The following is a 1,114,112-nucleotide window of genomic DNA, read 5'->3' as shown; positions in this document are numbered from 1 at the left end:
CCACCCCCGCGGGACTCCTCAGGGAGAAGGTTTAGCTGTGTATCGTGACAATACTAAGTGCATTTAGCACTCAATTCAAGCTGAGCACTACCATTAGGACTTCACTTGTATTGGTCTTTGAAACTTCACAAACACCCTAGGAGGTGGACAATATATTTCCCCACTCGAAAAAACTGAGGAATGGAAATGCTGAACAACGTGATCAAGTCTGCAACAGTCACTGTTGGTTTCAGGTAAAGACAACAGGATGCACGGAGGCCAGAGAGGAGAGGGCCCTGGAGAAGAGCTGTTGCGTGTGAGGCTGGTGACTCCAGAGAGGTTGAGGAGAGAAGACTGAAGGAGTCAAGCCACAGAATTCAATGTCAGGCTGAGGAACTGGGACTCTGCTGGACAGCTAGGGAGCAGCTGAGGAAAGCTGCCAAGCAAATGCATGACAGGTCAGTTCTAACGACGATAACAAGACTGAGCACTAACCTCATGCCACGTCCCAATCAAGCACTGGGCCTGGACTGCTCCACTGAATCCTCAAAACTCCTAAGATGCTAAGTACAACTCTCATCCCCATTTGCTGATAAAGACTTGAGGATTAAGGGGGTTAAAATGTCAAGTTTCCTAGCTGGTAAGAGTTAAAGGGTCAGGCTCTGGGCTCACACTTGAAAGCACTGGAAATGTGCTAGAAGAGCCTTCAGACCACAGTGTGCAGTGAATGGGAGGGGAAAACCTGACTTGAAGAGATTAAGGGCCAAGAAAAGACATGACCTGACCAGGGGCATCCAGTACGAGCATGGCCTGGCCGGTGCACATGGAAGCCACTCAAGGTTCTGGCTTCATAAGGGGGCTGAGCGTGGGAAGGTGAGGCAAGTGTGGTGCTGGCACCTGTGTGTCCAGGAAGACAATCCGTTCTTGGGTGATGAAGAAGTCTATGCCACTGGTCTGGTTGCCCCCTCGTTCCTTCATTTCAGCGCTTTGGGCCCGGAAAACATATGCCCTGTGATGAGGAGAACGCAGTGGTGAGTTGCTGGTTCTGGGCCTTGACGATTCTGAGTAGAACCCCATAAGCAGGGAGATGCAGTTTCCTGCTGCCCACTAAGCCTTCTATCTGGGGTTTGTATCTAAAGGGGGTCATGTTTTGTAACCCGTGTCTTTACTTCTGCCCATAGATTAGTAGACTGAGATATTTAAGAGCAGAGACTCTTCCAGACTGCCAGGATTAAAATCTCAGCTCTCTCTCTTCCTGGCTCTGTGGCTTGATCCCTTTCTCCTCAGTTTGCCCATCTATAAACTGGGGATAACAACAGTACCCAAACTTTTAGGATTACTGTGAAGTTAATATATGCAAAGCCCTTAGAATAGTGCCTAGTATACAGCAATTACATAGTCTTTTGCTCCTAGTTACCGAGTGTTTCTGCTATATGCCAGGCACGAGGACAGCACTTTTCACCAGCCCCATGGTGAAAGACAGTTTGGAGTCTTGGTTCTCAATTCCTCCCCTAGGCAAGTCTCATTTCTACCTGTGCTGGGTGCTGGGAACATGAGGGTAAAGGAGGCAGAGCTGGGTCTTGCCCTCCACTACTAAAGTCAACTCTGTGACCGAATGATTTTCTCTTTCAACCTGAAAAACCAGAATAATAGTCTCTGCCTCCTGAAGGGTAATTTCTATCTCCTGAAGATGCTCCATTGTCTTGTCACAGAGCTAGCATCCGCCCACTTCACAAACACTGCACGAAAACCTCCTATCTGCCAGGTACCAGGACTGAGCAGAGAACAAGAAAGACACAGTCTCTGCTTCTGTGGAGCTTAGAAATCAAAGGAAATTGGTAACTGTGGGCAGTAGAAAGAAGAGGTGTGTAGCACTGAGGGGGGACAATGCAGTTGGTGGAACCGGGAAGAGCTGCCATGAAGAGGGAAATGACACTGTGGGGGAGACAAAGAGGGAGTTAATTAGGTGGGTGTGCAGGAGAGAGAGAGAGAGGAGTTGGATGTAGAGGGCTATTTCAGGAAAAGAAAGGTGGCTTGTAGAAAGTACTGGTAAGAGCAGAAAGAATGGAACAGTGGGACACAGGAAGAGGTAGCAGCAGAAAGAGGCCACAAAGGACCTTGTAGGACATGGTCAGGAGCTGGGGCTATTGTCTTTGAGCCTAGAGAAGCCCCTGATAAGTAGAGGTATAATGGGAACAAATTTTGATTTGAAAAAAATCCCCCTCACTGCTCTGAGGTAAGGACTGTGGGTGGAAAGAACAGAGAATGACTCCTGGGCCCAGGACTGAAGCCTCCATTTGGCTCATGTCCTATGACTCCTGTTCTTTTTTCTTTTTTTTAAATAACTTTATTGTATTTATTTATTTTTACGTGGTGCAGAGGATCGAACCCAGTGCCTCACGCATGCGAGGCAAGCCTCTACCACTGAGCCACATCCCCAGCCCCGACTCCTGTTCTTTATTTGTGGTGCTAGGCATCAAACCCAGGGCCCTGCTCATACTGAGCAAGTGCTTACAGCTACTGACTGCCCTTCTTGCTTCCTCTGCTCCAGCTCCTTAGCCTCCACACTATTTTGCACATACTTTGGGAAGTTCCCACCTCAAAGACTTGCATTTGCCATTGCCTCTCACTGGAACACGCCACCCCAAGTCTGAGTTTTCTCCAATGTTCTCTTTACAAAGGCCTTCCTGATCACCCTGTTCAAAACAAACCTAGGCCCAACCATTTCCCCCATACCTCTTCTTTTATTATCATCATCTAACATGGCAAGTGATAGATCTGTTTCGTTTTCAATCTCCCCTGTTAAATATAAATGCCATGAAAGCAGATTTTTGTCAGTTTTACATTCTGTTGTCCCACAGGACCTGGTACAATACCTGGCACATACTAAGCATTTGATATACACTTGCTGGGGTTGTGGCTCCTTGGTGGTAGTGCACTGGCCTGGCATGTGTGAGGCACTGGCTTCGATTATCAGCACCACATATAAATAAATAAAATAAAGGTCTATTGGGCTGGGGTTGTGGCTCAGTGGTAGAGCGCTCACCTGGCACATGTGAGGCCCTGGTTTGATCCTCAGCACACATAAAAATAAATAAAATAAAGATATTATGTCCAGCTACAACTAAAAAATAAATATTTTAAAAATAAATAAATAAAGGTCTATCAACATCTTAAAAAACAAACAACAAAAAACAACTTGCTGAATTGAACCAAGGCAGAGATCAGATAGGAGGTTCTTGGTATCTTTCAAGGGAGATATTAAAGACTTAGACCAGAGAGGTGGGAATGAAGGAAAGAAAAAGCAGATGAATTATAAAGACATTCAGGAGGTACAACCTATGAGACCTGATGGTATCAAAGTTGAAGTCAGAGTTGGTACCAAAGTCTACCACTACATAGGCTGAGATGGCTCAAAAAGATAAGCTGGGCCAATGCGATTTTCTCTAGCTCAGGAATTTGGATAAAGGACCACAGGAAATTTTTGCTACCTGGGGGTAAAAGTTGAAATCGAAATAAAGCTTTTCAAGAAATCTGAGCTGTTCCCAAGTGCAGCCAAGCTGGGTTGCATGAGTGAGCAGAGAACAGAGAAAAGTGGCAGAGGAACCTCGCAGCTACAGTTCCAGAGGATGCATAGTCTCACGACAGTGATTCCTAACTTTTCCTAGATCTCCATTAGCCCCCTCTGAGACCTGATGAAAAGTATGGACTCTCTCCCTAAAATACCCTGAGTGAAGATGGGTATAAAATTCTGCATATACTGTTAGGAGGTTCACGGACTCCCTAATTCCTACCTGTGGCATCCTGTGGGTAACATCACCTGGTTTATAAAATAAACACCTATTTTTTTAAGATAATTTGAATGAATCTGTCCCTTACTTCCTGAATCAGCTGTTATCCCTTCTCAGTCTCTATACTGAGTCTTCCTTAATTAGATATCTCCCCTCCCTAATTTCTGCCTTTCTTCCTTTTTCCTTTTCTGCCCCATTTTAAGCCTTTTTTCCCAAGGTCCCCCCCTCTCCAAAATCTGCTTCTCAAACGTTATCCTTTATCTTCATAATCACGCTTCAACCTTACTTAAGAATATTGTTCAAGCCAGGGGACTCTCAGTTCTGGTCCTCCTCAATATAGAGAAGTTGGGAGATCCAGTAGGACCAAGGCTGGTATAGAACCCACTCCCTGTGTCCAGATTTCTTTCCCCCACTCTATTTCTCAGATCACATCAGCCACCATCCTGTGAGCACTTGGGCACTGTGCCAAGTTCTTGTTAACTTTTGCCTTCTTGCTGAGTGCCAGTGACTCAAGGGACTTAGGCAGGACAATCACAGCTCAAGGCCAGCCTCAGCGACTTAGTAAGGCCCTCAGAGTCTGAATTAGACCCTATCTCAAAATAAAAATTAAAGGGCTGGGAATGTAGCTCAGTGATAAAACGTCCCTGGGTCCCGTTCCCAGTACACAAAAACAATAACAACAACAAACCACCATTACCAACACAATAATGAGAAATCTATGCCTTCTTGAGTGTGATCTGACAGGTTTGGGGTTCCTCTTCCCCAAATCCACTTGAATGTGGGATTTGGGAGGTAAAGAGACCTGCCCAAGGTCTGGGGATGTGGCTCAAGCGGTAGCGCGCTCGCCTGGCATGCGTGCGGCCCGGGTTCGATCCTCAGCACCACATACAAACAAAGATGTTGTGCCCGCCGATAACTAAAATAAATAAATAAATATTAAAAAAAAAAGAGACCTGCCCAAGGTCAATTGGCTGATAAGCAATCAGGGCTGAGCCTGAACCTATCCCAAATCCAACTTAACATCCAACTTCCTGCCTGGGCTCTATCAAAAGCAGGAAAAGAGGGAAGAAGGAACAAAACTGGCTGTGCAGACTTTGTCCAGCCCATAATTATCCTCTTCTAATGAAGAACTGAGACCTAGAGAAGAGAAGCAACTGCTTTGGTAACATCACTTATAATACTCAGACCCACTCTGTCCCTGCCCCAAGTGAATGCCCACCTCCCTCCTGGCCTTCTGCATCCCTAACTGATCCCCTCACCTCTGGTCTTCCTCTGGAGTGTTGGCTGACAACAATGACATGACCATGGACTTGCCTGTCCCCTGGAGGCCCAGGACACCAACCACCAACACGTCGGTTTGATCCAATAGGTACTGTGGGAAAATATAGGAATATGACTTTCACAAATATGTTAGATGTTGGTGCTGAAGCAAGATTGGAGACCCCAGAAACCTTTGGGGCTTGCCCACCTGCTTTATCAGATAGGAAGAAAAACGTCTATGGTCCCAATCTCCTCATTTGGGCAAAAGGCCTCTGTTCTGTGTCATGGTGGGGTTATGTGGAATGTTGTGGATACAAAGAACAATATCTGTAAGAGTTCTGTGGAAAAGAGCCTGGCATGGTCAAGAAACTAAAAGGAAGTCAAAGTGGCTGAAACACAGTGGGAGAAAAAAGGGATGTTTGATCTTGAGGAAGAGAAGGTTAGAGGCAGAGAAACTAAAGAGCAGGTTTGGAAAGACAGGAATGGGTAACTGAGGGCTCTTGAAACAGACTTCTGAGAGGCTTCCTGCTTCAGGCAGGTGTAGAAAACATAAGGAAGCATGACAAAGGCAGTGGCATGCAGAAGCAGAGATCAGAACATTCAGGCTCTCTAAAGAGACCTTTGCCTCTGTCCACCAGTTTTGCTGCCTTTTACCACAAGGGGGCAGAAGAGATACTCAAGGAAAATCTTGCTTCCCTGAAGTTTGGTTCCTTAGAATCATGGGAAGAGCTATGAAAAAAAAAGGGGGGGTGGGGAGCTGGGTGCAGTGAAACAGGCTTATAATCCCAGCAATTTGGGAAGATTAAGCAGGAGGATCACAAGTTCAAGGCCAACCCAGGCAACTGAGTGAATCCCTTTCTCAATGGGGGTAGGGGTAGGGGGTGTTTGGCTCCGTGGTAGCATGCCCCTGGGTTAATCCTCAGTACCAAAAAACAAACAAATGAACTGGGCTTAATCAGTAGTTAATGAGCTTTAATACCTTAAAGCATAATATCTGTTCAATGGTGGGCACTGATCACATGTGGATACTTAATTAAAGGAAATTAAAAATTCTGTTCCTAGCCAGGCATGGTAGCTCATGCCTATAATCCCAGTGACTAGGGAGGCTGAAGCAGGAGGATCACAAGTTGGAAGCCAGTCTCACAACTTAGTGAGAATCTGTTTCAAAATGAAAAAAGGGCTGGTGATGTGGCTCACTGATATCTCCGGGTTCAATTCCTAGTATGAAAAAAAAAATCTGATTCTTAGTTGTACTAGCCACCTTTCAAGTGTTCCAACAGCCCAATACAGAGGTAGTGGCTACATTACATACATCATTTCCATCACTGCAGAAATTTCTACTTGATGGTGCTGAAGGATAGGGCCTGGACACTTTTTTTGAGGGTTGGGGGGGTACCAAGAATTAAACTCAGGGACACTCACCTACTGAGCCACATCCCCAGCCCTATTTTATATTTTATTTAGAGACGGGGTCTCACTGAGTTGCTTAGCGCCTTGCTTTTGCTGAGGCTGCCTTTGAACTCACAATGTTCCTGCCTCAGCCTCCAGAGCTGCTGGGATTACAGGTGTGTGCCACTGTGCCAGGCTTTTTTTTTTTTTTTTTTTTTTACATCTCCAGTTGATGTCAATGTGAGAGTGGACATAAAGGCAGCAGGAGCTGGTATTATAGGTACTACATGAGCCAGGCATATTTTCCTAATAAGTCCAGGTTGCTATTAGTTGGGGGACACCATAGGGATAATCTGAGCAGGAGTGTGATGTGACAGGTTTGGGGGAGAAAAACCAACAGAGAAGAGGAGGTAGGTATTTTTGTCGAGGAATGTGAGGTGTACCAGAACAGGGGTAGCTGGAATGGGAGATCTCTAAGGGATGAGGCTGAGAACTACACTGAGACAGTGAAGAGTTTCAACCAATTAGGAGTGCTGCAGCATGATCCAGGAGACACCTCTGCTGTGAGGTGGCACAAGAGATCCCAGGGTATCTGGGAGTACCTCTTTACCAAGTAGTGCCAAAGTATTTCAGTAGTTTAACAACTAGCACAGCTGAGCTGGTAGACACCCAGGGCTGGTTAGGCAAGAACTTTCTGATTCTGACCCTATTCACTGCTGTAGCTGCCCGAAAGTTGTCTAGTCTGGTGTTGCCTACTAAGAGCCAGAGGTAGGGATGAAGGGACAGAAGGTGTGGGATCCAGAGAAGCTCAGGTAGGCAGGGATCCCAGTACCTCAATGGCACTGTCACACCAATTCATCTGGTCATCCACCAACTTGATGCTGTGTTTCATACGCTCCGGGGGCAGTAGTTTGGCCTGGCCCACAACAGCTGGAGAGAGGAAAAGCAGAAATCAGAGGATGCGGTGAAGGTCTACGTATGATGGGGGCCAGCTCCCAACCTGCCTGCCTGGCCCCAACTCACGGTCCATGGCTGTTGGTGCGGCAGTGCCCATGCCCCGGTTCTGGATCTGATACACAGGCTGCGTAGGTCTCTGACCCTCCTTCTCTCCCTTGGGTGGTGCAGGGGCTGCAGGAGGTGGTGGGGCAGTGCCATCAGGGGTAGAGGCACCTGTCACAGCCACAGGCCCCTTCCCCTCCTCCCGTGGCTTCATGAGGACAATGGGCTTCTCCAGAGGGGCTGGAGCAGGTGGCGCAGCAGGGGCAGTTGGAGGTGGTGGCTGCTTTGACTGTGGGAGTAAGAAGGTTTCAGCCAACGGAGGGGATCTCTTCCCTAATGGCTCCCCTTCTCCCCCCTTCCAAAGGTGCTTCCCAGCTCACCCGCTCTGCTGGAGGTTTCGAGAGGATGATGGGGGTTTTTTGCATGACGGAAGTGCTCGTTTCTTCACTGCCATCCTGTGGTCAAGGAAAGGCAATTACTCAGGAATGGCTCCCCTGGGTCTCCTAGACACTCCAGATGGCCTTTAGGGGCCAGGTATCACTTAAAAAACCTCCGCATATTACCTTCTTCAATCCTACCAACACATCTGGGGGACAGATACTGTTACTCCCACTTAACAGAGGCACAGAGAGCTTAATTGGCTTGCTCAAAGTCACATAGTCAATAGGCACTGGAGCAGGATTTGAACGAGGCAGCCCGGCTCCAGAATCATGTCCTCATCCATTCTTGCCGCCCCCAACCTGTGCAGGCAGCTGAACTTAAGGTCGCTCAGTGAATTTGCAGGGACCCTAATAAAACACAGACACAAATTACCTTTACACAAGCTTCAGGACACTTCTCTGCTCTCGGCCTCAGGCTCCCCAAAAGGGAGAACAAGAGAAAGTCACGAGAGGCTGGCCAGAGAGTGAGAGCATGTTTGGAAGTGAGCTTTTATTGGGGGACCCTTGTTCTTTAGAAAGTTCTATCCAAAAAAGGCCAGGGTATCTGGGAGTACCTCAACCCCAGGAGTGACACCTACATCTGAAGACCTTCAACTCTATCCGAACGGGGTAATGCCCAAGTCACCATGAAATGTAATGACTGGTCAGAGCCTCCTGCTTCAGGACTGGAAGGCGTGGGTCATTCAGATGGCTCCCCACACTTTCTGATCAGCTGTCTCTATTAAACAAGTCCAGGGGAAAGAAGCCACGGCTCTGAGGCCAGACAGATCGGCTCAAACCTGGTCTAACCTATTTTTGGCTATGAACTTGAATAAGAAACTACCCCTCACACGTGCCTCAGTTTCCCCCTCCAGTGGGTGGGTTTAGATGTTTCTTCCTCACAAGACTATTACGAAGACAAAAATGAAAGAACTTGCAAACTGCCAGCATGGCCCCTGACACAGGCAAGTGCTTCCAATGCGAGAGCCCTGGCAGTACTTGCTGTCTGGATCACTTCTTCCTCAGACCTGCACCAGAGGGCTCTGGACTGATTGCCACATGTTGCCCTCTTCCTGACTCCCCTGACTCCTCCTCCACTCTTACAAGAGGGGAAAGTCCTATTCCTTCTTTGGTTAATTGAGTAACTCGGGAAAATCTTGACCACTCACTGATCTGCTTCTTCACCCAGTCACTGAAGATACCTAAACCCTGCTCACTTCCTTGGCTCAAAGAAGAACAAACAAAAGGGTGACATGAAAGTGTGTTGGAAAGAAGAAACATTTCAAGGGAAGACCTGAAGGGCAGCAGGTTTCCAGGAGGGGAAGGAAAAGTGGATGACACCTGGGATGGAGAGACATGGATAGATATGTATGGAAGGCAGGATGTACAGCACTGGAACCTGACTAGCAGAGGAAGCAGGAGGGAGGGAGCATCCTAGGATGAGGCCCAATGGACCGTCATTGACATAGGGAGGAGAAATTCAAGGAGAGATGGCAGGAAGATGCTGAGGTCAGTAGGGGATGTGTAAGATGTGAGGAACCCATGGTGAGTCAGGAAGCTGTCAGGACTTGGGAGCGAAGTCAGAGACAATGATAAGACCGGGGAGCTGCTTGTTTAGGGACGAAAGCTGATGATGTAGGAAGACAGTGACATTCTCCAAAAGGATTTGTGTAGAATAGTCTATGCTGTGACCCAAGAATAGGAAAAAAAAAAGCCCAGCTCATCTTGAAAAAAATTATTCTTAATAATACTTTTAGTTTTATGGCTCAGAAACTGGTCCCAAATTTTTCTTTCTTCCACCAAGTATCTCAAACGTAGGCAGGGCCTTAGAGAATGCACCCAGAGCTGGGCTTGGTGGCACACAACTGTAATCCCAGTGGCTGGGGAGGCTGTAGCAGGAGAGCCAGCTCAGCAACTTAGCAAGGCCCTAAGCAATTTAACAAGACCCTGTGGCTCAGTGGTTAAGTGCCCCTGGGTTCAATCTCTGATGCCAAAAAAAAAAAAAAAAAAGACGGAGGAAGAAAGCACCAGAGGACCAGTTCTAGGTTCCACAGCAGAGCAAAAGCAAGGCTGAGGCACAACTGAGGCCTCCTGATTCCCAGTCAGAATGATGTTATGCTTGAGATTAATCTGGACCTGCATCTGAGGCCTGACCCCAAAGCTTATTGACTGTGATTTTGGGCAAGTCCCTTTGCCTTTTAAGTTCATTTTCCTCATAGAGAAAATGAGAACTATCAAAGGTTCTAATTCATGGGGTAGGTAGGTGTAAGGGTTTAGGAAGACCCACAGGATAAAGCACTTAGCACAGTACCAGCACACTGTAAGCTGCTCGATAAATAGACACAGTCGCTATTGTTATTGTTACCAACTCTTTATAAAATATGAGATTTTGGCAGCTCAAACCCTCCAATGACAATTTTACTCAGAGTGAAATCCGTAATTCTTTTCAAGGCTTACCACCTCTCTGTCCTCATCTATCAATCTCCCTCCTTCCTCATCTACAGTAGCCATATTGGCCTCCTGATTAATCCTTGAACATACTAGATCAGGCCACCTCAGGGCTTTTGTACTTGCTGTTCTGTCTACTCAGATTTGGGTATGGTTTGTTCCCTCATTTCCTTTAGGTCTCTGCTTCAGAAGTCAACTCTTCAGAGGGGCTATCATCTAAAACATCCCCCTTTTTTATTCTCCACCTTCTTACTCCATGAGAAGTCAGCTCAGATACATCCTCAGCACCTAGATTGAAGCCTGACACATGGCAGATGCTCAATGAACATTTGTGGAACAAATAGATCATGAATGCTGCTCTTGGGTCAAGACACTCACCCGTCTCTCTCTCTCCCAGGGTGCAATGTAGTCCCTCTCCCGACCACCAGGCCCAGAGAGATTCTGGGGACCACCAGAGCCAGGCTCCTTCCACCTTCGGCGCCGCTCTATCCCATAGAGTCCAGGCTGACTGTGGCCAGACTCAGACATGCTCACCTACAGAGGGAATGAGGGGGTTTCAGGACAAAGAGAGTTTCTTCCCACTCCACTTGGCTTCCCCAGGAATTTCTTTCAAAAGAGAGCTCTATAACTGTGGCACAACTGCCAGCTGGCTCCCAATACCCATTCTTTACTTCTTCCAAATTCTCAGTTCTGAGCTAGGTAGATGGCTTATTGAGACTCATTTCTCAGCTTTTGTTTGTAGCTGGGTGTGGCCACATGACTAAAGTACGTTCTGGCCAATGGTATGATACCAAAGTATGGTTTGGCAATGTTAGGAAACTTTCCTTTATAGAAGCTGGCATTTGCCTTTTGCTTCTTTATCCTCCTGGCTGAAAGGAATGTGGGTGTAAAGTCTGGAGCTCAGACAGCCATCTTGGGCTGGGAAGCAAGTTAATAGAAGGCATGGTAAAACATGACCAAGGTTTGGCAATCCCATATTAATCTTAAATGCCTCTGCAGGCAGTGAGAAACATTTTTTCACTTCTAAGTCAAAACCATTTTCAACTACTGAAATGCTCTAACACAAATACAATTTATAGGGACAGATTCACATAAAAATTATTCTCCATCTCAAAATGCAGCAAGTCATTTTCTTACAAATGAGTTAACATGACCCTCATTTGACAGCTCCTCTTTTGATTACCTGTTACTAGTATATGAGTGGCTGGGGTTCTAGCATCATGGGCCTATGTTTACCTGATAACCCACTGCATTTCAGTGTCAGTTCACCTTTCATTCCTGATGGTCTGCCATCCCTCACACTCTGAATTTCACTTAATGGTCCCATCAGTGTTTAATTAGTTATATATCGCTATGTTCTTGACCCAGTCTCCACCATTCAATTATCTGTTCATAGGTCCTTAGGAACAGTTCCCCCAGGTGTTTGTACATCATTCCAGTGAGGTATTTTGAGTAGTAAACTATTTACATGATCATATAGGGATCTAACTCAGAAGTCAGCTTAGCAAACTGATCTGTGGGTCAAATCTGATCTGTCTCGTTTTTGCAAACACAATATTTTATTAGAACATAGCCACATCTATCAATTTACAAACTATCTATGGCTGCCTTCTTGATACAATGGCAGAGTTGAGTAGATGACACTGGTTTATAGAGCTTAAAATAACTGCTCTTTGGTTCTTTATAGAAAGTTTGCTGACCCTGCTAAGTGCCTGTTAAATCACTCTATGAATCCTCCCTACCCCCTTATTTCAGTACTTAATGACACAAACAGGCCCTAAGAGAGACTTTCCAGACTGAAGTATCTATTTACAGGACACAGGAGCAATTTTGCTAGCCAGACTGCAACTCGTCTAGCCCCTCTCACTGCTTGCTATGTGACCTCTCCTTCAGCCACAAATTGGATTGAAGGCTGTCTTCCTAGACAGGAGGACAAGGGCCTGTTTACGGATGCTTATGGAAAATGATTCACTCAGCACTGAAATGACTGTTTACAGTCTCTGATGGAGCTCTCCCCTGAACTTGGTCACTCTTTTGTCCCCTGCAATTAAGTGTCTGTTTACATATTATTCTGAAAACCTCAGTGCCTAAGTGTCTGTTTTTCATGCCTCAATGGTACTAAAGGATCTGTTTATGTACCTATGAGGGTCCCCTTCCCAGGCAAATAAGTGTCCTTTTGCACACTACTTTAGGACCATGTACAGTATTTGAGTTTATCTAACTGCCATTGTGGGGAGCACAAGGCTCCTGTTATAGCTAAGTATTGGGAATTAAAAACATGTGTTGGGTTTATATCAATAGCTGCAGACCTTGGCAAGATCCTTGACATGCTCTGCTTCTTTTTCCCCTAAGTTCCCTGAACTTATCCCACCTAGATGCAATCTGAGGATACCAATGTTGTGTCCAAGCTGCTTTGGGGACTACCCCCACCACTTAAGTGCCTATTTACAGGGCTCCTATAGTGACCTCCCAGAAATTTTTAAGAGTCTAATTTTACACATTCTTGGGGGTGGGGTGGGGTTCAGCATTTCCTCACAGGCTCCCTTTGGGGGAATCCTGGAGAATTGTACACTTGCAAGTTATTCGGGGAGATTCCCAGTTCCTAACTTGTGAACTTCGGCCCATCCAGCGCGCCAGAATTTAATAGCCTATTCACACATTTTTTTGTAAACAACTCCCTACAGGGTCCTACGTGGGGACAGTCCTCCCGTAATTAGGCATCGGTTTAAAAGGCCTCCCCTGGGAAACCCCACCACTCCAGTCCCCATTTGCACGGCGCTTGCAAGGTCACCCTAGGATTCAGGAATCGGTCTGGGCCTTCCAAGAGGGTAGTTCGGAAATTCAGTTTCTCTTTACATGTTATCGGAGGGACCTGCTCAGTCCTTTTGGGGTAGGTTACAGTAGGGTCTCCCAGAATCTAAATTTCTATTTACACATTATTCGTGTCTCCCGCCCTGACTCTCGCCAATCCGGCCTTTGGCCGCCGCTCTCCACTCGCTACTCAGTTTCGCACACCCGCCGACGTCCCAACGACCCGTTAACGGTCGAGGGAGGGGAGGGGCGGGGCTTGCGGCGCGTCCCCGCTCCCCGCCGGTGCGCGCGCCTCGCGCAGGCTCGCAGGCTCCTTACCTAGGGCGGCTGCTGATTGGCTCCTGGGGCGCGGCGCGCGCTCTCCCGTGACGGGAATCGGGTGGGGGCGGGGAGGTTCCAAAACAAGCCACCCGCCCGTAAAAGGTGCCTGGGGGTCGGGAGTGTGACAGACACCGGTCCCTCCGGTACCGGCCTCGGCGTCCCGAAGGGGCACCTAAGGAAGGCCGTCCCGAAGCAGGAAGAAGGAATATCGTGCGGCCAAGCTGAAATCGGCTCGCTGCGCATGCGCTGCAAGCTGAGCATGCGTTGATGAGAAGGTTGGCTTCAGGACGCATGCGGATGACAGAGGAGGCGGGAGCGCGCCATGCGCGTGCGCGTCATTTCGGCGCACGGTTTCCAGTGGGTTAAACAGAAAGGAGGGAGGGGCGCGCGGCTCCGGAGATTTGGGGTTCGAGGCCCGCCTCTTACGTTTTGTTAACGTTGTGGAGTGAAGCGGCAGGGAGAAATTTTAATGTCCTCTGCATGAATCACAGCTGGCGGGGGCCCTGGAAGAAGTTCCAGTTTGAGGGAGGAAGCGTCTAGGGGATCAAATCACTTCAGAAAGAGCGCAAGTGCGTTTGGACCCTTAAGGGAAGGCAGGGAGGAAACCCCTGGAGAAAGGTGCAGCCTTGGATCGAGGGTCTCCCCGGACCCCCGGATACCAGATGGGCCAGCAGAGGTGGGCGGGTCGAATCCTGACGTCAGTGGGAGAAGCGGCCTGGTCCAGGCAGAACTACGTCATAAATTCCTCGGCAGCGGCGGAGGAGGACGCACTGGATCAAAGGCCAAAAACTCAAAAGTCCCCGGGCAGAACCTAGAGCGCGCCAAAGGCTGAGGGCGCTGGCGGGGTGCGGGGGAGCGCATGCGCAAAGGGTGTGGCGCGGCCCTAGCAAGACAGGTGTGTGGCGCGGGAGTGTGGGGGGATGGGGGTGGTGAATGTGGTTTTTCTTTTTCTTTTTTTTTTTGAATGGCATTGAGTACTGAAGCCAGGGCCCCCTACCACTGAGCTACATCACCAGCCCTTTTTATTTTTTATTTTTTTTTATTTTGAGTCAGGATCTTACTAAATTGCCCAGGCTGCCCTCAAACTCGCAATCCTCCTGCCTCAGCCTCTCAACGCTGGAATTATGGAGGGCGCCCGACTTCTACTTTTCATTTGAAATCTGATTTAGTTTCCTTTTTAAGTTTGTTTTTTATTATATTCGAGGGACTGGGTGGGGGGTGTAGCTCAGTGGTAGAGTAGTCACCTATGATGCATTAGACTGACTTTAATTCCCAGGACCAAAAAAAAAAATTGTAAAAATGCTAGTTTTCCCGGGCGTGGTGGCACACGCCTGTAATCCCAACAACTCAGAGGCTGAGGCAGTAGTATCACAAGTTCCAGGCCAGCCTCAGCAATTTAGGGACACCTTGTCTCAAAATAAAAACTAAAAACAGATGGGGATGTAGCTCAGTGGTAAAGTGATTCTGCCGTTCAATCCCCAGTAACCCAAAGAATCAAGTGACTGAGGGGGCTGAAGCAGGAGGATCACAAGGTTAAAGACAGCCTTGATAACTTAATGAGACCTTCCCTCTAACTAAAAAATATAAAAATGGGGTTGGGGATGTAGCCCCGTGGTAGAGAGCTACTGGATTCAATCCCTAGTACCACACAAAGTTAAGCTGGGCACAGGGATGCAGGCCTTTAATCCCAGCAACTCATGAGACTGAGGCAGGAAGATTGCAAGTTCAAGGCCAGCCTTAGCAACCTAGTGAGGTAGGTGCTAAGCAACTTAACGAGACCCTGCCTCAAAATTAAAAAATAAGAAGGGCTCGGGATATGACTCAGTGGTTCAGTTCCCCTGAATTCAATCCCTAGTACCAAAAAACAAAAGCAAGAAGAAGCTACATTTGAACAAATAATACATGTACATACAGGGTAAATAATAGAAGTGAGTCTTCACTTCTGGTCCCCATTTTCCATTCCTAAAGCACTGGTTCTCAGTTTCCCTCTGGAGTTCCTGTTATAGCAAAGCATTGGAGTTAATAGCCTGTGTTGGTTCATATAAATAGCTGCAGACCTTGGCCAAGATCCTTGACACTCATTTTCCCACGTGCAGTGCAGGTGACCATCCCTTACAATGTTGCCGTCAGGGTTAAGTGGGTGAAAGTGCCTAGAACAGTGCCAGGTACATAGCCACACTACGTGTTGTCATCATTTTGTGACCTGGAATGATGGTGATGATTGATTCTGAGCTGCTCCCTCCCAGGCCTTGTCTCTGCTGAACCTACCAAATCCCTCAGTGTCAAATAGACCTGTGTCTCCATGCTTTTCCATGCTGCTAGGTGAACACGAGTCACACAGACTGACTGGAGTTCTGTTATGTGTGGATTCATCTGAGAGATTGTCGTTAACCAGTTGAGAAAGAAGTATTCAGGAATAAAAGCTTTACTGAGCTGATGCTAGCCAGGAAAAAAAAAGGCCAGGTCTGGGGACAAGTTTCCAAAATTCCAGCAGCAAATCTAGATAGGAATTGGGGAAATGCTGGACTAGAGAATATTTTTATAATGAAAATTTGGAGAAGGAAAACAAATTGTTTACATTTAATATATATTGGCTATAGAGAAGAGGTGGGATAACATGAAGAGGGGTAAATTTGGGGGGGGGGGAAGTCCATAAGAAGTACACGTTGCTTCTGGATTGGCTGGAGTTATAAGCAGGATGCAGTGGCACCTTGGGCTCAGGAAAGGGTTTGAGCTAAGGTTTTAACATACATTCGAGAATGTGAAATGGCCTTTTGTGGCTTTTGGACCTTAACTCTCTTTTTTTTAAAAAAAAAATATTTTTTAGTTGCCAATGGATTTTTTTACTTTGTTTGTTTATTTATAAGTGGTGCTGAGGATTGGACCCATGGCCTCACACATGCGGGGCAAACACTCTACCACTGAGCCACAACCCCAGTCCCTGGTACTTAACTCTTAACTCATTAACCTCCTTCATCTCTCCTCCATTCTCTGATAATTAAATTTAGAACATTTCAGAATTTTTCTCTGTCAGTGTACATTTAATTCAACGAAGATACACGGACCTTAACTCTTAAGACTATCAGTGTTCCTTTCTACATCTTTGTCCCAGGCCATTATCTGTTTTTTTTTAATCTGAATTCATCAACCCCAGATTACCTCTTATTGCTAATTTCACATCTGGGGAACTCTCAGAGGTGGGAAGGACATAGAAAAGGAATAGAAGAGCCGGGCATGGTGCTATACACCTGTAATCCCAGCGGGTTGGGAGGCTGAGGCAGGAGAATTGCAAGTTCAAAGCCAGGCTCAGCAATAGCAAGGCGCTAGGCAATTCAGTGAGACCCTGTCTCTAAATAAAATACAAAATAGGGCTGGGGATGTGGCTCAGTAGTTAAGTACCCCGATTTCAATCCCCAGTACCAAATAAAAAGGGAACAGAAGAAGCCCCACATTGACCCCAGGCCCACTGTGTCCACTATGTCAGCTTCTGTTTTTCCTGCTTTACACATATCACTGCGACCTTCCCTGCTTCCTCCTTTAACAGACACAGAAAGATTAGTCTGAAAGAGAGAAGGGCCTTTTTGAAGTCCTAGCTAGGAAGCAGCAGAGCCTGGATTCAAACCCAAGCCTGTGTCACTCTGGGGCGAGCCCACATTTTCCCCTGGTGCAGGCAGCCTGCCTGCTGGTGAGTCAGCAGAGTACTCCACCGCCCGGAGAGCTGCTTATGTTAGCAGTGTGGTATGCTGTGGTGTGGCTGTGCCATCCTTTATTAACGATTTCCCCATCGATGTACATTTACACTGTTTCTGAGATTTTGCTTTTACAAACACTTGTTGCCATTAATATCCTTGTAAACCTGATTACACATATATGGCAGTATTATCAATAGAATGTCTTGTTTGAAGTAGAATGACTGAGTCAAAGGGTATGTGCATTGGGAATTTTGTGAGTCACCGCCAAATGGTCCATTCATCTCTATTAATTTCTCTGTTCATTTCATTCATTCAGAAATTGAATGAATTATGGAATTCTGGTCGTCTGCCAGGCACAGCTGTAGACTGGAGTCTTACAGTGAATAGGACAGAGCACCTGCAGGAGCACCTATTCTAGTGGGGCAGATGACATGTGGGCAGGGGGGAGATGCCTAGAAGCAAAGAACTGTTGGGGGAGGGTTGAGGAAATGTTGGTCAAAGGATACAAGATTTCTTGGGGCTGGGGCTGGGGCTCAGTGGTAGCGCACTTGTCTGGCATGTGTGAGGCACTGGGTTCCATTCTCAGCACCACGTAAAATAAATAAAGGACTACCAACAATTTTTAAAAAATCAAAAAATTTTAAAAAATAAAAGGGATACAAGATTTCAGTCCAACATTGTGGCTCAGTGGTAGGGTGTTTGCCTAGCATGTGTGAGGCATAGAGTTCGATTCTCAGTACCACATATAAATAAATGAATAAAATAAAGGTCCATCAACAACTAAAAAAAAAAAAAAAGGGGGAATGAGTTCACTTAGTACGGCAGGGTGACTGCAATTAATAACAACATGTTATTTATTTGAAAATTGGTAAGTGAATAGATTTAAAGTGTCCTCACCAAAAAGAAATATGTGGGGTAAAGCTTGAGGTAGCCATTCTGCAAGGTATACCTTTGTCAAGACACATTGTACACTATAGATATAAAGGTTTTATTTGCCAAGTGGAAAAGAAAAGATAACGGAATTGAAAGTGACAGAAGTCACAGGCGTAACAGGTGGTTTACTTTGCAGGGGTGACACTGGAGCAGAGACCTGAAATAAGCCCTTCAGGAAGATGCTGAAGAACTGAACCTAAAGGCCCTGAGGTGGGGTGGGCCCAAGAGAGGAAAAAACCAACTCTGTTTCAGTTTCTCCCACTGTCCTCTGCAGCAGCTTCTGATACCAGATGTGTGCAGCGGTTTTGCTGAGCAGCCGTCAGACCTGCAGCAGACAGCAGGTGTCCCCTAGTGCAATTCAGTTCTGACAGTTTATCCAGAGAGCATCAGATCCCACAGGTTGTGGGTTCAGTCCCCAAGACTGCCTCCTGCTTCAAATGACAGCCACAAACCCTGGCTTGTTTGACCTGTGCTGAGCAACAGTCTGGAAATCCAGATCCCCACAACCTCTTCCTCGGATTCATTTGATGTGCTAGAGCAGCTCAAAGAACTCAGGGAAACACACCAGTTATTATAAAGGGTGCAGATGAAGACAGGTCGAGGGTGAGGAACAGGAGAAGGGTCTCAGAGTTTCCTGCCCTCTGGACACACCACCCTAGGATCCAGAAGCTCTCTGAACCCTGCAGGCTCTTTTGGATTTTTATGGAGACTTGATTGCATACACATCATTGATTACACCACTGATTACATCATTGATTACACCATTCCTGATCAATGCAACCTTCAGCCCTTTCCCCTCCCCAGAGGTTAGGGGGTGGGGCTAAAAAATTCCAGCCCTCTAATCCTCCCTTGGTCTTTTGGTAACCAGCCCCCAACCTGTAGCTACTTAGGGGCTGCCGACCAGCAGTCAGCTCATCAGCATGGAAAAATATAGTTTGGAGATTTCCAAGGATTTTAGGAGTTCTATGGCAGGAAACAAGGTGGTGTGGAGGTGTGTGTGTGTGTGTTTTGTTTTAAAGACAAGGTCCCACTCTGTTGTCCAGCTGGCCTCAAACTCCTGGGTCCAAGTGATCCTCTGGCCTCAAACCCTGGAGTAGCAGGGACTACAGGTACATACCACTGGGCCCAAGGACCAAATACATATTTCACAAGGTCATAGTCTGGCTCTTCATGGATTGTCCCGGTGGTCAGACTAGCAGGAGCAGAACAGCAGGAAGGGAAGAGGGACAAGATTATTTAGGGACAGGATGTAGACAGAGACAGATCACTTAGGCCCTTACAGATTGTGATAAGAATTTGGAACTTCCAAGTGCAACAGGAAGCCATCAGAGGGCTATGTCCAAGGACTGGCATGTTCCAATGTGTGTGTTAAAGATTCCCCAGTGGTTGCCTATAGGCAGAGGTGGGTCTGGGCTGAGGGGAAGACTTTAGGAATGTAGTAAGTTTTTTGGGCCATGTGACTAGTTTCTGGGCACCCAAAAAGAGTGAAATGGAAACAGCGCCTGCAGCACCGCAAGAGTGGGACATCACAGGAGATGAGGAAGCCACATTCTTGCCTGGGCCAGAGGGCTCAGGAGGATGGTGATACTGATCAGGTGAGAAGGGTCAGGAGCTGGAGTTTGTTTTGAAGGAAGAATCAAGAGACTAAATGAGTATAGAGGAAGCATGACTCAGGGTGCTTGAAAGTTATCCTCCAGAGCCATTATACATAATGACTGTAGTTAATGACAACGTAGTGTATATTTGAAGATTGCTAAAAGAGTAGGTCTCAAACGCTCTCACCACAAAAAAATAAGCACATGAGGTAATGCACGTGTGATTTAGCTGTGCCACATGAATACAGGTATCCAAACATCACGATGGACACCATAAAAAGAAGTGCTCCAGGTTTTGCGCCTCACCGACTAGAAAAAGAGTGACATTCTTTATCAGCAGAGAGATGGACTTGCTGTGAACTTAACTTTGGGATGCACATTGGACATCTAGTCAGCAGTTGGAGTTTTAGGGGAAGCTGGAATTTGAACATTACATTTTTTCTGTCTTTTCATTACAGAATTCTAGAAATCCACATAAGCGTATTACATGTAAGGAACTCCTGGTACCCAGGGCCAGGACTGTCATCTCCTCTTTGTTGGTGTCTTCTATTTGCCTCTCTCACATATAAACACACTGCTGTTTTCCTGCAGTTTTGTTTGTTTTAAGCAAGTCACAGATGTCCTGTCCTTTTATCGATGATTATCCAGGTATGCTAAATTTGGAGGTTGATCATGTTTAGATGATATTTAAAACCCTTGGATTTGCTGAGATCATCCAGGCTGAGGAGTTGGAGAAAATGAGAGATGAAGCTGGGTCTCCTGTGCGCAGGGGTCAGGGGAAGGGCAGCACCCTGGAGAGAGGCTGAGGAGCACCCATAGGGGAGGCCAGGAGCCAGAGCCAAGGGAACAAAGGGCTCCCAGAGAGGGGGATTGACTCGAGGTCACCTAAGAAAGACAATGCTTTTTTAAAAGTATTCTTTAGTTGCCAATGGACCTTTATTTTATTTATTGATATGTGGTGCTGAGAATTGACCCAGTGCCTCCCACATGTCAGGCAAGCTCTCTACCACGGAGCCACCACCCCAGCCCCAAGATAATGCTTTTTAATCCCCAGGCTTAACTATATTATGGACACTTCTGAATATTATAGTATAGATTCTATAAGGAAAAGTTTATAAGTACTTATTTGTCTATCTTTTGGGGGGTTGAGGTGTAACTTAGATTGTAAAGTGTGTAAAGGACACAAATGTGATGTGTAAGGACAGAGAATTTTTGCAAATATATATACACATGTAACCACTGATAGCCAGATAGCATTCGTAGGACCTCCGGGATTTCCCTGTGCCCTTTCCCTCCAGTTCCCTCACTCTAGAAGCAACCACCGGCCTGTCACTCTGAATTAGTCGCACCATTTGGAACTTCATACAAATGAAAGCTGACAGCTTGCTTTGAGTGTCAGAGAGCTACTTCAGCGCTCTCTGCTTGGGAAAGTCTTCCGTGGCATTGCAAGTAGAGGAGGTTGTTCTCTGAGACTAGCCCTGAAAGGATACCCACATACAGATAATTTTATAGTATTTAAAACAAAAAGACTCTGCATTTCACTTCCAGATGTCTTGCACTCTAGTGAATAAATAATGAGCCTTAAGGAGAAAGGATCAAATTCTTTTTAAAGTTCCAGTGGAACTGTGCACGCCTTTGATCCCAGCTATTCGGGAGGCTGAGGCAGGATCACAAACTCCAGGCAGCCTGGGCAACTTAGTGAGACCCTGTCTCAAGATTTAAAAAGCCCGGCTCGGTAGTGCGTGCCTGTGATCCTAGCCACTCTCCCTCAGGAGGCTGAGGCAGGAGGATCAAGAGTTCAACCCAGTCTCAGAAATTTAGTGAGGCCCTAAGCAACTCAGCGAGACCCTGTCTCTAATAAAATATTAAAAAGGATTGGGGACGTGGCTCAGAAGTTAAACGTCCCTGTGTTCAATCCCTGGTACCAAAAAAAAAAAAAAAAAAAAGGTGGAGGTGGGGGTTAGGGATGTACCTCAGAGGTAGAGAGCTCCTGCCTTTCCCTAGGACTACAAAACCAAACCAAAAGTTCCAGCAAGAAGCACTCTCCTGGGGCTGGGGATGTGGCTCAAGCGGTAGCGTGCCCGTCTGGCATGCGTGCGGCCCGGGTTCGATCCTCAGCACCACATACAAACAATGATGTTGTGTCTGCCGATAACTAAAAAATAAATATTAAAAAATTCTCTCTCTCTCCCTCTATCACTCTCTCTTTAAAAAAAAAAAAGAAGCACTCTCCTGGGTTTTGTATGTTGGTAAGTATTTCATGCAGCATAAAAACTCCAAATAAGTCTTTGAACAGCTGTTCAGTAAAGACCTGGATGAATCTTGGAGATGTTTGTTTTAAGTGGATGTGGTGGGGAGGGCAGAGCTGTGGGCAGTCAGACAGAGACTGGAAAAGAAGAGGAGCCCAGGGTCTGAGGCAGCCAGGATGGGAAGGTGGGAAGGTGGGGAGGTCGGATGAGGAGGATGGGGTCAAACCCTGAAGAGTCTCCAGGTGAGGCTCAGGTTTTGCTGACACAATGGAACTCTGCTCTGCTATGGAAAGATGAGCAGGGTCTTCCAGCCATTGAGCAGGTACACAGCAGGGCAGGCCTCCGGGTTCCTTCCAAGGCTCAAAATCTGGCAAAAGGAATCACCATAGAGGTCACAATGGTGGTCACTGGGAATGGAGGAGGATATTGACTAGGAGGAACACAGAGGGTTTTTTTTTTTTTTTTTTGTATTGGGGATTGAACTCAGGGCACTCAACCACTGAGCCACATCCCCAGCCCTATTTTGTATTTTATTTAGAGACAGGGTCTACTGAGTTGCTTAGGGCCCAGTTAAGTTGCTAAGGCTGGCTTTGAACTCATGATCCTCCTGTCTCAGCCTCCGGAGCCACTGGGATTATAGGCGTGTGCCACCATGCCCAGCAACAGAAGAGTTTTAAGTGGTTGGAAACTTCTAGCCTGAGCTGAGTGGTGCTGGCTCAGGTGAATGTATTTGTAAAAATTAACTGAAACTACACTTAAAATGTGTATACTTTATGTACATTGTATCTCAATAAAAGAAAAAAAAACAGCTTGCTTGGCCTTGGAGCTAGACTTTGACAGGAGGGTAGTGGGAGCCATGGAAGATGTTGAAAATGGCAAAGCCCTGGTCAGTTCTGGGTGTTATAAAGGTCTTCAGGGCCACTATGGGAGATGCCTGAAGGAGTGAGGCCAGGGAGCTGGTCTCTCTATAATCTTGGACAAGCTCTCACCTATCTCTGGGCCTTCTCTTCTCCACCCAGTCCTCATGGGAGTAGAAGCAGAACAGAAATAAGAGAGGGAAGTCACCAAAATTGCCAGATTGAGCCCCTAGAAGGAGGAACAGCCCTCTGATTTGTGTCTGCACCCCAACTCCTGGCACAGTAAGAAGCATGGATTTGCTGACAGGGGGTGGAAAGACTGCTAAAAGGGGGTCATGAAGATCTGAGCACTGCTGGGGTGGGGGAGGGTAGGTAGGCCAGGCAGACCCAAGGAAATCTAGAGCATGGTGTCTCTTCGGTACCCTCTTAGTTTCTTATTCAAAAAGCCCCTTTTAGCCAGGAACCATGGTGCACACCTGTAATCCTGGTGATGGGAGGCTGAGACAGGAGGACTGTAAATTTGAGACCAGTCTCAGTAACTTAGCAAGACCCTGTCTCAAAATTTTAAAAGAATTAATCAATAAAAAGGGCTGGGGATGTGACTCAGTGGTAAGGGTTCAACCTTCATAATTGGGTGGTTGGCTGAAGGCCCCTTCTAATTGGTTTTGACCCAGTTTCAGCTAAAACAACACAGAAGGGTGATTACTGTGAAGGTGAGGGACTTTGAGGCCCCAGGTAGTCAGAAGGTTCATTCTGTGACATTTATGCCAGGCCCTTGGCCTTGACAACATGGTAGTTGACAAAAATGAAAATATAGCTGTTGTCCCCGAGCCTGCCTGGGCTAGCTGGCTAAGTGGCGGGGCTCCGGAGCGAGGCTGCCTGAGTCTCATCCTACCCTCCCTCCACCTCTCTACTATGACTTAGGGCAGGTTTCTTAATCTCTCTGTAGCTCAGTTTTCTCATCCATAAAATGGGACCAAAGTGCCCACCTTGCCTCCTTTTGTAAGATCATTAAGGGTTTAGCATGATGGTGGCCCAATAGTTATTAGTGGGCCAGGGCCAGGTTCATTGAGGGGCTTCATGGAGGAGGGGACATCTAAGCTGACCCTGAAAGAGGCCTAGGAAGGAGTCCAGCTAAAAGGAAGTGGAGCACAGGTGCTCATGGAGGAACAAGTTTGGCCCGGGACTTGGCTACTCGGCTAGCCGGCCTCTTGATGGGGCGGGTATCTGGTTTCTTCCTGGAGCCCCCCTTTACTCCCCAGCCAGGCTGGGATCCAGAGGAAGACAGCATGTGGTAGAGGCCTCAATTTAGCTCTCAGGGCCAAGGGGCGAGGCTGTCCGGGAACTTTTAGGGAAATCCAAAGATAGCTCAGCAGAGGAGGGTGACTTGCAAGCTCAGCAGAGGAGGATGACTTGCAGCCGAGTTTCCCCTCGAATGGGGGAAGCAGGGGTGAATCAGTGTCTCCAGCAGGAGTGGAGCTGCTGTAGGAAGTCAGACCTGGGTTCGAGAAGGCTACTTGGCCTCTGACTCACCCCGGGCAGGGCCGGGCAGGGAGGGCAGGCACAGCAGGGACAGGCTGGGTGTGAATCTGGCCTCTGCCACCAGGATGCCTGGCTTCCTGGCTGGGGACCTGGGACCAGGCCTGGCCACTCCTGAAACTCAGTTTCTATATCTGTCCGATGGGGTAGGGTGGGGCGGGGAGTGGTTAACGGTGATTGTGCAGGGAACACAAAACTGGGCACCTGACAGGGCTCTGTGGCAGCCCCCTTCCTTTTCCTGTCTGAGCCCCGACAGACGCCTCCTGACCAGAAGTGAAACCAGTATGAGGGTGGCTTGGGCTCCTACTAAGTGAATGAGTCATCCTCTTGGTTCTAGTGAGACCCGGATAGAAGGGGGCTCGGCAGAAAAGCAAGAGCAGCCACACATTGGGTGTGAAAATCAGTCACAGTAATAACAACGATTCTCTCTCATGTATTTGGTTCTTACTAAATGCCAACCGTCTGTGCCACTTCCTGTTTTAATCTTCACAGCAGCTACGTGGGGAGGTAGTGCTATTTTATGGGCAAAGTAAATGTTCAGAGAGGTAAAGCCACTTTCCCTAGGTCACACTGCAAGTGTATGGCAGAACCAGGATGTGGAAACCCCCCCCCCCGCCCCATCTGTCTGAATTCAAGTCAAGGCTCTCTCCTAGCCTCAGATCTGGATGGGGTTGCTGAGGAGCACCCAACTTATAGAGCTGATAGGGCACTCAGGAGGCCTTTCTTATGTGGGGAAACTGAGGTTCAGACAGGGCAAGAGCCTTCCACAGGAGGATCTGCCAGTTTGGAGCATTTATAAAGAAACAGCAACTTCTGACTTTGTTTAACATTTATTACAAAGTATAAGAGCAGAGATCGGTGAGCTGTGTGCCCCTGGCCATTCCTCCCCACCAGGTATTCTCTGCAGTTCTGGAAAAAATAGTGTCCTCTTTGCTGTCCGCCAGGGGGCGCCGCCCCCTGCCTCCCAGACCCGGTTCCTTCAGCTCTTCCGGCCAGCGGTAACTGAAGCCTCCTAGCATCCTGGACTCTGGGCCCTTCCTGCCCTTCGCCCTGGGGAGCTGGAGTGGGTGGGGAGGCGCAGGTACCTCCACTTCTAACCGAAAGCCAGAGGTCCTCTATAGCAGCACAGTGAGAGTGGTCCTGATGGGGGCGTGGGGGGCAGCGGTGGCCATGTTCCCATCTGGGGTCTCTGGAGGTCCAAGGCTTCCCCTTCAGCCACATCCCCTGATGGCTCCTGCCATCGGAAAGTCAACCCACCCAAGGCGGCCCCCGTGGGTCCTCACACCTTGAGGTATTTTCTTCACAGGGCTAGGTCAGGAGTGGCAGGGGGGATGCCCTTGACCTCCATCTGGGGAAAGGAGCTTGATTGTCCTCCATGGATCCTGAGGGGAGAGAGAGAGAGAGAGAGAGAGAGAGATGGGTGGACTGGCAGTCGGACAGGAGAAGGACAGTGAGAGGGGCACTTACCAAGACGGAAGCCGACAGAAGCAGTGGGCGAGGCGGGAGGCAGAGGGTGGGCGGGCTGGCACCAGGAGACCAGGTGCAGGGGGCATTTGGACAGAAGCGCAGGCTGCACAGAGCTGGAGTGACCAGGGACAGGCAGAGAGAGAGAGACCAAGCAAAGAAGGAGGGGGTCACTGAGGGGCAGGAAGGAGACCAGGGGAGAAGGAGGGGCGCCCCCCTTTGCTCCCAGTCCAGCCCTGAACTCAAGAGTCCTTTCCTCCTGGCAGAGCCCAAGAGAAAGTGTGGCCACATGACACCGGCCACAGGTCCCCTTCCTCCGACCTTTCTTCCTGTCCAAGTCCCAGCCCCCTCACCAGCTACGTGGCCTCCTGACTGGCTTCTGGGAGCTGCTGTGGCCCCAGGGCAGTGCCCAGCAGCTCGGTCAGGACGTCCAGTTTCCCTGCCAAGGCATCGATCCGCTTCTCCAGGGCCCGGTGTGAGCTGCTCAGGCCCAGCTGCAGGTCACACAGGATCATGTGCATCTGGATGAGACGAGAGGGTCAGGTGTCAGGGGCTGTCAGGGGCTGGGGTGGACTCCTCCCCACTCCAGCACTGATGAGTCCTTACTGACCCTTGAAGATTATCCTCAGTTATAATTGTTGCCCTTTCTTAATCACCCAAAGCCCAGAACCTCTTAAAAGCCACAGGGAGCAGGAATCCTGTTCCCACCTTATAGCTGAGGAGACTGAGGCACAGAGCACCTAGAATAGGACCTGACACATAATAAATGCTCATTAAATACCTGTGCAATTGACAGGTGTGGCTTCGAAATCCTGACAGCCCATTTACTGCACTCCCAAACTGGGGATTCACAGTCTGATTCCCGAGGCTTTGTGAGCTTTCTTTTTCTTTTTTAGGTGCTGGGAAGTAAACCCAGGGCCTTATGCATACAAGGCAAGCACTCTACCAACTGAGCCATATCCCCAGCCCCTGTGTGAACTTCCTATGGGAATTACTGAATGTTGTGTTTTAAATTCAATAATCTTCAGAAATGACAACCGGCCCGTTCTGGCAGATCCGGGCCATCACCTCCTCACTGACACCTGCCATGCTGTTTTTTTAAAAATATTTTTAATTGTAGATGGGCACAATACCTTTATTTTATTTATTTAGTTTTTTTTTTTTTCTTTTAATGTGGTGCTACGGATCAAACCCAGTGCCCCACTCGTGCCAAGCAAGCGCTCTACCACTGAGCCACAACCCCAGCCTGGCCATGCCGTTTTGGGGCCTGAATCTGTGACTGTGTTTACCATGGCATTGGTGCCAAGAGCCACTGTTTGAACTGTCGTGGCCTAATGAGAAAAAGCAAAGGCCACCACATTAAGAAAAGGTGCCACGAACCAGACCAAGGGCGAATGACGTCACTGTCCCTCAGCACTGGTGGAATCAAATGGTTTCTGCAGAAGGGAGCGAGCCAGGTGAGACACACCTAGGCTGGCAGTCAGCCTGGCCCAGCACGGGGCCCCTTCAACAGTGAGCATCCCCTTCACAATGGATTGAGTTTTACTGAAACAATGTCACCTGTATTCTTGTCAGTGATCCTAAGTTGAATTTTGCCATCTATGTTTGTTCTTGATTTGTAAATTTGCTTTGGTTTTATTGTGTAAGAGTCATTGTTGGAAAGAATTTTATATCCGTCCACATGTAAGTAACTTGATAATAAAGATAATTTGAAATCAAACACTGGGGTGGTTGTTTTTTTTCCCCCGGTACTTGGGATGGAACCCAGTGCCTCACACATGCTAGGCAAACACTGTACCACTGAGCTACACCCCCAGTCCTTTTTAAAAATTTTGTTTTGAAATGGTCTCACTAAGTTGCTGGAGCTGGCCTCAAATTTGACATCCTTCTGTCTCAGCCTCCCAGGTCACTGGGATTACAGGCGTATGCCACTGTGCCTGGCACAATTTTATTTTTTTTAAGTTCAGAAGAGGATCTGAATTTTACATAAATATAAGTAGCTTTGTTCTGCTTTATTCCTTTCTTCATTCCTTCAACCATAAGCCTTTACTGATCACCTGCGTGTGCCAGGCTCCTGCCAAGGGCCCCTCACCTTCCTTTTTTTTCCTTTGGTACTGGGGATTGAACCCAGGGGCACTTTACCACTGAGCTACATCTCCAGGCCTTTTTATTTTTTATTTTGAGACAGTCTTACTAAGTTGCTTAGGTCCTCATTCATTTGATCCTCCTGCCTCAGCCTCCCAAGTTGCTGGGCTTATAGGCGTGTGCCACTGCACCTGGCAATACTATATTATTATTATTATTTTGGTACCAGGGATTGAACCCAGGGGCATTTAACCACTGAGCCACATCCCAGCCCTTTTTGTATTTTATTTGGAGACAGGGGCTCACTGAGTTGGTGAGGCTGGCTTTGAACTTGTAACCCACCTGCCTCAGCCTCCCAAGCCACTAGGATGTGTGTGGACTACCGTGCCCAGCAAAGATCCCCTATTTTAGAGCCAGATGTCCCTGCCAGAGGCCCAGCCTCCCCTTCTTCCAGACCTGGTACCTTGGAGATGTCCACCATGGAGTTCACTTGCTCTCGGAGCTTTCGGTGTTTCAGCCGCACCTGTCGGAACCTGGGGGGGGGGAAGCTGGGAGTCGGTTTTCCTACAACCTGGTCCCCAGCTGGCCTTAGCTGAGGGGTGCGACGAGGGGAGCAGAAGAGCCTGAAGGTGCAGAGGAGCCCCCACTCTGCAGCGGCCCAAGACTCCGGGCCCGCAGACGCATCCAGCCACATCCAGACCGAGATCCCCAACATTTGCTGAGCGAGACCACACGTGGGTGTCCTGACCTGGACACGCATGGGCATGCACACACACAGCCACGCAGACAGGGGACAGGACACACAGCTGTCCTCACGTGTGGATGGCGGCCAGCAGCTTGCGCTGATGCCTGCGGGCAGCCCTGGAGTCCTTCCTGCGCGTGTGTTTGTAGTACATCCAGGCCTCCTGCAGCAGGCGGGCAGCCGACTCCTTCATCTGGCAGCAGGGGGCACAGAGTCAGTGGACACAGACCCGAGGGCTCTGCGAAGGGGGCACTCCCGGGGGCTGGCACGGGGAGGGAAGGGCCATGCTCTGGGTGGCCCGCGCCCAGCCTACCTCTTTGGCATAATGGATGTCCATCATGAAGTTGTGCACGTGCTTCTCCGCCTTGTTGAACTCTAGCTTCCGGGCCACCACGGCCACCAGCAGGGCTGTGCAGCACACCCCCTGTGGGCACAGCAGGCACTGTGGCGAGGCTGTGGGGCTCTGGGAGCCAGCCCTGTGCCACCAACCCTCTCTAAAAACCTCCCAGCAGTCACAGGGGACAGGGACAACCATCCCCAGGTGACAACCGGAAAAGAGGCTCTGAGAGGAGAGCCAGGGACCCACAGCCCAGAGCGCCCACAACAGGGTCAGGAAGTGCACGTGTCCGAGTCCAGAGGCTCTGCACAGCGGTCACACCCCACCAGCATGGCCTCTTTCATATCGGAAGAAGAGCTGGCCCGAAGGGGCAGACTGCGGGCTCCCTAGGGGCCCAGTCTCACGACTCATTCTTAGTCGGCCATCAGGCCCCTGGGAGTGTCCCTCACACTCCTGAGGTCTCTTCTCAACTCATTTCCCTCCAGGACAATCTTCAGCCCAGCCCCCCACTCCCCCTGCTTGACCCGCGGGAGTCCTGACACCCTATTATGACCTTGTGCCCCTCACTCTGAACCCCACCTGGGCTCCCACTTCCCTAACTTCTCAGCCTGGCTCTGGAGGCCTTCTTCGGCCCAGGCCTCAGCCCAGGCTGTGCTCTCCCTCACCTGCCTGAGTGCTCTCCGCTGAACCCTTTCCTGGGCCTTCAGGGGCAGGTCAAATCCTTGCTGCTCCGGGGCCTCTGCCCTCTCTCCCTGGACTTGGAATGAACCCTCCTTGGAAGCTCCCGGTCCCGGATCTCAAGTCTCAATCACTCAGAGCGGTTCACTGGTCACCAACACGGGCTCCCAGCACTGCCTAGTCCAAGCCCAGTTCTGAGCAAGTCATTTATCTCTCAGTATTTCCATTTCTTATCTGAAAGTGGGCACGCCCTCTGTGGAGTGTCACTGTGAACTCCATGAGTTGACACCTGGCAAATGTTTGGGGCAGAGACTGGCACAGGTATGTCCCCAGTAAAAGTAAGCCATCATCCACCGCACAGTGGAACCCTGGGCCAGGAGGGGGCTGTGAGCCTCACGTGCCTGGTCTCTCTGGGTCTCAGTTTCTCCTTCTGTCAGGTGAAGGAGGAGGGCCCATTCAGCCCCAAGGGGCCTGGCCCTTTGGGAGCATTTTCCTGGCTAAGTCTCTGCCCCTCTTTCCTTGTCCTGAAGACTCACCACTGGGGTGGGGGTGGGGGCTCACATTTCCCTGCCCCCCATCCCTTATCCCAATGGACCCAGGGCTTAGGCATTCAACATGTCCTCCCTAGGACACCAGAACTGGAGGCTCAGATGTGGGAGGGCAGAGGGAGCCAGATCTTGTGGGGAGATGAAAACCAAGGCATTGGGGGCCGGGCCCTGGAGTGAGAGGGGCTGTGGTGCGAAGGAGCTGGATGTCTGGGTTCAGCAGGAAGCTTGAGCCTGGGGCTGAGGCAGCTGTGTGTCTGGGACCAGTTATGGTAATGGTGCTCTCCCAAAGTCCCATTTACTGAGCTCTTCCTGTGTGCTAGGCACTGTTTGAAGCCCTTTACATGGTTTAACTCATGTAATTGTCTCAGCACCTGATGAGGAGTACACCAGCATCGGCATCCCCATTTTACAAATGAGGAAATTGAGGCCTGGAGATTTTGCAGCTTGCCTAAGATCCCCAGCTGAGAAGCAGAAGTGGAGATTTGAACCCTTGAAGCCCGGTCCCAAAGGCATGATCCTGGTGATGACCCTAAGCCCTTGATAAAGATTAAGAGACCAGATTCCCAGGTTCTAGAAGCAAATGGGCTGGGAAATCAGGGGTCGGGGGTCCCTGGGGCGGGAACAGGTCCTAGGATCATGGTCTATGGTCCTAGGTTCTGGAGAGAGCAAGAACTTAGTGGCTGGATTCCTTGGTCTCAAAGAAAATGGTTTTGTGTCTGGGTCCCTGAGAGGGGATAAGGTTGGGTGGGGAACAAAATTTTCATGGGGTGTCCCTGAGAACCTGTGCTGGCTCCATGGTTTCCTGGGGCTCTGAGGATAAGCAGTTTGGAGGGGGCAGGGTGTCTAGGGACTTGGACTCACCATAACTCCAGTGCAGAGACAGACAATCTTGCCCCACATGGTACCTGGCACCACATCCCCATAGCCAATGGTCAAGAACGTGATGGGGATCAGCCACAACGTGTCTGAGAGGTGCCCAGTGGCATTAACAGCCTGCCTATGGGAAAGGATAGGTTAGTTCTGAAATCCCACCCTAGAGATGTCCAAGATGTTTGCTCCCCTCCACCCGCCATGTGCTCTCCCTCCCCATCCACACCTAGTCCCAGGATGAACCTGGGCAGTAAGTTCTAGGCTTTGGAGAGCCTCCTTTCTGCTATGCTTAGCCACTCTGGGATGTGGGATTTGAACCTGAGTCTGGCCAGTTCCAAAGCCTGCATCGAGGCGGTCAAGGGGTTGGCACAGAGTGTGTGGCTAAGGACTGAGAGGGGACTGAAACCCTGCCTGAAGTCAGATCTGACAGGGTTGCACTCACCAGGAGAAAGGAGTACCTTTTTCTAACTTCCACAAAGGTGCTGCATGGCCTACAAGTGGTCCTATAAAACCCCAAAAGGTGGAATTCTAAAAAATCTGTCCCTTGTTGAAGATCACCAGGTGTGGTGGCACTTGCCTGTAATCTAAGTGACTTGGGAGGCTGAGGTAGGAGGATTGCAAGTTCAAGGCCAGCCTGGGCAACTTAGCCAGACCCTCTCTCAAAAATAAAAATAATAATAATAAAGGGCTGGGGATGTTGCTCAGTGGTAGAGCACCCCAGGTTCAATCCCCAGTGTGACAGAACAAAATAAAAACCCTGAGTTTTATACAGTTTCCAGGTGGCAGCCAGGACCCAATACCCTGCAGGGACTTTCCAGAATAGCTGCAAACACCTCCTTTCCAGGCTCACAGCAAATTCCTACAGGACCTCTGTGCTAATTTGGTACAGCTGTCCCCTTCCTCCAAGGCAGATACAACTGGTAGCCTGGGTTTGGAGGCTGAGCAGGTGCCCGGAAGTCGGAGATGGGAGAAGGGGAGCCAGAAGGGTGGGCTGCCTGGGGTCTGGGGGGGGGCAGGCACTGAAGGTCATCTGTGGAGCACTGGCTTGTACTGCTGTGTGGATGGGGACGTGAGCAAGGATGGAAACTGACCTGTCCCCACCGTTGGCATCCACCTGCACCACTCCGAGCCACCCGCCTCCCTCCCTATGCCGCAGGACCCTCACCTCTCCGCCACCGACAGCACCCAGGCTGTGGTGAGCCAGAGGCCAAGCGTGAGGCCGAGCAGCAGTCGGCCCGGGTGCGTGTTCATGTACAGCTTGGCCACGAACCAGTGGCGGAAGCGGACCTGGTTGAGAGCACCGATGCTGCGGTAGGACGCGTTGAGCAGGACGCCGCTGCGCAGGAGGACCGCGCGGGGCACCAGGTAGAGGCGCAGCAGCATGGCTAGTGACAGCAGCGCCTCCCCCTCGTCCAGGAAGCCCGGCCAGGGCTGCGTCCCCTTCTCGCCCGACCCCGTCGCGCACGGCGGGCCCCGCACGGGTGCAGGGTGCAGCCCGCACACCGCTAGCTCCAGCACGATCTGCGCCGCCTGCCGCGGAGTTAGCGCCACGCGCCAGTCCCGGAGCCCGTTGTCAGTCATGAACAACTGCCGGGAAGAGCGACAGGGAGGGGTCAGGTGCAGGCCAGGCGGCCCGCCCGCTCTGCACCCCGAGATAAGGTGGGGCGTCTGCTGGGCCCTGGAGAGAGAGATAGCAGCAGGGCGCCGAGCTGGACAGGGCTGGGGAGGGAGCTGGGCAGGATCCGAAGACTTCTCTCCACTTTCTCCACCAACCCTTAGTTTCTGCCCGCTTCCAGAACTTTCATGAACATTCAATGAACGCAGGCTGTGTGCCCGGCCATGCCCTATATGCTGAGGATTCGAATCGAACAAAACAGAAACCTCTTCCTCTCTGGAGTTTATAGGCACATTCCTGAGGCGGCTTTTAATCCTGTTCTGGGAACACATGTAGTAATTGTTCTAGCAATAACATCAGGGGAAACAAGAGTCAAGATTTATGGGGCACTTCTCCCCTTTATGTGTTGTGCCTCAGTAATGCTATGACACAGTGAAAGGGATAGTACCTCCATTTTATAGATGCAGCAACCGAGGCCCAGATGCTTCAGGTGGGCGGTGGCACACTTAACTATTGCTGAGTGCTGATGCTGTGGCAGCCAAAGCCAGTTAACTATGGCTGTTATTTTTATTCATTTTTTGCAATGCCTGAGATGGAACCAGGGCCTTTGGTATGCTATGCAAGCACTCTATCACTCAGCTACGCTCCCAGCTCCTCTAACACCTGCAATTAATGAGAATGATAATCTGTACCCTTTTACTAAGTACCTCTCATGTGCCAGGCACTGCACAGGGGCATTGCCATGCATGACCAATAATTCTAATTTTAAGGCCATGGTATAAGGAGAGAGGAAATGGGGCAATAGGACCTGGGAAGATGGGTCTGGGGAGACAGGAAGTGGGGGCATGAGGGTGCAAAGAGTTCCTCCATCTGGGGGAATATTGAGACAGAGATGGGGAAATCAGGGGCAGGTACTAGCTAGGACCTTAGGTGACTTGCAGCTGGAATTAGTGGGAACAAAGATGGAAGACAGATCTGGGAGGCTAGGCCTGGAGTAAGGTGGCCTGGGGCAGAGTTCAGCTGGCAGGCAGCAGGGCTGGAAGGGTAGGACTCTCTGCATCAGGAGTGTGTAAGGGGGAGACCAGGGGCTGCTGGTGGGGGAAGGGCCAGGGCTGCCCTGGGAGGTTCTGTCCTACTGTCCTTCTTAGTGGGCAAGGGTGTGAATACATCAGAGGGTGGAGGAGCTTCAGATCAGGAGGAGAAGGTAAAACATGTGGGCTGAAAGGGCACATGGGGTTTAGGGTTGCAAAGCTCAGGGGTAGCAATGACCCTACCTGGATCTCTTTGGCATGGAAGGCCACGATCAGGCAGAGGAGCAAGATGGTGGAAATGCTGATCATGCACTTGACCAGGAATAGGTAGAGGGCCCACTGTGGGAAGGATAGAAAACAGGTGAGGTCCAGGTCTCCACCAGTCCCTTGTACCTTCCTTGGAAACCACCATCCCTTCCATTCCCCATTTCCTAGCCCCTAGACCAGTCACTCCTGGTGGTTTCAGTTCCAGAGACGTCTCAGAACCATTATGTGGCCCCCAGGGAGATGCTGTCTTCCTTCCCAACTGGACAGCCCTGTTCATCCTCCTTTGTTCTTTTCCCTGGATTCAGACCCCTGAAGGGAGACCTTGAAGCTCACATGCTTTGTTATTCTCCTGTCCCTTTCCAGTAAAAAGTACTGCCTGGGTTATATGTGTGGAGCGTCTAGAAAAAGACCTCTGGCCTCCCCTTCACTCCTACCCACCTGATCCTGCCCTAGAATCAATGTCAATGCCCACCCAATTCCAGAAGAGATTAGAAACCACCATTCAACCCCCCAAACATGACACTCTTCCCTGCTATCTTCCATGAGACTGGATCCTTGAGACCCCAGCCCCAGATCTTAGAATGCCCCCCAGTTCTGCCCCCTGCACCTCCTCCTCCCCTCTCTCCTGGCTCCAAGCCCAGGGCAGATCTGGCTGGAAGCACAGGGCCTCCAGAAACCACGAGAACTCTTTTTTCCTCTCTTTGTGTGACAATACCTTGGAGGAATCTAGAATTCTAGAGGGAGGGATTTAGAGGGGACTGCTGAATTCCCTAAGAAGGGTTGGTTCGGGGTATACTGTCAGGAGAAGGGGCCACCTGGGCTCCCCCCCTGAGCCCTGCACCTGTTTCTCCTAAGGCTGCCAGCTCCCCTGGTTGGACCTAGGCCAGGGCTCCGCCTCTGAGCAGGGGAAGAGGGCCAGTTTCCTGCCCCGGGGGGCCTCCCCCCATCCCCTCCCTGAACAATGGTGCTGTTGTCCCTAGCCCTCCCCCACCCCTTCACCCTTCCAGGGCTCCCTGGTTCCCTGTCTGTCTTCAGTGTGTCTCAACCTCATCTCATTCAACAGCACCCCCCTCCCCACACTGCAGTGCACCTCTCTGGTGGCCCTCTCTACTCTCCCATTGAAACTGTCTCTACTTGGACCCTTACCCCTCTGAATTCCCCTTTCTCTGGGGATGGTTGTTTTGAGATCTGTCTTTCTGGTGGACTTTCTGCCTCTCCATATGGATTTCTCAGTGATTCCCAAGCTCTATTTATATTGGTGGCTGTCCCTCTCTGTCCCTTACTGCCTCTTTGTCTCTGTCTCTGTCTCTCTCTCCATTCCTCCCCTCCCAAGCCAAGACACCTATCATTTTTAAAAAAATATTTTGTTGTAGCTGGACACAATACCTTTATTTTATTTATTTGTTTTTATGTGGTGCTGAGGATCGAACCCAGTGCCCCACACATGTGAGGCAAGCGCTCCACTACTGAGCCACAACCCCAGCCCCAAAGACACCTATCTTGTTCCCCTGTCCTTCCCAGGCTTTGGCGCCTCTTCCTGCAGCCCCTCTCCCAGGACGGCAGGTGTCTGGGACCTTGCAAAATGAGCTCATTAGCTGCGATGGAGGTGCAGAGGGGACAAGGAAGTATCAAGGGAGTCACTGAAAGGAAGCGGAGGAGGGCCCGCTGCTTGTGTGAGAACTGCGGATCAGGGATGCAGCAGTTTTCCCAAGGTCCCACCCATGGACTGGACGCAGTGGCAGGTGGTGGAGGGAAGGAAGAAATGTGAGGTGAGGGCAGGGAGGAAGAGAGTGGGGTAGGAAGGACCCCCTTGCCCCTTCCCATCTGCCAGGCTCCCCTGCCCCACCTCCCCTGCTGGGCGCGGTGCTGAAGTGTGGGAGCGCCGCGTAGGCCCCGGCCATGCTTCCTGTTGGCATGGGCTTCGGCTGCCCCACCTCCTCACTGCCGCTGCCCTCTCCCTGGCCGCCTGGCCAGAGGAAGCTGGCCTGCCTTGACCTCCGTGTGGCTGCGGGTTCCTCCAGAGCTGCCCACTCCCCCATCCCCAAATCTATCGCTGAGCTTACGCATCCCTGTCTTAGCAGCCCTGGCAACAACCCTTCGCCCAGACAGGGCTTCAACCTCTCCTTTCCTGTGGGCAACGCCGTTCCCCCTTAAGCCACTGATTCAGACCCTTGTCCTCCATCTGTCCCTATCACTGCCCGGACCAGGGCTGGAATGTGCCCGTAGCCTGCTGAGACCTGTTCTGGCCCCACCTACCCCCCTCAGAGTCAGCCCTTTCCCCCAAAGAAGTGTGGGCGCGCCTAAGCTCCTTCTCCCTCAGACTCCTCTCCCGGGGACCAAGGAGTTCAGGCTACACCAACCTGCCTCTCACTGCCTCCCAGGTGAGGAGTACGCGGATCTGGGGGAAGCTGGGCTTCTAAGTGACGGTGATGGGGACAGGAGGTGCTTTCCACTTCCCACCCCCACCCCGGTCACTGTTCTGGGCTCTGCCCCTGGCAGTCCGGGCACTGGGCGAACGTTAGCGGTTAGATAAGGAGCCGCGCCTACTGGAAGCCTTTCTCTCCACCCTCCCTTCACCGAGGCTGGGGCCATGGGGTCAGCCTTCCTCTGACCTCCACGGGGCCTGCACCTCCAGGGGTCTGGTTACAACCTTTTCAAGGACTGAAACGCTGTGACCCCTGTTCCCTCCCCAGCTCTTGCAGGGAGAGACCCCCACATGGAACTCCCCAAGGTCTCAGGAGCCAAGGCCCCAAGTCTCCTCCTCCCTAAGACCCAGAGATCCAGAAACTCACCCCTCCTCCCTCCCACCCAGGGTCCAGCTCCAGCCCCTTCCCTCAACCCAGGGGTCCGACCCCAGCCCTCTCCTCTCAGAGCCGGGGTCCAGGCCCAGCCTCCCATGCCCCGGCGCGAAGGCTGCACTCACCGGGCACCCCCCAAACCACAGCATCTCCGCGTGCAGCACCATGAGTCCGATGCCAATTCCCGCCAGCGCCAGCGCCCAGCCGGCCAGCCACTTCTCCTGCTCCAGCAGGCGCTTTCGCCGCCGCAGGGCCCCCAGGCCAGACACCAGCTCCCCGCCCATGGCCCCTGAGGTCTTGGGGCTCAGCCAGCTTCCTGCCCAGGGTCCCCCACCTCGTAATACGCAAATGGCAGCCACTTTGGCTTCCAGGCGGGCGGCCGGCTCTGCTCGCACTGGGGCTTTGGCTCCGAGGCACCGCGGAGCCCTGTGCCCTCTGGGGAGTGGTAACGTTGGCGGCTGGGCAGGGCGGGGAGGGGCAGGGGAGGTCCCTGGGTAGGGGGAGGCTCCCCAACCCCCCTTTCCAGACTAAGGAGGGGCTGGGGTGTGTCTTGGGGCAGAGCTAGAAAGAGGCATCCATCCACGTGGGAGAGACACACACTGCCACACAGGGGCTGTGACCCAAACGGTCTGCACCTTGTGATACCACCTACACCCACCACACCCAGACACCACAGGACACCCCCCCCCTCCCCGGCCAGAGAGGGAGCCTAACACACTGGGGCCCGCAACACAACCTTCAGAGTGACTCACAACTCCCCACAAACTGAAATCTGCAACCACACCCAGACACCACACACATGGTGTGACACACGCCGGCACTTAGCAAGGCAGGCAGTGTCCCCGGCCCACACGGCCACCCAAATATTGTCCCCACACAAGCACAAGCATTACATTCAAAACTGCCACAATATTCTCTGACACAGTCACACCCAGACATCGCACCTAGGGCATTGCCTATCTGTAGCCACACAAACAGAACAAGCACTACACAAACACACAATACGTATTGACACAGTGATACCCAAACGCCACTACACCCAACACATACAAGGCACTCGTGGTGTTCCGCACTCCACACACCCATGTAGCAACACCCAGTACACACAAACACACAACACCTAGGCACACGGCCATGGCACCCCCCAGCCACCCAGCTCTAGAGAAACACACACTGACACACATCGCAGTGCGTGGCCACGCCAACGCACATGCTCATGAGGATGATTCACAACACACACTGATTCACCCGGACACACAATATGCCCCAGTGTACAACGTGGTTCAAATGCAGGGTCAGAGACCCAGATCAATGGATGCCTGCTGAGACAGACACAGGACGATACCCTCAGGGGACCCAAGCAGCACAATGTATCCTTTCCTTTTTTGGTACCAGAGATTGAATTTGGGGATACTTAACCACTGAGCCCCATCCTTGGCCCTTGCTATTTTTTATTTTAAGACAGGGTCTCATTAAGTTGCTTGGGGCCTCACTAGTTGCTTGAGGCTGGCCCCAAACTTGCAATCCTCCTGCCTCAGTCCCCCATACTGCTGGGATTACAGGCGTGTGCCACCACACCTGGCCAGACTGGTACATCTTGACCACACCAAACACAAGCGGGGATGATGCCCCTGAGGTGGAGGGATTATGCCCCAAATGTAACACACGCCATCCCCTCTGACCCACAAGCCACAACTGAGCGTCACATATGACACCCACACATGCTGTATTCCAAGATGTGTGGCTGCACAACCACAAAGCATATACAGTCATATGTAAACATATGGCGACACAACACACTGACCCATTTCCCAAGAAAAACAACCTTTCACAAACAACCACCCGTCACATAAAACACCAGATGTGACCCCACTGATTGCAGTCCACACCAGGGCGACAACAAGACCACCCAGGACCCCAGACAAGCTCATCCACAACCACACAAACACAGCACACCTTGAGTGTTCCTTGGCAGGGAAGGGAGAGGCCCCCAACAGGGCATACACCCGGATGTAAGATGCAGGGTCGCAACGCTGAGTGATACACAGTGTTACACACACCAGTTCCACAAAGAGACACAACACACAATGACACACAGCAGCAAATGCGGTGCAGTGTGACCCATAGTGACTCCCAGATCCATGTGCAGCAGGGAACACATATGTCCACACACTGTGTCTGCACACAAATCAGAACCCACCCACGGTGACACAGGGACACACTGATGTGGTCACTCAAAACACACAGCAGCGCACACCAACCTCACCATGCACGGGACTCCTGCTCTCCGAAGAGTGTGTAGAAATAAGTGGTAGCGCGCTTGCCTGGCATGCGTGCGGCCCGGGTTCGATCCTCAGCACCACATACCAACAAAGATGTTGTGTCCGCCGAGAACTAAAAAATAAATATTAAAAAAAAAATTCTCTCTCTCTCTCTCTCTCTCTCTCTCTCTCTCTCTCTCTCTCTCTCCCCTCTCTCACTCTCTCTTAAAAAAAAAAAAAAAAGAAATAACCCTTCTCCCTCCCGTGTCCTGTGCCACTCAGGACCCAGGACCTGCCAGCCACAGGGAAATCAAACACTCGCGGACAGACGTCTGGCACCACACCAAGGCAACCCACAAGGACACACCCAGAGACACCAAACCACACACACAGACACGCCCGGTGACAAAAACACAACCCCTGGGGGTGCCTTGCCATAGGGCCGGGCACACTGTTCCTGATTACCACTCGGTGACATACACGCGGCCAGCGGCGGGAGAAAGATGGAGACACACCCAGGCGCACCCAGACACCGCACTCTCCTTGGAGAAAGTGCAGCCACCCGGCGGGCAGGCGCTCCTGCTCCTGGAGAAAGTCTGTGGCCGCCAGGCCTGTCCCAGCCTGGCTGCCCGCACCCTCCCTCGGCACCTCTCCTACCTCTTCCTGTCCCTGGCTCTCACCTCTGACTCCTTCCTCAACTTCTCCTGCTCTGGGCGCCTCTGGATTCGTCTTTCTCTCTCCTGGGTCTGTCTCTGTTAAGGCTCCCTCTCTAACCATGTCCCTGTCCATCGGTCTGTTTCCATTGCCTCTCCATCTCCCTGTCTCACTGTGTCTCAGCCTCTTTGTGTCTCTGGGTCTCCCTTGTATCTCTGTCTGGGTCTCCTTCTTTGGTCCCTGGTTTTCTATTTCATTCTCTCTCTCTCTCTCTCTCTCTCTCTCTCTCTCTCTCTGCACCTCTGCATTCACCATTGTCTGTGTTTCTCTCTCTCTCTCTCTCTCTCTCTCTCTCTCTCTCTCAGGATTGAACCCAGGGGCACTTGCCCACTGAGCCTCATCCCCAGCCCTGTTTTGTATTTTATTAGAGACAGGGTCTCACTGAGTTGCTTAGCGTCTCACCATCGCTGAGGCTGACTTTGAACTCATGATCCTCCTGCCTCAGCCTTGGGAGCTGTAATTTTTTTGTTTTGAGACAAGGTCTTGCTAAGTTGCTTACAGCCTCATTAAATTGCTGAGGGAGGCTGGCCTTGAACTTGCTATCCTCCTGCCTCAGCCTGCCAAGCCACTGGAATGACAGGCACGTGTTGTCTGTTTTTCTACCTGTCTCTGCTCGACATTCTGTCCCTAGGATTATTTTCCTGTCTCTGTTTCTTGCTGAATTGAGGTCTCAGTCACTTTTTTTCTGTCTCTGTCTCACTCCCTACCTCCAGGTCTCCCTTTGCCCCACCCCCCAGCTTGTCTTTGGGTTTCCCTCTGCTCTTCATTGGCTCCCCTGTGGACAGCCCCGTTCCTTCCAACTCTATCCGGGTCCCATTGAGGAGCTGAGGCCCAGAGATACATTATGACCCATCTAAGAGTCAAAAGCCACAAAACAGCTCCAGCTTCTCCACAGCTTCTGTCCCCACCTTCAGGTACTTTTGAGAAACTGACAGAGACTGACCCAGAGGGTGGGAGAGGACAATCAGAGAGACTGAGTGGGACAGCCAAGAGGGATGTAGGAATCAAAGCGGGGGGAGGTCAGCTCAATGGTAGAGTGTGCTTGGCATGCACAAGGTCCTGGGGTCCATTCCTGGCACCACAGACACACAAGACAGGAACAAGGAAAATCAAAGAGATGGAGGGAGAAGGGACTCAGAAGTGAAGAGAAAGAAAAAACTAGAACTTTTGTCTCCAAAGAGACCACAACTAAAAAAGAAAAACAGGGAAGACTGGACAAGGGAGAGGCCTGAGCGGGCAGCCCTGAGGGTCATGGTGGGAAGGGGACCTGCCTTCAGCTGCTGAAGTTCTGGGCAGCAGGGTTCCGTGGGTAGGAAACAGCACTACCAGCCAGGCTCTCCAGCCCAGGGAGGGGCGGTGGGGGCCGTGACTCAGGGCCCCAAAGCTTCCTGTGACTCAGCCTCATCCCAACCCTGAAGGGGGGAGTGGAGGGAGACGGGGTCTCTGTAAAGAAAGGGAGAATGAACACCAGAGGATCTCAGTAAGAGAAGGGACCAAGGAGGGCCTGGGGCCTGGACGCCTGAGTCCCAGGAAGGGGGGCTGGGGGCCTGGACCCCTGGGTCTGAGGGAGGAGGGCCTGGGGCCTGGACCCCTGAGTCCAAGGGAGGAGGGGCTGGGGCCTGCACTTCTGTGTCAGAGGGAAGAGGGAACTGGATCCCTACTCCTGGTCCAGGAAGACTAGAAGAACTGATTTAGAAGTTCCCAGGGCTTCTCCCTGGCCTGGTCCCAGCTGCCCCACCTTCAACCTAGCCCCATCTCCGGGCCTGGAAGGAACCCAGGTGCCTTAGGGCCCAGCCGGAAGGGGCCAAGGACAAAGAGTTGTTTAACTGGGAAGGGTGGTGGAGGGGACTGAAGAAGAGGGTGTCTCAGTGGAAAGGTCAGTTGTCGCCCAGGGCTGGTGCAGGGGAAGGCGGCAGGGCTGAGCCTGGGGGGAAGACATCCTGAAAGTCAGAGGCCTGTGGGGGCCAATCCTCCAACCACTGTCTTTGGGACCTTGGCATTGGCGGGCTCAGGGGAATAAGGAGACTCCCACCTTGTGGTGGTTTTGGGAACTGCAGACCCTCTGTTTACCCAGTTCTTGTAATGGAGCCTTCCTGAGTGCCAGGCACTCTCTGTTCTAAGAACTGGGGAATATCATGATTAACAAAGTAGGCAACAGACCTGCCCTCGTGATGCTTCCAGGTTCCGGAAGCCAGACCTCGTGGTTAGTTGACCTCAGTCTCTCATTTTCACTCAGTCTGTCACTGGACTGACTTCTCTGTTTCTCTCTTGGTCTGAATCTCCAAGAGCATGCCTTCCTCCTTTTTCTTTCTTTCTGTGTTTATTGATTTCCCCCCTTTTTTTTGTCTGTGTTTCCCACCAAATAAGAATCGTGTAAGTTATTATACTAAATGCATACATATGCACATGTACACACACACACACACACACACACACACACACACACACACAAAGTCCTAGAGACTTTAGTTTGTCTGGATGTGAATCTTAGGGAGGAGGGCTGGAGCATGCCTCCTGGGTCTGAGGGAGGAGGGGCTGGGGGCTCCTCCTCCCCAGACTTTACCCTGCATGGGATCTAACATACATACAGCCTGCTTTAGAGAGAGACCTGAGTTCAGTCCAGCTGCTGTCCCTAGCTGGGTGTCCTGAGCCTTGTGAAATGGGGATGATAATTATGCTACCTCTGTCACAGGGCTCCTTGAGGATAAGGTGAGGTACACTGTCAGGAGCCTGCAACACAGGACCTGGGATGTATTTAGCACCTGTGGTACATTGGGTCCCAGGCTGGCTGCTAATGGTTCCTTCCCTGGCTGTCCTGGCATGTGTCTTCTCCCACCAAGAAGTATAGTCCCCTCTCCTTCTGTCTGTCTTTGATGAATAGAATGTGGCATAAATGATGCCAGCTAGTTCCAGGTCCAATTGTCAAGAGCACAAGAAACTTCTGTTTTTGTGCTCTTCAAACTTTAAAGCCACCATGCTGTAAGGAAGCCCAAGCTAATCCCTTGGAGAGGGACTATCAGAGGAGAATCAAGGCATCCTGAGCAAAACCTCCAATCTAGCCCTCGCAGAAAATAGCCACATGAGTAACCTCATGAGACAGACCAGAAGAAGGGCCCAGCTAACCCTCAGAGTCATGAGAAATGATACTTTTTTGTTGTTGATTTTAAATACTAAGTTTTAGAGTGGCTTGTTATACAATAGTAGCAAATAGTATATTCTTCTGTTCACTTCTGTATGTTTGAAGTTTTCCACAACAAAAGGGTACATATATGAACATGTGTGTACATATGTGTGTATACATAATACATATATATACATATGAATCAATAATGGAAATTGCACTCCATGAATTGTAGCCAGTACAGTTTTGCTTCTGTTTGCTGCAGAGTCTTTCCAGTAAATCTCTGCTTGTCTTTTACATTTCTTGTCTCTCTCCATCTCTTTCTGGGTGTTGACGACTACCTTGCCCAACCTCTCTTCCCTGCCTTCCACTTGGGTCCTCCCATTGGCTTTTTGGCTGATCCTCCAACAGGCCACGCTATTTCTACCTCAGGGCCTTGGCGTTTTCTGTTCCCTGAACCTCTTCATGTGTCATTCCCTTTCTTTAGTTCTCTGCTCAAATATACTCTCTTTCTTGATAATCCCTTCCAGAATGGTCTCTTTCATCCCCTTATACATCCTCTGTCCCATTTCATTGTCTTATCTTCATTATAGAAATTATAACCATGTAAAGTGACTCTATTCTTTCCTTCCTTCCTTCCTTCCTTCCTTCCTTCCTTCCTTCCTTCCTTCCTTCCTTCCTTCCAATTGAAGCCAGGGGTGCTTTACTACTGAGTCACATCCCCAGCCTTTTAAAACAATTTTCATTTTCTTCAGGGTCTCACTAAATTGCTTAGGGCCTCGCTAAGTTGTCGAGGCTGGCTTTGAACTCACAATCCTCCTGCCTTAGCCTCTGGAGTTGCTGGGATTATAGGCATGCACCACCATGCCTGACAACCTTATTTTCTTAATTGTCTAGTTGTTTAGGGACAGAGATTGCTATTCCAGCGTATAGAACAGTGCGTGGCATGTAGGGATGCTCAAGGAATATTTGTTGAAGTAATACTCTCTTTTGATGATACCGAATGACTCTTCTTTGACTCCAGGTGGGAAGGATGCGTCTCTCCATTTTCCACCTCTTGTGCCCCATTAGTCAAGTTGCTGTCTGTGGTTCTGAGACCCAACACCATGGATCTGTCCTTGGTGCTGACCCAGGCTTCCAGTTTCCTTAAACTAGGGAGGGTGGGGGGATCTTGGGAAGGGGCAGTGTCACCTGTAAGACCCAGGCACTGAATCCTTTGCATAACTGAGGAAGGGCAGACATCCTGAGTGCCCAAGGGAGGGAGCAAACGGGTCACTGAGAGTTGCGTGGGGATTTGAACTCTCTTTCATCTATTCACATATATGTATGCACTTACACGGTGGTTCCTTAGTATCTGCAGAGGATTGATTCCAGATCCCACCCCGCCTCCTGCCCAGGATACCCAAATCAGGGATGCTCAAGTTCCTTATATAAATGATGCAGTATTTGCATATAACCTATGCATATTCTCTTGTACACTTCAAATCATCTCTAGGTTATTTATGATGCCTAATCCAGTGCAAATGATTTATATACGATCTGCAGTTGATCGAATCCACAGATGAAGAATCTGTGGATACACAGGGTTCACTATATATGAGAGCTTCAACCACAGAGAAATAAAGAGTACAATAAACTTCCAGGAATACATTTTAAAATACCTTCTATGCTTCCAGCCGCTTCCTCACTTTCTATGTTATTTAAATGCAAATCTCAGAAATTATATCATTTAATTATATGTTGTATTTTAAATTATTTGCTTTCTGTTGAGATATGACATACCTAGTAAAATCCACAAGTCTGAAGTGTATAAACTGGTGCAGTTCTACTTACATGGAGATTCGTGTGGCCCCTTCTCTAGGTGACTCCATCTTCTCAAAAGGTCCTTTTACACCCTCTTCCAGAGATAGCAAGCATTTTGAACTTCTGTCACCAGAGTTTTAAAAGTCACAATATGGAAATCCAGAGAACTGGGTTCTAGCCTTGGCTTTGCTATTGACACTATTATTTTTAATGAATATGTCATATGTGCAGAAAGTACATAAAATAAGATGGGCATGGTGGCACACACCTGTAATCCCAGCTGCTCAGAAGGTTGAGGTAGAAGGATTGCAACTTAGCATGTTCAAAATGCAAAATAAAAAGGGCTGGGGCTGTAGCTCAGTGGTAGAGCACTCCTGGGTTCAGTCCCCTGTACCCCCCCCACCCCCAAATAGAAACAAGTTTCTAAAGGCCTCAGACATGGGTGAGGTCAGGAGGATCTGAAATGACAGGATCTGTCAAATGTTCCAAGAAAATGGCATCAGCACCTGCTTGGCTTCTGGTGGGGGCCAGAGGCTGCTCCAATTCATGGCAGAAAACAGAAAGGCAAGCCAGTTCATGCCAAGAACACAAGGCACACAGGATGGCCTTGTCCTGTGATAACCCACTCTCACCAGAAGGCCTCAGGTTCTCCTTAGGACCTAATCGCCTCTCAGAGGCCCCAAACACTGCACTGGGAATTAGCATTCAGCATGAGATTTGGAGAGGACAGACCTTCTAGGAATGAACTCTTGGGTCATTTTACTAAGTAAAGACCACCAGCCAGCTGAGGGCAAAGAAAACATGGGATGAATAATAGAAGAAGGAAATTAAACACATCAATGTTGACCTTGTGACCAGTTATGGGAATGCAAGCTGTAGCAGCTACATTTCTTTTCCTTGGCTTCCCCCTTCCTTCCTTTTTAAAAAATATTTTCATGTATATGTTCATCTATTAATTTATTTTAGTATTGTTTCTTCTTTCCTTTTATTGTTTTATATAAGGATTGTAGTAGGTCGTGGCCCTTGTGGTGGTGTTTGTTTATTTTTATTTTTTACTACTGAGCTACCTCCCAGTCTTGTTTTATTACTATGTTTTTTAAAAAATATTTTCAGTTGTAGGGGCTGGAGTTGTAGCTCAGCGGTACAGTGCTTGCCTGGCATGTGTGAGGCACAGGATTCGATTCTCAGCACTACATATAAATAAATAAAGGTCTATCAACAACTAAAAAGAATTTAAAAAATATTTTCAGTTGTAGATGGACACAATACTTAAATTAATTAACTAACTTATTGATTAATGTGGTGCCAAGGATCAAACCTAGCGCTTCACACATGCTACAACCCCAGCCCATATTATTATGTTTTTAAATTTTGAGACAGGGTGTCGATAAATTACTGAGGATGACCTTGAACTTGTGATCCTCCTGCCTCAGCCTCCTGAGTGGCTAGAAGTATAGGCAGGCACCACTATACCTAGTTGGTCCTTGTGTCCAGACATCAAAATTTTGTCAATAGAATCCATGCTTTTTCTCTGCTGTCTCCTTTGCTCCATCAAAACCAAATATTTCCTGCACATTATGAGACAACAGTAATTATTTGTTGAAAGAGTAGTACAAAAAATGGCTATAGATGACCACAGATTAAGATGACAAGACATGTATGTGAATGGGGTAGACAAAAATAAATGGTATGCAAGTTTAACTTCAATCAGAATATAGATAATAAAATATTACACATTCCCTGCTAATTCAAAACCAATCAACAAATACAGACCATGTCTTCTGGATCTTTTAGTCAATCCCTTTCTTTCTTTTCTTTTTTGGTATTGGGGATTGGACCTGGGGTGCTTTACCATGGCATTACATCCCAGCTGTTTTTAATTTTTATTTTGAGAAAGGATCTCAACGAAGTTTCCCAGGCTGACCTTAAACCTGCAATCCTCAAACCAGGCACGGTAGGGTACGCCTGTAATCCCAGTGGCTCAGGAAGCCAAGGCAGGAAGATCATGAGTTCAAACCCAGCCTCAGCACTTTAACAAGGACCTACTCAGTGAGACCCTGTCTCAAAATAAAACATGAAAAGAGGCTGGGGATGTGGCTCAGTGGTTAAGCACCCCTGAGTTCCATCCCTGATACAAACAAACAAACAACAAAATTGCAGTCTTCCTGCCTCAGACTCCTGGGTACCACTCCATTTGTTAGTCAATTTTTTTTTTTTTTTTTTTTTTTAGTACTGGGGATTGAACCCAGAGTTGCTTCACCACTGAGCCACACCCCCAGCCTCCTTTTATATTTTATTTTGAGGCAGGGTCTTGTTGAGTTACTTAGGGCCTTGTTAAATTGCTGAGGCTGGCATTAAACTTGCCATCCTATATCAGTCTCCCGAGTAGCTGGGATTACAAACCTGCAGCACCATGACCTGCCAATTCTTTTCTTTAATATGTTTCCTAAAATTTAAGAGTTCATGTGAGAAGATGACTGACTATTGGAAGTCTTTACCCATTTGCTCCTTTAGTTGTAATTAAATACATAATTTTTAAGAAAGGTTTTTTGTTTTTCTCTTTGCCTCTTTCTTCATTTGCCTTTTCTGCACCAAAAAAGCTTTCTTTCTATCTATCTATCTATCTATCTATCTATCTATCTATCTATCTTTCTATCTATCTATCTATCTTTTTGGTGATGCTGGGGATTGAATCCAGGGCCACACACATATTAGGCAAGCACTCTACCACTGAGCCATGTCCCCAGTCCCCCAAGAAAACTTTTTAAATCTCTTAAACCTTTTATGGAAAATAATGTACATATAGAAAGAGCTCAAATCATAAGCAAACAGCTCAATAAATTCTCAGATCAAGTAATACAATGCCTGAGTCCCCAGGAACCTCTGTATTCCCTCTTCTAGTCACTAATCCCCATGGATAATCACTATTCAGATTTCTAATTTCATATGTTAGTTTGCAAACTCTGACAAAAAAGTTTTTTAAAAATTAATTAATTAATTAATTTTATTATTATTTTTTGGTACCAGGGATTGAACCCAGGGCTGCTTAACTACTGAGCCACATCCCCAGCCCTTTTTGTTTTATTTATTTATTTTTAAAATTTTAAGTCAGGGTCTCACTAAGTTGCTTAGGGCCTTGCTAAGTTGCTGAGGCTGGCTTTGAACTTGCAATCCTCCTGCCTCATCTTCCTGATCTGCTGGGATTACAGGCTTGCACCACCATGCCCAGCCATTTAATTTAATTTTTCAATACTGGGGATTGAACCCAGGGGCACTTTAGCTCTGAGCTACATCCCTGACCCTTTTAAATTTTTATTTGAGACAAGATTTTGCTAAATTGATGAGGCTGATCAAGAACTTGTGATCTTCCTGCCTCAGCCTCCTGAGTAGCTGGGATTTCAGATACTCCCATGAGCCACTGTGTGGAGCTGCTGATGATATTAACAGAGACAGCATCATGGATCCTTCCTAGCACTGTGACTGGGTTCTAGAGGAAGAGCCTGGGAAACTGTCACAGGTTCCTGTAGTAATGGCTATTGTCAGAATTGCTCCTCGGTGGGGCAGAGTGTGACTGTTTCTTGGGGTGCTGGTGACTGGGTCCAGTTTCTTCCAGGCTGGCTAACCAGCCCTGGGCAGGGTGGTGGTAGGCAAGCAGGAGGGAGAGGGAGGTGGATGGTCATGGCCAGAGGGACAGGGGGTGCTGCTCTTGTTTTGACATCATTTTCCAGCCGGGGCTGAAGCAGTGAGGAGAAGGAGGTGTGTGTACCCTAGCCAACATGGGGGGGGGGGGGCGGAGGAACTATATGGAGAGCCAGAGGGGTCCTCCCAGAGAACTGACCAGAAGAGGGGCTAGGAGGGCCAGGGTCATGATGTGGGGCACCCGGGGAGGAGCAGCAGCTGTAGGGGTGTTGAAGGTCTGGGTCACGGAGTCCCTGTTGCAGAGATGTCCTTCACAGCAGGCGCCTTGGAGGTCAATGGCTGTCCAGGGGCTGGTGGTGCCCATGGTGGTGCAGGAGGGCCGGTGGCAGGTTCTGATGTACACAGGGACTGAGAAATTGCCTGGGGTGGGCAGTCAGAGGGATCAGAACCAGAGAGGCAGGTGCACCTGAGCCTCCACCCTAGAGGCCATGGCCAGTGCCACGACTTCAGTGCTTTCTCCATCGGCCCTCATCTCAGACTGGGGCTGTCTCCCTGTCAGGCCTGTCTGGTGCCTCTGCCCTGAGACCCGCCTGGCCTCCACATCCCTGGCCCAGGTCCATGCCCCCTTCCAGCCCCTCACCGGTGGTCATTCGGCCATTGCCCTGGAAACAGACGCTCTGGTCCTGGTGACACTGGACCCGTCGGGACTTGTCAGGAGAGCAATCCTCGGGGTGGATGCCCACGCAGGCGTAGCACTCGGTGCCGCTGAGCCTCGGTGGGTCGGGTGCTAACAAGAGAAAGTAGAAGCGCATCCAGGCAGTCGTTCCCAGGTACGGTACCGCGGCTGCGCACTGCACGGGGTGCCCGCCGAGCCCACAGGGCAGGCTGGCGAAGGGGCGCGACCGCCGCGGGTGCTCAGCGGAGGCCACGCCCCACCCGGCCTCCGACCGCCCAGCCCGGCTTTCCACCTTGACTCAGGTTGGGGATGACGTCATGGGTCACGAGGTGGTTGTTGCAAAAGTCTCCCACGCAGCCTCGCACCACCGAGAAGTCCGGCGGCAGCGCGTCTTGGTTGGACTGCATGGAGCCGGCCGTGGGTCCCGTCCAGCAGCCCTTCTTTACCAGGGTGACCGGTGCACGATACCCTGGATACGCGAGGAGGAGGGGCCTGGAGTTCAACTCTCCTCCTTCTCCCTCTCCCCCACCTCCGCCAGGCTCTTCTCCCCTGCTCCTCCCTCCCTCCTTCCCCTCTTCCCCACCTAATCGTTCCCTCTCCTCTCCCTCCTTTCCCACCTCCTTTTCCTACCTTCTCCGTTGTCTTCTCCCTCCCCATCTCTCTCTTGTGCCCCACTCTTTTCTCTCTCCCCTCATCTCTCCATCTGTCCCTATCCTTGGCTGCCTCGCTAGCAATTTCCCCTCCTTTCCTCTTTCCTCACTCCTTCCCTCCCCTCTCTCTCTCTAATTTCTCATTCCCGTTCCTCTCCCCTCTTCCTTTCTTCTTCTGCACGCCCTTCTCCTTTTCTAGCCTCTATGAGGCCCTCACCAGTGTCCAGGGACAGGACAACCTCAGAGCATCCGTGGGGACAGGAGATACTGGGGAACTTCATGTCACTGAGGTCAAAGGGCCCCGTGTAGGTGTGCTCAAAGCTGTAGCACTGCAGGGCTCTGGAACCTAGGAGGGGCGGAGGGGCGGGATCAGCAGGGCCAGGGCAGGAGCCTTTCCTAGGGACTCAGGGACCACACAGGGCCAGGCCCCTCCGCCCAGAAGGAAGCTGGGCCTTGATGCCCTGAGAGAACAGGGTCTGTTATTGCAGCCCGTCATGGTTGGGTCTGTGTTACCGCAGAGCAATGGCCTCTTTGCAGATTTTCCTCCAGTTTTTCCCTCCAAGTTGTTCCAGGTCTCCACCCTCATCCAGGAAGCCCTCTAAGACTTAGATAAGGGAGGAGGAAGTGATTCATTGCCTCTGTCCATCCCTCCCCAAGTAAGCACATTAGATACAGTAGCACTAAAAGACTTCCGAGGGGAAACAGGTGCCCCAGTTGAAGTCCAGTGAGGTGCAGTTTGGTGTGATAATCTCACACACAGCCAGCCCAGTAACACACACACAGAACACTAAACACTGAGGTAAGGCAAACTGAACTTGACACAGGTCCATGCACATCTCATAAACACAGATGGAATAGCCTGAACGAACCCATGCAGGGTTCTACAGTCTCACACAAAACCAGTGTTCATCTGGACGCCCATTACAAACACTCCAGCCCAAGGCACAGAACCTCAGGCTTGGGAGTATGATTTTGTATACATTGTTTTGAGGGTTTCAGAAGTGCAGGAAATCATACCAAGAGAAAGAGAACTACAGACCCAAGAATCACATATATGCAAATAAAACAAGAGACCACAATTAGGCAAAGTTAGAGATTATTGAAAATGATACCATAAATATATACAGTTTAAAATCATTTAGGGATCCAAGATATATAGACATGCAACAGATGCACACAGAGAAAAATACACACACACGTGTGTGTGTATATATGGAGAAAGACAGACCCACAAATCAGAGATGAACAGAGACACAGTTATACCTAATTATACACATCTCTCTTATACAAAGAAAATGAAATTCAGAGATAAACAGAGCCTCAAAAGCATTTTTTAAAATACGCAGACATCAAAATCTGGCACAGAGAAACACACACAAGCACAGAGACCCCAAGGACACACTGACAACACACAGAGCCCACACTCTCTCCAGGGATGCACAGATACATGTGTGAAAGGAATAGCCTCCTCCTGCCTCTCTTTCTCTTTGTAGCCATTGCCATTCTGAAATGACATGTCCCCGTCCTAGACCAGTTAGGGGAAGAGGAAACCTGAAGATGAGGCCAAGGTCCCTGAGAGTTTGGAAAAGGGCACTGGTGACTCCCCAGAAATACCCTTGAATGTGGGGCTGGGCAGGGAGAGGGAAGGCTGGAGTAATGGAGAAGATAGTTACTGGAGAAAATGACTGAGAAGGGGAAGAAGAGAGAGGAAGAGAAAGAAATGAAGTGAACATAGCCTCCAGCCTCTTCCCTGCCTTAGACCCAGGAGTCCAGCCCCAGCCCTCCTCCCTCAGACCTAAGAGTCCAGTCCCAGCCCTCCTCCCTCAGACCCAGGGGTCCAGGCCCAGCCTCCTCCCTCAGACCTAAGAGTCCAGGCCCAACCTCCTCCCTCAGACCCAAGGTCCAGGCCCTAATCCCCCTTCCTCAGACCCAAGGGTCTGTGCTGCAGCCCTCCTCCCTCTGAAGCAGCAGTACAGGCCCCCAAACCCTTCTTATATCCGGCTCCAAGGTTGAAGTACCTGTCTGACAGAGCACAGTCCCAAAGAGGCAGAGCAGAAAGGCCCTGGGGACCCCCATTGCCAGAGTGTGGATCTGCGCTGAGACACCCAGGACAACTCCTGCTGCTTGGTTTGCTGTCTGGCTGGTTCTTCTTAATGAGCCCAGGCATCCTGGCTGCCCAGCCTGGCCAGGATTCCTCCACCCCACCCTCCCTTATGTGGGCTGATCTCCTAGGTAATCATGACCTGGCCAGGATGAGTCCTGGGTACTAAAGGAAGAAGGGATTCCTGGATTCCTGTCCCAAGGAAGGAGCTAGGGGCCTGCAAAACTTAATTTGTGGGGCACAGTGGTGGGGTTTGTGGTCTCTTCCTCCCCTCCTCCCCATACTCTATCCCAGTCTGAGAATAGCCTCTTGCTTTTTCTTCTCTTCCCCTACCCCAGCACACGCTTCCTGCACACTCAGACACACATAGCTCTCAATACTGGGGCAACGTCTCCAGATTTAGAGATACACACACATCATCCCCTCCCTGGGGCCATCTCTGACCCTCACCTCCCAGCTCAACCGTCTCTCGGCCTCCAACACCTCCCTCCCTCCCAGCCCCGATCAAACTAGGCTGGGCTGGTGTCTGTCTCCTCCACCAGGCTATGACCTCCTCAGGGGCCTCCAGGGATGGCTGTGATATTGCAGAATAAATGAATGGATGAATCAATCAATTAACCAATCAATCCACAAAGAGGCACAAGAGAGAAAGAAGACAGATAAGAGTCAGGTGCAGTGGCACATGCCTGTAATCCCAGTGACTCAGGAGGCTGAAGCAGGAGGATCGCGAGTTCAATTACCTTCTTTTTTGGGTGGGGAGTACCAGGGATTGAACTTGGGGGCACTCAACCACTGAGCCACATCTCCAGCCCTATTTTGTATTTTATTTAGAGACAGGGGTCTCACTGAGTTGCTTAGTGCCTCACCGTTGCACACACACACACAACCAGATGTGGACAGATGTAAATGTAGACACAGAGACAAACTCAGAGGGAAAGAGGGGTACCTGATGGGCTGTACATGACCACAGAGGGTGTTTAATGAGAGTTTATTAAATGCATGAAACAGGGCTTGCTTTGCTAGCACAAATCCTAGCGTGGGTGAAGATCTGAGAAAGCAGACGGCGCTGTCCAGGGAGGTCTGTGGATAAGGAGCTGAGGGGTGGGCTGACAAACTAAGTGAGCTTTCTGCCGGCTCTGATGCTGTCTTTTCTCCCAGGGACGATGCAGACAGCGCTAAGAGCAGTGGGTGGTTTGTGTCACTGTTCCTTCTGGTTCTGTCCCAATAATCCCCACTTGTACGAATCTGTGGCTCCTCCGTCACTGATTTTATCATGTTATTTTAGAGTTTGCTTCTGTGTGGGTGGACAACCGTGTGAAGTTACTATTAATATTGTATTTTGTGGCGGTAGGGATGGAGCCTGGGGCCTCCTGCACTCCATCCCTGAGCTCCACCCCCAGATCATGGGTGTAATTTTGCAGAAACGACAAGTGAAGTAGCCAGGTGCGGCGGTGCGCGCCTGGAATCCCAGAAACTCAGGAGGCCGAGGCAGGAGGATCACACACTCAATATTAGTCTGGGCAATTAGACACTATCTCAAAATAAAAAAATTAAAAGGGCTGAGGATGTTGCTTAGTGGTGAAGTCCCCTTGGATTCAGTTCTTAATACCAAAAAGCAAAAAATGAAATTAAAAAAAATAAAAACACCAGGGAGAGGAATATGCTGGCACTGGAGGACACACACACAGAGAATCATGTGGACACTCTGACATTAAACAGGTGAGGGTGTCTACATGGATGCCCCAGTAGGCTGCTGGAGTCGGGGACAGAGACCTTGAGCTAGGTCTTCTGACCTGTCTCACTTCCTGCTGCCTGGAGATGCTGCTGCCTGGGTCAGACACATCCACATGTGCCAGGTGGGTCAGGTGGGCACTGGGCATGTGCAGAGTCCACGGATCATGGACCCACAGATGGATGGGATATCAAGTCAACCTGATGGCAGCAACCAAGACGGTCTGAGTCCTCTTGGTTTGACTAAATTTTAGACAGGTCTTCCTGACTCGGGGCCTCCAGTTGCGTAGAGCACTGCTGTGTCTGAATGTGTCCCCGAGAAGTTCATGTGCTGGATGGAAACCTAATCCACAGAGTCATGTGTGAATGGAATTTGAAGGTGGGGTCTATCAGAGGTAATTGGGATAATATGAGGTCTTCAGGGTAGGGAACCCGTGATGGCATTAGTGACTTCATAATAAGAGACCTGAGCTAGTGCACCTGCTCTGTTTCACCATGTGATGCCCTTGGACCTTTATTTTATTCATTTATTTGTATGTGGTGCTGAGGATCGAACCCAGTGCCTCACACATGCTAGGCAAGTGCTCTACCACTGAGCCACAAACCCAGCCCCCACCTCGGCCTCTTACGATGCAGCAAGAAGGCCCTCACCAGATGCCGGTGCCTGTTCTTGGGACCTCCCAACCTCCAGAACCATGAGCTAAATAAAACTCTATTATGTATAAATTAGCTAGTATGTGGTGTTCAGTGATAGCAACAGAAAATGAATTAAGACAAACACTTGCTTAAGAAAACTTGTCATTTCAATTTCTTTCTCTGCCCCCTTTGAAATGGAGGTGAATCTTTTCTGCCCCTGGCTGACTTTTCAACCTAGAATTGTCTTCCTTAAGGACCTGGGAGCCAGGACTGTGAAATGTAATCATCAGAGAAGACGGGGCCCCTATCTCCCAGTCTTGTGTGAAGTTAGGAGCCTAATTCTGATAAGGGACAATGAGCAAGCACAGTTGGCTCAATCAGGGAGATAAACTTTTGCAACCTCAGGAATAACTCTAAGTCCTGGACACATCCGTTGACCAGCTTTCTTCGGTCTCTCTCCGGTACTTTTCCACTAGCTCTTCCAACATTCAAAAGCCCTCCCACTTTTGTTTCCGTGGACTTGAGTTTATCTTCCCTCCTCTGTGGCAATCTTGAATAACATCTCCCTTGCCTGTTGAACTTCATCTGGTGCAATTTTTCTTTGACGGGAGACACCCAGCCACCGTGGACACTCACAAACATAGTTCCCCTGCCCTCATCTTGCCAAATCTCTGTCCCTCCCATCAGGCCTCACTTCCCAGAACCTGTTCAGCACCTAAATTACTCTTCCTGCTTCTCTGGTTCCTGCCCCAGGCTGTCTGTGTGTGTGGGGGGGGAGTGTCCAGATGGGGGCAGGGTGGACCTTAGGGCCTCTGGAAAGTGGAGTCTTGCCTCGAAGGAATCTGGGTTCTCCGAAGCCCCTGTGGAAGGTGGAGGAGTTGGAGGTGGTCACAGGAGTTCACAGTTTTAGAGATGGAGGTTTATGGAGAAGGCAGACCAATGGTTGGGGTGGATTTTGACTCTGATAACCTTTAGGAACTTTTAGAGTCTTTCAGGTTATCAGATAGGAAGTTCCCCAATACAGGAAGTAGTGATCACAGGAAATAGTGATTATAAAAACATAATCTCTGGGTTCACAGGGAGCTCAGTGTTCACTGAATAGCCCTCTGCAGACGCAAGATTCCCACCAAAAGCCCTGGCATTAAATGAAATGTATAGGGGGCCATTGGTTTGAACAGAAATCCTGCACTAAGCCCAAAAGACTCAAACCAAAATGGACCTAGTGACCATTACTAGTGTCAAAAGACAAAAATTACAATAAATGTAGCTTAAAGATCTTAATGGACTTTATTTGTGGTTCTCAAATCCGGCAAGACTTCATTCCTTAAAATAAAATGAGTGTTCTAATGAGCTGAGCAAAGGAGGTTGACTTTGTACACAGAAACATTAACAGCAGATAAAAAGCAGATCAGTCATTTCAAAACAATTGTTCTTTTCTACAGGTTAAAGGAGCCTTGTTGGACTGGCTAAAATGGCTTGTTTGGTGAGTTGACTATTATCTTTGTTTCTCCCGATTTCTTGGACGGTGAGCTAATTTAATTTCACTTGGTAGCATGGGACTTTGGCATGATGACTCATTTTGGTTTGGTCTTCTGGGCTTAGTGCAGGACCTCAATCCAAACTGATGGTCTCCTACATGTTTTATTTAATGCTAGACATTTTGGTTGGGACTTTTGGGTTTGCACACAGCTATACAATGAACCCTGGGCTCCCTATGAACCTAGAGATTCTTTATTATTTCATAATCGCTTTTTAATAATTAAACTTTAGTAATGAAGTCATTAATTACTTAAGAGCTTGGGGAAAACTGAGGCCATTTTGGGGTAGCCATTAAGGTACTATTTTAAACATTTTTATTTTAGGAATTTTTAAACACAAGCCAATGCACAGAGAATGAAGTACACATCATGCAGGCTCCACAATTGTTGAAATGTCACCGATCTTGTTCTCCTTTCCCTGTTGGTGCTTGTCAGAGCATTAGGTGTATTAAAGTGGGGTCCTGTGTTATTTTGCTCAAAATATTAATTTTGCTTAAAACACCATTTAAATGTAGAATTTTCAGGGGCTGGGGCTGGGGCTCAGTGGCAGAGCACTTGCCTAGCATGTGTGAGGCACTGGGTTCGATCCTCGGCAGCACCACATTAAAAAAAAAGTATTCTATATACTACAATAAAAAATATTTAAAAAGTAGTATTTTCTTTTTCAGTACAGGGGATTGACCCCAGAGGCTACTGAGTTACAACTCCAGCCCTTTTTATTTATTAATTTTGAGACAGGGTTTCGCTAGGTTGCCCAGCCTCGTCTTGAACATGTGGTCCTCCTGCCTCAGCTGCATGAGTAGCTGGGATTACAGGTGTGTGCCACTGCCCCAGGCTCTCGAAATAATTTTTAACTGATTGTAAACAGTCTTTGTGTCCCTAATAGTTGAGAAATATTCAGTATTTCTTGCCTTATTTGAAACTACTCCATTAATCAAGCATGTCATAATCACAATGATCGTTAAAATATTAAGCCCTAGTAATGTATAATCAGTTGCTTTCAGTCGTTATGTTCTACATTAACTGTTCTCCGTATATTATCAGAATTGTGGAATTTCCTTCTGGAACTTTAGTCATTACCTTGCCAAAATCTGAATCATGTATATTGTATGCCAATTTTTTCTTTTGTTTTCACAGATTGTACTGGCAGCATCAATATTTCTTTCTCAAAGCATATCTTAATTTTAAAAATATTTCAGTAGTGTTAAATAAATTCAAATTATTGTGCAACCAACATCTAGAACTTTCCATCTTGCAAAACTGAAACTCTACACTCATTAAACAACAACTCCCCTTTCTCTCATCCACCCTTGCTTAAGTCCTTGATGTCTTAGTCTGTTTTCTGTTGCTATAACTTAATACCATAGACTAGGTGATTTATAAAGAAGAGGGGTTTATTTAGTTCATGGTTCTGGAGGCTGAGAAGTGCCAAAGACCATGGCACTGATATCTGGGGAGGGCCTTTTTGCTGCATCTTAAGGGGCAGAGGGATCACAGTGTGAGACAGAGTGGGTGTGCTAGTCACCACCGTCTTTCTTCCTCTTATAGAACCACTAATGCCATCAGGGGGCTCCACCCTGATGACTTCATCTCACCCTAATTACCTTTTAAAGGCCTCACTTCCAAATTTCATTCATATACAAGTTTGGGGATTATATTTCCAACACATGAACTACTTCCACCAACTATAATTTTCTACTTTGTTTCTGTGAATTTGACTACTCTACACACCTCACATTAGTGGAATCTTATAGTATTTGTCCTTTTGTAATTGGTTCATTTCATTTAGCATATTGTTCTCAAAGTTTATCCAGGTTGTAGCATATGTCAAAATTTCCTTCCTTTTAAAGACTGAGTAATATTCCATTGAATGGATATACCATATTTTGTTTATCTATGCATCCATCAATGGACATTTGGGTGTTTTTACATTTTGGCTATTTTAAGTAATGATACTATTAACATGGTACACAAATATCTGTTTGGGATTCTGCCTTTGAAATGTTTTGGATATATACTATATTGGATCTTTATTTTTTAAATAAGTGAATTTATTTATGGTGCCAGGAATTGAATGCAGGGGTACGCCGCCACTGAGCCACATCCCCAGCCTTATTTTGTATTTTATTTAGAGACAGGGTCTCGCTGATTTGCTTAGTGCCTCATTTTTGCTGAGGCTGACTTTGAACTCCCAATCCTCCTGTCTCAGGCTCCTGAGATGCTAGGATTGCAGGTGTATGCCACTGAGCCTGGCTTTTTTTTTTTGTTTGTTTGTTTGTTTTTTACTAGAGCATCACCACTATGCATAATAGTGAGATGCATTATGCCAGATTCATACATGCACAAAATTTGATCAATCTCATCCCCAGGATCTTCCCTTCACTGTCTCCCTCCCCCCTCTTATCTACTCTACCCATCTCCTTCTTCTATTATTATTATTATTCATGATCTTTATTCTGGACGTGTCACACTATTCTAGTTGCAACCTTCACCTTCTCATTTTCAAATACTATGCTGCTCATCCTCTATAGTTTGAATGCCGTTCGTCCCCCAAGGTTCCTGGTCTGGAAGCCTGGTTCCTATTGTAGCAGTGTTGAGGCAGTCCGGCCTCCTGAGGCAGGTCCGGCCTCCTGGAGGTTAACTAGGTCACGGGGGCTCCACCCTCTTGGACTGATTAATGCTGGAGGGGGTTCGACCTTATCTGACTGGATTAGTTCTCATCGGCGTGGGTTGTTACATAGAAAGTCTACTCTGTCTGCTTGACCCTCGTGGGCGAAGCTGGTTCCCTTTCTGCTTCCCCAACGTTGACAAAAAACAGGGCCCTTGCCAGAACACTGGTGCCATACTGTTTAAACCTTCCACTCACTAGAATGTGGGTCTTAAAAAAACTTCTTCTTTTCTTCTTCTTCCCCTTCCTTCATTTTCCCTCCCAGTACTGGGGATTGAACCCAGGGGCTTGCACATGCTAGGGAAGCTACATCCCTATCCCTTAAAAAATATTTTTTTTGTATTTTTTTGAGACAGGGTCTCAGTAAGTTGTCCAGGCTGGCCTCAAACTTGTGATCCTCCTACCTTAGCCTTCTGAGTAGTTGGGATTACAGGTGTTCACCACTGGGTCTGGCTAAATCTCTTTATATTTCTTTTTTCTTTCGTGTTTTGAACCCAGGGTCTTGTGCATGTGAGGCAAGTACTCTACCAACTAAGCTATAGCCCCAGCCCTTTATATTTCTTTATAAAGTACCCAGCCTCAGGTATTTTGTCATAGCAACATTAATTTCCTGAGACATCTCTATTGTTGCTGTAGACTCTATTGGGACGTAGACTCTGAGGCCAAGATTAGCATACAGGACTTCAAGACCAGTGGCTGCAGAAGGGATTTAAAGAAGCTAGGTTAAATCGAGTGTGAAGTTGGGCTGTAAATCTGTCCCAACAAAGGGCCCAGTGTGCCCCAAGGAGGGTGCTGGCACTGGGCATGTGGACTCTCACCTACTACAGCAGGCCGACAGTGGCAGCAGCTGAGAGTATCCATGGTCCTGAAAACGTCTCGGAGTGAAATCATAGCACCCACCATCCTCCCACCACCCACCACCCACCTTAGCTTTTGTGTATTTTTTCCACTTCCAGAGCTCAAAATAAGGATGAATTACAGGATATTTTGAGATGAAATAAAATGCTTATTATTCTTACCATTTCTTGGAGGTTAAACATTCTTTTTTAAGTGAAACTTCTTTTTAAAAAATATTTTTAGTTGTCAATGGACCTTTATTTTTTAATTTTTAATTTTTTCAGGTTTAATATTAAAAATTTAAGAGTTTAATATTTGAATTAGATGGCTGGGTATCTGGATTGGCTGGGGTTGTGGCTCAGTGGTGGAGCACTTGCCTAGCAGGGGTGAGGACTGGGTTCGATTCTCAGCACCACAGATAAATAAATAAAATAATTAAATAAAGGTCCATCAACAACTAAAAATAAATAAATAAATAAATTCTTCATCACCCCCACTCCCTTGTCCAGTCACTTCTTGAAAATGTTCCTTCCTGGTTTACATGAGGTGGAAGGTAGAGTTCTGTCATTAATGTTCTGTCATTAATGAATCTGTACTATGTTTGGCCAGAATAGCAAATGTGGGGGGAAAATTTCCTCTGTCATCTTATTTTCTCAAAAAATTTTCAATGATCCAATTGATTTTATAATTGCTTTCCATTTTCTGATCCTAATTAGTTTTCCTTCTTGATAGATATCAATAGGATTACTACTTTATCTTAGAATTTCAACATCTTAAAATGATATGTAAGTAACAAGTCATTAGGTTTTAGTAATAGCTTATTTTTATACTGATGAAATTTCTAAAATGATAATAGACAATTGCTATAATAATATAACAAACTAATTATTGCAGAATCCTGATTTCTGCCCACTCACATTCTTTATGGATGATTAATGGTAATTGGATATTAGTTAACATATAGTGATTCATGCCAAGGGAAAGATTTGTAAATTTAAATTTGGAATTTAACAATTCCAGTCTGGCAGAGAAAACAAGTAGCTGGAAATATGAACTGCAACATGAAATATCAAATACAACTGATATGCAGACCCTGGAAGGGGATTGTTTTCCTTAAAAGATGTTTTTTAGGGGCTGGGGTTGTGGCTCAGTGGTAGAGCCCTTGCCTAGCATGTGTGAGGCACTGGGTTCGAGCCTCAGCACCACATAAATGTAAAATAAGGATACTATGTCCACCTAAAACTTAAGAATAAATAGTTTTTAATTATTTTTTTTGAGAGAGAGAATTTTAATATTCATTTTTTTAGTTTTCCGCGGACACAACATTTTTGTTTGTATGTGGTGCTGGGGATCGAACCCCGGCCGCATGCATGCCAGGCGAGCGCGCCACCGCTTGAGCCACATCCCCAGCCCGAAGAAATATTTTTTTAAAAATAAAATAAAGGTATTGTGTTCACCTACAACTAAAAAATAAATGTTTAAAATGTTAGAAAAAGATGGTCTTTATCAGGTGCAATAGCAGCTCCTTGTTTAGAAGCACCAGCTATTTTAGATAATACAAGCAAGGTCTTTCCATTTCCAAACTGATGCAATGGTAGCCATCAACCCTGTTGGAACAAAACACTCTACTGCCACCTGCTGGAGACAGTTGCAACATACTACAAATCATATGGGCTTTGCAAATAGTAAAGAGAGAACAAAAGACACAAACATTTCCAAATATTTGTTTTCAAGATAATAAAGATGCCTGCACTGATAATGGTACCTCTTTAGGTCTAGGGTTCTTGTGCAGTGCCCTACATAAACAACGGTATATGGTGATAGTGGAAAGCTACACACAGGTGGGGCAGATGAGAGGGTTGGGTTGGCTCATGACAAAGCAGAAGACAGAAGGCTTTTAGGGAAAGACTCACAGTCAACAGTAGCAGGACTTGGGAATTAAGTAGGAGTGGGTTTTAGGACCATGTGAAGGGATGGTTGGGGTCATAAGGAGGCAAATCAAGTTAGTAGGTGTTGACGGACGATCACCAGTTGTGGGCCATCACCAGTTGTGGGCCTAGAGACCCAGGCTCTACCCTGCATTTGCTGTGTCCTTGGGAGAGTCCGACTCCCTGAGCTTCTTTTGAGCACTCTTTCTGGAAGTGTTGCCTTCTGCCCTCTCAGGTCTTAGAATAATGGGTCCTGGACACAAGGGATCCTAGGAATGGTGTGTTCTCACTGCAGTTTTGGTTGCAGCAGCTAGTGTCGCTGAACCTCAGGGGGAACTTGGCCACATTCTGGTCACCCTGGTGTCTGCACACACCCACGGGTGGGTGAGGGACTAGGGGCCTTAGATAAAGGCTGGGAAGAATATGCAGAGGGTCTCTCTTGACCCTGGATTCCTCCATTTCTATCCACAGCCTCCTGAAAGCTCCCAGCTGCCTTTAAATCCCACACCTCTTTGCCTTTTCCAAGGATTTACATTGCCCACCCCTTTCCTACCCTTCTCTCACGTGTATCCTCCGTTTCCCTCACTGCCCTTCACCCCCTCCTGGCACATCCTTCTACCCCCACTTCTCCTCCACTTCTCTACCACCATCCCTGCCTCCCTCACACTCCAACCCCACCCTCTCCCACCACTTCTTTCCTTCCTCCAGCTCCCAGCCCCTTCTACTACCCCTTGTAACTCCCCGCCTTTCCTCAGCCTCTCTTCCCCTCACTTCCCATCCCTTCTTTCCCAAGTTCATTGACTGTAGAGTGTTGAAGCTAGATTAGTGTGATTCCCAAGGAGGTCAGATAAAATATGGGATGTTAATTTACATTTGAATTTCTGGCAAACAATAGATAATTTTCAGTAAACTATGTACCAAGTGTTTCATGGTGCCTCCTTATACTAAAAGGCTAACTGTTGGGGCTGAGTGTGAGCTCAATGGTGGAGCACATACTTAGCATTCATGAGTACCAGAAAAAAAATCCAGAAGTTCTTTGTTGTATATCCAAATTCCAATTTTGTTAGGTGTTCCTGTGTTTTCATTTGCTACATATTGGTAATTCTGTTCCTGTCTCTCCCAGACTGGTGTCCCTAGAGACACTACAGCTCTCAGACAGGCAGTCCAGGTTCCCCACTCTGCCCAACTTAGTTCTTCAACAGTCACCCTGGGTTCCCCTGTTCCCCACAATCCAGCAACTAAACGGTTCTCACCAGGCAGTGCACTGGAGCTACAGGACATTACTCCAGCTCCATAAGCACTACTGGCTCTGTTTGGTTGGGGCCTGACTTAACTCCATTTTTATTGCTATAACAAAATACCCAAGGCTGGGAAATTTATAAAGAAAATAGGTTTACTTAACTCACAATTTGGGGTAATTTTTAAATTTACCACATCCACTTGCTTTAGACATGTAAGTTTTTATAGAGACAAAGAGAAATCAATGGGGACTTGATGGGGGAAAATGATCATGTACCCTCTTAAGTTTTTGGCATAGGTACAGTTCTCTACAGGGCTTTCCATGATACAGTGGTAAGTTTCAAGTGTTTCTACTTGGCCATTTATATCATAATCAACCTTAAATCACAGGTTCAGAAGCCACCGAGGTGAATTCTACCAAATGATAAAGTGCATCTATCCAAAATATATATTAAAAGGTGGAGGAAAATAATCACAGGGTGGATTCATGCACTCATGGACCTCATTGTGAGATGGACTTGGGCCAAACTTGGGTAAATAATCAAACTCGAAGTCCTAGTACAAGGGTCTGCTTCCGAGAACCTCCCCTGGAAACAAGCCTCTTGGCTTATGTTCCCCACAAGGAGAACACTGAGAAGTTTCTGCACTGTTTTATCAGGCAGTACCATTCCAGGGAAGCTGTCACAAGGGAGAGCAGGGGAGGGCGTTGGAGGTTGTCTGCCTGAGCTGGCCACTGCTAGCTGTCAAGTGCGATTCAAGAAGGGAGATGAATTTAGCCACTGGCTCCTGTCACTCATGAAAGGTTCCAGACAGCATGAACTTGCTGTGCTTCCAGGTTGTTTGTCCGGGAGTTGAACGGGTTCTCTGAAGTGTCAAGTGCTGGCATCAACAGGGAAGCCCCAGGGCTTAAGGAAGAAGTGCCCAGTGCAGCCTGAGGTCAGGGGCTGCTGCTGCTGGGCCCATGTGGGCTGGCGTGAGTTCACATAGTGTTGGTTGCTGCTGCAGAGAAACAAGAGAAACGAGTTTCAGACTGGGTGTGGTGGGGCACCCCTGTAATCCCAGAGACTTGGGACATGAAGCAGGAAGATCACAAGATCAAGGCTAGTCTGGAAACTTGGTGAGACCTTGTTTCAAAATAAAAACTAAAATAGGCTGGGGAATGTACCTCAGTAGTAAAGTGCCCCCTGGGTTCAATCTCCCCCCAACCTCTAATAGAAACAAGTTTCCAAAGACCTCAGGCCCAGGTGAGGTCAAGAGGATCTGAAATGACAAGTAAATGACACATGACATGAACCCTAATTAAGCTCTTTCACAAAGTTGCCTAAACCTGGTGATAAGGATTTAAATTCTAAACTACTGATACTGTGTCACTGAAAGCTGGGTGTCTACGAAAAGTTTCTTTCTGTCAATGTAGTTATAGCTTGCCAGGAAAATGTTTCGTAAGTTTTCAAGTTTATTCTAATTTAAAAAATTATTTCTGTGCTCTTTTCCCTCCCTCCCTCCCTCCCTCCCTCCCTTCCTTCCTTCTTTGCGGAATTGAGGATGGAACCCAGGATGCCAATGCTTTACCACTGAGCTACATCCCCAGCCCTTATTTTTATTTTATTTTATTTTATTTTTTTGAGACAGGATCTCACTAAATTGCTTAGGGCCTCACTAAATTACTGAAGCTGGTCTTGAACTTATGATCCTCCTGCCTCAGTCTCCCGAGTTGCTGGGATTATGGCATGCACCATTGCACTCAGCTGCTTCTTTGGTTTTCAAGCAATCGACTTCCTGTATTAACTTCTGAGTGAAAAAATTGAAATTATTTCTCATTCCTTCTTGGACCTTGAGTAATAAAGAGGTACATAAAACAATATCTTCTACAATCAGTGGCACCTTAGATTTGTTGAAGTATTGTAAATACATTGATTGCTAAAATACACTTTCTGACTTGTTCATTTATTTTAATATGGATGATGGTTTTAAAAATTATATTATTTAAACCTAAAAGAATGATGTTGGAGTCTTATTTTGGGGGAGGTGGATACCAGGGATTGAACTGAGGGGCACTTGGCCACTGAGCCACATCCCTACTAGCCCTATTTTGTATTTTATTTAGAGACAGGGTCTTGCTGAGTTGCATAGTGCCTCGCTAAGTTGCTGAGGCTGGCTTTGAACTCACAATCCTCCTGCCTCAGCCTCCTGAACTGCTGGGATTACAGGTGTGTGCCACTGTACCCAGCAGGAGTCTTATTTAAAAGGTGTAAATATTCAAAATATTAGACTTTTGTAGTTATCTAGTCACATTATTTAAAATTTATATGCCATCTTAAATATATAACAAGGCCTTTTGGTGGGGAAGTGAATGCAAGCTTACAAAGACCCCTGATAGAAGAAACCCAAACAATCGCCCATGGGATAAAGTTTCAACTTTAAACATCTGTTAGGACTGTGGGGTGTTGAAGCTAGATTAGTGTGATTCAGAGGACTAACTAGCAATTCTCCTGCCTTTGCCTCCTGAGTGCTGGGTCTATTAGCAAGTGCCACCACCCTGCTACAAATCTGTTATAACAGAACTTTCAGGTGATTCTGGTGCATGCTTAAGTGTGAGAACCACTGAACTGAAGTTTCTTGGCATTGCCAGATTCTTCTATTTCACCTCATCCTGATGCAACAATCCTGATTGGGAGGAAGAGTCGAAGAATTTGTTATCCTCCTGCTTCAGTTTCTTGGATAGCTGGGATTACAGGTATGTGCCATTGAGCCAGATAATTATATAGCAGCATGCTAATTATCTCCTTCAAGTGCAGTTGGGATTAATAATTAAGATGCACAGCCATTACTTCCTTGAATTTTTCTGGGTAACAATTGAGACAAATAAAGGTTTGATGTCCTCACAGTAAAATTCCAAGTTTTACTTTAGTATTTGGCCTCGGTATGAATTTTCACTATAAAACTCAGTAACTCAAGCCTCACTAGATCATATGGGCAGTGCTTTGTGCCATATGATTTGACTTCATCTGTAACTAACAACCCTTGCTTTGTTCCCCCTTGATGTCAATGAAATAACACAATTCTGTTTCCTTCTTCTTAGTCTCTGTGGCTAGTTCCCACTTCTTCATTTCCTACTTTGCTAAAAGTTTTGTGACAGGAATAATTGTTGAATGTTGTCAAATCCTAATTTTATTTATGGAATAATCATGATAATTTCCTTTAATCTATTTTGGTGAGTGACATATCTAGATTTCCTGATGTTAAACCAACCTTGCATTCCTAGAAAAACTTCAATTTGAATTTAGTTTTCAGTTTTTCTTTTTCTTTTCTTTTTTTTAAAGATTGCTTTTTAGAGCAGTTTTGGGTCCACAACCTAACTGAGCAGAAGGTACTGGGAGGATGCCCATAAACACCCTTGCCTCTGCACACACACAGCCACCCCAGTATCAACATCCTTCATCGGAGTGATAAATTTGTTACAATCAATGAATCAGCACAGACATTATTATTACCTAAACCACAGTTTACAGAATGTACATTCTATGGGTTTGGATAAGTGCATAATGCCATGTATCCACCATTATGACATCATATAGAGTAGTGGCACTGCCCAAGCAATCTTGTATGTTCTGCCTATTCATACCTCCCTCTCCCTCTAATCTTTGGCCACTGTGGATATTTTTATTTCCACAGTTTTTCCTTTTCCAGAATGTCAAATGGTTGGTATCATATAGTATGTAGCCTTTTCAGATAGGTTTCTTTCTAGTAATACACATTGGAGGTTCCTCAGTGTCTTTTTATGCTGTGATATCAGCTCACTTATTTTTAGTGCTGAATACTGTTCCACTGCATGGATTTACCACAGTTTATTTTTTCCATTCCTCTACTTAAGGACATCTTGGTTACTTTCAAGTTTTGGCAATTCTGTGGTGGTGGACACCTGAAATCCCAGCAAATTGAGAGACTGAGGCAGGAAGATTACAAGTTCAGAGCCAATCTGGGGAACTTAGAAAGATTGTCTCAAAAAAATAAATAAATAAAAAATAAGGCTTTGGGATGTGACTCGGTGGTGGAGCACCCCAGAGTTCTACACCCAGCACACACACACACACATCAACCCCCCCCCAAAAAAAAAAACCAAAAAAACAACTCAAGTTTTGGCAACTATGAATAAAAAATGCTATGAACATGCACATGTAGATTTGTGTGAACGTTTTCAACTAATTGGGTAAATGTCAGAGAGTGCAACTCCTGGATTGTATGGAAGAGAATGCCTGGTTTGCAAGAAACTGCCAAACTGTTTTCCAAAATGGCTGTACCCATTTTGCAATGCTAGCAGCAATGAGACTTCCTGTTGCTCCACATCCTTACCAGCATTTGGTGTTGTTAGTTTTTTGGGTTTTATCTATTCTGATAGATGTGATAATCTCATTTTACCTTTAAAACTCTCTAATGACTCATGCATGATATTGAGCATCTTTTCAAGTGCTTATTTGCTAAATTTGTATCTTTTGTGAGGTGTCTCTTTAGATCTTTTGTCTATTTTTAAGTCAGGTTTTAATCTCTTATTGTTGAGTTCTTGGTAGATTTTGAATAATGGAACTTTGTTTGATATGTCATTTTTCCCAGCATGTGGCAAATCTTCTCATTCTCTTGACAGTGTCTTTAACCCAGAAACCTAATTTTAATGAACTCCAGATTTTTAATGTTTTCTTTTACAGATCTTGCTTTTGGTGTTGTATCTAAAAAACAATTGCCAGATCCAAGATCTTGCACTCAGATAGATTTTCTTTTCTGCAATATTCTAGTAGTTTTTATATTTTTGAATTTACATTTAGGTTTTGATCAATTTTGAGTCAATTTTTGTAAAGGTCTATATCTGGGTTCTTTTCTTTCTTGCATGTGGTTACCCAATTGTACCAGCATCATTTGTTGAAAGGACTACCTCTTCTTTTTTGTACTGCCTTTGCCCCTTTGTCAAAGATCAGTTGACTACTATATGAGTCAATTTCTGAGGTCTCTCTTCCATGGATCTATTTGCCTGTTCCTTTTTTATCTTTTGGCAGTGTTGGGGACTGAACCCAGAGCATCATGCATGCTAAGCAAATGCTCTACTACTGAGTATACCCCCATTTCCTTTTGCCTATTCTCTTGCCAATACAACAACTCGACCTTGATTACTATAGTTTTACAGTGAATGTTAAATAACTTAGTGTTGGTCCTATGATTTTTTTTCCTTCTTCTATATTGTGCTGACTATTCTGGGCCTTATGCTTCTCCATATAAATTTTAGAATCAGTTTGCCAGTATCCACAAAATTGCTGGAATTTTGACTGAGATTTCATTGAATCTAGAATCAAGTTGGAAGAACCGGCATTCTGACTATATTGAGTTTTTCTATCTGTGAACATGGAATTTCTCTCCACTTATTTGTTCTTTTTTGGTTCATTTTATAGGTCTTTTAGTTTCCCTCATAGATCTTGTACATATTTTATCAGATTTATAACTAAGTATTTCATTTTGGAGAGACAATAATATTAAGATAGTATGTACTTAATTTCAAATTCCATGTTAACCTTATATGATAAAACTCAGTTATAATCTTTTATTAGTTTTAGGAGCTTCGTATGTTTTCCTTTTTTTTGTGTGTGTGTGGGCATAATAGGGATTGAACTCAGAGGCACTCAGCTACTGAGCCACACACCAGCCCTATTTTGTATTTTATTTAGAGACAGGGTCTCATTGAGTTGCTTATCACCTCGCTGTTCCTGAAGCTGGCTTTGAACTCTTGATCCTACTACGTGTGTCACCACACCCAGCCTCATCTGGTTTTATCTCCATTCTAGATAGAAAAAAGGAGACCATCAGACACATCAGAAGAAACTCAAATTTTTAGGGTCAAAATTGACAGCTGCAACAGAGAAATCAGGCCCTGCTTAGAAAATGGAAGTGACATTTTTGTATATTTAGAATGTAACAAAATGTGTTAATTATTACTTTATAAAAATAAGGCAAGTAGTTATCTGGTGAATTAATTATGTAGTCTCAGAAAGGTTCTTTGCCTTACCTGACCTATAATCTAGTACATCTGACTTCCTAATTCTGGCTGTGTTTCAATCCACATGTCTTTACAAGTGGAAAGCTATTTCCTTAACCCAGGGCCCTCCAAACTTATCTGCTCAAATCCCTTCAATATTATAGAAGAATGGGAGCCTACCTCAGCTACTCCATGACTTCATGTTACTTTGATTTCTTCTTTCTTTTAAAAAGTTATACTGATTTGCACTCTTTTCGGAAAACATCTTTGATTCATAATAAAATATCTAAATAATATCATATAAACTGCAAATCTTTTTCTGCATCTTAAACTTGATGCTACAGTAAGATGTAGCCGGGTGCAGTGGCCCAAGCCTGTAATCCCAGTGGCTCCAGAAGCCGAAACAGGAGGATCTCAAGTTCAAAGTCAGTTTCATTAATGGCGAGGCACTATGCAACTCAGTGAGACCCTGTCTCTAAGTAAAATACAAATTAGGGCTGGGGATGTGGCTCAGTGGTCGAGTGAACTCTTATTTCCTATGTGTGAGCATCCTTCTTTACTCTTTGTCCACTTTTGCACACTTCAGAGGGACTAGTTACATTGGATCTTTTAAAAGGGCTAGGGTATAGTTCAGTTGGTAGAGTGCTTGCCTTACATCTGCAAGGTCCTGGGTTCAATCCCCAATGCCACAAACAAAACAAAACAAAACAAAACAAAACAAAAACTAGGCTAGGGTCATAGCTCAGTGGTAGAGCACTTGCCTAGCATGTGTGAAGGACTAGGTTTGATTCTTGACACCACATCTAAATAAAGGTCCATTAAAAACTGAAAAAAATTTTTTAAATCGTAAAAACCAAACTATATTTTATAGATAATGTAACTGCAGTTTATTACTGCTCACAATCATAACACACAACCACAATTTTCCACATAGTGGCCAATAGTCAGGTAATCAAATTCATACCAAATTAGATAATATTGAACAGTTTTGTTTTTTTTTAAATCACAGCTGGACCGTGGTCCATTTTTATAGTCACCATGGTATGCAGACCAAGAAATGTCTACTTAAAAAAAACATCTCACAGGGGCTGGTGTAGTGGCTCAGTGGTAGAGCGCTCGCCTAGCATGCATGAGGCACTGGGTTCCATCCTCAGCACCACATTAAAAAAAAAAAAAGATATTGTGTCCACCTAAAACTAAATTTAAAAAAAATCTCTCAAATACTGAAGTCATCTCTGTAACATTAACAGAAAGAATCTTACAGATCTCTTCAAGTCATCCATTCACGACCCCGGTGTGACCTTCCACCAGCGGGATGTGATCTCTAACGCCGAAGGAAGCCGACTCACAAGGGCGGGAGCTCAGACACTAACCCAGGAACGTAGTTCCACACAGTGTCCCGACAGCGAATTCACCAGCTCAGGCCATGACACAGCCATCTGTTCAACCGCCAGGCACCGCGGCAGGTAATTTAAGGCACCCAGGTAATCTCGAGGTCTCCTCCAGGCCATTCCCTTGGCCTTCACTGCCCCCATTCCCATCTCTACCCGCTCTGGACTCCAGAATGCCTTCCTCAGCCTTTGCTGGGAACATCTGGCTTCTCTCAACCACATCAAAGACCACGGAGCCCTTGAGGTTCAGACGAACCCGGAACAATTCACCGGCACGGACTCCGGGCAAGCGCTCTCACAAGCCAGCCGAATTGCATGCCGGGAGCATTCCTGCCGCCCGCGCCCCAACTTCCGGGGGCACTCAGGCTGCGGACTACATTGCCCAGAAGTCTCCGGGGCATAGAGCTTTTGGGGGCGGGGTGAGTCTCCTTGCCGAGAACAAGTTTATGATCCAATTCCCAGCCTCCGAGGGTTTCCCGGTTCTAATTTCCCATAAGCCTCCGTGTCCACACTAACCTCGGTCTCAGGGTCCCTTTCCAGTGTCCACAAGGTTCTCGGACTCTGCGTGCTGAGTCGGTCGCGTCCGAGGAAGTAAATCAGCGCCGGGTGACTGGGAGGGCTCAGCGAGCTGTGGCGGAGTCGGATCAGAACTGGCAGCGAGGATGCGGGTGACACCCGGGAGTTGCTGGAAGTAAAAAGGCCGGGACAGCTTGTCGTGTCCAGAGCCTCAAGCCTGCGTGCACGCGAGCAGCTGAGCTGGATGGTGTGTGACATACGGCGTGACAGGGCTGAGAGGTGACTCCGTGACGGTGAGTGCGACGGGGTGTGATCTTATTCGAAGGTCTGGTTTACTTTGGCCACGTGGTCTAGGTTATCATTAGGCTGTCTTTGAGCCTTTTACAGATAAATGACCACAAGAAAGTCTGAGTCCTTGAAAAGATTTCAGAAAAGAAGAATGAGACTTAGTTCTGCAGGTGACCACATGACAGGTTCCTGGAAAGATAGGATAGGGAAGTCCTGGAGGTAGGATCCTAAAAGAGGTGCCTCCAGGAGCTCTTTAGGTGCCAGCTACATGTATCAGAGCTGCTTGCAAGCAGACTTCTATCCTGAGAATTGCTGTCAACTCAGAGATAAGACTCCAGTCTCCCTTTTAATTGTGTGGACGAAGGCAGATGTGGCTCTAGAAGTTGTTTTGCTTTTATTTTTTCTTTTTCAGTTTGTGCTTGGAGAAATGCTAGCGTCTTATTATGATTCCTGATTTGTGACCAGTGTTGCCAGGTTCCTAAAAAGTACTGGAGGAGGAAGAAAGAATTTTTTGCATATTTAGAAATCAAGATTCAGGTGGATTTGCATTTTCTTTTCTTTTTCATATTATTACTTTTGCTTGATTAAAAGAACATTTACTGGGCTGGGGATGTGGCTCAAGCGGTAGCGCGCGGCCAGGGTTCGATCCTCAGCACCACATACAAACAAAGATGTTGTGTCTGCCGAAAACTAAAAAATAAATATTAAAAAAAATTCTCTGTCTCTCTCTCACTCTTAAAAAAAAAAAAAAAAAAGAACATTTACTTTACTTAGCTGGAAATATCTTGACTAGTATTGTTAGTCTGTGTCTCCCTTCTGGTCAGTTACCCATCATGTGCATACACACAGTCCCCTGATCTTTAGCCATCTGTTCAACTCTTTTAGTGAATTTTAACATTATAGAAATATACCTCCTGGAGATTCATGTTAGAGCTTCATTTTAGAATATGATTAGTTGATGAGATTAGTATTTGAATGGTACTGTGTACAAACTTAAAAAAAATCTTTTCCACAGTTATGATTTAAGGTAAGGCAAAGTAGGAGGGTTTTAAAGGAAGACAAGATTTCAGCCAATAAGTGACAATATTATCTGTTTTTAGGAGTACAAACATGAAATTGAGCTTTGAGTATAGGGATTTATGGTTTGCACCAACAAGGGTAGGGACTTTCAAATAATCTGTAAGTAAAACTCTGTAATGTTGTCAAACATGAGTTGTTTCAGGTTCAGCTTTTGTGATTTGTGAGAGACATACTGTGTTTGGGTAAGAGTAAGGATATGGATCCAGACTATCTGCAGTCAAATCCTGGCTTTGCCTGTTGTTAGCTGCATGGACTTCTGGACAATTGAGTCAGCTCTTATCTATTCACCTGTTTGGAGCATTTCTTGGAGCCCAGTTGACTGTGACTGACACATCTACAAAATTCAGACAAAATAATATCTACTATATGAGTTTACTGAATATTGAAAGTTATGATTCTAGATCATTCTCCATCAACTTGTTATAGATCAGGAACAACAGAAATATGAAGTTGATCATGATGAGTGCTTGCAAGTTAAAAAAGTTACCAGACGCTCAAATGCTCTGAGACAGGAAATCTTACACTGAGGGTTTCTTATTCCATTGATAAGGTTCCTGGTGACCATAAACCTTTCAAAATTAAGACCAATTTTTTCTAAATATTTGTAAATGTATTTTTTTAAGTGGTAAAACATGTCTATAATTTCACGAGACTGTCAAATGTGCAAAAATATCTGCATTGGTCTGGAACAAAGACTCTGAGAGCTAAGAAGGACCATTCATAAAATTTGTGTCCTTTGATATGGAAATAGTTAAGTAAATTGCAGTATATCTGGTGATAAAATATTATGTACCTAGCAAAAATTATGTTTATAAATAATCAGTAAGAAGGAAAAATATAAATGATATAATATTAAGTAATCATTATAATCATGAATAAAAGTACTCAAGAATATAAGTTATATTTGAACTTATATGAATGATTTCACTAAATCAGGGTTTTAAAAGACTATCTTTAATCTACTATATCCAAAAGTTATTTTAATTGGTAATCCAGTGAAAGTCAGAGGTATAGTCATATTTATTGAGCATCTATTGTGTACCAAATACTGCTTTGTTTATGTGCATATATTTTTTACACAGACTTTGAAGGTGGCTTACCTACTTCATGTTGATTGAAGAATTTTGACAGTGAACATATCATTGTATTGATGAGGGACAGCTACAGGACGCTCAAGAGCTGGTAGGTATAATTTGTTTCATTGATTTTCAGTGTTAGTGATGTTTTAGTTCCTTTAATGACTGAGTATACTTATTCTGTCATTCAGTTTATTACATTTGGAAATGTCTTTATGTTTCTCGTTATGGATTAATGAAAAAAATCAATAATCAAGGAGATAGAGTGAGAAAGAAGTTAAAATTATGTCTCTGGAGTTAATCATTCTTAATATTTTATTGTATTTTTATTCAAATCTTTTTTTCCTATGAGCTTATGTCTGGTTTTGTTTAAGCAGAATAAAATCACAGTAATTGGTGAATAAATGAGTTGAAGGCTCTTTATATATTAGTTTAAAAAAGAAATCTAGCCCAGATGTGGGTTTTATCTTAACTATATAATAAAGAGAAAGAGAGGGACGGGGGAGGAGGCATCAGTGATTTCTTTCTTATTTGAAAACCTTCAGGTACTTACAACACTTAGGATTATAGAAATACCATTTAAAAATTACCAGGCTCCTGAGTGTCTCCATGTGGTTTGGTATTTATGTTTGGTCATTTCAGTGTAGCCTTATATTATGGAGTCAGCTTCCTTCAGAACAGGCATTCCATTGAGAGCCCCTTAATGGGAATACTAGATAGAAGACGTGATTATCTTTAATCTACTGCATTGTTTATTAAAAAGTAATAATACACCAGGCAGAGTGGTGCATACCTGTAATCCCAGCAGCTCGGGAGGCTGAGACATGAGGATCATGAGTTCAAAGCCAGCCTCAGCAAAAAGCGAGGCACAAAGCAACTCAGTGAATCCCTGTCTCTAAATAAAATACAAAACAGGGATGGGGTTGTGGCTCAGTGGTCAAGTGTCCCTGAGTTCAATCCCTGGTACCTCCCACCCTTCAAAAAACTAATAATTTGGGCTGAGGTTGTGGCTCAGTGGTAGAGTGCTTGCTTAGCATGTGCAGGATGCTGGGTTCGATCCTCGCACCACATTAAAATAAAATAAAAAAGTATTGTGTCCAACTACAACTAAAACAATATATATATATTTTTAAAAAGTAATAATTATGTGAAGAAGAAAAAATTAGTTACCAAGGCAACACAGATGTTTGGGAATTATTTTAAGTGTTACTTCCACATAAAATAGCAATAATCTCCAATATTAAGTTATTTTACAAAATATGTTTTACTAAAAAATTTTCAAGGATAGATAGTAATAACAGAAGGTAAGGTAAGAAGGACACAGTTGTAAATATTCAAGTAAACCCAAATGTGCATGGTAGAACAAGATTGAACCTTTGGTTAAGTTTTTACTTGACAACTAATCAGGTCATATTTTATTTTATTTTATTGTGATGCTGGGAATTGAACCTAGGAGTAGGAGCACATGCTAGGCAAGTGCTCTATCACTGAGCCACATTCCCAGCCCCCAGGTTGTATTTCATGAGCCAGCTTTTTGATCTTCTGGGAGGAAGGTATATTTCCTGAGAACTTGTTTTGCTCCTATTATTATTGAGGAAGAATAGTGGGCTCAAGGCTGACCTTTAAAATTTTTTTTTTAATATATATTTATTTATTTATTTATTTTAGTTTTCGGCGGACACAACATCTTTGTTTTTTTGTATGTGGTGCTGAGGATCGAACCCGGGCCACACGCATGCCAGGCAAGCGCGCTACCACTTGAGCCACATCCCCAGCCCTAAAATTTTAATAAGCATTACAAAAAAAGCAGACCTGAGAAGCACACATTTTTACCGTGAGGAAAATGGAAATAGTGGTCTAAGTTTCTTTTTTATTATAATGGGATAAGGGCTAGTAATATCTCTCATCTTTAATAATAATGGCTAAAGCTTATATTTAAGCAATTATTGTATGCAATTCAGAATTTTGTATGGATTTTATGACTTAATCTTCAATGCGGCTATCTGTGGTAGACACCGTTCTCATCCCTCATTTATTGATGAGGAAACAGAGGTACATTGATAATTGGAAATTGGTAACCATCAAGCTCAGATTCATATTCTGAGAGTCTGACACCAGAGCCTTTATCTTCTTTTCAACATATATATGTGACCAACATTATGCTACAAAGTGGTCTACCTCAATAAGGAATTGGTCATGCATGTCTTTCTTCATCAATTAATATTAGCCAGTATTATAATAACTAATGAGAGTATAAGGGGTCATAGTTATTAAACCTTCAGCCTACTATTAAGATAGCTTCTAATTCTTGGGTTTCTGAAACTATTTTTGGTTGAATGACTTTGTATATATATATATCTTGAGTACTTCACTGGCTATTTCTTACAGTTACATTTGTAGAAGTGGAATTGTGGGTAAAAATTTGTCCCAATACAAGACCCTGTGATAGTAATACTTGGGAGCATAACATGCTTAGAATAAGTGTAAGACAGCTACCAACAAAGGCCAATAGCCGTACAGGTGATCTGCCTTAGGAACTCACCAGAAGGTAACTGTAGGTAACACTGTTAGATCATAACCAACTTTATGGAGGCAAACAGAATTTTTCTGTAAGTCTTATACTTTTTTAATTTTTAGTCTACTGATGGTAGTTGCAAATTGAATCTACTAGGATCAACTAATTTAGCATTTACTAGAGACTGTCATGTCTAAGATAGGTTCAGATGTATAAACTGGTCTGTCAAGAAGACACAAAAGGAAACGGGATCAAGATCTTATCATTTGGGCTGGGGATGTGGCTCAAGCGGTAGCGTGCTGGCCTGGCATGTGTGCGGCCCGGGTTCGATCCTCAGCACCACATACAAACAAAGATGTTGTGTCTGCCGAAAACTACAAAATAAATATTAAAAAATTCTCTCTCTCATCTCATCTCTCTCTCTCTTTAAAAAATAAGATCTTATCATTACATCTGTAACATTGCTTGGGGATCAGAAAATCAAAGATTGAATGATTTATCTCATATGTGGAAGCTAGAGAATGGGGTGGGGAGTGGGAATAAAAAAGGGGCTCTCATGCAAAGAGAAGGGTGACCAATAGAGTAGAGGAAGGGGATAGAGAGGGAGGGAGGAGGAGAGGGTGTGGGGATGCACTGGGGAACTAAATCTATCAAATTATGCTATGTCCATGTACAAATATATTACAATGAATCCAGTTTATATATATAGTGATAATGTACTAATGAAAATAATAACAATAATCATAGAAGGAGATCAGTGGAGTAGAACAAGTGGGTCAGGGAGAGGCAGGAGAGGAGGGGAAGGGAAGGTACTAGGGAGGGAGATTGAGCAAATTATGTCATGTGCCTGTATCATGAATACTGTGGCATCATGAATCCCACTATTACGTGTAACTATAATGCATCAGTAAAATATAATAATTGTACATATTTTAAAAATATATATATATATTTATTTTTTAGTTGTAGGTAAACATAATGTGTTTATTTTACTTTATGTGGTGCTGAGGATTGAACCCAGGGCCTTGCACATGCTAAACAAGTGCTCTACTGCAGAGCCACAGACCCTAATAATTGTACATATTAACCATGTGATGTTTCAATACATGTACACATTGTGCAATGTTTAAAGCCAGATTAAACATACCTATTTTTGCGAAAAAGTGCAAATCTTTTCATGTTAGTGCCCTAGTTAAAAACAGCAACAACAAACCTTATTTGACCTCCCATTGTCTCTAGGGCAAACCTTTTTTTTTTTCTTTAATCGAAGGACATAGTTTATTAGATGAAAAAGATTGCTTGGAGAATTCAGCCACTTTTCTAGGCAGAACATGGGTATATGTGTAAATCACGGAGTTAATACAGTACATGACCAGGGTTACAACAATTAAGCATAAGATCTAAACAAAAAGAATCTCATGATGACTATGAAAACATTATTAATATATAGATGTGTAACTTTCCAAATTGTTTTCATTTATTGACAATTTATTGTCTTTCTCTATTGGTATATGTTTGTATTGTATAAATGTAATCATACTGTATATCCTATAACCTGTTTTTTCTATTGACAGTCTATCTTGATTAGATAATTTATCAGTTTCATATCATGAATGTTCTGGTATGCATCAAAAAGTCAACTTTTTGGCTCCTGAACAATTCCTTGTCCTCGCTGTCTAGCTCCTGAGTCTTGACTAACTTTTTTTAGTCCTGAGCCCGTGAAGAAGGTTCTAGTTTGTATCACGAGGCCCCTTCTCAGCCTGGAGGGGTGGGAATGGTGGAAGGAAGATCTGCTCTGGGCAGGACTGAGTAGTCTAATCACAGGTCCAGATTAGCGTCCCTAGAACCAGGTGCTGCCGGAAACCTTCCTGCTGAGGAGCCTTGGGGGCTCTTTGGGACCAGAGTTTAGGTTCCATAAATAGCATGTGGCGTGTGGAGTAGAAGTAGTCATGAAGGAGATTAAAGCTTATGGCAGCTTACGTCAGGATGGGCTCAACTTAGGGACAGCTGGTCTAACTCTTCCTTTTACTTCCCCAGTTGTGGCTTTTCTGGATCCTGGGCTTCACCAATAGAGGAATCAATGGATCATTAATTAGCTCTCACAATTCTAAAACCATGACTGATGTAAGTTGGTATTTTTCTCTTCTTGAAATATTCTGATTTTTTTTTGTCACATGAATTTTTTTCCCTTGGTTACCCTAAAGCTTTCTACCTAACAGAACTCCAACCCTGAACCCACTTCTCAACCAGTCAAGATGGTGCTAAATAGCCCAGTGTCCGCCCTGAGTGCCTCTCCCTTTTCCAATTAGTGTCTTATTCTTTGAATCTAATATTCAACATTTCCTGTGTGCTCAGTCATACATCTTAGATGTAATCTAACAGGATGATTTACTTGAGACTTGACAATAATTCTTAACTTAGTGGAAATCACTTTTCTAATACAGAGATTTAGAATACATTTGTGAGTATGCTTGAAAATTTTTGTGAATTTTTTTTCATATTCCTTAAAAGGAAAAGATGGCTAGCACTTCACATTTATAAGGAATTTATAGGTTGTATGTACATGTGTACACACACACTTTTTATTTAATAGAGGAGAAACTGTGATTATTTATATATTTCCAGATAGATCTAGATAGCTGAGTTATTTTACTACATCCAGGAAGTTTTTTTCTTCCTGCTATAAGAGGATCATTCTAGAATATTGACGTTCTGCTTTGGTTGCCCTGGTTTTCTTATTTTTCCCTAGCTCTATCAAAGGCTTCCAGACTTACTTGATTGATATATTTTCCCTTTCTTCACAGTTTATTCTTTATACCCTCATTTTCTAAGTAATACGTGGGTTTTGGTTTTAGGAATTGGTGACGTTCAGGGATGTGGCCATCGACTTCTCTCAGGAGGAGTGGGAGTACCTGGACCCGGCTCAGAGGGACTTGTACATGGATGTGATGTTGGAGAACTATAGGAACTGGGTGTCGCTGGGTAAGGTCAACTGCCTGAAATAATTTAGAATCTCTTCTCTGCAACATCACCTTTCTCCACAGGACATTATAGAGCTATCTTCAAAGAACACAGATGAATTCCAAGAATGTTTCAATACTTTGTTGGGTTAGAGATAGGTTCATTAAGCACCTTGATTTTTCCCATCCCGCAGTGAGCTTCACAACTTCCTTTGGCCTTCCCTGCAGTTGCCTCTCTTCTTCAATGACCAAGGGGCTTAGTTTGCATTGGAGGACATTCATTCCATACACCATGGTCAGAGAAACCAGGTCACATGCTGTATTTACTTCCAGACTCTCTGTAGATGTGGTCCTCGCTCCTCAAAGTGTGGTTCTTTTGTTTGAGGAACCATAAGAAAGCCAGAACAAAGTGAGTGAAGGAGAGAGGACCAAGAAATTCGTAAGGGAGATCAGTAGGATAGGGAGATGTGTTGGATTTTTGTGAGAATTATAGATGGTTTTCTGAGTGCTTCGATGTCATGGTTTGGTTGATGGGCATTAAGTTTTATCTTTTTGTTGTGAACTCCTACGCAAATAGCATCAGCTTCTGGTGCTGGTCAGAATGTAGCATGTCAGGTCCTAACCCTGACCTGCCAACAGAATCTGCCTTTACATGAGATCTGCCCAGTTATCCTCACACATTCAGGTGTGAAGTGCTGCTCTTGGTTATTTTCTGACCCACATGCAAGGAAAACAGCTAGAAAGAGAGACCTGATATACTCTGACTTTTGAGAGCCTCTGCACATTATTTAGGGGCAGATTCAATGAATAGAATTCATTTAATAGTAAACACATTACTTACAAAAGATTTGAAGTTCAAAGTTCAAACCTATGAACTTTGCGTTGAACATTTTGTTAAATCCTAAAAATGTCTCATGAGATGTGTTGGTTTTCCTCTTAGCAAAATAACAATAATCATGTGCTAATATTAATAGCACTATGCTTTACTATATACCAGGCTCTGTTCTAAGCAGTATAAATACATTATTTAACCCTTATAACAGCTTCAGGTACCATCTGTCCCCATTTTTGGTTGAGAATACAGAGGCACATACATTTGAAATGACTTGCCAAGGGCACAGAGGTGGTAGAAGTCAGTGGCAGGAATCGAACCTAGGAAGTCTGGTTCTAAGGTATATGTTCTCAACCACTGTCTATTTTCTCTAGAGGCAGAGCCTTGAATGAGTCTAAAACATGGTCATTTTCTCTTCTCTGAAGGACTTACCGGTATTGTGTTTTACCAATATTGTAAACTTCACTAAATTTTTTGAGCTAAGAAAATATCTACACCATTAGGCATTTATTTTCTTGCAAGCAGACACTCCGTTCCTAAGGCAAATATGACTACATTTATTAGAGAAAGGGAAGAGCCCTGGATGGTGTGAGAGGGAGGAAAAGCAGGTGGAACCAGGAGAGGCAAGGCAGGGCAGAGGCAGGGAACATCCTCTCAGGTCACAGAGAAGAAGGAGCACCTGGGATGGGGCTTGGGAAGTTCCCTGTGAAGGACCAAGACCCATGGAGTGAAGACCTGAGACTTGGGATGAAACAGAAATCTCAGTTTGAGCTACCAAAGGAATGTCACTTCTTTTTTCTCTTTCCACTGTAGAACCCAGGGCCTTGCACATGCTGGGTTAGAGATGGGCTTTAAAATTATTTAATTAAAGTAAATATGTAGATTCGCTGGGCAAGTGTTATTCCACTTAGCTGCACCCCCAGCCTAGAATATCATCTTCATCCCATTTACCTGTTTTTTTGTTTTTTTTCATATTTCCTGCCTATTTCGATGAGGAAAGTATTCTATTTATACTGGTGCAACCATTTTACCTGTATGTTGAATTTAGTTGTGCATCTAAGTGAGAAATGAAGATATGTATTCATTTATAAATTCTGCAAATATCGTATTGAGTACCCACTCTTAGCCAGGCATTGCATGGGACGCTATCAATACAGTTATGAACAGGATTGAGAACTTGCCCACTTTCATGCCATTTACCTTATAGTGAGTGGGGCAGGAACACAAATAAGTAAGCAACTAAATAAATACTATTCTGTAATTAGTCATGTTATTGAGGAAAGGTAAACAGTATAAAGGAATAGAAAGCAATGGGGATAATTTTGATAAGATGTTCAGGGAAAGCTTTTTTGAACAGAGACACAGTCTGGACTAGTAAAATATTCTGTCCTATCCTGTTCAAAAATAGCTTAGATGTGTGGTAGAAGGTAGCCAAAAACATGAAAATCAGTGTCTTGAAATCTAAAGTATACACAGAGGTGTGGCAAAGTTAAGTTTTTATTTTCTACATATACTGAAGAAAAGAACAGGAATTTCTTCTTACAGAGAGGGACAGTTTATCCCAAGGTCGTTTTCATTTTGCTCTTAGTTCTTTTGTGTCATTTCATGCTTTTGTTACTCTTTTCGTACATGATGACATGGCATTTCTGATGCATTTAACCACACTAATATTGTCATAACATGCTGAATGACAATACTTACTTTTCCATCTTAAAATACAGTTGGCAGGGGCTGGGGTTGTGGCTCAGTGGTGGAGCGCTTGCCTCGAACATGTGAGGCACTGGGTTTGATCCTCAGCACCACGTAAAAATAAAAACAAATAAAATGAAAGTATTGTGTTCATCTACAACTAAAACTATTTTTAAAAATACAGTTAGCATATTAGTGTTTTGTAAGATGATGTGTGGCATCATTGATCTTCACCATTGATGTTGATGTTTGAGTTTAGTTGAGTGAAAATGTGTTTTAAAATAGTCAAGAAATAAGTAAACTTAACTGAACTATAACTTAAAAGTATTTGCTCTGTTTTATGAATAGCTTCTTAGGAAATAATTATGTCCAAAAATTATTTACTGTCAAGATCATTGTCACTGAGTGTGTTAGAGAACTTATAATTTATTTATTTATTTAGTTAGTTAGTTAGTTAGTTAGTTTGTTTTTGGTGCCAGGGAGTGAACCCAGGGGTGCTTAACCACTGAACCACATCCCAGCCCTTTTTGTTGTTTGAGACAGGGTCTCACTAAGTTACCCAGGGCCTTGCTAAGTTAATGAGGTCGGTTTTGAACTTGTCATATTTAGGCTTCAGCCTCCTGAGCTGCTGGAATAAAAAGCATGTACCACCAGGCTTGGCTTTAAAATTATTTAATTAAAGTAAATATGTAGATTTGCATAATTTGCAGCATTATCTGACATTATCAGAATCAATCCTTTCATGCAAATCTGGCTTAATTTAAATAAATATAAATTTAATTGAGCATGCATTTTTGTCATTGTAAATATTTATGAAAACAACATTAGCTTCATCTCAGAGTTTGGCAAAGAATGGTTCTGGAAGCCCAAACCACCTGTTTTTGTAATTCAAGGGGAATTGGGATATGCCATGCCTATTTATGTTTATATAACATCTGTGGCTGCTTTCTTGGTAAGAGGGTAGAGTTGAGTAGTTGGGACTGTATGGTCTTTTATAGAAAAAGTCTGCCAAACTCTACTTATCTAATGAGTACAACATATATAGAAAAATCTACATAGCACATAAACTTTTGAAGTTGTTTTACAAACTTTGTAAACCTAATAGCAGTGCTTTTCGTTTTATCTTATAAACAGAACTATTACTTTAACTGGGAATCAAACTCTTTTTCCTTAGATATAGCTCTAGCAAGCACCAAAGATTTTCTTGAAGATCTATAACACTTTAAACACTGGGAGTCGATTTTTTCTGTCTTAAAAAATTGTTTCAAGTTGGGCCATGGCTCCAGCACCTGGTCCAAAAAGAGGGCCTAGGACACATCTCTGTCCCTTCTACTACCCTGTGCTCCCTGCCATTCCTCTGTTATCTGCACAGCTGCAGGCACCACTGGGGACTACATAGGTAAAGTCTCGGCATGTAAAGGCACAGATGTGGACACCTCCCACCAGACTGACTAGGAAGAGGCCAACAGCACCTGTTATATCTGGCTTTTCCCCAAGGCCATTATATCGACAGTAGGGGACTGGGAAGGGCAGACGTGAACCCTGGGAACACTCTAGTGCACTGGGGAGAAAGAAGGGCTCAAGCTTGAGGCCCAAATCTTTTGTGTCCCTTTGTCTTTCTCAGTCTCCGTTGTGTCTAGGAGATGGTGAACTGGTTGGGTTCCAGTGGATCCCAGCCAGATTACCTGAGGATTGTCTTCCCACCCACCTTCCATCATGACTGGGTTCTGATGATTGCCCTACCTGAGGGTTCACAATCCCAGTTTTGCAGAATGAAAATCAATAATATTGATGCAATGGCAATAAATAAATTTTTTAAATTAAAAATAAATAAAATAAAATAATTGTTGAATTATATTTTTTCAAAGTTTATTTAAGCACTTGTTGGTCTCTATAAATGTAGCTCCTTAGATTTTAAAAATTTTCTCCTTTGTATTCTAGAGGCTATATGGAATTGAAGAAGCATGTTAAAATTTAAAATCTGCTAAAAATGGCTACTGTAGTTCTAAATTATCCTGAATGAAAGGCTGCCACTTTGTTGGATATGCCTGGGAATTAAGAAAAATAGTGCATGTACATATAAAATGCTGAATGCCCTAAAGTTGTCGTTTTGTGCTTGCAGATATTTCATTTAAATCAGAGCATATACAAACGCATTATTTCTATGCTTTGAGGAGATACCAGTGATGTAAAGACTGATGAAGAGGCCTGGGGTTGTGGCTCAGTGGTAGAGCACTTGCCTAGCATGTGCGAGGCCCTGGGTTCGATCCTCAGCATCACATAAAAATAAATAAATAAAATAAACAAACAAATAAATAAATGGTATTGTGTCCATCTACCAAAAAAAGAAAAAAAAAAAGACCAATGAAGAACATTTTGCCAACTATATGGTCAGGGCAGTCTAGCAGTGTGGTAAATCACTAGATTGTGATCTTGCCATGGAATAGGGTGGGGCTCAAATTTTGATTACCTGTGGGATTCATTACAAAATTACAGACACCAAAATCCACAGTCAATGACTCAAGCCAAGTATAAGGTATAGAAAGTGACAATGATTTCCTGTGAATCAGCTACACTGGGCTCTATGACCCAGTATGCATATAAGCCAATTAGAAAATAGAGATCATTCCTTATCTCCTAATACATTCCACACAAATAATCAAACAGTATATCAGGTTTGGAAATTCAGACAACAAACTCTGGAGTGAATAAAGTCTTTCAGGACATTTTGGCAAGAGGAAAACAAAACAATCTAGATGTTACAGAAAACTTTGACCAGGTTATACAAACATAATCAGCTGAAGTTCCTAATAGTAAGAATTTGATAACCATTAAGATTCGTGCCTAGCAAGGGATATTGGATAACCACACCCAGGAACATAAGGGCTTGACTGATGGAAGCTCACATTTTGGTTTAAGAGACTATCTGCATGGCTTCTCAATGTGATCTCTGAATTCTCCCCAAAACTATCAGATCATTAAGATCATAAGAGCTGAAAAATAAAAGTAATTTGTTTAAAAGGGGATAACTTTGATGCTCAGGAGTAAGTTCATTAAGTCTCCTAATCCAGTTTACTTACGGTAAGTATTATCTTAAATCCCTCCCAAACCCCCTTCTGCACTATAGAAGTTTTTGTTTTTCTGGTAAAGGAAATAAGGAAATGTGTTTTTTTTTTCCTTTCAGATTTGGACTCAATATATGAGACCAAAAGTATATTTTCAAAAAAGGACATTTTTGAAATAAAATTTTCCCGCTGGGATACAAAGGAAGAAAGTAAAACCCTGGGCCTTGAGGCATCCATTTTCAGAAATAATTGGAAGTGCAAAAACAAATTTGAAGGACTACAGAAACATCAAGAGGGATACTTAGGTCAAATGATTATCAGCTATGAAAAAATACCCACATACAGAAAAAATAAATCTCTTATTCAACAGGAAAGAATTCATGATAGAGAGAAACCATGTGTTTGTAAGGAATGTGGAAAGACTTGTAGTTATGGCTCAAAACTTGTTCAACATGAGAGAACTCATATAACTGAAAAACGCTTTGAATGTAAAAAATGCGGGAAAAACTTTTTTAGTGCCTATCAACTGAGTGTGCATCAGAGATTTCATACTGGTGAGAAACCCTATGAATGTAAAGAATGTGGCAAGACCTTCAGTTGGGGATCCAGCCTTGTTAAACATGAGAGAATCCATACTGGGGAGAAGCCCTATGAATGTAAAGAGTGTGGGAAAGCCTTCAGTCGTGGTTATCACCTTACTCAACATCAGAAAATTCATATTGGTGTGAAGTCTTATGAATGTAAGGAGTGTGGGAAGGCGTTTTTTTGGGGTTCAAGCCTTGCTAAACATGAGATAATTCATACAGGTGAGAAACCTTATAAATGTAAAGAATGTGGGAAGGCCTTCAGCCGTGGCTATCAACTAACTCAGCATCAGAAAATCCATACTGGTAAGAAACCTTATGAATGCAAGGTTTGTGGAAAGGCTTTTTGTTGGGGTTATCAGCTCACTCGACATCAAATATTTCACACTGGTAAGAAACCCTACCAATGTAATGAATGTGGCAAGACCTTTAATTGTGGATCAAGTCTTGTTCAACATGAGAGAATCCATACAGGTGAGAAGCCTTATGAATGCAAAGAATGTGGGAAAGCCTTCAGTCGTGGTTATCGTCTTACTCAACATCAGAAGATCCATACTGGTGAGAAACCTTTCAAATGTAAGGAATGTGGAAAGGCCTTTAGTTGGGGTTCAAGTCTTGTTAAACATGAGAGAGTCCATACTGGTGAGAAATCCTATGTATGTAGAGAATGTGGGAAAGCCTTTGGTAGCAGGTATCAGCTTACTCAACATCAGATATTTCATACTGGCAAGAATCCCTACCACTGTAAGGAATGTGGGAAGACCTTTAACTGTGGATCAAGTCTTGTTCAACATGAGAGAATTCATACTGGTGAGAAGCCTTATCAGTGCAAAGAATGTGGGAAAGCCTTCAGTCGTGGCTATCATCTTACTCAACATCAGAGGATCCATACTGGTGAGAAACCTTTTGAATGTAAGGAATGTGGAAAGGCCTTTAGCTGGGGTTCAAGTCTTGTTAAACATGAGAGAGTCCATACTGGTGAGAAATCCTATGAATGTAAAAAATGTGGGAAAGCCTTTGGTAGTGGCTATCAACTTCATGTTCATGAACAATTTCATTCCAGTGAGAAACTTTATCAACATGAGGAATTTGGGGAGACCTTTACTCATAGCGCAAACTTGGATCAACTTGAGAGAACTCATGGTAACAACAAACCCTGTAGATATAAAGATGTGGAGAGGCCTTTATATGGACAACTCACTCAGACAAGAAAATTGATACTGGAGAAACCTTGTAATTGAAAAGATATGAGAGAACTTGTTAAACATGTTCAAGTCTTGTTAAACATGAGAGAGTCCATACTGGTGAGAAATCCTATGTATGTAGAGAATGTGGGAAAGCCTTTGGTAGCGGATATCGGCTTACTCAACATCAGATATTTCATACTGGACAGCTTAACATGAGCAGAAAGCTTATTCTAAAGAAACCATATGAATGTATGCCAGGCAATGGTGGCACATGCCTGTAATCCCAACTACTCAGGAGGCTGAGGCAGGAGGAACTCAAATTGAAGGCCAGCCTGGGTACTTTGGTAAGACCCTACCTCAAACTAAAAAATAAAAAGGACTGGGGTTGTAGCTCAATGGTAGAGCACCCCTGGGTTCATTCAATTTTTTGAATGATATAGCAGGAAAAAAGAAAAAGAAGCTCTGTGAATGTAAGGAATATGCAAAAGCTTTTCCTTATGTGTATAGACATTTTACTTGTCATCAGCAGATACATACTAGTGAGAAATATTTTGAATATAAAGAATATGAGAAGACATTTAGATTTTTGTGTGATCTTAATGAACATCAATTTATACTGATGTGAAACCATTTCCATGTATGATGTGAAGATCTTTATTCATGGCACAAAGTCTAGTCAACATCAGAGTTAAACAAGTTAGAAGCCGGATGAGGTGGTGCATGCCTGTAATCCTAGTGGCCTGGGAGGCTGAGGCAGAAGGATCACAAGTTCAAAGCCAGCCTCAGCAAAAGCAAGCCACTCAAGTGAGACCCTGTCTCTAAATACAAAATATGGGGATGTGGCTCAGTGGTCAAGTGCCCCTGAGTTCAATTCCAGGTACAAAAAAAAAAAAAAAAAAAAGTTAGAAATACTTTAAAATGGTAAGGAATCTGGGAAGGATCTGAATTTAATTCAGTTCTTGCTTTCAGAGAATTCATACTGCTATGAAATATACTGTATGACTGTAAGGAATGTGGGAAGGCATACAGACATGGTTAATATTATAGAATACATCAGAAACTTCATCCAAATGAGAAACTCTTTGAATTAAAACTGTAGGAAGGGTATCACTTGTTCATTCACCACCTGGTATTCTACACATCTGCAATTTCAATCATTACATTTGACACAAAGTAAAAACTTGAGTGTTATAATAGGATCCATCCTTCCCGATCAGTTAGTCTACCCCCACCCACGCCATCCCCAAGGTACATATTTGTGTTAACCAGAAGATGTGGAGATGGTGTCTTATTATAGCACTGAAAGGATGTCTCAAGAATGCTAATACTTGACAAAGAAGGGATTCGTTCACTAAAGAGGCTTATGAAGTAGCATCTACAAAAACTCTTCAGGAAAAATTTAAAAAGAACTGGTGAGTATTCTGGTGAAGAAAATTGTTCAAGGTTTTTTTTTTTTTTTTAGTTTTTAGGTGGACATAATATCTTTGTTTTATTTTTATGTGGTGCTGAGAATCGAACCCAGTGCCTCACGCATGCCAGGCGAGCACGCTACCACTTGAGCTACATCCGCAGCCCCTCAAGTTTGTTTAAACTGGTGTATACCAAACTTGACCATGGAAATACTGATTCTTATTAACTACATCAGGAAATGCTATCAGAACCAAAATAGGCTCTTAAAGTTAGAAATTTCAGCCACCAAGTCTAGATGTTAGCTTTGATGGACTGGCATCCTCATGCTTTCAAAATGGCTGCCTTCTGCTAATGTTTTCTCTTATTTGTGAATAAAAATGTTTCTTACAGGGGCTGGGGTTGTGGCTCAGCGGTAGAGTGTGCTTGCCTAGCACGTGTGAGGCCCTGGGTTCGATCCTCAGCACCACATAAAAATAAATAAAACAAAGGTATTGTGTCCAATTACAACTAAAAAATAGTTAAAAAGAAATGTTTCTTACATCTAGGTAGGATTGGCTCCTGAGTTTTATCAAAAGCCATTTCATCTCTTCCTACACTTGTGTAATATTTGTTAATCTGATAAGTTATAATGACGTTATTTAACTCTTTCCTCATTCCTGCATATACCCAGATTAGTCATTGTATATTATTCTGATGCATTACTTGATTTCATTTGCTTCTATTATTTAGGATTTTGTATCTCACAAGTGAGGTTGCATTAATGGTTTTCATTTTTGTTGCCTTTTTTTTGTTTAGTTTGGAATTGCAGTTACCTGTTCTTTAAATTATATGATCATTGGGTTGTTTTCCTTTGAAAAAGAGAGTCTTAATCTCTTGTCTAGTTTCATTTGTTGCCTTTTTTTTTGTCCTTTTGTTTTTGAGTATCCAACACAATTCCTTGTTGGAGGCTTCCTAGAGATGTAGTACCAGCTAAGACCCACACAAAAGAAGCATCCTGATATGGCCTCTCATGGAAAAATCCTTCATTATATGATCTTGAGAATACTAGATTGGGAATTCAGAGCTCCTTATGGATCTGTTATGATCACCCTTGCATGTGTTCTTTGGAGCACATAAAGAAACATTTATATATATATATATATATATATATATATATATATATATACATATATGTATATATATATATATATATTAGATGTTGAGAGACCTTTATTTTGTTCATTTATTTATATGTGGTGTTGAGAATTGAGCCCAGTGCCTCATGCATCCTAGGCAAGTGATCTACCACTGAGCCACAACTCCAGCCCAAGGAAACATTTCTTGCTATGAAGATTGGGAGTGGAATTTCTGGGATTGGGTTGTGAATATCCCTGTGTTGAACTTTAATAGCTGAATCCTACTAAAGTTTAAATCCTTCTAAACAGATTTCCAAACAAATGTGCTGACTGACACACTGTGACCAGCACTGTGTGAATATTCTTCTTTTGTCACATCTGGTGAGTACTTGACATCATCAATTTAAAGAAAATATTTTTTTTTGCTATATATTCTGGTTGGAATATATAGTGGAATCTCATAGTGAAAACTGGTTTAAATTTGTATTTTTCTGATTTTTCATTGGATATTCTACTATTCTTGCAATCTTTCTCCATTCTTTGCTCTAGCATTATCTAGTATCATGCAACATCTGTAAAATCTGTAGAACTACACTTAACATTTAGGTCTTGTGTGTGTGTGTGTGTGTGTGTGTGTGTGTGTGTGTGTGTGTGTTTTTTCATCTCCTATTAGTGAATTGGTTTTGATTGCTGTGGTAGAATCAGCCTTATATTTCCATCTCTATCTCCCAGTATGAACTACGACCCTATTTGTTTGAGTTAGTTAGGATACACTCAGTAGAAATTAAAATATCAGTGATAGAGCAATGAGAAAGTACCTTAAATCATATAACAAGTTTTTAGAAGGTCATTGAGCTCCAGAGATTTTTTTGGTTTGTAGCAAGTTTAAAGTCAGCCTTAGCAACTTAGTGAGGACCTAAGCAACTTAGTCAGACCTTGTCTCAAAAAAAAAAAAAAAGAAAGAAAGAAAGAAAGAAAGAAAGAAATTAAAAATCTGCTCACCTCCACCCTTCAGTCTGGACTCACTGTCTGACCAGCTGAGGCAAACCTGACCTTCACCAACCAGGGCTGTCTTTTGCTCTTAGCTTAATGGGACCTCTGCTTTCCCATTTGCTAGGAGAAAGTGATTAATTTAAGAAAAAGCCCAGCTCTTGTAGTAAACACCTGATGTCTAAGTGATACAACATGGACCAATAGATTCTATCATCTGCCAGGAATTGTTTTGAGAACTGAGTATACAGTAGGAGTATATTTTAATTTGGGGCCATAATGTCTCTGTTGTGACTATACAACTCTGTGGTTACAGCATGAAAGAAGCCATAGATAATATATAAATGAGAGAGAATGGCTGTGTTTCAGTGAGACTTTATGGGTAAAGATATTTGAATCTCGTAATTTCCAACTGTCACAATATGTCATTTGTCTTTTGATTTTTTTCAACCATTTAGGAGGCGAAACTATTTTTAATAACTTATTGTCCGAAGCATTCAAAAACAGGAAGTGGGCTGAGTTTGGTACCATGGGTCTTACTTTTCTAACTCCTGGTATGGAAGATAACCAGAGTCAAAAATTCTTGCTGTAGGGCTGGGGATGTGGCTCAAGCGGTAGCGCGCTCGCCTGGCATGCGTGCGGCCCGGGTTCGATCCTCAGCACCACATACCAACAAAGATGTTGTGTCCGCCGAGAACTAAAAAATAAATATTAAAAATAAAAAAAAATTTCTCTCTCTCTCTCTCTCTCTCTCTCTCTCTCTAAAAAAAAAAAAAAAAAAAAAAAATTCTTGCTGTAATGGATATTTTATTTGACAGATACGGAATAGAATAATCCAAGTATAAATAAAACTAAAAATCAAACATTGTGGAAAATGATCACATGAAAAAGGAAAGCCTGTTTTGAGATGGGTAATCATGGTTTAAATAAGCAAGGGAAATGAAAAATTAAGCTGAAATTTGCAGAATGAGAATTAACATGTAAGGCAAGGAGCAGAAAAGAATTCCTGAGAAAAGGCTTAGACTGAGAGGAACTGAGAGCTCAGAGGTACTGGAGTATTTTTTCTGGGTAGGTACCTCATGTCTCTGTGGAGAAAGTTAGTTCTGATCATTTTGAATGAAACCTCTCTCCAAGTCCACTCAGGCAGTTCCTGTGGGCCACTTAGAGCAGACAGCATATACACTGTGGCATGTGGAGGCCTGTATGACCATTTCCTTCTTTTCCTCTTATATCAGTCTGGGTTCTCCCAATAAACAGAAAGTAATGTGATATAATTGGCTCACATGATTGTGAAGACTGAGACTTGTCTGAGATCCTCCTGCCTCAGCCTCCTTCATCTCTGGGATTAGAGGCATGCACCACCACATCCATCTTTTTATAACATTCCCATTTATTAGTCATAAGCTCAGGTATGTTTTCATGTTCACCTTCATAATTTTTTCTTAAATTTCCACCTACATCCTTTGCTCATTAGTTTCACAGTTGTGTATCCATCTACATATATTCTCAGATAAATTTGTCAGTTATTTATGATTTCTATTTGGATGTCAGGTACTCACTTTAAAGATTAAAATCATTTTTCATTTGTTTTTATCCTTTGGCACTGCATAATTCCTTCGTTATTTTTGTTGAGATAGAACATGTAACATAATATTTACCATTCCAACCATTTTAAGTGTATAATTGACACTAAATATTCACATTGTTGTGCAGCCACCAATACTGTCCATGCCAGAACTTTCTTATCATCCCAAATTGAAACTATTAATAATCCCCTCTCACCCTCTCCTCCACCTCAATCTCCTGTTATTCTTTCTGAGTAAAAATTTGATTTTTCTAGGTAGCTCATATTAGTGGAGTCATACAGTATTTATCAATTTGTGTCTGGGTTACTTCACTGAGCATAGTGTTTTCATGGTTTATCTATGTTATACCATATATCAAATTTTGTTCATTTTTAAAAGGCCAAATAACATTCTGTTGTATGTACATACCATATTTTGTTTATCCACTCACTTATAGGTACTTGGGTTATTTAATGCTGCTATAAACATTGTGTACAATTATCTGATTCCAATTCTTTTAAAAAATTGTTTTATTTATTTTATATAGGGGATTGAATGCAGGAGCGTTCATAACCAAAATAAGGCTTTAAAGTTAGAAATTTCAGCCACCAAGTCTAGATGTTAGCTTTGATAGAATGGCATCCTCATGCTTTCAAAATGGTTGTCTTCTGCTAATGTTTTGTTTTTTTTTTTTAATTTGTGAATAAAAATGTTTCTTACAGGGGCTGGGGTTGTGGCTCAGCGGTAGAGTGTGCTTGCCTAGCACGTGTGAGGCCCTGGGTTTGATCCTCAGCACCACATAAAAATAAATAAGTAAAACAAAGACACAACATCTTTGTTTTATTTATTTATTTTTAATATTTACTTTTTAGTTGTAGTTGGACACAATACCTTTATACTTATTTATTTATATGTGGTGCTGAGGATCAAACCCAGGGCCTCCCACGTGCAAGGCAATGCTCTACCTCTGAGCCACAACCCCAGCCCCTCCAACCCTTTTTATTTATTTAGAGACAGGGTCTCACTAATTTGCTTAGGATCTCACTAGATTACTGAGGCTGGCTCTGAACTTTCGATCCTTCTACCTCAGTTTTCCAAGTTGCTGGGATTACAGGCGTGAACCACTGCACACAGCCCAATTCCAATACTTTTTGGTATGTATGTAAAAGCAGAATTGATGGATCATAAGGTAATTCTATGTTTACATTTCTGAGGAACCAATTATTATTTTCTACAGGAACTGCATCTTTTTAGTTATGCACCAGCAATATGTAACGGTTGCAATTTTTCCATATCACCTCCAATATTTGTTGTATTCCTTTTGTATTTTTAAGAAATAACCATCCTACTCTATATTATTTTTCCCCCCAGTACTGGGGATTGAATCCAGGGACACTCTACCACTAAGTGACATCCCCACTCTTTTAAAAAATTTTTTTTGAGATAGGATTTCACTAAGTTGCTAAGGTTGGCCTCAAGCCTTCTGGGATTACAGGTGTGTGCCAGCACAGAGCCAGCTCACTATTTTTCATTTGTATTTCCTTAATGATTGATTTTGAGCACTTTTTCAGTGTGCTCACTGGTCACCTGTATAACTTCTTTGGAGAAATCCAATGCTGGATTTTTTAAAAAAATATTTATTTTTTAGTTGTGGCTGGATACGGTGCCTTTATTTTACTTATTTGTATGTGGTGCTGAGGATCGAACTCAGGGCCTCGCACATGCTAGGCGAGTGCTCTACTGCTGAGCCCCAGCCCCAGCCCCTATTTGCTGGATTTTTTTGAGGTATTTTTGTTATTGTTGTTGAGCTGTAAGAGTTCTTTACATATTTTGGATATTAACTCCTTGTCAGATATAAAAATTTCAAATATTGCTTCTATCATTTAGTTTGCCTTTTCACAATGTTTATCATATTTTTTTGTTATACAGGTTTTAAATTTCGATGAAATATATTTTTTCTTTTGTTGATTCATTTTGTGACATGCCAAGAAATCAATGTCAAATCCAATGTAATGAAGCTTTCCATGTTTCCTTCTAAGAGTTTTGTAATTTTAGTTCTTACATTTAGCTCTTTGATCCATTTGAAATTAAATTTTACACATTGTGTTTGGTAGGTAATCCAGTTTCCTCCTTTCTGCCAGGTTTGCAAAAAAAAAAACAAAACTTGTGAAACCTGTGCCTGGTCTAGGGGATGGAACAGAGAGCACTTGTCATGTTAATCTCCAAGCCCCCCTGCCCCTCCCCCAGTATAAAGTTCAAAGAATTTCCAAAATTCTTGCTCAGAAGAATTCTTGGGCGTGAGCCACCTGTGAACCCTGCAGTCAATAAACCTGCTTCTTGAAAGTACCTCTGGTACCCAGCCTCTTCTGTCCTACTTCATTACAGGACATTATGGAGTTACTGTTAATTGTTTTAGGTGTCAATAGTTTAGTGGTCAGACAGCAAATTATCTAGAATCCTAGGACTTGTATGTTGGTTTTTTGCTTTATTGTGCAGTGCTGGGCCTCATATCCTGGGTCTCACACATACTAGGCAAGCTCTACCACTGATTACACTCCCAACTCCATATGTCATCTTTTTAGAGGTGAAGTGATACCCAAAACATTCACTTAAAAAATAGCAAAACAATATGTGTAATATACAGAATAGGATATGTATGTTGTTATTGTTTACATAGGGGGTGACCCCCTCCCCAAAGCTCCTGTGTTAATGTAGAACAATCAGAGATAATTATGAGAGCTATAACCTAACCAGTCCATCCTAGTTTGAATGGACTAAATGGGTGGTAACTGTAGGCAGGAGGGATACAGTTAGAAGAAGTGGGTCAGTGGGGGTGTGCCCAGGAAGGGCTGCCTTCCCTGTGGCCTGCTCTCCTCTCTGCTTCCCGGTCATGATGAATGAGCAGGACTCCTCCACCATGCCTTCTGCCATGTTTTTGCTTTACCTTGGGCTTACAGCAATGGCGTTAGCCCACTGCAGACCAAACCTCTGAACCTTGAATCAGAATAAACTTTTCTTCTTTAAGTTTTCCTTGTCAGGTATTTTGGTCACAGTGACAAAAACCTGATTACACATATGCCTATGAATACAAACAAGAGACATGCACATCCATATGAAAGACATATTAGGTATACTGCCACTAGGTGGAGAGGAAACAACCTTCATCACCCACTGAAAAGCTACCTCTTCTATAAATATTTAAGTCTAAAACTTGCATAAAATTGGAAAAAACTTTTCCAACTCAATATGTGTTTTTTGGTCACCCAACTGTTCATTTTTTATTTCTTCATATTGTAGCAATATGACTTGCATTTTATCTGCTACAGAATTTATTACAAAAAAATTTCTTCAAATCACCCTCTGATTTTTCACCAGTTATACTCTCAAGATTTAATAAAGACAGGATATTCCTTTGGGCATTCTTTAAGTGGATAAATTCAAAATAAGATTTCTTATATAACACATTCTCAAGGACTTTTTCCAGAATGAATGAGGTGAAATGATAGAAAGTTTTTTAAAATATCATACTCTGGTATCTTTCTTACTCATGAATTTATTTTTAATAATATTAATCATGGACATAAAATAATATATTTAGTAAGTAAATACTAAGGTGCCAGAAATCCTACCAAGGATTTTTATTTCATAACTAGTGTTATCTTCACCATGATGATATCATCGGGAGGTGGAACAGTGATAATAATAAAGGTTGTGCTATGGCTCAAGGCTTTCCTCTTTTCTCACTTCTGTGAAAACTCTGATGTTGAGTAAGTAGATTGCGACGACCAAAGGTCTTCCCACACTCTTTACAATCATAAAGGTTCTCACCACTATGAATTCTTTTATGGTTATGAAGGCTTGAGCCCCTGCTAAAGGTCTTCCCACACTCCTTACAATCATAGAAGTTCTTACCACTATGGATTCTTTTGTGGTTATGAAGGCTTGATACCCTCTTAAAGGCCTTCCCACACTCTGTACAATCATAGAGGTTCTTTCCACTGTGAATTCTTTTATGGTTTCGTAGGCTAGAGCCCCTGCTAAAGGCCTTTCCACATTCCATACATTCATGAGGCTTCTCACCAGTGTGGCTTCTTTGATGTTCAATCAGTAAATAGTTGCGAATAAAGGCCTTTCCACATTGTTTACATTTATATGGTTTCTCACCAGAATGAATTTTCCTATGTTGGATAAGACCCGAACAACGACCAAAGGCCTTCCCACATTCTGTGCAAGTATAGGACTTCACACCATGATGACTTTTCTGATGCAGACACATATGTTGGTACAACCTAAAGCTCTCTCCACAATCCTTACATTCATAGGGTTTCAAACCAATATGAATTCTCTGATGTTCAACAAGGTGAGACTGACGTTTAAAAGCCTTTCCACACCGCACACATTCATAGGGCTTCACACTAGTATGAATCATCTGATGTCGGATCAGCTCTGAAGAAAACCTAAATGCCTTCTCACATCTATTACATTCATAGGGTTTAGGATTAGTGTGAAATTTTTGATGTTTAATAAAATTCCGGAGAATTACAAAGGCCTTTCCACATTCCTTACACACATAGGCACTCGCCCCAGTATGTTTTCTCAGATGTTCAGTAAGTTGTGAAGATTTTCTAAAGCATTTCCTGCATTTCTGACATTTGTATGATTTGTTTACAGCGTGAGTTCTCTGGTGGAAAGGAAGGGATACAAGTTTTCTGATTATCATTTGACATTCCACTTTAGTTCCCTGCTGTCTCCCAAATTCAGTTCTCCATGGTGGCTCATTACTGAAAATAAACCCCATCAGGTTGAAGGTTTTATTTCTTTTCAATGTCTTCTTATGGTGTGAATTTATTTCACAAATGTTTTTTTCTGAAGACAGCTTGTTGGTCTCAGTTGAGAAATCAAAGTCTGAAAGAAAATGAGAAAAAGAAATGCCATTTTTCCTATGGGGAAGGACAGGGAGGGGCTTTTTATATTAACAACAAAAACCGAAAAGTTGCCGGTGTGCAGTGGTTTGGGAGGCTGAGGCGGGAGGATTATGAGTTCAAAGCCAGCCTCGGCAAAAGTGAGGCTCTAAGCAACTCAGTGAGACCCTGTCTCTAAATAAAACACAAAATAGGGCTGGGGATGAGGCTCAGTAGTTGAGTGCCCATGAGTTCAATCCCCAGTACCAAAACAAAACAAACCTGAAAAGATTATCCTTTAGAAACAAAGGATGGGGCTGGGGTTGTGGCTCAGTGGTAGAGTGCTCGCCTGGTACGTGCAAGGCCCTGGGTTTGATTCTCAGCACCACATAAAAATAAATAAATAAAAAAAAAAAGGCATTGTGTACAACTAAAATAAAGAAATATTTAAAGCAACAACAACAAAAGGATAAGGAAATTCTAAAATACAGCCATGACATTTTTAAAAGGCAAGAAGGGCTTGGAAGCTGGGTGTAATGGCACATGCCTCTAATTCCAGCTGCTTGGGAGGCTGAGCAGGAGGATCATGAGTTCAAAGCCAGCTTCAGCAACTTAGCGACACCCTGTCTCTAAATAAAATACAAAAAAGGGCTGGGGTTGTGGTTCAGTGGTTAAGCACCACTGCGTTCAATCCCTGGTACCAAAAAAAAAAAGGGGGGGGGCTTGGAAAGTTATAAAAGTTCACATTAGGATGTAAGGAATGAGAAGGCAAACAGAAAAAGTCAGTAGTTCTCATATTTAGTTATGAACTAGAATTACTAAGGCATACACTACCTTTTAGGTATCTACTAGACAAGTCAATCAGAATGTATAGAAGTAGAGCTGTTCATCTGCATTTCTAACACCATTTACCAGATATTTCTCTATATCACTTTTCCACATGATTTATCTTGATTTTAGAATGAAACCAAAATATATAATGATAATAAAAGGCTCTGCCTTATCTCCATTACCTGGGAGTGTCCCATCACCCACAGGGGCTCTACATTTCAGGACTTTTATGACACTCCAGCCTAAATTTTCTGATTTGTGAGAATATATAGATGATTGATTCAGATTCTTTAGAACTGTGATACTTTTGAGGTTTTCTTTTTATTTTTTCCTTGAGTGATTCTTATAGATTAAAATCTACTAATAATGATTTCATTGATTTGTCAAAATTTTTGTTTTTCAAAATATCATATTTTTGCCTGGCATGGTGGTACATGCCCCAAATCACAGCAACTCAGGAGGCTAAGGAAGGAGGATCATAAGTTCAAGGCCTGCCTCAGCAATTTAGCGAGGCCCTAAGCAACTCAGACCCTGTCTCAAAATAAAAATTAAATCAAATTAAAAAGGGCTGGGGATCTGGCTCAGTGCTTAGCTCCCTGGGTTCAATCCCTGGAACCAAAAAAAAAAAAAAGCCCTCAATAAAACAAGGAAGGAATTCAACAGATAAATGGAAAATATAAAAATCAAACTGAATTTCTAAACTGAAAAAGACAGTATCTGATACAAAAAAATATATATACTCTTTTAAGAGCAGACTCATCTCAATAGAAGACAAAATAAGGAAGCTGGAATACAAGTCAACAGAAAATACTCAAACTCCAGCACAGAGAAAAATGGAAGAGCAAAAGAAGGCAGTGATAGAATTGCAAGATCTGTTCTAAAGGTCTAGCATGGGTATAGTAACATTTCTAGAGGAGAGGAGAGGATGGCCAAGTATTTTCCAAAATCAGGACAAAGACTTCTACCTCTGGGTAGAATCTATCAGATTGCTGCAAGTCAATATTCCCACTGCTCTAACAACAAAAAATAACAGAAAGAAAATGATCTTGAGTCATTCTTCTACAATGAAAATCAGAGGCTCTTTTGTAGTAAAGAAGAAAACCAAGATCCTATAATATCTGTTCTCTGTGTTGAAGGATCAGCAATTACAACAGAATATTTACAAACATTCAGAGCACACACATAATATGAAATTCATTTAGAAAAAATTCAATTACAGGACAGGGCAGAGGAAGGCAGGAAGGCATGTGAATAGGGAAGATTCAGGCACAAAATGGAGGTTCCTGTTTCTAAATAACAAATTTCAAATCAATATTTTGAGAACATGGAGCAGAAATTTAGCTGGTTTCCTGGCATATAATATATACAATAATCAATATATAGTAGAGAAAGCTGATACTCCAGAGAGCAAATTCTTACCCAAAGAGACCAAGTTGATATAATTCTCTACCATCACATCTCTGTATAAATCCCTCTGATCTGAGTTTAGACATTCCCACTCCTCCTGAGAGAAGTCTATGGCAACATCACTGAAAGTCAGTGGTACCTGAAATGATAAACCCATATATTAGTTTTAAAAGAAAACTTTTCCCAGATGAAATACATAAAGAGGCAATATATAAAAAAGAAGAGTTTGAAGTTAGGAGATCATTACATGGTTAAATGAGAGTAAATAACTTATCTTATGTGGAATCCTACATAATCTTAATCCTCTTGAACCACAAAAAATTACTTCGACAACATGGAAAAGTATTTAAATATATGAAAATGAATAAAGTAATCAGACTTTCCAAATTAAATTAAATGGTATATATTAGGACATTGCACAAGCCACCAACTACTAGTCTGTACAAGTTCTTTTTTCTTCATGGACTATGTAAAAAGAAGATACAATTCACCCCCTCAAAACATTATGAAATCTCTCCTACTCTGATGGAATAACAGAGATTCAATTTGCCCTTCTACATGAAATAAATGAAAAACTGGATAAAATATGTGAAACATGGTTTCAACACAGAAAAAACTGGATAATAGCAAACTATGATCTCTGAAATAACAAATGAGGTGTGACCTACAACTGATATAGCTCACTGTAAAAAGACAGTTCCTAGACTGTGGCACAGGAAGGGGGAACTGAAGTGAAACCCAGTGGACTTCCTGAGTATTATCCTCATAGCCAAACCAGATAAAAATACTACAAGAAAATTACAAGCTTCATATCCCTCATGAACATAGATGCAAAGATTCTAAACAATTTTTAGCACTCTGAATCCAACAACATAGAAAAGCAATAAAGTTTATTGCATGAATTCAAGGTAGGTCTAACATTTGAAAACCAGTTGATATAATTCACCATATTGACCTCTTTGAAAACCTCTAGTTCTTGCTGATGGGCAGAATCACAGCCTGTAGTACAAGAGTCCCCTGTGTTTCTCCTTTGGTAGCAAAGCAATAAGCTGTCTTTGACCTTAAAAAAAAAAAAAAAAAACACCATATTAAGAAAGACCATATAATAATATCAATAAATGCAGAAAAAGCATTTGATAAAAATCCAACATCTAATCTTGATAAAAATTCTCAGCAAAACAAGAAACCTCAACCTAATGAATGACATCTACAAACAAACAAACAAAAACCCATAGCAAGTATCACATTTATTAGTTAAAAGCTAAATGCTTTCCTTCAGGAATAAGGCAAGGATATCTACTCTCACCACTTCTTTTCAGTTTTGTGTAGAGGTTCTAGTCAATGCAACAGGCAAGAAATAAAAAGAATCCAGATTGTAAAATAAGTAAAATTCTCTTCATTCACAGATGATATGACTAATGATATAGAAAATCCAGCAGAATTTTATGGAAAGTCACTGAAACTATTAAATGAGATCAGCAAGAAGACCAAGTTCAATATATTCAAATATCAATAACATCTTTAATGGGACGTTGTAGTTAGCCATAGAGCTCTTGTCTAGCATGTAGGAGGCCCTGGGTTCAATCCCCAACACCATAAAACAACAACAAAAACCGTACTTATATCTCAATATTAGCAAAAGCTGGTGGAAATTTAAATAAGAAATACTGAATACTGAGTGGAAAAATATCAAATACAAATTTTATAAATCAAATAAAAGATGTGCGATACTCATACTTTAAAACCCAGAAGTAATTGCTGAGAAAAAAAATTTAAAAGACATAAATAAATGAAGAGATAACATGTTCATGGATCAGGTGATGATTATCTTTGCAAATACACAGATTCAACACATTCCCAATCAAAACCCCAGCAGGATTTTTTTTTTGGGGGGGGTTTGTTTTAGAAATTGATAAGCTGATTCTAAAATTCATTTAAAAAATATAAGGGACCTAGAATAGTGTAGACATCTTTGAAAAAGGACAAAGTTGGAGTACTATCCCTCTGACTGGAAAACTTATTATGTTAAAATAGGGAAAAAAACATGTGTTGGGCTGGGGTTGTAGCTCAGTGGCAGAGTGCTTGCCTCGCACATGGTACTGGGTTCAATCCTCAACTTAAAAGTAAACAAATAAAATAAAGACATGTTGTCCATCCACAACTACAAAAACAAAAACAAAAAACAATGTGGTGCTGGTATCAGAACACACAAACCAACCAAAGTAACAGAACAAAGAATGGAGAAACAGACCTACAAATATACAGACAAGTGACCTTTATTCCTTTTTTGGAGACAGGGGTCTCACTATATTGTTGTTATGGTATGGATGCAGAATGTCCTCCAAAAGCTCATGTGTTGAAGGCTTGGTCCCCCAGCTACATTCAGGGACAGGGCTTTTGGCAAGTGATTGGATCATGAGGAAGATAAACCTCATCAGTCGAGTTCATAACTGAATGGACTATTGGGAGGTGGTGGAAACTTTAGAAGGAGGGGCCTAACTGAAGGGAGTGGGTCCTTGCAGGTATGCCTTTGGGGACTACATCTTGACTACAGCCTCTGCTGGCTACTATGAGGTGCAGCTCTTCTCTACCACACACTTCCCACCATCATGTTCTGCCTTACCACAAGTCCACAGTGATGGGATCAAGTGACTATGTACTTAAACCTCTGAAACCATGAGTGAAAATAAACCTCTCCTCCCTTAAGCTGATTTTCTCAGGTATTCTGTCACAGCAATGAAAAGCTGGATAACACTGTGGCCCAGTCTGCTCTTCCATTCTTGGACAAGTGATCCTCTCACCTCAGCCTCTTGGATGCTGGCACTACACATATACGACTGCACTTGGCTCTGACTTCTAACAAAGGTGCTAAGACAGTTGAGTAGAGAAACACTAATGTTTTCACAAAACAGGGCTGGAACAATTGGACGTCCATATGCAAAAATATGATCTATACCTTGTACCATATGCCAAAATTAACACCAACTATAGGTCCAAATGTAAAACCTAAAACTATATATCTTCTAGGAGACAATGGAGTGTAAAAAACCTAGTAATCTTCAGTTAGACAGAGATTCCTCAGACACAATAGGAACAGTACAATTCATAAAAAAAATACACTGGTAAATTGGATTTTATAAACATAACTCCTGGACTTCAAAAGTCGCTGTTAAATGAGTAAAGAGATAAGCTACCCTACAGAGAAATTAACTTCCACACAAAATTTGGTTCAGATGTTGAGACTGATGATCCTACCACTTAAGGAGGTATAAAAAGATTTATATATAGTGCTTTCTGGGGAGAGTCAGATGATTAAGTAGGTAGAAAAAAGGCTTTTGAGAACAGAGAAAGGAAAATACCTTAGAGTTTTTATTGTGTTTAAGGAATGGGGTTGGGCGAAGGTTCTTGCGTGTGAGGAGATGTGTGTAGTTTGAACCAACCTTCCACTAGCACCAAAGGAAAGAGCCCCTGAATTTTCTTATCATCTTGCTCAGCTAGGATATGGAAGGGAAAGAGGATGGGGTGAGGCTTAGAAATGATGAGCAGTGAAACAGCACGAATGAAGTCTAATTACCCTATAGACTATGAGAAAATATTTGCAAACCATATGTAAGATAAAAGTCTTATATCAAGACTAGATGGGCTGAGGCTTGGATTGTGGCTCAGTGGTAGAGCACTTGCTTAGTATGCGTGAGGCACTAGGTTTGATCCTTAGCACCACATAAAAATAAATAATAAAATAAAGGCATTGTGATCATCTAAAACTAAAAAATATTAAAAAGTATACATATATGGGCTGAGTTTGTAGCTCAGGGGTGAAGTGCTTGCCTAGCAAGTGTGAGGTACTGGGTTCGATCCTTAGCATCACATAAAAACAAAACAAAACAAAAAAATAAAATAAAGGTATTTTTAAAAAAGACTATATGAACAACTCTCAAAATTCAATGCTAGAATAATAACTTAATTTTTTAAAAGGCAAGAGGTTTGAACAGACACTTCATAAATGAAGGTATATATACATCTAAGTAACAAATGAAAAGATATTTATTTGGGGCTGGGGCTGTGGTTCAGAGGAAAAGCATTCACCTAGTATGTGTGAGGAACTGGGTTTGAATCCTTAGCACCACATAAAAAATAAAATAAAGGTATTGTGTTTACCTAAACTAAAAAATAAATGTTTTTTTTTTAAAAAAAGATATTTATTAAGCATTATTATTTATTAGGGAAATGCAAAATAAATGTTGATACAAATTAAAACCACAATATACAATTATTAGAATGACTGCCAATAAAGACACTGACCATCTGAAGTGTCCCATGGATGTGGGAACAAAACAGAACTCCTGTACCCCACAGGTGGAAATGTAAAATAGTTTAATCACTTTGAAAAATCATTTGTTAGCTTCTTAAAAAGCTAAGCATCCATATGACCAACCATTCTAATCCCAGTATTTATCAAAGATAAATAAAGAAAAGAATATATGCCTATAAAGATTTGTGCATGAATGATTACAGCAGATTTGTAATAGCAAAAAAATGGGAAAAATTCAAATACTCATCAAGAAATAAATGGATAAACTGTGGTATTACCTTAGAAGAGAACACTAGTGAGCAATAAAATGGACTGCATTACAAATATACAGTACAACCTGAATGAATCTCAAAATGTGCTGAATGAAATAAGACAGATCGTCCAAAAAAGAACATTATATATGATTCCAGTTATATAAAATTCTAGAAAATGCAAACTATCCCATATAAAGAGAAAGTAGAACGATTGTTGGGAAATAAAGGTAGGATGGGTGGGCAGGAAGGAGGCAATCATAAAGGGATATAAGAAAATGTTTAAAAGCTGGGTATGGTGGTGCACACCTGTAATCCTAGCAACTTGGGTGGCTGAGGCAGGAGGATCAGAAGTTTGAGGCTAGCCTCTCAGCAAGTTGGTGAGGCCCTAAGCAACTCAGTAAGACCCTGTCCCAACATAAAAAATAAAAAGGGATAGGGATGTGGCTCAGTGGGTAAGCAGCCCTGGATTCAATCCCTAGTTCCAAAAAAATGTCTGGACTGATAGATTTGTTCATTATGTTGACTGGTGATAGTTTCTCAGGTGTATTAATGTACATATCCAAATTTACCAGATGCCTTAAATATGAACAGTTTATTATCTGTCACTTATAATTAAATAAAGTTTCTATAAAAAGGCAAAAATTAAAACACTCATTTATGACATTTATATCTCAAAAAAGCTGATAGCCTCTATCTTAGAAAACAATTTAAGGCCATGCATGAGGGTGCATGCCTGTATTCCCAGTAGTTTAGGAGGCTGAGACAGGTGGATGGCGAATTCAAAGCCAATCTCAGCAAAGCAACTCAGTGAGCCCCAGTCTCTAAATAAAATACAAAATAGGGCTGGGGATGTGGCTCAGTGGTTGAGTGCCCTTGAATTTAATCCCAAGTACTAAAGGAAAAGAAAAGAAAACAACTTAAGTAAAATTAAGTCAAAACACAAGTTTCTTATATGTCAGATTATGTCATAAGCATTTCCCTTATTTTGACAAATTAATGATTTCATTTAGTCCCTCTTGTCAGGTTAATCTTTCTTAAAGTACTAGGTTTTATTATTAATAATAATATTAATATACATAATATTATATTATTTATATTGGACACAAATCCCAACCTCTTCCTTGCAGAAAAGCATCACCTCCTCTATCAAGTTCTAGATGGCCTTCCTTTCTATAATCCCTTACTGAACTACTGTTACTGAGTTAGAATACACTAATGCAGAATGATCCAGAACAACACTGATTCACTAAAGATAAGCAACTTCCCTTCCACTACAAAATAGACCTTGCTACCTTATTCATCTCTCTAGCTAGGCTTCTGATCTCTCTCTAGGTAAGACCCAATCCTCCCTCTACCCAAACCTAAGAGCTTATCAAAGCTGAGACCTCATCTTGCACTAAGACTTAGACCATTCACAACAAAATTTTCCTTTATCTATTCAAAAAACTATGGAGAAAGTTTTCCTTCTTGTGGTCCAACAAGACCATCACTTCTATATCATGAAACTGAGAATCTGACAAGGACAGCTTAAATATTTCCTTCAAGGAACTTCTTCTTTTTTTTTTCTTTTTAAGGAACTTAATTAATTTTTTCACTACTCAAAATCTGCTTTTTTCTTGGTACCTAGGGTTGAATCCAACAGCACTTAACTACTGAGCCACATCCCCAGCAGCCCCCTCCACCCCTTTTCTTTTACCTTTATTTTGTTTATTTAGTTTTTTTTATGTGGTGCTGGGAACGAACTCAGTGCCTCAAGCATGCTAGGCAAGTGCTCTACCACTGAGCCACAACCCAACCCCAGCCCATGTTTTTTCTTTTTTTCTTTTCTTTTTTTTTTTTTTTTGGATACTGGGGATTGAACTAAGGGGCACTCAACCACTGAGCCACATCGCCAGCCCTATTTCGAATTTTATTTAGAGACAGGGTCTCACTGAGTTGCTTAGCACCTTGCCTCGCCACTGCTAAGGTGGCTTTGAACTTTCAATCCTCCTGTCTCAGCCTCCCGAGCTGTTGGGATTACAGGCGAGCACCACTGCACCTGGTTCCTTTTTATTTTTTTATTTGAAGACAGGGTCTCACTAGGTTGCTTACAGTTTTGATAAATTGCTGAGGCTGGCTTCAAACCTGAAATCCTCCTGCCTCAACCTGCAGAGCTGCTGAGATTATAGGCATGCACTACTACACTTGGCTTAAAACCTGCTCTTGAGAGAAGATTGAACATACTGCAGAATTATTTGATGAATAAGTAAAAGTAAGTTAACACATGGGAACTATGAAGTGCGTCCAACAGCTGTCTTATAAAGGCTGTTTAGGGATAAAACCAGAAAATATTACATGAGTTAAAATCATAACTTTTCAAGAAGTAGAAAGAGACATCAACTTACCTGGGCCATGATTTAACCATGCCGGCCTTCCTTGGTATTCCTCTACTAGAGAAGAAAAGTTCAAAGATCCAGAGCTAGGGGAGGAAAAAGAGACTTTGAGACCTGGTGGACTTCAGAACTCTGAAGCTTTTTTTTCTTTATTCTTTCTTCTTCCTCTTCCTGCCATACTCTAAATATTAACACATGTCAAGGGATGTGAGACGTCCAGACAAATCCAAACCCGCTCCATTCAGACCACACAAGTGGGGACACAGAGCAAAGGTACCACTGCACCAAAGTAGAGCCATCTGATCTATGGCCTCTCTCATTCTGAAGATGCAAACTCCAAGGCTGGGGATATAGCTCAGTTGGTAGAGTGCTTGCCTCACATGCACAAGGCCCTGGGTTCAATCCCCAGCACCACAAGGAAAAAAAAAAAGCCAGGATTAATTAGGCTGCTTATAAGAATTGTACCTTAAATGTAAAGACACAGATATGTTAAAGAATGGAAAAATATATTGTATCTAAATCAGAAGAAAGCTGGTATAAGTGTACTTGTAACAGAAAAAATAGACTTTGATGCAAGAAATATTATAAAAGGGGACATACACTACCTTTCACCAAGAACAGAATAGTAGTCCTAATATTTGTAGGTACTTAATGAGAGAGCTTCAAACTATATAAAACAAAATTCAACAGAAGTAAAGGCTAGACATATTTAAAATTAGAGATTTTAACACTGTTAACAGAAAAGACAACACACAAAGCAAAAATCAACAAGTCCATAGAAGTTTGAACACAATCAAATTGAGTTATCAACTGCAGTTTATATATTCTTTTCAAACATTGACATCATAATTACCAGGATAATATTCTGGGTCATAAAACAAGTATCTAAATTTCAAAGGGTTAATACAAAACAATGGATATTTTCTTAAGTCTTTAGAATTAAAAAATAGGCATTCCTCAAATGTTTTCAGATATAAGGAGTATAATTCTAAATAACTATAGTTCAAAGAATAAATCAAAGTAGAAGGCACAAAATATTTTTAATTGAATGATAATGAAAATACAACTTATCAAAGCTTGTGTGGTGCAGTTAAACCAATGTTAACAAAGTCATGTTTGGATTTAAATGTATGTTTCAAGAAAACAGAAAGGTTTAAAATTAATTCTCTACCTCAAGAAACAGAGAAAGATGGGCTGGGGATATAGTTTAATCTTAGAATGCCTATTTACCATGTAGAAGGTGCTGGGTTCTATCTCCACATTGGAAAAAAAGAAGAAGAAGGAGGAGGAGGAGGAGGAGGAGGAGGAGGAGGAAGAGGAGGAGGAGGAGGAGGAAAGAAAAGCAAATTAAACGTACAGAAAGTAGAACATACCAAAAGAAACCAATAACATTAAAAAAAAAAAGAACTGGATATATAAAAAAGCAAAATGAGTACAGTCAGAAGCTACTTCATTGGAGAAATGAATAAACAAGTAAAAAAAAACCCTGTCAATTATCAGGAATATAAAAGGAGGTATCACTATATACACTGCAGAAATGAAAATGATAACAGAACTTTATAAACAATTTTATGATGATAAACTTGAAAACCTGGAGGAAATTTTAAAAATTACCAGAAAAGGCAGTTTAAAATGATATAAGAAATGGCAAATCAGGATATTGCTATATGTATTAAAGAAATTAAATCCATATTAACTATCTTTCTACCACAATAATGTTAGGCCCAAAGGCTTCAGTGGCAAATTCTTTCATTTACAGAATTAAAAATACCAACCAAACTTGGCCTTCTCAAGTAAACAGAAATATATGGACCATGTCATGAAGTGAGCTGTCTTAGTACATTTCATTTGTGAGAGCAGATCTCTCATGACCCCAGGTGCCCCTCAATTCCCTGTCACTCTCAAAGCCTCAACATGAATTTTGGCTTGGAACAAACCACATCCAAATCACACCACCTGTGTAATTGTGGTATAGAAACCTATCAAGGGCATTTCAAGAAAGGAAAAAAATATAGTATATCTTTCCCATGGGCACAGATACAAGCATATTAAAAAATATTGCAAAGAAAAACCAGTAATATAAATGACTGAGATTTATTTTAGAAATGTAAATGTCATTTAATTAAAAAAAATCAATTCAAGAAAAAATTTTCTGTAAATTTGGAGCAATAGGGAACTTCTTTCATGTGATAAAGAAAATATATGGAATAAAAACTATAACTACCAGGCTGGGGATATAGGTCAGTTGGTACAGTGTTTGCCTCACATGCACAAGACCCTGGGTTCAATCCCTAGCACCACAAAACAAAACAAAAAACTATAACTACCATTAAACATAAAAGGAAATATGAACCACTATCTTTCTGAGTTGAAGTAATGTTGTCTGCTTTTATTATATCTATGATTTGACTGAAATTTCAAATCTAGAAGTTTATCCTCAGGGAATAACTATAAAAAGACATAGAGGTCTATGTGTAATGATATTCATTATGAGCTTAATTTTTAGTAAAAACTTTGAAGCATAATAGCTAACAGTAGACAAGAGGTTACATACATAATATAGAGAAGGCCCTGAAAGTGGGATCTTGTATTTACAGATCAGTCACTATGAGGCAGAACATTTCAAGAGAAGGGAAAGAGTCTTAAGTATTTGAAATTAAAGTGCATGTTATGAAGAATGAAGAATCATAAACTCACCTGAACTTTTAACTTTCAGATGTGCAACAAAAATTCTTTCCTCTTCCAGGATTTTTGTTTGTTTGTCTGTTTGTTTTTTAGAGAGGTGTGGCACTGGGAAAAGAGAAAGCAATCATGAAAAATCAGGATTTTCACCCATAGCACAGTAACTGAGAAAACACCCTTCAAGATCACACCTGTGATACCACTGGTTATCAGTTCTGCTTCCCAGATGTGAAGATTAAACACTGGAGAAGCGCCAAGGCAAGCAGGGAAAGTGAGTTTTATTTAAATAATAGTAACAGATGTCTCCTGAAAGAGAAAAGAGGGCTATAGCTGATGTCCTCATATCCCAAGAAGTGAGAGTGTCCTGTCCCCGTTGCAGAAAGCTCAGTCCTTGTCCCCAATGCCAATTAATGCCAATTTAATAATGAGGACATGGTTTTGAGAAAAAGCAAAAGGCTGTTTCATTGTTTCGCTATCAAAGGAGAAAAACAGGGGACTCCTGTCCCAAAGGCTATGAATGTCAATCAGGAGTGATAGGGGTTTTTTAAAGGAACCCTAGAAGGGTTACATTCCAGGGGGTCCCAGGGTGCCCTTATGGTATACTAGGATTCACATGTTAATTTGGGAGATATTCACTTCCCAGATCCTTAGACTAGTGGGTGTGTTCAAGAGCAATTAACTAGAGGAAGAAAAAGATAACACTCCATTCCCTTTGAATCAGCTGTCATGTTCCCCACCAATCAAGATCACCTATCTACACTGCCTGTCTTTAATTTTTGCTTCACCTGCTCACCTAGTCCACACATTACCAGACCTGGGTAGGAAGGAGACTGGAATTGATTTTCCCAACACAAGAGAGGCCAGGTTCATGTCTGGAGCCTTTGGCCAGAGTTTTGGGAAATACTGTTGTTATGAAAACATGTCGTTAACTCCTTGGAACTTCCAGAGAGGAACCTCCCAAAGGTAATCCTACTCTTGGGATAGCCTCATCAGGTCTACCCAGACTCCAGCCTTAAATATGAGGCCAAGTTAAAAAAAAAAAAAAAAAAAAAAAGTCTTTTCTCAAGATCAAGTCTGTCTTCTGGCTCAAAATCTGGTTTCCCTTTTACTTGCTGCCGACCCCATGCGACTGAAAGGAGAGAAGGCTGAGAAATCAGAACCTAGAGACATTAAGTAACATATCAACACACAGCCACAAAACTCTCGCCTACCCATAAGCCACGCATCCAATCAACCAGTTAGTGATGCGCCAACACAAACATCGTCAGAGACACAACGCAGTTCCCCCTCTGCTGCTCTAAGACTTCGCACAGGACAAGACCTGCCAGCTCTCTGGGTGTGAGGGGACCTTTAATTAAAGGAGTTTATTGGAGGAAGGAAGATACTGTGCTGTGCCCAAGAGGGACAGAAAACAAAGACATAGGGCTGCCAGCTCAAAAAGGTCAGGGATTAAAGGCGCTTCTGAGTTCTTTGTTCACCTTTGCCGGGCTTTTCGCTAGGAGTGATTTATGCTAAACAAGGAATGATTGACAGATTCCTGTCCCCACAATGTTTATAGCGCATGCGCCAAAGCTCCCATTCCAGAGTTTTACCCTAGAAGTGTGATATGCGAGTCCTACAAATGGGATCTTCAGCGGGGGCGGGGAAGGGGGGGTTCCCTTATTAGTTGACTCTAGGTAAAACGTGGGTCTCTGCGCATGCTCCTTCGGAAGGTCGGACAATCTTTTTGAAAAACAACCTTGTGGCGCGTAGCGCCGCAAGCCTGTAATCCCACCGGCTCTCGAGACTAAAGCAGGACCTTGATTTCAAAGCCTGCCTTAGCAATTTGGGGAAGCCCTGTCTCTAAAATACACAAAAAAGGGCTGGGGATGTGGCTCAGTGGTGAAGGGCCCCGGGGTTCAATCCCTGGTACAGAAGAAAGAAAAACAGAATCTTGCTGTTCACTCTTTGGGGAAAACAGCTCCTCCAATAACAGAGGGCAGGAGGCTAAATCCTTAGCCTCACCAGTTCGGCTGACTGAGGTGGGGTGGGGCTTGGGACCAGGGTCCCTACCTCACTGGGCTTCCTCGCCTTCGGAGCCTCTCACCCCCACCGCCAGGTCCATTCCGGATGTGAAAGCCTCCGCGGAATTTATTTTTGGGAAGGGGGTTTTGGGAGGGGGACACGATTTTCTCACCACGCTGGGACTGTGGCCACTGGCACACAGGAAGAGGACTAAAGGGTGAAAGGTGAGTCAACCTCCAAGGCTCCTGGGAAATGTAGTGCAGCTGGAAGAATCCTGACGTGGGTGCCTCCCGCTCTGTAGCCCGTGCTCGAAGTGGGCATGCGCGGCACGGCCAGGTACTGGAGCGGTGGGGAGGACGACGCTTTCAAGACGTTAGGAGAGGAAGGCGGAATCTGAGTCCCGCCAGGATCGCAGAGCCAAGGGCAAGCTGACAGGAAATCTGGAGTTCAAGAGGAGGTTGTGGGTTCCAAAGTGCAGTCTGCAGCATGTATCCAGGGTGAGAGCTCTATAGGGACAGGGACTGAAAAGACCCCCAGACCCTCAAATCCCCCGTCCAAAAGAACTAGCGTCACACTGGCTGCAAAAGCAAGAGGCAAGTTTATTAATACACAGGCGCCTGCCAGTGCACAGCAAAACCTCAGCCGAAGCTTTGGTGAACTGGCACACCGGGCTTTGGGGTACAGATCTTTTATAGGGAAAAAGGAGTTGTTTCCCGCCTAGCACAGTAACAGGTGTCTCATTGGTCCCTTTGAATCCAACGTACAGGTCACTTAAAGGGTAAACTTGTTTTTCACTATGACAAACTTGTTTTTCACTATAGGTTCCCGAAAAACTCATCAATCTCACAGGTTTACATTGTGTTTCCTCCCTGTTCCCGCTTATGATCCCAGTTTGCTCAAGCATGTCCTGTGATGTGGGCAGGGTGCCCTTTCTAACAGGTCATGTGGTGAGCTCACCTGTTTACTGCATACTTTCTACTTTTTATAATCGGGCCTTAGGTTATGGGGCTGGGGTCTTTCAGGACTTTTTTTTTTTTTTTTTTGATCCTCCAAGTTGGTATTGTTACGAGGAGCCGCTCCAGAAAGCACTCTGTGCCCGAATTTCAAGTTAAAAGAGAGTTTTATTTACCTGGCCAGGGACTGTCACCCACCTAGAGACTCAAGTTCTGTGGCTGGACAGCAACTTCCTAGTCCATCCAAGGAGAATATAAGCACAAAAACCACAACTTAGTGACTTGCTTGTCGTCATGTAAGCTACCAATCACAGAAATTAAAACATTCATAAGTGGGACCTGTGGGCTCTAGGCAGGGCTGGAATTTTCCAGTCAGCAAGCAAGTAATAAATAGAAGCTAAAAAAAGCATTAGCTTTGGAGTTCAGTTGACCACAGTCGCGGTTCAAGCAGGTACTAGACAGTCATTTCCTAAATTTGGGTGGGGGTCTGCAGGGCAAGAATCTACTTCAAAGTCATGTAGACCCTCAAGGCCTTTCAAACCCAGGATGTAGCTCACCACCATCACCGCCGCTGCATCCTGAGTAGGGTACAATTTATGGGGTACAAAGTACAGAAAGACAATTTTTTAAAATAAGAAAACAGCTTTAGTTTTTATTTCCTAGAAATGGGTCATGCAGTTCTCCCTGCACAGGGACAGTAAAAAAGAAATTAAGATGAAGTTTCTCTAGTCACATCTTTTTACTCAAATGACCCTATTCCCATAATCCCAGCAAGGGGCGAATTGTTGAGAGTAACTAATGAGTCTCTACGAGAGCAAATGCTTTACACACTCAGGACTAGTAACTTGTTTGATGCCTACTTAAAACTACAGTTATCTTATGGCCTATATGCACATTTTCATCTGTCATTTTACTAATATCCATAAACCCTATGTCCTTTATCCTATGCAAGGCTACAAGAGCAGGTTGTTATGTTAATCTAACCTTATCTATATTAATCTACTTGCTTATTTATCTATAACTACTGACACATTGACTTATCCTATGGCTTAAATCCTATGTTTTACAGTTACATGATTTTTCTACTATTACTTAGGCGTATTCCTGGTTTCTTTTAAAGGGTTGTGGTCAGACCTGCTTGCATCGGTTTGATTTTTTCTTGTTAGTCTTGAACAACGTTGTAGTTGGGTAGGCCTTTTTATCATTCTTCTTAAGCATAAAGCATGTAGTGCTTTTCTTTTAACCTTCTCCAATTTAAATTTGAACTCTTTACTCCTGTCCCTGACACTCAAGCCTGGAAAATGTGCCTTTCAGTTAATTATCACCAACTTTGAACCCTATACTTCTGTCTCACAGTGAGAAAACAACAAAACAACAATCACCACCAACCCAGACTGATTTGGAAAACAAACATTGATTTAGACTCCACCTGCTCATCCAAAGGAAAATTGCAGGCTCCACCTAACAAGAGGAAGCTCAGCCTTACCCAAGATTCTGGGACGTGTAGTCCAGACCTTTCCTCTGGCTGGAGCACTTCCGCCCCGGGAAGGCGTGGCCACGGTAGTTGCTCCACTGAGAGACATAAAGAACTACAGGGATACTACAATGCCCAGAATGTTTGGTGGCACTTCGGCTGCCCGAGAAGGAGAATATAAAGCCCGCCGTTCTCGGAACATTTCAGGTGATGCAAGTCTGCGCCAGCACTTCCACGGGGCGGGGCGGGGGGCTACGGCCCAGTGTCCCGCGGGATCTTGGGAAGTGTAGTTCCGGAGCTCGGAGCCACCCGCGCACTTCCGTCGCGGGGGTAGCGATCGCGGCCTGTGTAGTACCTCTCAGGGCAGTGAGTGGATTTGGGGACCCCGAGGTCTCCTGTAATCTTTGTGATCTGATGGTAGGGTCAGCGAGATCTGCACCTGGGTCACCGAGAAGAGAAGCCGCGACTAGCGGCGGAGGGCGGGGTGGAGGGTCAGGGGCGGCGCCGCCTTCGGTTCTCTGGGACCTTTGCTGTTGGTGGGTTCGCGAGTCCCCGGGTTGGAGGCGGACCTGGAGTGCAGCCTTTGAGCTCTGGGCTCTGCTGCCCGACCCGCCTTCCCTCTCCTTCCCCACTCTCTGTGGCTTTCAGCAGCATAAGGTTCGGTAGGAATCTTTCAGAGCATTGGTTTCCTCACGTGTAAAAGGGAATATCCCAAGTACCTGTCTTAAACATCTGTTTTCAGTCTGAGAGTACAAGTTAAATTTGCAGGACAGTGTAGGCGTGTGGCCGGTTGTTGGCGTTTCTGGTAGGACCACTATAGTAACCAAAACACTGTTCGTTTCCTTGCAAGGTCTTTGCAGTACCACTCGCTCTTCTTAGCGTAAAGAAGGCAGCCCCTGGACTACTTCTAACCTGTTTTTTTGAAGAAAGCGTGCATCGCTCACAGATGGAGTTTGGTGAGATCCTGTGTGGATTTTCCAGTACCACAAATAAGATCATGGTACCCCCCAGCCTTCTTCCCTTCCCCTGCCCTGTCTTCTGAAAGGCTGCGGAGAGGAGGAGTGAATCCCAGGCTCCCGGCAGCAGAGCCTCACTGGGCAGGACTTAGGATTCATCTTCCTGTTCTGTTCAGAGTGGAAGAAGGTATTTCGTTTATTAACAAATGTTTCTGCTACAAAAGTTAAATTATTGTTGAATAATTGGAAAAATGTGCCATGAATAATAGCCATAATAGGAAATATTGAGTGCCAAGTAGTGTTCTAAGGGCTTGCTGATGAAAATTAACTCATTTACAAAGGCCCTATGATGTAGGTATTTTTATGTGAAGAACAGGGACAAGAGATTATATTCATTTGCTAGGGCTCTAATGAGAGAGTGCCACAGATTAAGTAGCTTAAATAACTGAGATTGATTTTTTTCACAGTTCTGGAGGCAAGAAGTTTAAGGTCAAGATGTCAGGAGTTTTGGCTTTTTCTGAGACTTTCCTCCTCCATGTGCCAGACTCCTCTACTACCCCTCTGTGTGTTAATGTAATTACTTCTGTAAAGGCAGTATCTCCAAATAGTTACATTCTGAGGTGCTGAGAGTTAGGACTTCCATATGAGTTTAGAAGGAACACAAATGAGCCTATAACAGATGTTAACAGCGACTCTTAAGTTCTTGCTCTTGGCAACTTGGAGAATATTATTAATGTGAGAAAGAGTTGTAGTTAGGAAAGGGAAGTTGGTGAATTTCTTTGCTGCATTGAGGCGTATAACCCTTAGTTTCTTTTCTCTGTCCTGTTAGACTATAGGGACCTCTGATTCATGGACCTCATCATATTCTCAGAGTGTTCAGCAAAAGGTTGGCAGAGAGGAGTTATCAGTGAGTAAGTGTGATTCATGTAGGTAGCTGTCCCATCAGGCAACTGGAAATAGGGTGCTCCAGTGTGGATCATGACACAAAAGGAATCTTCCTGCTCTCCTTTGCAACTCAAAAGAGATCTAGACCAACTAGTCTAGTCTTGCCATGTGCCTGTGCCTGTCTGGTGGTGGGTTAATTCATTCTTTCAGTCAGTTTTACTGAACAGTTACTTTCTTAGAGATGTTTTAGGTACTTGGAATATAAAACAATAACTGTTAATCACAAGAGAGATGGTTGATTTACTAATTATTTCTTTTCCCCCAGAAGGATTAGGAGAGGGCAAAACATTCTTACCAAGCAGAAATTGCTGGACAGATATGGAATTAGAATAAAGCAAATCACAAATTTTGAATGGGGATTTTCTCCATGGTTGGAAAGAAATTCATAATAGGTTCTTCTACCTAACTAATAATTAACTTAGAAGCAATATATTAATAATTAACTAATACTGATCTCTTAAGCTGGATATTTTCCTCTCTATTTCTACCTTCTTCAGAATCAGAACCATATCCTGAGATCTGTAAGGAGAATTTGTATTAGGGCCACTGTGTGTAGTTGATGCCTTGTTCACTATGCAGGGGCCTCGGCCGAAAGTTTGAGTAAAATCTGGAATCCAGCCTATATTTTACTTACCAAGCTGTGTGCAGCTGTAGTCACCTGAGTGTCTTTGTCAGTTTTGACTCCTATAATACACCACATACCAGGTGGCTTAACAACATACATTTATTTCTCATAGTTCTGGAGGCTGGAAAGTTCAGGATCAAGGTGTTGGCAAACCTGATGTCTGGTGAGGCCATGTTCTTTGGTTTGCAGGTGCCATCTTCTAGTAGCTTCATATTGTTCATACTGGGGGTTGAGGGACTAGCTCACTTTTTCTTCTCCTTTAAAAAAAAAATTTAGTTGTCAGTGGGCCTTTATTTTATTTATTGTATGCGGTGCTGAGAATTGAACCCAGTGCCTCACACATGCTAGGCCAGTGCTCTACCACTGAGCCACAACCCCAGCCCTCACTTTTTCTTCTTGTAAGGACACTAATCTCATTGGGGAGTTTCCACCCTCATGATTTAATTTTCTCCCAGAGGCCCAGTACATCACATTAGGGTTTTAACATATGAATTTTCAGGGGCCACATTCATTCAATCCATAGCACCAAAGAAGGAATATTTTGACTCTTTCACATAAAACAGCCATGTTGGTCCCTGGGGAATATATATTGAAGGTTTAAGCTGCCAGACACTTCCAAAAGCTTTATGTATACTTAGTCACTTTGACTGACTTTCCTATGAGTTTGGTATTATTATTATTACCAATTTTTAGATTAGATGCAAAGGCACAAAGTACTGGCAAGTGGAGAGGTCAGTATTCAAATACTGACAGGCTGGTTAGAGCCTGTCCCTTTCATAGCTTAGTTCTCATCTCCCTCAAGCAGATCCTTTGACTTCGCAGTCCTCTCCATTTTTAGAGCCTGTCCCTTTCATAGCTTAGTTCTCATTTCCCTCAAGCAGATCCTTTGACTTCGCAGTCCTCTCCATTTCCGTGTCTGTCTTTTATCCATAGTTCTCAAGCTGTCATTTCTCTCTCTGTCAGACTTAGACTTCCATCTGCTTATTTTTGTCTTTAGAAGCAAAAGAGAAACAAGATTTACAACACTGGCTGTGGTGTGAGAGCTGGATTCAAGGACCACTCCTGCCTCTTGACCTCACCTGTCAATGGGTATAAAAATTGTCATGATTTCTTGAAAACTTGCTGAAATGCCAGGTACTTTGCCAAGGGTACTGCATGAATTTATTCATTTATTCCCCATAATAATCCTATGACTAATAATCTGTTTTTCTTCTTTTTATAGCTGAGGATGGGCACCAATGTGTAGGTGGTTGGACAAAGGTCACCTAACTATCGTAACAGTAGCTTCTTCACAGGTATGTGTGAGGGACCTAAATGAGACATGAGCCAAGTGCTTCACAAGGCCTCTAATATATACTTAGTGTTTATTTAATGTTAACCATTATTGTTTTTATGATTATGATGATAATTAGCTTGTTAATTTCATTGACATTGATTATCAAATTTGGGGTTAAATAAAACTTAGAGAGACACAGGTTTTTGTTAAAGTTCCTTATCTCCATGATAAAGTCTTTTTAAGACCCTACCTTGTTAACATGGTAGATTTTGCAACCCAGTCATAGACACAGAGGAGGTAGTCACCAGTGGCTTGGGAGTGGGAGTTATTGCTCAGTGGGTTCAGAATTTCAGTTTGGGGTGGTACAGAAGTTCTGGAGATGAACAGTGTGGGTGGTTGCACAACATTGTCAATGCACTTACTAAATTGTACACTTAGAAGTGGTTAAAGTGGTAAATTTTACATTTTATATTTTACATCCCCCAAACCCCAGTCATTTAGGAAATCTTAAATATTATTTAAGAGGCATCAAGTTAAGCATGACAGACTAAGAGAATAACAGATACTCCAGAAGTTCGAGGTGGTTTTCATTTGAAAGCAACAACCTTTTGGCTTTTTTTTTCCTCATTCTCATGTTATGCCTTCCTAAGACTCAGTGTTCCCCAGAAGGAGGAGGACACAATGACCAAATTCAAGGTGAGTTGGGCTTACTTTTTCACATTTTAAATTGTCGTTTTCATTTCTGAGAGATTACATACATCTAGCTTCTTTTTCTGAGGAAGAATTAAGGATAATAGTAGGCATTTGAGAAGCTCTTGGGTGCCAGATGCTTGCTACTTTTTAGTATAGTTTAATTTTCATTGCTTTATCATTTTATAATTTGATCAAAAAGCATAGAAAAGTCAATAGTGGATAAAAATCTCCCAATTTTCTACTATTTTTTTAAAATAAAATGACAGTTATTTTCCCATGCTGTTTTCTTCATATGCATTCAAATATAGGATACAAAAAATTTTATATTTATTTACAGGTAAATATAATGGTATATTTGTAATCATTATATAGATAAAATTCTGTTATACCTTTTATAAGAACTATTATATGCCCAGCATTTTTTATGATTACATCATTGTGATAGCTGTGACCAAAATACCTGACATGCTGGGCATGATGGCGTGTGCCTGTAATCACAGCAGCTCTGGAGGCTGAGACAGGAGGACCTCAGCTTCAAAGCCAGCCTCAGCAAAAGCAAGGTGCTAAGCAACTCAGCAAGACCCTTTCTTTGAATTGAAATACAAAATAGGGCTGGTTGAGTGCCCCTGAGTTTAATCCCTAGCAGCCCCCCAAAACAAACGAACAAAACATCTGACAGTAACAATTTAGTGGAAGAAAGTCTACCACGTGGCCTGCGCAGTGGTTTCATTAATGAGGTTCTAGGCATAAAGTTAGTTAGAAGAGATCGAAATAAAACACACAGACAGTTACCTTATTTATATTGCTAGGTCCGAGACGGCTCACCTCTCTGGTTCCCACCTCTGGCCGCCCAGCAGGGCAGCGAGGATTACTCAGGGCTAGCAGGAGAGAGAGAGCGAACACGCCTGGGAGTAGCCCTTTATTGGGGAACAAGAGATTCAGGGGAGAATTCCATCCAATGAAGGTTGAGGGGGGGGCTGCACTCCAAGGTCAGGGTCAGTGATTGGGTCCCCGGGGTCAGTGGTCAGGCACACCCCTACACGGATGGGCTCTCTCATCAGGAAAGGGTCGGGAAAGCTTCGACAGAGCCAAAGCGCCTCAGGCCCTTAACGGGAGTCACCCAATCACGTGTTAGAATGGCTTCCCACAAGAAAGATTTATTTTGGTTCATGGTTTTAGAAGTTCAGTCCATGGTCTGCTGGCTCCAAGGCAGAAATATGGTGGAAGAAATCTGCTCAACTCGGGACAACGTGGAAGGAGACAGGAAGAGACCAGGGACAAATATAGTTCCAAGACCATGCTCTAGTGACCTGCTTCCTCCAGCCAGGTCTAACCTGCTTATCATTTTCACCCCTCCTGGTGAAGTCCATTCAAATTATCATTATTATTATTTATATATATATATATATATATATATATATATATATATATATATATATATATATATATATGGCTGGGGATGTGGCTCAAGCGGTAGCGCACTCGCCTGGCATGCTTGCGGCCCGGATTCGATCCTCAGCACCACATACAAACAAAGATGTTGTGTCCGCCGAAAACTAAAAAATAAATATTAAAAAATTCTCTCTCTCTCTCTCTTTAAGATATATATATTATATATTATATATAATATATATATTAGTGCTGATGGATATTTATTTATTTATTCATTTATTTATATACAGAGCTGAGAATCAAACCCAGTGCCTCACACATGCTAGGCAAGTGCTGTACCACTGAGCCACAACCCCAGTCCCCATTCAAATTATTAATTCATTAAATGGATTAATCTATTGATGAGGTCTGATTCTTCATAATCCAATCTTTTCACCTCTGAACATTGCTGCATTGACTAATATATGAGCTTTTCAGTGGACATTCCAGATCCAAACCACAGCAATTAATATTCCATTAAGTTGGCATATTCTGTTGCGGGGAGAGTTGAGAGATAATTTTTCCCTGTTCATGGACATTTAAGTAGTTTAGAATTTTTACAGTTATGTTAAGGAACAGTGTAGTACAGTTTTCCTAGATCATAAGCCTTTCCCCAAAAAGGAATTTGAAGGAGTTATTATTTTTTTTCTAATATTTGAGGAACACTAAATTGAAAAAGCACTTTTGATATGTGGTACTTTGCATATAGACTATAAAAATACAGCATGATGTAACATGATCTAACCAATCAAAGATCCACACAATAAAGCTAGATATCTTTTACCCATGCTGGAGTTACACTGCAGATGTGTTTACTTCCTGATCTACATTTTTAAAATCCATTACATTAATTTATTTTATTGAAGTAATAATGTATTTAATTTTTAAAGCTATAATACAAGAAGACTTGCTAGGTACTTTTATTGCATTTAGATCTCAAACCAACCTTAAAAAGTAGTGCTTGGTTTCACGTGCATTGCTAAGAATCAGGATTATAGAATTTCAGAAAACTGCTAAAATTCACACTGGAGACTGAAGATTCAACTGATTCAGAAAGTCTCCTAAAGTTTTTACTTGGATAAGAGAGCGGGGAAGGGAAAAGAATTCTCTGTGTAAAGGATTTAGGTGCTGGGACACAGAACTAAACCAGTCAGGGTCATTCCTGGTGAACTGGGCTGGCATGAAATAATCACACAGAGACAGAGAAATACCTTTTTCTTTGAGTTCTGTGATGGCTCCTCTGACCCAGGTCCTGCAAAGGAGGCAAGGCAGGCAAGAAAGAGAAAGACCATGCCTTGAACCTGGTTTTATTGGGGAGAAGCCATTCAAATGAGGCAAGGGGTAGGATTACAAGGGAACAGATGAGTGTAACTCAACCCCACTGGGTGATGCCTACTCCTGGAGCCATGCCTCATTATCTGATCGGAGGTAAATGTTAATGTGGGGCACAATAATTGTTCAGTATCTCTTGTTCAGGGCTTAAGGGCGTGTATTTCCAGAGCAGCTCCCAACACTTAGGCCTTTCTTTGTGGGTGCCAAAGTTGTCCTGGTGGGTTGAAGATACTACAGATCATACTGCCCTTCTCAGTTCACGCTTCAGTGACCCATTGTCTATGTTATTGACATAATTCATAGTTCTGCACATTCAGGCAGAACTCTGGGGATGAACAGTGTTCAGATGAAAAGTTAAAACAGTGTTTAATTCTTATCAAAAAAATTCTTAATCATGAGTAATTCTATTTCCTAGGCAACATCTTGAAACAGTTTTGTCACAGTTGAGGGTGCTAGTGGATAAAATCTAGGGATGCTGCTAAACATCTTATAGTACACCAGACAGCCCCCCATAGCCAAGAAGTGTCTGGCCCAAAATACCAGTTGTGCTAAAGTTGCAAAATACTGCCGTTACACAAAGCTATATAAGAATAATAGCAAAATATGGGTGGAAATGTCTAATATGTACACATACATACATATACCCCAAAACAAAAGTTTAAAATATTTAATAGAAATTTAACAGAGACATAAGGTAAAAAAAAAAGTGGGATATAAGAAAAAGGATAATAATAATAAAAAAGGCCAGTAAATATATGAAAATAGGATCTCATTAATTATCAAATAAGTGCAAGTAACCAAAACATGTTTTTATTTTATTTTATTTTTTTTTACTAACTAGATTACCTAGAATTAAAAAAAATTTAATTTAGATAAATATGTATATTCTTTGGGGGAAGGATAAAATCGGGGAAAATTTGAAACCTGTCACTGTACATCAAATTTTGAAGTTGCATATTCACTGATATTGTAATTTTCACTTCTAATAATTAGATGGACTAATATTTACAAAAAAGTTGTTCTTTTCAGCATTTATTATGACAAGAAAGAAATCTTTAACATATATTATGGTAAAGTTGACTCTGGTCTCTTAGAATCTAGAACTGCAACACATCTTTTCTACTTTTCTCAGTGTTACCCTTCTTCCAGTGGATTTTTGCCACAACATTTAGGTGGAGTCTGTTTTTTGTTTTTTTTTTTTTTTGAGAGAGAGTGAGAGTGAGAGGGGGACAGAGAGAGAATTTTAATATTTATTTATTTTTTCTTAGTTCTCGGCGGACACAACGTCTTTGTATGTGGTGCTGAGGATCGAACCCGGGCCGCACGCACGCTAGGCGCTAGGCGAGCGGGCTACCGCTTGAGTCACATCCCCAGCCCTTAGGTGGAGTCTGTTTGATGTTTTAGGAGGTGGTGACATTCAAGGACGTGGCTGTGGTCTTCACTGAGGAGGAACTGAGGCTGCTGGACTCTTCCCAGAGGAAGCTGTACCAAGATGTGATGCTGGAGAACTTCAGGAATGTGGTCTCAGTGGGTGAGGACAGATGCTCTGGCGGAACATTAGCTCCCTGTGGCACGTCTGTGTCCCTAGATGTGCAGGGCTTTGGAGTTTTCTTTGGAGTTTTCATCATGAGACAGAGTTGAAATCTTTTTGATTTTTCTCCCCTGAGTAATGTGTTTTTTTGTAAATGAATAAGTTGACAATATGATTGCTGTAATTTTTGTCTTTTCTCAAATTGCAGTCATCTGGGCTGGGGATATAGCTCATTTGTTAGAATGCTTGCCGCACATGCACAAGGCCCTGTGTTCAATCCCCAGCACTACACACACACACACACACAAATTGCAGTCATCTCCAATTAGTGGGTCATGGTATTTAGTGAATTGTATGAATTTTTTTTTTTTTTTAGTTGTTGATGGACCTTTATTTTGTTTATTTACATGCGGTGCTCAAACCCCGTGCCTCATACATGCTAGGCAAGAGCTCTACCACTGAGTCACAAACTCAGCCTTGTATGAATGTTTCTTAATGAAATACAGTACAGTAGAAAATACTATACGTGACCATAACTGCAAAACTGCATCGAATTGCCAAGAGCAGTGTGAGAGACAGTGGGGAGGGTACAGTGAAAACAGACATTTTCATTTAAAAAAAATATTTATTTATTTATTTACTTATTTATTTTTAGCAGTATGGTGAGGAAAGCAGGTCATGACACGGCCTCCAAGAAGAAGAGAGAGGAGAGAGAAAGAGGAGAGAGAGGACTTTTTTTTTTCCAGTAATGTATACTAATGTCTTCATATTTGGGGTCTTCGCATAGAATATATTTCCTCTGTTGAGTCATGATTGAAAGTTTGGAAAACACTAGCTTTTTTTTTAGTTGTAGATGGACACAATACCTTTATTTCATTTATTTATTTATTTATTTATTTAATGTGGTGCTGAGGATTGAACCCTGGGTCTTGCACATGCTAAGTGAGCACTCTACTGCTGAGCCACAACCCCAGCCCATAAACACTAGTTTTGATGTCCTGAAGATGATGCAGGGAGAATGACAAGTTTTAGCAATTTTGGCCTCTAATGTATTTTGTTTTTGTCTTTTTGTAGGACATCAGTCCATCACACCAGAGAGAGAGAGAGAAGAGCTTTGGATGAAGAAGGTGTCAACTCAGAGTGGTAACTCCCCAGGTGAGAACCATGCAGTTCTGTGTCTGTCCTTGTCATCTCCACAGCTTTGCTCTGAGTTAAGCTAGTGCCTGGGTCTCTAATCACTGAAGTGGTCTTTATTCTGCCCTCACCCTTCAGTTGTGCTCTCTTATAGTCCACTCTCCACTTTGATTTTGCTCCTTTTTTAAAAAATTCTTTTTAAGTCGTTGATGGATTTTTATTTATTTTTATGTGGTGCTGAGAATTGAACCCAGTGCCTTACACATGCTAGGCAAGTGCTCTACCACTGAGCCACAATCCCAGCCTCTTTGACTCTTTTTTTTTTTTTTTTTAAATATATTTATTTTTTAGTTCTCGGCGGACACAACATCTTTGTTTTTTGTATGTGGTGCTGAGGATCGAACCCCGGCCGCACGCATGCCAGGCGAGTGCGCTACCGCTTGAGCCACATCCCCAGCCCCTCTTTGACTCTTGAATGTTAGTCAGATCATGTCTCGTTTCTTATTCTAAACCTCTAATGACTTCTTAACTTCGTTTAGAGTAAAATCCAGGTACCTAAAGTGGTTTATCATGTCTCATGTGTCTGTCTGCTCCTTGTTCCCCCATTGTTCTGTAAACACACCTGTGACTTTCCTCCTTGTCAATCAGTTCATCCGTACTGGCCTCTCTGCTAGGCTGAGTGTGCTTGTGCCTCATCACCTGCTGCTTGGACTGCTTTTTGTAAGGAGTGGTGTTTCCTTCTGTCATCCTCTTGGCCCCTCCCTTACTTCATCAGGTCTCTTCTCAGATGTCCTATCTGAAGAAAAGCCTTCCATAACCACTCTGTTAATGTTGCCTTCTTCCTTTGCTTCCCTTTTCCTGTTTATTTTACAACTAAGCGTTGATCACCACTTATTATATTAACATATTTTTGTTTACATGATTATCTCACTTTATTCCCACTGGAATGTGACCTCAGAAGAAAGGAAAATTTTTGTCTATTTTGTTGGTCTTCCTCAGTGTATAAAATTGACCCGGCAGAGGGCAGGTTTCCTATAAATACTTGTGGAATGAATTAATGTGTTAATAATGGTTACATGGATTTTTTTCTATTAGTTATGGAGACACTTAAAGGCTGGTAAGTACAAATGTACAAATGTGTGATGAAACACAATCTAGAACAGCTTTATTCGGTTAGGTGTCTAACCTATTTCTAGTTTACGAGGTTCTTCTGGATATAGGTAAACATATGCTAAAATCCATTAATTCACTGTGTTAGTCTGTCGAAACTGCTATAACAATTACCCTAGACTGAATGGCTGAGCCAGTTGTACATGCAGTAAGCAGAAAAATTATGTAGAAGATTTTACCAGACACCTGCTGCAGCAAAAGAAGGCAAGCCTTTTGGTAAGGTTCAGCTTCTTGGTATAGGTTTCCTAGGAAGTATTATTCTTGCTCTTTGACTATCAAATTTCTAACTTATAGCTTACTTATAAAACTTATGAAAACTCTAAACGGGTGTCATTATTGTGCAGTGAATGGGAGCATAGTAGACTGTCTCTTGGTTTTTGGGCTCTTATAAGACAGATAACCTAATGCATGATGATAAAGAAAAATAGAACCTTCTTAATAAAACCTTAGGCTATTGGCCTAATCACGTAACTGAACAGAGCATTCACATGCCTCATCTCTGAATTCTCTTTGTCCTTTTAGGAAATAAGAATCTAAGTGAGATAGAGACTCTCCAAGAAGTAAAGTTACAGTATCTGCCCCATGATGAGCTTTTCTACTCACAAGTCTGGCAACAGGTTACAGGGGACTTAACTCAAGGAACTGGCTCTTGGTTAAAAAAACAAGATGTTGCACTCTCTGAAGATGTGTTCAAGAAATGTTTTAACAAGGATTCACGTCTTCAAGTTTACCACAGAATCCATGTTGATAAAAAACATTACAAAAGGGAGACCTGTAAGAAAGGTTCAATTTGGGATTCTCATCTTGAAGTTAACCAGAGACCCCATGCAGGAGACAAGCCCTACAAATGTGAAAAATGTGATAGTACCTTCCGTCGATTTTCCAGTCTGCAAGCCCATCAGAGAGTGCACAGTAGAGAGAGTTCAAACAAATCTGATGAATTGTGTAAGGGTTTCAGTCAAAAGTTGCAATCTCCCCATCATCGGAGAGTCCGTACTGGAGAGAATCCATACAAGCATGAGGAGCATGGGAGGAGTGTCCGAAAAAGCTCATATTGCCAAGGTCCTCTGCTAGTCCACCCAGGAGAGAAACCCTATAAATGTGAGGAGTGTGGAGTGAGCTTCAGCCAGAGCTCTTATCTTCAAGTCCATCAGAGAGTCCACACTGGAAAGAAACCTTATAAATGTGAAGAGTGTGGGAAGGGCTTCAGTTGGCGTTCACGACTACAGGCCCATCAGCGAATCCACACTGGAGAGAAACCATACAAATGCAATGCATGTGGCAAGGGCTTTAGTTATAGCTCACACCTTAACATTCACTGTAGAATCCACACAGGGGAGAAACCCTACAAATGTGAGGAGTGTGGGAAAGGCTTCAGTGTAGGTTCACACCTTCAAGCCCATCAGATAAGCCACACTGGAGAGAAACCATACAAATGTGAGGAGTGTGGGAAGGGTTTCTGTCGGGCCTCAAATCTTCTGGACCATCAGAGAGGCCATACTGGAGAGAAACCGTATCAGTGTGATGCTTGTGGTAAGGGCTTCAGTCGTAGCTCAGATTTTAACATTCATTTTAGAGTCCATACAGGAGAAAAACCCTATAAATGTGAGGAGTGTGGTAAGGGCTTCAGTCAGGCCTCAAATCTTCTGGCCCATCAGAGAGGCCACACTGGAGAAAAGCCATACAAATGTGGTACTTGTGGGAAGGGCTTCAGTCGGAGTTCAGATCTTAACGTTCACTGTAGAATCCATACAGGAGAGAAACCCTATAAATGTGAAAAGTGTGGCAAGGCTTTCAGTCAGTTCTCAAGTCTTCAAGTGCATCAAAGAGTCCACACTGGGGAGAAACCATATCAGTGTGCTGAGTGTGGGAAGGGCTTCAGTGTAGGTTCTCAGCTTCAAGCCCATCAGAGGTGCCACACTGGAGAGAAACCATATCAATGTGCAGAGTGTGGGAAGGGCTTCTGTCGGGCCTCAAACTTTCTGGCTCATCGTGGTGTCCACACAGGAGAAAAACCATACCGATGTGATGTGTGTGGAAAGCGTTTTCGACAGAGATCCTACCTTCAAGCCCACCAGAGGGTCCACACTGGAGAGAAGCCATACAAATGTGAGGAATGTGGGAAGGTCTTCAGTTGGAGCTCATACCTTCAAGCCCATCAGAGAGTTCACACTGGAGAAAAACCATACACATGTGAGGAGTGTGGGAAGGGCTTCAGTTGGAGCTCAAGTCTTATAATTCATCAGAGAATCCATGCTGATGATGAGGGTGATAAGGACTTCCCTTCATCATAAACTGTAAAATTTTATGTTTTAGTATCTCAAATGGGTGCTGAAATAGTCCAATTATCAGAGCTGTCATAGAAGATAAAAGATTTGCTTAATAAAAGGGCTGGTTTTTGCTAGAGATTGATAGTGGTTGAGAGACCAAACACAGAGAAGCCTCATAAGAATGGAACCACAGGACTTTATTCAGAACCTTCACCTCTAACAGATATATACAGACAAGAGGCTCAAGAAGGATGAATCTGATCTGGAATAAACTAAAAAGTACCAAGATGGAAGTTCCAAAATCCATTCAATTAGAATGTAATCTCCAAGAGAGTAGAGACCTTATTGACTGCCAAATCTCTGCATTTTCAGTGCCTAGTATATTGTATGTTCACAGTAATTGCTAAATAGTAGAAAGGTTTTTATATATTTAAAGGTTTTTATCCAGTTCATCTCTAAATTAGTTTCTGTAAAATCATCCTCAGATGAATTGTTCTACAAGGCTTAGAGGACATTTAAATTAGATATATGCACACATTTTTTCCAATCCTGTGCAACCTATAAATGAAGATTTATCAAATTGGGGAGTGGTATAGCTCATTAGTAGGTTCATAAATCAGTTCAATGGATTGTGGCCAGAATTATTGTACCTTATTGGGGTATAGTTTGAATTCAGTAACATGTATAAATCTCAAATCTGTGGCTTCCTAAATTGTTTTTTGGTGCTGGGGATGGAACCCAGGGCCTCACCCAAGTCCTCTATCACTGATCTACACCTCACTTCACTTCCTGAGTTTTGACATATGTGTACAATATTTTTGTTAAGCAGAAAGTTTCTCTATGCCCATTCCCAGTCAATCCCACCTTCAATGCCAATATATATTATGATTTTTACTCTATAGATTAGTTAGCTCTGTTGAATATCATATTGGTTCAATACTTTTCTGTTTGTGGATCCTTAGGATTAGTGTTTCAGATTCAGAGAAAACACTTAACAAAATTCAGTATCTATTCATGATAAAAATTTCTTAGATAAAAGAAATATGAAATATAACATTAAAAAATTTTAAATAAGGAATAATTTATATACACTAAAGCTGAGCTTTGGTAAATGTTTACCATCAGGTAACCACCACCACAGTAAAAAACTTAAAAGTTCTAGTATCCCCTGCCTCAAAGTTCCCTTGTTCAGTATAGTCAGCCCTTCTTCCGACTGCCAGTCCTTGGCAACCACTGACACGTTTTCTATTACTTTTACTTTTCCCAATGGAATCTAATAGAATGTAGATTGTTGAATCTGGCTTTTTGCACTTTGCATAATGCTTGGGAGATTTGCCCATCTTCTTACATGTGTCTGTCATTCCCTTTTTTTGTGGGTCCGGACAGTGCTTGGGATCAAACTTAGGGCCACATGAATGCCAGGCCAATGCTCTACCACTGGGCTCCTTCCCCAGGCCTCAAGTCATTCCTTTTATTGCTGAGTAGTACTCTGTTGTGTGGATGTAGCACATTTGCTTATCCATTTGTTACTTGAAGAATATTTGGGTTTTCAGATTCAGCAGCTATGAAGAAAGCAGCTATAAACATTTACATACAGTTTTGTGTATCAACGTGATTCCTTTTGTCTTCATAAATATCTAGGATTATTGCTGGGTTGTATGGTAAAAATATTTTTAACTTTCCAAAACATGGACAAACTTCTAAAATGGCTTTCCATTTTGTATTCCCATCATCAATGTATGAGAGTTCCAGTTCTTTCTCACCAAGATGTTTTAGGGTTTTCTTTTGTTTTTGTTTAATCTGTTGTGTTTCACAAGGCTTTAGTGGTATCTCGTTTTGGTTGTAATTTGTGTTTCCCTAGGACTACGTTCAGTGTCTTTACATGTGCTTGTTTGGTGTTCTTATTTACTTTGGTGAACTGTTGAAATTGTGGCCCTTTAAAAAAAAAAAACAGAAAAAACAACTGTGTGCGTTAAGGAAAAAAAAAACTGTGTGTGTGTGTGTGTGTGTGTATAAAACTGATCCAAATACATATCTGTTGTTAGCCATGTGCTTTGCAAATATTTTATCGCAGTATGTGGCATTTCTTTTAATTTGATTAACAGTATTTTTCAGAGTGGAAATTTAAAAGTTTTTGATAAGGTTCAATTTTGGACTTTAATGGATTATTATTTTTCTGTTCCCAGATATAAGTACTCTACCTAATCCAAGGTAACAAAAATTTTACGTCTTCAGGACTGTGAAGATATCTAGGACTGTGAGCCATTTGAGTTAATCGGTTAAGGTGTGAGGCCAAGGTCCCTTTTTATGTGTGGACACTCAATTATCTACCTTTTCAGCACTGAATTGCTCTCTCACCTTTGTCAAAAATCTGTGTGTAGGTCTTTTTCTGGCCTTTAGTTTCATTGATCTTTGGATCTATCATTTTGCCAAATGTTGTACAACCATAGCTCTTGTTTATATATCTTGAAATAGGATAATGTAAGTCTTCCAATTCCATTGTTTTTCAGCACTAATTTGACTTTTGTTTGTCCTCCCATAATCTGTAGACTCTAGCTTTGTGATTTTTAAAAGTATATTTTTCTGATTTTTCTTAGGATTTCATTGAATGTGTAAAATGAATTTAGGGACAATTGGAATCTTAGCAATATTGAATGTTCCACATCATAGACATGGTATAATTTTGTTTGGAACTTCTTTGGTTACTTTCATGAGAAGTTTGTAGTTTTTAGCACATAGATCCTGTACATATTTTATTAGATTTATACATAAGTATCCCATGCTTTTTGGTGCTAAATTAAATGGTACTATTTATCAAACATTAATTTTCAGTTGTTCATTGCTAAAATGTAGAAGTACAATTGTTTATGTACTACAATAGAAGTACAATCGTTTATATCCTACCCTCTTGCCAAACTTAATAGTTTAAATTGTTAAATAGCTGAAGGAAATCCTTGGGATTTCCTTCCTTCCTTTCTCTCTCCCATGTATTGTGCCCAGGGGTCCTTAACCACAGGACTACCTCCCAGACTTTTTTTTTTTTTTCCCCATTTTGAGACAGGGTCTCACTAAATTGCTTAGAGCCTTATTAAGTTGCTGAGGCTGGTCTCAACTTGTGATTCTCCTGCCTTAGTCTCTTGAGTCACTGGGATTACAGGCATGCACCACCATGCCCAACCCTTGGGACTTTGTGGGTGGATAATCATGTTATCTGTAAAAACTTTTTTTTTCTCTTTTTCCCTGCCAATCTGTATAACTGTTACAGCAACTGCATTGTGACATGGAGCAGCTCCCTCCAAAGTTAGGTTTGTTTTTCATGAATTATGACAGTAGCCCCTTTGATTCCAAAAGGTGAGGAATGGGTTTGTTGTGAAATCTAGTACAGAAAGAGTAGTCAGTAGAAGGTCTAGAACAGAAAGAGCAGTCAGTGTTCACATGGGGAAGTTCTGCCAGCAGGAAGTTTAAAAGAGATGGTGGGAGGGCACATGCACTTGGGATCCACGGGGGAACCTTATCAGGATTGTGAAGGAGGCAGTAGACATGGGAAAGTGATGAGGCTTATGGATTGCTTACACCAAGTCAAAGTGTAAGTTTCCTAGAATTGTCACGGTTCACCCCCAATATTTGGGTCAGTACTACAATCTCTGGTTTCCTGTGAACAAATATGTATTGGAGAAAGGTGAAGTTTGCAAATTGACCCAAATTAATTAGTGAGTCAGGTTTTAAAAAACTAAAGAGGGCATGAATTGTTACCATCCAAAACCAAATGGGACAAGTAAGATCAGAACAAAGAGAGCCAATACTTATTGCTTGACTGCATACAGCTGCTTTTCATGGACCAAATTTTGCTTCCAAATTTGATAGAGGTAGGGCTCTGAACCTTCTTGTATGTCATGGTAGTTTAGCCAAGATCAAAGTCTAATCAACATTTCTAATGTCTTATATGATGGCTTCATAAGTTTCTCTCTTTAGTACAGAATCATCACTAATTCCATAGCTGAGTGTGTGGGGATAGACAGGCCCTTGATTGTCCTTTCTCCATACATTTTGAACAGTGGAGGGCTACAGAAATAGCCTATAGGTTAAAAAAAAAAAAGTATGTGTAAAATGGGATCCCTCAGATAAATGTAAATTGTAGTTGTGATGGATAAATTGGGACAGTATAAAATATTAAGCTCAATCAGTAGCTTTGAAGCAATCAGTAATATTTGGTTAGGGGCCTTAACTGGAGATATTATAGGGATTATGAATGTTATGAGGTATTCATTTTTACTCATGTTAAGGGTGGGCCAAATAGGGCAACTGGAAGGAGAAAAGAAGACAAGGATTCTTTTTGCAATGAAAATATTTAAAACAACACTTAAGTCTTCAACCTTCTTTGTTCTGACAACATGAGGTGTTCATAAATTTAGTATGTCATTGTTTAATAGCACTAGCATAACCGTTTGTAAAAGGGATTGGCATTGGATTTCTGCAGTCTTTCTTACTCCCAACACTTTTGACAAAATATGTAGGGGCTTTATATACCACTTCTCCAACTCTGACACCAAGTGGGTATGTAATGAAATGATTCATTTCATTTCTGATAGTAAGTACCTGGTTAGCACCAGATCCCAAAGATTAAGGGCTCATTCCCATAAGACTCCCCCAACTGAGAATCCAGGCTTTAAGTCCCAGGCTTCTTAGTTCTGACTAACTAGCTCCCTCCTAGGATGCAAGAATTTCCTAGAATGATTTGCAGAACTCAGGAAGAGTTTAATTTGTCTTGCCAATCTATTACAACAGATAAAACAGCCACATGGAAGAGGTACATAGGGTGAGATACCTGGGAGTGTGGGAGGCAATGCAGCGTTTCCATGCCCCCTCCAAGAGCATCCCTCTCCCAGCACCTATCAAGGTGTATTGTTGTAGTCACCAACTTGGAAGCTCTTTGAACTCTCAAAGAGGTTTTTATGGAAATTTCACTATGTGTGCATGGCTGAGGAAATTTACCCTTAGCTCCATCTGTGGTCCCTCTTCCCCTTCTGAGACATCAGTAGTGAGTGGGGCTCAGGGTTCCAACTCTAAAAATGTTGTAGAATAAGAAGTGTTGGGGCTGGGGATATGGCTCAAGTGGTGGCGCGCTCGCCTGGCATGCGTGCGGCCCGGGTTCGAGCCTCAGCACCACATACAAAGATGTTGTGTCCACCAAAAAAAAAAAAAATAAAATAAAAAATAAATATTAAAAATTCTCTCTCTCTCTTTAAAAAAAAAAAAAAGAAGTGTTGCTTTCACAATGTTGTGAATGTGCTGATATCACTTTTTTTTTTTTTTTTTTTTTTTTTGTGGTGCTGGAGATTGAAACCAGGGCCTTGTGCATACGAGGCAAGCACTCTACCAACTAAGCAATATCCCCATCCCTGTATGGATATCATTTCTATTATATACTTAAAAAGGCTGCTTTTGTGAATTACATATAAAAATACATTTTTTTCTTGTTTTGTAGTGGAGAGTGAACCCAGGGCCTGGCATGGGCTAGGCAATCATGCTACCCCTGAGCATGTTTTCTAAACATTATGTTAAAAATACTTTTCATGGGCTGGGATTGTGGTTTTGTAAGCCCTTCTCTAGAACGTGTAAGGCACCAGCACTATATATATATATATATATATATATATATATATATATATATGTTCATGACCTTAAAAATTTTTTTTTTTCGTGGCCAAAAAAGGATCAACCAGAAAGTCAAAAAGAAAAAATAAACTTTTTCTGGAGAAAATATTAACAACAAAAATGACACACGAATACACAAACAATATTTAAATGATGAGGTTAAAACAAAAGGTTTGGAAAATTTACCAAAAATTAATAATGACCCTTGAAAACACAAAGGTGTTCTATTTTATTTACAATACAGAAAATATGTTTAAACTACATTTAGCTACCGGTCTACTTCGCCTATTCTGCAAATCAGGCTTTAGCTTCATAACGTCAGATTAAATACCTTTTCAGTCGCTTACTGAGTCCTGGTTAATTCCTTGAAGAGCCTATCTCATTCGTTCCAACAACCCTGCCAGGCTGGAGGGTATTTACACTGTCTTTGAAATGAGGACAGCCCTCAGTTCACATCACCACACAGGAGCCGAGGAACGGACACACAACCAAGTTCCGTGGAGAGGCAACGCTCCCTGAAGCGTTCTGGGAAACGTCCATTGGTTACTTGAAGTCTGGCGTAGTTCCTCTGGGACGGGGGCGGGGAGGGGGAGGAAAGTCCCAGGAATTCTGGGAAGTGTAGTCCAGGCGATCCGTAGCGTCGCGGGCATCTTTCCTTAGGAGGGCGGATGCCTGGAATTCTGGGAAGTTTATTCCGGAAGACTGAGTCAGACACTTCCGCTCCCTGAGCCGGAAGTTGCTGCAGTTGTTTGTTTCTCATGGTGATTGAAATCAGTTTCTTGGGTCTTGAGCGCTCTTCCGAATTTCCTGGACCCCACCCCACCGGCACCCTCAATGACCTGCCTTCAGTTTAGGGGAAAGGAAGCCTCCGCGGAGAGCAGGGGTTTGGAGCGGTGACGAACGAAGTTTCCGTTTTCCCCGCGGAGCCTCCTCGCGTTGGAGACTCTGTGGTGGAGTCCCCGGGTTCGTGACCTGGTCAGGGCGTGTGTCACCTGGTTTGAGGGTTTCCGGGGCTCTCGGCTCGCCTAATCCGCCCCTCTCCACCCCTTCCGCGTGGCCACTTCCTCGGGTGGCCCACGTTGGGGACTTACTCGATTGAGGGGGGTGGGGGGTCATTGTCGTTATTTTAAATGTACCATCCTCATCGCAGGGTTTGGAATTGCAAGAGGGCCTTCAAAGCAAAGACTTAAAACAGTTACGAGCATCTAGTGAATCGTGGCTTTTCTTGTTACCATTTATTTCCCGCTGAATGGCGGGAGGCCCTGGGTTGAGGCTAGAGAGTTCCAGCTGCCGGTGTTCTGGCTCTTGTTTGGGGTCCTTACAGACCCGTTCATTCTGGTGCCTATTTGAGCAGAGGGAGGCCATGATTGAACTTCATTCCCATCAGAGGGTGCACAGTGGAGAAAAGCCATACGGATTGAGGAGTGTGGGAAGAGTTTTACTCAGAATTCACAACTTTTTTCCCATAGGAGGGTCCACACGGGAGAAAGACCCTATACTTGTAAAGAATGTGGGAAGAGCTTTGGCTGGGCCTCCGATCTTTTGAAACATCAGAGACTCCACAGCGGAGAAAAACCATTCAAGTGTGAAAAGTGTGGGAAGAGCTTTACTCAGAATTCACAACTTCATACCCATGGGAGAGTCCACACTGGGGGAAAGCCATGAAAGTGTGAGGAGTGGGGATAGCTTCGGCTGGGCATCAAGTCACTTGAGCCATCAGAGACACCACGGTGGAGTAGAACCCTTCATTTGCTTTGGACACAGTTCATATGTGATAATGCACAATGGAGAAATGACTTACAAATCAAGGACTTTGGGTAGGATTACATTGGAGCTCAAATCTTGACCTGTGTTTGAAGGTCCACACAGGAGATAACCCATGCAGATGTGGAGAATGCTGTAATTCTTTCAGTCAGTCTCACAGTCTCAGTTTTCAACTGCATCAGAGCACCCCCTCCCCGTCAAATTACCTTGGACATGTGATGCATGTCTTTAGTTGGTCTTCACAACTAGTCCTATTAGAAACCGTAGAGATGGGGGATGTCTGGGCTGGATTTGTAGTTCAGTGAGTTCAGTGATCCCCTAGTATTTGTGAGGCACCAAGTTCTATCCTCATCACCACATAAAAATAAATAAAAGTATTATGTTCATCTACAACTAAAAAGAAAACTTCCAAAAAAAGGTGGGGGTATGTGTGATAAGCACTCAGTTATGTGTACCTTAAAATTCATCACAGAATCCATACTGGTTAAGAATTTCATCCGAGGAAATTTACGAGGGGAAACATTTATTAAGGAAAGTTTGACCGTAGCTCAGCGTGTCCCAGTGGTCTGAGGACCACATAATGAGCCTTCTTGTAACTGGTGAAGTAAGGGTCTTATTCAGAAGTGTCAAGAAAATGAAACCTGCAAAAAATAACTTGGGGAACAAACTTGAATTAAAATGCAGAATGCACACAGTACTGCAATCCAGAGCACTAATTTGAATATTATCTTACTACACTTGTCTCCTAGCCTCTCCCCATTCTGAATCTTTTGAATTTTTCTCATACTAAGACTGAAAGATTTTAAACAAAAGCAAAAACAAATGACTAAATGGTTTTGTTAACTGCAATAATATACTACAGCATATTTCATAATTAAAATTTTCAGTCGTGTTAATACAAGATTTACAGTAACAGTCTGAAAGATTGTGATGTAGTTACTTAGTCCTGAGTTGATCATGACTTATAATTAATTTTTTGTACTTCCAGGCAGTGACTGTATTCTGATGAGATTGTCTTCTGTTTGCTGTAGTATTTATTTTAATCAAACTTGTCAGGTCATAACTATGCAAAAATGGGAAGGACACTTGTCAAACTCTTTTGCTCTTTCCCTATGAATAAGTACTATGAAAACTGGAGTTTGGTAATTTCATCAAATATATTCATTATTGGGGCAGGATTAAAATTTATGTGGTCTTTGCTGGTGGCAGTAAAAGTATGTCTTTTGGAAAGCAATATGTGTCAGAAGTATAATCAGAAATCAAAGAATGGGAAGTTATAATTTTATGAGGTTAAAGTACCAAAAGGTAGAATACCATATTGATGATGTTTTTCCCCCCAAATACTAGGGATTGAACGCAGTCCCAGTGGAACTCTACCACTGAGCTATATCCCCTTCCCACTTTTTAAAATATTTATGTTTTTAGTTATAGTTGGACACAGTATCTTTATTTTTATGTGGTGCTGAGGATCGAACCCAGGGCCTCACATGTGCTAGGTGGGTGTTCTACCGCTGAACCACAATCCCAGCCCCTAACCCCATCCCTTTTAAGAGCTAAGACAGAGGTTGTCCTCCAACTTGTGATCCTCTGCCAGATCCTTTTGAGTAGCTAGTATTACAGGTGTGTGCCACTGAGCCTGACTAGTAACTACATTTTTATTTTTCACTTTTTGGTAATGGGGATTGAACCCAGTGTGCTTAACCACTAAGCCACATCCCAACCCTTTTTATTTTTTGAGACAAGAGTTTTCATAGCCTAGATGAAATAGGCAAATTCCTAGGAGCAAAATCTGGCAACATCAAATTTTGAAGAAAGGATATCTAAGTCAACCTGTAACTAATAAAACATTGCATCTGTAATTAAAAACTCTTCATAGGCTGCAGTTGTAGTTCAGTGGTAGGGCAATTGCCAGGCAAGTGTGAGGCACTGGGTTTGATACTCAACACCACATAAAAATAAATAAAATAAAGACTGTGTCCATGTACAATTTAAAAAGTTAAAAAACAAACGGGTTGGGGATGTGGCTCAAGTGGTAGCACGCTCACCTGGCATGTGCGCAGGGCTCTGGGTTGGATCCTCAGCACCACATAAAAATAAAGATGTTGTGTCCACTGAAAACTAAAAAATAAATATTAAAAAATTCTTTCTCTCTCTTAAAAAAAACCCAGCTCTTCACAATCCAAAGAAAATCCATCCATGACCAGATGTCCTCTGGTGAATTCTACCAACATTTAAGGAATATTTAATGCCATAACTATCAAAACTCCTCCCCAAATCACATGGGTAGGCTCTTCTTTGTTCATTCTATGAGACCAGCGTTACTTTGATACTAAAGCTGTAGACATTAAAAGAAAATTATAGAGCCATATCTTTTGTGAATACTGATGCAAAAATCCACAACAAAATACTAGAAAAATCTGGGTTGAGGTTGTGACTCAGTGGCTTGCCTGGCACATGTGAGGCACTAGGTTTGATCCTAAGCACCACATAAAAATGAGCAAAAATAATGATATGATGTCCATATATTAAAAATACTAGAAACCCAAATTCAGGTGCATATTGAAAGGAATATACTCAATGACCATGTGGATTTATATCTGGTAAGTGGTACTTATATGCCACATAAACAGAATGAAAAATAAAAATTTCATGATCTCAGTGCAGAAGATTCACTTGACAGAATTCAACAGTATTTCATGAGTAAAACAAGCCTCAACAACAAAAAAGGAATAGAAGGAACTATCACAAATAAATAAAAGCCAGATATTGAAAAACTTGACAGTTATCATCAGACTAAATGGTGGGAGACTGAAAGTTTTTCCTCTAACAGAACACAGTAGGGTTGCACTGCTTTCTCCAAATCCATTCAGCATAGCATTGGAAGTTTTTTTTTTTTTTTGAGAGAGAAAGAGAATTTTTTAATATTTATTTTTTAGTTTTTGGCGGACACAACATCTTTGTTTGTATGTGGTGCTGAGGGTCAAACCCGGGCTGCACGCATGCCAAGCGAGTGTGCTACCGCTTGAGCCACATCCCCAGCCCGCATTGGAAGTTCTAAAAGCAACAGGTAGAATAACGAAGTATTCAAACTGGAAATAAAGATGTGAAACCATCTCCACTTCCAGATGATATGCTGTAAATATATAAATGTTCTATTGCTGGGGGCTGTGGTGGCACATGCCTATAATCCCTGCAACTCAGGAGCTGAGGCAGGAGGATTGCAAGTTCAAGACCAGCCTTAGCAATTTAGGAAGGCCCTAGGCTACTTAGTGAGACCCTGTCTCAAAAAACAAACCAACAAAAAGGCTGGGATGTTGCTCAGTGGTTAGGTACCCCTGGGGTTCAATCCTCAGGACCAGAAAACAAGCCACCCCTCCAAAAAAAAATCTGTAGAAAACATAAAACCAATTATGAAATCAGGGAAATTAGAGTATTGTGATTTCAAAGCCAGCCTCAGTAACTTAGTGAAACCCTAACCTACTCAGTGAGACCCTGCCTCTAGATATTTTAATAAGGACTGGAGGTGGGGTGCTGGGGTTGTGGCTCAGTGGTAGAGTGCTTGCCTGGCATGTGTAAGGTTCAATTCTCAGCACCACATATAAATAAGTAAATAAAATGAAAGTCCATCAGCAACTGAAAAATCTTTTAAAATAATAAAAATAAAAAGGGCTGGAGAGGTGGTTAAGTGCTCTTGTGTTCAATTCTAAAAATAAAAGAAGAAAATCCAAATGATATACATATAACTTGTGATAATTGAATTTGCTAAGTTTAGTGGTATAAGATCCAGTATAATTTCATTAGAAGTTGTAGAGAATCAAATGTAACTGCGTTACTATTACTGTTCTTGATGGAGTCTGCCTACAAATGGGATATTCTGTCAAGGTATAGATAGTAACAGCAGACATGCTTGAAAACGAGGTGTCTGCTGTCCTTGGGAGGGCCTACTTGCAAACGAGAGGCTCCTTCAAGGTTTAGATAAGGTAACAGCGGACATGCTTGAAAACGAGGTGTCTGCTGTCCTTGGGAGGACTTGCCTGCAAACGGGATGTTCTGCCAAGTGGGCTAGGAGGGCGCTGAGAAAAATTTTATTATCTGTTCTTAACAAAGAGCAGAGCTCAACATACTCCGAGCGGAGAATAGATTAGCCATGAGAAGCGGGTCACTTCTGATTAGAAAGTAAAACTTCTGTATGCTATGTTTAATTAGCTGAAAGGCCTGATTTATTGATGTTGGAAGGCTGCCTTCTTTGTTCACAATACTATAAAAAGATTGCTTGTACACAATAAAGGACTTTTTTTTCTGCTGCTGCTTTGCTTGCTCTGCTTCTTCTTCTTCTTTCTTTTCCCATGCTGACCAGCAAGTCAATTACTGCAACAAGAAGTGGTTATAATAATATTATCTTCTAATCCCCATCTCAAAGGTGAAGTTTTCATCATTGCCTCATTATTAAATTTTATGCAATGCATTTTAGTTTTGTTCATTTTTTCTAGAAATATATTTCCTAAATGTACAAATAACTGTTACAATGTTGTTCACAATATCCTACAATTTTCATTGATGTTCTCTTTTATATTTCTGGCCTTGGTAATTTTTTATGTCTTTTTTGCATGGTCATTCTCACCACTATTGTCAATTTAATGGTTTTCTCAATAGGGGTGTGTGTGTGTGTGTGTGTGTGTGTGTGTGTGTGTGTAAACTTCATTTCATTTGTTTGGCAATTTATCAATCTGCTCTTAAGTATTCTGCCATTTTCTTTTTTGGTTTTGTTATTTCTTTATGAACGTCCTGAGATGGATATTTTTCCCTAATTGATTGTTAGTTTCCCTTCTATTTTAATATACCCATTTAAAGCTCAACATTTCCCTCTGTATATCTAATTTTTGTGTTTCTTTTGGTGGTTCTGTCCACTTTTGCTTTATAAAATATTAGCTTATACTTCATGGTAACTTGAGCCTTTTAATCGTTATAAAGGGTCCCTGTATGTTAACTATTTATTTATTTATGGTGTTGGGGATTGAACCCAGAGCCTTGTGCGTGGGAGGGAAGTACTCTACCAATTGAGCTATTTCCCCAGCCCCACCAACTATTTTTTTCCTTTTAGTTCATTTGCTAAAGCATTAGTATAAGAAAAATTTAAATTATAGAAATAATTTGAAACCTGGGATGATAGTATTTTTATTGAGAGAAGATTTTTATTTACTTTTGTGAGGGCCAGAAAATGCTAACAAAATACATCCACCATCATGCAGTTTCAGGGATTTGGTACTTTGGTATCAGTTCCTTCTAGAGAAGTCCTAATTCCCTTTTCCCAATACTCCTGTGGAGAAGGTCTTTGATGGTTACCAAAGGAAATGAACTCCTATTCCTTGAAAATGACCCCTTCAATAAGTCTGCTTTAGTTCATTCCAGATCTTATACAACACCATAACTGGCAAGGTTATAAAGAACCGATCTTTATTCCTCGCGGTTCTGGAGGCTAGGAAGTCCAAGTTCAGGGTGCCAGCGGATTCTGGGTTTCTGAGGGCTCACTTCCGGTTCATAGGTACTTCCTTCTAGTGATTTCTTCACGTAACTGAAAGAGCAAATGAGCTCCCTCGGGACACTTTATTGACAGTACTAATCCAATTCACGAGGAAAAGCTCTCATGATGCAATCACTCCCAAAGGTCCAGCTTCCTAATACCATTATCTGGTGGGTTTGATCTCAACACATGAATTTGGGGGTGGGGACGGTGACACAAGCACTGATATCACAGCCAATATCTAAAGCCTAGTCTGCTTCTCAGTCTTCTAAGAATCTACAGTCTTCTAAGACTGACACACAACAATGAACAGACATTTGCCCAAAACCTCAGGGATTTCTGGGAAGTGAAAACTAGGAGGGCAGAGTATTTGGATACTTCGGCTCCAGAGAACTGGACTTTGTCTCTCGGGAAATGTAGTCCAGGACGAAGTACTGTGGCTGGTTTCCCGCCTAGAATCCTGGGACCTGTAGTCTAAGCTCCGAGCATCTCGCATACTTCCGTTTCTAAGCCCTTCCCGTCAACGGTCCCTCTCCCCCGCGGAATCCTGGGAAGCGTAGTCCCGGAACTCCTGTACTCGCAGGCTCTTCCAGTGGGGGAAGGCAGTTCTGGGGAGTTCTGGATGAAGCAGTGTAGCCCAGGAGCTTTTGGTAGTCGCTGGTACTTCCGCTCCAGGAGGATGGCGTAGCAGCCATCTTTTCTCGGGCTTTAGTGGTTTTGATCTTCTCCCCTGAAACCTTTCGAATGTCTCCTGAATGTACTTGGGAACAACACTTAGCAGTCTTTCGTTTGGGGAGGACCGGCTGACAGCGGACGTTTACGAATGGCGTTTTGCGTTCTCTAGGGCGGAGCTTCCTTGAATTGGGGGCATACCTGGGTCGTGCTTCACGGAGTTTGAGGGTCTCCCGGGGGCTCGCGCCTCCTCCCCGACTCGCCCACCTGCGAGCCTGACCTGCAGCTTCAGACGGTCTCACCTCGGACCGCCTAGTTAACCCCTTTGTGCTTTTGATTGTTGTTCTGTAAAAGGAAAATACAAGTTACACCTTCAAATGATGGAATATTTTGAGAAAAACGTGGTATACTACAAAATATTTAAAACTGCCTGGTACATGGGTTTTTCTTGATACTACTAAAAGTTTTCCGAGAAGCGCATGTTTCTGGACTTCGTCTGTCGGGAAGTGTAGTCCAGGACTGAAGTACTGAGCGTCCGTGAGGTCAGGAAGCAACTGCAGTATCCCTAAACTATTGACCTTTCAAAGAAGGGGAGTGTTGCTTCTAGCTGGTCTGGAAGATGTGACTGTGACTGATTGGAGGTGGAGACACAACCCTGGCTTTTCACAGCCTCCTTTTCTTCACTATTCCTGACTTGTCCAAAAGCACTGCAGAAAAGAAGAGGCCGCAGAGCCCCACGTGAGTAAGACTTGTCATTCCTCAAATATCACATAAATCTGAGAATGTCTTACAGTTAAAGCCTAAGTTGCTAAGTTCCATTCTAAGGGCTTTATACAGATGAAGCCCTTCAGAGTGCTTTGTGAAGTGGTACCGCTATTTTTCCTACTGTGAAGATGAGGAGACTGAGAAACAGGGAACGTAACCTGTTTGCCCATGGTCCATTGCTAGTAGGTGGCAGGAATTGCATTGGATCCTAAAGCAACGTGAATCCAGATCTGAGCTCATCCTGACTTTGGTATGGTCTCTCTGGGTCATAGGACTCTGGTCACCATTGTGTGGAAATAGGCCGAGACTTGAGGGGATCTTGAGAGCAAGATGTGGGTTTCATTTTATTTCAAATAATGTTTATGTTATAGAAATAATCTTTAATCATGGAAAACACAAATATATAAAAACTTTAATTACCACAACTATAGCATGTAAAAATAACAAATATTAATAGTTTAGTGCCTTTTTTGTCATCATTGTTTATGTTTTTGTTTAGCAGAGGTCTTTTGGGGAGACACTAATAGTCACTGCAGTGCTTTTGAGACTGGGATCTCCTAGGCATGATTGCACTCCTTTATTATCCCAGCTGCTCTGGAGGCTGAGGCAGAAAGATCACAAGCTCAAGACCAGCCTCTGAAACTTAGACCTTGTCTCAAAATAAATTTTAAAAAGACTGGTGATGTAGCTCAGTGGTAGGAAGCATGTTTTATCCCTCCTATGGCAAAAAAAAAAAAAAAAAAAAAAAGGAAGAAGAAAAAGAAATGAGTCTACAAATCAACAGCATTAGGATCACATAGTGAGAAATACCCAACCTTAAGTCTCATCTAAGACCTTCCACTTTAGAATTTCTGTAGATGGAACCCAGAAATTGGGATTTCAACAAAATCCCAAGGTGATTCCTACATAGGCTCAGGAAAGGGACCTACTTGGAAACTCAGGCCTAAGGCAATTGATCTTGCCAAATGTCACAGTTAAAACTGAGCTGGCCACACAAGCATCCTACTTAGTCCAATGATTTTGTTCAGTAAATTTTGCCAGTTATCAAGTCTTCTAAAAATCCTGACATGAGCAGAAGGCAGCTAGCAAGTCTCGAGTTAACATGGAGAGAATTAGAAATGTGAAGATAAATTTTTCCTGGGATTTGGGGAATAGGTTCATTGCTCTTTTGTACCAGAGGATTTTTGTCTAAAGTGGCAAGATTGGCCACTAGTAATTGTCAATTAATGCTAGATACTTTTTTTTCTATAGTCATCGTTACTATTATTACTACTGTTATTGTTACTATAACAATTTCCTGATTTCATTAGTTTTTTATTTATTTACTTATTTTGGTGTTGGGGATTGAACTCAGGGGCACTTGACTACTGAGTCACATCCCCAGCCCTGTTTCATATTTTATTTAGAAACAGGGGCTCACTGAATTGCTTTATGCCTTGCCTTGCTGGCTTGAATTCACAATCCTCCTGTCTCAGCCTCCCAAGCCATTGGTATTACAGGTGTGTGCCACCACACCTGGCTAGTTTTTATTTTCATATAAATTTTAAACTTTCAGAAAACTTGCAAAACACTAAGAGGAAATCTCATACTCAACTGAGATTCACTAGTTGTTTGCATCTTGCCTATTTTCTCTGTTGGTAACCATGAGCCAAATAACACCAGGAACATATCTGTAACCAAAGGCATTTAATTTTATTTTAGCTTGCTGCTAAAGGGAACCCACATACTGTTGGGAATCAGGCCTGGGGTCTCTTGGTAAGAGGCAGTTAGGAGGAGCTGGTTGTAGCATTTTGACTTATATAAGCTGAGATGGGGAGAAGTGTAGGCAGTGAGTTTGTTCTGGATTTGATGATGTCAATAATCAGAAGTAATTTGATGACCAAGTATTCTAATAATTTTTCCCTAGGAGGTGGGAGAAACCAAACAGATTAGAGTTTTCACTAGTAATGAAGTGGTCACTCATGTTAGTCAGGAGAAACAGTTATTTGGTTATTTTTTGTAACTGTAGAATGTGCCTCTGTGTTAGAATGTCTTCTTTTCTTTCTTGTCCATCACTATCACTGAATGGCCTTGCCTCATTTTTGTTGATCAGCTGGAAACATCAAGTATTGGCCCTTGCCACTACTAGCTATTAGAGCTTTTTTTTCTTTTCTACAGCTTTATGTATATGTACGTATACATATGTGTTTGTATACTTATATGTACACATTTTTTCCCCAACTACTAAAACAAGCTGGAGACAATGATTAAAATGAAATTAATTACATTGATAGCATAGTGTTATCTAACTCACAATTCATATTTAAATTCATTCAACTTTCTCAATAAAGTTGTTGTTCTCAGAGTCTTTGAGAACACTTCACCCCCAGGTCAGAGATTAGCCCAGTTTTATTGCACATTGCACATAAGTTTTTTATTGCATTGCATATAAGTTTTTGTTTCATTAGTCACTTTAATCTAGAATGATTCCTCAAACTTTCTTTTTTTGCTTTGGATGTTTTTGTAAAGTTGGCAAATTATTTTGTGGAATGTCCCCTCTCTTTTTAGTTTATTTGGTATTTGTTCATGATGATCAGGCTGTGTATTATCAGCAGAAGTGCCACAGAAGTGATCAGGCTTCCTTCTCTGTGCATGATGTAAGTCAGATGTCACTCAGTGGTGGTCTCAGCTTTGTTCTTTTGGCTAAGGGCCAATACTTGATGTTTCCATCTAAACAACAGGTTATCTTTTTCCTCAATACTTTGAGATTATGTAGCTATCTTTTTCCTCACAAACTTCCACCAACTTTTAGCACTCATTAGTGATTTTCTAGTTATTTTTTATTCTAAATGTATTAGTGTATGTGTTTTATAGAAAGGACTTTTTCTCTTCTCATTTATTTGTTACACATTATTTATAACAATATGAACTCAGATTTCTGTCTTTCTCACTTAAACAGAGTGTAGATTGTCACACTTTTTTATTGCAATATCTTATCAGTTTCTTTACCTCTATGCATATGTGCTAAAAGGGTACTTCCCACTTAAAAAGGAATAGCAAAGGCTGGGGGTGTGGTTCAGGAGTAGAGCATGTACAGTGTCCTGGGATAAACCCCTGGAACCACAAAACCAAAAGGAAACATCACAGATTTCTATACTTTTTAAAGTTTTCCTAATCAATTTAAATCCTGTTGTTGGTCTTGGAGTATACTTTAGTGGTAAAGTATTTGCTTAACATTCATGAAGCTTTAGGTACAATCCCCTGCACAGAATAATAATATTAATAGTAATAATAATAATAATAAAGTATTGTTGTTGGGGTAGCAAATTATTAAAGACAACCAAATATTTTTTAGAAGTTTTAAGAGATTTTCACATCGAAGAGGGCAATAACATGTGAGCTCCGAGTACCTTAAAATATTTGGAGCAAGTACCTTTGCTAATTTGCAAGGAGCAACCACATGGGTTAGTTATATACTTTCTCAGTTTCTGATGATTTCTCTCTTTTCCTAGTTCTTCTTCTTAGGACTCTGCACTCCCTGGAAAGATAAAGATGAACACATTCAAGGTGAGTAGAACTTACCTTTCTCACTACTAAAAGTGCCTCTTTAAAAAGTGCTCAGAGATTGGAAGTGTTTCAGAGCAAGTCAAGTCATGAGGACCTGCAGAATGTACCAGGTGCTTGTTTTGTCCCTTTTAAGTTTAGCTGGTTGGTATTAGTTCTTGTTTTATTTCATTTTTTACTTTACAAATAAAACTCTATAGACTAATGGACAGGTATGCTCATAGTTATATGTTTCTGTTCATAACAGATACAATTTTACTTAATCTCATGTATTCTTTAGATTCTATGCTGGGAGTCAAATCCAGGGCATTGTGCATGATAGGGACGCTCTCTGCCACTGAGTTATATCCCCAAGCCCCTAAATGCTTCATGTTTTCTCTTTTTGTTGTTGTTTAATATTATACAAATTTATTTTTAATTGCTTTACTAAATTTCCACCAAATTTATATACCCAGTTCTTAAACTATTCTCTATGTAAACATTTATTTTAGTCAGGACTTTCACTGTTTCAAGAACACTACAGTGAACAGTGTTCCTACATTTAGCTTTTTCTGAAAAGTCAATTTTGAAAAATACTGCATTTTTAAAGGGATTCTTAATATACTAGGTGTTCAGAATTGAAAGGATATGTCCTACATGTGGTACCTTAGATATTTTGGGTAGATTTAAATACAGCCCAATGCATCAGATTTGACTACTGCTTCACATAGAAAAACATTGCTCAACATTTTCTTACCACAAGATTTAGATTCTGTTTTTCCCATGCCTGAGTCATATTCTGTGTATATTTCATTTACTGATCTATTTTTTTTTTCCTCTGTGGGTTTGGTACTAGCAATTGAATCCAGGGGCGCTTGACCACAGAGCCACATCCCTATCTCTTTTTAATTTTTTTTAGATTTTGAGACAGGGGCTGACTAAGTTGCTGAAGCTAGCTTTGAATTTGGAATCCTCCTGCCTCAGTGTCTTGAGTTACTGGGACGTGTGCCTGGCTTTTTAATTTTTCTTTTTTTTTGCCCAAGTAATATATGACATTAATGTAAAAAGTCTAATGTAAAAAGTGGTACTAGAGAACTTGCCAGGCACTTATGCTCTATCACTGCATTTATGCCTTAGCTGTATGAGGAGGTACTGTGTTTCCTCTTCATTTTCAACATAAATAAAAGTGGCTGTGAAAAGTATTCACATGGAATACTAAAGATCTAAGGTGAAGGTGTCAGGTTCTAGTAAAAGATGGAGAGATTTGACATTCCCTTTGGTTTATTTCAACCTATACACTATTTAAAGTCATCTGGCTCTGACCTCAGTGGGAAGGCAGCTGCTATTGGGCACTGTTGGACTTTAATTGATAAAAAATTCTGAGGAAATTGGAAATCTTAATTAAAATGTTTACCTTTACATCCACTAGATTTCTAGGGAGCTTATTTATTATAGTATAAGCACCAGGTCTCTTTTTCATAGTAGCATTTTTGGTAAGGCTGAGGAAAATCAGTGTATGGCATCAATGAGATAGAAGGAAAAGGGCTGGGGAACCTACACATGGCTCAGAGTCCAGTGAAACCTCCCACCCATTATTTCTCTCTTCTCAGTGCTATCCCTCTTCCAATGGACACTGTAAGATTGAAGTCATATGTGTGTGTTGTAGGAAGCTGTGACTTTCAAGGATGTTGCTGTGGCCTTTACTGAGGAGGAGCTGGGACTGCTGGATCCTGCCCAGAGGAAGCTGTACCGAGATGTGATGGTGGAAAACTTCAGGAACCTGGTCTCAGTGGGTGAGGCCTCCCTCTCAGATAACTCTGTGACCTTGGCGTTTTAATGCTTTGAGGCTCTTGAAATAGTTCCTAGACTTTCCTAATTCCTGTGGGCTACAGAAGCAGGATGTTTCTGATCTTTAAAGAATGATACATGGACAGTATATTACTATTCCTTGCCTATTCTTTTTCAAATTTTGCTTCTGTCCCATTATTGAATTTTAAAACCAATTTATTGAATCCTATCAGCAATTTTTAATTAAATAAAAGAGGGTAGGAAATATTGGTGCTCCTTAGGAAGAATGGTACACATTCTAGCAAAAACTGGCCAACTGCATGAATAGTGTAAGGGTCAGTAGAAAGAAATTTAACAAAAACAGACATTAGATAAGTCATTCAGCTGGACATGGTGGTGTGTGCCTGTAATCCCAGCTACTTAGGAGCTGAGGGAGGAGGATCATGAGTTGGAGGCCAGCATCGGCAACTTAGCAAGACCCTGTCTCAAAGTTTAAAAAAGGGCTGGGAATGTAGCTCAGTGGTAAGAATGCTTGCCTACCATGAATGAGGCCCTGGTTTAATCACTAGTATCTTCAAAAAAGGGATTGAACTCAGGGCCTTGTGCATGGAAGGCAAGCACTCTTCCAACTGAGCTATGTCCCAGCCCACATGGGTGATGATTTTTTTTTAAAAAAGTGTGATAAACACTATTTTCAGTGTCTTGAATATACATTTGTAACTGTTTCCAGTACATTTTAGCTCTACCATGTCTTTTAAACTTATGACTTTGCCTGTTCATAGAGCATCAGTTCTTCAAACGAGATATATCATATGCAGAAAGAAAAGAAAAGCTTTGGATGATGAAGACAGCAACCCAAAGAGAGACAAGTTTAGGTAAGGACCAAGCAGTTTTGAATCTTTATAGTTAACTGTCCATCTCTTTTGTTCTCATCACCCCTGTTACTGTCACCTGGCACAACTTGCAAATTCTTTCCTGGATTATTGCAGCAACCTTGGTACTGATTGCCCTCTCCCTTTCTTCCCCTTCTACAGTCTATTCTCTGACATGACACTCAGAGTAATCCTTTGTAGCCTTAAGTTAGAGTGTGAGATATTCCTCTGCTCAGAATTCTCTTGTGGCTTATTTTACTTAGAGTAAATCCACATTTTATGGGTGTTCAGATTTATACACCTTTAGAAGACATTTCACATAGTGACACCATTATTGCTTGTGATGATTCTCTGATCATTTCTAGTCTGTTATAAACATTTATCACTAGCTATTAAATTTATTGCACATTTCATTAATGGTCTGAATTTATCAGTTTGGAAAACATTCTTGTCAAAGGCAAATGTCTCTGCATCTAAAATTTTCTGTACTTTGCTTTTAAAGAGTCAGAATTCTTCTTGCCTCTGAATTTTGACTCTTGCTTGAGAAAGTAGAAACATGTTAGAAAGATTGTATAAAGGCCTTAGAAAAAGTCTGGGCATGTGGCTTAGTGGTAGAGTTCTTGCCTGGCATGTCTAAGACTCTGAGTTCAATTCCCAGCACTGCAAAAAAAGAGGAAGGGAAAAAGGAAGAAAGGAAGTAAGGAAATCTTTAGAATGATCTAGTACACAAATCTTCATGCTTTTCTTTCACCCCAAGTGATTCTTACCATCTTTTATTTTTGTCCTCAGCATTAACACACTTGGTATACCCCTGCTTCAAGTACAGCTTTGTGCCTTCTCAGCAAAACTGCACTTTCTATTCTTTTTGGATTTCATATACTTTACTTTTAAAAACAAAAACAAAACAAAACAAAAACCCCTTGCATCTGATCTAGCTCAAACTTGAATTTGGAATTATGAGAATCCCAGAAGTCAAATTGTGATTTATCTGTGCATCCATTGCTTGAACACCTACTAAATGCCAGTACTATTTTGGGCAGTAGTTATAAAACTCTGAGCTCCATTTTGTCCTTATTGATACTGTGTTGTAATAGGAATGACTTGTAATTTTAATGAAAAGATTTAGGTATGACAGTAATTGTGTTCTTAAATGAGTTTCAGTAATGCTTAGTAGTTGGGAGCTTAATGGACCATCTCTTGGTTTCTGCCAGTAAACCAAAAGCCTTCATATATGGTGAAAAACTGGACTGGGGATGTGATTCAGTGGTTAAGTGCCCCTGGGTTCAATTCCCAGTACCAAAAAAAAAAAAAAAAATGTCCTATATGGTGAAAACTGTGCTAAACCATCCTGAGTTTTGTTAATGTCTCTTACTGTTCCTAAGTGAATCTTCAAGTAAAGCATTTACTTGTTTGTGTCTCTGAATTCTGTTTTTATAGGAGAGAACAATCAAAGTGAGTTAAGGACTGTTCAAGACAGAGAATCCCATGAAAAACTTTCCTGCTGGCAAATCTGGCAACAAATTGCAAATAACTTAACCAGGTGTCATGGTACCATAATAAATAATACTCAGGTCCACAAGCAGTGTTATTCCCCCTGCCAGGTTGGGACAGGACTATCTGTTCAAATTTCTGAAGATGAGAATTTTAAACAGAATCATAAAGCTGATGGTCCTAGCCATACTGAAGACTCAGAGTTTCCAACTTTAAGAATCCAGGATTCTTGGAGGAAAACTTCCATGATTGAATCACAGAATTATCAGAGTAGATATCAACAGATTTCCATGAAAAATAAACTCTGTCAGTACAAACAGAGTATTGACCCCATCAGTTGGATTTCACATCACCATGATGATCTTAAAGTAGACAAGAGTGAAAAATCTTATGGCCTCAATGAATATGGAAAAGAGAGCCTAAAGATTTCAACACTTTGTAAGCACAGAATGACTCCCCCAGAACAGAAGCCTTACAAGTGTAATGAGTATAAAAAAGCCTTCAGTGATTTCTCCAGCTTTGATCCTCAGCAACAACACTCAGGAGAGGAGTCTCGGACATGTACTGAATGTGGAAAAGGTTTCCATGACAGCTCAGTTCTTTGTGTTCATCTGAGAGTTTGCATGGAAGGAAAACATAAGTGTAATGAGTGTGGTAAGGAATTCAGCCAGAGCTCACATCTGCAAACCCATCAAAAAGTTCACACAAGAGTAAAACCATACAAATGTGAGCATTGTGGGAAAGCTTTTAGTCGTAGATCAGCACTTAACGTTCATTGTAAAGTCCACACTGGAGAAAAACCTTATAATTGTGAGGAGTGTGGGAGGGCCTTCAGTCAGGCCTCTCATCTTCAAGATCATCAAAGACTCCACACTGGGGAAAAACCATTCAAATGTGATGCTTGTGGTAAGAGTTTCAGTCGGAATTCACATCTTCAGTCCCATCAAAGAGTACATACAGGAGAGAAACCATACAAATGTGAGGAATGTGGGAAGGGCTTTATTTGTAGCTCAAATCTTTATATTCATCAGAGGGTCCACACAGGAGAAAAACCCTATAAGTGTGAGGTATGTGATAAAGGTTTTAGTCGGCCTTCAAGTCTTCAGGCCCATCAGGGAGTCCACACCGGAGAAAAATCATACATATGTACTGTGTGTGGTAAAGGCTTTACTCTAAGTTCAAACCTTCAAGCTCATCTGAGAGTCCACACTGGAGAGAAACCATACAAATGTGAGGAGTGTGGGAAGAGCTTCAGGAGGAACTCCCACTATCAAGTTCATCTAGTGGTCCACACAGGGGAGAAGCCCTATAAATGTGAGGTGTGTGGGAAGGGCTTCAGTCAGAGTTCCTATCTTCAAATCCATCAGAAGGCCCACAGCATAGAGAAACCTTATAAGTGTGAAGAGTGTGGGCAGGGGTTCAATCAGAGTTCACGACTTCAGATTCACCAATTGGTTCACACTGGTGAGAAACCATACAAATGTGAGGAGTGTGGAAAGGGATTCAGTCGAAGAGCAGATCTTAAAATTCATTGTAGAATCCACACAGGGGAAAAACCATATAATTGTGAGGAATGTGGGAAGGTCTTTAGGCAGGCCTCAAATCTTTTGGCCCATCAGAGAGTCCATAGTGGAGAAAAACCATTTAAATGTGAAGAGTGTGGGAAGAGCTTTGGTCGGAGTTCACACCTTCAAGCCCATCAGAAGGTCCATACTGGAGACAAGCCATACAAATGTAAGGAGTGTGGGAAGGGCTTCAAGTGGAGCTTGAATCTGGACATGCATCAGAGGGTCCACACAGGAGAAAAACCATATAAGTGTGGGGAGTGTGGGAAGCACTTCAGTCAGGCCTCAAGTCTTCAGCTCCACCAGAGTGTCCACACTGGAGAGAAACCATACAAATGTGATGTGTGTGGTAAAGTCTTCAGTCGGGCTTCACAGCTCCAGTCTCATCAGAGAGTTCACACGGGGGAGAAACCTTACAAGTGTGAGATATGTGGTAAGAGCTTCAGCTGGAGATCAAATCTTACAATTCATCACAGAATTCATGTCAGTGATAAGTCCTATAAAAGAGATGGTAAGAATAAAGAATCCACACAGGAAGAAAGTTCTATAAAATGATTTTTTTTTTTTGGAAGACTCAAGTGTTATGTGAATCCTTCAGTTCCCCAAAGAAAGAAATTTGTTTCATTGAATTCAGTATTTCAGCCTTAGCTCTTCACGTCCCAGTGGTTTAGAGCACATGAAGGAACTCTCATCATTGGTATACTAAAGGTTTCAGTCAGAACCTTGAACTTTCCCAAGTGCTACTCAGAAGAGAGACCTTAGGATGAGTTTTATCAGGGATTTTGCAAATAGTATTATCATTGATATGCCAAAGTTAGTGTCTGCTGGAACGATAATTTATTTCATAAATGGAGAGACTGCTGAATCTGCATAATCTTAGCATTGCTGAGTACTTCATTGGTACTATATTTAATAAATGGGGAAAATGTGTAACTGAAAATTGCACTGGAATTACATACAGAATATTGCAAATTTGTAATCAGAAGAGATGTGAAAGTACCATAATAAAATTAAGGGAGAGAGTTGAAATGTAGAAAAACACTCAGTACTTCAAACTACAATGTTTATTTGGTATTAGCCCCATTATGATTATCACCTGTCCTTTGCCAGATTTTCTTAAGAAGCTGTGTCCTATCCTATTGGACTTTGCCTAGTGTTCTTTTGTTTTATACAGTATATTCAGTTATTTTTGTGACAATATAGAATGAAAATGAATCTTGTTCATCTTGGAATGGTAGGACTCTATCCTACTATTGATATTTTTTTAAAATATGTTTTTGGTCGTAGAGGGACACACAATAATTATTTATTTTATTATTAATTTATTTTTATGTGGTGCTGAGGATCAAACCAGTGCCTCACACATGCCTGGCAAGTGCTCTGCCACTGAGCTACAGCCCTAACCCCAACTATTGGTTTTTTTCAACACCATTAAGGCAGAGGTTTGTCAGAAGTTACTCCTGACAGATGTTTTTCATAGTAATTGTTGGAATTGATCATTTTCTTATTCTCTACATTTTCATCTGTGTTCTAATGGCTTTTATAAGTTTAATCAAACATGTTGCTTCTTGGGGCATTAATGACTTAATTTTTCCTAGCAGTGGAAATGAAGGAGGAGCAACTTGGAAAAAGAATTGGTCAGGATGCAGAATGTGCATCCTTTGGTAGAACAGGAACTTACTACTACGAGATTCAAATGAGTAGGAAGCACATCATTGAGGTTGCTGAGTTCTCTAAACATGGAAGTAAGCATTCACCAATATGAATTAATTTTTAAATTTAAAATTATATACATAAATTGTACATATTGGTGGTATGCTGTATGATGCTTCAATTAGTAATTTAAATAATTGTTTAAACTTATCTGCAATGATATCATTTAAAATGATGGCCAAGACTTATGACAGTACAAGAATAAATCTAATGTAGTGTAGGGAGAGCACCTTAAACTGGTGTGTGTCCATGTGCACATCCAGTCATGTGTGACAAGTTATTTACCTTACATAATAAACAGCAAGGAGAATCTTGAGGGATTTTTCCACATTTAGCTTTTGCATTTTAAAAATTTCAGTGAGAATTTTTGTAGTGAAATACTCTTAAGTTCACAGTAACACTGGTAGTAAAACTATATCAAATAAAATTTGAAATATTACTAAGAATATGTTAATGCCTTAGGGTTAATGAAACATAGCATATAAGATCAAAATTAAGAAACTCTGGAAATCAATTATTTTTTAAAAATGGTTTACTTGTTCAATCATACATTAGTGAGTGTGAATATCTATTTTCAGTTAATACACTTGAATCTCCTTGGGCATAAATCCATGCAGCCTAGAGGTGTATTTCCAGTAGTAGAAATTCATGCATCCTTGTTCTTGTGAGACTTGCTGTATAAATACAGAGTCCAGGGCACTACTTTGTCCTTTTTAGTGCTTGATCTGATTGGGGAAGTAGCTGAATTTTTCCAGACAGTGTGTGCCAAAGAGAATCTTGAGCTGTGGGGAAAAGGAATAGTGTACAGGCTGATTACAAAGTAACAGGGTGAGGCAGATCCTGAAGATGGAGAGTGGAGAATTTAAGTTCTAGAGGTGTATGTAGAGAGGACAGCCTGACTCGGTGGAGCCTAGTGATGGGAACAAGCAGCTATGCAGGGTTGAAGACCAGTTTTTAGGCAATTCAGTTATCTTGGCTTTGGGGTTCTCTTCAGCAAAGGGTACATGTCATGAGAAAAGCTAAGTATGGAAAGACTATGCTACCTCAAATTATGCCAGATATCACAAATCCTGGGTCTTTGATGTTTTGTAAGTTCTTAGTAGATATATCAGGATAGCTTACCAACTCTCAAGGTGATTTGTAGTTTAGTGGGTTCAGCTAGAGGTTGGCACATTACCTCCTTTTGTCTAGATCCAGTCCAGAGCATTTAAAGCTATATTGGAATATGGCAGTGCCTAATTTATATGTTCTCTATGCTGCTTTCTTGCTATGGAGATAGTTTAGTTGTTGTGGCACACTATAGCCCACAAAACCTAAAGTATTTACATTCTGACCTTTTACAGAAGAACTTTGTTGACCACTGTGTTAAAATGATTGGTCTTTCATAACTGAAAAGATCACATGTAGTTCAGGGCTTAGACCTGGTTCAGTCAGGATTCCCAAATGATTTCCTTTTGGTTCTTATATCTGCCTTTATGATTGACTTTATTTCTTAGGTTGGTGCAAAGATGGCGGTGGCAGCTGGGGACTACCTGCTTCTTCACAGCTGATGGGAGACAGCTGCATTTTTCATTTGTAGTGTTTGGTAGTTCACTCTTTATTCCCAATGTACATAGTATTCTGACCTTGACTCCCATCTATGGTCAGGATTAAACTTCTAGCTGTGTGTCTAGCTCCCTTGGCCTTTGTGGGCTATTGAGTTTCAACTCCCAGTTGGCCTTCATGGCCTGGAGTTTTGGACCTCTGGAAGGTTTTTCTATTTTTGAGTTTGACTACATAGAAATATTTTAGGGAACTTTGTATAGTATCAGCATATCTTTGTTGTTGAGAATAGAGGTACCAGTAAGAAATTCAGTCAGTGGTTGAATGGCAACACATTGAATTCACAAACAGGCCTTAGGTCACAAGACATCATTTTAAGTAGAGAATCCTGAAAAACTGGAATGGCAACATACAGCAATAGGGCTGAGGGCTTTTACTTCCACACTTATCTAAGCCCCTCCTTTGCCATTAGTAGGAGCTCCATCCTCCCCACTCAATGGACTGAAGAACCTATAACAACCTTTCCCGAGATAATTGGTCTTGCAAGGAGCTATAGATCTTTAAGACTTGCCTCCATTACCTCTAGTATTTTTAGACTCAAGTTCTCACAGGCAATGAGGAAAGGAGTCTTCAGGCAAAAAGTATGACTATGGGGGCTGGGGTTATGGCTCAGTCTTAGAGTATTTGCCTAGGATGAGTGAGGCCCTGGGTTCAATCCTCAGCACCACAAACAAATAAATAAGATAAAAATGAAATTCTTTTTTAAAAAAAGTATAACTGTGACATTATATTAGGCCAGTTTCAAAATAATGATTTTTAGATTTTGTATCAATAGAAATCTTAGAAAAATATATGGTTGCAGGGCATGGTGGCACATGCCTGTAATCCCAGCTACTTAGGAGGCTGAAGCAGGAGGATCCCAAGTTTGAGACCAGTGTCAGAAATTAGCAAGACCCTGTCTCAAAAATTAAAAAGGTCTGGGGATATAGTTGAATAGTAGAGTGCCCCTAGGTTCGGTCCCCCATACTGCAAACCTGTGTGTGTGTGTGTGTGCGCGTGTGTAAAGAGAGAGGGAGGGAGGGAGGGAGAGTGTGTGTGTTTTGTGCTTTAAGACATAGAATTCAGTGGAAAGAATACAGTGATAGATTTGTTGGTGTGGATACACTGAACAGTGATTGCAGACCCACTATGTTAACTTGAGCACCTGGGGATGTCTTCAACAGTTTGTTGAAAAGATAAGTTGGCTAACCCTTAAGTTAAAACACTAGAACTTTGTAAGTATGTCATAGAACAGTTTCTCGACCTTGGCACAATCAACATTTTAGACTGGATAGCTCTGTTTTGGGGGGATTTTCTGTGCATCATAGGATGTTTGCCAGCATCATTGACCACTAACCACTAAATGCCCATGCATGCATGTCAGTTGTAATAGACAAAAATGTCTAGACACCTACTCAGGTGTCCCCAGAGGGCAAAAATCACTCCCAACTGAGAACACTGTTGTAGATGGTATACAAAGACATAGGAATGCTGACAAGCTGGAAGAGATTTGACATAGAAAACCTGCTCACCCAACCCTGTATGGGTCTGGGAGTGTAGTGTCCAAAGGAAACTCTTTACAAAAGGTATGAGAAATTCCCTGGGGAGGGGATCATTAACATCTCAGAGAGCTCTGTAGCGACTCTTCTTATGGACCAGGAATAAAAGTGGGAAATTTTGACATACAAATGGAAACTTGATGATGGAATCATCAGTGAGGATGATGGGATCCTGGAATGTTCATTGGCAGAGACAAAGTAATTGTGTTTATCATAATGATCAGAAAAGCAAAGGATCATCAGAATGGGTTAATAGGAAGAGATTTCTGCATTCACTCATTGTGGCATTCCTCTGGCTAAAGTAGATTAGAAATCTTGATTTGGTTAATTGGAAAAGCTCTAGATCTGGTAAATCAACTTAAGAGAGAATTGTGTCCCTTCATCTGAATTCTGTAATATGAGTTCCCACTTCCAGAGTACCTTAAATGAAGGGCAGTTCAGGTCCTCTTGAGGAAGTACCCTTGATATGCTACCCAAACTGAACTGATTTATACTACTATAAATCATTCTAGCTTTCCCCAAAAGTGACTTGCAGCCATAGTTGGTGTGTATATATATTAGGTACATGGGAACAAATCAGAATTCAGAGTTACTACTGGAAACTACCGCTAAATTGACATTAACTTTTAGAACCCCAAAATGTCATTGTGGTTTTTCAGTTAGTAGAGAGATTAGAGACAACAAAAAAGTTAATGGATGTTTTTGCTCAGGTCCGAATGAATCCCTGAACCAATCCTATGATTATTTCCCAAACTCCAGAATGCAGAGTTGGAATAGAAATACTCAACAACTTGCAGAATCCTTGTATTGATTCCCTAACACATGGATGAGGGAAAGAAAGGGTAGCAAAATGCCTTGTATGTACCAAAATAGTAAACGAAAATGAAAATGACGTTCAGAGGGATCAGTGCCATCAGCAGTATCTTGAAAGTTTCAGGGTTCATGATTTTTGTCACACCCTCATTTATTCACTCTGACTTATGCAGAGGATAAGTGAGTCTCAGTGAATGACAGGAAATTATTTTATTTGTTTTTATTTTATTTATGTATTGCACTTAGTTGTACATGACCGCAGAATGCATTTCAACTCATCAAACGCAAATGTAGTACAACATTTCAATTCTCTGGTTGTACACAAGGCAATTATTTTAAATTTAACCTAGAGTTGATACCAGTTGCAACTCCAGGATGTGGTGGTATTGCTGGAGCAAATCAACATGTGTGCTGGCACTGACATAGCTTTAAACTGATATGTGCTTTCTTCATTACACCTAATAGTAAATATTCAAAGTCTAGTTTTATCTGATAAGGACATCAATGCACTCTTATAGTCCCAGCTTAAGGTATCATCAGCTTTCTAATATTTTCACATTTATCCAAGGTTTGGTAAACTGTGGTCCACAGACCTAATTTGGCTGCCAGTTGTTTTTGTAACTAAAATTTCATTAAAACATAGCCATGACCACTTTTTACATGGATGTTTTTGTACAAAAATGGCAAAGTTGTGAATCTAAAAAGCCTAAAACCTTTACTATCTGGTTCTTTCTATAATTTCTGATTCTACTCTAGTCTGTAGAAATATTAGTTGTCTCTCCATTTCCCAGGACATCATACCGACCCAATATGATGAAAAAATTATGTTACACACACACACACACACACACAGACACTGCAGATTGTACTTTGTAGGCAGGAAGAAGTAATCACAAAAGACATCTTGGTTAGACATATGCATAACTGTATACTAGAAATAACAAAATATTTCTTATTTAAATGGAATAAATTGGGCTGGGGATGTGGCTCAAGTGGTAGCGCGCTCGCCTGGCATGCGTGTGGCCCGGGTTCGATCCTCAGCACCACATACCAACAAAGATGTTGTGTCCGCCGAGAACTAAAAAATAAATATTAAAAATTCTCTCTCTCTCTCTCTCTCTCTCTCTCTCTCTCTCTCTCTCTCTCTCTCTCCCCTCTCTCACTCTCTCTTTAAAAAAAATAAAATAAATGGAATAAATTGCTTATATTCAGAAATTTACAAGGATTGTTTCAAAAATGTGAATATAGAAGGAATTAATAGATGGGAAAGAGAAATCAGAAGATTATAGGCATGGAAACTATATTTAATAAAAGGAAAAAAAGTGTTTTTGGATAAGAGAGTCTATGTGATTAATAAGAGGGTTTAAGTAAGTGATAAAGAAGGCCTGTATATTCCCTGACACATGGAATGAGGGCTATTCTGGTAAGAAAGGGTAACAAAATGCCTTGTAAGGTCTGGCTATATATGTTTTTTGAGCAAGTAATTTTGAAGGAATTAAGGATTATACAATGGTGGTTAAACAACAACTGTTAGTTTGCAATATTGTAATGTGTTATTTCCTAAAGAGCTAAATTTGATTAATATAAAAACATCAATGTAATTGTGGTGCTATTACTCTTCTTTGTATATTAAGTATGTTCATATTTTCCAGGTATATGTCTTTAAGATTGAAGCTTTAAAAGAGAATTATATCAAGTTAGTGTTCTCCAAATAGTTGCATGGTAATTTTAGGCTTATAAGAATAAGATAGTGGAGATTTATTTATATCATTTAATGTTCTATAACTGGACCTATTATCAATAAGATTAATATAAAGTTCTATACACTGGGGTATAATTTAAATGTAATATCATATTTTGTTAGCCAATATTCATGTGACCTCAAGGAACAATATATGTAAATTTTCAAAATGATATTTAAGAAGCAAAGATCAGCTTCAATATTAAAACACTTTACCTAAGATTTATAATGAGCCCTGCCTTACCTGAGATAAGGCTCTGCCTCCCATCTTATTACATGTCAGAATGACTACACAGTAGGCCAGACTTCAGTTGAAGTGCAGTACTCTTAATTTAAGACTGGTGAGACTGACTTGCTGGATGTTTAAGATGAAGACCTAAATTAAAAGGTCTAAATTAATCAATATTTGGCTCTTACCCTCTGAGTCAGTCTGAATACAGGGAACAGGGAGCTTCTCTAAAGAGCTTTTCAACTCTGGGCCACATAACCTCCAGATCAGGGAGATCAATGAGACCACTGGAGAATGAAAAGTCAATCAGTGCACTTGCTGTGAATAGGAAGGTCATTGGAGAAAGGAGACATTCCTGATGCTTCCAAGGGAAGCCACATGGTCAAGCAAGACCTGGATCCATCCTAGTGCAAATGGCACTAGCAGAACTAAGAAGCTGCTCTCAAGTTCTCCCATGAGTAACCCCTATGGAAACTTGGCTGACTCTTAACAATAGATAGAAACAAAGTCAATTTTGACCAGTTTGATCTTAAACACCTAACAAAAACAGTTAAACCCAAACATAGTCATTCCTGGGAGTAATGAAGGACAAGAACAGCTAGAAAAGAGGAGACAGTAACTAGGCCAACAGTCTCCATGGGGAATGTTCAGTCAAGTATGGCCTTGGCTCCTCCCCATCATAGGACTCCTATTAGTCCTCTTTATGTTTCTCCTAATAGGACCATGTCTATTAAATTGCCTACAGAAGTTCCTACAAGATCAGATGTGGGGAGCCACTCTGAATGATTCGCATCTTCTGTCTTAGAGTGGAAGGCTTTGACCATCACTACATTTTGTAGTGATTTGAACATTGCTCCCATCTTGGAAGTTTAAGGATGCGTCTTCAGACATAGGCTCTGCCCTATAGCCCTTGGGTTCAATTACATTCACATGTCCCTTGTAACTCCACTCCTTCTTACCTTTTTTGGGTGGAACATTCTAAGAATGAGGGTCCTCCTAATAAAAGCCCACTTCTGAATGTACTTGCGCTCTCTTTCTCACCAGTCTCTCATGACTATCCCTGCTCTCCCATTTGGGGACCTTGAGGCTGAGAGCGGAGGAGCCATCCTGAAGCTTGTTTAAAGGTAAAGTGTGTGTCTATTTTATCTGGTGTCCCTAGAAATTCACATGAGCAACCTTAAGTTCAGCTGCCCCCATGGCCTGGGGGGGTGGCAGGTGGCGCCCGAACAGGGACTGCTTGGGGGTGAATTTCCAGGTTGACTGAGAGAGCGCGCTATAAAAATTTAGTGAACTGTGATTCTTTAGGGGATCACAGAGGAAGCAGACAGTTTCAGAGCCAGAGTTGTTAAAGAATTATCACGGGCAGTTCCATGTTTTCAGATAAAGAAATGTATTTAATAATTCTGGAGACAATAACCAACAAGAGAGGTAAACAAGTCAGAAGGACCCAGCTAGCTCAGTTCCTGAAAACGGTTAGTGAAGTGTGCCCGTGGTTTTGTCAGCAAGACTCACCGGATTTACATACTTGGGAGAGGCTAGGTAGAAGATTATATAAAGGCTGCCTCTCTGCCAAGCTGTCTAAAAGTACAATAGAGAGGGCTGGGGATGTGGCTCAAGTGGTAGCACGCTCACCTGGCATGCATGGGGTGCTGGGTTCGATCCTCAGCACCACATTAAAATAAAATAAAGATCTTGTGTCTACCGAAAACTAAAAAATAAATATTAATAAAATTCTCTCTCTCTCTCTCTCTCTCTCTCTCTCTCTCTCTTCCTCCCTCACTCTCTCACTCTCTCTTTAAAAAAAAAAAAAGTACAATAGAGAGTGTTCAGAAGGTCTGGACCATTTTAGAAACTTAAAATCAAAAGTTTCGTCTCCTCTGAGCTGGTCAGACCCAGCAATTTAGAGGAGCACCAAGGGGCATGTTCCAGAGAGGAAACTAGCTCCAATCAGATTTTGGTGAGGCATATACAAAATGCAAAGGAACAAGATGGACAGGAAGATACAGATGAAAAAGAGTCACATTCTGAGGGGACTGAATCAGAAGGTGAGGACGACCTGGAGGAGGGTTTTACTAAATTACATCTAGCTGCCACCCAAATTACACCTGCCACCCAAATTTGGCCACTCTTCTGCGGGAGAACAGGGTTCAATAATTACTCTGAACTGGAAATCGCCATACTTACACCCCTACAACGTGGCCTTAGAAAAGCACAGGAAGCAGGGGAATATATTACAAGTTTTCAGCTTTTTCCAGTCTTTGATCAGATTAACAAAAGCATCATGTCTGTGTGCACGCTGCAGTTCCCTTTAAGACTCTAAGGGAGCTCAAAAGCGCTTGCGGTACCTATAGTCCAAACTCACCCTTTGTGCAAAGCCTGCTTGATTTATTATGCCATGAGTCTCTAACCCCCAAAGACTGGATTTCAATGACAAAGGCTTGCCTTTCTGGGGGTGATTATCTCCTTTGACAATCTCACTAGACTGATTATTGTACTGAACAGGCTGAGAGGAATAGGAGGCAAGGCTTTGATCCCCCTTTGGAGATGTTGGGGAAGTTGCGGATGTTGCAGTAATTCACTTGCAGGTCAGCATGGGAAAAGAAAGAAGAAGAATAAGCAGAGCAAGCAAAGCAGCAGCAGGGAAAAAAAGTCCTTTATTGTGTACAAGCAATCTTTTTATAGTATTGTGAACAAAGAAGGCAGCCTTCCAACATCAATAAATCAGGTCTTTCAGCTAATTAAACATAGCATACAGAAGTTTTACTTTCTAATCAGAAGTGACCCGCTTCTCATGGCTAATCTATTCTCCGCTCGGAGTATGTTGAGCTCTGCTCTTTGTTAAGAACAGATAATAAAATTTTTCTCAGCGCCCTCCTAGCCCACTTGGCAGAACATCCCGTTTGCAGGCAAGTCCTCCCAAGGACAGCAGACACCTCGTTTTCAAGCATGTCCGCTGTTACCTTATCTAAACCTTGAAGGAGCCTCTCGTTTGTAAGTAGGCCCTCCCAAGGACACCTTGTTTTCAAGCATGTCCGCTGTTACTTATCTATACCTTGACAGAATATCCCATTTGTAGGCAGACTCCATCAAGAACAGTAATAGTAACACAGTTACATTTGATTCTCTACAGCAGACCTAGAGAGACAATTGAATTATAATCTAGCCATTTATGATCAGATCACTGCATGTGCATAAAGAGCATGGCTCCAGATATCTTCCTGGGATGAAGCAAAATTAGATTTTAGCCAGATAAAGCATGGATCAGAAGAACGATTCTCTGATTTCATAGCGTGCCAGTACCAGGCAGCTAACAGGTCAATCAGAGATTCAAATACCTCAGAATTCATAGTTAAACAGCTAGCATTTGAAAATGCCAATAAGGTTTGTCAGTACATCCTCCGACCCAGTTGGAAGAAAGGAACAATTTCTGAATTTATTCACCTCTGTGTGGATGTTGGTCTTATGCAGTTATAAGGTTTTATGCTCACCACAGCTTTAAAACAGGTACTCAGCCCAATCCCAGAGATGCCATTATCGTGGGCGTTGTTTTAATCATAGCAGGACTGGGCATTTGGTGCGGGACTGGGCAATTGGTGCAGGACTGGAAATCTCTGTGTAATAGGGCAAAAACTTCATTGGCAGCATTACCAGACAGAAAGACGTGTGACCAGGGGGGATGAGAACAGATATGATGGTGGCCCGCCTGCATTTCTAACTTCACTTCTGCCTCCTTTGGGGCCAAAAAATGGAGGGCGGGGTCTACCCCAGGCCTAACAAATAATGGGGGCTCTGCAGTATGTGTGGGAGGAGGAGTCAGAGTGGCAGGCCTTGATGTCATCACAGCCAGCCATGGCGGAGCATCACTATTACCAGCCACCTCCACCCAGATGGTACTTTTATGACCAGCTGTGGTAATAAACTTAACCCCTGCTGAAATGGAACCATAGTGAGTTCCCATTGGAATCCATGGACCATTACCCCCAGATAAAATAGGCCTAAATGTGGGATGAAATAATTTTAAAGAAGGAATTCAAGTAATGCCAGGAGGAGTTATCGATTTGGATTTTAGAGATGAGCTAACAGTCACTGTGAAATCAGAACATGCCATTTGGCTCTCTACAAAAGCTGTACTGGCACAATTAGTACTTTTATCTTTCTTTTCCGTGGACAGCCTTCTTAAGACCTCAACTTCTGGGTCCGTGGACAGAGTGTACTGGGCTTGGTTAATCTGGTAGGCATGCCCCCTACTGGAACTTAAAATCAATCATAAAAAATTTTGAGGTATTGTAGATACTGGGGCGGATAAATCTTTTTATCTTGCAGTTTTTGGCCCCAAAGCTAGTCTTTACATATTGCACCTGCAATTTAGAAAACATAGGAAGATTTCTCAACCTGCCCAGAGTGCCCAGTATCTTTGCTGGGAAGACCGAGATGGTAATACTGGAATTTTCAAGCCTTATGTTTAGGTATATGGGAGAAACATGGATGAATCTTTAAATATATTTCTGAGTAAAGAAAGTAAAAGACAATTAGCTTTATGACAATATATACCTATGTAAATTAAAAATATGTGCACAAAACACATTTTTTAAAAATCATTTTTTAGTTGTTGATAGACCTTTATTTTATTTATTTACACATAGTGCTGAGAATCAAACCCAGTGCCTCCCACATGCCAGGCAAGTATGCTACTACTGAGCCACAGCCACAGCCCCATACAAAACACATTTTGCACCAGGACACATACAAAGAGAAATACATCAAACAAAATAATATCCTGGGATAGGGGAGGGAATAAGAATAGGAAACAGGAATAAATATAAAATAAAACTATTATATTTTTACACAATTTCTCCAGAATTTCAGCTTACTTATGCTGAAAAGAAGCTCTCCAATTTGCTTTAAAATATTCCAGCCAAGCAGGGTCAGTGGCACACACCTGTAATCTCAGCTACTCAGTAAGATGAGTTGAAGGACAGCCTAGGCAATATAGGAGATCCTGGTCTTAAAAAATATTTCAGTCAAACAATTTTTTAAGTGATAATGGGCTACAAGAAAATATTGTCAGTGCACATAGAAAAAATAGAAGAAGGTATAAGTATTAGAAAAAAAGAAATAAAAATTGTCATCATTTACACATGATAAATTACAATTTAGAAAATACAAAATGATTTATACATAAATTATCAGGGTTGACAAATAAGTTTATACACATGGTTAGATAGAAATTTCAGTACAATTTTTTAAATATAACTTTTATTTATTTATTTATGTGGTGCTGAGGATCACACCCAGGGCCTCATACATGCCAGGCAAGTGCTCTACCACTGAGCTACAACCCCAGCCTGATACAGTACAATTGATTAGAAGTGATGTTATTCAGCATTGTCTTCTCATTCTGAGATAAAATTTTAACCTGTTATCACCAAGTATTATGTGCAATTGTGTATGTTTTAGTTTTAGGTGACATTTTTCTAGGAATTTATATACATTCAGAAATATTTTCAAATGTACCATTATAATGTTTCTCATAATGTTTTCTTAATTTCTTTAATGGTGTTTCCTTTTTACTTCTGATATATATATATATATATATATATACATATATGTATATATATATATATGAATATGACATATATATGAATATGACATTTCTTACTGCATATAACAGGTAATGAGCACATTAAGGAAACATATTCATTATTATGTTCCTTTTTTCTTTCTGTTTTGCTCTACTAGTAGGGATAGAAACTGGGGTGGGGCTGGCAGGTGAGCTCTACCACTGAGGTACAGCTCTTCAATTTTTTTTGTAATTTTGCAGTTTGATCTCAAATTTGTTATCCTCCTGCCTCACCCTCCCAAGTAGCTGGCATTGCAGGCATTTTTTTTTAAATGCACTCTAGTTTGTTTTCTCTTTTATGAATCTTCTCTTCATAATTTTCTTCCTTATATTTACTGTGTATGTATTTTAGAATTTGTTTAGAAATTCCTTAGATAGGGTTCACTGGGGATATGCTTTCACTTACTTTTTAGTCTATTATTATTTTTTGTTTAATTTTTGTACCAGGGATTGAACCCAGGGTCACTTAACCACTGAACCACATCCCCATCCTCTTTTTATATTTTATTAGCGACAGGGTCTCACTGAAGTTGTTTAGGGCCTCACTAAATGGCCGAAGCTGGCTTTGAACTTTCAAGCCTCCTGCTTCAGCCTCCTGAGTTGCTGAGATTACAGGCTTGTGCCATGGTGCCCTACTAGCTTATGTTTTTGCATTTTCTTTTAAGGTTCTATGTTTCCTTCTAAATACACACTGAAAACCAGTCTGATTATGAGTTTGTGATTTTCTTTGTGGTCTGACAATTTCATGCTATTCCTGACAATTTGAAATTCATTATTATGAAGTTCTATGTATGTCTTCTAATCTTCTAGGCTAAATCTGTGCAATACTACTAAATTTTAAAATTAATTTCAGGTCTAGGAAAGATGGTCTCTTTTCTCTAGATAGGATTTCATTTGTTTCTGCTAAGTACACGAGAATGCTTACAAAACAAAACACAACACCATCCCTCTTTATGTATTGAAATTTGAAGTTCGCTCCAATTCCTCCCAAAGACTTTCAAGACTCCCTTTCTCTTTTTTTTTAAGAGAGAGAGAGAGAGAATTTTTAATATTTATTTTTTAGTTCTCGGGGGACACAACATCTTTGTTGGTATGTGGTGCTGAGGATCGAACCCAGGCCGTACGCATACCAGGCGAGTGCGCTACCGCTTGAGCCACATCCCCAGCCCAAGACTCCCTTTCTCTTTAATCCCTACAAATATTGTGCAGTTCTTTGAGGTCTTCACAGGCACACCTTTGCTTCCCAATGAACTTCCTCTCTGAGCCCACTGAAAGTAGCTAAACTTTCAATAACAACATCAGTATGTGCTACCAACTTAAAACGGGAAAACTTTATTGAGCTTCGCCTTGGTTTCCCAGGAATGCCCCCAAATTCAGGGCACTTCCGCCCCCCAGGGGGTTTCAACTGCGTTTTTCCGCTGAGGCATTCTGGGAAGTGTAGTCCAGGCGAGACATAGCCCGGAGACACTTCCATTTCTGGCCGCTGGGACTGGGGAATTCTGGGAATTGGTCCAGAGGGTTCCTATTAGTAGGAAGAAGACTCTTTCGCTGTGGGAAGTGTCTAGGGGGCTACTCTGATTGGGGGGGACCCTTCAAGCTTTCTCGTTCTGGTTGGGAAGCTGCCGTGCCACTGAGGGTTCGAGAATGGATCTGGGAGCGGTTCGCCTTCCCCTGGGCAGAGCCTCCTTTTGGAGCCCACCCTTCATTCTGGGGTGGAGGACTGCCTGGGTCGCGTGTCAACAACCGTGTTGGTTTCAGTGTTCTCATTGTTCCCAATGGCTTCCCTCACCTTTGTGTCTGCTCTGCCATTCTTAGCATTACATCGGTTTGCTTTTATGCCCTATTCTTATGTTTGAGGTGGTGTAGCAGCCCCATATCAATTTAGAGGAATTAATTCACTAAATGATCGTAACAGCTTTATGAGGTAGGCACCACCATTTTTCCTCTAAGGATAAGGAAATGGAAGTAGTACTCTTCCTACACAGTGCAGACAAGAAAGAAAGCTATCTTATTACTGAATGAGGATATGCAGAGCTGTAAGGGTCCGGCGGAAAGTCAGAGGAAGAGACCACCAAGAGACTGACTCATGCAATTGCAGAAGGGGATTTATTGAGGATCCAATTCAGTGTGCTGAGGCTCCAGGCTCACTCAAGAAGGGAGAGCAGCCCAGAGCCCTGGGGAGGGGTCGAGCAGTGCTTAAGTACACTTTTTGGGGAGCGGGGGCTTTGCATACATCAGAACAAATCAGCATGAGGCACGGGAAAATTGAACAGCAACTCTCATACATGATTAGCACATTCATTGGCGGGAACAGGTCGGGTGGGGTGATTGGTCACTCCTAAGCGGGGTACACATTCAAACTGATTGGTTCGGGCCCTGTATGCCTATGTTCCAAACTGCACAGGGCCCTAGGCTAAATGGCCAGTAGGGCGTTGTCTTAACTGCCTCAGGAATTTCAGGTTCTGGGTGTAGCAGAGGAACTTAACAATACCTGGTCCTTTACTTTTTAACACAGGCCTTGCAGCTTAGAAACTTTACCCTTTCAGAGCATCTTATGCTAGGCAATCTGAAAAAGGGATTATATTCCAAGGGGACAAATTCCAGACCTTTGAAAAACACTTCTGGGCTGTAAACTTCGGCATTTTTTTTAAGCCTCTAAGAAGGTTTACATGTGTATTAAATGTTATGGGAAGAATTCAGAAGCACTAGATTACTTGTGACACTGCTCCAAGAAAAAGGAAACGAAAATGGACCCTTTGGGCAAGGAAAAATTTTTTTTTCATTTACTTTTTTTTTGGTATTTGGAATTGAATCCAGAAGGGCTTTACCATTGAGCTACATCCCCGGCCCATTTTATTTTTTGAGTCAGGGTTTCACTAAGTTGCGTGGGATCTTGATGGTTTTCTGAGGCTGGCCTTGAACTTGCAGATCCTCCTGTCTCAGCCTCCCCAGTCGCTAGAATTACAGGCATGCACTACCATACCCAACCCCCACTTACTCTCTCTCTCTTTTTAAAAAATGTTATTTATCTGTCAATAGACCTTTATTTTATTAATTTATATGCAGTCCTGAGAATTGAATGCAGTGCCTCCTATGTGCTAGGCAAGCGCTCTAACACTTAGCCACAACCCCAGCCCCTCATTTACTCTTATAGAGTTTGTGTTGTTTGCTAGAGACTTATAGTTAATAAGAAGAGAATTTCCATTTGAATCAAGAGTTGGAGCTTCAAATCTGTGTTCATAATCTATGTTCTACTTTTTTTATTCATAGAAAATAGTCATGTATATGGTTTGAGGAACACTTTCAAGAATGATGACCATGGCCAGTGTCTCAATAAGGAGTCCTCCTTTTTGTCTAAGAATCCAAGCTACCCTAATACTTGCAATCTCAGATAATAACTAAGCATAGATCTTCAGAAATATATTTACAGGAAACAAAGCCCCTGATAGATCTAGTCCATGGGTTCTGAAACTAGACAAGCTGAAAATGGCTTTAAATAGTTTGAATTCATCCCATTTATCGATTTATGATTTTACTTCTTGTGCCTTAGGAGTCTTGTTAAGGAAGTCCGAGTTAAGCCAACATGGGGCAAAAGGTACTCTCATACCTTGCTAGTGGGAATGAAAATTTAGTGCAACCATTGTGGAAAGTGGTATGGATATTCCTCAGAAAACTGGGAATGAAACCACCATTTGATCCAGCTATTCCACTTCTCAGTTTATACCCAAAGGACTTACAATTAGCATATTATAGTGATGCAGCCACATCAATGTTTTTAGCAGCTCAGTTCAGAACAGATAAACTATGGAACCAATCTAGGTGCACTTCAACAGATGAATGGATAAAAAAGTGATAAGTTTTATACACACACACACACACACACACACACACGATGGACTATCACTTAGCCTTAAAGAAGAATGAATTTATGGCATTTGCCAGTAAATGGATGAAGATGGAGAATATCATCCATCCAAAAAAACAAATCCCCCAAAAAACAAAAGCCAAATGTTTTCTCTAATATTCGGATGCTAATTCACAAGGGGGGTGGGGTGGGAAGAATAGAGTTACTTTAGTGTAGTAGAGGGGAGTGAAGGGAGGGAAGTGAAGGAAAGGATAGTAGAATGAGTCAGACATTATTATCTTATGTACATATATATTTATAGGACTGGTGTGATTCTACATCACATAACTCAGAAGAATGAGAAATTATACATTATATATAATGTACTAAGTGCGCTCTACTGCCATGTATAACTATTTAAAACAATATGTTAAAAAGATGAAGTTAATGAATTTGTTCATTTTTCAAGTGAGAAATTCCCTGAGAAATTATTCCAGTGGCCTCAATTACTTTGAAGAGTGCATATAGAAGTCTATGCTGAAGCTTGTGCGTGTGTGTTGTGTGTGTGTGTGTGTGTGTTTTACTCTATGTGTAGTTGTGCTCAACATGTCAGTTCAGAATTATTTATGCTACTAACAAAAGTGGAATTCTACAAAATATTCTGCATCCATTGCATATTTTTGGTCTTTGATTCTCTGTGTCTAAAAAATATCTTTCCTACTGGTTAATCCTGTTAAATGTAAACATTGAAAATTAAAAAGGTATTGCTTTTTTTTTTCTTGGTAGTGCTGGGTGTAATTCTATTAGGAAAAGATTACATGATATGTTTCTTACAATCTCCAACTTTCATATTTGCTGTTACTTTTTATTTATTCGCTAGTGAGAAAAACCTAAACTCTGTCAACAGGAACTGCTTCAGGTTGGCAAGAGGACTGGAAGTCGTGAAGAGGATTCTGGAAGTCGTAGTCCCGAACCTCCGAGAGTTTGGAGACTTTTTTTTTCTCTGAGAGAGGGAATTCCATTTTCCCCCCCTCCGGGCCTTCTGGGAAAGGTATTTCAGAACTCCGACCGGAAGTCATCAAGCAGAGGACGCGCAGCGTTCCTTCCCCTAGGGGCTTCTGGGAAGTGTAGTTTAGGCGTTTTGGGTAGTCTGAGCCGCTTCCGCCGGGGAAAGCGAGGCAGTCACCATATTTTGGTCCGGGAGGTGAGTCCGCCCGGCCTGCAGCCACAGCAACCCGCGGAACCTTTTCAGCCTGAGCGCGAGTCTCCGGCCACCAGTCCGGCGGTTGAACATGGATAAGTCGCGGCCGCCGGGGGAGGCCGACAGGCGGAGGGCAGAAGCGTGGATCCCCTCGGCCCTCCCCGCGTACGGAGCCGCGCTCCTGCGGTCCGTGTGAGACTGCTCGCTGTTGCCATCTCTGCGCTGTTTCCTCCTCTGGGAGAGCGGCAAAGCCGGCAGGTCCTGCAGAGGAGCCTAGTTAGATGAGGCTCCGGTCAACGCTCAGGTCGGCGGCGGCTCCTGGGAGAAGCCGCGACCCGCCGCCGCATCCTCTGGGAAGCCGAGGGCGTAGTTTCACCGCAGCCTTTTCTTCACCCCTGAATCGGAGCTGGAGGGAGGGACTGTGCTGCCACTGAACCGAAGGCACGTCCCTGCTCCGTCGTCTCTTGCCATCAGCCGGGTTTCCTTCTCTCTCTGTAAATTATCAGGAGGAAAATGACCAGATTTTTGTCAAATACCTGAGTTATGCGTAGGGCTCAGAAGTGAGTTTATTAATAACATCTCACCCTGACGTCCACACATTCTTCTGAGGACTATGTAGATTGGTGTAAGTACTGAATTTGATTTCACATCAAATAAGTCGTGTTCCAATTTACTGAATCCTTAAGTAACCAGCAGTTTCAACATTTGCTGCAAACTGCCTCCCCTTTTATTTTAACTATAGTCTTTTAAAGCATATCACAGACATTAGGCCACTTTCTTAAATTCTACCATGAGCTCTGCCGAAGCTTGCGTTTGACATTTGCTCAGTATCTCCTTCCATTCCTTTTCTTTCAAACTTTTTTTTGTCATTAAACGTTTCTTAGAAAGCGGTTGGATTTTTAAAGAGCAGTCAGGGATATTGAATCTGTTTCTTAAAGTGTATTTCTTTTCTACTATAGTTGTATATATTTTTAAATTTACCACACTTCACGTTTATTCTTTTTTGTTCTACGTTTTTGACAGTTTTGTGGGTTTTTTTTTTTTGTGGTTCATTTTTTTCCCCCTTCTTGTTATCCTCAACTGGCTTAGAATTTGCAATCTTATGCGATTCTTTTAACTTTTAAAAATAATTAAAGGGGTCCTTTTCTGATATCATGAAGTACCATGAAACGGTACTTTTTAGAAAACTGATACCAGTATCTGTAAAATATTATCAGTGGACAACAAATTATTAACTAAGAAGGTATTTTAAATCAGAAATTAAAGGTGATTTTATAGACTAACAGTGTTTGCAAGTATAGTTTAGGATGCAAAATATCTTTTTGTTTTGTTTTGTAGCTACAAGAGAAAGGGACTCCTGGTTCTTAGAACTTTCCATCTGTTCATTTAATACTTGGAGCTGCTTTATGAGGTAGGTACCATGTTTGATTGTTGTCCTCATTGACACATGACAAAAGTAGGGCACAGAGAGAGTTCTTAACGTGCTCTGGGCTATTCAGAATTGTCATTTCTAGAAACTAAACCTGGCATTTGGCTCCAGAACACAACATCTTTTTAGCCCACATGTTAGCCTTTCATCTCCTACCATTCCCAGAAATTCCTACAGTAGGTGGCATTTGGTGTGTTCGTTGGTCATACTGCCAATTGGCATTGAGCTGACAGGCCTCCGAGTAGGCGAAATCTACTTGTGCTCTGATTATGGAACTATGTGGTGGCATCTATCTGGAAGTGGGGGCACTCATACTCTTCTATAATTTCCACAAAAATCCACATGAGGTAGTGGGAGCTCTAACTTGTATCTCATATCTCATAGCTTCTTCATCCTTCCTCAGACATGCCTGTTCAGGAATCTGACCTTCCCCAGAAGGAACAGGAACAAATGACCAAGTTTCAGGTAAGGGATTCTGTGTCTCAACAATTAGGTATATATTTTTCTCTTCTTTGGGAAGGCTGATGGAAAATAACAGATTTTTTTTTTTTTGACCTGGGGTTGAACCCAGGGGTACTTAACCACTGAACTACATCTCCAGCCCTTTTTATGTTTTATTTTTGAGACAGAATCTTGCTGAATTGCTTAGGGCCTCACTAAGTTGCTGAGTCTGGCTTCAAACTTGTAATCCTCCTGCTTTAGCTTCCCAAGATGCTGGGATTATAGGCATACACCACTGTGTCCTGCAAAATAACAGGTCTTTGAGTGCACAGTGTATGCTAGATGTGTGTGTATGTTTGTGTTTTGTTTCATTTATTATCTTCACTATTTTACAAAAAATATTTGAAAAGATATTAGAAACTTTAAGAACAAAATAATCTATATTGCTCTCTTGCTTGTAAACTAGTTCTTTTTATTTTCCCATATTCCTTTTTCAAGTTCATGTCACTATATATTTGCAGTAATGGAATAGGTGAAAATTTGACTATTTTTTTCATTTAGTTATATCAAATGTATTTCAGTGGCTATATTATATTCTGTTGTATTGGAATGCCCTTTAAAAAATAAATTATTCCTATTCAAACTTTTAAGAGATTTAAGAATTTCACCATTTTAAGGAACACTATAGGAACATTTTCTCTATGTATAGTTTTTCTTTGTGTGTGTGTGTGTGTATGTTTTAGTCACTCATCTATTTTTTTCTTATGTTTATTTTATCAAAGCAATTGTATATAGGTAGATCTAATAGTATTTAAATACCTCACCAGTTCTTTCTGTCGTTGCTTTATTCTTTAGAGCACTGTGTGAATATGTAGGTGATTTATCTGCATTTTAAACATGAAGATAAGGGTGTGGGAATATCATATAACTGCCCACCTTTTTTCCCAAGTCACCAGTACATTTGACTCTGAAGCTTCTGACTGTTAGGTAGGAATATCTTGTCATTCCGTTTTCATGAAGAGGTAGACAAGGCAAAAGTATTTTTCAGAACCTGGAGTGCATATCATAGAAGCACCTGGCATGACCCTTTGAAACATAAACTTTAATGGTGCCCTTCATTTGGGTCTCGCCAAAGGGCTTGTCTCCTCTCTGCTAGGTGTGTGTCTTAGTCATTCTGAAAACCTAAGATGCCTAAGCTCAGTTTAATATAAGTATTTTAAATTTTTCTTCAGCACAAGATATCAGGCACAATATTACAAGACAATAACCAACTGGTGGGATATACTTAAACAAAATAAAGGTCCACAGTTCAATTTCCTGCTAAGATTAGTAGGATAGCCTGGTGTGGTGGTGCACACCTGTACCTTTAGCAACTTGGGAGGCTGAGTCAGGAGGATCACAGCCTCAGTAAGTTAGTGGAACTGTCTCAAAATAAAAAAGTAAAAAGGGATGGGGGTGTAGCTTAGTGCTAGAGCATCCCTTAGTTCAATCCTGTACCTTCTAAGCTAAAAAGAGTAAGATGAAACCCAATTGGATTATGAGGGGAAAAAAATAGGGGTTTCTTGAAAAAGGAAAATGAATTTATGAAAAAAATAGTATCAATAATGTATATGAATATTAAGAAAGAGATTTATTTATGTTGTGAAATGTTTTTTTTTTTAAAAAGAATTAAGGTATATTTGGCTGAGTTTAAAGATGCAAGAACACTTGTATTCATGAGAAAAGTGGATTGAGAAAACTTTTCTGGGGGACATTCTGCTATTCTGCTTTTAAAGTTTTAAAAGTGACTATTCTATGACTTTGCAATTGCTTCTTCTTGGCCAAGATATCTCTTTTTCTCTCTTTCTTTCTCTCTTCTTTTTGCTAAGATCTCCATAAAGGAATCTTTGAAGTGTTGATTATAGGTAAAAACATATGACTAATTGTATATTATTTGGATTGGTTAAATATACATCGTTCCAAGGAATACTGTTCCGTGCACTCACAATGGCATGAAAGAGTTTATAGCAGGGATGTGAATTGTTCGGTTTCCAAGCCCCTGTGGTGCAGTCTTTTCCAGCACCTTGTGATTTAGACAGCATTGAGAGTCCAGAGCTGATCCCTGAACCAACTGTGAGTCGGCAGTTGGAAGCATCCAGGAAGAGCTATATACTGTCCTAGAGGGTTGCTGAAGGCCTATGAACTTTGCAAACATTTAAAACAGATAAAGAGTTTAAAATTTGGGGGAGGGGGTGGGGGACCTTAAAGGAGGGACAGTAATTAAACAAACTGACTGGGATCCCTTCAAATCTGTATGTACTTATTATTTTAATATCCTTTTTATCCTTTTCATGCTATACTTATTTTTGGTTTGTTTTTGGTGGTACTGGGGATTGAACCCAGGTATGCTTTACCACTAAGCTATATCCCTAGACTTTTTCTTTTCTTTTTTTTTGAAACATGGTCTTGCTAAATTGCTGAGGGTGACCTTGAATTTGTTATCCTCCTATCTCAGCCTCCTGAGTTGCTGGGATTACAGGTGTGCACCACTGTGCCACACTTGTACTGCACTCTTTCTGGGGGAACTGCAAAATTGAGGCTATGTGTGTTTGATGTTGTAGGAGGCAGTGACATTCAAAGATGTGGCTGTGGTCTTCACCACAGAGGAGCTGGGGCTGCTGGACCTTACTCAGAGGAAGCTGTACCAAGATGTAATGGTGGAGAATTTCAAGAACCTGGTTGCAGTGGGTGAGGACAGGCACCTCTGACACTGAACTTCAACTCTCTCGAGTATCTCTGTGTCCTCAGATATTCAAGGCTTTGTCCCATTTGAAATGGTTCCCTGCTCTTGATGGCAAAGTGATTTCTAATGTCTGGGATGATAGGGATAGGTTTTAGTGGTGGTTTTGCTCACATGAAATTCTTTTCTTTTGAATCACTGGTTCTCAGCTGCGGTGATTTTTCTGTCAGAGGACATTTGGCAATGTCTGGACACAGTTGTCACATCTAACGGGTGGTGACCAGGGATGTGGGCCTGCGATGCATAGAACAACGCTCCACAACCCAGAATTCATCAGTGCAAAGGATAAGTCTTGCCATAGTTGAGAGATGTTCTAGGTGAACTGTAGAAGGGCAACTGTGCTTCTCTATTTTATCTTTCAAATTATGGTGGTAAATCACTCCTGGGTCATGAAGTAAACTTAGGGCTTTGTACTGGCAATTTCAATGAAATATATGATGGTAGATTATATCAGAGTTCCTTATCAAAACCACTCACAATTCATCCATAGCATTTTTTAAAATTTATTTTTTAGTTATAGGTAGACACAATGTCTTTATTTTACTTTATGTGGTGCTGAGGATCGAACCCAGTGCCTCACACATGCTAGGCAAGCTCTCTACCACAGCCCATGCTGTGACCGCTTTGAATAAGTGATGGGAAAGACAGTGTTGGCCAAGTGTAATTTAATACATATATATGTCAAATATATCATCTGAGAACTAGGCATGATCTAAGTTTCTTCTTATAGTTCCTGATTTTAAAAAAAAAAGTTCTTAAAATACCACTGAGGATTATATGACTTAGGCAAAAATGTATTTTAGTTGTGTGTTCACCTTAAATATATGTATCTCTACCTTTTCATAGGGTACCTTCCCTTCAAAGTGGATATGGTGTCCCAGTTGGAAGCAGAAGAAAAGCTTTGGATGTTGGAGACAGAAACCCAGAGAAGTAGCTATTTTGGTGAGAACTGTGTAGCTGTTCTTTCAGACACGAGCTAGTGAGCTTCTCACCACATATATCATTGCCACCGTAATCTAAGTGTCATCACCTCTCACCTGGAAAATGACAAGCACCACCATGCTGGTCTCCATGCTTCCTCCCTTACATTCGTATAATCTGTGGCTACACACTAGCCAGGTGATTCTTTAAAAAATAATAAAAAGGTTAGAGCATGCCACTCCTCTACTCAACCCCTTTCAAAGCCTTCTCTTGTCTTGACTGGGCTGTAAGACCGTGTCTGATCTCGTATCCTCCCCAAGTTTCTATTTCATTTTCTATCCTTTCTCTCCTGCTTAGATCATTCTGGCCTTTTGGGTCCCCTTGGCGTGGACTTTCTGAGTTCTTCTGTTTCATGGCTTTGGCTAGTTCTGTTCCCTACCTCAGCAGAGCCCTCCAGCCCAGCCCAGCCCCTTCCTTACTCCTTTCAGGTCATTCCTCAACTTTCATCCTTTAGAGAAGCCTTCTGTGCCTGTCCTGTTTAAAGTAACTTCTTCCTTCCACTCTCCATCCCCTTACCTTATCTCTTTTGTGTCTAAACACTGATTACCTAATGACATATTTTTTATTTTCTTGTTTATTATCTGTCTCATCCCACAAGAGTAGGGATTTTGGCAGTTCCATTTTTTGCTGTCCACAAAAACCTCTGTTGGGCCTTCTGTGCTTGGTAAATACTTGCTGAGAGAATGAATTATTAGGGTTGTGGTGGTGGCTCATTGGTAAAGCACTAGCCTAGCATGTGTGAGGCACTGGGTTTGAGTCTCAGCACCACAAGTAAATAAATAAATAAAGGTCTATGGACAGCTAAAAAAGAAAAGAAAAAAAATATCTATATATTAGTTGTAAATGGGCACAACACCTTTATTTTATTTATTTATCTTTTGTGGTGCTGAAGATCGAACCCAGTGCCTCACACATGCTGGGCAAGTGCTCCACCACTGAGCCATGACCCCAGCCCAAGAATGAACTATTAACATAATTCCTATTCACTTGCACAGGAATGAGAGAGCTCTCCTTGCAGCTCCCCCAGCCTGTGACCCCAGCCTTTCTCTGCTTGAAGGCTGCCTTGCCCACGTGCTGCCAGCCACCGTGCTCTTCCACTAGCTCATCCTTGCCCTCCTCATCCCTCTTCTCACTCCTTCATTTCTCACTGCATTCTTCACTTCGTTTCTCTTTTTTCCTCTTTAGTTTGTGTATTTCTCAGTTCTACTATTTAAAAATTAAAAGTAAAAATTAGTTCATCCTAGAGGCTGTAAATTTACATGCTCTTCCAACCCCCAAAACAAAATAGAGGCTTGTCTGCAAGCACACCAGATGAGGCCCTGAATTCTGTGAGTGGTTAATGAATATAACCACTCTTCTTTTGTCTGTCTCCCTTTTAGTCTACATGCTGCATCATGATTAATGTGTTCAGGATTATTAGATACTTGCTTCACTTGACTGGGTCTCATTTTCATATGCAAACAACCTCAAGGGTTATAGTCCTAAGTATTGTCATTTTTCATTTTTACCTAACAGATTAAGGTCCTTTAACAAATCAGGCGGCATTTTCTGTCCCCCTTTCAAAGATTTCCTTTTTTTCTTCAATATCAGTATATTTAAGGACTTTGTAATCATGCTCCATGTGCCAATAATATCCAGGAATTATATAATCTATATATTCCCTGTAGGTCACAGGAGCACAAATTACAGTGCTTATTTTTATAGTGATTCTTAAAAACTTACAGAGAAGAATGGAAGCAAATGGACCTTACATCCCTATTCCTCCAAAGATAGCTCATTGATTTAGAACACACTAGAGTGATTAATGGGTAATTTTGGAACATTGTTTTACAGTGAATCTATAAATATAATTATATGTTTAGGTAATTATAACATAATTACTATACAATTATAATTTTGTAGACATTTTTAGGTATGTAGAGATTCAGACTTTCTAAATTTAGACGGTAAAACTTATTCACAATTATCAGGCTGTAATTGAACTCTTGGTAATTTTTATCAGTACTAGTGTACTAGGCATTATGATTCATCAGTTTCCACATAGTAACTTCAAGTTGCTACATTTTAGAGAAGACCACCCTGTGTACAGCCAGCTTCCTGCTTTGCCCCTCCCTTTATTGTAATATGTAAATAGTCATATCCTATATGCAGTTTTAGTGGTACTCTTATTGCTTGTAATACACTTTAAGTTTAGCAGTGTTGGATTGGACATTTTCAGCATCCACGTGCACTATCATACCTGTGGAGATGAGGAGAGTGCTGACTATACAAGGAAAAATTATGGAATTTCTACCTAAGATTTCCAGCATGATTTAAACCTTGTTGGTGTTAATCTTGGTTGATGGTAGACAGTGTGAGAAGCTCTTCACATGTTGCAATGACTTTTGATGTCAAACACTCCAAGGCCAGGCTTTACAGGGTAAGGGCACAGTCCTACACAAGACACCCTTCAGCACCAGCTGTAAGTTTAGGGGTTCTCTGACTCACTTCTGACCAACTGGATACAAATTTGGGGCTTCCCTTGGTAATTTGTTAGAATGATTTGCAGAACTCAGGAAGGTGCTTTATTTAGCAGTTTTATTACAGCCAAAAGAACACAGATCAAAAATATCTAAAGGGAGAGGTGCAGAGGGTGAAATGGGAGAGGTTTCCCTCCTGCCTCCATCTTATGATTACTTTGAGCTCATTTTGCTAACTAGGATAATCTCCCCATCTTGAAATCCTTGATTTAATCATATTTGTGAAGTCCCTTTGGCCATTAACAGGTTCAGGACTTGAACATCTCTGGTTTGCGGAGGTGGATTATTCAGGTCACCATGTCCAGAGTTGCATATGTGCCTGTTGATAGTTTTTCAGAGTTTAAATTATTAGGATATAATTCCATTTAAGCAAATTAATTATATAATTAAGGTCCCTCCTCCCCTTTGAAATAGTTTAAGCCAGGGTTTTATTGTTTGTTTGTTTCTTTGCTGGAAATCAAACCCAGTGCCTCACATGCCAGGCAAGCCTCTACCACTGAGCCACCACCCCAGCCTCTGTATAGTGGTACTCTTTTGATATGGAGGTCTCAGTGTGTTGCCCATGCTGGTCTCAAAATCCTGAGCTCAGGCAATCCTGCCTCAGCTTCCTGAATAGCTGGGATTAGAAGTGTAGAGGTGCTTACCACCTCACCTTGTGTGTACTGGTATTTTTTTTTTTTTCCATTTGGATACTGGGGATTGAACTCAGGGTACTTGACCACTAGCCACATCCCCAGCCCTGCTTTCTATTTTTTATTTAGAGATGTGGTCTCACTGAGTTGCTTAGCACCTCTGTTTTTACTAAGACTAGCTTTGAACTTGGGATCCTTGCGCCTCAGTTTCCCAAACTGCTGGGATTACAGATGCTCACCACTGCGCCCAGCTTTAGTGGTACTCTTATTGCTTGTAATACACTTAAGTTTTTGTTCTGCTTTTTCAAAAAATTGTTTGTCACAAATTACAGAATTGATTTCATAGTATACTAACATATCTCAACAATTTGATAAAAGTCAAATTACAGTGGGGAACAGAGTTTATGCTCTTCTGGTGCTAGAGGGTGGAGCCCTGTGGTAGAGCACTTGTCTAACATGCATAAGACCCTGGGTTGCATCCCCAGCACTGCGAGAGGGAGAGAGATAAAGCATTATAAGGAAAATGGGAAGCATCGAAGGTATAGGAGTTAATGTGGAATTATTTTTACATTGAATGTTAGGAAGGTATTTGAACATAGACCTAAAGGGAGTGAGAGAATCAACAAATCTGAGTTTTCCAAGTGAAATATAATTCCTTTCTTCAGGGTTGATTTTTGAGAGCCTGTACTATGCCCTGTTTTATTTCTTCTCCCAACTTCTTTCTCCGTTGTACAAGATTAGCTTTCTCTTTTCTTTTACTTTTACAGACTTGAATTATTACCAGGTTTCAGAACAATGCATGTTAGTATTCCAACCACTTTCCTAAATTATTCTTCTTTCTTTTAAAAATTTTTTAATTGTAGTTAGACGCAATATGTTTATTTTATTTATATGTGGTGCTGAGGATTGAACCCAGGGCCTCACATGTGCTAGGTGAGCGCTCTACCGCTGAGCCACAACCCAGCCCCATTTCCTAAATTATTCTTGAAATATAATTTCTACCAAAACCTAAAGTGCTATTTTATGCCCAAAGAAAAGGTAAATAAGCTTTTAATTTATGTTATTGTGGTTGAAATGTGGATTGTTTTTTTGTTGTCTTGAAACCATCTGATTTCAAGCTTGTGGCTCTCATACATAGTAAACATCATATTTACACTTCTAGAAATGAGCCACATTTTACACGTTGGAGTTAGAAGATTCTTGATCCACTCTTTACTTCCATCTGGATGAAAAACATGAGAAAAGGATAAATGTTGTTATAAGGACAAGATGACTCTTCCCCTGCTTATTAAGGCCTTACCCTTTGTCCTTACTGTGATTTTTTTTTTTTTTTTTGGTTCCAGGGATCAAACCCAGAGGCACTTAACCACTGAGCCACATCCCCAGCCCTTTTTATTTTTTATTTTGAGAAAGTATTTCACTAAGTTGCTGAGCCTGGCTCTCAACTTGTGATCCTCCTGCCTCAGCCTCCTGAGACTCTAGGTTTATAGGCATGTGCTACTTAATCTGGCCCCTACTCTGAAATTCTGACATTTCTAAAGAAAGTATTAACCTGTCCTTATTTCTGAATGTTGCTTTCTCTTATAGGCAATACAAGAAAAAATGAGATGGAAACTCTTCAAAAATTTGCATTAAAATACATTTCACATGCAGAGCTATCCTGCTGGCAAATCTGGAAACAGGTTGCAAGTGAATTAACCAGATGTCTTCAGAGGAAGAATTTCCAGTTATCACAAGGTAATTCCATTCAGGTTTTTGAAAGAGAGAGCATTATAAAGAACCATAAAGGAAATGGTTCCAGGTATGTTGAAAATGAAGAGTTTTCAACTTTAAGAACCCAGGATTCTTGCCAGAATGCATATCTGAGCAAGTCACAGAATCTCAGTAGAGATAAGCAAATTGATGTGAAAAGCAGTCTGCATTTGTGTGAAGACTTGATGAGGAAATCACCAATCAGTGAACACGTTAAAAATGAGACAGAGCAAAAGCCCTGCAAATGCGACAAATGTGGCAGGAGCGATATCTGTGGCTCCAATCTGCAGTTACCCTTTCAAGAGAAACCACATCCATGTAGTGAGTGTGGAATGAGCGTCCATTATAGTCCAGTGCTTCACCTTCATCAGAAGGTTCACACAGGAGAGAAGTGCTTCAGTCAGAACACATACCTGCAAACTCATCAGAGAGTTCACCCAGGAGAGAAACTGGGTAAGTGTCAGGAATCTGGTGATTGCTTCAATAAGAACCCTTTTTATTCTCACCAGTCTAACCCAGGAGAAAAGTCCTATAGATGTGACAATTGTGGCAAGAGATTCAGTAGCAGCACAGGTCTCATCATTCATTATAGGACTCACACTGGAGAGAAACCTTACAAATGTGAGGAGTGTGGTAAAAGCTTTAGTCAAAGTTCCAATTTTCAGTGCCATCAGAGAGTTCACACTGAAGAAAAACCATACAAATGTGAAGAGTGTGGCAAGGGCTTTGGCTGGAGTGTTAATCTCCGTGTCCATCAGAGGGTCCACAGGGGTGAAAAGCCTTATAAATGTGAGGAGTGTGGGAAGGGATTCACTCAGGCTGCACATTTCCACATCCATCAGCGAGTCCACACTGGGGAGAAACCCTACAAATGTGATGTGTGTGGTAAGGGCTTCAGCCACAATTCACCACTGATATGCCATCGCAGAGTCCACACTGGGGAGAAGCCATATAAATGTGAGGTGTGTGGGAAAGGCTTTACCCGAAATACAGATCTTCATATCCATTTCAGAGTTCACACAGGAGAGAAACCTTATAAATGTAAGGAGTGTGGTAAGGGCTTCAGTCAGGCCTCAAATCTTCAAGTCCATCAGAATGTCCACACTGGAGAGAAACGGTTCAAGTGTGAAATATGTGGGAAGGGCTTCAGTCAGTCCTCAAAGCTTCAAACCCATCAGAGAGTCCACACGGGAGAGAAACCATACAAATGTGAAGTGTGTGGCAAGGACTTCAGTTACAGTTCAAATCTGAAACTTCACCAAGTAATTCACACTGGAGAAAAACCATATAAATGTGAGGAGTGTGGGAAGGGCTTCAGCTGGAGGTCAAATCTTCATGCTCATCAGAGAGTCCACTCGGGAGAGAAACCCTACAAATGTGAAGAGTGTGATAAGAGCTTCAGTCAGGCCATCGATTTTCGGGTCCATCAGAGAGTCCATACTGGAGAGAAACCATACAAATGTGGTATATGTGGTAAGGGCTTTAGTCAGTCCTCAGGCCTCCAGTCCCATCAGAGAGTCCATACTGGGGAGAAGCCATATAAATGTGATGTGTGTGGAAAGGGCTTTAGATACAGTTCACAGTTTATATACCATCAGAGAGGACACACTGGAGAAAAACCTTACAGGTGTGAGGAGTGTGGGAAGGGCTTCGGTAGGAGCTTGAATCTTCGCCATCACCAGAGAGTCCACACAGGAGAAAAACCTCATAAGTGTGAGGAGTGTGGTAAAGCCTTTAGTCTTCCCTCGAATCTTCGAGTCCATCTGAGTGTTCACACACGGGAGAAACTCTTTAAATGTGAGGAATGCGGGAAGGGCTTCAGTCAGAGTGCACGCCTTCAAGCCCACCAAAGAGTCCACACTGGAGAAAAACCTTACAAATGCGATGTATGTGGCAAGGACTTCAGTCACCGGTCTCGTCTTACATACCACCAGAAAGTCCACATTGGCAAAAAACTCAAGAAATGAAAGTTTTTTTGTGGACTTCTGCCAGAATGTACAACTTCAAGTTTTTTGAGTCTGTGCTGGTGATGAAACCCTATTAAAATATCGAGAGTGGAAGGGGTTTTCTTCAGACTCAGAATCTAACACATACTTTAAAATGATGACGTAGAACCAGAGTAACAGGACTAGAATTCAAATTTCGGGAAGAAATTGATATTGCATCCTGTTGGCAAGATCCAGTTAATATAAATGACCATCTTTCAGTGTGACTCTATGCTCAAAGGTATTGTATAAAAGGATATTTGCCATATGTTAACTAGTTATTATTTTTGATCAGGAAGGGTTTTGAACTATTTTTCCTTTAACTTTCCTTTTATACTTACAGTGGTCATTATTTTTACTAAAAAGCTGTAAAGCTATGGAAAAATAAAATTGCTGACTAAAAATTTCCTGTTACTAAGGATGTACAACATGATTATTTTATGTAGTATAAAGGGCTGTAATTAAGTAGTAGATTCTCAGAGATGATTTTTTTTTTTAAAGAGAGAGAGACAATTATTTTAATATTTATTTTTTAGTTCTTGGTGGACACAACATCTTTGTTGGTATGTGGTGCTGAGGATCGAACCTGGGCTGCACGCATGCCAGGCGAGCGCACTACCGCTTGAGCCACATCCCCAGCCCCTCAGAGATGAATTTTTGATCTTCAAATGTAAATTTATGTCTGCCATGATATATAAGAAAAGATATTCATTGAATCATTGTTTTAGTAGCAAACAAATAACCAGTTGGATTGCCAAGGTATTTTATGCATTATCATTGCATGGAATACTATACAAACACTAAATGAGAGAAAGTAAATTTATATTTACAGAGGTTGGAAGATTTTCAGAATTTATTAATCTGGGAAAACATAAAACATGAGTCTTTGTGAAATCCTATTTTTTTAAGAAAAAGTATAGATGTATAGATATTTCTAATTATCTCTAAATGATGAGATTTTGATTCATGTTTATATTTTTTTATTTTGAAATCATATGAAACTTAGAAAAACTGTAAAATTTATATAAATTCTCTCATATACCCTTTACCCAGATTCATCTTAACACAATTGAGTCAGTCTTCACTTATCTGGATGTGCATATGTATACTTACTGATGCCTATGTATACACACTTTTTTCTTAACCACACAAGAATATATTGCAGTCATCTTGCCCTTACACTCAATACAAAATATATTTTCCTAAGAATAAGAATATTTACTTAAAACAGCTACGCTATAATGTTCAGGAAAATTTAATATTGATATTTAAGGTCTTAATTCTTTTACCAATGCCACTTATTACTATAGCTTAATTGTAAGTCTCTAAATCAGGTAGCATGAGTTCTCTAACTTTGCTTTTTCGAAATTGCTTTAGCTATTCTAGTTCTTTGTTTTTCCATGTAATTTGGAGAATCATTTTGTTGATTGGAAAAAAAAAAAACCTGCATGGCTTTTAATGGGAAGTGTGTTGGAAGACTTGGCATGTTTGGGTCTTCCCATTCATCTATCTCCTTCCTGTTGACTTAGGTGTTTTATTTCATTAGTGATTTTTATTTTTCAGTGCACAGATATTGCTTGTGTTTTGTTAGATTTGTAGTGAAAAGTTTTCTGAAATCTTAATATTACAGGTTTCTACTTGTTTATTTCTAGTATATAGAAATCCATTTTATTTATATTAATATTGTACTCCTAGAACTCTAGACCTATCTAAACTCACTAGTCTGGTACCTTTTAAATAGATTCTATATAATCAGGTCGTCTGAAAATGGAGATACTTATTTCTTCTTTTCCAGTTTGTTTTTTGCATGTTTGCTTATTTCTTTATTACACTTTTTTTTATTATTAGTTGTTCAAAACATTACAAAGCTCTTAACATATCATATTTCATACATTTGATTCAAGCAGATTATGAACTCCCATTTTTACCCCGTATATATATTGCAGATTCACATCTTTATTACACTTTTTAAGCCTTCCAAAAAGCTGTTGCATGGAAGAGCTGAGAGGTAATGTCCTTTTTCTTGATCTTAGAAATTGGTCTTTTTTTTTTTTTTTTTTTTTTTTTGTGGTACTGGAGATTAAACACAGAGCTTGGTGCATGCTAGACATGTGCTCTGCCACTGAGCTATGTCCCCAGCCCAGTCTTTTAGGTGTTATATTAGCTGGAGGTTTTTGTCACAGCCTTTATATGAAGTTAAGGGAAATCCCTCTGTTCTTAGTTTGCTGCAAAATTTTCACAATAAATGGATGTTGCATTTTCTTAAATGCTTTTTTTCTGCATGTTATTAAAATAGTCATGTAGTTTTTCTACTTATTACTCATTCATTTTCAAATGTTGGAGTAACATTGCATTCTTGAGATAAATCCATTTGATCATGATACATTCTCATATATAGTATTCTATTTGTTAATATTGAGTTTGCATAAGGATTATTGGTCTGTTGTCTTCATGTCATATATTTTTTTCTTATTTTGGTAACAAAATAATGATGGCCTCATAAAATGAGTTGGAAAGTGTTCTATCCTCTTTATTTTCCTAAAGTATTTGTGCAGAATTGGTGGTGGAGAAGGGTGTCCTTAGTGTTTGATAGATGTAAGAGTTGAGGCCTGTTGTTATTTTGGGAGGTTTTTTTTTTTCTTTTTAAGCTGGAATTCAATGTTGTTAGATACAGGAATAATCAGATTGCTTTGTTTCTTTTTGGATTTGTGTCTTTTAAGGAATTTGTCCATTTCACCCAAATTGTCACATGACATAAAGTTGTTCATAATTTTCTTTATTGTTTTACTATCATTAGGATCTGTCATTATGTCTTTAAGTCCTGCAGTTAGTAATTTCTACTTTTTCTTTTCATAGTTTATTGATTTTTTGACTATTATTCCTCTTTAATTTCTGTTTTTATCTTTATTATTTTCTACCTTCTTTTTGGTTTGTGTTTAATTTTCTCCTTTTTAGTTTCTTAAGGTACAAACTTAGGTAACCAATTTAAGGCTTTTCTTCTTTTCCAATATAAGAATTTAATGCTCTAAATTTTCCTCTAAATGCTGCCCCAGCTTCACATTTTATTTTTTACTTTAATGATTTTTTCCATTTTTCCCTTGTGACTTCCTTTTTTGATCCAAGGGTTGATTTCCAGCTATTTGGGGACTTGCCTGAGATTATTTTGTAATTGGTTCTCATTTCACTTTGTTGTACTCTGAGAACATACTAGTGTTGTTTCAGTTCTTTTAAATTGATTGCAGTTAGTTATTGTGGCCCAGAATATGATCTATCTTAATGTATATTCCATTTGCCATTGGAGAAAAAAGCATATTCTGCTGTTGTTGGCTAGAACATTTTATAAATGTTAGGTAAGGTTTATTAATAGTTATTGAGACTTTTGTATCCTTGCTGATTTTCTTTCCTCTTATTGCATTAACCAGTGAGCACAAAGTCTCTGATTGTAATTGTGGATCTGATTAGTCTTTCAGTCTACCAGTTTTGGCTTCATGTATTTTGAAGTTCTGTTGTTTTGTGTAAACACATTTAATTTTATACCTTTTTAGTGAAATTACTCCTTTTATTATTATTCAGGGGTCCTCTTTTCCCAGGTTAATTTTCTTATTTTCGTGTCTACTTTGTTTACTTCTATTTTTTTATTTAAAAATTTTTTTTTGTAGTTGTAGATGGACAGAATGCCTTTATTTTATTTATTTTTATGTGGTGCTGAGGATCGAACCCAGTGCCTCATGCATGCTAGGCAATCTACCCCTGAGCTACAGCCCCAGGCCCTGTTTACTTTTAATATCACCATTCCTTTCTGTTTGTTTCTGTTTTATTATTGTTTTTGAGACAGGGCCTTACAGTGTTGCTTAGACTGGATTCAAACTTGCAGTCCTCCTGCCTCAGTTAGCTGGGATTATAGATGTGCACTAATGGGCCCAGTTTCTAGCTTTCTTTTTATTTGTGTTGGCCTAATATTAATATAGCCATTTTAGCTTAGATCATTGTTGTTTTATTCTCTAGTGTGACCATTTCTGCCTTGTTATTGGTGTGTATATGTCATGTTTCATGTAATTATTGACATGATCAGACATTAACCCATACTTTCAGTTGCCTTCTGCTTTTTCTCCCTTCCCTTTCCTCCTTATATCTTCTTCACCAATTAATTTGAAATTTCTAATGATTTCATATTATGTCCATACTTGACCTATTATGCTTATTTTATTGTTGTTTTAGTGATTATCATAGAAATTACAATACACATTGTTGTCATGGGCATATGGAATATTTTTTAGGATAGATCACTAGACCATAACACAGGTCCAAATAAAAATAAATCTCAGGTCTCAATAGAATGATAAACGTATACAATATATTCTCTGACCACAATTAACTGAAGTGAATCAGTAATGGGAGGAAAACTGGAAAATTCACACACTCTTAAAAATCACAGGGGCAAGACTGTGTCACAGGAAACTTAGAAAATGCTTTGGGATGAAAACAATTCTTCTGAGTTGAAGACATTTATGGTAGAAAATACCAAAAATAGTTCCCTATCCACATTAGAGGTAAAATATCACAATACTGTGTCTCTCCCAACTTAAAACAGCTTTCTCCTTCTGAAACAAAACCAAGTTGAAGAAATATCCTGCAAGAAGTCCTTGTGTGTGTGCTTTTACAGGGCTGCTAAAGGTTACTCTGTTTTGGATTCCACCTAACTTTTTTTGTTCCCCAAAAAACTATTGTTCAAAAGTCCTAAACCCTCATTCCTGCAAATGTGATCATATTTGGAAATAGGATCTTTAATCCAGTAAGATGAAGCTGTACTGAATGGGATGATGGTACTGGTTCAATGTCTGGCGTCCTTATAAGAGGAGCTGGGTGTGTGCACAGGGGAAGGCTGTGTGAAGACGGAGGCCAAGATGACACCATGGCAAGCCAAGGAGTTCCAAAGCTTTCAGAGACTGCCAGAGGCTAGGAAGAGGCAAGGAAAAGCACACCCCTAGAGTCCTCAGTGAATGTGGCTCTGTCCACACCTCGATTCCTGACTTGTCAGCTCCAGAATTGTGAGAAACATAGGTGCTGTGAGCCACGTATGTTAGAGATAATTTGTTACTGGATTCAGTCTGAGGAAACTAGTGCAGAATATAATGCCTCAAAGTATAATTCATTTTCTTTAGGCAAAGGGCACTTTATAGAGTCAAAATAATAGAAAAACATATTGCATGTGGTGGATTTCAGTAGTTTTACATTGTTTCTGTAGTTCTGCAAGTCTTTAGTACAGGTGAGTGCTCATTTCTTTCACCTGATCTTTACAGTAGAGTTCTAGTTTTACATCGTCCTATTCTGCCAAAGGCTCCCACTTCCATTTTGGGATCAGTTCGTGATGTCTCCAATGCCTGAATGGCATCGCTTACCATGGAAAATGCACATAGTAAAAAACTCTAAATCTCAGAATCCCTGCCATTGCCTGGAAACTGATGCAGCAATTTGGCAATGATTTTTGCTTATCAGAGGCACAGTGCTGCAGAAGGGGATTCGTAACAGTCTCACTTCTTAAGCATTCAGGAATGAATTTATCAGTGTCTTCCTTGGAGCACTGACTTACAGTGATTAATGGATGTAGATTAGAAAATGACACTGCCTCCAAGTCATCAGGCTCCTGAGAAACATTGACAAGTGTATCCAGTGGAAGAAATGAGACTCCCAACTTTTTCATTGTCTGGTCTTGAAGGTTGTGGCTGTATTGATGTGCTAACTTAAGAGAACACAGCAAATAAAAGAACAAGATGCTGCCTCAGTGTGCTGAGGCATGAGAAGAGCTCCTGAGAATCCATTAATTTGTGGAGCATATGTGGCCTCCTGCCCAAGAAGCTTTGCTGTTGTCAAAGTCAAGATCTCAAACCCCAGAGAAAGACCTGGCATATGGTTTTTCTAAAACTGAGAAACTCAGGGTTGGAACTCAGAAACTCCAAGTGGGGAATACTGAACAGCATCTCACTGTCTTTATGCCAGCCTTACAAGTTTGTGGTTAGAAAGATCTAGTTCTGACACAAGCACAGAAGTCTTTAGTTTCTCTCATCTCCTGCAATGGTCACTTCACAGTCGATCAATGCTAGTAAACATGGGAGGTTAAGAGAGTGTTTAAAAGGGGTACCCTGATGTGTGATTAGGACACAAACCCCTGTCCTTGGTCCACCGTGGTTAAGGACAGTTCTTAGGGATGTGTTTTTTAATATATTTTTTAGTTGTAGTTGGACACAATACCTTTATTTATTTTTTATGTGGTGCTCAAGATCAAACGCAGGGCCTCGCACATGCTAGGTGAGTGTTCTACCACTGAGCCACAACCCCAGGCCTCGGGGATATATTTTAAAATAAAAGTTGGTTGATCCATTTTTTCCTAAAAGTCACTCTAGCTGGGAAGTGGGGCAGCTGGCTGCTCCTGTGGCTCCTCTAGCATTGCTGCTTCAATTGAACCCACCTCGAGCCCATTGCCCTGATAAAATTGTAATGTGATTGTAATCGTGTGAATGGAATTCCAGAGTAGCCAAATCCATTATCACTGCACCACTTTTCCTTGAAACTCAGAATTTACCTTAAATTTTAACTGGCTGCTTTCACTCTCCCTCTTTCTTTCCCTCTGTCTTATAGGTGCTAATTAAAAATCAACTCATGGAATCATTAAAGGAAAGTATTATTACCTCACATAATTGTTATCTCCATATGCCTACCATTCCTATATCAGTTATTGAGAAGTTCCTTCCCCACTGATTGCATTGTTACTTTAAAAAATCATAAATGCAGCTGGGCATGGTGGCTCACACCTGTAATCCCAGTGGCTCTTGAGGCTGAGACAGGAGGATTGCAAGGTCAAGGCCAGCTTCAGCAACTTAAAGCAACTTAGTGAGACATTGTCTCAAAAAATAAAAGGACTAAGCCTGTGGCTCAGTGGTTAAGCACACCTGGGTTCAATCCCTGGTATGAAAAAAAAATCAAATGCATAGATGTGTCTTGGCTCCCAATTTCCATTGATTAGTCATTTTCCAGTGTTTTTTTTTAATCAATATATTGCTTTTGTTATTATACTTTGGATGTGTATTCCATTGGTATACAGAAAGTATGGAAATAGAACAAGTTCAGCAATACAAGAAGGAATGATCCATAAGATGGCATATGTCACAGCACAAATGATCTGATTTCCCCAACAAATAACTGACAAAAGAGAGGACCATTGTGATTTAAACAGATTTAGGAGTCATAACAAATTCAGTGAGTAGAACTTGTTTGGATTTTAATTCAACCAAAACAACCATTACAGGATCTTTGGAACAACAGGATAAATGGTATTCTGGACTGAGCATTACTTGATATTAAAGAAATACTGCTAACTTTTAAAAGTATGATATAGGTATATGTGAAGAAAGAACTTAATGAAGGAAATAAAGAGGAGAAGCGCCTTAACAGTAACAGGCTTATTTGGGATAAACCGGGGGAAAGGTGTCCCAGCCGAGATTGGAGCCTGTCTTCTGCTACAGCCTAGGGGAGTGAGAGGGTGGGGAAAATTTTTGCAGTTTAGCTGTTGCTAGGGGGTTGTCAGAGAAGGATTCTTGGGGTCATCATGCCATTCTTCATGGTCACTGCTGTTCCATGTAGAACAAAATGTTTCTCAAGATTTCAGTTCAAGATAACAGGGTACAGGGTATTATCTGGGATTAGGTCATGTTGACCATTGTTCTGCATCAGAGTGATCTAGGTGACAGTTCTAAAATGGAGGCTATGTTTCCAAATGGCATTGCCTAAGTTGAGTTGTCCCTTACAGTATAGTGATTCTTGTATTAAAAAAAGTTATGAAGGCTGGGGTTGTGGCTCAGTGGTAGAGCACTCGCCTAGCATGTATGGAAGCACTGGGTTCGATCGATCCTCAGGACCACATAAAAACAAAGTCTATCAAATTTTTTAAAAAAATTTAAAAAGTTATGAATGCATAGATGTGATGCCTGGAATATTCCTTAAAATTTACAAGTAAGAACTGTTAATTAATGGATTCACTGATAAATGAGAGATACTAGCTAGTGCAGTAAAGGAACATTAAAAAGTATATGGCACAACCATTTTTTTTTTTTTTTGAGAGAGAGAGAGAGAGAGAAATTTTTAATATTTATTTTTTAGTTTTCGGTGGAGAGAGAGAGAGAGAATTTTTAATATTTATTTTTTAGTTTTCGGTGGACACAACATCTGTTTGTATGTGGTGCTGAGGATCGAACCCGGGCTGCACGCATGCCAGGCGATCGCGCTACCGCTTGAGCCACATCCCCAGACCCATGGCAGAACCATTTAAAATGAATGTGTATGAAGATTACTTGTTAACGCAGAAAACACTAAATCAACAGATAAGTTATGGGTCTTTTTTCAGATATTTCTAGCCCATCCTAAGAAATATTGCCACAGAGAATGGACCCAAATCTAATGAAGACTTTAAACTTTAAATTGAAGATTCCAGGATTTTGCATAACTTTCAAACTAACAAATTACCCTGACACTTTTTTGTGGATGCTGGCAAACAAGACAAAAAAAAAAAAAAAAAAAAAAAAACAAGATTTCTGGGGGTTTTGGTTGGTTTTTTGTTTGTTTTTTTGAGACAAAAGTCTGTACCCCTTGGTGTAGTTCATGTTAGGACGTTTGTCTAGCATGGGCCAACCCTTGGGTTGAATCTCCAAAACCCCAGCAAATAAAAACCCACCAGTCCTACTTTCTGAAAAGTAATTGCTCATTGAGTTCAACTAACTTATAGAAAAATAAAATATTCTCCTGTATTTATGATTTCCAGAGCGGCTGGTTGTAGATGAAAACAGTTTTGAGCTGGGAAAGGGAGGTATGTAAAAGTAAAAGGACTAAAAGTTTAAACGCTGAGGACGCTGTGAACCAAACGCACTTACATATTTTTAGAAATAAAAGTGACAACCTGGCACAAGAGCTACTTTGCTGGCTACTCTGGGAAGTGTAGTCCAGAAGCTCCAGGCGGTCAGCCACTTCCGCGTGGCGGAATTCTGGGAAGTGTAGTCCGGGAGCCGAGTCCAGGCCTGAGCACTTCCGCCGCAGGAAGGCAAGGCCGTCCTCATCAATGCCCACTGGGAGGTGAATGAGCGCCGATCCTTAGGTCTGCTCGGGTCTTTCCTGGGCCCTAACTCTTGGGGGAAAATAAGCCTTGGCGGCAGAGGCGACGGTCTGCGTCCCCCTCGCTTGTAGGGCTTTCGCAGGTCCCCTACTCGGGGGCGGGCCGCGGTCGCGCATCGCTGCTTTGAGGTCTCCCCGCCTCTCGGGTCTCCTGTTTCCCCCACTTTCCACACGCTCTGCAGCTCTCTGGCCGTGTAATCTTAGTAGTTACCCAACGGCGCCGTTTCCCCTCTGCACAGGGGTTTACTTGGAGCCGACCTAGTAGGGGCTGTGAGGTTTATCAGAACCATCCTGCGCGGCTGCTGCCGGCGGCCACTTCTTCCCGAGAAGCCCTCGGCCCCTGAAGACCGCAGAGCCTGCGGTGGCGCTGAGCTCCCTCCGCAGCGCCTTTGGCCCGGCTTTGAGCCTAATGACCCGTGGCCTGTGTCTCCCTTCTGTCGCGTGCCTGGGGTCGCTCACTGGGAGTTATCCTGGACCAGGGACACAGTCATCTTCCATCCTCCTTTCCTTCCTCCGCCCCCACTTCTCAAAAAGGACTTCGGACAGTTGAAGAGCGTGACCCCTTGGTGACACCATCTAATGTAAGAGGATGCATGTCATTTCAACTCCGTTATTATTCCTGATTCACAGAGGAGGCCCAAGGGGATAATTCATCTACAGAGTGTCACTCAGCCATCACTAGAAGTAAAGCCATCTGAAATGGCATATCCCCATCGCTTTCTCCCTGACACCCTTCATCCCGATCTGTTGGTTGTTATTATTACTTGTCTCCCCACTGTAGTATCCGTTTCATGGGCACAGGGACTTTCTTCACTGCTGTCTTTAATACACAGAATTGAAGATTTATTGAATGAAGAAACGAATAAACCTGATCAGCAGTAATGAGGTGCTCAGTTAATATAAAATGTATCTTGATCATCTTTTCATCCAATCATTCATTTTTTTCAGCATCTCATATATTGCCTGCCTGCTGCATTAACGAATGCTCTACACTGGATAAAAAGCAGTGAACAAAACAAGGAGGCTTCCATTCCCAAAGGGGGGGTAGAAGGCAAATAAATAAAATGTGCATTGTTATGTTATAGAGTGAGAGTGCTAAATATATAAAGTGAATGGGAGAAGAAGGGAAATGGCGTGTGGGGGGTGGGTGTTAAAATTATATAAATCATGTCCAGAGAAGAACACTTTGAGAAGATTATGTAACTACCTGATGGTGTTGTTAAAACTGATAGGGTTTACATCATCCATAGCCCATGATTGACCCTTTTATGAACCACTTCATTTTTAAGGATGATCTTGATGTTGCTCAGGCAAAACAAATAAAATTTTAAAAGCCAAAGGAAGAAATGAGATGATACAGTCCATCCTCCCCTCCTCCCAGTTAGGGACAACCTCAGAGTTTTACAGCTTCAAGAAACCTCACAGGTGAGTTTATACCGTCCTTGTCTGAGCATGTGTCTTCAGTCATTCTTGGATTCCCTGTGTTTTTGAGAACTTGCTACATTTTAGTTGCTGGGGACAAAAAGATACCTAGGTGTTCCATGTTTCACAGGCAAAAACAGATGCTTAATCTCATCATTTCCCCAACTCCTCTGAAGACTTCTCGGCAGGGATTACAGGAGAAGAAAAGGAAGTGGTTCTCTGGGGAAGAAGAGTGGTGGGAACAGGGACAGGAGAGAACCTGGCAACCCAGGAATGAGCAAGGGCTGGGAACCTGGGCCTGGGAAAGTGACCCTGCAGCTTGCCATGAGCAGGATGGAGCCAGGCCCTCTTGCTTTTCTCTCATAACTGCTGTGTAATGTCAGGTCTCCTTCAAAACCTTGCTGCCAAGCAAAGCAGGAAGGTGCAGATGAATGAGGGCCAGGACAAAGGGGACTGGATGTTTTGAGAAATAGCCACATTGCTTTTGTGCCTACTAGTGGGCTCCTGCTTGAGCAGAAAGACCCAGGAACAACATCCATTCTCCTGTATTGAGTGATCTTAACAACTTTTTGAAGTTGACTTTGTTGCCATGCCCATTTTGAAGATGTGGTGATGGAAAGAGGCACAAAGAGCTAATGAGTCAGGGGTCAGTGTTAGGATTCTGATGATCTGGCTTCAGCATCTCAGCAGAGTCCATGTCCTCCAGCTCCCCTTTTTCTGATCTGAAAGACACCCCAGTCATCTCTTCAGACTTAAAGATTAGAGAGGAAGATGAAGTCAGCTGGATTCAGATGCAGTCTCTCCTCACCAGCTCTGTCACCCTGGGTGAGGTAATCGCACCACTCCTCAGTTTCCTCATCCATTAAATGGGAACATCCTTCTTGAGAGTTTGTATACTATGGCTGGCACTGAGACAAGATTTTTTTCTCCTATTTTAAAAATCAAGTTGTAATTCACACACATATAATCCACTTCTTTAAAGTGTGAAATCTACCACGCGGCCTGCGCAGTGGTTTCATTAATGAGGTTCTAGGCATAAAGTTAGTTAGAAGAGATCGAAATAAAACACACAGACAGTACCTTATTTATATTGCTAGGTCCGAGACGGCTCACCTCCCTGGTTGCCGCCTCTAGCTGCCCAGCAGGGCAGCGAGGATTACTCTGGGCTAGCAGGAGAGAGAGTGAACACGCCTGGGAGTAGCCTTTTATTTGGGGAACAAGAGATTCAGGGGAGAATTCCATCCAATGAAGGTTGAGGGGGGGCTGCACTCCAAGGTCAGGGTCAGTGATTGGGTCTCTGGGTTCAGTGGTCACGCACACCCCCACACGGATGGGCTCTCTCATCAGGAAAGGGTCGGGAAAGCTTCGACAGAGCCAAAGCGCCTCAGGCCCTTAACGGGAGTCACCCAATCACGCGTCAGAATGGCCCCCGACATATCCCCCCTTTCTTTTCTTAACAATGAGGCGGCGGTTCACTCTCTGGAGTTCCTGGATTCTTGATTGGAAGAATCGCCATCCTATAGTTACAATACAAAAGAGAATTAACAGCAATGAGAATAATCCAATAATGTACCAAGCGGAGTGTTTAAGAATATTTCCAGGGTTGAATCCATTTAACTCCTTCAATATTTGGTTAGCCAAAGAAGAAGGATCTGAAAAATCAGCTCTATTATTTTGAATGTCTTGGATATGGTGATGAAGTTCCAGAATATCCAAGCTATTATTACTATTTTGCCAAATACCTAATAAATGGTTTTTAACCTTCTCCCAATCCCAGAGAGAAGCATTGTACTTGGCAGCTGTAACACATACATACTTATAATTAGCATGGCATTTAAGCCTTTCCTTAAATTTTAAGGCTGAAAGTTCATTACCTATGTTTATAACAGTCGCCTCTAAGGCGTTTAATTTAGTCTCAATCCTTTCATCAATATTTACTTGATTACGTAGAGCCTTGGAAGTATTTTGAGCTAAATTATTAAGAAATTTTGCATGCTGAATATTCTGAGACAATGTCAGAGATGCAGAGACAGTTGAGGCAATAAAAGAGACCAGTGCTAAAACACCAACAATTACAACTCCAATAGCACATTTAGGTCTTGTTAGCTGGGCATGAATTTGCTGCAAGACTTGTAAACCAGCATCAGCATACCATGGCTCTGAAATATTAGCAGGTAATAAAACAAAAGAGGGCTGATGAAGTATCAGCACTCCTTTTCCTCCATTATACCTCGAAATACAATTAGTTAGGTTGCACTTATTACAAGTAACAATATATCTGTCATCTATCCATTTAACTTTTACATTTCCAATAATTAAAACATAAGGAGATTGGATATAGGCTCTTAAGCCATAGCAAGATCCCTCTTTACAGTTCTTGCTGACAAATTTTGGTAAAGGTTTGTCTGTAAAATGTAAATACTCTGAGGCAGCAATTAAACGCCAAATATCTCTTTGAACACCTCCTTCACTATAAGTCAAAATATTACTAACAAATCCTACAGGTGTCATAGCAGAATTTCTTCGTAATTGTCTCTTATCAATTTTTGGAGACCAGTCTAAAATATACCCACTAGCTTTAGACACCTTATGTTGTACAGGAAAGGTATTTACACAATCTATCCATTTAGGAAAGGTGCCAATTTCAATTGTAGAACTATTTAGGGAAGGTGCCAATTTCAATTGTAGAACTATTTGGACAGTGGGGTACCGGTGGAGGTTTTGCAGAAATGACTGGCTTGTTATGGGAAAGTCCCATCTTAATTACTGATCTAATATTAGGTTTTAAGTCCCCGTAAATAGAATTATTTGTCAGTCTAGGTTTACCAATCGCTGTCTTTTCTTCAAATGATACTTTCAGACAGCCAGCATGTTTATCATGTGACCAACACAAAGGTAATTGGGCACTGTAGCCAGAATAATTAAATCTAGTCACATGATTGGGAGTAATATGAGTATCTGTAAATCCTCCCATCATGAATGAGTCATTAGTAAATACTGGAATAGATTCTCCAGTCCACACAGCTGGGTGTACCAGGGGTGGATCTGGGAAATATGTCCAATAAGTGTCTACTTGATTCCCTTTTACCTGACAGCCCAGTAGGGCAATTACTGTTGTTACCATCAAGACTGGGGTCCTGTTCTTTCCTAGGCGTCGAAGTATTTGGGAAGCCTGGGTTGTTAGTTTCTTCACATCTTTCCATGAAATCAGCTTTTTGGCTGGTTCAATCTGGTTTTTCTTCATCTTTTTCCGATATCTCCTCCTTCTGGGTTGTGGCTCCTCCGGGTCGATCCGCAGTCTCTTGAATCTGGGTTCTATCTCCTCCATGTCTGATAGCACGTTCAGGCACCCAAATAGGACGGAAAGCACCTTCTGGAAAGATACAAGCATGGCCTTGGCCCCATGTTATTACCGGGTCCGGACCCTTCCACTGACCAGTCTGTAAATCTTTCCACACAACTCTGCCTATGGGGCCTGTTACTGAGGGAGACATTTGCCTCTCAGCAGCAGTGTGACCTTCTGCATCACAGTTTAAAAAATTTAAAACAAATAAGGCATGATTAAGGCTATTTTGGGGAGTCACAATCTTATTCCCCCTTTTTAATTTTTGTAATTGAAGTTTAATAGATAAATGAGCTCGTTCCACAATGGCTTGACCTTGGGGGTTATAAGGAATTCCTGTTTTATGATTAATTTTAAACTCTTGGCAAAATTGTTGAAAAGAAGAGCTTACATAAGCTGGAGCATTATCTGTTTTAATCTGCATAGGGCACCCTAAAACGGAAAAAGCTGCTAAGCAATGAGAAATTACATGTTGAGTATTTTCCTTACGTGCTGTAGCAAAAATAAATCTAGAATAAGTGTCTACTATGACATGCACATAACATTGTTTACCAAATTGAGGAATATGAGTTACATCCATTTGCCATATTTGATTTGGTTTTAATCCACGGGGATTTACTCCTGATGGCAGAGATGGAGTGTGAATAACACACTTAGGGCATTGGCTTACAATCTGACGGGCTTGTTCTCTGGTAATACTAAATTTTTTACGTAAGCTAGAAGCATTTTGATGATGCAAGGAATGGGAAGTTAGTGCACAGTCATACGAAGACATATGTTGACAAAAAGCTACTAACTTATCAATTTTGTCATTACCTGCAACTAGAGGTCCAGGAAGGTTAGTATGGGCACGGATGTGTCCTATGAAACATGGGTACTTTCGCATTAGCACTCTTTTGTAGATTATGAAATAATTCAAGTAACTCCTGTGATGAAGTAAACCCAATAACTGAGGTTTCAATATTTTTGGTAACTCCGACTGCATATAAGCTGTCAGAATAGATATTAATAGGCTCATTTGAAAAATAATCTAAGGCACAAATCAGAGCTTGAAGCTCTGCCCTTTGGGCAGAAGTATAAGAAGTTTGTATTACCTCTGTGTGAACACGGCTGAAGAAACCTGCCTTACCAGAGTTGGAACCATCTGTGAACACCGATAAAGCTTCCTCTATTGGATGAGAACGTACAATCTTTGGAAAAATAAGTGACGTTAATGATGCAAATTGTACAATCTTATCACGAGGATAATGGCTATCTATCTGGCCAGGGAAATCTGCAAAAGCTATCTGCCAGGAGCTAGAAGTTTGAAAAAGCCAATTAGTTTGTTGAACAGAAAATGGAATAATTATGATATCAGGTTCAGATCCAATTAATTGTAAAATCCTAGTTCTACCTTTAATTACTAATTGAGCTATAGAATCATGAAAAGGAATTAATGTTTTTTGAGGAGAGTGGGATAAATAAATCCATTCAATAACTCCTAATCTTTGCCATATGGCTCCTGTTGGGGTATGTTTAGTTGGAAATATTAATAAATACATTATTTCTTTAGGATCTATTCTAGTAAGCTGTTCATTTTTAATTGCAATTTCAACTTTCCTTAAGGCTGCCTTGGCCTCTAAAGTTAGTTGACGTGGAGAGGTTGGAGAAGGATTTCCTTGTAATATCTGAAATAAAGGACTTAACTCAGAAGTAGTTAGTTTTAAAGATGGTCTTAGCCAGTTAATATCTCCTAATAGTTTTTGAAAATCATTAAGGGTACGTAACTCTTTAACTCTTATCTGAAGATTTTGAGGACGGATTGTACGTCCTTGAATTATCTGACCTAGATATTGAAAAGGAGATACCTTTTGAATTTTTTGAGGAGCTATACATAAACCCATTGCTGTAAGTGAAGTCTCTAACTGAGTAAAAATTTCTGAAAGTACTTCTGGATTAGTATGAGCCAATAATATATCATCCATAAAATGAATAATGTATGCATCAGGAAAGCTATTTCTAATGGGATCTATTGCCTGGTCAACATATTTTTGGCACAGTGTAGAACTATTATGCATTCCCTGGGGAAGTACCTTCCAGCAATATCTTTTAACAGGTTCCTTAAAATTAATTGCTGGGACAGTGAAAGCAAATCTTTCACAATCTTCAGGATGTAACCTTATAGAGAAAAAACAGTCTTTTAAATCTATTACCATCAAGCTATAATCTAAAGGAATGGCTGTGGGGGAGGGAAGTCCTGGCTGTAATGATCCCATAGGCTGAATTGCCTGATTTATTGCCCTTAAATCCTGTAGTAATCTCCAATTTCCTGACTTTTTCTTAATAACAAAAATAGGTGTGTTCCAAGGACTAAGTGTTGGTTAAATATGACCAGCCTGAAGTTGTTCCTCAACTAATCTATGAATTATTTTAAGCTTTTCCCCTTAGATGGGCCACTGAGAAATCCATATAGGCTACTCTGTGAGCCATGTGATTTTTTCAGCTGTCTTAGGGATCAGGGAAGTACTCAGGGCCCCTAGTAAAAATTTTGGTCTGGAGTATTTACTAATCTTTGTCGTGGAGACTGGCTTGTAAACAGATACTCTTTCTGAAGGGTCTCCTTATCATCTCCAGGAAAATACCTCTGATTAACTTCCTCAACTGACCTTATAGAATTTGGAGTAACTAATAACAATCCCATTCTGGCTAAAATATCTCTTCCCCATAGGTTAGCTGGTAAAGACTCTAACACATAAGGCTTAAATATTCCACTGTTCCCATCAGAATCTTCCCAACGGAGATAGTTGGCACTTTGAGCAGGCTGTGAAACCTGTCCTATTCCCTCTAGGTTAGCTGGTGCTACATGCAAAGGCCAGTTCCTCGGCCAAAACCGACTGGACAATACCGAGCTATCAGCTTTTGTGTCAATTATCCCTAGGAAATTTTTATTATTAATTCTAAGTTTTAATAAAGGGCGTTCTTGTCGTACTAACTGGGACCAATATACTCTGTCCGGCGGTTTAGAAACTGAATCTACCGGCAGGTGCCTTTCTGAGACACAAGGCAATAATATTAATTGAGCAAAAATATCCTTTGGGGTAAGCCTTAGGGCATAATTGGATTTTACAGTAATATATAACTGCCCTTTAAATTCTGAATATATCACACCAGGTATTACCTCAATGGCTCCCTTTAAACTATCACGCCCCAAAATTAAACCTACAGTATTCTCAGGAAGCGGCCCGAAAATCCCAGTAGGGATTTGTTCTGGCCCCGTTTCAGGATTTAATTCAACTGTCTTTGAAGGTCCTAAGAAAACTGTCTGTGATCTCTGTCCCTGTCCCGGTAAAAATCGCGGACTGTCCTGGTCGGCGCCGCTAGTGACGTCACACTGTGCGACTGTTCCTGGAATTCCCGGGCTCCCGCTAGGAGGGAACGATGGCGGCGAGAATGCGGGCTGATCCGCGCCATCTGAATCCTCTGCATGGGGCTGCTTGGCCCCTGGTTTTGTTTTTAAATGGCTCAAGGGAAAGGGAATTAACTTAGCCTCAGGCTGATTTTCCATTTGAATAGACCTAACAGCTCTTTGAATGCCTTTTAAAAGGTTTTCAGGGGGCCCTGAACTGTGGCCCATATATTTAAAAAGACAAACTTCTAGGGCCGTCCAAGTTTTCTGAATATTTTCTATGCTTCCAGGTATTTCATTAGAAAGACAGACTCTCTGTAACTTTCTTCCTAATTTCTCCCAAGTAAGTAAATTTGGAGACTCTTGGTCACAAAACCAAGGACAATATTCACCTACAATCTTTAAGAATTGTAATAACTGGGCTGGGGATGTGGCTCAAGCGGTAGCGCGCTCGCCTGGCATGCGTGCGGCCCGGGTTCGATCCTCAGCACCACATACCAACAAAGATGTTGTGTCCACCGAGAACTAAAAAATAAATATTAAAAATTCTCTCTCTCTCTCTCTCTCTCTCTCTCTCTCTCTCTCTCTCTCCTCTCTCACTCTCTCTTTAAAAAAAAAAAAGAATTGTAATAACTGAGTTTTCTTTATCTGTTTTCCTTTCTGATTAATTATACTGTCTAAAATAGTCAGATACATTTCCTTATCCGTAGAAGTAGAATTTCCCATTTTAAGTAATTTAACGTCTCTTTCCTTCAATATCTCCAGGTACTTTTGTGACCCAATTGTCACCTCTTCCTTTATCTTTATTTTTATTCCTTATCTTCCTTTATCTTTATTTTTTTCCTTATCTTTTTAGCGCGCACTCCCACTCAATCTAACTAATCTAGAATGCCCCCCTCTTGGGCGCCAATTCTACCATGCGGCCTGCGCAGTGGTTTCATTAATGAGGTTCTAGGCATAAAGTTAGTTAGAAGAGATCGAAATAAAACACACAGACAGTACCTTATTTATATTGCTAGGTCCGAGACGGCTCACCTCCCTGGTTGCCGCCTCTAGCTGCCCAGCAGGGCAGCGAGGATTACTCTGGGCTAGCAAGAGACAGAGAGAGCAAACACGCCTGGGAGTAGCCTTTTATTTGGGGAACAAGAGATTCAGGGGAGAATTCCATCCAATGAAGGTTGAGGGGGGGCTGCACTCCAAGGTCAGGGTCAGTGATTGGGTCTCCGGGTTCAGTGGTCACGCACACCCCCACACGGATGGGCTCTCTCATCAGGAAAGGGTCGGGAAAGCTCCGACAGAGCCAAAGCGCCTCAGGCCCTTAACGGGAATCACCCAATCACGCGTCAGAATGGCCCCCGACAGTGAAATTTAGTGATCTTCGGGATGTTCACTAGGTTGTTCAACCATCACCACTACCCATTTCCAGAATAGTTTCATCACACCAAAAAACAACAAAAACAAAACAAAACAAAAAAAAACCTTACAGGTCTTTTGCTTTACTACCTGCCCCCAGCCTCTGGCAGCAACTCAGACCCTGTGTCTATGGATTTGCATGGCCAAGGCTGCTGATCAGCTCACTGAACACCCAACACCCAAAGCACCTCTGTCACTTAGGATCTGTCATGACTCCTACAGTACTGTTCATTTAAATGAGACTGCTGGAGCTGGTGTGGTGGCTCAGTGGTAGAGCACTTCCTAGCATGTGTGAGGAACTGGGTTTGATCCTCAGCACCACATAAAAATAAATAAATAAATAACACTGAAAGAGAATGCTTTTTTAAAAAAGTAGCTGTTGTACACTTTTAAAAAGTGACTGCTGAACATTTGTTTAAAATGAAAAAAAATCAACAGTCCTAGTTGTAGTTTTTCTTCATCACAGAGAGTGTAGGAGGAAGAGGCTGTACCACTGAGACCCTCCTAACTACACAAAGAAAATTGAGAAGTGTTTGTACCTTTTATAAAACCACAGACTGATGTCAATTAAATATTACTATACAACAACACAGTACTAAGTAACATAGCCAATGGGACTCACAGACTGAAGGCAAAGACTAAGAAAATCAGGTGTAAACTTTTCCATCTACTCATACTCAAATCCCATGAGGGAAGTATTATTTTTCTCAGTTTTACAGGTTACAAGTTTGGGGGAAAGGGAGGTAATTAGCTTGACCAAATCAGCAGCGCCAAGATTTTACTACAGATCTTTGGTTCCAGAGTTTGGTACATTCCACTATCTTTTGTTTCCAACAACACCCAGGAAGAGAATGGCAAAAACCTTGAGAGCCACAAGGACTGTCCAGGGAGGCTTGCTGCTGAGAGTAGAGTAGATTGTTTATCGTACAAGGGCCCCAGCATGCGGGGCCAGTGGTATGTGCTACTCTCTATTTAGAAATTCCCACAGAGCAGCAAATGGGTTGGGGCCTGTCTCATGGCTTCTTTCCTCTTTCCCAGTTCTGACTTCCCAGGACTCTGTCCTTCCCCAGAAGGAGCAGGAGAAGATGACCAAGTTTCAGGTGAGTGGAGTTGGGATTTTCATCTCTTAAAATGACATCTCTCAAAGATGAAACATCTTTTTTTTTCTGCCTTGGGAAGGACAAAGGAGGAAGATATATTTGTGACCTTCCAGTTACTTGGGTTTTTCTGGGGGGTCAATTTTTTAAAATTTTGTGTTTAGCTTTTGTTTACTTTTTAGTTTTAATTGTTTTATCATCATCTTTATTCTGCAAATAATAGTGCAGAAACTCATAGATCAAAAATAGGGGGAAATATACATTACTATATTAGTTACAAATCATCTCTATTCTCCATACTATTTGCATACCTTTATAGATCTTGTATGTTTTATATATGTATGCTTTTAAAAATATATTTTATGTAATTAAGTTACAGTGTATATAGTTTTCAATTTTTTAAAAATAGCATCACTTGAGTTTGTTATGATCCAGCATTTTTTTATGTACCTGTCTCCAAAATTTTCCATTTTTAATGTAATCTTTCAGAGACTACCAACAAACATATACACTGCACGCATCTAAATAAATTTGTTTTTGATTAGTAAGAATTTCACATGGGACTCTTTGAAATGAAATATAATTTAATTACAAAAGTCACACAGATCATAAGAAAGTGACAATCATACACCCGTTTGACAGCTGTGTTATTGCATTAGACCATCACCCAAACAAGATACAGTCATCTGTGTTTCCCCCAAAACTTCCTTCGAGGGCCGGAGTTGTAGCTCAGTGGTAGAGCACTTACCTAGCATGTGTGAGGCACTGGGTTTGATTCTCAGTGCCACATATAAATAAATAACAATAAAGACCCATAGACAAATAAAAATTTTTTTTTTAAATAAAAACTTCATTTGAGTTTCATTACAGGCACTTCCTTACTCCCCAGAGGCTATCCCTGCTCTGATACATCATCATGTATATTTCCTTGTTATCAAACTTGACATACTTAGTGGAATTGTGTAATACAGTCATGTTTTTGTCTGATGTTCTTTACTTAGTACAGTGTCATTGCATGTATCAATTGTTCTCATTCCTGAATTGTATTATATATTATAAGTATGTAGCAGTTTATCCTTTTGAAGAATAAACATGATTCTTTTGAGGAATAAACATGATTCTTTTTGCAACTTAAATTGTTCCATGTAAAAGTGTCAATGTGCAGATGGTTATATTTTCATGTCACGTGTATCACCCACATCCCACTTGGGTGATGGAATCGGGATCCCTCTGCATGGTGTGGGCTGGTGGTAAAAAGACCACACGGACACAAAAGTAATTTTTTCAAAAAGCGGGGGTAAGATGTCTGCAACCTTAAGAGTCCTGCTGTCACACTGGAAGGCAAGAGAGCAAGAGAGAGTATGCACCCAGAATCCCTTTATTTATAGGGAAATTAACAAAGAATTTTTGATAAATGTTTTTCAAATAAGGCAGGGATGGGCTGACCTAGCCCCAGTGGGTAATGCCCAGGTCCAGAGTTATGAGAAAACAGACTTATTTCTTCACTGAGTGAAGGTGGAGGCCACCTGTATCATGCAGCCCACAGCATGCAATGGCAGACCAACACCCCCTTGGCTCAAGGCTGAGAGAGAATTCTTAACAGCTCATTGGCAGCTACCCACATATTCCCCCTTTTTACTTTGGAAGAGTAAATGATAAGCCATTATCTCAAGTTCCTGGATTCTTGTTCTGAGGGCACAAAATCCTATCATCACAATACAAAAGAGAACTAATAGCATAGATAACATTGCAATAATATACCATGGAGAATGTTTAAGCATGTTTCCAGGATTAAAGCCATTTAATTCTTGAAGTATATGGTCAGCTAGAGAGGTAGGATCCAAAAGATCAGTTTTACTTTTTTGAATATCCTGGATATGGTGATGTAACTCCAAAAGATCCAGGCTAGCTATTATTATTGCTCTGCCAAATACTCATTAGATGATTTTTAACCTTTTCCCAACCCCATTGGGAAGTATTGTACTTGGCTGCAGTAACACAGATACATTTATAATCAGCATGGCACTTAAGCCTTTCCTAAACTTGAGAACAGAAAGCTCATTACCAATATTTATGACAGTGACTTCTAGAGCATTCAATTTAGTTTCAATCTTTTCATCAATATTATCTGATTATGGAGGGCTTTGGAAGTATTTTGAGCCAAATTGTTAAGAACATTTGCATGTTGAATGTTTTGAGATATAGCCACAGAGGCTGTAACCGTAGAAGCAATGAATGAAATTAAAACAGCCACTCCAAGGATTATGAGACCAAGAGCTCAATTAGGTCTGGTTAACTGAGCATATATCTGTTGTAAAACCTGGACACCAGCATCAGCATACCATGGTTCTAAAATGTTGGTTGGTAATAAGACAAAGGAGGGCTGGTGAAGGATCAATGTTCCTTTCCCTCTGTTATAGCTAGTAATTCAATTAGTTAAATTGCATTTTTTTACAAGCTTCAAGATATTCATCATCCTTTCTCTAAATTGTCACATTGCCAATAATTAGAGCATAAGGAGATTGAGCACAGGCCTGTAGGCCATAGCAGGAACCCTATATGAAATCGGGCATAGGGCTGTCAGTATAGTGCAGGAAATCTGAGGCTATAATTAAGCACCAAACATCCTTCTAGAAGCAGCCTTCACTGAAGGTTAAGATATTACCAACAAAGCCTTCAGGGTCATGGCATTCTTACATAATTGTCTTTGTCAATTCTAAGAGACCAGTCTAAAATGTATCCACTATTTCTAGACACTTTATGTTGTACTCCAAGGCATTTGCACAATCCATCCATTTAGGAAAAGTGCCAAATTCCATTGCACAAAGGTTAGGACAGTGAGGTATTGGCGGATGTTCTGTGGAAATGACTGGCTTGTTATGAGACAGTCCCATTTTAATAACTGTTCTATCATATGGCTTTGAGTCCTAGGGGCCAGTGTGATTGGGTTCTGACCCAACTGTCTGCACAACTCATGTTCTTCCTTTAATAACTAACTGAGCAATAAAGTCATGGAATAGAGTCAACGACATTTGAGGGGAATGATCTAGGTGGAGCCATTCAATAATTCCCAATGATTGCCATATCCCTCCTGTAGGAGTATGAACAGTGGGAAATGCTAGCCAGTATATAGGCTCCTGTGGATTAATTCTGGTAAGATGTGCAGTCTTAATAGCAGATTCAATCTTTTAAAAGGCAATCCTTGCTTTTGTTGTAAGTTGATGAGGAGAAGTTGGAGAAGGAGCCCATTGAAGATCTGAAACAGAGGACTCAAATCTGCAGTGGTTAGTTTTAAACTTGGTCTCAGGCAGTTGATATCACCTAGTCTCACCAGTGTCCCATGCTGACAAGATGGGCTGGGTTTAAAGAGCTGGTGGCAACATTAAACTAAGAAAATGGCAAACAAAGCACAGGACACAGAAGTAATTTTCATATTGAGGGTGGGACTGCTTTGTGATCTTAAGGGTCCTCTTCCATGCTGGAAGGCAAGATAGCAAGTGCACCTGAATTGCTTTATTTATAGAGAAAAGACAATAAAGGATTTCAATAGAATATTCTACACCAAATAAGGCAGGGAATAAGGTTTCAAAGGTGGAGTGCCGCAGTCTGGCTGGGCACAATTCAGGAGCCACTTGTCAAGCAGAAACGAACTTTATTTTTAGAACACACACTGCACCACAGGAGCTCTTCAGGAATTCCCTCAGAGCCCAACTGCCACAAGCCTCTCAACCCTCCACTCCTCCTGCTCTTGAGGCCGATTGGCTGGGTTGCGTGGGCAGAGCCAAAAGAGTCCCCCAATGAGCAGCTCTGTGATCTGAAAGGGCGGGGAAATGAGTATCACCGCAGAGGAGCCAATCAGCTGGCAGCTAGAAGTTTGCTAGGGCCATGGTGAGCCAATCAGCTAGAAGTTTGCTGGGGCCCCTTCAGCTGTGGCTCTCAACAGTGGAGTCTTGCTTTGTGATGTCTTGTGGTCAGCAAATTGACATTTTGGCAAGTCACACCCATTTCAGGTGCTGTGTGGGACCACAGGCAGAGTGAGAGGAGAGGCACACTTGCATCACACAGCCCAATCAGTGAGCACCACCAGACCTGTGCCCTCATATATCTACAATGCACATAGCTCACACACACCACCCATGGATGGCTCAAGACATCCTAGTAACTTTTGAAAGTCATTAAGAGTATGTAAACCATTAACTCTTATTTGTAGATTTTGTGGACAAATTATGTGTCCTTCAATTACATTACCTAAATATTAAGAAGGAGAGGTCTTTGTACCTTTTCAGGTGCTATGCATAAACCAATTGCAGTAAGTGAATTTTCTAATGGAGCAAAAATTTTCAAAATTACATCTGGACTAGCATGATCCAAAAGAATATCATCCATATAATGGATAATATATGCATCAGGGAATTCTTTTCTTCCAGGAGCACTAGCCTGAGCTACAAAGTTCTGACAAAGCATTGGGCTGTTACACATACTTTGAGGCAAAACTATCCAGCAATATCTTTTTTAAAAAAATTTTTATTAGTTGTTCATGGACATTCAATTTGTTTACCTATTTATACACGATGCTGAGAATTAAACCCAGTGCATTGTACATGCTAGACAAGCATTCTACCACTGAGCCACAACCCCAGCCCTCCAGCAATATCTTTTAACTGGTTCTTTGAAACTTATAGCCGGAATGGAAAAAAACAAACAAACAAACAAAACACCTCTGACAATCATCTGGATGCAGTGGTGTAGTGAAAAAACAATCTTTTAAACCTATTACCATTGAAAGATAATCAAAGGGGATGGCTGTAGGAGAAGGAAGCCCAGGCTGTAAAGCTCCCATGGGTTCTATAATGTGATTAATTGCTCTAAGATTTTGTAATAATCTCCATTTGCCAGATTTTTTTTCTTAACTACAAAAACTGGTGTGTATTCCAGCAACTAAAAGTAGGCTCTAAGGCCAGCTTGAAGTTGTTCTTGGACTAAAATATTGGCTATTCAAAGTTTCTCCCCTGTTAAGGGCCAGTGACTAACCCAGATGGGCTTTTCTGTTAGCGAGATAATTTTTTTCTGCTGTTTTCTGGGCTGGGGAGGAAGTCAGCTCCCTCGTTAAGAACTTTGATTGGGTGAATTAAATTGAATCATAGGTAAATACCCTCTTGTTGATTCCCTTTTAATCCTTTAGGAGAAATAGATCCTTGATTATACATCTCAAGTGACACCATAGAATTAGGAGTTATTAATAACACACCTAAGTTACATAGAATAGCTCATCACCATAAACTTACTGGCAAAGTATTGAAGACATAAGTTTTAAAAAGTCCTGCATGGCCATCCATATCTTCCCATCGGAGGTACTGGGCTCTGAGAAGGCTAAGAGATTTGACCAATCCTTTCTGAGCAGGCAGAGGCAGTATGCAAAGGCAGTTTTGGGGCCAATTTCTGCTGGAAATAACTAATTTATCTGCTCCTATATCTCGTATGCCGCTAAAATTATTTGGTTGATTTTACGATCTGATAGATGGTTCTCTTGCTTGATCAATTGAGCCAAATAGGCCCTGCCCAGGGACCTGGAAGCCAGGATTCCACCAAGACTATCCACTGTGGGGAGCCATTCTCACACGTGACTGGGCAACTCCCGGATTGGGTGTGAGGCGCTCTGGCTAAACTGTGTGGGACCTTTCCCCACCCTCTCCTGGTGCGAGAGCCTGTCCATGTGGGGGTGTGACTGACCACTGACCCTGGGGCCAATCACTGACCCTGACCTTGGAGTGCTGCCCCTCTCAACCTTCATTGGATGGAATTTTCCCCTGAATTTCTTGTTCCCCAATAAAAGGCCACTTCCTGGCGTGCTCTCTCTCTCTCTGTCCTGCTAGCCCTGAGTAATCCTTGCTGCCCTACAGAGTGGTTCGAGGTGATAGTCAGAGGGAGAGCCATCTTGGACCTGGTCATAGAAAAAGATAACTGAGTCTGTGTGTTTATTTCAATCTCACTAGATAACTTTTATGCCAAGAACCTCTTTAATGAAACCAGTGCGCTGGTCGCATGGTGGAAATCCACTAAGCCTTTCCCTGCAGATCAGCAGCAGAAAAATTATCTGTGCAATGATATCCTTGGAGAAAACTGAATAATGCAATTTGCTTGAACCATAATCTTTATTTCCCCATTAAAATTTGTATCAATAACACCTGGTAACACTTGAATTCCTTTTTGAGTTAGGCTGCTTCTTCCCAATATTAAACCTATCAATTTATGGCAATGACCCATAAATCCCTGAAGGGATTTATTTTGAATTCCAGGGCTGGTCCTAGCTCCAAACTCAGACTTTTGAATTTAAACTGTCTCTGATGAATTGTAAGGTTGGGCCTGCGCATAAGGAAGCTGGGCTAGCGTTGATGAGCATGACCTGGAGCCTCCAGCTCTGCCCTCTACTGATTGGTGGGGCCGGGGTGGCCCCACCTCCAGTTTCCCTACAGCAGAATCAGAGGCTGGCCATTTATGGGCGTGGCCTCCCCATGCCTTGTAGTTGCCCCTTCAATAGTGCAGCCAAAAACCCGGTGAATTTCCTTGCCTTTGTGGCAATCTGCAATCCCTCGCCACGTGCCTGACTTTACAGCAATTAAAACAGCGCCTTTGGTAATTACTTTTCTTTGACGGAGGTTGCAGAGCCTGCTTTAATGTGGTAGCACTAGTTAGACCTTGAAAGGAAAGTGACCACAACACTCGGAGCAACCAAAAGATCTTTATTGCAGCAGTGCAACAAAGAGAAAAGAAGGAAGGAAAGAGAGAGAGAGAGAGAGAGAGAGAGAAGAGAAGAGATGAACAGGGAGAGAGCAAGAGCAAGAGAGAGAGAGCGCGTGCAAGAAAGAGAGCAAGAGAGAGAGAGCAAGAGAGAGAGAGCAAGAGAGAGAACAAGAGAGAGGGGGGCCTGGCAGGACGGAGTTTTTATAGCCCAAATCTAATGGGGCCTCTGGGTCTGCAAGCTCCCTTGTTGGCCCAAGGGGGGTTGAGTGCTCAGCCTTGAGCAGCACTTGACACAAACAGGTGATAAAGGACCAGTTAGAGGGGGGTTTGAGTGCGTGGGCTATCTTGCAGCCAACATCTGTTCAGCCTGCCCTGCAGACAACACAGTTCAGCCTGCTCTGCACCCAACATACCTTGCAAATGCTTTGGACCTACATTGGAACAAAGGCGGATAAACTTGGACACAATTCCTTTCTTAAGATGTGGCTGAATTATTTCTTGACAGACTTTATTAACATTTTCATAAGCTAGATTTTTAATCAACTCCTTGGAGGCATTTGTATCCCCTACCATGCAGCTTGTAGCCTGGCACAAATGCCCCACAAAATCCAAAAACTCTCCTGTGGTCCCCGTTGGATTTGACTGAAATCTACTTTTTTTTCCTCCTTCATTAGGCAATTCCCTCCCATTGGAGGTACTGGAACATGCCCTAATCTGATTATAAACTTGCAAATCATACTTTAACTGCTGTTCCAAATCAGTAAATTGTTCTGACCCAGTCAACATCTCTACCATAATGTCAATCCCACGTCTTTTGTTAGTTTCTGACTGCTTAGAGCAAAGATCTATCCAATTAGATCTCCAAAGTAAATAATCACCTCCAGAAAGACACACTTTAGCTAGTATGACCCAGGTATGTGGTGGCCGAGCCTCACTACAGATGGATTCCATGAGGCTTTGAACAAAAGTTGAGTTTGCTCCATATGTGGAGGAAGCAAATTTTAACTCTTAACATTTTAAAAAGGAACAGCAACATGAGGTCACACATGTTTGTTTTGCTCATTTATCTGTTAAAAAATTGGAACAAATTTAATTCTGAAATATCTTCTCCCTCTTGTATTGCAGTTCTGAGACCAAGTTGGAGGGGAGAAAGATTTGTAAGGGCCATGTTGGAGAGATTAAGCCTCAACCTTCCTGAAGGGAGAGGAGAGATCCGGATTGATGGAGCAGGACCACTTAAATGTAAATTCTGGAGGCCTACTTCCAACCCAGATTCCTCCTAACTGTGAATCCTTCTTCAAATCCCCCAGCATGGTTCCTCCCCCATCATCTTGCATCTCCCTTCCTAATGAAATTTGATCTGGGGCATTTCCCTGCCTAGCACTGGTCTGGAGCAAAGACTCAAGCCCCAGCCGCTGGATTTCTTGATTTTAACCTGCTAAGAATGGAACAGGCTTAGATTCTGCCCTGAGGCTTTCTCTCTGAGTTTCAGGAGTTACAAATCCAGCCTGGTTTTGTTCTGCCCTTAATCTTTCTTCCTGCCTTTGATGTGTCAGGTTACCTGCAGACAGAGAAATCCTCAGAGCTGAGAAAGGCTGCCTACCAGGTTTGAGGCTTTGACTGCATCTCTAAGACCCGCAAGTAAGTCTTTTGAAGACCGCTAACCAAAATCTTGGTCTGAATATAAACACATCTCTATTGCAGTCCAAATTTTTAATTTTTTCTTAGTTGTTGATCTTTATTTTTATTTATTTATACATGGTGCTGAGAATTGAACTCAGTGCCTCACACATGCCAGACAAGTGTGCTACCGCTAAGCCACAGTCCCAGCCCTGCAGTCCAATTTTTTTGTACATTTTTGATCATACTTTTAGGCAGGTCAGCTGAACTGCAAGCTTCAAATAATTTTCTACCAATCCTTTCCCAAGTATACAAATCAAGCAATTCCTCCTCACAAAACCATGGACAAATGTCCCTAATCATTTCTAAAAACTGAGCGAGCTGGGCTCTTTTTATATCTTTTACTTTTTGTTTAATTATCATCATCAGAATTGCAAAATAGATCTCCCTTTCTGAAAACACAGAATTCTCCATGCTTAACAACTAACTAGCTTTTCTCTCTACTTTCAAAAACCAATCCACAATACTCTGAAAAATTAAGTGCAATTTTCCTGTGAGATAAAACCAGACCCACTATGTACCTTGAATACACATGATGAGTAGTCCCTGTCCAGGAGCCAACTACCACCCACATCCCACAATGGATGTTGGAATTGGGATCCCTCTGCGTGGTGTGGCTGGCAGTGAAAAGACCTCACGGACCTGCAAGTAATTTTTTCACAAAGTAACGTCATAAGTTCCACATAATTATTAAAGCTAATCTTGCTTCATCAAGTTATTGAAGATGTCCATATAACTGTTTCTTTATACATAAAAATTATTTTGACGTAAATCCTTTAAGATGTCATTGATAACTCTATGTTATATAAAATTCTAAATGAGACCACTGTCCTAAACAATACTGTTGACTTATTTTTACCCATCCACTGTTGAAGGTACTGATTCCCCATACTTAAATCAACATTAGGTTTACTAATGATACAACAGTTTTTCATAGATTGGTAAATATAGGGCTATTCATTTTTCTATTTTATTTTTAGTTAGTGGTGAAAAACAAAATATCTTTCCTATGCTTATTAAACATGTACTTCCTATTCTAGAGAGATGTCTATATATCTCTCTCATGCCCCTAGTAAAGGCTACCTCTCTTAAGTTAACTCTGTCTCTCAACTCACTTCAAATTAAGATAATTATTTAAGTTAATCTAGAGCTAACTTCAAAATACAAATTGTTATATACAACTTATTATATACTTCATTTTGTAATTCTGTTAAAGTCAAAATCAAATCATACATTTAGTGAAAATTGTTTCTATTTACCATAGTCCCTTTCCAACTCAATAATTTTGACCTTAACATAGCTAATAAGTAACTTTTGTCAAGTTTCATGACCAATTAAATATAATAAATCTTTTCTTATTATTAAATACTTGTACTATACTAAACTTTGTCTATGACTTAAAACCAATGATACTATGACTTATGCCAAACTTTTATTAAATTTTAACAAATAATAAAAGGGGGGGAACAGTACCCTACATGCATATACTATATCTTAGAAAATATTTCAAAAATTTTTTCTTAATTTGTAATAAATTTCTGCTGAACATGGCTCAGTAAGTTAAATCAGATTTCAAAGGATAGAATCTAAACCTGTCATCTTGGAAATGGCTGAAAAACCTGACACAGGAGGGTAAACCTCCACCCATAGATTTCACAGCCATGTAAGATTCACAAGCTGCCAGGTAAGAAAAATCTATGAAGAGACTTCTGTGGATCCATTCCCCAATCCATTCTCATTCCACCCTTAATGTACTTTACAATGTGGATTGGAAAATCCATCTATATTTAATGATATTGACTATAATGGTCAGCTACCTATATGTTGATCCCATGGTAAGAATGCTGGCTGCCTAAGGGTATCTTTTGAGGAAAAGACGGAACATGGGGAACCTAAACCAGCCAATCATGCTGGTACTTAGAATTTAAGACTATACTGATATATCTGGACAGTTTTCAAAATAGAAAGAGTATTGAGATGAAATTTTCCCATACAGGTCAGTTATTTACATAGAATATCCACCAATATATTATTGCCCTAATCATTCTACAATAGAATTTGGCACATTTCCTAAATGGATGAATTGTGCAAATGCTTTGCCAATACAACAAAATGTCTAGAAATAGTGGATATATTTTAGACTGGTCTCCTAGAATTGACAAAGACAATTATGCAAGGATGCCATGACACCTGGAGGTTTTATTGGTAATATTCTAACCTTCAGCAAGGTGGCATCTAGAAGGATGTTTGTTGCCTAATTGCTGCCCCAGAATCTTTGCACAACTGACAGTCCTATGCCTGATTTTGTAGGCAGGTGTTATAAGGAAGTTCCTGTATGATCTGCAGGCATATGTTTAATCTCTTTATGCTTTGTTTATTGGAAATGTGAGTATTAATAGAAAGGATGATAAATATCTTGTAGCCTGTAAATAATGCAACTTAACCAATTGTATCACTAGTCATAATAGAGGAAAAGGACATTCATCATTCACCAACCCTCCTTTGTCCTGTTGCCAGCTAAGATTTCAGAAATGTGATAGGCTGAAGTAGGTTTTCATGCTTTACAACAGGTGCATGCCAGTTAAACAGACCAAGTAAGCTCTTGGTCTCATGATCCTTGGAGTGGCTACTTTTCTTTTATTCATTGTTACTATGATTACAGCCTCTGCAGCTATGTCTTAAATATTACAACATATGAATTTTCTTAATAATTTGGCTTTAAATAGTTCACCAAGTACCAGGAAGGGCATAGAAGGCCTATGTGCTTGTTAGACTGTGACAGAACAGGAGTGCACAGGTTCAGTTGATGTGTGAGAACGGAGGGGAAAGTGGTCAGACCCCTGGGACCAAACTTACCTGACACTTCTAAGATCGTTTGTCAGCACAGGTGTGTCCCTTATCCAAAATGCTTGGTACCAGGAGTGTTTTTGATTTTAGATTTTGGGGGATTTTGTAATATTCACATAATGAAATACCTTGGGGATGGGACCCAAGTTTAATCACAAAATTGTCAGAGCCATCTGTGGACTATGTGTAGACTAAACTGGCATGGTACCCCTAGTGTCTGGAAACTTCCAGCAGCAATTCCGCTGGTTAAGACTGCCCAGATACATGTGAATTTCTATTTAGCTCTGCCAGGTTCCACACAGTACCAGAGGTGTGGTGATCTGCTGTAGCCACCCAGCCTGGGTGTGGCCTGTGAAGATGCCAATCAACCTGTTGACTGCAAGACATCACGAAGCAAGACTCCTCCCCTGAAACCTTATCCCTGCCTTTGATGTTCTCCCTTAAATAAAGAATAAATAAAGAATCAGAGCAGTGTTTTTTTTTTTTAAGTGAGAGAGAGAGACAGAGAGAGAATTTTTTTTAATATTTATTTTTTAGTTCTCGGCGGACACAACATCTTTGTTGGTATGTGGTGCTGAGGATGGAACCCGGGCAGCACGCATGCCAGGCGAACGCGCCACCGCTTGAGCCACATCCCCAGCCCGAGTGTTTTTTTTTTTTTTAAGTCTTCTGTTTCAGCCCCTACCAGGACTGGAAGAACCTATCAGACACTCTCTTAAAACAATAATTCTGACTGTCCTTTATTTCTTCATTAATTACTTCAGACTTTATTTTCTCAGGCAGCTTATCCTCTCCTTCACAGGAAAAATTATCCTGGCAAGGTGCTCGTACAGAATTCATTTGTTTCTTATACACTTATACACATAGCCTGAAGGTAACCATATTTTTAAATAATTTTATGCACGAAAAGAATTTCATGGTGCAGAATTTTTCACTTGTGGCATCATGTCAGTGCTAAAAATGTTTTAGGTTTTGCAGCTTTTCAGATTTTATATTTTTAGGTGTTCAAATTGTATCAGTCAAATTAAAAAATATGTATATCCCATGATTCACCAGTTACAGTTTTAGGGCACTTACTGTTGGAATACTCCCAAATGGCACCACATTAAATATAAAGGGGTTATTTTTTAGTTTGCAAGTACTTCCCATAAACTCCCATGCTGGGATTGAACCCAGGGGTGAGCCACATCCCAGCCCTTTTACTTTTTTGAGACAAGGTCTTGCTAAGTTGCTGAGGCTGGCCTCCAACTTGCCATCTTCCTGCCTCAGATTTCAAGGGATAGCTTTCTGAGTAGCTGGAATTATGGGTGTGTGCAACACACCTGACTTTAGTTGTATGCTTTTGCTGTGTTTGTAGAAAACCAGTGTATGGAATCAGCATTCAGGATAGAGAAGGAGAAGAAGCAACTTAAAGTTGTCAGAGTCATCAAAATTGAGAACATCTTTAGGCTGGGGATATAGCTCAGTTGGTAGAGTGCTTGCCTCACATGCACAAGGCTCTGGGTTTTATTCTCAGCATCACAAAAAAAAAAAATTGAGAACATCTTTCTACTTGTCCTCCCACCTGCTCAGTGTGCGTCTCTCCCAGTGGATGTGGGTTTTGTGTGTTCTCTGTTGCAGGAGGCTGTGAACTTCAAGGACGTGGCTGTGGTCTTCAATGAGGAGGAGCTGGGGTTACTGGACTCTGCCCAAAGGAAGCTGTACCAAGAAGTGATGCTGGAGAACTTCAGGAACCTGCTCTCAGTGGGTGAGGACAGGTGTCCTGAGTACTGAAAAGTCAACCTTCTGGAGTACATTGTTTGCAAATATTTAAGACTTTGGGATTTTAAACAATTTTTTTTGGTTGTAAATGGACACAATAACTTTATATTGTTTGTTTATTTATTTGTATGTGGTACTGAGGATTGAACCCAGTGCCCCACATGCATGAGGCAAGTGCTCTACTGCTGAGTCAAAACCCCAGTCCCAAGACTTTAGGATTCTTGAAATGCTTCTCTGAACTTGGGAGTATGGATTCCCTAATTCTTGAGGGACACTTTGTACTTTACTCTTCTCAGATTTCAATTGCAGCATCTTGTTGGGTTTTAAAAGTAATTGGTGAGTTACAGCATTTTTTAATGCAGTGGAGTAGAAATACAACTTGTTAGGAATCACATACAGTATCCAAGAATAGTGAATGAAATAGGAAAGGAGAGGTAATAACAGTGGGTGTTGGTTAGCATCAGATCCACTGGTCATTTGATTTAGTGATTTACACATGTCTATACTGGATTATAAAATTTTTTTAGTAATAGGGCACAATAGAATTTTGAAAAATAATTGCTACTTAAAGTGCATGAGGATTGTAATCTTGGAATTAATTTTTTTTGCATTTAATACATTCACTTCTATGTATGGTATTTCTCATTTTAGTTTTTGCAGTGCTGGGGATGGAACCCAGGGCCTCATACTTGCTAGACAACCACTGAGCCCATCCCAGCCCTGCCCTATCTTTTCCACAGGCTATAAACCCTTCAAACTGGGTATGATGTTGCCATTGGGAAGAGAGGAGAAGCTTTGGATGATGGAGGCAGAAACCAAAGAAGATGAGAGTTTAGGTGAGAGCCACACAGCTCTGAGGCTTTCAGGGGGCAGCCCAGGTCTTCCCTTCTCACCCATCCATGGAGACTACCCCAGCCCACCCCTTGGCATCATCTCCATCTCTGCAGCAGCCGTCACACAGCCAGATCTGTCAGGCAGTTAGGTCACTCCTGTGCTCCGGGCCCTCCCATGACTTAAGTCTCACTCAATTAAATCCAAAATCCGTCAAGGGCCTTCTGTGTCCTGCATGACCTGGCCACCCACTCACTTACTCCATTAATCTGTTCTTTTCTCAGTCCCTTCCAGCGGCATGAAGGTGCTGTTTCTTAGATCTGCCGAGTGTCTATCCTGTGGTATACGTAGACACATACCTGTGAAACCCAGAAGATAATGTTGGATATTCAGATTTACTACGAAAGTTAGCCAAATTAAGTGGCAATACTTTATTGCCATAGTTGTATCAGCCATAGGAATCAGTTTTCTACTGGCTTTGCTCATGTAATGTTCACCAGTTAAGTTCACATAGCAGGAAATCATCAAAATGAAGGGGAATTCTCTCAAATCATGCTTGTTTAAGATGTAGGTTTAATAGCTAAGTAAAGGAAATAAATGTACTATCTCATGGAGGAGATATTTCCCTTTGCAGATAAATTCTTTTCACTTCTATGGAGGACACCCTCTCTTTCTCTCCTTGGGATCTTTTGGCATCAGGAGGTAATCTGCCTGTGAACATGAAAAGATTCAGGTCCTCTTGTCACCTTGGGCCCACTTGCCACATGTGATGTGTAGGTTGTCAGTGTAACCATGATGCTGCTGATCCTACACACCTGCTGCAGAAAAGAGAACAGGGTTTTTGTTTCTGTTTGCATTGGGGGGAAGTTTGTATTTATTGTTGTTTGGTGCTGAGGACCAAACCCAGGGCTTCAGGCTTGCTAGACAAACAGTCTGCTACCAAATTGCATCCCCAGCCAAGGACAGGATTTTTAAGTAATTATTCTTATGGTGAAGGAGGTAATAGGATTACCTTGGTGTTTCCATAGTCATGAAAAGAGCAAGGATAAAGTCACATTCACCTGTCCAGTGGGGGAATAGCTCTCCCAGTGTGGTCGGCTTGTGAAATGTTTTTTTCTAAATCTCTGAACAAACTCTTATTCATCCTCATTTTCATCTCCAAATCTCTTTATCCTTCCAGGATGCAGGGGTCAAAATGAGACAGAGACTCCCCAAGAAGTAGGGTTAAGATACCTTTTACATGAAGACCTTATGTGCTGGCAAATATGGAAACAATTGACAAGTAAATTAACCAGAAGTCAGGACTTCATCCTAAGTCTTCAAGGCAAGAAGTCTGAGTTGCCAAAAAAAAAAGGTGATGCCCAGGTGTGGACAGAAGCCTCTGTTCCAGTTCCTGGAGATGAGATCTGTGTAGTGAAGCTTCACAGGGAGAGTTCCAATAGTGTCAAAAAGCAAGAGTTTCCAATTAGGACCACTTGGGATTTCTGAAGAAAAATGAATGTGGAAGAATCCCAGAATTACCAGAGAAGATGCCATCAAACTGACATAAAAATAAACTGTGTAAATGTAACTGTGATGACCAGGAATCACACAAAAGAGGAAGCTTATAGCCCCAACAGTGGCAGAAAAGAATTCATCAAGAAATCACCCCAGCGTAGGGTAAGACCCTCACAAGAGCAAACCTCCCATGAGGATGGAAAAGGCTTCAGTGTTGGCTCTGACCTTGACCTTCCCCAGCAGTTGCCCTTGGGAGAGGAGCCCCTTGTGTGTTCTGAGTGTGGGAGGACCATGCATCATAGCTGGTTGCTGACCTTGCATCCGAGCACTCACCTGGGTGGAAGACACTGCAGGAATAAAAATGGTGAGGGCTTTGGTCTGAGCTCCTGCTTACAGACTCATCAGAGTGTCCACCCAGGAGAGGAGCCCTCCAGGTGTCAGGTGTGTGCTCAGAGCCTCAGTGAGAACTCCTCTCTTCCAAGTCATGAGCTTACTCGGCCAGGAGAGAAGCTGGACACCTGTGAGAGAGTCCTCCCCAGAGACAAAACATGCAGTTGGGAGGCATGTGAGAGGGGACATAACCAGGATCCTGGTCTCCATCCGAGAGTCCACACTGGAGGGAAGCCATATACGTGTGAGGTATGCCATAAGGGCTTCAGTAAGGCCTCAAACCTTCAAGCTCATCAGAGAATCCACACTGGAGAGAAACCCTACAGATGTGATGTGTGTGACAAGAGCTTCAGCCGTAATTCTCACCTTCAGGCCTATCAGAGAGTCCACACGGGAGAGAGGCCTTACAAATGTGACACCTGTGGTAAGGACTTCAGCCGTAATTCTCACCTTCAGTCCCGTCAGAGTCCACACAGGAGAGAAGCCCTACACGTGTGAGGTGTGTGGGAAGGGCTTCATTTGGAGCTCGCATCTTCAAGCCCATCAGAGAGTGCACACAGGGGAGAAGCCCTACAGATGTGAGGAGTGTGGGAAGGGCTTCATCTGGAACTCATATCTCCATGTTCACCAGAGGATCCACACAGGGGAGAAGCCCTATAAATGCACCCTGTGTGGGAAGAGCTTCAGCCAGACCTCACATCTGCAGGCCCATAGGAGAATCCATACTGGTGAGAAACCACACAGATGCTTTGTGTGTGGGAAGGGCTTTAGTAAGAGTTCATGTCTTCAGGTTCATCAGAAAGTCCACACTGGCAATAAACCCAACCCACATGATCAGTTCAGGAAAGGTGTTCTTCAGGACTTAGACCTCTCATTTTCCTCAGAAAATCCTTGTGGCAAAAGTATTTTTAAATGTGTTTTAAGAATTCATGAGTGGGCTGGGGATGTGGCTCAAGTGGTAGCGCGCTCGCCTGGCATGCGTGCGGCCCGGGTTCGATCCTCAGCACCACATACCAACAAAGATGTTGTGTCCGCCGAGAACTGAAAAATAAATATTACAAATTCTCTCTCTCTCTCTCTCTCTACTCTCTTTAAAAAAAAAAAGAATTCATGAGTAAATTAGTTTTTACAGTCTTACAAATTCATTGGAGAAAATCTATTTTTTTGCATGAATACCATGTCTGAGGCAGAGACTAAAATGTCAGTTTTCAAGGGAACCCACAGCAGAGAAACCTTGGAAGGATGCAACCAGAGAGGTTCCACCCAGAGCCTTCAAAGGCAATAGAGACCTTAAAAATTAAAAGTCAGCCCAGGGCTTTCACAGGAGTAAAATGACGAAACTAACAAATCCACATGCACTAGAAGGTGAGCTCCAAGTGCACTACACCGTGACCATGACCTTGAACCATTGCCCAACGAATAGCCGGTGTCCTAGAGTTGTTTACCTTGAGAGGTGTGTTAGTAAGCTTTTTAGTGCTGTGACCACAATGCCCCACCAGGACAAATTAGAGGAGAAAAGTTTATTTTAACTCACTGTTAGAGATTCAGTCTTCGGCTGGCCAGTTCCATTGCTCTGGGGCTATGCATCATGGCCAAAGGGTGTGGCAGAGAAGTGCTGCTTCACTCACGAGGGTCAAGAAGCAGAGAGAGAGAGAGCGCGCACGGGGAAGGGGTGGCAGAGAAGATACACCTTTCAGGGCTGGCCCCCAGTGACACACCTCCTCCAGCCACACCCCACCTGCCTGCAGTCACCACCCAGTCAGCCCTTCAAGCTAGGATAATCTGATGAGGCCACAGTTCTCATAATCCAATGGTTCTCCTCTGAATACTCCTGCATTAACACAGGACACCTCATATCCAAACCATGACAAGAGGAAAAACCTATCATAAGAACACTTGCAAAACTGTGAACCCAACCCCAGTTAGTTGTAGTAAATTGTGCTAAGAGTTCTTATAAAAAGCCTTAAAGATAAACTCAAGATAAATGATAATTTAATAAAAAATACCTAAAAGCCCAAGTCTGCTCTTTGTATAAGATTTTAACAATTGGCTCCTGCTCTCTGCTCAGCTTCAAGAGTAATGGACTAGTTTTTGATCTTAACATTTAAGACATTCTCTGTAGAGAGTACCATACATTCTGGATAGTATAAATTTCACTGTCCTCTTTAGGTCTTATGTGACAGAAACAAACTGAAACAAAAAGGCCTTTGATTCCATAAGCTTCATGAGGAAAGGGTATGCAGAAAGGGGAAATCATGGAACATTCAGTTTGGACATTGGACTAAGCTCATCAGCCCACGGAGCATTCTAGACACCACTCCATACTTCTCAGACCTTTAGTAGTTTTCAGGTTTGTCAGTTGAAGGGTTTACAGCCAGGTGTGTGTCCAGTGCAGGTGGGACAGTCTCCCACCATCTTTTCCCTGGACCTTACCTTCTAGGACAATGGGTGTTGAAGCTCCATGGCACCTCAAATGTCACGTTACCATCCAAAATCCAGGGCCAGCTGTACTCTGCTTTGTCACCACCAGATGCTACTCTGGGCCACCAGGGCTCAAGGTTGTTGATATTAGTTAGGGTGTTTTCAATTTTGAGAGATTTTAAAAATCCAGCTTAATCAGCTGAAACCGAAAGGAAGATCTGCTGGTATGCATAATTTAAAAGAATACAGATATGGGAGGGCACAGGCCTGGCTGAAACAGCTCAGGTTTGACTATTTGTGATTCCCTCATCTCCACCCTTCTGGTGGGTTCCCACATGTGTTCATACCAACTCATGATTCAGTAGATGCCCTGTAAACTTCTAATGCAGCTGATTTTCTGAACCTTTTGTCCCTCTTAGTTATTTAGAGTCTTGACTTTTTTCTAAGTATACCATGTCTAAACATAAGTATATATAATTACGATTTGCCATTTTAGCCACACATAAGAGAGTAAACCTTAAGCTATCTGTATTTTTTTCCAGAATAAAATTATATTTTTAATTCCTAAAATTAAAAAATAATGCTTGAAGTTTGTAAACAAGCAAAATAATACAAAAAAACATTACTACAATATGAGCGGAAACTCCACTGATTAACATAAACTGAATATTTAATTGAATATTTTTGGGAGTATCAATCTAGGTATATGGACACATTCCATTTTATGAAGCAAATTTACAATAATATGCATACAATTCTGTAACATTTTTCTTCATGCAATGTTAGAAACATTTTCTATCAATACTGATCTATTTTTAAATTGCACAGCATTTCAGTATATGGATATATTACGTGTTAACCAGTTTATCCTGATGAATGCTCAGATTGTGTCTTCTGAACAGCAGTTCAATGAAAAAGTTAGGATGGTGACATTCATCACCGTATTATTATTTCCTTGGGAGAAATAACTAGAATTAGTGCTGTGTCCAAGGATAATCAGTTTTAGACTTAGTGATATGCAGCTGTCTTCCAAACATATGCTTGAGGTTGCATATGTCTCTGACCCTCATGGGTAATGGGGTAAATCCTAAACTGGATATAAAGGATCTGCTGGAACTCTCTTCACTCACCAGAAGAAAAACTCCCCTATAGATAAAGCTGCCATACAGAGCCTTTACAAATTTTTATAAGCAATGTCTGATACTAAAAACAACATTAACAGATCTTCCAGGAATGGGGAGGAAACCCAGATTAACTGAAAAGCAAAAAAAAAAAAAAAAAAAAAAAGATCAACAGGCTCCAGGTGATGTGGAGTTACTAGACATGAATTTAAAATAGGTGCTATTAATATATTCACTGAAAATATGGGGAATTTCACCAAAAATTTGAAATCTAAAAAGACCCAAATAGTCCTTGATTTGACAAATACAGTAACTAGTATTTAAAAGCAAATTAACAGTGGATAAGCTGTTATTTTCTGAAACCTGCAGCACTCAGGTTGACTGTGGGCTTCTTCAGGCAGACAACCAGCCTTATTGTGTAAGTCTGTGAATATTCACCGAAACCAGGCTCTAGGAAGGATCCTTTCTGGAGAGAGTGAATTTGGGGACCTCTTCAGGACATAGCCCCAAAAGAGTCTTGATTTTGAAAGTGAAAGAAGTACCCCTGTTAGTAAGAATCTTTCCTGAGATTTCTTTCCAAGTCTGAATCTGAAATCTTCTTTCTTTGATAATTAGTGCCTAGGTAGCCTTACTGTACTTGTGGGAAATTAGAAAAGAAAAGGAACATGGAGTTTTGACTCAAAAGCATCACGAGACCAATGGGAGTAACCCCCAGGCCTGGGGGCTCTGGGATGGCCCTCTGTTCCTAGGAGAAGAGAGGTCAAGTTGTTTTGTTTTGTTTTGTTCCCAAGGAAAAGAATCTGTGAGTAACTGGTTGATAGAAGGAGGAACGGATAGCCACAGCTGGTTAAATGTTACACTTCCTATAAAGTGATGTCCAGACCAACTAGTCCAGGAGGATTGTGGTTTGGCAGGCCTGATATCATGGTTTCCTTCTTTTTCAGCCTGTTCCAGAACAACTGGACCTCAGAGTAGGAGGACCAGTTCTAAGGTGCTTGAGACCCAAGAAAGACACATGCAGATCCAGAATTTCACAGGGCATGATTTATTGGGGGACTTACTGATGGAAGATTTGTCCTGGGTGACCGTAAAACCAATTGAATTCCAATAATTTGGGTCAGAAGGAGGAGCAGGTAGCTGGGTTAGGAAAAAAGTGACTTCATCCTGGCTGGAAGGTACCTGGTTTATCTCTAACTAATATCTAAGGGGAACATGCATAAAGCCAGATTATGGTTATAAAGCTCCACATGCCACTCGAATGATTTTGTCCAGTTTGCTGGGAAACCCTGCAGGAAAAACAGACTAGGATAACTCTGGGGCAATCATGGTGGTTACAAATCAAGATGGCTGCCATCACATCAAGCTGAATCCATACACTGTCATATCTGCCCTCTCAGTGTTAGGTCGGTTTGAGGAGGCTAAGGGAACAAAGCACCAGGCAACTCACACATGACAGAAGCACCAATCAGGTGCTGAGAGAACCACCTGTCAATCAGTGGGGTCTCCTGACCAATCCTGGATCTCAGCAAGCTGCCCCCGACCAACCCCAGTAGGACAAGAGACTCTAAAAACCTCCCTTTTCTGTCCCAAGCTCTCCTCTCCTGCCCTAAGCCCAATAAAAATTCAAATCTGGATGAGCCTGCACCCGACTCCCCGGGACCCGCACTGTTGGGCTGGGGGGTCTCACCTCACCCGAAACCAAATCTCAATAAAGCCTTGTTCAGCAGCCTTTTAATCTGCCTCCTTTTGGTCACTGGGACCTGACCTTACATCTGGTGCCGAAACCCAGGAGGGCTTTTCGGGCCTTCCCCATACCTTACATCTGGGGTAGAGTCCACCCTCTCCTTCAAATGAAACAGGAAATTCCAAAGCTGCTCTTTCTTTCCCTCTCCCTTCATCCAGTTTGACAGAAGTGGTGTTAAGTTCCCTTGTTTCCCTGACCTTCCAGCCCCTCTCTGTCCTGGGGGTCTATCCACGCAGGTGCCATAGACACCCACCCATTCTGTTCAAGGCCCCAGGAACAGTGGAGAGGCCCCAGTCCTCTTGTGAGCCATTTGGATCCATTTAGGCCCCCCCATGGATTGAAGGGATGTCTCAACCCCCGCCCGGCCCTTATCCATTCCTTGGGTGATCAAAATTTGGGACACCTTTTTCTGCTCCCACCCACCCCCAAGAGTGCCAGAAGGTCATGGGAAACACGGAGTCCTCCTTAGACCCCAAACACCTTTGGGTTGTTTATATTCCAATTTTGCCAAATTAGAACTCACTCAAGACCTACACCATAAGTGGCTGGGCTTTTACTCCACTGTGGCCTGGCTCCAGTAGGACTTAGACAATGGATCAAAATGACCCCCAGAAGGAACTTTTGATTTTTCAAATCCTCACTGATTTGGACAATTTCTGTCACTGGACAGAGAAGTGGGAAGAAGCCCCTTGCATCGAGACTTTTTGAGATTCACTCCCGTCCTACCCTCTGCTCTACCTGTCCTCTGCTCAAGTTTTTCTTGCTAAGGAAAATCCCAAACCCCTTTCCCATTGTTCTTCTACATCTTCTTCCTCATTCCCAGATCCCCCGAGCTGCTCTCATCCCCACCTTCCTGTCTTCCCCCTCCCTACCCAGGCCAATCCTCTCCCTCCTCTCCTCCCCCTCCTCCTGCAACCACAGCTCCTCCTCTCCTGCTCCCCCATAGCTCCTCCTCTGTTGCTCCAGGACCCTCCTCCTCCCTCCTTCTCCCCTCCTCTCCCTCCTCCTCTCCTGCAGTCACAATTCCTCTGCCCCCTCCTCTACTGATACCACTCTTCCCCTTCCCCCTCAATGGATCCCTCCACCCACTCACTCCTCTCTTCTCCTGTCAGTGCCCACACCTGGTCCCACCAGGCCCTCTTATCAGCTAACCCAAAGCTTTTTTGTCCTCTCAGGGAAGTGGCTGGTGCCGAAGTGATTGTCCGAGTACCCGTCCCCTTCTCACTTCAAGATCTTTTCCAGATTGAAAAGTGCCTTGGGTCCTTCCCTTCTGACTCTTCTACTTATATTAAGGAATTCCAATACCTCTCTCAGACTTACCATCTTACCTGGCATGATGTTTATATCGTTCTCTCCTCCACTCTTACCCTGGATGAGTGAATCTGCATCCAGCAGGCCACATGAGATCATGCTGATCAAATTTGTCTAGCAGATATAACTCTCTCCACAGGTGAAATAGCTGTTCCCCTAACCGAACCAAACTGGGGCTACCAGGATGGCCAAGGAGGTCGCCATCAGTGCGCTCACATGGTCCAAAATCTTATAGTGGGCATGCAGGTGGTTTCCAACAAGGTGGTTAACTTTGATAAGCTGAGAGAAATCACTCAGGGTCCAGTTGAGAATCCAGCCTTATTTCTCAACCACCTTACAGAGGCCCTCACCAAATATACTAAGCTGGATCTTGAGTCTCCCTCCAGGGCTACAGTGTTATCAACACATTTCATTCCTCAATTGGCCCATGATATTAGAAAAAAGCCCAAATGGGCTGAAGAGTGCCCTTAGACCCCTATCTGAGATCTGAAGAAAATGGCCTTTAAAGTCTATAATGCCCAGAAGGAATTGGCTGAGCTAGGCAGGCAGGCTCCATTGCAGAAAAAGGTAACACTCCAAACCCAGGCCTATGACTCCAGCAAGAGCTCCACAGGGGACCCAGCATTCCTCTCCACCAGGGGCTTCAAATGTGGATGCAAAGGTCACTGGGCTCACCAATGCCAAAGCCATGGTCCCCCCTCCAGGCTGTGCCCCACCTGTAAGCAGACAGGACATTGGAAAAATGACTGCTCCATGGCTGGCCCTTCCTCAGCACCTCCACATGGGGGTATGACCATCCAAGTTGTCCCTTCTCTTGAACTATTGGGGTTCACAGAAGCTTGAAGAAGCCCAGACTCAAGGACTCCCATCACCCTCGCTGAGCCCAGGCTAAGTTTCAGGTAGTGGGTAAGTCCATAACCTTCCTTGTGGACACCAGGGCTACTGATCCTGCCTCGCCTGACCACTCTGGGCCTCTGAATGTGGATTCTTGACAACACAAGGATCACTGGTAGTAAATGCCTCTCTGATTACCAGACTCTTAGAGACACTACAACTGCATCATGAGTGGCCATCATACACTGCAGAGGACATCAAAATTCCTCTGGCCCTATAGCTATAGGCAACATCAAAGCAGACTCCATAGCATGAGAACTAATGGCCAAATCCTCAGCAGCCCCTATCCTATTTCTAGCCACCACAATTAAACCTATCTATTCTCCACAGGAACGACAGGACCTAATAACATGAGGAGGCCATTTCCAGGAGGCTGGCTGGATCTTCCTGGGGGATCAAATTGCCCTCCCTAAACAGCAAGCTTATAGCTTACTGATGGACATTCATAACTCTCTTCATATTAGCCCCAAGCCCCTTTTCCAGTTTTTACAATCCCTCTTTTATTTCCCAGTAATGAGAACTACTCTCCAGCAGGTCCACTCGGCTTGTTCTATCCGCTCTACAGTATCCCCACAAGGGAGCCTCAAACCTAAACTCCTCATGCATCAGATGAGGGGCCACCAGCCAGGTGAAGACTAGTAGATCGACTTCACTCACATGCCTAGGCACAAAAATCTTTGCTACCTACTTACTTTGGTTGATACTTCTTCAGGTTGGATAGAAGCCTTCCCTACTTCCAGGGAAACTGCTGACACTGTCACCTCCATCCTCATCGAGCAGATCATTCCCAGGTTTGGACTTCCTGCTTCCATCCAGTCAGACCACAGTCCGGCCTTCACCTCTCAGGTTGTTCAACTAGTCTCCAAAGGCCTCAACATCACCTGGAGGCTCCGCATCACCTACCAACCCCAATCCTTGGGTCAGGTTGAGAGAGCTAACAGCATTCTCAAGGATCATCTCACTAAACTTGCTATTGAACTCAGGTTCTCCTGGCCCAATTTCCTGCCATTGGCCCTCACCCGAATTCAGGCAGCCTCTAAGCCCCCTCAGGCCTTAGCCCCTTTGGGCTACTCCATGGGTGCCCTTCCTCAATCAACCAAAGCTTTCCAGTCACTCCTCTTCCCCTGTGTCCTACCTGCCCCATCTCACAGTTCTATACAAACTCCTAAGGGAACACGCAGACCAGTGTCTTCCTGTGCCATCCGTTACCTCTGTCCCAGCACCACACCAGGATCTGAATCGGACCCTCTTCAACCCAGTGACACAGTCTTACTTCAACAGCTGCATCCTCAATCATTGGAACCTCGAGGGATGGGACCCCATACAGTCATACTTACTACTTCAATGGAAGCCAAGATTTGGGGCCACTCCTCCTGGTACCATGTCTCCTGCCTTAAAAAGGCACTTGTTCCAAATGTCCAGCTTTGGACTTCCACCACGCTGGGACCCACCAAACTCAAAATTTCTCACCAACCCTCTTCTTCTTTTACTAATCATTAATCTCTCTCAAGCTTCTATCCCAACCCATAGATGGCGCTTCTACATCCAAGTGACATGGCATCAGGATGACATCACACACTCTGTTTATGGGTCAAGGCAATTGCCCTTCCACTGGCTACAATCAGGTGGTCACCCTTAACAGTACTGAATTCAACGGAGCCACCTGGTCCCAGCTATGTGCAGCAATGCTCTGCTTCATATCAGACCAAACTGAGGAATCTTGTAAGTGCTGGCCCGACACCTATGGTGGGTGCCCTTATAATTCATGCAAGAAATGCTTCCTAGATAAGCCTTGCTATGAGAAAAGAGCATACACCAAATTAACATTTGGGACCCATGGGACTCTAAATGGGCTTCTGGTGTTTATGGTAAATTTATTCTTGGGCTTTTGCCAAGTTCCCCTTGGCCTCTATCAGAATCTGGAGAACTCAAATTCCCATAACCATCCAGGAGCAAGAGAGGGAACTCCAACCCCAGCTGGATGCAGATGCCCACCCTAAAGCTGACCCTTTCTCTGGATGGCCCTAATACATCAGGGCCTTCAGCTTCTCAATTTACCCAAAGTTAATAACATTTCCGACTGTTTCCTCTGTGCAGGTTTGGATCATACTGTGATTCCCATTGATCTTCCTCTCCACACTTCAGCTAGACCCCAAGGACCCCCCTCTCCAGCCTTTGAGGAAATTCTCATCAGAGAATTTCTCCTGCTGCTACACTGCCTCTTGTTCAGCAGCCTGTGACCCAATCATTTAGATTTCTTCCCCAACCTTTGCTCTGCCAGGGTTCTTTTCCTGGTGCAATGGTACCTTAACAAAAATCTAAGCCTCAGCATGCCCTTCACTTTTTGTGTTCCTTCCACCTTGGTCCCCCAATTAACTCTGTACAGTGAGGCTGAATTAACATGGCTTGTCACCACCTCCCTTTCCAGGGAAAGATGAGCCGTCTTTCTACCAGTAGTAGTTGGATTCTCCCTGCCCTCCTCACTCACTGCCTCCAGACTGGGGGCAGGAGGACTTGGTTCTGCAGTAACCGCTCCTCAGAAGCTTGAACAACAACTTGAGGAAGGGACAGAATCATTGACCACCTCTCTCACTTCTCTACAAAAGCAAATAACATCTATTGCCCAAGTTTCATCATAGCACTGTCAAGCCCTTGATCTCCTGACAGCAGACAAAGGAGGAACCTGTCTATTCCTGAAAGAAGAATGCTGCTACTATATCATCAAAACTGAATTGGTTGAAAAGAATGTCGACACCCTCCATCCTTTCAACTGGGTGAAAGTCTTAAACAGCAACAATCAAATGACCCCTGGCCAGGCTGGCTAAACTCAATCCTCATTACATGGCTGACTCCCATTCTCACTCCTATATTAGTCATAGGTTTTCTATTAATGATTGCTCCCTCTCACTTCAGGTTCACCTGAAAGCACATTGGTGAAATTGCCAGAATGACCTACAACCAGATGCTCCTACACCCCTATAGTCGCCTCTCCATCCAACTGACATCCGAGCCACCCACTTTCCCCCAGCGCCCCTAGCCAGCAGGAAGTAGCCAGATGTAACTCTGCAGCCTATATCATGAAAAAGACTGGTATGTTAGGTCTGTTTGAGGTGGCTAACAGAACAAAACACCAGGCAACCTGTGTGCATGAAAGAACCACTAATCAGGTGCTGACAGAACCACCTGTTAATCAGTGGGGCCTCCTGACCAATCCTGGATCTCAGCAAGCTGCCCCAACCAACCCCAGTAGGACAAAGGACTCTTAAAAGCCTCCCTTTCCTGTCCCAATTCCTCCTATCCTGCCATAACCCCCATAAAATTCCAATACAGCTGAGCCTGCACAAAACTCCCCCAGACCTGCTCTGTTGGACTGGAGGGTCTCACCTGGGAGTGAATCTCAATAAAGCCTTGTTCGGCAGCCTTTTAATCTGCCTCCTTTTGGTCACTGGGGCCTGACCTTACACTCAGTATCCTGCCCTGAGACATTGAATGAAATCCAGGTAAACAGAGTTTTCATTCTTAAATACCTTTCTATTGTGAGATAATGGATATGTGTCTTATGAAGGGATTTTAACATTCTGTGAGGAACACCAAGGGATTCCTGTGACAACCAAAGGATTCCATGTCAGTGGGTAAGTAGTATTCTGCACTGGTGTTGAGGGCCCACTTCAGGAACCATGAACAGGGGGCCAGTTACCAGGTGTGCAGATGGGTTGGGGCTTCCTCCAGGGCCCTGGAAGGACTTCTGCTGGGTCAGTGGATAAGTCCCTGGCAGTCAGCACTGGCTCTGGACTATGGCCAAGAGGGGTGGAATTGAGTTACAGGGATGGTCCAGGTTCCCCAGTCAAGATGGAGCTCTGTGGGCTGCCTCTGGTGGCCAGATGAGCATGATGACCCCAAGTTCCTGGGTGGTCAGGACTGGCTCTCAGACCACAGCTGAGCATGTTGTAGGGACTGGAGCTGCACCTAAGGGCCACTTCAAGATCCACAGTGTGACTGCGACTGGCTGGCCTGTCAGGAAGGGTGCAGAAGGGTGCCAGGAGTGTGGGTCAGCAGCCTGTCTGATACAGAGGATGCAGTCCTCACTTGTGAGCCTGGACTGTGAAATAACAAGTCCAGATTTAGAATCAGGAGAGACTTTGTTCAAAAAGAGTATTAAAGAGAAAGCTCTGATCTCAAATACACAAGTGTCTCAAACAGAAAAGGGCTTTTCTTTTATAGAGCATGGGGGAAGCCACCCAGGAGATACATGATTGGGAACTATCCCGGCTTTTCTGTGGTATCAGACCACCCAAGGTATGAGATCTTTGCTCTACTAGTGAGACAGCTCTTGTAGCTCTGCAGTTGGGCGTAACCCATTGGGAACTGGACAGCCCATCCCCTACCTTATTTGGCAAAGAACATTCCATGGAAAACCTTTGATGTATCTATTGCATATAAATAAAGCAAGCACAGGCTCCATCTCTTTCCAGTGAGAAAGCTTAATCCCTAAGATTGAAGATCCGTCCGCCCCTGCTCTTTAAAATTCCTGTGTACTGTGGTTTGTTGTTGTTTTTTTTTTTTTTTTGCCATTTCCTTCTTTTAGCTTTTATTCTGCAGCCAGCCTACTCCATGAAGAGGGACCCCAATTCTGCTACCCACGCAGGATGTGGGCGAGAGAGCAGGCAGGTACTTTGTGAGGGAGGCACTGGGATGAGCAGGGGCTGAAGTTTGAGATTTCACAGGAAAAATTCAGCATCTTCAAAGATGCCCCACAGATGTCCTTGAAGATGCTTGAGGAACTCAGAGGAACAACCCAGAAAATGAGCACTTCTGCCCCCAAATCCTCTGCTCTAGGAATATCAGGCCTTGTTAAACTTGGACTGGAACCTGCCCTGGGCCCAGCAGGCCAAACCAATGGAGTTTAATCCTAGTAACTGAGTTTTGGCTGGTCACAGAACATCCTGCAGCCAGATAACTGAGTAGGCTGTAAACAACTAGCTAGTTAAGCTATACCCCTGTGTCTGGTGGATTGACTAGGCTGTAGCTAATCACATGGTTTTTGAAGACTAACTTCTGCTTTCCTATAAATGCTGTCTGATGAGTGGTGGAAGCTCTCAGAATCTGCTGCAGTCAGGAAGCTGCCTGATTCATGAATTGGTTTTGATTTGCTGCAATAAACTTGACTGAGCAATTTTTTGGGGGGAGCATTGGGGATTGAACCCAGGGGTGCTTTACCACTGAGCCACATCCCCAGACCTTTCATTTTTTCCTTTTGTGATAGAGTCTTAATAAGTTGCTTAGGGCCTTGCTATGTTGCTGAGGCTGGCTTTGAACTTACAAACATCCCGCCTCAGCTTTCAAGCTGCTGGGATTGCAGGCATGCAACAACAGCACTGACTGAATTTTCTAATAGCAATCAACAGCTAGTGCAAACTTGGTGTGGGCAATCAGGTTTCTTCATTCCTCTGGCCTTGTGAAGCTAAACCAGGCTCATCACTGGGAGCAGCAAAGCAGGCTGCTTAGAAAATATCCTGAGACATCTGGAGGCTTCATGAGGCAACACCTGAGAGGGGCTTTGAAGAGCAAGTTGGTTGCAGGTAAAGGAGAGCCAGTCTGTGACTATTTAAATACAATAAATAAAATCTTTACTTAGAGAGCTTTCACTCACTCTTCATTTGCTTTAAGAGTGAAAAGAGCCTGAGACTTTCCCAGGTAGCCTCCTGCTGAGGCTGGGAGGACTGGAGCTCAGCAAGGCCCAACCTGGAAAGTCAGACCCAGGAAGAAGCCCTGTCTAGTGTCACTGAGCTGCCACCCCATAGTCCCTTTGATATCTGCAACTCCCCATGCCAGAGCAGGAGATGACCCTCCTGGAGACAAAAGAGGGGCCAAGCAGCACTGAGGAATGCACACACACATCTCCCAGGGGACCAGCACCCCTACAGTCAGTGCCATGGTGCTGTGCAGAGGAGGCCACTACTTGCCTGGTGCCCCTGAGGCCCCCCATGTACTTGATATGCTCAGCCTCATGTTCCTCATATAGATGAGGGTGGAGGCACCAAAAGGTCACAAGTTGGGGGTGTGGGCAGAAGAACATCAAAGATGTGGCTCCAGGAACCCCATCAGCCTCATCTACATTTCGTTCTCTCAAGCAGGCCACCTGGAAGCAGAGTCCTCTGGGTTCTCTGAGTCCTTCACGACTCTCAGCAGTGGTTGAGCAACAGCTCCCCAAGATGCCCATGTCCTAAAAATGCCCTTAAAAACACCTGGGGAAGGGCTGGGGATGTGGCTCAAGCGGTGGCGCGTTCGCCTGGCATGCGTGCGGCCCGGGTTCGATCCTCAGCACCACATACCAACAAAGATGTTGTGTCCACCGAGAACTAAAAAATAATAAATATTAAAAAAATTCTCTCTCTCTCTCTCTTCTCTTTCACTCTCTCTTAAACAAACAAAAAAAAAAACAACACCTGGGGAAAAGGAATTTGCAGGGGTGACATCAGTTCAGGATCTTGAGGGAACAGGGTCCTGGACTACCCACGTGGGCCTTGTGGACTGTCAGGGGCCTCGAAGAGGAAGGCAGCTGGTGTGTGGAGGGAGAGTCTTCAGCAGCCCCCAGGATCTTCAAGAGCATGGATGGGACCCTCCCCTGGAGCCTCTAGGGGAACCAGTCCTGCCCTGTCCTTGATTTTAGTTGCCTAGGATTCATTTTGGACTTCTGACCTCCCAAACAGTAGAGAACAGGATCAGGCTTTTTTTTTTTTTTTTTTTTTTTTTAGCTCTAAGCTTATGCTATTTTTTTTCCTGGTAGCCACAGGAACCAATCCACTTCTCAATTGTCTTAAAATTGACTCCAGGAGAATACCCTCCCCTCTTCTGTGTGTGTCACAAGCTGTCCATGGGCTGTGTGGATTGTTGCTCATAGTAGCCTCCTGAGGGGATCGGTCTGGCATTGTGAACGCCTTGTAGCACCCCCTTGTGGGAGGCCACCATGTCATGTGACCAGCATTTTCCTTTCCTGATTGGTGAGGCTCTGTTGGTCAATTCCCATGATCTGGCCACATCAAAGTGGCCATAGACGGCGGCCCCAATCTTGAGAGTCATAAAAATGTCACCAAATGTGTCTTTATGCATGGGTGTGCCTTCCTACATCCCCAGGGATCGAGTTACCTTACCTGTCCTTGTAACCCTGCCCCTCTTGACCTTTTTTGGATGGAAATTTCTAAGAATCAGAGTCCCCCCAATAAAAGACCACTCCGGAACGTGCTCACTCTCTCTCGCCAGGCTCTCCTGACATTCCTCGCTCTGCCATTTGGGGAGCTTGAGGCCGAGGGCAGAGGAGTCATCCCGGGGCTTGAATTAAAGGTAAATTGTGTGTCTGTGTTTCATTTGATACCTTAGGAAATTCACTCGAGTGACCTCTAGTTTGGCTGCCCGTGCTGGTAGGGGGCAGTACCCCCTCAGGGATTGATTGCCTGATGCAGGTGAACCTCCCCCTCAAGCTCTGCCTAAGATCCCCCACAGCACCTGAGATGGGTGTGACATGCCAAGATGTCAATCAATCTGCTGACCACAAGACATCAGGAAGCAAGACTCCGCCCTTGAGGCCTCATCCCTGCCTTTGATGTCCCTGTTATAAATAAACCCAAATGGGCTCACTTGTCCTCTCCTTCTAGTGTGGAAGCAGGACCCTTAAGGTTGCAGAGCCATCCCACCCTCAATTCCAGAATTATTTCTGTGTCTTGTGATTTTTTTCCTTGTACTTCACAGCCAGCTCGCTACTCGTGGGGGAACACAGCTGATCTTGGCTGGGCATGTCACGGGCAAGATGTGTGGGTCATGGCAGCAGCCTAGTGACAAAGATTGGGAGCCAGACTCCACAGTGAGTTCCAGATTTAGGTCCAGTCTAATGATTCATTTCATTTCTGATGCTAAGCACCAGATACCACAGATTAAGGGCTCATTTTCATATGATTGCTCCTAATCAAGTCCAAACTTGAGGTCCCAGGCCTCTTTTAGTTCTGACTAGCTTGCTCCTTGGATGCAATCATTTCCTAGAATGATTTGCAGAACTCAGGAAAAGACTACATTTTCTCTTGCCAATCTATAACTACAGATAAAACTCTTTTGAGTCACAAGAAAGAGGTGCATAGGGCGAGGCACCTGGGGGTGGGGGAGGCAGTGCAGTTTCTCTGCCCTTGCATGGCCCTCCCAGCACCTATCAAGGTGTAGTGTTGTGTTCACCAACTTTGAACGCTCAAAGGGATTTTATGGAAATTTCACTATGTATGTGTGGCTAATGACATTTACCCTTTGACTGAGCTCCATTTGTGGCCTCTCTGCCACTTCCTAGATGTCAGAGGAGAGTGGGTCTACCACGCGGCCTGCGCAGTGGTTTCATTAATGAGGTTCTAGGCATAAAGTTAGTTAGAAGAGATCGAAATAAAACACACAGACAGTTACCTTATTTATATTGCTAGGTCCGAGACGGCTCACCTCTCTGGTTCCCACCTCTGGCCGCCCAGCAGGGCAGCGAGGATTACTCAGGGCTAGCAGGAGAGAGAGAGAGAGCGAACACGCCTGGGAGTAGCCCTTTATTGGGGAACAAGAGATTCAGGGGAGAATTCCATCCAATGAAGGTTGAGGGGGGGCTGCACTCCAAGGTCAGGGTCAGTGATTGGTTCCCCGGGGTCAGTGGTCAGGCACACCCCCACACGGATGGGCTCTCTCATCAGGAAAGGGTCAGGAAAGCTTCGACAGAGCCAAAGCGCCTCAGGCCCTTAACGGGAGTCACCCAATCATGTGTTAGAATGGCTTCCCACAAGTGGGGCTGATGGTCCCAACTCCTCTAGAAATGTTGTAGAAGAAGGTTATTTTCACAACGCTGTGAATGTAGCAATGTCACTTCTGTTGTACACATTAAAAAAAGCTAATTTTGTGAGTTACATATCAAAAATATTATTTTTATTTTTTTCTTTTGTAATGGGGAATGAACCCAGAGCCTGATGTATGCTAGGAAAGAATGCTACCCCTGAGCTACATCCCCAGCCTCTCAACATATTTTCTAAACATTATGTTAAAAATATTGTTCATGGGCTGGGATTGTGGCTCAGTGAGTGCTTCTCTAGCATGTGTAAGGCACTGAGTTAGATCCTCAGCACCACATAAAAATAATATATAAAATACAGCTAAAAAAAGTCATAGCCTTAAAAATTTTCTTTTCATGGCAAAAAAGAGAAACAATCAGAAAAAAAAACTGGCAGAAAATATTAGCAAGAAAAAAGAATCATGAGTATATGAATAATACTTAAATGATGAGGGAAAAATGATGGGAAAATCCAATAAAATTGGGCAAAATATTTGGATAATTTATCAAAAATGTAATTGCTGCCCCTGTCCATCACGGGCAACTGAACGAAAGTCATTCATGTAAATTTGGGGTGACACAAAATATCACGCAGACATGGAATACATTTTTATAAACTTCAGGATGGCTTCCCAGGCTCCCATGGGGGTGGGGCAAGAGGAGAGGCTGATGAGAGACAGCAGAGAGAGAGTGTGCCCCATGTATGTTCTGGAGATGTCTTTCATTGGGGGATGCTACTGCTTAGAATATTCTATGCAAAAAAAAGGGGGGGGGCAAAGGTAGGATTACAAATGAACAGGTGAGTATACTCAGCTCCACCGGGTAAGGCTTACTCCTGGAGCCACGCCTCATTATCCGAGCAGAGGTAAAGCCCAAGTTATTGCAAATTATTGTTCAGTATCTCTTGCTCAGGACTTAAGGGCGTGTATTTCCAACATGTAATAATGACCTTTGAAAACCAAAAGGTTTCCTATTTCATTTACAATACAGAAAATGTATGTTAAAAACTACTTTTAGATGCCAGGCTACCTCGCTCATTCTGGAAATTATGGTAAACACCTTTTCAGTCCTTTACTGAGTCCCCATAGTCATTCCCTGTCAATTCCTTGAAGATCATATCAAATTTGTTTTAATAACCCTGCAAGGCTTGACGGTATTTACTCCGTCCACGGAATAAATTTTTTTGAGGAAGAGGGAAAACATGAGCACTGAGCTCAGTTCGCATAAATTCCCATGAGCTCAGAACAGTATAGCAGCCAAGTTAGCAGAAGAGGAAACTGCTTCTTTAAGTATTCTGGGAAATGTAGTTCAGACGCTCCTGGACACGCATGTACTTCCGCTCCGACAGGCGGGTCCTGGGAATTCTGGGAAATGTAGTCCACACGACCTGTGGCCTGCGGGTGTCTCTGCCTACAAGGGCAAATGCCGTGAATTCCGGGAAGTGTTTTCGGGAAGGTGGGCTGAGTTATAGAAGCTTCTGCTCCTTGAGTGGGAAGTTGCTGTCTTTTTTCCGTGGTAGTTTGGATTAGTTTCTTGGGTCTTGAGCGCTCTTCCGAATTTCCTGGCCCCCACCCCCGGCACCCTCCATGACCTGCCTTCGGTTTAGGGGAAAGGAAGCCTCCGCGGAGAGCAGGGCTTTGGGGCGGTGACGCTCTCTGTGGTGGAGTCCCCGGGTTCGTGGCCTGGTCAGGGTGTGTGTCGCCTGGTTTGAGGGTTTCCGGGGCTCTCGGCTAGCCTAATCCGCCCCCCTCCACCGCTCGCGCGGCCACTTCCTCGGGTGGCCCACGTTGGGGACTTACCCGATCTCGGGGGGGCCTCATTGTCGTTCTTTAGAATTAACCATCCTAATAGCATGGTTTGGAATTGCAAGAGGGCTTCAAAGCAAAGACTTAAAACAGTTACGAGCTCCTAGTGAATGGTGGCTTTTCTTGTCCCTGAATGGGCGGGAGGCCCCGGGCTGGGGTCAGAGAGCGCCTGCTGCGGGGGTTCTGGCTCCTGTCTGGCTCTGCAGGACCCGTTCATTCTGGTGCCTACTTTCTTCTCTTTTAGGAAGGGTGGGGTTGTCTCCAACTTGAGCAGAGGGAGGCCGTGATTGAACTTTTTTGTCCAAGCCTGTAACACGATCACGGTATTTAACAGCACGCTTTTTCTCCCCAGCCTGAGTGGAGGCAGAGGTAGTCGACTTCTTGACAACTGGCAGCAAAGCTCCTGGTGAGTGCGACCTGACTTTTTTCTCTTACAGGGATTTGCAAGTCTATTATAGGACATGTGCTCTGGCCTGAATTTTGACCTTAATTGCTAACTTTATTTTAAGGACTCTAGACAAATAAATACATGTAGGGCCACCCTATGGCTCTGTGGAGAGGTACATTTTTTTTTCTTATTTAAATATGAGGAGATTAAAGTGCAGGGAGTATTTATTACTTGATCATACGCAACCAGGAAGAGTGGAAGTTAGGGTTGGAACTTAGGCAGGCCTGGTTTACAGCCTGAGTTCATAACCTCTGTGATGCATTCTCATCGAGCCATAGAACTTTTGGAATTAATTAGAGAGAATAAGTTGGGACTTGATAGTAGAGACTGTGAGAGCAAGGCTCATGGATTTTTCTTGAATTTTTAATAACACCCTCTTTTCCCTTAGTTTATCTCTAATGTTTCACACACTTATGGAATCATATCATTGTGGAGCATTCAGAAACATTAGGAGGAAAAAGTTTTGTTTTTTTGTTTCTGGTTCCAGGGATTGAACCCAGGGGTGCTTAACCACTGAGCCACATCCTTAGTCCATTTTATTTTTTATTTTGATACAGAGTCTGGCCTACTTGCTTAATGCCTGGCTGAATTGCAGGGACTGGCTTTGAACTTGTGATCTTCCTATGTGTTCGCCACCATGCCTGTTTGAGGAAAAACCTTTTGACTGCCTGTGAATCCAGCATAGGATAGTAACTGTTAAACTTTGAAAGCATTTTCTTTAGTGGTTCCTTGTGTGCATTAGTAGTTATTTATGAAAAATGTTATCATATTTTTTGTTTTCCTTTTTATCTGTTTTACCTGGAAATTTCCAAACAACTCCAAGAGAGTAAACTAGCAAATTGCTACATTATCATGCTCATTTTTACTCTTTTTAGTCTTTTTCTTACTACTCTTTTGACTTTACTAAAATATAAGAAATTTTATATCATTTTAAATATATAGAAATTTGTGAAAAACCATAAGAGCACCTCTCATCTGTTGGGAAAATTTACCACGTTTTTGTCTGTTTGGTTTGTTTATCCTCCTCAGCCAAATAAAGTCACTATGAATTCTAGAGATAGTGCTTTATTTTTTTAGCCTTCTCCAGCAAGGAAGCCCACAGTCTAGGATTCATCAATGCTTGATAAGAGGCATTTGGGAAGATCAAGTTACAGGGTTTCACATAACATGCTAGATAATTTTAAATACTTGATAATGTTATCTATGGAATATTAATATCAATTAAAAGACTACTAATAATTACTTCTGTTATCTATTAGATTGTGCTATATAACTGCATGTTGTCTAATTGGCAGTCTCATATTTAAATCTGTTCTGTTTTTCATATAAAGTCCTTAGAACTGTTTTCCCTCAGGTCAAAGTTTACTGTATTGACTTTAGTTGCCATGTTTTTATGCTCTTGAAACTGGAAAGATTGGATAGGTTTTGTCTTTTTTTCTTCTTCACATAACTGAAAAATATAGGCAGATTATTTTGGACAAAGGTATTCATTGTAGTGTCTAACATGTTTTCTCTTTAGGTTCAGATTATGCATTTTTTGGCAGGGATGCTACAGAAGTGGTGAAGGGTCCTTTTTATTGTGGCATGCCAGGAACTGAGTGATATTCGTTTTTTTCCCATATTGGTAATCTAAATTTGGTTTACTTGGCCAAATAATATCTATCAGATTTTTTCACAATAAAGTTCCCTTTACAAAAACAATCTTAAGAGCTGGGTGTGCTGACAAACATCTGTCTTCCCAATGACTTGGGAGGCTGAGACAGGAGTGTCATAAGGTGGGGGCCAGCCTCAGCACTTAGTGAAGCCCTAAACAACTTAGTGAGACACTCTCAAAAAGAACGGGATGTATCTCAGTGGTTTAACACCCAGGATTCAATCCCAAGTACCAAAACAGGGGAAAAAATAGTCATAAAGTTACTTTTGGGGAGATATTTTATTAGTGGATATTCTGTTGTAAAGAAAACTTCTCCTCTCCCCGTTTTTAATTCATTCATTCAAGTATATTCAATCAATGTGGACTCTGAATTCAGCTAATTTAAATAACATGTAGATTAATAATTATTTTCCAACTTTTTGAATTGTATTTTACATATCACCATTTCAAGTGTACAATTCAGTGATCCTAAGGTACTTAGGTTAGTAGAACCTGAAGTTAGTAGAATAACCATCATCTAACTTAGTTGAGATTGTTTTCTTTTCTCAGTTATATGCTATGTGCCACTTATAGTTAAACTTTATTCTCACCCCAAATCTGTAGCAACCTCTAATCTACCTTTTCTATAATTCATTTGCCCATTCTAGATATTTCATAGAATCATACTATATGTGCTCCTTCATGACTGGCTTCTTTCACTTAGTTTAATGTCCTCAAATTCATCTGTATTATATACGTCAGTACCTGGTCTTTTTCAGTTTCAGAGTAACATGCCCTTGTATGTGTATGCCCTAATTTGTTTATCCATTTATCCACAGGAGGGCATTTTGGTTGATTTTGGTTTTGCTTTATGAATAATGCTGCTGAGAGCATTCACGCGCTACTCCACTGAACTGGAATGTGTTGGTGAGCAGCACCCTGGCACCCTTTCATGTCTTGTTTTCTGCCTTCTGTGGCACTTTCTAGGCACAGTTCTGCTCTCCTGATATCGACGTGCCTTAGGACTCTGCCTATTCCATGAGGAGGAGGGAAAATGACCACATTCAATGTGAGTAAGGCTTGTTTTTCTCACTGTAAAACTTCCATCCTGCAACTCATATTGTCAGGTTTTCTTTTTTGAAGACATTTGTTGGCCATAGGCTTCCTTTGTTCACTCTGAGTTGACCTTGTTTTTAATTCTTGTTTTATTTTATATTATTTACTTTATAGAGTAGAAGAACTTGTTTGAGTAGATAATTATTGCACTTGGTACTTCCTTGCTCACATATTTACCATTTTTGTCTTTGTGTATTCTTCTTCATATGTATATACAATTGTATTCCTACTGATGATACACCTTGAATTGTAAATCACAGTATTTTTTCCTGTTTCTGGGGATTGAATGCAAGGACACTCTTCCTCCGAGCTACAGTCCCTACCCTTTTTACTTTTTATTTTGAGAGAAGATATCAGTAAATTGCTAAGAGAGGCCTGAACTTGCTCTCTTCCTGTCTCAGTCTCCCAGGTTGCTAGGATTACAGGCAGTTTTAATTGTGTAATTTAGGATTACTGTAAGTTTAATTGTGCTATTTTTATACACTGTAATGTTCATAATATTACATGATGTTCATCTTTTATGGTGTATCGTGCTTATACATATTTAATTGATTTAGGCATTTGACTTTTTTAAGCAACAGTGTAGTGACAACTTTCCTACATATAGACTGTTCCCCCAAAATCAATATTGAAAACAGTGTATCAGGTGGGTTTTTTTTTTGTTTGTTTGTTTCAGCAGCATAATTTAAGCTCAGTTTTGAAAAGGCATTTGGACATGTACCTTGTTAGCTGTTTTATGGATAAAGCATCCAAAAACTGCACCATAGGCTGTTTCTGCTGCTCCACACAAATATTCTTGAAGGTTTTTACCCAGGAAGTGCTGTACTCTATGGTCCCCATGGCTGTGTCATTCTGTGTTTAAGTGTTGCTTAAACAGCAAAACTGGGCACAGTTGCACACTAGATGGTTACTCCTCAATAGTACTCTTGAGTGTTTGAAGTAAAGGTGTGGGACTTTTTCATCACTGCGCTTCTGGTGAATCCCAGGAAAATCTATGTGTGTCATTGTGGGGGTAACAGATGGCATGAGAGGGAAATTTGAGATGACCAAGTTTCAAAATCCAGAACAGTTTCCCACCCATCCTCCCAGTAAACATTGATAAGATTGAGGTCAAGTGTGTTTGATGTTATAGGAGATGGTGACGTTTAAGGACGTGGCTGTGGTCTTCAGTGGGGAGGAGCTGGAGCTGCTAGACTCTGCCCAGTGGAAGCTCTACCAAGATGTGATGCTGGAAAACTTCAGGAACCTGCTCTCAGTGGGTGAGTTTAGTTCCCCTCTCTGATGGCGTTTCAGCTCCCAGGAGTGGTTTTGAATCCTTGGGTGTTCAAGTTTGAGGATGCAACGAGAACCTCAATTCCTAGTAAATTTTATCTAGATGTTACCTAGCATGTGCTTTAATCCTGAGTGTCTCTGCATGTTCCTGACCATTCAAACAAGATGCATTCCATTTGATAAGGAAAGAGAAGTTTTGGATGATAAAGACAGCTACCCAAAGAGAAGGGAATTCAGGTATGAAGCAAGCAAATGTGTGCTTGTACTTGACTCTTCCATCTGTTTTACTGTCTTAAGATGCTGGGCAGCAGCAATCAGGTCCCGGTCATCCATCCCACCATGAGAGTAAACATCTGATACTGTACAGTACTATATTGGGTAAAGGATGTGAGATAGTATTTGATGAACTAAGTTTTGTGTTAGATGATTTTTCCCAGATATAGATTAATGTAGGTTGTTGTGAGGATGTTTAAGGTCGGTTAGGCTAAGCTCTGGTGTTGAGTTAGGTAAGTATATTAAATGCATTTTTTAACTTAATCATGGGCTTATCAAGGTATAATATCATTTTAAGTTGTGGAGCATCTGAATTTTTGTTTTCCCATCTCTCCCTTTTGCTATATAATCTCAAGAAAGGGGAAGTTTGTCTCTTATGTTTATACCTGTATCCTCACTTTGTAGAATAGTTCTGGTGTATTGCAGGTATTGGCAAACACTTAACCCAATGAATGAATTAAGGGATGGGGGGACTTCACTGTCTCCAGGAGTCATCGAAATAGCTAATGAGTGATACACAAACCAAATGAATCAGAACTGTTGGGGGAGGTTTTTCTTTCTTTTCTTTTTTAATCTTTTCAATCTTTGAATGGCTGCTAATTCAATTTCAGCCTCCTTGGTTTTCCTCGACATGATTGTGTTGTACTATGTGTATTTGACCTACTTCCCAGGAAAACTTCTCAGCATTCTTTTAGTGATGATTACCTCACTGAGTAATGTGCCTTTACTCTGACTTTTCCTGAGCCTTCCATAGCTCATTTATAGGAAGAAATCCTTCCTGATATCCACCTCTGAGGCAGCTCCCCAATCAAGGGAAAAGAAGTCTTCATTTCCTGAGGTCTCAGACAACAACCAGCTTTCAGGCTACCTTTCTCCTTCGAATGATTTTCTCTCTGCAGCCCTTTGTCTTCTCCAAACTCAAAGGCCCATCGCTGCACCCAGATTTTGCCTTCCTTGTGCATGAAAGGGAGCTGATGGACATGGCTGAATGCTGCCTATATTTATTAAATACACAATATATATATATATTTTTTTCATCAATATTTTAAACAAATGTAGTTGTTAATATGTTAAAGAACATAGATTTCACACAATTTTTCCTTTATTATATAAGGGATATAATTTTGTATTTTGAACTGGTGAACTTTATACCCTGAAAGGAATTGGTAAACTGCTCTCTCAAAACATAAACTTCCTGAAAGAGATGCTTCCTTCTACTCATAAAACTTCTATTTCTAAGTGACAATGTATTAAATATATCTGCATTCCCATGTGTATCAGTAGTTACCTATTTACCTGTTAATGTTTTCCAAGATTTGTCATTGGAAGTTAACATTCAATTTGAAACACTTAATTCAGGACTTGGTACTATCCTGACCAAAGTTTTTAGTGTTTTATGAGCATGAGAAATACATCTTTCACCATATCCAGGATGGATGTTTTCTCTTTGTGTAGCTGTACCTGGGAGACTTCAGAAGGCATTTCATGTAATAACACATTTCTTGCTTATCACGAAGCTCTGATAGTTTCTATTCTAGTCCTTTTTTCTAAATCCTTACTATAAGGTTTTAAATTTATTTCATAGCTTCCTAAAGGTTTGTAGTCTTCGGTTTGAAAATGGTTATAAAGGCATAATTCCATCCTAAATTTTTGACACTATGTTTTCGAAGAGTGCAGTAGTTGCTGGTAGAACCAACCAGGGCATAGCCCCTCACATTTTTGTTTCACACCTGGTAATTCTTGCCACCTTTGATTTTTTTCATTTGGAGTATCACCTTTTTATAGATGTCTGGTGTGGGCTTTCAGATTCCTGTCTACACCACACCACTCTGCCTTGTGTGTGTATGTGTGTACTACTAGGCATTGAACCTGGGGGTACTCTACTACTGAGCTACTTTCCCAGCACTTTTCATTTTTTATTTTGAGACAGGATCTCCTAAGTTGCTGAGGCTGTCTGGAACTGGAGATTCTCCTGTCTCAGCTTCCCGTGTTGCTGGGATTGTGGGTGTGCACCAGCATGCATGGCTTGTCTGTCCTTTTCTTATTTCACAAAACCAAGTTATCGTCCATGTTAATTTGGTATAAGATTAGGTATGCATGTTATAAAATTCTTGTGCAGAAATACTTTGAAGATTTTAACACTCCCATGTATTTGATATTTATGAATGTCATGAATTTAACCAACTACAAAGTTCAGAGAGACAGTTTATACAAGACTGCACTCACTTTATACCAACTAAAATTTGTAGTTTCCCAGCACTACCTTCACATTGACTGATTCACACAACTTTGCTTTATTTTTATAGAGGGACTAGTGCTATATTTGAAGTAGAAAGAATCAAAACTCACTGAATGGTTTTACTTTCATGGTTACAGGGAAAAGATGTGTATTACAATTTTCCTATAAGGAAATCCTATAGCACAGAGTCCAGAGAAGAACTGTGTATGAGTGAAGTTTTCATCATACTCTTCCCATAGACTCCAGACATGTTATTTCCCCAGGATTAAAGTATGACATTGTACAGAGACCTGGTATTCAGAGTAGTTTTTGTGGCTCCATTCCATAGGCATCATTATATAAGTCTGACTCTTTGATAACTTCCCATGTGATTAATTTCAATCTCCTGGTCAGCTGATTCCACATGACCTAAAGCCCCACCTTAAATCACATTGTTAGCCTTTTTGACATGGGAACATCCCCACCCAAATGTGTGTATGTCATAATAGTAAATCATATTGTTAGACTCTCCAGAGTGACCCATGACTCCCCAGGCCAAAAAAAAAAAAAAAAAAGATTCTTCCCAAACTAGGTATTACAAGGGCCTGGTGATTACCTCTCTGAACAAATCTAGACTCCTTTTGGTAAGGTTTCTTTCTTTCCTTCATGAAAATATACTAGAATTCCAACATAAATCCAAAGACACAAAGTATTAACTATGCCATTTTTTATTAATGTTCTGTTGACCAATATTTCATTATATGCATGATATTATTATGATAATTTATAATTTAAGATCCTAGTCTGCCTAGGAAATTCAGTAGAAAATATTAATAGGTTAATTCTTTTTATCATATCACCATTTTTAAAAATCTTTTTATTTTTTCTCGTAAGTCACATTTGAGATTTGATGTGTTTTAAATAGTCTCATACAACCAGATACCATGGTGTACAATGAAAACAACATTTTCCTGTACAAAACCTGTATTCATTAAAGCCTCGTGTCCTTTTTCATGCTGAAAACTCTAAACAGAGCCTTACATTGTCCACATTTCTGAATTCTGTGCCCTGATAGGAGGCAGGATCCAAACTGAACTAGAGACTTTTCCAGAAGCAGGACTACATGAAGAGTTATCTTGGCAGCAAATCTGGGAACAAATTGCAAGTGACTCAACCTTCAGTCAAGACTCAAGTATTCATAGCTCTCAGTTCCCCAGCCAAGGTGACTCACTGTGCCAGGACGGGCCAGGATTATCTCTAATTGACACAAGAAAGGAAGTTTACCTGGATGATGAATGTAAGCAGTCCCTCAGTGATGTCTCCAACTTTGACCTTCAATGGTTATACTCAGGAGGCAAGTCTCATAGAGGTCTTGAGTGTGGAAAAAACTTCAGTTGTAGCTCAGGCCTTCGTATTCACCAGAGAATTCACATGGGACTGAATTGCTATAAGTATGATGAGTGTGGAAAGGAATTGAGTCAGAGATCCTCCTTGCTGCAAACTTATCAGAATGTGCACACTGTAGAGAAACCATTCAAATGTGAGCAGTGTGGGAAAGGCTTCAGTCGTAAATCTGTACTTAATGTTCACTACAAATTACACACAAGAGAGAAACCTTACAAATGTGAGGAATGTGGGCAGGCCTTCATTCATGATTCACAGCTGCAGGAACATCAGAGAATCCACTCTGGGGAAAAACCATTCAAGTGTGACGTATGTGGTAAGAACTTCTGTGTTAAATCAACACTTCACAGGCATTTCTTGGTGCATACAGGAGAGAAACCATTCAGATGTGACACATGTGGTAAGAGGTTTCGTCGGAAATCAGCCCTTAATAGACACTACATGGTCCATACAAGAGAGAAGCAATACAAATGTAAGGAGTGTGGGAATAATTTCATTGATAGGCGAGAGCTTTATAAGCATCAGATGGTTCACACAGGAGAGAAACCCTATAATTGTGAAGAATGTGGGAAGAGGTTTAGATGGTCCTCCTACCTTTTGAACCATCAGCGAGTCCACAGAGGAGAAAAACCATTCAAGTGTGAAAAGTGTGGGAAGAGCTTTACTCAGAATTCATATCTCCATTGCCATCTGAGGGTGCACTCCAGAGAAAAGCCCTACCGATGTTAGGAATGCGGTAAGTGCTGCAACTAGAAGTGTAGTCTAGACATGCATAGGAGATTCCACACAGGAGAAAGGCCCTATGCTAATAAGGAATGTGGGAAGAGGTATTTCTGGGACTCCAGTCTGTTGACACATCAGAGTTTCTACAGTAGAGACAAAAAATTCAAATATGAGCTTTGTGGGAAGAGATTTACTCAGAATTCACAACTTCCTTTCCATCAGAGAGTCCATAATGGGGAAAAGTTATGAAAGTGTGAGGAGTGTGGGAAGAGCTTCAGCTAGGCCTCAACTCATTTGACCCATTAGAGACTCCACAATAGAGCAGAACCATGCAATTGTGAAGACTGTGGGAAGAGCTTTGGACACACATCATACATTAAAGACCAAGAGAAAGTCCACAGTAGAGAAATGCCTTAGAAATCAAGGACTGTGGGAAGGACTGCAAGTGGAGCTTGAATCTTGATTTGTGTTATAAGGTCCACACAGGAGAGAAGCCAAGCAGGTATGGAGAGTGAGGTAATTGCTTTGGTCATCCCTAAGATTTCAACTGCATTAGAGCACCCCTCAACCCCTGATAATTACCTTGGAAATGAGATGCATGTGGTGATGTTTTGTTTGTTTGTTGTTTTTTTAATATATATACTTTTAGTTGTCAGTGGGCCTTTATTATATTTATTTATGCAGTGCTGAGAGTTGAACCCAGTGCCTCACACATGCTAGGCAAGTGCTCTACCACTGAGCTACAACCCCAACCTGCGGTGAAGTCTTTAGTCAGTCTTTATAACTAGTCTCATTAGAAACCTCATAAATGGGGGTGAAGGTGATAACACTCAGTTTAAATTCATACCTATACTTCATCAAAGAATCCATGCTGGTGAAAAATGTTATCCGAGGAAGTTTACAAGGGAAAACATTCATTAAGAAATGTTTCACCCCAGCTCAGCATGTCCCAGTGGTCTCAGGACCACATAGTGGAGCACCCTTATAAGTGGTGAAGTAAGGGTTTCATTCAGAAGTTTGACAATTATAGTCATCATTCAAAGATAGCCCTTAGGAAAAATAAGTTGGTTAGGCATTTACAAAGGTATAATGATTCCCATATGTCTACTAGACATGTCCCTGAGGGCAGGGACTTTGCTACTGAATCTCCACAACTTTAACATTGATTAGCACTTGGTAGGTGTGTTCAGCACCTGTTTGTTAATGGATCAAAAGTAGAAAACATACAATATTTGAAAATTGTATCAAGAAGAGGAAACCTGCAGAAAATAACTTGAAGAACAAACATGAATTAAAAGGCAGAATGCAACTAGAGCTGCAATTGAGAGCACTATTTTGGATATTATTACACTTGCCTCCTGGCTTCTCCCCAGTCTCTGAATCTTTTGAATTTTTTTCATACTACAGCCTGAAAGGTTTTGTTAACTGCAATAACATACCACTGATTATTCACAATTAAATTTTCAGCACTGTTAGTTCAAGATTTACAGTAACACTTTGAAAGGCTCTAATGTAGTTCGTTAATCCTGAATTGATCATGACTTGTGGTTCTCTGCACTTCTAGGCAGGGTTTGACATGATTGTCTCTGGTGCTGTAGCTTTTTTTTTTTAATCCATCTTTTTAGGTCAGAACTATGCAAAATTAGAATGATATTTGTCAAACTCCCTACCCCATATCTTTCTCTATCCCTGTGAAATACATGCTGAATAAAATGGAGTTTGGCAATTTCATCGAATGTATTTCTTATTGGGGCAGGATTAAAATCATGTGCTCTTTGTTTGTGGCAGTAATACTATGTCTTTTGGAACGCAGCATGTTCAGAATGTATAATCAGAAATCAAAGAATGAGAAGTTATGGTAATGATGCTGCAATACCAACAAGTAGGCTTTTCCTAAATGAGAACCATTTATTTAGAGAAGAGCATTTAGTGGAAACATGGACCATGCCTGGGATTTAGGGTTTAGCTGCAGGGATCACAGAAAGTATTATATTTATTTATTTATTTTTTGATACTGAGAATTTAACCCAGGGGTGCTTAACCACTAAGCCCTATTGAGCCCTATCTTCCACCCCTTTTTCATATTTTATATAGTGAAAGAGTCTCACTGAGTTGCTTAGGGCCTTGCTGAGTTATCGAGGCTGGCTTTGAACCTATGATCCTCCTGCCTCAGCCTCCTGAGCCACTAGTTTCTATTTCTTCAGTAATATTTTCTTCATTATAATAATCTTTTCCCTTACATTGAAAGCACAGTTATGGCAGCTTTGCAAAAATCTTTGCTAAAGCATCAGTGGACAACTGCCTTTTTGAGGGTAGTCTGAGATTGCAGGTCTTTTAAACAAAAGTTTTAAAAAACCCAGTTCTTTTAAACAAAAATTAAAGAAAAATCTTTGCCTCTTAATTCCATCTGGATTCTGAAGGTTGATATTCATTGATTTGTTTCCCCTGATAATGGTCGTGTTTTTCTGTTTTTCCCTGGGTCAGTAATTTTGGATCATAGCCTGGAAATTGTGATTAATATACTGAGGATATCTGAGTTCTATAATATTCCTCCAAAGAGTACTGATTTTCATTCTTATATTTGACACTTAAATCAGCTGGCCTCAGACTGAAACTGCTTCCCATGTGTGGCAGTTCAAATCTCAATTAGGTTCTTCACATTGTTTTGATTAAAGTCTGTTCTGTTTTCTAGCCAAGGTATGTGCTAGCTAGATATGTGGTGGCATTTATACCCACATTTTGGGAATTCCTCCCTTTGGTTCTCTTCTTCCCAGGGTCTTCTCACTACCAAACTTTCCATCATATTTGCTTGAACTCTTCTGAGTCTTTTTCAGTTGGAAAAATGCAGATTTCCCCTCAGAGTTTTAGTTGCCTTCAGTTTTGCCAATTGGGACTTGCTCCCAGTACATAAAAAGCAGAAAACTCTGTCATTCACTCCCGTCAGTGCTGAAACCACCCATGGGATCTGCCTGCACTTGCTCATTCTCCAGGGCCATTGGATACACACCAACACACATATTTTAAAATATAGAAAATAGGTAAGCTTATCAAGTATTCTAGTATTTGGTCTAGAGTTTACATAAAGTTGGTATCTGCTGAAATTTCAGTGTAACAAGAACTACTTATTATATCAGGAATGGAACCCCATATAAAAGCATTGAAAATGCTTCTACCACACTCCTCTTTTGCTCTTTACAGAGGCTTCCCAACCATCTCATGCCGATTCAAGAACTGTCTCACAGATGACCAATTTCAGATTTGATCAATTGTTACAAAATTTTAAAAACCCAGGAGGGTTGCCGTTACACTGTAGCCTCCTTCTCATCACTCCTGTAGCATTCTGACAGACCGACCTGGTATTGGCATTAGCGTGCACAAAATGTGTGCAGGCCACAACTGATCTGAACCACACAGCATACCTCGCATCATCCAGCAAACACTCTGGCCCAACTGTCTCTTCTCTGCCTTTTCTATAATCACTGGAAAAATATATGACCAACTTTCCTTCTTGCTAGCGTTTCACATAAGATGCAGTTCTGGGTAACCGGGACCTTGCTGGCCTTTCCAGGCTTACGGGGGGAGATTGGTCAAGAGGACATACAGTGGTAGAGTGAAGAGGTGGCAGATGATGGATGCCATATGCTTCTGAGTTCAAAGGGACTTTTTTAAAAAAAAAAGAACGAAAGAGGTGAGCTCCAAGAGGGAAGTGGCAATTGCAGAATTTGATTTGTTTGAAAGCGAGATGACAGTGTATGGTGGCCAGGTTTTAGATGTTGTACCCTGCAAGTCCTGTGATAAGAGTAGTGGCAGGGGGGAGAGACTGAGTGTGGAGAGGAAATCTGTCAGGGAGGAGAAGGGAGAGTCAGATTGTTGATGACTGGATGGAGAAGAGCAGTGGGCAGTGGGCAGTTTGACATGAATATCCATGCCAGGGAAGCAGACTTCGAGAAAACAAAGACATCCCATTTCCAGGCCTCGTGCTAAAGGTGTGAGAGAGAAGATGGATATCAGTATTTCTTCTAATTAAATTATTTAACAAAAATCTGTCTAAATATAAGGATATAAAAATGAATATTGCTGCCCCCAACCAACATGGGCAGCTGAACTAAGGGTCGCTGGTGTGAATTTCCTGGGACACCAAATAAAAAACAGACACACACTTTACCTTTAAATCAAGCTTCAGGAGGGCTCCTCCACTCTCGGCCTCAAGCTCCTCAAATGGGAGAGTGAGGAAAGTCAGGAGAGGCTGGCAAGAGAGAGCGAGCAGTTTTGGAAGTGAGCTTTTATTCGGGGGACCCTCATTCTTAGAAAGTTCCATCCAAAAAAGGTCAGGAGGGGCAGGGTTACAAGGACAGGTGAGTGTAATTTGACCAAGGGGATGCAGGACAGCACGCCTATGCCTGAAGACACATCCTCTACCTCGAGGATCGGGGCAATGTCCAGATCACTACAAAAGTGACCGACAGAGCCTCTCTGATCATGGGAAGGAGAATGCGAATCATTCAGCAAGACAGCTTCCCACAGAATATGAGCACAAAAATAATTAGATTAAATAACTACAACAAGGTCCTTTGTCCATACATAGCTGGTCTAATGATTTTAAAAATTTCTGCAAACAATACTTGAATACTACCAAAATTTGTCTTTTGCAATAATATTTAGTAATTCTAAACCTATCTGCTGTACACTGGACGCCTAAACAAATGAGTAACATATTGATGACACTGGGGACCTGTTTCTGCCTCTTGGAAAATAGAAGTCAGTATGGAGGTGGAGAAGACAAGAAGAACTGTGCAATAGTTACTTGATATTGGAGGTATCAGTAGTTTACACATAACCCTGAAATCTCAATGATGAGTACACAGGAGACCAAGAGCTTGGTCATACCAGTCCTCACTGAAAGAAATTGAGCTCTCTAGATAATCTCTCCAGAATCTGGGGCAGGGAATATCCAAGATTTTTTTTTTTTATTGTGCCATAAAACAAGGGCTCATACTGACAATAGGAAGCCATTGCTAAATACAGAAAAAGTGATGGAATACAAAAGTCACTACTCGTAGTCTTCACAGTAATAATTGATTCAGGCAAGAATCAGCAAACACTAAGACAAAAACTAATGGGGTAGTTACAAAATACAGAGATCTCCCCATAAAATACTACTTTCTTTTTTTTAATATTTATTTATTTTTTAGTTTTTGGCGGACACAACATCTTTCTTTGTATATGGTGCTGAGGATCGAACCCAGGCCGCACACATGCCAGGCGAGCACGCTACTGCTTGAGCCACATCCCCAGCCCCATAAAATACTACTTTCAAAGACAAAACAGGAACGGAGAAACCTGGCAGTCACCAGTTTATTCAAGTCATCAAAACTAGGATCACCGATGAAGCCAACACATTTCCTGTTGTGACACATCATTCATGGGTTACTTGGGCCACACACGCTTACCTTGTATCTAATCATGAAGACTCAAACCCAAATTTAGGGATGTTCTTCAGAATAACTAGCCTGTACTCTTCAGCAATGTCCACTTCATGAAAGACCAAAAAGCTATGGTACTGATCCAGATTAAAGACAAACATGAAAACTAAATTGCAGGGTGTGGACAATCTAGATCAGATCCTAAAACAGTGCTGTGCACGTATGGGGCACTTGTCTAATTTGAATAAACTTAGAATAGGAAACATTATCATCAACACATAGTGGTCCTATCATGTGTTTAGAATTTCTCCTCCTTGTGACCCCATAGTGCACTGGCTGAGGCAGAAGGGGTATCTTCCAAGGACAAATAGAAAAGGCCACAGTATTTGTGTGAGCTTTCTTCAGGAAAGCTTTGTGGCTTTGGGTCCCAGTGTGATGTCCAGTTACTGTGAAGTCAACGCTGCAGATGCCACATGATAGACTTTCTGAAAAATACCAAAATGTCTGAAGCTGCCATGTGGGTATTGAGTGCACCGTAGCTTTGAGCAATGAGAATGTGGGGCTGTGGCAAGCCAGCCATGGGCCGTGTGTGTGTGTGTGTTTGTGTGTGTGTGTGTGTGAACTATGGGCACTGAGCACACAAAGTGGACTGAACCAAAGTTGCCCCTCTGTTTTGGGGGCCTTGCTCTGGTCTTTTTACTTGCTCTGCCATGACCCCCACATAGCTCATGAGATGGTTGTGGCCTTCCTAGATGTCAGTCAACCTGCTGACAGCAAGACCTCATGAAGCTAGACTCAACCCTGAAACCTGACCCCTTGCCTCATTTGAATAGCTTCTCCCCAATAGAAGGGTTTAGCATGTGCTGGTGCTCCTTGGTCTTTCTCGCCTGCCTTTCCCCACCTTGTAGGAGCTGCAACTGAGGAGCGGTCACTGAACCCAAAGAAAAGGTACTTTCTGTCTTTATTATTCCCCAAATTCACTTTAGTTGTGTGATGCAACACCAAAATGTGGGGAGCCGCTCTGGACAGGAACTTTGTACACACCTTTAAGTCCAGCGTAAAGAGCTACTGAACTGGTATTGCACCCACTGCTCTGCCATTGGGCCTTACCTCCGCTCGGATAAGAGAGGAGCAACTCCAGGAGTGGGCGTCCCCTGATGGGGCTGGATTACACCCACTGTTTGTTGTAACCCTACCCCTTGCCTCATTTGAATGGCTTCTCTCCAATAAAACTCGGGTTTGAGGCGTGCTCCCTCTCTTTCTTGCCTGCCTTGCCCCCCTTGTGGGAGCTGTGGCTGAGGAGCGGTCACTGAACCCAAAGAAAAAGGTACTTTCTGTGTGTGTGTGTGTCTTTATTTAGTCAGCCCAAATACACTTGGAGTGACTCTGATTGATTTAGTCTTGTGTCCCCTGCATCAAAAAGAGTCCTTTGAGCTCAGACACTCAACATGTGAATCAACAGGTCTGACTGCAGTTATGCTAGACTCCAAAAATATATGGAATTCTTTGTATAATTCTTGAATCTTCTATGTTCATAAAAGTTTTTAAAGCATATTTAGAAATTACAAGTAAAAGAAAATACTATTACCTTTAAAAGTATCAAGATCATAGTGTGTATGTATATAGATGTGCACTCACATATGCACATGATCATACAAAATCCTGTCTCTGACTATTTTTCTAACCATATTCTGGGTATCTACCAATGTCAGTAATCATAAATTTTACCCTCTGTGACTTCCTTCTGCACAGTATCCTGCTGCAGGAGAGCTGGCAATCCAGTCGATGGATGGAAAGTTTGCTGTTACCTACAATGAACATTCTCTTATGGACCCCTGTAGCACAGGTTTACATGCCATGAGGTGAAGTAACAAAACAGATTTTGCTGAAAGAGATTGTCCTTTTTGCATTATTTGGTTTCACAGCTTTGATAAAACTGCTAATAGTTTACTGTAAACAAGTTTTTGAAGTTAGACAAAAATCATCCCACTGCCCCCTGCCAGAGTAAGCCACTGTTAGCAAGTTGATGCATGTTCTTCTGCACATTCTCCTCATGCCCTCAATCACCTTCAGTGACACACATTTCCACTGACTGGATCACACCAGGGAGGCTGTAACCTTTCTCTTTAATAACCTGTGTTCTTTTCATGTCATTGTCTTCACCGGCTGCAATTAACACACAAGATTTATCCAAACCATTTACTACTGCCCTACTTTAAAAAACTCAGGATATCTTTGTGAACAATCTCTTAAGCAAAAAGGGCTTTCTGGTACATACTGGCCACCCAGTCTTTCAAAACTTACGTTGTTCACTCATAGTGACAAGTGCACACAGAATGCTGTGAAAATGTGGAAATGGAAATCCACCGAACTCATTACATTTAATAAAAATTTGCCGGCTATGGTTTCAACATGTCCCCTAGAGTCTGTCTTGAAATCCTAATCCCTAATACAAGTGGTGAGAGGAGCCTTTAGGAGGTGATCGAGTCACAAACAGATCCAAGCTGTTATGTCCTGGGAGTGGCCCACATCCTCTCTCCTACCCTCCCTACTGCTGAGAGGGTGCACTCAGAAGCCCTCGCCACATGCTGGTCCCTGGATCTTGGATTTCCTAGACTCCAGAACTCTAAGGAATCTGCTCCTTATCGATTACCCAGTCTCAGGAATCCTATAGAGCAGAAAGAAGAGACTAAACTACTGCCAAAGCCTCAGGGCCCCGATCAAGAACTACACAGAAACAGGAGCTGACCTAAGCCTGGACGGAAATAATGAGAAGAAGCCAATTAAAAATTCAAGTTTACTTAGAAACTTTTTGTCATCAGTAACTACTATTCAAGGAGTTAAGAGTCAAGCTCTACCTTGATAAATTAGTGCCCCACACTTCCAATCATGTAAATTGTCATGTCTTGTTAGATTAAATTAAAAGCATTTTTTAAGTCTATAAAATACAAATGTCACTAAAATTTATACTGTACAAAACTGACACACTGAACAAAGAACTGAGGCTGGGTGTCGGAGGGGGGCAGTCTCGAGGCTTGTCTACATTTGTCCTGTGGATGGTGATATTAAATAACGCTCTGTACTTCAACAATTCTGGAAACTATTATTAAGGCTACTTATAGGAGTCCTTATGCATATAAATTAGTATGAATTTAGGACAGGGACCCACTTTTCAAATAAATTTTTCTCCTATTGGAGCCAACCACAGCTCTGCATGGCAGAGATCTGGGGAGAAGGTCTTCCCATGTGGAAGTTACACTTTAGTTGACATCAAATTTTGTCAATCATCATTCTTTTATCAAAGTCCTACCATAATCCTCATTCATGAATCTCTTTCCTAGAAGACTATCAAACATCAAGATTCTTTGTCACAAATGGTGACACTTTGGAACGCTGGTTTAAACACTGATCTTATCTATAGAAGTGTTTCTTCATCTGCAAACTCTGACATTTGTAAAGAATTTATTGCCTGACTCCTTAAAATGGCATTTTAGAGAGCTGCTTTCCTGTGAAGATTCTTCGAAGCTTCTGTTCTGAAGGAGCCACCTGAGGGTTACACCACCTTGTCTCCTCTACAGACTCCCTCCAGCGTGGACCCTCTGGTGGTAGACAAGGTGCGACCTCTGGCTGAAGCCCTTGCAGCAGACGTGGCAGATGTATGGCCTCTCGCCCGTGTGGACCCTCTGGTGCGTGTGGAAGTGGGAGGCCTGACTGAAGCCCTTCCCGCATTGCTGGCAGGTGTAGGGCTTCTCTCCCGTGTGCACCCTCTGGTGGGCGCTGAGCCCCGCGCTCCAGCTGAACTCCTTCCCGCACTCCTCGCACTTAAAGGGCTTCTCCCCGGTGTGGATTATCTGGTGGACTTGGAGGTTTGACCTCTGGCTGAAGGCCTTGCCGCAGGTGTCACATTTGTAGGGCTTCTCTCCGGTGTGGACTCTCTGGTGGGCCTGCAGGTGCGAGGCCTGGCTGAACCGCTTCTGACAGGCCACACACTTGAAGGGCTTTTCCCCAGTGTGCACGCTCTGGTGGGCCTGAAGGTTGGAGGCCTGGCTGAAGCCCTTGCCACACTCCTCACACTTATAGGGCTTCTCCCCGGTGTGGACGCGCTGATGATTGTGCAGGTTCAGGCTCCAGTTGAAGCGCTTCCCACACACCTCGCACTTGTACGGCTTCTCTCCAGTGTGCACCCGCTGGTGGGCCTGGAAATACGAGCTCTGGCTGAAGCCCTTCCCACACACGTTGCAGCGGAATGGCTTCTCCCCTGTGTGGACCCTCTGGTGGCTCTGGAAACTTGAGGCTGAGCTGAAGCCCTTGCCGCACTCGTCGCATCTGTACGGCTTCTCCCCGGTGTGGACGCGCTGATGGCTGTGGAGATTGAAGCTCAGGCTGAAGCACTTGCCGCACTGCTCGCACCTGTACGGCTTTTCTTCCGTGTGCACCCGCTGGTGGGTGTGAAGGTTGGAGCTACAGCTGAAGCGCTTCCCGCAGTCCCCGCATTTATATGGCTTCTCCCCTGTGTGGATCCTCTCGTGGGCCTGCAGGTGGGACCTCTGGGTGAAGCCCTTCCCGCACACCTCACACTTGTACGGCTTCTCCCCGGTGTGGACCCGGCAGTGGATGTTGAGGTCCGTGCTGCGGCTGAAGCCCTTCCCGCAGCTCTCACACCGGTAGGGCTTCTCTCCCGTGTGGACAGGCAAGTGGGCGTACAGGTGTGAGCTCTGGTTAAAGCTCTTGCCACACTCGGGGCAAGTGTAGGGCTTCTCCCCAGTGTGGACCCGCTGATGGGTCTGCAGGTTGGAGCTCTGGCTGAAACCCTTGCCACACTCATGACACCAGTAGCGCTTCTTTCCCGTATGAACGGTCTGCAGTGCAGGAACACCTGAGGGGTCGGCCCCATGAACGCTCTGTGCCAGAGGCTTCTTTCCAAAGAGAACCTGCTGACGCCCAGAACTGGGTCTGTCCCTGGAGGCTTCCTCATGTCCAGCAGTCTGCTGAGTTTTCCGCCCTGGGTGAACGCTCTGCTCGGTCAGAGGGGAAGCCTTCGCCCTGTCCTGCCCCGCATCACTGTGGTGGTGTGAACTGCAACTGAAAACGTCAACATGGGGGGCAAATAGACACAGTTTGTTTTTCATCTGTTTACAACTTTTCTGATGGTTCTGTGTCTCACTGCAACATAGTTTACTCCAAGAACTCTGAGCTCTTCCAGTTGGAAACCCCTGGTTTTCAATAATGGGATGATCCCCAAGGAGATTCACAAGAGAGCCATCCTCCCGAGCTTCCTGGCCGGGCTCTCCCACTCCCACGTGGCAGGAGACCCCGCACTGCTTGGGGAACTGAGAGCACCTCCCTTGACTGTCTATCCCGCAGTCTTGACTTTCAGTCAGTCCGTTCACAACATGTCTCTTGATTTGCCAGCATGAAAGCTCTCCCAAGGAAAGGCACTTCAGTCCTGCTTCATGACGACTCTCCACCCTGCTTTGATTCCTGCCTCCTGAAAGGGCAAAGAGGAGTTAAAGACAGAAAGTGCCAGCAGCAATGATGGGGACTGGGGAGCTCCGAGCCCTCTTTCCCCTCTGTGAACATTAAAACACTGAAGACTTGCTGCAGTCACGTATAGGCGCTCTGGAAAACAAAGGCCTACAGAGATGAGGAGAATGCTGAATCAAGAAGGAACCACACTTAAAATGGCATGAGATCCATGGTCAGCCAGGGGCCAGACCTGAGTTTTCCTCTCCTCTGAGCATGTGCTTCTCTGCACCTGTGTGTGCCTTTCCCATTTTCCAGTTTACACAGCTACTTCTCAATGCATTTTTATTTATTGTGTGTCATGGTGAAGGAAGCAGGGATTCAGTACCTACCCCCAAACTGGAGGGAGCAGAGAAGTTCCTCTAACATCCATGTGAGCTACATGAAGGCTGGTCTGTTGGGGTCCAATGCAGATTAAGGATGAGAAAACGCATGAGAAAGCACAGTGAGCACTGGCCAGGATAGCTGCAGGGGGACCAAGAAGCCCAGCGAGGGAACAGAGGCGATGTGTTGACAGAACCCTTCAGGCCCTGACATGGGATCTGACTCTGGTTCTAAAGATCTAATTTCCCAGTGTGTGGAGAAGTTGGAAGAATGAACACACACACACATACATACACACACACACACACACACACACACACACACTCAGTCTCTACACATGCCCAGAAACAACAATGGGATTTACTCATGGAATGTAATGATGGTTTAACATGAAAATCAACATAATATACAAAATGAACAGAACAAAGGGGGAAAACTATATGATCCTTTAAATTGATGTGGGAAAAAATACATAACAAAATTAAAAATCCTTTCATGATAAAAACATTTAACAAATCAGGAACAGAACCACCTCAACATAATAAAAGTTATAAATGAAAAACCCACAGCAAACATATTTAATGTTGAAAGAATAAAAGCTTTTCCTCTAGGATCAGTACAAGGCAAGGATGCATGCTTTCTACATTGAATGACCAGAGTAGTTAGGCAAGAAAACAAAAAAGGCATCTAAATTAGAAAGGAAGAAGTAAATTTTTTACTGTTTATAGATGACATATGTAGAAAATCATAAAAATTACACACATGCACAAGCTGATAGAATAAATCAATTTAACAAAGTAGCAGGACACAAAACACCCTAAAACAGCTGTTTCTACATTATAACAACAAACTATACAAAAAAAATCTCATTTACAATGGCATCAAAAAGAATAAAATTCACAAGAATTAACTAAAGAGGTAAGAGACTTGTACACCAGAAACTACTTGATGAAAGAGATTAAGAAAGACATCAACAAATGGAAAGACCTCTCATTTTCATAGATTAGATTTAATATTATCACTTCTACTCAAAGTAATCTGTACATTGCATGAGATCCCTATAAAAATCCTCACTAAAATCACATTTTTTCCCTGCAGAAATAGATAAACTCACCCTTAATTTTTTATGGACTCTCAAGGAACCTAAATAGCAAAACAATTTTAAAAAGAAGAAAAAATGCATACTTCCTGGTTTCAAAGCTATCATAATCAAAATGTAGTACTAGCATAAAGACATAAATACATAAAGACAAGGTACGGTGGCGCACACCTGTAATCCCAGCAGCTTGGGACACTGAGGCAGGAGAATCACAAGTTCAAAGCCAGCCTCCGCAACTTTGCAAGACCCTGTCTCAAAATAAAAAGAGCTGGGGATGTGGTTCAGTGGTTAAGCACCCCTGGGTTTCACCCCTGGTATACCTTCCCACACACACATACAAAAACACCTACTAACTAATGAGATAAGAGCCTAGAAACAGGCCTCACACTTTCCGTCAAATGGTGTTTGATAAAGCTGGTAGGACAAATAAATGGCAAAAGGACAATTTTTTCTTTCAACAAATTCAGTAAATGGTTGTGCAGTAACTGGAAATTCACATGCAAAAAAATGAAGATAAGCCTAGGGGTAAAGTGCTTTTGCAAAACAATACAAATCAAAAAACCTATCTTATACCATGTACAAAAGTCAACTCAAAATGCAAAGACCTAAATGTAGATTTAAAACTGTACCACTCTTAGAAGAAAACATGGAAATAGCCTCACAACCTTGGATTTACAAACAATTTTTTGGATATGAAAACAAACACAAGGTCAACAAAAGAAAAAAACTGGAGTCCACAAAAATTAAAACTTTTGTTCAAAAACCACTACCAAAATAGTTAAAAAGGCAACAAACACAACAAGAGAAAATATCTGCAAATCATGTATATGATAAGGGATTAAAATCCAGTCTAAAACAGAACTCAATTTAAAAAAAAAAAAAAACCAGAGAGAGAACTCCTAAAACTTAACACCAATAAAAAAAGAAAGATTTAAAAATAAATAGGCAAAGGACTAGAATAGACATTTCTCCAAAGAAGAAACACAAAAGTCCAATAAGCATGAGATGCTCAATATCAGTAATCATTAGGGAAATGCAACTCAAAACCCCAATGAGATACCACTTGACCCCATTGGGATGATTATTTAAAAATAAAACAAGTATTGGCAAGGATGTGGAGAAATCAGAATCCCTGTGCACTGGTGTAGCAATGTAAAAAGAGGCAGCTGTTGGGGAAAACTGTAACTATTTCTCACAATTAAACACAGACTTATCATAAGACCCAGCAATTCTGCTTCTTGGTTATTAACGTACAAGAAAGGAAGTCAGGAATGTAAACAGACATGTATACCAACGTTCATAGCAGCATTATTCAACAAGAGATCAAAGGTGAAAACAACCCAAATGTCCATCAGGTGGATGGGAAAAGAAAATGCGGTACAGACCACAGTTGAACGTTACTTTGCCTTAAGAAGGAAATTCCAACGCATGCTACAACATAGATGAACCCTGGGGATAACATACTGAAAAAAGACACAGAAGGACAAATACATGATTCCACTTACATGAAGTACTTGGAGTAGCCAAATTAATAGAGGTAGAAGGCAGAATAGGGGCTGGAGGGATAGGAAGAACAGGGAGTCATTGCTTAATGGGTACAGAATTTCTGGAACAGTGGAAAGTTCTGGAGATGGATGTTATCATGGCTGCACAATAATGTGAATGTACTTAGTGCAACAGTATGCCGAAAAATGGTTAAAATGCTCAAGCTTATGTGATATATTTTACGACTAAAAACAAATATGTTAGCTAGTTTGGTGGCACAGTGCTTAGACACAAACTGAGGCAAGCTGCCATGGAGAGGGAGGGGAAGATAGCACTTTTAGCAGGCTGATCAGAGCAGGCCTCTCATGAAGACTTCTGAGCAGATACCAATGAAATAAGAAAGGGGCTGAAGCAGGGGATCACAAGTTCAAGGCCAGCCTGGTCAATATAGGGAGACGCTGTCTCAAAATACAAATAGGGCTGGGGGTGTAGCTCAATGGTGGAGCACCCCTGGGTTCAATCCTCAGTAGAGGAAAGAAGGAGGGAGGGAGGGAAGGAAGGAAGGAAGGAGGGAGGGAGGGACAGAAAGAGGGGTTGGAGGTTTATTGGATAAACACATTCTAGCCAGAGAAAAAGGAAAGGCTCTGATGCAGAACCATAATGATCATATCTGAACCAACAAGGGCAGCAGAGATAAATAAGGAGGGAGATCACAGGAGGAAAATGGAGAATGGTAAAGTAATGGGAATGAGCAAACCTTCCATGGCCGTACAAGCCCCGTACAAAGGCTGGATCTTACTGGTGGAATGAAAGCCTTTGGGGGTCTGAAGAGGAGAGTGGTGTGGTGTGACAGGTTTAAGGTCTCTCTGGTGGAGGGTGGAGAAGACATCATACCAAATGGAGGCAGAACATGGGCCCACCATGACTCCAGCTGCAGCTCGCATCTGAGAGCCTACCTGGGTGAGTGTGGATCTCCTTCATCCAGAGCTTTTCCTCTCGCTCCAACTGGGATATCACATCTGGTTTGAAGGACTGATGTCCTGTGAAAAGATGATTTAAGTGAAAATATTTAAGGCAAAAGTTCTGAAAAATTCTGTTTCTGATCCCATACTGTAGGCTCTGCCTGCCCACCTCTCAGCAGCATCTATCAAACATTTCTATCACGACAAAGGGTAAGAAATATTTACCATCATTAGAAATACTTTATACACACTGTTGAGATAAAAGAATTAATGCTCAGTTTCTAACCAGTGCCTGTCTCTTTTTCTGTCTCTCTTTTTTCAATATTTACTTTGGGGGTTGTACGCAATACCTTTATTTTATTATTTATTTTTATGTGGTGCTGAGGATCGAACCCAGGGCCTCACATGTGCTAGTCGAGCGCTCTACCACTGAGCCATAACCCCAGCCCTGGGCCTCTTTCCATCACTTCCCTGCCAGCCCTGTGTCCCCTACTGCTGGCATCTACAGTTATTGCTACAACATGCTGCATTCTCGCCAAGGAGCTCCGACACTGTTACCCTCTCATTACACAAATGTGACACAACTCACTAAATTTCATGATCCATCGATAAGAAATAAAGACCCAGAAGCAGCCTAAGCTCAACTGCTCATTTCTAATTCATTTATAAAAGATAAGTTTGCCTTAGAACAAACATCAGCAATACCTTATCTCTACTTTCCAAAAGAACTGGAAAACTGATTTCTGAGGAGTTCTACTCTTTAAACTATCATGGGCAGAGGTCAGAGATGCTACTAAATAGTCTAAAGTGCACAGGCTCACCCCCACAACAAAGAATTATCCAGCCCCAAATATCAACAGTGCCAAGATCGAGAACCCTGCTCAAAGGGTTGATGCCAATTACACAGGCACCTGTCCTCACCCACTGAGAGCAGGTTCCTGAAGTTCTCCAGCATCACATCTCGGTACAGCTTCCTCTGGGCAGAGTCCAGCAGCCTCAGCTCCTCCTCGCTGAAGACCACAGCCACGTCCTTGAATGTTACTGCCTCCTATAACATCAAGCACGTGTACCCTCAATCTTAAACCCACTGGCCACTGGGACCTGAGAAACACTTTAAGTGAGTTCCTGTTATTTTCCTTCCACAATCATACCCAAAAGGCTGGGGGTTGTCAGGTAAAAAAGAAAACTCCTGGTACATGTAACTTGTTGCCCTTCACATAGTTAAGTCCCTACAATAACTGCCTTTGTTAAATCATGATGTTCCTACATGTTACGATCTGAGAGTACCAAATCTTGTCAAAAAGTTTGTGTATATTTTGTACCAATAGCATCTGATAGGAACTATTTCCTTCTCTCTCTGGGCAGTACAGGTTGAACACACTACATCCCACAATCCCAAATGCTCTGAAATCTGACATTTTCCAAGCAACAATATTACTTAAAAAGTTTTAGATTTTGGAGTACTCTGGGTTTTTTATTAGATGCTCAACCAGAGAAATCTATGCAGATATTCCAAAAATCTTTGAAATCTGGTCCCAAGTATTTTGGATAAAGGACAGTCAACCTTATCACTCTTTTGTTGCCAATCTAACAGGCACTCTGTAACCCTCTGGGGCAGGTGTCTTCCCAGGAACAGGCTATATCTGTATATCTGCAGCTGCATTCAGGACCAAGGTTAAGAGCACAGGCTCTGGAAACCAACTGCCTCAGCTCACATTCAAAGGCTCTGTCCTCTATTTGCTTTGTGACTTGGACAAGTCATCTAACTTTGAGAAGTTTTTAAAGTATTGAGATACTTCAGTTTGCTCATCTGTAGAACAGAGTACCTACCTCATTAGGCCCCTGAAGGGATGAGTGAAACCATGTGAAGGACTTAGGGGAATTCCTCATGTACAAATGTCAATCATCAGTATTATCATTTTCATCCATTTCATCATATTCATTGTTGCACATAAAACTGATGACTTTGTGTGTACTTGGTCATTCCAGATAATGTACAATTTGAAAACTTAAAATTTAAAAACTATAAATGATTCTACAAAATCAGATTTTTACATAGGTCTCAGACAAACTTGTCTGGTTATTTCTTTAGAATAAGTTCCAAAGAGTGGTAACTGCACTGTCAAAAAAAATTGCACTTTTATTTTGCTAATATAACAGCAATTTTCCCAAATGACTTGTCCTGTAAGAGATCATAAATCCTGCAGTTTCTCGATTCTGGCCCAAACTGAACATTACCTCATTTTTTAAATGTTGGGTAATTTGGTAAGTGATAAAACAATTAAAAACTTCCATTTATTTAATTAAAAAAAGACTTGTTCACATATTGTCTATTCATCTACTTTGCTCAGTCATTCTGGAGTATATTGTGCATCAGGAAGATTCCTACCAAGAATATTAAACCTCTTTCAGGCATGTACAATTTCACATTTCCATCCCTATTTATTACTTGTCCCATAACTTTGTATATAGTGGTTTTCTTCATGGAAATTTCTAAAGATTTTGCTTATTTCTGCATTTGTTTTGGGATTCTCAGCACCTACGTAAAAATGACCAGTGTGACACCTGAGCAAGGCAGTAAGAAAGGGGACCAGGTGAAGGGCAATGCTACATTTGGAGCCCTTCATCCATGTGGATGTGCCAGGCACACATGCAGTATGGCCTTAGGTTCCTGAATGGAGAACTCCCATTTCTTCTGGTTCTTCATTCACTAGAAAGGAATATCTGAAACACCTGGCTTAGGCCATGAACATGTCGGCTGGGCCCAGAGTGGACTTCAGTAGGAATTGCTTTTCATTTGGAAAAAAACCTGTTAGTTTTTACACTAATATTTGGAAATAAAAGGCAGGATCCTGGCATATAACAATCCCTCAAGTGTGCCTGGTGCTCTCTGACCCTTCCCAAACAAGATAAAAGTATGTCTGATCTTTGTGAAAGGAGATGTCATTTTAACAAACAGAAAGGCCAACCCCACTGACCTGGATCTTGGTCATTGTTCTCCTCTTCCTTCTGGGAAAAGGCAGAGTTCTGCAAAAAGAAAGACATCATGAGAGAGTGCTAGGGGTGCAGTTAGTTCACAAGCACTTCATGTGAGAAAGAAGTGCCCCTTTCTGCAGGGGACACAGTTGCACATAGGTTAGTGAAGAGAACAGGAGCCAGGAGCCAGCTACGGGACAGTTGCCTTTGCTCATTAACCATCCATATTACAGTCCTAACCCAGATGCGGTTCCTAGCACGCTGAGCACCTCTGAATCTGGGTATCAAAAAATGGGAAGCAGACACACAGGGTAACATAATGGGTTCAAATTCTGACATTTGTACTTATCTTCTACAGACAGCAGTGTAAAGCTTAAGCAAGTTATGAATGTCTCCGTGCCTCACCTCGGTCACCTGTACACCTGTAAATAGGGATAATAATACTCAGATGCTATTTCCTATAGCTTCAGACAAGCAAGCACTAGTATGCTTCATAAAACTGCCCATGGCAATGTGCTTTTCAAAAAGTGAATCTTTAAGGAAACTCAGAATTGAGTGATCACTGTCATGTGAGTAATCACTACCCTCAGAAAAGACTGTAATTGTGGCCAGTTGTCTCACAATTTGTTCCATCAATAATAGTAACTAAATTGTCAACATTTTTTTTTTTTTTACCTCTAATAGGTAAAACTCCTTGCAAGTTATTAAGCTGGAAGAACCTCACCAAAGTCTCTTTTCATCTGCATGAAGGTAATGATCAATGAAACCTTAAAACTCTCTAAGAAATGGTGTTTTGTAACACGTATTAAAGGAGTCACCTCGCAAAGCGGAGATCAGAGCATGACAGTTTCTCTGTCTCGTTAAACACAGAGGGCATTCTCCATGCTCCTACTGGAAGCAATCCACTACTCCTTCTTAAAATGAGATCGGGAAACCCAGAACCCCATATCTGGCAAGGATCTGAAAGGGAACAGTGGCTCTGCACCTGGAGCTCCCACTCCATCCTGGACTCAGAGGAATTTCCAAACTGGAACCACTCTGTATTACAACAGAGGGAGAGCATGCAACATGAAAATGTTTTTAAGCATTTTATATACGTAAAAAAAAAAAAAAAATTCACTGAACTCTTGCAAAACACCACTGGGCAGGCTTTTAACCTTTAAAGCCATAAGGAAACTGAGACAAGACGAGATTAACTTGCCCAGCACTTTACTGCAAGGAACAAGCACGTCCGGCGGTGTGGGTAAGGCGTTTTGTGGCAGCAGAGGGCACAGAAGACCCTCAAACTGATGCACGCACAAGCCCACCCCCAACACGGGAAGCTCTGCCCCCGAGGACGCAAAACGCCGCCGCTTCCCAACCCCGCCCTCCCTGCTGGCTTCTTTTATCCAGGCCGCGGACCCCGCTGGCCTCAAGCCCAGACTGAGAGGGCTCGGAGAGGTCGCAGGGACCCGCGGCTGGCTCACCTCCCCCAGAGCAATCGCGGAACCGACCTCGCCTTCTGGGAGCGGAAGTGCCTCCTCCCGCCCACAGTCCCTGGACTCCATTTCCCAGAAGCAGAAGCAACCAGCATCACACACCTCCAGAACTACACTTCCCAGAATCCCTAAGCGGAAGTGCTTGGAAAACGTATTTCCGGGACTACACTTCCCAGAATCCCTAAGCGGAATGCCTGGCATCACGCTCCTCCAGAACTATACTTCACAGAACATTGGCAGGACAGCGCTGCGCCTTACGGGTATCTGTTTGACTCAAGCGAGTTGGGTTTGGGGTTATTCACGTCTCTGGCTGATTCCTTTTTGTTGTCCGTTTCTTAAAGCTCATGCGAAAACAGTTGTGTGTGTGGAGGTAATAATCCCAGCTACTCCAAAGCTGAGGCAGGACTGCAAGTTCAAGGCCAGCCTGGATGGCATGGCAAGACTGTGAAATTAAAACTAGAAAGGGCTGGTAGAGTGCTCCTGTTCCACCCCTAATACTGAGGAGGAAGGAAGAGAGCGGGAGGGAGAAGAGCAAAGCTGACATGATGAAAGTCAGTTTCAAATCCACGGTTTTTAGGGGAAGCAAACGGGAATGAGAAACTTGAATGGCAGGCTGAGCTGCGCTGGACTCCGAACACTCGTGCTGAATACCGGCTCCCCAAAGACCAACATTACAACCCATTGATAAGATCATTAAGAGAGCACCACCTCCCCAGCATTGGCATCGTGACAGGGCTAAGTGTCGGGGCTGCCAATGTAAGGTTGGAAATTATTGAAAATTTTTTGAGTTAAGGTGGGTCTTTTGAGTGGGGGATTTGATTAGGATTGCATGAGGAACTGGAGGATACAGTCCAGGATTGATGGAAATAGGGAAGATTTTTTTGAGCAAGAAATCTTAAGGCCCAGTCTGTTAATATTTTGGCGCTCTCCTGAGCCCAGATATCATTTGTCAGGTCCAATGGAAGGTATTTGAGGATGAGCTTGGCCCACATAATTCGTAGTAGGAAAATATTAAAAAATAATGTAAGCAAATAAAAAAGTGAACCAGAATGTATATTTTAAGATAAAGGAATATTCGTGAGTTGGGAACACGGGTCCTATCCCTTACCCTAGAAGGAGGGCAGCTCCACAGAAAGCCAAGAAGAATATGAATATACAGGTCTGTTGGGTTTCCCCACAAAGTCTATTAGCAGTCGTGCCTTTGTAATGAAATCTCCATAAACTCCAAAAGGAGAGCATTTGAGAAGCTTACAGATATCTGAACCTGTGGATATTCCTGGAGGGTGGTGCCCCAGAGAGGGCTCTGTGTCCTTCCCTGATACCTCATCACATGCATCTCTTTTATTATTTATAATTTCCTCTTCAATAACCCAGTAAATGTGTTTCCAAGTTTTGTAAGTCATTCAAGAAAATTAATTGAACCCAAGGAGGGTTGTAGGAACCCCAGTTCGCAGCTGTTCATTCAGAAGCACAGGTAAAACCATCTGGAGCTTGTGGCTGGCATCTGAAGTAAGGGAGGAAGTTTGAGATACTCACTAGTCATAAAAAAGAACCAAACTTTGAAAAATGAGATGTTTGCCTGTGGAGAAGATAACAAAGGATTGATTTAAAAAAAAAAAAAAACTCCTGGAACTAATAGGTTTCCAGGAAAAGAGAGTATGAACTGAGTTAGATTAGAGGCCATGCTGGCGACCACTGCAGAATTTATTGCTTACTTGCTGGTGGGGAGGAAATCCCCACACACCTGGCATCACAAGTCTGTGTTTAGTGTGGTATAAGACCAGAGGTAAAAAAAAATGCTTTTCTGACAGTTATCCAAAAGAAACCCACTTTTTAATTTTAATTTAATTTTGAGACAGAGTCTCACTATGTCAGCCAGGCTGGGCTCAAACACACAATCCTCAAGTGTCCGCCTCCTGAGTATCTGGGATCATATGCATGCACATCAATGCCCAGCTTTTAGAAACCACTTTAACTATAAAGACATATATAGATTAAAAGTAAATGGATGAGAGGCTGTGGCTCAGTGGTAGAGTGCTTGCCTAGAAAATGTAAGACACTGGATTCGATCCTCAGCACCACATAAAAAATAAATGAATAAAATATAAAGTAAATGGGTGAAGCTGGGCACAAGACTGTAATCCCAGCAACTCAGGTGGCTGAGGCAGGATGATTGCAAGTTCAAAGCTAGCCTCAGCTAAAGTGCTGTGCTAAGCAACTCAGTGAGACCCTGTCCCTAAATAAAATACAAAATAGGGCTGAGGCTATGGCTCAGTGACCCAGTGCCCCTGAGTTCAATCCCCAGCACACACACACACACAAAAAGTAAATGGATAAAAAGAAATGCTAACACTAATCAGAAGAAAGCTGGGGGCTGGGGATGTGTCTCAAGCGGTAGTGTGCTTGCCTGGCATGCATATGGCCCGGGTTTGATCCTCAGCACCACATACAAACAAAGATGTTGTGTCCGCCAAAAAAACCTAAAAAATAAATATTAAAAAATTCTCTCTCTCTCTCTCAAAAAAAAAAAAAAAAGGAAAGAAAGCTGGGGTAGCCAAATTTAACATCAGAATTCAAAACAAAAATAGACAAAAACTGATAGAACTGCAAGGAGAAATAGATGAATATGCTATCATATTTGGAAACTTCAACATGTTCAGATTCAGCTGGGCATGGTGATGCATCCCTGTAATCCTAGTAGCTGCAGAGGCTGAGGTAGGAAGATCACAAGTTTGAAGCCAGCCTTAGCAACTTAGTGAGACAATGTGTCAAAATGAAAAGAGCTGGGGATGTGGCTCAGTGGTTAAACACTCCTGGGTTCAATCCCTAATACAAAAAAAAAAAAAGGTAAGATTCATTGGGCATAAAATGAGGACAGGTGAACTCAACAGCATCCTTAATCATATACTACATAAACTACTTCATCCACCAAAGAATACACATTCTACTCAAGTTCACATTCACCAAAACAGAATAAATTCTGGGCTGTAAAATATATCTTAATAAATTTCAAAGAAATCATATAAGAACTTCTTTCAAAATACAATGGAATTAACTAGAATCAATAGCGGGGTGGGGGGAGATAGTTCCAAAGTATGTGGACATGGAATTGCACACCTCTAAATAATATATGGGCCAAAAAAGAAATCACAAAACTTAAAAAAATATTTTTAAATAAATAAAAACACAACCTAGAAAAAGTTGTAGAATGCTTAAGAAAGCAGTGTTTATGAGCTATTTATAGCCCAAATGCACGTTAGAAAAGAAAAAAGATCTAAAATCAAGCATCTAAGCTTCTGTGTTAGAAAACTAGAAAAAGAAGAACAAATTAAATCTTCTGCTTGAAGGAAAAAAAGAGCAAAAAAAAGGGGGGGGGGAGCAAAAACTCTTACGAGTTCTTGAAAACAGGAAATCAATAGAGAAAGTCAACAAGACCAAAAGATGAAAAGATCAATAAAACCAATAAGCTTTTTTCCAATACCAATTGTCCAATTCAATAAAACCAATAACACCACTACAGTCATGAGCACCTACAGCCCAAACCTTGGAGGCAACTAGACAGTGATAATGAGTTGTGCAATTGAAGACACAGAGACCACACTACTGAGCCCACCCAAAATCAGGGGTAACCCCAGCACACCCAACCAATATTCTAGCACCTTACACAGGAAAAATAATTTCTCCCTACAGTGGGGAAAAACACTACCATAACATTGGAAAGGCATCCCTTGCATTAGTTGCACAGATATCAATGTAGGAACACAGGCAACACAAAAAAGCAAGGAAAATGACACCTCCAGGGAAACATCATAATTTTTCAGTAACAAACCCCAAAGAAAAGAAAATTTGTGCAATGCATTACAAGGAATTAAAAATAATGACATTAAGAAAACTCAGCATGATACATGAGAACATGGCCAAAAAATTCAATGAAAGAAGGAAAACAATTTATCATCTGAAGGGAATATTCAAGACATACAAAAAAAGAATGAAGCAGAAATCTTGCCATTAAAGAATTTTAAAGAATTCAAGGAATGAAATAAAAAGTAAAACTGAGAGCCACCACAATGTACTAATGAAGTAAAAGAATTTCCAATCTTGAATTAGCCCATTCAGGAAATAAGTTTATGCCATATTATAAAAACAGGAAGACTGGCTGTGGGAGGCAGTCTCCCTGAAAGACTGGCATTCTCCTTCCTGTGATGGAAAGAGGCTCTTTTGGTCACTTTCATCACTTTCATAGTGACCTCGATATTGCCCCGTTCCCCTAAGTAGCAGGATGTGTCTTCAGGCATAGGTGTGCCTTCCTGCAGCCCCAGGGATCGAATTACTCTCACCTGTTCCTTTGTAGATATTACCCCTTTGCCCTGTTTGGCATAGAATGTTCCATGGAAACACCTTTGTGTGTCCCGTTCTCTTGCTCTGCCTTTGGGTGTGGCCTTCCTAGATGTTAGTCAACCTGCCGACAGCAGACATCACGAAGCTAGACTCAACCCCCTGACACCTGACCCCTTGCCTTATTTGAATGGCCTCTCCTCAATAAAAGGGTTCAGCATGCACTTCCTTGCTGTCTTTCTGTGGACCCTTAAGGTCAGAGGAGCCGTCAGAGGACCCCCAAAGAATAAGGTATCTCTGTCTTTTGTGTGGTTATTTTGCGCATCCCAGTTCCTCTGTAGTGACCCTGAATGTTTTTGTCGTGAGTAACGAGACAACTGGCAGAAATACCAAGAATAAATCAATTACCACTTAAACCATAAGTTGGGCATAATTAAAACTAATTTTCAAACTCTTAGATATAATGTGATTCAGAATAAGCTTCAAACACAATGTAATAAAATACAACAGCTACTAGATGGTGCATGGCAGGATATCAGAAACAGCAGACAAACTGGATTGTTTTACACTGAAAGTTTCTATCAACAAACAATAGCATAAACTAACCATCTAGGCCTACTGGGTATTCAGTATCAGCAGATTGCTCACTACATATAATTAAACTTTAAGATGGAACATCACTGATAGTCTGTCCCACCACAGCAACACCCCAAAATGCAATGATCATAAATATCAAATTTCAGCTAAAGGAGACCCATTATACAAATGAGGATTCTGTATGAACAAAGAAATTATGCATAAATGGTCATCATCAGTGTATTATACATTCAAGGAGATTACCCCAACCATATATTATTACCCCATAAATATAGCAACTCTATACATTAGGAACATTGGAAATTTTATTTAGAGGTTATAAATCAAGCAAGCACTGAGGTGCAATAGTATACTCATACCTCAGGATCAAATGCTCAGGTTATTATAAACTCAGAATGTGTAAAGTTGACAAATGTAATCAAGATTAATATGAATGGAAAGTGTTACCTATCCTCCTATTTCCCCCCAAATCTCATACAGACATTTGCTTGAAACATACTATGGTAGAATCCAAGAAATACCACGGGTGCATGTGACACACATGGACAATGTTATTGAAACAGCATTGGAGGAACTGAAACAATAGCTGGTGTCTTACATTAATAATTGGAAAATGTAAAGAATTCATTTCAGCTTACCAAACATGCAGTTGCAGTACTAAATACAAATTCAATTGCACTTGCAAGATATTGAAGGCAATATTGAATATTGAATGCAAAATGCTGGTTCTTCCTACTAATTCATAAATCCTTCAAAGCACACACCATGCACAGATTCGTGGTCCAGCTGGAACACCCTGACCTTAATCAAGATGGGCTGGTATAATTTGACCAGCACAATTTGGTCATGTCTAAAAGAAACGCTGCTCTTGTTATTAGCAGCGATATTTGGATTCTGCTACTTAAAACTTATGCCTCCAGCACTCTCTTGGGTCAGAATACCTGGGCTCATACATTGAGGAATCAAGGGGTAGAGTGTGAAGGGCAGGCTGTGTCCTGCTTTGAGTTACTCTATGATGAATAGAACAGTAGTTTTCAGACCGTATTTAACCCTGAGTTACTTCATTTTATAAATAAATAGTTTACCATGAGTTACTCCATTTGGAGTATATAAGGGATGAGATAGAATGACTATACCTTGTCTGTACAAGTGAAGAGTCACCATCTGTCTAACACAATCATAGGCACAAACTAATAATTGTTCTAATAAAAATGACCTGTGAACCTAAGGAGTTAAATCAGAAACACATAAATGGCGTGGGTATACCAAAACCATTTAAGAAAAACCAGCCCATGAGCTCATCAAGCCCACTAGACCACCAAAGTAACTCCCTCCCCTAAGACCTAACCCTTTCTTAGTCTTTCTGTACCTTATATATATTTATCCTAAAGTGTTATATGTTACTTGAGTGTTGTAGATATTAATGATTAAGGATGAAATAAAGGAACCTGTAATTGCTGCCTTATGACTATCAGGTGAAACATATTCCATGAACTGCAATCACTGAATGAGGTATAGCTTGGGAATTTGTTATGCAATACATTCTGTCATTGTGGAAAGATGCAAATGTATTTGATCAGTTAATAGCTCTGTCACTGTGACACTTCCCACAAAACACTGGCTGTCAGGATCCATGTAATCCCTCCCTCCAACCATGTGGGATCTTTTAGCTGGATGTGAACCATAAATGGTGTTTAGCTCTTTGGGGTTGAGATATATCCCAGACTGTGAGATTAATAGTCATCAAAGAACACCCAGGAGGCCAGGGGGTGCAGGGAATGTTAGCCTGTTAACATAACTATGGGTTAACTAAGAAAGTTAAGTCAAGCTAACCCCATTCTGCCCAGACACCTCACCCTGCTCCCTCTCCCCTTCCCCCTTCCTGTAAGAGCTTGCTCACCCTGAGGCCGACATCTCCACCCACCTGCACTCTGACCACAGTGCTCACAGACTTTCTGAATATGTAGAGGGGCCTGCCAATTCCAGGAGCTGCTGGCAGTGTGTCTGCTCCTCCTGGCCCCTCCCCTCTGTGGTTCTTGAGGTTTTGAAGCTTTTTCTCCACCTTCAATAGCATGAGCTAAGCCCACCCCCAATGCACCCCACAACCCAGGCTCTGACTTAGAAAAGTTTACTTCAGAGGCAATTTGCTGTGTTCTCTCTGTGCAGATGCAGCCTTGTCAGATTTCCTGACAATAAACTTGCTTCTGCTTAGCATCAGTGTGTTCAAGTGATTTTGTCCTGAGGCATTTTCCTAACAGGGACCAGGTCCAGACTAGAATGAAGTAAAAACATGATAATGGACTTTAAAGGGGGAATGAAAATGGAAGCTTTTAATTTGTGAAGGAGATCTCGACCCAAGAGGCAACTTGGCACAATTATAAACTGTCATGACATGTGACTGAATCAGACAGGCTCACTCCAGGTGAATTGGGCTGGCACAACAAGTCACACAGACCCAGAAAGTACCTTTTTCTTGGGGTTCAGTGACTGCTCCTCTGCCCCAGCCCCCACAATGGAGGCAAGAGAGGCAGGCAAAAGAGAGAGAGCATGCCTGAAACCATCCTATTTATTGGGTGGAAAGACATTCAAGAATGTTCAACCCAAATAAGACAAGGGATTGGATCTCAGGGGGTTTCTTGGTGATGTCTTGTGGTCAGCAGATTTGACCGACATCTTGGAAAGCACACCCATCTCAGGTGCTATGTGGGATCAAAGGCAGAACGAACAAAAAGGACATATATGTCACAGCCCAATCAGAGCAGCGACATCAGTCCAGTCCCCTCATATGCCCATGGCTGGCTCATGACAATAAACAAATGAGATAATGAAAGAATCCAATTGTACCAAAAAGGAGAAGTGTCTGCAGCAGATATGTACGGATTCCTAAGACTCCAATAATTGGGGTATTTGATTTGAAGGTGGGCCCATGCCCTTGAGTCAGAAGTGAAAGACTTACTCCAGGGTCAATCACCAATGATATTGCATGGCCATTCACCATCCCTGTAGCCCTGGGATCCTGAGGTGACTGGGGCAGTGGAGTCTGGGGCCCCCTCATTCCAGTAACTCAGTAAATGAAACTTCCCCAGGCATCTGTGCTGGGGGAAAAGGTGTCCTCTCCCAGGGACAGTCTGTCTTCCAGTGTCCCCATTGCCTGCAGTTGGGACATGGCTTGTGGGGGGAGCTCAGATTAGGGCAGATCCTTGCCCAGTGTCCAGTTTGCCCACATTGGAAGCAGGGCCTGGGAGGTGCACAAGAGGGTCTGGGGCCATGAGCTGCAGGGACTATTTTAGGGCCTGGATGGTAGAAGAAGAAGCTAATGTTTAGTTTTAAGCTGTTTCTTTTTCTCCTTTTTGCCTCATCTTCCCTGTTGTTATACATTGAATGTCACGTCTAAAAACAACTTCTGGGGAGACCCAGGACCCTTCTCTGAGTTTCTTGTGAATGTCAGGTGCAGACCTGCTGCCAAAGTTAAAATGAAGAAATAGACTGCCACCAAGACACTGACATACAAGTTTGTATATTTGGTAACAGCCTCAGTAAGTTGGGCCAAAAATAGGGTGGGATTTTCATCAGGTCTCTGGGTAGTTTCCTTTATGTTTTCCCAATTTACCTGGGTGTGAGAATTTTTTGTCATGCCTTCAAGGAAGCAAGTAACCATGTGTCGGAGTCCAATGACCCTGGGGTCTTGAGTCTGATGTGTCCAATCAGGGTTAGCTGCAGGGATTGTAGCATCTGTTGCTGGGTGGATATTTGGGTTTGGGGCATGTAGGAGGTTCACATGATCTCTAGTGGCCTTCCAAATGTGGGCACTTTCATCATTGGTCAGGGTGGAAGTTAATATATACTATACATCTGCCCAAGTGAGGTGATAGGGCTGAGTGAGACAGATAAACTCCTTGCTATATGACAGGATTTTCAGAAAATGAGCCTAATCTGTCTTCTATTTGAGACATGTCTCTCATGAAGAAGGGGTACGGACTTGGACACTCCCTTCAGTCCCTGCCACCTCCCAGAGAGGAAACAGATGTTTCTGGGGAGGGTTTTTGACCTTGTATGGGGAGTGGGAATGGCAAAGGGAAGTGAGAATGTGGGGTTTTGAGGAGGAGGGTCTAATAGGGAAGCAGTGGGACTTTGAGGATGGGAACCTGAAGGGGAAGGGGAGGCTGGAAAGGAGGCCGTGGGACCCCAGGAATCTCTAATGGGGGGGTTCACTGACTATCTCTGGGACTATGAATAAAGAAGAAAGTTGTGAGTCCATACTTAGTAACTGCACAGCAGAATAAGGTTGGCACAGGAAGCAGTTTGAGCAAAGGAAAAAGAAGGCTTGGAGGTAGGGAACCTCAGACAACTTGCCATTCTATATTCAATATTTTTCCAAAGCCTGGAGAATTTCTTTATCAAGTGTTTCATACTTGGGCCATTTATACTGTTTGAGTGCTGAGTCTAATGAGGCATTACTTTTGAGGTCAGTTTGGGAGCAGAGGGTCTTAAAATTGGTAAAGAAACAGCCCAAGGGGCAGCTGAACTTAAGGTCGCTTGTGTGAATTTCCAGGGACACCAAATAAAACACAGACACACACTTTACCTTTAAACAAGATTCAGTACAGCTCCTCTGCTCTTGCTCAAGCTCCCTGCTAGGAGCCACAAACAAAATATAAATGGCACCTTTGGTTGTAAAGTGACGCCAACTAGCCACTGAGGTATTATTATGCTAAGATTTACATTCATATGCAAATTGGGCTCCTGCTGTTCACCTTGGCTTGCTACAGGACTCAAGTTACCGGACTGCTGGAGAGTTCCCATTGGTTGGGGAAAGATAATAGGAGGAAATTCCGGGGAAGGTCCGGGACCCTGGCTCCGGGAGGCGCGCGGTTCCGGCAGACGCCCGCGTGGGAGGACCGGGTTTGGCTTGCCTGCGGCGGCTTTTTCAAAATAAAGTTTTGTTCCTGCTTGACTGGCTCGTGATTCTGTGCCCAGCCAAGACTGCGGCATTTGGCGGCCCGCACGGGGAACGCCTGAAACTTAGAGGTGAGTAAAACTGCTCGCCCCTGAGGGAAGGCGACAGAATGGGTGAACATTTAGAAAAACAATGTGTTCTTGTTTTGATTTATTTTGTTTTTATTTCAAGCTCCCTAGCCTTAGAATTTTCTCAGGCGAACTGGGAAAAATGGTTGGCTCAAGGTTTGAAGTTATTCGGCCCTGAGAAAGAGAAAATTGATACAACCATTGTCTGTTCCGTTTTTGTTTCATTCTGTTTTGGCTTTGTTTTATCCTATCTTATTGGGTTACGTTACCTTTATAGTAGATTAGAATCCAGTAAAAAACAAACCGAAAAACTGCTAAGTAAATTGTTAGAGGTCCAGACTATGGTAGAAAAAACGCTAGGTCAAGCAAAAGAGAAGGTCTCTCAAGCTAGTCAGACAGAGGAAAATTTAAAAAAACCAAGCTTAAAGGAAAAACAGCCATCAGGTGGAGAATTACAACAGGAGGTTGCTACTAACTCCGTTCTATCACCAGAGGGCGTAACTCAACCAACAGCTCCATCTACCGCTGAGCGGCCCTCAACTCCCGTAGTTGATGGACGGAATTCTGAGGCAGGACCCCAAAGATTAGCATGCCCTGTACTTGAGCAGGCAGGAGGGCAACGAATTCACCGTGCTTTAGATTTCAAAACAATAAAGCAATTAAAGGAGGCTGTAACGACCTATGGGCCGCAAGCTCCCTTCACAATAAGCATGGTCGAATCTGTTACCAACTTGGACATGACACCAGCAGATTGGGCTAACATGTGTCGATCTGTGCTAAACGGAGGACAATATTTATTATGGAAAGTTGCCAATGAGGAATTTTGCATGGAGACAGCTAGGCGAAATGCAGAAGCTGGTTATCCTCAAAGAAATATAGAAATGCTTTTGGGGAAGGGACCTTATGAGGGTCAAAGACAGCAAATTGAATATGACCCTGGCGTATACGCACAAATTGCTGTAGATGCAGTTAGGGCATGGAAAACTTTACAGGGGCATGGAGACTTACAAGGTCAATTATCTAAGGTAATACAAGGAACTAATGAACCTTACGCTGAATTTGTAGATAGACTTATTCAGTCAGCCTCTAGGATATTTGGTAATACAGAACAGGTAATGCCATTTATAAAACAACTGGCTTATGACCAAGCAAATCGTTGCTGCAGAGAGGTCATTAGACCATGGAGACATGAAGATTTAAACACATATATTAAATTATGTAGAGACATTAATGAACAAGGGCAAGTCTTAGCAGCAGTACAACAGGCTTTAGATGCCAGGCCAAAAACATGCTATAATTGTAATCAAACAGGACATTTTAAAAGGAGTTGCCCCATAAGAGGAGGGTTTAACAAAGCGGGGTATCAAAGGAATAGAATACCGGGTATTTGCCCACGATGCCATAGAGGGAAACATTGGGCTAATGAATGCCGTTCTCAAACCACCATAGAGGGTATTCCGTTATCAAAAAACGGACAAAGACCAAGTGTTTACCCACGATATCATGGAGAAAGGTATCAGGCTCCGTTGCCAAAAAACGGACTAGAGGGCCCAATGCCCCGGGGCCCAAAACCACAAATATATGGGGCAATGGAGGAACCCAACAGCACCATCAAGGTAGTGCCCAGGACGCATTATCCATTAAATCCCTCATCAGACAAACTAGAGGGAGCGCAGGGCTGGACATCTGCTCCTCTGCCAGAGCAGTACTAACTCCAGAGATGGGAGTTCAAATCATTCCCACAGGAGTAAAAGGACCTCTTCCCCAGGGAACAGTAGGCTTATTATTGGGACGCAGTTCTTCTACACTAAAAGGACTTACGATAAGTCCTGGGGTAATTGATCCCGATTATGAGGGTGAAATAAAAATTATAGCTAGTTCTCCAAGAGGTATATCAGTAATTTCACCAGGAGATAGAATAGCACAGTTATTAATAATACCCAGCCTGCATGATAAATTTTCCAGTCGTAATGTAGAAAGAGGTTCCAAGGGATTAGGCTCCACAGGTGTAGATTGGGCTATGCTGTCTTTGAATTTAGATTCTCGCCCAATGCTAAAATTAAATATACAAGGACATAACTTTAATGGGCTGCTGGACACAGGAGCTGACCTTAGTGTCATCTCTCGTCAAGAATGGCCAAAACATTGGCCATTACAACAAGCCACTCAAACGCTTCGAGGCCTAGGAGTGGCGACTAATCCCCATAGAAGTGCTATGGTATTAGATTGGAGGGATCCTGAAGGATGTGAAGGAACTATACAGCCCTATGTATTGGATCATCTTCCCGTAAATTTATGGGGACGAGATGTCCTAGATCAATTAGGATTGACATTAACAAATAACATCAATCCTAATGCGCCCACTACTAGGGCTAAACAAGGCTTTAGGAAAGAAAAAAGATTAAGAGAACAAGAACAAGGTATAACAGCACCTATTCAAATAGATCAAGAAATAAATAGACACGAATTGGGTTTTCAGAAAGGGCCACTGAGACAATCAAAATTACTTGGAAATCAGAAAGACCAGTGTGGGTTCCTCAGTGGCCCCTGACTAAAGAAAAGATACAAGTAGCCCATGACTTGGTCAGACAACAATTAGCGGAAGGACATATACAACCTTCCGTATCTCCCCGTACGGGCCACCAAATGCCGCAGTCTTGGCTGGGCACAGAATCACGAGCCAGTCAAGCAGGAACAAAACTTTATTTTGAAAAAGCCGCCGCAGGCAAGCCAAACCCGGTCCTCCCACGCGGGCGTCTGCCGGAACCGCGCGCCTCCCGGAGCCAGGGTCCTGGACCTTCCCCGGAATTTCCTCCTATTATCTTTCCCCAACCAATGGGAACTCTCCAGCAGTCCGGTAACTTGAGTACTGTAGCAAGCCAAGGTGAACAGCAGGAGCCCAATTTGCATATGAATGTAAATCTTAGCATAATAATACCTCAGTGGCTAGTTGGCGTCACTTTACAACCAAAGGTGCCATTTATATTTTGTTTGTGGCTCCTAGCAGCTCCCCAAATGGGAGAGTGAGAGATAGTCCCAAGAGGCTGGTGAGAGAGAGTGAGCGAGCACGTTTGGAAGTGGGCTTTTATTGGGAGGACCCTCATTTGTCGCGTCTACCCGCCAGCAGGAATGACGACAACAACAGGATTCTTCTTTAACACGCTTTATTGGGAGCATCCACTAGGTATTGTTGAGAGAAAGGACCCCCAGCCTGAAAAAACCACCCCTTATATACTTCAACTGCAGCCCTGCTTGTACACCACTGGACAAAGAGCGCATAGCAACACAGCAGCAGCCAATAGAATGATAGACCCGGCACTTGTACACAAGGCAAGACACACCCAGTTCCAGCTTGTGCTCAAAACAACAAGCACTTCTTGAAAACAGTTTGTTCCAGGAGCTGGACAACTGATACATTCCATTCTAGGGAGTGGCTGAAAACAAAGAACTGGGTCTCCGCCCAAGAATTAGGCTCACGCCCACACAAGGCTGCACAGCAAAATAGCTCACCACACTCATTCTTAGAAAGTTCCATCCAAAAAAGGTAAGAAGAGGTGGAGTTACAAGGGACATGTGAGTGTAATTTGACCCAAGGGCTATAGGGTGATGCCTACATCTGAAGCTGCATCTTCAAACTTCTGAACTTCTGGGACGGGGGCAATGTCCAAGTCACTACGAGATGTAGTGACGGTCAAAGCCTCTCTGCTCTGAAATGGAAGACACGAATCAATCAGAGCGGCTCCCCACAGTGTCTCTGGGAACTGACTGGGTAACTTCCATGTTTGGAGAGACTTGACAGAAGCGATGCTTTAAGAGCAGAGTGTCCCCTGAACTCTTATGTCACAAGGGTGCCAGTCATTGGACTGGAATTTTCCCACTGGGGCCTGGGGACATGTCTTTACCCCAAGCTTAATGGTGAGGGATCTCCCAGGGTCCTGGATGGCCAAAGGATGGGTATCTCTCTGTGGAGACTGGATGAATGGGGTTTTACCTCTCCAGATAGATGTGGAGGCCAGTGGTGGATGCAGAAACAAAATGGTAAGGAAGTCGTTGATCCATGAAGTTTTGCTGGGTGTGTAAGGGAAGGGAAGGTTGGTGAGGGGAGGAAATATAAATAGGATAATTTCAATGACCATAAAGGACTTGATACAAATCTTTGCACCATCCAAATGGCATCAAGCCACAATTATCTAGCAGAAGGTCTATTTTTGGTACCCTTGAGGGCTGTCAGGGTCAGATTTAAGACATAAGGCCTTCCTGCAACACCAGGGATGGCCCTGGCTAGCTGCCTTCAATGGCCTTAAGTCTTCCTCTGTCGTATGCACCAAATTTCTCCCACACAAAAGTTGGCAGTTGCTCAGCTAAAATGGACTGCAGAGGCTGTGAAGGGCTGTGTTCTACAGGGTGGGCAGGGGACACAGTCAGTTTGGGGATTCAGCCTTAGCCTTTATAAGTGGTGGCTGGGGGACCCCCAACTTTCAGAAAGCCATGGAAGTTCCAGACATTTGATGGTAACTTTCAAGGCCCCATCAGTTGTTTAACCTGTGGGGAGAGGGAATGGGTTTTTTGGGTACAGGGACAGACAAAATATTACCTTTCACCTGCTTCCCAGTTAGGGAACCAAAATGTTAGCACAAAATGACTGAGTCAAGTACGAATGTCACTGATCATCATAGCCTTTACTCAGCAGTGGAGTCATGCATCTGGTGGACCCACCTTCCTGATGGAAAATGAGCCACTGGCCAAGGAGGAATCTGTGCTTGTAAATGCTCCACTGAGAGGTGACTTAATTATTGACAGAGTGCCTCAGTTTGGGCACTCAGGAAACAGGTTTGTGAGAATTTGAAATTTGCTTTTACTGGGCAATGTTATTACTTGGGTAAGAATGGGATGGCTGGGTCAGTATTCCCTTCCCGATCCTGAAACGTTAATAAAATAGGTACTTGTCACTCCGTTTTTCTATATGCTTAACAAAACACTGTTTGCTAATCTTGTTCCCAGGATGTGCTGTCCCCAACTGTGAACTGTTTGCTAATCTTGTTCCCAGAATGAGCTGTCCCCAACTGCCAAACTACAAAATGTAACTTCTCTCCCTGCCCTCTCCAAGGAAAGTATATAAGCTCTGCTTAAGCTGTTCTCAGTGCTCTATCTCTCTTTGCTAAAGTGAGCTCTGAGCCCCAGCATGCTGGTCCCCAAATAAAACCCTCCTGCTGTTGCATGAGGCAGTCTCTTGTGGTCTCTTCCTATCCCATCGTACTGTCACTGGGAAAGGATTTATTTGGGAAGATCAATGCTTTGGCTTCCTCCCAAAGGCTTCCATTTTAGGCTTGACAGATATCTCCTTCCCAGGGACTGTCTTGTCACTGGGTGATGTTTGCTTCCTTCCCAGGGGTTTTCCTGTCACTGGGAATGGATGTCCTGGGAAAGGATCGACGTTATCAACCTTTGGCCATCTTCCTCACTCCCTTCTCCCAGACCACACTATTTGGGGTTTGCCATTTTCCATACCTTACAAGTGCTATTATGAGCAATCAGAGGCAGAGAGGTTAGGTAAGTCGCTCCCCCGTACAGGTGTGGAAGGTGAACTGCGGAAAACCAGCCCCAGTGAGTCTGAGAGGGGCCGCACCCAACCTGGGAAGCGAGACTCTTCCCAAGTGCGAGGCCGTTCTGCCCAAGCAACCGCCATCGTCATCTCATCCCGTTCCTCAACATCTGCTCTTTTCTTCCCACACCGACAACTTTGTTGTTGTTTCCTCAGAAACAGATCAGGAAAGTTCATAGGAATTGCGGGATTCAGAAGCGATAAAAACCCCAATGGAACTATGGGTCAAAAGCTCGCCCCTCTGCGGGGAAACACTGTCTTCTGCCATCTTTTCCCAGAATCCCCACGCAGCCTCCTGGAGCAGAAGTGTCTGTGACTACAATGGACTTCCGGACTCCACTGCCCAGAAGGACCCAGGACAACGCCCTGCCTTACCCCCCGCCCCCCCCCCCGTGAGGTGCCTGAGACCATGGGGGCGCTCGCCCAGAGCTTCCCAGAATGCCAATGGGGGCGCGTCCGCAGTCCCGCCTCCCCCAAGAGCCAGCGCTGCTTGGTTCCTGCCCTGCGCTGTCGAGGGCTCGGAAGGCCTCAACCCTGTCGTAATCTGAGAAATCGTGGGTTACATGAGTGACAGGATTCAACTTCTTTAAATCCTGGAGAGGAAAATATTCTATAGCCGTGGAGTTCTGGAGCTAAAATGCCCACAAAACAAAAACCAGTGTTGCTGGCAAACGAGCACCGCCGACGCACCACCTGGAGCGGAAGTTTCTTCAACCACGTGGTGTCTCTGGCGGCAGAGTCCGCCAGACTGCAGTGCGCCACTCGGCGACGCTCCTCGCTTTTCAGGACGGTCCTTGGGTTTTGTGTTGGGAGTGGGGGTGCTGCGATGAGCTCGTGGCCTCATGCCTGCGGGACAAGCAGCCTACCACTGAGCGACATCCCAGACCCCAGTGTCTGAATCATGGAGTTTGCTTTGAATGAATTTTTGTTCTCTTAGTTGAGCCCAGTCCTCCTTTTTCTTTTTCCACACTTTTTTCTTTCACATCTGACTAATAGGTATGGTTATCAAGAAAATATTAAGTATAGAAGAGAAAAGCTTGAAATACAGAAGGAAGACTAAGAACCAGTATAGAGTGGAAACGACGTGCGGGTTAAAATGGAGATGTGGAAAGGGAGTCAACCTCAACTGCACCAGACAACACATTTCACGCCGGTCTCAATTTAGTGTTGACTGGATTCCCTTGTTTGATAGGAACTTGGGAATCAAGGCAAGTGTTGAATTGTTCATTTATTTATTTTTTTTAAAGAGAGAGAAAATTTTTTGATATTTATTTTTTAGTTCTCGGCAGACACAACATCGTTGTTTGTATGTGGTGCTGAGGATCCAACCCGGGCCGCTCGCATGCTACGCGGGTGCGCTACCGCTTGAGCCACATCCCCAGCCCTGAATTGTTCATTTTAAAGATATGTGTCAAGTGGGTGAAAGCTACCCTACCAGGAAATTGGAGAAATCGTTGGAATATCAAAAAGGGGTAAATCCTACTTACAATCTTTAAAATGTCTCTTCTTCCAACCATTGTGAGATATCACATCACCTACTTCTAACCTGCTCCATCATAAATCAAATAAGTCAATCATGTGCCTTACTCCTCCATAAACAGTTGAATACAGGGAGGCCTGGTTTATTATGTGAGATAGAGGCTCAAGTCCAGAAGCTGAAGAACAACATAACCCAGAAAGCTTGTTCTGCTCAGGTTTCCTTTGGACAAGAATGAAATATTTTTCTAGCATGATTTACACGTGCCCACACATACACACAGAAGAAACAGGAAAATGTCCATAAACTCATCTTCCAGGTTCAACAATTATCAGCATGTTGTCCCTGTTGCTTTACCATTTTTTCTGTCATTCAAAAAGGCTCAATCTGTGATGTCAAAAAAAAAGTACACTTATTTGGGGTCTTAAATTTGCATTTCATGAAGTAAAGATTCCAAGAAAAACAAGAATGAGTTCCCTTTGGGAGGGGCTTAGAGGGTACTTTTACAGGTTTAGAAAAAGGAGGAACTGAGTTACATAGGTTGTCAAATATTATTATTGAAGGATAAATTTACTTCTGTAGCTATTGGTGTAACACAGATCCATTAGTTTTATAAAATCCTCAGGAGGTTTCCTCTCAGGAAGTAACTGGGCATGTAAGAAAGTGGTCACCACAGCTTACGATAAATTCTGGGTCATACAGTGGAGTCACTGCTGTCAACATTACACTTGCTTTTTATTACTAAAGTAGATAAAATGCAAATCCTTGATATCTTGTTATTTCCCAAAAAATAAATTTCATAATATTCCTCAAAAGATAAGAAAACTTACATTTATAACAAATCCATTATCACATTGAACAAAATTAACAAAACAGTAAGTTCTTAAATAATCTATCCTTATTTGAAATTCCAAACTCTCAAAAGACTTTACACCCTGTTTTAATAATAGAATACATCCCATTCATTGTATATGATTATTATATAATTTCTGAGAGTCTCCTGTAATCTACAATTGACCTCTTTTTACAATTGACCCATGGCCTGCTAAAGAAGCTCTATTTACTATCATTCAGGACTCCCATATATTGGCTTTGTCTGCCATTCCTGGATCTGTCATTTATTTTCCTCACTCACCTATTTTCCCCATAGACTGGAAATTAGATTTAAAGATTACATTAGATTCAGGTTCTTCATTTTTTTAGGAAAAAAATGGCTTAAAGGTGATTCTGAAAATAGTTGAACAAACATCCATACCATGACCAACTAAAAGTATCTATCTCAAATGCTGGATAAAATCTCTTTATAATTATAAAAAGTGAGAGACTTAAGAGAAGGGAACCATTCAAAGGAATCAGACCTCACAATATATGAATATTACCTCTCAAAATTTTTAATAATACTTATTTTCCAGGTTTATATGCAGGCATGTATTAAACATCATCACATTGACAAAAGAAAAACTTTTTTCAGATAAAAATGGCAAAAACATTTTAAATGTAATGGATGCATTAAAAAATACTGTTCCTTCATTCCAAGTAATAATGAAAAAATAATTACAAATAATCCTCCTACTTAGAACAACTAGGGAAAAATATCTCTCCAAATTCAATTTTAAAAATATCTTTCAGACAGCATCAGAAAGTCAACAAGGGGACTGAGGTTGTGGCTCAGTGGTAGAGCACTTGTCTAGCATGTGTGAGGCACTGGGTTCAGTAGTCAACACCACATAAAAATAAATAAAGCAAAAAATTTAAAAAAATGTTAACAAGGAATTGGAGAAATAATGAGTCAAAATGGAACTGAGGAGCCAAGCATTTGGAGTGACTTTTCCCCTAGGATGATTGCCTAGTCTGTTTAAAGGTCTAGATGCTCTGCAGCACTTTCACTTCTTAAGTAGCTGGGGAGACAAATGTTGGGGTTGAGTGCTTATCAAATGGGAAGATACTCCAATAAAGTCATACTGTTTTATGTAGAGAATTCCAGCACACTGCACACAGAAAGTAAGGTTACACATTGATCCTTGTAAACAAAAATCTGGACATTATAGAAGTCTACAACCCATAACAACACTAGACACAGAGCGGGGGAAGGCCTTAAGAAAGCCTGCTTCTTCTAGCAAAAGGCCTGGAAAAATGGTAGCTTTGTGGACACCTTTTAGCTAAATCCATCCTCCTTTAGGTAATATCAAAAGCAACATTCCTCCATTTAGCCTGTTGTCTTGGTAATACAGAAGGTAGACCACCCATAGACGGAAAGTGGTTTCAGAGAAGAAAAGGAGGGAGAAAGGATTTGGAAATCAACCTTCTGACCCCAGTTAGTCTGGCCACAGGCAGTTACTTAACAGCCCCTAGACATGACTAACCACAAACAGTGCTTCCTCTTGTACCAACAGACCCTCATTGTCACCGCTGTGTAATTCTTAGAAATCACTTTTCTCCATTTTTGCTGAAAAAGACAGAATAGAGTTGATCTGTCTCTTTCTGAATCCTATATCCCACCAATTACCTATAGGGATAGATCAAACCCATAAAACCCCTAGACAACAGACACCCATTGGCAACCCTCTCTTGGGACCCTCCTCCCCCTACAGTAGCTCTGCTTGCTTTCTTTATATTACTCTAATAAATCCTGTTGCTTTGCTCTCACCCTTGTGTCTATAGATTTCATTCTTCAAACCATAAGACAGAACCCACCCACCCACATCTGTGCTACCTTAGTAAAGACTTGTACATCTTTCCCTGCACTAATCAGGTGCCCCCTCTGCCTCCCTGCCTGAAGCTGCAGAGACTGTGGAGTCCTGTTGACCATTTCTATTTTCACTACATGAATGCCAGTCAAGAGGAAGAACCCCACCTCATCCCAGCTAGAGATTGGGAGGAGAAATTCAGAGAGGAAGGGATCTGGAAAAAAAAAGGTATTTCATCAAAAAGGGAAAAAGTGACAAATGTGAAAAGATGTTTATTATTGAAGAATCTTATGGGACTGGGTGAGTCCAACTTTTTTAATATTTGAAAATTTTATAGCAAAACTCATAAAGTATCACCCAAACAGTTCAAATTCTATTTTTGTGAATTAAAGCAACCATAGTAACTTCTCTAAGCCTGGTTTTTCATTTCTGCAATTGAGATGTGTCCACTTCTTGAGAATAGAAACATCATTTCTAGAAGAAATGGAGGAAATTCCCACTGGTAAGTTGCTAACATGATTCTATTCTTGAAGAATAGCAGCATAATGACAAAGGATAATTAAGAAACAGGAAAACCCCATGAAATTGCCATTTCTTCCCAGTCCAGTTTAGTTAGGTGCAGCCTACACAATAGGAAGGAAACATTCAGAAGCAGTAACTATTTAGTCTCCCTCGACTGTATGATCTCCTCTTTTCTCCCAAACACTTCAAGTCCCACACAGCTACCCTAGACTCTTATTAAACAACTCACTTGCTGCACAGGCCTATGGCTCAGGTTCTTTTCCTTATCTCAATTTCCTTAATGCAATCATGTCACCTAGGTCCTAAATATCTTAAACAGGAGTTAAAGAATTGCTTCTTTGGCAAGAGTCAATGTAAATTCCTATTGATGAGGCTTGAAGTCTTCCTGTTTTCATTTTCTAAAACTTTACTTGTCCAGTCATCCCATAGCCAGAGAAGATTCTTTAAGTTCATTGAAATCTAAATATTGGTTTTCAAAAATCTCTCTCCACAGAAAATCCTATACTCTGGTTACCACATGCTCCAAAGACACTGCCTATATGTGCACAGCACATTGCTGTGGAGGCACATTGTCTAGTTTTGAGGATGAAGCTCAAGTTATTCAGATATTAACTCTCAAACAATGAGTCAGAGGGAAAAAGTAGTATTTAATCTACTATCAAATGCACCCACTTAATTATTTAGTTCTTGCTTTTTTTTTACTGTAGGATGTCTGAGCCCAAGCTCTCATAAAACTTTCCAACTTTTATCTGCTTTCTTGAAAGTTTTAATCAATACAATTTCACAATCTTTCACATAACTTCAGTATCTAGATCACCCATGTTCTGGTTTTGTTTGTTTGGTCCTGATCCCTAGAAAAACATGGCCATCTTTCAAACATCAGATGTAAGGAATAGAATATTATGAAAGTTATTTTATCATCTTCCATAAAGGATTTAATTTTCTGAGGCGCAGGCAGGTAGAGGAGGGCAGATCACCTTCACTGAATGGAAGATTAATACCAATCTTGAAATGGGAGAACGTGGATGCTCTCATGTACTTTTGGAAGAAAGGTGTTCAGTAAACATTAAAACACCTATCTTTGAATCCAGAGATCCTACTTCTAAAAATTTCTTCTACAGATATAGAAAGAAAATATCAGGTCTGTAACTCATTCATTTACTGGAGATATCTAAGAAATCATATTAAATCAAAATCACACCATCCTATAAACATGTAATTGGTATTTACTTATCTGAAGATAATGAAGAAATTCTAAATTAAAAATAAGCTTTTAGGGGCTGAGGTTGTGGCTCAGTGGTAGAGCGCTCACCTAACATGCATGAAGCACTGGGTTCGACCCTCAGCACCACATAAAAATAAAATAAAGATATTGTGTCCACCTAAAACTAAAAAATAGATATTTAAAAAAAAGCTTTTAGCTGAATGTACCTGATCTTTCCAAGTTGCTTATTCAAATAAATTTGGAATTTTTAAATGCAAATCTAGAATGTTGTTTGCTGGAGGAATAAAGTCAGTTATGCAATCTCTTTATCCAAACATGAATGAGTAATCAAATGCCGCAGTCTGGCTGGGCACAATTCAGGAGCCACTTGTCAAAAGAAACTAACTTTATTTTTAGAACTACAAATGCCAAACAAAACAGCTCCTCAGGAAAAAACCCTAAGAGCCCAACTGCCACCACCGGCTTCCCACAAGCCTCTCACCCCCACACAACCCTCACCACCTCCCACAATCCTCCTGTTCTTGAGGCTGATTGGCTGGGTCGCGTGGGCGGAGCCAAAGAAGTCCCCCAATGAGCAGCTCCGTGGAGGAGCCAATCAGCTAGATGTTGCTGGGGCGCTGTGAGCCAATCATCAGCTGGCAGTCTGAAGGGCAGGGAAACAGCCCAATGAACATCACTACAGAGGAGCCAATCAGCTAGATGTTGCTGGGGCCGCTGTGAGCCAATCATCAGCTGGCAGTCTGAAGGGCAGGGAAACAGCCCAATGAACATCACCGCAGAGGAGCCAATCAGCTAGATGTTGCTGGGGCTGCTGTGAGCCAATCATCAGCCGGCAGCTGGAAGTTTGCTGGCAGCTGGAAGTTTGCTGGGGCCCCTTTGGCTGTGGCTCTCAACATATCCCCCTCTCTGTTTAAACAACAAGCATGTGGCTTGGGGACCGTGCCTGCCTTAGGTTGTCCAATAGCCAAAGGGGCTTAGATTCTCGCCCCATGCTAAAACTAAATATTCAAGGACATGAATTTAATGGGCTACTGGATACAGGTGCAGACCTTAGCATCATCTCTCGTCAAGAATGGCCAAAACATTGGCCATTACAACAAGCCACTCAAACGCTTCAAGGCCTAGGAGTGGCGACTAATCCCGATAGAAGCGCAATGGTATTAGATTGGAAGGATCCTGAAGGATGTGAAGGAACTATACAACCATATGTATTGGATCATCTTCCCATAAATTTATGGGGACGAGATGTCTTAGATCAATTAGGTTTGACATTAACAAATAACATCAATCAAAATGCACCCACTATTATGGCTAGACAAGGTTTTAGGAAAGGAAAAAGATTAGAAAAACAAGAACAAGGTATAGCAGCACCAATACAAATAGATCAAGGAACAGACAGACATGGGTTGGATTTTCACAAAGGGCCACTGAGACAATAAAAATTACATGGAAATCAGAAAGACCAGTATGGGTTCCTCAGTGGCCCTTGACTAAAGAAAAGATACAAGTAGCCCATGATCTGGTCAAACAACAATTAGTGGAAGGACATATACAACCTTCTGTATCTCCCCATAATACTCCCATTTTTGTCATCAAAAAGAAATCTGGTAAATGGAGATTATTGCAAGACTTAAGAGCCATTAATAATGAAATGGTCATTATGGGACCTGCTCAATCGGGGATTCCTCAATTGTCTGCTTTGCCAAAAACTTGGTATGTTTTAGTTATAGATATTAAAGATTGTTTTTTTCAATTCCAATTCATCCTGAGGATAGTCCACGTTTTGCATTTACTATCCCTGCACTAAATCATGAAGGTCCTGATCAGAGATATGAATGGAAAGTACTCCCTCAACTATGTGTCAAATTTATGTTAACAAAGTAATCCAGCCACTTAGAAATCAAAATCCTGAACTACAAATATTTCACTATATGGATGATGTATTATTAGCACACAAAGCTAAAAACACATTGCTAGAATGTTATGCCACACTTACAAATTTATTAAAAAATTATAATCTAGAGATAGCAATAGATAAAGTACAATTAAATTTTCCAATTAATTATTTAGGAGTTCTATTATCCTCAACCATGGTCCGTCCACCAAAAATTCAAATACGAGTAGATCAACTCAAATCACTTAATGACTTTCAAAAGTTATTAGGAGACATAAACTGGATAAGGCCTTATCTAGGTATTCCAACAGGAGAATTAGGACCTTTATTTGATATCTTAAAAGGTCCATCAGATCCAAATTCACCCCGAATGTTAACGCCTGAAGCAAGAAAGGCATTAAAAATCATTGAAACATATATGGAAAATATGCATTTGGATAGAATTGATATAAGTTTGCCTTTATTATTTATTGTACTACCAACAAAAAATATTCCTACAGGAGTATTTTGGCAAGAAGGTCCATTATTATGGATACATTTATCTTATTCTCCTAACACTATTCTTACTAGGTATCCTGAGGCTGTAGGACAATTAATACTCAAAGGAATAAAAACAGCAAAGGGAGTATTTGGAATTTCTCCCAATAAAATTATTACTCCATATACTATGAATCAAATTGATGAATTAGCTAATGAGTTAAATACTTGGGCAATAATCATGTGCAAATCTAATGTTTCATTTGATAACCACTTACCATCTAATCCTTTATTGTCTTTTTGGTCATTGCATCCTGTAATTTTTCCAAAAATGACAAGAAAAACACCTATCATGAATGCTCCAAATATATTCACTGATGGGTCAAATAATGGTACAGCAGCAATAGTTACACCTGATCAAACTTTTACATTTTTAGTACCCAAACAATCAGCTCAAAAGGTAGAGCTTAATGCAGTATTACAAGCTTTTGTGATGTTTAAAGATTCTGTATTTAATTTATTTTCTGATAGTCAGTATATAGTTAATGCTATAGTATCCCTTGAAGATGCTGGTAGGATTTCCCCTTCTTCTACTGTTTTCTCTTTGTTTTCCACTATACAAAGTTTAATCTGGGACAGAAAAGATCCATTCCTTATAGGACATATCAGGGCACATACAGGATTGCCTGGAGCCCTTAGTTTGGGCAATGATTTAGCAGATAAAACTACACATGACATACATATTTTCTCTACACTAGAAGAAGCTATAAATTTTCATAAAAGGTTCCATGTCAATGCTAATACTTTACAAAAACGTTTTAAAATAACTAAGGAAGAAGCTAGACAAATAATAAAACAATGTCAAAATTGTGTGACCTTTTAACCACAAGTTAATCTTGGAGTCAATCCTAGAGGATTGATACCTAACCATATTTGGCAGATGGATGTCACACACTTGCCAGAATTTGGAAAATTAAAATATTTGCATGTTACAGTTGATACTTCTTCTGGATTTTTGATGGGCTCCCTTCATGCCGGAGAAAAAACTAAAGATGTTATAGCTCATTGCTTACAAAATTTTGCCACTGTGGGCATTCCAAAACAGTTAAAAACAGATAATGCCCCTGGTTATACTTCTACCTCTTTTAAACAATTTTGCTCATCATTTGGCATTACTCATATAACAGGAATCCCATACAATCCACAGGGACAAGGCATAGTTGAAAGAGCTCATCAAACTATTAAAATGTACTTATTAAAGCAAAAAGACGGAATTGGGAAGGGGTATATATTCCCCAAAGATAAACTTAAAATAACCCTTTTTACTCTAAACTTTTTAAATTTGGATTCATCAGGACTTAGTGCTGCAGAAAGGCATATGTGTCCAAAAAATGTACATAAGCCCAAGGTACTTTGGAAAGATATTCTAACAGGACAATGGAAAGGTCCTGACCCAGTAATTGTCTGGAGTCGGGGGTCTGTTTGTGTGTTTCCACAGGAAGAACAGCAGCCGATTTGGATTCCGGAAAGATTAACTAAAATCCTGACCCAGTGATTGTCTGGAGTCGGGGGCCTGTTTGTGTATTTCCACAGGGAGAACAGCAGCCGATTTGGATTCCAGAGAGATTAACTAAAGTGATTTCTACAGACCAAAAAGAAGATGATTTGGCTCAAATCCATAACAGCTGATATCCAAAACTCCAATTTGGCTATCCTTACATCTGCGACAGAACCAGGATGCTTTTTTCAATATCTATTTTATTATTGCTCTTTCCCATATCATGAAGTTCTATTTTGTTTTTTGAGCTCATACAGACCTAGGTTAATGTTTTGCTGATCAGTTCTATTTTTTTTTTTTTTGACTATAGAGTTTTAAACATTGCAATGGAGATTTCACCTGTAAAAAGTTATAAGGCCTTTACTATTATGTTATGTGTTGTATGTATTATATTATGTGTGCACACTTGTGTTTTGTGTTATATGTTTGAATGTACGTATGTCCATATATCATATATGATGAGCGCTCATGAAAAAATGGATCCAAATATTTTTTTTATTCACGTGATTTAAATGGTTTAATTTAAATTGGGTAAATAACTATTAAGGATTGTTTTAATATGTAAACAAAAAAGAAGGTTAACAGATCTGTTTGTTTACTTTCATCTTTCCTTTTCATTATATTTAATAATTCTCTTCAAGATAATGTAAATTGTTAAGAAAATTGTTTTCTTTTAGTGTCTTCTGGAATGTTACACAATTTTTTCTTTAGCCATTATTGCCAGAATTCCTATCTTCATCCCAGTGCCGGTGAAGACAAAGATAAAACTAATCTACAGCTTCTGCAATAGCCATCACTGAACTGCTTGCAGAACTTGCCTAGACTATGTGCAGAACTTGCAGAACTTGCCTAGACTTTGCATTGTGAACTATCTGTTGGTGCAGCGACTTGTGGTAGTGTTGGGGTATTTTTGCTGATGATGTCATTGGTGGTACAATTTTTCCAACAAGAGCCATCAGTTGGCTTGGTGTATCTTCCTCCCTTCTGCTTGTCATGACAAAGACCTCTCCACAGGTGTGGCTGTATACTGGACCGGTAGTCAATGACGGGTAAGATCCAATTACAATGGTACCAACCTAAGACAGGAGGCTGACGCCCTGAGGTCAGCTCATCCGAAGACGGGTAAGGACCATATGTAGTATTGGACAACCTAAGGCAGGCACGGTCCCCAAGCCACATGCTTGTTGTTTAAACAGAGAGGGGGGGATGTTGAGAGCCACAGCCAAAGGGGCCCCAGCAAACTTCCAGCTGCCAGCAAACTTCCAGCTGCCGGCTGATGATTGGCTCACAGCAGCCCCAGCAACATCTAGCTGATTGGCTCCTCTGCGGTGATGTTCATTGGGCTGTTTCCCTGCCCTTCAGACTGCCAGCTGATGATTGGCTCACAGCGGCCCCAGCAACATCTAGCTGATTGGCTCCTCTGTAGTGATGTTCATTGGGCTGTTTCCCTGCCCTTCAGACTGCCAGCTGATGATTGGCTCACAGCGGACCCAGCAACATCTAGCTGATTGGCTCCTCCACGGAGCTGCTCATTGGGGGACTTCTTTGGCTCCGCCCACGCGACCCAGCCAATCAGCCTCAAGAACAGGAGGATTGTGGGAGGTGGTGAGGGTTGTGTGGGGGTGAGAGGCTTGTGGGAAGCCGGTGGTGGCAGTTGGGCTCTGAGGGTTTTTTCCTGAGGAGCTGTTTTGTTTGGCATTTGTAGTTCTAAAAATAAAGTTAGTTTCTTTTGACAAGTGGCTCCTGAATTGTGCCCAGCCAGACTGCGGCAATCAAATACAAAATCTCACAGTTCCCAAGCTTTCTTCTTCTTAGCTGGCATGCATTACATACATTGTTGGAGTCCACCTGTTAATCTGAAGTCAAAATGCTTCCTCAGGCCTAATTATAAAGTTGAATTTCATGATTTTGGGTCTCTTAAGGAGTGCTATATCTGGGCCAGAGTTGGGTAAATTATTGAAACACATTTTTAGTATGCATCTGTTAGTATCAAAAAATGTATTTCAGTGCAGGAAAAAGGTCAATGAGATGGCTCTGTTTTTATGACTCCCCTTAAAGCTAAAATTGTAGTTTTGCTTAAAATCTCTGAATCATAAATAACATTGCATAAGAACTATAATTTGTGAGTCTGCTATGAAAATAGGTTGCTTCATGTTACTTATTACAGAAGTGAATAGGAAAATTGAAAAATATTAAATCTGAGGTTTTCAATTTTTCATTACATCGCTTTTTAAGAGTACAAAAAATTTATCAGCAGGATAGATTAAGTAAAAAACAATAAACACCAAATACTGTGCAGCTATTACAAGGATGTAGTAGATAAACTTGGTGACAGTAAATATTTTCAATACATCAATGAGTAAAAACATTGTTAGAAAATAGTACATATGGCATAATCCTACCTAGTTTTGGAAAATATTTGCCCACATAACCTTGTACAGTTGGCCGAAGTATTCGTAGTATGAATCTGTGTGATGAGTTTAAATTTTCAAAGATTTTCCTCTTATATGTTGCATTTTTCTATACAATTCTATTTGCAACATTCAGGCATTCATTTCACAAGTCAGTTTTACTGAGGTATAATACACATTAATATTTTCTTCTTTTTAGTGTACAGTCCTGTGAGTTTTGACTTATATGAAAGTCAATAGATTGAATATTTCTGTCACTCAAAAGTGTTCTCTCATGTCCCTTTGTGATCACCTCTTCCTCTGTCCCCAGGCAAACACCAATCTGTTGCCTGTTCCTGTAATTTTGTCTTCTCCAAAGACTTCTTTCACTTAAAATAATGTATTTGAGATTCATCCATGTTGTTCTACCAGTAGTTTCTTTTATTGTAGAGTAGTATTCCCTAATATGGGTACGGGAGTTTGTTTTTTGATCTCCAGTTAAGGGATATTTGACTTTTTTTTTTTTTTTTTTTGTACCAGGGATTGAACTCAGGGGCACTTGACCTCTGAGCCACATCCTCAGCCCTTTTATGTATTTAATTTAGAGACAGGGTTTCACTGAGTTGCTTAACACCTCACTTTTGCTGAGGGTGACTTTTAACTCACAACACTCCTGTCTCATCCTCCTGAGCCACCTGGATTACAGGCGTGCACCACCACGCCTGGCAATATTTGGGCTTTTTGACTTTGCAAAATTAATAGTTTTAGTATTACACGTCTTTTTCCCATCCTGTTTCCAGAGTTCTGTGAGGTATGCTTTATGTATCTTATTTTTTAAAAAACTGCCATATCATGTTTCAAAGCAGCGGCCGTATTTTGCATTCCTACATTGTCTGAGGACACTAATTGCTCTGCACTCTTTTCCACACTTGATGTTAACCCTTTTTCATTTAAGCCATTCTAATAGATATGTAGTTCAATCTTACTGTGGTTTTAACTTGCATTTCCTTAGTTACTAGTAATAGAGCATAATACCACATAATTTTTTTAAAAGAGAGAGAATAGAGAGAATTTTTTAATATTTATTTTTCAGTTTTTGGTGGACACAACATCTTTATTTTTATGTGATGCTGAGGATCGAACCCAGTGCCCCGCTCATGCCAGGCGAGCGCATTACTGCTTGAGCCACATCCCCAGCCCCACATGATTTTAGACATATGTTTTGGTTAAGTTCCAATTTAAAATTTTGCCTATTTTATAAAATATTTTATTATTTTTAAGCATTGTTTTTTAAAAAAATAAATGGGTTGGTTTCTTGAAACAGAGAGTTCTTCATATATTCTGATTACAAGTCCTTTTATTGCAAGTATTTTCTCCCTGTCTATAGCTTCTCTACTTTCACAATAGTGTCTTTTGAAGAGGTTTTAATTTCAATGAAGTCAAATTTATCAAGTGTCATTATATGGATCATTCTAGGAATTCTTTGCCTAACTCAGGGTCACAAAGAAAACACTATCTTCTTAATGTTCTCATAATTGTATTCCTAAAAATTCTGGGTATCAAATCGATGGTGGGCTGGGGTTGTGGCTCAGCAGTACAGCACTCGCCTAGCATGTGTGAGGCCCTGGATTCAATCCTCAACACCATATAAAAATGAATAAAATAAATGTATTGTGTCCAACTACAACTAAAAAATAATTTTTTTTAAAAAAAAGGACCTATGGTGACTTTTTTTTCCAGCACTGGGGCTTGAAGCCAGGGACAGTTTACTACTGAGCTACACCTTCAGTCTTTTTGAGACAGTGTCTCCTAAGTTGCAAGGCTGGCCTCAAACTTGCAATTCTCCTGCCTTAGTCTCCTGAGTAGCTGAGATTATATGCATGTACCACTGCACTCTGCCATTTATTTATTCTTGACATTGATAATTTGTAACTGCTGTTTTCTTCTTTATCAATATGCTCAGAAGTGTTTCCATTTTATCAAAAATTTCCAAGAATCAGTATTTGGCTTCATTGATTTTTCTCTATTAACTTTTTTTGTTTTTTGTTTGCTTTTTGGATTTCTGCTCTTTGTTATTTCTTCTGCTCATTTTAGGCTTTATTTGCTCTTCTTCTAGATCTTAGTGGTGGAATCATAGATGATTGATTTCAGAACTTTCATGTTTTCTAGTGTACTTATCCAATGTTATCGATATGACTCTAAGAACTTCTCTAGCTCCATCCCATATATTTTGATATGCTGTGTTTTCATTTTACCTCAAACTATATTTGCATTCTTTTAATTTTCTCTTTGACTTGGGAGTTATTTAGAAGTAGGCTGTTGAATTTTCAAATATGGGTGAGGGAGGTTTCCAGTATCTCCTTTTATTCCATTTTCATAAGAGAACATGCTTTGCATTGTTGTATTTTTTTAAACTTGATATGTTTTATGCCCCAGATATATAATTTATTTTGGTGAATGTTCCAAATTATGTTCCAATATTATTCAACCATAACAAAGTGTTCTCCAGGTATCAAATGAGTTAAGTTAGGTGACATTGTTCAAGACTTAAACATCCTTACTGGTCTTCCACCATTTTGACTTATCAATTACTAAGAGTACTGAGTTCTCCACTGCAATTGTGGTTTCCTATTAGCTTTTGCCTCATGAATCTTGAAGCTCCATTGCTAGGTACATACACATTTAGGATTGTATTTCTGGTATATACCAGGAGATATTCCTTATTATGAAGTCTTTATTGTTATTAATATAGCCAAGCTTTCTTTAGTTTTAGTATTACATGTCTTTTTCACATCCTTAGACTTTAAACTTCTCTTTATACTTAAAAATGATTTATTGTAGATGGCATGTAGCATATAGTTGGATTTTGTTTTTTAAATCCAATCTGACAATCTCCATGTTTTAATTGGTATGTTAAGAAAATTTATATTTGATATAATTTTTTAGACCATGGATTTACACTTACCATCATGCTAAATGCCAATTGTTTGCTGCTTTTTTTTTTTTTAGTACTGGGGATTGAAGCCAGTACTGGGTACTGGGCCACTGAGATACATTCCCCAGCCCTTTTTATTTTTTAAGACAGGGTCTCACTAAGTTCACAAGACTGGCCCCAAATTTGCAATTCTCCTGCCTCAGCCTCCAGAGTTGCAGAGATCACAGGTGTGCACCATAATGTCCAGCATGCCAATTATTTTTTATCTGTACCATGTGTTATTTGTTCAATTCTGTCTGCATTTGTTTTATGTGATTTTTATGTTTCCATTTTTGTCTCCACTATTGACTTGTAAGTTGTGCCACTTAAAATTTCTAAATGGTTGGTCTATGGCTTCAAACATGCATTTATAATTTTACAGTCTACTTTCAAGGGACAAAAATTCATGACAGAGTATGACAATATGCTTCCAATTTCTATCTGTCCTGTTTTGTGATATTGCTAAATCTTACTTTTATACATTATAAACTCATAATACCTTGTTCCTATTTTCACTTGTTAACTATCAAGTGTTAAAATAAATTTTTTTAAAAAAATATTTACTTTCATTTTAACCATTTTCAAAAGTCTCTTGGTAGATTCATGTCTATTTCTGATAGGATATTCTTCCTGTTTGTAAAAGTCCTTAAAACTTCTTGTAGTGCAGGTATGCCAATAGTGAATCTTATCAGCTTCTGTTCATCTGGAAATGTTTTAATAGCATACTTTTGGAAAGATTTTTTTTTAAATATATTTTTTTTTGTAGATTTCATTTATTTATTTATTTTTATGTGGTGCTAAGGATTGAACCCAGGGCCTCGCACATGCAAGGCGAGTGCTCTACCGCTAAGCCACAACCCCAGGCCCTGATTTTTTTCTACTGGACTTACAATTTTTGATTGACAGAATTTTTCCAAATGTTGAAGATGACACTCCACTGTCTTCTGCTTGCTTGGTTTCAGATGAGGATTCTGCTGCCTTTCTCATATTTGCTTTTCTGTTTGCTCTTGGCCAATGTTTTTGTCCATTTTTAGTTGTGTGGCAATAAAGTACCTGTGATTTCCAGTTTTGTTTTAAATCCCACTTTGATATTCTGAGTTTCTTGGATCTAGGTGAGGTCTTTATTTTTATAAAATTCTCAGCCATTATCTCTTCAAATATCTATTTTCCCTCCACCCTGGGTTTAGAATCATAAAAACATTAGATATTACAATATTTTCAATTATTGGATGTTCTTGTTTTCTTCACACTTTTTTCTATTGTGTTTTAGATTGGGTATTTTCTATTGACCCACATTCAAGTTTTCTGACACTTTTCTCAGCTCTTTTAAGCCTACTCATAAGTCCTTCAGAAGCATTCATTATAAATTTTCTTTTCTAGCATTTCCCACTTGATTCTTTATTAACTTCCACTGAAATCCTCATCTTCTCATGCATACTGTCTGCTTATTTCACATATCAATCAGTTATGTAAAATTCCTTGATAGCTCCAAAATATGGTCAACTCTGTGATGTTGACTGGTCTGCTCTTAGTGGAGGGTTTTTTCTCATTTTTTATTCAAATGCCAGATAACATATACAGAATAGTAGAGACTGAAGAAAAGAATATTTTTGCCTGGAATTTGGGTTGTTTTGCTAGGATTTGTTAGAATGTTCAATTGCTCTGGATAGTAATAAAGCTGGAATTGAATTTTTTCTTTCTTTCTTTTTCTCAGTAGTTATCTTCAGTGTACCACTGGCTTCAAACTTCTCTGGTATTATTCTCTGGTGTGTTTAGGATGGGGGTTGGAGTGCTGGAAGACTTTCCCCAATATTTATGCTGTACTTCAGCTTTTGGCCATCCTGTACACTTGTGCCAGAGAATTCTTCTTTGTCCACATTCTTCCCTTTTCCCAGCGTAGCCCGCTGTTACTTGTCACAAGGAGCAGAACAGTCCAGGGTGTCCTAAAAACTGAGACTAAATAAAAACAACAGGAATCCTATGCACTTTGAGGAGCAAAACTACATACCACTAAAATAAGACTGAAGCTTTTTCCTTGGTTGTGAACAAAGAAAGCAGGAATGCTGTCATGTGAGCAATCACAAGACCCAGGTTTAATCTATCTGTATCTTTTGATTTATATAAACAAAAATACTTTTGTTTTGAGTAACCCCGAATTTTCTGTTACTAAGATTTTAAAGCCTTCTTATTAATAACACCACCATGAGTTCTCATGATTTTTCCTTAGAAGTGATGATAAGAAAGAAATGCATTAGAAGCCCTGGATTTCTGATGATACTGTAATTCTTGAGCCAGCATCTCAGAGATCAGTTCAAACTAGTGCCTTTGTCACCCTTTTCATCCAGCAGAGGGAAATATGACCCCCCAAAATGTGATGCATCAGCTTACTCTACTGTCATGTGGACATCCTAGGCAACACTGAGACCTAAGAAATCTCACAGAAATATAAAATTGTTGCATCTAAGCATCTAATTAATCTGTATCCTCAAAAACCCCCAAAATTTGAAAATTAAACTCAGGGGTTTTATTCTTACATTTAGGCCATATTGTCAAAGAATAAAATAGAGCAATCATATCACAAGTTCTTAAATAGAGGATTAATATCTCAGTAGTTGATTATTAATTTAATAAAACTGGTAAATGTCCATTGTACTTTTTAAAAATGAACTGCAAAAAAAAAAAAGAGAGAGAGAACTAAGATTTTTCTTGCTAAGGAAACTGCTATATACATAATGATGAATAATCTTTCAAATATTATCTATAAGCATGTATTTGAACACACATTATATATATATATAATTAAATTTTAAATTAACTAGATATTATGAAGGCACAACACACATTTTCACTAAACAATATTCATGATAGTGTGCTGTTGTTTTCAATGCATCTAATACTTTTTGTAGCTCCATAGTAAAGGAATATAAAGAAAGTTTTCCAAACTCCTATTGATGAATAATTATTGCATTTTTATATTACCATCAATGTAAATCCTCCATCACTGTTAAAATTGATCATAAATTATTATCCTATTATTTACAGATGAGTATGCACATTTTGCATTTTGATATAGTTATGTAACAACATTTCAATCAACAATGGAATGCACATATGAAGAGCGTCCTATAAGATTATATTGCTGGGCGATGTTGTAGACATCTTGGTTTGTGTTAAGTACATGCTATGATGTTCACCCAATGAAATTGCCCTACATTTCTCAGAATGTGTCTCTGTTCTTAGGTGATACATGACTATATACACAAGAGTTTGATATGTATTGGATGAGAAACTTGTATTTTTCACTCCCAACAACAAAATGCATTATTCTGGAAAACTGAGATCAGCAAGTAAATGGCAATACTGTCCTAATAGTCAACTGGTTAAATGCTTTCAAAAATTCAAGATTTTCCCCTTTGTGCAAGTCGGGAAAGTGTGAGTACAGAGAACTTAAAAGTTCTTCAAGCTTGCCACACACCCTGCCTACAAAGGTCTGGATTAGAGACAACACCAACACTTAAAAATCAGTCTGATCAAATGGACTTTAATGGAAATATGGAGAGTTTTTAAAAAAGCCATTATAACTCTGACATTTATTTAAATGTATTAGTCATCAGTAATCACTACTGACACTTTCCAAATGTTACAGTAAAATTCTGCCTTAACATAGGGCAGAAGTAAAAATTCAATTATTTAAAATGCAGCATTCTGTTTTTGCAAAGTTAACGAGAAACAGTTTATCAGTTTGTATTGTCATTTAAAGTGCACACTTGTGTACACACACACACACACACACACACAGGAAAAGGGGGCAGAAGGAGTAGGAGGAGAGGAGACAGGGAGAGGGTGCTAAACAGAAATTGAGTATGCTGTATAGAAAGAGAACAACTATTAAGAAATTCTGCATACTCCCATTTAAGAGGATAAAATATGGAAACCAGTCCTAAAAGGGTTACAACCAAATTCAAATTAAATTGCAATACTGTCTGATATTCTATATTTCAAATATTTACTTGAAGTGATACTAAGATTAGTTGTAGAATTCTTCTTCCAATTCCATTTTTAAACGAAAGTTTTTGAAATGAGCTTCATAAAATTTTCAAATATTATGTATATATTTATATACTTTTACTCACTTAGCATAAAATCCTGAGCACCTACTCCAAGTTGTGAAATGTCATGATTTTGTAGACTCAGCAATGAGCAAATTCCCTTCTTTCATGGGATTTACATCTTACTGGGCATGGAATCAAGCATGATGACCATTATACTTCTGTTAAATTCCTGACCACACTCTCATATTTTGTAAGCCCTCGCTTCTGGTACAATGATTTTTAAAATTTTTGACAAAATCTGTTAGTAGCCCCTCTCATCGGAGGTCTTTGCTGTGTGGTCTCCTAACCATCATAAATGTTGATATTGGGGGGGGGTGGAATTACATTTTCACTATAAAAAGCTTTTCTGCCCACTAAAAGAACTCTAATGACTAGGAAATTTCATCTCCCCTTTGAGGACTTCAATACAAACCAGAAACTTTACAAACCTTCATTTCTGTGTACATTTTCTGCAGCAGGATAATCCTTACCAAATTCTTCACTTCTATAGAATTTGTCACCACTATGGACTCTCTGATGAATTAAAAGACCTGAGCTCCAACGAAAACCCTTACCACATGCATCACATTTGTACGGCTTTTCTCCTGTGTGCACTCTCTGATGAGCCTGGAGGTTTGATCTCTGGCTGAAGCCCTTTCCACACACCTCACATTTGTATGGCTTCTCCCCAGTGTGGACTCTGTGATGGGCTTGAAGACTTGAAAACCCACTGAAACCTTTACCACACTGTTCACATTTGTAGGGTCTCCCTTCTGTATGGATCCTCTGATGTGCTTGAAGGCGTGAGCTCTCACTAAAGCCCTTCGTGCACATCTCACATTTGTATGGTTTCCCTCCTGTATGGACCCTCCGATGTGCTTCAAGGCGTGAACTCTGACTAAAGCCCTTTCCACACATCTCACATTTATATGGTTTCACTCTTGTGTGGACTCTCTGATGACCTTGTAGATATGCTCTCTGACTGAAGCCCTTCCCACATAACTCACAAATATATGGTCTCTCTCCAGAGTGGACACTCTGATGACTTTGAAGGTATGATCTCTGACTGAAGCTCTTCCCACACTCATCACACTGGTATGGTTTCTCTCCTGTGTGGACTCTCTGGTGGGCCAGAAGAGTTGAGGCCTTACTGAAGCCTTTACCACATTCTCCACACTTGTAGGGTTTTTCTCCTGTGTGAACCCGCTGATGAATTTGAAGATTAAAACTCCAACTGAACCCCTTCCCACACTCCTCACATTTGAATGGTTTTTCTCCAGTGTGAACTCTCTGGTGGCCTTGAAGGTGTGAACTCCGACTGAAGCCCTTCCCACACTCCTCACACTTATATGGCTTCTCTCCAGTGTGAACTTTCTGATGGCCTTGAAGGTAGGAGTTCCGACTGAAGCCCTTCCCACACTCCTCACATTTGTATGGTTTTTCTCCAGAGTGGACTCTCTGATGGGCTTGAAGGTATGAGCTCCGACTAAAGCCCTTATCACACTCCCCACATTTATAAGGTTTTTCTCCTGTGTGGACTCTCTGATGAACATTGAGAACGGATCTATGACTGAAGGCTTTGCCACACACATTGCATTTGTACGGCTTTTGTCCAGTGTGGACTCTCTGATGATCTTTGAGTTTTGAACTCCAGTTGAAGCCATTTCCACACTCCTTATAAGGTTTTTCTCCAATGTGAATTTTCTGATGGCCTTGAACATGTGAGTTGTGACTGAAGTTGCTACTGCATACATAGTGTTTATACGGCTGTTGCCTAGGGTAGACCACCTGAAAGTCCTGATGATGTGAAGCCAGACTGAAGTCATTACTGCATTCCTTAGAATTATAGGGATGCTCTTCCATGTGAACTCTATGTTCAACGCTAAGCTCTGAACTACAAATGGAATCTTTCCCATATTTCACACCTGTGTATAGTTTCTCTGCAGGTTGCATTTTCTGATGAGCTTGAAGACATGAACTCTGGTTTAAAATATTCCCATTCTCCTCATAATCATGGGGTTCCTCCCTAGTATGGACCCTAAAAATGCTTTCAAGATCTAAGCTATAACTGAAGGATTTCTTATAAAGGTTGCACCTCTCGGATGTTTCTCCTGTGTGGTTAAGTTCAAAAGTGTTTATAGAAGAGAAATTATTAAAATTCTTTCTATATCCAGCACATTTGCATAGTTTCTCTGTACACTCTCTCTGATGAGATTGCAGATGTGAACTCTCACCAACATCTTCATCTCCCCTCTGAACACTTGGATGTAGATGAAGAATTGACCTATAGCTACAGCCTTTTCCACATGGACTATATGTGCAGGGCTTCCCTTCTAAGTGGAACTGCTGATTAACTTGAGAATTGCAGTCACTGCTGAAGGCTTTTCTATACTCAGAACATGGGCAGAGCTTCTGCCCTGTTTGAACTGAGTCCTGATGAACTAATGATGCCATCATGGTATCTTCTCCACAGTCATGACAACTGCCACCTTTTCCACTTCTGTGTACTTTCAGATTATCATTGTGATGTGAGATCGACCTGACACTGTCACACCTACAGGAATTATTTCTTGTGGAAATTTGTTGACATTTACATTGATAATTATGTGACTCTGTCAGATACATTTTCCTCCAATACTGCTGGTCTCTCCAAGATGGAAATTCTTGATTTTTTACATAATTTGAATCATCCCCTACATGACAAGTCAATATGTAGTTCCCATCTTCAGAAATCTGAATTGGCATTTCTGTCCAAATCTGACAGAGAAGATCACCTTGTTTTTGCAACTGGAAATTCTTGTCCTGAAAGTTTTTCATAGAATCCTGATCCCTGGTTAACCTGCCTGCACCTTGTTGCCAAGTCTGACAGGAAGAAAGCTCTTTGGGGGAAAAGTAGCTTAATCCCACTTCTTGAACATTCTCTGTCTTGGGTTGACTGATGCTTCCTATAAGGATAAAGAGAATTCAGGCAGGTGTACAAGTGAATTATTTATTCAGAAATTTCAATACTCTATTCTTAGGTCATAACATACCTTGAATGAATCAGGAAAAAAATTCATGTCACTACTTCTAAGAATACTTAGAAAATGTCTCCTTTTAGGTTACATTAGATATGTAAATAGAATCCACAATATTCAGACTATTTATACACCTGAAAATCAGGGCTTTAACACAACCTGGTCAGCAAATGGTGGCCCTGTTTAAAAAGCCTAGTAACCATAAGCATGCTATCATGGGTTTACCATGGGTTTCCTGGACGCCAAAGGATGAAAGAGAAGGGGATATTCTCAAATTGGAAAGAATATGGCTGCAAATGGACAAGTGCTTTTTGTTCTGATAATAACTTTCTTTCTTTCTCAGGCATATCATCATTGGAATGTTTCTGTTTGTTTATAAGGAGATTGGATGTTAAATACTATGCCCAAGGTGGTCGACAGATCTTTAATCTATGCTTGAGATATCATATGGCCCATCTCTAAGTCCACTGTAAGTCATTATCAGCTTTGAATTCTTTCAAAAGATATTTCACAATTACTAAGGGCCATGGTGCAGATCAGAATATGAAAAACTCTTAGAGGATTCAACTCAAGACATCAGGAAAAAAAGAGGTGCAGGAGGCAAGCACAGCCAAGTCTCAGGGCACTTGAAAGGTGTTTTCCTAGGCATCTCATCAGCCAGGAATAAAACCTAACAAACATCAACTTTGGTTTGCATCAATTTACTGGAATAAGATCCTAATGTTTAGGGAGTTTTGAGGCACCAGGAAGAGTTTGAAGACAGGCACATTTGGGTAAAAATGACCCATTATCTAGTTATTAAATACTGGATTATAAGCAAACAGCAGATCTTCATGTTCCAGGGAGAAGTATCCTAACCACAACTGGTTAAACAGGGTTGAATTAATACTATGTACTTGGCAGCACACTAACTCTCCAAGTTATTCAGAAAGAAGGTATAAATATGAATATTGCCTGCATCCACAGTAATTCTTCCTTATTTATTTGTTTGTCTTTCCATGCTGGAATATATTATCCACAAGGACAAATACTTAGTAGTCTGCCTCAAATTATCTTCACTGCCTACAATATGGCCTAGTGAATAGTGGTTCTCAATAAATACTGCCTTGTGTTATTCTCACTCATCTAACAAAAAAGGGCATGTACATATAAGTTATTTTAATGGGAAAGGACCCAGTGATGGCAATTTTTCAGGCAGTTCAAAGTTTATAGGAGAGATAGGGCTACACTCAGGGTGATGCTTCTGGAGAGAAAAGCAAAGGTCACAAGAATCTCTTGTGGATGAAATGAAAGCAAATGACCCATAAAAGATCCAAAGGTAGGAACTATGAATTGCGTCTTTAATTTTTAGAGTTACTTTTAAAAGAGCATATTTTTTCTTGAGCAAAATTTCACCTGTAAGACCTACCCTATCCCCAACATTAAAAAAAAAAAAAACAGGAATAAAGAAAGGGCCCCGTGATGGCCCTATGCCATAGGCTCTGGGGGATACACCGACTGTGGGAAAACACTTCAAGGCATCTGCTAACTACTCATCTGGGTACTTTTAAAAGTTGGTTATTGATGCCTCTGCCTTCTCAAATGCAAAGCTTTCAGTTGTTACATTAAGATTTTAGCTCCTGGGATTGTGGCTCAGTGGTAGAGCACTCGCCTTCCATGGGCGGGACCCAGGTTCAGTCCTCAGCACCACATAAAAATAAAGGCATTGTGTTGAGTCCATCTACACCTAAAAAATAAATATTTTTAAAAAAAAGATTTTAGCTCCTAACAATAAAATTCTGTAATATAGAGAAGTTTGGGTTTCTAGATAAAGTTAATCATAATGCTTACAGCTTAGTTTCAATGTCATCAAAAATACCCACTATATACCTATAAAGGTATAGTTTAATATGTCGTCTTTTGGGAATGACATGTCTTAGAACATAAAAAGCAGCTCAAAAGTCTAATGTCTTACAAAGCATCTATTTCAATACAAATTAGTACATAGTTTATGACAATAATCTCTCAGAAAATATAAGAGATTAAAGTTTCTTTTTGATCAGTGGTTTTTACAATGTTAAAAAGAGGAAGGGGCTGGGCACGATGGTGCATGCCTGTAATACCAGTGGCTCGGGAGGCTGAGGCAGGAGGATGGTGAGTTCAAAGCCAGTTTCAGCAAAAGAGCAAGGTCCTAAGAAACTCGATGAGACCCTGTCTCTAAATAAAATACAAAATAGGGCTGGGGATGTGGCTCAGTGGTCAAGAGCCCCTGAATTCAATAACTGGTATTCCCTCCACCCTCAAAAAAAGAGAAAAAGGAAAAAAGGTGCTTTCATTCACTGCTCATGGAAAACACCACACCTTCAACAAAACTAACTTGAATTTCCTCTGACCAGCAGTGCAGACCAAAGCACTTTGTCACTTTCTTTCCATGTTTCAACATTTTAAGTTCTATTTTATCAATAGTAGGGTGCTGATGAGAAACTACGCTAACTTTATAAATGAATTTTATGTGATGGAGAAAATAAGTTCAAGAGAGCACTGAAAGACCTCATCTAAGGTAAAATGGTTGAGAATTTATTTCATTGTAATTCTGCTTTTGCACTTAAGTTTGAAAAAGCCAATCATTCCAGCATCTTAAGTCAATCAATTCAATAACAAAGCAATTCTATCATAAATAAATACAAACAATTCCTTTAAATATGATAGCCATAATGAACTGAAACAAACAAATTTTGGTTATGTTTTCTTTTTCACTTCTATTAGAAGCTACTCAAAAATATCAGCATGGACAACCAGCCTGATATCACCCGACATTCTGATGAAACCTTCAGACAGCAAGAGGAACTAAGGCATTCTGTGGGCAGTACAAGACACTGCAATGATGTGTGACCACAGAGCAGCCCTGAAGCTGCTGTGCTGGCTATGCTCAACCACACCAGGCTCACCTCTACCTCTCTACCTGAGTGTATTTAACGGCAAGACTGGGCTCCCTCCACTTCTTGCCCTCCATGCAGACAGAAATGAACAAGTTCTATCTTCCCAATCATCGACATTAACAATGGTTCCAACATGTAACTTTCCACAGTTTTAACAGTCTACAGAGAGAAATATATAATATTTAAAACAAGAACAGGCTTGTGTGGGGAGAGGCAGAGAGAGTGAAGTGCAGAAAACAGACTCCCTTGATATTATAACATAAATTTGGCCTGCCTACCACAGCCAGGGATTAGATGTCAGAACCACTGTCAATGCAGATGATCGAAAAAGGCACAACAAATTATAAGAAAAACTGTTCAAACATGTAATTTAACAGATTTATCATATTTCATTAGCAACATGCCATTTTATCCATAACTTCTTTCTATTTGAATTTAGTTAATGCAAATGTAGAGCATTTTTTATTAAAAAGGGAAATTATGTCAAAGAATTATTAATGCTAGGTCAACACCTGAGTGACATATCTAAGACATCACAAAATATTTATGAAAGGTTGAGTTAAAGTTAAAGTGAAGGGCTGGGGATGTAGTTCAGTGGTACAGTATTTGCCTTAAAAGTGCAAGGCCCTGGGTTCCATTCCTAGTACCACAAAATAAAAAATAAAATAACTCATTTTTTCAAAAGTTAAAGTTTAGTTAATGTTAACATATAAAATTAAAAATTGCAGCAACTATTAACATGGTGGTATTTTATATTTGAATTAAGTAATAAAGGAATTAAAATTAATGAAGACAACAATTGATGACAATTATCTGATAGAAATGGAAAGGTCCTTTGTTCCATACCAGATAAAAGATGCTAACAGATGCAGAATCAAAGATGAGGAATTCTTAGAGGTTATATTTTCTACTTCCCTGTTCCTCTTTTTGCTTGGAAAGATAAGGAGAACAGACTAGAAGAAAGAATCTGTGAGACAGGAGAAATCTGTCTCATGGCGTCTATGAAAAATGGATTAGTGTTATCCAAGCTAAAAAAGCTTCAATGCTGGGGCTGGGACTATAGCTCAGTGGCAGAGCACTTGCGTAGCATGTGTCAGGCACTGGATTTGATCCTTAGCACCACATAAAAATAAACAAATAAAGGCATTCTGTCCATCCACAATTTAAAAAGCTTTGATGCTGAAAGACCTTCATACATGTCGCTGAAAATGCTTTGGTCCTAACTGAATAGGAAGTTCCTCTGCTGGGTTCCTAAAAGGTGCCCAAATGGTAGCAGCCTCAGGCTCCCTCAGGTTACCAGAAGGGCTATCAGAATATGTGTGTACAGAGGCCGTGCACATCCAAGTTGATCCTGGTAATGAGCATGTAGAAGTTTCTGTCCGTAGTTGAGCAGAAAAATCTCCCAACATGCCTCCTGATGGAGTAATGATACTTCATACTGTATCATTTTTTTCTGAGCTCATTACTCTGTCTCACTTCTTACTTCCTGTTATGGTTTAGATAAGAGGTGTCCCCAAAAACTCACGTGTGAAACAACACTAGAAGGCTCAGAGGTGAAGTGAGAGGGTTATGAGAGTCATAACCTAATCAGTGCATTAATCCACTTACAGGGGTTAACTGAGTGGTAACCCTGGCCAGGCACGGTGTGGCTGTAGGAGGTGGGTCATTGGGAGCATGCCTTTGGGCACTCCTGGTGAGTAGAGTCTCTCTGCTTCCTGATTGTCATGTCCTGAGTTGTCTTCCTCCTCCACACCTTCTGCCATGGTGTTCGGCCTTACCTTGAGCCCAAAGCAATGGAAATGACCATCTATGGACTGAGAGCTCTGAAACCATGAGTCCCAAATAAACTGTTCACAGTGACAAAAACACTGACTAAAACACCTCCCTTCTTTCCTTTCTTCATTCCTTCTTTTTGAGACTGTTTCACTGTGCTGCCCAGGCTACTCTTGAATTCCTGGATTCAAGTGATCCTCCTGCCTCAGCCTCCTAAGTGCGAAGACTCAGACAATGCCACTGCACCTGGTTAGTTCTTGTTTTTTAAATAATGTAAAAAAGCAAATAATATGCCACACAGATTATATATGACCAGCAAAGCCTAATATTTACTATCTGGACCTCTGGAGAAAATATTTGTCAAACCCTGCTCTCAAGAAGGCACTACACCATGTGTAACCCTGAACCTTAACTGACATGGAAACAAAAATTATAGAAATGAATAAATTCATTTTTAAATTTTCTTTTTTTTTCTACCCAGGAGAATCCATTACTACACAGTTGTGACAGTGGCTTTTGATGTTAGTCTCGAGGATTCAAGAAACATTAAATGGGGGCTGGGGATGTGGCTCAAGCGGTAGCACGCTCGTCTGGCATGCGTGCGGCCTGGGTTCGATCCTCAGCACCACATACAAACAACGATGTTGTGTCCGCCGATAACTAAAAAATAAATATTAAAAATTCTCTCTCTCTCTCCCCCTCTATCACTCTCTCTTTTTTTTTAAAAAAAAAAAAGAAACATTAAATGTTTGAACTCATGTAAATGTCCAACTTAAAATTCTACCTCAAGACTGATGTTATGTGGAAGAGACTGTTTAGGCGAGAGAAGAGAACAGAATGGGCATATGAACTCAAGATTGTCTCACTTGAAATTGCTGCATGAGAAAGGTCAAGTACAATGTTGGCACTGATCATTTGGGTACTTACTTTAGCTGATTGGCTATTCTTGTCTTCTAGGAATAATGGTTACCTATTTATGAATACCCAAAGACAGCTAAACAGGACATGCAGTGTCAGGAGCCGTCCATGGGTTGCATGTGGGTCACCACACATGGAAGTTTCATGGATAGAGACATCTGGTGTCTGGGAATGACCAATGGTCATTTCCTCTGGTCAACTGCCCAGGGACAATGTGAATCTCTTTCCTGCTCTGCTGTAACCCACACAGCACCTGAGATGGGTGTGACCTGCCAAGATGTCAACCTGCTGACTGCAAGACATCACAAAGCAAGACTCCACCCATAAAACCTTATCCCTGTCTTTGATATACCCTCTTAAATGAGCCATTTTGTCTTTCGTCTAGTTCCAGAACCCATATGGACTAGACCTATCAGAGGCTTCACTTTCTGTAAATATTTCTGAGTATTTATGCTTTGTTATTTACCAATTATTTCAGATTGTAAGTCTTAGGGTGACTTGGATTATCCTGGGCAGGAAGAAGGACACCTTAATGAGACGCTGGCCATCTTCCCCCCAATAATGTAGTTATCAGATACAATCAACATTCTAGAGTATTCTTCAATTACCCTGATTTAGTCTATATCTATTTGCTGTCCCAGGGTAGACTGAAGACAGCAAGGACCATGCATCTGTTAATCAATTTATAAATTAAGACAGCAAGAAAAGTAAGTCACAGAACCTGATGGAGAAACAGATTATAGGTCTGGTGGGAAGCAATAGGGTGATGTAGCTAAAACTGACAAGAATGGTCAAAACCAAGGAGGTAAAAGGCAGATACTATAGGTCCTAGTGGGCCACTGTAAGTGCTTTAAATTTACTATCTCTGAAATGGGAACCACTGCAGAGTTTAAGCACAGAACTGACATTTCCTGCCTTGTGTTCCAGAGGGGCTCACTGGCTACTAGTCCCTGTTGATCAAGTCTCACCTGAATATCCATCTCTTTGGATTTTTGCCTCCACTATTAAAAGCTTTTCTTCTCTCTCCAACTGGGCTATCAGGTCTGGTTTGAAGGGCTGATGTGCTATAAGAAATACAAGGAAGGCAAAATATTTAAGTTTGATGACGTCTATTTTGTTAAAACTAGATTGAAAGGTATACTCAAGTATGGCTCTCTCTTTTTCACTAATCCTTCCCTCCTGTGTTTCTTCTTATAAAGATAAGCAGATACACATAACCTTTACCTGGGTTCCTCTTTCTTACACAAATTGCAATGTACTGTTAATGCTCTTTTGCACTTGGTTATATTTATGGAAAAAATATAGATGGAAATAAACTGCTGGGAAAGGTAAGTACAGAGTTTTGTTAGATGTTGTCTGGGGTTGCTCTCATTAGGGATAACATGATTTTGCATTCTTATTTTCAATGAATAAGAGTGCTTTATTTCCCATAGCTATACAAGAAAAAAAAGTATAGCTTTAAAATTTTCACCAATCTCATGGGTGAGAAATTATATGTAGTATAACTTTAACTAACATTTATTTTATTTTGAATGAAACTGAACATCTATTCACCTGTATACACACTTACATGTATGTTTGTGTATATGTAAGTATATGTCTATGTGTATATGTACATACATGTGTGTGCACACACTTCCTAGCTCTGTCCTGAGACCAAGAAACAAAGATACCACAGTGGTGGATGACCGTATGCAACATCCAGACCTTGGAGTTAAATATGATTTCCCCAAAAGGGTATGGATGCCTCCATATCTGGGGCAAAGCAAAAGATGATCACAGGACATCAGGCTGTGCCATAAAAGAAGTGCTAAAAATAGTATTATGGCATGTTACAGAGGTACAGGAGTCAGTCTAAAGGAGCCAAATTTGGAACAATGACAACAAAGTAATTTTAACAATAAATTATAAATTATTTAAAAATTCAAAAACCCCTACAAATAACAAATAAATTAAAGCTGGGAGGAGGCTCTTACTGCAGAATACCAAATCTGTTAAATGTAAAGGAAATACTAAAGTCAGAGAAATCATCATTGTGTAACCACCATGGTAAAGATAAGGCAAGACTCATCACTGGATGATAAATCCATAGGGAATTACTTGTGCTGACCAACAGAATCAAAATGAGCTTCATTTGTGAGAGAATATTATGTGCCTCCAGATACAACACCTTCAAAAGAACACACTCCATCTATATACAGTGTTCCCAACTGAATGGAACATGTAAATCTAATTATGAGGAAAATTTAGGAATGGTCTGTTTTCAAAAGGGGAGGGGTAAATGTATTTTTCAAAAATGTCACTGCCATAAAAGAGAAATGCTGTGAAAATGTTCCAAATTAAACAAGGCTAAAGAGACATGATGACTAGGTAAGACTCAGACTAGACCCTGGTCTGGAGGGAGAAAAATACATTTGCAGATCACAATCAGCTTTATGGATAAAATTAGAGCATACATAATAGATTAGATCAAAGTTGTATACCTGTACCAGGGATATGTGAGAGAATATTCCTATTTCTAAAAGTAGAATTCTACAGACAGAATCCAGTAAAGGATTCATCTTCTCCAAAGAGAGGTCTGACCTTTGCACTTGGCTCCTGGGAGGATCTAAATACTTGGAATTTCCAACCTGAGAAAAGTCTCTTGTTCAGCCAGATGCCCTGGGCCATGCCAGACATTAAACAATGTAATTTATGGTTTGGGCTTTGAGCCTCGTGTTATCAGCTTAGCCTCTGGAAGGGTTGGAATCTGATGGTCAGCCATATGTAACATGACTGAACCCCAATAAAACTTCTTGATGCCAAGGTTCCAACAAGCCTCCTTGCTTGCGACAACCCATGCACCCTGATACTCAGCACTTCTGGGAAGAGTCAACACTGTGCACAGCTCCACAGGGAGACAACCAGAAGCTTCAAGCTTGAAACACTCCTGGACAGTGCCCTGTAAGCATCTTTCTTTGGTTGATTTCAATCGGTTTCCTTTCTGTATAATAAATCAAAAACTGTGATGATAACAGCGTTCAGTGAGTTCTGAGAGTCCTTCAGTGAATTATGGGGTCTGGAGGTGATCTGTCTCAAGGACCTCCAAATTAGCAGCTAGTATCAGAAGTGAAGGTGATCTTAGGAATTCTCAAACTCTGCATATACACTGAAATATTTAGAGAAAAAGGGCCATGGTATATGTAAATTATCTTCAGGTGGTTCAGAAAAGATATTATAAACATTCATATATTTTCATATATATGTTTATATAATGGAAAAAGAAAGAACATGAGCACAAATTTTGAAGCTAATGAGGTAAAATGTCAATCTAGATAAAAGTTATATGAGTGTTCTTATTCTTTGACTTGTGCAAATTTCCCACAAACCTGAAGTTATTTACAAATACACTGTTAAATTTAAAAAAAATACTTCCCACAAACCAAGTTAATAAATAATTACTGGTGTCCTAAAAAACAACAAAAGTAAAAACTGAAATGACTTACTAAATTGATTGGGGTCCTAGTGAAGCAGGACCCAAATTTGCTTGTGTACAGATCAAAAGACAGACTTTTGCTTGGAGGGAACCATGGGAAACACTGTGTCTGTTCTACAGAGATTGCTAGCTGTTATGGTTTGGGTATGAGGTATCTCCCAAAAGCTCCTGTGTGAATGCAGGAGTAGTCAGAGTACAAGAGCTATAGCTTCATCAGTGAGATAACCAGGGATGGATTAATAATTTAAAGGGACTAACTGGGTGGGAACTGTGGCCAGGTGGGGGGGTGGCTAGAGAAAGAGGTCCCTGGGGACATGCTTAAGGAGTTCAGATTTTGTCCCTGGAACCTTGCAAAGACTTTCTCTGCTTTCTGCCTTCCTTGAGGTGAGCAGCTTTCCTCTGCTACAACTCTTACAGTGAAGTTCTGCTTTACCCAGAGCAATGGCACTGGCCAACCTTGGACCTGTGAAACTCTAAACCAAAATAAGCTTTTCCTTCTCTTGAGTAGTTCTTGTCAGGTATTTTGGTCACAGTGATGAAAAGTTAATAAACACACTTTGACTCTCAAGCACCCAAGCACAGAGAATGATTCCAGGAGTCCCAAAGCTTCCAATTGCTGAGCCCACAAAGACACCCAGGAGGCTGCCAATACACAGGTGCCTGTCCTCACCCACTGAGAGCAGGTTCCTGAAGTTCTCCAGCATCACATCTCGGTACAGCTTCCTCTGAGCAGAGTCCAGCAGCCCCAGCTCCTCCTCACTGAAGACCACAGCCACGTCCTTGAACGTCACCATTTCCTAGAATACCAAACACACCAAGACTATGTTTATGGGAGAGGGGCAGCACTGATAAAGTATAAATGGTGGGGAGCTGTTCTGGATTCTGAAGGATTCAAGTCAAATTTTTTTTCACGTTTTTTGGTTGGTGCCTTATAGTTGTACTCAAGTCCAATTTCAGTAGCTGTCTCTGTCTGCCTTCTATAATGTTGGTTCCATCAACCAAAGGGGCTGGAGGGGGAAAAAAATCCTTATACTTTATATTACTTCCTTTTCTTGGCACTCCTACAGGTACCCAGAACTCTGTTGCATCTGGGCTATTAATGTTTTAAATTTTATTAATAAAGCCATTTGTACCAGAAAAGCTTTAGTTCCAACAGTGTAGGGTGGTGTCTATATCTCTACTTCCGTGTGCATGCTACACTAATTTACCAAATTTACAGGATATCATTGCTCTTATTGCTCAAGTATGTTCCCATCCTCTGTGCCACATCTTGAACTGTAGCTTTTATAGCTGCTGAGGTTATGGGCACAGCTCTGGAGACTGAGTGCATGTGTTCACATCTGGATGCTTGACCCTATGCTAGCTGTATGGTCTTCCACAAGTTTCTTCTCTCATTTTTATGCTGATAATTATACCATAGGGTCCCAATAATAAAATGAGTGGCTATGTAAAACATTTAGAAGCAGTGCCTGGTACACAGGAAGTGCCCAGTAAATGCTGCTATTGTTACCAATGTTGTCATCACATCTTTCAAAAAATTTAAGGGCTGCATAGTAATTCAAGGAACTGATGATTTAAAATATAGTGACCTGATTCAATTTATACACACTTTGTTTTAGATTACCTATTATAAATAGTGTTGCTATATATATATATTAGTTCCTGGAATTTTGTTGATTGTCTCTTCAAAAGAAACATCAAAAAAGTAGAAATTGCTGTGTTGTAGAATAACAATATTAAAGTTTTGGAATCACAATATATTAGTACATGATAATGAAGCACAGAAAGCTTCAAGTACTGGTGTGAAATAACTTAGTTTTTCTTATGTGAAAACATCTAATTTTTTTTTCAAGGTTAGCTTCAATATGATCCTGTTAGGGAAAAAAAAGTGTATTTTAAGTATTCTTTTTAAAAGTCCCTGAGGTACTGCTTAGGTGTTTTTTTTTTTTTTTTTTTTTTTAGTTTTGAGTCCCTAGAATATTAAAGACAAACAATAGTAAAATACTCTCAGAATTGCTTTTGGAGTAAAGATTATATCCAGGAAAACTGATATTACAATGTAAAACTGCAAGAATCCTCAGGAACTTAAAAGCTTGTAGTGAGAAATAATTTAAAGAAAAAGGTAGTGAGTGGGATAAAAAGAGTTCACTGATATTATTAGGTATTTTATTTATTAATACTTTTTAGTTGTACACGGACACAATACCTTTATTTATTTATTTATTTTTATGTGGTGCCGAGGACTGAACCCTGTGCCTCACATGCTAGGCAAATGCTCTACCACTGAGCCACAACCCCAGCCCCTACTATTAAGTTGAATTTTTTTCCACTATTAAGAAGAAAAAACTATTTAAACTTCTGTTATTGCAAATGTAATTAGGAAAGCATATTCTTAAATGACCAATAGAAAAACCAGGTGATTTTCAAGTATGGTAATACAATGTGTGATTTTTAATTTCTATTCTCTTTTACACTATTATTTGTGAAATAGAAATGATAATAAATCAAATTAAAAACTAAGAAATTCTTCAAAAAGACAAAAATGTACACAAGAGCCTGACACACAAATGGTATTAAATTCCTGTTGTTTTTCTTTAATTTTGGTTAAGAAGGGAAAAAAGTGTGTCTTCTCTCTGAGAAATGAGGGCAACATGTCCAATGACAGAAATGAAAACCAACTCACCTGGAATTTGGTCATTTTCTCCTCCTTTTTTTAGGGAAAGGCAGAGACCTGAGAAGGCATAAGAGGATAATATGAAAGCAGCTCTGAGAGAAAGGGAAATGTTTCCTTGTGCAAAGTAGAGAAAGGTCTCCTTCCCCAGCAGGTGCAGCCACACACATCTGGTAAGTGGTGGGCAGTGTGGGCTGGATTCCAGCCCCATCCCACCCTGGCACAGGCTGCGCAGCTGGACCCAGCAGCCCTCACACCTTGCATCTCGCAGGGTGTTCATTCTGATCTTGGGAAATGGAGAAAAGAAGAGGCAGTGAATGTACTGGTTCAAAGTGGGCTCTGGGGACAAAATACCTGGGTTCAAAACCAGGTGCTGAATAATCACAGTTGTTTATTGACCTTCCACATGATTTGATTCTGTCATCTGCAAAACTGCAATGGTTACAGGGCCAACATTATAGGATAGTCAGGATTACATGAGGGGGTAGCGGAAAGTTATTCTAACTATTCCAAGATTCTTTATTTCCTCGCAGCTAAAGAAGTAGACACCATTTTGCATCATAAAACTGTCTTTGTAAATATATTTGGGAAGATATTTGGATGCAGAGATTATTGTTCTGTCCAGGGAAAGTCACCCTTCAGTCCTGGAATGTCCAACTCTGGCTTCTTATTTTATTTGTTTCCCCGGTAATATCACTGGTTAGAAACTGAGACTGCCCTTAGAAAAAAATGTATAGTGGCTGATAAATATTCTTCCTAAATTCAGAAGAGGTTCAATGTACATTCCTTTCTCTCATGGAAACAAAAAAAAAAGTTAATGAAAACTGTGTGCTATGATTCTTCTGATGTTAAACAACAACCAAAAAACGTGACTCTGCCTGTTTTGACTGTTGATCAGAACCCCTAACTAGTTAGCAGGGCCGTTTGTGGGGTAAGGTGTGCTCATCTGTGCAAAGCAGCTCACAGCTTGTGAATTTAGACACCATAAGTTTAATTTCCTGGGTCCTTCCCCAAGATCTGTTATTTTTTTACTGTTCTCAGGCAACTGCAAGGCCATCTGTAGAAGAGAGGGGAAAAAAAAAAGCAAGGACTGTGTAAGGCAGAGCCTGTTAGTACCACCTGGAGGGAGGCTACTTCAGTAGGGTCCTACCTGTCAGGAGCTGCCACATAGGAGCTGAGCACCCACTAGCTTTGAGCAATGGAAATGTGGAGACTGGCTTCCCTGACCAGGAAGAAGGTGGATCCCCATCTCCACTTGGCAAAGGAGCAAAGCTTTGGGACTGGGTGTTACCCAAAGGAGTGGGCTGCCTTCTTGTTCCTTTGTAATACTACCCCTGACCTGTTATGGATAGAATGTTCCATGGAACCTCCCCTAGTGTGTCCCCTATATAAGAATAAAGAATTCCAATGACTCTCTCTCTCTTTCCAATGGAAAGAACCATCCTGGGATTTTGAAAAGGTACTTCTGTGTGTTGCATAGTTATTGAAGTAGTCAGAGTTTGTGAACCCAGCACAGGTCACCAGCTCAGTTAGATGGTGATACCTACCTCCTTGGGAGTCCCTGCCTACAAGGCCATTGCTGTAGAGTCCACAGAACGCACACACAACTACCTAGGACGAGTATTAATCTGGCTGTGCAACCAGCAATGAAAGAATTGACTTTGTTTTTTTTACATGTCCAGTATTCACCTTTGAAAAGTGATACAGTTCCTAGATAAACGACAGGCTGTGTGGTGTCCTTTTAGAACATGGAAGGGGCCCAAAACCTAGACTTTGGGAGGGAAAGGGAGGGATGGGCTCAGTAGAGAAAAGGAGGCCTGATCTCAGCCCTGGAGGATGACTGAGTTGTATCTGCCCTCAAAGACAGGCGCTTGCCAAAGACCTGTAACAAGGAGTTAGAGGGCACCAGGGCAAAAAAGGAATCAGAAAAAGTGGTGGAAAGAACCAAGCCATGTGCTTTAGAGAAACTACCTCATGAATCCTCATGCCACCCAAGATGCAGGGATGCTCGTGACTTAGTTGCTTTCTCCATTTGGCCAACAGAGTAGCCAGGATTACGAGCTCAGAGTCTGTGTTATCAATTCCTATGATGCTGACACGCAAGCTGCCAGGTCACTGGAATCAGTGGTGAGTCCAAGAAAATAATGCCAATGCCCAAGTCCTAGTCCTGGTTTTAAAAATCAGGGTCTGTCGAAGAAGAGCTTTAATGAAATTCCCACAGGTGACCACAGTTCACAGAAAGTTGCAAACCACAGACTGCAAGATGAATGGTGGCAGCTGGCAAGCAATTAACCACTGGGCCTGTAGCCTCTGGAGGGAGCTGCCAGAGGACACAAGCCAGGAGCAGAGCAGGGTCTGGGACCCAGGACTCCTGATTCCCAGCTATCTGTCTACTTTAAGAAGCTCTTGGAACTGTCACTAAGAAAACAGCAGTTTACCTGTGCTGCAGATGCCTTTGCAAGCACTTGATCAGCATGAAGAAGGCTTCCAGACTCAACCAACCTCATTAACTCAAGCAAGGACTCACCAACTACCCAGGAGATTCTTAGAATTAAACATAAAAGGCAGGACAGGAGCATGGTTCAGTGGTAGTGTGTGTGCCAGGTATGAGAGGGCCCAGGTTCTATTCCCAACACCACCAAAATCATAAATAAAAGGCAATTCTTTTTAAATAAGTATTTAAATAGTGGTAGCTCTACAAAATGTTCTCATTTGTTCATCTATTAAATACAGTTAAAGTCTGGGTATGTTCCTTCTTGGTTAAAACTCGTGCCTGTATGCTAACTGCCTTGAGGATAAAGTCTAGATTTTCAGCAGGCCACACAGAGGAACCTCCCATGGCCTTCTGCTTGTTCTCTCCAAACCGTCTCCCCTATAACCTCTTGCACTTTCTAGGTATCAGGGTCTAAGATCATCAGTGTGTGTGTGTGTGTGTGTGTGTGTGTGTGTGTACGCGCGCGCGTGCAAAGGGTGAGTGAAAATTTTTTGGTTCACATGTTGTCTTCTTGTGAATACTGCTTATTCTTTTTAAAACCCTTTAAATGTAAAACCATTCTTAGCTGGGAAGGGACATAAAGAAAGAAATCATGGGTAATAACATGCCTACCCTAGTCTGAGCCTTCAGGGCCTCAAACACTCAGTTCCCATGTCCCCTGCTCCAGGACATTTTGCAACAGGTTTGGCTGTGGCCTGCTTACTGTGCCAGCCCACCTTGCCAGCCTATGAAGGCACAGTGCTTGGCCAACAGCCCAAGCTATAGAACCAAGCTGCTTAGCTCAGTCCTGACTCAGCCACTAACAGGCAGAGTCAATTTCTGCAAATTAATTAACCTCTCAGTGCCTCTATTTCTTTATCTGGAAAATGTAGATAAAGGCAGAGTTGTTAAAAGGACTAAATGAGTTGAATGCATCAAAGCATTAGAAAGTTGGTATGGTTTATAACAAACACCCAGTAAAAGTTAGCTATTGTTGGTACCATCCTCATTTATTGTCACTGTGGAAGAAACAGAGCCCACACGTTGGCTTCATTTGTTTCTTAGGCTATTTATCTTAGGTCAGTAATTTCCAACAAGTAGACATCACCCTTTGAACAGTGTAAAAAAAAATGGTGGCTTCCACTCCCAACAAAACCAATTAGAGATAAAGGGCAGAATTTAAGTTGTCTATTCTTATCACACTCCTTTTCAGAAAATCTGAACATGACCTAAGTTGAAGGTCTGTTTCCTACTACTTGTTGAAAAGCTGCACCAGCCAAAATATGTACTCAATAATTCCTCTCTACCAATCCCGGTGCTTGGCATGAAGCACTCAGAGAACTTGGCACAGTCCCTGATACCTACAAATCTGCAGCTGGGAGATGGATCAGAGAAAAGCAGCAGGAACATCAGTCAGCTCAGGTCAACAGAAATGATCAACACTGAGGCCCAGGAAAGTAATGGGTGTCCTGTTGTTTTTGATGAAATGTCAATGAGGTGAGCTGGCGTCAGTCCAGGTTCTGCATGCTTACTGCTTTTCAGTCTCCTTGTTCAACTCATCACTAGAAAAGAGCGTTGAGATCATCCCATATGACTGCAGATTGCTCTGTTTCTTCTTTCAGTTCTATTTGGTTTTCTTCATATAACTGTGGCTTAGTGATTACACACGAAGGACGGTCACATCTACTCGGTTGACTGCCCCTGGTGTCGTGTTGCTTGCCATCCCTGGTAACAGTCTTGGTCTGAAGTCTCTGTGTCTGATGTGAACATGGCCTCTATGGCACACCCTTTAAAAATGTTTTTAAATTGTTAGCCTATCTCTGTCCTAAGAGCTAAAATAGGGTTCTGTTAGACAGCATACATTCCCATTCGATTCTTGCTTTTTACCTAAACTATAATCTCTTTTAACTGATGTATATTCAGTGTTATTAGCATTTCATGTAATTATTGGCATGACTGGATTTCCATTTACCATTTTATTATTTTTTTTCCCATTTGTCCTCCCTGATTTTGTTCCCCTATTACTCCATTATTCCTTTTCTGTCTTCTTTTGGGTTAATTTTTTTAACTATTTAACTCTTTTTCATTTAGCTCTTAGCTTGAGGCTGGACCTCCTGTTTTTGTTTCTCATTCTCTAGTGACTGCTCTGGGGTAACGATGCCCATGTCCACTCTTCACAGGGCACTGCGTGTTACTGTTTTACTGCTACTGTAAATGCAGAAGTCTTGCCACCAGGCAGTTCCCTACACCCTCCCCTTTATGTTTCGGCTGTGTGTAATCTTCTATGGGCAATAAAAACTCTAGCCAAGAAAGTTATAATTTTCTACCTTAAACAGTTATGTATATTTTTAAGACACAAAGATGCATTAAACAGCATTTCATATTTACAAAACAAAACAAAATACCTTACTATTTCTGGTGCTCCTTCTTCATTTCTGAAGTTCTCAGCTTCCATGTGGTATCATTTCTGTTCAGCCTAAAGAACTTCCTTTAGCACTTCTTTCACACAGGTGTGACATTTTTTCCCCTTCATCCCTGAAAGAAATTTTCTTTGCTTATAAAAACAACTCCTTTCATAAAGCCTAGATCGACAACTCCTTCTTTAAAGCATCTTCACGATGTTGTTCCAACATCTCTGGCCTCCGTACTTCCCCAAGAGAACTCTGCAGACATCTAAGTCGTTGTTCTACCAGACACAACATGTCACTTTCACTAACTCTACTCAAGAATCCTTGCTTATCTTTGTCAGGAGTTTGATTCTGACGCATCCAGAAGTGATTTACAATGAGTTTTTTTTATATATATATATATTGGTATTCACTGAGCTTCTTGAATCTGTACCTTTATATCACTCACCAGATCTTGGCAGTTTGGGGCCAGTATTTCCACACAAATATTTCTTTCTACCTCCTCTGAGACTCCAATGACATGAATATTAGACTTTTGATACATTCCATAAATTCCTAAGGCTCTGTTTTTGGGGGGTTTTTTTGGTATTTTCCCTCTGCTGCTCAGATTACCGTATTTATCTATATTCAAGATCACTGATTCCTTCCTCTGTAATCTCCAGTCTGCTACTGAACCCCTCAAATAAATCTGGCTCTTCAGATATTGCATTTTTCATAAATCTAAATCACTCAAAGTATTTTCTCTAAATGTAATAAAATTAAACTAGAAATCAACAACAAAAAGATATCTGGACGATATCCAAGCATTTGGAAATGAACAGCATATTTTTAAGCAACCAATGAAATTAGTCACAAAAGAAATTAGAGCATTATTTAGAATGGAATCAAAACCAAGATGCGACATATCAAAATGCATGAGATGCAGCTAAAACATGTTATAAAGCACTGTACACCAATGATGCATAAATTAGAAGAGAGATCTTAAATCAAAGGGTAATTAATCCAAAAGCAAAAGCAGAAAAGGAAATGATAACCATAAAACAGAAATCAATGTAATTGAAAACACAAAGACACTAGACAAAATCAGACACTAGACAAAAGTAGGACCCATGGGCCCAGTCCAGCCCCCTGCTTGTTTTTGCACAAGCTGTGAGTTAAGAATTGTGCTTACATTTTTAAATGTCTGAAGAAAAATCAAAAGAATATTATTTCATGATGGGGTCACTATATAATATTCAAATTTCAGTGCTTCTGAACTGCCTCAGGCTGCTCCTGCATCACAGAAGCAGAGCCATGTGGCTGCAGCAGAGGCCACATGTGCCACCTGCACTTCTTTGTATTGTTGTTAAGCACAATGCAAACTATAGGACCCAGCACTGGGCTGATTCAATTGGGTTAAATGTTGCTAACTAAACAACATTTTGAGTTACATCTATTTCTGTAGCATAATATTTTAATTCTAAAATTACCAGTTCTTTTCTTTTCTTTTTTTAAATTAATTTATTTATTTATTCTAATTTGTTATATATATGACAACAGAATACATTTCAATTCAGAGTACACAAACAGAGCATAATTTTTCATGTTTCTGGTTGTACACAATGTACCAGTGTATTTTCATCACATCAAAGAAGAAAAGAGCAGGCACAGTGGCACATACCTGTAATCCCAGCGGTTCACGAGGCAGGAGGATCGAGAGTTCAAAGCCAACCTCAGCAACCATAAGGCACTAAGCAACTCAGTGAGACCCTGTCTCTAAATAAAATACAAAATAGGGCTGGGCATATGGCTCAGTGGTTGAGTGCCCCTGAGTTCAATCTCCAGTAGCCCCCCGCCCCAAAAAATAAGAACACAAAAACAGACTTCGTTAAGGGACAATAGAGGTGAAATATTGTTATTGAATTAGATGGCAAAGCCTTTTGCTTATCATGCACTGAGAATATAGCTATGTTAAGAGAACACAACATATGTCAACACTGTCAGAATAAGCACCCATCACAAATATTCTCAATTCACACTAAAGCAATGGTCAGAAAAATTAGAAAATTCAAGTTGAAATATCTCATCAGAGCAGACTTTCTTCACAAAACAAGTAATGTAAATAAAGCTGCAATCAAAGTAAGATTTGGCTATTCATATACACAGCTTATATTTTTAACCCAAGCAAGAAAAGTAACTTACCACTGATGAGCTCATCAAATCACGTCTGACTATAGCAGGAAAGCAATTGAGTCTAGATAAATAAATTTGCTTAAAGTTATTAGACTTGAGGCAAGAACAACACTCTGAATTAAGAAAAAATAAGAACAACATTATAGTCCCTTAAAATACAAGGAAAATAATTTCAATAAATTACATTTGGCTCCTGATGATTCCAGTCATTACTGATACCACTTAGTTGTTGTTTATTTGTTATCAATGCCAACTTTGAAGTGACTCAATAATTAGCCTCTAGGAACAGTCTTCATAGAAGAATTACAGGTGAAATATTTTCAAAGTTGAAAAAAGTACCAATCCAGTATAACCCAAAGCAGTATAATATGCTAAAATGTGTTAAAATTGATTGTGGTCAAAATATGATGTTGAAGCAGAAAAAGGCTGAGATGCACAGACTTCTAGAACCTGATGGTTTTAAACAATACACTTTATTCTTGTTTAGTTACGGAGGTCAGAAATCCAAAATCAGTTACTGGGCTAGTCGAGGTGTCGGCAGGCCTATTCCTTCTGAGAATCCATTCCTGTGTTGTTTCCATCTTCTAGAGGCAGCTGGGATGCCTTGGCTTATGGCCACATCACTCCGGTCTCTGCTTCCATTACCACATCACCTTCTCCTAACTTTTCTGCTTTTCTCTTATAAGGACCCACATAGTTACACTGAGTCCAATCAGATAATCTAGGATAATCTACCCACCTCAAGGGCCTTAGCTTAATCACATCTGCAAATCTCTAAACAATGTAAAGTAACATTCATAGGCTCTGGGAATTAGGATGTGGACCTTTTAGGCAGCAATAATTCTCAGTACCACATATAAATAAATGAATAAAATAAAGATCTATCAACAACTAAACAATTCTTTTTTTAAAAAGTCATTTTCAAAAAAATACATAAAATCTCATTCAGCATTAACAGATGAAATTTTGCAGTTAATTTTAATAATATTAATGAACTTAAATTAGGTGAAATGTTATCTTTCCAAAAAGAATTCCACTGTTCCAGTTAGTGTGTCTATATTAGAAACAAACTGTACTTCATCATTTTATTTTAAATTTTGGCAATAAAAGATTTCTCTTTTATTTATTTATTTTTTTGTACCAGAGATTGAATGCATGGGGACTCGACCACTGAGTCACAACCTCAGCCCTATTTTATATTTTATTTTAGAGACAAGGGTCTCAATGAGTTCCTTAGCACTTCACCTTTTTTGTTGAAACTGGCTTTGAACTTGCAATCCTCCTGCCTCAGCCTCCCAAGCCACTGAGATTACAGGCATGTGCCACCACACTAGCTTAAGATTTATCTCTAAATAAAGCATTGATTTTGCCAATTGACTGGAAAAGCTAAAACATTTATAATCTCATACTTTGAAGAAAAATTCTGTTGAACCCCAGATAAAATCAATTAAACCCACAGGGAGTTCTTTGGGAGAAAAAAAACAATAAAAATTAAAAATCTAGCCATACTGACAAAGAATAAAAAAGAAAAGACACCAATTACCAAAATCAAGAATAAAAGAACAGGTTTGGGGGTTTAGCTCAGTAGTAGAAAGTGTGCTTATCATTCATCAACCTAATCAAACATTCTAAGGAAGAAGAAAAATGTTATCAGATGCAGAAAAGGCACTTGAGAAAATACAACATTTATTTGTAACAAAGCTTTCACAAAACTAAAAACATAAAGGAATTTCTAAAAATGCCTTTCTTATGACCAAGACAGTGGTGTCCATTCAAACCACTCCTACTCATCAACAGGGCACTAAAAACCAGCCAGCACATATGGATTAGTAGCCTGAATCTGGACTTCCTTGAACTGTCCTGTTTGGGATTTGCTCAACTTCTTAAAAGAAATGTATAAGGTTAATCTTAAGATACCACAGGGGGAAAAAAAAACAGTGAAATAAACCCAAATAAATGAAAAAATATCAAAGGGATGAGTATAAATAGGTGAAATTGAAAACAGATGTAAAGAAAGCAAAAATTATCTGTTGTTTTACAATCAATAACACTGATACACTTATCACAATACTGGCAGAAAACAAGAGATAACAAAATTACCAATATCAGGAATGAAAAAGTGGATAGCAATTACTGGCCAGTGGACATTAAAGTAATATAATGGGAACACCATGAACAATTCTATGGGTACAAATTCTAGAATTTAGATGAAATGGGAACATTTCTTGAAAATTACAAACTATCAAAACATATGTTAAGGTGAAATAACATAAAGTTATAAAACTGAATTCACTGTTAAAAAATCTTTCAAACATACAATATCTAAGCCAAATAGTTTCACTGCTAAATTCTACCAAACATTTTTAAAAGAAATATCACTTATTGTACATAATCTCTTCCTGAAAATAGAAGGAGGAAAAACTTCCAAACTCATTTTATAACTCCAGAATTATACAGTATAAAAAGGAACATAATTGCAAAAATCCTCAACAAAATATTAAGAAATAAAATTAATATAAAAAGAATTTTAAAAAAACACTTACAGGTGGGATTTATCCCAGAAATGAAAAACTCCTTCAATGTTTGGAAATTCATCAACCTAATCAAACAGTCTAAGGAAGAAGAACAATGTTATCAGTTGATGCAGAAAAGGCACGAGAAAATACAACATTTATTTGTGACAAAACTTTCACAAAACTAAAACCATAAGGGAATTTCTAAAAATGTCTTTACTATGACCAAGACAGTGGTGTCCATTCAAACCACTCCTACTCATCAACATGGTTCTAAAAACCAGCCAACGCATATAGATTACAAAGCATGAAAGAAAACTAATCCTATTCATATACAACATGATTATCTAAGTGGAAGATCCCCATTTACCAATAATAATAATAATAATAATAATAAGAAGAAGAAGAAGAAGAAGAAGAAGAAAACCTTCTGGTGTGTTTAGCAAAGTCTAAGAATACAAGGTAGATGCAAAAATCACAATTCTTACACTAACAATGTGCCACTGAAAACCAAAATTTAATAACAATACAACTTATAGTAACTCCAAAAGAATTCATAATATACTTAGGAATAAGTCTAAACAAAACATGCTTAGGCTCCTTATGCAGAAAAACATGAAATGCTGATATGAAAAATTTGTATTTTAATTCAGCACCAATCAAATACCAGATGAATTTTTTTGTAGATATAGGCAAGCTATTCTAAAGCATACACAGGAAGGCAAAGAAACCAGAATAGATAAAATGATTTTCACTGGAAAAACTGAGGAATTAAACTATCCATTTTTGAGACCTACTATCTAGCTATAATAATTAAGATAGCTTGGAAATACTGAAGGGACATACAGACCAATCTAATAAAAGGAAGTACAAAAACAAACCAAACAAATGGTATTGGATAGTTAGTTATTCATGTATAAAGAAAACACAACTCAATTTAAAATGGACACAATATATGGATAAACACTTTAGCAAAGAAGATATAAAAATGGCAAATAAGCAAAGGAAAAGATAGATCTGCTGATCATTAATCATCAGAGAAAGTCACAATGTAATTAAAATCACAATGCAATAACGATACACAACTATTAGAATGGCTAAGATTTAAAGACAATAAGTGTTGGTGAATATGTGGAATAACTAGAACTCCCATATCTTACTAATGGGAAGGCAAAATAGTACAGATATTCTGAAGTGAGGTAGCTTCTTATAAAGTTAAATATACACTTTCCATATGACCCAGTAACTCCACTCCTAAATATATATACCTCAGAGAAATAAGCACAGAAACCTGTACATGAATGTTTACAGCATATCTATTCATAAGTGCTTAAAACTGAATAAAAAATACCAATGAAAAGGTAAAAGAATAAACTGTGGTATATCCACAAAATACAGCAATGAATAAAAATGAAGTATTCATACACAGAATAACTTGGATACATGTCAAAGGTGATTTGCTAAAAGAATCCAGATTCAAGTATACATTCTCAAAAAGACAAACTACAGTGCTTCTATAATCAGAATGTGAACTATAAAGATTTCATATAAAATATAATTAAATTGCAGATAACTAAAATAATCACATCAAAAAGACATAGCTTGAGCTGGAGTTGTGGCTCAGAGGTAGAGAGCTCACCTAGCATGCGTGAGGCACTGGATTCGATAGTTAGCACCACATAAAAATAAATAAAGGTATTGCATCCATCTACAGCTAAAAAATAAATATTTTTAAAAAGTCATAGCTCATTGACATAGCTTTTGTGACCCTCTACAAAAATCCAAATGCACCTTCTCAGTCTGATAGGAAAATACAATCAAGAACTAAGGAAAATAATTGAAACTATCTAAATTCAAATCCCAGCTCAGTCTCTTGCTAGCTAGGAACCAGAATTAACAACTTAAGCTGTGTCTCACTGATAATGACAGCCCTCCTCCCCCACATAGGGCTGTGAGGATTAAATGTGTTGATTCATATAAAACTCTTAGAATGATATTTAGCACTACATGTTTATGCTGTCTTTATAACTGAAACCCACCACCCCTTTCTGCATGTATTCAACAAATATTAGAGCTGTTCTGTAGATTTGCCAAAGGAAATCCCTTCTCCCATGAGAAGAGCGAACTCGAGAGAAGGAAGGATACTAAATTCTACTCAGGTGAGACTCTGCCAGGCCAAAGGATCATTCCCGACTTTTCCCCTCACCTTTTGTTAAGTCTAGGTTGAGGAAGGAAAGGAGGCTGGGAGAAATCAGAACTCCCCCATAACTTCCAGTGGACATCCCAGACAACAGCCAGGGGTGGGGGGCCGGGTGGGGGGAGATTCCTAGGCATTCGGGTAGAGCCCGGGTTCCTTCTGGGATCCGAGAGGGGCCAGGGACACTACAACTGGAGCTCTGACCCCTTCCTAGGTTCCCTGGAGCTTTCAGCGAACTGTGTTTCTGGAAAAGTTAAAAAGAAGTCCAACAACAAATGTTATCAATGATGCACGTCTCCTGCCCCGTGCCAGGTCTGTTGTCAGTCTTTATTCAACTCTTAAAACCACTCATTTTAAAGAAGAGGAAACGGAGGCAGAGATTAGATACTCGCCAAATACACCTCTGGCAGGTGGCACAGCTGGCTGTGGCCAGGAAAGGGTGGGGGGTGGTGGTGCAAAACCGAGGAGACCCGCGACCCCCAAGGACGCACGACCCCGGTGCGGGCCCAGCGCGCGGGATATGCCAACCGCCGACCACTCGAGAAGGCTCTTTGGAGGGAACACAAACCCCGCCCTTCGCCGTAGGCGGACTCTTCCCGCAGGTCGACCGCCAGGTCGCTACTGGCCCGGAGCGAAATGTAGAGCGCTGTACGCGGGCGCCGGGAGGGGACGCGCCGAGGGGAGGGCTCACCTTTCTGAGAGCAGCGAAGGCCGCGGCCGCGCATACCTGGGCCGGAAGCGCCTCTGCCTGCAGAGCCCTCTGGACTACGCTTCCCAGAATTCCCCACGGGAGCAGGACGCGGCCGCAGCCGGCTGCAGCGGAAGTTATCCCACCGCCCAGGGTCCCCGAACTGCACTTCCCAGAATCCCCAGGCCGCCCCTCGTCTTCCCACGCCGGAAGTGCCGGCCGCGCCGGAGGCCGTGTGTTGGGTTTCGCGCCCGGCTTGTGCGGTCGAATTCCGGGGCTCCGCTTTCTGGGAGCCAGACTCTCCCAAACGCGGAGAAGGCTGATGGGCTGGTGCTGCTGGTTCCTCCGGCAGGCGGTGAAGTAGAGACGCCTTTCCCACAGCGGTCGTTTACCACCGTGTGGACCTTCGGGACGAGGACTCCCGGCGTCTCCGGCATGGCAACCTCCCGCGCGGCGGGCTGCCTTCGGGTGGTGGGTCTGACTCAAGGCTGGAGCTCCGGTCCGGCTCGGTTGTCCCCACCCCACTCCGCCCTTTTTTTTTTTTTCCTTGAACTATTTTCCTTTCAAACGCGATACCCAAAATCAACCAAAGCAAACTCTGCCTACCTCTACGTACGTGTTCCAAGAAAATAATGAGCAAACTTGAAATGCATCCGAGAAAGAAAGAAAAAGGTATAAAAAGGAAGTGTGTGTGAGCTAAAAATGGAGATAATGAAAGAAAATTGGGCTGACCTGCTCTGGGAGCTGACTTGAAGGAAAACAGGATGTCAACCTTACTTTGACTGGATTGCCTTTTTTAATTCTGGAGCTTTGATGATCTACAAAACTGACCGTTCTGCTACTACCTGCGGACAAGGTGTTCCTTCCAAGAGCCTCCATGATGGATGTAGATCCCAAGAAACAAAAGAAACAGTACCCCGAGGCAACTGTTGATGAGGCCGCAAAGTGTAGTCAAATGTTTCCCATGGTTTCTTGAAAAGGTTTTAACTGGTGATTAGGAAATGCGGGTCAAAAGGCCAATGGAATTGATAAAAAGTGGTAAATCCCTTACTAAAGTGATTTAAAAGACAAATCCTTTATTAAATCTTGAGATTTTTGAGTTTCTATTATCACCCTGCTCTTGCTATCTGTCATAAATACTGTAAGTTGTGGAGAACACGGTGATTCAGAAAAGGAGAGTGAATGAGGAAATGACTCATCCAGAAAAGTAAAACGGAAAGGCTTAAGTGCTCACTTTCTTCTGGGCAAAAAAATAATAATAATATATTATATATATATATATATATATATATATATATATATATATATGTGTGTGTGTATATATATATATACATATATATATATACACACACATATATATATATATATATCTCCATCCTTTATGCTAATACAGCAATTGTATTTGATGGTGTGTCTTGAATTTCTTGTAATGAAAAACAGCTCCCCTTCCACTTTTGCATGCCCTTGACCTGCTGAAGTAATTTGTCAAGTAAGATTCCTTATGCTATGGATTTATCTGATGGATTCCTTGATCTGGCACTTAGCCTCTTGAAACTTGAGTTTATTTATTTTTTAACTAGAAAATCTCAAATGTTGGGCAGATACTCTCACATTAGACTGAAAGTAAAAAACACAACAGCCATTATGTGAAACTGCTCAATGGTTTAAAAGAAGGTAACTGTTCTCAGAAATTGGATCATATGATTCTTCATTTGACAACCCCTGCAAAAGGAAATGTCTTAAAATTTAATTATGATTTATATATTAATGAGGATAAGTCTCCTAATAACTTATTTTTTGGAAAAAATGGCAGAAAATCTTTTACAGTGGACAAAAATAAAAGTTTTGTAATCTTCCAGTAATAATTTGTAACAAAAATCTGGCAGGTGAAATATGGACAAATTTTTAAAAAATATCATCAAAAGACAAAAAGATAATACAATATTAGCTGGCCGACATTCAGAAAATGTTGGGGGAGTCATGCATTTGGGGCCACTTCTTTTTGTTTTCCCTATTACACATCCATCTTCCTTCACAATTGCCTGCCCTCTATACTTCAAGCTCCTCTGTGTCATATGATGACAACAAACAGCTTTATAGACATGCTTTATCAGCTCCCAAGAAAGTAAAATGTCTATCCACAGTAAGAAAAAAATGTGTGAGAACAGTAGCACAACAGATAAGAGAAATTGGAAGTATAATGTTAAAAAATATACTTATAGGAAACTGATCAGTTAAAAGAGGATATTGCAAAGCTTGAGGAAACCACCAAAAGTTTAAAATAAGTATAAGTAATGAACCAATATTAAAGTGGAACGATAAAATAATCAACCTAAAAGAAATCTGAAATACAGAAAAAAGAAAATGCACATGGGCCAAGTGGGAAATAATAGCTACGTGGCAGACTGTATTCCATTAATATTAATAATTACATTAAGTATAAATGGCCTAGGCATGCCAATTTATATTTTTTTAAAAAGTGCAGCATCCTTATCCTCAAGAGATTGTCAGATTTCATATATGTTTTCTATATGAAATTCACTTTAAAACAGTAAAGGTAAGAAAGTGGAAAAGGACATATTACACAAGAAGTAGGATTAATTAAGAGTGGCTATTTTAGTATTACACAGTAGACTTCTGAACAAGGAATATTACAGAGTATCAGTGGCTGGGGTTGTGGCTCAGTGGTAGAGCGCTTGCCTGGCAAATGTAAAAAAAAAAAAAAAATCCCTTCGGTAGAGAAGAACACAGCTTGAAAAGTGAAAAGAAAATGAACAGGTTAAAAAGGGGAAGATATGTGTGGGTTAGAAATGGAGAACTTGAAAACTCAATCCAACTTTGACTGTATTTTCCACTTAATTCAATAGGTATTGGATGCATCTAGAACTCTTGTTTTTGGTAGTGGGGATAAAACCCAGGGGTGCTTAACCACTGAGCTACCTCCTCAGCCTTTTAATATTAGAGACAGGGCCTTGCTAAGTTGCTGAGGCTGGCTTTGAACTCTTGATCCTCCCCGCTCAGCCTCCCGAGCCACTGGGATTACAGGCGTGCACCACTGCTCCGATACATCTAGAACTCTTGACAGTATTACCTGGCATCCATTCCAAATGCATGAATCCACAAAAAAGCAACTCAAGCTTTAAGGGTTTCTTCCATACGTTTATTTTGCTTATTTATTTATATGTAGTGCTGAGGATCAAACATGGTAGACAAGGGCTCTACCACTGAGCCACAACCCTGGGCACGCCCATCCCGAACTTTAAGTTATAGAGCAGAATCATCAAAAGCTTTCAGCTGTTCCTTGACTTGAATTTCTTCTTATGAACTATAGGTCACCAGGCCTGTGAAAGGAACTGTGTTAAGGTCAAGGAATTATTATATGTAAAAGAGAGAAATGTATAAAACTCTGAAATCATTTTGTTCAAGTATTCCATCACCTATTACCCTCTTCTTGATATCAGAAAAACAACTGTTTTAGGAATATGGAAAGCAGTGAGACCAGGATTTTTATCAGGTGATTTGGTGAAGGTTGGAATCAACCAGCAAATAAAAACATGTTCTGCTTTTGATTTTTCTTCTGGACAATAAAATTTTTCATACCTTTCACTATGAAACATTTTAAACATACACAGAAGAGTGAAATAGTCCGTAGCTCTAAATATTCACTGTACCTCTAAAATAGTGTTTCCAAGCCAAAATCATGAACCATGATGGAGCATCTCACAAATTATTTTGTAACAACTGTTCAATACCAAATCTGGTGGTTATTTAAAAACAGTAAATTCGGGCTGAGGCTGGGGTTGGGGCTCAGGCTCAGAGGCAGAGCACTTGCCTAGCATGTGTGATACACTGGGTTCCATTCTCAGCACCACATAAAAATAAACAAAGGCATTCTGTCCATCTACAATTACAAGAAAAGTAAATTCAATATTTTTCACATAATGGGAACATTCTTCCCTTTTCTGCATTTTGATTTCAAGAACAGGAGAAGGATTTAGAGCTCCTGGGCCAGAAAACACATGTAAGCAGATGCTACTGGCCGGCTCATGGAGCAGTCAGTCACAACCCCTTTGCCCTGAGTGGCTCTTCTCTAATCCTGGCGGTGGATGGGGGGAATACATTCTTAGTATTCTGCAAATCCACAGGTTGTCATGGAACACAATTCTGAGCAATGAGACATAAACATAAGGCTTCTTCTATGAAAGACGGGGAAACACTGGCATAGGATATGAGGAGACTAAGGGAGGCAATCAGATCAATGAATTGTAGAAACTGATAAAAAGGGTAAAACACAGAAAGATCTAGAAAGAGGGTATGACTTAACATTTTGCCACTCTGGGCTCCTCTATCACTTTTTGTTCAACTATTTAAGATCAAGTCTCTGGCACTGTTATTTCCTTTCAAATACTATATGTATCACATAAAAATAACTTTTTTTGCAGGGTACAGTGGTGCATGCCTATAATCTCAGCTATTTGGGAAGCTGAAGCAGAAGGATCATGAGTTCAAGGCCAGTCTCCACAACTTAGCAGTCCTGAGGCTTATGAACATGTCTGTGAGGCTGTGGATATCAGTGGCCGTCCTGGAGTGAGAGCTAAGGCAACTACAGAGGCTCCTGTCACTGCCTGTGCGGTCAGTGAAGGATATTCTCATCCTAGAGTTGTTGAGCTACACAAAACAGAAGAGGGCCTTGGGTTCAATATTATGAGAGACAAGGAACAAAACAGTCCAATCTATGTACCTCGAAAAATTCCAGGTGGGAGAGCGGATAGGCATGGGGGCCACAAACGAGGAGATCAGCTCCTTTCTGTTCATGGAGTGAGCGTGGAAGGAGAATGTCATGAAAAAGCTGAAGAATTGCTGAAAGCAGCCCAAGGAAAGGTTAAGGGAGTAGTGCAGTGAACACCCATGGTCTTAGGAGAAATGGAGTCACGCTTTGAAAAAAAGAGACCTGAAAATGCAGGCAACGGACCCAATGCATTTAAAACTTTATTTTCCATTTTGCTTTTTAACTAAAGAAGTTTTACTTGTGAACTACTGATGGCCACAATGCTGATGATTGTAAAATAATAATAATAAAAACATACAAACTTCTGGTGAAATCCTCCTTGACATTGTATAAATGCCTGTTTTAACATCCTTTATGGTTCTAGAGATGCATATGCTTTTTTCTGACAAGAAAAAAAGTGCTGCGGGCAATTCTGTCTTCCTTTTTTAAATGCAATTTTTGTCATAGATTGTTACAGATTTTTAAAAATACTTTTCTAATATTCAAATTTTACATTCTTAATCCTTTTTTAAGAAGAATGTTTTCTTCATTTGGCCACTTATTTAAAATTAATAGTTCTCCAATCCTTTCTGCTTACTATTTTTTTAACCTCTGAAATTCCTTTACAGATCAATAATTATGCCAAATTTCCAAGAAATTAAACATGGCCATCTCACCTATAGCAATTTATCACACTGCACTCTGTACTTTGAACATACACATAATATATGTAATCAATGGTAAGTAATAACACAACTATTGGAAATTTTTTTACTTTTATTTGAGCATATATAATGCATATTCATTTATACTGATTTATAAAAATGAGTTTTTAAACACTGAAACAATCATTGCTAAAATATGTACTTCATAATATTTGAGCAGTGACGCAAAAGGATGTGATTTGATTATTAGCATTAATGATTATATTCCCTTCTATTTGTATTCAACAATATATCAAAAAGTATAAATGCAAAACAGGTTCAGATTTCATCTTGCAAATTTTTTAAAGGCTATCTATTCGTTTTTATTTAAATACATTTCTCATGGTTTGGTCTTTCCATGCCTAGAGATGAGCCAGTTAATTTATGGTGGAAAGTAGCAGAAACAAAGAAGAAAAAGTAATACCTTTAAACTCAAGAGTCTCAAGTTATACATCTTACTAGGTCAGTTTAAAGAATCAGTGTTAAATAGGAAAAAGAGGATGTTTAAGATCTGTAAAAACTATGAAGTGACTTGTTACGAATGTGTAGATTGTCAAAATGAGTAGGAATTCATTCATATTAAAATGGTTGGATTAATGGAAATTTTTATAGTTACTTGTAGCCCCATCCAGCATGGGCTACTGAAGTGGGGTCACTTGGGTGAATGTGGGGTGACACAAAATGACCATGCAAACCCAGAAAATGCCTTTTTCTGGGCATCAGGATGGCTTCCCACCTCCAGCCACAAGCTCCCCAAGGAAGAGCGAGAGAAAGGGGAGGGGATGAGAGAAAACTGGAGGCTGGTGAGAGAGAGGAGCTATTCCATGGAATATTCTAGCCAAACAACAAACAGGGGGGTGTAATTCAGCTCCATTGGGTGATGCCCAGTCCCAAAGTTGCACCCTTGTATCCCAGCAAAGGCAAGTCCACATGCATTGCAATGGGTGCAGTGCCAGTCCAGTACCTCCTTGCTCAGGACTTAAAGATGTGTGCGTAACTCCTGTTCAGGGCGCCCCAATAGTTACTTTATGTCATTTGTCCCCTGGATGTTACTATTTTACTAAATGGCAGCTATTAGTATATGCCTGTGACTGAGGTCTTCATAAAAGCTGAAATTAAATAGTTCATTTGCAGTCACAACTCATACGAACATTTGTACTTTTCAAAAAATTGTGAATGACATGCTATAAAGAAGATAATGGATTGGAAAAAATAAAAATTTGGCATAATTATTGATCTGATATTTAAAAAGGGGCGTTGTAATTCTTTCCTTTAGGAAGAGTAGAAATTTATATACATTTTTTTGCATGTTTGTGAGCAATGTGAGTCTTAAAAGATTATGCAAGTTTTCAGTGATTTTTTTCAGAATATAAGTCAATCAGCATTATTATTTATCAAAATTAATTATTTTCAAAATTAACTGATGTGTTTTTAAAGTTTGGGACCAAAGTAGGATAGAAGAATTATGGACTTAATTTAATTGTAAAATTATTAGAGGTATTTGTTTATAAAGCTTTATATATTAAAGAGAAGTATTGGTGCATATAAAAACAGTAAAATTATTGCTAAGCTTGTATTCTTGCATTACAGGGTAAATAAACCCAGAAGAAATCTTATTTTAATACAGCTACAGCTACAATAGCTTTTAGGATACATCAACATTTCCTTATAAATTTTAGCTTCCTGGTTCAATGTCTCAGCTCTTTCAGAACTTTCAGCCAAGCTAAATCTTTTTAAGTGTTGAAACTCGGTAAATTAAGTAAGCTGTTTTTTTTTTTTTTCTTTTGCAGTAATCCACAATCTGTTCTTTGTGTGGGCTGGCACCTATTTGTAATTTTTACAATAAAGACTGCTTAAGGAGCCAAATACAGTGGTTTTGCTTGGTACTACTGAGCATGAGTACAATAGTTTGTTTTCATTAATGTAGTTTTCATAGTATGTTTCAGAATTTTAAATCTTGACCAAAGAATAGTTCATTCAGTAGCAAAGATGTACAAAGATGGTCTAGTATGATGAGGAAATGAAGGGAATTTTCATCTTACAAACGGATGGTATGTGAATGAAGCTAGGCAGATAGTAAGTATATAATTAGTGCTTGATTTATAAATTGCAAATGTTAACCATCCCCCCTCCATTTTTTCCTTTAATTTTCTTATTACTTCAAAATGAGTTGACTCTGATTCTCAACCTTAGTTGCATATTAAAATACCCTGCAAAGCTCAAAAAATATTGATGCCTGGGTCCCCTCCCATAACAATTAAATCAGGATCACTCATTTTTAAACACATTCCAGAGGGCTCTACTGGACATCCAGGGTTGAGAACCAATAGTTTTGTTTGCAAGTATCAGAATAGAATACTTCAATTTGTAGCTACTTGATGATTGATTACATTTCTTTTTTTTTTATTGGTTGTTCACAACATTACAAAGCTCTTGACATATCATATTTCATACATTAGATTGAAGTGGGTTATGAACCCCCAATTTTACCCCAAATGCAGATTGCAGAATTACGTCGGTTACACATCCACAATTTTACATAATGCCCTATTAGTAATTGTTGTATTCTGCTACCTTTCCTATCCCCTACTATCCCCCCTCCCTCCCCTCCCATCTTCTCTCTCTACCCCATCTACTGTAATTCATTTCTCTCCTTGTTTATTTTCCCATTCCCCTCACAACCTCTTATATGTAATTTTGTATAGCAATGGTCTCCCTTCATTTCCATGCAATTTCCCTTTTCTCTCCCTTTCCCTCCCATCTCATGTCTCTGTTTAATGTTAATCTTTTCTTCCTGCTCTTCCTCCCTGCTCTGTTCATAGTTGCTCTCATTATATCAAAGAAGACATTTGGTATTTGTTTTTTAGGGATTGGCTAGCTTCACTAAGCATAATCTGCTCTAGTGCCATCCATTTCCCTGCAAATTCTATGATTTTGTCATTTTTTATTGCTGCATAGTACTCCATTGTGTATAGATGCCACATTTTTTTTATCCATTCATCTATTGAAGGGCATCTGGGTTGGTTCCACAGTCTAGCTATTGTGAATTGTGCTGCTATGAACATCGATGTGGCAGTATCACTGTAGCATGCTCTTTTAAGGTCTTCAGGGAATAGTCCGAGAAGGGCAATAGCAGGGTCAAATGGTGGCTCCATTCCCAGCTTTCCCAGGAATCTCCATACTGCTTTCCAAATTGGCCGCACCAATTTGCAGTCCCACCAGCAATGTACAAGTGTACCCTTTTCTCCATATCCTCGCCAGCACTTGTTGTTGTTTGACTTCATAGTGGCTGCCAATCTTACTGGAGTGAGATGGTATCTTAGGGTGGTTTTGATTTGCATTTCTCTGACTGCTAGAGATGGTGAGCATTTTTTCATGTACTTGTTGATTGATTGTATATCCTCCTCTGAGAAGTGTCTGTTCAGGTCCTTGGCCCATTTGTTGATTGGGTTATTTGTTATCTTATTGTCTAATTTTTTGAGTTCTTTGTATACTCTGGATATTAGGGCTCTATCTGAAGTGTGAGGAGTAAAAATTTGTTCCCAGGATGTAGGCTCCCTATTTACCTCTCTTATTGTTTCTCTTGCTGAGAAAAAACTTTTTAGTTTAAGTAAGTCCCATTTGTTGATTCTTGTTATTAACTCTTGTGCTATGGGTGTCCTATTAAGGAATTTGGAGCCCGACCCCACAATATGTAGATCGGAGCCAACTTTTTCTTCTATCAGACGCAGAGTCTCTGATTTGATATCAAGCTCCTTGATCCATTTTGAGTTAACTTTTGTGCATGGCGAGAGAAAGGGATTCAGTTTCATTTTGTTGCATATGGATTTCCAGTTTTCCCAACACCATTTGTTGAAGATGCTATCCTTCCTCCATTGCATGCTTTTAGCCCCTTTATCAAATATAAGATAGTTGTAACTTTGTGGATTAGTCTCTGTGTCCTCTATTCTATACCATTGGTCCACCCGCGTGTTTTGGTACCAGTACCATGCTGTTTTTGTCACTATTGCTCTGTAATGTAGTTTGAAATCTGGTATCGCTATACCGCCTGATTCACACTTCCTGCTTAGAATTGCTTTTGCTATTCTGGGTCTTTTATTTTTCCATATGAATTTCATGATTGCTTTATCTATTTCTACAAGAAATGCCGTTGGGATTTTGATTGGCATTGCATTAAACCTATAGAGAACTTTTGGTAATATCGCCATTTTGATAATGTTAGTTCTGCCTATCCATGAACAGGGTATATTTTTCCATCTTCTAAGATCTTCTTCTACTTATCTCTTTAGGGTTCTGTAATTTTCATTGTATAAATCTTTCACCTCTTTTGTTAGGTTGATTCCCAAGTATTTTTTTTTTTTGAGGATATTGTGAATGGAGTGTTTTTCCTCATTTCCGTTTCAGAAGTTTTGTCACTGATATACAGAAATGCCTTTGATTTATGCATGTTGATTTTATATCCTGCCACTTTGCTGAATTCATTTATTAGGTCTAGTAGTTTCTTTGTAGACCCTTTTGGGTCTTCTAGGTATAGAATCATGTCATCTGCAAATAGTGATAATTTAAGTTCTTCTTTTCCTATTTTTATGCCTTTAATTTCTTTCGTCTGTCTAATTGCTCTGGCCAGTGTTTCGAGAACTATATTGAATAGAAGTGGTGATAGAGGGTATCCCTGTCTTGTTCCAGATTTTAGAGGGAATGCCTTTAACTTTTGTCCATTCAGAATGATGCTAGCCTGAGGCTTAGCATAGATAGCTTTTACAATGTCAAGGTAAGTTCCTGTTATCCCTAGTTTTTCTAATGTTTTGAACATAAAGGGATGCTGTACTTTGTCGAATGCTTTCTCTGCGTCTATCGAGATGATCATATGGTTCTTATCTTTAAGTCTGTTGATGTGGTGAATAACATTTATTGATTTCCGTATATTGAACCATCCTTGCATCCCAGGGATGAATCCTACTCGATCATGGTGCACAATTTTTTTGATGTGTTTTTGTATTCGATTTGCCAGAATTTTATTGAGGATTTTTGCATCTAGGTTCATTAGAGATATTGGTCTGTAGTTTTCTTTCTTTGAGGTGTCTTTGTCTGGTTTCGGAATCAGGGTGATGTTGGCCTCATAGAATGAATTTGGAAGAGCTCCCTCTTTTTCTATTTCCTGAAATAACTTGAAAAGTATTGGTATTAATTCTTCTTTAAAGGTTTTGTAAAACTCCGCTGTATACCCATCCGGTCCTGGGCTTTTCTTGGTTAGTTGATTACATTTCTTAGTAATTTCGTTAGGAATAAAAAGTACTTGGCATTTCTTAATTGGAAAGTAATTTTTTCTTTTTTAAAAAGTCTAGTAGTGGGGCTGGGGATGTGGCTCAAGCGGTAGCGCGCTGGCATGCGTGCGGCCTGGGTTCGATCCTCAGCACCACATACAAACAAAGATGTTGTGTCCGCCGAAAACTAAAAAAATATTAAAATTCTCTCTCTCTCTAAAAAAAAAGTCTAGTAGTTTAACTTTTAATATTTTATCTTTCTTCCCCATTTGCCTTTTTTTTAAATTGATTATTTAAAGCATTACATAGCTTATGATATATCATCTTTCATACATTTGACTCAAATTGTGTTTTGAACCCCCATTTTCACCCCAAATACAGATTGCAGAATCACATCTGTTACATATTCACATTTTTACATAATGCCATATTAATGACTGTTGTATTCTGCTACCTTTCCTATCCCCCCCATTTGCCTTTAAAACTTACAAAAATAGTGTTTATTATTTGAAAACACATACTTAAAAATTACAGATGAGAAGTAATGTCATTGATAATTACATGCTGTTTTAATATGGTCACTTTATCCTTTACTGTAATACTAGATTACAGTGGGCTCATTAAAAGTTTGCTGTTTCAGATACGTGGAGTGGGGTTTGTTTGTTTGTTTTATCATTTTCCTCCTCTTCTAAATTTTTAGGTTTTTTATTTTTAATTTTTTCTTATTCAAGTACTTAAGTAGTTTGACTCAAGTACTTTGTTTACAACTAAAATGGATATTATAGCATTTAGTAGAAGAAACAGTTACGGTTTATCTCAAAAGAATGTCAGCATGACTTGGTGTAGACTTAAAAGAACATGTGTTGTGAATATTTTATAATGTGGAATGATCATTGAAATATCAAGGACTCTAGTAATTGTATTTCCTGAATAAATGCTTGTTTATGAATCTTTTAACCTACAGTTTGTTGTTTCCTCTGCCAGCAGTCTGGCTTTGTAGATTTTATTGTCCAAAATTCACTAATATTGTGTCTTTAAAGGTTGTTGTAGTAATAGTACAAAATGGAGAAAAATGAATTATTTGCTTTCTCCTTACTTTTCAAGAACTTTTAAAACTAATTTGTATATTAACATGTTTTTTAAAATACTGGCAAATGATATGCTTCTACTTTTTTAGTTTGAAATAATATTTCTCCAAGATGGATGTAAAAATAACACTTTTACAACAAATGACTTCATTTATCAATTTAATTCTGATTCTAAAGTTTATTTAAAATAAAATTTGTATGTGTTAAAAAAAAAAGAAGGGCCAGAGATATGTCTTTAGGTTCAGTCCCCAGTACTTCAAAAACAAACAAACAAAAATTCCCAATTATTTTCCTACCTAAACATAAAACCCTCATTACCTTGAAACCAAATTAAAACCTTGGTTTTATCTAATCTGTATCCAACTTAAATTCCCATTTATTGAAAAATACATAGTTTATTCCAATCCATATTCAAATAACCCTGAAGTAAAGCACAATTTTGAAAGGACGCTAACATAAAAGAGTGTCCTCTAAAAACCCATTATCATTCAGTACTGAGAAGCCTGGATCAATTTGCTTTTGACAATCAACACTGTTGGTCTCCTATAAGTTGTTGCTTGCTTCAGTGTTAGTTTTATTCGATAAATTTTATTGACTGGGGCTGGGGTTATGGCTCAGTGGTAGAGCGCTTGCCTATGTGTGAGGCACTGGGTTCGATTCTCAGCACCACATATAAATAAATAAATAAAATAAAGGTCCATTAACAACTAAAAACACCTTTAAAAAATGTATTGCCTAATTGCAGGACACCTAGTTAAATTTCTATTGCATTTAAGGTGTTAGCTGAAAAACTTCCTCATCATTATGCATTGACTTACTGAATCCTCCCAAGAACACAAACTAGGAACCCATATGATCTTGCTTTTACAGATGAGGAAGCCAACACCCAGCAAAGAAAGGGTTCATAGCCTAGCACATGACTCCACCATAGTTTGGGGAAGTGAGGGAGATGGCACTGGAAGTATGGCTTCAGAGCCTCACTAGGGGTTCTCCCTACACTGCCTCCTGGGGGTAACTCTAAATTTGGTCATGTGAGTGAAACTGGGGAGGGAACAAAGCACTAAATCTTGCAAAGTGCACCAGCCACACACCCTCTGAGTAGGCTAATAAGGACTCCACACAGTACCATCAGGGCACAAAGACACAAAATACTCAACATGTGCCTGTTATTGCATGTGAGCTATCTGACTGTCATATTTACCAAACAGTCCCAGGTGATTTTAAAAATTTGCCCATGTTTTCTGACATTATTTTTTAAAAATCTTTTAGGGTTCAGGTAACAAGAATTTTATAACCAGGGACTTGTAGAGTACTAGAATCAAATGAGAAATACATCAGAGAACTCTCAATATTTTATAATGGTCTTTCTGCCTCTGACTTGCCTTATAATGACTGGCTGTTTCTATCAGAGTCAAGAAAGTCCAGAGATTGTTGATCCACTCTGAGCTGCCATTCCCTGAGGAGAGGAAGTGAGTAGGATAAGTGAAGCCATAGGGCCATCACCTGCTTGCCCACCCACAGCCTAGCCAGCATGCTATCTCCAAGAGCTCTAGGCTTCTTGTTCTCACCTAAATATGCATCTCTTGGAGTCTCTCTATCCATTGCCCAGGTCTCCCTGTCTTGTTCACACGTGATAATTTCTCAGATTTAAAAGGTTGTTGCACTGAAAAGATGTAAGGCTTAGGTACATTTTGGCGAAGCAAACAATAATCTGAAAATGCAATCCTAATCCCATGACCTTCAGGCCTCTGAAGGGTAAACAAGGGAGATATTCAGGACTGGACTGGCCAAATAAAACTGTTTTATGGGGCTGGGGCTGTAGCTCAGTGGCAGACTGCTTGCCTTGCATTTGTGAGGAACTAGGTTCAGTCCTCAGCACCACATAAAAAATAAATAAAATAAAGGCATGCTGTCCATCTATAACTACAAAAAAAAATTTTTTTAAACTGCTTTGTAACAGTGCAGTGGACTAAATGTCTTTGTCTTTCTAAAGCTCACACTGAAATCCTAAACCCCAGTGGGATGGTATTAGGAGGTGAGCTTGGGGGAGGTAACTGGGTCATAAGGGTGTAAAGGTGGAACCTTCATAAATAGAACTAAGTGCCCTCAGAAAGATCCAGAAAACTCCCTTACCCCTTTTTGTCATGTGAAAATACTATGAGGACTTGGCACTTTGCAACATGGAAGAGGACCCTCACCCAAAGCCGAACCAGGCATCCTGATCCCAGACTCCAGACTCTGGAACTGTGAGCAGTAAGTGTCTATTGTTTATAAGTCACCCAGTCTTACAGCAGTTTGTTACAGGCCCAAACTAAGTTTTATTTTAAAAAGGATTTAAAGACCATAAATATCTTCCTTCCGGGGAATAAGAACACAGCAATAAACTCAGTGTCAATTACCCACAGAAGTTCCCCTCACCCACAGACACCAGGTTCCTGAAGTTCTCCAGCATCACATCTTGGTACAGCTTCCTCTGGGCAGAGTCCAACAGCCCCAGCTCCTCCTCGGTGAAGACCACAGCCACATCCTTGAGGGTCAAGGGCTCCTAAAATGTGAAGAAGCATCATGAACACAAACATTCACTATACAGAGATAAATTTGGGATCACCAGGGAGACAAGAAAACAGAAACTTGTTCAATTTGGCAAGTCAAATCAAGTTTATTAATGTTTGGTGCCAATAATTTCAATTACAACCTAATAAACAACTTTTCACTTTTGATACGTTTGTTATCAACCCTGCTATTGAAAGAGCCACTGAAACTGTGATAATGAATAAGTAAAAAATGAGCAAAAGCATTTCAATAGATATCAGAGAAGAGAAAATACAGATACAGACCTGCCAATAAACATGACAAGGTGCTTATCACACTTACTATCCAGGGAACTGTAAAATACAATAGATCTCAGCCATACACCCTCTTCAATCATATCGGCCAAAGTGTTTAGTACTGAGACATCCTTGGAATTGAAAATAGGAAGAACATGAATTGTGTTGTGATTTGGATATGAGTTGCCCCCCAAAAAAACTCCTGTGCTAATATTCAGAGGTAAAATGATCAGATTATGAGATGTAATCTAATCAGTCTGTCCTAATTTGAATGGACTTCTGGGTGGTAACTGTGGGCAGGTGGAGAGTAAATCATGGGGGCCTGTCCTTGGGGATTATATCTTATTCTCCTGGCTCCCCCCTCACTTTCTCTGCTTCTTGGTCACCATCTCCAGAGCTGCCTTCCTCGCCATGCTCTTCTGCCATGAATAAAACTGAATAAATAAATAAAGATATTGTGTTCGTGTATAATAAAATATTTTTTAAAGATTCTGCTATGAATGGGGTAAAAAACTCAAGAGATGAACTAAACAGCAGAATGAATGAACACCAAGCCAATGAAATGGAAAGCACGGCCCTGTGTGGTGCTCCACACCTGTAATCCCAGTGGCTCAGGAGTTTGAAGCAGGAGGATCACAAGTTCAAAGCCAGCCTCAGCAACAGTGAGTCGCTAAGCAACTCAGTGAGACCCTGTCTCTAAATAAAATAAAAAGTAGGTCTGGGATATGGCTCAGTGGTCAAATGCCCCTGAGTTCAATCACTGGGACAAAAAAAAAAAAAAAAAAAAAAAAAGCAGGGGGGCGGGGAAAGCAGGGTAGGCTCCTGGGCTCCTAGAACACAATGGAAAATTGCAAAAAAGTGTTAAAGAACAGGTAAGATAGATCCAGAAGTTATGTTATCTATTTAACGGGAGTTTAAAGAGAAGTGAATAAGTAAAATAGTAATAATAGACATCTAAGCAGAAAAAGAACTTATTAACAGAAGAAAACAGAGCAAATGAAATAGAGTGTGATCCATGAAAATGACACACAGCCAAGCATAAACACAAAAGAACTTTCTGGAAAAACTGACCAGAATAAAGCATATTTCCACCTCCTAATATTTTTATCTACTTTACCTCCCTTGACAGCAGCTTAGGATCTAGGTGACAGATGAATAAAACCATAATGCACCACCAACACAATGCATGAACACAGAGTCCCTCCTACCAAGTTTTTTAAAAATCTGTTATAAAGAATGCTTCAGCAATCACTCTGTAAAATAAATTCTTAGAATGGGAAATCTGGACTAGAGAAAGGCTGAAATGACCCAGCTATTGTGCAGATGCACCTGTTTCTCCACACTCCACACGGTGAAGACTCGTCTTTCAAATCTTAGGCCACCTGCTAGGAAAAGAATCACACCTCGCTTCAATCTGGCATCACTCTTAATTAATGAGAGCTAATCATATCTTCATGATTATTGATCATTTGTTTTTCTCTTTTTCTTCATTCCTAAACAAAAATGCTTAGGTGTTTATTTTTACCCATCTTTTTAAAATGAGAATATTAAAACCTTGTTGTAGATTAAATATTTTTTGCCCCAATATGTTGTCTTTTAACTGTTCATGGGGTATTTTTTGGTAGCGGATATTACATGGTGCTATGGTTTAGATATGAGGTGTCCCCCTCAAGGGGACACCTAAATTATTCCTGTTAATGCAGATATAATTTAGAGGTAAGATGATCACATTATCAGAACTGTAGCCTAATCATCCATCCTACTTTGAATGGACTGACTGTTGGCAACTGCAGACAGGTAGGGAATGGCTGGAGGAAGGTTGCTCTTCCTGCCACCCAATCCCTGTAACCTCCTTTCTGCTTCCTGAACCTGCCATGATCTGAGCAGCTTTCCTCTGCTGGCCCCTTCCCCCATGATGTGCTGGCTCACCTTGGGCCCAGAGCAATGGAGTCATCCATCTATGGATTAAGACCTCTGAAACTGTGAAGCCTAAATAAACTTTCCCTCCTCTAAGTTGTTCTTGTCAGGTATTCTGATCACAGCAAAGCAAAAGCTGACTAAATCCCATGGAGATTATTATATCTATAAATGAATAAGAGAAACATCCCAGAGAGAAGAACCCAGGCAGAGAAGGAGGACCTGTTATTTGGAGAGTTGCCTCTCAGGCCCCACATGAAACTATTATTGTAGTTCAGAGGCAGATGCTGGAGTCATTCTAACCTGGGTTCAATTATTCCAAGATTCACCACTCATTTCTTCATCTCTAAAACAGGAGCATACCGTCTCACATAGTTGCTTGTGGACAAATGCAATGAGAAATGAGGTGTACTCACCCAATAATTTTTTTCTTTTTCCTTTAACCAAGGGAGGGAGATAGGTTTACTTTCTGATGCCTGAGGGGGTATTCCTGAAAGAAGAGAAAACTCAACCCACCTGGAACTTGCTCTGGTCCTTGCTGTCTTGGGAAAGGGCTGGGGCTTGAGAAGGAAGAGCTGCAGGAAGAGAGGGAAGCCACGAGCAGGCTGGTGTCTGCCTCAACCTCTCAGACTCCACAGGCACCTGGGGAGGTGCCACTTCACAGGCTGGTTTCTTCCCAACCCAGGCGACTCCCCATTCACCCAATTTTCCCTCCACACCCAGCTGGAATTCTCCCTTCCCCACCCCTTAATTTTTTCTCACCCTTTTCCTCATGGCAGGAGGTCAAAATCTCCATGGTCTCTTTTCCTAGGTTTTCTCGGAGCAGCAATAATTTTATTTATTCTCTCATCTTCCTAAACTGGGGAAACAGAAGACCCAGGCCTTCTTCATTCCTGGGTTTCTCCAAACTCTGACCAAGCTGGTCCAGCAGACATTTGAAGGCAGAGTACCTGACTGGTCCCCAGGCTCTGGGGACCTGTGGGCTCAAGAGGGAATTTTATACCTTGTCTGAGTCCTTTCCTCTGGGCCCCAAAGCTTAGGCTCCCCAGTAGGGCACCTCAGTAGGCTCCAGGACATCTGCTGGGGCGGGGAGTAGTGGCTCATAGTCCAAGGGGCCCAGAATGCTGCAGATGGCTGAGGATAGTTCCAAATATGTCACTGGGAAGGTCTAGCAACTGTGAGGCCTAGGGCCCCATCATAAGGCTGGGAGATCCTGCGAACATATGGAACCTATGTCCTTTGAAGAAAAACTGGGAATGTAAAAGCTTTATTAATGCAATATTGTGGGGCTTATAAAACATAAAATACACCCTGATCCTCAAAAGGATCCTAAAATTCAGGATATAGATTAGTCACTGCCTTCTAAATTAGAGTTTTAAACCTTTTTGGTACCATGATCCCTTTGGCAGTCTGGTGATACTCATGTACTTCTCAGAAAAAAAAATGTTTTAAATGCATAAAATGAAATACATAGAATTCTTTAAAAAACTAATTTTGAAATACAACCTTCAAAAGTATTAAAGCACCAAGTATGTGCTTCATCAGCACATTAAATATGAAGAACAAATTAATTTCAAAAGTAATGAGTCTGAACAATAGTTTAAAATATTTGAAACTAGAGAATGATATGAATATTATCTTTATGATTTAGATGGTTAACAAAATCACAGGTATTGCTAATACTATGTAGTTTATTGCCTGCAATCATAATTAAAGAAAAATAATCTTCAGTTAGACCATGTACCTTCTTTTCCTGCTCAATTTCATGAACACATTGAGTTATATACCCATGGACTTCAGTTCAACAACTCCTTTTCCAAGTGAAATATCTCCTGACACCACCAGAATCAACTGTCACTCTGTGATCTAGTAACACCTTGTTTAAATTGATGGTTATCACCTTCCACGTAGCCACTCCTTTTAAGTATTTCATTATCCAGGGGATTGGATTGTCTTGCTTTATTTGCCTTCTCTCCCTTGCATGGGTCTGTCATGTTGAATTCACTTAAGCAATTCCATCCACAGGATATGACATGGAGGTCAACAGAACTTTTAGAACCAGCTTGGGGCTGGCCAGTTTGCAATGCAGACACTGAGCATGAGGGCCCTCCCTTACCTCTTTGCCTGACCTGTTTTCTCTCAAAATTCAAACCTCAAGGACAAGTTCAGATGAACAGATCCACATATTTGGGCTGTCCACTCTAAGAGACTCCCTGAATTTGACCACTTCAGGAGCTCAAACCTCACCTTTACTCTAACCATCTGTATCAGGCCTTCGCTCAGCCTACTTTAAGGAGCACCTTTCTGATTGATCATGCTCTGACATATTTCCAGGAATTGTTCAGAAGCAAGTATGGAATACTGAGCAACGGCTACCTTCCTTCCTCCACAGAGGACAAAGGGAAGAGCATAGTCCAGATCTACAACAGGACCTCCATGCCAATGTCACTGAAACTCACATACTCAGGAACCTGTAGGACTGCGCTTTATAAACTTTACATGCTTAAAAATCACCATGATTACAAATAACAGATTGCAGGAATTCAACTGCAAAGATTCTGATTTAGTGGCCCTGCACAGAGCCCCAAAATCTGAATTTCTAACAAGTTTCCAGGGTGATGTTGACACAGTTGGCCCAGAGACCATATTTTCAAGTAGCACTTGCTAAGTTGACCCAGCTTCCTATGACTGATTAATTTTCATGGTTCCCTGAAGCTCCCAAAAATCTCCTTGTGATTTTTCTTCATATCTGTGATCTCTACTAGTCAGGACTGCCTCAAGATTGAGTTGAAATTTTCTCCATCTGTGTGCATTCACTCTCGAGGTAATCACATCTCACCTCACGGCTTCAAATATCATCTACAGGTTGGTGTCTCAATGCCCACCTGTGTATCTAAAAGGCACCTCAAACTTAACATGTCTAAAACCAATCTCCAGAGTTGCTTCTAGAGGTACTTCTCCCTTTCAAATGAGCAGGCCAATAATCTGGAGTGATCCTTGATGTCTGTCTCACACTTCACATTCAATTAATCACCAAATATCTTCAAATCAGAACCAGAATCTGACATTCTTTTATGACCATCTACAAAATCACCACCCTCCCTTGCCTGAATGACCCCGCTGGCCTGCTACTTGGTCTATCTGCTTCTGCTGCCGGCCCCTCACAGTCCACTGCCTACACAGTAGTCAGTCATTTTTGAAGTCATGTTACTTCTCCAGCCAAAGCCTTTACTTCTCTCAAAAATCTTTCACCAAAGACCTTACAATGGCCAAAAATCCCTACACTGTCTGGCCTCCCAAAAATCGAGTTCCTGTTTATTCTTCTTCTTTCTCACTCCACTAAGGCCCCATGGCCTCCTGACTGTTCTTTTATATATATATATATAACTTTTCTTTAGTTGGGTTGAACACAATATCTTTATTTTATTTATTTAATATTATGTGGTGTTGAGGATCAAACCCAGTGCCTCACACATACTAGATGAGTGCTCTACTGCTGAGTAACAATTACAGCCCTTGACTGTTCTTTTTTTGGGGGGTAGGAGGGTGCCAGGGATTGAACTCAGGGGCACTCAGTCACTGAGCCACATTCCCAGCCCTATTTTGTATTTTATTTAGAGACAAGGTCTCACTGAACTGCTAAGCACCTCGCCACTGTTGAAGCTGGCTTTGAACTTGCAATCCTCCTGTCTCAGCCTCCTAAGCTGCTGGAATTACAGGCATGTGCCACCATGCCCAGTCTGACTGTTCTTTTAATAGACTAGTTGTGCACCCACTTCTGTGCATTCACTACTGTTCCCTCACCTACAACTCTTTTCCCAGGTGTCCATAGGCCTTCACCTCTTGTGGATCCCTGTCCAAGGACCACATGCTTAAGTGAAATTCATTCCTGATTTTCTCACTTAACATTGCAGGTCCCTCTGCCAGCACTCCCAAAACCCAGTCTCTGTTTCCTTTTTCTCCACGAAACTCATCTAATGTGCCAACTATTTTTTGGCTCACTATCTTTCTGTACTCACTAGAATGTGAGTTCTATGAAAGCTGAGATTTAGTCTGCTCCTGGAAAATATCAGGTACTCAATATATCTAAATGGGAGAATGGAAATAACCTGAACTCAGTCTGCTGATACCTGGATCCTTTTGATAGCACTTTTAGAATAAAATAGATTTTATTCCCCAGTTTGTTTATTTGGTAAAGCACATGCTAAGTACTATGCTGAATGTGTTTGCAATACAATGGGGAATAGGAAAAGGACTCTGTGCTTATGTAGCAAACATTCTAGTTGGGAAGACACACATGTGTGCTGAAACTCAATGTATCAGATGCTTTGGATATCAAGAAAGATATAGTCCTTGATCATGTGAAACTCAAAACATGGCCAAAAAGAGGAAATAAACTGGGGTGAGCTGGGTGCACACCTGTAATCTCAGCAACTCAGGAGGCTGAGGCAGAAGGATCCCAAGTTCGAGGCAAGCCTCAGCAAATTAGCAAGACCCTAAAAAAACTCAGCATTTAGTGAAAACTTGTCTTAAAAAATATATATAAAAACAAAAAGGCCTGGGGATGTGGCTCAGTTGTTAAGTGTCCCTGGGTTCAATACCTGGTACCAAAGAAAAGAAAAAGAAATAACTGGGAACAGAGGCAGTGGGGTAGAGAGGTAATTGGAGCAAGAGTCATTGCAAAGGTAGAAATAACAAGACTAGATGAATAACTACATGAGATGAATAGGAGAAATCAAATATGAGTCTGGAGTTGAAGTTTGAAAGAAACAGGTAAATTATGAAGTTGCTAATCAATATAGTGAAAGAAATAGGATTTTGAAAGCTAAAGTTCTTGTCTCTCAATACTGGAGCTGTTAAAAGCCTGGATTCAAATTCTGGCTCAGACACTTTATAGTTAGTTTATTTCAACACTGGAAGAGTGACATAAACCTCTAATAGTTTGTTCTTCTGTTAAATGAAGTAATGATTCTTGTTGCAGAGTTGAAAGAATTCTCTCTCATACACATGGAAACACACACACACACACACACACAAATGTGAACAGGGCACACAGTCTAGTACTTGGCACATAGAAAAATCCTCAATAAATGATTATCCTGTTATTCATCCAACCCAGCACTAACCTAAGAATATAAGCATTCACTAATTTAACAAACATACATTCAGTGCTTTGCTAAATCTTGGACACCACAGGAAACACTGGGGATACTGCAGTAAATAAGATGAACAGGGTAATTAAATAAGATGTATAGGGTAATAGCACTCATGGTGCTTGTATTCTGTTAATGAGAGTCGCGAGCCATCCATGGACTGTGTGTGTGAGCTATGTGCATTAGAGCTATATGAGGGGACAGGTCTGGCATTGCATGCTGATGGAGCTGTGCAATACAATTGCGCCTTTCCTCTCCCTCTGCCTGTGATCCCACACAGCACCTGAGATGGGTGTGACTTGCCAAGATGTCAATCAATCTGCTGACCACAAGACATCACAAAGCAAGACTCCACCTCTGAAACATTATCCTCTGCCTTATTGGGTGAAGAACACTCCATCTAAGCTCCTTTGTGTGTGTCCCTCCTATAAAAATAAAGATTCCAGGTGCACGCTCTCTTTCTAGCGCTGTCCAGCATGAAAGCTGACGCCTTAAGGTTGCAGAGCCATCCTGCCCTTAATCTGAGAAACTCATGTCCATGTGTTGCGTGGTTTCTTGATGTTTTCTTAGCTTAATGTTGCAACCAACTCTTCTGAATCCAGCTCATCTCATCAGTGCAGGCAGCTGGTGAGAAAGGAGTCTGCAGGTAAGGACACCTTTGATCAAAAAAGGAGTAATAAAGAAAATAAAACGAACATGATTGACTCCTGTTTACTGATCAGAATGTATATTCTGTCAGATGAAACACAGGTGGCAGGATGAGAAAGGGAACATTAAATCAGGTGTCAAAGGTGGACTCTAAGACTGCATGAAAATAAATCAGCTGTGCAAAGATATGAGATGAGATGCATACAGAAGGAAGTGCAAATGCAAACCCCCTGATTTCTGTTCGGGTCATACTAAGTTTCTTATCATTTTGTAAGCCTCAGCACTCTCATCTGTCGCATGAGCCTAAGGATACTTAACTTACAAAGCTGCTCAGCAAATTAGATATGTATGTATTCATTCAAATATTTACTAATGGTCTACTATATGCCATAGGCTGTTCTAGAAACAAGGGGTACAGCAGTGACAGCCTTAGCATAATACCTGGCACATAATAAGCCCTCAGCTAATGCATACCACTGCGGTCACTGTCATCACTTCTTCCCTAACACAACCCTGAAAGTAACCATGAGTGACTTACTGATCAAATGAAGCACCAGAAGGAGCCATGGAGAGAATACACTAAATACAGATGCTAGAAATTTCTCCACCCCTAGAAGAAACCCACTACTGGGGGGAAAGCAGCCAAAGGGCTTAGAAGGGCTTTTGCAAAAACCATGGGATGAAGAATGAGGTCAGGAAAGCTGGTTACCATTTGGCAAGAGCTGGCATTGCCACAAAACAACAAGAAACTACAGTTCTACTCACTTGGAGCTCTAATATCAAGAGTCCAATGGTTATTTCTTCCTCCTCAATGCAGTTCTCTGGGAACAGTCCCAAGAAGACAAGCTGTGGAACAAAAAATGAACCATAAGATGATTTAATCACAATTCCCAGCACAGGGGGAAACCTCAGGTGCTAGATGGATGTAACCTACCCCTTCCTATAATCTGCCCCTACTACTTCTTTCAAGGGCCCTACAAGACCCAAAGAGAAAGGTCCATGACACTGCACTGCCTACAGGACTGCACTCACTGTGACTTTCGGGAGAGAATGAGAATCAAGTCTCAAGATCTGAATTCTGAGCTGGGCTCTCCTGTGCTGTGTGACGATTGATAGCGGAATCCAACCTGAGCGCTGCACTTAACTACAAACACCAGAGCCAGCAACCAGACGCGCCAAGCATCACCTACAACATGCACAAGGCATAATAACTTTGAAAATAGGAGAAATCAACTTGTGCCCCACTGAAAGAACGGAAGGCAGCATCAACACCCCACTGTTGTGCTCAGAGTCTGCTAATTGAGAGACGACGGTCTCAAAGCGGAGGTGCAGGGCGATCTCAAAGTGCCCTTTCAAAGTGTGGGGTCCGAGTGCCGCCTCCTCCAACGCTTGTTCCTCAGCCCTCGCTCTTTGAAACCGCCTGGCTCCGACCTTCCCGCATAGGCCGCCTCTTCCCCCAACTGCTAGAGACCAGACCGTCCCTGAGAGACAAAGACCACCGCCACCCCGCCATAACACAGGGAGACAGACGCACGTCTCCACCTAGACTCGCCAGAACTTAAGAAACCGCCCTGCGGTGCTGGCCGGAAACGGAAGTGCGCGCCTCTGAAGGGCCCGGACTACATTTCCCACAACCCTCTGCGGTGCGCGGCTCCTCAGGGTCCAACAGAAAAATGCTGTAAAGAGGGTGGAGTGACAAATTACAGGCTGGAAGAATAAATTTACAAACCACACATCCCACCATGAACACCACAGGGGCACATTCTTTATGAATTCACAACCTAAATAAATTGGTTTCCAAGCAATTAATGTTTCCAAAAAATCATATGTTAAATAAAGGGCTAGTGTCTGGAATATACAAATAACTCAATGGTACAAAACTAAACAATCCAATCAGAAATTAGAAAATGGGCAAAGACACATGAGCAGGCATTTCTCCAAAGAGTACCCGGAGATGACTAATAACCACATTCAACTTCGTTAACATTAAGAAAAAGCAAGTTAATGTAAATGAATTCCACTCTCAAACACTCAAAACCAACTGCTGCTATGGTTCTCATGCTGTAGTTCTAGGATCAGGAGAGTCATTGTGAATTTCCTTGAGCCCCAGGGATGCAAAAAAATCTCTGTAAAAGGAGGTTCCCTTCCTCTATTTGGATGCATGGCAAGGTTTAAGAACCCTCCATGAAAATGAAAAGGTTTGTTGGGAGAAGGGGATCTCAACTTAGCCCTGGCAGGGATTGGGGGTGGGGGGCAGGGGTTGAACCCAGAAGCACTTAACCACTGAGTCACATCCCCAGCCCATTTTGTTTTAAGACAGGATCTTGCCGAGTTGCTTGGGGCCTCACTAAGTTGCTGAGGCTGACTTTGAACTTGAGATCCTCTGCCTCAGCCTCTCCAGCTACTGGGATTATAAACATGTACCAAATTCAGTGGCCCTGGCAGGTTCTTGACTTATGCCACAGAAAGGCATTTCAGAGTGTGTCAAAAGAGGCATGAACGAAGATTCACTTAGGAAAGCAAGATTTGTTCCAGAAAGCAAGAAATAGAGCAGGATACACACCCAAAGTGAGAAGGATTGAGGGCACTCCACACTTTGGTGATCGTGGGTTCTTCTTTTTAAAGGGAATTTTGTAAATAGTGAGCCTTAGAAGTATGTGGGGGCGAGTGATGTCAGCTGGGGAGCTCAATTCTCATGGTGTACAGGGCTGGTCACAATGGTCTGATTCTTTCAGGATCAAGAGCTGATGTCATTCAGTTGATAATGTTTTATATATACCCATATCTTATGGCTCTGCATAAGTCTCACAATAATTTCCCTCTGCTCTATTTAATCTAAAGAAAGCTGGCAATGTATGTAGGTATCAACTACCTAGACTCACAATACTCTAAGATTCAGGGTTTTTTAAGAATTTTGATCTGGAGGAAACCGGCTTGGGGAATAAAAGTGGGAGTGCTCATGGAGCTTCTAGGATTTAAGATTACTTTCTTTTATCTTGCCTGTTAGTCTCCTTTCTATCCATCCTCATACCCTCTATCCTACCTCACACTGAACTAAATTATGTTATTTTAATGCCGACTCCTTGTTATTCCCCAGAGTCATGTGATGCTTAAAAATCAGTGTATGTCCTGAGAAATGCATTGTTAGGTGATTCTGCCCTTTTGCCAACATCAGAGTGTAGTTACACGATGTCACTAGGAGGTATCTCAAGGGACCACCATTGTATATGTGGCCTGTCATTGACTGAAGTGTCATTACATGGCATATGACTCTTTGTGTTCTAAATATTCGAGAACCTCATGAGCAAGGATTTGGACCAGGGGTGAAGAGGAGCAGGAAGCAGGAATCATTATATTTGACATTTTAAAAACATTGAGTCCCTAATCTTCCCTTGGCCATCTACTACTTTACATCTGTTATCTATATTTCTTCCCCTTAAGGTTTGTCTCCTGAATGATGAATTTGTTTGTCTTCCCCCTACCTACCCCCCTGTGCTGGGATGAGCTATATTCATTAAAAAATTTTTTTCAGGGCTGGGGATGTGGCTCAAGCGGTAGTGCACTCGCCTGGCATGCGTGCGGCCCGGGTTTGATCCTCAGCACCACATACAAATAAAGATGTTGTGTCCACCGAAAACTAAAAAAATAAATATTTAAAAAATTCTTTAAAAAAAATTTTTTTCATCCTTGTTTTCTTCCTACTTTTTAACAAAGAGCAAAGGATGGCCCTGTTAACATTTTACCCATCTCTTCAATGATAACCATGACCAAATATTCCAAGGGGGTTGAGTCCGTTTATTAATCACATCTATATCCTCATGCAGCCCACACACCTACCCACTAAAGACAAGTAATGAAGAGGTCAACTTGAGTACCAGATGATAAGGGGCAATAATCTATACCTTTAGGTGCTCCTTTCAATGTGTGAAAACACCCACAGTTTGCAATCAGTCTGGAGAAGGTTCCATTTCCTACAGAGACTATATAACAATAACTGCTAACAACTTTCATGCAGAATACTTTGGGTTGATCAATATTAAATGTCTTTTGTGAGAACTATCAGAATCCCAGTTTGCACTTTAGCACTCTTGATCCTGCAGACCTAGCCTGACCCATGTGTCCATAACTAAGGCTTTCTCAACGATCAGCGTTCCTGCCTGGGTGGCTCTGCTTGGGTCAGGGGCCCCTGTGGCCTATAAAACATGACACAGATATCTCTGAGAGTGTTACTTATTGGCCATAAATGTTAAGTCCGTTTTAATTTTTCGGCCTTAAGGTAAGCTGTTCACCAAAGAGCCCTGGCTCCAGATCACCTGCTGCACAATAGATAGGTCCACAGGTTAAGATGTGACCCGAGAGGCTGCTCAGCCTGTAAGGGTTGCTGTTTACAGTTTAACTTGAGCTGTAACCTAGTCACCATATTTTACTTTAAAAAGTTTTTAAATTCAATGTTTTCTAAACAATTTGAGTGGCTCATACATAATCACAAAAATCCACAATTTAGTTTCATTTAAAGTCAAAAACATTAGTCTTTCTTTTAAATAAAAAACAAAATGTACAACTGGATTTTATCCAGTGCAGAGAACAAAACCCCAGTGTCATGCTGTCTTCCCATCCCGTCATCCTATCTTCCTTAGTGGGACACAGGTTGAGGCTGCACCACATGGGGGAAGCTGTGGTGACTTGAGTGCTCTACTTCTTGGGAACACATCTTGGAACTGATGTGTTACATACAAATCTAGATGATCAATACGATCAGCAAACTGAACTTGCATCTAATTAAAGCATGAGATTATTTTAAAAGATTGCAACTCCCTCTACCCTTGAGCAACATAATAATAATACATATACCGAGTATCAATAATGGAATGTTCATACAACTATTAGAGAATGATAACACCAGATGAATGAATTTGAAATTTCATCAGGAAAAAACTTCTGGCCTTTTTGTAGACATTATTCTATTTAACCTTTTCCTCAACTATTAAAATTTCAACAGATCCACTTATGATCACCTGTACATATTATTGTCACTTTTAAATAAACTAGTAATTCAGGTTAATGGCATATCCTTGACATTTTTCAACAATGCAGAAAGTTCAGAAATTAACATCCTTAGGGTTTCACACTGCCATAAAGTGTGTTGCAGGAGTCAATATGTTCTTTGTCCTCTCAAAGGGCAAGTTGTGGTGAAGAAAAATGTGAACTAACCAAATACAGAACCAAAGGAAAAGCTTCTGGTCGGAGGAGTCACCTTCCTGCTTCCTGGGCAGTTTTTTCTTTACACATGTTTTATTAGTGCAGTATGGCTGTAGATAATTCCTAGGCAGTTTTAAATTCAGTTTTGAATTACTCTTTGAAAAATTAGTTCTAGAAGAGGATTTCTTAACATCCAGATATTAAAAACACTTCCATCACTTTTATTTCCAATTATACTAAGTAAAATGAAAGAAATGAAATCTAGCCTGTAAAACATGTACAGAGTTCCAATATTTTTTATCCAAATTACTTGGGACCAGAAGTACTTTGAATTGCAGATTTTAGAATATTCACATAGGCATACTGAGGTATTTGGGGATGGGACCCAAGTCTAGACATGAAATTCATTTGTTTCACAGACACTTGACAATTTTACAATTTACATTATAACTTAGGTAATTTAAGTATGCCTGCACTTTTACTGTAACTTGTCACACAAATCCCACAAGTGGGATTTTCCACTTGTGGCATCATTTTGGCACTCAAAGTGTTTTGGACTTGGGAGCATTTAAGATTTCAGATTTTCAGATTAGAGATGCTCAGTCTGTGTGTGAATGTATACACAGTCATATGTGTGTAATTAAAATCAAGTTATTGAATACCCTTTCTTAGCCCTAAACTTTAGGCTAAGAAATTTAACTCATATTTCTGGTATGTTGATACTTCTCTTTATTTTTGATTGATCATTTTGGAATTATCACACCTTTCTTGCAAAGGAAAATTATTGAATAAATGACAGAAAATTATTCCAATTTTTTTAATTATTAAAATCTATTTTGCTTCAAACACTTGGCAACCATAAATCACCACCTAAGAACTGATACATTTATGACACAAACATGACACACATATCCAACCTTGCCAGGTAGCCAGAAAACACACACACACACACACACACACACAAAACCACTCACACAAATACTCATTTCAAATGTTTTTACAGTTTTACAAATTTCACATTGTTGATGAAATATTTCATTTACTGAAGAAATTTCTTTGGAATAAATCACTTCCAAAACTTGAAATCTTCAGAGCCCTAATTCTTAACCCATCTGTGTTTATATTAATTTATACAATCAGAGATCTTTGCCTTTATCATTGGGGGAAGAGACTATTTAGGTTTCGTTGTTAAACTAAGATTTTCCACAATTCCATGTCCTTTCCAAAAGTCAATGAATAGAACTAAGAGTTGATTCTCCTGGAATAAAAGCAAGGTTTCCCGCCATCAACAACTGTCCCCTGAGACTTTCTGTCATTGTCAGGTTTGGCACATGCTCTGGCTTATTCCTCAAAGAGATGGTTCCCAAGGGTCATTTCATGGGGACAGAATGTTACTAATTACCCCTACCAGATATCACTTTAGGTTTTCTTCCTTTTCTCCAAAGAATTTACCTCTATTTTCTGCTCTCAGTTCATCTCTCCATTTATTTTGTTATTACTTAAGAACAGAGGCTTTAGGCACACGATTACCTACAGGATCAGAATTCATGATTCAGGGACAAGGGTCATGAAGGTATATGAAACAAATCTTAAAAACTGAAGAGTACCTATAAAATTTGCTTGACTAGAAAGCATTCTTGCAGGCTTAATTTAAATGAAGAGCACTCAGCCAGAGTAGCACCACACACACACGCACACACACACTCAGGGGACCCTCACATTAGGAACACATTCCAGAGAAAAAATAATAATACCAAACATGGGGAGGAAAAAACCCACTTAGAAACAGTGCTCCTTTATACTTCTCTGAATATATGAAAATAAGCTCATTCACTCCCTGTACTGCCCACATGTTCTCAACTGCTCATACAGACCCTTTCTGGTCTAAATTCCAATTATGCATTACTCCCAAGGAATTATTTTCAACAAAGAACATTCCTGGGAATCCAAGACCTAAGGAGCAGCCTACTCATGGTAAATGAAATGGGAATTTCAGAACCCTGAGGGATCTTTGCTATCTGGCTGTTTAGTCTTTCCTAAATGGTCAAACAAGATGGTAATTTTTGTGCCTTTTGTTGTTTTTAACTACTCGTTATATCATTTCTTGTTGCAAAACAGCATAAATTCCAGAAAACAAAGAAAACCTGACATTAACCAAAATATCAATTAGATGCACCCATAATCCCTTTCAATTATAATCTATACATAAACATCATAATGGTTCTAGAAAAGAAAATTTCTGTATTCTGGTCCTGTTTTTCATTTCATATCATGGCCAATTTCCTAATGTTTATAAAATCTTCACTTGTAACAAAGCACCATACAAAACAGATCCCAAACTATCTAATGGAGAACTTAAGTAGTAGAATGACACTCTGAAAAACTGTTTTCCAGCCTAAGTTTTACGAACTACAACACTTTTTAAATCTTCTCTACAACAAGCATTTCATTTACTCTATGAGGGGAGAAAGGTCTACCTAACTGGTTTTCTCTCTCAGATTCAGATCTGAGTGCTATCTGCAAGGAAAAGGGTCAGTATTTACTACACCTGTAGGATGTACATAAGGGCCAAGTCTGACACTGCTCATGGAATTGCTAAGTTAAAATATGTAGTTCACAGCTTTCTCCCTTTCTTGAAAATGGATTTCCAGATATACAATAAAAGAAGGTTAACTAAAAGGTTTTCCCACATGCATCATTTTATACTAGTCCTTCCCACCAAATGCACTTTCTTAAAATAAATTTTAAAAAACAAATGGAATAAATTTCCAAACTAGTTATATTCATAGGATTTCTCTTCATTATGAGTTGCCTGATGCCTAATAAGTTTAGAGCTATTAATGAAAGCTTTCCCACACTGATTACATGTAAATGGTTTCTCTCCAGTGTGAGTTCTTTGATGTACAATAAGTCGAGCACTCAAACTGAATGTTTTCCCACACTGATTACATTCATAGGGTTTCTCTCCAGTATGAGTTCTCTGGTGTTGAGTAAGACATGAACTCTGCCTGAAGGATTTCCCACACTGACTGCATTCATAGGGCTTTTCTCCAGTATGAGTTCTCTGGTGCACAACAAGAACATAACTCTGGCTGAAAGATTTCCCACACTGATTACATTCATAGGGTTTTTCCCCGGTATGAGTTCTCTGATGCATAATAAGGTGAGAACTGCGGTTAAAAGATTTTCCACATTCATTACATTCATAGGGTTTCTCTCCAGTGTGAGTTCTTTGATGTGCCACTAGCTGAGAGCTCCAGCTGAAAGATTTTCCACACTGATTACACTCAAAAGGTTTTTCCCCTGTGTGAGTTCTCTGATGTGCAACAAGTTTATAACTTTGACTAAAGGATTTTCCACACTGATTGCATTCATAGGGTTTTTCTCCAGTGTGAATTCTTTGATGTGCAATAAGCTTATAACTCTGGATAAATGATTTCCCACACTGACTGCATTCATAGGGCTTCTCTCCAGTATGTGTTCTTTGATGTGCAATTAGTTTGTAGCTCTGCCTGAATGACTTTCCACATTGGTTGCACTCATAAGGCTTCTCTCCAGTATGAGTTCTCTGGTGTACCACAAGCACGTAGCTCTGGCTAAAGGATTTCCCACACTGATTACATCTATAAGGTTTCTCTCCTGTATGGGTTCTTTGATGGGAAACGAGGTGGGAGCTCCGGCTGAAGGATTTTCCACATTCATTACATTCATAAGGTTTCTCCCCTGTGTGAGTTCTTTGATGTGCAACAAGATGTGAGCTCCAGCTAAAGGCTTTCCCACATTGATTACATTCAAAAGGTTTTTCTTCAGAATTATTTCTCATATTTTGAGCACGGGATGAATTCTGAGAAGTTTTACTACATTTATACTGACTCTCTTCAACAGGAATTTTCTGCTGTTCATTAAAGGATATGTCATGGTTCAAAACTTGCCCACATTCCTTAAAATCAAAGGTCTTACCTTCTTCATAAATTTTTTCATGTATATTTAGGGATGCTCTGTGGCTAAAAGGTTGAATAGTGTCACTAAATTCATAGGACTTATCTCTTTTTTGAGTTCTTGTAAACTGAATAAGGTGGATGCTCTGAGGGAGTTTTCCACATTCATTACTTTCACATAATTTCTCACTGTCATTAATCTTCTGATCACTGTTTACAACAGAATTATACTGAGATTTTTTAACATGTGACAAATGTTTATGAAAATGGTTTCTTATGGGTATCACTGGGAGTGAAAGAAGGCTGGGATTTAGATCAGTCTTCTTAAGTTCATCACTTTTGCAAACCTTCTCATGAATAATAGCTTTCTTTTGAGTGACTGCCATTTCCTGAAAAAGTCTCTCTTGCTTTTCCTGTTGCTTCTTCAACTGATCCTTATGATCATGAACTTCTTCACATGAAGATAGCCAAGGATCATCTCTTGTCAACCTTTCTATCTTTACTCCAGGTGATGATTCCACATCAAAAATGCTCTGTTTAGAAGTTGATTCTCTCCTTCCAAGTGCAGTTGCCAAGTCTGAAAGAAAGCAAAATAAGACATCCTAGACAAAAAAATGTTAGAGCTCAAATAGAGAAATAAAGCTGATAAGAAAAATATGAAAAAACTGGATTTGTTATCAGCTATGGACCTAAAACCTGGGTTGAAAAAGCAAAAGGATGGAAATAAGCAGTTAAGTACCAAATTCCCACAGTCCAATAGTAAAACAGGGCATTCAAATGAAACTATTTTTAATCTTAGTTTTGTCTAGGTGAGCAAGACTTTGAATACCAAGTATCTGCCAATTCCAAAATAAGATCACCTATGCAGAACATACAGAATTCTCGCCCATGTCCCACGAGGGCAATGGAATTTGGGTCTTCTCTGTGTGAGGCGGGCTGGCTATAAAATTGAACTAAGAAAAAGAAGCATTGAACAAACCACACTACACAGAAAGTAATTTTGGAAAGCAGTGGGGAGGGGGTCTCTACAACGTTAGAGGTCCAGTTTCCACACTGGGAAGAGAGAGAGAGAGAGCAGGAGCCTGTGTTTGCTTTATTATACCTGAGGAAACTTCAAAGGTTATCCATTGAATGTTCTTCACCAAATAAGGCAGGAGGTAGGCTGTCCAGGCTCAATGGGTCACACCAAATTCCGAAGTACGAGAGCAGCCTTCCTAGCCCAGCAAAGACTGAAGTCATATGCATTGCACAATCCAATAAGTGAGAGGGGCCACAAAGTAGCATGCAATGCCAGACCAAAATCTCCTTGGCTCAAGGCCAAGTGAAGACGCTAAATAACTTAGGAGTGGCTTTCTACACAGAATCTCAGCCTCATCTTGCAATCCTTAGCAAAGAAACAGAAGGTCGTTCCCACACTCATTCGTTCCAGTCATATATTCACCAGAACAGGTTAGAAGCTACATTACTAGGAATTACTGGAGGCGTGAAACCTGCTACCATAGTCTATATGTAAACTACATTTATGAACCCAGAAAAAGGAATGAGGCACTATTATCCCAGTTCCCTAAATATCTTATAATATGGCCCATGGATTCCTGTGATTCCAACCAAGAAAGGATGCTCAAAAACAGAGGCCTTGGTGGTTATTAGGTAATGCAATGAAAAGTACACCTAGAAAGAATGATCATATGCACAGTCCACTAGGAGAGTGGGAAAATGTGGCATCTCCTACAGGGATTTTTCAAACAAACCTTCTACACCTACAATGACCTCTACGTGTTTGGATCTCAAATGGACATGTGTATTAGAAAGTTCTTTTTATACTCTTTTCCTCACTCAAACTAGGACATTGTGTCTGGTTTGAAAAGCTGTTGAGGAAAGATATATGGGACTTTGGGTCTCCAGGCTTGGGACAAAACAGAATCACTGAAGAATTTGGTCCCAGGCTTTGGACTTTAGGAATCACTAAGACTGAACAAGCTCAAGCCCAAGAAACTGTACCTTTTCTACCCTACAAATCAAATTTCATCTTCTTTAGAAATTAAGAGCACAAACACAACGTATGTGTGGACAAAAATCATTCTGGCTGCTGAACCCACAGCTCTTAACAGGGATGTGAAAACATTTAAAGAGACACAGCTTCATTAAGGAAGATGATACACTTACCCCAAGAGACCAGGTTCCTGTGGTTCTCCAGGATCACACTTCTGTCTGGGATCCTATAAGCAGGGTTCAAAGTACCCTGTTCCTCATGAGTAAAGTCCACAGTTACAATATTGAAGTTCACTTCTTCCTAAAACAGGACACACATTCCTGCTCAGCTGGGCATCATTTCCTTTCAATGTTCATGGAGAAGGAAATGTTTGACAGATGTTAGTAGGAAAATCTGATGACCTGGCAGTTGTCCTAAGATTGTCAGTGTCAAAGGATTATAGTCAAGGTGTATGAATGCCTTTGGGTTTTGGATGCTGGATCTGTTTTTACAACCCCGAAAAGGAATTCCAGGTAAGAACCAACAAAAATTATTTTCTCTTTCCACCTTATAAAACAACATTAATTCTGAATTTTGTATGGTGAATTCCCACTTATGAATTCCTTCCAAATCCTCAAAAAATGTTTTTTCTGTCAAAGGCCAGATAGTAAACATTTTAGGCTATGGAAGTTACACAGTTTCTATCACAACTATTCAACCGAAAGCAATTACAAAAAATACACAAGTGAGTGTTAACTATCACAATAAAACTTTATTTACAAAATCAGGCAGTGGGCCAGAATTGCCCATAAGCTGGACTTTGCTAATGCCTGAGACACAGAGAATGAAATATAAATCTTAACGAAAAGCAGTATGTTCAGGTTTAATAGCACTGAATTCAGAAGAAAAGAGACTTAGGTTTTCTCATCTATAGAGTATAAATCTGAACTAGAATTCTGAATTCTGATAAGTTTTACTAGGTGTGTGTGTGTGTGTGTGTGTGTGTGTGTGTGTGTGTATATATATATATAGTTTTTGGTCATTTTGTAATCTTTTTTATTTTTTTTGAGGTGGGGGTTTACCAGGGATTGAACGCAGGGGTACTTAACCACTGGACCACATCCACAGCTCTTTTAATGTTTTATTTAGAGACAGGGTCTCCCTAAGTTGCTTAGGGCCCCACTAAGTTGATGAGGCTGGCTCTGAACTCGAAATCCTCCTGCCTCAGCCTCCCAACACACTAGGATTACAGGCCTGCATCACTACACCCAGCCCTTCACAATCTCTTTTAATGGTGAATTTATTCCGTCTCTATTAAGCATAATTATACCCAAACCATTGGTTTGCTGAAAGAATTAATTGTGCTGCTATATGAAAAATCATAAGCAAAATTTACTAAACAAACAGCAAAGGCTTGCAGTTACTATTATGATTCTTCAGTCTGAGAACTCTGAAAGATTAAAAGACAGCCAATGTGACTTTTTATCATGAGCCCTTAGTCTTCAGGTAACACTTCTATTTCTATGGGCAAGATTTTCAGTTAGGAGATGTCACTGTATTGCTGTCATATAAATGGAGTCTCTTGGGCTGCCTCTTCTAAGCAAGAAAGAGCCTGTTTCCAAGACTACTGGGCAGAAATTTTGATCCAAAAAAAAGTGCTGAGGGTGACCTGTCCTTACCCAAGGACATTTGACTAACCACTGTGTTCTTAAGCTGTGGTTCATGAATAAGATACATGGTCCTGAATCCCATGAAACTATATGCAAAATGCTGCTGTATAAGCATTTTTCTAAGTCAGGGCCCACTATAGGTATTCTGACCATGGAATGTACAGGGAAGGTTCCTCTGGTGAGCAACTCTGGAGTGGGGGGGAGAACTGGCACTCTGTTTCCCATGCATGGAATGCCCCACAATTTCTCCTTGAAGCTAGTAAGATAACTATACAGGTGCAATTTCTAATTTCTAAGGTAATATCCTTGGAGAAAAGGGCTCTGTGTTTTAATTAGCCTGGACTTTGACCTCAGGTATCCAGCACCTGGGATTAAAGGAATACTAAATAATAATGTAGTCATGGCACTAACAAGCTCGGTTACTTTTGATACAAATAAACCCAGCTGCTTAGAGGGGAGCCACTCTTTCTTTCCCTTTCCTGCTTCTGTGTCTTGTCTCTGTGTCTCCTTTGATTTTCCTTACAGGACACAAATGTCAACAAAATTGATCTTTTAAGTTCCTGTTTCACAATCAATATCAATCCATGCTTCCTTTTAATTAACATTCCCCTTTGCAGTTTAGCATATGTACCATTTGTATTAAGATTTTTCAAGTATTAAATAAATAAAAGTAGACTGAATTAGTACCCCTCTCTCTACATACTAGCTATCCATTCTCAAAGGTCTATGGACTTCCATCTTTAAGACCCACCACAATTTCTCATCATTTGCAAAACAGACTTTTGTGTCACTAGGCCATGATCCATGAAGACAAGAAGAAGGTACTTACAGTTTGCAAATGTGATTCCAGTGATTAACAATAGTGTTAATGTACAGTAGATATTAAATATACTAAATCTAATGTACTAAGTTATTGCAATAAATGAATCAATGGTATAAAATGTTTTCTAATATCTCTGAATAACTCTCACCCAAATTCTGATTTAAGTCCTCGTTTCTCACCTGAATCACACAAGATGTATCACATACCCATCTGAACAAGTCCATCAATATCGAATATGGCTTTTCTATACTTCCACTCCACTTAATTCTTTTTGTGTGTGTGTGTGTATGTGCGGGGTGACTAAGGTTTGAATTCAGAGGCACTCAACCACTGAGCCACATCCCTGGCCTATTTTTTGTATTTATTTAGAGATAAGGTCTCACTGAGTTGCTTAGCTGAGGCTTTTGCTCCTGCCTTGGCCTCCTAAGCTGCTGGGATTACAGGTGCACACCACCACACCTGGCTTCCACTTAATTGTTTCACCTACCCAAACTTCCTGCTCCTCAAAACTTCTCCAACTCTTCAACTGTGCCCTCAGAATTCTGTAACAATGAACTCCTGTAGCTGCAATCTCTTTACCAATAATTCCCCATCCATCCCCTCCTCCAGAGGCCTCAAAAACTAAGGATGGTTGTGGGAAGCTGTTCTCACATGTGATTGGGTACCTCCCTGACTGGGTGTGAGGCGCTCAGGCCAACTGTGTCAGAGCTTATCCCCACCCTTTTTAGGTTCGAAAGCCTGTCCATGTGGGGGTGTCACTGACCATTGACCCTAAAACCAATCACTGACCCTGACCTTGGAATGCTGTCCCCCTTGACCTTCATTGGATGGAATTTTCCCCTGAATTTTTTGTTTCCCAATAAAAGCCCACTCTTTGGCGTGCTCCTTCCTCTCTCCTGCTGGTCTCTTGTGTAAACCTTGCTATCGCCAGGTGGCTCGAGGCAGGAGCTGGGAAGGGCCGTCTCTTAGCTGGGCAAGAAAAAGGTAAATTGAGTTTATGTGTCTTTATTTTGATCTCACTAGTTAACTTCTATATTTAGAACCTCTAGTATGAAGCTAGCGTGCTGGTCGAGCAGCAGAGATGGTCCTGCTCCCAGGAATGTAGGCACAAAGAGGAGGATGTGTCTTCCTGGTTACAGGGGAAATCATGCCATTTACCTCACTCCCTGGAGCTTTGTCCTAGCAACCTTGTGAACCCCCCCAGATGTGGTGTCAGGTGGTGTCTTAACAGGTCACATTTAATTCTCACTAGGCTCCTGTGAGAAAATACCATTAGCAGCACCATTTTTCATATGAAGATCAAGAAAGTTAAGAGACATACATATTTGTGCCTAAGGTTGGTAACTGGGATGCAACCTCAAGCTGGTATGACACAGGGACTGTCACATCAGTCATCAGTTCCTATGGTTAGCCCAGCTCTCTGATCCTGGAACTGCTTTTCAGTAGCTCACTCCTAAGCTGATACACCAGATCTGAGGGTTTTCCAACAACACCTACTGCAGCCATGCAATACAGCAGACTGCTCCTCTCTACTGGCTCCATTTCCCCCTTTAATCTTGTTATTTGATGATGTGAGACCAATTCCTCTACTGAAATGTCTGCTATGGCACCTGCCAGTCCTTATTCTGTTCCTCTCTAACCAGGGCCCTCTTTATCTTTTCCATCTTAATTATTCCCTTTAGAGTCATTTTAATCTTTCTCTTTGATATATTTTTTTTAATTCTCTTTCAAATGTTCCCTTGACCTGTGGAGTTTTCACTAAATGATCCATTAAATTAAGTTACAAACTAAATGAATCTGAATGTCAATCTCTGATCTAGAGAAAGGAGGTTTAAAATACCAGAGGAAAAAGCCACCAAAGCAGCTGGCTAGAGTATCACAATAGTCACTGCCTCTGTGCAATCCTTTCCCATTGAGCAGAAATTCTATTAGACCTACTAGGGCCCCCTTTTCTGTCATAATCCAAAATTACTATTTTAAGACTTTGCCATGCTTGTCAGACATCTCTCCACTCCAATTCCCGTCCCCATGCTCATCTGATCTCTCAGAGAAAAATATGAGCCTTAGAGAATCCCCCAACCCCATTCCTCCTGTGTAAATCCTTCTCCCTATATGGGGCCAATTTACTCAGATTTACCAAATTCATTCCTCTAGCACTGACCAAAGACTCTGCATCTCCTGTCTCCTGATTGTTACATTTCTTTTTCTCCACTGTAACCATTTAGGTAGAGCCAAATCATTTCAATCCTTCAAAAATAAACAAAATCTTTCAATCTCAAGTATTTGTGCAGCTTTTACTTTCAGAAAACAACCAAATTTCTTGGAAAGGATGCCCATTCTTGTCTCCACTTCGTTCCACTCACTTCCCAGCCTGCTTCAGTTTGGTCTTGACCACCCACCAGTTACCTTTCTCAGTGTAAAGAAAGGCCTTTGTTACCTCACCTGGGATGGGATGGCCAGTGACCCAGTATCTTCTCCCTCAACCTTGATGATAATCTCTTGAGGAAGGAGAGAGTCCTGAGAAGTCAAAACAAATAAGAAAAAGGAAAACAGAGAACTGAGTCACAGTTTAGAGCTCCCACTCTGAGTCACTAGGACTTGACATACCATGTGTCTCAACATGTCCCACCTACCAATGTCTGCTCCCTCCCACAGGTACTCTCAAGCTAACCCTGTGGAGAGAAGGGATACCTGGAGGAACACTGAGACCCCAGTGAGCATGAGATCTCTGTGCATCTTCCAGGCTAGCCCTGCTGGCGGTTAAATGCAGAAGTGACCCCAGGTACTACTCAGAACAGCTGAGCCCTGCCTGAATTCCTGCATCATGAAATTATAAAGAAATAAAATGGACTACAGCATATATGTGTGTATATTTGTATGTGTATGTATGTATGTGTATATTTCTTCAAAATATTAAGAAAATGGTAAGAAAATGGTAGCCTCATCAGGAAAATGGACAAAGGAAAACATGCCTGCAATTCAACCAAGAAGAAATAAAATTATCTGGTGAAAAAATTACACACAAACACACACACACGTATATTGCTTACATACGCTTATACATTTTGTTTTATATATATATGTATACACGTATATATTATACATATGCTTAAATATATCAATATCTTTAAATCTACTTGTAAGTATCCTTGGGAAATAACAGAAAACATATTCAGATGCAGTATGAGAGTGCTCACTAAAGGGTATACATTATCATAGCAAAAATGGGAGAGGATTAAATATCCATTAGTATATAGCTAGTAAATAAATTATGCTCATCCAGATAACCAAATGCTATTTAGCATCCAACATGTTTACATGTAATAAATGATAGAAAGATGTCTACAGGACTGGGGATGTGGCTCAAGCGGTAGCGCGCTCGCCTGGCATGTGCGGGGCACTGGGTTCGATCCTCAGCACCACATAAAAAAATAAAATAAAGATGTTGTGTCCACCGAAAAACTGAAAAATAAATATTAAAAAATTCTCTCTCTTTAAAAAAAAGAAAGATGTCTATAATATAGCACTGAGTGAAAAGTTAACAATATATATAAGATAAATAGAATTTTATAAAATATAAATATGCTGCTCTTTGAATATTCATTGTTAACTTCAGTAAGTGCAGTAGATATTCAGAGGTGTGTTTAGATGTGGAGAATCCTTTCCCGCCTTTATGTACATTATGCTAGCTACTTTCACTTCCTTCCCACTGCAATAGTGAAATTATTTCTGGGTAAATAATTTCATTATTGCAGTGAGGAAACTTTTTGAGCAATTATCAAAAAGAACATTTTTCAAAGCATTAAAATCAGCTATTTGGGCTAGAGTTGCAGCTCAGTAGTAGAACACTTGCCTAGCATGTGTGAGGCACTGGGTTTGAACCTCAACACCACATAAAAATAAATAACTAAATAAGTATTGTGTCCATCTACAACTAAATTTTTTTTAAAGTAGCTATTATTTGAAGGAGTCATACAGAGGAGAGGGCCACTGTGCATTTCAAACTGTATCAATGTTTTTCAAAAGCATTTATTCTTTCATTAAATACCCAGAAAACAGCAAAAGTGTTTCTCTCTTGAAAAATCACCTTGAAACAAGACCATTCCTTTGTAGCTTCCTCAAGTTTCTCTCTATAGGGTGCAATAACTGGACCTGTCAAGTGGCAGTCCATTCATGTATATTTTCTCCTTCTCAAATCTTCTGATACTGGAAGCAAGTGCTATTGATTCCTGAATCAGAAACTGAAAGGAAACAAACTGTTGTATTTTCCCAGAGGTGTGCCTGTTATTTCCCCTTGTGTTAGTCAGCTTTTCAGTACCTGGTGACCAAAGTATCTGAGGAAAAAAACTTAAAGGAGGAAGCGTTTGTGGGCCCATGGTTCAGAGGTTCAGTCAATGGTCAGCTGGTTCCATTGCTCTGGGCCTGAGGTGCAGCATCATGGTGGAAGCAGGGGATGGAGGAGCACTGCTCAACTCATGACAGCCAGGAAGCAGAGGGCAAGCAGCCACAGAAAAGATGCATCTCTCAGGGCAAACCACCCCAGTTACCCACCTCCTCCAACCATGCCCCACCTGCCCAGTTACCACCCAGTCAGCCCATTCAAACTAGGATGGACTGATTAGGTTACAGCTCCCATAATCTAATCATTTCACTGTTGAATATTCCTGTATTTGCACAGGAGTTTGGGGGGATAACACCTTATACCCAAACCATAACACCCTAACCATCTAGAAATAGTTTCACTAATACAGTGGGGAGGATTACATAAAATGGCTAGTATTAGTGCGTAGAGGCAGGAAAGGATTTCTCCAAATCTAAACACGCCCCTGTCTATTTCCTGGGCAGGTCCTGAGGTTAACTATGAGTATTCAAAGAGCAGGAGCTGCTGCAATAGGAAGAAGGCCCAGTGCCAAGAGCGCTGAGCCAGCCACTTACACCACCACAGCACAAGCCGACAGAGAGGCTGAACTGCTTCAAGTTGTTACACGGCCATTACAAAATGGCTTAAAACACCAAAGAGCAAAACTGAACACAATTCACAATGCCAAAACCACAACAAAGCCACAGATAATCTAAGAGAGCCACAGGCTTTGACCCCAAACTGCTATTGGATCTGCCCTATCCATCATGGAAATGGCCTCCATGAAAATCAACATTTCTAAAGTGCGACGACAACAAACATGTCTTTTCTTGCTACCGAAGTGGCTGAAGTTGAATTCTAACAATTTTGTGGCCACATGATAATTAACTCTACCTGGGAAATGAGAAAAGTTACTCAAAAAAGAAAAATTATAAACACTAGCTTGTATTTTAAATCATTACACACTCTTTCAGTTAATTGTGTGTGTGTGTGTGTGTGTGTGTGTGTTTAGGAACAGCTAAAATCAGTTCAGAAACATAACTGAGAAACAATGTTTCCTGCTCAGCAGGTACTTGGCAGGAACAAAGACCCTTTGCATCACACATATTCTTCCAGTTATTTTTACCCAACTCTTCCTCTAGTTCCTGAGAGCTGAGACCTTCTCTGTCCTGTTTATCCTGATTTCATGTGTTTTAATTAATAGTAGATGCAAAGGAGCTGGGTGTAAATGTGTTGGCTATAGAATGAGTACAAAGAAAGGACATGAAATGCTACCTGAGCCTTCACATTTGTCTCCATGGTCCCTGAAGGTACCAGCTTACTGCTAAGCTCGAGTCCCTCCTCTGAGTAGAGGAAACTTCTGTTGGTGCCTTTCTCCCCAGAAAATTCAATATATCAGCTTCCAGAACCTCCTCACAACCAACTCAATGCTCAAAGCCAGCTTGTCACATAAGTGTGCACGCACGCACACACACACACACACACACACACACACACTCATCACAAACCTTTCCCTTAGGTTCTGTCCACTTTGAATTTTAGGAATGCCTCCTGCATTTACATCCCAGTTTCCACAAAATCATACAAACTTTTCTGAAGGAGTGATGTGTCTATTTTTCCAGTGCAAAAATTAATGGTAAAAGAGTTTAGCAAACTCATTTAGGTCCGCTGATGGCGTGATACAACCCCTCCCCTTTCCACTGCCCCACTTCAAAGTCTAACTTCACTAAAAACCCAGATCAAACGCCACCTCCTCCATGAAGTGTTCCCAGATAGCACAGAGCTCAGCTCTTCTTCCCTTCATGTTTTCCTGTTTTGATTGGACGCTTTCTGAACCAGTAAAGTTGTCCCCTGGTATTACTTCCATATCTCTATGGATTGTGAATTTTATACTAAGAACTGTATATTTTTGAAGAGCACAAAAAAAGTCCTCTGAATTCTTGATAGGATTAGAGACTAATCAGAATGAGAAGCCTTTAGCTCACTTTCTGTGTCTCTAGAGTATTTAAAAATGATCCTCTCTGTTCAACAATCACCTCTTTCTGTCATAAAAGGGCACTTTTTCTTTGCATACTTTACAGAATGGGAAAAGAAATGAGACTGATGACTGCAGCCCTGGCCAGCCCAGGCTACTGAACCGAGGTCACTCAGGTAAATTTGGAGTGACACAAAATAACCACGCAGATACGGAATACCTTTTTATGGACATCGGGGGTCGCTTCCCCAGCTCCCGGCCTCAAGTTCCCAAAAAGGGGGGCAAGAGAAAAATGAGAAAACCAGCAAAAGGAGGATCTACACTAAAGAGACATTCTAAGCAAATGAGAAACCAAGACAAATCAAAAACCAGAAATAAATCAAAATGACAGGGAATTGGGACAACTGGTCGACCTCGTTCTTTGTGGGCGTACTGGTCGACCTCCGATGTGTGTGTGTGTGTGTGTGTGTGTGTGTGTGTGTATGTCTCGTGCAAATCATATCTCAATAATAACCTTGTTAACAGTCTAAACTCATCAATCAAAAGATACAGACTGGCAGACTGAATTAAAAAACAAGACCCAATAATATGCTTGTATTCAAGAGACTCACCTCATGGCAGAGACATCCACAGGCTGAAGGTGAAAGGATGGGAAAAAATTTATCATGCGTATGGATTACATAAACAAGCAGGGGTTTCCATTCTCATCTCAGATAAAGTAGACATCAAACCAAAGTTAATTAGAAGAGACAAAGAAGGACATTTCATACTTCTAAGGGAAGTATATATAAGCAATGTATATATATGTGTGTGTGTGTGTGTGTGTATGTGTGTGTGTGTGTGTGTGTGTGTATATATATATATAATTGTTATGTAACAATTATAAATATTTATGCCCCAAACAATGGAGCATCTATGTACATCAAACAAACCCTTCTCAATGTCAAGAGTCAAACAGACCACAGTACAATAATACTGGGTGACTTTAACACACCTCTCACACTACTGGACAGATCTTCCAAACAAAAACTAAATAAGGAAACTACAGAACTAAATAATACAATCAATGATTTATACTGAACAGACATATATAGGATACTTCATCCATCAACGAGCAAATATACTTTCTTCTCAGCAGCACATGGCTCCTTTTCTAAAATAGACCATATCTTATGCCACAAAGCAAATTAGTAAATACAAAAAAAACAGAGATAATACCCTGCATTCTATCAAACTACAATGAAATGAAATAATTAGAAATCAATGATAAAATAAAAAACAGGAGCTACTGTATCAAACGGAGACTAAATAATACACAACTGAATGATGACTGGATAGTAGAAGAAATCAAGGATGAAGAAAAAAATTCTTAGAGGTAAATGAGAACACTGATACAACATATCAAAATCTCTGGGACACTATGAAGGCAGTACTAAGAGGAAAGATTATTACTTTGAGTGCATTCATTAAAGGAATAAAAAGTCAACAAATAAATCACCTAACACTACATCTCAAAGCCCTAGAAAAGAAGAACAAATCAACACCAAAAGCAGTAGAAGATAGGAAATAATTAAAATCAGGGCTGAAATTAATGAATCAAAACAAAAGAAACAACTGAAAAAATTGACAAAACAAAAAGTTGGTTCTTTGAAAAAATAAATTAAATAGATTAACCCCTGGCCATGCTAGTGAAGAGAAAAAGAGAAAAAACTCAAATTACTAAAATATAAGATGAAGAAGGAAATATCACAACAAACATGTCTGAAATACAGAAGATAATTAGAAACTATTTTGAAAATTTATAGTCTAATAAAACAAAAAATACCAAAGACATCGACAAATTTCTAGATACATATCACCTACCCAAACTGAATGAGGAGGTCATACATGATTCAAACAAATCAATTTCAAGTAATGAAACAGAAAACACCATCTAAAGCCTACCAACCAAGAAAAGCCCAGGACCAGATGGATTATCAGCCAAGTTTACAAGACTTTCAAAGAAGAATTAAAACTAATACTCCTCAAAGTATTCCATGAAATAGAAAAGGAAAGAACCTTTCTAAATTCATTCTATGAGGCTAGTATCACCCTGATGCCAAAGCCAGACAAAGACACACAAAGGAAAGAAAACTTCAGACCAATATCCCTGATGAACATAGATGCAAAAATTCTCAATAAAATTCTGGCAAATTGTATACAAAAACATACTAAAAAGAAAGTGCACCACAATCAAGTGGGATTCATCCCAGGGATGCAGGGTTGGTTCAACGTACAGAAATCAATAAATGTAATTCATCATATTAATAGACTGATCAACAAATATATGATCATCTCAATAGATGGAGAAAAAGCATTTGACAAAATACAGCACACCTTCATGTTCAAAACACTAGAAAAACTAGGGATAGTAGGAATATACCTCAACATTGAAAAAGCTATCTATGCTAAACCCAAGGCCAGAATCATTCTAAATGAGAAAAATTGAAAGTATTCCCGTGAAAAACTGGAACAAAACAAGGATGTCCCTCTTTCACCACTTCTATTTAACATCATCCTTGAAACTTTAGCCAGAGCATTAGACAACAGAAAGAAATTAAAGGGATACAAATAGGTAAAGAAGAACTCAAACTATCACTATTTGCTGATGACATGTTTCTGTATCTAGAAGATCCAAAAAATTCCACCAGAAAACTTCTAGAACTAATAAACGAATTCAGCAAAGTATCAGGATATAAAATCAACACCAATAAATCAAATGCATTCCTATACATCAGCGATAAATCCACTGAAAGAGAAATTAGGAAAACTACTCCATTCACAATAGCCTCAAAAAAAAAATAAAATACCTGGGAATCAATCTAACAAAAGAAGTGAAAGACCTCTACAATGAAAACTACAGAACACTAAAGAAAGAAATTGAAGAAAACCTCAGAAAATGGAAAGATTTCCCATGCTCCTGGATAGGCAGAATTAATACTGTCAAAATAGCCATGCTACCAAAAGTGTTATACAGATTTAAGGCAATTCCTATTAAAATCTCAATGACATTCTCCATAGAAATAGAAAAAGCAATCATGAAATTTATTTGGAAAAATAAAAGAACCAGATTAGCTAAAGCAATTCTTAGCAAGAAAAGTGAAGCAGGAGGCATCACAATACTAGACCTTAAACTATACTACAGAGCTACATAGTAACAAAAGTGGCATGGTATTGGCACCAAAATAGACTTGTAGACCAATGGTACAGAATAGAGGACACAGAGATAAACCCACATAAATATGGTTCTTTCATACTAGACAAGGATGCTAAAAAACATTCACTGGAGAAAAGATAATCTATTCAACAAATGGTGCCAGTAAAACTGGAAATCAATATGTAGCAAAATGAAATTAAACCTCTATCTCTCTGCACAAAAATCAACTCAAAGTGGATCAAAGACTCAGGCACTAGAACAGAGACCTTGTGCCTAAAAGAAGGAAAAATAGGCCCAAATATTCACCATGTCGGCCTAGAATCTGACTTCCTAAACAAGACTCCTAAAGCGCAAGAAATAAAATCAAGAATCAATAAATGGAAAGGATTCAAATCAAAAAGCTTCTTCTCAGCAAAAGAAACAATTATTAACATGAGGAGAAAGCCTACAGATTGGGAAAAAATCTTTACCACATGTACCTCCGAGAAAGCATTAATCTCTAGGATATATAAAGAACTCAAAAAACTTAACACCAAAAAAACAAATAACCCAATCAATAAATGGGCTAAGGAACTGAACAGACACTTCACAGAAGAAGAAATAAAACTGATCAACAAATATATGAAAAAGTGTTCAACATCTCTAGCAATTAGAGAAATGCAAATCAAAACTACTCTACACCTCACTCCTGTCAGAATGGCAATCATCAAGAATACAGGCAACAATAAATGTTGGGAAGGATGTGGTGAAAAAAGGTACACTCATACACTACTGGTGGGACTGCATAGTGGTGCAACCACTATGGAAAACAGTATGGAGATTCCTCAGAAAACTGGGAATGGGACCACCATTTAATCCAGCTATCCCACTCCTTGGCTTATACCCAAAGGACTTAAAATCAGCATTCTATAGTGACACAGACACATCAATGTTTATAGCAGCTCGATTCACAATAGCTAGACTATGGAATCTACCTAGGTGTCCCTCAAGAGATGAATGGATAAAGAAAATGTGGTATATATGCTCAATGGAATATTACTCAGCTTTAAAGCAGAGTGAAATTATGGCATTTGCCAGTAAATTGTTGGAGTTGGAGAATATCGTGCTAAGCGAAATAAGCCAATCCCACAAAACCAAAGGCCGAATGTTTTCTTTAATATGTGGATGCTAATTCACAATAAGGCAGGGGGCACTAGGTAGAGGGAAGTGATAGGAGGGGAAGGGAGGGGATGTGGGGATAGGAAAAATAGTAGAATGAAACAGACATTACTACTGCATGTATATATGTGACTACATGACCAGTGATTCTGCAACATGTACACTCAGAAAAATGAGAAATTATATCCCATCTATGTATATCAAAGTGCATAAATAAACGCATCCTACTGTCATGTAACTAATTAAAACAAATTTAATTTTTTTTTTTAAAAAAAAGCTTCCTGGCCACCAAAGCCCCTAAAATGCTACAAAGAGTACCCAGAGGGTGAGCCTGTGGGGCCCGAGGAGGAGCAAGCTCTGGAGCTCTTGGGGGAACAGTGGCTCCACTCACCTGTGTGCAGGCCTTAAGGGGTCCTGGGGGCTTCTCATCCTGCCCTTCCATACTGTCTTCCAGGCACAGCCGGGTACTGAACTGCATTGAGAGGACAAGGCCTGAGTACAGCATCATACAGCGTGCCCATGCACATCTGCTGGCATTGCTGTCCCCAACACCAACCTGGCTCCTGGATTAGCCACCAATCCCTGGATGCATTCCCCGTGTCAAATGTGCTCCTAGAGGTTTCCTCCCAAGAGTCCCTCAGTCCTCCTGCAGGCCAAGCCTCTGCAGCTCCAACCAAGCTCCTCCACTACCACCTACCTGTAAGCCCACCTCATGCCCAAACAGGTTTCCTGTCTACCACCAAAATCTGCATCATAGATCAGTTCCTCCCCTGTTCCACTGGGTTCTGGCAACACCTACCACTTGGAGAACCCCCAAGTACATACCCTTCTGCCCTCCGGACCTGAATCTGCAATCTCAAACCAGGTCCTCTGTCTTGGACCAGCAGCAGGGCTCTGGCTCTCCTGTCTCAGAATCACACCCACTGACTACATGCATGAAGTTCATGACACAGCGCCACCACTCCCAGGAATTGATTCAGTAACAAACACCCAGCCTACCCTTCCAGCAGCCGGGCCTGGCCTTCCAGCAACTCTTTGAAGATGGCCTCCCTTTTCTGCTCAAATGTCAAAGCATATGTTCAGAGTCCAAACTGCAGCCAGGTCAGGACCCCACCATTGTCTACCAAAGCATCCATTACACAGATACTCACCCAACACCCTGTTGGGCTCTGAATTTATAGTTCTGATCTGGTTCCTCTGCCAACTTGGGTGTTCTTGGGCCTGAAACTGCAACTGAGTCTGCTTAGGACTGGGAACCTCTGGCAGATGCCAGCACATGCCAGTCAAGGGCAGCACTTCCCAGGCCCAGAAAGTGCACCTCAGTAACTCAGTTGTCTTTGTATCAATCAGATGTCTTTGCATCTGAGACTAGAGAGCCCCTGGCAAATCCCACATAATGTACCCCATCCCCCCGTGCTCCATCTCTCCTTACACACCACTTCACCTCTCCAGATTCTCGCTCAAGGCCTCCACCCCAGCAGCCACTGCACAGAGGCCACCCCCTAGGCTCCTTGCTTCCATGGCACACCCACACGTATACGGAGCAGGTTCTCACCCAGACCCAGGCCCTTTGCCAGTGTGGGGTCTTGTGGAGTCCATGCTCCTGAGCTGAGAACGTGCATCCTTCACTCTATATCTCAAAGTACCTGGGATACCTCAGACACTCACCAGCCTCCCCACAGGTTCTGGGGTCACCTGCTCCACTGCCTGTCTGCAGTCAAAACACTAGAACATCTAAGCAGTAGCTTGAGCACTGCTCCCCAGAATCAGTCCCAGGACTTGGGCATTTGCCACCTAGGGATTCTCAAGCCCAATTAGAGATGTTCTTATGGAAACCGGATCCTTTCATCTCCTCCTGCCCAAACATGACAGCCTGACTGTCATGCAGTCAGTCCCTTCCAGACCCATGTCTGCAGACTAGACTCTGTCCCTCTACCAACCTAGGCATTCTTCATGCCTGAAAGCAGAGTGGCCCAAGCAAAGCCAACAACGGCTTCATACTGATGCTAGTAGCATCCTGCTTCCTCCCCACACAGCTGTCCATCTGATGGCAGCTGCTGCAGCTCAGTCCTTCCTGGACTGATTTTGTACGGACAACCAAGCATCTCCAAGAACTTGAATGTCCTAGAATTCTGCTCTATCCTATACGGGTCCAGGATCATCAGTCCAATTCCTGCTTCCCATTAGACAACCCCAGTGTGTGCAGGAACATTCTGTCCAAAGCCTGCCCCTGGTATCCTCAACCTGGAACTCTGCTGCCTATTAGAGCTCCTTGAACAACGTTGCTTCTCCTGGGGAAGAACCCGCAACTCCAACAAGGTCTCTCCACCAAGCACGGGTGTCCCCAAGCCTGCGAGAACAGTGTCTGCCCAGGGTCCCAGAGCTACCTGCCCAGAATCCCCTGCTCAGGGGTGTAAGGACAGTGGCACAGCCCCTCCCTCCAGGAACCAGAATCTGCGATTCAGTACTTCAACAACCTGGGCACCGGGAAGCCAGCCACTAAACAGGCATAGCAATGGATGGCTGGATTTCTCAAGATCTCCCCAGTATCCCTGCCCGGTCCTCACCCACCTGGGAATCCACCTACCCAAATAAAAACCCCGTCTGATTAATCCGCGCATGCGCGCTGACTCCAGTCGCATCAGCCTCAAAGTCTCTACCAACCTCTGCGACCGAGCCTAAACCACCACCCACTAGGAGACCGGAACGCCCACCCAGACTCATCACTTCTTCCAGTTTCCCGCCGAAGCCCTGCGCATGCGCGTATCAGACAAGCACTGCCCCGCTCCCGCCCCACCGACCTGGGGTCCGGGCCCGCTGCTCGGGTCCGGCCAGTCTCCGCCTCAGTGCCCCGCACGGCTCTGTGACTGGACGCTCTCGGGTTAAGCAGCCCCCTGCCTCGGTTCTTTGTCACGTCTGAGACGGGTTGAACTAATCTGGTCCCTCCCCTAGTCAGCATCCACAAGGCCGCTCCGAGTTAGCTCCTAAGGGTTGTAGTGCGGGGCCTTAAACAGGCGTCCGCGCGCCGGACAATGGCTGCGCTCTGGCCGAACCCGGAAGTGCACCGCTGCGGAGAGCGGGAACTACAAGTCCCAGAAGCCTCAGCGGCAGGCGGGCGGGCGGGGCTCCCGCTCCTCTGAACGCGGGCGGGGCCTGGCGGAACCGGAGCGCGGCGCAGGGGTTCTGGGTTTGCACCAACCGCAACGTTTGCGGGGCTCGGAGAGGACCCGACCCGGAGGCCAAGCCAGGGCAGTGGCGTGCGGTTAGTGGCTGACGGGCGGGGCTTAAACGCTCGGCGGAGTCGCCCATCCGATGGCATCAGCGGGGACCCTCCTGGGCCCCTGCCGGGAGACTTGACGGCCCGCGTTACTGTCGAGGACCCTTCAAGAACGTGATGTTTTTGTACTTCGTAAAATAAAAATCCTTTTATTGTATTTTAAATTGAGGTCTTTCTCTAGCTGTAGACCCTAAGGATTTGTTTCCCCTTTCCTTCCCCCCCCCCACCCCTACTTTCCTCTATTCCTCGGCTCCCGTCTGTTTTCCAAGCCGCTTTCTTCTCCAATTAGCTTAGGAAGACTCTCACCACAGGGCCCTGGCACAGATTGCTGCTGCCCGACAGGCAGTTTCTCTCGGAGATCACGTGGTTCTGACCCTGGTGTTCAGGTGCTAGTCTTTCTCTTAGGAGGCATTGCCTGACCCCCGTTATAAATTTTCAATCAAATCTTTCAGGTCCCTCACGCTCCTGCTTTCTCCCTCATCTTTATTATTATTACTCTTTTTTCTCTAGAGAACTTTTCACTATCCAACACTACATTTCAGGAATTTATTTGGTCTTTTGTTTATCTGTCTGGAATGTCAATTTTATAAAGAAAAAGATTCGGATCTGGGCTGGAGTCAGTGGTAGAGTGTTTGCAAAGTAAATAAATAAAATAAAATTCTGGGAAAAAAATATTTGGGTCTATGTCATTGCTCTATTCCCAAAAAAACAAAAACAACAACAAAAGGTACCTGGCATGTAACAGATGATCATTAAACATTTGTTAAGTGAATGAGGGTCCCTGGCTCTGTGTTGCACACTGTAACATCTCACCAACCTCCTTACCCTATGAGGTCACTGTGGTGCTCATTTCCAGCCCACCGGGGAGAAAGGTGAAAACTGGACCTCTCCTGTATAAAGATATGCTATTTTGTTTTGTTTTTAAAATGCTTTTCAAAGCATTCCTGCATTTTACTTCACCTAAATTCTGACATTTAACAACAAAAAATTATGGCTATTTTAAATGTATTCTCTTATACGCAGAGCTTCCTATTGGTCATTGTGATTGATTATTTAAAAATACATGTGTACATATATACATATATATTTGTTTTGTGTCTGGTTAACCTGTTAGGATTTTTATTTTTATTTTTTTACTTTTTAGTTGTAGACGGGCATAATACCTTTATTTTATTTTATTTTATTTTTATGTGGTGCTGAGGATCAAACCAGTGCCTCACATGTTCTAGGCACGTGCTCTGCTACTAAGTCACAACCCCGGGCTCCTGGAATGTTTTAATTCTTATGGAATTCCAGTTGATTCTCTTGGCTTTTCAAGTGAAACAAGCAACTGCAGGCAATGAGTCTATCTTTTCCTGAGCAGTATTTTTACCTGGATATTCTCTTTCTTGTTGGATGGCGTTGGCTACTATTTTCAGATGTGTTCTTCTTTTAACATGCGTGTTGCTAATGTTGGCCGCTAAATGTGATGTTGGTTCTTGCCTTGAAGTAAGTCACTTACCGTGTTAGCGTCCCATCACTTGAACAAACACCTGAGATTTATAAAGAGAAGAGGGTTGTTTGGGGATTGCAGCTTTGGAGGGTTCATCCATATCAATTGGCTTCTTTGCTTGGGGGCCGGTGGCAAAGCTCCACAACCTGGCAGGAGCACGTAAGAGTAAAACTGCTCACCTCATGGCCCAGGTGCAAAAGAGAAAAGGAGGAAAGGGCTAGATCCCATGATCCCCCTTGGGCACACTCCCACGACATACTGAAGACCTCCAGTAGGGCCAGGCACCATGGCCCACGCCTGTGATCCCAGCTGCTCTGGAGGCTGAGGCAGAAGGATCGCATGTTTAAAACAGCCTCGGCCACTTAGCATGACCCTGTCTCAAAATAAAAAATAAAAAGGGCTGGGGATGTGGCTTGGTGGCAGAGCGCCCCTGGATTGCACTGTCAGTATCAAAAAAACCACCACCTCCCACGGGACACCCCTGAAACGCTGCACCCCTCCACTGCCACTCCGGGGACTGAGCCTTTAACCTTCCAGGGATACTTAAGACCCAAACAACAGCGCTTGTTTTTTAACTTTTTTATCTTGCAGATTTCAAGACAAAACTATAGAGATGAGTCTAACAAACCCCACAGCCTGTCATCCAACTTAAATAATTTGCCACTCAATCTCGCTTCCTCTGGGCCCCGCCTGGACTGTGGTCTCCATGTTATGAGGCGACCACTCCCAAAACACACTAAGCCCGAATTTGGAACAAATCAAAGAATTTTATTTTACCTATATTTTCCTGGCCAGGGACGCTTCTGCCATCCCAAAAGGCCTCTGATAGAAGTGCACCAGGCTGTCTGTGGTTCCAATCTTTAGGGAAGAAGACCACATCCTGAGGAACCTGTGAATTGCAAGCAACAGGGTCCAGGGGCCGAGAAAAGCAGTGAGCAGAGCAGACAGCTGTGTCCTGGGTTTGAGCGCAGCTGTGGGGCCACATCCTGGGTTCAAGTCCATTACAGATGCATGAAGCACAGAAAAACAAATTTTAAATACTTTTTTAAAAAAACAGCTTATATAAGAGTTTCACATGGGAACCTTGAAGATGGAGTAGTAGCCATGGTGATGGCTATACTCACTATTTATCCATATTTTTAATCTATATCCTATAATTTATTACTTGTATTGATTAATTCAGACCATAACATCCACTCTCCTCATCCCACAGTGATTTTGAAGCAAACCCTAGATCATCATTTCATTTTGGCCCTCAATATTCAGTATCTGTCTAAAGAGAGTTGTTGTTGTTTTTAACAAAACTTCAATACAAAATAGATATATGTTATAACCATTGGGTACAGAGGATATGAAATTACTATTGCTAGCAAATGCCTGTACCCAAAGACCCAAGAGAATTAACTAAAAGAAACATCAAGAAAAGTTTAGATGTTGGCAAGGATGTGGGGGAAAAGGTATACCCATACATTGCTGCAAATTGGTGCAACCATTATGGAAAGCAGTATGGAGATTCCTCAGAAAACTTGGAATAGAACCACCATTTGACCCAGCTAGCCCACTCCTTGGTTTATACCCAAGAACTTAACATCAGCACACTACAGTGATGCAGCCACATCAATGTTTATAGCAGCTCAATTCACAATACCTAAGTTATGGAACCAACATAGGTGCCCTTCAACTGATGAATGGATAAAGAAAATGTGGTATATATACACAATGGAATATTACTCAGCCATAAAGAAGAATAAAATAATGGCATTTGCTGGTAAATGGATGGAACTGGACAATATCATGCTAAGTGAAATAAGCCAATCTCAAAAGACCAAGTCCAAATGTTCTTTCTGATATGTGGATACTAACACACAATAAGTGTCAAGGTGAGAATAAAAGGCCATTGGATTAGACAAAGGGGAATGAAGAGAAGAGGGGGGGATGGGAAAGGGAAGACAGTGGAATGCATCAGACATCATTTCCCTGTGTTCATACACAACCAGTGTGACTCCACATCATGTCCAACCACAAGAATGGGAAGTTGTACTCCATGTATGTCTAGTGTGTAAAAATATACTCTACTGCCATGTATATCTAAACATATTAAAGAACAAATAAAAATAAGTAAAAGAAAAGATGAAAAAAAGAGTTTAGAAAACCATTGAATATGAAACAAACAGTTATGTGCCAGGCACTGTTTCAAGCAAGGTGTGTACATATCTATGTGTCTAGATACACATTAGTCTTACAAGATGGAACCATTATTTATATTTTACAGAAGATGAAACAAGCCCAGGGACATTAAGCAACTCACCCTCAATTGTCTTGTTGGGGTAGAGCTCAAATCAGGAAATCTGATTCTAGAGTCCAAACTCAACTTTTACAATATATCACCCATTGTCTACCCATCGGTATTTTTCTTCTATTTAAGCAACACCCAGTTCACAAACGAGATACAAAAAGGTTTGTGTTTATTCATCATAGAAAAAAAAACGCCTGCAAATAAATTCAGGAAGATAAATACAAGACATAAGAAGAAACTCTCCAAGTCTAGCGGAGAGAGTTAAGACACAGACAGACATGCTGTGTCGCTGGCTGTGGGAAAGGAAGCTGATCTCCCAGACAGAGCCACCAGTCCAAAGAGGACAGAATCGTAACAGGATGTTTTGTTAGCTCATCTTCCTTTTCTTCTTTTCAGTTATTTTTCTTGCTAATGTTTCCACTTAAGATAATAAAGCATTGGTAATGTTTAATTTAAAACCGACTTTGTCTTTTGTTTGGTCTCTTTATTTTTCTCCCTTTCACAAAGTGATAATGTTTACTTCCAGGAATCCCCCAAATCCTGGCTTTACCTGAATGTTACAGAAGGATCATGAACCCATTCTAAACAAATGCCCGTCTACCCCAAAGATTTCTCTATTGGCTCTTTGGATATTGGCTGAGACCCAAATTTCATACTGAGGTAGTTGGGGCCAGGATTTGGGTGAGTTCAATATTCACTGAAGAGCAAGAAGGGCCCATGTGCTAGAAACACTAGGAGACAAAGTGAAGAGTTGTGAGAGGATACAGGAAAATGTGAATACTGGGGGAGGAACTCCCAGGGTTTCAGCATTTCAGATTGTAACACTGGCCGGGAGCGGTGGTGCACACCTATAATCCCAGCTACTGGGGAGGCTGAGGCAGGAGCATCACAAGTTCAAGGCCAGCCTCCACATTTTTTTTCAGGGGAGGGAGGTTACTGGGGATTGACCTCAGGGGCATTTAACCACTGAGCCACATCCTCAGCCCAATTTTGTATTTTATTTAGACACAGGGTTTCACTGAGTTGCTCAGCACCTTGCTTTTGCTGAGGCTGGCTTTGAACTCTCGATCCTCCTGCCTCCACCTCCCGAGTCACTGGGATTACAGGCATGTGCCACTGTGCCCAGCCCAGCCTACACAATTTAGCAAGACTCTGTCTCAAAAATTTAAAAAGGGTCAGGGGATGGGCTGGGATTGTGGCTCAGTGGCACAGCGCTCATCTAGCATGTGTGAGGCCCTGGGTTCGATCCTCAGCACCACATAAAATACATAAATAAAATAAAGGTATTGTGTCCAACTACTTCTAAAAAATAAATGTCTTTTTTTACAAAAAAGGTCAGGATGTAGTCCAATGGTAGAGCATCCATAGGTCAATTCCTAGTACCTAAATAAAAAATTAAGATCTTGACACTGATGTTCCGAATCACATCTAATAATGAGGTTTTTAATCTGAATTAATAATATTATTATAGTCTTACAGCTCCAAAGATTAACAACCCACTCAGGGAACGCCTTCTTAATTTCCAAGACTTCACATTCTTGGTTTTCTTCCTCCCCAGTCCATTAGCTGATCTCTCCTACAGCCTTGAATGGACCTCGACTCAGCCGCCAGCCGATCCGCTTGTCTTCCTCCCCTCTCTCTGGTGGAGAGTACCAGGCCTACAAACCCTGCGCATTCCCAAGGAAGACCCGTGTTCACCATCAGCCTGTGGCCGGCTCCTGAGCACTGGCCCTGCCGGGTTCTACCTGGTCAGGGTGTCTTGCATGCTGAGCCCTGGAGCTCCGCCTTGCAGGTCTGTCAAGGGACTGCATGCGAAGGCTGTGACTGGCCAGTCACCCAGGCACAGGTGCTGATGGGACTTGGCCCAGGTTTGGGTGAGCCTCCCCGGTGGCCAATGCTTACCACATGTCGTCACACATCCTGGCTGGGGATTCCCACGTGACTCCAGTGACCACAAACACTCGGAAATCTGTGTGCGGGCTCCTCTGTGTCTTTCCCCTTTGCTGATTTCTCTCTCTATCCTTTTTTCTGTAAAAGCTGCAACCAGGGGCATAAGAACTGGGTCCTTTGAATCCTTTTAGGTGGTTTTAGGGACCCCATAAGTTTAAATCTTACTAACAACTCTCGATGTGTGTCTCCAGCCCTGATCGTCCCAGACTTTCAGGAACCATTGCCTATTTGATCCCCTGATTCTCAATTTAGCTGATCCAAGCTTTCACTTCCCTCGCTGTCCCACATGGACCCTCCCCAGTGACCTGCCAGTCACGCAGTTGCTCTGGGAATAACGTTCAGAATTCTCCTCCACTCCTCAATCGTCTCCTCCTCACCCTCTCCATCCCTGCTGCACCCCTAAGAAATCTCAGAATCTCCTGCCTCCCCTCCCCCTCCCCCAGGAGCCTCAATCCCTGGTTTCATTCCACGTTTTCTTCCCGTCATTTCCTAAGAGCTCCTTGTCCTGATCCTCTATAATGATTCGAAAGGCCACCGCCTGTCCAGCCCTTGCAGATGTCCCCTCACATCCCTGGCTGCCGTGGGCTCATGCAGCTCCCCGGCTGCTGGGTTCACCAACAGCGTTGGCTCAGCCTCAAGAGGTAACCGTGGTGCCCGCAGCTGCTGAGCCTCGAGCCCGGCCCTCCACTTCCAGTTCCAGGGCTGTCACCTTCCCCTGTCCCTGAGGCTTTTAGGAAAACATGAGTCCAAAGCCTGAGGTTTGGTGAGGGCCAGGTTCCGAGGCCCGACCCACACACTGGAGTAGAACATTGCAAGGTCTGCAGAGGCGACGGGGATGGCTGGGCTCCATGTCGGAACAAGGTGTCCCTGAGGTCCCTGACGGCATGAGTGAGGGTGGTTTCTCCAGGACTTCTGAAGAAAAGAGGTCTGCTTCCGTTAGACCGACGGGTTGATTCGGCAGTAAATGTCGGGCTCCGGATTCACGAGCGTCTGTTAAACAGAGAGAACAGTGAGGTCCCCTTGCCTGCTGGAGATTTCTGTCCTACTTGGCTGTGGTCTGGGGCCCAAGCAGCCTGGACGCTCCTCTCCCATCCTTGGAAACTCCAAAGGTCTCTTCTCACTACAGTCACCCTGTTACCTCTGTGTTTCTGGAACGGCCCACACACTTCCCCACTGTGGCAGACACATTCTAAGTGGACCCCATAATGCCGACCTCTTGACATCTGTGCCTCTGTGAATTCCTCCCCTCCAGGGCAGCACCTGTGACTCGCTACTAAGCAATACAGTATGGCAAAGGTGACAGGATGTGATGATTTTGCCATGTGATTCCATATATATATACATAATGTGGTGCTGAGGATCAAACCTAGGGCCTCGCTCTTGCTAGGCCAGTGCTCTACCATTGAGCCACAGCCCCAGCCCAGCCCATGTGATCCTTGACATAAGATCATATCTTCCATCTTGGCTTTGAAGAAGCCAGATGCAAAGTCGTGAGCTCCCTATGGAAAGTGACATGTGGCAAAAGATTGAGGGTGGCCTCTAGCCAACAGTCAGTAAGAAACTGCGGCCCTTGTTCGGACCACCTGCAAGGAACTGAGGCTACCAGTAGCCACGTGAGCTGGGACGCAGACCGTCCCCCAGTCGAGCCTCAGATGAGACCTGAGCCTTGGCCAGCACCTTCAGCGTCACAGAAAGGAGTGGACTGAACGGAAAGGAATGACATAGGAAAGAGGTGGAGGGGACGCAGGGGGGTGGGACGGAATCCAAGACGTGGAGAAGGACAGGAGAGAAGGAGCAGGGGTCCAGTGGACTGGAGTAACACTAAGTGGAATGAGGGTAAGGGAGGGGGGTAACGTGCTACGGAGGGACACGGGGGAAAGTTAAATGGATAGAAAGGAAATGGACGAGTGAAAAGGAGTTCTGTGGAAGCCCCGATGGAGTACACGGGCCACGCTGGAAAGGGATGGATGGGATCAACCAGAGACCGACAATGGGAACCGGTGGACGGGAGTGAAAGGTTTTTCAGAGGGGAATCTGTTCACCCCATCAGACCCTTCAGTAGGGGAAGGACGCAGAGGGTGACCACTCTCCACATGTCTGAAGAGGGGCACCAGATACCTCATAGCTGTCGTCTGTGTCTTCTGTTGACAGGGGAGGGACCAATGCGTGCATCGGAAGTTTGGGGGGTGGCTTCCTGGGGCTGGGAAAGTGGTCCCTGGGGGCTGCTGAAGGTGGCTCCTTCTGCAAGTGAGCAGAGAAATCTATCAGCAGACGTCGTTTTCCTGGAAGATACCAACTACGCTCCTCAGAGACCCAGAGAGAGGACGGGGTCCACCCAGCTTCTCGCAGAGAGTCAGAGGAGGAGGAAGAAGGGTTAGGACCAGGCCTCTGCTGGCCCGGACTCTGTCCTTTCTCCCACAGGCTCTGGACCCCCCACTCCCAGTCCCAGCATGTGGAATCCAGCACCCCCCCCCCCACGGCAATCCACCCCAAGCCCTGGAGGTAGAAGGAACCAAGGAGGGACCAGTCTGACCCAGCTCCCTGTGAGACCATGGCCTCTTTCTCCCCATCCATGACCCTGCAATGGACCACGGATGGTTTAGAGAAGATGGCTTCTCAGGCCTGAAACCACAGAAAATTCTCAGCTGTCTTTCCTGGGCCCACATACCTCATAGAACTGCTCTGGGAGACCTGATGGCACCGTCTAGGGAAAAATAAAGTAGTGAGGAGAGATCACAGGGCTTGGGATGGGGCCCACTCCCGGAAATTCTCAGAAACAGATTTGGCCTCAAAGGTAGTTAATTTCCTTTGAGGTGGCACAGGCCTGTGATCCCAGCCTCTTGGGAGGCTGAGGCAGGAGGATCTCAAGTTCAAGGGCAGCCTCAGCAAGAGGCCAGCCTTAGCAAGACCTTGATTCAAAATAAAATATAAAAAGGGCTGGGGAGGTGGCTCAGTGGCAGACACCCCTGAGTTCAATCCCTAGGATAGGAAAGGCGGGGGGGAGGTAGTTATGTCCCTTCTGATTCCCAGAGGGACCAAGTCTGGGCATTGTCATATTAAAGAGCAAGAAGATAAGGAGAAGAGATGAACAGGCAGAGAAGGTCTTGAGGGCCTCAGAGAAGGCAGAGGAGGAGATGCAGAGACCCAAGCTGGCCCTGGGGGTCCGCCAGAGATCACACCAGCCCCCCACCCTCAGAGGCAGAATTGCAACCGCCCTGCTGGTCTGGGAAGGAACGGAAAGTCAGAGGGTCATGGAGATCCCTTTGGAGCACACCCACCTTTTTGGCTCCCATCTGTCCCTGGGGCTCGGGTATATTGTCATACACAGGCCTTGGTCTGTCTAGAGGAAGTAAAATCCCAGCCCAGACCTGGAGTTAGAAGAGCTGGACAGGAAGGGGCTGTCTGTCCGGACCCACCTCCTGGTCCCAGTTCTCCCCCTTACATCTCTGGGGAGCTTGACCAGGGAACCTCCTGGAAACCAAGTTCTGGGTCACACAAGGCTGCTCCAAAACACCGTGGGACAGAAATCTTAAGTCCCCACCCTGGTCCCTGCTTGTCCCAGGTGTCCTCTCTGTGTAGTGGAGCTGGACCCGACAATCTCTAGGGGGCCTGGCACATGGGGCTCATCTTTTCAGAAACCCAGATCCACAGAGGGCAAAGGTGTCGCCCGCAGAGGGCACTCGAGGCTCGGGGTCCAGGCGGAGCGTGAGCCTGGATTGGGATCAGCCAGGAGCCCTGAGCTCCTCTGGCTGCGGCTTTGACAGCAATGAACCAGATTCCCTGAGACCCAGGAAGGAGAAAGGGCTGGGTGTCGCCCTGCGAGTGCTGGGGACACTGAGGCTCGGGCAGGTCAGGACTTGCCTGTGACCAGTCCCTCGGTGGCAGAGCGGGGACGAGAGACCTGAGCTCGTGGCCCCTGCTCTTCCCAGCTCCCACGCATGGGACACGATGTCACTTACCGAAACTGGGCCGTGTCGCCTGCTCCCGCACGGAGGTGGGCGGTGTGGCCTCGGGGCTGGGGCCATCCGCGGATCCCTTTGAGGGCCTGAAACGCCAGATCCTTGTTATCCCGCACCGCTGGCTCTTGCTCCTCCCCATAAGCTCCATCCATGTCCCTCGTCCATTCTCAGATGACCACCCAAGCTCTAAAGTCCCCAGTGGCCGCCCACAGAGGCTCAGCACCGAGGTCCGCAAACCTCCCACCAGGTGACCCTGCGGGCCACGCCCCGTCCCCTTCCCAGTCTTACCATCTGGCTTTTCTGGTGTAGAAGAAATAGCCCAGGCCTATGACCAGAGCAATGGCAACCAGGGTCCCAATAACAATGCCAGCTATGGCCCCTGCCGTCAGGGAGGACTCCGGGTCTAGGGAGAGAAAACCAAAACCCAGGCTTGACACACCCTGGCCCCATCCCCAGCCCCTGCCCTAAACTTGCAGCTTCATCTTCACCGACATTTGACAAATACTTGCTTTTCAGTCACAAGGGGGCAGCAGTTCATAGCACTGTTTCTGGAGTCCAGTGACCTGAGTCCAGATCTCAGCTCTGCCCAAACCTAACACCGAGGGTAAAATGCAGCCACCGGGATTGGGAGGGCGGAGGGTGAGGGGCATGAGGAAGGGGCTCTGCTCGGAAGGAGTCTTCCTGAGATGCCTTTGGGGTTATGTGAAACAAGGATGTCAATTGCTGACCCTACACATTTTTGCACATATTTTTTGAGGGGATGAAATGGATCGTGCACAGAAGCACCATCCACTGCCTGACACATCAGAGGTGCCTGATGAAAAAATGATGACAATAATGACCAGTGACAATGAAAGACGTTGCTACCTAGTGAGCGCAAGCAACATGGCCTTTGTGTGAGCTCTCTCTCTCTCTCAAAATCTGGAACTTTCCCATGAGTGTCAATCAAACCTGCTACTCCCTGCTCCTCTTCTGAGCCTGTTGTCCATTCACAGGACCAAAGGGTGGCACTGGAGATTAAAGGAGGTCATTTGAGAGCTGCATGGGGTCCTCAGCTTAGTGGGCAACCCAAGAACATCGCTGTGAGGCGGCAGTCTGGTTTCAAATCCCAGCCACAAGCTGTAGTGGCTCACGCCTGTCATTCCAACGGCTTGGGAGGCTGAGGCAGGAAGATTGAGAATTCAAAGCCAGCCTCAGCGACTTAGCAAGACCCTGAGCAACTCAGCCAGCCCCGTCTCGAAATAAAATACAAAAAGTGTGGGGGCTGGGGGCTGGGGATGTGGCTCAGTGGTTAAGGGCCTTGAGTTCAATCTCTGATACAAAAAGTAAAAATCAAACACCAGCAACAGGGTTGAGTCTCTAAGTCTCAGTGTGTCCCTTTGAACAATGGAGGTGCTAACAGGCTGGCCTCATACTGGCTGGCAGAGAGCACCTAACAAGTATTTTTTGATACTGTATATGGATGGTTCAGGATGTAGCACAGGCTCAACAGAGAATAATTTTATTTTGTTTTAAAAAAACAACATACCAAGTACAAACTTAAGGACTTTATAAATATTAATTAATCTTCAACAACCCTAAGAAATAGGTCCAATTATTGTTTGTTTTACCGATAATAAATCAGAGGCCCAGAGATGTTAAGTAAGTTGCCCAAGATCACACAGCTAGTAAATACTGGAGCCAGGATGTGAATCCCGGTAGCTAGCAACACTATGCTGCCTTCTCAAGACAGTTCTTGACAAGTCCAGTTGTTATTAACGTGATTCCTGATCCTCTCCACCGTCCCTCTACCTCTCCCACGGGCTATCTCATGTTGCGTTGTCTTTCTAAATACCTCTGATAGGTGGGTGTCAAAAACCCACTTGCAGGTAAGAAAACTGAGGCTCAGAGCAGGCTGCAGAGTTGACCAGGGCACACAGCAAGAAACAGAGGGTTTGGAATTCAAAGCTCCCGGCCGGCTGGGAACTTACACATGCAGTGCATTCGCTGTCCCAGGGTAGGTGGCTGGAGCAAGCAAGGCAGAGGCCACCCGGATCCCAAGGGAAGACGCACCGGAGAGACTCACCTACTTGGATCAGCACAGAGGCAGAGCGGGCCAGGCCAGTCAGAGAGTTCGAGGCTGTGCAGCTGCAGATGCCCTGGTGCTCCTGGGTCAGAGCCCTGATGACCAGCTGCTCCCCAGTGTACACCCCCGAGTGGTGTTCCAGGACCCAGCGGTATTCTGCCTCTGGCTGGGACTCGGCCTGGCACTGCAGGGTCAGGCTGGAGTTGAGCTTCCCCTGGACAGTGTCCACCACAGCAGGCGGAGACCCGCTGGTGATTTCCACTCGGTCAGGGCCATCTGCAGGCAAAGCCACGCGTCTGCCAAATGACCCCATTCTCCCCTTCCCTCTTCCACATTGTAAATGGTGCTTCCCACGCCCCCAGCCCCTGCTCAGCTGGAACTGAGGGAATTCCAGTCTGCAGCCCGGAGGAGACAGCGGCTGTCTAAGTTGAAAAGAATCAACTGCAGGGAGGAGGCACATGGAGATAGGGGTTCATCTGTAATCCCAGCAGCTAGGGAGGCTGGGGCTGGAGGATCATGAGTTTGAGGCCAGCCTCAACAACTTAGCAAGACCCTGTCTCAAAATAAAAATAAAATAAAGAGCCAAGGTGTAGTTCAGTGGTAGAGCGTCCCTGTGTGCAATCCCTAGTACCACCAAAAAAAAAAAAAAAGTGGGTGGAAGAAAGGAATCTTAGTGGAAGAGGAGGGAAATGTTCCCCCTTTGTCCTGAGCTGTGTAACAAGCAGATGTTGGTCCCCACCATGGGATGGAAATTGCCTTCACACAGGAGAATTCTCTCCAAGGAACCTCACAAGGCGCCAGGCTTCAGAGAGTCTCTGCGCTCTGGGCACGCAGCCCCCAAGCACTAATACTGTGGATTCCCAATGACATAAACACGTGGCAAATTTTCTTCACCACTCCAGGGGGGAACCGCTGGCTTTGCGCTCTCCTCCTACGCACATGAAGAAAACAAACAGAAGTTGCAGTTGGATTTCCATGCCAACTAAAGGAGTCTGGAAGCCAAGCCTTGCTCAAATTCATGAAAGAATGCATTTCCCTTCTTCTGGAAAGACGTATGCATGGTCTTGTTGGGATATTCTAGGAGAAGAAAGCCCTGCCCATGCCCCTCCCCAGCATCCTTTAAAGCTGTTCTTTCCTCCCCATCGGAACCCCAGGACCCGACCTGCTTCCCTCGCCCGTGTCCAGCCCCTCCTGGACTCTGCATCCCAGGCTCCACCTCCACCCAGCCTCCAGAGGGGTCTTCCTGGGCACCAACTTGATGCCATGGCTTCTCGGCTCAGAACCTTCCATGACCCGCCCCCCACAGTGTCCTTGGGACAAAGCCCAGGGCTGATGAGGTCATTCATCATGTGAATGACCCTCCTAGACTTCTCCAAACCCGTCACCCACCTTTCCACATTTCCTGCTGTCATCCGGGAGCAAGATCCTACCGGAGAGCCACCAGGCCCGTCTGACCCCTGCTCATCCTCCAGTTGCACGGGGGATCTCAGCTCTCACAATGGCCTTCCCACATCCCTCATCTGGGGCTTCCTTTGGGCTCCCAAACCCCCGCTTCTTCCCCCACATAGCAGCATTGATCGTTGGGTATTTCATTTGCCTGCTTTACCCACCTCCCATCCCCAGGAGGCCATGACCCTGGGAATCGTGATGACCGACTGCCCGCCCTGTTGCCTGGCCCAGAGGACACAAAATAAGTATTTTTGCTTCACAATTAAAGTAGGGACGAACGGAGAAGGAGCAACAGAGAAGCCTGTTCTTAACCCCTGCTGCTCAACAGGTGGAAAAGTGAACCCCGAAGCCAGGCACACAGTGGCCCACGCCTATGATCCCAGTGGCTCGGGAGACGGAGGTGAGTTCAAAGTCAACTTATCAAGGCACTAAACGAGACCCTGTCTCTAAATAAAATATAAAAGGGGGCTGGGGATGTGGCTCAGGGGTTGAGCGCCTCTGGGTTCAATTCTCGTACCAAAAAAATAGAAAAAGTGGACCCCAACTTTGTCTCCCTGCCGAAACCTCTTCTCCCCAATCTTTCCATACCAGTTCTTGGCTCCTCCATCCTTAGGTGGCTCAAGCAAACAGGCCTGGAGACGGCCCCGCCCTCCCTTGCGAGTGCTTTGGCTGAAGCACCCCTTTCCGTGGGTTTTGTTTTCTCCTCCTTTCACCCCTCGCCAAGGGCTCCTGGGGGACTTGGGTCTGACCCTCAACTTTCCTCTTCGAAGCACAAGAGCCAAGCTCTGGAGGGTCAGCGCCCTGCTCGCCTCCTGGTTCTCGCCCGGTCACTGCGCCACCGAGCACGGTCCCCCATCACGGACCGTCTCTGCCCCTGAGGTTCTTGTCCCTCAGCCACTGCCTGAGACATAAAGTCCCCCAGGACAGGCAGGCGGTCTTGTCCCCGCCCAGGCTCACGGCTGGCATGGAGCACGTGATGAGTGAGTGGAAGGAAGAACCTGGAGGGAGGAGGACGCGCTCACCGCCCCGGGCCACTCACAGTTGATGGTCAGCGTGAGGGGGTCACTGCGAGCCCGGCTGCCCCAGTGCCAGATCTCACACGCGTAGGGCCCCGTGTCGTCCCGCCGGGGGCTGTGGATGACCAGGGTCATGTTGTCGTCTGACAGGGCCAGGTGCTCGCTGGGCAGGAGGGGCTGATCATTCACGAACCACTGGACCGCCACCCTCTGATGGGCGGTCTGGCAGGTCAGGTTCACGGGGCCGACGGTCTCCACCAGGTCCAGGCTCGAGGCCTGCACCTGAGGCTTGGTCAGGTTTTCTGGAAACACGCGGAGGCACGGGTCAGATTCAAGGAAGCTTCCCCGCCCCCTGCCCACGGGGGCCCACGGGGGCTCCCCGGGGTGTGTGCATGTGTGTGTGCATGTGCGTGTTGTGGGTAGTGTGCGTGTGCTTATGTGTGCATGTGTGTGTGTGTGCGTGTTGTGGGTAGCGTGTGTGTGCGTGTGTTCTGGATCGGACTATGTGGCACATGTGGCATGTGAATCTCTCTTGTGGTCAAGTGTGTCATATAAATATTGTGTGTGGTGCATGTTTTTGTGTCTGTGAATGTGTGTTTTGTGCCTGCCGTGTGTGTTGTGTGTGTTGTGAGGTGTGTGGGTGGTATACACAGACACCTCATGTGTGAGCCTGTGTTACATATGTTCTGCGTGCAACCGTGGGTGCTGTGTCTGCGGTATCATCTGTGTTATGGGTGTGTGTTGTACATTGTGTGTTTATGCTTTGTGTATGGCTGTGCTGGGTGTGAATGGCCTGTGTGTATATTTGGTGCAGTACGCAGTACGTTTTCTGCATTGTGTGTCTTAAGTGTCTGCAACGTTGCGTGGATCCTGAGTGTGTTGTGTGTTGTTATGTGTGTTCACGTTTCAAGGGAGAGTGTGTTGTGTGTCCGTGGTATTGCTCATTGTGTACACGTACATGAAATCTGTCTGTATGTCTTGTGTGTTGTTCAAGTATTGTGAATATGTGTGAGTGTATGGAGGGTTGTGAGTCTGTGCACAGTGTGTGGGTGTTGTGTGTCTTGGTTGTGTAATGCAGAGTATTGAGTGTGTTGCACACACATATCTTGTGCATGCTCTACATGTGCGTGTTGTGTGTGTGCTGTGTGCCTGCAGTATTGTTTCACGTGTTGTAGATGAGTTGCGTGTCTGTGGTGTGTGTTGTATGGTAAGTGTGTGTGGTTATTGGGGGGCTGTGTGTGTAAGGAATGTTGTGTTAGTGTTACACATTGACAATCAACCCCTCTTCCACAGAATCCAGCCGTGGACAGCCATGGAGAGCCAGCAGGGTCTCCTGGGGGATGTGCCCAGCCAGGGTCCGGGTCCTTCCCTGAGGTGGGAGTGCGACTCAGCCACCAGACGAGGGGGACGTGCCGCTCTCGGGTCCCCCTCCGACTCTGGGGTATTGGTGGGGCTCGGTGTTAACTGTTTTCTCAGTCGCCCTGAGGACCTCACTGCGGTCACTGACTCTCCCTCTAGGACACGGCACGTTTTCTGGACCACCTGAGACCCAGCCAAGCATCTCTCTCACACAGAATGGCCAAGGGCCCCAGATGAGACCTCCCGGTGGCCTCTGATTCTGAGAAGAACAAAGAGGGGGACCAGGGAAGGGGACTCACCGAGGACGTGGACTCGAAGAGCACCCAGGCGGGTCAGGAGGGTGGCGCTGTTGTGCACCAAGCACCTGAACATGCCCTCGTCCTCCCTGGACACGGCGTCGATGGTCAGTGTCCCCGTGGTGGAAGGCAGGATGGAATTGTTGGGGAAAATCCAGGAATAGGTAGGGTCTGGGTGGGACTGCGCTTGCGCCTGGAAGTTCACGGTGGAGCCTTCTAGAACCTCGACCGCCTCCCCGCTGGGAACACCTGAATCCAACTTGATTTCGATAAGGTCGGGACCATCTGGGAGGACAGGAACAATGACAGCCGTTACAACGGCGTCGGCCACAGCTCTCTTGCAGGGGGACTCGGGATCCATATAGACCACGTTCCCTCCTCCCGCTCATGGGCAAAAGAGGTGTGGGCTCCGGGTTAATGTCAGCTCTGTCCCTGGGTGAAGCAGGACTGGAAGGCCCAGCTTGGGCCAGCTGAGGCTCCCTGCCACGCCCGACCCAGGCAAGACGGTGCAGCCAATATCTGAGGTTTGGGAGCTCAAGTTTAGGTCCATTTCGATGGAGTTTCCAGTAGCCTCTGAGCAGAGATGTCAAACCGTTCTAAGTTCAAGTTCAAAGACAGACAGTTCTGCATTGGGTTGGGATTCAGGGTTGTGAGATTGGATGAGGCACCCAGGAAGTGAGTGTCTACAAGGGACTGGGGACAGGGGACAGAAGAAGACTCACAGTTGACCTCCAGGAAGATGGCATCGCTGCTCTGGAACCCAAGGGCATCCCAGGCTTCACACTGGTAAGTCCCAGAGTCTTCCCGCTGGACCGTGAGGATGTTGAACGTCTTGCCATCCGCGGACAGCTGCATGCGCTCGTTCAACACCAGGGACTGATTCTGGAAGATCCAGCGGATGGTGACGTGGAGTTCCGTGGTGTCACAGTAGAAAGTCACCCTGTCCTTGTACTCTGTGACTGTGCTCTGAGTGACTGAGATGGTGGGCTTGTCCAGGGATTCTGCAGAGGAAGAAAGCAAGAGGCGGAGGTGGAGGCGGAGACACAGACAGGGGAGAACGAGGTATAGCCAGAGAGGGATCCAGGGATGGATCAGGACGGCCAGGAGACACACGGAGCTAGGCTCTCCAGGCTCCGTGCTGGAGTGACTGCCTGTTCTAGGTACGGGATCTATATCCCCTCTTGGACATTGTGCAAATAAAGCAGAGCATCTAGGACGTGAGAGGGGATCCGTCAATATCAGCTGCAAAGAGAAACAAGCTCATCCCAACACCATTGAGGGCCCCCTAGCCCCTCTCAGCCAACACTCCTCTCCTGCGGCCGTGATGGCCACAGTCCACCACTTTGCTCCTGTCCCCAACACAGCTACCTGGGCCCCTCCACTCATCCGATTGGGACTTTGGGCGTGGAACCCAGACGGTTGATCTCTGATCAGGAGGACAGCCTTGTTCTCTGCCCACACCTCTGAATCTGCCATGAGCCTGGGGTGGCCGGGGGGGGGGGGGGGGTCCCAAACACAGAACAACCCCCTGCTCACTTGAGGCGGTTTCAAGCAGGATGGCACTGGGGGTGAGCTGGGCTGCCACGGGAGGACTCCATGCTGTCAGAAGTGAGGCTGGAGGGGAAGAGGAGGCATTGAGGGAGGCCGAGGTCACAGATTCAGCGTTCCATCCCAAGAGGCTTGTCCTGCCCACTGCTTCCTGGGGCTGTAACCAAGGACACGCTTTTCTCTTCTCAGAATCTCCATTTCCTCCACCGTAAAATGGGTAAAATATCATCTGCCTCCCGGGGTGGGGGGTGGGGGGATAATAAATCTTGGCAAGCCATCGCGGGGCTCCCCCATGGTTCCCTTTGACTGCCCTTACTCTCCTGGAGGTGCACGGGGGTCCTCCCCATTCCACAGAGAGGAAAGCAGGTGCTCAGAGAAGGGATGTCACTGGCTAAGACCGTAAGAGTCAGTGGCAGAAGCTGACCTTGAGCCTGGCCTGCCACGCCCTGAAGACACCCTAGTCCCGCCTGTGAACCCAGGATGGGGACAGAGGGCAGCCCCTGAGCGAGAATTTCCACTCTCACCTCCAGTGGGAGGGGTTCACCTTCGCCACCTCCCCGGACTTGCCCTCAGGACACTCCCCATCTTCTAGGGGATGGGGAGGGACAAGGTCGCAGCTGTTCCCAGTTCTGCATGTGGCCCATCTGCACAGAGTCATGGAGGCTGGCCCGGGCTGGGGCGTGGCAGGCTGCGCTCGTGGGACACCCCGTCCCTCTCCACAACCCAGTGAACAGGGGCTGCCCCCAAGCCCCTCGCCACCCTCAAAAGACCCCAGTTTGGCTTGAGCACTGCCCCTTTTCCCAGCATCTGGTGATGTAGGGCGTGGGCTCCCAGGACGGCTGGCATCAAATATGGCCTCTGGTGCTTACCGGCTCAACGGATGTGGGCAAGGGCTTGCTCTCTGTGAGCCTCAGTTTATTTCTGTCTTTCTTTCTTAGTTTCTTTATTTAGGTACCAGAGATTGAATCTGGGGTGCTCAAATCCCGAGCCACATCCCCAGCCCTTTTTATTTTTTATTTAGAGACAGGGCCTCCCTAAGTTGCAGAGGCTGGCTTTGAACTCGAGATCCTCCTGCCTCAGCCTCCCAATCTGCTGGGATTACAGGGTGCGCCACTGCGCCCCGGCCTCGGTTTCTTTGGATGGTAGTAGTGATGGAGCTCGACTTTCTCTGCCTCTGATGCCATTGGAGGTTAAGGTCCCTGGCTCAGAGCAACTGTCTGGGTTTCAATCACAGCTTTGTTTGTCATCTTTCTGGGCAAGTGATGTTCTCCGTCTGAGTCTCGGTTTCTCCTTTTGTAAAATGAGGGTACCGATCGTTCCCACCTCACGTGACAGTCACAAGGACAAACGAAAAGACGTGAGAACATCTACGGTGGTCCTTGTCCTCAGACCTGCCTGAGATGGGAGCCTCCCTCTGTGGAAGGCCCTCACCTGGCCTCCCCTCCTGTTTCTGTCTCCAACAGTCCTGACTTCTGCCCCATCAGGAGGAGGCGAACCTTGCAGAGAAACTCACAGGCCCTGCTGCTCACTCTCAGCTTCCCCAGGACCCCAAGTCCCCGCGGGCTTCCAGTCTGCCAGCAAGCCTCCAGCCCAGAGAGGGAGGAGCTGGCCTCAGAGTCACACAGCAAGGTAGGCAACGTCCCGGCTCTTCCCATGACCCACTGCAAAATCAGTTCTTCACCTCCAGAATGCTTTTCCTGTCCAGAGAGTCTCGTTTCTTCCTCATCTCAGATGTTCTTTCGGCATGAATTTCACACCTGGGCCGTGTCCTGAAGCCTGGGATGGGCCCCTCACTCTGTCCGCCTGTCTGTGCTCCAGGGCTTTCTCTGGGTCTCTCTGTCTGTCTCCCTCCTCCCTCTGCACCACCCCCCTGTCTTCCTGCTGTCTCTGCTCTGGCTGCCCCTCTCTGCCCAGCTGTCCCTGGCCCCACCTCGGGTTCACTTTCTACTTGATTTTCCCTTTTTCTCTGTCCCTCTCTGGTTCTGTGGCTCTCCCTGTTGTCAGTCTCTCCCGCTCCCACTATATCCCCGGGTCTCTTTCTCTGCCTCTCTCTCTCTGCACACGTGTGTGTGCGCACACACACACACACACACACACACACACACACACCTGGCAGACAGATGCGCAGAGCCCCTCACCCACCCACCCCACCTGGGGAAGCAGGGCCCACCTGAGAGTAGGATTCCCGTCCACGGGTGGCTCTGGGAGTCAGCAGGCCCCATGGGTCCCCGGCCCTGGCTCCAGGGTGCCAGGCCCTCTGTCTCCTTGGCTCCTTCCAAAGACAGCTCGTCACTCCAGCCACAGCCCACCAGCTGCCCTCTGTCCCTCCCGCTCTGTGGCAAACTCCCCAGAACTGCGCTGACAGTGGCTCCCAGGCAGGTGGGTGGGGGCGGGGAGGGAACTTTGGCCTCACCTCTGCCCTCCCACACCCCAGGGCTCACTTTCCTCCTCTCCCCAGCACGCAAGCAGGAGTTCCAGGATCCCCAGGACCAGGAACAACAATAAAAACAATCATGGCCAGTCACTCAGGGCTCAGCTGGGCTGGATGCCAGGCTCACAGTGAGCAGCCTGTAAATATCAGATGAGCTGAGGCTGTGCGTGTGATATAGGTCCTGCTCATACACGCGGCTCTCAACTCAGGCAGGAAGCAACTGGCCAGGGCTGGGAAAGCCCCGGGGAGGGCTTCCAAGAAGACCTGGAGAACATCTGAAGGTTTGATATAGGAGAGTCACTTTTTTCTTTCTTTTTCCTGTTTGTTTATTTATTTATTTTGCTGTACAGGGTATTAAACCTGGGAATGCTCTGCAACTGAGCTACACTCCCAGTCCTTTTTATTTTGCAACAGGGTCTCACTAAGTCATGGAGGCTGGCCTCACACTTGCCATCCTCCTGCCTCAGCCTCCTGAGTCGCTAGGATTACAGACACGCACCACCAGGCCAGCTCTTTTTCCAATTCTGTATGAGCAAGACAAGTTCTTGGCCTTTGAAAGTCTATAGATCAAGATTTGTCATTCTACTGTAAAATACATAAATAACTTTTAAAAAAAAAGTTTTAAAAAAAGATTTATCGTTAGACAGGGGAAGTCAGCAGGCCCCATGGGTCCCCGCCCCTGGCTCCAGGGTGCCAGGCCCTCTGTCTCCTTGGCTCTTTCCACAGACAGCTCATCACTCCAGCCAAAGCCCACCAGCTGCCCTCCTGTCCCTCAGGGGAAATATCATTAATCCAATTATAAATTCATTCATTCATCTAGCAAATACCCCCTGAATTCTCCCCTGTGCTGATCTGTGTCCCTGGTGGTCTTGGGGATATAACGCTGACCACGACACCTCCAGCCCTGTCCCCAATAGGGGACACAGACCTGACCCCAGATAGCAAGAAGCCGAAGCAGGCAGGATTGGCCTGGGGCGGGGGTCAGAGGGGTGCCTGGTTCAGGGAGGACCAAGGACCAGGGCTGAGCCTGGAGGACAGAGGGGCGAGCCACGGCAGCAGCCTGTGAGGCCCAGAGGGAAGTTCCCGCGACTTAGGTACAGAGGACAGGAGGGGCTGGGGGCCCGGTGGGGCTCTGAAATCTCTAAGCTACTCCTCGGGGCACCAGGAGCCCCGGGCGTCGAGGGAAGGAGGCCTCGTCCTATGGCCCCTACTTGGGCCTCGCTCCTGCTACAGGTGGCCACCAGGTATCTGTCCCCAAGAGCGTGAGCCTGCAGGTGGCTCTGGAGCCAGATGGCCGGGTCTGCATCCTGATTCCCCGTTTCCTAACTGGGCGGCCCTGGCCCGTGGGTCCCTCTCTAGCGGGGAGTCGGCTCTGAGATGGACAGAACGACGGCCTGGCCTCTGAGGAGGCTTGTGGTCAGGAGCGGGAGGCTGCCCGACGCCCGGGCTGGCATCCCATCCTCCACGTCCAGCTGCAGTCCCTCCAGAGTCACATCAGGTCTGGCCTCACGGGATGGTGGCAGGGACTCTGTGGCTGAAAGCTAGGAAAGCGCCCAGGACGGTGCCCGCCCAGAGGAGGTGCTGCAGGACCATGATGCCCCCCAGAGGCGGTGACTCCCTGCAGCCCAGTTGACCCCGTGAGGACGGGGCCGTGGACTCACAGCTGAGACCCAGTGTCTGTGTGTCCGCCAGGTTCAGATGTTGGAATCCCAGCCTTCGGGGCCGAGGCAGGAGGAGCGGGCCCTTGGGAGGCAGTTGAGTCCCTCCCACTGAGAGGAGTGACCTTGCCAACAGACTCTCCTTCTCTGATGGGGGTATAATGGAAGAGGGGGGTCCGCAACCCCGAAGAGGGCTGTCGCCAGTATCTTGGGCCAGCCCTGCTCCCGGGCCCCCAGCCCCCAGGCCAAGAGTAGTGTCTGCAGCGCTGTCCCCCAGGCTGCCCGGGCAGCAGCGCCTGGTGAGCCTGTCCCAGAACAGCCAGGCAGGACCAGCCCTGCAGGGACAGAGTCAGCCGGCAACCAACCTGAGCCAGGGGGACCAGGAGGACATGGTATGGGATGTGGAGAAGATGCTGAGGCCAGCCCTCGTCCCCAGCACTGCAGCAGTGGCTCTGACGGGCTGGACCACAGAAAGAGAGCACCCTATGGGCACCCCCATGGGCACCCCATGTGGAGCCCCTCTGGCCCCGTGGGAGTTCTGGTGGGCAGGCCCGAGGGCCAGGCCTGCCATCAAGAGCTGCACCCGCCACTCGGCTGTGGAGAAGTACCAGGCTCCAAGCCACGGCCCTCAGCTGTTGCCAGCAGGCACCCCTGCCTTGATTAGCCCCTCTCGGGACATCGGGCTTCCCCGCTGTAGGGTCCCGGGGCTCTGCAGACCCCACCCCCAGTCAATGCGGAGAAGCTCTGGTTTCCACACTCGAGGTGGAAAACTGAGAAGCGGGACAGGGTGAGCGATGTCACCATCCATCTCGGGGTTTAAGTTGAGTAATGAGGCTCACGGAGGTGAGATGACCTGGAGAAGTCACCAAGTCTCTAGGACAAAGGGTTCTGGCCCCCCGGCTCTCGGCCCATGTGGCACTGTTGAAGGCCCAATCACGGTGGTACCGAATTTCCCAGGTGCCCCGGGCTCCCTCCAGCCCCACCTTCTCTGCACACCCGGGTCAGTGAATCCTGGGGCCACGTCACCCGACATGCCCCCAGCTCGGCGCCCCCGGTGCTGAGAACACCTCTAAAATTGCTCTGGCCTCACCCCTTGCCCAGCATCCAAGGGTCCCCACCCCGTGTACCTCCTGGCTGCCGCCTTCCCCTCCGCACCGTCCACCGGTGCTGACCTCACCTCCTCCGACCCTCCTCCCCACCCAGAGGACAGAGCGGCCACTGGAGTGGACCTCCCAAAGTGACCCTTTCATGCAGGACCAGGGTTTTTTCCTCCCTACATGCCCACCCACCCAACCCCCAGGGCAGAGTCCATCTTTTCCTGTCCCAAAGAAGTATAGAGGAGGGACTTTGGGGACCTCCCTGCAGGACAGCTCCTGCTTTATTTTCAACAGGTAAAAATGAATAACCTCAGTCCTTCCCACCTCCCCTGTCACCTGCCAAGTCCCAGCCACACGGCCTGGCCCCAAATCATGTCTTCCCTCGAGGGACCCAAGTGGCCTCCCAACACCCCTTTCCCGCCTGGGGCTGCCTTCCCAACCCACTCAGCTCAGCAGAGATGTGTGTGGCCCTGCTGTGTGCCTGAGACACACCAGCACACTTGCCACAGGTAAGGACAGGGACAGTTTCGTGTAGGAAGTGAGAGGCCCCCAGGAATCAGGACGTGAGAGAGAAAAATCAGTTACATGAGGACGACACCTGATGCAGCCGGGACCGTGCAGGGACTCTGGCAGGTCCTCCGAGAAACGCGAGTGAGGGTCAGAATTCCTATTTGAATGGTGGATTTCTGAATGTCACTTCAACCTGGGGTCACGTGGGCCACAGCTTCAGGTGGGTCCCACATGGAGGGTGACGGAATGTGAGACGTGGGCCAGGCCCAGGGTGCACAGCTGTCATCCCAGCAACTCAGGTGGCTGAGGCGGGAGGAGGGCAAGGTTGAGGCCAGCCTCCGTGACTGGGCAAGACAATTGGAAGGACTGGAGCGTAGCTCAGTGGTAGAGCCCTCATGGGTTCCATCCCCAGGAGGAAGGACGGAAGGAGGAGGAAAGGAAGAGAAAGAAAAGGGAAGGAAGGGACAGGCGTGGAGAGGTGAGCCCGCATCCTAACGTGCTGGGCCGGCTGGCGGGTGGCGGGTGGCGGGTGGCGGATGCTGGTGGCAGGTGGCATGGCGTGGAAGGGGTCTGCCAAGCTGAAAGGGTCAACAATTAATTTTTTTTCCTTTTAAGGAAAGAGACTGGGAGTGACTCCAATCCTTACTCCACAGTAACCTCAAGTTGGTCAACACAGGCAGCCTGGCCAAGACCGCTCCTCTTTTTGGTTGGGAAAGGAGAGGGCACCTCTGGACAGGTGTCTGTCCACGGCTGCTCCTAAGGCAGCTGACTGCCCCAGCTGAAGGACAGGAGTCCCCAGCCAGCCCTATCCAAGAAGGGGACTTTCTGTTCTGGCCGTGACGGCCCAGGAAGGCCACAGGCGCCACCAGCTGTGGCGGGGGGCGGACAGCTGGCTCTCAGTCCCGACTCAGCTGCCCTCACCCGCTAACCTAGAAGCAGCCCAGCATCGCACTCCATGCCCCTCCCCAACTCACCCCCAACCTCCTGTCAGCCACCAAGTCCTGGGGTCCCACCCATTAACTGACTCTCATCTCCTCCTTCTCCCCCACCCCCATCTCACCCCTGCCCCGGCCTCTTCCCCCGCCCCAGTCCCTGGACTCACCCTCTCCGATCTGCCCGCCATGCTGCTGACCACCTTCCCAAATCCCAGCTCTGAACTGGAGTCCGGGAGGTTGCAAGAGCCCTACTGACCACAAGAAGCATGGGCTGCCTCTGTTCTTTCCGGGTGCATCCCGGGCCACAATCTCCCGGGCCACAATCCCCCGGTCTCCACGTGGTGAACACAGAACTCCTAGCTCCGGCCTCTGGAGCTACCCCCTCAAGACTTTGTCCTCAGTAACTCTGAGTTGGCCCAGAGATGCCAGGTCCTAGTGCTGTAGCCATTTTTCATACACACACACACACACACACACACACACACACAGACTCAGAATAATTTCCCTAGGTGCATTCAGGAAACTTATTTTCCTCTAAAGATTGCTTCATCCTTCCCTGGCTGAGCTTAACTCCATAGGATTTCTGAGTCAGAAAGGAGAGAAGAGTCGAATCCCAGGAGGAGGGTGGGAAATGGACTTTCCTCTGCAGCTAAGCAAAAACCAGACTGTCTCCCATGCCACCTTCAAAAGGCAGAAAAAGAGACAAACAGATAAGATCTCTGCTCCGAGGATGAGCCTGGGGTCCCAGAGAACCACAAAGCTTCTGTTGCAATGGTGACTGGCACTGGGATCCACCCCAGCATGTCAGCTTATCTGATCTCTGCCCAGATGTGTGCAGGGATGAGGCAGCCGTGTGGCACCTTGGTTCCAGTCCCCATTGCTCTGTGCCAGCCTCTGTGTGTTACCCCAGATGTGGGGTAGATAGGAATGGGTTCAAAGCTGAGATCCCAGGCTTGCTAGCTGTGTGACCCTGAGCAAGACACTGAGCTTTTTCAAGCCTCAGTTTCTTCTTCTGGGTAATGGGTATGGCCATAGCCCTTCCCCGCTGCATGACCTGAGATGATGAGCTTTTGAATGTGATGTCTCTGCAGAGAGGGAAACGGGGCAGGTGCCTGGGAAAGGAGGCTGTAGCCATTTTTCATGCTCCCATGAAATAGTGGCAAAGCTACCGGGTCCTAAGGCCTGGAACCTGTAAGTGTCATCATATAAGGAAGAAAAGGGTGTTTGCAGGTGGATTAAGTTAGGAATCTTGAGGGAAGGAGATAATCCTGGATTATGCAGGTGGCTCCTAAATATAGTCACAAGGGTCCTCCAAAAGAGCAGAGGGAGATTGCACACGTGGAGAGGGGACAGCAATGTGGAGAGGGCAGAAAGAGATGGGGCCACAAGACACGCAACGCAGCCACCTCCAGAGCCTGGAAGAGACGAGAGCAAATTCTCCCTAGAAGCTTCTGGAGGAGGCACCACCGGCAGACACCTTGATTTCAGCCCAGCGGAGCTTCTGACCTCCAGAACTGTGAGGGAATAAAGGTTGCTTAAAGCCACCAAACACGTGGAAATGTGTTACAGTGGCCACAGGAAACACAATCCCCATGGTCCTTTTTTTTGGGGGGGTGGTACCGGGGATTGAACTCAGGGGCACTCAACCACCGAGCCCCATCCCCAGCCCTATTTTGTATTTTCTTTAGAGACAGGGTCTCACTGAGCTGCTTAGGGCCTCGTTAAGTGGCTGAGGCTGGCTTTCAACTCACGATCCTCCTGCCTCAGCCTCCTGAGCCACTGGGACTCATGGTCCTTTAATGCTGCAGAGCTCTTTCCCCCTCTAGGAAGCAGCTGTGTTCAGCTTCGGAATCACCTGGAACTGGTTTAAAATCAGGCTCCTCGGGAACCTCAATTGACTGGGTGTAGGTTGTCAGGAGCTGCCCTGGATGCAGATGCCTTCACATCCTGATGCCCCGCGGCTCTGACCATGATAGGGCCAGGTCGGGACCACAAGGCGTGGCTCCAGGTGTAGGCGTCCCCCATGGGGTTGAGCTCCACTCACCTGTCCCTTTGGAATCCTACCCCTTTGCCCTTTGGGGAATAGAATGTTCCATGGAACCTCCCCTTGTGTGTCCCCTATATAAGAACAAAGAATCCCAGTGGCTCTCTCTCTCTTTCCAAGGACCCTTAAGGTCACAGAGCCATCTCTGGATTATTAAAAGGGTAATTCTGTGTGGTCGCGTGCTTTCTTTCTCATTTTCTTGAGTTACTGAAATAGTCAGATTTGTGAACCCAGCATTAGGTCACCAGCAAGGATAGATGGTGACAGTCGGTGACCCAGGAACCTTCATTTTAATGGGAAGAAAGTCCCGGGCACAGAGGCGCAAGCCTGTAATCCCAGCAACCCAGGAGGCTGAGGCAGGAGGATCTCAAGTTCAAGGCCAGCCTCAGCAACTTAGGGAAGCCCCTAAACAACTTAGTGAGAGTCTGTCTCAAAATACAAAATAAAAAGGGCTGGGGATGCAGCTCAGTGGTAGAGCAACCTTGGTTCGATTCCCAGAACCAAAACAAAACAACAACAAACAAACAAACCAAGTCCTGTCAGGGAGCAAGGACCTTGGACAGTGCCTCCCAAACAGGACCTTCACCATCCCCCAGGAATAGAAGGGCAGAGGGCCGTGGTCCTGGCCAGCGTCCCTCCCTCTGTCCCTCTTACTCAGGTAGGCTCTGCTGATATCCTTGTTACTCAGAGTGGAAAACTCTGAGGCTCAGAGAGTTTTGACCACCCACCCCGATCCCATGATAGAGCTAGACATTTTTTTAAAGAATTTCTTTTTTAGTTGTAGATAGACACAATACCTTTATTTTGTTTGATTAATTTTTTATGCGATGCTGGGATCGAACCCAGTGCCTCACACAGGCTGGGCAGGCGCTCTACCTCAGCCCCAGCCCAGCCCCTAGAGCTAGAATCTTTAACATGTGAAGGTCAGAGCCCCACCACCAACCTCCCCCCCACCCCCCGAGCTAGCCAGGCTATGGGGAACCATGCTTACCTGTTCTTCATTCAACAGACATTTATGTAGCACCTCCTGTGTGCCGAGGACTTCTTTAGATGCTGGAGAGTTCAGAGCAGGAAACAGAACAACAGAAATCTCTGCTGTCCTAGAGCTTCCCCGTCAGGAGGGACATAAACACACCATGGAGCAAATACGTCATAGCAGACGTGACGAGTCTCGCAAAGGAGCAGAGCAGGGTGCTCGAGACAGTCCCATAAGGGGACCTGACCTGGTCGAGGTAATCAGGGAAGGTGGCCCAGCACTTGGGCTGGATCCACAGGAGGAGCTGGGGATTGGCTGGAGGAGGGGTGAGTGTCCTGGGCAGAGTGACCTGCCTTCACTCACCCACCCACTCACCCACTCATTCATCAGCAAACGGGAGGAGGCAGGCGTGATACAGCCCACAGGGAGACAGACAAGGTCTCCGCCCTGGTGGATCTGGCCATTCACGGGGACCCTGACAGTAAACAATCAGCGCCATGATCAGGTAGGTCACCCCTCGTGTTAGGAGATAAGAACAGCAAGGGCAACAGGAACCGCAGACCACAAGAGAGATCAGGAGAAGCGGGGCGCGTGACAGTTCAGGATCTAAATAGAGGGGCACTGAAGGCTGAAGACCTGGGTCCCACCAGAATTCACAGTGCTGGGGCCTAACCTTCAGCTTGTGAAAGTGAATGAGAAGACAGCCATTGGGAACCAGGAACGGGCCCTCAGCAGACACCAATCTGTTCGTGCCTCAGCCTTGAACTTTCTGGGCTCCAGAAACACAGTTCCACACGGAAAGTTAATTTCTATCACTTCCTAGCCTCCTGGTCCATGAGAGCTCTGCAGGCCTTCTTTTATTTAGTTAGTTATCAGCACTGGGGATTGACCCAGGGTGCTTAGGCCCTGAACCACATCCCCAGCCCTTTCTTATTTTTATTTTTATTTTGATACAGGGTCTTGCTAAGCTGCTGAGGCTGGCCTTGAACTTGTGATCCTCCTGCCTCAGCCTCACAAACCACTGGGATTACAGGTGTGCACCACCTCGCCCAGCTCCTAGGCCTTCTTTTATAAGCACATTCATTTCATTCAAATGGACTCTGCTCCCTGACCTTGTCACCTCAAAGGACCCCACCTTCTAATGCCACCACAATGGAGGCTAGGATTTCAACAGATGATCTGGGTGTGGGGATAGGCACAAACATCTAGTCCATAGTAACACTTTATTTAAGATTTTGAACACACCTGACATGACCTTGCCTCAGGATTGCTGTTCTCTAGATGATGTTCTCTAACCTCCTTCTCTCATTCAAGTCTTTGCTCAGATGTTTCTGTCTTTTAGTTGACCACCTTAGTCCATTTTGGCTGCATTAACAGAATACCATCCATTGGGTTGTACACCCCTGAGATCCTTGTGACTTTTGTTATGCAGCAATACCTAACTGATACATGTCCTCTGCTGACTATGTAATCAGACCTGCACATCCTTCTAGGCCCCTCTTTCTCAAGCACCACTATCCTCAGGACTTTAGTTTTTTATCCTCCCTTTTGGAAAATTTTAGTCACTGATATAAAACCATAACATCTTAAAATAGTACTACATCCTGTGTGCAGGAATATTCAGAAATGGGGTCTCATCAACATTTCGTGACAGGCTACATTGACACAGTTATTTTGGAGGGCAATTTTATGCCATGTATCTAAAATTAGAATATGAGCTATTTCACTGTATGGAATGCAGCCTAAAAAATAATCTGAAATATGCAAAATAGATTTATGTGCATGACCCTTCATGATCTATCCCCTGTTCCTTCCTCAAGGCTTATCTTTGGCTGAAAACTCTCTGAACTGCACACACAAGCAGATTAAACCATGGTGATGTGGGTGGTTTTGTTATAGTTAAAGCTTTGTCCCTGGGTTTCATAAACTGACTTTCAGACCACTCACAGATAATCCAATCAAGCCTTTATTGAAGCACACCGGTGGCGGCTGACCAGAACATAAAGCTGTCCCCCTGATCAGCCCCGAACAATTGTAAGGGCGCTCCTTATAAGCCTGAAAACCGCAAAAGGAGTGTTTGGGGGTCCAGCCAAGGCAAGCCAGCCAGGTGACAGAAGCAGGACAGTGCAGTCAAGCGGAGGGAAGCCTAACCAGTCACAGTGAGCCCTGTCACCCCAGTTACAGAAACAGAGCCCCGTTACCCTAGTTACAGAAACAGTACTCCATTAGGAAGTTCCGTGTTCTTAAAGGTTTCTATGGCAAAAGGAAGAGACCATCTTGCCCCAGTCATGACCCTTCTCCTTGGCACGGTTGTTTTACAGGGTGGAGTCACAAAACAAAATGGAGTCCCATTTGCTCCTCCTGTCACAGTTTTCCAAAAACACCTGTTCTCCCTCACGTGACGGACTCCTGCTCGTCATTCAGGAACAAACGTCCATCTTCTGCAGGAAGCTTCTCGACCTCCTGGGAGCAGGTTAGGTGCTTCTTCTGGGTCCCCAAACGCTCACAAAGCAAGACCATGTGCTGATTAGCCAGCAAGATCCCAGGGCCACAGTGATCTCTGATTCTTGATTCTAACACAGCTGTGTGACTCTGCGCAATTGGCCACATCTCTGATTTTTTATTTTTTAAATTTTTTTTAGATTATTGACAGCATCTGCCACAGGGAACTTATTGGCATCCCAATGGGAAGTTTAAAAATAAATTTCAGGAAATATTGACTACTGTTGATCTCTTGGCCAGGGCGTCCAGGGGAGAAGCCATAAGGCACCTACAATTCCTACAAACACACAAGCCTGAACTCAGGACTCCCATTTGGAGATGTCTGAGCACTCTTTCTCCTGCTGGACCATTTCCTTGGAGGGAAGGTAATTTTGTCCTTCCTGGTCAGTTTTCTTCGGCTTTGACTTATCAAGGTTCTCCACTTTTAGCAAGTCTGGCCTATGACTCATCTTGACATAAAGAAAGACAAAGGGCTTGAAGTCCAGCACAGCCCGCCCTGGGCTGACCACAGGGTCTCGCCAAGTTACCTAGGGCCTCCCTGAGCTGCTGAGGCTGGCCTTGAGCTCGCAATCCTCCTGCTTCAGCCTCCAGAGCTACTGGGATTACAGGTGTGCACCACCATGCCCGGCTCTGTCTACCACGCGGCCTGCGCAGTGGTTTCATTAATGAGGTTCTGGCATTAAGTTAGTTAGAAGAGATCAAAATAAAACACACAGACAGTACCTTATTTTACATTGCTAGGTCCGAGACGGCTGGCCTCCCTGTTTCCCTGCCTCCAGCCGCCCAGCAGGGCAGCGAGGATTACTCTGGGCTAGCAGGAGAGAGAGAGAGCGAACACGCCGGGGAGTAGCCTTTTATTTGGGGGGACAAGAGATTCAGGGGAGAATTCCATCCAATGAAGGTTGAGGGGGGGCTGCACTCCAAGGTCAGGGTCAGTGATTGGGTCTCCAGGGTCAGTGGTTACGCACACCCCCACACGGATGGGCTCTCTCATCAGGAAAGGGTCGGGATAACTCCGACACAGCCAGAGTGCCTCAGGCCCTTAACGGGAGTCACCCAATCACGTGTCAGAATGGCTCCCCACAGCTCTGAGTCTTCTCTTTTGAGCATTGATTAAGCACTTACTGTGTACCAGGGGTTGCTCTGTGTGCTTTACAAACAGCAACTCAAGTCCTGGAGTCTCCAGCCATCCCACGTGGCAGAGGGGTGTCCTCGCACTTCCCAGACGAGGACATCAGACCCTGAGCGCCTTGGCCACTTGGAGAGCCCTTGGTGTGAACTGCAGAGCTGGATCAGATGCCAAAGCTCCAGCCACCAGGCTGCGCCTCTGCACCTCAGGCCTCACTGGGCAACACGGCTGAGTGACAAGGCCCCTGGTGGAGGGCTGTGGGACCCGACGGGCTGGTTATGTGGCGTCCCTGGACCCTCCTCGGTGCTCAGTGTCATCCCCCTCTGGCCCAAGCCAGTGGCTCCCCTTCTTTATCTTCTCAGCATTTCCTGTCGCCGCAGCCTCGCGCCCCTGGCCTGCTCTCCAGGGCGTCCCATGGTGCCCTTCCAGCTCCACCGCGGTCCCGAGGGGCACCAACATCACCCACCACACACATGAGGAACCTGTTCGGGTCACAGTGGTCACGTGACTAGGCTCTGGTCACAGAGCTAACAGGGGTGAAACAAGAAACTCACTTGGCTGGTCCCACTCAAAGCCACCCTGACCCGCAGCCTCCCCTTCGATGTGACCTCTTAGTGGACGTCCGTGTGTCCGTTGGCTCAGGGGAGGCAGAAGTGGGACCAGCCAGGCCTTGAGGGCTGCTCAGATCCCTGAGATGCCCTCCCTGCATCGTGGGCCCTCAGTGACCCTCACCTATGAGGAGGGTCCCCAAACCTGGGCTGCTGAGGAGCATCCAAGGGCTGAGCCATGGGTCCCCATCGTCCCCCGAAATGCTCCCCCTTCTAGTCTGCAGAAAACGGCTTGTAAGACGAAAGGATAGAGAAAATCTGATGTATGTACACGGCGGGGTTTTATTCAGCCCTAAAGAAAAAATGAAATTATGTCATTTGCAGGAAAATGAGTGGAACCAGGGAACCATTATTATGTCAAGCAAAATCAGCCAAACTCAGAAGCTCAAAGGTCATATGTTTTCTCTGATGCGTGGAAGATAGAGAGGAAAAAAGAAAGGAAAGGTGTTGGGGAGGCTCATGAAAATCCAGGGGAGACTGGGAGAGGAAGGGCCAGTGGGAGGGAGGCAGGGAGGGAGGGGGAAGTGCCGGGGAGGGACACTGGGCACACTGTGTTGTCACCTGTGTGCAGGGACAAACACGGAACAGCAGAGCCCCGTCATCAGGTACGACTATAAAATACACCAATAAAAAATGTAGGAAAAAAAAAAGAGCTCACAAGAACCCTGGGGCCACCCAGAGGCCTCATTTGGTGTGTCCTGTGGATAGCCTCAGCCCTGAGGGTGACAGCCTGGCCTCTGTCAGGGGCCACCATGTCCTAGTGGCCTTGGCAGCCGGCCTGGGGAGAGGCTGGCACAGTCCTCTCAGGTTACAACTGTTCAGTGTCTCTCTGCGCCTTTGACCAGGGCTCCAGCCCAGGCTGGGTTTCCTCTGCCCCTCCTGGGTCATCCGGTGGAAGGCAGATGTGGGGACACGGGAAGGTCCTGCGGGAGGCTCCCATCCTGAGCCCCTGCATGGAGAAGGGGAACCAGGCCTGAGAGAGCAAGCCCTGACCCAGGACCGCCCAAAGGCCTGGCTGGATCCGGGTCTCTGGCTGGGGCCTCAGTTATGTGGTCCAGCCAGAAACAGAAAGTGAATTTTTTTTTTTTTTTTTTGAGGCAGGCTCTTCCTTGGTTGCTACTGTTGTGGGGACAGACGAGGCAGGGCACCGGAGACAGCAGGACACCGTTTTATTTGGCTGCAGCCAGGCTCAGAGGGCACAGCTTTTGCTGTCATCAACTGATCCCCTGAACCCCGAGTTCAGGGAGTTTCAGGGTTTTATACCCAGCGTGTAAGGGGAGGGGCTCAGAAGTTCCCAGTCTGCAGAAGTTCACATAAAGCAGCTTTTTCTCTCACTGTTCTGGGCAAGTTAACCCTTCAAGGACAGCACCTGAGAAGCGGGGGGACTTTTCCTCCCCTTCCTCCCCTGCCAGGGGTTACCATGGAGCCCAGGTGGTAACTTCTCTCCTCTTCGGAATGTAGACATCTCTGTGAAGCCCAGCCCAAGGCCAGAGGCCTTGTCTGCACATTTCTTCAAAGTACTCTACTGGATACGTTTGTGAAAACTAGTGAGGGGGTGTCCAGCACCTGGAGGGCTGGTATCTTCCCTGCCAGTGGCCAAGTAAACAGTTTATCTACATTGGACTCTTTTGCAGAGACTCTTTTGCTGACAGTTAAAAGCAGCCGTGGTGGGGATTTCTGGAGCAGCCCAGTTAGGATTTTTCTGTGGAGAAAGAGGGTGCCACTTCAATTCCCCCCTCTAATGATGCTCCTTATAATTTAATCCTTTAAATTTAAGAGCATCACTACCATTATCTTGGCTTCAAGCCTTATACAATGTCAAAAACTTAGTTGTTGTCATCCTTTCAACAGCAGCTTCTACAGTGGACCCGATAGTTTTATGCACAGTGGAGCCAAACATGGGAGCAATGAACAGGTTAACAGCAGAATTCCCACTACACCAGTTAAGCTTTTAAATCTACAAGAGTTGAAAACCATCTCCCAAAAGCATGGTTGGGACTCAAACTTTAATGCCCTTCTAGGTCTGAACTAACATGTGCTAGTTCTCTTGAGTTGTTGGCTGTATTGTTAACTGCTTGTCTATTGTGATCCATTTGGATGCCAGGATCTGAGCTGTTGAACTCTCCACATATTTCTATTTCCTCAACCAGTAAGTAATCTAATGCCAAGCGGTTCTGATAGTTAGCCACTCGCATCTGGTCTGTTGTGTGGCTAGGAGGTCAAAGGCTGTGGCAGTCTGATTAATAATAATTTCTAGAACAGCTTGTAAGTGAATAATTCCGTTTAACATGTAAATAGTAGTTCTATTGTGATAGTAAAAGCAAATGGGACTCCATTTTGTTTTGTGACTCCACCCTGTAAAACAACCGTGCCAAGGAGAAGGGTCATGACCGGGGCAAGATGTTCTCTTCCTTTTGCCATAGAAACCTTTAAGAACACGGAACTTCCTAATGGAGTACTGTTTCTGTAACTAGGGTAACCGGGCTGTTTCTGTAACTGGGGTGACTGGGCTCACTGTGACTGGTTAGGCTTCCATCCTCCTGACTACACTGTCCCGCTTCTGTCACCTGGCTGGCTTGCATTGGCTGGACCCCCCCAAACACTCCTTTTGCGGTTTTCAGGCTTATAAGGAGTGCCCTTACAATTGTTCGGGGCTGATCAGGGGGACAGCTTTATGTTCTGGTCAGCCGCCACCGGTGTGCTTCAATAAAGGCTTGATTCCATTATCTGTGAGTGGTCTGGAAGTCAGTTTATGAAACCCTGGGACAAAGCTTTAACTATAACACTTTAGCCCCAACTGCCATTTTGTGCCCAGGTAGCGGGAGCATAAGTGGCAATAATCCTCTGGGGTGGCCAATTACCTTCACCCCAAGATTGGTGACCTCCTAAATCAAGTTCTTTCCCAATGGACCTCTTTTTCCTTTCCAAACAGTCATCCATCTATAGCATTCCTCTGGTGGGACAGGTCCTAAATGTATGTTTTACCACCTCTTAGTTACAGTGGATTGTCCTGACACATGGTTCACATGATCTCCATGGTTGGAATAAGAGTAGGGCAGAATCCCTTAAGGTTATCAAAGGAAACCAAACTAAATAATAGACTAACGTTTTGGTTAGCATAGGTTAAACAGCATGAATTAACAGAGCCAAACTAATAACACCAAACAAATCCTAGAAAACTTATATAAGCAAGAAAAAAAAAAGCATAAGTGAAATTTTGTTACCCAGAATCCAGTCAGTAGGAGTTACTGTTATCAAACCAGCAGCTAAAACCAAACAGAGAACTGTGTATATATCTAGAAGCAAGCGGTGGCAATGCATTACAGTATAAGAACCATCTCAGAGGTTGAAAGAGTCCATTAGTCCTGGTGGGAAGTTTGTCTGTCATGGGGCATTGATCAGCCAGTCCCTCCTGTGTGGCTGAAACAGAGTCGTAGCCTCCTCAAGCTTCGGCCGTGCGTAGACCAGTCAGCTTCCGGAGTGACTGGAGCAGGGCTGTTGTCCTTCTGATCCTCAAGCTTCTCCTGTGCTCCTTTTTCTTGGGGATGGTCAGCTTCGAGGGCGTAGCAGCATCTGGAGAGCACTCCCAGTCTGCAGCTGCAGGCGTGAGTCTGGTGTAGTGAATCCAGGGACCTGTCTCTGCAAACTTGACTGCAGCTGGGGTGGATAAAACAACAGGGAAAGGGCCCTTCCAAACAAGTTCAGGGGGTGAATATTCCATTCTTTGACCCAGACTCAACCTCCAGGCTTGAAGGAGTGTGCACTGGGTCAAACTTACTGGCAATCTTTCTCTGACCCATTGGTCGAGAACCTGTAAAGTTTTCCCTAAGGCCTGAAGCTGTGGCCTCAGTATTAATTCTCCTGTTTCTCTTAAGTCTCCCTGTAGTCCCCTGATAAGTGGGGGGCTTCCCGTGTATTATCTCATAAGGAGAGAATCCAGTCCTCCTAGTGGGAGTGGATCTAGTCCTCCGCAGTGTCATAGGGAGCAGTTCATCCTAATGTAGGTGAGTCTCCTGACGCAGTTTACTCACTTGGGCCTTAAAGTCCTGTTCATCCTTTTAACTCTACCAGAACTCTGCAGCCTATAGGCAGTAGGTCACTTCCATGAGATGTTTACATTCTTGGTCAGTCTTCACATCACCTGTGCCCAAAAGCTGGCCCATTGTCTGAGCCAATAATTATTGGGACACCAAATCTGGGAATAATTTCCCAGAGAAGCATCCTAGCATCTCCCTGGCCTTTTCAGCGCGGCTGGGAAAGGCTTCCACTCATCAGAGTGGGAGCACACAAAAACCAAAAGTTACTTATAGCCCCATGAGTGTGGCAGTTCATCGAAGTTCACTTCCAAGTCTTCAAAAGGTGCTCCTCCTATCCTCTGGATTCCTGGTGGGAGTTTTGGCCCCTGACAAGGATTGTTGTGAGCACAAACCTCACATTGTTTGCAGATCATCCAGGTGTTGCTTGTGAGCCAGGGGACATAGAAATGTCAGCTCAGAACTGTCTCAAGTGCTGTATGTCCAGCGTGTTCTCCTGCAGGACTGTCTGATGAAGGCTGGGGCTGCAATCTCCCAGATGCCTATGCGGCCATCAGAAATCTCCACCATCCACCTGGGAGAAAATTTTCTTTTTCAGTCTTAAATCACTTACTTTCATGTTGGGAGTATGTTGGCTCCCCTTCTGTTAGCTAGTCGGCCAGGCAGAAGGGCAGCATTTAAACCTGGGACTGGATTTTCTTCCCCCTTTTTTTTTTTTTTTAAGAGAGAGTGAGGGGGGGGAGAGAGAGAGAGAGAGAAAGAGAGAGAGAGAGAGAGAATTTTTAATATTTATTTTTCGGTTCTCTGCAAACACAACATCTTTGTTGGTATGTGGTGCTGAGGATCGAACCCGGGCCGCACGCATGCCAGGTGAGTGCGCTACCGCCTGAGCCACATTCCCAGCCCCTTCTTCCCGTTTCTTGCAGACAGCTAACCTGGACTCTCTGTCAGCCCTCTGGTTGCCCTGAGAAACCACAGTGTTTCCCTTTTGATGACCTCGGCAATATATAATCACAACCTTCCTGGGAGCCCACACTGCGTCCAAAAGTTTAAGAATTTCTCAATTCTTACCATACATTATGTTTTATTCAATTAGCCCTTTTTTCTTACACAAGTCCTCATGAGCATGAAGGGTAGCGAATATATACTGTGAACGTCTGTGAATATCCACCCAGACTCCTGCTGCCAACTGAGGTGCTTGAGTCAAAGCAATAAGTTTTACTTTTGTGCTGAAGTTCCCTGAGGCAGAGGTTCTGCCTCCACAGTGGAGTCCAGGGTGACCACTGCACATCCAGCAAAACATACCCCATCTTTTATGAAACTGCTTCCATGTGTGAAGTACTCTGCATCAGAGTCCCCGAGGGCTGGTCTGCCAGGTCTGGTCTGCTGGAGAGCACTTCACCCATGACCTCAACACATTAGTGATCAGGTTGTCCAGGTCCAATGGGCAGCAAAGTTGCTGGGTTTAGAGTTCTGACGACCTCAACCCAGATACATGGGTTTTCACATAATGTGCCCTGGTATTGACCATTCTCTCATTAGTCAACCAATAGTGTCCTTTGTACTCTAACAATGTCAAGATTGAATAAGGAACTCTGACAACAAACTTTTTTGTCCCATGGCCAGTTTATCAGCTTCCAACACCAGAAGAGCTGTGGCTGCAAGGGCCCATAAACAAGGTGGCCAGCCCTGGGCTACAGAGTCCAGCTGTTTAGTTAGACAAGTAGGCCACTGCAGTGCCATGTCCCCAGTATCTGAGTCAAAACTCCCACAGCCACTCCAGACAGATCATGGACATACAGAAAGAAAGGCTTTGTGAGGTCAGGGAGCCCTAGTCCAGATGCACTGGTGAGTGCTTGTTTAATGTCCTCAAAGGCCTTTTGCTATGCTGGCTCCCACATCAGAGGATCTTGTTCTCCCCCCTTTGTGGCTTCATAGAGGGGTTTTCCATAACTGAAAGTTTGGGATCTGTTAATGGCTGAACCTAGTATCCCCCAGGAATTCTCTGGTCTAATGGCAGGTTGGAGGGACTGGAATTGAGCAGATCTCCTGTTTCTGTTGAGGCCCAGTGGTTGTTCTGTTCTGTTGCTGGGTCAGATGGTAACCAAGGTATTTGGCTTTTTTTTGATAGATGTGGACTTTTAAGTCAGAGTCCAGTGCTGTCCCAAGGATGGTGTACTCCAGCCCCTGGGAGGAACTATCATTCAGGGAAGGAAGACGCACACAGAGCCTCTGGTGCTTTAAGATGCAGGAATTTTTTGTTATCTCCCAGTGCAGGATCTTGGCTGCTGGGATTCTCCAACTCTTAAATCTGATGTAAATCTTAGCAGAGGCTGATGACCTGGGACATCACTTGAGTAAAAGGCACTGATGTCAATCTTGTCGTGGGCCATTTGCCAAGGTTGGAGGGCAGCAGTGCCGTCCTGTGCAGGTCCCAGTGTGGCAGCCACATGTGCCCACCTAGGTGTTGCTCTTTGTGTGGCTTTTCTCCTCTTGTCAGGTGGGAGCTGCTCTAACTGTATATAGGAGCTACCCGCTTGTGTTTTGTTCAGTGTGCCTGGGTGCATAGGGCTCTGTGTTCCTTCCTGCTGGTGGCTCACAGCGTGTGGCTTGGAGCCAGGTGACAAGTCCTTTTGGAGTGAGCGCCCTATGGCCCACTCCTGGCTGTTAACATGAACATATTCCGGGTTCATTTGGGGCTTGCAGCAGCTGGGCCCTCCTGAGGCGCTGGCTCCCGTGCATCTGATGCAGTTCTGTGTCCCTGGGACCCTGCCATATTCGTCAGTCATCCACTTCTGAGCAAGTGGGAAGAGTCTGAAAGGAGGGGCTGGGGCCACAACATTCGCTCCTTCTCTGTTCAAGGCTCAGCTTTTGAGCGTGGCAGTGGGTGCTTGTCCGCCGGGGCCATTGGAGGCTTCCCCTTTAGTCTGGCCACACTTTTTTTTTTTTCCTTATAAACATTTGGACCATTGGCTTTGTTCTAGTGAGACCCCCTTTGAGTGACCTCTGGGTTTGTGGTGAGGGCTGCTGTAAGAAGATCCATCCTCCACCTCATCTTTCTTGTCTGCCTGTCTTTGAGCCTCTGGATCTTGGCTGATGAAAACTGTGGTGGCCACCTTAATCAGCTCACTGTCAGACTTTTCAGAAAAGTCCTCTAGGATTGTAATTTTTGGCAAATGGCTCTCTGAGCCTGTCCCACAAAGGCTGCATTGGTCACCTGTTGCTTGAGCCTCGGCATCTCTTCGCTGACAAACTTGCACTGCGGCTGCGACACTTGTATGGTGCCCCTCTCCCCCGGGGCACCTCTGGGCGGTGGCCTGGACACTTAGCTCTGAGTCAGTTGGGCACATCTCTGTTGATCATTGCTGCCAGTTTCGTAGGGCAGAGGGGCCTTAGGCAGATGTGGGGCCCAGTTCAGGGCTATCGAGGGTGTGAGAGGGAGATGCTGGAGCTGCAGGAGGCTTATCTGGGCTCTGTTTGTCTGCAGTTGCCTTTGGCTTAGGACAGGGCTCAGGGCTGGCTCCAATCCCTTCTAACTCTTGGGCACAGACAGTGTGTTTTATTATTTTTTCCCCTTTTCTTTTAGCCTTCCTATGAGGGCTTCTTGACATCTCTTTATCTTTAGCCCTTCTTCTTGGTTGGGCCCCATCCCTGGTCCGGATAATGGGCTGCCCCAGATCAGTCCTGGCCCAGGGTTCCTCCGTGTAGGAGGGAGCATGATTTCTCCAGCTTATGAGCTAAATGGTGGAGAAAGGCTGGCACACGAAACGGCCTCGTCTCCCTCAGGCGTTTCCCTCTGGTCAGCATGGGCAGGTCTTTAGTCCCTTGCAGGGGCATTCGGAGAGTCATCTGGGCTGTGGCTCTGGTCTCGGGACAAATGTCCCACCTTATTCTTGGGAGGTGAAGAGTCTTTGGTCCTAGGAAGCCTCTGGCTCTGAGGACATCACAGAGGACGGAATGGCCAGTACTGGGGCCATCATTTGTTGCCTCTGAGGACGAGGGGGCTGGGGGTCAGTCTCCTGTCCCAGTGGTCTTGGCAAAGTTGGTCCTGGGTCCTCTTCTGGCTCACTGGGAAAACTGTTCCCTTTCCTGTCTTTCCTAGTCAGGTTTTCTGTTTAGCTGCTTTCTGCTGGGTCTTAGAGACCACTATGCTCTAACATCAGCTTGGACTGTCCATCTAGACAGGCTCTCAACCAAGGGGACTGTTTCTGTACTATCTCTTGACAGCAATCAATGTAAGAGAAAGGGTTCAGGGGTTTCAACAACAATCAAAGGACCTCAGCAATGACTCTCTCATCTAAAGATCCTTCTGGTGGCCAGCCCACGTCTTGGGTGAGCCACTCTAATTCACAGAGTATGCCACCTTTGTGGAGTGAGTCTCACCCACAGTTACCAGGAAAACCTTCCTAAAGGTCTCTAACACACATTTCAGAAGGCTCAGTTTCCTTAGTGTGCCTCCCATGGTCCACTCTGCATCGGTGTCGCACACTGAGAACAAAACACACTTAGGACAAGACTCGCTTCGTCCATCTCCAGCCGCTCCCCTCGCAGGGACTTAGGGCCCTCTTAGCCTTGAGGGTGGGTATCAACCCCGACCTGGAGCTTTCACCTGGACGTTGGTTGGTGAAATCCCGCCATAGACTGTATGAGGGGCCAGGAACCGCGGAGCAGGACTCTGCACTCGCTTCGGCCCTCGGGTTGGGTCGGAGCCCTTCCCTTTGTCCGTCTCATTCCCACACTTTCCCACAGACATGGCCAGGACAGAATTTCTATACCGCCCAGATTCCAACAATTCCAAACCAAACAGAAAAGGGAGTCACAGTGGGTGTCCCCTCTGCTCACTGACCCCGAACAGAGGCCACTCGGGTGACTCCTCAGGTCTGTTTCAGCTCCAACCACTTTGGAGGGTACTCGGGACCCAACAGAGGGTGATCAGGCCTCTCTTCCACCCACTTAGGCCTGAAGGGGAAGTCAGGTGGGCTGCAAACCAAATGGACCCAGGTCCTACCTGTTCAGCTGGACGGTGCTCAAAACCCTAATTCTGGTTCCTATTGCCTGTGGGTCCCGTTGTGCTCCAGGGTGGCAGCCCCAGGGCGCTGGGTGAGTGGCCTCTCCTTCAGGCCAAGATCTTCCTGTGAGTGCTCAGGGGAGACACTGTCCCTCACCACCCTGGGGAAGCCGGTCCCCAGAGACAAGAGAGGCAGAACAGCCATCCCTACCCACTCCGTCCCACCTGGGTCGCCAAAAATGTTGTAGGGACACATGAGGCAGGGCACCGGAGACTGCAGGACATGATTTTATTTGGCTGCAGCCAGGTTCAGAGGGTATAGCCTTTGCTGTCATCAATCAATCCCCTGAACCCCGAGTTCAGGGAGTTTCAGGGTTTTATACCAGCGTGTAGGGGGAGGGGCTCAGAAGTTCCCAGTCTGCAGAAGTTCACATAAAGCAGCTTTTTCTCTCACTGTTCTGGGCAAGTTAACCCTTCAAGGACAGCACCTGAGAAGGGGGGAGTTTCTTCTCCCCTCTCCTTCCTCCTCTGCCAGGGGTTACCATGGGCCCATTTGTAACTTATCTTAGGAATGTAGACATCTCTGTGAAGCCCAGCTCAAGGCCAGAGGCCTTGTTTGCACATTTCTACAAAGTACTATAGTGGATACGTTTGTGAAAACTAGTGAGGGGGTGTCCAGCACCTGGAGTGCTGATTTTTTCCCGGCCAGTAGCCAAGTAAAACAGGGCGACAGGAAAATAGGAAGTTTATCTACACTGAACTCTCTTATAGAGACTGTTTTGCTTACAGTCCTAAAATCAGCCGTGGTGGAGGTTTCTGGAGCAGCCCAGGTAGGACTTTTTGTGGAGGAGGGGGCGCCACTACACTACAGCTGGCCTCGAACTCTTGACCCCCTGCCTCCCTCTGCTGATTAGCTGGGGTGACAGGTATGCCACACAATACTTGGCTCAGGAAGAGAAAATCTATTTTAAGAGCCGCAGGGAGAACTGGTCAGAAAGAAAAGGAAGCATCTTTGCTGAGAAACCAGCTCTGCCCGTACACCTGCAAATCCTGGACCTGACCTTCAAGCCTCGCCAGAATCTGACCACCTCTCAACAGCTCGGCCTGCACCAGCTCCATCTCCCGCCTAATCCATCCACTCCCTGCTTCACTCTCTGCTCCTGGCTCCGGTTAACACCTTCGTCAACTTTCAATTTATGTCATTCCTCTGCTCAGAAGCTTCCCATGGTTCCTGTGTCACTCAAGAGAAAAGCCAAAGTTCCTACAGGGGCCCCCAAGGCCTCCCATGATCCATCCTCAATGCTCTCTGACCTCCCCTCCCCTTCCCCTACTCCCTCCACTCCAGCTGGGGCCTCTCCTCTGGTTTGTAAACCCACCGCCCTGCCTCAGGACATTTGCACTTGCTTTTCTTTCTGCCCCAAACACTTTCCTCAGGTTAACCACATCTTCCTCCCTCCGCTCACTCAGGTTCTTGTTCAGGGGACACCCCTTCAGAGAACCCACCCTGAGCAGGGCATTCACTCTCTGTGCACTCAGGTGTTGCCAGCCCACATCTCTGGTGTGTTTATCTCCAAGCCTCGTCATACTCTGCTGCTTCCGGTTGACTGTATGCCCTCCCTAAATACTAGCTTCACAGAGACAGGCCTTTCCATCCTGTTTCTGTTGGCGCTGAATGCCCAGTGCCTAGGGCGGTGAACATTCTGTGGTTGATTGTGTGACATCCTGCCCTGAGCAGTTAACTGAATCTAGGTTCGTGAGGGTTTTCATTTCACGGCACGTAAGCAGTAAAAGGCTCAAGGAGGCAAGGTCACTTCCCACAGCCCCTAAGGGAAGGAGGAGGGATTCAGACCCACGGCCCATGCCAAAACCCATGTTCTTAAAACTCTATGCTGTGCTGCCCCTAGACTTGGGGGGTTTACATATGAGGCTCAGAGAACGTAATATTGGACCTATTAATGTCCCCTTAACCAACCAAGCAGTTTCCCAAAGATAAGAGGCCAAGTGTACAGGAGCCAGAGCAAGCCCTGGGACAAGGGGACCCTGCAGCATCCCTCCAATCTTGGCTAAGGACAGCTCCGCCCCCTGGTGGCCACTTGTGGAAGTGGTCCCATTGGTGTCCCAGGAGAATGGCCCTGACCTCAGGCAAGTGCTTAAAATCTTTAAGGGACAGAGAACTCCTGAAAAACAAAACGGAAAAGAAAGACAAGAGGAGAGTGGTGGGCCAACAACATGAATAAGCCATTCACAAAGAACCTCCTCCTCAGTCAGCCAGAAGACAGGAAAAGATGCGCAGTACCTGGGGATGGGAATGTAGCTGAGAGAGCTGAGCGGCTGGGGCAGCTCAGGGCAGCAGCGCACTCCAGGGCCCTGGGCTCCCGCCCCAGCACCAAAAAAAAAAAAAAAAAAAAAAAAAAAAAAAACACCAAAGAGCAGAGGTGGGTAGTGAAATGTGATTTATATGGAGCTTTGGGACATAGGACTCTTCCAAATACCTGGCACTGGGATTGTGACAGGCTCCCTGAGTGTTTCCAATATGTCTGGGAACAAGAATTTTCCAGGTGACCACACACATCAGGATCATGGGGGAGTTCATTAATAAAGATTCCTAGGTCCCACTCTGAATTCTGACCTCAGACCCACATTTTAACAAACTCCCTGGGTGATTCTTACATGCTCTAGAATTTGAGAACCTTTGGCACAGAACAGGCTGTGGATTGGGGAAACCAGGTACCAAAAAAAGGCAAGCAGAGCTGGACCCAGCTGTGTGCCCTTGAGCCAGTCCCCAAACCTCTCTGATCCTGCTTCACGATGTACACTTCAAAAACCCAGAGTTGACCTCTACAGTGACCACCGGCCACATGTGACCACTGAGCATCTTAAATGTGGGTGGTCTGCTTGAAAATGTGCTGAGTCAAATGCACAGCGGATTTGGAAAATTTGGCATGAAGAAAAAATTGTAAATATCTTGTTAATAGTTTTTAACACTGACCACATGTTTGAATGATGTTTCATATGTATCATTTAAATAAATTATGTTATTAAAAGTAATCTCACCTGTTCCGTTTTGCTTTTCAATGTAACTACTAGACAATTTTTAAATGCTTCTGTGGCTTGAGTTTTACTGTCACCGGACACCTATGCTTCAGACTAATGGGCCTGCTTCCCACTGTCTGGTGCGTGACTCAGCTCAGCCTACGTCTACTTATCAGACTGATTTTAAACCATTAGAAACTGATTTTTGAACAATTTTAAACGATTACTATTTAAACAATAGTGATAGGGAATATTTGTTGAGTGTGGCCATCTGTCACCAGGCCCACATATTTATTACGTACTACAGGTTAAGCATCCCTAATCCAAAATGCTTCAGAGCCCCAATTTTGGGGATGTGAATATGGCACCACAGGGGAAAATTCCACACCTGATCCCTCCTAACGGGAAGAGACAAAGGAGGAAATGAAATCCACCAAATTATGTGTTCATACTGTGAATGTCTGATATGTGTGACAATGAATTCTACTGTTATGTATAATGTACCAGTAAAAAGGGAAAAAGTAAATTTACAAAAAAAAAAAAAAAAGAGGGAAATGGTTCTTTTGTGATGCAAATGAAGTCTCTCAGGCAACAGCTACCTGTGGGCACCTCTGTCTGGGCCAAGAGTCAGATTCTTCATTTCTTTTTCCTGTGGAAAGGTGTATCCTAGGCAGGTGGGGGGTGGAGATTAGAGAGCCACTCTGCCTGCCTCCCCTCTTAACTTGACTAACTTAGAAAGATGCCAATTTCTTTTCACAAAAGGACAACTTATCGGTTATATCAGAGCCATTCTGAGTTCTGCAGAGGTCTAGAGTTTCTCTGAATAACCATTTCAAACTCTGCCAAGGAAATACATATGGGGGGCCGGCATGGCGCATGCCTGTAATCCCAGAGCTCAGGAGGCTGAGACAGGAGGATCGAGAGTTCAAAGTCAGCCTCAGCAACTTAACCCGGCCCTAAGCAACTCAGTGAGACCCTGTCTCTAAATAAAATACAAAAAAAAAAAAAAAAAAAAAAGAGCTGGGGGTGTGGCTCAGTGGTCAGCCAGGCCTGGACTGTGTGGTGAGCTATGCACATCTGAGTACGCGAGGAGCCTGGACGACACTGCTGCTTTGACCAGGCTGTGTGATGTTTGTGTCCTTCCCTCTCACTCTGCCTATGATCCCCACAAGATGTCAATCTGCTGACCACAAGACATCACCAAACAACCCCCTGAAACCCAATCCCTTGCCTTATCTGGGTTGAACTTTCTTGAATGGCTTCCCCTCAATCAACAGGAGGGTTACAGGCGTGGTCTCTCTTTTTTTGCCTGCTTCTCTTGCCCCCTTTGTGGAAGCTGAGGTTGAGAAGCCATCACTGAACCCCCCCAAAAATGTAGTTACTAAATAACTCTGTGCAGTTATTTAGTAGCCAGCTCAATTCATCTGGAGTGACCCTGACTGCTTCAGTCCTGTGCTGCGGCCAGTACCCCTGAGTTCAATCCCTGGTACTAAAAAAAAAGAAAAGAAAAGAAAGAAATCTATCTGGAGTAGGATGTTTTACTCTCCTCCACTGTTGCACTGTGTTTTCTCACTGTTGCAAGGAGGGGTCAGATGCCGTGACGTTCTTGGGCATCGAATTTGATTTAGGATTGGATTCATTCACTTTCTCAGAAGCTGACAGGAGGGCTGGGGATGTGGCTCAAGCGGTAGCGCGCTCGCCTGGCATGCGTGCGGCCCGGGTTCGATCCTCAGCACCACATACCAACAAAGATGTTGTGTCCGCCGAGAACTAAAAAATAAATATTAAAAAAAAAAAAAAGAAGAAGAAGCTGACAGGACAGACCCACCCAGGGGAAGACAACAGGACATTCTGTGATAGCAGCTGACTCAGGTCCCTGAAGCTGCCGCACAGCTGCAGACCTGACAGGGAGCTGCCGTGTCTAACGTCACAGAGGGGTGGGCAGGGTAAAAGCTGCTGCAGCTACAGGAATGGCTGGTTCCAGACACATGTCCAGCTTGCTGGGCTCCCACAGATAAGAGCCTCTCAAGTGCAGGGAGCTGGTCCCTGGGAAACACCCAGCCTCCTCCTGATGATGTTTGCCAGAATAAGTGGTAGAAACTTCCAGACCACAGCCTGGATCCCACTTCTGCATAACAAACCTCACGCTGGTTTGTGGAAGTGGCAGAATCCTTGCTTCAAGGGAGGCAGGGAGGATCTTTCTTATCTTGGAAAGCTCAGCAGACATCAGCAGGCTCGAGGATGAGCCAGCCCCCCTCAGCGGGAAAACCCCTGCACCTTCTGACATTCCTGGGAACCCCAAAGCCGTCTCCGCCCTGTAGAGGTGGGGCTGCTCTTCAGAGGGACTGGGTGACCTCCAGTTCATCCGCACCTTCCTTCCTCCTGGGGGGAGACTTAGGACCCCAGTGAATGAAGAATGGCATGTTTCTCTCTGGCCTGAGGCAGAGCCAATCGACAGAAAGAGAGAGAGAGAGAGAGAGAGAGAGAGAGAGAGAGAGAGGAGGGCTGGGCTGGGCTGGTGGTGCACACCTGTAATCCCAGTGGCTCAGGAGGCTGAGGCAGGAGGCAGGAGAGTTCAAAGCCAGCCTCAGCAACTCAGCAAGGTCCTAAGCAACTCAGCGAGACCCTGTCTCTAATAAAATATATAAAAGGGCTGGGGATGTGGCTCAGTGGTTAATCGCCCCTGGGTTCAAAACCAACAATCAGGCCAGGATCTGTGACCCAGAGGCTTGTCACCGCCTCCCCTGTCTCCCATCTCCTCTGAATGGAACAACTGAGCAGGGTACAAATTTGACTGCCTGTCATGGATTCAAAACAACAATGGCCTTGATTACCCAGAAACGTGGATTTCTCTGGGCCACAGGCCGTGCTGGTAGGAATCAGGGCTCCGGCACCTCGTTCTCTGCCCTTCCTATGGGATTGCGATTGTCCTCAGGACCTGAGACTCCTCTCTACCATGTCCCTAATCCAGGCTGAAAGAGGGAAAAACAAGAAAAGGAGATTGTCCTTGAAGGGCGTGACCAGAAATGGCACAATTCCTTTCCACCATTGACGAGAGCCTGGTCACATGACCACGTTGGTTGCAAGGGACGCTGGGAAATGTAGTCTTTCTCTGGGGCAACCACATGCCCCACATAATCGTCCTCAGCTATGAAAGAGGGGCTCAATGGACTGAGGAGACCCTACTAGCTTCCCTGTCAAGTCAGTTGCCCCCAGTAGTTTCTCCCAGTGCAAGGGCAGGTCCCTGTCACGTGGTAGGAGGGAGCTGACCCAACTGCCTTCTTTCTGGAGCGCACAAATCTGAATGCAGGGGAAGGGCGGGGTCTGAGTGAAGCAAGTTCCTTTTCTACAAGCCGCCTCTGATCTCACTAGAGGGAGGGGAGGACAAAGATCAGATCAGTCCCTGGTGTGGGGGACAGCCCGCCTATTCCTGCAGGATGTTTGCCCAGGAAGTGTCGGAGTTAGGGGACAGGCAGAGAGGACGTGGGAACTCAGAGTTAGGAGAATGCTTCTCTCAAATGGGCCCCCCGTTGCTGGCCCTCACGCTCTCTTTTCCAAGAAGCAATCCCCTGCAGCCCGGCCTGGCCTCCGTGGACCGGCCATGTCACATTCCTCAGCAAACTGCCAGAGAAACACAGGCCCAAATAGTGCTAAGAGGAACCAGGTTGCTCTGAAGGAGACTTTTGTGACCAGATCCTGAAACCCTGGGAGATGGGGACAGTCCTCCTAACCTACAGTCTGTAGGAATGCATGGCTAAGAAGCCAATTAGATGGCTGGGGTTTAGCCCAGTGGCAGAGTGTCACCAGCCGTCCAGGGCTGTGTGAGGACTGTTGAGCCCAGTAGCCACATGAGGGGAGGGCCCGGCACTGCGCTCCCTGGAGCACCCCCTCAGGGACTGACCCCTCCTCCAGCTCTGCCTAGGACCCCTCACAGCACCTGGGATGTTGTGACCTGCCAAGATGTCAACCAGCCTGCTGGCCAGGACATCAGGAAGCAAGACTCCGCTCTTGAAGCCTTACCCCTGCCTTTGATGTCCCCGCAATAAAATACACCAAGGGCGGGGTGGGGGGGGGTCTCACGCCCTCTTTCTAGCACGCTCTCTTTTCCATCTGGAACTTGACCCTCAAGGTCAAACAGCCGGCTGCCCCGTTATCTGGACACAACTTTCTGTGTGATTTTTCAAAGCCTCCTTTTTAGCTTAATGTGGCAGCCAGCCCGTTTCGACCCCGTTTGTCACATCTGCGCGGGTCTCGGGTGAGAGGGGAGCATTTGCCTGACACGGGTGACGCTCTGGGTTCAATCCCCAGAACTGCAAAAAAAAAGAATCCAATCAGGACTTGTCGACATGGGCAAAGGTGACAGAGCTGCCCGGCAGCGGGGACTTGAAAGTCTGACGTCATCCTGATGTCAGTCAAAAGTCAAGCGCTGGACCTGGGTGGGACTTTCTGGAAACTTCTCTGGGATCCCCAGTAAAACTGGAGGGCAGGAGAGGAACATTGTCCCTGTCCTCTCTGAGAGGACCCACTCCGTCCCTTGACAGTGTCCCCTTTCCCTTTTCCTATCTCTTCCTGTCACTCCGAGCGACATGTCCGAGATCTTTCCGACTTGATCACAAGAATTGGGGTTTGAAGGGGGGTCCGCGCTGCCTGGTTTCCCGCAGGCCCCAGCTCCGTCACATCACCACCGTCTTATCCTCAGTCATCGGAGGACCAGATTGAAGGCAGATGTTTCCAAAACCCCTGGAGGGGGCAGGGTGGGGCTTTGGCTGGGAACAGGGGCATTTTGGCCATGGAAAGTGACCCGGGGGATAGCACTTCCCACAGTCCAGTCCCTGGCAGGACAAGAGGGAGGGTGTGGCCATCAGCCCAGTGGACCTGCAAGCTGCTTTGTGACAACTTGGCTTTGTTGACAGACCCCATGCGCTGCTAGGGTGCCCTGACCCACCACAGAGCCAGTCCATGGGCTGCACGCGGGTCACCTGCATGGGAGCCTCCCAGGTAAGACAGCTGGTGTCTGGGAAGGGCCACTTGTCATTTCCTCTAGTCAATTGCCAGGGACAGTGTGGGTTTCCATCCTGCTCTGCCAATCAGCCTGCTGACTGCAAGACATCAGGAAGGGAGACTTTGCCCCTGCAACCTTACCCCTGCCTTTGATGTACCCTTAAATAAACAAGGGGAGCCATCTTGACTCTGGTTCCAGCTCCCATGTGGGCGAGATCTACCAGGGGCTTCTGAGTATTTGTGTTTTGTTATTCACTAATTATTTGAGATTTTAAGTTTTCGGATGGCTTACATCCTCCTGGGTGGGAAGAAGAACCCCCCAATGAGATGCTGGCTGTCAACCCCCCCGACACCCTGATACTGCCACTTAAGAGCTTGGGCAATTTATTGAAGCTTCATGTATCTCTATTTTCTTGTGTGAAAAATGGAAACAATCTTTTCTACCACTTAGAGATGTTGGAAGGTTTTTAAAACCTGGGCCTTTACGCTGAGACCCCAGGCTCCAATCCCAACAGCTGGGTCTGCCCAGCCGTTCAGAGGCTGTGTGGCCTGGATCAGTCACTCAACCTCTCTGGGCCTCCTTTTCCTCTGCTGCAGTAGGAGGGAGAGGGCCGCACCTACCTGCCTCACAGGGCTGCTGGTGAGAGTGAGATAAGAGCTATGAAGTCTGAAGTCACAGGAGCCGGTCCCAAAGCTCATCTGTGTCAAGAACAGCGGCCAGCACCAGGCAGGGTGGCGCACGCTGGGGCCGAGGCAGGAGGATCCCAAGTTCAAAGCCAGCCTCAGCAATTTAGCGAGGCCCTAAGCCACTCAGGGAGATCCTGTCTCTAAATACAATACAATAAAGGGCAGGGGATGGGGCTCAGGGGTTAAGCGCCCCTGGGTTCAATCCCTAGCACACACACACAAAAAAAACCAGCGGCCAGCTCACGGTCAAGATCTCTGTCCATCTGTCCATGCGGACAGTTGTCATGACTGCTCCTGGATGGGAGGAGGGGGGCGGAGAGGTTCTGGCGGCGTGCCAGACAGAAAACTTTTCTCAGAACGGACAGACTTACCGTCCTCTGGTGGAAGCGTAGGTTGGTACACAGCTTCACAGAGGTTCGAACCTGGGTAAGCTTCTCTGTGAGTCATTAAAGGAAAACACGTGCAAAGAGCAGACAGCAGGTGCGTGCAGTCACCAGGAAGGGTCAGGAGAGCCCGGCTCTGGAGAGGGCTCGAGGCCACCCATCGAGGTGGCCCAGCGGGACAGTGCACCGAGCAGGCACCAGGCCCTGGGTGCCAGCACCCAGAGAGAGGGTGGCATTCCAGAGTTGCTGGAGACACTGACATGGCTCAGGGAAGGGAGTTTGGAGGGACGTGGATTCTCCCAGCAGCCTGAAACTCGCAGAGGCAGGGAGCTGTCCCCGGACCCTGAGTAGCTTCAGTCAGGGAGAGCTGGTCTCTTACTGCAGGGGCCGGCTGGAGCTCTGCAGTGGTGGGAAATGCCAACCTGCTCAGTTCTCCTCCTTCCTCTGGGGTCAGTTTGACTGTTTTGTCCCTTATCCAACCTCCGTCTCCCCTCGATCCATTGGGAGTCTCATCCTCTTGAATCACTATTCATCTTTGCTTTCAATCAGCTGAACCTTTTGGATGTGAGTAGCTGAATCCCAAATGGAACTGGTTCAGGAAAAACAGTGGGAACATTAGATGAGAATCACACAAGGATTTGAGTGGACTTCAGGCACGGGTGAATCTAGGCGTCTGAATGATGTCATCAGAAGTCTCTCTACTGACACTGACTATGGCTTTCCTATCTGTTGGCCTCATTGTTAGGCCGTCTCTCTACTCGTAGGAGAAAGATGGAGCCAGCAGCTGCACCCTCATCCCTCCAGTAGCAAATCCAAAAAAAAAACTAAATGCCTTGTTCCCCAGAGTTCCAATAAAAGCCCCAGGATTGCTCCCTCCTGGCTGCCCCACTCTCAAGCCATCACTGAGACACGAGATGCTCTGGTTGCCCAGAGTCACACCGTCATTCACTGTGAGGTGAAAGTGGCCTGCATGTTCCCTCCCCCCTCCCACGCCCTCAGGGCCTCAGAGGACAGCTCTGATGGGAGCAAGGACACAGAGAGAGAGAGGCCCACGGAGTCTTGTCCTCACTGTAGGGTAACACAGGTTGCGCACCAAGCAAAGCTTGGAATTGGGTGGCTTGGGGTCTAAAAATGACACAGAACTGGACTTTTTAAGGCCTGGAAGAGAGGGCAATTCATTTATTATCTAGACGCCCGAGTGTGGTCTGTGAAAAACGTGGCCTCAGTTGCCAAAGGATCCAGCCTCAAATTGCTCACTTTTCTGCCACTTGTAAACTGTGTGAGCTGGGGAGGGTACTAAACCTCCCTGAGCCTGGGTCTCTTCTTCTGTGAAATGGGGATCATTGGCCCCTGCCACTGTGGTGGTGGTGGTAGGGGGTGTGAAGCGTTCTGATTGGTCAGTCCTGAGCCCCTCCCCTCCCTGAAGTCCTGAGCCCTGTGGATTTTTCAAAGGGAAGTCCAAGTGTGGCTACCTGGGTGGTGGTACCCTGACTCCAGAAGTTGAGGCAGGAGGATTACAAGTTCGAGGCCAGCCCCAGCAACTCAGCGAGGCCCTAAGCAACTTAACAAGACCCTGTCTCTAAGTAAAAAATAGGAGGACTGGGGATGGGGCTCAATGGTAGAGTGCTCAGGATTGAGTCCCCAGTTCCAAAAATAAAATAAAACAGGGTGAAGGAGCAGACACCAGAGTCCTGCGCACACTGCAGCTACCGCTCAGACTCTCGTGGTCTCCTGGCCGGCCCAGCACCCAGCAGCGGCCAGACAGGCCATAAAGGGGTGGCTTATTGGCAAATGCTAATAAATAACTAAGTCTCCGAGTAATGACTATTATCAGAGTCTCGGGGGTGAATCTTTGCCCCTGGGTGGAGCCTGGACCTCTCTAGGAAGGAAAAACAGGCCTGTGAGTCAGACAGACCCGAGTTCAAATCCCAACACTCTCATCTCACTCACTCACTTGTTCATTTATTCATTAAAAAAAAAAAAAAACATATGATGAGGCTCTATGATGTGCACAGCTAAGAGTCAGACAAAAACCCCTGTCTCCTGGATCTGACATTCTGGGGGAGGCAGGGAGGGAAGAAGGAGACAGATGATAAACAAGTGAACAAAGCAATAAACGAGGTCATGTCCGGAAACACTGGGAAGAGAGGGGAGGGAAGCGTGACTCAGTAGCAAGGAGCTGGGTAGCTGAGTTGCAGCGGTTCTGTTAGGAAAGCCTTTTTGAGGAGATGACATCTGATTTGAGACCAGAATCACAAGACACAGCCAGCCATGAGATGATTTGTATAAGGTTCTTTGGAGCAGAGATGTCAAGTGCAAAGGCCCTGAGGTGGCTCCCTCCAAGAACTGACAGGAAGTCACTGTGAATAGCTGTGCAAAGTCAGGCGAGATACTTAGCCTGTATGAGCCACTGGAAAGTGAAAATGACCATAGCCACCCCTGGGAGGTTTCAGTGAGGATTTGATCAGGCAACAGTTGTAAGAAGGCTGCCGATGTGTGTGGCAGACAGTAAGTGTTCAATAAACACCAGCTATTCATTTGAACAGTAGAAAAATTTTTTGTTGTTTTGCTTTGTTTTTTCATTTCTGGAAATCAAACCCAGGACCTTGTGCATGTTATACAACTGAGCTGTGACATAATTATTAATTTGAGGAGGAAGCAATAAGCCTGGAGAGTCAGTAGGATCAGGAAAAGGAGATTTTCTGGTTAATCCTTCCAGTATCTAACTTCAGGATATAGTATGAGCAGAGTCCTAGGAAAGTAATTCTGAACATGTCTCTGGGGCACCCTGGATACCAATAATAGTAATTAGCATTATTTTAATAGCTGCCGGTTTTCCTTGAGCACCTACATGCACCCTGGCCCTAACACTGAAGTCCCTCTGCCTCTGGGACAGGCTCTATTATTAACACCCTCATTTTTAGATTTTATTTTTTATTTTTATTTTTAATTTTTTAATTTTTATTTACTTATTTATTTGGTACTGGGGATTGAACCCAGGGGTGTTTTACCAAGGAGCAACACCCCCAGTCCTTTTAATCTTTTATTTTAGGACAGGGTCTTGCTAAATTGCTAGGCTGGACTTGAATTTGCCATCCTCCTGCCTCAGCCTCCTGAGTCTCTGGGATTGCAGGCTTTTGACGAGGCACCTGGCTGCATCCTCATTTTACAGGGGATAAAAGCTGAAGCTCAGAGCCGATGGTCACAGAGCCTGGGCGGGAAGCCAGGAGGCCAGCCCTGGGCCGGCTGCCACCTACCTGGGACCTTTGCCCATGGCTCCACTTTGCGGGCAGAAGGCTCTTTGGCCTCACCTCGCACCGTCACGGTTCCCCCAGGGAGGGGTGCGGGGTGGGGAAGGAGGAGGAAATCCCTGGGTCCCTGCGCCCTTCTACCACCACCGACCAGGGACTGGGGAAACCGGGCTGGGGCGGCTTCCCAGAGGCAGTGGGGGGCGGGGCCGGGGCGGGGCGGTGGGCGGGGCCGGGCCTCGGCGGTGGGCGGGCCGGGGCGGGGCCGGGACTGTGGGCGGGGCCGGGACTGTGGGAGGGGCCCGGCGGCTTAACTGCGGGGCGACCCATCACCTTGAGCGCAGGGCCCAGCAAGACGCTCCCAGCTCGGTCCCAGGCACAACGCAGCGTCATGAAGTGTCCTCCGGACACCCGCTCCGGTCACAGCCCTGCCTGGAAGAAGCTGCTTCTCATAGGTGAGTGAGAGAAATCGATTCCCCATGGGTTGGGGACAAGGAGGGGACATCCCCAGAAAGAGTCTCCGTGCAAGTCAACTGCTCTGGTCACCCTGCTCTGGTCAATTTAAAGACCAGGCAGCCAGTTCACAGCGCTCTTGAACCACACCCCTCCACCCCAACCGGCGACACTACGGACCCCTTTACCAAGGAGGACAGTGAGGCACTGAGTGGGGACAGGGCACCTACTCCAGACCACAGGGGCTGGCCGATGGCACCACCGGAACCCAGAATCCCAGCCCAGGCCCTTTCCACCAAAGCACCCTGTCTCACCGCTGCTGTCCACGAGCCAATAAAACAATAAAAATAATGAACTATAGCAGTAACGGTGATAAGCGGTCACTGTACCCGAGTACGTCTATGGCCAGCCCCTTCTAGGGCTTTCCAGGCAGGAACATAACCCCTTCGGGCAGGGGCCTATGATCCCCATTTCACAGAAGAAGAGACCGAAGCTCAGGGAGGTTTAGTGAGTGCCCTCCCCAGCTCACAGAGCTTGGAAGTGGCAGAAAAGTGAGTAATTTGAGGCTGGATCCTTTGGCGACTGAGACCACACGTTTCAGAGACCACACACGCGGGCCTCTAGATGATAAATGAGTTGCCCTCTCTTCCAGGCCTTAAAAAGTCCAGTTCTGTGTCACTTTTAAACCCCAAATCACCCAATTTCAAGATTTGCTGGGTCCCCAATTCAGCCTGCGAGGACAAGACTCTGTGGGACTCTTCTCTGTGTCCTTCCCCCGAGACAGAGCTGTCCTCTGGGACCCTGAGGCTGTGGGCAGGGAGGAAGGGACTCGCAGGCCAAGTGCATCCCGCCTGTCCCCGTGAGCTTCACCCACCCTGTCCTTCATCTGGGGACGTACAGGTTGAGTCCCCTTCTCCCACACTCCAAGGCCTCCAAGAAGTTCCCCTCAAGCCACCTCCCTGGGGCATGCACCGGGTCTCCTCAAAGAAGCCTCACTGGGTGCCCTGCCACCCCTCTCCTTCCCAGGAGTCCCATCCCCTCCCCAAGGCCTTGGGAGCTGGCAGGGCCATGCGGGAGCCCCCGGGGCTAGACCTCAGCTGGGAACAGAGGTTCTTGGTTTGTTTTGTCCTCAGACTTTTTATTTTTAACTATTCTTAACTTTTAAGAAGACAAAGGATGAGATTTCAGAGCTGGAACCGCATAGATGATTCCAGAGCTCTTACTTTAGAGAAACGCGGTTATTTAAATAGCACTAAAAAGAAGGAGATTAAGAAAGAGAGCCAGATGCTCATAGACATGGTCAAGCCGGGAGACAACTCGCATTCAGTATAATGAGTAGGTGCTGTGCCACGGGGCAAAACAGGGGCCAGCCAACCCCACCCCTCGATACGGATGGAACCCAGGGCCTCACACAGCTTACAAGTAAGGCTCAACCACTGACCCCCATCCCCAGCCCTTTTTAGTTTTTGAGACAGGATCTCACTGAGTTGCCCAGGCTGGCCTCTAATTTGCCATCCTCCTGCCTCATCCTCCTGAGCAGCTGGGATTATAGGGGTGCCCCATGGTGCCCAGCCCAGGATTTCTTTGGGGGGTAATGAAAATGTTCTAAAGTTGATTGTGATGATGTTTGTACAATCCTCAAAGGAAATGTGCCTCCCCAAATGGTCACCTTTGAGCACTAGAATGCAGGTGGTGGGGATATGCAAAGCCCCTCAGTTGCACACTTCAGTTGTTGATGCAAAGAGTGGATTCTAAGTGTTCTGGTCACAGGCTGTGAAGTCATGCATGTGGGAATTGGCTCAGTTGAGTCATTCCACAATGGAGTTTTAAAACACCAAGTGGTACACCATAAATATATAAATTTGTACTCGCCAATTAAAATAATTAATTAACCTTTAGAAAGAAAAGACGATGTTATCGCTTATCAGAGTACCTAGGCCAAATATCCCATCTGCTTCTAAACATCATACCGAACACTGGCGTATAACCCGTTATGATTTCAAAATGATGAAACATGTGGGGCTGAGTAAATGATATGTCCTATGGATTCTGCGTCAACAAACTATAGATTATATGCAATTATATATAGCTACATATATGTGCCAATGTATTTTTGGAAAGTCTCAAAGCAAGGTACAGAAGAGAGGAGGCACAGGTGATGGATGGGTCAGGTCCTGGTGATTTGCAGCTGAGAGGAGAGGGTGGTAGGTTGCCCCAGGCCTCCTCACTGGGCATGGGTGGTGGACCCTTTAAGAGCTGGAGCCTAGTGGGGAATGATTAGATCATGGGAGCATCATCCTTCGGTGTGATGCCCATGTCTGAGGAGCAGGGAGTAGTGGGTGAGGTCTCCTATGACTGGATTCGTTCTGTCAAGAGCAGGTTGTGAGCTGGGTGTGGTAACTCTTGCCTGTCATTCCAGCAACTCAGGAGGCTGAGACAGGAAGATCACAAGTTTGAGGCCAGCCTCAACAAGACCTTAGCAAGACCCTGTCTCAAAACAGAAAATAAAAAGGGCTGAGGAGATGGCTCAGACATACAGCACTCCAAGTTCAATCTCCAGTACCAATTAAAAAAAAAAAAAGAAAGAAAGAAAGAAAGAAAGTAAGAAAAGAAAAGTGGGTTGTCATAAAACAAATCCACCCTGAGTGCTTGGCCCCTTCTGCATATGGAGGTTCCCTTGGTTTCTCCACCACATTGCAACACAGCCAAGGGGCCCCCTCACCAGTGTGGAACCTTGTTGTTTGGACTTTCCAGCCACCAGAACCAACACAAGACAGACTAAGACCCCAAGTCTGAGACTCAAGCCTGCTGTGCCTTGGCTTCCCTGCCTATAAAACAGACTGTCACCCCTATGACATCAGACACAGCTGTCTTAAATTCCCCGACTCTGGTTTCTTATCTGTCGTGGGTATAATAGTCGTATCAATCAGGGCTGAGGCAAGAAACAGACCGTCTAATGCGAGGGAGAGAGGAGTCACCCACCGGCAGAAGCCAGCCAGCAGCCACAGGCCAGGGGACCCCAGGCCATCGCCCAGGGAAGTCAGCCTTTTGGGAAACAGAGCAGACAAAGGTGCTGGCCCTGTGGCCGTGGCACGGTGGTGCTGGGTGCTTTGCGGGGTGGCTGCAAGGTACGGCTGGATTGTGACTCGTGTGGCACCGGGGACCTCGTCTAGCTGGGATTGTTGTGCAGCGCCATCGCCAGCCCGTGTGGGCAGCATCTCACTGTCGTGTCCCGTCCCTCCTCCCCGCCCCAAGGCACCCTGCTCGCCTGCAGTACCTGTTCTGCGTCCCTGGAGCTGCCCCTGGCAGAGGGAGGCGGTGGCCGTCCACCTGTCCCGGGGAGCCCCGATGGCCTCCGCACCGTGAAGCAGCTCCCAGGGCGCGAGGCCCAGCCACCAGCCGTGGCCTCTCCTGAGGGCCTCCGAGGACCAGCTCACATGGGCAGGGAGTGTCTGGGCGCCCGGGGCCCCCTGCTCATCACCAATGTGACAGCCCAAGATGCAGACAGCGATGATGCCACGGTGCTGGGAAGCAGCAGGGGACAGGGACGCGCCAACAGTGAGTGCAGCCCCAGGGCGGGGGCGGGTTGCGAGATGACGGCTGGCCGCGCCTGATGCCCTATTTCTGTTCATGTCTAAATGCTGATCACACCTTCTAGATGGCTCCACCTCGCACGGGTCTCACGGGCAGCCGACAAGCCATGAGTGGCACTTGGCCCACGGAGGACCCCAGGGCCGGCAGCTGTCTCGGCGGAGGTCATGCCTGCCGTTGCTGGGCGCCCTCTCCTGCTCTGAGCCCAGCCGGGCACCGCCTCCTCCGGGAAGCCCTCCCGGAGCCCCTGGCTGTGTCCAGGTCCTTTTCACTTCTTTTTTTTTTTTTTTTTTTTTAAGCTGAATTACATGTTCTTTTTTTTTTTTTTAAGAGTGAGGAAAGGGGGAGAAAGAGAGAGAGAGAATTTATTTATTTTAGTTTTCATCACACACAACATCTTTGTTGGTATGTGGTGCTGAGGATCGAACCCGGGCCGCACGCACGCCAGGCGAGCGCGCTACCGCTTGAGCCACATCCCCAGCCCTCCTTTTCACTTCTCACACTGCGATCAAGGTGGGCTCTGGGTGTGCCACAGTGTCAGGCGGCCCAAGTTCAAATCCCAGATGTATCCCTCTCCGTCCCTGAGGCCTGGCCCCAGGATCCCCAGATCTCAAAGCCCTTTCCCTGAGAAATCGTGGAAAGGGAACGCCGGACCCTTGGGTCACCCCCTTGCTTGCTCCCCGCTTCCCACTCCTGCAACCTTAAAGTCGGTTTCCCCCGAGGCAGCCAAAGCAATGCCCTTCACACCTAAGCCAGCCCTCTTCCCTCCTCTTCAGAGACTCCCACCTCCTTCAGAGTCAAGGTCCTTCCCCCTGCGGACACCTGTAATCTCAGCAGCTCGGGAGGCTACGGCAGGAGGACCTCGAATTTGAGGCCAGCCTCAGCAACTTAGAGAGGCCCTAAGCAACTTAGTGAGACCCTGTCTCAAAAACACATAAAAAGGGCTGGGGATGTGGCTCATCTTTTTCTTCACAGTTCTTACCTCACCCCAGCTATGTATGCACCCACCAGTCCACTGATTATCCCCCCACTCCCTCTCCCACTCCGTGAGGCGGCTGTCTATCCTCTTGCTGCTGAGCCCAGGATCCTCGATTTGCTTCACCCCAAATTAGATGCCCATGGGGAGCTGGGAAGGGCTGGGGGTGCACAGGAAGAGAAGGCAGGGGCTGGTTATCACCATGGCAACGGAGCGCAACCCCACTGAGCAGCTCAGGGCCTGGTGTGGGACGATGCTCCCACCCGAGCCCCTGGGGGCTCCAGACGCTGGCAGTCGTGGTGAGGGCGAGGGCAAGGGGCACCAAAAGTTCTGTCCACTGTGGTCTCAGCGGGCGCCACCCCAGGCCAGCGGCCCGGGGCTCCTTCGCGGGTGGATGGATGAGTGCTGCCTCCGCGGAGGGCAGAAGCGCAGCCTCCCTGAGCGGCCTCCACCCGGTGGCCTTGCTCCCTGTTCCCACAGACAAACCCAGGCAAGTGCAGCTGTGGACATCCCCCAGCGCCGTCCGGGACGTCATCTACAGCGACCTCAACTTCTCGGTGATCATGGAGTGGACGGTCACAATGGACCCCGAGCCCGAGCTGAGCTGGACCCTCAACGGGAGGCTCTGTGGCACCGGAGAGAAGCTGTTCATCCGGCGACTGTCCCGGGAGCTGCTGGGCACCTACGTGTGCACGGGCAGGAACAGCCAGCAGCTGCTGTCCTCCTACCCTGTGACCGTCTCGCTGCCACCTGAGCCACGTGAGTCCCCCCCACCCAGGACCCCTGCTGCACTCTGGCTAGTTGCAACGGACTTCAGGGCTTTCCTGAGCACCTTCCAGAAGCCTGGGAGGCCCTTTTTTTTTTTGATCAGGGATTGAATCCTTGAATCCAGGGGCGCTTAATCTCGGAGCCCCCTCTCCAGCCCTTTTTACTTTTTATTTTGAGACAGATTCTTGCTAAGTTGCTGAGGCTAGCCTCAAATTTGAGATACTCCAGCCTCAGCCTCCCAAGCCGCTGAGGTTACAAGTGTGCACCTCCGCGCCCGGGTCTGTGAGACCCCTTCTAGCCAAAGTGTCATCTGTCCTTCCCTCCAGCAGGCCAGCTGTGGCTGAGGCTGAAAGAGGCTGACACTAATGAAAGCCCAGGACAGGATCTGCACCGGGTCCCAGCTCCAACCCTCTCTCCCCTCTGCGCCCCAGCACGCGCCTGCCAAGCGGATGGATAGATAGATAGACAGACAGACAGAAAGATACATAGAAAGAATAGATAAATAAGTAAAAAAAAAATAAGTTTGAAAACAGAAAAGAAAGACCCTGCGGCTTCCAGCTGGTGGGGAGGTGGGGGCCAGGCTGCGGCGACCCCTCGGGGAGGAGCTTGGCAGAGGCCCGGATGGGTGGAGGCCGGGTCCGGGGTGACCCAGAGGTGGAAGATGGGAGTGGGGATGTGCGGGAGGGCGGGCAGCTCTGCACCCTCGCTCCTCCCTGGTCCCCAGAAGTCGACGTGGAGCCCACACCTGCGTGGCCCGTTCAGCACGACCCCGGCCTGACCCTGACAGGGGGATCTGCCATCGGACTCGTCGTGGCGGCCAGCGTGGGCGGTGCGACGCTGCTCGGCATCGCGGTCTTCATCTGCATGAAGAACCTATGGTACTGCTGTCCCTTCCCTGTCCACTGGGTACGTCCACTTGGCCCCCACCACATACAGAGCTGGCTCTGTATCAAGACAGACCTAAACAGCCGGGTGTGGCAGTGCCCACCTTTGATCCCAGTGACTAGGGAGGGAGGCTGAGGCAGGAGGATCACAGGTTGGACACCAGCCTCAGCAACTTAGGGAGGCCCTAAGCAAGTTAATGAGACCCTGTCTCAAAAATTTTTTAAAAATAATAAAATAAAAAGGGCTGGGGTTGTGGCTCAGTGGTAAGAGCGCAGCTTGGTGAAATCCCTGGCACTAAAAAAAGAAAGAAAAAAGAAGGAGCCAAGGACTCCATCAGAGAGGGTCACCGTGACCTTCCATGTGCCCGGCTGATTCATCAGTTCAGGAAGCAACATCAGGCAACAGAGAGGCGCTGGAGCTGGGTGCCTGGGCTCCACCACGTGGGCACTTACCCTGAGCCTCAGTTGGCCAGTCTGCAAAGTGGGACCAGAATAAAAGCACCCACCACCCAGGGTTGATGTGAAGAGGGCTGGATCTCACAGCACCTGAAGCAGTGCCAGGGACCTGGAGGGGCTGCCCGGTCCCCTCGTCACACCTACCTCAGCCCACCCTGTGCCGGGGGCTGCCGTCCCAGGGGATTGAGCATGAAGAGTCCCTTGGGGACCCCGTGTCCCGCTCGAGGATGCCCGTGATACCCACGTTGAGCAAGGAAGACCTGGAGAGTGGGTCAGATGAGGTTGAGTGGCACGGAGGGAAGGCCTGGAGGGGGACAGGGAGTGTGGGGGCCGGTGCCACTCATCCAGCAGGGAAGGAGCCACGTGGGGACCTTCCGCGGAGGTCACTGAACACTGCTGAAGACGCGGGCCTCAAGTCGGGTGGCACCAGGGCTAGGGCTTCAGGTCTGACGGTGACAGTGACTCTCCCTCTGTCCCCCTGTCTTCATCCCAACACTGACTGACAGAGGTGACAAGCGTGCAGCTGGCCCGTGACCTCGGGAGGTGAAAGGAAATCCTGGCTCGGGGAACAGGACAAGCTCCTGAGCAGGGGGTCCTCGGGGACCTCCTCCCTCCTGGTTCCCTGATGATTTGCCGAGAGCCCAGGACTGCTCCTCTCTGTCCTGCCAACTGCCCGGGCCCGACTGTCCAGCTCACCGGGCCCTTGAAAGCTACCTAAGCAGGCCGTCTGTGTTTCTTCCACATTTGGAGCTGCAAGTAAAAGAAACTCACTAACATAACCCCCCAAAATAGGGGGGACGCCAGATACTGTGGCCTGTCATCCCAGCGACTCAGAAGGCTGAGGCAGGAGGATCACAAGTTCAAAGCCAGCCTCAGCAACTTAGCAAGGCCCTAAACAACTCAGCAAGACACTGTCTCTAAATAAAGTATTTTGAAAGGGCTGGGGTGTGGCTCAGTGGCTAAGAGTTCCTGGTTTTAATCCCTGGTACCAAAAAAAGGGATGGGGTTAAAATTTGGGGTGAACTCAGGGACAGAGTGCTTGGCTAGCATGCATGAGGCCCTGAGTTCCAGTGTCAGCACTGCAAAATAAACAAACAAACAAACAAATAAATAAAAATAAATGTAAAAGAAGACTTTAATATTAGGATCCAGGAGGATTTCCAAGAATCCTAGGCGTATCCGTCAGCATCTGCTAGGTAACAAATGACCCCCAAAATAAAGCAACTTGAAAACAACCGTTTATTTAATCACAATGCTGTGGGCGGTCCGTCAGTTTGGGCTGAGCTCTGCTGGGCAGTTCTTCTGGATGCTGCCGGCTTGTTCCTGCGTCTACAGTCAGGTGATGGGTCGCCTAGAGCTATCGGGACTAGGACAGCCTCCACTGAGGCACTGACCTCAGGCCTCTCCCATGTGGACTTGCCCTCCATCAGGTGTCCCAAGCTCATTCCCATGACAGAGTCAGGGCTCAAAGGTGGGGGAGCAGGTGCTGCAGGGACACTGGAGGTCCAAGCTCAGAGCTGGCACACGATCATTCCCGCCACATTCTACTGGTCAAAGCAAGTCACTGGCCGGTCATTGCAGGGGTGAGGAGACCAACTCCACCTGTTGCTGAGCAGGGTCGCATGCGTGGCCATTTTGGCAATCTGCCACCACCAAAGGCAGAAGTGCATGGCTGCTGCTCTCAGCCTGTCACTGCTGCACCTCCGTCCCCTTCTCCAGGCCATGGGCTCCGCACAAGGGTGTTGCACTGTCTTCATCCACGTGGAGAGACGGTCTGTGCTAACACCTGTGTTCAAGGGAGCAGCCCAGCTCAGCTGGCTGTGGGGCCGCGCACGGCGCCAGTTGATGTCCAGGTCAGCCCTTCTGTGCGGCTCATAGAGCTGGGGGACTTGGCTCATCAGCTGGGCAGACCCCAAAATATGTCCTATGTACATGGAGGTCATTTTTTGCTCAAAAAAAAAAAAAGAAACTTTCCCAATGCAGAGAAGATGGGGAGGTGGCCACAGCCCCCAGAAATCCATGGCACAGATGGAAATCAGATGGAAATTAGACAGGGAGGGGACTGGTCTCACCAGCGAAGCCTCACAGATGGCAGGCATCGGGGACATCATCGCCGATGGCCCTTGTGTGCCAAGGTCCAGCCCCGGCTGGGGGGAGTGAGGGTCCAGGACCTTTATTTTTATACCTTTTTTACAGGCGTTTTTTCAGGTGTTAATGGAGAGCTTCACAGCCCAAAACTTTTTGATTGATGTAATTTTCAAGAGTTACAATCTCTCCTGACATACATTGATTACCTAGATATTGAGTACATTGTTCAAAATATTTTTCTGTAACCTTAGACAATCACGATTCAGCTTTTACGTTTTCACCTCAATCACTAGGTGCTAGGTGACGCAGCTAGACTACACGACTCCTGACCTATTCTGCACTTCTAACTTTAAAGCATACCAATGATTATTTCATTAACCTTTAACTTTAAAGCGTACTTATGATGATAGGTGAGCTTTCTTACTTCTAAACTAAAATCCCAGTAAAACACACTTAAAGTAGTGAAAGTCTATATTTAAAAGCCTACTACCCTGAAGTGCCTCTAAAGTAGATCTACGGTAACTTTACATTACTCTATTTTTAATTTCCAAGGTAATCTCCTGTCTCCGTGTGACCTAATCAACTGCTTTCTTAAAGAACTTCCTTGAGGGGCTGGGGATGTGGCTCAAGCGGTAGCGCGCTCGCCTGGCATGCGTGCGGCCTGGGTTCGATCCTCAGCACCACATACCAACAAAGATGTTGTGTCCGCCAATAACTAAAAAATAAGTATTAAAAATTCTCCCTCTCTCACTCTCTCTTTAAAAAAAAAAAAAAAAAAAAAAAAAAAAAAAGAACTTCCTTGATCTTTGGTCCACGCACACCGATTCCTGTGTCTTTGTAATCTTTAACTAAAGGGCAGGCTTGGCACCTCGACCCACTTGTCATTAATATTAACTGTGTGTTTTCCAGTTTCATCATAAGTTTCTGCGTAAGGCAAAGGAGGGTCTCTTGGTTGGGGAATGTATATTTATTAGCCTCTTGTCCTTGGGGGGATCCCATAAGCTACACAGGGTGGTCCTTGTACTGTGGACACAGCGACTGTTTCTCTGTAGCTAGGAGTTGTACAGGTTGTGGCTTTAGGATGGGGTTGGGGGGGGCTAGTGTAAATTGTTGACCGTGGGATAAACATTTCTCGTTGTTCAGGTTCGGGAATACACCATGGTTTGTATCCTGGGAGACACTGAAACGCACTTCAGGGCCTGTCTCCACTGCATCCTTAGTCTCATTCTGGAATTTTCCTGCAATCTCACGCAACACAGACTCTTATTATAGACTGATGCTCACCCCGTTGTCCAGATCATGAGGATCACAAACAGAGCACTTGACATTCCCAATGGCTCCGGTTTCCAGGGGGTGGGCCCTGCCCAGCACCCCCCACCTGTGACCCCGTCAGACAGCGGGGGCAGGACCCTTCACCACTTGTGCGGATCTATCATCCGAGAGCATTCTGTGCTTCCCCGACCAATGCGAAGCCCCCTGACACAGGAAAACGATTAGCAATCGCTGTCCCCACCTGAGCTCAAATCCTGTCCCTGAGGATGCTCCAGGGGAAGGCCACCACCTGGGCACCTGAAGTGACCCATGCAGTGTGCTTCCTTCCTGTGCCCACTGAGGACAGGAAGACGAAGCTCCATTTTTCAGACAAAGCCGGGGAGGCTCAGAGAGAGGTGGAGTGACTTGCCCAGGGTCACACAGGTGGAATGTGAGGCCTGGTCTCTGACCCGGGCCACCTGGCTCTGAAATCCCTGTGTCCGATACTGCATTGTCCTGTGGCCCCCTCCCTGGAGCCAGGGCCCCCTTCCCCTTCTCTGTCAGATAAATGGCATTGTGCTCAGGTATAGAGGACGAAAGTGAGGCTCAGAGAGGGAAGGCAACCTGACCAGTATCACATAGCCTCGCATGATGCCAGGTCAAGTCTGCCCAATTCCAGAGCCCAGGCTAGTCAGCACCTCCCAGTAGAACTTTGCACTGGTGGAAATGGTCTGGGTCCGTAGTCATAGGTCACCTTCCAGACTAGTGCCCCTCGGTATGTGAATAGTGCAACTGAGGAACTGGGTTTTTAAGCTTCTTTACCTCTAATTCATTTTAATTTTAATGCATAGAGGCACCTGTGGCTAGTGGCTATTGTATTAGACAAAGCAGATCAAAATCCTGATATTATTTTTTGACACTGGGGATTGAACTCAGGGGCACCCAACCACTGAGCCCCATCCCCAGCCCTATTTTGTATTTTATTTAGAGACAGGGCCTCACTGAGTTGCTTAGGACCTCACTTTTGCTGAGGCTGGCTTTGAACTCGAGATCCTCCTGCCTCAGCCTCCCCAGCCACTGGGATTACAGGTGTGCACCACCGAACCCAGCTTCTAAATGCTAATTTTCACAAACAATAGTAGTAATAATCCCCAGCAGCCACACGTGTCCGTTGCAGACTCCGTGGCCACCCTGGGAGGCCTTCCCTGGTCTGTCCGAGGGTCGGGACTTGCTGGAGAGCCCCTGGCATCCTTCCCACCCGAGTGTCCTGCTGAACCTCTTCCCTTCTTGCCCTTCCCTCTGTGGCCAAAGGAGAAGTCAGTTACTTCCTTCTGGGTGACAGTGGGGAGGGGACTGCCCCACAGCTCCAGAGCCTGGCTGCGTCCCAGAGGCGACATTGCAGACGCTGCCTCGTCCAGTCGTCCACTGACCAACGCTCCGGCAATTCCCACTGCCCTTTAGAACAGCAGGCAAGGGGGCACTGTGACAGTCCCTCCATTGTCCCCTGGGAAAAGCTTCAAATTTCCCCAGAGAGAACTTCCTGGCTACCCCATTGGTAAATGTCACCCCTTGGTTACAGTCTCACCAGATTGTATCATTAAGTCTTTGTGTGGACATTTGTTTCTCTTGTCCATTAGACGGCCAGCCCCGTGACTTCCGTCACACAAGAGGGGCTCAATGACGGTTGTTGAATGAATAAGTGAATGAGAGATGAGACCACGGCACCAGGGAACTGGGAGAGGTCATCTGAGGACCCTTCCTGCTCCTGAGGCTCCACCTTCCTTAGGATGCTACGCGGCCCAGATGCAGGAGGGGGACAGCCTGAAGAAAGGCTCCCTGCCTTCCCTTGGGGACACAGGCTGAAGGTCATTCCTGTCACTTCCACTCACCTCCCATCACAGAACGTGGTCCTGTGGCCCCACAAGGTCCAACATGGCCTGTCCCTAACCTGCTGATGCCCCTCACCTCATTCACACCACGCTCCACCTCCCAGCCACGCTGTCCTGACTCAGCCCAGGCTGACAGGTGCTGGTGGCTTCGCTCCGTGAGAAGGGACACCACATCCATCCTGGTCCGGTGCAGGTAGCTGAGGGAGATTCTGCTCCCTGTGGCCATTCAGAGACCAGGCTTCTCCCAGCCTGGTTTCTGCTCTCCCCTGGGCCACCTGAGACTGTGAGAACTCACCAGAGGCTCTGAGAGGGGTCGTTGAAGCGAATGCTAGGAACAGCCTGCCAGTCTCCCTCGCTTCGGTAATTCGGGTTCTCTCCGACCACCGGGCATTTGCACCTGCTGTTCCTTCTGCTTGGAATGCTGTCCTCTCCTCTCTTCACCCCATGCATCCCTACTTATTTAAAAATCCCATCTCGCTCTTGTCTGAGTTGCGTCCATCCAGCAAACTTCTCAAAACTGATCCAAAGTGATCCCGGCAGCTCGGAGGCTGAGGCAGGAGGATCTCAAGTTCAAAGCCAGCCTCAGCAACTTAGCGAAGCCCTCAGCACCTCAGGGAGACCCTGCCTCTAATGAGACATTAAAAAAAAAAAAGGCTGGGGACGTGGCTCAGTGCTTAAGTGCCCCTGGGTTCAGCCCCCGGTACCAAAAGAATAATGCTAATAATAATAATAATAATAACAAAACCGAGGGACACACTGTGCATGCTGAGGAGGGGGAAGGACTGAGGGACACACAATATCAGAGACCAGGTCATGGCCAAAGCTGTTCATTCATTCAGGGACACACTTCCTGCAGTGGCTGATCTGGGGATGACAGGTGGCCAGCCCTCCTGGCCCGCAGTTCTGCTGTGGGGGCTGGAGACCCAGCAGGTCAGGGTCGGGGCTGGAGCAGAGCAGCAGGTCCGGCCCGGGAGGGGGCTGGGGCGGGCAGGGGGCGGGCGGCTGGACTACCTGACGCGGAACCTGGGAAAGCCGCTGTTCCCGAGGGCGGTGCTCCGGCAGCAAGCGTCACTGCCCCAGCGCCACCAAGCTGGCAGCCCAGTGGGACTCAGCCCTGTCCCCACGGTGGGCAGGCTGGGGCCGGCCAGAGAGGGCGCTGATCAGCCCTGGGGTCCCATCGGGCTTCCTGGAGGGCGGGGGGGCTTGGCCCAGGAGCTGAAGGGTGAGCAGCCACCAACGGGTTGCAGAGGGGGGAGAAGGGTCCAGGACACGAGGACATGAGGACAGGATTCATCCAGAGGAAATTCCTCCGAGTTTCCAGGGCTGCGGGGGGGGGGGGGGGGGGCTGGGGAGAGTGGACGGCTGGATCCCTTGGGATGTCCGCCAGGTTCCAAGAATACGGACTCTGTTCTGGTAGAAACCCCACAGTCCACCCCAGGGTGTGGCCAATTAGTCATCAGACAGAGGAGGATTCTGTGTGTCACTTCCTCCCCCCACCCCCTACCCCCGCCCTTGAGAAGACCTGGAATTTGGAGAACAGCCCTGTGAGGCTGCACCCCACTGCACCCCAAAGGGACCGGGAATGTGTGGGGGCTGGGGGACATGGGGCTGGGGGTAGCCGCCTGGGAGCCAGCCATCATGGAGGACCAGAAAGGGTGTCCTCACAGCCTCCTTCCCAGCTCTTTGTGCTTAGCCTCAGAGAAGAGAGAATCCTTTATTCTCTGCACTCCCGGGTCCCTTTGCGGTGCAGTGTGGTGCCTCACAGGGTTGTTCTCCAAATTCTGTGCCTTCACCAGCACTGCCATCCACTGTCTGTCCCCTCCACAGCACCACCCAGGAACGGACAGGGATCATCACCACACTCTCCATCTGAGGAATGTGAGATTAAGCAACGGTGAGATCCCTCCCCTGCCTGAAACTCTCTATAGCTCCCTGCTACCCACAGAAATCGATTAATTAGGAGTAATGCAGGGGGTCTCCCAAGCCCCCAGACACCAATACCTCTTGTTGCCATTTGCTAAGCAGCTCCATAAGTTTATTTTTTATTATTATTATTATTATCATTATTATTATACTGGGAATTGAACCCAGGGGCACTCAACAGGTTTCTAAATAATTTATTTAACCATCACTGTGAATTTTTACTTCATGGATAAGAAAGAAAGAGGCAGGAAAAATGATACAGGTTGCTTAGGATTCCAGCTGTTATTTAGTGAAAGCAGAATTTGAACCAAGGGAATCCCGGAGCCCCAATGTCACCTCTGGTCTGTGTCCTTCCCCCCTGCAGTCTTTCCTCCTTTCTCTCCCCACCCCCACTAAGCCCTCCCACGTAGACCCTTTTGGAAAAAATCTCCACATCTGAAATGTAAAGGAAAACGAACTCAGTGACGATCATGAGCGTCCCTCGGCAGGAACCACTGCCTCCCTCAGCTTGAGCTCTGCACAGCGATTTAGCAGTATCTCCTAAGACCACAGAGACGCCCTCCCTTTGATCCAGTGTCTAGGAACGCCTGTGAGAGGTACCATGGCACATCCAGGAAATGGAAGGGACATGGTTTTCCCGGATGGAACAGTTTGATAAAGATTGGAAACAGGGGCTGGGGATGTGGCTCAAGCGGTGGCGCGCTCGCCTGGCATGCGTGCGGCCGGGTTCGATCCTCAGCACCACATACAAACAAAGATGTTGTGTCCGCCGAGAACTAAAAAATAAATATTAAAAATTCTCTCTCTCTCTCTCTCTCTCTCTCTCTCTCTCTGTCTCTCTCTCTCTTTAAAAAAAAAAAAAGTATTCTCTTAAAAAAAAAAAAAAAGATTGGAAATACCTGAATGTCCCTTCCAATGAGGACAGGTTCAGAAATTACGGTGCTGTCTTAGAATACCTAAGAACAGGAGGTTTATAAAGTTTATTTAGCTCACAGTTCTGGAGGCAAGGACGTTCAAGAACAGCAGTCACATCTGCTTTGCTTCTGGCACATCACAACCTAGGTGTCACACCACATGCTAAAGAGCTCTGGCTTCTATGGCCATCGATCTATTTACTCGACCTATTTACCATTAATTTGTAAATGGATTAACTCATTCACGTGGCAAAGCTCACAGGATCCAATCACCTCTCAAAGGTCCCACCTCTACACACCATGAAACTTGATCACGGAGGATCGAGTTTCCCACACGGGAAATTTGGAGAACACATTTCAACCACAGCAGGGCCTTCGTGTTCTGGCGACTGCAAGGCTGTGACCGCAGGAGCAGAGCGAGGGCCGGGGAGCCTCGGTGCCAAGGTAGCGAGGTAGGCTGCTGGGTGGAACCCAGAGGAGGGTGTCCCGCTGCTGCTCCTTTCTGGGAATGACAGTGTCCCCACAGGAATGAGCTCTGGCAAAGGATCTCCCTCAGCCCTCTCCAGAAAAGGAGGAGACCCGAGAACAGCCCCCAGTGCAGAGCCCGACTCCTTCTCTGAGGATGTGCGGCCCGGATGCTGGGATCACCTGGTCGTCGGCCACACACGGTGGTGGTTTAGGGTGGTGGCTGCTCCCTGTCTTCTGCCAGGATACGGGAGTAAAGCAAGGCTTCCAGAAGGAGCTTCCTCTAGGACAAGGCAGCACCAAGGGCCTGTGAATCAAGTAGTGGGAAGCCATCCCAAAGCACACACTGTAGATGGGGGGGTGTGCAGCCAGGCACCCGAGATCAGGACCACGGAACAAGAATGGGGCACCCAAAGAAGGTTTATTGGGGTGCGCTCTCGGGCAAGAGTCACCTGTCCCCAAAAGGTGAGGGCCAGGGACGTCGGCCGGGAAAGGCAGGAACCATGCTCATAAGGGAAGCTGGAGGTGGGGGGGGCCTCGGCCATCTAAACTGCAGCTGCCCACCGCAGGCTGGCCAGCCGGGTCTAGGGGCACCGTGTCTGTCGAGGGTTGTCAGGGCTGATGTGGGGTGACAGGGCGACTGCTTCAGTCAATGGGAACCCTGGTGGCTGGGGTCCGTTGCCATGTCAGCTTCTGACTGGCCATTGGTCCCCGCCCACAGCTGCCATGAGAGGCGGGGAGGGAAGGCTGCCCACCCGACATCCCGACCTCTGATGTCCTAGGGCGCCGTGTCATCTGGCTGCTTCCTCAGGGGCCTGGTCTAGGGGAGGCCAGGGGTTGGGGGCCTGTGGGAGGCGGCTGGAGGAGCAGCTGATTCACCGCCACCTGGGAGACTTCGCTGATGTGGTTTCCGATAAATCTGAGGGGACAAGGAGCAGAAATTAGCAAGACACAGATCAGGGGGACGGCCCACAGTGGGACCCAACCAAGCAGCCGGGGCGGAGCTTCACCAGCCCCGGAGGAGCGAGGTGGACCCTGCGATTTGGTTCTTCACTCAGCCGATGTAGCGCGTCCATGTTTCCCTCTACTTTAGGCTGCTCCGTCGAGCAATGGCAACCTTCGTCCCGGAGAACAGACAGGTTCCTCCTCTGTCAGCGCTGAGTAGGTCTAGGGCCCGCCTGTTTTGGAAAGTGACCAGCACAAGCCACGTTCTTTGTCTTTGGAGAGATGCCAGGGAGCGGGCAGAGGCTTCCATGCCAGCTATGATGTTTCCAGCTCTTTAGTTGTGGTTAAGCTATGGCCCAACGCCCGGCCCCGATGCCCCAGGCCACAAGGGATGAGGCGAAGGAAATGACTGAAGAAAGGTCCAGATCTGGTGGATGGAGGCTCAAGGAGAGAAACTCCGCCTGCCCAGAGTGTCAGCCGAGGATCCAGGGTGACAGGGTGCAGGAAGGAGCAGCAGTGGAGGAGTGGATGGCCTTCTCAGCACCCCGTCCCACCAAAGGAAGAGTCCTGGGGTGCACGGACTGGGGAGGATACCGCCGTCGTCACGTTGCACCTGGGGGCGGCTTGGGAGGCTCAGCAGGTGGAAAGATTTTGCTGCTGCTGCCGGGGATTGTCAGAGAGGGGGATCCCCGTCAGAGGCAGAGAGGCGACACCCCCGTGGGAATTGTTCAGGGGAAAGGTCAGAGGGACTGCCATTAAGGGGGACGATCCAGAGCAGCACACAGAAAGCCATCAGAAATACCACTGACCCTAGGAGTTGTAGCCCCTGCGGGACGAGGGCCAGCCATGAAAACGGGTCCCCTTCTCTGCCTCGGGGGCCCCTAGTCGGTGAGTGAGGGCAGTTTCTTTCTGAGGATTTCTTTCAGGTTGGCCATGGCTGGTCCTGATGTCCGGGTCTCACCATCTAGGTCCCCTGTACCTGGAAACGCCAGGAAGGGATGAGGCAGCACCGTTCAGGTCGGGGCGCCGGTGGGAACAGATCCAGAGGAGGAGTGGGAGGCCACAGGTGATCTGGAGCTCAGTGGGTCCCACCAATGGGATGAGCAGGACTTAGGGCTGGGCCAAGCCTGAGGCGAGAAACATGGTACCCAGGGGAGAGGCCTAGTATCTGGCTGATGTGGGGTGGTGAGACTCACCGTATGGGGTCCCGTCCAGCACGGTTGGAGTGACCGAGGATGGGGTTCCTTTAAGAGGACAGAGTCTCCTGGTTGGAGTGGACCCTCAGAAGGTGCTAGTTCTTCAGGGGCAGGAAGGTGGTGGTCCATAAGTTCCCGGAAGAGGAGGCTGCAGAGCAAGGTGAGGTCAGGTAGGTGTGAGGCCAGGGGCGGGGGCTGGACGGGAAGGTTGTGGTCATCAGGGAGGGGCAGCCATAGAGCAGTTCGAAGGGCTGAGCCCTGTGGGGGCTCCAGGGCAGCTCGGATTAGGGTAAGAGCACAGGGAAGCAGATGGGGCCAGGAGATTGGAAGCTCGACGGAGAGTTTGTCAAGTGGTCCTTGAGGGCCCCGGGGGCCACTCAGCCTTACCCGGGGACTGTGGCCTGTAAGGAACGTGGAGTCCCAGGAGCTGTTAGGCTGTCTGAGGCCTGCTGGACTGTCTGAGGAGTGAAGGCAGGGCCATCGTGTGACTGGATGGACGTCGGAAGGCCGGGCCTAGGGTGATCTGCTCAATGAGGACTGAGGCCACAGTGTCCGGGTCCCTCGGGAGGTCGGGAAGGCCCAGTCCATCCTGAGAAGGTGTCAACCAGGGCAGTAGGTGTCGGAACTTTCCGTGTCTGGGCGTGTGAGTAAGATCTACCTGGTTGGTGTCCTCGCACCTGATGGGGGGGGACCTTGGGTCGCAGGCCCCCTTGAGGTGTAGAGAGGACCATGTCGAGCCTGTGGAGTGGCCCTGTTGAGTGAAGTCAGCCTGCCGGGGAGGTAAGAGGGAGAGGGGGTGTAAGGGCTGGGACCCTGGAGGAAGGGAGGAACCACTTCGTGGACTAAACGGAGATCCTGCACTACGCGGTGAGCTCCTGATGGTGTGCGGACAGGTAGGACCAGAGTGTCGCAGGGAGAGTCTGTGGAATAAGAAGGCCTCGATCCAGGAGCCGTTCGATGACGGGCTCGTGTCCCCTGTGGTGAGGGAGAGAAAGGGGACATGGAGGTCTGGAGGGGAACTTAGAGGCGGGCTTCAGCTGAATCTGCACCGGTTGGTGGTTGTTGCTCTTCCAGTTTGGAGGTGCCCCAGACTTGTGGGGCTGCGAGGCCTGGTGGGAGGGGGTGAGTGGTGGTGGGGGAGGGGGTGTCCATAGCGGACTGAATCAAGGGGAGGAGGAGTTGGGAGTAGGGTCATGGGGTGAGAGCTGGAGGGGAGCCCCCAGAGCTGAGAACACCTCGTCCTAGGAGGAGAAGTGGACAGGAAGGGAACTAAGAAGCACTGGGTAAGGGGGGTCCCTCTAGGGAGTGTGTCAGAGTGGCCGTTTTCTTTGGGAAGCAGGATGTTCCGTCTGTCCCCATGGCCGAGATCTGGGAGGGATAGACAGGCCCGGAGTGGACAGGCAAGACGGAATAGGTAGCCCATGTCCACAGGAAGGTGATGGCTTTACCCGCTACCTGGAGCGGTACCCTGGGCTCGGGAGGGTCATCAGCCAGTCCAAGAAGCCAAAGAGAAGGGACTGCCTGTCCGGCCATACCCCGATGTTGAGGCTCTGGAGTGGGACCAACCAGGGGACAGTTACTCTTCCAATGTTGTCCCAGCTGCTTGGCACTGGGGCACGGCTGAGAAGGGGACCACGAGTTAGGGCACTGGAGGGGGGGCCCAGTGGCCTTCTTGTCTGCATTTGAAGCAGGCCCTGGGTGGGGCAGATTTCTGCAAACCCCTGGGAGCCCCCGCTGGGGGCCAGAGCTGGCCACAGAGCTGCCCCAGGGCTTGTGTCTGGAGGCCACCCTTTTCTGTGAGTGGCCTGCCGGCTGAGTTCGGCTGATTCCTCACGGGCACCGTAAACTTTAAAGGCCATTTTCACCAGATCTCAGGTGGGGATTGGGGACCATCCTCAGCCCACGTTAGCTTTTTTCTAATATCGGGAGCTGACTGGGTGATAAATGAGTGGCCAGAACGGTCACCCCAGAGGGAGAATCAGGGTCTAACCTAGTCCAGAGAGCAAGGGCCTCCGTTAGGCAGTTAAGGGACATTGCAGGGCTCTCACAGGCCCCGAGGGACTTCGGTTAGTTTATTAAAATCAACAACCTTTTAGAAACTGCCTGCCTGCCTGCCTGCCAGCAGACGCGGCATCATCTGGGCACAGCCGCGTCGGCCCTCTTCTCCATTTTGATAGCCCCAACCAGGATAGGTGTCGGGGACCACGGCCACGCCTGTAGGCACGGTGTCATCGGTCAAATGAACCTGGTTGGCATGGTCCCGTGCAGCTACCTGGGTGAGGTGGAGGCGAGGGTGACATGGACTTATGCCACGTAAGGCCACAGGCTTGGGAAAGGCACTTAAATTCTTTGATGTAGGCAGTGGGTCAGCAGAAAGGGCGCCTAGGTGTCTCTCGACTTGGGAGAGGTGTTCTGGGGAAAAGGGACATGAACCCGGACGATGCCCTCAGATCCTGCCACCTGGCAGAGAGGACAGAGGAGTTCAGCAACAAATGATGGCCCCCAGTACTGGCCATTCCGTCCTCTGTGATGTCCTCAGAGCCAGAGGCTTCCTAGGACCAAAGACTCTTCACCTCCCAAGAATAAGGTGGGACATTTGTCCCAAGACCAGAGCCACAGCCCAGATGACTCTCCGAATGCCCCTGCAAGGGACTAAAGACCTGCCCATGTTGACCAGAGGGAAACGCCTGAGGGAGACGAGGCCGTTTCGTGTGCCAGCCTTTCTCCACCATTTAGCTCATAAGCTGGAGAAATCATGCTCCCTCCTACACGGAGGAACCCTGGGCCAGGACTGATCTGGGGCAGCCCATTATCCAGACCAGGGATGGGGCCCAACCAAGAAGAAGGGCTAAAGATAAAGAGATGTCAAGAGGCCCCAGAGACCTGGGATGGGCACTGACTGGGGAGGAGCCGGGAAGGAGGGTGGACTCACTGGCGGGGGGCGGTTCCGGAGGAGGAGGAGGGTGGGGCAGGAGGGTCTGCGGGTGGTGAGGAGAGTGTCTGGGGAGGTTCAGGGAGTGGAGAGGGTCAGGGTCAGGAGTGAAGTGGCACCCCCTTTCTCCACAGAAAAGCCTGCTTCACCACGGCTGATTTCAGGACTGTCAGCAAGAGAGTTCAGTGTAGATAAACTTCCCATTTTCCTGTCGCCCTGTTTACTTGGCCACTGGCAGGGAAGATACCAGCCCTCCAAGTGCTGGACACCCCCTCACTAGTTTTCACAAACGTATCCAGTATAGAACTTTGTAGAAATGTGCAAACAAGGCCTCTGGCCTTGAGCTGGGCTTCACAGAGATGCCTACATGTTTAAGATAAGTTACAAATGGGCCCATGGTAACCGCTGGCAGGGGGAGGAAGGAGAGGGGAGGAGAAGCCCCCCCCCCCCTTCTCAGGTGCTGTCCTTGAAGAGTTAACTTGCCCAGAACAGTGAGAGAAAAAGCTGCTTTTATGTGAACTTCTGCAGACTGGGAACTTCTGAGCCCCTCCCCCTACATGCTGGGTATAAAACTCTGAAACTCCCTGAACTCGGGGTTCAGGGGATTGATCGATGACAGCAAAGGCTGTGCCCCCTGAACCTGGCTGCAGCCAAATAAAACTGTGTCCTGCTGTCTTCAGTGCCCTGCCTCGTGTGTCCCTACAACAGGAGCAGAGGGGACTTAGGAGGACGAGTTTCTTTAGCAAGGAGGACTTGGAAAGTGGAGCAGAGGAGCAGAAAGGGGGAGTGCGAGTCCCAAGAGGCCTGAACATAAGGAACCTCCACCCACTTTTCCGTCCGTCGGAAGAAATGGCACAAATCAATGAGGACTTTAAAATCAAAAGTCCCCTCAGGAGGCCACTTAGAGCCATTATCTAAAGTGTATTGTGGGATAGAAGAGCAGCCATTTACTGCATAAGTCCCCAGCGAGTCCCAGCTTGGGAAAAAACTCCCCAACGGAGTTTCGGGGTCCAGAGAGGACTCTGTGTTTCCCATGACGATCCGACCCCAGGCAAGCAGGGAGGGAAAAGGCAATTACCTGCTCTGCTCCCGGAGAGCCAGGGACTGAGAGGCTCCGCAGTCCACTGGGGGCCCGGTGGGGAGGGGAGTCTCTGCCATCGCAATCAGGAGGGAGTCAAAGATCAAAGAGAAAGGACTCACCCCACGTCCGTCGGATGAGGGCAGGTGGGCTCCAGATCCCTGTGGAGAGGAGCAACCTCCACCCCAAGGGGAAGGCTTCAGCTCCTCCCGGGTCTCAGCACCAAATGCAAAGCAGAAAGGGCGCGAGATCAGGACCACGGAACAAGAAGGAGTTCCCAAAAGAAGGTTTATTGGGGGCGCTCCCAGGCAACGGTCCCCAAAAGGGTGAGGGCCGGGGACGTCGCGGGGCATCAAGTCTCTCCCGGGTTGTCAGGGCTGATGTGGGATGGAGGGGCGATTGCTTCAGCCAATGGGAACCATGGTGGTTGGGGTCCGTTGCCGTGTCAGCTTCTGATTGGCCATTTCCCGTCTCCTGGGTCAGGTGGAAAGTCCCCCCCACCCACAGCCGCCATGGAAGGGGAGGGGAAGGGAAGCCTGCCCACCCCACAGAGGCCAGCCTCAGGAACTTAGCAAGACCCTGTCTCAAGAAGAAATATTAAAAAAGGCTGTGGGCGTGGCTCGGTGATGATTTTTTCTATGTCAGCTTCTGCTAGATCTTGCTGCAGTAACAAACAAGCCCAGCATCTCGGGGGCTCACATGATCAGTTCCTCTCTCACGTTTCATGTGCACTGCAGGTCGGCTGGGGGTCTTTTCCATGTGACATCATCTGGGATCATGGCCCAAGGAGCAACACCCTCTGGGTCAGGCAGTTATTGTGACTGATTGAAGAAGAACCATGGATGAAGCAAGAACTTTTCAGGCTCAGAACTTCTGCTGGGAATCTGCTGACCTCACTTTAGCTCACATTCTGTTGCCTAAGCAAGTCACATGACGGTGCTTGCTGTCCGTAGGGGGTGGAGCAGTGACCTCCTCCTGCAGGGAGAGCAGCAGATCACTGGGAACCATAAGACTATCCACAAACCTTCCCTGACCCCACCGTGGTATGACCTTCCGGAATCTTCCACCACCCACTCTTGGCTATATGCAATAGAGAGCACTGAAGGATTGAGGCAGGAGAGCTAACAGGTCACCTGCAGAATCCCCGGGACAACCAGAGAGCAGGACGGTGCTCCGCAGGGGGCACTGCCAGCTCCCCGAGGCTGTCCTGGACTGGATTGTCCCCAACCCCACCCTAGTGGACCAGACACAGGGCCACCATGTTGCACATGCAGGGTTCCCCATGGACAAGGTGTGACTGGACTCCCTCTGGAGCCAGGTGATGAGGTGCCCTTCACCACTTACTCCCTCCACCAGGCCTGCCTAAGGGGTCATTCCCTTGCCAGGCTGCCAGTTGGCACTGTCACCTCCAGAGGCAAGCTGATTGGTGAGACCTAGTCCACAGCCAGGCAGCTTGCTACAGGAAACACTAGAGCTGTGAGTTTGGGGACTTCCGCCTTGAAGGGAGGACATGAAGAGGAGAGTTTAAAATGTTGGGTAACCTCAGAGGAAGTGTCCCGGAGCTGGGGTGGTAGTGAACTCCTGTAATCCCAGCTGCTCCAGAGGCTGAGGCAGGAGGACGGCAAGTTCGAGGTCAGTCTCTGCAACTTAGCGAGGCCCTAAGCAATTTAGCCAGACCCTGTCTCAAAATAAAAAATAAAAAGGGCTGGGGATGTGGCTCAGTGGTAAAGCACTTCCTGGGTTCAGTCCCCAGTACTGGGGGGGGAACTCTGCGGGTCTTTATGTTCTCAGAAGATCCAGACAGAGGCACCATGGCACAGGAACAAGACTCTAATGTTCAGGCACAAAGGAGGCAGTGGTTGGGGGACAGCAATCCCAGGCTGATTCAAACAAGGGACAAAAGTGTGCAGCTTCCACAGCATCTACAGGTAGGAGAGACGGGGTCTGTAGACAGGAGAGACGGGGTCTGTTGACGCCATCACAGGTAGGAGTGGGGTTTGGGCTGCACCTGAGCTCTTCAGGCCTGGTGGAGGGAGGCAGGCTCATTATTCTGTGACTCAAGGTGCAATTTTTATTAAGCTAAAAAAGTCCATGAATCTCTAGGCTGCTTTGGTGAATGAAGCCTTACTCATGGTGCTTGCTACTGACTACCAGGAAATTGCCCCTTATCATCTGGGAAAGGTCATAAAATAATTTCAGAACAGGGCAGACCATTGTCCTGCCTCATGGGTTTCATTTTAATGGCCCTGCATTTCTGGGCTCTGGCTTCCTGCCGTCTCTGCTGGTCACACAGCCTTTGAAGGCTGAGCTGAATCTTCAACTTTCTGTTGTCTTAATTCCATAACCTTGAAAACTGGTTCTAATTCCTCTGGAGCCAGGTGATGAGGTGCCCTTCACCACTCACCTCCTCCACCAGACCTGCCTAAGGGGTCATTCCCCAGGCTGGGCTGCCAGTGTTGTTGAGCTGATGACCAGACGGAATCCTGGTTATCAGAGGCATTCAACTGATGGAATCCTCCCTTGTCTGCTCGCCCTGTCTTATTTTTCTCGGTGGCCTTTACCAGGTTCCAGCAAAGCACCTGTCCACCTTATCTTTCTCTCTCTCTGTACCTCCCACCCCAGCATGGGACCTCCAGCAGGGCAGGGACATACTCCTGTGGTGTCTTCAGCACCTGGGATAGATCCCAATACCTAGTAGGTGTTCAATAAATCTGTGTTGACTGGATGAAGGCAAGCAACAAAAGACCCAAGCTGAAGGGGTCCACAGAGCTGTGGGAGTCAAAGGAGGGTCATTTCAATGATTCCCTGATCACCCCTCGGGCTCAGAGGTGGGGAGAGGTTGCCAGGGGGAGCCACTCAGCTTCCTCCTTTCAAAATGCCCCTCCCACCAGGCACTGATTCCCTCCCACGCTCAACCAGACCCAAAATAAGACATTTAATATAGCCATTCTGACAACATGGGCCTTTGACCTTCTCAGCTATTTGCTGACCCAATTTGTTTGTTCATTTTACTCAGGAACATCGGCTACCCAAATCCTAGCCCCCTCCCTGAGACCCTCCCATTTCTTGACCTCCGCTCTGACTCCTTCTCAACCTCCACCCCATTCCTGACCCTTAAACCTGACATGCACCCATTTCTGAGCTTCTGGGACTAAGAGACCAAAGCTTCAGTGGTCTGTTTTAGGGCCAAGACCCCATTCCTGTCACCAAGAAACAGATCCACAAAGGGAAGCGACAGAGCCTGAGGTGAGGGGGCCTCAACCGTGGAGCCCAAACACCAACAGGCAAGGGACAGCCTCTGACCGTCCAGAGCTCCGGGAGAGGCAGAGCCACCGTAGCAGGGAGCCTGGGAGCTGGGGTAACCCCAGACAGTGACAGCACACTCCAGAAGAGGAACACAGCGGCTACACTTTCCCGATTTGGCAATATCTCAGCAGAACAAGGACGTTAGAAAATTCAGAGATTTCCAAGACCCGCCCCTGTGATTCCATCCAGAAATTCACCCGGGTGTGTCAGGCTGAGAGCTGCCCCGCCAGGTCCCTGGACCCGGGCCACCCGTGGGCATCAAAACCAAGGCAGAGGGTGTCCAGGGACCAAATCCCCCAAAGTAAACAAAACTCAAAAGAGGAATCTTCAAGAATGGCATAGGGATGTTGCAAAAGAGGACCAGACCTGCTTGGGACTTGTGGGGACTCTGGCCAAGACAGACACCCCTGGGGACCAGGAAACCTCCCGGGCTCTCTGGGTCTGTCTCTCTCTGCCAGGTGTTGCTCTCCTCGCCTCTCTCTTGGTCTCTCTGTCCTTTCTCTGGTCTTCATCCTCTGTATCATCTCTCTCCCTCTCTCTCCCTCTCTCCCTCCCCCATCTCCTGGTCCCTGCCTCTGATTCCCCCCCTCCCTGCCTGCCCAACCCCCTACCTGGCTCTGTGGCTCCATAATCTTTATGGCCTCGGACCTGAGGGCTTCCGCTGAACTGTTACCCTTCTGATCCATTTCTGTCCACTAGGCTGGGGCTTTAGGAAGGCAGAACTTCTTCTCTGTATTATTTTCTGCTGTGTCCCCCCAGTGCCGGGGATAATGGCTGGCTCAATGACTTAAGGCTGGATAAAAAACAAACAGAGACACCTCTCTGGTGAGCATGGTCTGTATTTTATTTGGTGCTGTGTTGAACACAGGGCTTCACTTGTGCTAAATAGGAGCTTCCTGCAGATGGCTGTAAAGCAACAATGTTAACCATTGTCTCCACTACTGCTGCTGCTGCTGGAGTCGACTCCAGGCCAGGAATCCGGCCAGGCAGCTTCCTGCCCAAGCCTTACAAGTGGTTGTGAAGCACCATCACCATGCTCCATTTCAAAATGAGAAAACTGAGGCCCAAGAGAACCGATTTGTGCCTTTGTGCCCAGATCTGCCTAATTAATTCCCCAGCCCGTGGGTCCCCGATGAGTGGAAGATCAGGGGCGATTTAGAGCTCGGATCTGTCCCAGTTACGGGTTCCAATTTCAGCTCTGCCACTGAGCAGCCGAGACCTTTTAGAAAACTGCTGAATCTGCCAGGTGCAGTGGCGCTTGCCTGTGATCCCGGCGCTTCGGGAGGCTGAGGCAGGAGGATCACAAGTTCAAAGGCAGCCTCAGCAACTTAGCGAGGCCCTAAGCAGTGAGATCTTGTCTCCAAATAAAATATAGAAAAGGGCTGAGGGTGGGGCTCCGTCTTTTTTTTTTTTTTTTTTGCTTTCTTTTTTTTATTGGTTGTTCAAAACATTACAAAGCTCTTGACATATCATATTTCATACATTTGATTCAAGTGGGTTATGAACTCCCATTTTTACCCCGTATACAGATTGCAGAATCACATCGGTTACACATCCACTGTTTTTACATACTAGTGTCTGTTGTATTCTGCTGCCTTTCCTTTCCTCTACTATCCCCCCTCCCTCCCCTCCCATCTTCTCTCTCTACCCCATCTGCTGTAATTCAATTCTCTCCCTTGTTTTTCTTAAGCGCCCCTGGGTTCAATCCGCGGTACCAAAAAAGGGAAAAAAGGAAATCGCCAAATCTCTCTACGTGCCCCGATTTCCTCCCCAGTAAGATGGACGTCCTCGCAACGAAAGCGTCGTGGGACCAGCGCCCACCTCCAGGGCTGTCACGAGTTCCAGGTGGCTCACGCCTGCGCAGAGGACGCGCCTTCCCGCGGCGGCGCCGGGCACCGGAGAAGTGGGACGTCCCTTCCGCAGCTGGCGCCTCGGGTGGGGCGGTGCCTAGGGCATTCCGACGCAGGACTTGTCTCAGTCGCTACCTCCGACGTCCGCGGAGGAGCAGCCAGAGTCCAACCCGCAGATCGCAGCGGCGCTCTGGGCCTACGACACCGAGGAACCAACATGGTCTCACCCCGGGCTCTGCTGGCGCTGCTGGCGCTGTCCTGGGCGACCCGGGGAGCCGGTGAGTGACCTCTGCGCCGCTCGCGGTCCCGGCCCAGCCCCCGCCCCGCTCCCGGCAGCTCTCTGCCTCTTGGGCCTCCGAAGGCTGCAGGCACCGACCCTCTACCACGCAACCCCCTCCTCCCCGGGGCTGGAAGGAATAGGGACCCCCGCAGGACCCCCCTCTGAGCCGCCCTGACAGGGGCCCGGTGGAGTTCGGAGATTCCCGAAACCGGAGTCCGACTCCGGGAAAGGAGGATGACTCACGGCGGTGACCTCCGGCTCGCGATCGCCACGCCCGGGCCAGCCAGCGGCCAGGACCACCGAGAGGGCTGACCTGGGAGACGGCGGCACCGGCGCTGGCCCCGGGACCCTGGCCAGGCAGGGATTCATTCATTCATAGGATCGGGGCATTCTCTCCGCACTTGATTATTGAGCACCTGCTGTGTGTCGGGGAGGGTACCTGGTGCTGGCGCCGCAGCTCTCAGTCAGTCCGCTCGGGTTCAGACCTCAGCTGCTGGGATTTAATACCTGTGTGACCGTGAGAAAGTGAACTTGCTGAGTGGTGGCCGCGGGGGCGGGGAGGACCTTCCCTTGCAAGGCGAGTTTTGCGAGGATCTCGCCGCCCGCCCCAGCGCCAGGATGGTCTGGGTGCAGAGTGGAGCCCACCCACCCGCTCCCAGCCTAGGCTCTGCCGGTGTCTAACCCCAGGAAGTGACTTCACCCTCCCAGCCCGGCTTTCCCCCCTCTTAAAGGGACGAAAATTCTAGTGTGTATCACAGGGCTCTGGAGAGGGTTGGAGGAAACTTCAGCAGAGGCCACCTCGCCCAATTTCATCCCCCACAATAGTCCTGCCAGGGAGAAGAGTCACTGACCCAGAGCTGCACAGCAGCAAGTCAAGGGCAGAGTCGGCATCTGACCCAGACCCCTTCAGTCACTGGGGAAAAAATGCCTGAGATAATCATTTTTTTTTTTTTTGAGACAGTCTGGCCTTCATTGACATGATCTTGCTTCATTTCATTGATATGTTTCTTCTATGCCCCGTCCGGGTCGTTGAGAGGTGTCAATCTGACATTATCTTGCCTCAAATTGCTGTGAGGTTCCAGAAGCTTCTAGGGTGCAGGTTGCTGTGGGGGAAGATGCCACTGTGCTATTGAAATCTATCTCTTTTTTTGGGGGGTGGGGGGTGGGGGGAAGGTTGTTACCAGGGATTGAACCCAGGGGCATTTAACTACTGAACCACGTCCCCAGCCCTTTTTTTGTACTTGATTTAGAGTCAGTCTCACTGAGTTGCTTAGGGCTTTTCCCTAAGTTGTTGAGGCTGACTTTGAACTTGTGATCCTCCTGCCTCAGCCTTCTGAGCCACCGGTGTGTGCCACCTGCCTGGAGAGATTATCACCTTCTAAAGAGCAAAGGTTTATTTTGGCTCACAGTTCTGGAAGTTTCGATCTCTGATTAGTTGGTTTTGGGCTGGTGACAAAGGCAGCATATAATAGCAGGAGCACGTAGTGGAGCTAAACTCAGAGTCAGGAAGGAAAAGAGGAAAAAAGAGACCAAAGTCCCACCATGGCCTTCAAGGGCACACCCCCAATGACCTAAAGCCCTCCCACTAAGCCTCACCTCTTAAGGGGTCCCAGCCTTTACCACGTGGACCTTTGAGGGAGCCTTGAGACCCAAAGGATAGCACCCATTTTACAGATGAGGAACCTGAGCCTCAGAGGCCTGAAACCAACCACCTGCACAAGGGCCCCACAGCTTGTGCATGTCGGGGCTAATGAGCTCCTGCAGGCCCCTCTGTTCCCTTGCCTCCTGTCCCCTCCTGCTCCCTCAGCACTCTGAGCCAGGCACCGACCTTATTATTACTAAGAAGAATCTGTAGCGTTATGTTTACTAATGTCGGCAAGAGCCAGCGCACGCTGAGGACCTACTGTGTGCTGGGCTGGCACAGAGAAGATTTTCCTATAGGATCTGGCGCCTTACTATAGACAGCACAGGTTCCAGTTCCCGCTGGCCCCGGGGGTGACAGGGAGCAGACCTCTGGGCCAGTGTCCCCATTTATAAACGGTTCTCTTGGTTTCCCTGCAGGAACTGGGACTGTCGTGGTCCAGGCACCTGCTCAGGTGAGCGGCCTCCTGAACGGCTCTCTGTTACTGCCCTGCCACCTGCAGCCTCTGGAGCCCAATGCGCAGGTGACCCAGGTGACGTGGATGCGGCAAGACTCTGAAGGAGGCCTCCACAAAGTGGCGGTCCGCCACCCGACGCGGGGCCCCAGCCTGGCGGAGCCGGAGCGGATCAGGTTCGCGAGCGCGGATCTGCTGGACGCCTCGCTCAGGGTGTCCGAGCTGCGCACCGAGGACCAGGCTAACTACTCCTGCCAGTTCGCCACCTTCCCCATGGGCAGCGGGATCGCGTGGACCTGGCTCCGAGTGCTCGGTGAGCGGAGGGGACGGGGACCCGAGGCGGGCGGCGGCGAGGTGGCGGGACACTCCTGGGGACGGAGTGGGCGGGGCCCTGGCGGGGGCGGGGCGGGGCGAGGACGGGGCGGGGTGGAGCGGGGACCCTGAAGGGACAGATCTTGGGGACTGGGAGGAAAATGCAAAACTCCTGTAAACAGCGCCACACTCAGAAAGGTGTCCTGGGGTCGCCTGAGTTTAGCCAGGTGAAGCTTTGAAAGGGGACGCTTGGGGACTTGTCCCCGCTCCTGGGAGCTCCTCACTAGTTGTCAGCCGTTGCTCCCGTGTTTAGAGAAGAAGGAAAAGTTGAAACTGAGACGGAAGGAAAAGTTGAAACTGAGTTGGGAGGCAGCGACCGCCAGTCCCGCAGGGGACCTCTGGTTGCCCACCCACCCCCCGGACTGCAGGTGGGGCCCTGGTGACGGTTTCCTGAGCGGGGGTGGGAGGGTGGGGGTGGATGACTAGTTTTCCTCTTGGAACTTGAACAGAAGTCCCCACGCCCCAGTTTTTCCCAGCCCTTCCAATGAGTCACGAACTTTTCATCCACCTGCTTGGAACGTGCCCTGCAGACAATAGCAATACTGATGACTCCTCTTGGGGTCCCCCAGGCTGGGATTCCTGGGATTCCGAGTGTTAGATTTAGGTAGGGGTAAAACTGAATCCATGAGTCACCCGAGGAAAAAGTCTTCAGTGAGTAATGACCCAGGTAGTGACAGGAAGCGACCCAGGGAAGCCCCAGGCTAGGGAATCACCACAATAGCCGTTCAGATCTGGCCAACAGGGTTCTGGAATCAGGCGGACCTTGCCAGGAAGCCCAGCTCCGTGACCCTGGGTGGGTCACTTCCCCTCTGGACTTTCAGGGCTCAGGCTTCCTCTCCTCTGCAACATCTTCCTCAGATGTCCCCTCTGGGTCCCCATCCCACTGCGGATCATCACTGTCTGGGGAACATCTGTTTGTACCCCGGGGGGGGGGGGGGGGCAGGGCAGGGCAGGGTGGCCTTGGTCATTACCACCCACCATTGAGCATTTATGTGCCAAGAGCTTTGCCTGCCCGCCTTCTCATTCCCTGTGACCCTTAGTTATCCCCAGTTGACAAGTAAAGGCCACTGAGCTGCTCAGGGGCAGAGCTGGGATCTGACCTGACCATCCTGGATCCTTAAATAGACACCAGCTTGCTGAGGTGTTTGGGAATGACCTTAGGCAGGAGGTGACCCACCCTGTTGCTTCTCCCCCCAGCCAAGCCCCGGAACACAGCAGAGGCCCAGGAGGTCCCGCTGAGGCCATCCACCGGGGAGCCTGTGCCCGTGGCCCGCTGCAGCTCCAAAGGGGGGCGTCCACCCGCCAAAGTCACCTGGTCCCCATTCCTGAATGGCTCAGCCAACAGCACCGTGGAGCCAGGACCCCTCCCGGGCACGTACACCGTCCTCAGCGTCTTCACACTGGTGCCCTCCGGCCAGGCAGATGGCAGGAACATCACCTGCAGGGTGGAGCACGAGAGCCAGGAGGAGCCTGCCCTGCTGCCGGTGACCCTCGCTGTGCCCTGTGAGTGTGCCCACGTGTGATCAAGGGCAAAGTCTCCATCGTCACATGGGCCCCACTGAGTGACGATATCACCACCGGAGAACTGCAGCCCCACAGGACAGCCACTGCCCACACTGACGCCCCACCCAGTCTACACGACTCCCTTCAGCACGGTCTACACTGCCCCACACCTTGCCTGCAAACTGCTTCCCTGGGCAGCTGTCTACACTGGCCTTCCCCACATGTCCACACGGCTGTCCCCCTTGTCTATACTGGTGCCTGTCCATTTTCTTTCTTTCTTTTTTTGGTACCAGCGATGCTCTACCATTGAGCTACACCCCCTGCCCTTTGTATTTTTTTATTTTGAGACAGGGTCTCTCTCAATTGCTTAGGGCCTCACCAAGTTGCTGAGGCTGGCCTCAAACTTGCAATCCTCCTGCCCCAGCCTCCCAAGCTGCTGGGATTACAGGCGTGCACCACCATGCCCGGCCCTCCTTATCCATTTTCTACCCAGCTTCCCGTTGTCTACACTGACCTCTGACATGGTCTATACCAATGCTGCTGAGCCACCGGCTCCCCTGGGTTAGATCAGTTTGCCCCGAGTTTTTCACACAAGCTCCCTGAGCAGCATTGAGATGATTCTTTCAGTGTAGCCTACGCTGCCCTCTGCCCAGTGCTGTCTACACTGCCTGCTCCCTGGGCTGCCCAAACCCCTGCATTGCCACACAGCTTCCTTGTGTTCTGAGCTCACAGCCCCACAGCCTGGGTCTCCTACCCAGTGTCACTTCCTCTACCCCCCCCCAGTGTCGACGTCATTGACACCCCAAAAATATGTCCACACGGGCAGCCCCATCCGATGGCAGGAGGGCACAAGCTACTATATGACTTTAAAGTTTGGAGTAGCCACCTCCTAAAAGAAAAAAAAAATGGTCCTGGGGACTGAACAGGGCTCCCCACCACTGAGCCACGCCCCAGCCCTGTTTATTTTTTATTTGGAGACGGCGTCTCACTAAATTGCCCAGGATGGCCTTGAACTTGCATCCTTTCTGCCTTAGCCTTAGCCTCCCAAAGTAGCTGGACAATGGGGGGCTCAGCCAGGACTCTATCTGCAGGACTTGTCAGAACCTTGAACGTGCTCCTGTGGGCTACAGGTGACGGGAGGCTTCTGCTCCCAGGACACCCAGGGCAGGCGGGGACATGTCCCGGGAATGTTGGCAGGGAGCTGGGCCCCGAAGCCCCCTCCACACCCCCCCTGACAGGGCCACCCACGCGCTGCCCTCGGAAGGAGTCCCCCGCCCTGGAGTCCCCCCCACAGGCCTCTCCACCTTGGGCAGCTCTGCACCCCACGGAGGCCTTCTCCTGCCGGGAGGGGACACAGTGCTCCTTCACACCCCAGGAAAGCGCCCGACTCAGCCTGTGTCCATCTCCCCCAGACCCCCCTGAGGTCACCATCTCTGGCTATGACGACAACTGGTACGTGGGCCAAGATAAGGTCACCCTGAGCTGTGAGGCACGCAGCAACCCAGAGCCCACAGACTACGCCTGGAACACGTGAGTCAAGTGGACGGAGACCTGGGTCTGGGGGAGGGGGCTGGGCCTGGACCCTGGGTCTGAGGGAGGGGGCTGGGCCTGGACCCCTGGGTCTGAGGGAGGAGGACTGGGCCTGGACCCCTGGGTCTGGGGGAGGGGGCTGGGCCTGGACCCCTGGCTCTGGGGGAGGGGGCTGGGCCTGGATCCTGGGTCTAGGGGAGGGGGCTGGGCCTGGACCCTGGCACCCCAAACCAAAGCTAAGCCAAAGAAAAATCAACCACAGTCCAGAGTCTGTGTCTGGCTCCCCACTCAGTCCCACCAACCCCTGGGCAATGCCACTTCCCTATCACCCTGTGAAGCCACTTAGTCACCTCCACAGGCTGCGTGAGAAAGTTGAGGCTCCCAACCATAAGATTCCCCAAAGTCACACCAAGGTTGAGATTGGGGGGAAAAAAAAGGCAGAGGGGCTCATTCCTGTCATCCCAGTGACTCAGGAGGCTGAGGCAGGAGGATTGCAATTGTGAGGTCAGCCTCGGCAACTTAGCAAGACTCTGTCTCAAAATAAAATAAAGGGAAGAAAGAAACAAAAAGAAAAGAAAAAGGTATAATTGATTTCTTTATTCATTTTGGCGCTGGGGGTGAATCAGGGCCTCAAAGATGCTAAGCAAATCATCTTCCACTGAGCTACACCCCCAGCCCCATAAATTGCTTTACATTGTTGTTATTGAGCCTTTTTCTTCAGACAATATTTAGGAGTGAAAAGAAGAAAATAGTGCCTATAGTCATGTGAAGCCAGTCACCTCCAGAAGTATCTGCTATTACCTTTTGTTATTTATCCTTCCTCTCTTTTTCTCTGTTTCTAAACAAAAACTGGCTTTCCGTTGCTTGCGTGATTTTGAAACTTCCTGTTCTCTGAACACCTTTCCGTGCGAAAGCACGTAGTTCCACAACCCCATTTTCCCTAACATCTTTATTAGGGGATTTTTCAAACATACAGTCATAAAAATTTCCCAGTCAACACTCCAAAGTCCACCCAGTGGATTCTCTCGCTGACACCGTACTGCAGGTCTTATCACAGGTCTGCCCGCCAGCCCACCCCCAGCTACCCGCCAGCCCTTCCTGTCCTTGTATTTTAAAGCACCTCAGTCCCTTTTGGAATCTTGCTGGGATTCCATCCCAGGGCCTGCCATTATGATCAACTAGCCCCTAAGGTGGGACACAGGGATCATTCTCCATGGTCTGCTGTGCAGATGTCACAGTGGTGCCTGTACCAAGCCACCCACTTTCACAGAAAGTCATAGACGTTTACCAATTATCAGTGGGAAAACTGTCATCAGGATTTTCTTTCTTTCTTTCCGTCTTTTGTTCCGGGGATTGAACTCAGGGGCATTTAACCACTGAGCCACCTCCCCAGCCTTGTTTGGTTTTTGGTTTGTTATTGTTTTTAATTTTAGAGACAGAGTTTCACTGAATAGCTGAGTTGCTTTAGGGCCTCACTAAGTAGCTGAGGCTGGCTTTGAACTTGGGATCCTCCTGCCTCAGCCTCCCAAGCCACTGGGATTATAGGCATGTGCCACCAGGATTTTCAGTTGGCGGTGACAGATGCCACCTTTGGCATCCTGGCTCCAGGCACCACAATTTGGGGTCTCAAATCTGATGGCTGGATTTACATCCAGCTCTGCAGAGCCCCAAACGTCACCTCCTCCACCTCTGTCCATTAAACTAAGGTGCTCCGCTATTTCCTGTGCTCCAGGGCCATGGGCCAACCTACTGCAGTAAATAAGACGGAGCAGATTCCATCCGTCCCCTTGTGGGGCACCGAGGGAGGGGAAATAGGCAGGATGGAGTCGTAAAGCACATAGCGCGTCCGATATTGATAAATGTTGTGACAAAGATAAAACAGAGGAGGGGGATGGAAAAGAGGAGGGTCGTTGCAGTTGAAATAGGGTGGCCGAGGACGTTGTTGTGGAGGTGACATTTGGGCAGAGGCCTGAAGGAGGTGAGGGTGAGGTACCTGGAAGAGCATTCCAGGCAGAGGAACAGTGTATTCAAACACGTTTCTGCCCCTGGGCCTGCATCTGCAAAGGACAACCAGGAGGCCACCGTGGATAGATGTGGATAGACGCAGGAGCAATGGGAAGACTCATAGATAGTGTGGGCAGAAGGCTGGGGTAGGAGGGCGCAGGTCATGAGGGTGGCAGGGACCAGCCAGGGCAGGGTTCTGAATCCAGGAGGGGAAGGAGCTGAGGTCGGCTCGCTGACGCCCTCTGGTGGTCAGTTGGGGAACAGACAGGCGAAAGCAGAAACTGGAGGGCCAAAGACTGGACCAGGGTGGTGGCTATGGGGGCCCCAGGAGCGCGTGGATGATGGACAGGTTTTGAAGGTGGGGCAACAGGATTTTTCCAGTGTTGGATGTGGGTGTGAAGGAGGAGAAGAGCCCCGGGACTCCAGAGTTGCTCTCCACCCGTGTCATAGATGGCGTGATGGTGTCCGTGTCCCTGGCGCACACTGCGTGCTGGGTGGCAGTATCCCTAGGACTCCAGCAGAGCCACGTCCTTACCCATCTGTCTCCCCCAGGACCACAGGTCCCCTGCCATCCTTTGCTGTGGCCCAGGGCACCCAGCTCCTGATCTCCACCAACCAAGCAATCAACATGACCTTCGTCTGCCGCGTCACCAACGCCCTAGGGACAAGTCAGAAGGAACAGACCATCCTAGTCAAAGGTGAGGCGCTCCTTGGGGACCTTCAGCTCCAGGATGCTCTGACACCAGGCTTCCTCTGAGCCCTCTCCTGAGAGGACCAGCAGGGTCAGCTTTACTTTTTCTTTTTCTTTTTTGGGCACCAGGGATTGAATCCAGGGGCACTTAACCCCAGAGCCCCATCCCAAGCCCTTTTGATTTTTTATTTTGAGACCGGGTCTCACTAAGTTACTTAGGGCCTTGCTAAGTTGGGGAGGCTGGCCTCAAACTAGTGATCCTCCTGCCTCAACCTCCCAGGCCGTTGGGATTACCAGGGTGCACCCCCACACCTAGCTAGTGGACCTGCTATGTGCCACCAGACCATAGTGCAGCCACCTGGACGCGCTCCCTCCACCCACCCAGGCTGGGCCAGTTGTGCGATGCCTCTTCCCCCAGGGACTCCGAAAAGCCTTTCTAAGTAGGTGGGGAAGAACTGCATCCATCGCAATTGACAGAAAAGCATGACTCAAAAGAATCCGAGCAAAAAGAAGAAGTAGAAGAAGACTTTATTGAGAATTTGCTTTCAAGTGCAGTTGGATCTGGGCGCCCCAGTTATGGCGCCCAGGAAGTTTCCTTTCCTCTCGCACCTCCGTTTCTTTCTGCTCTTCGGTTCTGTTCCAGGGAATCCAGCTGGTGCTCAGCAACTAGAAGAGCTCGCCCCCACCTGTATACCCTGGGGAAGACCGCCCTGAGAGCTCTAAACCAAAACCCCAGGGCTGGCTCTCATTGGCCCAGCCCAGGTCCCAGCCCGCCTACATGAGCCAATCACAGCAGCCAGGGAGCTTGAGACGTTCCCATTGGTCAGGGCTGAGTCCAAGTCCGCCTGAGCCACACCCACTGGGCGGGGCAGAGTGGCCCGGGGGCTGCGCGCTGGGCGGGGGATCGCCCCAGAAGCTCCCTCACCTAAGGCCTGTTTCCTTCCTGCCAGACCCAGAGGGGTCTCACCGGAGCCCCGGCGCCATCATCGGCATCGTTGTTGCCACCGTCTCCGTCTTCATCCTCGTCGCAGGGATCCTTTTTTTCAAGCTGCACAGGGGCCGTGGTGAGTCCCCTCCTCTTCGGCACACCCCCACCTGCCTGCCGTGAACCAGCACCCCCAGTCACCATAGTTGAACACCTACTGTGTGCTGGGCGTGGTGCTCACCGCGTGCACCTCTCCCTGCATCACCATGGAGTGTCCCCCATTTTAGAGACAAGGACCCAAGACCAGGGAGTCTCCGTCCTTAGTTCATCGAGTCATTTTACAAATATTTAGGGAGGGGGACAGTCATGTAAGGCCTCGAAGGCCACCGCAAGGACTTTGGCTTTTAGTCCGGGTGACACGGGAGCCCCTGCCAGAGTGATGGAGGATGGGGTGACACGCTCCCACCAGCTTTTCTCTGCCTGCCTTGCCCAGGAGTGACCCCAGGGGGAGGTGGCAGGAACTGGCCCCCTTGATGCTCGGCTCTCAGCTCTCAAAGGCCAGGGCCTCTGCACCGCAGGGACTTTGTCCAGGCTGTCCCCTGCCTGGAACCCTCTCCCCTCTCCTCCAGTGAAGCGCTTCTGCGGATTCTATTGTCACAAGGCTGCGTTCGCTGAGCACTTTCTAGGGACCAAGGGTTCTGACACAGGAGCTCAGTGAATACGCACAACCACCCAGCAAAGAGGGTGCCACCCTGAGCCCCGTGTGACAGAGGAGGGAGTGTTTGCTGTGACAGGAGAAGTCTCCGGTCAGCAGTCACACAGCGAGGCAGGACTCCTGGGAGGAAGCTTTTCCCTGGGGGGAGGGGGGAATCTCGGGGTCCCCCTGGCCACACCTCCAGGAAGCCCTCTACCACCCCCGGCAGAGTGCACCAAGCTCGGCTCCCATTGGGAGCAGGAGCCATTGGGGTCACCACCCGGTGGGTATGTGTCTGTAACCCGGTGATCTATGAGCCCAGGAGGGCACAGTGGGAGTGTCAGGGCCACAGCTGTGTCCCCAGCACCACCCGGCACTTAGGGAAGGGTTTCCTGAGTGGAGGGGCCAGTATCTGTGTGGGGGCCTCATGCCACACCATGTCGCCCAGCTCGCCCCCTCCGTGACCCAGGCCTGACAGACACAGGGAGGGACAGTTATTTGGGCTTGTGGCTTCAGACTGTGGTTGCTCAGCCTTGTGGCTTTGGGCTGGTGGCAGCTCAACACGTCCTGGTGGGAGCCTAGGACAAAGGAGGCCCAGCCAGCTCATGGTGGCCAGGAAACAGAGAGCCAGGAAAGAGCCAGGGCCCAGCATCCCCTCAGAGGGCATGCCCCCCAGTGACCTAAGGTCCTCCCATCGGCCCACCATCCAGTCTCCCAGCACCTCCCATAGCTCCAGGGCTATGGTTACGCCTGCAACACATTGTCCTTGAAGGTCATTCAAGGTCATAACCATGGCAACTGCCTCAATCTCACCATGAGCAAATGGTGTGACTCAGTTTCCTAAACTGTAAAGTGGGAGTAGCCATCAGCATTTTAGCACAACATCCACACACTGTAAGCTATGCCCCGCGCTCTTTGCTATTACGATCATCGTCATCATCATCATCATCATCGTTATTAAAATTCTACTAGAGCGGGAATTTTTGTGTCTTATGCACAGTTGAATTCCTAGCACCTTGAATGCCCCTGGCACAAGATAGTTACTGTTTGTTGAATAATAATACAATCTTCTGAATAAACCCCTGTTGGATAATGGAGGAACTGAGGCACAGAAAGGTTGAGTCATTTGTCTAAAGTCACACAGCTCCTAAAGGACAGAGATGGGATTTGAGCCCATGCACAGTAAATTTTTATTTATTTTTTATAATCAAATGAATATCTGGACGACTAACTCCTTAAAGAGCACTTAACCATCCATGTTTGATAAATGTGAACCCCACTAAGGGAAACAACACCCTGATCACTAGCAAAGGCAGGACTTTGAATTCCAGGGCCCAGACACCTGCACAGATCCCCTTCCCAGCCCTGCCCCCCAGCAGAGTCCTTTCTTACTGAAATTTTCCTCTTTCTCCAGATCGCAACCTCGACCCACCCAGACCTTCGGAGAACGGGGTAAGTGTGGAGGTGCAGCTGAGGAGGGTTTGGGGGTCTGTTGCACAAGTCAATTGCTAGGACTTTCTCCAGGAGGGGACACACAGAATGGCACTGGGGGCCTAGATCTTTCCTCCCATTGCCTCAAGCTGCAGGAGTCTCGGGAGAGTTTGAAGCCCCCTGCGACTCAGGTGGGGGCTGGGGATCGTCCCTGCAGCACTGCGCCCCCCAGTGACTGTTCTGGGGAGCACTGGCCTGGCTTCCAGGGGGAGGGGCGTGGGCGACGCACTGCCCTTCTGCTCAAAGATCCGCCTGTTGTCTGAAAGTGTCCGAGGCTAACGCTGAGCACCCCCTTCCAGGTTGTCACCTACTCCCAGGTTCAGAGGGAGGACCCCCTGGATGGACCAGCCGAAAGCACAAGGTGACAGTGTCAGCACTGAACAGAGGGACAGAACTGCTTAGGCCGGAGCCTCGCTGGCAGGACTCCACCCGATGGTGAAAGACCCCTGCAGCCGGCCAGGCCGCCCCGCGCACACCTGCAGCCTGTCCCCTCACAGTGCAGTGGGCGGCTGCGAGGTGGGAGCCCCCAGGGCCTCTTTCTGGGCTCCGTCACTTGCAAGAAGAATCCACAGGCCTCCAAGAAACCGCTCACCTCACTCAGGAGAGCCGCCAGCTCACGACGACAGGTCACCATCAGCCAAGAGGACAGCACCCAGCAGGTCTGGGGGAGCCAGCAGAGGCTCCTCCTCCTGCCTCTCCCGGGACTCCCGGGGTCAGCACTGAATGCCCCCAGCACTGATGTGACCTGTAGCCAGGGAAGCTCACCAGCGACCGGAGGGTCCCGACTTTTGTTTGTTTTTATTGTTGTTATTGTTGTTTTTGAACTGGGATTGAACCCAGGGACACTTAAGCACTGAGCCACATCCTTTTTTTATATTTTATTGAGAGACAGGGCCTCGCTGAGCTGCTGAAGGCTAAGTTGCTGAGGCTGGCTTTGAACTCGGGATCCTCCTGCCTCAGCCTCCTGAGCCATTGGGTTTACAGGAGTGCGCCACCACGTGTCCTGGCTTTTTATTGGGGTCAGCGCATGGACGCTGCTGGCCTTCTGTGCGGCTGACCCTGCTCTAGCATCTCGGTAGGTCAAACCAGTACCGTGTGGCCCAAGGGCCCCGCTGTAGCTCACGCCATTACTGGAACCCCCCTCCCGGAGTGGCCCAGGCCCTTAGGCAAACTGACAGGCAGGATGTTCCAGGGGTTCAGAGGTGACCTTGCAGGGGCCAGGGACAAAGGCCAGCTCTCTCCTTGGGCAGGGTTAATCTTTTTCTGCACAGAGGACACGGAATGTACCTGCTGCCAGAGATTGCAGGCCTCTGGCACTGAACTTCCAAACGTCTGTGTCAGCTGGATCTCCGTGGTGACAAGTAGCAGCCCTGAGTCTCGTCACCAAAGAGAACCAGACTGCCCAGGGTTGTACGAGGACCTGGAGTGGCAAGTGACAAGTGCAAGCCTGTGGGGGGCTGTCAGCCACCACCCAGGTCCCAGGACAGCATCTGCAGCTGTGCCAGGATTCCCGGGAGGTGACCTTTAGCAAGGTCAGACCCTGTGCCCAGCAGCTATGCCACCCTGGGACGCAGAGCCGCTCAGCAGGCCGCACTGACACTGCTGAACTTATTATTATTTTTGACTTCTGTAGATGGACACCTGCCTCCATCTTACTAGCTCCTTATCATTTTTACATGGTGCTGAGTATGGAACCCGGTGCTCACACGTCAAGAGACTTGGGACTTTTAAAGTTGACTGTGAAAGGCCTTCGGAGGCGGGGGGGTTGCTCAGGGCTAGGGGACAGTCCCAGCACCACAAAAAAAGACCCCTAGGATCCGAGTCTGTGGGAGGAAATGCAGCAGGGTTTGGAGTCCCTCCAGAGACCCCCAGAGAGGGCCGAGCAGAAGAGGGTCGGGGAGAAGGGACAGGAGTGAGGGACCAGACCAAGGTCCACACTGCCAGAGAGTCGAGGGAAGGATTTATTTCCATATATTTATTTATTTAAGTAAAATTTATTTAATAAATAAATAAAATTTATTTAAATAAACCCTTAGTTTATTTAACTGTGTGCCCATGATTTTTTTAAATCGTTTTTTAGTTGTGACTGGACACAATACCTTTATTTCATATTCATCTTGACATGGTGCTGGGCATCGACCCCAGTGCCTCGCACGTGCTAGGCAAGCGCTCTACCGCTGAGCCACAGCCCCAGCCCCAGCCCAGGGGGCTTTCCTTTAACTTGTTTTTTATATTTGTTCTTTTTAGTTAGACCTGAGTGTACTTTGAATATTGTACACACAGGGAGCATAGCTACCCCTTCTCATGGTTATACATGAGGTGGAGTTTCACTAGTCGTGTTCACATATGAACTTGGGAAAGTGATGTCCGGTTCATTGTACTGGCTTTTCCATTCTCCCATCCCCCCTCCCCTTCATTCCCCTTTGTCTAATCCAGTGAACTTCTGTTCTTCCCCAATGCATCTATTGTGAATTAGCATCTGCATATTGGAGAGAATATTCAGCCTTTGGTTTCTGGGGACTGGCTTATTTCACTTAGCACAATAGTCTCCAGTTCCATGCATTTACCAGCAAATGCCATGATTTCATTAATCTTCATGGCCCAGTAATATTCCATTATATATATTCCGCATTTTCTGTACCCATTATCTGTTGAAGGGCACCGAGGCTGGTTCCATAGCTTAGCTATTGTGAATTGAGCTGCTAAGAACATTGATGTGAATATGTCACTGTGATATGCTGATTTTAAGTCCTTTGGGTATATGCCCAGGAGTGGGATATAGCTGGGTCAAATGGTGATCGAACTTCTTTTAAAAGAAGTTTGTATGTGTGTGTTTTAGCACAAACGTATGTGTTTTAGCACAAATGTATGTGTTTTAGCACAATTTTGGTAAAAATAATAAAAATTTGTTACAGAAAAAAAATTTTTTTACGGGCTGGGGATGTGGCTCAAGTGGTAGCGCGCTCGCCTGGCATGCGTGCGGCCCGGGTTCGAACCTCAGCACCACATACCAACAAAGATGTTGTGTCCGCCGAGAACTAAAAAAATAAATAAATATTAAAAATTCTCTCTCTCCTCTCTCACTCTCTCTTTAAAAAAAAAAAATTTACAAAAGGACAAAGTGACCTGGGAATTCCACTCCCAGGAATGTAACCCCCAAAGAATTGAAAACAGGCACTTGAACACATATCTGTATGCGGAGGTTCACACCAGCACTACCACAATAGGAAACGTGGTGTGCCCAGACAAGGGATGTTCTTCAACCGTAAAAACAGAACCGAGCCCCAAGGCATTACGCTAAGTGCAAGAAGCTGGCCCCCTGTTGCATAATTCCATTTATATGACATTTGCAGAAAGGGTGGCGTCCACAAGGACAGCCAGAGTGTTGTGGAGGCTGGGAAGGAGGAAACTGGGAGCAAACTGGGTTCAGGCTTCCTTCGGAGGTGATGAACATGTCCTGGGTGCAGATGGTGGTGATAGGTGTGCAGCATCGTGAATGTACTAACACCATAAGTTTTCAATGATCAGAATGGGAAAATGTGTGGGTTTTAGCACAATTTTGGTAAAAATAATAAAAGTTTGTTACAGAAAAAATCTTTTTTCCTAGTTCTTTACTTACTGGCAGAATTTTCAGGAATACATCAAAGCTTTGAAGTGAAGGATGAACGTATATGCGAGGGTTAGCCAGCACAGTGGGGCACACCTGTAATCCCAACGACTCAGGAGGCTGAGGCAGAAGGCTCACAGGTTGGAGGCCAGCCTCAGCCACTTAGCCAGGCCCTAAGCAACTTAGGGAGACCCTGTCTAAAATTTTGAAAATGTAAATAAAAATTAAATGGGCTGAAGATGTAGCTTAGTGGTAAAGCGCCCTGATTCAATCCCCAGTATCAATAGCAACTTCCCCCGGCCCCACCCCACCCCACCCCACCCCTCCTCTGCAGGCTGATATTTAAAACAAGGAGCTGGATTTTCCTGCTCTACTCCAGGAACCCCGGTTTCTCAGCCCTGCTTCTCTGGGGTTCATTCTGTTTTCCTCCAAGTGTTGCCATCAGCCTCAGGTTGATGCCAACACGCTGGGCCACTCAGCCATCACCTCCACCCAGTCTCAGACCCAGAGGAGCAGCCCATCCGCTCGGGCTGAATCTCTAGGCCTGAGGAGCCCTTCCCTGCAGCATCCCTCCCATCTCATTGGCCAGCTCCCACACCGCCCAACCAATCCCAAGCCAGAAGAATGGGCCACCCGGAGGCTGGGACCAATGGGGTCCGCCCTCTGAAGCTGGGAGGAGCCCGGAGGAAGGAAGGCTGTTGGTCTCCACTGCCTCTTAGAAGCTGCTTGGAAGACGTTTGAATTTTATTTTCTTCTTTTTGAGTTAATGACTAATAAGTGTTTTATAATAAACCTAAACTGTGTTTTAATAGTTGAAAATGAATCAGGAGAGGGAGGAAGGGGGAGAGGGAGGGGGAGAGGGAGAGGGAGGAGGGGATAGAGAGGGGAGGGAAGAAAGAGAAGGAGAGGGAGGGGAGGGGGACAGAAGGGAGAGGGGAGGGGGAGAGGGAGGGGGAGAGGGAGGAGGAGGAGGGGATAGAGAGGGGAGGGAAGAAAGAAGGAGAGGGAGGGGAGGGGGACAGGAGGGAGAGGGGAGGGGGAGAGGGAGGGGGAGAGGGAGAGGGAGGAGGGGATAGAGAGGGGAGGGAAGAAGGAGAAGGAAAGGGAGGGGAGGGGGACAGGAGGAGAGGGGAGGGGGAGAGGGAGGGGGAGGAGGGGATAGAGAGGGGAGAGAAGAAAGACGAGAGGAGGGGGAGAGGGGGGAGGGGAGAGGAGAGGAGGGGAGGGGAGGGGAGGGGGAGGGGAGGGGAGAGAAAAAAGAGGAGGAGGGGAGAGGGGAGGGGAGGGGAGGGGGAGGGGAGGGGAGAGAAAAAAGAGAAGGAGGGGGAGGGGAGAGGAGGGGAGGGGAGAGGAGGGGAGGGGAGGGGAGAGGAGGGAAGGGGGGAGGGGAGGGGAGGGGGAGGGGAGGGGAGAGAAAAAAGAGAAGGAGGGGGGAGGGGAGAGGAGGGGAGAGGAGGGGAGGGGAGGGGAGGGGGAGGGGGGGGAGGGGGAGGGGAGGGGGAGGGGAGGGGGAGGGGAGGGGGAGGGGGAGGGGGAGGGGGAGGGGGAGGGGAGGGGAGGGGAGGGTGAGAGGAGGGGGGGGAAGATAAGAGAGAGAGAGAGAGAGGAGGGAGAGAAGAAGGGGAGAGAACTCCACTTCATCAACTGGAATATCCGGAGCAGCTGGCTGTGCTTTAGGCCTGCCAAGAAGTAATTGCTGATTGGCAACAGTCTGACAGGAGATCCCAAAACTATAGCAAGAAGGTGGGTCACCACCGGGAACCCTCCCAGGCAGCCGGGAAGTGGGGATTGGAAACCCCTGCAGGGAAGCAGCACCTGGCTGGAGGGTGGGGCGTGGGGACAAGGTCAACAGTAAGTGAGAGCCACCGGCTTCTCGGTCCTTGCTCCCGGACCTCCTGCGCACAGCCCCGGTTCCTCCTCTGAGCCCTCTGTGAAGTGACCCTGCAGATTCCCATCCTCCAGAGGAGGAAATGGGGTTCAGGAGCGCAGCCAGGGTCTTGTTAGGCCACTCAGCGAGAGACCAAGCGCCCGAGGTTGGAGGGCAGGTGGACTTGCTGCTGACCCAGCGGCGCTGGTGCTCTGGAGCTGTGGCCCGAACTGAGGCTTCCTGGGGTTCCACAGGAAGCTGGGCATCCCGTCTTGACCGCCAAGACATGGGTGGCTGGAGTTCTTGACCTTTGTGACCAAGGACATGTGCAGAAATGTCACCACAGGTAGTGTAAGGGTCTGGCGAAGCGCGGAGGAAGAGACCACAAGAGACCGGCTTCATGCAATAAGCAGGAGGGAGTTTATTGAGGATCCAATTCAGCGCCCTGAGGCTCCAGGCAGGCTCGCTCAAGAAGCGAGAGCAGCCCGGAGCCCCGAGCAGAGGTCAAGCAGAGCTTAAGTACACTTTTTGGGGAGGGCGGGGGCTTTGCATACATCAGAACAAATCATCATGAGGTGCGGGAAAATTGAACAACAACTCTGAGACATGATTAGTACATTCATTGGTGGGAACAGATTGGACGGGGGTGATTGGTCACTCCTAAGCGGGGTACACATTCAAACTGATTGGTTTTAGGGCCTAAATGCCTACGTGACATACTACACAGAGTCCCAGGTTATTAGACAACCAGGGAGTCAGTGGGAATATTTACTGGGCAGTTCCAGTATTGTCCTAACAGCTACAGGGATCACAGGTTTTGGGGGTAGCAAAGGAATTTAACAATACTTGGTCTTTTATTTTTTAACCCAGGCCTTGCAGTTTAGAATCAGCTTAGAAATTTTACCCTTACAGTAGCTCACAGGCGTGGAACTAGCTTGAGGCGGTTATCTTTGTGTGTAAATTTGTTTTTTTCCTTCAGGTGGGCACAATGCTCTATTCATTTCATCTTTATTTGGTGCTGAGGTTGGACCCCAGTGCCTCCTGTGTGTAGGCGAGCGCTCTACCACCAAGCCCCAGCCCCAGCACCTGTGGACGTCACCACAGGCAGCAGGAGATCTACATGACAGGGGTCCCCTCCCTGAGCGCTGTAGTTCTAAGAACCTACAAGGTGACAGTTTAATGACAGCAATTAAGTGACACAGCTGCACCCCTACAGAGTCCAGAAAGTTCCAAGTAGAAGAAATGACTCTTCACAGACACCCGTGGCATCTCTGACCTCAAAGCCTCCAATAGGGGCGTTACATTTGAAGAGGGAGTCCTCGGACTCCTAGAGACTCCTAGAGACCGGACCCTGGGGAGTTGGGTTCCCTGGAGAAAGGCCACAGGAGGGGAGGGGAGCCAGCCCCTTCCCCAGGCCTTGGCTCTTCATTGTGATGTTGTCGTGATTTCATTTTGTAACCAGGTCTGGCCTCCAACTTGGGATCCTCCTGCCTCAGCCTCCCCAGTTGCTGGGATCACAGGTGTGCGCCACCCCACCCAGCACTGGTTTTTTAATACATTTTAAAATGGACATTGAAATACATTAAGTATGTTAAGCTACATAGACATTTTAAGTGGCTATTTAATTTTTTTGATATTTTAAGTGGCTATTTAAACTGACATTGAACTAGCCCATGTGGCTAATAGCTACAATCTCAGCACAACCCGGGACCTTCCAGCGCCCAGGTTGTGTCCCAAAACCAGATGCGATTGATCCCTCAGGCTCCCTGGCCTGGCAAGCTCCTCCCTCACCCGGGACTCTGCAGCCCCCACAGGGCACCTCCGAGGCTGGCCCAGCCCTGTCCACACCTCAGCCCTCCCCACCCATTTCTATTCCTATTCCAGGTCTCCTCCGGAAGCTCCTGCCCCTCAGGCTAAGTGGGGTGTCCTCTGGGGCTCTCTGGAGTCTGGTCTGCTGCAGCTGAGGATGGATACAGGACCGTCCCAATCACTGTGTCACAAGCACCACCCAGCACAGGACTGGGCACGGGGCCTGTGTGCCTGAATGAAACAGCCGAGCACTTCAGAGTGAGCAGGCGCGGGTGGAATCCCACCTGGCCTCAGAGTGGATGGAGTCTCGGTTTCCTCATCTGTGAAGCGAGGGGGTTTCTGGATGGGGCAGTGCATCAGGTCTTCTGCAGGGGGATGGCTGCCCTGGAGGCTGCGGGGACCGTCCCATCACTGCTGACAGAGAAGAGGCTGGAGGGCGGGGGAGGAGTCCAGGAGGCCCCGGGAAGCTCCTGTCACCCTGGGAAACTGGTCCGACCAGTGCCTGGCTCCCATCTCCGGCACGAGCTCGGGAGGCTGTGGAAGGGGTGCTGGGGCTGGGCTTCTCGGGCACCCGGGAGTCCCACAGAGCCCCTTCAGACAGCGGGCCCAGCCCTCTGGCCTCCTGGGGTCCCACCTGTGGCCTTTGGCATCTCCACAGGACACCGGGGGACTGTTCTCATGGGGACTCCGAGCTGCTTCCCAAAGGGCCTGCTGCTCTCAGGTGAGGAGGGAGCCGGCTGGGGAAGGTGGCCCTCGGCCCAGGGCTGGGTGTCTTCTAGGAAGGAAGGGACGATTATTGGGGAAGATGAAATCATTAGAGTAACGTCCATTCCCATGGGGGCAGGAAGGGGTTGGTGTTTGATTCCCTGCTGTACCCCTTGTGACCAGGGGAAAATGTCGGGGATGGTAACACGTCACCTGGGGTGGGCACCATGGCCAGATCCTGAGTGTGTCACACTTGGAAGGAGTGGTGCCATAAATGAACCCAGGGATCCAGGTGACACCGTACCCCAGGGCAGGAAGTCCTCCTGGGCCCACGGGGGACACCACTCATCGATGCCAGCCCTGTTCCCAGTGCTCCGCGCTCAGGCTCTGCCCCCAGATGAAGATCTGGGGGGAGGGGAATGACGGGGTCCCTCCCCGCGCCCCAACCTCGGGCCTCCCCTCCTTCCCACAGCCTGCATCCTGGCCCTCTGGCCACCCCACGGCTCCCGGGCAGCCCTCCGTATCCAGAAGATTCCAGAACAACCTCAAAAGAACCAGGACCTTCTGCTGTCCCTCCAGGGTGTCCCCGACAGCTTCCAGGACTTCACCTGGTACCGGGGGTCGGAGGCCCACGGGGGGACGATGCTCTTCACCTACATCCCTGGGCTGCAGCGGCCCCAGCGGCACGGCAGCGCCCTGGGACAGCGCGACGTCGTGGGCTTCCCCAACGGCTCCATGCTGCTGCATCACGCCCAGCCGTCGGACAGCGGCACCTACCAGGTGGCCATGGCCATCAACCCCTCCTGGACCATGAGGGCCAAGACCGAGGTCCGGGTGGCGGTGAGTGCGGGAAGCTGAGTGCCGCCATTCCCAGGCCCCACACAGACCCGCTCCCTGGGTTCTCTCGTTCATCCACACACACTGATTGAGCACCTACTGTATGCCAGGCCTTGCAGATGTCATTAAGCCTTCAAGCGCTTTAACTAAAGCGCCCCCAGAGTGTCTGCCTGTGACAGACCCCACAGGAAACTGAGGTTCAGAGAAGCCCTCAGCTTACTAGAGGCAGTGTCTTCCAGACGTCCTCACTTATAGGCTTCATGTCCTAATTAATTAAATGACTTAGTCATTGTTGGAGAAAATCAAGGCAAAGGAAATAACAATGACAATTCAGGTTGGGTGTCCCTTATCTGACCAGAAGTGTTTGGACTTGGGATATGTTTGGATTTTGGAATTCTGACATAAACACAATTAGGTGTCTTGGGGGTGGGACTCAGGAAACTCTTTTATGTTTCACGGGCACCTGATGTACACAGCCTGGGAGGGGTTTTCTGCAAATTTTTTTTTTTTTTTTGGTACCAGGGATTGATCTCAGGGACACTTGGCCACAGAGCCACATCCCCGTCCCTATTTTGTGTTTTATTTAGAGACAGGTCTCACTGAACTGCTTAGGGCCTCGGCTTTTGCTGAGGCTGGCTTTGAACTCCTGATCCTCCTGCCTCGGCCTCCCAAGCTGCTGGGATTGCAGGTGTGCGTCCCACACCCCCGCCAGCGCCCGGCTTTATGCAGTTTTTCTGGGTGGAATTTTCCACTCGAGTTCTGTCGACTCCAGGAGCTCCCAGTTTTGGAGCACTGGGGTGTAGATTTTCAGATTAGGGACATTCAGCCTGTAACAGTGACGTCAGAGTGGCCGGTGCACTTGCTGTGGCAGGCCCTTGGCAGGTCGTGGTTGACAAGGGCCAGAGCCAGCCGAACCCGGAGGCTGGCGGGAGGGAGAGCCCTGGTGCTGCGGGAAGCCTGGGCCGTGGGGTGCAGGGACCTTGATGCTGAGATGGGCGGCTGCTGGAGACTTCCTGCCTGGCCCCACCTGCCTGAGTCACCCGCAGAAGCCACTTCATCTGATCTTGCCACCTGCAGGATTCACCAGAGTAGAAAGCTCTCGGCCCGGGCCAAAGGCAGCCTCTGGGCCTGCAGAATGGGCTTAACTGAGCCGCCTTGCTGGGGACAATGGCCAGATAGGCCTGGACACAGCCCAAACCTGGGCGTGGGTGGCCCCCTGTCCCCTGTTACATTTTCAAATAGGTTTCAGACACTTTCAGTAGAAGAGGTTGAGAGAAATGAATGAAATACACAAAAACTACGTATTAATTTGATCACACAAATACACACAAAGGACACAGTCTACACAGTGACCCCTCCCACTGAGCCTGAGGTCACTCACACCCACTTCAGGGCTCCCAGGGCCCCTCTCTTGGAGCTGCAGAGGGATCGTCAAGTGTCCAGGGGGCCTGGGTAGGCCCCGAGCACCACGGACCCTCAGGCGAGTTGTTCCACCTCTGTGCCTCAGTTTCCTCGTCTGCGGAACGACACAGAACCACCTGGTTGGACAGTGGAGGTCACAGTCTGACTCCTGCTCCCCAGAAGAAGAAACCGAGGCACAGAAAGGTTGAGTAATTTGCCCTAGGTCACACAGCCAGCAGGGATTGAACCCCTGCGTTCTGACCTCAGAGTCTACCTGCTTAGCCGCCGGAGGGCTGGGGACAACAGGCATCCAGCTTGAGAATAAAGCCTAGGAGGTCCCCAGGCTGGGGGTCAGGTGAGTGGGAGCTGGTAGACTCGGGGTCCAAGCCGGGAGGGCAGGTTCGAGAATCCTGCGAGTCCCCACATCTCCCGCAGAGCGCAGCCAGCACCTCGGGCCTCTGAAGCCAGGGAGTGAGGGACACAGAGCGGGCAGCAGGGTGGGGACACCTCGGGAGGTCCATCTGGAGGACAGCAGGTCCCGGGAAGCGGAGACCTCGAGGGGCGAGAGCGGGGACTCTGTGCCCTCAGGGCTGGCAGAGCCCCTGGGACATCACTGTCCTCTCTCCTGCCCCAGAGAAGCCTCAGAAGCTGCCGGCCACGTCCCCGCCCTTGGACGCCGGGCTCCTGGCTGCCACCATCATCGGCTGTCTCTCCACCGGGCTCCTGCTGGCCGGCAGCCTGGCCTTCCTCCTGGTGACCCGAGGCTGCAGGGGCCCCGGGTGCGTCCCTGCTCCCCCGAGGGCAGGAGGGAGGGAGGACCGGGCGGCCCCCTGGCTTCTCTCCACCCACCACCCGAACGGGGCTCCCTCCTCGCACCCCAGGGCCACCACCTCAGGGAAGCCGGAGCTGGGCCCCCGCGGCGACGGTAAGCTGCCACCTCCCTCTGCCGTCCTCCCCCAACAGGGGCCTCCCTGGGGGCCTGGACTCAGCCCTGAGAATCCCAGGCCCCCCCCCCAAGCTGCTTCTCCTCCTTCTCGGTGGCTGTCCCTCCTGCCATCATGCCGGGGATCCTCATGGGGAACCCAGGGTCCCTCCAGGGATTCCTGGATCCAGTTCCTCTGCTCTGAAGCCCTCCATGGCTCCCCAGTGCCCTTGGGGTGCACCAATGTTGGGGAATGAATGAGTCAATGGAGGGACGGGCTGGGCTGCTGGGGCGCCATCACCAGCTGGTCCCCCCCTCCATCCTCTGCTTCAGGTGACAACAATGTGTACGAAGTGATGCCCTCTCCAGTCCTCCTGACGACCCCACTCAGTAACACGGGGCCCACGAGCGCAGCCTTGGTGAGTCCCATCCCCACAGCCCCCTAAAGCCCGTGCCCGGTTTTTTGTTAGTTTGGGGGGACAGAACCCAGAGGCACTTTACCAGTGAGCCACACCCCCAGTCCTCTTTATTTTTTATTTACTTTTTAAATTTTGAGGACAGGGTCTAAGTGACTTAGGGCCTCACTTAGTTGCTGAGGCTGGCCTCCAACTTGCCATCCTCCTGCCTCAGCCTCCCAAGCTGCTGGGATGACAGGCGTGCACCACAGTGCCTGGGCCCTAAAACCGGCTTCTAACAGGGCGCCTCTCCTCTGAGTTGGCCAAGGTGCCTGGGGCGCCTTGACACCCAGTTTAGCCTCCCACCACCTAACGGGGCTCCCTCCCCGCACCCCAGGGCGACCACCTCAGGGAAGCCGGAGTTTTATTTTAAAAATCATAAAGAAAAGACCCTGAGAGGAAGTAGCTCTTGCCCCTGGCACGTATGAGAAACCCGCTCACCTGGCCAGGCGCAAAGAATGCACCAAGGGACACAGGTCTGGCAAAGATCCAGGCTTTACTTTAAGGATGGTCTGGCAAGACCGGGTAGCTGGTGGTCAGGGACGCACCGCTGGGCACGGCCAGTGTTTTATCCCCTGGAGGGCAGGATCCCTCCAGTTCCTCGTGGGCTGAGTGCTCTGGCTGAGTGCTCCAGGCTCAGTGCTCTGGACTGAGTGCTTCGGGCTGAGTGCTGTGGGCTCAGTGCTCTGGACTAAGTGCTCTGGGCTGAGTGCTGCGGGCTGAGTGCCCTGGGCGCACAGTCATCCCCAACATTGCCTTGGTCTCCGTTTCCTGTTGGGTTGTTTAAAGAAGTGTCCCTTTAGTTGTCCCCACCTCCCTTTGTCTCTTGTCGCAGGAAAGTCCCTTGGATCCAGCGTCCTTTGGCACACACATAGTTCAGCTCTGCCAGTCGGGTGGGGGCTTCTTTTTCCTCCTCCTCCCTCCGAGGGGCTGTGAGCTGGCCCACGGGGCGTCACCTGCCACCAACTCTCCCCCTCTGGCCTTCCTTACACCCAGGTCACGTGACATTCAAAGGTGGCCGCGTTTTATTCTGGAAACGGCCCAATGGGCCCTCCTAGTCCCCGCCCGGGCGGGTGGCCTGGCTTCTTGTACCCTCCTGGACTTCCCAGGCAGGGACAGTCTCCCCTTCCACTGGGACCACAAATTACTTAAATTTAATGAAAAGAGAAACTTTAAGAAAGGAGGCCAAGGCTCAAGGGCAGGTGTCGGGGACAGAAGCCGCGTGGCTGACCCACCGAACACAGCCCCCAGGGGCTTCCCAGCCAGAGGGGCGGCGGGGACCCCAGAGGTCCAAGGTCCCGGGCACCGAGGGGACCCAGCTCACCTGTGCCCTTTCCTCGCAGCCCCCGACCCTGCCTCTACCCTTGAGGCCCGAGCTGGAGGCCCACCAGTACCAGGTGTGTGGGGACCCAGACAACTAGGTCCGGGACGGTCCTCCCTCTGCCCACCCCCCAGCTCCCCGGGATGCCCTGGGCGAGCCCCCTCTCCTCCTGGGCCTGGAGTCCCCTCCTCTGTAGAACGGGGCCATGTCCTGGGACTTTCATGGGCAGAACAAGGCCCAGAGAGGGATAAGGGATTGCCCGGAGTCACACAGCGGGTCAGGACACCAGTTGAGACCATTCCTGGGCCTGAGTCTCAGTCCCTCTTGTCCCCTCCCGTGTGTCCCAGTCTCCCTCTGAGTGACAGTCTGCATACCACTGTGTATGTCTGCCTCTGTCCTGGGCTCCCTCCCTCCCTCCGTCTCTCCTCTCTGTCTCTCTCTCCATGCACCTCGGTTCCTCCCACCTCTGTCCCTCCCTCCCTTGTCTCTGTCCCTCCCACCTCCTTTCCCAGCTCCCTCACCCTCGTCCTCCCTGTCCCCCCAGGACCTGCTGCACCCCGACTCCTCCCCTTACTGCCAGCTCGTGCCCAAGTCCTGAGCGAGGGGAGGGGACAAAGACTGGGCCGCCCTCTGGGGTCCTTGCACAGATGACGAGGCCTGGCAGGATGGGCCCCCAGAACTGGACAGGAGGAGTCGGCCCCAGACCCAGCACCCACCCCAGGCCCCTGGGAGGACCAGGCAGGTCCCCACCTGCCATCAACCTGCTCCTCCAAGCCACCGGCCTGGCCGCCTGCCTGGGCGCCAGGCCCTCGCAGGGTGGGTGGTCAGGTGGCCTCATGGGCACCACCAGAGGGCCCCCAACTGACCGTGGCCTCCAGCGACCCCTGGAGCCCCTCCCCCGCACGAGGCAGCTCCCACCCACAGGTCCCCCCAGGGGGACACCTGGCCCAGGTGACAGTCCCGGCAGGTTACCTCCATGCTGGAGCCCCACCCTGCTCAGGCAGCTGGAGCCCCCTCAAAATTCCGCCTCCCCAAGCCTGCAGCCAGCTCCTGGCATCGCGGCACAGTCTCAGCCAGTCCCTCACCCAGTCTCACCCAGTCCCTTACCCAGTCTCACCCAGGCCCTCGGGCAGCAGCTTCCCGCTCTGCCCCACCCACCGCAGGTGCAGAGTGGCCTCAGCCTGTGGCCCCTTGACTTACTCAGCAGGAATGAGCCCTGGCTCAATGGGCAGCCTAGGCCTCAGCCCCACAGGAAACTGAACAGACAGAAACTCCTGCTGCTGGAGGCCACAGGGCAGGGGAGAGAGAAACACAATAAATAACTAAATGCCATGTGTCTCATGGTGACGAGTGACAGGGAAGCAGAGAGGGGAGGGGGTCAGGAGTATTGGGGGGCTGAGATTGTTGAGTAGGGAAGGCCCCACTGAGAAGGCAACAAGCAAAAATATGAAGGAGGGAAGGGAGGGAGCCACGTCGGGTTCTAGAGGGACAGCATTCCAGGCACCCACGCAGGCTCAACAGCAGCAGGGAGGCCAGGCCGGTGTGGTAGAGGCAGAGAGGGAGACGGGAAGGGGGGAAGTGAAGACGGGAGGCAGGCAGATCACCCAGGGCCGTGTGAGATGGCTGCAGCTGGCTTTTGCCCTGGGGATGACCGGGGAGACTATATAAGCTAAATAATGGTCCCCAAAGCCCCCTACATCCTCATCTCCGTGAAAGTTTCCTCGTATGGCAAAGACTCGCAGTGAAATTCCAGACGCAGAGCTGGGGTAAGGTCCTGAGTAGCCCAGGCAATGTGGGACCACAGAAGCAAAGATTGGGGGAGAGTGGCCGCAGGCACTTAGACACTGTGGGAGGGCCACTACCCAGGCAGGGTCTGGGGTCACAGTGACTGATGAGAGAGACCCCGCAGCCCATTGAGAGCTCTCAAGATGAAGGGTCTGTGAGTCGGAGAGTGGCAGAAGCTTCCAGAAACTGAAAAAGGCAAGAGGGCGGATTCTCTCCCGGAGCCTCGGGAAAGGACGCCGACAGCTGAGCGGTACCCAGCGAGACCCATTTTGGGGTCCGTTCTCCAGAACTATAAGATAAAAAATTGGGGGTGACTTTAAGCCACCAAGTGTGTGGCCTTGAGACACAGCAGCGGGGGTGGGGGGGAGTGCTCTAGAGAACCAGGAAGAATTCCCAGTGGGAATATGGACACCAGGCCTGGGCTCTGACCTCTTCCCATGGGCCAGGCTGAGGGCTGGGGCGTGGCCGCAGCTCTCTTGGACCTGGACGGGGCCCGCGGCCTCCCCCTGGGCAGCAGCTGCTCGCCAAGCTCCCCACCCACCCCTCCCTTCCTCCAGGTCCTCCCCAGGTACATGGTACTGGCCAGAAAAAACACATTTCCCAGGTGCCCTTGCAGCTAGGCTTGGTCATGTGACCAACTTCAGGCCAATGGGGTGTGAGCAGAAGCCACACCAGCCATTCAGGGCTCCTGCCCTAGAGAGTCCCCCTTCACCTGTGCCTCTGGCTCCAGAAGATGTGGGGGAGGGAGCCCTGGTGGGTCAGTGGCTGAGACAAAGCCCCAGGGGAAGGCAGGGCCGAGTTAGAGCTGAGACCCGTGGACAGAGCCGGGGGCAAGGTCAGAGGGTTCAGCTGCCCTGATGCCCAGCTCCTTCTGAAGCCTGATCCAGGAGCCCACTCCAAGACGCAGCATCTTCTAGGGTAGATTCTCTGATCCAGGCAGCGTATCTGTCAGCCCACCTGATAGGGCTCTGTGTGGACTGAATTGTGACCCCCAGATCCCTAAGCTGAAGGCCCACGTATTTGGAGAGTCTCTTCAGAGGTCGTGAAGTTACAGGACCTAGTGTGGGTCCTGGCTCCGTAGCTTTAGGGTCCTTATAGGACAAGGGAGAATGTCCAGGCATGGGTGCCCACGGGGCCTGGGCCAGCTGAGGACACCAGGAGGGAGTGGCCCTATGCGAGCAGGGAGAGGGGCCTGGGGGAGCCACACCTGCTGAGCCTCGACCTTGGACTTCCAGCTGCAACCTGCAAAGAAAGTTTAAGCCACCAGGTCTCCAGTTCCTTGTTAGAACCACCCCAGCAGGTAAAACAGGCCCCTTCCACCGCTGTGCAGGCAGGTGGGATCCCTTCCCTCATCACAACAAAAGCAGATTTAAATGTAATAGCCAGGGACAGTGGCCCATGCCTGTAATCCCAGCGACTCAGGAGGCTGGGCCAGGAGGATCACAAATTTGAGGCCAGCCTTGGCAACTCAAAGAGACCCTGTCTCAAAATAAAATTAAAGGGGCTGGGGATTATAGCTCAATAGTAGAGCACCCCTGGGTTCAATCCCCAATTCCACAAGAAAAAAAAAAAATCGTACACACGCACACTAAAGCTTTTTTAAAAAGGAGAGGTGGAGGGACAGACAGAGGAGATGGAACTTGGGAGGCCAGTCTCGAGCCCATTTCCGCCTGCTGGAAGGCGGGAGCAGCTGGGGACCCAGGTTGGGTGTGGGAGTGGAGACCAGGAGCCTTGCAGCCTGGCACGATGTCACTCAAAAAGTATCACCTTTGTCCCTGGTCGGGGTTTGCGCTCACTGAGCGGGTCGTCATTGCCACACAGAGGTGTGACAGGAGTCCAGGCTGCACCAGCAGGGGGAAGCAGAGGACCGCCCAGACCTACAGGCCACAAGGTGCCTGGCCCCACCCAGGTCCGAGGCCCAAAGCAAGGGCGCCTCACTCACTCACTTGGGCTGTGGCAGGCACGCCCACGGCTCCTGAACTTGGCCTTCCCTGTTCCTACAGCCCAGCCCTAAGCCAGGCAGCTTCTCTCCCCTGTCTGCCCAGCCTCCTCCTGGTCTCTTCCCACCACAAGGCATCCCAAGGGTCTTTTTAAAACCCAGCTGGACCCTGCCCATCCCTGCGTAGAACTATCCACAGCTCCCTATCCCCCCACGGTCCAGGGTCACAGCCTGCAGTGCCCTCCAGGTCTGCGTTCTAGGGGCCTCTCCACCTCTTGGTCAGCCCTCCTTGCCCCTCGCCCCCACTCTGTGGTCATGGGCTGGAGGAACGGACCTTTTCTGGACTCAGAACTCTCTGCTCCATCTCAGCACAGACCCTCGCTCGCTCTTCCCGCTGCCGGGAGCTTGCTCCCAGGTCACAGCTTCCCTCCCTCTGCCCCTCGCAGTTCAGGTCTCAGTCCACGCCTCCTCCTCCACCAGGCAGCCCTGACTTCCGGGCTGGGTGGGTCCCCTGCGTCCATCCACCCAGCCCTGTCTCTTCTGCTCATCCCCGGGGGCGGTCAGCCTGAGCACCCGACCTGAGCCCTGGGAGGCAGCTCTCCACCGCGGAGGCCCCGGCACCAGGGCTCAGAACCCACGGGGTGCCGGGTGCCCACTCTACACAACCTGCCCCCGACCTGGTGGCCTCCATTCCTTCCCTGAGAGAGGTGCATGGAGCAGTTACTGTGCCCTAAAGTCTGTAGCATGAACTTGACTGGGCACGGGGACACGAGCAAGCAGCTCCGCCTCTCAGGGAGCTCAGTCCTGTGGAAGAGGTGGCCTGGAGCTCAGTGTAATAAGACTAAGTAGGATGATCGCGTATTGAGCACTTATTATACGCCCTGCCTGTGCCAAATGCTTTCCACTTGGTGCCTTGTATCTTCGCAACGGTCTTGTGAGTGAAATACCCGATTATCCCCATTTTACAGATGAGGAAACCAGGGTGCAGAACAGCGAGGTCTCAAAGGACGAGCTGGGAACAGAATCCAAACCTCCAGCAGGAGGTGACAGCCTGGTCAGAGCCCGGTCCCCTGAGCGCCAGCTCTGTCCACCCGCGATCGCCCGCCAGGGGTCGCTGTGGCCCCACCGCCGCTCCTTCGCGGCTGCCGCCCGGTTCTCAGGGCTCCCCGGGTTCTCAGCGCGCGCGGCTCCGCGTGTGCAAATGAGGAAGTGGCCGTGGGGAAGGAAACGGGCTGGGCTGTGACCCAGGGCCATTATGATTCATGGGGAAAACCCTTCTCTTCCGAATTCAACGCCTTTGTGTGCAAAAGGGCTTGTGCAACCCGCGGGGAGCAGAGTCAGCGGTGTAGACTGGCGAGCAGAAGTGTGGACGCCCCCTCATCGGCCCACCCCAACTGACCCGCGGCCCAGGGTCGTCTGCAGCGGATGCGGGGGATGGAGGTGGGGGCAGGGGACGCGCCGCTTTGGGGCCAGGGATGTCGCCCAGTGGGCGCTGCCCCCCAGCACAGGGAGGGCCCTGGGTGCCATCCCTGGGCCCGGGAGACAGACGTGCAGAGAGGCCGGGCGCGTCCCGTTGGCCGCACACATCGTCCTGCTTAAGAGGCTCAGGAGGCTGAGGCAGGAGGATCGCTCAGCCTCAGCAAAAGCGAGGCCCTAAGCAACTCAGCGAGACCCCGTCTCTAAATAAAATATTAAAAAGGGCTAGGGGTGGGGCTCAGGGGTTAAGCGCCCTGGGTTCCATCCCACCCCCACCCAAATCGTGGCCTCTCTAATATCCCATAACTGTAGATACCACTGAAATGCCGACGCCGGGCATCGACGAGGTTAGGAAGCCTTCATTGTATTTTCACATTTTAGGTGAAATGATGGCCCCGTGTGTCCGGGTTTTTATTTGCTCTCCAGACGACCCAGGCCTGGTGCGTGCGTGTTGGGGGCTTTCTCTGCCACCTGAGCTGAGCTGCACCCCCAGCCCTGGGAGGCTTTTTTTCCAAGGAGTCCAAATCTTTAAAGAAACCGGCTGAAGGGGCCATGAATAAAATGATACGATGCTTTCAAATGCAGCCCCCCCTCTCCCTCCCCACAGGTCCCCGGTCTGTGGAGTCACCCAACCAGGAATCAAAAATATTCAGGGGAGGAAAACAAAAAGTTGTGTCTGTAGTAAATAAGCCCAGACACTTCTTCTTGTCATTATTCCCTAAACAAGGCAGTGTGACTATTGACGTGCACCCACAGCTCAGTCTATGTTGTTAAATACCTAGAGAGGCCCTAAAACACTCAGGGCAGAGGGTTCCCGCAAACTCGGTGCCGTCTTATACAAGGTAAGGGACCAGCTGCCAGGGGTTTTGGTGCCCTTAGGGCCCCAGAGCCAATCCCCTGGGGACACCCAGGGACAACTGGACTTACTACCACAGAGGGCCCCTGGGCGGGGGCAGACAGAGAGTATGGGGGGGGTCCTCCCTTTGTATTTGATGAGTGTGTGAAATTTCTCATAATAAAAGTTTTTTAAATTGATTTTAACCCCAACTTGAAATCCAAGTTCAACTGCTTTTCCATCTTCCTGGTGGGATACATGAAGCCCCAAGGAGGAAAACACCTAGCCCTTGGGGTCCCCAGAGAACCCTGGTGTGCCTCTCCCCCTCCCCCTCTCCCCTCCCCCTCCCTCTCCAGCCTCCACCTCCCTGACTCCACCCTTCACTTCCTGCCCCCCACCTTCCAGCCCCTCCCACCTATCCACCTGGCCCCCCATGGAACGTCTCATCTCAGACCCAGACCCTTCCCTCTGGGCCTCAGGGACTCAGCCCAGCTGGATCTTCTCATCCCCAGACTCCAAACAATGTCAAGCACCTATCAGGGGCCATCTTGCATTCAAGGTCCTCCTCTTCGGATCAGCTGGTGCCTGGGCGACCACCTCCTCTCATTGGCCCTCCCCCTGACTCAGCTCCAGCCACATCAGGTTCCTTGCTATCCCCACATTCTTCAGTGAATTTCCTGCCTCAGGGCCTTGGCACCTGCTCTACCATCTGCCATCACTCCTCCCCAGAGCCTGGTGAACCTGTGGTGGTGCTCACCGTAATCCCAGCCACTTGGGAAGCTGAGTCAGGAGGGTCTCCAGTTTGAGACCACCCCAGACAACTCAGTGAGACCCCCATCTCAAACAAAATAAGAGTAAAAACAAAATGCTGTCTAGGCTCAGTTTTTAAAAGAGGGGGGAAAAAGATTTTTCTCCTATCTACAGGTTCCCTGTCACCTCACACCTCAGACCAGAAAGCCCCCCCAACTCCCCGTCCCTCCCTGTCCTCCTGCTAAACTTTCTGTTCTGTTCCTGTGGCACTAATCTCCACCTGTGTGCATGCTGTATCAGCTCGTTCCTGCCCATCTCCTGCCAATAGGGTCTGGCCCCACCAGGGCAGAGATATGTCTGTGTCCACAGCTTGGCACGGGACAGCACTCAATAAATATTTGTTCAGTGATTGAATGACTTGGAAATTCCCCGGCGGCCCAGGGTGGGCAGAGGTCCGAGGCTGGCTCCTCCCACCCACCTGCCCTCCCGCGCCCCGCCCGCAGCCCCGTGCTCCCTCCAGGGTGAGGAACTGGGGGACATGAGGTTCCTTCTCTCCTCCAACAGCTTCGGGGGCCCCAGCCCCGACCAACCCCAGGACCTGGCCAGCAGGCACAGGAAGCCGCACCCTGGGGACAGATCCATGGGCAAACACCAGGGCACCTGCCCATGTGATAAGCCGGGGACAGCGGGTTCACACGGAGCAATTAGCCCAGCTGCCCAGGGAAGAGGGGACAAGGGTCCTGCCACCCAGGCCCACGTCCAGGTTTCTAACAAATACAACGTAGGCGGTGGGCGGGGCTTGATGAGGCTCCACCTCCCCCGCAACTCAGGACCCCGCTGAAACAAGAGGGCTGGGGACCCCGAGCTTACAAAACAAGGCACACAACTGTCCCCAGGCAGCTGGACGGAGAGGCAGGAGGCGATGGCCAGAGTCTCAGGTCCCTTGTCTGCAAGATGAGTTTTCTGTTAGGGGCAGGATGAGCTAACAGGAAAGCCAACAAGGTCCCAAAGTCACTGCCCCCTAAGGTGGCACGGGCCTGTGGTCCTTGCACTAGGGAGGCTGAGGCAGGAGGATCACTGGAGCCAGACGCTGAGAACCAGTCTGGGCACCAGAAGTGGAGCCTGCCCGGTCTTTAAATAAGAGAGATAGAGAGAGATGGAGAGAGAGATGGTCTCAACAAAAAAAAAATCCACAGTCCCACCGCCGTCGGCTACCTGATCCAGCAAACAAAAGAAACGTGTCAGCCACGGATGAAATTTGAATGTTCTAGCCAGACCCAAGCCAGCAGCTGGAAAGGCTGAGGCAGGAGGACCGCAAGTTGGAGGCCAGCCTCAGCAGCTTAGCAAGGCCCGAAGGAACTTAGACCCTGTCTCAAAAAAAAAAAAAAAAAAAAAGAAAAGAAAAACAGGTCTGGGGATGTGGCTCTGTGATGAAGTGCCCCTGGGCTCAATCCCTGGTTCCAAAAAAAGAAAGAAAAAAAGAAAGAGAAATGTGTCCTCAAAAAGAAGGACAGTGAGGGGTCATCACGGTCTGGACCCCAGGAAGTCAAGGCCACAACCTCCCACCCACCTCACAGAGAGGCAAAAACCCCTATTCACAACCTTCTGCTCTACCTCCTGCTCAGCCCCGGGCCAGGCGCATAGTAGGTGCGCAAGAAACTGCAGCTCTGGATTGAACCGAGACCCAGGCTCACGTGGGGAGCACGGGGTGCACCGTGAAGGTGAGCAGCAGAAGGGAAGGGCCTGGGGTGCGTCAGGTGCTGGGGGCCACGGCTGGGTCTGGACAGAAGCCAGTCCTGCCCGCAGCTCCCTGGCCCAGCCTCGCCGCGCGACCCAGTCAGATGGCAGAGCCCTGGAAACCTGGGCCTCCCTGGAGACTCGTCTCCCTCTCGCTGACATTCACACCTGGTGTCCGGTTCCACAAACAGTCTCTGAGTCCCTGCTCTGTACTGGGCGACGTGCCGGGCAGTGATGGGGACACTGTGGGGACAGCCCAGGCCCGTCTTCTTGAGGTTCACATAGACCATCCCCAGACAGTGAACATCAGGTGATAAGGGCTGGGGTGGGGGGCCCCACAGGGCAGTCTGGGAGGGCTTCCTGGAGGAGGAGACAGTGAAACAGAGCAGAAGGCAGCAGGAACGTGCTGGGTGGAGTGGCACTGAGACAGAACAATGGCGTCACAGGGTCCCAGCAGGCAGAAGAGGGGGTCCCTGAGGCTGTCGGGTGGGTATGCAGAGCCTCACAGGTCACTTTCCACTGAGGGCACTGGGGAGCCATAGCAGGTTCTGAGCAGGGGAGGGACGGGGCAGGTTTCTGTTTTAGGATGTGCCTTCGTCTGCCAGATGGAGGGGACATGGGAGGAGGCGAGGCCAGGGCCAGGGACTGAGGAAGAGTGGAGGGGAGAAGAAGCCGGGCATCGCAGGGGGCCACAGGGGGGGAGGGAGGAGGCTTCAGAGGCAGTCGGCGGGGTGGGCACATCAGGGAGGAGGACCGGGCCCCTCCGTCCCTGCAGTGGGGACAGGGGACATCAGCCACCTCCCATGAGGACTAGGGAGAAGAGCGCATCTGGGAGGATTCCCAGATCAGTTAGAGACGGGGTCACTCTGAGGTGAGCGAGAGGCATCGGGGACACGGGGGGGGGGGGGCATCCTGAAGGACACTGGGCCGTGGTCCCAGGACTGGGGTGAAGGCAGGGCCGTCGCGAGCAGGTGAGGTGAGGCCACAGGTGGAGTGGGGACAGGAGGCGCCAGGACTCCCCCTCGCCGCCTCCCCGTGGCCTCCCTCGGTCCCCTCCCCTCCACCGCACCCAGCCCTGCGAGGGCAGCTGAGGACAGCACCCGGGGACAGGTGAGCCGCAGGTATGGCCCCTGCCAGAAGCAGGCCCAGAGCCGCTGAGACACGGTGATAACAACCGTGCGGCCCTGGGGTCGCCTGCCAGCTGCCCCCTCCAAACCAGTGTGAGAGGGCAGACCCCCGGCCTCCCTTTCCCTGGGATGTGGGGCAGACTCTACTCTTCCCTTGATGGTCCCTCCCCGGGCCCAGGGCAGGGATCTGTTTCAGCCGTGGTCTTCACCGGGGTCTCCCAGGAGCCTAGGGCAGTGGCAGTGGGTAGTAGGTGCTCATTAAATAGCTGGGAAGTCGGTGGGTCAGTGATTTACGGGGCACTTACTCTGTGGCAGGCACCGCTGTGAGCACGTCACACTGTCACACCTTGAGCCAACCGCCTAGGAGGTCTGGGTCTCTGCGCCCTTCAGTCACCAGAATCCACAATGCTCAAATCCCTCACATCAAACGACACAGGTGGGTTGTGGTGGCACATACCTGTAGTCCCAAGCACTTCAGAGGCTGAGGTGGGAGGATTGCTTGAGCTCAGGAGATGGAGGCCAGACTAGGCAACATAAAGAGATCCTGTCTCAAAAGAAAAAAAATGTTAAGAGTCTTTCTTTCTTTCTTGGTACTGAGGAGTTAACCCAGGACACATCCCCAGTCCTTTTTATGTTTTATTTTGAGACAGGGTCTGGCTACATTGCTTAGGGCCTCACTAAGTTGCTGAAGCTGGCCTCCAACTTGCAATCCTCCTGCCTCAGCCTCCCGAGTCACTGGGATGACAGGCGTGCACCATCCGGCCTTGCTGGATCCTGTACCTTTAACAACAGTCCCACTGATCTGTCCTCTGCCTGGGGCCCCGTTGTGCCAAGCCCCGGTGGAAGTTCTGCCTTGGGACACTCCATGACAGCTCTCGACCCTGAAGTGGGCTCCATGCCATGTCTGTTTTTCAGAAAGTGGGGACTCAGCAAGAAGCCATCCCCAGCCCACTTCAGGTAAGGGCAGAGACAGACCAAGACTCTGCGGAGGCCCGAGCCTCCACAGAGGCCCACTGGGCAGATGGGGACGGAGGGCCCAGGAGAAAGAATGTGGGTTTCCCAGCCCTTTGTGGGAGGCCCGGGAGAAGAAAGGCCCAGGGAGCCCGTGTGACCGTGGCCACCCAGCAGGCCTCCGACCCCCTCTCCCTGCTGGGGCCTGGACAGCTCTGAGCCCCGGCCTCCGTCTTCCCACCTGCATCCTAACGGTGCCCGCCTCGCAGGACCATGTTGACCTGGGGTTGGAGAAGTGGCCGTCCCCATTCACCAGTGGCCACCCCAGACCCACCCGCAGGCCGCGGCCGGGGTCAGGAAGAGCTGCCTCAGGTCTCCCCTGTCCCTCCTCCCTCCTCCCCGGTGACCTGGTTCTTCTCCCAGAACCAAACCGGGGCCTTTGGCACGAAGAGGGTGAGGCAGCGGCCCCAGGAGGCCTGGCCAGGTCATGGCCCTTGGCCGGTGCCCGCCACACCCACCCTGGTCCCCAAACGGGGCCCCAGATCCTTGGAGACTCGATCCCTCCAAATTCAGGTGATCTTCCCCGGCTTCAAGTCACCAGCCCTCCCCGGCCGGCGGCAGACGGAGCCCAGCCCCAACCGGGAAGGGCCCGGAGCACTGGGACCCCAAGGCCACCGTGTCCAAGGCCCAGCCTGGGGTGCGAGATGGCGCTGACCCGGTGCAGCTGGCTCCTCCTCAGCGGTGAGTGAGAATGGCAGCCCCAGGACCCCCAGACCCCGGACCCCAGACCCCGGCCTCGGGAGGGGAGGGGACCCCAGCCTGGGAGAGGCGAGGTGTGACCGGAGGCCAGAATGCCAGGGGAGGGCAGCTCTGCCTCACACGGGCAGTCTGTCCCCTCCAGAGGCACCAGTGGGGGACAGGCCAGGAACAGCCTCCCAGGGAGGTCCCCGGGTGGGCTCTGAGGTTCCTGTGACCAGAGCATGGCCCAGGACAAGGGGCCACCATCATCTTTCATCCACATGAGCTGTGGAAGACAGTCCGGCTCCGGCCAGTAGCTCTGCCCTGAAGAGGTAGCTTTGGGCCAGCATCTCAGCCTCAGTCACCCACGGGTGAAATGGGTCTAAGTGACAGACTCACTAGAAGGTCCCTATAGGCAGCATGGATGAGCACTTACTGGATACCTGTCCTGAGTGCTTTCCCACTGTTAATAAGCCCTCTGTGAGGGAGGCCCACTCATGACCCCACTTCACAGAGAAGACTGAGGCTCAGAGAGGTAAAGTCACCAGCCAAGGACACACAGCACAAAGTGGCAGAGCTGTGTGCCAGACCCGGGGCTCCTCAGCCCCCAGCCTCGTTCTTTCAACCTGGCAAGGTCTGGAACCAGGCCAGGCCTGCATCTCCTTCATGAGATGCCACAGCCACCCACCTCAGGCCACCGCACATGAAACCCAAGCATCCCTGAGCAGCTCTTGGGGTTTGGGGCTCCTGGTCCTTGAGAAGGACCAGGGTGGAGTAGATTAACCTGCGGGAGGGGCAGAGGACGAGCCCCGGCTGCACATCAGGACCCCCACATCTAACCCTTGGAGTCATAAAACAGCGGGGCTGGAGGGGGGTCCCCTGGGGTCTTCCGGATCTCTGGGTCCAGCTCAGCTCGGCCAAGCCCTAGCTATGCACCGGCTGTTTACTTAGGCTAGATCCTTGGCATGGTCCAATTCAATCTCACAACGTACCCTGAGATAGCTACCTGGGCCTATCATTTATGGAGCACCTACTGTATGCGAGGTGGCCAGTCCTCTATTCCTATGTGAGGGTGGAGGCTGAGTCCATGCAGATGGCCTCCAAGGAAGGTCAGGAGGCCCAGGTGCTGGAAGTCAGAGGGCTGCAGGCTCCAATCCGGGCTTGGTGTGACCTCAGGCCAGGGATGGTCCCTCCCTGCCCCCCCCCCTTGCAGCCGGCTCCTCTGCCAAACGGGGGACTGGGTGGAGCCGGTCCCACCCTCTGTTCTCCTCCTCAGTGGGGATCCTGAGCGCAGGAGCCGAGATCTCCATCAGCCCCGAGCCCGCCCAGCCGGCCGAGGGGGACAACGTCACTCTGGTGGTCCGCGGGCTTTCGGGGGACGTGCTGGCCCACAGCTGGTACGCGGGGCCCACGCTCAGCCTGAGCTACCTGGTGGCCAGCTACATCGTGAGCACAGGCGACGAGACCCCGGGGCCGTCCCATACGGGGCGGGAGGCCGTGCGCCCCGACGGCAGCCTGGCCATCTGGGGCGTCCTGCCCCGGCACTCGGGGACCTACATCCTGCAGACCCTGAACCGGCAGCTGCAGACCGAGGTGGGCTACGGACACGTGCAGGTCTATGGTGAGAGCCCAGCGCGCCCCTCCCCGCGCCTTTGGGGGAAAAAGAATCTTCTAGAAAAAAATTTTATTAGAGAAAAAAAAAAAAGCCTTAAATAACTGAGCTGCTGTCCTCCCCCAGGAGGGCCTCCAGGATGGCACCTGCCTCCTAAACCCACCCTTCTCCCCTCTGGTGGGGACCCAGGGGCACGGCCACGCCTCTGTCTGGGGCCCTGGGAGCAGGTGGTGCCCGCCCCTCCCCGTCTCTCGCCCCCACAGAGATCCTGGCCCCGCCCGTGGTCACCGCCAACAACACTGCGCTGGTGGAGCACAGGGACACCCTGCGCCTGGCCTGCAGCAGCCCCAGCGCCGCGGAGGCCCGCTGGTTCTTCAACGGGGACACCCTGCCCGTCGCTGTCCGCCTAGGCCTGTCCCCTGATGGCCGGGTGCTGACCCGGCCTGGCGTCCGCAGGGAGGAGGCGGGGGCCTACCAGTGTGAGGTGTGGAACCCCGTCAGCGCCAGCCGCAGTGAGCCCCTCAACCTGACAGTGTACTGTGAGTGCCCTGGCGCCCAGAGACCCGACCCTCGTGGGCACAACGGGAAACCAAGGCCAGGAGAGGGAGCCCCGGGGCACACAGCAAGTCAGCGGGCAGCTGGGGTCAGGAACCAGGGTCCCTCTTAAAATGCACTTGACCCTCACCCAGAGAACAACATGGTGGTGCCCGCCTGTAATGCCAGCGACTTGGGAGGCTGAGGCAGGAGGATCCCAAGTTCGAGGCCAGCCTTGGCAACTAATGGGGGCCCTGTCTCAAAAATTAAAAAGGGCTGGGGATGTGACTCAGTGGTTAAGTGCCCCTGGTTCAATCCCCAGTACCAAGAAAAGAAAAGAAAAAAAAAACCCACAGAACACCTTTGACATTGAGTCATCCTTTAGTTTGAAGAAATCCTGAAGAGAAAAAAATACTCATGTGGCTGGGAAAAGAAGCAGGGAGGTAGTTATGGGGGAAGGGGGTGGGAGGGGCACATGACCAAAGCTAGCAGTCATTCCCAAGGACAGCAGATGTGCAGCGTGGAGCCCTGGGAAATCACTGAGATGCACAAGACTGTGGTCTAGAAAAATCAAGCCTAGAATCCTAGAAGCCTCCGACCAGAGAGCTCTCGATTTCAGAAGCCCTGGGCTCTAGACTCTGAGAATCTAGAAACCCAGCAGCAGAGATGCTTAGACTCGTAGAATCTGGTTCTAAAATCTTAGCATCTAGAACCTCAGTGACCTAGTTTTCTAGAATCTTAGTACCTAGAAGCATCGACTCTCGAAGCCTTAGAATTCTAGATGCTTAGAATGGCAGGAAAAACAACCACTTAGACTTTTTCTTTATTTAACAAACCACTGATTTCATCCTGCCCTGAAGTGTCGCTGGCTCCAACCCTGATTCACAAAGGAAAAAACTAGATTCCCCCGGGAGGGGACGTGATTCCCAAGCTCCTAGAGCAAGTTAGAGATCAAGGTGGGATCGAAAAGGCCCGAGCTCTTTTCTTCCCACCACTAGGCCCAGGTAGCCCCAGGGACCCAGCGTGGTGGAGAGGACCCCTGGCTGCCCGCCTTTGTGCCCCTCTACTGCCCCGTCTCCCTCCTGCCCACAGTTGGCCCCGAGCGTGTGGCCATCCTCCAGGACTCCACCACCCGCACGGGCTGCACCATCAGGCTGGATTTCAACACCTCGCTCACCCTGCGCTGTGTGGCCCGGTCCTGTCCAGAGCCCGAGTACGTGTGGGCCTTCAACGGGCGGGCCCTGCAGGAGGGTCCAGACCACCTTGACATCAGCGGCATGACGTCGGCCCAGGAGGGCACGTACACGTGCATTGCCAAGAACCCCAAGACCCTGCTGTCCGGCTCTGCCTCCGTGGTGGTCAGGCTCTCTGGTGAGTTGTCCCCAGCCTGGCCACCACCTGCCCGCCTCGGGGGCCGGCTGGCCTGGAGGGGCAGACCCTCGTCATTGGAAGGTGGACTCCCTGCCCACTCACGGCCCCCCTTTGTCATCCAGGTGCCTGTCACCTGAAAATAAATGACAAATCAGACCTTCCTCCTTGAGGGATGAGAGTGGGAAATGGGCCACGTGTCCCCACACTGTGGGGTGGCAGAGTGGGGGGCCATACAGAGGTCCCTTCATTGGGTGCCCCTGCTCCAAAGCTGGTCACCAGTTGCTCAGGGCTTCAGCCACCCAGACAGCTGGACGTCTTTGCTGCCAACTAGATGACATGCTCATCTGGCCCGGATGGTGGCACCCACAGCGGGAAAGTCACGGCCAGGCGGTTGGCAAGTGGAAAATCACAACAGAGACGCTGTCTTCTGGCCTCTGCCCTGAGATGACCTGGGGGCTGGCTTGTGCAGGCACCTGGTGTTTCCAGAGCCATCCGGTTGCCCAGGGGACCTCTGTTTACCCCCAGGGAACAGTGGCTTTAAACAATGGGGCCTCATTAATTCCATCTCAGTTCCTTCCTAAGTGGCCATCATCCCCCTGGGACAGTGGGGACAGTCCTTGCCTTCATCTTTCTCCTCCCTCCCACTAACAAGGTGGCTACTCTTTTACCCTGAGCAGGAGAGGCGGCCCCAGAGGTAAGTGGACCTCACGCCCTGCCCGGCCTGGGGCGTTGGCAGCTGGTCTTGGCAGGAGACCAGGGAGAGGACCAGATGGCCTGAGGCCCACCCCAGCCCTGCCTATGCAGGCCAACATGGGGGGGCCTGGGGTGCGCAGGTACGCCGAATCCAGCACCCCACAAGGGTCTCCCAAACTGTCAAAGACCCTGCGGCGGAGGCCAGGAGAGAGACAGAGGAAGAGACCCCGCTGTTCCCTACTTATGGGAGATGCTGGCCAGACAGCGCAGACGTGGACCCTTGGGGAGATGGTTCTAGAATAGGAAAGCATGTCCCCCCCCACACACACACACACACACTTATTTAAGGAGCTGCCAAAGTGAGGAGGCCGGGCCTCGTCCTCCCTGGGCTGCCCGGTAGCCAGGGAGGATGTGACATCCACTCTCAGTGAGCATCCGGTCAGAGGCAGGGGACCCCGTCTGGGAGAATTTCCACTTTGGTGGGGGGACATGGTCTTGAGGACATGTGACACTGGCTTTTGTTTTTGGTTTGTTTTTAACTCAGTCTGATGGGGGAGGCACGTTTCCTACCTTTGGGGTACTTCCAATCTGATGGGGGAGTACAGGTCCCCGCTTTCTAGGAACTTCTAATCTGAGGGGGAAAAGCATGCCCCCCAACTTCAGGGGTTCCCAACCTCATTAGAAAGACCCACCCCAACAATCTGTCATTTCTCAATCTGATGGAGGAGACAGGGTCCCGGCCGGGACCTGATTAAGGAGGTCCAGGCTCTTCCCCCAGAATCCTTCAGTCTGATGGGGGGGGGCTGGAGCCCCCGCTCTGAAGTCTCTTGATCTGACAGAAGAGCTGCCGTGTGGGGGTCACAACTCCTAACTATCTGATGGGGAGACACGCCCCCCTATTCCAAAATTTCCAGTCTCATAGGGGAGACATGGCCCCTGGATTTTGGAAATTTCCAGTAATCTGATGGAGGAGACATGGGCCGGTCCCCAGGGCCTTCCAGGTTGTCACGTGCCCTGAGGCTGGCAATTCCTATTCTGATAGGGGACACACACTGTTCCCTCGGGACAGAGGAGCTGCTTCCACCACCACACCGACCACCTCATCCCCTTTCCCCCAGCACCCACTCGGGGACCCAGCCAGCCAGGGTGGCACAGATGAGCTAGCGGGCAGGGACCCCCCCCCCCCCCCCGCGCCTTCCTGCTGAGTCGGCCCCTCTCTCCCCAGCGGCGGCAGTCACCATGATGATTGTGCCTGTGCCCGCCACGCCGACGGAGGGCCAGGACGTGACCCTGACGGTGCAAGGCTACCCCAAGGACCTGCTGGTGTACGCCTGGTACCGCGGGCCCGCCTCCGAGCCCAACCGGCTGCTCAGCCAGCTGCCCTCGGGGAACTGGATCGCGGGGCCGGCGCACAGCGGCCGCGAGGTGGGCTTCTCCAACTGCTCGCTGCTGGTGCAGAAGCTGAACCTGACGGACGCCGGCCGCTACATGCTCAAGACCGTCACACTGCAGGGCAAGACGGACACGTTGGAAGTGGAGCTGCAGGTGGCCCGTGAGTGCAGGGGCGGGGGGCGCACGCGGGGCCAGAACCGCCTTGGCCTCCCCCCAAGGCTGGGAAACCCTCCCAAGGACCAGGACTCCTCCATCTGACCAGGGGAAGTCCCCAGGTGGGGCTCTCTCTCCTCTCCCATCCACCTGATGGCCCAGGCCGGGACCAGAGAGGCCTCTGCCATCACACGGGGTTCAGTCTAAAGGGCTTCCCGGACCTCTCACTCATGGAAGAGGGACAACAGATTGAAGGTTTTCTTTAAAAAAGGAGCACGGTCAGAGGGCGGGGCTTCTTTATCCTGTGAGTGGAACCTAAGGCAGAGGACAGATGGCCTGGTCACCAGATCAGGGCAATGGGCTCATGCTGGGCCTTCAACTCCTGGTCAGACCCGAGCTAGATACTGGGGGCCAGCCAGCCTCTCAGCAGACCCTGAGGTCCTGGACGGTCGGGTCACTTCTCTTCCTTTCTTTTGAAACGAGGGCCAGGACAAGATTCCTACCACCACACAGTGAAGATAATTTCTCAAACTGACCTAAGGATGATCTCTATTAGAACAGAGGCTTCTAGGGCAGGGATTTGTCTCCTCCATCAGCCTGGGAGCTCCCAGATCAGGGACCATGTCTCCTCCATCAGCCTGGGAGCTCCCAGATCAGGGACCATGTCTCCTCCATCAGACTGGGAGCTCCCAGATCAGGGACCATGTCTCCTCCATCAGCCTGAGAGCTCCCAGATCAGGGACCATGTCTCCTCCATCAGACTGGGAGCTCCCAGATCAGGGACCAAGTCTCCTCCATCAGCCTGGGAGCTCCCAGATCAGGGACCATGTCTCCTCCATCAGACTGGGAGCTCCCAGATCAGGGACCAAGTCTCCTCCATCAGACTGGGAGCTCCCAGATCAGGGACCAAGTCTCCTCCATCAGACTGGGAGCTCCCAGATCAGGGACCAAGTCTCCTCCATCAGCCTGGGAGCTCCCAGATCAGGGACCAAGTCTCCTCCATCAGACTGGGAGCTCCCAGATCAGGGACCATGTCTCCTCCATCAGACTGGGAGCTCCCAGATCAGGGACCAAGTCTCCTCCATCAGACTGGGAGCTCCCAGATCAGGGACCAACTTTCCCATCAAGCTGGACATTTCCAGAGATCTGAGAGACTTATGTCACTCAGGCAGGTGCATTAGACAAGGAGCAATCAGTGGGAATGAGGTCATTTCCTGAGTACAGAGTCTTGCCTCCCCATCAGGCTGGGTCTCAGGAGTCCCGTGCCAGAGCCAGCGATGGTTTTGCCGCCCTCATAATGGGGGCTTCCAGGATCAGGGCCCCTCCAGGGCCAGATACTCCTCTCCACCTTTGCCCATTCGCTTCCCGAGCCCTGGTCCTGAGTCAGCAGGGACTGCAGATCCAGGACAGCCCCCCCCCCAGCCCGGGCATCTCCTTTCACCCTGTCTCTCTCCTCACAGTCCACCTTCCTCCCTTGCACGAGGACCAACGCCACCTTCCTGAACCTGACACTGGCAGAGGCTGAGCGCCGGGAGGCTGGGGAGGCTGGGAAGGCTGGGAGGCCGGGATGGGCAGAGCAATGGGAGGGGTGGGCACAGGGGCTGCAGTCCCTCACCTGGCTGATGGCCTCCTCTGCCCCTTGCCGTCCTCCCTCACAGCCCTGGAGTAGCAGCGTGGCCACAGAGACCTCGCAGGGGAAGGGACCTCCACACCATCTCCCCAACTCGGCCCCCAGGGGAGGACCGCTTGCTGCTGGCAAAGACGCTCCTGTGGTCCTGCTCCTGCTCCCACCCACAGTTAGACCCGCAGGACCCTGACCCTTTGCCTGCCGTCCCAGGGCCACAGGGGCCATAAACGTCCTGAGTCATGCACATGCGTGTCCGCCTCTCCTTCCACCTGCCCAGCCCACACCCGGGCGCGCGCTGCCTCTTCCACCTGAGGCCACCCCCTGTCCGGGCGCATGCGTGCACACGAGGGCCACATCATGGGCTCAGGTCCGCACTGGATGGCGAGCCTCAGGCCCTTCCCACAGCTGCCAGGTCATGTAGGAGGGTCCTGCTCTCAGGGAGGGGGCCGAGGACTGCCCCTCCCTGGAGCACCTGGGTCAGGTGACAAGGGGCACAGCAGAGCCCCGCGCTGCACCTCGCCTGCACCTCGCCATCACCTCGCCATCACCCAGCCCCGGAGCAGGCTGCTTGTGCTCAGGGGATGACCATGTTTCTCAAGGGTTCTGGCACCTTCTGGTCCCCGCCCGTGTCCTGGAAGAGGCTCCTTTGTGTGAGCCATTGTCCTGGGTGCCCTCACGTGGCCCTCCAATGAGAGGGGACTGCAGCGGGGGCGGGGCCGGGCGCCCGGGGGCGTGGTTGGAGCCCGGGGGCGGGGCCAGAGGAGTGCGGCGGCGCCAACCTCTCGAAGCAGGGTCTGAGCCACGTGCCTGGCCCCGCCCGGAGGCCCCGCTGGAGGAGCTCTGGGTCAGAAGCAGTGACCGCGGAGCACAGGAAGGCGCGGGGCAGAGAGGGAGGGGTTGTTCTGGGGATGGCGCTTGAGCTGGGACAGTGGGAGGTGAAGACCTTCCAGATAAGGGCTAGAGAATCCGCCCTGTGGCCCTGCGTCCGCCATCGGGTCTCTCAAGCCTCTGTTTGTCCATCGGTAAAGCCCGCAGGCCAGGGACAGGCTGGTTTACTTTTTACTTATTTATTTATTTATTTTGGGGTGCCGCGGACTGGATTGAACCCAGGGGTTTCTTACCACTGAACTCCATCGAAGCCCTTTCTGCTTTTTATTTTTAGACAGAATCTCGCTGAGTTGCTTAGGCCCTCACTGTTTTGCTGAGGCTGGCCTCAAACTTGTGATCCTCCTGCCTCAGCCTCCTGAGTCACTGGGATCACAGGCATACCCCACCATGCCCAGTCTCCAACCTGTTTTTGAAAGCCTCAGAGCCCTTTCTTCAAAGGCCAAGTTCACGTGGCAGGTGACTGTGTTATTTACACTAGAAAAGAACCAAATGTAGATTTCAATTCAGAAGCTATAGACTTCTCCCTCCCCCACCAAAATTCTATCCACATGAAAAAAAATTCCAAAGTATGATACTTGGATTACAGAGGCAATTAAGATGTAAGACGTCAACAAGTAAAAACACTGCATATCAAAATCCGGGCATCTGACTAAGGCCACCCTTGGACGGAAAATCATGGCTTAACTGCTTTAAGGCACCAAGGGTACTGGGGGGGGGGGGGTTGGAAATGAACAAAACAAGTTTTCCACTGAAGAAAGTGGAAAAGTTCATAAATAAAAATTCATAAAATAAATAAACCAAAGAAAATAAACCAAGAAAAGAGGGAAGAGTTTTAAAAAAAAAAGATAAAAGCATCCCAACAGCTCGGGAAGCTGAGGCAGGAGGATCACAAGCCAGGCTCAGCAACTTAGAGAGGCCCTGCATAACTTAGTGAGACCCTGTCTCTAAATAAAATGTCATTTTTCTCGTGCATAAAAAAATGTCCAGAAACAGATTATTCAGAGCTGGAGTTGAGTCCCCAGAGACAAAGTTCTACCTGCTCCATCTTCCTTAGCTTGAGGCTTCTATTCACTCAATCACCTCATGGTCCAAAATGGCTGCAGGAGCTGCAGAGGTCTCACTGTGTTCCAGGCAAGAAATAGAAAGAAGGGCACAAAGGGTAAAATCAGCCTCAAGCTAGTTTATGGGAGACGCCCTTCTAAGGCACTTTCTCCAAAGTCCCACGGACCATCCGTGACCTATGTCTCATTGGTCAGCTCTTAGTCACACGATGCCCCTACTGCAAGGGAGCCTGGGAAGGACAGTCCTGTTGCTGCCCCCAGGAACCTCAGGGTTCTGGTTTTAAGGATGGCAGAGCCGACGAGCCCCAGGTGAGCCCCAGGTGAGCCCCAGGTGAGCCCCAGGTGGGCCGTTGGCAAGCTCTGTCCTGCCGGCCTTAGAACTCCTGCCTCCCCAGATGGACAAAATGACCTTTCTCGCTTACACCCCAAGGGCGGGAGCCAAAGCTTCAGCAGGAACCGGGCGCTCCCAGGGGGTTGTGTGTGATCCCTGCAGAAGAAGGCCAGCAGGAGGGGCGGGGGGGGGGGCGCTGCTTCTGTTTCTAGGTCAAGCAGATTCCATATCCTCAGGGGCAGAGGCTCAGATGTCCCCAGGACCCAGTCTCCCATCCCTCGGTTATCTCTGGGCTCCTTCTACTGAATCCTCCCACGCAATCCAACCCTTCCTTACAGTCCAGGAAAGAGCAGCAAGCACCACAAAATAACTGGGCGCAGGGGCGCACACCCATAACCCCAGCGACTCGGAAGGCTAAGGCAGGAGGATCGCGAGTTCGAGGCCAGACTCAGCCACTTAGTGAGGCCCTAAGCTGTGGGAGTTGGGCCCTTTGCCATGGGACAGCGGAACTGGCAAGTGATAAGAAGTGACACGTCCCGGCTTCTGGTGTCGCTGGGAGCCCCCACAGGTTCAGGAGAGGGGATGGCAGCAGAAGCTCTGCTGGCTCTCGACGTCTTCCCCAGAAGACCTGCTGTGTCCACCCAGCCACGGGAGGCTGAGGCAGAGGATGCCAGGTCCGAGGCCGACCGGAGCAACTGGTTTTGTTCTTTTTTTTTTTTTTTTTTTTTGAACCCAGGGGCGTGTGACCACTGAGCCACCTCCCAGCCCTTTGTATTTTTTGAGACAGGGGCTCTCTAAATCGCTGAGGCTGGCTTTGAACTTGTGATCCTCCTGCCTCAGCCTCCCAAGTGGCTGGGATCGCAGGCTGGGCCACCGCTCGGGTCTCTGGTGATTTTCGGCTCCTGGGAGTTGAAAGGAGCTTAATGTAAGGACTGAGTCAGGGGGAAAGAAGAAAAATGAGGTTCAAAGGAGAGAAGGGACCTGGGACCAGCCAGGGTTTGGCTCCCTCAGGCAGGAGCCAGGCGGGGACTGACGGCGGCCACCCACCAGGATCTGGTGCCAGGGCCCTCCTGGCCGGGGGAGGCCGGGCAGCTCCATCTCCCCGGGAAGCCACAAGGCCAGAGGCCAGCCCAATGGCCTGGGCCTCTCAGCCCCACCACGGTCATCCCCTGCGTCCCTGCCGGCCTGTCCTCAAGTGCCTGGTGGGAAGGGAACAGGAAGGACCTTGAGGCCAGCACACACAATGGCCGGTCCCTTCTGGAGCCCCGCCCAGGAGAGGAAGGAAGCCTGCCCTGTTCGCTCCCCCAATGGAAAGTTGATTCAGGGCTGAGCAAGGGGAGGGGGAGAGGAGAGGTGGGGAGTGATGAAGGAGGAGGAAGAGGAAGAGGGACCTGGCACCAGGGAACCAAGGGGGCGTCTGCGCAGCTTCAGCCCATTCCAGTAAAAGGTGTTGAGCACAGAGAGGGCATCCCTTCCCGCAAAAGCTGCCCAGCAGCAGGGTCTCCAAAGGGCTTGACCTGTGCTGCTAACTGCAGGCAGAAGCACCCTGAGTCCCCACAACAGCTTCAGAACCAGGTGCCCGTGTTCCCATTCCTCAGAAGAGGAAGCTGAGGCTCCAGAGGTGAGATCTCGTTTCCTGATCACCTCCAGTTCAGATGCTAAAGGCCTGCCACCCTGTCCCGTCCTCCTCCCTCCCATCCGCACCACTGCGCCCACACGGGCCTCCTGGCTCTTGTTTGAATAAACCAACTCCTGCCTCAGGGCCTTTGCACTGGCCGCCCCTCTGCCTGGAAGGCTCTTCCCCCAGATTCCTGCATCACTCTGTTCAGGCCTCTGCTCCAATGTCACCCCGGAGGGGCCACCGAACCCCCAGAGATGTCTGGCTTTGTTCTTCACGGCATTTGTTTCACACACCCCTCAAGGTGACATCCGTATTTCTTTCTTGTTCATTGTCCCTCTTCCTCACCGGCCCGTGAGCCCCACAAAACAGGAGTTTAGTCTCTTCTCTTCCCTCTCGTGTGTCCCTCAGTGCTCCCGGCGCGCAGTAGGTGCTCAATAAACTCCGGTGGTCGTCAGGATGAGGCCTGCCCTTCCCGGGAACAGAACCTACATCAAGTGACTCTGTTAGTTACCCACTGGTGTGTCACACGTCACCCCAAACCTCAGCACTTCCTGAGGGTCTGGGGGTGGCTGGGCCGGGGGCTGCGGCTCCGCAGCTGCCCTGAGGTCACAGGTGGCAGCTGGGCTGCGGCCTCCGGGGGCCCCTTCTTGGCTGGCTCACACGGCTCTGCAGGGACGCCCAGGTCCTCGCCACATGGACCTCTCCACAGAGCCACCCAGGTGTCCATGTGACAGGTGACCGGCAGAGCAAGTGGCCCAGTGAGAAAGGAGGGCGCCACAGCTCCCCGCGGGACTCGGTCTCCAAGTCACACGCGGTCACTTCTGCCATGCTCTGCGTGCCCCAGGAGAATTCATGTCCACTTTTTGACAGAGGGCCATCGAAGAGGTTGGGGACCTATTAAAGCCCCCACCGGCAGTGTGAGGGGAGCAGTGGGCGGTCAGAGGCCGGGCTGACAGAGGCCGGGGCATGGCTCAGAAACAGCATGAGCTCAGCAAGCACGTGTGGGTTCCCTCCACACAACCACACACAGGGACCGCGATCTGTTCAGAGGTCAGGGAGCAGCCCGTCCTGCCTTGTCCCCGGGGCACCTGGGCTCCGGGAGGGAAGTTGGCGACAAGCTCAGGGTGGCACGGCCCTGCAGTGCCCGAGGCTCAGGAGGCTGAGGCAGGAGGATGGCAAGTTGGAGGCCAGCCTCAGCAACTCAGTGAGGGCCTCAGCAACTCAGCGGGACCCTGTCTGTAAATAAAATATAAAAAGGCTGCGGGTGTGGCTCAGAGGCTGAGGGCCCCTGGGCTCAATCCTGGTTCCACGAAAAGGAAAGGATGGAGAGAGACGGTGAAAGCTGGCGGGGCTCCCCGTCCACTTGGGCGGCCAGAACCGAGTACCAGAGCCTGGCATCCTAACAAGTGAAGTCTTTCCCCAGAGTCCTGGACGCCTCTTCTCTGGCTGCTCGAATGTGTGCAGGGAGACGGACAGACGGACAGACAGACAGGGAGGGCACTAATCCCATCCACCAGGGCCCCACCCTCATGACCCCACCAACCTCAGTCCCCTCCTCCTAGCCACCCCCAAGTGCAGTCCCTGGAGGCGGGGGCAGGCGGGGAGGAACCCAAACATTCAAAGAGCAACAAAAGGACAAGGTGCCTGCCTGTGTCCAGGCCCCGGGAACAGGGCCAGGCAAACAACCGGTGCTCAATAAATACTTGATAAGCAAACGAATGAATGAACTGGGCCACTGTCCCGCATGATGCCCAGCAGGTTCTGGGTGAGGAGCAGGAGCACGGCAGCTGGTCCCCGCCCCGGGAGCCCGGGGCGCGCAGATGGGGGAGTTTCTGTGAACAGGTCACCACCAAGTGTCCTGGGGACACTGAGGCAGTGACTAGTTCTGTTCTTCTTTATTTTGGTTCCAGGGATTGAACCCAGGGGCGCTTAACCACTGGGCCCCATCCCAGCCCTTTTTACAAGATTTTCATTTTTGAGACAGGGTCTCGCTGAGTTGCTTAGGGCCCACTAAGTGGCTGAGGCTGGCTTGGAACTCGAGGCGATACTCCTGCCTCGGCCTCCCCAGCTGCTGGGATGGCAGGTGGGCTCCACGGCCCCCACCCTCCCCACCCAGCTTCTAGGGCCTCTCTGCGGTCCTCTCACCCACCACCTTCTCTCCCGCTGTGAAGCCTCCCTCTGCTGCCTTCCTAGAGGACCCCGTGATGGGGCGTGGAGAAGGCAGGGTGACCCTCTCTGGCCATCCTGAACTTCACCACCTCTGCAGTCTCTTTTGCCATTTCAGGTCACATTCCTGGCTGCAGGGTCCCATCTTGGATGCCTTAGGGGAGAGGAAGAGGCTTTTCAGCATAAGCACAAGGTTAGGGCTGTAGGACCACAGGGTGGGAAGGTGGAAGGAAGTTTCCAGACTGAGGGCAAAGCAGGTGCAAAGGCCCAGAGGCAGGAAGGGAGGTTCAAGGCCAGGGAATGGGCCTTGGACAGGGGTGGAGGGAAGTGAAGCCAGGAGGGCCCTGGGCTCCCGTTCAAGGATCCCTCTGGCCACCCGCCGGGGAGCAGACGTGCTAAGAGAGGAATCGGATCTCCAAGCTCTGGCCCTGAGCAGCTCCGGGACAAGCTGGGGAGACCGTAGGCAGGACCGGAGGGGGAACAAAGTCTGTTCAGAGGTCAGGGAGCAGCCCGTCCTGCCTTGTCCCGGGGCACATGGGCTCCGGGAGGGAAGTTGGTGACAAGCTGCGGACTGTGGTTTTCGCCCATCTCGCGGGGCCCTGGGGGGCGGGCCTCGTCTGCTTCCCTCCGTCCTGTTTGATGATGGGAAGCCTGGTTTTCCCCTAACCCAGGAGACACCTCTTCCCTCTGCCCGTCCTGACCCTCCCACCTCGGGAAGCCCCGAGCGGGCCTCCTAGAATGTCCCTGCCACCCGTTGATCCAGCCAGACCGGCCCCAAAAGGGGAAGTGGCTGCCCACAGTCAGCAGGCCTGTGGTCCACTGAGGACATCGGGTCTCATCTCCTCGGTGCCAACGAGAGCCTGGAACGGTTTCCGCGGTTCCCATGAGAAAGCAGGCTCCCAAGGAGGCCTTCGCTCCCCAGGGCACTCTGGAAGCTGGGGGGACTTGAACCTGTGTCTTGTTGTAAGCTCAGAGGGGAAGGCAAAGGGTGAGAAGCCCGGCCCTGCCCCACCAGGTCCAGTGGAGAGACAGACCTGTCCCCAGAGTCACAGCACAGCAGTGGTCAGGGCTGAGATGAGGGAGCCCAGGATAGGAGAGCCCCCAGGGGTCAGGGAGGGCTTCCTGGAGGAGGGGACACCTCATCTGAGACCTAGAGGATGACCAGGCATTGAGAGGTGCCAATATTACCAAAGGAGGGAGCCGTATGTGCAAAGGCCCCGGGGTATGTTCTGATACCTTTAGGAAGTCAAGGTTCAGCTGAAGCACAGGGTGGTTCAGGGGAGGCCAGCCTGAGGGTGGCCAGAGGGTGGACTTTGTCCATAGTCAGGGTAGAATGGTGAACGACGAAAAGACAGGGGTGAACTTGAACTTCAGAAAGACCCTCCCCACTTGCTGCCACGTGGAGGGTGAACCTAGCAAAGCCACAGAATCTCAGAGCGGGGTGCCCTGGGATTAGGACCCACTCCCGGGACTCCGCTGCCCGCACCCCGCCCTGGAGAGGCGGCCTGGCCCGTGGCGGCCGCTAGGGGGCGCCAACGCACCACTAGGCCGGTCCTCCCCGCCGAGGGAAGGTCGTGCCCAGGGCCGAGCTGGCCCTGCCCAGGGCTGCACACCTGCCATCTCTGGCCCTCGCCCCTGGTCAGGCGGCCCGGGATGCTCTGACCCCCGCGCGTGGCGAAGGGCCAGCTGAGCCCGGGCCTGGGCCTCGCCTCGCTGCAGCCGGTGCCCCCCCCCATCAGGCCGGTGCGTGCTGGGCCTCCCCGTCGGTTTAGGGGCTCCTCGCCCCGCCCGAGTCTGCATCCTGTCCGCTCCCAATTGCTGGGACCCCTTCACCCCGTCAGACTGTCACTCCATCAGACGGCAGCTGTCACCCCCTCAGACGGCAGCTGTCACCCCCTCAGACTAGCGACATCTGCCCCACAATCAGGTGCCCCCTGGAATCCAGGGGGACACTTGCGCCTCCTCTCCCTGTGGTGGGGAAGCCCTGTCCCCGTCAGACTCGCTGAGGGCCCCATCTTTCCGCGGCGGGGCCCCTGGTTGCAGAAGCGAGTTCCTCCCGTCGAACCCCCCAGGCCCCTCCGACGCCCTGGACGGGCTACACCCATTTTCCCGTGAAGGCGGCGGGGACCCGCGGAGCAGACCCCGTTCTGTCGCCGGCAGCGGCCGCCCCTGCGCCCCTCTCGGTCCCCGCCCGCCCCGTGGCCCCTGGCGCCAGGACCAGGGGAATTCTGCCCGCCCGCCCCGGCGCCGCCCGCGGGGCTGAAGTCCAGAGGAGGCCTCCGCCCGCGCGGGACTCTCCCCGGTTGCGGGCTGTTGGCCTTGAACCTGGACTTGGCCGCCTCGGTCTCCCCATCCCAAGGCGCAAAGGCTCCAGAGTCAGACGCCACACGCCCCGATGCTGGGCCCTCGACCTGCGGTGGGCCCTGGGGCCAGCAGGCTCCTCTCCTCGGTCTGGGTCCCTCCAGCTGTGAAAAGGGACACCTGGCAGGTGGCTGGGACTGGGAACTCCAGCGACAGAAGCCCTTGGGGTGAATGTGGCACTGGAGAGCCGGCATGGACCCCACCCTCTCCCTCCCAGACTCACCTCTAGCCTAGGTCACCTGTCCCCCTATAATCACAGCGGGACTCCTGGCCTTGCGACTCTTCCCCCACCACAATCAGGGGGGCTTTCCAAAACCCAATCCTGCCCGGGCCCAGAGCCTGCTGTGGCTCCCTAGTGCTCCCTGGAGAAAACCCCAGTGAGGCACCATAGCTGCAGGCCTGGGGGGTGCTGCGGGGCCTGACCCCTGCACACCCCGGCCTCCATCTGGACTCCTCAGAGGTCCTCTTGCCCCCTCCTCCAAACAGCCACTCACCCCAGGATCAGACCTCCCTGATCTCATCCAACCAGGTCCTCTGGGGACACCCCTCTGGGGGGGTGCCTGGACCTCTCCACAGTCCCCTACCACGGATGGAAGCAAAGGCGAATCTCCACGAGTGGGACTTTGAGTCCAGGGACAGCAGGGCCGGGCTGCCCTGTCACCCATCTGTCACTGGGGTCGAGAAACAACAAATGGTCGCTCCTATTTTCATCTTATTTGTCTGATTTATTTGAAGGGTCTGCCTTCCAAACGTCCTCTCAATCCAGCAACTTCTCCCTGTGTCCCGTCCCTACCCTAGTCCAGCCACTGTCCCCTGCAGCCGGGGCTATGCACTGCCACGTCACCGGGCCTCCTGCCGGGACCTGATCCTTGCCATCTATTTTCCACCTGCAGCAAGAGGAGCCCGTTCCTCCCCTGCGGGGCTCCCGTGGCTCCCACCTCCCCTGAACGTGGTCAGCCCACATCTGGGTGCTGTGTTCAGGACTCAACCAACCTCAGAAGGAAAATGTTTGGAGGAAAAATTGTGTCTCCTGCCATGCACAGGCCTCTCCCCATCACCATTCCCTGTCCATACCGTCCAGCAACTACAGACATGGCACTGAAGTTGCAGGAGGTGGCCGTCACCTGGCGCGTCCCAGAGGATGTGCGTGGGTCCTACCCAAGTATGACACTGTTTCACATAAAGGACTTGAGCACCTGTGGATTTTGGTATCTATGGAACCAGTCCCCAACAGACGCTAGGAGACCACTACGAAAGCCAAAGTCCCAACCTGGTGTGGGTGGCACACACCTGTAATCCCAGCAGCTCAGGAGGCCGAGGCAGGAGAATCACAAGTTTGAGGCCAGCCTCAGCAATTTAGGGAGGCCCTAAGCAACTTAGCGAGACCCTGCGTCTAAATAACTAGGGCTGGGCGTGGGGCTCCGTGGTAAAGCGCCCCTGGATCCAATCCCCAGTACCAGGGGGAAACGGATATTTTATTGCATATAAATTACACCTCTTAAAGTTGATCCGGGAGGGGACCAGGAACTGAGCCCAGGGACACTTTACCGCCAAGTCACACCCAGCCTCTTTCCCAGCCTCCTAAATCGCTGGGATTGCAGGTTGCCCCAGGCACCTGGACTGAGGCTGACTTTTTTTAAATTTGTTTTTCTAGGGCTCAGGAATCCAACCCAGGGTCTCAGGCACGACTCCACCCTGAGTTCCCCCCAGCCCTGAAGCTGGGTTTTTATTTTTTATTTTTTTTTTTTTAAGAGAGAGTGAGAGAGGAGAGAGAGAGAGAAAGAGGAGAGAATTTTTAATATTTATTTTTTAGTTCTCGGCGGACACAACATCTCTGTTGGTATGTGGTGCTGAGGATCGAACCCATGCAAGGCGAGCGCGCTACCGCTTGAGCCACATGCCCAGCCCATGATGCTGGGTTTTTAACTCAGCAGCAATGGGGACTCGGGTCTCCTAAGGGCACGTCAAGACGCGGTGACAGTGAAACCTCAGGGTGTTCTGAGGCTCCAGGGCGGAGCTGGGCACAGCCCTGAGTGGCTGCCCACGCTCCTCTCTCAGGAGGGCAGGACCTGGACTGAGTGTCAGGGCCCTCCCCGTGTCCCTTTGAACCCCTGGGCACTCCTTTATCACCTGGAAAAGCCAGTAAGGCCATCTCCGGGTCCCAGAAGGATGACACAGGGCCACACGACTCAGCACATGGCAAGGGAATGTCAGTTCAGGGGTTCCACAGACCAGCCCCAAGGTGTCCGCTGCTTGGGACAGTGCTGGGTACACACAGAAAGGAGCCCCAGGGTGGCCCTCACAGGCTCTCACACGGGGGACACTGGCCTGTCCCAGACAGTGACGTCCCAGAATGGCTAGGACTGGGTTAGGGAGTCCCGAGGGAGCTCCTGGTTTGGCTTGGGAAGAGAGATCAGGGAGTGCTCCCTGGAGGAAGGGCTGCAAGCTTGGAGGCCCCCTGCGTTTATTGAGCACCTACTGTGTGCCCGTAGGTGCATCTCAGAAGAGGAGGCCCATCTCCAGGCCACGGTGAAGGGAGTGCAGGCAGGTGGCAGAGGCCTTGGCCAGGGGTGGGGAGGGCCTGGTGGGAGATAAGGCAGAAGCGAGGCCGCACCCGTCTGTGGGCAGGAGCTGGGCCTGGTCCTGCTAACGCCCCAGGCTGCAGCAGCTTCCTCAGGACCTTGTGTGCAGGGAGGCCCAGGCCAGGGAGGCCAGGGAGAGGCCAGGAGGGTGCAGGGAGGCCGCAACAAGGGTGGGCTGGGAGCAGAGACCAGGTAGGCTGAGGAGCGGCCTCTTCTCTCTTCTCGGTTCCCACAGGCCTCCACCAGGAAGCTTCCTCGGTCACAGAATTGAGAGGGGAGCGGGGGGCTGGGGGTGCTGCTTGGGGGGGAGCACTTGCCTGGCATGTGAGAGGCCCTGGCTGTTGCCCCCCAACAAAGAAAAAGAGTTTCTAAGGCAGTGAGTCTGAGGTTTGCCCAGAAAGCAAGCCCAGGCTGCTCCCAAGAGTCACCCCTGCCCTCTTACAAGAGTCTTGTCTGACTGTCCTTAATTTCACGTTTCAAAGTTCAAGTTTTTCTTTATTAGAATCAGAAAAGCTCTAATATGATTGAGAGTTGGAATAAACAGAGGATCCATGAAACAAGGGTCGTGAATGAAATGACACATTTTAGCTTGAGTTTGACACGAGGAAGAATACCACTGAATTTTCCCAGAGCAAAGACACGATATAACTACTTTGGGCAAAATAAAATGATTCTGATTTTCTTAATTCTGATTCTTCTTTGCTCCTTAAGATCTGTGACTGAGCCAGGCACACATCTGTAATTCCAGTGATTTAGAGGCTGAGGCTGGAGGATCCCAAGTTCAAGTCCAGCTTCACAACTTGGCGAGGCCCTAAGAAACCTAGCCACCAGACCCCACAGGTCAAAATAAAATATATATATATAAAGGGCCGGGGATGTGGCTCTGGGGTAAAGCATCCCTGGGTTCAGTCCCCAGTACAAAAAAAAAAAAAAAATCTCTGATGGCTCATTTCTTTGATCACTTGATGCTCAGGCTCATACAGTCATTGCGGACTCTGTGAGCTTTGTTCTATTCTAGGTGCCAGACACAGGGAAGGACAAATAGTTAAGTCCTTGCCGTCAGGAAAACCACACTCATGGAGGCTTTGTACACACCAGGCTCCTCTAGGTGTACGTACACACGTAACATCACTGAGTGCTGGAAGTCTCTATTATCCCCACCATACCAGTGAGAAGACTGAGGCTCAGAATCCGGAGTCCCGTTTTTTTTGTTTGTTTGTTTTTTGGGTTTTTTTTTTTTTTTTTTGGTACCAGGAATTGAACCCGGGGGGGCTTAACCACTGAGCCAAATCCCCAGCCCTTTTTGTTTTTTATTTTTAGGGTCTTGCTAAGTTGCTCAGGGCCTCACCAAATTGTGAGGCTGGCTTTGAACTTGTGAACCTCCTGCCTCAGCCTCCCAAGCCACTGGGATCATAGGTGCACTCCACCAGGCCCAGCTTGGATTCTGGAATCCCTTGTTCCTAAAAGTCAGGATTCCAAAAGTCTTTGTCCCTGAGATTCTATGGTTCTAGAATTCTCTCTCTCTCTCTCTTTTTTTTTTTTTTTTTTTTTTTTTTTTTTTTGGTGCTGGGGACTGAACCCAGGGCCTTGTCTGTGCGAGGCAAGCGCTCCACCAGCTGAGCCCTGTCCCCAGCCCTCTAGGATTCTCTATTCTTAAGATCCTCCTCAGCCTTCATTCAAGTGGACTGTGGATCTTGGAAAAGGTGCTCCTGCTCCTGACTGATTCAGAAAATGCAAATTGGATCCCTGAGTGGCCTCCTCCCCACACACAGCAGGATGACTCACAGTTGAAATGTGGAAGACCCGGCCGCCAAGGATATGAGACAGGCAGCAGTCACAGCAGACACGGGCGATGGGGATGAAACTGGCACAGCGTGTGGGAGATTGATCTAGTCACCTCTTCTCCTGCTGGGCACCTAGAATCCCCAAACCCTTCTCCCGGATAGTGCAGAAAAATACGTGCTCAAGGGCACCAGGCGATGAACATGGCATGGGTTGAAGGAGTGGGAAACTGAGGCCGCCTGTAACTCCAGGGAGGCTGAGGCAGGAGGATCGTAAGTTCAAGGCCAGCCTCAGCAACTTGGTGGGACTCGGTCTCAAAATAAAATTCTAAGGGCTGGGGATGTGGCTCAAAGGGTAGCGCGCTCACCTGGTATGCATGTGGCCCGGGTTCGATCCTCAGCACCACACACGAATAAAGATGTAAAAATAAATAAAAAAACAAAAAAACAAAAAATAAATAAAATAAAATTCTAAAAGGAGCTGGGGATGTGGCTCAGTAGTAGAGAGCTCGCCTAGCAAGGGTCTGTCCTCAGTACAAGAAAGAAAGAAAAGAGAACCTTCATTCATGTTGGAAAAGACCTGAACGGGCTTCTGAGCTCCTGTGGTTTTCCTGCAAGAGTCTGTGAAATGGAACATTATACTTCAACTCCCTGCAGGTCTCTGGATTATATTTGATTTTAAGACTCCGTCTTAGCTGCGGTGCTGGGGAAGGAATCCCGCGCCTTCTGTGTGCTGGGTGAGCACGCAGCCTCCTCCCAGCCCCAGGGTCTTTTTTTTGGGGGGGGGGTACCAGGGATTGAACTCAGGGGCACTCGACCCCTGAGCCCCCTCCCCAGCCCTGGTTTGCATTTGATTTAGAGACGGGGCTCTCTGAGTTGCTTAGCGCCTGCGTCTGGCTTTGACTCTGTGACCCTCCTGCCTGAGCCTCCCCAGCTGCTGGGACTCCAGGGGGCGCCACCACCAGGCAAGACCTTTCTTTTTAATCCCACGGTCCAGACTCCAGCTCTCTCTCCTCAGAAGATTCTGCTCCATGGGGGGCCACATGTCCCCAGGCGGGCGTGGGGGGCCGTGGGAACCCACAGATAGAGGCTTCGGGGTCTGAAACCTGTAACACGCCGATGCCACTTTCCCAGAAGTCAGCCCGTCACTGTGGCTCTGTGTGACCACAAGGGCTGAAGTGACAAGTTCAGGGATGGGTGACAGACAGCAAGGCCAACCTTCCCCACCTCCTGCAGAACAAGGCAAGAGAAGCTCCATCAGTAGGCGGCTCCTGGCCGGCCCCAGCCAGGCCTCAGGCGGCTGCCGGGTGTGCGCGGATCACAAGCACCAGGACCAGGGTCACATGGAAAGAAGTCTGCTCGGGGGCACCGTGGTGCAGGGACTTGGTTCCATGGGGACAAGGCAGTGGACACACAGACAGACTCCCCAATACTCCAAGAGCGCGCTGGGAGGCGGCGGGATGGCAGTGGAGGTCAGGTCGCTAAGTCTGCAGTGGTCCGGGCTCAAAGGAGGCAGGGCTTCTGGTGACCCTGGCTTTCCCAGAAGCCTGAGGGACTTTTGTGTCTATTCTTAGGCCCCACGGCCAAAAAGGAGACTGTGACCTTCCACCAGGGAAGCCCAGACTTGCAGGGGACACAGCAGGAGGCACGGGAAGGGGCTGTCCTTGTCTCCTGGAAGGGCCCTGAGTCTGCTCCACGGGCGGGTGGGCTTGGAAACAGGGTTCCTAGTTCAAGGGGGAGGCTTGCCCCCATCAGAGAAGGGCTAGGCTGACGGCAGAGGCCTGCTTTCCCCGCTCAAGGCTCAAGAGTCAGGAGGAATCTGCCGGGCGCAGGGGCACACGCCTGTGATCCCAGCAACTCGGGAGGCTGAGGCAGGAGGATTGTAAGTTGGAGACCAGCCTCAGCCACTTAGCAAGACCCTAAGCAACTTAGGGAGCCTGGGGATGTGGCTCAGTGGTGGAGCATCCCGGGTTCAATCCTCGGTACCAATAATAATGATCTGATGGAGGAGGAAGAGCGCAGGGGATCCGCCCGGAACACGCCCCTCTCTAGGGCCTCTGAGGCTAATGGTGGAGGCTTCCTCCTCCCTTGGGGGCTCTAATCAAGGCCGAGGGGATGAGCACTCGGACCTCCCCCTGCCCACCTCCGTGCTGAATCCTAGAAGCGGGGAGCTTCTTCAGGACACACACAGGTCCCCGCCCTGGGACTTCCCTTTACTTGTCAGCCTGAGACCAGAGCCTGGCGGGGCCGCCCTGCAGAACCAGGCTCACCTGTCGCTCTAGCCCATGACACCACGAGGCCACCGGGCGTCCCAGGTGCGTGCCAGGCTCCTGGGTGCTTTCCACATCTGCCCTCCCCAGGGCTCGCCCCGGGAAGGACAGGTCCATCCCCACCATACAGACGGGGCGCAGAGGGCACATGTCCAAGGCCACGCTGCTGGGACCTGGCAGAGCCGAGGACAGACCCAGTGTGGGTGACACCGGGCCAGGTCTCCCAGACGCAGTGAGCCAGACACGGGCAGGGAGCCTCGGCAGCCACGGCCTGCTCATGTGACTCAGGAGACACTGAGGCAGATGAGCTGACATCTGGGCCGTGGTGGCAGGGTTGGCCCCCAGGGAGCAGACTCTCACCTGGCATCAGGGAGACCCAAGATGCACGAGGAGCAGCACCCAGGAAGAAAGGGGGCGTGATGGGCAGGGGACCGTCAGGCTGGGGACCCCTTTCTGCAGTGTCCCTGACTAGGCAGAAATGGCCAGATCCTTCTGTCCCTGTTGTCATGGCCAGAGGCTGTGCAGGACACTGTGTCCCCAACTGGCAAGTCAAGGCAGACCTTGAAGGAGCCCCTGGTGGAGGCTGATCTCCCGCCTGGCAGCCTGGCCACAAGCCCCTTCTTGAAGGGACAGCTGAGCCACTGCCACTCCCGTACTGTATACTCACCCTGGCGATCATTTAAAAATATCTCCCATCCACTGGGCCCTCAGAGCACAAGCCTGTGCTGACAGGTGTCAGCTCATTTTGACCTTCCTGATCACCCCAGGAGGCATGCACTGCTTTGGTCCCCATTTTTAGGTGAGGAAACTGCAGCTCAGAGAGGGCAAGTCACTTGCCCAGGGTCACACAGCTGATAAGTGGAAGAACTTGGAACTCAGACCATTTCAGAGTGTCCTGTTCAGAGCCGAGGATGCTGAGACCCCTAGCACCACACAGCCTGGCTGTCTCTCCCCGTCTTCTTGGGACCCCTCTGTCCTTTCTGACACCCAACCCTGCTAGACTCCCAGTCACCCACTCAGGGCAGGTTCCAGTCCCACACCCCCTACTCCATCTTCCCCGTCTGATCACAGCCGCTGGGGGAGGGGGCCCAGGGGTGTCCTGTGTGTCCCAGGCCCTCCACGCTGGGTGTCGAAATCTTCTGACTCAGCGTTGTGCGTGCCGGCCCAGCGGGAGGGAGAAAGGGGAAGACTAAGACTTGGCTGAGCCCCAGACGGGGCCGATTCCACTGGGTGCCAGGGCCCGGCAGCTGCCAAGGCCCCAGGGCAGGGAGGAAGCCGGAGGTGCAGCCGCGATCCAGGAAGCTGGCCTGCCCTCGCCGCTGGGGTGGGGTGGGCAGGCCTCGGCGGCTGGACCCAAGGTGGACGTCAAGCCCAGATCCCTGCATGGCCCGGGCAGGTCCCTCCCCAGCTGGGCTTGGAGCCTCTGGTTTTTTGTGGGTTTTTTTTTTTTTTTTTGAGACAGGGTCTCCCTAAGTTGCTTAGGCTCCTGCTGAGTGGCTGAGGCTGGCCTTGAATTAGAGATCCTTCTGCCTCAGCCTCCTGAACCGGCCTCCTGAACCACTGGGATTGCAGGACTCTGTTATTCTGTCTGCAGAGTTTGTCTGCTCTCCCTGAGGCTCTGGGGCTGGTTCTTCCATGAGTGACTCTGAAGTCTAACTTTATTCCCTCCTGCTGCAATGGGATGCTCTCTGCCTGCTCAACGGGCCCCCTTCCTCAGGGCAGCAGAGCCCTGCAGAGTGTGCACTGAGGACTGTCCCTGTGGACGCCCCAGATGCATGACTTTGTAGAGCTGGAAGCGCAGCCTCTGGGACTAATGGCCGGGGCTCTGGAGCCATTAAGACCCGGCTTAATGTCTCAGTGCCTCCAGTTCCTCCTGTGAGACCTGGGCAGAGCGACTGCACCCTCCATGGCCTGCCCTGGGTCTGCAGGAGGGAGATTCTGGTTGAATTTTCCTCTCACAAGGTTTGGTGAACTCATTTCCAGTGAGCACTCGGCCCAGAGTCATCTGTCTAAAAGAGGGACAAGGAGGCCCTTGCAGTGTGGAGACAGAAGGGGCCGTCCAATCCTTCCACACACTCTCACTTGACCTACTCTGCAATCCTGTGAAGCAAGAGCTGTTTTCGTCCTCAACTGCTAATATCACAGTGAGACACAGAGAGGGAAAGCTACTTGCTCAAAGTCACACAGCTAGCCCATGGCAGAGCAGGGGCTATAAGGCCAGTGTCCCTAAGGCCAGCATGTTGGATCCTATTTTTCCCAATGAGTCCTGCTATTGAAAACAAGGATTGACCGATGTTAACAGTAACAGCATTATTACAGACTATGTTCTCATTATTGTAATGGTGATAACAGAAGCTACTTGCATGGAACACTTTTTCTTTTCTTTTGGTCCTGGGGACTAAACCCAGGGGCATATTACCACTGAGCCACATCCCCAGCCCCTTTTATTTTTTAGTTTGAGACGGGATCTCATTCAGTGGCCCAGGCTGGCCTTGAACTTGGAACCTCCTGCCTCTGCACTCTCTACACATGAGGCCCCAGGGAGAAGCTTGGGGTCGACTAACCACTGGAAGTTACCAAGCTCACGAGCAGGGGACAGGGTCGCAGCCACACTTCAGCGTGCAGCAAGGCAGTGTGAGGCCAGGAACAGAGGCCCTAGAGTCTGATCAGCCCCCATCTTCTCAGCAGGTAAAACTTAGGCCCTTCCTCCCCCAGGAGGAGTTGGAGGGAGCAGGAGAAGATCTGAGTAGATGCAGAGGGCATCCTGTGTGAGGGAAAGTGGTTAGACACCAAGCAGGACTTCCTGGCCTTCTCCAGGAAGTTTCTGGGACTCATCCAGGGACTGCCCCTGGCCTCTGGCAGGGGGCCTCCAGAGCTCAAGAGTCAGAGAGGGGAGACCCTAGTCCTCCCCGCCTGGGGTGCAAGAAGCAAGGGGGGAAGGAGGGGGTAGCCATCCTGGTTCCACATCCTCCATTCCCGACACTGGAGGGAGGCTACTATGGGAGCCGGGACTTTCCTGAGCAGCAGAAGATTCTGGGAAATTAGAGACAGCTGCAGGGCGGGGCTGACTCCGGCCTCCCTTCCCTTCCCTCCCCTTGGTCCCCGCCGGGGGCCCTAGGCAGACCTCCTTTCCCCTTCCCCGGCCCCCCAGGATGCCCCTCAGCCTTGCCTGCCCCTTAGTACCTGCCTCTCCCTGGACCCTCGGATCTTCTCCCTCGCACCTCCCCCTCCCTCAGGGCAGCCTCCACTCCCCCTCCCAGCGTCCTCTTCTTTCAGCCACCTCTGTCCCCACTCTCTCCTCCCTCAGAACCGCTTTTAGTCCTTTCAGTCCTTTTAGTCCTTCCCAGATTTCTGTGGACTGTCTCCGAGACCCGAACCTCGCAGATCCCCTTCCTTCAGATCCCCCCAACACCCTCCGGCCCCTCATCTATCTGCAGAAACTGGGGGCTGTCAGCACTGTCTCCCTGGCCCTCCCAAGTCCCTCGCGGCCAAGTGGAGACAGTGCCTTCTCCAGTCCCGCCTGGGCCCAGCCATTGCCCTGATTTCCCCAGGAAGACAGCATAAGTGGGGAAACCGAGGTGTCCTTCCCACCCCCCTCTCAGGGTCACCACCCTAAAACAAGGACTCTGGCCTCAGCTTCCCTGTTTGCACCCTGGGCAGCACTCCGCACCCCATGCCCCTCCTGAGTTCCAGGCCCCCCGGGGGGGGGGGGCCTGGGGGGGCCACCAGGCAGCCTAGCTTTTTGGCTCAGTCCCCTCCCTTGCTGTAGCCCCAGGTCACGCCATCAGGCCCCCGGGTTGACATCAGCCCTATTTTCCAGAACAAAAAGAGAAGGGCAGAGCTTGTCTTAGGGCCAGGAGCACGGGGTGAATGTGAGATTCGAACCCAGGTCTGCGGCCCTGACCTTGACAGCGCTGAGGGGACATAGAGCCACCGACAGACAGAGGAGGGACACGGGGCGAGGCCTCTGCCCACAGCTCCTCCTGGCACCTGGGTTGACTACTCATCGAGGTGGGGCTCCAGCCGGCCAAAGTCCCTTCCTGGGGACCAGGGCCCCACGCCTCCTTTTAGGGACCCAGAGACAGAGACCAGGACACAAAGAGGAACAGAGGGCAGGGCCGTCGAGGGAAGCCAGGGGAGTCACAGGGACACAAGAGCCGGGCGAGGACCCGGAGACCCCGAATGCTCTCTGGGCAGGTCTGGGGTGCAGTCCCCATTTCCCCGCCCCCTGGGTCCCTAAAGCCTCCCCTCCACCTCCTGTGACTCAGTGACCCGGACTCAACCCCAGCGGCGGCCCCGCCCCCGGGGAAATCCGGGAAAGCCCCGCGCGCCGAGGCCCCGCCCCGAAGCGGACAGAGAGGGGCGGGGCCTTGAGGGGCGGGGCCTTGAGGGGCGGGGCCGCGAGGCCGCTCTGAGTCAGCGCCCGACCGGCTGGGCCTGTTCCCCACCCACCAGCCCCTGCCTGGCAGCGGGGGAGTGGGGAGAAGCGGATCAAATTGAAGCCCCCTCCCGGGTCCTGGCCCTGGTCGCTCCCATGGCCCGCGGGCTTCCCCGTGCCCCTCGCCATCTGTCTCTCTTCTCTGCGCCCCGGTCTCCAAGTCTCTTTCTGTGCTTCTGGGATTCCCTGAGCTCCGCCTGGTGCCCCGCGGGTCCTGGCTGGGTGCAGGGACCCCGCAGGGAAAGACATATTCAGGGTTTCTGTGCCCACCCACCGCCAACCCCAGACCGCCTCTGTGAGGCCCGTGAGGAGGCCGGGATGGCAGGGGATGCAGACGGTAGCTGGGGCTGGAGCTCCTGTCCAGGGCCGGTCCCTCCCAGCCTTGGGGACGTCTCTTCCCTCCCGCAAAGAAGGAAACGGTTCAGAAAGGGGAAGCACCCGGTCAAGGTCACCCAGGGAGGAATTGGGAATGGGGGTTCGAACCCGTGTCCTGGCGACCCCGGGGCCTCCAGGAATTGCGTCCCGGGGGACAGAGAAGCAGACAGCAACAGAGACAGGGAGGGGACCCAGACCACAGAGAAAGGCTGAGCCGGTGAGAACAGAGATGGGAGAGGAGGTGGCGCTGGGACACCTGCATTCAGACAAGTCACAGAGACTAGAGGCAGCAGCAGGAACCGCGGGAGCGGCGGCGGCAGGGGAGGGGACGGGTTGGCCCCGCCTCCGCCGAGTCCCAGCGCCGGGCGCCGCGGGCCGAGGGGCGGGCGCGGCGGGCAGGCAGCCGGCGGCGGGAGCGGCGCGGGTCCAGGAAACCCCTGGGGCGGACGGGTGGCCCCGGGGGGGCCGGGGGCGGGGAGGCGGGCGCCCGGCACCGCCCCGGCCGACAAAAGTCCCTTCAGTTCAGCCGGCGGCAGGGGAAGTCCCGGCGCCCGGCGAAACCACCCTCCCGTGCAGCCGAGCCCAGCCAGCCGCGCTCCCGCCGCCCGCTCCGGCGGCCCCATGCCCCGATGCCCCGCGGGGGCCATGGACGAGGGGCCCGTGGACCTTCGCACCCGACCCAAAGCCACCGTGCCCGCCGGCGCCGCGCTGCCGCTCCGCAAGCGCCCCCTGCGCGATCCCTCCCCGGAGCCCGCTGCCCCCCGCGCCACCGCCGGCCCCGCGGTCCCCCCGGACCCCCTGCGCGGCGGCTGCAGCGCGCCGGCCCTCCCTGGGCCCCCCCATGGCCTGCCCAGACCAGAGGCGCTTTACTACCCGGGTGAGTGGCTCCCCCGAGGGTCAGGGCCAGGTCGGGGCCACCCAGAGAATAGACTCATAGATCCAGGAGAAAGAGCCTAGGACTCGAATACATGGGGTTCCGGGTAGCTGGGAGACGGGAACCTGAAGACCCAGGAACACAGACATGAGATCCTCAGGGGACAGCAGCGCCTGGGGACCAAGATATGAAGTTTCCCAGGGAGCTGAAGGTCAGGGGGCCCTGGGAACAGAGCCCAGGGGCCAAGTGGCACAGATAATGGGAAGCCAGGAGACAGCGTCCAGAGGTGCAGATATGGGGTGTCAGGGAATCATGGGACAGAGCCTGCTTCCCAGAGACACGAATTATAAAACTCTTTAAGAACTAGATATATTCCGGCACAGCCACAGTCCTGCAATCCCAGCTCCTGCAGGCTTAGGCCCAAGGATGGCAAGTTCCAGGTCAATCTGGGCAAGTTAGGGAGACCCTGTCTCAAATTCAAAAGAACTGAGGATGGAGGGTGGTGGTAGAGGTCTTACCTAGCACACAGGAGGCCCTGGGTTTGATCCCTGGCACTGTGTGCAAAACAAAACAAAATAAAGCAGATATCTAGGGTTATAGCATCCCCTACTTGGACCTGAGAAACTAGGCGTTTAGATATGTGAAGTCAAAGGGACTCAAGGGAACCGAGACTTGGTTTTTAAGAAGACTGGTATTAGGGACCCTAGGATGTTAAAATCTCAAATGAACAACATAGCAGCGGCCTGGGAACTGGGAAAACAAGTTGGGGTCCAAGTACACCAAGGTCCAAGTACACAAGGTTCCAAGGGAAAAAACTGGAGTTTCAGGGTCCCAGATACCAGGAACCAAGGGATGGAGATCCAGGGTTCTGGGCACCTGGTTATATGCAGCCACTAGTGATCAGGGCTCTGTTGGAGGTCACGAGGTCAGGTGGTGGAGAGAGCGGGATGTCAGTGACTGAGGATTCTAGGAATGGGTGGTATGTACTAGGGAATTCTGGGACTCGGGATTTAGGCCTGAGAAGAGGGATTCAAGGGTCTCTGAATGGAGGACTTAGGGCCCCAAGACCTGGTTGTGGAGATGGGGGAACCTGGAAACTTTGGATTCAGGAAGGGGACCCAAGCATTCAACAGAAGGCAGAGAAAATCATACACCATTCTCTTCATCCCACATCTCCAGGAAGGGGTGTCTCCTGTCACAGCCACCTTACCATGCCCAGGGGACCCCCGCAAAGCTGCTGAGAACCTATCTCTAGGACCCCAGATTCATACCCAGTTTCCAAACCTTCCACCTGATCAGTGCAGCAGGACTTCAGCAATTCATTGGGAGACCTGTCTCTGCCTTCTGGCTTTTCCCATTCCCTGGGTGAGCACCCAGGCCTCAGTTTTCCCCATCGGTGCCATGGGTAGATGTGGATTTGCCTGCTGCCCTGGTCCCTTTCAACATGGTGCTGCCCCCCTCAGACCCTCCTTTCTTCACAATTCCAAACCTTCATCCATTGTTTAACCTCTCTTGACCACAAAGTCACTCAGGGAACAGGCCCTGCTGGGTGATGACCAGGGCTTCATCGGCCCTTAAAGGATTCTGCTGGAGATAGAGGTCAGGAACACTAAAAATGAGTGGCAATGCAGGTGATCAGGACTGGGGAGGGGGAAGGCTGCAGGAGCCCAGAAGAGGGGTGGGGAAGAGAGGTGGGGGCTTGGGGCTTGCAGACCCAGTTTGAGGTGCACAGGGTTGTGGAAGGAGGGCAAAGCACTGCAGGGGGGAAGGCCTGGGACAGGAAGGAGCCGGCTGAGGGTCTGTGGGCTTGGCCTCACCCGTCCTTCCTTTGTCCCCTTGTCCAGGACCTCTATTGCCTTTGTACTCCACCCCACCTATGAGCCCCTCTTTTCCTCTGCTGAACCTGCCTACACCCCTGTACCCCATGATGTGCTCCATGGAACACCCCCTGTCAGCCGACATTGCCATGGCCACCCGTGCAGATGAGGACGGAGACACGTGAGTGACAGTCCCTGTGGATGGGAGGAGAGTGGGGAAGTCAGCCTTCCTCAAATGGTGGGCACTTAGGTTTGGACCTCAGCTGGATCCCGCATCCTCTGTTGGCTGTGTGACCTTGAGCAAGCCCTCCCCACTCTGAGCTTTAGCTACCTCTGTGCTGTCAGAGCAGTGGTCTTGATCCCCTGCCACCAAAGCTGAGGACTGAAGCCAGGACCTCATGCATGCCAAACCCACACTCTACCACTGAGGTATACTTCTGGCCCCCCAAAACTTTATCACAATCCCAAAATGAGAAATATATTTGATTGGTTTCCTACATCAATGTTACATGTGAAGAAAGCTCTAGCCCTGGGCCTGATACACTACATGTTCAATATTATTGTCATACGGAGGCACAGGCCTGCCGCCCCAACTGCAGAGGAGGCTGAGGCAGGAAGATCTGCGGAACTTAGCAAGACCCTGTCTCTAAATAAAACACAAAACAGGGCTGAGGATGGTCCAGTGCCCTTGAGTTTAATTCCTGGTATTAAAAAAAAAAAAGGGCTGGGGATGTAACTCAATGGTAGAGCACTTGCCTGGCATGTTTGACGCCTGGTTAGATACCAATACTGCAAAAAAAAAAAAAAAAAAAAAAAAAAATTAGCACTTTATTTGTACTTTTATCTCAAAACCAGTGTGTGTGCATACACACACACACACACACACACACACAGACATAAATTTGCAATAAAAATTGCACAAAATGAAACAATCTCCCCTCCCCCCACTGCACAGGACCCACTTTGATCTTTTCTGTTCTACTCTGCTTCATTGTCTCATGATCATGACCCACTACATTAACTTGGCAGTCCCCTAAGGTGATTACAAAGTCCCCTGGCTTGTCACCTGCAGCTTGAAGCAGTGCTCCTGAGGCTACTGAGGATCCTGCATGGGAGATTTTAGCCCTGTGCCTAACACATACTGAGCACTCGGGCCATTGACCATCATGATCATTGTTACTCTGTCAATTGAGCTTGAACTTCAGTTGAGTGCTTTCTCATCCCATGGTGCCTCAGTCTCCCCCTCTGTAAAATCAGAAGTGTGGAAGATTCTTTGTGAAGAAGACATATGATGATTTATTTAAAGTACTTATGTGGAAATTGGTTTGGGGACCAGAAGCCTGTATCTGCAGAGAAGGGCCCACTGGTGACTTACATTCCCAAGCCTCCGTTTCCCAGTTTGGAAACCAGCCCTCCCTGTTACACCTAGCACAGTTAGGATTCAGTACAACACGGGTCCCACACAGAGCCCGCAGAACAGGGCTGGCCAAGGAATCGGCGTTCCATATTTAGGAGTGGGTAGGTTGGAACAGGATCCCGGCATGCTGTAGGCCATCCAAGTGGGCCCAAGCAGGAGAAGGTGCCAGAGATACATAAAGGACTCCATCCAACCCAGCTCCCTCCAACTCTGGGAACCCGCGGGGGGCATTGTGAAGCAGGTTTCATTTGTCTCTGTCCCCAGGGGTGAGCTGTTTGTGGCCTGGTGGCAGAGAGCAGGCAAGAGGCCACAGGGCCCAGCAGTCTCCAGCCCCAGCCCTGCACCCCTCCCCTCCCCCCTCCCTCTCCCCCAACGCAAACACTTCTGCCTCAGCTGCCTGCAGGGGGAAATCCCTTCCCGCAGAACTTGACCGCAGCCCAGCTGCTCTGCCTCCCCCACGTCAGCACCCTTCACTCGCTCGCAGCCTCCCCCTCCTGGCGCTCCCTCCAACCTTAACCCCTTCCGCTGGGGCTGAGACTTTACCGGAACGGGCAGCTGGAGCGGCCCCAGCCTGCGCCACCAACCCCACCTCACACAGGCGGGGGAGGGCAGTGGGGGCAAAGCGGGCTGCGGATGCTAAGACTGAGTCCCCAAAGAAGCAAAGCTGGAGGCTGAGGCTTTTGGCTCCTCGCGAGGGACCAACAGCATCTGGACCCCCCACCAGGGTGGGGATGGGGAGCTAGAAGTGCGGGGCGGGGCGGGGAGGGACATGCTCTGGGTCTCGGAGGACAGAAGTTGGGATCTTGTATTCCTGGATCTCCAAGCGGGTAGGGAACCAGATGAGGGGCAGCTTGGGGATTTGGAGCTCAGAGAGGTCTTAGGGGCAGAACGGCTACCTTCATTTACCGGGCTCATTGTTCGAAAATTAAGAATTTCATGACAGCGACAGCAGAATGTTCCACTCAGTGCCAGAACCTGTGCAGCTGCACAGTCGCACAGGCGCCAGTGAAACGGGTCGTGCCTAGGGGCCTGGAAGCCCCAGAGAAGCAAAGGTTGGCAGTGGTATTCCTAGGTCCCCTAGGGGGCATGGAAAGGAGGGGCAACTTGGGGACTTAGCGCTCAGAGGGAGCCCTTATTCTTAAAGGAGAGTCATGACAGCACTGTTTTCCTTGCTCCGAGAGCTCTTGGGGGTGGATGCCAGGATATGGGGGACAGGGAGCCAACTGGAATCTGAGCCCGGTAGGGTGGAGTTCCGGAGGGGTCCCCAGGCTGGAGGATTCGGGGATCTGTTCCCCAGAAGAGCTCACTCCCCTTGGCTTGGACTCTCCCCTCCCCCGCCCCATTCGAGGATGGAAGTTGGGGTGGCAGGGTAGATCCCCGGAGGGACCGGCTTCCCTCCCCCGGGAGCAGGAAGCGGAGCCCCGCCCAGCAGACCTGTTACTGGAAGTCCGAGGGCTGGGCCGCCCCTCCCGTCCCCACTTCCTCCAGCCCCGCCCCACCCCCTGCGGCCCGCGCGTTTATGGGAACTCAGGCCTGGACGGTTTCTGTGAAATCATCGCTCCCTCTGCCCTCACTTAACCCCACGGGCCGGGCCGAGGAGGGACCCGAGCAGGGCGTCCTGGAGATGTGGAGAACCAAGGTTTCTGGGGACCCCTGGCCGAGGTCCAACCCTTTCCCCAGTATTTTCTGTTTTTCTGTCATGGATCAGAATCCAGGTTTGGGAATTCACCTGCAAAATGGGGTCCGGGCAGGGGCGGTACTCTGCAGGGGGAAATGGGGCTCCTCTGGGTTACGTGACTTGCCCTCACCCACCGGTAGGGAGCGCTGCAGTCCAAACTGCACCGGGGCAGGCCGAGTTCCCAAAGGCCTGCTAGGCCCCAACATTTCGGCATTTCCATCAGAATCGCCTGGGAAACTAGTTTCGACAGGGGATTCTGGGCGCACAATGCGCCCTTCGGGGAGCCGCTGTCTGCCTGCCTGAGCAAGGCCCGCGATTAGTAAGCGGCAGGGGTGGGTGCGAAGGTGCCCGTTCTAGTGAGTTCCCATAAGTAAAGGTCAACCCTGCGCAGTCAACCCTGCGCCCTCCACCCGATTCCCCACTCCGTGCAAACCAACGCTTGCACACGCACAAATTCACATGCACCGTCGTCTCAAATTGCTCTCTGCTCTCAGTGGCAGGTTGTGATCTTGGGAAGTAAGCAGGAGGTTCATTGGGGAGTCTCCCCAGATCACCCCCACCCCCGCCCCCGTGGGATGAAGGAGATGGGTCTGGCAGAGGGAGAGGTGGAGCTCTGTGCAGTCTCAGCTGTTGCTGAAGCTCAAGGGCCTTCAGAGCTGGGCCTGGAGGCCGGGCCTGCTGAGCTACAGTGGCCCATCACTGGCTGCCACAGCACTGCAGCGGCCAGCCCAACTTCCGGTGGGGAGTGACCTTGGGCAGGCAGCCCTCTTGAGATGAGTGAGGGTAGTTCCTAGGTTATCTGAAAGCCAAAAACTTCCCCCAAACTGGGGCAATTAGTCCTTCAACCTGGAAAAGGATTCTGGACTTCAGAGCCCAGCTCCAAAGCCATGACCCCATCCCACCTGCTTCTCCCCCTTTAGTCAAACCCTGTGCTCCACACAGCCCACCCCTGAGTCTCTTGTGGAGGTTGAACTTGGGCAGAGAGCTTTATAGCATCAAGGTCACCCCTTCTCATTTCACAGAGGCCGGAGAGGGATAGGAAGGTCAGGGTGATCTCTGACGTGGACTCATGTCCCAGCGCACGTTCACAGAGCTCCCCATTCAAGTTAGGTGTTTCCTAAGCCCTGGACAATAGACGAGCATGCAGATGCCCTGCCCTGGTGGAGCTGACATTCTAGCATGGTGATTCAGACAGGAAACAAGTACTGTAGACTACAGCGTGCTAGGCCGTGATGTGGGGGGAAATAAGGCAAGGGAGGCGAGTGAATAGCTGCTGAGCCACTTTAGCAGAGGCCCCAAGGGGAGTGAGCCCTGCAGGTATCTGGAGAAAGCTGTTCCAAAGGAAGGAACCAGTGCAAAGACCCAGAGGCCAGCATCTTGATTTGTCTGAGGAGCACAGCGTGGAAGCCCGTGTGCACAGGGCAAAGCGAGGAGAGTGCAACAGATGCAAACAGAAAAATCAAATGAGCCAGGCGTGGTAGCGCATGCCCATAATCCCAGCAACTCTGGAGGCTGAGACCGGAGGACTGCAAGTTCAGAGCCAGCCTCAGCAATTTAGCGAGGCCCTCTGCAACCTAGCAAGACCCTATCTCAGAATAAAATTTTAAAAGGGCTGGGATGTAGCTCTGTGGTAGAGCACTTGCCTGGCATGTGTGAGACCCTGAGTTCTATTAATTAGTCCTTCAATCTACAGAAAGGAAAAAGGAGGGGAAAGGATTCCTTTGGCTGGGACAAACAGTGGAGCAGGGAGGCAAGCAGGAGGGGACTAATAGTCCATAAGGCGGTGGAACCAGGGGGAGGGGGAGGGGGAGGCGTGCTGGGATCCAGGGATACTCCCAAAGTGTCCAATACATACTGGAATTAGCACTTCCAACAGTGGGGTGTGGTGACCCCTAATGTCTGTGGTTGCCTCCTGCCTCACCCCTCAGGCCTCTGCATATTGCCGTGGTGCAGGCTAATCTACCGGCAGTGCATCAGCTGGTCAGCCTTTTCCAGCATGGGGGCCGAGAGCTGGACATCTACAACAACCTGCGGCAGGTGAGGCCCCGGCTGGGGGAGGAGGGTCTGGGGGTCAAAGGTGGAGGAGGTACTCCAGACTCCTGGTTCCTGAGAAGGATGTAGGGTCATAGAGGTTTGTTCTGAGGAAGGAGGGGACCGAAGGACCCGGATTCCTCAGTGAGGGAGGAGTGGCTAGCAGCTCAGAACCCAAGTCCTGGGGAAAGGGGAGGTTAGAGGCCCAGACCTCTGGGGCCACGGGGCCCTACCTCTTGAATCTGAGGGAATAGATGCCCCAGGTTTCGTTCTGGGTAAGACTGTAGTCAGGACTGGAATCCAGGGCAGGATACGGGTCCCTCATGGTCACTGTTCCCCAGACACCCCTCCACCTGGCTGTGATTACCACATTACCGTCTGTGGTCCGGCTCCTGGTGACAGCTGGTGCCAGCCCCATGGCGCTGGACCGTCATGGCCAGACCGCAGCCCACCTGGCGTGTGAACACCGCAGCCCCACCTGCCTCCGGGCCCTGCTGGACAGCGCAGCCCCGGGCACTGTGGACCTAGAGGCCCGCAACTACGACGGTGAGTCCCTACAGCGGGGCAGGGTGGGACTGTGCTATCTACCTGGAGCCATCTGAGGCTTCAAAACTCCAGGCCCGGGTTTGACTGAGCCTCCCCTTCCCTCAGGGCTCACCGCCCTGCACGTGGCCGTGAACACCCAGTGCCACGAGGCCGTGCTGCTCTTGCTGGAGCGCGGCGCGGACATCGACGCGGTGGTGAGCGGGCCAGGCGCAGGGGGCGGGGCCTTGGAGGGAGGGGCAAGGGGCGGGGCTGCGGCGGGCGAGCCCTGGTGGGTGGAGCTTAGAGGATGTAACGGGGTAGGGAGACAGGACCCAGCTGCTGGGCCGGGCCGGGGGCTCCTGTGCAGAACTTGAAGACTAAGACCTTCCCGCCCCTTCGCAGGACATTAAGAGCGGCCGCTCGCCGCTCATCCACGCCGTAGAGAACAACAGCCTGAGCATGGTCCAGCTGCTGCTGCAGGTGGGCAGAGTCCCGGGCTTGGCTTCTCCATCCACCCTCCACCCGCTCCTCGGACCCCAGCCTGGATGTCGCTCTCGCTCCGGCGCTGACCCAACTCTGGCTCTGGGCTCTTGCTCCGTTTCCAGCCTGACCTTCCTTCTAGGCCTCGTCCTAACCCTCCGACCTCATTCCGCTGCCTGCCAGCTTGACCCGGCGTCTCCCCCTCCTCCTGCTCCTCCGCGTTCTGGGCCCTGGCTGCAATCGCCTTGCTGACACGGCCTTCCGGCTTTGGCTCTGTCCCCGCGCTGTCCTTCCACGACGACTCCATCCACAATCCGGCCCCGACGGGCGACCCTTCCCTTCTCTGACTCTGCTCCTACGTCCGCCAGGCCGCGGCGTCTAGCGCCGGTGGATGCCGCGCCGCCTGCCCCCGTTGGCCGGTCCTCGGTTCTAGTCCTCACCCTTCTATGACCCCAGCCGCAATCTAGTCCCGCGCCAGGTTCTGGCTCCGGATTCGGCCCGATCCCGGATCCGACCCGCCCCTCGCCCTGGCTTCAACCTGGCCTGGGCTGTCCCCGAGGGTACTGACCCGACCCACTGTCCCGCCCCCAGCACGGCGCCAACGTGAACGCGCAGATGTACTCGGGCAGCTCCGCGCTGCACTCGGCGTCCGGCCGCGGGCTCCTGCCTCTGGTGCGCACTCTGGTCCGCAGCGGCGCAGACAGCGGCCTCAAGAACTGCCACAATGACACGCCGCTCATGGTGGCGCGCAGCCGCCGGGTGAGTGCGCGCAGGCGTGGGGAGAGTCTGGACCTGAAGCGCGTGTGGCTGCGCCGTCCTGGGGAGGGGCGTGTCCCGAACTCTTGACCCGTGAGGGTGCCAGGGCGCGGGGGACGAGTGCTGCAGGGGCGCCCCGGGTGTGCGCGGGGGTGGGGGGGGTGTCTCTAGATGAAAAACTGAGGCACCAAGAAAGGAAGTGCCAGCCCGCCTTCTGCTGGGGACAGAGGCGATCACGTGGGACAGTGCCCACTGGCAGACCCAGGAACAGGCGGGCAGCTGGAGGGCGGGCAATGAGGCCTTGTAGTGACCCCCATCTCCCCACAGGTCATCGACATCCTGAGGGGGAAGGCCAGCCGGGCTGCCTCCGCATCACAGCCTGAGCCCTCCCCTGACCGAAGTGCCACCACCTCCCCAGAGAGTGGCAGCCGCCTCAGCTCCAACGGTGAGAGCCCTGCTCCCCACCCGCAGCCCCAGGGGCCCAGGGGTTGTCAGCCCCCTTCTTTCCTGGGCCCAGCTCACCGCCTTCCCCTCCTCTCCCTGCCCCTTCCACAGGCCTTCTGTCCGCATCACCATGCTCCTCGCCCGCCCGTTCTCCTCCCAAGGACGCTCCTGGATTCACCCTGGCTCCCCCCAATTTCTTCCTTCCTCCCCTCTCTCCCCCAGCCTTAATGCCCTTTCCGGGGGTCCTCCGAGGCCCTGGCCGGCCAGTGCCTCCCTCCCCAGCCCCAGGAGGCAGCTGAGAGGGATGGGGGGGCGGGTGTCGGACTCTTATGAGGAGGGGCCCCCCTGCCCTGGGGGGTCAACCCTTCTGGAAACTGTGAAGATCTCACTCTGCTCCCCCCAATCCTCGGGACCAGGATTTGCACCAAGGCACATGCACCTACCCTTGAGTCCCCTCTTCTGTTCATAGATATTTCCCCATGGGACACCCCCAGGATTCTCACCCCCATTATTCTCAGGCACTAGCCCCCTGTCCGAATTCCACCCAAATGTTCATTTCCTTGCCCCTCCCAGAGGCTGGTGGAATCAGGGACAGCAGCTCCCCACCCCACTTCCATCCAGATGCTAGGGGGAGGGAGAGGGCTCTCAGGCGGCACTGACAACAATGTAAATTATTAGGCGTTTGGTTTCTTTTGTAATAAACTATTTTTGTATCATAATCCTTGCTTGGCCAGATAGCTGTCAGGAGGAGATCTAGGGTAAATGCGTTTGTGTGTGCGCCTCTGGATGCTATGAGTGACGTCAGGAGTCTCAGACTGACGTGTGTGTGACACCTCGACCTTGCTACCTTTGATCATGAATCATGTTACTGTGCCTTTGTCTCCACATCTTCCCAGGGGACCCTGCCAGATTCCTTGGTGTGCCTGGGTGTAAGTGTCCCCAACACTGAGGCCTGCAGTGTCACGTACCTGACTGCCTCAGGTGCTGAAACTGTGGAGCCCCCTCCCCCCTAGATGATGTCTGCTCTGACCCTCAGTGGGTCTCTTCATGCTCCTCAGGGATCCCACCTGTTTCCTGTGGCCTCTGTAACATGTCACCACACATTCAATGGCTTAAAATGACAGGAACGTGTTCTCAGGGATCAGAAGTCCAAATCTGTCTCACAGGGCGGAGTCAAGGTGGGAGCAGGTGGTTCCTGGGGGGCAGCTCTGGGGAAGAATGTGACTGGCCTGGCTGCTCCTCTGCTCAAGGCCCGGCCGTGGCCTTGGCTCAGGCCTTTCCTCGGGCCACTCCTGCCTCTTGGTCCCTTGTCACATGTCCTCCAGCTCTGCCTTCCTCTCAGAAGGACTCTTAAGAGGACGTTGGTCCCACCTGGGTGGCCCAGTCTCCCCAGCTCAACACCCTTGGGCTGCATCCCGTCTGTGAAGTCCCTTTTGAGTGAATCTGGGGATACTCCCAGGTTGCAGGGCCGAGGACGTTGTGTTTGGTTTTGTTTTTTCCTCCCCTCGGTTCTGGAAATGGAGCCCAGGGCCCCTGCTTGCTGGGCACTCCACCCTCCGCTACACCTCCAGCCCTTTCATTTTTTATTTTGGGACAAGTTCTCACTAAGTTTCTGGCCTCAAATTTTCGATCCTCCTACCTTAACCTCCAGAATTTCTGGGATCCCAGGTGTGAGCGTAAACACAGGCACGGGGTCTGGGTCTGTTTGGGACCACGTGCCTGGGCTTCTGACCCTGCCACTGGCCTGTGTTGCCCAGGCAGCTGCCTAGCTTGGAGGGTACGCTAGATTCCTGTGATGACTACGACCAACTGCCACAAACTGGGCGACTGAACACAACAGATGGTGGCGCACGCCTGTCATTCCATGGCTCAGGAGGCTGAGGCGGGAGGATCACAAGTTCAAAGCCAGCCTCAGCCACTTACTGTGGCCCTCAGCAACTTAACAAAACCCTGTGTCTAAGTAACATGCAGAAAAGGCTGCGATGGGCTCAGTGGTCAAGCCCCTGAGATCAGTCCCAGCAGATACTCACTCTTTCCCCTTCCTGGAGGCCGGAAGTCGGAAATCAAGGAGTCCGTCGGAGCTGTGTCCCCTCCAAAGCTCTCCAGGATGAGCCCTCCTGGTCTGGTCCAGCCTCTGGTGGCTCCTTCGCATGGCTTGCTCCCCTGTGTGCCTGTGTCCTCTGTCTCCTCTGAGGACCTTGTTACAGGATTCAGGACCCCTCCCCCATAATCCAGGATGAGCTCATTCCCAGATCCCAACCTCACTAGTCTGCAAAGATGCTTTTTCCAAATAAGGTCACGTGTTCCCAGGTTCCCAGGATTGGAATGTGGGCGACATTTGGGGAGGGAGTCACCATCCAGCCCACTGCCAGGGTGACTGCTGGGCTGGGCACAGCACCTTGTATGAGAACCTGCCACACGCATGTGACACGCATGTGATGTGTGATCTGCAAGCTCTTGGCTTCTTCCCGCAGAGGCCACCTCGCCACCTGGCACAGAGCAGACTCTCGGGCAGGGATGGCAGAATGACTGAGCCCCTGCCCACTGCCCCCTGCCTGTGGTGTTGGTGATTCTTTGTAGCAAGGTCTGGTCCCATGTCACACTGTGTGAGCAACTTGGGGGTGTGAACAGACAGGAAAATATTAGCAGCCATTTATGGACCATGATGGTCCCATAATCCAGAGGAGAAAAACTGAGGCTCAGAGACAGCAGGTGGCCTCTTAACTCGGACCTGTCACCTGGAGAGCTCCTACTGGCCCTCTCCGGGCCTCAGCCTTGTGAGTGAGCCGGGCGTGGCTGTGCCCGTTTCTAAGCGTGCCTGCGACAGTACACAACTGCGCCTAGGAGACTCCTGGAAAGGAGAATAAGAGGCGCTCCTGTCTTAGGAGCACAGGCCCTGGAGGCAGAACCGAGTTCAAGTCCTGCTTTTCCACTTCCTGTGGTGTAGCCTTGGTCTAGTGACTTCATGGCCCTGGACTCCAGTTTCCTCATCTGCAAAAAGAGGGAACAGGGCCAGGCGCAGTAGCCCACGCCTGTAATCCCAGCAGCTCAGGAGGCTGAGGCAGGAGGATCCCGAGTCCACAGCCAGCCTCAGCAACTTAGCAAGGTCCTGCCTTAAAATAAAAAATAAAAAGGGCTGAGGATGTGGCTCGGTGGTTGAACACCCTGAATTCAATGCCAGGTACCAAAAAGATAAAAAAGAGAGAAGAGTGATCACATCCATCTTGAAGGGTTGGCCTGAGGATCAAACACGGGTGGGTTATGTGAATTATGCACAGTGCTTATTACAGCCCACCGGGATGGCCAAGAACTCAATAAATGGCAATTGCTGTCATTATGTGAGAATTGGCTTTGAGGACAGGTGGGGACAAAATAAAACCACGGAGTTGATGGATCCACTCTTGATCCTGAAGGAAAAGTGAGATGAGATCCTAAATGCTTTAGTTCTGTAGAAAAAAAAAAGTTTAAACTATAGGAGATTAAATAAGATGGAGGTCTAATTTTCACTAATGTAAAGGTTCCAGTTAACACCCCAGCTACAATAGTAACTTGAGGATGCCAGAGACCCAGAGTCCCACTATATTATTTTTTTTTTAAAGAGAGAGTGAGAGAGGAGAGAGAGAGAGAGAGAGAGAGAGAGAGAGAGAGAGAGAGAGTTTAATATTTATTTATTTATTTTTTAGTTCTTGGCAGACACAACATCTTTGTTTGTATGTGGTGCTGAGGATCGAACCCAGGCCGCACGCATGCCAGGCGAGCGCGCTACCTCTAGAGCCACATCCCCAGCCCGTCCCACTATATTATTTTGCTGCACTTATATTGCTGCTCCAGCTCCCATTATCACATCCACATTCCAACCACCCTAGGAAATAATACAATGGAAGAAAAAAAAAAAAACAAAAGTCAGTCAAGTTGCATACCCCTATCCTTTAAAGTTACAACCCAGAAGTCATTTATACATGTCATATCCCATTGGCCAGAATTAAGTCACAAAGTCACACCTATCACAAAGGAGCCTGGAAAAGGTAGTTTCATCCGGGCAGCAGGTACCCAGGTAAAATTCAGAATTTCTGTCTCCGAAGAAAGAGAAAAGAATGGTCATTGAGGACAACAAGTATATCCGTCACACCAGCACTCTGCCACCGAATAACTCCATGGCCCGAGGCAAAGTGACTTCACCAGGCTGAGCCTTGGTTTCCTCATCTGAACAACGGGCACAACCCACATCTTCCATGTGAGTGGGTTGGGGAGGATTTCATGAGAGCCTGAGTGTCAGGTGCTTAGCATGGCCCTGGCTCTGTGTATGCGGAGGGCTGCTTGTGCCTGTGGGTGCCGGGGTGGTGAGGTGCCTCTTTGTGTGTGAGGAACAGTCCCCAGGCTCAAGGGCTGAATGGAGGCCTGACCCGGGGAAGTCACTTCTCTAAAACAAAGGATCCAGCTTCTCAACACTTGGAAATCCCCTCGGGGCCTCCCAGGCCCTGGGACCAGAGTGTCCTTCCACACCCCTCCCCTGCCCCGGAGAGAGGCAAACTCCAAGGGGTGGGAGAGGACCCTCTGCAGGTCTCCCGGGCCCCACACCTCACAGAAAGCAGCCCTCACCCCACCCAGCAAGACTCCCAGGTGACAACCCAGCATCCTGGGACCCGGGCAGGAACCGATGTCACACCTTCAGTGCATGTCCCAGGCCAGCTCCTGTTGCACAACCGCTCTTGAGCTCCCCAGCCTGGGTGAGCCCAGAGAGTTGGAGGACCTCTCTCCAGACTGAGAGTGACATCTGCCAAGTCCTAACTGCTGGCGACATGCCAAAACTATTTTAAGATGGCGAGCACTAACAGGACGCCTCTGCTCTTCAGGTGGGTTTACAGACGCCCCCGGGAGCCGAATTCCATTCACAGGAAGGAAGGTGAGGCCCGGGAGAGAGAGACGACCTGCTGGTGAGTCCCAGGCGCGGACTCCTTGATTCACCAGGCCACCCTCAGCTCGGCACCAAGGATGAATCAATGCCCGGCCCAAGGAGCCTTCCCACCAGATGCGCTAGGGCCCTGTGCCACCGCTGATAATAAACTCTAGTGAAGGGGAATATCCTAAAATGAACCATCTGCCATCTTCAAAAATGTTCAAAAGAAAACAATGTCAATTTTGTGCGGAGCTCAGCGGCGCAAGCCTGTTATCCCAGCTAATTGGGAGGCTGAGGCAGGAGGATCACAAGTTTAAGGCCAGCCTCAGCAACTTAGGGAGATCCTGTATCAAAATAAACTAATGTAAAAAGTTCTGAGATTGGGCTGGGGTTGTGGCTCAGCTATAGAGTGCTCGCCTAGCACATGAGAGGCCCCATGAGCACTCCATAAAAAATAAATTAAATAAAGGCATTGTGTCCAACCACAACTAAAAAATTTAAAACAATTTTTAAAAGTTCTGGGATGTAATCAGTGGTAGAGCAACCCTGGGTTCAATTTCCAATACAGGGGGGAAAAAAAGCCGATTTTGTGAAACAAAGAAAACCTGAGAAAACTAAAGAGGAAAAAGAATGGATACTGGACTAGTCGAAAATTTTTGTCATAAGGAAATGTTTGGGGAGGATTAGCCATTGGAATAGAGCCTGCACTGTTAGATACCAGGACGCATCACCAGTAAGTGGCTGCTGCTCAACTGTATTATGACTGTGGAAGGAGAGGCCCTTAGCCAGGCGCCAAGGTGACTCCCGCCTGTAATCCCAGAGGCTTAGGAGACTGAGGCAGGAGGATCGCAAGTTCAAAGCCAGCCTCAGCAACTTACCAAGGCCCTGAGCAACTCAATGAGACTCTGTCTCTAAACTAAATAATTAAAACGGGCTGTGGATGTGATGTGGTTTAGTAGTTAAGCTAAATCCCCGGTGCAAAAACAAAAACAAAAACAAAAACTTGGAAATGCAACTGAAGTATTTAGAGGTAAGTGGACAAAATGTGGAACTTACTCTCAGACAGTGGCTGCAGCGAGACAGTATCCACGGTAAAGTTACTCCACAAACTGTTAACAGTTGTGAATCTGGGGAAAAGGTATACAAGAGGACTCTATCCTTGCAAATTTTCTGCAAGTTTAAAAAGTTTTTTTTTTAAGTGATTTCAAATCAAAACTCATGGTTTAAAAGTCTTCGGGGTTGGTTTGTTTTGTTTTGCTGGGGACAAAGTCTAGGGTTTTTAAGGTTGTGTTTCTAAGCGCTGCCGTCTGTGCCTGCATCTGTGGTCAAAGTCTGGGGAGGCGGGGAGGTGAATTTGCTGCTTCAGACGCTGCCTTGCGGGTGTGACCCACAGCTTTCACCTGAGATTAAGGTCTAGGGGTGGGGCCAGGGTCTCAGAGGCGTGGCCAAGGCCTGGGCGTGTGGCCAGAGAAAGTGTTCCCAAGGGAGAAGGTTACCCTGTTCTCAGCGCGCCCTCTGGTGGTGAGCTCCCAGGTGTGCCCTCCACTTTTGACTTGACTGATTGATTGGGAGAATGCAGGCAGCGCTCAACTTACCTGAAGTGTACAATCCCCTGGTTTCAGTGTAATCCCAGAACTGAGCCATCATCACCAGAAGGCATTTTAAAACATTTAACCCCTAAAAGAAACCTTCCATAGTAGTCACTCTATTTCTCCCCAACCCCCGCCACCCCTAGGCATCCCTTAATGTATTCTTTTATTTATTTGTTTGTTTGTTTGTATTTGGGGTGTGGGTGTACTGGGGCCCAAATGCAGAGCCTTGCACATGCTAGGCGAGCGCTCTGCCACTGAGCTACATCCCCAGTCCTTCTTATTTCATTTTTTTTAAAGAGAGAGTGAGAGAGGAGAGAGAGTGAGAGAATTTTTAATATTTATTTTTTAGTTCTCGGCGGACACAACATCTTTGTTGGTATGTGGTGCTGAGGATCGAACCCGGGCCGCACGCATGCCAGGCAAGCGCGCTACTGCTTGAGCCACATCCCCAGCCCCCTTCTTATTTCATTTTGAGATGGTCTAAGTTGCTCAGGTTGGCCTCAAATTTGGGAACCTCCAGCTTCAGCCTCCCAAGTAGCTGGGACTACATGACATATGCCACCATACCCAGTTTACTGTACTTTTTATCTACATATTTGCTTATTCTGGCATTTCATATAAATGGAATAATATCATGTGTAGTATTTTAGGAATGACTTCTTAGCATCATGTGTTCAAGGTTCATCAATGTTGTGGCGTGGATTAGGGTTGATTTGTTTTGTTTTGAGTACTGAGGACTCACCCCAGGGGCGCTTTACCACTGAGCCACATCCCCAGTCCTTTTTATTTTTTATTTTCAGACAGGCTCTCAGTAAGTTGCTTAAGCATTCACTAAACTGCTGAGGCTGGCCTTGAACTTGTGATCCTTCTGCCTCAGCCTCCCAAGCCACTGGGATTACAGGCGTGCGCCAGCCAGCACACCAGGCTTTTTTTTTTTTTAAATTGCCAATGGATCTTTATTTTATTTATTCTATGTGGTGCTGAGAATTGAACCCAGTGCCTCACACATGCTAGGTAAGCACCCTGCCACTGAGCCAGAGCCCCAGCCCTATTTTAATTTTTTTTTTAATATTTATTTATTTTTTTAGTTCTCGGCGGACACAACATCTTTGTATGTGGTGCTGAGGATCGAACCCGGGCCGCACGCATGCCAGGCGAGCGCGCTACCGCTTGAGCCACATCCTCAGCCCCCTATTTTAATTTTTAATGATTTATTTATTTATTGTAGTGCTAGGAAACCACTTTTTATTATCCCTTCACCAGTTGATGGATATATAGGTTGTTTCCACAACTCTTTGGATGTGTTTTCCATTCTCTGGGACACATAGATGTTGGAGTGCTCATACAATTACTCCAAGTTTAACATTCGGAGGAACTTTGTTTTCCGAAGCAGCTGCATTCACATTCCCACCAGCTGTGTTGGAGGCCTCCAATCTCTGCACCTCCTTCCAAAATTTGTTATTGTTTATCTTTTTCATAGTAGCCATCTTGGTGTCGAGTGGGATTTTTTTTTGGGGGGGGGCTACTGGGGATTGAACTCAGGGACACTTGACCACTGAGCCCCATCCCCAGCCCTATTTGTATTTTATTTAGAGTCAGGGTCTTACCGAGTTGCTAAGCAACTGGCCATTGTTGAGGTTGACTTTGAACTCAGATCCTCCTGCCTCAGCCTCCCCAGCTGCTGGAATTACAGGGGTACGCCACCGCACCCGGCTCTCGTCATTATATTTTTTTGGCTCATGCTATGAGTCCAGTTCATTCATCTTACCTGCCTCAGGAGCCCCTGGGAGAGTGGACCACAATACATTCATCCCTTCTCCTGGGGAGGGACATTTACCTTCCTGGTCTCTCCATTTCCGACAAGATGACAATTAATATCCCTGAATGGGTCTCTTGGAGTTTTCAAACTGCTGAACCTGATCCATTAGTGGGTTGTGAGATCAATTTGGTGGGTTGAAAACACGATTTTTCTGTTAATGAAAGGACATTAAATAGAACGGAAGATATTAAATTATGTGCACAAGTCGGGGAAGGGCCACGTGGTGAACTTTTTGCTTCAAGCCTCCGCTCCTGTCTGCATGCCTCAGTGCCAGCAAGTGTACCAACCACAGCTCTGAAGGAGGTAGTGACCGTGAACCTGCCTGTCCATTTGTCCAGGGGTTCCATGAACACTGCCAAATTGCCCTCCAATAGAATTTCTTGCCAACCTTTGGCTTAAGCCGAAAGTTTGAACTTTTGCCAAGCCAGGGTTTTTATCCGGTTTTCTGGAAGAGGAAAGGAGGCTTAGAGAGGTGAGGAAGGCCAGGGGCCGGGAGGCCGACCCTGCCATTCCACTGCAAAGACGGGTCTCTGCTTAGGGTGACATGCAACATGGAAGATTCCAGAAATTAAAGCTTCTCGGGTTCTATGCGTCTGGGGAGAAGCTGCGGAGGGGCGCCAAGACGCTCACCTTTCATCCTAAACCTTCTGCCATCCCACCTCAAAGGGATTTTGAGAATTCAGGGGGCAAAGATTTAGAGATTCTGACACCCAGGGCCTGACGGAGGGCGAGTGTTCCACACGTTTCTTGTTATTGTTTATTATTATTCTCTACTTGGAGAGAGAATCAGGGAAGCCTAACTCCCCAGGTGTGTGCAGACAACACTTGCGATCCGAACTTGGCCTGGCCTCCCGGGGGCGTGGCCCGCACGCGAGGTGGGCGGGGCACGGCCTGGCTGCAGGGGGCGGGGAACACGGCGGCCCACAGCGCCCTCTGGTGGCTCTCCCTGGCGCTGCCGGGCTCGGCTGATGCTACAGGTTCTGCAGGTCGAGAGGACAGCCGCGCCACGCCCGCCCTGTGCATTCTTGAAATCTACTCTTGCCTCGCCCTTTGGGGACCCAGAGGTCGAATTCCTTTGGAAACCTGGGTCTCTAAATTCCAGCCCAGTTTCCCGCAGGGACCCCGCCATGGAGACCCAGGCATCTGAACGCTCTGTGCCTTCGTTCTGGGGGACAGAGGGATAGATAGCACTTGTTCCTGGATCTGTCCCTACTAGGAAGCTCAGTTCTCCGACCTCTAACCCCACGCCACCACCAAAGACTAAGACTCAGACCTTCGGCCACGACTCAAGGTTCTACTTTGGAGAGTTAACTTCCCACCCTTGTGGATCCCGTACCCAACAAAGGTCCCAGGGGTCCCTTAAGCCCTCCCCCAGCGCCCGTCTCTCCCTCAAGGGACCCAGGTCTCCCACCTGCGAGTCCCACCGCTCCGGGGTCCCCTCCTCGGCTCCAGGCTCCCTTATGGAATTCAGATTTCCAAGCCCCACCTCCAGGGGACTCAGGTACCTGAGTCCCCCAGCCCCGCCCCCTCCTCCTGACGTGCCCCGCCCCCACCTGGCAGCCGCGCCTCTCCCCGCCGCACCCATCAGTCCCGAGGCACCCAGGGACCCATGGCTGCCTCGGCGGTCCCGCGCGGGTGGCCCTGGGGGGAGCCACGAGCGCTTGGCCGGGCGGTGAGGCTGCTGCAGCGCCTGGAAGAGCAATGCGGGGACCCCCGGCTGGCCCTGGGGCCCCCCTCGCTGCGGGACCTGCTGCCCCGCACGGCACAGCTCCTGCGGGAGGTGGCCAGCGCCCGGCGGGCGGCCGGCGGGGACGGCCCAGAGGGTCCCGGTGGCGCCGGGGACTTCCTCATCTTCTACTTGGCCAACCTGGAATCCAAGGGCAGACAGGTGGCAGAGCTGCTGCCGCCCCGGGGCAAGAGGGGCGCCAACGACGAGCTCTTCCGGGAGGGCTCCAGACTCAGGTGAGCAGATGTCCTTGTCCCGGAACAAAGTCTCACGAGCGAGGCCCAGGTCATGCTCCCAGCCGGCCTCCCCCTCAGACCCCGGGGTCCAGACCCCAGCCTCCCTCCCTCAGACCCTGGAGTCCTCGACCCAGGCTCTCCTCCCTGGCCCCTTCGTCCCACCCGGGAAACTGAGTCACTTCCTTGGACATCCAGCCCCCCCCATCTCCCCCTTTCCTGGATCCCCTCGAAACCAGAATCCCAGTGCCCTGATCTCCCAGGAAGGGAGGGAAATTGGGGGCCTGATGGACTTCCACTGAGGGCAAATGGATGCACCCTGGGAACCTGAGCTCCACCCTCTTGCTTCTCTTCCCATGCAAGGGGCCAGCTGAGGACCTTGGACTGGCCTGCCCACTGCGCTCTGTTCTGAACTCTAGGGGAAGGGCTACCGAGGGGCAGGGGAGGGGCAGACCTCAGAGCCTGGAGCAAGAACAAGGTCTAAACCAGCTGTTCCTTCCTCTGCAGGCTCCAAGCCCCTTCTTCAGCTCCCTAATTTAGCTGGAAATGAAACACACAGGTTCAGCAACCTGCTTACCTGTATTTAAAAATTAGTGTTATGTATTATAGAACAGTGACCAAAGGAATGTTCTTTGCAATATATATTTCTTCTGCATGAAGATGCAAAGGCACAGTTATTCTGAAAGGAAGAATCGACTAGTCAGACACAAGAACCACCATGAGACAGAATCGAATAGTCTTCCCTTAGCCAGGTACAAGGGCGCGCACACTGTCATCCCCTTGACTGGGGAGGCTGATGCAGGAGGATCCAAGTTTGAGGCCAGCCTCAATAACATAGTGCAACCTTGTTTTAAAAAAATGGCGGGGGGTGGTGGTGGCTGGGGATGTGGATATAAATCAGTGGTAGAGGGTCTCTGGGTTCAATCTCCAAACCTGGGGGGGGGGGGAGTCTTCCCTTTATATTTAGGAGACTTGGGTTTCTGAAATCTCATTATCAATTTAAAATGTGCAAAATATGCTCATGCAAAACACAACTGGGTTCAAGGCTTGGATACAAAAGTTTGCAAGCCAAGTGAAATGAGGACAGATCTTGCTGGAGGGGATTGTCTCCACAATCTAACAGTCCTATCCTAATCTCTATGTCAAGCAAATTTCTAGAAACCCGTTGGAAAGGTGCTCTAACTCCAGTGAGAACTCTGTTCTAGGGTTCTCCACTCAAGGTTAGAGGGTTCTAGTAACTAGGAAGTCTAGGGGCTTAGTGAGCAGCTGGAGGGTATGCTTAGAGTCACGGGGATCCTACGAAGTTTTTAAGGAAGGTTCTAGACCAGTACTGTCCTTTAAAACCTAATGCTAGCCATGTAGGTACTTTTTAATTTTCTATTAGACAAATTCCAAAAAGATCTTTGGAAAAAAAAAACAAACAACTGTGATCCGGGCACTCGGGGCACACTTGTATTCCTAGTGGCTGTAGAGGCTGAGGCAGGAGGATCAAAAGTTCAACGCCAGCCTCAGCATCTTAGTGAGGCCCTAAGCAACTTAATGAGACCCTGTTTCTAAACAAATAAACAAAAACAGGTGAAATTAGTTTTAATAACATTTTTATTATCTCACTATATAAAAATATTATATCGATTTGAAATCAATATAAAGCAATTATTCATGTGCTTGCTCATGGGTTTAAATAAAAAAAAATTGTGCTAAGTTTCTGAAATCTGCAGTGCATTCCACATTTAAAGCACACCTCTCACTCCACTCACTATGTGTGTGGACGGTGGTTCCCATATGGACCACACAGCTCAGATTCTGCAAAGGGAGGCTACTTAGACACTGTCAGGAGCCCTGCAGACTCCGCCCCCCCAAGAAGCTATTAATAGAGATTAAGAAAGCAATAAGATCAACACTGAGTGCCAACGCTGTGCCCACTCTGCTGTGTATTTTACGTGCTCAGGATGGAAAAATCCTCCTTCCCCAATGAGTCAGGGGCAGTGCTTACCTGTATTTACCCCCATTTTCCAGTTGAGAAACTGGGACATAGGAAAAAGAGAAAATTGCCAAGGTCTCTCAGATGAGAAGGGCGAGGGCCACCCATCCTGATCAGGAACTCCAGGAGGCTCCACCCGCCCCCACCCCACCCGCAGGTGGAGAAAGGCTCTGAGCCTGCCCTGTGGACAGGCTGCCCAGGGCCGGGGTCCCCTACTAAGCTAGCCCGCGCCTCCAGCCAGGCGGGCTCTGGCCAGGCTGGGCACTGCTGGCTGGAGGCTGATTGGACATTGGGCAGCTTCTACATTTCCTTAACAGATGAGAAAACCGGGGCCCAGAGAGCTGAGGGCTGGGGACTGAGCTGCCATGGGACAGACGCTCAGCCTGTAGGAAGAGTCGGGCTTGGCTCTGTGGAGCTCCCCAAGGTCCAGCCCATCCTCAGGGTTCATTCCTGCAGGCGACAGCTGGCCAAGCTGGCCCTCATCTTCAGCCACATGCATGCAGAGCTGAGCGCGCTGTTCCCTGGGGGGAAGTACTGCGGGCACGTGTACCAGCTCACCAAAGCCCAGGCCCACACCTTCTGGAGGGAGCGCTGCGGGGCCCGGTGAGTGAGCACTGCCTGCCCCAAAGCCCCATCCTGCCCGGCCCTGGCCCCAGGAGTCAGGCCCCCTCCTACAGATCCTTCCATCCTCAATGCACGTCCCCACACCCAGGTGTGTGCTGCCCTGGGTAGAGTTCCAGTCACTCTTGTGCTCCTGCCACCCCGTGGAACCAGGCCCCATGGCCCAGGCCTTGCGCTCCACCATGGACCTCACCTGCAGTGGCCACGTGTCCGTCTTTGAGTTTGACATCTTCACCAGGCTCTTCCAGGTCAGAGAAGGCCAAGGCGGAGGCCAGAACCCCTGGGTCTGAGGGAGGAGGCTGGGCCTGGACCCTGGGTCTGAGGGAGGAGGCTGGGCCTGTATCCTGGGTCTGAGGGAGGAGGGTTGGGTACGGATCCCTGAGTCTGAGGGAAGAGGCTGGGCCTGGACCCCTGGTCCTGATATAGGAGGCCTGGGCCTGGATTCGTAGGTCTAAGGGAGGAGGGCTGGGCCTGGACCCCTGGGTCTGAGAGAGGAGGCTGGGCCTGGACCCCTGGCCCTGAGGGAGAAGGGCTGGGCCTGTATCCTGGGTCTGTGGGAGGGGTCTGGGCCTGGACCCTGGGTCTGAGGGAGGGGGCTGGGCTGGACCCCTGCGTCCTAGGGAAGGAAAGGTCTGGGGCCTTCTATATAAAGGAGGTACTGGCCAGCCCACCATGGCGTGAGCAAGGCGGCCAGGCTCTCAGCCACCGGGAAGCTCTAGCGACATGGGTGACCCCTACCCTGCTCCCTCCCAGCCCTGGCCGACCCTGCTTAAGAACTGGCAGCTCCTGGCAGTCAACCACCCGGGCTACATGGCCTTCCTCACCTATGACGAGGTCCAGGCACGGCTGCAGGCTTGCAGGGACAAGCCAGGCAGGTAATGGTCCCTGCCTCAGCAGGACGAGGCCAGGGCTCAGGGCCTGGGCCTGGCTGGGGGGGGGGGGGGGGGGGAGTGTGACATCCTCAGAGAGTCAGGGCTCACGTTCCTGGGACCCAGAGAATTAAGAACTCTGGAGGTCGCCCGGTGTGGGGGGTGCCCACTTGAATCCCAGCTGGTTCAAGAGGATGAGGCAGGAAGATCGAAGATTCTGAGCAAGACCCCCTGTCTCAAAATTTAAAAAATAACGTGTCGGGGTGTAGCTGAGTGATAGACCCCCGCCCTGGGTTCAATTCCTAGTACCGCCAAAAACAACCAAATAAAAGAGCTCCGAGGTAGACAGTTGAGTGTCCTTGGTCACCTGTCTTTTCTCCCAGGACCCCCTGCGCCTTCCCACAGTCCAGCAGCTAAACACACAGTACCTCATCTGGTGGGGGAACGGGGTGCTGAAGACCCTGCCCACATTAGGTCTTTTTTTTTTTTTTTTGTACCAGGGATTGAACCCAGAGGCACTTAACAACTGAGCCACATCCACAGCCCTTTTTCTTCTTTGATTTTGAGACAGGGTCTCACTAGATTGCTTACAGCCTCGATTGAGGCCGGCTTCCAATCTGCAATCTTCCTGCCTCAGCTGCTGGAATTACAGGCATGGGTTGGGTCCCTTTCTGATTGGTCAGAGTGATGTTGGGCCCTGGGTAAAATATTTTGACTATGACTGCTCATACCTGTTGCAGCAAGACACTGGGAAAGGAGACATCTGAATCTTTTCTTTCTTTTTCTTTTTTGGGGGCTACTGGGGATTGAACTCAGGGGCCCTCGACCACTGAACAACATCCCCAGCCCTATTTTGTATTTTATTTAGAGACAGGGTCTCACTGAGTTGCTAAGCGCAACTTAGCACCTCGCCATCGCTGAGGCTGGCTTTGAACTCACAATTCTCCTGTCTCAGCCTCCACAGCTGCTGGGACTACAGGCATGCACTACCGCGCCCAGACATCTGAATCTTTAAATTATTTCAAGTCAGGAGTTTTTAGCTGCTGGGTCTCCCCAAAGGGCAAGAAACTGGGGAGCTGAGCCCCCTGGAACATCAAGGAGTTGAGAGAATAGGAGGTCAGGTTTGTGGGTCTCTGCAGGGCTCAAGTGCAGAGGCCCAAAAAAGGCAAGTATATATCTGCACTCTTCCAGTTCTTCCGATTATACTCCAAACTGGTTTAAAGGAAAAGCAACAGGAATCGATTAATTCCTATAACTGAAAAGACTAGAGTTTGGGTTTCAGGTTCAGCTGGACCCAGGTGTTCCAGTCCTAATCTCAGACTCAGATTCTGTTCATACCCTGTCTCTGCTTTCGTCCATGTTGGCGTCCTTCTCAGATGTGGTCTCCCTGCCTGGTGTCAAATGGCTTCTAGGGGTCACTGTTATACACCCCACCAGTTTAGCAACCTCTGTGAAGCTGGGGTACCTTGTTCGATACTTCTAGCAAAAGTCTCTGACTCGGATCACTGAGGCCGGGGGTCCTAGAATACCCTGATGGGCCAAGCCACAGTCAGGCTTGTCCCAATTTCAGTGAGGGAGGAACAGGGTCTCTAAATAGCGTCAGGGATGTTATTATCCCAAGAAGAGCCAGACAGGGATCTAGCCCCTCCGCGCCTGCATGGGAGGTTGACAAAAGGACGTAGACACCTGGATTCCCAATAGGGTGGGGGACTGGGACTTTCCTCACCCCATCCTACGCACCTCTCCCCCCAGCTACATATTCCGGCCCAGCTGTACTCGCCTGGGGCAGTGGGCCATCGGGTACGTGAGCTCAGATGGCAGCATCCTGCAGACCATCCCTTCCAATAGACCCCTGTTCCAGGTGCTCCTGGAAGGACAAAAAGGTGGCATGTGAGTTCGCGACCTGGAAGGAATGGGGTGGGTAGAATCCTGGGGGACGCGCACGGCCCTAATCACCAACCTGCAATGCTGCGGTTCCCCAGCAGGTGGCAGTCAAGGGTCTCGAGGAAGGGCCACCTCTGCGGTCCACCCAGGCTGCCCTGGGTGCCACACCTTGAACTTGGACTCTAGAGCTTTGCTTCTAGATCCGATGTCCTGCCCTAGGATCTAGACTGGTAGGGCGGAAACAGAGCTGGGAAGCTGCCAGGCGGTGATTTTCCACCCGTCGCCGTGGCTACCCCTTTTCCTGCAGGGAAGCTGCTCTGGGTGAGGAGGGAGGGGGCAGGCTGGCTTCGGAGTTCCGCCGCTGACCAGGGTTTTCCTGGTCTGGCGCTGCTGTGGAGGGAACCAGGGCGTCAGGCAAATGATGAGCAGGTGCCCCCACCGCCCTCCAGGGGGCTTGCTTATCAGTCACACTGTGTGATGGGTGACAGGAGATGGGTGACATTTAGGAAGGAGGCTGCTTTCTCCTGGTTTGTTTGGGTGCTGGGGGTTGAACCCAGAAGCGCCCCACCTCTGAGCTCTATCCCCAGTCCTTTTGTTTATTTTGATTTGAAATGCTATTTCTTTTCCCCTGAACCCAGGGCCTCACACCTGGTAAGCGAGTGCTCTAACCACTGAGCCACAGCCACAGCCCATTTTTTGTTTCTGTTTTTTAATTTTGAGACAGGCTCTCACTAAATTGCTTCGGGCCTTGCTAAATTGCTGAGGCTGTCCTCGATCTTGCAGTCTTCCTGCCTCAGCCTTCTGAGTTGCTGGGATTACAGGCATGGACCACCACGTCCAGCAGACATGCTGTTGACTCTCATTATTCACATTAGTTATATTCTATAAAATTGTTCAGTGTCTGAATTTTCAAATTCTGAGCCACTGCTCCTAGGGGACATACAGGGCCTGTGGGTCCCAACCTTTTCTGTTTTATTATTTATTTTATTTTATTTTATTTCCTTTTTTATTGGATGCTTGGGTTTTCTTTGTTGTTGTTTTGTGGGATTCTTATTCTTGTTTGTTTTGCAGTTCTTATTGTTTGTTTGTTTGTTTGTTTTTAATGTGCTGTGGCATGTGTCTGTAATCCCAGGGACTCTGAGGCTGAGGCAGGAGGATCCCATGTTCGAGGCCAGCCTCAGCAATTTAGGGAGGCCCTAAACAACTCAGGGAGACCTTGTCTCAAAATTAAAAAATAAAAAGGGCTGGGGATGTGGCTCCGTGGTTTAAGTGCCCCTGGGTTCAACCCCTGGTACCAAAAATGAAACATAAAAATGTGTTGGGCCAGGCACCGAGGCACAGGCCTAGAGCCCCAGTAACTCAGGAGGCTGAGGCAGGAGGATCACAAGTTCAAGACCAGCCTGGGCAATTTAGCAAGTCTTTGTCTCAAAATAAGAATGAAAAAAGGAGAGCAGGGGCTTCCTTAGGACTGTGACAGTCATTTTTTTCCTCTATACCCTGGCAATAGTAGTTCCCCACCCCTTAATAAAGTTTTAAATGAATAAATGAAAGAAAGAATGAAAAAAAAAAAAAGAATGAAAAAAGGGCTGGGGATGAGGCTCGGTGGCACAGCGATTGCGTGGCATGGGTGAGTCCCTGGTTGCAGCCCCAGCACCTTCAGAAAAACAAGTATTGGGCCACATTTGGCCAATCAATCACTGCATAATAACCCTTATGTGTTTTTGTTAAAGTCAACTTAAGACACATTGTTGACTCATTCGCACGGAACCCCTGGCCTCTCGTAGCCCTGCAGCTCAGGCGGGAACAGAGTTGCCCAGCATGTTCTCTGGCTAAGGCCCGTCCCAGCCCCCTCTCCCTAGGCAAATAGATGGCACTTTAGTTCCACTCTTGGGCCCTTTAAATCAGCAAATCAACAAAAACCATGAAAATGGGAGGAATGTGGCACTGAACAGACTGTGACAAAGACACCGGTTACAGTCCAGGAGCCAAGCCCTGGCAGGCACAGCTGCTTGTCACGCCCCAGCCGACCAGGAACACCAGAGGGCTCAGAGCCATCACGACTCTGCGTGTATTGATTGAGGGTTTCCCATCGATGTTAGAGACAGGCAAATCCGCAATCTGCAAATAACGACCTCTTGTACAGACCCGACCTCTTGTACAGACCCGCGCATGGACCTGTTTTTAGTTGTCAATGGACTTTATTTATTTATACTCAGTGCTGAGAATCGAACCCAGTGCCTCGCACATGCAAGGCAAGCGCTCTACCACTGAGCCACTGAGCCACCGCCCCAGCCCCCACATGTACGTTTATTACCTCCCTACTCGACAGCTCAGGAAACAGGCACAGAGGTAGAGACATTTGTCCAGGTCACACAGCTACAGAGTACTGAGCTGGAGTTTGAAGTCGGGCAGAACCCACCGAATCCTGAGTCATCTGCCGTCTCCAGGTCAGAGTTCTTGGAGAAGAGGATCCCAGGGTTAAGAGCAAATGAGAGGCGCGGGGGCTGTGGCTCAGTGCAGAGCACTTGCCTGGCATGTGAGGTACTGGGTTCGATCCTTGGCACCACATAAAAATAAACACACAAAGGCATGCTGTCCAACTACACAAGCAAACAAACATATGAGAGGGGCCAGGGGCACACTGTAATCCCAATGGCGTGGCTGAGAGCCTGAGGCAGGAGGATCGAGTTCAGAGCCGGCCTCAGCAACTTAGGCCCTAAGCAACTCAGTGAGACCCTGTCTCAAAATTAAATATAAAAAGGGCTGGGGGGATGTGGCTCAGTGGTTAAGTGCCCCTGGGCTCACCCCCACCTCATGCATTAAAAAAAATAGTTTGGGGCTGGGGCTCAGTGAAGGAGCACTTGCCCAGCACCCGGTGTGTGTCCCCAGCTCCCAACATTTTGCAGATGAGAAAACCAAGGCCTGAGAGAGGGGAGGGACACGAAGCTGACCTTCCGGGTCTGAAGTCACCCTAGCTGCCCCCTCCTATGGGCCTTGTCTTAGTCTCTGCCACCCACCTTTGCCTCTGGTAGGATCCTGTCCATTGTACAGATGGGAAAACTGAGGCCAGGGAGGTAGCGTTGCCCAGCCTAGGAAGGGCCACAGTAGGGTCCAGTCAGCAGCCCTTGACTCTGCGGCTGGCCTGAGGCTGCAGCAATGACCAGATGGGACCCCAGAGGGTCCAGAGCCTTCTCAGCTGCCCGGGAGGCCAGTGCTGAGAGCCGGCCAGTCCAGCTCTGGGTCTTGCTGTGTGAGCCTCAGGGCACTGTGTAAGGTGAGAAGCGGTGCTGATGGCCCCCCGAGGCCATCTCGAAGTCCTCAGATTGGAAGATCCTAGGATTTGGTGGCCCCCAACTCTAAAATCTGTCATGGCGCAGCCTGGAGACGGCAGGGGGTCCCAGGGGCCTAGGCCTGCGGATTCTGACCCTGCTCCTAGAGTCAAGGGACACAGCCCTGCCCTGGGGGATCCAAGGGACACAGCCCTGCCCTGGGGGATCCAAGGGACACATCTGCTCTGGAAATCCCAGGATAAAGAAGGGAGATATCCCCAGGCTGTGGGAGGGGGTCCTGGTAAGTGTGGGGGGTCCCTGGGAACCCCCTCAGGGTCCCCCTCTCCCCTTCCCCAGCTACCTCTACCCCGATGGGAAGAAGCACAACCCAGACCTGACGGAGCTCTGCCGCGCAGAACCCCACCAGCGCATCCACGTGTCGGAGGTGAGGGTCCAGTCCCCTCACTGCCCCCGCCATCCTCACCCGGCCTTGGCTCGCACACCTTGGCCTTGGGTCGGAGTGCTGGCCTCATGGCTCTGTGACCTTGGGTAAATTACTTGGCCTCTCTGAGGCTCAGTCCATCCTGTGGAAACTACAGCTCCTCCTGCCTCCTTCCTGGGGGTTCTCATGGGGATTAAACAAGGAAATAAGATCTGGTTAGGTCATCAGAACAGCTAATGCACTTGAGTGCCTACCAGTGACAGCCCTGCGTCAGTGCTTAGTCTTTGGAGCCACTCCAGGGGGAAGAGAAACCAAGAATTAAAAAAGAAAAACAAATCTAGTATAAGTATATCCCATGCAATATTGGGGATAAACTTATGCTCGAATTCTGTTCACTGCTCACCTGAACTTCACATTTCCTGGGGCATCCTACGTTGTTCGGAAGGCTCGGAGGAGGCACGGGAGGCCCTGGACACACCCACGACCTTGAACTTGGGGGAGGCTTCAGGGTGGACACAGGGGTGGGGGCTTCCTTCCTGTCCTCCCCACGTCTCGCCCACCTGTCCTGTCCTCCCTGTCGTCTCACCTGTCAGGAGCAGCTGCAGCTGTACTGGGCCATGAACTCCACCTTCGAGCTCTGCAAGATCTGCGCAGAGAGGGACAAGGACGTGAGGATCGAGCCGTGCGGCCACCTGCTCTGCAGCCACTGCCTGGCTGCGTGGCAGGTGGGGCTGACCGTCTCCTGCCGGCTCGCCCGGTCTCCCCTCTACAGGAAAAGCCCCGACAGCATTTCCCATGCGCCTTGTTTTCAGGTGGGGAAACTGAGGCCGGGGACAGAGCCCTGCCCGGGCTCCCTCGGGGGCCAGTGTGGGCAGCTGGGTCTGTGTCACCTCGGCCTGCACGCGACCCACCACCCGGCTCTCCTTCTCAGACCAGTTATCAGTGAAAAGGGCTGGGCGATCCAGAGCCAGTAGCTCTGCCTCTCTGGGCCTTAGCCTGGGAGCACAGGGCTATTGACAGGAACCCCCACAGGCCAGAGTAGTGGCCCAACCCACAATGCCCCTGGCCAAGGCCCGGCCTGAGGCTGCCGCCCTGGTCCCGCTGGCCCCTGGGCCAGCATGGACGCTCCTTGGCTTCCCAGCTCTTCCCTGCCTCCCACCCACCTACCGGCTCCCGTCCCCTCCCTCCCTGTCCCTGGCTCTCCTCCTATCTCTGGGTTGGAGGTAGAGGTCCCCCCAGGCCCGAAGGACAAGGGACGTGGTGCAGAACAGGGAGACGCTGACCTGTCCTCCGCCCCGCCAGCACGCAGAGAGTCAGACCTGCCCCTTCTGCCGACGGGAGATCAAGGGCCGAGAGGCCGTGAGCATCTATCAGTTCCAAGGGAGGCCAGCAGCAGAGGCCACCATTGAGGACCCAGAGGACAATAGTGACCAGGAAGACGGGGAGTTGGAGCAGGTAGGCAGGATGGGCAGGACAGAAACAGAGCCCCGGGGCCTGATGGATGATCGGCTGGGCCTGGACCCTGGGGCTGGGCCTGGACCCTGGGTGCTAGAGGCCTGGGTGTTGGCTTCCCCCAGGGCCTGGGGCTGTGGCTTTCTCATGCTGTCCCCTGAGGGTTGGGACTCTGTGTTGCTTTTGTCTAGAGGGTGCCCCGTCCTGCCTCCAGGCAGAAGCGTCTGTGGGCGTGAAGAGAATGGCCGCTCACAACCCCTCTCCGCGTCTCCTCTAGGTGGCCCCCTCTGCCCCCCCACTGCCCCCTCGGCTAGATCTGTCCTCAGGGAGACGGAGAAGTGAAGGCCAGTTGAAGGTGGTGAGTGTTGCTGTTCTGGGCTGGGTGGGGGGCGTGGGCAGGGTGGTCTCTCGCTCAGCCCTGGGTCCCTGTGGTGGTGTGCTCTGGGCTCTGAGGCTCAGGCTTGGTGCTCCTCCTCAGCACCCATGGGGAGGCCCTGCTGTGGTCTGGCATCTGCCACCTCCGTGGCTCTCCTCTGCCTTCCTCTTGACTCATCCCTCTCACTGGTTTCTTGTTCTCCTTCCATGTCCAGGACATGTCCTACCTCAGGGCCTTTGCACCAGCTGTTCCCTTGGCCTAACTTGCCTTCCCCAGGCTCAGTTTCCCACTTCTTCTCCGGGAGGCCTTCCCTGACCCTCCTACCCCACCCTGCGATGGTTTCATGGTGCTTTTCCCCACCTGGCAGGGTGGGAGGTGTCGTTTCCTAAGCCAAAACCCTTTTTAGGTCTAGATTTTGTCTTATTCTTTTTTTTTACATTTTTTTTTAGTTGTAGATGGACACACAATGTCTTTATTTATTTTTATGTGGTGCTGAGGATCGAACCCAGTGCCTCACACAAGCAAAGCAAGCGCTCTACCACTGAGCTTCTACCACTGAGCTACAGCCCCAGCCCCTTATTCTCTCATCTATCTCCAGAGTCTAGAACAGTGCCTGACACTGATACTTGACAGGTGCTCAATAAATAGGAGTTGAATAAACAGAGCCCAGTCTTCCCAATAGCCCTATAAAGCTGAAGATGTTTCTCTCCTCATTTTCTACAAGAAAAACTCTCAGAGAGGTGGCTGAGATGGCCCGAAGCCACACAGCCTGAAAAGGGATAAGCCAGCATTGGGGTCTTTAAGCACCCCCCAAAACCATCTGCTTTTTTTTTCCGTGCTGGGGATGGAACCCAGAGCCTTGAGCTTCCCGGGAAATGCTCTGCCCACTGAGCCCCAGCCCAGCCCCCATAGGCTGATTTTTTAAGGGCGCCGGGCCTTGCTGTCTCCCCCACTCCCACCCCTGGAGTTTCAGAGGCCCTGGCCTTGGCGGAGAGGGGCGGTGCCCCGGAGCATCTGGGCAGGCGGAGCAGGCACCGCCTGGATCAATACTGAACGGACCTCCCACCAATGGCAGGAAGTCCGGGAACATTAGCGACCACAGCAAACAAGGAGCCGGCAGGAAGGGGGCGGCGGGCCTGGGGGGGGGGGCGGGGAGGCTAAAAACAGACCTGGACCTGCAGCCAAAAGCAAATGGAAACATTAGGAGGCACTCAGCGGCTCCCTGGGGACAGCCAGGGGACACTGCCAGCCGGGAACAGGGCTGGGGGGCACCTCCGGTCGGATGGGCATGCGTTCACCTGCCAGTACCCTCCCTCCCTGGCAAACCCCTTCCTCTTCCTCCTTCCCAGACCTGCACCTGCCTGGTTCAAATTCCAGGCAACAGCTGCTCTCTTCTCCTCTCTCTCTCTCTCTCTCTCTCTCTCTCTCTCTCTCTCTCTCTCTTTGGTACTGGAGACTGAACCCCGGGGCACTTAACCACTGAGTCACATCCCCAGTACCCCCTTACCCCCCCTTGTTTTTAATTTTGAGACTGGGCCTTGCTAAAGTTGCTGAGGCTGACCTCAAACTTGCAATCCTCCCGCCTCAGCCTCCCAAGTGGCTGGAATTATGGGCGTGCACCACCGTGCCCACCCAGCTATGTCTGCTCTTTCATTTTTCAAAGCACAGCAAAAGACAAAGCCCTGGGCTTGCTACTTCTCAGCAAGGTGACTGTCATCATGACAACAGTTAATGTGTGACTTTTCCTATGGGCTTGGCACAGGGCCTCCCACATGCCAGGCAAGCCCTCTACCCCTGAGCTACCCCCCAGCCCTGGCACTGTTTTTGAACCTATTCAGTTGTCACCACAGGTCAGGAGCAGGCGCACACCTGTAATCCCAGTGACCCTGGAGGCCAAGGTGGGAGGATGGCGAGTTCAAGGTCAGCCTCGGGAACTCAGCCAGACCCTGGCTCTAAAATAAAAAATAGAAAGAGCTGGGATGCAGCTCAGCGGGAAGTGCCCCTGAGTTCCATCTCTAGTGCAACAAATAAATAAATAAAGTCAGCCCCGTTATGATCACAGAGGGGGACAGTGAGGCTCGGGAGCTGAATGTCACACAGCCCACGGGTGACAGAGTCAGAATGAGGACCCAGGTCTCTGGTTCTACCTGCCAGGACTCGTGTTCCACCCCTCTGTGGGCCTGGACCCTCTGGTCTGTACAGTGGGCAGGATGGTCGTCTCTGCCACGGAGTCTACCATGGGCTCTGGATGCGGTGGGCTGTGTCCGTGGCCTGTCACTGAGGTCATGACCTGCACATGGGGCTCTGTCGTCAGGCACCTCCCTGCATACCGCCGTTCTCCGTCTTAGAAACCCTCCTCTAGGGGATGACCCCGTCACTGAGCAAGACCCTGGCACACCACGGGTCACCGAACCCTCAGGCCTGTGAAGCTGGAGAGATCTGGCGACCAGAACCCAAATCAGATCCCCCGTCACTTCTCAGCACCCTCTGCCAGCTCCCCAGGCCTCCGGGACTCCAGGGAAGCCCTCTGCTCCCTCCATAGGGCCTGCAGGTCCGGCCCCTGCTCCAGTGAGCCCCTCGCTGACCTTCCAAGGAGTCCACAGACCCCCACTTCCCTGCCGCCTTTTTGTGCTCAGGCTTCGGCCCAATCAGTCCCGGCTCCTGGAGGCCTCCCTGGTCGCCCTCCTGTCTTGGTCACCCTGCCCTCCCCTGTCCCCCCCACGCACTCAGAAAGACCTGGAACGCAAGATACTTCCTGGCTTGTGAGCTGATTGCTCACGTCCAGCCTCTGGCTCAGCAGACCTTGGTTCCTCCGGCACGGGAAGTTTTTATTTGTTGTTTTTTTTTTTTTTCTGTCTTATCCACATTTCTGAACTCAGATGCTCAGGGAATGTTTGTGGGATACATGGACAAGGGGACGGACGGAGGCATGAACAGACGGACGGACAGACAGACAGAACATTTTCCCACTCAAGGCAGAAGCACGAGGGGAAAAGACGGCATGGGTTAGGGATAAGACTCTGTCACAGGGCCCCTCGCCCAGCACGGTGTCACCCTGTGAATTGGCACTGCCAGTCCCTAGGCCGCCCCTCACCTGGGACATTTTTGAATCTCTTCCCCTGCAGGCCCCTCTGCCTCTGCCCAGGCTCCGGCCTCCCCTTCCCTTGCCGAGAATCAGGAATGTGGCCTCAGCCCTGTGGGATGTCACCTCCTGCCCCCAGACCACCGAGGGGGCCACAGAGTAAGTGGAAGGACAGCTGGTCTGAGACTCAGGGGTGAAGAAGGCGGGGGAGGGGGAACACCCCGGACTCAGGAAGCTCACGGACCCCAACTCTCTCCCCTCAGAAATTTCTAAAGGGAAGCTTGTGCCCCCAGCCGCCCTGTGGGACCCACAATCACACCCCATGCTGGAGGCCAGGTGAGCCCCAGACTCTCCAGCTCCCTCCCCAGCTAGCCCCATGCCCTCGGCCCGCTCTGCCCAGGGGTGTGATCTCACGCCATGTGCTGCAGAGGAGCTGCAGGGGTGGACGGGGCTTGTGAGGCAGAAATAAACTGTCAAGCCTGGTGGGTCCTCCCGTGTGTAAGGAGCAGGGCAGCGGCCACCAGGGGGCAGCTTGGCACTGGGAAAGGGCGTTCCTGGGGCCTGATGCCCACCTGGTCCACTCCAGAGGCTGGGCCCTGGCCCCATCTACCCTCAGAGCTTCACAGGGAGTGGGGTCCCCAGCCTCTTCCGCCAGTTCCAGGAGTCCTGCCTCCCAAGCTGTCGGCAAACCAGTCACCGCAGAATCACCCTGGACTCATCCCAGAACTGCGGCCCTGGTCAAAAAGAGCCCGCGATTCCTTGGGAGTTAGATGGGCTCCCAGGCTCGCCACGACCTGCTCTTATGCTCATTCTCATTCTTATGCTCGTTCTCCATTCCCCGTGGGTCCTTCTGCCAGGCGATGTGGCACCGGGAAAGCATCTCCCATCGCCTCACTAATCCCAAGGGACCCAGCTCCCTCCCCTCAGGCTAACCCAGCCCCCACCCTGAGGGCAGGCCCTGTGCCAGGCCCTGGGCTGAGCAGCGGCCACTCCCCCCCCTGCAGCTCAGAGTCCAGTGGGGGAGAGAGACCTGGAGCCCAGGGTGGGCACGGCTGGGGTGGGGGACCCCAGGGCTACAGGAGCGCACAGGGACGCCTGACCCAGCCTGGGAAGGCCAGGAAGGCTTCCAGGAGGAGACTGAGCCCAGACTGCCATGGGAAGGGGCTTGAAATGTATCACAGACTGAGTTCCAAGCAACAGAAGCCGCCTCTTGGGACAGAAAGGGAACCTATTGAGAGGATTCTGGGTCACTCACAGAAACCAGGAGTAAACAGGAGAGCCAGGATGGGAAAAGGAGCAAGAAGACTGGCAGCCAGCCAGCACCGGCCACCAGCCACAGTCACCCCACAGAACCAGTCTGATGAGGACACGCTGGTGCCCGATGAGCACCGGACACTGCAGTCACCCCACTGCCCGAGCCGCCCTAGAAGCAGGACAGGCTGCCCCATTCATTAGCTGCGCTCATCACAAATCCTCTCCAACTTAGCAGCGCAGGATGGCAACAGTTGCCTTAGTGCTGAGGGTGCTGGGCGGATCCAGGGTGGGGCTCGGCTGAGTGGTTCCACCCTGGGAGTGGGTGCCATCAAATGGAGCCGTCCATGGTTCCAGGCTGCCCTGTGCAGAGTGGTTGGAGGCTGGCCAGGGTCTCTGAAGTCTCCACACTTCCAAGAGTGGGCTCTGGACCTGCTGGCGTGGGCTCCCCCAGCACAGCTGCTCCAGGGAGTGCTCGGTGGGTCTCCTGTGAGGACGGCCGGCCTCCACCTCCATCCCTCTGCACCCACAATTCAACCAACTGTGCATCCAACACAGACGTGACTTTTGGTACTGGGGATTGAACCCAGAGGCATTTTACCACTGAGCCACATTCCCAGTCTTTTTTCATTTTGAGACAGGGTCTCATTAAGTTGCTCAGAGCATCGCTAAATTGCTGAGCCTGGCTTTGAACTTGCAATCCTCCTGCCTCAGCCTCCCAAGCCTCTGGGATGACAGGTGTGCACCACCACACCTGGCAAGTCTGACCTCTTGATGGGAGGTCCAGTTCTGTAGGTGACTGTCGCCAGCTGGCCAGGCTGGCGAGATGAGCTGTATTCAAAGGAGCTGACTATATCAATAATTAAGAAAACGGTGAAGAAACCGCGCAGCACAGGAACATGAGTTTCTAAGGTCAAGGGCGGGACTGCTCAGTGACCCCAAGAGTCAGCTCTTTGCTGGGCAGTGCTGAAAAGAGAGCATGTACCGGATTCTTTTTATTTTAGAGGGGGGACACACACAGCCTTCCAGATCTGCAAGGATTCAACCAAACTTGGATCTAAAATATTCAGGGAAAAAAATTGCATCTATAGAGAGGTTGGATGGTATGTTCTTCACCAAATAAGGTAGAGAATGGGGTTTGGAAGGTGGAGTCTTGCTTTGTGATGTCTTGTGGTCAGCAGATTGATTGACATCTTGGCAAGTCACACCCATTTCAAGTGCTGTGGGGGATCACAGGCAGAGGGAGAGGAAAGGCACATTTGCGTCAGGCAGCCCAATCAGTGTGCAAGGCCACACCAATCCCCTCATACTGCTCAAATGCGCAGAGCTCACACACGCAGCCCATGGATGGCTCAAGACAGGTGACCATGAGGAAATGACAAATTGGGTGCAGCCATCTTTAGGCAGTAGCTCTTCTTTAAACTCTCACCGTACAAGTAACTCTTTTTGCTCAACCAAAAAAAAAAAAAAAAAAAAAAAAAGCATTCACATGACACCAAATATCAGCAGTTCCATTTTCTAGATCCAAGTCTGGAACCATGGGGGAAGAACCATTCCCCTCCACACGTCTTGATGAGTGTCTTCTGCAAGCTGTGGACTCCTCTGAAAGCTAATTAGGCTATACCATATAGAAAACAAATGAGAAAAAGATAAGACTTGTCTATGAGAAGAGTCAGCCTTCCAGATCTGCAAGGATCCAACCAAACTTGGATCTAAAATATTCAGGAAAAAAATACATCTATATGGAAGACATGCAGACTTTTTGTCATTATTTTCTATTTTTTTTTTTAAAGAGAGAGTGGGAGAGGAGAGAGAGAATTTTTTTTTTTTTAAAGAGAGAGTGAGAGAGGAGAGAGAGAGAATTTTTAATATTTATTTTTTTAGTTCTCGGCGGACACAACATCTTTGTTGGTATGTGGTGCTGAGGATCGAACCCGGGCCGCATGCATGCCAGGCGAGCGCGATACCGCTTGAGCCACATCCCCAGCCCCAAGAGAGAGAGAATTTTTAATATTTATTTTTTAGTTCTCGGCGGACACAACATCTTTGTTGGTATGTGGTGCTGAGGATCGAACCCGGGCCGCACGCATGCCAGGCGAACGCGCTACAGCTTGAGCCACATCCCCAGCCCCAGTCATTATTTTCTAAACAATAGAGTATATTGATTATATCACACTTACATTGTATTAGGCATTATAAGGCATTGAGAGATGATTTAGAGTATGGGGGGGGCGGTGTGCATAGGTTATATGCAAATATAGTGCCATTATATGTAAGGGACTTGAGCATCTGGGGAGGGGGCTCCCGGAAACAATCTCCCACGGATAGCCAAGGACTGCTGTATACAGTCACATGGCACATCACCTAAGTATCTCTCAGTCGACCACGGACCACAACTGCAACAGTGGTCCCATAAGATCACATGGCCAAGTGACGTCATAGCCATCTTGGGCTGTGCGAGGCCGCTGTGATGTTCAGCCAGTGGCAAAATTGCCTGACAACGCCTTTCTCGGAACATACCCCGGTTGTTAAGTGACGCACGCCTGTGTCTATACACATGAGCTCGAGAGGACGGAATTGGAAAATGATTTAATTCAGTGCACAATGTTTATTCATCCCATGCCAAGCACTGTCCTAGGCACTGCGGCAAAGCAGGGCAGGTCCCTTTGCTCTTGGAGTTTAGAGTCTGTGCCAAGCAATAAAAAATAAACATACTGGATCTGGCAGCAATAAACGCTATGGAGGAAAAAGCATGGTAAGAGAAGGGAGATCAGGAGGGGCCTCAAGATGGGATGGTCAAGCAGAACCTTAACGATGATGACTGGGGGGGGTCACAGGAGATTGGAAGCCAGGCGGAAGCTGCTCAGGCGAGGACTGGCCCAGCAGAGGGAAGAGCAGATGCTGGGGCGGAAGCTGGTGTGTCGGAGGAACGGCATGGCAGCAGGGACCAATGTGACAAGAGTGGAACTGCATGGGAAGTGGGTGGTAGGTGGGATCAGGGAGGTGCCAGGGTCTTGTAAGCCACAGATAGAACTTTGGTTTTTACTGTGAGACAGAAGCCAAGGTTGACACAAGCAGATTTTTAACAAGATCCCTGTGGCTGTCTAGTGAGACTAAATTGTAGATGACAGGCAGTTGACGTTAACAATAGCAGTTCCTGCAAGTCTGTGCTCAGCCAAAGCTGGGGTGTCTGACTTCTCTCTTTCTTACACATCTGGCCTCACCGGGCACCTTAGCAGGCTGGGTTCTTTTTTTTTTTTTTTTTTTTTTTAAGAGAGAGAGAGAGAGAGAATTTTTTAATATTTATTTTTTAGTTTTCGGCGGACACAACATCTTTGTTTGTATGTGGTGCTGAGGATTGAACCCGGGCTGCATGCATGCCAGGCGAGCGCGCTACCGCTCAAGCCACATCCCCAGTCCAGGATGGGTTCTTGAAGGTGGAGAGCAGGTGGCTGACGAGGGCACCTACCCCTACCCAGGTCCTGCCCAGGTAAGCAGGTCCATAAGCCAGGGACAGAAGAGCCAGAGGGAGTTGCTGTCTGGGGTCCCAGGGTGTACGCTTGTCCTAGGGAGCCCTTGGGGCTGTCTTGGAATGTGACTGTGTCCATGTAGTGTGTCCTGCGATGACCAGTCTGGGTGGAATTTGCATGTAAGCCTGTGGACCTCTGAGTTTGCACCTTGCAAACCTTCCCTGAGTACCTGCTTTGGGTCTGGATGGGGGACACAACGGTAACCCAGAGAGCCCTGACCCTCACAGGGTTCATGCTCCAGTGGGGGAGACAGACCCAATACAGACAGGGGTATGTGTTCCTAAGTCCCTTCGTGGTCTATGGTCACTCGGCTACCTTGTTGTGGGGGTAGAGACACGGAATCAACACACAGACTCTGGGAGCTGGTGAGAGAACTGGCTGGAGACCCCCCTCAAGTCATTGTCCCGTAGCTCAGTTTCTTTTTGGAATGCACACAACTGTTATAGGGTTCGAGTGGGGCGTGCCCGTCAATCATACATAAGCAAGACAATATCCATAGGCCAATCATCTTCTGCCTAATGTAACCGCACCGTGAGGAAACTCTAAATATTGCTGTTGTGGTGGAAAGCAATCTGGAAGGGTCTTTGGCCCTTACTGAGTCAGGGGTTTCATGCCCTGAAGTCCCTTTGCCCAGTAGTTTGGCAATGCTGACCACAAGTGCTGAGTATGTGGCTCCACCCTGCCCTGCAGCCCCTCCTGTCAGGCCTGAGCAAACGTGGACATTTCAAGCACTTCTGAGCTGCTCCTAGCTGCTAGCTTGCTAGCTGCGACTGAAAGTTATTCCAACAGACAGGGACAACCCAGAGTGCACAGGGCTGAGGTGGGGGGTCCCAGGGGACTGAGGAGGATGGGGGAGCCTGAAGGAGGACTTCCTGGAGGAGGGGATAGTGATGCTAATACCCAAAGGTCACCTTTCCTAGTGTAACAATGGCTCTCCTGTATGACTAATGGATTAAAAAAAGTAGCTTTGACCAGTCTGGCCAATAATTCCCAGGCTGACCTGTTACTGAGCCCTCCCTCTGGTCAAATAGGCAAAGCCAGGGACCCAGGGGGAGGTTTACAGTCTGTGTCACCTGATTGTGACATGGAGGTCCAGGGGCAGAAAGCTCCATTCTTACCAGTGAATGATCTGAGAGACCTGAGGAACCTCTCCCAACATGACCATTCTGCCTAAGGTCCTAGACTAGCTTCTCCCAGACACACAGTGCCACCCCCCTTCCCCTAGCCCCAATCAGCACCCTAGGGGTTTTGTTCCAGTCTGATATGGGCCGTGAGAAGTCCTGAGGGTCTGATCTGTGACCTCCCTCACTCAGACTTTAATGCTCCCTTGCAACCAACGCTGGGCTCTTCCGCCCTCCCCAGGTGCCCTAGCCTCCTCCCCTCCTCCACTCACCTGCCCCGCCAGCAGGATTCTCCTCCCCTCCCCCAAGGTGGGGAGGGAATGAAGGGGAGAGAAGAAGCAGGAAGGGGGGTGACATTCCTGGGATTCCCTGGATGGGGAGAAGAGAGGGCGGGCCTTCCAGGGCAGAGAGAGGGAGCGAGCCCCGGGCCCCTCGGTCGCATCCTTACAGAGGCCTGGGCGGAACTGAGATTGAAGACCATTCGAGATAAGAGATTAAACTGGTCAGTTCCAAGCCACTGACCGGTCACGTGAGTGGCGCCGCCACAGGGAAGGACATCACAGGGCAGACTGGGAGCAGTTGCTCTGGGACACTGGTAATGCTGGGGGCCACTAGCTACACTGGGAGAGGCCACTGCTGGCCACTCGGTGTAAAATCCACGACGCAAGCCCAGGCTACTTGCCATAGTGGAAATGAGTCTCAAGGCCCCGGGTAGAATGAAGGGGAGAGGGTCCGCGATTGTCCGCTGAGATGCCAGTTCGGGATATCCACTGGCCAGACTGGTTAGTCAGGGTCCCCCGGCCGCAGGCGCTGCTCCGCAGAAGCGGGACAGCCGGGGGCTTGGGGCGAGGACGACGGAGCCCCGGCCCGCGGCGCTCTGGCCGGTCCGCGCGGGGCGGTGGGAGGTCCACCCGGGCAGTGGGAGGTCCTGGCGCTGCGCCCAGGTTGGCGAGGGGGCGTGGCCTGGGCGGGACCGGGGCGGGGCCTCTGTGCCAGCCCCGCAGCGGCCGAGCCCCAGCCCGGCTCAGTCGCCGCCGCCGCTGCGAACATGGAGCCCCCGGACGCCCGCGCCACCGCGCGCCCGGCCCCGCGCCTGCTGTGGCTCGCGCTGCTGCTGGCGGCGCACCCAGGTACGGCTCCCGCGGAAAGCAGGGCGGCACTGGGGTCGGCCCCCCGGGGACGCGGGAAGGCGAGGGGAAGGGCCCCTCGCTCGCCCCAGGAAGCAAAATCTGGGGATCCCCCGGAGGAGAGACAAGGTGGCGTGGGGAAGTGCCCCTCCTAGCGAGAGACTGGGACAGTCAGGCAGGAAAGTTGGGGAAGAGACCACCTGAGAAGTGAGACCCTACCCAAGTCGGGACCCTGGAATCTGGGCTGTATCCTCTAGAATCTGAGCCCTTCGGCTCCTGTTCCCTCAGACCCTAGAGTCCAAGCGCCTGGTGGCCAAGGTGGCTTTCCCCATGACACAGAAGACCAAAACCCCAGAGCTGTCCCCTCAAAGATTCTCAAGTTTCGAGAGATATAGGCACCCCTATGAAAAGGTAGGGACCCTATGCCTAAACCAGTGATTCATACAATTTGAGGATGTCCCCAGCCTAAATTCAGAGTCCCAGTTCAATAAAGAATGGGCCTCCCTTGGAAAGGGCCAGAGTACCAGCCCTGGGCAGTGAACAGTGGAACAAAGTGTTTCCGAGTGACAGATCCCCTTCCTGGGGCCCCAGATAAATCCATACACCTGCAAGGTGGAGGGAGGGGAGAGGACCCTCAGGCTGGGGACAAGGGAACAGGCATATGAAAGAGATCGAGAAGAGAGAGAGAGGGCATCTCTGCCTACCCTGGCTGTCTGCTGCTCAGACCCATCCCGGGCACCAGCCTGGCCCCTGTACACTCCCCTGGGGGAAACTGGGGCCAGAAGTGGGGGCCTGGATTGGTACAAGCATGGTAAATAGTGGGTCCCCAGGGGTAGGCCTGGGCCAGGCTGGGCGGGGAGCGGTAGAGAAGTTCTAAGAACTGAGGGCGGTGCCAGGATGCCAGCCCAGAGGGTAAGGAGCGCATGGAGTTCCCGCAGGAATTGGTCTATCTGCCAGGACCTGATGGGAGTTGGGACCCAGCCTCCTACGCCCCCAGGCCCTGGGAGTCCAGGCCCCCAGCCCCCTCTCCCTAGGATCTGAGTCCAGGTCCCCATCTGCCTTCTCCCTCTGGACCCCAAATCCTGGCCTGCCCCTCTCCTGTGCTGAGGTGACTCACCTTACCCTCTTCACTGCTCTATTAAAGAGACAGGGGGGCCAAGGGGCGGGTAGGGGGCTCTGGCGCCAGGCTGGGCAGGTCTCAGCCAGCCTGTCCCTCCCACATTCCTGAAACCTGCCCAGCCCTGTCCCCCCTCACCACCCCCACACACCCATCCCTGCCTCAGCCCTCAGTTCCGGCCCTCAGCAGCAGCCCACACCCCAGCCCCCCACGCATGAGAGAACAGAAGGGCCCAGGAGCTCAGAGATGGAGTCTGAGGGAGAGCAGGGAAAGGCGGGGCCAGGGGCTGAGCAGGAGACCCGGGGTGAGAGGTGCCTGTGGAGAGCCGGTTGGAGAGAGACATCTACGGTGTGTGTCGCTGCACCGTCCCTGCCCAGGGTGCTGGAGGCAGGGGAGGAGCCAGGCCTGGCCCTGCCCTTGTGGGCGCGTTTGCTCTAGTGAAGAAGCCAAGACAGATGAAGTGTAATCCCAGGGACACTGAGCAAAGGGGTTGGGGGGGGGGCTTTAGTTCTGCAGGTGAAGGGAGACAGGGCAAGAAATGCTCACGGGGCCTGAGGCTGGGAGACACAGACCCTGAGGGAGGAGGCTGGGCCTGGGCCCCTGGGTCTGAGGGAGGAGGCTGGGCCTGGACCCTGGGTCCTGTCTGGAAGGGGTTCTGTAGGTGGCCCTGGGAGAGCTTGACTGCTGTCCTGCAGGTTCCCAGGCCAAGGTGCATGTGTCTGTGCCTCCACTGGTGGAGGTGATGCAAGGAAAGAAGGTCACCCTGGACTGTACCCCCTTGGAGAACCCTGACCATTTTGTGCTGGAATGGTTCCTTGTGAGTGTTTGGTTGGGGGTCTGGGGACCAGGCTGGGGAGCAGGAGGGACAGGGAAGCAGGGCACACCAGGGATGCCCTCCTCAGAATCCAGAGGGCTTTGAAAGGGCCATCCATCTGTGTTTCCACTTTACAGATGGGAACTTGGGGCTTGGCCAGAGGAGAGGGGAGAGGCCTCTCCAAGGTCCTGGACAGGGCTGAGGATAGAGGGAGTCCTTCAGAACGCTGGCTTTTGGGAGAGGGACCGCATGGGGACAGACACTGAGAAAGCCAGAGCCTGGAGAGAAGGAGAGGAATTGAGAACTGAGGGCAGCAGGGTGGAGAAGGGGAGGAGAGACGGGCACAGAGGTGGGGGAGAGGGATACAGAGGAAGGGAGGGGAGAGGCCAGGATGGCAGCAGGAGGAAGAGACAGACCCATGAGGTGGTAGGAAGACAGGAAGGGTGACAGAGTGAGATTCGGTGGCCAGAGCTGAGACATCCCCCACACACAGACTGACCGCTCCGGTACCCGCCACCGCCTGGCCTCTGTTGAGCAGCAGGGCTCCCAGCTCCAAGGCACAGTGCATGACTTCCGGGGCCGCAGCCCCCCATACCAGCTGGACTCCCAGGGGCGCCTGGAGCTGCCCCAGGCCCAGGTGGGCGACGAGCGGGACTATGTGTGCGTGGTGAGAGCTGGGGCTTCGGGCACCACTGAGGCCACCGCAAAGCTCCGCGTGTTCGGTGAGTGTCCCCAGGCACCCCAAGAGGGGCCAGGCAGGCGAGGATCCAGGGAAGGCCTCCTGACATGAACGTGTTCCCCACAGCAATACCAGAGACCACTGAGGTGATCCCCAACCGAGGGACGCTGTCCGTGATGGAAGACTTTGCCCAAGAGGTACCTCGGGACAACCCTGATGCCAGGGTCCTGGGGGGGAGGGCTCTGGGCTGCTTAGTCTGAGCAGCAGGGGACAGGGCTCTGGGGAGAGGGAGCCCGGACTCCTGCATCTAATGGGGAGAGATGGAGGGAAGAGGGGACCCAGACTTCAGGGTCCTGGCCCAAAGCCCAGGGCCATGCCCATGTCTGCCTCAGATTGCCACCTGCAACAGCCGGAATGGGAACCCAGTCCCCCGGATCACGTGGTATAGAAACGGGCAGCTCCTGGACGTGCCCATGGAGGTGAATTCTGGTGAGCAGCACAGGGACCCAGAGAGACCCAGGTGGGAGTGGCCAGGCCAGGAGGCTGGCTGAGCGCCCCCTCCCTCATTCCTAGAGGGCTACATGACCAGCCGGACAGTCCGCGAGGCCTCGGGCCTGCAGTCCCTCACCAGCACCCTCTACCTGCGGCCAAGCAAGGCGGACCGGGAGGCCAGCTTCCACTGTGCTGCGCACTACAGCCTGCCCTTGGGTAACCAGGGCCGCCTGGACAGCAGCCCCTTCCACCTCACCCTGCACTGTGAGTCCCCGTGGTCCCCATCCCTGACCTGGGATCCACACCACACGAAGGCCCAACCCTCCACGCTCCCCTCTGCTCATCCCACCTCCTGCTGACACGTGAGAGGTGTTGGCTGCTGACCTCTGGCCTCTGACCTCAGATGGTAACTCAGGCCCCATCCTGATCTCTGCTAGCTCCTCAAACCCCGTGGAATGCTCCACCCTCTCACACTGAACAGGGTCCCCACATGACATCAGGCCCCAAATGTCACCCGCATCCACCTTTGATCCTTCACCCGTACCCTCAGCTTATCAACCTCTGACCTCTGGTGCCCACTCTCAGAAGATTAACTGACCCTTGAAACAAAGGATCCCTAACCTTGGGCCAAGGCTGACATCTCTCTCTTCGTCTGACATTGACCCTGATCATGACTCCTGTCTTCCCTGCCCTGCCCCCAGATCCCACGGAGAATGTGCGGTTCTGGGTGGGCAGCTCGTCCACCACAGAGGGCTGGGTACGCGAGGGTGACTCTATCCAGCTGCTCTGCCAGGGCGACGGCAGCCCCAGCCCGGAGTACACGTTCTTCCGCCTTCAGGTGACCCATCCCATAGTCCCTTTGGATTCGTGGCCCCGATCTCTGCAATTACTAACCTGCACTAACTTTCTTTTCTTTTTCTTTCTCCCTTTTTTCTTTTACTCTTTCTTATTTTTTTCTTTCTTTCTTTTTATTTGCGGCTCTGGGGCTGGCGCCCAGGGCCTGTGCATGCTAGGCAAGCTCTCTGCTGAGCCACACCCCAGACCCCAACCTGTCATTGGGACTTGAGTGCCTCTGGGCTTAGCAAAGCTCCTGAGACGGTGACCCCTGACCCCACTGGACCAGGGTGGCCCCTGAGCCCGGTTCCTCCTCTCTGGCCACCCAGGACAAGCAGGAGAAAATGCTGACCATAAACCTGGAGGGCAACTTGACCCTGGTGGGGGTGAATCGGAGCCAGAGCGGGACCTACGGCTGCAGAGTAGAAGATTACGATGCCGCTGAAGACGTCCAGCTCACCAAGATCCTGGAGCTGCGTGTGGCCTGTGAGAGAGCACCCGGGGAGCGGGAGGGGGCCCTGCATCCGCAGCCCGGCATTTGCTCTGCTCATCCTGAACGTCCTGCCCCCCTTGCTCTGTCTTGCTGGGGTGTCTGCTCTGTTCCTCTCCCCGGGCCCCTGCCTGCCTCCTCCAGTGTACCTGCACCAGCTGCCGGAGAGCTCCTTCCAGAGCACACACCTGATCCCCCGGCCCCACACCTGTCACGGCTCCCCAGGGCCCAGGGGAGAGAGCTTAGCTCTCAAGGCCCACTTGGCCAGCTTCGCTATCCGCCGAGCCTTCTCCCCATCAAGGCTCTCTCCCCACCCCACCTGAGTGAGTCCCCATCCTGTCTCCCACGGACTTCCAACCGGTCTCTTACATCTGGGTCTCTAAGACGCCTGTGCAGTTAACTTTGCAAGGCAAAGCTCAGCTTGCCTTAGCATCCCTCCCTGGAGTCTGTACTGGGGACACATCTGTGAGCCAGACAAACCAGTCTCCAGCCACCGTGGTAGGGAAGAGGGACGTTAAATGCTAAATGAGACCCTTCCACTAGCACCCATGTTATCTATGTGCCATGACACTGATAAGATCCAAGAACTGGCCCGGAGGAGCGGGGACTGTTTTAGATGGGAAGGTTTGCCGTCTGTCACCTGATAGTGACATGAGGGTCCAGGGGCAGAAGGTTCCAGGGAGTCCCTGGGGACCCACCTCTGTTAGGAGTCAGGAGCTGGAGGAAGCAAGATTGGGCAGGGGACAAGATGTGGCCCTTGTCTAAAGAAGGCCTTGGTTGGACCCACAGGAACCTGGGATGCCAGGGCGGTCCCTCACAGTTGTCCCTAGTTGGAATAAGTGGGCTGGACCTTTCCAGTGTGCTGCCCGGGGAAGGGGGCATGACCTTGGACCAGGGGCTCCCTGCAGCTGAGGCAGTTCCCAGAGAGGGCTGACAGCTGAGGGCTGGCAGCTGCTATCCTCAGCAGCTGGGAGAACAAATCCTTCAGTGCTGTGAGGAGATCTGTGTGTCCTCAACAGGGGGCCGGGAGGCCTCTGTGAGAAGGGGACACGCGAGTAAGGAACTGAAGAGTGAAAGCAGACACACAAAGATCTAGATGAGATACACAGTGAGTGGGTGCAAAGGCCCTGAGGCAGGGCAGGACTTGGTGTCCTCGAGAAAGCCAGTAAGAGGCAGGGTGGCTGGAACTTAGGGGGCAAGAGAGGACAGTGGGGGATGGGCAACAAGGTGGGCCAGGGCCAGACCAGGCAGAAACTCGTGGGCAGCATCAAGGAGTTTGGCCATAACGCCAAGGGTAGCAGGGAGCCAGATTTGAAGCAGAGGGGAGATGGAACCAGTATGCACTTGGTCTGTGGAGGGTTCACTGAATAGGGCAGGGAGGGTTAGGGTTAGGGTTCCCAAGACAGGTGCACCCAAGGATTAGCGCTGGAAGGAAGTAGAAGGATTCAGCTGGGGCAGGGGGCAGAACAAATAGAGTCTTAAAGAAATGATGGGTGTTGGGAGAGAGGGAGGATGGAGGGCTGGTGTCCCTCCCGGGTGGTCTGGGTGGCCAGGTGCCGTGGCACATGCCTGTAATCCCAGCCACTTGGGAGGCTGAGGCAGGAGGATCACAAGTTCAAGGCCAGAGTGGACAACTTACTGAGACCTCCCCCAAAATAAAAAGGGACGGGAATGTGACTCAGTGGTAAAACATCTTCAGTACAAAAAAAAAAGGTTGGAAAGTTCCGGGGCATCTCTCGCCCAAGGTCGTCCATTAACCTTGGGCTCAGATGTCCCCTCTGGAAGAAAGTGGCCGAGCTTGGCATATATTCCTAAATGTGGCCCAAGGGCCTGGAACTGAATCAGGTCTTCTCTGCTGACGATTGTCCATCAGTGTCCACCCCGGCAGCCCTGGAGAGCCCTAGAGTGGACGAGGGCTGGGGAAGGTGACATGCTGTCCCCTTCTCCAGACCTAGACCCCCTGGAGCTCAGCACCGGGGAGGAGCTCTCCGTGCTCCTCAACAGCAGCCGAACCACAGTGAACTGCTCCACGCGAGGCCTGCCCGCCCCCACCCTGCGCTGGACCAAGGTGGGAAGGAAAGGGACCTCCGGCCTCCGCCCCCACCCCTGGCCTCCACCCGCCCTTCGTCATGGCTCTGCCTGGCTTTCTCCACCCCTCCCAGGACTCAGTGCCCCTGGGGGACGGCCCCACACTCTCTCTCAGCCCCGTCACCTTCGACTCCGCTGGCACCTACGTGTGCGAGGCCTCCATGTCCACAGTCCCCTTCCTCAGCCGCGTCCGGAGCTTCAAGCTGCTGGTCCAAGGTTCGGAGCGGGAGTCAGCTCGGGTGGGGAAGATGGCCCCGGGGACCAGCGGGGTGGTCTGGCCCCGTGTCTTCCCGTCCCTGTCCCCTCTCCCCTTCCTCTCCCTTCCCACGTGTGCTTCCCACTGTCTTTTCTGGTCGCCACCCACCCACAGGGTCGCCCGAGCTAAGGGCAGAGGAGATGGAGCCCAAGGCAGAGGGCGGCTGGACGGAGGGGGACGAAGTCAGGCTGACCTGCTCGGCCCGGGGCCACCCGGAGCCTGAACTCACCTGGAGTCAGCTGGGTGGCCGTGTAAGGGACTGTCCTCTGCACCTGCACCTCCCTCACTAAGCCCCGCGGGAGACCCTGACCTTCACGGATTCGCGTCCCGTCCCCAGCTTCTGGGGGGTTGGACACCTTCACCTCTGCCCTCATCCCTGCCCTTGGTCCCTGGGCCGGCCTGACCCGAGCCTCCACAGCCTGCAGAGCCAGTCCTCGGAGGGCAGGGCTGGGTGAGCAGCTCCCTGACCCTGAAGGTGACCAGTGCCCTGGGACGCGAGGGCGTCGCCTGTGAGGCCTCCAACCCCCATGGGAGGGTCAGCCACGTCTTCCACTTCGGCACAGGTGAGCAGCCCTGGGGGAGGGGAGCCGGGAAGGGGGCACGAGCCCCGACTGAGCCCCTCCGCCCTTCCTCTCCCTGCAGTGGCCCCCCAGACGGCCCAGGCCGGAGTGGCCGTCATGGCCGTGGCCGTCAGCGTGGGCCTCCTGCTCCTCGTGGTGGCCGCCTTCTACTGCATGAGACGCAAAGGGCGCCCTGGCTGCTGCCGGCGGAGAGAGAAAGGGTCCCGGTGAGTGTCTTAGTACCCCAGCCGTCCCTCCACGCGCAGCCCACAGCCACCAGGCCACGCCCTCTGCCCAGCCCACAGCCACCAGGCCACGCCCTCTGCCCAGCCCCCTCCACCCGCAGCCCAGTTCACCGCCAGCCAAGCCACGCTGTCCCAGCCTGCCTCCTCCCCCACGGCTGCCTTGCCAACTTCAGCCCACCCAGACCTGTCCCCAAGTCCCTCTCAGCACTCCCACCCCCGCTGCTGCAGCCCGTGTCCTCATCACTTCATCTGCTCCTCCCTATCCCCACCCCAACGCCAACGCGGCCCTGACCCCATCCTAATGCCAGCTCTCGAGTCTCAGCCTGTCGCCACTCAGAACGTCCCTACGGCTCAGGAGGCTGAGGCAGGAGGATCTCAGTTCAAAGCCAGGCCCAGCAACTTTGCCTTAAGCAACTCAGCGAGACCCTGTCTCTGAATAAAATATAAAAAAGGGCTGGGGATCGTGGCTCAGTGGTTAAGCGCCCCTCAGGGGTCAGCCCCTGATGTCAATAAAAAAAGAACTTCCTTAGCCATCTCCTGACCCCAGCCCATTACCACCCCAGACCGACACCCCTCTACGCTCATCTCGACCCCTGGCCTAGGGCACCTCAGCCCCAACCCACAGCCGCTCCAGACCCCTCACAAAGGGGCCCCAGCAGATCTGCCAACCCCTCGGCCATCCCTCCAGCCCCACCCCACACTCCAGCACTCTGCCCACCACCATCCCTAACCCAGTACTACCCCAGCCCAGCCCAGGTCCTTCCCCCACGTGACCACTTCCCCGTGGGGCCCTTCTCCCTACAGGCCACCTGGGGAGCCAGAGCTGAGCCACTCAGGGTCCCAGCGGCCAGAGCAGAAGGGCCTTCTCGTGGGAGGTGGAGGAGCCAGGGGTGGCAGCGGGGGCTTTGGAGACGAGGTGAGTGAGGGCCTGGGCCCCCTGGTGACAGGGACCTGCCAGAGCACAGGCTGAGCGCCCCACTTTCTCCACAGTGCTGAGCCCAAGGACCTCCTCAGGCTGTCACTAGACAGAGCTTCGGGCATCAGAACCCTGCTCGCCCGCCCCCTCTTCCTTCTCTCGGGCCCTCCCTTCCTTCCTCTGCCTGCTGGGCAGAGACCCACGTGGCCAGCGGCCTTCAGCCTCTGGGAGGGAGGGGGGCCGGGGGTGGCTGGGAGGGGGCCTTCCTCCAGGGATGGTGACTCTCCCAGGCCCCAGAATAGCTCCTGGACCCAAGCCCAGGGCCCTGCCTGGGACAAGGCACCGAGGGTCGCCTGGCCCGGGCTATTTTTACCTCCTGCCTCTCTTGCTGGTTCCCCCCACCTGACGTCCTGCTGCATAGTCTGACACTGGAGCCCCTGTCTGCCCTCACCCCCAGCCCACCATCTGTGGACACTGGAGTCTGGAATAAAGGCTATCTGACATGGCGACACCATCCTGTGGTCAGATCTTCCTCTGGCGGTCAGGGAAGGGAAGCACAGTGCAGGTGATCCCCCTCCCAGCTGCCTCGCCCTGTCCACTTCCTTTTGAGACCTCAGGAGAGGCTGATGTCATGGAGAGAGAAGAGAGAGGGCTCACGGAGGTGGCTCAGCCGGGGAAGGTGGAAGGGAGATGCTGGGGTCCTCCCCCAAGGACAGGGATTGACCGGTGCCTGCTCGGGAATGGGGTGCTGTCCCCTTAAGGAAAAATTCCAGTCTCTGGCCAGAGCCCCCCAGGGAATTAAGGCCGGGAGGGGACAAGAGCTCTCCCAGAAGTAGAGTTGATGGAATTAGGGATGGAGCCGCCTCCTGGGGGGTGGGGGGGCATGGCTCCTGCAGCAGGATTCCCTGGGGAAGAAGGGAGGCCGTGCTCTGATGTGGATGACCGGCTTGGGCTGGCCAGGACAGACTCTGAGGCCCAGGAAGAGGGATGTGAGGAAGGATGGAAAGACTCAGGGTGGGTAGGAGGGAGGGGTGGGCAGGGCTCAAGAGATTAAAAGAGAGGAGGCAGATTTGGGGGGAGATCGAGTCAGAGACAGAAAAAGTAAAAAAGAAAACTTGGGTTCAGAGAGAGGGTTACAGCAAGAAAGGGAAAGAGAAAATGTTGAAAGAGGAGCTCAGAAGCATTTGGGAGGCAGGCACCAGTGACCTTGGCTGGGTGAATCCACCTCTGAGCCTTGATTCTTGGGCATCACACGGAGACGGAGACGAGTCCCACTTTGGCCCCTAGAGGGCAGCCGTGAGGAGTCAGCCCCATGCAAACCAGCGACTGTGCTAGATCAGCCGGAGGTGAGGGATGAGGGTGCCTCTCCTCCCGGATGCCCCCCAAGCCTTCCTGGTCTCACTCTCCTCCCACAGCTTGCTTCTTCCACCAAGTGAGATCTGGCACCAAGAAATTGGTGACAGTAGTCTCCTGTAGGTGACCAGGCAGTCTGCAGAGACCCAGAGCGGAAGAGCTCAGATAAAGGCACTCCTATCTCAGAGGACTTATTGAATTCATTTAAAACAAAGGTGCTTGGGGTGCAGTGGCACACACCTGTAATCCCAGTCGCTGAGGAGGCTGAGACAGGAGGATCGCAAGTTTATCTAGTACCCGCCTGCCTCCCCCAAAAAAACAGCAAACACAGAGGATCAGAGGGTGGAAAGGAGAATTTAGTGAACTGAACAAGGAAAGTGTTGAGGACAAAGCTGGGCACAGGATACTTGTGCAGTAATGTTAGCTATTACTCCAATGCAAGGAAGAATGGAGGGACCCAGAGAAGAGCCAAAAAGTTTCCTTTATTCTTGGGATAGGACCAGGTGTGGAAAGATGCCACTCTAGGGACAGACACTGGTAAACGGAATCTGGGAGTGAACAGATGGACAGGGGAGGGGAAAGGGGACCCCATGGAGGACAGAGTTTTCCACCCAGCACCTGGTCCCCAAGTTAATGAGGTAGTGCCTCAGCCTGTCCCCCAGAAAGACACATTTGCATAAGGTCCCTCATCTACATGGCATCCCAGATAATTTGCATACAGATGGCAGTCTGTCCCACCTCAGAACTACCCTCACTCCCATCTTGGCCAACGGCAGGGTGGAGGAGAGAGGGAAGGCAGAGCGGAAGGATCCTGGCTCCTCAACTTCAGGGCTTCCTGTTCCCAGGAGCACGGGCCACCCTCCACCTGGCCTTCATGGCCTCCTCAGGTGCAGCTCCTCACACGCAGAGTTCCTCTCTCCCTGTCCCCACCATGCTTGGTGACATGACACTTCCCCTTCCTGGAAAGCCTTTCCCCGCGTCCCCCACTATAACAAGACTTGATTATTGGTACAGCGCTGGCCTAGCATGTGTGAGGTTCGATCCCCGACACCCAGAAAAATAAACAAATAAAATAAAGGTATTGTGTCCTATATTTTAATATCTTAATATCTACAACTAGAGATATTTTTAAAAAAACTTGACTATCTTTCAAAACCTGGACATCTGGGATTCTGAAAAGTGATTCCTATTCCTGGGATGTCCCAGGAATCTGCACATCTCCTGAACTTGGAGAGATTGTATTAGTGTAAGGCTTGTTGGGTTGTAAATGACCAAAAAAAAAAAAAAAAAAAAGGCAGCAGCAGCTGATGGGTGTGGTCCCAGCAACTCGGTAGGCTGGGGAGGCTGCAGTAGGAGGATCGCAAGTTGGAGACCAGTCTGGGCAACTTGGTGAAACCCTGTCTTAAAAAATAAAAAGGGGTGAGGATACAGGTCTGGAGTAGAATGCCCTGAGTTCAATTCCTAGTACTGCAAAAGAAAAAGAGGAGGAGAAAGAAAGAAGGAAGGTAGGGAGGAAGTTAGGGAGGGAAAAAAGCAGGCAGCAAAGTGAAAAATTCATGTAAGGGAAAAATGTTTCATTCAAATATTTGAGAAGTGAAAGTGTTGATGGCCTTTAGGCAAAGCTGGATCTAGATCTAGGAGCTCAAATTGATTCCCATCCTTGAAACAATGCCAGGGGCCAGGAGGATCAAATATTCTGATTGGCCAGGTCTAGGTTGGCCTTACTCTGAACCAAGTAATAAGGACTAAGTAATGAGGAAACCTGGGGTGGTGGCAGTGGGAGCCGTTGCTGCTGGGAGAAGAGAGAGCAGTTCTGGGCAGATAAAGTATTTGACATCAATTTCAAGACTCCATCAGGAAGCCTTTGGCCCCGTGTCCCTTCCTCTTGGTTATGGCTCTTCAGTGAAGTGCCACCTCTGGGACTCCTTGACACTGGAAGTTGACTCCTGAGGCATGGGACCCACCCAGTCATTTGTCAATAAAGGTGGCAGTGCTCAGCCTTACACATGCCCCCATGTGCATGTGGCCTGGTGGTGTGAAACTCCAGCCGAAACTCCTGGGCCTTCCTTCTGGGCTCACCCACAAAGACCAGCAAGGACTAAGCCAAGCCCTGGACCCTGGAAGAGCAGGTGCTGGGGGCCTTCCTGGAAGAAGCTTCCCTGGGCATGGGTTCTTTTGCTCAAGGGGAAAATGGGGAGCAAGGCAGGTTTGGCAAAGAAATTGAGCAGGGCTAGTCTAAGAGCCAGACCCTGGCCCTCTAACCTGGCCCCGGACTTGGGAGAGGACATCAGCGAGATCTGAAGGGCATTATGTACCGGCTTGTCCAGCTGGCCTCACACCAGGCTTGTGTCCAGCCTGAGGTAGATGCTAAGAATCACACTGTCCAGGTTCAAATCTCAGCCTTGCTACTTCCTTGCTGATGGCTTGGGGATTAACAGCCAGTCTGTGCCTCAGTTTGCTTTTCAATGAAATGGGGAACCTTTTTTTCAACCCCCCCCTTCTTGGGGTTCTTGTGAGGAATTAACTAAGACAAACAGATACTTAGAGCAGTGTCAGTCCCAGATTGTCTTTTCACAACTGTGACTTTAGGTGAAGTCACTTCATCTCTGTGCCTCACGTAGGGTGCTGAGTGGGTTAACACTTGCAATGAGCAGCGCTGGGCACAGGGTGCTATACACGAATTAATATTAGCATTACCAAGAGGGGTCAGCAAGAGCTTCCTACTTGGGATTGTGGCCCCTCTGGGAAGGAAAGCCAGGTGTGGTGCAGGTGGAAAGGGAGAGTCTAGCCTACCCAGGTAGCCCTCTTGCTAGCAAGAAGTCCCCAAGCGCTGGCCCAAGCCGACTAGCTTGGCACTCCGTCGCCCAGGAGGATCTCAGCTCTCAAGCCCTCAGCGGTATCCCCTCCCTCGGCCTCCGGCTCACTGCCCTCACCCGGGCCAGGCTGGGCGGCCTCACCAGCTTCCCCCAGCAGCCCGAGGAATGTTAAGAGGTGGGGGTGGGGAGGAGCAGAGCCGCCTGGGAGACAAAAGGGCCGAGTCAGAGCGTAACACAAAGACGTGAGGAGGCTGGGGAGATAGAGGAAGTGGGACAAGGACACGGGGAGGGACTGGCAGGTCCGGAGGCCGGACCCTAGCCCAGCCTCCTACTACCGGCCCGGCCAGCGAAGCACCGGGGCCGGTCTGGGCTGCCCCCTGGCGGGAGCCGGCGATAAGACTGTGACAAGGACCCTGTATGAAAGGTGGATATGAGGACTCCAGAGAGGGGACGTAGAACACAGAAGCAGGGACAGAGACATGAAGAGAGCGACACATTGAGAAAGACACATTGAGACCCGAAGAGAAAAAGAGGCAGAGACACAGAGACACACACAGAATCAAAGGGATGGAAAGAAACCTGGGGAACAAGTGACACAGAAACACTGATAGACAAAGACAGATCAGAAGCAGAACGACACCGAGACCCAAAGACCCAGCGACAGAGAAACACGGTGATGGAGACCGACGCGCAAAAATACTGAGACACACACAAAGACATTAAGAGAGAAATCTAGCAGAAAGCAACGTGGTGACACCCAGAATCCGAGGCAGAGGAAGAGACGAGCGTATTCTGAGAGGTGCCCACGATGCGACACAGACGCGGAGCCAGGGTCTAGGTCTTGGGAAATCGCTTGGCCCGGACGGGGTGGGGGCGGGGTCTCAGTGAGGGGCGGGGTTCCAGAGGGGGCGTGTCTATGAGAGCCCACGTGATCACGCAGGTGCGATAAAGGTCTGGGGTTTTGCAAAAGAGGGCGGGATTAGAGCTGTGGGCGGGGCTGAGACCTGGCCCGACCCAGCTCCTGGGGAGGGGAGGATAGGCTATTCGGAGGGCGGAGGGCGGGGCCGGAGAGGAGGCGTGGCTTCGCGGGGGCGGAGACGGCCGGAAGTTCCAAAGGGGGCGTGACAGAACCCTAGTGGGCGGCGAGGAAACGTGGAAAGGGCGCGGGATGAACGCTTCGGGGCCGGGGAGCGTTGTTAGGATTCTAAAGGGGCGGTGTTTAACACCAGGAGAGGGCGGAGACTAGCTCTGGGGGCGGAGCGATCGTAGACTCCTTGGAGGAGCGGGTATAAAATCCCGGGAGAGGGCGGGTGGAGAACACTGGAAAAGGCGATCCTAGAACACCGGGGAGGGACAGGTGTGGAATTCTGGGGGCGTGGTCCGAACACCAGGACGGGGAGGGGCCAGAGCCCGGGTTCGACTCGGTCGGGGGAAGGGAAGGGGTGGGTCCTGTGACGTCAGCGAGTCCGAACGGCCGGAGCTAAGCTAGGGGCCCGGGCGTGGATCCTAAGAGCGGGATCGGGAAAGCTGAACCAGAACAGAGCGGGGAGAACCGTGCGCGACCGGAGCCGGCCGCAGCCGAATCACTCAGGCACCTGCTCGACCGTTCAGCCGATTGGCGCACGCACAGTGGCCCGCAGGCCCCCGCCCCGGCCCAGTCCGCTCCCGGGCCCCCCATGGCCCGGGTCGCCGTCCTCCCGCCGTCAAGATTGTCGCCGACACTGCCGCTGCTGCTGCCGCTGCTGCTGCTGCTTCGGGAAACAGGTGAAAGGAACCGCGGACGCCCTTCCCTCCCTTCTGAGTGGAGGAACCCCGAGTACCTTCCCCCACCCCCACCCCCGGTTCACCGAGGCCCCTCTCTCGTGCCCCTTCCTGAATGTCCCTTCCGACTCCGACGCCTTCCCCTACACACCCTATTTTGTCTGAGTCCTGAAAATCCCTCTATGTCCCTCTCTTCACACCCTCCTTAATCCCTACCGCCCATGCTACCCGGGACTTTTCTGTCCCCGTCCCCCCTTGGTCAGATCCTCGGGCCGCCGAAGTGGTTAAATCTGAGGTCTGTGGGAGGCCTCGCGCCCCCTCCCCATCCTGGGCTAATCAGTGATTCGGGATCTGGGTATCCGTCTCCGGTGCCCCCCTCAGGAATGTGGAGAATGTTCCCCCACCCCCAGCAGGACGGTCGTGGTGGTGTGGCAAGACTCCCCCCACCCCTCATTTTTCTTTCTTGTCAGGTCGGACGTCTGAGCCTTGGGGGGTCAAGGGCAAGGGGCCAGACGTCGAGATCCGCTAGAGGAGGGACTGGGAGCTCGGACCTTGGGGTCGGTGGCGGGCGGAGGTTGAGAGTTCCTGCAGCGCCCTGGGGGGGAAGGGCCTGTGCTGGGCCCTCCAACCCTGGACCTCAAGGAGTTTGTGGGCTCTAAACACTGGTTCTAGAAAAATTAAGGGCTGGGGGTTCCGTCTCCCGGGTCCCAGGTAGAATGGAGGCCAGAGGCTGTCACTAACCGAGGTCTAGGTAGAACTGGGGGCAGGAGGGGCTCAAACTTTTGTCAGCCGGGGCCTCTGTCTTCTGGATTCCAAGTAGAACTGGGGACAGAAGGCTTAATTCGTGGGTCTCAGGTTTAATTGTGGGCAGACGAATGTCTTCTGAACCCCAAATACTGAGACGGGCAGGGCACCCGTCCTTTGGCCTCCAGGTATAATCAAGGGCCAGAGGTTCCGTCTGGAGGCTGGAGGCTCAGGGTGCTGCGTCCCAGGTAGAATCCGAGGCCGAGTCCCGGAGCCTGGATGCCCCCGCCCTTTGCAAGTGAGCGGTCAGTGGGGACGTCTCTGGGGAAGTTTTCCGGGTATCGCTTTCGCCGAGCCTGGGAGGGGCAGGGCAGGAGCTCTGCTGCTCCCGGTTCCGGACTCCCGAGTTTCGAACTCCCGGGTTTCGGGACCTTATCTTTCTTCTGGTCGCGCCTTTGTCATCGGAGTCGCTTTGGTAGGCGGACGGGTGGAGCCGGCTGGGTAATTCCCGCGCCCCTCCCCACCTCTTTGGGGGAGGGGTGCGGCCCCCAAAGGAGCAGAGGCTGAGAGGAGACAGGTGAAGGCGGTGCTGGCCCCGCCCTTTGCAGTTGACCGGCTGTTTATTCCCAGATAGAAACACTGGGATGCTGGAGTTTCCCATGGGTTTGCCCAGAAAGGGGCTAAGGGGGAATCCCCGGCACTGCCCTGGCCTCGGATGTCCCTGAGTTGTCATCCAGCCTTGACCCCTAGCTGTGAGCACTGGCCGCCTCTTCCTTCTCTGTCAGCGATAGGGAGATGGGATTCGAACCTCTCATCTCTGGGAGAATTCTCCAACTTGCACCAAGGTTGACTGGTGCCTAATCTCACAGAAGGTTCCAGATCACCCTTAGAAACAGGGGCCTCTTCCTGTTCCCATTTCACAGATGAGGAAACAGAGGTGTTGAAAGGACAAGCTACTTTCCCAGGGTCCCACAGCCAGTTCCTGGGAGACCTGATCCAAAGGCTCTTCTCAGACCACCTGGGCTGGGTAGTCCCCCCAAAGTGTCTCTGAGCCTCTTTTGTAAAACTGAGGTGACAGTCCTTTCCCTGAAGGACCTTTGGGAAGATTCAAGGTCCCCCTCAATGCTGGAGAAATCAAGAGAGGGGACCTTCCCCTTTCTGACCTTCCATCCTTCTGCCTTTGCTGACTCAGGTCCTCCCCAGTGTCTGTCTGTCTGTCTGTGTCTCTCTCTCCTCCTCCTCTCTTCCCTTCTCCCCTCACTTTCTCTCCATCTCTTCCCTCTCCACTCCTCTCTGAGCTTTCCTTCCCCCATGCTGCACTCTCTCCCTTCATCCCCCCTGGACCTGGCCCCAGCTCTGCCTTCCCCCTCCTTGGCCTCCTGGGAACCAGGGAGCACCACCTGGACCTCGCTGCGCCTCCCCTCCCACCCTCAGCTCTCACTGCTCATCCATGTCAGCCAGGCAGCCCCACGCAGCGAGGGGGATGGGAGGGAGAAGGGACTGCAGGCCTGGCTGTCTCTTCTTGTTAGGGAAGGGGGACTGAGCAGAGGAGAAGCCGGGCGGGGGACAGGGATAAACAGAGAGGATAGAGATACAGGGATGGGGACCGACCGAAGCCAAAAAGAGGAAAGAGGGTGAGAATCAGATCTAGGGATGGGGTCAAGGACACTTACAAAGGAACAGAGAGATGGAGAGAGGAGCCGCATGGACAGACAGGAAGCCAGTCAGAGACACCAGGATGAAGACAGAAACAGCCCAAGGAGAGGGACAGAGGTTTGGTGACAGGCAGGGAGCCCAGAAGACTCCATCTGAGAGAGGAGATGCCATGACCCAGGAAGGTCAGGGCACAGGCAAGCCTCAAGGCCAGCAGCGTGTGGGGGCCCCAAGGAGTGGTGGACATAAGAGGGACAGGGAGTAGTGCATGAGGGCCAGCTCCCCCGCCCCTGCCTGGGACGCTGTTACATTTTTAATGTCCCAGCAATGCTGAGAGAAATGGAGCAGGAGGCGGAGGAGAAGAGGGGACCCAGCGAGAAGGCTGGAGCAGTTGAGAAAGTGTAGTAGATGCTGGGTAGGAGACCCAGGAGCAGGGAGGTCCCAGGGTCCAGACACAGAGACACAGAGAGATTATAGTTCCCAGGAATCTGATAAGAAAGCCAGACTCCAGAGATAAGAAGACCCAGATAGAGACCCCCCCAGGATAGAGGCGCCCAGCAAAGAAAGGGAACAGCTAAGAGGTCCCGGCAATCTTTCTGGCTAATGACACTTTTTTTTAAATTTTGATACTGGGGATTGAATTCGGGGGCCCTCTACTACTGAGCTACACCCCCAGCCCTTTTTTATCTTCATTTTGAGATAGGATCTTGCTAAATTACTAAGGCTGGCCTTGAACATGTGACCCTCCTGCCTTAGCCTCTGTCACTGGAATTACAGGCATGTGCCACTTTGCTTAGCTGACCAGTGTGAATGTTCTGAAATCACTGTGGCAATCAATGCACGATTTTGTGAACAAACCAAGAGGCATTAAACTGTATGCTCTAAGGGGGGGTGGTGGATTATATGGAAATTTTATATCAATAATACTGTTCAAAAAAGATGGCTGGGAACATCGCTGAGTGGGAGAGTGCTTCCTTAGCATCAGGAGGCCCTGGGTCTATCTGCAGCGAGAGAGAGAGAGAGAGAGAGAGAGAGAGCAAATTTGAGAAACAGAGGCCAGAGACCTTGGGGATTAGAGACAGAGGAGCAGGGACCCTAAGAAGCAGAGGCAGAGATGAGAAGATCCTGAGAGACGATGAAAACCTGGAGTGTCCAAGGGGAGAATAAGAAGACTATCAGGACACGGGATCTGCAAGAATTAGGGGGCCTGGGCCTCAGAGAGACAGACACTGAGGTGTGAACTCCATGGAGCAGGGAGTGTGTGGCAGAAATCTGTCCCAGGACCCCTTCCTGGAAGAGCAATCTTAGAGATTCATCCCAAGATGGGTGGCTCCCTCCCCTTCCCTCCTGTCCCCAGGCCTGCAGAGCTGAGCTTCTGGAGGGAGGGCCTGAGGGATCCCGCCCAGCTGCAGTGCCCCCAGCGCTTCGCTTCGTGATGAGGGACAAAGACCAGAGGCCTGCAGAAAACCCAGACCAGACCCACAGCCCTGCATCCTGGCTGCTGCACTCATCCCCCAGTCGGGCTCTGGGCTTCCGCTGTGGGGGTGGCCAGTGTGATTAATGCAACTAATTAATTAACCAAGTGGCTGAGGCAGCCACTGAGGCCACTGCTTAGAGCACATGGCTTTCAGGGCCTGCTGCAGTGGGGCCACACCCTGTCCCGTGTTTTATAGGTTTGTAGGGGGCGCGACAAGCCCTGAGGACTCAAGAGCTAATTTCCTCCCTTAGACCCAGAAGTCCAGGCCCCAGCCTCCTCCAGGGTTCCATGAGTCACTGTGACCTTCCTCTGTGCCTTGGTCGTCCCTCCCTGCTTCTCAAGTTCTCAGATTCTGTATCTCTGTCCCCTGAAGTTCTTCCCTGGGCTTCCCAAATGACCTGGGCAGCCCCCACTCTGCTGGGCCCCGTTCACAAAAAAAGGAAGTGTGTGTAGAGACCCAAGTGACACTTCTATAAAGCTATCATCAGCTTGGCTTGCCCAGGGAAGCAGAGGAGGTGTGTTCCCACAGCCACACTCTGTCCCCTCCCTGGCTGTGGTGCCCTGTCCCTATCAGGGTCAGGACATGGGCTCCCTCCCAGCAGTGTGCTGGCAGCTGGGACCCTAACTCCAGGCCAGCCTCCTCCTGCGGGCATGTCGCCTGCCTCCACCTAGCACACAGACCCACCCCCACCCGCCCAGCCTGTCAGCCTCAGGTCCCAAGCATTCTAACTGAGCACTCCCTGCCTCCTAACCCCAGTGGCACTCCTGTCCTGGGTCTGAATCTGTTGCCAGTCGGGCTCCTCCTCTGGTTCCTGCCCCACTCCATTCTGTGGGATCTTTCTAAAGCACAGCCTAACCCCGTTCCTCCCCCAGGTTATAACCCTCCATGGCTTCCCAGTGCCCTCAGAAAAAACATCCAAACCTTAGCTCAACCCCTGCCTGTGTGATCTAGCACTTTGATTCCTTATTCCGCGTCTTCATCCGGCTCGTTTATGGAGCGCCTCCAGGATGCCAGGCACTGTTCTAGGCTCTGGGATATAGTAGTGAACAAGATGGACGAAGATCTCTGCGCGTGGCATTGATGCTGTGCTGGGAGAAAGAGAGTTCTGCACAGCGTGGGGATCAGGGCCAAGAGGAAGAAGAACGCAGGACGGAGGGAGTCCTCGTTATGGTCGATACTGTGGTCGGGGAATGTCTCCTGCGCAAAATGGCAGAAGGAAGTGAGGGAAGAGCCAGGGGGCCAGGGAGGAAAACAGTGCACAGCCCAGGCAGGACGAGCCTCGCATTGTTGGAGGAAAGTGGAAAAACCAGTGTGGCTGCTGCAGGGGAGCCAGGAGAGAGGGTGGGAGATGAGGTCAGGCAGGGGGAGGCCTGCGCCTGTCATCCCATTAGCTCAGGAGGCTGAGGCTAGAGGATCAGAAGTTCAAGGGCAGCCTCAGCAACTTAGGGAGACCTTGTCTCTAAATAAAGATAAAAAGAACTGAGGATGTGGCTCAGTGGTTAAGCGCCCCTGGGTTCAATCCTGGTACCAAAAAAAAAAAAAAAAGAGGGCTGGGGCTGTGGCTCAGTGGTAGAGCGCTCGCCTCGCATGTGTGAGGCCCTGGGTTCTGTCCCCAGCACCACGTAAAATAAACAAATAAATATAAAGATTGTGTCCATCTACAACTAAAAGAAAAGAGAGAGAGAGGAAAGAGAGGGGCGATGGCTGAGAATGGGCAGCGCTTTGTGGGTCCCTTTGCTCTAATGAGGAGAGAGCCACAGGCAGGCTCTGAGCAGACCTTCCGGCAGGCTCCTCCTGGCCTCCTGTGGGGGCACATCTGAGGGGCAGCTGCCATCTGCCAGGTGGGAGGTGCTAGTGGATTAGAACCCGGGACTTCCTGATGGAATCCATGCAGGGGCAGAGAAAGAGAAGTCCAGCTCCAAGATTGCCATCTTGAGCCCTACTGAGACAGAAATGCCTTAAAAATGGATTGTTTGGTCAGATATGGTGGTACACCCCTATAATCCCAGCAACTCAAGAGGCTGAGGCAGGAGGATTGCAAGTTTGAGGCCTGGGTTCTGCACAAGGTCCTGGGTTCAATCCCGAGCAACACCCACACCCCTCCAAAAATCAAAATCTCTGGGATGAAACAGTACTCAGATGAACATTTTTTTTTTTTAAAGAGAGAGAGAGAGAGAGAGAATTTTAATATTTATTTTTTAGTTCTCGGCGGACACAACATCTTTGTTGGTATGTGGTGCTGAGGATCGAACCCGGGCCGCACGCATGCCAGGCGAGCGCGCTACCGCTTGAGCCACATCCCCAGCCCTCAGATGAACATTTATAAGTTAAAGTACTTGTACCAGCAAGAAGCTAGACTAACAATCAAATTAGGTACTAGGAAGGAAAAAATACGTAGGAACATATATATATGAAATAGAGAAGAAAAAATACAGCCAGAAGTTGATTAAAAATCAAGTCTTGGGCTGGGGATGTGGCTCAAGCGGTAGCGCGCTCGCCTGGCATGCGTGCGGCCCGGGTTCGATCCTCAGCACCACATACCAACAAAGATGTTGTGTCCGCCGAGAACTAAAAAATAAATATATATATAAAAAATCAAGTCTAATCAAGAAAAAAGCAAGAACACAAAAATTAATAGCAATGGGAAGGGAGCTATCCAAATACGGCTGCAGATGCTAGCAATGTATTCAGTAACATTGCAGTTGTCTGTCAGCACGTGTGATGGCCTACGGGACGTGGCCTATGTCAGAGGAGGACTTGTGCTGCTGAGAAGAAAGCGTACTCAGGCACTGGTGGATGAAATAGTCCATATATGTCTGTTAAGTCTAAATCATCAATTGTATTCTTTACTTCTATATCTTCTTGATTTCGTTTTTGTTTGAGGCTCTATGCAGTGGTGACAGAGGCATGTTAAAGTCACCCAGAATTATTGTGTTGCGGTCTGTTTGATTCTTAAAAATGAGAAGGGTCTGATGCACGTGGATGCTCCATTGTTTGGGGTATTATTTACGATTGCTGTGTCTTGCTGATGTATGGTTTCCTAAAGCGCCATGAAGTGGCCTTCTGTCCCTTCTGATTCTTTGGCTTGACGTCCACTTTATCTGATACGAGGATGGAAGCCCCTAGTTGTTTACGGATCCATTCTTCCGCCTTCATGTGGCCTGCCTCTTAAGGACCAATTTCTTAGGAGTTTCAAGTCCCAGAAAGGGACCCGCAGGGCTGTGGGCTGTGTCAGTCTGGACTTCGGCTTCCAGGGGTGGTCTCCTCCAGGATACCTTCTGACTTCCCTTCCTCAGGCGGGTCAAGACCTGCCACCTCAGTCACCATGACGTTCTTTCGTGTTGGTAATTATTGCACAATGTTTATCTCCACCGGAGTCTCAGCCCTGAGAACAGCACCTGATTTGTCCTGTCACTTCTGTGGCTTCTGACCAAGCACAGGGACTGGGTCAGTGTTTATTGAGCCTCTGTTGAGTGCCAGGCCCAGATGTTGGAGCTGGGGGCAGAGCAGGGGGTAAGACAGATGACTCCCTGTCCTTGGGGGGCTAACCCTTGGACCCCAAGACTGTTCGCTGAGCAACTATTTGTGTCTTGGATTGCCTGTGTCACGAACAGCAATTTTTTCTTTTTTTTTAAACGTCTTATTTTACCTTCATTTACTTCTCTTTATTTTTAAGCTGATTCTCTTCTGTTCCCCTCTCTCTGAGCCCTCCCTCTCAGTTTCCAAATTCCAAATGTCACAGGTATAACTCTTTGGTGTTTATTTGTTTTTTGTTTGTTTTTGGTGGAGGGATAGTTGTTTTAAATGTGAACCAACGTGAATTAGCAACCTTCATGGAAGGGTCTAGATTGCCCATCAGAAAAATCCAGACAAGTTCGGGCACTGTGGCCCACGCCTGCAATCCCAGCCACTCAGGAGGCTGAGGCAGGAGGATCACAAGTTCGAGGCCAGCTGCAGCAACTTTGTGAGACCTTGTCTCAAAATAAAAAGTAAAAGGGCTGGGCATGCAGCTCAGGGGCAGAGCCCCGGGGTCAATTCCCAGCATAACAGAAAGGCAGAACCTACCATGGAGACCCTGCAAGGCCCTGTAGCTGCAGGCAGCTGCCAGTTGAGCTGGTCTTGGCGCCAGGGCTTAGGAAGGAAGATCCTCACCCAGATTCTCACCGGAACCCTGGGGAGCGGGGCTTGAACACCCCAGTTTTACAGATGGAGGAACTTAGGCTGGAAGAAGCTTCCCCCAGCTGGCAAGGGACAGAGCTGGCCGGAAGCCCCTGTTGAGTGGTTTCCAGGCGCCATGCTCTGTGGTTCCCCAGAGAAGCATCGAGGCCATTTCCCACCTGGAGTCATGCGTGGAGCTGGTGTGGGATGACACGCATGTCCTGGGAGGCCTTCCTTGATGGCTTCTTACATGAAGTCCCTGGGACTGTCCCTGTCCAAGGAACTGCTTCCACTGGAGACCCCTTCCTCAGGGTCACCTGACAGTGTTCCCTAGTTCCTGGGTGGGGACAGGCAGAGGGAGCCAGGCAGCTGTTGCCCCTTGATGGGGGTCACATGCCCTTGCCTTGCCTCCTGTAATTACACAGACCTCATGGTGTTTATTTGCCAAGCTCTGATCTGAGTTTCCTGTGTCCCTGTGCTCCGTGCTCTACAAACACTCTTTGATCCTCAGAACAACCCTGGGAGGTGGGGACCATTATCATCCTCATTTTAAAGATGGGAAATGGCACAGAGAGGTTAAGTGACTTGCCCAAGGTCACACACCACGGAGTCAGGATTTGAACCCTCTGGTCTTTGCTTCTGTGTGCTGCCTGGCATAGCAGGGCCATCCTTCCTGTCCCTATTTTCATTAAAATGAGAAAAAAGGGCTGGGGCACTAGGCACTCCTGGTTAGAGCACTTCCTAGTAGCACAAGGCCAGGGTTCTGGGGACGAACCTGGCACACCCAAGTCCCTGAGGGTTCATTGAAGGAGGGAAAGTGTATCACTGTAAAGGGAAAAGTGGACTATTCTCATATTTAAAATGCTTTAAAATTTCTTTTGTGATATATATAGATATAGATAGATATAAAGATATATTCCCCCCCCCCCCGGGCTGGGGATGAACCCAGAGTCTCACACATGCCAGGCAACTGCTCTACCACTGAGCCTCATCCCCATCGCTTTTTTTTTTTTTTTAATATATATTTTATTTAGAGACAAGGTCTCACTGAGTTGCTTAGGGGCTCTCTGAGTTGCTGAGGCTGGCTTTGAACTTGCGATCCTTCTCCTCAGCCTCCTAAACTGCTGAGATTACAGGCGTGCACCGCTGCACCCAGCTCCCAGCTATTTTTTATTGATTAATTTTAGAGGATTATTTACTCCATTTTATAATGAAAAATTTCGAACATATGGGTATAAGTCAGAATAATGGCCCGAGAGCCCCCCTTGTAGGCAGGACATTTCAGTCACTCTTATACATTCTAGGAAAATACTTTTTTTTCCTTTTTTTAACATCTTATTTTACTTTCATTTACTTCTCTTTTTTATATTTATTTTTTAGGTGTAGATGGACACAACACAATGCCTTTATTTTTATGTGGTGCTGAGAATCGAACTCGGGTCCTGCCTAGGCAAGCACTCTACCGCTGAGCCACAATCCCAGCCCAACTTCTCTTTATTTTATTTTTATGTGGTGCTGAGGAGCGAACCCAGTGCCTCTTGCGTGCTAGGCCCGAAGTCTATCACTGACCACAATCCTAGCCCCTAGGAAAAGATTTTCTACACATCCACAATTTGATTTTCATATCTAAGAGTATTGACAGTAATTTCCATAATCATATATAATCTAATTGTGATCTTGTGAAACATTTATTTGATCTTCCTCTGATTCCTGGCAAAAATTTCCTAAAATCCTCAGACTCTCCTAAATCATAGTGTTTTATTCCATGTTAAAGAGCTGATTTGCTGGGTGCGGTGGCCCAGACCTGTAATCCCAGCAATTTAGGAGGCTGAGGCTGGAGGATTGTAAATTAGAGGCCAGTCTCATCAATTTAGCAAGACCCTTTCTCAAAATAAAAATAAAGAAGGGGAGCTGGGGTTGTGGCTCAGCGGTAGTGCACTTACCTGGCATGTATGAGGCACTGGGTTCAATTCTCAGCACTACGTAAAAATAAAGGTCTATCAACAACTAAAAAATAAATAAATAAAATAAAGAAGGGCTGGGGATGCGGCTCAGTGGTAGAGTGTCCCTTACTCAAAGAAAGAAAGGAAATAAAGGACTGTTGTTGGTCAGTAGACCCCAGGCTTCAGGTTGGGGACTGGTCACCAGAAAGACCAAGGCAGGATTAGAAGGTTGGGACTTTCAGCCCCACCCCCACCTCCATGGATGGGGGAGGGGCAGAGCTGATAAACAACAGTCAATGATGTCATTCATTGTGCCTAAGCAATGAGACTCCCATAAACCTTTCTAGGACTCTGAGCTTCCTGACTGCTGAACTGGAGGGTCCCAGAGGGTGGTGCTTCCCCAGAGCTGTGGAGACTACGCCCACCCCCCAGGCCTCCCCCTAAGCTCCTCTTCTTCGGAATCCTTGGAATCCTTCGAAATAGCTTTCAGAGTAAACCATGCTCCTTTCTCTGAGTTCTGTTCAGCCAGTTGAACAAATGAACCGAGCTCAGGTACAGATCTGTGGTCCCAGTGAGCTCCTGGTTCAAAATTTTTAAAAAGCTAGCTTGGCAATCCCAGAGAGTTTGAGGCTGAGGCAGAAGCAGGAGGATCGCTAGTTTGTTGGAGAGACCCTGTCTTGGGAAAATAAAAAAACTAATAGGGCTAGAGATGTAGCTCAATGGTAAAGTGCCCCTGAATTAAATTCCTGAAGCCACAAAACAAAACAAACTTAAAAAAAAAAAAGAAAGAAATACAGCTGGGCATCCGGGCGCAGTGATGCATGCCTGTAATTCCAGGGACTCCCGAGGCTGAGACAGGAGGATCATGGATTTGAGGCCAGCCTCAGCAATTTAGTGAAGCCCTAAAAACTTAGCAAACCCTGTCTCAAAATGAAAAATAAAAAGGGCTGGGGATGTGGCTCAGTGGTAAAGTGCCCGTGGGTCCAGTCCCCAGTACAAAAAAAAAAGTTTCCTTTGTTTTTGTTTGAGAGGGTCTTACTATTTTATGGAGACGGGCCTTGAACTTGATCCGCCTGCCTCAGCCTCCTGAGGTGCTGGGGCTGCAGGTGTGTACACCTTGCCTGTGCAAAAACAATTTGCTGGAACCTGAGGAGGGGACTGTGGTGATCCCAATCTACAGCAAATGAGTCAGGGGTACAGAAGAAACAGCAGGGCATACGGTTGGCTTCTGAAGGCGACAGAGAGGGATCTTGGGAATGAACCCTGGAACTGCGGGGCCACATGCTGTGTTCAGGCCACAGTGTCAGAGCTGAGTGGGGGGCTCCCCACTGGTGTCTGTTGCTGCAGAGTCGATGGTGGCTTGATGTGGCCGGGGGATGGGGAGGACCCATCCATGCCCAGCATCAGAAACGTGTTGTGGCCAGGTACAGTGGCACACGCCTGTAATCCCAGCAGTTTAGGAGGCTGAGGCAGGAGGATCGCGAGTTCAAAGCCAGCCTTGGTAACTTAGTGAGGCCCTAAGCAACTCAGCAAGACCCTGTCTTTAAATAAAATCTAAAACTGAGTTGAATTTCTGGTACCAAAAAAAAGACAAACGTGAGTGTGTAGTGGGAGAAACTGGTCACAGTGTGTGTCTGCTGCTCACTAGTTCAGACCCCAATTCCCCTAACTTTCCTCAGAAAGTAACTGGCTTCTTTGGCGGAAGAGCCTCCTCCAACCCACCAGGGCCAGTCTCCCCCTGCGTACCCTGGCCCAGCCTGGCTGGAGGTCCTGTCTACCTGACCTGTCCCCCTCCTCTCCCCAGGAGCCCAGGATGTGCGGGTTCAGGTGCTACCAGAGGTGCGGGGCCGCCTAGGAGGCACCGTGGAGCTGCCGTGCCACCTGCTGCCACCCACCTCGGAAGTGCGCATCTCTCAGGTGACCTGGCAGCGCCTGGATGCAGCGGCCGTGGCGGCCTTCCACCCCTCCTACGGCGTCCACTACCCCAGCCCGCAGTCCAGCAAGGAGCGACTGTCCTTCGTCAGAGCTGGGCAAGGCGCAAAGGCAGACCTGTGGGATGCCACGCTGGCCTTCCAGGGACTGATGGTGGAGGACGAGGGCAACTACACCTGCGAGTTCGCCACCTTCCCGAACGGCACGCGCCGGGGGGTGACCTGGCTGAAAGTCATAGGTGAGCTGCGCGGGTGCGACCGGAGCAATCCCCCACCCGGCTGTTTTCTCTGTCTCAGCTGATGACTTTCCTGCCGTACTCAGTCAGTCGACAGATGCCCATGGAGCACCTACTGTGTGCCCGCTGCTTTTCCACTTGCCAAGGATACCACGACCAACAAGGCATTCTTCCAACAAATACTTAGTGAGCATCTACTATGCCCAGGCACCCTCCTGGGCTCTGGGGAGAAAGCAGTTAAGACAGGACTCCCTGTGCTGTAAGGACTCCCACTCCAGACAGGGGGCGCCAGCGAGTAAACCATAGAACAAAACTAAGAGTAAGTCCGCCCGTGCAGTGGCGCCTGCCTATAATCCCAGCAGCTTGGGAGGCTGAGACAGGAGGTTGGCGTGTTCAAAGTCAGCCTCAGCAATTTACCAAGGTCCTAAGCAACTTAGAGAGATCCTGTCTCAAAGTAAAAAAAATAAAAATAAAAAGGGCTGTGGATGTGGCTCAGTGGTTAAGTGCCTCTGAGTTCAATCCCTGGTACAAAAAAAAAAAAAAAAAAAACACTCCCAGACTCCCAGCAGGAGGGACCTGGGATGGCGGCTGGTCAAAGGCTGCTCTTTCTCACTGACTCTTGGAAATCCCCCAGGATGCCACCTTCCCTCAGCAACTTTCTGAAGCCACATCACTCTGGATGCTTTATTTTCCCCTTCTCAGCCCCAGAGAGTCGGAAGTCACCCTTTCCCCTCCCTGGGTAGTGCTTCCCTCTGCAAGGAGCCCTGAATCACGACTGTTTCCATAACTCAGGGGCAGCTCTGCTCCCGCCCCGGTGGAAGTCCCTCTTCTTGTGCAATCATTTATTCTGTCCAAGAGAAATACTGCAGTAGCCGGGCTCAGGAGGCTGAGGCAGGAGGATCTCAAGTTCAAAGCCAGCCTCAGCAAAAGCGAGGCACTAAGCAACTCAGTGAGACCCTGTCTCTAAATAAAATGCAAAATAGGGCTGGGGATGGGGCTCAGTGGTCGAGGGCCCTGAGTGCAATCCCTGGTAAAAGAGAGAGAGAGGTTCCAAGGGCCCGGTAGCTAGTAGGAGCCTTGCCTAGCTTACACTTGGCCCTCAGTTTCATCCCAGCACTGCAAAATTAATTAGTTAGTTAATTAATTAATTAATAATAAAGGGTGTGCTGGGGTTGTGGCTCAGTGGTAGAGCGCTCGCCTAGCACATGCGAGATGCTGGGCTCCATCCTCAGCACCACATAAAAATAAATAAATAAAGGTATGTGTCCATCTACAACTAAAAATAATAATGGTAATAATGATGAAGGAACCCCCCGGGGGACACTCCCTAAGCACAAGGCAATATGGGAACAAAGAATGAAGCAGCCAGGCCCCTCCCTCACGGAAAAGCAGGTGACACATGAGCCACTATGAAGGGAAAGGCAGACAGGTCAGAGAAGTTCCCTGAGGAAGGGAGGCCTGGGCTGGTGTCCGCCACCCGGAACTGGGCAGGTGTGGGGACCGAGGGGTGGCAGGTGGGGAGTTCCTGGAACCCTCAACTGAGGCAGCCCCAGCTGGGCTCCCTGAGCCAGGCGTCTCCCGGGGGAGGTGGAAGCTTTGGGCTCCTGAGGGTCCCAGGGACCCTCCACAGACTGAGTGGGAGGGCAGCCGGAGGCGGCAGGAGGACCCGATGGATGGGACAGTGAGGGCTGCTGGGGCCCCTCAGTGGGCGCCAGTGGCTCTCCTTGGAGGCCTCCTTCCCTCTCCTCCCTTCTTCCTTCCTTCAACCTGGACATGTCGATCTCTGATCCACCAACAGTCCACCGGGGAGGCGACTCCCGTTGTCCCCATCTGACCTGAGATGAAACTGAGACGCGGCAAGGTGCCTGTCCCCAGCCCCCGCCTGTGAGCAGCAGAGCTGGGACTGGAACTGCCAGCATCCGCAGTGATGCGCTCTGCTCCTCTCCCCAGCTCAGCCTCAGAACCACGCCGAAGCCCAGGAGGTCACGTTCAGCCTGGAGCCCATGCCCGTGGCCCGCTGCATCTCCTCTGGGGGCCGCCCGCCTGCCCGGATCACCTGGATCTCCACCCTGGAAGGGGAGGCCAGAGAGAGCCAGGAGCCGGGGCCCTTGCCAGGCACAGTCACGGTCACCAGCCGCTACACTTCGGTACCCTTGGGCCAGGTGGATGGGGTCACGATCACTTGTAAAGTGGAGCATGAGACCTTGGAGGAGCCGGTCCTGCTGCCCGTGACGCTCTCCGTGCGCTGTGAGTGCCCCTGAGGGGCCCCGCTCCCCCAACACCGTCTACACTGCTTGCGTTGGTTCCTTGACCCCGTCCTGCGCTGCCCTCCTGCCCACTGTCTATACTGGCTCCTGGGACCAGCTTCTTGTGTCCACGCTGACTTCACAGGGCTCTTGCCACGTAGCCCCCATGGGTCAGCTGAGGTGGGCGTGGAGGGGAATTTCTCCCAGTTCTGCATCCAGTGACGTCTGGTTGGTAGTGAGATCAGCCTTGGGGTTACACACAAGGAAGCTGCCAAATACGTTGGGGTTTTTCTTTCTCCACTGCAGAGATCTGGGGTGTTTATTTGTTTGGGGGGTACCAGGGATTGAGCTCAGGGGCCCTTGACCACTGAGCCACATCCCCAACCTTATTTTGTATTTTATTTTGGGACAGGGTCCCACTGAGTTGTGTAGGGCCTTACTAAATTGCTGAGACTGGCCTTGAACTTGGTATCCTCCTACTTCAGCCTCCCGAGGTCCTGGGATCACGGGTGTGTGCCACCACGCCTGCCCAGAGATCTGGTTTTTAGCATTCACCTACCCCCAACATCACCCAGTGCCCTGACTGTCCTTCCCAACTGCCCTGGGCCATGGTCTATGCTGTCCTCCCAACAGCGTCTACCCTGTTTCCCACACTGTTGAGGTCGTCTCCCAGGGACACTGTCTAGAGTGACTCCCAGGGAAGTCTGTGCAGACTCCTGCTCCCCAGCATTGTTCACTTTGGCCTCTCTGGGCTGTTGGTTCTGACCCCTCCCAATGTGTTTTTTCTAAGACAGTTCCTCCAGAAACTGCCCACGGTGATACCCCAAAATGTCACCCAGAGAGGCACCTTTAGCACTCTTCACAGACCCTGGCAGATACTAACTGTACCAAGAGTCTGCTCACTGTCCACACCCACCCCATGCCCCACTCACTTTAGGTACGCCAGCTGGCCAGGCCATGCCTACATTTACACTGGCTCCCCAACCTGGTCTACACTGGCTCCCTGGGGCCACGGTCATCGGCACAACATGTGCACAGGCTTCCCCGAGCCTCGGCTATACCAGTCTTCCCATTGTCTATGCGGGCGGGCAGGCACTGTTTGCCATCTCCCTCCCATGCTGTCCACTCTGGGCATGTGAGAAATACATACATGGGCTGGGACACAGCTCAGTTGGTCGAGTGCTTGCCTTTGCATGCACAAGGCCCTGGGTTCAATCCCCAGCACCACAAAAACAAACAAACAAACAAACAAAAAAAAAAAAAACATCACATACAGCTGGGTACAGTATATATATGTATTTCCAGCTACTTGGGAGGCTGAGGCAGGAGGATCCCAAGATTGAGGCCAGTCTCAGCAACTTAGAAAGACCCTGTCTCAAAATTAAAATAGAGACTGGGGCAACGGTAGCCCAATGGTACAATCCCTAATGGGGGCATGGGGGGGTAGTGCACATACCATGCACACGTTATCTGTGGTGGCTCCTTGGACGCCAGCAGCCCTGAATAATAATGTCCTCAAAGTTTCCTACAGTGGCCTTAGCGGAGACAGCCCAGGCACCCACTGTGTCACCTGGTGGGCCCCTTGCTACCACTTCTTTTCTAGGATTCTTGTCTAGTAGCTAATCTGTCCACCGCTCTGGGATCATGCCTGTCTCTGAGCCAGTGCCCCATTTCCTCCAGACCCCCCCGAGGTCTCCATCTCTGGCTACGATGACAACTGGTACCTCGGCCGTAGTGAGGCCACCCTGATGTGCAATGTCCGCAGCAACCCAGAGCCCACGGGCTACGACTGGAGCACGTGAGTGAGAGGACCCAGAACCTGGGCCTGAGGGAGGAGGCTGAGCAGTCAGGGTCCCGGGTTAAACCCGATCACTGGAACCTGGGTCTTCAGGACAGGCCTGTGCTCCCGGTGGACCCTGCCGTGCCCCTTACCTGACCTTCCACCCCCAGGATTTCGGGCACCTTCCCAGCCTCAGCTGTCGTCCAGGGCCCCCAGCTGCTGGTCCACTCAGTGGACCGACTGGTCAATACCACCTTCATCTGCACTGTCACCAACGCTGTGGGCACAGGCCGCGCCGAGCAGCTCGTCTTAGTCCGAGGTAAGTGGGTCTTGGGGCTGAGTGTGAAGACCCCCGTCTGCTTCTGTCGTTTCTCCCAGGTTTGGGGCCACTTTGGGCGAGGCCGTGCTGCTGCCCTGGGCAGGATGGGGTACAGACCCAGCTCGCTGACCTGTGGGCACTGCCCTGTGGGCCTTGAGGTGCCACAGGGGTGTGAACAGCGTCAGGAGGTCGAGGCCTGGGCAGGGCCTTGCGGGAGGAGCCCCGGGAAGCTACTCCAGGCCAGCTCAGGAAGGCACAGCCCTGACACAGTGAGGCCAGAAACAGAAACCCAGGGCCACTGCGCCACTAGGAACGCAGACAGGCCCCAGACGCGGGCCAGAAGGGAAAAGCAGGAGCCGGGGCCCGGGATAGAGACAGGGCCACATCATCACTGTCTAGCCACACACTTGGGGACAGGCAGGACTGTCACATGCCTAGAGACAGCCACATGGGCGCCCACAGCCGAGAACAGAGTACCTCCCGTCAGGAGCATGGCCAGCAGGGTCTGCACACGGGACACTGTGGCTGGGAGTTCTGGGGCAGGGAAGAGGAGAAATCCAGACAGACACCAGCCTGGGTGTCACCCACACACCAGACCTATTGTCACCAAGACACTCTGAAGAGACCAGTGGCACCAGCCAAGACACACTGAATAAGGCCAGTGACACTGGTCAGAGCCCTTGAGACTTTGCACATGCCTAGAAAGAGCCACTACTCTTAGAAGCACCTCATGGATGACTGTCCCCGCAGCTTGCCTGTGCAGACACTCATTTCGGGAATGGTGGCCCTAACAGGGCAGCAGAGCCCCCTAGAAACACAACCAAAGATAGAGGGACCTGCTCCCAAGCACGGCCTGCCCCTGTGGCACAGACACAGCCAGAGACAGACCCCCACCTGCCTGTGCAGAGAGTCCAGACGCTGGCCTGGGAGGTGGGCCACGCTGCCTTAGGATCACTGTCCCACGCGACAGACCCCAAGGGACAGCACACCATCATACCTGGAAGGAGACACACACCACAGGACAGCAGTCCACATGCAAAAACCTCAGACGTGGGTGCCCCAAAGACACCACGGACGTCCTGGGAGGCGCCTGCTCCCTAAAACTATCCAGAAACTCAGTTATGAAGAGTCTTTTATTCATTTATTTATTTTAAAATTTTTTTAATTTTTTAAAATATTTTCTTTTTAGTTGTAGATGGACATAATACCTTTATTTTTTTTTTTTTTATGTGCTAAGGATCGAACCCAGGGCCTCACATGTGTGAGGCAGGCGCTCTGCCACTGAGCCCCAGCCCCAGCCCTTCTTTTTTTGGGGAGGGGGTACTGGGGATTGAACCCAGGGGTATTTTATCACTGAGCCACACCCCCAGCCCTTTTTATCTTTTATTTTGAAACAGGGTCTCACTAAGTTGTTGAGGCTGGTCTTGAACTTGCCATCCTCAGCCTCCCGAGTAACTGGGACCACAGGCATATGCCACTGTGCCCCACTAGAGATTCTCATTTAATAGGTCGTCCTCTGGCAAATATTTGCTTAGGTCACCTGTTTGCCAGGAGTTCTCGTTGGTGTTGGGGGTACAGTGGTGACATCAAAGGTGCCATCCCTGAGGCATGCCTAGAGGAGACCAAGCTGGAACATAGCCAGCACCTCTACCCTGAGAAACACCCTAGAAACAGGTGTCCCTGCCCACCCTCAGGAGGCACAGGCTCACTTAGGAAGAGTCTGCCATACACAGGGACACCCTGCCCACGCAGATCATCGTCAGGAGGAACGCTAGGCGTTTCTTCATTCCCCCAAGGGCAGCCACAGACCCATGCTAGTTAACCTCCTCATAAGGACATGCTCCCAGAGATGGCTGCCAGCAGAAACTGGGACACACTCAGCACCTTAGAAATCCAGTAGCAGATGAGGAGTGCACCAACACACATTCACCCACCCACCCAAGAAGACACTCGGGGCTCTTGGTCACGTTGCTCAAAAAAGAGTCCCACAGCCAATGTGTGGTGCACACCTGTAATCCCAGGGCTTCAAGAGGCTGAGGCAGGAGGATTACAAGTTGGAAGGCAGCCTTAACAACTTAATGAGACCCTGACTCAAAATTTAAAAACTAAAAAGGGCTGGGGATGTAGCTCAGTGGTACAGTACCTCTGGGTTCAATCCCCAGTAATGCAAAAATAAAAAAAGTGGGGGTGTCTCCCAGACACACACGGACTCAAGTCAGATGCACTGCCAGACTCGGTTCACACCAGCACAAACACAGGTCCTCACATTCTGCCACCACGGGACAGATGTCTCTAGGGAGGCTCAGCACCTTTGACCAACAGACACATGAGCAGACTTGGCCCTGGGCTCCAGAGCGCCAGAGCTCCACCCCAGAGACAGCAAACACTCCAGCTGCAGCGAGGACCGTGGGCAGGTGCTGCTGACCGTCGGTCCCAGTAGAGTTGTGCTTCACACCCCAGCTCAGCATATAGGTGCAGGTACAGTGGCATCTGTGGGGACTGGTTCCTGGAGCCCTGAGGATGGCCAGGTGGTATATGAAGTGGCCTGATGTTCGCACCGGGCCTATGCACAGCCTCATGTGCCCTTGAAATCGTCCTGAGATAACTTGTAAGACGTGTCTAAGCTTCGTAGGTAGGATTACGCTGTCATTGAGGGCATCATGGCAAGAAAGGTCTGGCCAGTGTTCAGTACAGATTTTGTGTTGTTTCAGTGAAGGGCTGAAACCCAGGGTCATGTGCGTGCTGGGCGAGTGCTCAACCACTGAGCCACATCCCTACCGCCACACCCCCCCACACCTCGGTTTTTCTTTTCTTTTTTTTTTTTTTTGCAGGGGGGTACCAGGGATTGAGCTCAGGGGCACTCGCCCACTGAGCCCATCCCCAGCCCTATTTTGTGTTTCATTTAGAGACAGGGTCTCACTGAGTTGCTTAGTGCCTCGCTTTTGGTGAGGCTGACTTGGAACTCGTGATCCTCCTGCCTCAGCCTCCCTAGCTGCGCGCAGCTTCCCTGGGCCTTTTTATTTTTTATAAACTCATTAAAGTTGCCCCAGCTGGCCTTGAATTTGCAATCCTCCCATCTCAGTCTCCTAGAAATGTACACGTGCCCCACGGCACCTGGGCCTACTTTTTTTTTTTTTTTTTTAATGCGGAATGCAGGTCACTAACCTGATTTGCCAGCCTACTGGGTCATGACCCCTTGTTGGCAAACACCATCCTAGGGCTGGGGTGGAGCTCAGCAGTGGCCTGCTGGCCTGGCATGCACCAGGCCCTGGGTTCCTCCCAGCACCACACACACAGACATCCCCCCAAAAAATTGAAAGCCTCAAGTTCCGTGGCACTGCGGTGAGCACATTGGTGGCACCTAGAGTCCCAGCTACTTGGGAGACTGAGGCAGGCCAGGCTGGGCAACACAGCGGGACCCTATCTCAAAACCAAAAATAATAAATAAATAAAAGAAACCACCAAGAACAGACAGAAGCCTCGGGCGCCAGGACCCCAGCCCTCCTGTGTGCAGGGGCACAGGGGGGTCTGTCTGTGTAAACAAAGCCCCCGTCTCCCTCGGGCCGGCACACAGGGGTGGGAAGGGGTACGTGAGAGGACCCGCTGGCAACTGTCTCTGTCCTTGGTGTGGGTGCCAGAGCCCCCTTCCTCCTCCCTCCTTTCCTTTCCTCCTCGTCCCCCACCCACCCCCTGGCTCCATTTCTGCCTCAGCTGTCCCTCCCCCAGTGCCCTGCTCGGCCACTGCAGGATGCCCCAAGGAAGCCAGGAGGTGGCTTTGACATGCTGGGGCCCCATAGCCCAGGGAGTCAGGGCCACTGCCACCTGGTGCCCCCCCCCCCCACGTAGGAACTGTTAGGGCCCTGCCCCCCTCGGACGGCCAAGAGCTGTGGAGTCACCTGGCCCCACGCTCAGAATCAGCGGGGACCTGACCTCAGAGTTTCGTGAGGCCCCAGCTCGCGCTGGAGGTGGCTGCCAACACAGGCAGCTGGGTCCCCACTGGTGAGCGGGGTGGCCGGGTGTGGGAGTCTGCTGTCCCCCGCCCTCCCGCTGCCGGGTGCCAGGTAGAGGAGCTCTCTGTGGCTGTGTCCCCCAGGGACTCTGGGTCTCGGCTGGTGGTTGCAGTTTTCTTTTGCACCCCGGAATCAGAGCCGGGCCTGGGCGCCAGCGAGCGCTTCACCACGCCTCTGGCCAACGGCTTCAGTCTTTGAGGGTCACTGCGGGCCTGAGTCGTGTCCCCAGAGCGCCAGGTGGCAGCCCCGCCTGCCAGGTACCCGCCGGAGCCAGGGGTGCAGACATTCCTCGTCCCCCCCTCCAGTCAGTCACCCCCTAACCCCCACGTAACCCTCGCGTCTTGGGTCTCCCCACACCCTCCCCTCGCCCCAGATGGCTTTCTTGACCTGGTGTCCCCCTCTCTCTCTCTCTCTCCCCCCTCCCCCCCTCCTTCTCTCTCCTCAGACACCCCCCAGGCCTCCTCCCGAGACGCGGGTCTCCTGGTGTGGGGGGCGGTGGGGGGGACACTGCTGGTGCTGCTGCTTCTGGCTGGGGGGTCCTTGGCCTTCATCCTGCTGAGGGTGAGGAGAAGGAAGAGCCCAGGAGGAGGCGGCGGCATCGGAGACAGGGGATCCTACGATCCGAAAACTCCCATGTTTGGGAATGGGGTCCCCGTCTTCTGGAAACCACCCTCCCCGGGTCCCATGAGGCCAGAGGGCAAGGACGAGGAGGACGAGGAGGAGGATGAAGAGGCGAAGGCGGAGGAGGGCCTCATGCTGCCTCCGTGCCCAGCGCTCAAGGACGACATGGAGTCCCACCTGGACGGCTCCCTCATCTCGCGGAGGGCGGTTTATGTGTGACCCGGGGACGAGAGACGGAGACAACCTCCCCCGGCCCTGCCAGCCAGGGCCGCCGACTGGCCGGACTGTCCGATTGTCTGTCTGTCTGGCCTGGATCCACGCGCTACCTCCCGCTTTCTGGGATTGGAGGGAAGTGGAATCACGCACTGGACTTCTCCTTTCTCCAGGGCTGCATGGGAAGGGGTGGCCCGGGAGCTCAGTGACGGGGACCCAGAGAGGACCCCTCAGAGACTGTTTTTGGCCCTAGCCTGCCTCTAGCCCCGTGACACTCAGGAGTTAATAAATGCCTTGGAGGAAAACTTCAGGGGTGTCTTGTAGTACATTAGACCCCCTCTTTGGGTCCTGGGGAAAGAGTGGGTGGGACGGGGACTACCCAGTCCCAGGGGTTGGGAAAAACTGTACTGGGCCCCCTAGGGGGCAGCCTGTGGGGCTCAGATCACATGGACGCCCAGGACCCCTGAGGCTAGTGGGACTCGGAATTGGGTCACAGGCTTTGGGGCCTAGAGGCTGAGTGTTGGGACTTCTGGGTCTCCGGATGGAAGTGGGGTGGCCAAACTGGCTGAAGGCCCAAGTTCACCTGGAAAGCTAGGCTGAGTACCTGGACTCCTGGGCCTTTGGGGGACAGGGGGGTTGGCAGGAGCCAGGGTCCCAATGTCCTGCGTTCAGAGAGAATGTGCGGGCAGAGGGCTGCGGTCTAACTGCAGGCAGCCCAGCCAGGACCTCCTCTGGGTTGCTGAGGACCTTAAGGGAGGGCTACTTGCCCTCTGTTTTGGGGGTCCTTGAGGCTACAGGGCAGCTGTGGTGCTGGGGATCCTTGGAAAGCCTGGCCCTCCCAGTGACCCTTTCCAGCCACCTTCCTCCCCACTTGCTCAGGGCCCAGCCCCAGGGGAGTCTCAGTGATTCAAAGTGGCGTCCCTCCCACTGCCAAGGTGGAGAAGGTCCTCAGCTGCCAGGCTCAGTTTGAGAGAGGAAGGGGCAGGCTTATGGCACTCAGCTCCGGAGCCTCTGGCCTCCCGGAAAAGGGAGCTGGAGTCCGGATCTGCCTCCCAAGACTGTCATGAGATCCGGCAAGGACATGCTCAGGATGCCCTCTCCGGGCTGAGGGCCAGCAGGGGACGGACATGCCGCACTTTTTCAGCCTGAGTGGACTCTGCGTGCTCTGCAGCGCCTGGCCCAGCCGTGCTGGAGACACACAGGACCTGGACACGTGTGGCCTGCACTGCCCTTCGCCCAGTCGGTGAAGACAGAAGAGCCGAACCTGAGGATGACGGTGTGTGTGGATTGAGCAGATCACTCCTTGTCCCCGTGACTCCTTGTCCCCGCGCTCTGAAGCCTTCTAGAGGATGCCCTGCTGGATGCAGACAGCATCCCCTGGGAAGCTCCCTCTCCTCATCTGGACGGTGGGGTTGGTGTCACCAGGACACCGTAGGACTCTTCCACCCTTGGGCCTTCCTCTGTTGATAGTCTACCCCACCCCCTGGGAACAGGAGGGCCGCGTTTTCTCTCATCTGGCATGTCACTGAGTGTCCATTCCAAGCCTGCTGTAGACATCTGGCAAACACCTGCTGTGCACCTGACCTTGGGGCTCAGCTCAGGGTTGCAGGGAAAATTGGCAAACAGGTCATTGCTTCAATAACTACTAGGAGAGGTGGATGTGGCCAGTGAGAAGAGAGAATTGGAAGTGAGAATAGGAAGTACTGTGCAATAAGGGAGCCCTGGGGACATGAACTCTCAAGCCCTCCTGCTAGTCTGGAGGAGATTCCATTCCTACCATGAATGAGGGTCTCTGCTCCTGGTCCCAGGATCTCCCCGGCTTCTCTACCTTTAAATTGATCCTCCATCTTCTTCCTTCATCTCTCCCCCCTCCACTTTGCCCAGCCTCACAGTCTCCTTCCTATTCTTTAGAAGAGCCATGAGGAGGGCTGGGGTATAGCTCAGTAGTAGAACACTTGCCTAGCATGAGCAAGGCCCTAGGTCTAATCCACAGCAGTGCAACAAACTAACCTTTGCACTGGTGGATCCTCTGACTGTAGCACACTCAGATACTCTCATGGCTCACCCTGCTCCTTCTTCAGGTGTTTGCTCAAATGTCCCCTCACAGTACATCCCTGTCTGCACTCCCATCATTTGTTATCACCTTCCTCACTCTGAATTTTTATCCTCTGTCACTGATCCCAACCTGGCATATAAGATGTCACATTGTTTGTTTGCTTTGGCTTCCCTGCCCAACCAGAACTTAAGTTTCATGAGGATGGAGACCAGGCGTGTGTTTCAACGCTCCTCCTCCCAAGCCCAGCTCACGACAAACGTTCCTTACTTGCACTCAGCAAGGATGAGCTGAATGGAACAGTGTCCCCTTCCCATGGGAAAAGAGGAAGGCAGGTGGGAGGTGACTCAAGGGTGGGCTTGGGATGAGGAGCTGGGGCTTTCTCCCTCACACTGTCCTTCTCCTTGCAGAAATGCCCAACACGGCAGGCGCAGGGGCCACGGGTGGCATCATTGGTGGCATCATTGCTGCCATCATCGCTACAGCTGTCGCTGCTACGGGCATCCTCATCTGTCGGCAGCAGCAGAAGGAGCAGAGGCTGCAGGGGGCGGAGGAAGAGGATGAGTGAGTGGCACAGGTCCTGGAGGGGGAGAGGATGGCAGAATTGGAGGGCACTGGGTGGGGGCTGTGGGTGGGAGAAATCATCCATGATGACTTGGTGACACAGACTTCCGTGAGGTGGGAAGGAAAGTGACAGTACTGCGGAGAAGTCATCAGAGCCCAGGTTCCTGCTACCTTGTTGCTCCACTTTCCCTACAGCATGGTTTTCATTTGCGTCCCAAGATGGCTCCCTCCTCATCCACCACGGTCTTTGCACAGGATCACCAGACACTGCCGTCCTGGCCTCAAAGCCGGCATTGTGGCCAGTGAGAAGGGAGAATAGAGGGCAACTGGCTTCCCTGTAGAGAAACAGCGGGCAAGTTACCCATTACTTCCCATTGGCCAGAACTTAGTCACATGGTTGCCCAGCTGCAAGGGAAGCTGGGAAATGTAGTTCTTATTTTTTTATTTTTTGCAGTGCTAGGTATTGAACCCAAGGGCACTCGACCATGGAGCTACATCCTCACCCCATTTTAGTTTTTTATTTTGACAAAGGGTCTTGCTAAGTTGCTGAGGGTCTCACTAAATTACTGAGGCAGACTTAAAATTGAAATCCTCCTGCCTCAGCCTGCCAAGTCGCAGAGATCATAGGCATGGGCCACCACCCAGGCCATAGTCTTTATTCTGAGTGGCCATATGCCCAGCTAATTCCTCTATTAGGGTGAGAAAGAGGGAGACTGGACACTGCGGGGAACTGGCCTTGCTCTGTAAAGCGCTTCTGTGCCAGTGAGATGTATTTTATATGTGTGACCCCAGCACAGTCTCGCACCATGAATCCAACGAGCATTCAGAAATACTAGCACTGGAAGGTAGGGATACAATGATGAGACACATTTTTTTTAAAGGGTCCACACAAGTGAACAGATCATGGAAAAAGTTTTCAGAAGGAGCTAATGATGCTTATTTTGTGGAAGAGGAACCAGTTTCAGAGAGTGGAAATTCCACTGCTGAAATTCATCCCACAAAAATTTTTGTGGCCAAATGTTTCTCAAATAACACTGTCAGTACAGTGGGGACAGTGGAATGCACATTCCTCCTGGGTGTGGTGACCCACACCTGTGATCCTAGCAACTCAGGAGGCTGAAGCGGGAGGATCACAAGTTCAAGATCAGCCTCTGCATTAAAGCAACCCAGCAAAACCCTATTTCAAAATGAAAGAAAAGGGCTGGGGATGTGACAGTGGTTAAGTGGCCCCTGGGGTTCAATCCCTGGCACCAAAAAAATAAAAAATAAAGATAAAAAGCAAATTCTTGGACCTGTCCCCAAAGCTACTGAATCAGAACTTCTGGGAAAGGACTCAGAATCCACATGCATAACAAACTCCCCAAGTTATTCTGGTGCAGTGGAGGGACGCAGGACATGAGCATGGTCTTCATCCTCCAGTCCGTTCAAACCAACAGCTGCTGTTGGTCTTCTGGGTGCCCCACCAGTGTGAGCCCAGGGTGCCCTAGGCCTGGCCTCCTGGGGCTCACAATGGGGAGGAGACAGACCTGTGACAGACGCATGGCCAGAGAGGCACAGGACAGTTCAGGGCCTGCAAGAGCCCATCATTATCCGTAAACAGGTTGCTCTGATCTGTGAGGGAGGATGAGGGACTTGGTTGAGGATGAGGGAGCATCTCATTCCTTTATTCCTTCTCTTGATCTTTACTTTTTCAGTTCTGAGGATTCATTCTTTTCTTTTAAATAAACCTTCCCTGAATCCTGGGGATCTAGGGACACTGACGATGACCCAGGTCTTGTCCTTTTCTCCCAGAGCTCACAATAGGGTGTGGAAATTGAACACATCACAAATAATATTTTCAAGTACAAATTCAGGCATTTCCCTGAGGGGCTGTACAGCTAGATGTGACCCACGTTCCTGATCCATCAGGAGAAGCAGGGATTCTTCCTGAAAGAGGAGGACTTCCTTGGATGAGGAGGGGTTCACCTGGCAACAGGGAGGGGCCACAGAAAGGGAGGTCCAGGCAGAGGAAGCCAAGCACAGCCACCCTCCAGGGCAGGGGCTTTCTGAAGTCTCAGCTTCCACCTGACCCACCTCCCACCCCGCAGCCTGGAAGGACTTCCCTCCTACAAGCCACCCACCCCAAAGGCAAAGCTGGAGGAGCCAGAGATGGTGAGCACTTCCCCTGGAATCCAAGCTGTCCCCACTCCTTACCTTCCTTTCCCCACGGGGTGGGCTTGCGGGAGAAGCCCGTGGCCCCAGACCTGCCCTCTCCCTCCTGCCACAGCCCTCCCAGCTCTTCACTCTGGGGGCCTCGGAGCACAGCCCACTCAAGACTCCCTACTTTGACGCTGGCATCTCGTGCGCTGAGCAGGTAGGAGCTCAGGAGAAGACAGATGGGTTTAGGGTCTTGGTAGCAAGGGTTGAGGGTCAGGCCCTGGCCCTTAAGGGTGACAACCCAAATCAGGCTGTGTCTCTGGCTGGATTGACTACTCTGAGATGTGTTCAAGATTCAGTGAAGGAGGTCAGGAGTAAAAGGCCAACCACATGAGGGTAAAGTCGTCCGAGCAATGCAGACTGGCTCGGCATCTCCGTTTTCCAGGTACTGCCTGGAGCTGGGTCAAGGCAGTAGAGTTGCTCCCCCTCACTGGTCTCCTGGAGGTCAGGGGTCAGATTTCAGCTGAGACAAGCTGAGGTTCAAGGAGCTGTTTAAGGCTCAAGGTTAAATAGTTAAAGGCAAGACTGAGGTGAAGATTCATGGGTAAAGACAGGAATCAAGTGGCAAAGGCCCCTGAGGTCCCTGTTCTGGGTTTTGGGTTGGAGATGGGCTTATGATTGTCCCAGTACAGCATCAGCTCAGAGAACCAGCTCAGCAGGAACCGAGTCAGGTCTGATTGGCATAGGGGAGAGGGGGTCAGGATCTGTGGGTCAAGGGGTGGATTGGGACTCTCATGCCCAGGAGATGACCTTGAATTCCAACTCCTTCCCCACCTCCAGGAAATGCCTCGATACCACGAGCTGCCCACCCTGGAAGAGCGGTCGGGACCACTGCTGTTGGGGGCCACAAGCTTGGGGTCCCCTGTGCTGGTGCCTCCAGGACCACCTACTGTGGAGGAAGTTTCCCTGGATCTAGACGAGGAGGAAGAGGAGGAAGAGGAGGAGGAGGACTATCTGGACAAGATCAACCCCATCTACGATGCCCTGTCCTACCCCAGCCCCACTGATTCCTACCAGGGCAAAGGCTTTGTTGTGTCCAGAGCCATGTATGTGTGAGTCACCAAGGCTCTGACCTCTCACTGCACCTGATCCCTTAGCCTTCTGCCAGGGATCTAGTGCCCCTGACCGCTGGCCAAGCCACGTCAGTTAACACATGTGCATCCCACCAACCACTTCCACCTTAGTGGCTTCACTATGATCTCTGTCCCAGAGAAACCTGCCATGACCAAGGAAACTTGATGACTTCATCTCCTGAGGCAGAGGGTAGGGAGGATATATTTCTGCACAAACTCTGACCCCAAGGACTCTTCTGAGGCTGTGATCTTAGACCATACCACTCCCCCCACAAAGACTCCACACCTCAGATTGGTCTCAGGCAGTGAAGTCCCAATAGGTCTGCGATGGTGGGTATTACCGGTTCCCTGCTGCATAGACCTGAGCCCTCCAGGCAGCAGAGCACCACTTGTCCTCTCTTACCTATTCCCCAGAGGTGGGAGGGAGGGAATTCCCCAGGCCAAGGCAGAGCTCTCCCATCCCCCTCCTCCTGCAGGCAGGAGTCTCAGGGCCCAAATCCTCCCCTGAGCCCACCACCCCATTCCTGTCTACAGAGCATGATGCCCCAGCCCATTGCCAGATGGGGTGAGCCTCGTGCAGTGTGCCTTGACAGCCTAACGTGGGGAGGAGCATTTACTGTTACCTGGAAGACTGCTGAATCCCTTTACCCCTGCCGGGTTGGAAAGTGGGTCACCTGGGTTGGGGGTAGAAACTATTGTATTGTTTTGTAAACTAAAATTTCCTACAAATTATGAATTTATACTTTGAACAGGTCTTGCGTTTTCTGTGGGCAGTGAAGGGGGCGGGGATGGGACTAAAGAGATGATGGATAATGGAAGGAGAGGGCAGAAGTCCTGGGCATGCAAAGTGGTAATGAAAAGAATCAGGGCAGCAGCAGACCAATGGTGATGGGTAGAAATAAACGCAGCAAAGGTTTAAACATGAGTAATTAGGTAAGGGGTTTAGTTTTAATGGCAAAGCGGCAAGTAAACAGACTCGGGGCAAAATTACAAATCTAACAGGAGCCCGAGGGTTAACGGATAATCCGTCTGAATGAGCAAGAGGCAGAATAAAGAATAACGGAGAGACGGGCGGTGGGCATGACGGACGGTGGACAGGAGCGGGCGGAGCCGAACACGATGGTTAACTAGGGACGGGCCAGGAGAACTGTGAACGGGAACAGGCAAAAGCGGGTTGAAGAAAGTTCAGGCAACGAAGCTGAAATTAATGGGGCGAAGGCACGATGGGTAATGGGACGGGAATGAATGGGCCAGATAGAAGCCGCAGTGACGCAGGGAGCCGACGGCATGATGGGTAACGAAAGGGGTGGGTCCAGGGCAAAAGTAACGTTAAGGAGTAATGGCATTGTGGGTAACGAGCAGGGCAGGGTCCACAGAACAGGTTAGCATTCTCCCGGGGCACTGTGGGAAAGACCTGCACTTCCGGTTTTCGGTGAGCGACTCTGGAGTAGAGAGAGTGCCCCTTTGCCGCGGTGCCTGGTGGGACGCGAGGCCTGACCTTGCTGCCTAGCAGCCCCTGCCGCGCAACCCACCTTTACCTGTGTCCTTCGACCCTGGTATGTTAGCCAATGAGAGAACAAAAGTGAGACGTCATCAAGATCAGCCCTCTGTTCACCACAGACACAATCAGGATGCTCCAAGGGCCAAAGCCGACCAATTACCATAGCGCTTGCAGCGGGGCGGAGTCGAAAGAGGGTGGTACTTCAAGAGAGAGGCGGGACGAAGCGTCAAATGGGCGTTGCAAAGTGCGCAGTACAGACCAATTGGTGGGCTAGCCCCGGAACCCGCGGCATCAGGAGCCAATAGGCGTGGGTGCCGCAAGCCAATAGGAAGGACCAGAAGCTCTGCTGGGCCGCTTGCGTGTGGAAACCAATCGAAAAGGACATTCGGGAGAGGTGGGTGGGACTTCCAGCCACGACTCCAATTGCAAGGCCGGGCGCCGAAGACGGTGGGTGGAACCTAGTGCTCACTGAACCAATGGGTCAAACGGGGCGGAGTGACGGTGGCGGCGGCGGCTGCAGTGAGTTCGGTTGCGCGTGGCGCACGGGGTGGGAGCGGAGCCCAGGCCGGGAGCAGGCGCCACCGCCAGTGAGAACTTGGGTCTGGAGCAGGGCAGGGGTTCACAGGGGCTGAGTCCCGGGCGCGCGGGCCCTGACCTCTGCCCTTTGACCTCTCCCCTCGCAGGCCACCATGGGGAACGTGTTGGCCGCTAGCTCGCCGCCCGCAGGGCCGCCGCCTCCACCTGCGCCGGCCCTCGTGGGGCTGCCGCCACCTCCGCCCTCGCCGCCGGGCTTCACGCTGCCGCCGCTCGGAGGAGGCCTTGGTGCTGGGACCAGCGCGGGTCGAGGTTCGGACCGAACCGCGGGGGCTGCCACCGTCAGCGCCGCAGGGGTCGCTGACAACGGGGCCTGCGACTGCCTGCCCAACCCCGGCACGTTCGAGGAGTGCCACCGGAAGTGCAAGGGTGAGGGTCGAGGGGCCTCGGCCGGTAATCCTGATGCCCTGAGCTCGCGGAGGGGTGCGGGGCCGGCTCGGAGAGGACACTGGGGACCTTGGGAATTGGCGCGCACCATTGGAGTCACTCAACAGAGCGTTAGGTGTTGACGTTGGGAGCAAATGATGGAAAGTTGGACTTGGGCATAGAACCGTGAACCAGATGGTGGAACCGCGGGGTGGACTGCTGTAGGGCGGAGAGAAGCCGTAGACAGCCCTGGAGCTCCAGGATCAGTCACAGCAGACTTCTAGTGTGATCGGGAAGGGAACTGAGGCCCAAGGTCACAGTGTCAGCAAGGTTCCCGTGAGGGGTGGGGCCCAAGGCTTTTGGGGTCCTGGCTTGGAGTAATTATGGTAGTAATAGTGATGGAGACCTATTGAGTTCTGTTGTGCTATTTAGCTTATGGTGATTCATTAAGTCTTTGGAACAGTTCCATTTAGTGCGTTCTCCCATCATACATATGATGAGTTTGACATAAAGTAAACTTGGTTAAAGTCACGCAGATGGTGGCATTGGATGTTGGACACTGGCAAAGTTCCTGGCCCTGTCCACTAGACATTACTGCCTCCCTAACTGGTTGTGATACTTTGGAGATCTTCTGATGTGGGTCTCTGGAGAGAGCTGGGTGGTGAAGGAGAGTTGACTGTTGGTGTGTCATTTGTTGAGTGGAGTGTGACAGCATTTCTCTCCTCCAGAGCTGTTTCCCATTCAGATGGAGGGTGTCAAGCTTACAGTCAACAAAGGGTTGAGTAACCATTTCCAGGTGAGCCCTCCAGGTACCTTTACCCACCAGAGGTCATCACAGCCATCCCCTGCATCTACACAAGCAAATTCCCTTACTGTCCCTAAAGGGCTGGGCTCCTTCGAACTTGAAAGAACTCAGAGACACTATGCCAGGCTGAATACTCAGTGGGGCCACTGGTAAGGTTTTGGGACAAAGAATCAAGAGATGCCCCTGGCTTCATAGCATGCAGGCAGGAGTGATGTGCCAGGTGTCAGCCACCTGCAGCCCACCCTTTTTGAGTCTCTAATCTAGTTAGGTCATACCTCCTAGTCTGTCCTTTATTGGTGGTCAGGTGTAACCCAGGGCCTCACCTTGGCTAAGCATGCACTCTACCACTAAGCTACCCCCACCCCAGTTTTCATCCCCTGCCCAGAAATCCTGTCTTTGCCCCCTCCATTGGGGAAGCCAGACCGGCAAGTACCCCACAACTTTCCCTTTTCTCCCAGGTGAACCACACAGTAGCCCTCAGCACAATCGGGGAGTCCAACTACCACTTCGGGGTCACGTATGTGGGGACAAAGCAGCTGAGTCCCACAGAGGTGAGGTTCCTTTTGACATCGGCTTGAACAGATATATGGCCAAACGCCCGTCTCAGACCTCAGTGTTGGGAATGGGGACTGGAACTCTCCAAGAGGCGTTGGAACATGGGTAGTCCCTTCTCCAGCAACTTCCCTGAGCCCCTGCTCGCTCTCTCTCTCTCTCTCTGGTCTTGTGCTGAGAAATGCTGGTGGGGGGACCAGGGCGATCCCAACACCAGACAGTGATGACCCTTGGGCAGGGCTGGGTATCAGGTTGTGGGATTTTAAATGCCAGGTGCTTGGACTTTCTCTAGGGGGCGCTAGAGAGCCGTGGAACATTTGAACAGGGGAAAGATGATCATCACATTTGTGCTTCAGATATTCCCTCGGGCTGCCATGGGGAGGCAGGATATTGGGGTGGGGGTGACTGTAGGCCTGGACTGAGGGAGACAGTACTCATTTAGGTCCCTGTTTCTATTACCTATTTGCCTTCAATAAATTCATTTATTCAGCAAAACTTTGTTGTAATTCTGTGGTATGCCTAGCTTTGTGCTGGGATACAGTAGTGACTGAGACACTCGTGAGACTCATAGTCTAGTAGAGTGGGACAGATCTCTTCCCTGAGAGTAATGACCCAGGGTGGGCACAAAATGGGGGAATTCAAAGGCTGTGGGGACCCAGAGAGAGGCCCTAACCTGGCCCAGGTGCTGAGGGAGCGCTTTATGGAGGAGGGAGCCTCGTGCTGAGCCTCTGACTCCAGATTCAGGGCTTGGGCCTCCTGATGACATACTAAAGTGCTGCCTTCCAACCTCTAACATGCCCTCTCCCCCCCACAGGCGTTCCCAGTGCTGGTGGGTGACATGGATAACAGTGGCAGCCTCAACGCTCAGGTCATTCACCAGCTGGGCCCTGGCCTCAGGTCCAAGATGGCCATCCAGGTGAGTGGGGGCGGGCACCGTCTACTCCTGGGCCAGCCAGGTGCTCCTGGCACAGCTGCTGCCCTCACACTCCCCTCCCCACAGACCCAGCAGTCGAAGTTTGTGAACTGGCAGGTGGATGGGGAGTACCGGGGTTCCGACTTCACGGCAGCCGTCACCCTAGGAAACCCAGACGTTCTCGTGGGTTCAGGTAAGAGGCAGAGGCCTTGGAGGGTGGTCGCAAACCCCGGCCCAGCCTCAGCAAATCTGTTTGCTTCTCTGGACCTGCTTTTCCACCCTGTGAGAAGTGATGGGAGGGACTGGCTCTGAAACCGGCCAGGCTGGGGTGGCTCGGTGGTGGAACGCTTGGCCGCCACTCTGGACTGGGACGTGGGCCTTGGTTTCCTCCTGGGTGGACCTGGGCTGCCTCTGAACCAGCTGGTGGTTTCATAGTTGGTGTCCCGTTGACAGGAATCTTAGAGCGACACTAGCTATAGGTAGGTACCCAAGTCACGTGAGTTGCTTTTGACGCTTTAACTGGGGGGGGGGGCGCGCTCCGTGTTGGTTCTGGGGTACAGAAAAGGTCACTAGATGACAGAGGCCACGTGCAGTTGTGAAGGGAGGTGGGGGCTGAGGATTCCTGTCTGGGTGGGGTAGAGACAGAGGCTGTGGCTCTGTCTGTATTTCTAGCCTCTCCCTCTCGGTTCCCTTTTTTAAGTGACTTGTGTGTGTCTTGTCTCGTGGGTACCTAGAGAGTGGGGTGTGGGTTCTGGGTTTAAGGTGGGGATTAAAGAAAACTGTCCGGCCTCCTGGACCTTCCATTCCAACAGGGCAGACACAGGGAAGGAGGGGCAGGCGAAGGTGACAGATAGGCCTCTTTCCATAGGTGACATAAGAACCGTGTGAGGGAAGGAACCAGGCAGGTGGCAGGGAGGGTGGTTCGGCCTAAGGAACCAGAAGTGCAAAGGCCCTGAGGCAGGACCCTTGAAACAAACTCCAAGGTCACGGGATTTTGACCTTCTGAGTGAGTCTGGGGTGATAGGAGGGTTTTAAGTGGGTGAGAGATAAGGTCTGATGTAGCTTGTCACAGAACCCCTCATGCTGATGCTTGGGGAACAGTATAAGGGATCGGGATGGAGGGGATTGGTTCTGGCTTGGCTGGAAGGGGATTCGCCTGATACTGGGCGCCAGGGGACGGGAATCGGTCAGCTCTGCAGTCTCGGTCTTGAACAGCGGGAAGGATGGAGCCAGCAGTTCCTGGGCTACGTGCTCGTGGAGCGTGGGCTCTTGGGGTGAGTCCTGAGCCAGTGAGTACGCAGTGTTGGGGAACCAGGGCCGGTTTGGGATCCCTGGGGTGCCCAGGGACAGTTGTTACTTCTTCCTGTGAGAGGCCAGGGAGGTTTCTCAGAGAAGTTGTCACCTTCACACTTCCAGAGGAAGGAGAAACCACCCCCAGCCAGAGGCAAGAGTGAGAATATTCGAGGCCAGGCAGCACCCAGACCAGGACTTGGCAGAGGAAAGGGCCATGTCATAAAATCAGGAGACAGGGAAGGTGGGGAAGACAGCAGGTGACAGGAGGGGCCTCAAAGGCCAGGAGGAATCACTTCCTGTCCCCTGCTGACCCGTCTTCACTGCTTCTCTCACCCTCACTCCAGCTGAGTCACACAGGCTTCTCCAGTAGTTCTTTCCACCCCAGGACATTTGCACGCACTATTTCTGCTGCCTCCCTCCTGCCTCAGTGTGGCTGCCATCAGTGCACGCGTCACCCTCTCAGGAAGCCTTTCTTGACTGACTGGTGTCCATCTTTGCACTGTATCACCTTGCCCTGTCCCTGGACCTTGTGGCACTTGTGGTTGTCTTCCTCCCTGCTGCTGGCCTTCCAGAGGGGACGGCGAGGGCTAGGGCTGGCCCCCATCATCCCTGTGTGCTTGTCCCTATGTCCCTGTGTGTGCAGAGCCTGGAACCCTGCTGAAAACAGCTGAAGCTCAGAAAATGCCAAGGAGCAGGGCCGGGCGAGGCAGGTCCTGCTGTGGCTTTGGCTTGTTGTGGTGGTGCCCCCCCAGGCCCGGGTCCTGCTTTGTACCTCTTCTAGGTCAGGCCTGGCCCCCCACACTCGCTCAGCACCCCGGCCTCTGGTGCAGGGGCCAGGGAAGGGGCTTGGTGGGTCCCTCAGCCGTCTCGAAGGGCAGCTGCCCCTGTCCCCACCTTACCGAAACCCAGAGAGGACACAGGGCATGTCAGACTCAGTTCCCTGCTCTGCTTTGTGGACCCCATGCCCCATGCCGCCTTGCCAGCAGGTTGTCTGTGCTCCCCAGCGGCCTCCTGAGCACACCGCCACCACGGTCCTTACACACGTCTGTTCATCTCCTCAGACACCAAGACAGCCCTCTGCCCAGGGCACCACTGAGTCACTTGCCGAACACAGTGACTCAGACTTAGACTCGGGCTCCACCTGCCCTGAGCCTCAGTCTTCTTGTCTGTTACATGGCCATGATGGCACAGCCACCATTTAGTGACATATTGATTGGAGAGCTCTCCTTGGCCCTAAGCCATATGGCTACTTCCTCGGGCCGAGGGTGAAGTCAGTTGCCTGGGGCCACGGGGCTGGGGTCCCTGGAGCTTCTGCTACACCCTGAGCACTTGCCCTTTGTGTGTGTGTACCCAGGGGTACTTACTTAACCACTGAGCCATGCCCCCAGCCCTTTTTTTTTTTTTTTTTTTTTTAATCTTGAGACCAAGTTTCAATAAATTGCCTAGGGCCTGAGTTGCTGCAACTGGCTTTGAACTTGAGGTTCTCCTGCCTCAGCCTCACAGGTCCCTATGTTTACAGACATGGACCTTGTCGGCTTGCTTAGCACATCTGAGGACCTGGATTCAATCACCAACACCACACAAAAAAAAATTCACATAATAAATGTGCTCTTGGTTGGGAAATCCTATCCAGGAAAAGTTCAGATTGCTATAATGACTTCCAACAAGGGGCTCCGTCTTACCAGCAGTGACAAGGACAGTTTCTCTAAAATGGCAGTGTGTGGCCCCAGGGGCAAGAATCAGGGAAAGGAGAGGGAAGCGCTCATGAGCGGTCACTGTGATGTGGCAGAGGGAGTCTGGCAGAGCCAGGAGCCCCCTTTCTGCAGGTGCCCTCCACCTCTGCCGTGGGCGGCCACCACTTGTTCAGTCCTGCCCCCGGTGACTTCCCCAAGCAGCAGCGCTGCTGGGGCCCTAGCCCAGCTGGGCCAAGGCCAGGTGTGGCGTCCCAGCCTGCTGTCCCACCACTCCTGCCCAGCAGGTTTGGGCAGCAGCTGGGCAGACAGGGCCCCTTTCCCAGCCTGCCTGAGGCCTCTCCCCACACAGAGGAGAGGTGGCTCTGGGCCACCTCCCCTGCTGCTCTCATGGAGCACAGTTTTGTTGATCATCAAGGGGATGCTGGGCTCCTTTTATGTGATCAAACCCAGTGCCTCATGCACACTAGGCGAGCGCTCTACCACTCAGCCCCAGCCCTAAGCTCCGTTTTATTTTTGTGGTGCTGGGGATGGGACCCAGGGCCTGGCTCTGTAGGCAAGCCTCCTCCACTCCGGCCCACTGCCTGCAGGCATCCTGTTAAGTGCTAGAAACTCAAAACGCCTGGGCTCTTCTTTGGGATGGGATGGACATTTCAAAAACAGCTGGAAACCCTCACGGTCAGGGACCTTCTGCATTCCTGTCCACTGCCCAGGAGGGACGGAGGCGGGAGACCAGGGCGGGGGAGTTCAGTGGGGGCAGACCCCAGAGAGGCCACCAAGCCTCAGAAAAACTTAGCAGATGCAGGTGTCCGGCTGGCAGTGGGAATGGTTCACCAGCTGAAGGGGCAGTGGCATAGGCCGAGGGTGAAGGGGGAGAGCCCTTGTGTGTTCATGCAGCTCTGTAGGGTAACAGCTCAGGCTGAGGTGTTAAGAGAAGGGGATGAGGCTTTTTTGAAGTTGGGACCAAGCCGCAGAGGGTCTCAGCTGTGCAGTGAGAAGCCAGGATCTTTTCAAGGTTCTGGGGAGCCGTCGCAGATTATGGGCACTGGGAGAACAGAATCAGGTTTGTGTTTGGAGAGAGGGACGGGGGAGGTGAGAGAGGCGGCTGGAGATGAGGAGGGTGGTTAGAGACACCTGGGGATGTGCTGGCCCTTGTCCCAGTAGTTCCCACAGCTGGAAGGCCAGAGGAGATGCTGTGTGAGTCCCTGTGTCTGTGGCTGTATGGCTCCTCTGGGGCCTCAGTTGCTGTGCAGATGGCCGAGGGGGGGCTTGACAGTGCAGTCTCGGTCGTGCTCGGCGCTTCATTGTGTCATCTGCTCACTGCAGAAAGAAGGGTCACAATGGTCAGGGGAACCTGGGGGCCCAGCTCCAGCCCACTGCAGTGCCCTGGCCAGGAACTTGAGGCCCCCGTCCATTCTGGCAGGCCCCTCTTGCAGGCTGCCAGCCCCTCTGGCTGGCCCAACCAAGATGGTCATTCACCTGCCCCTGAGAATCTGTCTCTCGGTTCCCCACCTGGGAAGCCACTGGTCTCCGTGCTCCGCCCCGACCTGTCCCCTCTGCACCCTGCCTTCCCCGTCCCTTGGGGCTGCTGCTTCTCTGGGGGTCTCGTCCTGTGCGCCCACGTCTGTGTCCACCCAGTCTTGCCTTGTCCCTCTCCTTTGGTCCCAGCGTCTGTGCTGTCTTCAGTGCTGTGTCTGCAGCTCCTTCCTCCCCTGTCAGGTGACATGGCTCTTGTCGCCTGTGCTCTGCTGGGCTCCAGAGACCCAAGCAAATCACTGTCAGTCCTCGGCCTCGAGGAGTCACGCTGGCCATCGCAGTACATTCAGGCCTCTGGTGCGGACCTCAGCGTGACGGGTCCTAGTGATGGTGGTCTTTGTCACAGCCCCAGGGAGGAGTCATGTTAACAGAGAAGTGATGTCAGTGGCCAAGGCCACTGGGCTGGCAGTGCTGGGCAGCCACCTCCCGTCCTCCGCTGTGCCCTCCTGCCCACTCCCCTCCTGCCTCTCGCTGGAGCCGGGGCAGGGGCATGGCGGCCTGGCTCCGCCCTGGCACATTTTGTGAGCCTGGGGGAGAGACCCGCCTCCCTCAGCGTCTGCCCCCCCCATCCATCTGTGCTGGGGTGAGTGTGGGCTGCACTGGGCCAGGTGGAGTCCTGCAGGCCACGGCGCCATCACAGGCCTGGGAGGCTGACCCCCGGCAGGTTAGCAAGACAGGAGCTATTGTGAGGGCAGGACCAAGGCCCGCAGGGAGGGACCAGGGACCTGCCCAGCTTCCTGTAGGCTGAGCCTGGTCCCCACCCCCTGGCTGGGCTGGAGCTGACTGTCGCCTGCCCTCAGGAATCCTCGTGGCCCACTACCTCCAGAGCATCACGCCATGCCTGGCCCTGGGTGGAGAGCTGGTCTACCACCGGCGGCCCGGAGAGGAAGGCACCGTCATGTCGCTGGCTGGGAAATACACACGTGAGCCTGGGCTGAGGGCAGGGCCGGGACCTGGCCTCCCAGATGGCACGTCTCCTTGGTGACCACCCCCACTGTCCTCTCTTACAGTTAACAACTGGTTGGCCACAGTGACACTGGGCCAAGCAGGCATGCACGCGACGTACTACCACAAAGCCAGTGACCAGGTGAGCTGGCGGCCGTGTGGAGGGCGTGCTCATAGGCCGGGGTCTCGGGCTGTGCGCCTGGAACCCAGAGGTGGCAGCTCACTCTTGCGCTATCCGCTCCTCCAGCTGCAGGTAGGCGTGGAGTTCGAGGCCAGCACGAGGATGCAGGACACCAGTGTCTCCTTTGGGTACCAGCTGGACCTGCCGAAGGCCAACCTCCTCTTCAAAGGTAAAGCCTGTTTCCCTCCGTGGAAAACAGATAAGAGGTGACTCAGCTCGTGATGGGTGTGGAGGCCAAAGGAGATGAGGGACGGCTGTGTGCTGGGGCTTTTGTGGGCCTCCAAAGCACCCAGGGAGGCCTTTTAAGAAGTAGGTGCTGGGGCCCCACCCCTGGAACATCTGATGGCCATGTCTGGGCCGAACCCAGAGCATTGCGCTCTCTGCCCAGCCCCCCAGTTCTCGTCGCCCTCTCTGCCGTGGCTTGCTGTCCTTCCCCACCCCCACCCCCCCATAAGGAGAAGGCATCCTGGAAATCTTGTGCCCCCCATTCATCCCACATTAGTAGGAATTGAGGCTCTGGGAAGTGGCCTGGTCACCAGGATGACTGTCTCCAGTCCTGATGACCATGCCTGAGCCACAGTGGTCCTAGGTTTAAGGTAGGCAGCAGCCACCTGGGGGGCCGGGAACTTGTCCACTGCTGCAGCCTGCCCTCCTGGTGACCCTCTGCTACATGGCCAGCCTGTGTGAGGGGACCTTCTGGAGTGCCAGGTTTGCTTCTGGCACCTTCCTTCTGACCCTTCACAAGGTGCGGTGACAGCTCCATGCAGTGGCCCATCTGCAAGGTCCTACACGATGGATCCTTAGAAAACATCTCGGTCTTTGGGCAGAGGCGGCCCCTGCTCGGCCCTGTCTGCAGGCCCACAATGGGGAGCGTTGCCCGGTCCCTGGAGGAGGATGACCCAGAGTGGACCCACTGGGGTGGGGTCCCAGGGTCCTGGCAAGGGCTTCCCAGAGCCAGGAGCAAGCTGTCGGCTCCCAGGAGTGAAGGGGCTGGGCTGCACGGAGTGGCTTCCAGGTGCAGGTTGCAGTGGTCAGCCACCTGAGGAGGCCTGGAGTGGGACCTAGCACGTTTCTTAGCACAGCTGTTGACCCACAGGCTCCGTGGACAGTAACTGGATCGTGGGTGCCACCCTGGAGAAGAAGCTGCCACCCCTGCCTCTGACGCTGGCCCTCGGGGCCTTCCTGAACCACCGCAAGAACAAGTTCCAGTGCGGCTTCGGCCTCACCATCGGCTGAGTCCACTCTGCCTCCACACCCTTCCTCCTCCATCTCCCTCGGAGGGAGACCTGAGCCCCTCCCCCTCCTCTCCCTCCCTCCTCCAGGGTCGGGGGGCAGCGGAAAGGAGGGGACCCGCCACCCCAGCAGCTGAGGAGGGGGTCCTGGATCCGAGGGGGCGCTTCGGGACTCTGAGCGCCGGGGGCCCGGTGAGCCCAGTGAGCTAGGGTCCCGGGGGGATTCCGGAATCCGCGCGCTGGATTCTGAGCACCAGGGCAGAAGTGGCCAGACAACCTCAGGGAGGAGTGTCATGGCGTCCCCATCCTTCACAGAGGGCCCCGCCGAGCCCGCCCAAGGGGCAGCAAGAGGAGCTCCCCGCCCCGTCAGCCCGCCCTGCCCACTTTCCCTTCTACCCCTCGGTATAAATCATGTTTATAAGTTATGGAAGAACCGGGACATTTTACAGAAAAAATGGAAAAAAAAAAAAAAACAATATACATGGGGGAAAAAGCAGTTGAGGTGAGGGGCCTCCATTTTCTGTGGTTCTTCCCGCGGTGGCCAGCAGGGGGCGCGGGGGGGGGCCGGGGCACTGGACAGCCTGGCGCTCTGCTAGGGAAGAGCCTGGCCAGCACCACAGCGCCCCTTGGCCTGTGCCCCACAGGGACAGCACAGCCTTCCTTTGCAAGAGGGCGGGGTCTCCAGGTCAGTGGCCCAATGGGGCCTGGCCAGTGGCCATAGAGGACTTTGTTCCTGCAGATTGAAGCAACAGGGATGACTGGGGCTGGGGGCAGGGTCCCGGGATCCAGGATCTTCCCAGATGACACAGGAAGAGGGTGGTAGGACTTCTCAGGACCTTCACAGCTTTCATTAAAGGGTCCAGGCTGCTGGGAGGGCGTCAGGACTGTTAAGAAAGGAAGAGCCACCTGAGGGGAGGAGAACAGCCAGGGAGTGGGACGGGTCGCCTGTATCTGAGGGATTGTTGGGTTTTTTCTTTTGATGAGGGATCTCCCCGTCTCCTAGCCAGTTGTCTGAAGTTCTGTGCCCAAGTGACCCCTGTCCTCCTCCCCAGCTGAGGGCTGGCTGCCCTGCGCTCAGCAGGAGGCGTCGTCGGAGTTGGCCAAGCTGGAGCTCACAAACTACTGACTCCTCCGGACAGGAACTGAAACCCGCCCCCCCCCCCCAGGATTGGCAGGGTGCTGCTGGGTACAGATGACCCCTAGTTACCCTCAGAAGCCACCCCGCCTCTGCCAGCCATCTCTAAGTCCAAAGCAAACAGTCCTGGGCCTGACCAGGCATGAGGGCTCCCTTCCCAGGTGCTCAGCCTCCTACCACAGAATCCAGGGTTCCCAGCCCCTTGAGGAACAAGGTGTGAGCCCCAGGGCCCTGTCCTTGCCCTGGCTTCTCCCTGTGCCTCAAGTCTGAAACAGTGGGGAACAGGAGGACTGTCAAGTTCCTGAGCTGATACAGGGACTGTCCCCAGTACCTGCCACCTAATTAATCACCTGGCCTTATTGCCAAGCCACGTCTGACACTGCAGCTCTTAAGACCACCCCACCCCCATGCTGGCATCCAACCCAGGTGCTCTACCACTGAGCCACTTTCCCAGCCCGTTTCATTTTGAGTGGGTCTCACCAAGTTGCCCAGCCTGGCTGAAAACTTGCAATCCGAGGCCTGGGATTGGACATGTGCGCTGCGCCAGCTGCTTTCCCACTTTTTTTGTTGTTGTTTTTAACATTTTTTTAGTTGTAGTTGGACACAATACCTTTATTTGGTTTTAATTTTATGTGGTGTTGAGGATCGAACCCAACACCTCACACTTGCGAGGTGAGCGCTCTACTGCTGAGTCACAACCCCAGCCCCTCCACACTCTTTTTTAAAAAAATATTTTTAAGTTGTCAATGGACCATTATTTATTTATATGTGGTGCGGAGAACAGAACCCAGTGCCTCCCACATGCTAGGCAAGTGCTCTACCACTCAGCCCCAGCCCATGCTTTCCCACTTTTAAAGAGGCTGCTCAGAGGTGGGTTGTTTGCCCAGGATCACAAGCTGGCAGTGGGCAGAGGCAGGATTCAAGTGCCGGTGGTCAGGTCTGGAGTCCAAACCTAACGGCACTTTTTGCTTCCAGCGTATGAAGGGCACCCTGCCTGTCCCAGCCAGCGGCTGCTGGGTTCCCGTTTCACAAGTGGAGGAAAGAGCTCTAAGAGGTGGTCCCCTGCACCCGAGGTCACACTTGAGAGGGAGCAAGGGCCAGGTGCGGTGGCGCACGTCTGTAATCCCAGCGCCTCGGAAGGCTGAGACACAGGACTGAATTCAAAGCAGGTCTCAGCAACAAGGAGGCGCTAAGCAGCTCAGTGAGACCCTGTCTCTAAATAAAAAAGTACAAAATAGGGCTGGGGATGTGGCTCAGCAGCCGAGTGCCCCGGAGTTCGATCTCCGCCCTGCCCCCTCCCCCAAAAATAGATGGAGCACGGGTTAAAACCAAGTTTCACTCAAGTGCTCATGCCCATAAGGTCCCCGCACCCCAGAATAGAGGAGGACGCCTGGATCACTGAATGAGGAGTCATCTCCCTTCCTGGGGGCTGGGGGTGGGAAGTGGTCCAAGGCCTCCACGCCCCACCTCCTTGGCCCTGTTGTGTGTGAGGAGGGAGAGGACAGCCTGCCTCGTGACAGGGGGCTGGCCGAGCCCGCCCTAGCCCTGGGGTAGGGGGCGGGGCAGGGGAGCCCTATAATTGGAGGAGTCTGGGCTCCCAGAGCCCTGCTCAGCTCCTGCGGACTCAAAGGACCCGGTACCCCAGGAGCCGGTGAGATGTGCAGCCAGAGGGCACAGGGACCAGCAGAGGGGTCTGGGGATGATGTGGGCACCTCAAAACCCCCTGACCTCTAGGGAAAGTCAGGGGCTAGGAGGAAAAGGCAGGAAGCTCAGAGAGCCATTTGAGAGACAAGATGGGGAGAAGCAGTGACCGGCCTCTGCCTGGATCAGTCCAGACACAGGAGCAGGGGAGTGGACCTTGAAAAGCCAGCGGTAGGGCCTCCCACCCTATCTAGAAGGTGGAGGATGGGGGCAGCATTTGGGGCAGCTGGAAAAACCCAGAGATGAATCCTAGCCAAATCCCACTGTCATTTATTGAGCACCTACTGGATGCCCTCATTTGTCTTCAGGTCTCCATAATCGAGGATGCAGGGGTGGCCAGACCAGATTGAAAGAAGGACTTTTCTATGAGGGTTAAATTAGCATGTAGATTGAAATCAGCGCTTAGACGCGACTTTGGAGCTTAGAATGTGAAGGTGGACGGAAGAACGCAGAGCTGGACCTTAGAGAGCCCGGCTGGGTGGGGGCTCAGTGGAATCTGAACCCTGGAGAGGGAGATGGAATTTTGGCAGCGAATGGAGAGATAGAAGAAGACAAATAGGAGAAGACAAAGAGGGAGTTAAATAGCCGAGTTGGGGGGAGCAGCCTGGTGAATGTTTATGATTGGATTAGGTTATCTCAGATCTTGGGGTGGGGAGGCTTTGAAGGTGGGGCCAGGCTGGGGGGAGGAGTCCCCACAGGGCTGTTGATTCAGTCTCTCCCCTCCCCAGACTGACCATCAGGCAGAAAGATGAAGGTTCTGTGGGCCGTGTTGGTGGCCACGCTCCTGTCAGGTATGGAAGCAGGGCCTGCCTGGTGACCTGCATGTCCCTCTTCTATCCCTTGGCCTCATTCAAGTCCTCAACCCCCTTTTCTGTGACCCATCCTCCTTGAGAGTGAGGCCCAGGTCTGAGGCCTCCCTGACCTTCACTGGCCCTGAGCAGCTGCTGTCCACTCTCTGGCCTATTTTCCCATCTGTAAAATGGGCACAAGCAATGTCGTGCTGCCGTGCTCTCAGGTAGGTAGTGAGTACCGGCCAAGAGTCGGCTGTGACCCTCCTCATTCTCCCTCGCCCTTGTGTAGCCCGACACAGGGCCCACAAAGGCACAAAGGATGTGGACAGTGATTAATCAGACCACCCCCTCCTTGCCCGCCTGGGCTCCAAGGAGGCCCCAGCACTGGGCAGCGCCTGCTCTGTGTGAGGGAGCATGCCTGACCCTGATGGTCCCGAACTTGCCCTACACAGGATGCCGGGCAGAGCTGGAAGTGGAGCCAGAGGTACAGGAGCAGACCAAGTGGCAGATTGGCCAGACCGGCCAGCCCTGGGAGCTGGCACTGGGCCGCTTCTGGGATTACCTGCACTGGGTGCAGACGCTCTCTGACCAGGTGCAGGAGGAGCTGCTCAGCTCCCAGGTCACCCAGGAACTGGCGTGAGTGCCCCCACCCCTGGCCTTTGACCCTCTTTTGCCTCTGGATCCTCTGAACCTCCAAGGACTTGGGTGCTTTTCTGTCCCTAGGTCTCTGTCTCTTTCTTGCCTTCCTTTAAACTCCTGGCTTTACCTCTCTGCTTCCCCCCAGCTCTCTGTCCCTGCCCATCCTTCAGGCTCACAGGCTGGTGCTCTCTGCCTCTGTCCCACATCCCCATCCCCTTTACTTATTTATTTATATTTTTTAGTTGTATATGGACAGAATACCTTTATTTTATTCATTTATTTTTATGTGGTGCTGAGGATCAAACCCAGTGCCTCACACATGCAAGGCAAGCGCTCTGCCACTGAGCCACGACCCCAGTCCCCGCTCCTCCCTTTTTACTTTTTATTTTGAGACACTGTCTCACTAAGTGGTTTCGGACTTTGCTCAATTGCTGAGGCTGGCCTCCCACTTGGGATCCTCCTGCCTCTGCCTCCCAAGTTGCTGGAGTTACAGGCATGTGCCGCCACCCCTGGCCCCTGGTCCTTCTTTGTCTTAATCTCTGTTGCCTTGATCTCTCTGCATCTGTCTCAGTCTCCTCTGGGCCTCTTCCCCTTCCTCCTCTGCCCCTTCGGGTCCCCCATCTGTCTCAGTCCTTGTCTTGCAGCATCCGCCCTCTTGGCCCACAGGGTGCTAATAGAGGACACGATGAAGGAGGTGAAGGCCTACAAGTCGGAGCTGGAGGAGCAGCTGCGCCCGATGGCCGAGGAGACGCAGGCCCGGCTCTCCAAGGAGCTGCAGGCGGCGCAGGCGCGGCTCGGGGCGGACATGCAGGACGTGCGCAACCGCCTGGAGCAGTACCGCAGCGAGATGCGGGCCATGGTGGGCCAGAGCACTGAGGAGCTGCGGGCGCGCCTGGCCTCGCACCTGCGCAAGCTCCGCAAGCGGCTGCAGCGCGACGCCGAGGACCTGCAGAAGCGCCTGGCCGTGTACCAGGCCGGGGCCCGCGAGGGCGCCGAGCGCGGCGTGAGCGCCATCCGGGAGCGCCTGGGGCCGCTGGTGGAGCAGGGCCGCCTGCGGGCAGCCACCGTGAGCAGCCTGGCCAGCCAGCCGCTGCGGGAGCGCGCCCAGGCCTGGGGCGAGCGGCTGCGCGGGCGGCTGGAGGAGGTGGGCAGCCGCGCGCGCGACCGCCTGGACGAGGTGCGCGAGCAGGTGGAGGAGGTGCGCGCCAAGGTGGAAGAGCAGACGGCGCAGATGCGCCTGCAGGCCGAGGCCTTCCAGGCCCGCCTCAAGAGCTGGTTCGAACCCCTGGTGGAAGACATGCAGCGCCAGTGGGCCGACCTGGTGGAGAAGATGCAGAAGGCCATGGGCGCCAGCACGGCCCCCGCGCCCAGCGACAACCACTGAGCGGCAGCCCCACTGCCCGGCCCCACTCCACCCTGCTCTGCCTCCCTTCAGCAGCAGGACCCTGTCCCCACCACAGCTGGCCTCCCCGCGGCCTCTGCTTAATAAAGATGTACCGAGCTTCTCAGCACCAACCCGGCCTCCCTGTGTGATTCCTCACCGCTCCAGCCTCAGTCTGCCCTTCCTTCCGCACCCGGCCACACTGTTCCCAGTACTGTCACCTTTTCTGCCTGTGGTGGGCGTGTGTGTATCAGTGTCTTTCCTTTGTTGGTCTTGGTACTGCTGATTGAACCCAGCCCCACGGAATCACTGAGCTACGTCCCAGCCCTTTTTAAATAAATTTTTATTATTTATATTTTATGTAAACATATAAGCAACTTTATATTTTATATATATAATCTCCCTGAGTTGCTTAGGGACTCACTAAACTACTGAGGCTGGCTTTGCACTCAGGATCCTCCTGCCTCAGCCTCCTGAACTGCTGGGATTACAGGCGTTTGCTGCCAGGCCTGCCTTTTGTTGATAGCACTGGAATGGACCCAGGGACACTTACTACTGAGCCACATTCCTGGCCTTTTTTTCTTTCTTTTTTTAAAAATATTTTTAAAGTTGTGGTTGGGCACAATACCTTTATTTTTTTTAAATTTTTAGGTGGATACAATGTATTTTATGTGGTGCTGAGGATGGAACCCAGCGCCTCCTAAGTGCTAGGCGATTGCCCCACTGCTGAGCCACACCCCCAGCCCACTCCTCCCCAGCCCTTTTCATTTTGAGACAGGGTCTGGCTAAGTTGCAGAGGCTGGCCCAAATTTGCAATGCTCCTGCCTCAGCCTCCTGAGTCACTGGGATACCAGGCGTGCTGCCCACTGGTCGAGTCTCAGTTCCTCATCTTCATAACACCTGTTTCACAGTGGCTGCCACCAGAATCCCGATGGGCCCTGTGGACTTGGTTGACTGCTGCTTCGCCTTTCTCTGCTCCTTCCCTCCTTTGTCTCTGTCCTGCTCTTCCTTCAAGGTCCATCTTCTGGTTTCCTGTTTCCCTGGACCTCTGTTATCTCTCCCTCCTGCAGTGGGTTGTTCTTGCTCTCTTAGGGGCGGGCTTATTATTGCTTTCTCCCCTCCCACCTTCTCCGGGTCTGTCCCCTCCATCACGTTTCCTCTGAGCCGCAGCCTTCCTCAGCCCCAGCTAGCCTGCTGCCTGGCCTTTGCCCTCTCTGGCCTGAGCATCCCCTGCTCTGCGTGGCTCTCCATTCTCCTCTCCCCAGCTGTGGTGCCCAGCTTTTGTTTTTCCCAGAAAGCCTATGGGGTGCAGGGTTCAGGCTGGGGAGATGAGAGGCACCTACCAGGCACCCTGTAGGAGTCTGCACAGGCCCTGAGCAGGGCTGGGAGCCAGCCCGCAGAGGCAAGGGTGGAAGGATTCTGGAGGGGCTGGCTGCCTTCCCCTCCCACCCCCTCAGTTCTCAGAGAAAGAGCAGGGTTCCCACCAACTGGGGCAGGCCAGGGCTTGAGCTGTGTCTCCGGGGTTTGGCCTGTGCCTCCCCAGTCCCCTGCTGGCCTTGGCACACCCTGAGCTCAGCTTTCCCTGGCACAGCTTTGAGCACCCATGTGCAGGCAGGCTCCCCCTCCTGGAGGTGACTCACCCAGCCACTGGGGAGGGGAAGGGTCACTGGGCTCAGAGACCAGGGCCTAGTTGGCTGGGGGCATACCTGTTCAGAGCCTCAGTTTCCCTGGTGAGGTGACAGATGCCACCTCCACTATAGAACTGAATCCTGAGCCGGGCGCAGTGTCATACACCTGCAATCCCAGCAGCTCAGGAGGCTGAGGTAGGAGGATGGCGAGTTCAAAGCCAGCCTCAGCCAAGCGAGGTGCTAAGCAACTCAGTGAGACCCTGTCTCTAAATAAAATATAAAATAGGGCTGGGGATGTGGCTCAAGCGGTAGCGCACTCGCCTGGCATGCGTGCGGCCCGGGTTCGATCCTCAGCACCACATACAAACAAAGATGTTGTGTCCTCCGAGAACTAAAATATAAAATATTAAAAAATTCTCTCTCTCTCTCTCTCTCTCTCTCTCTCTCTCTCTCTCCCTCCCTCCCTCCCTCCCTCCCTCCCTCTTAAAAAAATAAAATAAAATATAAAATAGGGCTGGGAATGTGGCTCAGTGGCACAGTGCTTCTGAGTTCAATCCCTGGTACCCCCTCCCCACCAAAAAAAAAAAAAAAAAAAAACTGAATTCTGAATTCTATGCCTGAATCTCAACAACTTGAGAAGCTGAGACAGGGGTATTTTGAGTTCGAGACCAGCCTCAACAAATTAGCGAGGCTCTCAGCAACATAGTGAGACCCTGTCTCAAAATAAAAAACAATAAGGTCTGGGAATGTGACTCAGTGGTAAAGCACCCCTGGATTCAATCTCTAGTACCAAAAAAAAAAAAAAAAAAAAAAAGAAAAGAAAATCCTTACTATTGAATTCTCACCAGTGGAGACATCTAAACAGAGGGTGCCCGACTTCACCACAGCCGTGGCCAGACCCAGGAGGAACAAGGACTGAGGAGTGAGATCAAAGACTAAGAGGGTGCTGTGGCCAGTGGCTGACCCCAGCAGGGATCCAGAGAGCCCTCCCAGAGTCCAAGAATGGAGTGGGGGACAAAGCCCTCTCATTCCTCACTAAGGTATTGAATTGAGTGCTTGGCCCTCCCTCAGTTTCCCCACTGTCAAAACCAGAAACCCCTGCAGCAGAGGAGGAGACGAGAAGGAAATAGCAAAGGCGCTGCTACCCCATTCCCAGAGAGATGCAGACATCCGGGTGGCTGTCTGTGGAGCAGCAGGAGGGTCCGGCCAGAGGCCAGCACACAGGGACGGGAAGCTGAGTCGCCCGGGGGTGTTGCAATCCTGCCAGGGTCGCATTGGTGCCATGCCTTTCACAACCAGCCCCCCACCCCCAGAGCAGACACGTGGTTGTGGGGGCACATGGCCAGCCAACCTAGCGTCTGGGGACGGCCACCCTCCCCACCAGCTGCCAGGGATCACTGGCGGTCAAAGGCAGCCCATGGGGAAGGGGGGAGGCCTTGGAACACAGCCCTGGAGAAAAGATGTGAGACGGGGAGGAAGTGGAGGGGCAGGCTTGGAGCCAGGAGGGGATTGGGGGTGCAAAGCCAGGAGGGGCTGGGGGGCAAGTGATGGGGTTGCACAGTGGGGGCTCTGCAGCTTCGGTTTTGCAGTTTAGAGAGGCAGAGGAGGCAGACGTGGAGGTGCACACCGGAGATCTTACAGACTCCAGAGACTGAAGCAAGAGGATCACAAGTTCAAGGCCAGCCCCCGGCTATTTAGCAAGACCCTATCTCAAAATTTAAAAAAGACTGGGGATGCCGCTCAGTAGTTAAGCACCTCTGGTTTAATCCCCAGTGCCAATACCTAAATAAACAGGCAGAAGAGACATGTACCCCTAAGAGGAACTGAAGTTTGGACCCCAGAGATCAATCACCCAGGGACGCAGAGGACACTCCCAGGTGCACGGGGCGGGCAGCTGCAGGGCCAATGTCAGAAGAGGGCTGGGGGTGGCGGCGAGCCAGGCACCGAGGGAATGTCTGAGCTGGGGAAGTTTGCAGAGGGGGTAGGGCAGGTGGAGGAGGTGGGCTGGGGACACAGCAGGCACCTGGGATGAACCTGAACCACACAGAGTTTTTCCTGAGACTCCTGAGGGGAGAGGGCAGCAGGGAGGGGGTGAAGCTGTGCCCCCCGAGTGCAGGAGGGGGGCCACCGCGGGCTGAGGGTGCGCCCCACTCCCAGGTCAGGAGGTTTGGAGGGAGGGTGCTTAAAAGTGACGGGCCTTGGCCCTAAGGGACAAGTCCCGGCCAAACTAATAGCCCTCGGACTCCCACCAGCCAGCTAAGAGCAAAAGGGAGAAAAATGGGTGGGCACAGCGGTGGGGCGGGGCCACGAGGGCGGGGCTTAATTTGCCCCGCCCCAGCCCAGCCTGATAAAAGCCCGCGGGTTGGGGACCTCCTACCCTACCTGGTCTGGGACTGTCCTAGCCCAGGTTGGTCCCAGGAGGGAGACACAAGAGCTGGGTGGGGGTGGAGAACCACCGTGGGGAGGGAAGTGGGGCCACTAATGTCGCCACCCGCCTCTGCCTCCAGGTGCCCCTCGCCGCCATGAGGCCCCTCCTGGCGCTGTCGGTTCTGGTGGTGGTCCTGTCCGTGGTTCTGGAAGGTAAAAGTGGGCTAGGGCAATTGGGGGATTGGAGGTATGGGACTAGGACGCTGGCCACAGCCTCGGGGTCCAGCATAGGGAGTCCTTGAAAGCTCTGGGGCCCTTCTGTGCCCTGGTTCCCCTGCAGTCCTCTGGTCACCCACCCCTAGCATGCTAGGAGGGTCTCAAGGTTCTCTAAAGGTCTGTCCCGTGTGGCAAGACTGCCCAGGGAGCCCCAGCGACAGGTGACTTATGGGCCCCTCTGGGACTGGCTGTCCCTCATCTTCCTCCTTGCAAGGGACAGGAAGGTGAGGGCCACTCCAGTGCCCCGCCCCCATTCTAACTCCAGGATCCCCAAGGGTGACTTTCAGGGACCTCCATATCCATCCCTGGAACCCCATTCTAGGGATTCTGCCTAATCACTGACATGTTTTCACCTCTCCCTCGTTTGGGGGAGCAGGCCCAGCCCCAGCCCAGGCTGCCCCAGACGTCTCCAGCACCTTTGAGCAAATCCCGGGTAAACTGAAGGAGTTTGGAAACATCCTGGAGGACAAGACCCGAGAAGCCATCCAGCACATCAGAAACAGTGACTTTGCTACCAAGACTCGGTTAGGGCCCTTCCCAGGGGGCCGTGAAGGGACCTGTGGGTGAAGCCCTGAAGGGAAGTCCAAGATTAGCAGATTGGGGACACTGAGGCCCTAAGAGGCTTACAATATCCCTGTGGTCACCCAGCTAGATCTCAGGGTGCTAAGATTCACGGGACAGGTGCCCTGACTCCCATCCTGGAACATTTTAGAGATGGGCCTGGGGGGTCACAAAGGACCCCAAGCAGGACAGTCCGCAGGCTGGTATAGACACCCTTCTTCCTGAGGGATCCCAGGAGAGGGGCGTGACAGCTGCCTGAGACCCCTCATCTCCAAAAGGGGTAGTTCTGAGGGGAGTAAGGGAGAGGGCCCTGAGTGGCACCTGGCACGTGATCAAGGCCGATGCACTAATTAACCAACTTTTGTGCCCTTGGGCAAGTGGAGAATCCTCCATTTGTTAAGAGGTGTTTATTGAGCATCTGCTAAATGCAAGGAAGCCACCAACGTGGGGAAGTACACAGAGGTGACAAGTGGGGGAGACAGATGATAAACTGGTGAATCCCAACTAGTCCGCATGAGGTTAAGCACTGTGAAGACCCTAGAGAGGATGGGGGTGACAACCAAGGAAGGGAGAGCAGCTCTTTGAGATTAGTGGCTAGGTCTTCTCTGAGGAGGTGACATATTCAATTGAGATCTGAATGATGAGGAAAACTCAGCTGAACCAAAATTTAGGAAGGATGTTCTCTGTGAAGGGAAAGTACAAAGGCCCTGGGGCAGGAAGACCTGTCAATAAGGAGAGGACTTCCAAGCAAGGGGGACAGTTCAGGAAAGGCCAGAGGCTGGATTGAGGGACAGGAGCAGACTTGGTGACAGTGATGGGGACTCAGGAAGGGGAAGATCAGGGAGTCATGGATAGAGTGGAACTGGGACCTCCTGGGGGGGCTCCCGCAGTGACTCCTTCCCCCATTTCCCCCTCAGGACCTGGTTTTCTGAGACATTCACCAAAGTGAAGGAGAAGCTCAAAGACACCTTCTCCTGAACTCCTCAGGATGGAGCCTAGGCTAAGAGGGCGTACATGAAGCTCCAGCCCGTCACCCCACCTAATAAAAATCCTACAAGAATTCTCCCTGAGTGCGTCTTCACTGTGGGTCCTGAGGGGCTGCAGGACAGGGTCAGGTGGCGCCCTAAGGACGGCTGGCGGGGACTCCAAAGTATGGAGGTGCCTCGACTTGGCCTGTGCTCAGGAGGTTTTAGCTTTATGATCCCCAAAGAGCCTGAAGAACTGTCGCTCCCAAAAAGGACACTGAGGCCCAGAGATGTGAAGTCCTTGGTCAAAGATCACATAGGCGGGGAGCAGAAGGCAGAGTGAAGCCTCAACCTCCACTTTCCCTGGGCTCCTTTCCTGGTTTGGGCTGCTCAGGACAAGAGGCTGGGTTTGATTTATCACGGCGCATAGTAGCTGCTCATTAAACTTCAAATGCAGAGAAAAGGGAGACGCAGAGGAAGGCAGGGGTGGGACTGGCTAGAGCCCTGATGCAGACCAGCAGTCCTCAGCCTCCAGGTTTCCATGTCCCCTCCTCCAGGAAGCCCTGCCTGACTCTAAGCTGGATCAGCGCCTTGCTCCCAGCCCTGCCCACTCTGGGTCATCACTGCCTGGGGACCAGACTGTGAGCCCCAGAGGGCAGAGGCAGGACTGTTGTCCCCACAGTGCCTCCAGGCATTACCCAGCATGGAATCAGTCCCAGTATGGGGGCTCAGAATATTAGGTAAAATAACGAAGCTAAACTTGAATAGAAGTCTGTCTTCCCCCCCCCCCCCCCCGTTTTTTATGGGCGTATCAGCGTTATACATAATGGTGAGATTTCCTGTTGTTTTCTTTTACCACGGTTGAACCCAGGGTCACTCTAGCACTGAGCTACACCCCAGAGCCTTTTCTTTTCTTTTTCCTCTTGACACAGGGTCTCTCTAAGTTACCCAGGCTGGCCTTGAACTTGATCCTCCTGCACCAGCTTCCTGAGTTGCTGGGATTGCACCATACCAGGCTAAAAGTCCATCTTTGTTTTTTGTTTTTTTAATTTTTATTAGTTATTGATGGACTTTTATTTTATTCATTTATTTTATGTGGTGCTGAGAATCGAACCCAGTGCCTCACACATGCCAGGCCAGAAATCTACCACTGAGCCCCAGCCCCAGCCCCTAAAAGTCCATCTTAACACGTTGAAATTCCTACAAACCCCTGTCACATAGAGGCTGCCACGGCTCCACTTATTTTCATTTATCTTATGGTGCTGGGGATGGAACCCAGGATGGAACCCAGAGCCCGTGCCTACTAGGCAGGCCTCTGTCACTGAGCCCCAGCCCCAGCCCTTCCCTCGGCTCCTCTGCCTCCGCTTCCCGCTTACTGATCTCTAATGTGTGATGTCTACTTCATCCTTTGCCTGGTTACTAGGATGCCAAACCCATGCCACCTGTCTTTTCTTCTTTTTGAGGTCCCAGGGCCTTGCACATGCCAGGCGAGTGCTCTAGTGCCGGGGTACAGCCCCACTCCTTTTTTTTTTTTTGTACCAGGAATTGAATCCTGGGACGCTTTACCCCTGAGCCACATCCCCAACCCACCCCCCTTTTTTTTTTTGGTACTTGAGATTGAACTCAGAGGCACTCCACTGAGCCACACCCTCAGCCCTATTTTGTGTTTAATTTAGAGACTGAGACTGGCTTTGAACTCATGATCCTCCTGTCTCAGCCTCTCAAGCCTCTGGAACCAGGGGTATGCGCCACAGCACCTGGCATCCCTAGCCCTTTTTACTTTTCATTTTGAGACAGAGTTTTGCTAAGTTGCTTTGGGTCTCACTGAGTTGCTGAGGTTGACCACCATCTTGTCATCCTCCTGCCTCAGCCTTTTGAGTCTCTAGGATTCCAGACGAGTGCCACCACCCCTGGCTCATGGAAACTGTCCTGCTCCTGCGGTGCCTCAGTTCCTAGAACAGTGCCTGACACACAGTAGGTGCTCAATAAACACTGTGGCCAGGTGGAATTGTCACCCAGTGGTACAGCTCTTGTCCAGGATGTGTGAGGTCCTGGGTTCCAGCCCCGGCACCTGCAACAAAACCAAATGACAACTCTCCAAAGCCATGAAGATCACTGGGTTTCCACTTAGGGCAGATGGGCAGACGCTCAGGTACAGGCATCATCCACTCCTGAATTCCGAGTTTGCGATTTCCCTTCTCTGTTTCTTACATCAGAGGCAATGCATGTGTTCTTCAGGATCTTGACAGCATAGAGCCCTGGTCACACCAAGGAGACACCCAGAGTCCCAGGCCCATATGTGGAGTCCACACTTGCAGTGCAGCCAGGGCAGGGAAAGGGCTCCATGCTGGGCACCTGGCCCAGCCCCTGGGGCTGACAGGGATTCCTGGGGGAGGGGATGTGAAACCCTGGTGATTCAGAATTAGCCCAAGAGAATCAGGGCCAGGCGCAGGGGTGCACCCCTGTAACCCCAGCACTTGGGCCAGGGCTCAGGTGGGAGGATCCCCCTGTATCAAAATAAGGTAAAAATAAATAAAAACAATTAAAAGTCTGGGGGACATGGCTCCATGGTGAAATGCCCCTGAGTCCAATCCTCAGCACCAGAAGGAAAACAAAACAAAAAACGAGTAGATGCCCTGAATGACGCTCCGGGTGAGACTGTTCAGCAGTTCCTTCAAAAGCTCAAGGACAGACGGGGCGGCCTGGTGGCACATACCTGCTGTCCCAGCAGCTTGGGGGGCTGAGGCTGGAGGATCACCAACTTCAAAGCCAGCCTGGGCAACTCAGCCAGGCCCTGTCACAAAGCAGAAAGTAAATGGGGGCGGGGCGGGGGGGGGTGGACTGGGGCTGGGGCTGGGACTGAGTGGTAGAGCGCTCACCTAGCACAGAGAGGCCCTGGGTTCGATCCTCAGCACCCATAAAAATAAACTAATAAAATGAAGACACTGTGTCCAACTGCAACTAAAAATAAATGTTTTTGTTGTTGTTGTTGTTGTTGTTGTTTTTTAAAAGTAAATGTGGGGGCTGGGGATGTGGCTCAAGCGGTAGCGCATGCGTGCGGCCCAGGTTCGATCCTCAGCACCACATACCAAAAAGTGTGTCCGCCGAAAACTAAAAAAAAAAAATTAAAAAATATATATATAAAAAAAGTAAATGTGCTTGGGATGTAGCTCAGTGGACCAGGGGATGTCACCCAGCGCCCCTGGTTCAATCCCCAATACAGATAGAGAGAGAACAGTAGTTAGACAAAGAAGCCAGACACAGAAGCCATCCATTCCTCTCCATTCCTGTGAAACATCTGGACAGGTGAATGGCTAGGGGCGGAAGGTAGGTAGAGCCGGGTCGGAGAGAAAGGAAGGGGGACCACCGCGAGGCTTACAAGTCTCCTTTAGGGATGATGAAAGAATGTTCTGGAATTGGTGGTAATGGTTGTGCAAATTGTACTAAAACCTTATTTATTCATTGATCTGCCTGGGCAGCTGGGGAGGGACCCAGGGTACAGGCCTGTGCTGGGCAACTGCGGTGCCCTGGGCTTCCTCTGTGACCGCTGTTTACCGGTGACGGGTCCTTGCTTCCCCAATGCTGAAGGATAACACCAGAGAAGCAGGCCGAGGCGAGAGGAGAGTGGACAGTGGAGGCTTCATTAAAGGATAGCGGAAAAGGCTTCTCCCCAGGAAGAAGGGGACCCTAAAGGCAAATCCATGGAATGGCGGGCCAGGTCTGCCCTTTTTATGGCTGAGGTCTTCTCTTAGTGTCCCACACTCCTGTCCTTGGTCTCCCTCTGTCCTGCTGTGATGGAACGCAGGTGGGAAGGCCAGAAGGTGGGAGAAGGGGGACTGATGGACAGGGAGGAGTGATCTGGCAGGAAGGGCCTGGGGGGTCTGATTAGCACCTTGCTGTTTGGTGCAAGCTGCTTCATTAACAGTTCCTTAGGTTGGGCTCAGGGCCTTGGGGACATTAGCATTTCAATTTCCCCAGGTTTTGTTCTGGTTGCCTGGACTCCATTTTCTTAATGGCCTCCGTTTTCTTCATCTCACTCACCTTAGACCTGATTTCCCTAACTACACTAACTACCTATCTTCAAATCTGGCTTCATATCTTTGACCCTTCAGATTTCCTTTAGAGACGGGCCTCCCTGGCTCCCCAGGCTGGCTTTGCACTGACCCTCTGCCTGGCGTTGGGGTCATACGCACTGCACCAGCTTAGAGGGGGATCTTTTTTTTTTTTTTAGTATTTTTTTAGCTGTAGATGGACAAATACCTTTTTTTTGTTTATCTATTTGTATGTGGTGCTGAGGATCCAGCCCAGGGCCCTGCGTGCTAGGCCAGCCTCCCCCGCTGAGCCCCAGCCCAGCCCCTTAAAGGGTGAAGTTGATGGAGTGGGAATGACCTCTCAGTTTCCATCAGGAACGAGTGGATGGCGACTTCCCAGAGGGAAGGCAGAGACCGGGACATCTCATACCCCTTTCTACCCAGATTCCCTCCCCAGACAGCGCAGGCAGCAGGGTGAGGGGTCAGAGAGGCCCGAAGATGAGCCAGAGGGTGTCTAGGGATTGGGGGAGGGGAGGGGTCTTGACGGGCGAGGACCCTGTGGTCAAGGGGAGAGGAGAGTGACTGGGGGCGACGTGGCCAGGCCTGGTGGCGTGGAGAGCACAATCGCAGGTCCAGAGATGCTGTCTGCCCTCAGACGTGTCCCGTGTCCGGGGTCTCAGGGTCCATGGCCACCAATCCTAGTCCCTCCCCCTCCCCAGCCCCCACAGGTGTTTTTCAGTTGCCTCTGAAGTCCACAGTGAATGACCTTCGGCCTGACCCCCGTCACTAAGATGAGCAAACAACAGCCCGCAGCCCTCCCTGCACACAGGCCTTGGAGCTGGGGCAGGGGACAGAGACCTCCCCCACACTCTCCGGTGCAGGCCTCTCCAGGTGGGAGGGGCAGAGGAAATCCCTGCTTAGACCGGTGGAGAGTGAGGCCCCATGCAGATGCACACCCACACCCGCAGCCTCAGTTTCCTCATCTGTAAAAAGGGGATTCCGGGCCTGTGATCTCAGGGGCTCTGGAGGTTGAGGAGGAGGATCTTGATTTCGAGGCCAGCCTCAGCCACTTAGCAAGATGCTGTCTCAAAATAAAAACTAAAAGGGGCTTGATGTGGCTTAGCCGGGAAGCACCCCTGGGCTCAATCCCCAGTACTAGCCCTCCAAAAGCGGGGGATATCAAGAATGCCACCTCCTAGGGCCCTGGTGACCTCTGCCCCTGTGACCACGCTCTGCCTGTTGCACAGCAAGTGGTAGGGACACATATTCTAAATTCTAAATAGAGAGCAGCAGATGATGACCAAGCACCTCCCCTGGGCACTCCATGTGCTCGATCTCCTGATTTCTTTTATGCTCCTGCTCCCTGGTGAGCCTGTGAGTCGAAACCTTTGACTCCCAGGCAAGGACGGTGGGGGCAGGGGAACAGGCCCAGAGAGGTCAGGTGACCTGTATCAGGTCACACTGCTGGGAAGAAATGGAGTTAGCTCTGAACACCCAAAAAGGCACAGTGGGTTTATTTTTATTTGGGTTTTTGTTTCTCTGTTGGGTCACAATCCACATGACACACATTTTCCTACTTCAGCCATTTTTCGGTGTATATAGTGCACCGAGTACATTCAGGTGGTTGCACAACCATCCGTACTATTTCCAGAACTTCCTCATCATCCCAAACAGCAACTCTGGGTAGTCTTATCTTTTTTTTTTTTAATGTATTTTTAAATGTATAAAAATGGGTAAAATGTATTTTAAAAATTAGACTTTTTATACCTTTATTTATTTTTATATGGTGCTGAGGATCGAACCTAGTGCCTCACACATGCCAGGCAAGTGCTCTACCACTGAGCCCCAGCCCCAGGCCCTTGGTAGTCTTCTCTGGTTGGTTATTGTTAGCAATAACCTCCAGGGACTGTGTGTTCAGCACCTACCATGGGGAGGTCCAAATTCTCCCGGAGGCTCCAGATCAGGACCATCCTATACAGTTGTTCAGGTTACAACCAAGGTTAGCGTCTCAGAATTGCCACTTACAAACAGAGCATGCCTGTCATCCCAGCAACCTGTGAGACTGAGGTGGGCAGATCCCAAGTTCAAGGCCAGCCTGGGCCACTTAGTAATACTGAGTCTGGTTGAAAATAAAAAGGGCTGGGGATGGAGTTCCATCGTAAGGTGCCCTGAGTTCAATCCCCAGAATGAATTTTTTTTTCTTTTTACTTATTCATTATGCTAGGCAGAGTGGCACAGGCCTGTAGCCCCAGCTACTCAGGAGGCTGAGGCAGAAGGGTCACTCAAGTCCAGGAGTTGAAGGTCAATCTGAGCAACATAGTGAGACCCCATCTTTAAATTAAAAAAAAAAAAAATCTGTCTTAAAAAAAAATGAAAGAAATCATTATTGAACTGAAATTCACATGCAACTGGGTGTCTGGTACTTGATCTGCAACCCTAGACCAAGGCATCCCAGGATCCCTGGCCAAACCGTGAGCCCTGGGGTGTGGCTGGGTGCTCTCTCCCCACCTCACACCAGGTCTGTGCCTGCTGCGGCCCTCTAGGCCTGCTGGTCAGCAGCTGGACCTTCCTGCATGGGCCCTGCTCAGCCTTCACAGGGACCTGGGGGGCAGGTGCTCGTCACCCTCCCATTTTACACAAGGAAACACTGAGACCCGGAGAACGGATCGTCTCTGCCTGGTTGTGCAGTGAGGGAGACAGGCTTGGAGGCCCAGGGCTGTCAGCAGAGCCAACCAAGAAGAAAGAGCTAGAATGTTCAGGATTCAAGGGATGGCAGGAGGTGAATGGGGAAGAAACACAGGTTGGGGACCTGGGACTTGTACCACTGTCCAGCCATCCAACTCTGGCCCTGGAGAGGCCCTGCAGCTCTCAGAGACAAAGTAAATAATCACAGCCACCGTCCATGAGCACCCACACTGCTGGTCTCTCCCTTAAGGGGGGTGGGAGGAGAGAGGCCAGCGTGGGCGGGCATGGCCTCAGATTGTCACTGTCACCTGGGCCCTTCTCTCTGAAGTCCCTGCCAAGGCCTGTGGGGAGGTGGCTGTGGGAGGGCTCTGCTGGTGCAGCCAGCCCCTCCCCAGATCTGGAGAGCTGAGCACAGAGGGGCTGAGAGACGGAACCCCCAGAAATGCCGCTCCTAGGAGACCGGGCCCAGGCCCTGCCCTCCCTCTGCTTCTGCCTGCTGGTCCTGGCCTGGGTTGCGGGTGAGGAGCGGGGTCTCATGTGGGCTGGTAGACATGGGTGCGGCCCTTGGTGCCCGATGCTGTGTGTCAGCGCACATGTGTGACTGGGGTTATACATGTCAGGGGCTGGTGTGAAGTGTAAACGTGGGGTTGGTACAAATCACAGTGGTCATTTGCGTGTGATAAGCAGATGTGTGTGCAGTTGTGGCAAATGTGCATGCCAGAGAATGTGCTTGTGTGTACTGGGTCTATGTGTGTGAACAATTAAGCTGGGCACGATGGTGTATGTCTGGAATCTCAGTAGCCAGGGAGGCTGAGGCAGGAGGATTGAAAGTTTGAAGCCAGCCTCAGCAACTCAGTGAAGCCCTAAGAACTCAATGAGACTGTGTCTCAAAATTAAAAATAAAAAGGGTTGGGGATGTGGCTCAGTGGTTAAGTGCCTCTGGGTTCACTCCCCAGGATCAAAAAAAAAAAAAAAAAAAAAAAAGAAAAGAAAAAGAAACAGGAAATTGGAGTGTGAGGCCATGTGTGAGGGTTTCTGTGAGCGTGCAGGTGTTGGGCGTGTTTTGCACCTGGATTTCTCTCACATGGATACAGTGCCTCTGTGTGTCCAAGGCACTGTCCTTTGTGCACTGTGTTAGCTCCGGTTGCCTCCAGAGGCAGGTGTATGAGCCCCCCATTCTACAGAAGGGAAAACTGAGTCTTAGAGCAGTTATGTCGTGAGCAGAAGCCATGCAGGTCACGTGGTGCCTCTGGACAAGTGTGTGTGGTGGGCCTGTGTCACAGGTGGGCTTGTGGGTGGGGTCTGCACATGTGTGTGGGTGCTGCACCCACAGGTGTGTGCAAGGAAGCAAACTGTGACCCACGGTGGGACATCTGGCCATGAGGAGGGGCTGACAGCATGGCCATGCCAACAGCCATCCTGTGTGTGTTCTCCCTCCGCTGTGTGCTGTGTGGTGGTGGTTCGGACCCTGTGCAGGGCCTGAGGGGAACACGGGAGGCTGGGGCTGTCCCAGACAGCAGATCAGGTGGCTAGAGGAGGCATGGCGAGGTGGAGACAGACGGAGGGGGAAGACCACACAGGGCAAGGGACAGCTCTGGGGTACAGGGAGAGGGGAGAGTCAATGGTGGAAGGGGACAAGAGGTCAGAGGGCCTAGGAGGGAGCAGGAGGCAGCCCAGGCCCCGGAGTGACAGGGGGTGAGCTCGGGGAGAGACGGAGGAGTGGGGTTCTGGGGTCCCAGCAACTCAAGCTGCTCTCTGGTCCCCCCCAGCATGTGTGCCCACAGGGACCCCGAGCCTTGAGCCAGGCCCCGAGAAGAGCCGCTGGAGCCTGGTGCCGGGCAGGCTGAAGGAGCTGGTGGAGCCGCTGGTGACCAGGACCAGAGAGAGGTGGCAGTGGTTCTGGTGAGCTTGCGCCGGCATTAGGCTGGGGGGAGAGCAGGCTGGGCCCCGGGGCTGAGGGAGGAGGCTGGGGCCTAACCCTGGACTCTAGGTCTACGGGGAGTGGAGGGGCCTGGGGCTGCCATGGGGGCTGAGGGCAGTGGAAGGTGAGAGGGCAGAGCGGGGACCCTGGGTCAGAGGGAGAGGAGGCAAGGGCAGGGCCTTCGGAGGGGCTTGGGGTCTCAACTGTGGTGTCCCCTTCCTGCAGGCGCCCTGGGGCCCTCCAGGGCTTCATGCAGACCTACTATGATGACCACCTGAAAGACCTGGGTCCCCGCACCCAGGCCTGGCTCCTCAGCTCCAAGGACAGCCTCCTGAACAAGGCCCAGAGCCTGTGTCCCCAGCTGCTCTGCAGGGAACGGGCCCAGGATTAGCCTGCCCACACCTCCCCCAGCCCCAATAAAGACCTCCTTATCTGTGTCCCTGTCCAGTCCCCTCCTTTGTGAAGCTGGAGATAACCCTCTCCACCCATGCCCAGGAATTATGAGTGGAAGAGGCCACACCTGGCAGGGGGGAGACCCTGGGGGATAGGGGTGCTGGGGGAAGGGGCTGGGGGCGAACCGGGTTGGGGGACTTCAAGGCGCCTGTGTTTCTGGGGAGCGGGGAGGGTGAGCGGGTCCCCAGGGTGGGCCCTCAGAGCTCTGCCCTTGTTTCCCAGCAGACTCAGGCCCCAGGCCCCGTTCCTGGTGGGTGCTTGGGACGCCCAGCCCCTCCGCAGCTCCCACCGCCCCCTCTGTCAGAGAGGAATTACCAGTCGGGGTTATCTGAGGTTTGACCTGGGGTTATCTGAGGTTTGATCTGGCAGTGGACAGACGTCACTGTCCTTCTTGCCCTTCCTGCCCCCCGCCCCGCCTCGGTGGCTCTGTTGGCCAGGACTTTGGCCCAGGCTGAGGAGGTGGCAGCTGTGGAGGGAGGTGGGCCTCCAGGGGTATAAAGCCTGGGTGCCTGTCGGGAGCTGGTGAGGACAGAAGGCAGAGCCAGAGCCCGGTAAGAGAGGGCCTGCGGGGGCGGGGTAGGGAGGGGAGGGGGCAACATGGTTAAATTGGAAATTGCTAGAGTGGCCATGATGCTCACCATGGCACCACGGAATGCGGAATCCCCGTGTTTCTCCCCCCTGAGCCTCCTGGGTCGATCTGGACCTGTCTTCTACTGTAGTTTCTTCAAAGTGAGAGGGTGACTTTGTGCAGTTAGTAGTTAGCCCAGAGCTCCTTCCAGTGTGGACTGGGACAAGGATTAGGGAGCCCCGTGGAGAGACATGTCCTCTGTGCTCTGCTGGGCGGGAGTTTTCTTGGGCTCCCAGCTGGACCTCAAGGAGGCTTCTCCAGGGAGTGAGTGGATTTGCCTGGAGTTGACAGGACATGGCTGGGGTGCACTGTGGCAGAGGCTTGCCCAGCATGCACAGGGCCTGGGCTCCATCCCCAGCTCCAACACACAAAGCCCACCAGGCGTGAACTGTTAAAATCAGGGCAGTTAGAACAGAGGTCCAAAATAGACCCCTTGTCCTGTCAATGTGACCTCAAGTCAAGCAGGAGGAACCAGGAGCACAATTCCAGACCCCTGCCTCAGAGGGGGTGGGCCCCTGTGACCAGCCCAGTGACCCTGCTGCTCAACACCCCTCAGTCTTCCAGGTCCCTCGACGCCATGGGCACGCGATTCCTCCTGGCTCTGTGCCTGGTCCTCCTGGTGCTGAGCTGTGGTGAGTGGCCTGCAAGGGGCATCTCCGAGGAGGGGGAGCTGGGAGCATCTTCTCACCCAACCTGGGCCGCCTGCTCTCCTCTGCTGGCTTGTTTCAGCTTCCCTAAGCCTTGCCCTCTCCGCCCCTGCAGAGATCCAGGGGCTCCCGCAAGATGAGCCTGCCAGCCCGCCTCTGCTGGCCCAGGTGAAGGAGTCGCTCTCCAGCTACTGGGGCACTGCCAAGGCAGCTGCCCAGGGCCTGTACGAGAAGACATACCTGAACGACATGGATGAGAAAATCAGGTGTCGTCTCCCCTGGGAGAGAAAGAGCTGGCCCCTGATATCAGCCTCCTCCCTCAGACCCGGGGGTCCAGCCCAGATCTCCTCCCTCAGACCCACCCAGTCCTCCTCCCTTAGACCCAGGGGTTCAGGACCAGCCTCCTCCCTCAGACCCGGGGGTCCAGGCCCAGCCCTCCTGTCTCTGACCCTCAGCCCTTTCTCCCCAGGGACTTGTACAGCAAGGGCTCAGCAGCCATGAGCACCTACGCAGGCATCTTCACTGACCAGCTCCTCACTCTGCTGAAGGGAGAGTAGTGTCAACCCCGGATGGTGGGTGGGGAGCCCAGGCCCCAGCATCCCCTGGTTCTCCTGATCTTCCTGGGAATCGGACGGGGCTCCCCCGACGCCAGCTGCTCTCAGCCCTCCCCTACTCTGGCCTGAACTCTCACCAGTGAGTGAAAAAAATAAATAATAAATATTTATTCTCTTTGATGTGGTGGCTTTTCTGGGGCTCAGGGACCAACATAGAGACACTGACTGAGTCCAAACAACATTTAGTCAGCAGGTATTGTCTGTGTGTGGCCATAATCTGGAACCTGGTCCTGGGAATGAAGAGGAAAATAAAAACAAGAAGTGATCATAACAATGAGTCACTGCTCTTGACTAAGGTCTGATGTTCCCGTGGGTAAAAAGACAAATCATGGACAAAGATAACCTATAGTGACCTCTGACAGCACAGAACCCCTGTGCTGACACTTTACTTTTTATTTTCTTCACTTTTTGTTGTTGTTGTTATTGTTGGGGGTGTAAGGACTGAGCCCAGGGCCTCAGGCATGCCAGGCAGACGCTCCAGCATCGAGCTCCACCAGGACCCTGAGACGACAGTTTAGATGTGGCATCTCAGGGAGTATCCGAGGCAGGAAGGTGGGCACCCACGAGTCCCTGCTAAGCTTATGAAGTTAGTTCACAGTTTGGAGGGGACACAGGAAGTCAGACCTCTGAAGCCCAGATGCTTTGACAACCCAATGCATTCACCTCACCTGATTTCCTGGAGCTTGGCACCAAGCCCTGAGGGCACAGAGGTAGTCCTGCCCTCAACGGGCTTCTCAAAAAGCCACCGAGGGTGCCCACCTGTAATCCCAGCAGAGTGGGAGGATCAAGAGTTCAAAGCCAGCCTCAGCAATTTAGGGAGGCCCTTAGTAGTTTAGCGAGACCCTGTCTCTAAATAAAATACAAAAAAGGGCTAGGGATGTGGCTCAGTGGCTAAGCACCCCTGAGGTCAACCCCTGGTACCAATAAAAGCCACTGATGGAGGCTGTAGCTCAGTGGTGGACTGCTTGCCTAACACATTTGAGGCCCTGGATTTGATCCCCATCACATTTAAAAAATAAAAATAAACAAGCCACTGATCAGGGACTGTTGCAGCTGCAGGCAGTTTTAGCGATTCTGGTTTTATAGTATGTTCTGTGGGCTGTTCTCTCCTTGTTAGTAATAACACTTCCTAAGCTCCTCAGAGCCAGGAGCTCCACTCCACCCTGAGGCTACAGCTAGACCCCTGCCTCAGGGAGCAAGAAGACAAGTGGAGATCATTTCAGACAGCAGCAGGGACCCCAAGGAAGACTGAGTGGAAGAGACCCCCAGACCTTGGATGTGGCTGCTCTAAGCAGGCAGAAGTAGGGCCCAGGCTCTATTGAAGACAGGATGACCAGGCTGCAGCTAGTCAAGGGGACACAGTGCAATGCATTCTGGGTAGGACTGTTGTTGCTGGAAAGTGGGGGAGAGGAGTAGGTGCTGATTGGGCCCCCAGGGTCCAGGTGGGGTGGTTAGAGGGTGGGAGGGAGCATCTAGCAGCAGGAAATTGCAAGCAAAAAGCACAGGGTGAAGGACAAGGGTGGGGCTCCATGGGCTGAGGGAGGCTGGTGCTGGGCCCAAGGGTGGATGATGGAGGGGGAGCTGAGGGAGCAGAGGATGCTCCCATAAGTCTCAGGTGGGGCTATGGGATCCCCCCAGGGGGGGATCCATGGCCTGGATTTCTCCTAATCTGCTTGGCATTACCCTCCAGCCAGTCTTTCAATGATCTTGGGGCAGTTTTCCCAGGTTCTGAGGCTGGGCAGCCAGTAGAAAACAGAGGCCTTGGGAGGGGCTGTGGGCAATGTCCCCAAGTCCCCAGGTCTGGGAAGAACTGAGGCTGCCAAGACCAGGGGGTGGTGGGGAGGGGGAAACCCTGGGGGGGAACAATCCCTGCTCTGTCCACTTGTTTCCCACAGACTCGAGCCAAACCAAACCGCTGTCCAAGCCAGCTTTGCTTCCAACCAATCCGGATGCCATTCCCAGACTCCTCCTGCCTTTCTCAGACCCTGACTCCCTTCAGGACCCCAGAGTCCAGGACCCCAGAGTCCTCCTCCCAAGAACTCAGCACACTGAAGGATAGACTCCTCCTTCCTGAGACTTGGAAGTCTGGACCCCGAATCCCTTCTCCTTAGAGCCTAGAAGTTCAGGTCCCCAGCCCCCTTCCCCCTTGAAACCTGAAATCATAAACCCTGGCCAGTGTTGGGCTCCCCCTAGTGGAGGGCAGAGAAGGCCCATTCTTCTTAACTGAATGGGATTTATTTGGTTACTAACAGACAAGGAGCAAGGGCTCTGGTTCTGAAGGGCCCTGTGCAATGTCACAAAATTGAGATTCTCATGCTCTATTGGATCAGGACCTGCAGTGTATGAGGCTTGGAGGGCATATTGTGGCATTTTATAACTAGAGTTGGGAGCTACCTCCCTAATCCTTTTGAAATTATTATGAGTATTATTAGTATCATTATTTTTTTGGTGCCAGGATTGAATTCAGAGGTGCTTAACTACTGAGCCACATCCCTAGTCTTCTTTTTTATTAAGACAGGGTCTCACTAGGTTGCTTACAGCCTCCCTAAATTGCTGAGGCTGGCTTTGAACTTGCAATCCTCCTGCCTCAGATTCCTGATTATAGGCATAAGCCAGCACACCCAGCCCTTTTTGAAATTTTGAGAGAGGGTCTCTCTACATTGCTGAGGTTGGCCTCAAACTTGTGATACTCCTGCCTCCACCTTCTGCTTCCCTAAGGTTACAAGCATGGGCCATCACACTCACTGAAGCAAGGAGCTACAGGTTTCATTCTCTTCCTTGCATAGGCCCTCAAATCACCTTGTGCGTTCAAAGAGCCTCGTCCAATCATCCCCAGGGCAGTGCTGGAGTTTCAGGAGCAGCCACCAGGGTCCTGGGTCTGCCTGCTCAATGAGGGGGACACACCCATTCCTGGCAGTGATTACAAAAAGTGAACAGGGGTGGGGAAGCTGAGGGGACTAGAGAGGCTGGGGAGAGGGTGCCTGGCCCTGTAGAGAAGAGAAGCTTCTATTATGACCTCTAGTTTAAACTAGTTATGGTGGTGCATATTTGTAATCCCAGCAATTCAGTAGGCTGAGGCAGGAGGATCTTAAGTTGAAGGCCAGCCTCAGCAGCTTACACAGGCCCCATCTCAAATACAACAAAAGCACCTAGTTTATAGGGGGTAAGATACTGAGGCTCAAATACATGTCACTTTTCTGGGATCATTTAGTCGGTCGGTAGCACGACCAGGGTGGATGCAGGTGAGAGGTCCCCCCAACGCACTGGTGGAGGTTCAACAGTCTGAGAGGTCTACGTCCTCCCTAGGCCTCCATGACGCCCTTTCTGAGGTCACCCTCAGCACGTGCCCGCCTTGGCGCTGTAGGAAGACACACAGCTAATGAAACATGATGGCGTTCTCAAAGCCCACGAAGCTGAGTTCAGGATGGCGAGGTATGCCAGACAGCGAAGGCCACCAGGGGAACGAACATGCGCACTAAAAGTACGGCTGCCCAAAGCCCAGGGAAGGGCTGACAGGGTCCCATTCCGAGGTTTTTGTGGCCGTAAGAATCCTGAAATAGGAACTCTGAACGCACCGGGAGACTATAATCTCTGGGGACTTGAAGGAGGAAAGGTGTCAGGAGGCGAAAACACCCACCGAAGGGCCTTCTCCTTTGAGTCCCACTACGGTGGCCAGAGAGGTTCCTTTAAAGCAGGAGGGCGTGGTTCGGGCGGGATGTTTTGAAACGTTACGGTGGCCGGAAAAGTTCAAGAACCTTGGAATGAAAAACAGAAACGGCGGACCGAAGCGGGCAGGAGGGCGTGGAAAGCTCATACAAATCGAAAAGGCGGGTTAACTCGAGAGACAGAATGAACAGAATTTGTGGAAAGTGAACACGGTGTTCCAAAAGTCCTGGAACTTCGGTGCATTCAGTGTTTATTCCAGGTGAAAATAAACAGGCTGCAGGGCAGTGGGGAGAGGCGAAGTACGGTGGCTAGTTTGGTCCTTTCATAGCCGGAAGTGGAACTTTGGGAAGGCGTGGCTGCGGCGCTCTTGGCGGATACGGTGGCCCATTGGGTCGGGCAAATTGTGAAATCTCGCGCGATTGAGCTGGTGCCGTCGGGGACGGGGCGGGGCTGGCGGCGGGGGCGGGGACCCGGAGCGGGAAGATGGCGGCGGCGCAGGAGGCGGACGGGGCCGGCAGCGCCGTAGTGGCGGCCGGGGGAGGCGGCTCCGGTCAGGTACGGAGGCCGAGAGGGGCCTGAGGGGGCTCTTCCCCAGCCGGGGGGCCTCCCACGGGGCGTGTCCTGCCTCTCTTCACAGAATCTGGTGCATTGGGGGCTCCTTGGCTAGAGGGACCTTGAATATCGGGCCCAGGCGGGGCCGGGCCGCCCGGGAGGCCGAACGGTGGCGGGAATGGGGCCCTGTTGCGCGCCCGGTCCCCTGCACGCTTGTGCCGGACTCCCACTAGCCTCTTCATTCCGCCCTGGGAGATCGTGGCGCGGTGGGGCGCAGGCTTGTTCCCAGGAGCCCTAGGTTCTTGACTCTGCGATTCCAGGCTCCAAGACCATTCCTAGAGTGGTCTGACGGCCTGGGTCTCGCCCGCAGTGCCTGACATATGGGCAGTGGGTAATTGGAAGTTTTCTAGCTCTGGGGAAATCAGGTGATTATTGTGGGTAAGGGCACAGGCTGTGGAAGCCAGTGGACCCATTTTACAGAAGGAATCCGAGAAACAGCGAGACTAAGGCGCTTGGAGAAGGTCACCCAGGTTAAGTTTGGCATCCATTCCATGTGGAACCTGGTCCAGGGTGTCTGGACTGGCATGGGGATGCTTTTAGCATAAACTGACCCTGTGGGGAAATGGGTCCAAGTATAGACGACTGCTGACCCATTGTTGCCTAAACTAAACTGAGGCTGTGGAGCATACCAGGTAGGCAACCACCATTCAGGCATCTGGGGAATGGATGGAGTGACAGCAAGGTGCTGTCGACCCACCCACTGGATGTCACTGACATGTGGGAGGCAGCTCAGGGGAGAGAAGTGCAGGTTGGGAGGGGAGAATGAGGCTGACTGTCTCTGTGACCTTGGGCAAGTTCCTTTCTTTTTTTGGGCCTTCGTTTCTCCAGTGATTAGTGGAGGTCGTGGACCGGAGGGCTAGTCCTGTGATGGGCCACAAAGATGACTCCAGCCATGTTCCTGCTGTCTGGGGAGTGGGAGAGGAGACTGCCATAAACAAAGAGTTATGATCTTGGATGACTTGGGTGGTGACAGAAGTCTGGGTCAGGGACTCAGGGAGCCCAAAGGAGGACAAATAATATCACCTGGGGAGGATGCCAGGAGGAAATTTGGGGATAGAGCCCAGCCCATCTGGACTGGATCTTTTCAGCATTTCAGGGCTTGGCAACTCAGGAAATGGTGAAGTTCCTGTTGGAATGAAAACATAGGCCTTGTCTTCAGGAGCTTCCCAGTCTTTAAGAAAGGAGGTCTTTCCTCCTCTCATGGGTGGGGTTGGCTGCAGAGACTATAGCTCAGGTTGCCCTGAACTTCCAGAAACCTAGATCTTCTCTTGTCCATCTCTACTTGAAAGTTGTCAATGCTTACCCTTGGCTTTTAGGAAAAAGTACAATTTTTTTTTTTAAGCAAATTGAGGCCTTGCATGATCTGACTCTTATTTATATTAAACTAGGATTTCTCAAGTCTGGTGCTATTGAAATTTTAGATTGAACAGTCTTTGTTGTGGGGAGCTGCCCCATGAACCTGAGGATGTTCAGCAACATCTGTGGGCTCTACACTAGATGTCAATAGCATACACACCCCTCCCTGTTTGTGACCCCCAAAATGTCTCTTAATGTTGTGAATGCCCCCTGGGAGGGGGGCAGAATCCCTCTTGCTTGACAACCACTAGACTAGAGGAGGGTGAGCCACTGTGAAACTCCCCAGTTCCAGTCTTGTGCCCAGATCTCTTTCCTCACAGCCTTTCCATGTTTCTCCCTCTTCACTTGAGTGATCTTTACTAATCCTCCAGATCTCAGATGTCTTCTCCCCCGGAATGCTCTCTCTGATCCTCTCAGACTGGGTCAAGTGCCCCCTCTGGGGTCCCCTGTCCAGGCTGCCCACTCTGGATTGCCCCTGTCTGGGAACAGGTGTGGGTGTCTGTATTCCACTGAGGTGGGAGCCCTAGGAGGGCAGAGCCAGGACTATCTTGGTCACCATTGTGTCCCTAGCACTGCTCTGCTTAGGGCCAGGCATGAGGAGATGCTCAGGGTTTGTGGAATTAATGGGTCTTGAACCAGAAGCTGGGCTGAGGTGAGGTTCCCCAGAGCGTGAGCCCGGTTTCCTCCCGTCCTGCCAGCAGCAGCAGCTGCTTCCTGGGCCCTTGGGGATGTTCCCAGGTGTTGTGTGTGAGATTGGACATGCAGGCCCAAGAGTGGGCGCTCTGTCTTAGTCACTTGATATGTTCACTGTCCCTGCCGCCGTCCACCAACCTGGGGGCCTAACACAGCCCCAGAGTGGGCAGACCCTCACCCAATCGTGTGCGCCAGCCAGCTTGCTCGTCTCAGCCAGGAGCTCAGGCCTAGAGCCCACAGCGCCATTGTTGAGTCCTTCAGCTGATACGAGTGGAATCAGCACTGCCTGCCGGGGACACAGCTGTGGACAAACAGGCCCTGCCCTCCTGGAAGCCCTGCTCCCCTAGAGGCTGGGGAGGAGGGAAGTATGAACAGGGACGAGTAGTAACAAGATAAATAGGAAGAACACACAGCGTCCTGGGTGGCAGTAAGTGCCATGGACAGAAGTGAAGCTGTGGTGGGGACGCGCAGTGGGGTGGTGGGAACGCGCAGTGGGGTGGTGGGAGGGAGAGCTGCAGCTAATGTTTTTGGTTCTGGAGATTGAACCCAGGCCAGCAGCCCCGTCCTTCGTCCTTCCTTTTCCTTTCCTTTCTTTCTTTATTATTATTATTATTTTGGTTTGTTTGTTTGTGGACACAGGGTCTCACCAGGGTGCTGAGGCTGGCCTCAAACTTGCTGCCATCCTGCCTCAGCCTCCTGAGTTATTAAAATCTTTTTTTGTTGTTGTTGTTTTTTTTTTTTTAAAGAGAGAGTGAGAGAGGAGAGAGAGAGAGAGAGAATTTTTAATATTTATTTTTTAGTTCTCGGCGGACACAACATCTTTGTTGGTATGTGGTGCTGAGGATCGAACCCGGGCCGCTCGCATGCCAGGCGAGCGCGCTACCGCTTGAGCCACATCCCCAACCCTGTTGTTGTTTTTTTTTGAACTGGGGATTGAACACAGGGGCATTCTCCCACTGAGCCACATCCTTGTCCCTTTTTTTTGAGACAGGGCCTTGTTAAGTTTCTAAGGCTTTGAACTTGCGATCCTCCTGCCTCAGCTTCCCATGTTACTGTGATCACAACCATAAACTGTTATGCCTGACTGGCTGCAGTTTAAAGAGGTGGTCCAGGAAGGCTTCTCTGAGGAGGTGACACTTGACTAAAGACCTAAAGGAGGTGTGGGAGGGAGTCACAAAAACACGTGAGGGAAAAGCTTTTCAGCTAAATGGAACAGTGTCTGCAAAGGCCTTGGGACGAGCACTCTTGGTGTGGTATAGGAAGAGCCAGCAGCTGGCTGCGCCTCTGGAGAGGGAGGAGGGGGCACTTACTTTGCTAGGCCACCGTGAAGACTTGGCCTTTACTCTTTGAGAAAGAGGAGTCACTCTGAACTTGTCTGTGTTGGTGGAGGCAGAGTGGCCTTTAGCACACTTGTGCAGTGGAGAACCTCACATCTGGCCTGAGAATCAGTCCTTCCTCAGAATCCACAGGAACTAGTCCCAGGACTCCCCTTCCCCCCAGCCGGGGCTGCTCCAGGCCTTTATGTAAAATGCTATGATATTTGCATACAACCTACACAGAGGTCATTTCTGGTCGACTCACAATACTAATACAATGTAAATACTATGTAAACAGAACAGGAGCAAGGCCTGGAACCCAGCAACTCTGGAGGCTGAGGCTGGAGGATGTGTCAAGGCCAACCTCAGCAAGATGGCAACACCCTGTCTTAAAATAAAAATTAAAAAGGACTGAGGATGTGGCTTGGTGGTAAAGTGCCCCTGGGTTAATCCCCAGTACCAAAAAAAAAAAAAAAAAAAAAGAAAGAACAAAGCTTTACTGTATCCTTTAGGGTGAATGGTAATAAGAAAAAGTAAAAGTACAGATGCAAATCCCCCCACCTGGATATTTTCCATTCACAACAGGTGGAATCCTTGGATGCAGAACCCACTAATGTGGGACCAACTAGATTTCATCTCCTTCAAAAGCTCCCCCGTCTCCTCACTACCCCCCCATCTTTGGTACCAGGGATCGAACCCAGGGGCACTGACCCACTGAGCCACATCCCCAGCCCTTTTTTATATTTTATTTAGAGACAGGGTCTTCTAGGATCTTGCTGAGTGGCTGAGGCTGGCTTTGCACTGGCAATCCTCCTGCCTCAGCCTCCCGAGCCACTGGGATTACAGGTGTGCACCATCTCACCTGGAACCCAGCCTTCTTTGCTTTGAGTCAGGGTCTCACTATGTTCCAGCACTGGCCTTGAACTTTTAGTCCTCTGGAATTACAGAAATGTGCCACCGCATCCAGTCCCTCACCCATACTTTTCCCTCTTGAGAGAATACCCGTCCTTGGGCTCCCTGTGGGGAGGGTCTGACACAAGTGTCAAAGGTAGCTCCTCGGGTCCTCGCTGATCACCCAGGCCACCCTGCGCCCTACCTACCCCTGCCCCGGTGGCTGTCACTCTCCCTTCTTGTTTCTGCAGAGCACTCTTCCGGTTTTCCAGGCCTGCCTGTCTTCCCTCTGGTCCCTAGGTCTAGGCCGAGACCTCCGCGGTCCCACCCCCTGGCACAGGGCCTGGGGCTCAGAAGGTGTGCAGGGAGCAGTGTCTTCAAGGAAAGCTCTTCTCCCGATTAGTACCAGCATTTTTATAACCTGGCCCTCAGGTCAGGGAGGCAAAGTGACATGTCCTTCCAAGGTGTCGTAGCCAAGAACTGGGGGACCAGGACCACAGCTGTGTCTGACCCTGGAGCCCCACTTCTGACTTCAGTGTTGATCTGTACTTTGGGAAACAGCAGGAAAGAGCATCTTCTGGTGATGGGGACAGGAGGTGACAACAAACACCTGTAACGCGCCAGCCCCAGCCTTCGCCCTGTTCCCCAGGCATGTGCAGTCTGCCAAGCGAAGTGGACAGAAAGACACTGCAAAAGAGTGGGCCCTGGTGGGGCGGGCCGGGCAGCAGGGCCTTGGAAAAGGGAGGGCAGGTCCTTTGGGGGCAGCAGGTGCCATGTATTTGTTGGCTGTTCTCGTGCTCCACCTGGTGCTGGCCCTGTGCCGGTCAGTACTCCTGAGTAGACTGGCCTGTAGCTGTGGTTCTGTCTCCTGATGGGCGAGGGGCTGCTGGCCGGGGGACAGGGATGGGGAAGCCAGCAGGGTCCGTGCTCAGACTCCCACACCCGCTCCTTAGGGGTTTTCTGATTCTGAACATTGTTTCAGTGAGGACTCTTGTGGCCTCCTGCTGTCGTCTTCGTCCTTCCAGAGTGACCCAGACCAGTAGCTTAACCTCTGGAGCGGTTTGGAGCCCGCCCGGGCTCTGTGCGTGTTCAGGGCGCCCACCTCCCTGCATGGCTCCCGCTCAACCTAGTCCCCCGTGTCACCTCTGGACCAGCAGCCCCTGGAGGGCAGGACTGGGCTCAGGAGGCTTCAGGAACTATTTGCCAAGGGAAGGGCCTTTCAGACAAACCGCAGCCTTGCAGTCTGGCCCCTGTCACAGACCCCTTGTCTTGTCTCCAGTAGACGCCTCCTGTGTCCTGGCTGCAGCCTCAGGGAGTAGTGGCGGCCCCCAGCCTCATATGGCTGCTCTTACCTCTGTTTCTGCACCTGCCCTGACCCTGCCCCTGCCTCCTGCGCCTACCAGTTGCTGCAGTTTCAGTCTCAGCTCCCTGAGCCCTGGCCTGGCTCAGGTGTCCTTTCTGGGCTCCTGCATCCCAGCCCTGTCTGCTTTGGGTCACCACTGTCTAGAGATAGGTCTGTCTCCCCTGGGTTATAGATCCCCAGGAGGTCAGCACAGGGCTGTCTGGGTCACCACTATGTCCCCAGCACAGAGGAGGCACTCAGGGAGTATTTTCCTCCTGAGAGAAGAAAACCCAGCTCCCTGCCCGGTGCTGTCATTTATGCACTCTCTGGCTGTTAGTCCAGCCTTCTCTGTGCCCGGCCCTCCTGGGCCTTATTGGGTGGTGGTGCCTAAAATAGCCCTGTCTCATGTCCCTTTCCCTCTCCTAACTCTGGTGTGTGTCCCCCACAGGTGACCAGCAATGGCAGCATTGGGAGGGACCCGCCGGCGGACACCCAACCCCAGAACCCACCACCTCAGCCAGCACCCAATGCCTGGCAGGTCATCAAAGGCGTGCTGTTCAGGTAAGCAGCTGGGGATTGGGTTTGTTCACTGGAGAACTTCAAATAAGGAAAGCATAAGGGTCAGGTGCCGTGTTGAACATCTGGAGTCCCCGTAACTTGGCAGGCTGAGGCAGGAGGGTCACAAATTCGAGTCCAGCCTGGGCAACTTAGCAAAACCCAGTCTCAAAATAAAGAATACAGTGTGGAGCACTTGCCTAGCACGTGTAACGCTCTGGGGCCAAGCCCTGATGCCATTAAAAAAAGAAAACTGGGTGCAGTGGTGTACATAGGCCTATAATCCCAGTGGTTTGGGAGGCTGAGGCAGGAAGGTTGCACGTTCAAATCCAGCCTCAGCAACTCGTGAGGCCCTGAGCAACTTAGTGAGATCCCACCTCAAAATGAAAAATAAAGACTGGTCTAGGAGTAAAGTGCCCCCATGTTCAGTTGCCAGTACTCCCCTCCCCCCTCCCCGGAAAAGAAAAAAAGCAAAGCGGAAGGAAGAAAGGAAGACTCACCTGAGGGTGATGCTCATTGCCCACTGGGAGAGGGTGACTTTTTTTTTTTTTAATATTTTTTAGTTGTAGATGGACACAATACTTTTATTTTATTTATTTATTTTTAATGTGGTGCTGAGGATCAAACCCTGTACCTCACACGTGCTAGGCGGGCGCTCTGCCCCTGAGCCACAGCCTCAGCCCGGAGGTTTACTCTTCGTGTGATAGCAGTTCATTTTTTCGCAGTGCTGCGATGCACACGGGAGCCTGTGCTCACCACTGCTGAGCCACATCCCTAGCCCTCTTCTTTTTTTGTTCTGTGTCCTAATCTCTCTTTCTCTCTCTCTCTTTTTTAAATGTTTATTTTTTAGTTTTAGGTGGACACAATATTTTATTTGTATGTGGTGCTGAGGATCGAATCCAGGGCCTCACGCATGCCAGGCGAGCGCGCTACCACTTGAGACACATCCCGAGCCCCCCTAATCTCTCTCTTTTTTTGGGCAGTGCTGGGGATTGAACCCAGAGCCTTGTGCATGGGAGGCACAAACTCTACGAACTGAGCTATACTCCCAGCCCCCCCTGGGTCCTAATCTCTTATAAGGAATCCAGTCATGGTGGATTAGGACCTCATGTAACCTGAGTGACATCTTAATTTCAATTTTATTCTGTTTTGTGGTACTGGGGATTGAATTCAGGGGTGCTCTGTCACTGTCCTAACCCTTTTTATTTTTTGTTTTGCCACAGGGTCTCACTAAGCTTAATGAGAGCAGCTTTCAAATTTATGACCCCCTGCTTTGGCCTCCCAAGTAGCTGCAGTTCCAGTAGCTGTGCCTGGCCTTGCTTATTTAAAAGGTTTTATTCATTGTGCTGAGGGTCAAACCCAGGGCCTCATGCATACTAAGCACATGTCTACTGCTAAATTGCCTATTGATTATTATTATTATTATTGCCGTCTCTAAACATAGTCACTGAGGTACTAAGAGTTATTCCTTCAACACAGGAATTTTGGGGAACACAACTCAGTCTGCAACCTCTACAGAGAAAATTTACTATTTTAAGGTTGGGTGTATTGCTTAGTGATAGACCACTTGCCTAGTGTGCTCAGAACCCTGCCTTCAATCCCCACAAGTGCAACAGAAGACAAAAATTGACCATTTTAACTATATATATGTATATTCTTTGCAAGGGTGGTGGGGAGACTAGGAATTAAACCCAGAGACACTTTACCATTGAGATACATCCCAAATCCTTTTTTTTTTTAAATATATATATTTTTATTTTTTAGTTGTAGTTGGACACAATACCTTTATTTTATTTATTTTTATGTGGTGCTGAGGATTGAACCCAGCGCCTCACACATGTTAGGTGAGCACTTTACCACTGAGCCACAACCCCAGCCCCAGTCCTTTTAATTTTTTAATTCGAGACAGGGTCTTGCTAAATTGCTGGCCTCAAATTGGCTACCCTGCCTACGCCGTCAGAGTTCCTGGGATTACGGATGTGCACCATCATGTCCAGCTATTTTAAGCCTTTCTAAGTGTAATCTCCTGTGGTATTAAGTATATTCACATTGCCAGGTGAGATGGCGCACTCCTGTAATCCCCGTGATTTGGGAGGCTGAGGCAGGAGGATCACAAGTTCAAAGCCAGTCTGGGCAACTTAGCGAGACTCTGTCACAGAATAAAAAATAAAATGGACTAGGGTTGTAGCTCAGTGGTAAAGTATCCCTGGGTTCAATCCCTAGTACCCCCAAAATAGAAATAAATAAAAAACAAAAATACTGGGGTGTATCTCAGTGATAGAGTGCCCAGTTGTACCCCCAGACCCCAACCAGATGCAAAAGTACATTCACCCTGATGCATGCCTGTCACGCTGTTCACCTTCCCAAACTGAAACCCACTGAATACAGACTCCCCACTTTGTCTTCTCGCTGCCTTCTGACATTTGTATACTTTCTGTGTGTGTGCGCGCACGCGTGTCTGTCTCTCTCTTTTTTTGGCCCTAGAGATTGAACCCAGGGACGCTTTACCACTGAACCACACCCCCAATTTTTAAATTTTGAGACAGGGTGTTGTTAAGTTGCCAAAGGTCTTGCTGAATTGTTGAGACTGGCCTTGACCTTGCGGTCCTCTGGATTACAGGCATGTACCACCATGTCTACTTCTGTCGCTGTGACTTTTTTTTAAACTTTTTAGTTGTAGTTGGGCACAATACCTTTGTTTTATTTATTTATTTTTATGGGTGCTGAGGATCAAACCCAGGACCTCACATGTGCTTGGCAAGCGCTCTACTGCTGAGCCCCAGCTCCAGCCCCCTGTCCCTGACTTTTACTGCTTTGGTTAGCTCTGATGAACAGTCAGCCTTTGTTTTCCTGTGACAGGCGATGGTATCTTCTTGCGTATGGATTCTCGTGTTCCTTCCAACAGTGGGACTCAGGGTTGTGCCCTCAGTGTCTAGTTGCCTGAAGTCTTGGGGGGATAATAGGTGGAATGGGGTGGTATATCTGACACTTGGTTTTGTCCCTGTCTTGTCTACACCTATAACAGGCCCTTTTTCTGTTTGTGCCCTTATTTACCCATCTGTAAAATGGACATTTCTTTGTTCTCTTCTTTTTGGAGAGGTACTTCAGTAAAATGGTCAAAAGACCAGGCCATACAGTTAGGCAGTCATCTGACCTCTTTCAACTGTGAGGAATTACACAGCAGAAAGGTGTAAGTTTTGTTTTCTTCCTTTCCTTCAGGGGCACTCTACTACTGAGCCACATCCCCAACACTGTTTATGTTTATTATTTGAGACAGGGTTTCACAAAGTTGCCTGGCTGGCCTCAAACTTGGGATCCTCCGGCCTTAACCTCCTGAGTCGCTGGCATTACAGGTGTGCCTGCCATCCCCTTAGCTAGAATGTCTGCACATCACCAGGGCCGGCCACAGGGAAGGCTGGGAAATGTAGTCTTTATTCTGGGGACCCAAGCACCTTGCTGAAAAGCAGTGATTCTGTTCCTAAAGTGAAAGGAGGGTGATTCTGTGGGGGCAGGGATCTGTCTATAGATTGTTGGGCAGATCTGTAATTTATTAGATTTCCTCTAAACTTGTAAATCATATGTACTTATTATACAAAATAAAACAATTTAGACAACATAGAAGAGTATAAAGAAAAATGAGGGGCCTGAGCTTAGCTCAGTTGTACAACATTTCCCAAGTCCTGTGAAGCCATGTGGAGTCTGCGTACACCCTGCTCACAGGCTCCCATTTACTTCACTATTTTGGAGGGGAGAGAAAGGAATGGAACCCAAGGATGCTTTACCGAGCCTCATCTCCAACCCTTTTTTAAAATTTCTTATTTAGAGCCAGAGTCTCACTAAATTGCCTAGGGCTTCACCAAGTTCCTGAGGCTGGCTTTTGAACTTGCCATCCTCCCTAGTCACTGGGATCACAGGTGTGCGGCGCTTTCCCGTTGACTTTCAGTCATCCCTAGATCTCTTGTAATGCCTAACACAGTGCACATGCTGCGTAAACAGGTGTTACACTGTACTGTTCAGGGAATAATGAGATGAAAAAGGTTTATACATGTTCAGAAGCAGTTTTTATTTTTGAATGCTTTCTATCTGCGGTTGGTTGATTTCATGTAAGTGAAACCTGCAGCTCTGGAGGGCCAACACTAAAGAAAAGGCAGGGGCTGGGGATGTGGCTCAAGCGGTAGTGCACTCGCCTGGCATGCGTGCGGCCCGGGTTCAATCCTCAGCACCACATACAAAGATGTTGTGTCCGCCGAAAACTAAAAAAAATAAATATTAAAATTCTCTAAAAAAAAAAAAAAAAAGAAAAAAAAAAAAAGAAAAGGCGGGACTATTGGTTGGTGGCCATCTGGTGAGCACATACCTAGTAATTGGCCCTAAGCGGCTCACATTAGGATGCTCAAAGACAAACTTGTCTAAGAAAAATTATGAGCAACCCACTTGTCCAAAATAGCGAATCAGCTAATATCATTTGGGGCAGAGAAGGTTGGGGGCAGGGGTGGCTCCGATCGCTTGGGAGAGCCGGCCTCAGCACGGCTCTGTCACCTCTCAGCTGTGGCACCTGCTCAGGTGATCACCTTTCCTGTGCCTCAGTTTCCACCTCACAGATGGGAGTGCTGACCAAGGGTCATCAAATGGATTCTATGAGAAGCCATGTCACCAGTGTGACATTGCTTTTCATTGCTTTCATTATGGGCTGGGGCTGGGGCTCAGCGGCAGAGCGCTCGTCTAGCACGTGTGAGCCCTGAGTTCGATCCTTTTCACCACAAAAAAAAATTAAACAAAATATACCGTGTCCATGTACAACTAAAAAATAACCCACAAAATCTGACACAGTTGTCAATCACATTCTGCCGTGGGACAGAGTCATCTGCCTGGTGTCCTCCAAGAGTGTCATATAGCCAGGCATGGTGGCACATCCTGTAATCCCGGTGGCTCAGGAGGATGGCAAGTTCAAAGCCAGTCTCAGCAACTTAGTAAGACCCTGTCTGAAAATAAAAAGGGCTGGGGCTGGGGCTCAGTGGTGGAGCACTCCTGGGTCAATCCTTAGAGTCCCACGGGTTACCGGGAGCTGTGCAGGAAGAACTCTCTTCTGGGTGTTCAGCCCCTAAGCCTGGGCATGCTCCTGCCGCTGGTGCCCCAGGCTTCTCCATCCTGAGCTCCTTCCCCCTCCCTTCCCCGATGGCCATGTAAGTATTTAGGATCTTATTCTGTGTCACTCATTTTTCATGGCCCAGCAGCTCTGCATAGATTACTTGTATCCTTCCCCTCATTTTTACAGAAGAAGCAGGCTGTGTCACACACTGGCCTCTCCTTGGTGTTTTCTCATTAGCAAGGTATCTGAGGAATCTTTCTGCATCAGTACAGAAGGGAGCTTGCCGCGGATGAAAGAGCTCTAATACAGACTCACCGCAGGCTCATTTCCTCCCTGAGAACCAGCCGCGCCGCCGTCAGCTGGGTGGGTGCACACAGACCATTTTATCTGGAGTCATCTTTGTTTTTAAGGTGGACACAGTATCTTTTTTTTTTTTTTTTTTAACCTTGTCTCGGCGCTTGAGGATAGAACCGGCAGACAGGAAACCGCGGGCACCGAAGACATGACGCCGAGGGGACAGAACCCTTTCCTTCTGCCTCCATACACAACGGGAAGCAGGACCGCACGCCTGGTTTCCGCCAAGAAAAGGAGGCCTAGACACTGTATCTTTATTTTACTTTTATGTGGTGCTGAGAATCGAACCCAGGGGCTCAAGCATGCTAGGCGAGTGCGTTACCGCTTGAGCCACATCCCCAGCCCTGGAGTCATCTTTTAAGGTGTGTTTTTTTGTTTTTGTTTTTTGTTTTTTTTTTTTGGTTCAGAGGTAAACCCAGGGCCACCTAACTGCCCCAGCACTTCTTATTATTTATTTTGAGACAGGGTCTTGTTAAGTTGCTGAGGGTCTTGCAAAGTTGCTGAGGCTGGCCTCAAACTTGTAGTCCTCCTGCCTCAGCCTCCTGAGTTGCTGGGATTATAGGTGTGCTCCACCACATCTGGCAGTGCTTTTTATTTTCAATTTTGATTTAGGGTCTCAATGGGTAGCCCCAGGCTGGCCTTGAATTTATGAGCGTCCCAAGTAACTGGGATTAAAGGCATGCACCACCGCCGCTGCCCCTGCCTGTCTGCACCCCCCCGAGTGCTGGGAATGGAAGCCAGGGCCTTCACACCTTAGGCACACACTCTACCTTTGAGTACTTTTTTATTTTATTTTCAGACAGGTCTCACTACGTTTCCTAGGCTGGCCTCAAACTTGTCATCCTCCCATCTGTGTTGGAGTTCTTAAATTGAGGTTCAGGGTTTATTTTCAGGGTCCCGTGAACTCCTCACAGCTTTAGGGAGATTATGTGAACTAGGCCCTGGGGACGGGTGGCATGTGTGCATTTGAGCTTGTCCTCAAACTAGGCCCGTGGTTGCTGGGGTGGAGATGGTCAGCACTGGGTGTATAAAGGAGTGGGGAGATGGGGGGTTTGGTTTGTTTTGTTTTCTCCCTCTCCATCACTCAGGGATTGAACTCGGGGTGCTTCACCACAGAGCTACATCCCAGCCCTGTTTATTTATATTTTGAAACAAGGACTTACTAGGTGGCTGAGACTGGCTTTGAACTTATGATCCTCCTGCCTCTGCCTCTAGAGTCACTGGGATTACAGGCGTGCATTCCGGTGTCCAGCTAGGAGGTTTTTTTTTTTTGTACCGGGAATTGAACTGAGCCACCTCCCCAGCCCATTTTGTATTTTATTTAGAGACTGGGTCTCGCGGAGTTGCCGAGCACCTTGTACCTGGCCAGCTAGGAGTTTTAATTTATGTCTTTTTATACATTTACAAGTTTCCAGCTGAGTATGGTGATGCACACCTGTAATCCCAGAGACTCAGGAGCCTGAGGCAGAAGGATCACAGGTTTGAGGCCAACCTGGACCACTCTAGAGCACTCGTCTCAGAGTAAGATACAAAGGGTGCTCGAGATGTGGCTCAGTGGCGGAGCACTGGCCTAAGCCTGCTGAGACCCAGGGTTCAATTCCTAGTAATGAGAAAAAAGGGAAAGAAATCATATTTACAATTTTTCTGAACTGGTGGCTGTAGGGCTGTAGTTTGGGTGCGAGGGAGTGAGGGAGGACTTAAAGTCTGTTTTATTTGCTTACTCAGGTAAATTGAAAAGTGTCGGGGCTGGGGATGTGGCTCAAGTGGTAACGCACTCGCCTGGCATGTGTGTGGCCCGGGTTCGATCCTCAGCACCACATACAAACAAAGATGTTGTGTCCACTGAAAACTAAAAAATAAATATTAAAAAATTCTCTCTCTCTCTCTCTCTCTCTCTAAAAAAAAAGTGCCAGGAGGGTCCAGGCCCTGTAGGCCTGGCTCCATGAGCAGAGGACCGTGTCTATGAGCCTTCCACAAAGGCCCTGAAGACCATGGTGACACATGTTCTCCAGAGAACTAGGGAATGGAGCCCCAGCCTGCCTGGTTTTATTCAGCGGACTTTCCTTCTGGGACCCAGGAGCCCAGAGGGTTGGGGACCTCCATGGGCTCCTCACTAGGCAGGATGGAGCTGCCTGTGGGTGTCTTGGCTCCCAAATGTTCCTGGGAGTATTTACTAAAATGGGAACTTCTCATGGAGGCGGTTGGGTCCCCAGAGAATGCCAGCCGTGTGCCTCAGGGACTTTTTGGGGAGGCAGCAGGTGGCTGAGCTGGACCACGGCCCCTGAGACCCCAGACCCCTGGGCCTCATGGCTTCTGCAGGCAGAGGCAAGTCCCTGCGCCTGACCGAGCTCAGCCGGGGGCAGAGGAGCACCTGGTCCTTTTCCACTTTACAAGCTTTTGTTTTTGTGGTGCTGGGGATGGAGCCCAGGGCCTTGTGCATAACAGGTGGGTGCTCCCACTGAGCTGCATCCCAGCTCAAAATCCAGGCTTCTCAGCTGGACAGTGGCACGTGCCTTTAATCCCAGCTGCTGGGAGGCTGAGGCAAGAAGATGGCAAGTTTGAGGCCAGTCTCAGCAATTCAGCGAGACCCTGTCTCAAATTTATAAAGGAGGCTGGGGATATGGCTCAGTGGTAGAGCACCCCTGGGCTCAGTCCCTAGTGTCTGTCTCTCTGTTTCTCTCTCTCACACACACACTGTCTCAAACACGCACACACTGAGCCACATCCCCAGCCCATTTTATATTTTATTTAAAGACAGGGTCTCGCCAAGTTGCTGAGGCTGGCTTTGAACTTGCATTCCTCTTGCCTCAGCCTCCTGAGCCGCTGGGATTATAGGTGTGCGCCACTGCACCCAGCCTCTTTGTTGTTTTTTAGGAAGACAGGGTCTCGCTGTGTTGCCCAGGTTGGCCTGGAGCTCCTGGGCTCCAGGGATCCTCCTGCTTCAGCCTCCTGAAGAACTGGCACTGCAGGCAGGCACCACCGCGCCTGGCCGGTTTTTTTTCCCCTGAATATGAATATTTTTTATCTGAGCTTGGTTGGCTATGGATGCAAAACCTGCAGATACTGAGGGCCAAATGTATTCTCATTTTTTTCAACATTTGTAATTAACAAATATTAAATGTGTCGATATATTCTTAGTATATTAATTGATTTTTCCTTTTTATTTTTTTATTTTATTTAAAAAAATTTTTTTCTAGTTGTAGATGGACAGACACAATATCTTTGTTTTTATTTATCTTTATATATTAGTCGTAGGTGGACACATTGCCTTTAATTAATTAATATATTTTTTGTGGGGGGCTGAGGATGAAATCAGGGCCTCCCCTGTGCTAGGCAAGGCTCCACCACTGAGCCACACAGCCCAGCTCCCTCTGGAGTGGGTCTGAAAGACCTCACCTTGTGGCTAAAAATGAGGACTAACCCAGTTTTCAGTTGATTTGAAGTTTGAAAATGTTCCTTCTTGTATGGTTTTGTGTCCCTGAAATATTGGGACTCCAGATTCTTAGGATTCTCTCACGCGGGGACCCCGGGGTTGGGGCGGTGCTTCTCAGGTGTGGGAGCTCATGAGGCCATGTGACTGCCCAGAGCCCCTGGGGGAGTCAGGGTGGCCCCATGTGGACCAGGCAGTGCCAGGCCCCCAGCACCCACGGGCACCTGGGCCTATCTCCACACCTCTTTTGGGGTCCTCTTGTGACTGACTTTTTGGGGACCCTCCCCGACTTGGTCACAGCCACTAGCCAGACCCCCGGAACGCAGGTGCCCAGTGAGGCGCTGGGTTGCTGGGGGCAGGCCGGTGGCTCAGCCCTGTGTGCTTCCTCCTCAGGATCTTCGTCATCTGGGCCATCAGCAGCTGGTTCCGCCGAGGGCCGGCCCCTCAGGACCAGACGGGCCCCGGGGGAGCCCCACGTGTCGCCAGCCGCAACCTGTTCCCCAAAGACACTTTAATGGTAACTGCTGGGTGGGAGGTGGTGTGGGTGGTGGAGGAGTGACAGTGCTGGGCTGTCGGGAGGGAGCAGACCCTGGCCACCGCTGGCTTGTACAACCTGGGCCACGTGGAAGGAAATGGTGAGCTCCTTGGGCATTTTGTTTTGTGCGGTTGATGTTGAGGCGGGGCGCCAAAGACTTCACTCAGTTATTTAAAAACTGTCCCAGCAGGGCGTTAGCTGTGATTCCAGAAGTCTGTCCAGCCCTTAGAGTTGTGATGGGAGGCACACAGGGGAGCAGGGAGGGACGGGGGACGGAGGGCCGGTACCAGGCAGCTCCCAGGCAGCTTCCCAGGGTTCTGGTGGGAGGTGACTCCTGCAGAGCTGTTCTTGAGTAGGCCCTCAGGACTGCAGAAGACTAAGATGGCCTGGCCAAGGAGGGTATTCTCCAAAGCCTGCCCACTCCCAAGTCACTAGCCCTGGGGCCTGCCGGTGAAGGGGGGGCAGTGGAGGAGGGGTTATCCAGGGAGGTCCTGCCTCTTAAATTTCTTCCCTTCCCTTCCCCTTCCCTTTCCCTTCCCCTTCCCTTCCCCTTCCCCTTCCCCTTCCCCTTCCCCTTCCCCTTCTCTTCCCTTCCCCTTCCCCTTCCCCTTCCCCTTCCCCTTCCCCTTCCCCTCCCCTTCCCCTTCCCTTCCCCTTCCCCTTCCCTTCCCCTTCCCTTCCCCTCCCCTTTCCCTCCCCTTCCCCTTCCCTTCCCTTCCCCTTCCCTTCCCCTTCCCTTCGCCTTCCCTTCCCCTTCCCTTCCCCTTCCCTTTCCCTTCCCTTTCCCTTCCCTTTCCCTTCCCTTCCCTTCCCCTTCCCTTTCCCTTCCCTTCCCCTTCCCTTCCCCTTCCCTTTTCCTTCCCTTTTCCTTCCCTTCCCTTTCCCTTCCCTTTCCCTAGCTTTGTACTGGTGTTTGAATCAGGGTGCTTTACCATTGAGCTATATTTTTTGTTTTGAGACAGGGTCACACTAAGTTGCTGAGGCTGGTCAAACTTGTGATCCTCCTGCCTCAGCCTCCTGATTCAGGCATGCACCACCACACCTGGCTCCTGCCAGCCTGAGGTGCTTTGTGCTTATGGATGTCAGACTCAGAGTAGGACAGGCAAACCTGTGTCAGTGTGCCGGCCCCTGCCCCCAGCTCTTCCCCTGCTCTTTATCCGTCAGCCTTCAGAGGCTCTGAGCTCTGCACTCTTCCCGTCTCTACAGAACTTGCACGTGTACATCTCAGAGCACGAGCACTTTACAGACTTCAACGCCACATCGGCCCTGTTCTGGGAGCAGCACGACCTCGTGTACGGAGACTGGACTAGTGGCGAGAACGCCGACGGCTGCTATGAGCACTTCGCCGAGCTTGACATCCCGCAGGTGGGTGCTTGTGGTCCGGGCCCATTGGGGACGCCTCCCGCAGGTCCAGCCCTGAAGTCCCTGGGCTTCCTCTGCCTCCTGAGGAGCTGGGTGGGGTGGAATTGGTGTGCGATTCTCCCAGCCACATCCAAGATTGCGCGGCCCGAGCTTTAAGCAGTAAGAGCGCAGTGATCTTCCTCCAGGGCCGCCTCATCACCAGGGTGTCAGGAAGCCCAGTTTCAGAATAATGTTGACCAAGCACTCACCCAGCAGGGAAACCTCTCGCACCCTATGAGGGAGCAACTATTGTTGTCCCCATTTGACAGGCAGGGAAACTGGGGTACAGAGAAGTGTGGCGACTTCTCCAGGGTCACGTAGCTTGTGAGAAATCCAAACTTGGGGTCTCCGTCTCTGGACACTGGCAGCTCAGGTTCAAATCGAGCCTCTTCCAGGAAGCCCTCCTGCCACTCGGGCTTGGTCACACTCCCTCTCTGGGTCCTCGTAGCCGGCAGGACTTCCCATCTTTCCCTGCCCACGCTGGGCCTTCCTGTTTGGGGACAGATCTTTCTCCCTCGTAATGTTTGAGCCCTATGAGGGTTAAGTCTGCAGCCAGTTCAGTCACATCTGTGTCCCTGTCATTGTAGCCCAGCAGGGCACCAAGCACAGGCTCAGCGACTGTGAAGCAGCGAGGAGCCTCCCTGGTTTGAGTCTCGGCCTCTTCTCAGCAGGCCTTCTCAGCCTCCAGGAGTGTGGGGCGCCTCTGCCCTGTCTGTGTGGCTGGAGGATGTGGACGCAGTCTGTCTTAGGCAGGTGACACCACCTGCCAGGATACCAAGCCCAGCCCCCACCCCAAGGCCGAGAGGAGGCTGGGGACTGGCCAGCCACTGGCGAGAGCTACTTCCATGGACTTGGGTGTTCCCTCCTTCAAAGTTTTGGGGTGCAGTCAGGGATGGACTTCACAGGCAGGACCTGGTGCCGAGTGAGTCCCAGCTCTGCTCAGAGCTGCCCGGGGCCCTCCACTCTGAGCCTCAGGCAGCCTGCGGCCCCTCAGCCTTGGTTTCCTCGTCTGTATTTAGCGGGAGCAGCCCCTTCCCACAGACGGGGAGGGTTAGCCCGAGAAAGGCTTTGGTGGAGCTGGGCAGTGGGAGGCAGGACAAAGAACGTGGAGGGGACAGTGTGTCGTGCGGTGGTCCCAGGAGCCTGCACCCTGGGTTCTGGTCCACCTACTCATCCCTGTATTCTTTTTTTTATTTTGGTGTGGACCTGGGGATGGGGCTGAAGCCCTCTACCGCCCAGCTACATCCCAGCCCTTTCCTGAATTGTTCTTTGAGGCAGGGTCTCGCTAAGTTGCTGAGCTGTTCTCAAACTTGGGTCCTCTTGCCTCAGCCGGGCCCTTGTAAACGGCTGGAGAAGTGGGGACAGCAGCTTCTGGGAGAGGTGACTGGCAGGGCTTCCGTGCTCCTTCTGCCCAGTGGCCCGCCCAGCTTGCCGTCTGTCTTCCAGAGCGTGCAGCAGAATGGCTCCATCTACATCCACGTCTACTTCACCAAGAGCGGCTTCCACCCCGACCCCCGGCAGAAGGCCCTGTACCGCCGGCTCGCCACGGTCCACATGTCCCGGAGTAAGTAGTCGCTCTCGACAGCCAGGACCCGCCATAAGGGGCCCGGCCTCCTGGGGCCCAGGCTGGAGTGACGGACAGTGAATCCCAGGTCAGGAAGGGCAAGCTGCGGCCCATGCCTAGGGAGGCCGGGCCGTCAGACAGACTCACACCACCGCCCCTCACGCACCCTGTGGCCTCAGCACCCAGACCACAGAGGAGTGGGCTGGGAAGAGCAGGTGGAGGCGGGGACTTCAGGAGGGAGAGAGTGTGCCAGGGTGGCAGGTGACTCGCGCACGGCCTGGGCTGGTGAAGCTGATGCTCAGGTGCCCTGTGGACAGAGCAGGGTACATGGCAGGGGAGCGGGACAGGGCTTGGCATGGGAATGGCATCTTTTTCGTTGTTTGTGGTGGTACAGCCTCTGTGTGCAGGTGCTGGGGGCGCACACTGCCTTTGGGGGAGTCTCTGTGTGCGTTTTGTGGAACGGTGCCTGGCTCCCAGGTGGCCTGGTCATTTGGGTCCTGCAGTAAGGTCTGAGCCCAGCTCGTCCCTGAGGAAGGCATGGTGAGGGGTCTTCTGTTTCAAGGACTGTCCCCCTACTTTCATGTGGCCTGGTGGCCCGGGCAGTGCTAGGCACGCTCTGGGAGAATCTTGATTGGGTGGACAAACCTCAGGGCACCATCAACTGATCCTGGGCAGAGCTGGATGCTTGCGGCCTCTTTTGTGTGTGTGCAGGGATTGAGCCCAGCCACAGAGACACATCCCCAGCCCTTTTTTCAGTTTTAGACAGGGTCTTGCTGAGTTGCCCAGGCTGGTGTCAAACTTGTGATCCTCCTGCCTCAGCCTCCCGAGTTCTGGGATTACAGATGTGGGCCACTGCACCTGGCTGTTCGTGACTTCTGACACAGCCTGTATGGAAACCACTTTTATTTCTCTCCACTCAGCGCATCTGGCTGACTATTTTTTAGATCTCCTATTGCACATATATGGTTTAAAATTCAAATACTATGTCAGGGGGCTGGGGATGTGGCTCAAGTGGTAGCGCAATCGCCTGGCATGCATGCGGCCTGGGTTCGATCCTCAGCACCACATACAAACAGAGATGTTGTGTCCGCCGAAAACTAAAAAAAAAAAAAAAGAAAACAAATACTACATCAGGTGCGCCAAGCCCAGGCTCCCATCCGCCCCTTCTCCTCCTCCTGGCCACCACAGCCAGCCTCAGTAGAGATCCACTGAGCTCCTTTTTTTTTTTTTTTTTTTTTTTAAAGAGAGAGTGAGAGAGGGGGGAGAGAGAGAGAGAGAGAGAGAGAGAATTTTTAATATTTATTTTTTAGTTCTCGGTGGACACAACATCTTTGTTGGTATGTGGTGCTGAGGATCGAACCCGGGCCGCACGCATGCCAGACGAGCGTGCTACCGCTTGAGCCACATCCCCAGCCCCCACTGAGCTCTTTATCCTGCTCCTTCACCCCAGGGCTCCCACTGACAAGTTAATACTGGGGTTTCTTTTTTTGTTGTTGGTCCTGAGGATTGAACCCAGGGGTGCTGTACCCCTGGGCTGCAGCCCCAGCACTTTTCTTAAACGTTTTTGACTATGTGACTGTTATTCGTGTCTGAGCCATTCAGTGAGTCGCCTTTTTTTAAATTCCTTTCTGCCTAACTTCACATTTTCCAGGAAGCTAATAATTGTCTTTACCTGGCTTTTTTGGGCTACTTCCTTGAGTCCATGGTCTCCTGTTGGCACCCAGAGAAACCTCACTGTCCCTGGGTTCCAGCAGCTCTGGAGAATGGCTCTTCTGAAACCCCACTCCCTGTTCCCCTACCTTGGGTTTTATTTACTCCCTGGAACTTTTATTTTATTGAGCACTATTCCCAGCATCCCTGTGGGCTTGGTCAGACCCACCTGGCAGTTTGGGGTAGCACTGTGACAGATGTCATGGTTTTCATATGCGTCAGGCCTTCCCTGTTCCCTTTGTTAAAAAAAGATCCTGAAGGATGGTCATTCTGTAAAAGAAAGTCGGTGAGCTCATGTCAGTCCCCAAAACTGACTTGGAAAAGTCCCCTGGAGTTTGCCAGACACGTTCTAAGCCAGTGTGCCTGGGAGCGCGATCAGCTGGCCGGCCAGCTTCCCTGAGAAGGAGCTGGGAAGAGGTGGGAGAGGTGGCCTGAGAGGCTGTGACCTACCAGGATGGTCCCGCGGATGTGTCGGGGTCAGGCTCGGGGTCAAATTGTGTGATACCTCAGAGGTTGCTCTGCATGTAGCCCAGGTGGTCCTGCTACCTTCGCTTGCTGCTCACCTGATCATCCTGGTGAGCTGTCTGTGCCTGTGTTTGCTGGGGTTTTGACTTGGGGGAGTGTGGCTTGCGCAGTGAGGTTGCTCATGGGCAGTGTGACAGATGTCAAAATGTCTATAAAGAAGGCGCTACAGCCAGTAGACTGAAAAGCCAACTAAGGCCACCCAGGCCACCCCCAGCCCCAGTCTGTGCTGGGACCCCTCAGAGAAGGGACATGGAAGGACTTGGACTTTGCTACCTTTGCCACAGGGTGAAGAATGAGGATGTGATCAAAAAAGCCCCTTTCATTCCCCAAAGGCCAGCATCCGGGTCCAGAGTAGCCCTGTGTGGGGAGGTGCAGTGTGAGCCAGAGGCTTGCAGTTCCTCCTGGAAAAGAGCCAGCAGTAAAGGGGCAAATGAAACCAGCGGATTTATGTTAATGGCAACAAGGTTGAGCTCAGTGGCACCTGTCATTTCCACGTGGAATCAGTGTGGGAACGAACGTGAGGCCAAGAGCATGCCACGCTCACAGCCCGCCTCCCGCTGACCAGCCATGCTTTCAGTGCTCAGGTGGTCGCATGGGCCGGGGACCCCACGCTGGGTGATGCAGCTCTAGAAGCTAAATCTGGAGAACAGGAGGCTCTTTGCTCCCCATGGCAGCCGGGCCCATCTCCTATTAGAGCCGGGCCCTCTCCATGCTCCCGCCCAGCACCGCCCCCTCCCTCCCTGGCCGCCTCTCCCAGGTGAAGATGGCGCAGGGCATGTCCTTCTAGAGTTCCTTCTCTAGGATGCCCACCCTCAGTGCTCACTGCTCTCCTGGGACATGGGGCCAGGTCTCAAATTAGTTAATTCTCTCTCTTCCTTCCTTCCTTTCTTCCTTCCTTTCTCTTTTCTTTCTTTTTTGAGATGGGGTCTCCCAGTGTTTCCCAGGCTGGTCCTGATCTCCTGGGCTCAAGTGACTCTCCTGCCTCGGCCCTCCAAACACTGGACCTGCAGGTGCACACCCCAGGCCCAGCTTCAGATGAGCTGGTTTGGAGAGACGGTGGCGTTCGTGTTAGCGACAGCAGGCCTGGTCCTCCTTTCCAGAGCCCAGGGAGGGACTCGACCCGGCATCCCTTAGCTTGCAGGAGTCAGATGCAGGGCTGTCTCCGGAGCCCTCGTGGCCAGCTCCCTTGACCAGCTCCCCTCCCTCCCTGGCTGCGGGCAGGACGCAGAAGGTCACAGCAGGAGAAGGTCACAGGCAGCTCTTCTTCCCCATGAAAGGGAATAAGAAGATGCCCTCTTGGCCAGGAGTGGGGCGGCGGGCACGAGCGAGCGCCCCCCTTCCCAGCGAGTCCTGGCAGTGCCCAGGGCAGGGCTCACAGAGCCTGGGGCCTTCGTGAGAGGAGTGGGGGCGGCCCTGGCTGGGGTGTCACGGCCCCGGGACGCCTCTCATGTTGGAGCTCCAGGCCTTCTCCAGGCTCCGTCTGCAGCCTGCCTCGTCATGACCGCGTGCGCGGCCATCCCAGCCTGCGGTGTGCGCATCAGTGTTTGAAATCAGCCCTGACTGCTGCGTGGGCTTGGGTGGGACAGAGGGGCAGTGGGCTTGCATCGCCAAGGGTTGTGATGGAAACAGCTAGGAGGGGAAGTGTGCTCAGGGGAGTCGCTGAGAGGATGGGACAGTTAACCTGGGACTTGCAGGCTGAGAAGGGGCCACCCATGAAGACCGCAGGGGACGGTCACAGGGAGATGGAGCAGCCATCCAGAGGCCCAGGCAGGGGTGATGGAGGTCAGCTCAGGTTGCTGCCCACCCATCACTCCCCCGACAGAGGTCAGGGGGCGTGGCCTCTGAGAGGCCAGTGAGAAGGCAAGCCCTGTCATCCAGGAGGGGGCCCTGGGCTGGCTGGGTGGGTGGAGAGGCCAGAGGACCATCGGATGTATGGTGCAGGCAGTGGCGTCCTCCGCTGGGTGAGCAGAGGCCTGGCTCTGGACATGTAGGTGCCCGAGGCCTCACGTCCCCATCTTTCCCCTCCCCCGCCACCCGCAGTGATCAACAAATATAAGCGCAGGCGATTTCAGAAAACCAAAAACCTGCTGACGGGAGAGACGGAAGCCGACCCAGAAATGATCAAGGTAACTGAGTGGGGCTGTGGGCGTCACAGGGACCAGCTGGGTTGGTCACCCCCAGCTGGCAGCCCCATGGCTCACGGCTCCCCTGAGCTGGGATGTGCTGGTCCACCACACCTCCCTCAGCCTCTCTTTCCTTACCTGGAAAGGGGTCGGGAATCAGGTGGAGTGGGGAGGTCTACCGGTACGCCTCTCGCTGGCTCTGTGAGGGGGTCCTGCACCAGTTCCATTTCACATGGGGCCACGTGCCTAAGTCTCAGCCAAGCAGTGGTGGGGCGGGACTCACACCCAGGCTGGTGGCGCAGAGGAGAGGCCCGGGGATGCGGCCAGCGGGAGCTGTGGCTGCAGGTCCTGGTGGGCTGGGCAGCAGGGGGACCCACAGGAAGGGAACCTTGCCTCCTGGGTGGTCCTAGGAGGAGGAGGGATGCCACTTAGGAGCCTGTGGAGCCTCCACCTCAAGGCAGGACCTTGCCCCTACCTCTGTGGGCTTTGCTTTTCTGTCCCCCGGGTAAGAGGATCTCGGGGGTCTGAAGACTGGCCTTGGGGGGGCCAGGGCGAGTCCTCTGCCCCTGGCTGTGGTTGTGGAGATCCAGCCATCATGACAGTCGGGTGTTCAGGAGGAGGTGTGTGGAGCGGCTGCCACCAGCCCCTGTGCTGCCCCGAGCCCACTCCCATCCCCATCTCCCCGCAGAGGGCTGAGGACTACGGGCCCGTGGAGGTGATTTCCCACTGGCACCCCAACATCACCATCAACATCGTGGACGATCACACGCCGTGGGTGAAGGGCAGCGTGCCGCCCCCGCTGGACCAGTGTAAGCCCAGCCCAGCGGCAGCCTGCAGAGGCCTGGGAGGGTGCTCGAGTGCATTTCCTGCCTCACCCCGGGAGACCTTCCTAAGTCCTTGCCCTCCCTGGACTCCCAGCCCTGTCTTGCCTCTGCTCTCCTCTCACTCCTACGCCCCTGGTGACCCAGGACCGGCTACCACTGGTGACCAGCTGCCGGGTGCCAATCTGTCTGCAGCAGGTTTCACCCTCACAAGCATTTTCAAAGAATGCACCCGCTGCCGGCTTTGGCAGCTGAGGCGGTTCTGACTGATTCCGTAAAGCCCAGGACATGGGGTCACCCCGGGGCACCTGGCTGCGACCTTCCACCCAGGCCCCTCTGCTGAGGTCAGGGGCTCTCACACAGCCCAGAAATGCCCCCTGGCCTCCAGTGTTTGTCAGAGGGGCCATCCTGGGTCCCTGTTCCCAGCTGGCTGAGCAGTGCCCCGCCCTGTGCCCCCAGACGTGAAGTTCGACGCGGTCAGCGGGGACTACTACCCCATCATTTACTTCAACGACTACTGGAACCTGCAGAAGGACTACTACCCCATCAACGAGAGCCTGGCCAGCCTGCCACTGCGCGTCTCCTTCTGCCCGCTGTCGCTCTGGCGCTGGCAGCTCTACGCGGCCCAGAGCACCAAGTCGCCCTGGAACTTCCTGGGCGACGAGCTGTACGAGCAGTCAGACGAGGAGCAGGACTCGGTGAAGGTGAGCTGGCTCCTCCTGGCTGCAGAGGCCAAGGGGAAGTGGCCCGTGGGCTGGGGACTCCCTGCAGCCTCTCCTGCCCCCAGTTCAAGCCGCCTGGACCCTTCCTGCAGGGCCCTGGCTGGCCTGGGCCCCTGCCGCCAGCTCTGTCAGCCTGTCACTGGGCCGGGCCCTCTGGATCTGGACCCGCCCCACCCTGTCTCCGCGACTTCACATCACTGCCCTAAGTGCCTTCCCGTGGCCATCTGGCTGCGTGACATTGAAACTAGGCTCTGTGTGCCTGGGGCTGTGGTTGCCGTTGGGTTTCTGTTCCTCGCTGTCCCTCCATGTCCCTTGCCCCACCTCTCTCCCTGTCTCTGCCTCTCCCTGTGTCTTCTCCCGTCTCTGTATCATGCCTTCGTCCCCGTGTGTCCTTCTCTGACCAGCTGTCCTGGCTGGTGCTGGCTCTTCCTCTCTGGAAGGCCCCAGGGGCGGGCCTGGGGGTTGTCAGCGGGGCCTGTCTGGGTGCCCTGGGACAGGAGGGCAGCTCTGAGCAGGAGCGGGCAGTACTCATGGCCCTTCCCCCAGGTTGCCCTCCTGGAGACCAACCCCTACCTTCTGGCGCTCACCATCATTGTGTCCATCGTCCACAGTGTCTTTGAGTTCCTGGCCTTCAAGAACGGTAGGTGTGGGACCCCAGGGCTCTGAGAGACCTGTGGGGCCTGGGGATGGGAGGGCGCAGGGCAGGGAATCGGGGTGCCCTTTCCTCCCCATACCTCCCCCTACCTGGGATCTCTCGGCTCCAGTTTCCAGAAGCCTGGTGAGCTGGGGAGGGACAGTGACCCCAAAAGTCCCAACCCAGAAACTCCCACCCACCAGCTGAGGGAGGGGTTGGACCTGCTGCTCAGGCTGAGGCCAGGATGGCACCAGCAGGAACAGGCCGGGGAACTCCAAGGCCTAGAGCAGGGAAGCCCCAGAGCGGCTCCCGGTCTGCCTGGCAGGCTGTCTCCCGCCAGCCCCCCGCCCTCCTGGCGGGAAGGCAGGAGTCCCCTGAAGGCCGAGTTCTGAGGACAACCATGCTGGCCCTGAGGAGGCTGTCATCGTCCCTCAGATACAACAGAGGAGGCAGAGGTCAGAGCTTAGGCCATTTGCCAATGTCACCCACAGTTCCAGCCCGTTTTACCCTCGAGGCCAGGTTCCCCAGGAGGAGGGGGTGCCTGCACCTACTGTCCAGAAGAACGTAGTGTCCCACTGCAGTCCCTGATGTGACCTCCATGGGGACCTGGTCAGCTGTCACATGGAGCTTCACTAGACACTGCCTCACCAAACCCTCTGCCCACCCTGGGCAGGTCTGCTGGGCTCTTCCTGTCCAGAACAGGGAGGAAGCTCATGGAGGTGTGGGCGCTCCTCTTGGTCCCTGCGGGAGTGGAGCAGTGGCCTTCCGCCCCAGGAGGGACTCAGCCACCCCTCCCACCAGAACTCGTCTCCCCACCATTCTTACCAGTGGGCTGAGAAAGTGGGCCAGGTCCACAGCCCCGAGTGCCAGTGGGCCCTGTGTGACTGCGGCCTGGCCTTGCTGCTGTGAGCCAGGCTGTGGTGTGGCCCTCCTGTGGTTGCGCTTGTCACCCTGTCAGCCTGGCTGGGCTCAGAGGGGTGTGGTTGACCTGAGTTCCCCAGGTTGGAGACTAGAGCCCAAGGGTGTCCACAGTCCATTTCCTTCATGGTTTAGCAAGAGGGGAGCTGGAGGAGGTCCCCAAGCCTGTGCCCCAGACCTTCCTATCCCGGGAGGCAGGGTGGGCCGTGGTGTGGCAGGCCAGCATCTGTCCAGGCTCCACCCCACCCGGCTGTGACCCCCAGCACTGTGCACAATGAGCATCTGTCTGACCATCAGACGAGGGACAGCACCCGGGGGGCACTGGGTGCTCCTGTTCTGCATGAGGACCTCAGAGGTCCTGCCTGCTCATGGCGTGGAGGCCACCAGTGCAGAGAGGCCCTTCCTGGGGGAGCGCAGTGCTCGCCTGCCCGTGGAGGGCCCTCACGCCCCTCCTCGGCTCGCAGATATCCAGTTCTGGAACAGCCGGCAGTCCCTGGAGGGCCTGTCCGTGCGCTCCGTGTTCTTCGGCGTTTTCCAGTCCTTCGTGGTCCTCCTCTACATCCTGGACAACGAGACCAACTTTGTGGTCCAGGTCAGCGTCTTCATCGGGGTTCTCATCGACCTGTGGAAGATCACCAAGGTCATGGACGTCCGGGTACGTCGGGGCCGGTCAGGGGCGGGGGCCTCCTCCCAGCCTGGGCCTGGAGCTGGCCTCTGGGGCTTTCCCGACGCTGCTGCACTCCAGGACGAGGGGATTTTCACACCAGGGGATTTTTTTGGGTCATACGTCGGCCAGGGGAACTGGGAACAGTGGGGAGGGCATGGTCTGGTTCTGGCTTGGGGGCCTCAGGGGCCAGGGCCACCGCTGACACCACTTCTTTCCTGTGTGCAGCTGGACCGGGAGCACAGGGTGGCGGGGATCTTCCCCTGCCCGACCTTCAAAGACAAGTCCACATACATCGAGTCCTCTACCAAGGTGTACGACGACGTGAGTGTCCCCTGCAGCCCCAGGGAACAGTGTCCAAGCAGCTACACTCCTGAGGAGCGGGGACTGAGCCATGAGCCTGCCAGCTGCTGAGCCCACACTTTAGGGCCTATGCCACACCCTGTGTCCCCTGCCTGCCGTATCTACTTCCTGGCCAAGTCCAGAGTTCCCAGGGCTACCTGGAAATTCCCCCAGCCCAACTTGCCAGGCCAGGTGTGGATTGGGAACAAGGGTGCTAGGTGGGGCCCTCAGAGCCAGCCACAGCCCTGCCTGTGACCCCACAGATGGCCTTCCGGTACCTGTCATGGATCCTCTTCCCGCTCCTGGGCTGCTACGCCGTCTACAGCCTCCTGTACCTGGAGCACAAGGGCTGGTACTCCTGGGTGCTGAGCATGCTCTACGGCTTCCTGCTGACCTTTGGTGAGCCCCGCCGACGGGGCAGGGCCTTGCTGGTGGACAGTCCCAGGCCCCCTCTGGGCAGTACCAGAACACAGTGGGGATCGAGTCAGTTGGGCCTGCTCTCCCCAGGCTTGGCCACCATTAGGGGAGGCAGACCTTCCCACAGAGCGGTACCCAGGGTAGAGAGGTGGGATGTGGGGGCCTAGGGGCGCCCTGGCCCCATTTGTGGTGAGGAGGGCAGACCGCGGGTGCCACTTAGAGGGAACTGGGGAGGCCCCTGTTGGGACGGTGTCCAAACCCGGGCTGAACAGTGCCAGGGACGGGACCACACAAAGATCTCACGGCAGAGGCAGAGGACATGCAAATGCCCCAAGGCGGGATGCGGTGGGGTTGTGGATGGCGGGGAGGCCAGTGGGGCAGGTCGCCGGGGCCGTGGAGCACGCCAAGGCCAGGAGCACCCGCGTCCCCGCACTCAGGGTGCCCTCCACTCTCTCACAGGCTTCATCACCATGACACCCCAGCTCTTTATCAACTATAAGCTCAAGTCCGTGGCCCACCTGCCGTGGCGCATGCTCACCTACAAGGCCCTGAACACCTTCATCGATGACCTGTTCGCCTTTGTCATCAAGATGCCCGTCATGTACCGGATCGGCTGCCTACGGGACGGTGAGGCCTGGGGACGGGGCTCAGGCCCCGGGTCGGGGGGTGACAGCCCTGGGCTGGGGCTGGCATGTGGGCGAGCCCAGGCCTGAGGACCCTGTCCCCGCTGCCGTCCGCAGACGTGGTCTTCTTCATCTACCTCTACCAACGGTGGATCTACCGCGTCGACCCCACCCGCGTGAATGAGTTTGGCATGAGCGGCGAGGACCCCGCAGCCGCTGCCCTCGTGGCCCAGGCCCCCACGGCAGCAGGGGCCCTCGCACCATCAGCCCCCACAGCCACCGCTGCCAGGGAGGAGGCCCCCGCGTCCCTGCCCACCCAGCCCAGTCTGGGGGCCAGCCCCGCCACTGAGCCCCAGGACGCCCCTCCAAAGCCAGCAGAGGACAAGAAAAAGGATTAGCCCTACTGGTCCTCCTCGTCCACTCCGGTTCCTGGCGACCACCACCCCTGCCAACCTGGCCCCTGCTGCCCCTTCCTGTCGCCCTCTCCCTGGACAGATTGGGCAGGCGGCAGGAGGCCCCCTTGGGCCAGGGCCCAGCGTGTGACACGGGGCCCAGGCGGGCTGGGCTCGTTGTTGTGGAGGCGCCCTCTGTCTGTCTGTCCCGTTCCAGCCATCACGCCCTGCCAGCCCAGCTCTGCTGGGAATCATGGTGAAGCCGATGCGGATGCGGCGCTGCCGAGGGGGGCCAGGTGGGGAGGGGCCGGGGCCCCTTTGTGGGACGCCCGCAGTCATCCATTGTCTTGTCCCTCGTCCGACCACCCCCTCCTCCCAGACCGCCACCCTTAACACAGTCTGGATTTAATAAATTCATGTGGGTGTTTAACTTAAGCTCAGCCGCCGCCCCCTGCCTGCCTTCCTCTGCCCCACAGAGCCTCTCTCCTGGGGCCTGGGGCTCTCCTGGCTTCCAGAGGGAGACCGGCCTGGTGGAGGATGCAGAATGGGGGGAGTAGTGGCCCCAGGGAGTCGCGCCTTGGGACCAGGCCCCTCTCCCACTCTCCCCTCCCACTGCCCTCGAGGGGCTTCTGAAACTGTCTCACAGACTCCGGGGAAGCTGCCCATGGGGGGCCAGCCCCCACCCCACCACCAGGCAGGGCCAGGAGCGCTGCCCACAGGAGGCCTCCTCCTGACTCCCGGCAGCTGCTGGGAGGGACGCTATGCTCAGGTTTCCTGCTCGCAGTGTGACGTGTCATGACACGCACCTGATGTGCTGCCACTCACCTCAGCTGTGGCAGGGAGCAGCACCCCAGCTGCTGCAGCACCAGGCGTGGGAGGCTGCGTGCCGAGGACCTGCTCCGCTCCCCGCTGTGATGCTTGTGCCGCCTCTGCGGTGTCACGAGTGGGACTTTGCCCGCTGGAGTGAGGTGGCTGGGCTCCTGCACCCTGGAGGGGGTTGGACCCTGGTCACTTGCATCTGCGGGAGGGTTGGTCTCTTAGCTCAGGGGAGGCTGGGCTGAGGGCCACGTCGTAGGCTCTCCTTGCTTCCCAGTCTGCAGAGCCTGGCGGGGGAAGCACCTGGGAGGTGTCCGTACTCACTGAGCCCCATGTGTGGCACCGTGGGCAGCTCTGTCCCTCAGGTAACCTAGATCTGCCTCATTCCTTGCCCCACTCTATATCAGGCCATGGCTCCCCAGTGCCCTTAGAAAGACCCCAGGCTCCACAGCACGGCTGCTCTGCTGGGCTCCTTAGCTTGCCATTCCCTGCCTAGAACATACCCGGCTCAAAACTTCATGCCCCGGGCACCCTCCAGGTTGCAGCTTGGGGGCCGCCACCTCCAGGATGCCCTCCCTCCCTGAGCCCCAAGTCCTCTATCTAGGCTCTGGTGGCAGCCCTTCCCGTCAGGGTCATCACTGGGGTGATGGGTCAGTCTCCTCCACTCAACCAAGACCTGTGAGCACACAGCCAGGACTGTGGACTGCTGGCTCCCTGGCGCACATTCACTGCCACAGCCACAGCCAGAAAGGTGCAACTTGTTCAGCCCACATCTGGACACACAGACACAGTCCACAAATGCTCCCGGAGGCCCTCCTCCTGTGCTGGGACCAAAATAGTGCTGCCTACCCTGTGGATGCACGCCTACAGAAATCCTCAGGGCATGCGTTCAGTTATTCATTCAACAAGCATGAGTCCTGACAAGAAGCAGAGGGGAATCTGGTGGGCTCATGGGCCTGACATAATAGGAGCCGCTGTTTGTCGGTCCCCAGGAGCCAGGCTCTAGTCTAAGCACCTAATGTGGTGTGCTTTACCCATTGAACTGAATGTCACTCTGTGTCCCCACTCCCTGCCAGCCAGTCGTGCTGGCCCAATCTCTACCTCTTCCCTCAGTCACTGCTCCAGTTTCCTCTCCACTCTTGGTGTTTTGGTACCAGGGATTAAACCCAGGGGTGCTTAACCCCTGAACCACATCCCCAGTCCTTTTCATTTTTTGAGACAGGATCTTGCTAGGTTGCTGAGGGCCTCCCACGTGGCCCAGGCTGCCCCGCTGGCCAGCTTCACCTTCGTCACTGCTCTTAAGCTACACATTTCCCTACCTCAGGGCCTTTGCACTTCTTCCCTGTACCCTGAACATGCTCCCCCCAGTTATCCACATGGATGGATCCCTTACCTTCAGATCTCTCCTCAAATGTCACCTCAGACCCTCCCAGTGTCCCCCCAAATTCTATTCATATTTACTGCTCTTTTCTTCTACAGTAGCATCACCACCAGATGTGTAGTTATTTATCTATTTTACGTCTCTCTTGGATTTTGGCTCCTTGATGGCAAGGGCTTTTGTCTGTTATGTCCCTTGTTATGTCCCCAGCTTTTAGAACTGTGCCTGGCACTGTTGAACAGAATGTGACACTTTTTTCCCACCCCTGGAGATTGAACCCAGCAGTGCTCTACCACTGAGCTGTATCTGCAGCCCCTTTTTATTTTGAGACAGGGTCTTGGTAAGTTGCCCAGGCTGGCCTTGAACTTGCAATCCTCCTGTTTCAGCCTTCCAAGTAGCGGAGAGTACAGGCATGCACCATTGTCCCCACATCATGTGTAATAAGTCTGTAAATGGAGCGTTCACAGCAATCCTGTGAAGCTTGCTGTTCAGCCTCATCTAGCAGATGAGGAAACAGCCCTGCAGAAATGAAGGAATTTGTCCAAGGTCATACAAACATTGCAATGCAAGTACTGAGGACCTAAAGTGTGTAGGACGGTACACCTGTCACGGGGAAGAGCTACATCCAAGGGTGTACCACTACTATTACGATGATGAATAGATTGTTTTGAGATGGGGTCCCACGTTGCTCCAACTGACCCTCAAATTCCTAGGCTCCTCCTGCCTAGGGAGGAGGGACTATAGGCATGTGCCACCATATCCAGCATATTATCAGTATTTAATTCCCACAGCTGTCCTACTGAAGACCCACTCTACAGCTGGGAAACAAGTTCAGAGATGAAATCAGTTATCTGAAGTCACACAGCAATTGAGGTCTAGGATTTGAACGCAGTCAGTCTGATTCCAGTCCTCAAAGCACAACCTCTATAAGGCCTACATGCCAAATCCAGGCGGGGGCTCAGTTTTCCACTAGTTTTTGTATTATTTTTACATTTTTAAGTGGTTGTTAAAATCTAAAGAAGAATCTCTCATGCTCCTTTTGTGGCTCACAGTGTAAGAATTAGTTTCATGCCACTGTGGGGTGTGCCTCTCGCCAGCCACATTATGATGTCAGCACATAACCCACCTGGCAGGAAGAAAGAATATATTGCTTTATGTGAAAATTATATGAAATTTCATTATTTTATAACTTCTTTTTTTCAGTATTGGAAACTGAACACTGGCCTCATACATGCTAGGCAAGTGTCCTGCCTCTGAGCTACATTCCCAGTGAAATTTCACTTGTGATATCCATAAAATAATATGTTGTTGGAACATAGCCCATAGCCACACTCATTACTTCTTTTTCTTTCTTTCTTCTTTTTTTGGAACTGGGGATTGAACCCAGTGGTGCCTTATTGCTGAGCTATATCCCAGTCCTTTTTATTTTTATTTTGAGAGAGGGTTTTACTAAGTTGCTGAGGCTGACCTTGAATTGCAATTCTCTGGAGTCCCTGGATTACAGGTGTGCCCCACCATGCCTGGCTACACTCATTACTTTTGTACTGCTGTTGGCTGGTTGTGTGCAATGGAAGATTTGTCAGTTGAGACCACCTGGCCCTCAAAACCTAAAGCCTAACCCATTTGCTATCTGGTCCTTTGCAAGATGAAGTTTGCTCGATAGCATTAATTCTCCAACTTGGCCCTCCAGCAATCACCTGAAAGGTTGGAGGCCACACTTTTGAGAATCACTGCTGTATATGAAAAGCTACAAGGTCTGAGCTTCTGAGCCCTGTGCCCTACTGCCCATGCAAGTTACAGCACACAGGTCATGCTAAATAACACATACCAGGGATTGAACCCAGGGGTGCCTAACCACTGAGCCACATCCCCAGCCCTTTTTAGTTTCATCTTGAGACAGGGTCTCACTAAGTTGCTGAGGCTGGCTTTGAACTTTCAATCCTCATGCCTCAGCCTCCTGAGCTGCTGGGAGTACAGGTGTGCATCACTGTGCCCAGTTAAATAAGTGTATGTTGAATGGATCAATTAGTCCACATGGGTCATGAAGAGAAGAATTGGAACGTCCAGATTTTTCACAAGCAAACAGGGAGGATATCAAACTCTGGCTCTGAGGTCTGGGGGTGCAACTGAGTTTGAACCTAATAGTTACTTTCTCAGGAACATGGAAGGCTTAGGGATGTAATCTAGCCAAGTCTGATCCCTCTTGGAGCCTCAGTCTCCTCTGCAATAATCCTAATTCTAGCAAATGCTCCTGGTGCTCTTGCCAGGTACCAAGCACTGTGGGCACACTGCTCCATGTGTACAGCAGGGCTCCTGCTGTCACCATTCCCAGACTGAGTTATTAGCCTTGCGACTCAAAGCGCTCTGCATTTATTTATTTATTATCTATCTATCTATCTATCTATCTATCTATCTATCTATTTACTACTGGGATTGAACCCAGGGACTCTACCACCGAGCAACATCCCCAGCTGCCCCTGCCTTTGAGGCAGGGTCTCTCTAAATTTTTGAGTTCCAAATTTGCCATCCTCCTGCCTCAGCCTGCAGAGTTGCTGGGATTACAGGCGTGCACCATTGTGCCAAGCACTCTGTGCCGTTTCTAAGTGTTTTGGAGAGGCCATGGGGAAGAACAAATAAAACATCCATCCATTCATTCAGAAATCTTGGACACCTACCCTACTGTGTTGTGTTCTGCATTGGGGATACAACAAGAAACAAAACAAATGTACATTCTGGCATTCCAGCTTTAGCCGTTCACTATGTGAACTTCATTCCTAATTTACAGCTGAAGAAACCTCGGGGATTTCATAAAGATCATTATTATCAATGACATGTCTCAGTAGCACAACTTCTGAAGCTTCCCTTCCAGCCTGAGAAACAGCACGCTCAAGTCCTACTAGGAAAACAGACAGGGGCTCAGTTTCCCGGCTTGCTCAATGGGCAAGGCGTGAGTGGCCCTAGGCAGGTTTCAGTTGTGCTGTCCAGGGTAATGGGCAGTGACGCTCGCCTGGCCTCTCCACAGCACTCAGACGCCCCTTCCCGGTCGGCCCCGCCCCCACGACCACGTGACGCGCGGGGGTTTTCCCGTTTCCCTGGCGTGACGTCACGACGGGGATGTAGACCAATGGGCGCTCAGGCTGGCGGCGCCGGGGAATTCCGCCGCCCCGCCCCCTCCCGCCGCCCGCCCGGCCCGGCCCGGCGCCCCCCGCAACCCCGGGCGCCGCGCGTCTTGCCCGGCCTGCGGCCCCAGCCCCTGCGCCGCTCTCCCGACCCGCGATCGCCTGCCAGACTGTGCCTCCCGGTTGTCCGGCCTATCCGCGTGCGTCTGGGCCGGCCTCCTGGCCTTCTGTCCCCACTGGCCGGGCCATGCCGAGTCGCCGTGTCGCCAGACCGCCCGCTGCGCCGGAGCTGGGGGCCTTGGGTAAGCGGAACCGGTGTTCGGGAGAGGAGTCTGGGGCGGGGCTGGAGATGTGGGAGTTCTGGGGGTCCTGGAGCAACCTGGGGGTTCCTACAAGAGTCTAGGTATTGCGCGGGGAGAATGTGAGGGTTGTGGGACACTGTATTAGAGGGAAGGAGGCAGAGGATGATGAAGGGTCCGGCCCAAGGTACTGGCAAGGCGTCCCGCTGTGGAGTGAGAAGGGGGCGGGGCCTCACTCTGAGGCAGAGAAAGGGGCGGGTCCCGGCTTCCAGAGGGAGAAGGGGTGGGGCCTGACTCTGAGAAGGAGGAGCTGGAGCGGCTATTGAGGGGCATAGGGGCGGGGCTAGGCTCCGAGAGGGAGGAAAGGACGCGCCACGGATGGGGCGGGGCCTGATGGTGAGGGCGGGAAGGGGCGGGGATTAACGCAAAGGAGGAAGCAGAACCCGACTCGGGGAGACGAGGGGGCGGGGCCTGGCTGCCGAGCGAAGGGGAAAGGCGTGTTCTGAAAACGAAGGGCGGGGCCTGGAGCAGGGAATAAGGAGGGGTGGGGCCTGCCTCCCGAGAGAGAAGGGGCGGGCGTGACAGTGGAAAAGTGAAGGGGTCGCGTCCGGCTCTGAGAGAAGGAAGGGGGTGGGGGATTTCCTAACAGGTAGAGAATGGGTCCTCTGAGCCTCACCTTAAGGGGAAGAGGCTCGGACAGGTCTTGTGTGTGATGAAGGGTGAGGAATGGCAGAAAGGAAAGGTCAGGACCTGTCCAAGAGTTGGCAAGGAAACTTGGCCCGACTCTGCAGGTAGGGGGAGGGGCCTGACCCAAGGGACAGGAACAAGGTGGGGCTTGGATAATTCCCTGTTCGTCTTGCTGCCCATCACTCTCTGAGACATGCCTCCCTTTCCTAGGGTCTAATGACCTCTCCTCGATCTCACTGAGCGTTTCCAGGACCACAGGTGAGCAGCCTTCCGCAGCCCTGCCCACCTGTATGTGCGGGATGGGGTGGGGGGAGCCCCTCCCTGTGTTGACAGCATTGGGCATGCCTCTGTCTGGGGGATTTGCAGAAGTCTATTTCAGCCCACCTTTGATGAGCTGTGTCCCTTCCTGCCCTTTGAGATGGACCCCTAGGTGTCAGTACTTTCTGGACTGTTAGGAGTTTCACAGGTAAAAGTAATCACTTACTATGCAAGAAGGGCCCCAGGAAGAGATTCCCCATGGTATAGCAGAAGGTAAAGACTGCCATCTTGGTCTTTAGAGCTGGCCTTGCCATGCTGGTGCCACTGCCCCCTGACTGTATGAGTGTCTGTGAGTCGCTTACCCTGTCTGGGCCTTGGTTGTCCTAATCTGTAAAATGGGCACAACATTAGTGCCTCCCTTTTAGGGAGATTGAGAGGATACAATAAGTTGATAACAGTGAACTTGCAAAGCAGTGTGTGGCACATGGTAAAGGCTCGATAAGTGTAAACTGTTAGAGGTGTAATAATAATGCTAATAATAATTTTTAGGCAGTCTATACAATAGTGTTTAAACCATGTGCATTGAAATCACCCAGAGGGCTTATTAAACAGACTGTTAGGTCCTACCTGGGTCTGGGGATGGGCCATGAGAGTTTGCATTTTTAGGAAGTTCCCAAGAGATGCTGAGAACTGTTTATAAGGTCCCTTAGCCTGTGCCTTCCAAAATTCAGTGCTGCCTAAGGAAGTGCAGAATCCTCACCAAATTCTGACACCCTGTCTGTTATAAGTTTGCTGGGATTTGGAGGGCAGGGATAGAGTCCTGACATTGTGACTGTGCAGTGGTCCCAGTTGGCAGGGGCCTCTGTCTGGAAGTAGAATCTTGGGATGGACCTCAGGAATGCTGGGGCGGCATAAAGGAGGTGCTGTAGCTTCTCCAGCACATGTGAGAGTTCAGGGGTGGGGGTGAGGGTGGGGGAAGGTAGGAAATGGCATTGGGGACAGATACAGTCCATGCACTGGTTCTGGGCAGGAACAAGACTTGTGTGGCCTGAGACCCAGATCTTTGGTTTAAAATGAGAGTGATTTCTGATGTCATCTATTCAATAATATTTATCGAGTGCCTGTTCTATATCTGGCCCTGTGCTGGGCAGGGCTGGGGACATAGCAGTGACTGAGATAACCCCAGCCCTGCCCTCATAGGACTCCTTCCCTGGATGGGGAGGAGAATATATAAACAATAAGTTGATGTGGGATTATAAAACGTAATAAGGGCCATGATGAAATCTTAGGGTCAATGACATTTAACAGTAGGGTGGGGTCAGGAGACCTAGGGAGAAAGAGGGAAAGTTCCCTTCATTTTCATAAACGCAGGCTGGGCCTTGGGGACACACTGAGGATTGGTCAGACACGTTCCCCACTTTTTGGGACTCACAGTCTGTGGGAGGAGACAGGTAGAAATCATTATAATGACAGGATATATCAAATCCTCATCAGTGCCATGAAAATTATAAAACAAAGGGACTGGAGTCAGGGGCTTGGGGGACTGTCTTGGATAAAGTGGCCAGAAAAACCTGTCTAGGAGGTGATGTCTGCACAGAAATCTGAAGGAGTAGTAGGAGGGAGCCATGCAAAGAGCTGGGAGAAGAGCATTCAGGAAGAGACCAACCTGTGGCAAAGGCCCTGAGGCAGCAAATACATCATCAGCTTTCTGCTCCCCATGTGACCCATCCTGGCTGACCCTGAATGGTAGCAAGTCTGTTATCTAATAGAGCCTTGAGTAAGGAGAAGAAGTTCTTAACATTTCCTGGCTGAAAGAAGACTTCAGATAATATTAGCCAAGCTTTATGGAGGGCATAGGGTGGTCGCATGCAGTACTTAGCAGTTTACGTGTGTGCTCTTGAAACCTGACATTACCTCCTTATGTAGGAGCTCAGACCTCATTTAATAGAGGAGGCTCAGAGAAGTTAACAGACTTGGCCATGGGCCAGTGACCGCTGGGATTCAGACCAGCCCTGTGTACTGTACCCCTTATGTTGTAAAGCTGTGTCTCCTAACTTTCCCATTTCATAGACAAACTGAGATCCAGAGAGGGGAAGGAATTACCTACGTCCCTAAAAACTTGTCCCCCAACACTTTGTCTAATAGCAGCCAGCATTTATGTCTTGCTTACCATGTGACAGTTCCAAGTATTGTTTGATTTTTAAAATTATTCAAGCTTAACAAGGTAGACATTATTGTTCCCATTTTACAGATGAAGAAACCAAGCACAAAAAATGTAAGTGGTGGCACCAGGCCACACAACTAGCAGGTAGCAGTGCTTGAACTTGAACTGAAGCTGTTAACCCCAAGCTCCAGCCACCATCACCCAGGACTCAGCCTCCCCCTGCAGCCTGGAGATGCTTAAGGGCCCCAAATCTGACTTGCCTTTGGGTCCCCACTGCATCCAGCATAGATGGATTTTCCAAGTTGAAGTAACTTGACGGTGACCTCAAGCAGGTCCCTTTCTCCCTCCCATCCTCACTGTCCCTGGTTCCCTAATGGGGACCGAGGCACCCTACTGACTTCACAGATGGCTTGAGATAAAGGACAGGGGTAACCACCTTGTAAGGGGCAAAGTCTGGCTGCCAGCTGCCACTCCCTGAGCACAGAGGAGGAGGCTAGATCTGGCACAGGACAGGTCCCCAGCCAGTGGCCTGCAAGGCATCCCTGGGCGGAGCCTCTGGCTGGGCCGGACCTCCTCTCTGGGTGACTCCTAGGCTCACTTGTGCCCTCTGGGCTTCCTCTCGTCCTGTCCTGTCGTGGAATGACGGGAGGTTGGTTTTGGTTTCTCCACGGCCCCTTTCTGGGTTGAGTTTTCCTGCAGGAGACAGGTGCTTCCCTGAGGACCCGGCATCACTGCTAGCCCTCTCCCAGGAAGCCGGGGGCAGTCTGGGGTGTGGGTGGGCACTGGGGCCCGGAGGATGGGGCTTGGATCCAGGCAGCTGAAGATCTGCCTCCTCGGCCCTTGAGGCAGCCTGCGAGGGCCCCGGGGGGACGACAGGAAGGAACCTCCCCTCGGTTTGCTCAGAATCAAGGGGGTTCATTTTCCCCCGGTGATAGGGCCCTTTGCTTTCCCCCTGTCCCCAGCAATGCTTCCAGTCCCTGGTCTGAATGTTAGGGGAGGCGCTGGCTGAGTTTGAGGATGCCCTAATGCTGGACCCCAGAACTGGGGGGTGAAGGGAGGTTATCCCAGAAGGGGAAGATGGAGGCTGGGGCTGATGCCCAGGAGTCATCCTAGGGTGTCTCAGGACAGAGGCTGGGGGAAGGGTCACAGGAGGGACAGGGTTGGGGATCTGTCTGGACAAATGACAGACCCTGGCCACTTTCTGAACCTTTCTTTCTCTTCCTTCCACAGATGAATTGGGTGAGTACCAGGAGGCAGGCATGCGGGAGGCGGAGGGCCCAGGTGCTCACATGGGGGCGGGGGGCGGCCAGGCCTCGGGTGAGGAGGGTGACAGTGTGGCTCTCATTTGCACCGAGTCATGCTCCCAAGATCCTGAGCGGTCCTTGAAACTGGGATTCCTCAGCGGAGTCAGCAGCCTCCGATTTACTATTATGGCCTCCTTCAGGGACGTCAGTGAGCCCGCCTGCCTGGGAACCAGGCACTGCTCTGAGCTCCGGGACCCGTCAAAGTCCTGAACAAAGCAAAGTCTCTGCCCTCATGGAGGTGGCACAGAGAATGGGTTCAGGAGTGTTAGGGATGGGAGTCGATTTAGGGGGTGGAAGTTGAGTGGGGCTCAACTCCAAGGCCAGAGAGTGAATGACAGAGTAACATTAGAGCAGGCGGAGTGTGAAGGAACAGGACAGCCACAGGGGCCTGGGAGACAGGGCATCTGGCCTTCCGAACAGCTGACATGTGAATGGGGATGAGAAATTTGAGGGGAGCCGGTGTGGGTTGAGTGGGGAAAAGTGGGGTTCAGGACAGCCGTGGGAAGAACAAATACAAGGCCCTGAAGGGGGCCAGGCTTCTTGGGTGCAAGGAACAGACGGGGCTGAAGCTGGTTTTCTGGAGGGCTGGGAGCTCGCTGGGGGGAGTGTGGACTCTGACTCCCAGGAGGTTTCCGAGCAGAGAAGGGACAGGCCTGGACATCCCCACATCCCTCTGGCCGTGCACTGGGGACAGATGTAGGCTGGAAAGGCAGGAAGAGGGGGCTGTGAGCTCGGGACTGCTGTAGTCCAGTGGGAGGTGAAGGAGGTGACCTGGGACAGCGGTGGGGACAGGGAGAATAAGCAGAAAGTAAACATTTTGAAACTGAAACACAGAGGTAGAAGTGCGACGTGGATTGGAAGTTTACCCATTTTTTTTGAGACAGGGTCTTACTAAGTTGCTTAGGGCTGCCTACCTTGCTGAGGCTGCCCTTGAACTTGGAATTCTTCTGTCTCAGCCTCTGGCGTCGCTGGGATTACAGGCCTGTGGCACTGTGCCTGGCTACTACACAGATACGATGGTGGGCGATGAAGAAGGCCCTTGCAGAGGCGGGTGACTGTCACCTGTAACCCTGCTGCTACCAGGCAGGAAGGCTGAGGCAGGGGCCTCTCTGTGTGGCCCAGGAGAAGATGACCTTCCAGCTGGAGCCCTGGTGGCTGCTGCAGAGCAGCTGTCATTAGTGTTAGCAAGAGGCAGTGCCCCGGGTCGGCCCTTCCCTTAGCCAGGTGAGGGGTGGCATGGAGAATGGGTTCAGGAGTGTTAGGGACGGGAGTCCATTTAGGGGGGGAAGAAAACAGAAGCAGACCGACCCCAGGTTTCTGGCTCAGCCTCTGGGGCTGCTGGTGGTTGTGAGGAGGGGCAGGGCTTTGGCGTGCCCAGCGAGACCCTGTGCCCTGCGCCCCCGGGAGGCAAGGCCTGGGCCTGGAGGCCGGTGGGTGGGATGGGCGGGTCACGCGTTTCTGTCTCCCGCAGAGATCATCGACGAGTACATCAAGGAGAATGGCTTCGGTCTGGACGGAGCCTCCGGGCACGGCGAGGGGCAGCCGCGCCTGGTGCCCCGCGGGGCGGCCTCGCTGAGCACCGTCACCCTGGGCCCCTCGGCGCCGCCCGCCACGCCGCCGCCCTGGAGCTGCACCCTGGGCCGGCTGATGCCGCCCGCGCCCGGGCCGGGCCCGCGGCCGCACCTGGTCATCACCGAGCAGCCGAAGCAGCGCGGCATGCGCTTCCGCTACGAGTGCGAGGGCCGCTCGGCCGGCAGCATCCTGGGCGAGAGCAGCACCGAGGCCAGCAAGACGCTGCCCGCCATCGAGGTGGGCCGGGCGCGCGGCCGGGACGCCCTGCACTCCTGGCCCCTGAGGGAATGCGCGGGGTGCATCCTGCCCTGCTGCTGCGGGGGCTGCTGCGGGCCGGGGCGCAGCCTCCCCCACCACGGAAAAGGGCGCGCAGAGAAAGGCTCCTCCCTGGCTATGTGGCAGTATTTATCAAAACTGTCCCTGCCCCTAGGCAGTGCAGCCTCCTGGCTTGCAAGTGGGGCCTGAAGAATCCGAGTACCCGGGTTCCAACCCCACTTCAGCCATTTACTAGCTGTGCAACCTTGGGCAGGTGACCCGGTCTCTCTCTGCCTGTTTGCTCCTCTACAGAGTGGGATAATAATAATACCAACCTCCTGGGTGGGCTGGGAGGGTTTGTTAGACGTGCCAGGGCCTCTTCCATGGTCAGTGCTGAGTGCAGGTGAGCTGCTGGTATCTTAGTGTTTCTGTGGCCCTCATTACCCCGAGGCTTGGCCATTCCACTTGGAGGACTTTGTCATGTGGCTGTGTGCAGCTAGGTGAAGAAGGGGGTTGGGTATCTGTCGCAGCCTTGTTAGTCTAACCAAGAATCCGGAGCTTGAGTGTTAATGGAGAACTGGTAAACCGTGACTGCCTGTCTGTGCTGGCACTGCTCTAAGGATCCATCTGTGAGAGCGAAAACATAAATACCAAGACTGACAGAGAAATGCTAGAAATGCAGGTGTCCCCTGGGTACTGATGTGGAAGTGTCTCCAGAATATAGTAATAATCCAAAAAATTCAAATGCCATGCAGAACACTGCACAAGTATTATACTCCTGTGTGTGTGTGTGTGTGAGAGAGAGAGAGAAAAACAGAGAGAGAGTTTGGAGATCCAGCCCAGAGCCTGGACCATGCTAGGTAAGAGCTCTAATAATGAACTACACCCCAGCCCTGCAAAACAACCCAAAAAACCACACAGTAGGTTTTGGTTTTGGTACTGGAGACTGGGCCCAGGGGTGCTCTACCACTGAGCTACACCCCAACCCTTTTTGAGATGAGGTCTCACTGAATTGACAAGGTTGTTGCTAAGTTGTCAATGCTGGCCTCATGCTTGTGAATCTCCTGCCCAGCCTCCTGAGTTCCGGGATTACAGGTATGTACCACCATGGCAGCTCGAACACTTTGCTGTGCCTGTTTAGCGTGGGGAAGCCAACCCAGGGTCTGGGGCATGCCCAGCACGTGCTCTACCGCTGAGCTACAGAAGCTCCCAGCCCGTGCTCTGCTGTTCTTATTTAATAATATATCTTAGAGTAGCACATGTGGTGCAGGCCTGCAGTCCTAGCGACTCAGGAAGCTGAAGCAGGAGGTTCAAAAGTTTGAAGCCAGCTTCAGCAACTTAGCGAGACCCTGTCTCTAAAAAAACTCCAAAACAATGACCTTTGCACTTTATTTGGGTGATGAGCAGAGCAGCTGTCTGTCCTCTCTGTCCCCGCCACCCTGGAGAAGGCCAACAATTGCGGGAAAAGTTGGCGTTTGAGGGTAGAAATCCTGGTTCTGTTGCTTACCTGTGAAGGGGGGGGGGGCTGCCAGTTCAGGGCTCCTCCTGGTCTCAGTTCATATGCAAAATGGGGTGCATCTCTGCCCTTATAGGACCCTGAGAGCCCGGGCCAGCTGCGGGAACAGGTGGCAGGCTGTGTGAGGGTGTGTGAGGCTCCTTTTCTACAGCTGGCCACTGTTATCTTTAGTTGACTCAGTTACAGGCATTGTGGTCCGAATTGGGGTGTGGAGTGCGTGTAGGGGAAATTCTGATCAAAGAATGATGTTCTACTGTGCATGCGTGTAACTCAAGAGACTCAGGATGCTAAAGCAGGAGAAGTCTGGGTTCAAGGCCAGCCTGGGCAACTTAGCACGACCCTGTCTCAGAATGAGAACAAAACAAAACAAAATGGCTGTGGGTGGAGCTCCTGGCAGGGCGCTTACCTAGCATGTGCGAGCCCTGGGCTCCCCACTCAGTACCCGGGGAAATTAAAAATATATATATATTTTCTTTTTTTTTTTTTACATAAATTTTTTTTATTGGTTGTTCACAACATTACAAAGCTATATATTTTCTTTAACTGTGTATTCCCAGTCACTGGGGTTTTAGGAATGGGGAGACTGTGCATGGAGGGGGCAGTTTCACTGTTCTTCTGTGTCTCCATCTGTCCACCTATACACACATTCTGTGTAGTGCTGGAGGTTGAGCCAGGACTTCATGCAAGCTAAGAGAGCCTCTACCAGAGCCACATCCCGGCCTTATCCCTTCTACATTTTTAACCATTAATCTGTTTTTCCAATTTCAGAGATTTCATTTTTCAACTTTATGTTCCAACTTTACCTTTTTCTTTTTTCTCTCTCCGTTTTTTGGGAGTTGGAGTGGGGTGGGTTACTGAGGATTAAACTCAGGGGCACTCAACCACTGAGCCACATCCCCAGCCCTATTTTGTTTTTTATTTAGAGACAGGGTCTCACTTATCTTCCTGTCTCAGCCTCCCAAGACACTGGGATTACAGGCATGCGCCACCGCGCCTGGCTAACTTTTTCTTTTCTCTTGGTAAGTTATTTACTTATTTTGCAGTAGTGGGATGGAAAGCAGGGCCTCAATCATGTTAGACAAGTGTTCTACCATGGAGCTGCACCCCAGCCCTCTTGACAGATTTTGAAATTACATAATATATGCAAGAATAGTGCGGTGGATACCCATATGCCTTTGCCACATTTGCTTTATGTCTCTGTCTTTCTTAGTTGGTGCTGGGGTAGAACCCAGGGCCTTGTCCACTGCTAGTACCCCCAGTGCATCTTTCTGTCTCTTGTTTACAGAGGGAGATTTGAACTGTGAGACAGGATACTGCATCCAAAGTGTTCTGTCGTGTGTCTCTTGAAAGCAAGAACATATTTTTTTCTTTTTCTTTTCTTTTTTTTTTTTTTTTTTTTTGGTACCAGGGATTGAACCCAGGAGCACTTGGCCACTGAGCCACAGCCCAGCCTTATTTTGTATTTTATTTGGAGACAGGGCCTCACTGAGTTGCTTAGAGCCTCACTAAGTTGCTGAGGCTGGCTTTGGACTTGTGATCCTTCTATCTTAACCTCCAGAATTTCTGTGTTGAGACAGATGCTTTGCAGAATGCCCTACATCCTGGGTTTGTTGGCTGTTTGCAGATTTGATCAGGTTATGCATTTAGGGAAAAACATGACAGTAACGTTGTTGTGGCCTTCTTTTTTTTTTTTTTAAGATGGGGGAGAGAGAGAGAGAGAGAGAGAGAGAGAGAGAGAGAGAGAGAGAGAGAGAATTTTTAATATTTATTTTTTAGTTCTCGGCGGACACAACATCTTTGTTTGTATGTGGTGCTGAGGATCGAACCCGGGCCGTACACATGCCAGGCGAGCGCGCTACCACTTGAGCCACATCCCCAGCCCTGTTGTGGCCTTCTTAATGTCTTGCATTAAAAGATCTTGGATGTTGCTTTGACCCATTGTTGATGATGTTAAGTTAGATCATATGCTTAAAGTAGTGACCCCCCAGCTCTCTGCATGGTAAGGGATGGTTTTGCCATTGTGCTTTTAGAGTTATCCCAATATTTTAAGACTATGTTTTCCCTAATATTTTTAAATTGTGGTCTTTCCATGCCATTATTTTGGCTCTGTGTTTGTTTTCATTTCAAATAGTTAGGATCCAAAATGCCCAATAATAGGGCAACCTCTCTCCAAATCTGAAATCAGAATTTTTATCCCCATCTTTATGAGAAAACTGAGGCTCAGAGAGGTTGTTACTTATTCAGGGCCACACAGCACATTCATTTGACTGATAACCACCATTGACTAGGCCAGGTACTTTGCATGTTTCTTTTTCTTTTTTTTTTTTTTTTTTTTAAGGTACTGCTGATTGAATCCAAAGATGCTGTACCACTGAAATATATCCCAGCCCCCCGTTTTAAATTTTATTTGTTCATTTGTTTTTGATACTAGGGATTGAGCCCAAGGGTACTTAACCCCTGAGCCACATCCCCAGCCCTTTTTTATTTTTTTCTTTCGAGACAGGGTCTCACTATGTGCCTAAGATGTCACTTAAGTTGCTGAGACTGGCTTTGGCCCACAATCCTTCTGACAGGTGTGAGCTATAAGCTACTGTGCCTGGCCCTCCTGCCTTAGCTTCCCTGGTTGCATGTTTCTTGGTATGTATTTTATAGCTAAGGATATTAAGGTCAGAGAAGTTTCTTAGTTGGCTCAGGGCAGAGCCTAGATTTGGTGTCAGCTGTAACTTGCTCCTGTCTGAAGTCTCACCCATGATCCTGTGCAACGTCTACAGATGAAAAGCTCAGTCCTGGAGTCTTCATAGATCCTGAGCCTATTGGTTCTGAGATTTTTCAGCATTTCCTAACATTACAGGAGGGAGCTGGCTAAAGTGACATGTATGTATGTATGTGTGTGTGTGTAAGTGCTGTGGATGGAACCCAGGGCTTCCTACTTAGTAGGCAAGCAGCTACTTAAATGAATAGTTTAACCCTATTAGACTCAGTGAGATTTACAGACACTAATACCTACCTTCCCTGTAGTCACCCCCCAAATTCATATTGTCATGTTGTTAACATGAAGGAGTGACAGGAGGACATTAATCCAGCACATTAATGAATAAGAACACATTTATTTTAATATGTAAATGTTCAAGCACAGCCTCATGGGATACATGGATGTTAACGTTGCTTGGGCCTCTGTGTGGACTCCTGGGTACAGGGTCCACGAGGAGCAGCCTGACCCAGCCTGGCAGACCTGTTGACTTTAATGCCACATGCAGGCAGCACTGGTTGAGGGAATTCTTCACAGTATCAAACAACTCTTGGTCTAAACAAAAGCTAGTCGTCTTTCAGTTCACATGGTGGTTGCAGCCCTTGAAGATTCAGTGTATGTTGAAATTATGGGAAAATACTGTTGATGCGAAGCGGGGCTAGGTTCTGGGCTCCGGTCATTTTAGACAGGTTTGTTACTGCTGTGAATTCTGGAAACATGTTCAGATGTCCTGGAGGACATGGGGTAGGTGTGTCGGACTGTCCTTGGTATTACAGACCAGCACTGCTGGTCTGCTCCATCTTCTACCTGCTGTGGTCCCTGCCCCCCCACAATGTCAACCAAAGTCCCTCTCAATATCCCCTTCAGCCACTAGAGGGCAGCAGGCCCCCACGGAGACACCTTAGTTAATTGCATTTCCCTGTTGGGTGTTGGGGATTGAACCCAGGAGCACTTTACCCTTCAGCTTCATCCCCAGCCTTTTTTATTTTTTAAATTTTAGTACAGGGTCTTGCTGAGTTGCTGAATTCGTGATCCTCCTGCCTCAGCCCGATAGGGTTCCAGGTGTGGCCTCTGTGCCTGGCTGGTTTATTGCATTTTATAGCTGGGCTTTAGGAGTGCAGAGTGGGCTTCAGAAGGACTCAGATGTCAGCAGGGCCCAGTTGGTGGCCAGAGGAGCTAAGTGACTGGCTGAGTCAGGCACGGTCTGAAGAGTCTGGTTTCTATCTGTGTTGCCTGTGGTGGCTGGTGAGAATTCTAGCTGCAATTATGGCAATACTTTTTTCCCCAGTGCTGAGGAAGGAAGCCAGGGCTTCACACAAGCTAGGCAAGCGCTCTGCCGCTGGTCTACCTCTCCAGGCTCCCCACCCACTTAAAAATATATATATTTATATTTTGATCCTGGAGATTAAACCTAGGGGTGCTTAATCACTGAGCCACACCCCAGCCCTTTTTTGTATTTTGTTTAGAGACAGGGTCTCACTGAGTTGCTTAAGGCCTTGTTAAATTGCTGAGGCTGGCTTTGCAATCCTCCTGCCTCAGCCTCCTGAGTTGCTGGGATTACAGGCCTGCACCATTGTGCCTGAATGGTCCCAAGCATTTTAGATGAGAGACACTCAGCCTGTCCTGAGCCCTTGTTACCAATGTCAGGGACGCTGAGTTGCCTCGAGTGGTGGCCACTGTATCTCTCTGCTGTACAGGTGTCTTTCTTTGCTTGTGATTACCTGTGTGTGATGGGTTTTGTGTATATCAGATTTTTTTCAAGGTTTGTGTGACAAAGAAGTCATGTGGGGCAGATAGCCCATTACAGGCCTCCCAGGTCACAGGTTGGAAGTTTCCGGCTTTGGATAGGAAAAGAGTCTTCGCTTTTCTTTTTTTTGTGGGGTGGGGGTACCGAACCCAGGGGCACTCAGCCACTGAGCCACATCCCCAGACCTATTTTGTGTTTTATTTAGAGACAGGTCTCACTGAGTGGCTTAGTGCCTTGATTTTGCCGAGGCTGGTTTTGAACTCACAATCCTCCTGCCTGGGCCTCCCAAACTACTGAGAAGGAGAGGGGTCTTAAGCAAACACCCTTCCATGGCCCTGGTGGGGGGTTGGGGAGGTGGGGATCCACCAAGGGCAGCCCCAGGGAGCATGGCTCGTCTGTGATGAGCCTGCCAAAGCGCACCTGTCTCCCTGCAGCTCCGGGATTGTGGCGGGCTGCGGGAGGTGGAGGTGACCGCGTGCCTGGTGTGGAAGGACTGGCCCCATCGGGTGCACCCGCACAGCCTCGTGGGGAAGGACTGTACGGATGGAGTCTGCAGGGTGCGACTGAGGCCTCACGTCAGCCCCCGGCACAGGTACCTGATCTCTGACCCCTGACCCTCGGTCATAGAGATTCTGAGGGGCCGAAGGTCGCCCAGGGAAACTAGGGCGGGGCAGCCTGGCCACACCCTCCCTGCTGCATTTCCCTTGGGGAAACTGAGGTCTGCGGCAGCCACGGCCTCACTTCAACCTGCGACCCTGCCATACCCCGTGCCCCTCCGGTGCTGTGCACCCCGTTTTGTAGAGGGAGAAACTGAGGCTCAGGGAGGTGATGGAGCGGGTAGTGGATGGCAGGGTTGGGGCTGGACTCCAGAGCCAGCTTCTCTCAAGGCTTAGTCCTTCTCTCACTCTACAATCTAAATATTTTTATCAAGTGAAAGATGTAAAAAAGACAGCACCCTTGGTCACAGCCACTCAGGAGTCTGAGGCCGGAAGGTTGCAAGTTGGAGGCCAGGCTGGGCAACTCAGGAGACCTGCCTCCAAATAAAAGAGTAAATAAATAAAAAGGGCTGGAGATGTGGCTGAGGGACAGACGCTGGCCCAGCATTCCCAAGGCCCTGGGTTCATCCCCAGCACTGAAAAATAATTCTTTTCTCAGAAAGAAAATCTTTGACCTTCTAGCTATGTTTTTCTAGAAACAACTGAAGATATGCCACATATATGCAAGCACATATCTTTTTTTAATATTTATTTTTCAGTTGTAGTTGGACACAACACCTTTATTTCACTTACTTATTTTTATGTGGTGCTGAGGATCGAACCCAGGGTCTCGCACGTGCGAGGCAAGCGCTCTACCACGGAGCCACAACCCCAGCCCACATATCTTTTTTTTAAAATATTTTTTCTTAGTTGTAGTTGGACACAATACCTTTGTTTTATTTATTTATTTTTATGTGGTGCTGAGGATCGAACCCAGGGCCTTGTGCGTGCTAGGCAAGTGCTCTACCTCTGAGCCACAATCCCAGCCCCAGCACATATCTTTTTTTTTTTTTTAATTTTTATTTTTTAGTTGTAGTTGGACACAGTATCTTTATTTTATTTGTTTATTTACTTATTCTTAATGTGGTGCTGAGGATTGAACCCAGGGCCTCATGCATGCTGGGCGAGCGCTCCACTGCTCAGCCCCAGCCCCAGCCCCAGCCCCAGCCCCAGCCCGTATCTTTTTTAACAGACATTCACAACTTGTTTTTTGTTTCTGCTGCTAGGCATGGAACCCAGGGCCTTGTGCATGCTAAGCAAGTAAGCAAGTGCTGTATTACTGAGTGACAACCTTGGCCCCATACATCTTGTTCTTTTGTAACAATACATCTTAGACCTCATTCCCTATCAATATATTCAGAGCCGCCCTATCCTTTGTCTTGGCTATATGGTATTCTACTTCATAGATGCACACAATTAACTGAAACTGTTCTCTATTAATGGGCACCTCTGATGGTTCCAGAGTCTTGTTGCTCTGTGGCTAATAGTGCTGAGAAATACCCTAAAGATATGTCATTCTAGATAGATGCAATTGCACACGCCTGTAATCCTAGTGGCTCAGTATGCTAAGGCAGGAGGATTGTGAGTTCAAAGCCAGCCTCAGCAACATAGTCAAGCCCTGAAGCAACTTAGTGAGACCCTGTCTCTAAATAAAATAATAAAGGACTGGAAATGTGGCTCAGTGGTTAAGTGTCCTTGGGTTCAAACCCTGGTACTAAAAAAAAAAAAAAAAAAAGGTATTTCATTCTTTAGGGTTAGTTTCTAAAAATGAAGTTGCTGACTCTAAGCTGATATATAATTTTTGGGGTACTAGGGATTGAACCCAGGGCGCTCAACCACTAAACTACATTCCCAGCCCTTTTTATTTATTTTGAGAGAGGATCTCCTTGAGTTGCTTAGGGCCTTGCTAGGTTGCTGAGGCTGGCTTTGAATTCAGGATCTTCTGCTTTAGTCTCCTGAATTGCTGGGATTTCAGGTGTGCACCACTGCCCCCGCCTTGATTTATAATTTCAATGATTTATCAATTTAGTAAAAACATAAGCTCACTGAGAGCAGGGATTTTCTCTTTTCTGCTCCCTGCTCTATTCCCAGAGCCCAGCACAGTGCCTGGCATGTAGAGATGCTCAGGAATCACTTGGGCAATCAATTACTGCCAAGTCCTGCAGTTCACAGTGTGGCCAGCGGGGAGGGGGGGCGTCCGACCCCTCCCAACCTCACCTGGACGGTGACCTTCCCCATGTGCTGTAGGATGAAGGAGCTTGGCCAGTGTGTTCACGTGGTACAGATAAGGCGGGTTCCCGGGTCTTCCCAAGAACCCCAGGCCCCTCCTGATGCGGGGTCCAGGGAGAGCCCGGCAGCAGCGTTGAGGCCCGCAGCCCCCCCTCACGAGCACTCCTCCCCCAGCTTTAACAACCTGGGCATTCAGTGCGTGAGGAAGAAGGAGATCGAGGCGGCCATCGAGCGCAAGATCCAGCAGGGCATCGACCCCTACAATGGTGAGTCCTGGGGCCTCACCCCTGCCCCGCCCGCCACGCCCTCTAGGCCACGCCCCTCTAGGCCCCGCCCCCGCCCCACCCATCCTCAGCCTTCCTGTGTCCCCACCGCAGCCGGCTCCCTGAAGAACCACCAGGAGGTGGACATGAACGTGGTGAGGATCTGCTTCCAGGCCTCCTACCGGGACCAGCAGGGACAGACGCGGCGGATGGACCCTGTGCTCTCCGAGCCCGTTTATGACAAGAGTGAGTGCAGGGTGCTGTGGCAGTTAGGATTGTCCTTGGCAGCAGGGATCAGAAAGCCCTCCTTAGTGTGGCATGAACAGACAGGGAATTATTATTTATTTGTCTCACTGACTAAGTTTGTGCACATTGGTTTAGCTGCTTAACATCATGAAGTTTCCACAGCTCTGTGACTCTCAGCTTTTCCTTCATGGTCACAAGATGACTGCCACAGCTCCAGGCATCATATTTGTGTTCAAGACATGATATAGGCAGCATCACCCTGTGTGGTTGTACAGATCGCACCCTGCCTATTTTGGGGGATCAGCATTTACTGTGTAGCTTATGAAAATGGCACTTCCTGATTTTGAAAATGCACAACAGTGACCCCATAGAGCCCTAGGGAAGAGGCATCACAAAGAATAATACCTCTTTCTCTTTTTTAAATTTATTTCTTAGATTTAGGTGGACACAGTATCTTTATTTTATCTTTATGTGGTGCTGAGGATCCAACCCAGTGCCTCATGCATGCTAGGCAAGCGCTCTGCACTCAGCCCCAGCCCCAGCCCCATACCTCTTTCTTTAGTAGATAAAAAGTTTATATTCTCCAGAATCTCCTTGGTAGTCTTCTGCTCATGTCTTATTGGTTAGAACTTGGTCCCATGGCCATACCTAGTTGCAAGGGAATCTGGGTATGTAAGTATACAGGCTTTTCAACCTGAATAGAGGGGTACAGACTAGAAGAGGGGCTTGGGAATAGCTGTTCGGCTTTAGCCAACCTACAGGGACTGCCACAGCATCTAAATGAGGAAGGACAAGCCAAGCACACTGGTCCATGCCTGCAATTCCAGCAACTTGGGAGGCTGGGGCAGGAGGATTGCAAGTTTGAGGCCAGCCCTAACAACTTAGTAAGATGGTCAGCGACTTACTGAGTCCTGTCTCAAAATAAAAAACAGTGAAGGGTTGGGATATAGCTCAGTGGTTAAGCTTCCCTGGGTTCAATCCCCAGTACCAAAAACAAACAAACAAAACAAAACAAACAAACAAAACACCCAGCACAGTGCTTCAGGTCTGGTTGCATTCAGACCTCACGGTGTCACTGGGGGGTCCATCTAGTTCTGTCCCCCAGTTGTGTTAGAGTCCATCCTGCCAGGGTCTTCCAGGGCTGTGTGCTGATACCTCTCCTTCACTCCAATGAGAGCTTTTAGCGTCTCTCACCCAAATTTCTTTTCAATATTGAGAATTGAACCCAGAGATGTTCTACCATGGAGCTACATTCCCAGCCCTTTTTTATTTATTTTATTTTGCTACAAAATCTTGCTGTGTTGCCCAGGCTGGCCTCAAACTTGCCATCCTTCTGCCTGGTTCTTTCCTAGTATTTTTGCTAAAAAATCTCAGGGCTGTCTCTCATTGGCCTGTGTTTGGTCATTTGCTCCTCCTTGACAATCAACTGTGGGTAGGGGAGGTGATGATCTGAGTGGCCCCATCTGGGGCATGTGATCACTGCTGAGCTGGTGAAGGGACTCGGTCCTACCCAATCTCCTTGACTGAAATGGCCAGGGGCAGAAGGAGGTGTGTCTTGAGGGAAAGTGGTGTCCCCAAGAGGACTCTTCACAGAAGAAGGGCTGGGCCTGCTGGGCAGGCAGAGCAGCGGCACTGCAGGACTTCAGGCTGCTGGCTGGCCAGTGGCCTCTTCCTCCATCTGGACAGGTGCCCTGCCTCCTTCGTCTCCTGCCTTCCCACTGACACCAGGTGGAAAGGTGCCTGGATTCTTGTTTTCCCTTATTGGCCTCTTCCTCTCCCTCCTCCCCAGAATCCACGAACACATCCGAGCTGCGGATCTGCCGCATCAACAAGGAGAGCGGGCCGTGCACGGGGGGCGAGGAGCTCTACCTGTTGTGTGACAAGGTGCAGAAAGGTGAGGGCCTGGCTGTGAGCCCGGGGGAGGGGGCTGGGGGTGTGGTTAACCAGGATGGCAGCCTGGAAAGATCCAGAACCCTGGCTTTGGGGTCAGATGGCACAGGCAATGGGTTCATCCTGGCACCTGTCCCTGAGTGAAGGTGGTGGCCTGTGAGTGGCCCAGGCTGGGTGTCTGGCAGCGTGGCCGTCACTCGGCTCCCCATCCAGGAGACTCTGATCTTGGTGGAGAAATTGCCTACGTGCTTTAGGAGGGGCAAGTGGGAGGCGCTGGCCCAGCACAGGCAAGACCCAGGGACCCTTATGACAGTTGTGGTAAAGGATGCTAAGAAAGCAAACTGGACAAAAGAAGTTTCTTGCATTTGCATCTATTCAAATGTCCCTTGCTCAAATAGGCTTCAAAACAAAACCCAAAAAAACTAACAACTAAAAAAACCAAAAAAACCCTACTTTCACCCAGAAGCACCCAGCTGAGGAGAGGGCCAAAGGCTGTCTGCCCTTGTGCTGGATTCATTTTTTCCATATCTTCTGCCATTTGTCTCTCTCTCTCTCTCTCTCTCTCTCTCTCTCTCTCTCTCTGTCTCTCTCTCCCCTCACCCCCACCCTCTCTCTTTCCAGTACTGAGGGTTGAACTCACACATGCTAGGCAAGCGCTCTACCACTGAGCCACATCCCCAGACCTTTTTACTTTTTGAGACAGGATTTTACTAAGTTGCTGAGGCTGGCCTTGACCATACCATCCTCCTGCCTCAGCCCCCTGAGTAGCTGGGATTACAGCCCCCGTGCTGGGATTCTTTTACATTTTCCATCATGTGACTATATCATAAATAGTATCACCACCAACAATAATGACATCTGTCTCTCTCTCTGTTTTTTGTGGTGCTGGGGATGGAACCCATGACCCCACCTGCATCCTCAGGGTGCACTCAGCCACCAGCTACATCCTTGGCACACGACATTGCCGTGTTCTAACTACATGCCAAGCTTGGCTGCGTGCACTTGGTGTGCATGGTTTATTAAGTCATCCAGTCACCTCACCAGGGTGGCAGCCTGGAAAGATCCAGAAGCTATGAGGCAGACCTTGTTATTATTCCCCATTTAAGAGATGAGGAAACTGAGGCATGGAAAGGTTAAGCAACTTGCTTGAGGTGACACAGCTGGTCAGATGGAGACAGGATTTGAATTTAGAAAAGAAAACTCTGAAAAGAACAATCCTTCTACCATCAGCGTTTCTTCTAGGAGGAAAAATAAAATATAGAGTTGGAGAAAAATCACAGGAAGTTGGTAAAAATAATATTTAGTACTTTTTTTTTCAAATGAGGGAAGGAAGCAGATTTGAAAAAACATCTGGAGAAAAGTCACTTTCCAGAGTCGTGTTTGAGGTGATGGTGATGATCATAGCACTGATCGTGACAACAGTCACGCTCTTGGAGTCCTGGGCCGACTCACCTGGTCTTCTCAGCAACCCCTGAGGTCGTCTGACTTTCCTGTCACAGTGAGGAGACTGCTCTCAGCAAAGCCACTGCCTTCCTCGGGCCCTGGAAGAGCTGGTGGGAAGAGCTGAGCCTCCTGGGTCCCCGTTGAGGCTCCACTGCTCGCTGATCGTGTGACATTGGACAGATGACTTCACCGCTCTGTATCTTTGTCTCCTTCTCTATATAACAGGGTACCTAATGGCACCTTCTTCATAGGGTTTTTGTGTGACACAGAGCAACCTGTATGTATCTGTCACCTAGAACCTCAGCACTGGCTGCTGGTGTGTCGAGAGGCAATTCAGTGAGATACGAAGAAGAAACAGGCAGGCGTCTCGGTGAGCCCGACTTCCCACGAGCAGCCGTGGGACGCCTCAGTGCCTCCAAGCCTTGGTTTTCCTGTCTCTGACGAGGGGTGTGCAGAAAAGAGTGCACATAGCAGATCTGAGACCTCTGTCCTTCAAAAGCCCTTCTTAGAGCTGGGTGCAGTGATGCACATCTGTAGTCCAGTGACTCAGGAGGCTAAGGCAGGAGCACCTCAAGTTCAAGGCCAGCCTCAGCAATTTAGTGAGGGCCTCAGTGACTTAGTGAAACTCTGCCTGAAAATGAAACAAGTAGGGCTGGGGTTGTGGCTCAGGGGCAGAGCGCTTGCCTACCACAAGTGAGGCACTGGGCTCGACCCTCGGCACCACATTAAATAAATAAATAGATAGAGAAATAAAGTTAAAAGAAAAAAGTAAAAAGGGTGGGAATGTAACTCTGTAAGTCGCCCCTGGATTCAATCCCCAGTACCAAAAAAATAAAGTAAAAAATAAAAAGGGGTGGATGGGGGTGTTGCTTGGTGGTAGAGCACCCCTGGGTACCATCCTCAGTACCACAAAAATAATAAACAAAGAAACAAAATAACTTAAATAACTAGCTCTGCTCCCAGAGGTTCTGGGAACATGGGTTTGGCTAGGTTCCCACCTTCCCTAGTGGCCAGGAGTGGCCTGTCACGCCAGGCAGACATGGGGGCTGAGCTTCCTCAGTGGATGTGTTGCTTTAGTTTGTTGCTGGGGGGCTCCCGTGTGGTCCCTGTGACTGCTCAGGGGAAGGACTCTTGGCACCTTGTGCCTGGTTCCCCCTGGACTGCGCTGCAGGCACCAGCACCCTGTCACTGTACCCTGTCACTATAACAGATCACAGCCATGGACATGGTCGCCCATTGAACTCTGCAGGTCCTCAGAGTCCATGGCTCAATCTGAACATGGTCGTGGGGCCCTCTGACATTGTGGGGACAGTGATTTTCCCTGCTTCTTGTGTTGCCCTAGGGATCAGATGAGATAACTTAGGATGCTCAATTTAGGATTTTTGGCTCTAGAATGATGGTGTGAAATTAATATACGTTAAGTAAGCTGGGAGCGGTGGCGCACGCCTGAGATCCCAGCAGCTCGGGAAGCTGAGGCAGGAGGATCTCGAGTTCAAAACCAGCCTCTGTGAGACCCTGTCTCTAAATAAAATACCAAATAGGACTGGGCATGTGGCTCAGTGGTTGAGTGCCCCTGAGTTCAGTCTCTGGTACCTCCACCCAGAAAATCAGCTGCAGCTCCTGCTCAGCCCCACGGTCACAAGGGGAAAATACCAACAGGCCAAGTGTACCGATGCTAAGCTACGGTGCTTCATAGTTTAACTACAGTCAATGCCTTTTCTTTTTATTTATGTAATTTTTGGTGCTGGCAATTGAACCCAGGGGGACTTTACCACTGAGCTACATCTCCCGCTCTTTTTTGTTTTGTTTTGAGAGAGGGTCTTGCTAAGTTCCCCTGCCTGGTCTTGAACTTTTGATCCTCCAGAGTGGCTGGGATTACAGGTCTGAGCCTCCCTGCCTGGCCTGGAGCATTTTTGACCTGAGATATTTTCAGCTCTGGTGGGTTTGCTGGGATGTAATGCCATCGTAAGCCAAGGAGCATCTGCATATGAAAATATATGAACTACTTAGTGACTGGCCCACGGGACGTGCTCAGGTGAAAGCTACCTGCCAGGTGATTAGCTTCACGTTGGGAATATGAGGGCTGATTTTGAGGGAGGCTGAAACAGTTCAGCTCAGAGGGCACCCGTCCCCACTGGCATCTCCTTCTCCCTCCAGAGGATATCTCAGTGGTGTTCAGCACAGCCTCCTGGGAAGGCCGGGCCGACTTCTCCCAGGCCGACGTGCACCGCCAGATTGCCATCGTGTTCAAGACGCCACCTTATGAGGACCTGGAGATCGTGGAGCCCGTGACTGTCAACGTCTTCCTGCAGCGGCTCACGGACGGGGTCTGCAGCGAGCCGCTGCCCTTCACCTACCTTCCTCGGGACCATGGTAACCACGGCTCGCCCGGGTGACCCACCGGCCAGCTCAGCCTGGCCAGGGATGAAGCAGACCAGGAGGAGGCAGAAATGAGGGGGGCTGCCTAGCTGGGGGCGCTGCTGCCTCCTGGCTCTGTGACCGTGGCCTCGCAGGGCTGTAGCCCTTCCCTGTGCAAAACAGACACGGTACCTGTCACGGGGCGTTAGGGTTTTCTCACGCATTCCCTCAGCCTCTCTGCTCAGTGTGGCCCTATGCTGGCTTGTGCTGGGGATACAGCAGTGACCAAGAGAGCCCCTGGCACTTCCCTCATGAGGCTTACAGTCCTTTGATGGGGGAACAGCTCTTCCCCACAGTGATGGTCAGAGTGACTCGACTGGAATGGGGTGGCTTGGGGACTCGGGCACCTGCTCAGCCTCAGGGGTCAGGGAGAGCAGCTGCGCCGAGGACATAGGAAGACTAATGGGTGGGAGTTGAGGAGAGCATGTTAAGCAGTGGAAATAGCAAGTGCAAAGGCCCTGGGCCAGACTGTGTTTGGCATGTTTGGGAACAACAAAGAGGTGGGTGTGCCGGAAGTGAATTTAGATTTTATTCTGATTGGGATGTGGATATCTGTTTGCATTGGTTGGTCAAGAACCAGCTGAAACTCTTCCTAAATGGTCTAAGATTAATTATTGCTTTGCTACTGTTGCTGATTGATGGATTGTTCTTTGCCCCCCCCCCCCCCCCCCGTGTCTCTAACAGACAGCTACGGTGTGGACAAGAAGCGGAAACGGGGGCTGCCCGATGTCCTCGGGGAGCTGAACAGCTCTGGTGTGTTCCCTGTGCCCTCTTCCACACCCATCCCCAGGACCTTTGGAGGGGATGGCTGATCCCACTGTCCTTCCCTGACCCACAGTTGAGGGGTCCTTATCTCTGTTTCCCCTTCCTTTAGACCCCCATGGCATCGAAAGCAAACGACGGAAGAAGAAGCCAGTCTTCCTGGACCACTTCCTGCCCAGCCACGGCCCAGGTGGGTCCCGGCTTCCTGCGAGCCTCTGGCCCTGGGATGGGCTGAGGAAGCATGGCAGCCCTGCTCCTCCAGCAGCTCCCCCGGCCAGCGCTCACCACAGAGCCGGCCACAGCAAAGAAGAATAGGTTCTGGAGACAGAGTGGAGGCAGCCACACCAGGCGGTGGTGCAAGTCTATGATCCCTAGGACTTGGGAGGCTGGGGCGGGAGGATCATGAGCTCAAAGCCAGCCTCAGCAATGGTGAGGCGTTAAGCAACTCAGTGAGACCCCGTCTCTAAATAAAATACAGAACAGGGCTGGGGATGTGACTCAGTGGCTAAGTGCCCCTGAGTCTAATCCCCAGTACAAAAAAAAAAAAAAAAGGAGGCCGCCATCCCATCCCTGCTGGGCAGATGATTTGCTGTGTGACCTATGGCAAGTTTCTCCCCCTTTCTGTCTCAGGGGCTCCTCTGTAAAGTCTCACTATGTACTCACCTCGCTGAGCTTTTCAAATTTAATGTGGAGGATGGCCATCCTGAATGTGCTGCTCTGTTCAGTCTCACAGTAGCTGGATAGAAGACTGCCCTGGAAACCCGGTGCTCTGGGCTGACCAACAACAACAAAATTTTTGAAACAGAATCTCACTAAGTTGCCCAGGCTGAACTCATGGTCCTCCCTTCTCAGCCTCCCCAGTAGCTGAGATTACAGGCATGCACTATCACACCTGGCATAAAAAAATTTTTTTAAAGTGTTTATCTTTTTACGGACACTGTAAGAGAGCCCTCAGTGCTCGGTATGGGCTACTCATTTAGTCTGCACAGTCATCCTGTGAAGGAGGTTCTGTCATTCCACCCATTTTATAGGTGAAAAAACTGAGGCCTAGAGAGGTGAAGTCTCCTACCTGAGGTCACCATGTGTCAGATCTGCAGTGGATCAGGGAGTTGGAAGACTGGGCATCTGTATGGAGGGATGATGTGGGTGCCCCATGTATTGGATGGTACATCAACTGTGGTGGATGCAGCCATCCAATCTCAAGTTCAGGCCCTTCTCCATCCTGGCCACCCTCTGGGCTGTGCTACTACTGCCTTCATCTCAGGTCACACGCCAGCTCCAGGTCTCACCACTCCAATCCTTCCCACCCCTGACCCACTGACCCCCAGCTCTAAAAAAGCTTCCTGCCAAACACCCAGCCAGTCCAGGGCACCCAGCCCTGAGCCAGCCACCAACCACTCAGAGGCTGCTGAGCCCGGACCACTCCAGCCAGTCCCACCCTGGAAGTCAGCAGTACTACAGGTTGTCCCCACCCTCTCTCAGCTTGTAACCAAGGCCCAACAGCTCCAGCCCTAGCAACCACCAATCCTAGCGCACTCCGCCAACCTCTCTGGTCCCCAGAGCTCTCTGCCATTCATCTATCTGATCCGTTTCTCTCCCTCATTCCTGAGGCAAAGCCACCGTGGCACTAGGGTAATGGTTAGGAGCACAGCCTGAGGATTTACTCTGGGTTTGAATTGGGTCCTCAGTTTTGCAGCTTTGTGACATCTATGCCTCAGTTTGCTCGTCTGTCAGATGGCGATTCTACCTCATGCTATAGGGCTAGAGCGTGTCACAAAGCTAAGGCAGCCTCTGTCCCCGGTTCTCATGATTGTGCCAGAAAGATTTCAGAAATATCACCCAGAAGCAGGCATGAGTTTATAAGAAGGGACAGGAGAAGGGGAAGGGGACACTCTCAAGGGAGAGGGTAGGTCCTCTCAGAGAGGAGGTGGATGGTACACCCATCCTGCCCTACAGTTTTATTGGGATCCAGGAAGTTTTTAGAGTCCCCCCGCCCCCCCAGGTCCACCTCTTGGCTTTTGTTTTGTTTTTTAAGTTGTTGATAGACCTTTATTTATTTATATGTGGTGCTAAGAATCGAACCCAGTGCCCCACACATACCAGGCAAGTGTGCCACTACTGAGCCACAACCCCAGCCATGACTTTTTATTTTAACTTCATTTATTTTTTTCTGTGGTGCTGAGGATTGAATCCTGCAACCTCAGGTGTGCTAGGCAAGTGCTCTACCACTGAGCCACAACCCCAGCCCACCTATTTTAATTATTTATTGTGGTGCTGGGAATTGAACCCATGGCCTTGTGCATGTGAGGCAAGCACTCTACCAACTGAACAGTATCCCCAGCCCTACCTCTTGATTTTTGATGGACGGCAGGATGACTTTTAAGTCCCCATTGCACATGGTAAAGTTCCAAGGCAACTCTGAGTCACTTTGACCCTTGTTGACCAGTTCTAATTGGAACTTGTTCTTATAGATTTTATGGTTAGGGGCAATTATTCTTATCTCCCTGCGTTCTGTGTAAAGGTCACAAAAATCTACCCCCCCCCCCAGGGTAACTTGTGTTCTTATCAGCATTTCAGGCCTGCATTTCCCGTGCAGGTTATAGGTTGTTTCTGAGGAATATAACATATCCTATGAACTTAAGCCAGACAGGGCCACGGGTAAATTGTGTTTTAAAAGCAAGCATGGGGGGGCTAGGGATGTGGCTCAAGCGGTAGCGCACTTGCCTTGCATGCGTGCGGCCCGGGTTCGATCCTCAGCACCACATACCAACAAAGATGTTGTGTCCTCCGAGAACTAAAAAATATTAAAAAAAATTCTCTCTCTCTCTCTCTCCCCCTCTCTCTTTATAAAAAAAAAAAAAAAAAAAAAAAAAAAAAAAAAAAAAAAAAAAAAAAAGCAAGCATGGGCCTGGCACCATAGTGCAAGCATGTAATCTCAGTGGCTGGGGAGGCCGAGACAGGAGAATCCTGAGTTCAAAACCAGCCTCAGCAATGGCAAGGTGCTAAGCAACTCAGTGACTCTAAAAAAATACAAAATAGGGCTGGGGATGGGGCTTAGTGGTTGAGTGCACCTGAGTTCAACTCCCAGAACCCCCGCCCCCCAAACAGCAAGCATGTGGGGGTCAGCACAGTGGGCCCAATTTATAGAATTATTCCCTTAAGCTGGTGTTCCCATCACTTGCGTCTGTTACCTCTCACTGTTAAGGTCCTTGTCAGAATCTAGTGAGATCATGTCATAGTTATTTATTACAGTAGTATGTTAGGAATTTGCTAGAAATCAGGAATGCCACGTGCATTTGTTATGGTCATATTTAACTGCATTCATATCAAAACCCAAAATAAAAGGAGCTTTAACAGGATAGATCTTGGGTCTGGGGCTCAGCGGTACAGCACTTGCCTAGCATGTGTGAGGCATTGGGTTTGAGTCTGAGCACCACGTATAAATAAATGAATGAAATGAAGGTCAATCAACCACTAAAGAAAAGATTAAAAAAAAATAGAACTTCTCCTCTCACATAAAGAGCACAATGGTAGCTCTCTAGGTATGATCTGGTGGCTACAAGGTCATCAGAAACCCAAGCTCTTGCCATTTTCAATTTGCAGTTTCCACCTTCTGCCCAGGTTCCACTTAGTCCCGTGTCCACATTAAGCTGTACGGGATGTGGGGACTATGACTAGGTCTGGGTCTCGTCTCCTTTTTTTTTCCTTTTCTTTCTTATGGTACTGGGGATTGAACCCAGGGGTGCTTAACCACTGAGCAACATCCCCAGCCCTTTTTTGTATTTTATTTAGAGATAGGGGCTCGCTGAGTTGCTTAGCACCTTGGTAAGTTGCTGAGTCTGGCTTTGAACTCCCAATCCTCCAGCTTTAGCCTCAGAGCTGGGGGGATTACAGGTGTATTAACCTTTGTTGATTAGGTTTGTCTTATCTGAAAAAGAGGAAGACAGGCTCCAATAATACTTATCATTTCACTTTCCATCTTGGGGACTGATAATTTAGGAATCTCACTGGTGTGGAGATTTTGCTTCATTGAAGGTGGCATAGCAGCTCCTCCCTTTCCACATTCTTGGTGAAAACTGCTCACAGCCCTGCAAGAGTGTGGGTTTGGTCCTGGTTTCCCAACTAGACAGCTTTGTGTGACTTCCAGTTATTTTGTCTCAGTTTCAGTTTGCTTATTATGAGAATGGTGATAGCCTCTACCTCAACAATGCATTTAGTATGGGGTGTTGTGTCTGCATTAGTGTTTTGCCAAAAGTTGGCCCTAAGTCCGCTGCACTTCTCTTCTCATCCTCTAGGCCCGTACCTCCCGCCCTCAGCCCTGCTGCCAGACACAGAATTCTTCCCCGGTACCGTGTCCCTGCCAGGCCTGGAGCCTCCCTGCGAGCCTGACCTCCTGGATGACAGCTTTGCCTATGACCCCACGACCCCCACGTTCTTCACCATGCTGGACCTGCTGCCCCCAGCGCCGCCACTTGTCAGCTCTGTTCCCGCCAGCGGGGGTGCAGGGGTCGCAGTCGGGGAGCCCCCTGGCCCCGAGCCACTGACGCTGGACTCCTACTCAGCCGCCGGCCCGGGGGACGGAGGCACCGCTAGCCTCGTGGGCAGCAACATGTTCCCCAATCAGTACCGCGAGGCAGCCTTCGGGAGTGGCCTCCTGTCCCCGGGGCCTGAAGCCACGTAGCCCGCGGCGCCAGAGGAGAGGCACTAGGTGGGGAGTAGCTGGAGGGACCCTGCGAACCCGGCCTAGGGTCGATCCAACGCCCCCATCCTCCTGGGCCCTCGGTCAGCCTTCGACCTCGGTATCTCAATCGGACATCCTCAGCGTGGCGAGAAGCTCGGCAGCACTGGTCTCCCCTTGATCTTATTTTACAAAAGAGAAAACGGAGTCGGGAGAGAGAAAGGGGCGCGGCCCGGGTGAGACGCCCACCCGTGGGGGGTACCTTCTCTGGACGTATCCCGAAAATAAACTCTACAGGAGTAAGGAGGCAGACCCGCGGCCCCTCCCCAGTCCTGACAGTGGGCGGGCATTTTCCCAATAAAAATGTTGATTCTTGGGGGTTCCTTGTCTCCGCTTGGGAAACACCGAGGACGTCGGGCAGCCGAGCCCCGGGGACCTCCTCTGCCGCTTCCAGGCCCCGCCCACCCAGGGCGCGCCCGCCCCAGCGCCGGCGGAAGTGCGTTCACGACGTACCCCCACCCCTTTGCACGGCTCCCCATTTCCGTTTCCGGTGCGGGCCGCGCGCGAGCGCAGGAGTGGGAGGCGGCGACCAGCCGGTGAGTGCAGGCGTCGGGCCCCGACCACCTTGGCTTTCGGGCGGCGTCAGCCTAGCTGTCCCCCGGTCTCGGGCTCTCCTGGTGGCGCTGTGGGGTCCCGCCGGGCCTGTGCTCCGACGGCCCTCTCTGCCCGCAACCCCTTCGTCCTGACTGGACGTCAGGCCGCGCCCCTGGCCGGACGGGGGCCCGATTCGCGTCGTCCGACTCGGCCCTGACCCGGGCCACAAGCTCAGTCGCCACTCGTGGGCTCCGCCCCTGTCCACACACACTGACCCCGACTTGGCCCACCCTCTCCCGGCAGCCACCTCCTTCCAGGCATTTTACCTGGATTCCTCTCCCTCCACACAGCCCTTCTTTACCCCTCAGCCCTACTCTCTCTGAGCAGACCCCACGTTCCCCCCTCCCTCCAGCAGCATCGTCCATCCACGCCCTTCACCTGTCCTCGACCCCCGCCTGCCCGCCATGCTAATATTCCGGTGAAATTTCGCCTGCTTTCGTCCATATCACTTGCAAGCCCGTCCCTGCACCCAGCCCCACGGGTGGCCCCTCTCAGAGCCCTTTCAGGTCAGAGCCCTTCACCTCTTCCCCTGGGCATCAGCCCTAGCTGCTCGGGGTCTGCCTCAGACATTCCGTTCCACAACCTTTCATCCCCACTCTGCGCATGGAATCTAGGACACTCCTTCCCTGAGATGCTCTCACCAGTCACCTAAGGCGCTTTCAGAATGCTCAAGCTCCTGGGTCCGAGCTGTCAAGGATACACTTGAGCATCAGGCCCGCAGATCCCGGCCTCACTTCTCTTCCCCCTAAGCTGAGACATGGCACCACTTGTTAGTTGACTGGTTCTGCCCATCTGACACTCCTCATCCCCTCGTCCCCTAGGTTGAGGCCTCAGGCTTGGCCTCACCACAATGTGGCACGAGGCTCGGAAGCATGAGCGGAAGCTTCGAGGCATGATGGTTGACTACAAGAAGCGGGCAGAACGGAGGCGGGAATACTATGAAAAGATTGTGAGTGTCCCACCTTTTGTCTGGGGTGGGAGATTCTCTGGTGGGTGGAGCCCTGGTCATCCAGGTAAAATTTGGTTGTTCATGGACCTTTATTTTATTATATGTGATGCTGAGACTCGAACCCAGTGCCTCACACATGCTAGACATGTGCTCTACCACTCAGCCCCAGCCCCCCTCATTGTTTCTTGAGCAGGATCAACAGGGAGGGCCTGAGGATGTATGTGTGATAGCACACAGTTTGGGGCAGCCTCTGAGTGCAGATGTGGCATTGGCAGGAAGAAGGGAGGACTTTGTAACACTGAGCAGTGCAGACACAAGACTGCCTCTGCAACGTCATCTGTGTTGTGTATTGCTGTGTTCCTGGGACTCTAGAGTGCTCACCACTCTTGAGGTTTGGTTTGGTACAGAGAAGCCATGCCATCAGTATTCACTAAGTGACATCTGACCACTTCCCTCTCCTGTTTGATGCTTCAGTTGCTTTTGGAGAAAAAAGAAAAACAAACTCCATGTCTTGACCTACAAAGCCCTTGTGGTCTGGCCTCTACTGGCCTCTCCGCTTCTTCTTGGACAGTGCCATTGGCCTTTTTCCACTTCTGCCACCACAGGGCCTTGGCCTGTAATTCCTCCCCTCACTGTTTAACTCCTGCTTGTCCTTGGGTCCCCAGCTTGAAATGGGCCTGTTTACCAGGTTCAATTCTGTTAGATGATTTTGCATAGACACTCTGTGTCACTGTGCGGCCTCCTCTTGTTCTCCTAGCTTCTGGTTCTCTCTCTTCCACCATCTTTAGAGGGCCAGAGAGGTGTTTTTGTTTATTTGTTTGTTTTGTTTTTTTGTTTGGCAGTGGGCTTGAACTGAGGGGTGCTTTATTGCTGAGCTATATCCTCAGTCCTTTTTATTTTTGAGACAGGCTTTCATTAAGTTGCTGAGGCCTCCTGCCTCCGTTTCCTGTGTTGCCTGGATCACAGGTGTGCACCCCCTCAGGAAAATCTCTCTAAAGCACAAAGCTAACTTTGTCCCTTGCTCAGAAATCTTTCTTGGCTCCCTAGTGTTCAAGCTCCTCACCACAGCCTTTAGAGTGTGACACCCCCCCACTCCCCCTCAGTGCTGGGGATGGAGCCCTGGGCCTTGTGTATGCTAATCAAACACTGTACCACTTAGTTACACCCCTGCCCACCATGGGCTGGCTTTTGCTCCGACCTCTATACTCATGCCACTGCATTCTGCCTCATTACTTTTCTTAAGCCATCGTGGCCTCCTTGCCATTCTGTCATTTGCCTAAGGGTTCTGACCACAGGACCTTTGCATGACCTCTTCCCATCCAGGTTAACTTCTGTTCATTATTAGATCTCATTCTTCAGGGAAGTCTTATCTTGATCCTCAAACTGAGTTAGGTGTCCCCTATAAATGCCATCATAGTCCACTGTCCTCCTTTGTGGAATGTAACACATTTGAAATGTATATATAATATAAAGCATATTTATGAATGTATACATATACACACCCCCAACTTTTTGAGATTGGAACTAGGTATTTTTGGATCACATTTACATCCCAAGTTTGGACCTAGCAAATGTGGCTTGAAAGAACAGACAAAGAAAACAGTATTAACAATAGTAGTTGCCACTTAATTGCCCCTTCTTTGGCACCAGGGAGGGTTTTAGATGTGTGGATTTTTTTTTTTTTTTTTTTTTTTTTTTTGTACTGGGTATTGAACCCAGCAGTACTCTTATCACTGAGCTTACATTTCAGCCCTTTTTATTTTATTTATTTATTTTTTTTTTAAAGAGAGAGTGAGAGAGAGAGAATTTTTAATGTTTATTTATTTTTTTCTTAGTTCTCGGCAGACACAACATCTTTGTTGGTATGTGGTGCTGAGGATCGAACCCGGGCCGCACGCACGCCAGGCGAGCGCGCTACCGCTTGAGCCACATCCCCAGCCCCTCCTTTTTATTTTTATTTTGAGACAAGGTCTTGCTAAGTTGCCCAGGCTGGCCTAAAGCTTGTGATCCTCCTGCCTTAGCCACCTGAATTGCCGGGATTACAGGTGTGTGCCACTGCCCCTATCTGTGTGGATGTTTTTGAATCTCACAGATACTCAGAGATCAATGCAGGTTGCTCTTATCCCATTCTGCAGAGAACAGGAAGCTTCAAGAGCTCCTTGCTTGCTATGTCACCCAGGAAGGATCCACTGGGTGAGAAAGACCATCTCTAGTGGTACCAGAATAACTTGAATGTGACTGATGGCAGGGCATGGACCCTTGTCCTCAGTACTGCCCAGAAAAAGAAGGAAAAAAAAAACCAGGCGTGGTGGCACACAGCTCTCTTGCAGATTTCTTAGTGTTGGCCATGTAGACATCTGAGTGTGAGCCTGCCTAGAGGAACCACTGTCCAGTAAATATTACCTCTTACTGTGAGTAACAGTAATTGTGATAGAGTGGTAACATAGAGCTGGAATTTTGATCCAGGCCAAGGGGTGGCAGAGAGGAAAGAAAACTCAGGAGGCCTGGGATTCTGGGCTTCCTTCTTAGCAAGGTGCCTCCTAGCTCGATTCCCCTCAGGACAGTGGTGGTGGCAGCCCCCGCTGCTAGACTGGGAGAGCTCTGAAACAAGTATTTGTGGGGTGCTTTGTGGTACAGGCCTGTACAAGCAGCCAGTGTCCCTGCACAGGAACGTGATCTGCATTCAGAAGTGTGCTGCCAGGCTGTGGGAGAGGGCTGGCCAGTGGCTGGTGGCTGCTTTGAGGAGGGGATGGGCTGCTTACGCAGGCCCCCCATCTTCTTGGGCTGAGAGAAGAGGCTGAAGGGCATCTGTGAAGAAACTGAGGGTGGCTGATGGGCTGAAGGAGTGTGTCTGGACACAGCTGCTTTCTCTCTTCCTGATTTGTCCTTGGTGCCTCCTCTCTCCCTATTTCAGTTTGTACCTGACTCTGGTTCTGTCATTGCTCTTTAGTCAGTGGTTTGATTAAAGAAACAAAGTCCTCTGTTGACATGAAAATGGGAGATAAACAGATAGCCAGCTGTAGGAAGGTCCAGGCTGGCTCCCCAGGCTGGGTCAGCATTCCCCTAGGCTGCACTGCACATGCTAGGTCATTTCTGTGTGGAACAGGTCTGTGTCCCACACTGCACTGTGAACCAGGAGGGCAGGGCCGAGGTCATCTCAGTCATTGCTGTGCCCTAGCATAGGGCCTGCTACATATTGGTGCCTGACAAAAAAGTTGAGTTAGCAAGTGAATGAGTGAACTCCTCTGACCCCACCAGATCCTAGAAGCAGGGTAGTCTTAATGATTCAGAGTAGATTTTGGGATGGGTGCAGTGGTACATGCCTGTAATCCCAGTAACTCAGGAGGCTGAGGCAGGAGGATCGAAAATTCAAAGCCAGTCTCAGCATTTTAATAAAACTTTGTCTTAAAGTAAAAATAAAAAAGGCTGGGGATATGGCTCAGTGGTTAAGTGCCTCTGGGTTCAATCCCCAGGACCACAAAAACAAGGAGACGTCTTGGAAACTTGGGGCAGGTGCTAGTTCTCGAGCTGAGCAAAAAGAAAGTAGATTTTGGCAAGTTGGCAGGGTAATTCAATGGTAATGTGCTTGTCTACTGTGCATAAGACCCTGGTTGATCCCTGAAGCACCTCCTAAAAAAATGAGGGGTTTAGATTTTTTTTTTTCCTTTTTGGTACTGGGGATTGAATCATGGGTGCTCTACCCAGACCTTTTTTTTGATACTGAAGATGCCTCATGCATGCTTGGCATGTATTCTACCACTGAGCTGCAGCCCCAGCTTGGATTTTGGGTCATGAAGAGACGTTTGTGCACCAGTAGCTCACATGGCCGAGTGCTATTGTAAATAATGTTATAGCATTATTTACAACAGCCAAGAGGTGAACGCAACCTAACTGTCTGTTGGTGGATGATTGGATAAAGACATTTTGATGTATGTACTTACAATGGAATATTATTCGTGTTTATAAAATTAATCCTTTCCATTTGCTACCTTGTGGACATTATGCTAAGTGCTAAGCAAAATGATCTAGTCAAAAAAAGACAGTACTGCAGGATTCCATTCACAGAGGTAACTAAAACAGTCAGACACTTAGAAACAGAAAAAAGAATGATGGTTAGAGGTGGGGAAAGGGGAGTTCAGAGGGTACAGAGTTTTAGTTTTGCAGGTTGAGAAAGATTTAGAGGTTTGCATAGTTAGCACGTAAGTGCATTTAGTTAATACCATTGTACTGTACACTTAAATGTTTAAGGGCTCGGTTGTATTCAGAATATGGACAAGGCCCTGGGTTCCATCCCTGCCACCACAAAAAAATAAAATAAAAATAAAAATTTAAGCCAGCCATGGTAGCACACACCTGTAGTTCCAGCTACCCAGGAGGCTAAAGCAGGAGGATTGCTTGAGCTCAGGAATTCAAGACCAGCCTGGGCGACAGAGTGAGATCCTGTCTCAAAATCAAAAATAGAAAGGGTTGAGGATGTAGCTCAGTGGTAGAGGCTTGCTTAGCATATGTGTAGCCCGTGTTCTGACCCTGGCAAAAGAAAAAAAGGGGGGTAGATTTTTGTGCTTTAATTATGTGCTTTTTACAACAATAACAAAGTTACTCTAAAATTTGAGAAAAAAAGTGAAAATTAAGGAGTTAATGTTGGAGTCATGCCCGTCTGGGTTCAAAACCAAGTTCTTATTGCTTCTGTGGCCTAGGCATGTGGGTCTCTGCTCTGAGCCCCACTTTCCTCATCTGGTATTTCTCCCTGGTTGACTGAGAAAATGTAAAACGGTGCTCAGCTCAGTGCCTGTCTTTTTTTTTTTTTTTTTAGAGAGAGAGAGAGAGAAAGAGAATTTTTAATATTTATTTTTCAGTTTTCGGCGGACACAACATCTTTGTTGGTATGTGGTGCTGAGGATCGAACCTGGGCCGCACGCATGCCAGGCGGGTGCGCTACCGCTTGAGCCACATCCCCAGCCCCTCAGTGCCTGTCTTTTAATATGGTTCATTGACTTCCAGAATTTGCCAGCAGAGCCAGGCCCCAGACTCTGGAATTTTATTCCCAGAAATCAGTGTTTTTTACTTTTGTGATACTGATCTCGTCAGGGTTTTTTCCTCACTTGCCAGATTCCATATGGTGTCCTTGAGTCTTGGCTGTGGGAACTGGGCCATTGGCCTGGAGCAGCCCCAAGAGCGCATTCAGCTCTGGGTCTTAGGCCTGCCGGGGCGGAGGGAGCTGGATGTGCTCGTGGCCTGACCTGAGGAATTACAGGAGCAGGTGATGCACAGGGTGAGGGTTGGAGTCCAGCAGTGCTGCCCAGCTGGTCTTGAGCGTGTCCCGCCTTAGTCTCTTTTGGTGTGGAATTGGGAGCTGACATGGTGCCTGGTGCAGAGTGAGTGCAGAGCCAACCTAGCCGCTGTCAGCTGTAGTCCTCAGATGCCCTCAGCTCTGCAGTCGCAGGATGTGCCTGCTGTTTGCTGAGAGGGGAACCATAAGGAGAGGACGCCTTGGAAACTTGGGGCAGGTGCTTGTTCTTGAGCTGAGTGGCTTGGTCTCCTCTCTAGGTGAGGATTAGCTCTCCCTTCCTTATTCTGTGCTCCTGAGTGTCCTGTGGGCCTGGCCCTGGGGACAAAGCAGTGAACAAACAGATCCCTGCCTCCCAGGAGCTGGTGCTGGTACCTGTGCTGGTGTGGGAGGCGGGTGGGGGCAGATGCGTGAGGAGAATGTGGGTTAAGGGGATAGAGTAAATAACGGGGGCTGAAGAAGCGGTGTAGACAGGGTGTCAGGAAGACTCTCGAGGGAGACCCGGAGTAAGTGAGGGAGCAGCCGAGGCTGGTGAGGGGGAGTGCAGGCATGCCAGGAGGCTGGCATGGGCTGTAGCCTTGAGGAAACTTAGCAGTGAGCGGTGGGTGCTGCTGCTGCTAGACTTCTCCCTTTCCTGTCATTGTTGTGATGACTTGGACTTGTGACCTTGGACCAGGGCTCAGACTGGAGGGCCATGGACTTGGGACATTCTCCCTTGTCGCGGTGTTCTGTTGAGGAAGTCCTGTACCACACGGGTCCCTGGTGTCGAGCGTGCAGCTGTCTCAGTGCCTTCTGGTGTGCGTTGTGCAACCAGCAGTACCTCAGCGCTTAGCAAAGTTCCTTCACCCCAGAGAGCAAGCCTGCCCCACAGCAGCCTGTCCCCTCGCTCCCTACTGCCAGCTCTAGGCAGCTACGCGTCTCCTCTGTCTCTGGTTTGCCTGTTCTGGACGTGTCATGTAAGTGGAGTCCTGGGGTGTGTGGCCTTTTGTGATGGGCTTTTTCCTTAGCCCAGTGCTCTCAAGGGCGTCAGTGCCTCTGTTCAGGTGGCCGAGTGCTCTTGTACTGTGTGGACATACCCCATTTTGTTTTTCACTCATTGATGGACATTTTAGATTGCCTTCACCTTCTTCCTTTTATGAATAATGCTGATGTGAACATCAGAGTACAAATATTGGAGTACCTGTTTTCTCTTCTTTTGGGTATGTATCTAGAAGCAGAATTGCTGGGTCATATGGTAATTCTTTATTTAACTTTTTCTTTTTTGTTTTTGTGGTCCTGGGTTGAATGCAGGGCCTCACACATGCTAGGCAAGTGTTTCTCCACCAAGCTGTGCCCCAGCCCCGCTTACCCTTTTGAGGAATCGAATTTCTCCACATTTGTGTCAGTACTTGTTTTTGTCTTTTTAATTTCAGCTTTCCTAGTGCGTGAAGTACTACCTTGTGGTTTTGATTGGTATTTCCCTGGTGACTAAGGATGTTGGTCATCTTCTTCTGTTTCCCAGTCTTGTTACTCTGGCCCAGGCTGAAGTGCTCACACCTGGGAGATGAAGAGTTGCTGGGGCTAGGGGTGTGTAATATTCTAGGCAGGGGCATGTCAGTACTGTCTGTGCAGAAGATTGGTCCAGAGTTCAGATCCCTCACCACTGTCTAGGAAGGAACTGGTGCCCTGTTCTAGGGTTAGGTGGCCCCGTTAGTTAAGCTGTTGCTGCTCTGCAGGTTGGTTTGCCTCTGAGGTGTGGCCCATTTGACATTAGAGGCCAGGTCACCCCTCGACTTGATTATAGGGATGGGACCTGAAGTTCACTGGGTGGTGACCTCTGTTCTGTCTACCCCATGCAGAAGAAGGACCCAGCCCAGTTCCTGCAGGTGCATGGCCGAGCCTGCAAGGTGCATCTGGATTCTGCAGTGGCCCTGGCCGCAGAGAGCCCGGTTAACATGTGAGGCTGCCGTGGGGGCAGGAGTATGTCTGTGACTGGGGACTGGGCATCAGAAGGAACTAGGAGGTGGTGTGGAGTCAGCGGCAGAGATTCTGGGATATAGACAGGCCTTTGGGAACTCAGGCAGGAGAGTGAAGGTGACAGTGAGGGAGCATGTGGGGTTGGGATGGTGGCCCTAGCTGGACTTAGAAGGGGATGGGTGGGACCAGGCCAGAGGCTCAGAGGAAGCAGAAAGAAGGTAGGTTGCCAGAGTGGGGTGCAGGGTGACAGGCTCCTCAAGTAGCCTTTAGTACCTGGCTTATGTTCTCTGCTGTTGCTTGGTCCTGAGAAATGGAGCCCCATTCTCCCCCTGGGCAGTCAGATGGTGGTTTCTTCAAGGTTCCAGGAGCCTGACTGTAGTTTCAGAGTGCTTTGCAGCATCAGGGACTAAGAGCTGGGAGTGAGGGTAAAGGTCACCCTATGGGTATCAGGGGCAGCAGGCCAGGCTTTCAAGCACCAGGTGGCAGGGAGCAAGTGCTTGTGTCCAGTGGCCCCTGAGCTCTTTGCTTCCCTGCTCTCATCCTCCCCTCTTCAGGATGCCCTGGCAGGGGGACACCAACAACATGATTGACCGCTTTGATGTCCGTGCCCACCTGGACCACATCCCCGACTACACCCCCCCACTGCTCACCACCATGTAAGCTGCCTCCCCAAGGGGTTGCCTGAGGAACCAGCAGCACGTGTCCTTGCCCCAGCCTGCCTGTCACCTTCCTAGGAAGGAAGCGTGCAGGTGGGGAGGAGCACTCTCCCCTCCCTGAGCCTGGGTGCTTCGTCCCTCTTCCTGCTGGCTTGGTGGGATCCTCCCTCTGATCTCAAGATCTTGACCTCCCCAAAGCTCCCCGGAACAGGAGTCAGACGAGCGGAAATGTAACTACGAGCGCTACCGAGGCCTGGTGCAGAACGACTTTGCTGGCAGTGAGTGATTTGGGCAGGGAGTGGGGAGTGGGGGGTCCCTGGAGACTGGAAGACCTAAACAAGTTTGGGAAGAAAAGCATCCAGGTACTTTCTACTAAATGACCTGCTGTTCTGGTCATAGCTCTGTCAGAGGCTTACTCTGTCTCCAGGCCTTTGTCTCTGGATTGGCCCAGAGGATGTCAGCTGAATCAGACATACCTGCCAAAGTCACCGCCACATTCCTTATGCTCCGATTCTATATTCTTTTTTTTTTTCTTTAAAAGAAGAAATGGGAAAAATAGCAAGCACATGTGTATTTTTCCTTGCTTGAATCCGTGAGATTGTCAGAACAGAAGAGGAAATTTCGCCTTGTTTTAAATGACTTATCAGACAGCATTCGGCAGTTTGCCAGGTGTCCGTAGACATCCAGAATTCTCCAAAGCCAGCCTTACCACTGTTACCCTTTTATTGTGTAAAAGCAGAGGCTTGGGGAGGCAGCTGCTTCTTCTTCTGGGCTGCCTGGGGACGTGGCACCCAGCAGACTTGTGTTTTTTTGTCCCTATTATCTGTTATCCCTGCACAGTCACCAGCAGGGTTGGGTCGGGGTGGCATTCCACTTTACAACAGGATGTTGAGGCTGAGTGGTGTCTGAGGAGCTGGGGTTCTCCCTGCGTTGTTGACCACCGCTGCCTCCCAATGGAGAGCTCCCTGCCCATATCCCACAAAGTACCGGAGGTTCCCCTCTTGGTCTCCCTGAGCCCTCTGCTTGGTTTGTCCACACCAGTCCCTTACCTGGAGGGCTGGCGGGTCAGGCCCAGCTGTAGGCCCACACACCAGGCTCCACAGGGGGCTTTGCTCCCTTGTTTGTTTCTGAGGTGTTCAGAAGTTGGCAAAGTGCTAGAAGTCACTGAGGCCTCGGAATCAGGGGAATCTGTCACTGTTATTGTCATTTTTACCATCACCTGAGGTCATGTGGGTTCTTGGAGGTGTGATTTCTTTCGCTTTGTCTCTGCATTCACTCATTTAATTCCAGAACAGGGCACCTGGGACTGGCTGGTGTCGTTCTGGGGTCAGGAGCCTAATAGGGGAGAGGGAGCAGCAGCATAGGCACAGAAGTGGTGGTAAGGACAGACTAAGGTGATGTTATAGCAGATAGCACGCTGTTCTCTGAGGAAAGGTAGGACAGGGTTTGACTGGCATGGTCAGTGAGGGATAGAAGGTGCTTCCCAGGGAGGTGAGGGGCCGTGCAGGGCTCCAGGCTGGGCACAGTGGCTTGGGGTGGGCACTGGAGGAGACAGCCCATGTGGCTGGGGCTGGGCGGGCCATGGCGCTCAAAGGAGGCAGGTCAGCAGGGCCCTCTCCCGGGCTGTGTAGAGGGGGCAGGAGTGGGAAGGTATGCTAGAGCACAGCAGGGCCGTGCTGCTCCCCAGATAGAATAGCCAAAGCCTGCGGAGGGAAGGAAGTACTCACCCAGGCTCCCACAGTGAGTCTGGGGCAGGGGGATAGGAAAGGCTGGTATGTTGTGGAGCTCCCGGAGGAGGAGGATGTTGGGGGGCGAAGGAGTGCCTGGATCATTCCAAACCACACTTAAGCTGAACCATGGGGAGGCACTACCCAGTGGAATGGTCTGTGGGGTCCAAGTAACTTCTAGCATTCAGGAGAGCAAGGTCCAGCCAGAGGCCTTCATAACTGTAATAATGGTAGCAGTGTCCAGGTCCAAAGTGCTCGCTCTGCCTTACGGAAAAGTAAATTGAGGCACAGTGGGGTTAGGTCACTTAACCATAGTTGCACAGCAAGTTAGTGGTATAACCAGGGCTATATTGTTGCTATGTCCCACCAGAGGGGTGTGATTATCTGGAGGTGACTCTGCCCTTGGCTACACTTGGGTTGCCCCTGCCCTCCTGCACCCCACTGCATTCTAGCGGCCCCCTGGACTCCCCAGCATCCTCCACCCCGCCTGATACCCTGTATCTTGCTTGCTGCAGTCTCAGAGGAGCAGTGCCTGTACCAGATTTACATTGACGAGTTGTACGGAGGTCTCCAGAGACCCAGTGAGGACGAGAAGAAGAAGTGAGTCAGGGTTGGGGTGCTGCAGGGTTGGGGGAGCAAGGAGGGCTTCGAGCCCCACCAGGCTCAGCCTCTTCCATCTTCTGCATCACAGTCTCACCAAAGTCGAGGACAACACTCGGCACACAGTAGGTGCTCGTGCTCAGTCAAGGTGTAGAAGAGGAAGCAGTGGCTAAGGGACAGGGTTTGCCAGAGGCTTTCTTTCTTGCTGCTTCAGTAGGGTCGGGGGCAGCCCTGGGGGTCAAGCACAAGGGAGGGTGTCCCCTTGGAGTCTGATGTGCTCCTCTGTGAACAGGAGCTGTGAGGGGTGCAGGAAATCAGGCTCAACAGTGCGCTGTCCTGCTGCCTGCCGTTGTCAGCAGTAGCTGATGGCACTCTGGAGAGCTGGTCTCAGAGTGGTGTCCCTCAAGGACTGGCCTGGAGGACAGAGGCCCTAGCTGACACAGCCTCCGGGGTGGGCATCTCTCCACAACAGCTGTGGGCAGTCCTGTTGTCCTCCTTGCCCTCTGCCTGCACATTTGCTTGGCCCTGCCAGAGGCTGTCCCCCTCCAGGGTGGCTCCTGCTTTGTCCCTTCATGGTAGTTGAAAGCCTGGCTCCATGGAGGTGCCGCCCTCAGCTGTTCCTTCCCTCCTGCCCCTGAGGTTCCCCTGGTTCCTGAGCACTGCTACTTTTTCCATCAAAGAGTTTTCATGGGGCTGCACTGGGTGCTTCCAGAAGTCTCTGACCTCACTCGTGACCCTTTCAGGATAAGGCTGGCACTGAATGGTGGCAGGGAATACTGACTAGATGAATTCAACCATGGGCCCTCACAAGGCGCCTGCTGTTCCTTGGGCCCTATCCTCACGGACTCTTGGTCTAGTCAGGGAGACAATCCTATCCCCTGGTAATAATGACCCAATGTGGGCAAGGCTGGAGACTCAGCCTGGAGGGGTGGGTAGGAAGGGACATGCAGCCTAGGCTGACCAGAGGGTGCTATGGAACTTGAGAGGCCAGTGTGCAGGGCCTTCCGTGGCCCTTTTCTCTGCTGGGCATTGCCCCGGCTCACAAGGTCCCCCATCCCAGGCTGGCAGAAAAGAAGGCTTCCATTGGTTACACCTATGAGGACAGCACCGTGGCTGAGGTAGAGAAGGTAGCAGAGAAACCCGAGGAGGAAGAGTCCCCGGCCGAGGAGGAGAGCAACTCGGATGAAGATGAGGTCATCCCCGACATCGGTGGGGTCCCCTCTCTGCCCTCCCCACCCACAGTCCCTGGGCATCGTTTTTGTGTCTTGTCCCTTACCCTCTCTGGGACACCCCTGCTTAAGAGCCCTCTTGTCCTCTCCCTGATCCAGGACACTCCCGCCTCCTGCTCATCCTTGTGTCACCCATACCTTTGCTCCCAGCCCCCTCTGTGCTTCTCTGGCTTCCTGTGTCTAGGACACTGTTCTTACGGTGTGCTCCCCATCCAGGTGTAGGTTCCACTGTCTTCCCCGGGGTGGGCTTCTCCCTGCCTTTCTTTCCTATTCTCTTTTTCCTCTGGAAAACAAGCGTTCATCCTTGGACAGAGCCGCCCCTCATCCCCCAGCATCTGTTGGCCCATCCACTCCAGGCCCTGGCAGGTTCCCCTCCCACCTAATAACAGCAAGCTGACCTCCCACCTGTCCCAGCCCTCTCAGCCTGGCCTGCACCCTGCCGGCCGCCTGTGTGTTTATTCTTGGGCAGAGCCAGACGTCTAAGTCCTTCCTCCTTCCTTCCATGTGTTTGTCACCCACCCAGCTCCTAAATACCTTCCACCCACACCCTGCCTCCTGCTCACCCTGTCTCCTCCGCCATGTCCGTCCCCCTGCTCTCCTTCCTCCGCACCTCACTCATCCATCCACCCACCCACCTGCGACCTCCCAGTTCTGTTTCCCCAGCCCCCACTGTCTACTGTGTGTTTGTTGGCTTCTGGCCAATCCCCAGGCCAGCCTGGGGGAGCTGAGCTGAGCTGAGCTGAGCCAGCCCCTCCCTGCCAGTTCCTGCAGGCTGGTGGCTCCCTGTCCATCCTTCTTCACGGGGCACTGCCCCTCCTTCCTGTCCTCTCACTTGGCCTTGGCTCCTGACAGCCTTTCTCTTGGTGCAGACGTGGAGGTGGATGTGGATGAACTGAACCAGGAGCAGGTGGCAGATCTCAACAAACAGGCCACAACCTATGGCATGGCTGATGGGGACTTTGTCAGGTGAGGCCTGTTGCCGACACCACCCTACCGTTTGGATCCCAGCCTGGTTTCTCTCTGTCCGTATCCCAGGTACTAACAACTGTTTGCTCCTGAGCCTAAGGGTTGGGTACTTATGACACAGCTCTGCAGAAACAGAGTCTGCACCCAGAATTACTTAGCTTGACATGCTCAGTAACCCTTTTTGACATGCCCCAGGGTAAATCTGCCCGTTGAAGCTGCCCCGGTTCGTAGCCTGGTGTACGGCACCCCCTGGTAGAGTGGCTTCATTCACTGGGTCAGTCCCTCAGCCATTGCTGCTGAGCCTGTCCTTGGGCCATACCTGGGCCGAGCTCTGCTTTCATCCTGAGGAATGGAGCAGTGAACTACAAATTGAGTAAACCCAGGTCTAAACACGGCATCTCTGTCCAGAGCCTTTTGTGACTCCCACCCCACTCAGGAGCAGCCAGCATCCTCGCCTCTGCCACAAGGCCTTACCTGTCTGGTCCTCTGTCCCCTCCCTTACCCCAGGTCCTTCCACTCTGCTTATTGCTTCTGCCCCGTCTCTGTGGCCTCTCACTTCGCAGAGGCCTGAGGCCATCTGACCATGGGCCCGTCCATCTGCCATTTACTCTGCTCTTCACCCTGCCTGGCATCTGCACAGCCTGCTTCCCAGGTTCCTCTCAGATGTCATGTTCTCTATGAGGCTTCCCAGTCTCTCCACTGCAATGTGTAGCTACCCCTGTCCGGATCCTGTCCCTTCCTGTCCCCTCCTGTGATCCATGTTTCCTGTCAAGCTTGGTGCCATCATAGGGACTGTGGTCTGTATTCCTATGGTCACTGTCCCTTCTTCCCTAGTGTGCCAGCCCACAGAGGGGAATCTTGGTGCCTAAGCCAGCACTGGGCACATAGGAGGTGCTCAGTAAGTTATGTTGATGGGAGAGCAGGCACCACCGGAGGGCATGGGCCCTCGCTTTCACTGAAGCCTTTGTGAGGGCCAGCTCCCCTATGACCTGTCCCCTCCGTGGGAATTCTCATTCCCCTCTGCAGGATGCTTCGGAAAGATAAGGAGGAGGCAGAGGCCATCAAACATGCCAAGGCCCTTGAGGAGGAGAAAGCCATGTACTCGGTGAGGTCAGGGCCAGGGTGAAGGGGACAGGTGTGTCTCAAGGAGTGCACACTCCTCACCAGTCTGGCATGCCCCTGCCCAGGGCCGTCGTTCCCGGCGCCAGCGGAGAGAGTTCCGGGAAAAGCGGCTGAGGGGTCGCAAGATCAGCCCACCCAGGTAGGGCGTCTCCCCTCGCCTCTCACACACCCCACCAGCATTAGTCTTGGAGCCTGCAGGGAGGAGGGGGCAGGGCAGGTCCAGGAAGGCTCTCTGGAGACAGACTTGGATCTATTCCTGGGGGGTATTGAAAGGCCTGAGGTGAAGGTTTTAGTGGCAGGAATGACTTTGAGGGGCATGTGGACACTTGTTCAGCTGCTCCCCTCACCTGGCTGGACTTGGGGCTCTTGCCATATTCCCCAGGAGCCAGTTGAAAGTTGATATCAGGCTGCTGCTACGGATAGCTGGTAGAATTGAGGCCTGAGCTAGGAGATACGGGCAGGACTCTAGATCCTGCTCAGTTCTGGAGCCTAGCCACCTCCTCAGTCAATAGTTGGATAAGCAACTCCCTTCTCTAAGCCTGCGTTCTCCTTTGGAAAATGGTGGCTATTACTTTCCAGGAGAGAGGATTGGGCCAGTACCCACATGGAGGTCTTGGGGCAGTTTTGAATAGAGCAGTTGGGCATGGGGGTCTATGTGGTAGGCCTAGGAGCCCCAGGCAGACTCATGCCTCTTGCCACACATCTGTTGAAGCCAGTGTTTGAGTGTGGCTGCAAGAGGTGAATGACATGTTGTGGCTCAGGGTTTAGTGTGGAAAGTGTTCATCAAAGGATGGTGCTGAGCTGGGCATAGTTGTATACACCTGTAATCCCAGTGGCTCAGGAGGCTGAGGCAGGAGGATTTTGAGTTCAAAGCCAGCCTCAGCAACTTAGCAAGGCCCTAAGAAATTCAGTGAGACCCTGTCGCTCATAAAAGTACAAAAAGGGGCTGGGATGTGGCTCAGTGGTTAAGTGGCCCTGGGTTCAATCCTCAGTACCAAAAAAAATGGAATTGATTCTCACCATCACCGTCATCAGCACAGGGGCACATGTCAGTATCATGGGTAAAGCACAGGCTTAGGGTCATGGGCCTGGGATTGGATGCTAGCTCCCTTCATTTATGAGCCTTGTGACATGAGACAGGTGACTTCATCTCTTGGGCCTGAGTTTCCTCGGCTGCAAAAAGTGAATGATCAGAGTTGTTACGGGGAGCCACCAAAATAATCTATATTCATCACTTAGTGCCTGGCATATAGTTCGCAATTAAAACTCGGCTGTTTCAGTCTTATCATTCTTATCAATAAGTCAGGACCTCCTTGAAATTATGGATGTGGGATGGGAAGGAGGGACCCTTCTAGACTCAGGTCAGGAGACAAAGCAGGGCCAGGGCTATTGAGGTCCCTATTGCTTGGAGTCAGGGAGGATCTGAGATGTTGTTGGGGGGTTGGGCCCTGGCACTCAGATCTGATGTGGGGATAGATGGAGGAACCAGGGCCAGACTCATAACCTAGGGAGAAGCCCCCTCACTATGCCAGCTCCCTGGCCTTGTATACTGAGACTTGGGACTAAGCCTGGTACTGTGCCTGTTTAGATCACCTGCCCTCACTCCTACCCCCTTCTCTCCATAGCTATGCACGCCGGGACAGCCCCACCTACGACCCCTATAAGCGGTAAGTTCCCACCGTCCAGGGAGGGGCACCATTCAGCCCCCTCTGATGGAGGGCACGGAGGTGAGGCAGGCCAGTAGGAAACCCCTTGAAGGCCAACCTCTAGTCACAAACTGCATGGCTTACTCTGTGAGGGTTCATGGCTCTGTAACATTTTTGTGTTTTCCCTTTTTTTTTTTTTATTTGAATTTCCTTAAATTTTTTATTTAAACATAATAGTTTTGTGGTAAACACAGTCAAACATGGCAGAAAGATGTGACTCAGAAATCAAGTGTCTCTTTAATCTCAACTCTCAGAAATACTAATAGGAATAGCAGTGGCTAAGCCTGTGTGCTTGTCTACGGTGTGGCCTGGGCAGGGCCTGGGGGACAGGTCTGTCTCACCCCACTTCCTTTGTCTCCTGCAGCTCTGTAAAGTCCAGTTGCATTCAGAGTGGGAGTAAGGATGGGGTCTTCCTCAGGGACTGAGGCAGGCTCAGTGAGCCGAGGCGCTTTTGGCTTTCTGTGAGATCAAAGACCGACCAGGGCTGCACACACTCTGTATTTTTTACAATGGAATTAGGCTGCACTTATTTTAGACCTTGCTCTTCACCCATCTATCTCTATTGAGAAGAACTTTCAGGAGAAATACAAAGGTCTGTTCATCCCACACCTGTAATCCCAGTGGCTCAGTAAGCTGAGGCAAGAGGACTGCAAGTTCAAAGCCAACCTCAACAATTTTTTTTTAAATATTTATTTAGTTGTAGATGAACATGCAGTATCTTTATTTATTTTTATGTGGTGCTGAGGATCAAACCCAGTGCCTCACACATGCTAGGCAAACACTTTACCACTGAGCCACAACCCCAGCCCCTAGCCTTAGCCATGTGGCTCAGTGGTTAAGCACACCTGGGTTCAACCCCCACTACCTCCCACCAAAAAAAAAAAAAAAGATCTGCTCCTTCCATCTTTTGTCTTTTTGTGGTGCTGGGGATAGGTGGAACCCTACCCCTCCTACATGGTAGGCAAATGCTCCATCACTGAGCTCTTTATCCAGTCCTTTTTATTTATTTTGAGACAGGGCCTTGCTAAGGTGGCCAGAGTAGCTGAACTATAGGGTGCACCACCTGGTTTCATTGTGTGTGTTGGGGGGGGGGGGGAGGCTGGACTGGGGATGAAACCCAGGGATGCTCTACTACTGAGCTTCATTCCTAATTGTTTTTATTTTTTGAGACAGGGTCTCAGTTGCCCAGACTAACCTGGAACTTACCAAGGCTGGTTCTGATACTCCTGTCTCAACCTCCTGGTCACAGGGATTATAGGCGTGTGTGTCTCTGTGCCTAGCTTCATCCTTTTTTTTTTTTTTTTTGTACCAGGAATTGAACCCAGAAGCACTTAACCATGGAGCCATATCTTCAGCCCTTTTTAGTTTTTGAGGCAGTCTTTCTGAGTTGCTTGGGGCCTCGCTAAGTTGCTGAGCCTAGCTTTGAACTTGAGATCCTACTCTCAGCTTCCCAAGCTGCTGGGATTACAGGCCTGTGCCACCACACCCAGCAAGCTCATCCTTTTTCTTTTCTTTTTCTTTCTTTTTTTTTTTTTTTTTGCTAATCTGTGTGTGTGTGTGTTGTAGATGGACAGAATGCCTTTTTTTTTTTTTTAAGAGCGAGAGAGAGAGAGAATTTTTCAATATTTATTTTTTTGTAGTTTTTGGCAGACACAACATCTTTGTTGGTATGTGGTGCTGAGGATCGAACCTGGGCTGCACGCATGCCAGGCGAGCACGCTATCGTTTGAGCCACATCCCCAGCCCGACAGAATGCCTTTATTTTATTTATTTTTATGTGGTGCTGAGGATAAAACCCAGTGCCTCACGCATGCCAGGCAAGCGAGCTACCACTTGAGCCACATCCCCAGCCCCGGTCGTGTGGTGCTGGGGATTGAACCCAGGGCCTTGTGCATGCAAGGCAGGCACTCCACCAACTGAGCTCTATCCCCAGTCCCCGTCATCCATTTTTAATAGCCACATAATGCCAGAAATTTTCTGGCATTTCTTTTTTTTTAAGCGTTCTGTGGTGGTGGCGTCCTCACAGGTGGCCATCTCCTCGTCCCTTCCACCCTTTCCATCCTTCTCTGTGCCTGGGGCCGTCATTTCCCTTGTGCTGTCTCCTCACTGGATAGCAGGCTGGAGAAGCCTGGGCCCCTGAACCCTTCTTCCTGTCTGCCTGCAGGTCCCCCTCAGAGTCCAGCTCCGAGTCCCGCTCCCGCTCGCGCTCCCCGAGCCCAGGCAGGGAGGAGAAGATCACCTTCATCACCAGTTTTGGGGGCAGCGATGAGGAGGCAGCTGCAGCCGCTGCTGCTGCTGCCGCATCAGGGGCCGCCACAGGGAAGCCCCCTGCGCCCCCTCAGCCTGGCGGCCCCGCACCGGGACGCAATGCCAGCGCCCGGTCGGTAACGCTCACGTTGCCCGCCCTATGCCCTGGCCGTCGTGGGAGGGCCCTGGGGCAGAGGGGGGCCCCAGCCCAGGCCCATGCTGACTGGCCCTCCGTGCCTCGCCTGCAGCCGGCGGTCCTCCTCCTCTTCCTCCTCCTCTTCTGCCTCGAGGACCTCCAGCTCCCGCTCCAGTTCCCGTTCCAGTTCCCGCTCCCGCCGCGGTGGGGGCTACTACCGCTCCAGCCGCCATGCCCGCTCCCGCTCCCGCTCCTGGTCCCGTTCCCGATCCCGTTCCCGGCGCTACTCCCGGTCTCGCAGCCGTGGCCGGCGACACTCAGGTGGGGGCTCCAGAGATGGACACCGCTACTCACGTTCGCCAACCCGGCGCGGAGGTTATGGGCCCCGGCGCAGAAGCAGGTGAGTGAGGTCATGTGTATGTGGGGGCAGACAAGCGGCATGGTTCCGCATCCCAGGGAGGCCAGGCTTGGGGGACCTGGTCAGTCTGAGGGGTCAGGCACAGGCCACTGTTCTTTCTTAGGAAGCTCTGGGTTTGTAGGGAGAGGCCTAGGTGCCTGCTCTGTTCAGGGGGCGCCAGGCCAAAGACAGTGGGGCAGAGACATCACCATGTGCCTCTGTCACTGCTGTTAGGAGTGCCCATGCCCTGGGAGCAGAAGTCATGGATGCCCCAGTGTTTCCTGCAACTTGCAGTGCGGGACCCAGGAAAGTGGGGAGGCGTTGCTGCATGTGTGGGTGCAGCTGGGGAAGGAGGCAGAAAAACTAGGGCTCCCTTTGTGGAGGAGGTAAGGTTTCAAGCAGCACTGAAGCCTGTTGAGGAAATAGTCACCAGGGATCAGAGCATCCTTCCCCTGCCAGTCCCCTTACACGGTGAGAAGTCTGATTTAGACAGTGAGAATGGTGGGGGGAGGAGGGCTGCCTGGTGGGGACCCGCCTATTGATGAACTCTGGGGTCCTGCCTTCTTCATCAGCAGAACAGAGCCAGGAAGGCATTCACCTCCTTGACTTTTGCAGAAATTTGACAAATGAGCTGAGTAGAGCACTCAGAGCAGGGCCTAGCCCTGGGTACGAGCTGTGACTATCATCAGTGTTATTGCCTGCGTTGTAGAGTCGACTGCACCGTCAGCTTTGTGCAGGCGCCCCTGGTGTTCTGGCAGCTTGTGTTCCCTTGGTGGGCTCTGGACCCCAGAAGCAAGCCTGGTGTTGCCAAGTGTTCAGTTTTTCAAGAGAAGTTGAGAGTCTGGATATTTATTTATTTACTATTTTTTGGTACTGCAGATTGAACCCAAGGGTGCTTAACCACTGAGTCACATCCCCAGCCATTTTTACTTTTTATTTTGAGACCAGGTCCCACTAAGTTGTCAAGGCTGGCTTTGAACTTGTGATCCTCCTGCCTCAGCCTCCTGTGTTGCTAGGATTATAGGTGTGCACCAAATGTGCCTGGCTGAGTCTGGATTTAAAAAAAAAAAAAAAAAAAACCTTTATTATTGTCATGTTCTAACAAAAATAATAAAAACAGCTACTTTTCATTGAAAAAAAACTTTATTATTTATTTTTATTTATTTTGAGAGAGAGAGAGAGAGAATTTTTTATATTTATTTTTTAGTTTTTTTCGGCAGACACAACATCTTTGTTTGTATGTGGTGCTGAGAATCGAACCTGGGCCTCATGCATGGCAGGCGAGCGCGCTACCGCTTGAGCCACATCCCCAGCCCCTATTATTTATTTTTATGTGGTGCTGAGGCTTTGAACCCAACACCTTGCACATGCTAGGCGAGCGCTCTACCGCTGAGCCACAACCGAGTCTAGATTTTTAAAACTCTTATTTTCTTGGTGTTTACAAAAATATTAACTTTGTAAATACCCATGATGGATTGGACACAGTGGTGCATGCCTGTAATCCCAGCTACTGGGGTGGCTAAGGCAGGAGTATTGCAAGTTCAAGGCTAGCCTCCGTGGCTTAGACCATCACAAAATAAAAAAATGAAGAAAGGGTGGAAATTTAGATCAATAGTAGACACTTGCCTAGCATGTGTTATGCCAGGTTTGATCCCCTGTACCACAAAAAAAACACACAAAAAAAATCAGGATGGCCCTGGCAGAGCAGGCTTGTGTGGCTTGGCACTGGCTTGCAGGTCATCCCACGTGGTCTGACCCAGGGTAACCACAGGAGCAAGACTGAAGGAGGGAAGTAAGGCTTGGTCACACTGATGCCAGCCTAAGGGCAAGCCCCTGCTCAGAAGGTGACAGGGCTGCGCATGCTCACTCCTGAACTTGCAGGTCTGTGCTGGAGACTGGTGCAACCCCACCCCCGCCCCCTGTAGCAGGAGAACACCCTAGGAAACTATGTGCCCCACCTTGGGATGGTTATGGTATGGGCCCCAGTCCTGCCCACCCATAGGTTACATCCCCAGAAGTCACAACTGGGTGTCTAATGAGGACAAGGAGCGAGTCAGATGCTGGAGGCCGCGGGTAACCAGGGGACAGCTTGGGGTTTCTGGGATAAAGCAGAGGATCACATCTGGACATATAGGACCTTGCAGGTGGACTCCGGTGGTGTGCAGGTAGGGGGTGAGTGCGTAGGGTTCCTGGAGCCTCACAGCCGTTCTCCTATCCCCACTGTACCCTAGGAGCCGCTCCCGCTCAGGGGACCGATATAGGCGGGGTGGCCGGGGCCCCAGGCATCGCAGTAGCAGCCGCAGTCGCAGCAGCTGGTCCCTCAGCCCTTCCCGCAGCCGAAGCCTGACCCGCAGTCACAGCCGAAGCCCCAGCCAGAGCCGTAGCCGCAGCCGCAGCCATAGCCAGAGTCACTCACCATCGCCCCCAAGGGAGAAGCTGACCCGGCCAGCAGCGTCCCCTGCTGTGGGCGAGAAGCTGAAAAAGTGAGCAGGGATCGGGCTGGGGAAGAGGGTTGCTAGCCTCAGGTGGGGACTGGAGCTCCCTTCCCTCTGAAGGGAACTTGGTCCTACTCCCGGAGGTCTGGGTGGGACCTGGCCCTCATCCAGGGTTGGTCTAAGGACACCGCCACATGGAGGCTCTGCCTTGGAGGTGTTTGGGGTGGGAACCTGTCCCTTTGGGGTCAGAGGGGGACAGGGTCACTCCCTGTGGGATCTGAGGTCATGACCTTGGCTCCTGGGGGCTGTGCTGGGGGTGTGGGGTCAGAGGTGGCAGTTGCCACTTCTTCCTCCCACCAGGACCGAACCTGCCGCTGGTAAAGAGACAGGAGCTGCCAAAGTCAGTAAGAATTTGGAACTCGCCCGTCTAATTCCCGCCAGCAGCAGTGCCCAAGAGCTGGGCCCGGTGGGCCTGCAGGGGGGCCCGGGTGGGCCGGGAGATCCCGTCCCAGGGATTGAGGAGGGAGGGGGCCAAGGGATCTGCCTTCAAGAAACCATGTCCCCTCCCTGCCTCACTGTATATTGGGGCTCCAGTGTCCCTGAGCCTCTCAGAGCCTTGTGGCAGGTGTTCACAGCCTGTCCCTTCCCCCACAAGTCCCAGGCTCTTGCCTGAGGTGGGTTGGGGGCTCTGGGACACCCACCCCTCCTGCCTCTTCTCCCCCTCCCCCAGCCCAAGCTGACGCCACAGGAGAAGCTGAAGCTGAGGATGCAGAAGGCGCTGAACAGGCAGTGTACGTCCTGCCCTCCCCTGGGGAGGAGGCTGTGTGCCTGCCCCACTGCCCAGTGCTGAGGGCCCAGCCCGCTTGGTGGGGTAGGAGGGTGGACTCCAAGGGAATCCTCAGCCATGCTCCTTCCTTCTGCAGTTAAGGCGGATAAGAAGGCCGCTCAGGAGAAGATGATCCAGCAGGAGCATGAGCGCCAGGTTAGGGGGAGGGCGTGGGTGGGGTGCTGCTCAGGTGGGTGCTGCCTGGCCATGCCTCACAGCTGGCTCTGCCGTAGGAGCGGGAAGATGAGCTGCGCGCCATGGCCCGCAAGATCCGGATGAAGTAAGGCTGCCCCCCACCCCGGCCTCCTGCCGCCACCGGCTGGAGCCCTGCCCAACCTCTGTGGGTGGATGAAAGTCGGCCCTCACCTGGCCCACAGGGTGTGCCTGGCCCTTTGGCTCCTCTCCCTCATTCTGCTCCCTACATCGTCCAAGATCGCCTCCTTTGTTGTCCTCTTGGCCCATGGCAGTTCTCCCCTGATGCCCCAACCCCTCACCTTGCACAGGCTTCCATGACTGTCCCACCCAGAGCACCCTGCCCTGCTGCCCTTCTCCCTCACTATGTGTCTCACTGAAGCCTCCAGTCTGCTAGCCAGTCACCTGGCCTGCTGCTGGGGATGGGCTTTTCTCCTCTGCTTGCTTCTCCTGCAGTGTTGTGCTGGTCAGGAGTTCTGAGCTTGGGTCACAGACTTGATCAATTTCAGCTGTGCTTCTCTCTGGTCATGTGGCCCTGGGACTCTCTCAAAACCTCACTTGATACTCTGAAGTAGGACAGTCCAAAGTGTCTACCTCTCTGGGCAGGCCAGGAGGTAGTGTCCATAAGACTTCGGCTTGCTTAGGACCCATGGGCAGAACTGGGGGTGCAGGTGGGCATGGTGGTGCAAACCTGTAAACCCAGTGTCTCGAGAGGCTGGGACAGGAGGATTGTAAGTTGGAAGCCAGCTTCAGCAATTTAGCACAACCCTGTCTCAACAAAAGGGGGACAATTGGGAAACAACTCAACTCAGTGATAAAGTGCCCCTGGGCTCATTCCCTAGTACCCCCCCCCCAAAAAATAAATCCCTAACTTCGGGCAGCAAGGCTACCTCTGAGCAGCAGCACTGTATGTGCAGCAAAGAGGGGACTCCGTTGTTGTGGTTCCATCCCGTTGTTGCTGTGAGTCTGTGGGTGAGCAGTGTCCCATGTCTGAGGTGGGACTTCCTCCTCTGTAGGCAGAGGTAGTGATGCTCCCACGCCCACGGGGTCTCCTGCAGGGCTCAGCACGGTGTCTGGTGGGTGGGAAGGCCTGATGCTTGATGCTCAGAGCTGCTGCTGTTCCCATTTTTGTCATTGTTGTGTGTTGAGCTTCAGAGGATGCTTTGTGCTGCCATTAGCAAGTGGAGGAAGAGTTGGGCATGGTGGCACACACCTGTAACCCCAGATACTCAGGAGGCTGAGATGGGACCCCAAGTTCAAGGCCAGCCTGGGCAACTTCGCAAGGCTCTGTCTCAAATAAAAGTGTGTGTGGGGGTGGGGCTGGGGATATAGTTCAGTGGTTCAACCCCCAATACTGAAGGGAAAAAGTTGAAGGGTTGTCAGGGATTGGGGTCTGTCACACTTAGCCACCCAGTACTGTGGGCCTTTGTCACATTTGATCTTGTTTACCCATCTCCTAAATAGAGAAGGAATCCTCAACCCCAACATAGGCTTGTTGGGAGGATTTGGCATGATTGGGGCCAGGCATGGAGATGGTACCCAATAAACACAACCATTGGTTGCCAGTCCTGACCACTCAGAGGGTGTGCATGTCCCCAGAGTGTGATGGAAATGATAGCAAACTGTCTGGCCTACCTTGGGTGTATTTGACCAGGCTTTCCTTGCCAGGGCCCCCTGGAACTCCAGTCCTGACTGCCAGCCAGTGTCCATTTCCAGGTGGGGACAGCAGTACCTGCCCCCTTGGTTTAGGGCTGTATTTGACTCAGGTGTCACATGACTGGTGTTCACAGCAGGTGCTCACCTCACCCCCTGGTTGCCTCCACTTTCTCCCTGCAGAGAGCGGGAACGTCGGGAGAAGGAGCGAGAAGAGTGGGAGCGCCAGTACAGCCGGCAGAGTCGCTCGCCCTCCCCTCGCTACAGTGAGTGCACCTATTTGTCATTTGGAAGAGCTAGGCTACTTTCAAGGCTGGAGGGCTCTGGGGTGTTAAAAAAAAAAAGAAGAGCTGGGCATGGTTGCACATGCCTGTAATCCCAGTGACTCTAGAGGCTGAGGCAGGATTCCAAGTTCAAGGCCCGTCTCAGCAATTTATTGAGACCCTGTCTTAAGATAAAACATGGATTGGGACGTAGCTCAGTGGTCAAGTGTCCTTAGGTTTAGTCCCCACCACCAAAAAATGTTAGCCCAGTACAGTGGCACTTATCATCCTGGTTACTCAGTTGTATGAGGCAGGAGGATCACTGAACCCTTGGAGCAGCCCAAACCTCATAGTGAAATAAAAACAAGTGCCAGGCAGGATCACACCAAAGACTGCGGCACATTCCCATTCACCATCTATAAAGTGGTATTTTTGAGGTGCGAGCTTGAATGTGGACACAGGTGATGGCTGCAGACAGCATGTCTGCAGCACCCTGGTGGACTGCAGGAAGCATTGGTCACCTCAGTTGGGAATAGCCGCCTTAAGGACCCCATTCCGGGTCAGGGAGGCGTCCTTGGCCCTGGGCAGGGGCTTAGTCTCCACCCATCCTTTCCTTTCTAGGTCGAGAATACAGCTCTTCCAGAAGGTAAGGCAGTCTGCCTGGCTCCCTAGGGCAACCCTCCACTGGCTGGGAAATTACTTTCTTGTACTTGGGTGGGAGGTATCACCCTTATTCCCCCATCCTGCAACCTAGAGTGGGGGGTGCTGGCATCATTGATTGATCGGGAGACCACCCAGTCCAGGCATTGCTGCACATGCTCACAGCAAGGCTGCGTCCTGACCTGCCGACCCCCACCCCTACCCACTATTGCACTTCTCTCTGCAGGCGCTCAAGGTCTCGGTCCCGAAGCCCCCATTACCGACATTAGGCAGAAGAATAGGGGACAGGGAGGGGGTGGGGCACAGGACTCAAGCTGTGATGCTGCTGGTTTTCTCTAGTGAAATAAAAGCAAATGTTATTTAATGCCCTTCACCTGGCTGTGTGTCATCTGTGGGTTGGTGCAGGGCCTTCAAACCCCACTTTGAAGCACACTAAGCTGGCAGCTGTGTTCCAGAACCCAGTGAGGCCTGCTTAGGCAGGGGGCCTGAGCCAGTAGGAGAGTTCTGCCCACATGTGTGTCCTGGAGGACCCACCCAGCACTCTCCAAGTGGAGGATGGGTCAGGACTCTGTGCCCAGGGGCCTCTGGTGACAGGTCCAGGCCTCTCTCCCCGCCCTCGCCTCACCCATACCAAGAACCGGGAGCACGGCTTTCTGTGCCAGTCCTGCTGTGCCCCAGGCACTGGGGGCTGGCCTTTCCCCTCACCCCCCCACTCTAAACCGGTCTGTCCAGCTATCCCCAAGGGGGAGAACCTTCCCACCCCACCTTAGACACCCCAAGAAAGCCAGAGACCAGGTGCCTGGGTGTGAACAGGGGAGTATGATTTACTTGCAGAAAGGAAAGGACAAGGAGGTTGGCAGTGTCAACAGGTGTCAAGAGGCTGGGGGGGGGGCACTCTTATGCTCAGGCAACCTCGCCCACCTTGGGGTGCTTCTGCCGCAGGTGTTTGTCCAGGGTAGCACGAAGGCCAAAGGGCACACAGCAGTGTGGACACTCAAAGCGGGTGCTACCAGGCCCTAGGCCATGCATGCGGCGGTGACGGTTGAGCTTGCTGCTTTGAGCACAGGCATAGGGACACTGGTCACAGGTGTAGGGACGCTCGCCAGTGTGTGAGCGACGGTGCACGGTCAGGTTGCTGCTGTTGGTGAAGTGTTTCCCGCAGAACTCACAGCTGCCCCCTGGCCCACGGCTCTTGCCAGCAGATTTGGGGGTCTTCTTAGGTGACATCTTCTGGCTCTTTGCAGGATCAGTTCTCTGTTCTTTGGCAACAGCTCCCCAATCACCCCCACCTGGGCCTGCCTGAGCCCCACTGCCAGGAGCCCCAGGTTCCTGAACACCTGCAGTAGCTGCGGCTCCAGCCCCCTCACCACTGCTGCACCGGAGGGTGCTGGCCGGGGCAGCAGCGTGGGCAGCTGGCTCTGGAGGGGCTGCAGAAGCCTGATCCTGGCTAGCATCAGCCAAGGAGGGACTCTGGGATAGCTGCCGGTGGGTCTTCTTATGGCGGTTGAGCTTGCTGCTCTGGGCGCAGGCATAAGGACACTGGTCACAGGTGTATGGACGCTCACCTGTGTGTGAGCGCATGTGCACCTTAAGATTGCTGAAGGAGCTGAGGGTCTTCTTGCACACTGAGCAGGTGGGGCTCCGCCGGGTGAGGCTACTCACACGGGAAACCTTGGCCTCAGCTGCTGGCCCTACCACTGCTGACACGGCCGCAGCCACCTCAGCCAGGCCTAGCAGGGGGGCCTCTGGGGCCTCCGATTCCGTCTGGTAGATGGATAGTCCGTGATCCCACTGGGCATGACGCAGCAATTTCCAGGCCCCTGTGAACTGTCTGCCGCAGCGGAGACAGCTCAAAGCCTTCACCTCCTTGGGTTCTGAAGAAGAGAAGGAGGAGCAGGGTGTCAGTGTTGGTGGATACAAGGATTATAGGTCACAGTAGCCAGCTAGACCCCTTCATGGGAAAGGCTCTACTCCAGGCACAAGAACTCTGCAGTAAGAACAGATGGAAGCCCCCCACCCCCACCCCCAGGAAGCTTCTTAAGTAAGGAAAATCTCTAGTGAGTGTTAAGTACACCAGGATTGGGTAATTGACATTTATTTTTTGTGTTGCTGGGAATGGAACCCAGGGCCTCATGCATACAAAGGCAAGTGCTCTAGCACCAAGCTGCATCTCCAGCAAGATGAAAAAGGTAAAAACTTCAGTCAGTGAAGGACAGAGGGGAATGTTGTATGGGATACAGGGTTAGGACAGCCTTGCTGAAGAGGTCACTAGGGTCTACAGGTGTAGCTCAGTGGGAGTGCACTTGCCTAGCACTCCCAAGGTCCTGGGTTCCATCCCAGCACCCGAGGGAAAAAAAGGTGACCAAATTCAGCGAACATTTCTATGTGCTAGGTGCTGTGCCAGGGCTCAGCTCACTCAAAACTTTCCTTCAGGACAGGAAACGACCTCTAAAATAGACATTGCCCCCAATGTCACACAGCTTGGAAAGGGTGGAACTAGGATTTTAATCAGAAATCTGGGCAGTGGGGTCAGGGGTGGAAAATCGTGTGTTTTCTTTAAAGACTTGATTTAATAATAATAGTTCTTGATTTCTAAGGGGGCTTCTCTGTTCCAGGCTCCATGCTTAGGGACGTTCCGTCCCATGGATGAGGGGACGGAACCTGCCTGTCCGTTGCATGGACCCCTATAAGGTTTTCTCTAGACCTACTGGGTATTATAAAGTGGACACTTTCTAGATGTACTTAGTTTTAGATTTTTCAAATCCTATAGACAGTTTTGGATGGGGTGGGCTTTCTGGACCAGTGTTAAAGTCAACAGCAGAGACTTGGGAGGCTCAGCCTGACTGGAGTCAAATTCAGACTTCTCTGCTAACTGGATGAGTGACCTTGAGCTAAACATACCCTCTCTGAGCCTGTTTCTTCAGCTACTAACTGTGGGGATCCTAGGGATTCCCTCCCTTCCAGGGTTTTGTGACCTTAAATATGGGACAGTTGAGAGCTTTGGTCCATGCAGGCCCTCAAACATTAATCCAGCCTAGGATACCAAGGTGCCCACAATCAGGAGTCCAAGTATTATTCCAGGGAGTTCATGAGAGCCCTGCCCTCTCCCACCAGGCCACCCTCAGGCTGCAAACTAAAACCATCACAAAGCCCCGCCTCCTCTCTCCCACCAGCCACTGTCTCAGGCCCAGCCCTGAATATAATTCCACTTCCTAAGTCCAACTAGGACATTGGCTGGAGGCTATAAATTCATAGGTTTGAATGAATCCCACAGCCACAAACTTAGGAATCCTCTGAGGGTGTTAATTCCCTCAAGAGAAGGACACTAGGTGTCTTGCCACTGGCTCAAACCAGGGGCTTCCCAGCCCGGATTACTGGGAGATTCCACCATGGCACCAAGAGAGAAGCCCCTTCCCTAGCTCTGAACAACTGTCCCAGCACCTTGATCAACAGTGATGAAGAAATGGAAGGGAATGGCAAGCCTCCCCTTCCAGCTGGTCTCCAAGCCCCTCCCCCAGGCCACTGCCCTCCCAAGAGGTCCCTCTACTGCCACCCTGGTCCAGCCACCTGGCCAGTTATTTCTGTCCAAGGGGAAGGAGAAGTGAAACCAGATTGGGGGTGTGTGGCAAATCCCCAGGCCAGTTTTCTGGGGCTGGCCACACCCTGTGGGCCGCCCTCCTTCCCTGCCCAGCCCCCGCCCCACCCCCTCCCACCTCTAGTCCCTGCCCTAGGACGGGCAGGCCCTGGCCACGCCTAGGCTGCCCCGGTGGGGAGCGAGAAAAGGGAAGTAATGCTCAGTGCCCTGCTTGTCCACCTCAGCCCCTCTCCCGCAGGAAGCCGAGCCCTTGAACTTCAGAGGGACACTGAGCCTGTCGTTACTCACCTGAGCCCAGGCAGGGGCTGGGGCCTCTGAAGAGCTGACAGCCCAACTTCTTATGGTCCATGAAGGCAGTGATAGCCTCCAACGGGAAGGTCTGCAGGCAGCGGCCGCAAGTCAACAGATCTGGGTGTTTGTCGGTCCAGGACTGGCGGTCTGCAGGGAGGAAGCGGGTGGTGAGCGCGGGGTGGGGCCAGGATGGGGGCCGGGGGTTCCGAGGGAGAGGGGAAACCCGAAGGTCAGAAGGGGGCTGGGACCAGGACGCGGCTAAGGCGATGAGGCTGTCCCAGGGGCCCATGCGCAGGGCAGGGGTCCCACTTGGGGGCCACAGATAAGGAGGGCTACCCCGGGAGCTCACCGGAAGGGTTCGGGGTCAGCGTCCACAGAGCCCACTGGTTCCGCACCCCGAGGGCGGGGAGGGTGGCCCCAGCAGGCACGGAGCCGGGAGAGTAGCGGGGCTCGCCTCCGAACCGCCCCGGCGCCGACACCTCCCTCGGGGAGAAGGGCCCCGGCCCCAAGGCCTGCAGGGGCCGCACGTCTGGGTCGGGCTTCATTTCGATGACGAGGTCGGACATCTCCATCCCGTCGTCTGAGCTGGCGGCCGGCGCGGGGTCTACACGGCGGGGCGTGCTGCCGGCCTTGCGGCGGGACATGAGTCGCGGGCCGGGCGAGCGGGCGGCCTGGCGGTGGAGGACGCGCGGGCGCTGCACGCTCGGAGCGAGGCGCTCAGGTGAGTGGCTGCAGCGACCCGCCGCGAACTTTTACACGTGCTGGCCAGGCCGAGGCTCCGCCCACCGGGGGCGGAGCCTGACGGGAGAGGCCGGGGCGGCCCCGCCGGCCGCCAAACTCAATCCGCAGTCCCGACCCTCCGCCCTCGCCTTAGTGACCAAATCCGATCATTCCGAATTCTTCTGAGGAGACTCAGAAGAAGGTTTTACAGAGCCCATTTTCGGGCCGGTGAAACCGAGGCACGGGATGCCCCCACACACCCTTAGCGGGAAGGGGTCAGGCCACCTTTCTTACCAGGCACTAATAATCTGGACTATTCCATTAAACGTATTGCGGGAAAAAAATAATTGGACACCATCTATTGAGTGCCTTCTGCGACCCGGCGCTGTTCTAAGGGTTGCAGATGCAGGAGTGAACAAAATCACAACTAACCCTGCCCTCTGGAGCTTATGTGGCGGGGGAGACACTGAACACAGATAACCTGTGTCAACTGCGGAGCACCGTCCGTGATAACAGGCGCCAAGAAGCAAAATTAAGCTAGGGATGGGGACAGGGTAACCCCGTGCCAGCAATTTTCTCCCCACGCCAGGGCAGAGTAGCTCGGAGCTGAGACCGAGGGAGGTGCGGGAGTCGGTCTAGGCATTCAGGAACGCTCGTGGGTGTAAGGCGGAGCGGGGAGGGATTGAGTTCAGTGAGAAAATGGGGCTCCACCACACGGACCTTTGGTCAGTTTCATGTCTTTTGGTTTTCCTGAAACAAGCCCTGGACGGGTTTTGAGCTGAGGAGGATTGTAATCATGTACATCTACTTTTTTCCTAGGCCACTAAAATCAAATAGCCCAGCAGGTGTGGTCATGCATGCTTTTAATCCCAGCGGCTGGAGAGGTTGATGCAGGAGGATCACAATTTTGAGGCCAGCTTCAAAAATTAGTAAGACCATGGACTGGGGATATAGCTTAGTTGGTAGAGTGCTTGCCTCACGTGCACAAGGCCCTGGGTTTGATCCCCAGCATTCTCCCCTGCTCCACAAAAAACTTAGCAAGGCTTTTTCTCAACCTAAAAAATTAAAAGAACTTGGGCTGTGACTCAGCCAAAAATTGCCCCCAGGTTCAATCCTCAGTACCAAAAAATAAAAACAAACAAACTATCTGCCCCTTCTTGGGCCCCTAGAACTTCTTTCCTCTAGCAATTCTATCTGCTGCTGTTTGAAGTGGCATTGACACTCTGCCCCACCTTCACTCCTTTCTGAGTTTTTTTTTTCTTCCTGGCAGAGACCACGACACAGTATAGAACTGTTGACTGCCCCCCCCAACCTAAGGCATACCCCCTGAGGTTAGGGTCAGGGTCTGTCCTACCACAGGTGTCCCTAGCCCAGCCCTGAGTGAATTCCTGATGCTGATCTCCTGGAGTTCCGCATATTGTCATTCAGGTCTCAGCTCAATTGTCCTCTCTAGAGCAGAAGGCCTCCCTGACCGCCTATCTAAAGTAGCCCCACCCTGCTGAAGGCCTTGCAAATTACCCTCGATGACCTCCATCTGTCCTAGTTCCCTTTGGACCTCAGTTTCCCCAGTTCTCAAAAGAATGTTAGAACCAGAGGGTTACCTGAAGTGGCCACCTCTGACCACCCAATGAAGCTCCCAACCCTGCCACACACGAATGCTGTGCCCCTTATTTTATTTCGTTTTGCAGTACTGGGGTTGAGCTCAGGAGTGCTTTACCACTGAACGACATCCTCAACACTTTTTTATATTTTATGTTGAGACAGAATCTTGCTAAATTCCTGAGACTGGCCTTGCAATCCTCCCTGCCTCAGCCTCCCGAGTCACTGGGATTATAAATGGGAGCCACTACTAGGCTGGGATTATTTCATTTTATTTTTGGCATCCAGTTATCACGTGATGAAAGATCCCATTTATGTTTATGTATTTGCTCATTTATACTCTCTTCTATTTTTCCCGCCCCCTCTAGAATGCAAGTTGTGAGATGGCAAAGGGAGCCCTGGTCTGGTTCAGAGCTCCTCTGCCTCATGATTCAGTCAGCAAGTACGAATTGACCTCCTTTTATGTGTCTGGCGTCTTTCCACAGATATTTGCAGAGCATTCGTGTGCCAGGCCCTAGGAAAGCCGAGGTACTCAGGATCCCTGCCCAAGTGGACTTTAACTAGGGGAGGAAGCGAGTTCGGCCCGGGCCTAGAGCTGAGAGGTTCCGTTTCCTCATTCAGGGCTCAGTTTTGTAAACCTGGCCAGCAGGGAGAGCTGGAGGACAAAATGACCCTCTCTCGTCCATCTCAGCTGCTGTCCTTTAAGCCTATTTCCCCGTCCGCGGCTGCAGATAGCACGATTTCAAGGTTGCCACGGGGGAGGTGGCGTTCCCCCCGGGAAGTGCGGGGTAGGAGCGTGTCGGTGCCGCGGGCGGGGGCCAAACGCTAAGCTCTGCCCTTGACCCAGCCGCGGGGAAGACTTTCCCTCTACGAGCCTCAGTTTCGTGCTCCGTAAAATGGGCATCCCAGACGCCCCCAACTAACAGGCTGTCCGGTCAAGGTGCTGGCGGGGCGGTGACCAGGGCGGTGCCCGGAGACAAGCCTCCCAGCCGGCCGCGACCACGTGGGGCGGCGGCGGCGGCGGCGGCGGCAGCAGCGGCAGCAGCAGCGGCGCGGGCGGAACCCAGGCTCGGAGGCTTGCGGCCCGCCCGGGCCTCTGCAGCTAGGGCCCCGGCGGAAGTGTGGGCGCCAGAAGCTGTGGACCTGGGTGAGTACGGGGTGGCGGTGGGGAATCAAGGGCAGGTTCCCGGCCTCGGCAAGGCCCGGAGTGGCGGGAAGAGGCGGATCGCGCCGGCCGCTGGTGGCGGAGGGGGCAGGCGGAGTGCTGTCCCTCGGGGGAGTAAGGAGGACCTGGATGATAACAGTAGCAACGGTGGCAGTCAGGAGACCCCCGTCTTCCCCTGGGTGGAACCACGGGTTTCTTCGGAGCCTGGAGGTGGGAGGAACGTCCAGCCCAACGCCCAGGGCGTGGTGGGAAGTGGACGCCTGGGGGCCGGGAGGACCTACTTAGTATAAGAAAAGGAGAGCCATTAGTGGCCCCGAGGAATTGAAAGAAAACTGACCTGCCCCCAGGGGCGGAGGAGAGGCGTGTTTAGGGTTCAGACCTGCTCAGGTGGCCCCATTTAACAAATTTGCCTCAAGACAGGGCATCCCAAGGTATGTGCCTGGTCACGTCTGCTGTCTGCTCAGTTGGGTCCTGCCCTTGGCTGTTAACCTGTTAACTCAGCTGGTTCCCTACCCTGGCAGCTGCAAAGGGTTGGCCCAATGTTGCTTGTCCACTGAGCTCTTCCTTTCTCATTTTCTTAAAGCGTGCCCTGAGGCCCCAAGCAGGGAGATCAGTGAATCCCCTTCCTCTGCCTGGACCTAAATGATGAGATCTAGTCTAAAGGATTGGTTTTTCAAGTGGTGGCAAATGACTTTGGACATTTTTCCTGAAACCTTTGGGCAGGAAATCCCTGCCCCTCCCTCCCACCCATTGGATTGAGATGATGAAGGCCTCTAGGGCCTGGTACCAGGGAGAATGGATTAGCCCGCCCTGGCCTTTCTTGGACATGCTATGTAAGGTTTCTCAAACCTGTTTCTTATCAGGTCATACCTTGGCTCCAAAACCCTCAAGGGCTTCCCCTGGACTGTGGAAAAAGTTTGTCCTTGTGCATAGGGTAGGGTGAGGGCCCCTGCTCCATTGGCTGTAGGCCCTGTTGGCTCCCTTGCCTGCCACTCTGCAACCTGTATCAGGTAATGATTCAACATCTTCCAACTTCATTTGTACTTTAGGAAAGTGACAAGTCCCTCCACTGGCCCTTCCTTCATTTTTTTTTTTTTAACATTTATTTTTTAGTTGTAGATGGACATGATACCTTTATTTTTAAAATTTTATTTTTTATGTGGTGCTGAGGATTGAACCCAGGGCCTCACGCATACCAGGCAAAGGCTCCACCTCTGAGTCACAACCCCAGCCCTTATTTATTTATTTTTTTAATAGGCTTTAACATAATTTTTTAGCTGGTAGTGTGGGCCCGTAATCCCATCTACTCTGGAGGCTGAAGCAGGAGGATTGAAAGTTCAAGGCTAGCCTGGGCAGTTTAGGAAGAGCCTGTCTTAAAAAAAAAAAAAATGGAGACTGGGGCTGGAGATGTAGCTCAGTGATAGAGTGCCCCTGAGTTCAATCACAAATACCTGCATCCAACAAAGTAAAAACCCCCTAAAACAATGTGTTTGGCCACTTGTTTAATTCCCATCTGGGAGACCTCAGTGTTTATCTTTTTTTTAATATTTATTTTTTAGTTTTAGGTGGACAAAATATCTTTATTTTTTATTTTTATGTGGTGCTGAGGATCAAACCCAGTGCCTCATGCATGCTAGGCATGTAGTCTACCACTGAGCCCACAACCCCAGTCCTGAGTGTTTATCTTAAAATACTTAAATGTTAACTTAGTTTGGAGAAAGGCCCTGGGGACTGGTGACAGTGGTCAGATAAGTTTTTTAAATGTAAATAGCCCTTAATCCCATTCCCCTCAGTCTCCTGCATCAGGGAAAAAAAAAAAAATTGGTGTCTCCCTTGAGCACCTTTTCTTTAGTTTACACTTTGCATCCTTCAAGGAGAGCTCGCAACCTTAAAAACATACCCATATCTGACCTCCTTTCCCCACCATCACTGTCCCCACCCTCTCCTAAACACTGTCGTTTACCTGGGCCATACAGTGACCTCACCTACTTCTCCCAGTGTCCCCAGTCTGTTCTTTGGGCAGCAGTGAAAACGAAGGCCAGATCCGCGTTTTTCCTACAAAGATTCAGAACCACTTTTGTGCTCCCATGTCTCTCAGAATTGAGGCCCAAATTATTTTTATTTTATTTAAGAATTTTTGTTGTTGTTGTATATGGACATAATGTCTTTATATATTTTTACGGGGTGCTGAGGATTAAACCCAGTGCCTCACACATGCTACCTACATCTCCAACCCTAAGGCCCCATTTTTTTTTTATATCTTTATTTTGTTGGTTTATGTTTATGTGGTGCAGAGGATCTAACCCCGTGCCTCACATGTGCAAGGCAAGCATTCTACCACTGAGCCACAACCCCAGCCCCTGAGGCCCAAATTCTTATCACAACCCATAAGGCTCTCCATCCAACTCTCATCACCCTGTCTGCTCCACACTGACCTCCTGACTGTGCCTCAAGTGCACCATCAGGAGGCCACTATAGTGATGCGCCTTTGTGTTTGCTGTTGCCTCTAGCTGCAGTCCTTCCATAACCCTGCTCCCTGCATCTATCCCCTCCCCATTCAGGACCTTGCTCAGGTATGTCCGCCCTTCCTGGACACCACTTTCCACCCCCTCCATTTGACTGGGTGCTGCCCCCTCTGAGCTCCTTCCTTCCCACTCTGCCCACTTTGGTCTGCCCTCTTGCCTGGGGATGAGATTGTGTAGCCCATGGGGCAGGAATGGGTTGGGCTGTTTGAGTCCCTAGATTTGTTCTCAAGACCCCCTAGCATGGGCTTGGCCCAAGAGCAGGCACAGTGATGATGGTATTGATCATATTGGATAAAGTGGATGGGTGAATCATTTTCTTTTAAGCATCTTGATTTGCTTTATTCTGTGATTCTAGAATCAGGCACCTCTTCATTCCATAAAATCAAGTAAGTGTTCCCTGGGTGTATGAGTCTTTACAAGTCTTCAAAAAATATATACAGAATCCCCCCTGCCCTACACCTGGTCAGCCAGTCCCCATTAACCAGTGGGACGCAGTTGTGAAGTAATCAAACCTGTCACTCTCTCTGAGCCTTATGTTGGTGGGACAGGCAGCTTGTGGGTAGATAGGTACACTTGGGCACTTTGTAACAGCATGTCCATCAGGATAGGAGTCCCCAAGGATGATTACAGAGCTAAGAAATTCCTAATGAGGCCGTCCCTGGCATGACATTGCAGTGCAAATGTGACTCACATTCGTGATGGGGCTGGTGTGAACACTACTGTAAGTCAGTGGCATAAAAGAATAGTACACGGGGCTGGGGTTGAGCGCAGTGGTAAAGCGCTTGCTGAGCATGTGTGAGGCACTGGGTTGACTCTCAGCCACCGGTATAAACAAATAAATAAATAAAGGTCATCAATGACAAAAATTTTTAAAAAAGAAAGAATAGCACATACAATTATGGACAGTATGTAATATTTGATATTGACAATAAATAACCATGTTACTGTTGTGTGTATTTGTGATGCCATGTGTTTTATCACTAGAGTGTGCTCTTATTTATTTTTTTAAAGCAGCCTCTGTTCATGTGCTCTGAATCTCTATTGCATCAGGAGGCCACTATAGTGAGCGATGTATGCCACCTAAGTTTGTGCAGGTACACTATGATTTTCACACAGTGGTGGAATCCCATGCTTCTCAGGAGGTACTCCTGTTGTTAAGTGTACATATGGGACAGTAAATACATATTGTCGGGAAGTGGTAGTGCCAGTGTCATGTGTCTATAGTCCCCACTACTGGGGATGCTGAAGCAGGGGGATTTCTTTCTTTCTTTCTTTTTTTTTTTAAAGAGAGAGTGAGAGAGGAGAGAGAGAGAGAGAGAGAGAGAAAGAATTTTTAATATTTATTTTTTAGTTCTCAGCGGACACAACATCTTTGTTGGTATGTGGTGCTGAGGATCGAACCCGGGCCGCACGCATGCCAGGCGAGCGCGCTACCGCTTGAGCCACATCCCCAGCCCACAGGGGGATTTCTTGAGCCCAGGAGTTCAAAACCAGCCTGGGGCTGAGTACAGTGGGGTACGCCTGTAATCCTGGTGTCCCAGACTGAGGCAGGAGGATCACAAGTTCTAGGCCAGCTTCAGTAATTTAGCAATCTCAAAATTTAGAAAAGGGCTAGAGATGTAGCCCAGTGGTAAAGTGCCCCTGGGTTCAATCCCTAATGCCACACACACAGAAAAAGGAAAAAAAAAAAAAAGGGTGAAGGGTATACTATTTTTTCCTGCCTGTAAAGATGATATTTGAGCAGCAAAAAGTGAGCTATGCTTCTGGAAATATATGGTCTCCTATCTGAAAGAGGGTTCCAGGCAATAATAATGGCAGGTACAAAGTCCCTTGGGCTTTGTTTGGTTGGACTGAGGTTGCATACACCTGGAACAGAGGGTAGTGGGGTGGGAGATGAGGTCAGAGAGGCGACAGGCCTTATAGCTTCTATAATGGTGTGGGCTCTTGCCCTGGTTAAGGTGGCTCCCGGACTTAGTTGTAACAGCATCCCTCTGACAGCCAAGGTGGGGAATGTACTGGGGTGACAGTAGAGACCCAGGAGCTCAGTGGGGAGGTCTCTGTGATTGCCTGATGGGAGGTGATGGTGGCTGCACCCAGGAAAAGGTAGAGTAGTAGTGGGGAGAAGCTGTGGATTCTGGATGGCTTTCAACTTGAAACCCAAGCTTTGCTAATAGAATCAAAGTGGCTTCAAGAAAGTGAGGCGTCTGGGGATGGTCCCCCTGGCTCTCTGGACAGTCACCACCCTCCCACTCACACTTCTCCCCACTACCCTAGTCTTATTTTTTTCTTTTCTTTTTTAGGTGCTAGGGTGGAACCCAGGGCCTTACACATGCTAGACAAGGGCTTTGCCACTGAGCCAATCCCAGCTTAAGGTCTTCATCTTTTTTGGGGGGTACTGGGGATTGAACCTGGGGACTTTTTACCACTGAGCTACATCCTCAGCCCTTTTGTTTTACTGTGAGACAGGGTCTCACTAAATTGTCCAGGCTGGCCTTGAATTTGTGATCCTCCTGCCTTGGCCTCCAGTAGCTGAGGTTACAGGTGTGCACCTTCATACTGAGCCTTTTTTTCTTTCCTCATTTAGTTTTGCGGCACTGGGGCTTGAACCCGGAGCCTTGCGCGTGCCAGGAAAGCGCTCTACCACTGAGCCACATCCCTAGTCTAGAAAAGCTTTTTTTTTTGTACCAGGGATTGAACCTAAGGATGCTTAACTACTGAGCCACATTCCCAGCCCTTTTTAAAATATTTGGGTGTATGAATCTTTACAAGTCTTCAAAAAATATTTATTGAATAATCCCTCCTACCCTACACCTGGTCAGCCAGTCCCCATTAACTAGTGGGATGCAGTTGTGAAGTATTCAGTCCTGTCACCGCCTCTGAGCTTTATGTTGGTGGGGCAGGCAACTTGTGGGTAGATAGGTACACTCAGGCGCTTTGTATAACAGTGAGAGAAAGGGTCTCACTGAGTTGCTCAGGGCCTCACTAAGTTGCTGAGGCTGATTTTGAATTTGTGATCCTCCTGCCTCAGCCTCCTGAGCCACTGGGATTACAGCTTTGTGCCACCACTCCTGGCAGCAAAACAATTTTTTAGTAGACTTTTTTTTTTTTTTAGTTGAAGATGAACACAATACCTTTATTGCTATTTATTTTAATTTAGTTGTCAATGGGTCTTTATTTTATTTATTTACTTGTGGTGCTGAGAATCGAACCCAGTGCCTCACACATGCTAGGCAAGTGCTCTACCACTGAGCCACAAACCCAATATAACATTTTTGATGCATGAAAATTATATAAACTTAGAATCATTGGAATCACCTCCCCCTGGGGTACTGGGTGCCTAGTCCTTGTCAGTCTCCTCCTCAGTCACTAGGTTTTTGAGGGCAAGGGACTAAACTACAGACGAGCCTCTGTCCTCCTCTCAGTCTCCTGCTCACAAAGCCAGTGTTGTTCTACATGCATTTAACATCATGGCAGCAGCACTTAACGTGTCCCCTGAGTTGAACACAGTACTTGGGTTCAGTCATTTGGTCCCCATGCTAACTCTAAGGGAAGTCCCTGCTTACAGACGGGGAGACCAAGGCCCAGAACCATGAAGCAGTTTCCCAGCCCCATCTGCAGGAGCCTGTTAAATCCTGATAAGGGTGCAGGCATCAGTCCCGTCTCCATGATCATTCTTATTATTTACTTGCTGTGCAAGGGATGGAGCCCAGGGCCTCGCATAAGCCAGGCAAGGCTTTACCACTGAGCTGTATCCTTAGCCGGGACTGTCTCTGGACTGAGGTCACGCGCCAAGCATGGTGGGAAGGTGTTTCCACCCTCACTAGAGGGGGAGCAGGACTTGCTGAGCCTGGTCTTTGGGCCACGGTGGGAACAGCAAGGTGGCTGCTTTGAAGCCACCTGAGGGAAAGGACATCCAAGCAGAGACAGGAGGAGACCCTGTGGGCAGCCAGGATTTGTGCCCAAGGACCAGTGAGGAGACCAGTGGCAGTGGGGACAACAAGAGTGGCGCCCACTGAGCTGGCAGGGCCTTGTGGGCTGTGGCTTTGGCTTTGAGAAAGAAGCTGGTGGAGGGCTGGGGATGTGGCTCAAGCGGTAGCACGCTCGCCTGGCATGCATGCAGCCCGGGTTCGATCCTCAGCACCACATACCAACAAAGATGTTGTGTCCGCCGAGAACTAAAAAATAAATATTAAAAAAAAATTCTCTCTCTCTCTCCCCCCTCTCTCACTCTCTCTTTAAAAAAAAAAAGAAGAAGCTGGTGGAGGGCGGGAGCGGAGAGGATGTGAGCTGCCTGGTGTGTTAACAGGGTGCTTTGGCCAAGTGGGGGGGCGTAGCTGTGGGGGATGAAGATGAATCAGGGAGGAGGAGCCGACTGGGGTAGTCTAGGCGAGAAGTGACTGGGGTGGCATCAGGATAGAGGCAGAGGAGGGGCTGAGAAGGGGGAGGGTGTGATGAACATAATATAGTTTTATAAGCCTTTGTCTTTTATGAACTTGACTTTGTTTTTAGTCCAGACTAGTTTTGTTGGTTTGTTATAAAATGTTTCTCAATTTGAGTTTGGTAATCCATTTTTGGAATGAATACCAGAGATGTGGTTCTGTCCTTGGTGTCATTACTGGAGCTGTTGGCTTCAGTCGCCAGGTAAAGGGGGTGTCCATCAGGTGTCTCCACTATGAAGTTACTGCTTTTCCTTTACAGAGAATAAAGATCTTAGGAGGAGGTACTTTAAGACAACACAGATATTCTATTCCTCATCAAACTTTAATCCTAAAATCTTCACATCCATTGATAATTTTTCCAACACATTGTTCCTCTTACATTCATTACTTGGCGTTCTATAGTAAGGAAGACCTTTCCTGGCTCCCCCTTTATTTGTTCATTTATAATTATTATGGACTCTGGTTTCTGTTTCTTCCAGTAGTTGTGGTCTGTAACTATCATTATGTTCAAGTTCAAGTCCTTCCAGATTTGGCCAGCAGGGGCCCTTTCCAGCTGGCTCCTGCACAGGCGGGAATCTTTTTGGAAGCAGGATTTCCTGATGGACTGGGTGGTTTGTGTGTATGAGAGAGAAGGCTGAGGGTCATTATTCTGGCAAATATTTATTGCCTAGAACTGGGATAAAGTTTTGATAAAAGCAGATCAAAGTCCCTTCCTTCGTGGGGCTTATGTTTCTGTGCTGTAACACTTTGATTCTGGCCCAAGTCACTGGGGGAATGGTGGTGCCATTTCCCAGGAGGCGGAGAGCTAGGGGATACTGGCCCAGGTTTTAGGAGAGTCAGTGTTTTAGACAGGTTGAGATGCCTGGAAGAACAGTGTCTGCCCCCCTCCTCAAGCCCTGAACCCCCACTTAATGGCTTCCCTGTTCTTCACTCAACAGCCAGCACAATGCAGACTCCATTGGCCATTCCTGTGCCTGTGCTCCGGCTCCCCCGGGGCCCCGACGGCTTGAGTCGTGGCTTTGCCCCTGATGGACGCAGGGCCCCCCTGAAGCGCGTAGCTACTGAAATCCAAGAGTGTCCCATCCTTCAAGAATCTCCAGAATCCCAGGAACAGCGGGCCCGAGCTACCCTTCGGGAGCGCTACCTCCGCAGCCTGCTGGCCATGGTGGGTCGCCAGGTGAGCTTCACACTGCACGAGGGTGTGCATGTGACTGCCCACTTTGGAGCCACTGACCTGGATGTGGCCAACTTCTACGTGTCGCAGCTGCAGACTCCCATAGGTGTGCAGGCTGAGGCACTGCTTCGATGTAGTGACATTATTTCATACACCTTCAAGCTGTGAAGACAATATTGTGGTCACCCTTCTGCTGTGGGCTTAGCCACAGTATCGTAGGCCTCCAAATGTTCCTGAGCCAGGCACTGTGGACTCCACAGAGTTCTGAGCTCCCTGGGAATTTTGAACCAAGCACCTCTGGATTTTTGAGGCCTCCAGGGTCTAGTTGTAAAAGTCTGCAACCCTAGGAATTCCAGATCTCGTTGAAAGGAATGCTCTACCTTGTAGAACTCTGGACTCCACAGAAATATGGGCCAGTGCCAGTTCCTGAAGACCCGGGTGGGAGGGTGGGGGCTGGAGAAAGATGAACCGCATTGGAGAGTTTGCAGAATTCAACCACCCTGAAGATAACGCCCCAAAGCTCCCCTCCTGCCAAAGAACCAATTATCCCAGGAAAATTTGACTTCTGTTTTTCATTTTCTATGTATTCCATGGGGGATGGAGTCAAATTTAGGAGTTGTTAGAATGGTTATCCAAGGGCGGAATCCTGTGGGGCTGGATACAGATGGTGAGGAGCTTGGATAAAGGTGCAGGGATTGTGTCACCCTGGGTTCCAGGGATGGCTGGAGACCCCTGAATGGGGGCTCGGGACCTAATTTTGGGGTGGGCCCGATGGACCTTTACAAGGCGACGGCATGGCTCTTATTGGGTCACTTGGTCTTGCACAGGTGCTCATGGCAAGCCGCAGATTTGCTTTTCTGTTCCATACTGGGTGGGGGCGGGGGCGGTGGGGATGCTCCGATCTTGTGGTGATGTCTAAGAAGAGGCTGGAGATTAAAAGATAGCATGAAGCTTTGACTTTCCTTTATTTGGCCTTTGACCTTTCTCCATTTGGCATGGCCATCCATGTCACCATCTTCATTCAGTCCCCTCTCACTAGAAATCTTTCGGCAGATGGAATTTTTAAAAAAGTTCCTGTCCTTTTAGTCCCTTCAAGTTCAGAAAGTAAGTGAAGCCTTCCAGTAAGTACAGAGGACTTTTTGTTTCCTTTTCAGTCTCAAGAAGGGCTGCTGCCAATGTACGGGGCAAACAGATAACCTCTCTGCCACCGTCCGTTCACAACGCCACAGCTGGCGACTCCTAGCTCTCTAGTTGCCTAGGCAACAACCTGGATTGCTCCGCCCCGAGGCCCTTTTATAGTCTCAGCCCCGCCTTCCCGGGTCGCTGGGTGGGCTGGGAGAGCCTGTCGAAAGTGCGGAGGCGAATCCCGAGGGCCGAGTCGACGCCTGGGGGCGCGGCTTGAGCTCGCGCAGGTTCTGCCGAGGCATCTACCTTCCTCTCCAGGTGTTTGAGTCGGCAGATTCATCTCTCGCCTTTGGAATTTTATTCTCCCGGTTTTAGGTCAGGTCTGTGAATACTTCTCACGGAATCATATTTATTTTAATATCGTAACTTACATTTTATGTAACGCTGCCAAGATACAGCTTTTGATGAAACTGCAATCTGCAAATGGAAAGCTAGAGACTAGCAAGAGAGCATCTTGGTTTGCAGAGGATCCCTTCTGTCAGCGCCCGTCGCCTGTACGTACGCATACTCAGCGCAGCTCCCACTGCCTTTCCTTTCAGTGTCTTTATTTTCAGCATCATCCCTTTATTCCCTCCTCATCAGTTGGCGGAGTCCTGCCAAACAGTTGTTTTGATAACTATCAGTTCCCCTCCTTTCCACATAATCTGGGATCGTGGCGAATGTACGGGAACCTGGACACAGTTACCTGTACCAAGGCGGGGCGGGGGGCGGGGTGGCTCAGTTTCGCGCGTGCGCGCTGCTCTTGGAGACGGCGTCCACCTCGCCCCGCCCCCCGTATTCTGCAGTTCCGGCTCTGCAGATTCGCTGCTCACGTTTCTTTTCCCCGTGGCTTTTTCTGCCCTTTGTTCCCTTTTTCACGTTGCCCGCAAAAACAATTCTTCCTGCAAATGGCCTAAATAGATTTTCTGACTTTCCGAGTGCTCGGCGGGGGTCCTCGGCCTTTAGCGAAAGTGCGACTGCGAATAGCAGAAGCACTCGGGGCTCGGCGGAGGCGCGCTTGGGCTCCCGGCGGCGACGACGACTACGACGACAAGGAGAGCGGGCGGAGGAGGCGCCTGAAGCAGCTGCGGAGCCCATGCCCCGGGACGGCGGGCGGACCCGGAGAGACGAGCCCGGGGCCCGGGGCATGTCCCCGGGGCCCCCGTGAGGAGGCGGCGGCGATGGAGATCCCGCCGCAGGAAGAGCAGCCCGGGCCCGGCGCGGACACCGACGCCGACGCCGAGGGGGCCCCCGCCGAGGCCGGGTCTCCGAGTCCCGCATCACCCCCGGCCGATGGGCGCCTCAAGACTGCGGCCAAGCGCGTTACGTTCCCATCGGACGAGGATATCGTGTCCGGAGCGGTGGAGCCCAAAGACCCCTGGAGACACGGTAGCCACGGCTAGGGCGCGGGGGCGGGCTGGATGGGGACCGGCAGGAGGGAGAAGGCCGGGCACGGAGGTGGCGCTCGGTAAATTGTACCGAAGGTTGACTTAAAGAGACGGTACTAGATTTCGAGATGAATGCTGTTAGGGGCTGGCTGTTGGGTTGGAAAGTGGCAAGAATTGGGTTTCTGCCCCCTCCCACCTCGGGACGCCGAGGGTGAATGTTTTAGGATTGACCACGAAGAAATTAAAGAAAGTTTGGTTTGTTGATTTAGGAGATTGGGAGGGTGGTAACCGTTGAGCTCACAATTCCCCCCAGAGAAGGATAGGGCATTCGGGGGAGGCAGAGTGGGTCAGCATCGGCCTGGAAAGGGCAGTTGGAGGAATTTGATAGGCCCGTGGGGACGGCGAGAGATTAAGTCGTTGGTCGATAAGCCTCGAGACAAGGGGTCCTCATGCTGATCACTTTCCTGGTTGAAAGGAGAAAGGAATAAACCCGGATTTTGGCTGCAGAGGAGCTGGTAAATCCTTCAGTTGGGGAAAGTGAATAGGGTGAACTCCAGGGCACTTGCCCAACAAGTTCCAGGCACTGGGGGGCGGGGATGGGGGCGCGGAATCCCGGGCAAAGAGCAGAGGTGGAGGTAAATTTAGGAATTTAGAAGAAAAGCCACTGCATGTCACCTTCTCCTCCCCCCAAAAAGGGAAGCAGAGGATTGTTTGTTGTTCAGGAACAGAGGAAGCTGGGGCCTGGTCTAGAAGGATCTGGTTTTCATTTTGGGAAGGAGTTGGGGATGTTATGAAGTTAGGAGTTGGAATCGCTCGTGAGTAGGATTCGAGAGCATTGAAGTCTGGTGGCCTGTGGGGGTTAGGAGAGGGCCAGGTCCCTGGATGCTAGGAGAAGGTTGGGCTGAAAGGGCAGCTGGACGCATACATTGGACCCATAGGGATGGGGACTTGGGCAGCCCCTTTCAGCCTGCTTCTTCACTGGAGAAGTCAGTTTTACTGGGGTGTGGCCTGTGAAGAGAGGGACCCGACTGGCCTTGCTTCTGTAGACATTGGTCTGCTGGCCTTAGGAAAGGAGAGGCACTGTCGTCAGTCTGTGGGCATTGGAGGAATTGGTGGCTTTGATGTAGGGGTGGGACACTTGGTCACTGGAAACTGAACACACAGGGAGCCTGCCATAAATGCCAGTTTGTCTAGTTATTGTCAGAGATGATGGTTAATTTAAGACTCTTGGTGTTGAGACCCAGCCAAATTTTGGGCTCCAGACACCAGGGCTGGTGGAGCAGTATGGGGTTGGAGGGTTTGGGAGCCTGGGACTGGGGGAAGGAGGAGTGAGAATGAGCCCTGGCTGTTGCATGATAGCCAGTCCAGGGAGTTCAGAGTGGGAAGGGAACGGCCTGGAGAGAAGAGCAGGATGGTTAAAGCAGAGGCTGTGGGGCAAATCCTGACCTTTCTGTGTGCCAGCTTCATGACTTCGGGGTGATTACCCAACTCTCGTGAGCCTCACTTTTTCCATTTGGAACGTGGGCAGCAACACCTATGGCGCAGGGTTTGGGAGAAGACAAGATGAGATCACATATATGCAAAATGATTGTCCAGGCTAAGTCTTCCTGAAATTGCAGTTATTGTGGTGGTTGTCTTGTTTTTTGGTGTTACTGATTTGTTCCTTGTGGCACGGGGGCAGTGTTGGGGGGGGCGTCAAACCCAGAGCCTCACACATGCTAGGCAAGCATATAGTTGTTATTAATGCAACTTGTAGGTGCCAATAGAGTGGAGTTGGCTAGGGAAGGGCCTAGATGAGGCTTCAGAAACTTCCAGGACATGCGTAGAGATGGCAGCAGATTTGTGCGATGGAGGCTCGGTGAGGGCTCCTGGGAGTTGGACACGGGTGGGGATTATGCCTCTGGTCTGTAGGTTCTGAGAAAAGGTTCAGCTTTGAGGAAGCAGCTTTTCCTCTCTGAGCCTCCTTTTTCTTTCTTTGCAAATAGAGGTGCTAGCTGTGAAGATCAACTAGACAGTCCTTGTGAATTCCTGTCACATAAGTAGCAGCTGTTATCCAGGCAGCTTGGTGTTTGGTGTTTGTTTTCTCAAGGGCAGGGTGGTTTTGTTTTGTTTTGTTTTGTTAGTTGTTTCATTTTGATTTTTGGTGCTGGGAATTGAACCCAGAGATGCTTTACCACTGAGCTACATCCCAGTTCTTTATTCTTTTCTTTTCTTTTCTTTTCTTTTTTTTTTTTTTTTAACTTTTTGGTACTGGAGATTGAACCCAGGGGCACTCAACCACTGAGCCATGTCCCCAGCCTTTGTTTAAATATTTAGAGACAGGGTCTCACTGAGTTCCCTAGGGACTCACTAAGTTGCTGAGGCTGGCTTTGAACTCACCATCGCCTTACCTCAGCCTGCCTAGCTGCTGGGATCACAAGCATGAGCCACCATGCCCAGCTTCATCTTTTAAGAGAATTGGTGTGACTGACCTGGAACTTGTGAAACTCCTGCCTCAGCTGCCTGAGTTGCTGCGATTAAAGTGTACCGGCCCCCCCCCCCTCCATGCCTGGCATCGTGAGCAGTTTGGGAAAGGCAGAACTTTGTGGGGAGGGATGAATGGGAATCTGAAGGTGGTCAGTTGGAGCCTGGCTGGGAGGGCTGGATGGGAGTGCTGATTGGCCTGCTCTGGGTAAGGCAGAGGTGGTGACGCCCTGCAGACGAGGGAGTATCATTCCCAGAGTTTTAGAAAGGGTCTCACCCTCCAGGGGAGTTGGGTGGGTGCATGGTGGAAAAGCGATGACATGATGGGGTAGAAGGATAGGCCCAAGCTGGCTGGAGAGAGGGCTGCAGGAGCTGGCCTGGCAGTGAAGGAGTTGTGTGAACTTGGACACTGGCAGGAGAGGGATCTTGGGAAGCTGGTGAGTTTGGACAGTGGGATTTGCAGGACACAAAAGTCAGAAGACCTGTCAACACCAAGGAGCAGGTGATAACCTCTGCCTGGGAGGACAGTGGGGTGTTGACTGGCTTGGGGCTGTGGGATGTGGGGTGCTCCCCCCGGGTAGAGGAATTGTGGCACAGAGAGTTGGTCCAGGGCCCAGCTGAGAGGCCAGGGGACTCTGATGGGGGTGGGGGCTGCAGGGAGGAGGGATCCGCCTGGGAACAGGAGTGGGAGGTTCCTTGGATTTGGTATCTACACTCTGTGTGGCAGGGGTGTCATTTGAGCTGTGGGTCTGAAGGGAAGAGTGATGGAGGAGTTCATGTGGGACCTGCTGGGTGGCATGACTCCACCCAAGGCCAGAGAGTGACAGTGGACTGGCAGGTCTGAACTGAGGGAGACTAGGCCATCCAGAGACTGTTCTGCTTCTCCCTGGACTTGGAGCAGTTGCCTAGGCTGGGAGGTACAGGGGGTCCCAGGGTGGGGAGAAACCTCCAGCTGTGGTGGCAGAGGGCCAGGAACTGGGTGGGAACCTCTGGGTGTCTCTCTGAGGGTGAGAACTCTCAGTCTTGCAGGGGTCTGGGTTGGGGGCTTTCTGAAAGTGAGATGACCCAGGGACTTGCCATGAGGAAGAGCCTCCAGCCTATGGAGGCCCAACCCAGAGCCTCAGAGGGCCCTCCCAGGCCTCTGTCCTAGGGTTCCCCCTGCTGAGGACCTGCCTGTATTTTCCATCAGTGACCGTCTGATGCCCCACTGCCACAGGGAAAGGAGAGCAGGCGCCTGGCCGAGCCACCGGGCAGATTGTACCACGGGCGGTGGAGTTCCAGGGGGCCTGGCAGCATGTGCTCTCTGACCTCTTGCTGGGCATTGTGTTTCCTCACCTGTAAAACGGGGCCAGTGATCTGTGTCCTGCAGACCACTCAGACGTCTGAGAGGCTGGGACGGCCCCAACCGCACAGGGCTGCGAGCCAGGACAGGTGTGTGTGGCTGGGTGGGGAAGCTTGGTGAGGAGGTGGGTAGAGATCGGGAGTGGAAGAGGCAGCTTCCGCACTGCTGGCTGGGCACGTGGCTGTCAGGGAGGGGACAACCAGCTGCACCCACCACAAGGGGCAGGCCCTGTGGTCCCAGTGTTTCTGAGGACCAAAGCTGACCTTGTGCCAGGAACCCTTCCAGACCTAACTGCAGGAGTGACCCGAGGCTTGGCTGGTGTCCCTGGTTGCAGCTGAGCGCAGCGTGGGGCTTGCAAGACAGGCGTGTGAGGGGAGCTGTGAGCGGAGCATGTGACACCAGCACAGTCCCGGCGTCTTGCCCCCACACCAGCCCTGCCAACGACTCACTCCTGCTTCCCTGGCCAGCAGTCCAGGCGTGCATGGCAGGGTTGCCCACCAGGAGCATCTGGTGTGAAATAGTGGTGTCTGAACGGGAAGGAGGCCCAAACATGCCACCGTCTCCAGTCCTCTGAGTTTTAGGGTATGGAGAGGGTGGTGGGGGCAGTGTCCTTAAAAGTATATCCAAGGGAGTGGAAAGGCCACGTTGTTCTCGTTGAAACCTGTGTGGAACATTTAGTCCTTGAAACTGGTTTGACAGGTAGAAATGTGTCTGTCTGCAGAGGAAAGGACCTAGGTTAAAAGCCCAGGCTGGCTGGTGCAAGGGGGGGCATAGCTGGGGAGTGGGGCCGAGGGGGTGGCTTCAGTGCCATCTGGACCCATCACTGCTTCCTGCCGTAGGAGTGGGAAGTAGACTCTGAGCAGCGTGACTCTGAGTGGCAGTTCTTTCTGGGCCTTGATTCTTCTGTCTGTGAGGAGCAGCTGGTGCAGGGGCCCCCAGAGTGGTGGGCTGAGGCGAGGAGCAGGGCCTGGGCCTTGCGGGACCAGCAGAGGCCGCCTTCCTCCTCCAACCCCTCCATGGCTGCCGCTGGGATCTGCTTCCTCCTCTGTGCGCTTGGGCTCATCTCTCCCCGACACTGTCACCCTGCCAGCATCCCTCTTTCCCTCAGGCCCACCTAGATAGTATGCCACCTGTTACAAACTGGGTGACCAAGGGCCAGTTGCCCAGCCTCTTCTGAGATCAAAGTAAATGGGCAGGTGTTGGTACCTAGCCGAGAGGACATCACGGCCTACAGTTCCAGCCTGGACTCGGAGCCTGCTGATGGCTTTGGGCAAGTTTCTGCTGCTCCCTGAGCCTTCTTGTCCCCTGCAGTGTGGCCTCGCTGCCACCCCTCTGCCCTGTTGGGAAGCACGTTTGCTGGGCAGTTGGATTGGCACTGGCCCCCTGGCACTTCAGACCTTGCCGATCTTGGTGCCCGCATGCCCAGGCACCTGCCTATTCTTCCACTGCTGGCTCTTGATTTGAGTTTGCATGGAATCCCCACTTCAAGGGCAGACACCTTGTGTGGGTCACCTTGGTGACCCCAGATTGGTTTCCAGGATGAGTGTCAGAAAAATCAAGTTGTTTTTCCTCAGATCTAATGCCACGTGGTGGTATTTGGGGAAAATTTTGAAGGTAGCTAATCCAGTTTGTGCCAGGACAAGGGCTGTTCTTCAGAGGTCTACAGACAGGCTTTGGCATTTATCCCGAGACCCCAGAAAGAGCATGCAAAGCTGGCCCTCTGCAGATAGCCATCACGAGAGGGAGCAGAAGCACATGCATTTTTGTCTGTGGGAGCACGGGATGAGCTCCCTCTCCGCCTCCCCTGGCGCTGAGGGGATTAAGCACAGTGGCGCCATAGTCCCTGGGCTGGGCAGCTGAACTGAAGCATGGGGGAGCAGGCTGGGATCTATTTTTTTTTTTCCCAAAGGCTCCAGGCTGTTCTGACAGCTGGCTGCGCTGTCCTTGTGCTCTGGGCCCTAGATTCGGCTTATCCATTCCGCACACTGCATCTTGACTGTCTTCCAGCCACAGGGGTGGCTGGGATTGACCTCAGATTCATTTTGGAGCAGGTCAACAGGTGAGCACTGAAATGTCAAGATTTAAGGAAGCACAGGAGTCCAGCTGGGGAGGCAGCCTGCTGCAGCAGAGCTGGAGTTGGAATCCCTGTCTCAGGGTGACCAAAGTGGTCACCAGTTTTTGCCTTCCATGGGCCAGGCACTGATCTAAGTGCCTTTGACATATTATTTCACTAAAATCCTACAGCCATCCCGGGAGGTAGGTGCTGTTCACCCCAATTTATAGATAAGCCACAGAAAAGTGAAGTAAATTATCTGAAGTCACAGAGCTGGCAGTAAGTGACCGAGTTGGGGTTCAGACCCAATCATCTGGCCCTGGAGCCTGTACCTGTGACCACATGGAGCTCAGGCACCATGCATTCAATTCAGCATGTTGTGTTGTTTCTTCATCTCTCGCCCAGTCCTTTGTAAAGTGGAGATGACAATACTGGTCACACTAAGTTGGAGCAGGGATGAGAAGCAGTAAAGTGGGGCTGGGGCTGGGGCCCAGTGGTAGAGCGCTCTACCAAGTATATTTAAAAAAAAATAGAAGAAGCAGCAGTGAAGAGCTTGACCTCACAGGCCCTCAGGAGGGATCACTGGTTCCGGGGCAGTTTCAGAGTCCTGGGAGGGCCGCGTTGCTCCTGTGTCCTGGCTGCTTGTTCTGACGTTGGCCCTTGGGACAGGCTACATGGTGTCTGGTATGTATCCTTGCTGCATGAGTGACCTGGTGACCCTGAGACCAGTCACTCATTCAGTCTGGCCATGCCAGGTGTTAGGGGTCAGGGTAGAACACATGCCCAGTCCCTGCCTCTGTGGAGGTCACAGTGGCCTGAGGGAGCCACACAGTAAATCTCATCAAACCAAGGGTTGGGCCTGTGGTAACAGTGATCCCACGGCATGGCAAAGCTTGGGAAGTGACATCGGATAAAGAAATGACTAGTCAGCCAGCTCAGCAGCTGGAAGTCTGTGCAGGTGTCAGGCAGACAGTGTGAGTGGCACGTCCAGGGGATAGAAAGCAAGCCCAGCTCACGGGAGTGGAGGCAGGGGAGCCTCAGGAGACGCGGAGAAGGCTGGAGAGCCGCTGGGTAGGGGCAGCTCTGAGGGTTTAGGAGGCTGAAATGGTACTTTATCACAACCCTAGAGAGAGGGTGTCGGGGAGGTGGGCAGCCGGACTGGAACCTGTAGGTGCTGGCTTCCTTGGCCTGCCCTGCCCTTGGCTAATGGCTGACACTGGGCCACACTGATACCTTCATCAAGGTTACTTGCACCTCCTTCTCCTCAGGGGCTTGTCATTGCCGCTGTTATTGGTAGCACCTCGCGATAGTGTCCCCCATCTTGGATCTCTGAGCCCTCCTTCCTTTTCCCTGTTGGGTGTCCCTGGCCTGCCTAGGACATGCTGCACTGATTGGGGAGTGGGTGTGGGAAGTGTGCAGCCTGTGAACTTGGGTGCTTCTGCCCTCCCCTGTTAATTCTTCAAGTGTCTTCACCTCCACAGTCCCTTTAGGTCACCCAGATCCCTCTAAGGGCCTAGTATGATATAGGTATCCTAGTACTCACAAAATCCAGAAAATTCCAAATTCCAAAACAGGGCTGGCCCAAGGTTTCCAGTGGGAGAGTGGGATTCCACAGTGGGAGAGGCAGCAGGGGCACTGGCAGGGGTCATCCCAGATGTGACCTTGGGCTGTCACCTAGCTTCTTTGCCTCAATATCCCCCTTTGTACAGGGTTTAAGGATTGAATTAGTATGTACTGGTACAAACTAGCTGTGTAGGCATGCAGTAAGGACATATCACCTCCTGTCAGCCTGTTCTGACTCCTTCCTTTCAAAAAGTGAAGTGACAGTTTCTCCTGTCTTTCCTTGAGGGACAGACAAACAAAACCAGGTGACTAGTGGTTGGGAGCAGTCTGTTGGAGGTGACTTCAGTTTCTCCACACCCAGGCTGTGTGACCTTAGGCAGATGCCCCCACCTCCCTGGAGCCTCTTGGCAGACAGCTCTGTCCCTGAGCTGTTTTGCTCCGGGAGGAGCAGAGAGCCAGCCTGGGGACCGGCAGGGCAGGGGAGCTCATCTGCCTGCTCCTGCTGGGTCTGCCCCAGACACCTTCAGAAGTGGCAGAGGCTGCCAGAGTGGAGTTGGGACCGTCTCCTCCATGGGAAGCTGGGGTCCGTTTCAGTTTAGTGTGGGTGGAGGTCCCAATTGCAGGATGGGGGTTCAGAAGCTTGGTTCCCGAAGGCCCTGGTGTTCCCGGCCTTGGAAAGGCGGCTCCTGGAGGGCAGGGTTGCCTCAGCCCTGCTCTCTGACCCCAGGGCCTTGTGGTCCCTGACTGGTTCCCCACAGCCTCTCAGGCGATGGGTTAGTCATGGAGGTACACAGTAGGCACTCAGTGCTTCCCCTTCCCCTTTGAGGCGGCTGCGCAGAGCCATCACCTCTGGGTGGCGTGGGGGCTTGGCAGTGCAGCTCCCCCAGGGGCCTTCCAACTCCCTCTCTCTTCCACAGAAGCCTGGGGCGCAGCCCTGCCAGCCAGGCATGATCCAGCTGGGCGGTCCTTTCTGGTGTGTGTGGGGCCACCAGGGGCAGGTGGGTGTGCCTCTGGTGCTTGCCCCTTCCTCTCGGTCTCGGAGGCAGTGCCTGTTGCTGCCGGCGGAGTGCTCAGGGCTCCTGTTGCGGGCAGCTGCCCCCTTGGGCCTGGCACAGCACATCACAGGGAAGAGCAGGATCCCCAGAAGGAAGGCTCTGACTCTGCAGCAAGTCTCCCAGGCTCCTCTGGGGCCACAGGACGAAGCCCACAGCCAGCCTGGTGTAGGAGACCTGTCCCTCGGCGATGCCCAGCGGCCTGCTCCACTTGGCTTGCAGCCACCCCTCGCCAGACCCCTGCCTGCCTCAGTCACTCCTGCTCAGTCCTTCCAAGTCGGTCCTTCCCTTCACCCCCAGGGAGTTCTGTCCTGCACTCGAGGGTTCCCATGCCATTGCCTCACACTGTTATTATTCCTTGAGTCCAGCTCCCTCCGCTGGACCAGAACCTCCCAAGAGATGGCACCCTAAACTCCTGGAACCTGAGGCCCCCGGGGCAGAAGTGGTCTGCTAAGAAGTGGCCCATAAGCCAGGACACTGCTCGCTCTATGCATCAGGACACTGCCAGGTCCTTTCACGGAGTCCTGTCCCACATCCCTCTGTACTGTCTCACCACTGGGGGCAGTGAGCAGGTCCTGAGGCTCCTCCCCATCATGGTGCAGGACCCTAGGTTTCAGTAATAGTTCTGTCTTTCCAATGCTGTGGCAGGTGACCAGATTCCCCTTCTCTTCCAATGATAAGGCCTATCACAAGGGTCAGGGCAACCAGCTGCCCATCCCAAGCCTCGGCGACTCTCTTTTTCCACCCCCTTGTTCCCTGTTCTGTAACCCCCTCTTTTGGGACCCTGACTTCCTGGCCCAGTTCTACCCCCAGTGACCACACAATGCCACATTCCTTGGGAGCCACCTTTCCTGCCAGGCCTGGGGTCAGCCCATGGGATCTGCATGCTGAACTCTTCTGGAGTCCTGCCCTCTATGGGCCATCCCTGTCTGAAGGGCAGGGGTGGAGCTCCATTGGTCCCTGCTGTGTCCCCAGCATAGCTCAAGACACAGCACAGTGCTTAGCAACTGTTGTTCCCTTAAGATGGAGGTGGGTAAGGGTGGACAGAGCCCACAGACTGTGCCCTCTTGGAGCCCAACTCTGAAGCCTGCCAGCCCCACGTAGAACTCTGAAGCCTGAGCCTGTGTGGGCCAGGCCAGGGAACCGCAGGCATCACCTAACTTTGCAGGCCACCAGCATCTGTGGGGTCCAGCACCTGTGCCCACTGCCCCTCGCCCCCAGCCAGGAGGATTGAGGCGGCACAGGCCATTTCCTCCTCTCGGGGAAGGGCTTACCCCGGGTCACACATGAGGCCCCGGGCTGCTTACCCGAGGATGGCCTGTGCTTCTCAGCCACCCAGTGCTGAGGGGCTATACTGGGGGAGAGAAAGGGAAGAGATGACCTGTCGTTCAGTCACACCCCTGGCCCCCCTCACCCGGTGAGGTGCAACCAGCAGAAAGGTGTGGGCTCAGGGAAGCTGGGGTTCCAGCGCTCAGAGACTGGGCGCCCCCCTGGAGCTGGGGAGGAGGGTGGGTGGGCTCCCTGGAGCTGGAGGGGGTTGTTGCTAAGGGAGGCTGGTCCCTTGGCAGTGCCTGTCCATTTTTTTCTGACCCTGAGAGGAAAATGTGCCCCCTGGGCGCTGTGGTGCCACCTGCAGTCCACTGCCTCCAAGGGCTGAGGGTCCAGGCCTGCCTCATTTAGCACCTTCACGGATTCCCACGCAACATGGAAACACCCTGTTTCAAATAAAAAAATAAAAGGTCTGGGGATTTAGCTCTGGGGTGAAGAGCCCCTGGGTACCACCCAAAAAAGGAAGAAAGGTATGCTCCTTATAAAAACAAAGTCTAAAGAAGGAAATACAGCCAATTGTTACCATCTGGGATTTAAAAAATAAATGGATTGAGATGAAATTCACACAGCACACACTTCGCCCGCTTCAAGGCACTGGCTTTTCAGAGTTTCATAGAGTTAAAAAATCCCGCTGTCATGACTCAGGTTAGAATCACACTCAAGGCTTGGCACAGTGGCATGAGCCTGTAATCCCAAAATTAGCCTCAAAAGAAGCCCTGTGCCACTTACCCCACCCCCTCGCACCCCAACACAGTTTACTCATGTCTCTTGTTTCTGGGGGTTCTGGACATTACCTGTACACGGAGTCGTGTAACTACACACCCCTTTGCAAGCACCTGCTCTCGGTGGGATGTTTCCAAAGTCCCCCCAGGTTACGGCAGTGATCATCCCTTTTTATTGCCAGGTGATTCTCCGCGGTGTGGATGGGCCACAGCTGACTAATCTGTTCACCCACTGATGCACCTTTGGTCGGTCTCACTTGGGGGCTATTAGAAAGAATGCTTTGTGAACATGAGTGAGCATGGTTTCTGGGTGGATGTTTTCTTTAGGGGTAGAACTGGGGAGCAAATGGGTGACTTTTAATTGAGGAACTACCAGACTGCTTTCCACAAGTGACTGTCCCACTTGACATTGCCTCTGGCAGTTTGTGAGGGTTCCCATTCTCACAGCCACACCAACCCTTGTTACTTGTTACTCTCTCTTTTTTTTTTTTTTTTTTTTTTTTGTACTGCAGATTGAACCCTCAGTGCTTAACACTGAGCCACATCCCCAGTCCTGTTTATTTTTTGTGACAGGGTCTTGCTAAGTTGCTTAGGGTCTTGGCCTCTTGTTGGCTGGGATTACAGGCATGTGCCAATGAGCCAAGCCTTTTGAATGTGATTCTCAGTGGAATGGAATCTCACTATGGATGGCATTGGAAGAAGGGTCGAACCCAGGGGTGTTCTCCCCCTGAGCTACACACCCAGTCCTTTTTACTTTGAGCTAGGATCTCACCACGTTGCCCTGGCTGGCCCAAAACTTGCCGCCCTCTTGCCTCAGCCTCCTGATTGTAGGCATCTGTCAGTTGTGGTTTTGATTTGCATTTCCCTGATGGCTAATGATGTTGAGCCTCTTTTCATGTGCTTATTGGACACTTGAGTATCTTTGGAGAAATGTCTTCATCTCTTTTGCCTATTTTTAAATTGTGCTATCTTTTTATTATTGAGTTGCAAGAGTTCTATATATATCCTAGATGCAGGACTTACTCAATCAATGGTTTGTAGCACCAGGGAGGGATGTTTTCAATTTGGCATGCTGGTGTGTCTCCTTCCTGTCTTTTCTCTGACTAGGTATACAGCCCCTGGTGTATACAAATAAAACTGAGAGGATTCTGTAGATAGAGTTGAATATTGTGTGTCCTCACTTCATATTCTCTCTCTCTCTCTCTCTCTCTCTCTCTCTCTTTTTCTCTTTTTTGGTACCAGGGATTGAACGCAGGGGCACTTAACCACAGAGCCACATCCCAGCCCTCTCATTTTTTAAAGAGGGTGATTTAAAATTAAAATAATCACTGAGCTCTTAAAATCTGCCCTGGCTATTTCCACACTGCTGAGCATTCAGGTCCTTTCTGGTTTTCAGCCACATAAATACCATAGTGATGTTTATCTTTATGCATAAATCTTTCGGTTTATCATGAGTAGCTTTTGCAGAAGACATTCTTAGAAGGTGATTTTACCAGCTCAAGGCAGGTAGGAGCTTTTGAAGCCCCAGATCCAGTTTGCCTTCCCTGGATGGCAAGCCTTGAAAGGTTCTGTGGTCATGGTCACCATTGGAGGGTTTTTATTTATTTATGTATGTTTATTTTAATTTGTTTCAACTACAATTTATTTTAACTATTTTGTATTCAATTATAAATGTACTAATTTGCACCTTTATGGTTGAGCTGATACTGTATCAATTTAATACATAGCAACTACTTAATGGTTTTATTTTTATTTCTAAGTTTTATCATTTGTGATTAGTTGGGTTTTTTTATTTTTAATAAATGAATGAATACGAAGTCTATGCACTGTCCTCAGTCTTGCTCAGCTCTGCTACCATGATGAACTTCGACCTCGGTGGATGCTGTGACTACAAAGAGTTTATGGAACTAATAGCAAAACTTTGATTTTATGGCACTTAAAAAATACAGATTTTTCTTGTATTATACATGTTGACTAATACTAACTTGAGTGCTGTTCAGGGAATCACTCAGAAAACCTGCATTAAAGAAAAGAAGGATGGGGGGCTAGGATTGTGGCTCAGAGGTAAAGCGCTCGCCTAGCATGGGCAGGACCCGGGTTGGATCCTCAGCACCACATAAAAATAAAGGCATTGTGTTGTGTCCATCTACACCTAATAAAATAAATATTTAAAAAAAATAAAAGCACACTCATAACCAAATAAATCAACATATCACATGTTTAAAAAAAAAAAAAAGAAAAGAAGGATGAGTATGGTATACTATTCAGTTTGAGTATAACATTTTGTATCAAATAATATTTGCCTGCAGTATATTTGAAAATACTAGCAAATTGTTCGAAAAATTTACATGATTTAACCTTCCATCTCCTCCCACTAAATTAGCAAGAGAAACATCTTCTTTCCTCATAAAAAAAAAAAAAAAAAAGGGCTGGGGATGTAGGTCAAGCATGCGGCCCGGGTTCGATCCTCAGCACCACATACAAACAAAGAAGTTGTATCCACCGAAAACTAAAATAAATAAATAAATAAATATTTTTTAAAAAACAACGGAACGAATACTGTTTGCATTTGGATCTTTTTTTTTTTTTTTTTTTTTTTTTTGTACATGAGATTGACCCCAGGGGCACTTAACCACTGAGTCACATTCCCAGCCCTTTCGTATTTTTTATTGAGACAGGATCTCATGAGTCTCTTAGGGCCTTGCTTAAGCTGGCTTTGAACTTATGGTCCTCTTGCCTCAGCCTCCTGAGCTGCTGGGATTACAAGTGTGCACCACCACACCTGGCTTGGATCTTCTTGATATCAGGATGGTGTTTTGTGTTAGGTAGCATTTCTTTGAGTACTAGTTTAACTGTGTATTGTTAGCGCCTTATATACTTTAGGGAGTTGTTTTCTCATATCTTAAGTCTCCCCCTCCCCCCGCTTTTTTCCTTTGCAGTACTGGGGATTGCACCCAGGGGTGGTGCTTTTATCACTGAGCTACATCCCAACCCTTTTTATTTTTTATGTTGAGACAGAGTCTTGCCAACTTGCTGAGTTTGGCTTTGAACTTATGATCCTTCTGCCTCTCCACTGGGATTACTGGTATGCGCCACCACTCCCAGCCCTGTGCCCATTTTTATTTTGAGACTTTTGTAAGGGCTCTTTCTTGGTTGAGATATGTGGAATTTTGGTGTTCAGGTCTGTTTCCCTCATTTATCATTTGTCTTGCTGGGAAAGTGGAGATTAGGGACTGTTTCACTGTGTCTTTATAGTATCTTAGCCCAAGTAACTTACAATAGAGGAGCCCTAGGTTAGGGCTGGCAGAGGTCAGAGGAGGCCCCGTAGTGCAGGCCGGACGGAGTACAGTACGCGTTAGTGGTGTCCTAGTCTGGGCAGGACCGAGGGTACCCTGCAAACACACCTGCAGCACTGTTTGCTGAGTGCAGGCCCAGTGAAGCTGGCAGTGCCCCAAGCTTTGTAGACAGGGAAACAGCTCGTTGGAATCATTTAGTCACTTGACAAGAGTGTACTCCTTCGCAGAAGGTGGCATGAGCCGGGAAACCTTAGCCCTAGCCCTAGCCCTGAGCACCCCCAGCTCACCATAGCTGTGCCGGCTCACCTGTGTTTGAGCAGGAGCGCAGGCTGCCAAACCTCCCGCAGTCACAGGTGCCACACCCTTGTGTGTGGGGGTCCTGTTTACCACGTGCTGTGTCCAGTAACTATGACCTTTACAGGCCCTGGGGGACCCGGTGTTCCTCCATGTCTGCTCCTGCGCCAGCCTTGAGTGGGGCTGACAGTCGTGCTTACCGCCTTGTCTTGGCACCGCGGATAGTGCCGATGGCACAGAATGGGCTAGGCGAATATTTGAAGAAATGAAGGAATTTTTATCTTTTAGGTCCCGGCTTAAATATTCCTTATTTTTTTTCCTACTTTTTTTTCCCCCCGCTGGGGATAGAAGCCAGGGCCTCGCATGGATCAGGCAGATGCTTTGCCACTAAGCTGCGTTCTCAGGGCCTCCTCCAACTTTTTTTTTGGCAGTTCTGAAGATTGAGCCGAGAGCAGTCTATCACTGCATCTCTAATCCTTTTTATTCTGAGACAAGATCTCACTTAGTGGCTGAAGCTGGTCTTGAATTTGAGATTCCTCCTGTCTTGGTCCCCTGGGTCACTGGTATTACAGGCTTGTGCTGCTGTGCCTGGTGTCTTAACCTTAAGTCCCAAGTTTCAGTTCTGTAGATATTTTTAAAGTATTTTTTTAGGTGTAGAAGAGCATAATATCTTTATTTATTTTTATGTGGTGCTGAGGAGCAAACCCAGTGCCTCACACATGCTAGGTAAGCGCTCTACTACTGAGCCACAGCCACAGCCCCTCTACAAATATTTTAATGAAATTGATACAGATGCATTAAAATAAGTTGGAAATCATAACCCAGAGCTTATATAACCTTTATATGTATTTTCTTTTCCTGGCAATAGAGATTGAACAACTCCGGGGTGCCTAATCACTAAGTCATATCCCCAGGTCTTTTTTATTTTTTATTTTGAGACAAGGTCTCACTAAGTTGTTTAGGCTTTCATTGAGACTGTCTTTGAACTAATGATCCTCTTGCCTTAGCCTCCTGTGTTGCTGGGATTGCAAGCATGCGCCAGTGCACCTTGCTTATATGTATTTTCGTACATATGTACGAAATATACATTTTTTTCAAATGCTCTGATCATTCTCCTGTTACTTTTCTCAAAACAATAGATATCTAAAAGCAATCATTTCCAAGTTACCATAGGTGATATATTTTATGATCTGTTTGCCTTCCTTTAGTACCCAAGGGAAGGGACTAGACCTGTTCTGGTCATCATTGTGTCTCTCCAGCCCATTTATTCTTTGGTAAAGAGTAAATGAAACTGGGCATGGTGGCACACACCTGTGATCCTAGCAGCTCCGGAGGCTGAGGCAGGAGGATGGCAAGTTCAAAGCCAGCCTCAGCAACATCGAGGCCCTAAGGGATTCAGTGAAACCCTGTCTCTAAATAAAAAAGGACTGGGGATATGGCTCACTGGTTCAGTGCCCCTGAGTTCAATCCCCAGTACCTCCCCCCGCACCTCCCCCCAAAAAGTAAATGAGTAAGTCTGCATGGCGTCACATGCGTGTAATGCCTGGGACTCCAGAGGCTGAGACAGGAGGGAGGATCTCAAGTTCAAGGATAGACTGAGCAATTTAGCATGACCCTGTCTCAAAATAAAACTTAAAAGGTCTGTGGACATAGCTCAGTGGTAGAATGCCTGCCTAGCACTTGCAGGGCCATAGGTTTGGTTCAACGCCCCCCCCCCCAGTACCAGAAAAAAAAAAGAGAGGAGGGGGGGAAGGAAGACTTAACATTCTTTAGCTCCAGGCAGACTGCATGAGGCTTGGTGACCTGCTACCTGGTTTGGTTTGGTTTGCAGTCCTAGGGATTGGATCCAGGGTGCTCTAGCTCCAGTGACTCAGCAAACCTTTTTTGAGCACCTCGGTACCCCCAACTCTGCCAAGTCCTTGCTCTGTGTCTCATTTGACCTTGATGGTGACCTTCAGTTCCCCAAAAGTATCATCGGTACTTGGCATTGAGCCTGGCACGTGCCAGTCCCTTGGCAGTGACGGTGGCCACCTCCCTCTGCTTTTTAAGTCGCTCCTCTCCTCGGCGTGTGGAATAGATGCTGACACGCTTCGCCTCACGGACATCCGGGCTTGTTTCCAGTTTGAGAAGGAGAAGGCCGTCCGCTCACCGTGTGCGTCGCGGCGGGCAGCTGGCACACATGGGCTCAGAACACTGTCCTGACTGTCGTGATGGTCACACTTCATTTCCATTTCTTTTTAGAGTTCTGTTACCAGTGTGTGATGAAAAGCGTCGTGTTTGGTTTGCCTTGTTTTTGAGTGTTTCGAACAGGCTGCTGGGAGTGGACTCCTGGCTCTCGCTGTCCCTCTCGCCATCCTCCTGTCTCCCAGTTTCTCTGAGAGGTGGCTCCAGGCTCTTTTTTCTTTCCATTAGTACCAAGGATTGAACCCAGGGCCACTTAATCCCTGAGCCACATCCCCCTGTCATTCTTATTTTTTTATTTTGAGACAGGGCCTCACTGAGTTGTTGAGGCTGGCCTTGAATGTGGAATCCTCCTGTCTCAGTCTCAGAGGGATTCTGGGCGTGTCCACTGCACCGGGCTTGCTCTGTAGTTTGAGGTCGGCTGCGCTGCTACTGGTGGACAGTTGGGCAGACTCATTTTTCAATATTGCAAACTTGTGTAGCTGTGAACTTCTAAGACACATTCCCCAAGTGGGAGCAAGAATTTCTGCAGGGTCTGGAGCTGAGAGGAAGTGCTGGTTGCAGTGAGTGCTTAGATTCAGCTTCATGAGGTAATGCAGACATTCACCAGTGAGCGCTCTTCCTCTTTTTACCTGGTGAGCACCTGATCATTCTCCAAGGGTCTCCTTCCTGCTTTTCTTTCCTTCAGCAGGGACTTAGGAGCACTGTCATGTGCTAGGTGCAGTTATGCCACAGGAGCGACAGGAGTGAGATTCTCAGTTCCTGCCCTCCCGCTACTGGTGATGTCAGATGGCCCCTCCTCCAGGAAGCCTTCCCTTGTAGCCCAGGATGGGTAAAGCGCTCCCCAGGCTCCTCTGCTTACTCTGGTCTGCTGCTGGCCACATACCTTCCCATCTGCCCTGAAGACAAATATTTAGTCCCGTCCGCACAGTGAGCGCACGGTCTGTCACCCTGACTGGACTGGGAGCCCCATGTGGACAGGGACTGGGGTAGTCTTGGGTACTGTGGCCCCAGCATCATCCTGTGTGGCACAGAGCAGGTGCTCACTGAAGTGTCTGTTGGGTTTGCTGTTGATGCCCCCCTTCAGGAGGTGGCACTGGGAGGAAGAAGTAGATTCTGGTACCTTGCCTGTGTGGGCGCTGGCAGAGTGAGTGGGCAATGCCTTTGCCTTGGCAGCTCAGAGAAGGGCTGTTGCCAGCTTGTGCAGGCTGGGGGGAGCGGGGCCAGCCGCACTGCCTTGCAGAGGCATGAGGCCACGGCCTGCGGGGAGCTCTGTGGCCGCATGAGTGTTCTTCTGCAGAACCGAAGACAGGTGGTTGTGCAGACCCCTGCCAAAGGCCGGCAACGCCAGAATCATTGCATGGAGTGCTGAGGAGCAGTAAGGGCCATGGGGGGCACTGTGCCCACAGGTCAGCAGCAAACCCTGGCCACCGGCTTTGGCGCTGGGCCCCCTGCATTTCTGCTGGTTCTGCCGGGTCCCTGTGCCACAGGGTGGGTGCAGAGGGAGGACCCTGAGCCCCAGAGGGTGAGGTGTCCTGCCCACCTAGCTCACCAGACCTGGCTAGCCAGACACCAAACCCAGCCCCTGCCCTGCGTGATGGCCGCAGGGCCTGCATGAGGCACAGTACAGCTGTCCACCTGCCTGCTCGGTTCGCCCCAGCTGGGCCCGGAGACAGGGCCGTGTGTCCTCTTTGCAGGTGAGCAGGAGGAGCAGTCAGTGGCCCTGGTGCCGGTCTGAGTGTGTGGGGGTGCCTGGCGTGGCTCTGCCTCTGCCCAAGCCCGCCCGCCCCCTCAGGGTGTCCATTTTTCCTGCTGGGACACCCTCAGGCCTGCACCTCTGCACCCTCCGGTGCCCAGCCCTGAGTAAATATTTGTCTTCAGGGCAGGTGAGAAGGTGTATGGCCAGTGTTTCCGAGGTGGGGTGCAGGGGACTGGCAGAGGCAGCTGGTTTGGGGGCAGCTGCTTGGCGAACATCTGGCTGTCGCCGATGGTTTTGTTTATCTTCACTCCTCCAGTCCCTCTGGCCGATCCACCAGGCCCTGGGCTGCCAGGACAGTGGCTGTTGTTCACGGAGCACCGGCCTGTGCTGACACTCTAGCCGGGTGGCCTTGCTGACTGCTTCTGGAAGTCACTGCGTGCTTGGCGTATGTGCTTGTATGTCATTGGCTCCATTTTCCAGTTGAGGAGGCTCAACCATGAGGAGACTGGAGCCAGTATCTGTGACAGTTGTCATCAGGGCCAGATCCACGTGGGGCTGTGTGAAGTCATGAGGTGTTCATCAGAAGGACACGGGCCTCTGCAGCTCCCCAGGGCTCTCAGACGCTGGCAGGAACTGGGTTTGCACCTGGGCTCTGACCACGCGCATTCCTTGTTCCTCTTTCTGTCTTTAGAACCTCTCCTCCCACTGGACTTTCCACAAGCACAAAGCCTGGCCATCCCACCAGCTGGACAAGGCCACTTAGTCCAGGTGCCCAACGTAGTGGTTGTGTAGACTTCGCTAAGATTCTGCCGCCTCCCTGTCAAACGGGACCCCTGAGGGCAGCTCTGCCTTGTGGCGGGACAGTTTTCAGAGGAGGCCTGGGCTCTGTAGACGGCCAGGTAGGCACCACCAGATATGCCAGATACGCAGGCTGGCTCTGGAGGCCACGCCCTCACTAGGTCACTCGTTTCCTGTGTTTCAGAGATGCATTCAGATCACGAGGCTTGAAGTCACCAGCTTGTTCAGCCGCACATATCCCTTTCCAGTTGGGGGTCATGGAGTCCCCCCAACCCCGCATGCCTTCCGGCAGAAAACCCTGGGCTAGGTCTAGTCTTGGGCATTTGTGTTACGTGGTGACGTCTGTCTTCATTCAGCACAGTGTCGTCTGTGTTTTGTGGGGTTCAGGTGCTCATTCAGCCAGGCTTGAGTTTGTGCCCAGCCCCATGCTGGAGACACAGCAGTGGCCAGGACAGACCTGGCCCTGCATCTCAGGCTCACTGTCCAGAAGGGGCGACGTGAGAGGCGGGCCACATGCAGCACAGCTGCAGCCTGAGGAAAAGGTTTGAGGAAACAGACCAATGGCTGGGACAGAGCCTGAGGTGCCAGGGCCGAGGGCAGACAACTAAAAAATATTAAAAAAAAAAAAAAAAAAAAAAAAAAAGTCTGAGGCCAGCCTCAGCAACTTGGAGACACCACCTTGTGCTGTCCTCCAGGGCGCGGCCACCTGCACCCCAGGCCTGGTGGAGCAGCTGCACGGTCAGGCCTGCCTGCACATGGCGTGTCCTCAGCACGTGCCCTGCCGTCTCCCCAAACCTCAGATAGTCCCTCTGGGGAGGCAGGGCAGGTGGTCACCAGAGCAGTGGCCAGCGAGGACCGTGAGGGCACAGGCTGCTCTGGCTGGAGTGCCCGCCCTCCCTTTTATTGGCTCAGTATCTCCCTGAGCTCCAGTTTCCCAGTTGAAAAATGGGGGTGAGCCCCACATCCTAGGGTTGTTGGGGAGAGTAAGTGGAGTGACGAGTGTCTGCTGTTGTTCATGTTCATAATTTATACTGCAAAAGTGTCTGTCGCACAGCTAGGACTCAGGCGCTTGGTGCTGGCTGCAGACCTGAGACCAGAATGAGGACCTGGACTTCGCTTTCCTCAGGAAGCTCCTCTGGCCTTGGCGTTACCTCCTGGTGGCAGCTCTGTGCCAGGCGTCAGGGTACTGGCCTGCTCTGCCTCATTTCTGTGTCTTGGAAGCTGTGGGTGTCTTCTGACCATTCGTGTCCCTGTCAGCCAAGTGGCTTATAAGGTCGGGGTGAGGTGGCAGCAGAGCACCTGCCATCTGTGGCCTCCCACCTCCCTGCCATGCCCTGGCCTGCAGGGCTGGCTCTAGCTGTTGGTCAGAAGCCAGCCACCTCCTGCGGTAGGGGTCCCTGGTTGTGCTGCTTCCCCCCAGGAGAGGCAGAGGAGACCACCTCTTGTCACCCAGAGAGCTGAGGTGTCCCAGCCCTTTGGATATCACAACCTCACCCGGTCAGGCCTCCCTGCCAGGGCATAATGTGGCTTCCCTTCCTTGTAAGCTGTGACTCTGGAGAGAAGGGTGGGTGGGTACTGTCCCCATGGGTACTGTCCCCATTTCCCAGAGCAGAGTGGCATCTTCATTTCTTCTCAGACATCTGCTTGAGACAGCCCAGTGACATCCCGGCTCAGGGAGCCCCGGCTCTAGGATGGAGTGAAAAATAAGCAGATTCCCACGGGTCGGGGTGTGCTCTGTGAGGGGACGGGCAGGCAAGGGTCCCCAGAGACTGCTGCTGTAGAAAGGGTCAGAAGGCTTCTGGGACGAGGTAGCATTTGAACTGAGGCCCCAGTGACATACTAGCCGTGGGGAGCAGTTGTAGACCCAGGTCAGGAGCACACGGGTCAGAGAGAGGGCTGGTGTGCAGGGGGAGGGGATGTGGGGCCTCCTCCGCAAGGGCCACCTGGGAGGCCTGGTCCTGGTCATCATTCTCAGTGCAGAGAACAGACAGTGCAAAGCAGGTGTGGCAGAGCCTGGCATGCTTCATGGCAGGGCCACCATAGGCTGAAGGGCCTGCTGCTTGGCTCAGGGGCAGGAACGGCTGGCAGGGGGGGCGCTCGCTCTCCCGCACACCCCTGCTCTCCCGGCCCGCCTGGCGCAGCTCTGCAGCTCCAGAGAGTGCAACCCAGGGACCATCTCAGCCTCCCTGCTGTGGCAGGGACTGGCCATGTGCCAGCAGGGCAAAAGCCAGTGCAGCTCATAGGCTGGGTCGCAAGAGTGAGGTGGAGTTGGTCCTGGGAACCTGGCAGGTGTGGCTGGGGGAAGCTGCTGCTCTTCCTCGCCCTGGACATCCTGCCATGTGGACTGGACAAAGTCTGGGGGACAGCGCCAGCTCCCAAGCCCTGTGGTTTCCAGCCCTGAGTGTCCCTCAGTCACTGAGCTCCTGATGGGGTGCAAGGAATCTGAGGGACGCTCATTGGGAAGGGTAGTGCCACCAACATCCCTTCACTTTGCGGAGCAGTCCCAGGTGAGGGTCTTCAGAACAGTCAACCCGGAACAGACCTCCGCCCGGGCCTCCTCCCGCCACCCGGCGGACGCTTGCTGCCCTGCGCCTTTCAGTTTCCTTCTGATACATCTTGGCTATTGTCCCTGTTGGCTTAGAGAGCATGCTCTCCCTGGGAGGGAACGTCACCTCCTTCTGTGCCCACACCTGTGGCCCTGAATCACTGTCCCCCAGAATACCCCTCAGAATGCCCAGTCTGGTGGGGAGAGGATTCTCAGGGGCGAGCGGGTGGGGAAACCCGGGGCCTGGGGAGTGAGGACACCTCCCGGACGGTGAGTGGCCGCAAGCTGACGTTGGAGTTTCACCTAGAAGGCCACCCCAAGGCTTAGCAGTGAAAGAGGAAGGTCCCTGGGGAATGTGGTGACTCAAGCTGTCACCTCTCTGTACTTCCTCTTTTTTGTCTTGGGCAGGGGTCCTGGGCCTCCCCCAGTTCCTGGGGCATGGGGGGGGGCTTCAGTGAGCCTCAAGTACATGAGGGGGCTGCCTGAGGGGTGGCGTGGGCTCCCCTCTGCAGTCACGGGCGTGGGCTGGAGCCCCAGTTCTTAGTTCTCCTTGGAGAGCCCTCCTTCCAGTTGTCCTTGTGCCTGAGTGTGGGCTCTGAAGTCCTGCCTTCCCGCAGCCCTAAGGAGCCCTCAGGGTGGCTACCACTGAGGCCACACCAGCCTTTATAATAGAGGGTGTGGCCAAAGGTGGCCTTGGCCCAGTCCTGCTGCTGCTTGCTGCTCAAGTGAGAGCCAATTTTCCCTCCCAGCCTTAGGCCACCTCTGGCTCCTGGGGCCCCAGCTCTGATCACTTGCTTTCCCCTCATTTACTTTTTTTTTAAATGGACATTTTCTAGTTTATGAAAGAAGTACAATGAACCCAAAGTGACCACTTTCCAGCTTCGCTGATGACCATGGTGTGGCTGGTAACTGTACCCTGCTGTCTCCACCCCCATTATTTTGCAGTGAGTCAGCTGTCCGTCTCAAGACTGTTTTTCTTATACATTTTTCTGAGTTGCTTCTGAAATGCTGGCGACACTCAGCTCCAAGGCAGCTCTCTTCAGTCCTCTGCTGTCACCTGCCCAGGCCCAGGACAAGACCACTGGGGAGGCTGGGACTGTGCTCTCCAGTGTCTGCACCCATGCTGGGTAGTTGGCGTGGTGCTCAGAGAAGAGCCCAATTCCATGCTGCCCGCAACCCTGAGTGGCCTCCCTGCTTGAAGGCTTTACCCTTCAAGTGGCTTCATGGGCTGCTTCACCTGCTGCCCCAGCTCTGTGTTACTTTGCTTCTTAATGATGAGAACAGATTTTTATTTCCCTTTGTTTCACAACAGGTGGCATTCTGCTGGGTGCCAGCCACACACCTATAACCCCAGCAGCTTGGGAGGCTGAGGCAGGAGGATCGCAAGTTCAAAGCCAGCCTCAGGAATTTGTTAAGACCATGTCTCAAAATAAAATATAAAAAGGGCTGGGGACATGGCTCAGTGGTTAAGCACCTGGGTCCAATCCCTGGTTAAAACAAAACCAACCAAACAAACAAACAAAAACAGGTCACATTCCCACGCATACCGCCCTGCACCTTTCTTTTGAGTACCTCGGCTGTTGCTCTGTGGGGGCTTAGAGTGCGTAGGCTCCACAGGGTTCCATTGCATGGGGGAACTGGGTCCCCTGGTCCCCTGTTGGTGGGTACTGGGTGGTTCCAGTTCTGCATCAGCAGGCAGTGCAGTGAATAACCTTTTAATATGGAATTTGGCAGTGGCAAGTGGCTCTGTAGGATGAATTTTTAGGAATGGCATCGTGAGATCAAAGCGTGTATGCATTAGTACTTCAGACAGGTTCTGCTAAATTGTCCTTTAAAGGGGTCTTACCTGTGTTCACACCCAGCACCTGCTGGTGAGCTGGTTTCCCCCAGTCCCACAGATAGCATCGTGTGCCGCCCAGATTTTGGTCGTTAATCTGTTTGATTGGTAAAAATGATATTGCAGTGTACCTTTTTTTTTTTTTTTTTTGGACTAGGGATTGAATGCTGGGGCCCTTTACTACTGAGCCACATCCCCAGCCCCCTGCTTTCTTCTTTGTCTGAGACAGTGTCTCACCAAGTTGTTTAGGGCCTCGCTGAGCCTGGCCTTGCGCTTGCAGTCCTCCTGCGCCAGCCTCCCGGTCCGCAGGGGTTGCCGGCATGTGCCATTGCGCCTGGCTCTGTGTGTTTTCACTTAACTTGCATTTCTCGGTATGAGAATCAGAGTACTGAAGAATTCTAAACCTCAGCTTCCTACTTTGGGGAATGTACTCAAAAAAAACCTCTTAGAAAGTTGAAGTGGAGAATTCCACGAGCACCCACCGGGGTTTATGGAGCCTTCCTAGCCGCTCAGAATCCCGGATTTGGAGGGTGGCAGGCGAGGACCCAGCCCTGCATCTGCTTTCCTCTGGAAGCGTGTCCTGGGAGGTCGCTTCTCACCTCCCAGCCTGCTTGGGAGAGTGGAGATGATGCCTGCTCAGTGCTGCTAGGAGCCATGAGATGAAGCCAGGAAGTCACTCAGTGTGGGGGAGGCGGCCCCAATGCGCCTTCTGTGCTGAGTGCTGCTGAGGGTGGTCAGTGTTGGGGACGCAGTGGCTAGAGGGATGTAGTCACCAGAAGAGCCCTGGATGTAAACCCCACTGTGGAATGAGACCTTCTCTTCGGGCCTCTGATTTCCTACGTGAGGCAGGGCAGGTGTCAGCCGTGGTACCCTGGTGTAGGCAGATTCCTGCCAATCTGTAGCAGAGGACTGTGCGGGGAGGAGCCTGCAGCCAGGTGGGCAGTGGTCCCTAGGGAGCCAGGTGCTAGAGTCCAAGGGTGGGGAGTCCTCCAAATAAGGAAGGCGGCTGGAGTCTGGAGGAACCTTCCTCACCCTGAGAAAACTGACTAGTACCAGTCACCAACGCCACTTCCTGGAGGTCTCCTGACGGGAGCAGGGCCTTCACAGGTAGTCATGTGTGCTGTGTGATAGGTAGAGGTGACAACTGCGGTGCTTCCTGGGCTGAAGGGTCCCCCTAGATACTCACAGTCAGCTGCTGGGGGCTTCGGTGGGCTCTGCCTGGCATCTCGGGGCCTGGGTTTGAGTGTGCCCGATGCCCTTCTGGAAAGGTACTGCCGTGGGAGGGCCTGGCCGGGGCCAGCTGAGTTGACTAAGCACCTGGGGCATGGGGGAGGGCTTCAGTGAGCCTCAAGTACATGAGGGGGCTGCCTGAGGGGTGGTCCCAGGCTCCGATTCTGGGCCCAGAGCAGCGTGGCACCCCTGCAGTGGCGAAGCCGCTGTTCGGGCCTCCTGACTCCTTCCTATCTTAGGCTGCAGGAGGCCCTGTGCTCCCCACCTTGGTGACGCAGGAACACAGGACGGAACCTCTTCCCCGGCTCACAGCTCTCAGGAGGTCCTTGGAGGCGTTGGCTCTGGCTGCTCAGCCCTTCCCGCTGCACAGCCCCATCCCCAGTCCCCTGGTGCTCACTGGTTCTGCCAGCAGGTATTTCTTGAGCTCGTAGTGTGAACACGCCGACTATAGAGCTTCACGTCAGGTCATGTAAAGTGCCACAGAATAAGATGTGGAGTGGATGGTGACAGAGGAGCAGTTTCAGTAGAAGCTGGTCAGGGAAGACTGTTGAGGTGACTTTGGAGCAGAGACTTGCAGGGAGGGAGGGGGCTGGCATGGGGGGGTGTAAGGCCAAACACGCTGCTGGTGCAAAGGCCCCAAGGCAGTGCGGAGATGGCTTTGTCACTGACAAAAGTCCGGACACCTTGACGACTACACGGGGTAGAACCCCTGCCCGCCCTGGACGAGCGGCACCTCTGCTTCCCACAAGCTTTGCCTGCCTCTGGGTGCCACCTCCTTCCAGTCTCCTTGCTGGCCCTCTTTCCTCTCACACACCAGAAGTGCCATGCGGTCTCCCGTCCCTGTACTGGGACAGCTTTCTTTGCAGGGCCTCTGACCCTTGCAGACCGCAGGGAGGCTTCCCCGAGGCCTCTCACCAGTGGCCCCTGTCCCTCGTGGCCTTGGTGCTGTTCTGCGACCGTTTTCACCTTTGTTCCCCTGACCATGCAGGGGGCTCTGGGAGAGGGCTGGCATGTGGGGGGATAGGTGGCTGCTTATGGGGGTGACTTTGAGGAAGGGGTGTTTCCACTTTGTGGAAACCTCAGAGGGCTGCTCTGCTGAGGCCGTGGCTGGCCCGCAATCCCGGAGCTCAGTGGAGAAAGGCGCGGCCCTGACAGCCGTCCCCGCGCCCGCCGTCGCATGTTGGGGAAGGCTGCATTTCCAGGCCTCCACAACCCATCTGTCCAGCCTGAGGCCAAGGTCCCAAGAACCTTGGGATGCCAAGGGAGGACAGGGACAGCCCTTAGTATGATCGTCTCTCTGCCATCTGCAGTATGCTTGGCCACAGAAGACCATAGGTGTCGCCAAGGCAGTCCCTCTTTGTGCAGGGGTGGTGGGCCGGACACGGCTGCTCCGCAGGATGACGATGTGAACTAGAGATGCAGTAATGGAGCATTCATCAGCATGCCCAGTAGGACTGGGGCTGAGTAGAGAGCCATCCGTGCAGCTCTGTGCTGGTAGCTGTAGAGCAGCTTCACAAATCGAGTACTTTCCTGGCCCGCCTCCCTCACCTCCTGTCGGTTCCTGGTCCGCTGGACCTTGGAGCAACGCCTCCCTAAACACAGGGCCTGGTCCGGTGGCCAGGCAGCAGCCGCTTTTCCTGTCCATTCACTCGGCCTGTCTTGGCTCCTTCTCTGCCTGGTCCCACACTGGGCAGTGTTGGAATCACAGCAAGAGACAGAGATGGGGAGGCCAGAGGGTGGGGCCTGCCTTGCCTTGTGGAGTCAGGGGGCACTCCCCAGAGGAGGGGACACCTGAGCCAAGAGTGGCCATCATGTCCCCTTGTCGGGTGGAGTGGCTGTGGTGGGCGTAGCCTGGCCTCAGCAGCTGAAGTGGGCAGTGCGGGGGCTCCCTGTGTCCCAGGCGCAGGGCTGAGCTCCAGAGATGTGCTGCTCATGCAGCGAGAAGCCAGGAAGCCAAGGCTGGGGGGCTGCAAGGTGGTGTGGCTGCAGCTGGAACCCAGGCCCAGCTCCACTTTTGGTGGCAGTTGTTATCGTGGGCAAGAGCTTAGACCTCTCTCCTGGGGGCCTGCCGCACCTGTCTTCGACTTCCCTTTTCAAGATTATATAATTAATACTTGTCTCCATTCCCTCTGCACAGAGTGACATGTGTCCAAGTGTCCTCCGTGCTGCCCCATCTGTCTCGGCCTCCCCTGGCACAGCAGCCCGCCCTCCTTCAGTGACCCTGGCCTGAAGTCATATTCGCCTCCTCCTTCCCCACCCTGCCCCACCCCGGTCCTCAGGGGTCCAAGTCCTGTTGACCACCCTCCTCTGGAAGCAGAGCCTTCTGGGTCGGCAGTTGTGGAAGCCTGGCCTCCTAGGACAGGCAGACATGGGGGCTGTGCGCGGGGGGGGGGGGGGGGGGGGCGTTTTGTTTTCTTCCTTTCTTTTTAAAGAAGTATTTTTTTTATAACTTTGTTTTTACAATTAATTTGCTTTTATGTGGTGCTGAGGATAGAACCCAGTGCCTCCGTGTGCTAGGCAAGCGTTCCCCCACTGAGCCCCAGCCCGGCCCAGTCGGGTTCTCTTCACTGACGTGGGAGCGTTTCGCATGGTAGTATCTGTATACATCTTGGCACTTAAAAGTTATAAAAGATGCAGAGAAAGGTAAGCTCCTCTCCTGCCCTATCAGTGTCCCTGGCTCACCTTGCAAAAAGCCGCCTAAATTCTTATGAGTGTGACAGCACGGAGACGTAATCCAAGGTGGCCGAGCCTAAGCTGTGGCCAGAGTTTGTGAATAAAAGCTGTATTCGAGCACACCCGTGCTCACTTCTTGCATGCCACCTGTGGCTGCTTTCCTTTTAAGGGAGACGTCTAGGGACTGAACCAGGAGTGCTCTATCACTGAGCCACATCCCAGCCCTTGTCACTTTTTATTTTGAGGCAAGGCCTGGCTAAGTTGCTGAGGTTGGCCTCAAACTTAAAATTCTCGTGCTTCGGCCTCCCAAGTAGCTGGAATTATAGTCACACGTCACCATGCCCTGCTTATGATTGTTTGCTTTTGGTAGAGCCTGTGTCCTGCAAAACCTAAACTCAGTGCCAAAAATGTGACCTGCATTGTGACTCTGTGCGTTTTAAAGTCAGGCCAGACCTCTGTCTTCCAGTCTCGACCCCCTTCCGCTTTCCATCTCTGAGTCTGCTCTGAAAAGAGGACACTAAAAGGCTGTCTCTCTGGTGGCCGGGACTGCCCAGCCTGCCTGTGACGTGAGCTCCTCCGCGTCCACAGTCCTGGCCCTGCCTTCCTGCCTCATGCTGCCTGTTTGCCACCAAATGGAAGGTCGGGGCTGGGGTGCACTGCCTGAAATGGAAGGGCCCCTCAGGAGTGCCACCTGGTGTGCCAGTCCCTGCAGCCTACCTGTTGGGTCACAACCAGGGCCTCCTCCAAGGCCTGCAGGAGAACCCCGCTCCTTAAGGAATCTTTGCACTGCTCCCAGTCCCAGTGACTCCTGACTCCTGAGCAGGAGGGAGAGGCCCACAGTCATCACCCCTCAGCCTCCACTGCTCCCCATCCTGTCCAGCAGCCTCCTGGTCCCTGGATCTGCCCCCTCGCTACCACAATCACTCCCACCCCAGGAATTGTTCCCTGCCAGTCTGCCTCCGTATCCCTGAAGCTTCGCAGGGACACCCTCGGGGCCTGTCCAGGTCCTGGAGCGCCTTCTGAGTAAGTGTGCAAAGCTGCGCCCAGGGCTGGGCTTCTGGGACGCCCCCCTCCTTCACCGGCTCCTCCTGCTCCTTCTTTTTCCAGAATAGTGAAGCAGCGCCTGCTCTGCAGAGCTGCGGTATCCTGGGTGTGTTTGCTCTCAGATCACTTAGCCTGGCCCTAGCTGGGACCTCCTGACTCTGTACTCTCTTGAACCCAGCTGCCAGAGGCACCCTTCGCACGGGGGCCCCTGGTGTGGGAAAGCTATTCTGGCCGGGGACAGCGTGCCTGGTCTGAGCGTTCTACTCTGGGCCTGTGCGGGTGCCCTTCCACTCCTACACCCGCGCTGCTTCCTGGTGGTGTGACTCCACCGGCTTCGGGCTGGCAAGGATGGCTTGAGCCACAGCAGCCCCTGTCCTCGCATCTCAAGGGTGCCACCTCACCTGCGTGAGCACATGTAAGAGCCACCTAACACCTGACACCCAGCATCAGGCATCTTTCTCTCCCTTTGTGACAACCCCTGTAGAGGGAAGCAGCCCTCTTGGCCCTTAGCCTGCCCCTGGGAGGCTGCAGTAGCTTCCGGTGGGCTGCAGAGACCCAGCTGCAGCAAAGGCTGTCTTGCCTGGATCTCGGCCCTGAGAGTCTGGGGCTCCCAGCAGCCTGCCTGCTCCTTGGGCCAGTCGGGGTGGCGCAGCTCAGCTTCAGTTTCAGAGCAAGACAGGCCTGGGAGTGTGTTCCAGTCCCGCCACTCCTGGCTCTGTGACTTGGGTGGACATCTCGCCCTCTGGTGCTCTCCCCGACGACAAATGGAGATATAATTAGGCCATCCCGTGGGGCATCGGAACCGGCTGGCCAAGCCTGTGTGCAGGCAGTGCTTGGCATTGGCCTCACCAGGGCCAGTTCCCAGGACTCGACGCGGCTGCCCCATCATCTTATTTTCCAGCTGTGTCTCCTGCTGGCCAAGCCAGCGCTGTGTTGGGTGCCAGCTACTTCTCAGTGCCCTCATGCCCCTTATCTTCTGAGACTCCACAGACATCCCTTTCAGAGAGGAAGAGGTCACTGTGATCACTTGTCACACTCTTGGCAGGCAAGGCTCCGAACCTGGGTCTCACTGTAAGCCGTTCCCTCTGTGATTCCATCCCCAGCACATGCTTTTGAACACGCACACACCCGCCCTCCCCTCCTGGTAACCGCTTCAGCTCCAGCCCCGGCTCCAGTTGGAGCAGAACATTGGACTCAGGGCACACGCCCAAGGCCTGCCCCTTGAATGCGTGGACTTGCACAACTTGCCTTTACCGTGCCAGTGAGTGCCAGCCTCCCGTGTGTTTGGTTGTTCAGCATATGCTTTGGGGGCCTGTCCCCGAGTTAGTGGAGAGCAGGAGCTGCCTCCTGGGGGGCAGAAACTAGTGGGAGGCTGCGGGGCTGTGTGAGCACCTGCGGGTCTGCAGAGTGCCCCCCGGCAGGCCCTTGAGCTGCTGGTGCACACACGAGGGCCATCGCACCCCAGGCCAGCTCCTAGCTGCAGGCTGCTTGCCCCGTGACCTTGGGCAAGCCATTGAGCCTCTGCTCTGAAGTGGAAATGAGGAGTACTCACTGCACGGAAGTGTTCCCAAAATTGACATGCGTGTTTGCTCAGGGTGGTGCCTGGCATGGCACAGGTGCCATACAAATAAATGCCACCTCTGCATCTCTGCTGTGCCTGTGCTGCTGTCTCTATCTTCAGTTTTTCTCTCATTATTTTGCTTCTTAGTTTGAATATATTCAGCCTCATTTGTAAGTGACAGCAAGTGTGGAGTTTTGTTTTGATGTGCCAGTCTCTGCTTTTTTTTTGGTTCTGGGGTTGACCCAGGGGAGCTCTACCTCTGAACGGCACCCCACCCCTTTTATTTTGAGACAGGGTCTCGCTGCGTGCCATCCTGCCGTCTTAGTCTCCCAAGTCACTGGGATCACAGGTGCGCCCCGCAGCACCTACCCAGCTGCCAGTTCGTTCTTAATCTAGGCATAAATGCTCATAAATAAATATTAATCTCGTCATTCCCAAGCCACCGAAAACACTGCCCCATCTGTCCACTGGTGATGTGTCACGCCTTGAGACGTGCTGGGGACACTGTCAAGGGTGGGGGGTGCTGGCTGCCAGAGCGTGGGCTGCAGTGGGCCAGCTCTGAGCCCTAACCTGTTTTTCATGGGGTCTGTCCCTGACCTGAAGTGTGTCTCTGTCTTAGAGAAAATTGACAAGAAGCAGTTGACGTTCTTTTTTTTTTTTTTTTTTTGAGCAGTGGTCATTCTTGTGTCCGAGAGTTACCAAGTTTCTCTGGGGCCTCCTTTCCAACCTCCTCTGAGGATTCATAGTCCTTTCCACCCCTCAGCTCAGTTTCCCTTCCTGAAAGGGAGGAGCCACAAGTGCTCTCCCTGGGCCCAGGCTCTGGCAGTGACAGTGATTCTTGTGCGATTGAACCTGGTTTTTTGAAATAGGGACACACTGAATTGCCCAGCATTGCCTCGAACATGCGATCCTCCTGCCTCAGCCTCCTGAATAGTTGCCGTTTCAGGCATGTGCCGGCATACCTGGCAACAAGGGTTTTGATATCTACCCTAAGACCCAGTGCCAGGGAGATAGTGGTGACCAAGACAGCCTGGGCCTCTCCTCCCCAAAGAGTGACACCCCAGTGGACAGACCTGGGATCCTGGATCTCAGGGGACTGAAGGAGCCAGATGGGGAGCTGAGGCAGCCTAAGCTATAGGTGGGCCTTCCTGGAGGAGGGGCCATTGGACCTACACACCTAAAGGACCTGTAACAGTTCCAGAGTTTGTTTATGAGTCTTATTCCTGTAGACCCTGCAGGAGTGGAGACGTGCTAGTGAGGCCATATTAGTCCATCCAGATAGCCCATCTGATTTTACCAAGCCAGCCCTGGGCCAGGGGGCTTTTTTTTTTTTTTTTTTTTTTAAGTGGTGTCAGGGATTGAACCTGGGGCCTCATACATGCAAAGCAAGCATTCTGCTACTGAGCTGCATCTTTTTTTTTTTTTTTTAAGATGTTGATAGGTCTTTATTTATTTGTTTGTTTATTTGTTTATTTATTTATATGTGGTGGTGAGAGTCGAACCTAGTGCCTCACACATGCCAGACAGGTGCGCTACTGCTCAGCCCTAGCCCATGCATGTCCTTCTTAATTTATTTTTATTTTTCCAACTCTGGCCTCAAACTTGGAATCCTGTCTCAGCCCCCCAAGTAGCTGGATTTACAGGTGTGTGCCACTGAACCTGGAGACTTGGAGGCCCTTTAAAGCAAGTCTGTCTACAGTCTTGATTCTCACCCTGGTGTCCACTAAATCCTGTGGCCCCTACTTCAATCTTTAAAAGATAAAATATCAAATGTGATTACAAAGGATGCAAGTTAGCTCAGCTCACCTCTTAAAATTGCATCTAGGTCTGGAATGGCAGCACACTCCTGTAATCCCAGCAATTCGGGAGGCTGAGGCAGGAGAATCGCAAGTGCCAGGCCAGCCTTAGGAAGTTAGCAAGACCCTGTCTTAGAATTTAAAAAAATAAAAAGGGTTGGGATATAGCTCAGTGGTAAAGATCCCCTAGGTTCAATCTCCAACACCGGAGAGAGAAGTTGTTCTCTAGTATTTACGCTTTTCCTCATGGACACACAAAATGATGGTTGGTAGCAGCAGCTCTAATGGCTTCTGTTTTCAGAGCAGTTATGTGCATTCAAAATCTGCAGTGACTTATGTACACACATCTGTCATTTCTTTTAATGACAAGATGGCAGTATCTGTCAAGCACTATTCATTTTCTTTCCTGTATTGACCTATGTTAATAAGAAGGTAGAAGAAAATGCTCCATTTCAGTTTAGTGAAAATAAAGAGGTCATTTCTCGGGCTGGGGCTGTAGCTTAGTGGCAGAGCGCTTGCCTAGCATGCGTGAGGCACTGGGTTCGATCCTCAGCACCACATAAAAATTCTACAACTACAAAAAAGGGGGGTCATTTTCCCACCTCAAGTTCAAGGCCACCAGTTGGTCAAGACCAAGGCTGGAGTGGCTGCTGAGTCCAGAGTGCTGCCTTCCCAGCAGGGCCGGTTTCTGGGCCACAAGCACGTGGGTCTTTGTCAGAGAGCTGCCCCACAGTCTGCAGGCGGGGCAGCCAGCACCTAGGAAGCTTCTGGTCACCTGCAGCTGCTCCCGGCTCCAGCCCATCTGTCGCCGCCTCTCGCCCACCCCACACCAGCAGCTCAGCACCCCAGCAGCTCAGCACCCCAGCGCCACCCTAGACTGCGGCAAGGGTTCTGGGCCAAGCGCCAGACTCGCCTTGTCCAGCTGCCTGGCCCCAGGGAGGCGACTTCTCACCTTGCACTATGGTTTCCTCCCCCAGAATATGGAGCAGTGCTGCGTGAGACCAGGAGTGCTGGCCCTGGTCTAGAGGGTGGCCAGAGGGGGGAACCTCATGGAGATGGCAACTGGGAGCTCCCTGGGGTCCAGGAGCCAGAGCAGAGGGCAGCAGGATGGGGGTGGCGCAAGGAAGCCTGCTGAGAGCCCTCTTCTGGCCTATTCCCCACCTGCCTGTGTGCCCACTCTGCTCCGCCACCTGAGATCTCCAGAGAGGCCTGGCCGTCTCCCTCCCCTGCTCATAGCCTTTCCTTCCCACTCTCCTTGGTCACCCAACAACACACCCCAGCAGCCAGACACTGAGGACAAATACCAGCCGATGGATGTGGCTGCGGCAGGGCAGCCGTGATGCCCCTTGAGCAGGAGCCAGGAACGGGCTCAGCGGGAAGCCGGCTGAGAAAGGCCACGCAGTGTTTGATTTCATTTTTATGAAACGTCCAGAAAAGACCAGTCTGGGCCTATGGAAAGGACACGGTGGGCTTCCCGGAGCGGGAACGTGCAGCCGTGGGGTTTGGCTCAGCCTGTAACGTGCTGCCGGGGCCACGTGGCCTTCGCCCCGCGAGCTGTGGCTGTGCCAGGTGTTGTGGGAAGCGGAGTCCGTGAGGCACCAGGCGTTGCGTTTTGGAGCTGAGCTCAAGTCCAGCCCTGCTGTGTAGTTTTATGGGAGGCTCTTGTCTCTGAGCTTGGTTTCCCTCCTCATAGGGTGGAAATGAACCTTCCTCCCTCTGTCAGAAAGCAGCAGTGAATATCTGCTCTGAACCTGGCCCTGTGTTGAGCAGTGTTGGGGACATGGTGGTGACCTAGATGGCACAGCCCTGTCCTCTGGGGCTCTCAGTGGAGCGGGGAGACAGCCAGTCAGAGAGGAGTAGGTGCCCAGAAGCCCAGCACTAAGCCCAGTGCAGGCAGCACTGACTTGTTGTGGGGGTGTCCTGCAGTGGCCCTGAAGGGCCTTGTTTTGGGGGTGTTCTGCAGTGGCCCTGAAGGGCCTGGAGGGAAGGCTGGGCTTGGGTGCTATAGGTGGGGCAGGGCAGGGGAGTCACAGGTCGCCCCTCTGCCTGCAGCCCAGAACGTGACAGTGGACGAGGTGATCGGCGCCTACAGGCAGGCCTGCCAGAAGCTGAACTGCAGGCAGGTCCCCAAGCTCCTCAGGCAGCTGCAGGTACGGAGGGGTTGCTCCCTGGGGTCCCTGGCTCTCCCAGCTGGCCACCCACCCAGGGCCTGTGAGCGGAACTTTGGAAATCCTCTTCGGTTGTAAAGTTGACCAGGCTCTCCTGGGTGCCCCAGCAGCCTGGGACGGATCATCAGGGGAGAAATTCCAGCATTTGTCAGCCCCCAGAGAAATTGTGGTCCCCAGGGAAAAGCCATGTATGCAATCCTCGTATATCCACTGATTTTTTTAAAAAAATTAAAATGCAGATATAAAAGGCCAAGTCCACTTCTCATTTCTTGCCGAGTCTCCCCAGGAGGCCCCGCTGTCACAGTCCTCTGGCCTGTTCTGCACGTATGTAAGAGACTGGGTTATTGGTTCAGAAGGACACAGGCTCAAGGGACTGGTCTGTGTCTATGCAGATGGGGTCTCCCGGGCACCCTCCTGGCTCACCCAGCCTGGCCACATTGCTAAAGCCCTGCCTTCTGCCCTCTCCCTGGATGAGTCCCTCCAGGGGGTTCCAAGGTCACCTGTTTCTAGGCTGCTGCTCCCACAGCCAGCTCTGCGGAGCGCAGCCTCTGTGTGTGGGTGGGGAGGTTCTGTAGGAATTCCAGAAATGAGTGCTGCTCAGCCCAGGGGAAGAGGGCCACGCGGCGTGGCTGCAGGGCGTAGGGGCAGCCTGGTGATGTTGGCAAGGCAGGCCTTAGCCTCTCACTCCTGGACGTCCTCACGCTGCCTGTTCCTTGAGTGACAGGCGGGAAGCCAGAAAACAGAACCAGGGGACATGGGAGAGCTCAGCCGGCGGGGGCTGGAAGGACGCCCTGTCTGCCGCCTTCCTGGGCTCCTGCCTCACCCCGTGTGTGGTCTTCCCTCAGCCTGGACCCCACATGAGATGCCCAGGGCCGCTCCCCCAACTGGTGGAGAGGGGCTGGGGCCAGGCCAGTCCTCAGCGACCCCCCACCCCACAGAGCTCCTCCTACTCTCAGGGGCGCATACCCCAGTTCCAGCCCTGGGGCATTCTGGGGGACTTTGTTCAGCCACCCTCCCCCAGTCCTGCCCTGGCACACTGCCTCACCCCAGGACAGCAGAGCTGATGAAACTCCAGCCGCCCCACTGTTGGCCCAGGCTGGGGGTCTTGGGGGTCTTTCCGCTCTGACCAGAGCCCACTCTGCTCTCTTAGGAGTTCAAGGACCTCGAGCACCGCATCGACTGCCTGGACCTGAAAGGTGTGTGTGGAGGCTGGGAGCCGCCGGTGGGGGGCCTACGAGGTGGCGCATGGTCTCCTACTCAGGGCCGCTGCCTTCTTCCAGGGGAGAAGCTTGACTACAAGACCTGTGAGGCCCTGGAAGAAGTCTTCAAGAGGCTGCAGTTCAAGGTCGTGGACCTGGAGCAGACCAACCTGGATGAAGACGTGAGCAGTCCCCCCGCCACACACACACACACCCACAGCTCCCTCGGTTCCCAGGCCCCTTTGAGGCCTCTGCGCAGACCCAGCATGAGATGGCACACTAGACCAAGGCCAGGGCTGGGGCAAGAGCAGGGCCTCTTGAAGAACAAGAAGGAGACATCAGTGTGACTCAGTGGGCAGGGGCATGATGGGAAGCTTGCAGAGCTGGCGAGAGCAGCTCCATGACCTCTGATACCTTTTGAGAAGTTTGTCCTGGAGGTCGCAGTGTGCAGGGCTGGGATCATTTGGAAAACTTCTTCCCACAAGGGGCAGACTAGGAAGTCCCCAGACCAAGGAGCTGAGGGACACGGTGACCCTGCGGAGGGATGCTGTGGGGAGGCAAGAACCAAGAACCAAGGCCAAGGCCTGTCCTGGTCACCTAGCACATGAGTCAGGATTCTCAGTGACAGAAAACAGGCTGACTCCAGCAGAAAAGAGAAGGGGCGGTGCTCGAGCCAGAGGGGCAGCCTGCAGCCTGCTCTGCACATGGCCGGCTCAGAAGTGGGTGCCCTGGGTGGACACCATGTCTGTCCTTCTCACCGGAGGCTCATTCCTGCCTAGAACCTCTCCTGTCGCTGACAGATCCTGTGGTAAGGCTCACTTGCCTCCCCGGGGCCACCTCTCCCTGAAGCCAAGGCCCCGTCTCTGCCTGCAGGGTGCCTCTGCCCTCTTCGACATGATCGAGTACTACGAGTCGGCGACCCACCTCAACATCTCCTTCAACAAGCACATCGGCACCCGGGGCTGGCAGGCTGCGGCCCACATGATGCGTAAGGTGGGTGCCTCCTGCCCAGCCACTTCAGGGTGGAGGACATGCAGACACAGAAGGCAGTCCCTCTGGCCCTGAGTCTGTGAGCCCTTAGGGCCTAGGCCAGTAGGAAACAGTGCCCAGAGGCACCCTGCAGCCAGGTCCACCCTCCTCCCCCTCTCCCACCATCTTCACTTCTTCCTGATCTAATCCCTGAGCTGTGACTGGTCACCAACCCCAGTTCAGTCATGTGTGGGAAGCTGGGTCCAGAGAGGGAGGGCACGGGACTGTCCAGGAGGCTCCACCACAGGGATCTGGGAGTGTGCCCACGGAACCCCAGGCTGAGCTTTCCCCGCCAGCTGTGCAACAACCAGATGGCAGCTGTGCCTTGCCGCTCACTGAGGTGGGGGAGGCCTGACCCTGCCCCACCCCCCAGACGAGCTGCCTGCAGTACCTGGACGCCCGCAGCACACCCCTGCTGGACCACTCGGCGCCCTTCGTGGCCCGTGCCCTGCGCATCCGCAGCAGCCTTGCAGTGCTGCACCTGGAGAACGCCAGCCTTTCGGGGCGGCCCCTCATGCTGCTCGGTGAGCCTAGGCCCCAGGAGGACAAGTGGGGACCTCAGCCTGCTGCTGAGCGGGAACTGTTAGTGGGGTCTCTTGGGCAGCGCCCCCCCCCCCAGGAGGTGGCCTAGCCGGTCACCTACCCCACACCCGCTCCCCCAGCCACAGCCCTGAAGATGAACGTGAACCTGCGGGAGCTGTACCTGGCGGACAACAAGCTCAATGGCCTGCAGGACTCGGCACAGCTGGGCAACCTGCTCAAGTTCAACTGCTCCCTGCAGATCTTGGACCTCCGCAACAACCACGTGCTGGACTCAGGTGTGTGGGGGTCACCCAGCACCTGTTCTGTACCCCACCCTGGGCTCGTGGTGCTGGGGGCATGGATGTAGCTGAGGGAGCCCAGAGGGGTGTCTGACCCAGCGTGGAGTGCAGAGGGCATCTGGAGGGCAGGACAGCTCAGCGTGCACCTGGGGGCATGGTGAGGCGTGGGGTGAGCCGCTGAAGCAGTGATCTGCAGAGGGCATGAGGGAGGCGAGCCACCCAGGTCAGCTGGAGGCTGGGAGATGGCACGAGGAGGACCCGCCACAGAGGGGGCTTCTGGGCAATGATCGGGACGCTGTACACCGAGCCGAGCTGGCCTCTTCTACAACCTTGGAAAAGGGGCAGAGGGACTTGCCAGTGCAGTGGCCCGCAGTGGAAGTAGCTGAGGGGTTTGGGGACCACGGTGCGCTCCCTGGGGTGAAGGCGTGTGGTATTGGTGACCTTGGCTCCCCTCTGCCAACAGCTGGGAGGAGAGGAAGAGGTACCATGAGCAGAGGGGCCCTGGAGGAGGAGGGGCTGCTACATGGCATGATGGAGCAGTGTCCCCAGGCGCCTGTCAAGAGGGATGGTGGGCAGTGGGGGACCAGAGGCCAGGGTCTGCACTGCATGGCAGGCCACACCCCAGCAGTGCTCCTGCTGTTCTGGCTTTCAGCTCAGAGCTGGAGACGAGGCAGAGAGGAGGCACGTGAGCCAAGTGCCCAGGCTGCAGTTCATGACTGGCTCCTGAGCTGGGGATGTTCTCATTTGAGCAAAGACCAGAAGCAGCTGGTGGGGGACATGGATCGAGGAGCTGACTGCCAGGCCAAGGGAGGCCACAAGGCCAGAGCCTGTGGGGCCAGGCAGGCAGGATCCAAGCAGAGGGTCCCACGCACGTGTCCCTGGAATGTGCAGGGGCCACAGACAGGGTTCTGACTCAAGCCTCCCCCAGGTCTGGCCTACATCTGCGAGGGCCTCAAGGAGCAGAGGAAGGGCCTAGTGACCCTGGTGCTGTGGAACAACCAGCTCACGCACACTGGCATGGCCTTCTTGGGCATGACGCTGGTGAGTGGGCCCGGGAAACTGGAGGGGTATCTTGGTCGCTGCCACCGTCGTCTCCCAGCCGGGCTGCTGTGGACTTGCTCTTCCTGCAGGCATGGGCCCTGTTTTGCCAGCAGCCTGCGGGCCCCATGCCACTCTCCTCAGTTGCCCTCTTCACCCGGTGTGATGGGGTGGGGGGGTGTGCTTTGCACACGCTGCAGACGTTTTGCTTAAGCGTTGTATTTTTGGAAGCCTTCAGCGAGGTTTCCGTCTTGTGTTATGTACCATGCATGGCCAGCCGAGTGGGCACTAGGGCTCTGAGGGCGAGCACTGGCTGCCCAGTGCTGGGGTCAGCTTCCCCCCCCCGCTGGAAGGCTGTCCTCAGACCTAAGGACACTCGAGGGCCAGTCCAGCCTCACCATGGAGCGGGCCAGGCTGTTGAGGGGTGGGGACCAGTGGGATGCTATAATGGACGGCCATAGCGTTAGAATGGACGGCCATAGCACTGAGGGAGATTTCGCGTGCACAGGGGCGCAACTGCTCCAGGAGTGAGCAGGTCAGGGCGCCAGTGCTTGGCCCCGTGCTCCTGGGCTCCGGTCTTTCTCTGGCGTCTTTAATGACCCGTCCTCTGGGCCTTGGCTCACCACCCCTGCCCTCCCGCAGCCACACACACAGAGCCTGGAGACACTGAACCTGGGCCACAACCCCATCGGAAACGAGGGTGTGCGCAACCTCAAAAATGGGCTCATCAGCAACCGCAGCGTGCTGCGCCTCGGCCTGGCCTCCACCAAGCTCACCTGCGAGGGTAGGGTGCGGGGCAGGGCCAGTGGGCTCGGCAGGGCGGCCAGCGGGCGTGGGGCCCATGGCCAGCCCTGCGGTCCCCCCCCCAGGCGCGGTGGCGGTAGCAGAGTTCATCGCCGAGAGCCCCCGCCTCCTGAGACTGGACCTTCGGGAGAACGAGATCAAGACGGGCGGGCTCATGGCACTGTCGTTGGCCCTCAAGGTGAACCACTCCCTGCTGCGCCTGGACCTTGACCGAGAGCCCAAGAAGGAAGCGGTGAGTGGGGCTCCACCTGCTGCCCGTGGGGACGGGGAGGCCACTGTGGGTGTGGGCAGTGGGCAGCCTAGAGCCGAGCTCTAGCCAGGCCCCACGCCACAGGTGAAGAGCTTCATGGAGACGCAGAAGGCGCTGCTGGCCGAGATCCAGAGCGGCTGCGGGCGCAACTTCGAGCTGGCACGAGAGCAGGAGAAGGAGCAGCAGCTGCAGCCGTCGGCCTCCATGCCCGAGATCACCGTCACCGGGCCCCAGCCCCTTGAGGAGCCCGGAGACATGCCTGCTGCCGGGGCACAGAATGGGGCCCCGGGCACCGGACCCAGCCCAGACTCAGACTCAGACTCCGCCTCTGACGGGGAGGAGGAGGACAGGCAGAGGGAGGAGGCCAGCGGTGGCCAGAGGCCCTCGGCCCCCTGCCCTGCTCTGGTGCCCCCCACGGACTCCTTGGGCCCTGGGGACAGGAGCCCCCCAAGCAGCCCCTCCTCCCCCACTGAGCAACGTATTTCTGTGACCAGCCCAGGCCGGGGTCACAAGGTGTTTGTGGTGACCCGGGTGGAGAGTCCACCGGAAAGGGCAGAGCCTCCTGCTCCCCCAACCTTGGTCTCCCTGCCCTCCTCACCTCCACCTTTCCCACCTGCCTCACCGACCCTACCACCAGCTGAGGCCACTGGCACCCAGGACCCAGGGTCGTCTGATCCTCAGCCCCAGCTGGAGCTGCCTCAGTCAGGGCCACCACTGCCCAACGGCCTGAAGCCTGAGTTTGCCCTCGCACTGCCCCCAGAGCCACCCCCGGGGCCTGAGGCCAAGGGGGGCAGCTGCAGCCTGGAACATGGTGAGAGGGGCTCAGGGGCAGGGTGACCAGGGGCCCCAGGGTACCGAGCGTGACCCCAGGCCAGCACCTGCCTTGGTGGGCCTATGTCCCCTTCTTTAAAATGGCCCAGCCAGGGCAGGACGAGTGGGTTTTGTTTGGTCAGTGGCTCTTGTCCTGTGTCCCTGGGGTCCTGGGAGCTCTTCCCAGGGTGGGAGCATGTGAGGTCTGTGGCCTTCAGTGCACCTGCTGGCCCTGGGTCTGGCTGGGCAGGACCGGGCCAGGCGAGCGCACCCCCCACGCCCACCTGACACGCTGCCGCCCACAGAGCTGCGCCGCCCCCAGGACGAGAAGAAGCTGGAGGAGATGCTTCTGGAGGCCAGTCAGGAGGCCACACAGGAGACACTGTGACACTGTAGGTGGGCGAGGACCTCCGGGAGCTGGGGAGGGTGACGGAGCCCTGCCCTGACTGCCCCGTCTCTGCTCCCCCAGTTCCTTTTTCCCGTTGGGTCTTCGATGAGCCGAGACCAGAGCCGTGAGAGCCTGCCCACCCCACCCGGCCTTCCCGAGACCAGGACGCTGGGTGGGCACCCGAGGCCCCGCCTCGGCAACACTACCAGTGGTGCAGGAGCTGCGGAGGTGGCTCCCACCTGACTTCAGCACTTCTATTTATATGTCTGCCACTCAGAGACTCGGGGCTGGGGTGGATGGGAAGAGGAAGAGGAGGTCTCCAGGGACATCAGGCCACAAGGCCACTCAGGAGTGTCCACTTGGCCAGGCCTGCCCTATTAAGGGCAGGAGTTCAGGGTGGTGGTGGGATGGCCCCCGTTGGTCCAGAACAGGACCAAGCGGTGGCACGGGAGGGGCGGTGAGCCGAGGTGATGGTGGTGGAAATTCCTAGAAGCCCCAGGTGGGGTGTGGGTGGGGCTGGGTGCAGAGGGTCAGAGCTTTCTCTTAAGTGCAATAAATCTATCAGGGAGCTGGGGCAGCGGCAGCATGGGTTCTGGGGACCTGCTGCCCAAGCCACTTGAGGCTGCGCCCTGGGAGGCACTACAAGCGTGGGCAGGTGGCGGGTGCGGGCAAGGCGGGTGGGGCTGGGAAGGCCCCTCCTGTTGGTGCAGCTCTGTTCACACCTTTTCTAATAAACTGGGGCTGGGTTCACCGTTCGCCCCTCTGGCTTGACTGTGCGCCCCCTGCTGGGGTGAGCAGGGCTCCTGGTTACGGAGCAGCTGCTGGGTCAGGTGCCAGGGGTCCCCACTGAGGAAAACCAGGGGGCTGACAGGCCACAGCATGCCTTCCCACTCCACCCACCCCTTCCTGTGTGTTCCACGGGGGGCGCAGCGCAGCCCGCCCTGTCCAGCTAGGTGGTGTGCACCTTTCCTTTGGGGGAACAAGCCCCGAGTAGCCACCAGCTCTAGGTCTAGTCAGGGTGCTGCCTAAGGGGCTTGGGTGCAGAAGCCTCTGCCTGGTCACCAGTGGCTCAGAGAGCCTGCTCCTGTCACCTGCAGTGGGAAGGGCCTTGGCCACCCACCCTGTCCCCTCCCCTGCAGAGTGTGGGGTCCCGCTCCTGCATAGCCCGGGAGTCCTCTGCACTCTGGCTCCTGGCTGTCTGAGGACAGCACCTTTCCCCTTTAAACCACTGTGGGTTTGTGCTTGTTGCTGGAGTGTCCTCCCTGCTCCCTAGGACAATTGCGGGGCTCCCATTTGGGCTCAGGGAAACCATACACAACAGCTGCCACCAGTTTGTGTCTCTCATCTGTGCCTCAACAGCTGAGGATCAGTGGCACAGCCAGCCTGTCTCCACTCCTGAGTTCTGAACCTTGTCATCCTTTCTGCTGTGGCCGTTTGGCGGGTGGGGAGAGAAAGAGGGGCCCCTCCAGGACACCCTGGCTTCAGCACCTTCTGGGTGAGCCCAGAGATTTAGGGGTTTGTCCCCAGATGCTGAGAAGCAGGTCTTGCCTGGCTGGTCCAGTGTCCCCCAGTCCACCTAGTGCCCGAGAATCCCCACCTCTCAGGGCCATGGCCCTCCCCTTAGGCCTCTGCCTCCATCTCTAGGCCAGACAGGTGCGGCTCATCTGCCCCTGTGCCACCTGCGAGGGGCTAGGATCCTCTTCCTAGCCTTGTCCCTGCCCTTCCTTGCAATAACTTTGCTTGAGGTGAGGATGTGACCTTATCTGGAAATAGACCTTACCCCGTAATCATGTTTCAGATAAGCTCACTAGGGCGGCCCTAAACCAGTGTGACTGCCGTCCTTTTAAAGGGGGAATCGGGGCTGGATGTGGCTCAGTAAAAGAGCACCTGTCTATGTCTTACCTGAGTGCTGCTCCAAGCCCTGGGCTCCACCCCCAAGGCTGCTTAAAAACAAAAGCCTGGAGGTGCTCGCCTGTGATCCTGGGGAGGGGGAGGCCAAGCCAGGAGGGTTGCAGATTTGAGGCCAACCTGGGCGATTTAGCAAGACCCTCCCTCAAAAAATAAGAATGGCTGGGAATGTAGTCACAGGTAGAGTGACCTGGGTTCAGTCCCCTGAACCAGAAAAGTAATAAAAGAATTTGGACACAAACACGGCCAACAGGGAGGACAGCGTGTGGACAGGTTCCTACGAGCCATGGAGGAGGCGCGGGAGGATTCCTTCTTGATCTTAGCCTCTGTACCTGTGAGACGATAATGTCCATGGGACTTTGTTATAGCAGCCCCAGGAAGTGAATGTCCCCAATTTTATAGGGCTCTTGATTTCCAGGAAGTCCCGAATCGTGGACTGGAGGCAGAGGGGATTCCCTTGGCCAAGTGCTTTCTCCCCCTTGCCCTCAGCCACCTACAGGATGCCCCACTGGGCCTGTCGAGGGAGTCTTTTCTAACCCTACACCAAAGTTTTGTGTTTTAGTGGTCAATGGACCTTTATTTTATTTATTTGTATGCGGTGCTGAGAGTCGAACTCAGTGCCTCACACATGCCAGGCAGGGACTCCGCCAGTGAGCCACAACCCCAGCCCTGTCTTAAAGACCAAATCTTAGGACCTTGATGGCTGTGACCTTTGTATTTACTGTCAGTTTGTGAGGGTTTAGAACCAGGCCACTGTTCACCAAGTGACTCGTGGATGTGGCCCTCCCATGCACTTGTGAGCTCTGTTGTCCCCTGGGGCTTCAGGCATCCCTTCCTTGGGTCAGATGGCTTACCCACTTCACTCTGCTGCGGCAGGACAGGCACCTGCGTCGCTTGTGCACCCTTACTGTGGGGACAGCCCCTTGGCCTTGCCTGTTGCCGGTGCCCACGAAAGTTCCACACACTAGAGGGCAGTGTGAATGTTGGTGGCAGAGCCATCACCACTACTCTTGACATCCTGTTGTGGCACTCCTGGCCAAGGTCTTAAGATAAATGAACAGTCTGGCCACTGCTGGGTGCCCATGATCCTGACTACAGCTTCTGACGGGCTGGGTCCTGGTTCTCACAGCCCCCCAGCCTGGGACCCGCTTCCTACAGCCTCGTGCTCAGCCATGGGAAGGGAGATGGGAGGGACAACCGGAGGGGGGTCACGAGGTCCTGTCTTCCCAGATGACTTTGTCCTTCGACAGGCTCTCCCCTACTGTCCTCATTCCAGCGTAGCCACACCTGGGCCGAGACCACGTCTCTGTGGCAGTCATGGGGCTCTGACCCGCGCCCACCCCTGCGGCAGTGGCTGTGCTTAAGAGAGGGAGCCAAGGTGTGTGAGGCCAGCACCCTCCCGCAACCCAGGCCCGGTGGCCAGAGGATAGGCACTTTCACCGAGCCCTTCCTGGGGAACTGTCCTCAGCCCTCAGGCAGGGCTTTGGCATAAAGCCACGCCCTCAACCTCGGATCCCTAGCTTATTCAGTGCCAGTCCCCTTTGCCCCTCTCCCCAACTGGGCCAGGCCCCCCACGGGCCTTCGTGTGTGGCTGAATATTTGATGCATGAGGAATTGGGAACTGCCCAGAGAAGGACACCACTGTCCTAGGTCTCTGTCCCACTGCTGGAAGGTGCGGTTGGTGGCAATGACAGTCTAGCTCACACTCCAGATACACCAAATGTCACTGATCCTGGTTTCCTTGTTCTCATCCAAGGGGCTGGCAAGATGGCTTCTGTGTCAATGACCAGCTGGTGGTGGCCCTGGAGTGACCCATGCAACAGGCACCTCCTGGACAGTTACTCAGCTGGGGCAGCTCTGTAGCCCACTCAGCTGCCTGAGTCCAATTAGCCTATTATGCTGGGGGCGGAGCAGCCTGCTGAGGTCACTAGGAGCACCACCCTCGGAAATGCCAGCTCCTGCCCTGCCCACAGAGGGCAGGCTAGGGCATGGGGACAGGGACCTGGGATCCCCCGAGGCCTGGGTGCCCTGCATTGCTTGAGTCAACCGGCATGTCTGTCCTTCATTTCCCCAACCTCTGCAGCCTCACCCACCGCCCCCGCAAACCCTCCTGCCACCCAGGATGCCACCTTCTGTTGCCAGGATAGCTCAGAGGAGGAAATGGGCTGGGCAGGGCAGGGCAGGCCTGGCCCCCAGTGCTTGCTGAGCAAGGAAGTTCAGGATGTGAAGCTCAACCCAGGCTCTCTATATCTTCATTTATTGCACTTGAACCCTGCGTTTTTCACTGGTCCTTCTGTGTGCCCTCAGACGCACACTGGCATACCGCCCCTCCTGGAGGCTACTGCCCACTACCCACTCTGGCTCCCAGAGACGCTTGGGGGATGTGGCCACTGAGGCCTCTTGGGCCCCAATCTTCCCCACAGGCCCTCATCAGGGCTGAGGGAGGAGCTGCTGCCTTCTGCGGCGCCTGGAGTGAATCATTCATGGTCCACGGGGGCTAGATCCCCCTGGAGTGGAGGGCAGTCAGGCCACCGGCCTTGGCTTGCCCCCGTGGGCTCTTTCCCGGGGTTGGTGGGCTTCACTGGCGTTCCCTGAATTCCGGCCTGCTGGAGACGACCCCGAGGCGCTGTTGGCTCCGTTGATGGCGTGGGGGGCATCCCCAGCAGGGGACTTGGGCGGGGTGGGCGGCTTGAGTGCGCTGACGGCCCGGATGAGGCCCATGCGGCGGCGGATGGAGTGGTCCAGGTTGACGGTGCAGCGCAGCAGGCACTGCGCCTCGGCCACCGTGAAGGGGAAGTCGGCGCCCAGGAAGCGCTGAAAGAGCTCCGGGTCTCCGTCCAGGTCGAGCACGTTCTGCAACGCCTTGGTCATGGTGTGCAGCTCACGGCTGTTGTCGCAAAACACGTCCCAGAGGCGCGCGCGACCCTCGGGCGCTCCCCCGACCTGCTGCCGGTCCTCCAGGCACTGCAGCACCCAGCTGAGGCGGCAGGGCCACTGGTTGGCGAGCACCACCCACGCCACGGCCTGGCGCGGCGTGGGGCCCCCGCAGTCCGCCTGCTGCTGCTGCTGCTGCAGCAGCCGCACGGTGATGGGCACGGTGTTGACGATGCGCCGCATGGACACCACGTTGTCGGGCACGTATTCGTACAGACAGTCGCGCTCGTCGTGCAGGCAGAAGAGCGCCTCCTGGATGCGGCGCGCCGCCTCGGCGTCGATGCGGCCCTGCTCGCGCTCGGCACCCGCCTGCGTCTCCACGGCCAGAAGCTGCACGCCCTCGCTGCCCTCGCCGGCGGGCGGCCGCAGCTTGCGCGTGATCTCGCGGTAGAGCAGGTCGTCGCGGCTCTGCACTGCATTGTGCAGGAACTGCAGCTTGGTGCGGCGGCCCATGATGGGCACCGAGAAGGGCAGCGTGACTGTGCGGTTGAGGAAGAGGTAGCCGTTGTCGGCCGTGCCCTTCATGTTGCCCGCGCTCTCGAGGCACGCGGCCAGGATGCTGGGGTCCACGACCAGGATAAAGATGAAGGGCGCGTGGCTATCAGACAGCAGCGTGTTGATGGCGTTGAGCACGCCCACCACGCGCTCGGGGTAGCACGTGTCCAGCCCGGTGACCTCGAGCACGACGCGCAGCCGGCGCCGCTGGTAGATCTCCAGGAAGCACAGGAAGTCGGTGAGCAGCTCCACCTCCTTCTTCACCTCGCACATGAAGCCCAGCTGGCTGCCGAACTTCTCCCGCGACACCAGCCGCTCGATCTTCTTGCGTTGGCTCACGAACATGTGCTTGCCCACCGAGTACACGGCCATGAGCAGCCCCGAGCCCGACAGCGTGGTGGCCGCGCCGCCGAACACCTTGAGCACGCTGCCGCTCGCACTGCCGTGGCCCAGCGCGTGGCCGCCCAGGGACAGGTAGAGCAGGCCCACGCCCAGGCAGAGCGCCGCCAGCAGCGCCAGCAGCGCCAGGAACACGCGGCGCCGGCAGTGCCACTCGCGGTGGCAGCAGCCCGACGTCGTGGCCGGCTTGTTGCCCAGCACCGAGTACACGCTGAAGGGCAGCGCGCCGTAGTGGTGGCGGATGCCCTCGCACAGCGTGGTCACCAGGCCGGCCCACAGCTTGTCCGTGCCGGCGTACTGCCAGGCGCTGAAGCGGATGAAGAGAAACTGCACGTTCTTGCGCCGCAGGTGCAGCTCGGTGATGATGGGCTGCAGGAACACCAGGTACCACAGCAGCCGCGGGAAGCCCCAGCCGCGCACCGGCCGAGGCCGCCACTGCACGCGCTGCAGCTCCTCGGCCTCGCGCTGGGCCGCCTCCTGCTGCATCAGCACTGCGGAGCGGGACGCCAGTAAGTGGCAGATTGGTGACGGGAGCGGGGCAGGCTGGGGAGGGGCTGCACCGGGGACGCGGGGACCGGGGGCGGGACTTGGACTGAAGAACTGAGAGTCATGGAGAGGCCTGGACCTGGCTTGCACCAAAGGCGGCCAAGGGCAGAAGCAAAGCCTTCAGGAGAGTGGATGGGAGGAAGTGAGGAGAGCCCAGGACCCGGCAAGAGGTGGGCGGCCCTTCTGGGGGTCCTGAAAAGGCTCTAAAAGGGCTGCCCAGGGACGGAAGGAACGACTGACTGACTGACGCCCTGGGGAAGAGAATGGGAAGCAGTAGGGACAGTGCGAGTCTCCTTTCACTGTCCTGTTCCTCCTCCAAGGGGCCTCAGCCCTGGCTCCTCCAGGGAGCTCCTGACCCCAGGCTGGGTCAGGGTCATCTCTGTCCCCTGCTGGACTGTGAGGGCAAGGCCCTGATTATCTTGGTCACCACTGTGTCCCCTGGGCACAAGATGGTGCTGGGAAACCTGAAGAGCAGATGAGTCCAGGGCAGGTTCTGTCCAGAGGCAGGGAGCGAGCACCTCCCACCTCACCTGGCCCAGGCAGGAACTCCAGGCCCCTGCTGTGCTCCTGTGACCTCGCAGGGGCAGGGCTGGATAATCAGCGCTAGAACTGCCACTGGGCACATGGTGGAGCGGCTGAGGCCTCTGGCCACACGGACTGGGGTCAGCTCCAGCAGGCTCTGGCAGCTGGCCAGCTTTCCACTGTGCCTTCAATGAACATCTGTCTGCTGGGTGTCCTGGGAGTGAGCACCAGGGCACAGGGACAGCAAGGCTGGCAGGAAGCTGCCACTTCAGTGAGGAGCCAGGTTTTCTCTCTAGGGTGCTGGGGAGCAAGGGAGGCTCCAGGGCGGGGGGGGGGGGGGCAGTTTGTATTTTAGGAGTGGATTTGTTGGGCAGGAGGGGAAGCCAGGGAGGACAGTAGGCAGGGACCAGGGCAGAGGCTATGGGCATGGGAGCGATCACTGCTGAGTTATGGGTGGCCACCCAGGGCAGGCTGATCTCACAGGTGAGTGGACCTTGGGACAGCCTGGAACTAGGCAGAGGCCAGAGGCTTGGCTTCCTAACTCCCGCCCCACCCCCGGCCCAGGTCCTCACTGGTGATCTTGTCCAGCATCATGTGCAGCCGGCAGCCAAAAGGGGCGTAGAAACCCACAGTCACGGGGACAGGCACGTGGCAGAGAGTCTTGGCCAGGCAGCTGCAGTAGACGTCATCCTCTGTCAGGATGTCTGGGGGTCAGGTGGGGAAACTGAGTCAATGAGGCTGGCCCGGCACCACCCTCCCACCTCCCAGCTGTCCTTTGAAGCCTCACCCTTGCCCCTCCCTGCATGAGCAGCCCCTCCCTGATTCCCCAGGTGATCCAAGTCAGCTGCTACAATGGAGGTCTCTGGGGTCACCGGAGCCTCCACCTCCAGTGACAGATGTGCTGTTTGGAGGATCTGACCCTGGACCCATCAGGCTGAGGCTGAGAAGCTGGACTCTCTCAGCCCCAGACAAGAGGCTTGTGGGAGTCTGGCTGTCCTAAGCTTCCGTTATCAGGCTTGCTGGACCCAGCTCATGGCTGCCCTCGGAGGATTCCATGGATCTGTCACAGAACATGAGGTCCTCGGAGGCTAAGACACAGCTTTCCAGCCTCCAAAGTCCCTGATGCAGGTTGGCTTCTGCCCACTGTTAGCCTGGCACCAGGGTGGGTGGGTGGGTGGGTCCAGGGGACTACAGGTTCCTCTCCGCTTCCTGCCTACCCTTTACCCTGACCTCTCCCCTCTCCAGGACCCTATGCCCACAAGTCACCTAATCCCACCTGATCAGGCTTGGGAAAGAGGTGCCCGAGCAGGGTTCTGGTCCTGGCTCCTCGTTCTCACAGGACCATAGAAGTGGGGCCCCTGAGAGGAGGAGTGCCAGGGAGTGTGGAAGCCAAAGGGTCTGGCCAGGTCCTTGGTCCCTGCCAGGTTTTTGGCCAATGCCACTGTCTGGAATGGTCATTTAGGACACAGAATCTGGCCACCAAGCACCACAACAACCCCTCAAGCCTTACTTCTTGGACCTGGAATTGGAGCACCAACATGGGGCTCCGGTGGGCAGTGTCCCACCCACTTCCTGAGCCACCTGGTGGGCTGCAGGAGATGGGCCTTGCCTAGTGCCAGAGCCAGGAGGGCAGCAGGAAGCCTCAGAACAAGGTTGGCTGAGGTGGCGGTGGCCAGGGCACACCTGGTCCAGTTCTCCCTAATCAATGGGTGACCTCACCTCACTCAGCCTCTATTTTCCTGTGTGTGATATGGGCATCCTGGCCCCAAGGCTCCAGTGACAAGGTTGGGCCCAAACTAGACTTGAGTTCTTGTTCATCTTCTATTGAACCAGAGTGACTGTGTCCCCACCTCTGCTGCCAGGCCACCAGCACCTCCCGCCCACTCTTGCAGCCCCGAGGCACCTGCCACCCTCCCATGCAGCCCATTGTCCTGATGGGTCCTGAGTCAGCTCCTGTCCCTCCAAAGCTGCCTGTGGCTACTGCCTCACTGGAGAAAGCCAGAGTGAAGCACTGGTCTCCTTCTGTCCCTGGAACAGGTACCCCAGGGCCTGGGCCTTGGTCGACCCTGCTGCACCAGTTCTGCTCAGATGCCTCCTAATGAGGCCCAGCCTCGGTGGCCTGTGTCCTCTGCAGACCCATCACCCCTCCTCTCCCTGCTTTGTTTCTCTTTCATGTGGTGTCACCAGTGACAGGCTTTTGGACTTTCCCGTTTGTTTCCTGTGCCTCCCTCCTCCTCCAGTAGAACGGGCTCCATGAAGACACCCCTCGCCCGCTCCCTGCGCTCCATACCTGGCGCGACCAGCTGGGTCCCGCCCACCTCTCCCTGCTCGCTCCGCCCCCCTCACTCCCCACCTCCTGCTGCAGCTCCACACGACCCCCTCCAGAGCTGGCCAACAAGCTGCTCATGTCACTGTTACCCCCTGCCCCATGTCCCCCGTGGCCTCCTGGGCCAGCGGAGAGGGCGCCAGGCAGAGAAAGCAGAGCCAGGGGGTCAGCAGAGGGAGAGGGAGAGAGGCCTTGCTGCCCACCAGGACCGACACCGCGCACCCGACAGGCCAGGCAGAGGCAGCCACCTGCGGCCCGGGGCAGAGATGACGCCCCTTCTGCCAGGGCCAGAATGTGGGGGGAGGACAGCCAGAGCTAGCCAGGGAGCAGGAGGCCCAGGCAAGAAGGGAGGCAGGGACGGGAGGGGCCAGAGGCCTGGCTGAGCACCGGAGCCGTAGGTGAAGGAGCCGCAGGCGGCGGGCGCCGGCAGGGGCCGGGTCTCGGTGGGCTCGCTGGGCTCCAGGAGGGCGCGGGCTGCGGAGGGCAGGGCTGGGCCGCTGCTGGCCGAGGCGCGGGCTGCGGAGGGCGCTGCGGCGGGCGCAGGGGGCGACTGCGGGGCGCCGGCTGGTCTCAAGGGGGCAGCGGCGGTTGGAGGCAGCCCCTTCTGCGCCCCGTGAACAGGGCAAAGGCGCTGACGCAGGGGACCGGGAGGCGGGGGCTGGGGCTGCCGCTGCTGCAGGAGGCGGGGCTGGGGGCCCTGGCGCCGGCCACTGCCACCCCCTCGGTGGATGTGGTAGGCCTGCTGCCAGTGTGACCGGGGGCACGGCCGACCGGGCCCATGGGCTCGAGGGGCCGCTGGGTCCTGGCACCACAGCTGACAGCATCCTAGAAGGAAGGAAGTGGGGTGGTGCGCCCGACTCCCTGACCCGGGGTCTTGAGGGGAAGCCCTGGGGGGAGCGCCAGGGGCCCCAGACCAGAGACCTCGAGGAGGGGGTGTGGGGGGCCAGCTAGGAGGCTGGGGCATGGGGGTCAGGGCTGGCGGGGTGACGACAGGATGCTTGTGCATCCCAGCACCCCGGATTCCTGCTGCCATAAATCCTGGGCCTTAAGGAGTCCTCGAGGCAGGGCTCATTGGGAGTGCTGAGGGGACTCCACTGGGGGTGGCCTGGCAGGTCCAGGAGAGGCCAGAGTGCCTGGTGGTGGCCACTGAGAGGGGCTAGACCAGGGCCAGGAAAGGGGGCTGGGCGGTGTTCCAGGCTCAGGCAGTGCTGGCCAGGGAGGCTGGGGGCCTGCCTGGCCCTGAGAGGCTGAAGCAGCTCTGATGGGAGGTAACAGTCCCCTCCCACCCTGGCAGGAGCACCTGCGGTCACCACTGGATGCTGAGTCCCCACCATGCAGAACAATAGTTTGGGGCTCCCCCTCCCGACATCTCCCCACAGCTAGCCCCCAGATTGGCTCTGTCCCTTGGAGCCCGGAGATATAAGGAGGGTCTCCCCTGCTCCTAGCGTAGGTTCCCACCCTTGGCCCCCTCACCCCTGCCGTACCCCCCAGGCCCCATGAAACTGAAGCCTCTACAGACCCAGGCTCAAGGTCAAGCCTGTAGTCCCAGCTCCTGGGGAGGCTGAGGCAGGAGGATAGCTTGAGCCCAGGAGCTGGAGAGCAGCCTGGGCACCACAGCGCACCCCATCGTCTCCAACACACAGCAAAGAGCCTCTCCCGGGTGCCGGCGGCACTCCCCCTGGGGCCTGAGTTCTCTTTCCGCTTGACCATCCACTCAGGGCCAGTCCCCCCATGCCCCCAACTGAATCCTTACCTTTTTGGTGACCCACCTCTGGATCCAAGAAGTAGCGCTCACTGGGGCTCTGGCCACTCTTGGTGGAATGGACCTTGTAGTGTTTGCTCATGGCAGGCCGTGACATTGGGGGCCTGCTCCTGGGCAGAAGGGACACCACAGGCTCAGTGCCCAGCACCCTGGGACCTGAGTGGCGGAGAGCTGAGGTTGCCATCCCAGCCCTGCCCCGGGACGCTGCGTGTGATGGCCAGGTGAGAGGCTGGTCCTGTTCCTGGTCCCTGGGCAGGGGCAGCACTCCTCGGGGCATGAGGGATGGGCACGGCCACCAGGCAGGATGGAGGCCTCCTGGGTTGACAGGGTGCCGAGCAGAGGCGGGCTGGGGCAGCAGGGTTGCCCACAAAGGGAACAAAGGCTGGGGCTGGGGAGGCTGATGCGGCTTGAGTTGGGGGGCGGCCAAGGCTCTAAAGGCAGCAGATTCCACAGCTGGGTACAGTGGGGGTTGAATGAGGGGATGGGAAATATGGGGGGCTAAATTGCGCTGATCCAGTTTGGGGAGACTGGGCAGAGCCGGCCAGGAGGGATGTGTGGCTTTAAGGCGTGAAGCGCCGGGGCAGAGCAGGAGGGATGCCGCATGGGGGGCCGTGGCAGGGGAAGCCAGGGACCCAGGGAACAGGGGCGGTGAGGGTCAGCAGCCAGGTGTGTGGCCCTGCCCACTACCTCCTTTGGTCTGGGGTCCCCAAACATACCTGGAGGTGGCCTTGTGGCCCCAGCTCCCAGCCCGTGGCCTGAGCTGCCGGGCCAGCCCCACGACTGTCGCGCAGGCCCAACTGGAGCCCTGAGCTGCCCGCCCGCCAGACCGGTTTGCCTGCCTGTCCCCGCCCCTCCTGGCAGCCACCCATCCTGGTACTCTCTAGGACTGAGAGCCCAGTCACTCCCACACTGTCCCCCAGGAGGATGGAGATGGACACCACAGCCCTCACACGGCCAAGCCACAGGGTCTCCCCAGCCCCGGGGCGCGCCTGCTGGGGCAGAAGCTGGGTCAGGGGTTGTCCTGGGAGAAGGCACGATCCAATTCAGTTGCCAACTCCTCCTTGGCCCAGCTGTGTGACCTTGGGCAAGTGACTTCACTCCTCTGAGCCTTGTCTTCCTCATTACTGAGTGGGCCCAGCTGGCGCCTGTCTCGAGAAGAATCAGGTAGGAGTCCACCTAGTTCAGGGCTGGGCCCTTAGCAAAGGCCCTAGCGCCAGGTGTGGGGCACTGGCTGACCCACTTCTCAGCTGCTCCTTACACACCTGCCTTGACAGCCCCACATGCAGGGCATCCTGGGGCTGGTCACACTCCGCTTGTTTCTCCTCACCAGCGCCCGGGGCCTGCTGTGATGCCCACTTCACAGATGAGAAAACTGAGGCCCAAGATGGGCAGCCCCTTGCCCCAGGCCACACAGCAGCATGGCAGGTGGCCTGTGCACCCAGGCTCCTAAAGCTTTGCTGGGCAAGAGTGACATGAGACTGTGGGGCCCTAGGTCCTCCAGGGACATCTCCCTGAGGTGGCTGGTGCCCAAGGGTGATCAGTCACTTTCCTCAGAAGTGGCTGGGGTGGTCTGGTGGGAGGGAGCCCACCGGGCCCTGCAGGTCGCTCCCTCTGGGGTTCTGACTGGGTGACCAGGGGGAGGCCTCCCTCCTGCCGCCTGCTGTTCTCTCCTCTGGCCCTTCGGCCCATTTGGGGAAGGCTTCCTGCCCTGTCCTCCCACTCCCCAGGGCTCTGCCCTCCCCTGAAGCCCCTGGATGGCATGTGATGGGCATCTTTACAGGTTAACCTCAGGCCTCGGCAAGGGCAGGGTGGCAGGGTTGGGGGTAAGCAGGGCAGGGTGGGGCCAAAGGGGCCTCTGACCACTCTAGAGATGGAGGCGACTTTTTGGCAAAGGACTCTTCCCGGTCACAGTGCCGTCCAGCCCCAGCCTGCATCCCTGAGGCCCAGGTGCTCACAGGAGGCGGCTGGTGGTGGAGCCCAGGTCCAGGTGTATGACACCCCAGATGTGACAAGTACAAATGGGCACACTCCCTAGACAGTGCAGAGCAGCCGGGCTACCATCTCTGGGAGGATCCACGTCAGCCAGGCCAGTGAAGTGCACCCAGGCACTGGGTAGGGATGGGTGAGAGTGCCCAGCTTCCCCTCGCCCGTGCTCTGGACGCCCCCAGCCCTGTTCCCGGAGAGACGGCGTAGTGTGCCCCGTTGGGCAGAGGACAGCCCGCATTGCTAGGGAGGCAGCAGGCCCAGGGGCATGCAGGGAGGGCAGCAAGTCCAGGGGCTCAGCCCTCAGTACAGGCAGACGCGGGCAGAGGGGAGGGTCCCAGAGGTGGAGGAGCCGTCTGCGGCCCAGTGGGACCTGTGACACTGCAGCACTGCTGCCCCCACACCTTCCACTGAACCGAATGCCACATACAGAACTTTATTAACACCTGAGTGATGTCGCGCATGTCCCGCCACCAGTCCTGACCAGTAGGACACCTTGCCTCCAGCGCCCTGAGCTCCCGTTGAGCACGGGACACTCAGAACTGGGGTCCCGGCACTGACCCCAAGACCACCCCCAGGGCAGCCACCCAAGGTCCTGGGCCAAGGTGCCCGCTGTCTCCAGAGTGGGTGAAAACCAGGGGTGCTCTGCGGCTGGGCAGGGGTGACCGGGTCCTCAAGGTTTCTGGATCACCACCTGGAACTTACCTGGAAGGCAAAGGCCACCTTAGCCGGAGGCTGTGATCTGGGGGAGGCAGAGGGCAGCCAACAGCCCTGACACTCCCGTGCCCTGTGAGGCAGCCTGGGTGGCCCGGGTGGGGCCTTAGTTCACCAGCGAGCAGGTCACAGGGCACGGTGCTCCCGTCCTCCTGGCCCACATCCCAGGGCTGTGTGGGTGACAGGGCAGGGAAGCCAAGCTTGAAGGAGGCCCAGCAAGGCCTGGCACAGGCCTCTATGGCATGTCCAGCTTCAGCCCTGTCCACCTGGGCCCCATTTCCCCATGAGTGACCTCCGAAACTGGAAGATGGGGAATAACTGGGGGGCGGGATGGCGAGGCAGCCTGGCAGCAGCTTCAGGGCAAGCTGCGCTCGCGCAGGGAGAAGGCTTCAGTTCCTGCTGAGGGGCTCCATCCCAGCAGTACCGGGGCGTCAGGAGACACTTGTTGTGTGGGCTGCAACCGACGCCCATCTCTAAGCCACCCTCCTGCCCCCGTGAGCAGACCAACAAGGATGACACCTGTCATGTCCCTGGGTTCTGTGTTTGGGAAGAAATGTTCAAGATTACCAAGGGCTTCTCCCTGGGGCTGGGACTTCCTGAGGAGGCAGAGGACTGGGCCCTCCCAGCGCCAGGGCATGGAGGGGCCTGAACAGGTGACTTAGGCTGAGCCCCAAATCCCACATCTGTCAGCGGGGGCCGGGGCCTGTCCTGGCCTCCCTAGTACCCACCGAACAAAGGATGAGGAGAACCCCCCCCAACAAGACTCACAGGCGGGCAGGGCTGCCACAGAGGCGGTGACCAGGCTCTGGAAGCCCAGGGTATGGAGGGCGCCACACAGAAGGCCGCAGGTGAAGGCCAGGAACTGGGAAAGGGGACACAGACCATTGTGGGAGGAGGGGAGGCCAGCACCCAGGTCCTGGGCCTGGGATACTCCCTAGGCCTGGGAAAGGGCTGCTAGGAGCAAGGGCGGGTAGACAGGTAAATGAAGGTGACAGTCCCAGCCCCCCATACCTTGGGGGCTTCCTCCAGATACTGCAGGCCTGAGGCCATCTGGACGAGGAGGGGGAAGCTGTTGTCCTGCAAGACATAGGTCCCCTGGGAGCAAAAGAGAAGCTCATGGGCCCAGCCTGTCCACTGGCATTATGTGGAGAGGGAGGCAGGGCCCAGGACCCCACCTCACGGCTCTGTGGCTGGGAACCCCTCCTGCAGAGCTGTGGGGGACCAAGGTCTGCCCGGCCTCCGGCTGGCTGCATGGCTTCCCAGGAAAGGAGCTCCTGCCTCCCAGGTGGCTGGGGGAGCTGGAGACCCTGCCCACGGAAGCTGCTGGGGCTGGGCCCGCATGGGTGTTCAGTGGGAAGGGAGCAGCACGAGAAGAGCAGTGTGGTGCCAGGCCACCTGCTGCCAATGAGCAGGGCTGCATCCTGGGGGCTGGCAAAGTTCTGGAAATAGCCCTGATGCCCCACCGCAGCCCGGGCCTCCTCAGAGGACCACACAGACCTAGAGAAGAGGTGGCTGCCAGTGGTTCCTCCTGCCTCCGAGCCTTGGGCGGCCCCCACAGGCCCCTCTAGCCTTCCTACCAGGGCTCCCCCTCCCAGGCTCCAGCCTCTGCCTTCAGCCAGGCCAGCTGTGCTGGAGGCGCCAGGGAACAGGGCACACACCCACCTGGTGATTGGTGCGAAGGCCATCCATCTGCTTTTGGAACAAGGCCACCCACAGGTCTTTGCACAGGAACTTGAGGACATCCAGCTCTTCCCTGAAGGCCGGAGTGTCTCGGGGCAGCCTGGAGGGCAGGGCAGGGGAGGGCAGGGCAGGGCAGGGCAGGCTGGGGCCCAAGCTGATGCTAGCAGCAGGTGAGGAAGAGGGATGAAGCAAGAAGCAACTGACCTTGCCCTGGGCGAGGCTGCCAGAGGACAGCCTGGGTCCTGCACACCCTCCCGGCCAGGGTAGGGGGGCAGGAAGGCGGGCTCTCACCTCTCACCCAGAGCCTGGCCCACGCGGAACCCCATGCTCTCCAGGACAGACGGACATGTCTTCTGTCCCTAGAAGGCCACGGAAGAAAGGTTCAGGGGGCCCTTGGTCACCTCCCACCAGGAGCCAGCCAGGAGCGGCCACTGCAAGCAGACCCCAAGAGCAGGGCCCCTGTCAGCCCAGGAGGAGGAAGAGACGGAGGGGGAACTTCCTGCCAGCCTGCCCAGGGTACCGGAGGCCCTGGGGGCCACCTGGCTGGCCAGCCTTGCCCTCTGCCCAAGGCAGCCTGTGTCCCCCCAATTCCAGACCCCACGGGCCTCAGGCTCAGCCTGCCGCCCCCAGGAGTCCACGTCTTCCCCAGGCAGGCAGGACAACTCCTCGCAGATGGCACCCTCCACACACCTGGAGCTCCAAGGGGGCCTTACAGCACTCGTGAGGAGGACCCCCAGGGGACTTTCCCAAGGGCCCATGTGGCCAAAGCCCTGGGCTGGACCATCAGAAGGGAGACTGTGAGAGTCAAGATTATCAGGGCTGGGGATGTGGCTCAAGCGGTGGCGTGTTCGCCTGACATGCGTGCGGCCCGGGTTCGAGCCTCAGCACCACATACATACAAAGATGTTGTGTCCGCCGAGAACTAAAAAATAAATATTAAAAAAAAAAAAAAGACTATCAGGCCTGAAGGAGCCAGCCAAGGTCCCTGGGAGGACATGTGGGGCTCCAGGAGGCAGAGGCGGCCAGGTGAGGACTGAGATGAGAGCGAAGGGGTGGGGGGCAGCAGGAGCGCTGCACAAGGACAGCGGACAGAATGGCTGGGGCTCGTTTTTATTTTTTCCTGAGATGGGATTTTGTGTGTATGTGTGTGTTGCTGGGGATTGAACCCAGGGCCTTGTGCATTCATGGAGAGCACTCCAGCCCCCTGAATGGGATCTTGTTGCACTGCAAGGCTGGCCTTGAATCTCTGGGCAGTCCCCCCTCAGCCTCTCAGGCAGCTGGGATTACAAGCGTGCACTGCCACGCCCAGCCCCTCATTGGAGTTTAATAAGCCCATAAGGCCGGTTGTACTTCATACCTGCAAATGGGCTCCAAAGGGTTAAGAAGCTGTCCCAGGCCCACTCGGCCACAGGGCTACCAAACCAAGCAAATGGGCTTCCAACAAGCCCAGATGGGCAGGCAGGATGCCACCCACAGCTGTGCTGCGTCAGGGAGATGGTGAGGCGAGGCCCACCGGGTGGGGAGCACTGGGAATGGGGCCTGAGCAAGGATTACCAGCACAGTGACACGTGGGTCCCTCTGCACTGCCCATGGCTTCAGCACCCAGGTTTAGATCTGCCCTACACTTACCAGACATGGGAGCTGGGGCGATGGCTGAGCTCGTGAGCCTCGGTTTCCCCATGTAAGAGGAGGATAAGGCTAATGGCGTTACCTCCTGGGAGCCCCACGAGAAAAGGGATCAGTAAATGCCAATCAGGTGCTTCAAGGAGGCTAAGTCAACCTCACCAACACCCCGTCCACAGCCTGCCAAGCGAGGTGACAGCACCCTGGCTGGAGAAGAGCCACAAGAAGGAAGGGGCACTCTCTCTTAGGGTCACCTATGCCAGCACCTAGCAAGGTCTGGCTGTCACTCCCCTGTGGTCTCCCATCCCCCTCCCATCCCTTCCACCCCGACAGGGCGGATCTCTGTCCCTGCTCACGAGGACTTCCCAGCATGGCAGGAAAACTGAGCTCTCCCCGTGGATCCCTCCATTTCTTGGGTGTCCTCCAGAAGCTTGTCTCCTGCGACTGGCTAGTGCGCAGGGCAGAGCACAGCCAGCTCCACCAGGAGGGGCAGGGGCAGGCCAAGGGGGCTGCCATTCCCCATGGGCACCTGCAGCCAGCCCAGGGTTGAGGCCACAGGTGCTGCCTGACTGCCACATGCAGGGGTAGCAGACTCAGCCCCTGCCCTGCGGGCCTGGCATCTGGCAGGGAGCACACGAGAGCTGGGAATGCAACGACTAACCCTTAGAAAGACTGTGCTGGGTGACCTCCACCGGGCAGGGGGGACCCCCTGAGGACACCCCACCGGTCTGTACTGTCTACAGCAGGAGGAGTGGGTGGCAGCCAGGACCGCAGCCCCATAAAGTAAGAAGGGCCTGATGGGGCCAGAGAGCCTCCGAGGTCCCCAGCCAGGCCAGGAGGGGAGCCAGAGGGTTGCTGGCAAGTCCAAGTTCTCCTTCCATGAACTTCAGTTTGCCTGGGTTGGAAATCCTGGCTCCACCACTTACAAGGTGTGAACTGGGGCAGGTTACCTGCTGGCCTGTGCCTCAGTTTCCCCACATGTACAAAAGGACTCATGGAGGTGCCTACTTGCACATGGTGTCACAGATGTTGTCACTGCTGGTCCCACTGTGCCTGGACCAAGACAGGGGCCAATTAAACATCTGCTGACCTGAAAAGACTGGCAGGTAGGGGTATGCGGAAGAAGGGCAAGCAAGAGGGGAACAGGAAGGGCAGGCAAGGGGTAGAAAGGGCAGAGGAGGGGACAAGCAGCTAACTGCCTCTGTCACAGCTTGCCTTCCCTGCCTGTCCTCTCACAGAAGGGACAAGGTGGGGACTCTCCCATTCACACAAACGGGCCAGAGCCCGGCCCAGAGTTGGTGCACTTTCCGTTCCTCTCAAACCACTGATGGGAAGGAGGTAATGCCAGGTAGGGGACACAGGCGAAGTCGGGGTAGTACTAGGGCATCCTCAAGCAGCAGGGGAGTTGCTGTGGAGACAGTCCCCGCCAGAGAGGAGCTCTGGAGGCAACTGTCAAGTTCTCCTTTGGCCCCTGACTGTCCCTGTGCGGCCTCCAGAAGGCCCTTCCCCTCGAAAGTCCCAGTCCTGCCTCTGTTCTTCCCTGTCTGCACCTTAAGGCCCCCAAGAGCTTCCTAAGCCTGCTGTCCAGGCCACTCCCACCAGTTCCATGGGAGGCTCTGGAAAGACCCCAGACTCAAAACCCCAGGGGCCTAGGCAGGGAACAGGGCCCAGGAGTCCCAGGCAAGGTCAAGTGCCCTGATAACCGGGGGTGAGTCAAGCTGAGTACAGCAGTGTTTCCCACACTTGTCTGACCACAGAACCCACTCGCACAGGCGAGAGTTATGGCTTGGTGCAAGCTTGAGGAGAGGGAGCCTGGCTCCTTGCCCAGCTCCACCCTGGAGAGCAAGAAACTCCCTCCCCTCAGCTCAGGTGCTTCACCTACAGAGGGAGGGTCAGGTGGAGCGCGGGAGGCGGGTGATGAGGAGCTATTGCAACCAGGACTGTGATGCGCAGGGCGGCATGTGTGACACTCCTGCGGCAAGAGCCATGATGGGTTACAATGCTCAAAGGATCCAGGCCCGCTATCCCCTCCACAGCACTGGTCTGCATTCACTTCTGTGATAATCCACACTGAGGACCCACTACGTGATCCACACAGACCCGTCCCAGCTCATGTGGGGCACACAGTCTGGGACAGAAGCACAATTCAGACACAACCTTTCTGAGTGTGATGAAGCCAACCAGAGAGTGAGGAGGGGGCCCAGAATGTGTGAAGGAGACAAAAACTCGCCTGGGGGCTCAGGGAAGGCTTCCCTGAGGAGGAGCATTTGAAGGAAGATCTGACAGATTAATAGGTATTAACTGAGAAGTAAGCAAAAGGGGAGTAGGGCAGTCCCACAGGGGCAGAGAGGAGGGAGCCTGGGCCAGGGCAAGGGAGTGGACAGGCAGAAGGGAAACATGCAACCAGGGCCTGGTAGAGGGCTGGAGGCAGGGAGAAATGGCAGAGGTCAGGGCCCTGGATCTCTGGTTTGAAAGCCAGGAAGTGTGGGATGCTGAGAGGCTGTTAACCCCCTGACCAACTCACCAGCTGCCGTGCGCTGCCAGGCTTTATCTTACAGCAGTTATGCAACCTACCACAGGCTTCACTCATCTCTTTCCATTTCAACAGACACTCCAGGAGCACAAGGATTTTTGTGTGGTTCACTAAGGAATCCCCAGAGCCTACAGAAAGGCATGGTACCTTGGAGGTCTTAGTAAAAAGTCTGACAAATGAATGAATAAACTCAGAAGAAACTACCCTGAAAATAACCAGCAACACTCTCCCTGGGACTCCTAATGTGCAAAAGGAAACCTGAGCCAATAAAAATGTCTTGCATAGCCATGCATGGTGCCCACACCTGTAGTCCCAGCTACTCAGGAGGCTGAGGCAAGTGACAGGTTCTAGGCCAACTGGGCAATTTTAGGGAGAATCTGAGACCCTAGGTTCCATCCTCAATACTACAATAAATACATTCTTGCATGTGGTGATGACCATGATCACAAAACAATAGTGAAAAAGAGTGACCACCACCCCAATTATTAAGCACCTGCACTCCGTGAAGCTCCATTTTTTCTCAATTACTGATTTCTTCTTTTTTTTTTGGTGGTGCTGCAAATAAAACCTCAGTACAGTGCAAGGAAGGCAAGCCATATCCCCAGCCTCCCCCAACAGATTTACAGCAAAAGCTCTCATGTTTTATAGACTATGTGCTAGACATCATATTGAATGCTTTAAAGTTTTGCCAGGTGCAGTGGTGCACACCTGTAATCCGGCAGCTCAGGAGGCTGAGGCAGGAGGATCAAAAGTTCAAAGCCAGTCTCTTAATGAGACCCTATCTCAAAAATAAAATTAAAAAAAAAATTAAAAAGCCGGGGGTGTAGCTCAGTGGTAAGGCACCCCTGGGTTCAATCCCCAGTACCAAAAAAAAAAAAAAAAAAAGGTTTTAATTCATTTAGTCTTCACAAGGACTAGCTTCGCTCCTCCTTTCCTTCCTGGACTGATCTTACCAACCCACCCACCACCCACCCCCACCCCGCTAATTCCCCAGATTTGGTGCCTCCTCCCTTCCCTTCTTCAGGCTAGCCCCCATCATCCACCACGCACCCCTCTTCCTTCCTGGACTCTCCTGAAGTTTTCTTTATAGTACTTCTCAACAGCTAATGGCACGTTTTATTATTTGATTCCTCTACTAAAACCTAAGTTTCATGAAGATCGGCATTTTGATTTAGTGCTTGTGGAGTGAATAAATGTCCCTCCTACTCTGTGACTTAGATATTGCTGGAGGCTCATCGTGCAAAGGAAGAAACTGAGGAACAAAAAGATTAAGTCACTGGACTGCATGCCTGGGGAGGGGTGGAGGCGAGTCCTCAGCCTCGGTACACGCCCAATAACAATTATTATAATTGCTAACCGCTTACTCTATGCCAGACCTTGAACTAAGTGCTTTACCCTGAGTCATCTGGTTCACTTCTACCAATAACCCGCGAGGGAGGCACCGTCGCGACCCCCCACAACCCAAAGCCTGCCCCGAAGCAGGGGCGGGGCCAGAGGTTCGAACTCCGCTGCAGACACCGAAGGCACGCGCCCTCCGTGCGCCCCGAGGCCTGCACACCGTCTTCCCGTCGCGGTCGGCGTCTCCTCCCCCAAGACCCCGCGCTCACCCCCGAGCCTGGGTCGGGGTCGGGAGTCCAGAGCTCCGCCACCATCTCGGTGTGCAGAAATTCAAACAACACTGCATCCGCCATGCATCAGCCTCGCGCGCCCAACTACCACCAGCAACTCCAGCTCTTATTGGCCGGACTGGGCAAGCCTCGCCTCCCTCGTTCCGATAGATCCCGCCCACCGCATTCCCATTGGTGTTTTAGGCTGGCCCCGCCTTCCCGCGGCGGGCTCACGCGAGGAGCGCGTGAGCGGCGAGACTTGGGGCGGCGTTGCTCTGCCTCTCATTGGCCACACGTGATACCATCTTCCGCCTTTATTTGGACTCCTGCCCTTGTTCCATTGGCCGAATGCCGGATTGCACGTGACATTCTTGTTTTTTAAAAAAGCCCTATTTGTCCGCTCTAGGCTTTCCTCGAAGCACAACACGGAAGAGCTTGTGCGACCGCTCCCTATTGGCCGTGCCTTCGTTCACGTGACTCTGCCGCGCACACGCCCTCAAAGATGGTGCTGGGAACTCGTTTCCTGGTTGGTAGAGAACGACCCCTCGTGACTTGGCCGTCAAATGCCCGCCCAACCCACTCTCTTATTGGTCGGGACTTTAGCCCTCTGTGACGCCGCACTTCCGCCCGATAGGGGATCCAGCCGGCTCGGAGCTCCTGTGACCTGGTATGGCTTTGGGCGATTGTGCTGACCCTTCACCCCCTCCTCGGGTTAGTGTACCGATCCCAGTCCCCTGGACTACCCCCATTTTTTGACTGTCACTGGTTCCTCAGCGACTCATGAGCCCGCGTGCCTTTGGGTCTGAGGCCTGAAGGACTCACCGCCTCCGTTTGGAGGCGAATTCCGGAAGAACTGTTTAGAACTCTAGGAACCGGCCCTAGAGCCTTAGTCGAGCTCGGCCTCAGTTTCCCATCTGTACACTGAAGAGGTTGGGGTCCGTTGCCCCCGTCACCTTCCAGGTAACGGAAGAGGAAACTGAGGCCGCGACAAAGGAAGCATTTGTCCCTAAATCATTAGGAGAACCAGCAGAGGGACTAGGATTCCAGGTTATGCCCTTTTCACGCAGGGGTGCCTCTCACGCGGTGTCTTCGCTTCTCTTTCCTAGCGCCGCGCCATGGCATCCCAGGGTCGTCGGCGGAGGCCGGGGACCGTGGTTCCTGGGGAGGCGGCGGAGACGGACTCGGAGCTCTCTGCGTCCTCGTCGGAGGAGGAGTTGTACCTGGGCCCCTCCGGCCCGTCGCGCGGCCGACCCACGGGGCTGAAGGTAGCCGGGGAGGCTGCAGAGACCGACTCGGACCCGGAGCCGGAGCCTACTGCCGCGCCGAGGGACCTGCCTCCGCTTGTGGTGCAGCGGGACTCGGCAGGGGAGGCCTGGGCCGCCGAGGAAGCCCCGGCCCCCGCCCCCGCGCGCTCGCTGCTACAGCAGCGGCTGGCCGAGAGCCAAGCGCGGCTGCACCACGATGTGGCCGCTGCTGTGAGCGGCGTGTACCGCCGTGCGGGCAGGGACGTGGCCGCCTTGGCTGGGAGACTGGCAGCCGCTCAGGCGACGGGGTTGGCGGCAGCCCACAGCGTGCGTCTGGCGCGCGGGGACCTCTGCGCCCTAGCTGAGCGTTTGGACATCGTGGCTAGCTGCTGTCTGCTGCCGGACATCCGCGGTGTGCCGGGAAGCGAGCCCGAGCAAGACCCGGGACCTCGGGCCTGAGACTCAACTTCCCCACCTGACTGCCTCTTGGGGGTAGGCTTGGCAGCTTTTGTGACATGGCTGTGTCCCAGTACCCTTTGTCTTCCTTTCCGCATCCTAGTGTCACCCTAGGGCTAAACCTGCCCCCGCTGGATAATGCCCTGGTTTTGCCTCATGGCCCTGACCCTGGCCTCTGGTAAATAGCTGCTCTGTGGTGGTCGATTTCCACCCTGTCTCCTGGCTCCTCCTCCTCCTCGGGCTTGGCTCCACCCCTTCAGCCCGCTCTCATCTCCAGAGTCCAGCTGTACCCTTAGGATAGGTTTTGTTTCCTGTTGTTTTTCCTGTCCTGCTTACATTACTTACCTGGTCCTGGAGTTCATGTACTGACTAGTTTCCTTCCTCAGGCCCAAAATGATGCCCCCTCCTGACCCAAAGGGATCCTCCTGCACCAGATCCCCTGGCACGTGGCATCTCCTCCAGACCCAGGAACTCTAGGCCAAGGTGGTGCCCCCTCCTAACTCTCTAGACCTGAAGTGACACCCTTCAGGCACTTGGGCCCAGTTCAGCCCACCATGGTGCTTTTGGTGCAGTAGGGTCCCACTTTTCGCAGGTGTGCTCTCTGTTGGTCCCTGGGTGCTGAAAGTCTGGATTTCTGGCCCAGCTCCTGGGCTGGGGTAGCAGCCTCTGTGTGCACAGTCTGCTTCCTCTTTCAGGCCTGCCTTTGTCCTCAGCACAGTCACTTTTACACCCTTCCCCGCAGCCCTACTCCAAGATCTGAGCCCCAGGATGGAAAGGTGAGGAAGAGCTCTCTATGGTGGACTCATTAAAATCCAAAACATTTTCCAACTTGCTCAGTTTCTCTTCCCCACCCCCCCAGTACCGGCTGGGTGAGTTGGTGATTTCTCTTGAGTTGAGGCCCCCTCTCTAGCCTATTGAAGGTGAAACTGTAATTGGGTTTTTCCCTGATTTTGCATTTATTTGTATTTAATTAATTCAACATACACTTTGGGGTTCCTGAGCTGGGGGTTGCAACAAGCAGTCCCTGACAATATGGGAGACTTACAATCTTCTATAAATAACTGGAGGAACCATAACTTATTGTTCAGTTTCTTTTTTTTCCTAGCATGCTTAGAGCTCTAAAGAAAGAGCAGTGTGGTAAAGGTTTGCTGGCCTCTGCGCAACCTGGTCTGGGGAGGAGTGGTCATTTAGCTTCTCAGAGGAAGTGACCTTGATGTCTGAGCTGAGCCCTGGAGGTGTCCATAAGTGACCTGGGAGTAGAATGGAGAGGAATGCAGACAGCATGTGCAGAGCCCTGAATCAAAAGGGGCGTGTTAACTTTCCTACACTGACAAAATCCCCAAGACCATCAACCTGAGATGAGGAGGAGGATAGGTTTGTTTTGATTAGAGATTCAGAGATTCCAGTCCAAGGCTGCTAGGCCTATTGCCTTGGGCCTGTTGCAAGGTACATCACTTCGGGGAGCGCCTGGGGAAGGGAACTGCTGAATTCAGCTTACCACCACACCCTGCCAGTGGGAGATCCTTGAACCCAAAGGCTTCTGTGGGGCTTTAAAGAGCCTAGCTATCCGGATATGGTGGTGCACACCTATAACCCCAGCTACTTGGGAGGCTGAGGCAGGAGGATCACAAGTTTGAGGCCAACCTGGAAAACTTAGTAAGACCCTATTTCAAAAAAATAAAAAGGACTGGGGATGGCTCAGTGGTAGAGCACCCAAGGGTTCCATCCCCAATATAAAAAAAAAAAATCTGATCTATAGCACCTACTGAGGTATTAGAGGGAATAGAGGGGGTGTAGAGGTGAATGCAGCACCAACAAGAGCCAGGAAGGTAGGCTTCTAAGCCAGGCAGGAATTCTTGCTCTTCACTTAGCAACCAGTAAGCAGAGAAGGACAGAGAATCAACCAGCATCCTCAGCCAAGCTCAGAAGAGAAGGGGCAGTCGATTTCCTGAGCTAGAAGTGCAGAGGTAGCTCAGCTCACACTTATCCTGACAGCATTTGTCAATACTGAGACCCAGGCTCTTGGATTACCATAGCTTCCAGGCTTGCTGTTTGAAGAAAGAAAGAAAGGAATTACCTTTTCAGAATGGTCCAGAAAACTGGAAGAAAGAAAGAAAGGAAGGATTTACCCTTTCAGAATGGTCCAGAAAACTGCATTTATAAAGCATCTCTGGCTCAAATTAGGGAGTCAACATTCAGCTCAGACTGTGTAGCAGCAAAAGGACAGTTGGGTTTCAGCTCAGCCGGAACCTGCAGGAGGATAAGATGGTGAATGAGCAGGGCTGTGAGCTATGTCCTTGGATTTATCCTTGGAGAGATGGTCAAAGACTGAATCAGAAATAACAAAATGCTGAGAAATTCCTGGGGAGACAGAGGGACTCTCCCATACAGTATTCTAATTTTTATTGCTTTGTAACAAATGCCCCAAAACTTAAAGGCTTAAACAGTTGTTCTGTTACACCCAAAGATTCTGTGGGTTGAGGGCTGGGTGTGGTGGTGCAGTCCTGTGATCTCAGTTACTCAGGAGGCTGAGGCAGGAGGATCACAAGTTTGAGGTCAGCCTCAGCAACTTAGACCTTGTCAAAAAAAAGGGCTGGGGATGTAGCTTGATAATAAGAGTGCTTCCCTGTGACGTGTGAGGTCCTGGGTTCGGCACCACACAAGAAAAAAAATATATCCATGGGTTAAGAATTGCAGCAGGGCCCAGCTGGAGGGTCTCCTGCTTCGAGGAGGAAGGGCCAGGCAGACTCTCCTACGGCTGATTCTGTAGAGGTCGTGTTAGACTGTGGTAGTCACCTAGTGCGTGGATTGGCCTGCAGAGTCCCAGGCAGTCGAACTTGGTAGCTGGGCTGGACTAACTCAAAGAGTAGGGGAGTGTCTGCACGTGGTCCGTGGTCCTGGCTGTTTGGCTTGGGCTCATCATGAGAGGCTTGGGCGGCCTCACCCGGCTGCTGGGAACCATCCCTCGGCCAGCTCAGGGCTCCACAGTTGTTTACTTGGCAAACCAAGCAGATGTGGCCATTTCTGACCTGGATTCCAGAGTCCTGCAGCTGCACTGAATTCTATTCGTTGGGAAGTCACTTAGTTCACCCAAGATCCAAGGACAGCTCTTAATGGGAGTCAGAACTGAGAGACTGTTCATCAGCAATGGAGCAAAGGAAACAGCCCAAGTCCGGCTCTCTTGGACCGGGTTCTGGTTGTTGAGAAGGTGCCTGAAGGAACACTGATGTCCATGTCGGGTCTCCCACGGAAGGAAGTGATTATGGGTGGGCCGGGAAGAGGGGTGTTTGTGATGAGGAAGACGTCTGAAGAGATGACCCCGAACAGGATTAGCTCACAGTGGGAGGGAGAACCTCGGGGAAGTACCAGGAGATGGGCTTCCTGACACGGACGGGAAATACAGAGGCAGCTGGAGGAGTGGGGGGGGGGGGGGGGGCGTTTCCCAGGTACAAGCAAGGAAGCCACTGTGGTCTGAACAGGGTTTGGGAGGGGAGTTCGCAGAGACCTGGAGCATAAAGGACCCTGGGGAGGCCCTGGGATCCTGTTCTGAGTGAATGGCAAAGCCACAGATCTGTGTTCCAGCAGAGAAGCGACTTGGCTTTGCATCTGAAAGGACCTTTCTGGCATCTGTAGACCGAAACCAGGAGACTTTCTGTAAGGGGCCAGCTGCTAATATCTTATGCTGCAAATCATGTGGTCTCCATTGAGAGCCTTCACCTCTGCTGTTGCCGAGGGAAAAGAGCCCTGGATGACAGAAATCAATGAGCACGGGTGTGTGACCAAGCCAGGCCTGCTTGGCATACCGTACAGGAGGCCAATCACGAGTTTTGCAGAAGAGTTTATTCACAAGGCAGCCACATGTGGAGACTGGAGAGGACATCTCAAATCTGCCTCCCTGAGGATAAGGTTTGAGAACATCTATGGGAAAGGCAATTAGAGGTGAGGAAGCAATCCGCAGTTCGCTCATGCGCCATCAAATTTCATCAGCCATCACCACCATGGCCCACATGGGAGAGGAGTTTTCTAGACTCTAAAATTGGTAAATTAATTTTTTAGATTTTTTTGGTACTAGGGGTTCAACCCAAGGTTGCTTTACCACTGAGCCACATCCCCAGCCCTTTTTATGTTTTTTAAATTTTTATTTATTTTTTAAATGTTTAAATTTAAATTTATTTAATTTTTAAATGTTTTGTGTATTTTTTTTATGTGATGTTGAGGATGGAACCCAGCACCTCACAAGTGCGAGGGAAGCACTCTATCACTGAGCCACATCCCCAGCCCCTTTTTTAGTTTTTATTTTGAGACAAGGTCTCGATAAGTTGCCCAGGCTGGCCTCAAACTTGGGATCCTCCTGCCTCAGCCTCCCTGTTGCAGCTGGGATTACAAGTGTGCACCACCCTGCCCAGCTTAAAATGGATAATTTTTTTTTTTTTTTTTTTGCCAGGCATGGTGGTACACACCTGTAATCCCAGGGGCTTAGAAGCCTGAGGCAGGAGGATTGCAAGTTTAAGGCCAGCTTCAGCAATTTAGAAAGGCCCTAAGCAACTCAGTGAGATCCTGTGGGTATGGCTCAGTGGCTGAGTGCCCCTGCGTTCAATCCCTAGTGCCAAAAAAAGGAATTTTTAAAGTCAATGAAGTGAGTAAGAGCAGGTGAAATGACTGAAGTGTAGACGGTTGGTTCAGGAGTGTTTTAATAAAACTTCATTTTCAGAAACAAGCAGTGGCTATATTTAACCCTGTGCTACCCACAGAATAGAGGACCAAAATAGAAGGCAGACAGACTAGTTTGAGGACCCTGTAATAAAACTGACCAAGAGGCAATGGACACCTGTACCGGGTGCAGCTGGGGAGGGGAGGAGCCTCCTTGGAAGGGCACCAGGAAGGCAGAGCTCTCAGGACTCACAGGTGAAGCAGCTTGTCCTGGAGAAGCACAACTGTCTACTGGGAGCAGGTTGGGGGCGGAGGGGAGATTACAGATCACAAACAGAAGAATCTAGATGTATTAACTTTGGAAATCTATTAGATATCTACTAAGTACATCAGATGTAGGGCCTGGAGCTAAAGAGAGATTGGTTTTGCAGAAGCACGTTTCCGAGTCTTCCTTTTTGTAGATGGCCCCTTAACCATGGGGTGAGGCTTGGGGGTAGTTCAGTGGAAGAGCACTCGGTCACATGCACAAGGCATTGGGTTCAATCCCTACTGCCACAATAAAGGGTGGGGATGGATGAGGTTCTCTAGGGGTGGGTAGAGATAGAAAAGAAAGTAGGTCTGAGGGCAGTTTTACAGATGGGTCTCCCAAAGCTCCCAGGATAGTGAAGTTGAAGTCTTAGGTTCACTGTTTCAGGGAATGGAAAGGAGACACATCCTCAGTGTATGAGATTAGCATGCCTTTGTGTCCAAATAAGAATTTATAGGCTGCCAAGTATGGTGATGCACACCTGTAATCCCAGCAACTCTGGAGGCTAAGGTAGGAGGATCCCAAGTTTGAAGTCAGCCTCAGCAATTTAGCAAGACCCTGCCTCAAAAAGGGCTAGGCTTGGAGCTCAGTCGCAATGTGTTCCAGTTCAATCCCCAGTATCACATGCACACACACAAAAAAAGAATTTATAGGCTGGCCTCATGGGTAAAGAAGTAGAAAAGACAGAAAAATCTTAAATATATCAATGAAAAAAATCTAGAATTTATATGGATCAAGCTATATTTACCCTAGAAATGCAAAAGGGTTCAAATATTATTCTATTAATATAATTTACCACATTTATAGATTAAAGAAGAAAGAATCCAAGATCATATATGACAAGAAAGCATTTAAGGGCTGGAGATGTGGCTCAAGCGGTAGCGCGCTCGCCTGGCATGCGTGCGGCCCGGGTTCGATCCTCAGCACCACATACCAACGAAGATGTTGTGTCCACCGAGAACTAAAAAATATATTAAAAAAAAAAAAAGAAAGCATTTAATAAAATGTAGCTCATGAATAGAAAGAAATTTTTTTTAAACTTTTTTTATGTTACTGGGGATGGAACCCAGAATCTTACACTTTCCACCATTGAACTCTGTTGCCAGCCCTCCAAAAAATGTCTTTAAAAGCAGATAGGGTAACTGATGTGACACAGCAATCTGTATACATGGTAAAAATGGGAGTTCATAACCCACTTGAATCAATCTGTGAAATATGGTATATTAAGAACTATGTAATGTTTTGAACAACCAACAATAAAATAAAAATAAAAATTAAAAAAAAAAGCAGATAGGGCTAGATGGGGACCTCCCTAACCTGATAAAGGATATTTATCAAACAAAAACATTGGAAGTATTCCTTTTTTATTTTATTTTTAATATTTATTTTATGTTTTAGTACTGAAGATTGAACCCATGGGCACTCTACCACTGAGCTACATCCTCAGCCCTTTTACTTTTTTATTTTGAGACAGGGTCTTACTAAGTTGCCCAGGCTGACCTCCAACTTTCGAATCCTCCTTCCTCAGCCTCCCAAGCCCTGAGATTAGAGGTGTGCATGTGTCAGCATGCCCAGCAGCAGTATCCCTTTGTTTTCAAAATCAGGAAGGAAATAAAGATGTCCATCATTATCATATTTATCCCATTCAGATGGTCCCTGACATGGTTTTACTTTGTGGTTTTTCAACTTTATAATGGCACGAAGGCAAAATGCTCTCTGTAGAAACCATTCTTAGAATTTTGGATTTGAGCTTTTCCCCAGGCTAGCAATATGCAGCTGGATCTCTGATCCTTCCTCCATCTGAAGCTTCTCAGAATGTCTCACATAATAAAGTTGAGTTGACGTGGGGAGAACACCATGTCTAGTGTCCAATCCCTGTTACAGGCAAGGGTCCAGTTAATGGCTCTGGAGGAAAGATTCCCATGAGCAGCTGATGGGAAAGAGTTGCAAAACAGGGAGAGAGAAACATAATTAGAAAAAAAGTAAAAACGCAGAAAAGAGCAGATTTAAGGAAATGTCCCCACGTTCTTTTAAATCAGCCTTCCAACCCTGGGGAAGGTAGCTAATAAGATGGCGAGCCTCAGGTGTTCGGTGGAGGGCGTTCAGCTGCTCTTTTCATTGGAGTAAGTTACATGTTATTGCTTGATGTGATTCACCTAGAAGCCGCATTTTCCATCAATGAATCGACAGTCTCCTTGTGCTAGGCAGTTGGTACCAGGGTCTAGGCACATAGAAGGTAAGAACTGTTAACTTTTCTTTGTGACTTTGAAAAATTTTTTTTAGTTGTAGATGGACACAATACCTTTATTTTACTTATTTTCATGTGGTGCTGAGTACCGAATCCAGTGCCTCACACATGGCAGGAAGCGTTCAACCACTGAGTCATGACCCCAGCCTCAAGAACTGTGAACTTTTGATTGGAGTGAGGCCGGGTTTCCATGGCATTATCAACACATTATCACCCAAGAATGGGAAGCTGTACTCCCCGAAGGTATAATATGTCAAAATACATGCTACTGTCACCTTTATTTAAAAAGAACAAATAAAAATGCGTTACCAGGGCTGGGGTTGTGACTCAGTGGTAGAGCACCTGCCTTACACATGTAAGTCACTGGGTTCAATTGTCAGAACCACATATAAATAAATCAATAAAATAAAGATCCACCAATAACTAAGAATATATTTTAAAAATATGTTATCATATTTTTGATACCATATCAGTGGCTGCCAGGCACTGTGGCGCACACCTGCAATTCCAGCGACTCGGGAGGCTGAGGCAGGAGAATCCCAAGTTCAAAACCAGGCTCAGCAATTTTAGAGAGGCCCTATGCAACAAAGAACCTGCCTCAAAATAAAACATAAAAAAAGTCTGGGGTTGTGGCTCAGTGGTAAAAGCACCCCTGGGTTCAATTCCTAGTATACCTCCAAAATGTAATCAACATGGTTACATTACAGTAACGTAATGGAATGTGACTTTTCTTTTTTCTTTTTGTTTTTTTGAGAATTTTAAAAATTTGTTCTTAGTTCTACACGACAGCAGAATGTATTTTGACCTATTATGCGTACATAGGTATAACTCCCTATTCTTGTGGTTGTATGTGATGTGGAGTTACAATGGTCAAATTTCTGATCACCTCTTCTAAACCATAAGTTCTGAAATTTGGGAATAAAGTCCTCTCTTGCCAGCGACCTGAGCAGATGAGATGAACTGGGTTTCAAAGAGCTGGCCGCAACATGAAGCTAAGAAAATGGCGAAAAATCACATGATACAGAGAGTAGTTCTTAAACTAGGGGTAAGGGTGGGACAGCTCTGCGACCTTAATGTCCAGCTTCCACGCTGGAAAGAGAGTGTGAACCCGGAATCTCTTTATTTTTATAGGGGGACCAACAAAGGAGTTCTGATAAAATGTTCTTCACCAAATAAGGCAGGTCAATAAGGCTTCAAGGGTGGAGTCTTGCTTGGTGGTGTCTTGTGGTCAGCAGGTTAATTGACATCTTGGCGAGTCACACCGTCTCAGTGCTGCATCTTGGTGCTGCGTGGGATCACAGGCCCAGCTGGAGGGGAGGCACACCTGCGTTCACTCCCTGCCAGGGAGCCCGCAGTGCCAGGCCTGCCCCTCCAATGGCCTCACACACACAGCCCGCAGACGGCTCGTGACAGTCCTCAACGCTGAAAAGAACTCCTAATGGTGACATACAAGTGGATTTTCAAAGTAATCTCCTTTGTCTGGCACGACCTTACCAATGAGGGAGCCTGAATTTATTATTTAACTGACATTTAAGGAGGAGCACGTGGTGACAGGTGGAGCCAGGTAGCAGACCATTTATGTGGGTAGACTTTATATACTTAATTGACACATTTAAAAAAAAAAATGGGCTGGGGCTGGGACTCAGTGGCAGAGCGCTTGCCTAGCAGGTGTGGGGCCCTGGGTTTGATCCTCAGCACCACATAAAAAAATAAAGGCACGCTGTCCATCTACAACTAAAAAAAACAAGGTGGGTGCGGTGGTGCATACCTATAATCCAAGGCACTCAAAAGGCTGAGGGCAGGAGGATCTAAAGTTCAAGGCCAGCCTGGACAATTTAGCAAAACCCTGTCTCAAATTGAAAAGGGGGAAGGGGGGGAGCTCTGCGTGAGACCCTGGTTCCATCCCCAGCACAGAAATAAGTAATCAATGTTTGCGGTCCAGGCCAGAGTGAAACCTGAGATTACCCCAGTTTAGGGGATTTCAAGACCGACCTTTGTCACTAGCCCTGTTGGCAGCCTCAGCCTCCATTCTCCATGCTCCTGTCAGCCTAATGGCAGGATAGCTTGCAGAGCGTCTGACAGGAGGCCTGCCCAGGCCTCGGCACCTCTGAGGTGTGGCTGCTGCCTGACCAAGTTAGCCTGGACCAGGCGCAACTGTGGGCAGCCTCACCACGGAGGAGCAGACCCAACAGCAGGACAGGTTGCACGAGGTGGAGGGAGGACCAACCAGAGCATTTAGCTGTCTGGCCAGTGTTGTGGTCATAAATGTTAGTGCTGAGTCACTTGTGTCCTAGTGAGAGTGGGAGAATGCTGCCTGGGGATCAAACCACAGGGTTTGGTTATAACAGCATCGTATTTTGTTAGCCAGGAAAGGCCCCATACCATGCCTAGTTTTTTGTTTTTTGTTTTAAGTAGCAGGAATTAAAACCAGGGGCCCTCAACCCCTGAATCACATCCCCAGCCCTTTTTATATTTTATTTTGAGACAGGGTCTCACTAAGTTGCTTACGGCCTAAGTCGCTGGCCTTGAACTTGTGATCCTCCTGCCTCAGCCTCCCGAGCTGCTGGTATTACAGGTGTTTGCCACCACGCCTGTCCATGCCTATTTTTGACAAAAGTTCCTTCCCACCCATCTTACCTGTGCAGGATTCTCTGTGGGCTTCCCTGGAAGTTCACTGAGGCCCCATTAACTCAGAAGAGGGTTTTCTTGGGCTGGGGCTGTGGCTCTGTGGTAGAGCACTTGCCTAGCATGTGTGGGGCCCTGGGTTCAGTCCTCACCACCACGTAATGATAAGTAAAGGTATTGATAAGTAAAGGTATTGTGTCCATCTACAACTAAAAGTATTTTTTTTAAAAAAAGATAGTGTCCACCTATAACTAAAAAATAAATATTTGAAAAAAAAAAAGAAGAGGGTTTTCTTTGGGGTTGTAGACACCACATCTTGCCCATCCACCCTCCGTGCTTGGTCCATCAGGTGCTCACTTTGGCAGGAAAAAAAAACCAGTTCCGGTTCCTTTTGCCCTGTTAGATGTGGACAGCCTGGGCAAGTACGCCCGTCAGTGGACATGACCATGTCCGGGAAATGGGCACAAGGCCATGAGGGCTTTCAGAAAAGCAGGAAGGATCAGTGACAGCAAGATGGAGCTTCCAAGATAGGCCACACGAATGTGAGCGCCAACGGGCTGTGACATCCATCATCCCCCTGGCCACCAGGACTTAAAGAGAGTCCATAGTAGAAGGTCAGAAGGAGAAGGGGACACATGGACAGAAGCAGTTTCCAATCTACTTTTTTTTTTTTTAAGAATTTAACTTTTTTTTATTTGTTGTTTTTTTATGTGGTGCCGAGGATTGAACCCGGGTCTCAGCAGTGCTAGGCAAGCGCTCCACCACCGAGCCCCGACCCCACCTCCAGTCTGCTTCTTAATAGATGGGAGAAAAGGGGAAGTTTTTGTTTAAAAGGTCAAAGGAGTTTGGCCCTGTCCTTCCACTAGGAGGGGGTCCTAGGGGAGAGGAAAAGTAGAGGCAGATGAAGATGAAGGTGTTTTGTTGTTTTTTTTCTGGTGCTGGGGATGGAGCCCAGGACTTGCCTGCTAAGTGCTCTACTGAGCTGACTCCCCAACCCCGAGATGGAGACCTTGGGAATAATCTGCCAATTTTACGGCTTCAGGAACTTGGGAACAGACTCTGTGAGACCATCTGCAGGGCTGGCCTTCCAAGCACCCTGCGGATGGTGAGCTGCGTCCAACTTGACCCAGCTCCTAGGAGTCCAGAGGGATATTTTATTTAATGGCAGCATTGATGGTCAGTGATACTTCATAAAATCTGTCTTAGCAAGGGGACAGGGAGAATTTTTTCAAACAACTTTGAAGGGCACTTGACCTCCTGGTGAAAAGGGACACCAAGGCTTGTCAGTGGGGGCCAAGCATCTGTTACCTGTGGATGATGCTCCAGGTACCTCAGAACCATCAGAGCGCTCAGTCACGTTTCCATAATACTCAGTGAGTCCAGGAAGGGCAGGCTTAGAGGTGTCAGGCACAGGGTACAGGAATCCACATCTCCTATTTGAAGTATGCCAGATTTTTTTTTTTTTTTTTTTTTTGGCAGAGTAGCAAGGGCTACATTCAAACCATGAAGTGAACCACTGTTACGTTTCCCATCTGTCAATTTCTACATTCCATTTCTATGGAAAAATGGGCATGACATCTCCAGGCCACTTCCTGGTGAAAGAGGGTGAATTTGGGAGAAGTAACCCAAAGTCCTTGTACTCTGTCAGGTGGGATGTGGACAGTGAAGGGTGTTCAGCGTCAGAGCAGTCCAGAGATCCACAGTGGCCGATGGCAGGTGACTGGACAAGGCATACTTAGGGCAGGGACTTAAAGTCCTTTTCATGTCAAAAGGTTCCTGTTCTGCCAGGCACAGTGGCACACACTTGTAATCCTAGCCATGCAGGAGGCTGAGGCAGGAGGATTGCAGGTTCAAGGTCAGCCTCAGCAACTTAACAAGTCTCTTTCTTGAAAATAAAATAAGAGGGGCTGGATTGTGGCTCAGCAGCAGAGCGCTCGCCTCACATGGGCAGGACCAAGGTTTGATCCTCAGCACCACATAAAAAATAAAGGCATTGTGTTGTGTCCATCTACACCTAAAATAAATAAATAAATTAATTAATTAATTAATTAATTAATTAATTAATTAATTAAAATAAGAGCTAGGGACTTAGCTCTGTGGTAAAGTGACCCCGGGATCAATCTCCAGCACTCCCCCCAACAAAAAAAATAAGTTTATGTACCATTTGCCCTGATGATCAAGGACAGTTTTGAGTATGATTTACATTTATTTATTTTGTAGTACTGGGAATTAAACCAAGGAACTCTACCACCTAGCTATATCCCAGCCCTTATTTTGAAAAGGGTTGAAAGAGGGTTGCTAAATTGCTGAGGCTGGCCTCAAACTTTCTTCCCTCCTGACTAAGCCTCCTGAGTAGTTGGGATTATAGACAGGCTCTGCCAGGCAAACAAGTGGGCTTTTTTGTTCTTGTTGTTGTTTGGCTGTTCCTTGGTCCAATTTAACCCACAGAGGATTTGGATCTATAAAATCCGTTTGGCTGGGGGAAAAGGGGAGAGCAGGAGAGGGCAGAAAGGAGGGTGGAGATGACGGAAGTATGATATATGCATGTATTAAAGTGCCACAGTGAGACCTGTTAATTCATGCAATTAATATGTGTTAATAGCTATAATTTAAAAAAAAAAAAAGAAAAAAAAATCCATCCAGAAGGTCACAAGAGGCAGACACAGCTGTGTTAGTGGCCCAGCATGGGAAGCTGGAGGCAAGTGGGAGCCCAGAGTTAAATAACTGCCTCTGTCAATTACAGTGGCAGCTGGAGCCACCACGTGCCGCATAGGGTCATGCCTGCCGCCACAGGGCCCAGCTGACCTGAAAAATCTGCTCTAGAACACATCCGAGAGGCTACAGCTCTTCCAAGGATACCTGCAGCAGCCCCATTATTTTCGTGGCAATACAGGTGAACAAGGTTGTCACAATCAGGTAAGCTGAGAGCAGAGTAGAGAGACAGTGCCAATTTTTTTTTTCCCAGCACTGGGGATTGAACTCTGGGTCAGTCTACCACTGAGCTCCATCCTCAGCCCTTTTTATTTTTATTTTTGACACAGGGTCACTTTCTGCTGCCCAGGCTGTTCCTGAGCTCCTGGACTCAAGCAATCTGGCTTCAGCCTCTAGAGTTGCTGGGACTACAGGTGTGCCCGGCTGTCCCCAGCTACTGGTGCATTTTTCTGGTTGCCTTTTCAAGAGAGCCTAACAAAATCTTAATCCATTGAGCTGTCAACAAGCTATCAAGTTCTCGGATGTGTAACTCCAGCCTCACATAAAAGTTAGTATTTGCTAGACCGCAGCAGACATTCCTGAGGATTTTCTTTGCCTTGGCCGATTCTTCTCTTACACAACAGCTTCCTTCCCTCAAAACCTCAGAAAACATCCTCCCCTGCTCCTTACACTCACAAAGAATTTCTGCCGTCCCCAAATGAGGAGTTTCTCTACTGGTGACAATATTGCATGATAAAAAAAATTAAATAGTAAAATTCTATGATATATATTTTTTGCCACAGCAGTAATAATAATAAAACATGAAGAACAACTGGAGGGAAAAGTGAGAAAGAATTTGTAAGGGAGGTTGAGAAGTACAGTCACAGGGGGAAGCAAAGGCCACTGGAAGGACTTTTTCAGCCTGAGCCGAAAATCTGTAGGAGGCATTTTTGGTTTACATACATAAACTCCTTTGTGATTGTAGTCCCAGACACTAGGGAGGCTGAGGCAGGAGTTCAGAGCCAGCCTCAGCAAAAGCGAGGCACTAAGCCACTCAGTGAGACCCTGTCTCTAAATAAAATACAAAATAGGGCTGGGGACGTGGCTCAGTGGCCGAGTGCCCCTGAGTTCAATCCCTGGTAACCCGCCTAAAAAAAGAAAGAAAGAAACAGGACTCCTTAGGTTGGTTGGATTCACCAACCAGCTCGCGAGGCCCTTGGCGGACCCTCGCCCACCCAGCGCCCAGGTCCTGGGCAAGGAGACTGCAGGGGGCGGCGCGAGGGCGGGTGGGCGTGGTCTGGGCTTTGGAATGGGGCGTGGCTAGAGTGAGGGGCGGGGCTGAATGCTAGCCGGGCTGTGAGAGCAGGCCAGCTGATCATCAGTGATGATAACCTGCTAGTCCGCCCGGGGGCGGAGTCCACGTCAACCCGATGCCCCAGGCACGCAGGGCCGCCCGTGGCCATGGACAGGTGGGGAGTGATAGGGGTGGGGTTGTAGAACCGAAGACAGATGAGTGCCCCCCTGAGGGCGGGGGCGAAGGGACTGCTGGAGGCAGGGGAGGTGAAGGCTGGTGCGGCCAGGGTACGGGAGGAATGAAGTCTCTGAACCTGTGCAGATGAGGGAGCAGGTGTCAGCGTGCCAGATGCGGTGAGAGCACGGGGCGAGGGTCAGGTCCGGGATGCAGAGCCGAGGAACCCGCAGAGGGCCGGATCTGGGGTGGACGGAGGTTGGCCCAGGACACCGGGCAGGGCCCCTGAGGAGGAAGCTGCCCCTTCCTGCCCTCCTCCTGTTCTCTCCCACAGTGATAACGGGAGCCACAGCGGCATGGGTAAGGCCTGCGCACCCGAAGTTGGGGGGCAACTTGCAGAGGGTGACAGCTTCTCTTCTGGTCTGTTTGTCCTTAGGTGCCCCGTAGATTGGAAGGCTACTCCCTCAGGAAGCCTTCCTTCAGTGTCCCCTTTCCCCCACCTTGGGGACAGTGTTTCCACTGGTTTTCTAGCTTCCTATCAGTCCTCTCATTATCACTCTGATTCACTCCTTCAAAACATACTTATTGGCCACCGACTCTGTGCCAGGCATCTTCTAGGTACAGAAGGGGATGGAGCCGTGAACCAAACTGGTTTTTTAAAAATCAAAAGAGGAAAGGGAGGCAGGTGTAAACACGATAAAGCACGTTCTGTCAAAAAGTGCAAACAGTTAAGGAGAAAAATCAGGAAAGGAGGTCAAAGAGTCCTGGGGATGTAGTTTCTTTTTTTTAGGTGCTGGGAGTTGAACCCAGGACCTTGTGCATTCCAACCTCATCCTCTACCACTGAACTACACCCCCAGCCCCCGAGTTCCAATTTTTATCTACTTTCATCAGAGAGGCTCTCACTGAGAAAACTCTGAAGGAGGTGAGGGAGGGAGTCATGCAGACAATTGAGAGCAGGGAGTTCAAGGGTGAAGATGAAGGCAGCTGCAAAGGCCCTGAGGCAGGGAGCATGGCTTATTGGAGAAGCCGGGAAGGTGCTTGCCCATTGTGGCTTTATCAAAGTGACAGGAAGGAGACTGCTAGGAGATGGCAACTGAAATACTCCTTCAGGGCTGGTCTTGGGGAATCTGGTGGGTCATTGTGGAGACTGTAATGTTTATTGAGTGACATAGGGTCATAAGGGGTTTCTGAGCAGAAGAGGTAATTCCATAAGGGGTGAGGGTGAAAACAGGGAGATTAGATTAAGAGGCTCTTACAATTTCCAAGCAAGAGATGTTGGTGACTTTGACCAAGGGGATCACAGTCAAGGTACAAGTGATGTTTAGATTATGGATATACTTTTAAAGTAGAGCTGATGAGATTTACCAAGACATCAAACGGGCATGTGAGTACAAGGTTTTAACCTTATAACCTGAAATATACCTAGACTCACTTTTTGATTCTGTATCATGTCTAACATTTCTTAAGTCGATTTCTTGAAATTGTCTATATAACCAATCATGTCATCTGTGAACAGTTTTCCTTTCAAATCTGCATACCTTTTATTTCTTTTTCTTGTCTTATTGCACTAGCAAGAAACTTCAGTATGATTTTAAAGAGGATTATAGAGTGAACAACCTTTCCCTGATCCTGATCTTAGGGGGTACAGCATTCAGTCTTTAGCCATTAAGTATCATGTTAGCAGTGCTTTTGTTCTCTTGTAATTCATTTGTTCAGGTAGATTTATTGCACATTTGTGGTGCTGGGGATGGATCCCAGGGGTGGCACATGTTAGGCAAGTGCTCTACCATTGAGCTACATTCCCAGCCCTTGAAATTTTGTACAATTTGACCAGCATGTCCCTCACCTTCCTGTCCCTTAGCCTCTGGTAACCACCAGTCTACTCTTTAATTGCATGAGTCAACATTTTTAGATTCCCCACATAAGCAAGATCATGCAGTATTTGGTTTTCTATGCCTGGCTTATTTTAAGAAATGTTTTCTAGATTCGTCCATGTTGATGCAGATGACAGGATTTCCTTATTTGTAAGGCTGCGTGGTATTCCATTGTGTATATGTACCACGTTTTCTGTTTCCACTGCTAGACATTTGAGTTGATTCTGTATCGTGTCTGTTGTGGATAATGCTGCCACAAAGACGGTGATGCAGATGGCTCTTGGACATTCTGATTTCACTTTATTTTCAGCACACCCAGTGGTGGGATTTCTGGATCTGACTGTTTTTTTCAAGTGTTGAATCCGCCCAGCATTTCTGTGACAAATCTCGCCCATTCCCAACCTCTTTTCCTTTCTACACATGGCTGGGCTTGATTTACTAATATTTTATTGAAGAGTTTTACGTGTATGCTCACGGGGGATATCGATTTGCAGGTTTTTTCTCGTGATATCTTTCCTTGACATTGACATTGAGATAATCCTGACCTTATAAAATAAATGGCTCCAAAGGGTTTGACCAGAACACTTCAGACGGAGCTGCCATTTGTACAACAGAAAAGGACTGGGGAGGAGCAGGTTTGGGGGAAAGAGGGTGAGCCTAGGTTTGGAGAAACGTGTCCTTGGGGACACAGCCCTGAAGTTCAGGGGGGGAAGCTCAAGTTGGAGATGGAGATTTAGGCATTGTCAATATGTCAATGACATTTAAAGTCAAAAGACTAGATGAGAAGACTGTGGGGACAGAGACATGGGAGAAGCACAGTCCAGGTCATCCCTAGAGTTCCCAGAACTAAAAGATCTGAGAAAGGAGCAAGAGGAAAACCGGAAGCAGAAAGTGCCGGGTTTCTGTTCTCATGACTAAAAGGCTCAGGGGTCACTCCAGGGGAACTGGGCTGACTGGGCTGCAGGAAATAACCACACAAGAGCCACAAAGACCTTTGTCTTTGGGGTCACTGTGATCCTCCTCTGACCTTAAGGGTCCACAGGAAGAGAGAGAGAGGGAGCACGTGCTGACCCCTTTTACTGAGGAGAAGCTATTCAAATGAGGCCAGGGGTCAGGTTTCAGGGGGATGAGTCTATCTTCATGATGTCCACTGTCAGCAGGTGGACTGACACCTGGGTAGGCCACACCCAAGGGCACAGTAAGAGGAGGGGACACACACAAGGCACTTCCATGGAAGATTCTATCCTAAACAGGGCAAGGGGTAATATCACAAAGGAACAGTTGAGCATAGCTTCACCCATGGGGCTGTAGCAAGACACACCCATGCACGAGACACCAACCCTGGAACAAAGAAGGGTGGGGAAAGCTCTGCCACATTTCTGTGACTGAGCACCTCAGCACCCAGCCAGGGAGTGTGACTCAGTCACGTGTGAGGTTGGTCTCCCACAAGAAAGTTTAAAATTTATTGTATTTTATGTTTTGGGAGTAATGATTGAACCCAGGGGTGCTCTACCACTGAGCTACATCCACAGACTTTTTATCTTTTATTTTGAGACAGGGTCTCACTAAGTTGTGTAGGGTCTTGCTAAATTGCTGAGTCTTGCAAGTTGTATTCCTGAGTCACTGGGATTACAGGTGTGCGCCCCACCTCATTCCACATGTATTTACTAACTATGTCTCAAGAGAAAGGACAGTCTAGGCAAAAGGAACAGCATGTGCAAAGGCTCAGAGGCAGGAAAATCCAAGGGTGCTTATGGGAACTAGGTCAGTTGTCTGCTCTTCCTGGTGCTCCCATGGAGTACCACTGACAGGAGATGCAGCTGAAGACCCAGGCAGGAGCCAAGACATGCAGGGCCAGAATGAGGGGCATTGTTTTGCCTCAAGAGCCCTGGGGAGCCATGGAGTATTCTGAGCAGGAGAGGTACTGGGGCTGCTGAGCGGAGAGTACCCAGGTGAGCCTCCGTCTGCCATAGTTACCTTAGTACCTCCCAGGAAAGAACAGGTGCTCACGAGACATAAATGAGTGGATTTTTCTATCATTGAGAATATAAACCGATGTCTGTCTTCACTTGGACACAGGAGGCCCCATGGGCTCCTAGACTCTGTGCACTTGGGCCAGTGACCCTGGACTCCAACTGTCCCGAAGCTGCCGCCTGCCACATGCCTTCCTGGAAGACCTTCCTCAGTGTGCCCTGGGCGGGTGCTGGTTTTCTCTTTTGTTCAGCGGTGTCCCCAGGGCCTGTAACGCCAGTAACCTCGAAGGTGGGACACGTCAGTGCTGGATCAAGGTGGCTCTCAGGCAGGGCTGTGCATCCTCCTCCAGGTGAAACCTGAGCCAACTGGAGCCGGAGGGGCCTGGCTGGAAAGTTCCAGGATGGGGTTGAGCGGGGACAGGATCCCCGGCTGAGACAGGATCCTGGGCTGGGCAGGAGGTCGTGGCGGATGCCCAGCCAACAGTGGAGTTGGTGACTGAGGCACAGGTGGAGCTAGGGTCAGGGGAAGGGGCTGGGGCTGGACAGGGGCTGGACAGAAGCCGGTCAGGACCAGGGCTCAGGCCTTCACCCTCCAGTCCCCGCCCTTTCCAGAGCAACTTTGTGGCAGGATTATCAAGGATCCCCAGGGGATTGAGGGGTCTATAGGGCCAGGAGACGGAAGGCCTGTGTGTGTCCCTGGACACATGTGCCGCTGAGCCCCCTGCGCACACTGACCTCAGCCTTCTGAGCTTGCCCTCCCACTGCCCCACTCAGTCTCCCCGGGACTGTTAGAGGGACACAGTATGTCCCCCCTCGCTCAGTGAGGGATGCACAGAGGCAGGGAGGCACAATGACTTATCAACTGTACAGCGCCTCTCGCTCACTCTTTACCGCCCTCTGTTGGAAAACCCACGGAATAGCCGGGCATCCTTAGAACACGGTGCTCTATTGCCTTCTACTGGAAAAGTGTCCTAACAGCTGTAAATCAAGGTCTGGGATATGCATGAGGGTCCCTTGGATGAGGCGCCCTTCTGCAGTGTCCATCGGGCACAAGTGTTCAAGTGGATCTTGTGCTAACTTTAAAGAATTACCTTCATGGGAAAACCAGTGCTGCCTTTCTGAGCATGTGGATTATTAAAAAAAAAAAAAGTGTATGTGTGTGTGTGTGTGTGTGTGTGTGTATTTGTTTATGGTAGTGGGGATTGAACCCAAAGGGTTTCTACCACTGAGCTTCATCTCAATCCCTATTAATTAATGCATTTTAAAAAATTGAGACAGGGAGTTGGATACAGTGGTGCACATCTGTGATCCCAGCAGCCTGGGAGGCTGATGCAGGAGGATTGCAAGTTCAAAGCCTCAGCAATTTAGAGAGGTTCTAAGCAACTTAGTGAGACCTGGTCTCAAAATAAAACAAGAAGGACTGGAGATGTGGCTTGGCGATTAAACAACCCTGGGTTCAATCCCCACTAAGAGAGAGAGAGAGAGAGAGAGAGAGAGAGAGAGAGAAGAAGAAGAAAAGAAGAAGAAGAAGAAGAAGAAGAAGAAGAAGAAGAAGAAGAAGAAGAAGAAGAAAGTGGAAAACAGCCTGCCCCCTCCAATCCTATTTCTCCAAAATGGCCCCTAATTAAACATGTGGCAGGTATTTTTTCCTCTATGCATATGGAAGCATGTTGATTTTTTTTTAAGAAAGAGTGAGAGTGAGAGAGAGAGAGAGAATTTTTTAATATTTATTTTTTAGTTCTTGGTGGACACAACATCCTTGTTTGTATGTGGTGCTGAGGATCGAACCCGGGCCACACGCATGCCAGGCGAGCACGCTACCGCTTGAGCCACATCCCCAGCCCCAATGTTGATGATTTTTTAAAAATCCAGAATAAAATTTAATTTTCTGCAGCTTTGCCTTTTTCTAGTAGGCATGTGTCTTGGGGAACATTCTAATCTTGTAAAACACTAGGCCACTCATTGTTGTTACTGTCCCACAGTGACCTGTCTATTAGCTCCGCTGCTCATCTCATCATTCCCCTGTTGGTGAGTTGCCAGGGGTTCCCTATTATTTGTGCCTACCAACGCCAACACCAGGAATAGCTTCAAGTGTTTGTTGTCCACGTGTGTGAGTATCTTGCAGAGGAACACATTTCCTGAACTGGACTTGATAGGCCAAAGCAGGTATGTGTCTTTTAAATTCTACTAGGTACTATTTTTTAAAAACACATTCTAAAGTTTTAAATAAGAAAACGTGGGAGGTGTGGGGCAGCTGGTGAGGACAGGAAATGGTTGGTCCCATTTTCTTCCCCAGAGCATCTCAGACACTGCAAACTGCAACATGATGCCCACGGTCCAGGCGAGTCTGGGCCAGCAGGGGCTGCGCACAGGGCAGTGGCTCCTGCCACTGTGGGTGGTCCCCAGGATCCTCTTCTGGCATTGAAGGTTATGTAGGAAAGTACTGAAGTGGGGGGATCGTGTTCCACCTGAGGGGGGCTATTCTAGGCTCGATAGACATCGGAGACACAGTACAGAGCAAGTCAGATTTCTTTGCTTTTTTTTTTTTTTTTTTTTTAAGAGATAGGGAAGCTGGGAGCCCTTGCGAGCCGTGGAGTGTTATAGGATGAGACAAATATGGGGCAAAGTGTTCAAAAGAAACGTGACAGGGGTGGCAGTCCAGCAGGAGGCAGTGGAGGGTGTCAGAGAGATGCAGTGACCCCAAGGCTTCTTGCAGGAGGCGTGGTCTCACCTGAGGCGGGGCCTCAAGGGCGGAGCCGCAAGGTGGGCCTCGGGGGCGGGGCTCGGGGCAGGTCTGGGGGCGGGGCCTCTGGAGGGGCTTGGGGCGGGGCTTCGGGCCCTCGGACCTCAGCCGCGCCCAGGGCAGGTTGCAGGGCACCACGGAGTGCCGGCAGGAGCAGGGCGGACTTTCCTTCGCCAGCCCCGAGCCCCGCGTTGGGCTTCACAAATGTCACCTGACAACCCGGCGTCTGTCGGAGGAGGTCCTGGAAGGTTTCCCTCACCAGGGATTGGACACCTTTGGCCTTGGGTGCCTCAGTCCTGCTGTGTAGGTGCCTTGGTGGCAGAGAGCTCCCCCAGGGGACAGGTGCGCAGAGGAGGGGGGGCCCCTACCTCGGGCTGGGGAGCAGGTGGGCAAGAAGCCCCGACTGACCCCTCTGCCTTTCCCGCTGCCTGAGTGGATTTTCCCCAGTCGCTGGGGAGTCGCTGCCAACTGTCCTGCTTTCCCTCTCTCCAGAATCCTGGCCCAGAACTGTCGGTCTTAATAAAGATGTCCTCAAAGACGCCTCACGCGGAATAAACGGACAAGAGGCCAAGGGACAGAGCCGCCCTCCGCGCCCACACACCCGGACGTCGGGCCGGAGGGCGACCTCACTCCAGGGCGGAAAGGAGGGTTCTTAGTATGTCTGCTGTCGACTAAATGGCTATTGGGTGAAATGACATGTTAAAAAATTATGCGTAAGGTGGCAGTGGTGTCGTTTGCACGCCCTGAACTGTATACATCAAAAGGGTGGATTTTATGGTTTGTGAATTATAACTTGAAAAATAGAACCCATCTATATACGTGTGTGCATATATTTGAATATATATATACATATATATATATATATATATATATATATATATATATATGATCCCTTCCTCGAATTATGCACAGTATCCAAATGAATCAGAAATCCCCATTGAAAAAGGAAACCAAAAGTGAAATTTCCATTGTGGAGTGGGGAAAATCTCACCAATTAATGCTGAGAATTAAAGCAACAACGAAAAGGACCTCTAGTCAGTATTGAGCTCAAGTTCATAATATGCTCCAAGTTATTTAGAGGAAGGCATCGCAAAGTCAGATGAATGGATAGAAAATCATAAAAGAAGTATATGGTAAAATATGAGAGGAATCTGGGGTGGCTGCAGGGGTGATCACTGTGTCAATCCTTCCGTTTTTCTGTGGGTTTGAAATTGTACCTAATAAAATGCTCAGGGAAACCCAGGAACAATACAATAAAATTTATAAATAAATCTACTTTGACAGATTTAGAAATTGCTTAAGAAAAGATGATACCATAACAAAGGAAAAGTGTAACAATCTCAGAGAAAAATCTTTACAACTTCCATTGTACAGAAAATGTCTACTGCCTTAATATATAAAGGGCTTTGCAAAATCATGAGGAAAAACATCAAAGTCCCATTTTAATTTTATTTATTTATTTATTTTTTGTGTGGTGCTGGGGGTTGAACCCAGGGCCTTGTGCATACGAGGAGGCCAGCACTCCACCAACGGAGCTCTATCCCCAGCGCCCAAAGCCCAGTTGTTAAAGTGTGTAAAAAAGATGAAGAGTTCACAGAGGAAGATGAACAAATGGTTCTTAACCACATGAAAGATGCTCAGCTTCATCCAGGACAATACCAGTGAGACTGGTGTGTCACTCAGTGATAGGGCAGGTGGTTAGCATATGTAAGGGTTTAGTCCCACCAACAGGGGGACAAAAAGAAATAACAGCAAAGAAAACTCTTTTGAAGTAGCATTTTTCACCTTTGGAACTGGCAGTGTTTCACAAGCTGGAGAACAGGATCTTGAGTATTGCTGGTGGCACACACCGTGGTCCAACCTCTGTGGAAGGAAACTTGCCAATAGCCAACAAACCACGTGTGTTTGTTCATACACCTAACAATCCTCTTCCCAGGACAGACAGACAGCCACCAGCAGAAGAAGATGTTTTGGCCAGGCTTGATAATCTTGAAGAACGGAGAGGAGACCCATGTCTTTGGAACAGGGATGGTAGAGGAAGGCAGGGCTACTTTTAGGATTTTATTTCAAAAGGATTTAAACCTAGGGAAGTTACAAGATCAGTACCTATGGATCCTTCTTCGAGCTTCACAGCTCACTGACATTTGCTTATCTGCTTTTTTATCTTTCCAAATACAATTGATGACCATGATGACGAATGGACCATTTGAGAGGAAGTCAAGACATGATCCTTTACTCTCAGATACTTTAGCAGGGAATCCCTAAGAACAGAGATGCTCTCTTCTATTTCAGTGCTGTGCCAACTGCAGGAAATTTATCATTGACATTGTGTGTGTGTGTGTGTGTGTGTGTGTGTGTGTGTGTGTGTGTGCTGGGAATTGAACCCAGAGCCTTGTACACGCACAGCCTTTGCCACTGAGCTATTTCTGCAGCCCCAACACATACTACTTTCAAGACACAGTCCATATTCAAAAAGCTCTAGTCTTCTCAATAATGTCTCTGTGGCAATGTCTTTTCCTTGTGTAGAATCCGACCCAGGATCACAAATTAGTAGTTGCTGTAGTTGGCATCTTAATGGTCCCCTGCAAAGGCCCATGTGTTGATGACTTGGTCTCAGGGTGTGGTGCTTTTGGAAAGTTGTGGGACCTTTAGCAGGTGGGTTTAGTAGAAGGAAGTCGGGTCATCAGGGTTGTGCCCTTGAAGAGGATATCAGGTGCCCAGCCCCTCCTCTTCCTCTCTCTTTGCTTCTCAGCTGCCTTGGGGTGAGCAGCTGCTTCTGCCACGCTCTCCTGCCATGACATACTGCCTTGCCCCAGGCACAAAAGCAATAGGCAAACTGACCAAGGACTGAAGTCTCCAGAACTGTGAGCCCAAATGAACCTTTTCTCTTTTCAACTTGATTAGTTCAAGTACTTTGTAACAGTAACCAAAAACTGACTAATACCATTGGCATTGGTCTTTAGTTCTTATCTTTTCTTTGTGCTGCACAACATTGACATTTTTTTCTTTTCCTTTTTTTTTTTTCTTTTTTGTTTGTTTTATGATACTGGGGATCAAACCCAGGGCCTCTTGCATGCCAGGCAAGTGCCATACAACCTAATATTAAGTTTTTTTAAGCAGAAACTTTTTTTGGGGGGGTACTCAGAATCTAACTTTGGGGTGCTCTACCAGGGATCTACATCCCCAGCCCTTATTTGCTTTTGAGACAAGGTCTTGTTTAGTTGCCTAGCCTGGCCTTGAACTTGCAGTCATCCTACTTCAGCCTCCCAAGTCACTGGGATGACAAGTGTGTGTCATGACACCCTGCAAAGGCAGAAACATTTTGAAGCAAAAGCAAAAACAAAACAACAAATCCAACCACTGTGTTTCATGGAATAAGGGATCTACTACCGGAAGGAGACCTTACTCAACTGCAGGTGGTGCTAGGGAAAGACTTCTAGAAAGGAGAGTTAACGGATCAGTGGGAAAGCCCTAGCGAGCCCCCCTGAAGCAGTGTGTGGGTGCACAAGTCAGACCTTGGAGGGAGATCTAGAGAGCGAGTCTGCCAGGGACACCTGGGGGGTGTTTGGAAGGCTGCTCTCTGCAGCGGGTGGTGGGTCTGGGGCTTGTGTTGGCCAGCAGGGCAGAAGGAGAGGAGAGAGGAAGCCGGAGTGTGGGGAAGGGTCTGGAAGACTTGTGCCTCTCACACTGCAGGTGAGAGCAAGGGCCAGTTGTAACCCTCTAAGGACGCATTCACACCTCTTCTGGCTGCACTTAAGTGACCCTGACGGTGTTGCACCTTTGACTTCCAGTTTCCATGCAGTTTTCTCTTTCAGCCAAGTTCACCCCAGGACCATGCAGAGAAGAGGAGTCTAATCACGCTAGGCCCCGCTTAACCCATTTGGCCCAGTACAAAAGCACAGGGGTCAAGCATCTGAGGCAGGATCACAAGTTCAAGACCAGCTTCGGCAACTTAGTGAGATCCCGTCTCAAAGTAAACAAAAACAAAAAAGGTTCAATTCTGAGTACCCCCCCCAAAAAAAAGCTGGGGATGTAGCTCAGTGGTAAATTGCCCCTGGATTAAATCTCCAGTATTAAAAAGAAACAGAAGGGCTGGGGATGTGGCTCAAGCGGTAGCGTGCTCGCCTGGCATGCGTGCGGCCTGGGTTCGATCCTCAGCACCACATACAAAACTAAAAAATAAATATCAAAAATTCTCTCTCTCTCTCTCTCTTAAAAAAAAAAAAAAAAAGAAACAGAAAACCAAAAAAACAAAAACCAAACCAAAACAAGGGGCTGGGGCTGAATGTAGAGCACTTGCCTGGCATGTGTGAGGCACTGGGTTCGATTCTCAGCACCACATATAAGTAAATAAAATAAAGGTCTATCAACAACTAAAAAAAATAAATTTAAAAAACCCAAAACAGCAGAGAAGTGTGCCCTGCTTTTCCACTCCCTGAAGGATTTCTATGAGAGCAACCCTCCTACCTTAAGTGTCTAAAAGACTTCAGTCATGAGGACATCTGGACCTGGATTTAGTGGAAATGTTTTTAAGTTTGGGGCGAGTTCCTTTGATAAATACTGTGTAAGGACCCTTCAGGGCTTCTCTTTCTCCTTTAGACAGTTGTATGAACTGACTTTATTATTATTTATTTTTTATTTATTTTTTAGTTCTCGGTGGACACAACATCTTTGTTGGTATGTGGTGCTGAGGATCGAACCCGGGCCGCACGCATGCCAGGCCAGCGCGCTACCGCTTGAGCCACATCCCCAGCCCATGAACTGACTTTAAATTCTTGAATTTTTCAAAGAATTTTCCCACTTCATCTAAGTTTTCAAATGTATAATAAAGTGACTGAGAATATTCTCTCTTCACCCTCGTCAGGCTCCACAGGGGCATCTCACTGTTTATCATACCTTCCCTCTTCCCTCATGGTCTTGCGAAGGTTTTATTGGTATATTAATTTTTTTTTTTTTTTTTTTGCTACTGGGGATTGAACCGAGGGGCACTGGACCACTGAGCCCCATCCCCAGCCCTGTTTTGTATTTTATTTAGAGACAGGGGCTCACTGAGTTGCTCAGGGCCTTGATAAACTGCTGAAGCTGGCTTTGAATTCACGATCCTCCTGCCTCAGCCTCCTGAGCGACTGGGATTAGAGGTGTGTGCCACCACACCTGGCCTAGATCAATCTTTTAAATAAACCAATTTGGTTTGTTAATTTTATACCCTGTCTGTCCCCATTGGCCATTTTCTCCTAATCTGTGGCTGGTCTTTTCATTCTCATAAGGATGTTTTTTGGAGAGCAAATGTTTCCCATTTCAACAAAGTTTACGTAAGGGCAGTTTCTCAGATGGCTCATGCTTATCCTGCTTTGGGTGTTACACGTGGCACACATGGGTCTCATCTAAGGCCAATCCACTGCGTTTGATTGGACAGTAGCAAGGAACAGTGCAGGAGAGGAAAGCCCTCAGTAGGTTGGTTTTATAACACTTATTAAAATAATGTCCTGGGTTAATAGAAGCAGCAAGGCAGGTGTGGTGGCACATGCCTGTAATCCCAGTGACTCAGGAGGCTGAGGCTGGAGGATCAGGGGTCCAAAGTCAGCCTCAGCAATGGTGAGGCACTAAGCAACTCAGGGAGACCCTGTCTCTAAATAAAATACAAAACAGGGCTGGGGATGGGGCTCAGTGGTTGAGTGCCCCTGGGTTCAATCCCTGGTACCCATCCCCCACCCAAAATTGTGGGATTTGCATTTTGTATCCTTTTTCTCAATCCAGAAAAAAAAATATATTTTTTTAATTTTACATATTGCATATATAAAACGAGATAGAAAATACTTTATAGACTTATAACAATGACTGTCAAACACACTGCCTTACATAGTTCTCCTAGAGGAGAGGTTGAATCGTGGCAACACAACATGGTACCCAAAGATAGGGACAGACAGGATCCATGTGAGCTGGTCAGGAACACACAAGCAACACTTCCACCTGCACCTGCTAAAAAATCACATCACAGGGTCAGGAAAAAAGCCTTAAAAAATGACTTTCAAAAAAAACTTTTTGAAAAATAAAGATGAAGTAGACATCTTGTCTTGTTCCTGATCTTAGAGAGAAAGCATTTTTCCTCCTAGCTTATTGAAGTATAATTGCATATACTAAAAATGTACTGAACTCATTGCATCATGAAATGTAATATCAGACTGTTGTTTGTAGTCCCTGAGTGCTTGGCTTGCATGCACAAAGCCCTGGGTTCAAACTCCAGCACCATGAAAAATAAAAAGAAAGAAATTTTCCAGAAATGTGTGTCTGTAGTATTTTGTCTGGTTTCTTCCACTCCACATCATTATTTTTCATTCATTCACGCTATGGCACGTGTCAATAGTTCATCCTTTTTCATTGCTATAAGTACAAGATTTCACGGACACACCATAGTTTGGCTATTCATTCATGTGTGAGTGGTCATTTGGGTTGTTTCCCACTTGTGTGTATTTATTACAGGTAAAACTGCTGCAATCTACTGCATTTGAGTCTGTGTGTGAACAAATGCCTTCTTTTTTCTTGGGTAGGTATCTAAGAGTGTCAAAGTTTCTCCCCCTCCTCCCTCCTCCCTCCTCCTCCCCCTCCTCCCTCCCCTCCTCCCTCCTCCCTCCCCCCTCCCCTCCTCCCTCCTCCCTCCTCCTCCTCCCTCCTCCCTCCTCCTCCCCCTCCTCCCTCCCCCTCCTCCCTCCTCCCCCCTCCCTCTCTGTAGTTCTAGCGATGGTACCAGGACCCCTTACAAGCACTCTGTCACTGGACCATGCATGTAACCCATTCATATCTCCATTAGTGAAATATTTGAATCTTTGCTCATTTAAAGAAATTGGTTGTTTTCTAGCATCAGTTTTTAAGTAGTCTCAGAATCTATGGGTACTAGTTGTTTATCAAGTATGTGACTTGTGTTTTCTCCTAATCTGTGGCTTGTCTTTTCATTCTCATAAGGGTGTTTTTTGGAGAGCAAGTGTTTCCCATTTCAATAAAGTTTACGTAAGCGCGGTTTCTCTTATGGCTCATGCTCATCCTGCTTTGGGAGTCAATGTGACATGTGTGGGTCTCATCTAAGGCCACGGAGATTTTTCTCCTGTTTCCTTCTAGGAGCTTTATAGTTTTTGATTTGCTGTTCCTCTCTGTGGTCCATTTTGAACTAACTTTTATAGAAGAGGACTTTATATTTACAAAGAGCATTTGTTGTGACAGCATATGTGTGGGCCTCGCTCTGTTCCGCCTGACATCTGTCTCACAACTGGACACTCATGCAGTCCGGGTTTGATGTTGTGATTCTGTGGATCCGTGTGACTGTATCCCTGCTGTCCCTCTCGCCTGTGTGTCTCATCTGGTCTTTGACCTCTTTTTCTACCTTCTTTTGGATGAATCTGGTATTTTTTGTTATTGCATTTTATCTTCTTTGTACATGGATGAGCGACAGCCCCGTTTCCTTTAGTTTCTAGTGGACATCCTTAACTGATCACAGGCTCCCTGCAGGGGACAATTCCAGTTCACACGTGGCAGACCTGCCCCTCAGCCCACAGATTATCCACCCGCATAATGCGTGGCAGTTGCCTGTGTTTCCAGTCAATTTTCTTTGAAGGAGATTTAGATGATAAGAAAAGAAGCTTATAATTCCCCACAGAGTTACCATTGCCCCTTCTCCATTCCTCTGCGCAGCCCAGATTTCCATCTGGTATCTCCTCCTCTGCCCGGAAGGGTTTCCTGCAATATATCTTGTCAGGCGAACCCGCTGTGGAGACATTCCTTACCCTCTGGAATGTCTGAAGAATTCCTTATTTTGCCTCTGGCTTAAAAAAATAAAAACAAAAACTTGTTTCAGCTGTGGTAGATACAGACCACTTAAAAGTTACTGTCTTCACTTTTCTTGTTTTGTTTTTGAACAGGGTTTGAACCCAGGGGTGCTTAACCATGGAGCCCCATCCCCAGCCCTTTTTGTATTTTATTTTAAGACAGGGTCTCGCTGAGTTGCTTAGGGCCTCGCTGAGTTGCTGAGGCTGGCTTTGAACTTGTGATCCTCCTGCCTCAGCCTCCCGAGCGGCTGGGATTACAGGTGTGTGCCATGGTGCCCGGCCATGGTGCATCTTAGCCTTTTTAAATTTATAGTTCATTGACATTAAGTGTGTGTGTGTGTGTGTGTGTGTGTGTGTGTGTGTGTTGTACCAGGGGTTGAACCCAGAGTGCTTAACCACAGAGCCTCATCCCCAGCCCTATTTTGTATTTTATTTAGAGACAGGGTGTCACTGAGTTGCTTAGTGCCTCACCTTTGCTGCGACTGGCTTTGAACTCACCTTCCTCCTGCCTCTGCCTCCTAAGCCACTGGGATTACAGGCATGCACCACTGCGCCTGATATCTCAGCCCTTTTTATATTTTATTTTGAGACAGGATCTTGCTAAATTGCTGAGGCTGGCCTCACACTTGCAATCCTCCTGCCTCAGCCTCCCAAATCCCTGGGATTACAGGCGTGCACCACCACATCTGGCAAGTGCATTTATATTTGAGGGCAGTTATCAGCACCAGGCATCTCCAGGAATCTTCTTGCAAAACTGAAACTTGGTCCCCACTGAACAATAACTCACCACCTTCCCTCCCCATGGCTCAAGCAACCGCCGGTGCACTTTCCCTATCTATGAATCTGACCACACTCAGTTCCTCATATAAGTGGAATTGTGCAAGATTTGTTCTTTTGTGACTGATTCATGTTACTCAGAATAAGAAATTTTACTTCTTTTTGTAAGGTCTCCTCTCTGTTCCAGTGTATGTGGAATATTATTCAGTCTTAAAAAGGAAGGGAAATGGTTGAGGTAGGACGCAAACTAGAGTAGCCGCACTTGACCAAGACGAATCATTTCCCACCACGGAGGCCAGACCCTTCAGAGCCTTCTGCCAGTGCTCCAACACGCACAGGGTTTCCGCTCTGGCTGCTGGGAGATGTTAGGATTATCCAACACCTGGCAAGGTTTCTTCTAATTCTTCCAGAAGGTTCCTTCCCCAGTTCTCACTGGCCACCTCACACACGTGCATGCATGAGCACCCTGCTGTGTACTCAGGGAGCCCCTCTGCAGGACTTGGGGTCTCTCCCTGTGCAAATGTCTCCCGCAGTGCTCCGTCCAGTGACCTTGAGCATGGTCCCCAAGCCTCAGCTGCAGTTCCTCAGCTTGGGATTCCTCTGGGCTCAGCCTGGTCCCCACCCCAGGACCTCTCCAGGGCCAGTTGGAGGCCCAGCTGCCTGTTTCCCATTCCTGGGGGCCCTGGTCCTCCGTGGCCTGACGGTTGACGTCCTCACCGCTGTCTCATACATTTTGTCTGATATTTCTGGTTCTTTCAGTAGGAAGGTAAAAATGGTCCCTTTTCCTCATTCCAGTCTAAAAATGGATCAGGGGAAGATGAGACCCCTGTGCTGTATTCTGCAACTTCCTATGAATCTATAATAATTTACAAAGAAAAACATTTTTCAAAAGGTCCATCTAAGCCGGCGCAGTGGCCCACACCTGTAATCCCAGCAGCTCGGGAGGCTGAGACAGGAGGATCGAGAGTTCAAAGCCAGCCTCAGCGATGGTGAGGCACTAAGGCACTCAGTAAGACCCTGTCTCTAAATAAATTATAAACAGGGGCTGGGGATGGGGTTCAGTGTTAAGTGCTCTTGAGTTCAAGCCCCATGACCAAAAAAAAAAAAAAAAAAAGGCAGGATTGGCATCCTGAAGAAAAGGGCAAGACCTGAGCTAGATGCTGTTTACAAGATTCAAATATTACAAAATATTTGCTCTGGCCATAGCGGAAATCAATAACATGAAGAAATCTCGAAACACCCACAAGTATTATGAAAGTAAATAACCCAGAGGTCAAAGAAGAAATCAAAAGAGGAAGTAGAAACTGCATAAAACTGCATGAATGGAAAATGTATTGAAACACGTGGCATGAGGCACAGTCATGTTTAAAAGGATTATTATAGTTAAAAATACATTAGAAAAGAAGGGAAAGCAGTCAGGAGAGGTTGGTCAAAGCACAACTGTAGCTCAACAGGAGACCCACACACAACAGGGTGACTGTGCTTAATAGTGTATTGTGTACCTGAAAATTGCTAAGGGAATAGATCATAGACATCCTCACAACACACAAAAGAAATGAGGAGGCGGCCAGGTAACGTATGGTAATTAGTTTGATTTAGCCATTCCACGATGTATACATGTGTTAAAACATAATGCACACCACAGATGTATGTAATTTGTATTTGTAAAGAAAGAGAGAGGCTGGGTTGAGGCTCAGAGGTAGAGCGCTTGCCTAGCATGCATGAGGCACTGGGTTCGATCCTCAGCACCACATAAAAATAAAATAAAGGTATCGTGTCCACCTACAACTAAACAAAAAATAAATGTTTAGGGAGAGAGAAAGAAACTAGGCACAATGGTACATACCTGTAATCCCAGAAACTCAGGAGGCTGAGGCGGGAGGATCACAAGTTCAAGGCCATCTTGGGCAACTTAGTGAGACCATGTGTCAAACTTTAGAAAAGAGGTGGGGATGTGGCTCAGTGGTAGAATGCCCCTTGGTTCCATCCACAGTCCTGGGGGAAAAAGAGCTAAACATATATATCCTAGAGAAATACAAGCATTTAGCCAAGAAAAACCTGTACATGAATGTTCATAGCAGCATGATTTACAGTAGCTCAAAAGTGAAAACAAAATCCACATGTCCACCAACTTAGAAACATGTAAGTGTGGTGTACCTTCCCATGACGATCTGAAAGTCAGTTGTGTCTAGGTTTGACTATGAGGAGTCCCCCAGAAACTTCTGTTAATGCAGGAATATTAGATGAGGTGAAATGATTAGGTTATGAGAGTCCATCTTAGTTTGAATGGACTGACTGGGTGGTAACTAGGCAGGTGAGGCTGGTGGGAGGAGGTGGGTCACTGGTGGCCCTTCCCCCCTTCCTTCTTCTTTCCATACTGGGGATTGAGCTCAGGGGCACTCAACCACTGAGCCACACCCCCTGCCCTACTTTGTATTTTATTTAGAGACAGGGTCTCACTGAGTTGCTTAGAACCTCGATTTTGCTGAGGCTGGCTTTGAACTTGCGATCCTCCTGCCTCAGCCTCCCCAGCCTCTGGGATTACTGGCGTGTGTCACCGCGCCTGGTGGCCCTTCCCTTCTCTTTCTCTCTGCTTCCTAACCCCACTGTGAGCTGAGCATCTTTCCTCCCTGGGCCCCTCCCCCATGACATGCTGTCTCACCTTGGGCCAGAGCAATGAAGTTGGTCGTCTATGGATCAGGACCTGTGAAACTACAAACTCCAAATAAAATTTTCCTCCTCTAAGTGGTTCTTGTCAGGTGTTTTGGTCACAGTGATGCAAAAACCAACTAAAACATGAATTTTCACCAGGACTGGGGGTCATGGTTGTGATAACCTGACCGTGTGGTTCAGAAGCCTCTGCTGCTGGTTTATGGGAGGAATTTTAAACAGTTTAGAGATGCACACAGAAAAGCTTTAGGAGGGTTGTAAGTGGAGTTTCATGGACAGTTCTGTGGGACCTCAGAAAACCAGAATGCCGATCAGAATGTGCTTGTGACGTTTCGAGGGAAATGAGGGCTCTATTGTGAACTGGACTCAAGGCCACTCATGTTATATTTTGGCAAAGAACTGGACTGTATTTGCCCATGTCCTGAGACTTTGTGTCAGGCTGAATTTAAAGATGATGGACTCGTTAATCTGGTGAGAAAACTTGTGCTTAAAAAAAAATTTAGATGTTGATGGACATTTATTTATTTATTGGGGTGCTGAGAATCGAACCCAGTGCCTCATACATGTGAGGCAAGTGCTCTACCACTGAGCCACAACCCCAGTGGTAGGTGGAGAAAAATTCAAGATAGCACAGCATTCAGTCAGTGGGGTGAATATTGCTGGCAGCTTTTATCAAGGTTTACTGTGATAATTGGGAGCAGAGAACAAAGCTAAAGGATATTAAGGTATTGTAGTTTGGCCAGAAAAGTATAGGTAAAGCTGGGGCCAGGGAAGGTGTGGTTGTTGAAGAGATCATAGCCCCTAAAGTGATGCTAAGTAATTTGCACAGAGACTGAGAAGGATACCTGAGGGCACCTCTGGAATTTACAAGACCACACCCACTGGATAGTTGGCTCCAGGGCACAGAGGAGAAAATTCCTTTGAGAAGAGGTCCTGAGGGTGCCCTGCTTGCACAGAGAGGCCCAGGAAGTTGGTTCACCACATGGAGCTACACAGGTACTCAGGGGCCGCTGAAGCTGGGATTCTAGGAGCCCAGGTGTTGTGCAAGATGGCAGCAGATCTTGGCATCATCCCTAGGGTGCTGACATCGCAGGAATAGGTAAGGGGTCATGGTGGCTTCCCTGAGATTCCTGAAGAAGGTCTGGGAAGCCAGGAAAAGCAAAGCATGGTCAGAGTCCCTGCAGGCCACCCCTGAGAGGGCCACGTGTGAAGCTGTGCAGGAGAAGCTAAAGCTGGAATGGAGACCCCACGAATCGAGAGATGCCGTAACATGGACTGTCCACTGAGGAAGTCTGCTGGCTGTGGAGAGCGCCAGGGTCAAAGAGCCCAGGTGGGCTGCTCAAGAGCCCTTTGGAAATGACATGTCATGGCCAAGTGTCCTAGGTCCTGTGTGGGGAGGTAGGAAACCCGTTTGCTCACTGGGTTTCGATCTTTCCTGGTAGCTTCTGTTTATGCCCCTGTTCCTTCTTTTTGGAATGGGAATGTTTACTGGGTGTCGCTGTCTATGGGTTAGATGTAACTTGCTTTTGGTTTTTACAGGGGCTCCCAGCCAAGGGTTTGCCTTGAATCTCACGAGACTTTGGACCTGGATACGACTTCTGGGCAAGGCTGGAACTGTTAAGACTCTGGGATTCTTGGAGACGGGCTAGTTGCATTTTTTCATTGTGAGATAGACATGAACTTCTGGGGACAAGGGACAGACTGTCATGGTTTGTAAATGAGGTGTCTCCCCAAAGCTCCTGTTAATGCAGGAATTCAGAGGCTAATGATTAGGTCTTGGGAGCTGTCACCTTCTTAGTCCATCCTGGTTTGACGGAGCTGGGTGGTAGCTTTAGGCATGGGGGGTGTGGCTAGAAGGGGTGGCCTCTGGGCATGAGTTCTGAAGGATGCATCTTCCCTGGGCCCTTCCCACCTCTGCTTCCTGACCCTGCTTCAAGCTGAGCCGTGTCCCTCTGACGGACTCTTCTCCAGGAGTGGCTGCCTCACCTTGGCCCGAGCCATGGACTTGGCTACCTATGGACCGAGACTTCCAAAACCATGAGCCCCAAATAAACTCTTCATCCTCTAGGTTGTCCTTGTTGGGTGTTTTGGTCACAGTGATGCAAACCTCGCTGACACAAGCTGAGAGAAGAAAAGAGCCCTGAAGAGCACCGCAGCCCCGATCCCCTGGAAACGGCCACGCTCAGGAGGAAGCAGTCACAAAGCCCAGGGATTGCTTGTTTCCATGGACATCAAGCATCTTCAAATGGTAGATTAATAGAGACCGAGTCATTAGTGGATGGTAAGGGCCAGAAGAGGACCTCGGAGATTGGAAATCCACTGTAAATGAGGATGAGGTTTCTCTCATATTTTTATTGTGGTGAAATATACATAAAAGAGATCATTGAACTATGTTAAGTGTATAATTTGGTGACATTAACAGGGCTGGCAATGTGACTCAGAGGACCAGAGAGAGGGCAGGACCTCCGAGGCAGAGGGAGGTAGGGAGGCTCAGAGAGAGCAACGGGGACATGAGGGATGGGAAGGCATCCGTGAAAGGGATCAGGTCTCAAGACAGAGGCTTCATGGGGGACGGTATCTTGGGGAATTGACGTGGGGCCTCTGAGGGTGGTCTGGGGTGGAGAGGTTGGAGTGGGGGCCCGGCAGGCATCTGGGCTCTGGGGTGGAGGGTGCATTTGCAGAAGACCCCGGGGTTCAGGCCCCGTGATGGCAGGCGGAGCTCCCCATTCCCTCTCTGCCTCCTCCTCCCTGCAGGCACGAGTCGCCTGTTTGGCTCTGGGGTGCTGGTGAAGGGGCCCACAGAGGCTGGTAGGTGGGCACCCTGGCCTTCTCCCACTGTGTGGCCAGGCCCTTCCCACCACCAAAGGCTTTGATGGGTGGTCTTCAGCAGATGGTTCCATGGGAAATGGGGACTGGGTCCACAGTCATCAGAAGGACACTGACCCAGAGGAGGTGCGTCCCCATTGCAGCACGTATCAGCCTTCATTTAATTATTAAGTGAAGGTGTCCTTGTGGATGCACTGTGTTTTATTTACCCAGGTGTCAGCTGCTCCCACTCTGAGCACCCCTGGGCACGGCACACAGTGGGGCTCAGTCGGCAGGGGGGCGGGTTCAGTCCACTTGAGGGCTGGACTGAGGGCTGAATCCCAGCCTCTGCCTGGTCCAGGGTTCCCAGCAGACCCTCACCTCCTGAGCCTGTTTCCCCCCAGAGAAGCCTCTGTTCCCAAGACCAGGGGACAGTGCCATGACACTCTTGGCATTGGAGACCCACTGGGTGAGTGCTCTGCACATAACAGGAACCGGTCACCAGAGCCGCCCCACCCCACTCCCTCAGCAGAAGGGGGCCCAGCCAGGATTTGAAGGCACCTCTGAGTCCAAAAGGCTAGTTGTGTTTTCTAGTGCTTTCCATGGGTCAAGGCCGGTGCCAAGTGCCATGCACACACGACCTCCCCTTGAGCCCCCCGGGCTTGTGGGAGGGTGGCTGCTCTAGGGGCCTGGGGGATAAAGGCGGGGTCCTGGCTCTTGATGGGGGGATTGGATGCACTTCGTCCCACCTCCAAGTCCGCAAGCATGTTGAGAAGGGCCCAGAGGGAACCCGCGAGAGCGTGTGTGTGTGTGTGTGTGTGTGTGTGTGTGTGTGTGTTCAGTGAATGCAGCTGCTAGGCTCTCTCCCGCCTCCCCTTCACAGAGGTAAAAACTGGAGGCAAGAGCAAAAAAATGTTTGCAACCTAGAAAACACAGAGGACCAAATTCATCATAGCCCCAAAGCGGAGACAACCTAAATGTCTACCCATTGACACAAATAAAACAGGGAACACGGGTTTTGTGGAATATATTCGGCAATAAAAAGAAAGGAAACCTTATCAGACACAGTGGAGATCACCTTTGATCCCAGTTCCTCAGGAGGCTGAGGCAGGAGGATCTCAAGTTCAAGGCCAGCCTGGGCAACTCAGTGAGACTCACAACAAAATTTTAGAAAGGACTGGTGACGTCTCTCAGTGGTAGAGCCCTTGCCCAACATTCGTGAAGCCCAGGATTCTATTGTCAGTACACCCCCTCAAAAGTGTCACTTTCGGGGATGAAGTAAGGGGGGTACATCTTCCGGACTCTTACCTCAGCCTGGGCAAAGAGAGGTTAAATGATTTCCCAGGGAGGGACAGGAACCAGAGCCCAGAGAGGGGCAGCTTCCTGCCCACAGCTATACAGCCAGGAGGCTCCAAGAGCCTCAGTCTCAGCTCCCAGAGTTCAAACGTGCTGAGGTTCCAACCCCAGCCCCGGGGCTGACCCCTGGCCGTCTCCTCTTTCTGACTTCTCAGGGAAAAAAAAAAAATTAAAACAACACAGGCCCGGAAGCATCCATCATGTGCTGTCCATCTCGGGCCAGAGAGGCAGGGGTCAGCAGGGAGGTGACCTCCAGGCCTCCGTGGAGACCAGGATCCGGTGGGGCTGGGGGTAAGAGGCTGGAAGTTTTCCCACCCTGAGATTTTCCTGCATCAACCCAGGAGGGCGCCCTGGATGCCGCCGGCCCCACCCCCAACCTCCTTCCTCTCTTGACGCGGCTTCCCGGCCAAGGATGGATGGGCGGGGAGGCCATGCCAAGGTGCACCCACCAGGACCAGAGTGGACAGGATGATGGTCCCTGCTCAGAGTGGCCAAGGGCCGGCCTCAGAGCCACACAGCTCAGGGACTTGGAGTAAACGGGTGGCCGGCAGCTGCGGTGGCCTCCCACAGCCTCCACTGCCCTGCGTGACAGCTGGACCCCAGCCTGGCCTTGGACGGGTGAGAAGCCTTGGCCCTGGGCCCTGCCCCTGTCCTTCCTCCGCCACACTCAGGACTCAGCCCTTCCTAGTGTTAAATAGAAACCTCTTTATTCTAAGTATCGAACATTCCTTAATACATTGGATGGGGGCCAGACCTTGAGGTGAGGGGAAGGGGGGGCTGGGATATTTTTGTAGAACCTTCCAGAACACCACCCTTACACAGGGCTGTGGGGGAAGGGAGCTCTGGCAACGCGCTCCTTGGCCTTGGGAGGGCCTTTGCTCCCTCTGGCCTCTGCTTCCCCTCGGTGGGAGAGTTTGGGGCTGGCGGAGGGGACCTCACAGGCTCTTCCCATCCCAGGGCTCTGTGGGCTGGGCAGCGAGTCTCGGGCAGTGGCACAGGGGGATGGCGTCTCAGCAGCAAAGTGGGGGGCACTAAGGCCGAGGGCTGGGAGAGCCTCAGCGTTGGGCCCGGGGCCTCGACGGGGACAGAGGCCGAGGCCGCAGGGGCAGACAGGCCAGGCTGGGCCTGGCCAACCGGGACAGGGGGAGGCGGCCCACGGAGAGGGGGAGGCTGAGGCAGAAAGAAGGGCGGGGCACAGGGATGTCCGAGAAGAAGGCACGATCCCGAGGGGGCGACAGGGCTCCCCCCTCACAGAGTTCCAGGTCCCGGGCCACGGCCAGGATCTCCTGGCGCGTCGCAGTGTTGTGCAGTCCGCGCACGTCGAGGAGGGCCGCCACGTGCTTCCGCCTGCAGGTAGAGGAACGCACAGGGTCGCAGGGGTCCTGGCTCTGGACGCACATCCAGTCCACCTGCAGACCCCACCTGAGTCCCTTCCAACACAGAATCTGGAGCCCCCTTGCCCTGTTGTCCCAATCGTCTCCTCCCCCAGTCTTTCTCCGGCCAACCATTGCGAAATCCTCCCCTGTGAGCCCAGATGGACAGCACAATTTCAGAACATTCCTCTCCAAACCCAGCACAGGGGTCTTCCTGTTCACCCCAAGTCTCAGCTGCTGGTTAAAATTAACCTTCAGCCCCAATTTAGCTCAGCTCTCCTAAATTTCCATCCGGGTATCCTTGCAACTACTGGATCCTACAACAAACCCTGAGCTTCACCTTCAGGGTCCGACCAATTGGCTCCACAATCATCTCCTATGTCCACCCAGAACCGTCTACCCACACTCCACTCCTAGCTCTCACCTTTCACTGAGGCCAGGACTGAAACCTTCATTCCAAACTCAACTCAGCGGCTCTCTATTTGGATCTCATTCTAGAACTTTCATTCCCAAATTTGAACCTAGAATACTCAGGACCTTGTCTCAGGCCCCCACACCCATGCTCCACCAAAATTCCACCCCAGGACTAGAATTCACCTGGGGGACTCTCACCCCCATCAGAAGCCTCAAAATCAACTCTATTCTGTAACATTCTTCCCTAAATCCTCCTTCCCCTCCATTCCCCCCTCAACTCCGGAACAAGGCCCCAAATGAATCTCCAGAGCCACCACATATTTCAATTCAAGACACTGAGCCCAACACTCATTTCGAGAACTTTCACTTCGTGCAAATCTCTGAGGTTTCCACAGCCACCCCTGACCCACCTCAGTGTCTTCATCTTCCCACATCTTGAGTTTGCAATCCTTGCAGCTCCCAAACACAAATCCAAAACGTGGCTCCAGAACCTGCAGCCCCAGCCAAGCTCCAGAACATGGCTTTGAAACTAGTCCTCTCAGCCCAGCCTGTGAACTCTCAGATTTAGCTTCAGATTCAAGTTGGGATCCACTACCCAAGATTCAAGTTCAGAAACTCCAAACCTGGAGGAATGCTGGACCCCTTAGGGCTCCAGGCCTTCCTAAGGATGTGACTCCCGCCCCTGCCCCCACTAGGGATCAGTTCCAGACTCCTCATCCTCAACCTGGAACCCAAACCTGCTTATGCCTCACTCTGGTTTCTGTGGGGCTTGTCCCTCTGAGTGGAGAAGGTCTGGGGGCCAGAGCACTGCGAGTCCATGTGCTGCCAGATTCAGGTCCCCTTTCCACTTGCTAAGTGGGATATTTGGGAAAATGAAATTTCTGCGTGTAGCAGATGAGTGACTAACTGTAACTGGACCTCTTGCACAGTGGGCGTGCAGGATGCGCATTTAGGACCGACATACAGACTCCGCAAATTGCCCGGAGTAATGATGCGGACCAATTCCCCCAAGAATTCTAAGAAAACGGCACTATTATCCCTAGGGAGCAGATGAGGAAACTGAGGCTCAGAGGTCACATAGGAAGGAAACGGCCCACCAGGATTTGGATGGCGCCTGCGCCTGCCACTGTCCCAGTGCGTGTGCGCCCGCGTGCCCGTGCCTGTCCCCGTGTCCCCCGCGGCTCCCCTGCCGGGCCGGCCCTTCCTGCCGCCCAGCGGCCCCGCACCCCCCTGCCCTGGGCTTCCTGTGACCGCCTGTTTGTTTGCGAGTCCTGGTGGCGGTGGCGGCAGCGGCGGCAGCGGCAGGAGGAGGGAAATCGTATTAATAATGCCTTGGTTCCAGCAGGAAACGGCCGTCAGACACGCTCGCCGCCTCCCTCCCTCGCCCGGGGGGCAGGAAACGCAGGGACGGATGCCAAGGCCGCCAGAGACGGGCAGGCGGCGGGGCGGGAGCGCAGGCGGGCGGGCGCTCACCTGATGTCTGGGTAGTCGCGCACCAGCACCCCCACCTCCACCTGGATGCTGGGCGTGTCTTCCAGCTGCAGGACTTCAGCCAGGTGCGGCACCACGGCGTCCAGCCACGAGGCCTGGGACTCCTGGGGGTGGTGGGGTGCAGGGCTCACATCTCAGTTCAGTGCCCCCTCCCAGAGCCACCCTCCCAGGACGGAGCGTCCCCTGCTCTGGCTTCTCCTGGCCTTGGTTTTTCCCATTTGCATAAAGGGTCAGAAGACCGGCTGGCCGGGGGTTATCTGGAACCTTCAGATATTTGAAGGACAATCCATAATGTAATCTATACCCGGTTTTGCAGATAATCGGGAGCTGGGCCACATGACTTGAAATCTATTCCAAGTTTGCAAAATGTTGCCATTTGGGGAAAACTGGATAAAGGGTACAGGGAGTTCTGTGCGAGCTTTCTTACAACAAGTGCATGTGATTCCACAATTATCTCAAAAAAGTTTCAAAAAAAAAAAAAAAATTCCAAGGACTCCAGGCTAGAAACCAGAACAGTAGTTGACTGGGGACCTTCCAGTCCTGATGGCTACAAATGGGTTCAAACAAGATTTGGTGGCTTAACATTCTTAGATTAGGAGATGTTAGGGTTCCGAGTTTCTGTCCCGTTCTGTTTGTGCTCATAATCATGGTTAACGTTCACGGGTGTCAACGCTGCCAAGGGACTGCCCTAAGCATTGCACAGGAACTAAGTGATCTAACCCCGCAACAATGGGTGGGGATCGTTATTTTATTCTGCACCTGAGGCCAGCTCAGAGTCCCTGCAGCCGGAAAGCCCGGGTCCGCGCCAAGGTCACTTCGCGCTAAGCCTCGCGGTCCGCGGAGAGTGGTCTTTGAGTCCTGGGAGGGACTCTGGGGAGCCAAGGGCAGCCCTGGCTCGGGGGCCCCACTCACCAACCGCCTGAACAGCCTCTGCAGCTGCGCCGCGTCCTCCCGGAGCCTCCCGGCCATGCGGCTGCGGGTCCGCGCCGAGCGACAGTGCAGGCGCCCGCGGAGCAGCGGCCGCACGTACTCGACCAGCGCCCGCCGGTGCAGCTCCGCCACCAGCGCCTGCGGGAGGCGGGAAGGAGGTGCGAGGGTGTGAGCCCCACCCGGCCGCCCCGCACCCCGCCAGGCCCAGGCTGCGGGACCCCTTCCCCCAACCCCACCGCCCGCGCCGGCTCCAGGCGCCCAACCCTCGGGTGCCTAAGGGCGCCCAGTCGTAGCACTCAGCCCTCCAGCAGCCCTCCGGACCCCACCCGGCGGCCCTGTCCTACCCGACGATGCCCTCCCAGGCCCCTTATCAGTCCCCACAGCCCGCCTAGGGGCCCCGTCCCAGCATCTCCTCAGTCCCCAAGTTCTACCTCCAAGAGCCCCACTCCGGCTGCACCGGACCCCCACACCCATTCCCAGGAGCCCCCCCCCTCCGGCCCCAGCAGGTGTCACCTCTCTGGCCCCCGCAGAGCCACTCCCCACCTCCACTTCCAGGGGATCTCCCCCAGCGCCTTGCTCCCCTCACACCCCCCCTCCCCACCGCAGGCCGCACACCTGGTAGGGCTCATCCTGCATCCTGCGCAGTGCCAGGGCCTGAGCGCCCAGCGTGCCCACGATGCCATCCAGGGCCTCCGGGCTGCTCAGCCACTTCCGGCGCATCAGCTTGTTGAAGTATGGCTGGGTGGGACAGAGTTCAGGGAAGTCACCGCTCTCCTCCTTCCCCCTCCCTCTTTCCTCAGGAATATGATCTCTAAACCCTGCTCAGAGCTTAACCTAGGGTGTGGGGACACAGCAGCAGGAGGAGACAGCCCCTACTCCGTCCTCCTGGGGCTCGCAGTCCAAAGGGGAGGCAGACTGGTCCCCAGACAATAACCCAGAGCTGGCAGGGCCACAACAGGGGAACCAGGGGTTTAGGAAGCCTAGAGTCCATGGTGGGCTGACCCAGCATGTGAGTCAAGGAGGGCTGCCTGGAGGAGGAGGTCAGGCCCTGACTCTGGCCATGGTTAGGAGCACGAGAGGGAACTGTTCATTCAGAGGGAACAGCATGCCAGTCAGAGCACCAGATAAAGGTCCCTGTGGCTGGCCAGACCATCGGCACAGTTCTCCAGGTGCCCTCGACAGGAAACCGGGGACCCTCGTTCAAAATCACCAAGAACTTTAAGACAATGACAGCAGACCTTTAGGGAAGCTTGGACCTAAGTGTGTGTTGGGAACTGTGCGACTCTGGGGCCCACACTAGTGGCTTTTTCCAGGCACGTGGCTGGGATTGGAGAGAAGAGTCTAGGTGGCAGGGCTGGAGCACACAGGGCTGTGCCAGCTTTCACACTAGGGAGCACTAGGGAGCCATGGCAAGTTCGGGACAGGGGAGAGGAGAGGGTTAGGTTTGTGCTTTACCCAGATTAACTGGAGGAGGCAAGACTGGGCAGAGGCAGAAATTAGGGAGGAGGCTGAAGGGGAGCACAGAGGAGAAGAGGGAGGGAGAGAGGAGGATCCAGGAGGTAGAATTCACAGGCGACAGTTAGTGACTCTGGGCCAGGAGAGAGGGAGTGTCTGGAAGGGCCTAGGGATGGTGGCAGTGAGTCTGTGCCTGAGATGGAGGCAGGGAGGCTCAGGGGACACAGGGGCCGGTTGGTGTCCAGGCATCCTAAGCAGGCCCCCATCCTGCGTGGCCCCCCACCCCCTTCTTCCCCTTCCTCCTGACAGCAGCCCAGTTTCCTGAGCCTCCAAAACGGGGCCTTCGGGCTTTGGTGGAAAACGCAGGGCGTGAGGTCACGGGGACACGGGCCCTGGCAGCCTTCCCAGGCCCCCCCCACCCCGCCAGAGGCGCACAGTACCCAGGTGTACGCACTCACATCTCACATGTGGGCCATTCCCTCGTCACAGGCGTCACACACTCACGCCAGCGCGTGGTCTGGCTTTGAGTCCACCTCTCTCAGTCTCTGTCTCTTCCCAGTGTCCCTCTGTCTCTGTCCCTCTGTCTCGCCAATCACCCTCCTTCCCCTGTCTCCCTTAGTCTCATCCTTGCTCTGATTGATTGAGATCGAGGACTTGAGCCAGTGGCCCAGGCCTGGCCACTTGCTGTCCCCACCTTCCTGCTCCACACAGCAGGAGTGAGACGGGAATTTAAGGAGCAGGCCCTGTCCCTCTGCATCAGTCTGCTGGGGCCGGGCGGCTGTATAAAATGACACTGTTAGTTGGGCGCCATGGCAGACACCTGTATTCCCAGCGGCTTGGGAGGCTGAGGCAGGAGGATTGTGAGTTCAAAGCCAGCCTCAGCAACTTAGCGAGGCTGTGAGCAACTCAGTGAGACCCTGTCTCTAAATAAAATATTAAAAAGGGCTGGGATGTGGCTCAGTGGTTAAGCACCCCTGGGTCCAATCCCCAGTGCCTCCAAAAAATGACACTGTTGGTTATATTTGTTTAAAAAGGATTTCTTATGGTTGGGAGATACAGCCTAAAGTGTTGGTGGATGTGAGGGGATTTTAACAGAATTCAGTGGGGTGGGGCCGGGGATGTGGCTCAGTGGTCAAGGGCTTGAAGTGAGATGCCCCGGTTCCATCCCCAGCACCACAAAAATAGTCAATCAATCAGTTAATTAATTCAGGGGGAGAAGGGGACTCTGGATGAAACAAGATTGGCCAGGAGCGGACGGCGACTGGAGGTAGGCCACGGGTCTGAGGCCTACCTGTCATTCTGTCTGCTCTGGCCATGCATGTAGGTTTGACATTTTCCATAAGAAGGCATTTTAGAAAAATTCTCTGAATTCAGAGGACGCCCCTCAGGGGCTAATCGCGAGTGTGAGGAAGGGCCGGGGCTGCAGCTCAGGGGTAGAGCCCCCACGGAGCCCACGCAGGCCCTGAAAAAAATACATAAATAAATACAAGCAAAGGACATAGCATGGTGGGTGGCGGTCAGGGCTTTGGGAGACAAATGTAGCAGGGAGTGGGGAGGGGGAGTCTCAGGGGTTCTAGTTTTTTAAAGAGACGAGGTTCTCGTCATGTGATCCAGAACTCCTAGGCCCAAAGGAGCCTCCTGCCGCAGCTTCCTGAGTAGGTGGGACTTCAGGTGTGGGTCTGTGTGCCCCACTTTTTCTGTTTTAAGTGGGGTGATCGGGGAAGGTCTCATTGAGAAGGTGACATTTGGGTCAAAATTTTAAAAAGGTGAGACAGGGAGCTACGGGGATATCAGAGGGAGAGCAAGCCAGGCAGAGGGAGTGACAGGTGCAAAGGCCCAGAGGCAGGGATGAGCCTGCTGTGGGCAGCAAGAGGCTGGCAGGGCCCGAGTGGAGCAAGGGAGGAGTGAGGTACAAGGTGACAAGGTCTGGGACACTGTGTGGGGCCCTGGGACCGTGGACGGGTTTGGCTTTTGCTCTGAGTGACTTGGGAGGCAGGGGAGGCTCCTGGCAGAGGTCTGCTCTACCTGTAGTGAAGGCCACCTCCGTGCACCTCCCCACTCGCTCTGGTGCTCGCTCCATGCACACCCACACCTGGGGACCTAGCCCCTTGGGGGGGCACAGGGACCCAGAGATGCACAAATGGGACCCCAGGGACCAGGAGAGCTGGGCATGGATTTGGGGGACCTCAGTGTCGAGGGCTCCACCCCAGCCCCCTCCTGCTGGTGGCTGTCTGTCCTTCCCCCGCCACATCCTCCCACCTCTTCCTTCCTGCACCCTCTTCTGCCCCCCAAACAGCGCAGGCATGGCCATCACCCCCACCTCTGCCTGCTTCCCGAACCCTGAGTCATGGGCTGAAGGGAGCTGCAGAGGGGGGGCTGCCTGCACTGGCACAGCCCCCAGCCCGTCGCCCACTCACCTGCAGCTCCTGGAACAGCATGTCAGCCAGAACACGGTGGCACAGCTTGGTCACGCGGTCCAGGGAGCTGGCGGAGGCCTCCCGGGCAGGCTCGCTTTCAGGGGGCCCCACCCTGGCCAGGCGCTCGGCCAGAGCCCTGCAGAGATCAGTGAAGCCAAAAGTCAAGGAGCCCCGACATCTCAGCCCAACTACCTGCCCCAGTCTCCCCAAGGTGGGCCCTGATTTATGGGGTGCACAAGTGACAGGTCAGATGAGGACCTTAAAAGTGGGGACTCTGGGGAAGGTCTAAGGCCTGAGAAATGTCAGGGAATGCCTGGGGCTGGGGTGTCTGGAGGGTGTGCAATGTCTAGGGAATGGGGTGCTGAAGGACTCTGGGGTGTTGGGCTGGGGGTGCAGAGGCCTGGGAGATCCTGGGGGGTGTCTGGGAAGCTGGGAATATCTAGAGGGAGACTGGGGCGTTCTAGGCAGAGACTAGGGAATTTCAGGAAGCTGGGGACTATGTGGGGGCTGGGGGATGTTAGGAGACCAAGGGGTGTCTCTGGCTGAGGGTGTCAGGAGGCTGGGGACATCAAGGGTCTAAGGAATATGGGGGAATTAAAGAGGTCTCTGTTTCTCTTGGTGCTTTGTAGATGGGAGTGAAGAGGCCTCCATTCTGTCCGTGGTTCTAAACTTAGTCTGCAATTCTGAATTCTCCCTCTCATTTCTGTCACTGTCCCCTGGGCCCTCTCTGCAGATCTCCTTCTGGCAACATGCCTGCCCAGAGGTCCCGCACTTACAGGGGATGACAAGCAAGCAGGGTTCTGACCTGGAGCTGTGGAAACACATGTCCATCCACTGGGGATGATTAAACCAGTGACGGTGTGGGCAAGCACAGAATGTGGTTCCCACATCAAAAAGGAACATGGTGACCTTTTTTCCTTTTTCAGTATAGGGATAGAACCCATGGCCTCCAGGGTGCTAGGCCAGTGCCCTACCATAGAACCCCTCCAGGCCCTGGAGCATGGGGACACTTTAAAGCATCAATGAGAAGATCCCCAAGCTGTTAGGAAGTATTCCACTATCTGTGCAGTCAGCCCAGCTTGTCCACATGCTCCGCACCTCGGATTCAACCAACCGTGGATGGAGAAGATTCAGAGAAAAAAATGCACCCGTAGCAAAACACGCAGACTTTTTCTTTCATCCTTCCCCAAACAATACAGCATAGCAGCTATTTAAACACAGTCACCATCATGTTAGGGATCATAAGTCATCCAGAGATAGGGTCAGGCATCAGGGAGGAAGTTTGGAGGTTCTATGCAAACACTTCACTTTAAAAAAAAATCGTTTTGGTATGAGGGATTGAACCCAGGGGTGCTCAACCTATGAGCCACATCCCCAGCCCTTTTTAAAAAAAAAAAAAAAAAATATATATATATATATATATATATATATATTTAAAGACAGGGTCTTATTAAGTTGCTTAGGGCCTTGCTCAGTTGTGAGGCTGGCTTTGATCTGGTGATCCTCCTGCCTCAGCCTCCTGAGCCATTGGGATTACAGGTGAGTGCCCCTGCACCTGGCCAACACTACACATTTTATATAGGGGACTTGAGTGTCCATGGATTTAGTATCCACGGAGGGGACGAAGGGGGCAGGTAGGTGTCCTGAAACCAATCCCCACAATGGATACAGAGGAAAGACTTCATGAAACAGGAGGAGTCAGAGTTTGGGGGGGCAGAAGAAGAGGGGAGGAAGAGAATATATATGTGTATAGTTAAATCGATTCACTTGTATTTGTATAAATATGTGTGCAGATTCATATATACACTTTTTTATACTTGTTACTGGTAAACATTTGCAATGCCCCTGCAAAACACACACACACACACACACACACACACAAATACTAGTTGTCCCCAAATGGGGAGGAGGGGAGGCAGGAAGACTTATTATTTCGTATTTTTCATGTCAATGTATTACCATTTTCTAGATGTTCATGCACCATTATTTCACTTATTTATTTATATGCATTGCTCAGAATCAAACCCAGTGCCTCACACATCACAGGCAAGTGCTCTACCACTGAGCCACAACCTCAGCCCCATGTGTCACCATTTTTTAAAAGTGCCATTGAAGAGCTGGAGGTACGCAGCTCAGTGGTAGAGATGTGCCTAACAGGTACGGGGCCCTGGGTTCAATCCCTAGCACCAATAAATAAATCAATTTAATTAAATGCAATTTTTTTAATTTTAATATTTATTTTTTAGTTCTCGGTGGACACAACATCTTTGTTGGTATGTGGTGCTGAAGATCGAACCTGGGCTGCACGTATGCCAGGCAAGCGCGCTACCGCTTGAGCCACATCCCCAGCCCCTAATTAAATGCAATTTAAAACAAGTTAATAGTCAGGCATGGTGGCACACGCCTGTAATCCCAGCAATTTGAGAGGCTGAGGCAGGAGGATTGAAAGTCTCAGGCCAGCCTCAGCAACTTAGCAAGACTGTCTCAAAATAAAGAATAAAAAGGGCTGGGATGTGGCTCAGTGGTAGAGTGACTGCTGAGCATATGTGAGGCCCTGGGTTCCATCCCCAGTACCAGGGAAGGGGCTGGAAGGAAGTTAATTTTTAAAAAAGCAAAATAAAAAGAAATATAGAAATACACGAAATTCTGGAGCCTTTGAGTCTGGCTTCCAGGTTATCTATTATCCTAATTCTTCAGTATTCTGATTACTCTGTAATTCTAATTTGTGATTCTATGTGTGTGTGTGTGTGTGTGTGTGTGTTTCTAGAACTCCCATATTGTATGTTCTCAGGTCCCATGTGCATGTCCCCCTGGGTCAACCTTGTGATTCCCACCCAGGACCTGGACACTCCAAATCAGCTGTCACCCAGAACAGGCGCCTCCACAGCCCGATGCTGCCAGTGTGCTCACCTCAGTGGGGGTCCACAGTTGACCAGGGAGATGGTCCTGCTGATGTAGGTGTCAGAGGGCAGCTCCCGGATTCCTGGGTGCTCATGGAATCTCTCCACGCGCTGTTGGAAGCTGGGGGGAGAAGAAGGGGCAGTTGGCATGATAGATGGTGCCCAGTGCCGGGTCAGGGCCCCTGGCCGAGCACTCAGCCTTTCAGTCTGTGACCCTGATCCCTCCCGGGCCCCTCTGCCCATCCTTACTCCTCCTCTATAAGATCCCAGGTCCCGGTACCCAACCCCCAGCCCCGCCCCCCGCCTCCAGCCCCGCCCCTCGGTCTGCAGACCCCCTACCTCTGCAGGAACTCTGCCAGCCCCCCCAGGCAGCAGTGTGCCATCCGCTCCCCAAATTCCTGGCTGATGCGGGGCGCTCGCTCTGTGTGCTCTTCCAGTAGCTGCGTGGGCCAAGGAGAGAGGTGAGGTGGGGACAGGCACAGCTGAAGGGCGCCCCTTCTCCTCCCGCCGCCTACCTCACACACGTCCTGGGCCAGGCTGCTGGACCAGTCCGCAGCGTCTGTCCAGTGCTCCTCATCTTCCTGCAGCACCCGAAGAAGGGCTGCCCGCGTCTGAGCCTGGAGGAGGAACACGGGAGGCAGGGGCCGCCTGTGGGTCTTTCTCTCTCTATCCACCAGGATCCCCTACCCCTGGAGCCCCAGACAGTTCTGGATTTTACCTACAGACCCTAAGCTGAAGGTGATGCTGGGGAGAGAGACTGAACCAGAAAATCTATTTAACCCTTTCCGTTCCTAAGTCTGTGGTTTGGAGCTTTTATACTGAGTCTGTGGGTTAAGCTTCCTCCATCTCATAGGGGTCTATATTTTCACTGCGTGAGGGAGCTAAAACTCTGCTCCCAGAGTTTTAATTAGTTCAAGACTCAGACTCTTGAGATTCAAGAACTCCAAAGGCTTACGCAGCATCTCTCGTTCTCTGGTCCAGTGGATTGTCTTCAATTCAATAAGCTAGCCATGTGATTTCTAGACTCTAGACTCTGGGGTTACAAGGATCAGATTTCTGTGGCTGGGGAAAGATTAGCATCAGCCAATAAATCCCACTGTGGCCAGGCCAGGCCGGTTGGCTGGGGCCGTTCTGTTATTAACTGCATTCACTATCAGCGCAGCTATGATAAAAAGATGTTTTGGTATTGCACAACATGTTTGCATTCCTCAGCTGATGTTCTGCGACAGCTTTCTCCTGATCTAAGATTTGAAGGGTCCAAGGTTATGGAACCTGTATAGACAGTCTCTTCTTCAGGGCTCTGGTGCTTGGCACAGAACATGGAACGGAAATGACCAGTGTGGGCTTGCATGTCTATGGCCTTTGACAGAAGTCAAAAGTTCACAAAGAGAAAGGGAGATGGAAATAGTGAATGGAGAAGGGGAGACCCCCCCCCTACTGTGACCCTTCCTCTCTACAGAGCAACTCCAGCCCCAAATCACCAATGTCAAGTCCCAGGTACCTTGACATCTGTGACACATTCATCCTCCAAACCACGAAGAGTGCCAGGGGAGAGAAGGGGGCCCAGCTCCCCATTCTCCAGGGCAACCATGTCCACCAGCCCTAGGACCTCCCTGGAAAATGGGAGATAAGAGACAGGGAGATCTGTGAGAGGAGGGCTGGGCAAAGGGACCCACCTGATGACCTCCCACCGTGTTTGGGACCCTGGGCCACTCCCTTCCTCTTTCAGGGCCAGCTTTGCTCATCCCTCAAAGGAAGTCCTTGCCCTGGCTCCAGATCTCTGAGTCAGCTCCCTGATGGATGGTGTCCGGGCAAGACTTACAGGGGTCAAGTCTGGGCTTGCTGATCTGACACGCAAGGCCTCTCCCACGATCCACTTAGTCAGACAGAGGCTCCTTTCTGCCTCTGCTTCTAGGTCCTGCTTCTCTCCTGGCCCCAGGGGCTCCCCAGTCCAGCCCCCATAGTCCTCCTCCTACTTCCCTGCATGCCTGGGCTGAGCAATATCACCATGGTCACCCCTACTCCAGCCTACCAGCACCTGACTTCTGCTCATTGCATCTGCATGAACAGAAAAACCATCTCCCCACAGGGGTGGGGCATGAACCATGTCTCACTGCTCCTGGAAGCTTTCCAGACCCCCACCCTGCCTCCACCTCTCCAGATGGTCTGGGAGCATCCTTGACGGGAGGAGAAATGGGGACGACAGGGTCAGTGCTGGTACCACTGCCCTCTCATTCTTCTGATGACAACTTCCCAAACCCCTCACTCACCAAGGTACAATTTGGGGTGGCAAACTCCCCTCTCCGGGAGAGGATATGTGACCAAATGTAATATCCCCCACCACAAGAAGGGTAAGATTAGGATGCAAAGGTCAGTGGTTATAAGATTCTAGGCCTGGGAGGGTCAATCATGTCCAGGTCTCAGCACCAAGAGCAGGTGAGGCTAAGGTGTGGGATTTGAAGGCTCACAAGGTGCTAAGAAAGAGCCATGAATTCCACAGTTCAAAGATAGGACGAGTTAACAGCCCTAAGATGGAAAGAGAGAGAGCAGCTAGAATTCTAAGGGCCAAAAATAGTCAAGTTGAAGGTCAGTTCGGCCAAGGTTCTAGCCCTGGAACAGTCCAGGGTGGTAAAATTCTAGGGCGGGAAGTCTGAACAGCTAGGATTCTAGCTGTGTAGGTGTCATCCCTGCTACTTTTCAGGACTGGAAGAGTCCACCGTGCTCAGCTATCAGGACTGCTATGTCAAGGTTGTGAGATTTGTGTGTGTGTGTGTGTGTGGTGCTGGGGCTTGAACCCAGGGCCTTGGGCATGCAAGGCAAGCACCCTACCAAAGCAGCTATTTCCCCAGCCCAAGATTTTAGAACTGAAACAACCTTTGGTGTGAATGGGTTCTGTCTGGGTCAGGAAGTGTGGTGGGTGCCAAAGACTAAGGACAGGATTGTCAATGTTACTAAGGTTCTAGAAGCATGTCCATGATGGGTCTGGGTCTGGAAGGATCAATGGTGCTAAGATCCCTAAGAGTGTAAGTGTCCATATTGTCCAGGGGCTGGGACTGGAATGCCGCTGAGGTTCTGGAACAGGAAGGATCCGTGGTGACAGCGCTGAGATTCTAGGATTGTGCTGAGGCCTGAATAGTCAATGGTGCTATGGTGTCTGGTTCTAGGACTGAAGGGCTGGCGTTCCGAGGTCCCTAGGATCTGAGGAGGCCAGGGTGGGGCTGGGGCTCTGTGCGATCTTACAGCGGCGGTCCCGCTCACCTGGGGTACACCTGATTGTGCCAGTGCAGCAGGGCGTAGCGGTCCGCCAGCGGCAGCCTCCGGCGGGCGGAGGCCCCCAGCCACTCTGCCAGTGCGCCGTGGTAGCCGCGCAGGTAGACGCCGAAAGCGCCCAGGCCGGCGGGGTAGGCGGGCGCTAGGCGGCCACGCACCACGGCCATGTCCTCCAGCAGCCGCGCCCTCAGCGCCTCCAGCTGCCCGGCCAGGCCCCCGGGCGCCCCGGGCGCTGCAGCCTCCAGGCGCTCTCGCGCAGCTCGGGCCACGGCCTCCGCCCAGCGGGCGCGCAGCTTGCGGGCCGCCCCGGGCCCCCGGCGCCCATCGGCCGCCTCCTCCTGCACCAGCACCTGGCCCAGCTGCGCCACTGCGCCCGCCCCGGCGCCCGCGCCGGGCCCGGGTCCCGCCAGCGTCTCGCGCACCAGCGCCCACAGCTCGCGCTGCAGGGCCTCGTACAGCAGCGCCACGTCCCGCGCTCGGCGGCCCCCGCTCGCGCCCTCCGCCACCGGCGGCCCTGGCGCGCCCCCCGACGACGCCAGCTCCTCCGCCTCCAGCTCCAAGATGTGCTCGTCGGCCCGCGCCAGCTCGCGCTGCTGGATCAAGCTCAGGATCTCCAGCACTGTGGGGAAGAGGGAGGTCAGGGCGCCCGCCCGAGGCCGGCCCGGGACGGGTGGCTAGGAGAGGACGCAGGGATGGGTTCCATGAAGGGGCAGGCGAAGGGGCAAGGTGGGGGAGGAGGGGAAGGGAAGTGGAGTGCGGGTGGGAGAAAGTGGGGACCAGGCTGGAGGAGGAAGTCAAGAGAGGGTGGAGGGAAGATGGAGGTCCGCGGTGGGGGAGGGCAGGGGTGGAGGGCCGGGAGGTGAGGTGACAAGAGAGAGGGCCAGGGCACCAAGGAGGTAGGGGGCAGGAGCTTTGAAGGTGGGAGAGGAACCTGCCCACGGGATGTGGGGGCCACAAGACTACAAGGTGTCAGATGAGGAAGAGGGTGGAGAGGAGGAGGAGGGTGAGGCTGGGGAAGGGGGTGCGAGGGAAAGGGGTGGGGAAGAAGGGAAGGGTCCAGGGGTCAGGGGATCCAGAAGGGCTTCAGGCAGAGGGAAGCCAGAGGTTGGCGAGGGAAATGTGCCTCAGGGTTGGAGGGAGGGATGGGAACTGGGAAGGGGGGGAAATAGAGGAGGGTCCCGGAAGGTGGAGGGCTGAGCCAAGACACAAGCCAGGTGAGGGGTGCGAGATGGAGACCACCAGGGGGCGGGGGCAGAGCAGGGAGAGGGAGGAAGATGTGGGGAAGGTAGATGGGGTCTTGGGGGGTTGGCATGGCTGTCGGGGTAAGCTGGCACTTTGGAAATGTTAGACTCGCCCGGGGAAAGGGAGTCATGGGGCTGGGAGGCTCTGGCCAAGGCAGAGGGAGGGTCTGCGCCAGGAGTTACCCTGCACCTCCCCCTCCACTTCCTCCCTGGCAGAGAAACTATTTCCTGGCCAGCGCTATTTCTGCCCATCCGTTTCCAGAAGGCAGGGGCTCCAGTCACCCCCTCCTCACCTCCCTGCAGTGCCCTCCCAGTCCCCAGGGAGCAGGGGCTGAAATAGCCTCTGGCCAGGATGTGGAGGGCATCAGAGGACAGAAGGGGCTCTGGGAGGTCCCCAGCACAACAGCAGCATGGTCCTGGGGGGAGGGCTGGGAACAGGGCAGGGGCTCAATCAAGGTGGGGCTGGGGACAGTGTTGGCGACTGGAGGATGGAGTTTCCGAGATGGGACCAGACGAGGATGGGAGGAGGATGGGGTTGGGATGAGCAAACCCGGCATTGGGACCAGGTTAGGAATCTGCAGAGGGGAACAGGAAAGGAATCGAGAGTGGCACGGGATGGGCTGGGGTCTGGGTGGGCTGGAGGGAGGTGCAGGTGAGCTCAGAGGGCCCTGAGTCTGAAGATGTTGCTGGGACCCGAGTTGAGATTGGGGCCAGGAATGTGGATGGAGTTGAATGAAGGTGGAGGGTGAGGGTGGGGTTTGGGTTTGGGAGTGGGGTGGGTGCAGAGGGTACTAAGGAGGTTGAGATTGGGGTTGGGGTTGAAATTGGGGGCTGGGGAAGGACTGGGTGGTACAGGACTGAGTGAGGAGGGGCGGGAGGGAGTGGAGGGTGGGTGCTGAGCTGGGCTAGGGGTCAGGAGTGAGACCGGTGGGGGAAGGAGTGAAACCAAACATGGGGATGGGATTGGGGTGGAAGGGAGTGGAGGCCTGGGAGTGGAATGAGGTGGACCCACTCAGGGCTGTCAAGGTGTTGGGCAAAGAGATGACGTTAAAGACGCTGTTTGAAGAAGGGGCACAGGCTCTGATACAAAATAGAGACCCACTCGAGGGGGCTGCAGTGAGTGCCCGGTGGGTACAGAAAAGCACCCAGGAGGACCGTGAGGCCTGGCCTAGGGATGGGTTGACCGGGCACAGGATGAGATGGGCTGGCGATAGGGATTAAGTGTGCCAGCCCTCCCCCTCCCTCAAAAGATATCAAATCTGGAACCCAGCACTCAAAATGTGACCTTCACTGGAAATCAGGTCTTTCCAGAGGTTATAGGGTCATAGCCCTTAATCCAGTATGTCTTTATAAAAGAGGGAATTTAGACACAAAGACACGGAGAAGAGGGGAGGGGGAAAGGCAGCAAAGTGAAAGATCAGCCTGATCCCCCCATGCCTGGGAAGGCCAGAGCTTGCCATGAGCCTGCAGGAGGCTCCAGGCAGTATTTTTTGTTGTTTTAAGCCACCCAGTTTGTGGTACCTGGGAAAACCCTCCTGCTGGTGCTTAGATTTGGGTGGATCTAGTTAAGGGTGATGGTGGAGGTTAGGCAGGGTGAAGAGGTTGAAGGTCACGTTGGGACATGAGTTACCTAATTGAACTTGAAGGTGTGGATTGGGGATGGAGTTAGGATTGGGTTCAGAGTGGGATGGGAATGAGATGGGCCTGGGGACGGAGGAGGAGGCTGAGGTGGGGGCTGGGGTGGGGATGGGAATGAGATGGAATCCAGGGGTCAGGAGGGCCACCGGGTTGAAAGCAGATGCTGGCAATGACGGAAGGTTGAGTGAGGCTGGAGAGGGAACCCGGTGGAATAGCGGGTGGGGAGAGGATGGGACCCCAGTTGTGTTCAAGAATACCGGGGGCTGGGGTGTGGCTCAGCGGCACAGCGCTTGCCTTGCATACGGGAGGCACTGGGTTCGAGCCTCAGCACCACATAAAAATAAATAAAAAAATAAAGATATTGAGCCCATGTATAACTAAAAAGATAGTAAAAAAAAAAAGAATAGTGGGGGTGGGGTCGGGTTTCACTTGGTGAGGGATGAGGGGGAGATGGAGGGTCAGGACCTCCCCACTCACCTGACAATGGCTCCTTCATCTTTGGGGGCTCCGGGACCTTGGGTGGGGGCTCAGGAGCAGCTTCCCCGGCTGGGACCACCCTCTCAGCCAGGGATGCCCGCCGAGGCTTGGGCCCACGCCCCAGGCGCAGGAAGGCCAGTCTCCGGGCAGCCTCCCCAGGCCCCTCCTCGTCACTGTGGGCGCGTGTCCCCTGCAGCCGGGCCAGGAGGCCAAAGTCTGCTGAGCTCCTTCGGAGACCCGGGGGCAGCACGCGGCCCAGGAACGAGCGCGGTGGCCCATCCCCAGGACTGCCTGCCCGTCGGCCCTGGGCCCAGCCCAGCCGGAAAGGGGACAGGCCTGCCAGCTTCTCCAGGGTGGCGCGACGGTGACAAGATGTTCCATTGGGCAGAGTCCCCAGCTCCCCAGGTTCTTCTTCCAGCCCTGGAATGTCCTCGAAGGGGTTCCGAGAGGACCTCAAGGGCAGGGTCCCTGCCCGGGGCACCTTAGGGTCTGCCACCCCTAGGCTCTTCAGGATGGGCATTTTGGCAGGTGGGCACCTGGGAAAAAGAATGACCAGGGATAGTGATGACCACTTTGGCACATGGATGTGCCAAGCACGTTGTGGGAGGCCTGATCTGAGCTCTTAGTGCCCCCTGAACCTCACTGGGGGAGGGTGGCACGTACGATTCCATGATTCTGCAGGGGGCAGTCTCTCCAGGCTGCACAGCCGGGCACCTGTGCCTGGGCCCCTTTGCCACCTTCCCTGTTCACCTGGGGCCCTGTCCCCTCTGCCTCCCTTGTCCCTCCAGCAAACACTTCCTAGGAAAATCCACAATCCTCAGGGACAAAAGGAGATTGGTGGTTGGAAGGGGCTGGGGAGAGGGGCTGGGAGTGCCTGCCAAGGGGTATAGGGTTTCCTGTGGGACATGAGCGTGGCCGGAACTACAGAGGTGGCCAGTGTGCTAAATGCCACTGAATTGCACACTTTACATTGGTGGATTTGGTTTTGCCGTATTTGAAAAAAATTAAAACAACAAAACCCCTCACTAGATCTATGGACCCCTCCTGTGCAGGTGTTGGGGACATAGTGGTCACTAAGGCAGACCTGGTCCCTGTCCCTGCAGGGCTCACAGCTTCCTGAATCCTGCCCACTCCATCTCCAAGTCTCTCTCTCCAGTCGTGAGTGTCTCAGGTCTGTCCCTCTCCCTTCCGTGGTCCCTGCCCAGCTGAGCCCTGCCCACAGCTCTGCCCCAGATCCTCCCTGGACTCCGGCCTCTAGTTCTGACATCTTCTAGATCCCTCCCCAGCTCCTGACCCTTCCATGGCTCCTCAGTGCCTGGAGACAAAGCTCAGGCCCGTCCCCACAGCCGGTGGTCTCCCCATTGCTGTCCCCCCCCCCGACTTGGGACTCCCTGGGTGTCAGCCCTGCCGCTCCTCTACACAGAAGCCAGGCCTCAAGTTTCAGGACTCGGTTTCCCTGCCCCACTCCTCCAGGACACCTTCCCCCATCCCGAGGCTGGGTCAGAACCCCTCAGGGCTCCCAGAACCCCTGGGCTCCCTCATGCCAGCCCTGCCCCCCCAGTCATCACCGTCTGGGGACAGATCTGTTTCCCCACTGGACTGGAGCCCCAGGAGGGCAGGGCTGTGGCGGTCTCAGTCACTGCTGCGGTCCCAGTGCCAAGCACTGGGCGGGCGCTCAGGGAATGGGTGCTAGCAGGAAGCAGAGGAAGGAGGAGGCAGACTGTTCCTTCCTCGGGTGGTGGGTCCTTCTGGAAGAGGTCAGTGGGGAGCAGGCCACAGGGACTCGGGAGACTCGGAAGAGCACTCTTTAAAATGATGAAATAGGGCTGGGCTGCAGCTCAGAGGAGGCGCTTGCCCAGCAAGTGTGAGCCCTGGGGTCCATTCCCAGCACTCGTGAAATGACCAACTAACTGAATTAATAACTGAAATTTTTCAAATGACAAAGTAGTCTGACCATTCAGAAAAGTGTAGAAAACAAACTTAATAAACACCCCTGTGCTCCCAGCCACATCTAAAGCAACCCTTTGTTCTATTTGCTTCAGGGGTTTTTAGTGGTGGTGCACGCCTGTAATCCCAGTGGCTCAGGAGGCTGAGGCAGGAGGATCCCAAGTTCAAAGCCAGCCTCAGCAATTTAGCAAGGCCCTAAGCAACTCAGCGAGACCCTGTCTCTAAATAAAAAATAAAAAGGGCTGAGGATGTGGCTCAGCGGTTTAGCGCCCCTGGGTTCAATCGTGGGTACCAAAAACATTGCCTCGCAGATGCAGTGAGTGTGTGTATGGGGGGGACAAGTAACAGCTACTCCCTGATCCTCTCCTGGGTCCCCCTCCATCTCCTTCTCCCAAGGAAATGGAAAGGTGCTGTCCCTCCATCAGGTAGACTCCTGCCCCATGCATTCAGAAATAATGTCTTCCTCACATAGTTTCAGCCACTTTAAATTACACACTTGTGTCTTGCAACTTAATGGAGTTTTGTTGCTGCTGTTTTGTTTTGTTGAGATGGGGTCTCACTTGACTGGACTGGCCTCAAAGTCCTGGGGTCAGTAGTCCTCCGGTCTAAGCCTCCCAAGTAGCTGTGACTCCAGTCATGGGTCACCCTGCCCAGCTGATTTTTTTTTTCTTTTGTTCAAACTACAAATTTGTGAGATTTACTCACATCCACCATTTATTTTAAGAGCTGTATGATATTCCATTGTGTCACTATGAAGAGACGCAGTTAAATAAAGCATCAGGCATTCACCGGTTCTCATATTGCTGACCTGTAGTTTTTGTTTTGTTTTGTATGGGATTGAACCCAGGGGCTTTTACCATACACTGGGCGCGTTTCATTATTTTTTTATTTTGTTTTTCTTTTTTTTTAAAATATTTATTTATTTTAATTCTCGGTGGGCACACACAACATCTTTGTTTGTATGTGGTGCTGAGGTTCGAACCAGGGCCGCACTCATGCCAGGCGAGCGCGCTACCACTTGAGCCACATCCTCAGCCCCTTTTTTTTGTTTTTCATCAGGGCCCAATTAAGTTGCTTAAGGCCTCAATAAGTTATTGAGGCTGGCTTTGAACTTGAGATCCTCCCACCTCAGCCTCCCAAGCTGCTGGTAGTACAGGCGGGCGCCACCACATGCGGCCCACGGGTTGTTTTCAATGGTCACAGGGTTCTGTGCACCTGAGGGACAGGTCACCACAGTGCAGCGTGCACAGATGGATGAGTGGCCAGGTGCTGGGGTCCTGATGGGCTGGGCTGGGCACAGAGTACCTCTATCTGTAGTGACCCCTCCTTCCCCCATTTCAGTCTCTGGACTTCAGCTTGAGCTTCTTAACCTCTCTGTTTCTAGAAACACCTTTAGTCTCCATAGTCCCCTGCCCCCAGGGTGGGCAGTCATCATGGCAACCCCTTGCTGGGAGCCCCCCGTGTCTGCGTGCACTCAACGCCACCCCCCCCCAAGTACAGCAGTGTTCCCAGGTGCTGATTGCCCTCATCTTCCACACTGGCTTCCGCATGCCTCGTCCATCATCCCCCAAAACTGCCTCCCACATCCCTGCAAACTGTCTCCACCCCTCACCCCCATGACGGCAGGCTCCACTAAGTCAATGTGGGCTACACTAGCTTTTTTGTTGGTACCAAGGATTGAACTCAGGGGCGCTCCACCACTGAGCCACATCCCAGCCCTATTTTGTATTTATTTAGGGACAGAGTCTCACGGAGTTGCTTAGTGCCTCGATTTTGCTGAAGCTGGCTTTAAACTCGTGATCCTCCTGCCTCAGCCTCCTGAGCTGCTGGGATTTTAGGCGTGGGCCATCACTCCTGGCCCAAACTAGCTTTGACACTCCCTGGCCAGCTCCTATATCCCCCCAGACTGAATCCAGTACCCCCCCCCAAATTATTTCCAGCACTCCCCAAACATAGCATCAAGGCTTGCCCGCAACAGGTCCTGACTGTCCCCTTCCTGGCTCCAGCACCCGTCTCTGCAAGCTGACTCCCGACATCCTGCCCTCTCCAGTGCCCTGTCGCCTCCAGTGCCGGGGCCCCTGACTCACTTCCGAGGCATCCCGCAAGCAAGCCCCCTGCCTCCCGGCTGGCTCCCCAGCAGGATGTCTCGGCCACCAGAGCTTCCCTCTTTGGGCCCCTCCTCCTCTTCCTCGCTGCCCCCAATCCTCCACAGCAACCCTCACCTCTGTTTGCAGATTCCGTCACTATCTAGTCCCCAGCATCTACACTGGAGCGCTGTCCTCACAGGTCACATGTCCCCAAACCCGAAGCCCATGATACCACCCCAGTCTAATCCTCGCCCCAAACACAATCTCATCTTCGTCGTCTCCAATCCTGGCTGATCCTGTGTCCCGTCTCGGAGGTGCCTTCCCAGCCTCAGTCTTCCCATCTGCATTCAGAGCACATCCAACCCAGGGTCTCGTCTCACCTCCAGCAGTGGGTCGGGGTTCTCCAAGGCCCCGGAGCCCCCACGTCCTTGGGCGAGCTTCCCCCTGCCCGTCTCCTCTGCCCTCCCACTGGCACCTACCAGCGCCAGGCCACTCTTGCCCCCAGCCCTTTCTTGGTTCAAGGTGCAGGTTGCAGTGGCCACCAGTCCAGGCCACCTCTGGGCTGTGCTTCTTCTCTGAAGGGACCCAGGGTGTGTCCCCCTCCCCGCTGCACACTCACCTCTGTCCTCGGTGCCTGTCCCTGTGTCCCCACTGCTGTCCTGTCCCCAGGCTACTTGGGCCAGGGCTGCTGAGAGCTTAGATCTGGGGGGGGGGTGGCTTGGAGGAGGACAATTTCCTGTCAGGAAACCCCTCCCTCTCTGGGGCCATGGGCGGGAAGGACTCATTATCTGTCTGCCCTTTTAGGCAGGCTGTGGTTGGCCTGGGAAGGACAAGCCCACAGTCGTCCCCACCCAGGCCGGAATCCACCCGCCCCCCTGCCTGTTCTTCACGCCTCCCGAGGTGACAACACCATCCTGGGCACCCCGGGAGACACCCCGCCCTGGACTGGAGCCCAAAACCTCTCTCCAGCCCAAGCAAAGCCCGAGGCCTTGGACAGAGAAGCCGGTGGGCATTTCCAGAGGAGCCCCCCACACTTGGGGTCTCCCGTTGTGAGGTGAAGACTGGGAGGAAGCCCTGCTGGTCGGGTGGGTGCTGGGCCTGGTGGGGTTATTGCTTTGCCCAGGAAACTGCCCGGTCCCCCCCTTCGCCGTCTTCCTAGTCTCAGTTCCAGACCCCCCCGCCACCCAGCCCCTCTCTGCCAGGCCCCAGCTGATCTGTGGGCTCCTGAAACTATCAGATGTGCCTGCCCTGCTTCTCCCGCTCCAATGTCAACCTGGCAAAGCAGACTCAGTCCACCGTGCTCATGGCCCACCGTAGGCACTAGATAAAGACCTGTTTGCGAATGCAGAATGCACCTGTTGGGGACACACTGGGATTGAGGTCGGAGGTGGTTCTGGGGATGCTCCTCCTGCCAGGGAGCTGGTGGTGGAGACGGCGGCAGACAGACGTCGGGCAGGAAGTGTGTGGTTAGGTCTGAGATGGGAGGGGGTGGGGTTGGATGTGGGGGTCAGGTTTTTTGTTTGTTTTTTTGTTCAGGGGATTGAACCCCAAGTACTTAACCACTGAGCCACATTCCCAGCCTTTAAAAAATATACATTTTATTAGAGTTGCTTAGGGCCTCCTTAAGTTGCTGAGGCTTGCTTTGAACTCCAGTTGAGGATCAGCCTCCCGAGCCACCAGAATTACAGGCGTCGGCCACCGCACCCAGCTAGGGTCTTTTCCTGTGTGTGTATGGGTGGGGGCTGCTGGGGATGGAACCCGGGGTCTCCTGCAGGCCAGGCAAGCTCTCTACCACCAAGAGCAGGCCAAGGCTGCTTCTAGGTTTACTCAGTGTTCACCCTGGAACAAGTGTTCACTGGCTGGGGTGAGGTTGTGGTGGCAGATGGTCAGCAGTTCCTCTCTGAGCTCAGTGGACACTGAGGCTAGGGGAAGTGGTCAGGGGTTAAGATTCCAAGGTCTGAAGGCCCCGCTTCAAGGACAATAGGCTGTGGGGGAAGGGCTGGTTGGGTGGGGGGGCAGGCGGGGAAGGAGCAGGCCTCAGCCCCCCCACCCACTGTCCGTCAGCCTCTGCAGGAGGACCTGGGGTCACCAGTGGCCCATCGTGGGCTGTGACCACTGTCAGATCCCCTGCCCCCTCTTTTTTAATTTAAATTTTTTTTTGGGGGGGCTGGGGATGTGGCTCAAGCGGTAGCGCGTTTGCCTGGCATGCGTGCGGCCCAGGTTCGATCCTCAGCACCACATACCAACAAAGATGTTGTGTCCGCCGAGAACTAAAAATAAATATTAAAAATTCTCTCTCTCTCTCTCCTCTCTCACTCTCTCTTTAAAAAAAAAAAAGTCTTCCTTTCTAAAAAAAAAATTTTTTTTTTGAACTCTATACTCACATAGCATGAAATTTGCCCTTCGAAACATACAATTCAGTGGGTTTTAGTTTATTCACAAGGAAACTGGAGGCATCACCATTAATTCCAGAACATTCACATCATTCCCCAAGGAATCCTGTACCCATTACAGGCACTCCCAGCCCTCTTTCCCCTCAGCCCTTGACAACCACTAAGGATTTGTCTCTAAGAATTTGTCTATTTTGTACATTTCTTGTGAATGGTATCATTTTGGATCTGACTTCATTCACTAAACATGTTTTCAAGGTTCATCTACTTTGTAGCCTTTCTCTGTGTAGGCCTCACTTTTCCCCATCTTGGAAATGGGGTGGGAACAGTTCTGAGGAATAGGGGCACAGGGGTGGGCCCCAAAAGTGTATCCTGTAGGTGTGGGGAGGCATGTGCTGCCCCCGTGTGGTCCACAGGAGGACTGCAGCTGTCTGGGCTAGGACTGGGAAGGGCTTGGGGGAGGTGGGTGGTGTCTGACCCCCTTATTCCACCCCAGGATCCCACTCCTCACCCCACAGAATCACTAAGCTTCTAGAACCCATCCTGAACTCTCCCCCACCGCCTTTGACTCTGTCCTTAATACTCCTTAGGCTTCACGTGCTGAATTCTGATAATAATGAAGTTTTAATCCAGGTCCCGGGAAGCACTTGACTTTAGATATCCTCCTTGATTTGTTGCACACTGCAGTTGCTGCTGTTATTATCCGGAAACAGGAAACCATCGTGGTTAAAAGCACAAGTTCTGGAGTTGGGAGGCAGCTGGGTTCCAATCCCAGTCCTACCACTCACTGCCCGTCAGTTTCTGCATGTGACTTGTCTTCCTGGGACCTCTGATTCCTCATCTATAAATGGGTTGATAGAGATGACCTCTACCCCATGGGGTGGCAGAAAGGGTCAAGTGCTCAGGGCCTGGCATGGGAGAGGTCTCCATGATCTACAGGGCTGAAGATCTCAACCAGAGACATGCTGGGAAATCTTCAATGACCAACTTGCTCGGGGGAGGAGGAGGGTGATCTGTATGTAACACTTGGCAATTTCCATGATGTAAGTATCCCCACTACTAATTTCAAGCTACCAAGGTCAGCCCCAGAAAGGATTTTTGGGAAGAGATACATAGTAGCCCACTCCCACACAGCAGCTTCATCAAACAGCTACAATAGAGGTAAAGAACCACAGGATCATAGAATATGGGAAAACGAAGCAAAATAATTAGGATGTATGAGTGTATATTACCTTTGTTTTTAATAGAATTTATTTAATTGCATGTTTGCATAATTTAATGTTTAATAATGGCCATGGTTAACAACCATCCCAAAATTCCTGAGACTGTAATGATCAGCTTGCTTGAACTAGCTCCAGCACACTGTTGGAAACATCTGTTTTTCAGAACAAAACAAAACTGTTTTTCAGAAAGGGAAACTGAGGTTCAGGAAGGTGAGCAGACTTTCCGACAGTTGGAGGCAGGACACAGACCTCCTCCCAGGGCGTGTGATTCTAGGAACAGAACAAGTGGTGTTGCTCTTGCTGTCATCCCACCCTGGTCTAGAGGACTCCGGCGGTTCCCACAGGCAAAGCTCTTGCCGTCCCTGGTCTATTTTTCCACCCAGAGAGCAGCGTGCCCTGCAGCTGTGCACCTGCGCAGGGTCCCTCCGCACCTGCTTCAGCCCGGCCAGGGAGGTCACATGCAGACCCAACCCCTCATTTTATAGCCCGGGAGAGGGAGCCCTGGAAAGATCGGGTGCCTGCTCGGGGTCATGCGGATGGACAGAGGATCCTCAACCCCAGTGGAGGTGCAGAGGACACTGGAGGATACCTCTTGGGGTCTGGGGTTTTCAGGGGGTTGGACGGCAGCACTAGAGAGGCTGGCCAGCCCTCTGTGGTGGCCAGGTCGCCCCGCCATTCTGTCCCACCCTCCCGTGCCCTAAGATCCCCCACACCCCGCCTGGGAGAGGATGTGGGGGTGGGCGCGCCTCTGCCTGGGGACTGCTTCTCGGAGGGGCCGGGGTGTCTCTGCTCTGTCTCCTTATCTCCATTCTCTTCCCAGGTCTCTGCTCTCTTTCTGTCTCGGGGTACGGGACTCTTTGTCCTTCTCCGCGTGTGTCTCTCTGTACCTCTCACCCTCTCTTCCTCCCTGCGTTTCCCCCTCTTTCTGTCCTCGGTGTTGGTCTCTGTCCTTTGCCTCTCGGTTCACCTCTTTGTGTCTCTGGGTTTCTCCCTCCTTCGGGCTCTGCCTCCGCCTCTCGCGGTCTCTTTGTGCCTCCCTATCTCTGTTGCTATCTCTCTATCTCTCCATCTCCGTCTCTGGCGCTCCGCCTCAACATTTCTCTCCCCTTCTTTTCCGGTGAGTCTCGGCTTTCCTGTGAGAACTTGCTCCCAGTCAGCGCGCCCAAACCTGCCTCCGCCCCCAGCGCCCCCAGCCAGCCCGGGCCTGCGCCTTTAAGGGCCGGCGGCGGGGGCGGGGTCTCAACGGCCCCGCCCTGCCCGCCCCTCCCCCTGACGTCCCTTCCTCCCCAGCCCCTCGGTCGCCTCCCTACGCCGCCGCCCGGGCCGGCTCCGCGCCCCCTCCCCGGCCCCCGCCCGCCCGCCCGCCTGCCGGCCGCCCCCATGGCGCCCCGGGCCCACACTGCGCGGGGCCACTAGGACCCTCGGTGTCCCCTCCCCCGCCCTGCCCCCTCTCCCGCGGCGCGGACTTGGGCGTCCACGGCGCCCAGCTTTTGAGCCCGCGTCCCCAGGCCGGCGGGGGGGGAGGGGAAGAGAGGGGACCCCCGGATCCCCGCCCCCCCCCACCCGGCCGCCCCTGCCCCCTGGGACCCGGAGAAGATGTCTTCGCGGACGGCGCTGGCCCCGGGCAACGATCGGAACTCGGACACGGTGAGTGGGGCCCGGCCCCTGGGGGAGCCCTGGCTGGGTCCAGCCACCGATCCCGTCGCCGGGTCCTGCCACTCGCCCCGCGAGCCCCTGCCCTCGTTTCCCGGGCCCGACCTGGCTCGCCAGCCCCTGGCCCCCTCCGACTTCCAGGCCTCTCTGTCCTCTCCCCTCTCGGCCCAGCCTGACACCTGGGGCGCCCCTCTCTCGGGACCCCTCTCCGGTCCCTCTGGAGACCGCTTCCGCTCGGTCTCTTCCCTCCAGGAAGCCCCCTCCCCTGCCTCCCACGAGCCCCTCCCTTCCCGGCTGTCCAGCCCTTTCCCCTCCCGGCTCCGCGGCCGACCACTCGCCCCTTCCTGGATTTGCAGGGCCCCTGACCCCCTAGGCCCAGCCCTGGCCCTCTCCCAGCAAGGCCGCTCAGCCCTGCCTCTGCCGCGACCCTCGCCGTCCGGCACCGCCGCCCAGGCCCCCTCCTCTGGCCCCAGTCCCCCGGCCCTCCGGGCTCCACCGCCCCTGTGGGCAGCTTCTCTCGAGCCGGGTGCCACCTGCCCAGGCCCAGGGCCCTTTCTGGCTTCAAGGTCTCTCTACTCCCAGGCCTGGTGCTCCTCTGCCAAGCAGCCCTGTCCTTGGATTCCCCACATCCCCTGCCCCCTCCCCCCAGGTGCCACCTGGACCCTCTCTGGTCTCTTCCTCTCTCAGGAAGCCTTGGCCTCCCAACTCCAGGCCCCCAGCCCTGGCTCGGATTTCTAGGCCCTGGACCAGTCTGACTCCAGGCCTCATCCTCCCTGTATCTGCTCCTCAGCTCCAGGCAAGCCCCCTCCCCAAGCCCCCAACTCCTGACCTCCGCCTCAGCCGGGTCTAGGCCCCTTCCCCTGTGGCCACCATCCCTGCCCCGGAGTTCCAGACCCTTCCCTTCTCCTGCCCCAGGGCCTCCCCTTTCCTTGCCAGGGGTCTGTCTCCCAAGGAAGCCCCTCCTCAGCTCTGACTCAAAGCTCAAAGGACTAGCTTCCCGTAGACTGGCTTCCAGAAGGCTCCTGGACACGAAGCCTCTGGTCCTGCCCTCCTGGCTCGAAGCCCTCTTCTCTTGGGGTCACTGCTGCAAGCACTCTCCCCAGATTCCTAGGCCTCTTGGTGGCCCACAGGGCTCAGCCCCCGTTGCTCTAGGCGCTCTTACCCGGGGAGCCCCTTCCCCCCACTTCCAGGCCCCCAGGCCTCTGTCCAGTTTCAAGGGCTGCTCCTAGAAGCTCCCCCTCTCCATTTCTGGGAGTTTCCCCGAGGCTTGGGCCCTGGCCCAGGGGTTCCTGGCCTCAGACCTCCACGCCCCTGTAGCTCCAGCCCTCTCCCCCTCCCCAGGCCCCTCTGTCACTACACCATGGCCCAGACAGTCCCAGTGAGCCCCTTCCTGATTCCTAAAGACCAGCCACCAAACAGCCCAGACTGCTTTTCTACTAGGGTCATTGTACCTGCCCCCCAGGCCTTCACTGCCACCCCAGGTCCCCTCCAGAGGTCCCTCCCTTCTTTATCCTGCAGGGCCCTTCCTCCAGAGATGCCCCACCCCATTGTGGCGGTGGGCAGTTTGGAGTCTTGGCCAAGGCCACCCGCCTCCCTTCCCATTCACTACAGTGAGGTACCAGGGAGGAACCTGGCCCCTGGTTCTGGGTCCTAGTGTGGCTCTGCATGCTGGTTTGCACTGTGTCCTCAGAAAACTGGTTCTTCCTCTTTGAGCCTCAGTTTCTTGACCTGGAAAATGGGGGTGACCATTGGGTCCCTCAGAGGATTATCAAGGCAATGTGGGTGAAGAGCTTCTCTGATGTTGGCCGCTGTGCGACTGTGGAGATGAGTCAGAAGGCCAAGCACTCGTACCCAGGGCTGTCATTAGTTGTGCGGGAGCTTGCAGAGCCTGCTCCAGCCTCAGTTTCCCTGACTCTCAGGGGGTGACGCTGGCACCTCCCTGCCAGGAGATTTTCAGGAGGATGCTCGTTGTCATTTTTGCTGCTTAAAGTATTCAGATAAACTCGGGTTCCAGTCAGGTGTCTCTTCCTCCCTGGCATGTGACCTCCAAACCTCAGTTTCTGTGTCTGTACAATGGGGTTGATAGCAGGACGTCCTCTTGTGTTGGTGGTTTCGATCTGTGCCTGGTGGGGACTTAGGATGGCTGGTTCGCTCCTGTCCTACCACTCCAGACAGTGAGGCCTGCCTGTCCCCTGTCTGGAAACCACCTGTCTCCCTCTGGGATCTGAGGCAGCAGCCCCCTCTTCTACCTGGGGTAACAGCCATGGGTTATGCTCTCCCCCCAAGGTCTAAGGCCCCACCAGGGGTCAGCCTCCCAGGTTCCCGAGCAACAGGCCTGGCATCAGTGGGAGGGACGGGGCAGTTTCAGCTCCTATTCCCAATTCCTGGGGGCTTTGTCACCGCTGTCCCAGCTGCTTCTCCCAGGGGTCCCTCAGCAGTGCTGCCTCCGTGGGTGCCATCCCACCTTCACTTGTGCCCCGACAGGCCCCCTGCGGCCTCCTAGCCCTCATCTCAGTGCCCTGTCACCAGGGCTTCCCCTCCCCTGGGAGGAGGCCTGGGCTGGAGCAGCGCTGGGGTCAGCGCTCTGGGTTCGGATCCCAGCTGCTCCCTCACCTGCCCTGTGACCTTGGGCAGGTGCTCTCCCCCCTGAGCCGCGGGGACTCTGGGGTCCCTGCCTGGAGAATGCATGTCTTATTGGACCCTGCTGGAGGCCGGGGGAGGGCCCACCTGCCAGGCATGTGCCTGGAGTGGCAGTCCGGAGGTGGCTCCTGCCCAGGCTTGGGGACCTTGTCTTGTTGCCCCCTGTGAATGAGCTGTGTGACCTTGCCCAGCCCCTTCCCTCTCCAGGGCTCAGCTCCTCTGGCGCGGGGAGGTGCAGGTGCCCCCACCAGGCTTGTGTGTCAGGCACCAGGAGCTGCTCGCTGCTCGAGGCCGGGCCGCCCTGTGCCTCGCTGTAGGGGCAGGCGGAGTGAGAGTGTGGGCAGGAGCTGGCTGGGCTCAGATCCGGGCCTCGGCCTCAGTTTCCTCCTGTAGAATGGGGGACACTGCTGTGCGGGCGTCATGCCACGTTAATGAAATGTTGGTCGTCACTGCGAGGTGGCCTGGCAGCGAGTCCCTGTGAGGAGCAGACAGGGCCCCCAGCCCATCGGCTACCTGGCCTGTCCTCCTCGGCGTCCTCTGTCCTCTGATTCCTACTTCTGGCCCTGAGAGGGCACGGGGACGGCAAGGACTGAGCAGAGCCATTTTGGCTGAGCCTCTGACACGCTGGGCCCAGCCCTGAAAGGGAGCCACGGTCCCTGGGGCTCACAATCCAGGACAGGGCAACTCGGAGCAGGCAGGTGACCTGTGGGGGAGGGAGCCCGGGAGGGACAGGATGGCAGGAACAGAATGTTGGGGACAGAGGAGTGGGGGCGTGGGAGACGGCGGGGCAGGGTGGTGAGGGCAGCCCGAGGATGAAACAGTGTTTCCTGTGGCGGGCGGGTCTCGGTGGCTGGGCCAGGCTGTCGGGGCGAAAGGAAGGCTTGGCTCCTGAGTCTGGAGTAGAACTGGGGCGAGGATGATGGGACTCAGCAGTCCCCTCTGCGTGCTCAGGGACACGTTCCAGGACTTCCAGGAGACACCTGGAATGGGGGATAAGCCAAACCCGGCACATACGTACCCGTGTTCAAGTTCAATTTTAAATCAGGTACAGTAAGAGGTTAATGATAACCACTGCCGGGCTTGGTCGTGCCCACCTGTAATCCCAGCTGCTTGGGAGGCTGAGGCAGGAGGATGGCAAGTTCAAAGCCAGCCTCAGCAACCTAGTGAGGCCCTGAGCAACTCAGCAAGCCCCTGTCTCAAAATAAATATAAGAAAGGGCTGGGGATGTGGCTCTGTGGTTAAGCCCCCCGGGTTCAATCCCCATCACCAAATAAAAAAATAAATAAATAGCTTCTAATGAAATAGGACAATTATAATGTAGTATAATAAAAGGTGTTTAAAACTTACAAATTGTTCATTACTGGAATTTTCCATTTAACATTTTCGGATCATGGTTGATCACAGGTAGCTGGAACCACGGCAGGCAACACTGGGTGAGGGGGGACTAGCACCAGGGTCTGGCCATTGGGCTGATGTCTGGGTGTGGGGCAGAATTGGGGGCTACAGCCGGGCAGTTATGGATGAAGCCGAACGTTAGGATCTGTGGGGGTCGGGGTGGAATGTCATTGACTGGGTTGAGGGTCACAGCATTTAGAATAAACTGGAGTCCCAGTGAGACGGCGGAGGCTGGCTCCTGAGGCCACGATGCTGCAGAGCCGGGCCTTCCCTCTTGTTCCTGGAGGCCTTTTGTATAAAATGGAGGGTCCCAAGGGGAGGTGGTTCTCTGCAGCCTGAGTTGGAAAAGGGCCACAAGGGGCCAGGGCCAGGGCCCTCATGAACCGCCCAGCCACAGGTGCCGCTGGAGGCGGGGTCGGCCGCTCACGCTCGTCTCCCCCGCTCAGCATGGCACCTTGGGCAGTGGCCGATCTTCAGACAAAGGACCGTCCTGGTCCAGCCGCTCCCTGGGTGCCCGCTGCCGGAACTCCATCGCCTCCTGCCCCGAGGAGCAGCCCCACGTGGGCAACTACCGCCTGCTGCGCACCATCGGGAAGGGCAACTTCGCCAAGGTCAAGCTGGCCCGGCACATCCTCACCGGGCGGGAGGTGAGTGGACACAGGTGGGCCGCACCAGAGCTTCCAGAGAGCTCAGGGTTGGCCTCGCTTTGCCTTATGACCTCAGGTGGGTCCCTGACTCTCAGATTTTACCCAAACAACCCCAGTGCCCAGAGAAAACCAACTCAGGCCTCCCTGAAACTCAGGAAATGGGACGGCGGGCAGAGCCCTTCTCGTCCTGAGGATGCATGTGGCCTCTGCATGCTCCTGGGCCACCTCATGGCCTTAGTGGTGGCTTGGGCTCTTCCAAGTCTTCTGGAGATCTTGAGAACACACTGACTTTATTAAAGTTTGGCCTCACTCTCCAGAGTCCTGCCCCCCCAGAGTCCTGCCCCACCAAAGTCCTGCCCCACCAGAGTCCCGTCCCCCATGCCCCCCGTGAGGAGTCCTACCTGCAAACATTATTGCAGAAAGAGCTGTGCAAACCTCCCGCTACACAGGAGAGCTGAGGCTCATGCTTAAAGGGAAAAAAGACCGTGGGTGGTTTCATGGTTTCCTCTGGGCTCTTTGCAACTATGGGATTGGTAGCTGAAGTCCTGCTGGGCATGGACTCTCCCTGCCCCTAGGCAGCCTATGGCATAGGCACAAAAGACTCCAGGCCCCGATGGTTTTATAGGCAAATTCTACCTAACATTCAGATGTCATGCCAGTTCTTCCAGAGACTGAACAAAGAGGCTCTGCTGCCCAACGGGTGTGTGGGGTGTGTGCATGGTGAGCCTGCGCGCGCACAGTGCTGGGGATGGAACCTAGCACTTCACGCTTGCTAGGCACGTGCTCTACCACTGAGCCACGTCCCCAACCCCCCCAACAGATTTGTATGTGCCAGCGTAGCCACAAGAGCCAAACCAGACCAGAACAGAATTATGGGCCAAGCTTACTGGTGAATGTAGGTACAAAAATCTTGTTTATTTTTTTGAGACAGGGTCTCAGTGTGTTGGCCAAGCTGGCCTCAAACCAAAAACCTGAAACAAAATATTAGCAAATAGAACCATCGGCAGAAGAGTGGAACAAAGCGGTTCAATAACAAAGCTGGGTTTATCCCAGGAATGCAGAGTTCTTTTCCATTTGACAATTTATTCACGCACTTTGTCACATTCACAGATTAAAGGAGAGAAACCATATGATCTTCTCAATACTGGCATGAAAAGTGTTTGACAAAATTTTTAAAAATCTATTCGTGAGAATATGAGGAAAGCTAAGGGACCCTCTCCCCCACACAGAACATGTAGTTCACCATATGTGGATCCTGCACGTGGTTCCAGAGGTTTCTGAGAGGACTGGATTATAAGGGAATGAGCCTCCCAGGGAAAGAGCTCTGTAATCTAGTTTATCTGGGGGTGGCCCGGAACCCTGTGGGAGAACTACGGACCTGGGGCTAGAGGAAGACTGGGGGGGTACTGGGGATTGAACTCGGGGTTTCTCTACCACTCAGTGACCTGCCAGCCCTTGTTGTTTATTATTATTTTTTTTAAATTTAGAATTTAATCTTTATTTCATTTATTTGTTTTTATGTGGTGCTGAGGATCGAACCCAGTGCCTCACTGTGCTAGGCAAGCGTTGACCTCTGAGCTACCTACGTCCCAGCCCCCGTTGTTTTAAATTTTGAAACAGACTGTTGCTAAGTGGCTGAGGCTGGCCTTGAACTTGGGATCCTCCTGCTTCAGCCTCCCAAATTGCTGGGATTTACAGGCTTGTGCCCCACTGCCTGGCTTAGATTAGGATTTTTTTTTAAGCCACTCATTGGAAAAGTGCATAGGGTTCTATCCCAATGTGTGATTTAAAATAGAAACTAAATTGTAAAATAAGTAAAGTTCAATAATATTCGAATTCTTTTCCCCATTGAGGACTGCCTCAAAGACCTTTTTTTAAAAAAAAAATCTTTAAAGGTTTTAAGAGGTTGTTTTTTTTCAAAGAGTTTAAAAGACTGTATTAAGCTGCATAACCTTGACCAAGTGACATGCCTTCGGTTTCCCATTTGTGGGTTTTTGTTTTTGTTGGTACCTGGGACTGAACCCAGGAGCACTATACCCCTGAGCTACAACCCCAGCCCCTATTTTTTTTTAAAAATTGAGTCAGGCTGTTGCTAAGTTGCTGAGGCTGGCCTCAAACTTGTTGTCCTTCTGCCTCAGCCTCCTGAGCTGCTAGGATTACAGGCATTCGCCTCTGCACTCAGCTCGGATTCCCATTTGTGAATGGGGGTGGTCCTGGCACTCCTCCTGTGGGGTCGCTGTGAGGGTGAAGAGGTCCCATTTGTGCATCACACAGACCAGGGCCTGGTGTCCAGTGTGTGGGAGTAAAGTAAGCTAGTTGTTACTTACCATTTCATCTTTGAACAAAGGTGTGATGGGCCAGGTGTGGTGGCGCACATCTGTGACCCCAGCAAGGAGGCTGAGGCGGAAGGACTGCAAGTTCAAGTTTGAGGCCAGTCTCAGCATCTTAGCGAGATGCTGTCTCAAAAAATTAAAAGGGCTGGGATGTGGCTCAGTGGTAGACCACTCCAGGTACCTCAAAAAAAAAAAAAAAAAAGGATGGGGTGGGTAAAAGCCCTGAGATTTTGGTCACCCTTGCACACATAGACCCTGGAGCAGCCTCTTTGGGGTCCCGCCATGGAATGGGGGATACTTACCTGCAGAAGTAAGTGTGGCACTGGAGGCGGGGGACTGTTATGTGTGTGCCTCTGGCCAGGGTCCTCATCCTCTAGAAATGGCCTGGATAGAGGGCTTCTCTGAGAAGAGACATCCAGGGTGACCAGAGTTGGGGACCTCCCCGTGTCAAGGGCCCGTGGAATCCTGATCTGTCCCCTTCCTCTCCCTCTAGGTTGCCATCAAGATTATTGACAAGACCCAGCTCAACCCCAGCAGTCTGCAGAAGGTGAGGCCCAGGGAAGGGGAGCAGGGCCGGAGCTAGTTTCCAGGGACAGCCGGGTGACCTGCCCAGCCCCCAAACCCTCCCCCCTCACTCTTCTCTGTCTTCCTTTCTGGCCTCGACAGCTGTTCCGAGAAGTCCGCATCATGAAGGGCCTCAACCACCCCAACATCGGTGAGGAGGGGAAGGGGTGGGCTCCGAGGCAGGCCACCAACTGGAGCGCGTGGGAAAGGAGAGAACTGGGGGGAGAGGGACCAGGGTTACAGCAGTTAGACCTGTTCCTCACAGTGGTGTCAGTGCTGTGTGACTTCAACCTCTCTGAGCCTGTTGCCTCCTCTAGAGTGAGGGGGATAAAAAGACCTATTTCAAGGTCATTGTGAGGAGTGGATAAGTTCATGCATCCAGAAAGCTTCATTCAGGGCTGAGCTTTGGGATCTGATCTGTTTTCCTCGGGAGCATCGTTGTCATTACATTATTAGGCAGGGAGGGGACAGAGGGGCCTTATTGAGAGCCGCAGGGTCTGGCCTTGCAGCATCTGTTGATCCATCTTTTACTCCATAAATACTGGGTGGCTGCTGTATGCCAGTGCCAGGGAGCAGTAAAGAAAGCGGACTAAGCCCTGGCCTCGCCCAGCTGGTGTGTGTGTGTGTGTGTGTGTGTGTGTGTGTGTGTGTGTGTGAGAGAGAGGGGGGGGAGGGGGACGGAGTGGGGCTGACCAGTTTGGAAAACCTTCCGCCAGTAGGGAGCCATTGAGGGTTCTGGAGTAGGGGGCTGTGTGGTTGGCACATCCGGGTGGTTCGAGTCCCGGTGGAGGGTGGAGGGGCGTCCCCTTCCCACCTAACCCTGTGCTCTCCTCTCCCCCACACGGCAGTGAAGCTCTTCGAGGTCATCGAGACGGAGAAGACACTGTACCTGGTGATGGAATACGCAAGTGCCGGTGAGGCCCGCCCCGCCCCCCCTGCCCCGCCCCGCGCGCTCCCGCCTGCCCTGACCCCCTTGGCCTCTGCCCCGCAGGAGAAGTGTTTGACTACCTCGTGTCGCACGGCCGCATGAAGGAGAAGGAAGCTCGAGCCAAGTTCCGACAGGTCAGAGGTCAGGCTAGGACCTGGGGCCAGCTGTGGTCAGGGTTGCCCAGTGACTTGGGGATGCAGCTCAAGTGAGGGTGCAGAGCCGGGTCCCCAGATATACCGATGCCAGGTGTGAGGGTGTGTGGATACCGGTCATAGGTGCTGGGCTGGGTGGGCAGGAGCGAGTGCTGGCCCCGGGCGCAGGCCCAGGTGCACAGGTGTGGGCCGTGGGCCGGCTGGGCGTGCCCAGCTGTGGGCGTGTGCATGCGCAGTGGAGTAGGCCGTGGGTTGGGGGGCCAGGTGGGGTTGGTTTGCGGAGAGGGCTGCAGGTGTGCTGAGCTCTGGTGTGGGTGTGCAGGACGTGCGTGGCTGGGTGTGCCAGTGAGCGTGCAGGCATCAGCTAGGGACTGTCCAGCTGCCCTGGCGGCTGTCCTGGGTGTGAGGGGCCTAAGCCCTGGTGAGTGGGGACGGTGTCCATCTCCAGGTTCATAACCCTTTCACGGGAGCTCCCAGAAGTAAGTCGGGAGAGGGCTCCTCCTTGACGTCTTCAATCTGAGTCCCTGTGTGTGACAGTGTCTAGATGTCTGTGTGTGAAAATGTCACGCGTCCTAGTGCAAATGTCTTAATAGGTCCCACAACATCTCCCACTGTGACAGAAGTAGGCATAAGGCTCCAGGGGCTTGGCCTGCACCCATGGGCTTGGCCTGCACCCAGGGGAGGCTAGAACCAGGGGCTTGGTGGTGATGGGCTTCACAGGCCACTGAGGGGGCTGACCACTTAGGGCCAAAAGTAACAAACCTTCTCCCTGCAGATTGTATCGGCTGTGCACTACTGTCACCAGAAAAACATTGTACACAGGGACCTGAAGGTAAGCCCCCAGCCCACTGTGACCGCAGGGACCCTAGCCTGGCCACTCTCCCCCCCCAGCATGTCCCCTGGCGCCTCCCTAGTGGAGCTGGGCTCTCTGCACAAGCTTTTGAGGTCAAGCAAGGCTGGTGGAGGGGGTGGGAGTCATCCAGGGAGAAATAGAGTATCCTACTGTATGGGGACAGCAGGACACAGTAGTCTGTCCCTCTTAGAGCCTCAGGACTTGGGCCTCAGACTCGAGACCATTTAGGAATCCTTGAGAAGAGGTTTTAGGTCCCCAGAGTCACACCCTGCGGGGTCTTAGAATCAGGGATCTTGGAACTTGAGAAGGGCCTTGGAGACAGCAGCCATGGGGCCAGCGGTGGGCAGGACAGGGACGCACCCAGCCGGACCCCAGCTACCTGCTGAGCTGAGCCTGCAGACCCTTATGTGCCTCTGTCCCCGGGTGATCCACACCCCACTCAGAGGGACTATAGGGACTGGGCTTCTCAGCTGAGACTGGCAGGTGCCGGGCTGCAGTGGGCGCCTGAGTGTGTGCCAGGCCACAGGCCAGGGCCTGGGGAGCCTCTCTGTCAGCTCAGGGTTGAAGGACCGGTTTTTTTTTTTTTTTTAAATCTTTGTCCTGGAGACCCAGGCAAGAGGATCCCTTGAGCCCAGGAGTTTGAGGCCTGCCGGAGAAACACAGAGACCCCCATTTTAAAAAAACTCTTGTGGACAGGTGCTCTTATAAAATCTGATAAAAATTAATTGCAGGAAAAAATGAGATGAAAAAAGGATATACAAAGGGCAAACTTTGTTTTTAAAATTATTGTTAGAGCCAAACACATAAAATGCCACTGTCCCATTGCTGTAGAAGGTTCTGGCGCTCTCTGTGCAAGGAGGCCTGGGCTGGGCTCTGCCCTGAGGGCTCTGGGGCTGCTGGGTGCTAACCTGGAGGCCGCACGCCCCCTGCTGGATGGTCGTGTGAGTGCACCAGGGGACCAAATGTGAGGGTGAGGTGGATTGTAGGGTTTCAAACGCCAGTGGGAAGTGCCACCCCAGAGCCAGACTGAGCTGCTGCTGGGTTCTGGTTTGGGACGAACTGTGTGAGGTGCCTTTGTGCCCTAAGCCCTGCTGGGGCAGGAGGTGTGGGAGGGTGGTACAGAAGCTAGGAGGCACATGCTGGTGGCTGAGCTGCTGAGGACCTCACACGGGACAGCCAGGTGTGGGTGATGTGGAAAGGCGGCAGAAGCAGCATCTGGTGCTCCTCCTCTTGCTCAGGCCTGGTGGCCACCAGCCCCATGGGGCTCCAGCTGGCTTGCTGTGGGCACGAGGTGGCCTCCCCGAGCCTCAGTGTCCTTATCTGGGAAACGGCAGTCACAAGGCCACCTTCCTCAAGAAATAGACAAAGCCTGCGGGGCACAGTGGCCCATGCCTGTCATCTCGGTGGCTCACAGGGCTGAGGCAGGAGGATTGCAAGTTCAAGGCCAGCCTCAGCAACTTAGCCAGACCCTGTCTCAAAATAAAACCTTACAATGGGGCTCAGTGGTAGAGCATCCCTGGGTTTTATCCCCACTCCAAAAGAAAACAAGAAAGAAAGAAAAGGATAAAACCTTCTACCAGCGGAAAGCAGTTGCGCTGCAGGTCAATATAAGCATCTCATGTTGACCCCACTCCACCGTCACCCTCCATTTACACACAGGGAAACTGAGGCATGGGATTGGGTCACCCACCCAGAGTCACACAGCAGGTGAGAGTGGAGCTGGGCTCTTTGCACCCTTACCCCACCTACTATGTACTGGGCCTGGCACATAGTAGGCTCACATCTGATAGATAAAATTAGTCATATTTTATAGATTTTGTGCCGTCTCTTATTCTCATATCTCTTCTGCTGGATAAGCTGAGTCTCGGGGAGGGGCCGGGGGTTTCCCAGAGACCCCGGCTCTGCAGACCACATGGGGTGGTGGCACCCGCTCAGCTCTCATCGGTGTCAGTCTTGTTCTGGGCCTTTTATGTGGACTTGCTCATTTTGTCTTCAGACTGCATTGTGAGGTGGGGACTGATCCCCCGACTCCACCGAGGAGGAAACAGGCCCAGAGAGGTGAAGTCACTCCCCAAGGTCACACAGAGTAGGGAGCAGTGTGCGAGCAGCTCTCAGGACCACACTCTGTTGGCCTCCCCGCCGCGCCCCTGCCCCAGGCTGAGCCAGCCCTGTCCTTCCTCCTCTGCTCCAGGCCGAGAACCTCTTGCTGGACGCCGAGGCCAACATCAAGATCGCCGACTTTGGCTTCAGCAACGAGTTCACACTGGGCTCGAAGCTGGACACGTTCTGTGGGAGCCCCCCGTACGCCGCCCCGGAGCTGTTCCAGGGCAAGAAGTACGACGGGCCGGAGGTGGACATCTGGAGCCTTGGCGTCATCCTGTACACGCTCGTCAGCGGCTCCCTGCCCTTTGACGGGCACAACCTCAAGGTGCTGGGCCCAGCTGGGTGCGGGGATCTCACCCCACCATCAGGCCCCACCCTGTCCCCTGCACTGCTCCTCTGCAGGGACCAGAGGGTGGGGCTGCCTGAGGTCATATGACCAGATGGAGCAGAGGACCCCGTCCCCACCGTCAGGCGGCCAGTCCACGAGGCCGGTGCTGTGTTGGGGCTCATGACAGGTTTGAATCCCTGGCTCAGCCCACTCATTCGCTCAGGAGATACTTGCCATCCATCTCTGACACGAGGGTCACTTTGAGGCTTTGCAAATACGTGACAAGTGGCAGCAGCCCCTGCCCGCGTGTTTGCCATTCCATGGGGGGATCTTGGAAGCGCTGTGCCGAGAGACAGAGCCAGCTTCGCGAGGCCAGAGCATGTGGCTTCATTTCTATGAAATGTCCACCTGGCGCAGGGGCCAGGTGGGCCAGGGGAGGTGACAGCCGGGGGTCAGGGCTTCTGAACGATGGAAAACGTGCTCACAGTGATTGTGGCTATGGCTGCGAAACTTAGCAAGTTACTGGAAGTCCTCGAGATGAATGCTCAGAACAAGAAATTTTCTGGAACTGATGTCCCAGCCACGGAGCCAGGCAGGAAGCAGAATGAAGAGTTGAGGAGATGTGGTGGCAGGTGTTGGCCAGTGCTGGGGACAGACACTGGAAGCGGGCAGCCCGTGTGGGCCCTGTCTTCCTCTGCGTGTTTTTTGTTTTTCCTTTGAACTTTCTGTTTTGAGATGTTGCCAGTCTCCAGAAATGTTGCAAGAATAGAACACAGAACACGTGGTCCCCTGGGAGAGCCGCGGAGCTGGCCCCTGGCCACCCGGGCCGTATCTGTCTGTACAGGCACATGACGAGGTAGCTCTGGTCCTTGTTGATGGACTGTGGGACAGTTCCTTGCAGACACTGTGTCCCTTTGTTCCCAAAGGCTACAGTGGGTTATCTTCTGAGACCAGGCGCATTCTCCAGACAATGGTCACCTACAGGAAATACATCCGCGGCTCAGTCCTGGCCTCCACCCTGTGGTCCACACTCAGATTCCCCCCACCGACCCAGGAGCCTCCTCACAGCTATTTTTCCTCCTTGCCGGGGACTCGCTCAGGCTCTCCAAATGTGCCCAGTCCCTGTGTCCCCCCATCTGAGCAGCTGCCAGCCTCTCTGTCCCCCTGACATGGCATGGCATGGCAGACGGCTTGGCCACTTGTTTGTAGTTGGATTGCCTGGTGCTGCCTCTGGCTGGACCAAGGCCACACCTTTTGGGGAGGCATTCTGCAGCTGGGGACTCTGTGTCGCTCAGGGTGGCCCGTGGGGCGTTTGAAATTGGGCAGTCAGGCAAGTCCTTGTTGAGGACAGACAGTCAGAGGCGCCTGCGTGATGAGCAGGGAGGGCCCTCCTCATGGTGGCCTTGCGCAGGCCGCTGAGCCCTGTAAGCTCACTCTCCCACTCTGTTGAGTGAGGACCATTAAGATATGCACCTGGAGCTCATATGGCAGCCCATGCCTGCGTCCCAGTGACTCAGGAGGCTGAGGCAGGCGGATCACACATTTGAAGCTGGCCTCAGCAACTTACCGAGGCCCTGTGTCAAAATCAAATATAAAAAGGGCTGGGGAGCCGGGCAGGGTGGCGCACACCTGTACTCCCAGCAACTCCGGAGGCTGAGGCAGGAGGACAAAAGTTTAAAGCCAGTCTCAGAAGATTAGTGAGGCCCTGAGCAACTCAGCGAGACGCTGTCTCTAAATAAAACAAAAAGGGCTGGGACGTGGCTCAGTGGCCAAGCGCCCTGATATCAAATCCCTGGTACCAAGAAAAGACTCACCTGGAAGCACCTGGACCCAGTCCTGCCGCGGGGTGATTTTTCTGAGTAGCGAGCAGAAAGCTAAGAGGCCTTTTGGAAGGGCCAGGCTAGCCTCTCATCTGCCCCAGGCCCTTGTCATCTCTCGCTGTCCGGGTCTCCCCACCAGCCAGCCAGCTCTGTCATTTCCTTTTTGAGTGACTTGGGACGAGTCTCTGAACCTGTTTCCCACCTGTAACATGGGGACGGAAGAGTGACTGCTCGCAGCCAGCCTGGGCCTGGGAGCCCTCACCAGGACTTGGCATCGGGCCGAGGCGTCAGACCTGGCAGCTGCTGCTCTGATCACATGACAGGCGTGCGGTTTAGGGCTACGCAGCACGGGCTCGGAGCCCCGCCTCCTGGCTCGGAATCAGGCCCTGCTGCTTTCTGCTGTTCAGCCTCCGACAAGGGCCCACCACTCCGGCCTCGGTGTCCTCATCTGGAAAATGGGTGCTGCCCCCACGATTCAGGCAGGAGGATCGCACATTGGAGGCCAGTGATGTCCTGGCGATGGTGTCTTGTGCCTTGAGTGCGTGGTGCTGGTAGCCAGCGGTCTCCGAGGTGGCTTTATATTAAGTGATCCCAACCCTTGGAGCCCACGTGGCCTGCAGCCCTGCGGTGCTTCCCAGGCGCCCCCTCTTTCAGCCCCGTTAGGACAGCCTGGAAGGTGGCTCCCCTGCCCAGTCCCCGGGCTTGACCCCATGGCCTCCGGTTTGTCCACCTGCTCTGTCTCCCTGGGAGGGGGTGCCTGGGCTTCCTGACCTTGGAGCCTTGCTGGGGACCCTCGGAAAGTCCTTAGGCAGACAGACAAAAAGCAGGGCCGCGTGTGCTTCCGGAAGGTCCTCAGACTCCCAGCCCTGTGGGGGCAGGTGGGGAGGGCATGCTGGGCCCCACTCTGTGCCTGGTATTTAAGTAGCATTGCCCTGGGGCAGCTACTGCTGAGGCTTTCACCGTGACCCCTGTTCAAACAAGAACAAAGTTTCTCCCTGAATGAAGAGTTCTATAGCCTTAAAATATCATTTTTTTAAATTGCTGCGTCTCTGCAGTGTTCCCATTTTACAGATGAGAAACTGAGTCAGGGAGAGGGCTGGGACTCGAGGCTGCCGTCACTTCTGTCCGAGGGTTGGGAGGGAGGTGGGTGTGTGGGCGAGAATTGGGCTGGGGACACGGCCACCCCCCCCAGTAACCCCGTCCCCACAGGAGCTGCGGGAGCGCGTCCTCAGAGGGAAGTACCGGGTCCCTTTCTACATGTCCACCGACTGTGAGAGCATCCTGCGGAGATTCTTGGTGCTGAACCCCGCCAAACGCTGCACTCTTGAGGTGAGCCCGGCCTTGTGCCTCCGGCCAGCTCCCCACACTCTGCCTGAGTGTCCCGCCTGAGGTGGACGGGGAGCCCAGGCACAGCCCATCCCCATGCAGCCTCGCCCACTCCCTGCCACGCCAGTAATTAGCTAATGAGCTACTGGATGATTACAGGGTGCGGGGACCCAGCTGCTGCAGAGCAGGCGGGTGGCATAGGGAGGCGGGGGGGGGGGGGGGGGCGGCCCTCAGGATCCCTGGGTGCTGGGTGTCGGCCTTGAGCAGGTACGCAGCCCCACCTGGGCCAGCTGAGGGGCGAGCTGCGGATTCCTGGCTCCCTCTGACACCTCTCGTCCCTGCAGCAAATCATGAAAGACAAGTGGATCAACATTGGCTACGAGGGCGAGGAGCTGAAGCCATACACGGAGCCTGAGGAGGACTTCGGGGACACCAAGCGAATAGGTGAGGGCCACCTCATCCCTCTGGCTAGTGCCTGCAGAGGGGTGCCTCGTGGCCCAGCGCACCAGCAAGCGTCCCCCTCCGTGCCTCTAGGGGAGGAATCCCAGGGCTGCTGCATGGAGTCACTCTGCATTTTAAACAGTGGATCTGTACCAGCTGTGTGTAGTAGGTCCTGCTGGCTTTGACCTTGACTTTTTTCCCCCTGGAAGAACCCGTTAGAAACCACCCCGTAGCCCTCTTTCTACAGCTGAGGAGGCTGAGGTGACCATGACAGCCTGCTGCATTCCTCGGGACTTGCTTGGTTGCGAGTAACAGAAACCCTAAGAGGCTGCCATTTATTGGGCAAAGTTTGCCAATATCAGCAATTTCATGTTCAACCGAATACTGACAGTTCACTCATTCACATGACTACGAAGGCCAGGGTAGACAGCTTTCAGGCACAGCTGGACCCAGGTGCTCCAAGACGAGTTGTTGGGAGTCCTCTTCCTGGGAGCTTCCTCTTCGTGGCTCACTATGGGAGGGGGGGCTGCCAAGAGCATATGCTGGAAGCCTGATGCCCTCTCAGAAGAGAAGGCAATGGCAGATGGCCTTGGGGACAGAACACTTTGGCTGGCGTGACATGTGTCTATGTGCCTGCGCCCCAGGTATGGAGCAGTCAGGGGTCGGGAGCCTGCCATGGTAGAAGGGAGATGGCTCCAGACAGACCAAAGGGCAGCCGTGCAGAGCAGGTGGAGGGGTCCTGGAGGCTGACCCTGCTCTCATGCCCTCCGCAGAGGTGATGGTGGGTATGGGCTATACCCGGGAAGAGATCAGAGAGGCCTTGACCAGCCAGAAGTACAACGAAGTGACTGCCACCTACCTCCTGCTGGGCAGGAAGACTGAGGTCAGAGGACGCCAGGGGCCTTCGGGAGTGTGCCCTGCCCCGGGTGGAGGGATTTGGGGGGCACAGGGGACGGGCGGCCAAGAAAAGTCTGCCAACTTTTTGCAGGAGGGTGGGGACCGCGGCGCCCCAGGGCTGGCCCTGGCACGGGTACGGGCGCCCAGCGACACCACCAACGGGACAAGCGCCGGCAAAGGCACCAGCCACGGCAAAGGGCAGCGGAGCTCCTCCTCCACCTACCACCGCCAGCGCCGGCACAGCGACTTCTGTGAGTTCGCCCCGCCCCTTCAGGCAGGCTCCGCCCCCAGCTCAGGGCCCTGGAATGGGCCACCAGGGGCTGCGTCTAAGAGGCAGGAGGGGTCCATCTGGAAGAGCCCAGAGCTGAGCAGACAGCCGCGCCTTGCTTCCTCTCCCATTTTCTGGGTTTTCGTTTGTCCCTTATCCCACCTTACCTTTTTTCCTGATCCGTGAGCCCACAGATTTCTGCTTTTTCTTTTGCTGTACGGAGGATTGAACCCAGGTGCTAGGCAAGCGCCCGGCCTCCGAGCTACATCCACGGCCTTTTTTTTTTTCCCTTTAACTGAGAATTGAACCCAGAGGTGCTCTAGTATTGAGCCACATCCCCTGCCCATTTTAGCTTTTATTTTGAGACAGCGTCTCCCTAAGTTGCTTGGGGCCTTTAACTTGCTGAGGCTGGCCTTGAACTTGCAATCCTTCTGTGTCAGCCTCCTGAGTAGCTGGGATTACAGGCATGTGCCACTATGCCCAGCTAGGAGGTTAATTAACATTTCACTTTTAGAGACCAGCCCAAAAGGTCCTTGAGTCTCTTCAGCTACTCATCTGGGTTGAAGCAAGAGTCTTTGGGGAATTAATTCATTGCAACTGGGGCACAGGACTCATTGTACAAAGTGACTGCTTAGAGACTGCCTTCTCACTTCTCCTCCACACTAAAATGGGAGGAGGCCATTCCAAGTGGAATGAGGTTGGGAAGATACCAGATTGTGCCCTACATTCTGCAGCCAACAAATATCTCATCTGCTGCAGAAAATAAATAGACCCCCACCACTGTCAAAAATTAGGCATGGAAACCAGGCATGGTGGCACATGCTGTAATCCCAGCTACTTGGAAGACTGAGGCAGGAGAATCACAAGTTCAAAGACAGCCTCAGCAACTTGTTGAGCCCCTATCACAAATAAACAAAGAGCTGGGTATGTAGCTCAGTGGTAATGCAGCCCAGGTTTAATGAGGGGGAAAAGATTAGGCACGAAAACTTCCAGGAGGTCTGTTGCCTACATCTTCATCAAATTTAAATTCTCCACTGATTTTTAAGTAGTTTTATTGAGATAATTTACATCCTGTACAATTCACCCATTTAAAATGTTCAGCCCCCAGCATTACTATACTTCCAGAGTCCATCACCGTGCTCGCTGTGGGGACACTTTCATCACACCAAGAATCCCACCACCCACCCCCACCCCCACCCCGCCCTGCAGCTACTAGTCTGCTTAGTCTCTGGATTTGCCTGTTGTGGACATTTCTTTTAAGGGATTCCATACACCCATACACGTGTGGCTCCTTGTGGGAATACCTTGACTTATTTGGCCACCCCCTGGATGCGGGGCATTTAGGCTGCTCCCAATCTTTTGACATTAAAAAAAAAGTAAGAAAAAAGAAAAAGGCGAGGGGCGTGGCCGGGGGGCTCAGTGGTCAGGCCTTTGCCTGATACTTACGGGGGCGGGGGACCCGGCAAAGCCTGTCTGGACCTGAGGTCGTGTTGTGGTTCCTGGGTCCGCGCGGACGCACTGGTGGCTTTGACAATATTATCAGCGGGACCTGCTCCTTCCCTCCCCCAGGTGGCCCCTCCCCAGCACCCCTGCACCCCAAGCGCAGCCCAACCAGCACCGGGGAGGCGGAGCTCAAGGAGGAGCGGCTGCCTGGCCGGAAGGCGAGCTGCAGCACGGCGGGGAGCGGGAGTCGGGGGCTGCCCCCATCCAGCCCCATGGTCAGCAGCGCCCACAACCCCAACAAGGCGGAGATCCCCGAGCGGCGGAAGGACAGCACGAGCACCCCTGTGAGTGGGCGAGGGCGGGCCACCTGGGTCCATCCTGCAGATGCCACCTGCGGTGCGTTTCTCTGACCCAGGCAGTTCCCAGAGCACTGTGTAGTATTTGGGAAGAGCCTGTTGTCACCAGAGAGAGCTGGTGAAGGGCACCGGGCGGGCCCTGCTGAGGCAGATACCTGATCTCAGACCTTGACGTCCAAGGGGACAGTGGGATCCTTACACTCCGTGTCTTCATGGAGCTCACCGTCTCTTGGGGTTGGGGACATATTTGTCTGCAGTGGGCACCCAGGAGGCCCAGAGGCTGCCTGGCCTGGGGTGGGCATATTGTGAACTGACCAGGAGATCAGAGGCTGAGTAGGGCAGCCAGCAGGGGGATGTTCTGAGCAGGCGACCCGGCCAGAACATGGGCTCACTGGGGACCGAGTGTGGCATGTCCCTGTACCTGTATGGCCTGTATGGCTCACCCTCGGCCCCCTCCCCCAAAACCTCGAGTGGCCTCCCAGGCCCACCTCCCGGAGAGCTGGTGAATGGCACCAGTGGGAACAGCCTGTGGACCTCTCTGCGTTTGGGGGTCTCTGAGCCCTCGCCTGCCTGCCCCCCTGGGTTCCCACCCAGGTCCTGACTCAGTCCTTCTGGGAGAGGGCAAGAGGCTCGTGGCAGGCAGCCCTTCACCGCTCCTCATCCCGTGTGTCCCCCACAGAACAACCTCCCTCCCAGCATGATGACCCGCAGGAACACCTACGTTTGCACAGAGCGCCCAGGGGCCGAGCGCCCGTCCCTGTTGCCAAATGGCAAAGAAAACAGGTATGGGGGCCCGGGACAGGAGGGGCCGGCAGGGAGCAGGCCCCTGGATCTGAGATGATCCCACCTGGACAGTGGGCGGGTCCACCCTGCCCTTGGTAGGACGTGCCCAGGTACCCTGTCCGTGTCCTCACCTAGTTAACCAGTCACCAGCCTTAGAACAGCAGGCTGCCTCGCTCTCGCCTACAAGCGGCGGGAACCCAACCGGATTTTTTGAATGATCCATTTTTAGAACTTGAGAGAAGCCCCAGATCTTCACAGCTTCCACATCATCTGGCTGGGTGGCCCGCCTGGGTGGCCCAAGGCTGTGAGGTCTTTCTAGCTGGCAAGTGAGGGGACCAATTCCAGGGGGCTGGCGCATGGACAGGGAGTGAATTGGTGCCCATCCAGGAGTGCGGCACCTCCAGCATAGCCACACTCCCACCTGCAGGGCCACTGGCCATGTGACTAGCCAACACGGAGGCCCAGCTCTGGGACGTGCCTGATAAATGCAGGCGGGTGTTACGGTGGCTGGGGGCGGGGTAATGCCGTGGGCGACAGTCGTGATTCTGGGACTACTCAGTTCTGTTTGAGGCTTGCCTCCGCACTTTGCTACTACAATTACTGTTGGGCAAATCTCTGAGCCTCTTTTCTACTCTGTAAAATGGGGCCAACACCAGCTACATCCAGCCCCCCTTAAGATTTCCGATGGTGAACAGGTGTTCCTGTACCTGGCACAGGGCTGATACACTAGGCCCTGGCTGAGCTATTTTGATGGTTTACTAAATAAAAGTAAGAATGCTGATCATTCATCAGGCAGCAGTCATGTGCAAAGTACCTTAGCTGACTTAATGCTTCTAATGATATTGCAAGTAGATCCTAGTATTTCCATTTTATAACTGGAAATGAAGCACAGAAAGGTTAAATAACTTGCCCAAGGCCCACTGTAGCTGATGAGTCAAGGAACAAGGGTTGCAGACTGACTCCAGAATCTGCATTGGCAGCTGTAGTAACACAGTCTTCCTGGTCAGTTAGATTATAGCCCAAGCTACTGGAACAAAGAGACCTTTCCAAGGGATGGTGGCTTAAGAAAGATGGAATTTTGAAGGCTGGGGATGTAGCTCAGTGGTAGAGCATTTGCCTGACATATATGAGGCCCTGGGTTCCATCTCTGGCACCTCAGCCGGGGGGTGGGGTGGTGGGGAGACAGCAGGGTTTCTCAGGGAGCCCAAGCTGATTCTGTGGTTCTTCATGCTGAGACTCCAATCTGGTCTGAAGCAGCTCTACCAACTGCCACTGTTTCCCAATCTGCAAGAAGTGAGAAAAAACTAGAGGGTATGCAGCACTCTTGAAAGGCATGGCCCCCCACCCGACACAGTGGAGCACACATGTAATCCCAGCTGCTGGGGAGGCAGAGGCAGGAGGATTGTGGGTTCAAAGCCAACCTCAGCAACTTAGTGAGGCCCCAAGCAACTCAGCGAGACCCTCTCTAAATAAAATATATTTTAAAAAAATGTCTGAGGATGTGGCTCAGTGGTTAAGTACCCCTGGGCTCAATGCCTGGTACCAAGAAAAAGAAAAGAAAAAGGCAAGACCCAGAAATGGTACAAGGCATTTCTGCTTGTTTTCTATTGGCCAGAGCCTAGTCACATGACTACCACCCATGTTGCAAGGGTTGCTGGGAATTGTAGTCTCGGGGAGGCCATGAGCAGGGTTCATAGGAAGTAAAACAGGGATAATGGATTCTGGGAGAGAGGTAATGGCCTCTGCCACAGTCAGGCTTTCCACTCTGAGATCTAGGCTGGTCCCTGGAAGATAGAAATTGGAATTCTATTTCAGCTGTCAGGATTGGGAGAGTTGGAAAGGACTGGAGAAAAACTGGGACAGAGGGACCCCTACTTCCTTCATAATATCTTGAAAAAGTAAGGGGGGGTCCCCTTTGTATTTTCACCCATCAGCAAGTTGTCATGATTGAGCTGGGTGCAGTGGCTCATGTGTAGTCCCAGTCACTCCAGATGCAGAGATGGCAGGATCACTTGAGCCCAGGAGTTCAAGGACAGCCTAAGCAGCATAGCAAGACCCCCATCTTAAAAAAAAAAAAAAGAAGAAGAAGAGGAGGAGGAGGAGGAGGAGGAGGAGGAGGAGGTTGCTGTCATAATGAATCCGGGTTTTTGATATTCACATCTGCTCCTTATCCGAGCAGCCTTTGCCAAGTTCATTTGGTTCCTAAAGTGTGGATAGCACACAGCAAGGGAATCATCCACAAGTATATGTAAAATCTATTTGGTTGCCGAGTCTGGAGAGAGGAAAGTTGGAGCACTGGACAGATTGGAGGAGGTAGAGTTTAAAGAAGGAACAGATTGAAAAAGAGGTAACTTCCTTCTAAAAGTCCATAAAATAATGCTGTGGGTCTGTAGTCTGCAGCCTGCACAACCGTACATAGCAGCCCCCTAGCTCCAGGGTTTATGGGCTCAGGGCAGGACAGTGAAGAATCAGGGGGATTAGGGCCCAGGTTTGCCTCGGAGTCCCACCCTGACCTGTCATTCTCTCCACAGCTCGGGCACCCCACGGGTACCCCCCGCCTCTCCCTCCAGTCACAGCCTGGCTCCCCCATCTGGGGAGCGGAGCCGCCTAGCACGCGGCTCCACCATCCGCAGCACCTTCCACGGTGGTCAGGTCCGGGACCGGCGGGCAGGGGGCGGGGGCAGCGGGGGCGTGCAGAACGGGCCCCCAGCCTCGCCCACGCTGGCACACGAGGCTGCACCCCTGCCCACCGGGCGGCCGCGCCCCACCACCAACCTCTTCACCAAGCTGACCTCCAAGCTGACCCGTCGGTGAGCACCACCGGGCACCAGGTGGGGGTGGAACGGGCTGGCCTGTCTACTACTCTGTTCTGCCTCCTGCGCCCTGACCTCTCCTCCTCCTTTTCCTTTTCTTCCTCCTCCTGCTCCCTTCCCCTGTCCCCTACCCCTGTCACCTCCTCCTCACACTGCAGGGTCACCCTCGATCCCTCTAAACGGCAGAATTCTAACCGCTGCGTTTCGGGCGCCTCTCTGCCCCAGGGATCCAAGATCAGTAAGTCCCGCCCACCCTCTCCTTGTCTGCATCTGGTGTGTGTGCGGGCCACAGGGAGGGGCCGTGCATGTGAGTGGGGAACAGGGCCTGGATGTGGGTCTGCGTGTTCATTTACTCCTTTAATAAAGAGCGGTGGCCAGAAGCATGGCCCCTGGAGCCAGACTCTTGGGGTCCAGATATCAACTCTACCGAGTGACCTTGAGGAAGTCACTCAACCTCTCTGGTTTTCCTCTTCTGTACAGTGGCAGTCACAATGACAGGTCATTCCTTTGAGGGTGGTTGTGAAGACTGAGGAGGTTTTCTTGGAAAGTGCTTTATGAATGCATTATTTAGAAATAATTTGTTCACTACTTTTATTCATTACTGCTGTTACTTGTGGGGCACCTACTTACTGTGTTCCTGGTGCCATTCTGGACCCAGGAGTGAACAAAATGTGAAAATGTCGTGCACTAGAAGAGCCCACATTCTAGTAGGGGACCAGAAAATATCTAAATAAGTCACATATATGTAGAGAGAGAGGGTGGGGGGGAGGAGTATCGGGTCTTGACAGTACAAGTACTAAGAAGAAAAATAGAGCAGGGCAGTGGTCCAGGGTGTGGGGAAGGGAGGGACAGGCTCACTAAGGAGGTGTCTGCCATTTCAACAAAGCCGACTGTGTGTGAGTGTGTGCGTCTCTCTGTTGCCCCTTCTACATATAGGTGTCTACCCACTCCCTCTTTCTCTGTCTTCCAAATTCTTCGGTGTCTTTTCTACCACTTGCACTAACCCTCTCAGGACGAACCCCCTTCTGGAGATGTAGGGGGTCAGTTCTAGCCAGCAGGGAGGGACTGGGCCAAGGCAGGGCCCGGGAGGCAGTGGGTTGGGGAGGAGGGCTCCCTATGTCCAGGTTAGACACCCTGTCCACCTCCTCCCCAGGGTCACAGACGAACCTGAGAGAATCGGGGGACCTGAGGTCACAAGGTGAGTGCATGTGACTGCCCCTGACCACCTCACAGCTCCTCCCTCCCACCTGGCCCTCAGATGGGACCTGAGGCCATTTTCCAAGCCCAGCCTTCTGAAATGCCCCATGACCCACCTCCTCTGCCAGTTGCCCTGGATTCCTGCCCTTTGCACCACGGCGCTGAGCACCATCTTGTCCTAGCTGCAGCCCAGCTGCCCTCCTGTCACCACCCCGCCTCCTTTCGCCTCTCATCCATGGTGGCAGAGTGGCTGCCCCACTGCTCTGAGCCACGCAGTGGCAGACAGTACCTGTGTGGGCCCAGGGGGCAAATATCTTAGATTTTAAGAGCCAGTCTGTGGCATGGGCTCTGCCATTCCACTGAGAAAACCATATTCCCTACATAAAAAATGGGTGTGGCTGTGTCCCAATAAAACTTTATTTACAAAAGCAGGTAGCACAGTATTTGGCAGCCCTGCTTTAGTTTCACCCCTACCAATTTAGAGACCCCAGTGCAAACGAGAGCCTTCCCCTGTTTCCAATAAAGTCCAGACTGACGCTCATTGGCTGGGGCTGAAAGGGTGGGCTACTCTGATTGGTCAGACCTGGCCGTATGCTCGTCATTGATCCAATCATAGTGGGCAGAGCAGTGGAAGTTCTGATTGGCCATGCGTTCTTGGTGGTCCGCCCCCTAGAGAAGAATGCTCAAGCACTTTGCATTTTGTAGAGGGACCGCCTGCACGTCTCCCTGACCTGCCCCTTTCCCCAGCATAATAAATACTAGTGGTGGTCTCATCCCAGGTAGAAAGTCCCGAGAAATTTCCAAAGACCCCTTTGTGCCGAAGGTACTTCTAAGTGAGTCCCTGGTCTAGAGTGAAGAGCGCTGGGCCCCACTAGGAAGGGGTAGTCATTACCACAAGAGTATTAGGTAGGAACCAAGCTCGCGTGCTCCAACGAGACCCCAAAATGCAGTACTAAGTTTCTCATCCAGGCTGTGTGGCAGGGTCACTCTGTCCCATATGGTCATTCAGGTGTCTGGGTTCTTCACCCCCATTCCTTAGTCATCTGTACAGGCGAGGCTGGCTGGTGCTGCTGCCAGTCCCTGGGCATGGGGACTTTTATGAAGGACACCAGGTGGAGTGGCAGGCCTCACTTCTGCCCATGTCCCAGAATTTAGACCCGGCTGCAAGGAGTCTGAGACATGTGATCTCCAGCCAGGCTGAGATATCCAGCTGAAATTGTCACTGCAGGCGCAAGGATGGTTTTGAGGGCACAGCTAGACGTGTGTCCCAAAGTGGAGAGAGTTGTCCCTTCAGTTCTCTACCCACCTTCCCTTGGTCTCCTGTCTGTGACCCCTACTCTCTTCCCACCCCAGTTGCCATCTACCTTGGGATCAAACGGAAACCGCCCCCCGGCTGCTCCGATTCCCCTGGAGTGTGAAGCTGACCAGCTCGCGCCCTCCCGAGGCCCTGATGGCAGCTCTGCGCCAGGCCACAGCAGCCGCCCGCTGCCGCTGCCGCCAGCCACAGCCGTTCCTGCTGGCCTGTCTGCACGGGGGTGCGGGCGGGCCCGAGCCCCTGTCCCACTTTGAAGTGGAGGTCTGCCAGCTGCCCCGGCCGGGCCTGCGGGGCGTTCTCTTCCGCCGTGTGGCGGGCACCGCCCTGGCCTTCCGCACCCTGGTCACCCGCATCTCCAACGACCTCGAGCTCTGAGCCACCACAGCCCGGGTCCCTTCCTCTTCCTCTCTCGTTCCCTTCGCTTCTACAAGAGGAAAAGGGGACAGGGAGAGGATTCTCCTTTTGTCATCACCTCGGGTTCCATGGATTTGGTTGGGGACACAAGTTATCCCCTCTGCTGTTCTCCGGGGCTGCTTGGCACAGGAGAAGGATGAGGGGACTGAGCCGGGGGAGCTGGCACCCTCCTGGAGGCTCCAGCCAGTCCTGCTCCCCCTTACCCTGCCGTGGGGGCACCTGAGGAGACTTTGGGGGCAGGGCAGGTGGGAAGGGACGCCGAGGAGAACATTCCTCCAGCAGCTCAAGAACTAGGCCTCGGGCAGGGCAGGGGAGCTGCTGAGCCCAAGACTGGAGAACTCGTGGGGGGCTGGGAATGGGGTCAGAGAGGCAGAGTCCTTCCCCTCCCCCATCCCTCATGCTCGAACCCCAATTCCTGCCCTAGGCTGGCGCGGGGCACTTTGTACAAATCCTTGTAAATACCCCACCCCCTTCCTCTGCAGAGGTCTCTCAAGCTGCCGCTGACACCTCCGGTTTTTAAGTTATTACTCCCCACCTTCCCACCAGCCCCTCACCTGCAGCCTGTTGCCCAATAAACTTAGGAGAGTCCCCCACACTGACCCAGGGCTTTTCCTTCCCTGCCCTCCCCTGCAGGTGAGTGGAGAGGAGGTGTGTGACCTGGGGCCAGTGGCTTCTCTCTGAGCCTGTTTGGTCATCTGCAGAGCGGGGGTGGCGGGTGTGAGGGTGAAGGATCCTAGTGGGAAAGGGCAGGACAGAACTTGGCCCCATCCAGGTCCTCTCTTGGGGACCCCCATTTATCAACTCCCGCCAACTATATTACACTGGACTCAGCCTCTTCCTACTCCAGTAGTAAATTTATTCAATAAACAGTCATTGACCAGTGCCTACTCCGTGCCCGGCCAGTGCTGGACCGGGAGACATGGGATGCCCTGTCTGTGGGTACAAACACTAGGGAAACTGTTGTCTTGGGGAGCCTGGAGAGAGAGTGAGGAGGGTTGGAAAAGAAGCTCCAGAGGAGCTCATACTGGAGTTGGGCTTTGAAGGATGAATAGGAGTTGATCAGGACTTGGTGATGCCCTGAGCAGAAGCCCAGGTGGAGGTGGGAGTACATGGTCTGACTCCGGAGAGCTGCAGGTAAGTTCAGCGCCGCTGCTGCTGGGCATGCGTGGGGAATGGAGAAATGCTGCATAGGAGGAATAGTCCATCTCCACCGCTTAAGCATAAAGGTATTTATTTGCTAATCAATAGTCCAGGGGCTCTAACTTCAGGTATAGTTGGGTCCAGGTGTCAGGTCATCTCAGCTTTCATCAGTGTAAATTTAATTCTAATGGAGTCCAATAGAAATTCCTTTCCTGATGGCAAGAGGTGACCCCAGCAGCCCCCAAGCATCTGTCCCTCCTCAATGCCAACTTTAAATAAAAGTCCTGAGAGACCTGATTGGCCAAGATAAGTCATGTGGTTATCCCTGAACCAATCACTGGCTTTAGAATGGCTGTGGCCCCTAGCTAGAGCTGAACTTAGGGTTCCTCAAGGAGAGGCTTCCTGAGCAGAAGAGAGGTGGGAGCTACACTCCTTCAGCTGGGGCCTCTGGGGCCCCAGTGGGCACACTAGGCTTTCTTCCGAGGCACTGGGGAGAGTTTTGCACAGAGAAATTTAATTGATCCCTGAAGGCCTCCTCTGTGCAGGGATGTCTCCATCCCTAGCCTTGTGGAGCTCAATTGGTAGAGATAGGTATGTCTTCAGACTGACCATCCAGAGGGGCAGAGTTGAGTCCAGTAGGTGCCTGCCCCAACCTAGGAGGGCTTCTTGGAGGAGGAGGAGCTGGCTACCCACATGAGATGGCATGTGAATCAGGGTGTGTATGGTCACTGTGAACGATGATGAGAGTAGAGATGTCTGGAGGGCCTTGAAAATCATGGAGAGGGGCCTGGGGGGGGGGGCACTGGGTGCCACAGCGAGGTTATGAGCCAGGGAGAGTAGAGAGGTTTGTGTTGGGATTTGGGGGTGGGGGAGGGGGAGAGATGACGGGCAGGGAGGAGAGCAGAGTGGGACAGAAGATGGGGAGAGGAAGAGTGGATTTAAGAGGGTTTTGAGGCAAAATGGGCAGGACTTGGTAACTACAGATGCCTGGACTTCGATGTGGCAGGCTCAGATTGTCAGGATGGAGCATAGTGGTCTCTTTGGCTTCTGGGGGTGGAGCTGTGACTAGTGATGGGATCTTCAGTTGGGGATAATACTCTGAAGGATATCCCTGCATCTGACAGGTTCTTCATGCCTTGGTCTTTGGGTGTCTTCTAACTTTCCTATTTCAGCCATCCTGAGAACTTACGGGGACAGCCCTGGGCCTCAGTTTCCCCTTTGTAAAGCAGAAGGCAGATTGATCTCTAAGGGCCCTTAACCTCTCTTTTTTAATTTTTTTTTTTAGTTGTCAATGGACCTTTATTTTATTTATGTATGCAGTGCTGAGAATCGAACCCAGTGCCTCACACATGCTAGGCAAGGGCTCTGCCACTGAGCCACCACCCCAGCCCCAACCTCCGGCTCTTAAAGTTTGCAAAAGTGCCTCTGCCAGGTTCCTAAGGGCTCGGCTTCATTTCCTTCTGAAACTTCTGTCTCTTTGGGGGTCCGCCCCCAGTGTTCTGTGGAGGCCTTGGCCTGTTTGGCTGACAGGCAGTTCGTGGCATGCCCCACAGAGCAGGTCCAGATACTAACTGGTTTCTGTTAACTCTTCCTCCCCCAGTTACTTTGCCATATTCCGTTTAGCTCTTTCCTGGGACCAAGCTCTATAAAAGACCCATCCCTAAAGACCACATAGGAAGGCACCCTCCCAAGTCCCAATCAGGAGGAGCAATACATGGAGCTGGGAACTGCAGGGTACACACAGTGAAAATCAAGCAATAATGAGGGGAGAACTGAACGATGAGCCTTCAGCAGCAGATCAGATGCATTTCAGTGTGACCTTAAAGGATCGCAAGTAAAAGGAGTGCTAGGAGATACGGGCGCCATGGAAGGTTCTTGAGCAAAGAAAGAGAAGTTCAAAAGACTGGTAGCTACAGAGCGATGAAGTCAAACTGGACAGGAGGAGGCTGGTGAGGAGCACACAGAGGTAGATGTACTGGATGTATGTATGGGGTGGGGAGTGTCTCAAGCCGGAGGCCCATGGGCCAAATTCAGACTTTTTTTTTTTTTTTTTGTCTGCATCTCTCCCTCTCTGAACTCTGAGCATGATTAATTCACAGCCCAGACGGGGAAGTCCCCGGTGTTTGGCTAAGTGGCGGTGGGCCACTCTTCTGAGTCTCCGACTCCTCATAGAGGATTGCAAGTTTTTGTCTAGGTTCTGTACCCTAATTCCGCCTCATTTTAGAGATGCGATAAAGCAAGCCTATCACGTGCCTAGAGAGGGCAAACCATTTCAAGAACCCAGTGGCCAATTACAAAACTGCTCCCTCCGCGTCCCTCAATACTGTGCCACACAAAGCTAAGGCCACCACTGTTTTTATTTCTTGCTTTGCGTGGAGAAGCAGGAGCTCCAGCAGCGCCGCGGGCGCGGCGTCGGCCGGAGCTCCTGGTGGTGGGCGGGGCCCTGGACACCCAGAGGTGAGGGAGGTTTTTCATTGGCCAGAGCCCAGAGGGTGGAGCCCATTGGCTGGAACTCGGGGTGGAATAGGAACTCCGAGTAGGGCGGAGAGAGTGTCCAGGTAACGGAACCATTGTGGGCGGGACTCTGGGGAGAGGGGCGGAGCAAGGGATGAAGGGTTGGGCCTCCAGTGCGCCGGGTCCTCTGGGAGCCCGGGCTCCAGCCTTTGGCGGCGGGCGGGCTGGGTGCCTACTTCTGGGCAGGGATCATGTCGTCGATGGACTGGCCCTTTTCCAGCTTCTTCTCCATTTCCACCATGAGCTTCACACCGTCCACCACCAGCTGCACTTGCTCTACCTCGGATGAGCCCAGCCGGTCGGCGTTGGATATGTCAAACACAGAGCCCACTGCAGCTGTGTCCACGCCACCTGTGGGAGCAGGGGCCAGAGGCGTGAGGAAGGAGCCGAGATGCAGAGCGGCCGGAGGCTGCCCCTGTGTCACTTGCAACAGGCGCGTGTATTGAATGCCTACCATGTGACCGATCACCTGCACACAGAGCCTCCTTAATGTCTGTTTACTTGGGGTCCAAGTGTCCGGCTTTAGGTACCTCACCCCTCAACCATCCAACATGAAAATAAGCCAAAGTGTGCAAGATTCCAGCAGATCCCTGCTGCCTGGGGGCGAATCCTGACCACCCATTTACCGTTGAGGAACGGATTCCCGGGTATGCAAAATGCATATTATATAGCCATGACCATACTAACTCGTATTTCAGAGGAGGAACAGCTCACAGCAGGAAGCCCTAACCGATCCCAGAGCTCGCGGGGATGCTCCACCTCCCCTTCCTCTACCTCAAAGGACATGCCCCAGACACCGCGGGGTAGGGGATGCGGGGCTGTACCTGTGCCCCGCTTTTGCAGACGCAGGCGGGTGAGAATCTCCTCGAACTTGGCGTGCTTGCTCAGGTGTGCCAGCTTCACATGCACGCCTCCACGCAACCCAGTGCCCAGGTTGGATGGGCAGGTCAGCACGTAACCCAGGTGCTCGTTCCACATGAAGGGGTGGCCAGCCTTCTTAAAGATTTCCTCAATCTGAGGTGGAGGGAGAGGACCGGGGATCAATGTCCGCAAGGCACTCCCAGCTACACCAGGGTTCACAGGGCCGAGGCGCGGACAAGGATGGAGGCGGGCACCAAGGGGGCGGAGCTGGAGAACTGGGAGGAGACTCTGCCGGGTTTCGGGGCGGGTTCTTGGAGGCTGGCCTTGGACATAGGGGTGGAGCCTAGTTTAAGGGTGTGGCCTTGGGGGCGGGGCTTCCGGATGCCGTGGGAGGTCAGTGCGAGGGGCACACACCCACCTTCTGCAGCCCCACGCAGAAGCGACGGAAAACTTCCTTCATGTTGCCCCCCTTCTCCATCGAGATGACCCGGAGGTGATCCTCCTCATTCACCCACACCAGGAAGCTCTTGTTGTCATTGTGCCTAGAGTGGGGTGCGGCAAGAGGCCAGGGAGTCAGCTCTGTGGGAACCCCATTCCCCCACTGTCGCCCGAGCACAACCCGGGCTCCTCCCGCTGAAGGAAGCAGGCCTGAAGGGTATGAGGTGAGTGACATTGTATTTCTCGCAGAAAATGAAACCCAAAGACTGCGCCCTCACAGGATATCCAAATCCTCAAATCTGGGATCAAGAACTTGTAGGGGCTTAAAAACCTCTGAACGTGGGGCTGGGGTGGTGGCTCAGTGGTAGAGCCCTGGCCTAGAGGCCTGGGCTCGATCTTCAGCACCACATAGAGATAAATAAATAAAGGTATTGTGTCCATCTACAACGAAAACTTTGAACATCGTTAAAGACTCCTGGGGCTGGGGTGTAGCCCAGTGGTAAAGCACTTGCCGACTGTGTCCAAGGACCACAACACATACACACACACACACACACACACACACACACACACACACAACTCTTGGAATCTTAGAATCTTTAGCACATAGAAGCTTAGACTCAGAAACGACAAATCTTGGCAATCCTACATCTGGAATTCGAGCCCAAGGAATCTGACCAGTGCCTGGGTACACAAGCGCTTGGCACCTGCCATTAGGATTATCTTGGTTACTGTGACCACTAGTTATGCTTTCTATGAATCTTTGAATCCCTAAATTAGTTTCACATAAATCAGCTTTTTTAGATCTTGAAAGAATTCCAAAAGCTGAGAGTTACTGGGATCCCCATTTTATAGAAGGGGACACTATGGAGAAGGTAATTAATTTTTCCAAGTCACTTTTCTTTTTTCTTTCTTTTCTCTTCTTCTCTCCTCTCCTCTCCTCTCCTCTCCTCTCCTCTCTTCTCTTCTCTTCTCTTCTCTCTCTCTCTCTCTCTCTCTCTCTCTCTCTCTCTCTCTCTCTCCCCCCCCCCCAGAAGGTCTGGCCAGGCTGGCCTTGAATTCCCAGGTTCGAAGGATCCTCAGCCTCCCAAGTAGCTGGGATTACTGGCACCCCAGGGTCACATAGCTAGTAAATAACAGAGCTGGGATTGGAGCCCACGGAATCTGGTTCAAGTCCATGAATTTTTAACTGCACTTCTCTATTCCAAGTTTCCCAAAATATGACACACAAACCCCAGGATAGGCAGAGCGGGGGAAAGGTCACGGTCTTTGATCATGGGGGAGGAGAGGGGGCATCCTGGGGGACTGCAAGAAAAGCTGGGGCAAGAGGCAGCTGAGGGCAGGAGGGGCTCACCAGATGCCTCTGGCGTCGGGCCAGTCGCGGGCCATGCCCGAGGCCAGCAGCAGTGGGGACACAGGCTTGTCGAACAGGAAGTGGTCATCGATGAGCTGCTGCTGCTCCTGCTCGGTCATGCCCTTCAGAGGATAGTACTTTCCCTTGAACTCGCCCGTCAGGCTGTTGAGGGCTAAGGAGCCACAGGAGGCACTGGTCAACAGCCTGACCCCCTTCAACCCTGGGGTGGAGGCTGGGGACCCCACACTGCTGCCCTTGATGGGTTTGACCCCATGGGTGTCCTGAAGGCACCTAAACACTGTGACTGTGGCACAATCTGTCCCTCCCCTGTCTGTCCAGGGCCCAGGAGCAGACAGATAGTCCCACCCAGTCCACTTGCAGGGGCTCTGCACTGCGGGAAGACAGAGGGCTAAGCCTTGGGGTTTGGGGAGCCATTAGTAACAGTTAGTCTAAGATTGCCTGTGTGTTATTTGTATATATTCACATGTATAAATTATATTATGTAAGGAATAGATTTGTATACATGTATGAAAAATATGTATATTTATGTAATATATATTATGTAAATATATATTACATAAATATGTATTTATGTAATATCTAGATGCATTTTATACATTCTTATATGTATAAATGTACTATGTATAGTACATTTAACATATAAAACAATAAATAATATGTGACATAATATATATCATATAACCTGTTATATATGTTTTATGCTATAGTATATATTTTATATTTATATATTAACATGTCATATAGCATAATAACATTACATATTATATATTATGCTATTAAACGTATTTTCTGTATTGTTGAAGTTTTTCACTATTGTGTCTGTGTGCTGTAAATACTACCTACTCTGTGCATCTCGTCTGTGTGTATGACGTCACATTAACAGCTCACGATTAGTCATGGTAAGAGAATTCAGATCACAGAAAAACCCTGAAAAACAGGACTTTTCCCGCCTATGGAGCCAGCGGTTAAATATTTACCAGAACCATGCCTCCTGCAGGTCCTGGCAGGGTCATCTGGGAACACACTTGTGCTTCCCCTGCCCTGGCCTGTTCTTCACCCTGGACTGGCCCCCTCAAAGTCTCTGCTGCCACCATTGCCTGCAGCCCCATGGTCAACAGCTCAAGGAATCTACACAAGTGTGTCCCTGTCCCTCCAGTGGCTTCTGCCTAGCTCTGAGTCAAAGTCAAAGCCCTCCCAGCAGCCCAGAGGGCAGAGTCTGGCCACTGGCACCTCTCCAACCTTGCTCCCCACTTGGCCACCCTGCGTCAACCCACCTGTCTCCTGGCTCCAGCAACACACAGTCCCACCCCAGGGCCTTTGCACTTTCTGTCCACCTGCTTGCAGCTCTTCCCCACAGTGCCTTCCTGCCAAGGACGTCTCAACACCTCCTTTTTCAGGGTGCTCCCCTCACCTCCCAGCCTGCCCTGAGCTCCTTCGCCTCACTTCCCACGGGGACCAGAGCCACTAGAAATTGCACCAGAGAGAATGTGAGGACCCTGGGACGCTGGGGTGGGACATCTCAGGACCCCTCAGGACCCCTCAGGACCACCGGGACACAGGTAACGCTGCCAGCCATCACTGGCGACGCCCCCCGCTGTTGGAGCACGGGAGCGGGAGGCTGGCCCGGGCGGCGCTCACCTTCCACCGACAGCTTCTCCACCGCGCGCCGCTCGCCGCGGGAGCAGTGCGGGGGCAGCGTGTAGCCCTTGATGCTGCGGCCGGTGCGCACGCGGCTGCTGAGCACGTAGTTGGGGTCCAGGTCGTCTCCGCCCTGGACGGCAGGAGGCGAGTCAGGGCCCCCGCGAGCCCAGACCCCCAGCTCGGGCCTCTCCCCTCCCTCCTGGGTCCTCCCCTCCGCCCTCTGCCCTCCTCCTGGCCGCCTCTGTCCTGCTAGTCTCCAAACTTCCTTCCATCGTCTCGCCGCCTGTCCCTCCCGCGGCTCCCTGTGGATCTGCCTTCTCCCTGTCCCTGCGCCCACTGCTGGCACCCCCCCCGTGCCTGTCCCCCTTTTCCATCTGTTTCTGAGCCCCCTCTGCCCCTCCCGGCCTCCCCTCTCCCCGTCTCTCCATCTCCACGTCTGTCGCGGCCCCCTCTCTGGCCTCTCCCTCGCCCCCGCGGCCGGCTGGGAGCCCACCTTGAGGTTCTCGTGGTTGAGGTCCGTCTTGTGCTTGTCGGTGGGTTTGTAGCCCCCGTGTCGGTCCTGGATGATGGGGTCGAAGAGATCCTTGAAAACCGTGTAGGACTCCTCGTCCCCGGCCACGCAGCCCACGGTCATGATGAAAGGGTGGCCTGGGGGGTGGGACTGAGATCAGAGGTGCTTGTCCCTGTGTGTGTGTGTGTGATGTGTACCTGGGGGGCTTCATTCAAGACCCCCGGGTTAGGAGGGAGCGCTGGGAGAGACTGGGGTGGCATCTGGAGTGAGAGAAAATGCTAGAGGCGGGCAAAGGAGAAAGGGAGTCTCAGGGACTAGGTACAAGGTCCTGGTCCCCAAATCATGACATCTTAGCCTAAAGTACTAGTAATAAAAACCTTGAAAGATCCAATTATGGGTTGGGGTGTAGTACAGTGGTAGAGCATTTGCCTGGCAGGTGCAAGACCCTAGGTTCCATTTCCATCAAGGAAAAATTTTTCAAAAAGAATTGCCAAGTGCAGTGGTACACGCCTGTAATCCCAGCAGTTTAGGAGGCTGAGGCAGGAGGATCACAAGTTTGAGGCCAGCCTCAGCAATTTAGCAAGGCCCAAAGCAACTTAGACCTTGTATCAAAATAAGAAATAAAAATTCTGGGGATGTAGCTTGGGGGTAGAGTGCCCCTGGGTTCAATCCCCAGTACTCCCCGGCAGTCCCCCCAAAGGAGCAGTGGCTGGGTCTCTTCAGTGGAAGAGCGCTGGCCCAGCATTCACGGGGCTCCAAACACCAGCAGGAGAAGCAGAGGACTGGAGCCAGGGACCCCTTCCGGGTCTCAGGGTGAGTTGCTGCAAGAAGGGGCTGGGGCTCTCGGGGCGGCTCCAGGAGTCCTTAGAGAAAGACCCTGGATGCTGGGAGTGCATGCGCTGCATGCAGCTCAGCGCCGAGCCCTGGGCGTGCGTGGGCCCTGGAGCTTTCCCAACATGGGCACCCATTTTGCAGGGGAGGAAACTGAGGCTCAGGAAGATTCCATGACCTCCTCAGGGGCCTCACTTTATAATTGTGCACAGGTTTCGAGTGCCATGTGCCTGCACCCACCGTGCACTTTCTGGGTGTCGCTCATTTGGAGTATCTCACAACTGTCCCAAAGTGTGTCCCCATGTACAGATGGGGGGACTGAGGAGGGGGTGGGGATGGCTGGTGGCCTCCAGCCTCCCAGTCCTCACGGTGCTCCCTGGGCTGCTTACCTGGGTTGTCCACACCCGTCTGGATGACGTCATCCAGGGTGAAGCCCGACGGTGTCTCCTTGTCCCGCAGCTTCTTGTAGAGGTCAGGGGTCAGCACCTTGGCCATGTGGTTGTTGTGCTTGCTGAGGTCTGGGTATTCCTCCTCAGACTTGAAGTTCAGCTTGAACTTGTTGTGGGTGTTGCTGAACGGCATGGTGGCTGGGGGGCAGAGAGAGCAGGTGGAGAGACGGAAGGACAAAGCGTGTAGTTGTAAACTGCACGTTTCTTTCCAGGCCTGTCGCTCCCAAGTTTCTGGGCATCTGTCAATCTTAAATTTACCATCAGTTCACCCACTTTTGAAAATTATGCGCTGTTACCTAGCCCACCGAGCAGCAGACTAAGAGAGGTGTTTTAAGAAGTGCGGTGGCCCTCGCCTGTAATCCCAGCAGCTTGGGAGGCTGAGGCAGGAGGATTGCGAGTTTGAAGCCAGCCTCAGCAAAAGTGAGGTGCTAAGCGACTCAGTGAGACCCTGTCTCTAAATAAATTCAAAATAGGGCTGGAGACGTGGCTCAGTGGTCGAGTGCCCCCGAGTTCAATCCCCAGTACCAAAAAAAAAAAAAAAAACCACACACACACCTCTGTGCTTCTGATACATTCCTAAATTCATTTCTGCTCTGTTTGTCAAAAACCCTGCTTGTCTTCAGTTGAGTCCTCCTCTCTAGGAACTCCTTGGACCTCCCTGGTGACAGTGATGGCATGGGGATCCTGGTGGCAGGCAGGTGAGGAAGATTGGCTCCCATCTGGCAGAGAACAGCTAGGGAACCAGGCAGACTGTGGGGCTTGGAGCAAGAGCGGTCCCCTCTGCGCCTGCATCCTGTCAGGAAGCATCTGGAGTCCTAGGGCCCTGATTCTGACGCATCTGGACTAGGTGAGCCGGGTCTGCTAACCTTGGAAGAACTCATTTTCTGGGTAACAAGAGGGAAGCCCCAGGTCAGAAAAACACCGTGACATAGAGAAGAATGTAGGTTCTGGAACCAGGTGGCCTGGGTTCGAATCCCAGCTCTGCTATTTATGACTAACTGTGTGCCCTTGGGCAAGTTGTTTAACCTCTCTGTGCCTCAATTTATTCATCTGTAAAATGGGGATTGATAACAGTGCTCACCTCATGGGAGTATTGAAAGGATTCAATGAGTTAAATGCAGGTCAAGCACTTGGGACGGCCTGGCACACCGCACACCTACTTTTGTTTGGCTATTGTTGTTACTGTTTATGGGGGTCTGGGTGGAGCCTGGTGAGGAGGCGGAGGAGAGGGCGTAGCTGGGAATGAGTTTGTAAGCAGAGAAGGGGCATGGACTTCATGAAGATCCTCAATCAAAAGATGAGGAGGGGGGGTGCTGGACATCTGTCCCCGCTTCTGCCAGCTGCCAATTCTGCAGGGCTCAGTCAGAGAGAAAAGTTCAACCTTGGAGTCAGCAGAGCAGAGTTCAAATCCCACCTATACCATTTCCCTGCTGTGTGACCTCAGGACAATCAATAGGTCTCTCTGAACCTTGGGATCCTCTGAGTGGAGCCCTCCTACTGGGGTGGCCAAGCCCTGGCGTGGAGTGGGCCCCTGGGACTGCGATTGTTAGTATTATTGGGCTCACTAGACCCTGGAAGGAAGAGGGACCCTCCACAGAGATGGTGGGGGGCAGCAATGGGAAGTAGGTATGGGGTGGAGGCGGGTGAGATGAGGGCAGGGGTGGGGCCGGAGGGCGGGGACCCACCAAAGTCCTGGGCACTGCTGTCCAGGGTGGCTATTTTTAGGACCTGGCAGACTCCCGCCTCCACCCCAGCTCCCCCCACCCCCACATTCCGGGTCTCAGCTTGCACCCCGTCAGCAGCCCAGGACAGGTGGGCCAGCGTGGCCGGAGGACAGCATGCTGGCCTCGGGCTCAAGGACATCCCGGGCTTCCAGCCCAGACCTCCCTTCCGAGGGTGTCCCACCCCCATCCCTGCCAGGGACACCCCAGGGGAGCTGAGGCAAGGGAGTGACCCCCAGGGGACACCCCAGATCTCATGGAAACTGAGGTCCACTGTCACACCCCCAGGCTGGGGCCACACCAAGACAGAGGCATGCAAAGGAGAGTCACAGAAGTCAGGCACAAGGTCACAGGGACACCACGGGAGCCCATGCCACCCAAGCGCCCCCGGCAGCTGCTTTAGCAGCCCCGACAGGTGACATGCAGACACAGACGCCCCCTGGGGCCGGGCGCCCAGTTCTGGTGACAGACCGTCATGCACACAGGCCTGGGCCACCCGCGCCTTGCAGGGGTTGACGGTGAGCAGCTGTCCAGACCCGGTTTGTCCCTGGGGACCCCTCCCCCTGCCCCACAGCTCCTGCTGCAGGAATATCAAGTCTGTGGGGACAGGCGGGCCGACGGGTGGAGATGACATGGAGCCCCCATCCACCCCTCACGGCCAGCCCGCCTCAGGGGAGCCCGACACAGGCCCTTCCAGAGCCAGGCTGCTTCCGGCCCCGGGGACCCTGCTGTGGCCACCCTGACTCCCCGGGCAGTACCTGGTTGGGCTGGGCTGAAGGGGCTCTCTGTGTCCTGCAGGCGACTGTGACCCGGGAGGGGCCTGCAGCCCCGGCCCTATATAGAGGGCTGTCCCCAGGGAGGGGGCCTGGAGGCGCGGGGCCTCTCACCCCATTGCCCGGGCGCCGTGCCCACCCTGGACCCAGGCGTGCCTCTCGCCCAGCCCATGGCCTTGTATGGGCTGTCCCCGGGCGGGCCCGGCCCCCCATCGCCAAGCCGGTCCCCCGATCAAGTGCTGAGTCGGGCTGGCAGGGACAGCTGGCCCCCCGCCAGGAACATGGGACAGTGACTGCCCATGTCCCGGCACGTAGAAGCCAGTCTCCCCTGGCCCCTGGGGCTGCTGCCACCGCCAGGCGCCTCCTGGGTCCCCACTCAGCCCCCAGCAGCCCTGACCCTGGCCAGGGGCAGCCCTGATCCTCAGCACGCGTCGTGGGCCAGCACTGGGGAGAGGAAGCGGTGGCCTCAGGAGAGCCGGGGACCCGGTGAACCAGAGGACACGGAGCCCCAGAGAGCGGCGACTCGCCTCCTGCCACCAACCTAGGAGGAGGAAGGCCCAAGCCACACCTGGACGCCAGGGCAGACCCTGGACGCCCGCCGCTCCCCTGGGTGGCCCGGAGAGGGCGGGACCCCAGCTGTGGGCTGACCTGGAGGCTCACACTCAGGGTGGGGCTGGCAGCGGTGGCCGCCCTTCCCCCCGCCATGTCACTGGGAGATTTCCACTGGGGAGGGGACATGAGGGACAGGCCAGCTCGGAGAGGAGCTATTTTTAGGGCCAGCTCTGCTGTCCCCTCTGGGAGGCCGGGCAGAGGCCTGGGGTGCTGGGGGGGTCGGGCGGCAGGTGTCGGGGTGGTCGCCACGTGTCTGGGTTAATTATAACCCGGTGTCTCGGGTGTCCCCAGGCCTTGCCTCCTTACAAGGGCAGCCTTGGGCCGCTGGTGGCTGCACCCATGCCCGGGAAGGGTGGGCTGGGCAGAGCCTGTGACCACGCACTGGAGTGGAGCCGTGGAGCTGGAGCAGGACCTTGTGGCAGCCCAGTGGTGACCGGGACCTCAGGGGCTGAGGGGGGGCTCTGTCAAGTGGGGACAGCATTGAGGAGGCTGCGGTCAGCCAGGAGCCTCCCCAGGAAAGCAGTGGAGAAGGGGGTTCCTGCCCTCCTCGTCCCTCCTGCTGGGGTCTCCGCCTCCTCGGGCATCTCCCTGGCCTCCTCCAGGCCCCCGGGCAGTTGAGCTCTGGGGGGTGAATGGAGCCCCTCCTCTCCCCAGACTCCTGATGTGGGGAGCAGGGACAGGAAGGAATCCTTGAGAAATGTCCCTGGGGTCCCACTCCTGATCTCCGCACCTACCTGCCCCTTCCCAGCAAGGTCAGATTAGCAAAGGCCTCCTTGGTGGTTAGAGAAGCAGAGGCCCAGAGAACAAAAAGGAACTAGAAACAATTACTTACTGAGCATTTATTGGGGGTACAGCAGAATACAGCCACGTTCCCTCCCTCACGGAGGTGATGTGTCAACAAGGATTTTTGAAGGAAAATAAAGGAGGTAAGATGACAGCGGGGATGCAGCAGGGGAGGTCAAGGCAGGCGTCTCTGGGAAGGTGTTATCGGAGCAGAGGCCTCAAAGAGAGGAGGGAGCCAGCTATGGGAGGTTCTGGGGGAGTAGCAGGTGCAAAGGCCCTGAGGTGGGAGTGGCTTGCCCATCTGAGGACAGGCAGGAGGCCAGAGTAGGAGCAAATGTAGCCAAGGAAATGTGTGAGAAAGAAGATGAGGTTGGAGAGGGGACAGGAAGACGCCTGAAGGACCCTGGGGGCCGAGAGGAGAGCTTCAGCACACTCTGTGTTTATGGAAGCCAGGGAGGGCTGAGGGCAGAGGGGCGGGGAAGCCAGTTGCATCACACACCTGGCAGGTGGCACAGCCCAGCCCCATGGGCTCCTGATAATCCCCAGTGGAGCATTTGACTTCTTGATTTTGGCCACACAGTGTCAGCAGAACTTTTAAGCCTGGGGAAGTCCCCATCCTAAGCCAGCCTCCATTGGAGAAGCCCAAACTACCCGAACTCAGTTTCCCAGAATCCTTTGTAGCAATGGTTCAGTCATGTGATCTGGGCTGACCCAATCAAAGGCCAGGCCCTGACCCTGCACTGTATCTGCAGTATGTTGAATCTCACAGGAACAAGTGACCCTGGGGAGCTTTTGATCCCTCATATTCATAAAGTCGGTCTCAGTCCCCAGGGCCCATCCCTTCTCCATCTCTCCAGTGCCTGCTACAGCTCAAGACCCCCTCCACGGTCCTCTGTCCTGGACTCCTGTCCCAGTGTTCCCCTCTCCCACCTACTCCCTAATGCCATCCCCGCCTGTTGAGAGCCTGCCATGGCTCTCTAGTGCCCTGGAGATAAATTAGTGTTTGTCGACTAAGTAAAAAAATAAAAGAAAGCCTCTCATGACCCCCACCTGCCCCACCCCAGGCCCTCCACACCAGTCTTCACCATGGGCTACGCGTCTTCCTCCAGGTGCCGCTGTAGCTGCATCCCCCAATGTGTGTGTTTTGACGTTCTGTTATTTCAAATTTATTCTTATATTACATTTGGAGTGTTTGGATATTCATATCTATCCATATCATGGTTTCTCTTCCCAAATCTACTTTTTTTTTTTTTAAAGAGAGAGTGAGAGAGGAGAGAGAGAGAATTTTTAATATTTATTTTTTAGTTCTCGGCGGACACAACATCTTTGTTGGTATGTGGTGCTGAGGATCGAACCTGGGCCGCACGCATGCCAGGCGAGCGCGCTACCGCTTGAGCCACATCCCCAGCCCCCCAAATCTACTTTTTTAAAAATTAAGGTAAAACTTACATTCCTTGAAGTGCTCTAAGGGTCAATGAACTTTTATACATATGTACACCTGAGCAGATAGAGGATATTTTCCATGCCACCTCCAAAAAGATAAAAGATGAGACATCACTTACTGGAATACTATGCAGCTGTGTATAAAATATAAATAAAGCTAATCTGTATGTTCTGCTTCAGAAAAATTGGCAGGATATATTGGAGGGTTTTGTGGGGTTTTGTTGGTGGTGGTGGTTTGTTACCAGGGGTTGAACCCAGGGGTGCTTAACCACCGAGCCCCAGATCCAGCCCTTTTTATTTTGTTGGGACAGGGTCTCGCCAAATTGCTTAAGGTCTTGCTTGGTTGCTGAGGCTGGCCTCAAACTAGTGATCCTCCTGTCTCAGCTTCCCGAGCTGCTGGGCCAAAATGTATTATCAAGTGGGAAAAATTATGAAAATATACTTATTTTCACCAAAACGCTATGGAAAACACCATTCCAAAATCCAGAATGCAGTCTTTGTGTGTGTGGTGTTTGGGATAGAATTCGAGTTTACCCAGCATGCAGAGGCGCTAGGTTCATCCCAACACCAAGAAAGAAATTGGTTAAAAAAAAAAGCAGCTGCTCAGGAGGCTGAGGCAGGAGGATGGCGAGTTCAAAGCCAGCCTCAGAAACTCAGCGAGACCCTGTCTCAAAATTAAAAATGAAAAGTGCTGGAGATGTGGCTTGGTGGTTGAGTGCCTGTGGGTTCAATCCCTAGTACCAGTAAATAAATAAACAAAGAACAGACGTGGATTGGGTTGATCTGTGGGTCTAGCAGGGATGCTCTGCTTGGAAGCTGACTTGGGTGGGTGCAGGCTGAAAGGGGAGGAGCTCTCATCTTGGCCACGCTGGGGCTGCAGCAGGACGTGTTCAGGTCTCTTAAGGTCTAAGCTCAGAACTGGCATGACTGACACCTGTGCCCTCTACCCCTGACCAAAGGAAGTCAGGTCATGGAGCAGCATCCAAAGCCAGTGTCCCGGGCTGGGGATGTGGCTCAAGCGGTAGCGCGCTTGCCTGGCATGCATGCGGCCCAGGTTCGATCCCCAGCACCACATACAAACAAAGATGTTGTGTCCGCCGAGAACTAAAAAATAAATATTAAAAAAAATAAAAATTCTCCAAAGCCAATGTCCCCTCCATGGTTATGATGATTTCTTTTGTGTTTTTATTAAAGGGACACACACTTCTCCTACATCCACACACAACCCACATCCATCGGTATCTCCGGAAGGATGCTAGAAACTGCTAACTGTGTTCGCTTCTGGGAAGGATGGTAGGGTTAAGGAGAGACAAGATCCACTTTTTGCACTCTGGTATCTACACAAATATTTTCCTTTTTCTTTTCTCTCTCTTTCTCTTTTGTTTTGTTTTTATATCAGAGATTGAACCCAGGGTTCTTAACCACTGAGCCACATCCCCAGACCATTTTTATTTTTTATTTTGAGACAGGGTCTCACTAGGTTGCTTACAGTCCCACTAAATTGCTGAGGCTGGCCTTGAACCTTCAATCCTCCTGCCTCAGCCTCCCAAGCCACTGGGATTGCAGGCGAGAGCCACCATGCCTGGCTTTTCTTTCTTTTTTAAAAATTTATTTTGAGGCAGGGTCTTGCTAAATTGCTGAGGTTGGCCTCGAATTTATAATCCTCCTGCCTCAGCCTACCAAGTAGCTGGGCTTAGAGGCATGCACCAATGCCTAACAGTGCATTACTCTTTTTTTTTTTTTTTGTAGATGGACCCAATACCTTTATTTATTTGTTTTTATTTTTATGTGGTGCCAGGGATCGAACCCAGTGCCTCACACATGCTAGGCAAGTGTTCTACCACTGAGCCACAACCCCAGCCCCAGTGCATTACTTTTTTAAATTAAACTGTGGCCAAGAGTTGAAAGTAGAAAAGCCCCCAATTTATCCACCCATTATCCTGACCAGGCAAACTGAGGCCCTAGGATATTCATTGAATGCCTTCTTTTTTTTTTTTAAATTTATTTATTTATTTATTTATTTTTAGTTTTCAGCGGACACAACATCTTTGTATGTGGTGCTGAGGATCGAACCCGGGCCGCACGCATGCCAGGCGAGCGCGCTACCGCTTGAGCCACATCTCCAGCCCTTGAATGCCTTCTTGACTGTGGTCTTTGAGAAATCATTTGTTCCCTCTGAGCCTCAGTTTACTCATCTTTAGATGGGACTGGTCAGAGTGGGTGGCTGTATGGATTCCACTAGTCCTTGGCTGTGGAACCTTGGAAGAGTCACTCAACCTCTCTGTGCCTCATCTTCCATGCGGAGTGGGGGTAACTGGCATACCTGTGGTAAGGACTAAGGGAGGTGACCTACCGCATGCAGGATTTGGCACAGGGCCTGTTCTGGGTAGGAATTCAGAACTCCCAGCCCTCACTGGCATGTGCACCACGGCTTGGCCCAGGGCCAGCCTGGAGAATGTTTGCCTTAGTCAACACCTTTCCCTTTCCCTTTATCTCATTTAATCCTCGCTGTGGTGGCTGTTTTACAGATAAGGAGATAGAGGTTCAAGAGATCATTGTTGCCCCAGGTTACATAGAGAGGAAATGGGAAGGCCTGGATTTGAACCCACATCTTCCTGGGCCCCTCTCCCTGCCTCTCCCCACATTGTTGACCACCACCTACTCTGTTCTAAGACTGTTTTGGATCTCTCAATGACTGTCCGAGCAGCCTCCCTGAGTAGGTTGCCCCTGGGAGTCTGGTTTCACAGACCAGGAACCTGAAACCCAGAGAGGTCACTTCCTAGCTGGTGATAACACAGCCAACAATGACCAAGCTGGGCCACCTGACTCCAGTCCCCTCACTACCTAAGTGTAACCACATCCATGAAGGCTCAGCTGCCCCTTCAACCCTGTGGCTACTAATATCTGGCAGTTAAAATGTGAGTTTGAGGTTTTTTTCCATGATCCAATCAACACTCAATCTGCAGACTGCCATCTCTGTTTGCCCTCTGTAGGGTGGCTCTGGGGACAGCGTGGTGACCGACTGGCACCTAGCCCTGTCCTGCCCTCCAGGAATTCACAGTCCAGTATGGGAGACAGAGGGGTCCCCAGACAGTGATGACCCAGAATACGCAGGCTAGGGGTGTGGGAGACCCAGAGGCTGCAGGCCTAGGCTGGGGGTGGTCCGAGAGGGCTTCCAGGAGGAGGAAGTCTCTGCGCTGGAGATTGTCAGAGGCAGGTTGTCGGAGACGCAGGTTCCGAATGACGCTGGGGTGGCCTGGTCCACGGAGCAGCGGCGCCCCCTTCTGGAAGAATCCCACAGTGCAGTGAGCTGGGCCTGCAGGGGATTCCAAGAGCTCGGCTTGGCCAAGTTCAAATCTTGTACGCACCCCGCTCACGACTCTAGAACTTGATTCGTTCATTCGCCCAACGAATGTCCATTGAGTACCTACTTTGCACCAGGCTCTGTTCTGGTGCCAAACATAAATGTGGACAACAGAGTCCTGCCCTCAGGACCTGCAGGTCCGTAGGGGGGAAAAGGAACCAGTAATATGATAGTAGCTAATTCGTACTAAATCCTTCCTTTGTGCCAGGCCCTGATTAAAAAAACAAAAAACAAAAATACCGTCCACATTAACCAATTCAATCCTTGCAGACTTCAACTGTTCCCACTTTACATATTAGATAAACCGAGGCACGGGAAGTTAATTGCCTAAGGCTGCACAGCCAGTGAATGCTGGAATCACTTTGAACCCAGAACCCAATTCTTACCCAACACGTCCCCAGCCCCGAGGATGTCATATGTTAAAAACATGTTATATAAAATGATCTTAGACCCTGAAAAGTTTCATGAACAAAATCAAGCAGAGAAATGAAGTAACGTTTTGGTAGGAAGGTGCCCTTAAAAGGAGCAATCACAGCTGGGAATGTTGGCCCATGCCTGTCATCCCAGCAACTTGGGAGGCTGAGATGGGAGGATTGCAAGTTCCAGACCAGCCTCAGCAATTTAGTGAGGCCCTAAGCAACTTAGCGAGACCCTGTCTCTAAATAAAAATAGAAAGGGCTGTGGCTGTGGCTGAGTGTTTAAGCGCCCCTGGGCTCAACCCTACGTACCCAAAAAATAAAAATAAAAAAAAATAAGAGGAGCCACCAGGGAAGGGCTCTCAGAAGAGGCGGCCTTTGTGAAGAGACTAGACAAACGACGGGATCGGAGGGAAGGGAGGTAAACCGAGGCAAAGGCCCGCGGCAGGCGCTGAAAGAATGTCGTCGGTCAGAGTTTTCAAGATTCCAGCGTGGCCTTTCAGGCCTCAGGTCAGGTTCGACGTGGCCGGGAGGCTGCGGGGCGCGGGAGCCTGAAGCTCTGGGATCCCGGGGGCCGCGCGGGGGCGGGGCCGCACTTCCCGCGGGATGTGGGCGTGGTCGCTCACCTGCGGGGGCGGGGCTCGCGGTCGCCCCGCCCCCGGGGAGCCGCCCGGCCGGGCCGGGCTGGGCCGCGGGCGCAGCGGGCGCAGCGGGCGCAGCGGGCGGCGGCCGGGCGAGAGGGGAGCGGCGGGCGGCGCGGCCGGGGGGTCCGGAGCCCTCCGCGGCAGGTGGGCGCCGGAGAGGGGCGCGGCGGCGGGACGCCGCGGTGATGGGGCGCGGGGGGCGCGGCGGGGCCTGGCGCGCACCCTGGGCCGCGCGCCTGGGGCCCGACGGACCTCGGCCCCCGGACGCCGCCGCCGGACCTGGGGCTCCCGGGTCCCGAGGCCCCGCCGCGCCGCGTCCTCCCCCGCGCAGGTAAACAGGGCGAGGATGGGGCGGGGCCTGGCGGAGGGAGGGGACCCTGGTGACCTGCGCGAGGCCACCGCCGCCACGGGTAAGGTGAGGGGCTGGGGGCCGCGCTGGGGTCCTGCTGCGCCGGCGCGTGAGGCCCGGGCGACTCGGTGCGCGCGAGAGCGTACAAACGAGCGGGGTGTGAGTGTGGAGGGGAGATGGGCGGCCGCATGACCCCGGGACCGGGAACTTTTCTGTGATGTGACCTCTGGTTGTGTCTATGATGGAGGGAGGGTGTGCGTGAGTGCGTGTGTGTGCGTGTGTGTTGGGAGTCGGGCTGGTTACAGGACTTCGTGTGTGCAACCCAGAGATCATGTGGCTGTCGGTGACTTTCTGCTGGCAGCTGTAAGATTAGATACGGGTGTTGCGTGGCGGCCCTTGTCCTTCTGCCTGTAGGATGGAGTGTGTGTGCATAGGGGACTGCGGTTGACTTCTGAGTTGTGTCACAGTGGTGGTGTCCCGGAGCTGTGGGTGACTGTGCCCCGAGGCTGGGCTCTTGCCTGGGTTACCAAGTGTGGAGCCGTGGGGCTGGGAGAGTGAGGTGTGTATGGAGAGGAAGCCAGTGAGAGTGTGCGTGTGTGTGTGTGTGTGTGTGTGTGTGTGTTTTCTCCACAGTTGCTGTGGATTGGCACCAGCAAGCGTGGAGTCCTCTCTGTGGGGAGTGATGTGTGGTTGGGATTGTCCTGTGCCTGGGTGACAGGATGGAAGAGGAGAGCCATGTGTGGGCTGTGCCTGTGATTACTGCTCTGCTGGCGGAGCCCGTTGGGGCTCTATATGAGCGCAAGGGCTGGTGTTTGTCTCAGTGACAGCCTGAGTGATGGGTGGCTGTGGCCGAGCTGCAGCGGGGCTGTGGCGGGGCTGTGGTGCCCTGGCCTGGTGTGGTGTGCGGGAGGGCGGGTCTGATTGCCGGTGGTGTGTGTCGGGGCGGGGATTGTTACATTAACAAAACTGGGTGAATACTTTATGTGCTTGTGGTTGTCAGGCTGGCCCTTGATGGACTTGTGTGACTGTGAATGTGACCATCTATGTAGCTTGTGTGTGCAGGGTGAGAGAGCAGGGTGTGTTACACAAACCTACAGCCCCCACAGAAACTGGAGATGGTACCTGACCTACAGTGATGAGGAGAAATCCACTTACAATCTGTGAAAGGGATTTGCGTTCAGGAGAAACTGTTCTTCAAACTCTTGAGTTGTGAATTTTGATTTTTTCCTTCCTGGGCTAGCGCTACACTGTGCCATCCTCTCTTGTGATGCTGGGCAGCGGCAGTGGCCAGTTGGCCAGTGGTCACAGAGGAGCCGACCAGTGCTCTGCAGTGCTTTGTTGTTGACTCAGATATCCAAGAGGTGGCTACACTAAATCCGTTTTCAGCTTATGATATTTTCAGTTTACCATGGGTTTATGAGGACGCTGTGCCATCTATTAGTGGGGGGACATTCCTATATACAAATGTATAGCTATAGGAGAGTTTGGTGGCCATTGGACTCTGTGGCGTGTGAAGTGCACGGGATACTCTTAGCATATGTGACGATGGTCCAGCCAGCAGGTGCGGGGAGCTCAGGGCTGCTTGTGGTGGACAGAGCCCGGGCAGTGTGCAGGGAGACAGGGAGCTGCCCGACCTGTAGGGCACCCCACGCTGTGGGCACCCATGGCCCGCAGAGTAACTGAGACTGAGTTTGGGGCCATCTGTGTGTCTAGGTATCTGGGTGCCTGCGTGTGAGTTCTGCTGGACACAGGGTGGAGGTGGAGGGACTTAGAGGAGTGGGGGACACGAGGAGGGGTCCCCAACAGATTCTTGAAGTGTGTATGGAGGGGCTTCAGGTACATAAGGAGGAGATGGCCACTCGGGGACTGTGTGTGTGTGTGTGTGTGAGAAAGTGAGTGTCATGGATGAGTGCAGGGACACAATTTGTGAACTCTTGGGGATTTGGTTGGATTATTGGAGGTGAGGGGCAGGGGAGTCGACAGAGCAAAGCAGAGGCGTCTGTGTGGTGTTTCTGGTGGGCAGCGGGCATGGGTGTGGGAGATGTACCTGCGTGTACCTGATTTCACAGGTTGCATTAGGTCATACTTCTGCAAGGAGAATGTGGATGCATGTGAGTTTTTGAGTTGAGCTGTATTTTGTGGCATTGGACGTGGAACCCAGGGGCGCTCTACTACTGGCCACATACCCAGCCCTTTATATTTTTTTTTTATTTTGAGACAGGGTCTCGCTAAGTTGCTCATGCTGGTCTCAAACTTGCGATGCTCCTACCTCTGCCTCCCATGCCACTGGGATTACAAATGTGCCGTTACACCCAGTTTGAGCTGTATTTTTAAGAGGAGAAAGTGTGTGTTGTGTTTCTAAGATAAGAATGTGTACTGTATTTCTAATGAGGGTGTGTATGTTAAGAGAAGGTATGTGGGTGTTGTGTTGTTTGAAACAAGGGAGTGTGTGAGTGTGTGTGTGTTGTGTTTCTGAGGGGAGAATGTGTGTGTTGCACTGTGTCTTTAAGTGCCTCAGGAGGCACTTGGTGTGGTGGCCACACCTCTAGTCCTATCCACTAGGGAGGCTGAGGCAGGAGGATTACAAGTGGAGGCCAGCCTGGATAATTTAATGAGACCCTGTCTCAAAATAAAAATGGCTGGGGTTCAGTGGTAAATCACCCCTGGGTTCAACTCCCAGCACCAAAAGAAAACCTCGGGAGGGCATGTGTGTAGTAGATGCTCCTGCGCCTCCGGTAGCCACACATTCTGATAAAGCCATCATAAATGGAGGCAGGTTTGAGGACTGTTGTCTACCCGGACCCCGGAAGCACCAAAAGCTAAGCACTGGACCTGGTCACTCACATAAAACCACACAAAATCCCCATGTGGGACCTCAACTCATTAGGAGGCTTTAGACCTCTACTGTCACACGGACAGTGACATCCATGGGCCACACCTGTGCCATGCGCATGTTCCAACAGGCACTGGGCTGGCTGAGCCTGTCTGTGGTGGAGGGTGGAGCCCCTGTTCCCTCAGGGTCCATCAAGCCCAGGAGCCACCATGCTGGCCCCCTCCTTCTCTCCCCAACTTAGAGGCTTCTCTGCTTCTGGTGCCCCAGCCCCTCGCCCTGGCTTCCGGCCCCACCCACCCTCAGTGGCCTGACTGGTTCCCAACAAAAACACCCTGAGAATGAGCTCACAGGGAGCTGCCGCCTCCACGTGCCCCGCCCCCCACGCCCAGCAGAGGAGGTGCCTCCGGTCCCAGGGCACACTGCCGGCTGGGAGCTCTGGGCAGGGTGCTAGGGACCTTGGGGAGGGAAGGGCCAGCCCCGCGAGCTGAGTGCAGGTGGGGGGGATCAAGAGCCAGCTGAGTGCCCTCTTGGTTAATTACATACAGTAAAATTTTGGAATTGTCCTCAGGGCAGAGCCCTGGCTTCAGAAGACAGACAGAGGTAGACTAGAATGTTCCCAGTGAGGGCTGACTGGGGTGGATGCAGAGCTGGTTTGGCTGGGATGGAGAGGGCTCGGAGGCAGAGACTGGCTGGGTGGGTGGGCAGAGGAGAGCGGGGATGCGGAGAGGTTGGGGTCCGACTGGCCATCCTAGTGTGGGAGCTGGGGACTGGCCTGCCTTGGCAGTGACACCCCACCTCCACTGCCACCCCCAGGAGCAGCCATGTCAGTGCAGGTGGTGCCCCCTGGGAGCATGGGGCTGGGCCCAGAGCGCCTGAACCCCGAGGAGCTGGTGCGGCAGACGCGGCAGGTGGTGCAGGGGCTGGAGGCCCTGCGGGCAGAGCACCGCAGCCTGGCTGGGCACCTGGCGGAGGCCCTGGCAGCACATGGTCCTGCGCCTGGCTCGGAGCTACTGGAGGAGAAGCAGCAGGTGGTGGGCCACTCCCTGGAGGCCATCGAGCTGGGGCTAGGCGAAGCCCAGGTATGAGGGGCCTGGTGGGGGCGCTCAGGCCTGGGGCTTAGACCAGGTGTGCAGGGAAGCAGGTGGGAGGTGGGAGGCACTGGGACAGCAGCCGGGAGGGCAGGCTTCAGGCCACAAGTGGAGTCCCCAGGCAGCATCATGACGCCCTGAGCCAGACGGCACCCTCTGGTGGAGCTGAGGGTCTCGGGAGACTTTGGGTTACAGGGTGAAACATGAAGTGGTCCTGAAAAGATCTGCCTCCTGGGTGAAGTCAGGAGTCGACATCACCGCAGTCTGCGGAATCTGCAGGGCCCCTGTGGGATGCCGGGCCAGGGCTGTGAGAGGCCAGGGCAGCCCCCAGCTCAGCTCCTGACCGCCCCTCGCAGGTGCTGCTGGCCCTCTCGGCGCACGTGGGTGTGCTGGAGGCCGAGAAGCAGCGGCTGCGGGCACAGACCCGGAGGCTGGCGCAGGAGAACGTCTGGCTGCGCGAGGAGCTGGAGGAGACGCAGCGGCGGCTGCGGGCCAGCGAGGAGGCCGTGGCGCAGCTGGAGGAGGAGAAGCACCACCTTGAGTTCCTGGGGCAGCTGCGGCAGTACGACCCGCCCGAGGAGAGCCAGGTGCTGGGCAGGACTTGGCGGGGACGGCCCTCCCAGAGCTTCTGAGGCTCCGCCCCGCCCCGCCCCAGCACCCCAAGGCCCCAGCCTCTGTAGACCCCTCAGACCCCCAGCATTTGCCAGAAGCCCCCCAGCTGCTCACAAAGCCCCCAACCTCCTCGACCCCCAGGAGAGCCCTAAGGCTTCTGATCAGCACTCCTCAAACCCACCAGGGATTCAGGCCCCAGGCTGGGTTTAGCCCCAGTTCTCATGGCTCCCGCTTTCCTGTCCTCCCTGTAGCGCCCCGAGTCCCCCCCTCGCCGAGACAGCCTGGCCTCCCTGTTCCCCAGTGAGGAGGAGGAGAGGAGAGGTGGGTGTGAGGGCCGCGTGTAACGTGGGAGCACAGCCAGGCAGGACCACAGGCCAGGCCGGGAGGGACCCCAAGTTCTCTGGTGAGGGAGGGGGAGGGGAGGGCAGGGTCAGGAGGAGGATGGGACAGGTGGCTGGCATTAGCGGGGATGACCGGCAGGTGAGGTCCGGAGCTGTGAACTTGGGTCTGCGCGCCAGGCAGCTCCCCACACACCTCACAGGCCAGGTGGGCACTGTTCCTGCCCCAGGCATCCCACCAGCAGGTTGGATGCCTGTGTTCCCCAGCTCAGAGGTCAGTGTGGGGACCCAGCCTCAGCACAGCAGTTGTGAGATGTCCGTGGCGCCCGAGGTGACTCAGTGCCTGCCTCCTCCAGGTCCTGAAGCAGCAGGGGCCGCGGCAGCCCAGCAGGGCGGATACGAGATCCCTGCCCGCCTTCGGACCCTGCACAACCTGGTGATCCAGTATGCGGGCCAGGGCCGCTACGAGGTCGCTGTGCCTCTGTGCCGCCAGGCCTTGGAAGACCTGGAGCGGAGCTCAGGCCACTGCCACCCTGATGTGGCCACCATGCTCAACATTCTGGCCCTGGTGTACCGGTGAGGGCCACACTGGCAGGGCCTGTTGTTGGGTGAAGGACCTGGCGTCCCCTCAACATGGAGCACCAGGGGTAGACGGGGACAGGGACAGGGCAGAAGAGGACAGGAAAACAAAGAGGAAGGCAGAGATCTCAGGGGTGGCCGGGACCCAGAAGTCAGCAAGGGCCCCAACCCCAGGTGGGGAAGAGAGGGGGTGGCCAGAGGCTTGGCAGAGACCTGGCGGTGTGGGGCCAGCGCTGGAGACTCGGGAGGTTTGGGGAGGCCTGAAGGGACACCTGGAGGGTGCCACCCACGCCTGGCTCAGCCAGGTCCCAGGACCTGTCTGAACCAGCCCAGCCGTAGCCCAAGCTTGGCCGTCCCCGCCACCCCTGTGACTGCCTCACAGGGACCAGAACAAGTATAAGGAGGCGACAGACCTTCTCCACGACGCCCTGCAGATCCGGGAGCAGACGCTGGGTCCTGAACACCCTGCAGTGAGTGGGCCCCCAACCGCAGGGACGGGAGGGAGGCCGCGGAGCCCGCCCCCTTCAACCTGCACCCCCCCTGCAGGTGGCCGCCACCCTCAACAACCTGGCTGTCCTCTACGGGAAACGTGGGCGTTATCGGGAGGCAGAGCCCCTGTGCCAGCGTGCCCTGGAGATCCGTGAGAAGGTCCCCTACCCAATCCCAGATGACCCCTTGTCCCGTGTGGCTGTGACTTGGTGCTCTTCCCTTTGATCCTCTGTCTCTTGGGCCCCCGTGTAGGCCTAGATCGCCCACGGCATGGCCTGCCCCGACCTTCTAGTTTCATCTGGACTCTGCTGACTGTGACCTCACACACCCCCTCCCAGCCCTGCCCTCTGACCCCCTGGTTGGCGGTCTACCCCTGTATGCCACCAGTGTCTGGAGCACCGCAGCCTCTGCCCCTGCAGCTGCTCCTCTTTCTGTAATCCCCACCTGCGTCTCTGGCATGGCAGTGCCATCATGGGGCCCACCAACCCCGTGACTCCAGTGGCTCGTGACCCCCAGGTCCTGGGCGCCGACCACCCAGACGTGGCCAAGCAGCTCAACAATCTAGCCCTGCTCTGCCAGAACCAGGGCAAGTTCGAGGACGTGGAGCGGCACTACGCCCGCGCCCTGAGCATCTACGAGGCCCTGGGTGGCCCCCACGACCCCAATGTGGCCAAGACCAAGAACAACCTGGTGAGGCGCTGCAGGGGGCAGGGGGCTATGGAGCTGCAGGCAGGTAGACAGGAGCTCCAGGGGGGGAGGTGGGGCCCTGACGGAAAGGTCCCCTCAGCATCAGGAAGTGCGCCAGTTTATGGCCAGAGAACGGTTCCAGCAGAGGACACTGGCAGGACCAGATGCCAACGTCACATCTTTATTGCACCTGCCGTGGGCAGCCCCTTCTTAGCTCGTTACAGCAGGGCTACCATCACCCCGTTTGTACAGGAGACAGGCACAGAGGTGACATGGCCAAGGCAGGGCGGGGCCCAGGAGGCAGTGTGCCCAGGCTTGCACTTAAGATGGGCTGGGGGGTCCCAAGAAGTCCCCAGATTACAGCCAAGGTCCCCTGCCCCGCCCTCCCTGCAGGCCTCCGCCTACCTGAAGCAGAACAAGTACGAGCAGGCAGAGGAGCTGTACAGGGAGATCCTCCGCAGGGAGGGCCTGCCGCCACCTCTGGGTGAGCCCTCTGCCCTCCTCCCTCCCAAGGGCTCCTCGGTGCCCCTCTCAACGTCCCCTCTGTCCCCCAGGAGCTCCTAACACAGGCACAGCTGGTGAAGCAGAACAACAGGTGAGGAGGCCCTGCTTTGGTTCCTGAGGGGGGATGGGGCTGGATGGGCCAGGTGGGGGTCAGTCACTGTCCCTGGCTCCTCTTCAGGCTCTTCGAAGGAGCAGCTCATTCTCTAAGCTCCGTGAGTCTCTCCGGCGGGGAAGTGAGAAGCTGGTGTCCCGCCTCCGAGGGGAGGGCTTGGCAGGGGCAGCAGGGTGAGTGCCGGCTCGCGGTGGCCAAGCCCTGATGGTGGTGGCACCTGCAGCACCCTTCCCCAGTCCTGCTCAAGAGCTTTCCATGGCTCCCATCTGCCCTGTGACACAGATCTAACCTAGTCCTGGAGAGGACCTTCCTAGAGGGGCCTGGACATTCACCTGTCCTTCTCTGACCCATTCTCTGCAGGATGAAGAGAGCCATGTCCCTAAACGTGCTGAATACAGAGAATGTCAGAGCTCCGGGGGCTCAGGTGAGAGGGACACCTGTCAAAGATGAAGCAGAGCCACCGAGGCAGGGGCTGACAGGTGGGGGTGGAGCAGAGCCCAGGACAGAAGGGAGGGTCCTGGGGCAGAGGCAGGGGGACAGGCGCAGTGACAACTGGAGCAGAGATCTGCTTGCCCGTCACCCACCGCTCCCTGTGCCTGTCCCCAGCTCCGCAGTCGGCCCTTAAGTGAGCTCCCTCGGACCCTCAGCGCCAGTATCCAGGACATGAGCCCCCGCTAACGCGGATGGGACCATGCAGCTGCAGCTTCTCCAGAATGGGGGGTGGCCACCCGTGTCCTCGGCTCCCCTGCCTGGGGGCGGGGGGCCAGTGGGTTGGACATCAGTGCTGCCTTCTCCCCCGTAATTAAAGGCTATAGATTTGGAATGTCCACCTGAAGGGGTCCTCTGTGCTGCTGGGACAGGGCCAGGCAAGACGAGGGCGTCACCTCACACTGCTCTGACGAGCCTGCCCCGCTCACATCTGCTGGGCGATCTGCTCGATCCTCCGCAGCGTCTCCTCCGACTCCAGCTGCTCCAGGCTGAGCAGGGACAGCCCCAGCTGATCCTCCTGCAGGGGTCAGAGAGGGAAGTTGGCCAGGGCCTGAGGAAGCTGCTACGGCGCCACTGCAGGGGACCAGGACTCCAGAGGCAGTGGGGACAGGAGGGCTAAGGGACAGAATTTTGAACTGGGAGCTGTCCACGAAATCCAGAAGACAGGGCACTGGGCCTCATCTGCCCTCCCCAGGCAGCTGCACAGGGAAGCAGTCACACAGCTCGACCAGGGCCTGGCATGTGCCCGCAACGAGGCGACAGGCTGGGGGAGCACAGCCGGGAGGGAACAGGGCCCAGGGCTCACCCGGTGGAAAGGCTGCGCCATCTGCCTCAGGAAGTACTTGGCGACCTGGACGCCCTCATCAACGGTCAGGTTGAGGTTGGCGTCGGTGAGGTGCTCCTGGATCCAGCGCGGCAGCTTCCCCCGCTTGTCCGCCCTGGCGAATCGCTTTGCGTGGGAGGGTGGGGACGGGTGTCAGGCCCAGGCTGGAAAGCCTGGCCACCACTGCCCCTGCCACCATACCCTGCCCATCTGGATGGCGAATGGGGAAACAGCGGGGCTCAGAAGCCAGGGTGGGGTGCAGAGGCTCCCGAGCCCGTACTTTGTCGGCGAAGACCATGAGGCCGTAGTCCGTCTTGCCCCGGATGGCCCGGCCCACGCACTGGGCCGCGTGGCGCATGGCGTCAAAGGTGAGGAAGTCGTTCTCGCGGATCTGGAACTGGTCCCGCAGGTATTCCAGCCGTGCCTGGGGCCAGGGGGTGAGGAGGAGAGGGATGGGGAGCCATCCCTTCCCAAGTGCCTGTGCCCTCCTCCAGCTACCCCACAAACCACGTGTGTCCCCCCTCACGTGGCTCACCTTCAGAATGCGGCTCTGGGTGTAGACATAGGGGACACCAAACATGATGACTGCCCGCCCGAAGTGGTGCACTGTGGGCAGGGGTGAGAGGTCACGAGGGAGCTACAGGGTGCTGGGGGCTGAGGCCCTCGCCAGGCCCAGGCTGTGGGTGGCTGGTCCCCCGGGGGAGCAGACGGGTGTGGAGGACGTGCTCTAGCGCTAGGCAGGGGAAAGCAGGCCACTCACCGAAGTCAATTCCCTCAGACACTTTGCCACGGGCCACTGAGAGCAGGATGGCCCCTCGGCCATTCTCGCAGGCCTGGGAGGGTGGGGCAAGCTGAGTCACCCTCAGAGCCACTACCTGAGCCCACCCAGCGCTGCCTCAGCCTCCCCATCCCACACCCACCTCCTGATACTTCTCCAGGGCAACACTGGTCTCGGCCCCATCCTGGGTCTCAATGAAGAGCAGCTTGTTCCTCTGGATGTTCTCAAGGATGCCCTGAGAGGGGACAGCAGGAGGTCACGGCTGGGGCTGGCCATGGGTCAGGGCATGGCCGTACCTGGTGAAACCCAGCCCTGCCTCAGACTCCTGTGTAAAGGACCATGTCTCTGGGCCTCAACCTGCCTGTCTGGGACACAGGAAGGAAGGGACAGAACTATCCAACTTCACCGTGGTCAGCCCAGTGGGGTAGGCACATGGCCCATGGTGGCCAATCAGGACACAGTACCCAGCCACGGGGTGCAGGGGCTGACTAATCCACCCGGGGCCAGCGGAGGCTTCCCCAAGTGCACACCCCACACTGTAGTGGACGCAGGGACAGACACAGCCAGAGACGGAGACCAACCCCATGGTCACCTGTGCAGTTCAGAGGGGACAGCTCTTTTCAACGAATCATATGGAAGCAAATGGGTTCCAAATGGGAAATGAACCTGACCTTCACCCCACACAGCCGATGCAGGCTGCCTCAGACACAGGTGTGGAAGCTAAAGCCGCAGAGCATACAGGAGGAAATGGGAGCCCGTTTTCATGGCCTTGGCTAAGCAAGGTTTCTTAATAGCACACAAGTGGCTCTAGCCATCTTTCCTACTGTGTGCAAAGAGTCTGGCCGTGGCTAAGGGACAAGGCTCCTGCCCCAGCCCCAGCCCCAGCCCCAGGGCTCCCTGAAGCCTGGACTAGTGAGTCCACTCATCTCACCTCAAAGAAGTGTTCTGGGCCCTGAGAGCTGGCCAGGGGCGCTCAGAGACAGGCAGGATATGCCCCTCCCACCACCTCCTGCCATGGCCGCCATGCTGAACCCCAGCCACCGTGCCCCAAGCCCATCCTCACACTTCCCAGAGGGTCTGCAGGTTCTCCAGAGGCTTTGCCTGGAATCCTGGTCCAGCCCTAATTCCAGAACCTTCACCCAGCAAGAGCCATACTTGTTTCCCATGTCCACAGCGAGCACTATGTGCTGGAGGGACAGTCACAGGGGTAAGCCCGAAAAGAGCAGCCAGGGCACCAGGAGCCCAGAGGCTGCCACGGGTTGAGGCATGTGGGGTTTATTTTATGCACATTCCCGTGTTTTAGGCCACCTGTCACTGAAAACAGAGGAAGGACGCCCAGGCAGCACCAAGAGTGAGAAGAGGGGCCTTCCCAGACGGGGTGGCAGGGTGGCTGGGCATACCTGCTCGTACCAGGAGGCCACAGTGCTCTCCATGTACTGGTAGCTGGTGAAGAAGGCCACGATGCCATCAGGGACCACGGCAGACATCTCCAGCAGGAGGTTTCCATAGTTCCGGATCACGGCTGTAGGGTCAGAGGTTGGGCCCCCTCCTGGTGCAGAGCCCCCTCCCCCCCCATCCTGAACTTGGGGTTCTCGGCAGCCCCGAGGCTGTCTGAGGGCTGCTCACACACCCAACCCCTCCTCCAGAGCCAGCCCCCTGAAGCAGGCGTGGCCTTGTGACTTGACACAGCCGATGAGGGCAAAGTGGCTGCGTCACTTCCGGGTGAGCAGCTTTAGGAGCCCCTGCACAGCCCACTAGGATCCCACGGGAACCCATAGAAACCGGCCCGCAGGCAGCATACCAATATCTTCCCGGGTCTCAAATTTGGAGCTGATGGCCACCTGGTCATTACCCCTGCCGATGATCTGGAGCAAGCAAAGGTCAGAATAAAGGAAGCAGCCGCCACTGTCACATATGCTCACCCCCTGTTGCTGCCATTCAAAGCTTTTAATAGATCCAGCGTCACTAGGTGAACCATTAGCTACCTGTTATTGACACTGCAATGCTACCTGTTACAGATGACCTGAGCTCAGGGAAGGTGAGTCACCTGCCCATGGTCACACAGTAGAAAAAGAACCGACCTGAGCCTGTCCATGCCTCCAGCCATGTCCAGCCCACCGCACTGCTGGGCTAGTTGGTTCCAAAACACTGCTCGCCACCAGTGCCACCGCTGGCCGTCCTCACAATGCCACCATGCAGCTGGTGGTCACTATGGGGCCCCAGTCCCTGAAGGGCAATCCCAAAAGCCAAAAAACTATTCGGCAAAAACTGCACTGACCCGAGTCCACTCAGAAGCCAACTCACCCCCTTCATGTGACTCTTCAAAAGCTTTTGCAGGGCGGGGCTGCAGCTCAGTGGCAGAGTGCTTGCCTAGAGGCCCGAGGCCCTAGGTTCCATCCCAGCCCCCCAAAAGGAAAAAACCTTCTAAAGCCTGGAAAATTCTAAATTCCAAAATACATCCGGACTCTGGGCTTCAGAGCCTGTGACCTGAGGCCATTTACCACAGAGATTGACCCAGAGAGAAGGCTCACCTACCCAGGTCACAGCTGGGCAAGAACTGGGCAAAGCCACATGAGCGAGATGCGGGCTACATTCGTGTTTTACACTCTCTGAATCCTGTCAGTGGCCCTGGGAGACCAGGGAGGAGGCATTCCCACTTCACAGATCAGAGCCGGGCACAGTGGCACAGGCCTGTAATCCCAGTGGCTTGGGAGGCTGAGGCAGGAGGATCAAAAGTTCAAAGCCAGCCTCCAACTTAGTGAGGCCCTAAGCAAGTCAGTGAGATCCTGTCTCCAAATCGAAAATAAAAAGGGCAAGGGGGGTCCAGTGGTTAAGTGCCTGGGTTTAATCCCTGGTACCAAAAAAACAAGAAGTGCAGAGGAGAAAACAGGCTTTGCGAGCCTGACACATAGGAGCAGGTGGAGCCCACCTGGGCACCCCAGCGGACAGCTCTCCTGCCTAAGGAGGGGCAGACAGGCCGCGGGAGGAAGGCAGCCCCTAACCCCATCCTCTACACTCACCATAGGGCACAGACAGACCCGGGCCAGTGTCATTGTGAAGGTTGCCATGGTGACAGGATGGAAGTCCAGGATCTTGGGGTAGATGTCCAGTGGGGACAGTGTCTGAAGGAGGGATAGCAAGAGGGATGTCATCAGGACCAAGGAAGGACCGGGAACCCCATGGTGGAGGACTGGAGGGGCCAGGGAAGGGTCCTCACCCCGGAGGTGATGATGACAGATTGGAAGCGCTCAAACACAGGTTTGATGGCCAGGGAGGCGTCCATGCAGCTGTGGGGAGCAGACCCGGACAGTGAGGCCAGGCGGGGAGGGCGGGCCTGCCCTCTGTCTGTCATGCCAGCTCAGGCCCAGGGTCCCACCTGAAGTGCAGGACGGGGTTGGCGATGGTGGGGGTCCTGTCATCAAAAGGCTCAATGATGATGGTGAAGCCTGGAGGGACAGGCAAAGGCCGGTGAGACCCTCACGGAGGTCACCCGTCCCGTTCCTGCACAGGAACTTGCTTGCGTCCAGTCCCTGTCCCAGGGGCAAATAGGACTGAACACCAGTGGCCCAAGCCCCAAACGCAGGCACCTGAGCCCGAACACCCCAGCCTGCCTGCTCTTTGGGGCGACCTCCGAGCAGTTCCCGAGAGCACTGAGCTACGACATCCTCGAGCTGTCCTGGGAGGCCCGCTCAGCACCCATGCACAGGCAGCTGCCACAGCCCTGCCATCCGGGGCACTGGCAAGCCCACCGCTCTGCCTCCCAAATGCCCCTGTGACTGACCACCTCCACAATCCTGGCCAGCCGCCATCTCCTCCCTCCCAGGCCACCATGTTCCCTGCTTACCCCTGGGATCCAGAATCACCGTGGGACCCAGCACGCCGCCCTCCCCTCCTCCCTCACCAGCTCGCCCTTCCCACTGCCTCCTGGAAAAGCGCCCCAGGCAGCCCAGGTGGCCACTGGAGCCCTTATTCAAAAGTCAGCTCCCAGGCTGGGTGGCGCGCTTGGTGGAGCACTGTCTAACATCTGCGAGGCCCTGGGTTCCGGCCCCGAACTGCAGAAAGCAGCTCCTCCAGGGGCTGCCCCTGCCGGCCACAGGGACACAGCAACACGGCCCATCCTTCCTAACCAGGCCTCCTGGACTAGGCCGTCTTTGTTTTTGCTACTGGTTTCTCCTCCAGAATATCACTCCCAGCAGGGCAGGGGTGAGGCCTTTTTTGGTTCCTGCTTCCACAGTGCGTGGCCAGGCTTTTGTTAAGCAAATCAATGAATGAATGACTTGCATGTTGTTTCACTTATTTAAAAAAGAAATCAAGTCCTCTGTGCCTGGCCCTGTGCTGAGGACACAGTAGTGACCAGACAGCCTCAGCCCTGCCCACAAGGGCTCCTGGTCCAGGGGGGAGAGAGAGCTCCCAGAGAGCAATGATTCAGAGTGGAGAGGGCTGGGCCAGGGCAGATCAGGCAGGTGGCACGGTCCAGCCTTAGGCTGAGGGAGGGACGGAGGGGGCACAGCTGCTGGGCTGAGACTGGAGATGGGAGAAGCATGTTCCAGGTCAGTGATGTGAGCCTCGGTAGATGGGGAAACGGCGGGAGGAGGGACTGGGGGAAGCATCCAGTGCTCATGGCAACAGCCCTGGTGGGAGGGCAGAGACTCTGCTCCTGCTGAGGCCCAGCGCAGGGCGGCAGGTCTGACCTAGTTTCCTATAATCCCCAGGGATCAGGCTGAGCCCTTGGTCAGCTAAGGAGCAGAGGGAACCTGGCTGAAGCCTTCAGAACATCCCCCTCTCCCACAGGCCAGAGGCCCGAGTGTCCTCACACCACTAACACGCTCCCCATCTCGGCCTCTCCTTCCCATCTCTCTCCAAACCTACCTTTCTCTGCCTCACAGTCCCGCCCCCTCCTCTCCTGCTCAGGTACCTGATGTCTACCCCAACGACTGCCTCCAGTCCCTGCCAGAATTTTTTTAAAGCACTAATCTGACCTGGCACCTCCCTTGCTCAGAACTTGCCATGGCTCGCCACTGCCCTCCGTTACAGTGACCAGCTCTTGCCATGCCCTCAGGGGTCACCTCTTTCCGCTGCCCACCCCATCCTTCCCCACTCTGTAGCCAGAGGGAGGCCTGCTCAGCTCCCAGGGACTGTCAAAATAGAGCCCAGCCTCCCAAGCCCAAGCCTTCAAGGCCTGTGTCCAAACCCCTGCCAACAACACTGGAGGCTTGTCTAGGACCCCGATGCCAGCTGCCAGGGACTCAGCAGATGCAAGAAGAGGGGAGCTTACCCTTGGCGTAGGTGCTGACCAGGGTGGCGAAGTTAGCAAGTAGAGTGAGCGGGGAGAAGTCAGCCAGGTCAGCGATCTCCAAGGTGTGCAGGAGGGACCGCAGGCGCTCAGCACAGAACCTGTGGAGGGCGGGGCCAGGGGCAGAGGGAAGGACAGGCTCAGAGGCCCCTTTTCTGCTGTCAGAGCTTGTGGCCGCATGTGTCCCTCCTGGCAACTGGGTGTTTCATGAGGCCAGGAACTAGATCTGTTCCAGAAACTTCTGTGTCCTCACCTCGAACACTGGCACATTATGCTGAGCCTCCACTTCGTGATAGCAGACAGAACATGGCCACTTGTCACACACGCTCATGGCTTCACTGGCAGGGTCTCCTCAAAACAAGACCCACAGCCACACCCAGAACCCCGCAGTCACATCATTAATCCCACATGACCACAGGTCTCAAGCGCACACGCACACACATCAGTTTCTCCTATCTCTCAGGAACCTTGGTGACACTGTCACAGTCCCCCATACTCAGAGTAACACAACCACACACAGCCTCACGTAGACTGTGTCAACCACACAGACACACAGGGCCACCTAGCCAGTCACACACAGGTAGGCCTGCAGTGCTCGCCCCAGAGGGACAGGTCCAGAGCAGGAGTGCCTGACTGGAGCCTGGTGGCGGTCAGACTTTAAACATGCTGCAAGCCTGCCTTTGACCCCAGGCTGGCTCAGGTGCCCTTAGGCTCTGTCATCCACACCTGAGGGGATCACCATGTCGGGGATATGTCTGTCTCTTCCACTGGGTCACAGCCCCATGAGGGTGGTGTAGGCCACCTCACTCACTTCCGCACCCGGTAACACTGAAGCACTTGGGGAACATGTGTTGAGTGGCGGAGCCCCTCTTCCACCCTCACAAGTCCCCTACCTGGGGGAGAGGCACAAAGCCACACCAAGAGCTGCCCCACTCCCTTGGGGACAGAGTAGCCAAGCCTCTGAAGTCCTACAGAGCTGGTTTCAAAGTTACAACTTAGCACATGCAGTGCTAAGCCTGGGTAATGGCATTCTCTCCCCAAGGCCCATGTCCTCATCTGCAGTGTGGGGACATCACTCAGGGGATGTAGCTGAGGTAAGGAACACGGAAAACTTAGCTGACCATAGCTACGAGGCCAGCTGTGGGCTTTGCTGCCCTCTCCTTTAAGCAGCACAGAATCTGTGAAGTAAAGACGACACCCACCTTGACACCCACCCACGTTACAAAGATGACGAGGTTCAGAGAAACCAACAATTTGCAAACCCAGATCAGCAAGGGAAAAGTTCTGGCCCCCTCCTCCTATTCCTGAGTCCATTATCTGCTAGGTCCATGCCCCAGGGGTCTGAACCCCACTAAATGATCCCCGAATGCACCTCTGGGAGGCCCCAGCCCCCAGCTTGGGGGTGAAGGCAGTGTTGCACAGTGACTCCCGGCAAAGGAGACATGCATCTGGGGGCCCAGAGAGGTTTCCCAGAGCTCCAGTCCTGCTGGGCCTCGGGATTCTGGTCTCGGCCTCCATCACAGCCTGGCTCCAGGCCGGGCTGCAGCTCATGGGAGAGCACCCGCCTACACGCTGCAGGCCCTGGGTCCCTCCCAGCACCAAGAGCACCCAAAGGAAAAAAGCATCAATACTGCTCCCTCCCACCCCCTCCACAAACAGCGCCTCTGGGAAACTGTCTTCAGGCAATTCCCAGGTCCCGCTGCGCTGCCTGCCAGGCCCGCCCAACACAGCCACCCAGGGCCACTCCATCCTTGCCCAGCTGGACAGCCAGCAGTTCCTGACATAGGCAATGTGGTGCCCCACGGAGCAGGTGTGGACAAGGCCTGGCGGCACGAGGCTGGGATCCGCCCCAGCGCCTGCAGGCACCAGCTCCCCACGCGGGCCTCACCTGAGGGGCTTGCGCTGGATGCACACGCGCTGCGCCAGGCTGCTCAGGAAGGCGGGCGGGCTCTCCTGGACCACGTGCTGCACACGCAGCCGCCACTTGACGAACTCCAGCAGCCGCCGCAGGAAGCCAAGGAAGTGCTCAGCCGTGCGGATGGAGCCAGGCACCGCCTCTGCGAGAGAGGAGGGGAGAGGAGGGTCGGTGGCATGAGGCGGGCGGGCGGGCGGGCGGCGGGGCAGAGCACGGCTCACCCTTCAACACCTCATCAGGCAGCACAGGGTTGGCCAGGTGGGCGTCGGTCTCCCGGGCAGCACTGGCCTCCCGCAGCCCCTCCACCAGGCGGCGGTACTCATCGCGCAGGCGCTGTTCGTCTGTCTCCTTGATCCTGCAGGGACACGGGTAGGGGACTAGAACTGCACCCTGTCCCTCGGGGCTGGTGGTAGGTGGCCCGGCAGGCACCAGGCCTCCCAGCTGCTCCCTCCTGGCACCTGAGCACCGTCTTCTGCAGGGTCTCCAGGTTGCCCTGGCACCTGTCCAGGGTCCGGCGAGTGAGGTTGACACTCATGGAGTCGATACAGACGTTGTCTAGAGAAGAAGGGGCGAGGGCTGGGCTGTGGCCAGCAGGGTGGAGGTCTGGCGGGCTGCCACCACCTTTGTACCCCGTCTCCCTCCTTACCAATGTTGTGGGCCTCGTCAAAGACCACCACGGCCTTGCGGGCCAGCTCCTTGGACACCAGGTCTGCTATCTTGGGGTCCAGGAGGTAGTGGTAGCTATAAACCACCACGTTGGCGTGCAGGATCTGGGGAAGAGGACAGGGTGCTCTAGCCTTCCTGGTGCCCTCCGCTGTCACATTCCTGCCTCACAGGCGGAAGCCGAGGACACAAGGAGACAGAGACAGATGCGCAGGCCCCAAAGACATAGGCTCGCACAGGCAAGGCTCAGAGGCACAGGGAGAGACACCAACAGACACAGGTGCTGGCCAACAGACACACACGCACACAAGCAGACAGACAAGGGACAGGCAGCCCACAACCCTCACACCCACACTCTGCCCACCCCCACAGGCTCACTGAGTAGCGGGCGAGGAAGTAAGGGCACCAGCCCTGGCGCCGCCCCAAGGCCTTCAGGTCATCCAGGTTGTAGATGCCAGCAGGGAGGGGCGCTTGGCGCCCATGGGCGTCGAATTCCTGGGGTGAGGAGAGGAAGGCAGGGGTCAGCAAGGCCGGCTGCCCTGAGCATCCTGGCCCTCCCAGCCCCACTCAGCGGCCCCCAGGCACCTCATAGAAGCGGCAGTGGGGCAAGCTGGCGTCCTGCTGGTATTGTGCCCGCACGTAGGAGGCCGTGAGGCTGTGGCATTTCCCATCAACGTCTTTCCCAAAGCGCAGCGGTGTCACCTAGGGGCACAGGGGACATCTCAGTCCTGAAACAGGCTCACCTGGACTTTTGGACAATTTGAACCTCAACCTGCTTTATTATTGGTTAACATACCTAACTTACTGCAGGGTACAGACTGCAAGCACCGTCACACTCCCGAGTACCCCCCGTGACTGCCCCTGTCTGAAATGCTTGGGACCAGAAGTGTTTTGGACTGCAGATGCTGTTTGGACTTTTGGAATATTTGCATATACATAATGAAATATCTGGGGATAGAACTCAAAGTTTAAATGTGTAATTCAGGGCTGGGGATGTGGCTCAAGCGGTAGCGCGCTCGCCTGGCATGCGTGCGGCCCGGGTTCAATCCTCAGCACCACATACCAACAAAGATGTTGTGTCCGCCGAGAACCAAAAAATAAATATTAAAAATTCTCTTCTCTCTCTCTCTCCTCTCTCACTCTCTCTTAAAAAAAAAAAAAAGATGTTGTGTCCGCTGAGAACTAAAAAATAAATATTAAAAATTCTCTTCTCTCTCTCTCCTCTCTCACTCTCTCTTTAAAATAAATAAATAAATAAATAAATGTGTAATTCAGTTGTGGTTCATTACCATACACAGGCTGTTTTATATAGTCCTTTCAGCATGTCTGCACTTTGAGTTTCACCAATCATACAAAGTTAGGCAGAGAATGTTTCACCTGTGATGTCATTGGCACTCAAAGTTTTTTTTTTTTTTTTTTTTGATACCGTGGATTGAACACAGGAGCACTGAACCACTGAGCCACATCCCCAGCCCTATTCTGTATTTTATTTAGAGACAGGGTCTCACTGAGTTGCTTAGTGCCTTGCTTTTGCTGAGGCTGGCTTTGAACTCAAAATCCTCCTGCCTCAGCCTCCCCAGATGCTGGGATTATAGGCGTGCCCCACTGTGCCTTCATCATGATATATATTCTTTTTTTTTTTTTTAATTTATTTATTTTAGTTTTCAGTGGACACAACATCTTTGTATGTGGTGCTGAGGATCGAACCCGGGCCGCACGCATGCCAGGCAAGCGCGCTACCGCTTGAGCCACATCCCCAGCCCCAATGATATATATTCTTTTAAGTCTTTGTACACGCTACAGGTTTCAACTGCACCATCTCACCCAATCTCATCAACTTTTATGAGACAGATACTTAATTAGCCCCATTTTATAGAAGGGAAGATTGAGACCCAGGTTGCCAAAGTCACCTATATAAAAATATACAGTTAAGGGCTGGGGATATAACTCAGTTGGTAGAGTGCTTGCCTGGCATGCACAAGGCCCTGGTTTCAATCCCCAGCACCATAAAAAAAAAAAAAATAGAAAGAAAAAATATATATACAGCTAGTAAATTTCAGAGTCAGAAAGTCAGGTCTCTAGACTCCAGGAGCTGGAGGAGTCCACTCACCTGGGCCATGAATGAGGAATCAGAATTTGCAAGAAAGAAATTCTGTTCATGGCCCCTTCCTGAGAAATTCTCATACTTCCTGAGAAATTCTCATACTTCCTGAGAGCTCTCATCTTGGGACCTAGGACTCATGGTTGGAGAGAAGAGGTCCATCGACCCTGGGACTTAGGGCAAGAGGAGGGAGTGGATAATCACCTCAGGATGAATGCACAGGTTCTTGCGGGAGCTCAGAGCCAGCCCCAAAAATGGCAGCTTCTCATCTTCCTGCTTTTCGTAAAAATTGAGCAACTTGCGAAGCTCCTCAATCACCTGCTCAGATGGGGGAGGGGAGGGGCTCAGCTTCACTGGAAGCTCCAGCCCCTGCCCTGCCAGGTCCCAGCCTCCTCTTCAGCATCCCAACCCCGTAAGGCTAGAGAGTGCAGCCATCATGGGGTCCACCCCAGCCTACCTTCTCAATCTCTGGCACTGTCCTTGAGCAGTAGATGAGTTTCGTCACCTCCAGTGGATATGCCTGCCAAGGACGAGTTTGCTCAGTCCTGGCCCAGCACCCTCCCTCCTCCCAGGCTCAGGGGCTCACTTACCCGCTGGTAGGCCATAATCAGCGCCAGCAGGGACACTGTCTTGCCAGTGCCTGAGGGCATCTCCAGGACTCCATGACCCTGTGTGTGGGGGCAGGAAGACAGACACAGGCTCTCAGAATCTGAAATTCAAACTCTGGGGACCCTCCCTCAAATGCCACCAACTGAGAAGGCAGGACAACATAGCAATTAAGGTCTGCGCCCCAGGGGCAGTGAGTTTGCACCTCATTTCTGTCACCTCCTTGTTGAGTGGTCTTCGATAAGCATCTTTTTTTTTTAACATTTATTTTTTAGCGGACACAACATCTTTGTTTGTATGTGGTGCTGAGGATCGAACCCGCGCCACACGCATGCCAGGTGAGCATGCTACTGCTTGAGCCACATCCCCAGCCCCCATAAGCATCTTTACCTCTCTGGGCCACAGTATTCTCACCTCTAAAACAGGCCTATTAATGTGCCCTTCTCAGCATGACAATGAGGATCAGTGAGAAATTTGGAACAGCATCTAAAATACAGTGAACCCTTTTTCTTCTAGCTTACAAACCTTCCACAGACTTACTTTGTGCTTAGTGCTGTTTCCACATATCTTTGCTATTTGGAGCCAAAAAAATATTTGGTTATGGGGAAGCTGTTGTGTGTGCAGCAGGATGTCTAATAGCTCCTTTCCTCCTGGGATGACAACCAGGAACACACCCAGACATTGCCAAATGTCCTCTGGGGGTCAAAATCATTCCCACTTGGGAATTGCTGCCTTTTGTGTATTAAGTTGCATAACCCTCACAACACCAGGAGAAATAAGTACTGTGTGCACACACAAGCCCTGCACGGGAGGCTGGGACCCAGGACCCCACCCATGCTAGGAAAGTGCTCTCTTCATTTTACAGAGGTGGAAACCATGGCAAGAGGTTAAATGATTCGCCCAAGGGTGCATGGCTGAGAGCCTGTGGATCCAGCATTCAAAACTGTTAGCACCCACTCTGAAGTCTATATATTGGTAAGCACTGGAAAACTCAGCCTTCAATCAATGTTAGCTGCTCCATTATTAACCGTTATTGATTTAGCTTCTTGATTTTCTTTTTCCCTGGTATTGAGTGTTTGGACCCAGGTCTTATGCATTCTAGACAAGAGTCCTGTCACTGATCAAACCATTATTGTTTTAGATAACAGGAGATTTTAGAGTTCTGGATTCTTGAGGTCCTCGGACTGACTTTTTTTTTTTCTAGTATCGGGGACTTAACTCCGGGGCGCTCTTCCACCAAGTTACATCCCCAGCTCTTTTACTATTTTTTATTTTGAGACGGGGTCTCGCTAAATTGCCCAGGCTGGCCTGGATCTTTTGATCCTCCTGCCTCAGCCTCCCGAGTCGCTGGGATTACAGGCGTGATCCACCACGCCCAGAGGGCCCTGGATTTTTAAAACCCAACGACCTGCAACCTCGGCCTTAGATCCCCACAAGGCAGCCCTACCTGTCAAGTGGGCAGCGCGGGCCGGACCCACCCACCTTGGCGTCCAGCGTGCGTTTGAGCTCCAGCATGTAGGAGAACTGCTCCGGGTAGATGTAGTCGTAGGGGAAGTAGACCAGCAGCCCGTCCACGTTGAGCCTGGCGGCGGGGGCTAAGGGGTCAGTCCCGTCCCCTCAGCCCCTCTCCAGCCTCCACATTCCCCCGCCGTGAGGTCCGACATCCCCAAGTTTCCCAGGAGACCCTCGTCCCCCTCGGCGTCTCCTCGCTACGGTCTCCTTACCGCCCCGCCGGTCCCCGCAGCGACTCCCACCCCACTCCTCCAGTCTCCCCTCGCCCTGCCGGGTCCTGAGGCGCGCCCACCGGACCCCCATCTTCCTTCCATCAATTGTTCCTCCCATGTATCCCCCCGCTCTGGATCCCGAACCGCTAGCCCCCACTCCGCTCTCACTTCATGGCGGCGGCCGCGGCGTGCCCAGGCGCAGACCCGCCTTCCTTATGAATATTCAGAAGGGGCGGGGACGTGGGTGTCCTGGAGGAGCCGCTCCACCTTCGTCACTCCACCATTGGCTGAACCTGCCCATCACTCCACCGGGAGGAGCCAATCGGAATAATGCACATGCGCACGGAGAGGCAAAGGCGGATTTCTGGGCGAGTCGGTGTCAGAGGTATTACTGTGGATCCTAGAAGACTATCAACAAAACAAGGAAGGAAGAGAGCCGAGAGAATCGATTCAATTCATTACTTGGATCTTCAGGTGAGCACAGATCTGTAGTCCCAGCAACACACGAGACTGAAGCGGGACGATCATAACTTCGAGGTCAGCCTGGGAAATTTTATTTATTTATATTTTGAGACTGTCTCAAAATATAACTAACTAGTTAAATACATAAAATTGGCTAGGGACTTAACTTACTGGTAGGGTGGGTACCCCTGGGTTCAATCCCCAGTAACGGGGTGGAGTGGGATGGATTAGATCTTCATGTGTCTGTCCAGATTGAGTAGTGAATGGGTTCTAGGGGAGAATGACAGGGAAATTAAGGACACTTTCGAGGCCAAAAGTTCGCAATGGTTTTGCTGTGCCAGACACACATGCACTTATAAAATACCTGCTGTGTCCTAGACTTAGGATAAGTAATTTATAAATAGTTCCTCCCATGTATCCAGCGCCTACTGTTTGCCACTCTGTGCTGTTTTAATCAGGAAGTAATGGAGAGGCAGTACAGTTTGGTGGCTAACATGTGGGCTCTGAATCAGAATACCTGGATTCAAATCCTGACTCCACTTTCCATTAACTGTGACCTTGATCAAACTACTCTGGGATTCCACCTCAGCAGATGCAAAGAAGGAACAATTAAACAATAAGATACTTAAATGAACGCATATAAAGCAGTTAAAGCTCCAATTAATACAAACTAAGTATTTGATAAATGCTAGTTTCTGTGTGCTCAATAAGTAGTTATGGGGCATCTGTTGTGTTCCTGGAACATATGTCCATGACTGCTCTGGTTCCTGTCCTCAAAGAACAATACTAGGGCTGGGGATGTGGCTCAAGCGGTAGCGCGCTTGCCTGGCATGCGTGCGGCCCGGGTTCGATCCTCAGCACCACATACCAACAAAGATGTTGTGTCCGCCGAGAACTAAAAAATAAATATTAAAAATTCTCTCTCTCTCCTCTCTCACTCTCTCTTTAAAAAAAAAAAAAAAGAACAATACTAAGTATACAAAAAAATATATAAAGCCAGGCATGGTGGCACATGCCTGTAATCCCAGTAGCTTGGGAGCCTGAAGCAGGAGGATCGCAAGTTCAAAGCCAGCCTCAGCAACTTAGCGAGGCCCTGTCTCTAAATAAAATACACAAAGGGCTGGGGATGGGGCTCAGTAGTTAAGTGCCCCTGGGTTCAATCCCTGGTACCAAAAATAAATAAATAAATAAGTATGATTATAAGCATGGCAAATACTGTGAAGGAAATTTTCAGAAAAGCATAAAGTCTTTACTGGGATGCCTGTTATGGTCTGTGGGATCTATTGACCAGAGTCATCAGGGAAGGCTTCCTAGAAGTACTGAGGACAGGGCCAGGGTGACAGCTCACTGGTGGAGCCTGTGTTTAGCACTCATGAGACCCTGGGTTCAATCCTTAGCACCAATAATAAAAATTTTTAAATAAAATAGAGTACTGGAGTTGGGCAACGTGGCACATGCCTGTATTCCCAGCAGCTCAGTAGGCTGAGACTGGAGGATCTCAAGTTCAAAGCCAGCCTCAGCAAAAAGGAGGCACTAAGCAACTCAGTAAGACCCTGTCTCTAAATAAAATACAAACTAGGGCTGGGGATGAGGCTCAGTTGCCCCTGAGTTCAGTCCCCCGGTACCCACCCCCACTCCCAAAAAATAGAGTACTGGATTGACATATCCCAGGCCCTGTGCTAAATATCCCATTACCTCCCTGACATCATCTTCTACTCTTCTCTCTCCACGCTGCTCCTCCAGGCACCCTTGGGGCCCTGGTTCTGCCATCCAGGCAGCAGGCACTTGCATTAGTGAGCTATTTCTGCATAAATTATCCCCAAATATCATGGTTACAAACAACAGCACTTATCCCATTTCTTTTATTTCCTCTGTGTGTGTGTGTGTGTGTGTGTGTGTGTGTGTGTGTGTGCGCGCGCGCACTTGGGATGGAACCCAGGCCTCACAAGTGCTAGGCAAGTGCTCTACCACTGAACTATTTCTCTAGCTTTAAAAAAAAAAAAAAAAGTTTTTTTGTGGTAGTGGGGATGGATCCCAAGAGTGCTCTACCACTAAGCTACATCCCCAGCCCTTTTTCTAAATTTTGAGACAGGGTTCTCACTAAGTTGCTGAGGCTGGCCTTGAACTTGTGATCCTCCTGCCTGGCCTCCTGAGTACCTGGGATTACTGGCATGTGCCACGTGCCTAGCTTATTATTTGTTCTATAGATCAGGAGTTGGACACAGCTGCAGACCTCTCAAGTCCCCATTGGACAACATGTTACTGACCTCCCCAGGGGGTTCCTGCGGGATTCAGGTCCTCACTGGCCCCTGCCATGTAGTGTCTTCAAAGGCAACTTGACTCATCAAAACCAGAAACCTAGACTCAGGTTCTTGGATCCAGATCTTTAGGAATGATCACTGGACCCAAAAATTTAAGCCCGGGCAAGGCTATATTAGGGATATTATATCTGCTGGAGCCAGAAGGCAGGCAGCACAGAGCCCGTGCTGACTCCAGGGAAGAGCAAAATAGGAGGGCTGTTGAGGCCTGTACAGGAGGCAGGAACTCAGTCCCTTGATGTCATCACACATAGAGATGGGACTTCGTTTGCGCCTATGCTCTTCTTCATCATGGGCCACAGTCATTACCATCTTTTTTTTTTTTTAACCAAAATGGGTGAATACCAGGAGGCAAGGAGGATGGGGAAGGATCTTAGGATGACTGACAACTGCCTGCTCATGGTTTTTTTTTTTTTTTTTTTTTAGAGAGAGAGAGAGAGAGAGAATTTTTTAATATTTATTTTTTAGTTCTCGGCGGACACAACATCTTTGTTGGTATGTGGTGCTGAGCATCGAACCCGGGCCGCACTCATGCCAGGTGAGCGCGCTAACGCTTGAGCCACATCCCCAGCCCCCTGCTCATGGTTTTGCAAATGCAGTTTTTTCTGTGTAGAGGGCTTGCCTAGCATGCGTGAGCCCTGGGATCATGGGATGGGGAGACAATCCTGGGGTAGATATCCCTGGTCCCTAAACATCATCACAAATCTAAGAGGAAGGTTCCTTTTGAAGGTGAAGGAGGGGGCTAGGAGCCAAGGAATGCAAAGAATGCAGCTCTAGAATCCTAGAAAGGGAGGACCTGAATTCTCCCAAGAGCCTCTGTGGGAAGATGGTTCCCCAAGGTCTTGGTTTCAGCCTAGTGCAAGTGAACTGGGATTTCTGACCTTCAAAATAGTTGGAAAGCTGGGCAAGGTGGTGCATGCCTGTAATGCCAGCGGCTTGGGAGGCTGAAGCAGGAGGATCTCGGGTTCAAAACTAGCCTGGGTTACTTAGTGAGACTCTGTCTCTAAATAAAACATAAAAACGGCTGGGGATGTGGCCTAGTGGTTAAGCGCTCCTTGGCTCAATCCCTGGTACCAAAATTGGAGGGGAGGTCAGAAAATAAATGTATGTTGGGGCTGGGGATGTGGCTCAAGCGGTAGTGCGCTCTCCTGGCATGCGTGCGGCCCGGGTTCGATCCTCAGCACCACATACAAACAAAGATGTTGTGTCCGCCGAGAACTGAAAAATAAATATTAAAAAAAAAAATGTATGTCGTTTTAAGCCACAGAGTTTGTGGTCATTTGTTATGGCAGCCACAGGAAACACACCTCCTGACTTGGCCCGAGGGCTCCGCTCCCTCCCCGTGCCCTCATTGGATCTGTAGTAGATTTTGCTCATCGTTTGGTTTATTTATTTATTCATTTTTACTGTATGTCTCTTGCACTAGAAGGTCAGCTCTCCTGCATGGGGACTTTTTTTTTTTTTTGGTACCAGGGATTGAACCCAGGGGCGCTTAACCACTGAGCCACATCCCCAGACTTCCTTGTATTTTATCTAGAGTCAGGGTCTCACTGAGTTGCTTAGGGTCTCACTAATTTGCTGAGGCTGGCTTTGAACTTGTGCTTCTCCTTCCTCAGCCTCCTGAACTGCTGGAATTACAGGCATGCACCACTGTGCCCAGCCAGCAGGGACATTTTATAGCTGTGTCAAAGACAATTTCAAACAGATACACAGTTAAGAGAAGGGTAAAACATGGGCTGGGGTTGTGGCTTGGAGGTAGAGCGCTCGCCTAGCATGTGTGAGGCACTGGCTTCAATCCTTAGCACCACATAAAAATAAAATAAAGATATTGTGTACCCCTATAACTAAAAAATAAATATTTCTTTTTTTTAAGGGAGAGGAGAGAAAGAGAGAGAGAGAAAGAGAGAATTTATTTTTAATATTTATTTGTTTTTAGTTCTCGGCGGACACAACATCTTTGTTTGTATGTGGTGCTGAGCATTGAACCCGGGCCGCACGCATACCAGGTGAGCGTGCTACTGCTTGAGCTATATCTCCAGCCCAATATTTCTTAAAAAAAAAAAAAAAAAGATTGAGAGAGAGAAAGAAGGGTAAAACACGTACTATACTTCAGCAATGTTCAACCCTGGGCTTATCTTGCTTCCTCTACACACCCTTACTGTCCCCCAGTCCATTATTTTGAAGCAAATCTCATACATCATTTCGTCCAGAAGTATTTCAGAATGTCTCTCTAAAATTAAGGACTCTGTTAGAACATAGGCATAACTCATTAGCACAACTCAGAGAGTATTAATCATTGTTTAGTATCATCAAAGGTGCAGAGAGTATACGAATTTGATAGCAGGGACCTGAGTCTCCATGTTCACTGCTGTGTCCCCAGCTTCAGACAGTGGCAAACAGTAGGTGCTCAAAAAAATGGTAATGACTGAATACTCATGATGATCCCTATGATACTTACCAGATCCATTTCTTTAAGATGGGAAAACAGGCCCAGCAAGCAGAGAATCTTTCCTACATTTCTCCAGCGAGATTTTCTTCCTTCCAAGCTGGGCTTATGTCATTCAGAGATATGAAGGGGTGCGTGGGGAAAGCTTAGGGTTTGCTCAGAGTGGCCACAGTGTCAGGCTGAGGGCTGGCGGAAGAGCTGCAGCCAGGGAGACGTGGGAATCAGAGGTAGGGGACCCTGGAGACCTAACCCATCCCTAGGAGACACACCACGTGACCCCTCCTTCCTGCACACCCTCTGGCCAAGTGCCAGGCAGCCCTTGCCAGGGCCTGTGCAAGGGCTCTAAGATTCTGAATCTGTGAGCCTCATGAATCTCCCTTCTTAATAAAGTTAACCTACCTTGGGCAGTTTGTTACAGTGTGAAAAGCTGCTAATACATATCACTAAATAAAAGACAGAAGAATGTGAAGCGTGGAAAAGAGGAAGGGAAAGGTCAGGGACTCCCCTAGAAAGTGATTGTTTTAAGACTGCTTTGCCAGGGGAGGAGGCACAGCTCAGTGACAGAGCCTGCCCAACATACGTGAGGCCCCAAGTTCCATCCCCAACAAACAAACAAAAGCCCACACTGATTTGCCCACCATGAGCATTTATTGAGTCAGAACAGGATCAAAAGAGAAGGGAGTCGATTTCTGTGCAAACTACCTTTATTTATAAAGAAAACTCCCGCATTTTGTTATAAACATAAAACCAGCACTTTGTGAAGGCACTTAACTGGGGAAGGCGGGGTGAGGATCCTGGTGGAAACCAGCGGGTCTCCCCCAGACCCCAGAGCTTCTGGGTGACAAGGGATAGGAGTGACTCCCAGGGGAAGTCAGTTGGGGGGGGTGTGTGTCTCGAATCCCAGGCTCAGCTGGGATGGTGGGTTGGCTGCTGAGGGTGAGGAGTGATTGGCAGTCAGGGCGGGAAGCACTTTGGACGGGATCTGCTTTGGCAAATGTGGAGGATCTCCTGCCCCCAAGATTCTCAGCTTCACCCCTGGGGCCTCCACGGTTAAGGCGGATTGCTAAACTTAAGGCTGAAGTTCTCCTCCACTGGGCTTCTGGAAGAGCCGAGAAATGGTGGTGAGGGCCCCACCCCTGCAGTATGTGGAGGGGGACATCTGGGGCGAGGGCAGGCTGGCTTGCTCTTGTCACCTGGGAAAACATCCTTCTGTCCGGCTAGACTTTATTCCTCTGCGGCTTCACCCTGGGGAAGAGCTGAGGGGAGCAGACCTTCAGACAGATATTGGGGCTCCAGCCCTCATCCTTCTCTATGCCCACCAAGGAGGTGGACTGCCTCTATCTCCCATCCCTTCCTCCCGGGCTCCTCCCAGCACTCAGAATCCCAAGTCTCTTGTCCCCTCTAAGCACCATACAAGGCCTTGGTTTCAGCAGCAGATGGAAGGGAATCTTCTGGGTCTATTAAACTGCCATAAAACTGATGCCTCCTTCTCCCTACCACCCAGCTTCTCCTGAATTAAAAGAATATTCTTGATGGGCGCTGTGGTGTACGCCTATAATCCCAGCAGCTCCGAGAGGCTGAGGCAGGAGGATCTCAAGTTCAAAGCCAGCCTCAGAAAAAGTGAGGCGCTAAGCAACTGAATGAGACCCTGTCTCTAAATAAAATACAAAATAGGGCTGGGGTTGTGGCTCAGTGGTTGAGTGTCCCTGAGTTCAATCACCCACCAAGGGAAAAAAAATTCTTTGCAGAAATATAACAGAACCCTCACTCAACCCTGGGGGGGATCTTCTAAAATTTTATAGAAGTTAGAATTCTACTCTGATTTTATTAATGGATTCTTCCTCATCTAGCCTCATGCTGCAGAATAAAACCACCTTCTGCCATGGCTGTGATATGCGATTTCCCCCAAGATACCGGGGATTGAACCCTGAAGCATTTGACCACTGAGCCCCAGGCCTATTTATTTATTTATTGAGTCAGGGTCCAACTAAGTTGCCAAGGATTCTCAAACTTGAAATCCTCCTGTCTCAGCCTCCCAAGTAACTGGGATTACAGTCAAGTGCCACAGTGCCCAGCTATAATCCTTGAACTTTCCCCCATCACTAAGATGGGATTCTTTTTTTTTTTTAATATTTTTTTAGCTGTACTTGGACACAACACCTTTATTTTATTTATTTAATTTCATATGGTGCTGATTATTGAACCTAGTGCCTCACACATACTAGGCAAGTGCTCTACCACTGAGCCACAGACCCAACCCAAGATGGCATTCTTTTTTAAAAATCTTTTCTTGGGGGCTGGGGATGTGGCTCAAGTGGTAGCGCGCTCGCCTAGCATGCATGAGGAACTGGGTTCGATTCTCAGCACCACATAAAAATAAAATAAAGATATTGTGACCACCTAAAACTAAATAAATATTTAAAAAATCTTTTCATTCCTTTTTATTAAGCCTTATTGTTATATATAATAGTTGGGTTCATCCTGATAAGATGGGATTCCTTTTTAACCTCCCCATCAAAATAATCAGGGATGATAATAAAAACTTTTTTTTTTTTTTTTTTTTTTTTGGCAGTGCTGGGAATGGAACCCAGGACCTTGAGCATGCAGACAGGCCACACTCCCAACCCAGTAAAAATGCCTGATCAAGCTGGAATCAACTCTGGGTGTGGTGGCACATAACTGGGACCTTATCAGTTTAGGAGGCTGAGGTAGGAGGATTGCATGTTCAAAGCCAGCCTCAGCAATTTAGCAATGCCCCTAAGCAACTCAGAGAGCCTCTGTCTCCAAATGATAAACAAACAAAGGAAAGTCTGGGGATGTGGCTCAGTGGTTAAGTTCCCTGGGTTCAATCCCCAGTACAAAAAAAATAAATAAATAAAAATAAAAAAATTAAAGATTTGAAGGGGAACCCAATGGCTGTACTGGTGAGGACCCCACAAAGGCACCGGCCCTGGGAGGCTCTTCCTCACCCACTCCCCTGACTGTGGGCGACTTTCCCTTACCCCATTATTATTACCGGGGGCTTTTCTCCTCCGTCTATCAACGATTGACCCGTCCAGCCTGCCTCACCCATTCCACTGGGCTGTCCTCCCTCCCTTTCTCCTGTGAGCTCTGCCCCAAACTGCCACTGGAGGCCCTTGGGACATCTCTCTGAGCTCACCCCGAAGTAGTTCCGCGGCACGTAGCCCTCCTGGCCGTGCAGCGTAGCCCACCACCAGTCGGTCTCCTCTGGCCCGTCCCTCCGCAGGATGGTGACTGAGTCGCCCTCACGGAAGGATAGCTCGTCCCCGAACTCAGCGCTGTAGTCCCAGAGGGCGTACACCGCCCCACTGTGCATCAGCCCCATGCTCTGCTCCACGTCTGAAAGGCCAGGATCGCCATGGTGAGAGCTCGGCAGAGGGCTGGGGACAGGGGCTGACCCCTGGCGCTTGTCCTAGCCAACTGGAGTTGTGCGTGCTCAGGTCAGGGGACAGGAGCCAGAGGGGAAGTCTGATGCTGGAACTGGCAGCCTCTAACATTGCAGGACACCAGGAAGCGGGTCACCGCCCTGTTCCCCTGGCGCACATTACCAATCACTCCAGCCCAAGGTCCCTAAGGCCAACTGCAATCCAAGTTGCCCTTCCAGGTGGGCAGCAGAGACCCTCCGCTTGATCCCCGTGGTCCCCCTACTCGCCCTCCCTCAGGGAAACTAGGTGACATCTAGTCTAGAGATGGCACAGCCTCTGGACTCCTCACAAATGCAACAGTCCCTAGGCCCTTCCCAGCTGCATGGCTTCTCACCTGCCAGGTGTGTACTGCGGCCTCAGACAGGTGGGAGAGCCCACCTGCTCAGCCCTGTGCCGGGTCGATGGTATAGCTGGAAACTATAACTTCCCACCTCGCAGGTAGAAAGCGGGGAGCAGCACCATCTCCACCCCGTCTCCCCGCAGGTCTCCATAAAAATGACATGCCCTCCACTGCCACGCCCCTCCCCAGAGGTGGCCCACTCCACATCCCTCTCTCCAGAGATCCCGCTGGTGCGGCACCCACGTCCTCCTCTCCCTATGGGGCGCAGCCTGCGTTGCAGCCAGGTGGGAGGTTCAGCACCAGCCCAAGAGCCCCAGCCCGGCGCACCTGCCAGGTAGGTGGCGCAGTCAGCATAGCCCTCCCGGTAGGGATCGCATTTCTCGATGGCGGTGGCGCCGTCGCTGAGAGTGGTGGCGAAGATTGCAGCGCCATGCTGCACAAGCACGGTGCAGATGGCCGTGTCGTTGCAAGACGCCGCGCAGTGCAGAGGTGTCCTAGGCGCGGGAGGCATGCGTGAGGGGGTCGCGCCAGCCCGCGGGGCCGCCCATGCTCACGCCAGTCCCCTGCTGCTTAGGCCTCACCAGCCGTGGCTGTCTGGGGAGTTGACATTGGCGCCCGCCGCGATGAGGAAGTCCACGATCGGGTAGTTGGCGCCGCAGATGGCATTGTGCAGCGCTGTGATGCCCTCCTCATTGGGCTGACTCGGGTCGTTCATCTAAGCGGGCCAGGAAGGGGCTTAGTACAGTGGATGTCACCCCACACCCGCCACCTCCAGCTCAGCGTCCCTCACCTCCTTCACCGCCTGCTGCACCACCTCCAGCTCCCCGGTCAGCGCCGCGTCCAATAGCAGCACCAGCGGGTTGAGCCGCGCCCGCCGGGCCTTGCGCGGGGAGCCCGCCTTCCGCAGCACCGAGCGCATCTCCTGCGGGACAGGGCGGGGACCTCAGAGACTAGGAGGGATTGTTAGTACTGCAAACCCATTAGGGGGAGGCCGGGGACCACAGGCTTAAGGACCAGGCAGCAGCTGCCCAGATCGCCCAAGTACCCAGTGGGAAGGAGGAGGGCTGGGATTCGCACTGGGGAGAGGTGCGTCCTGGCCCCAGTGCTGCGGTCCTCCTGAACTCTACAACAGCAAATAACTTTGGATCTTGACCCTGAGACCTGCGAGTAACTGAGAGGCTATGGCGTGGGTACAGCAAATAACTTTGGATCTTGACCCTGAGACCTGCGAGTAACAGAGGCTATAGAGTGGGTGGCCAAGTAATTCCAGACCTTCAAGATAATGAATGTGGAATCCAGTTATTCACTATATACACAGCACACGTGCACACACATGCATGTGCATACACATATATACGACTACACAAAATAAATTATGTATTAAAAATATAGATACAGATAAAATGCCATGAAGCACGCATGACAAGTGCTACCAGGTCTTAATTCCAGAGGTTTGGGATGAGTATTCATCATGTTATTCATGTGCTTTCTTGTTTTTCATTTCCTCCTACAAGATTTATTTCTACGGAGTGTGTGTTTGTGCGCGCGCGCACACACGCAGTGTTAGTTATTCTGGTCTTGGCTGTCTCCAGCATTTCAATGATTGCAAGATTCTGAAATTTAGAGATACTAAGAGGCAGTGAATCCAAAATCTTCAACTGCTCAGTTATTTTTCTTTCTTTCTTTCTTTTTTTTCTTCTTCCCAGTACTGGGGATTGAACCCAGGGCCAGGTGCATGCTAGGCAAGAACCTACCACTGAGCTACATCCCCAGCTCCTTTTATTTATTTATTTTTTTAATTTGAGACAGGTTCTTGCTAAATTGCTCAAGGTAGCCTCAGACCTGTGATCCTCTTGTGTCAGTCTCCTGAGAGGCTAGGATCACCAGTATGCCCTGTTATTTCAAGTTTCCAATATGTTGTGATTGCAGAAATGCTAAATTGTACTATTTCCTTCACTATTTTGAACTGTGGAGGGGCCAGGGTTTTGCAATCCTGATATCTATGAGAACTTTCATATTTTACTATTAGAATTTCATTGCAAAAGATGGAAGAAGATACTCAAAATGTTTATCACAGCTCGGAGTGCTGAGACTTTTGTTCTCGGTACTGATTACTGTTTTTTCCATGTTTTCTATGGTGTTTATGTATTATTTTATATCGTGTTTCTATCAGAAAGTGTTAATTTAAAATATTACTCTTAATAAAAAAATATGGGGGCTGGGATTGTGGCTCAGCGGTAGAGCGCTCGCCTAGCACAGGCAGGACCCGGGTTCGATCCTCAGCACCACATAAAAATAAAGGCATTGTGCTGTGTCCATCTACACCTAAAAAAAAATTGGGGGGGGGTACCAAGGATTAAATTCAGGGGCACTTGACCCCTGAGCCACATCCCCAGCCCTATTTTGTATTCTATTTACAGACAGGGTCTCACTGAGTTGCTTAGGGCCTCATTAAGTTGCTGAGTTCAATTCTTGAATTTTGTCTCTTCAAGCTTCTCCATGGCCAGGACATTGTGATTCTCTGAAGGGACAATTCTCCTATTTTGAGATATCATCCTTCCCCTCTTGATCTCAGGGCCCTGAGCCTATACGTTCCTAGGCTCTACCCTGGAGAGACTGGGAACAGGCATTTTGGGGTGTCTGCTTCACCCCCACTTCTCTGGGAACTGTCCCATACACATCTACCCACACTGTGTTCAGGACAGTTCCACCTAACTATAACTCTGCCCCCATCCCCGATGCACAGTCAAAACTAAGATGGGGGGGCTGGGATTGTAGCTTAGTGGTAGAGTGTTCACCTAGCATGTGTAAGTCACTGGGTTCAATCCTCAGCACCACATAAAAATAAATAAATAAAATGAAGGTATTGTGTCTATCTATAACTAAAAAAAAAAAAAAAAAAAAAAAAAAAAAAAAAAAAAAAACTAAGATGGGCAAGAGACCATCCCCTGGGCAAATGACAACATCAATGGCAGCTAACAGTTATGTGCCAGGCACCATTCTACCCACTCAATACACTAGACCTTCACAGCAACCTCATGAGGTGGCTTGTGGGAGACCAACCTTGCACTTGACTGGGCAATGTGGCCTCAGGCACCCATGCTGCTAGACTGCCCCGCTCTTCTAGGGTTGAGTGACTGTCTTCATGCCCAGGCGTGCCTTCCTACAGCCCTATGGGTGGAGCTATGCTCACCTGCTCCTTTGTAATATAACCCCTCACCCTGTTTAGGATAGAATGTTCCATGGAAGTGCCTTGTGTGTGTCCCCTTCTCTTACTGTGCCCTTAGGTGTGGCCTACCCAGGTGTCAATCTGCTGACAGTGGACATCGCAAAGATAGACTCAGCCCCTGAAACCTGACCCCTTGCCTCATTTGAATGGCTTCTCAGTAAAAGGGGTCAGCGCATGCTCTCTCTCTCTCTCTCTCTCTCTTTCTTCGGACCCAAAACGTCAGAGGAGCCGTCACAGCGACCCCAAAAAGGTATTTGTGTCTCTTGTGTGGTTATTTTGCGCAGCCCAGTCAGCCCAGTTCCCCTGGAGTGACCCCTGAGCCTTTTAGTTGCAAGAACAGAAACCCGGCAGTGGCTGTTATTCTCACCATTCACAAATGAGGACACTGAGGCCCAGAGAGGTTACATGTCTCACCCAAGACTGCACAGCTGGTAAGTGGCACACAGCCAGGATTCAAACATAGATGAGCCCAGCTCTATGGCCAATGCTCTTAACCACTGGCCCCAGGGACCAGCGACTCAGTCTCCATCACATGGGAGGCTGGGTTCCCAGACTCCTGGACTAGCCCTCGGAAGAGGGCTGCTTCTCTCACATAAGGCACGTACTTGAGAATGTTTTGTTACAGCAGCTGGCCCCAGACTCTAGCAGACACACCCGTTTCCTCCTGTGTTACTTACCACGCTCTGTGGCTGCTCTGGTGGGCTGCTCTGGGGCGGGGCTGGGGGCGGTAGGGGAGCTGGTGGGGCAGGAGCAGGGGGCCCGGCCCTGGCCTCAGATCCCTCGGTGATGGGCATCAGCTCCGGCTCAGGCCCCCCAGGCCCTGGCCCGCCATGCCGGTGGAAGAGGCGGCTGATGATCTGCTGGTACTGCTTCTTGTGAGTAGGGGGCAGGGCCACGGCGGGGCTCTGCTCCATGGAGCCCCTGCGTTTGAGGGGTCGAGGAATCTCAGCCAGCACCCGGGCCACCTCCTCCAGCTCGGGCACCGACTGCGCCTCAGGGGGCAGCGCTGGCTGCAGCCTCGTGGGGCTGAGGGGCCGAGTTACAGCGCCTTCGTCTGCATCACCGGCCTCCAGCACCGGTGTCAGCAGCCCCTCTAGCTCAGGCTCAGCCTCGATCTCGGCAGGGGGTTTGAGGAGGCCTAGCAGGAACAAGAACCCAATCAGAGGACAAGTCCTCTGAAGGCCCCCAAAACTCTCCACAACTTCCAGGGTCTGAAATCACTACCTTATTTTCTGTGTGACCTCAGGGCAGTTTCATGCCTTCTCTGGGCTACATATTCCCTGAACTGTGAACAATACGTACTTAGGATGTGCCTGGCACTTTACATGCTGGTCTTGTTGAACTCTCCCCACTAGGCTACTATCTCCATACTATGCGAAGGAAATCTGAACCTCAGAGAGAGTTAACTAAGTTACCCAAAGTCACTCTGCTGGCTGACTTCAGAATCTGTACTCCTAGCAACCATGAAGACTGGACTTTCCAGGATCTCCAAGCTTTCCTCTCCTACCATCTCGGGCAGAAAACTCCTGCCAGAAGTAGAATCCCAGCATTTAATGATCTCTTCTCTCTGCCTTATTGCCCTTTGGCAGTGGGAGCTGGGTGTGGTGGTGCACACCTTAATCTCAGGGTCTCAGGAGGCTGAGACAGGAGGACTGCAAGTTCAAAGCCAGCCTCAGCAACCTAGCAAGGCCATTAAGCAACTTAGTGAGACCCTGTCTCAAAATAAAAAACAAAAAGGACTGGAGATGTGGCTCAGTGGTTAAGCACCCCTGGGTTCAATCACTGGTACCAAAGCAAGCAAGCAAGCAAGCTTTAGACAGGATCTTGGTAAATTGGGAGGACTCACTAAGTTGCTGAGGCTGGCCTTGAACTTGTGATCCTCCTGCCTCAGCCTCCTGAGTTGCTGGGATTATAGGCGTGCACCACCGCACCCATTGTAACAATCACTATTATGACATAATCCCTGTCACCCTCCTATAAGGTAGATATTAATCTCTCTTCACAGATGGGTAAACAGATACTCAGACAAGTTAGGTAACTCATCCTGAGTCACACAGTAAGCCAGTGGTGGAGAGATGCTGAAATCCTCTCTGCTTAACTGCAAAGATCTCGTACCAAAAAATATTAATGATTATCATAATAAATGATAGCCATTGAGGGATTACTATGCATTGGGCCCTATTTCAAGGACTCGATATGGTTTTAATACCACCTCCCATAAGATGGGCTCTTATCATTGTTCAGTTTTTACACTCAAGGAAATTGAGGTCCAGAAAAGGTTAAGTGACGTCCCTGAGGTCACACAGTGTAGAAGCAAGCAGTCTGCCCCAGGGTCCATCCTTAACCACTGTACCATCCCTGGCTCCTGTGCCAATGCCCAAGTTCATCTGGCCTAGCTCTCTGAAGGGCAGTGTCTGGAAGGAGCCGGCTCTCCCAGCTAATCTGTTCCTTCATTGTCCTCCCTTCACCCAGCCCTCTAGGGGCCTGTTATTGACTCACCTTCATTCACCGGTGGCCATGTCTGTTGGGGGACCTGGGGGACTGGAGCCTGGGGTTGGGCCTGGGGCTGGGGCTGAGGCTGGGGCTGGGGTTGGGGCTGGGGTTGGGGGGGCAACTGGGGCTGTGGTTGGGGCTGGGGCTGCAGTTGGGTCTGGGGGGGTGGCTGGGACTGGGGAGGCAGCTTAGGTGGGGGTGCTCTGGAGAAGACGGAGGACCCAGGGAGCATGGCTCTGCTGGCCCCCTGTTCCCAGAAAGCGTTCTGCAACTTGAATATCATGCTGAGGGGGATGGGACGCTGGCGAGGGGCACTGCGGGACTGGGGGCTGGAGGGGGGCATGGGGATGCGGCTGACAGGCTGCCAGCTGCGGGGCAAAGTGCCTGACGAGGCGGCAGAGCCCAGCGAGCGACGGTAGCTGCCCACGTCTGAACGCCTGTCGTTGGCGAGAGGGGAGACCTTGTAGTTGCGCGGCAGGGTGGCGCTGGTGAGGTTGTCCTGGGGAGTAGAGGGAGAAAGTGAGCCGGGAGCAGAGGCTCTTAAGGGAAAGAGAAGGAGATAGGGGCACAGGGGCGAGAAGGGAGAGGAGGAGGCATGAAGCCAGGGGGTGAGAGAGCGGGTCCAGGAGGGGTGCAAATCAAGATAAAGAAGGAAGCGCCTGGGGAAGGGCGTGGGGCTCCGCCAGGAGGCCCCCAGCTCCCTCACCTGGCGTCCCTGGCCCCTCACCTTGCCGGTGGCCCCCAGCCCATCCAGGCTGCTCTCTCTCCAGGGCAACAGCTGCAGGCCTGGCGAGGCGGGTCGTGCAAAGACGTCCAGACCTGAAGGGCAGGAATCATTAGGGCCGGGGTCGGGGGTCCTCGCCTCGGGGCCCCCACTGCCCGGGCTTCCTGGCTCACGTTCGTAGCTGGCTGTCTGCGTGGATTTCTTCTCGTAAGCCACGTCCAGATCAGACTCGTTCCAGGCTTTCGGGGGTCGCCGGCGCAGCGTCAGGTCATCTGGGGCGGGTGGTTGCGCATGAGGATGTGACGGGGGGGGGGGGGGGACTGGACCCCAGTCCCCGTCGCACCCCATTTGGGGCCCCTGCCTCACCTTGCGCGCGCAGAGGCGGGGCGAAGGCGCTGCCGCCCGCGCCCAGCAGGGGGCTCCCGAAGGCCGAGGGCGCGTCGTAGGCTGCTGCAGGTGGGCGCGGCGAGGGCCCGCGCTCAGGGAAGAAGGCCTGGGGCCCCTCCGCCAGAGGGCTGCCACGCGGGGAGCCCGCACGTCCCAGATAGTCGAAGGGCGTAGGGGGACCTTGCTGGCGGAGCGGGCCTGACCCCGGCCGCGGAGAGGGAGCACGGCCCAGGGGGCTGGCGGCGCCTTCGAAAGCGCGCGGCCGCGGCGAGGGCGCGCGGTCCAGGCTGCCGTAAGCATCAGGCTGCAGATAGAGCGGGGTGCGCGGAGATGATGGTCGGCCCTTTGGGGATAGAGGGCTGTAGGGGAGCAGGGCCGGAGCACTCTCGGAGCGTCCAAACTGGGTGTCTGCGCTGTCCGTGGCTGTCTTCCGGGGGGACCCTCGGCTGCCGAAAGGCTCGGGGACCGGGCTGGAGCTGTACCGGGACAGCTGTGGGGAGGCCAGGACGTTGGGGGGTGAAAGGATACATTAGTGGAGGGGTCAGGGGGCGGTGGAATCAAAAGAGGTCACCAAAGGTCAACCCAGAGGAGAGCACCAGGGTGGAAATTTTGGCACAGCGAGCTCAGATGAGCTGTGCTGGGGAAGGAGCCCAGACTTAGGGCTGAGGCTAGCCTATCACTGTTTGCGCGACCTGGGAAAAGGCCCCTTTGCTTCCCGGGATCCTATAGGTCATCCACCTCCCCTGGTCCTCTCTTTCAAGTGTCCTTGAATACCTATGACCTACACAACCATTGCGGGCAGCCTTGACTGAAATCCAAGCCTCCGACCTGGGTATGGAGAGAAGAGAAGCTGGCTTCCGGGGTCAGGGCAGGAACCCGGCTCACCCTAGGGGGGACTCCGCCCTGCGGGCCAGGAGGAGCTGGCGAGTCCGACCACAGTGACTCAAGCTGCTTAGTCAGTTCGTCCACCTTGGCCGCCGCCGTATCCAGCTCCATCTGTTTCAGGTCCATGTGCTTCATGGCCAGCGCTGGGCAGGCGGGAATGAGGGTCAGGACCAGGCCTCCTGGCAGGGCCCTGCCCCCGCAAGCCCCGCCCCCGTCCCAGCTCACACTGGAAGTTCAGGTCCAGAAGGTCCCGCGCGCTCTGGAATGCCTCGCTGTCCATGGTGCCGGCCGGAGCGGGGCGCCTGCGTGGTGGGGGAGCTGTCTGAGACCTCGCCCTCGGGGACGCGGGGCGCCTCTACTCTTCGTTCCTTCCGCCAGATGTGCTTTACCCTTCCAGTTCCCAGATGGGAAATGTCCACTCCTTCAAAGCCCAGTCCATTCACTCACTACCTAGAAGTCCAAATCGGTTCTAGAAGGCTTCAGACACTTTTCTCTCTTTAGCGGTTCCTTGTTCATCTCTTTATCTCTGCCCTAATAAAATGCATCAAGGGGCTGGGATTGTGGCTCAGCGGTAGAGCACTCGCCTAGCGCGTGTGAGGCACTGGGTTCCATCCTCAGCAACTCATAAAAAAATAAATAAAACAAAGGTATTGTGTCTGACTACAACTAAAAAAGTAAATATTAAAAAGGGGAGGGGGGCTGTGGCTCAGTTCTGGAATGCTTGCCCAGAACGTGTGAGGCACTGGGTTCGATCCTCAGCACCACATAAAAATAAATAAGTGAAATGCTGTCCATCTACAACTAAAAATAAATAAATAAATAAATATAAAAAAATGCATCAATTCCTTCAACAAGTATCTATTGATCATCTACTATGTGCCAATGAACATGGAATAAAATTGCAATTATCAGTTACTGTGCTGAATGCCAGCTAGACACCAGAAGATTCTGTGCTAGATGTTAGAGGTATTTATTTAAAATAATAATTGCACTGTCTAACACATCCCAGAGTCCATACCCATTACTTTCAGTTTAATGAAATAAAAACAAGATTGAGGGGCTGGGGATATAGCTCAGTTGGTAGAGAGCTTGCCTTGCATGCACAAGGCCCTGGGTTCAATCCCCAGCACCAAAATTGACTGCAGGGCCACTGTGCTAAATGCATTGCATGCCAAACCTCATTCCATGGTCAAAAGCACCCTAAGCTTAGAAATCTTTGTTCAATGGGCTGGGGTTGTGGCTCAGTGGCAGAGAGCTTGCCTCCCACATGTGAGGCACTGGGTTCAATCCCCAGCACCACATAAAAATAAATAAATAAAATGAAGGAATGTGTACATCTACAACTAAAAAAAAAAATTAAAAAAAAGAAATCTTTGTTCAAGGTCACCCTGCAAGAAGTCTATAGAACTGGGTTTCATATCAGGTTCTAACATGTTAATTCTGTGTCTTCTCCACGAGACTGGAGGAGTCCCAGAGGGCAGTGATTGCTGTTTCTTCTCCTCAAGAGTCCCCATCCAGGGGAGGCCTGGCTCACAGTGACCCATTGTTAGGAGGAGAAACAGGGAGGTGGCTAGCAGCGGATGGGCAGTTGTGGCCACTGGCCCAGTGGGAGGCCACCAAGAACCGGTCAAGCCAGCCTCATCTCCATCCCCATGGTAGCCACCACGCCTGACAGCCCTGTCACCTCCTTGCTACATTGACCTCTTAGCTTTGGCCATAAGACGTGGGTAGCAGGGTGGGCTGTGGCATGCTGATAGCAGCCTCTGTCTGGGAAACCACGGAAACAGAACCTGTTAGAGTTGGCGGCTCATTTGGGTGTAGTGGGAGCGTGTGACCTTGGGCCATGAGTCCTCTCCACTCTGGGGCCTCTGTTTCCGCACAGTAGAAGGAGAAGGCTATCCAAAGAAGCCCATTCCATCTCTAAGAGGCCTCCATTCTGAAGATGTGGGGAACTTGAGACTGTAATTAAGGTTCTACAGAGACGGAGTCCCTCAACTTGAGAATTGTTGGAAGTTCTAAATCAAAGATTCTATCTTTGGAACATTCTAGAATTCTCTAATTTGGCTAGCCCAGAATTGTCTTCCTATTCCACTTTCTAGAGATCACACTGTCTTAGAAGTCTACAGCAGAAAAAAGCGCAAGGAGCCAGACTCCCTTCTTTCGAATATGGCAGGATCTCGTTCAGACCCTGGCCAGTGTAGCTCCTTTTCCTAACCTGTAAGATGGGGATAAATAACTGTTCACCTCTTAGGACTATTGTGAGGATCCATCTGGTCTGAAGGAGCAGTAGGAATTCAGGGCTCTGGGAATTGAGGCCTCAGAAAGTAGAGGCTATAGGAATCAAAACTCGGGACTTTTAGAATCTCAGGGATACCCAGGAATCACTGCGTCTGTCAAAATATAAAAACGATCAATTCTGTGCGGCCTTCAGTGCCAGCATTCGACAGTCAGCGGTTCTTTTGGAGGACTGTGTGATTTCCGAAAGTCTAAGGTTCTCAGATTCCATGCTGACATCCTAAGGAAATGCCAGCAATGGGTGTGGGGTTGTCCTGGAGGCTGGTGCCGGGACCGCCAGAGGGCGCACTGTCACCGCCGGATCCCGGCCGGGAGGGCGGACAGCGCCTGAGCTCAGAGCCCGGGAATGCGCGGCGGGCCCGGGCAGGTGCTCACCTCCCGGGGCAGAGGAGGGGGCCGGGCGGGGCGCGAGGGCGGGGCGCGGGCCGCGTCTCTGTTCCCAGGCTCCTGACCCTGCCCTCCGCCCTCAGGTCCTCTTCCCCCGGCAGCCCTCCAACTTCAGCCCTCCAACTTCGGCTCCCCAGTCCCGCGGGCTCCCATCCACCCCCAGGTATCCTCCCCTGGGTTCTCCTCTCCACGCCCCCTCTGCACCTCAGCCAGGTTCTTTGGGGTTAAAGATCCTGTGGGCTTCCTGGAGGAATCGTCCTCAGTAGGGACGAAATCAGGGTGTCGGAATAGGCTGGGAACACCTAGATGAGATTCCTCCAGCTTTGTCCTGGGCTGGGGCTTATTTTCCCCTCTCTGGAACCGGCTAGGGACTTCCCCTCTCTCAGCCTCTGCCTCCACTAGATATTTAGCTTCTCTGAACCTGTTGCCTCCTGGGTATAATGGGGGAATTAATACCTTCACCTCAAAAGGGTGTGAGGATTGGGTGACCTGATTGATCTACAGTGTTGAAATAAATTTCACACATCCAGAATTCTAAATCAACAGCCTTTCTTGGTGGTTCATTAAGATAACACAGGGTCAGGCCAAGTGAGGGCTAAAGATCCTAAGTCATTTTTCTCCCAAAAGGGCCCTTTCAACTCTGAGATTTTAAAAGTCCTAAGTTTCAATGCCTCTGGTCTCAGATTCCTTGCCTAAGGATCACAGAGCTCTAAAGTCCTCTTGTACATTCCTGAGTTCTGCCCCGTGATCATGCCCAGTAACTTGGGGACTGGGACAGGGAGAGCCCTGAGATTCCAGACAGAAGCTGGCAAGAGCCAGAGTGTGGGCAGTGTTTACTCTCCAGCCTCAGTTTCCCCCTGGTAGGGAGGAGTCCTTCCCTGGGTCAGCAAGCATCCTTCATGGTGTAACGCCCAGGTCCGACTTTTGGGAGGTTGCCTGAGACTTCTCTAGACAATAGGGTCTGTCCTGTGTACCTGCCAGACCTGAGCCTGGCACGACATGAGCCGTTTTGGCAGCCAAATTATTATTTTTAATTTTATTTCAGGCTGCCACCAAATGCCCTTCAAGCCCAGACATTAGCAAACACCCCCCTCCCTGTTTAATCCCCCCCACATGACGCATAGGGGTGGAGAAAAGGGGGAGAGAAAGAGGGAGGTATCTGCCTGCCCCTGCCCTCCCCCGGCCTCAAGGACAGACACCTCCAGAATTAGCCTCTATCCCTCCCTTATCTCTCACAATACCTCAGGTCATACTGTGGGAGTAGAGGTGACATTTCTCACTCAGGGTCAGGGCAAGGAGCTCTGGGAGGGAGTTTAGCTAGACAATCTGGTGGAATCCTGCACCCCACCCCAGACAGCTGCCATAACCGGAAGGAAGAGGTCAAATCCTGACCCCCTAACGCTGCTGTCACCTCTAAGCCTCAGTTTACCAATTCCTCTTTGTGCAATGCTTCCGTGGCAGACCAAACCCCCATTCTGGAATTCTGCCCTAGGCTCTAGAATGACCTCTGCAAACCCCAGAAGTTTCCCACCCCCATGGGGCAATAGGAGCTCCCCCACCCCCGCCAGGGGGCTCCCTGGGGCTGACGTCCCTCCTCTGGTTAGGCAGGTCTGACGCCTCAGTTAATGACATGTTGGGGTTTGCTCAGCGGCACAAGGGAGGTTGGAGAACTTCCCCAGTTTTCTCACCCCCTGCCCCCACCCTAGAGCTGGAAGTGCAGGGAGGGCAGGGGCATACCCTCCAGAGGGACCCAGGGTACCTGTCCTGGTCTATTTCAGAGACCAGTTTCCACTATCTCCGGCACACCCTTAATTCTGCTCAGAGACCTAGAGGCTCAGTCCAGAAAGCAGCCGGAGGACGACGGTAGAGTGACCACTCTTTCCAGAGGGTCCCCCCCACCCCCATCCAAGCCTCCCATTTCTGCCTAAGATTCAGGGATCTGAGGCTCTAATATTTCCCAAAGACTCGGACTTCCAAAAGTCCACAACTCGAGAGACTCAGCCTCCTCGCATGTATCACTGGACCCCTTTGGACCTGAGTCCTCCATTCCAAGAACTCAGACATCCAAACCCCTTCTCCTTTCACCCAGTAATTCAGGCATCCTAGTATCCTAGTTCTCTTTTCCAGGCACCCAGGCATCTGCGCACCCCAAATTGGCCCTGGGACCCGGCGTCCAAGTCCCCTCCCACTTCCCTCCCCCAGGGACATGGTGTCTGGTTCTTTAGGGGTCGCTGGACCCCTGAAGGGTGAAACTCACGGGTCCGGGGCAGATCCTGGCACCAGGGGGTCTTCCTCCGGCTCCAGCTCCAGCTGCTGGGAGCCGAGGACGGGGCGGGGCAGGCGCAGGGAACAGGTTAGACGACGTGACTCTGGCTGGAGGGAGGCGGGTCCCTGGGGGGGGGCGGGCAGAGATCGCGTCAAGCACCCTGGGACTTGTAGTCCCAGAGGGGCAGGACGCAGACATTCCCATATGTATTCACTCTAAATCCATTTCACAGACAGGAAGAGCAAGACACAGAAGGGTCGAGACTCCCACCTCAGGTAGAAGCAGAAGACGAACTCCTGGGCCCTTCCTCACTCCTCCAGGCTCAGTTTCCCCTTTCCTGAGTGAAGATTTGGACGCTTCTAAAGGGGTGGAAAATTGGAGCATAGTGAAAGTCACAGGCTCCAATCCACAGATTTAAGGCCAAATCTGTAACCCCTTGGGTCTCTGAATTTCAATCTCCGGGTGGGTGAAAAGCGGCGGAATGAACATTTCAGGATTTCCCAGCAAGAGCCCAATAGGGCTAAACTACAATCCCCAGTAGCAGGCGCGACCGACGCCCGGCGCCTCGAGGCTTCGGATCCTCTGGGAATTGTAGTCTCGGAGCCCATAAGGGGCGGCTCCCCAAAGTTTCCCTCGCCCACAAGCGGGTCACTGTTTGGAGATCCCAGGCGGAAAGAACACTTCCCATTCCCCTTGACCCTCTGGAAAGCCGCAGAGGAAGGGGGAACCCCATGTCTGGAGTTGGATCCAAAATCTCCGCAGAGGGGGCGGGAAGCGGCGCTGACACACTGGCCAGGAATGCAGTCGGGTCACCCTGTCTAGCCACTGTCCCGCAGCTCCACCCGCCGCCCCACGCAGTGCAGTTCTGGTGGGAAGGGGCGTGGGCACGTCCCCCAAATCCGCACCCACGTGCGGCTGTTTATAGGCGCCTCGGGGCAGGGAGGGGTCGACAATGAGAACTTCTGTCCCCTCACCCTTACTCAAAGCCATAGGGGATATTTCTCAAGCACTAGACTTGATCCCCTAGAGCATTTACGAATCTGCTTTGATCCACGAACCCCGCCCCTTCGCCCGCACAGTTCCAGTTCCACAGGAGTCCCGCTTCACAGGCTCCGCCCCCAGACCCTCAGACTCCTCCTCTTGTGTTTCCCGCTACCCCAGAATCCAGAAGCCCCGCCCCCTAGCTGTTACTTAAAGCCCTGCTGGGAAAATTACCCCATTCTTTCATTTTTCGAATTCTCTCTTAATTCCTAAATTTCCAAGGCATCCAAGCTTCTCCAGAGGAGATTCTAACGCTACAAGCACAGTTCTGCCACGCAGGATCCTTACCTGCTTCTTTTAGGAATCTCAGTCCAATCGATCTTCCTGTCTCTTTAAGAGTTAGAGCCTGTCTCTGCGACTGCCCCTTTAAGGCCGTGTCGGAATAACTCATATCTGAGATAGTGTGGGGGAGGTTGGCCGAGACTGGGCGCGGCTCTGACTCCCGCGGCCCAATGAACCGCCTTCTTTCTGGAGATTTTGGTAATATAGTCATTCCTTGCTGGTCCGCTCTGTACACGTGGAAACGTCCCTCATTTCTGCCCAACGGAGCAAACGGGTGCCGAGCGACACCCCCGCGCTCCCACGCCACTTGGGCGTTTCGGGAAGAGGCCCCGCCCACTTCGAGCCACGTGGTCGGCGGCGGGGTTCGCTCAAAGCCGGCTGCTGGGTCTGCGCTCAGCCGGGGGCTCGGGATGGCGGCGACCCCGTCCGCCGGTGAGCGGGCGTGTGGACCGGGGCTGGGGGCAGGGAGAAAGGGTTGCCCGGGAAAGTTCTGGCGAAAAACGGGGCATCCCGGAGACGGGGAGAGCGTACTTTCCAACGAGGGCGCCGGCATGTGGACGGCGAATACTGGGGGGATACCTGTGGAAAGAAGGGCGCCCCCAGGGGTGGTGTGGGGACGCCCCTGGAGAAGAGGTGGGCACGGGATTGACGGGGAGGGGAATGGGACACTCGGGAGGTTGGGACTAATGGATTGGTGAGCGCCCTTCAGGAATGGATATCAATAGATCCCCGTTTCCTCTCTTCCCGCAGGTGCTGCTCGGTTCTCTTGTCCCCCCGATTACACAGCGATACCCCCAGCCTCAGAACCCCGTTTCTCCCTGGAGGAGCTGTCTGGCCCAGATACCCAGCTGTGGCTTATCCAGGCCCCTGCAAACTTTGCTCCAGAATGGTGAGTGGTCCCACCCACCTCCCGGGAAGACTCCCCACTCCAGAGGCTGCACTTGGAGGGTATTTGGAGAGGCATTTCTGAGGAATCCAGTGACTTACAAACAGATCTGACCAAGGTTCTCCCCTCCCTTTCTCCCCTCAGCCTCAACGGGCGGCTGGTGCCTCTCTCTGGCTCCCAGACAGTGAAGGGCAAGTTGGCAGGACAGCGGCTGCGCTATCAGGTCCTCAGCAGCAGCGGACCCCGGGCAGGAGAAGCTACCCTGCTGGCTCCTTCAGCCCATGCAGGCGGTGGACTTACTTGTGCCCCGACCCCCCAGGGCAGCCTAAGGATCTTTGAGAGTCCCCCAAAATCCCTATCAGGGACCCCTCTGCAGCCCATCCCAATGAACCCCCCACCACAGATCCCCCCTGGCCTGAGGCCTCGATTCTGTGCCTTTGGGGGGCAACCACCAGTCACAGGGCCTGGGTCAACTCTGGCACTGAAGCCACCTGTATTGGGGAAGAGGAAGAAGAAGCAGCAGATGCCAGAGGCTGAGGCCTCCCAGGAGGCAGTGAATGGGTATGAGGCCCTGGAGGTGGACACAACTCTGGGGTCCCTCAAAGTAGATGTTGGGAAGAAGAAGAAGAAAAACCTGCCAACAGAGGTAGCGGAGCCTGCAATGACAGAGCCCACAGCTGAGCTGCTGGGGCCTCTGGAAGTCCTAGTCCCACCCACCACGAAGAAGAGGAAGAAGCCCAAAGGGGCCGAAGCAGTTGACCCACAGGTCGGGGTGCCAGAACCAGAAGGACAGATGGCCGAGCCAGAGCTGGCGGTGAAAACAGAGCCTCCTGAAGAGGCAGCCCCTTCCCCGGGCAGGAAGAGGAAGAGGAAAAAAGAGGCAGGAGTGGAGCTGGTGGAGGGGACGGTGGCCGAACCTCAGCCACAGGTGAAGGTGGAGCTGCAGGAGGAAGCCGTCCCACTACCCCCCAAAAAGAAGAAGAAAGAAAAGAGGCAGAGTGCAGGGGCGGAGCCGGGGGCTGAGGCTGGGGAGCCAGAGAGGCCACCTCTGGTGCTCTGTCCCCAGAAAGCAGAGCCCGAGCTGCCAGGTGACGACAGGCCTCAGGCCGAGGCAGCTCTGGTGTCCTCCAAGAAGAGGAAGAAGAAAGAAAAGTGGCAAAGTGTGATGCTGGAGCCGGCGACAGAGGTGGCAGAGTCTGAGCTGCCAGGTGACCTTGAGCCTCAAGTAGCTCCAGTATCTACCAAAAAGAAGAAGAGAGAAAAGGAGCACAAAATGACAGAGCCAGAGACCGAGATGACTGAGCCACCATGGGGGACAGGGCAGCCTGAGGTCAGCGCAGCACCAGGACTGACCAGGAAGAAACCGCGGGGTCAGGAAGGCGGCGAGGTGCCAGAGGGGGTGCCCCCGGAGGAGATTCCAGGGCCACTGCTGAATCTGGAGCCCAGGGAGGCGGCTCCCGAAGGACCAGAAAAAAAGAAGAAGCACAAGAGGAAGCCTCAGCAGGAGCCTGTAGCCCTCCCCCAGGGAAACTGAGGAACCAAAACCACCCAGGGCATCAGAAGGTGAGCACAGCGACGAACCCAGAACCTGCCCCAGCAACCCAGCAGGAGCCTGGCCCCAGAGAATGCTTTATTGTCACGCTGGAGGTGGCAGCTGTTCATCGGGGCACTTTGAGGAAGGGCTCGTGTAGGACGTCGAACAGCCTGCGGGCCTGGGGTGGGGAGCGAAAGGAACCACTCATTAAAGAGGCCTATGGAGTGAGGTGTTAGCTTTTTCTCCCAGCCTGCAGGGTCGGGGAGATGGGAGGGAAGCAGCCCATCTGGATTGTCCCCTAGACTGTGCGAGGCTCAGCTAGTCCCCACCCCCTTGGACAGGTCCCGACATCTGCAACACAGGCAGGTGGGGCTGGGGCTCGGCGGTAGAGCGCTTGCCTACCATGTGTGGGGCCCTGGGTTCCATCCTCAGGACCACATGAAAATAAATAAATAAATAAAGGTACTCTGTCTATCTACAACTTAAAAAATAAAAATAAATACAGGCAGATGGTTGCTGGGCCTCTGGAGACTTTTGAACGCTGGGATCCGAAGTCTGGTTGGTGGGGGTCCCTCCCCTCAAGTCCCTTCCCAGCACTCTTACCTTCTGGGGGCCCAGGCCCGGACACAAGGCCAGGTCTTCCCGTGATGCAGACATGAGCTGTTCCAGGGACTGGGAGGGTGGAGGCAAAGGGTCAGGGCAGGTGAACACTGGACCCCACCCGGGCCCAGCTGGTGAAGGGCCTTGGGTGCTCCTGGGGGGACGCGAGGAATGCAGGGGACTGGGATGCAGGAGGGTGTGGGCTTCTTAGGAAAGGGAAGGAGGGGAAGCGCCTGGCAGAGCAGGGCAGCTGGTCCTTACTCCAAAAGTGGCCAAGAGGGTCTGACTGTCCGTCTTATTGACTGACTTCACAGTGGTCAGACATTCAGTGACCTGGAAGGAAGCAGCAGAAAGCCCAGTAAGACAGAGCTCGGAGGGCAGGGCTGGGCCACTGCGGGGTCCCCAGACTGCCTACAGTGCAAGAGGCTCTCAGTAAATGTTTTATTTTTTTCTGGGGGAGGACTGATTAAAAGGCCATATCAGAGTGATCCCAACTAGCCAAGGGTGTGGGACACGTGAGATCAATATCTGAAGGAGTTGGTTCCACCCAGGGAAGACTGCAGGCACTGGGGTGAGCGGGGGCCCAGGGTACAAAACCAGTCCACCACCACCTGTCCCTTCATGAGCCAGGGTAAGGGAGCTGACCGCTCTGGCCTCCATTTTTGGGCAAATTAGGTTCCCAGGAATACCCAGAAGACTCGGGTGTCTGGACATGGACTGGGGTGCAGCTTAGATGCTGCCCTGCCCCAGCACCGTGACGGCCGGGTGCCTGGGTGTACTGGCTGCTGCCCTGGTTCAGACCCCAGCCCTGCCAGTCCCTAGCTGTGGGACCTGGGGAAGTCACTTCCTCCCTGCCTCAGGAGATGGGTTCGGAACTGCTGTGCAGGCTTGGAGGAGGAGGCTGGGATGCAGGAGCTGTGGCCAGCAGGATCCACTGACCCAGGCCCTCCTGCTGTCACTTCTTCCTAGGAGGACCTCCAGGGAAGGCACCAGTGGCAGGGTCCCTCACTGGAGCCCAGAGTTGATAGTCCACCAAGCAAATACTCCCTGAGTGCCTACTGAGCGCTGGGGGTGCTGGGGACAGGACAGGCTTGGAGTCACCTCCAGCCCTGCCCTCCTGTGCTGAAGTCCAGTGGGGAGATGGGGGCAGGCCTGGGACAGGGGAGCACAGGGAGAACCTCTGCTGGCTGGGGTTGGGGAGGACTTCCTGGAGGGGAACATCAGAGCTGGGATGCCCGACGGCATGAGGCAGGTTACTGGGTGGAGGGAACAACACGGAAGCTCAGAGATGAGGAAGGCCCGGGAGGACGCAGGTCCTGCGCAGCACTGCAAGGCCGGGCTTTCCCTCAGGGCACTGGGAGCCAGGGCAGGGTTGGGAGCTGGGGAGATCAGGGTCAGTGTTATGCTTAGAAGACCACGCTGGGAGCTGTTGAGTGGGAAGGCAGAGGGGGACAGGGCAGGGAGGGAGAGCCCAGGTGGACTCGCCTTGGGACCAGAACTAAGTTTGGCCACCCAGGAGCTGCAGGGAGACCCAGGCAGGCATGGGAGGTGCCTGGAGGGAGGGAGGGAGGCCTCACCCGAGACACAAAGTTCTGTTCCAGCTTCTCCATCAGAAGGTCCGCAGGCTTCTGCTCGTAGGCTTTGTAGGTCTCCAGGTAGCGCCCGGCCTCCTCGGGGCTGAGGTGACAGGACACACATCAGCCAAGTGAGGGCCATCATGTTCTAGATGGGCTCCATTTCACAGTCGTGATTGCTAATGCTGTAAATTCCAAACGCTAACATATACAAAAATGGAACTTCTCAGCTCCCCCATGGCCCTGGCCAGAATCCCTGCTGGATCTGGGGATCTCTGTGGTTCTCCTCTGGCTCAGGGCTAGAGCCTGGAAGCCCAACAGGCTGGGGCTCAGGCTGGGCTCAGGCCTCACTTCCAACCTGGGTGACCTTAGGCCAGTGATTTTACTTCTGTGGACCTCTGTTTCCTCATCTGTAAAGTTGAGTGATAGTCAGACTGTAATGATAAAAGAAGTCACTGCCATGTCCACCATCAGGGCCTGGCTCTTAGAAGCCTGTTTAAGAAATGTTGGCTGGGGTTGGGGCTCAGCGGTAGAGCATTTGCCTAGCATGTGAGAGACACTGGGTTCAATCCTCAGCGCCACATAAAAATAAATAAAATAAAGGTATTGTGTCCAACTACAACTAAAAAATATATTTGAAAAAAAAAAGAAAAGAAATGTTTGCTCTTACTGGGTGCAGTGGTGCACGCCTTTACTCCCAGTGGCTCAGGAGGCTGAGGCAGGAGGATAGCAAGTTCGATCCCAGCCTCAGCAACTTAGCAAGACTCTGTCTCAAAATAAAAACATAAAAAGGCTGGGGATGTGGCTCAGTGGTGAAGTGAAATAATGAAGTGCCCCTGGGTTCAGTCTCCAGTGCAAAAAAAAAAAAAGAAAAAGAAATATTAGTCTTTTGGAAGGAAGGCTGGCATTCTGCTCTGTGCCTTTTGCTGGGCATGAGAGGGAGGGAATCAGGAAACTGAGTTTATTTTCTCAAGTGCAGCATAAAGACAGCCTACTAAACATTCAGCTTCCTGACACAGAGGAAAATGAGCTTTTGAAGAGCTTTGTTTGCTTTTCTGGCGCTGGAGACAGAATCCAGACTCCCTCAGGCTGGGAGAGGGCTCTGCACCGGGGCTGCAGCCCAGCCTGAAACACTGCTTTGGAAATTGATAAAAAGGTTCCCGTGGGCAGGGCACAGTAACTCAGGGCTCTGAGCACCAGGAAAGGCTGGCCTTTTTTTTTTTTTCCGCCCTTTGAAACTTAGCAGTGAGTAGTAGTGCAGTGGCCTCAGGAGCCACCACAGTTCCCTGGGATGTGCTCTGCGCAGCTGGGCCTCTGTACCCAGCATGTGCGACTCTTTTGTCCTTGCCATAATCCCTAAACGATAGGATTTTATGTAAACAACTATTTACACAGCATTTACATTGTATAAAGTAATCCAGAGGGGAAGGATGGGAAGGCAGGTGGAGCAGCGCCTGGCCACAGGAGCCGCTGGTTCTCTCCAGCACAGCAAAAACAGAAACAGAAAGAAGGGAGCTGAAAACACCAGCAAGACATGAAGGAGCCACAGGTGTCACTGAGGGAAGGAAGGCTACAGAGGCCACAGGAGCCCAGCCACAGGCACTAGGCCAACAGACTGTAACAAGATCCACGAATGCCAGGGGTGGGTGGGGGAAGGGAGGGATGGACAGGTGGACACAGGCGTTCTAGGGCAGTGAGGCCATCTAATGATGCACCCAGGAAGGACACGGAGGCTCAAATCACCCTCCATCCTGCTGTGTCCTGACCAAAGATCACAGAAAGCCTTGACCTCTGTGACCTGACAGCAGAAGGCCTGGAACATTCCCAGGTGCAGATAAGGGTGTTGATGTTGTTGCCTCAAAAACACTGAAAGAAACTGGCCCCTACCTGAGCCAGAGCCTCAGGCCTTCATCAGGGCAGCCCTGAGCCCTGGCTGCAGACACACTCCCCCACCCAGAGCCTCTGGCTGTCAACGTCCATCTCCAGGGCCTGCTGCAGGCCACTCTGCAAGTCCCCCAAGAAATGCTTTGGACAATTCACTCAGTGCTTTCACTGGAATCCAAAAGGCTCCAATTTGGGGACATTCTCTTATGGGAAATTCTGTAGGTTTAACAGGATGAAAAAACTTTGTCTAATCCCACAGAATGCACAAGAAAAGAACAAACCCTGAGGTAGACTAGGGACTTCACAGTGGCTCCTGGGCTATCACAAATTCATCACATAGCGGCACATGCCTGTATGAGGCAGGAGGATGAAAGTCCAAGGGCAGCCTTAGCAACTTAGTGAAGCCCTAAGCAACTCAGTGAGACTCTGTCTAAATAAAACAGGACTGGGGCTCAGTGGTTAAGTGCTGCTGGGATCAATCCCCAGTACCAAAAAAAAAAAAAGAATCATAAAATTTTTATTGTAGTTTTTCTTTTTGAGTTTAAAGCTACAGGGTTGGAAGGAGTGACTCGTATGCATGCATGAGACCCTGGTTCCATCCTCAACGCCACACATAGAAAAAGAGCTATAAAACTCATTAGGGTTTAATTCTACTTATGGTGTGAGGAAGGGATCCATTTTCCCATTGGAAAGCTAATGTAAATGGTCTTTAGGTGCCCAGGCCAGATTTCATGTCTAACTCAGAAATGCCTAACGCTATCCCGAGCATGGGACCCACATCAGGCTGCGACCGCACCTCCCCAAGAGAGAAGTGAGGACCTCAGTGCACAGCTGAGGATACCGAGGCCCAGAGGGAGGCAGTGCCTGGACCAGGCTCACACAGGGTGTCCAGGGACAAGGAGGGAAGGCTGAGTGGCAGGGAGGTGGGGGAGGGGAGCGGGGCCCAGTCTCACCTCCAGGCCAGGATCAGAGTGCAGTCGGCCAAGATGCACATCTTGGCCAGTTCCTTGAGGGCCTGCTGGGGATCTTTCTGGCGGAGAAGAAAGTCAGAATTAGGGAGCTGGCAGAAAGCGGGACTTCCCGTCTGGACACACAGAGCTCAAGGTGGGAGAGCCTTTCACTCACCCTCTGAGTCCCCACAGGGTGCTGGCCCATGCTGGGCAGCACTAGGACCCAGCAGCGACTCACACATAGGGCTCCGCCCTCCTGGACTCCTAGTCTAATGAGGGGAACAGACCTGTCCCCAGAGAATGAGGACCTGGAGTGGTCACGGGTGGCTTCCTGGAGGAGGAGGACGGGGGAAGAGGAAGCACAGACGGCAGGATGGGAATTCCAGGCACAGGAAGGAGGGGAGAGGGTGGGAGAACTCAGATGCCCTCTGTTCGGGGTGGACTGAGGAGGAGGTGGCGAAGGGCAGCTTGCAGGTGAGCCTGGAGGGCTGGGGACCACGGGTGGTGCAAGGCCTCAGGGCTACGGGGGAGAGTGCAGGGAGGGAGGGAGTGTTGACCTGGGGTGTATTCTTTAGGAAGACCTCTCTGGCCACTGTAAGGACAGGAAGGGTCAAGACTGAGGCCATAAAACCAGGAAGGAGGCAGGGACAGGGACCCAGGCAGGAACCAGGGGCTAGATTGGGATAAGGGCTGCAGGGACAGAGGACCAAGTAGACTTGAGATATTTAGGAGGCAGAGGTCTGGGACTGGCTGATGGGGTGTGAAGGAGACAGATCATCTATGGTCCCACCTCTCTGCAGGGTGTTAGTAACCTGCGTCAATCTCAGATATGAAAAATGGTTCCTCACTGAGCGCTCCTTGGGGATTGAACCCAGGGGCGCTTAACCACTGAGCCACATCCACAACCCTTTTTATTTTTCATTTTAAGAGTCTCACTAGTTGGTTAGGGCTTCACTATGATGCTGAGGCTGGCTTTGAACTTGCAATCCTCCTGCCTCAGCCTCTAGAGCTGCTGGGATTACAGGCGCACACCATCACTCCCGGCCTTACCGAGGTTTTAACGTGCCTTTCTTCTTGGAAAAGATTCAACAGTCCACTTCATAATGGCGAGGCTCAAAACCACCCATTTCACAGTAGGGGAGGGTGAGGCATGTGACCCTGCTTACCACGTCCACCTGGACCAGCAGGATGCGCAAGGCGAAGGTCTTCCCCAGGCTCTGCAGTCGCTCATGGATGTAGTCTGGGTGGAGATTGTGGTAGCGGAGGCTGGCAGGGCGGGGAGATGGTGGGTTGGAGCCCGTATCCCTGAGAACCCAGAAGCCCCTTCTGCACTCCCTGCCCCGTGGCCTGGACACCAGCCACCTTGAGCGCAGCATGGGCCAACTGCCTGGCCAGGGGCAAGGCCCACGACGTTAAGTGGCTTGCAAAGAAGGCAAGCGTCAAGGACGGCGGCCTGGCTGTGCCTTCCTGGCAGCTGGACCCCTGGCTTCTTCGCTGAGCAGGGAGGAGACCTGGGCTTCAGGAGGACAGGGGCAGGCACCCCAGAGTTCATGCACAGGGCCAGGGGATGCTACCCAGATGGCCACAGAGCACAGATAGGAGTGGGCTTCTCCACCTAGACTAGAGCCATCGCCCCCAGCGCCTGTCACCCTCCCAGCCTGCAGGGAGGACAGGATCGGGGAGTTTCATCTCCTCTGTCTATCTATCCGCAGAGGGGCCCAGGCTGGAGGGGGAACTTGTTTAACTGAGATAGAGCTTAGAGAAATCCACCTCTTGTCAACTCGCCAGGTATGTCTGGGACCTGAGTGACCCTGACCTTCCTCCCTCAGACCAGGGGTCCAGGCCCCGCTCTCTCTGCTCTGGGCCCCCCCAGGCCAGGACTCCTTCCTCCGACACAGGGCCACACCTAGGCCCAGGGCCAGCAGGACTGAGCAAGAGGTCTCCTGCGGAATGGCCCAGAATACTAGGACACGACACTCCAGGCCTCCCGGGCAGCCCTCCCTGAAGGGCAGTCGGTGCCCCAAGCCCCGGAGCTCACCTGAGGAAGAGGGCACAGGTGCTCTGGCCCAGCACGTAGTCGGGGACGACTTCACCAAATTCCCAGGGCACGTTGCGCACGAACTTCAGCACGGGGTTGCCCCTCTGGGAGGGAGGAAGAGCAGGAGCCGTCCACAGGATGACCTTGGACCAGGGCCAGCAGCCAGGCAGGGTCCCTCCGCCACCTCTTCCCCCTCCTCCACCCTCCACCTGTCTCCACCTCACACCTTACACCTGGGTCTTTACCACCACCCCCACCCCACCCCACAACTCTCCCCCTCCCCAGCCTGGGCAGGTCGGCCTGCCTGCACCCATTCATTTATTTTCTTTTGCAGTACTGGGCATGAACCAGGGCCCCCCTCATACTAGGCAAGCCCTCTACCACTGAGCTACACCCCAGCCCCTTTTAAATTCTTTTTTTACTTTGAGACAGGTCCTTGCTAAGTTTCTGAGGCTGGCCTCAAAGCTGAGATCCTCCTGCCTCAGCCTCCTGAGCAGGAGGCTTATAAGCTAGCACCTCAGCTAGTGGCCTTTACTAAAGGGCCCACAGTCTGTCTCCAGCCTCAATCCATGTGTCCCATGGCCTGCAGGACACCTGCCCTTGGACATCCACCTCAGCCTCGTCCACACCTGCCCCTCCTCCTGCCCTCATCTGAGACAGCCATACTGTGCAGAGATGGAGGCTTGTCCTGGATGCTCCTCTGTCCCCGACTCAGGTGGGACCTGTACCTTCTAAACATCCCTCATGAATGTCCCTCCTCCTCTCCTGCACAGCCTCTGCCCAGGTCCCCACCTTGCCCCTTCTGGGCTCCGGTGAGTGTTGCCCCCTCCTGACTACCCTTCAAATGGCAGCCAGAGAGACCCTTTTTTTTCCCTGTGGTGCTGGGGATCAAACCCAGAGCTTCTCACAGGCCAGGCAAGCGCTCCACCACTGAGCTGTGCTCCACCACTGAGCTGGGCTACCAGCGCAGCACAGATCTGCCTCTCCCCTTTTCCCACTCCAAACCCCACCGTGGCTCCCCAGTACCCTTAGGAGGAAGCCCAAGCTCCTCCCCATGGCCTGACACCCTCCACACAGACTGGCAACTGCTCAGTGCCAGGCCCTTGTCTCCCAACGCCCCTCACACTTTACCTTGAACACGGGCGATAGCCCAAGACTGAAATTCTTTGATTAAGATAAATCCTAATCCTAATTAATCCATTTAAAACATACTCATGGAGTGGGCACCTGGCACAGGTCTCAGTGTTGAGAATGCTGCAAGGACCAGGAGAGATCAAGAGCCTATGAGGGCCACATGGTCTTATGCTGTGACCTGATAAAAATATGTGCTTGGACCAGGTGGGGTGGCGCACGTCTGTATCCCAGCTACTCAGGAGGCTGAGGCAGGAGGATCACAAGTTGGAGACCAGCCCTGGCAAGCAACTTGCCAAATCCCTGTCTCAAAATAAAAAGGGCTGGAGGTGGAGCTCAGTGGTACAATGCCCCTGGGCTCAATTCCTAGTAAGAAAGAGAAAAAGGAAGGAAAAAAGAGATCTGTGTGTGGTCTCTGTCCCTGAAGCCCTGCAGCTCCTGAAGCCCTTGAAGACAGGGCACTGACAGAGCCTTTTGTTCTGACATTTGGTCTCTGACCTGGATTCCTGACTGTACCGAGCTCCTAAGACCTTTGGAATTTCCGGAGCGATAACATCTGACACGGAGCTCTAAATCCTTCCTGATTCCTGGGAAAAGGGAGCATCTTCTTTTCAGTGAGGTGCTTGGGTGGCCCCTCCTGGCCGCAGCATGGGGGATGGTGGCCAGGCAGCCAATCAGGGACTAGAGGGCTGGGGTTTTCAGCCCCACCCCGACTCAGGGGATGGAGAGGGGCTGAGGGCAGAGGTGATCAGCAGTGGCCAGTGACGTCACCCATCATGCCTGTGCAGTGAGGCCCCCATAGGCCTTCAAAGGACCGGTCCAGGGAGCTTCCTGATGGCTGCGGGCTCCCAGAGGGTGGCGTTCAGAGCACAGGGAGGCTGCGAGCCCATCCTGCCTTCTCAGCCCCGTGCACCTCTTCATCCAGGTATCCACCTAGGTCCTAGGTCGTCTCCCATATTCCTCATTAAGAAACCCATAAACTGGGGCTGGGCTGTGGCTCAGTGGCAGAGCACTCGCCTGGCATGTGTGAGGCACTGGGTTCAATCCTCAGCACCACATATAAATGAACAAATAAAGGCATTCTATCCATCTACCATTACAAAAAAAAAATTTAAAAAAAAGAAATGGTACTAATAAAATGTTTAAAAATAAATTAAATAAACCAGTAAACAAAAATTATTTCTCTGAGATCTGTGATCTGCTTGGGTAAATTAACTGAACCTAAGGAGGGGGTCGAGGGAACTGCTGATTTATTCCTCAGGCAGGTAGGGTGGGGCCGGGGCCTGCCCCCCCCCCAGCACCTGTAGGATCTGATGCTGTCTCCAAGGAGGTAGTGGTGGAACTGAGTTAACCTATAGGACACCCAGTTGGTGTCCCCGTGAGAACTGCCTGTTGTCCAGGAAACCTCCCGATATCTGGTATCAGAAATGTCATGTTGCTCATGACATGGTGGCACATGCCTGTAATCCCAGTGGTGGGGGAGGCTAAGGCAGGAGGATCTCGCTGAGTTCAAAGCAACTCAGCGAGACCCTGTCTCTAAAGAGCCCGGCACGGTGGAGGGTACCTGGATGGCTTCCTTGTTGGCTGTTGTGAACGACACCACCATGAATACTTGTCTGGGTTTTTGTGTGGACGTATGTTTTCATTTCTCACGAGTACATACCGAGAAGCAGAATCACTGGGTCATGTGACAGCTCTGCAGTTGACTTTTTTGTGTGTGTGGTATGGAGACTGGACCACAGGTGCTTTACCACTGAGCTACATCCCAGCCCTTTTAATTTTTTACTTATTTACTTACATTTGTTACTGGTGATTGGACCCAGGGGCAATAACTCCTGTGCCATATCCGTAGCTTTTTTTTTTCTTTGAGACAGGGTCTCCCTAAGATTGCAAGCTGGCCTCCAACTTGCAATCCTCCTGCCTTAATCTCCTGAGTTTCTGGGATCACAGGCCTGCACCATGGCACCCAGCTTGCCCATCATTTCGGTGACAGCCTTCTTGGTAGGCGGGGAGTAGTATCTCATTGTGAGTCAGATGTCATTTTTCTGGTGGCAAAAGTGTTGAGCCTTCCCTTGTGCTTGGGTCCTGTTATCACCTGTACCCAGGCCACTCTCCTTGCCAAGGACACTGGCTCTAACAGTGGCAAAGACTTTCCCTGTTCCCTTTCCACCACTCCATCCCCAGAGCAGAAAGTAGCATTCCTAACTTTCTGTGCATCTCTGTGCATGGATTCCATCTCTGTGCCCTATTCCCATTTAAAGGCACCAGATGGGTGGAGTCACTCGCCCAAGGTCACACAGCTATTGCATGGCAGAAAAGGGATTCAAATTCAGGCCTGTGCTCCTTTAATACTTTTTTTTTTTTTTTTGGGGGGGGGGTTACCAGGGATTGAACCCAGGGGCACTCAACCACTGAGCCACATCCCCAGCCCTTTTTTGTATTTTGGTCTCAGTGAGTTGCTTAGCACCTCACTGTTGCTGAGGCTGGCTTTGAACTCCTGATCCTCCTGCCTCAGTCTCCCAAACTGCTGAGATTACAGGCTGTGCACCACCATGCCTGGCTCAATGAGCAAACCTGGGGACAGAAACAGAGCTGTACATAGACAGTCACAACCCCAGGAAGCAGAGCTGGGCCACCCTCAACACACAGAGCTGGTGAATGAATGAATGAACAGGCACTGAAACAAAGTAGCTAGAACTCTGCCACCACCCGGGCCATCCTATCACAGGCTTTCCCCACAGAAATCTGTCCCCCTCCTCACCTGCCGGGGGCTCACAATGATGCTGTTGGACTTTGTTCCTGGTTTCAGGGCCTGGTTGGGGGTCTCTCCGGCCAGGGGTTCTGACCCCGTGGGGCCCGGAGCTCCAGCTCCTCCTGGGGGCCGTGAGATGGCATACTCAGCATAGGTCTGAGGGGCTTCCTGTGCAGAGGTCTCCACAGCAGGAAGGTTCCGTGTGGATCTGAACAAGGGCTTGGCCTGTGGGGAGGAAAGGGGGTCACATGGGGCCAGGGAGGGAACACTGAACCCCTGTGGGTCCCTCCCTGTCTTATGGGTTGGCCCATCAGCCACAAATTTCTTCTTGCAAAAATAGGGTTTGGACTACATAAAACATGAAGGGGCCACCGGCTAGCTGCCAGTTATTGGCCTCCGCCGTGGCCCCCTCTTAGAACTGCTCTGTCATCTTACAGATTGGGAAACTGAGACTTGCCCAGGGCAAAGGGCTGTTTCCCCAAGGCCACCTAGGCCCCCACACCTAATCCACAGTGTGGCCCCACAGATCCCTTCCAGCACCACTCCCATTCCCAGGCGTCCCCCATCTCCTCGTCCTACCCCTGCAGGAGGGACCTCATCTTCGTCCAGCGGGATTACAAATTTTTTCCTTGTGGGTGGCCCTGCAGGCTGCGGCACCCCCTCCTCGTCCTTCCCTGGTTCCATCAGGAGCCTGAAAGGGAAGATGTGGCTGCAGGAGCAACTGAGATATTGGCATCTGTATTAGCACCCTCCCAGCAGGGACCCCCATTCACAGCTGCCCACCCTCACCCCCCAAAATTCCAGTGTCCCAAAATGTCAAGTCCCAAATATCCACAGCCCTAGGTTGCAGAATGCCCCGCCCCAAGGGCGCCGCCACCCACCCGCCTTCTGCTCGCCCCGCCCCCTTCGGTCCCAGAACTCCTTCGCCCCGCCCCCCGCCACCCGGGCCCCTTGCGCCCCGCCCCGCTGTCTCCGCGGGCCGTTGGGCCGGCACCCAAGGCTCGCACCTGGACGCTCTACGCCGCCTTTAGGTGGGTCGCAGACACTGCAAAGGTTGGCCTCTGCAGCTGCCAATCACCACCTGCGGCCTCCACCTCCAGCCCCTCTCGCCCCTACCTGGGGTCTCAGCACCACGGGGACCTACTCACCTGCTCGCCCCAGAGCCCAAAGGGAAAGACGGCGGGGGAACGAGGCGACCCACCGCCAGCGCGACCAGCGCGGCCCCAGTTTGCCGCACTTCCGGCCTCTCTGGCCCACGGTCCGTCTCACTGCTCCCCACGGGAGAGCATAGAGAGGGGCAGCCCTGCGCAGCTCTCTATGGTCCTGGAGGACCTTGGAGGATTGGCGAGGAAAGTGGCGTGGGTCTGCGGGTTCCAGGGCCTGAGGTGCCCTGTTGATCGCCTCCTGTATTCCCGGGCTCCGGGCAGGGCTCAGTGGAGAAGGATGTCGGGAAATCAAACTAGGTGCCCCCTCTCAGTACAGAGAAACTTGGAGTTGAATCCCAAATAGGCTATTGCTTGCCCTCGGTTTCCCCATCATTCATTTATTCCACCATTCCCCAAACGCCTGCCCTGTTCCCGGCGCTGTGCGGGGCGGTACCAGTGACAGCGGTGACCAAGGACGGCCCTGCGCTGCCCCGCCCGAGGGCCTTACATCCAGTGAGAGTCCCAAACAGCGACCACCAGAGTGGGAGGAACGGGCGACCCCACAGAGCCATGGGATAGGGCTAGGAGCAGCGCCTAACCCAACCCGGGAGTCAGGAAGGGCTTCCTGGAGGAGGGGACAGCTAGGCGGAGACTTGGTGGATGAGTTAGTATTAGTCATTTCCTGAAAGGATAGTATCACACTGTTCTAACTTGTAACTCTGTGATTGCTAAGGAAATAGAACATGTTTTTGTGAGTTTATTGGTCTTAGATATTTTGTGTTCTGTGAGTTGCTTGCTCATATCCTTTGCCCATTTTTTTAAATGGCTTGTGTGCCTTTTTTATTACTATTAATTTATAGGAGTACGTTCTGGATTCTGATTCCAATTCTTAGTCTCATGTATTGCAAACGTTTCCTCCTCGTTTTGTACTCTGTGTTTTAGCTTTATTTATTTAGAAGTTCTTAGGGCTTATTCACACCTATTTGTCTATCTGTTCCATCCTGGCTTTTGCTCTTCCTGGTTTTAGAGACCTGTCATACCCCAAGGTCATCTGTGTATATTCTGTCATTTCTTCTAAACATTCCCCAGTTTTGATTTTATGTTTCCATCGTTACTCCATAGCAGATTTATTTTGGAAAATGCACTGAGGTAAGGATTTAGGATAGATGTAGCCAATTGTACCAAAGGCCAGCCCTTTCCCCACTACTCTGACATCATGCCTGTCACCTATCAAATTTCCAACATGCACACCTATTTTGGACATTTCTGTTGAGCTCATTGGTCTCTGCTCCATGCCTCCTAGCAGATGACCACCCCACCCCACCCCCAGGTCAGCCTTTCAACTGTGGGTCCGGCCCTCTGTCCAAATTTTCCCATTTTATAAGGACATCATTTATATTGAATTAGGGCCCACCCTCCCACCCCAATATCACATTTTAACTTGGGTACCTCTGGAAAGACCCTGTTTCTGAATAAGGTTGCTTCCCAAGATACCAGGATTAAGACTTAAGCATTTCTTTTGGGGACATGACAATCCTTCCCTCCTTGGTATTGAGTGAGGATTGAACCCAGGAGCACTTAAAAAAATTTAAATATATATATATAATATATATATATATATATATATATATATATGTAAAATATATATATATACAAATATATATATAAATATATATATAAATATATAAATATGTAAATATATACATATATGTATATATATATATATATATATATATATATTTAGTTGTAGATGGACACCATATGTTTAGTTTATTTTTATGTGGTTCTGAGGATCAAACCCAGTGCCTCACATGTGCTAGGCAAGTGCTCTACCACTGAGGCACAGCCCCAGCCCTCGTTTTTACCTTTTGAGACAGGGTCTCACTAAGTTACTGAGGCTGGCCTCACACTGCCTCAGCTTCCTCAAGTAGGATTACAGGTGTGCTCTTCTTCCCCAGCTCATTTTATTTCTTGTTAGAGTATTTTTATTACTAATTCGTGTGTGTGTGTGTGTGTGTGTGTGTGTGTGTGTGTGTGTGTTTGCAGTGCTGGAAATCAAATTCAGGGCTTCACACATGCTAGGTAAATGTTCTACCACTGAGCACACCCCCGACCTACTCCCTACTAATTCTTGGAGAGTGTATCTGTAAATAGCAATTTTCTGAGTTGTGCTCATTTGAAAATCTCTTTTGTTCTTTTATTCTCACGATTGGAATCTGGAATTCTGGGTTCTTAGTTCCTTTCCTTGCAAAGTTAGAAGTAATTGCTCTTCTTTCTCTCTGACTTCTGGGTGGCCTCTGAGAAGAGTTTTGACCCAACTGATTCTCCTTCCTTCACAGTCTCATCCGTAGGTGTCATTTTCTCCAGGATCACTAATTAGCAGCATGACCTTGGGCCAGCAACTCATTTCTTGGTCAGTCTGTTCATCTCTGAAATGGGTGTAACAACAATACAAGTGTTAAGAGGAATTAACACGTGAAGAATTAGCACGTGAAAGTGCTTAGAACTGGACTTGATCTGCAGTAGAGGGATTATTGTTAGGATTTTTCAAATAAATAAGTAGCCTTTGACCTGCCTGGTCCTGGGAGGTGGCAGCTGGAGCTGCCATTGCATCACAGTTCCTCACAAGGCGCTTCTGAACCCAGTGTTGTGTGAATGAACCCCACAGAGGCCGAGCCCCACGGAAAGCCACTTCTCCACCGCAGCCTCAGCTTGCCATCAGCAGTTACTGAGGATTCAGTAAGTCCAGAGTCCGGTCTTGAGATGGCCCGGTTCGCTCACCTCTTGATTCTAAGTACTAAGCACCTAGGGTGTGCCCTGCGCTGCGACAGGCACTAGGGCAGCTGTGCAGCCCACTTCCTGTGGCCACCCGGCCCTGGTATCATTAGTTCATTGGAAAGTCGAGAGAACCAAGCCCCGAATGGTCTAAAGAAGTACTATGAATCAGTGTCCTTGGGGGCCCCCAGGTAACCCGGCAGGACTCGGTCCCCGGGGGCTGGGAATGGCGTTGCCAACCCTGCAGCGCAACTCCTGCCGCTGGCGCCAGGGGGCGCCGGCGCCCCACGAGAGGCTTTGCCTGCGGGCTCCCGGGAGCGGGCAGAAGCGCCGGGACCACACCGTGAGGGCGGCGGTCCCCGCCCGGTCCCGCCCTGTCCCGCCCCGAGCGTTTCCCGCCACTCGGGAGCTGCAAAGTCCGCCGCCCCGGTTAGCGTCACTGTCAGCGGCGGGCTAGGGACCGGCGGATGGCTCTGGCGGTGCAACCTGGCGCTCGACGCGGGACCCCGGCCCGGGAAGCCGGGTGCGTCGCCGGGTCCCGGCGGGACCAGCTCCGATTCCCGCGCCTCCAGCGCGGAGCCGCGTCCTCGCTCCAGACCCCAAGTCCGAGGTCCAGCCGCCCCGGGCCGCGCGGGCCGCCAGGTCCCAGCCCGGGTCCCCTCTGCGCCCCGGAAGGGCTGGGGAGCCCGCGGCCCTGGGGGCGGAGGCGCGGCCGGGGCACGGTGACCAGGCCGGTGTCCCCGCCGCCTCTAAACTTAGCCGCGGTGACGCGCGGCCCGGCCATCGCGGCGGGGCCGGGGACGCAGGGGGCCCGAGCGGAGGGGGGCGGCGCGGCTCCGCGAGCCTCTATTTATAGCGCCCCGCGCCCGAAATAGCGCGGAGCGGAGCGGCCGGTATGACGCGGGAGCCGCCAGGGGCTGACTCACCCGGGCCCAAGCGGAGGCCCCCGGATGGGGACAGTGGAGGCGCCTGGACCCGACCCTGCGCCCTCCTGGACGCCTTTTTTTTTGCTGGGACATCCTAAGTGAATAGGACGTGGGTGGATATACGGTGAAACCGAAGGACTGCAGCATGAGACAGTGAGGTTGGCTCAGAGGTGGGACTTTCACCAAAGAGCCCAGAATTGAGGAAGTCTTTAAACAAAAAAAAAAAAAAAAGTGGTTGGGAAAGAAAGAAGTTAAACCAGAGATGCACCCCTGTTTCTCACTAACGGAATAGAGGCGCTTTGGAGGTAGAGGACCCTGAGCATTCCAGAGCATGTCTCCTCTATTCCTCGTGACTCTGAATGCTCTTCCCACTCCCTAAACTGCCTTTCCCTACCTTCTCAGCCTTTGAGAACTCATACACCCTTGAGGACCAGGAGCAGTCCCTCACAAATAAAAAATCCACCTGGGGCCTGGGGATGTGGCTCAAGCGGTAGCGCGCTCGCCTGGCACGCGAGCGGCCCGGGTTCGATCCTCAGCACCACATACCAACAAAGATGTTGTGTCCGCCGAGAACTAAAAAATAAATATTAAAAATTCTCTCTCTCTCTCTCTCTCTCTCTCTCTAAAAAAATAAAAAATAAAATAAAAAATCCACCTGGGAGCCCCAGGAGGGCTGAGCCAGGACCACCATGTCATCACCATGTCCCTAGCACAGCACAGGACAGGCCTCAGGAGGAATTAACTACATGCATAAAAAGTGTTAGTAAGAGTGCACGCCTGTCATCCCAGCCATTTAGGAGGCCGAGACAGGAGGATCAGGAGTTCAAAGCCAGCCTTAGCAACTTGGGGAGCTTAGCAACTCAGTGAGACCCTGCCTCTAAATAAAATACTGGCATGCTTACGGCCTGGGTTCGAGCCTCAGCACTACATACAAACAAAGATGTTGTGTCCGCCGAGAACTAAAAAAGAAATAAATATTTAAAAAATTCTCTTCTCTCTCTCTCTTAAAAAAAAAAAAAAAAAAAAAAAAAAGGAAGAAGAAGGTGGCCTTCTCCAGAAGGACAAATAGCAGGGACAAATAGCAGGTGTGTATTGTGCATTAGAGTGCCCCTCGATTCCGCATCCTCCCAGTGTTAGAAGAAGCCAAGATTCAGAAACTGAGTGAGGGTCCCAGGTACCCTGCCTGCAGAAAGGACTGACTCTTATGCTGAGGTCACCCAGCCCCAGAGGCATTCAGTTGGTGTGGGGGGGTGATTCTCAAAGTGCAGCACAAGAACCCTTCCCCTATGAGGTCACCATTATTATCATAAGCCAGGTCAGTGTGCACACCTGTAATCCCAGTGACTCTGAAGGCCGAGGCAGGAGGATCACAAGTTGAAGGTCAGCCTGGGCAAACAGGATCCTGTCTCAAAATAAAAAAATAATTAAAAAGAGCCCAGTGTGGTGGCACAGGCCTGTAATCCCAGTGGCTCAGGAGGCTGAGGCAGGAGGATGGAAAGTTCAAAGCCAGCCTCAGCAACAGCCAGGCGCTAAGCAACTCAGTGAGACCCTGTCTCTAAATAAAATATAAAAAAGGGCTGGGGATGTGGCTCAGTGGTTAAGACTCCCTGGGTTCAATTCCCAGTACTAAAAAGAAAAAAGAAAGAGGGCTGGGGATGTGGCTCAAGCGGTAGCGCGCTCGCCTGGCATGCGTGCGGCCCGGGTTCGATCCTCAGCACCACATACCAACAAAGATGTTGTGTCCGCCGAGAACTAAGAAATAAATATTAAAAATTCTCTCATTCTCTCTCTCTCTCTCTCTCTCTCTCTCTCTCTCTCTCTCTCTCTCTCCCTCTCTCTCTCTTTAAAAAAAAAAAAAGAAAGAAAAGAAAAACAAGTTAAAAAGGGCCAGGAATGCAGCTCAGTGGTAGAGCACCCCTGGATTCAATCCCCAGTATGAAAACTAAAAGCATGTAAACATATAGATATAAACACATATTTGCATATATAATACATATGTGTATGTATGCAGACAACAACTTTCTCACTAATTTTTGAAAAGATGGTAATTTTTTCATTAAAATATGTCACATTACAGGAGAGTTTATTTTTAAGCAAATCAATACATATTCCTTAAATTGCTTTGTTTTATTTTCTAAATGCAATAAATACTGATAGCTATCACCTACATCAACAAAAACTCTTTGGGGTCCTTTGGTAAGAACATAGGGAGGCCAGGCACAGTGGCCCACACCTGTAATCCCAGCAGCTCAGGAGGCTGAGGCAGGAGGCAGGTCTCCCTAAGTTGCCAGCCTCAGCAACTTAGGGAGACCCTGTCTCAAAAAAATAATAGGGCAGGGATGTGGCTCAGGGGTTGAGCACCCCGGGCTTACCCACACACACACACACCAAAAAAGAGAAAAAAAAAAAAAAAACATAAGGCAGCTGTGATCAAAAAGTTTAGGAATCTCTAAAAAAATCATCACACGAACCTGGTATCACAAGGACAAGAGCGTGGGGGTGCTGTTTGAACAGGGTGGGAGGCCAGAGGGGGCTCCTTTGTCAAAGGAGGAGTTAGGAAGAGACTCTACAGGTAACTGGAAATCTGCTGGAGAGCTTCCAAGGCAGGAGAAGCCACATGTGCAAAAGCCCTGGGGTAGGAAATCCTTCAGTGAGTTTGAAGAAGGAGCAGAGGAAGCAAGGGTGACAGTAGTGACAAATGAGGCTTCACAATTCAGGGACAGACAGACCATGCAGAGCCTTGAGGTTGTGGCAGAGTGGATTGTAGAGAGAGCAAGGATGGAGCAGAAAGCCCAGGGAAAGGACGAGGTGACGGGCGTCAGGAAGGGGCTTGGGCTTGGGGGTCCTGGTGGACTGTCAGCCACTTGCGCCAGCACAGCAGTCTTGGGAAGAAGCTTGAGAACTTTCGCTGAGCACCATAAGGTTGGAGGAATCTTGGAGGCAACCCAGGGGTAATGTCAAGTAGGCAAGAGGAGGCTCAGGGTCAAGATCAAAATCGGAGTCACCGTTGTACAAGCAAACAGCATTTTTCTAGTTTCCTGACTCCTTATACTTTTTAGCCGATTAATGATTTTGAGTAAAGTCGACTAATCCTCTAAAGGCAACCTGGGCAAATTCTCATCCTAAGATACTTTGTAGATTCTCAGGTTTTTCTTAAAAATGGTCTAAAAGGCAGTTTTACCACCCACCTTCCAATCTTCACATCCGTTTATTTTTCTTGTCTTATAGAATTCGCAAAGACTTCCAGTCTTATGTTAAAATGTTAAATAGAAAAGTTAATTGAGTCTCAATTAGTCTACAACACAACCTTCTGAGATGACTTATCTGGTTAAATACATTTTATAGAGAGGAAACTAAGGAACAGAGAGGTTAGGTTTTTGTTCAAGGACATACGTTGTAAGCAACCAAATCTTTTTTTTTTTCTTTCTTTTCTTTCCTTTTTTTTTTCTTTTCTTTTTTTTTTTGTATCAGGGATTGAACTCAGGGGCACTTAACCATTGAGCCACATCCCCAGCCCTTTTTTATATTTTATTTTGAGACAGGGTCTCACTGAATTCCTTAGGGCCTCACTAAGTTGCTAAGACTGGCTCCTGCCTCAGCCTCCTGAGTCACTGGGATTACAGGTGTGTGTCACCACGCCCAGCTCACATGTGGTTCTTGAGACCTTCAAATGTGACTGGTTCAAAATGAGAGTCGCTGAAAGTTTAGATCCACATTGGATTTTAAAGATTTAGCACGCGAAATGCATGTAAAAAAAAAAATCCCCTTAATAATGTGTGGTGGCTCAGGCTGTAATCCCAGCGACTCAAGAGGCTGCAGCAAGAGGATCCCAACTTCAAAGCCAGTCTCAGCAAAGGTGAGGCACTAAGCAACTCAGTGAGACTCTGTCCCTAAATAAAATACAAAATAGGGCTGGGGACAAGGCTCAGTGGTCAAGTGCCCCTGTGTTCAATCTCCAGTACCAAAATAGTAATAATAATAGCTGAGAGTGCCATTAAACTAAAAATTTTCTTCAGAGCTAAGAAACAAGAGCGTGAAGAGAAAGTCTACAGAATGGGAGAAAATCTTGGCCACCTGCTCCTCCAATAGGGGATTAATATCCAGAATCTATGGAGGACTCAAAAAACTTAACACCAAAAACATAATAATAACCCGATCAATAAATTGAAAAAAAATACTAAACAGAAACTTCTCAAAAGAAGAAACACAAATGGCCAACAAACACATGAAAAAGTGTTCAACATCTCTAGCAACCAGGGGAGTGCAGAGCAAAACTAGACCAAGATTCCACCTCCCTCCAAATGGCAATGATCAAGAATACAAATGATGATGCATGCCTTGAGGTTGGGGGGAAGTCCTCTTGCACATTGTTGGTGGGACTGTAGGCTCTACAAGGACTCTGGAAAGCAGTATGGGGTTCCTCAAGAAACTAGGGATGGAGTCACCATAGGACCTAGTTACCCCACTCCTTGGCATTTTCCCAAAAGATCTGAACTCAGCACACTGTAGTGACACGGCCACCCTGATGTTCACAGCAGCACAACTCACAATAGCTAAACTACGCATCAACCCAGACGCCAGACAGTGGATGGATGGATGAAGAGACTGTGGTGTGTGTATATGGTGGGGGTCTACTCAGCCATAAGAAAGAATGAAATCATGGCAGTTCTGGTAAATGGATGGAAATGGAGACTACCATGCTACGTGAAATAAGCCAATCACAAAAAAAACAAAGGCCGAATGTTTTCTCTCAAATGTGGAAGTTAGAGTAAGATATAGGAATCGGGGGAGGATGGGAAAACATGAGGAATCAACCAAATATAAATCAATAGATGAGCAGAAGGAAGTCTGGCAGAGAAAAGGGAAGGGGAGAGGGAGGGAGGATGGTAAGGAAAAGGGAAGGATCATGAACTGAGATTGATTTCCAAGCATGCATGAGTTTGCTGGGCTGAACCCAATTACTATGAAGAACTATAAAGCTAAGCGCCAATAAAAAAATAAAAATAAAAAAAAAAACTTGCTCGGCTGGGGTGTAGCTCAGGGGCCGAGCACTTGCCTGGCATGTGTGAAGCACTGGGTTCGATCCTTAGCACCATGTAAAAAGAAATAAAGGCATTCTGTCCATCCATGAGTACAAAAATTTTTTAAAATAAAAAACACTTCCTCATAGTACATGTTGAAATATTAGTATTTTGGTTTTACCAGTTAAATATAATACAACAAGATTATTTCCACCTGTCTTTTTTTTCTTTAACATTTGTTTTTAAAATAAAACCACACTTATTCACTGGGCAAGGTGACATAGACTTGTAGTCCCAACTACTCAGGAGGTTGAGGCAGGTGGATTACAAATTCAAGGTCAGCTCTGGACACTTAGGGAGACTGCGTCTAAAAACGAAAGAAAGAGAGAAAAGAAGATATTTAGAGACAGGGTCTCACTGAGTTGCTTAGGGCCTTGCTGAGTTGCTGAGGCTGGCTTTGAACTTGCAATCCTCTTGCCTAGCGTCTGAGTGCTGGAATTACAGGTGTGCACCAATATGCTCCACCCTGTCTCAAAATTTAAATAAATAAATAAAAAGTAGAATGAAAGCCAGGCTCGGTGGGCACACCTGTAATCCCGGCAACTCAAGAGGCTGAGGCGGGAGGATCACTTGAGCCCAGGAGCTCAGGGTCAACCTGGGCAACACAGTGAGACCCCCCACTTCCAAAAATCAATATATGCAATTGTACTTGTGGCCCGCAGCCTATTTCTCATGGAGAGCACTGGCTCACAGGATTTGTGTTCTTCATTTGGGAGGTCATGGGGTACTAGGGGGCCATTTGTGAATCCGCAGATGCACTGGGAGCTTCTGGAACAATCTAGACACAAGTGTGTGCAGGCAGAGCGACTGATGCTCAGGTCAAATGCGGCCTGTGCAGGATGCTCTGCAGTCCCTGACTCCTCCACACCTGGAGAAGAAGCTACTTCACTGAGGAAGACCACAGTATCACAGCCAGGACTCTGTGGCCACCCTGGATTATGGGGTTTAATTTTTTATTCAGACAGGGCAAACACGTGCCTCTACGGACAACATTACTCAAGTCAATAAAGCTAAGAGCCTGGGTGCAGCTCAGTGGTAGAGCACTTGCCCTTCATGCATGAGGCCCTGGAATCCATCCCCAGCACCACAAATAACAAAAGCAAACAAACTCACAATGCTGAGATGGACAATCTCCCCAGCCAGAGGATCCAGGTTGCAGGAGGTACAGAGTTCCAGTGCTGCCGCCGCCTACAGGTGCACTGATGAGCCCTGCCGACTAGGACCCTCATTCTTCATCTAGGAACCGGAAATGTTTGTTCCTGTTCTCAGGACGTTAGGGGAACTGAATGGGGTCATCTGTGCTGAGGGCTTGTGCATGGTCCACCAGGGAACAAGCCCCACTCAACGGGGCCGGTGTGTGGGGCTGGAGTGGGGGGATGGTTGTTGTTGTTTGTTTGTTTGTTTTTGTGTGTGCCAGGGATTGAACCCAGGGGCCCTTAACCACTGAACCAGTCCTTCTTATGCTTTATTTAGAGACAGGGTCTTTTATTTTTTTAATTTTTAGATGTTGATGGACCTTTATTTTATTCATTTATCTATATGCGGTGCTGAGAATCAAACCCGTTGCCTCACACATGCTAGGCAAGGGCTCTTCCACTGAGCCACACCCCAGCCCCTAGAGACAAGGTCTTGCTAAATTGCTTAGCGCCTCCTTAAATTGCTGAGGCTGGCTTTGAGCTCAGATCCTCTGCCTCAGCCTCCTGGGCTACTGGGATTACAGTTGCTCCCAACCCAGGCTCTGCAGGGTTCTTAAAGGGGGCGATGTTGAGCTGAACCTTGAAAAGTGAGGAAGTGCCCAGTAGATGGGGAAGAACAGGAAAAGTCCAGGGTTCGGAGGCAGAGGCGCACTTGGGAATGGCACACAGTTTGGAAATGGTTTGAGGGCAGAGTTGATGGTGTTGGTGTGGAGTGAGGGTAGAGGGAGAGAGATAGGATCAAAGAAGGTGGCCGCATTCAGGCCACTTAGGGTCCTGTGGGTCAGAGGAATGGAGCACTAGGGAGCCACAGCAGGCTCTGAGTAGGAGAGGGACCTGACGGGGTGGGTCTGCAATTTAGCAAGTTCCCTCTGGACAGGAGTGGGCAGGATTGGGGAGGGAGACCAGGAAGGAGGCTGGGAAAGGTGAGGTGGGATGGGGGGACACATGAAATCCTTAAATGTCAGAATGGAGATGAGTGATGAGCTGTGGAAGACCAGAGGCAGGAAGAGATCCAGGCCTCCAGTCTAGGTGACGGCAGGATGGTGCCTGAACTGGGAATCGTGGGGTGGGGCAAAGACACAGGTGTTCTGGGAGCCGTTGAGGTCAGGGTGAAACCCTGTGTGACTCACAGGGGGAGGCATTCAGGATGTGGTTAGACCCAGGGTCCAGGTGCAGCCAGACGCCACATGCTCAGGTGGAGCTGGGGTCCTGACCAGGAGAGGTGGAAGGTGTTTTGGGACACCTTCACTGCAGTGCCACATGATTATGTCCCCCAGGTTCATGTGGAAACCCCATCCCCATGTGATGCTCTTGGAGGTGGAGGCCTTTGGAAGGTGGCTGAATCTTGAGGGTGGGGCCCCCACAAATGGGATTAGTGCCCTCATAAAATGAACCACAGAGAGCTCTCATGCCACCACATAGAGGTGGTCACCAGAAGGCTTATGCAGTCCCCACACCTCCCCTTGCTTTCTTCCTGTGTCCTGACTGAAAAATCACAGAAAGCCTTGACCTCTGTGACCTTCCATCAGCTGGTTTTTCCCAGCACCGGTGTCCCCCGCAGAAGCCTGGAACATTCCCAGGTGCTGATAAGGGTGCTGATGTTGTTGCCTCAAAAACACTGAAAGAATCTGGCCCCCGACCTGAGCCAGAGCCTCAGGGCCTCATGTCAGCCAGCCCTGAGCCCTAGCCGTGGACACACTCACCCACCCAGAGCCTCTGGCTCTCGATGTTCATCAGCAGGACCTGCTGCAGGCCACTCTGCAAGTCCCCTAAGAAATGCTTTAGATGATTCACCCTGTGCTTTAGCCTGTCTTTGAAATCCTAATGAGTCCCATTTCAGGGTGGTGGGGTCATTCCCTGGTGGGAGGTCCCCTGCCACCACTTCTGTAGAGACTCCAGCCTTAGCTCCTATGGATGAGACAAGGGCAGACCTTGACCCGGATGCGCTCTCCCCGTGCTGGCCCCCGTGAGGAGACTGTAGCCTCTGAACTGGAGCGAGGAATTCCTGTCATTTTGAAGCCATCCCATCTATGGTACTTGGTTGCTAAGCTGCTACCATTAGCCAGCCATGACTGTGGATGTGTCCTCAGAGCTCAGGTTCTCAGGCAAGAGGACACCTGGGGACATGGAGATGCCTGATCCTGAAAGAGCCCAGATGCATCCCCTCAGGAGACCTGAAAAGTCCCAACCAGCCCAGGCCTCACAGGGTCACTGCCTCAGGGCACAACCTTGCATACCCAAGGAGCAGGGGTAGTGAGGAGTGTCAGGACCACTGTTTTTTTTTTTTTTTTTTTTTGTAGTTGTGTATGGACGGCATGGCTTTGTTTTATTTATTTATTTTTATGTGGTGCTGAGGATGGAACCCAGTGCCTCACACATGCTAGGCAAGCGCTCTACCACTGAGCTACACAGCCCCAGAACCGGTTCTTGTGGATCATGGAGAGGGACAGTGAATTAATCAGGAATCTCTCATCCTCAGATGCGAACTAATTTAGGAAAATGTATTGACTCTCCAAAGTAGTGCTGGGTATGGTGGCCCATTCCTGTAATCCCAGCCAATCAGGAGGCTGAGATAGAAGGATTGCAAATTTGAGGCCAGCCCCAGCAATTTAGGAAGGCCCTAAGCAACTTAGACAGACCCTATCTCAAAATTAAAAAAAAAAAAAAAAGGAAAGGGCTGAGCAAGTAGTTCAGTGGTAAAACACCCCTGAATTAAATCCCCAGTACAATAAATAAATAAAATAGTAACCAGCTTCAGTCACAGCTGGATCCAGGGTCCCACCTGATGATATGAAGTCACTGTCCCTATTTCTCAGTACATTTTTCCCACTTGGGCAGGCTCTCCTTCAGATAGCAAAGATGGTCTCAGAAGCTCTAGGCTCACAACCCACCTTCTTGGCAATCCAAGAGGTCTCCTGCCTAATGGTCCCACAGCCATCATTAACTGGGCACTGTTGGGTCACTTGCCCAACCCTGATCCAATCACTGTGGTCAGAGGGCGGACAAACCAGAATGCGCTGATTGGTTGGGCCTGGGTCACATAGCCTTCCCTGGACAGGAAAAATGGGGAGTCCCAGGACAACCAGATGAGCTGAAGTTTAGAATGGGGGAGTTTCCCAAAGGACAGGCTGGATGGTATCGGCAGAGGGTTGGAAATGTCACAGGCACCAGTGCAGGTAGGAGATGAGAGAGATGGGGAACAGTTTCCTCATGGGCTAGGGGTTCCGGGAACGCGGCAAGGGTCAGCATCCAACGGATATGCCAAGGCGGCAATTCCCATGGCTAGGCGCTGAGTAGGTGCTGAACAGACGGCAGCCATTATTCCTTAAACGTCCATCAACATCTAATAAAAATGAGTGGCGTCTATATGCTGGGAGAGAGGTAAAGCGCTCACAGGCACAGGAAGGGACCAAAGTGAAGGGAAGAGCTGCGGGTGGGAGCTCATCTACATTCTGGAGGCCCAGCCCCCAGCTGGTCCCTCTCCAGGCTCCTACCTCCAGGAGCAAGAGATGGACTGGGGCGTCACCAGGCCAGGCAAGCGCTCTGCACCGAGCCACAGTCCGCCCTTCCCCTTTATTTTAACGTCATCTTATTTTACTTGCTCTACGGTGCTTAAAACAATCTGAAGTCATAGTGATTTACTTTCTGCCCCTGCCCCGGGCAGTGGAACATCTGCCCCATGAGCGCAGGGATCTTGGTCTTGTTCACTACTTGCTCTTGTCTCCACAGCACGGAGCCACACACCAGCAGGCCCTTGACAAATATATCTCGAAAGGCTGGACAAATATTACCACACGTCTGTAATCCCTGCGGCTCGGGAGGCTGAGGCAGGAGGATCCCAAGTTCTCGGTCAGTCTGGACCCTGAACCAAACAAAAAAAGGGCTGGGGCTGCAGCTCAGTGGTAGGGCAGCCCTGGGTTCCACCTCAACGGCACAAAAAAACAAACTTCCCAGTTTTCTGAGAGCTCCCCATTCCGGGGGGTATCCAAGCTCACGCGGAATGATCGTCCCTTGCAACGCATTCGAATTAATTCTCCTCGAAAGTTCCCGTGGGGCGCGCGGGGCCCCGCTCCTGCCCGCCTTCCCCGCGGGCGCCGCCAGGGGGCGCAGCGCCGCCGCCACAGCGCGCAGCCGGCGCCGGGCCGAAGCGTCCCGAAGTCCCTGGAATGTTCCGCGCGGCGCGGCGGCGGCCAGGCTCCGGCTCCAGGGAGCGAGCGGCGTGCGCGGCGCGGGCGGCCGGGCGGCGGACCCGCCTGGAGCGGGAACTCAGGCGCGTCCCCGGCCGCGGGGCTCGCGTGGGGCGCGCACGGCCTCGGGAGCCCGCGCGGCGCAGCGTCCATTTTTACCCCAGCGCCGCTAAAAATAGTCGCTGCGCTGCGAGCGGAGCCTGAAATAGCGGCCCCCAGATAAGGCAGGACGACTCAGCGCTTCCGGGGAGCGGAAGGGAGGCCGCGGAGGGGGAGCGGTGCTGTCCCCAGCGCGCCCCCACTTCATCCCGCGGCCACGCTCGCCTCCAGCTGCGACCCCAGCTCCCCGCCGCCGCCAGCCTGGCCGTGTCCCTGGTCCTGTGCCCCAGCCTCAGCCTCACCTCCATCCTCATCCCAGACCATAATCCCCTTACCCCGCCGATCCTAATTCTCATTCTCAATCCCTGTCCCTCAACTATGTCCCCAGATGGTATTCCCATCCCCCACCTACTCCTGGCCCTGTTCTCCTTCCCACCCGAGTCACCAATCTCGTGCTCCCCATCCCAGTCCTCAAACCCAACTTCCCTGGGGGTGGAAGGTCACAGGAAGTCTGAGCGCGTGGGGCTGGGATTGGGGGGTGATGCTTTAGTGAGGGTCTGACTTCTTGGTTTGTTTCTACAGAGAGCAGCTAGGCTTAGGTTTGGGTATGGGGACTTGTCGCAGGATCTGGGTAAAGTGTGCCTTCGCATCAGGGTTCATCCTGTGTGACCAGAGTTGGGGCTTAGGCTGGAGGATAGATGCAGGTTTTTTGTGGCTGAGTTTAGGATCTTTGTGTCACCAGAGTCAGGGCTCAGCCTGAGACCCAGTGCTTTGGTGACCAATCCTAGTTCCACTAAGATTCTAACCTCCCTTCCAAGTCAGTGATTGGACACAACAGCTCTAGGCATTGGGGACAGACAGAACCCTGCCAGATCTCCCAGGCATTAAACCCTCGGAGACCCTTCCTCTACCAAATCCTGTGACTTTCAGTGCCTATGCAGGAGTCAGGCCAAAGGATCTGTGCTGAAGTTTCCTCCTGTCACTGCCACTTCAGGTCTCTGAAAGAGAACTGCCCTGCCCTGTGTGGCCCAGGAAGGGGGCTATACCAGACAGATGTTAGTTCAATGACAATTTAGGCCCAACAGCTTGGCAATGGATGGGAGGCAGCCTCAAGGGGTGATAAGGTCCCTGTCCCTGGGGGACACCAAGCTTCAATCAGGTGTCCAATTGCTGTGCTGTTTGGATGGGGAGACACACACACACACACACACACACACACACACAAACACACACACAGGCCAGGCAGAAGGATAGGGCTGGAGTATCCTGTAAGGCTAGAGGAATCATGTGGTTAGGATCAGGACTATAGGGGGCCTGGTGGGTCAGAGTGAGGAGGCCCAAGCAGCCCTGGGGAGCCAGGGGGAGGTGTGAGTAGGGCAGGTCTGCTTCGGTAAGACTCCTGGTTGCCAGTGGAGGTAGACTGAGCAGAGGGGCCTGAACCTTAGTGGGAGTGGGGAGTGTGGGAGGCGGGAAGGAGAAGGGAGCAGGGTTGTTATTTTTGTTTGGCTGGTTTTTGTTCTTATTGTGCTGGGGATCAACCCAGGGCTTCCATGTGCTGGGAAACCCTCTGTCACTGAGCTACAGCCCCAGAAGGAGACGGCAGATTTGAGAGACTGTCAGGAGGCAAGAAGGGCCAGAAGTGGCTAAGTGGCTGGGGAGAGGAGACACGCTGGAATGAGGCCCAGGTCCCACCCAGATGGAGGGTGGTTAGTGGGATCCTCTCAGATGAGGTCTGGAGGGAGCTAGGGAGAGTGGAAGGGTTCCAGGTTAGTTTCAAAATCAGTCCAGAGATGGTCATTTTTAAATTTCTATTTTTGTTTGTTTATTTTTGGGGGAGAGGGGTAAGGGGCATCGAACCCAGGGGGCGCTTAACCACTGAGTCATATCCCCAGCCCTTTTTTGTATTTTATTTAGAGACAGGGTCTCACTGAGTTTCTTAGCGCCTGGCCATTGCTGAGGCTGGCTTTGAACTTTCAATCCTCCTGCCTCAGCCTCTTAGCTGCTGGGATTACAGGTGTGTGCCACTGCACCCAGTAATTTGTTTACTTAATTCTTACATTTGTATAAATGAGGTGCAATGTGATGGTTCAGTTCATGTATATATTGGGTAGTGATCAAATAAAGGTAACTAGCATGTCCACCACCTTAAACTTTTTTTATTATTTTTTTAATTTTTAATATTTAGTTTTCAGTTTTCGGTGGACACAACATCTTTGTATGTGGTGCTGAGGATCGAACCGGGCCGCACACATGCCAGGCAAGCGTGCTACCACTTGAGCCACATCCCCAGCCCTTATTATTTCTTTTTTTTTTTTTTTTAGAGAATTTTTTAATATTTATTTTTTAGCGGACACAACATCTTTGTTTGTATGTGGTGCTGAGGATCAAACCCGGGCCGCACGCATACCAGGCGAGCACGCTACCGCTTGAGCCACATCCCCAGCCCCCCTTATTATTTCTTTATGGTTTCTACTTTTTAATTTATTAAAATATCTTTGCTTTATTTATTTATTTATGTGGTGCTGAGGATTGAACCCAGTGCCTCACATATGTGAGGCAAGCCCTCAACCACTGAGCTAAAACCCCAGCCCCTACTTTTTAATTTTTATTTTATGTTATTTTTTGGTACTGGGAAATGAACCCAGGGGTGCTTAATCACTGGGCCACCTCCCCAGCCCTTTTTATTTTTTATTTTGAGACAGGGTCTCAGTTGCTTAGGGTCTTGCTAAGTTGCTGAGGATGGCCTCAAACTGTGGTCCTCCTGCCTCAGCCTCCTGCATCACTGGGATTACAGGCATGCTCCACCAAGCCTAGCATGGTACCTGCTCTTTACTGTTTTAATAAATGCAAAAGGATGTACCTTGAAAAAGTACATTTCACCAGGTGACATGGCACATACCTGTAATCTCAGCAACTCTGGAGGCCAATGCAGGAGGATTGCAAATTTGAGGCCAGCTTCAGCAACTCAGCAAGATCCTGTCTCAAAATAATAAAAAGGACCAGGGATATAGCTCAGTGATAGAGTGCCTCTAAGTTCCATCCCCCAAAAGGAAAATAAATTTCCCTCCTCCCTCTGATCCTAGCTTCCCAATGGTAACTCTTTCTTATGTGTGGCCAGTAGGATTGATTTTGCTCTCACAAGGTCACCCACCTGTGCTAAGTCCCTCATAGCAGTGAACCCACTGGAGTCACCATCCCTATGTGTGCCAGACCCCAATGTCATGCCTATTTTAGAAAGGGGGAAATGGGTTTGGGGAGGCACAGGTCTGTGTCCTTCCCAGGGACTGACTCTGAAGGTTTCTCAAAATTGGAGACATGGATGAGATCAGAAAGGCCAGGGCAGATGCCAAGGGCCTGGGGAGAGGAGGGAGGATTCCAGGAAGGCTGGCTGGAGGAGGAGCGATGGTGGCTGAGAAGGCCCTTCAGCCCCTTCTGAAGGAGGGTCTGGATAGCAGTAGATCACTCCCTCTGGGAGGTTAAGGTACCATCAGCAGCAGGGCAATGCCCCCTCAAAAGGCCCCCAGAGGTGTTTATGGGAGAATGAGGATGCTTGATGACATCGCAGGGACACACCTCGGTGACAGCACAGCCAGCTGTGTATGACGTCTGAGTGATTCTCCAACAGGCTGTTAAGACCAGCATCTCTAGTCATGCCCTGTGGGGGGGATGAGAATGAGAGGAAGTGCGGGGGGACTGAAGTCACGCAGAGAATAGGGACTGTGGAGCTGAAGGACGCATTCTGTCCTGTGCACTAAGGAGGAAGGCTTCAAGGAGGTGCGGCTGGGACCAATCACAGTTTGGAAAGGAGTCATCCCAGGGACTTTAGGGATCCAGGACTCCAGTTTTCACCAAACTCCTTCCCCTTTCCTGAAACTAACCCCTCACCTCGACAGTAACCGGGACAGGTGCTCAGTGCATCTTCGTTAAATGAGCAAATCAAATGAAAGGAGTCAGCACTCTCTGGGACTCAGTTTACCCTCGTGGCTAAAAGCCGTGGTAACTGGGCTTCTCCAACAGGGGCGTCGCTAAGCCTACCAGCCTCCCACCCCGGTCTCAAATCCAGACCTCCTTTCTCAATCGCGAGGCGAAGGAGCAAGAAAACCAGTTCGCGCCTCGGGTGGACCCGACCCTCGTGACGTCACGAGACGCTCCGCGATCCCGACCCAGGCCCCGCCCTCGGGATGGGGGGGGGGAGGAACCCGAGAGTCCGACTCCAGTCCCTTCCCCGGGAGCTGGCGTGCCTGGCAAGGTTACATAACCCGTCGCGCGTCCCCAGGGACGTCGCCGGACGTCCTGGCCAAGCCGGGGACAATGGGCGGGGAGGGGAGGGAGGGCCCCTCCCGCTCCTCCCGCCAGAGTCTGGCAGTGGCGAGCCTCCCGGCTCTGATTCACCCCTGTTTCCGGCGGGTTTCGGCCTTCTCAGGGATCTTTGTCCCCCTAAACTCCACCGACCTCCCCGCACTCCCTACAATACTTTCCCGACCCCGCACCTATCTGTCCTCTACACCCGCACTCCCCCAGGGTGTTCAAGGCCTCCCAAACTCCTTGCCCTTACTACACCCCCACTTGTGATTCCCTAAACTTCCAGTTTCCCACACCCTTCCTTCGCTCACCCACCCTGGGTCTCTCTTCCGCTCCCTCAAACTATCCCCACTACTCTGTCCCTGTCCTTCCAACCCCTTCTCGTGGCTCCGCGCATATTCCCCCTGGGATCGTTCGGTCTTCACCAAACTCCTTCCCCTTTCCTGAAACTGACCCCTAATCATCTTTCTCGTCCCCGAATCCGAGCCTCCCAGCCCTCTTTCGTGTCCCCGAAATTTGTCCCATACCCCTACCTCCTTCCCCAGTCCCTTTCCTCCCCTTCCCCAACGTGGCTCCCCAGGGCCCCTCTTTGGCCCCGGGCTGCCCGCGCCCCTCCCGGCCGGCTCCCACGACGGGCGCCGGTTCCCATGCAGCTCTCCCGGCGGTGGCCCAGAGACCCAGTTTGCAGAAGCAAAACATCGGTCTCCAGGCAACAGGCCCTGCCCCGCCCCGGGGCTGCGCGCTGTGAGCCCGGCCGCGCGGGGGCAGGGCAGACTGTATGGCCGCCTGGCCCGGACAGCCAGCGGAGCCTAGCAGAACACAGACTCCCCCACTCTCTACCGAGGCCTTCGCCTCCAGAGGCCTGGAGCACACAGAGACCCCCAGCACCCAGGCAGCAACTCGAAAACAGACAGGACCCCGGAGCCCAAAACTTGGGGACGCACGTGGAGACTTTGGCCACCGGGAGCTGTTCAGAGGCACAGAAATAAGGAGAGACCACAATCAACAATGGAGCAAGGATAGGCCCCAGAAATAAACAGAGGTGGTGCGATTAAAGAGAGGCACCCTCAGACCCGCAGGGATGCCCCTGGTGACTGGATAATCTATCTCTGATCTCCAGGGCCTTCGAACTTTGTCCCAGGGACTTCCCCTCTCCGACTCTCAGTTTCATTTCTATAAAATTGGGGACGTTAATACGCAGCACTTAGCAAATAGGACTGTTGTGACGATTTAGTGAATTGTCAGACCTAGAGCTGGTAGCACCACTCCTGGCACATACTATTCTTCATTCATTCAAATAGATACTGCATCTGCTGTATGCCAGGCACTGGCAAGTACAGTGGGCAAGACAAGGATCTCTGTCCCTCAGGGCGCTTACTCTTTGGGAGTGGGGAGGGGGACTACCTACACATAAATATACAATAAATAACTATAAAAAAGCAAATCATATAGTACTCTGGATAGTAAGAAATGCTGGGGATGCAGAGAGGAAGGGTTGAGGGCTGCCACTGTAAATGAGGTGGTCAGGCAAGGCCTAAGTGAGATATTTGAGCAAAGACCGGAAGCTGGTGAGGAAGAGGCCATACTGATATCTGGGCTGAGCATCCTGATCAGAAGGAACAGCAAGTGCAAAGACCTTAAGGTGGGAACATGTCTGGTGGGCTGGAGGAACAGGAGGAAGGAGGCCAGTGTGGCATAGAGAACAAGGGATGGGTTGTGACCGCAGATGAGGTCAGAGAGATTAAGGGACCACTGTGCGTGGTGTGAGGAGCCTTTGACTTTTACTGAGTTGGGAACCCTGGGAACAAAAGAGGGGCATGAGCTGACATGGATTCCAACAGGATCCCTCTGGCTGTATGTGGGGAATAGACTTCTGAGGATGGGGCAGAGGCAGGAGGCAGCCGCAATGGTCCCCGTGAGAGGTGACCTGAACTAGGGCGTAGTAGGAATCTGATTCAGGAGGTGTTTGAACTTGGAGCTGCAGAGTTGGCCAACAAGCACATTTCTGGCAAGCCCTCAGCAGATGGCAACAGTTACCATTATGTTAGTCACCATCCCCATAGAAGTCATTACCTTCCCCATTTTACAGATGCAGAAACTGAGACCCAAGGAGGTCATTCAGCTTGCCCAAGAACTCCAGGCTCAGTCGGACTGCAAAGATGGACAAGTCCAAGTTCACACATCCAGACATAACATCCTCAGTGCCCTCAGCTATCCCAACCCTCTACTTGCCTGTGTGGGTCCAAGGACTCCTGGGGCAGTACCCTCATCAGCCACACCCAGCAGGGTGTTGTCTGGACCCAACAGGGAGAATGCTGCCTGACTGGTGCTCAGTTGTCAAGTAGTTACCCATGCTGGGCCAGGACACTGGCTTAGGGGCAGGCAGTCACATGCCTAGAGGGTGCACCCAGAACCTCCCACCCTGGCATCTGCTTCCCACACCAAATCACAGCATTAGTCCTGGCACACCCCTGTGTTGCCTGCAGAGACCTGTTAAGCAGTGTCACACCTGCCCACGGAGATGTGGCCCTCTGCTCTTGAGGGTGAATTTTCAGGAGGTGTGCAGAAGACACAAAATTTTTCCCTATAAATTTACCCCCCTTATCTCTCTCCTTCTCTATCTCTCTCCCTTTTGACTCTATCTCTGTCTCTTTGTCTCTGATCCCACCTCAACCCCAGCTCTATCTCCTTTGCTCCTCCACACTCAGGATCCTCTGCCTGCAGGGGAATGACTTTATCCATGGCCGCGTAGCTCCCTAGAGGCTCACCTATTATGTGGCATCAGAACTTGGCATTGGAACAAGTGTGTGGAGGCTCCAGGTCATCAATTCCAGCTTGCTGTTCAGAATCACCCAGGAAGTATCTGTCTCACATATCAATCCTTGGCCTCTTTCTTTGAAATTCTCACCCACAGCTTGTCAATGTGGGATCAGAGAAATCCACTTTTACAATGTCCTTTGGGTGATCAGGACCCCTGCCCACCTGCACTATTGCTCCATGTAATTTTGCAGATAGGGAAAAGCAGAGGCCCAGAGAATAGAGGGCCCACCGCAAGATCACAGAGCAGTCACTCACAAGAGGACCTGTGCTGCTCAGCTCCTCCTTAGACTCTCTCTGGGAACAAATCAGTGGAAAGTTAAATAACAAAATAAGAGAGAAGGGCGATAGAATGGGATTCAGGGGGTTAGAAGCAAACAGTGACAGAGACAGAGATGGTGAGAGACACATCAGAGACAGGAGTCAGAAAGCTGCAGAGAGATGAGACCCATTAAGTCAGAGACGGAGAAAGACAAAAAACTACATAGGGGTCTGGAGAGAACCCCCCGCCAGCATAGGTATACATTCTTTTGAATGAGACAGTGTCCCATGCCTCACAGGCCCTCCTTCTTAGAAGCAGTCAGTGGTTGGGCAATCTCAGGCTTACTCAAGCCAGGTCCCCTCCCCGGGCCTGCTATGTAGGATGCACATTAAATTCATTTATATAACCTGCCCTCTGTGCAGAATCTAGGAGTTTTACATAACATAGCGCCATGAGTCATGCCATAGACATGGGGCACTGACCTGACATGCCCAATGACAGGGGACCCCCGCCCAGGACGTTACCCTTGAGTGACTCTAAGAAATGTGAGGGATTCCCTGGTTTCATTGAGAAGTAAATAGAGAATAAGAGAGGGCAAGGTACTTGCTTGGGGTCACTCAGCCAGGATTTAACAGGACAAGGATTCCAACTGATCTGCCAGGATCCTATAATGCACATCTTTACCAAGTGGAGAAAATAATAAAAAAAATCACTAATAGCAACACCCCCATTATTGATTGCACAGTGCTCCATTAGTACTTAACAACCACTTCATTTATTCCAAAATTAATTAAGCCTATTATGTACAGAGCACTTACTATGTAGTGCCTCAGACTTTCATAAAGTCACAATTCTGGAGGTGTGTCATGTTTTCAGTCCCTCTTCAGGAAGGAAGGAGACTCATAGGAAGTCACAGGTCAAGGTCACAAAGCGGATATTCAAATCCAGTTTTCTCTATCCGTATATCTCTGCCACCTACTCCCATGCACATCTGCCCACACGTGTACCTGTGCACTCTGGCAATCAGTATCACACTAACACCTCACACCCTTTAGTTGAAATAACAACAGCTCTCGCCTCGTGTTCTTTCTCTGCCTCAAAGTGTCTAAACCAGCCTCCGAATCCACTCAGCCTCCCGATGCCTGGAAGGAACCCTCTTCTCTCCCTGAAAAGCTGGGTCTCCCAGAGCCACTAGTCAAGTGCACCTGCCCCTTTAAGAACGCGAACAGTCGGCCGGCGTTGCCGGGCAGCGCGGCGGCGGTTGCCAGGCAACGTCAACAAACCACTCGGCGGCCGCCGTCTCCCCGCGCTCCCCCCTCGCCCGCGCAGACGCGGTGATGCGACCGACTGTGGAACGCCGTCGCCTAGCGACGTGAGGGTTGTTTGTCCCCGGCAGCCGGCGCGGCCGCACCGCTCGCAGCCAGGACCGGCCGGGGCGGACGACGGGCCGACCGGAGCCCGGGAGGGGGCGGCTGCGGTGGTGGGAGCGGGGGAGAACCGGGCCCCCAAATTGAGGGTTTCCCTGTAGACAGCCGCCGTCTGCTGCGCCCGCTCCGCCCTTCCGCCCCGGGACCGCCTCCGTGTGGGTGTCTGTCCGTCTGCGCCCCCTCCTCCTCCGCACGTCTGTCTGTCCAGCGCCTCCCGCGCGGTGACCGTCTCGTTCCCCCTAAATAATAACAACCCAAAGAGGGACATACCACCTCTCCGGCCTGCCGCTTTGGCCTCAGCCTCCAAGGTCTCCGGGAGCACTATTGCCATTAGGGTCCCAATCCATGGAGACGGATGCACGGGACCCACCTGTCGCGGAGCGCTCTCTTCCGTCTTTCCCGGTCCCCTCGCTGGTCCTTGCCTGCTCTCCCAGCCTCTCTCAGCAGGCAGTCAACCCTCAGTCATGCCGTCCCATGTCCGGGAAGCTGCCCACAGCACAAGGTCCTAATAACTCATCCCCAACACACACCCCCAGCAAGCCCCATCCAGCAGCTTCATGTGACCAGGGCTGGGCCGAATCTCAGCACAGAGAAGTTGGGTGTGTGACAGTGTTAATGGATGTGACCGTAGGTGAATGTGGGATGGGGACCTCATCTACATCTGGGGTCCCGCACCAGAGCTGCCCCTGAGGCATCCACTGAGTGACAGTAACTGCCCCACTGAGCCAGCAGTTTCCTGCATGTGCTTTTGTGTCTTAGGATGTGTGGACATTAGCAGCCCTACTGGCTGTGTAGGTGTGTGTGTGTGTGTGTACAGTTGTAGTGAGTCTTTGCACGTGGGCATTTTTGTGAAACAATGAATGTGTAAGGATATCTATGGTTTTACCTCATGCTGTGCATTTCTGGCACTCTGTGTATGTCTCTGCGCTGTGTGCAACTGTTGGGGGCCCACTTTTGTGTGCACACAATCCCCCAGGTTCCCTCCCCAGCATCTATCACAATTTCTAATTATGAATTAAGTCTCATGTGTCCATGACCAGTGAACCCCCCTGTGCACTGTGAGTGGTTCTCCCAGTGGACTGTTGGGAGTAAACTCACACAGAAAGTATTTAGAAAGTGCTTGGCACAAAACAAACACCTACAAAATCCCATCAGTCTTTGCCATCAGTATTGAGTGCCCTTGAACGCATATGTCCAGAACCTGCGGCTAGCTTTGTGGTTCTCCGTTAGCCAGTACCAAATTCTGACTGTCAGTTCTCTTCTATACGATGGGCATGTTCATGGACCAACTCTAGGGGCAGCAGTGACCAAATGAAGCTGTGTCTGGAAGTCTTGACCCAGAGTAAGTGAGCAGTGAGCACTCAGCACCCACAAGGCCCAGTTCTGATCATCACTGTGGAGTGCACTTGCTGGGGAAGGCAGATAAGGATTAGGGTGGAATTTGGGGAGGTGGGATAAAGGTTCAGATCACCCAATGGGACTGGGAATGTGGAATGTCAAAGAGACTAGAAAGTGCACCTGCTGAAGCAGGTTGTTTGAAAGGTAGACTCCAGAAAGGACTTCTTCTGAGGACTGTTTGGGAACCAAGAATCTGGAGCTGTTTGGAAAGTTTGGTGGAGGAACTGAAACCAGTCGGAATCTTGCAAATTGGAGGAAATACCAATAGCAATAAAATGAAGGCATAAAGTGCAGACTCTTCTAGGGGGGCAGGGTGGGTGCTGATTAAATGTTTGTCCCCTTGCCCAGTGCTGCATTGAGCCCTGGGTCTCATATTCACCAGGCCAGGGCTCTACCCTTGTGCTCCACCTCCAGCCCCTGGTTAGGTCTGAATGAATGAATGAATGAATGAATGTCATCCGCAGCCACTGGGAGGACCACAGTCCGGGGCTGGGGGAGGATGGGGCACGCTTGGCCAGGGCTGTTGCTGGGCCCTGGCCTCTGAGACCCCTCAGGCCAGCCCAGCCCTGCAGTTCCCACAGCTCTGGGTCGCAGAGGGTGTGGAGGGGGCCAGGAAGGGAGTGTCGAGGCGGCCAGTAGCAGCCTGCTGGAGAGGTGCCCAGAGTGTCTGCCGAGGAGAGGGCAGCTCCCAGCCTGAGTCACCTCGGAGAAACCCCAGCCGCATACCTGGCCGCTGACATCACTCGGCCAGGGTACCCCTGGTGGCTTAGACAAGGGACTGAATCACAGAGGGAATTCAGCCACCCTGGGCGCAGGCACGTGGCCGGCTGTGACCCCCAGGACACCCCCGCGTGGCCGTCTGGCTGCGGGGGCTCGCAGCCACAGGAGGGTCAGTGAGGGGGCATGGGGCCTGAGTCAGGGACAGGGTGGCTCAAGCCAGAGACCACCCAGCCGCAGGCATCCCCATGGAGCAGGAAGAGAAAGTTAAGGGAGGAAGGAGGTGGGGAGGCCCCGGCCAGTGAGGAGGAAGCACGGGCGGGCCTGACAGAGAGACTGTGGCTTGTGGGCAGGGGCTGGGTGACCTGCAGAGGGGCTGTGGGATGGGGTCTGGGTGTTTGTGCAGAGAATGGAAAACTTATAAGAGAGCAATGGAATCGGCAGAGGACGCGAGGTGACCCAGTGTAGGGAGGCCCGGCCTCCACCCACCCAGGCTCTGGAGCGCCACGACACACAGTCTATAGGTCGGGCAAGTCCCAAGCCCCCAGTTTCCTCATCAATTAGTAGCACTAAAAATAATCACTGTTATGCTTACTAATCATAATATCTAATTATATCATTATGATTATTAATAACTATGTGGATCATGCTTTCTGCAAGGCACTGTTTTAGGCACTTGACATGTCACTGGCGATATCCTTTAGTGGTAGAGCACTTGCTTAGCACACTTACTTAGGCACCGGGTTCCATCCCCTGCAACACCAAAAAAAAAAAAAAAAAAAAAAATTGCTGGGAGCTAGGTGCTATTTTCCTCACTGTAAAGATGGGTGAACTGTGGCTCAGAGAAGTTGAATCACTTGTCCAATGTCATACAGCTTGTGCCCTCCTTCTGCTATTATTGGGAGGTTAAACAAGAATACAGCGGACCTGTAGTGTAGTGTACCTGATGTAGTGCCTGGTACAAGGTTAGTTTTCTTGATTGACTCTGTTCTCATTATTAATTGTCATATAATTTTCATTAAGTCCAGATGGAAAGAATTCCAAAACACCTTCACCACTGTGCTCTGGTCCTTCCGCTGTTTTGTTGTTTTTTAAACCAAGATTGAACCTGGGGTGCTTAACCACTGAGCCACATCCACAGCACTTTTTTTTTTTTTTTTTTTTTTTTGAGACAGGGTCTTGCTAAGTTGCTTAGAACCTCCCTAAATTGCTGAGGCTGGCTTTGAACTTGTGATCTTTCTGCCTCAGCCTCCTGAGCCACTGGAGTTTCAGACATGTGCCACCACACTGGTTGCTACTTCTTTGGACTCACATGTTCATAGTTGGGAGAAAGTGCTTCTGGGGGATGACCTCCTCACCCAGAGATCAGAACTAGGCAATGGTTCTTAGCCTCACTCCACCAGTAAGTCCTCCAGGCTTGCTCTAGCCTCACCTAGCACTCCCACCAGCCAATGCCCGGAGTGGCTGCAGCCACACCATCTGCGTCTGGGTTGGTGCAGCTCTCTGGGCATGTCTACCCTGCCCTGCCTGTGTATCCACGTGTGGAACTGTGTGCGTGGTTGTGTGTGGAAGAGAGGCTGAGCCATGGTGGAAGCCAGGTGTGTGATTCAGAGTATCCCAGGGCCTGGGGGTGCCTACCTCTGTAGGGTTTATGGCACAGAGCAAGTCAGAGGGCGTTTAGGGGCTCTCAGTACTCCTGTGACTGGATCTCTGCACAAGCGTCTTGTGTGAAGCCTGCAGAAACTCTGTGTGTCTGCAGCTCTGAGGTGTCACTCGGTGTGTGTGGACAGGTAGAGGTATGTGGATTGGGGTTTGAACACCTCTGAGTGCATGCACAGTGTGGGTTTAATGTGTGTGTGTGATAGGTGTGTGCACAACCATTTAGGTGTCTACACTCTTCTTACATCTCAAAATGTCCTGTGCCTGGGCACAGTCCATATCTGTAAGTTGGTACCCGTGGGCCCCTTCCATTTCCATGGTTTGGACTCTGTAAACCAAACCCCCTTCCTCCCACTCAGCCAGGAAGACCCCGGACTCCAGCTCAGCTCCTTGTGGGCACAGCGGATGGTTCCACCTGGACTCAGCCCTCTGCTGGCACCTGCTCAGCGACATCTTCCCCTGTCAATCAGAGCAACTGCAAAGCAAGAGAGGCCGGGAGGTTCCATGGAGACGCCTGTCAGGGCGTATGAGTAGGTACATGAAAGGTCAGGGTTCACTGACTCCACAAATACTTCTTAAGCACCCATAGCATTCCCTGCACTGGGCTGGGAGCAGGCAGGGACCAGGTACGTGTCACTCCAGCCCGTACAGGGCTCGCGGTCCAGGTCTGTCTCCGGTTATGACCCTCAAGGAGCTGTGAGCGGGCATCTGGGAAGAGGGGTCCTGAGCCAGCAGGATCAGGAGGGCTTCCTGGAGGGTGGGCTGGAGGAGCAGAGAGCCAAAGGAGGCAGAGGACGGACGGGCGCCCTGGGAAGAGGCCAAAGACCAGGACGACTGGCAGACTGGCACGGGAAGTGGAGCAGGAGATGTGAAGCTGGGCGGCTCTCGCCAGGCTTCCTGGGCCGCCGTGAGGAGTCCAAATGCAGAATGATGGGCTACTGGAGGGTCCACCTAGGAGTCCCCAATCAGGGCCTGAAGCTCCACCAACACCCGCTCCGGGAGGCTTCCAGGCCCAGGGGAGCTGTCCAGCCAGCACCATCCACTATTGGACCCTGGGCCCTGAGGAGGCCGTAGGTAGGAAATCGGGCCCAGGGGCCCTCAGAGGGGGCAGGCAGGGCATAGAAGACAGGCCACACATGCATGCCTGGGCACATGGCTCTTCTCACGCCCCAGAAAGGTCCACAGTCTTGCTTCCCACAAGAGGGGCCCTGTCGCAAAGCTTGGGCACCGCAGGGGTTTGGGGAAGATGGCCGCTCCAGATCTCCAGGTGATTCATGATGGCATGAAGAGTCGTGAAGTGCTGTCCCCAGGCTTGATGTCCCTGTGCCTCTGTACAAAGGGGATGACAATAAGCGACTCATGGGGCCGGCGTGGGGTCAAGCCCCACAGGGATCCTGCCTCTCCGCTCACTCAAGTCTTCCTTCTCCTGGAAACTTCCTAGGACTGAGCCTGTGGAGTTGAACTTGACTTTTCTGCTTCTCACTCTGGAGGGCAGGTGTGTATGCTGTGGTGTGTGTACACACGTGCGCTTCTGCGTGATGCTGTGTGTTAAGTCTTCAGAGCCGCCTTTTCCCTTGGATATGGCACAGTGCCTAGGGCCCAGACCGACATAAGTGGCCCATAAAAATGGACAAAGGTCACGTGTGTAAAAATCAGACCGAGCAGGGTGCAGTGGCAACTTAGGAGGCTGAGACAGGAGGATTGCAAGTTCAAGGCCAACCTCAGCAACTTAGTGAGCCCCTAGGCAACTTAGTGAGATCCTGTCTCAGAATAAAAAATTAAAAGGGACGGGGATGTGGCTCAGTGGTAAAGCATTCCTGGTTAAATCCCCAGTATCTACCACCTCCCAATTTTTTAAAAGTCAGGATAACTTTTTTTTTTTTTTTTTTAAGCTCTGAACTAGTGTCTCACTAAATTGCTGAGGCTGGCCTCAAGCTTCTGATCCTCCTGCCTCAGCCTCCTGAGTCACTGGCCACTATGCTGGCCAGGATGACTTCATCTTAATAACAAAATAAGCACACGCACTATGCCAGAAACCTCACGGAATCCCCCACCAGCCCCATAAACTGGGGACTATTTCTGTCTTCCTTTCCCAGACAGGAAAACAGGCTCCAGATGTCACAAGCTCAAGTTCACCCAGCTGTGAAGTGGTAAAGCCAAAATGTGAGCTGAGGCCACCTGGCTTCCAGGTTTTTGAGGGGCAGAAGTAAATGCTCAGTGTCTGTGTGAGTGTGTGAGTGTGAGGCATGCAAACCCCTCTGTTTCCACATCTTAGTGTGAACAATAGTGCAAAGAACAGACTCTGGAGCCCCATACCCTGCATGCTTAGCCCAGCTCTGTCAGGCACTTGCTTTGTGACTGCAGGTCAGTGACCTCACCTCTCTGGGCTTCTGTTTCCTTGCTTCCCTCCCCTCCGATCAGTGTTATGAGAATTCAAGGGGTGAATAAAAGCACTTGGGAAGAATTGGCTCTTGTTATTGTTGAACCATATGTGTGGGTGCTTCTGTTGGATGTATATTTTTTTTTTGGAAGGGGGGACTGAGGATTGACCTGGGGCCATTTAACCACTGAGCCCCATCCCCAGCCCTTTTTATTTTTCATTTTGACCTTGAACTTGAGATCCTTCTGCCTCAGCCTCCCAAGTCTGGGATTACAGGTGTGGGCCATTGCACCCTGCTCAGGATGCATAGCACTTGGCCTGAATGTTTGTGTGTCGCCATGATCTCGGCTCTTGCAGGTGGTGCTTGTGGTGTGTGTGAACATATGAATCCCTGTGCATCTATAGTAAGGTTTAGCAGTCCCCGGGTGTTTTGGGGTCCATCCCTATCCCTGTCATCTGGACATCTGAATTTGTCTCCTGTGTGTTTGGACACATGTCATGTATTCATCACCACGTGACAGTGTGTTCTACATGCGGGTGTGCCTGTGAAGCAGTGTCTGTGATCATGTGTGTGGCTGCTTGTGGGCAGATGTCCGAGTGCCCTTGTGGCCCTGTGGACTGTGAGTATACACAGCAATGGCTTTGTGGAAGTTACACGCTGCCTGTGCCGAGTGTGAAGGTCTTGGGCAGCTATAGTAAGGATTTGCGTCTCCTTTATTCCATGGAAGAGAAGATGAGGGGCTTGGGACAGGAGCCTAAGGGGTCACTCCCTGTCTGATGCCAGTGCCGAGTCATTGCCTGTTGGTGGCTGCTGTGTCATCTCCTAATCCCAGTCTCCCCTTCCGGACTGGTAGCAGACAGAGGGGGCGTGGGGGAACCAGGTGAGACTAGGCTTTAGTCTGGAAATCCCAACCACCCTTATCACCACCCCATGTCCTTCTAGCCTTCTATAGTCCGGGTCTCCTCTCCCAGGAATTAAGACTCTCCAGGGAATTAGGAACCACTCCTTCCTCCTGTTTGGCATCAGAACTGTTGTGTGGCCAGGCACAGTGGTGCATGCCTGTAATCCTAGCAGCTGGGGAGGCTGAGGCAGGAGGATTGCATGTTCAAACCCCAGCCTCAGCAACAGCGAAGCGCTAAGCAATTCAGTGAGACCCTGTCTCTAAATAAAATATAAAATGGGGCTGGGGATGTGGCTTAGTGGTTGAGTGCCCCTGAGTTCAATCCCAGGTACAAAAAAAAAAAATGCTGTTGTGTGGCCTTGAGCCAGGCATTTCTCCTCTCTGAGACTTGAGAGTCAACATATTTAAGGTGCTTCTCCATCGGTGCCCAGGATCGGGCCAGGCAGTGCACTGGGAGTGCCAGGGTCTCTGGGGCAGCAGCTGGTGGTACCCTTCTTAATGGTGCCTCAGAGTTGGGGACTCTGGCATCGGAAATACTTTAGTTAGACTCTTGAACCCTATTTGTTAACCAAGTTGCCTCAGGTAAGTTGCCTCTGAGCCCAAGTTATGCACTGTGAGTGGTTCTGGCTGATTGCAAAGTTTATAAATGCCCCATAGATGGAAGCTACAATGACACTAGTATCATTTACACCACCCCAGAGAGAGGGTTTTCAGGGTATTTCACCCAGCCAGGCAGGTGACAAAAATCCTCTCAGGCAGGGAGGAAACAGAGTTGGAGCGCTCAGCCTGTCCTCTGAGCTAGGTTTACACATATAATCCCACTACTGAGGAGAGTATGGCAGGAAGATCTCTTGAGCACAGGAGTTCAAGGCCAGCCTGGGCAACAGAGCAGAGACCCTGTCTCAAAAACAAGAGTAGGTGGTTCAGAATTTAATAATTCTAGGGTTAAATTTCTTGTAATGGAGCCAGGTGTGGTGGCATAGGCCTGTAATCTTAGTGACTCAGTAGGCTATGGCAGGAAGATGGCAAGATCAAAGACAGCCTCAGCAACTTAACCAGGTCTTAAGCAATTTAGCCAGACCCCGTCTGGAAATAAAAAATAAAAAGGTAGGAGCTTGTGGCTCAGTGATTAAGCACCCCTGGGTTCAATCCCTGGTACCTAAATAAATAAATTTCTTGCAATGAGATCTTAATCTCTCTAAGTATCATTTTCCTGTCTTATAAAATGAAGATTTTTTTTTCTCCCTTAACTTCCAAAGTTGTTTTAAGGATTATACGTCTAGTATTGGAAGATTTAGTTCAGGATCTGGTTCTTGCTAAGCGCTAAATATATTATTATTGTTATTATTATCATCATTATTTTCACACCCACTCATTTTGGCTGTCTCCCGATAAGTCTATAAAGCAGGAGGGAGAAGCCACCAACACCATCGGCCAGAGGTCTCACCCGGTTTCGTCCTTATTTACTCCAAACCTGCATGCCTTCCAAAAGCGGGACCCCGAGGAGGCCAGCCAGGTCCCAAACACACACCCTTCGCTCAGCAGGGAAAAGCGCAGCTGAAGGTCAAGAGAGGGGAAACATTTCCCAAGCTCAGAGAGTCAGGGCAGAAGCTGAGACTAGCCCCGGGACTTGAACCCCACCTCCACTTTCACCTGGAGCATCACAGCGATTCCAATCCCGCTTGGGACTCAGTTTCCCCGCCTACGTGGCTACACCACACTAATTAGGGTCTCCTTTTGGAGATCGGCTCTTCCTATCGAGTGGGGGCGCTGCATCAGCTGCAGACGGGCGGGTGGGGGCGCCAGAAGTAAAGAAGACCCTTAAGTTGGGGGCCTCCCACACCAGGGTCAGCACCGGCCTTCCCGGGACAATTTAAGCGCCTATTAATACCAGCCCCCGGGGCGGCTTAGCACTGCGCAGGCGCGGGCGGGTTCCGCAGGCACACAGGGTGCTCACCGAGAACGAGCGAGGGATTCCCTCTGACGTCATTGCTAGGATACCAAACAAACACTCCGCCGCGCCGGCCGAGCTCCTTATATGGCTAATTGCGTCACAGGAACTCCGGGGAGGCGGGGCCGGGATCCCCTCCCGCCGAGGGGTCCGGAACGTAGCCCCCGAGACCCCAGAGGTTCCAAAGGTCATACAAGTGAGCAGGTCGAAGCTAAGAAAGACCCCTTGATGGTCAGCGCGAGGCTCTGTTTAACCCGGACTGAAATTTTGGGAAGTTTGCGAAGCGCGGAGCTAGTGACGTAAGCAAGGGGGCGGGTCTCGGGCATATAAATACAGGCTGGCGGCTCTGGGCTTCATTCATAAGACTGAGAGCTACCGCCACGGCAGAGACACGCCGAGCCTGGACTTGGGGAGTTGATTATTGTGGTTCTTCTTCTTGAGGATCGTGAAATTAATTTTTTTCCGGAAAGAAAGTTTTTGGAAGAATTCTTCTAGATATTTCTTCGTTTATTTTGGAGGAGCGACTTTTTTCGTCTTCTTTATTTCTCCCCTCCCCCGTGAGACTCTCCGGACGCGTGGAAGAGACCGCACCTGAAGCGAGTTCTGTACAGCGGGCAGCGCTTTCGGCCTCTGGGGGAGCGATCCCCGCTTGCTCCTGGGTCCTACGGAACCTGGACTTTCAGGAGGTGCAGCGGCATCCTGTAGGGGTCTGTACACTTAAGAAGGACTGCACAGAAACTTTGCCACTGTTGGAGCAGGACGAAGGCCCTTCCGAGCTTCACCGAACAGCATACTTTGGGGACGGCCTCGGCTCACCCCGGAATCGCACCTTACTTACCCACCCGGCCATAGCCTTGGCTTCCCGGCGACCTCAGCGTGGTCACAGGGCCCCCCCTGTGCCCAGGGAAATGTTTCAGGCTTTTCCCGGAGACTACGACTCCGGCTCCCGGTGCAGCTCTTCACCCTCCGCCGAATCTCAGTATCTGTCTTCAGTGGACTCCTTCGGCAGTCCACCCACCGCCGCCGCCTCCCAGGTAAGTCCTAGACGATAGAGGTACTGCTTTGTAGGTCTTATACTTTAAGTCTAGGGTGCCGCGAACACCCGCCACCCATCAAAGCCGCGCCAAAACCCAGGATCTGAATTGGCTTACGGTGCACTTTGCAAACTGCAAAGAATCGGGAGATGTTTGCAACTGGTCCTGTGCGCGAAGCGCGGGGAGGGAATGCAGCTGGGCAAGCTTTGAGGCGTGTGTTGGCGGGGGGGGAGGGTGTACTCCAGTCAGTGCAACGTGTATGCCGCAGCAGAGCTCAGAACTTTTAGCCGGCTCCGGACAGTCCCCGGCTTAGATTCCCAACCTGAAGCTAGCGTAGTTACGCTAGAGGAGAAAACCCGGGGAAGCTACCAGTAGCTTCCTCTTCTTTTCGCCTCCTTCGGAGCGCTGATTCTAACACCCGATCGCCCTCCATCTAGTCGGGAAAGCGGGTCTCGAACCCTCAGCTACGCTGCCTCCGCCTCCTGCGCGGATACGTAACGGGGGACCCGTGCGTAACGGCTGACGCGCTGGAATCCTCCGTCTGACGCGGGGCACGCACGGCGCGCAGCGCCCCCTTCGTCCGCCCCGCCCCTGACGTCCCGGGAGCGTTCTATTTTGGAACGCCGAGGCCACGTTGCTAAGGGAGGGGGCAGCCTGGCGTTCCGATTGGTCGCCGCAGCGCAAGCTTTGGCCAATCAACTTTCCCTTCCTATTTGTAGGGCTCAGTTCCCTTCCCCCTCTGTGTCCCCGGAACCCGTGGTTCCTCAGCGCTAGGGTCTCTTACAGAACTCTAGGGAGAGAGCGAGGGGACTCGTGTCGCGACTAGAGCGACTTCTCTGCGATCCAATGGGTCTGAGAGGACCTTGCGGGGATCTGGCCCCTCTGCTCTCAGAAGCAGGAGGTGTCTGTTTGTGTGCCGGCGTTTTTTCGGGAGATATGGTGCTTGTCACCTTCGTCTCCAGGCACACAGAGAAACTCTTTTATTCCTTCTGCTCTGGACACCCGGCTCATCTAGTGTGTCTGAAGACAAAACTAGAACCGCTAGCGGGAGGGGAACCAGGCAGGTGGTCTCCAGGAGCTCCGCCCCCCCTGAGTTCCCAGAGCGCTGATTGGCTGACGAGCCAGCCCGTCCCTCACCACGCCCCCCCGGGAGAGTAGTTCAGCCTAAAGAGCAATTCTAGGATTCCACTTGCGGGTGGGTGGGCGATGAGCGCTGCTAGGGCTTGGGGGCTCGGGTCATACACCCTTCCCTCTCCGCGAAAGTCTGAGGGAGCCCGATTGTCACTTTTCTGTACCTGTCCGTCTACCTTAACCTGTCTATCACGGTCTCACTAGGGAGAGGCAGTTACTTGCTCTCAACTCCTAGGCCTGTCCCCCACCACCGTTTTAACTGGGATCCCCGCCCCTGCCTGAGACCTCTCACAGAGGGGTGTGTGTATGTGTGTGTGTGTAGAGGAAGGCTTGGTCTAAGGCCTCTCCCTCTCCCTCCCCTTGCCTCTGGGGTGGGGGTGGGGTGTTGTGGCTGTGTGTGTGGCTGTGGCTCCGTCCCGGGGTTCTGTCACCCGGCTGTGTCCAGCCTCCTCCCCACCCCCCACACCTAAGAGTCACCAACCCGGGGTGTGATTCACCACCCGCTGGAACCGTGCAACCTTTCCCCGAGGAAGAAGGAGGAGGTAGAAGCCAGTTGAGCAGAAATCCTCTCATTAACCACTGCGTCACGGTGTAGTGGAAGGGTGGGTGTTGTGGCTTTTTGCCTGTGACACACACATCCACACCCGCTCACCCTGTGCTCACTCACGGGGTCGGTGTGTGTTATGTGTGTTGGGTGTGTGTGTGTCGGTGTCTTTGTTTGTGTGTCTACGCCTGTGTGTGTATGTGTCACCCCGTAGGAGTGCGCCGGTCTGGGGGAAATGCCCGGTTCCTTCGTGCCCACGGTCACCGCGATCACAACCAGCCAGGACCTCCAGTGGCTCGTGCAACCCACCCTCATCTCTTCCATGGCCCAGTCCCAGGGACAGCCACTGGCTTCCCAGCCCCCGGCAGTAGACCCCTACGACATGCCAGGAACCAGCTACTCCACACCAGGCATAAGTGGCTACAGCAGTGGCGGAGCTAGTGGCAGTGGCGGGCCTTCAACCAGCGGAACTACAAGCGGACCTGGGCCTGTCCGTCCAGCCCGAGCCCGGCCTAGGAGACCCCGAGAGGAAACGGTGAGCATGGGGCATCAGGAGTTGGCCTGATGGGGGAGAAAGCAAGAGATGCAGGAACTTTGTATGGTGGTCTGCTAAGGCCTCAAGGCTGCAGCAACCCTGTCATTCTTGCTTTAGTAGAGGGTCCTATTTGGGTTCTTGGGGGTTCTGGAAGAAGAGGAGGTTTGGCATGGATTTAGAACATGTGCTGGGTCCCCAAAACTCATGGCCTGTATTTCCCCTACTCAGCTTACCCCAGAGGAAGAGGAGAAGCGAAGGGTTCGCCGGGAACGGAACAAGTTGGCAGCAGCTAAATGTAGGAACCGGAGGAGGGAGCTGACTGACCGGCTGCAGGCGGTAAGGATGGTACCTGGGTGCAGTGAGGGTGTGCTGAGGGCTCTCTCCCCATTCTATGTCCCCTGCCTCCAGCTGTGTCTCATCCTGGCATGAAAACACATGGGTCTAGGGACAGTGAGGCCAGATGGGGTGGCCCTGGCCACAGAGTTTCCTACCTACTTGTGTCCACTCTTGGCCACTCCCTCGCTTCTCTGATTTATGACCCCATGCACCTCTCTCCTGGCCTTCTTCCCACCTGGAGGGGAGCTCCAGTCATTTCTGCATTTGGTCATGGGCATGCAAAACATTTTTGCCTCAGTTTCTCCCTTTCTTCAACCCCTCAACAAATGTTCCACGCCCCTTTTACTTTGAACATTATGGAGAATCTGTGAAATTAATTATTTTACTGAATGTCAAATGCCCATCTCTTGCTCCAGCTACCCACAGTTCTCCAGAACTTGGGCTGGTGGCATTCACCCAAACCCACTCCTTTCTATGCCCAATCTCAGCCTGAGAATTCCCTACTTTATGCTTACAGAGTGCTCTGCTACCCCTTGAGAAATCCAGGGAAATTCTCTACTTTCCTACTGGATCTCTTCCCTGGGAGTTGGGGAGGAAGGGGTAACAGCAGGGATGACATTAAAAACCCCATAACAATTGTTTATTCACTCAACAAACCTCTGAGTGCTTCCTGTGCACCTGGCCTCTTTCCCAGCCATCCATTGGGCACATGGGGAAACTGAGACTTGCAAGAGGAAACGGAGACTATACTGAAGGACACTAGGACTCCAGTCTCAGGGGGTTTCCTTTCTGTCGGGAGCTGCAGCTTCAGGCTCAGCAGCAAGTCCATGGGGAGCCTGGAGCCACCTTCTCTAGTCACTGACATACCTTTGCTCTTTCCTCCCTCTCTCCTCTGACCTGGCATCGGGGCCTCAGGAGACAGATCAGCTGGAGGAAGAAAAGGCAGAACTGGAGTCGGAGATCGCCGAGCTCCAAAAGGAGAAGGAACGTCTGGAGTTTGTGCTGGTGGCCCACAAACCGGGCTGCAAGATCCCCTACGAAGAGGGGCCCGGGCCCGGCCCGCTGGCGGAGGTGAGAGATTTGCCGGGGTCAGCATCCGCTAAGGAAGATGGTTACAGCTGGCTGCTGCCGCCCCCGCCACCACCGCCCCTGCCCTTCCAGACCAGCCAAGACGCACCCCCCAACCTGACGGCTTCTCTCTTTACACACAGTGAAGTTCAAGTCCTCGGCGACCCTTTCCCCGTTGTTAACCCTTCGTACACTTCCTCGTTTGTCCTCACCTGCCCGGAGGTCTCCGCGTTCGCCAGCGCCCAACGCACCAGCGGCAGTGACCAGCCTTCCGACCCCCTGAACTCGCCCTCCCTTCTTGCTCTGTGAACTCTTTAGACAAACCAAACAAACAGTCCCACAAGGGAGAGAGATTTGGACGAGGAGGAGAGAGGGGAAGAGACAAAGAGGGCGTGTGGCCTCCCTGACTCTTCTGTCTGACCCTCTGCCGCCACTGCCGTCGGACAGGAGGACCTCCTTGGGTTTTGTGCGGGCCTCTTGTTTCTGTGCCCCGGCGAGGCCGGCGGGAGAGCTGGTGACTTTGGGGACAGGGGATGGGGAGGGAATGGATACCCCCAGATACCTGTTGGTCCTGTCACTTCAATCCAACCTCTGGGGATGGGGGGGGACGCCCACTTCCGGCGTGGGACAAGAGAAGGGCGCTGCGGGAGGGCGGAGGGCTGCGGGGCGGGGCTGGAGCGCGCAGGGAGGCCCAACAAGGAATTGCCACACTCCCCCGGCCCTTCCACGCCCACCCTTGAGGGGGCTGGCCAGTCTGCTCCCCCAGCACCCCGGCCTTGGCTTAACCACCCCACGTTTCCACGAGGTTAGAGCCTCCTCTGGGCAGATTTGAGTCCCCCTAGGGGGAAGCCGATGGCCTCTCTGAAAACCTGCTTCCCCCCAGACCTAATCTGAAATGTGAACTTCTTCCTTGACCGTCCGGCCGCTCCCTCCCGGTAAAACTGGGCAGGATGGAACTTTCCGGCCTCCTGGGACCCAGCCCAGGCCCCGGCCCAGCCGGTGGCCAGCCCCCTTTGCATTGCAGTGTTGTGCCCAGCCCCTCCTCCAGCCGCCCGGCCGTCCTTGTTGGGCCTTTCTGGTTTCCGGCAGCAGGGGGCGCTGCGCCGCCGTCCTGCTGGACTGCTGTATACTGTGAATGAGCCGGCGATGGGGGGCAGGCCGGGCGGGCAGAAGCCCGGCCCCCCCAAAGCCTTCCGTGGGTCTCCCCTGCCCCACCGCCTCCTTCTCCCCGGGACAATGAGTTAGATCCAAAGGGGTGACAGATTCGAGGGGGGCTGACAGTGATCCGTGCCCTTGGCCTCTCTCCTCAGGACCCTGGGCAGAGCCCTGGCCTTCTTGAAGGCCCTGCCTCCTTCCCCAGCCTAGGACGCCAACTTCTCCCTGCCCTCGGCGCCCCACGTCCTCCCTCTCCAGAAGGGGAGCGAGGGGCTCGGCATTCTCGGGAGAAGTTTTAAGGGCTGAGGCTTTGGCCCCCGACCCCCAATGTTTTGGGACTGGCCAACTTGGAGGGGCCGGGCTGCCACCCTCCCTTCCCCCGGCCACTGCAGCCCATCTGGGTCCGGCTCTCCCTCCCGCCCGTCCTTGTGCTTCACCTCATGGGAATTTCATCGTGAGGCAAATTTCTATTTTTTAATATGGGGGGTGGCCCCGCCCCCTCCGTGCTGCATGGACCACACATTCCATGGCCGACCCGTGTCCGGCCCTGGCCCAGACCCTCCCGAGCTATTTATCCCTTTCCTGGTTTCCGAAAGGCACTTATATCTATTATGTATAAATAAATATATTATATATGGGTGTGTGTGTGTGCGCGCGTGCGAGTGTGTGAGCGCTTCTGCATTTACCAGCGTGCCGTGGAGTTGGACTGCTTCTGGAAACTTTGAACCCGTCTGTCTGGCTGTCTATCAGACGTCTCCCTTCTTGTCCAGGCCCCTCTGGCTGTGCTGACAGTCCCTGACGGCCTTCCACAGTGTCTTCTCTCTCTGGCCATGTCCACCTGTCTTCTTCCTGACTGTCCCTGATCCTCCAGCTGTCTGCTGACTCTGGGTTTGTTGGGGACATGAGATTTCATTTTTGTGAGTAAGCTGAGGGATGGTAGATTTGTACGATCTGTATCATTGAGAATTCTGGGTGCGAGTGTGAGACTTTGTGCGGGGCCTGCCCCTGCCAATCACAATTTATTGACTCCCCAACCCCTACTCCATGCTGTATTTGTGGATCTTTTGTATTTTGCACCTGACCCGGGGGGCTGGGGCAGGCTGCCACTGGACTGCTCCCCTCCCCCTTTGGTTCTGCACTGTCGCCAATAAAAAATATCTTAAAAATGCATGCACCAGGCTTCTGTGTCTATTTTCTCTTGGCATCCATTACCTGGCTTCCTTTCAGCAGGAGAAAGTAAGGTTAGATTGCTAGGAAGACCACACACACACACACACACACACACACAGGAGCTCCTACAGCAGGATGGAAGGAGGCTGGACAGTGAGGAAGACTTCCCATGCACACAGACTGTGCCTCCTATTAGGAAAAGTAAGGAGGCAGAATATTAGCTGTGAGGAACTGATGTGCTGATGGGTTTCAGAGGTGTCCTGGTGGGGGAGGAATTTCCAGGAAACTGTAAACTTGGATGCCTGATAGCTTAAGCAAAAGTTGAGCAGCTAAAACCTTCCATAGGAGAGGTTTTAGAAATCCCAACCTCCCACAAACGAAGACCATTCAGGCTGGGAACAGAGATCCCAGGATTATATGAACTACAAAATCTTGGATCTCTTGCATTCGAGATGAGTTTCCTTTGTTTCTGTGTGACCATTGCTTTTGGGTTAGAGCTGGATCCAGAGCTAAATATAAATAAATAAATAAATAATTGCCATTTTCTCTTTTCAAAGATACAGTGGAGATTCCCCACTGCAAAATCCTAGCCCTCTTTTACTGCATGGCAACAAGCAATCTGGGAATGGAGGGGCTGGCAGGTCACTTGAATTTTTTGTTGTTGTTTCTTTTGAACCCAGGGGTGCTTAACTACCCAGCCACATCTCCAGCCCTTTTTAATTTTTATTTTGAGACACTAAGTTGTGGAAATTCTCCCTAAGTTACTGGGGCTAGCTTTGAACTTGCAATCCTCTTGTGCCCCTGCATCAGGCTTAAATTTCTTAGTAAATGAATAAACAAGAGAATATTTATTTATTTTTAATTACTGAGGCTTGAACCCAGGGGTGCTGTATCCCTGAGCTATACCCCTACATCCCAGTCCTTTTTATTTTTTTAAATTTTTATTTATTTATTTATTTATTTAAAGAGAGAGTAGAGAGAGAGAATTTTTAATATTTATTTTTTAGTTCTCGGCGGACACATCTTTGTTTGTATGTGGTGCTGAGGATCGAACCCGGGCCGCACGCATGCTTGGCAAGCACGCTACCACTTGAGCCACATCCCCAGCCCCTCCTTTTTATTTTTTGAGATACAGTTTTGCTAAATTGCCCAGGTTAACCTGGAACTTGCAATCCTCCTGCCTCAGCCTCCTATGTAGCTGGGATTACAGGTGTGCACCCCTGCACCAGACTGGAATTAATTTTAATTAATCTAAAAAATGTAAAAAAAAAAAAATGTGATAAGAACCTTCACTAGGGATACTGCAAAGACCAAGCCCCAGGCCCTGCCCGCCTAAGACTCACGGTCCAGTGGGGGATACAGACTAGTCCCCAGACAGGGACAACACAAGTAAACAGGGCTGGGGGGATCTATGGGGCTAAGGGAGCTCAGCAAGACTTCTTGGAGGAGTGGACAGCAGAGTTCTAGAGGACAAATGGAGAGTACAGAAAGTGATGAGAAAAGACTGAGGCCAACAAATTAGCAGGTGCAGAGATCTGCTTGTGGTGTTGGGGGGGAGGCTTCATACATACTTCACATTTCCATCGAGGGAGCTGGGTGTTCATGGTGACTACAGCCAAGGGTGTGGAGCAAGAGGTCAGCAAGTGCCTGTTTCTTCATGTAATTAAATTTTAGGCTGTGGAATTTAGATCTTGAGGACATTAGAGAGCCATGGCAGGTTTTGAGATTTAGGTTGGGGCAGATTTGTGCTCTAGGTTGATTTCTCTAGTCACCAGGTTAAGAGTGGCTGGGGTGGTGCACACTTGTAAATCCAGTGGCTCAGAAGGTTGAGGCAGGAGGGTCACAAATTAAAAACCAGCCTCAACAATTTAGTAAGGTCCTAAGCAACTTATTGAGACCCTGTCTCTAAATAAAATAGAAAAAAAAAAAGGGGGGGGGGTTGGGGATGTGGCTGAGTGGTTAAGCACTCCTGGGTTCAACAACTGGTACAAAAAAAAAAAAAAAAAAGAGTGGCTAGAAGAGAGGAGGAAGCCTGGAGAGTAGGCTGCCGGGGCTGTGAGGAAAGGCTTGGAAGAGGCCCAGGGCAGTGGCATAGAGAGAAGAGGAAGCATTCAAGAGACATTTAGAAGGCAGAACAGGCAGGATTTGTGGAGTGGCTTGCTTTCCAAGGACAACACGGGGCAGGAGTAAATAGCCCAGGGGTCTACCAAAGCTGGGTGTGATGACCTGACCTCGGAAATTATGCTTCAACTGCCTGAGACTTAATGTGCTCATCTGCAGAATGGGGCTGTCCTGCTCAGTCAGGGGGCTTGTGCATGCCACGTGATAATAAAGGTACAGTTGTTACCATTCCCCTAAGGCCTTTATTGGGTCCACCCTGATCCCTGACCTAGACCACTTCCCATTCTATAGCTCACCCCTCCCGTCCTTCACTTATCTATTGGAATGTTCCCCTGCCTCCTCACCAGGTGAGGTCTCCCTGTTAGGTGCCCTCTTTCTCTACCTTTGCCGGTAGCTATCACCTTTGCAGTTGTTCATTACTTGTACAATACGTGACTGCTTCGTGTTTGTCTGCCCCCACTGGACTGGCTGCACCAAGAAGTCAGGGCTAGGGTTGTCATCACCCTCGTGTCCCCAGCACCATCCGGATAAGTGCGTGAATGATTCAATAAATAAGTGAGCAAACGACTAAATGAATGAGCCAGTGAAAGAGAACAATCCAAAGTAAATCCCAAATTGCAAATATTCTAGGATTATATAGATGAAATGTTATTCATCTTCTAGAATCATGTTTTATGTTCCCGGGGAAAAGTAAACAGAGAGACGCGGGTGGAAAGAGAATAAATTGCGAAGTAGAAAACTGCAGCGACATCTAGGTGCTGGCAGAAGGAGAGTTCTTTAGGATAAAACACTCGCTGGAGTTTAATTTGGAGGAATTGAAAAAAGAGGTCAGGACCACACGCCCGAAAGGTGGAATTGAACCACTCTGTCGCTAGACAGCTACAGGTTTGAAGCCTGCACCCCAGACCACTGAGGATCATCCGGGCGAGAAACCTACCTCCCTCGAAGCTATATAAAGTACTAAAAAGTCTACATTTTAGGGTCATGGTTATTTAACTCCGCCATGAAGTGGATAATGAATTACAAGACCCATAAATTATGTGGATCCTCTTATCGCAGTGGGGGTCTTTTTACAAGTTTTTTTCTAAGTTATGGCATCAATAGTACTCATAATGGAAATTGCCTAATTTACATGGCGCCTTGCATGCTGGGAATCAGCTCCCCGGGACCTGGCCAGTTATTAAAGGGACAGGAGTTCCTTTTTCCAAAGTGAAAAGTCAGTGTTATAAAGAGAACAAACTCAAAATTCGAAGCCCAGAAGCTCTATTCCCGGAAAAATCCCAATTCTTCTGCAGAAAATTGAGTGAGTTCCTGACATAGCATGATTTAGCCCAACTCCAGAGACGCCATGCAGGCAGCTATAGGGCTAGTGCGACGCCTGCTGTTCCCTTGTGTAACTGCGGGGGGATTTCAGAGCTCTTCGTGAACTTTATTGAGCTTCTACTGACTCCCAGGCACTGTGCTAACTTCTGGGAATGATAGACATATTGTCCCATTGCATTGAGACATTAGAGATCATCAATTTCTACACCTGCGTGTTATGGTAAGGGAAACTGAGGCTCAGAGACGAATAATACCACATCCCAGTTCACGCAGCCCATGCACCTGGGAGAATTGAACCCATGCCATTATAATTATTAGTACAAAAAAGGTGATTTTTTAGAAAACAAATCAGTGATTCCTTGACAGCAATAGTATTCGCTCGCATGAAATTCTCCCATGACTTCCAGCTCAGAGTAAAAGTCAAAGTTCTCTCCCTGGTTTACAAATCCCTACGATGTAACCCCCTTTCTGCCCTCTAACCCCATCTCCTATTTCCCCCCCTACACTTGGCTCCAGGCATGCAGCTGTCCTGCTGCTCACACCAGTCGCGCTTCCTCCTTTTGTTTCCGGGTCCCCCAGCCTCGGTTTCTTTTTCTCCATGTACTTGCCGCCTCCTTCCACTCTGGCTTCTGCTCAAATATTAACACCAACTGCCCAGTTTAAAATAGCAAGCCCTGTCACTCTCTCCCCTTCCCCTCCATCACCTCCATCACCTCCATCACCACTTGCTCCATGTCTATATGCCTATTGTCCGTTCCCGGGACAATATCAGCTCCATGGAACTGGGGACTTTTTGTTCATTGCTGTAACCCTAGTCCCTAGGGGTGCTTCACTAGGTAGGAGATGTTCAGAAAACGTTGAAAGGATGAATGAAAGAACGTTCTTACTATTTTTCTCTGAGCCTCAGTCTCCCCATCTCTGTAGAGCTCTAATACACTGATCTCACAGGATGAATCATTCTCAATCCATGAGTATGCACGTCTGGTATTGAGTCAGGCAACTGGGAGGCTCTCAAGAAAATTTATTTCCATCCTCAACTTTTTTTTTTTTTTTTTTTTTTTAAGTGGAGTGCCAAGGATGGGCTTGGGGCTTTAGCTATTCCTGGACCCAAAATTCAACCAGCCCCTCTTCCCGGACTTTCTTTATTATTATTATTATTATTATTATTATTATTATTATTATTATTATTATTATTATTTTAATACTGGAAACTAAACCCAGAGGCTCTTCACCACTGAGATACAGTGACATGGCTACATCAACGTTTATAGCAGCTCACTTCAAAATAGCTAAACTATGCAACCAACTTTGATGCCTTTCAACAGACAAATTCCAAGTCCTTTTCATTTTTAATTTGAGACAGGGCCTCACTAAATTGTTGAGGAGCTCTTTAAATTGCTGAGCTGGCCTTGAACTTGTGATCCTACTGTTTTAGTCTCCTGGATCCCTGGGATTACAGGTGTGTCCTCTCTGCCACGCATGGGGCTTCCCCTGCTCTCTGATAGAAGAAAAAATACTTTGCCTTAGAAAACTAAGAATAATAGCATCTCAGAAATGTTGCTATTCTTTTTAACTTGGAAATTTAAAATATTGTGCCTGCTTGGAAAATACAGATTCAAGAAAAGCCCCCTGAGCCCCCTTTGTCTTAATTATTTTTTAGTTGTTGAGGGACCTTTATTTAATTTACTTATTCATAGGTGGTGCTGAGAATCAATCGATCCCAGTGCCTCACACATGCTATGCAAGCAAGTGCTCTACCGCTGAGCTACAACTCCAGCCCTGCCCTTTGTTTTAGATAGCTACAGTTGGGCATCTCCTGTAAACAAAATCAGTGCCTGTACTAGTACTTAGAATATCATTATCTGTCTCCTAAAATGGCACATCCTCTAGTGGCAAGTGATATGAATTTATGTGATGCATGAATGGATATTTTAAATGTTAATATTTTGGGGTTTATCTTTACTCTTCTATTTCTGGCAAGTAATACTGACTTCCTTTCAAGGTGGGGAAATAACTTTTTTTGGCTTCTTTTTAGATATATACGACAGCAGAGTATGTTTTGACATATTATACATACACGGAGTGTAACTTATTCTAATTAGGATCTCATTCTTGTGGTTGTACATGATGTGGAGTTAACTGTCATGTCTTCATATACGAACACAGGAAAGTGACGTCTGATTCATTCTACTGTCTTTCTTATTTCCATCTCCCTCCCTTCCCTTCATTCCTCTTTGATTAATCAGTGAACTTTTCTTCCCTCTCCCTTCCTTATTATGTTAGCATCCACATGTCAGAGAGAATATTTGCCCTTTAGTTTTTCGTGATTGGCTTATTTCACTTGGTATGATAGTCTCCTATTCCATCCATTTATTGGCAAATGTCATGATTTCATTTTCTTTATGGCTGAGTAATATTCCATTGTGTATATACACCACATTTTCTTTATCCATTCGTCTGTTGAAGGGCATCATAGTTGGTTGCATAGTTTAGCTATTTTGAAGTGAGCTGCTATAAATGTTGATGTAGCCATGTCACTGTATTATGCTGATTAGGAAATAACATTTCTTTTTCTTTTTTTTAGTTGTTGATGGACCTCTATTTTATTCATTTATTTATATGTGGTGCTGAGAATCGGACCCAATGCCTCACATTTGCTAGGCAAGTGCTCTACCACTGAGCCACAATCCCAGTCCCCCAAAATAACATTTCTTTATAAAATATTTTTGTTCTATTTAGTTTTGTGTGGTGCTGGGGATGGAGCCCAGGGTCATGAATAGCTAGGTAAGTGCTACCACTGAGCTACCTCCCCAGTCCTTTTTATTTTTTGAGACAGAGTCTAAGTTGCTGAAGCTGGTCTCCAACTGTGATCCTCCTGCCTCATCCTCCCAAGTCGCTGGGATTATAGGTATGCGCACCACCCCCTTCCCCAGCCCCAGCTTTATTTCTTAATCAATTTAAAGAAAAATATCAGGTAAATTGCAGAACAGTTGGTTTAAGGGACATGAAAGACAAGAGGGGCTGAAAGTTTGGGAAACCACGTCATGACTAACAATGGCAGGTTCTGTTTACTGAGCATTTATTATACGCCAGGCCTGGTAACAAGGGCTTTACATGTAGGTATAGTTAGGGCGACAGTTTTCCACTGGGGTGAAAGTATGTATGGTCGAGGTCATACAGCCAAGATGTAGGGGAGTTGAGATTCAATCCTAAATCCGTGGATTTTTAGACTTCCTCCTCCTCCCCCAGTTTAGGTTTGGAGCCCGCAGCTCACAGACGTCATGAGGGAGGTAGTTCCAAGACAATGGGGACGGAGAGCAGTGGGTGAGGAAGGACATTTGGGAGGTCGCCTAGACACGGCCTCCTGACTGATTAGGTATTGGAGGGAGGCAGGGGTCTGGGATGTAACGACATGGGCAAGTCCCTGAGTTGGAAGTCGGGTAGGATGAGGAAGAGGTTTGGGTATGTGTGTGGGGTGAGGGAGTCTTCCACAAGGTCAGTGGACAGTGGCCTGGGTCCCAGGTGAGATGGCTGCACAGTAGGCAGCGTGGGCTCCATTAGTGACGTCTGCTTGCAGCACGGGCACGAAAGTGGCTGCCAAGGCTCAATTAGCCCTGCAATGGGCGGTCTCTCAGCCTCTTCCCTGGATCATTTAATACTCTAAACAGATGGAAGCAGGGGGCTTCTTCCGCAGAGATGGGTGACGTTCTCCTGCAGTGTCACTTAAGTGCTTTCCAGTGCAGGAAGGTGAAAGCTGAAGGGGACTTGAAGCACAGGAGCCGTTGGTTTTCCACAGGAGTCTTTATTACAGTGTAAATCCAAGCGCAGGCCTCCTTTGGGCCCCATGCAAAGCCCCTGCTTTGGGGCTACCGGTGTCCTGGAGACACCAACCCCTCACAGCGCTTCCAGCGGCCGGACCGCGGAAGTGCAGGGCGGCGCCCTGTCTAGTCAACTACAAGTCCCAGCAGGCCTCGCGGGCAAGGTGCCTTGTCTTCCCCACACTCCTAGAGCAGAGCCACTTGGGAAATGTAGTCCTGGCCGCTCAATTTGAGCTCTTTCCCTAGGGGGAGTGATCCTGACACCCACTGGGAAATGGCTCAGGCCGAAGAGCGGTGAGGGTGGGGGTAGCCAGGAGATGGACTGGGACAGAGAGCTGCTGGGGTTGGGGGAAGGCGTCCCTCGGCAGAGACACCCCTCTCATTCGGCTTTGGCTTTGGATCCGGAGGCTGCAGCTGCTGCTGAGGCAAGGGCTCCAGTCCCTGGGATTTTAGCTCGGATCCTGAGGGAGAACGGCTTGGGGTCACCAGGTGTGGTCAGAGATGCCAAAGGCCATGGAGACTGGGAAAACTGAACTGGGGAACTAGTCGAGTACCCCAGACCAGCTCCTGCCTCCACCTAATGGCCTAGATTGGAGTCATCTCTCATCCTGCTCTGAGAAGGGGGCATGTAGCCCCAAGAGACTTAGAGACCAATGCAAGTGTCTGGGAAGATAAAAGGAAAAGTTCCCATGCTCCCCATTTCCCCTCCCGTCCATCTCCGCCTCAGGCCCTTACTTAGCTTTGATGTGGCTCAACTGATTGGTCACCAATCCCACATACTGGTCGATCTGGGCCTGGGGAAACCAAGGAGGAAAAGAAAGAATTGGAAGGAGTTCTCTTCAGTTCACCTCTTAATCAGAAGCTGTGGGGAGTGGCCCACCACTCCATCTTCAACTCTAATAAAGTCCCCTTGGATGACAGAGGTTCAAGTGTAAGGTCAGTGGCTGGGCCATGTTCCCCATGGGGCAGAGATGTCAGACCTGCAAGTATCTATCTGCCAAGTGAGCCTCTGTCCCTCAGCACCTTGGTTGATCCTTGAGTTTGTGTCTGTGTTCGACTGCGTGTGCTGTGAGGTATGGAAAGCCTTAGAGAGTAATGAGTCCCTGAGTGAACTGATTTAAATATTAGTTTAATTCACAATGTTAGCTGACTCTGTGTGTCTCGGTGACTCCAGTCTGTGAGTTAGGTCCACCTCTCTGGCAGGACATGTATCATTTGGCTCTCAGCTGGCTGAGAAGGAAGTGTCAGTCCACCTGCCTGACTCTGGATAGGATGTATGTCAGCTGTCCTGGACATTCCAGTGGTCGGGATTACAATCACCTCTCCCAATTTTGACTGACATGAGAGGCAATCCCTGACTGTTTCAGGTAATGAAGGCACTTATCAGGGTGCCTGACTTTGGCTGGGATGGGTGTCAGTTAGACCCAGCTATTCGTAGGCTACATGGCATTGATCTGTCTGCCTCTGTATTTCGGTCTCAGTAGTATGAGGGGGTGGGGGGGAGGCAGCATGCTCCCATCTGCCTGGATGAGTGCTATTCAGCCCCAGGATGTAGCAGAGAGAGGAGGCAGCTAGTCTTGCCCTCTCTGGCTAGGACATGCCAATTGGACCTTGGAACTGCCATCAGCTACCATCACACTTTGGATCTACCATCAGAGGCTGAGTTAGTCCATCTGCTCTGGGTTGGGGCATGTCCGTTGGATCCTGGTTCTATCAACTAAGATGCATATTAGACATATTAGACTCTAGTTCTGATGAAGGGCAGCAGCCAGAAACCTGGGTCTGGCTGGGACATCTGTAAGTGGGACCTGGTTCTGGAAGGGAGGTTTGTCCTACCACCCGTGTTTGGCCCTGGAGCTTGCCACACGCACCTGGTGCTGCCGATACAGCAGAGGAACGGTGAATAAAGCAATCACTCCTGCAGGACAGAGACGGGGATCAGGGGAGACGTCTCCTGGGAGATCAACAGCTCCAACTGGAGCTTTATCCCCCATCAAACTCCACAACCCACCTCCCCATGTTGCCCTCCACAGACACCCCAGCTCACCCAGAATGAGAAGAGTCAAGCCGTTGAAGACGGCACCCACGAAGGTCAAGATGTAGAAGAGGAGAGCCAGCTGGGGGTGAGGTCAGGGTCATCAGGGTCTATGGGCTGGGAACTTACCCAGCCATGGTCCTCCCATCCCCCTCCCAGAAATGAGTGCTGGGAACCCAGGAGGGCTGTGGGCAGGGGCTTCAGGACACCTTGAGGGAATCCACCAGGTCCTCGACAAGAAAGAAGTGCCGCAGCTGGGTGGCTGTAGAAACCACGTGGGAGGAGATCTGCTGGGACAAACGTTCTGTCTGTTCCCGAGTCAAGGTCAGATCCACATCCAGGTAGGCCCTGATGGGACAAAGGGGTGTGGAGTGAGTTAGTGGGTGCATGGGGCTCAGAGTGGGAGGAGGGGGGCTCAAACAAGGGCAATAATGAGGGTTGGGGACAACACCAGTTAGGACTAAAGGACAAATCAAAGAAACCACTTGAAGAGGGCTGGGGTCAACATGGGGGTCATAAGAAGGAATCAGGAATTAAGGGATCCAGGTTAAGACCAGAGATTAGGATTGTGGGTCAGAACCCGCTTTAAAGTCAGGTCAGACTAGAAAGTTAGAATGAGAAGGGGCGGGGCCAGTACCAGATGCCAGTTAGTGCCTGACTTGAGGTCACGGGTCATGGTTTAGGGCCAGTGCTGGGGCCTGATGGAATTGGGGTCAGGGGTTCTCACTGAAAGGGGTTGGCGCCATCCCCCCGGTGCACAGCCTGCAGCACTTTGCGGTAAACCCTGAGAGAGATGGTGCCGCAGAGCAGCAACAGAGCCACGTGGGCGGCCACCGACACGATGCTAAAGTGCAGGAGGCAGAGGAGGGAGACCATGAGGCCAGTGAAGACCACGCCTGACGTCCTCGTGTCCTTCCAGTACAGCAGGTCCGCCACTGTGGAGGGGGAGGCATCAGGCTGCGGCTGGAATCTGGCCTGTCTGACCTCTTGATCCCCATTTCTGTTCCACACCCGCACCATGCCTTCTAACAGTGCACCTGTCTGAGCCCTAAACGGATTTCCTTTTTTTGGGGAGGAGGGGCAGATAATGAGGATTTAACGGGGGGGGGGGGCAATTTACCACTGAGTTACACCCCCGGCCCTTTTAAGTTAATTCATTAATCATTTTTGAGATAGGGTCTTGCTAAGTTACTGAGAGTCTGCTTAAATTGCCGAGGCTGGCCTTGAACTTGTGATCCTCCTGCCTCAACCTCTAAAGTCACTGGGATTATAGGCATCCGCCAATGGGCCCAGCTTTAATTCATTGTTTTTAAGAGCTAAGCGACTTTCCCCTAGTGTGGCTATTCTTTTTTTTTTTTTTTTCTTCCTTCCTTCCAGGTACTGGGGATTAATCCCAGGGGCAGGCATTCTACCACTGAGCTATACACCCCAGCCCTTTTTATTTGGGGTCTGGCTAAATTGTTCAGGCTGGCCCGGAACTCACTATCCTGCTCCAACCTCCCCTATGGCCAAGATTACATGCAAGCACCTCCATCTCAACGCCTCAGTCATTTCATTCTGCTGAATCCTATACTTATCCCAGGGTCTTTCACTCTGTTTCCTAACCCCTCCTCCCCTTGACCCCAACAGTGAGGCGAGCACCCTTCTTCTACAGATATTCTTACCTCCTGGAGCTTCTATTTCTGAGATAGACTCCCAGGGGTGGCATTGCTGTGTGGACCAGCTGTGTATTTTTTAATGTCATGAATTTTGTCAGGCGGCTTACCAGCAAGACTCACAAGTCTTATTTCCAAGAGCAACAGAAGAGTGATCTTTTCCCAACATCCTGCCCGGCAACGGAGGTTGTTCTTTTTCAACAACCTATTTTTTTTTGCCGGCCTGACAATGTAGTGATAACTCCTTGACAGTCTTACCAACACGTTTTCCTAAGTCTTCAATATATTCATAATACCATGCTCCTTTCTAAGCCCTAATTCAAATTTCTGACCCCTTTCAGAGATGCTAACTCACCTCTCAAGCCTTGCCTGAGCCCTGATCGGTGACTTCCAGGCTCCAAGGTTTCAACTGTCATCAACCATCCTCCCAATAACCCAGTCTCACTTCAGCCCCAAACTGTGAGCTCAGTGGTCTTCTATTTCCTTCCAGACCCTCCCCATCCTCTCACCCTCACTCCAAATCAAACTGACCCATCCTACCCCCACACCAGCCCTCTCACTTCGGTATTCTCCCTATACCCATCCTGGCATTTACCTCCAAATAGGAAAGGACCCCCACTCTCAAGTGCAAAGCCCTGCCAGGCAGGTTCCCCAAAGTCCAGGCCAGTAGGTGGGGGAGGGGCCGGGTCGCCTGAGGCGGGGCCTAAGTTTAGGCATGCTGGGGGGAGGGGGCCTAGCGCTCGCAGCTGTGCTGGCTTGTCCAATCCCTGAGTGACAGCACCGCCTGGGCCTGAAGCTGGGGGAGGGGACCTTGTTGCTCCCTAGCCTCAAAGCCCTGGCTTGGAGGAGAGGGGGACCCCACAAGCCCTCCAAGCCCTCCCTAGACTCCCCCTGACTCCCCCCAGCCCCAGCTTGCAGTGCCGGGGAATCCCCGACCAATAGGAAACTTGCCCCAGATTGGGGCGAGATCAGGGCACATCTGTACCTTTCCGCTGTCCCCCAACCCCAGTCCCAGGCTGCCCCATAAACCCACCTTTACTCCCCATCTTGACTCTAAGGGAGAGGCTGCAGACACCACTGCTTCTCAGAAATTTTGCCCACTTGTGGAACCCGCAGGGAGGGAGTAGAGAGGCGGAGCCCCTGTGTACGCAGCCAATGGCTGTCCATAGAGGTGTGGCCAATTCCAAAATTGGAACTCTTTGTAAACAGCCAAGAACAGTGATGTCTACAACCAACCTATGGCGGTTCCTGGAGGCCGAGTACGTTTAAAAGTAAGGCTGGGTCTATTCACAATTGGTCAATAGACATGGTCAGGGAAGAGAAAAATTTTAAAAGGAGTAGAATTTACTTATAAAAATATCATAGCCGGGCGCAGTGGCACCTGCCTGTAATCTCAGCAGTTTGGGAGGCTGAGGCAGGAGGATCACAAGTTCAAAGTCAGCCTCAGTACTTTAGCAAATCCCTGAGCAACTTGGCAATACCCTGTTTCAAAATAAAAAATTAAACGAATTGCATACAGGAGAAAGCCTATATTTTCAGAGATTTGGCATGTCCACAATCGGCATGTACGGAGTCCAAAAGAGGGAGGATTCATTTTTAGCAGTCAGTCCTAATGCTTGAAGGAGGGCTAACTTCTGGAATGGGAGGGTGACTACATAAAAGGAGCCAATGGTAATCTCAGCTAAGGGGAAATTATGCTAATTTCCCCACTGTCCTGTGTTCCTTTGCCAGGTTGGCCCCTTTAACTTCCAGCCCTCCCACATTTAGCCTGCTGTAGTCCAAGGGAGCATCTGCTCACACACTGCTTACCTAGAATGTGTGGCTGCAGTGTGAATTCTGACTGATTCCTGCTATGGAGACACTGTCCCAAGACTGGCTCCGGCTCCAGTGGTCCCCATGGCTCCTCTTCCTCGGCCAGCGAGGGCTCATCAGGCCCAGAGTTGGAATCTGGGGATCCTGGTTGGGATGGAGTGCCAGCCTCAGGTGTCCTACAGCTGGGGCTGGGCTGGGGGGTCAAGACCTCAGGTGGCGAGGACTGAGAAAATCCGCGTTGTAGGTCCAGTTCTGGCACAGTAGAGAGAGAAGGTCATGAGTATTCTCCTTGGAGGTGCCCCAAGAGACCACCCACCCCTCTTGGCTTAGGTCCAACTTGGACACCTCACCTTCCTTAGCCGCTCCCTCCTCCAATCCATCAGGTTCCTCGTCTTCCAGAGGGGTGGAGCTGCTGGTGGCGGAGTCCTCCCCAGATCCCACTCCCCTAGCAGCCCAGCCCAGCTGGTCCAGCCGGAGCCTCAGGTCCTCCAGAGGGCGTCCAGCAGGAGGTACGGTGTCAGGATCACCCCGGCGTCCAGGCTCTGGGGACTGGCTCAGACTGGGGATGCTCTCCAAGCTGTCTCCTAGTCCGGGCTGAGGGGGCAGGTCTCGGGGTTCTGAGACTGAACGGCCCTGAGGCCGCGGGCGGCGGGCAGCTGAATCTCTACGGCCCCCAGTGCCCACCACACCATCGAAGGCGATGTAGGAGAAGGTCAGCTCCCGGGGGGTACCCCAGTCTTGGGACGTGGTCTCCTCCTCCTCCTCCTCTGAGAATTCCCGGGCTGTGTGCAGCTCCCGAAAATCTGAGTCGTCGTTTCCTCCTGTTGGGCAAAGAAGGGCTGTGAGCAGAATCCTGACCTACACAGGTGCCCCTTTCAGTTCCCACCTCATATCCACCCATCCACTTACCTTCTGTGGAATCAGGGGTAGAAGAGGCTGTAGATGGAGCTTCTTCTGCAAGAAGAAAAGAAATCAAGACTCTTAAGAAGCTTATAAATTCTGAATCACAGAAGTGCCAGTCCTGGAATCTAGGATGATCTGATTTAAGGAATCTTAGAATATTTTGAGCCACAGGATCAGGACATTCTGCATATAGACTGCAAAATCTTAGCATCACTGCTATCAGAGGCTCAGAGTCTAACAAGTAAGTTCCTGTCCAGGAATCTTAATCTTTTTTTTTTTTTTTTTAAAGAGAGAGTGAGAGACAGAGAGAGAGAGAGAGAATTTTTTAATCTTTATTTTTTAGTTTTCGGCGGGCACGACATCTTTGTTTGTATGTGGTGCTGAGGATCGAACCCAGGCTGCACGCATGCCAGGCAAGCACGCTACCACTTGAGCCACATCCCCAGCCCAGGAATCTTAATCTTAGAATCTTCAACTTAAGGATCTTGGGAGGTTTCAATTTACTCTTTAAACAACCATTTACTGAGTGCCTACTATGTGCCAGGCACTCTTCTAGGCCCTGGGAATACACCTATGAGCAAAACAAAAGTCCTGCCCTCATAGAGATTACATCCTATGGGAGAGGCAGACAATACATAAGTAAATATATGACATAGGGTCTTAATAAGTGTGTGAAGAAAAATAATCAGGGTAATAGGAGAGAAGGAGAGGTGGTGCTGAATAAGATGGTGGTGCCAGATAAGATGGTCCCGAAACCTTCTCTGTTAAGATGATATTTGAACAGAGGCCTGAATGAAGTAAGGAAGCCATGAGGACCTCTAGGAAGAGCTTTCCAGGCAGAGGGGAAAGCTAGTGCAAAGTCCCTGAGGCAGGCGCTATGCTTAGCATATATGGTGAGTGGAGCAGTGTGACTGGAGCAAAGTGAGGGGGAGAAAGGGCAGGAGATGACAGGAAGACTAGCAGGGGTGGGGTGGGGAACAGACCAAACAGCAGGCACTCACTTTATAATGCGAGATAAGAACAAGATCTTAGAATGTTGGGATGAGACTCTGAAATTCTTAGAATTGGGGCATCTGGACACTCCAGACATGCAAGTGGCTAGATCTGAGAATGTTGCCATCCCCAGCTGTCAGAACCTCTCTGTGTGGGACAGAGGATGGTAAACACGGACTGCTAGAGCTCTGGACTTAGAGATCAGGAAGATCAGACCAAGCATTTTCAACTGGGAATCCAGCCCCTAAGAACTCGGTTGAGGCTCTGCACACAGGTGATGTCTGCACATAAGGTTTGGAAATTGAAACAGGACGCCCCCTGCCCCCACCCCGCGACTTCGGCTGGAGAATCAGAGGCCTGGAGCTGAGTGGGTCTTCCCCAGGATTACCACTAATGAGTGGAAAAGCCTGCTGAACACCCAAGAGTCCTAGCACTAACCCAGGGATGGCTTTTCCAGAGACAGGGGATTGGACAATTTGGGCTAGATGAGGGCTGCTTCTCGGGTAGACTAAGAGGGTGGGTAATGGGAAGTCATACCTCTCTTCTCCATCCTGGCTCTGCCCCTCTATTCAACCCCCTCCCCGCCAGCTGCGGCCAGCACCAGAGCCCGGGGACAGCTCCCCGCGCACCTCCTCATCCCGAGGTTGGGCGGGGCGACACATCCCAGCGCCCTGCGCGCCGGGGTCCACTGTCCCCATCTCCTCCCTGTTTCACCCGGGTTCTCCAGGTCAGGCTGCCCCCGCGGCTGCCAGAGCGCAGGGGGGGAGGGGAGAGTTTCCTTTGTCTCCTTCGTCTCCTCCCTCCATCCTCGGCTCTCCTGCGGCTCAGCGCCCAGGGGATATCAGGAGGACCCCACTCGGGCCTCTGAGACCCACAACAGGCCACAGCCTCCCTACTCACTGCAGTGGGCGAAGACCGGCAGGACCTGCCCCATGGCCCCCCTCGGGCCTGCATCGGGACCCCAGCCCACTCCGGCTGCGCCGCCCTGGGCCCGGGGCCGCGGGCGCTCATCTCCGCCGCGCCCACGCCACCGCCGCCATCCTCGCCGCCTCCTCCTCCCGGGCTGCTCCAGCAGCCGCCGCCGCCGCCGCCTTCTGCTCGGCTTGGCGAGGGCGGGCGGAGCCGCGGCGGGGAAGGCACTGCAGCGCGGGACCGGGGGCGGGGCCAGAGGACCCGCGGGGCGGAACCGGAGGGAGGGCGAGGGGGCGGGGAGACACCGACGAACGCGGGAGAGGGCGAGGCCTTTTTACTAGAGGGGCGGGCTTAGGAGGTTAGATGGCAGGCCTAAGGGGCGGGGTCTATGTGGAAGTGGGCTCAGCCTTCGGGGGAAGAGGACAGATCCTGGGATAGGGTGAGGGGCCCGAAAGAATGCGCAAGCGAAAAGGACGGGGCGTGGATCCCAGAGTTGGTTGGAGCGGGTCTAGAGGTGGCACTGAAGAGTGGGAAGAAAGAATCTAGCGCTCGGAGATATGCTCCGAACCTAGGTTTGCAGAGGGAATGAGAAAGAGGGCGGGAAGAAAGTACTCTGAAACTTTCGAGGCAACGGGTGGAGCTCACAAGCCTGTAGGATTATTCAAAAGATTGGGCGGGGTCACAGCTAGAGGCGTGGCCTAGAAGGACTAGGCACCAGAGAGTGGCCATAACCTGGAGAGAAGGGGCCAGTTTCGACCAGCGGGAATTTAGGGGTGGGCTGAAGTTGAGGAGCTAGAGGCGATGCCAGGACTGCGAAAATTAATTTCTCTCTCTCTCTTTTTTTCTTCCAGTACTGGGGATTGAACTGTGCACAGGTCTTGGGACAGGACTGCGAAAATTGGAAGACTCAGGCTGTGGGCTTGAATTGATGGCAGGACCTGGAAGTTAAAGCAACTGGACCCCTGGAAAAGGGTCCAGAAGGGAAGCAGTCCGTAAAATAATGTACTTAAAGGTTTTGCTGGAGGCGGGACCACTGAGGTGGGCGGAGCTTGGATTGAACCGGGCTGGGATTTGAAGCCCACGAAAACACAGATTCTAGAGCTAATTTCTCTGTGACACCGATGAACATTTTCTGATTCAGTTTCCTCTTCTTGACGTATAATAGTGTAACGAATATGGCAGGTGCTGTGTAATAGTGTGCTGCTATCATTTTTTTTTCGGATCTAGAGCCCAAACCCCACTTTGGAGGTGCGGGAGAAAGTAGTCCCAGGAATGGAATTTCTTTTAGTGATCCGGCTTGGGTGCAGGTCAAGGGGTAGGAAAGAGATTTACTTGGTTTAAAATCTCACAGCGAGGGATTAACAGTGTGTTGAGGGGGGGGCGTGTCAGGTGCTGAGGGTGAAGCCTTCCTGATAAGAGATGGCGGCCCTTGCAGGTCTGCTGGAGTGTCTCCTCTGGCCGGCTCGCAAGGATGAAGAGGCAGAGAAGGAAGAGGAAGCTGGAGCCCAAGGGCCTCAGTCTCTCCTGGCTGCGCCGCGATGCTCCCAGAGGCCACACGGGGGTGTGGCAGCATCGTCCGGCCTGCGCCTCGGAGCCAGCGCAGCGCAGGGTTGGCGAACGCACATGGAGGACGCGCACTGCGCTTGGCTCTCCTTACCTGGGCTGCCGCCTGGCTGGGCTTTCTTTGCTATCCTCGACGGCCACGGAGGGGCGCGAGTTGCCCGCTTCGGCGCGCGCCACCTGCCAGGCCACGTGCTCGAGGAGCTAGGCCCAGCGCCTAGCGAACCCGAGGGCGTGAGCCAGGCGCTGCGCCGAGCCTTCTTGAACGCCGACGAGCGGCTCCGCTCGCTCTGGCCCCGTGGCGAACCCGGCGGCTCCACTGCGGTCGTGTTGCTGGTCTCCCCGCGCTTTCTATACATGGCGCACTACGGTGACTCGCGCGCGGTGTTGAGCCGCGCCGGCGCCGTGGCTTTCAGCACCCAAGACCACCGGCCCCTCCGGCCGCGGGAACGCGAGCGCATCTACAACGCGGGCGGCACCATCCGTCGCCGTCGCGTCGAGGGCTCTCTGGCAGTGTCTAGAGCACTAGGCGATTTTGCTTACAAAGCGGCTCCGGGGAGGCCCCCCGAACTGCAGCTAATTTCCGCGGAGCCTGAAGTGGCTGCCCTGGAACGCCAGACTGAGGACGAATTCGTGCTCCTGGCCTCTGACGGCGTGTGGGACGTTACGTCTGGTGCTGCCCTGGTGGGACTGGTGGCATCGCGCCTCCGTTTGGACCTGGCCCCAGAGCTTCTCTGCGCGCAGCTGTTGGACACGTGTCTGTGCAAGGTCCTGGGGGCAGGGCATAGTATCACTGAGGCTTGGGACATGGGGGAGATCTGCAGCATTTGTGGGAGAAGGGATTTTAATAGACCAGGGGTTGGGGAACAACTAGAGGGTGTGTATGCTGGAATGCGCAGGGCCAAAATACGGAGAGGGGAGAGCCTGTGGTATGGTTTAAGATACAAAGGGAGCCGGGGATGGTGGCACAAACCTGTAATCCCAGATGCTTAGGAAGTTGAGGCAGAAGGATCACAAGTTCCAAGCCAGACTGGGCAATTTATCCAGCCCTAAGCAACTGAGCCCTGTCTCTAAATAAAAAATAAAAAGGGTTGGGGATGTGGCTCAGTGGTTAGGCGCCTCTAATCCCCAGTACCAATACAACAACAAAAACAAACAAACAACAAAAAAACGGCACAAAGGGAGAGTAGTGCTAGACAAGTAAGTGGGAGGGAGTTAAGAATCACGTGGGGCTGGGGATGTGGCTCAAGTGGTAGCATGCTCACCTAGCATGCATGAGGCACTGGGTTCGATTTTCAGCACCACATAAGAATAAAATAAGATATTGTGTCCACCTAAAACTAAAAAAATGAATATTAAGAAAAAAAGATTGAAGAACTTCATATAAAAGGTGTGGTTCTCTTTTAGTAGGGTGGGGCTAGGACAGGGAGAGATTGGTGTAAGTGGGAGAAGGCTTGGTTTTGACTGGCAGATGGGTGAGACTTGAGAGGCATAGGCATAACTAGACTGCGGAGGACTTCAACTTTGGGGTTGTTGGTATACTTCTAAAGACTTGAAACTCTGCACAGTAGCCTTCAACCCTATGCTACCGGTGTCCTTTTCTCCACTTTATCCAGGGCAGCCTGGACAACATGACCTGCATCGTGGTTTGCTTCCCAGGGGCTCCCAGGGCTTGTGAGGAGGCCATCAGGAGGGAGCATGCGCTGGATACAGCCCTGGGCCGCAGAGTAGCTGGTGAGCAGGCACCCAGCGCCCCATGGGAGGGGCATTGGCAAGCAGGGGCTCTCCATAACCCTTAGCTCTTCTCAGAGCTGTGTGCCTCTGCTCAGGAGCACCCCAGTCTGAACACAGTTTTCAGGACTCTGGCCTGGGAGGACATCCTGGATTTGCCTCCTGGGGGAGGACTGCACTGCAAGTGAGTTGTGGTGGGGTGGGGTGGGGTTGGGGAGGGGTCATCAGAGGAGGATCTCCTGAGAGCCTCCCTCTGCTCTTCAGGGCTGCAGTCATTGCTGAAGCTTATTCTCAGCTCTTCCAGGCCTCAGAAGAATGTTGGGAGGTAAGGACCCTCTGGGTTGTTTATTTATATTATGCTGGGGCTTGAACTCAAGGCCTTCTGCATACTAGGCAAGCACTCTACCACTCTGCTACACCCCCAGCCTGTGTTCTTAAAGGTTTTTATTGGGGACACATAATCCAGGAACACATAAACTTCCTAGTGATGGGGAATCTGTGTGTGTGTGTGTGTCTGTCTGTCTGTCTGTCTGAGTGATGTTGCTGTTTTGTTGGGGGAGGTACTAGGGTTTTTTGGTTTGGGGTTTTTTTTTTTTTTTACCAAGAATTAAACCCAGAGGCACTTAACTACTGAGTCATATTCCTAGCCCCCCCCTTTTTTAAGAGAGAGTGAGAGAGGAGAGAGAGAGAGAGAGAATTTTTAATATTTATTTATTTATTTTTTTAGTTCTCGGCCGACACAACATCTTTGTTGGTATGTGGTGCTGAGGATCGAACCCGGGCGCACGCATGCCAGGCGAGCGCACTACCGCTTGAGCCACATCCCCAGCCCCCTAGCCCTTTTTAAATATTTTATTTAAAGACAAGGTCTCCCTGAGTTGTTTAGGGCCTCACTAAGTTGCTGAGGCTGGCTTTGAACTCACGATCCCCCTGCCTCCGCCTCCTGAGCCATTGGGATTATAAATGTGCCCCACCATGCCTGGCTGGAACTAGGGATTTCACCCAGGGACACTTTACCAATGAGCTACATCCCCAGCCCTTTCTATTAATTTGGGACAGGGACTCTCTAAGTTGCTGCAGCTGGCTTTGAACTTGTGAACCTCCTGAGTCAGCCTCCCGAATCACTGGGATTATAGGTGTGCACCACTGCGCCCAGCGGTGATGGGCATTCTGAAGCCAATGAGGGCAGGAACTTGCCTGATACATTAACACATGCTCACTCCTGGCCCTGAAGGGGGGTAAATGGGGGATGCGCATGCAGAGAAGAGCTCTGATTCCCTGCCAAGAAATGTAGCTCCTGTGGTGCTTGTAAAGCCCCATCAACCTAAGCACCACCTTCTCCCTCCAGGAATAAGGCAGAAATTTCAGGGAATACTAATGACCAATTTCAAGGCTTAAATGCTCTTCAGACACCACCAAGTTATCTAAGGATGGCCCAGGTCTTGCCCGGATAGCTGAGAATTTGGAGACATGGGGATTGGACTAAGGCTTGGGGTGGGGATCAAGGGAGGAAATCTGAGGGGGGATTGCCCCAGGGCATGGCAGAGAAGGGAGTTTGGTTATTATTATGAGAATGAGCAATGGTTGTTGATAATTTTTCAGCAGCAGCAGGAGGAGGTATTTGCCAAGATTCTTTGAGTTGTGAGTGACAGAAACCCAATTCACCCTGGGAAACCAGAGCGGGGAATTTATTGGGCCATGTAATTGAAGAGTTCAGGGGCTTCAGGCATGGCTGCTTTCAGTTGTCAGATGAAGTCATTAGGAACCATCTCTTCATTTTATTTTCTCAGAACTGGCTTCATTCCCATGCCGGGTCACCTCGTGAGGTAGCAGAGAGTGGCAGTTCCAGGCTCAGATGCCACTGTCCTAACTGTCCCCAGTGGAGAGAACTTGCCAATTCCCCTATAGTTGTAGCTGGTCCCAAGACTAGTTCTCTTGTCCACACTGGGTCACAGCCTGACCAGTCATGGTGTCTCCAATTGGCAAGACTGGGGTCATAAGCTGAAGTTGGGGTTGGGGTCCACTCCACTTAAACCTGATGGATTGAGTTAGAGCACTTGCCCAGTTTGTGCAAGGCCCTGGGTTTGATCCCCAGTTTGGGGCTGGGGTGGGGTGGAGATGGACCCTCACAAGAAAATAGGGTGGGTATTTCCAGAAGACAGTAAATGCTGAGAAGCAGCATGGCATTGATATTTACCTGCTCCCACACTTTGTGTTGCAGAAGGGGCAGGATGGGGCTGGGAAGCCCAGCAGTACCCATTTGAACTCTGCCTTGAACCTGGAGGCCTGACAGCAGTTGACCTTTGGGGACCCTCAGCTCAACTGGGACCCCATCAGAACTCAGAAAAAAAACTGCCCCTTCCCCAGCTATGTGAACCAGCGGAAGGAAGCAAGCTGATGGAGGAACTCCAGAATACTTATTTCCCCTTCTCCTACTTCTCCCTCACAGAAGAGACTGACTTATGAGGGGAAATTCCACCACCTTCTAGACCAAAAATAACCCAAAACCAAATGTTTGAAATACTTAGAGCTGAACAGATCCTAAGAGATCACCAGGTTCAATGACCTTCTTTTTCCATCCTATTTTCCATCTGTTTTTGAGGGGAGATGGATAGTTTCAATCACTAAATTTTAATTACATTAGTAATTCCAGATCATTTTCATATTAAAAAAATTATTTGCCTATCAGCAAATATGTAGAGGACACCTGCTGTGTTCCAGGACATGTTCACAGTTATGAACCAGGCCAGTCACCAAGACCCTTGCGCTCATGAAGCTCACCTCCAAACTTGGGGAGACAGAAAACAAGGGAACCAATAGATAAGGTCATCTCAGACACCGACAAGTGTCATAGGGAAAATAAAACAAGACATGATAAGAAAATGATGAGAGGAGCCATTTTGATTTTTAAATTTTATTTATTTATTTATTTTTGGTACTGGGGACTGAACTCAGCAGTGCTTTATCACTGAACTACATCCTCAGTCTTTATTATTATTATTTTATTTTGAAAGAGGGTCTCCCTAAATTGCTGAGGCTGGCCTCAGACTTGCAGTCTCCCAGCATCAGCCTGCCCAGTCACTGGGGTTACAGGTGTGTGCCAGCTTGGTCAGACTTTATTTTACTTTTTTTTTTTTAACAGTTTATTTATTATTTATTTATTTATTTATTTTTTTAGTTCTCGGCGGACACAACATCTTTGTTGGTATGTGGTGCTGAGGATCGAACCCGGGCCGCACGCATTCCAGGCGAGCGTGCTACCGCTTGAGCCACATCCCCAGCCCTTTATTTTACTTTTTAAATTTTAATTTAATTCATTTAGATTGGAGGAGGTACCAGGGATAGAACCCAAGGGTACTTAGCCACTGAGCCACATCCCCAGGCTTTTTATTTTTTTAAATTTTGAGACAGGGTCTTGCTAAGTTGCTTAGGGCTTCACTCAGTTGCTGAATCTGGCTTTGAACTTACAATCCTCCTGCCTCAGCCTCCTGAGCTGCTGGGATATGGGTGTGCACTGCCATGCCTGGCCGATTATTTTAGTTTTGAATGGGTAATAAATTCACCTAGTTTCAAGTTCAAAGGTGAAGTGAAAAGGCTTTCTCCATCCCCTCATCCTTCAGCCATTCAATTTTCCAGCCGGGGTAGCTGCTTCAACAAGGCAGGTAAAGTCTCTGAGGAGGGGACAGCTGAGCAGAGACTTGACACAGGAACCAGCCATGTGAAGAAGAGTGTCCCACAGCAGAGGGAACAGCCAGTGTGAAGGCCTAGGAGCAGGGCTGAATTGCCATTTTCTAGATGAGGTTTCAGGCCTCTGTGACCATAGGACTCTTTACAGTGTCACCCTCCATTCCATCAGTAACCATGGCAATGAGTTTGGAGTAAAGTTTTCAGGACCCTTTACCCAGCAGGTACAAATATGTATATGTCACCTTAGGTGTTCTTAATTTTCCCTTCCCTATATGTCATTCAGCAACTCACTTAATTCACTCAGTGACATTAAGATTTCACCAAGTCATTTACACGCCTCATTCTTTTAAGCTGCTGCCTAGCACCTCAAACAAGAGACATGGGAGGGTTTCATTATCCTGTCTTCTCAATGGTCATTTATTCTGCTTCTAATTTCTTCCTCTCAAATCACTGATGACAAAAGATTCTCTATCAGACTCCTCATGTACACATCCAGGAGTTCTCTAGGGGTCTTGCTATCTGTTTGGCACAGCATTAGAGCTAAGAATGCTTTTTACGTTTTTAAAAGAAAGGAAATTCCAAAGTTTTATTTTGTTAAAAAAAAAAAAAGATATTGGGGATGGGGTGTAATCCAACACTTGCCTAGCATTTTAGAAGCCCCTCTTTCTGTCGCCAGCACCATAAAAAAAAAGGAAAAAAATATGTGAACCAGACCTTTGTCTAATATGCCTCAAGTGTTTACTATTTGAACTTTAAAGTGCTGATTCCTATTATAGTGCAGGTGGCACTTGGAAGTAGCAGCCCTCCCATTGCATAGATGTGAAAGCTGAGACCCAGAGGAGAAAGGACTTGGCCAAGGCCACACAGAACAGGGGTTCTCATTCAGTTGGATAAATGTTGAGCTGCTATTCTGGGCCTGGCTGGATTGGGTGAGGCGCCAAAACGGATCAAGCCCGCGCTTGCCGCCAGAGAACTCAGACTAGAGGAAATACAGTCATAACCTAGGGGTACAGGGTCAAGGTCTCCTAGAGTTCGGCAGGGAAGGGAGAGGGCTAGGGGTTCTGTGGAGAAGAATTAATAACAGAGCTTGACCTAGAAAGATGAGGTGTTCCCCAAGGGAAAGGAGGCAGGAGAGCGTCCAGAAACAGGAGTGCACTTCTTCAACTGGGCCCAGAGAATTGGTTTTAACCCATACCTTGGCTTTCGGGGTTCCGGGGACTCAGGCAAGAGGCCCATGGGCCAGATTCATTCTTTGTCTCCAAGTCTCAGTTTACTGATTTGTAAAAGGGGAAGCAGTGGTTCTCCAGGGCTAGAGCACCTCATCCAGCCCAGGTGGCGCTCTACTGGAGGGGCGTGGCCTCCCGTGATGTCATTAGGGGCGGGGCCTGCTGCGGACACCCTGGAGGGAGTGTGGGCTCATGCCAAGGCTGCGCCGAGAGGAGGGGGCTCCCGGGAGTCGGCCCCTAGGAGGGTTTCTTCGCCCCCGTGCCCACCCGGTCGCTGGGATGATCCTGCTTGTCCTCCGTGGGCGAAACTAAGTCATAACGGGGCGTGTGGCGAGGGTGTCTTTCTCCACACGGAACCTAGCGTCCCATCCCGAACCCGGGCCAGCGCAGCGCCCCCATCCTCCGCACTCCCCGCCGATCCCCACCTTTACCCCCGCCCCCACCCCACCCCACCCCCGACCCTGCGGCGGTGAGTCAGCGGCCGGCCGCGCCCCCTCGGCCCACTTCCTCTCACCTTCCCTGGGCGGGCGGGGGGCAATGAGGCGGGGGCCTTGCCAGCCGACACCCTCCTGGGCGGGCGAGGGGCCTCATCCCTTAGTCACCCCTCAGAAACTGACTGAGAAGCTTGGAGGGGCAGGGGACTCCAAAAGTGGGCTCTAAGGGAGAAAATTGAACAGACCCCTTCCCTAACCAGAGGATCTTCCTTGCCTCCGAAAATTGAGCATAACATTAAGAAATGAAGAAGTCGCGGGGAGAGTGGGACGGGAGAAACTGGCTCCGCCGAGATTCCCCCCCGAGAAGTCCCAGTGAGAGGACTCGAAGTCAAGGAAGGCTCCCTTCTCCCACACCAAGCTTGTCCCCCAACTTGGGCGAAAGGCCCGGGGAGCAAACCCTGTGCAATAACGATGGGGAAAGGGAAATTGCGGAAGTCGAGAGTTCCGCGTTGCCCTTTTAAGCGCCCTCCATCCCCCGCCTAGTGGTTTCCGCGGCCCCTTTAAGGCGCAGGGAATTGTGGGTGCGGGGAGTGGAATTTTGGAACGAAATGTAGCGAAGAGAAGTACAGTAGTAAGAGTAACGTTGTAGCCGCCGCCGGCCGAGGGGGCGCGCCGGGAGGCAGCGCCGCACCCCCTTTCCGTCGCTGGGACCCCCCCATCAAACTATCGGCGGGAAGAGGAGCCCGAGGATCCGCCGCGGCCCGATCCACGTTCCCCCAGGAAGCCGGACTCTATGGGGCGGGACCCTGGGGGCGACTGAGCAGAACCTGGAGCCAGCCCCAACCCCAGAAGCTCGTGCCAGGGGCGCCCCGGGAGCAGCCAGCCCGTGGGCGCGCCGCCCGCCCGCCAAGCAACCATGAGGTGAGCCCGGAACTGCCTCGGGACCCTTCCCCGCCGCACAGCCTCCCCGCCCCGCCTTTGTCCCCCTCCCCCAGTCGCCCCGCTGGAATTTGGGGACAGGGCTTTGGGAGCCTCAGCTTTGGGCCAAGACCCCTTAGAGGGACTATCATTATCAACCACCTTTCCATGACTCCTAAGGCTCAGGGCGGTGCCGATGAGGTCCTTCTGAGAGTCCTCAGATTTGGGGGAGCCCCGAGGACTCCCTAATTTTCAAGACTTTTTTCAGAGCACCTCCAAGTTGGCAGATCTTGCTCGCAGGGATGCTAGAATTTAAACTGAGGTCACACCTTCCCGAATCCTCAAATCGAGGTCTGGAGGGATTGTGGGGGGTCGGGTTGGGAGACCCTGGGACCTAGAAAGACAACCGAGAAGCAGGGTTGTTGGATTTGCAGACCCAGGATTTGCAGGGTCCCCGCTTTTGAAGCGCTGGAAAGTCTCCCCGAGTGGGATCGCGCTCCTTAACTTCGGGGCTACTTCTGGATCCCCTAAATTTGGGGGACACCTAAATCTTCCTGTTGGAGGGTGTTTGTGGACTGACCCATAACCCACGGACCAAGCGCAGCCCCGAGGGTCTGGTTGGGACTCCCCTCCCCTGTCGCTCCTCATCTATGATCTGCCTCAAACCAGCCGTGCCTAGGACCGAGCAAGCGCTCCTCGCCGAGGGCGGCTCCCCGGCCCGGGGCCAGAAGGGCGGCCCTCACCCCCACCTGCGGGCCCTGGGGAGAGAGGGGGCGCGGCAGCTGGGGGAGGGGGGCCTTTGTCTTCCTGACTCACCTGTCGAGACAGCTGGTGTGGCGGGCGGGCCAGAGCGCGGGGCCGGCTGCTTTGGGCACCACAGCCCCTCCCCCTGGGCTCACTGCCCCCCGCCAGCCTTCTGAGCCTTGGGATTGGAGGAGGGGGCACTAGGAGGCTTCAAGGTCACAGCCTTCTCCCCCAGGGACCCAGGCTTACCAGATAGTTCCAGCTCTCTTCCCAGTAATATAATCCTGGGGTGAGGGGCCCCAAGGCACTTTGGATTTTGTATTACCCGGGCCTCCCCCAAACTCCTGGGCTCACCTGAGGGCGGGGCCAGTGCTGACCTTGGGGCCCCTCTTCTTCCCTCCCATAACCCCCCCATAATCTCTCCCTTGGGGCCAGAGTCTGACAATACTATCTCCCTTCCTCCACTCTCTCTGGGACTTCCTGCACCAAAGCCCCCCGGCCTGAGGGGGAGGCCCCTGGGGACAGCTGAGATTAACCCCTGATGCCCACATCCTCCATTTCCTCCTTATTCCCCACACCCCTACCCTCTGACATCAGGGTGACATTCCTTTTTAGAATCCTTACAGAACCCCCCCTGCTGTGGGGCAGGGGATTCTGTAGTGAAAGGGATTGTTGGAAGATCTGGAGCAAGGCGACACCCTCAGCACCCTCCACCTCCCTGCATAGCCTTTCGCCAGTAGAGCAACATCCCGAGAGGGGCAGTTTGCAGGAGACAGGCCCTCTTCCTTCACTCTCTCCCGGGGGACTCTTCTCTCCCACCGCCCCCAGCCCCGCCCGTTTCCGGTCCCAGGCACGGTGGAAGGCGGATGGCGGATGTCCGAGTTAGTGCTGCCTCACTCACTGCGAGACCGTAAAAGGGCAGGAGCAGTGTCTGGGCCGGCCTCCTGCCCTCCCCCCAGCCCGGAGGCCCTGGCCCTCCACAGGGCCCCCTCTCCCTTGGCCGAGGAGGCCGAACCTCCCGACTCCGCGGGGTGGGCAGAAATTGAGGGTGCTTGTCCCACCAGTGTTCCTCCCACCTTCTGAGGGGTCTCCCTTGCTGGTGGTCACACAGAACTTCCTGGGCAGTGCTCCTTCTCCAAGGACAGCTAGGATTCAAAATGACCCATGCCCCTATTCCCAGGTGGGGAAACTGAGGCTCAAAATAAGAGAGGCCTGGCGCAGATCCTCAGGAATTCTTAGGCAGTTTTCAGCGAGGGGAGGAGGCTGGAGTGGGCTGATTTCTGGATGGTTTGACTGGGGACAGTCCTGGGGCAGTTGGAAGAGAGGATGTTAAGATGGAAAATTACAAGATATACTTCTTTTTCTCACAATTTGACAAATATTTGTTGAGTGTCTGCATCTGGGAGCTGGGCTTCTGGGAAAGCAGGGAACCCCAGCAGAAGGGACAATTTGGAAGAATTTGGTTTCTTTCTTTCCTCTTACAATAATAGAAGTTATTGTTCTTGTTTTATTTTTTTAAAAAGTGATGAGATCATTTAGTCAGACCTCTACTTCATGACAGGCACTGTACAAGGCATCTGATTCAATTTAGCCCTCATGATGATTTTAAGATCAAGACAGTGACAGCCCTGTGCCCTGTCTCAACCTTCAGTTTACAAGATGGGGAAAATTGAGACACAGAGTAGTTAAGCAAATTGCCAATTAAAGTCAGATAGTTGGAAAGTGGCCAATATTGAGCTTGAACCCAGGACTGTCTCTATTGTGCTATGAAAGAAAAAGGAAGCTAGGTACAGTGGAGCAGGCCCACAGTCCCTGCCACACAGGAGGATGAGGTAGGAGGACTGCAAGTTCAAGGCCAGCCTCAGCAACCTAGCAAGCCCCTGTCTCAAAATAAAAATGTAAAAGGATGGGGGATGTAGCCCTGGCCAGCTGCTCCTGGGTTCAGAGCCCAGTACTGAAGAAAAAGAGAGGGAAATAAAACCTGTAGTTTTTTAAAAATTATAAAATAACATGCTTTTACTGTAAAAACAAAGCAAAATGCACACATGAACTTAAGATCATTCAGGTAATCAAAAAGAAATCCACACAGAAACTTTACCCTCCTGTTCAGTTGGGAAACTGAGGCCTACTAGGAAGGAGGGACCAGAGAAACCACACAAGCTCCCAGAGCCTGCACTGGGTTCCCCACCCGGGGTTGCTTCAAAGAGAGCTCGGCGTTGGGGAAGGCTGTGTGTGTGCACCACGAGTTTTGTGGGGTGCATGCTAGAGAGGGGCGCAGTGAAGGGAAGGGCAAGAATTGCGTGTGGAAGGTTGATGCGCTGTATTACCTCCAGCAGGGGAAGCCTCCTCCCTCCTGTTAGGACTCTCAGCTCAAAATACAAATGTGTGCCACTTTTCAGGTCCTAGTTCAGGGCTTGGTGTCATCTCTTTTTATCCTTACAGCTATCCCAGAGCTAGAAACTGAGGGGCACAGAGGTGAGGCCACACTACAAGGAGGTGACTGTCTTGGAGGCCTGGGGCCTCTGCTGGGGAATTATGGAGTTCTCATGTTCAGAGCAGGGTGTGACCCCAGCACCCAGGAACTGTCTGACCCCTACAATCCACTTTCTGACTATGGGGTTTTCCACTCCAGCTTTTGCCTAGTTTATAGTTTGTTTGTTTGTTTGTTTTTTTATTTGTGTGTGTGTGTGTGTGTGTTTTAACTTATGAATTAGGGTTTTACAGGTAATTCCAGTTCATAATAAATGAAAATAAAGAAAAAGAACTAAAAGGGTAAAAGGTGTGAAATATCTGCTTCTCCTTCACTGACTCACAGTTCGTCTCTTGAGAAGCCTCTGCATATATCACTGTGTGTGGATATATTTATATCCTCCCCACCTTTTATTTTTTTTTTCTGAAACCTCTGATCCACTCTACTTTGTACATTGCTTTTTAAAAACTTCATCCTAGTTATTTCCTCATCTTTAAATGAAGAACTTGGGTGGATTTGGGTTCAAATGAGCCCTTCTACTTACTTGCTGTGTGACCTGCATCAAATGTCTTCACCTCTCTGTGCCTGCAGAGTCTACTTCTTGAGGTTGTATAACTGTGCCAGCTAGAAATTGGGTCCCAGTACCTGGAATGGTGTCTGGGACACAAGCTAGCTGATAAATATCAGCTGTCATTATTAGGAGTTGGCCTTTTTTTACAGATGTGTTTATTTAACAACTCTTGAGTCCTTGCTAAGTGCTAGGTACTATTCTGTGAATAGTGAACAGAAGGGACAACCCCCCTGGCCTTTGTAGACCTGACATTTGGGGAGGACGGGATAGCTGCTATGAAAAGTGCTGGAGGGGAGGAGAGGGGAGAGCTTCTCCAGACCAGGAAGTTAGGGAGGGCTTTTCGCAAGAGGTGACAGCTAGGAGGTGAGAGTGCAGGCCAGGCCCAGGCCTTGGATTTCCGGACACCCTGAAGGAACAGTGTGACAGTGTGGAAGCAGGGCTGGGAGCTGGGGGGGGGGAGGGGGGGAGGCAGATCCCTTAGGCCCCAAAGATCCCAGGACAGGGACACTATCCACCTTGGGTTTTAACAGGATCCTTCAGCTACCATGGGTTCATTAAGAACCCGCGGGAGGGCAGGACCAGCCCAGGGTCACCCTGCAGGTGCCTAGCTCTCTGGCCAGGCCAGAGCCTTAGCAGGGCAGGGCCACCTGGGAGGGCAAAGTGCAGCCAGGGTGGGGCAGCGACAGCACTCCAGCTCTTGGGCACCTGGCCAGAGTGTTCTGGGTGTGGGTGGCAGGTGTGGGCAAGACCTTAACCCTGCCCTGCCAGAGGCACCAGAGCCAGAAACAGCGCCCCGAGGCTGTGCTTGTCCAAATGACACCTGGTGCTTGGTAGGGCCCAGGCTTCCCTGTGGTTAAGGCTGTGGACTTGGAAGCCAGGTGGCCTGGATTGAATCCTCAACCCGGGGCTGGGCTGTGGCTCAGGGGTGGAGCCCTTGCCTGGCGGGTCAGGCTCTGGTTTCCATCCCCAGCACTGGAGGAAAAAAGGTTTCATTTCTCTGCTGCTTAGTAGCTATGTGGCTGTGTCACTAATGGCCCAGTCACTCAGCCTCTCTGGGCCCCTGATCAGCAGTCTTATCTGCAAGGTGAGGATGAAATAGTGTCCTCAGGGGAACTGCAGTGGGGACAAACCAGTGGCTCTGGGGAAGAGCTCAGGGCTCTGACCCAGCGGAAGGATCCGAGGGGAGGAGATGCCAGCTATGTACAGTGGGGACATGGGCTCAGCCCCCAGGGCCTACAGAGGGTTTCCCTAGACCAGCTTGCTTAGCCTCGGTGTCAGTCCCCAGCACCCCCCCCCATTTGTGGGCGTAATTTCTCTCCCCGGAAACCTCTGACCACCAACTTCTTCTTTTCAGGAAAGAAACCGGTGGGTGTGGGGTAGGGTAGAGATCAGTGCTTCCCCCCCCCCACTTCCCCTGTCTGTGTGTGACCTTGGCCAAGTCACTTCCCGTCTGGGAGTCTGAGTTTCCTCGCTGGGGGAGGGGATTGAGCCTCCCAGTCTGGGGGCTGGAGGGGTGCAGCTGTATAGGGCACTAGCGGGCCTGCCCAGGGTGCCCGAGACATGGTGCTGACAGTCGCCAGGTGCTCAAGTGTCTAGACTCCTTACTCGCACCCACCACCTCGGGAGGAGGCCACCTGCATTTCTCCAGTTGGTGGGCTGTGAAGAGAAGATAGTTAGTTCCCTACCGTCCCTCACTGTGATCATGTGGTGGAAAGGGTTCATCAGAGCTTTTTTTTTTTTTTTTTTCCTGTGGTGCTGGGGATTGAACAGGGCCTGGTGCACAGGAGGCGAGCCCTGAGCTGTAGCCAGCCCTCAGCAGAGCTTTGAACCCAGGCCTGGGAAGTCAGGTCTGGGCTCAGACAGATCCCTCCACTAAGACCAAGCCAGCTGTTCCACACTCTGGGAGCCCTGCCTGACCCAAGGGGCTCCTTCTGAGTGCCCCAGACCTGGGCTGGGACCCTGAGTTGTCACCGTCTGGGATGTCTGTCTCTGAACTGGACTGTGAGCCCTGGGAGGGTGGCGCCAGGGTTGTCTGTCTGGGCTACTGCTGTGTAGCTGTCCCCAGCTCCACCCAGTGAGGGCCTGACCCAAATCAGGAAGTGTCTGCCCTGGGGCCATTCAAGAGGCAATTGATGCCCTGGGGAGCTGGTGAGAGCGAGGTGACCTGGGGGAAGAGGGGCCTAGCTCTCAGCAGCCCTCACCCTTCCCCTCTTTGAGCCTCTGCTTCCTCCTCTGACCTGAGAGGCAGGGAGGGGTCCCTGCAGGCTGCTGGAGACAGGAAGGGCCACAGCCTTCCGAGCTCACCTGCGTCTCCCTCCCTCTTCTCTGATCTCTGTCTCTGTCTGCCTGCCTCTGTCTTTATCTCTGTCTCTGCCTGGTCGCCTCCTTTCCCACCACGCCCTATCTGTCTGTCACGGTGTTACCAGCCTGACTCTGCCTTCCTCAGCTCCCATCTGTACCAGCCCCTCACTTGTCTTCCCCTCTCTGATCTGCCCTCTCTGTCCCTGGCCTCTCATCCTCCTGGAGGATGCCTCGCCCCCTCTCTTGTTCTTCCTCTTGCTCTTTTTCCCTTCGGATCTTCTGGGGAGACCCAGGTGAAGAAGGTGACCACCCCCTCTCCCTTTTTGTCCACCTCTGGCAGCGAGACCGTTATCTGTTCGAGCCGGGCGACGGTGATGCTCTATGACGATGGCAACAAGCGGTGGCTGCCTGCCGGCACGGGTCCCCAGACTTTCAGCCGTGTGCAGATCTACCACAACCCCACGGCCAATTCCTTCCGGGTTGTCGGACGCAAGATGCAGCCTGACCAGCAGGTGTGGCTCCCTCGTCCCTCTCTCTGCGGGCTGAGCCCCTCCTAAGCCCACCGCCCCTCACCTCCTTTCCCCTCCTGCCAGGTGGTCATCAACTGTGCCATCGTCCGGGGTGTGAAGTATAATCAGGCCACCCCCAACTTCCATCAGTGGCGGGATGCCCGCCAGGTCTGGGGCCTCAACTTCGGCAGCAAGGAGGACGCAGCGCAGTTTGCTGCCGGCATGGCCAGCGCCCTGGAGGCCTTGGAAGGTCAGCGGGGCAGCAGGGGCAGTGGGACCTACGACCAGTGGGCGGGCCCAAGGCTGCTGCCTTACCATCTGAGCCTTATTGGTTGCTCTGGTGCAAACGTATGGGGAGGATCTGGTGGGCTCCTGAGCGCACCTTCTTCAGTATGCCCAGATCAAGATGTCTAGATTTCCACCCTCCAGCCTTTTCGCCAGGTGACCCTGCTGCTTTATGTCGTCTAGTAGTTTTGGGGCATTGATATTTTAAAGGTCTCCAGGTGGGGGTTGAGGAGGAGCTGGTAGTGGAGTGCTGGCTTGGCATGTAGCAGGCCCTGGGTTCCAGCCCTGCAGAAACAAAACCAAAGCAGCCTCCAGTTGGTATTTCTTAAACTTTCGTGCACATCTGAGTTGCCTGGGGATCTGGGTCAAGTGCAGGCTCTGGTGTGGGGGCTGGGCCAGCCCAAGTTCCTGGTCCCCAGATGGGGCTTGAAGCAGCAGGCTTCGGGTGGCTGCTGGGTACCCCAGGTCTGGAGCTGCTGCTGCAGGGCTGGAAATCCCCCGTGGCAGAGGGCTTGCCTCGTGGGGCAACTGCAGTGCTAGAGCCGAAGGGCCTGCTCGTCTGGGGGCGCACAGACAAATGCAGTAGCAGTGTATGCGTGAGGGGGTCAGAGCTCTGGGGCAGATGAGGAGGAAGCCCTCAGCCTTTCCAGGTCCTGGCAGGCTCCATGCGGCCCTGGCTGTGCTTAAGAGCCCAGATGCTCAGGTCAACTGGAATTCAAGCTTGTTCCTGCAGATTCCAAACTATACAGCTTTGGGGCTGTTGACCCCCTTGGGCCGCAGCTTCCCTGTCTGTCTCTTGGGTATCCCAACATCATCTATCTCAGGGCAGCTCTGCCAAGGGAAGCTGGAACTGGCCCTCTTCCTAGGGTACCACACCTGGACTCCAAATGTCAGGGTCTCAAGCAAGGAGGAGTGTGCAACTCTAGGCAGGACTGCCGAGTGACCCAAGGGACAGCACTAAGGGCCAGGGCAGATCCCTGCAGACTCCCAGGGTGGACTCACGACCCTTTCTACTCTTACCTTTCAGGAGGTGGGCCTCCTGCACCCCCAGCACCACCGGCCTGGTCCATCCAGAACGGCCCCTCCCCGGAGGAGGTGGAGCAGCAGAAAAGGTGGGCTGGTCTCTGGGTGGGGAACCTTTCTTCTGCTGGAGAACCCATGACCTCTCCAACTCTCAGTTTCCAGAAAGTCCCAACTCCCAAGGGACTAGAAGTAAACAGCTTGCAGACAACCCATCTCCTGGGGTTCAGGAAACTCCTCACAGCCAGGTGTGGTAGTGCACACCTGTAATCCCAGCAATAGGAAGGCTGAGGCAGGAGGACCCCAAGTTCCAGGCCAGCCTCAGCAACTTAGTGAGATCTTATCTCAAAATTAAGTTTTTTAAAAATGGGCTGAGGATGTGGCTCCGTGGTTAAGAGCCCCTGGGTTCAATCCTTGGTACAAAAACAAACAAAAAACCTACAAAGGTCTAAGACTGTTTCTCCTGGTAGAGTGGTGTGATCCTAGTACTACAAAATAAAACGGACAGAAAACTCACACTCAGACTGTAAAGCTTCTAGGCCCCCTGCTTCTGATTCCGAGGACCCAGGATCTGGTTGTTAAAGGGCGTTCTACGATTCGGGTGCACGTGGCAGTTTAATGGCTAGAACTCACATCCTGGTCTCGGCGTCTCTCCTGCCCCCCATTCTCTACCCTACCTTTCTTGGGCCCCTGGGGAAGGAAGGCTTGGGTGGGAATTAGGAGCACCCTCACCAGAGCCAGAGGTCAGTGGCCACACGAGTGATGGTGATGGGCCTTGACTGACGCTGGCCCTGTCACCCTCACCACAGGCAGCAGCCCAGCCAGCCTGAGTATATGGAGCGGGAACGCCGGGTCTCCAACGCAGGTGACTACAAGGGGCTGTGGGAGTTGGGGTCCCCCCTGGAGAAAGGGGCAGGCTGTCTGGACAATGATGAGGCTCCTCTCAGTACCTCCTTTTCTGTTTTCTTTCAGGAGGCCCACCTGTTCCCCCCATGGGGGGACCACCCCCGCCTCCAGGACCTCCCCCTCCTCCGGGTCCTCCCCCACCCCCAGGCCTGCCCCCTTCAGGGGTCTCGGCTGCAGGACATGGTGCAGGGGGAGGCCCGCCCCCTGCACCCCCTCTGCCTGCAGCACAAGGCCCCAGTGGTGGGGGAGCTGGAGCCCCTGGCCTGGCTGCAGCCATTGCGGGAGCCAAACTCAGGAAAGTCAGCAAGGTGAGGGCAGCAGGCAGGGTGGGGCGGCCAGGGTGCTGCTGGAGTGATGGGAGGAGGCCGAGTCCCCGGAGGCCCGTCCTTCAAGACCTCTGTCCTTCCTGATTTCTCCAGCAGGAGGAGGCCTCAGGAGGGCCCTTGGCCGCCAAAGCTGAGAGCACCCGAAGCACAGGTGGGGGGCTCATGGAGGAGATGAATGCCATGCTGGCCCGGAGGTGAGCCCAAGCCCCAGCCTCTGAGTCCCCTCAAGACTGCAGTTTGGGGCGAGGCGGGTGACTCTGATCCCTGTTTTGTTTCTTTGGGTGAAAGTTCCCCCTTGACCTCCATCCAGGTTTGGGGTTTAATACTGGAGACTTAGTCTCCTGAGGTGGCTGATGACCTGGTAGAATGTTCTAAAGCCTAGATTCGAGAACCTCAGGAAACCCCCTCAGCATCTAGGAGAGAGTCCCTGCCTTTAGAATTTTATGATTTCCTAAATGTGAGGACCAGAGAGCTCACCACCCTAATTCTAGAAGACCAATATTTTTTAAACATTTTTTTTTTTAGTTGTAGATGGACACAATATCTTTGTTTTTATTTATTTGTTTTTTTTTTTTTTTAATGTGGTGCTGAGGATTGAACCCAGTGCCTCACGCATGCGAGGCAAGCACTCAACCACTGAGCGACAGCCCAAGCCCTAGAAGAACAATACTTTTAACTTCTAAAACTAGAGTTTCCTTAGCCTTCATGAATCCAGAATGCTAAACCCAGGAGCCCACATTTCTAGACCAACAGGAAGCAGTGTTGTTGGGTGGCTGAGGTAGGACTGAAGCATCTGTCCTGCTTTTCCCTTCTGCAGAAGGAAAGCCACACAGGTTGGGGAGAAACCCCCCAAGGAAGAATCTGCCAGTGTGAGTGAGGGTCTATTCTTGCCCTGTACACCTTAGGATGCCCAAGAGGGTAGGGGCATTGGGGAGGGGGTGTCTTAGGGCTGGGCTGGCCTTGGACCTGGAAGAGGAAATGAGCAGAGGTGTGACAGGGGCTGCCTCATGATATTTTTATTTCCCACCAGCAGGAGGAGCCAGAGGCCAGAGTCCCAGCCCAGAGTGGTGAGTGAAACTCTTGTCTAGCCACAGAAACTACAAGTCCCAGGATGCCCTGTTCTCACAAAGCACCCTCTTGGAAAGTCTGGGAATAAGTCTGGGGATTGTAGTCTCCTAAAATGCTTCTTTGGGCTGTTGAGGCTGAGGGGAAAAGATTGGGGGCAGTCCTTGTCCCTGATCTGATTTGTTCCCTGATCCCCAGAACCTGTGCGGAGACCCTGGGAGAAGAACAGCACAACCTTGCCAAGGTGGGCCATCGGCATTGGGGCTGCACCCCCTAAATAGTTGAACTTGCCCAATTTATAGGGAGGAACACAATGTAACCCCTGGAATGGGAGGCAAGGGAGACAGATCCTCCTTTGAGCCTCTTATCTGTCCCAAACCACACCAACTTTTCCAGGATGAAGTCCTCATCTTCCATCACTGCTTCTGAGGCCCAGCCTTCTACGCACAGCTCTGGGGAAGAGTCAGACCTGGAGAAGGTGAAGCAGGTAACTTGGGATGGAGGCTGGGGTGGAGGCTGGAAGCTAGACAGGGGCCAGAGGAATGGAGATCTATGTCCAGAGCCTGCGACTGATGTGCATGTTGTTCTAGAGAAGACCTTGGAAACTCCAGGCTGAGAAGTGGAGGGACTGGATTGGGTCAGGGGTGTCACAGACATCATACCCCATTCCTAGTGCCTGTGACAGACCTTAGGAAATCTATCAGCACACATTCCTGCTGAGTCCTCTGAGCCCAGAGACTCCAGCCATCTATCAATCCAAATTGGCAGGACAGAGAAATGCATTTGCCAGGCCTGGTACTGGATGTTCTCCAGTACTTTTCTTTTGGCTCCAAGGATCTAGAATTCTCTTATAGAATACCCCAGTCATTCCATAACCTTGGCAGCCATGTCAGGAAGTGGGGGTAGGTAGGTCTCTACCTGTTTCCTCTGGCTCTTCAGCCAGTTGAAAAGTAGGTAGGGGTCCTGGAGTGTAGCTCAGTAGTAGAGTACTAACCTAGCACACAGGGCCCTGAGTCCCATCCTCAGCAGTGCAAATAAATAAACAAATAAGAAAAGGGGAAATTGGCTGAGTGCAAGCCTATGATCTTAGCTGCTCAGGATGCTGAGGCAGGAGAATCACAAGTTCAAGGCTAGCCTGGGTAATTTAATGAGACCCTGTCTCAAAAAGGGCTGGGGTCAGGCCTGGTGGTGCATGCCTGTAATCCCAGCAACTCTGGAGGCTGAGGCAGGAGGATTGCAAGTTCAAAGCCAGCCCCAGCAACTTAATGAGGTCCTAAGCAACCCAGTGAGACCCTGTCTCTAAATAAAATATTAAAAAGGGCTGGGGATGTGGCTCAGTGTTTAAACACCCCTGGGTTCAATCCCTGGTACAAAAGAAAAAAATAAAATAAAAGTGGCAGGGACTGTCATTTGGTGGTAGTATGTTCCTAGGTTAGTGTCACAAAGAAAGGAGGGGATTTGTTTGTTCCAGGACCCTCTCTTGATTGGTTATGCCCCATTATTTTCAGGAGCTTCTGGAAGAGGTGAGGAAGGAATTACAGAAGGTCAAAGAGGAGATAATTGAAGGTGAGGTGGTTTGGTTTTGTTTGAACTTTAACTTACCCTGCAGCAGTGGCGATGTGTCCTGGTGTGTCCCTCGGAGATAGCCAAGAGACTGGCTCTGACCCTGCCTCTTGTTTCCTTCCAGCCTTTGTCCAGGAGCTGAGGAAACGGGGTTCCCCCTGACCACAGGGACCCAAATGACCTGTTTCTCTGTCTGCACACCCGGCCTGTCACCCTGCTTTCCCTGCCTCTACTTGACATGGAATTGGCTGAAGATTACACAGGAATGCATCTTCCCCCTCCGGATCCCACTTGGAAAATTCCAAGGGGGTGTGGCTTCCCTGGCACCGTGCCCACACCCTTACTGGCTGCTGATTGATGAGCTGGGGAGGCCCCCCACCCTTTGCTCCCTTTGGTCCTTCCCCTCTGCCATCCCCTTGGGGCTGGTTCCTCTGTTGGGGATGTACCAATTAACCCCACAGTAAGGGGGAAGGAAGGAGGGAATTTCACATTCCCTTGTTCTAGATTCACTTTAATGCTTAATGCCTTTGAATCATTTTGTTGTTTTTTTTTTAAAGGAAAAAAATATATTATATATATATTTGGGTTTGGGGGGAAAGGGAAATTTTTTTTTCCTTTTTGGTTTTGATAAAATGGGGTGTGGGAGTTTTTAAATGCTATAGCCCCAGGCTAGCCCATTTGGGGCAGCTATTTTAGGGTGGGTGTCTCACCAGACTGGGGTGCTCCCCCACCCCAGGGACCCCCCCTTCCCTGGAGCTCCTTCCCTTTTCTATGAGGAATTAAGATGCTGTAACTTTTTGAAACCTCAGTTTTTTTGGTTTTTTTATTTGGATAGGTTTTGGGGTCCAGACAATTTTTACCCCCTGGGGAATAAGGGAGGGAGAAGGGAGGAACCTCCCCCTTTACCTCCAGCTTCTTGAGAATGGGCCCTTGTGGAATAAATCTGCAGTTTTTATAAGTGTGAAGATCTCTGGAGTGACAGGAGGGGTTCTGGTGATCTTGGTGAATGAGGTGCTGCCCCTCCCCCTCTGTCCCTTCTCACCTCTACCTGTGCCTCTTAGGCTGCCCCAACTGCTTGGCCATCCTGGAGAAGGCCAGGAACCGGCCTCACTGACTGGCCCTGCACAGTCGGGGGCCTACTTTGAGCCTCTCTCTCACAGTGTGATGACTGCCCCCTTTCTCCTCCAGAACACCCCCAGCTTCTTTCCTAATTTTAATGACATGTGCCCATTGGGCAGATGACAATCATGGTTCTCGAGCACATTAAGATGATTTCTTCACCCCAGAGCTCCTTTAATTATAAAAATTCTGCAGTCTTAAAGGATAGGATTCCAAAGTTAGAGAGTTAATATGTGCCCCTTCAGTGCTCAGTGAGTTGGCCGTGTGTGTGTGTGTGTGTGTGTGTGTGTGTGTGTGTGTGTGTGTAAAGCTCAATGGGATGCCATTTCCAGTTGAATGGGGTGGGGTTCTCACGGAAGAGGTGCAAGAAGGTGCTCTCCCAGGAGCAGGTCTGTATGGAAGATGAGGGATGTGACACTGACCTTATATTTAGAGGATAAATAGGTCCTTAAAAAAGACTACTGAATAGGACCACAGGGGAGGGCTGTGAGAAAGGACAGGAATAGGTCAATGACTTGGGACTGGTAAAAGGGGCTGAGACTGAAAAAAGTGGACTTGCCCTGGTGGGCACCCATTTCCCTTCCCCTAAGGGCTACATCCTGCTAGAACAGACCGGGAGTCGGGTCTGGGAGGCACTGCCCAGGAAGACCCAGCTCGCGGTGCCAGTGGGTTATGCCATAGACTAAAGGAAGAGGGGTTTCTGTTGGAACGACCCACTCAGGAAGATGATCCCGGCGAAGGCACCACGGAGTATTAAAGGCAAGAGCCTCAGGGTGACTCGATGGGGCCGAGGCTGGCAAGCCCATCTCCCTTATGCCCTCGGAGAGGGAGGTAGAGGCAGGCACCACGGACTGAAAGTCCTTTGGAACTTTCTGCATTTTCTTAACAATGGTCTGAACCAATGAAGAAGAGGCAGGGGGTGTTCCGGTGCCATGGATGGGGGTCCCAGGGGAAGGGGCCACGCCTCAGGTAAGTGGGCATGTGAATGACCGATTGAGAGGCTGCCTAAATCCAAGTGCAGAATCCACTTTTGTTTTGTCCTGCTGACCCACCTAGTGGACAGGCGGGTCCCACTCACGACTGCGCCTTTCCTTTCCAAAGCGCTCGTTAGGTGTGTGCCTGCGAGGTCAGGGGGACGGGGCGGGTCCCTGTTGGAAAGTTCCACCAGTGGGAGGGGGGACACTAGGCGGAAGGTACCACTGGACAGGTTAGTAGGGAGGTGCCCGATTGAATCACATCCTAGGATCCCTCTGATCCCAAAGAGATCAGGTGGTGTCAGATGGGCAGATAGAGGGTGGGCCAGGGCAGACGGCAGGCCAGGTCGGAGACCTCGCAGCTCAGACGGCAGTCACGTCCAGCACAGGCCCTGCGTCCCCCTAGTACTCCAGGAGATCGGGCAGTGGGTCCGGGTTCCGGACCTGGTCGGCGTGGAGCTGGGCGCGCACCTCCCGCAGTTCTTGCCGCAGCTCCTCCAGGGCGCCCTTCGCCGGCGTCGCCTGCACCTGCCCCTGCAGCGTTTCCAGCGCCAGCGCCAGGTGGCCCATCTCGTCCCGCAACGCGTTCCACGCGGCGCGCCGCTCGGCTTCCTTGTGGCGCCGCTGCGCCTGTTGGCGCAAGTACTCCATCAGCAGGCAGCCGCAGGCCGTGACGAAGATGATGGCCTCGCCCAGCAGCTCCGCGCCCAGCTCGGCCGCTGCCCCCTCGTTCAGTGGCTTCACGGCTTCGGCGTTGAAGCCCATGATGCGCATCTTAGTGCGCATCTCCGCCCAGTGGTACACTGCGAGGGAGAGAGGGTCGGGGGGTCTCAGAGGGGCGACCCCTGCCAGCCCCTCCCCTCCAAGTCCTGTCTGCCTTAGGGACCAAAATCGCCGGGCTGGCTTTGGGGAGCTGGTGCCTTAAAGAAGATAAGAGCCAGCCCCAAGTCCTGCCAGGAATGCTATTATCTTTATCCGGTCTGTGGTGACCCGAGGGCATCTTTTAAAAGATTCTGGCAGCAGCTAGGAAGGAAAAAGGCTGTCCTAGTGCTGGTGGAGATCCTCAACCGGGGGACCACTCCGGGTGGGGTGAGGAGGTCACAGGAGGTCCCAGAGTACAAAGTCCAGCCACGGAGAGCCCCTGAGTCTGCACCTCCCACAACCCTGGGTGAGCCAGCCGGCTCCAGCCCTCCTCCCTGAAGGGAGGGGACCGGTCCTGAAGCGCGTTCCAGGTGGGCTTGGGGCGCTCCCTTTGGATGGAGTTTCCTTGGGGCTGCTCTAGGGAAAACTGCTTCCCCACCCGGTCGCTTATTCCCGTGACAGGGGTCCTCAGCCCAGAGCTGAGCCGACACCGAGCTCCAGTGACGATTAATAACCACCCCTGGGCGCCTGGACTGCGGGGAAGAGCAAGCCGCCTCTACTTCCTCAAAGATGGATTTCTAACAACATCATCTCACCCCTCCCCACCGCCCCCCACAGCAGCCAGGCCGACTTTTCAAATAATTAACATTTCTTCGATAAAGTTACAATAATAACATATGCACAAGGTCCGAGTTAGACCACACAGAATTCCACCTTCCTGGGTCTCCATTAGTCCTAGTCCTCAAAGGTTAACTAATTTTGATCTTTTCTATATTTGTTCCTATTACTTTAACCATGTAAGGCCAAATAAAAAGATAATGCTTCTATTTCTTTGTTTAGTACATTGATTCGTGTGTGTATAGGCCTTGCTGGGGACAGACGGGCCCTGCCTACTAGACAAGCCTTCTACCTCTGAGCCACATCCCCAGCCCTGTCTGCTCTATCATCATTTTTGCATGGTCAGGGTGCCTTCCCGGGTTATAATAAATCTTCAGTGCTTTGTCCATACACTGAGTCTGAAGGTGAAACTATAGAGCTGGTATATTAAGTATGTAAATGCTAATCAATGTGGATCTATATGAAGACATAATCCTACTTCATTAAACCAATTCCATGTAAGTTGTAACATTAAATGTAGGGTCTAAACACTTTGTCAGGCCACATTTTTGTTTTCTTATATTTCAACCTTGATTTTACTGCATAAAGGTTTTATTTTTTAATGTTGATTTATTTTTGGTACCAGAGATTCAACCCAGCCAGGGATGCTTAACCACTAAGCCACATCCCCAGTCCTTTTGGTATTTAGAGACAAGATCTTGCCCAATTGCTTAGGGCCTCCCTAAATTTCTGAGGCTGGCTTTGAACTTGTGATCCTCCTGTCTCAGCCTCCTGAGCTGCTGGGATTATAGGTGTGCATCATTGCATCAGGCACTGAACATTTAAATTTTTCCTAGAATGGTGTTTTTCAAACTGCCACAATGGGACTTCATGCCTAGCTCACCATGAGGCCAATATCAATCAGCACTTTGCTCCTATTCGGTTTATTAAATAGTCTTGGATATACTGCCTGTTCCCTGGGCTGCTGCAGGACTATCCTCTTACAATGTCTTCACACTGCTCCTCTGTTGAATTCCATTTTAGTTTTGCTGGAATATATCCCTAAGTACTTTTTGTAGAAAGGTTGTCTGGTAGGTAGGTAAGTGATTTGCATTCTTACATATTATAAGTGGGGTTTTTTTCCCACTTTCATGACAGAATAGGTAACAGTTTATAGGCCCAGAATGACTGGTTCAGAATCATATCCTTGGCAATATGGAGTCCTGGTTTTCTTACCTGTAATGACAGAGGCGTTTCTTGTCATCTCTGTTTCACTGGCTTTATACTTAATTGGGCGTATGAGAAAGTTTCTCTTGTTTCCTTTAGTGTGCACTCTTCTGTTTGAACCATGTTTCTCTTTTGAGTCCTGGGAAATTTTATTTTCTGTATAGTCAAGGATTAAACTCGCTGAAATAGAGGTCTGGCCTCTGCCCTCGACTACTGGGAGGTGATCTTTAAGTCCTTGGAATATCCGGTCTGAGCAGACTGTGTTGTTTATCGGGTGCCTTCAGCCACACCACAGTTTATGTTAACTAGGAGATTTATGATGTGGCATTTGGGCCCTGTGGGATCTGCTCAACCTCGGGAGGGACTAGAAACTAAGGTCAGCCCCGGGGTGGTCAGCTTCATCTGATCCTCCTAAAACCCTGCGCATCAGGGCCCGGGTGAGCTCCCCTGGTCGGCACATCTTGACATACTTGTCACTCATCCTTGCTGGGAGAAGTCAGTACTGTCCGGATTCCACGGGGAATGGACACTTGGGAACTGGTTCTTGGAACTCTCTGGACTCTCTCTGCCCATGTGGGGCTTCTGTTGATGGGTTTTCACCTGGATCCTGTCCCCGTAACAAACCTCAGTGCCAAGTATGACAGATTGCAGGGGGTTTTGCGAGTCCTTTCAGGAAATTATGGAGCCTGAGGGTGTCTGATCCGTGGCCTGCTCTCGCTCCTCCTCCTGCCCTGCGGCAGCACTCAGGTGCCAGGGCCTGTGCTGAATCGCACCTTTCCTTCCTGTGTTCCCACCGATCTCTCCTCTTCCTCAGGTCGGGAGCTCCCACGGGCTTCTCCTCTCAGAGCTTCATCTCCTCGCCCTCCCCCAGTCTTGATAGGCTTTTTTCTTTAAATATTTTTTTTATTGTAAAATATCCAAACAGGGACTGGAGATGCAGCTCAGCACTTGCCCAGCATGTCAAGGCCCTGGGTTCAATCTCCAGCACTGGAAAAAGAAAAGAGAGAGAGAGAGAGAGAGAGAGAGAGAGAGAGAGAGAGAGAGAGAGAAATCCAAACATACTAAACAGCATCTATTGAGCTTTATCAAATTCACACCTTGATATGTGGATTATTTACAATTTCTGCAGAGGGAACAGGTGCAGCCTCACCTGGCGAGAGGCAGGATTGACACTGCTGCTCCCAGGAGGGGTCCCTGGGGCTTCTTTCCTTGCTTTGCCCGCTGTCTGTCCCTTCCCTGATCAAGTTTGCTCCTCTGCAACCCAGGTCCTGCCCCAGCTTCTCCCAGGCCTCCTGTCCCCCTCTTGCCTCCTCCACTCAGCCCCAGAAGACAGACAGAGGTGGGTTTTTTTTTTTTTTTTGAGGGGAGGGAGGCTCAACCACTGAGCCCTATTTTGTATTTTACTTAGAGACACGTTCTCACTGAGTTGCTTAGCACCTCGTTTTGGCTGAGGCTGCCTTTGAACTCACAATCCTCCTGCCTCAGCCTCCCAAGCCACTGGGATTACAGGTGTGTACCAGCAGCCAGAGGTCTTTCTAAAGCCTAAACCAACCCTGACTTCCCTGCTCAGAACATCTTTGGCTCACAGGGGCCCTGAGAGGATGACCAAATTTTTAATTTTATTTATTTATTTAGGTACCAGAGATTGAATCCAGGGGTGCATAACCACACCCCCACATCCCCAGGTCTTCTTATTTTTTATTTAAAGACAGTGTCTCACAAAGTTGCTTAGGGACTCACTAAATTGCTGAGGCTGGCTTTCAACTTGCAATCCCCCTGCCTCAGCTTCCAGAGTCACTGGGATTATAGGAGTGCACCACTGTGCCCGGCACTAGTTCATTTTTAAATGACCAGCAGACACCCGTGTCCCACGTATGTGGCTTCCTTTTACCCTACACCCATGGAGGCAGCCTTTGAACCTCAGCAGGATCCTAATCCAGGATTCAGGCCGGAGAGGCCAGTTCGCTGGGAAGCCCAGCTCTTCACAAGGCCACGCTTCTGTTAGTGGAGCACAAAACAGGTGAGGGGTGTGCATTCGGTCTCCTGTAGGAGGGGCCCTCCAGAGGGGCAGGGTGAGGAGAGGAGCCTGGAACTGGTTTGACAAGAATCAACAAGCACCTGGGTCCTCACCTCTTCCTGAAGGAGGAGCAGAGCCACCATTCTGCAGCAAGCAGGGCGTCTCCTCTGACCTTGGCCTGGACATAAGTCAGACTCCATCGAATTTGAGAATCAGCCTGCCAACGTGCATGCACACACACGTTCACACCTGTGGCATTGTAATTGGGATTATCTTGAATCCATTAATCAGTTTAAGGATGTCAGGACATCTTTACAACATTGAATATTTTTTTTTTAAAAGAGAGAGTGAGAGAGGAGAGAGAGAAGAGAGAGAGAGAGAGAGAGAGAGAGAGAGAGAGAGAGAGAGAGAGAGAGAGAGAATTTTTAATATTTATTTTTTAGTTCTCGGCGGACACAACATCCTTGTTGGTATGTGGTGCTGAGGATCGAACCCGGGCCACACGCACGCCAGGCGAGCACGCCACCGCCTGAGCCACATCCCCAGCCCCAACATTGAATATTGATTAAATACTAAATACTGAAGATTTTGACATACAAATTATATTCAAGTGAAAACGTTTGAACTCTGAACTTTTCTTATCTGACTCAAGTAAAGCCTCTTGAAAGCGTGTGGAATTCAGGAAGGAGACAGCATTGCAACAACAGAACCATCCCCACTTTCCCACGGGAGCCACGAATCTCTCCCCTTTGTGTTAAGTTGGTATAAATCTTGTCCTGTGGCCATTCAGCCAGTGACTCAGGGCAGTGCTCTGGCCTGCGTGGGATACATTTTGTCTTTTCCCTGTTGATCTGCTTTTGGCAGTTAATTTGCAGACCTCTCTCCCCCATCATTCAGAGCTAAATTGATGGAGTAGCATCCCCAACACGATCCATGCACATGACATCCCTCTTGATTTAGGTCGTATGAATTTTATCTTGATGTTTTATAGATAACAGAGTAGAAATAGTGAATATAGTTTAGAAATGGTGAATAGTTGAGTTTATTCCTATGGGTTAGATATTTTGATATATTTTATGCTAGTTTGACGGTGTCATTGTAAAATTTCACCCCTCCCTTGTTTTCCAGTTCTGCTCTACTGCGGAGTTAGATCCCCACCCTTTCTCTAATATTTTTTTTACTTGGAGGCACCAAATCGCCCAGGCTGGCCTGGAACTTGCAATCTCCTGAATCTCCTGCCTCAGCCTTCTGAACAGCTAGAATTATAGGCATCCGATTAAAATTTCATTTTTTATTTGAGCTGACAATGGGAATAAACCGATTTCTGAACACCGACACTGTGACTTTGATAGATCAGTTTGTCCGCAGATTCTGGTTTTCGGGATGGGGGGCTGGGGACTTGCTGCTTGGCCCAGGTTGGGCTCTAACTCATGGCCCTCCTGCCTCAGGCTGTGGAGTAACTGAGGTTGTACGTGGTGTGTGCCCAGCCTCGCCCACGCCAGGCAAGTGCTCTTCCAGTGAGCTACATCCCCAGGTTCCCTTCATTGGAAACATGGTTTCTAAGTATTTCCTTCCACTCTGTGATTTGTCCTCTCATGTTCTTGATGGTATCAAATTCTACACTACCAACTTTTCTGAGGTATAATTCATGTGCAACAAACTGAACTTTTTTGCTTTTGGGTTTTTTTTTTTTTTGGGGGGGGAGCAGGGTACCAGGAATTGAACTCAGGGGCACTCAACCACTGAGCCCCATCCCCAGCCCTATTTTGTATTTTATTTACAGACGGGTCTCACTGAGTTGCTTAGCGCCTTGTCCTAGCTGAAGCTGGCTTTGAACTTCGGATCCTCCTGTCTCAGCCTCCTGAGTTGCAGGGATTACAGGTGTGCCCGGCCTTGAACTTTTTTTTTTTTTTTTGTGGTCCTGGGAATCGATCCCAGGGCTTCATGCATGACAGGCAAACTCTACCACTGAGCCACACCCCCACCCTAGACTGAACTTTTTACATGATGATTTGTCATGTTCTATCATGGGTATGTGCCATGAAGCCACAGCCATAGTCAAGACCCTGAACATGAGGCACTGAGACGTGTCACCACAGGGCTAAGCCTCAAAATCTTGCTAAATGGAAGAAGCCAGACCCAATGATGTCGCATTCTGTGATTCCACTTAAATGAAATACCCAAAGTAGATACATCCATAGAGAAAAACCAGATTGGCGGTTGCCAGGGCTGGAGGAGAGGGATGGGGATGATGGCTCAATAATACTGAGTGTCCTTCTGGGTGGTGGCCAGCCATGGGAAGGCACTAAGTGCTGCTGAACTATCCGCTTGAAAAGAGCCGATTTCCCGGGTGCAGCGGTGCAGCCTGTGATTCCAGTGACTTGGGAGGCTGAGGCAGGAGGATAGCAAGTTCAAGGTCAGCCTGGTGACTCAGAGAGACCCTGCGTCTAAATAAATAAAATAAATAAACAAAGAGAGCACTTGCCTGGCATGTGTGGGACCCTGGGTTCAATCCCTAGCACCACAAAAGAAAAAGTTGATTTTCTTTTTTATTTTTTTAAGAGGTTTTTTTTTTTTAGAGAGAGAGAGAGGATTTTAATATTTATTTTTTAGTTCTCGGCGGACACAACATCTTTGTTGGTATGTGGTGCTGAGGATCGAACCCGGGCCGCACGCATGCCAGGCGAGCGCGCTACCGCCTGAGCCACATCCCCAGCCCAAAAGTTGATTTTCTATTGTATAAATTTCACAAATAGCAAAATAAGGATGGCAAGGCCACTCGAGACTGCGGAACGGCCTCACAGTGGGTTGTGGGGTCAGGGGTCCAGGACCAGGAGTCAGGACAGGGCCAGTCCTTTCTCGGTCCCAGGAGTGTCCCCCTGGCTGGGTCCCTTCAGCCACAGCAGCTGCCTGCGCTGCATCCACTCCAGGAAGCTGAGTGTGAACAACCAGTGGCCTCTGGGGCGGGCCACCGCTGCGAGGTCCATCGGGGGTGTGACATTGCTTCAGAGGCCCGAGGACAGGCCGCAGGGGAGGGACACAGGAGTGGGGGAGTGGGGGGAATGGCTACCTGGCCATGTGCCCAGAGGCTGCGGGGCAGCAGTGAAGCCCCTCGGGGGTTGAGGGCTCGTGGAGCCGGAGGGAGACGACGCTGCGCCCACCTGGGGCAGGTGTGTCCGCGAGTCCAGCAAAGCAGGCGACTCTGATCCTCTGCTGGCACCCAAGGCGCCCGCTCCCTGCTACGGCTCAGATACAGCTGTCCCCAAGTTCCCATGTGGCAGGCTGGGTCCTCAGGGTGGCAGCGCTGAGGTGCTGGGACTTTTAAGCAGTGGAGTCTCCTGGGAGGTCACTGGGGACGCGGTCCTCGTGGGACCCCGACTTGGTTCTCAGGAGAAAGGTGCTCAGAGTCCCGCCCTCTGTCCTGGCCTCCTGTCTCTCATGGGGTCGCTCTTTCTGGGACACGCTGCCACCATGGGGATGCCATTGCTGTGATGAAGCCAGACACACAGGCCACACAGGGTCCGACTGCATTTACACAAAATGTCCCCAGGACTGCCCTGGGGACAAAGGTGAACAGCCTGTGAGCGCAGGTGCTGGGTGACAGGTGAATGCACACGGGGACTGCAAGTCAAAACCACAGTGAATGGCCGTGGTCACAAAGCCAGGTAGTAACAGGGGTCGGTGGAGACGCTGGCACCTGTGCCTCCCGGCAGCCGAGGGCACTGTGCGTGGAGAAGTGGACGTTCCTGGAACAGCGACACTCAGTGGCCACACGCCCAGGAACACCTCAGACACGTCCACACAGAGACCTGCACCCGAGTGTCCGGAGCTGCCACATCCCCAAGGGCCAACCTCCAGACACCCCGAGAGCCATCGCTGGTGCGTGGATGCACAAAATGCGGGACATTCATGCGATGACACCTCGGCCGTCCAACGGAATGACGCCGGGACACACGCTGCGGGCAGAGGCCCTGGAAAAGCTTCTGGTACGTGGGAGAAGCCACACTGGCAGCACAGGGTGCCGCTGCATTGATACAAAACGTCTGCGCAGGGACAGACAGGAGGGTGGGGGTGCCAGGGGCTGGGGGGAGGGAGGACATGAGGACCGACGGCTGATGAGCTTGGGGTTCTTTTGGGATGAAGAAAATGTTCTGAAATCAGTTGTGATGGCCGCACAATCTGAAAATATACTAGAAACCACTGAATTGTTTCCTTTAAACAGGTGAAAGGTCTGGTGTATGAGTATCTCAGTTAAGCTGTTTTGAAACAAGCTGAATGGGTGTGAGCAGCTGAGGGGGAGGAGGGCACACACCTGCCAGGTGGAGCCCCAGCCAGGGGCGGAGGTGAGAAAGGAGGAGTCAGGCTTGTGGCACATGGACCCAAGGGGAGCTCCTGAAGAAGTTCCTGCCCCTTCTAGAACCCCACACAGAGGGCTGCCAAACCTGGGCGCATTCATCCTCATTCCCATAGGCCCCACCCCCACTCTGCGACTCCGGGTAGACAAAACTAATAATAAGCCCACAGAAGAGCCTAGCAGGACTCCCCAGTACTTCAGGGTCCCCAATAGCCCGGGACTCTAGTCTAGGTTTTGCCCCAGCCAGCCCTCAGCCTCGTGGCACCCCACCCTCTGCTTCTCCACATATTCTGACCATGCCCTCTGGCAGCAGGGCCTTTGCACATGCTGTGTCCTCTTGTCTAGAACAGCCTTTCCTCTGCTTCAGCTTCAGATCCTCAGGAGAGGGATTCATGAATGGACCCTCACCTGGCTGAGGGTGACGCCCACCTCTCCAGGGCTTTGCACTGGTCACTGTGATGTATATACATGTGTGTGTGTGTGTGTGTGTGTGTGTGTGTGTATCTGTATATCAGTGGGGGTGGGTTGTGGGGAACTGGGGATTGGACCCAGAAGTGTTTACCACTAAGCCACATCCCCAGCCCTTTCTATTTTTTTTTTTAATTGTGAGACGGGTCTTGCTAAATTGATTAGGGCCTTGCTAAGTTACTGAGGCTGCCCTCAAACTTGTGATCCTCCTGCCTCAGCCTCCTGATGATACATATTTTCAACCATAGCTTCTGTTTACAACCCGAGGGCAGGCCATAGAAACTAGAATTTCTCTTTCCCAAGGTAGATCATAGAAAAAACTCTAATCTTCCCCTGTCTTTAGCTGGCCATAAAGAAATCCTCTTCAAATAGGTATCAGGATATATATATATATATATAGAGAGAATCTGAGCTAGATATACTGAGCCACTGAGATGCAGAAAGTGCAGTTGTAAATCTTGGGCAACAGCCCTCGGTCCATGACCTTGTGGAATGAAGGAAACACCCGAGTGCAGGCAAAGCTAAGAGAAGTTGTGCAGCTCCACCCGGCCCCACCTCCACTCCCCTCCTAACTACAGCCCTTCCAAGAATATTTGACCCCCAGCTGAGGCAGGGCCTCATTCTCCCTTCAATGCCTGTCTACTTCCTCAATGAACCTGGCTATGCCTCTGCCTGGCGAGTGCTGAGATGCTCTTCCAACATGTAGGCCAAGACCCTTCTGGTCCGGTTCCCCCTTCCCTCTGGGAACTCCTCAGGTCCTTCTCTGGCGACATCGCGTTTCCTATGACATTCTGACCTAGTCTTGTGCAACAGTAGGTCATAGGACGCCTCATTCCAGAGGGTCCTACCCATGAGGAATCTGAACAGACAGGCCTTGCTGGGCCCCAGCAGAACACAAAGGGTCAGGCAGGGCTCAGGGTCCCCAGAGCTGCACAGGGAAGGTCCTGGGGGGCAGCACCTGGAGCCGGCTCGGAGCCCGCCTCTTCTCAATCTTTAACTTTTTTCTGTTTTTAATACTGGGGATTGAACCCGGGGTGCTTAACCACGGAGCCACGTCCCCTGCCCTTTATATTTTTTATTTTCAGACAGGGTCTCGTAAGTTGCCAAAGCTGGTGACAGCACCTCAAAAACAAGATGCCACCAAGGCACAACGTCACGAGAGTGATTTAACTAAGTTTGACAATGACAGTGAGTCGGCTGCATTGACCAGATGTACTCTGGAAGAGATCAGAAATATATTCAAGCTCTTGTCATTCAAAACCCAAAGGTTGCAGGGCATGGTGGTGTCACCTGTAGTCCCAGCTACTGGGGAGGCTGAGGCAGAAGGATCATTTGAGCCCAGCATTTCTTGGCAAGCCTGGGCAACGGAGTGAGGCCCTGTCTCAAAACCAAAGAAAAGAGCCAGGCACAGTGGTGCACGTCTGAAATCCCAGCAATCTTGGAGGCTGAGACAGGAGGATGGTAAGTTCAAGGCCAGCCTCAGAAATTAGCAAAACCCTGTATCAAAAAAAAATTAAATATTTTTTAGTTGTAGATGGACACAATATCTTTATTTTATTTATTTTTATGTGTGCTGAGGATTGAACCCAGGGCCTCGCACATGCTATGCAAGTATTCTACCACTGAGTCATAACCCCAGTCCCCCAAAAAGTGTTTTAAAAATTAAAAAAAAAATAAAATGAAAAGGGCTGGGATGTGTCTCGGTGGTAAAGCATCCCTGGGTCCAATCCGCAGTACTGAAAACAAAACAAAGTGCTCTCAGTGAATGACTTAAGTACAAAGAAGACTTGAATTAAAATATTAGAAAGGTGGGTTGAAGATATAAATCCCTGAGGCAGAGGTGCCCTTGTCAAATGAAGACAGAAAGAATAAATGTGTGTATGCTGGGGTGGAAGCCAGGGCCTCGTGCGAGGCAAGCACTGAAGCTCTGAGCTGCTGCCCAGGCCCAGGCTTCCACTCCTTTCAAGACTTTTTAACTTGGGACAGGGTCCTGCTAAGTTGCTGAGGCTGGCCTTGAACTTGTGATCCTCCAGCCCCAGCTTCCTGAGCAGCTGGGATTTCAGGTGCCACCTCCCCCAGTGATTTCGTTGTTTTAAAATGGAAAACCTCAGTGAGGCAAAAAACACCAGAAGAAGTATTAATAGTCAGATGGTGAAAACAGGCACTTTAACAAGCAGACAAATATCCGATAAGTGGCTGAGAAGACAACCAACCCGCAGGCGAGCAGGGAGGTGCAGATCAAGACAAGAATGAAGTTCTACTGGGCAGGGCTCAGCTTTGAAAAGTCTTAAAGTGTGATAATTCCCAGTGCCCACAGTTCTGTTGCTCCACAGAGACTTTAGCTTTTCAAATATTAACTATGAATGTTTTCATTTAGTTTTATATTTTACTTTTGGCTTCCAACTCTTTTTTTTTTGTACTGAGGATTGAACTCAGGGGCACTCGACCACTGAGCCACATCCCAGCCCTATTTTGTATTTTATTTAGAGATAGGGTCTCACTGAGTTGCTTAGCACCTCACTTTTGCTGAGGCTGGCTTTGAACTTGTGATCCTCCTGCCTCAGCCTCCAGAGCTGCTGGGATGACAGGGCACACCACCGTGCTGGCTTCCAACTCTTTTTAAAAAATTGTACACATTTAAGGTATGCATCACATTTGCATATTCAGGGTGAAATGATTGTCACAGGTTAGTAAATTAACAAATCCATCACCTCCCAAATCGCCTTTTCTTTTCTTTTTCTGGTACAAGCACCTGAAATCTATTCTCTCAGCAAATTTCCAGTGCACAGTTTTGTTAACCAGCATCTTTGTTCTGCAGAGCTCTAGAAATCCTGACCCTACAGAAGCGCGGCTCTGCCTCCTTTGAGCAGCCTCTGGGAGGTTTTCAGCATATTCAGGTTTTCATGGGTTGCTCTCTCCCTGAGCAAATGTGCACAGCTGTTGCTGGGAGGCGAGTGCCAGCTGCTGATTTTGAGAGGAAGAAGTGGACAGTGTTGGTGCCCACGAGGCAGCGGTGCTTGAGTAGGCCTCAGAAGGCCAGACTGCTCCTGAATGGGGTCGGCCGGGATCCCCCAACACAGACAGGATTCCTTCCAGGGAGGGGACCTTGGCTTCTTTGAATTGGCTGAACTTTTATGAAAAGTCTGTACAATGTAGAAAAACACAGATAGAAGCACAAGACGGCATCCTGGACAGGACAGAGCCCACAGTGCCCCCTGGTGCGCTCCTGGGCTGGTGCTTCTGGGAGCCACTGCGACGCCAGGGTCAAGGGAGTCCCTGGACCTGGGTCCCAATTTGTCTATTTGCCCTCTTCCCCCAGGATGTCCAAAATGGAGGCACCAGGAGAGGGCCTGGTGGAGAAGTCAACATTGAGATGAGGAACGTCAGTACCCGGCACGGGCACCGCTCAGTGATGTGATGATGAAGTTGAAGACACCTTGGTCACCACTGGCCACAGATCACAGCCAGCAACATCAGCCCACAAGAGGGCGCCTGCGTTGCAGGGCTCTCTCCATCTGCCGGAGCTCGCGCCTCAGGGTGTGGAACTGCCTTCCTTCCAGGTGCTCACCCCAGAATCTGAAGTCCATGGGGTGAGCGGCCCACAGCCCACTGCTTGGCAGAACCTGCCTGCTCTCCCCGGGGAGTAGGAATGGGCCCAGACCCCTCCTGCTCACCTCCAGGGTCTCCACGCAGGATGCCATCCCCTTTCTCCTTTTTGGCTCCTGCTCCTGTGCTCCTCCCCTGGTTCCTGCTCGCTCAGCTCACCGGGGCCCAGGGCATCCCCCAGTGTGCAGGTTTGTTTGCTCTAACTAGGTTTAAGCTGTGTATGGTAGTAACATGTAACCCATGCACCTTTATTACACATAATGTGTTTGTTTGTTGTTTGTTTGTTTTCACAGTGCTGGGGATGGACTCCAGGGCCTCGGGCACTCTGGGGAAGTGCTCCACCTCCAAGCTACACCCAGCCCTATTTCGTTGTTGTTTCTTGTTTGTTTGTTTTTTGAGACCGGGTTTCACTGCGCTGCCCAGGCTGGCCTGGCACCTGTGGGCTCCGCGGATCCTCCGCCTCTGCCTCACATTATTAGGTACAGAATACATGTGCATCTGTAGTTCTTCATGAAATGGATACAGTGAAACAGGAAATATTGGACTGCACTGCAGGGTAATTAGTGAGACCTTCATTCCAGCGAGATACATATGTGTATATACAACAGTAGTATACAGTGTCATGTTACATAAAAATATATATTTCATTATGTACTATGTCACACAATGCATGGATTATACAATACTTATAATACATATATAGGAAGAATTGCCAATAAATATGTTTTTGAGGGATTACATAAACTTTTCTTTTTTTAATGGTCTGGGGACTGAACCCAGGGGTGCTTAACCACTGAGCCACATCCCCAGCCCTTGTTATTTTCTATTTGGAGACAGGGTCTCACTGAGTTTACAGCCTTCATAAGTTGCTGAGGTTGTAGTCCTCCTGCCTCAGCTTCCTGAGTCACAGGCATGTGCCACAGCTCTGGCTTCTCCAGCTCCTTCGGTGGCTGGTTGCCGGGGGTCTGGATGGAGGCTCAGAGGCACGTGCAGTTGGTGGGGACAGTTCCAGTGGGGTGAAGGAAGTGGTGGGGGTGGCTATGTGTCCTGCAGGCCTCAGCAAGCCCATGGGGTGCTCCGGAGCTGGTGTGACCCTGCAGCGTGGAGCCTGTTGAGGCCAAAGGGCCGGCTTCTGTTGCCTGACCCCTCACCCAGCCCTCTGCCCTTGTCCTATTGTGGGGTTGGTAAGGGCTTTCTGTAAAGGGCCAGAAAGTAACTTTTTCAGCTCTGCTACGGTAGTACAAAGGGTAGAAAATGAGAAAACGAGTGAACACAGCTGTGTTCTAATAAATCTTTATGTATAAAGACAGGCAGCAGGTAGCCTGAGCTGGCTCAGGGGCCAACTGTGTTCTATTTGGCAGCCACAATCTCCTGCTGTTCCACAGTAAACTCTCTTTCCCTGCAGCTGCCTTCAGGGCTCCTCTCAAGCTGCTCCCCCTGACCATCTGATCCACAAAGCCATTCCTGTCCCCAGCTCCTGGGCCCAACACTGGATTGGCTCTTCAGCTCCTGCACTAGAGCTGGCTCCGTGACGGCAGGCACCAGCCTGGTCTTGCTCTGGCTGATCCCCAGATGGAGGCTGCAGCCCTGCGAGCGCACACACCATGCTCAGCAGACAGGCAGGCGTCTTCACAGGCGCACGAGGACACCCTCGTCCTCCTCTAAGTGTGCTTCTCTCCCTTTGTCCATGTTCCCAAGCCATTGGGGCTGGGGTCCCATTCCTGGCCACCCAACCTCACTGTAGCCAGCTCAGGGGGACCTTGTGGGCCAGGGGATCTGGCTGGAGCTTTTGTAAAGGCCATTTTCTCCTGGGGTGGCTCTCAGCCATCTTGGCTCCTCTAGGTGAGGGTCTGCTGAACAGGGAAATGAACGCAGGGGACAACGGGGTCTGCCAGGAAATGGGAGGGGCAGAGCCTCAGGACATGAGAGAAACATGAGTTGGTGTGAATAGGTTTCCGTTCTTCATACTCTGAGGTCCTGAGTCACTGGGGAGGGGCGTCTGGATTCAGCCCAGCCCCTTCCTAAACATCCACAGGAGGGGGAGAGAAAAGTTGCACCTGTCCCCCCACTGGATTTGAGCCCCGTGAAGGTGGGATTGGGGCTGTTTCAGTCACCACCGTGACCCCAGGGTGGGGCAGAACAGGGTGGGACATACGGAGGGCAATTCAGTGGAACATTCCGAAATGACAGAATAAATGAAGTACATTTTTTTTAAAGGCTAACAGGGATTTAAAAAAAATATATTAAAAAAGGATGCATCAACTTGAGGACCAGCCAGCTCCATAAATATATTTATTCTAACCTTCTCCCCACATCTCAAGATCGCAGCCAGCAGGAAACCAGTGCCCAGAACCACCTTTTGGCCTCAGGCATTTTGAGGGGGTTCTGTGCACTTCCACACTCTGATCCCACCCCCCACAGGACCCACCACCACAGCGGGGAAGCTGCCCACGCCAGCCACCTGTCGGGACATGTCAGGCCAAGTTTGAAGGCTCCAGCTCAACCAGGGTCAGGACCTGGGGCTCAGGCCTGGACTGTCCAAATTAACATCCCACCTTCACCTCTTCTCTGCCTGGGTGACTTGAACAGGTGACTTTCCCTCTCTGTGCCTTGGTTTCCTCATCAATGACATGGGGATCACTCAAAGCACTTAGAACGCTGCCAGCGTCTACTCAGAGCTCGGTACACTTGACCTGCTGGATAACAACTGTGCTTACTAACACCAGGGGTGCCCAGAGCCCCTGGCCTCCACCAAGATGTCAGGGCGGGTGGGCCTGCAGGGGCCTCCTTCTCTGGCTCCACCGACACCCCTCCCCGCAGCACCCTCTGTCCTGGCCTTTTCCCCATCTGTTCACATACCTAGGCCTCTCCCAGCTTTAAAGGGACCTACCTCCTCGGCTTCCTCCACACCAGCTGCTCCCCCTTTTCTAGAAGGAATCAAACTCGGTCTCAGAAACCCCGTGGTTTGGTCTTCTATTGGGGCAGCTCTGCATCCAGGTGGTTTCTACTCCCCTGGCAAAGTGGGAAGAGGGAGGCCAGTCCCGCCCCTCACACCCTCCCCTGGAGCTGCGTGGCAGTGGGCAAACCTGCCCTATTCACTGGAGGCTGAGATCTTGGGTGTAATCTGGGGCTGCTCTGAGAGGGGATGGCAGGTCCCCAGTGCCTTTGGGTAGAGGCGTCTCCCCTCTTCTGCCCAGTAACCCGCCTATCATCGTCCTCCTCCTCCACCTGGAGCAGCTGCAGTCAGGTGACCTGGGCCCCAGAGCACAGAGGCTTTTCCCTCCCTTGGGTTCTGCCCACTCCTGGGGCAGCTGGTTCCTCCTGGGTTGGGGCACTTAGATCTCTTTGCTTCCTCTGGGCCTCAGTGTCCCCAGGTGGGGACGAGCTCATACGACGACTCCTGGTCCCCTTCCCACCAGAACCTTCCCAGCTTCTCTCCTAATGTTAACGAGCTTTGGGCTTACTCTGGAGATCTGTGGTTCTGGGATGCATCTTTAAGATGCCACCTTCACAGGGCGTGGGGGTGTCCTAACCAGGAAGTCACACAGAATGCTGATGGCTCTCTGGGTGTGAACTGGGAAAAGAGAAGCCGAGCGGTAAAGGAAGCTGCTGGGCTGTTCCTCTCACCCGGTGGGGAGGCCATAGGACCCAGGAGGTTGTAGGCTCTTCATGAATCTTGGGATGGGGAAGCATAACTGATTAGATGGTGGGCCCCCTAAAGATAAGTTCATGGCCTAGAACTTGTGGATGGGACCCCGTTTGGGAGAAAAGTCTTTGTAGGTAAGTTAAGGGTCTTGAAGCGAGATCATCCTGGATTCAGGGTGGGCCCTAAATTCAGCTAACGGGTGTCCTTACTAGGAGGAGAAGGCCATAGGACATGGAGGCAGAAGCCAGGAGGAGGAGCATGGCTCCACCACACCTTGACTTCCGGCTTCCAGAACTGTGACAGAACATGCTCCTGAGGTTTAAAGCCATCACATTCCTAAGTGTGTGCCGGTGTCCTGGAAACTCAAAATAGAGGCGAAACCACCTGGCAGTCTTGTCTAGCAGGACAGAGAGTCCTGGGGCCCTGAGGCAGGAGGGTCCTGACAGCCCAGGGACAGCAGGAGCAGATGGGGACCTGCAGAGCTAATCCTTGGTGGGAGAGGCTCCTGAGGAATGCTGTGGGGAAGATGGGGGAGGGCACAGGTCTCAGCCCAAGGCCAGGGACTTTGAGGACAGAGAAGGTGGCAGGTTAAGACTGAAAGACAGAAGCCCAGCCAGGATCACATTCTCCACCAAGGAATGGACATCTTGGGGACTCTGCAGAGAAGACCGACTCTGCAGAGAAGACCGACCCTGCAGAGCCATGACAGTGGGTTAGTGGGTTGTGCCACAGACTAATGGATGAGGGTTCTGTTGGAAGGTTCGGGATCAAGCCGAGGGGAAAGGTAAGCCCAGCTGTAGCTAACCTTCTAGGTGGGGGGAGAGAAAGCCGTGCAGTTCCCCACTGTGGTCGGTACCAACTGACAAGGGGCAAGAGGGTTCCTCTGCTGGATGGGCCTGGGAAAGGCAGTGCTGATCAAGTACCTGGGGGATAAGATAATGACAAGATGATTCCGCTTAAGCTCAGGTTCCATTTTTTCTTTTGCCAGAACAGCACTGCCACGGCTGCTGGCCGAGGCCCTGTGTGTAGGCTGGGGTGGTTTGAGTGGGGATGAACAGTGTGGACGGTAGCAGTGTTAAAGGCTGGAGGGGCTCCACACGAACGCTTCACCACTGGGGGCTGGTCCCAGGGGAAGGTTCCACTGTCTGGTCAGTGGGAGTGACCGGATGCCAAGTTGCATTAAGATCCCGGTGGTTTCCCCGGGGCCAGCTCAGGCAGAGTTGGTGCAGGGAGGGAGAAGGCCACGTTGGGGCACACATGGCCACATCCAAGTTTAGGTTTCCGCAGCCTCCTACATCTTGGACGAAGACACTGCCTGGGGCGCCACTGCCTGGGTCGCAGGCCTTGCGAGCTGGGCCCGCACCTCCCTCACTTCGGCCCGCAGCTCTTCCAGGGCGGCCTGCGGCGGCGCCACCTGCACCTGCACCTGCAGCGCCTCCAGTGTCAAGGCCAGGCGGCCCACCTCGTCCTGCAGCGCGTTCCAGGCTGCTTGCTGCTCCTCCTCCTTGTGGCGCTGCTGCATCTGGTGTCGCCAGTACTCCAGCACCAGGCAGCCTCCGCCCACGATGAAGATGGTGGCTTCGCCCAGCAGCTCCGCGCCCAGCTCCGCGGCCGCCTCCTCATTCAGCGGCTTGATGACTGTGCCCCGGAAGCCCATGATGCGCATCTTGGTCCGCATCTCCACCCAGTGGTACACTGCGGGGGAAGAGAGGCGTCAGGAGGCTGGGGGCCCTGCAAGCCCCGCCCCTCCGCTACGGTGTGGGGTTTGCAGCCACCCCAACCCACCGCCAGAGAAGCCTGCAGTGGGGGAGCGGGGTGGCTTTAAACTAGGCCGGTGCCTTCCCGAGGGATGGCAAAGTCACCTGGCCTGGGGTGACCCGAGGGCATCTTTTTAAAGTACAATACAGGGAAAGAGACCCTGCCCCGAGAGAGGTTCTCAGCGAGATGCCCCTTCCCTGGAGGGTCACCCGGAGCTCCCAAAGCACCCAGAACATGCAACGGGCGGATGCTGAGCTCCGCTGGCCCTTCCCTTAAGCCACCATGCAGGGCACGGGGCTGTTCTCTCGGGGCACTGCCGCCCCACCATTTCCCAGGAAATTTCCCCCCTCCCTTATCTTCCCCAAATGCAGAGTTGCGGCTGCTGAGGCTGCGCGGGGGACCTCCTGACTCCCAAGGAAGGCCAGTTGAAATGTGGGAGTGGATGCTAAGGTGCCTTTGCGGGATAACTAGTCCTTTTTGCCAGTGGCTCCAGTCCTAGACTGTCATCAGCCCTGAATGTGGAGCTGCCTTATGAGCTCTTCATGAGGTTTTGGCACACACCGCAGAAGGAGCTCAGGTGGAGTGGCGCCGGGTTGCCTGGCTGAGTCTTTAGGGAGAGAACATTCTCAGCACCTGTGCTTTTAAAACCAAAGCAGAATTGATGTTGACTTTGCCTGGCTCCTGCAATAATGAATATTCATCCAAGGGTACAGGTAATGATGTCACTGAGCCCTGTCTAGCTTCTCTGGAGACTCCTTTCCAACATATATTACCTTTTTATTTTTGAGACAGGGTCTGGCTATGCTGCCTTGGCTGATCTTGACTTCCTGGGCTCAATAGATCTTCCTGCCCCAGTCTCCCGAGTAGCTGGGACTACAAGAACTTGACACTGCAATCACCTTTTATTCTTTTATTTTCTTCTTCTTTTTTTTCCCCCCAGATGGGGGTTTCCCTAAGGTGCCCAGCTGGCTTGTTGGAACTCAGTCAGGATCCTCCTGCCACAGCCTCCCAAGTAGCTGGAATTTCAGGAGGACACCACCAGGATCATTCATTTTTATTTTGTGGTTGGGGATTCAACCCAGGGGTTCTCTACTACTGAGATGCATTCCCAGCCCTTTTATGATTGGCCTAGACAGAGGTTTATTTAAGAAAGTAGATACACATTCAAGGGAGAATGTGGGCTGTCTCGAGAATGAGAAGCTTTTTTTTTTTTTTATTTTGAGACAGGATCTCACTAAATTACCCAGGCTGGCCTAGAAATTGTGGTCCTTTGCACAAGTTGCTGGGATGACAGGCATGTGCCACCATGCCCAGCTACATTTTCCTTTTTTAAATTTCTTTTTAGTTGTAGGTGGACACAACACCTTTATTTACTTTTTCATGTGGTGCTGAGGATTGAACCCAGTGACTCACACATGGTAGGCAAGCGCTCTACCACTGAGCCACAAGCTCAGCCCCAACATTATCCTTTTGATGTTTAATAATTACTCGTGAAAATGTATAACAACATATGAATGTTTTAAGAAACTGTGTACTAGTAATAATTAAATTCACTCAGTCCAGAAGAAAATATGGTAGCATTTAGAACCTATAGTCACAGGAAATTAAAATGTAAATTTCTACACACAATTTGATTGCTGATATGATTAGATGAAATTCTGTGGGGATGAGAACTGGAAATTCAAGCTTCAAGGGCCAAAAGGAATGTAAAATTTCAAAATGGAAAAGAGGCGCTTGTTTTTTTAACGGTATTTTGTAAATTCATTTTATTTTGTAAACTGGACGTTGATAGGTGCCAAATCACTAGAGTCTGTGGATTGCAAGAGTCAAACGAAAGATGCAGCCGCTCTGCTTGACGGTGTCAGCAGTTACACAAAGAAGCAGCGCCTCCACACCGCGCAGACCACTGACAGACTGACTGCGGGGGCACCCAGGCACTCTACCACTGAGCTACATTTCCAGCTCTTTTTATTTTGAGACAGGACTTCCCTAAGTTGCCCAGGCTGCCTTGAACTTGTGATCCTCCTGCCTCATCGGGCTGAGTTTTCATTGTCAACTTTATCAGGCACTAAAAAGTCCAATGTACTCCCCTGTCCTCACAGGGGCAGGTCAGCAGGGGGACTGGACATTCTGCTGGAGCTGAGGTAAGGTCCCAGGAGCAGAAGGCTAGGAGGGGCCCTGCTGGTCACTGAGTGAGTGCACATGGACGGTACTAACTTACTATGTCTCTGCTTAATGCATAAATGGGTCCCTGTCCCAGTATTGCCTCCTGCAAGTGTCCTGCCCGTAGCAGGCAGAAGAACTGGTTAAAAAACAAAGAAACCCTCCTCCATTTTTTTTTTTTTTTTTTTTTTTACTAATAAAAGCGACACCCTACATGCAAACAAAGTACTCAAACTATAAAATGTGAAGCCACCCACATCCTTAGGCCCACATCAGACTTACCGCACCACGGCCCTAACCTGCACAGGTGCCCAGCATCATCTCCCTGACATCTGGTAGTAGGTGCCTGCTACTTGTCTTGCCTGAGTCTTTCTACCTGAAGCCGGCTTGAATTCACATGGTCATTTCCTCTTGGTCCCCCAGCCCACTCTAAAAGAGAGGCACTTGGTCCCGAGGCAGCCTGTCCTCCTCTGCCTCCTGTTTTACAGGTGGTTTGCGCCTGTTTTATTCCTGTATAATATTATTAGTATTGTTTTTTGGTACTAGGGATTGAACCCAGCCCCTCATGCGTGCTAGGAAAGCAACAAACCCCTGAACTGTCCCCAGCCTTTTTTTATTTCTGAGGCAGGGTCTTGCTAGGTTGCCCAGGCTGATGTTGAACTTGCGATCTTCCTGCCTCAGCCTCCTGAGTAGCTGGGATGACAGGTGTGCCCACTGTGTCCAGCTAGTTTTCAATATTCTTTTCACTGTCTCCCTGGGCTCCTGACATGGTCAGACATCCCAGACTCTGGCCTGCCCCCAGGCCTGATCACCCTCACACATTACCAGGCTTGACCACACGGGCTGTGAGGTGGCTAAGAGGAGGTCCCTTATACTCTGCACAGTCTGCCCTCTGCCAAATCCAAAAAATGAAAATAACACCCACCAACTCTTCAGTGTGGGCGACTAAGTGAGAGAGGAGGCCTCTGTGATGCAGCTCCCAGAACTTTTGGTCTTGTTCTATGTGTGTGTGTGTGTGTGTGTGTAACTAGGTCACAGTCAGAGGCTGACAGCATGGGCCTAGATCTTATTTTTTTGGTACTGGGGATTGAACTCAGGGGTGCTTTGCCACTAAACTACATCCTCAGCTCTTTTTATTTTTATTTTGAGACAGGGTTTCGCTGTGTTGCCCAGGCCAGCCCTGAACTTGCAAACTTCTGCCTTGGCTTCCTGAGTAGCTGGGATTAGAAGCATGTACTACCACGCCTGGCAAACTTTTAAAAACTTTTTAAATCAATTAATTTATTCTAATTAGGTATACATGACAGTAGAATGCATTTCAATTCATTGTACACAACTGCAGCACAACTTTTCATTTCTCTGGTTGTACACGATTTAGTGTTGCTCCATATGTGCATTCATACATGTACCTAGGGCTGACTTTTCAACTGAGAAATTATATACAAAAAATTCACACTGGCGTCATGGTACACACCTGTAAACTCAGAAATCTGAGACCCTTTCTCAAAATAAAAAATAAAAAGGGCTGAGGACGTAGCTGAGAGGTAGAGAGCACTTGGTTCAATCCATCACTAGTACCAAGGGAGAAAACTCACTGGCCGTCAGGTCAGCTCCATGGTATTTTACATTTGTGCAAGCTAGGAGTTCTCCACAGGGGTGACTTTACTCCCTGTCTGTCCCCTCCCACACGGAGACACTGACTAGTCAGGAGACAGTTTGGGTTGCCAAAACTTGGTAAGTGCGACCAGCATCTAGTGGAGAGAGGTCAGGGATACTGCTCGACATTTTGTGTTGCCCAGGGCAGCCCCACAACTCAGACTCATCCGGGGCTGGGGTGCGGCCAGGTGGCAGAGTGCGTGCCTAGCACGCACAGTGCTGAGTTCCCTCCCGGACACTGCAAAACATTAGAGGAATCACCGGGCTGCCAATGTTGGCAGAGCTGAAACCCTGGTCCCCCCGTGACCCCAGATCAGTGCCCAGCAGGCCCCAGGCACCCTGCTAGTCACTACCCGTCCGGCAGGGGACTCCCTCACTCCTAACTCCAGTGCTGCACCTCAGTGCTGCCCCTTCTTGAAGTTGCACAGGCACTGGGAGGAGTCAGACGACAGGGCTGCACCTCCTCCTGCTGCTCAGGAGTTGACTACAGAATGCCATAGTTTCCTGTTGATGGTCATCTGGCTCTTTCCAGAATTCTGGTTCTTGATGAAGGCTGCCATGGACATGTGGGTGCGGGTCTTTGGCTTCACAAGCACTCATTTCTCTTGGGTCGTAATTAGGAGCAGGACTGCTACAAAACCCAGCTCTAGCTCAGTAGACAGTGCCGGGTCCCACGGACTGCAGCCACTGACATTCTCCACAGGCAGTGTCTGAGACCTCCAGGGTGCCATCCATCTTTTTAACCTCAGCATTTTGATGGGTATATAATGACATCTCGTTGTGGTGTCCTTTCCTTTTTTTTTTTTTGGATATCAGGTATTGAACCCAGGGGCCACATCCCAAGCCCTTTTTATTTTCTATTTTGAGACAGGGTCTTGCTAAGTTGCTTAGGGTCTTGCTAAATGGCTGAGGCTGGCTTTGAACCTGCCATCTTCTTGCCTGAGCCTCTGGATTATAGGCAGGCCGAACCATGTAGGGCTGGACATTCTTAATAACACTACTGCGTCTTGGAGTCCATGGGGTAACACTCCCACTTCTCCAGGTCTTCCTTAGTTCCTCTCGGCAGTATTTTGTGGTATTGGAGTTAGAGTTCTTTACATCTTTTATCCAATTTATTCCTACATATTTTGAAGTTTTGATGCTGTGAATGGCACTTTAAAATTCATTTTCCAGTTGCTTATTGACAATGTTTATCAATACAATTGATTTTTATATATTGATCTTGTATCCAGCAACCTTGCTAAAATCACTTGAGTTTGTTTTCAGATTCTTTTGCTTCTTCACATACGTAATCATGTCATTAGTCAATAACCAACTGACTTCTTTTCCAATCTTTGTGTGCTTAATTAATTAATTTTTTGCATAATCACACTGGCTAAAACCGCCAGGACAGTACTGACTAGAAGGGGACCCTTGTCTTACCCTAGCACTGGACAGAGTGTTTGTAAGGGTTTGTAAGAGTTGATCATGAGCAGGTGGTAAACTCTATCAGCCGCTTTTCCTGTATAATATGGCTTTTCTCCTTTATGCTATTCCTGAGGCCAATTAATCTTCAAAACAACCTTGCAGTTTTAGAATAAATTCCACTAGGACATAATGGATTACCCTTGTTTTATATTGCTGGATTTTATTTGCTAATATTTTTGTCTAGGATACTGATAGACCCAACCTGATCTTTTCTTAAAATTGGGAGCCATCTCGTCACAAAGCCATGAAAAGATAATTTCGGCTTTACTATAAATTACTGCAAATTCTGAACCTGCTTGGAATGCCTGCCCGTGCCTTGAACTCACCCATGCCTGGCTCTCTGACCAGACAGCAGCCCTCTCTGAAACTTTAGTGACGCCTCACAAATCTTGGCCTTCCCTGGCCAGACAACGACCCTCTCTGAGGCTCTAATGGCCTTCATAAATTCTGATGTTGGGGCCAGCCAGCAAAAATGTAAACTACCATTCGTGTGATGCTGTCAGAGTTCTGTTATCTGTAACCCCCCTTTGTGTAACTTTCTGGGCTATAAAGCTGGGCTGCAGGAAAGCTGCAGCTGCTGTCTTGTTCCCTCGGTTTTAGGTGGGAGAGGCAGCCCGGCGGGTGGAAATAATAGCTTGGTTTAATTTGATTTTAATTGGAGTCAGTGGTCTTTTCTTGCGTCCTGGTCTAACAGAACCCATATCCATGAAAGAGAGACTTTGGCCTAAAATTTCCCTGTCTTAAAATGGCTTTGTGAGGTTTTGATATCAATATTCTACCAGATGTTTTTACCGAAAGGAGTTTGGGCAATATTATAATTTCTTTCCTAAATGTCTAGAAGAATTCACCAGTGAGGCCATCTGGGTCTGTAGGTGTCTTTACAGAAAGGTTTTTAGTTATGGATTCAATGTCTCAAACAGGTATATGACTATTGAGATGTCCTTTCTTTCTTTCTTTCTTTCTTTCTTTCTCTCTCTCTCTCTCTCTCTCTCTCTTTCTTTCTTTCTTTCTTTCTTTGTGTGGGGGGGTAGCAGGGATTGAACTCAGAGGTACTCAACCACTGAACCACATCCCCAGCCCTATGGTGAATTTTATTTAGAGACAGGGTCTTACTGAGTTGCTTAGGGGCTCCCTAAATGCTGAGGCTGGCCTTGAATTTGTGATCTTCCTGCCTCAGCCTCCCAAGCCCCTGGGATCACAGGTGTGCACCACTGTGCCTGGCTCAAGATTTCCTATTTCTTCTTGTATCAATACTTTGTTTTTCCATGAAATTGGTCATTTCCATGAATTTGGTCATTGCCAAATTTACTAGCTAAATTGTTCATAACTTTCTTGTTATCCTAAAGTTGGGATCTGTCCTGATGTTTCATTTTTCATTCCTTTCTAGGAAATTTGTATTTTCCTTTCCCCCCTCAATTGGTATTTGTTTTCTCCTTTTTAAATTTTTTTTTAAGTTGTCAATAGACCTTTATTTAATTTATTGATACATGGTGCTGAGAATCAAACCTGGTGCCTCACACATGCTGGGCAGGTGGTCTGCCACTGAGCCACACCCCAGCCCTGGTATTGCTCTTTTCAAAGAACCTGTTCATTTTACCGGCTTCCTCTGCTGCACACCTGCTCATTCCTGTCTGTCCTTCAGTGGCACAGCTCAGGTGTTTCTCCCTCAGGAAGCTCCCCACCTCACCTCCCTCTGGGATCCCCTAGCCCTGTGTCTACACCCCAGCCCTTCTACCCCTGGGCACCCCTGGTGACAGCTCTGTCTCCCTCACTGAGCCACACACTTTGCAAGGACTGGGCCAACTGTCCTGTTCACCTCTGCCTGGGACACCCTTCCTCTACTTCTCTTCTCCTGTCTTGTCCCAATTCATCTTTCAGATCCCAGCTGGACTGCCCCTCTCCCAGGCAGCCCTCCCTGAACCCTAGGCTGGGTCACACACGTCTTCAAGGTGCCCAAAGCTTCTGGGCTTCCCTATCCCGACACTGACTATTCTGGGTTAAACTGGTTTTTAAACATAGATCCAGTGTCTTCCTCTCCAATAATTATAGAAACGTTCCAGCTAGAGCTGCCATTTGCCAAAAGGCAGGTTTCGCTGTTTCAGGTTCCCTCAGGCCTCACTGGCAAATTCTCCCTGCTCTCCAGGCAGCGCCTCCGTCAGCTCCCAGACAAGGGCTGTGGGCTCAGGAAGGGCAGGTTCCCAGAGACCCCCGCTTGGGAACCGGCTGAGAAGGCACTAGGGAAACGTCTAAGGAATGAATGGCTCCTATTTCCTTCGTTCCTCAAATTTACTGTATTGGATGCTATTATAAGCACTGCAGTGGCGTGTAACATTCCTGTTACTAATTTTACACCTTTACTGCCTAATGCCTGTCCTGCCTGAGGACTGAAAGAATACTGCTTTCCCCAGGAGCTGAGGACTAACAGGTGGCTTTCCCAAGGCACACGGCAGTACCTGCTGTCTCAGTTAGCTTTCCTGTCACTGTGACCAAAAGACCTGACAAGGATAATACAGAGGAGGAGAAGTTCATTTTGCTCAGGGTTTCAGAGGGTCATCCAGGGCTGGCTGACGCCATAGCTCTGGGCCTGAGGTGACGCAGACCCGGCAGAGGGCGTGCGGAAGGAAAACAGCTCAGGACATGACATCCAGGATGCAGAGAGGGAGGTCTGCTCAAGAGGGACAAAATTTAGACCCCAGAGACATGCCCGCAGTGCCTACATCCTGCAGCCACATCCTACCTGCTGGCAGTTCCCCAGTTCATCCACTCAAGTGGATTAATCCACTGCTGGGCTACAGTTCTCATAATCTGATCATTTACCCTTGAACGTTCTTGCATTGTCTCAGATCCACATCCACATCCACGCCTCACACCTCACCTCACATCCACACCGGGACACCTGCCCAGGCTGTTCACCCACGCTATGGTCACTCTGCTGGGACTTTTATCATACCATGTCACGGCCGCTCCTTCACCTCCTGCCTGTGTACCCAATGAAAAAAGTCTCACTGACCGTCAAGTCCAAGTGTTGCCATGTGGCCATGGGCACAGTACTGCCCCTCTCAGCCCTCGTTCCTCCTCTCCAGGACGAGGGTCCTCCCGCCCACCTGATGGCACTGCGGAGGGACTGCCCAGGAGCCCAGGGTCCTGCACAAACCTTGGTTCAGGCCAAGAGTCACACATGGCAGACAGGACTTTGTAGATGCAGACCTAGACCCCAATCTTGGTTCTGTCACTTCCTGGGTGTGTAAACTGAGCCCCGGGAAACGAGGTCAAAATCCCACTGGCAGGACTGGAAAAAGAGCAGCGAGAGGGGGGTGAGGAAGCTCCGGGAGGTGAGTGCGCTCAGCGTCGTCCTCCCAGCCCTGTTAGGAATTCTGTTTCTGAAAACACATCCTGCCTCCTGGTCTGACCTCTGCCCGTGGGTTATGTGGGTCTCTCTGCCCCGAGACTTGTCCCTTAATCTGTCTGCCACACCACAGCACCCCACCTCAGCTGCCTCCAGGAAGCCTCCCCTGACTCCCAGACCCCTGGCTTCCCACCCTGCTCCGAACATTCTGGTTTGTCACTATGTGGTGACAAGTCTGAATCCCCTATTGGACTGTGAGACCTATAAAGTCAGGGCCTGGGCCTGATTCAGTCACAGTGTCCCCAGCCCTGGGTGGGGCACAGCACAGATGCCATGCGTCACCCCCTGCTGCCAGGAGATGTCTGTTCCTCTAGGCCGCAGACCCCTCTTGCTCAGGTGCCCCTCCTCTGTCTTCACCAGAGACTCCCCACCCCCACCCCGGCCCCAGTGACTGGCATTTCTCAGGGGACAGTGGCTTCTCACTCTACTGCTGCCCCTCGTCCAGGGGCATCAACAACAGCCCAAACTCCTGGCTCCAATGTTCCCAGCCCCAGGGCTCCAGGCCATGGGCACCGTGGACACTCTAGTCACAACACAGTGGCTGACTAGCGAGTGTCAGAAAGGCCCAGGGGAAAGGAGGCCATCTCCACCCAGAGTCCAGGACGGCCAAGTTTCTGGCCACAGTCAACTGTACCATGTGGCCGTTTTCCTGCATGGGGACCTTTAGGTGGCTGGGATGTAACTCCTTTCTCAGGAAGCAAGTTGCTAAGACAGGGGGCAGGACACCTCCCGCTGCAGGAGTCTAGGGATGGCAGGCACCTCCCCAAGGGCTGCTTCCTTGCAAATGGAGGAAATGAATTCCTCACCAGGGTAGCTCAGCATGGAGCCATGGTGAGAGTGACGTCACCACACAGCAGCTGCAAAGGCAAGGGCCACGGAGAGGGGCTGCAGGAAGACAAGACACTGTGCACCCTGCAGGAGGGGGGCCTGCCACTGCAGAGCAGAGCACCCAGCCTGACCCCCCAGGAAGCCAGCAAGTCATAAAACATGGAAACCTTCTCTTTGGCAAATGCCAAGAAAGACCTGGTGAAGCAGTGCCTGCGGGGGCTGGAGGAATCGAGGGGAAACAGGGAAGGATGGGTGGTGGAATTTCTTCCTTTTGAATCTCATGCCCCATACAAGTACTTGATTTTTATCAATTTTGTAGTGGGGGTGGAACGCAGGGTACTTTACCACTGAGCTAAATCTCCTGCCTCTCCCATCTGTTTTTAAAAAAATTGAGACAGGGTCTCACTAGTTTTGCCCAGGCTTGCCTGGAACTTGTGATCCTCCTGCCTTGGCCTCCCGAGTTGCTGGGACTGCAGGTGTGGGCCGCCACAGGCTGCCTAACTGCACATTCTGAAACTCATCTGAGCCCCAGGAGGCTGGCTGCCTTTCCCGGCTCATCCTCCTCCCCACGCTCCTGGACCCACCCAGCACCCCCCCACCCCACCCCACCCCCACACACCTGGAGTCACCAGACTGAAACGAACACAGGATCCAGGTACTGTCCTGCGGACAATCCTTCAATGGCCTACACTGACTCAAGAGTGAATCCCAGGTCCCTAAAATGACCCACGGATCAGCCTTCCTAAAGTGACCCAAGGGTCCCTATGATGAACGCATTTCCTACCCCCAGGGCTCTTTTCGGTGCTGAAAATACGTTTCCTCTCAGACCTGAGCCCTTGGCCCTAGCTCAGGAAGCCCTCTGCTAGCTGGACTGTCCCAGCCTCCTGGACTCCTGGGACCAGCCCTGGCCTGTCGAGGCTGTCTAGGGAGGAGCCGTCACAGGGCAACACAGCGTGGTCTCAGTCACTGTCCAGCACTGTCCAGCACAAAGCCAAGCCCAGGTGGGCACTGAGAGAGGGTCTGATGAATGAAACAATAATTCATGGAAGTGCCACAAATTGACTGTGGTGATCACTGAATGCTGGGATGGTGAAGTGGTCCCCTTTCCTTATTTGTGTTTTTAAAAATGTGTCTACAGTGCACATGAATTGTTCTTCTATTTTTAAAAATAAGAAAAGAAAATGCTAAGTGCCTATCTTTGGAAGCACAGCTCCCATTCTAGAAACCCATCACCTCTCCTCCCAGAGAGGAAGCTGTGATCTGTGGAACGATCCAGACGCAGGAGGAAGCCCCCTGCCCAGCCCCCCACACCTGGTTCATTCAGGAAGGAGTTTCCTTCAGCTTCCAGGCCAAGGACCACTCTGCCCTCAGTTACTGGGTGGGTGTCCCTGAGCACCGGACACACCAGGGGCTGGCCTGCAGAAGCACAGGAACACACGAGGTGGGGCCTGTGGTGGCCGGAGGCACGGAAGTGGTACAGAATGGATCCCATGACCCTGAAGGGTCACTCTGACTAAGCTCCACAGGAGTGACAGGCTCCTGGGAGGCTAATCAGGAAAGACCCAAATAGGAATCCGAGGGCCTCTGGACCTGCTCAGGAAGCCGAGCTGTGGCAGGGGCTGTGCCGCCCTGGGAACCTGCAAGGCAGGCCTGCAGCAGCAGTGATGCAGCCCAGGGCCCGAGCCAGCTGGAGGACCCCGCTCCTCGTCTTCTCAGGTAGTAGCCCCCTGCCACCTGGCCCCCCTTGGTCCCCGGGTCGGGCAGAGCCCACACCCAGCACTGGTTCTCCTCCACAGCCCTTGGCCTCCTGCTGCAGCCATGCTGTAAGGGACAGCTCCTGCCCACTGTGACCTCCTGGAAGCAAGAATCCAAGGGTGAATATAGGGGTGAGGTGGTGGGAGGGCTGGGCCTTCTGAGGGGAGGCAGTGGAGTGAGGTGGCTGTGGATAGGACAGTCTTTTGAGCATGTTTTAAAAAATTGCTGGTCTATGATTACAAATTAAAAATCAACTTGGTGTAGCCTGAACAGCATTTCTTTCTTTGGGTTCTGGGGATTGAACCCAGAGGCATGTTACCACTGAGCCACATCCACAGCCCTTTTTATTTTGAGACAGGTTCTTGCTAACTCACTAGGGCCACACCAAGTTGCCCAGGCTGGCCTCAAACTTGCAATCCTCCTGTCTCAGCCTCCCAAGTTGCTAGGATTATGAGCAAGGACGGCACCATAAGGTCTGGCGATGACCAGTATTTCTTTAAAGAAAGTGTTTTTAAAATATATACTATGTAAGGGCAGTTGTATAGGTTTCTAAAAAATGCAAACAAATCTCCAGAAAACCTGTGGCTGTGCAGGTGGGGAGTGGGGAGGAAGGGGCTGAGATAACAAAGGCATGGGGACAGCTGGGGTGGGGTGGCGGTTTCACGGGTGTACCTGTCCATCAAGTCTTATTAAATTTGGGCTGGGGTATAGCTTGATGTTCAAGCACTTGCAAGGCCCTGGGCTCCATCTCCAACACCAAAAAAACTGAAACGCTTCATACTCCTGAAATATGTGCAGTGTATCGTGATCAATTACATCTCAATAAAGCCACAGAAAATTAAAAAAAAAAAAAAGGAAGAGAATAAAATAGGACTAGGTCAACCAGGGAGGAGGACGAGAAGGTGTGGCCAGGTGGCCGGCGGAGTCTGGGGGTAGAGGCAGCTCCCGGAGAGAGAGAGCAGTTTAACTAGGCAAGGTGCCAGAGGCTGGCAGCCCCACCCCCAGCCCTGCCAGGCCCTGGCTGAGCCCTTTCTGGCCCCCAGGCAGCATGCAGGTGATCTACTTGGAGACTTGGAGGCGCTGTGGCAGTGCGGCCCTGGACCCCAAGGACGGCAAGTGGAGCTGCTGTGGGCTGCGGTACCCCTACCATCGTGACTCCCAGAGGTGCTGTTCGCCCAGAGTCAATAAGTTCCTGGTCATCCCCAAGGATGCCACCAAGTCAGAGCTAGAGGACTGCAGGAAGTACAGCCAGAAGTTCTAGGCCCCGGGAGGCGACCAGCCAGCCTCCCTGCCCTACCAGGCCTTCTGCTTTGAGGACTCGGGATTCACCAGGTGGCCCCCTTTCTAAGAATCTACGTTATGGGCCACGGGTTCCCACAGCCCGGCCTCAGGTGTCATCCTCATGTTTCCAGGCTCCGGCCTCTGCCGCAGTCCGGCTGGGCAAATAACCGGGAGGTGACAAGCAACTTGAAGGTTGAAACGGGAACTACTTTATTGCAGGGAAACTCAGCGGAAACTGAGCGAGAACTCAAAGTAGCGGGCACCCAAAGTAGCGGGAGTCGCTCCTCTGCGAGACAGCAGAGGTACATATACCCAACTAATTACACACAGCTTAACTCAATTAGCATCATCCAGATACAGCATTCAGCCAATAAGGAATCCTCATCAGCTTAATGGCTCACGCTGCTTCACAAACCACTCCTCCTGGCAAACTGCCAGGCGCCATCTTGACTTGATTTGCATCCCCAACAGTCCTCCTCGCCTGCAAAGCCCACCTGGTCCGAGAAGCGGGCTGGAGGGAAGCGGCCATTTATCTTATTGAGCGAGGGGACCGCTGTGCCAGAGGCCCCGGCTGCTGAGCTCAGCCCCCAGTGACCCAGGAGCCTCTCTGTCCTTTCTCCCGCCTGGCAAGCCTCCTGACCTGCAGGCCTGTCTCCTGGCTTCCCCGCACCTAGGAGGCCACAGGTCCGTGGGAGGAAGGGTGGGTGCTCGGGGACACCATGACAGTGTGGTTGAGAGCAGCGCTAAGCAGGCAGCAGATAGCTCCTCGCAGGCACACAGAGCCCCAAGTCTGGCTGCCAAGTGTGGGCTGGGGACGCTGGCGTTCCCAAGGCAAATTCTAGGGTCCTGTCACCAACATGGGAACGTCACAGCTGCTTGGCCTCCGGGCAGCATGAGGCTGACTGGGCAGCCCTGGAGGAGCAGCCCCCTGCGGGTCACCCCCAAGGTCCTACCAGAGCCAGTTCCAGCCTTTCCAGGAACTGTGCGGCCTTATTTGTTGCATTAAATAAATCACCTTCTGCCTAATTCACTTTGTTTGGTTTTTGCTCCTGGGATTGAAAGGGGGGGGCACTTAACCACTGGGCCACACCCCGCCCTTTTTACCTATCTCAAGATAGGGTCTAGCCAAGTTGCTCAGGGCCTTGTTAAGTTGCTGAGGTTGGTTTTGAAATCGTGATCCTCCTGCCTCAGCCTCCTAAACTACTGGGATTACAGGCGTGGGCCACTGCACCTGGCTGCCTAATTTAATGAATGGACCAATGATCAGATATGGGCAGGGCGAGCACACACATGACCAGCATGCCTGTGCTCCATGTAAAACCCTCCCCTGGTTGCTGCATTTGAAAATTTTCAAATAAAATGTTGAACAGAAAATTCCTGTCTACTTCTTTAAAAAAAAATCAAATTGTATACTTATTTATTTTTATGTGGCGCTGAGGCTCAAACCCAGTGCCACACACATGCCAGGCAAACACTCTACCACTGAGCCCCAGCCCCCCTGTCTTCTTGTTTTTAAAATTTTTAGAATTTTGAGATAGGGTCTTACTATATTGCTCGAGCTGGCCTTGAACTCACAATCCTCTCACCTCAGCCTCCCACGTGGCTGGGATTATAGGTGGACACTCCTGTGCCCAGCTCCTCGGCCTTTTTTTTTTTGTTTTTTTTTAAAGAGCTGGAGCCCATAGGTGAGGAGGGATTTCTATGGCTACCTGTGGAGGGAGGCCCTTGATGTGGCAGGGGAGCTCACGGGGCTGTCTTGTTTGGCTCAATTCCCAGCCCCGTGGAAGGTCTTCCTCTCTGGGAACAGAGGCAGGACTGGCGGCAACACGAGGCAAGGGCTCAAGAAAAGGAGCCTCAGAGCCGGCGCGGTGGTATACGACTAATCCCAGCAACTAGGCAGGCTGAGGCAGGAGGATCACAAGTTCAAGGCCAGCCTCAGCAACTTAGGGTGACCCTGTCTTAAAATACAAAATAAAAAGTGCTAGGGGTGTAGCTCAGTAGTAGAGTACTTGCCTCGTATGTGCAAGGCCCTGGGGTGGATCCCCAGTCCACTCCCCACACGACCTTCTGGCAACACTGGGTCTCTGTGTCCCCGGGTGCAGCCTGAGGTCAAGGTGGGAAGCACTGCTTGGGCTCCTTCAAGGTAAACTGCTGGTAATCCTGTGACATGAAGCCAGGAAGCCAGGGCCTCCCAGGCTAGAGTCCCCACAACGCTCTGACTCTAAGCCTCAGTTTCCTCCTTTATAAAATGGGCTCAACACTGCCCTTTTCCACAGGGTTGCTGTGTGATCAACGAGACTGAATGTCACCTACTCTGTCTGAAGGTTACACAGGGGATGGGCAGCCACTGCTGCTGTTATAATTAGGCCCGGGCTGGGGCCACTAAATCTCAAAATAGAAAGCTCTCACGGGGAGAGGGAGAAGACAGGAAGCCTGGACTCAATCTCCAGGATCACAGGGAAAAGAAAGGAAAGAAAGGAAAGAAAGGAAAGAAAGGAAGGAAGGAAGGAAGGAAGGAAGGAAGGAAGGGAGGAAGGGAGGGACGGAGAGAGAGAGAGAGAGAGAAAGAAAGAAAAGAAATATGTATGGGGCTGGGGCTCAGCAGTAGAGCGGTGTGAGGAACTGGGTTCGATTCTCAGCACCACATAAAAATAAATAAATAAAGATATTGTGTCCAGGGGCTGGGGATGTGGCTCAAGCGGTAGCACGCTCGCCTGGCATGTGTGCGGCCCGGGTTCGATCCTCAGCACCACATACCAACAAAGATGTTGTGTCCGCCGAGAACTAAAAAAAATAAATAAATATTTAAAAAAAAAAGATATTGTGTCCAACTAAAACTAAAAAAATATTAAAAAAAAAAAAAGAAAGAAAATAAATGTATGTATGGGCTGGAGTTGTGGCTCATTGGTAGAGCACTTGCCTGGCGTGTGAGAGGCCCTGGGTTCGATCCTCAGTACCAAATAAATAAATAAATAAATAAATAAAGTAAAATATCCACTGGCAACTAAAAAAATATTTTAAAAAAAGAAATATGTATGTAGAAGGAAAGAGAAAATGAATCTTGGGCAAATATTACAATTATAACTGTTCAGACAAGATCCAGGCATGGAAACTAAAATTATTGGGCAACACAGGCTATCTGTATTGTCTCAAAGTGTCTTCCTCAAGACTTTTATTAACAAAGAGAAAGACAGTGACTTTCCAATGGATAGATCCAGCAGACACCACCTTAACCAAGGGATCAAGGTTGAGATTCCCAGTAGTGAGACATGGTGATGTCATGTGACCCGAGAAGGACCAGGCACTGTGGTCTTCTTGCAAAAATGCAGAATCTCTTTCCAACTATAAGAAAATATCAGACAAACTCAAATTGAAAGACCTTCTATAAAATAATGAACCAGTCAAGGGTCAATGTCATGAAAGATAAAGAAAGAAAGAAAGAAAGAAAGAAAGAAAGAAAGAAAGAAAGAAAGGCAGGCATCAGCTGATTCAAGTTGAGGAAAGACAACTAAATGCAAACTCTTGACCCTGGACAGGCTCCTCAACAGCAAATGGTATCAGTGGGAACACGGTGAATCCCAAACGATGTACACTTAGGCTAATGGTGACGTTCCAGTGCCAACTTCCTGGATCCTCTTTGTATGAGGTTGTAGGCATTGCCATCAAGGAAGCTGGGTGAAAGGTCTGCAGAAATTATCTGTACTATTTTTGTAATTTTTCTGTAAGTCTAAAGTTGGTTGCAAGTAAAAAGATTAAACTCAAGCACCGGCCCCCAGGTGGCTAGACCGTGAGGAAAGGGCCGCCTCCCTCCAGCCCCAGTGCAAGTGGAGATCCCTCCACACCTGCAGGTGGTGCCTCTGCTCCCAGGAGTTCCTGCAGATGGCCTCGCTGGCCAGTGATTCCTTCTCCAAACACAAAGCAGTAAAAGGCGGGGCAAGCCCCCACCAGACCACCCTCAGTCTATAGAATGACAGGGTTGCTGGGAGCCGCTGAACTAAAGAGCAGAGAAGCTGCTCTGAGTGCTTGCTGAGGATCTCACAGGATCGTGTCAACCTCACCCCGAGAACCGTCACCCAGAGAACCGTGCACATGGTCTGCTATGGTCCTGGAGAAAGGAAGCTGCACACGTCAGCATCTGATTGAAGTACAAGGTTTGTGCTCTGTTTTTCATTTTTGTTTTTCTGGAAAAATACACAAAATAACAATGGCTGCCTCCTGGAGGGGAACAGGGTGCCAAGGGTCACAGGTGGGAGAGGATTCTTCCCTACATAATCTCTCTCTCTCTATATATATATTTTTTGGTACCGGTGTAGAACCCAGGGGTGCTTAACCACTGAGCCACATCCCCAGCCATTTTTCATATTTTATTTAAAGACAGGGTCTCACTGAGTTGCTTAGGGCCTTGCTAAGTTGCTGAGGCTGGTTTTGAACTCAGGATCCTCCTGCCTCAGCCTCCTGAGCCACTGGGATTACAGGTGTGCACCACTGTACCTGGCTCCCTAAATACACTTGAACGTTAATCCATGTGAACTTGGGGCCTTAAAAAAAAAATTACTAACCCTTTTTTCAAAATAAGTACCCAGGATTGTGGGTTGTTTAACCTGTGGGGCGCATGCAGGGTACAAAAAAGCCAGAGCCACGAGGACAAAGGGACCAGGGGTCCAGACTGAAGGGGACTGAGTCCGCACAGGCTCAGGGCTGGAAACATGAGACCGAAAGTAACCGCCAGCAGGAGGCTGAGACCCGGGCCTCCAAGGTGTAGGCTGAGCCAGGGACACCCCTGCTTTGAGAAAGGAGATAAGCCTGGGACCCATCCTGAGCCGACCAGGTGGGCTGGGGATGGCATTCCTGCCATCAATATTTCAAACTATGTGCTACCATATGACCAGAGAGGGACCAAGGGCTGATTTTAATTTAAAAAAAAATTATCTTTTAGTTGTAGTTGGACACAATACCTTTATTTTATTTATTTACTTTTATGTGGTGCTGAGGATCGAACCCAGGGCCTTGTATGTGCTGGGCGAGCGCTCCACCGCTGAGCCCCAGCCCCAGCCCCTTGATTTCCTTTTCAAACTTTTCCCCCTATAATTTCTATTCCACTGGAAGGGAAGGGAGGGAAACCTACAAGATTCCTTGGCAAGTCAGGTGAAGTGGAGATCAGGAAAAGACCCCTGAAAACTCCTGGGGCAGGGAGCACAGGCAGCTGCCTGCCAAGTGCCCTGCGGGCCGGGAGGCCCAGGGCAGCATTTCCTGGGCTTGCAAGGCCAGAACCCACCTCAGTGCCCACCAGCAGGGGCCTGGTGCACCCAGGACACGCCAGCTGCGTGAAAAAAAGTGGGAGCTCTGAACAGGATGCATATGGAATTCAAGGTGCCCACTAGACCAAAGCACAGGGTCCAAAACAGGGGAGTGGCGTACTACCTTGTGTGAGTCAAACTGTCACATGTCACCATGCTTGATTACACAGAAAACACCTCTGGAAGGTGGTTGGGTGTGGCCTTTGGTTGGCTGCTCCCTTTCCAACTTCAGGCTCCTTACTCTCCTCCCCTCCGCCCATGCCCAGCCACACCAGCCTCTCATCTCACTGTCCCTGACTGCCCTTCTCCAAAGAACCACACTTTCCCACTTTACTCCAGTCTCTAATCAAATGCTAATCTCCTCAAGCAGCACCCTACACCCAGCTTGCTCCAGCAAATGACTTACCCCACGGCACTGAACCCTTCTTCCCAGCATCATCTTTTCCTTGGTACTTATTTTTTTTTAATATTTATTTTTTAGGTGAAGATGGACACAACACAATGCCTTTATTTTTATGTGGTGCTGAGGATCGATCCTGGGTCCCGCCTGTGCTAGGTGAGTGCTCTACTGCTGAGCCACAATCCCAGCCCCTCCTTGGTACTTATTACCACCTAACATGTGTAACTTTCCAGGGCTGGGACTGGGGCTCAGCAGAGCCCTTGCCTAGACGTGAGGCACTGGGCTCAATCCTCAGCACCACATACAAACAAGATAATAAAATAAAGGTATTGTGTCCATCTACAACTAATATATATGTGTGTGTGTATATATGTATATGTATTTGTATATGTATATATGTGTACATAGATATACATATGTGTATGTATATATATACACACATACACATGTACTTATATATATGCAACTTTCCTTTTTCTTTTTTATACCAGGGATTGAACCCAGGGAACACTTAACCACTGAGCCACATCCCTAGCCCTTTTTTATTTTTTGAGATAGCATGTCACTGCCTCACTAAGTTGCTAAGACTGGCTTTGAACTTGCCTCCACCTTCTAGCTGCTGGGATTACAGGCATGTGCCACCACACCCAGTGCCACATATGCTACTTTTCTTACCTTGTTTGTTTTATGTCTCCTAGCAGGAGAGTCTTAACTCCAAAAAAGCAATAGGAACCTGGTCTCTTTTGAAAATAGCTGTGTCCCTAGCACTGGGGACATAAGTATCAGCATTCACTAACCACTTCTTCTTTTTTTTTTTTTTTTTAAGGTGGACACAATATCTTTATTTTATTTTTATGTGGTGCTGGTGCTGAGGATCAAACCCAGTGCCTCATGCATGCTAGGCAAGTACTCTACCACTGAGCCACAACCCCAGCCCCACTAACCACTTCTTAATGAACAAAGCAGAAAGGCAGGAACTAGACCAGCAGTCAGGGCTGGGGAACAGGTATTCTCATCATGTTCCCTTCCACACCACCCCGTACGGACGTTTCTGCTACAGGCATCATTTATTGACCATGATGTAGTTAAATTAACTGATAACAATAAGAACTCTAGAGAGGCCTCCAAGGCTGGGCTCTAGCTCAGTTGGTAGAGTGTTTGCCTTGCATGCACAAGGCCCTGGGTTCAATCCCCAGCACCACATGCTTCTAAATAATCCATAGGTCAATGAAGAAATGACAAGAGGTGTGGGAGACCAACCTTGCACTTGACTGAGTCACACTCCCCGGCTGGGTGCTGAGATGCTTGGTCACAGAAATGTGGCAGAGCTTTCTCCACCCTTCTTGGGTTCAAGGATGGGTGTCTCGTGCATGGGTGTGTCTTGCTACAGCCCCGTGGGTGAAGCGACGCTCACCTGTTCCTTTGTAATATAATCCCTTGTCCTGTTTAAGATAGAATGTTCCATGGAAGTGCCTTGTGTGTGTCCCCTTCTCTTACTGTGCCCTTGGGTGTGGCCTACCCAGGTGTCAGTCAACTTGCTGACAGTGGACATCAGTGGACTCAGCTCCCTGAAACCTGACCCCTTGCCTCATTTGAATAGCTTCTCCTCAATAAAAGGGGTCAGCACATGCTCCCTCTCTCTCTCTTCCTGCAGACCCTTAAGGTCAGAGGAGGATCACAGTGACCCCAAAGAAAAAGGTATTTGTGTCTCTTGTGTGGTTATTTTGTGCAGCCCAGTTAGCCCAGTTTTCCTGGAATGACCCCTGAGCCTTTCAGTTGCAAACAGAAACCGAGCAAAGAGGCTGGGTGTGGTGACACATTTATAATCCCAGCAGCTCAGGAGGCTGAGGCAGGAGGATCACAAGTTTGAGATCAGCCTCAGCAATTTAACAAGACCCTGTCTCAAAATAAAAAAAAAAAAAGCTACCTGGGGGTGCCGGGCCTGGTGGCGCATGCCTATAATCTCAGCAGCTCAAGAGGCTGAGACAGGAGAATCGTGAGTTCAAAACCAACCTCAGCAAAATCAAGTAACATATGAAATGGTATGAAGCTTCAAAAATCAAAATTTATGAAAACCACCAAGAAGAACCAGAAGATCAGAATGGCCCTAAACCACTAAGGAAATTTAATTTATTGTTAAAAATCTTCTCTGGGCCTGAGGTTGTGGCTCATCAGTAGAGCTCTTGCCTAGGGTGTGCAGGGCCCTGGGTTCAATCCTCAGCGCCACATAAAAATAAATAAAACAAAGGTATTGTGTCCAACTACGACTAAAAAATAAAAAACTATTTAAAAAAATCTTTTCTGAAAAAAGTACACGCCTAGGTGGATATTTTTACATGAAATCTGGCAGAAAATAAAGGGTGAGGGAGCATTTTATCAACTTGTCTTGTGAAGTCAACCAAATCCTGACTGATACCTGATGGAGGGGGTGCAGCTCTGGGAGAGCTCCCAGGTATCAGTCAGGATTTGGTCTTGGTAAGTTACTTTTTTTAGCATATTGCTGTCTTTGATTTGCTAATACTTTCCCTAAAGATTTTTATATCTGTGGTTATTAGTGTCTTGTCTGAAGTTTTATTTTTGGTTTGTCCTCTGGGTTGAGAGACCCGAGCCAGAGCCACCCACCCATGATGCTCCTCAATTCCTGCTCCTCAGGAGCTGCAGATGCTTATTACCTCATGAAGAAGTACTCAGTATCTCCACTCATCAAAGAAAAGCAAGTAAGTTGCCATTTTACACCAACCAGAATGGCTAAAATTAAATTGTGGAAACATGAAATCATGCCTGGGTGTGGAACACTGGAGTCCCAAGGCACACCTTTGATAGTTTCTCTCTCTCTCTTTTTTTTTATCCCCAGGACTGAGTATTAAACCCAGGGCACTTTACCCCTGAGCTCCACGCGCCCCCATCCTTTTTATTTTGTATTTGAGACAGGTCTCCCTAAATGGCTGCGGCTGGCCTCAAACTTGCGATCCTCCTGCTTCAGCCTCACAAGTTACTGGGTTACAAGTATGTACCACTGTGCCCCACTTTTGGGAATTTTGTATAGAATTAAACATACTCTTAACATTTAAACACAGAAACTGTATTCCTAGGCAATTTCTCCCAAGAGAAATGAAAACTTCTGTAAGAAGGCTTGTGCATGAGGGGCTGGGGACATAGTTCAGTTGGTAGAGTGCCTGCCTGGCATGAACAAGGCCCTGGGCTCAATCCTCAGCACCAGAAAAAAAAAAAAAAAAAGAAGAAGAAGAAGAAGAAGAAGAAGAAGGCTTGTACATGAATATTCACCAGGATCTTTATTTATGAATATTCACCAGGATCTTTATTTATGAATATTCACCAGGATCTTTATTTATGAATATTCACCAGGATCTTTATTTATAATAAAAAAAAAAAAAAGGAAACAATCCAAATCTCTACACTCAGGACAGTGATTAAACAAAAGCGGCATGTGCACATGTTAGAATCATAAAGAGCACAGCTAACAGCAACAAATGAACTACTGATACATGAAGAAACAAATAGCTCAAAATAATCATGGGAACCAAGATCAGACATTAATTCCACATTGTGTGATTCCATTTATATGAAGCATAACAACAGGCAGAACTAACGGACAGTGAGAGGTCAGACAGGGTGCCAGGCAGGGAGGAGGGAACTTTCTGGAGTAATGTTTAATGGAAATGTTTTAAATCTTGGATTCTGATTGCATGAGTATATGCACTTATCAGTACTTAGACTGCATTTTATTTTATTTATTTATTTATTTATTAGTTGTAGATGGACACAATACCTTTATTTTATTTGTGTATTTTATGTGGTGCCAGGGATTGAACTCAGTGCCTCATGCATGCTAGGCAAGCGCTCTGCCCACTGAGCCACAACCCCGGCCCCTCAGACTGTATTTTGGATCTTCATTTTGCATTAGATAGGTATTGTATCTTTTTTTTTTTTTTTTTTTTTTAGAGGAAAGGGGGGAGAGAGAGAGAGAATTTATTTATTTATTTATTTTAGTTCTCCGCGGACACAACATCTTTGTTGGTATGTGGTGCTGAGGATCGAACCCGGGCCGCACGCATGCCAGGCGAGCGCGCTACCGCTTGAGCCACATCCCCAGCCCATAGGTATTGTATCTTAACAAAGAATATACATACAAAAATCAAATATTAATAATGAAACATAAGTAGAGGAGGCTGGGAGTTGGTGGGACTTGATATCTTATCTAGTGTTTCTTCCTGGAAGTCGCCTCTCTCTGAGGTATTTCCTCAATCATAAAACTGGGATGATCATATACTCCCTAATAAGATGGCTAAGATCATTTGTTGAGATAATGGACCTCATATTAAATGAGAGCTGTTATTATGGGTTAATATGTTATCATCTGGGTAAACACAGCTTTGAGTAAGCTGCAGGTCCCTGAATGGGCTCTAGCCAGCTAGAAAATCACCCTCAGATCGTCCCAGGCATTAACAGAGGTGTGGTCACAGCGCACGGCGACAGCCTGCTCCTGCAGACCTGGCCCAGTCCCTCCATTCCACCCTCCATTGGGAGGCAGCAGGAACACTGGTGCACCATCACCATGGACATGACTGGTCTGCCTGCCAAGCATCTGGGGGATGCCATCTCCCCACTCTTGGTCCAAGGCGCTCAGGAGGAGCTAACTCCAGCCACCAGTCTGGGCAACTGAAGTGCTATATTCCCTGGGCCACATGATTGGAGGAAGGGTGGGGCTGCAGGCCAGGTTGAGCCACCGAGAACAGCCTAGGAACTGAACAGCAATGCTGGGCAGTGGCATCTCCCTGTGTGGCCCTGGGACTGCTGGGCAGGTAATTAACACCGTCAACGGGAGCTCCATGAGAGCAGGGACTTCTGTGTTCTGGTGATCACTGACTCAGCCATACCGCCAAGAACAGCTCCTGGCACACAACAGTGACCGAATACAGGTGTGTACAGTGCCTGAATTATACAGGCTCTTAACAGCTTAGCATGGACACACCCAGAGAATAAGCCGTGCTTCTACTTGCCCAGACCTGGAGAGGCCAGCTCAACTTCGCAGAGAAGACAACCTGGGACTTCAGAGGCTCAGAAGAAGCAGCTAACAGAGGCCAAGGGCAGAGTGTGCTCAGTAGTTCAAGGAGTCCTGGGTCCAAATCCTGGCTGTGCTACCTACCCTGGCTACCTATGTAAAAGGGCCAGACTACCTGGCCTGGAATCCTCGTGCCACTAGCACCACCTGTATGCCCTCGGGCAGGCTACTCAGCAGCCCAGCTAGTGGCTTCCTCTGGAAGGAAGTGGGGATGGCGGTGATCTACTCGTGCGCTGCAGTGGGAATAACTTAGTACACGTGAAGACTTGAAAACCGGTGCTTCCCATTACCAGCACCACGACCTACTGCTCTACTATCTCATTAGCTCCACCCTCCGCCTCCCTCAGAGCGTAGAAGCCGATACCCCATCAATGACCTCCCCACAGCAAGGGTGGCATGTGAGGGGAGGATCTTGGGGCTTCAGGAACATGACTTCTGCTTGAGGGCTCTCTCACCTAGGCGTCCCTCCCCACACAATCTTCCTCCCTCGATGCTGACCTCCATCCCACAACAGAGCTTACTGCAAAGCCACGACAGCTTTAGCTTGAGGTCTAAGATTCGCTGGAGTCAGGACTGAGGTGCACACCTGGACTTCAAATTACCTGGGAGGCTGAGGACTGCAAGTTCAAGCCAGTCTCAAGAATTTGGTGAGATCATCTTAAAGTTCAAAAAAAATTAAATTTTGTTTTAAAAGATTAGGATATAGCTCTATGGTAATGCACCCCTGGGTTCAGTCTCCACCAAAAAAAAAATTGCCAACTGGGTTTTCAATTAACTATAGATCAGGGGCTGGGGATGTGGCTCAAGCGGTAGCGCGCTCGCCTGGCATGCGTGCGGTCCAGGTTCGATCCTCAGCACCACATACCAACAAAGATGTTGTGTCCGCCGAGAACTAAAAAAAAATAAATATTAAAAAATTCTCTCTCTTGGGGCTGGGGATGTGGCTCAAGCGGTAGCGCGCTCGCCTGGCATGCGTGCGGCCCGGGTTCGATCCTCAGCACCACATACCAACAAAGATGTTGTGTCCGCCCGAGAACAAAAAAAAAATAATAAAAATATTAAAAAAAAATTCTCTCTCTTTCTTTCTCTCACTCTCTCTTTAAAAAAAAAATCAATTAACTACAGATCAAAACAAATGCATATGGAGATATACCAAGGTCAACTATACAGGTGGCCTCCGGAGCTTCTCAGCTGGCAAGTGCCATCCCCAGAGTGCTTGCCCCAGTGGCTGAAGGGTTGAGACGGGCGCCCTCTTCTGTTCAGAGTACTGCATGCAGCCCAGGTAAGCAGAGTCTCAGATATTCTCAGGTTGCTAATCGACCATCTCTCACATAAACAAGGGGCTTCTTAAAAACACTGCTGCTCAAAACTGGAAGTTCATATGCCACAAAATGAAATCAAATCCCTATCTCTCACCTGGCACAAAACTCAAAGTGGATCAAGGACCTAGGAATTAAACCAGAGACCCTGCACCTAATAGAAGAAAAAGCAGGCCCTAATCTACATCATGTCGGATTAGGCCCCGACTTCCTTAATAAGGCTCCTAGAATTCAAGAATTAAAATCAAGAATCAATAAATGGAATGGATGCAAACTAAAAAAATTCTTCTCAGCTAAAGCAAGAGTGAGGTAAACAGAGAGCCTACAAAATGGGAGCAAATTTTTACACATGCACATCAGAGCACTAATCTCTATAATCTCTAGGGTAGATAAAGAACTCAAAAATCTTAACACCAAAAAAAAAAAAAAAGAAAAAGAAAAAGAAAAGAAACAAAAACAAACAAATAACCCAATCAATAAATGGGCCAAGGAACTGAACAGAAACTTCTCAGAAGATGATTTATATGAAAAAATGTTCAACATCTCTAGCAATTAGAGAAATGCAAATCAAAACTAAGTAGTCAGAATGACAGCTATTAAGAATACAAACAGGGGCTGGGGATGTGGCTCAAGTGGTAGTGTGCTTGCCTAGCATGCGTGAGGCACAGGGTTCGATTCTCAGCACCACATAAAAATAAAGATACTGTGTCCACCTAAAACTAAAAACTAAAAAAAAAAAAAAAAAAAAAAAAAGAATTCAAACAATAATAAGTGTTGGCAAGGATGTGGGGAAAAAGGCACACTCATACATTGCTGGTGGGACTGCAAATTGGTGCTGCCAATAAGGAAAGCAGTATGAAGATTCCTTGGAAAACTGAGAACGGAAGTAACATTTGACCCAGCTATCCCTCTCCTCAGTCTATACCCAAAGGATTTAAAAACAGCATACTACAGGGACCCAGCCACATCAATGTTTATAGCAGCACAATTCATAATAGCTAAACTGTGGAAGCAACCTAGATGCCCTTCAGTAGATGAATGGATAAAAAAAATGTGTTGTATATATACACAATGAAATATTACTCAGCATTAAAAGAGAATAAAATCATGGAATTTGCAGGTAAATAGACGGAGCTGGAGAATACTATGCTAAATAAAGTTAGCCAATCCCAAAAAACCAAATGCAGAGTGTTTTCTCTGATATGGGGATGCTGATCCACAATAGGGAGGAATGGAGGAACTTTAGATAGGGCAAAGGGGAGGGAGGGGAAGGGAGGGGGCACAGGGGTAGGAACGAGATGAACATCATACCCTAGGTACATGTATGAAGACACGAATGGTATGACTCTACTTTGTGTACAACCAGAGACATGAAAAATTGTGCTGTATATGTGTAATATGAATTGAAATGCATTCTGCTGTCATATATTAAAAAATAAAATAAAGGGCTAGGGCTGTGGCTCAGTGGTAGAGTGCTCATCTAGCATGCACGAGGCACTGGGTTCAATCCTCAGCACCACGTACATGTAAGATATAGTGTCCGCCTAAAACTTAAGTTTAAATATCTTTTAATAAAAATAAATAAACAAATAAACACTTCTGCTCAAACACACTGACTGAAGATTTAATATCAAGTGCATGAGCAAATTCCAACAAATACCTCTGCATAATAAAAAGTAGGACTGAGGTTCAATACCCAGCACCACATTAAAAAAAAAAAAAAAGTGGGACTGAAAAATGCGCAAAAGCACATTAATCCCTGTTGCTCAGGAGGCTGAGGCAGGAGGTCACAAGTTCAAGACCAGCCTTGGCAACTCAGGGAGACCCTGTCTCAAAATAAAAAACTAAAAGGAGTGTGGCTGTAGTGGGTCAGGGGTAGAGCATCCAGGGTTTGACCCCAGTGGCCAAGAAAAAAGAGAAAAGGCAGCATATTTCTAGTACTTTGTCTTTGCCTGCTGTGACAGCTGTAATCACACCACGTGTTTCCAAATTCATTTATCAAAGTCTGAATAGGAAAATTTTTTTCAAATGAGCAAAAATATGGGGGGGGGTCATAAATAAATATTTATTTAAAAATACTGTTAATGTCATTCCTTCTAAGTGTGTGTGTGTGTTGGTGCACAACAGAACTGATATGACATTCTGGAGATTATAAATAGAGTACAGAAATGATCTTCAAACACTGTCCCATGTGAGAGTCCAGTCTGGAAACTGTTAAAAATAAAAACATCCAGCCACAGTCAGGACCTTCAGGTGTTCTTCTGGACATCTCAGGAAAGCAGACCACAAAGCCACTTGTTTTTGGTACTGGGGATTGAAACCATGGGTGTTTTACCACTGAGCTACATCCCTGGCCCTTGTTATTCTTTATTTTGAAATAGCGTCTTGCTAAGTTGCTGAGGCTGACCTCAACTTGTGATCCTCGTGCCTCAGCCTCTCAAGTCACTGGGATAGAGATATGTATCAAAAGCCACTTTTTTCCTTCAGATCATGTCTCTTTGGTTCACCCACCCTCTTGGCTTTACTCTAGTGTCCAGTCCTTCCTCTCTGCAAGGTGTGTGCGAGTGTGCAAGGAATGGAACTCAGGATCTGTGCGTGCTAAGCAAGTGCTGTACTACATAGCTCAGCAGGAAGGGCTAGGGTGCTAGCCCTTCCTACTGAGCTATGTTTTTTTTTAAATATATTATTTTTTTAGTTACAGTTGGACACAATACCTTTTTTAAAAAATATTTATTTTCTTAGTTGTACACAATACCTTTATTTTGTTTATTTTTATGTGGTGCTGAGGATCAAACCCAGGGCCTTGCACGTGCTAGGCAAGCGCTCTACCGCTGAGTCACAACCCCAGCCCTGGCACATTACCTTTATTTTATTTATTTATAATTATATGGTGCTGAGGATCGAACCCAGGGTCTTACACATGTCAGACAAGTGCTCTACTGCTGAGCCACAATCCCAGCCCCCGAGCTGTGTTTTGTCATTTCTAAAAGTCCTATGAGGCTCTCTTTCTAACTCCTTGGGAATTTGGGAATATTTTATTTAACCTGAGTTTTATTATCTCTTTTATTTTTTTAAATGTATAAATGAAAATATTTTAGCTCCATATCTGAGAATTCTGTGATCCACCATGTTTGCAGCTCTCCACCCGCGTGTGGTTTCTTCCCACTTGCTCGTGGTGCCTGCTTTTCGATATGGCACATATTTTTTCATTGCGAGCTGGCGCCTATGGGACCGCAGGCATTCAGGGCACAGCAAACCTGGGTTCCTTCCCAACTTGCTATTCCAGGACCTTCAAGAGAATGCAGGCTGAGCCCAAGGGAGGAATTCTCCATAGAGGGTCAATCTCCACCGTCTGGAGCTACACCTGGGGTGCACCGGGTGTGCAGAGGAGGCTCCTGCCCACCTTCCTCGCAGCCTGGGTCCCTCCCCACAGGCCATATGAAACTGGAAATGTCCCCCGGGTATCCATGGCTCTGGTGCTCAGTCCCCTTCGTGGCTCTTTTCCCTGCTTTCTTTTGCTCTAAGAGGGTTGGTTCCCCTCCCTTCCCTGGCCTGCCTCAGGTATTTCATTATAGATGAAAAGTTGACTAAGGCAGATATGAGGGACTGTCATCTTTGGGGGACCACTATTCTACCTAGTGTGTGTGTTAAATGGACAAATGACTGGTGCACTCTAAAGGAATAAGCAGAAATGAACTGGATGCTTCTCATTGCCCAGAGACAGCCCAGTTTCCCTAGAGACATCACGAGGGTGCTTCACATCCCGCCCCCCCCCCCCCACCAGCTTGGCCAACAGCAACCTCTTTAACTCCTCTGCCAGGAGTTCTCTGTTTAGTAAAATCTGGGGCTGGGGTGCGGCTCAGCATAGTGCTTCCCTAGGAGGCCCTGGCTCCATCCTCAGCACCCGAGAAAATGCAGATGGAAATCTCTGCCTCGCAGCAGCCCGGCTCCTGCTTCTGCGCTTCCTGCTTTAGCTCAATCAGCCAGAGCCACGGCTCTAGCCTGTGCAGGAGAAGACCATAGGGGCTATCCTGCGGAGTCAAGGCAGCCTCAGCCAAAGGCAGGCGCTGGATGTGCTGGTCATGTCCAGAGTGGGGTGTGACCCAGAGCACACAGCTGCCACTGACTCTGGGAAATTCCAACTCTGCTACTGCCCTGGCCAGAGATCGGAGCAAAGGGCAATCTGCAGTGTGAAGATGACAAGGACATAATTTAAAAGGTGTGACTACAATCAGCCAGGGCACTCCAGTGTCTAGTATCATCTCCACTGGTCCTGACCCAAATCGAGCTCCGGCTCCTTTCTGTCCAGTGGCCCTGCAGTCTGCCCTCTCCAACCACCCCAAGACATCCTGCCAGCTCCACCACCCAACCCCTCTACTGGCCGATCCCCCAAAGTGGAAGAGGAAGGGCTCCCCTCACTGTTAACACTGTAACTAAGGGATCCAAGTTACCTCCACAAATGACGGGACAGACAAACACCAGCCCGTTCCCCACCCAGGCTGGCCTCAGGACATGCCATTGCCCGCGGTACTCCTGCCAAAGACGCACAGTCGAGTACCATTAGGGGAAGCACTTAGGAAGCTCAGGCAGTGGCACACTAAGGGACAACTGGCTCCCGGCGTCAATGTCATGAAACACAAGGGCATCGATATGTTCTAGAGCAGGGTCAGCAAACTGTCTCTGTAAAGGGCCAGAGGATAAACAGTTTAGCATCGTGGGTGAAGGCGGCCAGGACCTAACATCTCAAAATACACCACATTGGTGCACTGATGGCTTAGAGCAGGAGGAGCAGCAGAGGCTAGGAGGGGTTCTCGAGTCTCCTCCATCTGACCGAAGGCAGATGCTCCAGGTACAGCAGCCAGGCGAGGAGCTCCGAGGTTCACGTCCAGTCCAGGCAGGCCATCACCTACTCATCTGAGTTTCCACACGCACTTGCTCTTCCTGGACTGCCCTCAAGCTCGCCTGCCCTCTCTTATGGAAAGGATTTCGATTTCACCAGCTTCATAAGAATTCACTTATTTTTCATGTGATGTCCAGTGCATTATAATAGGTTTAGTTTGGTTTTGGTGCTGGAGATGGAACCCAGGCCCTTGAGCAAGCTAAAGACATACTTACCACTGAGCTGCACCCCAGTGCCAGATCAATTTTATGCCAATACCTTCTGTTAATTGTCTATGGGTCTTTCAAAGGCTCAATTATCAAACCATGGAGGGAGAGAAGGGAAGCTCCCATGACTCCTACATAAGCCAAACAAATACGGAAACAAACAGACCTGCCAGTGTTACCACTTAAAATGTATTTACAGCTGGCATGGGGGCACATGCCATGCCTGTGATCCCAGTGGCTTAGGAGGCTGAGGCAGGAGGACCACAAGTTCAAAGCCAACAACTTAGCAAGACTGTGCCTCAAATAAAAAGGAGTGGGGATGTGGTTCAGCGATTAAGCACCCCTAAGTTCAATCACTAGTACCATAAAAATATTATTTATAAAGACAAGTAGTGGGCTGGACTGCCCAACTCTATTGTAGATTAAAGGGTATGAAAAGGGCATGATAATCAAATGTAGTACATGATCCCTGAGCAGACCCTGGATTAAAATTAAGAATAAAAATAAACGATTGTTAAAAAGGGAACTTTGGGAACAACCAAAGACCTACATATTAAGTAATACTACTATCAATATTATTTTTAAAAAATTTGTTTTAGTTGTAGATGGGCATCTTTATTTTATTTATTTATTTTTATGTGGTGCTGAGGATCAAACCCAGTGCTTTTCTTCTCTGTTACGTCTATAACATACACAACAGCCCTGACTTGGTGCCAAACACTGACTTAACATTTACTCATGAATTCTCACAATAACACAATATTATTTATAACATAAAAGCATATATAGCTGGGCATGATAGAACATGCCTGTAATTCCAGTGACTTGGGAGGATGAGGACAATTACAAGGTCAGAGCTAGCATCAGCAACTCATCGAGGCCTTAAGCAATTTAGCAAAACCCTGTCTCAAAATAAAAAATAAAAAGGGCTGGGATGTAGCTCCGTGGTTAAGCACCTCTGGGTTCAATGCCCAGCACACACACAAAAAAGTATATATTTTATATATATAATATATATATATATATTTTTTTTTTCATATTAGTATGTACATAAAATGAGAATAATTCTAGTATGTATTACATAATGATCTGTGAGGATTTAATCCCATAAGTGCTTGGTAGCACTCAGCCTGAAATAAAGTAACTGCCCAACAAATGTTGCTATTATACAATATCCTTCATACAGAAGAAGAAACAGGATCAGAGGAATTCAATGACTTGCCCAAAGGCACCAGCCTGAGAAGGGGTGGGACCAGGATTCTAATCCATGTCAGTTTGACTCCAGAAGTCATTTTCTAAACCACAATGCAAGACATGTCATAGTATTTGGAAGAAAGGCAGTGGCAGGAAACAGATGAGGTGTGGGAGTCCAGAGTCCAACTCCTGCCTCTGGTACAAGCCTCCTGTATGAGCTCAGCATTCACTTCTGGCCCCCCACCAAGCTTCAGCTTTTCCTTCATACAATGGAAGAAGTCCTCTCCGATTCCTGACATTAGGACAAATTAGTTGTGAGGGTCAAATGGGATAGGCGAGATGAAAGCACTCTGGTAAGTAACTATGGGACCTAACATTTTTTCCTTTCTACGACCTGCAACCCTGACAGAGGCTCCATCAAACACCAAAGGATCAAGAATTCTCAACCTTGGGCTGGGGTTGTGGCTCAGCAGTAGAGCACTCGCCTAGCACATAGGAGACCCTAGTTTGATCCTCAGCACCACATAATAATAAATAAATAAATAAAAAGTATTAAAAAATAATAATTATATAAAAAAAAGAATTCTCGACTTTATAGGAGGAAAAAGGCTCCTCTTAACCATTTGGCCTTGGCACACGCTCTACCCTTGGCCTCAACAAGGGACTACAACCCACCACCACCACCACCACGCCTTTGTGTTGTCTGGTGCAACTCTCCTCAATCGTCAAGTCCCAGTACAGATATTTCCTCTCCCAAGAAGCCCTCACTGAACCTCATGCCAGGTCAGTACACAAGGAGATTCCCCCATTCCAGCTTGGCTCATCTGGGTTGTCACTGTTGGAGGATGGGTCTGTCTCCACTGGACCCAGAGTTCCTTAAAGATAGTAACTGGGACCATCTTGGACCCTGTGGGTTTTTTTTTTTTTTTTTTTTTTTTTGAGAGAGGGTCTCATTAAATTATTTAGGGCCTCACTAAATTGCTGAGGCTGGCCTTGAACTGGATTCTCCTGCCTTGGCCTCCAGTCTCTAGGATTACAGGTGTGTGCCACCATGTCCACCTGGACCCTGCTGTTTCAAGCTCTGTCAGCACAAGTTCTGGAACAGAATAGATGATCATAAAATACAAGCTAAATGAAGTAATGGGTAATATTTGGTGAAATGCTGGTTCCCTAACACAGTAACTTACATTAAAGTCTCTTATTTTATGCCCCCATCGGCCTATGACACATAGATCATCTTTTTTTTTTTGCTTAGTAAATATGTATTTTTTAAATGAATGGATGAGTATATGAATATGAAAACAGCAAAGAAAGTAACTCATAGCGTAACATCACAAAATGAGAGTATCTAACCAAGAATCCCAAAAAGGGTTTTTTGTTTTGTTTTGTTTTTTGGTAAGGGTATTGAACCCAGGGGCACTTAACCACTGAGCCACATCCCCATCACCAACCCCCTTTTTGTGTTTTATTTAGAGATAAGGTACTCATTATCAAAGTACTCATGATAGGGTACTTTCTACTCATGATCCTCCTTGCCTCAGCCTCCTGAGCCTCTAGGCTTACAAGTGTACATGACTATGCCTGGCTCCAAAAGCTTAATTTCAACCTTGGCTTGGAGGCTGTTTTGGCTGCATCTTCTTTCTGGACCAGTTTCATCATCTGATTAATAGGAGGCTTGTGCTGAGCCTTCTTTTCATTCTTAGAGTCAAAAGTAGAATGTACATCTTTGTCCAAGATCACTTTAAGCCTCCATGTGTTTAAAGTATAATGCAAATACTTGTCAGGACAAATGATGAGTTTGAATTTCCTGAACACATTTAACTGAGCATAGATCATCTTTTTAAAGTTGCTTATATTTTGGGCATTTGCTCAAACGCCCTTCTAACTCAGCTCAGGCAGCTCCCCTCTAGCCCTTGGGTCCAATGAACTCAAGTGCTCCCTGCTCCCTGACCACTCTGGGCGATGCTGACATGTATCTCCTAGTGCCTAGCAAAAGGCCTGTCGACCTGTATACTGAATGAATGGACGGTGCATCAGAGAATTAATGAATACACAGATGAATGACCACTCTGATTTAAATTCCCCTTCGCCAGATTCAAGTCAAATCCTCAAACTGAAGACTTTAACCCACCACCACCACCACGCCTTTAATTAGGTCTATTCTACGAAGTAACACTATACAGCACGCCGATGTTCTAATAAATGATATATAAGTATCTCCCACTTCCGGGGCAGAAGGGAAATTAAGGCAAGGGTTGAAGCTTTGAGAGCAAAGTCACCGAACCGAAGGATGGTTAGGCAAAAGACCTGACACTGGTTACCCCGTATACCCGCCCCTAGCTCCTCGCCGTCCTGGAAAGCCCCGCCCAAATTGCTCCCATTCCCCACACTATTGGCTGGCCTTGACGTCAGTCTCCACAGCTTCTTCCTCTATTGGCTGATATTCTAATCTCGCGCGGTGACGCCCCTTCCCACCTCTCACTCCAAGCCTGTCCTCACCATTGGGTTACCACCAGGTCCCTCTTTCAGGAGCCCTCCCTATTGGCTGTAGGACTTTGCCGGTTCGGGCTGTGACTGGTCATGGAGAGAAGTCCATCCCCTGAGCAACCACCTGAAAGGGGTCGGAGAATGGAAAGGTTGGAGGGACAAGGGGTCGGACTCACGCTGAGCCGGCGGAAGGCAGATATAGGTCTTAAAGAACTCGCTTCGGCGGGCAGCCTCCTTAATGCGGTTGGCAAGCGGCTTGCTGACCTGCCGGATGCCCAGGTATAGCAGCTTCGCCATGGGGAACGCGCCTACCACCATCTTGGCGGTCGCACTGGGCACGCGCAATCCTGCCGATTGGGCGGGGCGCCTCCGACCTCTCCACTCCTCCCCCGCCCTCTCGGCCGTGCGTGCTTGCGTGCGTGCGTACGCACGCTCGGGGATAACTGCAGGGGCGCTCCGTGACGCCACCGCGTCGACGCTGTCGCCTCGACGTCTGCTCGTTGAATATGCAAATTAGGGCGGAAATAAGGCGACTGTGGGTGTTGCCGTTAAACGGCTCCTGGCGGGAGCGTGGATGGAGTCTCGAGTCCCGCGTGGCGTGATGTCACTGCGCTCTTGCGTGATGTCACGTACTGAGGAGCCTTTCACGCCCAAAGAAGGCTCTTAATTAGACTAATTAGGTCTAATGAGCCCCAAGTACACCATCTTGCACAAGTTAGAGCCCTCCTTGGGAGTACAGAGAGGAAGACGGCATTTATTTGCTGTGTGATAATGAAGGAGTGACGACCTTTCTGGACATCATTGTTCCTGTTTACTTAATGGGACCCAATAGCACTTGCCTTATTGGATTGTTGTGAGGCTTCTATGCGAATCTTGAATATAAAACATAGTAGTGAATCCCACTAAGTGCATGGAATGGTGCCAGTGACATAGAAAGCACTCAGCAGCCGGTATTGCTCTAGGGGTATGAGCATTAATATCGCTGACTCCAGCCCGAGGGGCATTCCACACCCAGAAGCAGCTAGCTACTGTCCCTTCCCCAGGCAACTGACAGTCTGAGGCCCAGAGAGAGGCAGAGGGTGGCGCGCAAGATTTCGCACCCTCTGCAGAGTTGATGGCGGCATCTTGGCTAATAAAACCCTTTCTCAAGCTGCCCCACTTCCTCTTTTGGGGGGTGAGGGTCCCCAGGGAGATGGCTCAGGAAGGAGTTTAAGGACATGTCCCAGACTGCCCTCCCTTATCCAGCAGGGAGTGAAATCATATAAACAAGGTCAGGAAGGGGTTGAAAGACATGGCTGGGTGGTGGAGTGCTGGTGGGCGGTGGAGTGATTGCAGGGGAGGCAGAAGGACGGGGTGAAGGAAACCATTCAGGATGGTCAGGGCCCCTCCAGTTTTCCCCAGCATCCTCTGACTCTCTGAGCGTGCTGTCAAGTTCCTGCCTCCAAGAGACCTGGGTTCCTTCATTTGTAATGGAGGCACTGTGTAAACCAGATACCCTAAATTAAGTATGTGGACTCCATAAAAACAACCCATGCCAGCATCCCTCTGGACCAAATTGAGGGAGCCGAGGCCTATTTAAAGCCCATCATCCACTTGGGACCAGCCCTCTTTCTATTTTACAGACTGGCCAACCAAGGACAGGATGGAAAGAATTCCAGACCACCTTCTGATCTCATGGAGCCCAAGAACCCCCATGATGGGTTTGGAAACTTGTTTGTGACTTTTTGATATATAATCCACTGTTTCTTAGCTGTTAATACAGTTTCTGGCACATAGTAGGTGCTTAAAAACATTTTCTTGAATGAATGGGAATGAATGAGCATTTGGTGAGAGGAGGGTACTGAGGCTTCCACCAGATTCTCCTAGGGAAATGTGTTGAAGAAGTTCCCAGCTCCGACTGCTCTATCCCAGCAGCTTCATGGTGATGGGACAGGTAGAAAGCCCTTCCTCATGATACCCCAACACCAAAACCCAACTCCTTCCCCTCTGGACTCTGCTCGTCCCTACTCCACCTCAGCCCCCTCCACATTTCCTCATTAGGTTCCTTCCCCTCCACTCCTCTCTTTCTCCTCAAAGAGTTTCCAGGAACCTCTTCTGGAACTTCTGGGGCAAGGGTGTGTGTGTAGGGGACTCTTCCATCTCAGCAGCCTGTTTACACACCCTTTGGGAGGGGGGAGGGAGAGAGATCTCTTGGGAGGGACCAAGCCTATCAAAGCCATTGCTTCCTCCTTCTCTCCAGCCTGGTTATAGAATAACAGTCATTCCTAGTGACCCCTGAGGCCAGGAGAGGAAGAGGGACACCATCAGTCCTGGCAGGCAGCTTTGGCCACCCTGGGGCGTGGGAACAAATGCACAGATGCGGAGGGAAGAGGGAGTCCAGGGTGGCCCCAGCATTGACTCACCATCCACAAGACCTTGGACCCCTGGCCCAGCCTCCCCACTGACTGCCTTGGACTGGGGCCTTGGATCATTCCCGGAGGCCCTTTCCACTCAGGTCTCCGGGACACCCTTTCCCGGAATGGGTGAGTGGCTCATATTACACAACCCCACAGGCCTCTGCACCTCCTCCATCCAAGTACTCCTTCAAAATAAATCCTAAAGGTGACCACTGCTCCTTGTTCAGCCCACCCCCCTCCCTCCCTGCCAGCACTGAGGTCTCCTACCTCCAGTCTGCAGTCTCCTCCCTGGGCTCCTGGCTCCTGCCTTCACCTCCACCTCATATTCTATGCTCCATGCAGCAGCCGGCAGGATCCTGACTTAAGTCACACTAGTTCTCTGCTGAGAGCCCCTCATGGCCCCCATGAGTAAAAGACAAGAGTCCTTGCAGAGACTTGCTGGCCCGGCGTGCCCTGCCTGTGCCCCTCCAGTCTCATCTCCCACTCCTTTTGCCCTGCCTCCCTCGGCAGCCACACTGCTATAGCTATGGTCCCTTAGAATCCAGATGCTCTTAGCCCAGGGCTTGCTCTTCCTTCTGTCTGGAATGTTCTTCCCACAGGGCTGATGGTCTCACTTCCTTCACGTCTTTGCTAATAATCCTCCTCAGTGAGCCCTCCTCTGCCCCCAGTTTAGATCAGATCCCAGTCACTTTCTATCCCTTCAACTGGCTTTATTCTTCACCTTTCCACTTAGCAATTCCATACTTTTTTTTCCCAGTATGCAGAGCAAATCCAGAACCTTGTGCATCCCAGGCAAGCCTCTACACTGAGCTACACCCCTACCCCGCTTAATGTTAATTTGAGACAGGGTCCTGCTAAATTGCCTAGTCTGACCTAGGACTTTAGATCTTCCTGCCTCCACCCCCAGAGTAGCTGGGATTGTAGGCCTGCACCACCATGCTCAGCTGATTTTTATTTTCATTAGTAGTAGTGGTGTTTTTCAATGGGTTGTTTTGTTTTTGGTACTAGAGATTCAACTCAGGGCACTCAAACACTGAGCCATGTCTCCAGCCCTATTTTGTATTTTATTTAGAGACAGGGCTTACTGAGTTGAGTAGTCCCTGGCCTTTGCTGAAGCTGGCTTTGAATTTCCAATCCTCCTGCCTCAGCCCCAGCTGGGATTACAGGTGTGTGCCACCACACCCAGTGAGATGGGGATTTGTGTGTTGTCGAGGCTATTCTCCAACTTCTGGGCCCAGTGAGCCTCCTGCCCCAGCCTCCCAAGTAGTTAGGACTATAAACATGCCGCTGTGCCTGGCTTGTATTCATTTTTGTACTTGTTTATTCTCAGCCCAGTGAGGACAGGCAGAGCCAGGGCTTTCCCATTGCTGTGTCCCTAGCCCAACGCGGCCCAGGGCCAGGCATAGATCTCTGTGGAACGAATGAATGAATGTACTGTTTCTCCTGTGGAGCCTCCTGCCCAAGCCTGTGCTGCTCACACTGCCTCCAGGCAGTCTGCCCTGATTGCCTTTCACTTGGTTTCTGACATTCCTCTTCCTCAGTCCTGACTTGGAGAATGCTTTTTATCTAGAATTTCAGAATTGCTCTATCCCTGTCTCCCAGATATGACCAGGGGGCAGGAAGTGTCACAGGAGCAAAGGTGATGACTATATAGTCAGTAAATTTCTCCATCTTCCCCTTGAGTAACAGATTTTTACTTCCGTGCTGTAAATAATCCTAATTTTCTCCTTTTTGTTTTCACCTTTTGAAAACCAAATATTTGACTTAATTTACCCATCCCCTTCTCCAGGAAGGCCTCCAAGACCCCAGTGGCAGGGTCTGAGAGCCCATGGGACAAGGGTCACTGCTGTTCACCAGACTGCCCAGCACAGGGCTGGGGACAGTTAATTGGAATTGTTAGGGGGTCACAGAGTGGGAGGATGGTTGACCAGGAACACACAGACTCCATTCTTTTCCTATTTTCCTGTATTTTATGAATATTAACACAGCCTTATTTACATACAATTTGCATACACCAGAACTAGGGGAGAAGGGGTTTGTGAAAAGATGGGAGGATGGGGCTCTGCCCAGGCAGGTTCACTGTGCGGGCAGCAGCACCTTCAGCTGCACCTGGTCCCCCTGGGAGGGTGGAACTGCTGCCCAGGTGGCCGCCATGGCTTTGGCCACGCTGTTCCTCTTGGAAGTGAGTGGGGTCTCCAGCGTGAGAGAGGCATTGGCCATCTCCTGGGGCTTGTCACTGGCCAGGAAGCGCAGCAGGTTGTGCAGGGCCTTGGCCACATCGCTGCGGGCTCCCTCATTGACGAGGCAGTAGAGGATGGGGTCGGCCACACAGTTGAGGCTGGTGAAGGCCAGCGAGCTGTGGTAGGCGGAGAACACGCGCTCCTCGAAGCCACAGTCCCAGGGGCGGCCCAGGTAGACGGCGCTGCGGGACAGGAGGAGCACGTGGTAGGGCGCGAAGCAGACCAGCACGATGGCGATGAGGCTGAGGGCCAGGCGCTTGATCTTGGCCTTCTCCTGGCGCTCGGTGGACACGCTGCCCCTCACCGCCCGCAGGATGCCCCGGTAGGACAGCAGCATGAGCGCCCAGGGGAAGAGGAAGCCCACGAAGACCCGGTAGAGGTTCATCCAGGCCACCCAGCCCTCCATGGGGAACTTCTCGAAGCAGAAGGTGTGGTTGTAGCGGTCTCGGAAGAGCTCATCGTGGAACAGGGGCGCCGAGTTGGCGCCCAGCTCCGTGGCCCAGACCACCGAGCTCACGGCCACGGCCGTCTTGACGCGCCGCAGCCGCGCGAACCTCAGCGGGTGGGCGACGGCCAGGTAGCGGTCCACCGAGATGCAGCAGAGGAAGGCGATGCTGATGTAGATGTTGGTGTAGAAGACGAAGCCGAAGAGCTTGCAGGAGCCGGGGCCGTGGATCCAGTTGTCGTGGTGCAGGAAGTAGTCCACCCACAGCGGCAGCGTGCAGATGTACAGCAGGTCGGCGATGCTGAGGTTCATCAGGTAGACGCCCAGCTCGTTGCGCTGCCGCACCTGGCGGTAGGCGGCCCACAGGGCCAAGCAGTTGGTGGGCAGCCCCACGCCGATGACGAAGATGTAGAGGGACGGCGGGAAGAGGTGGTCCACGCGCGAGTCCACGTGGCAGCCCTCCCACGTGCGGTTGCCCATCCTCGGCACCAGGGCTTCCGAGGCGCTTCCCCTGGCCCACAGGGCTTCCGGGCCGCGGGGGGCGGGAGGCCATCGGGCCCCCTGAGCCCCTCCTTGGAGGCTCAGGGGAACATGGTGGGAGGCTGTCACCCAGAAGGGAGGACCTTGAGGCAGGCTTGGCAGGGAAGGAGAAAGCTTGAGAGGAGAGAGGAGGAGCTACCCGGAAAGGAAGATCTGGGAATGGTGGGATCAATAGAGGTCTATCAGTGGGGTGTCGGTAGAACCAAGCAGGGCATAAATAAGGAAGTCTGGGCTAGGGGACAACCGGGTGGGGGAAGAGGTGGTGGTAAGAGGGTGATGCTTATAGAGGACCTAGGAAGTTAAGTGTAGCCATGTCGAAGTACTGGTGGAATGAAATGTTCTAGAACGCACAGGAAATCTATGGGACAGCGTTGAGATGGCAGGAGAATTGAAAAGATGAGGCAGTACGGGAAGGAGTGCTGTCATCTCCCGGGATCCTGGCAGGAAATAAGGAAATCACTATGGTCACCAAGAAGTAGAGGGTCCTGTGGGAGTGGGCAAGTAGGGAGGCCAGGACTGGGAAGGGCTGCTAGGAACAGGAAGGAGGTGAGGAGGGGCTGATCAGAGGAGGGTCAGGGGGCAGAGGAGGGACTCCAGCTGGGGCCTGCCAGGTGGGAGGGGTTGGGATGAAGTGGCCCTACCTCAGGACTCCAGGCAGAGTTGACATTGTAGGGCCTGTGGGGAGAGAGGACAGTGATGAGGCAGCGTGGACATCCCACCCACTTCTCCCATCCCCCTCCCCAACTCCTGCACATGACAGAAGGCAGACCCTGGACAGCGTCTGCCTGAACCCCATCCTAAGCAACAGATCACTGAGAACACTGATTTGAGGAGCCAGGTATCCCCGCCAAAACAGATACTCAAATAAAGACCGACTCAGATTTTAGAACTTTGTCCAAGATGCCAAAAATTAGGCACATGTATCATATTATACTTCAGGAAACACCAAACTAGTCCAACCCTATCCCTTCATAGGTAAAAGAAGGGGTCCAGAGAGGATGGTCAGTTCCTGAAGGTTGCACAGCAAAGCAGTGATGGAACTGGGCCTGGGACCAGCCTCCTAGCCCTGACCAAGGAGCCTTGTTCTATTTTTTTTAAGTTTTATTTTACTTTTAATTGACACCTAATAAGTAAACATTTATGGATACAGTGTCAGGGCACCCCATTTTTTGGTGCTGAGACCCAGGAAGGGCACCCCATTCTTGATAATGATGGTAATGGTGTAAGAACACCCACACGGCAGGCCCTGATCCAAGCCCTTCTATCATTATTTCATTTAAATTTTGAAGAATTGCCGAAGGGCAGAAGGAGAGTAGTTATTCTCCCTTTTTGGCAAACTGAGGCACTGAGTCATTTGGAGACCTGTCCAGGGTCCTGATGGGGGGTCTCTGCTCTCAGCCCTTTGACCAGTTTTTCCAATTTGTTCCGTTTCCAGAATAACTGGATAGAAAAGGGACTGGGAACCATAGCAGAGGGCTGAGGGAAGGACAGAGCCTCCTCTGGACTTGATCAAGGTCAGGGTGAGGGAGCAAGGGGAAGTCCTGAGTGGAGGCTGGCCAGCCACTGTCTCCCAGGGAGCATGTTCCTCACTGTCTCTTCTCCGCTTTCTCAAGGGAGAAACAGGCCCTCCATCTCCTGGGTTCTGAGATGATCCACAATTCAAGGCAAAAGACAGTCAAGGACCATGTCCCCGACCATCATCAGCCCCAGAGAGGAGGACAGCGATGTCCTGAGTCACAGGCACTTTGAAAGCCATTCCTTTGAAGGGTCTAGGTCTGCACATGGTTCATTTTTTTTTTTTTTTTTGAATGTGAAGGGAAAAAAAATATCCTAATTGTAAGTGAAATCTAAGACACCAAAGAAGAAAGCGCCCCATGTTCTGGGTGAAATGAGGTGGATGCAAGAGGCCACCTCTGAAGAATCCCCAGGTCACACTTTGAAAACCACTGGTTAGGCTGGGTGCGATGGCGCCACCTGTAATCCCAGCAGTTTGGGAAGCTGAGGCAGGAGGATCGCAAGTTCAAAGCCAGCCTCAGCAAAAAGCAAGGCACTGAGCAACTCAGTGGAACCCTGTCTGTCTCTAAATAAAATACAAAATAGGGCTGGGGGTGTAGCTCAGTGGTTGAGTGCACATGAGTTCAATCCCCGGTACCAAAAAGAAAAAAAAAAAAAAAGAAAAGAAAACCGCTGGTTAGCCAGCTGTGGTAGCACACATCTGTAATCCCAGCAGCTCTGGAGGCTGAGGCAGGAGGATCTAAATTCAGAGCCAGCCTCAGCTACTCCATGAGGTCCTGAGCAACTCAGCGAGACCCCATCTCTAAATAAAATACTAGGAAAAAGGCTGGGGATGTGGTTCGCGGTTCAATCCCTGGTACCAACAAACAAACAAACACTGGTTGAGTGCACTGGACAGAGGAGGAAACTGAGGCCCAGAGAGAGGAACAGATGGACCACCCTGACGCGCATTCCTGAATGCCAGCCCTGTGCCACCTGCTTTCTGACTGCCATTCCGCCTGGCTCACCTCCCACCTGGCAGCCAGAAAGACCTTGTAACGTGGAAACCAGCGCTTGCTACTTTCCTGCTTGAAACCCTCCGGTGCCTTCCAAATGGATCTGCAGTAAGATCCAAACTCCTGGCCCCAATGGCAAGGTTCTGCCCAGCCCACCTTGTCCCCTCCTCCAGTCCCACCTCCTCTGTGACCCTCCTCCAGTCCCACCTCCTCTGTGACCCTCCTCCAGTCCCACCTCCTCTGTGACCCTCCTCCCAGCTTCAGACCCTTTCTTCTTACTCTCCCCTCCGTCTGGCTGGTGCTTCCTCCAGCTACCTCTCCCATCTTTCCAGGCTCTGAGGGCATCCCTCTCCACCTTGTCCCCACCACCCCAGGACCCTCTCCTGACATCTCCCTTGGCTGGTCTGTTTGCATCTGTCCAACTGTCTAGGATGGGCCTTCCAGGAGGGCAGGGGACCTTGTGGGTCTTGTTGACTCCCTATGGCCAGGACCCAGGACAGGCCCAGCATACAGTTGGTGCTCAATAAGTACTCACAGAAGCCATTCCAGCCACTCAGAGGCCCTAAGGAGGACCCTGGTGCTGGCCGACCCATCCCCCACTACACCTCCCTATCCTCCCCTGTAAGGCTGCACCCCAGGCTCAGAGGAGTCCCTGTGGGGGCTCCAGGGAGGGAGGAAGGAAAAGGCAGGAACTATGGCTTCCTAATTGACTTGGAAAGGTCAGTGCTAAGCCCTGCTCAGTAACTCCTGCCCCCTGTGGGGTCCTCTAGTAGCTGCTGTCCCCACCCTAGACTCATGACGGAGATTTCTAAGTCCTGTGGCAATGGGCAGGGACAGGGGTTGTTCCTGACTAGACTAGTACAACTCAGTCCCTCGCTCCTCTTGAAGCCCCCCACCCAGACCAAGTCATTCAAAATACTGTCACTCCTCGTTTCCCTTTCCCTCCCTCTCTCTACCCCAGGGTCACCCCTCTGTTTGCCCCTGATTTCTCCCTCCTTCCTCTGTGACATATTGGAATTACTTTTCCTTCGGGAGCCTCAGTGTGTCCTTTTGCAAAAGGGGGCACAGTTTTTGAGTGGAGACTGGCCAGCCACTGCAGCGTGCAGCGTTTGAACAATTTTTACTCCACAGTCACTGGAGACCAGAGACAGGCGTAAGGCAGTTGGTAATGGCAGGGGACACCCACTAGAGCGGGAAGCCCCCTGCCCCGCCCTCCCTAGACCCCAGGGCTCTGCTGAGACAGACCGGAGACATTTCCGGCAGTCAGAGGAAATACATTTCCCATTGCTAATTTCCTCCGAGAGAGCCAGTCTTGCCCACCCCTCTCCTTCCCCAGCCTACCTACGTCTTGGGGGTGCTGGGCAGAAGGAGGGTGTTCCAAGTCAACCCTCTGTCCTCCTCCACCCAACATCTGTCCACCATGAAACCCCCCAAAGTCAGCAAAAAATGTCAGACTCTTAGAATTCCACAATGCCACAGGCCCCTATATGACAATCGGGGTGCACAGCTATTTCTGACCTCTTTCTGAGACAGAGGGGAAAACTGAGGCTCAAGAAAATGAGCCGGTTAAGCACTTTCCTTCCTAAATGGCTTTCTTTTCTTATTTCTGCATTTCTGTCATTTTTCACATTTGGGGGGAAAGACGTCTCTGACCCCTTTGAGAATCTTCTGGAAAATATGGATCTTCTCACCACAAAAAAAGCAAGTGACCTGCAGTATCTCAGTGACCCTTCCTCACCTGCTCAGTTCCAGGGTCAAGACCCTGAAATCTATGTCACCTCCCCTATTCAGGCTTTGTTGTGAAGGTAAACCCCCAAATCTCAAGCCCACAGGAAGCTTCCCACAACCCCCACCCCCACTTGGGTCCCCACTCTCTCCTTACAGAAGAGCAAGAGAGAGAAACTCTTGGTGGGGTGATACTGGGGGACAGGGGAGACGGATCCCCCCCCACTCAGCTGCTCAGGCCAAATAACTCCCTGGGCTGGCCAGCCACCCCATGTCCAGGAAGCTCAAGGACTTGGAGAGTGGAGAGGACAAGAGGAAGAAGTGATGCCGCCCCCCCACACCCCCGCTCAACACTCACCAGCCTTGTCCCCAAACCGCGCCACCAGCCGGCTCCCGCTTAGCCTCCTCTCTGGGCTCCTGCTTACCCCCTCCCCCGGCAGCCCCAGGGGACTGGCCAGCTCCGGTCTGCTCATTAGGGACGAAATGTGATCACTGAGCCTCGCTCCCCACCTGGTGCCCTGGCGGCCGGTTGGCGGAAACCAGGGGACAGTCGGGCCACCCCAACCTCCCTGCTGGGCCTCAGTTTCCCCATTTCTACCTGGGGGGGCAGTCTCTATCCTCCCCTGTACCCTCGGCACCCAGCAGGGGTACTGGAATGCTCAGATGTCCCCCTCTGATGTTCTAGACTCCAGCGGTTCTCAGATCCTCAGGTTCTATCTTCATCCCGTTCACGGCTTAGTTCTATTATAACATTCTAGAGCCTTCGCGCTCCCTATGCGATTATTATTATCACGGCGGCTTTGTGAGCGCACCCTTCTAAGTTTCCAATATTCCAGGACACTTGCATTCCAAGATTCTAAAGTTCTATTGTTAGAACGCTCTATGATTTTTTAAAAAAACATTCTATGACTTTCATAATCTATTATTAAAACCTCGGTGATTTTTATCTTTGCCCAGCAAACATGAATACGCATTTCCCTTTTATTTTTTACAGAAATGGGAACATACTCTAAATAGGTGAGCCTCACTTCCTCTTTTTTCCCCCTGATCTGTTCCGTTTTTTAACCTTCCAGCAGCCTGAAGGCAAGACTGTGGGAGTCTGAGATACACATTCCCGGAGGCCAGGGCGATGCTGGCCTCTCCGCCTGCCCCCAAATTCTCACCCCCAGGAACACGAAGCTGGCTGCCTCCCTACCCTGGCTCAGCGGGCTCCCCTGTCCCTCCCTGCTTGCTCCAGCTGAGTTATTATTTGTCTAGACACAAACCAAATTATAGGCCCTGTCCCAAGGGCACAGTGGGCTTCGTGGGGAGGGTCAGGACAGTCGAGATTCCCCACTCCCCCACCTCTCTTCCTCTCTTTCCTCCTTCTCTGAAACCCAAGCTGCTGCCGGCCCCTCTCGGTCCCTGCCAGCATGGTGTTGGAAATATGGAAATATTTTCTTTTCTCTGCTCCTGAAACCCTCCCTTCTGGACTGTGGCTGTTCATGCTCACCCTGACACCCCTCCCTTCTTACTGCCAAGACCTTCTTCCCCAAATTAATCTGACTTAGTGACAGTAAAAGAAGCCAATTCTCTGGATTTTGGGCAAAGAAAGCCAGATCTCCAGATTTAGGCTTCAGTTGAACAAGAGTCCCCAGCCTGGTACTGACACACTAAGGGGATGTCTGCTCTTGGGCCTCAGTTTCCCCATCTATAAAATGGGGGGCTTGGTCTAGATGGCTCTGAGGGTCCTTTAGAGTCCTCAGCTGTGAACACTGCAAACAGCCAAGATTTCAAGACTCATCTGCTTGGAGGGATGGATGGGAATATGCTGAGAGCTTTGACTTGAGGATCTCAAATCCCTCCTCTTCCCCTCCAATGTCCTGGGTCCTTCCATTGAAAGTCGTTCACATTCAAGTCTTCTTAATAACATGATTCCTAGAGTCCTGGGAGTCCCGCCCCCCTCCATCTCTCTCACCCTTTTCTACTGGAATTCCCCCCCCAAAAGGAAAATCTTCCCATCTTCACCCCAAATATGAAGTCAAGTTCATTCAGAGACAAAGATGGCGGGATCTCTGTTGGTGGGTTCCAGTGTAGTAGGGCAGGTGGGGTCCTTCAGGGGGTCCTAGGGGTGGCCCTCATCTTCTCCATCTGTGCCCCCAAATTCCCCAATGCATATGCAGCTGGAGCATGCCGGCAGGTGGCTGCACACACACACACACACACACACACACACACAGACCATCACACTTTGCTTTCTAGAGCTGCCCTTCAGCCTGGTTTTGGGTGGGGGTGTCCCATTTATGGGGAAGGGGAGTGAGGCAGAGGCAGGAAGGAGTTAAGAGCTGCCCAGCCAAATCCTGGAAGGGAGGAAGTGGGGGAGGAAGTCCACCCCTCAGCCAGGAATTCCTGAAATCAGAGGGTGGGGTGGGTGGGAGCTCAGGAGCAGTGGGGTGACTGTGAAGGGGGAATGGAGTCACAGTGTCACTTGGAGTCCATTTGTCCCAGGTCATAATTCCACTGCCCCCTACCTCA

The 1,114,112-nt window shown here is 50.1% G+C and overlaps 51 protein-coding genes and 4 long non-coding RNA genes across 128 annotated transcripts in view; 32 read left to right on the top strand and 23 right to left on the bottom strand.

Moving 5' to 3' along the window:
• SMG9 (SMG9 nonsense mediated mRNA decay factor) overlaps positions 1 to 14,195 on the bottom strand; it is a 20,937-nt gene extending 6,742 nt beyond the window's left edge. Inside the window, exons 1-7 of one of the 2 annotated variants that reach the window (XM_081273742.1) lie at positions 13,415 to 14,195; positions 10,664 to 10,819; positions 7,799 to 7,873; positions 7,443 to 7,698; positions 7,252 to 7,349; positions 5,030 to 5,142; positions 877 to 988 (exon numbers count right to left, since the gene is read on the bottom strand). In XM_081273742.1, coding sequence (XP_081129868.1) covers positions 877 to 988; positions 5,030 to 5,142; positions 7,252 to 7,349; positions 7,443 to 7,698; positions 7,799 to 7,873; positions 10,664 to 10,813 — 804 coding nt within the window. In that variant the 5' untranslated portion in view covers positions 10,814 to 10,819; positions 13,415 to 14,195. Of the gene's footprint in view, positions 1 to 876; positions 989 to 5,029; positions 5,143 to 7,251; positions 7,350 to 7,442; positions 7,708 to 7,798; positions 7,874 to 10,663; positions 10,820 to 13,414 lie in introns of both variants that reach the window. The other variant, XM_081273741.1, reaches the window with a different exon arrangement.
• Positions 14,196 to 25,605: 11,410 nt separating this feature from the next.
• KCNN4 (potassium calcium-activated channel subfamily N member 4) lies at positions 25,606 to 37,140 on the bottom strand. The gene is made up of 9 exons (XM_081274676.1): positions 36,843 to 37,140; positions 33,896 to 33,991; positions 32,172 to 32,593; positions 30,998 to 31,133; positions 28,887 to 28,997; positions 28,648 to 28,766; positions 28,295 to 28,364; positions 26,100 to 26,267; positions 25,606 to 25,664 (listed from the first exon to the last, which is right to left on the bottom strand). Exons 1-8 carry the CDS (start codon positions 36,999 to 37,001, stop codon positions 26,103 to 26,105), a joined length of 1,278 nt encoding a protein of 425 aa, XP_081130802.1. The 5' UTR covers positions 37,002 to 37,140; the 3' UTR covers positions 25,606 to 25,664; positions 26,100 to 26,102.
• An 11,084-nt stretch (positions 37,141 to 48,224) lies between these two features.
• Positions 48,225 to 49,925, bottom strand: LYPD5 (LY6/PLAUR domain containing 5). The gene is made up of 4 exons (XM_081275324.1): positions 49,799 to 49,925; positions 49,224 to 49,400; positions 48,896 to 49,042; positions 48,225 to 48,675 (listed from the first exon to the last, which is right to left on the bottom strand). The coding sequence occupies exons 1-4, from the start codon at positions 49,860 to 49,862 to the stop codon at positions 48,416 to 48,418; spliced, it is 648 nt and encodes a 215-aa protein (XP_081131450.1). The 5' UTR covers positions 49,863 to 49,925; the 3' UTR covers positions 48,225 to 48,415.
• Positions 49,926 to 70,183: 20,258 nt separating this feature from the next.
• Positions 70,184 to 93,647, top strand: ZNF283 (zinc finger protein 283). 4 transcript variants are annotated; one of them, XR_014019811.1, is made up of 7 exons: positions 70,184 to 70,475; positions 72,633 to 72,732; positions 77,179 to 77,265; positions 77,997 to 78,123; positions 83,807 to 86,870; positions 88,293 to 88,364; positions 91,629 to 93,647. XR_014019811.1 is itself a non-coding variant. In XM_081275586.1 (5 exons), exons 3-5 carry the CDS (start codon positions 77,257 to 77,259, stop codon positions 85,510 to 85,512), a joined length of 1,842 nt encoding a protein of 613 aa, XP_081131712.1. In that variant the 5' UTR covers positions 70,184 to 70,475; positions 72,633 to 72,732; positions 77,179 to 77,256; the 3' UTR covers positions 85,513 to 88,004. The 4 variants fall into 4 exon arrangements, 1 of the variants encoding a protein (XP_081131712.1); XR_014019812.1 differs by lacking the exon at positions 91,629 to 93,647 and having other exon boundaries at positions 70,184 to 70,429; positions 88,293 to 89,558; XR_014019813.1 differs by lacking the exon at positions 91,629 to 93,647 and having other exon boundaries at positions 88,293 to 89,558.
• Positions 93,648 to 94,161: 514 nt separating this feature from the next.
• On the bottom strand, positions 94,162 to 109,510 carry ZNF404 (zinc finger protein 404). 2 transcript variants are annotated; one of them, XM_081275587.1, is made up of 6 exons: positions 109,350 to 109,510; positions 107,313 to 107,405; positions 104,628 to 104,701; positions 98,633 to 98,737; positions 97,690 to 97,816; positions 94,162 to 95,443 (listed from the first exon to the last, which is right to left on the bottom strand). In XM_081275587.1, the coding sequence occupies exons 3-6, from the start codon at positions 104,634 to 104,636 to the stop codon at positions 94,260 to 94,262; spliced, it is 1,425 nt and encodes a 474-aa protein (XP_081131713.1). In that variant the 5' UTR covers positions 104,637 to 104,701; positions 107,313 to 107,405; positions 109,350 to 109,510; the 3' UTR covers positions 94,162 to 94,259. The 2 variants fall into 2 exon arrangements, with proteins under 2 accessions (XP_081131713.1, XP_081131714.1); XM_081275588.1 differs by lacking the exon at positions 98,633 to 98,737.
• Positions 109,511 to 111,916: 2,406 nt separating this feature from the next.
• ZNF45 (zinc finger protein 45) lies at positions 111,917 to 127,920 on the top strand. 9 transcript variants are annotated; one of them, XM_081275581.1, is made up of 7 exons: positions 111,917 to 111,935; positions 112,579 to 112,871; positions 115,252 to 115,388; positions 115,477 to 115,549; positions 120,391 to 120,517; positions 121,592 to 121,672; positions 123,344 to 127,920. In XM_081275581.1, exons 4-7 carry the CDS (start codon positions 115,493 to 115,495, stop codon positions 125,113 to 125,115), a joined length of 2,037 nt encoding a protein of 678 aa, XP_081131707.1. In that variant the 5' UTR covers positions 111,917 to 111,935; positions 112,579 to 112,871; positions 115,252 to 115,388; positions 115,477 to 115,492; the 3' UTR covers positions 125,116 to 127,920. The 9 variants fall into 9 exon arrangements, with proteins under 9 accessions (XP_081131707.1, XP_081131703.1, XP_081131709.1 ...); XM_081275577.1 differs by lacking the exon at positions 111,917 to 111,935 and adding an exon at positions 111,948 to 112,145; XM_081275583.1 differs by lacking the exon at positions 111,917 to 111,935 and adding an exon at positions 116,181 to 116,226 and having other exon boundaries at positions 111,948 to 112,871.
• Positions 127,921 to 138,606: 10,686 nt separating this feature from the next.
• On the top strand, positions 138,607 to 153,002 carry LOC308637052 (uncharacterized protein). 2 transcript variants are annotated; one of them, XM_081273068.1, is made up of 5 exons: positions 138,607 to 139,441; positions 142,960 to 143,014; positions 144,657 to 144,783; positions 145,561 to 145,653; positions 147,088 to 153,002. In XM_081273068.1, the coding sequence occupies exons 2-5, from the start codon at positions 143,000 to 143,002 to the stop codon at positions 149,259 to 149,261; spliced, it is 2,409 nt and encodes an 802-aa protein (XP_081129194.1). In that variant the 5' UTR covers positions 138,607 to 139,441; positions 142,960 to 142,999; the 3' UTR covers positions 149,262 to 153,002. The 2 variants fall into 2 exon arrangements, with proteins under 2 accessions (XP_081129194.1, XP_081129193.1); XM_081273067.1 differs by having other exon boundaries at positions 138,607 to 139,445.
• Positions 153,003 to 166,964: 13,962 nt separating this feature from the next.
• LOC308638278 (uncharacterized protein) lies at positions 166,965 to 180,040 on the top strand. 2 transcript variants are annotated; one of them, XM_081275575.1, is made up of 6 exons: positions 166,965 to 167,632; positions 168,346 to 168,418; positions 168,840 to 168,901; positions 171,478 to 171,604; positions 172,503 to 172,598; positions 177,376 to 180,040. In XM_081275575.1, the coding sequence occupies exons 3-6, from the start codon at positions 168,842 to 168,844 to the stop codon at positions 179,505 to 179,507; spliced, it is 2,415 nt and encodes an 804-aa protein (XP_081131701.1). In that variant the 5' UTR covers positions 166,965 to 167,632; positions 168,346 to 168,418; positions 168,840 to 168,841; the 3' UTR covers positions 179,508 to 180,040. The 2 variants fall into 2 exon arrangements, with proteins under 2 accessions (XP_081131701.1, XP_081131702.1); XM_081275576.1 differs by lacking the exons at positions 166,965 to 167,632; positions 168,346 to 168,418; positions 168,840 to 168,901; positions 171,478 to 171,604 and having other exon boundaries at positions 172,503 to 172,609; positions 177,386 to 180,040.
• Positions 180,041 to 232,786: 52,746 nt separating this feature from the next.
• On the top strand, positions 232,787 to 249,475 carry LOC308638282 (uncharacterized protein). 4 transcript variants are annotated; one of them, XM_081275589.1, is made up of 5 exons: positions 232,787 to 232,879; positions 233,582 to 233,635; positions 236,298 to 236,379; positions 237,559 to 237,685; positions 241,265 to 249,475. In XM_081275589.1, exons 3-5 carry the CDS (start codon positions 236,365 to 236,367, stop codon positions 242,320 to 242,322), a joined length of 1,200 nt encoding a protein of 399 aa, XP_081131715.1. In that variant the 5' UTR covers positions 232,787 to 232,879; positions 233,582 to 233,635; positions 236,298 to 236,364; the 3' UTR covers positions 242,323 to 249,475. The 4 variants fall into 4 exon arrangements, with proteins under 4 accessions (XP_081131715.1, XP_081131716.1, XP_081131718.1 ...); XM_081275590.1 differs by having other exon boundaries at positions 232,789 to 232,879; positions 233,474 to 233,635; XM_081275592.1 differs by lacking the exon at positions 232,787 to 232,879 and adding an exon at positions 233,071 to 233,115.
• A 1,836-nt stretch (positions 249,476 to 251,311) lies between these two features.
• LOC308637383 (uncharacterized protein) lies at positions 251,312 to 262,273 on the bottom strand (the record flags this gene model as incomplete). The annotated part of the gene is made up of 5 exons (XM_081273687.1): positions 261,575 to 262,273; positions 260,111 to 260,159; positions 258,054 to 258,180; positions 257,127 to 257,210; positions 251,312 to 253,227 (listed from the first exon to the last, which is right to left on the bottom strand). Exons 1-5 carry the CDS (start codon positions 261,679 to 261,681, stop codon positions 251,312 to 251,314), a joined length of 2,283 nt encoding a protein of 760 aa, XP_081129813.1. The 5' UTR covers positions 261,682 to 262,273.
• A 33,508-nt stretch (positions 262,274 to 295,781) lies between these two features.
• LOC308638218 (zinc finger protein 112-like) lies at positions 295,782 to 324,898 on the bottom strand. 13 transcript variants are annotated; one of them, XM_081275442.1, is made up of 10 exons: positions 323,667 to 324,898; positions 322,985 to 323,219; positions 320,809 to 320,877; positions 318,275 to 318,326; positions 317,754 to 317,848; positions 316,091 to 316,220; positions 311,225 to 311,272; positions 309,212 to 309,338; positions 306,035 to 306,130; positions 295,782 to 299,385 (listed from the first exon to the last, which is right to left on the bottom strand). In XM_081275442.1, the coding sequence occupies exons 7-10, from the start codon at positions 311,237 to 311,239 to the stop codon at positions 296,882 to 296,884; spliced, it is 2,742 nt and encodes a 913-aa protein (XP_081131568.1). In that variant the 5' UTR covers positions 311,240 to 311,272; positions 316,091 to 316,220; positions 317,754 to 317,848; positions 318,275 to 318,326; positions 320,809 to 320,877; positions 322,985 to 323,219; positions 323,667 to 324,898; the 3' UTR covers positions 295,782 to 296,881. The 13 variants fall into 13 exon arrangements, with proteins under 13 accessions (XP_081131568.1, XP_081131569.1, XP_081131570.1 ...); XM_081275443.1 differs by lacking the exon at positions 322,985 to 323,219; XM_081275444.1 differs by lacking the exon at positions 323,667 to 324,898 and having other exon boundaries at positions 318,275 to 318,378; positions 322,985 to 323,658.
• Positions 324,899 to 337,781: 12,883 nt separating this feature from the next.
• ZNF180 (zinc finger protein 180) lies at positions 337,782 to 373,386 on the bottom strand. Of its 8 annotated transcripts, XM_081275565.1 has the most exons (6): positions 373,126 to 373,386; positions 370,716 to 370,796; positions 362,078 to 362,152; positions 357,337 to 357,463; positions 340,749 to 340,807; positions 337,782 to 338,032 (listed from the first exon to the last, which is right to left on the bottom strand). In XM_081275565.1, exons 2-6 carry the CDS (start codon positions 370,764 to 370,766, stop codon positions 337,883 to 337,885), a joined length of 462 nt encoding a protein of 153 aa, XP_081131691.1. In that variant the 5' UTR covers positions 370,767 to 370,796; positions 373,126 to 373,386; the 3' UTR covers positions 337,782 to 337,882. The 8 variants fall into 8 exon arrangements, 4 of the variants coding, with proteins under 4 accessions (XP_081131691.1, XP_081131693.1, XP_081131694.1 ...); XR_014019807.1 differs by lacking the exon at positions 357,337 to 357,463; XM_081275567.1 differs by lacking the exon at positions 340,749 to 340,807.
• A 6,889-nt stretch (positions 373,387 to 380,275) lies between these two features.
• Positions 380,276 to 393,253, bottom strand: CEACAM20 (CEA cell adhesion molecule 20; the record flags this gene model as incomplete). The annotated part of the gene is made up of 12 exons (XM_081274228.1): positions 380,276 to 380,329; positions 381,458 to 381,580; positions 382,008 to 382,043; positions 382,618 to 382,679; positions 383,299 to 383,384; positions 383,587 to 383,701; positions 385,364 to 385,639; positions 387,852 to 388,130; positions 389,487 to 389,768; positions 390,206 to 390,484; positions 391,020 to 391,097; positions 393,202 to 393,253. The coding sequence occupies 12 exons, from the start codon at positions 393,251 to 393,253 to the stop codon at positions 380,276 to 380,278; spliced, it is 1,722 nt and encodes a 573-aa protein (XP_081130354.1).
• A 33,384-nt stretch (positions 393,254 to 426,637) lies between these two features.
• On the top strand, positions 426,638 to 435,321 carry IGSF23 (immunoglobulin superfamily member 23; the record flags this gene model as incomplete). Its single annotated transcript, XM_081273686.1, has 5 exons — positions 426,638 to 426,770; positions 430,024 to 430,326; positions 431,816 to 432,094; positions 432,828 to 433,075; positions 435,163 to 435,321. The coding sequence occupies exons 1-5, from the start codon at positions 426,707 to 426,709 to the stop codon at positions 435,319 to 435,321; spliced, it is 1,053 nt and encodes a 350-aa protein (XP_081129812.1). The 5' UTR covers positions 426,638 to 426,706.
• Positions 435,322 to 453,176: 17,855 nt separating this feature from the next.
• On the top strand, positions 453,177 to 466,415 carry LOC308637216 (poliovirus receptor homolog). Of its 2 annotated transcripts, none has more exons than XM_081273494.1 (8): positions 453,177 to 453,558; positions 455,622 to 455,969; positions 457,226 to 457,531; positions 458,944 to 459,061; positions 461,618 to 461,763; positions 462,707 to 462,820; positions 464,790 to 464,827; positions 465,166 to 466,415. In XM_081273494.1, the coding sequence occupies exons 1-8, from the start codon at positions 453,498 to 453,500 to the stop codon at positions 465,229 to 465,231; spliced, it is 1,197 nt and encodes a 398-aa protein (XP_081129620.1). In that variant the 5' UTR covers positions 453,177 to 453,497; the 3' UTR covers positions 465,232 to 466,415. The 2 variants fall into 2 exon arrangements, with proteins under 2 accessions (XP_081129620.1, XP_081129621.1); XM_081273495.1 differs by having other exon boundaries at positions 453,179 to 453,558; positions 455,705 to 455,969.
• A 6,412-nt stretch (positions 466,416 to 472,827) lies between these two features.
• CEACAM19 (CEA cell adhesion molecule 19) lies at positions 472,828 to 478,388 on the top strand (the record flags this gene model as incomplete). The annotated part of the gene is made up of 7 exons (XM_081273684.1): positions 472,828 to 472,870; positions 473,327 to 473,694; positions 475,681 to 475,871; positions 475,974 to 476,017; positions 476,348 to 476,433; positions 477,813 to 477,866; positions 478,335 to 478,388. 7 exons carry the CDS (start codon positions 472,828 to 472,830, stop codon positions 478,386 to 478,388), a joined length of 840 nt encoding a protein of 279 aa, XP_081129810.1.
• Positions 478,389 to 489,079: 10,691 nt separating this feature from the next.
• On the top strand, positions 489,080 to 496,754 carry CEACAM16 (CEA cell adhesion molecule 16, tectorial membrane component). Its single transcript, XM_081273493.1, has 6 exons — positions 489,080 to 489,131; positions 490,405 to 490,749; positions 491,004 to 491,279; positions 492,367 to 492,645; positions 494,564 to 494,890; positions 496,542 to 496,754. Exons 1-6 carry the CDS (start codon positions 489,095 to 489,097, stop codon positions 496,550 to 496,552), a joined length of 1,275 nt encoding a protein of 424 aa, XP_081129619.1. The 5' UTR covers positions 489,080 to 489,094; the 3' UTR covers positions 496,553 to 496,754.
• A 19,953-nt stretch (positions 496,755 to 516,707) lies between these two features.
• BCL3 (BCL3 transcription coactivator) lies at positions 516,708 to 527,118 on the top strand. Of its 2 annotated transcripts, XM_081273496.1 has the most exons (9): positions 516,708 to 517,261; positions 519,103 to 519,256; positions 524,099 to 524,207; positions 524,543 to 524,747; positions 524,853 to 524,941; positions 525,129 to 525,206; positions 525,798 to 525,965; positions 526,290 to 526,407; positions 526,518 to 527,107. In XM_081273496.1, the coding sequence occupies exons 1-9, from the start codon at positions 517,006 to 517,008 to the stop codon at positions 526,703 to 526,705; spliced, it is 1,365 nt and encodes a 454-aa protein (XP_081129622.1). In that variant the 5' UTR covers positions 516,708 to 517,005; the 3' UTR covers positions 526,706 to 527,107. The 2 variants fall into 2 exon arrangements, with proteins under 2 accessions (XP_081129622.1, XP_081129623.1); XM_081273497.1 differs by lacking the exons at positions 516,708 to 517,261; positions 519,103 to 519,256 and adding an exon at positions 521,277 to 522,154 and having other exon boundaries at positions 526,518 to 527,118.
• A 9,190-nt stretch (positions 527,119 to 536,308) lies between these two features.
• Positions 536,309 to 550,986, top strand: CBLC (Cbl proto-oncogene C). The gene is made up of 11 exons (XM_081273498.1): positions 536,309 to 536,676; positions 539,111 to 539,257; positions 539,367 to 539,523; positions 540,029 to 540,150; positions 541,897 to 542,034; positions 545,655 to 545,742; positions 546,333 to 546,464; positions 547,042 to 547,194; positions 547,469 to 547,549; positions 550,693 to 550,808; positions 550,913 to 550,986. The coding sequence occupies exons 1-11, from the start codon at positions 536,324 to 536,326 to the stop codon at positions 550,920 to 550,922; spliced, it is 1,497 nt and encodes a 498-aa protein (XP_081129624.1). The 5' UTR covers positions 536,309 to 536,323; the 3' UTR covers positions 550,923 to 550,986.
• On the bottom strand, positions 540,157 to 544,584 carry LOC308637219. The gene is made up of 3 exons (XR_014019583.1): positions 544,351 to 544,584; positions 542,105 to 542,418; positions 540,157 to 542,011 (listed from the first exon to the last, which is right to left on the bottom strand). It is a non-coding gene; the product is annotated as an uncharacterized lncRNA (long non-coding RNA).
• Positions 550,987 to 557,264: 6,278 nt separating the features above from the next.
• BCAM (basal cell adhesion molecule (Lutheran blood group)) lies at positions 557,265 to 566,683 on the top strand. 2 transcript variants are annotated; one of them, XM_081273488.1, is made up of 15 exons: positions 557,265 to 557,681; positions 559,491 to 559,612; positions 560,103 to 560,331; positions 560,415 to 560,485; positions 560,681 to 560,777; positions 560,862 to 561,044; positions 561,482 to 561,618; positions 561,944 to 562,100; positions 564,054 to 564,172; positions 564,267 to 564,408; positions 564,563 to 564,699; positions 564,867 to 565,011; positions 565,091 to 565,235; positions 566,058 to 566,169; positions 566,244 to 566,683. In XM_081273488.1, exons 1-15 carry the CDS (start codon positions 557,600 to 557,602, stop codon positions 566,247 to 566,249), a joined length of 1,884 nt encoding a protein of 627 aa, XP_081129614.1. In that variant the 5' UTR covers positions 557,265 to 557,599; the 3' UTR covers positions 566,250 to 566,683. The 2 variants fall into 2 exon arrangements, with proteins under 2 accessions (XP_081129614.1, XP_081129615.1); XM_081273489.1 differs by lacking the exon at positions 557,265 to 557,681 and adding an exon at positions 557,998 to 558,089.
• A 4,949-nt stretch (positions 566,684 to 571,632) lies between these two features.
• NECTIN2 (nectin cell adhesion molecule 2) lies at positions 571,633 to 600,057 on the top strand. Of its 3 annotated transcripts, XM_081273490.1 has the most exons (9): positions 571,633 to 572,102; positions 583,880 to 584,245; positions 586,193 to 586,489; positions 588,169 to 588,286; positions 588,439 to 588,587; positions 595,895 to 596,048; positions 598,136 to 598,199; positions 598,315 to 598,401; positions 599,025 to 600,057. In XM_081273490.1, exons 1-9 carry the CDS (start codon positions 572,015 to 572,017, stop codon positions 599,298 to 599,300), a joined length of 1,599 nt encoding a protein of 532 aa, XP_081129616.1. In that variant the 5' UTR covers positions 571,633 to 572,014; the 3' UTR covers positions 599,301 to 600,057. The 3 variants fall into 3 exon arrangements, with proteins under 3 accessions (XP_081129616.1, XP_081129617.1, XP_081129618.1); XM_081273491.1 differs by lacking the exon at positions 598,315 to 598,401; XM_081273492.1 differs by lacking the exons at positions 595,895 to 596,048; positions 598,136 to 598,199; positions 598,315 to 598,401; positions 599,025 to 600,057 and adding an exon at positions 593,043 to 593,750 and having other exon boundaries at positions 571,638 to 572,102.
• Positions 600,058 to 601,222: 1,165 nt separating this feature from the next.
• TOMM40 (translocase of outer mitochondrial membrane 40) lies at positions 601,223 to 611,422 on the top strand (the record flags this gene model as incomplete). 2 transcript variants are annotated; one of them, XM_081275863.1, is made up of 10 exons in its annotated part: positions 601,223 to 601,337; positions 601,502 to 601,781; positions 602,507 to 602,574; positions 603,042 to 603,134; positions 603,950 to 604,051; positions 604,136 to 604,241; positions 609,369 to 609,491; positions 609,579 to 609,655; positions 609,761 to 609,863; positions 610,791 to 611,422. In XM_081275863.1, 9 exons carry the CDS (start codon positions 601,508 to 601,510, stop codon positions 610,928 to 610,930), a joined length of 1,086 nt encoding a protein of 361 aa, XP_081131989.1. In that variant the 3' UTR covers positions 610,931 to 611,422. The 2 variants fall into 2 exon arrangements, with proteins under 2 accessions (XP_081131989.1, XP_081131988.1); XM_081275862.1 differs by having other exon boundaries at positions 601,295 to 601,405.
• A 2,200-nt stretch (positions 611,423 to 613,622) lies between these two features.
• APOE (apolipoprotein E) lies at positions 613,623 to 616,707 on the top strand. The gene is made up of 4 exons (XM_081275864.1): positions 613,623 to 613,712; positions 614,491 to 614,553; positions 615,006 to 615,189; positions 615,859 to 616,707. Exons 2-4 carry the CDS (start codon positions 614,511 to 614,513, stop codon positions 616,574 to 616,576), a joined length of 945 nt encoding a protein of 314 aa, XP_081131990.1. The 5' UTR covers positions 613,623 to 613,712; positions 614,491 to 614,510; the 3' UTR covers positions 616,577 to 616,707.
• Positions 616,708 to 620,030: 3,323 nt separating this feature from the next.
• On the top strand, positions 620,031 to 622,441 carry APOC1 (apolipoprotein C1). Its single transcript, XM_081274640.1, has 4 exons — positions 620,031 to 620,078; positions 620,709 to 620,781; positions 621,221 to 621,368; positions 622,323 to 622,441. The coding sequence occupies exons 2-4, from the start codon at positions 620,724 to 620,726 to the stop codon at positions 622,381 to 622,383; spliced, it is 267 nt and encodes an 88-aa protein (XP_081130766.1). The 5' UTR covers positions 620,031 to 620,078; positions 620,709 to 620,723; the 3' UTR covers positions 622,384 to 622,441.
• Positions 622,442 to 629,475: 7,034 nt separating this feature from the next.
• APOC4 (apolipoprotein C4) lies at positions 629,476 to 631,418 on the top strand. Its single transcript, XM_081274227.1, has 3 exons — positions 629,476 to 629,604; positions 630,856 to 630,988; positions 631,233 to 631,418. The coding sequence occupies exons 1-3, from the start codon at positions 629,529 to 629,531 to the stop codon at positions 631,396 to 631,398; spliced, it is 375 nt and encodes a 124-aa protein (XP_081130353.1). The 5' UTR covers positions 629,476 to 629,528; the 3' UTR covers positions 631,399 to 631,418.
• A 1,231-nt stretch (positions 631,419 to 632,649) lies between these two features.
• APOC2 (apolipoprotein C2) lies at positions 632,650 to 633,386 on the top strand. Its single transcript, XM_081275663.1, has 3 exons — positions 632,650 to 632,720; positions 632,851 to 633,001; positions 633,205 to 633,386. The coding sequence occupies exons 1-3, from the start codon at positions 632,666 to 632,668 to the stop codon at positions 633,290 to 633,292; spliced, it is 294 nt and encodes a 97-aa protein (XP_081131789.1). The 5' UTR covers positions 632,650 to 632,665; the 3' UTR covers positions 633,293 to 633,386.
• A 4,036-nt stretch (positions 633,387 to 637,422) lies between these two features.
• On the top strand, positions 637,423 to 666,479 carry CLPTM1 (CLPTM1 regulator of GABA type A receptor forward trafficking). Its single transcript, XM_081275436.1, has 14 exons — positions 637,423 to 637,570; positions 643,674 to 643,786; positions 653,047 to 653,170; positions 654,395 to 654,553; positions 656,036 to 656,153; positions 660,429 to 660,514; positions 661,200 to 661,320; positions 661,792 to 662,036; positions 662,601 to 662,694; positions 664,071 to 664,261; positions 664,499 to 664,594; positions 664,876 to 665,011; positions 665,489 to 665,656; positions 665,770 to 666,479. Exons 1-14 carry the CDS (start codon positions 637,499 to 637,501, stop codon positions 666,048 to 666,050), a joined length of 2,004 nt encoding a protein of 667 aa, XP_081131562.1. The 5' UTR covers positions 637,423 to 637,498; the 3' UTR covers positions 666,051 to 666,479.
• Positions 666,480 to 671,418: 4,939 nt separating this feature from the next.
• RELB (RELB proto-oncogene, NF-kB subunit) lies at positions 671,419 to 698,753 on the top strand. 3 transcript variants are annotated; one of them, XM_081273065.1, is made up of 12 exons: positions 671,419 to 671,659; positions 672,554 to 672,601; positions 675,996 to 676,046; positions 677,541 to 677,878; positions 684,343 to 684,500; positions 686,848 to 686,939; positions 687,051 to 687,182; positions 688,972 to 689,076; positions 692,673 to 692,888; positions 693,618 to 693,686; positions 693,808 to 693,885; positions 697,991 to 698,753. In XM_081273065.1, the coding sequence occupies exons 1-12, from the start codon at positions 671,605 to 671,607 to the stop codon at positions 698,374 to 698,376; spliced, it is 1,728 nt and encodes a 575-aa protein (XP_081129191.1). In that variant the 5' UTR covers positions 671,419 to 671,604; the 3' UTR covers positions 698,377 to 698,753. The 3 variants fall into 3 exon arrangements, with proteins under 3 accessions (XP_081129191.1, XP_081129190.1, XP_081129192.1); XM_081273064.1 differs by lacking the exon at positions 675,996 to 676,046 and having other exon boundaries at positions 671,546 to 671,659; XM_081273066.1 differs by lacking the exons at positions 671,419 to 671,659; positions 672,554 to 672,601; positions 675,996 to 676,046 and adding an exon at positions 676,843 to 677,293.
• On the bottom strand, positions 689,111 to 695,058 carry LOC308637051. The gene is made up of 3 exons (XR_014019540.1): positions 694,765 to 695,058; positions 694,359 to 694,469; positions 689,111 to 691,146 (listed from the first exon to the last, which is right to left on the bottom strand). It is a non-coding gene; the product is annotated as an uncharacterized lncRNA (long non-coding RNA).
• A 123-nt stretch (positions 698,754 to 698,876) lies between the features above and the next one.
• CLASRP (CLK4 associating serine/arginine rich protein) lies at positions 698,877 to 724,405 on the top strand. 5 transcript variants are annotated; one of them, XM_081273061.1, is made up of 22 exons: positions 698,877 to 698,969; positions 699,849 to 699,976; positions 707,102 to 707,199; positions 707,774 to 707,875; positions 708,074 to 708,153; positions 710,118 to 710,202; positions 711,263 to 711,411; positions 712,301 to 712,397; positions 713,424 to 713,502; positions 713,585 to 713,658; positions 715,145 to 715,186; positions 717,390 to 717,605; positions 717,721 to 718,008; positions 720,237 to 720,488; positions 720,801 to 720,840; positions 721,171 to 721,231; positions 721,364 to 721,422; positions 721,500 to 721,546; positions 723,127 to 723,174; positions 723,295 to 723,377; positions 723,996 to 724,020; positions 724,261 to 724,405. In XM_081273061.1, the coding sequence occupies exons 2-22, from the start codon at positions 699,878 to 699,880 to the stop codon at positions 724,301 to 724,303; spliced, it is 2,067 nt and encodes a 688-aa protein (XP_081129187.1). In that variant the 5' UTR covers positions 698,877 to 698,969; positions 699,849 to 699,877; the 3' UTR covers positions 724,304 to 724,405. The 5 variants fall into 5 exon arrangements, 3 of the variants coding, with proteins under 3 accessions (XP_081129187.1, XP_081129188.1, XP_081129189.1); XM_081273062.1 differs by lacking the exon at positions 723,127 to 723,174; XR_014019538.1 differs by lacking the exons at positions 723,127 to 723,174; positions 723,996 to 724,020; positions 724,261 to 724,405 and having other exon boundaries at positions 698,878 to 698,969; positions 720,801 to 720,844; positions 723,295 to 723,325.
• A 447-nt stretch (positions 724,406 to 724,852) lies between these two features.
• On the bottom strand, positions 724,853 to 729,450 carry ZNF296 (zinc finger protein 296). The gene is made up of 3 exons (XM_081274472.1): positions 728,270 to 729,450; positions 727,918 to 728,067; positions 724,853 to 725,908 (listed from the first exon to the last, which is right to left on the bottom strand). Exons 1-3 carry the CDS (start codon positions 728,562 to 728,564, stop codon positions 724,938 to 724,940), a joined length of 1,416 nt encoding a protein of 471 aa, XP_081130598.1. The 5' UTR covers positions 728,565 to 729,450; the 3' UTR covers positions 724,853 to 724,937.
• GEMIN7 (gem nuclear organelle associated protein 7) lies at positions 728,564 to 741,507 on the top strand. Of its 4 annotated transcripts, none has more exons than XM_081274479.1 (4): positions 728,564 to 728,641; positions 730,725 to 730,767; positions 731,180 to 731,386; positions 739,307 to 741,507. In XM_081274479.1, exon 4 carries the CDS (start codon positions 739,315 to 739,317, stop codon positions 739,708 to 739,710), a length of 396 nt encoding a protein of 131 aa, XP_081130605.1. In that variant the 5' UTR covers positions 728,564 to 728,641; positions 730,725 to 730,767; positions 731,180 to 731,386; positions 739,307 to 739,314; the 3' UTR covers positions 739,711 to 741,507. The 4 variants fall into 4 exon arrangements, with proteins under 4 accessions (XP_081130605.1, XP_081130606.1, XP_081130608.1 ...); XM_081274480.1 differs by adding an exon at positions 733,915 to 733,977 and having other exon boundaries at positions 728,566 to 728,641; positions 730,725 to 731,386; XM_081274481.1 differs by lacking the exons at positions 728,564 to 728,641; positions 730,725 to 730,767; positions 731,180 to 731,386 and adding exons at positions 732,272 to 732,414; positions 733,915 to 733,977.
• A 211-nt stretch (positions 741,508 to 741,718) lies between these two features.
• On the top strand, positions 741,719 to 782,834 carry PPP1R37 (protein phosphatase 1 regulatory subunit 37). Of its 5 annotated transcripts, none has more exons than XM_081274467.1 (13): positions 741,719 to 742,095; positions 775,625 to 775,722; positions 776,891 to 776,936; positions 777,021 to 777,121; positions 777,813 to 777,932; positions 778,342 to 778,492; positions 778,631 to 778,786; positions 779,718 to 779,830; positions 780,470 to 780,611; positions 780,697 to 780,863; positions 780,966 to 781,692; positions 781,997 to 782,083; positions 782,161 to 782,834. In XM_081274467.1, the coding sequence occupies exons 1-12, from the start codon at positions 741,888 to 741,890 to the stop codon at positions 782,077 to 782,079; spliced, it is 2,112 nt and encodes a 703-aa protein (XP_081130593.1). In that variant the 5' UTR covers positions 741,719 to 741,887; the 3' UTR covers positions 782,080 to 782,083; positions 782,161 to 782,834. The 5 variants fall into 5 exon arrangements, with proteins under 5 accessions (XP_081130593.1, XP_081130594.1, XP_081130595.1 ...); XM_081274468.1 differs by having other exon boundaries at positions 781,997 to 782,087; XM_081274469.1 differs by lacking the exon at positions 741,719 to 742,095 and adding an exon at positions 759,762 to 759,798.
• Positions 782,835 to 786,276: 3,442 nt separating this feature from the next.
• On the bottom strand, positions 786,277 to 795,113 carry NKPD1 (NTPase KAP family P-loop domain containing 1). Its single transcript, XM_081274463.1, has 4 exons — positions 792,963 to 795,113; positions 791,597 to 792,034; positions 789,456 to 789,587; positions 786,277 to 788,306 (listed from the first exon to the last, which is right to left on the bottom strand). Exons 1-4 carry the CDS (start codon positions 793,246 to 793,248, stop codon positions 786,511 to 786,513), a joined length of 2,652 nt encoding a protein of 883 aa, XP_081130589.1. The 5' UTR covers positions 793,249 to 795,113; the 3' UTR covers positions 786,277 to 786,510.
• A 25-nt stretch (positions 795,114 to 795,138) lies between these two features.
• On the bottom strand, positions 795,139 to 803,252 carry TRAPPC6A (trafficking protein particle complex subunit 6A). 3 transcript variants are annotated; one of them, XM_081274476.1, is made up of 6 exons: positions 803,112 to 803,252; positions 797,640 to 797,707; positions 797,331 to 797,508; positions 796,680 to 796,763; positions 796,437 to 796,530; positions 795,139 to 795,659 (listed from the first exon to the last, which is right to left on the bottom strand). In XM_081274476.1, the coding sequence occupies exons 1-6, from the start codon at positions 803,193 to 803,195 to the stop codon at positions 795,628 to 795,630; spliced, it is 540 nt and encodes a 179-aa protein (XP_081130602.1). In that variant the 5' UTR covers positions 803,196 to 803,252; the 3' UTR covers positions 795,139 to 795,627. The 3 variants fall into 3 exon arrangements, with proteins under 3 accessions (XP_081130602.1, XP_081130603.1, XP_081130604.1); XM_081274477.1 differs by having other exon boundaries at positions 797,331 to 797,448; XM_081274478.1 differs by lacking the exon at positions 796,437 to 796,530.
• Positions 803,253 to 803,643: 391 nt separating this feature from the next.
• On the top strand, positions 803,644 to 805,880 carry BLOC1S3 (biogenesis of lysosomal organelles complex 1 subunit 3). Of its 3 annotated transcripts, none has more exons than XM_081274474.1 (2): positions 803,644 to 803,778; positions 804,218 to 805,880. In XM_081274474.1, exon 2 carries the CDS (start codon positions 804,227 to 804,229, stop codon positions 804,812 to 804,814), a length of 588 nt encoding a protein of 195 aa, XP_081130600.1. In that variant the 5' UTR covers positions 803,644 to 803,778; positions 804,218 to 804,226; the 3' UTR covers positions 804,815 to 805,880. The 3 variants fall into 3 exon arrangements, with proteins under 3 accessions (XP_081130600.1, XP_081130599.1, XP_081130601.1); XM_081274473.1 differs by having other exon boundaries at positions 803,723 to 803,822; XM_081274475.1 differs by lacking the exon at positions 803,644 to 803,778 and adding an exon at positions 804,055 to 804,071.
• A 6,117-nt stretch (positions 805,881 to 811,997) lies between these two features.
• Positions 811,998 to 817,905, top strand: LOC308638095. Its single transcript, XR_014019739.1, has 3 exons — positions 811,998 to 812,259; positions 817,385 to 817,557; positions 817,683 to 817,905. It is a non-coding gene; the product is annotated as an uncharacterized lncRNA (long non-coding RNA).
• A 23,126-nt stretch (positions 817,906 to 841,031) lies between these two features.
• EXOC3L2 (exocyst complex component 3 like 2) lies at positions 841,032 to 863,164 on the bottom strand. Its single transcript, XM_081275435.1, has 12 exons — positions 863,077 to 863,164; positions 858,424 to 858,959; positions 855,056 to 855,686; positions 853,299 to 853,410; positions 852,313 to 852,414; positions 852,137 to 852,237; positions 851,808 to 851,918; positions 848,898 to 849,033; positions 845,641 to 845,763; positions 845,008 to 845,163; positions 844,078 to 844,199; positions 841,032 to 842,164 (listed from the first exon to the last, which is right to left on the bottom strand). The coding sequence occupies exons 2-12, from the start codon at positions 858,941 to 858,943 to the stop codon at positions 841,873 to 841,875; spliced, it is 2,406 nt and encodes an 801-aa protein (XP_081131561.1). The 5' UTR covers positions 858,944 to 858,959; positions 863,077 to 863,164; the 3' UTR covers positions 841,032 to 841,872.
• A 4,252-nt stretch (positions 863,165 to 867,416) lies between these two features.
• MARK4 (microtubule affinity regulating kinase 4) lies at positions 867,417 to 896,640 on the top strand. Of its 3 annotated transcripts, none has more exons than XM_081274920.1 (18): positions 867,417 to 867,717; positions 868,411 to 868,519; positions 872,205 to 872,405; positions 875,232 to 875,285; positions 875,405 to 875,453; positions 876,151 to 876,216; positions 876,294 to 876,364; positions 877,158 to 877,214; positions 879,427 to 879,663; positions 882,696 to 882,815; positions 883,157 to 883,256; positions 884,027 to 884,136; positions 884,242 to 884,401; positions 885,988 to 886,205; positions 886,897 to 887,000; positions 889,532 to 889,810; positions 890,967 to 891,011; positions 892,364 to 896,640. In XM_081274920.1, exons 5-18 carry the CDS (start codon positions 875,426 to 875,428, stop codon positions 892,698 to 892,700), a joined length of 1,932 nt encoding a protein of 643 aa, XP_081131046.1. In that variant the 5' UTR covers positions 867,417 to 867,717; positions 868,411 to 868,519; positions 872,205 to 872,405; positions 875,232 to 875,285; positions 875,405 to 875,425; the 3' UTR covers positions 892,701 to 896,640. The 3 variants fall into 3 exon arrangements, with proteins under 3 accessions (XP_081131046.1, XP_081131044.1, XP_081131045.1); XM_081274919.1 differs by lacking the exon at positions 868,411 to 868,519 and adding an exon at positions 889,972 to 890,051 and having other exon boundaries at positions 867,537 to 867,717; positions 892,364 to 892,564; XM_081274918.1 differs by lacking the exon at positions 868,411 to 868,519 and having other exon boundaries at positions 867,536 to 867,717.
• Positions 896,219 to 905,135, bottom strand: CKM (creatine kinase, M-type). Its single transcript, XM_081274921.1, has 8 exons — positions 904,979 to 905,135; positions 902,440 to 902,637; positions 901,202 to 901,356; positions 900,706 to 900,838; positions 899,047 to 899,218; positions 897,673 to 897,796; positions 897,218 to 897,407; positions 896,219 to 896,744 (listed from the first exon to the last, which is right to left on the bottom strand). The coding sequence occupies exons 2-8, from the start codon at positions 902,630 to 902,632 to the stop codon at positions 896,566 to 896,568; spliced, it is 1,146 nt and encodes a 381-aa protein (XP_081131047.1). The 5' UTR covers positions 902,633 to 902,637; positions 904,979 to 905,135; the 3' UTR covers positions 896,219 to 896,565.
• A 399-nt stretch (positions 905,136 to 905,534) lies between these two features.
• On the top strand, positions 905,535 to 920,026 carry KLC3 (kinesin light chain 3). The gene is given in 11 exon segments (XM_081274922.1): positions 905,535 to 906,531; positions 916,251 to 916,516; positions 916,882 to 917,112; positions 917,389 to 917,458; positions 917,832 to 918,051; positions 918,437 to 918,524; positions 918,601 to 918,702; positions 919,060 to 919,233; positions 919,624 to 919,748; positions 919,750 to 919,825; positions 919,913 to 920,026. Coding segments are annotated over 11 exon segments (1,500 nt in total). The 5' UTR covers positions 905,535 to 906,494; the 3' UTR covers positions 920,024 to 920,026.
• A 3-nt stretch (positions 920,027 to 920,029) lies between these two features.
• ERCC2 (ERCC excision repair 2, TFIIH core complex helicase subunit) lies at positions 920,030 to 934,441 on the bottom strand. Its single transcript, XM_081274917.1, has 23 exons — positions 934,407 to 934,441; positions 933,997 to 934,096; positions 932,499 to 932,576; positions 932,366 to 932,428; positions 932,113 to 932,226; positions 930,393 to 930,509; positions 930,186 to 930,302; positions 929,791 to 929,914; positions 929,603 to 929,699; positions 929,366 to 929,499; positions 929,118 to 929,286; positions 927,212 to 927,330; positions 925,313 to 925,382; positions 925,154 to 925,223; positions 924,957 to 925,058; positions 923,738 to 923,801; positions 923,337 to 923,458; positions 922,079 to 922,171; positions 921,919 to 921,991; positions 921,694 to 921,764; positions 921,439 to 921,582; positions 921,141 to 921,284; positions 920,030 to 920,852 (listed from the first exon to the last, which is right to left on the bottom strand). Exons 1-23 carry the CDS (start codon positions 934,409 to 934,411, stop codon positions 920,760 to 920,762), a joined length of 2,283 nt encoding a protein of 760 aa, XP_081131043.1. The 5' UTR covers positions 934,412 to 934,441; the 3' UTR covers positions 920,030 to 920,759.
• Positions 934,442 to 940,126: 5,685 nt separating this feature from the next.
• On the bottom strand, positions 940,127 to 956,230 carry PPP1R13L (protein phosphatase 1 regulatory subunit 13 like). 5 transcript variants are annotated; one of them, XM_081273434.1, is made up of 14 exons: positions 955,908 to 956,041; positions 951,194 to 951,270; positions 950,969 to 951,111; positions 950,063 to 950,573; positions 949,870 to 949,968; positions 949,700 to 949,791; positions 948,979 to 949,471; positions 947,157 to 947,617; positions 944,041 to 944,172; positions 943,832 to 943,965; positions 943,578 to 943,744; positions 942,625 to 942,824; positions 940,658 to 940,720; positions 940,127 to 940,563 (listed from the first exon to the last, which is right to left on the bottom strand). In XM_081273434.1, the coding sequence occupies exons 2-13, from the start codon at positions 951,246 to 951,248 to the stop codon at positions 940,682 to 940,684; spliced, it is 2,526 nt and encodes an 841-aa protein (XP_081129560.1). In that variant the 5' UTR covers positions 951,249 to 951,270; positions 955,908 to 956,041; the 3' UTR covers positions 940,127 to 940,563; positions 940,658 to 940,681. The 5 variants fall into 5 exon arrangements, with proteins under 5 accessions (XP_081129560.1, XP_081129561.1, XP_081129562.1 ...); XM_081273435.1 differs by lacking the exon at positions 940,127 to 940,563 and adding an exon at positions 953,213 to 953,358 and having other exon boundaries at positions 940,600 to 940,720; positions 955,908 to 956,010; XM_081273436.1 differs by lacking the exons at positions 940,127 to 940,563; positions 955,908 to 956,041 and adding an exon at positions 956,187 to 956,230 and having other exon boundaries at positions 940,600 to 940,720.
• A 1,285-nt stretch (positions 956,231 to 957,515) lies between these two features.
• On the top strand, positions 957,516 to 960,124 carry POLR1G (RNA polymerase I subunit G). The gene is made up of 3 exons (XM_081273464.1): positions 957,516 to 957,671; positions 957,990 to 958,128; positions 958,270 to 960,124. The coding sequence occupies exons 1-3, from the start codon at positions 957,650 to 957,652 to the stop codon at positions 959,657 to 959,659; spliced, it is 1,551 nt and encodes a 516-aa protein (XP_081129590.1). The 5' UTR covers positions 957,516 to 957,649; the 3' UTR covers positions 959,660 to 960,124.
• On the bottom strand, positions 959,743 to 971,887 carry ERCC1 (ERCC excision repair 1, endonuclease non-catalytic subunit). Of its 2 annotated transcripts, none has more exons than XM_081273480.1 (10): positions 971,737 to 971,887; positions 971,168 to 971,279; positions 970,598 to 970,813; positions 966,706 to 966,809; positions 965,834 to 965,933; positions 964,671 to 964,747; positions 961,837 to 961,936; positions 960,521 to 960,592; positions 960,263 to 960,331; positions 959,743 to 959,837 (listed from the first exon to the last, which is right to left on the bottom strand). In XM_081273480.1, exons 2-10 carry the CDS (start codon positions 971,270 to 971,272, stop codon positions 959,784 to 959,786), a joined length of 897 nt encoding a protein of 298 aa, XP_081129606.1. In that variant the 5' UTR covers positions 971,273 to 971,279; positions 971,737 to 971,887; the 3' UTR covers positions 959,743 to 959,783. The 2 variants fall into 2 exon arrangements, with proteins under 2 accessions (XP_081129606.1, XP_081129605.1); XM_081273479.1 differs by having other exon boundaries at positions 971,168 to 971,309; positions 971,737 to 971,859.
• A 2,018-nt stretch (positions 971,888 to 973,905) lies between these two features.
• Positions 973,906 to 995,273, bottom strand: LOC308637212. Its single transcript, XR_014019582.1, has 2 exons — positions 995,076 to 995,273; positions 973,906 to 974,162 (listed from the first exon to the last, which is right to left on the bottom strand). It is a non-coding gene; the product is annotated as an uncharacterized lncRNA (long non-coding RNA).
• An 8,894-nt stretch (positions 995,274 to 1,004,167) lies between these two features.
• On the top strand, positions 1,004,168 to 1,010,763 carry FOSB (FosB proto-oncogene, AP-1 transcription factor subunit). Of its 3 annotated transcripts, XM_081273478.1 has the most exons (5): positions 1,004,168 to 1,004,846; positions 1,006,736 to 1,007,056; positions 1,007,285 to 1,007,392; positions 1,008,308 to 1,008,463; positions 1,008,604 to 1,008,742. In XM_081273478.1, exons 1-5 carry the CDS (start codon positions 1,004,721 to 1,004,723, stop codon positions 1,008,604 to 1,008,606), a joined length of 714 nt encoding a protein of 237 aa, XP_081129604.1. In that variant the 5' UTR covers positions 1,004,168 to 1,004,720; the 3' UTR covers positions 1,008,607 to 1,008,742. The 3 variants fall into 3 exon arrangements, with proteins under 3 accessions (XP_081129604.1, XP_081129603.1, XP_081129602.1); XM_081273477.1 differs by having other exon boundaries at positions 1,006,853 to 1,007,056; positions 1,008,308 to 1,010,763; XM_081273476.1 differs by having other exon boundaries at positions 1,008,308 to 1,010,763.
• A 7,252-nt stretch (positions 1,010,764 to 1,018,015) lies between these two features.
• RTN2 (reticulon 2) lies at positions 1,018,016 to 1,026,514 on the bottom strand. 2 transcript variants are annotated; one of them, XM_081273465.1, is made up of 10 exons: positions 1,026,346 to 1,026,514; positions 1,024,459 to 1,024,503; positions 1,023,900 to 1,024,370; positions 1,023,547 to 1,023,801; positions 1,020,810 to 1,021,017; positions 1,020,292 to 1,020,430; positions 1,020,095 to 1,020,164; positions 1,019,919 to 1,019,965; positions 1,018,783 to 1,018,841; positions 1,018,016 to 1,018,508 (listed from the first exon to the last, which is right to left on the bottom strand). In XM_081273465.1, the coding sequence occupies exons 1-10, from the start codon at positions 1,026,377 to 1,026,379 to the stop codon at positions 1,018,427 to 1,018,429; spliced, it is 1,410 nt and encodes a 469-aa protein (XP_081129591.1). In that variant the 5' UTR covers positions 1,026,380 to 1,026,514; the 3' UTR covers positions 1,018,016 to 1,018,426. The 2 variants fall into 2 exon arrangements, with proteins under 2 accessions (XP_081129591.1, XP_081129592.1); XM_081273466.1 differs by lacking the exons at positions 1,023,547 to 1,023,801; positions 1,023,900 to 1,024,370; positions 1,024,459 to 1,024,503; positions 1,026,346 to 1,026,514 and adding an exon at positions 1,022,771 to 1,022,916.
• Positions 1,026,515 to 1,026,799: 285 nt separating this feature from the next.
• On the top strand, positions 1,026,800 to 1,032,477 carry PPM1N (protein phosphatase, Mg2+/Mn2+ dependent 1N (putative)). The gene is made up of 6 exons (XM_081273486.1): positions 1,026,800 to 1,026,929; positions 1,027,209 to 1,028,685; positions 1,029,534 to 1,029,651; positions 1,029,727 to 1,029,832; positions 1,029,913 to 1,029,973; positions 1,031,870 to 1,032,477. The coding sequence occupies exons 2-6, from the start codon at positions 1,027,777 to 1,027,779 to the stop codon at positions 1,031,936 to 1,031,938; spliced, it is 1,263 nt and encodes a 420-aa protein (XP_081129612.1). The 5' UTR covers positions 1,026,800 to 1,026,929; positions 1,027,209 to 1,027,776; the 3' UTR covers positions 1,031,939 to 1,032,477.
• Positions 1,032,478 to 1,035,639: 3,162 nt separating this feature from the next.
• Positions 1,035,640 to 1,048,517, top strand: VASP (vasodilator stimulated phosphoprotein). 4 transcript variants are annotated; one of them, XM_081273473.1, is made up of 13 exons: positions 1,035,640 to 1,035,916; positions 1,042,340 to 1,042,511; positions 1,042,593 to 1,042,758; positions 1,043,821 to 1,043,905; positions 1,044,623 to 1,044,678; positions 1,044,786 to 1,045,027; positions 1,045,142 to 1,045,239; positions 1,045,863 to 1,045,914; positions 1,046,076 to 1,046,112; positions 1,046,309 to 1,046,354; positions 1,046,507 to 1,046,597; positions 1,047,619 to 1,047,676; positions 1,047,798 to 1,048,517. In XM_081273473.1, the coding sequence occupies exons 1-13, from the start codon at positions 1,035,912 to 1,035,914 to the stop codon at positions 1,047,833 to 1,047,835; spliced, it is 1,146 nt and encodes a 381-aa protein (XP_081129599.1). In that variant the 5' UTR covers positions 1,035,640 to 1,035,911; the 3' UTR covers positions 1,047,836 to 1,048,517. The 4 variants fall into 4 exon arrangements, with proteins under 4 accessions (XP_081129599.1, XP_081129600.1, XP_081129597.1 ...); XM_081273474.1 differs by having other exon boundaries at positions 1,035,641 to 1,035,916; positions 1,046,079 to 1,046,112; positions 1,047,798 to 1,048,515; XM_081273471.1 differs by having other exon boundaries at positions 1,035,641 to 1,035,916; positions 1,045,139 to 1,045,239; positions 1,047,798 to 1,048,514.
• A 506-nt stretch (positions 1,048,518 to 1,049,023) lies between these two features.
• Positions 1,049,024 to 1,053,561, bottom strand: LOC308637206 (optic atrophy 3 protein-like). The gene is made up of 2 exons (XM_081273482.1): positions 1,052,461 to 1,053,561; positions 1,049,024 to 1,050,569 (listed from the first exon to the last, which is right to left on the bottom strand). The coding sequence occupies exons 1-2, from the start codon at positions 1,052,486 to 1,052,488 to the stop codon at positions 1,050,169 to 1,050,171; spliced, it is 429 nt and encodes a 142-aa protein (XP_081129608.1). The 5' UTR covers positions 1,052,489 to 1,053,561; the 3' UTR covers positions 1,049,024 to 1,050,168.
• Positions 1,053,562 to 1,067,504: 13,943 nt separating this feature from the next.
• LOC308637205 (optic atrophy 3 protein) lies at positions 1,067,505 to 1,102,285 on the bottom strand. The gene is made up of 2 exons (XM_081273481.1): positions 1,101,919 to 1,102,285; positions 1,067,505 to 1,068,237 (listed from the first exon to the last, which is right to left on the bottom strand). Exons 1-2 carry the CDS (start codon positions 1,102,058 to 1,102,060, stop codon positions 1,067,834 to 1,067,836), a joined length of 546 nt encoding a protein of 181 aa, XP_081129607.1. The 5' UTR covers positions 1,102,061 to 1,102,285; the 3' UTR covers positions 1,067,505 to 1,067,833.
• Positions 1,079,307 to 1,082,246, top strand: LOC308637208 (uncharacterized protein). The gene is made up of 3 exons (XM_081273484.1): positions 1,079,307 to 1,079,536; positions 1,079,617 to 1,079,694; positions 1,080,619 to 1,082,246. Exons 1-3 carry the CDS (start codon positions 1,079,485 to 1,079,487, stop codon positions 1,080,834 to 1,080,836), a joined length of 348 nt encoding a protein of 115 aa, XP_081129610.1. The 5' UTR covers positions 1,079,307 to 1,079,484; the 3' UTR covers positions 1,080,837 to 1,082,246.
• A 3,815-nt stretch (positions 1,102,286 to 1,106,100) lies between the features above and the next one.
• GPR4 (G protein-coupled receptor 4) lies at positions 1,106,101 to 1,107,623 on the bottom strand. Its single transcript, XM_081273475.1, has one exon. The coding sequence runs from the start codon at positions 1,107,301 to 1,107,303 to the stop codon at positions 1,106,215 to 1,106,217; it is 1,089 nt and encodes a 362-aa protein (XP_081129601.1). The 5' UTR covers positions 1,107,304 to 1,107,623; the 3' UTR covers positions 1,106,101 to 1,106,214.
• Positions 1,107,624 to 1,114,112: the final 6,489 nt, after the last annotated feature.

The sequence above is a fragment of the Spermophilus citellus genome (assembly GCF_964194105.1).
Source record: "Spermophilus citellus genome assembly, chromosome: 18".
Taxonomy (NCBI): Eukaryota; Metazoa; Chordata; class Mammalia; order Rodentia; family Sciuridae; genus Spermophilus; species Spermophilus citellus.
This window is presented reverse-complemented; position numbering and strand designations above follow the sequence as displayed.

What these genes read in the sequence shown, in the direction of transcription:
- APOC4 (XM_081274227.1), top strand. Translation starts at nt 629,529, where the DNA reads ATGCCGCTCCTAGGAGACCGGGCCCAGGCCCTGCCCTCCCTCTGCTTC. An exon ending in GGTCCTGGCCTGGGTTGCGG is followed by an intron (nt 629,605 to 630,855) that starts GTGAGGAGCGGG and finishes GGTCCCCCCCAG; the next exon opens with CATGTGTGCCCACAGGGACC. An exon ending in GAGAGGTGGCAGTGGTTCTG is followed by an intron (nt 630,989 to 631,232) that starts GTGAGCTTGCGC and finishes CCCTTCCTGCAG; the next exon opens with GCGCCCTGGGGCCCTCCAGG.
- ZNF296 (XM_081274472.1), bottom strand. Translation starts at nt 728,564, where the DNA reads ATGTCCCGCCGCAAGGCCGGCAGCACGCCCCGCCGTGTAGACCCCGCG. An exon ending in GCTGACCCCGAACCCTTCCG is followed by an intron (nt 728,068 to 728,269) that starts GTGAGCTCCCGG and finishes TCCTCCCTGCAG; the next exon opens with ACCGCCAGTCCTGGACCGAC. An exon ending in CAGCCCCTGCCTGGGCTCAG is followed by an intron (nt 725,909 to 727,917) that starts GTGAGTAACGAC and finishes TCTCTTCTTCAG; the next exon opens with AACCCAAGGAGGTGAAGGCT.
- ZNF404 (XM_081275587.1), bottom strand. An exon ending in AACTAGAGGTTTTCAAAGAG is followed by an intron (nt 97,817 to 98,632) that starts GTCAATATGGTG and finishes TTATCATTTCAG; the next exon opens with GTACCACTGACTTTCAGTGA. An exon ending in TATCAACTTGGTCTCTTTGG is followed by an intron (nt 95,444 to 97,689) that starts GTAAGAATTTGC and finishes ATTTTCTTTCAG; the next exon opens with ACTTTGATTTCTCAACTGAG.
- APOC1 (XM_081274640.1), top strand. Translation starts at nt 620,724, where the DNA reads ATGAGGCCCCTCCTGGCGCTGTCGGTTCTGGTGGTGGTCCTGTCCGTG. An exon ending in CCTGTCCGTGGTTCTGGAAG is followed by an intron (nt 620,782 to 621,220) that starts GTAAAAGTGGGC and finishes TTGGGGGAGCAG; the next exon opens with GCCCAGCCCCAGCCCAGGCT. An exon ending in GACTTTGCTACCAAGACTCG is followed by an intron (nt 621,369 to 622,322) that starts GTTAGGGCCCTT and finishes TTTCCCCCTCAG; the next exon opens with GACCTGGTTTTCTGAGACAT.
- LOC308638282 (XM_081275589.1), top strand. An exon ending in CAGGAACCTGCTCTCAGTGG is followed by an intron (nt 237,686 to 241,264) that starts GTGAGTTTAGTT and finishes GTGCCCTGATAG; the next exon opens with GAGGCAGGATCCAAACTGAA.
- ZNF283 (XM_081275586.1), top strand. An exon ending in TAGGAACTGGGTGTCGCTGG is followed by an intron (nt 78,124 to 83,806) that starts GTAAGGTCAACT and finishes TTTTCCTTTCAG; the next exon opens with ATTTGGACTCAATATATGAG.
- CLPTM1 (XM_081275436.1), top strand. Translation starts at nt 637,499, where the DNA reads ATGGCGGCGGCGCAGGAGGCGGACGGGGCCGGCAGCGCCGTAGTGGCG. An exon ending in ATCAAAGGCGTGCTGTTCAG is followed by an intron (nt 643,787 to 653,046) that starts GTAAGCAGCTGG and finishes CTTCCTCCTCAG; the next exon opens with GATCTTCGTCATCTGGGCCA. An exon ending in GATCGGCTGCCTACGGGACG is followed by an intron (nt 665,657 to 665,769) that starts GTGAGGCCTGGG and finishes TGCCGTCCGCAG; the next exon opens with ACGTGGTCTTCTTCATCTAC.
- CBLC (XM_081273498.1), top strand. Translation starts at nt 536,324, where the DNA reads ATGGCTGCCTCGGCGGTCCCGCGCGGGTGGCCCTGGGGGGAGCCACGA. An exon ending in GAAGGACAAAAAGGTGGCAT is followed by an intron (nt 542,035 to 545,654) that starts GTGAGTTCGCGA and finishes CCCCTTCCCCAG; the next exon opens with CTACCTCTACCCCGATGGGA. An exon ending in GTGAAGGCCAGTTGAAGGTG is followed by an intron (nt 547,550 to 550,692) that starts GTGAGTGTTGCT and finishes CTTCCCCTGCAG; the next exon opens with GCCCCTCTGCCTCTGCCCAG.
- KCNN4 (XM_081274676.1), bottom strand. Translation starts at nt 37,001, where the DNA reads ATGGGCGGGGAGCTGGTGTCTGGCCTGGGGGCCCTGCGGCGGCGAAAG. An exon ending in GTGCTGTCGGTGGCGGAGAG is followed by an intron (nt 31,134 to 32,171) that starts GTGAGGGTCCTG and finishes CCTTTCCCATAG; the next exon opens with GCAGGCTGTTAATGCCACTG. An exon ending in CCATGGTGGACATCTCCAAG is followed by an intron (nt 26,268 to 28,294) that starts GTACCAGGTCTG and finishes CGTCTCATCCAG; the next exon opens with ATGCACATGATCCTGTGTGA.
- PPP1R13L (XM_081273435.1), bottom strand. Translation starts at nt 953,238, where the DNA reads ATGGATCCTCACAATAGTCCTAAGAG. An exon ending in TCTGGACCTGAACTTCCAGT is followed by an intron (nt 951,112 to 951,193) that starts GTGAGCTGGGAC and finishes CCGCCTGCCCAG; the next exon opens with CGCTGGCCATGAAGCACATG. An exon ending in AGGGCGGAGTCCCCCCTAGG is followed by an intron (nt 950,574 to 950,968) that starts GTGAGCCGGGTT and finishes GCCTCCCCACAG; the next exon opens with CTGTCCCGGTACAGCTCCAG.
- CEACAM16 (XM_081273493.1), top strand. Translation starts at nt 489,095, where the DNA reads ATGGCGCTGACCCGGTGCAGCTGGCTCCTCCTCAGCG. An exon ending in CAGCTGGCTCCTCCTCAGCG is followed by an intron (nt 489,132 to 490,404) that starts GTGAGTGAGAAT and finishes TCTCCTCCTCAG; the next exon opens with TGGGGATCCTGAGCGCAGGA. An exon ending in CGTGGTGGTCAGGCTCTCTG is followed by an intron (nt 492,646 to 494,563) that starts GTGAGTTGTCCC and finishes CTCTCTCCCCAG; the next exon opens with CGGCGGCAGTCACCATGATG.
- LOC308637205 (XM_081273481.1), bottom strand. Translation starts at nt 1,102,060, where the DNA reads ATGGTGGTAGGCGCGTTCCCCATGGCGAAGCTGCTATACCTGGGCATC. An exon ending in CTGCCTTCCGCCGGCTCAGC is followed by an intron (nt 1,068,238 to 1,101,918) that starts GTGAGTCCGACC and finishes CTTCCCCCGCAG; the next exon opens with TGTACCACTGGGTGGAGATG.
- LOC308638218 (XM_081275442.1), bottom strand. An exon ending in CAGGAACCTGCTCTCAGTGG is followed by an intron (nt 306,131 to 309,211) that starts GTGAGGACAGGC and finishes TATTTCTTATAG; the next exon opens with CACATCAGCCCTTCAAACCA. An exon ending in CCAAAGAGATGGATATTCAG is followed by an intron (nt 299,386 to 306,034) that starts GTGAGACTTGAT and finishes TTATCCTTATAG; the next exon opens with GAAGCATCAGTCAACCCAAG.
- NKPD1 (XM_081274463.1), bottom strand. Translation starts at nt 793,248, where the DNA reads ATGCCCCGAGGAGTGCTGCCCCTGCCCAGGGACCAGGAACAGGACCAG. An exon ending in CTCCTTCACCTACGGCTCCG is followed by an intron (nt 789,588 to 791,596) that starts GTGCTCAGCCAG and finishes CCTGACCCCCAG; the next exon opens with ACATCCTGACAGAGGATGAC. An exon ending in GATGCTGGACAAGATCACCA is followed by an intron (nt 788,307 to 789,455) that starts GTGAGGACCTGG and finishes CCCGCTCCGCAG; the next exon opens with TGCTGATGCAGCAGGAGGCG.
- BCL3 (XM_081273496.1), top strand. Translation starts at nt 517,006, where the DNA reads ATGCCCCGATGCCCCGCGGGGGCCATGGACGAGGGGCCCGTGGACCTT. An exon ending in TCTACAACAACCTGCGGCAG is followed by an intron (nt 524,208 to 524,542) that starts GTGAGGCCCCGG and finishes ACTGTTCCCCAG; the next exon opens with ACACCCCTCCACCTGGCTGT. An exon ending in TGGTGGCGCGCAGCCGCCGG is followed by an intron (nt 525,966 to 526,289) that starts GTGAGTGCGCGC and finishes ATCTCCCCACAG; the next exon opens with GTCATCGACATCCTGAGGGG.
- LYPD5 (XM_081275324.1), bottom strand. Translation starts at nt 49,862, where the DNA reads ATGAAGTTCCCCAGTATCTCCTGTCCCCACGGATGCTCTGAGGTTGTC. An exon ending in TGTCCTGTCCCTGGACACTG is followed by an intron (nt 49,401 to 49,798) that starts GTGAGGGCCTCA and finishes TCGCGTATCCAG; the next exon opens with GGTATCGTGCACCGGTCACC. An exon ending in CAATGGCCGAATGACCACCG is followed by an intron (nt 48,676 to 48,895) that starts GTGAGGGGCTGG and finishes TGCCCACCCCAG; the next exon opens with GCAATTTCTCAGTCCCTGTG.
- APOC2 (XM_081275663.1), top strand. Translation starts at nt 632,666, where the DNA reads ATGGGCACGCGATTCCTCCTGGCTCTGTGCCTGGTCCTCCTGGTGCTG. An exon ending in CCTCCTGGTGCTGAGCTGTG is followed by an intron (nt 632,721 to 632,850) that starts GTGAGTGGCCTG and finishes CCGCCCCTGCAG; the next exon opens with AGATCCAGGGGCTCCCGCAA. An exon ending in GACATGGATGAGAAAATCAG is followed by an intron (nt 633,002 to 633,204) that starts GTGTCGTCTCCC and finishes CTTTCTCCCCAG; the next exon opens with GGACTTGTACAGCAAGGGCT.
- PPP1R37 (XM_081274467.1), top strand. Translation starts at nt 741,888, where the DNA reads ATGGAGATCCCGCCGCAGGAAGAGCAGCCCGGGCCCGGCGCGGACACC. An exon ending in AGACCAACCTGGATGAAGAC is followed by an intron (nt 777,122 to 777,812) that starts GTGAGCAGTCCC and finishes CTCTGCCTGCAG; the next exon opens with GGTGCCTCTGCCCTCTTCGA. An exon ending in CAGCTGCAGCCTGGAACATG is followed by an intron (nt 781,693 to 781,996) that starts GTGAGAGGGGCT and finishes TGCCGCCCACAG; the next exon opens with AGCTGCGCCGCCCCCAGGAC.
- TRAPPC6A (XM_081274476.1), bottom strand. Translation starts at nt 803,195, where the DNA reads ATGGCGGATGCAGTGTTGTTTGAATTTCTGCACACCGAGATGGTGGCG. An exon ending in ACCCCGACCCAGGCTCGGGG is followed by an intron (nt 797,708 to 803,111) that starts GTGAGCGCGGGG and finishes GTGGCCTTCTAG; the next exon opens with GGACAGAAGACATGTCCGTC. An exon ending in GGCCAGGCTCTGGGTGAGAG is followed by an intron (nt 797,509 to 797,639) that starts GTGAGAGCCCGC and finishes ACCTGCTGCTAG; the next exon opens with CATCAGCTTGGGCCCCAGCC.
- LOC308637052 (XM_081273068.1), top strand. An exon ending in CAGGAACCTGGTCTCAGTGG is followed by an intron (nt 144,784 to 145,560) that starts GTGAGGCCTCCC and finishes GCCTGTTCATAG; the next exon opens with AGCATCAGTTCTTCAAACGA. An exon ending in CCAAAGAGAGACAAGTTTAG is followed by an intron (nt 145,654 to 147,087) that starts GTAAGGACCAAG and finishes CTGTTTTTATAG; the next exon opens with GAGAGAACAATCAAAGTGAG.
- LOC308637208 (XM_081273484.1), top strand. Translation starts at nt 1,079,485, where the DNA reads ATGCAGCCCAGGGCCCGAGCCAGCTGGAGGACCCCGCTCCTCGTCTTC. An exon ending in CCCGCTCCTCGTCTTCTCAG is followed by an intron (nt 1,079,537 to 1,079,616) that starts GTAGTAGCCCCC and finishes TCTCCTCCACAG; the next exon opens with CCCTTGGCCTCCTGCTGCAG. An exon ending in CTGGAAGCAAGAATCCAAGG is followed by an intron (nt 1,079,695 to 1,080,618) that starts GTGAATATAGGG and finishes TCTGGCCCCCAG; the next exon opens with GCAGCATGCAGGTGATCTAC.
- GEMIN7 (XM_081274479.1), top strand. Translation starts at nt 739,315, where the DNA reads ATGCAGACTCCATTGGCCATTCCTGTGCCTGTGCTCCGGCTCCCCCGG.
- EXOC3L2 (XM_081275435.1), bottom strand. Translation starts at nt 858,943, where the DNA reads ATGCCCATCCTGAAGAGCCTAGGGGTGGCAGACCCTAAGGTGCCCCGG. An exon ending in AATGTGTCACAGATGTCAAG is followed by an intron (nt 852,415 to 853,298) that starts GTACCTGGGACT and finishes TTCCTCCTCCAG; the next exon opens with GCTCAGACGCGGGCAGCCCT. An exon ending in TGGCCCAGGACGTGTGTGAG is followed by an intron (nt 852,238 to 852,312) that starts GTAGGCGGCGGG and finishes TGGCCCACGCAG; the next exon opens with CTACTGGAAGAGCACACAGA.
- ZNF180 (XM_081275565.1), bottom strand. Translation starts at nt 370,766, where the DNA reads ATGGAAGGGCAGGATGAGAAGCCCCCAGGACCCCTTAAGGCCTGCACA. An exon ending in CACTGGCCATCCCATCCCAG is followed by an intron (nt 357,464 to 362,077) that starts GTGAGGTAACAA and finishes GTCCTGTTTTAG; the next exon opens with GAAGAAGTGAACTTCAATAT. An exon ending in CAGGAACCTGGTCTCTTGGG is followed by an intron (nt 340,808 to 357,336) that starts GTAAGTGTATCA and finishes CTCTTCCTGCAG; the next exon opens with CTCTTCCTTCTCAAGCCCCA.
- BLOC1S3 (XM_081274473.1), top strand. Translation starts at nt 803,781, where the DNA reads ATGGCTTTGGGCGATTGTGCTGACCCTTCACCCCCTCCTCGG. An exon ending in ACCCTTCACCCCCTCCTCGG is followed by an intron (nt 803,823 to 804,217) that starts GTTAGTGTACCG and finishes TCTCTTTCCTAG; the next exon opens with CGCCGCGCCATGGCATCCCA.
- RELB (XM_081273065.1), top strand. Translation starts at nt 671,605, where the DNA reads ATGCCGAGTCGCCGTGTCGCCAGACCGCCCGCTGCGCCGGAGCTGGGG. An exon ending in GCCGGAGCTGGGGGCCTTGG is followed by an intron (nt 671,660 to 672,553) that starts GTAAGCGGAACC and finishes TCCCTTTCCTAG; the next exon opens with GGTCTAATGACCTCTCCTCG. An exon ending in CTACCTTCCTCGGGACCATG is followed by an intron (nt 692,889 to 693,617) that starts GTAACCACGGCT and finishes TGTCTCTAACAG; the next exon opens with ACAGCTACGGTGTGGACAAG.
- ERCC2 (XM_081274917.1), bottom strand. An exon ending in ACTTCCTCGCCCGCTACTCA is followed by an intron (nt 929,915 to 930,185) that starts GTGAGCCTGTGG and finishes CCTCTTCCCCAG; the next exon opens with ATCCTGCACGCCAACGTGGT. An exon ending in CCCTGGAGAAGTATCAGGAG is followed by an intron (nt 921,992 to 922,078) that starts GTGGGTGTGGGA and finishes CCACCCTCCCAG; the next exon opens with GCCTGCGAGAATGGCCGAGG.
- BCAM (XM_081273488.1), top strand. Translation starts at nt 557,600, where the DNA reads ATGGAGCCCCCGGACGCCCGCGCCACCGCGCGCCCGGCCCCGCGCCTG. An exon ending in GCTGCTGGCGGCGCACCCAG is followed by an intron (nt 557,682 to 559,490) that starts GTACGGCTCCCG and finishes GCTGTCCTGCAG; the next exon opens with GTTCCCAGGCCAAGGTGCAT. An exon ending in CGGAGAGAGAAAGGGTCCCG is followed by an intron (nt 565,236 to 566,057) that starts GTGAGTGTCTTA and finishes TTCTCCCTACAG; the next exon opens with GCCACCTGGGGAGCCAGAGC.
- POLR1G (XM_081273464.1), top strand. Translation starts at nt 957,650, where the DNA reads ATGGCGGCGACCCCGTCCGCCG. An exon ending in GGCGGCGACCCCGTCCGCCG is followed by an intron (nt 957,672 to 957,989) that starts GTGAGCGGGCGT and finishes CTCTTCCCGCAG; the next exon opens with GTGCTGCTCGGTTCTCTTGT. An exon ending in GCAAACTTTGCTCCAGAATG is followed by an intron (nt 958,129 to 958,269) that starts GTGAGTGGTCCC and finishes TTCTCCCCTCAG; the next exon opens with CCTCAACGGGCGGCTGGTGC.
- LOC308637216 (XM_081273494.1), top strand. Translation starts at nt 453,498, where the DNA reads ATGGTCTCACCCCGGGCTCTGCTGGCGCTGCTGGCGCTGTCCTGGGCG. An exon ending in GGTGACCCTCGCTGTGCCCT is followed by an intron (nt 457,532 to 458,943) that starts GTGAGTGTGCCC and finishes CATCTCCCCCAG; the next exon opens with ACCCCCCTGAGGTCACCATC. An exon ending in CCAGACCTTCGGAGAACGGG is followed by an intron (nt 464,828 to 465,165) that starts GTAAGTGTGGAG and finishes ACCCCCTTCCAG; the next exon opens with GTTGTCACCTACTCCCAGGT.
- MARK4 (XM_081274918.1), top strand. Translation starts at nt 867,667, where the DNA reads ATGTCTTCGCGGACGGCGCTGGCCCCGGGCAACGATCGGAACTCGGAC. An exon ending in CCAAACGCTGCACTCTTGAG is followed by an intron (nt 882,816 to 883,156) that starts GTGAGCCCGGCC and finishes TCGTCCCTGCAG; the next exon opens with CAAATCATGAAAGACAAGTG. An exon ending in ACCTCCAAGCTGACCCGTCG is followed by an intron (nt 889,811 to 890,966) that starts GTGAGCACCACC and finishes CCTCCTCCCCAG; the next exon opens with GGTCACAGACGAACCTGAGA.
- CKM (XM_081274921.1), bottom strand. Translation starts at nt 902,632, where the DNA reads ATGCCGTTCAGCAACACCCACAACAAGTTCAAGCTGAACTTCAAGTCT. An exon ending in CCCGACGCCAGAGGCATCTG is followed by an intron (nt 897,797 to 899,046) that starts GTGAGCCCCTCC and finishes ACCCCACTCTAG; the next exon opens with GCACAATGACAACAAGAGCT. An exon ending in TCTGCGTGGGGCTGCAGAAG is followed by an intron (nt 897,408 to 897,672) that starts GTGGGTGTGTGC and finishes CCTCCACCTCAG; the next exon opens with ATTGAGGAAATCTTTAAGAA.
- RTN2 (XM_081273465.1), bottom strand. Translation starts at nt 1,026,379, where the DNA reads ATGGGGCAGGTCCTGCCGGTCTTCGCCCACTGCA. An exon ending in GCCGGTCTTCGCCCACTGCA is followed by an intron (nt 1,024,504 to 1,026,345) that starts GTGAGTAGGGAG and finishes TTCTTCTTGCAG; the next exon opens with AAGAAGCTCCATCTACAGCC. An exon ending in GGAGGGAGCGGCTAAGGAAG is followed by an intron (nt 1,023,802 to 1,023,899) that starts GTGAGGTGTCCA and finishes CTACTGTGCCAG; the next exon opens with AACTGGACCTACAACGCGGA.
- NECTIN2 (XM_081273490.1), top strand. Translation starts at nt 572,015, where the DNA reads ATGGCCCGGGTCGCCGTCCTCCCGCCGTCAAGATTGTCGCCGACACTG. An exon ending in GCTGCTGCTTCGGGAAACAG is followed by an intron (nt 572,103 to 583,879) that starts GTGAAAGGAACC and finishes TCCTCTCCCCAG; the next exon opens with GAGCCCAGGATGTGCGGGTT. An exon ending in AGCTGGAGGAGCCAGAGATG is followed by an intron (nt 598,200 to 598,314) that starts GTGAGCACTTCC and finishes CTCCTGCCACAG; the next exon opens with CCCTCCCAGCTCTTCACTCT.
- GPR4 (XM_081273475.1), bottom strand. Translation starts at nt 1,107,303, where the DNA reads ATGGGCAACCGCACGTGGGAGGGCTGCCACGTGGACTCGCGCGTGGAC.
- PPM1N (XM_081273486.1), top strand. Translation starts at nt 1,027,777, where the DNA reads ATGGCGGCCCTTGCAGGTCTGCTGGAGTGTCTCCTCTGGCCGGCTCGC. An exon ending in GGGGGAGGACTGCACTGCAA is followed by an intron (nt 1,029,833 to 1,029,912) that starts GTGAGTTGTGGT and finishes TCTGCTCTTCAG; the next exon opens with GGCTGCAGTCATTGCTGAAG. An exon ending in CCTCAGAAGAATGTTGGGAG is followed by an intron (nt 1,029,974 to 1,031,869) that starts GTAAGGACCCTC and finishes TTTGTGTTGCAG; the next exon opens with AAGGGGCAGGATGGGGCTGG.
- ERCC1 (XM_081273480.1), bottom strand. Translation starts at nt 971,272, where the DNA reads ATGGAACCAGGGAAGGACGAGGAGGGGGTGCCGCAGCCTGCAGGGCCA. An exon ending in ATGAGGTCCCTCCTGCAGGG is followed by an intron (nt 970,814 to 971,167) that starts GTAGGACGAGGA and finishes TCCTCCCCACAG; the next exon opens with GCCAAGCCCTTGTTCAGATC. An exon ending in ACTCTGATCCTGGCCTGGAG is followed by an intron (nt 961,937 to 964,670) that starts GTGAGACTGGGC and finishes CTGTCACCTCAG; the next exon opens with CCCCGAGGAGGCCGGGCGCT.
- APOE (XM_081275864.1), top strand. Translation starts at nt 614,511, where the DNA reads ATGAAGGTTCTGTGGGCCGTGTTGGTGGCCACGCTCCTGTCAG. An exon ending in GGTGGCCACGCTCCTGTCAG is followed by an intron (nt 614,554 to 615,005) that starts GTATGGAAGCAG and finishes TGCCCTACACAG; the next exon opens with GATGCCGGGCAGAGCTGGAA. An exon ending in CAGGTCACCCAGGAACTGGC is followed by an intron (nt 615,190 to 615,858) that starts GTGAGTGCCCCC and finishes CTTGGCCCACAG; the next exon opens with GGTGCTAATAGAGGACACGA.
- VASP (XM_081273471.1), top strand. An exon ending in AACTCAGGAAAGTCAGCAAG is followed by an intron (nt 1,045,028 to 1,045,138) that starts GTGAGGGCAGCA and finishes TGATTTCTCCAG; the next exon opens with CAGGAGGAGGCCTCAGGAGG. An exon ending in CAAAGAGGAGATAATTGAAG is followed by an intron (nt 1,047,677 to 1,047,797) that starts GTGAGGTGGTTT and finishes GTTTCCTTCCAG; the next exon opens with CCTTTGTCCAGGAGCTGAGG.
- CLASRP (XM_081273061.1), top strand. Translation starts at nt 699,878, where the DNA reads ATGTGGCACGAGGCTCGGAAGCATGAGCGGAAGCTTCGAGGCATGATG. An exon ending in CCCCCACTGCTCACCACCAT is followed by an intron (nt 707,876 to 708,073) that starts GTAAGCTGCCTC and finishes ACCTCCCCAAAG; the next exon opens with CTCCCCGGAACAGGAGTCAG. An exon ending in AGCAGGAGCATGAGCGCCAG is followed by an intron (nt 721,423 to 721,499) that starts GTTAGGGGGAGG and finishes GCTCTGCCGTAG; the next exon opens with GAGCGGGAAGATGAGCTGCG.
- ZNF45 (XM_081275581.1), top strand. Translation starts at nt 115,493, where the DNA reads ATGTGTAGGTGGTTGGACAAAGGTCACCTAACTATCGTAACAGTAGCT. An exon ending in TAACAGTAGCTTCTTCACAG is followed by an intron (nt 115,550 to 120,390) that starts GTATGTGTGAGG and finishes TTGATGTTTTAG; the next exon opens with GAGGTGGTGACATTCAAGGA. An exon ending in TCAGAGTGGTAACTCCCCAG is followed by an intron (nt 121,673 to 123,343) that starts GTGAGAACCATG and finishes TTGTCCTTTTAG; the next exon opens with GAAATAAGAATCTAAGTGAG.
- LOC308638278 (XM_081275575.1), top strand. Translation starts at nt 168,842, where the DNA reads ATGCCTGTTCAGGAATCTGACCTTCCCCAGAAGGAACAGGAACAAATG. An exon ending in AACAAATGACCAAGTTTCAG is followed by an intron (nt 168,902 to 171,477) that starts GTAAGGGATTCT and finishes TTGATGTTGTAG; the next exon opens with GAGGCAGTGACATTCAAAGA. An exon ending in CAAGAACCTGGTTGCAGTGG is followed by an intron (nt 171,605 to 172,502) that starts GTGAGGACAGGC and finishes ACCTTTTCATAG; the next exon opens with GGTACCTTCCCTTCAAAGTG.
- FOSB (XM_081273476.1), top strand. Translation starts at nt 1,004,721, where the DNA reads ATGTTTCAGGCTTTTCCCGGAGACTACGACTCCGGCTCCCGGTGCAGC. An exon ending in CCACCGCCGCCGCCTCCCAG is followed by an intron (nt 1,004,847 to 1,006,735) that starts GTAAGTCCTAGA and finishes GTCACCCCGTAG; the next exon opens with GAGTGCGCCGGTCTGGGGGA. An exon ending in TGACTGACCGGCTGCAGGCG is followed by an intron (nt 1,007,393 to 1,008,307) that starts GTAAGGATGGTA and finishes TCGGGGCCTCAG; the next exon opens with GAGACAGATCAGCTGGAGGA.
- LOC308637206 (XM_081273482.1), bottom strand. Translation starts at nt 1,052,488, where the DNA reads ATGACAAGAAACGCCTCTGTCATTACAG. An exon ending in AAACGCCTCTGTCATTACAG is followed by an intron (nt 1,050,570 to 1,052,460) that starts GTAAGAAAACCA and finishes TCTCCCTCGCAG; the next exon opens with TGTACCACTGGGCGGAGATG.